Source organism: Castor canadensis, chromosome 9 (genome assembly GCF_047511655.1).
Source record: "Castor canadensis chromosome 9, mCasCan1.hap1v2, whole genome shotgun sequence".
In the NCBI taxonomy this organism is placed as follows: Eukaryota; Metazoa; Chordata; class Mammalia; order Rodentia; family Castoridae; genus Castor; species Castor canadensis.
The window spans coordinates 87,531,245-88,684,677 of NC_133394.1; the positions used below are offsets into that span (position 1 = coordinate 87,531,245).

Genomic DNA, 1,153,433 nt, shown 5'->3' on the forward strand with positions numbered 1-1,153,433 from the left:
GACTGGCTTTTATTGCACCAATCTGAATCAAATGCCAGCTCTGGGCCCAATATTGTGGTGAAGAGAATGTTAGTGCTCTGCTGGCCAGGATGCGGTAAAGCAGACAATCACCATTAGAGCTTTTCTTTGATTTTTTTCCCGTCATTTTTCTCAATGTGCTTCAGTTTGGGTTCTTTGCATTCATCTGTCTTTCAGTTAATGATGGACCCTCTTTTATCAGTGTTCTGTCACTAAACCAATCTCTTGAGTTCTCACTTTCACACATTACATTTTTAAATTCCAGAATGTCTGTAGATGATTTTGTATAGAATCACCCAAAGGCATGTTCAAAGAAGCATTGTTTAAAATGGACAAAACTGGAACCAAAATAATTTCTATTATTCAATTTCTAAAGTGGGACAAAAAAATTGTATCATATTCATAGACATAAGAGTGGGATATCATATATTAATGAAAATGAATAAACTTCAATTATATCTGACATCATGTATAAAAGTTAAAAACATGGAATTAAGACAAGTCAGACACAAACTAATGTATGATCATATTTATATAAAGTTCAAAAACAGGCTAAGGTAGTTAAGGATCGATAAAATCCCTAACTATAAAAATATAAATGAAAGCAAAGATCACTGACAAAGCTACAGTACGTGCTTTTGGGTATGTGCAGCGTATTTTGCAATAAAGCCTAAGAGAACGAAAGGAGGCGATATGGTTTTTGGCAAGCACGCGAGAACATAAGCAATTTCCCTCTGCCTTTTCTCTACAGTTACTTCAGCTGCCTTATTTAAACACAGCCCCCCAACACCCCTCCGTGAGGGTGTCTCCTGTGGCCTGCACTTTCCACCCTTGTCCTAGAAAAGTGGTACATAATCTCCAGAAGTCCTCTGTTAGTGTACAGAAAATTCGGAGTGCATTCTAGAAAGAGATATATCACCTGTTTCTCACCATCAATATGGTAGGTCCCAGGAACAACAGGAGATAAACTGAAATTTCAAGGAAAGCAGAAATAAGACAAATGATATTGTACACTAAGAATTAAACTATACCATCCGATAATTAGTTGAACAGAGATTTGTAGACTCTTACAAAATAATAGGTAAGATTTGTTTAGTATTTACTAAGGCTACTGTGTTAAAAGTGTTATATATATAATCATTACAACAATTTTATAAATTCAGTAGGTTTATTATCTTTCTATTAAAACTTATAAACTTATAAAATTAAACTTCATAATCTGATTAAAACTGGTTTTCAATAAAGTTCTCAAGGTCATATGGCCAACATATGGCAGAGCTGAGACCACCTGGCTCTTGTGCCCTTGTTCCGAGCATTCACCTTGAAATAATCTGTATGAAGAAGGTGCATGGCTCCCAGGCCTGAGCAAGACTGGAGGATCCATTGTACTCTCTACTATTCAGCATCAGCAGTGCAGAAAACCTGAGTAACTTGGGAGGACCAATCTGTGAACTCTTCAGAAAGTGGGGGGAGGGTGGGTGGTTCTGCCAGTAGCCCCTGATTCTTGTTCCTTTGATTAAGTTATTCCAACCCTTGTGTCATTAAACATTTTGGTTTTGCAAGTAATCTCTTGTCCTCTGAATTCTTGTTTAGCAAGCAGCTTTCTGATTAGAATTTGGCATTCCAAAAGGATTCCATTTAGAATTTGGAGTCTGTCGATTTGAATATTTGAGTGTGTGTGTGTGTGTGTGTGTGTGTGTGTGTGTATGTGACAGCTTTTATTTCTCATTATCTACCAATGTATTACCAGTATATTGCACATTAATTTTCCAAGCTGTATTTTCTCATTAGTGATTGAGCTTTGAAATAAAGTCTTGAAGGAAGGACTTTCATGATTGGATTAGTGCCCTTATGAAAAGCCATACAAGGGAAAGCTTGTTCTCTCTCTCTCTCTCTCTCTCCAGGCACAATGAAGGATAGTGTTAGCACACAGCAAGATTGGGAAGATTGGGGCCACCTATAAACAAGGATGGTTAGGAGTCCCTAACCATGGACTCCTTGCCTTCTGAACTGTGAGAAAATTCGTGCATATTATTTAAGCCACTCTGAGTTTGATATTTCGTTACAATAGCCCATGCAGGCTAATATATGAGAGTGGAAAAACACAGAGGCAACCTTTCTTTGAGTGACTGAGAGATGCAACAGACAGGGAAGGACAATCCAAGAATATGAAGAACGTAGGGAGCATCACCTTAGAAAGAATAATACTGGCTTCCTTTAAGACTGTCCTATGCTTGGTATTCTGCAGCAGGCCTTCAATCTCAGGCTTTCTGCTCTCTGCATCTGTTTTATTCAATAGAAGAATGTCACCAGTGTCATCAACCTGAGCACACTTTGAGAAAGTAAAAAAAAACTTGACTCTCTATAAATGTTTCATTACACAGCATTCCTTTCACAGATCATTCTTTCCTTTCTGGGAAAGAGTCAGGGTTTAAAACCCAGGGAATGAAGTTAGCAGGTCTCCAAATGCTGTTTGGTTTTTTAAAAGCCTGGCCATCTGACCATGGTTTTTTCAAGTCAAACAGCAGTTTAAAATCGAAGAGGCTTTGAAGTTAGAGACCTGCAGTGCTGTAAGCTACTTCTCTCTCTCTCTCTCCTGAAATAGCAGGTGAGATCACATGAGAAAGTTTGTACAGATACTGCTTGTGTTCCTCTACACAGAGATCATTTCTTAAGATTTTTTAAATGTACAGGAAAAAAATTCAGTGTGCTCAGTAAGACTCATTTAACCACACTATTATTACTTTAAACACTGAAACTATCATTTTCTCTTCATTTTTAAAATAATGGATAGAAAGAGCCAGACTATTGGAAGGTCACATAGCAAGTCAGGATCAATGCTGATTTTAAACTCATGATGATAGAGGCCTCTATAAAGCATGCAAAAGTCCTGATAACAATAGTTATCTTTTTTATTGTACCAACAGCATGCTATCACTATGCTTGCTACCTTGTATTACTTTTCACTATTACAGGACAACCTCAGTGAAGATATCAGAATGGATAAAGGCAGTGAGGTTCAGAGAATTTAAGTAACTGGACCTAGACACACTACTCATAAGAGGTTGGTTCAGAATATAAAACAATCTCTCTGACTGAAAAATCCATATTCTTTTTTGCTCTTATGCCATATAGCATCTATAGTGATACCTACATTCCTGGAAAGGCCCCATAAATCTGCTAAGCATTAATTTTTCATTCTAGAATAAAAAGCTTCCAATGAGAGTAAAAATGAATATTAGTGGTCCAGAGATTTGAATGTTTTTCATTTTTCTACTATTGAAATTCTTTCAGAGCAAGGCTAATTATTATTATTTTTAAAATTTTTTATTATTCATTTATAATGTGCGTACATTGTTTGGGTCATTTCTCCCCCCGCCCCCTCCCCTACTTTCTCCCCATCTCCCCCGCTCAATTCCAGGCAGAACCTGTTCTGCCCTTATCTCTAGTTTTGTTGAAGAGAAGACATAAGCATAATAAGGAAGACAAAGCATTTTTGCTAGTTGAGTTAAGGATAGCTATATAGAGAGATTCCTAGCATTGCTTTCATGTACACATGTGTGATGACCCAGGTTGATTCATCTCTAACTGATCTTTACACTGGTTCCTGATCCCCTTCTCCTGTTGACCTCTGTCACATTAAGGTTTCTGTATTAATTCCTCTGCAGTGGGGACATCAAATGCTTCCATGTTTTGGGTTTTCTGTCTAACCCCGTACCTCCCGTATATGTTCTCCCCTTTTCATGTAACCCAAGTCCTACAACATTGCTGTATTTGCCCTAAATCTAAAGACCACATATGAGGGAGAACATACAATTTTTGGTCTTCTGAGTCTGGCTAACCTCACTCAGAATGATGTTCTCTAGTTCCATCCTTTACTTGCAAATGATAAGATTTCATTTTTCTTCATGGCTGAGTAAAATTCCATTGTGTATAAATAGCACAGTTTCTTAATCCATTCATCAGTAGTGGGGCATCTTGGCTGTTTCCATAACTTGGCTATTGTGAATAGTGTTGCAATAAACATGGGTGTGCAGGTGCCTCTGGAGTAACCTGAGTTGCATTCCTTTGGGTATATCCCCAAGAGTGGGATTGCTGGATCATATGACAGGTCTATGTTTAGATTTTTAAGAAGCCTCGGTTAATTTTTTTTTAAATAAGCTTATGTATGTGCAGAGACTGAGGGCTCTGTTTTATCAGTGTGTTCTGTTCAAGAACTTAAGTGATTATAGTAATGCACATTTGTCCATTAATTTTCAAGTCAGAGGTCAATTGTCTGGAAGAAGACAAGTGGGTCAGAAAAGAAGCCATGCCATGGAGATGAGGTTAACCTGCACTGGATCAAAGTTTCCAAAGAAAGTGGGGAATTGCATGCCATGAACTGTCACCAAGGAAGCAGTCTACCCACAAAATAAAATAAATACAAAGAAATTAGAAGTTGGGAGTTGGCTTGTTATAATAATGTGTGAAATGAAGAATTGATGAACTTAAGGTAGTTATAAACACCCCAGATGGGAGGCATAAAGGCATATTTGGTAGCAGTCTTCTGCACTAATGAGGAAATGATGTTGATATGTCCTCATGGAGAGGAAAAGCAACTCATTAGCTTACTTCATGATAATGCTTGCAGGATAATCCAACAACCCTCGTCCCCAGCCCTGATCCTGTATTCTCTAAGTAACCTTCCAATGGTAATTGTGTTTCCTAAGTATAACTTACTCTTGGAAAGGAAATGAGTGGACAGCATGATGGGACTATCCAATCACACTTGGCAGTGTGATTTCTCACTGGAAATTCAGATTCCAATTTCTACATTGGATGTAATTGGGTGATACAAACCAGGTCTCTTCCCGCTGACTCTTCAAAGCCCTGGATCTGCAGAATTGATAATAGCAAACACCTACATTTGTATAGTAATTTACAGCTTACAAAACCTTTTAACTCCTGCCTTTTCACTATGTTGGCTAGTAATTATGATCTCTGTCTTATTGAGACTTAGAAAGTTTAGGTGAATTTCTGCAGGTCATATAAGCTAGAGGAAGAATGAACACAAAACTCAGGGCTTCTGACACCAAATTCAGAACTTCACTACTAAGAACAAGCAAAGGTATAGATATTTATGAGACAGAGTTCAAAACAATTTGCAACCTTACCAATATGTAGACATAATGCAGCCTCCTTGTTTATGAGTTAAAAGAAGGATTAAAAAAAAACTTGTTTAAGCATCACCCCTACTATTCCCATTTTCCCAGTGCTGACACCACTTTCTGACTCTAGATTTGCTGATTCTTGAAGTTCTATTTAAATAGAATCATGTTGTATCAAGTCATTTAGGCTTCTTTTTTTACCCGTATTGTAGCAGGTATCCGTACTTCTTATTGTTAAATAACATTTCATTGCATGGATGTAGCACATTTTTGCTATATACTTGTAAGTTTTAGATATTTGGACTGTTTCCATGTTTTGACTATTGTGAATAGTACTTCTAAGAGCATTCATATACAAGTGTTTGTGTGATCATATATTTTATTTTTCATGGTTGTACAACTAGGAGTGGAGATATTAAATCATATAACCCTATATTTAACCATTTGAGGAGCTGCCAGACTCCTTCGAAGCTGCTGTACTATTTTATATTCCCACCAGTAGTATATGAATTCCAGTTTTCCCACATTCTCATCAACACCTGGTATCTGTCAGCCATCTTAGTAGGTGTGAAATGATGTCTTATTATGGTTTTGTTTCTGTTTTCCTGATGGATAACCATGTTGAACATCTTCTCATATGCTTATTGGATACTGATCTATCTTCGCTATAGAAACGTCTATTCAAATTCTTGGTTGATTTAAAACATTGTGCTGTTTGTCTTTGAGTTACTGAGTTGTAATAGTTCTTTATCTATTCTAGCTATGATTGTATAATTTGAAAACATTTTTTCCATTTCTTTTTTTTAAAACATTTTATTAGGATATATTCACTATACAGGGGAATTCATAGTGACAATTCCAATTAGACTTATATTGTACATTATTTACATTGCCCCCATTGTCTCTCCCCTTCAACCCCCTTCCCTACCCCACTTAAAGCAATTGCAAGAGGTTTCTTAGTTCCGTTTTATATAGCTATATGAAGTCCATCTACCATATACCATCACCTTAATCTCCTTCAATCACTTTCCCCTTCTCACTATTACCCCCACACACTCTACCTATTTTACAGTCCTGTATTTAATTATTAATATTTAAGTTGATGTTCTAAGTGGTGTCCGAATGTATGTCCACTGTGGGTATTCTTTACTTTGACCCATTCAACCCCTTCCATTACTCTCCATTACCCCTTTTCCTCCCACCCCATATTTTTTAATAGTTTTCAATACAATATCCTTCTATCCTTTACCTTTACATCTTATGTTATGCCATATTACTGATGCTCTATTATTCTCTTTTCCTTTCCCTCTTTCCCTGAGTTCCATAGAGGTAGTTCCACTGTTACAAACATGATCTACATATGAGTTTGTATATGATCATGTTTGTTTTGTGTATATGTTTATCTTTTGGATCTATCCTCCACACGTGAGAGAAAACATGCAGCCTTTGTGTTTCTGAGCCTGGTTTACATCACTTAACATAATGCTCTCTAATTTCATCCATTTACCTTCGAGCCACATGTCATTGTTCCTTATGGCTGAATAATACTTCATTGTGTATACATACCACATTTTCTTGACCCATTCACAGTTGTAGGGCACCTGGGTTGTTTCCATAGCTTAGCTATTATGAATAGTGCTGCAATGAACATTGGTGTACAGGTGTCTCTACTGTATCCTGACTTACGTGCCTGTAGGTAGATGCTCAGGAACAGTACCACTGAATCATATGGCAGTTCTATCTTTAGTTTTTTGCTGATACCTCCTTACTGCTTTCCACAGTGGTGGTACTAATTTGCATTCCCACAAACAGTGCATAAGAGTTCCTGTTTTGCTGCATCCTCATCAGCTTTTGTTGTTTTGCCTTTGATTATGACCATTTAAACTAGAGTGAGATGACATCTAAGTGCTGTTTTGATTTGCACCTCTTTTATAACCAGGGAAGTTGAGCACTTTCTCATGTATTTACTGGCCATTTGTACCTCTTCCTTGGAGATTTCCCTATTTAATTCATGTGCCCATTTCTTCATTTGGGTGTTTATTCTTTGGGGGTTGAGTTTTTTGAGTTCCCTGTAGATTCTGGATATTAATCCCTTATTGACTGAGTAGCTGGCAAAGATTCTCTTCCATTCTGTGGGCAGTCTCTTGAGTCTGGTGACTGTTTCCTTTGCTGTGCAGAAGCTCTTTAGTTTGATGCAGTCCCATTTGTTCATTGTTTCTCTTAAATGCTGAACCTTTTGAATTCTGTTTAAGAAGTTGTTCCTTATGCCTGTCTGTTCCAGTATGTTTCTTCCTGCTTCCTGGAGTTGTTTCAGAGTTTCAGGCCTTATATTAAAATCTTTGATCCACTTTGAGTTGATTTTGGTTCAGAGTACTTTTCTCCCATTTCATGGGTCACTTTTTCATTCCCTTGATGATGCAAGTTTTAAATTTTGATAATATCCAATTTATCTATTTTTCTTTTGTCACCTGTGCTTTTTGCATAAGATTAACTCTTTCTGAATAAGGAGAAAACCTGATTAGAGGCCCAAATGACATGAATTATTGCTGTGGGATAAAGTATAAAAGAAAGGACAGTTTCAGATACTACATGCTTGATTTCATGGAGTTTACATTGTGATAAAAAGAAAGAGTAAAGAAACAAAAGGCTAGGAACAATAAAGAAAGGGTAGAGAAAGTACTGATGAGGGGATAACATTGAAATGAATTTTATTCCTGTTTCTTTGTTATACAAATACATACCAGCAAAGTATAGCCACCAAATAATATATTTTACATTTAATTTTTTCATGTTTTTCTAGAAATGGAAACAACCATGATGGTGTTGTATCTTTTCCTTTAAAACAAATACAAGTCCAATGAGTTGTCTATGTATTTGTATGTGATGTAATGACTTATTTTAAACTACTTTGCTTTTGTGTATATACCATTACTAAAATAGTCCTGGCTTATACATAAATCTTAAACGTCCTCTGAACTTAATACAGTCTCTTTATACAAAACAAGATATATGTACCTTTTACCTATTACACAATTAGATTTTCTTCCTGATCTGTTGACAGGTATTTTATGAGTAACATCTGCAATATCCAGTAATCTGCTGCAAGAAATAGTGCTGATTTCATTAGGAAATAATTTGCCTTTCAAAACAGTTCTTCATATATTCCAAACACTCTCTAATAATACAACTTAATAATACATCATCAAGGAAAATGCTAGATACAGCAAAGGAAAGCTAAGTATATTCTGTTCAATGTTGAAAGGAAAATTGAGTGGAGAAACTTTATCTACACTTTTGCATAATATATATTTATACCATTATGATGTTCATGGTTGCTTTGTGCCTAAGTTTATATCTGGTTTTAGTTTTATTTACCCTCCCAAATTAAATTTTAAAGTGCTCTTGGGCTACACACTAGCAATATGAGGATGGTTACAGAATCCAAACAGCAGTCTTAAGCTCTTAATCAAAGGTTTAACTAAACTGTTATTTTTGGGGAAAAGATCCCTTTATTAAATGATTTAAACTGAAGCAAGCAAACATCTATATTTAAGAATAAAGCTCAAAGGTATCTTTGAACTAAACCAAGTGCAAGTTATGATTTCATACATTCCCTATTTATTTTCAATTTTTCTCTTTCAGCTAATTCCAATCTTATTTTCATGCACTCGTTTTTGCTAGAGATTCTCCTATTGCTGACTGTGTTTATCTAATATGAAACCCAACTCTTCCTAGAATTTGAACAAGTGTCCCAGAATTTAGCATATTCTGTAACTAAGGGATTTTAAGTTTTTTTCCTTCCCTCTCACAGGTAACTGATTTAATTTTTTACAAAATGTAATTCTGTTCACACCAGTTGTTCTTGTTTTATATTATAACTATGTTGTTTAATTGGGAAAATGAAGAAATGATTACAAAAAGGAAAAAAAGATTTTGTTTTCATGAGAATAAAATGAAATGTTTGGTAAAGAGTCTAAAATTCAGAGTCTTATTTAGTATTCAAAACAAACTCAAAAATTACTATGCAAAAATGAGCAAAAGTTACTATGCAAAATTAAACTAAAATTTTAGAGAAACTGCAACAAAAGTAGAGTTGTTTAAATCTGCAATATAAAGTCTTCCAATTGCATTTATTTGTGCATTCCTTTATTTTTCCTACAAACATTTTATTTTGTATTTACTATGTGTACTAGACAGCTGAGTAGCTAAGAATATGAAAATAAGCAAATCATAGACCTTAAGAACATAAAATATACCAGTGGAAGAAATTGTGGACACATATATTGCAAGAAAATGTCATGACTGTGTCAAAAGAGTGTCTTTAAAAAAGACATTTTTAAAAAAAGATATTTTTGTTATTTCATTATAGTTATATAGGTTGTTTCACTGTGACATTTCCACAGAGAGACATGTATTTATTTCAAATTGGTTTATTCCCTCCATTATTCTCCTTTCTACATAGGTGATTCTTAAGGTGATTTCAACAGGTTTCAATGTCCCACACTCATGCTTGTATAGAAAGTACATCTTCTATAGTCATACTCTTTACTTTCTTCGTTTACCCTTCCCCTCCAACTAGTGACCTTGCCTTAGCATAACTCATTTTATGATCCTGTCCCTCACTGTCTTGATTTCTGCTCATTGTTCAGTGGAAATTTCACCTTGGTATGTTAATATATGGTACTTAAGTCAATTTCCATTACTCTTTCTCAACTTTTCCCCCAAATCCCATGCTATTGAACAATTTTCAGTGTGTCTTGTGTCTTGTTCCTAAACAGATGTGATGTATTTCATTATTATTCACTCTATAATATTTCCTTCTTTTTTTCCTCCTATGGTCTCCTCTCATGGTCTCTTCTAATCGTCTCACTTTTGAATATATGTTTTGTATGTACTATGTATTTTGTATATACCTGATAACAACAAAATTGCATTCTTCTTTATGGCTGTATAAAATTCCATTGTACAGAAATACCACATTTTCTTAATCCATTCATCAGTTGTGGGGTATCATGGCTGCTTCCATAACTTAGGTATTGCAAATAATGCTGCAATAAACATGGATGTGCAGGTGCCTTTATTGTAAAAAAAATTAGAAATGTATAAATGTACATGTGTTACTGATTCAAAACAGATATTTAAGAATGATTTTTCTCCTCTGATAATATGAAATGTGTTATCAATCAATATAAGTATTTGAAAACAAAAAATATAAGGAAGAAAATAAGGTTATCTCCAATTCCATTACTCAAAGAATTAGCATAAATTTTTTGGTGAATTTTCTCCCAATCTTAGGCCTGTATTTCTGTCTCTTTCTAGCTAATGTTGTATTAATTATGTCATTTTTATTCTATCATATTAACACTAAAGTTATATAATAATATGCATTATATGTACTCTTACTTAAAACATACTTTCATACATTATTAGGATCATTTCCTTTCTCCTTAGTAGTCCTTAAAACATATTAGTGACAAATAATAATCAAGCATTAAAAGGGTTTGAATATTAAATATCTACAATGAAGAAAATTAAGTAAACAATATTAGATTTAAATAAAGATGTCCCCCAGAAAGGGGCATAAAACCCTACCAGGTTGTCAGGTTTTACATATTCTCCATTAGAAAGTCAAACATCTGAACTACCTTATAGAGAGGCACTGATATTTTTCACGTCAATTGACCCTTTTGGAATAATATGAGTCACAATGACATGGCAGGATATCGTAGGTTGAAACAACTCTCAGCATATTAAGATTTAAGAAGGTGTTTTCACTCCTATAAAGTAGATAACATATACTATTGAGAAAAACATACTGGTAATCCTGGAGAGTAGTGTTCTTCCCCTTTCTTGCATTTTCTCCTCCATCATGCTAAGAAACTGCATCAAAAAGAATGAAAATAGGACTACTACAACTGTCAGCTGTGGGACTTTAGGAGAGCACAGCAGGACCAGAGTAGATTTGAGGTTTCATGAAGTCGTGGTGGCCAAGGCCAACCTTCTCACATTTGTGTCCCAGAAAAAGGGCTCTGAATGTACCCGTCCACCTGGAGTATTCATACTGAAACTCAGCCTTGGGATTGTATGGACACAGAAGCTGTGTCTTTGAGACAATGGATCAGAAATTGCTTTCAATGGTATGAAGTCCTATGTGTAATGATCCTTCTTGCTCATCAGTAAAGATCAGGTAATTTTCCTTCTATACTTCATCCCATTTTTGTGTAACATGGTCCTCTACAGATAGAATTCTCTGGGGCTTTGATCAGGGGGCTTTTGCCCACAGGAAATTAGTGCAAGGCCACCCAACCTCCAGCTGGATCTAAATGAAGGCTGCTCTTCACTTCACCTGTGTCCCGCAGAGATCTGAGACCTGCCTGTATTTAGACACCCTGCTCACTGGTTTAGATACCACCATGAGTTTCTGATTTTATTAACCATCTCAGCACCCTTCAAATCTTTTTCTGAGAATCCTTAAGCTTCTCCTTCCTGGATCACTTGCTTCCTCTCATGCTTCCTGCTCTGGACTTTTCTCTTTGTCTCCACCTGTTCCTAGAAGCAGAAGCTCTAGCTCTTCATGTGATTTCCTGTCACTCCTTTCTCCTGGATTTGTTCAATGACCAGAGGTGTCCGCAGGGATATGTAATCTCTTCCATTTCACAGGGCCTGGTGCTTAGAAAGGCCCTTATCTTGGTCTAATGCTCAGCTGTCACTATGTTGAAATTCTTAATAACTTTTGAACAAGGATCCCACATTTTCACCTTGCACAGGACCCTATAAATTATGCAGCCAGTCCTGTTTGTGACACATGGCCAAGAGCCAACACATCCCTGTGCTCACTACCATGGTTACCCTAGTGTCACCAGCCTGGCCTGAGACCCTATGTAGAGAGGAGCCAAACCCAGGCTTTGAGTCCTTCTCCTTGCCAGAATGGGCACAGTGGCCTATAGCTGGAGGGAATCAATGACACCAACTGAGGCTGTCTCAGGAAGGAAGGAATTAGTTGAGGCCCAAGTTAACAAGCTAATTTGAATTGAGATTATGGGAGTTAATACTGGCTTAATCTCTTTTGCTTCCAGACAGCATTTAATGGAGAACAAGGAGAGGAAATAGAGTTTGGCCAGCCATATCCTCCACCTCCTCAGTCTGGAACCCTAAAGGAAGCCTGAGCTGGTGTGGTGGAGACTACAATTGGATGTGAGTTTGGAGGGATGTGGTTATTGGGTAAAGGTCAGGTTTTGCTTATTTAATAGTGAGTTCTTATTGAACAATAATTAGCACCATAATGAGACCTGCTCAGCATTCATCCAGAGGCAGAGAGAGAACAAGGTGGGAGAGTGGTTTTACAATGTTATACAAGGGAAGGAGGATAAGGAAGGGTAGTGTATGGCATTATATGATCCAAGAACATTACATGCATGTTAGAAAATATGATGAAACCCATTTGTGCAAGTAATATATGATAATAATAATAATAACAATGTAAGGAAAAGTTGGTTTTTGCTTGTACAACTGAAGCTAGCTTAATTATTAAACTAAGTCCAAACCTTATTGCCTTATAGCCAGTGGGAGGATAAGCAAGTGCATCATGAGTACATAACTTATATTAAGCCATAAAGCCTATTCTTTTTATTCATGGGGCTATCCCCAAAATAATGCACGGAGCTATCTAGTCCCTACTAGTATGACTACCACTTTTAGGTCTTTATAATGTTCTTTATATACTATATAATTGCTGTCTCACAAAGAGGTATATTAATAATCATATTCTATAGATGAGAAAATCATGTGTTAGAAAAATTAGTCACCAGATCACAAGATAGGAAAGTATAGGAGTCAGTGTTGAAAGCCAGTCCTGTGAGATTCCTGAGCCCATACTCTGAACTACTACCTTATTCTGTCCTTAAAGGAGATGAAACTGAGTTGTTCATATTTTTCAGCATGCCTTTTTAAGTAGTCCGTAATATTCATACATAATAATCACTAACTAATAATCATCATTTCTACTAAACCAAGCAAAAGCAAAGAAATGCCTTACTCACTCTTCTTCCTTGTTCTCTTGCTCTTTTATATTTAAACATTAAAACCATTTATACACAAATCCCCCTACTTCCTTGCTCTTTTATATTTACAGATGAAAACCATAAAACAAGCAAAGCCCCCACACAAAGTGATTAATTACACTAAAATTAAAATTTGACCATCTGTATAGTTTTGAAAGTTCATTCAGCTAAATTAAAGAGAGAAAGAAAGAAGAAAAATATCTTGATCTAATTTGTTGTCTACATTAAGTTTCAGACAGGGATGGGAACAATGAGTAGAATTACTGTCCTAGACCAAATTCTGATCAATGAGAGAACTACTCGGTGGAGCAGGACAAAGACTTGTTCAAAAAGAGAAGGCTGTCCAAGGTCAGCTATATCCTCAGAGTTCAGGACAACAGCATAGAGCTCAGAGAATGGGATTAGGATCTCAGAATTACAGATGGCCATGAAGTGAGAACATTGTATCTGTGGGACAGATGAAGCAACCCAGAGCTCTCTCCATCAATCTTGTTTTATGTAAGAACAGACCTAAGATGAGAAAGAAGGAATGCTTGAGTCTGGAATTACATGGACTCAGAAGAGAAGTGTGAAATAGACTGATGTTCAGACTAACAGAGATGTACCCAGCCTCTCCTAGATCCCACCTCAAGTGCTTGACATACCCAGCATAGATATTGAAAGATGGGGACACTGTTCCATCCTTGGACTGAAGTTGGAGGAAAGGCCATTGAATTTGGGGAGTGGGAGAGGCCAGGCTCATCTTCCCAGTTCTCATGAATGACAAGGATGGTAGGGGACCAGTTGACCTAGTCACTGTCCATCACTGTGGAAACTTTGATAAAGTGAAGTGGTGATTCTTCCACAAACTTCAGGTATTCAGAGTTAGAGAATGCAACACATTCAGAGCATAGAAGAGGGTTTTAACAATTTTCAACAATTAGAGAAGTCTACTTCTCTCTGCCATCACCCTCTACTTTATAGCATGTGGTAGCAAACTGATCCAATTCCCTTCTAACAGAGGAATGTGAGCTTGAGAGAAAATATTTAATCAGCCCATTTGCAGAATGTAAAAGGGAGCAGGAGCTGCATACCAAGGATCTTAGCCACCCCTGCCTCAATGGGCTGTTGTGGGCATGAAGTGTGAAGGTCCCTTGAAACACCAAGAGTAAGGATGACATCAAAATGTGCTATTATTGTGTTCTCTCAGATCTTGTTCAGGATGAATTTCAACACAGAAGATCTTCTATCCGTGACAGCTACCTTGTGTACATTTTAAAAAATGAGGACAACATTTGCCATGTCTAGACATATATCTGTTCCTTTGTTATTCCCCAAAGGAGCACCTGCTGTCCTGTGATACTTCATGTTCATTCCAAGCAGGAAAATATAATAAATGAGGGCCAATGGGGAAACTGCAGTTTACCATTTCCATCTCTATTTTGGACTTCAGTTTTCTCACTCTCAAACTTGGACTAGCTCCAATAATTACCACTTTGATTGACAGAGAAACTTGAGTAAAATATATTATCTGTCCCCAAGAATGAATCTGTTAAGAGCATTTTCATAGATCTTCACAACAGGTAGAAAGTTATCTAAGAGTTCACCACTCTGCCTGCCACCTTTTCCCCTATAGGATGTGAGGACTTCTGAGAGGGTGGAAGAGGAGTTTGGGCAATTTCCCTTCATGCCTTGAAAGGCAGTCCCATTTGTTAAACAAGGAGTGAAGAGAGCTAAGAAAGATCCTTCTCCACTCATCCCTGGAGGCTGGCCTCTCTCGTTGCTGCAGAGCCTGCACCTTCTCCCAGCTGACATTTAGAGACACCACCTGATGACTTCACTCAGTCCAGTCATTGGTGAAAGACTGAAATCCACTAAGGAAAGGAAATCTGTGAAAGTCAGTACAGTTATATGAATGCCAAATGCGTGAACTCAAAGCTTGATTGATTTTAGAGAAAATTTCCTGAGAATATACTCTGTGAAATACTCTGCAAATACACCTAACACACAACTGGCTTTTGGCACCTGTCCTGGGCCCAGAGCTGCTCTCCTTTCATTAGCCATATCATAATGACACATTTGCATGTTTGAAGAAAGTTTTTTGAGTTCATTCTTAATAACATTAGTGGAGCTTTTAAGTTTGTTTTTTGGGTTTCGGATTTGTTAATTTTGTGCCCATGAAATAATATTCATACCACATTATTGTATCTTCTATGATCTAACATCTTTTACACAATATAAATACAGGGATTGCTCCCTTCAGGATCTTGAAAATATGAGCAATGGAATGAATGACTATGATGTAGACAACCTGGTTCTACATTTAGTCCTTGTGTGTTGCTGTAATAAAATATCTGAGGTTTACTTTATAACAAAAAGAAGTTTATTCAGCTCAATTTGGGAGGCTGAAAGTCCAAAATCAAGCAGTCCCTTTTGTCTGGCAAGGGCCTTCTGGTCGCATCACAGCAAGGCAGATGGCATCACATAGGAGGAATGTGTGCAAGAGTGGCCAGTGGCATGTGTAAAAGAGATTACATAGCTACAGGAAGGAAGAGATTCAGCCATGGAAGCCAAACTTGCTTCACAACCACCTAATCTCTGCTAGCCAATCCAGTCTCTCCAGAGTGAAAACTCACTCTTGAAAGAAAAGCATTCATCCCTTTTAATGGTCTAGTCATCTCTTAAAATCACCACTTGTCAATGCTATCACATTAAGGACTAAACCCCACATTGGTTTTGGTAAGGACAAACCATAGCATATTCCCTGCCAGGCCCAGAACTAGCTGTGTGATCATCTATCGGACAAGTAGTCTCTCTGGGTTTCCATTCCTTTACTTATAAAATAAGGTGTTAAACTATGATTTAAGATTCTTTAACAGCAATCAATTTATTGCAATGGCCATGCACTTTTTTCTTGTTCAAACACATAACTTGATATTATAATTTTTAAGGTTTGTATTTCATGGCATTGGTTATAACTAAATTCAGAATCTTCCCACTTGATTCTAATCTTTTCAATATATCTTTTATCTTGGAGTAGTGTCCAGAGTAGTTTATCCTCTTACAGATGAATTTATAAAACAGATGATTAAAAATCATTCATTCCCTGATGTTTATGTCATGTTTACATCATTGACTTTCCAGCTGTTTATGGATATCAGTGCAGAAAATGGCTAACATAGCAGGCCTGACTAGTGTGTTATAAATAGCTTGCTTACAAAGTTGGTCCTTGCCTGGATTCTGGGAACTTGGATTTGGGAGAGTTTATGCCATCCTATGGTAAGAGTGAGTAAACGTCTAAGTTATTTGGAAAAATTAGTTGGCTTAAGCTAAGTACCTGATCTGCGTAAAAGAACAATGGTATCTTTATTCTCTGAGTCAATTAACGTGGCCATCCCATTTCCTTCTGGAAGTCTAGAATTTTGGTATGTGCTAGGGAGAGGATGCTGATGGGATTGTCCCTCAATAAATATCCTGGACATTGAGACTGTAATGAGCTTTCCTGGTAGAGAGCATTGCACATGTGCTGTGATGGCTCCCTGCCGGGAGAATTAAGCACATCCTATGTGACTCTTGAAAGCCTGCAGCTGGTTTGCTTCAGACGTTGCCCCACGCACTGTTGTCCTTTGTTGATTTTGCTCCATATCTCTTAGCTGTAATAAATCACAACCATAAGTATCATTCCATGCTGAGTTCTGTTGTCCTTTTAGGGAACCATTGAATATGAGGGTTGTCTTGGGAACCTCCAACCAAGTGTCTTTGATATTTTCCTATTCCCTGTGTCACTCTAGGGGTTGGTTCATTATAGTGACATTTCTAGTAGGGACGGGGAACTGTTCCTATATGATGCACTCATTTCCACCCCTGCATTGACTAAACAAGTGGGGTGACCATGTTGACTCAGAAAATAAAGATACTATTGTTCTTTTATACAGATTTTCTCCTCAATGCGAATACTATGGGGCAGTGGTTTTAAAGCTTTATTTTTAATCTGTGGAGTCCTTTGTGCATGGAAAACCTCTATGAGAAGGCCCATATGTAAGACAATGCAGTGTGGTTGCTCTGGCTGGGGAAGCCCTCAGAGCCTTGTCTACTTAAAATCCTTCCCTCTTTCTGATACAAACTGGGAAATGTGACTTGAAGTTTATTTTTAAATAAAAATGTGGATCATAAATAAATGTGAGCATTCCACAAGTGTACATCCTCCTGGAGGGAGATCAATGGCATAACTAGAATGGCGAAATTAGATTAGAACAACATCGTGTTTATGTCTTTAGCCAGAAAACAAAACCTGCACATTGGGATAATCACAGTTGCCCTAGCAAAAGGCATAGCTAAAGCTTCCTTTCTGCATCTGCTGGTTTTCTCCTCAGTACGTCAAAGAAAGAAAAGGGAAAGAATTGTTTACAAAGCATCTGCTTTGAGAACACACTACATTACTAGAAAATATGAGAGGTACTTTCCATTTTATAGACCCAGAGGCAAATTTTCACGTTGTTGCAGAGTTAGGGTTTGAATCTACCCTTGGCTCTTTTTTCACTTCACATTGCTTCTCTAGGTGTCAACTTCTAGGTCATTTACTGTCTGACCCAACAATTCAACTTACTAATGTCATTTGCTGTGTTCCTCTCTAGTTGTTGAACTCCATTTATCTGAGTGAAGAATGGCTGGAAGGCCCTATTTCTGTATGCCCTGCAAAATAAATGGAGGGATTAGGGGAGAGACATATGGTCATCTCTCCTCAAAGAGGAGACACTGAAATACGGATAAGCATGTAACCAAAAATACACTACATGGTTCAACAGTCATTGCTAAACGCGGCATACAGGAAATGTGCTTTAATTACCACTAGTCACAGATATCTGAAAGGCATTTTGCTGTTGTTGATGATTTCCTAGTTAGTCTCATGCCATTGCTTACAAAGAAAAGTTGTGTTACTGATAACTGCTTGTAAGCCTGAGTTTTCTAATTGCTTCCAGTTTTTCTGTTTCTTGAAATTGTGCTTCAGTGAATCCTTAAAATACTTCCTCTTCCTTCCTAGCTCGTGGTTATTTCACTTCAACTTGCCATACAACAGCTGTGAGGGATCCAGCTGTCACTCTCCAACACATGTGAGCATCCTTGTAGAATGATGTTTCTGTGTCCCCTGGCTTCAATCCCAGACTGTGTGGTGACATTACTACCCTAAGAGGGTAGAGAATTAAAGAATGAAGAAGTTAGGACAAAGTCCATAGTTGTAAATTCCCAACCTATCAGCCAGGTATGTTCCCAACAGGTAACACATATTTGAACAGCAGAGATAATATACACTTTTATTTGTACTCATTCTCTCTTTCAAGGCTCATTGACAACAGTGAGATAGTGTGTACTTCCCAGCACTGGATAACAAGCATGCCAGGAATAAGGGGATTAAACTCTAGACATAAAGATGACGGGGCACCAGGAAACAGTCAGCATGGGACCAAGATGGGATAGTAGTCAACAAAAATAAGTGCACACACATTGCAAAGACCAAGACCAAGTAAAGACAAAACACCATGCAATGTAGATTCAGATTGACTTCAGGAGGTCTATGGGGAGATCATTAAAGGAATTATCAATTTAGTTACTATGTACATTTTAACCATTGCAATCTAAGAAGTGTATGCCATGAATTCTATTAAATTAATTAATTAATTCCTCTTTTGTGGTGCTGGGGATCAAATTCAGGGCCTTGTACCTGCTAGGTACATGCTCTACCATTGGGCTACATCTCCAGCCACGTTAATTCTTTTTAGTGCTCAGAAAACCATGGATCCAAGAGTTTAAGAAGTTTGCCCAACGTAATACCTGTGATTCATAAGTGATAGAGCCGGGATATGAACCTCACTTACTGAATGGAAAGCTGGTACCTATCAACTCTGCCATACTGTGATCAAAACCAGGGCAGTGGAATTAAGGTATAATTCCTGGATGGTTTATGTCATGCTTACATCCTGACTTTCAACTTGTTTCATGGATATCTGTGCAGAAAAGAGTTAACCTAACAGGCCTGACTACAGTCCTATGAATGGTTTTGCTTACAAGGTTTGCCCTTGGCTCGAGTCTGGGAACCTGAAGATAAAGAGCTCTTATCTTTTCCCAGAAATGGGGCCTCCTTCATTCATTCTCTATCTTTGGTTAACGGCACCATGATTTATGAGTGCAAGTCTGAAACCCAGGACTTGTCTTGCTGTCAGCTCCTTCCTCACTTGCCAAGACTCATATGTCACATCCTTTACATGTCTTCTTTAAACTTCAGGTAAATACTTGTCCACTATACACCTAGCATTCTGTCACATATTTTGTGTATACCTTCTTCCTTGTTAACTGGGCATCTCTAGAGGTTAGGGACAGGTTCAAACACCTTTGTGCCCTACTGCATATCTAATAACTATTACATAGTTGATATTTCAAGTGAATAGAAATAACAGAAAAAAGAATAAACAAATACCAGAATATCAAGAAAAGAATGTTTTCTTTTTAATTTTTCCCGTTTTAGCTCTTATAAAAAGATAACTTTTTACTTAGAATCATTGAATATTGTAGTGAACATTGTCTTTGGTGGCAGTTTTACAAGATGAATGGGAAAGAAATGACAAGTACACAATATGCTTATGGTTTTAATAATCACTAATTAATTGCTTTGGATGATGCTACATCACCAGATATTATTAAAGAAAATAGTGGCTTCTTTATACTTCCTCAGACACACAATTATGGAAAGCTACTTTTGTCATTAAAATGGGATGCTAAAATTCTTATTGAAGGTTCTTTAAGTGCTCCCATTTTTCCCTTGACATAGATACTGGATTAATGTGTTTTCTGGACCATATCCCCTTCATTTCTACCTAGCTTAGCAGAAGTCACTGGCAAGGTTATGACTAACTGGCTGATCAGCACCCCTGTTTGATTACAATGTGATACCTGAGCCCAAGGTTAATTGTCACTACTTGCTTCATAGGCCTGGGAACTAAATATGTTAACTTTTTTCTTTTTTCCAAGTGATCTTTTCAGAAGACTACTTTTGTTAATGTCCTCTACACCCCATTAAATTATCCAACAATCTTGAGTGTTTGATTAATTTGGAGAGAGAAGCTGCAATTAGCCTTTGCTTTCAGATGTTAAGTGCAAAGAAAACCAGAGAAGCTCACAGAAGGTCAGTTCATGGCTTCCATTCCTTCTCCCTGCTGTGGTTAGTTGTCGGAGAGCTGGTGAATGGCAGCTCACCATCTATCCAGGGCTCACTGATGCCCTCTGCTTAGGATCCTAAGCTAAAGGTCTTCTCATTACATGCCACTTTATTTTTAAATTTATTTCAGTTTTATTTTTATTGAGTTTTGAGGTATAAAATGTGATATACTATAGTCAAGAATATCTATCTCACATAATTACCTTTTTTGGTACTAAGAAGACCTTAGCAAATCTCTAGTATATAATATAATCTTACTAACTGTAGCTATCTTGCTGTACATTAAGTCTCTAGATTTATTCATCCTGTGCTTTTTGCTTGGGGTGGGCAGATGCCTTTCAAGTAGCTGAAATCACAGGTGTGAGCCACCATGCTGGCCTTTATTTTTACTGTTGTTGGCTGGACTTTTGGTGTGATAGCCAGAAAAATCATTGTTGATGCCACAGTTCTTCTAGTAGTTATACAGTTTCAAGCCTATGTTTAAGTCTACAATTCATTTTGAGTAGATTTTTTTAAAAATAGTGTAAGATAAAGGCCTAAATTTATTCTTCTGTGTGTGAATAACTAGTTTTATCTATATAGTTGCCACCTTATTTTCCTATATGCTTTTAGATGAAGAATTCTCTTTAATAAGATGTGGGGGGGCATTTTTATGGGGATCATAGTTCCAGTGGAAACCTAGGCTCTACTCTAGTATAGTTAGAGATGTAAAAAACAGTGGCAACCCAAGAAGCAGAGTATATATTATTCCACATGTATTACATATCAGGCTTCCTTTTTCCTGAAGGAAATTATCATGGAGGGTGCCTGTCACCTGAGGAAAGAGCTGTGCAGGAGGACAGATGTACAGGTTACCTATCCCTTATCTGAAATGGTTGGGCTAGAAGTGTTTTGGTTTTCAGATATTTTGGGTTTTTTTGGAATATTTGTATATACATAATGGGATATTTAGAGGATAAGTCTAAACACAAAATTCATTTACATTTTGTATACATAGCCTGAAGGTAATTTTATATAATATTTTAAATAACTATGTGCATGAAATAAAGTTTCACTATGTGGAATATCTCACTTGTGACCTAGCAGTGACTCCAAAAATATCAGATTTTGGAGTATTTTAGATTGAAATTTAGGATTAAGGGTCTCAGGCCAAGGGCAGAATCCTGACGGTATTTCCACTTATCAATGCTGTGATTATTATAGTGATTTCCTTTACTGAACACCATCCAATGAGACCAACACCATACTGGGAACTTCACAAATATCTTATTTATTCATGAACTCAGAGGTGAGCAAGTAAAAGAGCTGAGTCCAGAGTGGAAAGAACAGTGTAAACTCTAGGGATCTTTGTCACTTCCTTACATGCTTAACAAGTTCTTGTTTATCTTTGTAGTAGCGTCAGCTTCCTTAAAATGACATGGTCATATTTTTAGAGGTCGTAAGAAAATTTAGGAAGTCTTCCTTTTACTTGAAAGCCTGCCTTGTAGGGGAATAGAGTGCAAGGCTAGAGAAGCCAGCGGTGGCAAAAAGAAGAGTAAAAAGCAAGGGTGTCTGGGGCAGGGGAGTGCTCTAGGAGTTGGGGGAAGCCCTTATGTGCAGTTTGGCTGTTTTCCCTTCTGTAAATATTCCCACCACTGCCAATTTCAGTCACTGGCATAAGGTCACTGAACATGAACTTGGGAGGTGATGATACAAAAGGCTTTTGTAAGCTGGTTGAGAGCCAACTCCTGCACCCTTCTTCCAGGAAAAGTGCCAAGAACTCCCCGGGGTCTAACAGTCAGAGCCAGCTGGATTCATTCAATGTCCTGACTTAGCTTTGAGCGGCCCAAGGCTAGGACTATCATTATTCATCTCTAGTCCTCAATTTTACCAAAGCACGTGACACACAGCACCTTTATGAATGGCTTGAGAAACAAGAGCCCAGATGTGAGGCTCGGTCTTTATTGCCACTTGACGTGTGGACTTAAGGATGTCACTCAATTTCTCTGAGCCTTATTTTCCTCCTTTAAATTCCAATGAATTTGAAGTAGTTCTTCTCTTATATTATTTCTGGCTCTTGGCATACTATGAAAAACACATTACTTTTCTTTAGTTAAGGTTTGTGTTCATAGTTTTGCCCAGGTTTTCTGAATTTTTTTCCTGAAAATGTCTCAGAATTTTCTTTAAAAAAAAGCAGTGTCTAATTTAATAGGACTTCATGTTTGCAAACCTTTGTGGGCTCTTACTGATAAATGTTACCTTTTGCTAGTGATTAAAAGATAGTGATGTACTTATTAGGCATAAATTTTTCAGGTCATAAGCTTAGTTGTGTAAAAACAGAACACTATTATTCTTGAACTCTCATCTGTTCCCTATCAAAAGAAAAGGAATGAAAAGAAGAAAGGAAGGAAGGAACGAAGGACCTCTGTTGAATTCTGGTCATTTAGGGAATTTTCCCTCATCTTGGCATACTCAAATCTGTGTCCAATGGCTTTTATCTCTGCTCACGAAAGATCAAACAGAATTCAGAAGAGCAGTATGATTTGCTGTGAGGGCTGCTTACGAACACAAAGTGAAATAAAGCAGGTTATCTTGAAAAACTGAGTTAGCAACTGATGTTGAGGCTTGGGCTCCTGTGAGGCTGAAGTTGATGGAGGGATTTCCTCTACTTCTGTGGCCGCCCTCCCACTCCATGGAGTCCCCTGAAGTTGCCAATGGAGGAGGCAATGCCCAGCGTCTGCCCAGAGGACCTTCTGTAGATGTGGAATGTGTGACTTATACAGACTGTAGGCTAAGAAAGAAAACTCAAAATACCTTTAACCCCTTCCTCCCTCTCTCTCTCTCCCGCCCAGATAGTCAACATTATATGGATGTTTCTTAGGGGCCTCCAAAGCTTAGCACCAACCTCAAGGAAGAAAGGAAAAAGAAAAACCACCAGAGAGGGTCTTAACACCTGCCTGAATTATAAACCCGAACAATTAAGAAAATGGTTGTTAGATAGTGTTTCACTTAGAACTGAGTAGACTGTTCTTTACCAGGCAGAACTGTGGCTGGTAGCAAGAAATCAAGTTTGATTATATTGAGTTGATGACTGTGGAATTCCTATTTGCCCATACCATAACTAATTTTATCATTTTGTTAGAAATTACACCAAGATTCTTGGTTTTGCATTTTATTCAAATTCATTTCCCAACTCTCTTTTGGAATAGGCAACTTTTTAACTTCTAGATGCTTAACATGTCTTCTTGTGCAATAAGGCAAAAATTATAGAAGTGAGTAATGTTTGTATTTCAAATTTTCTCAGTACTTTTGGAGGTAATTCATCTCTGGAGATTTGCATTTATTGGAAACCACTTAGAGGTTTCCTTCCAACTGCTTGCTTCCTCCTGGTCCTGGGATTCCATTTTCTTGTCTTCCTGTTCTCCCAGCCTGTCAGGCTTGAGGTTTGCTCCTCTCTGTGGATTAGGATGTGCTTTGTATTTAACAGACACACAATACTGTTAGCATCACTGTCATTGATAAATGAGGGCCTGTATTATAATTCAACACAACCTGTAGATCCTACCATTCAAGTGAAGTGGAGAACTAATTTAAATATGCAAATGAAGTAGCAAAGAACATTTTTTAATTGATCTAGATGAAGTGGTTTTGCATTTAAAATTATTGGCAAACTGTAAGGACCTCATTTTGCTCCTTTATAGCCCAGCATAGATGAAGTTCGTTAGCAAAGACGTGGTAGAGCGAGAGCATCCTTAGATAATTAGAATTTTGTGGCTCTCTTGACTCTTAAAGTCTAAGTCAAAGAAAGAATAAACATTTTTGAAATCTTAATAATTTTTAAAATATTTAAAATTTTAATTAACACATAGTAATTCTACATATTTACGGGGACAGTATGACATTTCACTGCAGGTATGAATGCTCAATGATCATACAGGGCGATTGGCATATCCACCACCTCAATCATTTCTTTTTATTAGAAACACTCAAAATTCTTTCCCTAGCTATTTTGAAATATACAACTAGTTACTATCAACCATAGTTATCCTACTGTACTAAAGAATATTAAAAATTATTCCTGCTATCTCTGTGTCCATTAACCATCCCCACATCATCCTTTCCAACCTTCCCAGCCTTTAAAAACTACTATCTTATACTCTATTTCTGAGATCAACTCTTTTAGTTTCCCCATGTAAATGAAAACATGTAGCACCTGTCTTTCTGTTCCTAATTTTACTTAATCCAATGTCTTCCAGGCTTATCTATGTTCCTATAGATAATAGGACTCCATTCTTTTTATGGCTGCACAATATTCCTCCGTGCAGTACATACACCAGATTTTCTTGATCTGTTCGGCCATCTATGGACATCTAGGCTGATTCCATATCTTGACCATTGGGAATGATACTGTAGTTAGTACGGAGGTGCAAATATCTCTTCAACATACTGATTTCCTATTTCCTTTCCTTTACTAGTACAATTGCTGGATTATATGATAGATTATATGTAGATTTTTTTAAAGAACTCCCCTACTGTTTTCCATAAAAGCTATACTAGTTTATATTCCTTCCAATGGTGCATGAGAGTTCTCTTTCTCCACATCCTCATCAGGATTTATTTTTTATCTTTTGATCCTAGCCACTCTCATTGGGGTAAAATGATATCTCATGATGGCCTTGATTTACATTTCCCTAATGATTAGTGAAATTGAGAATTTTTTTTTAATATACTTGTTGGCCATTTGGATATCTTCTTTTGAAAAATAGTTATTGAGATCACTTGTTCATTTTTTAATCAATTTTTTTCTATTATGTTATTGTAGTCCTTTATGTATTCTGGCTATAAATCCCTTATCATGCAAATAGTTTGCAAATATTTTCTCCTATCCTGTAGGTTGTATTTTCAATGTGTTCATTGTTTCCTTTGCTGTGAAGAAATGTTTTAGTTGATGTGATCTTTTTTGCATATGTTTTGAATATGTTTTAGCTTGATGCAATCTTTTTTGCATATGCAAAAAAAATATTTTCCCTGACCAACGCCCTGAAGCATTTCTTTGATATTTTCTTCTAGTACTTTCATAGTTTCAGGTCTTACATTTAAGTCTTTGATCCAGTTTTTAGTTGGTTTTGGAATATGATGAGATATAGACATCTAGTTTTGTTTTTTGTGAGTGAGATGATTTGGATCACTGGGCACACAAAATTATAAATAGAGAACGTGGTTCTTGTTTATTCCTACTGGAAGTGGATGCACTTTCAAGTCAGGAACACTCAGTAATACAGCACACGTAATTATCACACCAACCATACAGTTGATAGGAACCGCAAAATAGCAGAGTGCCTGTGTTTGTAGGACATAAGTTTGTAGCAGTTTTACAAAGAGCAAGGTCTGTGTGTGAGGTCATGTGTTTTAGTTCTCTCATTCTCAACAATAAAGAAACAGATTTTAGTCAGTTATGTTAGAAGAAACAGTGAATTGCCTTTTTAGTAACTTCATAAAATATTGTAGTGGGCTGGCAGAATGGCTTAAGTGGTCGAGTGCCTTAGCAAGTGTGAGGCCCTGAGTTCAAAGTCCAGTACTGCCAAAAAATATGTAGAAAAATACTGTAAAAATTATGGTAATATGAGGAGATAATAGTGGAGCATACAACTGAAAATGTAAGGAAAAGAAACTGCAGTTATATTAGCCATTATTTCATGAAAACCTTTTTATTTTCTAGATATTTGCAATGTTAGAGGTGTTTTTTAGCTTCTTAATATTTGTAATTTATGGTGATTCATTTTCTTAATCTAAATAAATATTCACTTTGGTACCAATTTTGTATTTGTACTTTTATTTTTTTTTTCTTAAAAGTTCCCCCACAAAACAAAAATCTCTCTTTTTACCATATTTCCAGGTGACATAATCTTCATCATTCCGATAGAATAATACTTTTCACTTATTTACTGAGAAGTTGTGATGCTCAAAAGTATTTCAGAGGTATTTTTCCTGGGGAAATATGCTTGGCGTCTCTGAGCAAGTTTTGTAGATGACAGTTTATCTACAAAATGGAGAAAATAGGATGGCTCACAGGCTTGTTTTCGGGATTCAGCAAAGTCAAATGTCACATGTGGAAGTGGAAGTAGTTGTAAGAGATCAAGTCTAATTCGACAGTCAGCCCGCCACACAAGTTTTGAAATAGGACACTCTTTGTTTTATTTTGGTTCTTCCAAGGAGTGTGTCCTTGAGTTTGCTCATTTCCTCTACCTGTAAAATAAGGGAAAATATTCCCAACTCACAGAATTGAACAGGTCTTAAATGGGCAATCTCTCTTTTTATTATTGAATACTTCAGGGAGTTAAAGAAACCTTTTTAAAATAAACTTTTCACCTTTTACTGAAATGTGTTATTTTTGTACTTTAATTTGTATGAGATTCACTTATTTCATAACCATGAATATATGAACTTTTAGTTTTATAGTTTATGGTATTTTGATTTTTTTGTTTGAGCATTATGAAGAGGAAATACAGCATGTAGGTAAGTCTTAAATATTTTGTTGCATGATTTAAAGTATGAAGGCATATCAGGTCAAGGAGGTAATAGAAGGCATTAAGTATCAGGGAACTTGTATGCAGCATAAGATTTTGGTAAGATGAATTACTGAAGCATCTTTCTTTTTCTATTATAGTTTTTACAGAGTCTATGTTTTTCTTATTCTTTCATACTTTATCATTTATTTCCAAAGATCAGGGCTGAATAATAACCTTTTGAAAGAAGACGCCCAAACTTAATATCTTTTTCTTCTTTACCACAGAACGGAAGATTATTCCTCTTATATTTGAAAAAAAAAATGTCTTCCTTTACACAGCTGCATTTCACAGAGTTAATCAGAGAAATTGCCTCGGAGTCTATATTTTAGTGGTGTTTAGCATAGCTTCAGAGAACAGACAACAATATAGAGACAGAAGACTAGGAAGAAAATGACATTTGCTGTACTAAAAAGAAAAAGAGAAGATGCTATTTATATGTACACTAAGCTCTTGAGTCTAGTTCCCTGGCAACAATGCTCCTTCCTGCACATTCCTGAACAGTGTTTTTTTTTTCCCCTATAAGTTTTAAACTCACGCTCCCCTCTGTTTCATTTTAGATGTTTCAGTTACAATTGGTGCATCAGGACTGGTTATTTCTGCTTTAGTAGTATAGAGAAACAACCATTTTTTTATGCTCATAGATTCCGGGGGACATGGATTTTGACAGAGCACAGTGGGGTCTCTTTTTTCTGGCCCCTGGCTGGGAGAGTGGAACAGCTGATGGTGGTGACTTGAGTGGCTGAGGGCTGGAATCACCTGGAGGCTTCTCCATTTACATGTCTGACTCCTAGGTTGGGATGACTCAAATGTGGCTTCAACTGGAATTGTAGACCAGAGAGACTACTTGTGGTCACATGGCTTGGGCTTCTGCTTAATACAGAAGCCTATATCAATTTAGGACTCCAATGGAGAGGGCCGTAGTGACCCAGAGGGAAGATGCAAGTTTTTATGACATAGCCACCAAAGTAAAAGGGTCATTTCTGTCATATTCTATTAATCAAACCTCACCCAGACTCTAAGAAAAAGGACAGGGACTCTACTTCTAAATTGAAAAGATTTTTTGATCATGTTTTAAAACTGTTCTAGTATACAAACTTACCTTAACAACTGAGAATCAAGAGAGAACACACACAATTGCTTTCCCTGGAGGCACATCTCAGAGATAAATCTTTGTAAGAAAAGTGAGATGAGGTATCACATGATCTGCAAGAGGCCATGATCTGAACTTGCAAGGGCTTTGTGTGGTGAAGACTAATGAGCTGATACCCTGTTCTCTGTGTTTGAGCATTCTGACCTCTCCTGTGAGGGATAATCAAATTTGTCAACCTTTAAATGCTTGGCTTTTATTAACGCACCAGATATTAATACTTGGTGACCTCATCATGACAAACCTGAGGTAAGACAAAGATCAGCATTCACTAGGTACATAATCCTTAGGCTTGATTTAGCTGTATGAACCACAGATTATATCTATAAGGGAAACTCTGGCAATCTGATGACATTGTAAAGTGCAATTTTGTGAGAAGCCTTGTGACTGGTGATTGAGAACATATTTCATTGTTTTAAAGACCAAAATCACCTTTCAGTCAATCGTGTATTCTCTGTAACACAAAGGATAGTATGTCATATAAAGGATTTCTCAGTAACATGAAGGATAATAAGATTGTATAAATATTTGTTGAGAGCTTACTATGTGCCAGGTATTATATGGATCTAATGCTAATGACCATGTTACATTACTTGCTCCTTTGGATAGGGAAACTGAGGCATGTATGTACTTGGTGATGTTCTGGATGCTCGTAGAGGCAGCTCGCCCTTGAATCCAGCTTGTGTACATTACACTGCTTAATGACACCACGTTTGGCCTATTCAGAGTATGCCTACATGACATCAAATTAAATTCTGATTCAATCTAATTAATTTAATTCAATTAGTATGCATCAGATCACTCTTCAATCTAACTGGACTAATATTTAGTGAGGGGTTAATAGAAAGCAGGCACTGGCAAAAAAAGTTGACAAAATGAAAACCTCACCTTCAGGGAAAGCACAGTTTATTAGAAGAGAAAAACACATAGATAATTGCAATAAAAGCAGTAAATTCCAGCCTAGTTTTAAACAGTGTTGATGCTATACAGGTTAGAAGAACCAAACGGGACACATTATCTGCCTTCAAATAGTTGTAGTTTACTTGACGAACTTAATGCTATGAACCTAGTCGCAGCAAATAATTCAGGTAAATACTCACTCTTGGCCCAGATTTATAGGTACTGACTGTTTCTTTAGATTTGAACAGGGTGCTACTTGATTAAACATCCCAAATTTTGGGTGTGTTGAGTATATGTGTCTGTTCAAAACTGTTAGAAAAAAACCAAGCAAGGCTTTTTATAAAGGAACAACCCACAATGCTTGCTTGACTGTAGCCACCACACAGTGACTGCCATTGTGGGTACATCGCCTTCAAGTGTCCACAGAAGACAATCAGCCCTGAGGCTTGCTTCTTGGCTGGTTCATCATTCCTGTTAGTTACTCTTTGACCCCTCCAGGCATCCTTTCATCCATCTGACGTTCATCTCACTCCACAGGACTGTGTTGGGCATTGGAAAGTCAGCTGCCTGCATATGCTGAAGCTGATCTTACAGGTTTATGAGCAGCGATTGTTAAATATCCACAAATTTTGCATGCTTTAAACATAACCATTAAAAAATTAAACTAAATAGAGTTAATAAATAGTCAAAATTCTAAATTATTTTACTAAATTTTAGAATTATGTGTGCTCTTAAGTTTATTACATTTCTCACATCTGTGTGGTGGAAATACCACAGAACCATGAGTTACTTTGCATTTGATCTCTACACAGTCATTGGCATCATGTTGGTGGCATGAAATCAAACAAAGTGGGGCTATTTTTACACCTTGAGAATTAGCAAACATACCTTGATACACGTCACAAAATGGACATAGTGGGAGTGCTGCTAAGTAATGGTGTGCTTTGATGTTATTTGTTTGTTTGGTCTTCATTTATTTTGTTCTGAGAATCTTTTATTAAAATCTTTAAGTAAGCTAATTATGTTTGATAATTTTAAAAAGTAAATTATTTCTAGATGCTTTATAATTTAAAAAAGGAAACAATCCAATATACAATCCCACTTTGTGTTTTAACCACTTTCAATTCTTTAACTGTTCTGGTAGTTGTTTCATATTCAGAAATAATACTGCTACATTGCTTTTACTTGAATTATCAGTTTTCAACATTATCTCTTAACTTTGTATGGTGACAGATGAAAATGTTGTTTTTTAAGCTCCATCTTTTCCTCCACATTATCTTTCTAACTGAATTACTGACAGCAGCATTTTTAGTCAACTCTGTGGTTGATGCTTACCTTATTGTTACTATGTTTATCTTAGTAACTGGCAATACAATTACTCTGCACTGAATTTTTTCCTTTGTGAATAGCATTTCCCCATAAATTTAATAATTGCTTTCTTATTTAATTATCTTAGTTACATAATTCACCTCATACGCATAAATTTAGTTCTTTAAAAATTAGCCATTATTACTGTTATCGATTCTCTTATTGCTGTCCACATCTCCCTGATTATTTTGAAATGAGTTTTTGTCATCTTTGCTGATAATTGGTGCAATGCTCCCTGCTGGAGCTGTTGGGTCCTTTTGCAATGCATTGTGGCTTCTCTGAAGAGTGGCTATGCAGACGCGTCTACATCTACTCTTTCTCCTAAGAAAGAGTGCATAGGAGATAGATTTTATGATGCATCAGAATAATTTTTTCTACCACACTTGACTCTAAAATTTTAAGTTGAACTCGTTTGTCTTGGAATTTTGAAGGTACTTCTTTATCTTCTAGAAGCCCATGTTGCCTTTGGGATTTCAACTATCTGACATTGAGTTTGGCTTCTTTTCTTCTCTGGAAATTTTTTGGCTCTTGTCAGAGATCAGGAGGATTGTGGTTGGAAGCCTGCCAGGGCAAATAGTTTGCGAGACCTTATCTTAAAAAAACCCATCACAAAAAAGGGCTGGTGGGTGGCTTAAGGTGTGAAAAATTAAAATAGTATCCCTTTGTGTTTGCAGTATTTTTCCAATTCAACGAACTGGGAATTCGTTGAACTCTTTTCCTTACCCTTTGGTTTTCTTATGGGAGCGTTCCTTATTTTTCAACCATGCTACTTATTTTTATAATTATTTTAAATATCAGGAACCATATTTTCAAGTTTCCTAAAGGCATTTCCAAGTCAAATTGTTTTAAATGTCTCATGTACTACATCTAGTGGGATTTTACTCTATATACATGGTGAGGCCCTTTTTGTTATAATAGATTACTTAAATGCAATTTATTTATTTGTGTGACAAATATTCAGAATTAAATCCGTTCATCTATTTTATGTCATGCACTTTACTTTTCATTCATTTTGCTGAGCACTTGATGGTACTTTCCAAGATGAAAATCAATGTCTCATAGAAACATTGATTAATACAGCATTGTATTAATTAATTTCAAAACTTAAGGACTAAATCATATTTCATTTCTCTGTGCCTTTTCCTCAAACAATCTTTGAATGCTGCTAAGTTTATAGTATATATTTTATAAACATTGGATGCTTGATTTGCCACTGTGTGCTTGTGAAATAGAGACAGTCAGGGACTTAATTTATATATATTTCTCCCTTTTCTTGGTGTTATTAGGCATTATAAAAATATTCATTGAATGAACAAATGGTAGGATTTATCTGCTTTGAAAACAGTTTTGTAAACAATAACATATTTTTATTTTTTAGTTGTTCCAAATTAATTTTTATTTGTGCCACATATTATGCAAATGTATTAGAAAAACCCCACTACCTCTTGGTCTACAAGACAGGAGAAAGGTAGTTGCAAGCATGGCTTTTGTTATATACTTCTGAAAGGAACTGCTGCTCGTACTTGAGAAAATAGTCACTATGTGAAATACACTTATTTCATTATTAGATAGCATTTAAATGAGATACTGAGATGACAGCTTATAGTAGAGTCTAACACTTTGCTACTTTAATTGCATTTTGTTTTGAGGGGACGCTCTGTGGTTAGCCTAACGGAATGAGTTAGAGATGGTAAGTCTCAAGTAAATCTTAGCTCAGTTCCCAGCTCATGGATCTCCCAGTATTTGAAAGTTTCTTATAATTGTCTTTAAATGTAATCAGACTTGCTTATCAGACTGTTTAAAAAGGAGCGCTCTATGACAATTCAGACTTGGCTTTCAGTCAATCCAAAGTGATATGTTCTTTAGAGTTACCAAGTCTTTTATGTGAAAGTTGAGCAGCACTTGTAACTAAGCAAATATTGGGTAAAGTTCCACCCAGTGATCTCCTATGTTAATCTGGAGAATTCTTTCATTTGTATAGCTCTTACTTTCTTTTATGTTTTCTCCCTTCACGTTTGGATGAGAAGGGAAAAATGCCTGTCCCAGGGTTTGACAATGTTTCTGTTGCTTTTCCTGCCAGCTGATTGGGTAAGATGATACAGGGAAGTTGGTATGGGTAAGGTTAACAGTTTTCATGTGTGACAGTCCTCAAAAGAATCATCAATAGTCTCAGCCAGACCTGGCATACAGCTTTATTATAATTTTACATGGATACTACATCCTTGAAATTGCCAGCACATTCTAATACTAGATAAAAGAGCTAATACTCTGCCTGCCTGCCATTTCATTCTTTTCTTCTTCCCCTTTATCTTCTTTTTTTTTTTTTTGGTAGCCCTGGGGTTTGACTCAGGGTCTTGCAGTTGTGAGGCAGGCTCTCTACCTCCTGAGCTACCCTCCAGCCCTCTTTTGCTTTAATTTTTTTTCAAGTAGGGTCTCATGCTTTTTTCCTGGAGCTGGCCTCAGACAATTCTACCTATGCACCCCCCTCCCATATCTGGGATCATAGGCTTGAAACACCACACCCTGTTTATTGATTGAGATGAAGTCTTGCCAAATTTATCCCCTGGGTGTCCTCTATCCAAGACCCTCCCAATCTCTGCCTATTGAGTAGCTAGGATTACAGGTGTGAGACACTGCATCTGGCCCACTTTCATTTTTATTCTCCTATGTGCCAGAGACCATTTTGGTGAACAACACAGATGGGAGGACACTGACAAAGAGACAATATATACTTATTTATATTAAATATATTTATTTAGCTAGTATTTTGGAAAATATTAAGAGATGTGAAGAAAAGTAAAGCAGGGAAGGACATAAGGAACACTGAAAACAGGGAGTGAGACTGGAGGCTCCATCCTAACCTACTGTGTCAGAATATCCACAGGTGTGAGGCACAGGTATCTGCATTACAGTATTATGATTTATTTCAAAGTTTTCGAATCAGGAGACGTAAATAAAATTCCTGTGCTATATTACGTTTCATACACAGGACCAGACATTCTCCAAACTGTCGTAGATTTTGCCATCCATGGAGGCTGCTTGACTCCATTTGACTTTGGACTTGAGGGAACACTTCTCTAGTAACCTCATGCACATTCCTTGCTCACATGCTGTTAACTGAAGGTGGCTTTCAGAAGAGACGCTGAAGTCAAGAATACCAGAAATCTAAGTCTGTAAGTAAGATACACTGATTGGTGTCAATAAAGAACTCAGAGAAGGCGATACTTAAACAATAATAAATTATCATAAAAATGACTAACTGTCACATCACATGATTCAATTACACAGCAGTGCTTTAGTTTGGACATGAAGATGCAATTCAATTTCCTTTTGCTAAAAACACGCAGTCATAAATTTTTATTATCTTTATCTATGGAAACAGACTACTCTGGAGGCTCTAACATCATACGACCTGTTGACTAAACATTTAGACAAGGCAATAAATCTCGATGAACTTTGTCCAGTGCTCTTATTAGTGAAAGATTAAAACTCCAGAATAAAGCCAATGATTTAATAAGTAACCCCTGCTCTTTAGAGGCAAATGATTGGAGCTTGCTATAGGGAAATGCAATGGAACCACAATTCTTCCTTTTCCGATTCTTTTATCAACCTCAGGTTTCTGTCTCAGTAGGTCCTGGAGTCCTTGTGTGAACTGGATGTTTGTGCAGGACACAGGAAAATACTTTCTTTCCTGTCTTCTATCTGAGCAGCAAGAAATAGCATAGAAATGAGGGTAGGAAATGAGTAAGATATTTCCTAATACCTTTGTAGTGAGATTAGAATTTTTAATAATTTACATCTTTAAAATTATCATAGGCAAGTCAGGCACAGTGACTGTTGCCTGTAATCCCAGCTACTAAAGATGTGGAGACTTGGGAGTACTGTGGCTCAAGGCTAGTCTGGGAAAAAATTAGCATGACTCCATCTCAGTCAACAAACTGGGCCTAGTAGTGCATTCCTGAGATCACAGTTATGTGGGATGCCATAGGTAGGAGGTTTGCAGTCTGAAGCCAGCCTTAGGCAAAAACATAAGAATCTACCTGAAAAGTAACCAGAACAAAAAAGAACTAGAGTATGACTTAAATGGTAGAGCATTTCCTAGCAAGCAGTAGGCTCTGAGTTTAAACTCTAGTACCACCAAAATAAATAATTAAACAATCATAGGTTAATATTGTTTTTATATACTAAGCAAACAATTTGCATACACTTCACTTGAACTTTGACTATAAGCAAAGAGGGCAAACTGTGATCTAAACTGATGAAGCAAATATTTATATATATATTTTGATGATTATGGAGTTTGAACTCAGGACTTTGTGCTTGCTAGACAGGTGTTCTATGCCTCCAGCATGCAAATATACTGTTTTTCTCTAGAGAGTCTGGTTGTTTCTTGAGTGGTTCTTAACTTTGAAATTGCAGGTATTTTGTTAACAAGCTTGACTTGCTAAATACATAAGTGAAAGGCATCCTCATATTGGTGGAAATGTTCTGGAGTGGGATTCAGAAGACTGGAGTTTGAATTCATATTACTATTAATTGTTTAGATTTTCTGAATCTCTGATTTTCATTGGAGAAAATGGAAGTAATACATAAATCTCAGGACTGCTGGAAGAATTAAATAAAATCACACCCAAAGTCAGTTGGCATGTATATTACGTCAAACACACTCAGCTGACACTAGCTCAGTATTTAGTACAATACTGTGAGATGCTTCATTCAAATACCAATGAGTGCCATTCAGTTGGTGAAGCATTTTATGCCTGAAGGAGGGGACTTCGTATGAAGTAATTTTAGTAGAGAAATTTTACACTTTTTGGATATATAATTATACCGATGAATTGTCAAAACTTCTGTAACAACACACTGCAAAGCAACATCAATGCATTTTAATAATGCTCTTCTTTTGTTTTATTGTTGTGTTGGGCGGGGGTACATTATGGCATTTACAAAAGTTCTTACAATATATCAAATACATCATAACTGAATGTAGCCCCTCGACCATTCTCCTTCATATCCCCTATCCCCCATTCCTGGAATAGTTTCAACAGATAAAATCTTCCATTTACATACATGTGTATATAAATATAGTATAAATACATGTGTACCAGTATTTATACCATATTCGCCATCCTTCACTGTTTCCCCAACCTCCTCTCCCCTCCCACTGACACCAACTCCCCCTCTCCCTAAGCAGGACCTGTTCCACCCTCCTGTTCTCCAGTTTTGTATAAGAAGAGAAAAAGGAAAAAATGACATTTTTTGTTGTTTAAGATAGCTACACAGGGAATTTCCTTGTGGTACTTCCATGTTTATATGTATTATAGCCTGATTTGGTTCATTTCCTTTATTTTTCTTCTTTCTACCTTAGTCCCTTTCTTATGGTGGTTTCATCTGGTTTGAAAATTCAATATCCATTCTTATATAGAGAGTACATCAACCATATTTGCCTTCTTAACTGCCTTCTTCTACCATACCTCTCTCATATGTGACCACCTTTAGCATGACCTGTTTTTTCATAGAATTGTTGTATTTGTGTTAGGTGTTAGAGAAAATTTGATATTTGGCCTTCTACATCTGGCTAACTTCACTTAAGGTAATGTTCTCCAGTTCCATCATTTACTTGTGAATGACATAATTTCATTCTTCTTTGTGGTTAAATAAAATTCTTTTGCATATAAATACCACATTTTTTTCATCTGTTCGTCAGTAGTGGGGCATCTTGGCTGTTCCCATAGTTTAGCTATTGTAAATGGTACTGCAATTAATATGGGTGTGCAGGTGCCTTTGTTATAATCTGAATCACATTCCTTTGGGTATATACCTAAGAGTGGTATTGCTGGATCATGTGGCAGATCTATTTTTAGATTTTTGAGGAGCCTAAACAATGTTTTACATCGTGGTTGGACTAATTTACATTCCCACCAGCATTGTATGAGGGTTCCTTTTTCCCTACATCCTTGTCAACATTTGTTGTTTGTGATCTTGATGGTTGCCATTCTAACAAGAGTGAGGAGGAATCTTAACATGGTTTGGATTTGCATTTCCTTTATGGCCTAGAATGGTGAGCATTTTTTTTTTCATGTGTTTTTTAGTGATTTGGACTTCTTCCTTTGAAAAAGCTCTGTTCAGTTCATTTTCTTCACTGGGTCATTGAGGTTTTGGGAGTTTAGGTTTTTGAGTTCCCTGTATATTCTGCTTATTAATCCCTTGTCATATGTATAGCTGACAAAGATTTTCTTCCATTCTGTGGACTGCCTCTTCAATTTAGAAACCATCTCTTTCATTGTGCAAAAACTTTTTAATTTCTTGTAGTCCCATTTGTCAATCCTTTCTCTCAGTTGCTGAGCAATTTGAGCTCTACTGAGGAAGTCCTTGCCTATGCCTATTGCTTCCAATGTATTCCTTGTTGTTTCCCGCACTAGCTTCAAAGTTTCAGGTCTGATATTAAAGTTCTTAATCCATTTTGAGTCAATACTTTTACAGGGTGAAAGACATGGATCTAGTTTCAGTTTTATTCGGCAGATATCCAATTTTTCCAGCATCATTTGTTATAAAGGCTGTCTTTTTTCCATGATATGTTTTTGGCACCTTTGTCAAAAATCATGTGTGTATAGCTGGGTGGATTCATATCTGGGCCTTCTATTCTGTTTCACTGGACTTCAGATCTGTTTTTGTGCCATTACCATTTTGTTTTTATTGCTATGGCTCTGTAGTATAGTTTGAAGTTGGGTATTGTGTTATCTCCAGCATTGCTCTTTTTGCTGAGTATTGCCTTGGCTATTCATGGTCTCTTGTGTTTCCAAATGAACTTAGGGTTGATTTTTCCATCTCTGTGATGAATGTCATTGGAATTTTGATCTATGAAATCTTCTCCAAAATGGACCATATTTTAGTTCACAGAATAAGTCTTGACAAATATAAGAAAATTGAAATAACCCCCTGCATACTGTCTGACCACAATGCAATAAAACTAGAATTCAACAACAAAAGAAAGAGCAGAAAATACTAAAAAAAAAAAAAAAAACCCAAAACTTGGAAGTTGAGCAACAATTGATCCATGATCAGTGGGACATCAAAGAAATAAAGGAGGAAATCAGAAAGTTCCTGGAATCCAACTAGAATGAAAGCACAACCTATCAGAACCTGAGGACACAGCAAAGGCAGTCTTAAGGGAAACGTTTATAGGTATTAAACAGAGAAAGATCTGAAACAAATGACCTAATGCAGCATCTCAAACTCCTAGAAAAGCAAGAACAAGCTGAACCCCAAACTAGCAGAAGGAGAGAAATAATAAAAAAAAATAAGTGCTGAAATTAACAAAATAGAGACCCCCCCCAAATAAAAACATACAAAGAATCAATGACACAAAAAGCTGGCTCTTTGAAAAGATAAACAAGATCAACAAACTCATGGCAAATCTCCCAAAAATGAGGATGGAAACAACTCAAATTAAAATTAAAATGAAAAATGGGAAATAACAAACACCAAGGAAATCAAGGGAATCATCAGGAACTACTTTGAAAACCTTTATTCAAATAAAGTGGAAAATCTAGAAGAAACGGACAAATTTCTAGATACATATGAACATCCAAAATTGAACAAAGCAAACATTAATCACCTAAACAGATTTATAACATGCAAGGGAATTGAAGCAGCAATAAAGAGTCTCCCAAAAAAGAAAAGTCCAGGACCTGATGGATTCACTGTTGAATTCTACCAGACATTTAAAGAAGAACTAATACCAACAATCCTCAAACTTTTCCATGAAGTAGAAAGGGAAGGAACACTACAAACACATTCTATGAAGCCGCATTACACTCATCTCATAACTGGATAAGGACACAGAAAAAAAAAAAGAGAATCATAGGCCAATCTCTTTAATGAACATAGATGTAAAAATCCTCAGTAAAATACTGGTAAAATGAATTCAACAGCATATCAAAAAAATCATACACCATGATCAAGTTGGTTTTGTCCCAGGGATGCAGGGATGGTTCAACATATGCAAATCATTAAATATAATACAGCATATGAACAGAAGCAAAGACAAAAACCACATGATCATCTCAAAAAATGCAGAAAAAGCTTGCAATAAAATTGAACATTCCTACATGATAAAAACTCTGATGAAACTAGGAATAGAAGGAATGTACCTCTACATAATAAAGTCTGTATATGACAAACCTAAAGCTCACACCATACTGAATAAGGAAAAACTGAAATCATTTCTTCTAAATTCAGGAATAAGAAAAGGGTGTCCACTCTCTCCACTCCTATTCAACCTAGTCTTGGAATTCCTAGTCAGAGCAGTAATACAAGAAGAAATAAAAGGAATACAAATTGGAAAGGAAGTAGTCAAATTATCCCTGTTTGCAGATGACATGATCATATACCTAAAAGACCACAAAATGCCACCCAAAAACTCCTAGACACCATAAACAGCTTTAGTAAAGTAGCAGGATACAAAATCAATAGCCTTTCTATGCACAGCAATGAACAGATTGAGAAGGAATATAAGAAAATAATTCCATTTACAATAGCTTAAAAAATACCAAAGAATAAACTTAACAAAGGATGTGAAAGACAAGGAAAACTATAAACCATTGAAGAAGATTACAGAAGGCGGAAAGATCTCCCATGCTTATGGATCAGTAGAATCAACAGAGTGAAAATGACTATATTACCAAAAGCAATCTACCTGTTCAGTGCAATAATGCTTTCTTAAAGTGAAGATCTACTTCAAAATATAACCCTGTATTCTGCTGGTTTCTAAATAGAAGAGAATCTGGTGTGTATGTGTGTGTTTACATGGTTAGTTAGTGGATGAGAGTGGTATGTTTGTGTATGTTGGTTTTATGGGTTTATATATACATAAAGATCCCAGTGAGATCCCAGTGTTGACTGGGAACACAGTGGTTCTGAGCCTGAAAGGCTGTTAGCAAGAGGGGTTCTGTCCTGGGCAATAGCAAGTTTATTGTCATTAGATCTTTTTTTAGTGACTGGGTGCCAGAGTATTTGTGACAGCAGATCTGAAACTTATCTCTTTCCTTACAGACAAAAAGCGAGCCCTGGAGCCCTGGAGAGGACTTCTAGAGAACGTAAGATAGATGCACTCTCTTGATTCTCATAATTCAGAAAGTAAACTTGTTCCAGGGCAGAACAGTGGCTTTCTTGCGAGACAGGAATATGAAACAACTGCCTTCTAGGTCAAAGAGAACCTAAGTGTGAGGAAGACCTACCGACCATGGCATGTGCCTTTCCACACTATGCATTACTAAACTTGACATCTTCACATCAGACTAACAAAACAAAGTTCACGATATGAGGACAACTTACAAATTGTTGTCTTGTGCAAAGGGCAGTTTCAGGGGGCTTTTCCTGCAATATAATTCCTTTTTTATGTGCTAATTTTACAAAGAATTGCTCTAATACTTTAAAATTAACATTTATTTATTAAATAATTTGAAAATATTTTTGACATAAAAGATATAAACTCTTAAATAATTAGAAGTGGAAAAAGAATCAATACAATTCCAAACAGTATGTCATTCCCAAAGCAAATAATTTCAGGAGCATCACTATTATATTTTCTATAGCCCATTGGTCAGATACGATTTTTCATTCAGTATTGCTTTTTAATTGCTCCTTGGGAGAAATGTTTGTTGTACTCTTTTTGAAGAATTTGCCCATGAGGTTATAAAATAAGCATATGGAGGCATAGAACCAGTTTGTCTTAAGGCATTTTTACCTGTAAAGGAAGATTGTACTCTTCAATCAAACAATTTTCAAGCAATTTACTCAAAATGTACACAGACTAAAGCACTGTGGGACAGGCAAAGGGAAAGTGGATGGAAGAGGCCAAAATAAGCCAAGGTCTGGCCTCTCTGGAGGAGGTAAAGCCTAAACAGGGCACAATCACACCTTAAAGCAAGGCAGCATTGGAGGATCCATGCCAGAGTCTCTCAGAAAGGAAGAGTTCTAGGGATGGAAGTCAGTTAATACACACCTCCTGAGGTCTTTGGGCATTACTGAAAAGCAGAGGAGAAGGGACTGAAGCAGGTGTAAAGCAGTGTGAGTTTTATAGACTTGAACTTGGCATAGCAATAGCTTGAGGGCTTGCAGATCCAAAAAGGAAAGGCAGAAGTTCTCCTTAAACTGTGCTTAACATTTCTGAGTGTCCCAAGAGTCTGGCACAGTCCCTTTGGATCCCTAAGTGGAAATTTTTTCCCCTGGAACTAAAGCCATTGTATTAATGATGAACTGAACAGTATAGAGGCTTTGTTTCTCTGCCCAGTACTACTAATAAGGTGACATGAATTCCTCTGAGTCCAACTAATGGGGTGGGAGTGGGGAGTGAGGTAGCAAGGCTGATTCTCATTTCCTTCCACCCTCACTCTAAAGATAAATGTGCAGAAACTTACGTGGAAATAAAAATGCATGAGGCAAAATAAGTCCTCAGAGTGCCCTTTAAAAAAATAACAGTCTGGGCATAGTAACTCGGTTATAATCCTAGCTACTTGGGAAGTGGAGGTGGGAGGATCATGGTTAGAGGCCAGCTCAGGCAAAGTAAGTGAGATATCCTCTCTAAAAAGCACATGAATGCCAAAAGGACTGGAAGTGAGACTAAGTGGTAGAGCACTTGCCTAGCAAGCATGAGGCCCTGAGTTAAAATCCTTGTACTGAAAAAAACAAAAACAAAAACAAGCACATCTACCTATGTATACAAAACCAAACTAATCCAAATTGCTCTCAAGACAAGTTGAAATCTCCCCCAACTTCATGTATTATTAAGTAAATGCTTGACTTAAAATTTTTTAGTTCTGGCATCAGTGAAAGAAGACCTATTAGTAGATGCATTTCATAAGTTGTTAGAAGCTTAAAAATTAAAAAAATACATAGAATCTGAGCAAAGCCAAGATTCTGTGGTGCTCACACCTATGGGTCTTGCTGCTGAGTGGCTCTTCAGCCTGTTTCTGACTCTTCCCACATTCTCAGAGCATGGTCTGGTGTTCCATTAGATAGCCAGTCATGTTGTCTGGTATTTTTGATAACACAATTTTTATTAGTTATATACTGTCTACTGAAAAATATTTTGGTGGTTTTGAGATTTGCTGGGTTTTTATAAAAGTGGTTTCTGCTGAAAGGAGTGGAAAATAATCTTTTTCCTTCTTTGTGTTCTTTGTCATGACCTTAATTCAGGAAGGTCACAGTTTTTTTCTTTTAATATAAAAGAACATTTTGCAACATCATTCTGAAATAATGAAACAAGATTGCAATGCTGATAGTCACTCTATAGTAACTGAAACTAATAGAAAGTCCTTTTCAGTAAGTCCCCTCCTACATTAACACTAAAAGTTTAACAGAGAAGACACTATTCCAACATGCTTTGTTATTACTTTTTTGCATTCAGAACTTTCTTTTAAGTTTTCATTTTTTAGATATGGTTTTTGTTCTTAAGAAGCCCTTCTCAATTTACATTCATGTAATACTTAGTACAAAGCGTAGTAAAGAAAATGTAGGATTTTCCTGTATTTAAGTAAAAACATTTTCCACCAAATGAAGGAAAGTGAATAGAATTCAGTGTTCTATTTGACTGAAATGAAAGTATTTATTAAAGTTTAGAAAAGTTATTGACTTCAAGTAAATTCCATCACCACGTTTTAGATATTTTATTTTGCTCACAAAAATTTGTGTCACCACAGGAAGTTTGAAAGAAGAAAAAGCAAACAAAAAGAAAGAAAAAAATATCAGTAAATTACTGAAAGAAAAACCCATATTTCACATCTGGTTATGTGAAAAACACCTACTTTCCCCTGTGGCTCATTGAAACAAATAGAAGTTGAAAATGATAAACAATGTGTCTGAGGAAGAAGTGGGAGGGATTTTGTTGCTTAAATATAAAGGAACAGCAGGTTCATGCTATGCAGATGGGGAGTGGTTGGAGAGGTAGAAAAGGAGAGAAATTCCTTTAACCTCTGGGTCAAGATAGCATCCAAGGTCAGAGCCCTCCTCCAGGTTTCTCTCTAAAGATGCTGACTGACACACATAATGGTGATGGATGTGTTGACTTTATGAACTCTGCTTGCTAGGGAGCATGATAAATGAAGTACTTCTCTGTGTATTTGTCTCTCGCTTTCTGGAAAGTTTACAACCAGAGATTAATGATCCATCACATAACCTTCAGGCCAATGGATTTTTGAAAAGGACTTGTTAGAGATGTTCCTAATTTAAGTCATCTATCTAAAAATCAGATTCCCAGCCTCAGTTACATCATTGTGATAGAACCACTGTATCTCCAAATGGTTTCATTGGTCACTTCACGGTGAAGGTCAGGCGGATTCTTTCTCTTTCTTTGCTTCCAAAAGACTGATACCTTTGTGTTGTGACCTTAATTTCAAGATACTTTTAGTGCTAAAAAAAGTGCTAACAATCATCTGATTCTTTAAGTGGTTTAATCCTTTTTTTTGATGGGGAGTCTTACTTCAATGTAGATCACTGATGATTGGTGATTACTGAAGGATGGCTGTGACAATTTCTTAAGCCAATGGCAAAGTTTGCTTCATTGACTCATGGTTTCATAAAAGGTTTCTTTGTAGCATATAATGCTGTTTGATAGCATTTACCCACAGTAGAACTCTTGGAGTCAATTCTGTCAAATTCTATCAACTAAGTTTATGTAATATTTTAAATGCGGTCACTTCAACAAAACTCACAGCATCATTACTAGGAGAAGGTTCCATCTCAAGAAACAACTTTCCTTGTTCATCCAATAAGAAGCAATTCCTCAACTGCTAAAGTTTTATTATGAGATTACAGCAATTCAATCACATCTTGTGCTCCAACTTCTAATTCTAGTTTGCTTGCTATTTCTACCACATCTGTGTTATCATCACTGCAGTCTTGAACTCCTCAAGTCATGATCATTAGAATTAACTTCTTCCAAACTCTTTTCAGTGTTGATATTTTTACCCTCCGTGGATCATCAGTGTTTTTAATGGCTTCTACAATAGTGAAACCTTTCTAAATGGTTTTAATTCACTTTGACTACATGTATCAGGGCAATCACTAGCTCTGGCAGCTATGGCTTTACAATATGTATTTCTTAAACAATAAGACTAGAAAGTTAAACAATAAGACTAGAAAGTTGAAATTGCTCCTTGATCTATGGGTTACAGAATGAATGTTGGGGTGCTGTCATGAAAGCATTAATCTCATTGCACATCTCCATCAGAGCTCTTGTGTAACCAGTTGTATTGTCAATAAGCAGCAATATTTTAAAGGAATCTTTTTTTTTTAATAGTAGGATTAAAATGTTCAGTTTATTCTTTCATTTATAGAGCACAAGCAGCTTTAGCATGTTAATAATTTTTTTGGTGATACTGGGGATTGAAGTCAAGCTTTGCACTTGCTATGCTTGCTATGCAGGTACTCTACAACTTGAGCCATACCTCCATCCCTTTTTGTTCTGGATATTTTTAAAATAGGGTCTCACTTTTTACTGAGGCTAGCCTAGATTGCGATCCTCCTATTTATACATCTTCCATAGGTGGGATGACAGGCATGTGCCACCGTACCCAGGTTTTTTTCCATTGCTATGGGGCCTCACAAACTTTTTGCCCAGGCTGGCCTGGAATCTCTGTCCTCCCAATCTCAGCCTCCCACATAGCTGAGATGATAGGTGCACACCATAGCTCTCAGCTATTGGTTGAGATGGGGATCTCATGAACTTTTTGACCAGGGTAGCCTTGAACCGTGATCCTCCTAGTCTCAGCCTCCCAAGTAGCTAGAATTATAGGCATGAACCATGGACATCTGGCAGCTTTAGTATAATTCTTTATTGTCCCGAGATTTTCAGAATGTTAAATGAGCATTGGTTTTATCTTAAAGTAATTAGCTCTATTAGCCTCTAACAGAAGAACCAGGTATTCATTTCTCTCTAGATATGAAAGTCCTAGATGGCATATTCTTCCAATATAAGCTATTTCATCTACAATGAAAATCTGATGTTGAGCTCAGCCACCTTCAGCAATTATCTAGCTAGAGCTTCTGGGTAACTTACTGCAGGTTCTTCTTAGTACTTGTCATTGACTCATCTTGTACTTTTATGTTATGAAAATGTTGTATGTACTTAAACCTTATTAACCAACTTCTGGTAGCATCAAAATTTTCTTCTGTAGCTTCTTCACTCTCTCAGCCTTTAGAATTGAAGAGATTTAGGGCCTTGCTCTGGATCAAGTTTTGACTTAAGTCAAGGCTGTGGTCTGATCTTCTATTAAGACCACTAAAAGCTGTTTTGCTTTTTTGTCATTCATGTGTTCTCTGGAGTAGCACTTTTGATTTCTTTGAAGAACTTATCTTTTGCATTCATAAGTTGTCTTTTTGGCACAAGAAGCATAGTTTTCACCCTGTCCTGGCTTTTGGAATGCCTTCTTCACTAAGATTAATAATTGAAAGCTTTTGATTTAAAGTGAGAGACATATGATTCTTTCTTTCACTTGAAATTGTAGAGACCATAGTAGGCTTATTAATAGGCCTAGTTTCAATATTATTGTGCTTAGGAGATACAGAGACTTAAGTAGAGAGACAGAGAGGGAGAGAGAGAGAGTGAGAGAGAGAGAGAGAGAGAGAGAGAACCAAACCAAACCAGCCAGTTGCTGGAGCAGTCAGAACATTCATGAACATCACCATTTTATATGGGTAAGGTTGTTTGTGGCACCCTGAAGATAACTGCAATGTTAACATCAAAGATCACCAACCACAGATCACCAAAAAGATAGAAAGGTATAATAATAATGACAAAGCCTAAAATATTACAACAATTACCAAAATGTGACAGAGACATGAAGTGAGCACATGCTGTTGGAAAAATGACATTGATAGACTTGTCTGATGCAGGGTTTCCACAAACCTTCAATTGGTAAAAAATGAAATACCTATGAAGACAATAAAGCAAAGCAATAAAACAAGGTATGACCGTATACACCCTAGCGGCAAGCCTTAGACTTTAAGCTTAGTTAGGGCTGAGTAAATACGAGTTGATTGATTTTGTGCTGCGTTGCTTCTTGAGATCATCTTACCTCATATGCAGGGTCAGATTCTACTTCCTTGTGTTCCCTGGAGTACACATTGCATAGTGTGTGATTCAGAAATGTTATTCACAGCATATGTTCGTTATTTAATCTATTTCTATCTTTGTGATTCTGCAATGACTCTTTCAGCTCTCAACCAGCTATTTTGTCTGCTATGATTCTTATGAAAAAAAAACAAACACTGCTTGTCTCTAGAACGTTTTTATTGTACTCCCACTTGGACAGATAAAAATGAATCTGACATCAGGCCTCAAACAACGGCAATGTTCACATGGACGTACTTTTGCTATCTTTGCAAATCTCTTGAGATCTGTAAATTTAGAGCTTTCTTAACTCCTTCAAAAGGTCTTGCAGGAGAGTCAGAGAGAGCCAGATAATAATTCTAGCCAGGTTAAGAAAACATGGACAGGTACCATGGAAAAAGAAGCATAGATCTGTCTGCTAATTTAGGAGTCAGACACTCAGATGAGTCCGAGAACACAAAAGATTTTGTCAAAAATCTTTATAAACCATATTGAAGACAATTTTTAGAAACAAACAAGTAAACAACAACTGCAAGATAATGTTAAAAGGTGGACCCGCCCATTCATTACTTAATAGGTATTCTTTCCTTTTCCTATCTTAAGAACATCATTTTTCTTTTTGCATTGGAGGGGATGTATAAGTTTACTTAGCACTCCATAACAAAAATACCATAGGCTTGGTAGTTTAAATAGCAGATATGCATTTCTCACAGTTCTGGGGGCTATAACATTCAAGAGCATGGTGCTGGCCAATTCAATTACTGGTGGGGGCTCTCTTGCAGGTGTGCAGATGGTCAACTTTTGGCTGTGTTCTCATATGGCTTTCCTGATTGCACGCATGGGCAGAAAGAAGGGGGAGAGTTTTGTTCACACTTTCTCTTCTTATAAGGACACTAAGCTTGTCTGATCTGGACTCACCTATTACTTAATTTAACCTTAATTATTTTAGTAAGGGCCTTATCTCCAAAATAGTCACACTGGAGCTTCAGCATATGATCTGGTGTGGAGGGGACCCCGGGGGATTGGCCCTATGACTGACTATTTTGTGATTCACCTTTAGACTAATATTTTTCTATTCATTGACTTATTGAATATAAAATTTACTTCTCTGTAAAATAATGTTCTCACTAGTGATTATTTAGGTGTGATTGATCTATTTCTGGAATAGCTTAGTGCTATATCATTCCTATTTGAAGATGAAGTAAACAATATCTTTAATAGAGAAAACAGCCACTGTTCAGTGTGTCATCAGGAAATCTTATTAACAATCAGAAAGTTTCTGAAATGAGACAAATCCATTCTACTATTAAAGTTAGCTATAAGTTAGAGACAGTCATTTTCAGGTACCCTAATTTCCTCTATTGAACCCACATTGTTATCTAATTTTTAACATCTGTATTATTAAACTACCACACTCTTTGTTTTGTAAGAGTCAAAATACTACCATGTCTTTAAGTAAGTAATGTTAGGAGGAAAAAGTGCCTCAATCTCTTATTAGCTACTAACATACAAAAACCATCTTCACCTTACCTTAATTACATCTGCATGACTTTCTGTATAGCAAATTGGTTGTAGACAATTTGGGAAATAGCTGGTCAATAAAAGAGAAAAGTAATTGAGCTGGTTATTTGATTAAATGCACATTTAATCAAATTATTCTTCTATTTGAATCAAACATATAAATTGTGATTTTTAAAATACATTTGGAATGTGCCTTTTGATAGAATCCTAGAAGGAGAAGGAACTTTAGATGCATCCTTTTGGGTGATCCAGAGGGAAGGTAGGAAGGTAACAGGCCATGCCCAGTAGGACTAGGGCTAGACTTTAGGTCCAATTCTAATCAAGTTGTATCAAGATTCTCACCTATATAACCCCATTTTGGGCTTGGATTATTTCCAAAACACACCACTGTATTCTCTACCTAGTAAAACGTTCTGGCATGCTGATAGCTCATGCCTTTAATCCCAGCTATTCAGGAGGTAGCAGTAGGAGGATGGTGGTCCAAAGCTTGTCCAGACCAAAAGCATGGGACTGTATCTGAAAAACAAACTAAAAGCAAAAAGATTGGGGGCACAGCTCAAGTGGTAGAGTGCTTTCAACTCAAGGCCCTGAGTTCAACCTCAGTACTGCCAAAAAAGGGGTGAAATCCTAATTATTGTGTGAGCATGATATCTATAGATTGCTATAGTAAGTTTTTTTCTTAGAAACATTTAGCTACAAAAAGTTGCAACTTTTTAAAGTATTTTCCTGAAAAGCTTTGTTCAGAGTTCTATTCTTCCATCTCAACTATTTTGCTTTTCATTTCTTTCTTGAGTTTGTGCAGCTTGCCTTTCTTTTCTCACTAGCCCTGTGGAATCTACTCTTATTAGCCAAGCATCATGATTAGCAAACATGAGAAAAGATCAACAAGGAATTGGTGATTTTTCATCATTTGTTTTTGAAGGTTATAGAAATACAAGAATCTACCTGCATATCATATTTTTAAAACCATATTGCAGGCATTTCTTATTTCTAAGTGCCATGTGATACGAAACAGCCGAAATGTCTCCAAAATGAAGCAAATATATTAGAAAACACATGTACATGAAACACATTTTATATTGGGTTTGATAAATAGCATGAGACCTTGGAAGTGTCTGAATGCTTTCCAGTGTCACATTTATGTGGTTCATGGTCAAACTCAGGTATAAGAAGTGGCTTGATTTTCTCATGCAGAATGATAGAGTAAAGTAGTGTTACTGAATTGAATTAAGATATAAATATACACAAATAAATATATGCACTCACAAACATCTCTATATATGCACTATCTACTATGCACAGAAGTATAAATATAAATCTCTAAATAAATTTTTATATCCTACTATGTAGAAATAAAGATACTAAATTCTACAAAAGCTACAAAGATGAAGCAGACAGTCCTGGGAGAGATAAGCATGCAAACATTTAAACATTGGTTACAGAATGATTAGGGCTATGATTAGAGTTGGGGGACTTTAAGATAACAATACAGGAGTTCTGGAAAGGGTAAGCAGACACTGAGATCAATGGTAACAAGCAACAGACCCTCCAAGAACAGCAAAACCAAACCAAACCCATTTTGCCTCTCTCATAATTGTTTGGTAGGGTTGTTGACAAACCCGGAGAGGTAGAATTCTTAGGGGACTTGAGTCCCCTAAGACTCAAGAACTTTAGAACCAGGCTGTCAGGAGCCAAATCATAGAGGGGGAGAATATGATCAAATTATATTATTGCATGTATGGAAACGTAATGACGAAGTCCTTACTATGTACAATTTTATATATCCATCAAGAAAAGGAAAAACATCCCTGCTCCATCTCTTACTGATTGTGGGACCAGGGAAGATTGGTGTCTTTATCTGTAAAATGGGAGATGATACTACATTGCTCACTTATGAGGACTAAGTGAGTAATATATGTGAAATATTCTGAAGCATGTAAGTGGCACAGCTCAGATCAGCCTGGGCCTGAATACAGGTAATGGGAGAATTTGGAGTAGGGAGGGTAAGAGAAGTATTCTTGCTAGTCCCAAGAACAGTGTATTATTCTGGCTTTAAAGTCGAAAAAATGGAGTGAGAAATACTACATTGATTAAATACTAAGCTAACAATTTCCAAACTAAAAAAGTCCTTGGAAATAAGTTAGCTCAGTGGAACACATTGCAGCAGTTATTTGTACAAGCTCCCTGTTTACTTTAAGGAGATGAAAATTCAATCATTTTCTAAATTAAATGGCGGAGGAATAAATGAAGTAACATTGTTTTGTAAACTTTTCACTTCCTGGCGTGAAGGTCAGGAAAGAGAAGACACCAGGCCTTTATATCATTCCCAGCTTCAGCCCAGTTCTTATCTGAGGACACAATGATCCCTCTGGAGTGTGCAAATTGGTGTCTGGGCTGGCAAATACTTTAAAAAGCAGTTTGTTGGTTATTATGGCAAAATGCAATGAGTTTTTTTAAACTGATGTAATTTGTAAATAATCGTCATAGAACTTGTAAAATACACTTTAATTTTAAGATGTAAATAAAATACCTCAAAGCACTTTCCTTTCAAGACAACCACAAACACTTCTTCACGATTTCCAGGTAAATGCTTGCAGTAATATTTGTGTTTGGGTCTTTGAGACTGCATCACTAAAGTGGGATCCTTCAAAGATGCTAGAGTGGTTTTTTTCCTTCTCTCCTTAATGTGTCAGAATAAAGTAATAGATAGTTTTAAGCCTTTAAGATATTTAATTAGGCCTAAATAGTTTCTTTCCTTGGGTAGCCACATTATTTTCTTTGATGAACATTTCCTTAGAAGGCCAACAGGGGTAAATAAGGACTCAGAGGACCTGGCCAGGCCTACAAAGTACAGTAAGTTGGTCTGAAAGATCAGGCTGACAGGCAGACCTCAGGTTGTACTAGAATGGGTCTCTCAGTGATTTAGAACTGTAAGGATGACAGGAAAAGCCTTTGCATTGATGCACCAGAAAGACTGAGCTGTCTGGAGAGACAGAAATTGACTTTTGTAGTAAACAAGTGACCATATCTATGCACCCAAGCCTGACTCCAAACTGCTAATGCCTTTGATTCTTTGCCTGAAGTCTCTTCAACTGGAAGTAAAAGGAAATTATCTCAGAAGAGAAAAATTATTTCTCTTAGAGACAGGGTTAGATGGAAAATTGCCCAGCTCCCTCACACCTCTAAGGGTGACTGTGAGGTCAGGGTCCTGCACCAACCTCTAGCACTTCACAGGTGCCTACATTGGTAACAGGTGTGAGCATGCCTTCTTCTCACATGTCCTACCAGGGTGCATGAAAACATCTCCCAACTAAACTATTTGCACTTGGATCTTGCTTCAAGGTCAGTCTTGGAGGAAACCAAAGTAAGGCCAGGCAACCAGCAAAATACAGAAGACACTTTATGTCAAAAGATAAAAAAACGGCAATGTCCACAATGTTTTCTTCTAGGATTTTTATGGTTTCAAGTCATATGCTTATCTTTGATCTTGATTTTGTATACAGTGTAAGATGAGGGCTCATTGTTTTTATTTATTTATTTATTTATTTATTTGTATGTGGATACCTATTTTTCCCAGTACCACATATAAAGAGACTGTCCCTATAGGTATTTTTGACACCTTTGGTGAAGATTCATTGACCATATGTGAGTTTGTTTCTGGGCTTTCTATTCTGGACACTGGTCTTTGTGTCTATTTTTAATGCCAATACCATACTTTTTGGATTACTACAGCATTGCCATATAGTTTGAATTCAGGAAATTTGATGCCTCTAGATTTTTTTTCTCAATATTGCTTTAGTTATTCAGTTCTGTTGTAATTCCATATGAATTTTAGGATTGTATTTTCCTGCTTCTGTGGAAAATGGCATTAGAAGTTTGATAGGGATTGCATTAATTGCATTGCATCTATAGATCACTTTAGGTAGTATGACCATTTTAATGATACCAACTCTTCCAATTCATGAACACAGGATATCTTTCCATTTCCAGGCTATATTGTTTTCTTCACTTTCTTCCTCCAATATTTTAGTCCTCATGGTCCAGATTTTTCACCCCCATGGTTAAATATATTCCTAAATATTTAATTCTTTTCAGTGATATTGTATTAAAAAATATTGAGTTTTTTTTAATATACATTTTTGAGATTTAACTCTTCTAAGTCTCTTCCTTTGGACCGAGAGACTGATTTCTCACCTTTTCCCCTCCTCCTGTCTACATAGCTGAGGTGGGCTTCAGGCTGCCTAACCTGTCTTCAACTGGGAAGCCCACACATTATTGCCACTGTCTCTGCTACTGTGTCCACTGCTTTGAATGACAATTGGGTCTAGGCAGGATCCACAGAGTTTGTGTGGATGTGAGAATCAGTGTCTTTTACTTCTGCTTCAGTTGGATTGTTGGGTCCTCTCATGTATACATAAGATCATGTGCCCCCATTCTCTGCTATCAAGCCCAACACTGCTCAGAAAATTGTAACTGATGTAGTGGGAACTGGAGCTGCTGTCCCTCCACTCCACTGCTCCTGAGTCAGTCAGGGGTCTCATAGTCTTCTCTGTCTCTGTTACAGCTCTGAGAAGGCTAGTATTTGGTAAGCAGGGTCACCTATGTGTTCTTAGGCTAAGGTTGTCTGTAGTTTTCTATAGACTTCTTTTCACCTCTTTCTGAGCTGCCTGGTCTTTGATCATAGGTATAGTATAATAACATTAGCTAAAAGGCATACATAGCCTCAGGTGAAGGTGATTGGTCATATCACTCACTGGTTATTAACATTGTATATAGATCATTCATTCCTTTGATTAAATCTTTTCCTAAGCATTTTATAATTTTAATTTTTGTGCTATTGTAAGTTTTACTATTATATACTTTTTTATGTAATTTAATGATTTTGTCTTCATTCAGTCAGATAAAGAAAATAATTTCCTTCTTTTGGGGCTCTGGATATGTGTGTACTTCTCTTGTCATTTTATTTATATCTCAGCCACTTCCTGTTGTACTCCCTCATGTCATATCCCCTGGGATACTTTCTAAGTCATTCTATACCTCTATGGCTCCCTTTAGAGTCCTAGGAAAGGAGGAGATTGCTTAGCTCTGCATGATACTCAGGATTTGGAGTGCTAGCAGAAGATGAGAAGATAGCTGATCACATGATAGAGGCCAAAGAGTTGCTTCTGGTTCCATGGGGCAGTAGGTAAAGTGGCCAGGGTGCAGCCTGAAGGAGTTGGGGAGATAGGGTCTGTGTATAGCATGACAAAACCTCACGCAAGAAGATTCCCAAGGAGTGAGAGGAACCCAAGTGTTGAATTGATAAAGGGCCCTAGTAACTAGCACATCTATTCCCTGCCTGGGTCCTAAATGAATTGAGAAATAAAAGAGAAATGAAAAAGACCAAAACATCACTTTTATTTCTGATAGAACTACATGACCATCTTTCCTGTCATATAAATGTCTGACTACCCCAACACTCCACACTAGAAAGTTCATATGAACAGACCACAAAGGAACAGAGAGCTAGGGTGGCACCCAGCTCCAGATGTGTGATCGAGCAAGACTGGAGGTGATTCCAATCCTACGTTATCTAACTGCAGCCACGTGAGTTCCAAGGACAGAATTACTTCTGATCTTCAGAGACCCTGAGTCATGGTGAGAGATTGTTGTTTCAATGCATTTTACATTTTTCATTACACAATGTCTCATCTTGACAAAAATGGTTAGCATCATTTATCAGATAAAACCTGCAATTACCCGTAGCAAGCCCTATTTATATGTCTGTGTATGAATGTGTGTGTAGGCATGTGTTTAGATATTTCCCACTTTAGTACATCTTTATAACCACCACTATTTTCTGTTTTATAGGCCAACTAACAAACAGCATCTACAAATGACCTGAAATTCTGCATTTTCAACAAGTTTCCAGGAAATGCTGATGCTGCTAGGTCAGAGACCACAGCATGAACAGCAAGACACTAAACTTTATTGTTTCAAATATAAGCTTCTTGGTTGGATTTCTATGAGTTAGTTACGGGACACGGTATTCTTGGTTTAATAAATCTTTGCTGCTTGTAAGACTTCTTACAAGACTCACAGTGTCAGAATTCACTGTAACCAAAAACCAGCCCTATACCAGTAGGTTTTTCAGGATTTGCTTCTTCCAGATCTATCTGTTCTGTTGTTTTCAATCCTTAGTCCAGACCAAGTTATAATGTACCATAGCTCTGAATTGTAGACAATATAAAAATCTCCATCAGAGCAAAGAGTTTATGCAACTGTAATTAAGTTTGCCATAACATTTATTATTGGGGAAAGAGCTATGTTATCAATATCCAAGTAGCAAATAATCACAATTAGGTTTATATCCACTTTTTTCTTGATTTGATTTTGAGTTTTTGGTCTGTTTTCTTTAGGCGAATATGTAAATAGTCATGCAGCCTTTAAGATGTCAATGTGCAAAATGAGTCTTCAAATGACAGTTAGATATTGTTTTCCTTTCCCAAACATTTTTTATCTCAAAGCCTTTTTTTAATTTTTGGCTGGACTTATGCAAACATTTGGTTTGGGCTAAATCTTTGAAATACACAGCTTCCATTGGACCACTGATGAAAAGTCTTAAAGGTATTGTCAGCTCAAATGTCTTAATGACTATTTGAGAATCTGAGATGAGTGTAAGAGACCCAGTAGTAGTAAAGTCCTTGGAAAACTAAGGTGATATTTTTAAAAGCTAAAACATTTAAATTCAATTTTCTGAAATCATTCTTCTGACCAGGTATATTAGTGGCTATTGTTGTGTAACCAATCACCCTAATATTTGAGCATCTTTAAACAAACATTTATGAGTTCATAGATTTCAGTGGCTCAGGACCTTTGGAGAATCTTAGCGAGGTGATTCTTAGGATCTCTCATGAAGTAACTGCCACATTTCAGTCAGGACTATAGTCCTTCAGATGACTGAAGTCATCTGAAGGTTTGAAGGTGAGTAGAGAATCCCTTCCAAGCTTATTCATTTGGTTATTGTCAATGGACTTCTCCACAGGACTGCAAATAACATAGCTGCTGGCTTCCTCTGGAGCAAGTGATCCAAGAGAGACAAAAAATGTTATGTTGTTTGTAATTTTCTGTAATTATAAAATAGACTTCAATTAAGTTCACAATGAAATAGTTTTAGACACATCATTTCCTTCATATGTTTTTAGAGCTAGAATTGCTTGCTCACATTGCCTTGATGACTCAAATATCATCTCCTCTGAGAAGCCTTGTTCAACTGGCCTAAAAGAGACCCTTCTTCTGCCACTGTTATTTAATTGCCCTATTTTACTTTTTATAGCATTACAACTGCCTGAAATTATTTTAATAATTTATTAATTTATCTTATAGAATTTAGGCTTCATAAAAACAAAGATTTTGCTTGGTTCAATCATTACCATATTCCTGGCATCAGGAATAGTGTCTGACATGTGATATATAATGGGTACATGTTTAGCAAATAAAGAAGTGTATGTGAGTCTCTGTTTTCCTTCCACCTCTCTAACACTGGATATTATTATCTAAGAAGTCTTCAAGTAGGCAGACATTGATACCTTGTTAATTGAATACCTCATGTCCTTGATTGCTATTTAGGTTGAATTTCCTCCTCTTCCCTCCCCAGCCATGTGTTTACTGTCTATTGTAATTCTGTTTTTAAAGACCTGCAATAGTTCTTCATGTATTGACTTGTCACCTGATACATATGTTATTGGCAATTTATTCCAAATGAATTTCTTTATCCAGATCAATTCACTTGCAGTATAGACTTCTAATTCCAAGATGACAGTCACAGAACCCAATAGTTTGAATACATATGGCGGAAAGGACTCATTCTGTTCTTGGAAGCATGGTTGCAAATGCTATTTGGAGAATCATAGCCTTTCGCTCGCTCTGTCTGAGTTTCCTTAGTTAGTGTAAGGTCTTTAAAAGCACATCCCCATCAGGCCAATGTGACAAAGCTGGACTTCATCATTTGAAGCTGTACTTCAGGGAATCCTTAAAATAGTCCTCCTGCCCCATTCTGCTTGTGGCTGCCCTACTTTCACAATTATGAAAGTTTATTGAGTGTCTGGTGGTCATATGGGGCCAGTCCTATAAAGCCATGCCAAGAGAAATGTCCCCTTACTGTTGGAGTCCCTGTTTGGCCATTTCCTGTTTAATAGGATCACAGAGAATTCTATTAGAAATGCTGAAGCAAGAAGTGACTTCTTAGGTAGATACAACTAACTCTCAATGTATGTAGAGTTAGGCTTTGTGCTTTGAATTCAGTCTGCCTACTGGCATCTCATAAGGTTTGTCTTCTTGGTTAGGTTTTCTTCTTTGTTAGTCTGTGTGATATTGGATTGACAATTTTCTCACTCATCGCAGGGATTGCTTCTACATCTACATGACTAAAGAAACTCTTTAAATATGGGTAGAATCCCCCAAGAATGTTTAGTATATCTTGACCCTATCTATCTGTCTATCTATCTTTCTATCTATCCATGTATTCATCTATCTGTAAAAAAGAAGAGAATAGATTATGGCAAAAGAAAACTGTGAGTAAATATGATACTGTATCTCCAGCTTCTCCTTTTGGTGATAAGGCCTTTATTACATATACCTAGAATGGGCTTAAAATAAAACCATTACAACAGCCACTTCCTGTTTTTAACATAGCTGAGAAAGAGGAAGACCTTTAAATGACTATGGTTCTAGCCAGTAAGAACAGGATAGTAACAGTAGAATGTGGGTAGACCAGAAAGTGAAGAAAGGTCTTCATGTTGCCATTGAGTTGGCTTGACCTCCTGCAACTCACTGAAATTCATAAGGACATAATTGCAGCAGGTAAATGTAGCACTTCAAAATCAAAGTAAACTTTAATACAAGTTCTGTGTGAAAATTCAGAAAGTCTTTGCTATTTTTTTTAATTGACTTGGCCTTAGTTCAACATAAAATTGAATTAGGCCACTGATAGAATCTTCTACTCACAGATGATTGCAAAATTATTCTTCTTGGATTGTTAATGTGGATGTGAAATTGAGGTCATACTGTTAATTCTTTTTTGTTGTTATTTTTGATTGAAAACAGTATGACTTTCTGGTATTTTCCCCTAAGAAAGAACAGTGTTAGTCATAATCTTTTTATTTCATTCTCTGAGAGAGCACCTTAATTGGGCCATGGCTGTTTTTATCTCCACTTGGGCTATAGCTGAGAATCTGATTATATGCAGGGTATAACTTCAGAGGCCCCAGTAAAAATTTTATTTAAGAAACCACTAGCTATAAAGGATCTCTGGACTTCTGTGGCTTGCTACTAGTATAGTCTCCTATAAGCTTGGAGGACACCACACCTTTCTCTTTAGTAAAAACAACTCTGGCAACTTTTTAATTCTGGTCTTTTCTCCTTTGCAGTGGTGTCAATGATTGTGCCTCCTTGTGTGGCTGATAAATTAACTTCTAGTGCAGAGGAAGAGAAAGTTCTGTGGGTACCCCATAACATTTAGACACTTTAAATGCCACCAGCAATAAACCCAAGGGCCATTATAGCAAGAATCTAAAACTGGTGGGACTATGAGTTTATCTGAAAAACATGATTATTTACCTACTGGGCTATGTACAATTAAATTCACCCACCAAGACTTATCTGAAGGACACCATCATTTTTTGTTTTCTATATTTCTTTTTTATTCTCATCCTTCACTTATACTTGAGTATTATATTTGTCTTTCTATGCTATTTGAAGTTGTCTAAGAAAGGATATATAGAATACAGTTGAAAGCAATAGCCTAACAACATTTTAAGTTAACCAATGGCAACATTGAGTGGATCTTAATGTCACTTTTCCGTTCAGGGGTGTGTTGGAAATGGCTTTCTCTGGCTCGTGAGATCTGATTGTGCCAGATTCTTTCTAATTCCACATTTTCTGGTGTCACACTGCTAGTTTGAAATTATCCGTGGTTGAATTATTTTCGCTATAGAAATTGACAAACTATACCCATCAGGTGTGTTCTTTTACTCTCAGGGGACCCTATTGTTAAACATTTCTCAACATATTGCAGCTGACAGTCAAGAAATGTTGAGAAATAAGAATAAAGTCAGCCATGAGAATCTGCGGTATGAAAGTCTATAAAGTATGGAGAGAAATTTCTTTACACAGGTGCAACAAAATAGGCATAGCTAAATATGTTTTTTCTAGAATAACAAGTATGGAAATGATGCACTTGGTAATTCAGTAACAAGTACAATGAATGAATGAATGAAGCAAGAGCAATAGCTTGTTATCACTGCTCAAAGCAGTTTTGAAGCCTCTTCTTGAATCCAGTTTCAGAGAAATGCTTATAAAGTATTCATAATCTAATATGTGATAAAACATAAAAAGAAAAATATCTTCAGGTATCACAATCCTAATACATAGCTGGTGGCATCACCTAGCATTTCCCCACTAACTTCTCTTTGCTGTCATGCTTCTGTGGTTCCCAGAAAAACTGCAGGCCCTGGGTATGCCCCATAGTCCCCACCTCTAGGATCCATCACCTACAACTTTTCAGAGGCTAGGCTCTGCTAGACGGGGACAGGCCTCCCCACACCAGTATCCTTCCATGTCCCAAATTCCTTGTTTGGGTAGCATTTGTCAGATGATCCAGTCAGGTTTCTAAGCAAATAAATAACTAAATAATGAAACATCAAGCTCTACTTTCTGTAATCACCTTAAACCTTAGCAGAGTTGTTGGGGGGCTGCTTTCCTAGGGATTCGGTAAGGAAAAGTCCTCTCTTTCCAGTAGGGGGAGAAAATAATTTTTTTTTTTTATAGAAACCAAACCAAACCAAACCAAATAAAATCCAAACCAAACAAAAAACAATATGTAGTGTAGTACTGCCCTAAAAAGTGAACTCTTTCTGGCTTCTATTTATTCATCTTAAAATTTTGGAGGGCAGGGAAAGGGGACTTGTACTAACACCTGAAGCCACGGATAGGTGGTTGGACCCATGCTCTTACAGTTCTTTCAGGAATTTAGCACCTTTTCTTTCTTTCTTTAGTTTTTTTCTCAGCCAGGGCCATGCTTGTTAAAAAAAAAAAAAGTAGGGGTTCATCCAGCACCTAATACCAGGAATCCTGTTGCAAAAATAGATTTTTCTTTAATACCTTTTATGCTTTGGAATTCAGCATGTGAAAAGAAATGGAGGCAATGCAATATATTAGACTTTTAAATGCTACAGCAGAGTACATGGTGAATTTGTGTGTGGGTAGGTGCACGTGAAAGCTGTGCATGGAGAAATCAGGACACTGCTCTTGGTTCAGCAGCTCATAGGTCTCCTTAGGGCTTCTTATATTACTGTCCATTCATTTTACTGTTATTCCTAATCTTTTGAACAACACTCCATCATGTTTTAAAATCTCATCTTTTAATATTTTTCCTGCCACTTGGAAAGAACATGTGGAAGGTCAAGAAGAGAAGAAAAGCTATGAGAAATTGTGTGATAAGTAACATCTACTTATTTTTATGCTGTTGGGAGAATTATATTCACTTTCCATATGCCACCACTGATTCAAAACAGGTGGACCCTGCTTTACAAAAATGGTAGGAATGTTAGAAATTTGGTTCCTATCACAATTTCTCCCTCTCTTTGATGTCAGTAGTTGCAACTGAGGGAATATACATTTCACTTAGAACTGGCTGGAATTTGGGGGCTGGGGTTAGAGTTTCACGGTAGAAAGTATGGAAATGAAAGAATAAGGAAGAAGGGAAGGAGGACTGGCACGGGTTCTGAGGATGGAAGTGGTGAAAGCAAGGACGGAGGAGAAGGTGATGGATTAAAAGTTAGGATAAGTGGGAAAAGGACTCTGCTGGGAGGGAGGTACTTAATTAAGCTGAACTCTAGTGTAGCCAGTGTCTGGGAAGTGCTGACACAGACCAACGGATGATGGACTCTGAGACGCAAACCACTGTATAAATTATATGAAATGAATAACACCTGGGAAAGGTCTTAGCTGCATAAGTGACATATAATGGAAATTCAATTAGTGTTCACTTTCTCTCCCTTCCTGCTGTTGATGGTGCTACCAGGTGGCACATAAAATACATTGTGTGAGTTTGGGTCAAAGCCTCATTGTGACAATATTGTCCCAGAAACATTTCCAATATAGGTAAAAGTTAAACTCAATGTGTGAAATAGCTGAGTGAGAAAAACAGCACAGTCACAGATCAGAATAGAAATAAAATTACAGCTCTAGCTGGAGTTGAGAAGGAAATAATAGCAGTCTAGCTTCCCTTGGGGAAGCAAGAGCAACTGTAAGCCCAAAGCTAGTGTCCTTAGGGACCAATCCATGAACCAGTGACCATGACTCTGATTGGCAAGCTAAGCCTGAGGAAGAATGTTGGGAAGTCATAAAAACAAGCAGGTGATATGGGAGGCCGGGGATAATAAACCTTAGCATTTGGAACGTGTTCAGGAATTAAATTCAATTTCTATCTATGGAGGACAAGATGCACAGGACAATTAAAAGGCAGAGGTAGGAAGGTGCCTGCTCTGTGTGTCCTTTGGGTACAGCTTAAAAGTATCAGGGTTGGCCTTTTGAGATCTTCTGCTAGCTAACCTGAGTCTATAGTGGCTTGATTATTTGGTTTTGTAGGGTTTCCATACATTTAGGAAATTTACAACTATTACTAAGAGAAAATTCACAGTAAAACCTTCCTCTTTACCATTTGACTTCTCAATATTTACATGTACACAAGTGTGTACATGCATGCTCACACACAGAGTACAAGTCATTAATTTCTCAATCATACAATGCTCTTATGTTTACTTAATCTTAATACCTAGATCAGATGTCCCTCTATGATACCTTCCCTTGGAGGTATTTAACTTTTGTTACCGTTTAGGACTCCAGAAAACTGTAATTTGTCCACTGGGCCTACAAGACACTCTGGAAATCATGTTGATTATCTTTGCATTCATTTACAATATGGTTGCTTGGTGGCTTCTGCCACCTGCAATCCATTACCTCTCTTCCATTGTGCATGCGATATTGGTGGAGCTGCCAATCAACATCTGGTGTCCTCCCCTAATTCAAGAGGTGGGTGTACAGCCACAATAGTCCATTGGACTCAAATGGAACTCATTGATTTAATAGAAGGGGAGTTATTAACAGAGAACTGGGACTCCAGGAAATAGTTGCAGAACAAGGCTGTTTGAAAAGAGAATAGTTACCAGTAGGAAATTGAGACATTAGGAACCACAATGCTACTGTAACCATTGGCTCTGGAAATACTTCAACTTAGTTGTGACTGGGCAATTAGAAACCCCAGCCAGAATCATGAACTCTCAAGCCACAGCATGTACCTACAACACGATTGATCCATGCCATGAATGTTCCTCAATATCTAAAAGATAATGGCTGGCAGAGGGCTCCCTTGAGAGAAGCAGCTTCCCCCCAGCCTCAGGGCACTGGGCCTTCTTGCAGTGGCCCTGGGAGATGGAGAGTAAGCTGATTAGAGAAGGGGGCCCCCACCTACATTTTATTTATGCCACTATTCTTTCTTCTGCTTATAATAAAACTTGTTTTTAAGAGTTAAAAAATTAAAAAAATAAGATAATGGCTGAACTTTTGGGACCTCAGCTATAATTGTTGCAGAAAAGTCAAAGCCTTTGATGTTTGTGCTATACATCAGAAATTATGGGACTGTCAGTGTGGCTTAAGTAATATAGTACTTGCCCCAGAGAGCTTGGGCCTTGAGCTCAATCCCCAGTGCTTCCTAAAAAAAAGAAGGAAGAAGAAGAAAAGCAAGAGAGTTTGGCCAGGCATGGCATGCATGGTGGTGAATGTCTGTAACTCTAGGTTCACAGAGGTGGAGGTAGGGAGATCATGGTCTAAGGAGGGCCCTGGACAAGCATGAGACCCTATTTGAAAAATAAACTAAAGGACTGGAAGTGTGGTTTGAGTACTAGAGTGCTTGCCTAACAAGTACAAGGTCCTGAGTTCAAACCCAAGTATCACCAAAAAAAATTGCAGAAGCAGCCCAAGTGTGGCCTCCACCTCATGTCTACCTTTCTGATCTCACACAAAGGCATATGATTATTTAGCTAAGTATTAATTATCTTCTGGAATGTTGGATTCTAGGGAGACTGGGGAACACCATTTTTGTTTTATGATAAGAGAAGCAGTATTTCTTTTCAAAATATGTTCTTCTTATTTCCACATACATACATAAAATAGCACCAAGAAATTGGTAGGGCATATATTGTGCTTAATTTAGTAATAAGAATCAGAAGCCACAACTCAATCCTCTTGAAGCCACGCTGTAAACTGAGCAGAGTTCACTGGACCAAGTACATTCTTAGCGATATGGGGCTAAATGCTTGGGGGATGATCTGTGCATTTGAGGTTAAGAAGAAACAATTCCTCTACCACTTGGAAAACCTGCTGAGTGCCCTGGTCTCCTGCAAATAACCCCCAGTGCTTAGCAGGGATGTTCTGTCCTGGGTGCCCCATGGGAGCACCATGGCCAGGCTCACACCACAGCCCTGCTGGCTCTTGCTCCACCCATCCAACTGGGTGGTCCTTAAGGGAAGCCCTCTAAGGAACATGGCTTACTACCAGAATTGCCATGCCACCCACACCACTCCCAGTGTTAGAAGTCAGCCAGCTAAAGCCTATTAGCTATCCTAAAATAATAAAAACAAATTAATGAAATTGCCTCAAGGGAAATCAAATTCCACTTACAGGCCTAGTGGCAGAAACAGCTGTTAAAATTTACTAAATTGGAAGTTCCATAGTTGCTTCTTAAGGATGTTTTTGAAAGTCTTTGGGTCACTACTGTTAAAAAAAAAAGAGCTAGTTAAATGTTATTCATTAGAAGGCATTTTGAGAAAGGACATGGAACGCATTTTGAAATCTACATAGGATATAAGATTGTGGCTGGACCATTTGCAGTTTGTATTTCGATTGGCTTTGACAGACAGGTCTATTGAAGTTTTAAATTTTAAGAGGGGAAATCATTACTGCATTAAAACCTCTAAAAGCCTTTTCACTGAGGGCTAAAAATTCCCAAAGCTTTCCTCTGAGTATGGTTTCCCTTATCAAAGACATTTCTATAAGAAGTTTATAGGGCTTCATAAATCTGGTTACAATTCCTATAATGAAACTCTTACTTAGTGAAAGGAACAACTAAAAGCCTATATTACTTTAATTTTTCTTTTAAAAAGGATTGTTTATATACTTCTCCCTAAGGATATTTCTATGGTCTTAAAAAGGTTATACTTGTTACAAAAATGAACTATTTCAGGAAGAATTCCTATAATGTTAGTACTACATGAATATGTGTGACTAGAAAAGAAATTAGCTGTCACTATATCTTACATTCTTCATCTTAAAATCAAAAGGAGAGGATTGTTTAAGTAATATCTGAGGACTCTTTTGGCTTTTGAGCTCTAAAAACTAGAATTCTATAGCCAGCTCTACATGTAGAGTTAATGCATTCATTCTGCAAGAATGTGAGGACACAAGGCAAACCATGCTCATAAAAGTATCAGTTGAGTTGGCTTGATTATAAGTGACAGAACTCAATTTTGTCTAACTGCAGGTAAACAGTAAGTCATTGTAAGGTCATGGTGGGGCTCAGAGACCCAAAGGGAAACCGACAGAAGCAGAAAAAATAAAGGACAGGAATCTATGTTTCCAATCTTTGGAACATTGTACTGGGAACAATTGGTCCCAACTTTTTATTCTGCCCTTTAGTTACGATGCTCAAAATTCAAAACCTGGGGGAGAGAATCCAAGGCTCATATAATGGATTGACATTGAATATTCATTCTGTACCATTCCAGTGTTCCTTTTAGATGAGGTCTAGTATGAAGTTTACATATAAAATTTGTGCTTTGGTATAATATCAAGGCAAAAATTCAACTGAACAATGAATAGACACCTAAACAATGAATGACAAGAATGAAAAAACAGATCATGCTAAGGGAAGTGTACTAATGGAAGGGGGAGGGTAAAAGAAGGAAGTTAAGAAGATCAATATGGTTCCTGTACTTTGTATACAAGAATGAATATAGAATATTTAAACCTGTTGAAATCACCATAAGAAGGGGACTAAGGTAGAAAGGAGAAAAATGTAGGGGATGACCCAGTTGAGGATAGAATACACATATACATGGAAATGTCACAATGAAGCTTCTATATAACTATCTTAAACAAACAAAAATGTCTTTTTTCAAAACAAAGGATAGGAGAAACAGATCCTGTCCGGGAGTTGGTACCAATGGGAGTGGGGAGAACATAAGGAAAGAGCAAAGAAGGGTGAATATGGTAGAAATATTCTGTACTCATGTATAAAAATGGAACAATGAAATCTGTTGAAACTATTGTAAGAAAGGGATAGGGAAGCTAAAGGAGAATGCTGAAGGAGTGAATCTAACTAAAATATATTGTAAACACTTTCATAAATGTCACAATATACCTCAGTACAACAATAATATACTAATAAAAATTTAAAAAAAATTGTGCCTTAATGAGTCATTTGTCTCTCCATACAATGATGTTAAAGTCAGGTGTCTTTTTTAGTAATTTAATTGCCACAGGTGAGTTTTAAAGGGGTATGTTATGATACTTCCTAGCAGTTTGGAAAGTAAGGATTCTGAGAGACTGGTTTCTGAAATAATTTTAGTCCATTTAAAAATATTTACATGATGGGATTATGCACAATGTGGTTAGTTCTTTGGACAGATTAATTTGCAAATTTCTCACATAATCAACCAAGCTAAAAGAATGCATTTGGATTGTTAACTAAGTGCTCAAATTAGTGTGTTTGATTGTAAGGACATGGGTTTTGTGAGGGTATGTAAGAAACAATCAAATCCTATACTCAGATTGACTTCCTTTGAGTTGTTTTTTGTTACTTTGCTTGGGCTTGCTTGAATCCAAGATCAAATTTTCAGAAGCCAATTTCTCTGCAGTTGATGGAATTGTAAGTAATTTCTCAAGAAGCAAAATGGCTATTTTTTATTATTTCCCTATGTATAAGACTAAGTATTTGTGTGATAATTATTGCTGATTTTTAGAGTAGGAAGAACTGGTCAAATGTGGCTGGAAACTTTAAAAGGAAGTTGTTCTCTTGATTTCCAAAATTGTGTATGATCACTATGGAAAATATGTAAAATTCAACAAAGCATAGCCTTTTAGAAACAGCCATTTGTAACTTCTGATATAGTTTTTTCAATTTTTTATTTGCCTGTACACATATACATTTTACTTTTACAAAATTTCAACCACTTCATTACCTATTTTCTCTTGTTTTTAATCATCAGTTATTTGTCCACCTGCTATTTACCAAGTACCTCCAGTTGTGCATTTCTAAATAGCTGTAATATTCAATATGGTTGGGTTTAATGACTCAAGGTAAACAGAGTGGGTGAAATATGACTTTTGTTTCTTTGACTGTGTACTTTCACTGATTGTACTTGGTGATGTGTCTGAATTACCCCAAGTTGAATTTCTAAACAGCTCATAAAAATCAGAAAGTATTGTCATTGTCAGTGAGTATAGGCACCATGCTTTGTATTAATCTCTTTTCATTTAAAGAACTGCTTGTCAGCATCACTGGATGTGGAATGAATATGTGGTACAATAAGCAAATACCTTATGGAAGCAATTCTCTTTTCTATAATTTTAATAAAATTAAATTACAAACTCTTTTTATTAAAAATAATGAAAAATAATTATCTCCGATTTTTCCTTTATGTTCAAATAAAGTCAATAAATATCTAGTAGAATCCATTATATAAGACATTGAGCAAAACAATACAAAGGTGAACATGAGAGTTTAGAGTGTAGCTCAGTGGTACAGTACTTGCCTAGTATGCATGAGTTCCTGGGTCTTATCCCCAGCACTGCAAAAAAATTTTGCTTTACCCATTATTCTGTGTAATTAATATGCACTAATAAAAAAGGATGAACATGAAATGATTCCTACTCAGAAGAGCTCATATCCTAGCTGGGGATGGTATTAGACAGCCAAGATTGCCATAATAGTATCATAGTCTGAATCTTTAATCTTCACTCAACAGAGTTTAGACTTCCTAATATTTTAAAATTTCTACCCTTTCTTAATAACTTCTTCCCAGTTCATCATAAACACATATAAAGTCCCAATTGTTTGTGTAAAGCACTAGAAAATGATAGGAGATTGTCTGAGGCAAAATCAGGTTAATGGATTCAGCACTGAGCATGTTGAGTGAACTTTGGTCATTGTGGAGATGGTGACTGATACTTTGATTTCTAGGGAAAAGAATGTATTCCCCATCACCACTATCTACAATAAAAGAGAAATTAAGGCTACTGTACTGTATTTTTAGTGTTCTTCATGCCTCCTATAGAATAAAATCTTAATGAACTCCATGCTCTATCAACCTAATTTTTTTTCTATGTACAAATTTATAAGAGATGAAAATAACAGAAGGGCAAGCTTAAATCATGGGGATATTTACTTGTGGTAAACTACATATAATATCAAAGTTACCGTGGACCATTTTTACATGCACATGAAATTTTATAGTGTTAAGTACTTTTACATTGTTGTATAAATAATCTCCAGGACTCTTCATTGTGAAAAACTGAAATTCTATACCCATTAAACAATTCTTTATGTTCCCAGCCCTTCGTGACCATTATTCTACTTTCTCTATTAATTTGCCTACTCAAGTTAGCTCATTAGTATAAGCATATTGTATTTGTCTGTTGTGACTGGATTATTTCACTTAGTAGAATGTCCTCATGGTTCATTCATATTTAGCCTATGTCAGAATTTCCTTTCTTTCAAAGGCAGAATAATATTTCATCTTATGTGTATATGCATTTTGTTTCTTAATTCATCCATTGATGAACACTTGGGTTGCTACCATCTTTTAGCTACTTTGAATAATGTTGCTATGAAAATGAATCATGCAATTTTTACAAATAGATATTTTACAATATATCTTTAGTTTGTATAAGTTATTATATTACTCAATATCACTTAATATATAGACTTAGTAATTATAAGTATAATCTGAAAGCACATCAAGATATTTAAAACTATCAAATACTTCAATTTAGAGGCAAGATTTCTTTTTCAGTTATTTTGGTATTTTATTTATGTTACAGTGATCAGAATTCAGAAGGTTATTTTTAAAGATATCTAATATTTACTGCACTTTCAGGTTAGTATTCCTTATGAAGTAATTAGATTACATTCAGTATGCTATGATTTCCAAAGCAGAAAAGTAGTCTAGCAACATGATTCTCAATAAACACTGGAATAAAAATTGAGTAGTGATAGCATCTTATCTAACAAGAAACTTCAGTTATTCAGAACATAATAAAAATTCCAACACTTATTGGCTATACTGTAATTATAAAGAATTGTGCTTCAAAGGATGTGAACCCTTGACTTGAAAAAATTGAGGAATTAAAAATAGTATTTGTGTGTGGTTAATTTGGGGCAGTATGTCCTCAGCCAGATGTAAGAACAACATGATTCAAATAGGTCCTTTCATGGCTGAATTTAACCCCAATATATTAGGCAAATCTTTTTAGACAGATGAATTCCTCAGCCAATTCAGCCAAGTTTCACCAACCATAATTTTTGCTGTCATGAATGCCTTCTCTTAGGATTTTTGTTCCTTTTTATGGAATCTGTTAAATTGCATGGTGAGGGTTTTTTTGCACCGCGCACTCTCTTGTGGCCCCAAGACCACCAAAGACCTTGCTGCATGTCCCTATAGCTGATAAACAAGGTCACAAAACTGTCACAGTGAACAACAGAATGTCCTGATTTTCTAAGTTACAGTGACAACTTCACTATGGCAAAGAAATGTGTGATGTGGGGTGAAATAGCGAATTCGGAGGTATTTAAATGAATCACTGGGAGAAAAAGATGCAATCTATCCTGTTAGTTTCATTAACTAAAAATGAATCTTGATTTTGTTTGATTCACAACCTTCCTTCTTTTAGACTTGTCAAGGTTTTTATATTCGACCTATAACTCCTACCCCATTATTACTAGAATATGCTGATATTATACTTCTGTGCTTAATCTTTTCACAGTGAAAACCAGCAGGGCTACTTTGCTGTGTTAAAGGACCAGCACTCTAAAAAAAAGTGTGTATGACAGATACAAAGGACCAAACGCACAAGTCAGAGCATATGGTCAAAACTTATGAGCACGCCTGCATCTTCCATGATTTTCTACATGAAGCCCCATCCATGAGAGGGTAATATCTGTTCTCTCTCGTTTCAGTTCCTTTCAGAAGGATATAATTTTGTCACATGGGCACTGTCCACTAAACCAGACCAAACAGACAGTGAGTTGTGTAACTGTGTACATGGGCAAGGGATACAAGAGGAATTTGAGGCTGTGGTACACAGTGACCCCAAATGGGGAGAGATTTCCTGGAAACTGAACTTCAGCCTAAACCTAGGAGTTTAAAAAAGGTAAGAAAGTAAATGTCAGCTTATACCACGGGAATAAGTTATTGACAGTGGATTAGAGCAAAAAAAAAATCATAGTAATTATCTACACATTCCTATCAACTATGTTTTCTTCATAATTTAATAATATTTCTAGTGGGTTTCAAAGTGGTTTCTCAATGCTCATATTTGTGTGTATGAAAACAGAATATTTAAAAAATGAAAACATGAAATACAAAAAGTTTGGTTGTCTGCCTACTTAGTTTATTTTTCTGCCTGCCTTTTTTTGGGTTCACAAATCTCAACAGGAACTCTGTCAACTAATTCGTCATGTGATTTTTACTAACTTGAGAACTGCAAATGAAAGACATTTGCAAAAGATGAAGCATAGCATGGGTTTTCTCCACTTTGAAAATATGGTCTTGCTTTTTGATAAAGCTTTCCTTCCTTCCTTCCTTCCTTCCTTCCTTCCTTCCTTCCTTCCTTCCCTTCCTCCCTCTTTCTCTCCCTCCTTCTCTTCCTCCCTTCCTCTCTTCTTCCATCTCTCCCTTCTCTCTCCCTCCCTCTCTTCCTTCCATTCTTCTTTCAGTTTTACTCTGGCCAAAGTAAAATGCATGATGGGGCATGTATGATTCCTATCCTACATATTCTGAAATAATTTTCATGAACATTCAGAAGAAAGTAGGGGAACATGACAAACAAGTTCAGAAGGCTTTACTCAGAAGACCCGGATTCAAGTTATAGCACTATTTATCAATTTTGTGATTGTGGGTAACTCTTTCTGCCTTTCTCTGCAACCTAAGGATAATAATAACTGTCAGAAAGTCATTTTATGAAGTAAATGAGATGATAGGTGTGAAACACTGAATAAACTTAATATCTCACACAAATTTAAGACATTATCAAGATTTAGGGTAGATAAAGACATTAAGCAAATGAATTCCTATTTTAGAATTAAAACTTTTGAACTGGTATGCTGAATACATATATGAATAATTTATTGAGAGACTCTAGATTATTTTCAAAGTGTGATTTTATTAATTCCTACTCTGATCCTATTTTACAGATACAGAAAATGCCCCAGCCAGTGACCTGGTTCTATTTTTAGTAGATGGCAGAATCAGGATTCAACCATTGGTCTAAATCACTAGTCTGTACTGGCTCTCAACCAGTCATGGATGACATAGATCATGGTCCTTCAAATTTATGGTCTAGAAATCCAATGATACTACCATTTTTTTCTGATTGCTAATATTTACAAGAGAGATTTATAGAATTTTTGAGATTCAAGGCATAATACATTAAGAGAAAGTATAGTTTAATTGCTTTACTGTATGCTTTAAATAATTTTTGAGTATTGCTCATTTAATCCTTTTCACCCAATAAAGTAAGGTGTACTTTCAAACCATCCTTATTTCATGAACAAGGTAACTATAGCACAAAAAAGCTAAGTAACTGGTCAGAGTTATACAGCTAGTAAGGGGAAGAAGAGGAACTTGACATGTCCAGGCTGGCGCCAGAAGCCCACTACACTGGGTCCCTAATGGTCTGTGGTTATGAAATCATGCAGAGCACTTGATCCTTAAATAATCTCCAATTTTGATGTCATCAGTTATACATACATTTTGTGTCTTTACATTTTCAAGCTTCTGTCCCACACAATGTACACATTGTTTTTCTAAGTCCCTAGTATACTTGAAAATGTGTAGGAAATGTGACTAAAATGAATGAATCTGATATACTTGCCTTTTCTCTCTACCTCTGCTTCTTAGGAAGCCATGTGAGCAGAGGGGAACAGTCATGGCCTTTGCCAGGGAACCATGTTACTATCCTGGCTGTAACTGGCTGGCCAGGGCATAGTGTAGCTGTAGATAGGTAGTGGATATTTTTGAGTCTTAGTTTTCTTATTTGTACCACAGAAATACAATACTCACTTAAAAGATTATTGTAAGGAATAAAGAGATCATTCTTTAAGATACCTCCCTTAGAGTAAATGCATAATGAATATTGATGCCTTCCATTTTTGCTTCTATTGGAATGCAGGCAGTCATAGGTGATATTTGATGCCCCAAAGGATACCTCATGACAAAACTACCTTAAGATTATTCTGACTATTTCAGTAACTGATAAGTTTGGATGACATGATTTATGCTTATCATTAAAACTGTCAAAATAATTTGTTTGGGTTAATGCTGTATGTCCATGTTACTAAAGTCATAATGATCACAAACTTAGGCTTTTTTCAAATACAGACATGGAGGAATGTGAAGGAATGATTCTGGCTGCTCTTATGAGATATGCCTTTTATTTGTTTTGTTTGTCTACTTGTTTTAAAATAAACTGATATTCTTGGACAGAGAAAGATTATCTCTAGTCCTGTAGAAAATCTGTTGAATGGGGAAGATTGTTTGCTAAACAGAGAAGGCTAAGGAAGCTGTGAGAAGGGGGTTTCTAATGATGACCTTTGCAAGAATAGACATCAATATCTCTTCAATTTTGAAAGTTGTGGGGGAAGTTGTCTAATATGGTCTGGCACACAGATTTTCTGCTCAGGAAGGACTACAACACAAAGTACTTCTTTGCTGATTTGACAAAATCAAAGAAATTAGATTATGAAAGTGACCAAAGAGACCCTGAGGGAGCTCAAGCTTTGTCAGAGCCAAGAGGAAAGCAAAGCAAAATTGAAGAATTCTCATTCTCTCCAACCTGCAAAAATAAAAGAAGAATTAAAAGAGAGAGAGAGAGAAAGAGAGAGAAAACAGTAGAGATGTTACACTGCCAGAGATAAAAGAAAGAAAAAGGCCCCCAGACAGAGAAGTGATGATTCTATGCCAAACCAATGTTCTCCAGCAATGGACTGTTAAAATAATAGCTTAAAGCACAAAAGAATTTCTGGACAGCCTAATGTTGACATTAAGGTTCTTATCTGGTATGGCCAACTTACATACATAGAGGAAATTATGTAGAACTTAAAATATGTCCATACACTAGATAAACTTTGAGTATTAATAAAGTGAATTAGCGTCAGGCTGCAGGCTTTCTGGGACAAGGGAAATGGCAGAAACTCAGTTAAAGCCAATATAACAAGGAAAGCAGCATGAGGCTCAGCAGCCAGACCTATCCAACCACAAGGGCAAAATGTTGACACTTCGAAGCAACAGGCCCTCAATGCAGTGAAAAAGGGTGGTAGTAGTGGGGTGGGAGCAGTGACTTTTTATATTTTTTGATTTTTATGTTTCTGTGCTAGAGATGACCCACAGGGCATGCTAGGCAAGTGCTTCACCACTGAGTTACATCCCAGCCCAGAGAGACACTTTTGAGGGTAGAAATTTCCATGAATTTGTTTTGGCAGTACTAGGGGGTTGAACTCAGGGCTTGCTAAGCAGGCGGTTTGTCACTTGAGCCATGACTGCAGTACTCACCATGATTTTTGATGGAGCAACCTCCAAAAACAAATTTTTGCAAAAAGAAATTTTCAAAGGAAAAATTAAACTACATGTAACATTAACTTAGGTACAAAATGTATTTTAAGGTATGTGTAATGCTTCTTTTTTCTTTATTCATATATTCATATGTGCATACATTGTTTGGGCAATTTCTCCCCCCTTTTCCCTGCCCCCTCTCTTTCCCCCCTCCACCTCCCTTGTTTCCAGGCAGAACCTGTTCTGCCCTTTTCTCCAAGTTTGTTGAAGAGAAGACATAAGCAATAGTAAGAAAGACAAAGCGTTTTTGCTAGTTTGAGATAAGGATAGCTATACAGAGAGATTCCTAGCATTGCTTCCATGCACAAGCATATTGCAACCCGAATTGATTCATCTCTACCTGACCTCTTCACTACTTCCCGGTCACCTTCCCATTTGACCTCTGTCACTTTAAGTTTTCTGTATTAGCTCCTCTGCGGTGGGGACATCAAACACTTTCAAGTTTTGGGTTTCCTACCTATCCCCATTCCTCCCGTATGTGCTCTCCCCTTAGTGTGTGACCCAAGTCCAACCACATTGCTGCATTTACTCTAGATCTAAAGTCTGCATATGAGGGAGCACATACGATTTTTGGTCTTCTGAGCCTGGCTAGCCTCTGTCAGAATGATGTTCTCCAGTTCCATTTACTTGTAAATGATAAGATTTCATTCTTCTTCATGGCTGAGTAAAATTCCATTGTGTATAAATACCATATTTTCTTAATCCATTTGTCAGTAGTGGAGCATCTTGGCTGTTTCCATAACTTGGCTATTGTGAATAGCGCAGCAATAAACATGGGTGTGCAGGTGCCTCTGGAGTAACCTGAGTTGCATTCCTTTGGGTATACCAGGAGTGGGATTGCTGGATCATATGGCAGATCTATGTTTAGATTTTTAAGAAGCCTCCATATTGTTTTCCAGAGTGGTTGCACTAGCTTACATTCAGACCAGCAGTGTATTAGGGTTCTTTTTTCCCCACATCCTTGCCAACACCTGTTGTTGGTGGTGTTTTTGATGATAGCTATTCTAACAGGGGTGAGGTGGAATCTTAGTGTGGTTTTGATTTGCATTTCCTTTATGGCCAGAGATGGTGAGTATTTTTTTCATGTGTTTCTTGGCCATTTGAATTTCTTCTTTTGAAAAAGTTCTGTTTAGTTCAGTTGCCCATTTCTTTATTGGTTCTTTGATTTGGGGAGAGTTTAGTTTATTGAGCTCCTTGTACATTCTGGTTATCAGTCCTTTGTCTGATGTATAGCTAGCAAATATTTTCTCCTACTCTGTGGGTGTTCTCTTCAGTTTAGAAACCATTTCTTTTGTTGTGCAGAAGCTTTTTAATTTTATGAAGTCCTATTTGTCTGTCCTTTCTCTTAGTTGCTGAGCTGCTGGCGTTCTGTTGAGGAAGTCCTTGCCTATACCTATTGCTTCCAGAGTATTCCCTGTTCTTTCCTGTACTAACTTCAGATTTTTGGGTCTGATATTAAGGTCCTTGATCCATTTTGAGTTGATACTGGCACAGGGTGATAAACATGGATCTAGTTTCAGTTTTCTGCAGGCAGATAATCACTTTTCTCAGCAACATTTGTTGAGGAGGCCGTCTTTTCTCCATCATATGTCTTTGGCACCTTTGTCAAAAATAAGGTGGGCATAGCTGTGTGGATTCATATCCAGGTCCTCAACTCTGTTCCACTGGTCTTCATATCTGTTTTTGTGCCAGTACCATGCTGTTTTTTTGCTATTGCTTTGTAATATAGCTTGAAGTTGGTTACTGTGATACTGTAAAACATTACATGGTCACATGTCTAACTATGTTTAAATGTGTAAAAAAAATTGAAAGAAGAAAATGTGGAACTCTAAGTTCCACATTTAATAAAGATGAATTAACTAGATAAACTTTCTGCCAGGTGAAGAAATTACTCATCAAAGTGACAGTTGGCTGGGAGATTCATAAAAGCTTTGAGATATTGCCAGAAGCATTTGGATACCCTTTGGAATGCTAAGTTAAATGCAATGACCAAACACACCTAACACTTTCTGTCAAAAAGTAGAATTACTCATCTCAATATTTACTCAATTGGGGAAATACATCTGACATGCATGAAATTTAACTTCAGAGGACTAAGTTTATTCTGGTAAAAATACTGGTATTTAGAGATTGCAACATTCACGTAAAATAAATAAACCATGGTTTCTATGCATATGTGGATGCTAGGAGGTGTGCTTGATTTGGTTTTCTTAGAAAATAGGTCATGTTAAACTTGGATAAGAACATACTTTGAAGGACTTATTTTAGGTAGATATAGTGACTGAAATGCACTAAGTTTGTCTGATGAGATAGTGTGATCATTTCACAAAGAACAACCTGAAAGAAAAAACAAAATAAGTTGTGTTAAATGACAGGTAGATCATTCTTGAAGTTCTAGAGAGATAATGTATATTTTCAGGAAATGTTGATCTCAGTAGGTTCCATGTAAACAGCACAGCTCTTGTAACTCACTTAGTAATATCCGGAAAGTCTTCAATCTTAAAACCAAGTAGCAGTAAGCACACAGAAACTCAATTCAACACAGCTCTTTCAGCTATCCTTTGTTGTGTAACAAACTACTGTAGTAACTCAAAACACCAGCTATTTATTTGACTCTCAATTTTATAGGTCAGCGATGTGAGCTAGCTCAGCTAGGAGACCTCTTTGTCTTTGCTGGTCTTAGATGGTGTTATAGGTTAGGTGTATCCCCCTTTCCCTAAATTATATGTTTAAATTCTAACCTCTAGTCCCTCAGATTTTTATGATATTTACAGATACAGTCTTTAAAGAAATAAAATTGAAATGAAATCATTAGGGTGGCATCTAATATGACTGGAGGAAATTTGAACATAGATTTGAACAGAGTAGGATAATGTGAAGATACAGGGAAGATACCATGTGAACGTGAAGGCAAATGACTATAAGCCACAGGGAGAAGATCAGAGCAAATCCTTTCTTATAGCTCTCAAAAGGAACCACCCAGCTTCATTTTGGACTTCTAGCCTCCCAAACCATGACAAAATAAGTTTTTGTTTAAGCTACCCAGTTTATGGTGTTACAGTCTTTGTTACAGCAGCCCTGGTAAATGAATGCAGCTGGGCTCGCTCGTGTCTGCAGGCAGGTGGGTGTTGGCCAGCCTGGCTGATTGTGAGGCTTCAGCTGAGATGCACAGAAGATTTAGAACCACTCTCCAATGTGCTCGGCCCCTCTAGAAGGCTAGCCATGCTTATTCATGTGGAGTTTGCAAATTTCTAAGAAAGCTTAAGATCTCTTAAGATTCATAACTGTCATATTCTTTTGATTAGAACAAGTCCCAGGGCCACAGAGATTCAACAGGTGGGAAACTGACTCCACTCCCTTGTGGGAGAAGTTACAACATGCAGTGGATATTGTCCTCTTCCAGCAATGGCTGATTGACATGACAGCATTAAAGCTCTAACCATAGATGGGTTGTGTAAAACTAACTTATGCTCTCGTAGCAATTCTGGAAACCTCCCAAAGGGACTCCTTTTTCAAAATTATACCAAACTCAATATCCAATAATAAGGACTATGTTGTTGAATATCATAGACGATTTTAAGCACATTAAAAATACATGAAAAAATAGTGTGTTTCAAGCAGATGCTAACATAGAAGACTGAGTCACTGGCTGAATAAAAGAGAGCAAAAATCTCTGATGGGTTGGTTATTAGATGTTAATTTTATCAATGGAATTAAATAATTTAAGCATCATAGTAAATCAGCATTACTTGTTGAAACCTGTCTTTCTCAAGCTCAGATCACTGAAAGTAGAGTTCACTTGCTTTACTTAACACAACACATTGTTTAGAACTTTCAGTTTTTGAAGTGTGTCTTACTCATTGGTTATTATCTAATTCCTCTACTTATTGAATAAATATAGGCTCAAGACTTTTTTATTATAAGGTTCCAGAAACACAACAATGAATATAATGGATCTGAACTTGCTCTCATAGAACTTTTGTAAAGGAACAAATATTAAGTTAATATGAGTTCATACAAAATGGAATTTAAATTGTAAAAATTTCTAAGAATTAAACTTAAAGCGTATAATGAAAGATTACTCTTTCAATATGCATATATTGAGAGACTAAGATCTTGGAATTGCCCAGGCAAGTGAGTCATACACAACCCTTTCTTTAGTATGAAAGACAAATCAAAAGATTAATTAGTTAATTAGTGAAAAAAATAGAAAGTTACGATCATTATTACCTGTTATAAGGACATGCATTTGTATGGAGAAGATACACAAACCAAAAACAGGACAAAGTGGAGCTGTCTTTATAGGTTGTGATTTGATAAGGCCTTGCAGAGAAGGTGATATTTAATCTGGGATCTAAAGATGAAAGAAGTTATCATTTTAAGAAGAAGACAATGTCCAGGCAGAGGAAATAGGAAATGGCAAGCCTAGGGGAGGTGAATGGTCTTAATATAATGGATCAGGAGTCTTTTTTTTTCTTTATCCCCTCTGTCATTCTCCTTTATCTCCCTTCCTCCCATTCCTGGAACAGTTTCAAGAGGTCTCATTTTTCCATTTTCATACATGAGTACATAAAATTTCCACCATGTTCACTCTCTTATACCCTTTGCCTACATCTTCCCCACTTCCAGTGGTAGAACAGAGGTCCTATCTGAAGACCAGGGACCAGTACTGTTGGAGGGTCATGAGTCAGGTGGAGCAGAAGTCAGAGCATACAGAGCCTTTCAGGAAGGCAAAGAAATTTAGATTTTATTCTAATGAATGGGAAGACATTGAAGGATTTTAAGCAGAAAGTGACATGGCCTAGTAGAAGAACACTGCAGCATGTGGACAATGGATTGAAAAGATAAGAAAAAGGAATAGAGAGACCAAGTGTAAAGTTGCAATAGTGAAGGTAAAGAAGGACATTGGCCTAGACCATGCCATGAGATGAAGGCATAAAGGACAGATATGTGGTTTTAATGGGAAAGCATAATGTTCAGCAAGAAGGAAAGGGAAATTTTCTCTGTTTTATTTTGGGGTTACTTGGCAACCTCTCTTTCACATTATGAAAGTAGAACACACTTCAGACCTAACCAAACCTCAAGTTCTGAAAAGTTTATTGGTCTCCCTTTTCCCCAGAAACATACACATCTCTAAGTAATTCAATGCTGGAACAGTACTGAACCACAAAAATAGGTGTAAGTTCCCCAAGATACCAATTTCCCTCACAATAGCTGCTTGTGCTTTTACTTTTAAACTTTCAAACGTCAAATTATTTCAAGACAGGGAACATGTCTGGAGTGTTTTAAACTGAAAACAGGCTGTATTTAAGACTTGACATATCATGCAGTGATCCCCAAGCTAAACTGAGAAACAGGTCTTAACTCAGGAGCCAAGAACGAGTATGATAGGATGTTAGAGAGCAAGAAGAGAGTGGGGAGTTGTAGGATCATAACTAGGTGGGAAGTGAGAGTGGTGGCAGGATGGTGGTGTTCCAGGAAAGTTTTCCATCAGTCAAAAGTTTCTGGAGGTCAATTCTAATCAGAAGATGAATAGCTTGCCTACTTTTGTTTTTTTCCAAATAGATTTATTTTTATACCACATCTCTATTTTGACTGGAGGAAAGGAGAGTTGAGAGATACTTTGCCTGGTGTGAACACAATGTCAAAGGCAACGTATCGGTCTACTGACTCCTTTCTTGAAAGAACTAAAAAATGTCATCATTTTTATATTTGGAAATTCTCTCTTTGTTCTGACTTGATCTGTATGGTTTGCTTTAAAGATAATACAGTAGCTATTCTGTTCTTACAGTGGCTTTTAACCAAATTCTTACCATACCTGTAATAATTCCATTTTGATGATTCCAACTCATTTTTTATATTCTCATTTTCCTTGACTTTCCTTTTAGCTAGCTACAAGCTTATTTTCAATAACAGAATTATCCAATTCTTTGGTTGACAGATTTTATAAACTTGAATAACCCATTCATTTTTTTCCATCATGAACAAAAATAGTGCATGACACAAACTTGCTGCCCAGTCTGCTTCTGGAATGGAATTTAGACAGCCCCTGTCCAACCAGGAGCTTGCAGGTAACTTGGGGAATCAGCTGCATTAAAAATAGCACACAGTGTTTTAAGTGTAATGGGAAAGAATGTGTGCCAATAGAGAAGTAGAGAGAAAAAATTCTGTGTACAGAACTATCAAGGAGAACATTAAAGGAGAGGTGATTCCAGAGGAATAGGTGGAGAAGGACAACTGAGTAGAGGAAACACCAGCCAAGGAAGAATCCAGGGGTATTCAGAGATTATAAAGTTTCATAATCCTTAAACATGCTGGAAGTAGAGAAGGAGAGAGTGAACCAGAGAGAAACAGGAACAAATATACGACAAGGCTTACAGGCCATGTTATGAGGTTTGGACTTTATGTGGTGGGCAGTGGGGTGAGCTCAGGGAAAGGTCTTAGTGAGGAATATGATCAGATTTCGTGTTCTGCAAAGTGCACTTTGACTGTAATGTTGGAGTGAGGCCAAGCACACTGGCAGATAGACTTGGTGAACTGCAGTGGCAAAAGATTAAGTGAGGAAAATAAGCAGAGGCCATGGAAATGGACAGACTAGGTAGATTTACGAGATGGAATAGTCAAGACTTGATGACTAGACATGGGGGTTTGGTGAGAGACAGGCGTTGAGAATATCCCTAGATAGGTAAATGGTAATGCTTCCACCACCACCAGGCAGAGGAGAGAATAAAGGACTATTGTGTGTGTGGCGGGGGGGAGGTGGTTTGGGCAGAGCAAGTTGTGAAAGAGAAATCACAACTGAGGACATCTTGAGTGTGGGTGACCACAGGCCTTTTGAGAAGAAAACACTGCACAGAGTCTATGTAAAACACACCAGGCAAAGGTGGTTTTTTTAAAACTGTTTTAAATAAAACGCAAGCCTCTGTAATTCCTGTGAACATTGTATATGTTCTATCTCTCTATTCACTAGAAATCTGCTTTTCTTGTTTCTTTTTCTCTTATTTATTTTTTGGAAGTACTGGGGTTTGAACTCAGGGCCTTGTTCTTTATAGGCAGGTGCTCTACAGAGTTATTTCCTAGAGTGGAACCATGCTCCCATCTCTTTTTTTGCTTTATTTTTCAGATATAGTCTCATGGTTTTGCCCAGGCTGGCCTTGATCCCAGTTCTCCTACCTATACCTCCAGCATCCTGGGATGACAGGTGCACACCACCATACCCAGTTTATTGAGATGGGGTTTTGCTAACTTTTTGCTTAGGCTGGCTTCAAATAGTGACCCTTCTAATTTCCACCTCCTGGGAAGCTAAGATTATAGGTGAGAGCCACAACTTCCAGCCAGAAAACGTGTCTTCTCCCATGCTCTCTGTCCCAATTAGTGGTGACACATTCAGCTCATTTAACCAAGCTCATTGCTCAGAGTCAGTATCATTTCCTTTTGTGACAGGTCACCCAGAATGTTCATTGTTCCCCTTCTCTCCTCTTGTGGTAACTGCTTGATCCAGTACACAGCCCATTGCCATGTACACATATATCCTCAGCCCTCCTCAGCCACTTCCTTTCTCTAGACTCTTGCAATGGCTTCCTAATTGATGTTTCTGCCTTTAATCTTTTTCCTTTGACCTTTCCTAGTCACACTATTATCAGAGCAACTTTCTTCTTTCACACAAGTTTGTTCATATCTCTTCGTTACTTGGAAACATCAATAGCTCCTCGAGGACGTAATGCTCAAGTGAAAACACCTTGTTTTTCAGAAGAGGTTTTGAACATATTTCCTATACACAGAAAATTTTCCTTGTTGTATAAATAATACTCCAATTGACTTTAAATATTGTTATTCAAAGAAACTCTGAGGCCAGTTGGGGTCAAACCACCAATTCAGAAGGCAGAGATAGGGAGAATTGTAGTTCGAGGCCAGACTGAGCAAAATGTCCTTAAGACTTCATCTCAAGCAGTGGTTAGGAGGTGAGATGTATGCCTGTCATCCTTAGCTGCATGGGAAAACACAAAATAGAAGAATCATAGTCCAGGCTGGCCCAAGCATAAAGCAAGACCCTATCTCAAAATTAACTAATGCAGAAAGTATTGGGGGCATGGCTCAAGTGGTAGAGTGCCTGCCTACCAAGAAGGAGGTCCTGAGTTCAAACACCCAAACCTCCAAACAAAACAACTCCCCTGCCCCACCCAAAGGCACTCTGATATATTGGTTTTGTGACTATAATATTTCAGGTAGGTATTGTACAGGTGGAAAAAGGGCCTCTGTTCTACAAAAACCTCCACAACTAGCACCATTATCACCACTATACACAGTTTCAGTTCCAAAATTAAGGAAATCGCTATGGGTTGACTGTGTCCCTCCCCAAAAATGTATTGAATCCCTGACTCTTGTTACCTGTGAATGTGACCATTAGTACATAGGTCTTTGCAAAGATCACCAAGTTAAGATGAGGTCATTAGGATGGGACCTCATCCAGAATGGCTAGTGTCCTTATGAAAAGGAGAACTTTTGACATAAGAAAAATGCTGCAGGACATCAGAGGCTGACCAGGCTTCTATTGTTGCAAGCTAAGAAATACCAAGCATTGATGACCTCCACCAGATGGTGAGAAGAGGCCAGGAAGGATTCTCCCTTACAGGTTTTAGAGGGAGCATGAAACTGTCAACATCTTCAGACTTCCACCTTCTAGAACTCTGAGGGAATCTATTCCTATTGTTTTAAGCAACAGCTTGTTGTGCTTTGTTGTGGGAATCCTAGGAAATGGATATAGACAGCACTTTTCATAGGATGCAAAGAGGCCATATGGCCTATGTCCTCCCAGGTCTGACCTGTCTTGTGCAGGCAGCTGCTTGGAAACACCACTCCTGCATGGCAAGGATGCCATTCTACTTCTACTTGAAAGCTTACTGCACCACCTCTGAAGAATTCCAAATCTAGGGATCTGTTCAAGGAAATATTTACAAATGATGTGCTTTTCTGGTTCCTTATCTAAATTCAACATTGACAAAGCCACAACTGGATGAACCTTGCTTTTGTGTGTATGGATTTTCTCACCTAAAATGTGTCCTTTAGTCATTTCCATCTAAAGAATGACACAGCTCTTATGTGGCAGCCAACTCTGTGCTGGGTATTTTACAAACATGATTACATTTGCACTCACAATCCTGTGAATTAGGCTTTAAGAGGTTAGAAAGTGGTGGAGGTGAGAAGATACGGGTCTTGCAGGATGCAGAATCAATGCTCCTGCACCTTGACCTCTTGCACACCAGAAACTTCATACCACAAAATGGTCTCCTGCTCTCCAAAGTGCCTATGAACCTTGCACTTAATTTTAAAGTGATTTTGTATGTTTTATTTTAGTTATGTATTTAAGTTTGTAGCCTATTAAGTTGTATTCCAAAACACACCAAATGTATCTTCTTTGTATCTGTTTCGGTAAAGGCACACAACAGTTCTCTAATAAATGTTTGTGGAAGGAATTAGTGTATGCTGAATGAATGTGTGAATGGAAAATGAAATTGTAGTATTTCCTGTTTTACTCTAAACTTCTAGATGATAGAGACCTTGCCCTTTACAGTTTTGACTCCCCAGAATAAAAGTCTGTTGGTTCAATGAATGATTTGGTTAATGAATGAATCTTTGTGTGGACATTTACAGCAGACTAGAAGACCTCTATGTGGATTTTTTCACTCTGAATTTTATAGTGTTTTGGAGCAGGTGGTAAAAGATCATACAAAGTCCTCTAAATTTGTCTAATCTTTTATACACAGATCAAATGCAGCTGATCCAGCTCATGATAAGTACATGCTAATCTCAAGACCAAGAAAATAAAAATATTAAAGTTAAGAAAAAATGTATTACTTCATTATTTATTTACTTACTCACTTGCACTTGGGAATTGAGAAAGCTTCTTTCAGGGAGTAATTCCCTCAGTTTTTTCTTCATTTTATGATTGTTGGAAACTGGAGTCTGGGGAAGCTAATTAAGCCATTTGCTGAAAGTCAGAGACAGCCACAGCGGTAGTATCTTTAGGATGGTCTGTGACATAAGAAGTGGTGGGGGACTCATGAACTAGGGCAGTAGTTCTCAAAGTGTGGGCCAAGGGCCCAAGGTGATTTTCAAGGCATCACAAATGAGAATGACTATTCTGACAACACCAACTTACTTGCCTTTTTCATTCTCATACAGTGGAGTTTCCCAGACTCTATGTGATACGTGAGATGACAACAGATTGAATGTAGACATCAATATATAGGTACAGATATCTTTTATTAAACTAAATAGTAAGAAAACTTGCAAACAATTTCTTCTCTCCACTAGTTTTTTGAGAAATAGTTATTTTTTAGTGTTAATGTATAATGGTTTATAATACTTATTTTTAATGAATAAATATAATTTTTTAGTTTTAATTTTGAATATGATAAATATTGATTGACATAAACCACATAAACAAAAATATGTAAGTGTCCTCAATAATTTTAAGGCTATAAAAGTGTTCTGAGACCAAACAACATGACAACCACTGAATCACACAAATATGGACTCACAAGAAGTTTCAAAACTTTCTTCCTTCTAAGGTAGCATTGCCTCTAGAAGGTTTCGTACTTGCTAGTGTATAGGTTGGGCACAGAGGAAGACTGGGACTCATATGGCTTAGGACATTTACCCCCTATACTGTTTTACTCCTCTAACTTACTCCTTCCCCTTCACAGGAATCTGGACAGGAACCAGGTATTTCATCTCTGGCCTGAGGGCAGATTCTGGTGTCCATTCTCCTTACTGCAACCTCTCAAATTGTTCATCTTTCTGCACCGTGGGGCCTCAATTCCCACAGAAAATCTGCTGGAGAGCAAGTGATTACCATCAGCTCCTGGAGAGTGTGCTAATCATATAGCTTCTGAAATGTTTTCTCAATAAAGGAGCCATTCAGTAATGGAGAAAAGTAAAATAACTCTTAATCATAGTTGTAGGATTTCTAATAAAACCTATAATTAAAAAAATTGATCCACATTTCAATTTCCTTAAATTGCCAAAAAAAAGTGTTCACTTCTGGTCTTACAGCTAAGAAGCCTAGCAACACACATAAACTCATACAAGAAATGTTCCTGACCACCCATTATGTGTTAGCTCCACTTGAGGTTGTTTGTAAGCACCCAGTGTAAAATATTCTGTGGCTGTCCCCAGATAAAAAGCTCTGGAACCTTGGCTTTTATAAAATAAGAAAACCAGTGACCTGGACAAACCATGCATAAACTTTTTACTACATATCATTAACATAGGAACCTGTTTTAAATGGTCCACACTGGACAATTAAATTGGTTGTTAACTCCTAATTAGGGTCTCCAACGGGAAGCTAGATAATATAAGTTGCAAAGTTAGTAACAAAAAGTCAGAAGAAAGGAGAACATGAGTAGGAGAGGTGAATCTATAGTTATTCCCACTTGGAAAGTCACGAAATGGAAACAATTTGTGTCATCTGACAATGTGCTACCACAGAAGACTGTAGTTGTATTTTAGAGACTTCCTCATGAGACATGCTGGCAATACACAGGTCTCAAGATGATTTATGATTTTCTGTCCCTGAGCAGATGGTTCTTCCTGGCATTATGGCGTCAAATGAGCTCACTTAGTGGTATACTGTTTACACAGACCAAGCAAAACCTGAAAAACAATTTGACCCAATGAAGGACTGAAACTAAACAGGATTCTCAATTACCCCTATTTCAGGGAAATATTATTGCTTACTGATTAAATGAAACCTTCAGTGTCTGGAGGACTTTCTGGGAGGAACAATCAGCTACAGACAGTCTGGGTTTGGGAAATGAGATGACTTTATATCTTCTATGAGGTCCTAATGATTTTAGTTCCTCTTCAATGATTATGTGAAAAGATAAATGCAATATAGGTTTCTGCTTTTCAAATGCCAGAATGAGCAATAATAGCCTGTACCTATATGGAATAATTCTCTAGAAGATATAAGTAAAGAACAAATAATAGCACATAAATTATTTTCATTTATCTTTCATTAGATTGGTGTTAAATTATCATTGCTTCTAATTTAAACTAGTCTGTAATGATAATATAAACAACAAATATACAAAAAAGCAAAAGCCAGCCACTATTAAAAATCAGCTGTGCTAACCTAGCTATTGCTAGAGAAGCATGGATGTTCTTTTTAAATTTATAGCCAAGACTGTCATTTACAGAGTTATTGCTATGCCATTTTTATTTGGTGGTACAAACAGCATCTGGATACCCAAATGGCTAGCCTGTCTCTGGCTATAGCACACAAGGTCGTGCCATGGAATAGAATTATTCCCCAGCATATTCCAGAGCTATGTTACATTCTGGCTGGAAGTTACAGCTGAATCAGTTCTTAAGATTATTCTTTTATTTGTGGCATTCACTGAGTGGTTACCATGAAGAAAAGGTTTCTGTGGTTGCATAGGAGTTCACAATTTAATCCTAAACCAGGTACATTAAGATTTCATTATAAAACCCCTTAATGGAAGCTTGATATAGATAAAGGCTCCACCAGGTTCTAACATTGTGGAAACAGTCCTGAGGACAGGCCCACAGCAGTGTGAGGGGGTGTCTGGAGTGTAAGCATGCATGTATTTGTTTCTCCTGCTCACTCACCCCTCCTAGTCAGCTCTCATACTGCATATAGGAGGGCAGCATGGTTTCTCATCTTCGAATCTTCCAAATGATCTCTTCTCCCAGGTTATTGGCACCTTCTAGCCCTTGAACCTCCAGGCCAATTTAGATCCTACGGAGGTCTTGGCATTACTGGAGTGTCCGTAAGAAACAAATGGGGCTGCCCTCTGGGGCCCTACCATCCAAAGTGTGATCCCTGAACCAGCAGCAATGCATCTGGGAGCTTGTTAAAAAATGCAAGTCAATATCTTGGCCCTAGACTTTGGCCCTAGAACTTGCATTTTCACAAACTTCCCTGGTGATGAGATGGGCACAAAAGTTTGAGAAGCACTGGTCTAGGTCCTCCTAGTTGTTTAGTGTATTCCTTTCTCGTGGCAAACTCCCATGCTGAGCTACAAGATACCACTCCGACATGCCAGAAAGTCACATTAGAAATGTGAGATTATTGCAGTGGGAAAGCAGTGCTGCAGAACTGCTTTTAGATATCTGTATACTTCTGGAGGCTTTGTCTCTACAACATATTAAGCACATTAACATATGTTGACCTCCCATTCAAATACATATACATATTTTTACAAATACACACATACAAATACATACATTTTTTGAAAAAATGAAACATTTTTATAATTTTAAAAGTGAGTTTTGATATGACTAAGTTATTCCTTTTCTTTCCTAATTAAAAAATTAATTATATATACACACACTTATGTGTATATTTATGTATGCAATCACACAAGCATTTGAATTGTTATCTGGAATTATTCATAAGAATATGAGGGGAATAATTCAAGTCATAATAATATTATTATTTTCTCTGTGAAGAGTCAGTGAGACCAACTACTATGAGTAAAGATGCTGTAATGAAGGTTTGAAGAAAGATGAAAAGGTTTAGTATTTCCATTATAGTAAAGAGGAAGAAAATGGACCAAGAGAATTCAACAGGAGTTTCAGGGAGTATTTAGTACCAAGATGAGACTGACATCAAGAATTTATAGTGGCATTAACCCCAAAATGTTTATCATTGCCTACAGGGCCTATATGATTTGGCCCTAACCCTCTCCTCCCTGACCTATCCAACATTACATTCTTCCATGTTCAATGTCCCACCACCATGTTCTTCCATCTGTCCCTGAAGCCCATCACCTCCTCATAACCATCACACTTGCTGTTCTCCTTATCCTCTGCTTGGCATGTTGTTCCCCTAGAGCATCCTGTGGTGGGATTTGCTTCAACATTTGGGCTTCACTCGTATATGCTGCTTCTGAGGACCACCTTTCAAAGTAAGCCCTGTACACTCAACTTACATCATTCTATTCTGTAGTCTTCATGACACTTGTCAATACTAGAATAGCTCTCTGTTATTTGTGTATTTATTTTATACCTTCCTCCCAGAATTGTTCCTTCCCATTTCCATTACTCCAGGACTCCATTCCCATTCTGACCTCTGGAGAGGTAAACATTCTCATGTGTTTTTTTGTATCTTTTTTATTTTTACATGTTTTTGCAAAATGAATATTGTATTTTATGCATAGTTGTTTTGCTTTAGGCAAAGGATATTATGCTACATATACATAGCTCATTTCATTTTCCACTAAATATTTAAAGATATATGGTGATTGCTTTTTCAATATCTGATTTGTTATTTCTAAGCATTATATAATTTTCTGTGGCATATACTCTCCAATAATGTATATATCCGTCCTCTCAGGCATGGACACCTGGATGTCCTAGTCCTCTAATCATAACAATAACAAAGTAGCAATACACATACTTGCCCATATCCCCTAAAGTGCAGATATGACAGTTTCTCTAGGATTTACAGTCTGCTCAGAAGTGGGCTATATGTAGTATTAATTTGAATAAATCTTGCTGGATGGTGTCCAGAAGGTTTTACTGATCTAATCTGCTACCATTGATACAGAATTTAATTTTATGAGAAAAGGGTCTCCGCCTACCTTGTTCCACTAACAAGCATTGCCTAAATATAAGAAAAAGAAGGTGAGATGCAGGCTTCTTCCAGGATGGGTGCTTCATCTGGCTGTTGTAAGACATAAGATTAGGGAAAAGTACCAAGAGAGTAGAATAATGTACTCTAATGCCCACTAACTATTAAGGAGCTGAGTAAAGACAGAGAAGAAGTAAATAGAGGATCAAGAATCTAGAAATCCCTGTAAGGTTAGAAAAGACACAAAGGGAAAGTGATTGAGCAAATAAACTTGAAGGAATGCAAGTTGTAGTTATAGTGTGCTTCCTCAAAAACAGTATCTATAGAGCCAGAGCTCACCTGCTAAGACTTTATTCAGGGTATAACCTAGGGCAGCAGGAGTGAGGGGAAAAAGGGAAATGAGAGAGAGAGAAGGAGAAAAAGCAGACTCAGGATGGCGCATTACCAATCCGTCTGCAGCTTCTCTAGACAACAAAGACAACTAGCTTCTCTAGACAGCTCAGCTGGTTGCTGAGTCCTGCTAGAGCGGAGGGACATTGCATCTTTGAAAAGCTCCTGGGTGGCAGGAAGAGCAAACAATTTGTCCGTTGTTTTCCTCCTGGCTCCTGTCACTCAGTGGTCAAGGTCAATTCCACAGGGCATTAACTCCACTGTATTTCTGGGTGGTGTTCTGGGCTCCTCCTGGCAGCAGCTTGGGAAGCCAGAGCTTCTGTGGGTTCAGTCAGGTCACTCCAGGGAGCTGGAGCTAGTGAGGCTTCCTCTACAGCAAATGTTCCAGAGCCTATGCTGGCCTGGCCTTCAACCCAAGGAAGGTTGAGGTTTATGGCAGCATTAGCCTGAGCTTTACAAGCATGGGGAAGGGCAGGAAACATTGCTAGGGCCGTTGTGGCTGAGAAGCATAGTAAAGGTCCAAAGTCTTGGGGGCATGCAGGACCAAGTTGACCTGGGGTGTCTATTTCATATATTGTGAGAATGAGTAATTTTAGTGGAATTCTATGTGTGAATATGGGAGTGAAGAGCTGAAGCCAACTGAGATGCAAGGTACTGGATATGAGAAGGCTAAAGAGTTGAGAGTGCTGAGTGTTGGATGAGTGGGTGGCTCATGTTACTAAGATAGCACAGAATGGTTGAATGCCAAGCAATGTAAGCCTGGTGCATAGTTAATGCACACTGGCTACATAGTATTTAACGAGTATCCATAACTAGACAAAAAGTCAATATTTAGGAAACCTAATATAGATAAAACCAGAAAATTAAATTTATTTGTATTTTGGTGTTTTATGGTAAATTTTACTATTTCTTGATTCCTCATTAGGCAGAATATTAATTTTTAAATGAAATGTTATTCTAAACAACTGTCATGATTCCAGAGAGAAAATCAAGAATATGCTCCATATTCTATAGAATTTCAGAAACATAAATATATAGAGGCTATGGTTCTCTATCAAGTTCAATATTGAAGTTGCTGTGGATGCTGGAAGAGATGTGACCCATGCTCTCCAGATATTAACAGTCCAGCAGTGGGAGATAAGACATGTAGATAGATAACAGTAATACAAAGTAGAAAGCAATGAGTACTTTATAAGAGGGCCTGAGATAAAGTACAGTGCCAAGGAAGTTCTGAAGAAAGGTCAGATATTTAGAAGTAATGATTGAAGTTAGGAGAAGAGGGGAGTGGTTAAGTGTAAAGTTCTGGGAAACTTTAGACTGTTTGGGAGTAGAAATAGAGCAAGGAGGACACTCAAGACATACATGGCGAAGACACTGGTTGGTTTACAATGAAGGACACATGGAGGCTCTGGCTGCTGCCTGGAGAGGCTAGGAAACATTTTGAATGCATCAGGAATTAGTGCCCATCAGTCTCACTGTCCTTCCCACCAGGGATCAGTAGGGAGGATTTGGCAAATGAGAAGTCACTGTCCCATTGGAAAGAGCAGAGTAGAATGGAGAATAATCCTCGTGCTGGGTGTGGAGGACTGTAAGACATTAGTAACGAGTTCCCATGAAGGAAGTAGGGATTTCTTTGAAGACTCATGTATCTTGGTATACAGTTTTTTTAAAAAGGAAATTAAAGACAGTAGATTAAAAGAAATTAAAGCAGTAGGAATGACTGCTCGTGAGGTCAGCATAGAAGACAAGCAAGTTCACTTGAAAATAAGTGAACGAATAAGAAAGAAAGAAGCAAACCCTAAGAGGTAGTGAGAAAATAGAGTATTTTTGTACTTTTCAAGTCCCCAGGAAATCTGCTGTTATCTAGAAGGGAGCTCAGCTTGAGCCTAGTAGGGCTCTGAGCTGGAGTTCAAGCATTATGAGGCCAAAGCTGATCTGATGGGGGTGGAGTAACAGAAGTCTTTGTGCAGGGGGAACTACAGAGTCCCTGTTCAGAAATTCATCCCAAGAAAATAGAATTCAGGTCGGAAGAGTTTGAATAGAAGTAGTCCCAGGGCTTCCAAATATTAATTCAGCATGGAAGCATTATTGGGATTTGTTTCCAGCTTAGCCCCTTGGAGGCAGTTCCTTCTGGAAAAAAAGAAAGTAGACAAGAACAGAGATTTCTGTAAAACATGGAGCTGCTTGGGGACTTCTGTAGTTCTGTGTGAAACAAGGAAAGGATGGACCTTTCATCCTTCCTATCTCCATAGGCTGTCTCTGAGTTTTGACCTGATGACAACCCCAGCTCTCTGGTAGCAAGGCTTAGCAGAGACCAAGACACACAGTGGAACAGAGGCACACTCAGTAGAAGAAGGTTTATTTATCAACACATGTTCTGTATGCCCAGTAGCCCAGAGAAACACTGCAAAGGAAACATGGAGGGGGCTGTACCCATTAGTCAATGGCATAGAAAGGTCAGTAGATTGCAATCTCTCTAGAAGATAGAAGAGATAAAATTTTTAGGCTCTGGAATAACTTAGTCTGGCTCTACAACTTATTAGCTCTTTACACTTAATTTAACTCTTTGAGCTTGATTCCCAAGGTCTGCTTACCTCCTCCATTGAATGCATAAGACAGAAGTTGCACATGGCATAGAGTCAACGAATGCACATGGAGATTCCCTCTTCCTGAAGATGCCTCCTCCTCAGCCCTATCTGACTCTTACTCATCTTAAGTTTAAATGCCACTTTTTCCTGGAGATGGCATTCCTGAGCAAAGGCAGCAAACTCTGGAGTTGCCTACCCACCATCCATTGCCACCTTCTCCTTTTTGTTGAGGTTTTCACTTCTCAAAGAATTGCAATCCCGAAGATTTTAGGAATAAATCCTGAAAAGCCTAAACCAACCAATCATTGCAATCCATGGACATGCGACTCAGTTTTGACAAATGGCAGGTGAGAAGACTCATTGGCAACTTCTGAGAAGGATTTCCCCATTCTTGAAAAAGAGACACTGCTTCCTTTTGGCACTGTCAGGATTAAACAATTGGAGCTATCCCAATTATTCTGAGGTCATAGGCGGGGCAGCTGTTGTGGCCACAGCTGGGAATGGCAGGGGAAATAGTGGAAATGGTCAAGGGCCCTTCCTGATATTACTGAGTTGCTGGATCCACCAACTAGAGCCTCCTGACCTTGGGACTGCTTGCCATATGAAACAACAAAAGTTCTTATCATTTAAGACATTTTAAATTGGTTAATTATTAATGGTAGCCTCACATTTTGAACCTGTAGTTTATTCTTATATTTGCCTCCACAGTATTTATCACATACATAGTTATTCCCGTGTTTATTTGCTTAGTGTCTGCTTCCCTCACCACACTGTAGACTCTAAGTAGACAGAGATGAAAAGTTCATTTTGTTCACCATTAATTTCCCAGTTTTTAGCACTGGGACAGAGATAGAGGAGGTGCTGAAACCACTGGTGAAAGACTGAATAAAGTACTCAATAATCATTACTGATCCTCTGTCCCCAACCCTTTCTCCTCTTCTTCCTTGCTCAGCATGGTTGCGCTGACAATTCAGGACTGCCATGAGAGAAACTAAACTCCCTCTCAAAGTCTGACTGATTGGGTGACCTTGGGCAGAGCCTTACCCCATCAGTGGCTTTCAACCTTTTATCTCAAGAAAGCACGTGTTACATGGTGGAACCAGTGCACACACATGTATTTAACTGAAACAGAAGATTTATAAAGTATATTTACTCTGTGTGACATACTGCTATTTTATTCTATTCTACATCATTAAAAATGGTAGCTCTGACTCAGTACATTAAGTTTATCAGACATCAACCAGCAATCCACAGTTCAAAACAATCTGGATTAAATGAAATATAAGAAGGTTGAGATCGTCTGCATTTCTCCTCTTTTTTGTTAAATCATTCATAAACAATCAGTCCATTTATTACCATGACTTAGCAATGAGTTAATTATTTTCTCATTTTCCATGGAATTCTTCTTCACCCCCAACTCTTCTGGGTAGGATTTACTGGATACCATCATGAAATGTACAGATTCTGCCTTAAGTTCATGAACAATGTACTTAAGCTTATTTTTCTCCAGTTAGCACAAAACCAAACAGGACTGTATTCTTCTTCCTCTGAAATTTCATGATCTTGTACAAGGCATTTACATGGGCCTCATTCTGTGTAAGTTTATGCAAGTAATGGTGCACATTGGTGTTACTTGAGTCCCACTGCCACCATGTGGTTTAAAACCCAAGGGAGTCAGGTTCTAACATTCTCTGGATGCACTGTGAAGAATAGACCCTCACAGTATTTCCCATTCCTTCACACAGAAACTGCCCTTGTCCTTGGAGGGGTTGCCAGTGAAATTCCTCTTGGGGCAGGAGGAAAGGGGAAAAGCCACACAGAGATTTCGCAACTCCAGAGCACAGCAAATAATGCGGTAGGTGTTATATACATATATTTAGAAAACCATAAAGCACGCCCCAGGAGGAAAAATGTACTCAAAAGGCAACGGGAGAGTATTAAATTACCTGCCTGAGAGATCAAGAAAGCTCCTTGTTAAAGCCCTACAGATTGGGGGTTGAGGGGGACAGGATATAATCTCTGTCCCTTGCATTGGCAAACTAGAAGCAAGTTATGGCTTCAGAGTCCGGGAAGAGCGCGTCGTCAAGCTGCTCCGAGGTCACATCACATGTCTTCTCAAAGGGCAGTGCTGTGACACAGGAGAGCATGTCTAGGATGTGTGCGCCTGTTTGCGCTCTGGGAAAAAAAGGCGAGATGAACAGTCTGCAGTGGAGACAGGCTGGAGGGATGGGGGACAGGGAAGGACGGAAACGATGAATGTCCCCTCCCCCCCAACTTTCCTCCCCTCTTGTCCCACACGCTCGAAATAGAAATAATAATGACATTAAAAAAAATAAAGATGCTTACACATGATGTTATCTCTTTACTTAAGTTGCCTCGCTCGGGAAGTATGGTGTATAAAGTGCAGACTGCGGCTGTCGCCACAGGCTTGTCTAGGGAGTCAAGGTTCGGCTGGTGTGGGTGACCCCACCTTTAGGGAAGCTGGCTCTCCGCTCTTCCTCGCCATAGCCCCGCTGACCCCCGCCCTCCTCTGTCCCTCCTCTGCCCCTCCCTCTCTCCCCCTCCCTCCCTGCGCGCCTCCTCTGGCACCGGCCCCGGCGGCGGAGTGAGGTGGCCGCACCGACGCCGCCGCAGCTCCTGTCCACAGCGCGCTCGCCGCGTCTCCGGCTCACACGCAGCCCGAGCCGTGGCGCCCGCAGCCCTGGGCCCTCGCTGCGCACCGTGCGCCCGGCCCGGGCTGGCTGAGCCGACCTGAGCTGGGCTTGGGCGCCGCAGGCAGCTGAGGAGGGCGGCCTGGGAGAGGACACTGAGACGCAGGGCCGGCCGCGCGGAGGTGACAAGCTGCGCACCTGGAAAGTTACCCAGCTGGCTGAGTGGTGAGGTCCTTGGGCTGGGGACTTGGGCACTCAGGGCGCGCGGGGAGGGACGAAATCCGGGTACACGCGTGTGCATGCTGTGCGTGCGTTGCGCTGTGCGCGCCTCTGTTCCACACCCAGCCGGTGTCTTGCTTGTGCTGTTTGCGTGGGGACGTGGGCACGCGTTGCGTTCACTTGGTGTGGCAGCTAGGTTTGGAAGCTCGATTTGGAGCCCAACGTGGCAGCAACAGCCTCCATTGCTTCTCCGGGCTTGGGGCTTGGAGTGACTGTCAAGGTGTGCGCTAAAGGCTTTGCTTCTCTGAGGTTTGGGTAGCTGTTAGGAGACAGCACTCAGACAGGGACTTTTACAAGTCCTTGTAAACTTGTGTGGGTGTCCTGTGTCACTCTCAGCGCTGTGAGGCACTGCCACATATCTGTATTTCCTGGTGATGAAGAAACAAGGACAAAGAAATGCAAACAAGATATCAGCTGCATTGGGGATAAGAGAAAAAGAAAGGGGTCCAGGTACAAGCATGAGACCCAGAGTGCAATAGCATAGCAGTTGAGGCCTGAGCTGAGAATACAAAGAAACAGTGCAGGCAACATAATTAGGTACAACGGTTGACGCTCAAACAGACGCCTCAGTTTCCTGGGTTTTCATCTTCCTCCCTACATTCCCAGGGGCAATTTTTTTTTCTTAAATAAAGGAAGAGAAGACATACACCTGCTCCCTGCCACACCCCCATGCATACAGTTCCTTAAAAATTGTCTTTCTTTGCAAGTTTCTATTTAATTCAACGAGAAGGCGATCATCCCACATAATACACAGCAGCTGTTGCTAGTGCTCCTGTTTAGTTTTGCACAGGAGGTTAAGAGCTGATATGATGAAGAATGCTCTTTGGAGTAGAAACTATTCTTTCCTTTGGAATACTGTGCAACCTAGAATAAGCAACATACAAAGTTGATGTCCAGGAATCTTCCTTTTTTAAATAAAATTTTTACTAGGATATATTCATCAGGAATCTTCCTTTTCCATGGAATTCTTAACTCCAGGCCACTGAAATCACTGCATATGAGGCTAAGAAGCATTCACCTCATAGTGAAGGCATGGGTTGCCTGGATGTTGCCCAAGTTCTGTGATCCCATGTTGTCTCCTTCCCCTCTAGGCTGTTTGCTTATCAATTATGCCCTCTTCTCCTGTTTGAATTTTTTCTGTCTTTTGGTTCATTATCCTGGGTTTATGAATACTCTCATTTCCACTATTCTAAAAATCTTTCGATCTGTGATCCGTGATATCTTCTTGAATCACCTCCTCAGCACTGCTCTTTCTATGGTGCTTTGTACTCCTGTCCTCACTCTTTTCTCCTGCAAACGACTAAACCTAGTGCTTTCCCCTCTAATCTCATTTCCTTTGACAAGGCTGGGATTTGATTTGTAGCCTGTTCACCTCTTTCAAATATTGTCTCCATGGCATCTATCATACTTCTCTTAGATCTCGTATTTGTACAACTATTCTTCTTCCTCCCCTCCCACAAATAATGTCTAAGGTATTACTTGTATGTTCATACTCAACAATAGAGTCATTCTCTTCTTCCTCAGTGATCTCATTTACTCATGGGACTTTGAGTCTTACCTCTATAGAACAGACTGGACTTTCCTTCTTTGTGTTGTGGTAGACATTTCTGCCTTGGTGACCCACAGGCATGTCACACTCAATATATGTAAGTCCATGTCTTCATAAGGCATGCTCCTTCTCCTGCCATCTGGCAGTTCTCAGTGGCTGGCCCATTGATAGTACTCTATGTGTCATGTTTGAATGAGTGAATAAATCATGCAGAATGAAAAGGCTGCCTTTCTCCAATCCTTCAAAGATCAAAACACTAGAATCATTTTGTCTCCCTTTTTTTTTTTGGCTGTGCTGGGCAGCAAACCCAGGGCTTTGTGCACGCTAGCCAAGCACTGTACCACTGAGCTATATCCCAGTCCTCATTTTGTCTCCCATTGTTTACTTTACCTTCAATGTTTCTCCCACTCATCCTCTTTGAACATTAAACCCTCTCCATTCTTTCTCACTGTAACCATAGCAACAACCTCTATTTACCATATCTGCAGTTTTCTTTCCAACCTCACATAGACTTAGACACTCTTCCTTTCCTTATTACCAAACTGAAGGGCATTTCCTCAGCTTCAGATTCCACTTGTGTCTGAATTACTATTACATATTTCAGTTTCTCCCTTTCTTTTTGTTTTCTAGCCCCTCATTTCTTACTGCTCCCTGAATTTCCTTACCTAAAATTTCCACAGGTCCCTCAAACTGTTCATGTCTAAAATGAAACTTGGATCCCTCAGATCTGCCCCTCATCTTGGTTACTGACATCACTTCTTACCCACAATATAAACTTGAATGACTTTATTTTCTTTCTTCCCACCATCACTCAAATTCCATCAGCTATAATCTCCTGACTTTCATCTATGAACCCACATTTCTGTGTGTTTCTTGTTTATCTGTTAACGGAATACCTCAAAATAGCTGAGTGGAATAGTACTAAAATTGGCAGGCAAAATATAGAATATGTGGCATTCATAAAATTTACTGTGAACATTTAGCTAGGGGGAGGGGCACTTCAAAGATAGTCTTGGGGGGAACTGAAACTTCAGTACAGTAAACTCATGATTTCATGTCAAGAGAAAATTACTCTCCATTCAACATGCTGAGGGTAGAGAAAATAAACAGTAGATTGAAAATGGAGCCTTAGGTCAATAGTCACAAAGTCAGATGAAAGGATGCTTTTAATTGTGGAATTAATAGGAGATTTAGCTGTTTCTCACAAGGTTAATTGTCTGATTTGCTCAGGAAGAAGAAACAGGGAGTTGTATATTCAATGATGGTCAATTATTTTCTAAAAGAACTATGGTGGAACAAACCCGTGGTAACACCATATTGGAATGCATCAGTTTCCTACACAATTTTATTTAGAAAAGCCTGTATAATTCAGTCCTCTGATATCAAGCTAAACTGCCCATATCATAAAAAATAATCTATTCTGCTTTTCATGGTTTATTGAAGGAAAGGAAATTGTGAGTTACTTATAGCTGTAAGTTTTATGAAATCCTCTATGATAATGTTTGCCTTTTCTGGTTACCATGGAGATAGTCCACTTTTTTTTTCTCTAGTTCAAAAAGTTTGAGTAATGAGAGTAGGGTTGGGACTCAGGGCTAGCCTTATTCTTGTACTTATCACTCACTTGTGTACTTACTCGGACTGATGCAATAGCCTCTTAGTTTGTCTTACTTCCTCTAAGCTCTTTTTACTCTGTTCCATATTTGTTTCCAGGAAAATTATCTTTATAAAGGACAGATAGGACCACATAAATTGAAAAAAACCTGGCTTACATAACTTGGATACTGTAACGTGGCATACTAATTTTTTCAGTATCTTACTCCAGTATCTTACTTTTTTAGCTTCATTACTCATCAGTTTCATTCCACCCATCATGCATTTTAGCCTGTTTCCTGAATTTGCTTTAAGTTTTCTTGTGTTTATATTTTAGTACATGTTCTTTTTTTAATTAATAGACTTTCTGTTCTAGAGAAGTTTTACATTCACAGAAAAATTGACTGAAAAGTACAGAAAGTTCCTATGAATGCCCCTCCACTAGATTCTCCTGTTCTTAACATCTTGCAACAGTGTGGTGTAGTTGTTACAATTTATGAACAAATGTCAACACATTATTATTAACTAAAGTCCATAGGTATATAAGGGTTTGTTCCTTGTGTTGTACATTCCATGTACCCAACTGTATAATGACATACATCTACTGTCACAGTGTCCTACAGAATAGTTTCAATGCCTTAAGCATCTCCTAAGCCTCTCATTCCTCCCTCCCTCCATCTCCCAAACTCCTGCCAATCACTGATCTTTTTACTCTGTCCAAGTTTTGTATTTCCAGAAAGTCATATTGTTGGAATCATACAGATGTATGTTTTTGAAATTGGCTTTTGTTCACTTAGCAATTTGCATTTAAAGCTCTTCCATATCTTCTCATTGGTGGATATTACTTTTTATTATTGAATAATATTCTGTTACATGGATGTACCGCAATTTATTAACCCATGGAAGGACATACTTGCTTCCAAGTTCTACCAGTTAAGAATAAAGCTACAGGTTTTGTTGAAAATAAGTTTCTTATTTGTGAATAAGTTTGAGGAAGCATTACTAGCTTTGTAAGAAACTTCCATCTCCTCTTCCAAAGTAGCTGTAACAGTTTACATTCCTATCCCTGTTGCTCAATATCTGCCTGCTTTTGGTGTTGTCTGTGTTTTGGATTGTAGTTATTCTAATGTGTGTGCAGTGGGATCTCATTAATGTTTTAATCTGAAATTCCTCAATGAAGTATGATTGTGAACATCTTTTTTCATATGCTTATTTGCCATCTGCGAATCTTTGGTGAGGTGTCTGCTCAGGCATTTTGCCTATTTTTCAGTTTTTTTTTTTTTAAACGGTTGAGTGTTAAGAATTCCTCCTTTCTTAAATGTGTTTTGGAAGTACTTTCTTCCAGTCTATGGCTTCTTGTTGTGTTCTCTTCTTTTGCAGAGAAGGTTTTAATTTTAATGAAAGAGAAGGTTTTAATTTTAATGGAGTCTGAATTACAATTTCTCCTTTCATGAATTGTGCTGTTTGTCTTTTATCTAAAAGGTCATCACCAAACCCAAGATCACTTAGATTTTCTTCTATGTCTTCTAGGAGTTTTATAGTTTTGTCTCATATGTTTAGGTCTGTGATCTGTTTTGGAGTTAATTTTCATAAAAGATGTAAGGTCTGTGTCTAGTTCGTTCTCTCCCTCACTCCCTCTTCTTTCTTACCCCCATCTCTCTTTCTCTCTCTCTCTCTCTCTCTCTCTCTCTCTCTCTCAGCATATGGATGTAATACATTACCCTTTTTCCAATGACTTGCCTTTGCTTCTTTGTCAAGTCTCAGTTGACCACACTATTTGGGTCTACTTATGGGCTCTCTGTTTTGTTTCATTGATGTACTTGTCTCTTCTTCTACCAGAGTCTTCACAGTGATTTTCACTTTCCGTACCATCTTGATGATTATAGCTTTGTAGTAAGTCAAAAGTTGAGTAGTCTCGTTCTCTGACTTTGTGCTCCTGATACTACACAGTCTATTGCATTTAACTCTCTGAGAATGTCCAATAATCTCTGTGTCCATTACTCTCTTCTCTTACTGACACTGAACCCCAGCAGTTGGCCTGAGGGCGTAGAAACACAAAGGGAAAGTGCTTGGACTGGGACTTCTGAGCTCTCTGCTCTGTTCCATTGATCTCCGTCTCTATTGGCTCTGTAAGCTTGAGTAGCAGTCTACCATCTCCTGTATTTATAGATGCACATGTATCTGCGTATAATAATTAAGTGTGAGAGAGAGAATATTTATATCTCTTCATATGGGTAGAGAGAGAGAAGTATTTTCTAGATCAGAGCCACGATTTGAGTTTCAGACTACCTTAGAACTAGAGGAAAAACATACAACAAGGTGATTTCCCCCACAACGACTGCCAGGTGTGAATGGCCTGCAAGAGCCCTCAGACTTTCCCTCTCCTGTGTCTCCTTGTGTCTCCTATTTACCCTGTGGTGGATTGCATTTGGGAATAGCTCATTTGGGAATGAGCACATTGACATAATGATAAAAAAATATAATATAAATAGTTTTCCTCTGTCCTTGCTAAAGGCCACACTACTCTCATCCTGGTTGAAGTGTGTTGTCTTCGCCACAAAGCATGTTTCTTTTGTGCCTTCTAAATTAACTCAGAGGGCTTTTTTTTTTTTGTTCACACTGCAATGTGTGAAAATTACTAGGAGCACAGGAGGGACTAGGGGCTCTGAGGAGTCCTTGCAGTTCTGGAATTGGCTGTGTTGTTCCAAATGCTCTCTCATATCTGTATTTTGATGGAGCTTGTTTCCCAAGCTATTGTTACAGAATGTCCCCTTTCCTTTTCCCCTCTCTCTTCCTTTCCCTTCATTTCTTTTAGCATTTCTGAGGTTTGAACTCAGGGCCTTGGAATTGAACCATGGCCCCAACTCTTTTTGCTTTAGTTTGTTTTCAGATAGGTCTCATGCTGTTCCAGGACTGGCCTCAGACCTCTATTCTCCTACATGTGTCTCCTATGTACCTGGAATTACAGATGTGTGTCACCATGCCCAATTTGTTTTTTTTGAGATAAGGTTTTGCTGATTTTTCCTCATACTGGCCTGGAACCATCATCCTCCTATTTCTGCTTTCATGTAGCTGGAATTGCAGGTGTATAGCACCATGCCTGGCTCATAACTGCCAAGACATTAAGCACTTGTCTATAGTTCCATAGTACTAAAAAAGCTTGTAATTATCTGATGTGTACTACATGCCAGGCATTTCACAGGGTACTTTACAAGCATAATCTTTATAATAGAGCCTATAGAATGGATATGTGTATATCCATTTTATAGATAAGAAAATTAAATCAGGCAAGTCATTTATAAAAGGATGGAAGAAGAGGGCAGATTGTTTCAAAACCCTGAGTAGACCGACTCCATTGTTCATGTTAAATTCAGGTCTTCATCTCTGAAGTCATTTCTTGTGCTACTCTCTAAATGTAAGAATAATTTTAATAACCTGTAGTTAATAGATTGATGAAATATCATCCTGTAGTTCAATTCTCCTTGTGGCTAGCAATCCATACTTGAGAAATAGCTTCTCTTAGTGACTGATACAAGCAGACAGAGTGAATCTAATTAGCTTTTGTGAAGCTAAAGACTTGAAACCTTGGTTTCAGGGACAATGAAATTTAAACAGGTAAACTAAGATATTAGACTAATATTGAACACATAGTAGCTCACTTATATTCAGTTAGTGACCTGAAAGATGAACTAGTTACTCTTATGTTACCACCGTCTGAAATTCTGAATAGCTTGAAAGATTTATACAGCTTCTGAACTGACTTCATTAAAACCAGAGAATAGGTGATGTTTGAGGATTTAACACCCTCTGCCTAACTGTGCTTCAGGTTTGTAAAATTATTGAATTGTTACAGAATTTTTTAATGCTATTCATAGAGCAAAAATGATTCTGGGCATTTTCATATTTAGGATGCTAAAACTGTTTTGCTGTCAAATTTAACTGCAAATCCATAAAAGGATATGCCCTGTATAGTACATGACACTTAGATCTTAGTAAACAATTGTTCCATGAATAAAGGATGAATTGTTAGCTTAATATTAAATTTGAAGATGTTCATGCTTGCTTTTGTTCTTCATAAGGCAATTCCTTTTCTTCCTACCCCTCCTTGGCCTAAAAATGCTTATCCATGAACCAAGCAGCCTGTCTAGAACATGGCTCAGTGCTGCATGATAAAAATTTATGCACATGTTAATTTAAGCATGAAAGCACACTTTCATGTGTTTGTAACTAAGAATCTCATTCAAGTTAATTCTCATATCCTACTCTTAACATGTTTTGAATCACTTATTCAGGATCCAAGCATCTTCAGGGACACTTTGAATTCTTGTCTTCTCAACCTTCTTATGTATTTTTAATATATAAGGACAGTAAATACTGCCAGCTGAACAGAAACTTGAAAGTTTAACTCCAGCACTTCTCTGCAACATATTAAGACGACTCTTTGCAGGCTAATGTTTATTAATGGATACTCTGAACCTGAATTCTATCAGGAATATCCCAATATTGCAACATCACTTTTATAAATACATTTATTTTTTGTTCACATCATCCATCTGAGGCAGCCTTCATTGACTATTTGGTTGCATCTGCTTCAAACTTTAGAGGCTGTGTCACGTTTTTATCTCTATGCCTTTGTAGAGGTCACAATTAATCTGGTAGAGCTAGCAAAATAAAGCTAAGCACTTCATTTCCATCTGAGCTTGAAATATGGAGGGAAAGAGGGGATGAGAATGTGCTTACAAGTCTTATACTTCCTGAGTTAGGATCATCAAGAATTGCATGTGTAAGAGTGTAAAGTTTAAGTAGGTAGCCTTAAACCTATGATAGGTAGCTAGCCAAAGCAGCATTTGCCAAATTTCATCTGTTTGAGTTCTACTGTTATGATTTTGCTCATCTGTGCTTATCATCCACTGATGATTTTCTTTTATTTTCATTGAATTATCTCAGTAAACCTAAATTCCTCACTCAGCCTCCATTGAAGCAGTACTATCCATGATAGCAAAACTTTATGGTGCTAATTTTTATATTTCTAATAAATGTTAACTTAAATACATAGCTGTTGAACTAAATACATTTCTAAATCATCTGAAATCATCCAACATAACCCCTACTCTTACTATCATTATCATGAGATTCACTGGAGTAGGAATTACTTTGAGTCCCATATGATGATATTCTTAGAAGAAAAATACAGCCTTACACCATAGGTCATCAATTTATGAACAGCCTGACTTTAGAACCTAAAGTTAAAGCTATAGAAAAAATCCCCATGCTTGTATCTTCTTATAGGGACTGCAATTTAGTAGTTTTCAGCAGTGACCTTTATTAGAAATGTAGTGTTTAATAGTACATACAGTAGCAGAAAAGTATAATAAAGCATCACCAAATCTACCTCTATTTTGGGAGGAATGCAGATGTGTTATTTTCTGAATCGGGGGAGCTTTCCTACTGTAGCTGCAAGGGGAGCTGTGGGAGTTGTGACATTTCCAAGCTTCTGTCGCTGTAGCTGCTCCTTTGCATCTAGTCTCTGCCATGCTGACATCCAAATCCCCATCTTGTTGTGATGCTCTTGACAGCTGTCCAGAGAGGACAACCAAAGAGAACAGCAGGTAATTCAGGCCAGTTGTGCAAAATGTCTATGTGCAATACTTGGACTAGTGAAGGGACAGGGAAAATGAACCCAAACACCACGTCTTCTTCATGGAAAGAAAAGGAGACCAATCACTAGCGTTTCCTCCGGAAGCATGGGATATTTATTGCTCATCAGAGGATGATGACTGCTGTGTTTCTGTTTATGAAACAGATTGGAACGAGAGGGGTGGGGGTTGCTGTTGGTGAATGGAACTCCACTTGGTCATTCACAGTTCTCCATGCATCCTTTCTCAGGCCTTTGAGCAACATGGGAAATGGTTCCGTGAAACCCAAACACTCCAAGCATCCAGATGGCCACTCTGGGAACCTCAGCACTGATGCCCTGCGGAGCAAGGTGGCAGAGCTGGAGAGGGAGCTGAGAAGGAAGGATGCAGAGATTCAGGAGCGGGAGTATCATTTGAAGGAGTTGCGGGAACAGCTGTCGAAGCAGACCGTGGCCATCGCTGAGCTCACAGAGGAGCTCCAGAACAAGTGCATCCAGCTGAACAAGCTGCAGGATGTGGTGCACATGCAGGGAGGAAGTCCGCTGCAGGCCTCTCTGGATAAAGTGCCTCTGGAGATCCACCGGAAGACCTCGGGATTGGTCTCTCTCCACAGCAGGAGAGGAGCAAAGGCTGGCGTGTCTGCTGAGCCAACAACCCGAACCTATGACCTCAACAAACCCCCTGAGTTTTCCTTTGAGAAAGCAAGAGTCAGAAAGGACTCCAGGTAAGAAGTTCCCATGCCTTTTAATTCAGATGGCTCTCATATTATGAAAGACTAGAGTGATATTTCTGAAGTCTCCTGAATGGTAAAGAGCATGTAAACCCAGGATTTAAAAGGGCATTCTCAAATGGTTTGAACTTGCAAAAGCACTCATTAATCAAAAGTTTTCTTTGAAGCAGGAATTGCATTTTACCTGAATTTTGAGGTATATAGATATAGGTACAGATGTAACTGAGGAGCTGAGTTTACTGAAAGTCATTTCTAGTATTTTGAAAGCCATAGGGGAGTGAAGAGGTAGCTATCGGAAGTCTATACCTCTCTTTCTAGTGGAGTAGACTCAACAATGTGCACAAATCTCTGCACATTATGAGAAAGGACCATATTAGAGGCTACAGGAGAATAACTTCATTCTGTCATTCCGTGGTTTATGTTGAGCACCAATTTCTGCCAGCTGCTGAGTTGTTACAGAGCATTTCTTGTGGGGGGGATAAGTTACACAGAAACAAATGAAAAATTGTTAATTGGGATAAAATTGGGAAAAATTGTTAGTTGAGATTGATACTACTAGTATAGTGGATGACGTCTGGAGTGGAGGTAAGAAGGAAAAGTTGGTGATGTAAGTGGAATTTTCATGAAGGCCTGGCTAAGGAAATGACCTTTAGCTGAGATCTGAAGGACAAAAATGAACAGAAACAAAGTGGAAACTGCATTTCAGACAAGGGGAATAATTAAAAGAAAGGAATTAATTTTAAAAATTGAAATATTTTCCCTTAGAAATTTAATTAACATGTAATTGTATGTATGGAGTAGAGTGTGATATTTCAACACATGTATAAAATGTGTACTGATCAAATAGTGTAATTAGTATCTTAATCTCCTTATCATTTATTTATGTTTAGGACAAAATTAGAGTTCTTGGAAGAACATATAAATATTTACTATCACATTCAGGTGTGTATGTGAGTGTGTATATGTGTACCTTTCTTTTCTGGCTGAAGTTTGATTTTCCTGACCAGGAACAATTGATTAGACATATGAGTTAGAGTCTCTTTTTTGCATTAATTTTAAATGATATGTATTTGTTAATTGAAATGAGACCTTTTGACTCAATAATGTCTTGGCTGAGCCTGGGTCTGTGTTGTAAAATGCATGATCTGTGAAATTAAACAAAATTTTAATTTATTCACAGAAATAAATAATATAAATCAAGATAAAACATCCAATTTAAATAAGTGATTGATCTTGATAGCAAAATTATAAAGGGAGCTTTAATTCTTTATTTTTTTGGCAGTAGTTGGCACATAGTGAATGATCAATAAATATTTGTTAAGATAAGCAGTCAAACTGGTTTCTTAATCATAATATTCTATGGCTGAAAGAAATCTGATTAATACTAGACTTTGGGAGAGTTTTATTAAGCCAAACATTTTATTAATTGACTTAAAAGTCATTATTCTTTTTCAAAAGTATTAATTAGTTATTTTAATGGTATGAACTCAGAAATGATAGCTGTCACAAACTTATGTTTGTTTTTCAAAAATTGCTCATCATCCAGTGTTGTGTTCTTTTTTGTTATATCAGAGATATATGAAATATATGATATGTATATCTACAGCAATATATATATTATTATGCATTATATCCGATGTATACATAATACATATTATTTTCCCCCATCTTTTCAAATCGACTTGTGCTTTCATAGGACATAAAACAGTATGTGAGATAATTTAATGCTAATTCATCTTTGACCCTCTTTCTACATATGCCACCAGATTTCTCCTCTTGAACCAAAATTATGTTCAATTACTTTGTTCAAAGACTTATACTCATCTTAAGGCAAAAACACCACATTCTGGTGCTGAATAATCTGAGATAAGCACCTTTGTTTGAAGTTCTTTATTAGTTTTGTTAAAACCAGGCAAAGGAAATCAGTAGTTATGAATTGTCAATTTCTGAGTGAACCCACGCTACTTTTCTTCTGTCTGTAGTGAGTAGGACACAAGAAAGGTATTATATCTTTGAATAAGGATTATTGATGGTTGCAGTCACCCTAAATACAAAACCAAGTGGGTACAAGTCTATGTCGAGGTCAAGATGAAGAAATAGACTAGTTCATTGGTCCTAAAGAGAGCTAATAACGCCCTAATAATCCTCATTTCATCAATTCAGACACTTAGTTTTTCAGTACTCAACATTAGCAATTCATTTTCTATTTCCAAATAATTCCACTTTTTGAGAAAAGCCAAAAGTAAACTTTGAATATTTTTAGATATTTTGACATCTCTTTTATGAAATTTATCAAGAATTTTAAAGAGATAGTTTTCTAGAAGTTAGAGCATTAAGAAGATGGGAGTGCCCTTCACTGATAGAAGAATGATATACACTATCCTTTGACTTGGCTACCTGTCCAAGAAGGACCTACTAGGTATTTGAGAATTTAAGGTCCTAAATTAAAATGACTCCTCTGTGTATTCTCAGGATCTCATAATATTTGTTGAACTTCTATAAAGTTTCCTGGCTGAATTTAACTCTACAGTTATACCTACTATATATATGTGTCAACAACATTTTAGGTAAAGTTCACCCTCCACACTGAATTAGAAAGCCATTTTGTGGCCTTTTGGTATTTTTTTGAAAAGACTGTCCTATGACTTAGCAAGAAGCTGATGGGAGACTTCTAGTTCTCCAGAAATCGACAATATTGGGAGCCCTGAGAGAAACCAGAGGATAACATTTGATGGGATAATAGATTAAGAATTTGAGTGAATTCAGTTTCAATAATTTTTGAGAAACTCCAACTCATGACCCATAAGTCTGATTTCCTGAGTCCTCTGTGCTCAGATGTATTGTGAGTAGAGAATAAGCCTCATAAGCTTGGATGCAGCTCCAGATTACACCAGTTTGTTGTCCTCTCCCCATTGAGTATACTTTTAGGGTCTGAAGGGCATGCTTTATATGGAGGGACTTATAATGTCACACTAATGTCAATGGAGAATTCTGGCATTCTTTTACTTGGAATATAAGAGTCTGCTTTTAAAGATCAGTTTCTAGAGTAGTTCAGTGCTGCCCACTAGACCTTCCAGCAGTGATGGAAATGTCATATAATCTGTGCTGTTCAATGTGATACCCAATAGCCAAATGTGGTTATTAACCATTTGAAATGTGGCTAATGCCACAAAGGCACTGGATTTTCAGTTTTAATTTATTGTGAAGTTAAATATCCACATGTATATAATAGGTAGTGTAGTTTTACATTGTGTGTGTATGTGTGTGTGTGTGTTTAAACTGTAACTGCTATTGCCTGTGATGGGACTTATGACCTAATGGGGTTCGGGAATGCTTTGTAGACAAAGTAAGACTGATGTGAAGTTTTAGATAAAGCCACAGAGAATGCCGATGTGCCTGTCAGATTGAGGTAGGCACAAAGTAGAATTGCTGTGAAGCTGCACTGAACCTACGTAGCCCTTTGTAGTGACTTGGCTTTGTGCCTACAGATATTTTAGATCTTCAAAGGCAGACAGCTATGTGGGCATGTAGCCTGATTCTATTATAAGCACTCGGCTTTATTGAAGTATTATAATACACGTGATGAGTCAGAGTACTACATTCTATCAAATATTCTGATCTCTGATTTAAATATTACATGGTGAACATTAGAAGACTTTACAGTTAGAGGAAACGGCAACATCATTTCATGCTATTCTCCTCCCTGGGGAAGTGGGGGAAAGGTCCAGGGGGTTTACAGAATATACCATGGAAGCTGGCAGAGCTCAGATTGGAATGTAAGACTCTTGTCTTTGAGTCGTTGAGACTAGTGTTCTCAATTCCACCCACAAAGATGGAAGGTCTCAAGTCAGACCAGTTTGGGCACCAGTCTGCCTTATGATGATCATCTGTCACTGATTGATAGGAATAATGATGGTGCTTCTTGCTTCTCCCATGTGGAGCTTGAGCAGAACCTGTCCACTGCACCAATGGTTAACAAGAGCTGCATTCTCAGAGCTGAGGCCTTCAAGAAATGGACATGGGAATGGGTTCAATCCATTCATTGGCTCAAACCATTGTGTATATGGAAGATCACATATGGACTTTTAAGTGAATACAATGCTTCTGAAGGCTGAAACCTGGATACCAGTGGCAAAGGAGGATAGGGAAGACCTCAGATAGCATTTCTGTCCATGTCTGACCTGATTGAGGACCAAGACAACCGTGCATCCGGAGGTCAGACTTTTACTAAAATTAAGTTTTCTGTTTATGTAGACATTGTTAGCAAACTTCAGCACTGGCAGAACAAAATTACAAGCTCATGCTGAATGTCTGGTGGAACAAAGGCAAATTAATCAGAGACATCTGGAATGTAGCTGGTATGAGTGCCTTTCACTAAGAATACTTAAACTATCATTTGAAACGATTGTTCTTTCATGTAAAGAAAAGATAAAACAAAGACTTGCCATCTGACTTTAGATGTTAACTCCAGTTTTAGGAAGGACAATTAGTTTTATTTGTCACTCCTACCCCAGGAACAAAATAGGTAAAAGTGGAAAATGCTAGTGAGTCATACATTGAAGCAAAATGTGGAAAAGGAGTGAGGAAGAGTATGTAGTTATTATTTGTGCTTCCTTTCTAAAGCAGGACTGAGCAATTGAATGTACATTACAGAAATGCATTTCCTTTATTAAGCAGGGAGGTTTCTATGGAAAGAAGTAATATTTATATACCACTAATATATGCTAGCCACTACTCTGAATGCTTCATGAATACTGGATCATGAAATCCTCACATTAACCTGTAAGGTTATTATCACTCCCCCATTTTACGTATGAGAAAATGGAGACATGTAGAATTAGATAACTTGTTTAAGGTTACATAGCTTTTCATTTTGGAACCAGAATTCATAACCAGAAGACTTGCCACTAAGAGTCAGTTATAAGTACTTCTACACATGACTTTTACAAGATGAAAATGAGAAGAGGACCTTCCACATTTTAGTTGGGAAGCCCTGCAAAAAATAAATATAAAATGAGAAGTATATATTTTTTAAGTGTTATGATTAGAAACAACCCTCAGCTGTTGTTATTTCTCCCTGAAAATTATGCTTCCTGAAAGCACCACTGGGTTATCAGTTTGCAGTAGAGGGAAATTTTGCTGTGGGGAGGAGGTAGAAATGAATTAGTGACTTACATATTGCTGCATGAGAGGTTTATGATATATTTTGATATAGAAAAATTACATACAAACTCTTATCAGTGGAATAGTTTAAAAATTGGTGCATATACTTAAAAATACTATTGCCTTTACCTGAGTCTATAGAAAAACAAAACAAAAAAAAAATGAAGGCATGGAAGAAAAAAAGCCCAGTTGTGTGGTGATCTGAGAGCCAGAAGCTATGGGTGAAGGCAACTAGGTGATGATGTCTAGTGAAATTGTCAGCAGGTTTGAAAAAAGCTGTGATTTATAGCAATAATGTGCATGTAGAAACTCAGATCAGAGCCAGCTTCTGAGGTATAGGATGGGACAATGAAGTTACCAGTCAGCTATTGGGTATCAGTTTTCCATACATATCTCATGGAGGCTTTGGATTTGCATAATGAAGTGAGTGTTAGTTCTCCCTCTTACCAAAGATAAATGAGAGCTCAGAGTCATTCATCAACTTGCTCACGGTTCTAGTGGTGATGATTTTTTGAAGCAGGCTTCCAGGTTGAGTCTGTCTGACATCAAATGTATATTCTCCACCACAGTTCTTCACAGTAGCTTTAGACTGTGCAGCCCACAGAGTGAACACCTCCCCTTGGGGTTGTTCAACCTCTCTCTGGCCCTATTGTGGCTGAGGAGTGCTATTATGCCTCAAAGAAAGGGAGGGGTAAAAAGCATGGAGAAGTTTTAGATGTGGCTGGAATTAAGTGGCAGCTGCCTTGTCATCTAGATAAAGCTGGCAAATTGGCAGCCTTTCTGAGAGCTGGCACCCTGCCCCACTCACTTCCTGCCACTGCCTTTTCTTCTCTGGAAGAGTCAAAGGGCTCTGAGGTCTTCTCACTCAGTCTCCTTACCTCTGCCTTCTCTGAACCCTCAAATCATCTGCTTTATTCATATCTGCCCTTTCTTCTTTCTCACTGCCATTCTCAACACTTCCAGGTTTTCAGCTGCTAGGTGTTAGGGAAAATGTTTAATGAAGCCTCAGAAAATATTTGGGATCTGAATACTTACTGTTTTGTATAGTGAGAAGTTCAAATGCTCATTGTAAGCACTGTGATGACCCTGAGATGCCTACCCTGCTTATGGGATGTATTTCTAAATGATGCTGTATGCTATTTTTATACTACACAGAACCTATATTGATTTTTGACCCAATAGCTTTGGCTGATAGCTAGTATAACCCTTCCAGACTAACAAGGTCAAGTAAATGCATCTTCATTGGATATTGAATCACCAAAGCTCATTTGTTGATCATTTTTTTCTTTCTGCTTTTGCATCCCTTTTATTTTCTTTATTTCTCTCTCCCCTCCTCCACTTTTTTCACCAATATTTTTATTTTGTTCCTTCCTAATGTTCCCCCATTCTCAGTGTCTGACTAGTCTGTGACCACCAGTAAATTTTGAGTGGTGCCTATCCTAATCAAGGTGCACCTATGTCCTTTGTATAGTAATATCAATTGTTTTCATCATAAACCCATAGAGTAAGTACTAGTATCTGAGGCTTAACCCTATGGTTATGGTTTATTATTTCTAAGCCTCATATAACCACATCTAGATGTTAAGACAGCTACCACTTTATCAAAGCAACTCTGAAACTTATGCTCATTTTATTTTGCTTGCTATCTTCTTAATTTATAGGATATTTATAGTAGTTTTTGGATCTGCTTGGTTGTAAATAAGAGTGGAATTGAGCAGTCCTGGCTTTGAACTGATGTGCTGGAGGACTGGGCAGGAGCTTCCAGCTCTCTTCACTTGTATCTTCTCAGTGTTCTCTGAAATAGTTTGCTGTTTTCTGACCAATTTTGTTTTACTCAAAAATATTCTATGCTATTTCAGACATCACCTGTTTCCTTGGCAGATACCCAGGAAAGATGGCAATAAAAACAAAACAGTGATACGTGTCCTTTTCTCTCTTTGCTTGTGGGCCAGAATGAAGCCTTGTACTGGTTCTTCACCTTGTCCTAAGCACCTATAGTCTCTTAACAGGGAGCCTCCTCATTCTGTAAGCCTGAGCCTCTCAGGGCTTGCTGTTTGATATTTTCTAGGGTTAAAACTGCAAGGCAATTCTCAAAGAGGGGGAAAACTCTACAACCTCCCAGGTTTTTAGACTCTTTGGAAGTACCTTCTTTGTGAAAGAAACAAGTCTTACATTTTCCTCTAACTATACCTGTTACTTTTAAGTTTTACTTTGAAATGCTTTATCTTTGAAGTATTTGTTAATTGCAAATTTTTCAGTGTACTCCTGTTTGACAGACTTTTTTGTCTTTGAGATTTATATCCAAATATTTTATACATAATTTATACCAACATGTGAATGGTCAGAAGCCCCCTATGTCCCTTTAGTCCTTCCAGGGTTATTATTTTATTACTTCAAATCAGTTTTATTTATTTACTTATTTCTTTCTGGGTAGGGGTACATTTTGACATTTACAAAAGTTCTTATAATGTATCAAAGACCTTACAAATAGTTCTTACAAATATCTTACAAAAAAGTTCTTACAAATATCAAACTCATACTTGAATTCACCTCATCAAATCAATTTTAATTGTTAATTTTCTTGCTGCAGTTTTGAGAGACTTTTTATGGTTTATAGATCAAGTTCCAGGAAATATGAGGGAAAGAAAAATCTGAAGTTTCTAGTCTCCTCCCTCCAGATGAGAAGATGGAAGGGCAAGGAAGTGAGCAGAACAAGATACTACTTGGAGTTTCTTGGGAATAGAAACTCAAACCCAAGTATATTCATTTTCTATTGTTGCATAATAAGTCACCATGTAATTAGAACATAAACAATAAATATTTGTTCTCTTGAAGTGTCTGAGGGTCAGGAGTCCAGACACACCTTGTTTAGGTCATCTGCTAAGCTCATGATGCTACAGTCTAGGGGTCAGCAGTCTGTGTTCCTTTCTAGAGAGAGATGGCCTCTTCCAGGCTTATGTGACTGTTGGCAGAGTTCAGTTTGTTGTAGTTATAGGACTGAGGTTCTTATTTTCTTACTCACTGACAGTGGCGGGACTGCTTTCAGCTCCTGGAGCTTCCCAGAGTTCCTTGCCATGTGCCCCTCCCACAGGCATCTTCATAATAGGACACGTCATCCAGACAGCTGGAGAGCCTCTGTTCAGTTGGCTAAGACAAAGTCTTGTAATATACCTGAGGTGGCCCTCCATCATTGTTGCTATATTTTGCTGATGAGGAACAAGTCACAGGACTGTCCCTGAGTACTCAAGGGAAATGGATTAATATAAGGGTGTGACAGCAGTTTTAGAGACTGGAGCCATCTTAGAATTTGGTATACCACACCTGGCTCTTTTGCTTCCCTGAGATGAGAGGCCCAGGTTAAGAATGGTGGCCATGTGGGTATGTAAAGCCACATGTAAAAAGTCCAGAGTCTTGTATATTCATGGTCACAGAAGCATTATTTACTATAGCAAAATGTTGGAAACCACCCAGTGCTCATCAATAGATGAATGGAGAGACAAAATGCAAGTATATGTACACAATGGGGTATTATCTAGCACTGAAAAGGAAGTTTTGACCATGAAACAGACATAAATAAGCCTTATAGACATTAGACTCAATGAAATAAGCCAGGCTCAAAAGGAATAAAAAAAAGAATGATTCCACTTAGATGAAATGCCTAGAGTAGTCAAATACATAGAGATATGAAATAGAATGGAGGTTGCCAAGTGTAGGAAGGCGGAAGGAGACTGAGTCAATGCATAATAGGTACAGAATTGGGGAGGTGACAAAAGCTCTAGAAGTGGATGGGATGAGTAAACCATGGGGATGTACTTAATGCTACTAAACTGTACATTCAAAAATAGTTACAATGGTACATTTCATGTTATATGTATTTTATAACAACTAAAAAGAAAAATCAAGATACCATAGGTTGAGAGTGTACTCCTAAGATCCAGACCATGTTTCAGGTTCCAGATGGGATATTAAGAGGAGGAAGAAGAGAATAAGGATGTTCTCATTTTTGTATTTATGTGTCATATTACAAAGGACAAAGCTGTGCCAAAGTCCTGGGATAAACATTAATTGATTATTGTTACTCAGTTATGAAAGTTACTTTATAGTAATCAATTGATTGTTTGATGAACCTTCCATAAAAGCATGTTTCCAGTGGTGTGGAAATATACAGGGAAGAAACAACTTCAAACTCCCTTATGTTTTCTTGTTCACAGCTGTAATTCTTAATATTAAACACACATTGTAATCAGCTGGAGAATTGGTTTGAGGTGAGGTGAGATTCCAGGCATATGGATAAAAAAAAAGCTCCCCAGATAATCATTGAGAACCACTGTGTTAGAGGATCAGTCCCTGTCACTGACTCCCCAAATATTCAGTTTCATGATGTGAGAGCAACACTAATTAAAGACATTTAAGGGAACTATTTACCATTTATACCTAATTACCATGCCACACAATGATGATTATGCATATCACAAGCCTGTCAGGTTAACTTCCTTGTAAGTTTTGGTTGTTTTCAACATTGCATTATTAAGCTCTGTTCTTTGATGCTCGTGGGAAAGGATCATCTGCACAAATTCACGAAAGAGACAGAAATGTTTGTTGTGAGCATGAAGTAACAGAAACCTGATTAAATTACAAGCGTGCTTGATTACATGGGCAATAGGTAAGTGAACTGACAAGAGAAAGTCATGCCTGTTTTCTGATAATTGATGGAATGACCTCATCTTTCTTAGGCTGGCTTCTTAAATTATAAACATGCACGTTTATTAGGTATTTTTTGTTGGTTTATCTCTCAATTTTTTTGGGGGGGCGGATAAGAAATAAAGAGATGTTTATCTTATTTATTATCTGTGCTGTTTAGTAGGTGTCTGACTTTTTTTTTAACCTACACTCTTATTTCTGTACATAGACCATTTAAACAAAGAGAATGAATTTGAATGTCCTTCAGCTTTCTCAATTTTGTTGAGTTCTTAATATGTGCCAGGTACAGTTCTCTATGATAGTGATTAAGTGGGTGAAGAAAGCACACTCACATCTTGAAGATCACAGTCTCTTCAAGGAAATTAAAATTATTTCAGTCGTATGTGATTCATACTGCAGGAGACAGGAGTATTAAGGAAAAAGGGAGCATTCTTTACCTAGTGGGATCAGGGACACACCTGTAACAGAGAAAATGTTGACCTGGATTTTGAGGGAAGTGAGACTATAGGGAGATGAAGTAGGCTTGCACATTTGGGGACAGCAAGTAGTCAGTGGGCCTGGGTGACCCTGCTGTGCAGGGAGACTGGAGAGGCAGAGAAGTTAGACTGTCAGGAGTTCTATCAATATTTCATAATAGTCTGCCTAAGTGAATAAAGGCAGGTCCTATGTATAGAATTTAGAGTTGTTTTTGATACTTGTTCTAACTCAGTTTTTAAATTGCTGGTAACTTGCTGATTTAGCATAGTAATAGCTAACCCTTATGTAGTATATTTTATGTGCCAGGTGCTGTTCTTACTACTACTTTGTCTTGCTAACTAATTTAATTCTCATAGAAATTCTATGACCTGTGGACTGTGTTTATTACTGTTTTACAACTCAGAAAACTTAGACGTGAAGTGACTGGCCCAAGATTCCACAGTTAGTAAGTAGCAGAACATGGAACCAAACCCTGGCGTGCCAGCTCTAGATCATGTGCTCTTAACAAATAACGCTCACCAGATGCTTTTGATTTGCGTGCACAACCAGGCCTTGCAATGCCACATAAGTAAACTTGCAAGGGGCCCTGTGCTCATAAGAAATCCTTGATAGAAATGAGTAGAGCTACTGACCCTGGCTTTCCACTGAGCCTTACGCAAAGAAGTTTTCAGGATAACATGGTTTGATCTGACAAAAACAACAGAACAGAGGCCTCTAAGATCCAGGATCAAGGAACAAGACTGAGAGCCCAGCACATGTGCTGTCAGTGAACTCTGACAAATGAAACTTCCAGAAGCAGCTGAGTGGACAAGAATTTATTGCTCCAAGGAATGCTTATGATGCAATTTAGGGACATAAAAGGACTACAAGAGCATTAGGATACTGCCTCAGATGGGTATGGATTTGAGATTGAGCCTCACCAGAGGACCTTTGAACTGAGTAGAGGGTCTTAGGACTGCCTCTTTGTTGCTCTGTGGTTTCTAGAACTTTTACATCCTATTCTTTGCTCCCTCCACCCCCAAACATGCTGTAACAGTTTCCATTGCCAATCACTATCATTGTTACAGTTATTATCATGTATCAACCATATACAAGCACATTATCTGAGTTAATGTACACAATAGTTCTATAAAGTTGGTGGGATTACCAGGCCTTAATTATAAGAAAGAGATCTGAGATTCAGAAAGCTTAGGTAATTGATCCAAATTTATGAAGCTATGAAGGAGCAGAACTGAGGTTTGAATCTAGGATTTTTCTGACTCCCAAGCCATGCACATTTAAAAATAAAATTTTTATTGAAGTAAAAATAATAAAATGAATATATCCATGGAACCACCAGACATTGTTAGGAAATAGAACCTCAGAAGTCCCTTGTACATCTTTCAATCTTTACCCATTATCCACCTCCACGGTTGCACTCTTTGTACTTACTGTATGTGCATAGTTTTGAAGTTTATCCTAACAAAATCATGATTATGTAGTCTATGGATTCTGGGTACTTTGTTTACTTATCAAGATTAACTTATGTCATTATCGATGTCAGTGCTTTATTAACTATCATTGTATGGTGTTTATTGTTTGACTATACACAATTGACCTATTGTACTTTTTTTTGGTCAGTGCTTGGGTTTGAACTCAGGGCCTTGTGCTTTCTAGTCAGGTGTTCTTCCATTTGAACTACTCCCCTAGCCCTTTTTGCTTTAGTTTGTTTTTCAGGGGATTACAGGCAGGTACCACCACGCTTGGCCCTTAATTATGGATAACAATTATGAACAGTACTCTACTATTAATCACAAAGTGGGTGCTTTTGGTGTTTAGCAGTTATGAATAATGCTGCTGTGAACATTTTTGCACATGTCTTTTGGTGTATGACCTAGGGTGGATATAAACCTGGAAGGGAAATTGCTGGGCAATATATTATCTCTAAATTCAATTTACCATAGATTGCCAAACGATTTTCCAAACTAGTTAAACAAAGATATACTCCCGCCAGCAACACATATGTATTAAGTGACTCCACATACTCAACAGCATTTGGGCCTGTCAGTCTTTGTCATCTTAGCTGTCTGTAAGTACGCTGTAGTGTCTCATTGTGGCTTTAGCTTGCTTTTCCTTTGCAATTAACCATGATGTGCACGTTTCAATGTGTTTTCCATTGATGTCTTTTCTGTTCCGTCATAGCTCTACAGTACAACAGTTGTCATACATCAGGTATTTCTCTATGTGTAGGCCAAGTTTTGGACTTTTTTTTCTCTTTCCTTAGACTCAGGATGGCCACACCCCTATTTTCTTCCTCTGTCTTTCTTTTCTTCTTTATTGTTGTAATGGGTGGGAGGTACATTGTAGCATTTACAAAAGTTCTTACAATGTATCAAATATATCATACTTGAATTCCCTCCTCCACTGCTCTCCCCTGCCCCCTCCCCTGACTACTGGAACAGTTTCTACAGTCATCATTTTTGCATTTACATACATGTGTACACTTTATTTACACCATATTCATCCTCTCACCCCTTTGCCTGCCACCACCCCCCTCCCACTAGTGCCCTCCCCCACCCCATGGCATCTTTTTGTCTATCCTTATACCAATAATATACTCTCTCAATTATTTTGATTGAGAATAATTCTTGACATCTGTAACTTTATGTGTTCCACTTTTGTTTTTCTTCAGTTTTCTGAGGCTATTGTTGGTTCTTTTTATGACTATAAGAATTTAGAATCAGCCTGTCAATTTTCATAATTTTTTTAAAAATTAAGATTTCATTGAGCCTGATGAATTTGAATGGATTTAACATCATTTAAAATCTTCTCCTTTACAACTTGTTATACTCCTCCACTTGTTTGTGGTGTCTTTCATTCCTCTTAATAAAATTTTGTACTTTTCTGTGTAGAGGTTATTATATACGTCTTTGTACATAATCCTGCATAGTTGTTTTTAAATCTATTCTAAGTGATGTGATTTATTATTTTTATTTCTAATGTTTGATACTGGAAATAGAAATGTAACTAAATATATATAATGACTTTGTATCCAGTGAGATTATTGAAATCACGTGTCAATTTTGATAATTTACCTGTAAATTCTTTTGAGTTTTTTTGCATATACAAGCATGCCTTTTGGAAAGAATGGCAGTTTAATTGCTATGCTTACATCTTTGGTAGTTTTCCTTTTTTCCCTTCTTTTTTGGGTTTCTTTCTTAGTATTATTAAATTTGCTCAGTCTTCCAGTTCAGGTTGAACTGAAATGCCCATTTCTGACACTTGGAATAAAGCTTTCAGTGTTTCACAGTGTAGTATAGGCATCCTGTTTTTATTCTGTTTTATAATTGTTTCATCTGATTAAGATTTACCTCTATTCTTAATTTGCTCTGAGCTGTTGCAAAATTTAAAAAGCATTGCAAATATTTAATCAACTACTTTTTCTGTACCTGGTTAGATTTTGTTTTTTCCTCCTTTATTCTTTTCATGTGGTTAATTACACTTATCAATTTTCATTTATTATTTTATTTATTTTGTATACTTTCTGTTTGCTTTGTTTTTGTATCTTTTTTTTAGGAATGTAAACTTTTATTTTTCTTTCTTGTAATACGGGTTTTTATTATCAGGTTCTTTAAAAGGGAAAACTCTCCCATTTTTCTAGAAAAGACTATGTGAGATTAATATTAATTTTTTAATGTCTGGAAAATTTAATGGTAAAGTCACATGGATCTTTGTGGGATAGTATTTAATTTCTTTATTGTTAGTAAAAATTTTAAATTCTTCTTGCATGTTATGTTTTTCAATTCCAAAGAGTTTTTTCATTCCATCTGAATTTTCAAGACAGTTGTTCATATCATTCATGCTTTTTATACATAACAAATAATAAGATATTATATTTAAGATATTAGATTAGATTTATTTCAGTGATATCTCATTTCTAAGATTAGTGATGCTCCCTGCACTCCTAGGAACTTACCAGTCTCATTAGTTTCTTTTCCCCAAACACACAGTGTTGGGCTGTATTGATTCTGTTTGTTGAATTTTTCTTCATTTTATTATTTTCTGAATCTGTTTCTTGATTCCTTTTTCACTTTTGTTTTTTTTGTGTGTGTGTTTGTGTGTGTGATCAGTGTGTTCTTTCCTTCTTCTGGGGGAGAGACAGGGTCTTGCTATGTAACCCAAGCTAGCCTCAAACTTCAGATCCTCCTGCCTCAACCTTCTAAGTGCTGGGATTACAGATGTGCATCACCACATCTTGCTGATTTTTTTCTTGCTTTTTGAGATGGAGGTTATTCATTCATAATCTAATATTTGATCAGTGGGATGTTTAGAAATGTATTGCTCAAACATTTGAGAATTTTATGATTTTTTGTTATTGATTTCTAACTACTCTGTTGTATTCAGAGAATATGCCCTGTGTTATTTCAGTTTTATGAAATTTGTTGAAATGTTATGGCTTTTTATGTTTCACTGTATGGTCAGTTTTCATAGAGGATGTATTTTGCTGGGTGTGGTGACTCATGCCTGTAATCCTAGCTACTCAGATGGCAGTGATTGGGAGGAACCCACTTTGGTGTAAGCCTGGCAAAAAGGTATCCCTATCACAACTAATAAAAAGGATGTGCTTCCTGGGGCCTGTCATGCCAGCAACACAGGAAGTGTAATTAGAGGCTCATAGTCCAGGCTGACCTGGGAATAAATTTGAGACTGTATTCAGAAAAATATTTAATCCAAAAAGGGCTGTGGTATGGCTCAAGTGGTAAAGCCCCTACCTTGTAAGCACAAGGCCTTGGATTCAAACTTTAGTACTACCAAAATAGAAAAGAGTGTGCATTTTGAACTTACATCAACAGATTTAATAAATTTGATAATTGTTTAGCTCTTTTACTTTCTAACTAATTTTTGTCTGTTTGTATTATTAGTTACTTAGAGAGATGTGGTACAATTATCCAGAATGATTGTAGCTTTATCTACTCCTTTTAGCTTTGTAAATTTTGCTTTGTGTATTTTGATGTTATCTTACTAGGTACATACATATTCCTGATGCCATTTTCTTGGATTAATCAAGTATATATTTTTATTCCATTTGTCTTTTTTATAGCTTTCTAGTTAATTTTATAGGGGATACTCTAGATCACTTCTTTCATCAATTCCTTAAATTATGTTAACTCCATTTATTGTCTCCTCTTACATTTTTTGCTGTTTCATATATTTATTTATCATATATTTTATACTCCAGAAGGTATTGCTCTTTTATTGCCCTTTTATGAAGACAAGCTTCCTTTAGTCACTCACATATTTGCTTTTTCCATTGCTCTAATGTCTGCTGGTTTTCATATGAGATCACATTCCTTCTGTTTGGAGCTATCCACTGCTATGAGTCTGTTGCCAATGGGAAAGGATTCTGAAAATGTCTTCATTTTGCTTCATTTTTGAAGACTATTTTCACTGGGTAAAAATATTGAAATGGGCTCTGTGGAGCACTTTGAAGATACTCTATTGTCTTCTGGCTCCCATTATTTCTGTTGAAGAGTAAATTAGTCCTGTTCTTGGTTGTGTGAAGGGAGTGTGTCTCTTTATTTCTTGCTCCATTTTCTTGAGTTTTCACTTTGTGTTTTGTTTTCAGCAATTTGACTATGGTAGGCCTACATATGGTTTTAATTATATTTATTTTGTTTGGAGTTTATGGTGCATCTTATCTGAGCTTCATGTCCTTTCATTGATTTAAGAAAATTCTTGTATATGATTGTGTTAGTCAGCTTTTTGTCTCTGTGGCAAAAATACCTGAAGAAAACAATTTAATGGAAAAATGGTTTGTTCTGGCTCATGGTTTCAGAGGATTCAGTCCATGGTCACTTGGCTCCCTTGCTTCTAGGCCAGCAGTGAGGCAAATCATCATGGATGAAGGGTATGTTGGAGCAAAGCTTCATACCTCACAGCAGCTGAGAAGCTACAAAATGGAGAAAAAGAAAGGGGCAGGGGTCCCAATAACTTCTTCAGAGCCACATTCCTAATCACCTATTTCTTCCAACTAGTTTCCACATCCTAAAATGTCCACCTTCTCTCAGTAGTGCCGCCAGCTGTGGACCAAACCTTAAACATATTAGCCTTTGAAGGATAAATAAGATCCAAAGCATAACAATGATCCCTTAATATATTGCTTCATCCCAATTATTTGCCTTTCCCTGGTGGCTCAGAGTGCTCATGTGTTCAACTTCTCTATTGTGCTTCCTGTGTTTCCTGTTCTGTTTTTGGGGCAGATTTGTTTTTCATTTATTTTTACCTTACATTTTCTCTAGTCTTTTATTTAGATATGTTATATCTCCATATATTTAGTTTATAATTCTTTCCAGCTTTAGCTTATTAATTTAAAACCAATCTGTTGAGTTCCAAGTTCTATGCTATATTTTTAGTTTTAGAATTTCAATTTGAATTTTTAAACAGATTAAAGCTCTCTGCTGACATTCTGCATTTTGCTCAACATATTGATTATAGTTATATTAAAATCTGCTTCTGATAACCCAAATACCTTATATTTCTAGAAATCTAATTTTACTGTATTGTTTTAATCCTGGTCTTTAGTAATTGAGTCTTTTCTCCTGGTATGCCTGGTATTTTTGATGTCATCAGATATTCCTTATGGAAAAACTGCAGAGAAAATCTGATGACTTGCCTTTCGAGAAGGCCAAAACTCCTCTTGGCATTTCCTGCTAATTAGCAAATGCCTTGAGGACAAACAGAAGTGGGGTCTGGGCATGGTGGTACACATCTATAATCCTAGCACTTAGGAGGCTGAGGAATTAGGATAGTGAGTTTGAGGCTGGGCTGTGTTACTCTGTCTCAATGCTGAGCCCCACACCAATTAAGTAAGTAAAAAACAGATGGAACTGTCCAGCTTATGTTCTCTTGTAGTCATGGCTCCTGTGTCATTGCTATGTTGACAAACTCCTAGTAATTTCAACGAATGTCTGTGTATCTGTCTACCTACCTTTCTCTCTCTCTCATCATCATCATCATCATCATCTTTTGAGGTTGTTTTATAAGAACAGAAAGAGTTGTGTTAATAATAGCTGGTCTATCATAGTAGGAGGAGGAGTTGCAAAGTTTAGATTCTTAATCACTGATATGCACTGCCCTTAAACAGGAAAAGATCAAGATAAGACTTGTTCTTCCCATATTATAAAGTCAGTTAGAGAAAAACTCAAAAAGAACTTTTCCAATAGTATAAAATTAGAATATCTGTATACCCAAACTTAATTATAAGGGTCTAGAGACTCTTTGAGGCTGTGTTTTGTGTCTAATTAACTGCTTGATAAAATTTGTCAAATGGAGTTGACATGAATACAAGTACTCTAGGAATTCAGAGTAGAATGAAAGGATTATGTAATCCTTCCAGGGTCATGAGGGATTGTTTGGTGGATGTATAAGGTTTAGATAGGTTGAGGGGAGAAGGAACTATGTCATGTGAGAGGAGAAAGTATGTACCAAACCTTAAAGTAAAGCTGGCAGACATAGGACACACTGAAGATACCAGTCTCCTATAAAAAGGGATTGCTTGAGGTAGTAAACCAAAAGAAGAGAACGACATTGAGGTTTGAGAAACATTGGTTTAAACAGATTTGTTTACTGCTTAATTTCCTTTAAACCTTTAAAATATATTGTGAAGTTCCAAAATCACTTAAACTCAGCAATGTGTTCTTCAAATGTACTGTGGGAAACTGGAGTGCATAGGCATTGAGGAAACACTGACTTGTATATTATACTAGCTTGAAAAGTCCATGGATGATTATGCTTTTTTTGGTATTGTTTATAGTTCTACCACTTTCACCAAGATTACCTAGCAAATGTATGTTCTCAGGATATTATAATTGAGTGAATTATTGATTCTAGTTGATAAAGGAATACAAGGACAGGGTACAATCAGGATGAATTTTTTTATAAACTTTTTCTAGGAAGATTAATCTGACTATATGATACAGAGATGAGCTATAAGGAAAAGAGTCTGAAGTTGAAATTCCACAGAAAAAGTTGTTAAAATGGTCAAGACCTATACTTTGTTTTTGGACTGTGGTGACATCCTTGAAAATTGAAAATATAATTGATAACAGTTATATTTTGTACAGATAATTGCAAGATTTAGTGATAATGTAGATGAAAGGGGAAGGAAGTTCTCCAAATATTCAATAAGGTTGAGGTCAAGCATGGTGGCTCAAGCCTGTAATCCTAGCCACTCAGGAGCCAGGAATAGGAAGGATCATGATTTGGGGCCAGTCAGAGCAAAAAGTCTGTGACACCCCATCTCAAGCAATACCTGGGTGCAGTGGTATGTGCCTGTCATCCCAGCTATGTGGGAAAGCACAAACAGTAGGATCACAGTCCAGCCTGGCCACTGGTGTAAAGCAAGGCCCTTCCTGAAAAATAGCCAATACAAGAAAAAGAGCTCACATGGTAAAGCACATACCTACTGAGTGCAAAGCCCGATTTCAACCACACACACACAAACACACACACACACACACACACACACACACACACACAGCCATTCAGGTGGTTTTGAGGATGGTGGGGTCACTCTAGGGAAGAGGAATTTCTGTTTCTTCATGTGGCCTAATGAGGTCATTAGGTCACGAGAGAAGCAGCCAATGCTGTGAGGTCTTACCTTGTGTTTGACAGTTTTTTGTGTAGAAAATAACCACTAGTTGTCACACACTGAAGCTTGAGTTGCCATTTGAATGAATGCAGCAAAACTCATTTTGGAAAATCATGCTGATGATCAATATGTTGTGCAAAGATTCTGATAGCTTAGACAGTATGTTTTCTTCCAGTTCAATAATTTTATTCTCTATATATACATTACGTTAGTTAAACGTTTGAAATTTATGATAATTAAGTCATTATGTTGAGCTCCTTCTTTTCCAATAGAAGTTAGAGTGTTCTAGGATTATAAGGGGTGACATTGGAAATATAGGTTCTGTTCCATCCAGACATATGTGGCATGTAACCTGTGTACACCTGGACTGTCTCCATCCTCTCTATGTCTGATAAAACCTAAGTAGCCCCAAAGGAGCCATCTTTCCTCCTCAGAAAAGGCAGTGGAATGTAATGGAAGCAGCATAGCCTCAGACTCACAAACTTATATTTAAATCCCATGAGGAATAACTTGCTTCTTATCTCTTAGTCTACATCTCCACAAAATGAAAATAATAATTGTCTCACAGGATACGGGATTAAATAAGATATAAAATAATGAGTGCCATAGGCAGTATGCACGTATGCATATTTCAACGAATGGATATGTGTTATAGTCCATTAAATACAAAGTCCTCATATTCACTGGATTTGCCTTCCATCTGAAAGTTGTGTAAGATGGAAATCTTAAGATGCTCCATTGAAAGATGTCATGATGGAGTTAGAAATGATAATAAAGTTGAGCTGATAGCAAATACCAGGAAAAATTAAAAACTGTTTTCAAGGGTAAAGTAGTGACAAAGGGGAGGTGTTTGGTGGGGCTAGTAAAAATCCATCCTTGTAGAAAACACTCTAAGTGTGTAGGTGGTAATATCAATAACCAGAACGAAGTGAGTCTAAATAACAAAGCATGATGTTCATTAATTACAACTAACATCTCTTTTCCATTTCACCAGTGAGAAGAAGCTCATTACAGATGCCCTTAATAAAAACCAGTTTCTGAAGAGACTGGATCCTCAGCAGATCAAAGACATGGTGGAATGTATGTACGGGAGAAACTATCAGCAGGGCAGCTACATCATTAAGCAGGGAGAACCAGGAAACCACATCTTTGTGCTGGCAGGTGGGTTTCATGGGTTTTTCAAGTTATCAAAACAAATGTTTCGTCTATTGTGACTTTTTGCAAAATTTATAAAAGTACAAAACCAGTTGCTCTGTTTGTAGAAAATGTAACAGATTGAGTTCATGAAATAGCAACATTGTTGATCTGATTATGGTGAGGATGATAGTTAATATTTTCTGAATGCTTTCAATATATCAGGCATCCCAGTGGACCCTAAATAAAGAGATTTCATTTAATCTCACCAACCCTTTAAGGCAAGTGTTGTCTCCATAATATTATTGGAGTCTGTGTCCCAAGGAAGTTAAGTAGCTTATCTACATAGCTTGTAATTGGTGGCGGTAAAATGCAAAGTTAGGTAATCTGATTTAAGAATCAATGCTTTTAGTCACAATGCCACTCACTAAAATGTTTCTATTCAAAATATAGCTGCTTATGTTGATCATTTAGTTACACCATGAAAAATTATTTTTGTGAATCTAGAAACTATTTTGGTTATACATCAATAATTTCAAAGGGTGATTTGGTATACTTAACTAATAGACAAATCAAATAGAATGCTTTACAATTAAAACTAGTATCTTTAGAACCATTTAAATTGTTTCCTTTGTGATCACTTGAATGTGCTTATAACAAAGAATTTATTTTTGAAATGCATAGATCTTATGATGGCTATTTGAGAATTTTCAAGGTGTAGAAGCAAGAAGTTATCTGAACAGGGATTAAGGTTATTGAATGCCTTGTTAAGTTCTGAATTGTCCCCACTCTTTGAGATATAAGAAAGTTAAACCAGCTTACCTAGATGGCATGATAACTTGAGTTATACTGTCATCTTCTATTTTACAAGATAGTTCCTGAGCACCCAAGCAATACTTTATTTTCATTTCTTTGAGATCTTATGTGTAGGTCTTAAGTGAGTTAATATACTTGTGTTATTCTGTTAGTAATATGTAAGAGATTGTTTTCATATCCTTTGATTCTTTCACATCCTTTGGTGTCAGTTTTATAACTTTTTTGTGTTATTTGTATAGTATTCATTATATAATCTTTATAGACAACTTTAAAATTATATGGTCATTTGCAAATAATTGTATTCTACTCCAGTAGTAAATTGTAGTCTTAATTTGAGCAGCCTTCAATTTTATAGGGATAGGTGATAGAGAGCAATTTTCCCTATTGCAAATTCTCTCTTGGCCATTTCACACCATTTTAGCAACACTAGGGCATTCTGGCAAGAGAACAAAGGTCATTAAGTCAACAAATATTTATGGAACCTGCTAGGAGAGGATGAGAAACTCATGACAGCCCATCTTGTTCCTTGTCAGTAACTCTGATGAAAGACTTGGGGAGAGAAGAGGTTGAACAGAAATAAGCATCAGTGCAGCTATTGAGATCAGGGCTACAGCACACACAGAAATGAAAATTGGATGGTCTCTTTTTTGAATTAATGATGGTATCATCTAAGGACTGAATTGCCTGGTTTAATTATCTGGATAAAAAAATTAATTTGTTAATTAAAAATCTCTCCTTTATAAAATGCAGCATGCATAGTAAATAGTACAAGCATATTTGACTTAAACTTTTGGGATTCCATATAATTCTGCAGCATTACTCAAGTCCCATGAGCCATAACCAATTAGAAAAAAATACCTCTGAAGTGCATTAAAATCCACAATATCAACCGGACACTATCACTAAGTGGCTTTGATGGAATTAGAACTAGCTGTAATAAGAAATGATTAAGTTGTATATTTAATCTGTGGGAGTTGGAACCTAAACAGAGTTTTTTCTTACTAGAATACAAATTCTGCCTGAATAATTATAATTTTCTCTTTTGTCCACTCTGTTGCTGTGGCACCTCAGATAGTTCCTGGCATGATGTAGGTACTCAGATCAAATTTGTTGAATGAATGGATGAACAGACATAAACCAGAGCTATTTAACGATGAGTTAGGAAAAAGAAAGGCTAATTCTCCAGCAGAAAGAGACATTATCCCATAATACTTCTTCCTTTAAGAATTTAGATAATTTTTGCTTATGAGTTTGGTTAGACAAGCTTTTGTTTGAAGGAAAAGGAGGAGACAGTGTACAGGGTAAACAATTGTGGAAAGTTTGCCTTATGCTCTATACTCTCTTCCTGTGGTCTTTGCCTAGGTACAGACAAGGGCAAAACACTCTTGTTAGTGACTTTCCTTTATAATTAATAGGTATTACATTTAAGTGAAGGAGAGGTTCAGTAGCAACAGAAGACCATGAAATAACTTGCACAAGGTCACAAAAACAGTAACTAATGGAGCCTAGACTCAGAGCCAGTGCTTATCAGTTATGACAAGGTGCCTGTTCATTATTGTGTACAGCTGTGCTATGTTTTCAAGACACACTGTGACTCTTGGATTCCTAGCAAGGGAGAAATAGTTTCATGTACTATATTTTTCATAGAATAGAATGAATGTTAAACAAAACACTTGCCATCCACCCCTTCAAGCAAAGAGCTGTTTTACAATATACTAATATTTGTAATAGCTAATACTTACATAATAGTTACTATGTGCTAACCATTGTTCTAAGTTCCCTGTTTATATTAGCTTATTTAATTCTTGTAACAAATGTATGAAATAATAATTATTATCATTATTATCCCCCATTAAGTGGCATAGTTAGTTTCAGACTTCACTTTTAACCACTGTGTTTAAATAAGAATTATCATATCTGTATGCATTGCATACTTTCTGGTTGTTTTTTTAAAACTTATGGAATCCAGATAGATTTTGATTATTTGTGTTTTTCTTAAATTCTACTTAATAGAGGGTCGACTGGAGGTGTTCCAAGGAGAGAAATTGCTGTCATCCATCCCTATGTGGACCACATTTGGGGAACTAGCCATTTTATACAACTGTACAAGGACTGCCTCTGTGAAAGGTAATGGGAGATAGGAGATGAAATTCTGTCTGAATTGTTGCACAGTATTAAGGACTGTCTCATTAAGTCAGGTTTGTTCCCTGGTCTAGTCCTTTTTTGTTCTTCATTTCTCCCCATTTTCTTATTATAGAAATGCAATGGCTATAAAAGGATTTATGTGGAGGCACTTACCAAAATCATTCAAATTAAGAACTTTTATTTCAGATACCTGTATGTACAATATGAAAATAGCTTTAAATTGTATGATTCCATTATTTCTTTAATTGCCAGTTCATCTTTTACTACATAGGCATCTGCCTTTGATTCACCCAGGATGTTCCCTTTCTAGTTTCCATGAGGTTCTGACTACATTATAAACCATAAAAATGAATTAAACCAATGAAAACGGTATAAATATCAAAAGAGATGTGAATTAAAGTAATGAGGGTTTTTGTGAATGACTTTTAGGCTTAGTTTCATTGCTTCTCCTAAGGATGTATATTTTTAAGATTTTGTTCATAGTAATCTTGGATTCTCTTCACAATTATTTAGATGTAGTGTTTCTTAGTGTTTGGGATTGGGTTAGATGGATTAACACTGTTGAGATAGTTAATGAAAAATGCCGATTCTGGGTCTCCAACCCAAACCTAAAGAAAACTTCTGACCAGGGAGCCCAGGGATCTATAATTTAAACAAGAATATTGAGATGATTCTTATTCACTCTAGGTGTGGTAAGCCAGAACTTCAGGCTATTACTCTTTTAAAATTTAATTTTGCAACCACAGTTCATCTAGACTTTTTTTAGACTCTCTGCTACTGTTCCACTTCCATTTTGGGTTTTATGTTTGCCTTTTATGTCTCTCATAATTTTTTTTGTCTTCAAAACTTTAATTTGTAATCTCTTTTAAAATTATTACTACAGTATACCTGCACTCAGCACAATAATAATAAAAAAATTTGTATTTCTTATATACAAAAGTAACCATAAAAATCCTTAAAATATATTGGTTCTCAAAGTCTTTGTTAGCAATGTCTATTCAACATAAAAACACACGTGAAAACATTCATATACACACAGAGATCTTTAACTTCCAGTTACCTGATGGGGAATTCTTTGCAAGCCAAAATGATGCATGCAGTTAGTCACTACTTATTTCTCTGGCTCCTTTCCTTAGCTTATTTAAATAATGCATTTTCCAAGAAATGCAATTTCGTTGATTAACATTTTGGAATGATCTCTTAATGTGCTGCTACGTATTGTGTTATTATTTTCTTGATTTTTCTGTAGCTATTACCAATGTTAAAACTTGGGCACTTGATCGAGAGGTTTTCCAGAACATCATGAGGAGGACAGCCCAAGCTAGAGATGAGCAGTACAGAAACTTTCTCAGAAGGTAAGAATAGCGCAGTGAAGGGAAATACAGCTGATATGATGTGGCCACAGTATGGATATGTTTTTATGAAAATAATTATTGCACTATACCTTCTCCCATATGCAGTTTCCACATTATTAAAACAAGGAGCAAACTATTCCCTTGCAGTAAATGCCACTTTATAACAAAAACTGTATTTATTTACCATTAGTTTGTGTACTAATTTATTTTTCTCCCTATTTGCACTTTTATTGATGTAGACATAGTGTATAGCATAGAAAAATGTGCAGAAACATCCTAAATAAATTTATGTGGGCTGCTCACTTGGCTTCAAAAGACATTTGATATTTAAAAGAAGATAGCAAGAAGATAACTCTTCCAATAATGCTTTGATTAGAATGATAGCAAAATTCATATATTTTACTGTCTTTGCTTTACCTGAGGCATTCTTTTTCCCCTTTGAATATCTACACTGTATTCCAAATTACCATTATTTGTAGCAGTTTATCTTGCAAAAATGTTACTATACATGTCATGGTGACATAAATCCTTGGCACATACTCATTTTGTGAAATGATTGGAATCTCAACAACTTGGATGCATTACTTTATAGGGAAACGAATGTCTGTATAATTTAAAAAGTCAGTGCCACATTAAGGAAAACTTTTGAAAGTAAACGTTCCTTATCAAAATTATTTTGTATCATTTGTGAGAGCTCTGACAGTCTCACAATGAAATATTAATTTATGAGAAGTGGTAATAGAAATACTGTATCATGTGATTTCTAAAAATAAATTCAAAATGTTTCTTAAGTGTACTGTAGTAATTTTATCTTGCATAACAAGCCCGTGAAGCCAATAATCTTTTGCACTGAATAGTGTCTTGCCATATATTGAGGTCTCAATGAACAATGAAGAAAAAGGAGTCTCTTCCCAGAGAAAATGGTGACTCCTGGCAGAGAACTGCAATAATGACAAGCAGGTGCCTTATTGATATGCCAGCCAGTACTATCTCAGCCATCATTTTGTGAGATCTACCTGAATGTAGGTGATCTCAAAAATCCACCAGCTGAGTGACACAGGTCAGCATTTAAAGCTAATAAGTCACACTTCTGCAAGACCCAAAAGGGCTACATAAATAAACTGGTGCCCAAGGGTTATGTCTGAATGTCTGTGGTAAAACCTGAGTTACTATGCATAGCAGTTCATTCCTTTGGAGTCTAGTATGTTGTGTCATAGTGGAAGGAGCTCAGTAGTCTACTAGACCATATTCCTTCTTTCCTTTCTTCATTTCATTCATCCATTCAACACATATTAATTGCCAGGCACTAAATGATGGTGGACAACATAAGCCTGATCCCAGCCTTCATAGAGGAGAGATAGACTCAGATTTTTCCCCTTATGTCTCTTTCTCTACACCAATTCCCAAAGGATGTAGAGATTCTTGTTTGGACTGGAAGCAAAAGTTTCATAATAAGTACATGTAAATCAATGACAAGTTCTAGTACCACCTTGCTTTTCCACCAATAGGAAGATGCACTAGGAAAATGCAATTTTGTTTGTTTCATAATATACAATGAGCTCTTTTTCCATTTACATTATTATAAAGTATGTAATACATAAGATATGCAGTCCATATGTAAGTTACAAAACCTCACAGCACTAGTAATCCTACTACTGAATACATACATAGATATATATGAAATGTATGTATATACATATGTGATATATATGATATGAAATGAAATCAATATATTGAAGAAACATCTGCACTCCCATATTCTAGCCAAAAAATGAATACAACTTCATTGTCCATTGACCAATGAGTGAATAAAGAAAATGTTGCACATATACAATGGAACACTATTTGGCCATGAAAAGGGATGGTATCATGTCATTTGTAGCCACATGGTTGGAAATGGAGATCATTATGTTAAGTGAAGTAAGCCAGGCATAGAAAGACAAGTCCTACACTCATGTGTACAGTCCAAGACAGTTGATCTCATAGAAGGTGGAAGTACATTATGAGAGGCTGGAGAGAATAAGAGGAGGGAGGGTGGGGAAATGTTGGTTAGTTGGGTACTAGGTTAATGGCAAATAGGTTTAGGAAGTCCTAACCTGCTGTTTTGCAGAGGGAGACAATATGTAATGACAATGTAATGTGATTTCAAAAATTGAGAAGGAAGGATTCTGAATTTTTTTTTACCATAAATGATAAATGTTTTAGGAGATAAATATTTACCTTAATTTAAACATTGCAAAATGATTACATAAATAGAAACATCACAAAGTACCCCATAAATATGTATAATATTTATAACTTCATGTATTAGTTTAAAAATAAACTTAAATTAAAAAAATCATAGCTGTAGCCATGAAGCTACTGCCCAATCTAAGAAACAGAAAGTTAGCAGCATCACTGACGTTCTCGTGTGTTCCAGTGCCCCTCCCCTCTCCTTGGGAGTAGTCTGCAGTAGGAAGCTCAGTGATCATCCCTCGTTATAGTATATAATTTTGCCCATAGCTTGATTTAGCCTATTTTCAAACTTGATAAAAATGGTGTTATTTTTGCAACTCTGTTTTTTCTAAGATTCAGTTCTCTTACGGAGTTCTGTTACCTGATTCTGTAACTGTGTATCATCTCTTCCCCCACTGGGAATTGTTCTAGTGTTTTGCAATTACAAATAATTCTGACACAAACATTTCTCATACCTGTCTCTTGGCCTGTGGCTCCTGTTGCATGTGTGCAAGAGTTAGTCCAGGTGCTCTGCCTTCATAAAATCACCCAACCATGCATTTTTGGAGTACCATTAGTTTTTCCCATAAAGTTGTCAAATTTTAGATGGTTAAAAAAGAAGTACTTATCTTATGGAAATTATGCCAATAGTCCTGAATAAAAACAGTAAAGTAGAAGAGAAATTTCTTTAAGAGAAAAATTTAATCATATTGATTGGCTAACCATACTATGAGAAATGTCTGATATTTAAAAAAAAGATAGGTTTATGTCTTCTATTTTGTTCTCCATATACTATTATCTATAAAAGAAAAAAAATGTTCCGATTACATGCCTCTGGCTACCATTGATTTTAAAAGACACAGTATGACTAATAATCAAGATCGTCGTGGTAACTTCAGTGTCTCCTGGAATGATCCTTTGCTTCATTACAAAGATTTAGATAAAAGTCTGACGCTCCACTGTGAGCAGAGCTCCTCACCCATGCTAACAGAAGAGGTATGGAGATGTGGCAAGTACCATGTTTCCAGGTGTGAGTCACTTTGAAAATCAACAACAGATGTCAAAGGTTTTTCCCTCAATAGAGGGAATGCAATTTTCTTACTGTATAAGATCTTAATATTTTCATTTATTTGCCTATGATAAAAATCCAGGGTAACTTATATGAATGATTTTCAATGTGTACAAAATTCAGTTATTTATGTGTTTTCAGTTATTTGAAGGTATACATTTGAAAAATTAATGTATACTATAATTTTAAAAATAACTATAAAATTTGGAATCTACATGAAGTATGTATATATAAATGTGTGTATATATATGTGTATTATATATATATATATGTGTGTGTACGTATTTTGGGTTTAATTCAAGAAGATAAGTAAAGAGTAGGATATAGTGCTGTAATCCCAGCACTTGGGAGGTTGAAGCAGGAGGATAAAAGTTTGAGGCCAGCCTGGGCCACATAGCAAGACCCTGTCTTAAAAACAGAAAATTAAGTAAAGATTTCTTTTTAATTTTGAAGTGTATCCTTGCTGAAGAATTTACCTGAAGATAAACTAACCAAGATTATCGACTGCTTGGAAGTGGTAAGATATTTTAAAATAAAAAGTAAATTTCATTAAATTTTACAATCAAATCATTTTATTAGCTCTATGAATAAAAAGGAAAAGATGGCAGATCACCACTCTGTAGAAACCAGTAGCCATTTTTTATTGTGAAAAATCTTAGGCCAGCTCATAGTGAATGAAGGGGCTGGAAGGTTAGATTCTTTTGAAATGTACTGAAAGAAATTGGATTTGCATGTGTAAAGTGAAATTTGATTTACATATTTTAATCTTTTTAGTATATTTTTTAAGACTAATCTGCCTCACTCAAGAGGCATTTGATTTTCTACAATTAACATTATAATTCCTCACAGTTTTCATCCTATAAAGGAGCCAGTGAGGCATAATTAGGAAATGGAGCACAGAAAGAGCATGTTGGTGCTTTTGGTGACAACCCTCTGAATCAGACTGTGAAATATTCTATACCCAAATACTCTAGGCCATGAAAATACATTTTAAGAAACTGTGTTCATGAAGCACTTTACCTATTTTAATATCTGGTAGAAAAGAGCATATTGGAATGTGTTCAGAAACTCATTTTAGGCATCACCCAGATGGTTGGTTTTAGTCCAAGGCTTGTCAAGTCTTTTTATGAAAAATGTTTTTATGACAGGTACCTTGGTTCCTAATGATATGTATTCTTATAAAAAAAAAAAAAAGCTCTTCAAATTTCAGAGATTAAAATCCAAAGCAAATAACCTCTCTAACTTTCTTGGGAGTCAATTTCAATGAAACCATAATGACTTTTGTGGAACTTAAAGGAGGTAGGAAATAGTAAAGGGGTTAAATCTAGACTTGAAGCTTTCACAGTGCTGCTCTCAGTGGGAGGAAAATCAAAAGGACCCGCAAGACTGATTGTTGACAGATTCATGCCTCCGTCAATCACAATGTACAATGTAAACGAGTATATGTTGAGAAGGGAGCAGGGACCATTTTATTCTAAGTGTAAGTGACACCAGTAATGTTTCCATCTACAAGTCATGGAACCCATCCAGCAGTTCATCAGGGACAGGCCATGATGACACAGTGCGTGGCCTCATGTCCCCAGAGGGCGCAAATATGAAGTCATTTTCAAGAAGACTGCTTGCCCTGCATCCTTTGGGATTTTCCCAATGTAACATAACCCAATCACAGATGTTACAAATTAATAATTCATACCAATTTCTGAGAGTGTTTTTTTAAAGCTAGAGAGCCTCTCTTTTTTTTTAGCCAAAGAAATCTGTTTTTAATATAATTCTAATAGAGTAGATTCACCAGAGGGGAATTCCATGCTGACAGCAAATATGAAAATTTAGTATCATTAAAAATAAATGGTAAATTAGACATATTTATAGCAGCCACAGGCAATAGGTACGGAACAAGGGGTCTCAAATTCAGAATTAATTAGCACACAATTCAACTTTGAATGCCTCATCTTTTAAAATACCCTAGAAAAGCCTTAGTATATCTTAGCATATGCAGACAGCAGCACAGTTTATAAAGTGCTCTTTATTCATACCTGGCAAACAAATGTGTCTCTGTAATGTGTGAAAATTCTCAGATGCAAAAGTGATTAACAAGGGAATAATGGAATCTATTTAGGTCTAAGAAAAGCACATAGCTTACCAGCATAGTTTGGACTTATGACCCATCAGCATGGTCCTGACAACAGTTAATCCCTAATGCACAGAGTTACGACAGAGCACCTGCTGAGTTCTTGGACCAGCTGTCCCACAAACTGGCTCCATAATCTTTGAGAAAACAGACTGACTCTCTCATGCTGTTGCAAGTTGATATTGGAGGCTTCTTTGTGTGTATGGGAGGAGTGCATGGAGGGTAGAGAAAGGGGAATCACACCTTCCCTGTCACCAAGCACCTGGTGTGTGCTTAAACACGTGGTATGTTCAAGACTGTCTTAGCCTTTGACTTCTAGAACAAATGACCCTGATTGTGCAGTGCTCCATTGGCTCTCTTGTTTTAGCTTAAGTCACCCTGAACATACAGTTCTCAAGGTAGTCCTTATCTTGACACCACTTCTCATGTTCTGATGAAAACGTGGGTGGGAATGAAGCCAAAACACTCACTGATGGGATTTAGAAGTTAACTGGGGAGAACCAGTAAGCATGGAACTGAGATGGAATGGAGTGTCATGAATGATGATAATGGAAATCACAGTGTGGCTTGTGCATCTGCCTGTTGTGCAGCACAGAAGACAGGAAAGGGAGTTTCTGCCCCCACTCACAGTGAAAGGCCAGAGGTATGGAATTTGTGCTCTCCTGAATTACAAATGTGGTGGTTAATCATGAAGTCACCTGACCATTTCAGGTTCTGGAGTTTGACCCAGAGTAGTACTGTAGGTACTGCATCTTTCACAAAAACCCATTGTCATTGGTCAATGTCCTTGCCCTTCTTCAGACCTATGGTGCCTGTGGAAAGGCAGATTTCCTTGTGCCCCACCCCCACACACACTGACTGAATCAGAAACTTTCCTTGGAGCCTCAAGTCCACATTTTTAACATTTTAAATTGGGATTCTTATGCTCATTAAAGTTTGAGAAGCACTGGTTTGTTTATGAATAGAATATACGAATTCAGAGTTTGCCACAGTGTGCCTCTTCATTCCAGATTTTTCCATTTTAATCATTTTTCCAAAGTCTAGTCTTCCTTATAGTCCCTACTAAGAGTTGCACAAACCAGTGAGTTTGTCTCCTTTTAATGATTATATCCAGAGTCATGAGAAAGCTGAGATAATTGTGGATTTTGCCACGGTTTTATGGACAGTGAGTTACAGGCGGGGCAGCTGGAAGATGTAGAAAGTTCATAGTCCAAAACTTGGAGATTAGGGCTTGTGGCCCTTCCTCCATTACTACCCGACAGTCAGTTGTGGCGAGCAACTCATCTACAAAACAGCAGTTTTGTAGATACTCTGTTACCTCTGTGGGCTCCTTCATTGTTTAAATTATAGAATTCCCTATAGTTGGCTTGCCTGAATAGTAATAAATTCTGTTTTCATTTTGCATGATTTGGTTCCTTAAAATTAACAAGTCAGACACTAAATTAATGCTGAATGGTTGATAGGTTTCATCTGATCCAGGTGTGATTGCTTTAAAATTTCTAAGCTGTTTTAACTATTGTACTTGAAAAACCAAAAATAATTGGTAACAACTCAAATAACTGTAAACAGTTTTGTAAACAACAAACTCAAGGAACATAGTCACAGAATGTGTGGAGACATGTGTGTGTGGATCACACATACAGTTACATGTTATCAACACTTCTTTGTCATGAAGATTTTTAGCCACAAATGCAAGCTAGAGACTCAGGAAATGTGGATTTGTCTCTGTTTTCCTCTATTACTTTGGAATTTTCTTCTTGTTTTACATATTCTTTTTATGGGCACTCTGTCTCTAGACTCTTGCTAGATTAACAAAATGAGCATTTTCCTGACAATGAAAAATAAAATCTTTCCATTGTCAGCTGTTGCTGTATGTATAGGGCTTTTTTTTTTTTTAAATCTCTGCTTGTCTACCCTGAAATTGATTGTCTTATTTTCTTTTTTTTTTGGCCATAATCAAGTAACTACTCTCATGACTCCTAGACATCTTATTTTAAAACATCTTTTTTCAGGGTATGGTCACAACTCATTACTAGGTCATGAAACCAACTTAGTGGACCAATTTTTAAAAATCAGAGCAGTGAATATAAGTGTTATTTTGAAAACAAATTTTAATTTTATACTTGACTATATTTGTGCATATTCTTATGGGTATATTAGGTATACATGTAAAATGTACTTCTTACTATAGGTCATAGTAAACCATTGCTCTACAGGATAGAGCCTATGACTTCTTGGTCTTCTAAGGGACCCCTTTGCAGTGTGACCACAAGGACAATAACCACACTGTTTTTATTTCTCTTTTTGGTTGTGGTGACCACTGGCTACACTCCCTAGTTGACAAACACTGGGCAGTCTAGCATCACGGCCAGTACTTACCACTATATATTTTTGGGCTGACCTATTTCCACAGCCTTTTCTGATCTATGAAGTTACTGTCAACACACTGGGAGGTATTATTTATCTTCCTCCCATGGTTTTGGGTGACAAAGAGTCATCCTTGGGGAAATCACCACTAGAAAGGTTGTCCCCCCAAGAAACAGTAAAGCTCTTTCTCAGTGTCCCCTTTCAAACTTTTCCCCTTCACCTTATCTGGTTGACAGGAATTAAAGCTGTACCTCTGCACACATCAGAGGCTTTATAATAATTGAAGAACTGCCTCACAGCACTGCAAAAAGTCTCCACGTGTCTGCTGCTTCATGAGGGTATGGAGGCTGATACTGGGATTGAGATTGGGAGGGGGACACTGTAATATCTAGTATGAATTCTGCAGTTTGGGTAAAGAGAATGGAACATTAGCTACAGAATGAAGACATCTGGACAGTGGGGTTGTGATCATCCTTAAGGGTCATAGTCAACACTACTGCAAAATTGAGGTTGTCTTTAGTGAAGGTTTGTAGTAAATTTAAAATGAGGAAGAATGAAGAGTTGGAGTAAGAAAACTGAAATATTATTGTTCATACAAAATAGAATTTTGTCTCTTATTCATTTAATAGTCCTGGGAGAATGGTCCTTGTCGAATCCACACAGTCATTCAAGAACCCAAGCTGATGCCTGCTTTGTCATTTTTCATTAGTCCCTCTGGGCCATGCCATTAAATTTGGGAAAAGTATGAAGATGCATGCATAAAAGGATTCATGAGCCTGGCCTGGAGGTGGAACACATCCCCTCTACCCCAGTTCTTTTAGATAGAAGTTAATGATATGGTGCCAACTAGTAGCAGGAATATAATTTCCCTGGCTAGACATGTACCTATAGAAGACTCGGAACCAGCTCACAGCCTCTTCACAGGAATTAATAGTCACCAGGTGCCTAGTGTGTTCTAAACACTCAACCAGGCATTTTAGATAAAATTTTCCTAACTCATCCTCAAACAATGTTAGTTGGCATAGGTATACAATTTTAATTTTATAGAAAAGGGAACTGAGGTCCAGATGAAACACCTAAACAAGCCCTACTGTTCTTTCTAACACAATTAGTGGAGGATTTACTCTGTTTAATTTGTTCTTAGTGCCTCACAAAATGTCATCTCTAACTGGGTTATTGGGTTAGTGAGAATGGTCTCCCAAAATGTCCACACCCTAATCCCTGAACTGTTGTGGGTATGCTACATTATATTATGAAAGGGATTTTGTGAATGTACTTAAAGATTTAGGACTTTAAAATAGGAGATTATCCTGAATTGTGTCGGTGGACTGAGTATAATTACATTAGCTCTTGAAAGCAGAGAATCTTTCTGATTAGGGTCAGAAGTGGAAGCCAGAGAGACTCCAAAGGTAAGCATTTGACATGCGATGGTTGGTTTGGAGTTGTGGAGGCTCTGTTCAGGGACCTGCAGAGGCCTCTGGAACTAAGGAACTGTCCTCACTAACAGTTTGTGAAGAAATGTGGACTCATCCCACAAATGAATTCTGCTAACAACCCGAATGAGTTTGAAAGCAGATTTTCCCTAAGCCTCCAGAAGGACATATACTTCTTCTGATATCTCAAATTTAGTGCTAAAGACCCCAAGCAGAGAAACCTGGTCAAGCTGTGCTGTGCCTGGACGTTCTCCCAGAGACCGTGAGATAATGAAAGGATGTGCTTCTAAGCCACTAAGTTTGTGGTCATTTGTTTTGGTAGAATAGAAAACTAATGTATGTCTCTAAATCTCTGACGGTAAATCGTCTTTTAAAATTTCATTCATTGGTAAAAGTAAAAGTCAGTGTAGAACTGGGATTGGAATCTAGATCTATTTGGCCTCAAAGTATGTCTTCCCCCTATGACATCATGTTTGTTTCCATGAAATGTCTTAGGAAGTATGTATGATGCTATGTAAATAAAAGGTATGTTGACTGATATTAGGACTAATACTTATTCAGTAAGTGTAGGTTGGCTTTAGGAGTTAATGACCAGGAAGGTGTTCAAAAGCAAATACACAAAAGTAGTTCAGTTTGGGATTTATTTTCAAGTCTAAAAGACAAACGAAAGAGAAATTTATGTTGTGAATTATGCCTTTAAAAAAATTAAATCCATTTTATTTGTCTAAATAATTAAAAGATCTATTTTTGTTCTATAACTCTGAGACAGGATCAAATTAAAGCAATATAGAGGTAGGCAGTTTAATCCATCTTTTGTTTTCTAAGATACTGACTGGTCTTTTGGTGTAACAAACGGATAAATTACTTTTCCCTGCTGAAGAATTCTCTAATTGTGCAGCCATATATGAGGGGAAAAGACATTAATACATAAAAAGAAATAAGTGAGCATTTGAAATTTTGTGAGGATAAATGAACATTAAAAACAGAATTTACATGTAAAATTCTAATGTCTTCATGATCTTTTATGATGTTAAGTCTTTAGAAAGAATACATAAGACAGAGCTATTTATTGTGTAGGTAAAATCTTCCTAGCAGTTGTTGCTCTTCAAGGAATTGGAAATTAAGGCTTTTCTTCCTAATATTCATTAAGGGTAATATTTTCAACTTATTATTTAATCAATTGCTCTTTTTAAACCCTAGACCAAATTTTCAGACTGTGGGTGAAAGTTGACTGTGTATTACTGATATTCTCTTCTCTTTGAGTCATTGTTCTCCGTACCTGAAATTCAGTACTCCAAGTGACTTTTCTCTGAAAAAAAAGAAGTGCAAATAATAAAGTAAAACTCTCCTTACTTTTTCCACAGTTTATGATGACAACATTAGAAAACCTTAGTTACCATAAAAAAAAGAATGATAGGTGGAGCATTCATTTCAGACTTGAAGGCTTCTCTTTCCTTTATGTCTTCAGCTGTGCGCCTCTAACATTTTCTTCCTGTCATCTCAATAGGAATACTATGACAAAGGAGATTATATCATTAGAGAGGGTGAAGAAGGAAGTACCTTTTTCATTTTGGCAAAAGGAAAGGTAAATATTACTTAACATTAATTAACGGTTTCTTAAAGTAAAATCAAAATTTTCATTTTAATCAATTTGCCATAAATGTGCAAATCTCCATATTGCAAGAGAAGTCCTCTGTTTCCTTTACTTCCCTATTAAATGGATAGCATGATGTCAGCTGTTCTGATGTTGACTCTTAATTTTATTCAGAGAGGAGACAAAAAGCATTTGTGAAATACTGAAGTCAACTCTTGAGCTCCTGTGTCTTTAAGTCGTCAGATTTATATATATATATGTTTTCTCTTCCATGGAAGAGTTTATTATCAGAGATGCCTTTTGTAAACTGACTTGCCAATGAGCCTTGAACTGGTCCTCAGTGAAGGAAAATCATGAGTGAAAGTTTCTTTCCTCTGAAAGTCCTCCGGTCAGAACCACTTTTTACTATCTTGCCCATGTGGTTCCTTTCTTTTGAAAGAATTCGGGTTTAATATAAGAGCTGCACTTATTATCATCATTTTACAATTTTGGTGTGTTGTGACATATATAAATGTCAATCAGAAATTCTAAACAGCACGAAATACCATTTATTACCATGTTGAACTGGAATAATTCTAGCCATAATTAGGGCATATTGAAATTTTTATGTGGCTTTGCTATGGGGATTCATGTACCTTCCTGGGCCAAGGTTTATTTTTATTTTGAGATATCCACAAAGGTTGTGGACCCTTCTTCAATGCACATTTTACAGGCTTGCTACTATGGGAAGTACTCCACCAGCCCCTGCATTCAGTTTTAGGGGTACATAGGATCTGATAAATCTGTAGATAGACTTAGAACTCCTGATACTCAACCTTGTTCTTGACTAATTTGTCAATTCCATTACGCTTTTTCAAGTAAAAAGAAGTTCCAACAGGATGTTAGTATTTACTTTGAGTACCTCTAGGGCAGAATCACTAGATTCACTTAAAAAAATTAACTTCTCTTCCTTTTAATTGTTTAACTTTTATTAGGTAAAAGTCACACAGAGTACAGAGGGCCACGATCAACCACAGCTGATAAAAACACTGCAGAAAGGAGAGTACTTTGGAGAAAAAGCTCTGATCAGGTGAACCTGTGAATTCATATGCCATACTTAAAATGCTTGCATGATTTTGCATGTGAAACTACTCATTTAGAGTTGTCCAATTGAGCTACCAAAATAATGGAAACAAATATCTAGGAATTAAACAAAAATGTCAAACTGACTTCTAAAAACCTCATTAGCAATCAGGAAATAGCTATATTAACGTTGCACTGGAAATCATTGAAAGCTTATGATGTTAGTGAAAATAAGATTGGAACTATATTAGAACTTTGGAAGAAAGAATCAATGGAAAAGATTAAAAATGGGAAAATTATGAACTTAAAAGCTTAAGAATAAGTTTTTGCATTTCTGTAGTTTAAAATATTGCCCTGCTAGAAGTTTTTTGTTTGTTAGGTTTAACTAAAAATAAAACAAAATCAACAAAATACTTTACTATTCTGGGTGCTTTTAAATCATCATGCCAGAGAATTGTATTTTTAGGAGTTTTATTAGTTTATTTTGCAAGTTTTAGAAGCAATTCAAAATATTATATCTGAAATTTCTACTTCAACCTTCAGTCTTTTGAGGTATAAGTTTATTGCTACTAATCTAATTTATGGAAAAATATTTTAAATGGTTAATCAAATGCTCAAGACTGCCTGAAACTCATAAAATCTCATGTCTAAAGAAATACATTTTCCTAGTAGAAATAACTAAAAAATATCAAGTTAAGTTTGAGGTGACACACACTTTTTCTCTTTTGTTCCATTTTTTTTGGGGGGGGGTCTTACTGGAATTTGAACTCAGGGCCTCACACTTGCTGGGCCAGAGCTGAACCACATAAGCCATACACTTAGCCTATATTTTTGGAGTCACACACATACACATATATTTTAATGTTTTATATATATATATATTTCTCTTTTATTATTGTAGTACTGGGGGTACATTGTGACATTTACAAAAGTTTTTACAATATATCATAGCTGAATTCATTGCCTTCATCATTCTCCTTTATCCCCTCTTCCCCATTCCTGGAGTAGTTTCAGCAGGTCTCATTTTTCCATTTACGTACATGACTATATAATATTACCACCATACCCAGCCTCCCACACCCTTTCCTTATGTCCTGCCCCCTCCCACTGGTACCAGTCCCCCAGACAGAACCTGTTTTGCCTTCCTGTTCTCCACTTTTGAAAAAAAGACATTTTTGTTTGTTTAAGATAGCTCTACAGGGTGCTTCCTTGACATTTCCATGTATATATGTATTATATCCCTAGTTAGTTCATATCCTCTTTTTGTTCCTTTCTATCTTAGTCCCGGTCTGGTCTCATGGTGATTTCAACAAATTTTAAAATTCTGTATTCATCCTTTTATAGAAAGTACATCAACCATAATTCACCTTCTTAACTTTATTTTTTCCCTCCCTCTCACATTAGTGACCTGTCCTTGGTGTGACCTGTTTTTCATAATATTGCTGTATTTGTTTTAGGTCTATATTCTACCTATGAGAGAAAACATGTGTCTTTTGGTTTTCTACATCTGGCTAACTTTGCTTAAGATGTGGAGTTATGTATATTTTTAAGTGAATACTTGGACTTATTTAAGAAATCACTTAAAATTTATGTTATTACTAATTTTAAAGAAAAGTAGCATTTCTATTCGTTTATCTTTTTTTTTTAACTTTGGTTAATAAAGCCTAGGTTCTGCTGATTTGTATGACAAGTTACATAATTTCAGAGCAAAGAAAACTATTCAGAAATTACCTGAAGATAAACTTGACTATTTAAAAGTCATAAAATTCTTATTTAAAAATATCCCAAGTACAAAAACTTAAAAAAATAGGAGATAGCTATTATACAGACAATTTAACAGGGAATTTAAAGACAAGTTGAATTTCGATTTTACATTTTCTCATGATAATGAACTTGTTTTAATAATAGTGAAATTATCTTTCTTTTATGGACTATCATAATGTAATACCATTATCTAAGACTTTAGTGTATTTCTCCTTAACATTTACAAGTTATTTTTCTCAGATTTCTAGATGAAATGGAATTTTATTAATGTAGTATAGAGACAAAAGAGCTCTCAAAAGTAAGCCTGTATCTGGCTTTACCAGACCTGAAGTAATTTATGCTGTATGTTACAGTTAGCCAACTATAGTGGTTTCCTATGAGAAACATGGGAATTTATGTTTATTATAGACATCCAACTCCCCAGTGCATTTGAAAGCATAAAGCTAAAGTGAATGGGAGGGGAAATCAGAGGCAAATATATTTACATTTTTATGCTATCACTTTTTAGGGCCACTGACTGAGACTCAGTATTCCTCATATTCTGTATATTTCCATGACTTGATATTAAATAGTCCCAAGAGTTCTTTCAAAATTTTATTTGCAAAAATAAATTCAAGGCACTTACATAGTAACTCTGAAATAAATGTATTTGTGAACATTTAATAGTTGTAAAGAGTTTTCAGAGAATATTCTCAATGAAATTCATGACTCTGACAGGTGAAAGGAATATCATATCCCTTTCCTTTCTCTGAATTCATGAATCAAATAGTTGGTCCATAATCCAAGGGTGTGTCTGTGTCTGTCTACGTCTAGCTCTGTCTGGCATCTCTCTTCCCTCTGCCTCTGTCTCTATCTCTGTTTCTAATTACTCACGTAAGTTGAGAACAAATCATCTTGCATCCGATGCAAAAGCCCATAAACTGAATGTTTTCACTGATGTCTTCTAGCAAGGATCTTGTAAACTGGAGAGGGACTGTAAGTTATGTTAGAAGGTCTATGGATGTCTGCTAGGTAGATGAGAGACTTCTTTTGAATGGGAGAAAGGGCTGCCAGTTTTCTTACTACAAAGGAAAGGTGAAGGACTTTGCACAATTCCTTCCATTCTTTGCAGCTTTTCATTGTTTGATGAGGTTTTTAAGCACTGTCTAATGGTTACTATACTACTCCACTACTCCTAGGTCACCTTAAATAAATGTTTGAGCACTGGGTGCTATATGAATGTACATTTTAGTAACTTTAATTTATAACTGGTAGAGGGACAGAACTAATATAACAAAGGCCCCTAAAGAAATACATTACTTGATGCTTCACCCATTGGTATTCATTAGGAACTTAAACTTGCTATCAGATGAGGTATAATAATTAATCATATCTAAGGTATCAGTTATAAAAGACCACCAGTATGTTATGTTCCCCTAAGAAACACAGTGCTTCTGACTATACCACAACTTATCATCAGTTGTAGCACATGTGCTAATTAATTAGATAATATTCATTTTATATTTTATGAAATGAAAGTATTTTAATAATTAATTGGGTGATGTGGTACTGAAAATACTTCCTTTGGATTTTATTCCTGATTGGCTTATCATATGCTGCTTACCTGATCAGTTCATTTCTGACTTGTCTCCCTGTGAGTTAGTAATTCTCCTTTGATCATGGGAGAGTTCTTTTATTTTGGCTATCGTACAGCTCAGAATGAGATTCCATACAAAGTTATAGTAGGCAATTCTTATAGTTCTCAGCACAGTTATCTTCTCTGCATTCCTAGTGTGCATAACCTTTATGGGGACATATTTCAAATCCTTTTTGTTTTATGGTAAGGGGTCAAGTGTAAGTTCTAAGGTTAAAGAAAAGCAGAGTCATTGGGAGGTCTACCTGAGGGTTGTGATTTAATATAAAGCAGTTGATTCCCTAACAAAAATGGATGCTTAATTTCTAACTGAACTGAAAGCTGATTTTCCTGTTTTTGTCCACAGTGATGATGTCAGATCAGCTAACATTATTGCTGAAGAAAATGATGTCGCATGCCTGGTTATTGACCGAGAGTGAGTATCCTCCTGTTGTCAGAGAAGGCAGGCTCAGGCCACCTTTTAAGACTTGGCCTTTGTCACCCCAATCTGTTTTCTCATTCATTACCACTCAGAGATGCTGACCAATCCTCAGCTGCAAGCACATTCTGTTAAAACTCATGAAAAGAAACTGGGCCTTCTGATCTGAATCCATCTATAGCCGTGGCAGATGCTGGCGGGCTAACTATTTTGTGTGCAAAATTAATACATAAATATCAGCAGTAGACTGATTTAATTTCTGCACCTTCCAGAGGAATAAGTTTATTAGTGCGTGTAGATTTTTTTCCATGTACATAGTGAACAGTTTCATAGTTTATTTCTAAAACACAGTCAAAAAACATTTTGCACAAATTCTCTCTTAAAGTATAAAATATTATTCATTAGTTTTAAAAATTTCTAGAGAAGTTCTAGCATTTGTAATTTTTTTTATTTCCTTTATTCATATGTGCATACAGTGTTTAAGTCATTTCTCCCTCCTTCTCCCCGCCCTCTCTCTTCCCCCCGCCGCCCCATGTAATTTGTAATTGATATGTATCACTATCAATACCTTTCTGAAGTTATTTTTCAGAGTAAGTATCATTTTGTGTCTTACACTTAATTCAAATTACTTTTTCCCCTGGCCCTTGTATCTCTCATTAATCAGTTAAATGTTTACTGGTTATTTACTAGATGCAATAAAGGAAATTCAAGTATACCAAAGCTGGGCCATTGTCTATGTAAAAACATAGTGTAAAGAACTCATATGGAATATGAACAAAAATCAGTAAAATGACAAAAGGTATGACAAGAGAGTATATGGTCGACTACTGATTTAATACAAAGTTATTGAACAAAGAATTAGAGAGATGTAGAGCTGGAAATAACCTCAGGGCATAAAATACTTTTTATCATGAAAATGTTTAAACACTTAAAAATAGGATAGCATCCTGGTCCCTAGGATGCAAGGTCAACAATCATCAATTCATGTCTTATCCACACCCCCTATGCCATATTTTAACTATTTTCAGGCAAATCTCAAATATAAAGTGATTTCATCTGTAAATTTTTGTGCCATCTCTAAAAGCCAAATATTTATAAACATGACCATAATAACATTAACATGTCTTAAAAGTTTATAATTCTTTCTCTTTTTTTGTTTTGTTTTTGGTGGTACTGAGGTTTGAACTCAGGGCTTCATGCTTGCTAGGCAGGCATTCTACTACTTGAGCCACTCCACCAGCCTTTTTTGTGTTGAGTATTTTTGAGAAAGGGTCTAAGAACTATTTTCCCAGGCTGGCTTCGAATTACGATCCTCCTGATCTCTGTCTCCTGAATAGCTAGGATTACAGGCATGAGCCACTGGTGCCTGGCAATAATAATTCTTAATATCCTTAGATTTCTTTTAATTCTCTCCCTTACAGATAAGAAAAGCAAATCCCAGATACATTAAAAAATTATCCCCAACAATACCATGTGTGACTGAGCGGGGCTACTGCCCAGGTTTCCTACTCATTTTGATATTCTCTCTACTGTGCCATTGGTTCCCATAGCTCCTGCTCAGAAAGAGAAGCAGTCACTAGTGGTCAAGGGTTTTATTTTATTTTTTTAAGTGTGGAAATATGGCTTAAAGAATTAATAGGATTTTTCTGGGCTAAGAGGAAATATGGAAGTTTTTCTAGGTGAACTAAAACTCCAAAGCATAGGCACAGGGCTAGGAAAGTGAAAAGTGTGCTTAGATAAAGATAATTGTGAATGCCAGCTTGTATGTGGAAAATGTACTGACACAACATTGGTTTTGTGTGAATTATTTAGAAATATGTGCATGCACCAAATAGCATTAGTTGTATGGTATAATTACTCTAAAATACTAGGGAAAAATATGTGATACAAAGGAAGAATTCCTTTCCTTCTTCATTGTAATCGCATACACCAAATATTTATATAATAGCTCAAAAATCCATGAAAAGTATAATGATTTATGTATTTTATATATAATTTGAAAGCTTATGATTTTAAAAGTTGAATTTACATGTGTATTGTTGAGTGTCGTTTGGTGCAATGGAAGATAAGATGTGTGAATTTATCCTATGGATGACAGAAATTGAGTAACAGGTACAACTAGGTTGACTTACAACTTGGATTTCCTGGAACTGTTAGGGTTATCCCAGCATATTTATCATTAGCACCTCATTTCACTCTGAGAAGTATTTCAGTTTGGTTGATAAATGATTTGGATCATCCTAGCTATAACTTACAGAGTAGATTAAGATCCTATAGCAATACTCCCATTGCACCGTGTATACGCTAATCGTGCCCTTATTCACACCTAATTGTTTTATTTAACATTTGTCTTCCCACTCTTCCTTAAGCTCAATGAACACAGAACCATGTGACTCCTGCACTGCAGCTGCAGTGGCAGCATCTGACATAGTCCCTGGCATATGGAAAGTGTTTACCAGAGGTTGGCTGAATACAGGGCAGCATCCTCTCCCAAAATATAGTGAATAAAGCCTGTACGGTCAATCACAGTGCAAGAGGAGAGTTAAAGCTTGAGTTATAGTTTCTGTTTTTAAAGGTAATAAAATATATGAAACCATATAGCATGAGTGCTAAACAAATTGTAAGTGTGACATCTCCATCATTGATTGATTGTTGGGACAAATCTCAAGGAGTTGATTAGTTACCAATGGGCTGTAACATCATAATGAGTACAGGGCTGTTTGAAAGGTACAGCTGGAATGTGTAGCTGTTGAAACTTGGTTTTAGGATTAGTGAGTAGAGAAACGCAAGGGACCTGCCTGTGGTACCAGTGGCTCCTACAGTAAAATATAAGATTTGTTTATGACAGTTCTTCAGTTAGTTTAATAACAAGAAAAATATGGTGTAGGTTAGAATAAAATAAAAATAAAAGCACACAAAGTTGTTCCTTTTTATTTGAAAATTTCAACTATTATGGGAATCGGAAATCCCGTGGCATTGATGTTTCATGTCTCACTATAGGTAGTAGAGGTCATCCCACAGAACAGGATAATAGAGAGGAGAGAACTTCTAGAAGGGAGAATGGGAAATGCCCAGCCCACTGTGTAATACCTGCCGAATAATGGGAAGATTGATTGGCTGTCAATTAAATGTGCGTTGAGGCGACAGTATATGATTGAGGTGGTACTGGTTTAGGTATTTTGTGGTAAGTTTTCATTCCTTTCATCCTATTAGGTACCAGGTCTTATCAGGTAACTGAAATGATGAAGCACGGTCTCTATGTTCAAGTGTCCTGTTGTGTAGTAGGAAAGAGATGTCCTCTAATATGTGGGCATGGCAAGCATTGGAAGTGTAATCAAGAAAATTATCCTTTCGTTGCTAAGGAAGGGAAGTCTTTTTTTTTCTCATGGGCAGTGACTATGTAAGAATTTCCAGAAACAGGAGACTGGGTGGGAGATTAGATCAGGCACACACAACTGTTATTCTTGGAGGGTGCGCGAGGTCCACAGAAGATACTGAGCCTCAGACAGAGAAATGCTAAATGAAAAATGATTTAATTATGAAAGAACTGTGAAGTGGGGAAAATGAGCAGAGATAAAGAAGACATAAATTTTATCCTTGACTTTTAAACTAAATAGCCTAATTTAATTAAGCAAAGGCAAAAGAATCTATAACCCTCATTACCTATTGATTCAATAAAACACATCAGGTAAACTCTTTCCTTTCCACCGTCTGCTTAAAACAAAACAAAACGATTGCCGATAAACCAGAACTTCAAGACAGGAATCTGTAGAAAATGTTTTCTCTTCTCATGGATAGCCCTCTTTGCTTGCATACACTCAAAGATCAATATAAAGCTTCCAGGAACTAGTCTACATATAACAACAACTTTAATATTCCATAAATTATTGAATAACAATTTAAGAGCCATAAATAAGCATACAGATGGTTTGTGTGTGTGTGTGTGTTTACAAAGAATGCCAAATTGCCTTGGTATTTATAAAGACAGAGCATCCTGTTTTATTTTTTTAGAACATTCAACCAAACTGTCGGGACATTTGAAGAGCTCCAAAAATACCTTGAAGGGTACGTGGCCACCCTGAACCGCGATGATGAGAAAAGACATGCCAAGTAAGTGGGGGAACATTTTCCTAAGCCAGATTTGGCTCTGGCAGCAGAGAAAGATGGTGATGCCTATGTGGTAACCTTTAGTGTGGCTTCACTAGAAAATTCCAGGGAGTTCTTTTTAATAGTTCTTCTACAAATAAGACACTGCTTACCACTAAAATGGAGATTAGTTAAGTCTACAAATAGTCAGTAATTTATTTGGGGTGATGAGTAGGGATTTTAGGGAGAAATTTCCTGATAAAAGGAATTCTTTACATTGTTGACTTAGTTGAAAAAGATATTAATATCTGACTGCAGGTAAAGAGCAGGGTTATCATTTGAAATTTTCAAAACATGGAGTGATTGTACAAGGGTATACATTATGTGGAAGACAGATTTTTGTTGGGCTTTAAATGTAGTAACAGTGGTAATTTTTTTTATTTAAAAGAAAATCTAGTTTGTTAAATGACTACTGTTTTCTGAAACATTTTTAAAATTTGGGCTTTATTTGTTGTTTTTTGAAGTGCTAAGACTTGAACCCAGGGCCTTGTGTGCAAGGCAAATACTCCGCTTTTAAGCTATACCCTCAGCCTTAAAACATTTTTGAGTGGAAGCTTAATTAAGCATATGTGTGTGATACAGTGCTTTTGAAGCACTGAATTTTTGAAATTCTAGAAGACTGAATTTTGAGTTAACTTAGAACAATCAAAAATGTCAACTTTTATGGAAAATGCCTTTTGTTGTAACAGCTTATAAATATGCAACTCTTAATTAAAAGAAAAGCAGGTGTTTCCAAACAACAATATTTAGATATAAAGTAAGAAATGTACTTTCAAATTTCTTAAAGCAATTATTCTGGGTAAACCGGGGAAAACTTCAAGCTCTGACAAAAATAGTAAAACATGGAAAAGATTCTTGGTGTGGCATTCTCCTGAATGTGCCACAAAGGAAATGATTCTGGTGTTTTTCTCTTCCATCAACACCTTATCTGAGATTATTATTATTTATTATTTCATTATATTCATTTTTTATTAGTTATTATTCTCAAATGCTACAAAATTCACCCATTTTTCCTCTCATTGATTCCACTTGATTTTTGTCTATTCCTTGTTCTGTGTGCTTTGTGTATTATATTGTTTTTCTCCTCAGCCATGCCTGAATCTCATCCTATCAGAGTGAAGATAGTCTTTGTGGCAACTCAAGGCAGTGTTAGCAACAGAAGTTAGACTTATATGAGTAGACTTTAAGAACGGCATGGCATTGCTTGATTAAGGATGTGTGTATGAAGTTTCACTTCTCTTGTTCAGGCGGTCCATGTCTAACTGGAAGCTGTCCAAAGTGCTCTCACTGGAGATGATTCAGCTGAAGGAGAAGGTGGCCAGATTTTCCTCATCGTCCCCATTCCAGAACCTTGAGATTATTGCAACACTGGGCGTTGGTGGGTTCGGAAGAGTTGAGCTTGTAAGGGGTTTACGTTTCAAGCATCTGAGAGAAGCCTTTTGACTTTTTGTTTTGTATTCCAGCTTATCTTGGAGGAATATATGAATTACTGTCATCTTAAATGTTTTGAACTGAAATTGAGAAAGTAAACTTTCAGTCTGTCTATTGTAGAGCAGCAGGTCTGTGCTAGTAACTAACATAATAATTAGCTGCTATTTGAAGCTTCCTACATCACATCCATTGGTGAAATTTTTTTTCTGATGGAAATTATCTGAGAATGTACCAAGTAAGCATTCCAAATGGGCTATAAAATGTTAAAAAATGTATTTCTTAACCACAAAGTGTACATGTACAGATACATACATTTATAACACATTAACTATATACACTAAAGAAAAGGAGATTCTGTCCGGCAGAAATGCTGTAGAACTGGAATCTTTAATGTTATGGTTGCATTTCTTAACTCTACTACCACGTCTGATTTGGCTTTCATTATCCTATTTTTGGGTTGCTTAAAATTTCCCATCAGAAAAAAAGGAAAGAAAATGAATGCAAAAGAATGTTTGAAGAGCAGCCCTCTGCAGTACTCAATAGGACAGCTGGAAACTTACAGCCTGATTTCAGTTGTACCTTCTGTATCACTACCTGTCTGCTTAATAATCAGCTTTGAAGAAGTAGCAGAAGTAGTTCTGTCAGATCAAGTGTTTGAAGGAAACTGTAGAATGGAAATCTGTGACCTTATTGGGTACAGATGGCTCTGAGTCCTTGGCCATTACCAAGCCTTTCATTGTCCATCAGATTTTTAACAATTCATTGTGCATTGACCTCTGGGAACTATGACACTGCCTCTGTCTGCTGGATGGCCCTACGTATAAGCAAATCTGAAATGCCAGAGACCCTGGATAGTATACTTCACACCCACTCCATACCTCATCTCTGATAGGTGAAGGGGAAAAATGGTTTCTTAATAGAGCAAAGAATATTTGTATGTTTATTATGTGATATGCAGATGTCCAATAAGTGGTATATTCCACCAAAGATCATAACTAAAGGATAGAATTAGGGCTCAAGTGGTAGAGCACCTGTCTGGCAAATGTGAGGCCCTGAGTTCAATCCCCAGTACCACCAAAGAAAAAAAAAACCATTGAGTTGAGATCTCTTCTCCTAGATCATAATTATTAAAGCACACATTCCACCATTGATTTAAAAGTCATAGGTAGTACTAATTGTAAATGTGAGCAAATATGGAGTATAGCCATTTCTGCAGTTTAGTTACTTTTTCAGTACAGTCTGTTTAGGTAGTTTAAAGACTATCAGAAAAAAAACTTGTTTTGCAATCTTAGTTTCCTTTTAAGGGGAAATTCTGATTTTGCATCCACAGCAGACTCTCAAATAGAAATTTCTTCCCTGATGGAAGTGCCCTACTATTTGGGGATGTGACTGTTGAGCTTTGGAAATGTGGCTAATGCAACTGAGGGACTGAATTTCTAATTTTAACTAACTTCATGTGATCAGTAGCTACCCTACTGAATAATACAGATATAGAACTTGATTTAGCACTTTCTGCTTTGAAAATTAGAGATGAATATTAATAGATAAGAATTCTTGGCAATTCTTGGCAATGTTTTTCATGTTACACAATAAAAACTGAATAGATTTCTAAGGATTAAATCTTCTAATCAGAATTGTTTTCTTGTCTCTATACAAAAATTTTAGAACCAGATATAGGAAGTACTTTGGAAGTTATGATGAAAGGGAAGTATATACACTTAAATGGAACTCAGTTCTAGAGGAATAAGTGGTTAAAAGCTTACATGTTATTTAAATGTGAGACAATTTTAATTTTCTAACATGCTTTGTATAGACATTGCAAATTTTTCCTAGTAAGTTAATTTTGAAGGTGTTTCTATTTCTTGCATAGGTTAAAGTGAAAAATGAGAATGTTGCTTTTGCTATGAAGTGTATAAGGAAGAAGCACATAGTTGATACTAAGCAGCAGGAGCATATCTACTCAGAAAAAAGAATCCTGGAAGAGCTGTGTTCTCCATTCATTGTGAAGTAAGTTAAGGCATAACCTCCCAGACTGAGGAGTTTTAGGCTTATCATTGGAATGTTTCTGTTGTAAGAGTACAGAAAGAAGGGGAAGCAGAGGCTCTATTCTGGATTCTGCAATGAGATCTGGAGTCAGTTTCCAGTTGTTTTTAGTCTCGATTAAACCTCACAAAAGTGTGTGTGTGTATGTGTGTGTGTGTGTGTGTGTGTGTGTGTGTGTGTGTGTGTGTGTGTTTGTACATATATGTGGAAATAAAATAATTGCAGAATAACTTGAAGTGAGCATATGCTGAATTTCTGCAGAAAGTGGTGTTTGGGCACAAAGATGGTCCTATCAATGCATAGTACAAAGCAACCATCTCTGAATAGCTCCTTTTCCCCACAGCTATCATTAGAGTTCAGAGGAAAGATAGAAATTATTCTAGGCCATTAGCTCTCTTTTGAATTCATGGGTTAGTGGTGTAAGTCAGTTTATATTTCTCATTTATCTCTTAGTGCCTCCAAGTATAGTTCTGGTGATTTTAGGTGAGATACAATATACCTATAATGAAGAGAATTTATACTGTTTGATCAGCAAATGCCTTAAGAGAATCTTCCTATCTATCCATATTCCCAGATCCATATATTTTTCAGGATTATAAAAGAAATCTGAACTCAGGGAATGCTGACAATAGCCATCCAATTACCATTATGTTAATTATGTTATCAGAATGTCATTAGGGAGCTATGATGAGAAAATTAAGGACATGGATTAGGTTGTATTCATTTTTGCACTTCTTGCTTTTTGCAAAGTACCTGGCACATAGTAAGGCAATAATAATATTAATAACATATAAAACTTGTATTTTATTTATTAATGACAAAATGTATTATATTAAAAGATTAACACACACCAGGCACTAACCTAAGAAATACAAATATAAAGAGAAGGGATGGATAGAATGATCACATTTACCTCCCTGGCCTATTATGAGGATCAAAGGAATATATATTCTTCAATAAATATGTATCAATAATATATGAATAATGCATATAATATATAATCAAATGAAGGTGTATGTTCAGTGAGATACTAGAGGTTGCATAACTAAGCATCTAATCTAGATTTAAGCATAGGCTGCAGAGTTCCGAACTACTGTTTGAGCCACTTTACTGGAGCATCTTTGATCTATACATGATCTGGGTGTGGTGCTAGGAGAAAAGGGGTCTCTTGAGCAATAGGACCCAGAGACTTCTTTCACAACGTTGAATACAGTGCTCTTCCCAGGCCCCACTTCAGCACTGAAGCTCTCATTCCCCAACTTCTGGGACTATTTGTTGAGGGTGATAGCTCAGTCCCTCTCTGGTGGTGTTCTTAGTTAAGGACAACTACTTTGTCCATTCTCCTCTCTTTCCAGGGACATCCAATGGCAGCTCCTTGAAGGAGAGGCTTCTGTTGAAACTAGATCATAGCCCAACCCTTCCTGCCCATAGTGCTTTCCCCCACCCCACCTCACTGGTGCCATTCTCAAGCTCATTCCCCCACTAGATTTGCTTCTTATAAATCTCTGACTTAGGAATGTTTGCAGGGAATCCAACACCAGATAATTACTTAGGGGACATAAGACATGAAAACAAATGACTGTTATGCAATGCAGATCTTAAAAGTGATATATGGATAAGCCTGTGACTTTTGAAGGAAAGATGATGCCATATTTGGTAGGTGGAATAATGAGCTGCTTTATGAAGAAGATAGCTTTGGAGGTTGGACTTGAAGAATGCATAAAACTTATTTAGTGAAACTGAGATTAAGAGTTCAGTCTCTGGGCAGAGGGAAGGCAGTCTAAGTACAGAGATTTGCGTGAACACAAGAAAGGGTGTAGGAATGATCAAAGAGGATTTGTTGAGAAGCCAGGACAGCTGTAGGATATCTGTAGGGGAATAAAGGTTATTGTTCAAAATGTTTTGATGATAGTGTTAAGCAACTTTAAAGAGTTTTTTGAAATTCCATCCCTAATAATAACTATATTTTACTTGTCTTCACAGATTATATCGTACTTTCAAGGACAGTAAATATGTATACATGCTTCTGGAGGCCTGCTTAGGTGGGGAGCTGTGGAGTATATTAAGAGACAGGTAATGAAAAAGAGTTAAAATAGTTTTGTCTACTCAAATCTGGTCTATAGTCTATTTTTACTTATGGTCTTAAAAAGATCCTGAAGGACATTATTAAGAAAGGAATATAAGAAAAAAATTTAATAAAGTAGTACTGTGATATCTTACTAGCTAACATTATAAAAGAATCATATTCATGATGTAAAGTAGTCATTGTCATCTCTATTTTAGGGATTAAAGAATCGCACGCTTAGAAAGGGTGTGAACCATCCAAGGCCACATGGCTTGTATGAGGCAGACTCAGAAATAAACTTAGTTTCTGCTTGCAAATATTAAAAAGAGAATGGTGGGGAGTTGTTAAGCCTTTGCTAAAAAGTAGAATAAGATGTCTATAAAGGTTCAGTTTTACCAAGGGAGTGATTTGCATGCAATAAAAACCACAGATAGGTATAGTACCACCTTACGTAGCTGACTCCATAGTAGACAGTTTGGGTGTGTTTTAGACAATGTAGATTTTTCTGTCCAAAAGATTTAAACACATGAACTTTTAAAAAACAAATCTAGAGTTTATTTGGAGAAAATGTGTGATTTTAAAGCATCTTATTAATATGAGAACTAAATAGTAACAAAGACATTGGTAATTTGTAATTATATGTAAATGAGAGCTGTAGATAGTAAGCTCAGAATATGGGAGAGAAAAAACATGATCAAGGAAAGATTTGAACTAAACACTAAAGATGACAAATTTTTGGAAAAGGAGACAGGCAGGGAAAGACAAAGTAGGAAAGTTGGCACAGCATCAGTTCTCTGTGGATGATGAACAGAAGAAAATAAGTAGAGATGAGAGCAGAAGAGAAGAGGTGAAGGTGTGTTGGCATCATATCATGGGTATTAATGCCAGGCAAATATCTAGACAGTCTTACCTGGGCCAGTGTTTTTCAATCCCAGCAGAGTGTTATGATCACAGGAGAGCTTTTACAAAGTAAAAACGCTGGGTCCTAATGCCAGAGTTCATGAGTCATTTCATCTGGGATGAGATCTGGTGAATCTCTTTTAAAAAATGCTTCTCAGAGCACTCATGGCTGAGAGTCATTGGCCTAGTCAAGAAAAGAGCATTATGCATCTGAGAAGATGAATGTTGTGTGAGGAACATATTATTGGATGGGATTGAAAGAAATAACCTGGAAGGATGAGCAGACTTGAATGATATTTGCAAAAGCCCTAGTTCGTTACATGTTTGCTTTAATAGGCAAATCTAATTAGAAAATCTAAATCTATTTAGAAAAGGGAGTTCCTTTTATCTGTTAGGCACTGTGTGCCATGTTTAACAAGCAGCAAATCCATTTTACAGATGTGGATCTTGAGGCTTAGAATTGTTAAATAATTGCCCAAGAATATGGTGATAGAAGCTGAATCAATCTTAGTTCCTCTTACTCTAGTCACACTCATCTGTTATACCATGAGCCAAATCACCACTATATTTAAAAAATTCAGTTGCCTGTGTTGATACAGAACAGCTCTAGTAAAAGGTCAAGGGACATCAAACAGGAAAGAGTATAGCCCCCTTTCTTCCTGGGAACTGTTACATGCTACACAAACAGAAAATGAAAATGATCCCTTGAGCTATTTTTTAATCAAGCAACAAATTATAGAAGTCTGATTCATCTTTCCAATGAAATAGTTGTATTTTCTCCAGAATATACCACAGATACCCTAAAAAGTCTTTTTTCTTGTTTTCTATTTTATGTGTTCATATGTAATTATCAGAAACAATTAATTAAATATAGACATTTTAATTTTAATGAAATGGTTTTAGTTTGCATCAAGTGTCCTCCTCAATTCCTTTAGAATCAGCAAATAGCCTGATTCATTAGCAGTATAAAACATATTTTAGTGTTGATGCTCTGAAAAGCATTTACATCACATACATTTTCCAATATTATAACTGACACGGAGGACAGCACCAAAGACATGTATCTAGACAATTAAGAAGGAAAATGATTCCATTGCAGAGGCAGCTTTGATGAACCCACCTCCAAATTCTGTGTGGCTTGTGTGACGGAAGCATTTGATTACCTGCATCGACTAGGTATTATCTACAGAGACCTGAAGCCAGAAAACTTAATTCTAGATGCAGAGGGTTACCTTAAATTGGTAAGCTAAGTTCTCTTACTTACAGTATCATATGAGATATTTCCAGAACAAAGTTGGGTTATAGTTGCATTTTTTTTTTTAATTTTGGTTCAGTGGTTGTTTTCACTCGGGGGATACAGCCTTTGAAATTAGAACACTTAATACTGGGAACAATATTATGAATATATTCTTTTGTGCCTACAAATTTATTATCTTAGCCATATTTGTTGCTCCTGCTGAAGATTCATATAATAGGATGCCTTCAAAATTGCATTTTGTTAGAATTTTTGTTTAATAATTTTAACTAGGTTTTAATTGATTTATGCTACAGATAGGTACTGGCTATATGGAATAAAGAAAGAAGTTGATGGAACTCCTCTCCCAAGACAACCACTGTCCATAGAAGGAGAGAAGATAAACACATAACCATTTTTGGTTTTGAAATCTTTCTAAGTGATTCTAAGGGGCAATGAGAGTTTTGAATCACATTAGACCGTAGGTTCCATGAGGACAGAGACTTTCCTCATCATAAGGACAGATATGTCCTTATGATTCATTAAATCCCGATAGGAACTCCCTTGCATTCAGACTAAAAATTAAAGGCTCCCAGTTGCATGAACGGCTTTCAGTGAAAAACTATAATAGAACTGGAGGGTCATAACTGAGGAGAAATCAAGATACTTTGTGGACCTCAGGAGGGCAGCCCACAAGATGGAGAACAAAGGCTGAGATTTTCTGGGTGCATTTTGATAGTACCTCAAAGGCGTTAAACCATCTCTGAACTTAAAATTAACGAAGATATTCTAAGTTATTCACCTCAAACACTTTATATAAGGAAGCAATAATATTTTTTACTGAGTAGTTAAAGACACTATGCTAAAACTTTTATAATTAATCTATTTAATAGTTTCTTTGATGGGTTTATCATCTAGATGGTGTAATTATGACAGTTAGTCTTGATAATTTAATTTGCTATTTGATAATTGTTAAGAGATCTTTTCTCATGGAGTAAAAGAAAAGCTCTTTCATGTGAAATCTGGCTAATGTCCAAGAAACATTTTGATCTATTCAAGCTTTATTTTATACATGAAAGACAGCTTTGAGAACTAGTGAGGTGCTAACACAAAGACTCAATCATTCCTCTTATTCACAATTTCTTCATTGGCTATGCCTTCTACAGCTCTTCAGGGAAACCCCTGGAATATTCTAAAGGAAATCCATCATGGAGAATGAAGGCTATCCATAAGATGCATCTGTTACGTATCATAGCTGTTTTTTTAAATCAGATAACATGTTCAGTGTTTGTAGACTCAGAGTTCAATGGTACTCCTGTTAGCCACTGTTATCTTTCCTGCTAATTCATTTGCCAGCCTCCTAAATGAAGAGTAAGAACAAGAGCCTATAGAGATTAAAAAGTAAATGTTGACTATTTCCGTTTTTAGCTATGCAAATAAACTAGATATTCTGAAATCCTCCAGTATAAAATATCTGAAAATACTAGATGACACATGAAAAGCAGTATTGCAAATGCATGGCTGAGTTTATAGGAAAACATGGGAGTTAATCTTTGGGGCTGGGAACCAAGTTTGAGCAGTAGTAGATGGTGAAGGTCAAACCTGAAGCTGTCATCCTGGGTCTGCCAGAAATCCTAGGTGGTCTAGAGGCTTTGTTTCAGTAGCTGTGCTCTCTGGCAATGGGAGACCATGCTTTGGACCTTGGCAGTGTGGGAAAGTTGAATCAGAGAACATTGTATAAAGCCAGGAATCACACAAATTAAACTCTCAGGGAAAAAGAAAATAAGAAACAAATATTAAATTTAGAAAAACAGAATACATGTAAGGAAACATGCTTTTCTCATTATTGGCTCTTGATAGAGGAACAAAAAATTCTCCTTTAAGAGTTCTTGGCCACAGGCTAGTCTTAATGGAGGTTGGGTGCCCAGTCTTCAAAGATAGAAAAATCTAAGCAAGAATTTAAATGAAAATATATCCATGTTGGTAGCATGTCCAAGTTCCTAAGAATCACTGTATACTCTCTGGAAGAGAACTCCTGAAAATAAAGTTCCAGGGAATATGAGTTCACATTAAAAAAAAAATAAGATAAACATATGAGAAAAGAACTACCGTGAGTACTTAGTTGCCAGAAACAAAAGGAGCAAAAACAGACACATAAGTGCCTCATATATTAATAAAATGAGATGCAGAATATAAAATAAATACATTTAATGCACTTTAAAAATAAGAGATGGATAAAAATGGGCAATGAATAGAGGCTGTCAAAAACGATCTAACAGGGCTGGTAGAGTGGCTCAGGTGGCAGAGTGCCTGCCAACAAGTGGGGGGCCCTGAGTTCAAACCCCAGTACCGCCAAAAAAAAAAAAAACCAAAAAAAATAATCTAACAAATTTGAATAAGGAAAGACAAATAACTCAGTCTAGTACATAGAGTCCAGAAATGAGCTTGCATAGTCAGGAAAACAGAAACAGCATTGCTGAAACAAATGGATAGCCATATGTAAAAACTGAGCCTGATTTCCTCCTTATACTATATACAAAAAGTAATTTGAAATGAATCAGAGACCTAGAAATCATTTAGAAGTAAACATAAATGTAATAGTTTCACAAATTGGCATAGGCAGCAATTTCCTAGAACACAAATAGTATTAATCTCAAAAGGAAAAAAAATAAATTGGACTTCATCAAAATTTTAAAATTCTGACCATCAGAATATACTGCTAAGGAAATGAGTAGTCATGCCATAAACTGAGAGAAAATATTTGCAATATATTTACATGATAAAGGGCTTGTGTCCTTAATATATAAAGAACTCCTACAAGTTATTAATAAGAAGATAAGCAACTAACTATATTTTTTAAAGATATGGTCAAAACCTTGAAAAAACACTTTACAAGAGGAGAGATATCAATAGTCACATAGCCGTATCACTAGTACTCAAAGAAATACAAATTATAATCACAAAGAAGTATCATTTCACACCCACTAGAATTACTATAATTAAAAATGAATGACAATACTAAGTGTTGGTAAGGATGTTCCTATACATTTCTGGTGGGAAAAGAAAATTATAAACCATGTTGAAGAGCAGCTGACTTCTCACATACCTATTTTATGACATGAAACCCCACTCCTTGATATTTATCTTTAAAAATATCAGGCATGAGTGTTCATAACAACTTTGTTCCTAATATTCCCCCAAAGAAAAACATCCCAAGTATCCATCACCAATTGTATTAACATACCCAGTACACTCCGCTCAGTGAATTAGTATAGGCAATGACCTGAATGGATTTTGAAAACTATTGCGAACAAAAGAAGCCATACACAAAAGAGTACCTTCTGCATGATTACATTGATCAAAGTTCTAGAATTGGTGGTAGAAATCAATATAATGTCTGTCTTGGCAGGAACATTTACCTAGAAAGCAGCATAACAAAATTTTCTGAGATAATGAGAGTGCTTATATCTTCACCATATGGTGCTTGTGGTCATATGAATATAATATGCCAAATATCTGTGCATCTTCTTACCTGTACATTAGATGCAATTTGAAAACTATGTAACGGGAAAGTTAAATAGTAGATGATTGATACAAATAGAAAAATCAGGGAGCTGAATGAAAATTTAAGAGATTCATATAGAACATATCATAGAGACATAAAGCAATGGTAAATAAAAAAGAGAAATGAAGAAACTTGAAGAATAGTGAGAAGTTCTTAAAAGGTTTAACTGGAATCTGAGACAAAAATAATACAAAGAATGAGGTAAAGCAATATTTGAAGAAATGACTAGGAATCTTCCAACAAATATGAAAGACACCAATCAGCAGGTAAAGAGCCCTAACAAATCCAAACAGGGACAGTTACTTGTTTGAGCTCCTATTTTTTCATAACAAGTCATTCCAAAACTTAATAACTTAAAACAACAATAACCTTTTATGATCTCATGCTCTGTGGGTTAGCAATTAGGAAATGGTTCAACTAGGTTATTAAAAGTGTCCCATGAAGTTTTAGTCAAAAGTTGGCTAGGGCTGCAGTCACCAGGAGGCTTGCAGATCCACAGAGTAGAGGACTCACTTACATGTGACTCACTTACATGGCTGGCAAGCTGGTGCTGACTGTTTCCTTGGAGGCCTTAATCTCCACAAGAGCCTCTTCCCAGGGCTGGTTGAATGTCTTTATGGCATGGCAGCTGGCTTCTTTCAGAGTGAGTCATCCAAATATCTGAGGAAAAGCTGTCTGCCTTTTAAGACCTATTCTCTAAAGCCACATGTCACTTCTGCTGTACTCTGTTGGTCAGACAGGGCCATCCCTGATATACTGTGGCAGGGGACACCTCTGAATACCAGAAGCAGATCACTGGGACTCTCTTAGATGTTGGCTCTTGTAGTAGGGAAAGCATAGAACAAAAACAAAGTATTAAAAAAGAAAGAACAGTTTATGCACACTGAAAGGAGTAAGAAGAAAAAATTAGGCTTTCGTTTGACAATCTGAACAGCAACAACAGAAGTCAGAATGCAGTAGAATAGTATTTTTAAAATTTTGAGAGAAAATAACAGTCAACTTTAATTATAAGCCCAGAGAAACCATGCTTCAAGAAGAGTAAAATGAAGGCAATTTTGAACAAAGATGAAAGGACTCCTACATACAAAGGATATGTTCATGGGAGGACAAAAATGATCCCATATAAATGGTCTGGAAAGCAAAAAGGAGTGGTGACCATAGAGAAAGTGTTAACACATAAATTCATTTCAAACCTATAGTATAAATTAATAATCACTATTGCAATATAAAGTATTAAAATGAGAAAATACTAAATAACTGAATACCAGCAGCATATAAACTGAGTGTAGGAGTAACTGAAATTAAAATAGGTGGGTGAAATGTCATTTTAAATGAAGGCAACAAAGAAGAAACAAGAAATCCAGCAACAAAAATTAAGAAAACACAGAGAAATCTAACATATATAAATGGACAAAGTGATTGTCAAATATATTTATAAAATAAAATCATCTAAAGCGAGAGCACACAAGGGAGGGGTGAGGATAGGTAAGACACCCAAAAAACTAGATAGCATTTGTTGCCCTTAATGCAGAGAAACTAAAGCAGATACCTTAAATGCAACTGAGGCCAATAGGAAAAGGGGACCAGGAACTAGAGAAAAGGTGAGATCAAAAAGAATTAACCTAGAAGGTAACACACACGCACAGGAAATTAATGTGAGTCAACTCCCTGTATAGCTATCCTTATCTCAACTAGCAAAAACCCTTGTTCCTTCCTATTATTGCTTATACTCTCTCTTCAACAAAATTACAGATAAGGGCGAAATAGTTTCTGCCTGGTAGCGAGGGAGCAGGGGGAGAGGGAGGGGTTGGGGAGTAAAGCAGGGGGCGGAGGAAAGGGGGGAGAAATGACCCAAACATTGTACGTACATATAAATAAAAGAAAAAAGATTAAAAGCCTCATTAAAAAATAATAAAATAAAATAAAATCATCTATATGATGTTTACAAGAGATAGACCTAAAATGTGAGGGTGCAGAAAGGTTGACATTAAGGATGGAAAAAGTCACGTCTGAGAAATATTAAAGTGCAGGTTTCATCATGTCACTCTCAGGGAAGGATTATTCCTAGAGGTAAGGAAGTTGCCTGTGATGATGAGAGGCCCTTTTCACCAAGATGATATAAAATTCCAGTCTTTTATTTACCTAATAAGATGCTTCAAAAATAAACAGCAGATTTTGACACAAGAAGAAAATATGAACAATTGCAGTCATTTTAATACACCTCTCTCAGAACTGATAGAACATTTAGACCACAAATCTCTAAAGCTTTAGACGATGTATAGCACAGTTAATATACTTGATCTAATAGTCTGTAGACTATTATTCCCAGCAGGTGAAGAATATTTATCAACACTGGGACATTAAGTAAATTTCAACAAATAGAAACAAATAGAAAAAATAGGAATTAGGGTGTTGGGTGGCAGCCCAGCAAAACTGCCTTGACTGAGGGGTCCTGAGGAGTGTCAGGGGTAAAGTGGTGGGTTTCTGGTACCAGCAGGTACAGTAGGATTGCCATCTGAGTGACAGACATTGTGGGCAATCCAGTCTTGGACATAAATGTCTTTAGGGATGAAAGACTCCTTATGAGTGACATTAGTCTCATTCTACAAATTCCGATAAGTAATATTTTCTCTATCTTTCATCAATTCCCTGCAATGTCTATAAGAGGTCAACTAATAAAATAAGGGAAAAATTGTTTTTCCATCAGAAAAAATTAAACAGGGAAATCCTAGACAAAAAAGTACTAAATAGGAAGTGTCTTGAGATAGTTGAGCCCTTTCATGATAATTACAGACAATGAGTTTGTGATGAGGAGTGACAATCGTTCTACTGTTCCTCTCCAAGTCATGAGTGAGATTGCCAGCCTGATGTTGCTAAGTGAATCCTATCTCCGCCCAAGCTGTCTTCATAAAGCAACACACTGGGTGCAGATTAAAGATTAAAGAACTAGGGGACCAGGCATACTCACATCATATCTCCTACCTGCCCATCCCATAATTTCTTACATCTTTCTCCACTTCCCAGACCAAGGATAGCTGATGGAGGAAGCAGTGGTTAAGAGACCCTTTTCTGGTTATGATGAACGAGTCAAGAACAATATTAGGACAATATTGAAGGACAATACTTGAAGCATTTAAAGAAAAACTCATCCTGTTCTCAGCTCAAGTAAAATTTATGTAGTTGCTAGTTTTCTTTTTTGGGAGGAAGTTTAGTTGTAATTCAGTAAGTCTCAGCTGTGTACAGTGGCTTATACCTGTAATATTAGCTACCTGGGTTGTGGAGATTGGGAAGATTGCAATTCTAGGTCAGTCCAGGTAAAAAGTTCACCAGATCCTCATCTCAATTAATAAAATCTGGGCATGGTGGAGCATGTTACTGTCATCCACCTGTGCAGAAAGTGTAAATCGGTGGATGGTAGTCCAGGCATAAACACCAGACACTATTGGAAAAATAACTAATGCAAAAATGACTGGGGCATGGCTTAACTGGTAGAGGGCCTGCCTAGCAAGTGAAGGCCCTGAGTTCAAATCCCAGTACTGCCTAAATCAATCAGTCAATCAATAAATCTCAGCTTTACACACAAACCTTTTATGTGACTGTGGAATTAACTTTTATAAGTAATATGCCTCAGCCAAAATTCAGAGCCTATCTAGATACTTTTGTACAGGGTATGGTAACAAGAGAGCTTAATTTTACTAAAATTGTGTATTACATGAGAAAATTTTTATAAAGCATCCTCGGTGTTTATATTATTGCTTATTTTATGCTCTGTCTGCTTCTTTCTACTGATAGCCTCATGCTAGCAACTACTCCACCGTGTTTAATTGCAGACATAGCATATTGCTTAGCATGTAATAACAAATGAAAATCCAATGAGGTAGCTCCCCCACCCTCAATATAGGAACGTATAGTTTTTAGTCACTGATCTCAGTGTATTTAAAGTAGAGACAACAAAAAGGAAGAAACCACTTACAAAAATCATGGCAGATCTCAGTGAAACTTTAAAGATACTGAAGAATAACTCCATAGTCAGTGAAAGAAAATGAATATTTTAAAACAGTTGTGCAATAGAGAATGTACTACACATCAACACATTTGGGTTGCAACTAAAGTGATAACTATAATAATATTTATAGCTTAAATATTTCAAGTTGGAAATAAGAAAGATTGAAAATTAAAGACCTAAACATCCAAGTTAAGAAGGTAAGAATAGAGGAAAAATAATAAAACCAAAGAAAGGAAAATAAAAAATAAAGAAAATAAATTAAGTATAAATCAAAAGGAAAGACAAAGCCAAAGTTGGTTATTTGAAAAGATTGTGATAAAATGAACAAATCTGTGAGAATACTGTTCCAAGAAAAAGAAAAGATACAGATAAATATTCTTGAATGAACATAATTACAGTTAAAGCAGAGATTTACATGGATTAGAAAATACTTGGGTACTTATATATGAATCTTAGATAACAGAAAAGATGCATAAAATACCTAACCAAACAAATCAAAGAAGTAGAAAAATATGAGCGACCTTATTCCATTGAAACATTAATAAGTTCATGATCTTTAATATTAATCTTATATAAATTATTTTCCAAAGACAGTGAAGGATAATTCTCATCTTATTTTATGAGGCTACTTAATGTAAACTTAATTCTCCAAAGTAATCTCCTAAGAAAGGCACATTAATATCCATTTTCTCTCATGAATCTAATGAATAAATCATAAGAAGAATGTTAGTAAACTTACTACTGCAATGAATGCAAATTCATAACAATACATTATAGCCAGGTTGGATGTATCTCAGTAAAGTAAACAGTAGCTTAACATTAAAAATTTTATCAAAAACCCTTTTGTTTTCTGGTTCTGCATTCAAGGAGCATAAAATTGCTACTTTCTCCTAACAAGTAAAAGCTAAGCAGACTGAAAAAAATCAAGAATTCTTCTTGGATATATAAGAGAAAGATGAGAACACAGGGCAAATTGACATCCCCAGGATTAGACAGGCAGACATAGGAGTGGAGACTCACAAGTGGAAACCTATATGGGAACCAGTACTGGGTGTGACTGGGGAATGGCTGAGACCCTAAGGGGACCTAGTCATGGACAGAATCTCACACTTTTGTGAGTTTCTCTTGCAGGAGCTCAACTAGGGTCTCACAGTAAATACTTTTTTTTTTAAATCCTCATTCTTCTATCAGGGAAAGGAAGAAAAGGAACCATTTTGAAATCTGTCAGAGAAGTCTGTTTTTAAGAAGATCTGCCCTCAGCGGATACTAGTTAGTCAGTGCCTACCCTGCAGGGGTACTATCAGTGCCTAATTGACCTGGAGAGGAGAAATATCCAATGGCAGCCCACTCTAGCCATCCTGCTTCACCTAGGAGGTAGAAGATAAAAGAGAAGTTCACAATCCAGAGGCTAGTCTCACTACAGGATTGAGACTAATCATAAGACCATTGAATTTTTCCCTTCCTCCTGTGCATTTCCATAACATTACCAAAGGCCTGTTTGCAACAATTCCTTTGTCTGTATATGTAATTTCTGACTATCAAGTAAAAATTACAAAGCAAAAAACAAATTGAAGAAACAGAGCAAGCATCAGAACCAGATATGGTAGGGATGTTGGGATTATCAGACCAGAGAATTTAAAGCAGCTGTGATTAATTTGCTGAGGGCCTAAGGGATAAGGTGGACAGCATACAGGAACAGATATGCAATGTAAGCAGAGAGATGTAAATCCTAAGAGGGGGAAAAGCAGAACGAAATATTAGAGATAGAAAATACTATAACAAATGGCCTTTGATGGACTTATTAGTAGGCTGAACACAACTGAGGAAAGAAGCTCAGATTTTGAAGACATACCAATAGAAACCTCCAAAACTGATAATAACAGAAAACTCAGAACTATGAAACAACTACAAAAGATTTAATGTAAGCATGATGGAATTGGACTAGAAGGAGAAAAAGAGCAAAAGGAATGGAAGTAACATTTGAAACAATAATGACTGAGAATTCCTCCAAATTGATGTTAGTTAACAAATCACAGATCCAGAAAGTTCAGAATGGTGGCAGTGATATATTCAAAGGATAGAACTGTGATTATTTTGTCATTATAACAGCAAACAGTAAGGTGTCATTTGAGTGTCTGCATGAAGACATTACAATGTCTGCTGTCAGACCACATGGAATTAAACTAGAAAGCAGTAGCAGAAAGATAACTGGAAAATCTCAAAACACATAGAGATTAAATAACACACTTATAAATAATACATGGATTTGTGAAGAAATTTAAAAATTCTTGAACTAAGTAAAAAATGAAAATACAACTTATCAAATGCAAAATGTAGCCAATGCAGTCCTTATGGAGAAGTCTAAAGCATTTAATGCATACAGTAGAAAAGGAGACAGCTCTAAAACCAATTATCTATGTTCTGACTTTAGAAAACTAGAAGAAAAAGAACAAATTAAAAAGCAACTAAGCAGGAAAGAATAAATAATCAACACATAAATCATTCAAATTGAAAATAGGAAATTAATAGAGAAAATCAGTGAAACCAAAACTTGATTCTTTGATCAAAAAATCATATAACCAGAATACAAAGAAAAAAGAGATAGGACATAAATTTCTAATATCAGAAATGAAAGAGGTAATATTACTACAAACTCCATGGATATTAAAAGGATGTTAAAGAAATAGTGTGAACAACTCCATGACTACAAATTTGATAGTCTAGAAGAAATTGATTAATTCCTTGAAAGATATATTCTGCCAAAAATCACACAAGAAGAAATAAAAAATCTGAACAGGCCTCCATGTACCAAAGAAGTTGAATAAACAATAATAACCTTCCAAAGCAGAAAGCAGCAGACTCATAGGTTCACTGGTGAACTCTAGCCAATGTTTAAGGAAGAAATTGTACCAACTCTCTACAGTATCTTTCAGAAGATAAAACAGAGAGAATATACCCTAATTGATTCTGTGAGACCAACTGTACCCTAATATCAAAAGCAGATAAAGGCATTAGAGAAAAGAAAACTGCATAGCAAGATCCTTTATGACCACAAATGCAAAAGTCTGCAACAAAGTATTCTCAAATTGAATCCAACAGTGTATAAAAAGAATTATGCACCAAAATCAGATAGACTTTATCCCAGTATGCAAGGCTGGTTCAACATTTGAAAATAAATTGGTATAACATCGCATCAACAGGCTAGAAAAGAAAAATCACAGATAACATCAATAAATGAAGAAAAAGTATTCGACAAACTTCAACACTCATTGATGATTAAAAAAATTCTCAGTAAACTAAGAAAAGAGAGGATCTTCTTGGGCTACAGCAATTACTGTTAAAACATGAAAATCCCCATTTGTTATATCCTCACCAAAACAATATTATACCAGTTGTTTTAATTATTGCTAATTTGATTGATGAAAATAGTATTTCATTGTGTTTTAAAGTTTGTATTCCCCTAATTCCTAATATTCCTGATCATCTTTTCTTATAGAGGTTCATTCTTACATTTTCTATTCTGTGGTATGAATGTTTATGTGATTTGTTTATTTCAGCTTATTAGTCTCTTTTGTCTTTTTCGTATCAGTCTGAGGCAATATAATATAGTGGTTATGTGTACAGGTCCAGGATCCAAACTGCCTGGGGTTTGAATCTGACTTTGCCTTTTACCAGGTCTTTAATTTTAAGTAGTTTACTTAGCCTATCTTTTACTGAAATTCTTTGTAAAATGGAAAAGTAAATATACATACATAAATATGTAAGTACATACATACATAAATACATGCATTTCGTAGGTTATTTTGAAAGGTAAATGAAATGACATAGTATTATACTTTAAAAAGTGATTGAGATATAGTACATCAATAAAATTTTGAAATATAAAAAAGAGAGGGACTTCTTCAATGTGATAAGGAATATCTACAAAAAACCTGCAGCTAACTTCAAACTTAATGAGAACGTAGAAGTTTTCCCATTAAGATCAAGAGCAAGCCAAGAATGTTCTCTTTCACCATTAATTTTCAACATTTTAGTGGAAGTCCTAGTTAGTTAATTTAACAGCAGAAGGAAATAAAAAGTATACAGTTTGGGAAAGAAGATATAAAACTTTTGATGTTCAAAGATGCCATGGTCATCTTTGTAGAAAATCTGAAAGGATAGACAAAAAATCTGGAACTAGTAAACAAATGTCTTGAAGTAATTGCTAACTAGTATAGGAACATAAGATTCCCATAAAAAAGTCAGTTGTTTGCCTGTATACCAGTAATGAACAAGTAGAATTTGAAATTCAGAACACTATGCCATTTACATTAGCACAAAGTAACAAAATACCTGCATGATGTATATGAGGAAAACCACAAAGCTCTGTTGAGAGAAATCAAACAAAAACTATAAATGGAGAGAGATTTCATGTTCACGACTAGGAAGACTCAATGTCCTCGCTATGTTAGTATTCCCAGCTTGGTTACAGACTCAGTGCAGTACCACCCAAAGTCTCAGTGAGTTATTTGGTAGATAGTGGCAATCTGATTCTAAAGCTTATGTGGAGAAGCGAAGACCCACAATAGCCAAGACAATCAACACTGAAGGAAAACAAAGTCAGAGAACTGACACTACCTGATGTTGACACACATTATAAAGCCATAGGTAGGAAAACAGTGCAGTATTCGTGAAGGAATAGACAGATTAGTGGAACAGAACAGATAGTCCAGATATAGGCCCTTATGAGTTGTCAACTGATCTTTGACAAAGATGCAAAGATAATATATAAGTAAAGACAGTCTTTTCAACAAGTGATGCTAGAGTAACTGCATATCCTCATGCAAAAAAAGATAATCTAGACACAGGTCTTCTACCTTATACAAAAATCAACTCAATGTGGGTCACAGACATAAATGTGAAATCCAAAACCTAACACTCCTAGAAAATAACACAGGAGACCACTTACCTCGATTGTGGCAGTGACTTTTAGATACAAATTGAAGCCTATGGTCTATGAGAGAAATAATTGATAAGCTATACTTCATTGAAATCAGAAATTTCTGCTCTGTGAAAGAAAATGTCAAGGGATGAAAAATATAAGGCACAGCTTAGGGGAAGCTTAAGCTTTAAAATACGTAAGTATTTTTAAAAGACTTATCTGATAAGGGACTGTTATCAAAATGCACAAAGAATACTGAAATTAAGAAAATGAACACCTTGATTAAATAATGGGCAGAAGACATGAGTGGACATCTCACTATAGAAGATCTATAGATGCCAACTAAGCATATTAAAAGATGCATGAAATCATAAATAATTGGAGGTTTAAAATTTAAAATGCCAAAACACCACTATACACCTTTTAGAGTCACTAAAATCTGAAACAATGACAACACCAAATGCTGGCAAGGATTGGGACATTAAGAACTCTCACTAATTGCTGGTGATAATGCAAATTGTGCAGCCACTTTGGGAGACAGTTAGCTGATGTCTTAATAAAACTAAACATACACTTACTATATGATCCAGCAATCATGCTCTTCGGTATTTACACAAAGTAGTTGGAAACAAGATCACACAAAAACCTACAAATAAATGTTTATAGATGCTTTATTCATAATTGTTGAATCGTGAGAACAACCAAAATGCCCTTCACTAGGTGAATGGATAAAGTGTGGCACATCCAGACACTGGAATATTTATCATTCTGTGCCAAAAGGAAATGAACTACTGAACCACAAAAACACATGAAGGAAACTTAAATGAATATCACTAAGTGAAAGAAAGTCAATTCAGGAAGACTACCCACTGTATTATTTCAACTATGTGACATTTTGTAAAAGGCAAAACTATTGGTGACAGTAAAAATGATCAGCGGTTGCCAAGGCTTGGGAGGTGGGAGAGGAAAGAGCACAGAATGTTTTTAAGGCAGTAAAAATACTCAGTATGACATATAATGATAAATACATGAAATTATACATTTGTCCAAACCTATGAAATATACAACATCAAGAGTGAACCCTAATGTAAACTATGAACTTGGGGTGATTATGACATATACCACTATGGTGGAGGGTGTTGACAATGGGGAGGCTGGGCATGTGTAGGAATAGGAGGTGTATGGGAAATCACTGTACCAACTGCCTCAATTTCACTGATTGCTCTGCAAATATAAAGTTTGTATTCACTGAATGCTCTAAAATATAGTTAAAATTTAAGAAAATCTGTTAAAATAAGTCACCCATGAAAGATTAAAAAAGCTTTTTTATAATTACCTCAGTAGTTGCAGAGAAAATTTTGATATATTTCTACATTCAGTCATGATAAAATCTCTTGGGAAACTAGAAAGAGAAATCAATCTTATTGATCCGGTGGAAGATACCTCACAAAATGTGGTAAGATATAAATAAACTTAAAATGCATGGTGATAAGTATACAAAAAAACCTACCAGATGGCATGATGAAATCTATAGAAATCCAAAATGAAACAACTATTTTAATTTGATAGAGAATTTATATTATGGTTGGTTGTAAGAGATAAGATTTTTTAATGCATAAACTAAATGTATGTTAAATACCAAACACATAGTTGATAAATAGGAATTCAAATACCATCAAAATGCATGAAAATATAATGTATCTAGGACTAAGTCTAATAAAATATGTAATAGCTTTATTGAGGAACTTATAAAAATTTATAGAAAGATATTCAAAAGCATAAATTAAGAGGTAACATTCTCTCTTCCAGGCACAGATTTGGACAACCTATTTTAGCCCTCGTGACCATGTGGCATAGTTCTAGCTAGTGAAATGTTAGCAAAGTGACCTGTACTACTAACAGACCTGGCCTATAAAAATTTTGTGTAGTGGGTCTCTACAATTTTCCTGGTTTGTTGCCAACAAACATAGCCAAGTTGAAGTTGTCAGAGCCCTGAGATGGAAAGAGCCTGCATCCCAAATCACTGCTTGGAAGAGATCTACTTGCTGCTCAGAAAAACACATTATATGTAGAAGAAGTAAATTAATGTTGAATTTTAAGTGTTTGTACCTTCTTAGATGTATTTATTGCAGTAACTAGCATTATTTATCCTAACTCAAACAGATACCCAACTTTTAAAAATAGGAAGACTCTACATCCTAAAGTTAACAATACTCTGCAGATTGATCTACAATTTTGATATACTTCCATTGGAAGTTCCAGCAGATTTTTATGAATTTTAACAACCTAATTCTACAATTTATGGTTAGATAGAATAACCAAAGACCAAGAATAGCCAAGGCATGAATGAAGATAAACAAGAACAGGGTAGAAGGAAATTGCTTTCTCAGATATGAGAGTTAATTATAATGCTATCTCTTTAACTAATTTCTAGTGGAGGAATTTCAGGTTAAAGTCACAGTGACTTTATACTTACAGATGGCAAATATATAAAATGTTTTTATTACTAAATGATGGTGATGATGTAGGGGGCACTCAGAGCTCTTATACGCTGCTGGTGAAGGAGGCGGTAACATAGAACAGTCCCTTTGGAAAAGAAGTTGGCAATTTCTGGTAAACTTGAACATACCACATCTTTAACCAGGATTTCTACTATTTTACACTTATCTGCTAGATAAAATGGAAAATTATGTTAATAGAAGTGTTTTTATAATAGCACAAAATTATAAATAACAGCAATGTCCTCCAACATCAGAAAGGGTATTGTGATACAGCCATGAAAACAATTGGACTTCAGTGTGGATTGAATTCACAAATATAATTTGGAATGAAAAAAGATATTTTGCTTTTTGATATAAGATTTATCCAAAGATTAAGAAATAAACACTGCATTATATTGGGGAATATTAGGTATGAAATAAAGTTAGAAATGAATGTAAGCAAATGATAAATGTGAATGTCAGGAGGTTGGTGACCACTTGGCAACCAGCAAGAAGACACTTTGGAAGGGCCAGGTGGGCTTCTTTCTCGGTTCTCTTCTAGTTATTTAACTGGTAGAGGTGTTTAATGTGTATTTGTTTGCTAATGCTTTATAATTTGTATCCATCACACACACACACACACGCACATATATAATATTTCCCAATTTAAGAAATAAAAATGATTGTTGACTCTAACCATATTCTGTTGCCAGACTAATTAAGCTGTATAATTAGCTGAACTTATTAAGTGACAGTTTAGCTTTTCCATCATTGTGCTTAGCATGGGATTGTTTCTCTATTCAGTACCACCTACCTCCTTAATTTACCTATAATGAGAAGCTTCCCTTTGAAGTCTAGTCTCATAGGGAAGTCTTTCCTCATATAAACATCCATGTCCTTCCTAGACATCAATCTATCTTATTGAAGCTGATGTTAACTGTTACTGCTTCATTTTTTTCTAAGCATGAGTTGAACATCTGCCGTGTTATAATTATTGTAGGTTACAAAATGAATAGATATAATGTCATATCTCAAGGACCTGTGTTTATTCACACTGCTGGCACCAGGGATGTGATTGTATAACACAAACAGTGTTAGAGAATCTCGTAGGAGAGAGGAACAGGTTCTATAATTCAAGGAAAGCTTTAAGGAGATGGTGGTATGAGTCTCAAAGGATTTTTCAAGTTTGCCTTTGTGCATGCAAATCTTCCTTTCATCTCACCTACCTTCTGTCAAGTACTGTGAGCATTTTAGCTGAATTACCATGTCCCCATAAAGAATGGGGTGTTGTTGTGAAAAGCTCATCGACTCATACATTAGCCTCTCTCTTTTCTCAGCCACTCAGTAGAAACCACCATTGTTGCCTGTTTAGAGGAAGGGTATTAGTATCAGAAGAACATTAAATCAACTTTGGGTGTTGGCAGACCGGATAAACAGATTCCATTTTACCCTTGTCTAGACTTGGGTAAAGAAAATGCCCTAAAAATGCCACATAAATATTTTTTTGGAATGTTGTGTCTCCATGAATCATCTGACTTAATTAGACTGGTCATTTTGTGTCCATTTTTATGTGACTGAGAGAACCAATATCTGACAAATTTACTGACCCAGAGAGAAACTTCTGGGAAAAGGCTCATTCTTACCGGACACCAGCTCCAGCAAGCCACAATGTTAATTTGTCTGTTTCTGAATGATGCGATTATGGCAGCAGATTTGGAAGTATCTTAAAACCATCTAGTTTATTACTGTCTTTGGAGACTTTGTGTTTTTAAGCATCTAGCTTAATGTAAACCATGTTTAATAATGGGAACTTAATTCAAAGGGAAGCCTGTGCATAACTTCTCCAGAGATCCTTTTCAAAAAGCATAATTTTGCTAGTGGAATTTGAGAAAATAAAGTTGGGGGAGCATTTTCTTTCCTTGTGCATGCACCCTTTAAGACATAAATCAGGCTACCTCTTTCTCTTAATCCTGCAGTGACTTCTTAGAAGAAAATTCCAAAGTTCTTTCTGTGGTTTCCAAACCCAGTCCAGAGTTTGTTCTCACTTCCTCCCCTTCTCTTCTTAACACATTATGGGCCAGCCACACTGGCCTTGTTAGGCACTGAACTTACCCTGTATGTTATCATCTCTGGACCTTTGTGCTAGCTATTCCTCCTGGCAGTCATCCCTGCTCAAATACTTACAGAGCTCTCTCTTATTTCACTCAGATTTCCACTCAAACCCACTCAAAGGCTACCTCCTTACAACACTTGGTCATCTTATTTCAAGAACAAGCTATATTTCTCTGTGTTTTTAACCCTGCTGTGTGTTTCTTCATAACTACTTATGTTACCATGAGACATTCTATTGTCATTATATGTTACATTTCTATGCTTGTTATTTTTCTCTTCTGTTCAATGGAAGCTCTATCAGAACTGGGGCTTCATCTGTATCCTGGTGATTGGTTCATGGTGCTGTTCAATAAATATTCATTGAATGAATAAATAAAGGAAATTACCTTTCTATTGCCTACAGGACATGGAGAAAAGAAAATACCAAGGCTTTGTAGTGATACCCATATTCGAATGAGACAGAGGTAGCTTGATTTTTATAGCATATGCACAGAACCTGACATAGAAAATCTGGAGTCTTCTATATTAGGCATACCACTTTCAATAGATCTGACCAAATGGATATGATGAAAGGAAATAAAGTGATATGTTTTCATATATCCTAAAATTTTAATATAATTATTATCATCTCTTTGGGCCAATATGCAAATATTATAAGAGCAAAATCAACAATTCAAATTAAAATATACTACTTTTAGAACTAGAAAAACTCCTAAATAACTAATGAATTTCCATTCATTCTTAAGAGGAAAATTAAATGCAATTAAAAATGAGTTTAGAGCTTGTTATAAACCAACAAAATATAATATTTCCATATATTTGTGAATACAAATACAGTTACAAGCATTGCTTTCTTGTCTCTTAAATTTCAGTCTTTATAAAATTAGCTAGGATTTTCATATTGGCTCTTCCTCTGAGGAATAAGAAGATGGGCTAATCTCAGCTGGTTACAAATTTTAATTTTACAATATCCCTAGTCATCTCTTAGATATAATATTTGTGAGTCATTCTGTGTAGATGAAAGAAAACAGTAAAAGTCTACTTTGAATTTGGTTATTAGGTTCCTGTTTTCCAATAAGAGAATCATGGTCATTATGTGATAAGTATTAAAAATTATCAGTAAAAGGGTAAGTTTTAAACATTAATATTTGGACAAATAAATAGGGGCTAGATTAGCATCAAGAGCATATGTTTAGATGATCATATTTTTTGGGGTAAGAGCTTATTTTGCTGTGTAAGTTAATTTTTTAGCAAAGATTATTGTATTATTAGGATAGTTTATGTGTAATAAAGCTATTAAAATGTACACATTGAAGCCTAGGAACAATTCATGTGCCTGTTTACTTGAGGGAAGTAGAAAGTGGTTTTGTTAAAAAAAAAAAAGTCTGTGTATATTAGAGATGAAAAGTGTGTGCTAAATACCCCCGTGCAAGGAAACCAACTGTTTGTTTTGCAGGGCAAAATTTTAGTCATACACACAGTCTTTCAGTGAGGGTTTGCTGCTGCTCCAGCCTTTCCTGTCTGTTTTGTGCATAGAATTCATTGAGTAGAGGGTTGGAGAAGTGGGAGGGTCAGTTCTGAAAACACAGAGGAGGGTAGCACTGATTCCTTACCCTGGAAGAGTTCCTAATCACCAGTCAGGGACAACCTAAGAAGTAACCTCCTGAACACATCCTCTCTAGCCCTAGTGCCTCAATGTTCTGGAATTATGTGACTTTTGTCTCACTGAGTTTATACTTTGTTCTCTATTGTGTTATATATGACAGAATATCATGTTAACCATGTGTGTAAGTATTTCCAGTATTCTGGTCATCTCATAATCAACTCTGTGGGCCTACCACAAAGTCTGACCTAGAGTGGGTGCTAAACTTATGTTTCAGAATAAATAAGTTCATGCAAGTGCTGTCTATCACCTACCTTGCTGAGGGAGGCACAAGAGTACAGAGCACAGCAGAAATTGGGAAGGGAGGCTGTTGGCTTTGCTTTGGATGCCAAAATGTGTAGGAGGCAGACATTGTGCATAGGGTTTTTAAGAACTGTGTGGAGCTTTAAGCCTCTTTCAGTAAGTAGTTCCTTTCTTAAACTGTTAATTTTGTTACTCTTTTTATTTCCATGGTAGAACTTTAAGTGGATAGGTTCTGTCACGTTCCCTTTCTTTCTGAATACCACCATTAAATTGATCTTTTAAAAAAAATTACTCCTACTTGCAGAGAGCACAACAACAAATTTCAAATTTTAATTGTCTTCTAGGGGTGATGAGTATAGAGGTGTGTGCATGGAGCTCTCTCCCAAGCAACTCGATTCTTCCTGACCCTGCACAGGGCTGCACAAGAGTGTGTGTGTGTGTGTGTGTGTGTGTGTGTGTGTGTTGACAGAAATGGGGGGAGGGTCAAAAAGATTTAGAAAGTCTTAATAGGAGCTTTGTAAGTTATATGATCTCTGAAATTTTCTTCAACATTCTTTTCCAGGTTGACTTTGGATTTGCTAAGAAAATAGGTTCTGGACAGAAAACATGGACATTCTGTGGGACTCCAGAGTATGTCGCTCCTGAGGTCATTCTCAACAAAGGACATGACTTCAGTGTGGACTTTTGGTCTCTGGGAATTCTAGTATATGAGCTTCTAACAGGCAAGTAAGTGTGAGCCTTCAAATTTGTTCAGCCTTTTCTTTAGAGAAGTGCAAAAATAACTCACAAGCAATAAAAATACATTATTCAACAGTTTAACACATTGAGAATTTTATTAAAGTATGTGGCTTTTCCTTCTTTGCATTGTTTCAGCTATGGTGACCTTGCAGGTTTATACCATGAGGAAAAGATTCAGGAATCCAACAGAAAGGAGTAACAAATTGCTATACCTAAAATGGCCGGGTCCATGATTTTTGTAAACAGATGTGAAGATTTTGATAGTCCAGAATAAGGAATGAGAATTTTAGGCTGTTAAGATTTCTTCTTCTTCTTGTACATTAGAAAAGGTATTTTCCTAGTTCAGTCAAATACATTGGTCAATCAAACTAATTTTAGCCTCATTCTCCCATCTTCCCAAGATGTCATTAACCAGAAATGCTAAGAGAAAGCTGCATTGCTGAATTTAAATTTAATCCCCCTGTCAACTCTAAAGGTGCTAATGAGCAGAGACAAGACACAGCATGGGTTTTAGCGGTTAAAATCGAATTGTCATTCCCAAAGAGATTAAAAAACTGTATTAATGAATCCAGGGTTCTAAATATTTAATACACGTGCACATGTGCCTCACTTGCCTACAGGATATAGGCAATATTACCTTACATTTGTAGAACACTTCACAGTTTAAAAAGCACTTATATGGTCATTATATAGTTTAGTTTTCATATATCATGTGGAAGATAAAGCAGAAATTTTTATTATTTTATGATTAAAATTTTTTACGATTATGTGAGGTTTAGAATTTATAGGTTAGAAAACTTGGTAACAAACTAAGTGCCTAAGATTAGTAATTTGATCCCAGGTCTTCTAGCTCTAAAAGTCATAGTGTTTCCTTTACTCTGTGGGCTTTATGATCATCCATATAACTCTTTATAATCAAATACATTCAGTCTTAATTTCAGAGATGATTTGCATATGGAATGGCTTAAGAAATACTGGAATGAGTTCATTGGTGGAGATACAAGTCTCAACACATATTTCACAAAAAGCTTCATAGACTCTTCTTGATTTATAAGGCTTTCACTTTCATTTTCTTTCTTTCTTCTTTTTTTTTTTTTTTGGTGTTCAAGATCAAACCTAGAGCCACACACATATTAGATAAACACTCTATCAGTGAGTTACAACCCAGCCCTTTTTGAACTTTTTATACTACAAATTTAATGTTATATTACCTATGGCTAGATTCTACATCTTCGTCGACATGCATTGAGCAAACAATTATAAAAGATCTTTTTACATTATCTGTAAGCATTTTCAAATATTCATTGCTTATGATTCTGAAGGAAAGAAGAAAAAAAAATTCCAGGTAGTCATTCAGAGAGAAAAGTTGTTTAAGGTTTGGAGCACAGGAATTCTATTTCAAAAATTTGTTTCCTCATCCTAGAAATTTTAGGTGCATTTCTGAGAGATACTGCGTTGTTTCTGGAGGTATTGGCAAATATCAATGTCAGTCTTCATCAGTTTGAATAAATTGTTACAAGGAATAGGGAAATAAAGTGAAGAAATAAGAGAGAGAACACCCAACAACTTGGAATTGCTAACGTGACCTTGAGCTGTCAGAAAGCAGTGGGGAAATTGTTTTTCCAAACATTTTTGGGGTAGGGTAGGAGAAAAGTTAATTTTAAATGCCTTATACTCTGTAGTGTCAGGAGGTAAATGAAAATGAAACAAGAACTAACAAACAAGACAAAAATGGAATAACATAGTTATAAATATGTGTGTGTGCATCAGTTGTGTGTGTTGAAAATATGATACCAATGTTTTTTTATTCCTGCCTCATTTTCTTTCCAAGTGAAACATATATAATTGAAAATTTGGTGTACCACATGTGTTTCAAGGTTACCTGATTCTGAGATTTCTCAGTACTAAAAATTCTCAAGCATGGCTGAGATATAACAGGGTAGTTAAAAATTTCTTTAGTTTTCAAAAATTAAATGGCATAATAGAATAAATAAATGTGCAAGTGTTTTAAAAAGCAAAGTGGGGTATGAAATAAAATGTTATCCAACTTCAGTGGTCAATTCTCAATCTTTGTTTTCTTCCTTAATCTTAACAATACTTTCCTTGAAATTTTCTCTTCACATAGCTTCTAGGACCTCCCTCTTCCTACCTGTCCCAATCTGGGTTCTCTGTTTCCATTAGTAGGTTCTTCTTCCTATAACTCAACACTGGACCACTTCAGCCCTTGGCTGCTTTTCAGTCTACCACTCCCTGAGTGATATCAGCAAGTCCCATGATCATAAATGCCGAGGTCATTCTTCCATCCTTAACTTCTTCCATGAATCCTAGACTTATAAATCCAGCCACCTGCTTAGCATCTCCATGGCAGTGCTCTTTAGTCCGTTCCCCTTGATCTGCTCTGCCCCCTCGCTATGATAGTCAGCTTTCCACAGCTATGACAAAATGTCTGCAATAAACAGCTTATAGAAAGAAACTGGTCCTGTGGCTTTGGATGTGTAGCAGCATAGGGACCTCACAATAGATGCATGTAATAGAGGAGGTCATGATCTAATTACTTTCCACATCCTTCACCTCGAAATACCATTGCATTGGGTTTAGGGTTTTAATATATGAACTTGGAAGTGGGATACAAGTAATCTATCCATTTCATAGTCTAAATAGGTCCAGTGTCTAGTCATGTATCACCACCTTCAACACTACTGTCCTCAGCCAGGCGGTCAGGCCTTTTGCCTACCCCCACATCAGTTTATTCCCAGTTCACTAAAAACAAACTGACTCGGGCTGCTATAAATTAGATCACTGAGTTAGCATACATTCCCAGATCCTCACTGTAGCTCACTAGATCTACAGGATATTGCTGTCATCCCCTACACTTACACTTACTCACTCTACCAGCCACACTGCCCACCTCACAACTCCTTATCACTCGTGCCCACTCCTGACGCATGCTTTTGTACTTCCTGTCTCAGGACACTCTGCCCACAGATAACAGAGTGGCTCATCCACTCCCTCTCTTTACTCCTACCATCACTCCACTGGGAGCTCAGGAGAGAGAATTTTCCTATTTACTATGTCTAAAAAAAAATCACACTTTCTCTCTGTCACTCTCTGCCCTATCACTTCCTTTAGTTTTCTTTTCAGTGATTATCAAATTACCCCTGAGTGTGTCATTATGTGATGTTAGATTAATGAAATTATTTTCTAGTATATTTCAATTTGTTATAAAACAACTAATGAGAGTCGGAGGCGGGGGAGGGAGGAGAGAGAAAAGAGAGAAGGAAGGAAGGAATAGAGGAAGGTAGGAAAAAGGAAGAAAGAAAGGAGTGGCTCAGACTCTGGTCTCAGTGTGCCCTATTTCTTATTTTTCTCTAGCCCACCCTTTTCTGGGATTGACCAAATGATGACCTACAATTTGATTCTCAAAGGAATTGAAAAAATGGATTTTCCCAGAAAGATAACAAGGCGACCTGAGGATCTGATTCGGAGGCTGTGCAGGTGAGAATGACCACTAGAAGCCTGTCCTTTTGGAGAAAGTGTGAAGGCTTTCAGGTTCTGCCTGTATAGTTTTTAAATTAAGTACCCATTTACTTTTTTGTATTTTCTGTATTGCTAAGTTATATTTAAAGAAAGCTATTTTCTGTTTTGCAGTATGTTAGGAGTTTGAATTTACTATCGATCACATACCTTCTTGTAGTTTAAAGAGGTCTCAATTTCTCTTTGAGAATTATCTTTAACTGTTATAAGACAAAAGGAACAAGAAATCTTAGGTTAAAATAAATCAGTCTTTTATAATCTCATTATTTTGAGAGAAAACTGTAAGAGAAGGAGAAATGTTACTGTATGTCCTCTTTCAACCTTCATTTTTTAAAAAAGTATTTCATGGATTCATTTTAAATGATTCCAAATTTCTACTTACTACTGAAAGTCATTTATGAGAAAATTAGAGAGTTCCAGATTTTTATTGTTATACTCCATTTTGCTAGTGCTTTATTTTTCATATATGAACAATTTTTAACGTATTAAAAGTTAGTAAACTTAGAATGTAAATTTAAGCTGTGGTTTGCCAGTAGGAATAAATTCCTGCATGCTTCTAAGAGTTCACCTTGGTGTCGATGCTCGAAAGCTTTCTTGGTTTTCTTAGCAGAGCTGGCAATATAGTACTTATGGAACATTCATTCTTTGCTAACTTAAAGAGCTGATACATATGTGTGTGTATTCCTAACTAACCCAGCTGTGGCTCTTCCAGGGAGGGCCCATGTCTTTTCCATTCCTCGATTCAGATATCTGACCCATAGTAGGAACTGGATAAATGTTGTTGAATTAGTTTAACAAATAAATGTTATATTTGAATTTAAAAGCACTGAAGTATAATTAGTATCAAATGCCTTTTGAAAATGCTCATTTCAGGCAAAATCCAACAGAAAGGCTGGGAAATCTGAAGAACGGAATCAATGACATTAAGAAACACAGGTACATAGTTGTTTGCCCAGAAAAAATATAAAAATTTATAGAACAATATTGTAATCTTAATAGCTTCTCTCAGTAGACCAGAAAGTTCTCTTTATAGACCTTAAATTTACCTGTTTGGTGCTTTGAGTGTTCTTGTGTTTTACCAGATTTAATTACCACAAATAAGTCTCAAAGTGATTTCAATAAACCTAGAATTTCATATCAAGAATGGTTAAAGTTATAAAACAAGCTACAAAATCATAGCTTCAAATGATAGACTCTTAGCTTTCTGTCCCTGCTATCATTATTAGAATTTAAAATTATCAATTTGGATTGTGTAATGAATTAAATTCTAATTTCATCATTGAATTTGTAAGAAAAATTGGATATAATCAATGCTGCCAATATTGATGAAAATGCAGCTAATCCTTATCTCAACCAGCAAAACCCCTTGTTCCTTCCTATTATTGCTTATACTCTCTCTACAACAAAATTAGAGATAAGGGCAAAATAGTTTCTGCTGGGTATTGAGGGGGGGGAGCGGGAGGGGGTGGAGTGGGTGGTAAGGGAGGGGGTGGGGGCAGGGGGGAGAAATGAACCAAGCCTTGTATGCACATATGAATAATAAAAGAAAAATGAAAAAAAAAAAAAAGAAAATGAGGCAGCTAAATCAGTTGTTAAGTACACTGACTTACGAGAACTGTGACTATAATGTTGGAGAAGCAATATACATTTAGCAGAAATCACATGTCAATTTTGAGTTGGTCTTTTCTGGACTGGTGATGAGTGGTAAGATATTGTCAGCCCCCAATCAGTCACACTCTCAGGAGGGCAAACAACTAACCTTCTAGGGTGGACTATACCATTAAGCTATGATATTCAGTGAGTTGAGAGTATTTTCAATTTACAATGAGTTTATCAGTATGTGACTCCATCATACGTCATTTATCTTCTATTACAGTTTAAACTATATATATTGAGAGAGAGAGAGAGAGAGAGAGAGAGGGAGATTTATTTAAAATATAATTTTCCTTTGAAATCTCTAAATACTTTGTGTTTTATCTTTTTTTCGGTAAATTACATTGACTTACACAGAGCCTCCAACAATGAGGTATTCCTATGCAGTAATCTAACGTACCCCATTACAGTTCTATAAATTTCTAAAAATGGCCTTCAGAAACCTTGGTAACTTCCTTAAGACAGCCTCTCTGATTTGATTAAATATGCAAATGTGGCACTTCAAGACTTCAAGGTTTTTGTTTTAAAGTCAGTGTCTGGATTAAATCCTGCAATGTTCAAGATGTTTTCATTTTGGCTGGCAGAGTGGCTCAAGTGGTAGAGTGCCAGCCTAGCAAGTATAAGGTCCTGAATTCAAATCCAGTGCCACCAAAAAAAAATAAACTTTAAAAAAAAGAAAAAATGTTTTCATTTTGCTTAAGAATACCTAAAATAAATTTGAGAATTTAATTATTAAAAACCTTTGAATACACCCATATGTTCACTTTCAGAAATGAAAGCTTCACAATATTTTATTCTTCTGTGAATGTTTCCTTCCTTCCTTCCTTCTTTCCTTCTTTCCTTCCCTCCTTCCTTCCTTCCTTCCTTCCTTCCTTCCTTCCTTCCTTCCTTCCTTCCTCCCTCCTTCCTTCCTTCCTGTCTGTGTATCTGGATGGAACCCAGAGCCTCAAGGTGCTAAGCATTGCCTCTATAACTGAGCTGCACCCCCAGTCCTCTGTGGATATTTTCACTGAAGAATTAGGGGCACATCAACACAGTGTGAAAATAAAGGGAGAGATGTGTGTGCCCAATAGAAACACGATTCATTCCCCGTAACAGTAGCAGCATAGCTTTTAAGTAAATAAATAATAAGTCCCAAGCTGCCAACCCTGCTCTATGTATTCATGAATTTCCTTGAAATAAAGCCATGCATTCAACATTGTAAATGCATGTGGAGCTCTGCCTTCAGAGTGAATTAGGAAGAAAAGGAGGGAGGGAGACACAAGAGGAGACAAGGAGAGATAAGACAGACACATCTGTGAACTTTATAGACATCAAAATGCTTGCAGTTTTTTAATCTTCTTTATCATCCTTTGGATTGCCTTCAATTGTAAAGCTCATTATTTGTCTTAGATTCCAATTTATCTTCTTCTTGAACCTCATGCTGTTACCACAGTTCCTTTTCTCATTATAAAATGACACAGAAACACATCACTCATATTGAGGAAACAAGCTTCTCATCAATTAAAGTAATTCTTGCAAAATGTTGTCCTCCTTCCTCTTGTTAACCAGTTTTTATGTTTTGCTCTGGGGTAGCTGGGAAGCAGAAGAGAAATAGTTGTTAAGGGTTTCCAGCTTTATCTTTTTCTTCTTATTTACCTGAAGCTCATTTAAATATACCTGCCAAATTGTGATTGCATGCACATGCAAATTGATGCTAAAGAATTTTCACCTAAGCAATATAATAAAGAACTTTGAATTTCCTTCCCTGTAGGGATTAATCTGCCTATTCTCGATGGGCAGAATTGCCTTTGCTGTGTGTGGCTGTAGAGTAAAATGCACCCCACACAGGATAGAGCTGACTAGTAATATATGCACATTTACACAGTGCTTTCTGCACTCAAACACAGGATATTATTCTATTTTTCTATTTTCATCGTTCTTTTTAAGCTATAAAGCTGGGGAAGGGACCTCCAAAAAATAGATCTCTGCTCATCAATTCAAGTAAACATGTTTTTAAGTCTTCCACATGTCTCCAAAGTTTATAGCTTTGCCACCTAGAATTTAAAAGAAAAATTATTCTTAAAGTATAATGATATTTTCCCACACGTCTCTAAAACAAAACTTCATTTTTTTCATAAAGAACAATTCACTTTAGCTTTGTATTTAAGAACACTAGTGTTAAATATGGTATACTTTTATGTAGATTTGTCCATTCTGTGTTAAATTAACTTTCCTAAAAAATAATCAGACAGCTCTTCTCCCCCTATGAGCTGACGTGTAAACTAGGCACCAATAATGTCTCCCAACACCTATTTTAAAAGAAGTCTAATGGACTTGGGTACAATTAAACTTTCCTGATAGGACTAGGAATAATTTGTTTCGATTATTTTCACATTACCTTTACTTTTAAGAATAGCTTCTACAAATCTTCTAAAAAACAGAGAAGCAATTTATGTACTCTTGGTCCTAATATTTCTTTGCTGAACATTTTTTACACACAGTACATGTGGCACTTGAATTACTTAAAATGTGGTTCGGGTCAAAAGGCCAGGTATGAAGTGAATGGCAAATTGTAGCAAACAGTCTATAAGAAATTCACAAGCTCTCTGATTCAGTAGAATAGCAGTAATGACTTTTAATATCTGTGGAGTACATTCTGGGTAGAAAGCATTGTAAAATATGTTTAAAGGAATTGTTGCCATACTTGATGGCAAAAGTAAAGTCCACAAAACTGTGTACCTAAAAATCCCTGAAAAAAAGCATAAGTCTGTGTCAAAAGATAATGGGTAGATCAAGGCAAAAACCTCTGTGGTTTCCCAGCAAGGGCAGAATTGGGTCATAAAATGGCTGGGGTTGTTGCCTGACTCTTTGACTAGAGTTCCAGAAGCTTCTACCAAAATGGCATCTGAAATGGAATGTACTAGAACCTGCCCTCTCTGTATTTAGTTCCTTTTCATATTGCTAAACTTAGACTGTGATGAGGAAATCTAGTCAAAGACTGAACCAAAATCCTCTCTGGGGTAGGAAAGGCTAAAAATGGTGGAATAGCATAACTTTGGTATGGCTGACAGAAGAATGTGACAGCCTCATTAAGGACTCCTACCTCAGTCTCACCCTCTCCCCCCGACACTGCCCACCTGCCCCTGAAGTTGTTCCCTAAGAGAGCCAGAATTATCTTTTGAAAGATGGATTGAGTCATTTCCTTAGAACTTTGCAATGCCTTACCATCACACCAAAAAAAGTCTTCTTCCAATCTGTGCCCCAAAACAACCTATCCTGATCTGAGCTCTGGCTCTTTCTTAGATATCATTTTGCTCCTGTTTTGGGTTTTTCTTTTTTCCTCTTATCACATTTTAGCTCATTCCTGCCAATTTCTTTTGTCCCCCCCATAGATCTGCATATGGCTTCATCCTTCTCTTTGTTTGCCTTAATTCAAATATCACTCCTTTAAATACCACCCCAGCTAAAAGCTTATTCCTGTTCCAGCCATCATCTCCACTTGATTCTCTCTTGTCTTCCTAATACTTTTTAGGATCTAAAATTAGTTTAAGTATTTGTATTATTTACTTGATTGTTTTCATCTGTCATCTCCTACCAAAATTTAAAAAATCTTTAAGGTTTTTGCCTTTTTTTGATGTCAGTTAACCAATTTATCTTTCAGTAAATATTTGTTGGCTGGCTCAGCTGACCTCAGTGTCTCAACAGAAAACAAGACTGGTAGAAATAGGATAGCATTATTCCATGTTATTTATAAGATCCTGAAAGATAAAGCAGATTGTGCTCAAGAAAAGTGAGTCCTCCAGATTTCTGATGTTACATTCTAGTTCACTAAGACTGATCTAAATGCTAAAGATCAGAGCAGCCCTTTAGATTAATGGTAAGGAAGTAATAAATGAAAGAGCTTCATCTTGTCATATTAGTTCCATATTTTCACAGATCTCTATAAAATTCTTTCTTGTCTTAGAACTTCCTATATCCATATCACCAGGAGCATCACCACCATGATAATCTGATGTTATAAGACACAACAGTGGCAGCTCCTGGGCAAGGGTATTCTTTTGCAGATTTGTTCAGTCATTCAACAAATACTTATTGAGCCCCTATTCTGTGTTAAGCACTGTTCCAAGTGTTAGGGGCACAAAAAGAAAAGAAACTGGTAGAACTCTCAGTCCTCACAGAGCTTATATTCTACTGGAAGAGATAAAACAAGGTAAGTCAAATAGTTCATCAGGTAGCAGTAAGTATTAAAGAAGAAAAACAAAGCAGAGAAGGAAGGTAAGAAGTAAGTGAGGGGAACAGGTGAGAGAGGTTGCAGTATTACACTAGAGGGCCAAAAAAGGCCCCCACTAAGAAGATGACCTTTGGGAAAAGACCTGGAAATATTAAGGGAATGGAGCATGTGGAACTCTGGAGAAAGAACAATACAACATGAGTGCAGAGGCCTTACAATGGGAGAGTCCCTAGCTTGTCAAGAGATAAGCAAGGGAGAGACAAAGAGAAAAGTAGGGCAATGTAACATACTGGAAAGATGGTGGTGGAGCAGGTCATTTTGGAAGGCCTTGGAGGCTACAGGAAAGATGTGGTAAAAACTGCCTTTTGCCCTGTGAGAGGGAAAACACTGGGAAATTTTGAACAAAGGCATGCTATGACCTGATCTATGCTAAAGGATCAACTCTTGCTGCTGGGTTGTTTCCCAGGGACAAAAACAGAGCTTCTCCCATTCTGGTAGAGTGAAAATTTTGAGGATTGGTCAGATTTTAAGTACAGAGATATTTGAAGGTAGGTCCAGGGACTGACAGTGGAAGACCACAGAGAGCACTCAGAAGATAGAATCTTCTATCTATCTATCTTTGTTCACTTGGCTTCACTTCATTTCAGGAACTGAGAATGGTGCTACTCAGAGTAAGATGAAAACTGAGAATTGAGGTGATTAAAGGAATGGAGAAAACAAAACCTGGCTGTAGTGTGGCCAGGAGAAAATGCATGGAGTGATTAAGTAACTCTTTCAAGATTTTTCAAGGATTAAATAACTCTTTTCAAGGAGAGAAATGGATTGAAAATTGGATGGGATCTCAGGTCAAATGGTGGTGTTTATTGTGATAAGAAATGAAGTGGTTTTTTTTTTTTTGTGGTACTGGGGCTTGAAATCAGGGCATACACCTTAAGCCACTCTGTCAGCCCTTTTTTTTTTTTTTTTTTTGAGATAGGGTCTTCTCGAACTATTTGCCCGGGGTAGCTTTGAACCACTATCCTCCTGATCTCTGCCTCCTGAGTATCTAGGATTACAGGCGTGAGCCACTGGTGCCCAGCAAATGAAGTGTTTCTATATTGATGGTAATGATCTAGCAGGGAAAACTGATGATTCAGGAAAGAGAAGAATTGCAGGACTGTGGGTTTGAATAGAAAAAGGTGATAGAACCAAGTATACAGAAGAGGAACTGACCTTAGCTAGAAGCAAAGGCAGTTATTTCATGGTACAAGAGAGAAGGCAACAGAGATTGGCTAATATGCAGATACACTGGTGGGAGATTGTAAATTTTTTCTTTTTTTTTTTGCTTTAGTTTTCTCAGTGAAATGAGCAAAGACACTACGGGGCTAGGAAGGAGGTTCTGCAAGTATGGAGACAGAGGACGAAATATGAATTGTAAACTTAAGGGAGTGATAGGGAAAACCAGAATGATTGCTACGCATCATTAGTGCTCACTTGAGGCAAGAGGGCATGGACTTAGCATTAAATCAGACAGTCACTGTGGTCACCTGTTCACTGCTGGCAACTTGCAGCTGCAGAGTTGGAGGCAGGGAGTAGGCAATGGATTGTCAGATACCTTGACATGATTCTGAATTAGGCAAGTAATATTCCTTTTTAATTTTATTTCTCAGGTGGTTAAATGGTTTTAATTGGGAGGGGCTAAAAGCACGGAACCTTCCATCCCCTTTACGAAGAGAGGTATGCTATTTACTATATTGTTTTTATTTTTCTAGGAATTTTATTTCCAAACAGATTATTTATTTATTTATTTATGGACTGGACTTTGCACTTGCAAAGCAGGTGCTCTATACTCAAGCCACACCTCCAGTACATTTTGCTCTGGTTATCATGGGGGGTCTCACAAACTATTTGCCAGGATTGGCCTTGAACCAACAATCCTCTGATCTCATCCTCCCAAGTAGCTAAGATTACAGGTATGAGGCATGAGCCACCAGTGCCTGGCTGCAAACAGATTTTGAGAGAAAGAGGGAGAGTGTATATGTATGTGTGTATTTGTACCTGTGTGTGTATGTCTGTGTGCAAAGAGATTTTATGTGGTTTCTTTAGAGAAGAAGGTTTTTTTTTAATTAAGTGAAAATTTTCTAGTAATTGTGAATATAGGCACTAAATAATGTTACTTATTTGATAGGTATGAGGTCACCTCTCAGGAGATAATTAAGTGTCAATGCCACCTAAGTTCCAAGGTAGTCAGTGTTGGCCAAACTGATAATTATCTTATTTAATAATTACATTTAAAAAAGATGGAACATATTTATGTTATCTGACACTGTATGCTATTAAAAATGTAATTATTACAATTTAGAAGAAACATTTGTGTTATCACAGAAATTGAAAAAAAATTAAACTAAAATATAAGGCACTTAAAGAATGATCCAATAAGATTGTCAAGCACAAAATGGTTTAACATTAAGATGAATTTTATAGGCCAAACAGAATGGGAATAGAAGAGAAAGGAAGTGATATGATATTTCTGTTTTTTAAATGGCTGAGAGATGTCAAACCTCCATGGTATTTAGATCAAAGTAGGTATATTTAAAAGAATGAAATGACAGTAATGTTATATTTTATAATGTCAATGTTTACATCATCCTAGAAATTGCATTCTTCACAACTATTTAAAGTCTTATGAAAAATTCAGATGTCAATCTAAAAGTGTGTATTTGGACACATAGATCTCCACAGTTCCTTCAACACTAGCAAAAGTTGATAGAGTGTTGGCTTTGATTATTCCCACGTCATCCCCGCCCCCCCATGTTAGTGGATCTTCTACTTTCTCTACAGCTGTGTTGTCCAATAAGATAACCACTGGTTACATGCTGTGACCAAGTCACGTGAATTCCTGAACAGTTTTTCCCCAAACCCCAACACATTGTGATCTCTCACACATAGTATCTTTAATGATTTTCACCTGGTTATGTAATTAGCTACTATGTAATTTTGTTGGAAAGTAGGGAATTAGAAATATGATTTGCAAAATAATTTAATACCAAAGTCATCCCATTCTTTCAACAGAGTCACTAATATTTTGAATTGTCCCCTTCACTTGACATTCTGGAAAATTTATAGGGATGAATTTGCCATATAAAATTCAGTATCAGTGAGAAACATTTATAAAATGTAGGAAGGGGTAGATCGTTTGATTTTTTAATATTTGTTTTAAAAACATTTTCAATCTGATAAAAATAGATATTATTTCTGTCACATTTTCTTTAGAAAATAATTCCTCATGCCATGTAGTTCCTAATGACCAAATTACCTGGTTCTAATGACACTGTGACTCAATAATGATAATTGGCCATTCTATCCTTATATGTAATTTACTTGTACATTTGCAGTATAAAGTTTACTGTTCAAATAGAAAAAGCATTACCTACTCGTAATGGCATGCGTTATCCTCACCTTTGTTTTAATCCTCTCTATATTAGCTCAGTGGACCCATAGATCACAGCTACTTTGACAAGTATCCTCCTGAAAAGGGAGTGCCTCCAGATGAGCTATCAGGCTGGGATAAAGACTTCTGACAGAAGAAAAGATGGCTATTACCTACATACTGCAGAAGAGGATGATAAAGAACAATAATCCAACACTGATTATTTCTCTCTTCAAAGTATTGTTAAGATCTTTTAGAAGACCATTAGGGAAAAGAAATCCCTGCAGAGGAGGTGAAGGAGAGTGGTGTGGATGGATTCTGAATGATGATGTCTCATTTAGATATTGTGAATTATTCATGTACCCCATTTCTGTGCTTGTCCCAAATGTTAAAGGTTCTCCTCTTCCCTTTCTGCAATTAGAACCATTTTGGTTGAAGTGGCATAGTTTTCTTTGAAATATATTGCTCTTTCCCAATCACACTCTTTTCTTTGACTGCTAATAAGGTTTAACAAGGATCATTCACTTAAGCAACTAAGTCATGCAGATAGAAGGAAGAATGTGAGTAAATTTTGGAAGATTTCCTAAGCACCCAACAACTCTATTACGACACCTTAAAGTGGTGGTTTGCAGACTAGAATTTCATCTCCTTTTGACCTAAAAATATGATAAAATGTCTGAGGAAAGAGAAAATTAAATATTAAAGAGTGAGACCTCTTCCTAAAGTAAGTGAATCAATTAAGCCAACCAGGTAATTATAACCTATTGGAAAATATAAGAAAAAAATAATTTTTTCTTTCTCCTATCACCAACTGTGATACCTCTGAAAAATTTCAAAACCTTTATTAAAAGTAGTTAAATAAATGATAGGCCTTTGGAAAGATTTTTGCCTTATGTAGTAAAATTTTTTCACAACCAAAGTAGAAGATATGCTGGAACAAAATAATGGAGGCTTTTCCTTCCCATTAAAGACAAAGGAGAATACATTCTTTTAAAACATTTTATTAGCATATATTAGTTCTGCACTGTGACATTTCCTTATATGTTTATAGTGTACCTTGATTTAGATTCACCCCACTCCATCAAGGAAGAATAAATTCTAATAGGTAAAGTTGCTAACTCTTTGAAAGTCTCAGATCATTTGGCCAGTTCTGTTATTGTTGCAAATAACAAACCAAAAAAGTATAGAATGACGACCATTGATTTTTAAGGTGAAGCCCATTGGCAAATGTTGATGCACTGTAATTACTACTCTTTAAAAGACATTTGAGTCATGCATAGAATCTTAGCAATAAAAAGAACACCCAGCATCATGCCTCTTCCTATCTCCTCCTGGAAATCTTTCAAATAATGAAGAGGATACTTTCAATAGTTGGACACCAGTACCTAAGAACTGGTAGTAAATGTTTATGTGTTGACCACAATCACTCGCTTTCTCTCCTCCCAAAATGGATGAGAAGCAGAGCTGTCTCTATCTTTTTAATCTGGCAGAGTGAAAACAACATCTGAATTCCTGCATTATTCAAGCTCCTGTTATATTTTTAATATGATAATCTGTGTGCAAAGCCACCTGCACCCATTCCACGTACATATTTGTATCATTCATAGAGAGTCAGTTATATGCTTCCTGAAGACAAGACAGGTGAGGCCCAACCCAAGAAAGTGCATCCCTAGCAAATTGCATTTGCCATTTAGAGTCCTTTTGCTGAACCAAAGAGTTTTTGTTTCTTGGAGTAGTATTTTTAATGATTATGTATTGTACATAGAAAAACCATTTTTAATAGAATGGACATAACCTGCTTAAAAATTTCTAAACTTTTAAAAATATTTTTATTTGCATTTGATTTGTATGTACTATATGTTTTTCCATGTATATATTTTTAAATTACCAATATATACAGGTAGAAAATTTATGTATTGGATGAATATTAGAACTCTATAGTTATAATAGCAATGGTGTTCTTAAAGGAGATCAATAGTTGTAATTTTAAAAGCCCTACATATATAGAGATAAAAACCAACTTAAAATATGACAGGTGCCATATCATAAGTATTGACTATTATCATAAGTAATTTCCACCTGTTACTTTATTATATTTCCTTCAGAGTATTTTATAAAGATATGAGAGATTGAAATATCATAGAATTTCACCTCCATTCTTTCTTAGCTAAGTGACCTTGGGAAAATGATTTACTTTTTTGAGTACTTATTTTTTTAACTTGTAGAAAAATAGGCACAGCAAAGTGATACCTACTTTAGAAGATTGTTTTGGGGACTAAATAAGATGTATAGATAGTCCTTTCCCTGGTATCTGTGAAATAATCAATGCTTCATAGATGTGAGCTACTGTTACTATATCTATTAAAAATTAAAGGGGCCTTAATAACCATTCAGTCCCGAACCTTATGTACAATAGCATCTGTATGCAGAATTGTACCAATTAATTAAATCCAGTATTTGTCCTTTGTTTCTCTTTGCAATCATTAGGTAAAAATGGTTGACCAAATTCTAGTATATAGAAGGATTGATCCTTACCAAAACTAAGGGCTTTATTAAAGTGACTTAAATTTTAATTTTTGTGAATTAAAGACACACACACATATGAAACACAGACATCCTATCATATTCCTAATCCTTAAATCATGTATAATTTCCCTTTTCTAAGTGATAGGTTAATTTTTGCTCTTGAGACTTTCCATGTCAGGCCAAATTTTCATAGTTGTAGTTTCTTAATCTTTCCCTAAATATTAAAATATATGGGGAAGAGAACGTAGCATTGAAAACAAGAGGTTTATAATAATAATAATAAAAGACATGGATTTGAAGTCCAGCTCTGCTCAGATTTTCATGACTTCAAAGAATAAATCACATATTTTTTTAGATGTAATTTGGAAATATATGTTTGAAGTTTTGAAACATTGGACTAGAATATTACAAATAGTTCACTGATAATCATTTGAAATAAAAATATAGATATATTTCTTTTAAAAATAATCATAAGTCCTTGTTCTTTACTGTCAGGCATCATGCAAGGAGCACTTCAAATATTTTCCTATGTACTCAAGATTCTAAAGTAATTACAATCACACTGACTGTTGACTGCCCCAAAAGCTACAAACTTGACTCAAAATGTATTTCATTCACAATTTAGTTGTCTGTCTTAGTCTCAGTTGGAATAACTGTATAATAAATTACCCCAAAACTTAGTCACTGAGAATAACCATTTTTTATTCTCCTAGATTCTGTGGGTCAGGAATTTAGACAACACATGTCTAGGACAATTTGTCCCTCCACTACAATATCTGGGGCATCAGATGGAAAGGCATAAAGACTGGAGGTGACTCAGTGGCAGCTAAAATGACCTGAAGACTGTTCACTTAGATATTTGGTGCCTGAGCTGGGACTACTCAAAGACTAGGACTGTAGATCAAGTTGCCTGTACATGTCCTTGCCAACATTTGGCACCATGAAACTAGTCAGCAGCATGGGGCATAAAGAGTGAATAATCTAGCCAGTGAGGCAGAGGCGCACTGTCCTATATGAATTAGCCTTAGCAGTCACATAGCACTGTATTTCCCATATTCTATTGGTGGAAACATAAGCCCACCCAGATGAGAGAAGGAAATGTAGATAGGACTTCTTAAAGAAGAGTTTCAAAAAATTTGCAAGCAAGTTTTTAACCTGCAATAATCCACTTTTCGGGCAAATATTACTTCCATTACTCCTACATGCAAAACGAATTCATTCCTTTTCAAGAACCTCACTAAAAATGTTATCATGTTTAGACTCAGATCCAGGATCTTGCCACTTAAATCCAATTCAGGTGTGAATGATGCTCCTTTGGTGTGATTCCTTAAATATATTCTTTTAGTTTTGAAAGTGCATGAAATGAGTAAATAAATCATCTGCCCCAACACACACAATACTGAATGGTAAAATGAGTAAAAGATAACCACAACAGATATTTGCAATAGGAGAAGGGAAAAGTGAGAGGCACAAAGCAACTACTAGTCGTAAGTAATTCTGAAATTTGGCCTGACACATTTTCCCATTCCCATTCTCTGCTTACTGCTCAGTTCTCCCTGTGAATTGTTCTTCATAGTTATTTCCCATCTATGAATTCATAATCCACTCTATTAAGCATAAGCCATAGTCCAAAACCTGTGATGATATGAGAAAATTCTCAGGTAGGGTAAGATGGAGGAGGAGTAGAAATTTTTTCTGTTGGATTCCATGAATGAAAAGAGTCTGTGTAACAAAGGAGACTATATTCAGAAGAGCAGAAGAGAAGAACAGCATTAAGAACAAGGTAAGAGGGACAAGACAACGGAAAAATATGGTGAAACAGAAAAGTGACAGAGTAAGAAAAAGTTTGCAACTCCAGCCCTGGCTTCCTGAGGGGGGAGGGGAAGCCAAACCATTCACTATCAGGTAAGCCAGATGGTATCCACAGATCTACTGTGGGACAAAACCCACACCTCCTGCCAACCTTAAACCCCAGCATGGGGATTTGACAGGACAGTGCCTTCCCCATTGTGACAGGCTGACATCAGATATCACAACCTTTCATTCCCCATACCTTGGAGAGGTATTGCAAGGCACCATCTTAAGAGAGAACCTTCTGTTCACAAATGAGATATTTGGGTGCAGTGATTCTTGTAAACATGGCACAATTGCAGCTCAGTGTGTCTTGAGACAGCTGGCCACAGTGTGTGAGAGGGAGATAGCCACAAGAAGCTCCTGTAGAGGTAGAAGCTTTGACTAGGGCAAGCTGAGAAGTTAGTAGGAACTTTGGTAGAGAAAATGTCCCTACCTGGAGAGAGCAGCTCCATTGAACAAGGAAAATTTCACAAAGGATGTAGCCTCTGCTGGCAAATTGCTCAGGTTAGAGAAGCTGCCTACAAACAGCCTGCAGACAGGCAAGCTTTAAGACTGAGCCACCTGGTAGACTTGAAAACTTGCAACTCAGGGAGTTCTGGGACCCCTGCCCAGAGTCTAGGTGAGAGACTGCCACCAGAGCCAGGCATGGAGAGGGAGAGGTTTTGACTGGGGTGAACTGAGGGCTTCCAGCAGGAGCTCATGTAGCAGCTTAGGGGTCAGTGACTCCACCCTGCCCAGTGAGAGCAGTTCCAATGCCCAGGACAATCTCAGGAAGAAGGCATCTGGCCTATGCTGGCAGAGAGCTCAAGTAACAAGAACTTCCCACAAGCTACCTGCAACTAACCAGGCTTTTTGACTTAGCCAGCTGGGGGTCCTGGAAAATCAAGGAACAATCACAACTCAGAAATTTCCAGAACATTTAGTCACAGAGCTGGGAGGGAGACAGCCTTAGCAGTGGTCATGGAGCAGGAGGGGCTTTGACACAGGTGAGCTGAGAAATTAAAGCAGCACCAGGAGCTCAGGAAGTAAAGGGCCTGGTAACTGGTGACCCCACCCTCCCTGGCTAGAGGAAGCCCTAGTACCTGGAGTACTTAGGGACCACTGCAGAAATAGGATCAAGTCTGTGGTTGGCAGTGTTAGTTAGCATTCACAACCTATCTGGTGGCTTTGGGGGCTTGCTAACAAGTGAGACAAAGAGCTCTGAGCACAGGATCTGGGTGGGGGTAAAGGGGAGATCACATAATATTCCTTAATCTCATCTCTTCCAGGTGAATTGCTGGGTAGGGTCTGAAAGAATTGGGACCCGCAGGCAAAGCATCTGAGTCTCTCAGTTCTCCATCACTGGTGTAGAGTTCAGTGCACTATTTGTTCCCCACAGAATCAAGCATATTTGGGGCATACCCTGAGGGTGGCACATGTATTGCCCAAGTGAGCACAAATGAAGGCACCTGTGTATCAATTGGGAACTTGCCTGCTCAGAGACTAAAAAAGAGCCATGCAGGCAGCAGTGGCTTCCAGTACACAAAAGTAAACTTCTAAAGTTGAAGTGAGGCAGATTAGAAATAGGGGAAGTTACTGGGACTCCAGCAGGCATTATATAACTTAGCCTATGACATTTCACACTCTTTCTGGGTCTCCTTTCAATTGAAAATCCTCTGCTAGCCAGAGCTTGGCAGAAAAATCTATGGAAAATTCCACCCATGTGAAGTTGGTATACCTAAGAATTAGCATAAATGTATGCAGAGTGAAGACTAATCTATCGGGCTAGCCCAGGGACCATCGAAACCCCTTCCTGCTCATTAGTTACTGGTAATCAGGGACTGCCCAGATCTTCCCTATCCATAGGTTCTTGGCAGTTTAAAATACCTTGAAACAGAGTCTACTCTTTTTCCTCATCCCTGCTCTTCTCCACCCAGCAGAGACCACACAGTCCTTGTGATCCCCAACCCTCACCTATAATAAACTTCATTAATTCACTTACATCCATGTGTCCTGCCTGGATTCTTCCACACAGGACATAAGAATCTAGGAGTCTTTTGATCAAAGTTTCCAAAATCTACAACAGAAACAGTATAGAAATGGACAACTAACCCTTGACCAGCCCTGCCCTCGATCCACATATAACACCAATCTGTACACAATGAAAGATGAGAGACTCTAGATACTTCTATCATACTATCTGAGTAGTATGGAGATCACACTGCTGGGGTTCCAGGTCTTTTATTTTGGTCATGAGAGCCTGACCATTGGTAATTAAAACTTCCAACCAACAAATTTGGCTTCAGATGTGTGAATAGCAATGCAGAAACACAGGACATATGTTAGAAGGCCACATGACACTTCCAAAGGTCAACAAACTCACAGTAACAGATACTGTTACAGAAGAGGAAGAAAACCCAAAGAACTCAAAAGCATGATTATAAGAATGATCAATGAAATGAAAGAGGACATGTATAAAAAGGTGACTGAATTCAAAGAATTCAAAGAAGATACAAATAAACAAAATTAGGAAAATAGTGCAGGATATGAAAGAGGAATTCAATAAAAATAGACATCCTGAAAAAGAATAAAAAAAACTGGAAATGAAAATCTCAGTAAATCAAATTTAAAAACTCAGTGGAAAACCTCTCAAGTAGAGTGGATCATGTTGAGGACAGAATATCAGGGCTTGAAGATAAGGGCCTCTCCCTTATCTAAATATTAGAATAATCAGATGAATAAAAAGGAAAAAAAGAAGTAAAAATGGAAGACACAAGACCTCTGGAACACTATTAAAAGATCAAACTGATGAATCATGGGAATAGGAGAAGAGGTGCATTGTTAAATAGAAAACATGTTTGGTAAAATAACAGGAGAAAATTTCCTAAATCTTGAGAGACAGCCATTCAGGTACAGGAGGTACCAGAATGGTACAAGACCAGAAAACAACTATTCCAAGACAGTATAGTCAAAATATCAAGTATGCAGAACATGAAAACAATATCGTACCCTGCAAAAGAGATGTGACAAGTCACATACAAAGCTAAGGCACCAGAATAACAGCATTGTTTCTCAACAGAAATCTTAAAGAAGACATGGAGTAATGTATTCCAAGCACTGAAAGAAAATAACTGCAAACCTAGATTAATCTACCCAGCAAACCTATCATTCATAAGTGAAGGAGAAATAAAAACACTCCTTGATAAGAAAAACTAAAGCAATATGCGACCACTAAATCAACACTGCAGAATATACTGAAAGGAATTCTACAAACAGAAGAGGAAGATAAATGTAACCATGAAAATACGAAAAAAACTCATGCGCATATACGAACATGAAGAGTAGAAAAAAATCAAACACTACAAAACAACAAAATTGCATTATAATTACTACATACCTTTCAATATTAGCACTGAATACTAGTGATCTCAATTCTCCAATCGAAAGACATAAAATGGTGAGTTGGATCAAAAGCAAGACCCAACCATCTGTTGCCTATCAGAAATGCATCTTGCTAACACAAACAAATATTGGCTTAAGGTGAGAGGGTGGAAAAAGATCTTCTGAGCAAATGGACCCCAAAAGCAGTCAAGAGTACCATACTTTGATCTGATTTAATGCAGAATTCAAGCCAAAATTGCTCAGAATAGAAAAAGAAAGTCACTTCATATTAATAGGAATAATCAGTCAAGAGAAAATAACAATTGTTAATATGTATGCACCAAATGTTGTGCACCCAACTTCATCAAACAAACAGTAATAGACATAACTGCACAGATAAACCCCAACACAGTGATAGTGGGAGACTTCAATAAACCACTGTCACCAATAGGCAGGTCATCCAAACCAAAAAATCAACAAAGAAACCTCAAAGTTAAGTGACACTATGGACCAAATGGACTTAACAAACATCTACAGAGTATTTCATCCAGCAGCTGCACAATACACATTTTTCTGAGCAGCCCATGGGACTTTCTCTGAAATAGACCATATTTTAAGGCATAAGGCAAGTCTTAGTGAATATAAGAAAACTGAAATAGCTCCCCATGTCTTATTAGACCATAATGGAATTAAATAGAACTCAATACCAAAAGAAACTACAGAAAAGATTCAAATACATGGAAACTGAACAATACATTGTTGAATGACCAGTGGATCATGGAAACAATAAGAAGGGAAATATAAAAGATCCTAGAATCTAATGGAAATGAAAATATGACCCACTAGAATCTTCAGGACATAGTAAAGGCAGTGATAAGAGAAATTCTCCTATGATTTTCTAGAAGTCCTATTTTACTAAAAGAGGTCCGTGCAACACATGCATAAAATGCTTCAAAGGTCTGTCTCAAACGGTGTTATAGGCAGATTCTAATCATCCATGATTTTTGCTATGCCCATCTTTTGAATGTTGAACCTGGAGACTTCCTTCTAATAAATGGATTATAACAAAAGTGATGGGGATGTCATGTCCCATATTAGAATGTCACTCTGCTTCTGTCCTTCCAACTAAGTTGAAAAGAAAAGATGAACATAAAGTTGGAGAAGCAAGGACTAATTGGACCCCAGAGAAGAAAAATGGATCCTTGAGGAATCCCTGGCACATTTCATATCTGCCAGGCTTAGGATTTGAAGATGCTGAAGAAGCAATCTGGTTGGAGCTGGAGAAACCGTAGGTCTGGCTGCTGTTCTGTACCAGAAAGATGAGCCCTGAGATCAGTAACAATATGCATGAGCTACTGCAATACATGATTTTATACTGACTTCCAAACTGCAAATAGAGCTTCTCACATCTGCCTTTCAGAATCTTATCTGAAATCCTCTTATGGAAAGGCTAAATGAGAACCATATTGAAAGGAGTTCTGGGAAGCATATTTCTGGTTTAGCTAAACTGACACAGTACAAAGTAGCTCAGTTTTGAAACTGGTAAAATCTATAATATTTAATTGTTCTTACATAGCTTATTTAATCTGAATTTTTAATTAATGAGATTTGGCTTTTATATTTCTATCCCACATTTTACTGAAATGTATTTTGGGGACCAGTGACATGACTCAGTAGAAAGCAGCAGTAATAATAATTGATCTCAGGAGATCTATAGAAAAGTTATAAACTGAATTAGAGCTGAAATATTTCAAATTTTAGAAGGGACAGGGTTGCCCAAGTGGTAAAGCACCTTCCTTACAAGCATGAGGCCCTGAGTTCAACCCACAGTAACATCAAAAACAAAAAAGGAAAAAGAAAACCTCTGAGACATAAAACCAAGATTGTTGGTTGCTAAATTAAGAATGGTATAAAGGAAAACAAGACATTTTTTTCAGTTAGAATAAACTTCCTGAGGTCCAAGATTGTGGATAGGATAGGGAATCAGAATTCCTGAGCGCTGCGATTTTAGAAACCACTTTGAGAATGGGAGCTACACTTGAGTAATTGTTATTTTTCTAGCCAACTGAATAACTGCCAACACATTAGGTACACATAAAATTCAAGACTGACCCTTAAAAGAGCTTTTAATTGCATCTTACAATTGGAGAAATCCCAGTGTGGCACAGAAAACAGGGTGTGCCTGCCCTGGGAAAAAGCCTCCTGACTTTCTCCCTTTCATCCTTTTTTTTCTAAAAGCAGAAGATAGAGCATCAAACAGAACCAAACAAGGTGACATACTGGACCCCTAACATGTGGAAAACCCACCTTTGCCCCTCCAGGCTGAACCCAGTCCCAGAAAGTATCTGCCTTGAGAAAAGCAGCACACCATTTTTCCTCGACAGCTAATTTCAAAGCTGCCTAAATAACTCTGCAGACCTAACCAGTAAGCATCATGCACCACTCGTGACTCCCTTCCCCCTCCCCCTGAACATAATCCAGGGCAGCTCCTGGGCAGATTAAACCCCAGTCCTGAACAAAACTGAGAAACATAAACTTTGAATGTACCCTGAGAGTGGGGGTTGAGTAGGACCCTGAACAAACCTTGGAGAACCAGGGTGGGGCAAAGAGCCAAATTCTCAGGGAGCAGAGGTGGGGCAAAGAATAAGTGCTGAGAGGGGAGGTGAGGCAACAAGTCAACCTCCCAGAGGAGCCCATCTCTCAGCAAGTGGACGTAGGGTCAGAAACAAAGGCTGAGTGTGGGGGCAGGGCAACAAGCCAACCTCCCAAAATGGGGGCATGGCAGATCACTAAGCTAGTCTGGTGGGACTGAGGGCAGTACACAAAACTGAATTACCCCGACTTGCTGGGGGAGGAGCTGACCAGCCAGAGTTGCATCAGCAGGGCAACACAGCTGTGGCCTGGTGAAAACAACAACAGATCAGACCAACTTGCACAAACTGGTGGTGTGCTACCACAGGTTCCAATTGCTGTGGACAGAAAGAACAAAATACTGTCCAAAACCACCCTTCTGATGAGACTACCTCAGAGTTCCCACTTGAAACAGATGACCCACAAGACCAAGGAAAGTGGGGGTAAAAACCCTTCAGCCATCTCCCCCCCAGGCTGTCCAACAAGAGGGGAAGCACACATCCCCACACAACCCAATATACTAAGTGCCAATACCAAGATTGGATGTCAAAGGAATAAGTCCAGATCTTGGCCAAACTGACTGAACTTTTTTATTGTTTTTGCTGTAGCTGGATTTTTTTTTCCTTAGTTTATCTCCCCCTCTTTATATTTAGTATTATTAATTTTAATATTACTATTTTCTTATCCCTAGTCTTACCCCCTTCATTTCCTCTCATTTTCTTGTGCTACAATCCTTTGTTCTCCCCTACAACTATTCTTTCTGCCCCTTCTCATTCACTCCCTCTCCTTTGCCTCTGAGCCATCCTTGCCTTCCCCAAGCAGTCACCACATTAGCCCTCCGTCATATACATTTACCACCCACTGATAAGCCTATTGTACCAACCCTACACACCCCCAGCACTCTGCAATCCCTGACACAAGCACCCTCCACTACAACAGCAGAATAATACACAAACACACACATGGGCCCCAAAACCCAGCAGCCCCACACTTCTTCCCCCACCTACATCACACTTCATATCCACCTCCCCCTTTTAGTGCCCCTTTACCAATTACCCAAGTTTCTATCTCTACCCAAACAACCATTACCCCACCCCAACTCTCACTGTTTATAGATATTATCACCAAGGGATTTTATATATAATAGGTAAACAACTGGTCTAGCATTGAACCTGTGAATCTGATATTGCTAATATACACCTCCAGGGCAGGAACAAAAATAGCACATCAACTTATGTAACAAATAACCCAGTCACAACATGAAAACTACATCAAGGAAAAAGAAAACAGGCAATTAAAACCACCAACTAGCCAATCAAGAACATAGTTGCACAGCAACAAGTGAAGCAATGGGGAGAAAAAGAACAATTCAATAGAGGATTTAGTGGGAAATGAAGAAACTAAATACCCAGTTCCTGACCCCAACAGAAAAATTATAAATATCACCAATGAGCTCACTGACACCCTCAAAAAAAATCTCTCAGAGAGGAAGTCATGGACAACATCACTCAGAAACTCATGGAGAGGCTACAAGACATGGTTAACCAGAAAGGAGAAGATGCACTCAAGAAATGTCAAGATACCACAAATAAAGAACTTGAGAAGACCTAGAAACAGCTAAACGAACTCAGAAAGGACTTCAACAAACACTGAAGTAAAACAAAGGAGACTATAAAAAGAAGAAATACATGAGTTAAAGAAGACCACACAAGATAAGAAAGAGAAATTGAACAAAGATATGGAAAACCTCAGAAAAAAGAATTAAATAGAAATCCTGGAAATAAAAAGTCCATTTAGTCAACAAAAACATAGTGGAAGGCTACTCCAGCAGACTAGAACAAGTAGAAGACAGAATCTCAGAGCACAAAGATAAAATAGAAACAAAGAAAAAAATGGAAGAAGTCTAGTCATACACACACTGAAGAGCTGTGAAAGTGACTCCATCAAAAGCCCAATCCTGAGAATCATGGGCATCAAAGAAGGAGAAGAGGTGCAAGCCAAAGGGATATGTATTATGTTCAATAAAATAATAACAGAAATTTCTCAAGCCTTAAGAAAGATTCACCCATTCAGGTACAGGTAGCCTCCAGGATACCAAACAGACTTGACCAAAATAGAACCTCTCCACAGCATATTACCATTAAAACAATTAACACAGAAAACAGAGAATATATTGAAGACTGTCAGAGAGGAAAAAAAATAACATAAAAAGGTAAACCCATCAAAATAACAGCAGATTTTTCAACAGAAAACTTAAAAGCAAGAAAGGCAAGGAGTGAGGTATTTCAAGTACTGAAAAAAACCAATTTCATCCCTAGGATACTCTACCCAGCAAAACTATCATTCAAAATCGATGAAGGAATAAAAGTCTTCCATGATAAACAGAAACTAAAACAATATATGACCACCAAGCCACCATTATAGAAGATTCTGCAAGGAATTCTACACATAGAAGATGAAAGCAAACAAAACCATGAGAAGACAGGGAGTATTAAACCACAGGAGGAGAAAGCATAAGTAATCAGAGAGTAGTATTGATTCGGCTGCACACACTCAAATTCTTAAACAACAAAAACAACTAAATGTCAGGATTCACCATAAACCTATCAATTTTAACAATGAATGTCAATGGACTCGAATTCCCCATCAAAATACACCATTTGGCAAACTGGATTAAAAAGGAAGATCCAACAATCTGTTGTTTACAAAAGACCTATCTTATTGACAGAAGTAAACACTGGCTGAGGGTGAAAGGCTAAAGAATTACCTAGCTAATGGCCCATGAAAACAGGCAGAAGTAGCAATAGTTATATCAAAGTAGACTTCAAACTTACATTGGTCAATTGAGACAAAGAAAGTCACTTCATACTAATAAAAAGGACAATACATCAAAAGGAAATAACTATTATACCTATATGCACCCAATGTGAGTGCACTGAACCTCATCAAACATACACTAAAGGACTTAAAAGCACATATTGACCCCAATACAGTGGTAATGGAGATTTTAATACCCCTGTATAACCAATAGATACATCATTAAGACAAAAAAATCAACAAAGAAATCCTAGACCTAAATGACACCATAGATCAAATGGACCTAATTGGTGTCTAAAGAATACTTCATCTGGCAACAGCACAATATACATTCTTCTTAGCAGCCCATGGAACTTTCTCCAAAAATGACCGTATCTTAGGTCACAAAGCAAGCCTCAAAAAATAAAACTGAAATAACCCCTTATATTCTGGCAATAAAACTAAAAATCAACAACAAAAGCAGCAGCAGAAATTACACAAATAAATGGAGGCTGAGCAACACATTGCTCAACAATCAATGGGTCATAGAAGAATCAAGAGGAAATCAAAAATTTTCTGGGATTTAATGAAATGCAAACACAGCCTATCAGAACTTATGGGACAAAGCAAAGACAGTCCTAAGAGGAAATTTTATAGCCACGAGTGCATATATTAAAAGGACAGAAAGATCTCAAATAAAAGACTTAATACTACATCTCAAACTCCTAGAAATATAAGAACAAGCAAAACCCAAAACAAGCAGAAAGAGAAATAATAAAAAAGTAAGGGCCAAAATAAATGAAATAAACACCTCAAAAAAACCACGCAAAGAATCAAGGAAACAAAAAATTGGTTCTTTGAAGAAATAAACAAGATTAACAAGCCCATGGCAAATCTGACTAAAATGAGGAGGGAAGATCAAATTAGTAAAATCAGAAATGAAAAGGGGAGATAATAACAAACACAAGGAAACCCAGGGCATCATCAGGGACTACTTTGAGAACCTATATTCCAATAAATTGGAAAATCTTGCAGAAATGAACACATTTCTAGATACTTATTGCCATGCAAAACTGGACAAAGAGGATCTTAACAACTTAAACAGATCTATAACATGTAACAAAATTGAAGCAGCAATGAAGAATTTCCCAAAAAAGAAAAGTCCCAGACCTCATGGATTCACCACTGAATTCTACCAGACCATTAAAGAACTAATACCACACTCCTTAAACTTTTCCACAATATAGAAAGAGATGGAACACTGCCTAACTCATCCCATGAAGCCAGTATTACACCCATCCCCAAACCAGAGAAGGACACTTCCAGAAAGGAAAACTATAGGCCAATCTCCTTAATGAACATTGATTCAAAAATCTTCAATAAAATAACGGCAAATGGAATCCAACAACATATCAGAAAGATCAGTCACCATGACCAAGTTGGCTTCATCCCAAGGATGCAGGGGTGGTTCAGCATATGCAAATCATTTAATGTAATACAGCACTTTAATATCATCTCAATAGATGATATTAAACATGATTATCTCAATAGATCAGAAAAAGCCTTCAATAATATTCAACACCATTTCATTATAAAAGCTCTAAGGAAACTAGGAATAGAAGGAATGTATCTCAACTTTATAAAGACTATATATGATAAACCTATAACCAACATCATACTTAATGGGAAAAAAAATGAAACCATTTCCTCTAAAGTCAGGAGCCAGATAAGGCTGTCCAGTCTCCCCAGTCCTACTCAACATAGTCCTGGAATTCCTAGCCAGAGCAATAAGACAACAAGCAGTTATAAAAGGAATACAAATAGGTAAAGAAGAAGTCAAACTACCCCTATTCACAGATGACATAATCTTATACTTTAAAGACCCCAAAAACTCCTAGATATTATAAACAGCTTCAGGAAAGTAGCAGGATACAAAGTCAATTTACAAAAATCAGTAACTTTTCTATACACCAACAATAAACAGATTGAGAAAGAATATAGGAAAACAATACCATTTACAATAGATTAAAAAAAAAGTCAAATAACTAGAAGTAAACTTAACAAAGGATGTAAGTGATCTCTAAAGGAAAACTAAAAACTACTGAAGAAAGAGATTGAAGAAGACTGCAGAACATCGAAAGATCTTCCATGCTCATGGATTGTCAGAATTAATAGTAAAAATGGTTATACTACACCTTTTATTTGTATGAAGTGACCGTCTTACTAATGTAACTTTGAAGTCTACTTTGACATAATTATTGAAGGTGTGGCAATTTAGTTTTGAGTATAGTCCTCAGTTCTGTGAGAGTAGCTCAGTGATCCACCATGGCTGTCCTTTGGGAGGTTGGCTTGTCACCCCAGTCCTGCTTTCAGCCTGTGTTGCTTTTCCCACTTTTGTGCACTGAGAGTTTGGCTCCTTGACCCACAGCCATTCTTTGGGGAGGTCGGTTGTTCCACCCCACTTATACTGTCAGTGTTAGGTAATAATTTGCTGTTTATGTTTTTCAGTTTTGTTGTGGGGGTAGTGGGGGTGAATCTGCCCAGGGGTTGTGCTGGATTATGTTCCCAGAGGATGGTTAGGGGGCGTTGCATGTGGTGTGTGTTGCTCACCTGTTAGGTCTGCAGGCAACTTCGAAACTGGTCAGTGGTGAAAAATGGCATACCATTCTTCTCAGGGCAGACACTTCCTGGGACTGGGATCAGTGTGGCAGGGTGTAGAGTAGGGAGGTTTTCTTGGGTTAGGGGTCCAGGATATTGCAGAGTTTGATTCTGGTTGCTGCTCTATCTTCTGCTTATTGAAAGTAAAAAAGCGGGGAGAAACAACCCAGGGCTTTTTTCCCAGGGCAGATATGCCCTGTTGGCTGTGCCACATTGGGATTCTCCCAGCTATTAGGTGCAATTAAAGGCTGCTTTAAGGGTTAGTCCTTGAATCTGTGTGCACCTAATGTGTTGGCGGTTATTATTTTGGTTAGCAGCATCAGAATTACCTAAATGTAGCTCCCACATCTTAAGGTGGTTTCTGGAGTCATGGAGCTCAGGAATTTTGATTCCCTACCCTAACTGCCACCGTGATGAAGCTTCTTTATTTACTTGAATCTTTGAGTTAAATTTTTACAGACTGAATGGTGACTTATGTCTCATTTCTGATGTGTTTCCACATGAAAAGAGGCAAATTGAAGCCTTCCACTTGGTAGAAGCAGCAGATTTACTTCTGAGTTATCTTTTGTTGTTTATAAAAATGTTTCCTTCTACTTCTGCCAGACTTCCTAGGCCCTGTTCCTCAGGCAAAGTATCCCTGATATCAAAGTCTCTGAACTAAATGCACATGCATTAACTAATCAACTAATTAACCGATTTATTCTCTTAACTAACATTTGTGCAACTACTATACACTAGTCACAGTTCTAGGCACTGGTATTCAGCAGTGAATGACACATACCTCCATATAAAACATATATTTTAATTGCAAGAAGATGACAGTACATGCTTAGACAAATGGAGGTTAGATAACATAAAATTTGTGCATAGAAAAATAATAGTATATTTAACTTATCTCCTTTGAGCTTCTGACTCTTAACTAGAGAGGAGAGGAGAGGAGTGAAGAGGAGAGGAGAGGAGAGGGAATTACATCTGTCAGTTTAAAATCAAGTCAGTCAAATATCTTAAACAGTTTTAGGGAAGCAGTTCTCAAATTTTGGTGGATATTGATTTTTTGTGGGGAAGTTAATACACATCTCAAGGCTCAGGCATCATGTCATTTCAAGGTGTCTTGGCCTCTATGGGCTTTATTGACATCCCAGGTGATTCTGATTAACCATAGAGTATGGTAACCTTGCTCTATAAAATTTTCAGTTCTTCTTAGACAAAAGGTGCTCAGATTCTCGTCTAGAATCTCTTTTAATTATATTTCTTACTGAGATGGAGTGAGTATCTAAGGTAAGGTGTCTACTTGGTTGCATTGGGCCGATATTCATGGCCAAAGTCTGTGACTAGAGAAGCATACCTCTTGTCCTATTTGGCTGGGACAAGGCCCAAGATCTCCCTCGATGGCTCAGATTCCCTTTGGTTAGTGCTGACACTAGAAATACTTAGAGTTTCACAGTGTTTTCTTTCCACTCTAGCTATGACCTGCATTGTGGAACTCACTACAAAGCTACCTGGCTCCTATTGAGGTAATCCTTTCTGATCAGCTTCCTAGCCAGATCCTCAGAAAGCTATAGGTTCTGCTTTCCACAGTAGAGAAGGATTCATGATAAGTATAGAGCAGGGTCTCCCACTTCCCACTTAGGCTGCTTCTGTGCTGCATTTTGTTCCATGGAAGCTTGTGCAAGCCCCAGACCAGGAAAGAAGGGGTTTCTTTCTTGCTCGCTCTCTCTTTCTTTCCACAGTTCTCTGAGAGGCTACTTTCTCCTCTCTGTTCTGTTGAAGAACCGTCTGGTCTTTTCTACAGAGACTGATCATTTAAAAGCTAAAGGAGTCTAATCAAGGATTTAGATAATTAAGATGATTAATTATCTAAATTAATTATCTAATTAACAGTGGGGTGGCTCACACCTGTTATCCTAGCTTGGGAGGTTGAGAATGGGGGTTCAAGGTTAGAGAGGCAACCCTAGGCAAAAATGTTTGTGAGATCCCATCTCAATGGAAAAAAAAAAAAACAGGCATGACGGCATGTGCCTGTTATTCTAGCTGCAGTGGGAAGCCTAAAATAAAAGTATTGTGGTCCAGGCTGGACTGGACAAAAATAGTAATAATAATAGTAACAAAAACAATAATTTAAATAATTCTTTCTCAAGACAAAAGCTTGACCTTTGGATTTCAAAAGCTTATCACTACCTAGGACTTTCTCAGTGCAGCCTCACTGGAGATAATTCAAATGAGCAGGTGGATGGTTCTCAAAAAGAACCAAGGGCTATTCTCAAAAAGTCAAAATAAGGTCACATTAATTATTTGAAAAGAGACTCATTTCCCCTTTACATAAATAAATGAACTGGAGACTTTCATCACAGTGATGAATGCTGTAATACAATTAAGCATGATGTTGGGATAGAGTGAGGCTGAGCAGTGGTGAGAGCAGTCATGAATAAATGGTAAGGAAATATCTTCCGGAGTTGGTGACATTTGAGCTGAGACCTGAATGGTGAAAAGGAAACATTGTTGAGACAGTCTAGGAAAAAGTGTTCCAGGAAGAGAAATCAAATGCAAAAGCTGTGGGATCTTAATGAATTTGGCATGTTTCAGGAATAGAAAGAAGTCTTGTAAGCTTTCAGAACCATGAGAGTTCAGAGAGATGGGCAGGTCCTGATTATAAGAGTCTCAAAGGCCACAGAAAAGAGCTTGGGTTTTATCCCAAATGAAATATGAAGCCATTTGAATTTTTTTTGAAGCAGAAGAGGAACTGGCTCTGATTTATGTTTTCGGAAGATTACCCTTGTGGCTGCACTCTGATGGAGCATGGAAGGAGAATAGAGGCAACAGGCAGTTGAGTTACTTCATGAAGGGAATAAGTGATGTGGCAGACCCAGACTGCAACATCGAGCAGTCACGGACAAGGTGTGATGTGTTGACTGGGGCTGTGTTAGGAGAGAGAGGAGACAGAATTGGATGGGAGAGCTGGGGAAAGAAAGGAAATAAGCAAGAATAATTCTTGGGGTTTTCAAGCTTCTAGGTGACTTATCCATGTATGTGTGTGCATGTGTGTAAAATATCTTTTCCTTTCCTTGTAATAACAGTTTGCAGACTATGGTTTCAGGTATTTTTTAAACACTGTTGCTAGATATTGCTGATTACAATTTACAAGATTTTTTTTAAAAAGAAGAAAGGAAAAGGACTTATCTTTTCAGCACTTAGTTGACAGGAAGTGTGCTAAGGGCTTTGTAATGAGTTATCTCACTCCAAATTTTTACCTCAGCTTTAGGTAATTACTGTTTCTACCATTTAATAAATGAGAAAATTTGACCCAAGTGGGAAAAGGAACTAAATGACTTCAAAAATGTATTGAACTAACACTTAAATGGCCTACTGTGTATGTTACATTCACTCTTGATTCTGAGGATGAATGTCATTACCACTTCTGTGACCATTTTTGGCAAAGGGGAAGAGTTTTAAATCCTCATTGTTGCATTATATATTTTCTGAGTCAAAACTACTTAAAACAAAAACCTTGGCTTTCATGCAACAATAAATGTAACAGATATGTTAAAAAATTGCCAAATATACATTGCATCAGAGTGTCAGCCAAAGCATGTATATTACATACAAATAATGTTGTAAAGGTTTTAGATAGTGGAGTATGACCAGGATGGGAGTGACTTTAAACTTAACTTTTTATCTTGCTTCATGATAAATTCAACTTCTGCTACCTTCTAAGTTTTCATTGGAACAAAACAGACTTGAGGATACCAGCTGTTTTTTGTTCTGTGAGCTATTTTTACACTGAAATTCAACATTAATTTAACAAACGTTTTTGATTGCTTATACATACAATGATCCATACAGCAAATGAAATCAAATGCCACAAAGAATTTATTGGTTATAGCTGTTCTCCAAGGTCATGTGATTTTGTATTACACATTAATGACTTGGCCTTGGTTCAGTACACTTTACACATTATGTAGGAATATTGAATATCATGCAAAAAGAATCATGGTGTAATACTAGGAGAAAGAAAAGAAAGTTAAAACTTAGGGTTTCCCCAAATGTTTTAAATATGTTTATGTACAAAGAGAGAAAAAAGAGCAAAAGAAACAGAAAAATGAATGTTGCCCTCTGATGGTAGAAGTGTAGGTTATTTCAACATTTACTCCCTTCATTATGTTTTTTTTTTTAATTAGCCCAAATTTATGTAGCAAACATTTTGGCAATGAGCAAGATTTCTATTTTTATTGTTATTGTGGTAAGAACGCATAACATGAGATCTACCTTCTTAAATTTTAAGTAAGTACCACGATATTATTAACTATAAGCACATTGCTGTATAACAAATGTCTAGAACTATTCATCTTGCTAACTGAAACTTTATACCCATTGAGCAGCAACTCTGTATTTCCCTGTCACCTCAGAAAATTACCATTCTATTTTTTGCTTCTATGAGTTTCACCTTTTATGAGTGGAATTAGGCAGCTTTTGTCCTTCTGTGACTGGTTTATTTCACATAGCATGTCTTCCAGGTTCAACCATATTATCACATATGTCAAGATTTTTTTCTTTTATAAGGATGAATAATATTCGTTGAGTGCACATACTACATTTTCTTTATTCATCTGTCGCTGGACATTTAGATTGTTTTAATATTTTGGTTGCTGTGAATAATGCTTAATGAATAGTAATGCAGATATCTCTTTTGACATCCTGATTTTAATTATTTTGGATGAATAAGTACCTAGAAGGGAAATTGATCATATGATAGTTGTATTTTTAACTTCTTAAGGAAATTCCATATTTTCCAGAGTAGCTGCACCATTTTGCATTCCTACCAACAGTGTACAAGAATTCATACATCTCTACATTCTCATTTTATTTTCTTTTATTGTAAATAGCCATCCTGATTGGTTTTAGGTCATATCTCATTGTGGTTTTGATTTGCATTTTCCTGATTGATTAGTGAGGTTGAACATCTTTTTGTGTATCTGCTGACCATTTGTATGTTTTCTTTGGAGAAAATGTCTATTTTTAGCCTTTTGCCCATCTTTTATTAGGTTACAAATTCAAATAAGTAGATTCAAATATGAAAGAATAGCCATTATAAATGTCACAGAAATAAAAATGATCACAAGGGACTATTATAAACAATTATGCATTAGGAAATTGGATAGTTTAGAAGAAATGGATAAATCCATAGAATTGTACAACTTACCAAGATGGAATCATGAAGGAATAGAAAATCTGAATTGACTCATCATGAAAAGGAGATTCAATCAATATTCAAAACTTCTCAATAAGGAAAGTCTAGGACAAAATGGCTTTGCTGGTGATTCTACCAAAGAAAAATTAATAGCAACATTTTACCCACTATTCCAACATTTTACCCACTATTCCAAAGAAATTGAAGAAAAGGGACTATTTCCAAATTTATTTTATGAATCCAGCATTACCCTGATATCCAATACTAAACATATCATAAGAAAAGACAACTAGAGGCTGATGTCCTTGATGAATACAGATACAAAAATCCTTGACAAAATACTAGCAAACCAAATTCAGTAGCATATTAAAAGATCATGCAGTATGACCAAGTAGTATTTATTCCTATGATGCAAGGATGGTTCAACATAAACAAAGCAATTAATGTTAGCATAAAGAAGGATAAAAATCACATGATCATGTCAATAGATGCACAAAAAGCATCTGATAAAATTCAATAGCCTTTCATTATAAAAACTTCTTAAAAAGCTAGACAAAGAAGGAGTTTGCTTCAACAAAGATCATATATGAGAAGTTTGCAACTCACATCATACTTGATGGTGAAAATCTGAAAGCTATTCCTTTAAGACCAGGAACAGGGTAAAATGCTCACTCATCACAATGTTCTAAGTTCAAACCTCAATCTTACCAAAAAAAGAATGCTTGCTCATATTATTTCTATTCAACATTCTATTGGAATTTCTAACCAATGCAATTACGTGATAAAAAGAAGTAGCAGGCACCAAAACTGAAAAGGAAGAGTCAAAATTGTTTTTGTTACAGATAAAATGATCTTATATTTAGAGAACCTTACAGACTCCATAGAAACAATACAAAAAAAAAAAAAACAGACAAAGCTCTGTCAGAACAAACAAGTTCAGCAAATTCAGCAAACTTGCACATAAAATTCATTTGTATTTTGACACACTCAAGGAAACTATCCCCAAAAAGAAGCTAAGAAAGTTCCATTTTTAATGGCATTAAAAGGAATAAAATATTTGGGAATAAGCGTACAAAGGAGGTAAAAGACTTGAATACTGAAAAGTATAAAACACTATTGTAAAAAATTGAAAAAGATACAAACAAATGGAAAAGTATCCCATGTTCATGAATTGGAAGACTAAATATTGTTAAAATGTCTGTACTATTCAAAGGAGCCCACAGATTCAGTGCATTTCCTATCAAAATTTCAATGACATTTTTTATAGACATAGAAAAAATAATCTTAAAATTCATATGCAACTACAAAAAATCCAAGTAGGTAACATAATCTTGAGAAAGGAGAAATGATACCTGTTGAAACCATTCCAGGAATGAGGGGAAGGAGGAGAATGGTGGAGGGGGTAAATTCAAGTATGATATGTTTGATATTTTGTAAGAACTTTTATAAATACCACAATGTACCCCCACCCAGCACAACAGTAAAAAAATAAAATGTATGTTTTATTTCATGAAAAAAAGGCTAGAATTAACATACTTCCTGATTTCACATGTATTACAAAGCTGTGAGAGGTAAAGCGTCAAGGTACTGCAATAAAATCTGACATATTGACCAATGTAACAGAATATAGCTTATAAATAGAACTATGCTTAGGATTTACCAACTAGTATTTTTCACAAGGGGGAAGCATAAATTCCTTTCTCTATTTCTATTCAACATAATATTGGAAGTACTAGTCAGAGCCATTGGGTGGGAAAAAAATAAAAAGGCACTCAAAAGGAAAAGAGGTAAAATTGTCTTTGTTTACAGATGGCAAGATCTTATATTTAAGAATCTTATTAGAAAAACCGGATGCCCACATGCAAACAATAAAATTGGATCTGTATCTTAGGTCAAACACAAAAATGAACACAAAATGGATTAAAGACAAATGTAAGACTTGAAGCTGTAAGATCCAAGAAGAAAACATTAATGGAAAAGCTCCCCCACATTGGCTTAGTAATGATTTCTTGGATATAATACTAAAAGAAATAGATGTACTGTGCAGACTCCAATGCAGCACTCATGGTGTTCCTTGTTCACCATTTCTCCATTTTATCAAAGTCAAGTTTAATTCAGGCTCTCTCCACCAGGTTTGGGCCATCAAACTTCAATTTTTCACCTAAGTCTTATTAATATTTTTGCTCCTCTAGTTTTCATTCATGGTGTACAAGTAAAAAAATAAATGAAAAGATTGATTTTAATGTTTAAACAAGTGTTGGCTATTCAGGGAAGTTTCCTACAGAGTCATGTGATACTCCAGTTCTTTCATAACTTTAATAACTCTAAAACTGAAAAAAGTAACATAAGGATGTATGGTCAAATATATCCTTATAAATATAAGCCAATCCTGACATATCAACAAATAGGATAGCAAACAATGCCATTTCGGTTAAAACTAATGTGCTCCTGTCAATAGAAGACATGTACTTTCTTGTAAACTAGGGGAATGACAACACTTTTAAAGCATGAAGTTTCTCTGAGGATATTACTTTTGGCAGGGATGGTGGCACTGATTTAGAAAAGTAAGTCACCTAACAACTATTTAAAAGCTGCTTTTGCCAACAAGCACTGGCTCCTTTCTTGGGCCCTTAAGTTAGCTGAAAGCAGGGTAAAAGGCAGGCATCCCAGTCTTCATTTTGTAACTGTGGCCTTTGTGCTAAGCTGTTCTCTCCTGCAGTCCCTTTGCAGCCATCTTGGAAACTAGGAAGAATAGGACTGATGAATAAACATCCTATGACAGGAGACAAAGCTACCCCTTGCCAGACAGCAATGACTCTTACTGTAACAGGGCCCCATCTGACTAATCTCAAGACAGTGAGTTACAGGACCTATGGCATCCACCTAAGGACACTTACTACCACCAGAACACACCTATGACTGGGAATGCTTAAAAATTATGCATGCCTCTCCCTCTGTCCCCAACTCTTCCTTCTCTATTTAAACCCAAAGCAAATATCTATATGGGGACAATGGGTTAAAATGTGATCTTGTCTCTTCCTATGGTGTGCTGATGCTGTGGTCAGTTAAATCTGCTTCTGTGACCTCCACCATTACTTGTCTTTTTACTTGGTGAGTAGGAGGTAAGTGGCCAGACCTGACCTATGGGAGCCAAGGAACTTTTAACCTGAAGCTTAAGACTCCTCTAACAGTTATAATATGTTTGCTAAATATTGGTTCATATTACCCTACTTACACTTGCCTCTATCACTTGTCAGATTTTATTTATCTTTCATGTTTTACTACTATATTAAAGTTTGCTTTCACTGCTATTGTTTAATCAAACTCTTGGCATTTATATTTCCAGTACATTGGAAGTTTTTACACTTGTTAAATATAGCTAAACTATGGTTCCTCATCTTTTATCCTCCACTCCTGCTCCTCTTTCCACTTCTCTGGGAAAGCCAAAGAACTATAAACTCACATACATCATGTATTCAGGCAAACATAGCTCATATAAAGACACAACTATACATACAGGGTGGATTCGTTGAAAGGAGTCGGTTACTATTAGGAGTCATACAAAATGACCCAAGCCTTGTATGCACATATGAATTATAAAACAATAAAAAAAGAGTACTTTAGCTTTCCCTTTCCTCAAGGCTGTTAGATTTCACTCTCCTCATGTCTTCATAGGTAGATGATTATGAATAAGGAATGAAAGGCTTCTGGGAATATAATGTTATCAGAGCTTGAATGTTGATTAGATATAGATGGACAGGATGAAGGAAAATCTAGTAATGATTCCCAGGTTTATAACCTGGACCCCTGTATGCAGCATAAGCAATTCTCAAATGTAAGGAAGAGGAAGAGGAACAGGTTTGGAGAGAAAGAAGAAGATTTGGTCATATATGTGCATTGTTTAGGTTGTTGTGTAAAACTAATTGGATGTCCACTTTGTGGTGAATTTAAAATCTGAAGCTCAATACGTACACCAGAGAAAAAACATACAATTATGCAAATTATTTTCAACATAAATTCAAAACAACTAGGTTATCAACACTTTCAACTCAATACTCCATTCAGGTTACTGGGCTTCTTTCTGTGTGTTATGTCTCTTGCCATTTTTCACAATGGTTCTATTAACTTTACTTCGCCATCACTTCTTATTAATGGCTTTACCTCCTACTCTATTTTTAATATTGCCATATAACTGTAATTCCAAAGTTCCAACTTCCAGACCAGACTTTACTTTTGAGATCCAGGCCCACAAGCCTCTGAATGTGTCCACTACATTTTCTAGTTACCACAGGGCAGTTCAAAACAATAATTTCTTCATCTCCATGGATGCTGGTGGCTCGCGCCTGTAATCCTAGCTACTTAGGAGACAGAGATCAGGAGGATCATCAAAGCCAGCCAGAGCAAATACTTTGTGAGACCCTATCTCAAAAATACCCATCAAAAAAAGGACTGGTGAAGTTGCTCAAGGTGTAGGCCTTGTGTTCAAACCTCAATACTGCAAAAACAACCAAACAAAAAAATATACACTTGCTCAAAAGTAGACTAGAAAAAAAAAACCTACAAACAACAACCAGGCACACAATGTAACAAATCTAAAACCAGTAACTGGACATCTCCAAACAACTCTTCAGTAGGAAGTGAGATAATTTTGTTTTTGAAATGAGTTTCTTTTTCAACAAGGAAAAGAGCACACAAACTTTTTCACATGCCTAAGCAGAGATGTATTAAATTTGGAGTTCTAAAGATGACTTTACAATGTAAAATTTCATAATAGAATGAACAAGAAAACTTACAAAGGTAGGCAACAGTATCATATTTTTATTTATTTATTTAGTTAGTTAGTTCATTTATTCACATGTGCATACATTGTTTGGGCCATTTCTCCATCCCCTACCTTCCCTCCTTCAGTTTCAGGCAGGTCCCGTTCTGCCCTTATCACTGATTTTGTTGACTGACGAAAAGACATATGCATAAAAAAAAGACAAAGCGTTTTTGTTGGTTGAGTTAGGATAGCTATACAGAGAGATTCCTACTATTGCTTTCGTGTACCCATGTTGATTCATCTCTAACTGATCTTTACACTGGTTCCTGATCCCCTCCTCCTGATAACCTGTCCTTTTAAGGTTTCTACATTAGTTCCTCTGGAGTGGGGACATCAAACGCTTTCATGTTTTAGGTTTTCTACCTATTCCTATGTCTCCCGTATGTGCTCTCCCCTTGTCATGTGATCCAAGTCCAACCACATTGCTGTATTTGCCCTAGATCTAAAGACCGCATATGAGGGAGTGCTGATGTTTCAGCTCTCCCTGGTGCTTTACCTTAATCAAGTGTGTCTCTAGCTTCTTATCAAAGTCCCTGGATCACGGAGGTCAGGTCTATGGCTGTGTTCCGGTCGCCATCTTGGATCTCTATCATATTTTAAAATACCAATAATATCTCAGAGGCCTCTTGCTTTAACCTGATAACTTATTTTATTTTGCCAGTCACAGTTAAGGGACTATTCCATTAAATTGTGAAATGATTATTTTCCCAAATCTGTCTTAAGTGTCTTAATCATTCTCAAATGAACTTAGGTGAATGTGATTCTGGGGAGCACTATAACATTTGTTACAAACTTGAGGTCTTTGACTCAAGTAACACTCAGGCCTATTAGTATAAATCTAAAATTGACATATTAATATAAATAGGTAAAATGATATTTTCTCTTTCTAAATGAGGATTGGGTTGACCTGACTGATGGTGAGCCTCCTAATGAAGCCAAGGAAATTCCTTTTCATACAGGCAAGAGGTGGAGTGATGTTGAATTTTAAGAAGGGTTATAATTACCATTTCTTGTTTTCTCTTACATTCAACAACATTTCACTTGTATAAGTATTTGATGTCCTCACATAGGTCTTTCACTTTTTATTCTGAGAAAAATAAATGTAGAGAAGGAGAGATAGATGCAGAGAGAGACATAAGTATGTATTTTATGAATATCTAAATTGCAACTTCAAAATTCCACTGAAGAGCCTCACAAATGGAGAATTATCTCACAACGAAGAGAAAGTTAACTATCTCCAACCTTGTTTGAAATTGTACCAACGGGAAGAAAAGGCTGCCACCACTGTGTCTGCACAGTAGCTAGGTCACCTTCTGCTTAACCGGAGGGTCAGCAGGTGCATGCAGAAGCTAGGATGTAATAAGGTTGTGATTTTGTCTCCTTGGACTAATGGCTGCACTCCCTCTAGTGGTCATAGTAACGAACTGGGACCTAGCTGTTTGGGTACAGGGACTTTAAACCAAAGCAAATAGACTGGGACTATTCCTGAGAATTGGCTGCTGCTGTTATCAGAGCATCTGAGGGTGATTAAATAAAACTATGAAGTGCAGAGCTTCTAGGCCTTTCTATGTCAGGTGTTCTGATACCTTCCTTATCCAAGGCAGGAGCCCATTGCAGGCTGGTGTGTCTTTGCTCACTTAAGCCAGTCGTCCAGGGAGAGACTGGTGCATTTTATTGTTATTTGAATTAAGGGAGAATAGTGGAAAGATTACTGGGTGCCTCTGCTATGTTACCTTAGAAGATCTGTCTCAGTTATCAGACTTTGGACAGGTTCATGAGACTACAGCTCTCTGGGACAGTTTTCTCCTGAGGGGTGTTGAGGGTCAAGACACAAATCTTTCCTCCACTTACCCAACTAAAGACTTCCAGGCTCTATTCTGGGTGCTTTGTGGAACTCCAGGGGTTTTGAGTTCAAAGGAAGAGATAAAATTTTAATGTGAAGGATATAAAATACATTAAAGAAAGTGCTGAATTTTATAACTAGAGGCCATGAGAGTTATGCATGGAAGACTCAGGGTAAGGAAATTACTTCTAGGTGGTAGGAATGAGGAGATGTCATCAATATTGAGCTGTATCTGTGTCCTGTCTATCTACAGCTCTATCTTTGTCTATATCTCTTCTGTCTGTGTGTATACATGTAAATGTATACATGCATAGATGTATACACATAGGGCCAACAAAAAAGTCCATAATCAATAAATGGTGAGTGACCACTTGGGAAAATGTTTGCAACATGAACAACAGATAAAAATTTCACATTGTTAGGGCCAGAGGTGTAGCTCATGACAGACCACCTGCCTCGCAAGTATAAATTCCTAAGTTCAAACTCCAGTACTGACAAAAGTAAAAAGTTTCATACTGTTAATGTATAAAGAATTCTTACAAATAACACAAATACAAGTTTCTTAATGACAAGAAAAGATCTATAGCTATTCAACAATACATAACAAAAGCATTTAAGTTTACTAGAGATAACATAAATCAACTTTTAATTAACTAGATTAATTTTAATTGCTACTTAATCACTCAATTAACTAAATCTAATTGCTCTTAGGAGCAATAAAATTTAAAATGCTGGTTAGAGCAGCAAAGTTTACATAGGTTGATAATCACTAGTATTGGATAGGACATGAAGAAAATGAGCTCTTTAGGTAAGGAGGAAGGGAGTGAGTACTGGTAATCCATCTGGAGAAAAGCCTAATGATAGAGAATGTGAAGGACTTGCTTATTAAGAATAAGTTTAAAAGAAACAATGATGAACATAGAACTGCTTGTGTAATAATCTTCATTGTAGCATTTTGTATTATAGCAGAAAAAATAGCAAAACCAACCTACCATAAATATCTGCCATATGGGAATAGTTAAATAATTGGGGAACAGATACTTGTAGTACTGCACTGGAAAGGGAATTTATACAGATCTACATTTATAACATAAAAATATTATAATATGTTAAATGGAAATTAGTGTACAGAAGAAAGCATCATATACCATAGTTTAGTTAAGATAGTAAATTGTGTGTACATGTGGATTAGCATGAAAAAATCCAGAAGGATGTAAATGAAAACATTAATAGTGGTTATCACTCAGTGTTGGAATTATGGGAAATTTTCACTTCCTTTTATACCTTTCTCTGTTGTCTGCATTTCCTACAATTATGATGAATTACTCTTATTAACAGATAAACCAATTAGGCATTGTTTTTATTGAGGATGAGAAGGCCTGAGCAACTTCAGCAAATTCCCATGAAAGTCTCTAACTACATCCTCCACGATGTTCCCTAATCTGAAAGTATAATTTCCTGCTTCAGTTTATAGTACTTCAGAGGTAAATAAAGGGACTAACAAGAGAGAAGCATCTTTTCACAGATCATAAAAGTTCCATTTTGCTAGTGAAAAATTCTCTTTTCATATCCCTTAGGTACTCTATTAAGGCTCCATATGGAAGGAAGTAAAAAAGAAACTTGCAAAGACACAAAGACCCTCTCTGAAGAGAGCTCTCATGGTCAGGACAAATCCCGTCAGCCTGCAGTTAACTCCCTTGGAACCTGGTACATGTACTGTGGTCAGATTCAAAGGCTGAGAGCTGGCCCAGCATGGTGGCTCCTCCCCCGTAATCTTAGCTACTCAGGAGCAGAGATAGGGGGATCCAAATAGAGACTAGCAAGGGGGGAAGTTGTCAAGACCCTATCTTAGAAACAAAATACAAATCAAAGAGCCAGGGGCATGGCTCAAGTGACAGAGTGCTTATATGAGCTAGGCCCTTTGTTCAATTCCCAGCACCAACAAAATAAAACAACACATGCACACACAAAAAATAGTGTCAAAGCTGAGGAAATGGCTAGTGATTTCTAAGCTTAGGGGATGACTGAGGAATACAGGCCCTCCATGTGCTCAGTGACACCCATAGACCTCTTGTCTCTACACTTAGATTCCAGGTTGTATTTGTGTCCCTCGTGAGCACTCAGCATGTTATCTTCAGCTTTCCTGAGAACAGTACAGTCCTTAATATTGTCAAACTTACTCTGTCTGCTGTGAGAATGCAGCCAAGCTGACTTGTGTTTGAATCCTACTGTTGCCATTAGTATTATGTGATTTTAGTTGGGTAACTGAAGTCTCAAAAATTTCAGTTGTCTTACCTGTAGAACAGGGATAATACCATTGCACTTAATTCTTGTGAAGGGTGAAGTGGCATAAATATAATGCCTAACACATGGTCAGTGTTTCAGAAATAAAAATTAAGCCATTCCCTGCATATTAAAACAAAGCAGGTATCAACCTCCATTAGTCATAAGTTGGCTGACCATACAATATATTAAACAAATGAGATCACTTTTGAGTGAAAGGGTGTTGCTTTAGTTATGCCTAGGTAAAATGAAATCTACTGCTGGCCCTGGGAAAATTGAGATGGATGGTTATTCTGGTTATAAGATTCTTAATGTGATATTGTTAGTTATGTGACATTTACAATGGCTGGTGATTTATTATCAGTATTGAATCTGGATGATTTATTTAGGATACACAGGTTGGGAGAATATGATGATTCCCTGAGAATGCATCCATTGTGTACATATGTTGCATTACTATTATTTGCATGGTGGTGACCCTCATGGATTGTTATTTATATTCCTGTTGCCTACCATATTGTGCATGCCCAATAAATGTTTAGTGAATTCATGACCAGAGGCCCTGAAACTATTAGTCTCAGCTGCCAAGAAATGGCCCCCTCACTTTCTGGGTGGTTCCTGGCAGTGCGCCTAGTTTTCTAGCAGTTAGCTAATTGTACTGTGATGGTCAGCCTGAGGCAGCAGCAATCATCTCTACTGCCTATTTGGTCAATAATAAAGATTGCTGATTGCTGCTGTCCATATGATGCACTGGGAATTTCTGAGAGGAGTCGGGTACCACCTGGCTTTCTTGGCATCCTATAGCTTCATTCTGCTTTATCTGAGGAGTCATATGTTGAATCTACTAGACTATGAACATTTTGAGCACAACTACCAACATGGTCTTTAAATTGGAAGAGCATTGCAGTTTGCCACATAAATTTAGAAATTTCACTTATCTCTGGACCTATTTTCCATAGCTGTAGAATGAGGATAATAAAATAATACCTCACAGTATGACATCATGTATGCCATTCATCATTATAACTTGTAAGAACTGTGCAGAGCAGTCTATAAATCATAGTGTCTGTGCTATTAGCTTTGGATTTGAATGAATCAGTTTGAAGATAACTTTTGCTGAAGTGTTAGATCTTGAAAAAGTTACTTACCTTCTCCAAATCTCAGGCCTCAGTGTTGTGATGACTAAACTCAATGCCATGAAATAAGAAATAAGTATTGTTTAATGCTCAACAAATGAAAGATATTATTAATGTTATTCATGGCTAAGGTTACTTTAAAATTATTTTTGTTTTAATTTTGTATATAACAACTATAAAATAGAAGAGTGCTATCAACATTCTTATTCACAATTAGAAAATGAAGATTTATTTGGTTTTGAGTTGTTGAGAATCAACAGTAAGTTGATAGGTACAATACATAGAAATGATTTTTTTGTAGCATTTTATGATGTACAAAGTATTTTCAGAATTTCAATGCCAGGAATAAATTATGGGTTGTTAGTATGTTTCCATGCATTATTATGGATTGCATTTGTTCTTTGCCATATTATTTGAGTTTCTCTGAACACTAAAAGCCATGTGTAACTCATTTACCTGGCTGATTTAAGAGGAGTTTGATGGCTTCCAAAAGTTTCCACTCTTACTTTCCTCGCCAGAAAATCAGAATGCAGGTGCATCAGAGAGATTGTAGGGAGTTTAATGTAGATTTGTCGGGTGTGGGGAATATATTCAGAGAAACACTTTTTGTAACTCTGTGTGTGTGTGTGTGTGTGTGTGTGCATGTGTGCAAAAGCATGTCTGTGCGTTAACACACCATACATAACAAAGAAGCAATGGGATGGGATTTAATTAGAAAGAAACTCTGGACAAAGACAAAGACAATGCTTGGGAAAATTTCCAAGCAAGAGCTTAGAACTCTACTCTCTTTAGAAGTCTCTTGTTTATTATTTCCTAGGTGTCACAGACAATTTATGAATACTTCTCAATTTTAGTACTTTATATATTTACTTGTAATTATATTAACATCTTTGTGATACCATTGCTCACAGTTTCCATTTCAAAAACTTCTTCTGTTATTAAATTGTCACTCAAAACTGGGTTAGAAGCAAGAATGAATGATTCAGTACTCATTCTTATTTACCCATTCATCTCTGTAGATGAAATATCAAGACAAGAATTCTAGGGCATCCTACATATTTTGGAAAACACAGCAAAAATACATTTCACGATCTGTGAATTCTGTGAGCTCCATTGCAAGTGTCAGACACAGTAACATTTCTAGTCAGTTAACAGAGATTTTTGTACCTTGGAAAGTTAAAATATTTTTAAATGTTTTAGAGGGACACAAGTTCTTTAGAAAACAGAAAGAAAGTCTCTAGTTAACAGAAGCTAAAGATTTCCCTTCCAAGACTACAGTTTTCCTGGGCAAACACCCAACCTCACATAGAGAAGCAGCTGGAGAATCTAAAACTGACTGGTTTTGTCTAGTTTATACCCACAATTTTCTATTTTAGCTTTGAAAATAGCTACCTTTCTGGTCTTATTATTAAAAATGTTTATTGCTTATTTTGATGGCCATCTATCTATCTAAAAGAAAGGGAATCTGCTGATGCATTTGAGGGAACATTAGGCACCCTTCCCCACTCTGCTTTGAAGCTGCAGCTATGGTTGGCTGTTTGATTAACTTTTTGCTGAACCCAACCATCTGGCTGCTCCCCATCCTTATCAGGACAGGAGATTCCAAGAGGGTCTCTTTACTTCATCCTGTCCTTGAAACTTATCACCTACATTTTATGACTACTGCCCATTATTCTGTCATTCTCTCCTGCAGCTGCCTTGGAATCCAGAACGGACAGGAATGATCAATAACATCTTTATGACTGAAACTGGAGCCTTGCAGGACAAACACCCCCCTCCCCAAAGAGAACAATCACTTATAATGATGAGTCTGCACCCTAGAGCAGGAGTAATCATATCATGGGAACCAGATTGCTCCCCAAATGATAACAGAGATAACAACTTCTCTGGAGCCCTCAAAGAACAAGGACTGAGCTAAGGGAGAGTGCAAATGCATTCCCCCACTACCACAAATTATGCAGTCAAGCTTCCCACATTTGGGGAATGCAATGAGTGCAATGGATGAGCTTCACTCTGGGAAAACCACCTCCATGATCATGGTATCTCCCCTGCCAGTTGATTCAATTCAAGAGGTGGAACCAGCAAGGATGGAGGCCAGCTCTACACTGATTATGGACAACCAGAAGTCTTTCAAATTCTTGCCCATTTATGTCTGTGTTTTTTGTATTAAAAGTCTACAGAAGCACTGTGCTATAATTGCCTTGTCCCTGGACTGGAGGTTCCAGAATTTAAGGATCTTTGAAGCATGTCTCCTTAACCTCTTCCTCATGGCTCCTCAAACAACCTGGAACTTTGTTCATTCATTCACATGGAGAACTACAGCTCTCTCTTAAGTCTTACCTGCTGAGAACTCCCCTGGTTCAATCTGAGAAACTATACTGTATCCAGATCAGCATACTGAAATGCTTTCTCCCAGGAGCAGAGCCTCTAGTGTAGTACCTCTCAAATTTGCTCACCAAAGTACTCTTAAGAAAAGAGAAGAGTGAATAATTACTTCTAACTAGGATAACAGCAACTTTAAAGGTGATTCTAATATCTGGAGGTATATTGAAAGTTTGATTTTTAAAAAATATTGTTGCAATTCATTTATAAATTCCCATTACAAGATAATATTATTATACAATGCTACACTGCATAATATAATGCATAATTTTAATAGTTGACACTACTTAATAACATGTTAGTACAGAGCACATCACTGTTTGTAATTATGTGATTCTTATTGGTTCCATATAAAATATCACCTCTAAATAGTTAAGTTAAAATGATCATTCTGAAAAAAAAATGTAAGTGTGTACCATAATTATAATCATTGCTAATATATAATGTGACTTTCATTTACAACATTTTACATGGTTGTAATTAATGCCTTTGATTTGTCAAGTCATTTGACTGTAGAAGAATTATTGAACGAGCTATTATTGAAAAGGAATTGAAATATTTGCTGATGAAAGTCAGGGCAAAGTGGTTAAATACTGTATACTTGTTATCTACCTTTATCTTTCTATCTGCCTATCCATCTATATACATTCTAAATGTTCATAAGTACAAAAGGCCAGTTTCTTGCAAAAGTGGACCTGAATGATTGAACTAAGAATAATTGCAGGCAGATTTAATTTGTCATAGTTGTTTAGAATCAAAGGAAAGAAGTATTGAGAGATTTCTTGTTCATGTAATATGGGAATGAGTAGTGCAGTTGTGTTTGAATGTTAATTAACATCTGTATTACAAGCTGAAGTTGAGTAAAAACTGGACCCAGTGCCAGGAGAAATGACTTAAGGCAATTTATACATCAGAGGGTGATTAATATACAATCACACAAAAGTATAGGTTATAAATTTGTAATGGTTTTTCAATTTTTAGTTCACTACTAAGACAGAGAGGTATTTACATTTTTCAGAAGCTGCATGTTGGTCAAAGATCTCTCTTTCTCATAGTGCACCTTGTTTGGGTAAAGGACACAACAGACAATGTGTTTTGTGACATCAAAGTGAAATTACTTCCTGCTTATCTCTTAGATCTTTGCTGTCCAAAACTATCTGGGGTAATAGAAATGTTTCATATCTATGCAACCCAATAAAGGTAGCCATTAGTCACATCTGCTACTGACCACTTGAAATGTGGTTAGTTAAACTGAGGGATTGAATTTTTAATTTTATTTAATGTCAACCAAAATTGAATAGCCACATATGGCTAGTGGCTATGGGATTAGTACAGTCTTATTTGAGCCTTCCAACTCTTTTTTTCTACTGAGAGAATGTTTCTGAGTAGTCAGCATGATCAGATGCTAGTCTTCTAAACCCAAGATCCAAATTAAAGCCCAAGCTGTCATTCAAACTCCTGAAGAACTACTTTTTAAACTTCCTCCCACCTCCATCCACTGTTGTGTATATACATTAATGAATAAGTTACTACTATTCAGGACCTCTTGACTCTGACGGTGGTCATGATAACACTTTTCAAATTCTCAGTGGTTCAAAACAGATACTTTTATTTTATTTGCTTTGAATAAAAAGCTTTATAGTTGAATTAATTATTTTACATCAGTTATAAAAGTCCAGAGCTTGGCTCTGTCATTTTTCATAAATTCTATAAACCCAGAAGCCCTTTTAATGAGTTAATCTTCAATTATGGTCTGATTTGGACTAGTGTGCATCAAAGGTCCTTGGCTTTAAAGCTTGGTCTCCAGAGTGATGCTATTGGGAAGTGGTGGAAACTTTAGGACCGGGGCTGAGTGGGAGGTCCTTAGGTCATTGAGGACATGCCCTCAATGGGACCCTGGTCTCTTCTTCTGGCTGCTTCTGCCTCCTGTCTTGTGAGCTCAATGGTTTGCTCCACCACACATTTCTGCCATGATGTATTGCCTCATCAGAGGCAATGGGGTCACTCAGTATTGGATGTGAAACTCCAGAACTGTGAGCAAATACAAACCTTTTCTCTTTATAAGTTATTTTAGGTATCATATTGTAGTAACAAGAAGCTAGTGGACAGTATTAATCATCCCATTTTTCTACTTATTTTATTTTCTCTTCACATCCTAACTCAGGTTAGACCTGAGACTATAGTGTATATGTGTCTGATGACCACTCTAGAGGCTGACAAGTTTTCTTTCAAATTCAAATATTATCCTAGAAATTTAGAAGAAAAAGAATGATAACAAAGTCCAAGATTCTTTATGATTTTATGCTTAAATAAAATACTACATTTTTATTCAAATCAATATATGTGCTCGTGTTAGGTGATTTCTTATTTGCTCTCAAGGCATGAGGTAATTTTCTTATGTGCCTAACATACAGTTCAAAACAGGAGTCTTTTTGCCACAAGACAGAAATATCTCATTTGATGATCAACTCTCTATCTCAACTCTAGATTGCCAGCTAGATTCTACTGGAGTGGAATAGAATTTTAAAATAATCCTTTACTACCCTGCAAGAGGAAATAGGAACTACTGATGACATCAGAACTGTAATTTCAAATGCCCTCATCCTAGCCTACTAAGCCTAAAACCTGTCTTTGAAATATATTATCTCTTGGAAGCATTGCAAGGTGAGCTTCAAACCAAAGGAAGTAGATGGACTGCTCTGAAGGGCCTAGTTATCTTTGGATACACATTCCCTAGTCAGGCATGCACTCTACTTCTGCATTATAAAATCAACCAACAACTACATAGACTTATAATTTTCTAATTCATGTTATTGATGCCAGCTTAAATACAGTATTTGTGATCATTTCAATTGGCAAAAATTTGAAATTGTATCATTAATTTCTTGTATTTCTAACAAATAAAATAACTTAATAAAATTATAATTGCTGAAGTCATTTTTAAAAATTCATTTATGTTCATGTGTATGTGTTTATGGAAATGGAAGAACTCCAGAAAGCAGGACTGAAGTCTTATAAACACCAAAATATTTCTCTTAAGTCAGTCCATTTGGGGGAAACTGTGTCACATGGTTCTTGTGCATAATTGCCTCACTTTTTGACTGCTGCCTTCACATCTGGCTTGAGTCCCATGAGATAGAGGCTAATTTTGACTGTAACCTGATGGCAATTTGCCTGTGTGCAGAGTCTGACGGTGTAGTTGGCTGATATTTTGCATTACGGGTGGGAGCATAATCATAACTCCATCCCTGCTTCAGTGACATTCTGGTGGATCGCTCTCTCTCTCTCTTTCCTTTGTTCCCTCCCCTATCCCTCATCCTATGTTCCCGTGTGTGTGTGTTTGTGTGTAAGTGCATACGATATAAAGGGAATGTGAAGGAGAAAAACACCTGCTACTCTCTGGTTTAAAACCTTGCCAATTACCAATGGTTTTCAGTTGTTTGTCAGAATAGTTTTCTTTCTCTATAGACTATAACTCCGATGCCCAGGTAATTACTGATTTGGACTTGAAGCAAACAAAGGATGGATTTTCTTCCTAGAGTCCTCCAATAGACCTGAAGGAAATATGTACAGTAAACAGGGCAGAGGGTTTGTTTTCAGTACTGGGGTTTGAACTCAAGGCTTCATGCCCTGCAGGTGCTCTACTGCTTGAGCTATGCTTCCAGCCCTTTTTGCTCTAGTTATTTTGGGAACAGATTCTCTCTTTTTTGCCTAGAATGGTCTGGACCTTCATCCTCCTATTTTATGCTTCCCACCATCACTAGGGTAACAAACATGCATAGTCACATCCAACTTTCTGCCACTGAGATGGAGTCTCACAAACTTTTTTGCCTGGAACTTTGATCCTCCCATCTCAGTCTCCTGTGTAGCATGGGATGACAGGTGTATGCTACTGCACACAGCTATAAGCTCACATGGGGGTCTTGGGAACTTTTTTTGCCCAGGAGGGCCTCAAATTGTGATCATCCCAAATAGCTAGGACTCTGGCATGAGTCACTGGCACCTGGCTCAGAGAAGAGGAATTCTTACAAAAAAATAAAACCAATAACTACCTGAAATGACTACTGTATATAGTTTTTGCCATTTTTAGGTTCATAATACATATTTATGTTAAATTTAAAGTGATGGGAGCTAGTTTATATCACAAAGGCTATTAGAAGAGTCCCATTCATTCCACTGCTCATCTCTTCATAAAGGAGGCTGAATTTCCACTGTAACTCCTAAGGGGGAAGAATAGTGAAAGATACTTCCTATTTCGTCATCCTTTCTTTCATGACTCTTTCTGACGGGAAAAGGAGGTGAAAATTGGCCATTCATCCATTGATTCACATTTCCTGATGGGTATGTGATAAGATTTAAGGTTACAGCCAATTGTGTTCTTGTTCTGCTGGGCTCTCTAAGCTTAATGAGATGAAAGGAAGGTTATATGTCCCTTGTGGCTGCATTTTGAGGGTGTATTAGTCCATTTTCCATTGCTATAACAAAATACTTAAGGCTTGGTGGTGAATGATGAAAAGAGTTTTATTTAGCCCACAGTTTTGGGGAACTGAAAATTCAGACGGCATGGTGCTGTATCTTATCATGGTGGATCACATCGCAGCAGGAGTACAGGTGAGAGGGAGAGATAACATGGAAAAACAAGAAGCAAGAGAGAGAAAGGATGGGCCAGTTTTGCTCATCAGGGTCCCACAAGAACTGTTTTAATCCCTTCCTGGGGCAATACTCTCAATATGAACTACCTTGCACTGAATAGGCTCTATTTTTTAAAGGTTCCACCTCCTCTCAACGTTGTCATGCTGAGAACCAGCTTCTAATACATGAAACTTTGGGGGACATACTCAAACCATATCCAAACCATAGCAGGGTGTGTACATGGGAGAGGTTCTAATAATACCCTCCTTCCAATCTCCCCAGACAGGAACAGGAGTTCCCCTGTATTCATTGGTTATAAACAGCATTGGAGCAGCATTTTCTACCCTTATTCTCATCCTTTCTTTTTATCCCATTGATAATGTGAAGAAATGGTAATTCAGAGTATGCAATTCAGCCTCCTTTGACTTTACCCTTTTCAGAACTTTTCAATTGAGGACTTACATGTTTCTACCTTCCAAGAAGTCTCTCTACTGCTTAGGGTTGTCCTAAAATTTTGCAGGTAAGTTCAACTCAGGGAGAACGGTCCTCAGATCAAACACCAATCAAATACTGCCATTAAGGTTTATTTTTTGCTCCCTGTCTGATGCTTTTATCTCTATTTCCAAACTTTTCAGAACTCTAGGGGAAAATGGGATGCTCTGATGGCTTTCTTCAAGTAGAGAAATCAGTAAAGGTGAAAAAGAATAAGACAATTAGGGCATGTTTACCACTGCTTGGATTCCAGCCCAGATAATCCTAGCATTAATTATTCTCCTTGATCAGAAACATGAGGAAAATGCCCACTACAACCCAGGGTCAAGTAAAGACTCATCTTGGAAGTATAGGAAGTACAATTAATGAATCAAAAAGCTAATTTTATAGAACATTTACTTTGTGCTATGAACACTTGTGTGATTCATGTGTAATAACTCAAGTAATCTTCACAACACTGTAAGATAGGTTCTGTAGGGAAGTAGGAAGACATTTAATAACTTGCCCAAGGACAAAGTTGGGATTCTAATGCAAATTGTTTGGCTTCAAGTCCAAGTCCTTAACATGCATAATATAATCACCTTTTAATTAATAATAGATGAAATCTAATTTTTTAAAAAAACTTTATATTATTAAAATGAGAGGATGAAAGTTTTAAGTTAAATATAGCAACAAAGGTAGAAGAGTCTCACAAACCTCGACATATGATAGAAGTGAGATTGACCACGCTCTCTATCTAAACTGAAGGAAGGAGGATCTAGTCTCCTGGTTCTCTCTCAAGTTATCACTATCCTTTTCATCATGACTTCATTGCTGTTGGCTTTTTTTCCCTAAGACATGATCAGGACAGACAAAAAAATGCTTCCAAGTTATGATTTTCTATGGATGTTTGGATAATAGAATCCTAAATACTAGAGAAAGAAAGTACTTTAAGATCACCTAGGTGAAAATGAAGACTTCCAAGAAGTGCAGTAACATAGCAAAGTGCCCAAACCCAGACCTTTGCATTGTCAGAGCTAGAATCCCCGGTCATACCAAATACTATTGAAAAAATAAATCCATCTCAAACTTAAAAATCACCCATACTATAAGAACACCTATTTTTGTGAACAAAAGACCTCACAAATTCTTAAATTTTGTGTATCATGTATCTACATTATAACCCTATGCTATTGTGCTTTTCTATCATGCGTGTTCATTTTACTGGTGATATATCTATATATATAATATAGATATATATTAATAGTTATAGATAGCTGACTTTCAGTTCTGAGACTGTTGACCATTTTAACTCTGATGCTTTATGTTATCAAACACATCTCTACCAATAAAATAGGGTTTTACACAATGTGTATTTTTTGGTAACCATAACTTCCAGAATGATGTGGAAGTGTGTTCATGGTGCCTATTATCAATCCTAAGCTCCATCCAACCTTCTAATATCTATAAAGGACCACTCCTAAACAGTATTTCAAAACACTTCTCTGGCATGACAACTGGGGCAGTTACAGTGACTACTGTGACTCCCTTAGAGTACTCATTTATCACTGAGTCAGCTGCTCTGATGTATGAGGATCCCATGAATTCCTCAGAGGTACACAAAGTCTGTAATTTCCTGTTAAGGAAAAATGTGACTTGAGGTTAAGAAATAAAATGTGTTTTCATGTTATTTTCACTTTTTAAATATATTTCTATTAAAACTGTAATGTTTAACTAAAAGTCATTCCATTTTGAAACTATAAGGCACTTTGAGAGATCATCTTGAGCAAAATTCCTTAGCCTCTTAATGTCTCATTTATCTCACATATAAAACGAGGCAATAAAATTCCTGCCTCATATGGTCATGCAAGATTTAATGAGATAATACATGTGATTTCTCCAAGCACAAACAGAATAAAGGCCTAGTTAGTATCAATTAATGTCATTAATCTTATTCAGTCTTCCTATTTTCAAGTGATGAAATGCTGTCGTATCCTATTTGGATGTCTACTTACCATGTCCCCTTTAGGAGCTAAACCCATCAGCACAGTGGGTTGCTGATACATAACAAAGGTAGGCACCTGAAGAAGCTGGGTCAGTGTTGGCAAAGCTAGGGAGTTAAATTAATTAATTTGATTAAGTTTAGATCTTTATCATTCTAAAATGGACAGAATATGGTAAAAATTACTACAGAAATAAAATTACTGAACTAGTGAATCAGACATTCAGGAATTATTTTTTAAAAACTGTTTAAGTACCAAGTACAGAGCTTCTAAAACAATGATGTTGATAATAATAATGGGACATGAATGTAAATGGGGGACGCTGGGGCATCAGGGGAAGGGACAGGGTGATTTGTGGGTATTTCAATACTGCTTCTAATGTGGATCATGTTATGTTGATAATAGGTTATGATTCTCCATTTATGATTTGAAAATGTCCAACTTGTGCCCAAGCTTATTTACCTCTTTTTGAATGCAGCATGGTTGACAACATTTTAGAAAGTCATTCCCAGTGAACAGAAAATAACAGAAAAATGTTCAGTCAAGCAATTTTTATTTCCATAATGTATAATGAAAAGCTCTTCATTATTTGAGGAAAATGATACAAACTCAGCAAAGCTTAATACATCAGTAGTGAAGTGTCTCTCACAGTTTCACTCACAGTTTCACTGTGATACACTCTCTAAGTGGATTTAACTAAACAACCAAATTTCATTTTGCTTCTATGAACTATAGTAATAAAGAAGTTTTTCTCAACTTCTAAGGATGAAACTTCTTACCAATATAGGAAGGCAACAGTTATTAAATAAATTAAAAGCATCTTTAAAGTTTTTCCATATACATATAATATATATATTTTAAATTGCCATTAACTGTACAAGCATTAAATTCTCCACTAAAACCTTTATAGAAACTAGTATGAAAAATTGAAGGGAAGGCATAGTTTTTAGAAACATGGGGTCATTTTATCACTTAAAAACTACATTAAAATACAATTCTCAAAGGAAGAAAAGCTATGCAGAAAAGTCAGACTTACCCAAGAATTCTTAATTTCCTACTTAATATTACACATCAGGTGTGCACAGGTATTCTCTAACTCCACCTTGATTCTACAGGAAGTCAATGTCCAGGCATTAGTCACTTGTTAACACAGAGAAAAGTGAAAAGAGCAAGAGAAAACTGCAGAATGTAATTGCGTCAAAACTTGTATGCCAGCCAGATGGTAGTATTACACATGTATGGTTGCCTATGAAAATATTAAATGGGATGTATGAGTTTTATACATAAATATTAAGGTAAAAACCTTATCTTAATGAATATGATCATCGTTAATATAGAGTAGGTGAATATAAAAATTAACCTGGAATACTGTAGCCCCGAGATTTGAAGAATCCAATCTTCCAGTTTATATTATACAACCCCAAATTCTATAAATTGTATATTATTTACACGGATTACAACGAAGTATTCTTAAAATGGTGTATTGACATTGGTAGTACCTTAAGTGGAATTCTAGAAGCAGTTATTGTAAAAAGAATTTGTTTTTTCAATAACGTGTGTGTGTGTCCCATACTGGGGACTGGAATGGCTAGGGCAGTGGCTGGAGAGGGAGGAGGGCCACTTGATTTAAGAAATGGCATTTATAAATGTAACTTCCTTCTCATTAATGTCAATTTATTATCAGATTTTCCAAAAGGCCATGTAGGAAGTGTATAGAAATTAGTACCTAACAAATTGAAAAATAGGCACTTATTTAACTTTTTATTTTACATATTTTTATTAATTAGATGATAGTGCATTTATTTCTGCCCCCAGTATTTAAAATTAGTACTTATTTGTTCTCTGGGAATAAAAACTTTTTCCATTAGTAACCTACTATGTTATTCATTCAGTAGAAGTTGAAAAGTTACCCAGAGATAACTACTAGCGAAATTTATTTCCATTGCTAAAGCTCGTTCACTGTGGGTTAATTTTTTTATATCAATTACTACTTAACATAAAGTCATAATTAGTTGATGCTTGAAAATTTTTATTATTTAGAGGACTTTTTGGCCATCATAGGATTTAATCTATGACAAGCAGGCACTGATTCAAATTAAGAAAAATGACAGATATTTGTATATAGAAAGCTGAGCAGTAAGACTAAGAATTGCCAGAGATTTTGGCTGATACAACTTTAGGAAAAACTAAATTAAGAATTCTATCAAATCTTCCTAGGAAAAATAAATTTTCTTTGTTGAAAGACAGTATGACCAGTGTATGACAGCCACCTTGGCCCATTTCGATCTTATGATTTTGCTTTCAAATTTGTAAAAAAAATTATTGCAATGTAATTTTGTCCCTATCTCAGTTTGAATCTTTAACTTTATGCTACTAAAACAAAAAATGCAGTAGAAGAAAGCCAGCAGCTTAGTCACCAGACAATTCATTTTTTCGAACTTGTATGTCTCATTCAGAGGTAACACTTATCCACACCAATTCTTGTGTACTTCAGAAGTGGCAAAGATCTTTTTTTCATGACAATCTTCTTTTAATAGGCTTCCAATAAAATACCACTTAGACCAGAGAAGGCTACACTCATTTACAAACACAAATGCTGCTCCTGCATTTGGCTTCTGAACAGAGATGTTTGCAGTGCCTTTATACCTATCACTATCATCCCTTCAAGGAAGATATGTATGAAATAGCTTGTTAGAAATCCAACCTTCAGCTCCAAAAGGGCCATCCAACTCAAGTAGTCAGTCTCTTAATTGTACCACAGAGGACACTTAAGACACACAGTTAACACTTAAGACACACAGTTAACACAGTGCCTTTCACAAAATTGATGCTCAATAAATATTTATTAGATGACTGAACCACCATAGATAGGCTCAGGCAGAGATGGAATAAAATCCCTTATCTTCTGATATTGCACATCTTCTGAAACAGCTCACTTATTTTTAATCACCAGCTGAGACTGACCTAAGATGAGGACTAAACACACATACAACATAAATGACCATCCATGGCCTGAAATCAGTTCTACTTCCCAAGTGAATACGTGAGTGAAATATTTTTAAAATAATTTTCAAGGGCAAAAGTAGAAGATATTTGTGATGAATGAAAATGGAAAAAACAAACCAGTGTCTGTATTTGATTCCCTATCCTGGTGGATACTTTTTTTAGTGAGCTCTACCGAAGTGTAGATTCCATGACTGAGACAAAAGCCCTGATCTATGTGAAGAATGCCTGAACCTGGATGTGGTTGAAGAATGATATCCAATATATGATTGTAATTAAGTTGGTCATTTAAAGAGATCTGTAATAATCCATCTGTTTTGAGGCCTCAATATTTATGGGTAACTTCACAGGAAGGAAAGGAATAGCAAGAGAGCTAAACATTTAATGGCTTCAGAAAGGATTTTTGAATTCATTTTAGAAAAACAAGTAAAAATACTTATAAAAAAAGAAGTACAGAAGAAGAATTACATCTGGGTTTTCAAAAACTGAGTTGCTGGTTCCTTTTTTCTGAGGGGCAATGAAATGAAAACACCTGTATTTCCAAATAAATGGTTGGGTCAGGTTGTCACTCTTTGCATATAATTCTGTCATTTTTGGTAAAGTTCATGTAAGTGAATGTTGCTTGTTAGACTATAAAATTTAAAAAAAACAGAATCTTGTGTAAGCTGAGTTATAGAACCAGATCAAATGAACTTTCTTACAGAGGGCACAGGTATTTGGCATGTGTTCACACACACTAACACTCAGCACACACTCAACTCACACAATGATTTGTGGAAAAAAAATCAAGGGTAAGCAAGTCTCATAAACTTTTAAAATAAACATCGAGATTGACTGGACATTTTAGCACTTGCTGAGTTTCTCAGGAATCTGAGGTCATAAGCCTACTTAAAAACATGAAATTACTTTTTAATTCCTCTTTGTCATTAGATGAGCAGAGATAAGTGATAAGCTCTCACGGTTTTCCAATCTAATTCAAAATCCCATTACGAAAATAAATCACTGTGTTTGCTAACAGTTTGACAAACAGCTTGTGTGATAATTTTTCTTTTGTGATTAAAAGAAATAGATGTCCACATTTACCAAATATTGCTTTTGGTTACATTCAGAAACAAATACAGTCCAGTTCTGCTTGGTGGAAATTTTCAATCTATTTGTTCCTTCTCTTCAGACTATTAAAAAACAATCTTTTGGGACAAAATGCATTGGCAGTGCAAAAAAAAGTCCATAAAAATAAACTAATGATTGAATTAAGTATTCAAATGAGTTCTTTTCCAAGTTATCTGCAAGCGCAGGATTCAACAGTCATGTTAGGATACACTTTAAGCACTACGTTCTTATTTTCATCAAAAAATAAGATGCTGAGAGAGGACATCTTTTCTGGCACACAGCAAGGCTCAGGAATCCCAGGAACAACTCCCACAGCTCTCACTATGCTTTGGATGGTAGCATGGTTTGACGGCTTCAAAGACTAGAAAAAAAAACAAGAGAAAAACATATGTGTTAGGTGGAACCGCTTTCCCTCTGCTCAGTCCTCATTACACTTATATGAATTTGTTCCAAGAATTCTCAAGAAAACCCTGCATCATTGCACATTCAGCCCAACCTCCTATCCAGCCACCCCAAACTGATTATCACTATTAAGTGCCTGCTATGTTCCAGGAATTTTATGCTAGTACCTTCTAAACAAAACCACCATTGATAAGTAGATTCTCTAAGGTTTTCAATAACAGGATTGCAACAATGAAAGTTTTGGTCTTGATGCTATGTTAATTATAAAGAACTCTAGCTTGGCACTGGCTTGTGCCTATAATTCTAACTACTTGGGAGGCTGAGATTGAGAGGATCACAGTTTTAGGCCAGCCTGGACAGAAAAAAAGTCCCAAGAACCAAGACTCTATCTCAACAGGAAAAAAAGCTGTGTGAGGTGATGTGTATCTTTCATTCCAGGTATGGTAGAAATCATAAAATAGGAGGATTGAGGTCCAGGCCAGCCTGGGCAAAAAGCAAAACCTTATTTCCAAAATAACCAGAGGGATGGGGGAGGAAGGGCTGAATGCATGAATCAAGCAGTAGAATACTTGCCTAGCAAGCACAAAGCTTTGAGTTCAAGCTAAAATAAATAAATAAATAAATAAAACAAAACCAAACATCTAACAAACATCCTATTTAACAGAGAGAAAATTGTTATCTCTGATATAGTGGTATTTATGCATTGTAGTTCAAATAGAACTAAGCAGGGCAGAGGGGCATTGGATTATTCAGGTAACAGTTGCCAAGAGGATGAATTGGATGGTTACTATTTCACTAATGCAATTATTCAACTCTCAGAAACACAAATTGGAGTTAAAAAAGACTACACTATTGACCACTGGGGGGGTCACCGTTGGTCCATGGGTTTAGACTTAAGCTTGATAGCATTCTAAGAGTGGACTGTGTCCTCTGGGAATAAATTAGGGGGTGTAAGGTTATCCCATGGATGTCAGAGGTCTGACCAAAGAAGTCTGGGTTCAATCTCTTCCCTGAGAAAATGCCAAATGGGACCATTAGCATCCATGTGAAACATATGGTTTTACTTATAAAGTCCCATACAGCTCTGTTCTCCATAAAAGCATTCATTGGAGGAGGAGTCAATATTCTAAGCCCAGGATGTTAAGTAGTGCCAGAATGGTCCAAAGAACTCCAGAACAAAAGTCACACTTTTCAACATCAGTTCTCATCAATGTCTGTCTTATGTAGATGAAATTAGTTTTGTATTAAACACATTTTGAAATATAAATTTAAGGGTTAGGAGTATGGCTCAGTGGTAGAACACTTGCCTAGCATGTGTGAGGGCCTAGGTTTGATCCCCAGCATGAAAAAAAGGGGGATTTTGTAGAGACCAAATCAAGTCAGGAATAGGATTTAACCCAAAAGTCTGGCTATAATTTTAGGATTCTGAGACATTTCGTATAGCTCAGAGGCACCCTTGCCCCCATGAACTGGGATTTTAATTTCAAACTCCTGAAACTCCAGCACAGAGAACAAGGATAAGTTAAGATATGAAAGATAGATACAAGGGAAAGAAGAAGAAGAAAATAATATAGAATCTGGCATATTGTAAAAAAGGAAAAAAGAAAAGGAACAGAGGATCCTTTTTGGCAGATAAAGGGAAAATCTGATTTGTACCATTCTTTCTGTTCCTAGAGACTGTATATACATAAAGAATAGTTAACTTTCAGTTAATTCACTTTAATTGATTGCAAAGATCAGGCTCTTCTACTTTGCATATTTATGCCCCCATCATCAAAAGTATATGTACTTTATAGGGGGACTATTGGAGAAAAGGAAAGAGAATAGGGGAGAGAGGAGAGGAGCAAGGGAGGGTAAGAGGGGGTAGATATGATCAAAGCAAGTTGTATGCATGTGTTAAAATGTCATAATGAGACTCATTATTCTGTATAACTAAATATGGACTAACAAAAATCAAAACTCTCCACAAAATATGTGTACTTTATACAAACTGTCATCAGGATTGTACCATAGAAGTCAAAAGCCATTGTTTATTATTCCATCAGTATTGGTAATTTCTAAAAAGAACTTTTGTTCCATCTATTTTTCTCCATTGATTTAAAGCTATTCTAAAGACACAATCATCCAAACAGCTTTCCATGACCCCACCCAAAAGATTTTTAAACCAGATTTTCTGACATTATTCTGTTATTGGTAATGTTCGATGACCTCTATAATATTTACAATTCATAAAAAGTCAATTGACTTGATTAATAAATACTTGAGCAATAAATACGTTGCTCAAGCATTGTTTGTCCTCAGTGCCTAGAACAGTGTGTGCTCTGGACACTGACAAAATATTTGTTAAATGGGTGAAATGAAAGAAAAAGCAAACCCTCTGCTGTACCTATTTTGTGAAAATAATTCCCATCAATAAAAATAAAATATTCCGTGCAAATGACCTGGTGTAGATACGGAAAATATTTGTGGGTGTTTCCTAGGAAAATTCCTGTCCTCTTTTTAAAGCTCCAACTCAGAAATGATGGATTCACAAACTATGAGTGTATGAATAGTCTCTCATGGACTCACTGGAATTAGGCACAATCCCTTGATTTGGGGGTTGGTGTTTCTTATCAGGAACTAATATGAACTAACAAAAATCTCAGATTACTAGGGTGTTTCCCTTTGCTTTCATTATGGAGAATCCTCTGACCGAGCTGCCTTTACTAGGAATAATTATGTCATGCACAAGTGACCCGTGCTGTTAATTTGCTTGTGTGAAACATGTTATCAGTCAATAATTTCTATTTGTTTTTGAGTTCAGATCATGTTTCTCATGACTCTCTGTAACAAACTTAAAAAATATATCAACCACAAATGCAAATCTGCACTTTTTCCCTTGTCACTCTCTCTTTTTAAGGAATGTGAAACATGTCTTTAATATTAGTTCAGATAATTTTTTCTTACTTAGGGAATTCAATAGATTAAGACAATGTGTTTAGTGTTCATCTTCATCACCAAGAGATTAGAACTGGCAAAGTCAAGAAATTCATTGAGATTGTATCATTTTGAACTCATCAAATGAGAAATTTTTTATGTAGGATACTTGGTTCAAAGTATTTTGATTATTTGCTGCCTAAGTCTATATCTTTGCTATTCCTAGCTTTTGCACAATTCCATGCAAAAATAACTTCATTCCTCTAACCGTTGTTAGTTTCTTGGATCTCTGTCAGCAACAATGGCTCAATCATTTTCATTTGAAATTTCTGTTTTCCATCTCTGCTAAGGTGGTGAGGGAGGCAGAGGTGTAGAACTTGGCTTTAGCCATATGGGTATTTTTCATCTTATGGCAGAATTCCAAGAGTCTCTCTCGGAGAACAGATTGGCCCTAAGGGCTAGAAATCAGAAAAATCCAAAGTGCTGTGTCTGTGAATGAAATCTACAGTGGTCAGGGCTGCACCTGCCAAGCTGTGTATGTCTTTGAGTTGAATTTGATTACAAGTGCATTAGCAGGGGAGAGTATGTCATCGGCTAAGAGCCTTCATTCTTGACCTGGGCCATGAGGTTTTGCTCCAGTCCAGCCCACATGGGTGTGATGGCCCAGAAACTATCTAATTGGAATCAGTGAAAGGGCAAAGCCTGGAATCTGGGAAAGGCAGAGCACAGCTGTTCTGAATTACAAAGCAGGTTGTCAATTTTTGCAGACGAAGAGCCCCACCATATAGAGCAGGCTTTTGCCCAGGAGGCCAAAAACAGGAGGGCCAACAGAAGAGTCTGGTCTGGGAGAATGTTCCTCTTGGGCAAAATGTGTATGTGAAGTCTGAAAGTTCTTTGGCACGTCAGTTATTCCATATGTGATGTATTGATCTGGTCAGAAACTTTCATTTCCCTCTGTTGGTTTAACTATACTTTTTATTTACATGGTTCACTCTGGTTGCCCTACTGGACACTGTGCTAATAGAAATACTTACTAACTATGCCTTCCCTTTACTTCATGCTTCCCATTCTTTTGCTCATTGTACCACTTGAAAGGTACAAAGCCTTAAAGACTTAAAGGGAGCCACTAGAAAGCTTTAAAAGTTAAGCAGATCCACACAAGGTGATGAGAGATTGAGAACTCTGTAACAGCCAAACTTCCACTCTCAACTTGGCAGAAGGAAAGCTCAAGCTCAGAGAGAAAACTCCATACTTATCCCTGTTATGTCTCCCTGGAGCTCTGATGCCATTCCAAGTTTTAACAAATATTATGATGAGTCCAGTTGCTGCAATGGATGCTGTCCTGATTCTCTAATGGAACCTCACTGGAAGAACTCATAGGCTATTGAGCCCTTGGGAGAATACTATTTTCAGCTTTGTGATGTTTGAAAAGGGACTAGAAACACTTGCAAAACATTTTCTCACCTTAAAGCTTTCATTTTCTTGCTCCCTTTCCTTATGTAGTCTTTCTTCAGTCTCTGGTGCTCATTTTCTATCTTCCTCAGTCTCTGCAACAGCCATTAGTAATGCCAATGGCAAATATTTACTGTGTGATTACTACATATACTACTGTCTCATTTCCCCATTTTTATTGTGTAGGCACTATTGTTTTTATTGGTATTTTACCCTAAAATTTTAAAGAGGATAAAACTAACAGGTAGAGAGTTTGAATAACTTATCCAAAGAACCAGTGCTGGTAAGTGGTGGAACCAAGATTTGAGTCAAAAGTATTCAGCTCTCAGTGTTGCTGCTCCAAGTGCAATCTATAAGTTAGTAGCCTTTGTACCACTTCAGAGCTTGTTAGATCTGCAGATTCTTAGACTCTACCTGCATAGCCACTGGATCAGAACTTGCATATTAATATGATTCCAGGAAGTTTAAAAGCCCATCAAGGCTTAAGAAGCCCTACTATGACCAAGCATTCATATTTAATTATTCTGCTGCACCAACATCTATCTCTGCTATTCTTAACTCATCCTTCATTAGATTTCAAATTATGATTCTTTAGATACTGGGAACTATAGTGAAGCTCTTCTGAAGTAACAGAGGACTAATAAATAGTAAAAGTAGGTAGAGCCAAGATGAATGGGGGACAGTTGGGAGCAATTGTAATGGGGAAGAGACTAAGCCAGTTTGTCCAGAGTTTGAACCAATTGAATATTTTCACATTAGTATTGCTTTCTGGAGCTTGAAAGCTGGAGTCCAGAGAGAATAGAAAAACTTCTTCCTCAGGCTACCCAGGAGAAATTACAGCTTATGAAAATGGGAGAAATTATTTGGTAAACCCCAAGATCCACCTAAAGCCTGTCATCCTGGACTTAAAAATAGATTTTGAATCCATTTCTGCCTCTCAATACCACAAGGCAAGCCATGCTGTAAAGTAATGATTCATCTCTGCTTATTACATTTGTCATCTTTTTGTGTGTGGAGTTAACCTTTAAAGAAGATATATATATATATATATATATATATATATATATATATATATTTCAAAGTGTATACATATACATGGAAGTGTATACAATCCTTACTTTGTGTTTGAGTTTACAAAACATGAAATCATCAAAAAAGACAAGATCTTAGAAAATGTAAAAGCTCATCTTTCTGAGACATTCTAACAAGAAAGATGGGATTTCAATCAAGTTTCTGGACCTAAGGTTCATCAGGTCTTGTGCAATTAGGCTTTGCTTTTATATGTATGTTATCCAATGCTCATATGAGCAGAAATTGGTCACTCTTGGAGGTAAAGATCTTTCTTCTTTATTATCAAACAATAACAAAAATTCATTCAAGTTCTGCAAAAATTAAAAAAAAAATCACAAAACAACCCTGAGACCTTTTATTTTTTCCTTTAAGAATTCTGTTTCTTGAGTCCATTTTTATTGTATAATAGAAATTCAAATTCTTTCAAAATGAGAATGGATGTACAGAAATAAGCTTAACCAAATGCTGGAGGGCATGACTGTATTTTGCTATACAGTGTACTATTTATACTCTACGTTCAAAGTGAACTGTCACTTGAACTTGCCTTGCAAGATAGAGGTGGGGTTGGAAAGGCTTCTGAAAATGTTTGTCAGAATATTGAGTACCAATATGATAAAATACAGTTCTCACTGATTTTGGAATAGACATAGGTAATTTCTGACAGGTTAAAATGGAAGAAATGGTTGAACCTGGAAGAAGTTTACAGATTCATCAAATCCTATTTTGCCTTCTTTTTTGATGTTTTGCAGGGAAGCAAATGAAATAAGCATCTGGTGGATTTCATTAGGCCAGTTTACCTAGCCAAACCCTGATCCTGACCTCTGCGGGAACAACTCATCTCACAAGGAACTACTAACCAAAAAAGCTGTTATGCCTAAGGATATCAATCCCAATAGCTCCTTGCTTTCACAATATTCACTAATTCCCTGAATGTCCCCCAGTGATCACCAGGTGGTAACCTGGGGCTTGCTTACTGCTGACACGTACAGATTCACACATGATCATATAGCTAAAAATGCACCATTTGGAAGTAACATAAAATGCATACTTTATATATAACATGAAAACGTTTCATATCCTTCATACAACTGCTGACCTCATCTTACTTTAGCAACCATTACAGAAAAGCCAAGCATAATCACATAACCTATCATACTTTAGAATGTAGTAAATAAGTGTCTCTCACACACACACACACGCACACACACATACGCATTCACTTTACTCAGTTTGCCTTTCTACCCTGCAGAAATAGGAAGTAAGTACAGGGGAAAGAATAATGGCTACCTTTGGCATGGGGAACTGGCAAGCTCCGGAACAATAATAAGCATCAAAAGACTTGGGTGAGATAATCCATTCACTCCAGCCAATATCTGCAAAATCTACTTTAAGGTATCTCCTGGCACAATTCCGAGGTTCAATCCACTGCTTTCTTCTTGCCTTCTTCAGGGTCTGTTCATCAAACTGGAGTGTCTGGCTCTTCTGGTGAGGTCCTTTCCTTTGTTTCTTTTTGTTCTTACCCTTCTCCATGGGCTGAGTTTGAAGGGTCTTGTAGGGCTTTCTCTCCTCCCATACTCCATCCTCCTTGTACTGATACTCTGCCCCTGGTAGCTCATTGTTCTGCAGAGGCAACAAGATCCCAGTAGAGCGCTTTTTCCTTCGTTCAGCAGAAAGGGCAGCTCTGATGTGGCTATCCAGTTTTGGCACAGTTCCAGTGAGGAAATTTCGGTGTCCCTGGAAGCTTGACACCACACTTTCTGGTTCAGAAATGGCAGCATCATTAGCATACACCAATATATAAGGCTCTGGAAATGGTAACAACCCCTTTGGCAGCTCATATGCTTTGGACGTTATGTTAAATCCTATAAGGAACTCATCATTTTCCTTGGCCTTCTTCAAGAGCTGAGTGATGTCTTTAGATAACCAGGACATGATGTCTCGATGAGATTTGACTACATTTACTGACAGATGACCCAGGAGCTGACTTTGGTTTTGACTAGATTTAAGGATCCATGCAGAGAGATCTATCTGAATGTGTTTTCTCTGAGGATGATGTGAGCATCCTTGGGACACTGGACAACTCAGGTTGATGTTTAGCTCTCCAATATAGAAATACAGTGTAGCAGACAAAATGTTTTCAGACTTGGTTAGAGAAGTCAGATTAAAAATATGTAATCCCTTGCATTCAAGAGTTCCTAGAAAGGAAAAAAAAAGTAAATAGAAGTCAACAAGACCCTTACTTCATACCACATTTAAAAAATGCAAAATAAATTAGGACCCTAAATATAAGAGCTAAAACCATAATGTTCTTAGGAGAAAATACGGGAGTAAATCTTCATGATCTTGGATTTGATGATGGATTCCTAAATATGACAATAAAAGGGTTAGTGATCAAATAAAAATATTTATCAAAACATTTATTGATAAACTAAATTTTCCAAAATTTAAATTTACATGTCAAAGAACATTATCAAGAAAGTGAAAAGACACTCTACATAATGAATTAAAATATTTGCTAGCCATATATGATAAGTTTAATACCATAATAAGAGTACACAAATAGTAGTTAAACCAACAAAATACTAATAAAATAGGGTCAAAGTTCCTGCATAGACATAAGCCTGAAGAAAATATATAAATGGCCAATAAGCTATGATAAGATGCTGAAAATCTTTAATTATTAGGAAATAAAATCAAAACTACTATTGTGTATACTTTGATATATGCTAATATGGTATAAAAAACAAGCAAGCAAACAAACAAAAATGCCCAGAAAGTCTGAGGATGTGGAGAAATTGGAACTCTCTCTCATTACTAGTATAGATGTAAAGTTGTTCAGCTACTGTGGAAAACGGCTTGGTAGTTCCTAGAAAATTTAAACATAGAATTACTACATGATTCAACAACTCCTAATAAACGGAAGATAGGCACTCACATTCACAATAGCCAAAAGGCAGAAATCAACTCAAATGACCATCAGTGGATGAACAGATAAACACACTGTCGTATGTCTACAAAACAGACTATTATTGTTTGGAAAAAAATGAATACTCAAACATGCTGTAATGTAGATGAACCTTGAAAACATTGTGCTAAATGAAAGAAAACAGATGCAGAAGGTCATATATTAATTTCTTTTACAAGAACTATCTAAAATAGTTAAGTCTGTAGAGATAGGTACAGATCAGGGTTTGTTGGGGAATGGAGGCTAGAGAGAATGAGAAGACATTCCCTAATGATTATGGGGTTTTACTTTGGGATGATGGAAATATTTTGGAACTAGATACAATTCATGGCTGGACAACATTGTAAAAGTATTAATTGCCACTTTATTATTTACGTTAAAATAGTTAATTTCATGTTTTTTGAATTCTACTTCAATTTAAAAAATAATACAAAACAAAAATTATGCAGACTCTTGTTTTTTAAGATTCCTAGTAGGGGGAAAAATGAAGAGCAAAGAGGAATAAATTTAAAAGCCAGAAAAAGATTACAACAAAGGATTTTTTGCTAATTAGTTCTTTCCTTTACTGAAGCATCATAAACACATAGAAATTCTAATACAGCAGTAAACTTAGTGTGTGGGGGGGCACTAAGAGTTCTGGGACTACTGAAACCTATCCACAAATTCAAGAAAGTACTGATGGCTTCCTTTCTGAGGCTTTAGACTCACCTTGATTTAAGGCTAGTTCGAACTGGTGAAATGGCTCAAGTGGTAGAGCACCTGCCTAGCAAGCTTGAGTTCAAACCTCAGTACCACACATGGAAAACAAACAAAAACCAGATTATTGTGGCTCAAGAGGTAGACCTCTAGCAAGTGTGAGGCCTGTAATCCTAGCTACTCAGGGGGCAGAGATAGGAGGATTGTGGTTCAAAGTTGGCCCAGGCAAATAATTCTGAGACCTTACCTGGAAAAAAACCCATCACAAAAAAAGGGCTGGTGGAATAGCTCAAAGTGTAAGCCCTGAGTTCAAACACCAGTACGCTAAAAAAAAAAAAAGTATAGTAGCTCAGGTGCTTGTTAATTTTGTTCTCATTCATGAAATGGAGATAATATTACAAAAGGAACTTAGAAATGCTTTTGCTAAAAAGCACTGACTTCTCACTTGAGCCCATAAGGTAACTAATAGCAAAAGAAAGCCTCGTACCTCTGCCTTAATTTTTATGTCTGTTTCTTTTACTTTGGGTCAGATTCTTGCTCTACTCTACTGACAGGCAAGTTAATGACTTAAGGAGTGTCTGTCTAAAAACTGGTGATACAGGTTGATTAGCCCTAAATTTATCTGAACTATCTCATCCTCCTTCAAGGCTGAAGGCACAAAGATAAGAGCCACATAGGTACTTTACTGTCAGCTTTTACAATGTCCTGTTCCAGACCTCTGCTGGAAAAGGTGCCTGAGGTCATTGTCCTAAACCTGCATTCACCTTGGATTCCAGGAGCAGTGAAGGAAAAGATTGCCTCATGATGTGATCACCTCTAAATGGGAGCAATTACCCCATGAGGGAAACTGAGGCTGCCTCCCTCCAAGCATAAACAATCACCTCACTGGACCTGGATTTTTTCCTCCAGTGATAAGGACTTGGAGTCACTTTGAGAACCAAGACTGATACGGTGACCAATCAGACCACAATTTGACCAACACTGCTTACTCATACATCCCTCTCACTCCTTGATCCAATTTTTCCTCTACTTAGACCTGAGGCTCATGTCAGTGCCCCTAAGATGAACTGAGATGCTAGATTGAAATATACCCACTATGGTTGTATTGGTTAAATTTCTTTCTTACTTTACCACCAGTACTTTTCTGTTTGATGTCTGGGGCAAGTGTCCACACCCAACCTTTGTTGGAAACCAACAGGATTGGGTCCCTGGATGGGACTCTGCTACCTCATTTGTCATCACAATTAAATCAGAAGTGTGTAAAGCATAAAGGATCTAGTGCTTCTTAAGCATAAATTATTATGGTGATTAGTACTAGAATTATAGGAATTTTATCTCTTTCTCTCTTCCTTGTACAATATGGGTTGGGTAAGTAGGACAATATTCAGCTAGTACATCTGAAAAAATGAGCCACCCATTAAAAATGTAGAAAATTTTCTGTTGTGAAGCTTGTCTGAAGCTTGACATTTTATGCATTTAAAATTTAAATTTCTGTACAGCATGACAAAAATGATTGTGATCATTTCTAGTTCTTCAAAGTCAGAAATAAGAGACAGAAAGAGGGCAGGAGATTGGTTAGTAAAGGCAAAAGTTGTTCCTTCTTTTGAGATCATCTAATGAGTTATGTCAGGCTGAGGTTAGAACTCAAGGCTCTCCCATCCTGGGATGGGTCACTGGAGTCTAAGCCCTCGTCTATGCACTTGTTCCACATACATAATTGTTCCAGAAACACACACGCAATCCTGAAATTATGTTCTTGATCAAAAACATGTTTCAGTAAAAACAAAACATTTTTATAAAGACATGGAAACTTAAAATGAGTTCACTGAGTCCCCCAAGCACTGGGGAAATGCATGGCAAACATATTTTACTCATTTTTAACACTGTATGAAGGAAAAGGAGGAAACTGCCATTTGTGCACGTTTGTATAATCCATGACACCAGGATAATATTTGGCAGACCTTTATAACAAAGCCATGGCATCAGGATTGTTCACAGACTCTGGCCTTAATTCAGCACAGTCACCATAGCATATACTTTTACCCAAATGCCATGTAGCAGATGGAAGTTTAAAATGGAAGGAAGAGAAGCTGCTCTGTTCTAAGTGTGTGGCAATCCAGCGATTGCCACACAAGCATCCAGGCAGGGAATAAATGAGCGATGAGGGATAGGGGGGCTGTGTCTCGCTTGGTAAACTAATCCTGCCCATTTCCTCCACATTTGGTTTAGAATGTTTCCTTCTTTCAAATGTGCTTCCTGTCACCTTGTGACCTGCTGTTTGTTAGAGCCTCATCCCTGTGTCTAATCTTCAACATCTCCCATAAAAATGTCTTGGAATTTGTCACATCGTCTTTTCCCATTGCTCTCATTTTGGTTCAGTGCATTATTTTGAAGTCAAAGTCTTATGACCTGGTCCCAAGTCTGCTATACACAATAGCAATACTCAGACAACATAAACTCTTTAAGTGCCAGTTTGTTCATCTATAAAATGAGCCCGATGGCACCAACTGCAGAATTGTGAGAACTGATGAAAAGGATGCAGGCAAAGTCCACAGCACAGAGAAAAGACTCGAGGAATGGCAACTGACCCGATTTACACTGCCCATTGTGGTAGGGATAAGCCACTTAGGTTTCAATCGAGATACGCTGTAAGGATAAAACACACAGTGAACTTCAAAGACTTCATATGAAAATGAACATACAACTTTATATTAATGTATGTTGTATTGAGTATGTCTTGAAATGATAATATTTAAATATACTGGGTTACATATAATGTATTGTTCAAAATAATTTTATTTGTTACTTGCCACATTTTAAATCTGGCTACTAAAATTTTTAAATCATATATGTGGCTTGTGTTTGTGGTTCACATTAAATCTCTATTGGTTGGTGGTGGTTTAGAATAACCACTGGTTTTATAGTCACATGGTTCAAAAGGAAATGTGAAAAGGCATTTTTTTCAAATACAGTAAAGAATTAGGATTTTGCTCAAAAAGAATATGCTAAGCAAACAGTAAATTAAGCAAAGGATTTCCTTCTTGAAATGCAACATTCTTGCTCCATGGAAAGCATATTAGATAAAGATAATAGTGGTGATTGTTTTTTAATTTTCTCTCCAGTTATAGCTAATCATTTCAATCTGCAATCAAAAGTCAAGAATAGCAATCTGACCTATAATAGAGCTAGTGGGACTTATCACATGGAGATTATACAAACAGCTTCCATTGTGTTATTAGTATATTCTTTATATAAACAGACCACAACCTACAAAGAACAGAAACCCAAGGCTGCAGGACTGCACAAATAGATATTCCTATTCACCCTGTGTATTTGGGGAGGGGAAGGATTCAGGAGTAATGTAGAAGTAGTGATGCCATGATAACACTAGCTGTCAAAGGTGTTTATGATCTTGGAGCAGAAGAGGAAGTAATTAATTTTGCTCAGGTAGGAGAAGGACACACAGAGAAGAAGTAACCTTTGAACCAAATATTAAAGATAAAGGGAGTGGTGGGGAGGAGATGGAAGGAACAAATTCTAACAGCATGTGTGTAATGCTATATATCTGTAAGCATTTGCCTAGGGAGTACTGACAATGTTTAAGTAGAAATGATTAAAAAAGAACTTCAAATTAATCTAGTTATTCAAAGTCCTAGCAAACAGCCAAGCCATCCAAGTTCAAAAAATGAATGGCCAGTTCACATTCAGCTTCTAATCAAAGGTGTTACATGATGCCCAGCACTTGTGGTCATTGCTGTTGTCATTTCCACGCAGGCTAGGGAATGTATCATCTGTCTATTCTAGATCCCTGCTCTGCTAAACAGCAGCTTGCAGTCTTCACCCTTGCATAAAGCATTTTTTTACTTCTCTCACCCATACTTTATTTTTGCCTTTTCTCATCTTAAAGTATTTAATTTCCAGATAAGTCAAGGATGTTCCCCTATGCAACCCAGCAATCACTTATTAAACATTTACAATGGGCAAAAATACTAAAAGAATACAGAAAATGAATATAGAGCAATAAGTAAGAATGAGATAATAAATATCTCCCCTGCTAGTAGAAATACATGCTAATAGCATCTACTCAATTACTCATATGCTTTTTTATTTTTAAAGATTTTTTTATTAATTTAACTTCTCAAATAATTATCTTTACCCTAAGAACAAGAAGTTTGCATTAAGTTTCTCTTTCTTCCACATAGATTGTTCCACAAATATCTATGCACACAGATACCTAAATCTAAATATCAGTGAATGAAAAGTGCCTTAATGCTCACTTTTTGTATTCTTCTGAAGTAGATACTTATCTATTTAGAACTGTTGAATCAGAGTAAGACTTTCTAATTGCTAAGAAAAAAATTGATATAATAATGTAAAAACAGCTTACAAAATTAGCTTATGCATTTTTAGGCTGCATAAAGTATTTGGGTAATAGGAAACACTAATTACATACTACCCAATCTAAATATATCTGGAGCAGCATTCTGGGTACTCTCATTTTAATTAGTTTACTAATATGGAAAAGAGCAAATGAGAGGAAAATAACCAGTATGTTGAGAGATCTGAAGACTATCTTATAAGTTTGACCTGGAAGAGTTTTAAAAAGATTTAGCAATAACATGGAAATTATTTTCAAATATATGAAGGGCTACAGAGAGATTGGAATTTTTATTTCCAGTGTCAAAGATCAGTATGAAACCTAAAGGTGATAGTTGAACAGAGGCTGGATTCAGGCCAATATCAGCCATGTCTTTCTGTTAACTTAGTGAGAGCCATCTGTTGCATTTGGAAAACAGGTCAAAACTTGACTATTCCCGGAGGATTCCTGTGTGGTATTGGGAGTGGGGTGGTGGGTTGGGGGTAGTGGAAGGTAAACTAGAAAATCTTTCAGGTCCTTTGCAAGTAACCAAGATGAGCTTTATTTCTAGATCTTCATAAAGGAATATTTTTATTCCAAAATATAGTTACCAATAGGTGGTGCTATTTTCATACTGTTTGCTGATATTAAGCTAAGCCCAGATTTTTTTGCTGGGGATATATTAATAGTAAGCTAGTTAGGGTTTGCTGTTGACACTATAATCTTACAGTCTGAATTTTCCATGCCATAGAATTGAAAGGGTTTAAAAGTCAGGTGATTATTGAACAAGCCACACTCTTGTACACACTTGCTGAGATTTACCTGCTGCTTCACTCTGGAATACCCTTTCCTTCCTTTCTTTTTTTTTTTGCTTGTTTGTCTTTGCAGTGCTGGGGAATCAAACCCAGGGCCTGTGTAGGCGAGTACTCTACTACCGAGCTACACTCCAACCACCAGATTTGTTTTTTAAGTCACCACCCCTGGAGGCAAGCATGTCATGATAACTTACTCCCTTGGTTAGCCTTGCCTGTTACCATTTCATCACATTTGTTCCTTCCTAAGGCCATAAATTTCCTAAAGGCAAAGCCCTGTTTTATATTATGCTCTTCAGGCTCTAGAACGCAATTTGACCCTTAAGGTATACCCAGTTAAGTGCTTTTTCATGAGTAAATAAATTTAGTTCAACCTACATATTACAGAAATGTAAAAATGCAGGTCCAATGAAGTGAGATGGCTAGCTTGTAATTTGTTTTGGAGAGGAACCGAGTTTGTCTACTACCTATATAAAGTTTTAAGACATTTGGGGATTAGATAAAGGCGGAAGATTTACTTCTCTTTTAATCTGAAAACAAAACACTTGCATCTGGTGAAGCCAAGCACCCAGTTTGGAAAGCAGGGCTTGGACTTAGAGTTTAGGACCAGCTCGTCAGGAAGCAGTTTAGTTCCTCTCCAGAGCTACCCAGGGTCCATGGAGTGGCAAGGGGAAGTTCACCTTCATGTTGGCGCACACAGAGTGTTTTCAAAGGGAATAAGATGATACAATGGAAAGCTTTCTATGTAAAATCTGATTTTAAAGCAAAAAGACTAAATGGATTCCTGATGATTAGTTAAATCCCCTGGAACAAGAGAAAACATTTTAGTCATACAGAAAATATGTTACCAAGAACAGTTCCCCACCCCCTACTTCTTTCTCCAAACACAGTTCAGCTGCTAGAATGGCCTGGGGTTCCTAGGACAAGATCACACACACAGAAGTCACTGGTCACTTAGTCAAGACCCACAGTTTCTCTAGGCATCCCTCCACTGTCAGGCAAATGCAAAAATGGAGAGATTCTAAATAGAACACAAAGTCATAGATTTTTGTTTTTCTTCCAGAGGCCAAGTCAAATGACTGAGTTTTATGGGATCTGAAAATGACCATTCTCTATGTCCAAAGTAAAACATGGCCAAAAATGATATAATATATGTTTTTCTAGAATAGCAAAATGTTCACTAATCAGTTTATCTACTCAGCCTCCACCCAGGGGCATTCCTAGACTGTGAGCTCTCAGAGGACAGACTCATGCCCTATACATTTTTTAACTCCTATTACTTATTTCACACATCTGGAGCATCTTTATCTTGAAAAATATTTATTGAATTTGTTAAATGGACAACTGTGTAAACTTACCAGATTCAAAAGTGTTTCCTACTTAGCACCAAAGGAAAAAATCTTTCAAGTTCAAGTTTCCAAAGTTGGTAAAAGCCCTTCTTGGATATAAAAACTATGCAGTGTTTCCTTCCAGTGCATTATTCCGCTTTAATAATTGTTAGAGCAGTTGTAGATGAAGAAGAATACTATTGCCACTTAAAATATAAGCGATTAGGCCCTACAGGAATTCTTTCAAGGCCAGTTTATTTTTAAAGATACTTTGTCTAGATGATAGCTTTCCTACTACCTTTTCTTATCTATCTATTAAACTCCAAATTCAATGTAAGTCTTACTGAGTTCGAGCTGTATGGCAAACCCCAGCAAGTCCTCAGATTACAAGGGTGAAATGAGAACTCCCTGCCCTTCTTAGACTTGCTTTGGATGCCCCTTGCTCACATCATTCTCCTTTTACTAAATCTATTAGGTCACACACCTTTGTAGCTGAGTGAGAAGGGCAAGCAATCTTGATTAACTTACTCTGAAGCCTCTTTCAGGGCAAAAACTGTCATAAAGACAGTAATATACCTTCCTAAATAAATGAAGCTTACCATTATGCAAATTAATAAACCATTGGTCTATGGAGATGCCCACGAAAAGGGCTAGATGAAACTAGAAATAGCATACTAATCAATCCTGGATTTCAGGTGCTGGTTAAAATGTAAAATACTCAAAACTCTAGAGGCATAAGCGTGGAGCAGCATTTCTCAAACAACGATCAGAAACATCCAGATGGCTTGTTAAAACACAGATTTCTAAGCTGCAGTCCCAGAGTTTGATTTGGAATGTCTGGTATGGGTTGGAGAATTTCTAACAAACTTCTAGGTGATGCTCAGGCTGTACTATGAGACCGCTCAGCCACCAAGGCAGAAGTAGTAACACGCTGAATGTAGGTTTGGAATACCGTAGGTCCTGATGCAAGATGACTACTGCCTCTTTGTTTTTACATTATCATTCAAATATGTTGTGTGGTACAAGCAAATGCTATTATCAAGATTCGAGATATGTTTAAGGCTTTGTGGGAAGCTAGAAGGAGAAAATGTTTGGAAAATATTAAAAATATTAAGAATACCTCATTTACACAGGGCTTCTAAACTTGTAATGAATCCTTCACTGACCTCAATTGAGTTTCACTATCTTCCTTTGAAATAGACACTAAACGTCTGATTTAACCACTTGATAGATGAAGAAACTGAGAATAACAATACTATGTAACTATTAATCAGCAGCTCAGCCAAGATTGGAATCTGAATCTCCTAACTCTTAGCCTTAGGCAATAGAAAAACAAAAAAACTCAAGAAATCTTTTTTTTCTACTTGAAAATCATTTATCTTAACTTATACCTAAGTGTAGCAGTTACACTCAATTCAGTCTTTAGATCAATTTCTGTAATTTAAATTAAAAGGTTTTTTGAAGGAGAATTAAATAAAAGTATATCAGACTTCAGCTGCCTTAACTGTAAAATGAGAGGGTTGGACAAGGGACCTTGCATTTCTAAAGTTATTCGGTGCAATTGTTATATAAAAGGACTATTTGGTGGTACTTAGTAAAGTAAGAGTCCTAACTGAAGCTAGTGATATAATAGGATCATTTGGATCTATCACTTTTATTCATAACATTACCAGTTACTAATCAAGCATGGTACTTACTGTTGTGGGGCCATGAGAAGACAGACCTTGAAGGCGGGTACGTCATTGAAAAAGTCAATAAATACACACAGGTCATTCCACACTATGGCCTGCCTACTGATATTTTAGATAAATAAGAAGAAATCCTTGCCTTGAAAAAATGTCATCCCTGGAAATGTGTGTTACCAAGATATTTTGTATGCCAATATGCTAAGACTTAGGAATAGAGTGGCAATGTTATTGATTGCTAAATGTATTCCATATATGAGGAGTCTTTGGTTACACTGTCATCACCTACCACTGTCCAAAGCAGGTGTTATTCTGTGTTAGTAGACAAATACTATGTCAATATTTCCATTTAAAAAATTTTCTTTCATAGATTCATAACATAATCATAAAAATACACTTGACTGTATGCTACTGTATAGCATAGGAAAGCTAAAGCAGAGACAATTTGTGATGCCAAACTTCTTACTACAACTACCCAAAATAAAATGATCAAGATACTAACTGATTACCAGGATATGCAAATTTAACAAATGGGAAAACCATCAAAATTTGGGGAAAAAAAGTTTTGTATTGATATTGTAGCACAAAAATCCTGACTAGCCAATAGAAAATGTAAGCCAAGTTGTTCAATAATTAATTGTCATAAGTCTTTTTGATAGGTGTGATTTTATGAAATCTACCAAACATGACAAATACTGGGCATTAAATTAAGGATTTGATAGATGTCTTGTGTAAATGTGTCCTTTATCAGTGTTTGAATGGTGACAGAACATTTAACAAAGTGATGTTTGAGTTCTGGTGTCTTTTTCCACAAATAACATAACTTTTCTTTCTAGAACACTATACCTACTATAAACTAATCAATATTAACTGTATAGAAGAAAACAATAAAGAAGAACTCATAAAGAAACAGGAAAAACAAAATGTAATGATAGGGAGACTCTAAAATTATATTTAGAGAAGTTTATAACATAAAAACAGGAAGAATGCCAACTGGACACAGTCCAAAAACTAACAGTGTAAGTGTATGTTCTGAGATAGGTAGCAAATGAAAAATGAGAACTGAGATAGTTTTTAGTTATGGTATTCACCATATTTTGCCTATCTTCCTTCTTGCCAAGTCAGGATGGTTATAACCCAGTGTTTTCCCAACTAGACATTTTAGAACAGTCCTCTAAAATGGTCTCTCCAGGAGAAAGTGTGCTCTTCTTAATGGACTCAGCATTTAAAGACCTTGAAAGGCTCCACAGCAAAGAAAAGTGGTCACTCTTTCCAAACTCATTTGACCATGGACCCCAATTTTATGTAACACCTGTTAACATCCTCTAAAGATCCATTTTTGTGAAATTTTCCCTAGAAAATGAGATCAAGCCATTAGAAATAGTAGGTTTTGCAATTAGCTTAGGATATTTGAAAAATTGGCAAATATTATTAAATGCCCATTTCTTTTACTATGAAAGGAAGTGGTTGGACTCATTTCCTTCAATGTTTCTTCCAGATACAAAATTCTATAATAAAATACAAAAATACTCAGAAGGAGATTTGACATTCATGTTCCTATTTAAGGAAAAGAAAATCTGATCCTGTTCAATCAAGTACTTATGAACTTCCACTATGTATGTAACCCTCTAATTCCTTCTTAATTTTGCATGTATTTTAATTTATAAATATTGAGTGAGTGATCTGCTTGAATGAATAATCTACTTAAGGGTTTTTACATTGACCTTCATGGTTTCTTGGTCTCTTTCAATGTGTCTAACGATATTACAGAGCTAAATTTGAATTTTTAAATATAATTCATTCTCTTTCTCCTTTCCATTTAGCATGGATAATCAAGAATTCATGGTATTATGGATTTTTAAATGTCACAGATTGTAAAACTGTCTTGCCTATTACAGTAAAAACTTCATTAAAGGCTATCATGTATTCAAAGTAGTGTGTAATTCAAAGCAGCTGCATATCCAGACTCTTCTCCAGATGTATTATTGTCCTTTAAATAAAAGCAACATATAATCCAAGTACTTTTTAGTTTCAAGCCTAGTTTCTAAATGCTCAGCATGTCAAGATAACTGTGTTTAAAAAATATTATTGTAAATCGGAGAACAGGAAGGCAGAACAGGTCCTGTTGGGAGGTTGGTACCAGTGGGAGGGGGGAGTAGACAAGGAAAGGGTGTAGGAAGGAGAATATGGTGCAAATACTGTGTACACATGTATGTAAATGGAAAAATGAGACCTGTTGAAACTATTCTAGGAATTGGGGGAAGGAGGATAAAGGAGAATGATTAGTAAATTGAACTATGATATATTTGATACATTGTAAGAACTTTTGTAAATGCCATAATGTCTCCCCATGCAGCACAAAAATAAAAAATAAAAGTAAAAACTTGAAAAAAAAAATAAAAATGTTGTTATAATCCCTTCCATCAAACCCATCAAAAATGGTGCTTTCCCACTGGTCTGTGTATTTTACAGAAATGGCTCCTATTTGAGTGGTGATCATTCAGTCTTTAATTTTATACCACTTCCCCTAAAACCTTATATTTTAGCCTTGCATTTCTGAAACGTCAAAATCAAAATTCTTTACTTTTAAAGTTTTTGTTTGTTCCTGTTAGGATAAAATATTCCTTTCCTTCCTCACTGAGGCCAAAATATTCACTGGCATGTCTGGATTACCCCAATATTGTTTACTTTAATTCATGAGATATGTGTGATTTTTTTAAAGGTAACAAGTACCCACTGAAGTATAATCTTTTTGTAGCTGCATGTTATAAGTAGGGGTAGTCTCCTAATAAGAGAATGTATGCTTTAATTGCTTTCAATTTGAAGAGATTAATTACATTTACAATCAAGAAAAATAAGATTAAGGGACTATGGAAATAATGAGAAAGTAATGAACATCAATTACCTATCTTGAAGGATTAACAAAGAAGAAAACCTGACGCAAAATATTCTTTTATCTCATAATATCCAAGGGCAAATTTAAATCAAAATTAAAATAAAAGCTAATTTCACATTCTTGTATCTTCCCTCCTGATGGTGTGTTTGAACTTCTCTGTAAATCACCTTTTCCAAAAGAAAGGATTTTGTAAATCACCTTTTACAAAAGAAAGGATAAAACCCATTTTTATGTAAACACTTACACATCACAAAAAAGCTTATAAGAACTCCAAACTTATGGTTTTGGCACACTAACTGCCTAGAGTTGAGGGAGGAGAAAAGGGGTTAGCAGAAAGTGTGTTTAGGATGGATGCCACCCACCATCAAGTAATGGTTTAAGTAGAAAGTAATCAGAGGGAGACCACAGCAGCTAAATTTCAACCAAAGATATTCTAGGTTTAAAACAATAAATAATTTTAACCAGGTATGTTCCAAAGACCAAACAGGTCTCTAAGGCTATAACTCAGCCTGAATTAGCACTAGGAAAGTGGGCTGGATCAGCAGCCACTTCATCTATACAGCATACCACCTGACCGTCCATAAAACCTGTACATCCTTGATACACAGAAACCCTTTTGTTGCAAAACTTAAACACTTTGAATTGGAATACATATCTAATTTGTCAGTGCAAATAGCATCTTCTACCTATATCAGAACACAGATCATGTGAAGGGTGTTATGGACATACTGATATGGATAAAGTGAGAGAGACACACATGAAAACCTTAGCACCTTCCTGGAGTCTTGCCTTATTATAGCCAGAGCTGCCTTATAATAAAGTCTTTTCAGTGCGTTGGTAACTAAACACTCTTGGAAGGGGTCCAACTTGAGCCACCTCTCCAGGAGTCTCCAATAAGGTAACACGACACTTAAGTTTCCACAAAACTCAGTGTCTACTTTGATGAATAAGTCATTAAGACAGTCTCTAGGATGCCAAAGGGATTACTTTCTTATCAGGGCACACAGCCTTGTATATATACTTCAAGCTGGAATTCATCATTTCAAGGGAATGTCTGATGTCTGGTCTCTGTATCAGGGTTTATCATTTGATGGTATAAGACTACAGTGGGGCTGATAAAAGACACTAAAATTATAATGTATGTGGAATAAGTAGAAGCCACAGAGTACATGTTGCCTGAGTTATTGAAATCCAAATACAAGTTTCCCTCAGCTTAAATAAAAAAGCTGTATGATGCGTGTGAATAAAACAAAATCAAATTCTGTCACCAAAACCTGTGATTTATACTAGAAATGAAACTTGTTGATACAAAAATACTGTTTGTCTCTTGAATGCCTCAAGGATTCCCTAGGAACATAAGCAAGAAAATGAGTATAAAGGTTAAGAATGGGTTCATTATTGCCACCTGTCTTGCCCTGTCTTCTAATCACTGTGAGTCCTACATTGCTCTTTCATTGAGCTCTGTCCTCAGAGACACACTTAAGTAAACAGATAGGTCACTGGTGTGGTTGGCTGTCTGGCAGCCTGGTCAAGTGGCTGGAATGCTGTGGATAAAGCAGGGCAGGTTTCTGTTTCCTTAGTGGAGGTGAGCTCTTTACACGTCATGCCTATGGTTCTAAGAAGAAAGTGAAATCTGGTTCAACTCAGACTCTGGCTAAAGACTTCTGCATTAGAAAGCATAATTCACATTTATTGTAAATGTCATCATGCCTGTGAGCTCCAGAGTGTATTCACAGTATCCTGCTAGGGCTTTCCTTGATGGATGCTTTCGTTTCCCTTTTTTCCAGGAGTCCTAAATATCAAAGTTTGGGGAAATTTCATTCTAGTGATTTTGACAGAATTGATGGAGCACTGATGCATAGCCCCTTCCTTGGAGAGTCTTGGCTGTTTTACAAGGGTCTACCGAAGTCAGGCTTTGCAGTTACATTTCCCTTTACCAGGAATGTAGTGAACAAAACAGCCTAGTGCATCCTCAAAGCAAAGAAACAGAGTTAGCATCCAGGAAACTTTCCCTCAAGCTGTTAGCACAAGTGAGGGAGGTTGTTCGCATAAATTATTCCCTTCACCACCATAGGGGCTAGGAGAAACCTTGTTAAGCCATGAATTTCAGTCTGCAGTGGTCTGTGTTGAAAAAAATTGGATGAGCAAATTTTCATCGCAGATGCCAAGAGATGTTTACATCCACTGGCTTCCGCACCTCCCCCAATTCTCCGCACCCCTCCCGCCAGGATGGATGGTACAATCCCCTATTTGCCCAGATGGGCTTAAACATCCAAGCACCTGGTTTTGTTTGTGTGCTTGCCACCAAGACACTATCAAGTAGAAAGCGTCAAATAGAGTAACACAGAGGGCGCGAGTTAGGAGCGGGCGAGAGAAGCGACTGTCCAAAAAGCTTCTAGTTCAAGTGTGCTTTTCTCTCTGGGCCCTGGCGTTGGCATAAAATGGCATCGGTCTCTGGATAAACATAACTAAAACTCAGCCCACGGGAATTTCCGCTGACCGATTTAGGAATCGGTCCCTTGGAGGTGCGTGACACCCAGAGAAGAGATCCGCTGGGCATAGGATGTCGCCCCTTTCCTTTTTCTACACAGTTCCTGCAGCTACCCCCCTGCCACCGCTCCGCGCTTTCTCTCACTTGGGACCCTAAAACTGAGCTTATTTGGAACGCAGCTGGACAAACACCGGGCGTGAAGGGACTGAGGGGCTCGGAGGGCAGCTGCGGAGGGCGAGGAAAGCCCAGGAAGCGGCGGGGGTCCTGGGCGAAAGCTTGAGAGGTTCGCAGGACCGGGTCTCACCTCGCGCACTCACCTGCTGCTCCGGCTCGGAAGCTGCGGACTGTGTTACCTTCGCGCAGGGGCTGCGGGCTCGGGGTCTGGGATCCCTGTTCCCTGGAGCCTGGCGTCCGTGCCTCCTGGACCCTGCCACTGCCGCTGTACCTGTCATAAAGTCGCAGCATGTGCTCGGACACCTTGTCATGCGGCTGCAGCTCGGAACTCGGGCCACCACCTGCCGTGCGGTCGTCTGGCACAGCTCTGTGGAACTTGGGGAAATGCTGTTTGGGTCTCTCTCCGTGAGCCAGGCTCACGCAGAAGCAGCCCAGCCACAGACAGAGCAGACTGCGCGCCCCAGCCATGGCGAGGTCCCGGTGTCGCGCGTCCGCGGCTTGGGTCGTCTTGGAATACTCTGAAGGCGCGAGGGGCTGACGATGGAGCTGAGGCTCTAACTGCAGCTACGAAGATGGCACCGCTGGAATGGGAAAGCGACGAAACCCGCTTTCTGCGCGGGCCGAGCGCGGAGCGGCAGGTGGGCTCTTCCTGGGCACCGCGCGGACCTCACCCGCACAGGGTGCTGCGGACGCCGCCTCCACTGCCACGCGGAGAAAGAGATGGAGGTCTCGGCGTGTGTGGCCTGGGTGTTTTCACGAGCTGTCTCTACCCTCCCTCCCCACTTTATTTTCGGGAACACACGGCTGCAACGGCCGCGCTGGGGACGAGGTGCATGCGGAAGCCGGGGTGCGCGCAGCGGTCTGGAGGGTGCTCGTTCGTCTTTGGCAGATTGGAGGAGTCGACCAGTCCGAGTTTTGAATGTACGTGGAGTGTGTGTGCGTGTGCGTGCGTGTGTGTGTGTGTGTGTGTGTGTGTGAGAGAGAGAGAGAGAGAGAGAGAGAGAGAGAGAGAGAGAGAGAGAGAGAGAGACTCTAACTCTGACTTCGTTCCTTCTTCCTTTGGCTGATCTGTACAGCCAGGACCAGGCTGTGGTCTGGGAAGAAGCGAGGAGGGAAGTAACCAGAGAGCCAGTAGGGGGAGGGAGAGAGTAGAGTTGGGGGTGGCTAGGGAGGGGAGGGCGAAAGAAGATCTAGGAAGAAAGAAAGAGTAGGAGGGATTTAATCTCCAAGAACAGTAGCTACATGCTTCCTTGCAAGAAGGCAGAGGCAAATAGAACAGTTTCTTCCTGGGTTTTTGTGTCTTCTCATTCCAAGCAAAATCACAGCGTGCACACCATCTTTGCTTCTTCTCCTGGGCCTCTGATGACAGCTGAGGACCCAGACACCTGTGCCTCCTTGCCATGACTACCTGCCATCCTGGGAGCTTACACATCATAGATCCAGCTCTTCCGTATCTTCACCCTCTTCTTAGGATAAAAAGCTTATCCCACGTATTTGTTTGTTAACAACAAATAAATAAACAAGCTAACGCAGGCAAAGCCCACTACCACCGCTGACAGCTCCCGCCCCCTCGCTTTGCTTGCAGCTGTGGTGAAACATGGGCTCTGGAAGATCACAGAGCAGAGCAGGCTCTTAGAGTCACTACTGAGCCACTGCCCATTCTCTTCTCTGAGCTATAAAGTGGAGATTGAACTAATAGCCAACATTTTACTATCCCCCCCTACAGGTGTCATACCCTGGGCACTCACATGTACTGTTTTCAAACAATTTTTAAGACAAAGCTCACACTAAAAAACTGAGGCAAAAGGAAACATTGGGATGGTGGAGCTGAGCATCAATCCAGGGAGCCTGACTTTTGGACTTTTGGGCTCAGGCCCTTGATCAGCAACTATTAAAGATGAAAATAGCAAGTAAAGTTTCAATGGACAATCTGTGTACATGCTTTTAGTACAGCTCCTGGCCAGGTGCAGTAAAACCTTTGGTCAGTGATCCTTGTAGCCCTGTTACCTCTATGGAACATAGGCTTTTATTGAAAAGACAGGCTCAGGGGTCACACTGAGCCTTCAAAATCTCAGTTTCTTCTTTATTGGTGAAAACCAACACATTTCGTTTAGAGTTTTGTTTGTATGACATTAAAAAGCAGTGTTGCAGTGACTGGCACACTGGCTGTTAGTAATGGCCCAATCCTTATTTATCCCAAATGCAGGGTACATTCCCCCCACTCAGTCACTTCTCAACTCACTGCGGTTGGGATTTTGCCCTTAGCGTCCCTGGGAACGCTTCTGCAGATAATAACACAGAACTTCAAGAGTGGTTGCAAGGATTCAGTGAGATAATGTGGGTGATCTTTGCTTGGCAAAGAGAATAGAATAGCTTTTGTGATTAATAATGAAGACCTAATTGCAAAATTCAATAGGCCCTGAAAACTCACTCCCTCTTTGATTGTTCCCTATGAATCCTTGGTTGTGTTTCTTCGTTCTTCTCCCTCTCACTCCTCTAATGTTCTCACAACTTCATACTTTGCCCTGGGAGAAGGCCAAATTGAGAAAAAAATTCTTCTTTACCCCTGATGCTTAAATGGTCACTTCTGATCTTCCTGTATAGAGTTCTCCCCAAACCAGAGTCCTCATTGTCAAAAGTTCATCCTCTTTTCTTTTGGAAGTGTCCCTGAAGGACCTGGCCTGCCTCCCTTTAGCTCCAGAGTATATTTCCTTTGTAATATTTGCCAGTTCATTCTCAACATAATTCTTCATTTGTAGGAAGCCATGTTGTGGGTGCTGGAGATGACTGTATGTCTTCAATGCCTGCCTACCTTCACCTCTTCCTAGCTGTGTGTACTGTCCCTTCTCTGTGCCCCATTTTCTCATTCAAGCATTAGGAATAAAATAATCATTCTTGTCTCATGGGGTTTTATAAAGAATAATTGGACATCCTGTCAAGTGATTAGCCGTGTGGTGGCACATGCCTTTGATTCCAGCACGAGGAAAGGTGAAGGAGGATGATCGGATCATGAGTTCAAGGCCAGCATGAACTATCCAGGAGAGAGAGAAGGAGGGAGGGAGGGAAGGACAGAGAGAGAAAGAGAGAGAGAGAGAGAATGGTGTGTAGAACATAGCAAATGCTTAAGAGTTAACTGAGAGAATTACCTATAAGTTTTGGCCTAAAGCAGATGTCAAGCCATACCTATCTTTGTATTAAGTGACCAGAATAAGCAAAGTAACAAGAAGGTGTTAAGCATGTAGAATAATCCCTACAGGACTCTCAGCTATAACTTCAAAACTGAGAGTCTGGACATGGAAAACAGAAAATTGAAGAACACTGTTAGGAGTCAAATCCTAAACCTAAAATGGGTCATTTGCTACTGAAATACCCAGGAAGATGGAGGAATTGATAGATCATATGAAGCAGGCAGCCACATGTCCAGCAATGACAAATACAGGCACCCATGCTGACCTTCTGAATTGAATTGAAATCAAATTGAAAGCAAAATAAATTGAAAATAAACAGTTCTGCAACACATTTATATATGAATGTAATATAATGCACTGTCCGGTAAGCCACTGAATATTAGGGGAGCATGGTGATAGAGAATGAGGAAGTAACGGAGGGGAGTGGGCTAATTTGACAAAATCACGGTATATACAGACTTGAAGTACCAAGGTGAAACTCCTTGGACTATCAATATATACTTAATTTTAAAAAATGAAGGGCAGGAAGGAAAAATAAATCTTTTTTCAGGGGTGGGTACCAATGCTAGGGGAGGAGGCATTGGAAAAGTGAAGTGAAGGTATATATTAATGGATGCATTTTGTATTCATATATGAAAGTGAAGGAAGGAAACCTGTTGAAATTGTTCTAAGAAGGGGGTGAAGGAGGAAGAGGGAGAATGATGGAGGGGTTAAATCCAGCTAAGATGTATTTTAAGTACATGTAAATATCACAATCTATCCCCCTATACAACTATTATATGCTAATAAATAAATAAATGAAAGAAAATAAACAGTTCTGTCCACAGAACCCCTGGAGACCCCATCTTGAGATACTTCAAGATAGTAGTGCAGTGTGTTTGTTTTCTGCCCAAGGCCACAGAATCTCAGGTCTTGATAAATTAAGTTGCTTCAGAGTGCTGACGTTCTTAGATGTCTCCTCACAAATCAATAAGTATATTGATGATAGAGTCCCCAATTCTGTCTGAGCATCAGTTTTCCTTTGTTTATAGAGGATGCATGGCTTTTCAGAAAGAGCAACTTCACCACTAAATGTATTGGCAATGCAAGTGCTTTGTATCTGATTTCTCTGTGCCAGGTTAATTAAATAAAAGTTGTTTTAATTTTTTAATAATAGGACTTTCTTATTTTATATTAGTGTATTGTTATAGCAAACTACTGAGTCATTGGATTCATCCACTCTTCCTAAACACAGGAGAGTTAAAGAAAGACATTTCTATGATAAAACAACAGCAAACACAAATTTGACATTTTAGTGGATTCTGTGAAATTGAGCTCTGCTTTTAACTACAAAAACCTGTGTGTATATGTACACTACATGTGTCTTTATTAGCATTTTTGAGAACTATGTATATTCACTTTCTAAAAACTGTACATCAACAATTATTATTGAGTATTCATATAAGACTTTATTGGCAGTTGTGAGCTCTGGTTTCCTCCCTATCTTCTTTTATTACTCAATAAATATTTAGAGTCTCTTGTAGTCTTGACTCAATTTAGAGTTGAGGATACAAAAATGAAATCATATGGTTCCTTCTTCTGTAAAACCTTCGTCTACTTGGAGGATAGACTAACTTAGTTATTCTACTAGTTAACTTAGGAAATATGAATGTGTGTGTGTGTGTATGTATTTTTTTGGCTGAGTAATTTTGACTGCCAACTATGGCAGGAGTGCTGCATGGAAGAGATGATACTTGAGCTGAGATTTAGATTTTAAGCAGGTGATTTTCCAAGAGTACTTCAAATAGGCAGAGGAAGAGCATCATCTGCACAGCGATGGGAGAGGCCAGTCTTCTGCAATCCTCTTCCCATGTCTCCCAATTTTCTTCTCCACCATTCCCTCAGTTAATTTGCATTAGCTATGTACTTTTATTTGGCAACTAGGAATGCTACAAATGACATTCCTAAATACTTCTCACAGTAGTTCAGCCTCTATTTCTGATAAACGTGGATATTCTCCCAGCATCGTTAATTCAGTGCATCTAAAATGAGCCTGATCATCTGTACCCCTCAAGCATATTCTTTGCTTCCAAACTTTTATTAATGGCACCACTGCTCTTTCAGCCATTCAGGTTCCAAGTCCTAGGCTCATATCTGCCTTTTCTCTGACCACCACATACAATTCATAGAGGCTATGTCTTTGATATTTCTTCCATCGTTCTCTATTTTTATTGCAGCCTCTTTCATCAAGTTACTGATTTATTTTAATTTAAACCAGATTAAATAACACTCCAACTGTACTTAATTTCTGTTGTTGCATAACAAATTTAGAGGCTTGAAACAACATCCGTATGTTATCTTACAGTTCTGAAGTTCTCTGCTCAGGGTCTCACGTTTAACTTGTTGCCCAGACGGTATTCTTATCTGAGGGCTGTCTTTAAAAATCCTCTTTGAAGCTTATACCAGTTTTAGCAGTTCCTCACAGCTATAACACTGAGGTCTCATCTTCGTGCTGGTTATCAGTTAGCTACTAGAAGCCTCTTGCTATTTCTGCCATGTGTTTTCCAGCAATAAGGAATTTCTTATGGTCTTTTCAAAGAGCTTACTTGAGGTTAAGTCCACCAAGGTTGACTTCCTATTCTTAAAGTCATCTTTGCCATATGTCATAAGGTAATCACCTGAGTGGTATCCCATCATCTCCACAGCTTCCTGCCACACTCAAGGGCACTATACAAGGTCATGGGTCACTGGAAGCTATTTTAGACTCCTGCCTACCATAGTAACCACATATACTACCCAGATTTATGCTCTTCAAACAGTCCATTAATGTTATAACTTTCCCAAAAAATAATAATTCAGCTTTTCCTCTTGTTACCTTCATTAGGTGATTAACAAATATGTGCTGAGCTGAATCCAACCTCATAGTGATATCTATTGTCAAACACATTAATTTTCTTTCATAAAAAAAGAGAATAAAAATATGTTCATATTCCTATAGAACAAAATAACTTGAATTAGTATTTGCTTATTTCCTCCTTCTTAAAATTCACTTCAACTACTTTTCCACTAAGACATCCCTCAAAATTTTAATGATATGAAAATTAAAGATGACTAAACAAATATAATAAAGAACAAGAATTAGTCAGTTCCTCGAGGGCAGAAATAGTATTTTATATATTTTTGTATCACCCATAGTCACAGTACCCAAACAAAACCAAAATTAGCATTTTAGGATATACTTCCCACTCACCCTTTTTCTGTGCCTAGGGTGTGGAATATTTCTGTGTGTGTGTTGATTATATCTTTATAATTATAGAATATTTTGCTTTTTTCTACTTAATTAAAAATGAAGAACTTTTAAGAGGAGTGAATCTTTTTGTGTGCTCTTTTACATCCTTCATAATTAGTAAGTCAGAACAACATGCACATTAATTAACTTACCTGATCATATTTCCCCTTATATTATTGAATTTCACTTTCTCTGAAACTTTCCATTGAGAATTTCTCACTATTTCTACCAAAAATGTAAAACTTTAATTCTAACAATTGATTTTTCCCTTAGATGGAATGTTTTGAGCCATGCTTGAATCACAGCATGAGATATTTTGGGAGCCCACCTTGAAAGTCTTCCTCCCATGATCTGTGAATGCCTTATTTGTGTGTCCTAATCAGTTTCTCCCTGCAGGCTGTTCAGGTGGCATCCTTCTTGTGCAATTTGTGTTTAAATTCTTATGGTTTCTCAGAGGCCTTTCTCGCCAGCAGATTTCTCTCTCTTGCCTTTAGAAGCCATTTCTGTACATGGCAGTTTACTAGAATCTAATTCTCATGTTTTGGGAAAAGTTGTTAACATTAAAAAAATCTTTCCTTTGTAGAGTCTTTTTTCTACCTCAGTCTTTTGCTGATTATTTCCTGAATTGAGTTTCTAAAAGAGAACACTTAATAAATATTTCATGGCCTGGCAATTGTACCTTACACAATTTAATGAACATTTCCATTCATTGTTCAGTAATCCTGTCTCTCAACTGCTCATACTTGGAGACCCATAGGTAAGGATGAGTGGGCAGTTATGAAATTCCTGCAGCTCACTCTTCCTTCTCTCTCTTCTTTCTCTTGGGTTCTTCCCTCTCTTTACCTTCTTCCACTTTCTTCTTTTTCTCTTTTCCACTCTTTTTCTGCCAGTCCCAGCCTGAAATGCAGTCTAGGCACTGGGGTTGGGGATGGAAGAAGGTACTGACCCTTCCATGTCTGGGGATGAGTCATTTGAGGGAGGTGATCTCATTTGTCTCCCCAGCAACTCAGAGATTCATTCATTAGCATGGTTGCAAGAGCCTACCTTTTCACCCTGCAAATGTCCAGGTGTAGCTAAGATGACCCTTGTAAAACCTTAACAGGATCAATTAAAGTTGCTTAGGTATGGTGACGAATTCTTTAAATACATGGACAGATGGGGGTGTGGAAATGATAAATATCACCACTGGGAACTAATTTTATTCTTTACTTTTGCTTCAGGGTTTCCAGGTGTTTTTCTGGTGTTTCTTCCTTGAGGGAAGTCATTTTAAACTGCCCCCGGGTATCTGCCCACAGAAATGCAAACAGCTTTCCTTGACCACAAAATGATCACCTACCAACAACTCCTCCACCCTGTTTTTCAATTTTTGAACTCTGGGGTTAATTCTTGCCTTATAAAATTAAGATCAAGATAACTCTGGCAAGGAGCCAGGCCCTGAAAACCAGTTTTTTACTGAGCAATGAAAAGTGATTGCATAAACGCTATATAAATATTTCAAGTATCTATGTTGTCAATCCTGGTAATGATTGTTAAGCTGTAAACAGAGCAGGATAGTGCCGGGGAAGCTGAGTTGGATTTGATAGGACAGGAATTAGGATAGAATGGAAGTCTACAAATCCTATACTGGACAAGAGCAATGGCTGTTGCTTTTCCATTTTTATAATCCCACATCTATACTAAGCATACAACATGTTTTTATTGAATTACATATTTTGAAGGAAGTGCAAAGAGATTCATGCTCACCTTTGTAGCTAGTTCAGTATGTATTTTTGGATTCTGAGGAATTGGCAAGGGCCAACCCCAAGGAATATCTTGCTGTCCTATGGTAGTTCTTGCCTTAAAATGCTCTAGAGCAAATTTCCTGGTAATCTGACATACCATCCAAACAAAAATGTTATTCCTGTCCAGATAAACAAACTTGAGAATTTATTTTTTCATTTAACCTTCCTGCATGACTCCAGACCATTATGATTTGATAAACACACAAGAGTTAATGACAATATAAATGTGCATTTGTGTTCATTTGGTTATTTACTTAGAACCAACCTGTTAAAGACAAGAGTCATGCATCTCACTGAAGGAGCTCTTTGTCTACAGTAGGTATTCTGTAAATACCCTTTAGAAAGGTGGCTGAAAGAAGAACATGAGAGCACAATTGGTGATATCTTAATTCTGTCACATAAAATGAAAGAAAAATGAAAGCATAGCCATATTCTCTGCCTCATGTTGATGGCAGAAATGTGCTTTCCTTTTAACAGAAAGGCTACACTACTCTTTTAAAAAAATAAGAAATAATTGGTTAAAAACAATTTCAATATTTTTCTTTGTTCAGCACTCATTCATAATATAACTGTGATCATCTCCCCCCATATCATTTAAATGATGCATGTTCTAAAAAACATGGAAATGATCTTACAGCAAACCTCAGTCCCTGAACTCCTACTTCTCATTTTCTATTGAATCATATGTAATAGACTTGCTATTTGAAATCAATTCAGGAAATCAGATTCAAGTCCCAACAAAAGGTCGTGGGCAACCAGGTATTTTCCTGGTGATTTCAAATTGTTCCATTTCCTCCCTTCTCAGGTAGGAAGAGATTGTAAATGTCCATCTCCTTGGAAATGCCAAGGAAAATGTTTGTTTTGCTAGGTGAAAGAAATCCCACCTGGTGGCAGTGTTTGGATTGTTATTCCCAGCATATGTCAGAAAACAGTTCACTTACAAACAAGATCTGGGTACCAAGAACAGAGTTACAAAATGATAAGATATTCCCTCCTAATATAGAGCAGGTTAAAACAGAACCAGACCCATCCTCTATTAGGTAGTTCTGGGCACAAAGTTAATTCTTATGCTTTCACTTTGCTCCCTAAAGCACAGTAAAGCCTCAGAGTTCTGCCTGATGTAATAAGAAAGGAAGTTTCTCTTTGGAGATGGTCTTCAGGGTGGCAGAGTACAGGAGTGCATGGCCCCCTGGCTAGTACACTTTGTGCTTTATGAGAAGAGAGCAGTCTTTGCTCAGAGACTCAAAGTGCTGCTTTCTTTGGTTCTTGACATCTAGCCAGGCTTCAAGGGCCCCTAATAAAATGTAGATATCCCTGGGAAGGCTAACACCTTGAGCATTATCAACTGGTATCAGTTAACACCTTAAGGAAAACTTCGGAGGGTTGCCAAAAGTTGGTAGAGAAAGGGGAAGCGAAATAGCATCCAGCATCCAGGATTGCCTCCCTCCCTATTTCATCAAGATCAGCACTGCTAATTCCTCTAGAACAAGTGGACTCTGTCATACCTCAATGGCCTTGGACAAGTCCTTCAGCAACTCTAGTTTCTAGTTTGCCTCTTAATTGGAGAGAATAATTATTCTTTATCTCATGAAGGGTGTTGGGAGAATTTATGACCTATAAAACATTTGAGATTTTCAGTGTGAGGCAGTTCACAAGTACAAAGTATTATTGGTTTTATGATGGGAATATAAATGTGATATAGGTAGCATCATAATGGTAATATTTTGTGGAAGTACTTATCTCTAGTCCTATGGGGAGGTTGGCCTATTTGATTCTAGCTACTACACCATGGTAGAAGTCCTACTAACTATCAATGGATACAGATTAGGTTCTGATATAAAGGAGGTGTGGTTGGATTTTATTACCTAGCCCAGGTGTTTTGTGGTATTTCTTATCTGAGAGTAATATCCAAATGTGTAGCCTAGCCCAGCTCAAAGTCAGTCTGGGTAGGGATTTGTTTTTCAATCCTGTGAAAGTGACAAGACTTTCTTTTCTGTTTCCATAGTATTACTATTATCCTACTCTTCAATCACAAGACATACTCCTATTCATACTGATTTAGAACTAATGTTTGTTTGTGTCCCCTGTCTCTTTCTACACAGAGAAACAGGACTAGAATAATCAAGATGGCTGTTCACTTCATACTTGTTCAGGAGTCTATAGTGATTCCCCAGAGACCAACATCTGACATTTGAACCTCTCAGTTCAGAATTCAAGAGCATCTATAATCTACTTCATCAGTTTCATTTCCAGTTTGGTTTCCCCATAAATCCAGTACATCTATCGAATCAATTTATCACTCATAGCCCTTCCATTGTAAACACTATGACTGAGGATAGTTACAGTCTCAGTACTATAATAAGCATCTAGTACATAGTTGATGTTAAATAGTGGCTTAATGCATGAATAAGCAGCAAAGCCTGAAATAGTTTTCCTCATTCTGTCCCTCATCTATATTCCTGAGTCTTCAAAGTATTATTCAAAACTCAAATCCAGAAAAATACTTATATAAAGACCTCAATTTCTTCAGTCAGTCAAACTTCTTATTCAGTGGGATACATTATTGGGTATACACTTCATAATAATATTATGACCTCCTTGATGGGGCTCAGGCGATTTTGTTGTACATAGAATACATACTTAAGTTAGAACTTAACTTCTCTGATTTGTTGCTATATAGATGAGGTGCAGGTTTAAATACATGTTTGATATGTAAGAGAATGAGCTTCGGTGTAAGACAGGGCCCAGGCTTTGCCCTTATCTAAATGTAATCTTATTAATTTAAGTAATTATCTCTTAACTTAATTGTGATAAGTACTTATTTCTAATTTACTGAATGTCTTTAAGCATCAGCTCCTCTATATAATACACACATACACACATGCACATGTACATACAACCTTTCTACATATTTTTAAACAATATTATTAGGCTATTTGGAGGAGTAAATCAATAATGCCAGCTTCTTAAATCTCTACATTTCCTTAGCAGTAGGAAAGGGTCACTAAGTGTTTTCTGCAAAAACTGGTATATGCAAAGTACCAGTACAATAAGGAAGCAACACAGTTAGGAGATGACTTCTCCAAAATTTATCTTGTGGTCCCAAATGAAAATTGAAAACAAATATCTTAACTTTTTTCTTTTTAATTCTTGTTTTGTATACTTTTTAATCCTTTATAAAACCTGGTAAGTTACAGTATTTTCAAGGCTCATCTTTGTTGTCACATGTATGTATTAATACTTATTCTTTTTCTTTGCCAAATGTAATTCCTTATATGGATATACATCTTGTCTATCCATTCATCTGTTGATAGACATTCTTGAGGTTGTTCCCATGGTTTGACTATTGCAAGTAGAGCTGCTATGAACATCTGCATACAAGTTTTTCCTTGAACACAAAGGCCAAATATTGTATGATTCCAATTATACAAAATATCCAGAATAAGCAAATCCACAGAGACAGAAACCAGATTAGTGCTGGCCAAGAGCTGGAAAAAGTAATTATTTAATGACACAGGGTTATCAAATGGGGCCATGTAAATGATCTGAAACTAGGTAGTGGAGATGCTTGCACATCATTGGTATACACACACACACACACACACAAAACCAAACCTAGTGCAAAGTTAATATTATCTGATTTGTGTGATTGGCTGGAAGGACTTTCATCAGAAACAATTGGAAGAATTCTGAAAGTTTGTGTTAACACTACCGTTCTTTTCCACGAGGCAATTTTCTACAGGACAGAGGTAACTTAAGTTGAGTCTGACCAACTTGCCTTGCTTTGCTCATGGCTACCTTAGTATTAGCACATCTCACATAACCTCTCTATCCTGGGAAAACCAGGTTTGGTTGGTCGCTGTACTTTGTTGTTGTTTTTTTTTTTTTTTTTTGCATTACTGGGGTTTGGACTTGGAGTCTTCATCTTGAGCCACTCCACCTCCATCAGCTCTATTTTTGTGAAGGGTTTTTCTAGATAGGGTCTCATGGATCTATTTCCCTTGGCTAGCTTTGTACCATGATTCTCCTTATCTCTGCCTCCTGAGTAGGTAGGAATACAGGTGTGAGCCACCGGTGCCTGACTGGTCACTGTATTAATTAGAGTTTTTCTAGAGAATTAGAATCAATAGGACACACACCAACACACACATATGGGGTGGAGGTAAAAGAGACAGGGATTGATAATTCTTAATCTAAAAATGTAAATTCCATAATTATCCAAAATCTGAAACTTTTTGAGTGCAAACATCACGTTCAAAAAGTTTCAGATTTTGGAGCACTTATAGTTTCAGAATTTTAGATTAGGGTTGCTCAACCAGTAAAATCTGTTTAAATATTCCCAAATCTAACACGCTCTGAAATATAAAATGCTTCTAGTAGTAAGCATTTGTAGCTATCTGTCGAGTAGGCAAGCAGGATGGAAACTAAGAAGGAATTTCTATGTTGCAGTTGGAGATAAAATTCTTTCTTCCTTAGGAAATCTCCAAGCTCTTCTCTTAAGACCTTCGACTGACTAGATGAGGTCCACATATGTATGTCATGCTGGATAATCTGTTCTATTTACAGACAGTTAATTTATGCATAAAATGTGTGGGTTTTTTTCAAGTCTCTTGGTGTTTTTATTTCCCAACTTGTAAATATTTATATTGTGTCCTTAGGAACTAAATGTCCACATAAGTAATCTGAAACATACAGTACATAGGTTCTTTTTATTGAATTGAGCCATATTGATTTTCTTCTGATTTAAAATAGCGTACTATAAACAAAAGGTACCAGAATTCTAATCTAATATACAATCTATTTTTTAAAAAATTGAGGTATAATTAATATATAAAATTATATGTATTTGATGTATATATCTTGATGTATTTGAAGGTTAGTATATACCATCCCAAAATGCAATGCCCTAAACTTAATCATTACCTCTAGAAGTTTCTTCTATCCTTTTTTTGATAAGAACATAAACTGACAGAGTTTTAAGTTTTTGACATAAATTCTTAATTATATGCACCCGGCTGTACAGATCTTTCTGATTTATTCATCTTGCATAAATGGATGTATATACCCTTTGATCAACACCTCCCTAACTCCCCCCTTGTCTATACCTTATCATGAGATTGTCAGGGAGTACATAAAATACTATGTTCCTGGTTCAGTGTATGATTCAATTGACATTCAACATATGGTGGCTATAGAGAGGACAACAGAGAATTTTAGTAGCCAACATTCACTGGACACTTTTATATGCTAAGAACTATGCTGGTCGTTTTACAAGCAGTATTTATTTAAACCTTATAATCTCCCAGTTGTGTAGTGATTGTTATTGTCTTCATTTTGCCAGTGAGATAATCAGGTTTGGAGGGGTTGCTATTCTAAGGTCAAACAGATAGCAAATGATAGAATTAACATTTGAAGCCCGCCACTCAGATTCCAGAACCTGCATTCTTTATCCTTCTATCACACTATTTGGAAAAGTGAGTTAAGGCTGACATCCTTAAATGAGGCTAAGTTTAAGTAATTGTTGAACCACTTATTTACTAGCACTCTAAGTCTTTATTTCCTTATTAAATAGTAGGAATAATTGCTACAATCACAATCTTTATTTTCCACAGATTCCACATTTGTTAATTCACCCACTTGCCAAAATTAATTTGTGTGTTCCCTATCAACACTGGGGCACTTAGCCATTTACTTACACACATAGCGTGGTGAAAAAGTAAGTTTGCCCAACCCTGGCTGAAGTTGAACAAGGCAACACTTTTTTGTTTGAGCTCTCACACTATAAGCAGCTGTCCTTTTCACACTCTACTAAGTGCCATGGTTTTTGCACTTTTATTTTTTTTGTGTGTGCTTTTGTTGTTTAAAACAGCCAGCAAGTATAGCGCTGAAGTGTTTCAAGCACAAGAGGAATGTGCTGTGTCTTATGTTGAAAACACATGTGTTAGATATGCTTCATTCAGGCATGAGTTATAAGGCTGTTGGCTACAGGTTCAGACAATGAATCAACAATGTAACTTAGATGTCTTTAAACAGAAAGACATATAAAACTATAAAACAATGTTATATATTGATTGGCTGATAAAAATATTTTGACCAGAGGCTCCCACGAACCTAATCCTGTATTTCCTGAGGAGCAATGATGTAGTATTCACTAATTCAGTGTTTGTGGTGATTTTATAGAACATAACTGGTGAAAAATGAGAATCGATTCTATGTCATAAGAGTATTATTTGGATTAAGTAAGGTAGTGTAATGTGCTCGGCAAAAAGAAACCCAATGTGTTGTAGTTAAGTGTCTTTCTTTTAAGGCTCCTATTTTACTCTGACTTAGAGATTGTGCAGTGCATATCATAATATGTTGTTCTATATCATTCATTGAAAGGCACCTATAAAATACATTTACTAGCCTATAACTCAAAGAAATCACTGAAAACATTTTTGGAATGTTATAATAGGAGAACAAAGAGCAAAAACTCATATTAGACCTACTGTCAATCCTCTTATGCAAATAAATGGAATTATGGAATAGAATCAAGTACTACCAATCCAATAGACAAACTCTTACTGCTCCAATTCTAATTATAGGAATGAACCATTAATAAAATAAATCATCAAGCTTCTAAATGTTCATACAATTGAGGAGAATCCTTTAATTTTGTATTTTTTAAAGTTACGATCATTAAGACCTTTTTAGTAGAAAATAAAAATGAAACATTGAGAAAACCTGTAAGAACTTATATATTGTGGAAAAATCTTAACTTTATAAAATACTACTGTAAAATGTCTTTTATCACTCTCTCAGATATCCATGGAATATGAATCTTGCTCAACTTTTTTTAAGCTTTTAAAAAATTTCTTAATAATTTCTCCCAGAGAATAAATTATTCACATTCTAAACTTTCTCATTCCTTTTTTCAATAGAATATATATTATTCTCTGGAAAGAAAAGAAAGTTTTCAGTTTAAGATTTACAAGATTGGGCTCAGATTATAACATATAAATATCAATCCAATAGGTTTCAGTGTGTTATGACCAGTCTGTCCTTTCTCTCTATTGGGAAAGGTGTCTGTGTTCAGTAGATGCATGGGGGAAATCCAGAGTCTGAGTACAGATTTGACTTCCTTGTGAAGTTTCCATAGCTCCAAGAGGCTTTCCAGTCTTCCCTCGTAGTCCTGTCACATTATGGTCCCGCAAGACTTGTGAATAGTACCCCTGATAAAGAGGACATTCAAGAAACACTTGCTGAATGAATGAATGAGTGTTACCTGGATTCCCTGCTTAGGTGTGTGTTAACTATAGGATGTTGCCTTTCTTACCTAAGTCACACAACTAGTAAGTGGCAGAGCAGGGTTAGGGAAAAAAAATGTTCTTTTTGACTCAATGTTCTTTAAACTTAACCCTTATTTTTACCTTCTAAGCTTAAATTTAGAATACTCAAAACCCTGTGTTCAGACAAGGAGATATGCCCTGAGAAAGGATGTCCTTAAGTATAAACAAGGGGTCATTCTCAAAGGTGTTTGTCTTCTTCCAACACTTATTTTTTTTGACAAGATGAAGGATATCTCCACCAACTCTAAAACAACTGTTCGCTCTAATGCAGGGCATGTTAACATTAAGGATCTTACTGATGAGTTAAAGATAAGTACCACTGCAGCCTGATCACACCCTTGACCTCAGTGCCCAGATAGCTGTGAGCCTTTTGGCCTGCCAGGGTCTTATCAGCTACCACCAGTGGGAGGAAAACTGAAGGAACTTACTGAATTTCATGGTTTTCTGTGTTCCTCAGAATGATGAGGCCATTTAAACCACATGGCAGTGGCTTTTTTCCCCAGAAAATTATTTTCTTTTATGTGGACTTTCCTAACTAAAAACTTCTCACTTTTTGCATTCTTTCCCTCCTCTTTTATCCTCTGTCTCTGCAATCTTTGCCAATTCTGGTAAAGACAGATCCTTTTTTTCTTGTATTGTTATGAACACCACTCTAATTCACATCTAATGTTATGATGAAGCCCCTTACTATACACAATTTAACATGCATTAATAATGTTTTTACAAAAATAAACTTTACTTAAAAAAAAGTGGAGGGGATATTAGATCCTTATCTCTCCAGGTGCAGCATCATTTTACATTGTTAAAGCAGCATAGATCAACATTGCCACTGTTGCTTCTATTGCAAAGAATCTTCTAGTCCTCACCAATTGACCACTCTGTCCATTAAATACTGAGAATTCTTTGTTGGTTGGTGACAAAGGCTGCTGTGACTCTTTCATCAGCTCTCTTGGGACATCCATGAGGCCTTTACTTCTTTCTGGCCCTTTTATTCCTTGTTCTTCTCTTCTTCCTGACCTCCTTGCATGGTTGTGCTCTTACCCAACATCTGCCCTTGGCCCAGGGGACAATTTTCAGCTCTGGGTATTGTCTAATTTTTTTATAAAAAACATTTTCCTCATGACAGAAAATACACATTTGCATTTCAATAACAACTCCTGGATATGTTTAAAAAATACCACCCACACATAATATTTAACCTAGGAAATTCTGGTTTCTTTTTTCTATTCCACCAGCCCCGTTGGCCACCAAACCCTCTGTTTTCAGAGGGAGTTATGTTCCTCACACACAGCCAGCTATGAGTGTAAGTGAAGGTTAAAACAGTCTTGTCTGACTATTTGTGTTTTTTGTACTTTGATCTTGTGATGACTGTTTTTCAGCTTAGGTTACAACTGCTGACTCTCACTTCCTTCCTTAGGAATTCTCCACACCTTGTTTCATGTCAATCATCCAGTCTTGAGTCACAGAAGGAAAGAATGAAGGCTTCCTGCTCTCACTCATACCTTCTCCAGACAATTCCTCTGAACCATCACAGATAGAGGTAACTGAAGACTCCAATTTCTTGCCATGTACCAAGGCCTATGTTCTCCTTTTTCCTTTCTTCCCTTAATTGCATCCCATACTTCTACTTCTGTAGGGAGGGAGAAATCTAGGAAAATCTGCAAAAACATATCTCTGGCTTTTTTTTCCAAGAAAGTAAAATAAAAATAATTTTGTATATCACTTGTGAATTTTGGAGAACTATCATTTGATAAGGTTGCAATAACCCTTTCAACAGGAAGGATTATTAAGTTACAGTATTCTTTTTTTTTTGTATTATTGTGCAGGTGGAGGTACACTGTGGCATTTACAAAAGTTCTTACAATATATCAAATAGATCATACTTGAATTCACCCCCTCCACTATTCTCCTTTACCCTCTCCTCCCTCCATTCCTGGAGTAGTTTCAACAGGTATAATTTTTCCATTTACAAACACATATACATGGTATTTGACTGTACTCACCCTCCCACACACTTTCTCCACCTCCTTCCCTCTTCCACTGGGACCAATACCCCTCCCCCGGGCAGGACCTGGTCTCTCCTCCTGTCCCCCAATTTTGTAAAAGAAAAAAAATGACATTTTTGTTTGTTTAAGATAGATATACAGGGAGTTCCCTTGTGACATTTCCATCCATATATGTATTATAACCCGAATTGGTTCATCCCTCTATTTTTCTTCTGATATCCATTTTCCTGAAGAGGTTAATTGATTGCCATTCTTTCAAAAAAGCCAAACTAAAACATATATACCATAAATTGCTCTACAGCTTCCATCCTTTTGTAGATCAGGTTCAAGTTCATTCTTTTGTTGTTGTTGGTTTACTCTTTTAGCTAACATTTCCTGAGTTCCTGCAATGGGCAAAGCTTAGTGTTGATGGTATGGTTTAAAGTTGTTCTAACAATGTCTTCATAAAACTCTCCTTGTCTCCCTCTTAATACATTGAATCTACTTTGATTTGATTCTTGTCTGTTGGTCTCATGTTCTACTCCTCAATTCTTTTCTACATTATTCTTTCTATTTTGGCTATATTCTGTGAAGGAAAGGAGTCATGTGTAAATATTTCCTATCTCAAGGTACAAGAAAGGCGTGTAAATATTTTATTTTTAAACCTTTTATTAGACATTGAAAGAAAGATATCTGATTTTTAAAGATAATGCGCCAATGTTTAATATGAGGCAAACCAAAAATCAGGATAGCAAATGGATATATATTTGATGTGAAGTTACCTGCCCTGGTGTAATAGGCAATTCCATTCATTTGAATATGTATGGAGACAGAAAGTAAGGAAGATGTGCTATTGCCATAATGAGGGACTTTCCTTTAGTTACACTAGCTAAGAGAAGAATATTATCTCACATTGTAAAGGTACTTATTATACAACACATAAGTTTCATATTATGAAATAAAAGCAAGGTAAAATTGTTTTCTAGAAATGGTAACATTATATCAACAGATCTATACTTCAGTACATATTGAATATCCTTCTTGCTTTACAGAGCCATTCTTTGTATTTGTGGTTTTGTGATTGAACACAGGGTCCCATACATACTTATTATCCACTCTATAAGGCTCAGCCTCTAGAACCATTTCTAAGGTAAAATGGCAGTATCTCTGTATAGACTTCATCCAATGGTTGATTAAATTGTTTAATAGTTTATATAAGATAGAATGAATTAACTTATTGAAAACTTAAGTCTGTGTGGAGGAGTATTATAAGAACCTTATATTTGCAATCTATTTGATTATTTTAGTAACCTAATGAAATGGGTACAATTTTGACTCATTTTGCAGATGGGAAAATTAAGGCTGAATGGGGTTAAACTGTATACCTTACTTCATATAGCTAGCTAGATTGAGCACAATCTAGTGTTAGAACCCTTGAAATTATATACTTTCAGTCCAATCTATCAGATATGTTTTGAAGGTTGATTCTCAAAAAGCTAATTGATAGTAGAAGAAATAGAATAAAACCTTAGGATATACAGAATGGCACATGGGAGACACTCAACAAATTCATGGGGTCAATAGAATGTTTGAAAGCAGAATTGTCCTGAACATCTTGAAAATTTAGTGTTTATCTGTGCTTTTCAGGGTACTAACCACAGCTCTTATGCATAAAGAGCACATTTGATATTTATCCTTGTTGCATTATGAATATTTGTGTTCCTACAAAATTCATACATTGAGCCTTAATCCCAAATGTGAGATATCAAGAGTTGGGCTTTTGGGAAAGTGAATAAGTCATGAAGGCTCCACTCTCATGAATATGATTAGGGCCATAATAAAAGAGGTTAAAAGGACCTCCCTGGCCCTTTCTGCTGTGTGAGGATTCAGCAACAAGAGCCCATCTATGGGGCAAACAGATTTACTTATCAGATGCTGAGTCTGCTGGCATCCTTATTTTGGACTTCCCAGCCCCCAGAACTAGTTTGTTGTTGGTTTTTTTTTTTTTTTCAGTGCTGAGGTTTGAATTCAGGGCTTACACCATGAGCCACTCCACCAGTCCTATTTTTATGATTTTTTTTTGAGATAGGGTCTTGTGAACTATTTGCCCAGGCTGGCTTTGAACCATGATCCTCCTGATCTCTATCTCCTGAGTAGCTAGGATTGTAGGTATGAGCTACTGGCACCCAGCAAAGGCTTTATTTATTTATTTATTTATTTTTGGTGGTACTGGGATTTGAACTCAGGACCTCTATGGCTTGCAAGGCAGGCACTCTAACCTTGAGCCATGCTCCCAGCTCTAATTTTTTCCATTATTTACAAATTACCCAATTTGAGAGGTTTGGTTATAATGGTCAGAGTAGAAATATGACACTCCGCCAGAATGAAATTTTATTTGATACCTTTTCAAAGTCTGTTGGTATCCAGTTGGTCATTCACCTATAAATGAATCATTTACTCTCTTCTGACTTAGTTGAAGTGTTTTACGTTGCAATAATATGTGAATTGATTAAATTCTAATATTAGAAGTTCATGTTTTTTTTTGATAGTTCTCTTTAATTTAGTTTTGATGCAACATTATAGTATATTTTGCCTGTTCAATTAGCATAAGTTGCTTAGATTTTTCTAAAAGTTAAATGCTGTAGACTAAGTTGCCATTTAGTAAACAAACATTTAATCAAAGCAATGAGAAGGGGCAGCAGAAAAGAGAAATTTTTGCATCTTTAATTTTTTAAATTAAGATATGGCAAATATTTCAAGAAGAACATTGCCAAGTTCTAAACTCTAACTGAGGTTACAGCTTCCTTTGGAAACACTGCTTTGGAAAACTCAAATCACAGTGACTCTGTCTGATAGAGACCTACAAGCATGGTGATGAGCATGCACTGGAAATTTCAGGCTATTATATAAATTAGGTTGTCACAGAAAGGAAGTGAAACTCAGGCTAGGAGCAGTAGCTCATGGCTGTAATCCTAGCTACTTGGGAGGCAGAGATCAGTAGGATCACATTTGGAGGCCAGCACTGGCAAAAGAGTTTGCAAAACCACATCTCAACCAATAGAAAGCAGGATGCAGTGGCACGCTTCCCTGACATCCCAGCTATGTGGGAAGCATAAATAGGAGGATTATAGTTCAGGCTCTCTTGGGTATAAATGTCCTACTTATACCCAAGAGGTCCTATGTGAAAAATAACTAAGGCAAAAAGGACCAGGGATGTGGCTCAAGTGGTAGAGCGCCGACCAGTTAAGCACAAGACCTGAGTTCAAACTCCAGCACTGCCAAAACACCACACACACACACACACGCGAGAAACCCAATAGAAACAAAGCTTTCATTTGGCCTGTTGCCATTTTTGTGAACCATCACTATTGATGTTCTGGATCCTCAAAAAAAATTTAAAATAAATTTAAATGTATAAGTAGCTAAGCATTCTTTTGCACACTATGAATATGTACAGCTTTTGTCAATTAACCAAATAAATTAGATGGTAGAGCGATTAGAAACTATCAGTTAGTTTTGCTTGGAACCTGTCATTAGCATCAGTAATAGTGCGGTAAGGGCAGTATTATAAAGTAGGAAGCCTAAGTTTGCTTAAGTCCTAGTCCTTATGAAGTCATTTATCTGTTGGAAAAATCAGATAAACGTCAGAAGGAGTGAGGTCACCAGAGGAGAGAACTGATTAGCCATCATTTTAGCTAATAGATTTACTATTCCCACTGACATTTGTGTTTACAATTCATATTATGTAATTTTAAAGTAATCACTGAATAAGGGTGGGCTCTATGCTTATGGAAATATGATAAGTAGATTTTGAAAGATAGTTTAGTTTTTACAAGGTCATTCTCCTGTGTGACAAGTACAATGGAGAGTTCTTTGAACCTCTGTTAAACACAATCTTTAAAATCACCTGAACATAGACGTAAATTTGTCATCATCAAAGAATAAAACTAGCTCAAATAAGCATACAAAATATTCTTAGGAGCACTGTAGCAGGGAACATAAGCACATAGCTTGAGGCTTAGCTGCATGTGTTCAAGTCCCAGATCTGCTTATAAGCATCAGAAACTTACTTAACCTTTGTGCCTCAGTTTCTCTACCTGTAAAATGGGAACAATGAACAATATTTCCTTCACAGAGCTGCTGTAAATGTTAATAAAGATAGCACAGCACATGGTGTATATAAGTGCTAGCTATTTACATTACCTGTAAAACTATTGATTGTTGAAAAACTACTTTGCAGGTGTGCAACTCATGGAGGCGATCAGGAATGGGTCCCACTCTAATTGAACTATCAAAGCTGTTTCTTCTGAAGCTAAAAACATGAACAGTAATCTGGTGAATGTTATTACACTCTATGACTGATTAAAAAGGTATCAGTGGAAGATTGGGGTCAGCCAGACGAGACAAAGAGCAAGAATTTATCAGTGCAAACTTAGATCTGGCCAACTTACAGAGCACTGTACAAACTGGTTCCCTTGCAGGTTCCTGCTCATGGTGGAGACATGGAGGTGAGGATTGTTCTTGCTCACTCTCAGGCCCCCTTCTGAAAGTTGTTTCTCATGTACTGGAAGAGAACAGACTGGCCACTCAACCTGAGCATTACACTTTCCTTGGTATCCAAATTTCCTGTTATAATTCTGTCTATAAGCATTCTGGGTTTATATCAGGTCCTTGTGAGTTTACTTAGAAAGGTAATATAGTATCATGCAGAAGTATATAATTTGAATACATAAAACAATCACTTGCAAAACTTATTTTAAAAAAAAAATAGATTCAGGCTCCCCTTTCACCCCTAAATAACCACACAGATGTGGATTAGGTAAGTCTAGCCTGGGGTTCAGGAAGCAACATAAGAAGGTACCTCAAGTCATTCTGGTGGAGGTAGACTTGGAACTACACTAACTAGTAGAATATTGGGGCAAATAAACTTTATAACTAGAGAGAATAGGGTGCAAAACCAAGTGCTGACTTTTTCTAAAATCTGTATGATTTGGGGTGAGTTTCTGGACATTTCCAAACTTCTATTTCCTCATCTTGTAAAATGGGAGTAATGATGCTCTGTTGAGTATTGAAAAACATTGTCACAAAGGTGCCTACCAAAGGTCCTCAGTTGGCAGTTTTAATCAATGTGACTATAGGAGCCTACTCCTCTCCACAAGTGAAGTGCCAATTTGGAAATTCAGAGTTGTGAATGCTCAGGTTGGTGGCTGCACTATAATGCTGTAGCCTTTGGAGAATCTGCCTTTTCTGGGTATTAATCATGCTAGATGGAGGTCAAATCCCTTCTCTCTGATGCACCAGCAGATAGCATCTTTATTGTATATTCTTTGTTTCAGAATGTCTAAGACCAAGCAAAGCTCCAAAGCATACACTGATTGGCCCATCACACCTTCTCCTGTTTAGGGCAAGTGACCCAAACACTAGCATGCTTTTGCCTGTTAATCTTTGATTCTTATCTATGCACTTAAGAAAGTGAATCACAGTCTGGTGATGATTTTCTTTATGTTATCGAGATTTTGATCTGGAAATGACCTTAAGACCATCTGACCCAGATCCTGTCTAAAATAAAGATGAAGAACCAGTCCTAGAGGCAATCAAAGCCTCTTTTCTTTAAATGGCAGTCTAGCTGGAGGTGCTACAGCTACTCAGAGAGCTCTGGAGGATGAGCATGGCTCAGCAGTGACCTGTCTCATGTAGGTTGAATTCTTTTCTTCATACAAAGTCTGTGTAAGTGACTATGGACAACTTTGCTTCGGTTTCCAGAAGAGAACCTGGCAGAGTCCAGGCACATTGGATGCTGCTGTGTGCTGACAAGCGAGGGATATGAAGAGGGTACTGGTAAGAGGGAAAGGGGCCATGCCCTCCTCCCATGAAAACTTTAGACAAGAAAACTAAGGACTACAAAATAACTCTTGAGTATGTGACTTTTTTTTAAAAAAGGCAATTTGATTTAGCTGGAAGGACATTTTTGGTATGAGCTATTTTCTGTCTCACTTGATTTATAATGTCAGCTCTCATAGAATTGGTCCTTTTTATTATAAGGGCTGAGTTAACAAATTAATAGTGTTAAGTCGTGTATCAGGCAAATTATAGGAATAAGAGGGAATATACTATGTCCATTCCTCACAGTACTTTTTCTTCTGTAAGCTATTGGGATATGAGAGTTACATGTTTAAAAATTGGCACCTTAATCTTGGTTTATACACACTGAAAAGAACCAGAATACAGCGTTGTATCCCAGAAGTCGATTTTGTACCTCAAATTTTTAATGAAAGTGTTTTTTATGCTCTGGATAAAGCTGTTTGACTCACAACACACTTCTCTACACTTCATGATCATACCCTGTCTCTGGGACCACTTTTTAAATATTCTGTTTAAGTAAACTACTTTCCTGACAATTTAGAATGAATTATATTTGATGTATAACACTGGGAAACTATACATGTATTGCTTTAGACCTTTGATAACAAAAAAAAACCATTAAATAGAATTAGCAGAAAAAAAAGAAGAAAAAAAGGAAGGAAGAAAGGAAAAATCAAAGGGAGGAAAGGAAGAAAAAACTACAACAAACTAAGAGACTAAGGAGAAATTCACTGTGGGGCTTGACTAAGGAACAAAGGACAATAGTGGATTTCTGTGAAAGTAAGGGGCTGGGAAAGTAGAGGAAAGATCGTGTGTAAAGGCAAGTTCTCAATTCCCATGATCTCCGTCTTTATGTTTCTGAGAAGCATTACCATAGTCTACTACAGGTTTCTCCTCTGTTGAAGTCTTTTAAGGGGGACCTGTTTACTATATGACTATTCCTTTGTGTTCTGTTTCTCTATTGCTTGTGGAAACAAAAGGGACTGAGTGATTCCTATGTCCATTTTCCTTCATTCAGTGACTTGCTGATGTAGTCCTGGTAGTGTTCTGTAGCAAACAAGAGTGAAATTTATAATCTAACATTTTATACTAGAAACACATCTCTTCTATACATCTACCACGTGATCCTGCACAAATGACAAGGCCTCTCTGACTCCCGCTTTCCTCATCTGCTTAACAGTGATAATTGGTTTCCATAGAAGTGTGCCTGAGGGGTGTGGTACCAGCTCACGAGAGCTTGGTTTGTATATTCTTGTTAGATGTGACATTAGTAGCTTGAAAGTGAAATATTCATAGTGAAAATACTTATACTCTAGAAATTGGCAAAGACTACAAATCAGGCCTTTTTCTTTTTTGAGAGCCTACTGTTAGTTATTTATTAATTCATCTCTGCTTATGTACAAAATGAAGTTATAAATAGGATTTTGCAAATTTTAGGAGTACAATATTTATTTTCCTTTACCTCAGCCCAGCCATCCCTATGAAATACATGTATATGAAAACCTTTGATCGCCATGCTTCTAGATTAAACAGAATATCAATAGATTTTTTTTTTCTTGGAAACTCAATGTCATATTATAATCTCCATATTTATTTGATTCAGTTCTCTCTGTCTTTGTCTGTCTATCTCTCAGAGGCAATCTGAAATTCTGTCTCTTTTCTCAAATTCTCCTTAAATGATGCCCAAAACAGTGTCCCATGGAAATGATTATTATATTGCATTTTGATGATGCATTTAAGTGTGAACATAGTTTAATGAACTTTGATAAGAGTTACAAGTTTAATATAAGAATTATCAGCTTGATATCTAGTAAAAGTATAAAGGTTTCTTTGTGCTGATCTGTGAAACGTGGTTGGTATCTCCATGAGAAGGACAAGATTAAGGGTAGATGTATAGGTCAGTGGAAACTTAATTGCCTAGAGGAAGGGCAGAAACCTGGCATGTACCTGGAGAGATCTGTGTCAATGACAAGTTTGAGACATGGTTGGAAGTTCAGGCTGAGACTGAAAAGGCCAATGGGGGAGTTAATACTTCATTTATGAGGAAAGAGAACAGCACTGGACTAAGAAACAATCAGAGCCACATTTTAGGAAGATTAATCTGGCAGAGAAAGTCCTCTTGGGAGAGGAGGGACTGGACAGTCAGAAAGGATATTGGCCCCCTCTGGTCTCCATGTCTGCTGACTGTACATCAGGATTCCAGAGAAGATGATATAGGGGTTTTGATGATGATAAAATTAAGCCATTTCTAAGATGACAGACTTTCCCTTGGCACAGAGGGGATCTCCAGAGAACTCTCCTTTTCTTCTGGATCCCCCTTCTTAGCATTGACTTTCATTCCCACAATGTTAGCATGTCTCAGCCATAACTGGGACTGATAACATACAACTGGATGGAAAAGATGCCAGGAATCTGTATAGCAACAGATGTAAACTGTTTTCCTTAAAAGGATTTAAGGATGAGAGGAGAAAGATGTGCAGGAGGCTGACAAGACTATAGAAACACTGCCATAATATGTAAGCTCTGATTATCTACATTTAAGTAATTAGCACATCTTGACCCAGTGAAAGCGGCCACCAAGCCTCTCCCTGTGAAGGGGCAGAGATCATTGACAGCTGCTGCTTGGGCTTTTAGGGGTGTATTCTGCTTGAGACCAGCTGGGGGAAATGGATCCCCAGAAAGAGTAGCCACTCAGTGATGAGAGTGCTGTTGTTCTTTCTTGTAAACAGTGGACACCCTTGAAGGCCATCTGCACTGCCCCAGTGCGTTCTGCACCTGGGTTTTTGTTTTCCTTGCTGAGAGCAGTTGCCTGGTATGTATCAAGAGCTCTCATCTGCCTCACAGGCAGTCATGGGGCTCTGACTGCAGCATGTATCTGAGAATGGGTGTCTCAGTACATTCTCACTCTGGAAGAAGATCTCAACGTTATGAGCATTTCAATGGCAGAATAGGATTATAACAGAAATGAAAAAAATGTATGCTTTTACCAGAATTTTGAAATAATCAACTTCTTGCCTGGTCATTTAATTAAAGTCTCATATGTTTTCAGACTTAAAGTTCAGAATTTTTGGCAAACTTCCTTACTCCTCTGAAAATTCCAAAACACTTTGCATTTGTCACTTGATAAGAAATGCTCAAATTTATAAGTTAAAAAGTAGGATGCCAAGAAGTAAAATATTCACCATACCCCCTTTGAAAGCCAGAGTAACAAAAGGGCAGAGAATTCATGAATTCATAAACCCCTAAATCCTACTTCAGTTGATTCTACTTTGCAATCTCTGTAGGTACGTTGTGACTGTGTGGTTTTGTTCAGAGCTTCATGCCTTTCCTAAAAGGAAGCAGTGTTTGATTGAAGGGTGAACTTTTGCCCTTTCCTCAAGGAAGAGAAAGCCAACGTGGTTTCTTGTCATCCTTAGGAACTCTGCCTAGTAATTCATCATCCTGAGTACGCATCTACCCCAATCATTGCAAGGGGCTGAGCCAACCTGGGACCCCCATCTAGAACTAAGACAAGTACCACTTAAAACCAATTAAATTGTCTCAATCAACAACAGACTTCAACATTTTTGCTCAACCTTACCACTAGGTGGCAAGCCCTCTAGACAAGGGGACCCTGGTTTTAGTTTCTTTTCCCAGGTGCTAGTACAGCACTGGCAGTCTAATGTGGACTTTAATGAGTGTCTTTAGCCATGACACAGTGACTTCAAAACACCTTTCTATGGTGAACAGACAGTTATTGAAAGACTCACTTATTGCCCAGTATGCTTAGAAAGCAAACTAGTTCCATGAAGACATGGATGAGAGAAAGCCTCATTATATTTTTAGTAGAATTTTACTTAATTTGTCTCTGTCTAAGCATCTTAAAATGGGTACCTCACAGTGGTGTTGTGAGGACTAAGTGAAATAACACTTTAAAGGATAATTGGCACATACCAGTTCTTCAATAAATATTTATTCAAAGAGTGACCAAATTAGTCAATAACTTAAACAGAAGATAGTTTCCCTGAAATGCCCTGAATTAAAGTTGCTTTGCCCACAGAAAGGGAAATTTAAAATTATTTTACAAGAAAATAGACAAGATTCTTTTATAAAATACAAAAACATTTAAAGTTTAAAATTTACTTTTCCAAAAGTTTCTGTAAAAGGTGACTCACTGTCTGGAAATACTACTACATTGGATTATCACTCTAGGTCTTGGATGAAAGTCGACTGTAAACGCAAGGAAACATGGTAATGCACTGTTATATTATTTTTCCTTTGAGCTATTAGGTTTCTTTGGGATTGCCATAGTTGTAGATGATGGAAAATAAAGAGTAGAATGCTCAGTAGTGTTTAACTGTGAAAAGAAAACAAAAATGTAGATAATTAAAAGTAGTGTAAATCCATGTCTGAGTATTTTGAACTGTCAAGTAAGTTCATTCCATGCTTCATATAGCTTTTCCCGACCACATTTAAATGCTATCCTACCAGCTTCCAGGACTCTCATGGTAAGAAGCTTTCATTCCCTTTTGAAAAAAATCTATATACATGGAAAAAGTAGGGCATTTGATAGACATATAATTATGTAAAATATTTATTTACACTCTATCAGTCATGTTCAAATACTTACATTGAAAACAAAACAAATTGATGCAGAATTTTCCATGTATTTCATGGGAAAGGCTCCTAAATACTTTCCAATGTGGAAAAACTAGGCATGTCTTTGGTTTATTCACTCCCACAATAATAATATCCTTTTTTGCTTTTACCAACTCTGCATTTGTACACACTTAACATACATTCCTCTATGTATGTGAACATGAGTCTGACGAGATTCCACAAATCTGTTTGTCCTCAGCAACATGGCTATCCTCAGTACAGTAAAATCAGGATTTGAATCTAGGACTTATGGCTACAATGTTAATACCCACTCCATAAGGCAATAGGTTTCTGTGAGGTTTTAGGAAACCAAGAGGATGTGAATTGAGAGAGCTGTTTCTTAGATTTTATGTTGATTCTAATTGCAGATACAGGAACTGAACTTACACTAGGCAGGTTGGGACAGGAGAAAAGAAAAAAGATATTTAGAATAAGAAACAGAGAAAAGAGAAAATAGAGTGATAAATGAACCAAGTCGGGGAAAGAAAGAGGTATATATTTATTTTAAGTTCACTTCTTGGGACTATCTTCTACTGTCACAGATTCTGTGGCATGTTCAATTGTTAACATCATATGACTGAGTCCATAGAACACCACACCTTTCTATCGGACTTGTCCAGCCATTTTCTGCATTATTTGGTTGTCCCTGTGAAGGAGGTGGCATCTTTGATATCACTGAGCCTAATATGCAACATGTGCTCATCATATGTGTTTTGAACACATAAATAAGTAGGAAATAATGTGATCCCTAAGACCACTTAGATGCTGCTAGATTTTGCCCACATCTATTCAGTAGGCAAGAAATCTTGCCTAAAAGTCCATTAAAAATGTTTGCCATTTGGACTGATTAAGCATTGGCACCATCCAAAAATGTAGTGCATATTGAACTCTTTTCTTGAGTAGAGAGAGCATGTTCCTCTTTATCGAATTTTGGTGGTTTTTTTTTTTCCTGAATAATCATTGAGTGTTCTTTGTTTCTTCATAGTAGACTTTTAAAATTACATAATTAGACATGATTCATGATATATTCATGTTAGAAAGTGAGTTAATTTCATAATACTTAATCTGTTTGGAAGTGCAAAGTTTATTTCTTCTTCACTAATTTGATTAGAAAGCTCCTGTTTCATTCTCCTTTCATAATAATGGCTCTGATCTGTGTTCAAAATCATTAAGATCTCAAAAGTTTTTAATACATCTTTTCTATCTTGTTTCATTTCCTGAATTTTAAGATCACATATATTAAAATATCAGGTAATTAGATAAGAAAATAAGAAATGTCTCCCAGAGAAAAAACAACTTATGTGAGTTTTATGTTATAACTTATAAGAAATATTTGAGTTTTACAGAGTGTTAGCAAAAAACTTCAGTGCTTCTACCTCTCCTTACCATTTAAGCCTTACTTAAGCTGGAAAATAAGCACGTTTTTAGAAGACAGAAAATCATAAAATCCTGTTATTCAACTAATTCTATGTGTTAACTTCTTTGACTGAATTGCAGGATATAGATCATGGTATGGATATAAAACTCAAACAAATAACTGTTTTTCTGAAGCCCAGAATCCCCCTAAAAGTTTTGTTTGTAAGATAGTAGTCTGCTGAATTGTCAGAAATATTTCTAGCCATTGTCTTTATATCAAGTGTGAATTAAAAATGTATATCCACACATTTAAGTGTGGATGTATATTGTGAATGTGTGTCCTATTCTTTGATGATGCATTTGAGCTGTTAGAATGTCTTTCAACAGGCATCTTCTGATTGTGTGAGCTAAAGGAAGCCTCTACATGGAGGGAGGACAGTTGTAGGCTGAGGTAGGGTCTAGGGCTTCTGAAGAGAAAGCCAATACTTTATAAATAATATGATTTGGCCTAGTGAATCTTTTATGTAGTGAATCAGTTTAGTCAGGTGAGTTCTTTCCTTCTTTTTCTCCTCTTCCTCCCTCCTCTTTGTCTTCCTCCCCTGTTTCTTTTTGCCATTTCCAAGTGTCTAGTTAATACTGCCATCTCCAAGTATTTGGTAAAGTTCACTTAACGGATTGGATTATTTCCAATCAGCCTAAATGCAATAAGGGAAGTTATCCATAACTTCCATACATATTGAAGCCACGTGATTAAAGAAGAGCAGTGTTCCTTGAGGCTGCTGAAGTGACAGCGTCCATAACTGACAGCCATTTCTGTAAGGATGGTAAATCTCAGAGGAACCAAAGTCAAGGCTACAATACCTAGTCATTGATCCCCCACAAGAAGATTACTTTTGCATTGTCAATTTTGAAAAATCTTTGTTTATATTAAAAAAATATAGTCAGGTACTGATCTGAGAGTTGGAACACATATAAAAAAGAATTCAAAATGAGAAGAAACACATACTAATATTTGCATCATGCTACATTTTAGCATAAGTAATGTTATATAGTTTTGTCAAGATTATATGATTACAACTATCTTCTACAAATAGAGACATTGCCTGCCAAGTGATGTTAGCCTAGGCCACAGAACAGATTTGTTGTTATTATTCTGACCTCACAGCAAATGTTCTTTAAACGACAGGTGGTGTTTTTATTTTTGTCTTTTCTTTAGAAAATCTAACTTACAAATACAAAATATTTAAACATACGGAAATTTTTCCATGTGTATAAAATATATGTATCACTAAGTCAAATGGTTTATTAATTTTCTCCTGAATTTTAGTTTCATTTTTCAAAATTTTCTACAATGTAATACATTATTCAAAAACCTAAATAAAATGAAAGAGTACATGTGGAAAGTGCAGTTCCATTTCTCACCTATGCCATACCTACCCACTGGAGGTAATTACTTCTAGTAGCTCCTGGTTTTCTATTTTTTCTTTCTGTTTCAATTAAGAACATCTACTAACTGCTTAAAGTTAGGGATATACAAAAAGCCCTTGAACATTACAGTCTAGAAAATGAGGCAAACAGTAAAGACACATACAGATGGCCAGGTGCCAGTGGCTCTTGCCTGCAATCCTAACTATCTAAGAAGCTAAGATCAGGAGGACTATAGTTCAAGGTCAGCCCAAGCAATAGTTCATGAGATCCCAACTCCAAAATAACCAGGGCAAAATGGACTGAAGGTGTGGCTTAACTGGTATAATACCTGCTTTGCAAGTGTGAAGCCTCAGATTCAAACCCTCATCTCACCAAAAAATAAAAATAAATAAAGATATACACAGAAAATTAAATAGTAATACATTGCAGTAAGTTCCTTCAATAAAATAATTAATTCTCAAAATTAGTTGTTCCCCAAACTGCATCAGCATCAGAGTCATGAGTTAGCTTTTTAAAAAATAACACAATATACACATAGTATAAAAATGGACTATATAGTATAGAAAACTGAAAGTGAAAAAGCACATACGTTTCTCAAATGCTTCTCTCTAGAGATTGTGTATATAGATTTGTTTGAAATATTTTCTGCGACCTCAAACATACTTACATATATACATATAAAACATTAAATATAATCTCTGTTGTTACCTTAAAATTTCTGTCAAGGAAATGGAAGCATAGAGTAATGATAAATACAGACAACTGTCCATATTCCAAAGCAAGATAATAGACTGTCTATGTAGGATATGCTCAGAAGCCATAAATTTTGGGTGACCCCACTGGCTCATTACTCATCACAAGGCAAGAAAAAGAAACTTAGGGGAAACAACATTTTTGGTTTTCTGCTTTATGTATTCCTTTACCCAATGAGAGGTAGTTGGGAGTGGGAAAGGATGCTTTGAGAGACTTAGAGACCTGTGTTATGGGACTTGGGGCACAGAGACCAGTAGCTGACTTATGTTTTCAAAGTCAAGGGAGAGTCCTGATGGATGAAGCAGATAGAGGGCTGCAAGTGCCCACTTTCTGAAGAAGAAGATAGAAGGAGAGGGCAAATGAGAGGGAAGTAGGAGGCATCATTTAAAAGGGATATTATTTAAGGGGACTGCCTGAAGGGGCCATATAACCTCAAGAGAAGGCTTGGACCGCTGAGTCCAAAGACTAGGAAATGATCTAAGCAGTCACCTAGAGGAGTAGCCAGGGACAAGCAGCTGGACGTCTCCATCTGAGGACTCTGACCTCAGAAGAGACCCACAGGAGAAAGCACAGTGATTATGCATCCACCCAATTAGAGGGACCAATGCCACATTACAACTGCAACAGCCACTCAAAGCTGTCTTTTCTTCCTCACTTTCTCTCTTCTGAGACTTATGCCTAGAAGAGACAGTAGCTCTGAGCAGGAATGGATTATAAGAGCACAACAAGGAGAATATAGAAGAAGCCAGTTAGGTTCTTCTCTCTCATTCTAGATGTTCAAGCCTAGAGTTAGTCATAGCCACAGGACTAGAGGAAGGCGGAGTTCTTAAAATTTTTTTAAGTCAACATCTTGCTTAATGCATACTGATAGTGCAGTGTAAAAATTTTAGAGAGGGAGTAATTTTAAATTAAATAAATTTTTCTGTGGTATTGAGAATTAAACTTAGAACTTCACAATTGCTAGGCAGATGCTCTGCCACTGAGATACACTTCTAGCCCATAGTTTATTATTATTATTATTAATTTACTGATACTGATAGACTGGACTCCTACCTCCATTGAAACTCCACTTTTTTGCATTTGCCAATTTTCATGATACAAGTACTCCCATAATGGCCAATATCAAGGTGTAAAAGCTTTATCAACCAACTTGAAAAATCCCTAAATGGCAGAAATTTAAAATTTAACTTACTTGATACAAACTAGTTGAGATTATTTTTGCTAAGTGAACTGGAAAGGTATGTGGTGAACTTTGCCTAATGAAATCTTAGATGGAGGTTTGTGTGAGGAGAAAGCAGGCCCATGGGACCATCTTAACATGAAGTAGTAAGAAAGAGTTCCATACCTTTTATTGTACTCAGCTCACTGACCTTAACTTTCTATGGGATAAGAAGATGAAGGGTATTTTCCCTTGAATGTTGGTAAAAACTGAAAACTAAAACCAAGAAGAAAGAAATATCTATATGCCAAAGGTAATTACTAAATTTATGTACTCTTTCCATTTGATGAACAAACTAGATACTCATCTGACAACTCATCTCCATCATTTAGAAGATAAATCTAGAAAGGCCACTTTTCTAGAGAAATTTGTAAGAGTGGAAAAGTTTTGACTTTTTCTCTTCTTGGACAGAGAGATGATGGTTTTTTTTCCCTAGGCTCAATGAAAAACTTAACGAGGATAAGTGGGCTGCAGAATTATGGGATCAAAAGTAGCTATAAGACTTGACTAAAACATCAGGTATGACTTCAATCTATATTCCCCAGAGGAATGTATGTGGTAATGGCAATTACTGATTTCTTCCTACCTGGATAATTCTGCAACTGGGAACTGGTAGGGCGATGAAAGAAGACCGCAATTGTGTGAGCTGTTCTCTCATCCATTGGCAGGGAAATAAAGCATGTCATTTCCGGAAGAGCAAGGAGTCTTGAGGCTGGTGACTATCTTGAAAGAGCCTACCACAGAGAACTTCCTTCTGGGCCATAGCGCCAAAAGTGAAAGGGGCATGTCATCAGTTCTAACATTAGTGTACAAATGAGTCACTACATACTTTCTGTTTTATTGTACCTGGGATGTACTTTGGGAATGAGTCTTTTTAAGAGGCTTTCCCAGTTATGTCTAAAATTGCACCAGAAGTTTGGGATCCATTGGGTATTTAGATGATGACTTCTATGAATATTCTTCCACAATCACCTGCCTACATCTCCTCTTTGTTGCTTCTCTACAAATATACCAAGCAATCCAAAATAATATACTATGAGAGCACTTTGGAAAGTGCATGTAGAAAACTGCAAATGGGAATTTATATATAGAAGTGTTTTTTTCCATTACTGTTCAAATAAGTGCATATTCTATTGCCACCAGATATATATTTTTCTTCAGCATCATGCTGTTACAATGATTTTTACCCAGAAACTGACAGTCAGTTATTCATAAAGACAAAACTGTCTTCAATCCTACCCTGTTTTAGAAATTAGGATTGAAATCCAGTAAAATATATCTATTTTCTGAGATTTTTCTTTTGAATTTGTAAGATGATTTTGAGCTAGTATTTCAAAATTCTCTGTTGGTTTCAGCAATCTCAGGCAATCTCAAAGAAATCGTATGGTAAAGAAGATGACACTTGAGTGGCATACATGTATTATAGGACTTTGCTCATGGAGAACAAGTTTTTGCTGCAAGTACTTACAAAGTTTTGGGTGTAAATTTTCCTCTGCATTTCAAAATATCATTCTTGCCACCAAGGGAGTGACAACAAGGTTTAGCAGTGCAAACTGCTTATAGATGAGACTCAGTCCTTTCTGACTGTCCAAGGCTGAGCTTCCTTAGGCTCTTCTGCTTGAGTATAGTAGCTCCTCATGTTACTTTTCCTTATTGCCATTTTGAGATGCTGCCCAGGGAAACAGCCAACACCTGTGCTTTCATGGCACATGACTGGCTTGGGTGATTTATTTATTAGCTTTGATTTCTAATATATTGTAAAGTCCCATTTCCAAAAATCTGAGAAAGTGAAAAAGTTTTCCAATAGTTTAGCTCTTGTAACCTCTGAGAGATCTGCCCCATTACTTGCTGGAATTGTATAAGTTTGACTACAAGTCATATCCTTAAAATTTTCAAAATGAAACAAGCAACCATACAAAACATCAAAATATACATAACTATACATTCTTTCTTTTGAGGTCAGGAAGTCTTAGTTTTTTCACATCCAGAGATAAATCAGATGATGGTCCCTTTCTCCCTTATTTCCACATACCATCTTCTCATTCTTTCTTGGTACCAAATTTTAGCCGCCTGAATCTGGTTATCCTCATTTCTTCTCTCCCAAATTCCTTATCTGGTATTACACTGCTCCAAGCAGATCCCCATAATAAAGATTCCTCAATTTAGGGGCCAGTGAAACGTTCACACCCAGACCACATCCACTTCTGAATGCGTTCATCAGATGTGGATGCTACAAAACTTCTACCGGGACATATATTATTTAAATGTGTTCAGATGCTTAATTTCATTATTAGAAAACATAATTTAGCCTTTGGTATTCTGGAATTAATTGTTATGTGTATTGTTTCCATCAAAAATAATATGAATGATCTGTTGAAAGTGTTTGAATAAGTTGACTGGCAGGTTCAGCCAAATTGCCTTTTCTATTTTCTATTGCACAAACACCAGTTGAGACTCAGAAAACCAGATATCGAGTTAGATTTCAGAAATGAAGACCTATGTTGGTTTTGTAAGCCCTATGTTTGCAAGATTATCTCTGACATAGGAAAGTAGATAGTAGCCTATTTAAAATACCAGAATCAGATGTCCAAATGATATATTTCAATCTATAACATAGCATAAAACCAAATGGATTACTATCTTGCCAAAGATGCATAAAACCAAATGCCCTTAAAATACAAAGTAGTATTCTCCATATGGCTTACCTTTATACTTAGAAATGAAGAACACTTAGTAGTCTGTGGCCTTGATCATGGGATGGCAGTGAGGCAGAATTAGGCAAAATTTGGGACTGAAGTTCCTCCCTGACATGCTTTAAGAGCTCCATTACGAAGTTAAGACCTAGGCTGATGAAGCAGCCTCCAAGTTACCTGAATGCTCTCAAGCAACATTTTCTTCAAATTTTGTATTAGAGGACACGGTGTGCAAAATATTCAAACGTGTCTGCATATGGTGTTTAGTGAATTTAGTCCCTTCCTTTTGTCAGCTAAAAATACATAGAAACTGCTGCAAAGGAGTGCTGTAGAAACCACTTTCATGCATCTTTTTATGTATGTGTGTATGTATTTTTTGTGGTCCTGGGGTTTGAACTCAGGGCCTTGTGCTTTTCATGCTTGCTAGGCAAGCACTCTACCACTTGAACCATGCCCACAGTATTTTTGCTTTAGTTATTTTTCTGAATAGGCTCTCATGTTTTTTCCCCCCCAGGCTGGCTTGAATCATGATCCTATTTATGCCTCCTGTGTAGCTGGGATCTCAGACCCACACCACCTGATGTTTTGTTGAGATGGGGTCTTGCTAACTTTTTGCCTAGTTGGCCTTGAACAATGATGATCCTGATCTTTGCCTCCCTTGTGGATGGGATTACTAGTGTGAGCCACTGCACCTGTCCTCTTTCATGCATTTTATCTTATGTGTTAGTTACATGTTTGGACAAAATTGTAAAAATCAGGTATTTTTTAGTGGCACTGGGATTTGAACTCAGGACTTCAGGCTTGCTAGGTAGGCATTCTTAACTCTCGAACCACTCTGCCAGTCTTCTTTTTTGTGGTGAGTTTTTTTGAGATAGGGTCTCACGAACTATTTGCCTGTGGCTGGCTTGAAACTGTGATCCTCTTGATCTCTCTTTCCTGAGTAGCTAGCAGTAGTGCCAGTAGTGTGAGCTACTGGCACCTAGCTGTAGAAATCATTTTTAACTTCAGCATCATAGTATGATGTAAAATTTTCACTCTTGGATAAATTTAAGCTACTCTATGAAGATAGATGTTGGGCTAGTATGTGTAAGTACATAACAGAGACTAAGTTTACTGCAAGTTTCCATTACAATTAACACTGCTCTTTTACTAGGTTCATATCAGTTAATACCATCACCACCTTCCCAGTTGACCGGGCTAAAGAGCACTACTAATAAACTCATGTTAATTTTGCTCCTATTTCTCATGTCTTCTCTTTCTAGATTTCTGTCACTGCCTTGTGATATCTTGTATAAATTATTGCATTGCCTCCCAAGTGACCCCAAGCCTCCATCTCTCCAGTTCCATTATCTATTGCCTTGTACAATCTAGTCACATTTTTGTGCTGCCCCCAAACTCACCTAGACCATCTTTCCCACCTTATAATCTGACTACAAACTAAGATGCTCTTTATCCCATTCTATCTAAGTCCTATTGATATTTCAGCTTTTTCTGTTTAGTTTTCCTAGGCTTATCAAAACAAAATACAAATGTATGGGCAGAGTACCCAAGGCCATTCACGATCTAGTCTTTATTTACCTTTTCATCTCTATTTCACCATTCACATCCTACATTAGACATTTTGTTCCAGTATGACCAATTTACTTAGAATTCTTTAACCATGTCCTGTTTTCTCTATGGTTATTTGTTCTTGTTATAAATGTGCCATCTTTATCTGCTATTTCCTTTTCCTTCCTCAAAACTTACCTTGGGGATCACCTCATCCAGAAAGCCTTCCAAATAATCTTTATTTAGACTTCTAGTATGAATGAATCTTATACAAACTCTGCCATATTATTTTGCCAACTTAATTAAAATAATTTAATTATTTCTTCCTACTACCATATTCTCAATTCTCAGAAAATCTTAGTTCTCAGAGGCAGTTCAATTTACTGAAAGTTGAATCACTGAAAAGGAATTATTGAAAGCCAGTGAGCCTCTTGCAAATTAATGAACTATGATTGATTTACTACATAAGCTTCTTGAGGGCAAGGCCTTACTTATATTATCAATTCTGTATCTTATGGCATTCAATACATGGTCTTTCCAGGAGCATTGAGTCACAATTCCAGTTATGTCCCTAAGTTTTGTTAATTCCAAAACGGGGGTTTTCTTTTTCCTAGAAGTACCATTTTACAACAGTGTTATTTTAGAAGTGGAGTCAATATTACAAAGGAACAGTGTTACATAGGAAAAACGAACATACTTCATATATGTCAAGAAGATTTTCTTTCTCTCTCTTTTTTTTTTGCCGTACTAGGGCTTGAACTCAGGGCCTTCACCTTCAGCCACTCCACCGGCCCTATTTTTGTGAAGAGTTTACAAGACAGGGTCTTGTGGAACTATTTGCCTGGGCTGGCTTCAAACCTCGATCACCCTGATCTCTGCCTCCTGATAAGATTACAGGCGTGAGTCACTGGTGCCTGGCCAAGATTTTCCTTCTTAAAAATATTGAGCCAGTTTCCTTATCCCTTTTTTTTTCTATGTAAGTTCCACTTCAGACTCTATACTTTGTGTTTCACAAAAGGTCTCAACGCCCAGAAGGACATTCTAAGGACTTTCATGTGGTTCCCATTTCTTGGAAAATCATCCCTCTGTCATACATATGTTTGGCACATTTGTCTCACTTTGTCCTCCGCCTAGAGCTCGAAGAGTACATTGTTTAGAGAAAACAAAATTGTTACTTTTGTGATTTGGAAAAATAACCAAATCATTGAATGGGGAAAGAAGCATCAGAACATCTTTAAAGAAGTATATCAACCATAGAGAAATTGTTCAAACCACAAGAACGTTCATTCATGGTCTAAGGTCTGCAATGTTTATTATGTAGTATCTTGTATCAGATTTTTATTAAGACTATTTTCAAAGACCACAATATTATATTATATGGTATCATGCAGATAATTCAGTGGAGCTAGTGATTAAGAATTTAAAGTGTCCCATTAAGGCAGATCACATATGTTACATCAGGACTTTTAAAAGCTGATTAAGAAATGTCATAAATGAATGGGTTTTCTACACTTGCTTATTGACTCATTCCTTTCCTCCTTCCTCTTCTTTCTCTTCCTCCTTCCTCTCCTTCTCCTTCTTCCTTCTCCTCCTCTTCCTCCTCTGTCTCCTCCTCCTCTATCTCCTCCTCCTTCTTCTTTTTCTTCTTTTGTGAGACAGGTCTTGCTATGTAATCCAGTTTTCCTGGAATTTACAGTTCTGCTGCTTCTGTCTCTCAAATGCTGAGATTACACTCAGCTTGATTCATTCTTTTATTGTCCTTTTTGTCCAAGAAAGAAAATTATCAAGCATTTATTTAGTGCATGACCTGGACACGACATTTTAGAAATTAAAAATGAAAGTCAAGATTCTTGGTAGTGAAAATCTTATGGATTTAAGTAGAAAGCAACATTTTTTCATAAAGAAGAAAAGAGATGATAAAACAAATTAAGAGACATAAACAATGGCTAAGAAAGTAAAAAAAAAATGTCTAATTTTCAGCTTGAGAAATCAGAGAAGACCACTGGAGGAGGTGGTAAGGGATTTTAAATTTAGAAGGTCAGAATTTTAGCAACTACAGATGAAGATTAAGCACATTAGAGACAAAAAAAGATGTGCAAAGACATAGTGGTGGCAAAGTGAAGGACCTGTTTGAAGAATGGTTTATATACATTTCGTGGATATGCAATGGTGAAGGGAAACAGGAAGATGTTTGCAATAAAATCTCATTCAAGTGGTTGAGCCTCTTGAATCATGAATTATATTTGATAAGCAAAGAATTTCTGTAAAGATTCTCTTTCCTCCCTCCTTCCCTCCTCCCTTCCCTTTCTTCCTTGTTTTTCTTTTTCTTTTTTCTTTTTTGGTGATACCAGGGATTGAATTCAGGACTTTAACCTTGGCTAAGCAAGAGCTCCACCACTTGAGTCATGCTTTCCATTCTTTTGTCTGTAGTTTGTTTTTCCAATAGGCTCTTAAACCCTAGATGACCTTGAACCATGATCCTCTGCCTCTCCAGTAGCTAGGATTGCAGGCATGCATCATTATGCCTGGCTTACTGCAAAGAATCTTGAGTTTGAATAAGTGAGTAAGGGTGATCAGTTATGTTCGTAAGTTGATTAAACTAGCAGGACATGGGCATTAATATTCTATTTCTGCTACAAAAAATTATCACAAACTAAGTGGTTAAAGCAACATGGATTTATTCTTTCATAATTCTGTTAAGTTAGAAGTCTGACACAGATCTCACTCGAATAGAGCTGTGCTCCTTCCGGGGGATTAAGAGAGAGGATCCATTTCCTTGCTTTTCTACCTTCTAGCGGCGACCTCCATTTTCATGCTTCCACTTTCTCCATCTTCAAATCCACCAACGTTGCACCTTTCTGATCTTTTCTCATTTAGTTACAACTCTCTGAATTTGTGGGCTCACTTGAATAGTTCATGATAATCACATGTCCAGGTCCTTAATGATAATCACATCTATAATATACTCTTTGGTCATGTAAAGTGCCCCTCTTAGCTATGATATTAATTGGTTCTAGGAATTAAGACCTGGAGATCTTTTGGGGCATTATTCTGTCTTCCACAATGTAGATGGATTGAAATTAGGAGTCTTGTCTTGAATAATTAATTATGTGGCCATTGCTGTGGTCTAGGCAAGGAATAGTATAGAATTCAGCTATGGTGGTGGTAGTTACAATGGAAAGAAAAGAATGATACATGATCGGAGATCTAGTAGATAGACTTTGAAACAAAGTGGTAGTTTCTGGATATTGAAAGATGCTATTAATAGGAACAGGAATATCAGGACAGGACAAGATTTAGAAAGAAAAATTGTACATTTATTAATTTGTTGAGATTGATGTGTCAATGAGTTATTGAAATGGAAGAACTCAATAGGCAATTGGGATCAGGTATCTGAATCTTCGGAGACAGGTCGAGGCATAGAAATACAGTAAAGATATAGTGCTAGGGATTAAATGTACCTTAGTGACTATGTGATTTATCAACTTAAATAAAACAACCTTATATAATATTTATTATAAAAGTAAAAACAGACTGGATCTTGTTAAACTAATATAATGAACAGAGCTAAATTGGTAGTCACATATCTAATTCTAATTTATAATATATAATTATTTTATGTCATAAGCTTTCATATTTAAATGTAGAAATATGACTTGATACTTAGTATCCCCTTCTTACATTTTATTTTGTCTCACAGATATCTTTGGCATTAAAAAAGTGGTTGTATTTATTTTAAGGAAACATTTCAAAATATGAAATGTTATCTCTGGTCAATATCTAAGCATTGAGATTTGCTTCTCAAAAATGCTAACAGTTGAGAGAGAACCATCTGTATTTAATGTGTGGTTCAGTCACCTCTTTCCTGGTTCTGTGCCGGTCTTGTTTTGCCCGAGCCTACTGATGTTCCTCTGAGGTTTGTAGAACATCCGGGTATATTTGATGTTGGGAAATAGAAGGATTCTGCACCACTGGGTGTTTTTGAATTGTTCAGTAGTCACCAAAAGGACAGTTAGAAGGCAAATTAATTCTAGAAAGAGAATGTGCTGGTTGAAGGTGACATTAACCTTATAAATAGTTTTTTTCTTTTTTTGATATTTTACTATAAGGAATTTTTTTCAGGTTTTATGTCTGTTAATTCTAACCATAGTGAATTTTATGATTCCTATTTTTTCATGTGTGGAAACAGGTTCAGAAAATTAAATTGTGATTTTCTTAAGATAAATCAACTGAAATGTGAATTAACAGGCACAGGAATGCAGATTCTGAGTCTAAAATGATTGTTCTTTCTTTACACTAGACCCGACTCTGAATCTTAGAGGCACAGTTTGAAATAATGGTGTTCTTGATTGTCTGTCATCTGCACTCCTCATTGGAAGGCAAGATTCTAGGCACCAGGCACTATGAGTTTGTTGTTTACTACTGTAGTCCCAGGTCTTAGAAGATTGCTTGGCATCTAGTAGGTGCTTAATAAGTACTTGCTTAATAAATAGTAAATGAATCCTCAGTTCAACAATGTCATTGCTTAGGCAGTGAACATTCATTCTTCTAGTACCTCATGGCATGTGACAGTTTCAGATGCCGTGCCATTACTTACATGCTGACCACATCAGGACACAATTGCAGGAGGGCTCACAAACTAGTCCTAAACCCATAATGAGTGACACACCCTGCACAATATTGTACAGTGTGTTTGATGACAGTGAGCGGTCTGACAGGTTAGAGTTGCACATGAATGAATGAGAATCCAAAGCTACTAAAAAACTTACTCAAGGCTGGATGCCAGTGGCTTATGCCTGTCATCCCACCTATGTGGGAAGCATAAATAGGAAGATCGTGGTCCAGGCCAGCCTGGTCAAGAAGTGAGATGCTACCTCTAAAATAATCAGAGCAAAAAGGATTGGAGGTGTGGCTCAAATGGTAGAGCGTATGCCTAGTAAGTGCAAAGCCCTGAGTTCAAACCCCAGTACTGCTAAAACCAAATACCTTATTCAAGCAAAGTGCAAGGGGTGGAGGTAGAAAAATCAGAAGAGCTCTTCTTTTAAGGGTTTTGATATATGTTGGCATCCATGATGTGGAAAATGCAGTCTTACAGTGTCATGGTGCCATACTTTGCACAGTTCTTTGTATTACAGCTATGGCTGTTCAGCGTCACAGTCAGTAATAACAGTTGCAGAAGAATTTGGCAGATTTAACTATGTAACTTCAGGTGTGTGAAGTCAGAATAATGGGTTTTATCACTTTGATATCCAAGAGCTTCTTGAAGGTTTTGTTTGAGGTCCTTTTCTGCCACTCGCCTTTGTATCTGACTACTTAACTTCTTCAGATTCCTTTGCTATTTACTTTGTACAGTTTTAGACTTCACTGGACCTTCTCATGACAATAGTTAGTCCTTCCTACAATGATAATTTGAAAGAAATACTATTTTTCAAAAACAATTAGAAATTAAAGATTTATAAAGCCCACTGATCTTTGATGTTTGGCATGTGGTTATAACTTGCATAGTAAGTGCATGTTTTCTGCATTATTTTATACCAGCTATGGAATAAATAAGTGAGCAAGAAAAGGCAGAATTTCTTTTTTGATTTTAAAATGACTTATTACAAATATTTATTTGATTTCCTGAAGGAAGTAACCACAATGTATTACTGACAGTATTCATATTTCTTGAGAAGGAAATTATTTCTGAAAAGAGGAAACCATTCTAAGATTGGTCTTTTTTGGTTATGAGCCACTTTTTAAATTAAATTAAACATTATTGTTCTTTGAAAATTGATGGTTGTGATCTTTAAAAATAGATGCTGGCAAAATAAGACTCATCAGTGACAAAGATTGGGAAGACAAAGGAAGATCTGCAAGCTGGTATTATCCATTGATCCATTTTCCAAACTGTAAAACTAGAGAAAATGAGTTTCACAGAAACCAAGGATCCACACTGGGCATGTAAAGTTAAGTAAAGGTAAAGGAAGACTGGCTCCAGATGAGTGCCGGGTGATCACTTTTTAAGTTAGTTTCGTAGGGCTGTTACCGGCTGGAATACACCAATGAGAATTGCTTGTTTTGAACCAGGCTTAGTAATACATGGCTATAATCCCAGCCTCTCAGGAGGTGGAGCAGGAGCATCTTGAATTCAAGGCCAGCCTGAGCAAAGTTACTGAGACCCTATCTCAAAACCAAAAAACATAAAAAAAAAGGGCTAGGGGTGTTGCTCAAGTGGTAAAGAAATTACCTAGCAGGCAGAGCATCCTTGGTTCAAAAGGAATTGTTTGTTTTATGTTCATTTGCTGGTCATCCTTAACTGATTACCATTTTTGTGATTTGAAGATTTTAAATGCTGTCACACTAGGAGGATGCAGCTTTTCCTAGCTCTTTACACACTAAGGCACTAAACAGCCTCTGGAAGAAACCTCTGCTAATTACAGATTGAGCAAGCTTTACTGAGAAGCATATTTGTTTTGCAATCAAAAGCAAAGTTGCAGATGAGGAGACAGGGGGAGGTGTTCCATGCCTACCACTGTAGTCTCCTTAGATGAAAACGCTTCTCAACTGATGACAATTTCGCCAACCAGGTTTTTTTTGTCAGTGTCAAGAGACACTTTTGGCTGTCACAATTGTGAGACAGTTGCTACTAGCTAGAGGACAAGGATGTTGCTGACTGTCCGATAGTGCACGGGACCTTTCTTCTACAACGAAGAATTATTCAGTCTGAAATGTCAATAGGGCTGACATGGAGAAATCGTGGTCTATACTAACTAGAGAGCAGGACAGGAGCCTCTCTTTTGCATTGTCACTTCTCCATCATTTTTTTTTTTAATATTTTAGTTTTTTTGAGACAGGGTCTTGCTATGTAGTCTAGACTGGTCTTGGACTCGTTATGTAGCCCAAGTTAGACTCTAACTTGACATCTTCGTGCTTCAGCTTCCAGCATGCTTTGATTGCAGTCACATACTACCATACCAGGCCCAACCTTTATTTCTAAAGTAATGACATCATTTGTGTAAATGAAGTGTTTCTTGAGACATGAAGAGAACTGTTCTGGAGTCTTAGAGCTCTACTCACTCTGCTTCTCATCATCCTTTGAGACAGAATTTAAGGCTGTTAAACATAACCTGAAGGCTCTGAAGGATAAAACTTACAAAGCCCTTTTCTGACATAGCACCATTCTACCACTCATCTTGAAATAACTGGACAGCAAGGGAAGACAGTCCTTGTAATGATGTATATACCCTGGAAGGTGCAAAACCCGTGGGCAGAGACAGAAAGAACTGTGGTCAAAGCACATTGTGGGAGTACCCATTGTTTATGATCTTCATTGGTATGTGGCATCACGGACCGAGGAGAAAGTCCTGTGTCAGCTAGGGGAGCTGCACTGCTACAGACGGTTGCTCTGACTGTGGCTGGGGAACTGCTGGGAGAAGAGAATTTAGTTCTCTGGTAGCATACACCAACTGCAAGGTTGGTTTTATTTCATTTGCGACCTAATTTATTTAAGAAGCTAAAATGTATTGAATACTATATGGCAGGTATTCTTCTAAGTGCTTCCTTTGCCTATTTTATTCTCATATACTATTTTGGAATTGGAAAATGATTTTAAAAATAATGTAAAAATCATTTTGTGAACTTTAAAAAATGCAATGAACATGATCTTGCTCGAAAACACTGAAATTAATTAAAGTACAAAAATTAAAGCCATGGGTGGTGACACAGCAACAAATAACATATAGAAGCTAGAAAAAGCTAAAAAAAAAGAGAAGGAACTTAAGATAAACAAGAGATTTTAAATGAAAAAAAAGTGGAGTGTTCTGAAAAAAATCCCATTGGAAAGAATTAATAGCTATTTGAGAAAAAATTTGTTAAATTTCTGTGAATTTCCTTCTATGGAAATAAAACACAAGCAGACAAAATCATACATCTAAAAATAACAAAAGTACCAAATAAAAATTTTGAAAGTTATCATTTTAGAATTAAGAATTCTTTCTGCCATGAAATATAAACACTATTAATAAAAGCATTACTGAACTTGACTGCTTAAAGATTAAATCCTTTAGGTTACCATAAAAATTAAGAAATAATGAACCAAATGAGAAAAATATTTGCATATCACATTTCAGAAAAATAATTTCTGTAGTATGTCCCAAACTTTCCCAAATCAATTAGAAAATAAAGAAAAATGAAATAAGAAATTGGCAAAATTCAAAAAGATATTTGTCCAATAAATATATAAAAGTATGCTACAAGTCATTTAAAATTAAAGAGATATAATTTAAAAGTATGATAGAATACAAATGTTTATTTGTTAGAGAAGAAGGTAATGAAAAGATTACTAAAACCTATAGTCAATATACACTGTAGGTGCAGGGTTATGATTTTGTGGATGGTAATTTGATAATATCTATCAGCATTTAAACATATCTATCTTTTCATCCAATAGTTTTGTGCTCAGAAATGTCTCCCACATGTATCTGTTCATTTCATTGAACAAAAATAGAATGTTAATAAAAGTATAGTTTGTAACCACAAATACTTAAACATACCCAATACTAGACTGGCTAAAATATTGCAGTATTTCCATACACACTGGAATGGTGTGAGTTCTTGGAAAAAGTGAAGTATGTTCATATCCATTAATAATTACTTTAGTGTGTGGATACTCCACGTGTAAGTGAGGGACAACACGCAGTGGTAATATAAAACAAAAACATAATATTGCTACGCATAGGTGTTCACAGACAGCTTTCTGGAAGAAAGGAGACAAGAAACTGTCAGGAGTGGTGTCTTTGGAGTGTAACGAGTATGAGGAAGTAGGGCTAGTTCCAGGATGAGGTGAGTGAGCCATCTGGGAAACACATTTGAGGAGGCACCCTAAGATTGAGTGTCTTCTAAAGTGTTGTGGTTTAGGTATGTCACTTGCCTTGCCCTCTTTCTGGCCTGTGACAAATTGTACTTGGCTTCCATTTTCCTATTTTCAATTATGTTTGAAATATTAGCCATGAGAATTTAAATGTAATTTTAGAATCAAAAAGAAAAGAAATGATTTGATAAAATTTGTGCTTAGTGTGGTGGTGCATACCTGTAATCTCAGCACTTAGGAAGCTGGGGCAGACCTTGTGTCAAAAACAAAAACAAAAAGAAATTTCCTAATAAGATGAAAATTTAAAGAAAAGAATTTCATACTGTAAAAAGACCTTACATTGCTAACACTTTAAAAAACAGAGTCTAATAAAACTATTTTCATAGACATTGCCACAAAACTGATTTTATTTTATTTTATAAAAAATTTTATTAACATGTAATAGTTATACAGAGGGGTACATTGAGATATTTACATATGTGCTTACAGGATATCTTAGTTGGATTTACCCCCTCTATCATTCTTTCTCTTCCCGCCTGTCCCTCTTCTTAGAACAATTTTAGCAGGTTTCATTCTTCTATTTTCATGTATGGATACAAAACACTTCCCCATATTCACCCTCATCTACCCTTCCTTGTGCCCACTCACTTCCCACCTTCAGAAAAGACCTATTTTTCCTTCCTGCTCTTGACGTTTTTAATGAGCAAGAATGGGGGGAGAGGTTTAATTTGATTGAAGCACAATTTATATAGGCCTCAAGTACCAAGGCAAAACTAATTTTAAATTTTAATAACTGTTACTGAAAGAGAAGATATATTAAAAGAACAGTAATGTAGATCTACATATACATCTAGATTACGTTATTAAATACCAGAACATGCTAGAAGTGGTAATAAGATGGATACTCATCTATCAGAAAAATAAAAACGGAATTAAATCAGGTTTTGTATTTTAAGTTTAAGAAGGAAAGAGAAATAGTTTTTTTGTGCAAGGGTGCTACCACTTGAGCCAGGCACCAGCCTCTTTTACTTTGTTTTTCAAATAGGGTCTCTGCTTTTGCCTGGAGCTGTCTTGGATCTAAGACCTTCCTACCTCTGCCTCCTGAATACTTGAGATTACTGACAAGCATCACCACACCCAGCAGGTTTAAAAACTTTTAAATTGGAAATTTAAGGTTCTTTTCATCTAGTGAAAGTATAATCTATGCTAACAATGCCCATGAAGAATAATCAAAGAAGAGCTGCAAACAGAAATTATTAGATTTACAGATAATAATAAAGATTTTTTGCTTGAGAATTTGACCATATCTTTAGTAACATTTGATAGGCAAAAATAAGTACATACACACATACATCCATATATGTGTAAATATATATACATATCTACATAAAATAAGAAACAGAAGCACTTAGTATAATAATAAGGTTTAAATAAGTATTGAAATAGACAATATACAGTTTTCTTTCAACAACCTGTGGAACATTCAAGTAAAAATAAAAACTCATTGAATGTAAGTTACAAAGAAAATATCATTAAATTCCCAAAAGTAGAAAGTACAAAGACCAGATTCTTAAACTACTGTGCAAGAAACTAGAAATCATGCTTATAAAATTAGATAAAACTAATTATTATTATTTTAAAATAAAAAATCTTAAGATAAAGGTAAATACAAATCTACAAGTATGTGGTATTTATAGGATAGGAAAAATGAGAATGGTAATTTTCTATACTTACTGACTTTAGACAAAGTTGTACTCAAAAGGAAATTTTTGAACTTTTTTATTATTTTTAAACTATTTCATCATTTTTAAAAATAAGAAATGAAAATAAATGACTAATCTCACCTCAAAGACATTAGGAACAACAACAAAACACACCTAAAAAAGGCATGAAGAAAGAGATGAAGAAACATAAAAATAGAACCAAAATTCATAGAAAACTAAAATCACAACTCAAAATAAAATGTTAAGCCCTTTAAAACCAAGTGTCTTATAAACAAATTATGAGAGAAGATAATAAAAGTTTTAAAAAGGAAGAACTGGAAATGCAGTATTCCAAAATGTATAAACAAATTATATTAAAAATATATCATGTACCATCCTACATAAACTTGTTAGAAAATTTCAATGAAGTAGTTCATTTTTCTGAGAAAAATTAATATTCACAATTGGCTTAGGAAATAGAAAGCATGTATTTCTTTCAAACAACAAATAAAGGTTTCCTCAGAAAACCTTTTGAGCAATGTAGTTTTACTGTTGAGAACTAAAAACTTGTTAAATATAGTATTAATTAGGCTATATACTTTGATTAAAGGAAAAGACAAATAATAGGCTGGGAAAAAGTTTTAAAAGCACATATTTGTTAATAGTCTTGTATTCAAAATGTACAAAGAAACTCTTAAAATTCAACAAATAATCCAAGCTAAAAGGAGGCAAAGGTAGGAACAGATACCTCACCAAGGAAGATGCACAGATGACAAATGAGCCTTTAAAAATATACTCAGCATCATATCTATCTAGGAAATTATAAAATAATACAACAAAGAGATAAACTGCATACCTTTTAGGAAGGCTAAACTCCAGAATTGACAACACCAAATGCTGACTCTCAGTCTTTACTGCTGAAAACTGCAAAATAGTTCAGCCACTTTCTGAGACAGTTTGGCAGTTTCTTACAACACACAACAGCCTTACCACATGCTCCAGCCACCATGCTTCTTGGCATTTACCCAAATGAGTTGAAAACTTTTGTCCATACAAAACACTGTACACAAATGTTTATAGCAGTTTTATTCATAATTTTTATTTGTAATTGTCAAGATGCCCTTCAGTAGTGAATGGCGAACAGACTGACCTACATCCATTGAGAAAATATTATTTAATTATTAAAAAGAAGAAGTGAACTATCACGCCATGGAAAGCTATGGAGGAAAAATTAAATGCCTGCTGATAAGGAAGCTAGCCTGTAAATGTTACAACCATATAATTTCAACACTGATATTCTGGAAAAGACAAAACTATAGGAGATACTGAAAAGAGGTTTAATGAGTCAAAGGGATGTAGGTAAGTAGGTAAGCAAGGAGATTTTTAAGGCAGTAAATCAATGTGAGTATATATTTTAATGGTAGATACAAATCAGTACGCATTTGTTAAACTCAGAGAACTGAAAAACACAAACAGTGATTTCAAATGTAGACTGTGGGCTTCAGTTAATAAATTTGCAATATTGGTTAATAATTACAACCAATATATCACACTAAGGCAAGATGTTAACAATAGATGAATCAGTGTGTATTTGTGGGAGAAGAGTTATATAGAAACTATTTGCTTTGTGCTCAATTTTTCTGTGAACCCAGTACTGCTCTAAAAATACAGTCATTATTAAAAAACACTGAAATTTAATATTTAGTGCCCATTAATAAGATCTTATTGGGGTCAAGAAGATAGAAAGATATATATACGTATACATATATATATATATATACACATACACATATATAGATTCCCATAAATATTATTACAAAATTCCAAAATAATCTATGACTAAACAAAAAAATCATTTTAGAAGCATTTCTACCTGGGATGCATCTCAAAAGTTCAACACATATCATACAGCTTAACAATAGTTTACAATAGTTTCAATTCATTGGCAGAATTTAAACACTGACACCCAATCCTAGTGAAGTGTCAAAAAAAAAAGCCAAAATGAATACAAGTATAGTGTCCAACAAAGTCAATATATTAAAATTTAATCAAGGGTCAGTATCACACTTAATAATTTTGTCACAATGTGTTTCTCAGTACTTATTTCAAGAGATGTTATCATGGGTGACCTCCCAACTCATGATAGGCCCTTGAAGACAACATCCCTTGAGACACAGGGATAAACTTCCAAGAATTATTTCTATCATTCCGGGTTAGAACCCTGATTGTTTCTGTCTGATCCAGGAATGCATACCCCACCCAAGTGTGGGCAAACACCTTTCCTCTCCTAAGATTTTGAAATTTGGGATTGAGTGACAGAGACTACAAAATATTGGGAACTCAACTTTACTATTTGCAATGTTTGACAGAAAATTCCAGAATTTGTCTGTTTTAGTCAGTTTCCCATTTCTGTGCAAAGTACCTGAGAAAAACAAGGAGGATAGATTTATTTTCGCTCCTGGTTTCAGAGGTTTCAGCCCATGTTGGCTGTCTCCATTGCTGTGAACTGTGGTGAGGCAGAAGATCATGGTGGCAGGCACCTGTAAAATGAGAAGCCTGCTACCTCATGGCAGCCAGGAAACAAGACTGCGTGAGACAAAAGGGCTACGGAAAGACATACCTTTCCATGGAACGCCCCAACAACATACTTCCTCCTACCAGGCCCCTCCTAGCTTCCACACCTCCCATAGAATCATGGACAGAATAATTATAGAATTATGAATATGCCATAGAATTACGAATCCATCAGTGGATTAACTCGTGGATTAGGCCAGAGCCCTCACGATCCAATCACTTCCCCAAAGCTTTGCTTCTGAGCATTGCACTGGAGACTAAGCCTTCAATACACAAGCCTTTTTTTGGGGGGGGGCGGGGGATATTTCATATCCAAACCATAAGATCTTGCAATTGTTTCCCCCGTATCAGTTATCTACTCTTTGGATTTCAATATGCTTCTCTTTCTGCTTAAATATGTGAGATTTAGTTTTCCATGTGGCTAACAACAAAATCTCAAATAATGCAGGCACAAAACAAAACAAGTGTTTGTTTTGTTGTGGAAATGGAAGGGTGGTGTTCGGTGGACAGTTTGGAATCAGAGTTGAAGCAGGTTTATGGATATCATCAATAGTAAGCCACAGTATGGGTCTATCGGGTAAAACTGTAGCACGCGATTTTGTATCTTATTTGATCACTGGTTTTTATATTTGGCAGGCATTTTGAAAAGACTAACACGGAAGAAATCTTACTTTGGGAAATACAACTGGCGTTCGAACTCATTGCCTTGCACTGGCTAGGCAAGTTCTTCCACTTGAGCCACATCTCCAGCCCTTTTTGCTTTAGGTTACTTTCTTTTTTCTTGGGGCTGGCCTCACACCGTCATTCTACTATGTTTCCTTTATAACTGGGATTGCAGGCTATAGTGTGTACTACCATACCTGGCTCATTTGTTGAGATGGGGTTTTGCTAACTTTTTGCCTGAACTAGCTTCAAATTGAAGTCCTCTTGGTCTCTGGCTCCCGAGTAGCTAGGATTACAGGTGTGAGTCATCATGCCTACTCTCTCCATTGCCTTTGCCTTTATTTTTTAGGTAGGGCCTCACTTTTACACAGGGCCAATATTGGATGTAATCCTCTTACCTCTGCCTCCCAAGTAGCTGGGGTTACAAGCATGTGCCACTATACTCTGCTCCTAGTAATGTTCCTAGTAAACAAGCATCATCATCAGGATTTAATGTGGTCTGGCAATCTTGGCTAATATAATGAGATATAGAAATTGGACAACACTAGAGGAAAGGAGGAGTCAAAGTTAACATTGTTTGCATACAATGTGCATTTATCAACAGTAGTAAAGAGGACAGGTACAATATAAATATTCAAATTCAACTGCGCTCATGTTTTATCTACAATACTCTTCCGGTAGCTGCAATGTGGAATGAGGGATGGAATACACTCATAATAGCAGCAGCCATAGCCAACAGTAATAAAAACATAAGATTCCTTGGATTCCTTTTTATTCCAAGTTGGTGAATTTATTGAGGGAAACATTTATTCATTACTGGACTCTGGGAACAGTATCTGACTGCTCCCAAAATGAATGAGTACATAATTCCTTTTAATTCCCTTGAGATTGTAATTAAAAGATACTGTCTACATTTTTAAACTACAGTTACCTGGAAGGTACAATAACATTGAAGAGACTGGTCATATGTCAGGTAATTTTTCCTATATATACTTATTTTAGTAAGTTGTATTTTTTTTTTCTTATGGTGCTGGGGATCCAACCCAGGGCCTCATACAGGGTAAACAAGCTTTCTACCATTGTGCCACGCCCCCAGTTCATAACCTATGATCAACTAAGGCACATAAAAAGAGAAGCCTCCAATCACACTGAGACTCCTTCCGTTATCACTAGCCATGAAAAGAGAAGAATGAATTGCAGCTCCAATGGACTTTATACCTGAGCACCTAAAACCCCCTTCTTGCTCTCACCTGCTTCATGAAACTGGATGCGTTGTTTTGTCACAAAATTTCCAACTTTTATGAAGATTCTCATTCACACACAAGGTTATAATAGTTACTATAACTATGGGAAATATAAGTCTGCATGGCCTGGCCATTTTAGATAATAAGTCTTAGTGGGGTTGGATTGGTGATTGAAGGTAAGTTGAGTGTCCCTTCTCTAGGACTTTGGGAAAAAAGGGGGGGAGGAAGACTGAGGGTGGGGAGGATGAAAATATGCAACTAGAACCATATTTCCTGCCCTAAGATAAGATCTAGAGAAATGTAGAGGCTGTTTTGTAGAATGAGAAAATAATGATGCAGAAAGGAATTTGGTAATGAGTTAGATGTGCACTTCTGGTGGTGTTCAAGGTTTTGTTCTGTTTTCTGTGAAGCTGGGGATCAAACCCAGGGTCTTGTGCTACTATGCAAGCACTCTTCATTGAGCTACATCCCCAGTTCTAGAATTTTAATTATATTATTATATTGTTCATTGATACGAACATATTTCTTTCTTTTAGGTCTGGAAAATATCCCTGTGCTTTTATAATAAAGGTTTTAACTGGATTTCTGTCACATATATCCAGAATCTTGAATAATATATCTAAACCATCACTTGGAGAAAATTAGACTTTACTTATAAGATGATTTTCTTCAGCTAAGTCTATAAATAGATTAGAGAAACAGCAAAGAGAAATCATAGTTGTTTGGATTTTGAAGGGATCTTCAGGAGCCAAAGTCTGGGGAGATAAAGTGATTTGGCCAATTACCAACTTCATCTTGCCAAATAGTCTGGTTCTTAATGCTCTTTACTCTTTATTGCTTTGCCCAGTTTCTTATTTCATTTCCCTTCAGTTGGCTAGCTCAGTTTTGGTCCTGTCTCTTTGGCCCTCTATTTTTTTTTTGCCGAATCTCAAAAACGTTTTACATATCCTTTTTCCTGGGACCTGTACTAGCTTCCATTAAATTTGCTTTCCTAATTTACCCTTGTTTCATGCAAAATTGTTCTTTAATGGATCTCTCCTGCCATTATCTCACCCTACTGGGTGGAAGTTACCTTGATGAGCCTCAATGTAGCGGATTTCCAAGTATCAACAATTTTGTTAGTATGACCTTAGAACTCTGTAAGACAAGGCAAGATTTGCGAGATATTCTCAATACAATCAGAATTCATTGAAATATTTATAAGAGTTGTGGCCCTGAAGATAGAAAGAATATGAAAACAACTCAGAATGAGACGATACATGGATTCATTGAATATTAGTCATCTTGAGTGGATGCTGCAAACTCAAATTAGACATGAAAGGTAGAAGAGTATGAAACCTGAATGCAGTTCATTTGGATAGTGAGACAATTCCAGTTTTAAAGCACGATTGTGGAATCCTCAGAAATGCAGACTTGGTTGAGCATTGGCTGAGATGGCATAAGGTAACATCCTGGCGTTTGTTGTTCACATTCTATGCTATGGTTGAATTGTGTCTACCCAAAATTCTTATATGAAAATCCATATATTCATATGTTGGTGATAGGGTCTTTAAGGAAGTAAGTCAGTTAAAATGAGTCTATTATGGTGGGCTGTAATTCAGTCTGACTGATGTCTTCACAAGAAAAGAAAATTTGGGCACACAGAGACACTAGGGACACACAGGCAGAGATGAAAGACTGTTGAAGACATAATGTGAACATGACCATCTGCAAGACAAGGAGGGAGCCCTCAGGTGAAGCGCAGCCTATCAACACCTTGATAGAGCTCCAGCCCCTAAATCTGTGGTATTTAATTAATTAATTAAGCTTTGAACCCAGGGCCTTATGCATGCTAGGCAAGAACTTTGCAATTTCAGTTATACTCCCAGTCCTTTTGTTTTTATTGTTGTTTTTTGAGACAATGTCTCACTACCTCTACCTGAATTGACCTGGCCTCATGACCCTTTTTCCTCTGCCTCAAGAGTAGCTGGGATTACAGGTATGCACCATCACACCCTATACTGTTTTGTTGTGCTTTCATAATAAATACATGTTGACTAATGCCTACTATAATCCAACTCAAATCTTTAGTTAAATTTTACTGTCTGTAAGTTCAGTTCAGAAGTCAATGTAACAATTACTGGTGATGATAGAATGGTTTTTTTAGTGTTTTAAACCTTGGGGTTAAATACAGCAATAATCTATATACATATATTAATAAGTATTTTAAATACCTACATCTAAAAATATTTATGATAGTCATATTTAGGAGAAGCTAGAATATTAGAAGGCAGAATAACAGACAAGTCATAGTATTTCTATTCAAAATGTGATATTTGAATAATTAATTCAGACATGATTACAAATTAAAATTTTGGGAACTTGCAAACCATACTGGAACATTTGAGAGAATACAAGAGTCATTATATTTATATTTAATTTATTATATTGCAGTACTTATTTAATTGTATGAGGAGGATTGTTAGTTAAAAATTTGAAGTCTTTAGAAAATTGAGTACAATGAAGTTTATGAATGAAACTTAAAATATTTAAAGGAATTACTTAATTAAATAATGCAAGGATCTAAAAAAGCAATTGTTAAAATTTAGTCAAATTATAAGTAGAATAATAATATTTATCATTGTACTTGAAGTATAAGGAAGTAAGACATTGAATTCATAAATATAGTAAGTCAAATATTTACTTTACTGCAAAACAACCTCAGGCTTACAGAGAATTCGAAAGTATAGCACAAAAACCATTTCCATTGAATTATCTGCAAATAAGTAGCTACAGTTTTGCCCCTTGACTTTCACAGACTTTAGTGTAATTTCCTATGATCAAGGACATTCTTTTATATAACCACAATATCATCATTGTCAAAATTAGGAAATAAACATTTTAACTTTACTACATCTAATCTTCAGAAACATTCAGTTTCCACCAGTTGTCCCCATATTCCCTTTATACACTCAGAACTGTGTGTTGTATTTGGTTGTCATGTCTCTCCAGTCTCCTTCAGTCTGAATGGTTTCTCCATCTTTTGATTTTATGACCTTGACATGCTTGTAGGTTACAGGCCAGTTCTTTTGTATGATGTCCATGGATTTGGGCCTTTATGAGTTTTCTCTTGATTAGACTAAGGCTATGTACCTTTGGCAAGACTGTTATAAAAGGAATGCTGCCTTCCTCTGTTGTATCAGATTAGCCTAGCTATTCCAACTTAAAATGTGACATCTGACTGATCTACTCAGACATAAATATTATTTGGTAGGGCATGAATTCAGTTTGCCTCATTACTGATGGTACTCTTTGATCACTTATTCAAAGTAAGTGGTATCAGCCAGTCATTTCCATTGTTCCCTTTGTAATTAATACATATTTCATGGTGAGGTACTATGTAAATTTCTTCTTCCTTATTGAGCTTCCAATTTAACTTATTTGATTGCTACTGTTATCATTATTTATTTTAATGACCAAATTGTCCCAGATTTTTGCCAGAACCCCTTTAAGATGGGTTCTGTGTCCTTTTGACAACTCTCCTTCATTAGTTGGGAATATCTTTGATTTCTGGCAAAGTCTGTTCCAGAGTAGTATAATTTTCCCTGCTCCAGTCCTAGAATTAGTCATTTTCCCCAAGAGCTCTGCTTTTTGAAAAATTTTATCTTTTGATGAAAAATGATACAGAGAAACTAATATCTGAATGCTAGGCATGTCCAGAATCTCAGACTGTTTCTGCTCCAGGCTTTTTCAATGGACAGAGTAATATGTATGCATTATATACATAATACAATACATAGTATGCAGTAGTATACATCTGCATATTTTGTGTCTATTGTATATGGTGTGTATATTGAAAACTATGAGTCACACCAAAACACCCAATTCCAATTTAACATCACTCTGTTTGCCCTGCTTGGTACAACACTGTCACTTCCCCCGTAAACACACTTCTCAACCCATTTGAATTCTGACACTGTCCTGGGATCCCCCACCCTACAATATGGAGCAGACTCCCACCTTGCTTAACTGTGCCTAATTGCCTCAGTACTAGATTACATTGAAAGGGAAAAGAATTGAACAGGAAGGAGAACCAAATATTAATTTAAGGAAAAAGAGGCTTTTCTATAATATCTTTTATGCATTGAAGTTACCTGCATGGCACACTAGGAAAACATGTTTGCTTCTCTTACAAAGTCTTTATTTCTCTAAAATGTTCTGGCTTCCTTTAGATTTCATTTGCTTAGCTTTGTTGTCATGAATTTGTGTTGTTCCGGAATATCAATGTTAAACACGTCTATTATTTCATAATCATCTCACAGACTATTTCATACTTTATTTGCTCTGTACTATTGAAAACCTTGTATTCATACAGTGTTTCCAATGCCTGTCCTCTAATTTGGGGCCTCTTATCAATATTCAGTGATTTTGGGGTACAGTACTGCTAGCTCTGCCACATGGCATAATGTTTGGTACACTAGATTTAGCAATAGTGGAACCTGGAACATTGTTGTTTTGGAAACTCTGAGCTTCAAAATATGTCACCAATTAGTGTATCTTTGAAGTGGCAACAAGATTCTCTTCCATGAACTGTTGCAATAGCCTCAATATTCAGAAAAAAAGAAAAAGAAGAAAAAGAAAACCTTCAAATCAGATCAAGAGGCTATCTGTACAATAAAAAGACAGGCAAGATCACAGTTTTTGTTCTAATTTCCCTATTAACTTTTATTATTCTAATTTGCCTTCCAGCTACAGGACTCATTTATGATTCCTATTTGCTTCTGACTACAGCATTGATTTCAACTTAGCAAACACTAAGGGAACCAGCTAACGAGTTGGTGCTTAAGTCTTCCGCCTGGAAATATGGTCGAAAATGACAGCTTGTATGTAGAGTTCTGTCTGGATAGGGACTCTAGTAGAGTTGTCACCTGGTTGAGCCTAAAACACACAAATTACATTGTTAGTCAAGTTCATGCAAATAATTGGCATTAATTGAATTTTCTTTTTCTTTACCGTTGTAGAGAAAGGAACTAAAAAGGCCGTGTCTATGGAGAAGACCACATGTTTCCCCCCTGGAATCTTTTTCCCAGGAGCAATTACTGAAAGTGTAGAGACCTAAATTGTGTCCCAGGCTCATGCTGCTTCACAGACTGCTGAACTCCATTCATCGCTAACTGCAGAAATCCTAGTAAAGAGCGCTACAAACACGTGTGATTTCAGGCGCATGATTCAAAAAGTAGCCTATCTTGATTTCCACTTTGTCAAATAAAAATGTCTCCAATTTGGGATTGGTTCAGACTAATAGAAATGGCCATTCATGGCAGCTTTCACGATAAGCTTCTTTCTTATCAATTTAAAAGCTACTTTATCTGCTTTTCTCCCCATCAAATCATAATCTGTGAAAAAGATTTGGTCCCTTTACCAAATCATAATGATAGATTCATAGGGAGTTCCTTATGGGTATTGATTTGCTAATGTAGTATTGATAAAGACAAAATTTTGGATGAGTACAATTCTTACAGAGGGGAAAATTCTAAGAGTTGCAAAGGAGTTAGGGTCCTTTGCATGCTTGGTATACAAAAATATGATGTTACTTGGCTCTTGTCTTTGATTGCAGATAGAAATGATAAAAAACTTGGAACTGTGGCTAGAAAAGCTTTGGTGTAACTTTTTCCCCTCCTAATATTTTTTCTTGTGCCAGTTGTAAAAGAATAATTTGGATCCGTATTTTATTAAATAGAGTCACAAAATTATAAGGTCATCAAAATGGGCAAAACAAAAAGAATGGGTTTCTTGACTGGCTTATCCATCCAAGTTATTTCTGCTATTTATTATTTTTGTGTTATATGAAGGTCTTTGAAGTTTTAGAAAACTACTGATAATGCCAAACATACTATTGTCTATAAATAGCAAATTAATTGGGATCACTGGAATGCAACTAATGCCTGGTACAGGGATCTATTTTTTAAAATCTATTTCATTTCGATTTTCCTTTTTGCCTATATTATATGTCTATGCTCTGCTCTTTGAATTGGTTACAACATCTCTCTGGTTCTTTCTATAAATAATGAATTAAATGAAATTTTTGGCACATTCGTTTTATATATGTATGAGAGTTATGACTTTCTAGAAAATTATCTTGTAAACATTTTGGGTGGTCTACTGCCAGTGCCCAGTGGCTTCCTCTGATGGTTAAGTAGCCTGCACTTCAGGAGTGTTGTACCTCCTGGGCAACTTAAACCTAAGTATATCTTCTTTGAATCCCAGATGTAAATCTCTACTAGCAATAAAATATTAACTTTGCTGATCTCCAGTTCTTTCCATAGTTTCTTTTCCATTATTTTTGTGTTTCTTTTTTGTCTTTGAAACATTTACAGTTGATAAATTATTCCCCACTGGGGATGATAGTGATTTAGAATATGGTTTTGCGATCTAAGCCCTGTGATTTCTGTAGATAGTTTAATGGAGTATAGAGTTTAATTTTCTGCTGAATGTGAGATAAGAATCTAGTTTTATAGTATTTTATCTTCGTTGTTTGACTACATGAAGCTTAAACTAAGAATTTTGTTTCCCTATAGGGAAAGACAACTACTCTTTGACATATGGATTGCTGATTTTTTGGATGTGTTTGCTTTTGACCCATGGGCTAAAGTTTGGACCTGGTTATCAGCTGTTTATGTGTCTCTGTGTGTTGATGCTTACAATTTAGGGTGAACTGTGTCTTTTTTGTATAGTAGCATTGTCCTACAGTAAAGCTTGCCTTACTGGTTCTTTTCTTTGTCTGTTATACAAAAGGCTTTAAAAACATTCTGTGTAATCTTCATAGATATAAACACTATGTGTCTCAGAAGAATAATTGTCTATGCTTTAGGACAAATTTGTTACATCCTTGATTACTTAAGAAAAAGAAAAAAATAAAGCAAAAACACAAAAATTCCTCATTTATAAAGAGCTCTTCACAAACATGTAAACTTCTGTTCATTTTTAAAATATTTTATTGTTTAAAATGTTTACATAAACAGTTAACTCAATAGTTCTCTGGCACCCTGATCTTAATCGAGTGTACAAATATCCTCTGACAGTTGTTTGTTCTGCTTTCTGCCATTCCATACTCAAATCCTAATTATAAAACAAGTTAAAAATTTTAGGATCTCCTTCACACTGAAAGGTGTTTATGAGATTTCCTAGAGGGACACTGGAAAAAAAATCTCAAAGATTTAGTCTTTTACTTTTGAAAAATGGTGTAAAAATAATTAAGTCTGTTTGGAGAATCCCACAGGATGGGCTGCCAAACCAGAAGAGATGCTCAGTCTGACTTAGGTAAGTTTGTATGATATGATGTCACCAATGGAAATAGTACAGAAATTTTATATGTTTGCTGGGAAGTCACTGGAGTTGTTTTTATCCACAGGAAGATCACTAATTGCAAAATCTTAGGAACATGTCCATCAGGTTTTTCTATATTTATCAGAGTTCTCATGGTGCTTTGCCTGATGATATTACTATAATGATTTTGGTTATAATTTCAGCTATCGGTTAAGGCCTTACTGCAGATGTACTGAACTTCTTTATTTGATATTCTTGGTATTAACAATTGTCTCAGGAATATTTGGTCATACTTCAAGAATTTTTTCTTCAATAAAATTATTTTCATTTATTTTTGAATCAAATACAATATTCACAGACTTCTGCTGAAATAGATTTGATTGTTATTCATTCAGATATTTTGTCTAATATTTTTCCAGTGGCTTTATTATCTTTGTTTTTCATACCACAGAAATAACTAAATTCCCTTGTCTGCTGCATTATTCTTGTTAGGAACATTCATCTGACTGTTCACATTGGCAAAATATTAGTCATAATTCAACCATAGTCATCTGAGTACTCATCACCAATATTTTATTCTGATGCTTCCCTATAGTCTCCTATAGGTTACAGACCAGAATTTCTGTCTTCCACAATGAGGAATGGTCTCAGAATCTCCTGGAAAAGGACTGTACATTCAGCATTTATGCTTCATTGCTAAACTGGCAGTGGTTAGACAACGTACAGATTGCTCCATGGGTGAACTGAGTCAAGATTTCCCGGAGCCTCTTTAAGGTCAAAGAGAAGGGTGGCATGTGATAATTAACACAAAATTATGTAGAGCAGGAATTCATTGCAACAGCACTAAAAGAACTAATGAAAGACATCTTGCAGCTGTTTGCCTGGAATACTGTTGATAATATTTTAAAGTTCTGTTTTCCAATATATAAGAACACACTTTCCAGCTGGACACCAGTGGCTTACAGTGACCTGTAATCCCAGCTACTTGAGGAACTGATGTCAGGAGGACAACTGGTCAAGGCCAGTCATGGCAAAAAGTTTGTGAGACCCCATCACAACCAATGGCTGGGCACAATGGTGCATGCCTGTCATCCCAAGCTACATGGAAGTTTGCAATCTGGAGAATCTGGCTCCAAGCCAGTCCAGTCAAAACAGTTTGCAGGAACCCATCTCAGTGGGAAAAAGCTGGACATGTCAGTGCTAACCTGTCATCATAGAGGCAGCAGAAAGCCTAAAATAGGAGGATTGAAGTCTAGATTGGCCTGGGCTAAAAGTGAGACCCTATCTCCAAAAAAAACATAGCCAGAGTGAAAAGGGCTGGAAGTGTGGTTCACATAGTAAAGCACCTGCTTAGCAAACACAAAGTTCTGAATTCAAAAACCCAGTACATTTTGAAAAACAAAAATACCCTTTCCCCCCTTAAACATTCAGTAATCCATAGAAACTTTTAGATTCTACTTTTATAAACTGAAATGAATAATTTAAAAATGGTATCTGATTTTCACTTACCCCTCCAGGACTCAAGAATTCTTAAGTCTCCTTACTTTCAATGGCTATTTAATGATTGGCATAACTTCAGTCAGAAGCTGGCATTGTTTTTATCAGGATGTAATTGTACAAATTATAAATCCAAGGCATTGGGTGGAGTTCAATATTTGAAACAAAGCTCATTTAAACAAGTTTAGCTTTCTTAGGGAAAATTTGCCTTCAGGCAATTTGGCATGTTTTGGGGCCCAATAATTTTTTATCTTATATTTAAGAACCTTAAGATATTTTGGGGACCTTGAAAAGAGGGGAATTTACCCAAATTTATAGGTATTCCAAATGATGTCTGGTGGAGAGTGTTTCTTAGACTTGTTTTCCTAGCCTTAGGACAACAAATAACAGAGGATTTTAGAAGCTCAATTTGAGATTCCTTATGAAAATGTACAGAAAGATTTTAATGTCTTATTTGTTAAAAATTATATGGTCTTAGAATTTATGAAGCATACTTAAGGGTTCTATATCATAAAATAATACTTTTCTGAACCTACATAAACAATTGGGCAGAAATAATGGGACCAGGTTTATTTTATAATAAAGAATAGTCTTTTCTTGATATTATTCTGATAAAGGGAGGAGAAGACACTGTTGGGGAAATTGTGAGAAACTTTGAAGAAAAGTCATATACTGGGTATATGGCTTATGCACTCATGTAGGGTTTCTTCCTTTGATCTAAATGACAACCCTGTAAATTGTAGAGATCTGAAAATAATTCAAATAAATCTTATCAGTAATAATGCAAAGTGGTGTTTGATGAAATGGACCTGATTTTTGCATTGAGTTTTATAGGCCTTTTTTACCCTTATTTATAAAATTTGAGAATTTCTTATCCCCATTATATGGCTGTCTTCTGAACGCTCCTTCGAGCCCATTTTAACACCTTACTAATCCCTCACTCATTTATGAGTTAAAAAATCTTTCACTTGTGTTCATTTTCTATCTATAGGGCTATCGTGATTCTATCTTCTTTGAAGAATTGTTCCTAACAATACAGCACGAGAGTGCTAAAAGCAATCACACATACACAACAGCTACAGCAAGCAATGTCACTGGTGAGAAAATTCAGCACTTAGAAAGCTCTTCACACTCACAGCTCTGGAAGAGCTGCTGAAAGACTTCTGCCTGAGGTCATTAACAGGTCCCAGGAGAGACTGGATTCCAAGCACAAGTATAAAATATGAGAAAAACAAGATACTGGGATAAGACCAGCAGCAATAAATTACTGAAAAATAATAGATGATAGACAAAGTAAAATGACATCCATCAACCTTGCCCTACCAAATTCTAGAAGAATTACAGATTTCAATGTATAAAGTAAACCACACAAACAACCAAAGAAGAAAATATAGGTAGATATTTTCCAAATCTTAATATAGGAATTTTTCTAAAACATAAATATTTGAAGAACTCAAAAAGACAATAATGGTTTGGACTATATAAAAATTTAAAATTTATTCATACCATAAACAATTATATATGTTAAGACAGATGTCTTATAAATTGTAGTATTGCTAAAAATGGCCAATGTCTAAAACCATTTATGCACAGAATACTTAAACACTATTTTTTAAAAATAGTGATAGATTTTTAAAAATCTATCAAAAACTTATAGGAAAATGAGTAGAAGGCAAGAACAATTATAGAAGGAAAGTGCAATATACTACCATTCATGTGAAATAAATGTTCATTTCCAATAATGATAAAAATGCAAATAAAATTGACCTCAAACAAATTTGGACTGCAAAATTAGCAAAGTTTAAAAAGTATGCAAAATGAATAGAGCATGATGAATAGAGAGTCTAAAATCACTCAAGGATTACAATATCAGTTATAAATTGATATTGTCAATTTATAATTGATTAATTGATATTGTCTAACTACAACATAATTTGATAACAACCTTCTCAAGCTTTACAAAGAATGTATACTTTGACTAAGCAATTTCCACTGTAATAGGCCATCTTAAGGGTGGAAAAAAAACATAGGATATTTGTTTTGGAAGTTGTTAGTTAATCTTGGTTGTAGAGAGTGTTAGTTCGTTGAGGGAAAACAGAAACCAATCTTAATGTCCATTAGTTGAATTATGGGTAATTTAGAAGATAGAGAACTATCTACATTGTTTTTCAATTTACTTGTAAAAATTGTGCTCATACTATATAAACCTCAGTAAATACAAATATAAGTTTTCAATTGCTACATGCGCTTCCTTCTGTGGGTGTATCATAATTTTTAAACCACCACCCAGTCATGAGCATACATATTATTTCTCTTTTTAACTCTTACGTCACAAAAGTAGTTTTCTTTTAGAACTTCCACGGTTGCTAATTTAATATTCAATGAGGAAGCAAGATTTGTTCATTGAGTACCTAACTTGGTGGCAGGCATTCTAGACATGTTCTCTTGTTTAACCTTTTGTGAAATGGCTGTCTTCACAGATTTTTATAAATGATGAAGAGGAGGTGGAGAAGTGCTCACAGGGGTTAAGTAATTTTCCCTAGTTATGGAGCTGATAAAATCTCTGTAACTCCAACTCATTTATAATATTGCCCTTCTCAAACAACTTTTCCCTGCTCCAGTCTTGGTAGCCATTCTTGGCCACTTCCAAGTTGGCCTGCCCTTTCACCTGCTCCCAGACATTTGGGGTAGTCCTCAGGTCTGCAGTTCTCATGTCAGATTCATTAAGGAGCTTAAGTGGGTCTTTGAATATCCTAAGACAATATTATACTAATCTATATGGCCATTTGTGCATTCTTTCCAGAGTTTCAAAGAAGTCTATGAAATGTATCAGATTTCTTAAAAAGTCAGTTATGTTTCTCAAAAGTCTAAGAACCTATTATCTGAAGCAGCTTCATGTGCTTAAGAGGGAGTTTTCTGGACTCCAAGTTGGAGCTGCCATTTTTTTGTTGTTTTATTTTATGTTAGTATTAGTTTTTACTCTTGCTTTAGCTATTAAGGTTAGCCACAAGTCCACCATTGCTTGGACTGATGATATCTGTCAACAATAACCACTTAGACATTGTCAGCATAGTTCTTTTCTCCCTTGCTGATAATGGTCTTGACATTCATTCATGCCATTGTGCTCCATATTTTAATAAATTTCAACAAGTCTCATCTTGTTCTGGAGTTTCAATGTCTCAGAAACTTAGGTAAGCATTTGCTAAGGTGGTGAATGGCTGTGAAGGAGTCATGGGAGTTGACTACTTGTTTGAGTGCTGAGACCTGAAAGCATCTGTGCTCTCTCTTTGAATTAGAAATAATTCCTTAAAAGAGGTCCCACATTTGTAATGACTCCATGCCTGTTTCTTTGTCTTTAGACATCAGGTGTGTGAGATCATGGAAAAAAACATTTACCTTGTTCAAACTCAATCATTTTATCCAGCCAAGAAACTAACTTCCCACTTCTGCCATGATCTTTGGCTTGTGGTAATAAATTTCATGAAAAAATAAGCAAGAGTTGGGGCTGTAGCTCCTATTCCTCTCCATCCTCATGGAGCTCTCATGTGCCCTATTTTGGCACAATGTTTAATTAGGCTACCTTTGTAATGAGATGATTAAACAGTAATTTTTCTTTCTTATGCATGTTTTATTGTAATATGTCTTTTATACTGTAGATATTCTATTTGGATGGCAGGGAGTTATCATTTATACTCTCTTACTAATGAACATTGAGACGTATGTAATAATTCAAAAGGATATATTTCATATTTTTTATTCCTCCAGTTCACCTTTCTTTTGCTTACGCTTCACATATAAGTTCATACACTGGACACAATAACACTGTGCTGTCTCTAGGGCTTGTTCCATAAATACTGAATATAAAATTAAAGTCAGTTTTCCAGGTCAAGAGGAGGACACGGAAGTTAAGTTTTAGGAGTTTTAATTCATAAAAGCCAAGCTCTGTTATGTATTTTTTTAATGTATTCCTCAAGGCCATTGATTTTTAGTAGTAGTTGAGTAAATACTAGTTTATATGTGGTAGACTTTCAGTTCAGATATACCAGGTGATTGCCCGGGGGAGAAAATATTTAAAAGCTACTTAGTATGTGGGTGTTTTAGGGCTATAATCAACCAAACATGCAGTAATTTGGGCTGCAAAACCAGAAAGTTGGCAAGATCTCAGCTTTACTTAATAACTATGACTGTGCCACAGTTAAAAAGCATCGTTTACCAGCGGCCTCCAAGGAAAAACCAAGAGCCAAAAGAGTGGTGTTGATTCAGTAAGCAGTCCCTGCTTTACTGGCCCAGTAGTAGCTCAGTTTTGCAGTGGAGTTTGAGGGGACATTCTTGAAGAAACCGGAGTCTTGTTTAAACTTATTCTAATCAGTATTTTCTTTTTTTCAGTGCTGGGAATTGAACTCAGGGCTTTATGCATGCCAGGCAAGCACTCTGCCATTGAGCTACATCCCCAGCCCTTGATTTTTGTTTTTAAGGTTCCAAAGTAAATATACCTGGTCCCTGTGAAAAAGACAGATTGTAAAACTGAGGACTTTCAACAGTGGGTGGAGCTCCAAGAGATTAAATTGAACCATCTGCCTAAAGGATGTAGGAATGTTATGGGCTTCCATTTTGAGAACAGCAATTTTAAGGCTGTGAAAGCCTGGAATTTTAAGGCCTGGGTGGCAAGGGAAATTAAAAGCAATCAATGAACTCAGAGACAGACACAAAATGAAGGAGTTAATTAACACCTTTTTTCCTAACAACAGCAAGTGCTTGAGTAGCAGTTGCTGGAGAGGAACAGAACAGAGGAGAGAGGGGGCTGATGCTGCTGCAATCATCCTCCAAATTAAAAACAAATTAACCAAACCAACAACAGGTGGTTTTGGTGGTCAAATTTATTTAACTTAAAATTTTATTCACCTATATATTCTTTCACTCATAGGAAAAGAAAATAGAACCTGACAAGTTTGTTTTTAGCATCTGCATAATATGCAATAATACACATTTGTTTTAAAATGATAAAATAATTGCCATTCTCATTCATTCATACACCTAACACATTGTCATTTCTCTGGACACCCAAAGTCAGCATTTCAAGTCTTAGTTAAGAATACCAAGTTTTAGTTTACCTAGCAAAGAGAGCAAAGCCCCATTTTTAGTTTTCAGTTAAAAATAGTTTTAGCTTTACATATGTTTCTGGTGCCTGAGATCCCAAAGAATTTTGGAGTTAACCTCAAAAGTTTCCAGGATTATTTTTGGCCCTACTATTCATTTCTTTAGCAAATATTTAATATTCAATGTATTCATTCCACAGATGTTATTGAGTACCTACCACGTGTGGGTATGCATTAACTCTAGCAATACAATGGTAAAACAACCAGAAAGTTCCTGCCCTACCTTTCACACTTTATGCTTTCTAAGTTTGAGTCAAATATGTTCTTTCATTTGAGCCTCTGGGCAAACATACTTTGCAAAGTGATTCTTGAGAAGGCAATGATAGGAAGGATAGATACTACTGCTCCCCAGCCCCTCACCTTCCTATAATGATCCAGGTATGTAAAGCAAAAAGAGCAGCAAATCATCAGTAGAAACATTGAGTGTTGCTGTACTTTTATGGAGGTTACCTAAAAGTCTTCCATAGACAGCATGTACTTTCTAGTCTCTTTGCATGCTTGCAGGGATGTGTAACCATTTAAAATTTAAAATTAAGACTCTTCAATTAAAACTCATTTTAAAGGAATGACTTTTGGTTCCTTTATGTACATACAGTAAGGTGAAGCGACAGCTAATAAAATATTATTCTGTAAGGCAGTGGATATGAAATCTAACTAATCTTTAGAATTACCTGGGGAGACTTTTAAAAATATAGATCCTTGGACTCCACCACTAATGGACTCAGTTTGACTCCTTGAGGGTGAAGCCTGGGGTTCTCCTGACTGGCCAGTTTGAGAAGGAGAGTGGAAGAGGGAACATTTTCCTGGATCAATAGAAATTACTCCTAATCAAGCTATGTGGCTTGATGTTGATAAAGAGCTCTTATGGTGATAGTCTGCATTCCAAACACTGTTACTGCTGTGCCTAAACAACCGCGAACAATTTGTAAAAGAAGTCTTGGCTGCTGTGTATGACACTCCAAGGTACTGATACATAAAGGAAACAGAACTACATCTTGCTAAATCAATGAATAATTTGTAATGTACATGCCTTCCAGGTCTGTGACACTCACAATGCATCCAGAAGGGTTTATTCTGTAATGGTGCCTTTTATTTCACCATCTAACGTTTTCTGGTGTGCTTGTTTTGTTATCAGGCATTTAGCAGATACGCTTTAGTATATCTTTCTTTTCTGAGGGATGGGGTGAAGTGAGATCTCTCAAAATCATTTCTAGATACACATGTCTTTGAGGTGTGTCTTTATCGAGATGATCAGGCAACTGGAATGCTGAAAGCATCAGCTGAGCATATGATGATTAGAACAGGACCCCCACTCTTTGCTCTTCACTTGGACTATTGTCATTGTAGTCACCTTTCAGGTTTTTCCTCCCTCCTCTCTCCTATTTTACACCCTGTATCACCTTATAACATAATTTTCATCCAGTCATGTCCCTGCACCAGAGACATGGCATGTCCCTCCACTTCCTAGCAAGTCCAGTCCAAGATCCTCATCAGTACTACATTGATGACCTCTCCAGGCTTACTTTCCACTTCAGTCCTTCAGGTCAATGCAACAACCAAATTGAACTATTTATATTTCCCTTTGCCTCTCTCACATTTGTGAATCTTGGCTAATAGATTTAATTCCTGCTGTTGACTGCTTCTTCCTCTCTATAAGGTCAATTCCTAATCATCCTTCAAATCCCAACTAAAAGATTTCCTCCTTCATATCATATAACATTTTCCTCAATGTTGTCCCCTCAACCAGTCTTCTCTCCTAACTCCTGTCCCCAGAACAAAAGTCATTCTTCTTTCGCTGAATTCCTCATGTAGCTTTCATTTTGCAGCTTAACACTTTCTGCCTTATATCTGGTTGTGTTTTCACATGCTTATTTACCCCCAACATCTCTGTCCACCAAAAAACCCCACAAAAACAAAAGGCCCTACAAATAAACAGTAAATGTTAAAGTCTTGTTCACCTTGTGTCCCCCATGGTATGTCACAATGTGTAAGTTTCAAGCTAGATTCTACTAATAATGAACTGTCACCTTATGCTTCTTGAGTCTGTTCATTAATCAAAAATACATTCTGGTTTAATAGTCTCATGGAGATAACTTAAATAACATATTCCTGGGACCACCAAGAAGACTTGAAGGCAGAAACCAAAATAAAGATTTCTCCATAACCTCTACAAAATCTCTCGCTAATTATAAACTCCCCAATTGTTTTCTGACTTATTTGGATTAATGTAGAGTGGGGTGGCTGTATTTATTCTTACATATCATTGCTGTGCCATTCACTCAACTTTTGATTATTGTAGCATTATTATTGTTGCTATTAATTATTATTTTGGAGAGAATCACCCAGTTAATAATTTATTCAATGAATAATTGTTATTTATTTATTATCTAAGTGTTTTTCCCAGTGATGGCTCTCATGGGCCTTTTCCATTTTAGTGAATGGAAGAGGGAATGGAAAAATAGCTGGTGTAACTAAGAAATATGTTTTCCTGTTTTAACTATAGTATATAATCTTTCTCTCAACTTATTGGTGGACCATGGTACCAGTTTTAGAGCACCTATATAGTGGTAAGACTCAAAGCAAATTTGTTTATGATTAATATTTTCTAAAATTAAAAGAAAATGCCTGTTTTTCACTTGTCTGGATAGTACTGGGGAGTGAGTGCAAAGTGCTTCTACTCATTCCCTCTAAAGATAATATACTGGAAACATTTTGGTGGGTGTGAATCACTCAGACAAGCATTCTTCACTCAAAAATAGAAACCTGCCTTATTTGTTCCAGATGTTATACAGCTGCAGGGAAGTTAAAGCCAATGGTCCTGTTTTCAATGCAACCAAACTCTTAGTGCATTTGGAATTTCTTAACCAATGAACTCATATTATTTGTTCTAAGACCTGCACAATTTTCTTTTTCCACTGTTACCATTCACAAGCAACTGTGTTTCATGGGAACTGCACTTCAGAAGTAATAAGTCTACATCTGTGTTGCACAAAGGAAACACATCCTGTTTACCACTGTTTCTACCTTTCACTTATCTTGGCCTCTTTAATTTTAGGCATAAAGTATTTTAAAGGTACTTGAAGGAAAAGCAAAGGAGGATAGGTCGTATTGTTCTAAAGATACATTTCAGCATATTGACTGTTGGAGCTGTAAGATGTTAATCTTAGAAGAACCTTAAGCAAAATTATTAGGAAAAAATGTTGATATAAAAATGTAATTTTCATTATTTGTAGTTATTAATATTTTATTATATGTATGTATAATAAATAAATTGTATATATAAATGTATTATAGAATACATTTATTCTTATTTCATAATTCTCCGATATATCTATAAGAAATGCTATATTGGATTATGAAATATAGAACACCAGGGATCTTTGAAGAGAGGAGAAATACATGCTAACTATTTACCTAATCCATAAAAACTGCAATCAATAAGGTTTATTCTACTTATGTTTGAGAACAGATTGTGAGATTCCTTGAAGTTATCACCTTAGACAAACTGTAGAATCACAATGGCTACTTATTAAAATATGTACTTCTTGGGCTCAATTGAGGCTGAATCTCTGAAAATTGAGTCTGATGCATTAGAGGGACTCTAGACACAGAACAAAGCTAGCCATAAAAAAACAAAATCTTAGCTTCCAGTTGTGAATATTAAAACCCAGGAAGGTGAAGTAGATTTGTCAAGGCAATGTAGCCAATTAAGTAAGGCTTAGAAGTTTGTTTACTGATGCTGAGATAAGAATTTCTCTACAGAGAGGCTGCCATTAATTTTTATCTTTAAAAAGATAACCTAGCAAGTGTGAGGCCCTGAGTTCAAACCTCAGTACTGCCAAAAAAGAAAAAAAAACCCCATAAAATCAGAATAAAACTCAAACGTGTCATGAATAAAATTCAGAAACATATCCAAATATCATCAGGTGTCTTACTGAATAATTCTTTACTCTTATCATTCTTGAACTGAATTATTTTTTCTTTCTCCCAGGTTTGAAAAACATTTATTTCGAATAAAAAAAATACTCATTTCTTTAAAATTCAAAAAAAAGAGGAAAATGTGAGCTAGGTGCCGGTAGTTCATACCTATAATCCTAGCTACTTAGGAGGCAGAAATCAGGAGGGGCATGGTTTGAAGCCAGCCTGGGCAAATAGTTCCCGCAATCTTATCTTGAAAATACCCAATCCAGAACAGGGCTGGTGGAGTGGCTCAAATGGTAGAGTAAGTATGAGGCCCTGAGTTCAAGCCCCAGTATTTCAAAAAAAAAAAAAAGAAAAGGCCAGAAATGTTAGATTTCTTGTATTATTGACCAATATTTGAAATCTTATGATCAATTATTTTGGAAATGACAGTTTCAGTTATTTGAACTGTTATTCAAGTAACAGTTTGCATTCAATAATGATTCTTCAAAGTCTATAAAACTGTAATTCATGATATATATTCCTAAAGAATGCCATTAGCTAAAATAGAGCTTTAAAATAGGTTAAATTGGCTATGTGTGATGCTATTCAAAATGGATTCCAAAGGTTTGTTTCACAGATCTAAATGAAGCTATTAATAATTTTAGGCTTTTCTTATGCATGTAGTTTAGCCTTCCAAAGTAAAATACTGTGGATATTATTTGTTAAATTTTCTGTCTTTGCCTCAACTAATCACATGTTGTCACCTTACACAAGTAAAGAACCAGTACTAGACTGGCAGAATGGCTCGAGAGGCAGAGCGCCTGCCTAACAAGTGTAAGGCCTGGAGTTCAAACCCCAGTACCACAAAAAAAAAAAAAAGCCTGAGTCCTTTGATATGATCTTTTCTTTCTAAATTTTCAGTATAAATCCAGACAGTTTCCTCCAAAGTTCATAAAAAATTCTTTATTGGTCTGGTGGAGTGGCTCAAGCTGTAGAGAGCCTTCCTAGCAAGCGCAAAGCCCTGAGTTCAAATCCCAGTACCATCACCAAAAAAAAAAAAAAGCACTACTAGAAAGAAAGCAAATTAACACACTTTGTTGGTACTCATAGATTCATAATAGATATGGATTTTGTGATCCAGTACCTCATTTCATTAATGAGAAACCTGAGACCAAAATAGAGTTGTATTTTAAAGAAGATAGTGTGGCAAAACCTGCTGGTTGTTTACCCAAACCCCTCTTCTTCCTGTCAGAACCCTCATTTTTAGCTGGGTGCCTGGCCACCTGAAGAAAAATTACATTTTCTAGCCTTCGCTATAGCTATAGACGGCCATATGGCCATGGACAATGAACAAAAGCTATGTGATAGCTTTTGAGAAACTTCCTTAAAAGGCAGCAAGGTCATGTCTTTTGCATCCTCTCACCCTGCTCCAGGGGTTGTGTTTACTACATGATTGTTATGACTGGAGATCTATTTTGGTTCCTGAGGATGAAGGCCACCCTGGTCCAGATGACCATGGAGCTGCCTTTCCAACCTTAAACTGCCACCATCTAAACTCACATGTGGGAGAAAAGAAGCTTCTATCACTGTCTTGAAATATCTGGTACTTGCAGCTGACTCTGTTTGTAAGCAGTAATCTATTTCTTACTATAGAATTTCATCTATTCATTCTTTGGACAGGTAGTTATTGAGCACTTCGTGTTTGCCAGGAACAGTATTAAGGAGATATGAAGCAACGATTTATTTAAAATTTTGAATCTCTGAACACTTTTGGAAAAGATTTTAGAAACTGACTCCCCTTTTCCTTTGGCCCATTCTTGCCTCCATTCCAGGTGGATCACACAGTTCTTATGTTGTTCACTCTGATGGATTTGGATTTAAGACTGATATTGCCATGTGAATGTGAATAACATGTTTTTAATCTTTTTTTAAAAAAGTTAAAACACCCCCATACACAATGATGTTAAGCAAAGTTTTGACTTTCATTACTAGACATTTGACAAGTAATGATAAAAGGTCTTTGAAAATATGTAACATAAATATTTTTCCTTCAGTAGATTCAAAATATCATAGGACATGTCTTTAAGATATGCAAATAAATTGTGTTTTCTAAATTAACACTTAGAAATGCATTAACAGTTGGGCTATTTTCAGTACTGGTCACATACATGAATTTTGGGTACCAATGTGAGGTGAGACTCTCTTTCCCGTAAGTAACTTATCTCCCTGGTAAAAGCAAAAAGCAACTGGATACCTCCAGGAACAGGATGAGCAGGTTGCATGCTGGCTCCCTGATCTGCTGAGGCTGGAAGTGTTCTAACTTATAAGGTCTACTTAAATTCCCTCTAAACTCTTTCTTATTAACTTCTGATAATTTATTAAGCTTTGGCATTTTTTAAGACAGTACATTTTCTAAGTTTTAAAACAGTTTTTAATTTCTAAACTGAAAAAGTTAATAGTATCAAATATTTAATAGACTTTTAACTAATGTAGAAATACAATAAATTTTGAAAAGATACATAAGTATAAATCAGAATTACCTTTGGGTCCACATTGAGAATTTTTCTGTCTCTTTTATATTTGAAAAGTAAGCCTTCAGGATTGTCAGAAATCACTTGATAATTGGAACTTGAATTACAAACAGCAATATGACTGTCCCAGTTGTAAAAGCTATAAAAATAAACATTCATTAGAAATGAAGACACACAACGCATTAGATGAACAGATGTGTTTCAGAAAATATTTGGAGCAGTATGGTCTCAAGATAAGTGGTTATGTACAGTCATGTGGAACACATCTGAGATTTGAATTCTTGCAGAAGAGATTAGATTGGGTTATTCTCCAGTCATTTAGATATATATTTAAAATGATTTTGCATGATTTCCTGGTTTGGACACTGTAAGACCTAGGACCTCTTCCAGTATTATATTTTCAGGAAGTCAAGAAGAAAATTGATGCAATTTAAGGTTATTTGTTCCACTGCAGACTCTTCATAGTATAGAGACTGTTTACTGGAAGGAATGGCAGGCTAAGTCACCTCTTTTCATTTGAAACTATTTCAAATTAATTTATGTTTTTCAGGTTCTTCTTTTCATTATATTTCCCAAGGAATGGGGAAACTACTTATGCGTACTTGAGTGGTTGCCTTATGGCAGACGGGGTATCGTGTATTCTAGTACAACACCTTTATGAAGTTGTTCTCATTTCATATGCAAGGCAAGGAGACTAGGCCAGGTCAACTAGCTTGGTTAAGGTCCTGCGACTAATATGTCATGTAGATAATATTTCAACTCAGATCTGTGTGTTTCAAAGCACATGTGTGCTCTTTCAATTATTCAACATTGCCTTCTAACATTTTATCTTTTAAAAAAATCTCCTATGGTAACTTCCTATTTTTCCCAATATTGCTTTATACTTGCTTATGAAAACTAAATATAATATTGTCATTTGAACTGAAAAGATCCATAATACACTTAATTTACAGATCTTATTCCTAGTAACACATTTCTAATATTATGTTTGCTTTTAAAGTGACAGACACAAAGACAACATATACAGCATATAAGCCAATCTGCCTTTCAAATATTTGTAGCATTTGCTTTAAATCAGTTTCCCCTGATTCTATTTGTGGATTGTTTTGCTCTCTCATTACCCCCCTCACTCTTTTTGAGAGAGGATTTCACTGATTAAACTCACTCTGAGTTTTAATCTTTTTTTGAGGCCTCACTATTACTACTTCTGTGATATTACCTGAAAATGTAATAGGTTTGCCGTCAAATTTTTCTATACTTAAAAAGGATTGATTACATAGATTGTATATTTATGTAGGGGGGACAGAATGGAGAGTCTTGGAGAGAGAGAACTATTCGCTTCCTTTTCCTACTACTTTTTCTATGGCTAACAGATAAAATGTCTGCCTTTTTATTAGGCACAGAATAAGGAACAGTGGTTTTCCAATCATATCTGTGTTTTTAGTTAGTCTTTTAGACAGCAGGAGAGACTCTTTGATTGAATACAGAGACAAGCAGTTGAGCATTCATGCCCATGCTGGTCCACACTTTAGCTAGTCTTCATGAATGAAGTATATACCATGGCAGAATCAGCCACTAGTATGGCAATGGCAGGGGAAAAACCTGTGGTTCTGATGATATAGTCACTTTTGTGATAAAAGCATTAGCACCTAATTTGATTCTGTATTCATCCAAGCTAGGTTTATTAATAGTTTAACCCATAAGAAAGAAGATAGTTTGACTTCCATTTTATTGACTCTTCAGTTAGAAGATTGCTAAACTGGAATGGGAGACACTGTATGATTTTTCAACTTGACAGATATGTCTTTCTAAGTGATTATTTATGAGATGTATAGATATAGATAATCCCAGCAAAAGGATTGAGTCATAATGCTTAGAGTTGCATGGTTTATATCACACATTCCTATCTTGCTGCTCAGACCTCAGATTAAAAGCTTCTTGAAAATCCCAGAAGATCTTATATTTATAAGATTATAAATTATAATTATATTTATATTAAAAAATTAATTTGTATAGCACATGGTACTTTTAAAGAAGTGATTTAAGTTGTTTGTCAATACTTTTTTTTTCCTCCTAAGCATGTACAAAAACAATTCTAATAGCTAACAAATAGTATTTAATAAAGAAACTAACAATTACTTAACAATTACCATGTGCTAGGGTACTGCTGTGAGCCCATTGAATTTTCTCATCTAATCTTACTAAGTATAAAATTATCCATTAAAAATATAGAACTGACAGAGAAATGGCATCACTTGGGTTCTAACATTAGAGCCTGTTCTGTTGTACATACACACTGTACTTCCTTCCACATACTATTGGCTTTGCCCACCTGAAGCTCTTCCACAGCTAATGCTAGCTACTCACCAAAATACAAATTTTTCAACTTTTTCTTGGGAAGACCGCCAGACTACAACTCAAATCTTCCTTTCTATGTAATGATGTGATTAACAGAGATTTAGCCAATGGAATATGGGTAAAAGTAGTATTTGCTGGTAGTTGAGTTAATTAATTAATTTGGAAAATTGAACTTTTCAGGTTATTCCTAAGAGTTATATAATTTTGATTATTATTGTAAGTTGGATATTTATTATATTTTCAGGATGATTACTATTATTTAAGGAACACATATTCTTCTTGTATAAACATTTTTATCTGGTTATTTTAAGAGAACTTCATTATTAATTCCAACTGTTTTTTTTTTCCCCCTGTGGATTCTTTGGTTTGTTGAGTACTCAACTATAGAATCTGTAATAATAGAGGTACTGCTGATAATAAAATGGTGTCTTCGTTTCCAAAATGAGTCCCTTAAAATTTCCAAATCTTACAGAATAAGGATGAGTGAAATAGAAACAAATCATTTTAAGGTAGCTTTAAGTTATAAAAAAGAGTAAGGTATAGACTCAAATGAATACTTTTTCAAGTTTTATTAATTCTTTTTCATGTGATGGATTTTTGTGACAATTTTAATTTTAAAGAATATCTTTACACTGGAAGCATTGCTCAAGTAGTAGAGTGCCTGCCTTGCAAACATGAAGCTCTGTGTTCAAACACCAGTACCACCAAAAATATAGCTTTAAAAAACTTGAAACTCATCAGTTTTATTCCTGTCTCTACAGTTAAAGTTCATAAGTTTGATATTGTCTTTGATCAACATCAAATGCCAGAAGATGTATATTAATACTATCAAATTTCCTTTTAGAAAAAATAAAATAGAAAGTACTGTTGAGACCTAAAGGGAGGATCAGTGAAATTGAGGCTATGGTAAATGTGGATAAGTCCTCTGTCAGGTTAATAAGAGAATAAGTAACTGAATTGGGATTAATCTGATTAAGGGAGAAATATACATGTCTGAAATGCCTTTGATTATCAATGTACACTTTAGAAAAATGAAGGTCAGGAAGGTTCATTCCTGGGGAGACTGCCAGTAGGAATGGGGAGGGCATAAGGAAAGGGTGAATGAAGGTGAGTATGGTACATGTAGTTTGTATTCATGTATGAAAATAGAATAACGAAACCTGTCGAATTAGTTCTAAGAAGGGGGAGAAAAGGGAGAACGATGAAGGGAGTGAATCTAAGATACATTGTAGCACATGTGTAAATATCACAATGCATCCATGCATCCCCCTGAGTGACTATTATATGCTAATAAAATGTTTTAAAAGGGGTGAAAGGCATTTTAAGCAGAGAAAAACCAGGGGAAAAGGCATACACACATAAAACATTATGAAACTTTTGTGAAAATGTAAGTTTTTCAGTTTAATTAGATCATGGAAGGTAATGGAGGTTAAGGAAGTTGACATCAGCAGACAAACAGATCATCACGGACCTTATATGAAATAGGATGATGGCTGGACTCTTTCTAGAAGATAGGTAGCCATGAAAAAATGTTTTAACAATGAGGAAGTTTGATAAAAGAAAAAGTACTTTTATGAAGACAAATTTGGAAGCAATATAGAGAATTACTTTGAGAGTGAGTGAAACTTACAGTAGTCCAAGCAATCCTGAAGTATACTTATGGATGAAAATAAAGGATTGGATTTGAGAAGATCCTAACCACTGTGACAGAAGGACTTATGTGACAGGCAAGAACGAGAGAATATTCTGATATTTCTGGTTGGATTCCTGATGGATGGAATCATTTACTAGATATAAAATACAAGAGAAGGAACAGATTGCAGAAGGCATGGGATAGTTCAGTTTGAACATGGTGAACTTTAGATTCATGTGAAACATCCAAGACAAAAGCCGGGATCTTGGTTTGTGTTGTTATGGTTCCATTTCCAATACTTCCTCTTAGCTCATACCTAACACATGGTAGATGCTGAATGCATACTAATTGTGTTACAGATTAAGGATGAATTTCTGAAGCTTCAGAGAGTTTTCTCTGATGAAATAGTAGACCTGCTTAACTTCAAAGGGGCAACCAATATGGCCAAAGAACACACAGAAAAAGACATATTTTTGGAACACAAATAGGAATCAGCAAAAGAAAGTAAAAAGCAATAATCTGAAACCAGAATTAATTTAAATTAGAAGGAACCAGCAGAGACTTGTTGCAAAAATTGAAGAAAGGTAAATATGCCAAGAAAGCACACCTTAAAAAAGACAATATCTGGGGATATATCTCAATGGTAGTGCACTTGCCATTCTTGCATAAGGCTTTGAGTTGGATTCTCTGCTCTGCTAAAACAAACCCTTACATAAATAAGCAAACATAACAGTGACAATTCATAAACTAGATAAATTATGAGCAGAGTCAATAAAAATTGGCACTTGGAATAATATTACAGGAGATCACTAGAAAGAATGTAGTGGGAGAAAAAGTCAGTTAAGAGAGAGTTAAAGGAAAGGTGAGAAAAGATTACTGAATAAAAGTAATTCCTTTAAAAACTTACTTGTGAAAGAAAGAAGAAAACTATGATAACATTTCAAAGGAAGTGTTTTACTTCCTTTGTAGACAAGGTTTATTTTACTTAAGATAGAATAATCTTATATAAAAAGGTTCTGTCATAGGAAATGATATATGAGTAGATATATCTAATATGAACATTATGATATTTCTTTATATATGTAGATTAACTTAATTTTTTTGTGAAATAAGTTTATATTTATATGAGGCAAATCAGAGGTGACATTTATAAAGCATGGATTATCAACTTTGACCATGTGTGTTGCATACATGTTTTTACCACAGCCATGAACAACCTCTTTCCCACTCGAACACATTCTTTTTTATACACCTTCAAACCCTAATTATCTTTTTGCTTAAATCCCACCAACTCTGTAAAAACCTTTCTTGATTGCTTCAAACAGAAGGGATCCCACGATCTGGTGTACGTTCATGGAGCCAATCGTTTGGCAGTTAAACTAAGATCTCCCATTTGATGTCTCTTTATTGTTCCTTGTAGTTGTCTCTGATGCCTTTTCTTGTGTTTCAAGCTGTCGTCCCGGCCGGATTGTGAACTTGCTGAGGGCTGGCACTTGCCCATCTCTAGCATCTTTGCAGCTTTTCTAGCACCTAGCACAATGGCGTGTGCATAACAGATGCTCACTAAACACTTGCTGTTTCATTTACAGTTTCCCAATACAGAGCTGTGTCATCTAGAAGTTCCAAAGTCCACTAGTCAACAAATAACAATTAGGTGACTGACCCAACGGAACCAGCACTGTGTTCAGTATCATAAAGAGTTAAGAGCTGGTGCATTTTCCAGAGAATCTTAAAAATGCATGCAGGCGGCAGTAGCCTATGAAGCAGTAAGAGTACAAAACAATTGTGTGCACAGACGTTGAGTGAAACTGGATAAGGGAAGTGAAATAGCTGACACTCATGGCTTGTATATCTCTGTTCCCTCAGCATCTGGGACCCTCGGAAGGTGTTTGTTCTAGGACCATATCAGTCTCTCCTCAACTGAAAGCCTTTGGTAGGTGCCATGTGCCCTCCCAGAGCTCCATGGATACTGTCCATCATTGGTCCTGGTTCAGGACCCATTGGGGTTTGGAAATAGCTTCTGCTGCTCTTTGTTGAAGGGTTGGATCCTTCACCATAGCCTGGGGTAGAGCCCTGCCTGCACCCTACCTGCATCTGAGAAGGTCAGATCCACAGTAGGGCTATCTTGGGTAGGGTGTCTCCTGGAGCACGGATGTGTCTACAAGCAGTCACTGTAGGGCTAGAATCTTCACATTTCTAGACACTGTTGCAAGTCATTTTGTACCGTGCTTTGCCAGCTGCATTTCCCAGGGACTGACCCCTTCTGCTCTACCTGATGCTCCCAGTTTTGAAATTTTATTTTTATTTATTTATTTAGAGTCAGGGTCTCTCTATATAGCCCAGGCTGACCTCAAACAATCTTTCTGCCTCAGTCTCCCAAGTGTGAGCATTATGGGTGTGTGCCACCAAGCCTGGCTTCCAATATTTAAGCCCTACATTTCTAAGATGTTTCTTCCATTCTGCTACCTTAGAACCTAAGTCTCATCTCCTTAGATCTAGACAGAATTTCCCTGTCACCTGGAGTTGATTCACAGCCTTGGGCCTGTCCTGGGGCACCACTCTCACTTTAGCTGCTTTTTCTTGGCTCTCAGTCCCTTAGCTTCTACTGTGCCAGCATGATGGGTTAGAGGTCCCAGCTGGGGCTAGTAGGTGAGAATGTGAACGGATGTGGGCACCTTAGTTTTCTGCTTCCTGTGTCTATTACAAGATGTGCATGTGTGAGATCATACATGTGAAAACGCTTTGCAAACTCTAAGGTTATTCATTTATTTTCCTGACTAGAAATACAACTCATGTTTACTCTTGAATGTGAATGCAGGGGCTAGGGGTGCAACTCAGTGGCAGATTAACTTAATTTTAATAAGAGCACTGAATTTTATTACTATTTTACCACATAAATAAAAGATAAAAGAACAGAACCTGAGAGAGAATAATTAAATTTTCAAGCTCATATATCTAATGTATGTGTACCAGAACAATCTCAGAGCTAGACTATAGAATCTAAAACAAATGCACATTTCAACTGCTATTCTTTGATTACTTTTCACCTACGCTACAATTTTGACTGTGAGACCTTTGGTTCCTTGGCTCATTGCTTTTTTCTCCTAATTTACAATCACTTCTTTGTGTCTTTCTTGATTTATCCCTGATTCACAAAACACTGGCCCAAAGCCTCAGCTTTCGTGCTCTATAGATTCTCTTTACCCTGAAAAATATCAGTTGTAGATCTATTAAAATGTCTGCGTCCTCTCTCTGCATGTGGTCTTCTGATAACTCTTACTGAAAAAACACAATTGTATCATTGGTGTAATCCTCAATTCCTAATCTCTAACCTCAGGACTGCTCTTGCTACAGCAGAGTAATTTGTTATATTTTTCTAGTCACCTTTCACAATTGCTCATCAAACTATTTATGTCTCCTATTCCTTCTCTTTCCTCCTTACTCTCAGAAAATGGTTTAACCTTTTTGCTTTATTAAGAAAATAAAGGACTTTAAATGGACATATGGCTATCATCCTATCTTATGATTAAGAAATTTATTTATATTAATAATATCTCTCATCTCTTTCCATTCAACTCAAAAGCATGCTCCCCTCTTCCTTTCCAAGATAAAAATCATCTCTATAAGCATTCTAAATTTCATCTCTTATTGCAGCTCTAGTCTCTTCAATCATCCAAATTTTCTCTTACATAATCACTCACATCACCAGGCTTTTCCCTAGAACTTGAAAACGTGAATGATTCTAACTAAACAAAGAACGGAAAGACAATGTTCATTGACAAAATGAATGACATATGCCTACCTATACCATTACTGTTTATGAGCCAGTTGATTATACAAATCCTGTTTTCAGCTATTCTTGAGGGATTCCAAGATGGCGGCTAGAGTTAGGAAGCAGAAAGCGACTCTCCTATAGTGAAATCTTGGAGAGACGCTGGAAACACACTTTGCAGGCATAATCACTGAGAAAAGGCATAACATTGACCCCTCCACATCTCCAGCCGGTGCAGAGAATCTCCACTTCATGTTAAACGGAGAAACCAGGAGGGCCCCCGGGGCCGCCAGTGGCCGGCGCCCATACGGCTTGGGAAGATGGGGACCAGGTGAGCTTCGTGGTACCGCGGTACCCCCACAGACAAGCCTAGGCCAGAGCAGCATAGCCCCCGGACAGACTGACCTCCACCCAGGAAAAAAAGAGAAACTGAGTAATAAGCAATAAGAACAGTTAAGACAGGCTGGAAAGAGGGTGGGGCACCCTGAGTGCTGAAGATTGGGGGAAGGGAATCCTTCCCGGGACTGTAAATAAACAAGCCGGGCGGGCCAGAGAGCCTCTGGCGGGAGCGGGGCGCACACCCAGCAACCAGGAGCGGGAAAGCTTGTGAAAGTGGAGGAGGGAGGAAAACTCCACAGGAGAGGAGGGAAGACCCACTTCCCACTTGAACTGGTAATAAACATGGCAGCTGGCAGGAGCAGCAGCACCGCCCAGTAAGCAGGAGCAGGAAAGCTTCTGAAAGTGGCAGTGGGAGGAAAACTTCAGAGGAGAGGGGGGAAGACCCACCTCCCACATGAACTGTAAATAAACACGCAGGCCTGACAATGCGGGGGCAGTGTCACCTTTCCCAGTGCTTGGAAAGGGGAAAGCCTGTAGCAGAGGCTCCTGCACAGGAGAACTCTGAGCAAACAAAGCCTGTGCGACCAGGTGAGTGTTAGCTCACCCCAGAGATCTGCATAAATAATGCCGCCAGCTACAGGCTGAGAGCAGCAGGCAGGCAAGCCACAGTTGCAGATACCACTCTCAGAACTGTCTCCAGATGCTTTTTTTTTTTTCTTTTTCTCCCTACCTTTGATGAGAGAACAACCGAATTACACCTGCAAGCCGAAAAACTTACTGAAACTGTATTGCATTTGAACTTGGGACACTTGGTGGGGCTTTTGTGTGTGTGTGTGTGTGTGTGTGTATGTGTGTGTGAGTGTGTAGTTTTGTTCTACTTTATGCATCCCCTTTGATGAGACAACTACAGAACAACATCTGAGGCACCAACTCCAGGACTGGAGATTGAGACGGACACCCAAATTATTCAGACTGAAACTGCATTGCATATAAACTTGGAAGTTTTTTGGTTTTTTTTTTTAATTAATTTTCTATTTTCCATTTTATTTTAATTCATTTTTATATATAGATATTACTTTCATTTACTTATTTTTTATTTTTTTAATCTTTGATTTTCAATCCTCTCTCTGTCTCTCTAATGTCTGTTCAGCTTACTGTCGATTAGTACACTAACACTCCCTGTTTATACCTTTGAAACTCTCTTGTCTGATACCTTGTTCTGCTTTCTCCCTCTTGTCTGTATATTTGTTTTCCCCTTTTCTTTAACTTCTTGCTTTCCATCTCAGCTTACCCTTCCATTCTAAATATTACCATTGTTATTATTACAAGCTAGAAAATACTTAATTGCACACAGTACAGGGACAGTAACAACACCAAGGACAATGACGGGAAGACAGAAAAAACAGGGAACCCAGTTTCCACACAGCAAAAAAATTAGTACAGGAACCAGAGGGGAATGAAGAGAACAGAAACTCAGATCCAGACTCCAACAAAATGAAGATAAACTATGCCAAAGGACCCAATGAAGCCCACAAGAATAATTTAAAAGAAGACATACTACAAGTACTCAATGAGAATTTTATAGAGATGATACTGGATGGGGTCAACCAAAATGTACAGGAGACTCTCAAGAAATTCCAAGACAATAAAAATAGAGAATTTGAAAAAGCAAAAGAAGAAATAAAGGAAACCATAGAAGCACTGTATAAACACCAAAGTGAAAGAGAGAACACAATGAATAAACGGATAAATGAACTCAGGACAAAAATAGACAACAATAAAGAAGAAAACTGCCGGATATGGAAAACCTCAGAAAAAAGAACAAAACAGAACTGCAAAACAAAACAGAAGGCCAATCCAGCAGAATAGAACAAACAGAAGACAGAATCTCAGAACTTGAAGATGAAATGGTAATTAAAGGAAAAACTGAAGAACTATTAATTAAACAACTCAAGACCTGTGAAAAGAAAATGCAAGAACTCACTGACTCCATCAAAATACCAAACTTGAGAATCATGGGCATTGAAGAAGGAGAAGACGTGCAAGCGAAGTGAATGCGTAATATATTCAACAAAATAATAATGGAAAATTTCCCAAATCTAGAGAAAGATATTCCCATACAAATGCAAGAGGCCTCCAGGACACCAAACAGACCAGATCAAAATAGAACTACTCCACGACATATCATTATTAAAACAACAAGTTCAGAAACTAAGGAAAGAATATTGAAGGCTGTAAGAGAGAAAAAACAAGTAACATGCAAAGGTAAACCCATCAAAATCACAGCAGACTTCTCAACAGAAACATTAAAAGCAAGAAGAGCATGGGGTGAGATCTTCTGGGCACTGAATGAAAATAACTTCAACCCCAGGATACTCTACCCAGCAAAGCTATCATTCAAAATAGATGGAGCAATAAAAGTCTTCCATGATAAGCAGAAACTAAAACAATATGTGACCACAAAGCCACCATTACAAAAGATTCTGCAAGGGATCCTGCACACAGAAAGTGACACCCAACTTAACCATGAAAAGGCAGGCAGCACCAAACCACAGGATAAGAAAAAGCAAGACAGTAGAGAGTAACATCAAGTTAGGTACACACAATCAAACCTTCAAACAACTAAGACAACTAAATGGCAGGAATCACCACATACCTATCAGTACTAATGCTTAATGTTAATGGACTTAATTCACCCATCAAAAGACACCGTTTGACAAAATGGATTAAAAAAGAAGATCCAACAATTTGTTGCTTACAGGAGACTCATCTCACCGACAGAAATAAGCATATGCTTAGGATGAAAGGCTGGAAGAAGATTTACCAAGCCAATGGCCCCCGAAAACAGGCAGGAGTAGCAATACTTATCTCTGACAAAGTAGACTTCAAACCTACATTGATCAAACGAGATAAAGAAGGACATTCCATACTAATAAAAGGGGAAATAGACCAAAAGGAAATAATAATCATCAATCTGTATGCACCCAATGTCAATGCACCCAATTTCATCAAACATACCCTGAAAGACCAAAAAGCATATATAAATGCCAACACAGTGGTTGTGGGAGACTTTAACACCCCATTATCATCAATAGATAGGTCATCCAAACAAAAACTCAATAAAGAAATCCAAGATCTAAAATATGCAATAGATCAAGTGGACCTAGTAGATGTCTACAGAACATTTCATCCAACCTCTAAACAATATACATTCTTCTCAGCAGCCCATGGAACCTTCTCCAAAATGGATCATATCCTAGGGCACAAAGCAAGCCTCAGCAAATATAAGAAAATAGAAATAATACCGTGCATACTATCTGACCACAATGCAGTAAAAGTAGAACTCAACAACAAAAGTAAAGACAAAAAACATGCAAACAGTTGGAAACTAAATAACTCATTACTTAATGAAGAATGGATCATCGATGCAATAAAAGAGGAAATTAAAAAGTTCCTAGAAGTCAATGAAAATGAAAACACAACCTACCGGAACCTATGGGACACAGCTGAGGCAGTCTTGAGAGGAAAGTTTATAGCCATGAGTGCATATATTAAAAAGATTGAAAGATCCCAAATCAATGACCTAATGATACATCTCAAACTCCTAGAAAAACAAGAACAAGCAAATCCCAAAACAAATAGAAGGAGAGAAATAATAAAAATAAGAGCTGAAATCAACAAAATAGAAACCAAAAAAACCATACAAAGAATTAATGAAACAAAAAGTTGGTTCTTTGAAAAAATAAACAAGATCGATAGACCCCTGGCAAACCTGACTAAAATGAGGAGAGAAAAAAACCCAAATTAGTAGAATTAGGAATGCAAAAGGGGAGATAACAACAAACACCAAGGAAGTCCAGGAAATCATCAGAGACTACTTTGAGAACCTATATTCAAATAAATTTGAAAATCTAAAAGAAATGGACAGATTTCTAGATACATATGATCATCCAAAACTGAACCGAGGAAATTAATCACCTGAATAGACCTATAACACAAAATGAAATTGAAGCAGCAATCAAGAGTCTCCCCAAAAAGAAAAGTCCAGGACCTGATGGATTCTCTGCTGAATTCTATCAGACCTTTAAAGAAGAACTGATACCAACCCTCCTTAAACTGTTCCACGAAATAGAAAGGGAAGGAAAACTGCCAAACACATTTTATGAAGCCAGTATTACATTTATCCCCAAACCAGGCAAAGACACCTCCAAAAAGGAGAACTATAGGCCAATCTCCTTAATGAACATTGATGCAAAAATCCTCAACAAAATAATGGCAAACCGAATTCAGCAACACATCAAAAAGATTATTCAGCATGACCAAGTAGGCTTCATCCCAGGGATGCAGGGGTGGTTCAACATACGAAAATCAATAAACGTAATAAACCACATTAACAGAAGCAAAGACAAAGATCACTTGATCATCTCAATAGATGCACAAAAAGCCTTTGATAAGATCCAACATCATTTCATGATAAAAGCTCTAAGAAAACTAGGAATTGAAGGAAAGTACCTCAACATTATAAAAGCTATATATGACAAACCTACAGCCAGCATTACACTTAATGGAGAAAAACTAAAACCATTTCCTCTAAAATCAGGAACCAGACAAGGATGCCCACTATCTCCACTCCTATTCAACATAGTACTGGAATTCCTAGCCAGAGCAATTAGGCAAGAAGAAGGAATAAAAGGAATACAAATAGGTAAAGAAACTGTCAAAATATCCCTATTTGCAGACGATATGATCCTATACCTTAAAGACCCAAAAAACTATACTCAGAAGCTTCTAGACATCATCAATAGCTATAGCAAGGTAGCAGGTTATAAAATCAACATAGAAAAATCATTAGCATTTCTATACACTAACAATGAGCAAACTGAAAAAGAATGTATGAAAACAATTCCATTTACAATAGCCTCAAAAAAAAATCAAATACCTAGGTGTAAACCTAACAAAAGATGTGCAAGACCTCTACAAGGAAAACTATACACTTCTGAAGAAAGAGATTGAGGAAGACTATAGAAAGTGGAGAGATCTCCCATGCTCATGGATTGGTAGAATCAACATAGTAAAAATGTCGATACTCCCAAAAGTAATCTACATGTTTAATGCAATTCCCATCAAAATTCCAATGACATTCATTAAAGAGATTGAAAAATCTACTGTTAAATTTATATGGAAACACAAGAGGCCACGAATAGCCAAGGCAATACTCAGTCAAAAGAACAATGCAGGAGGTATCACAATACCTGACTTCAAACTATATTACAAAGCAATAACAATAAAAACAGCATGGTACTGGCACAAAAACAGACATGAAGACCAGTAGAACAGAATAGAGGATCCAGATATGAAGCCACACAACTATAAGCAACTTATCTTTGACAAAGGAGCTAAAAATATATGATGGAGAAATAGCAGCATCTTCAACAAAAACTGCTGGGAAAACTGGTTAGCAGTCTGCAAAAAACTGAAACTAGATCCATGTATATCACCCTATACCAAGATTAACTCAAAATGGATCAAGGATCTTAATATCAGACCCCAAACTCTTAAGTTGATACAAGAAAGAGTAGGAAATACTCTGGAGTTAGTAGGTATAGGTAAGAACTTTCCCAATGAAACCCCAGCGGCACAGCAACTAAGAGATAGCATAGATAAATGGGACCTCATAAAACTAAAAAGCTTCTGTTCATCAAAAGAAATGGTCTCTAAACTGAAGAGAACACCCACAGAGTGGGAGAAAATATTTGCCAATTATACATCAGACAAAGGACTGATAACCAGAATATACAGGGAACTTAAAAAATTAAATTCTCCCAAAACTAATGAACCAATAAAGAAATGGGCATGTGAACTAAACAGAACTTTCTCAAAAGAAGAAATTCAAATGGCCAGAAAACACATGAAAAAATACTCACCATCTCTAGCAATAAAGGAAATGCAAATTAAAACCACACTAAGATTCCACCTCACCCCTGTTAGAATAGCCATCATCAGCAACACCACCAACAACAGGTGTTGGCGAGGATGCGGGGAAAAAGGAACCCTCTTACACTGTTGGTGGGAATGTAGACTAGTACAACCACTCTGGAAAAAAATTTGGAGGCTACTTAAAAAGCTGGACATCGATCTACCATTTGATCCAGCAATACCACTCTTGGGGATATACCCAAAAGACTGTTACTCCAGAGGCACCTGCACATCCATGTTTATTGTGGCACTATTCACAATAGCCAAGTTATGGAAACAGCCAAGATGCCCCAGCACTGACGAATGGATTAAGAAAATGTGGTATCTATACACAATGGAATTTTATGCAGCCATGAAGAAGAATGAAATGTTATCATTCGCTGGTAAATGGATGGAATTGGAGAACATCATTCTTAGTGAGGTTAGCCTGGCCCAAAAGACCAAAAATCGTATGTTCTCCCTCATATGTGGACATTAGATCAAGGGCAAACACAACAAGGGTATTGGACTATGAGCACATGATAAAAGCGAGAGCACACAAGGAAGGGGTGAGGATAGGTAAGACACCTAAAAAACTAGCTAGCATTTGTTGCCCTTAATGCAGAGAAACTAAAGCAGATACCTTAAAGCAACTGAGGCCAATAGGAAAAGGGGAACAGGTACTAGAAAAAAGGTTAGATCAAAAAGAATTAACCTAGAAGGTAACACCCACGCACAGGAAATCAATGTGAGTCAATACCCTGTATAGGTATCCTTATCTCAACCAGCAAAAACCCTTGTTCCTTCCTATTATTGCTTATACTCTACAACAAAATAAGAAATAAGGGCAAAATAGTTTCTGCTGGGTATTGGGGGGGGGAGAGGGAGGGAGGGAGTGGGTGGTAAGGGAGGGGGTGGTGGCAGGGGGGAGAAATGAACCAAGCCTTGTATGCACATATGAATAATAAAAGAAAAAAAAATAATTAAAATGAAGAACTGAGTACAGTGGTTGTGCCTATAATCCCAGCTACATGGGAGGTTGAAGAGAGGAGGATCCCAGTCCAAGGTGGCACCAGGCAAAAGCGTGAGTCCCTGCCTGAAAAATAACTAAGATCTTCAAGTGACTATAGAACACTAATAATGATTTTAGCAGTTTCAATCTCCAGTATGTTAAATATTGAGAGGAGAAAAAGGAAACCACTATTACATGAACTTCAAATTAGACGTCATCTATAACACATCATTAAAATTAGAGCTATCAAGTTTTAAGAGATTTTTGGTTTCAAAAACAATCAACAGGTTATAGTGATTCAGAAAGAGTTTTGTTTCGATGTTCATTAGTAATGTGGCACTTTTTTGTTTTACGTAGTTGAAATAGTGGACCTTTATAATACCCAAGACTCCCAAAAGACCAAAACTCATATGTTCTCCCTCATATGTGGACATTAGATCAAGGTGTAAACACAACACTGGGATTGGACTTTGAGCACATGATAAAAGTGAGAGCACACAAGGGAGGGGTGAGGATAGGTAAGACACCTAAAAAATTAGCTAGCATTTGTTGCCCTTAACTCAGAGAAACAAAAGCAGATACCTTAAATGCAACTGAGGCCAATAGGAAAAGGGGACCAGGAACTAGAGAAAAGGTGAGATCAAAAAGAATTAACCTAGAAGGTAACACACATGCACAGGAAATTAATGTGAGTCAACTCCCTGTATAGCTATCCTTATCTCAACTAGCAAAAACCCTTGTTCCTTCCTATTATGGCTTATACTCTCTCTACAACAAAATTAGAAATAAGGGCAAAATAGTTTCTGCTGGGCATTGAGGGGGTAGGGGGAGAGGGAGGGGGCAGAGTGGGTGGTAAGGGAGGGGGTGAGGGCAGGGGGGAGAAATGACCCAAGCCTTGTATGCACATATGAATAATAAAAGAAAAAAAAATAATACCCAAGACTTACATATTACTATGAACTTAAAACAAACTCTTTGGAACATACAACCTACTAAGACTGAATCATGAAGAAATAGAAAATTCAAACAGACAAATAATGAGCAAGATAATTAATCTGTACTAACAATGAAGAAAATCCCAGGACAGATGGATGGATTCATTGATAAAGTCTCCCAAATATTTGAAGAATTAACATCAATCATTCACAAAACAATTCCAAAAAATTGAGTGGAAAAGAACACTTTCAAATTAATTTTATGAGTACTGCTTTATCCTTATGCCAAAGCCAGACAAAGACTCTCCAAGAAAATAAAATTACAGGCTAATATCCCTGATAAACATTGATGCAAATTTCCTTAAAAAATAGTAGCAAACTGAATTTAGCAGCGTGTGCAAGCAGTCATACACCATGATCAAGTGTTACTTGATCAATATTACTCCTGGGATACATATGAACTTCAATTAGGTGACACACTGTGATAACAGAATGAAAGATGACAGTCATGTGGCCATCTCCATATATGTAGAGAAAGCATTTGACAAAAGTTAATATTCATTCATGAAATAAATTTGTCTCAACAAATTAGATATAGAAGGAATATACTTCAACACAATGCAGGCCATATGTGACAAAGCACAGCTAACTCAATGGTATAAAGCTTTTACGCTAAGAACAGGAGCAAGACAAGGACACTCACTCTCATCACTTTTACAGAAACTAGGCAAGAAAAAGAAATAAAAGGCATCCAGACTGTGAAGGTAGAAGCAAAATTGTCTGTGCTGATATGACATGATCTAATATAAAAAACTTTAATGATATCCCCAAAATATTGTTATTACTAGTAAATGAGTTCAGTAAAGTTATAGGATACTAACATACAAAAATCAGTTTCATTTATATTAATTAATAATAAAAATTAAGAAAGTTCCATTTAAAATAGCCTCAAAATAATAAAATACTCAGAAGTAAATTTAACTGAGGAGTTGAAAGAGCTATGTACTGAAAAGTATGAAACATTGATGGATGATATTGAAAAAAACACAGGTAAGTGGAAAGATATCCCATGTTCATCGAATGAAAGAATTAATATTGTGAAAATTGAAATTGTGAAATATTGTCTAAATTTATCCAAAGATTCAAAATAATCTTTATTAAAATTCTAAAATATTTTTCATGAAAATTGAAAAAATAATCCTAAAATTTGAATGGAGCCATATGGCGAAGGTAATATTTAACAAGAGGAGGCAAACTGAAGGTATAAGACTACCTGATTTAAAAATATACCACAGAGTTTATAATAATCAAAACAGGATGGTACTGGTATAAAAACAGACATAGAAACCAATGGAACAAGTCAAGAAATAAATCCATGCATTTAGAGTCTATTGACTTTTAACAAACATTCTAAGAAAACACTGTGGGTAAGGCCAGTATATTCAATATGGTTCTCAGAAAATTGGATATCTACATACAGGAGAAATTAGACTTGTATTTCATACTATATACAAAAGTCAACTCAAATAGATTAAATTGAAACATGTAAAACTATTGGAAAAAGACATAGGGGAAAAACTTTATGATACTGGACTGCACAATGATTTTTTTGGATATGATCCTAAAATCATAGGCAACAAAAAGCAAAATAGACAAATGGGATTACATCAAACTAAAAAACTTCTTCATAGCAAAGGAAACATTCAACAGAATGTAGAAACAACCTATAAATTGAAAGAATATATCTGCATACCACACATGAGATAAGGGGTTAATATCCAAAGTAATACAGAAGCTCAACACAATAATAAAACAAATCTAATAACCTAATTTAACAATGGGCAAAAGACCTGAGGAGTATTTCTCAAGACATACAAGTGCCTGGCAGGTACATGAAAAAGTGTTCCACCACACAAATCAGGGATTTGTAGATCAGAATCATGGTATCACCTCACACCTATTATCAAAGAGATAATCACAGCTCAGTCCCAGGACTCAGGAGACTGAGGCAAGAGGAAAGTGAATTCCAGGCCAACCTGGGCTTCATAACGTGATCCTGTCTCAAAAAACAAAAGAGATAATCACAAGTGTTGGTGAGGGTATGGAGAAAAGAGAATCCTGGTACATTGTTGATGGGAACTTAAATTCATAGAACCATTATGGAAAAATAGTATGAGGTTTCCTTAAAAATTAAAAATAAATATACAATGATCCAGCAATCCAATTTTTGGAAATATATCTAAAACCTGGAGAAGATACCTATATTCCTTTGTCCATCTCAGCATTATCCAAGAAATGGAAATAACCTAAATGTCCATTTATTGCTGAATAAATAAATAAAACATGGTATATACATATAATGGAGTATTATTCCATCTTTATTGGAGGAAATATTTGCCATTTGTGACAATATTTTAGATAAGCCAGACATAGAAAGACAAAATAAGGTATGATCTTTCTTATAAGTGGAATCTAAAATAGCTAAACCCATAGATGGAGATACTAGACTGACAATTTTCAGAGACAGAGGTGAAGGTGAACAAACTTTCAGTTATGTAAGATGAATAATAAGTCCGGAGATTTAATGCATAGCATAACTATAGATAACAATACTGTAAGGTAAAGCCTAAGTGTTCTCACCACAAAAATGAAAAACAAAAAGAAGTGAAGGGAAACACAGCACAGCTAAGGGGAGTGGAGGGGAGGGAAGAGGACAAGAGAGGAAGGGAAGAGACCAAAGGGAGAAAAAGATGTAACTGTGTGAGGTGATGTGTATGCTAACTTGATTATGGTGATTATTCCACAATGTATACATATATTTCACATGAGTACATCTCAAATATACTATTTTTTAAAAGGGAAAACTCAAGACATTTTATATCAATCATAGGGATATTTCAATGTTAAACATCATTGCTTCCTTTGTTTCTCTGTGTAGACAGCTTATAAGAAGGATGACCTTATAAATTTATTGTTCAAACTAGAACCCTTTGAGAAAGAAAGGGGCTGCTACTAATAAATGCACCATGAAAACAAGAGAAAATATGGACTATCCCTCACAAAACTGAGATGTGTGGTCTCCACACCTGCAAATCCTTTCAATTTGCTGATTTAGAGTTGATTTATCCAATGTTTGTGTAAAATATTTCCAAGTTTTTACTATAGGTTTGCCAAAAAATAGGGTAAAATGTTTAAACAATGCTAAAACATATTTTCTTATGGTTGATTCTTCTTATTTTACTTTATTGCTGTGGAAAAATTATATTAAATGGAATTGCAATTGTGGTACAGAGACATGAAATTTAATATAGAATAATAAATATTCCTGTCTTTTTTTCTATTTTTCAAATTCACAGCAGTAAAATATTTTATAATAAAAGCTTTCTGAATCATCATATTTCATGTAAAATATGTTTGATCAGTTATTTTGGTTGGTAAAAATATGAAATTTAAAGTTTAGTGTTTTATGTTATTTATTTTGGCTCTTACTCATAGCTATATATTGGAGCTATAATTTCAAACAGCTGTTTAATAAATGTTTATTCCCGTTAGGAAAAATAGGTAACTCTTGAAAACACATTGTGCATATTAGAAAAACAATTATGAATGTTAAAAGTCCTACCAACATACACTCTCAGAAGGGTTATTTAATTTAATTTTACACAATTTTGAGTATCTATTCTGTGTCAGGAATAGTAAGCACATAATGATGATGGGAAACTGTTCTTATCTTAAGAAACTCATAGTCTATGGGGAGTAAAAAATTTGGAAGAAGATTATAATCCAGAGTGAAAGATGATACAATAGAAATTTGTGTTAGGTATTTTGGGAGCATAAAAGTTAAAAAAGTATTTATCTCCTAGTAAAATGTATTTCTGATGGGATTTTTTCCAATTAAAAGCTGCAGGGCCAAGCATTTTAGAATAAAAGTTAAATAATAAAAGTTTAGATAATAAAAATTAAGTTAGTTGAGAACTGGAAAGTACATACATTTGTATCAATCATGATGAAGGGAGTACACTAGAGAATTAGGCAGAAAATAAACTGCTGTAGGCTAAGAATTAAGTGTGAAATGTTCTTAATTTTCTCCTACAAAAGTGAAGAAACATTGATTTGGTGTGTCTTCCTTTTGGTGCCCCAGTAGGCTCAGAGTGAAAGAAGCAAGGAGAGCTTATGAAGCTGGCTTTCCTATCACTTTAAGGCAGATAAATGGAAGATAGATACCATTACCAGCTTGCCATCACTCCAAATTTTCACCTGGATAAGCTGACAGATGGTTAACTGTCTGGCTTCTTCACCATACCATGCTCCTTGAACCAAAAATGTGTTAAGGAGATGGATGGTTATGGAAGACACTGAGGAAGAGGTGAATGGACTGTAATATTTGGCACACTTGACTAATTGTAGAATCTCAAGGACAAAGAATAATGTAACTCAATGGGTAGGGTTTTTAGATCATCACCAAGGAACTCTTTGTCCATAAGGACTATCCTTATAAATGGTGGTTCTGATGAAAGATTCCATAACTTCTTTTATACTCCTAAACTGTAAGCTGAAGGGGACTCTAGTCTTCTGGTAGGACATCTGGAATGCTCCATTACTAGCCCCAAACAATGGAGAAGGGGAGTGATAATAACAGACATCCAAGACTTCTCACATAGTAGGGCTATAGAGATATATTTATGAGTTGCACAGAACTCTTTCCTGATTTTGCAATTGGAAAGTATTAGGAATATCCAAGATTACTTCCCAATTCCAAATCAGGAAGTAAGAACCTCAAGCAAAATGCCACTAACTAGACCTGTAGCAATTGGGTTAGGTGGTGAAAAGGTAAAATAGAAGGCCTTTACTCAGAACAAAACCCTGGGGGAGTATGATAGAGGGATGAGGTGGATATCACAGATATGAACTTAATCTCATTCTCCTGGTATTATTACAACCAATGACTGCTACTAATGTGACTTTTCGTTATTTTGATGCTTGATCATTTCCAAGAGCTCTGACTTTCATACTCTTATTTAATATCTATAATAAACAAATGGGATGGCATGTACATATGGCCACATATGTATGCATGCATTATTTATTGTTGTTTTTTTATAGAAAGGAAAATTGAAGTCATAGAATGCTCTAGAGGAAAAGTTGTGGAATATTTAATCTGAGTATAGGATGACTTTTTTTATTGCTGGTCTTAGCTAATTATTACTGTAGGTCAGATTTATCAGGCAAGGCTTAAAGTTCTGCTAAACCATGGAAGCAGCAAAGATTCTCCTCTCAGAGCAGACCATAGGGTGGGGAGAGCAAAGAATAAACTCCAACGACAGTGCTTGTTGAGCCAATTGTCCCTTCACAGTAGAAAAAGAAGACCCAAAGAGTTATTTCATATCAGAGAAGGCAAAAAGTGACTTATCTTGAAATCTGGGCTTAATTCACATGTGTTAGAGCAAGACTGGAAAGCTTCACTTGGGTATACCAGGGCAGTTGTGTGCATGTGTGTGTGTATGTGTTTGGGATGGGATATTAAATTTCAATATGAATTTCCTTACTGAGTCAAGGTAGTGATTGAAATAAGCTTCCTGATACAGTTTTCTCTTTGTTCCAGAGTTCCTCCTTGCCTTGTATTGATCATTGGTATGTTACATATATGGAATGAGTAGATTTGTACGGAAACAATTTCTTTATGCAAGTACCAGGGCTACTGCCTGAGTGACACATAGCTAGCTCTCTTGTGATGGACAGAACTGAAGATCTAGTCTAGAACATCTTCAAATATACAACATCATCATGGAAATTTTGCCAATTCTGTAGATTAAATTGAGCAATCCTTATATCAGACACCATTTTCTATCTCTTCTCTCACTCTGAGCCATTCTAGAAGTTCTAATAAAGAGAAATTTCAAATAAATAAGACTTTCTGTGGATTTTTTTTTCTGGGAAGTTCATTTGTCTACTTTGTTTCTGAAGGCTGAAAGGAACAACACTGTTAGGAGATTGCATGGCTTAGAGCAAGACAAGTTGCTGAGAGAAATGCATGAAAAGTCATGTTAACGCATTCATTCTTTCCATTTTTTTTATGGCGAGGGCATACTATGTGTAGAGCTCAATTTTAGGAGTTTGCAATAGAATTTGTTTATGAATTTACTTTCTAATAATACTAAACAGATAAACCACACAATCCAGGTACCTCCTGAAACTCAACAAGTATACTTGAGGAGGGAAACCTTATCTACATTGAAGAAATTAAAAAACCTTAAGTATAGCTTCCTGGAGGGAGGAATTCTAGAATTGAATCTTAGCCAGGGGGAAAAATGAATTAGGAATGGAAAAAACGTGTCTCAACTAGACAAGAGAGCATGGGGAAACTGTTGAGCAACTGAGTGAAGAATGTTAGAGAACAGAGTGGACAATGACTCAATATCAGTAGAACAGGAAGTAAAAGCAAGTGCATAAGAAATTAGATTGAAGATATATCCAGAGAACAGGTCATACAATTCCTGGTTTAACCACACCAAATAATATGACCTTTATCCTGCAGGCAATGGGAACAGCTGAGGGCTGTAAACAGAAAGGCCACATGGTCAGATAAGCAGTTTGGGAGGACCATCCCGGCAGTGGGTGGAGAGTAGATTTAAGGGGCTGGGGATTGAGAATGTTAAATTCTAGGGAACTAGTTTAGAATCCAGGCTAGATTTGAAAATGAATGATCAGTGATGTTGTGGAGGAAGTGGAAACTTTTAGGGGTACGTAGCACTGAGAAGAAGTCATTGATGAGAAGTGTTGCAGGTGATGACTCTTAGGCTCTTTGGTTGAGAGACTGGATGGATAGTGGTGCTACTACTTAGAGGGTTAGAAGGAAACACCTTTTCTATGCCTCTATTCTAAGATGGGAAATTTTTCTTAAGCACACCTGACTTTTTGCTCTATTGATTTGGTGAAAATGAGAACAGTGGACTGTGAAAAGACCCTATGGAGCTGAATGAGTGGCTCAAGCAGGAGAGTGCCTGTGTAGCAAGCATGAGGCCCTGGTTCAAACCTCAGTACCACCCCCACCCCCAAAAAAGAAAGAAACAAAGAAAAAGAAAGACCAACACAGGGTGTGTGTTAAGAGCCTCCTAGGAGGAGTGTTTTCGTAGGACAGTTCCATGGAAATCAAAGGTAATAGAAAATAGAAAAAACAATGAGGAAATCCCCATTGTCAAATGCACAAAAAGAAAAAAAAAGGAATGAGAAAACAAGGACCAAAATTTGGTAACTGTTATTGGCAACTTCCTCTTAGAGGATAACATATTTATCTTAGGCTAAGGCAGTTTTAGAGAAAAGTAATTTTCATTGTTTATATTGGAATTATAAGATTAAAATTCTATTCTCTAAAACCAATAAACATTCTTTGATTTGACATGGTCTTTCTATCCTGGATGTTGTGAATATGCAAAGATTTTGCATTATTACACCAGCAACCTCATTTCTCATTTTTATCTTATGAAGGCTGAGATACTCTTTACCTTATCAATGTCTCTACTTATAGTCACAAATTCTGCATTGGAGTTATACTTTTCCTTTGTCTCTGTGGATAAATTTTTAGACTTTGCTAGAATTACAATCCCTCAGTCATGACTGGATTAAGGATTAAAGAAGTCAATAGAATGGGAGAGGAAACCATGGTAAGTATTAGTTTCTAGAGATCAGGCAGGAAAGTGAGGAAGAAAAAACTGGGGTACAGGTATGTTTTGAGGGAGAACAGCCATTCTTTCAGACACTGTAGTTGTGTTTGGAGTCAAAAATGGCTCTAAATTGTGAAAACTAGAAGAGATGTGAAATTGAAGAGCCATAAAGTTGTGGATGAGGACTGAACTGAGATTTAGGCGGCTTGCAGCTGTTAATGAAGGAGCATTGTTGATGGAGAAGAGAGACTTCCTTCTCTGCTATACCTGGAGAGAGATCGCTAAGTTAGTGGTGGAGCACCCAGTCAGTAAAGTGCCTTTGGTAAATGGACAGGAGAATTCAAAGGATCTCCCTGGCATTGCATTTGAAAATATGTTTTGTTACTTGGCAAAAGAAATTTGCAGATGTAACCAAGTTCATTAGTTGTCTGTTCTTAAAATAGGGGAAGTACCCTGGATTATCAATATTGGTACAATGTAACCATATGAGCTCTTAAGAGCAGAAAATGAAGACAGAAGCATGAGAAGGACTTTTTATTATTATGTTTTTGTTTTTATTTGCAGTACTGGGGCTTGAACTCAGGGCCTTGTTCATGCGAGGCAACTGCTCTACCACTTGAGCCACACCCCAGCCCATTTTTACCTTAGTGGGTTTTTTTTTTGTTTTTTTTTTTTTCCGATAGGATCTGTCATTTTTGCTGAGGTGGGCCTTCGGCTATGATCCTCCTACTTATGGCTCCCATGCAACTGGAATTACAGACATGTACCACCAGCTTGTTTATTGAGATTGGGTCTCACAAATTTTTGCCTGGACTGGCCTCAAACTGTGATCCCCCATGTTCTGCTTCACAAGTAGCTGGGATTCTTCAGGAGGATTTAGTAAGCAATTTGATGCTTTAAGATGTAGCAGCCATAGGGACTTCAGTCCTATAGCCAGAGGGCATCTGAATTCTGACAACAATCTAAGTGAGCAGGGATTCTTCTCCAGAGCATAGAGGAGAATGCAGTACTATTGACACTTGGCTTTAAAACCTTTTGAGACACTGAACTGAGGACCCAAGCCACACCATGCAGGACTTCTGTGACAATAAATGGATGTAATTTTAAGTGGCTAAATCTTTGATAATTTATTACTTGACAATAGAAAACTAATGTATTAGGAATAGTAGTGCTTTGGCATTACCTTAAGGGTGAATATTTAAGAGGAAATAAAGACTTAGAAACAATTGAGATGTTGGGATGGATGGGAGGCTCAGAATTTATTTTGAATATGGAAAGGAATGTGACCTTGTGTTGTGCTCAAAGCTGGGAAATCAGGAATATAAATCATAATCACAATGTAATCTGGGAAAAATAACAAAAATAGTAATGAAACAACACAAGTCAATGTAGTAAGAATTCATATTGTAAGAAAAACAACCTTAGGCAAAAAAGAGAAGCTAAAAGCTTCATAGCCTTTGAATTTTCACTTCACAGTTTTGTTATTTCTGTACGTGGTATGGGGAACTAGCTCTAAAGACTATCTCCAAAAATATACAGAGCTATACCAAGGAAACCTGAGAAGGTTCATTGTGGACCAGAGTTCTAGCATGAGCAGTTATTTGTTGCCATCATTGTGCTGATATAGTAAGATTTAAGGAGGGAAAAGCTTCAATAAGAAGAATTGTAACTGCTCATACAACAAGTCTTTCTCATCTGATTTACCTCCTTCTGAAGGCCTTCATCATTCAAATAAAATGTATTGAATATTTTTTATTTACAAGCAAGAACATTGTCTTATATTTGTTCCATAAATTTCTGTATCAAAACTTTTTTCATTATTGTACAATGCTATTCAATCTTTTCCTTTGCAAATTACTGTTCTTCTCCCTCCTATTGCAATTTTCATAGTGAAACAGGAAGAAGTAATGTCTTAGCATGTTTGTGAGTCATAGTTTTAGTGAATATAAGTCATAAGGAAATGATACTACTACCTATGGATTCACCCAAGCTAGAAATGTGGGTCACTCTAGGCTTTTCTCTTTCCTTTAACCTGTATCCTATCTCTTATCAAGTCTTATGGACTTTACCTCCTTAGTCTCTCCTGTGTCTGTATACATCTCTTCAAATCCTGCATTGCACATCGGTTCTTACATGAATTAATGTCACAGCTTCACAGTCTGTCTTCACCTGTCCCCACTTTTGGTCTATACTCCCTCTCATCTACCATCCTCCTGAAATCACAATTACCTTTAAGACTATCACATCAGATTTTGCATCCTGCTTAAACTACTTTCCCAACACCAATGACTTTCTGAACACACAACTTTTCAAAATTTGGAAACTTTCTCTGTAGTTACTCTGTGCACTCCCAATCCCATATTTCTCTTGAGTTTCTCCTACTATGTGCATTTGTTTGAACATGCTGTTCTAGTCTCTGAAATGCCTCTCTACCTGTGGGAATGCAGTTTTATTTGTCTTAACTTCCTCTTCACAATTTTCTTTCATTAAAGTAAGTCTTACTCATTCTTCAACTTTGCATCACACAGTACCTCTTGTGGTGGAACCTACAACCCTCAACCAACATAATTTGTATTCCAATCTCTGGGATGAATTCGTATTCTACTATAGAAACTAAAGCTCCATTCTGTATTCATTGATTTACCATTCTGTTTTCTCAACTACCCTATGAGCCCAGTTAGGATAAGAACCATATTTTAATTGATTATTCCTATAGCTTCATCACCTGGCACTTGGTGCTTTCCAATCAATGTTTATCATTATAATTATAATTAATAATAAATTATTGTACCAGTACCTTGAGGTTGCCATTAGACATGTGCCTTGGCAGTCATCTTCAGCATCAGTTCCTCACTCATGCTTTCCCCTCTCTTAAGTCACCTTCTTTCTTCTTTAGTCTTTTCAGCCCAACTAAAACCTTGAGGTCTCAACATTATTCAATACTTAATGCATTAGAAAAAAATAATCTGTCTTCTCTTTCATTTGCCAGCATTATATATCTCTGTAATTGTGGGATTGTATGCTCTATACTTTTTTTTTTCATTTTTCTTTTATTATTCATATGTGCATACAAGGCTTGGTTCATTTCTCCCCCCTGCCACCACCCCCTCCCTTACCACCCACTCCACCCCCTCCCGCTCCCCCCCCTCAATACCCCGCAGAAACTATTTTGCCCTTATCTCTAATTTTGTTGTAGAGAGAGTATAAGCAATAATAGGAAGGAACAAGGGGTTTTGCTGGTTGAGATAAGGATAGCTATACAGGGCATTGACTCACATTGATTTCCTGTGCGTGGGTGTTACCTTCTAGGTTAATTCTTTTTTGATCTAACCTTTTCTCTAGTACCTGTTCCCCTTTTCCTATTGGCCTCAGTTGCTTTAAGGTATCTGCTTTAGTTTCTCTGCATTAAGGGCAACAAATGCTAGCTAGTTTTTTAGGTGTCTTACCTATCCTCACCCCTTCCTTGTGTGCTCTCGCTTTTATCATGTGCTCATAGTCCTATCCCCTTGTTGTGTTTGCCCTTGATCTAATGTCCACATATGAGGGAGAACATACGATTTTTGGTTTTTTGAGCCAGGCTAACCTCACTCAGAATGATGTTCTCCAATTCCATCCATTTACCAGAGAATGATAACATTTCATTCTTCTTCATGGCTGCATAAAATTCCATTGTGTATAGATACCACATTTTCTTAATCCATTCGTCAGTGGTGGGGCATCTTGGCTGTTTCCATAACTTGGCTATTGTGAATAGTGCTGCAATAAACATGGATGTACAGGTGCCTCTGGAGTAACAGTCTTTTGGGTATATCCCCAAGAGTGGTATTGCTGGATCAAATGGTAGATCGATGTCCAGCTTTTTAAGTAGCCTCCAAATTTTTTTCCAGAGTGGTTGTACTAGTCTACATTCCCACCAACAGTGTAAGAGGGTTCCTTTTTCCCCGCATCCTCACCAACACCTGTTGTTGGTGGTGTTGCTGATGATGGCTATTCTAACAGGGGTGAGGTGGAATCTTAGCGTGGTTTTAATTTGCATTTCCTTTATTGCTAGAGATGGTGAGCATTTTTTCATGTGTTTTCTGGCCATTTGAATTTCTTCTTTTGAGAAAGTTCTGTTTAGTTCACATGCCCATTTCTTTATTGGTTCATTAGTTTTGGGAGAATTTAGTTTTTTAAGTTCCCTGTATATTCTGGTTATCTGTCCTTTGTCTGATGTATAATTGGCAAATATTTTCTCCCACTCTGTGGGTGTTCTCTTCAGTTTAGAGACCATTTCTTTTGATGAACAGAAGCTTTTTAGTTTTATGAGGTCCCATTTATCTATGCTATCTCTTAGTTGCTGTGCTGCTGGGGTTTCATTGAGAAAGTTCTTACCTATACCTACTAACTCCAGAGTATTTCCTACACTTTCTTGTATCAACTTAAGAGTTTGGGGTCTGATATTAAGATCCTTGATCCATTTTGAGTTAATCTTGGTATAGGGTGATATACATGGATCTAGTTTCAGTTTTTTGCAGACTGCTAACCAGTTTTCCCAGCAGTTTTTGTTGAAGAGGCTGCTATTTCTCCATCGTATATTTTTAGCTCCTTTGTCAAAGATAAGTTGCTCATAGTTGTGTGGCTTCATATCTGGATCCTCTATTCTGTTCCACTGGTCTTCATGTCTGTTTTTGTGCCAGTACCATGCTGTTTTTATTGTTATTGCTTTGTAATATAGTTTGAAGTCAGGTATTGTGATACCTCCAGCCTTTGATAAGATCCAACATCATTTCATGATAAAAGCTCTAAGAAAACTAGGAATAGAAGGAAAGTACCTCAACATTATAAAAGCTATATATGACAAACCTACAGCCAGCATTATACTTAACGGAGAAAAATTAAAACCATTCCCTCTAAAATCAGGAACCAGACAAGGATGCCCACTATCTCCACTCCTATTCAACATAGTACTGGAATTCCTAGCCAGAGCAATTAGGCAAGAAGAAGGAATAAAAGGAATGCAAATAGGTAAAGAAACTGTCAAAATATCCCTATTTGCAGACGACATGATCCTATACCTTAAAGACCCAAAAAACTCTACCCAGAAGCTTCTAGACATCATCAATAGCTATAGCAAGGTAGCAGGTTATAAAATCAACATAGAAAAATCATTAGCATTTCTATACACTAACAATGAGCAAACTGAAAAAGAATGTATGAAAACAATTCCATTTACAATAGCCTCAAACAAAATCAAATACCTAGGTGTAAACCTAACAAAAGATGTGCAAGACCTCTACAAGGAAAACTATACACTTCTGAAGAAAGAGATTGAGGAAGACTATAGAAAGTGGAGAGATCTCCCATGCTCATGGATTGGTAGAATCAACATAGTAAAAATGTCGATACTCCCAAAAGTAATCTACATGTTTAATGCAATTCCCATCAAAATTCCAATGACATTCATTAAAGAGATTGAAAAATCTACTGTTAAATTTATATGGAAACACAAGAGGCCACGAATAGCCAAGGCAATACTCAGTCAAAAGAACAATGTATGCTCTATACTTGTAAGGGAAGGTTTTCTGAGTGGTAGCTGCAAAAGTGTCCTGACACTCCTACAACCACATCATATACTCAGCAGCCCATTTTGCTTGTATAAAGCATAACTTTCTTGTTGGTGAGACAGAACCATCAGACAGACCCATTGGAGATGGAATAGCAGAGATCGTTGTAATTGAATAAAATACCTTGCTTTTAAAAATCTTCTCTTGTACTAGTAGGGAGCTGGTATGATGTACTTTATTTTTTTAGCTAAAAATATTTTTTGGAGATAGGGTCTCATCTTGTAGCCCAGGCTGGCCTGAAACTCCCTTTTTGCCAGGCTGGCTTTGAATTTATAATCCTCCCACCTCCACCTCCTGGGTGCTGGGATTATGGGCATATACCACTAAACAGGGAAATATATAGTTTGACACATATTGAAAACTTTATTAATGATAATGAAACTTGAAAGGTTGACAATGTGCAATACAAGCTGCATAAGTATCCATACCATTTGACCTAGTGATTCCACCTCTAGCAATTGTAGATAAAAATATATGTACATCAATATTAAAAATAGTGATGGTATAGAATTAACCTAAGTGGTCCAAACTCTCATTGTAGATAATCAGGAGACTTTCAGCAGGTCTGCAGCAAGCAGCTACAATTAGGAGTTAGCAGCGAGGGTTCCAAGTTGCAACCCTCCTGCCTCAGCCTCCTGAGTTGAGTGTAGCTCAGTGGTAGAGTGTATGCTTATCATGTACAAGACCTTGGATTCATTCCTTAGCACTGAAAAAAAAATAGTGGAACAAAAGATAAACAGGAAATGGAACCTAGAAAGAACATTGCTTTTAAATAGCAGATATTGTGGCCCATTTTTTAATTACAGCATCAATTTAGAGGGCCACAACCTGATTTGAAATATAGAAGAGTGTAGAAAACATCAGAGGGCATCTCCCTAGATAGAAGTAAATAAAACGTTCACAAAATGTTTAGTAGACATTGTTTTATTTAGAGACGCATGTTATTCTCTCTTCTCCTTTTAAAAATGTATTGTGGACCATTTCAAGCATAATAGACAGAATAGAATGATGACTCCCCATGTACCCATCACTTAGCTTCAAGCATTATTCTCAAGTGACCTGTAAGTTTCATCTTTCCCCTCCAGCAAACCCCTTTCACCAATGAGATTATTTTAGACTAAATCCCTGCCAATGTATCATTTCATCTGAAAAGAATTTCAGTATGGATCTCTAAAAGATATCCCTTTAAAAATATAACTGAAATTTTATTATTGTACCTTAAAATTACAATGATTCCTCAATGTCATTAAGTACCCTGCAGCCTTCAAATTTCCTCAACAGTCTCATAGATTTCTTTTTTTATAGATGGTTTGTTCATCTCAGGATCCAAAACAATGTTAATTGAAAAATAAGTGGTTAAAGGACACCAATATACTGCTAGCTATGGTAGCTGATACTCGTAAAGAATTTTCAGGGAAAAGATTTAAAGTGCTTACAACATAATGAGATGCAGAGTTGTGTGTTTATAAGCATATTCATGCCCAAATCTCCTCATGCAATTGACTGTCTACCAGTCATGATCACATTTGAGGAATCCTCTCCTTCCTTACAGAATACAACAGTGCAGACAGTCAAATAAGTTCTTATGGTCTGCATAGTGGCTACAGTGAGAGGTTGTAGTGAAAGGGGGAATTGATAGTCGCAGTGACAAGTTCACAGTTCAGAACTCAGTTGGAGTCAACTCTAATTCCACAATGTGGGGCGAGGCCTGAGAGTGTAAGCCCTACCCTGTCTAGCCATGGGTGAACTGTTGTGTTAGCAGAAGAGGAGATTATCTAAAAGTAAATATTTTGCAGCTCTTACCTTTGTTTAGCAAGTGGAAGGTGAGTAGCTGACTGATTGCACAGCACACACTTCACCACTGACCCAGTGAACACAATTGTGCCCAATAGCCTCTCTCCCTCCTATCTCTCCTGTCTCCTCTCAGAGGTATGAATAGATACAGATATACACATAGATGTGCATATAGATAGGTCTGTGCAAATTATATGTATCTACAGATGATATTTATAGGTATAGAATTTTTAACTATTTCTAAAATATTTTATATTTATATTTTGTGCCCATAACATTTGAAGATTTACAATGCTTTAAGATTTTGAGTTGGAAGCTTAGGAGTGATTTAATTGCTATCTTTTTTACTTTGTACTCTTCCAGAGTTAGCATATTTTTTCATGAGTATATATACTTTTAAATGCAGAAACACTTTTTCTAAGTGTTTCTTTTTAACAGAAAACCTTTTATTATGGCATATTCACCAAGTAGGTAAATATGGTTTCCTTTTGGCTCTATGTATCTGTCTCAGACAATATGCTTTATAAGATTATTTGTAAAATTATTATACGTTGGATTATAAATTGGGGATGTTTTTGAGAAACATGGTATTCTTGAGGTTTTTAATCTAGGATAGTAAGAATGGACATGAACTCCACCTGTAAATAGTGAACTGTTGCTTTAAAAACAATATTTAAACTCATACCCAAAGTTTTAGTTATAAACTAATGAAAACCATGCCTACTTCCTAACCTTTATATATTTTAATTTGCAAGTAAAAGTTTAAGTGTATGTCAAATGCACATGTTAAAAATCATATGCAGTTCACATACATATGAAACACTTATAATAATCATGCTTCAAAACCAGTAGACAGAGCTGCTACTCCTGCAAAGAACGTTATCAGGGCTTTTGGTACAAACTTATTAGAGAGCATCATCTTTGTCACTGCTTTAGTTATATGCAAATAAATCCCACATCCATCCAGTTTTCTCTGCATCATCTTAGAGATTCAGACTTATCCATCATCTATTGTAATCTACTGAATCCCACATATTTCACAGACACTTTAAATTCAGCATGTCCAGAACTGAGTCCTTGAGCTTCCCCCTGAATTACTGTCACCCAAATTTATTGGCACCTCTGTTAATTGAGAAGCCTGTGCTTTATACTTAGAATTGTGCTTAACTCTTCCCACTCTTCTTATCCCATTTCCACTCACTCATTTTTGCCACTTTTCCTCCCTAGAAACTTCTCATATTGAGCCCCTCATCATCTGGCCCCTACCATTGCCCTAATCCAAGTCCTTAGATGTGGCTTGTTGTGCTGTGCATCTGTTCAATGCATCTTCCATGCAGCCTCCAGCAGTGGTTCTCACACACAAATTTAGCTGTTACTCCCTGGTATAAATTCCTTTCTATGACTCACCATCACCTATAGCATAAATTCCAAGCTTAATTTGGTTTACAAGGCCCTTCATGTCTTACTGCTCCCAGTCTGAAGTGTATGCTATAGTGACTGAATTGCTAATAGTTTCTTTTTATGAACCATGCTGTTTTTCAGGTTTCTGACCTTGTTCATGCTGTCTCTTTTGCCTAAATGACACTCCCCTCTCTTCCATGCCTGGAAGCTTCTATGCATTCTTTATAAAGAATTAGCTTGGCAGCACCTCCTCTAGGAAGCCTGGCCTTTTTCTCCCCCCACGCTAATTCTTTTTATGTTTTCCTGTGTGCTTGGAAACACCCAGGACCTATCTATCTCGTTGTATCTCCAAATCATCTTATGATTGTCTAAGTCTTACTTCCTCTGAAACAATGTGCTACTTTGAGGAAAGGAATCATGTCTTATGTTTTCAGATCTCATAATAGTGTGCTCAAGACACAGTGGGATCATGATAGAAATTCAGAAAATAAAGTAATAATGTGTAAGCAGATATACTGAACTAGTTTCCTCAAAGCTCTTGGGGATTAAGAATACAATAATTGGAGCCAGCATGGTGGCAAAGGACTGTACACACTCCAGCACTCACTTGAAGAGTGGAAGCAAGAGGATCACATGTTTGAGGCCAGCCTGGGCTACACTACAAGCTTAAGGCCAGCCTAAGATATATAGTAAGACCTTGACTCAAAAACCCAAGGCCTGGGACTGTAACCCAGTGGTAGAGCACTTGCTCTGCATGTACAAGGTCCTGAGTTTGGTCATCAGTACTAACATATGATATTGTAAGGACATGACAACTGGGCTTGGTGTTTGATTTTGTCAATTAATATGGGAGAAATTAGTAATTAACACTTAGAAGAGAACATAGAACTTTAGAAGAGAACAAGAGTGCCCTTAGTAAATAAGAAAATGGTTCTTAGTTCATAAAAAATAGAATGAATGTCAGGTTAATATAAAGAATATATGTTTTACATAAGGACTAGGTTGAGTAGCCCTCAATTGGAAAATAATATTTTTAGTGATAAATTTGGTTCATTTTCAGCACTTTGAGAAAATCAGCCAGAGTGAAGAATAGAAAGCCACACCCTTACTATAACCACATCTTAAATCTGTCTTTCCAAAACCCCCACATGTGCCCCGAAAGGTAGTAGAAACTGAGACAAGAGCTCACCCCTTCATGCTATGGAGAGATGACTGACACTCTGGAGACTTCTGGACATTTTATGTAAGCAACAAAAATAGACCAGAGGACAGTCCACCATTGTTTTGTAGTAAAAGGTGTCATGTTGTAGGATAAGCCAATTCAAGTATAGAACATGTAAAAGAGCTAGAAGGAAGATACACAATGAGAAGGAAAGGGACTCAAATGAGAGGTTTAGCAAGTACTTATGTGTTATACCTTGGAAGACCAAAGGAGACTCCATTGTGGGCCTCCCATGAAGAATAAAGTCAAGTGGCTTTTCTGTTCTTTACCTTGATCAAGGAAGCAGGTAGGTAGGTAAGGTGTGCTGACACTACAGTGTGACCCAGGCTTTACATTACACTACCTCAGTTTCTTTGTTTAGCTTTGGCTCAATGTTCAGTTTGGATCAGTTAGGAAATGCTTCCATCTCAAGTAGGATCTAGCATATACTCAGTGAAGTGATTCATTCACATTTAGAGCTCTGTATTGATTCAATGGATATTGACCAATCTTTATTATTACTGCTTGTCAGGAATGAGTTTTGGCTAGGATTACTTGTCCTGCATTCTAAGTTTGAAAGGGGGCAGAAAAGCATAGTAAATTCAAGGGAAGTAAATGCAAGGGAAGATCCTTCAGTAGGAATGTGAGGTATAGATCATATAAGAGTAATAAGTTGCATAGAGATTTTACAAGCCCAAATTTTTACTGACAATTTTTAAAAGGGGTCATATAATTCTTAGAGAATTATAAGAAGCTATGTTTGAGGCCTTTCTTGTGAAGCCGCTGAGGGTATTCAAATATGTCCTTAGATTTGAGGACATAATACAACCATGCTTATCCAAGTTTTGACTCCTCAAGAGCTTGAGTTCGTGCAGGAAGAATTGCAGCTCCCCTTGATTTGATCTGGATGGTGATCTTCACAATGCTAGTATGTAATGTGAGCCTGGAATTAATAGACACATAATAAATAAACTCTATTTGAATGAACTTGATGTCTTGCTTCTTTGTGAAAGATAAATTTGGATTTAAACAAGAGAAAAATGAAGTTCACCTCAGTATAAAATGATCCAAACATATTGAATTTGTGAGTCATGGGCTTAGAAGAAAAACAGTTTCTTATGTAGTATGGGAAGTGAAAGAGCTATTTAAGTTAAAGTACTGGATAATTCAACTTTACCTGAGGATCTCATACTAGCAGTTGAAAATGGAAAACATTGTAATGGCTTGAAACTATAATAGAAAATTCCATCAACTGGAATTATAATGTGTGGATGACTATATTTCTGCCTTAGATGTGATTGTGACCAGCGGCTAAATTCTCAAACTTCATGTACCACATTTCTCTAATAAGTTGAATTAGAGGGTTGCATGGTAATTCAACATGGTTATTAAAACATATAGAGGCTAAAATACTGATATAATGCATTGAATTATAACCTGAATTGTGGGATCTGGAAATCATTCTAACTCAGAATACACTGTTTTGTAATTTGCTTAACTTGTAGCCTGCATTAAAGCTAGCATTTACAAGATCTAAATGTGTATATACTGAAATAGTAAGAAGAAAATTAATTCAGATCCTCAGGGTTGTGGGTTAAGTACATAATTGTGGAAAATACAGACAATCCTGGCTTTTATCCATAATTTTTGTAACAAAGAGTTAGACATGCTGGTCAGTGGTGGGCTCTCCCTTTACTCTTCTCATTGACAAAGGGTTTTTCCTGCTGCTGGACATCTCAGCTTCCATTACAGTCTACAAATCTACTTTCACTTAGTTTCATCACAGAACCCTGTAAACAGAGAACAGTATGGAGGTTCCTCAACAAACTAAGTATAGCACTACCAGTCATCCCTCTCCGGGGTATGTATCTAAAGGAAATGAAGTCAGTATGCCAGAAAGACCTGAATCTCCATGTATTGTGGCACTATTCACAGTAGCTAAGATATGAAATAAGTCTTAGTGCCCTTCAACAAATGAATGAATAAAAAAAATATGGTATATACACACAATGCAGTATTATTAAGTCACAAACAAAAATAAAATCCTGTCATTTGCAGCACAAAGGGTTAAAGTGGAAGACATCATGTCAAAAAAATAGGCTTAGTACAGAAAGATAAGTATAATATGTTCTCCGTTAAGCATGGGAGCTAAAAACAAAATTGTTCTGAAAATAGAATAGTGATTACTAGGGACTGTGAAGAGTGTCTGTAGTGATGGTGAGGGTGGAAGAAAGGCAGATAGATATAAACAATGTACACTGCATGCATGTGTAGAGATATTGCTGTGAATACCACTAATATGTGTAAATTAAAAACAATAAGACTGAAAAACAAACACTTCCCTAAGCCCGGATACAGCAGATGTCTTCCTTCTGTCTTCCTCAAATGAGGCTGCTGTTATGTGATTTGTGCATAGGCCAGGGTAAAGAAAACTCCTCTTTCAACACTGGCGCTAAAGAAGTATTACTGGTAAGATATACAAGAACTTGCCACGTATTTTTATACATAAAATCAGTATTATAAAGGGTAGCTATCAATTTGCACTGAAAAGTTTATATGCGCATGCACGCGCGCACATACACACACACACACACACACACAAACACACACACTCACTCCACAGAAGCAATAGTATATATATAAACTACCTGAATGATACATACAATTGGTTGGGAAGATAATGTGTCTAATTGCCAGTTTGCAAAATTCTGAAATACAAACTCATTTGTAAATTGGGATCTACAAGAATAAGCTAGATATGATTAGTCATGAATCAGGATGTATTTAGTCATTAACTTTACCCAACTTTTGAAGTTGGGGAAAATTCACTTTGTTATTATTCATACCCATGGAAACTAAAAGTTTATCTTGTAATCAGAGTCAAGGCATGTAGTAACAAAAAAGATACAAAATGCTTGTTTTAGTTATGTTGCGAAATCAATCAAATATTTGTTGGCCAATGGGAGATTACCCAGGGTTAATCAGTGGCTCTGTGAAAGCCAGGACAGAATAAGACACTGACAAGGTGAATAAATCAGAGGAACCATGCTTGATTGGTATCTTGATATCTTAAAAGGATCTTAAACAAATGTTCACAAAGTTGCAGAACTAATGGCACTACAGCAATACTGAGTAAAATACTAAGAAATATAGTCTCAGTTCTGCTGTGCCAGTAAAAATCCAGAGAGGTTACTGTTTAACTTCATTGCAATTCTTTCTACTTCTGCACAATAAAGCAGCTAAAGTAATCAGTTTCTAACCTGCACTAGAATGCTGCTTATGCCTTTGTATTATGATTAATTTAGAGTAGCACTATTGAATTTATCCTTAGAAATTGTTTACAGATAATAAATAATTGTGACATGTATCCTGGCAGTTGTCAATATCATGAAATGAGCAAAATAACAATCTGTTGTGCTTTTTCAGGCATATTTCTACTGTATGAAATCTTTCCTCAAAACACAAACATCTCAGAGTCTTTGGGAAATATGCCATGGAAAGGAAATGAAAGCATTAGCCTGGCAACTGCTAGTGGTAACTGTTGAACTATTTGGAGATTTGTTTATCTGAAGGTTAGCCAAAACTTTGGTAAAGAATATGGACTGGAGTCCTCTCAAACACATCATTTTCTATGAGGCTTCCAATACTTGTGTAAGTAATTGCCCAGAAGAATAGCTTCCCTTGCATTAATTGATGTTTCTAATTCTTTTTCAAATCTGGAAAAAAAAAGGCACTCAAAATCTAAAATAGAGATAATTTTATTAGTTTTTCTTTTATACAAGATTGACACAGAAGGATTTTTGAACAGTAATACATTTGAAAAGCAACTAAACATCTGTATTGACTATGTCTTTTTTATCTCCAGTTAAGGTCTCCTGCTCAGATCTATTATCTGTGAAAGAGTGGGTTAGATTTCAATGGTCTTCAGGATATTGTTCCTTGGATTTGTGCTGCTTTCATCATAAAACAGAAATCTAAAACTTACTTGTCATGTCTTCTGCATTTAGAACTAGCTTTCCTAGTCCATCCCCCCCTCCCCTTTTTCTTTTGGTCATCTCTTTGACTCTTCCTTTTCCAGTCCTAGTATTGTTTTATACAGCTTGCCATCATAGTTTTCCATCCAAATAATTTCTTACTTCCAAATATTACTTGTAATGATTTTTTTCTCTTTCTATTCCTCTGTGCTTAACCCTATTGGATAGTTTCTAGACTACTTAATCATTTCCTGATAAACCTCCTTATTCTAGATCTTTATTTATTGAATACATGGATCATATTACTTGACCCCAGACTTTATTCCCTGCGTATTGTATCACTTAGCTTCACAAAAGTGAACAATTATGGCTCTATTCTTGAATTAAATTATAATTTGACATTTTGACCTGATATTCAATATGTTCCTCATAACTTTCACTCTACTTGTGTAATCAGCAACCATTATTCAGTTATGATTCTTTCCTTTATGATTCTCTTGAATACACTATGGCTACATTGAATAAATAAAGAATTTATCAAATATAGCAAAGCAAGAATTATAAGCACTTATACACCACTAGAAATAAATCAAGTTCCCATCAGCCAGAATATAGAGACCTCATACATAATACATGGGTCATTAAGCAAAAGAACAGGAGCACCTTAGACCTAGATTTCAAGCTGTTCTGGACCTGTCAAACTTAGCTTCAAAACAAGTGTTGGAGGGATCTGGTTCCCAATAGCTTAGTTAAATTTTAAGACAAAGTAGAACATTCTTTAAAAGAATACAGAAATATCTAGCACCAACAGTGTAAAATCCCAATGCCCAGCATTCAACCAATATACTATAGAAACAAAGAAGGAGGGACATGTGATTTGAAACCGGAAGAAAATATCAATTAGTGGAAAACTGCAAGATACATAGTAGCTATTTAACATTTGATTACTTGTACTGGCATCTTTGCCATCTCTGAGACCATTTATAGAAACCTCACAAATAGATGTGTTAAGGAGATAGCATGGAACATATAAAAATAACTCAAATGAAACTTGAAAGAAGAAAAACACCTCTGAAGTATGAAGTATATTTGATGGAATTAATCACAGATTAGACATTGCAGAAAAAAACCAAACAGTGAACTCAAAGACATAATAAAAGAAAAAATTAAAAGAGGCCCAGTTAGCTAACATATGTGTAAACTGAGTCCTAGAAAGAGAGGGGAGAAAAGAAGGGAGGATTTAAGAGAGTGATATGGAGAAGGTTTGGAAAACAAATATTGGAAGAAATAAAGGTCTAAATTTTTTAAAGCTTAATGAAAAATATAAACCTATAGTTGTGATAAGTTCAATGAACAAATATTGAAAAAACCCACCCATGCACAAATATACCAAGTTGTAGAAGAGTAGTGGGAAAAGAAAAAATTCTTTAAAAAACAGAGAAAAAGGCACATTTATGTGCAGAGAAAAGGGGGAAAGCATGAAAGATAGAAGATATTGCATCTAAATATACATAAGCTAGAGAAAATGGAGTGATTTCTCTAAAGTTTTTACTGAAAAAACCCTATCAACCTAAAATTCCCTGTACAAATGAACAAAAATAATTGAGAGAAATTTCTAAACACTTTCAAATAAACTCTGAGTCAAGGCAAAAAACCACAAAGGCTCAGAAGGACAAAGGTCACATGTTTTCCCTCATGTATGGAAGTTAGACCTAAAAGATAAATGTATACATAAAAACATATATGATCTTATATACATATATATGTATATAGAGATAAAGGATAGATAGATAGATAGATAGATAGATGATAGATAGATGATAGATAGATAAATAGATGATAGATGGATAGATAGATAGATAGAGAGATAGAGAGATAAATAGACAGAACTTGATTGTAATGGTGGGCCTGTCTGAGAGGAGTATGGGGAAGTGTCAGAAGAATAGATGGTGAGGGTAGGAGTTGAGGACTGGCTACAAAGTGGCAAATGGTATACTTTAGGAGGTGATGAGATTATTCTAAATTTTGATTTTAGCAGCATGTGCATGAATGCATACATTTGCCAAAACTCTTGACTTGTATAGTTTACGATCAGGAAATTTGACTGTATTTAGTGTAGTAAGACAAATTAAATGGAAGTTGGTGCCAAAATCAAATGAGCTATTCCAGAGTATACAAAACAGTTTCTCAGTTTACCACCAAGTAGTGTCTGGGTGGCTCCTCCCTGCTTCTCATGCATAATATTTTTATTTCCTTCCTTCTCCTTTGAGATCACTCTCTTGTGTCCCCTAACTTTTCCCTCTTTTTCGCTATCAAGAGGGAAGTCCTTTTCATTTCTTATCTGAAATACCCACTATCTTTCAAATCCTACCCCCAGCTCCTTCTTTCTTTTTTAAGAACACTTTCATTGGTATATAATAGTTGTACAGGGTGTTTCATTATAAATTTCCATATATACATATGTTGCACCCTGGTTTGGTTCAGCCCCTTCATCATTCTCCCTCTTCCCACTTTCCCTTCTTAGAATGGCTTTAACAGGTTTCAATGTTCCATATTCATACGTATATAGAAAGTACATCAACTGTATGTTCACTCTCTTTTATGCTCTTCATTTACCCTTCTTCTCCCTCTAGTACTCTCCCCTTAACATGACTTATTGTACATTCCTGTCCTTCATCATTTAAGTGTCTTTTCATTGTTCAGTAGGGTTTTTGCTTGGTATCTTACCTATAAATATATTGTACGTTATATTATATATAAAGTATAATCCCTTCTATTACTCTTCCTTCCCTTTCCTCCTACACTGTGTTGTTCAACAGTTTTCAGTATGTTTTATAGTGGTTTGTTCCTACATAAATTCAATGTACTTCAACATTATTATCAATTCCTTCTTTCTGACAATACTGTCCTTAGACCAAAGAAGGTAAGGTTTACATGCTTTGGGAGTGCCTTTCTAAAACTTTTTAAAGTACCCTTGCAGTGATGTGTAATGGTGGGCTCCAACTTGGGTAGGTAGTGCTATTTAGATGAGAAATCAGATTGGATAAATACTTTTGCTACTTTTATACCTCTTTCTCCCTTTTGGAGTGAGTACTTTCTCTCTTCCTTTCACTCCTACCTGTGAAGTCCACCAGAAAAACTCAAGGAACTTAAGAGTCAGTCCTCTGGGGTCATACTGGACCCTGAGATTGGGCTCACATTGCAGAGGGACCTAGCCAGTAGTTGCCCCCATTGGCTGAAATAGTATTTGCTCCATTGGATTCTATGAGTTTGGGCTGCCAAAATGAAGCTGAAGGTTGATTTACAGCGATTCTTACCTTTGTGGAACACAGGATTCTGGGTTTATGACTGGGTTGCTGTTGAGGCTTGGGCTTCAGCAGCATGTGTGGATCAATGTGTCAACTCTTGTCTATCTGTGTTTGGATCACTTTCCTGCTTAGGCATGGAAGCTATTCTCTAACTGTAGCCTAAGTGTCAATTTTTCTGTTGGAAGTAGCTTAAGATCTTGAAGAGGAACCATGCTTTATCATTCCCTTGTGTTTTTCACTATAGCAGATTTCTGTTAAGCACTAGTATGTTATTATTATTTTGTTTGTTATTGTCTGATAGATTAGAAGGTGTACAAAATACTTAATCTTCTCAGTAAGTCCAACATTCAATTTAGGAAGTTAAATGCTTAACATTTTCTCTCTTTAAAAAGATGTCATTAAGCTAGGTATGATGATACATGCCTGTCATCCCTGCACTTAGGGAGCTGAGGCAAGAGGTTCAGATAGTGAGTGCATGGCCAGCCTGGAATATATAGTAAGATCCTGTCTCAAAAAAAAAAAAAAGAGAGAGATTATTAAATAATGTTGGCTTATGTCCTCAGATCAGTGTTCCTCAAGTGTGTGTGTGTGTGTGTGTGTGTGTGTGTGTGTGTGTGTGTGTGTGTGTGTGTGTTTTAGGGGCAAGTTTAAACTTTGCTTTTGAAATTGAGTTCTAAATTATAAGGTCAAAGACCAATAAAAAATTTTATTTTTCTATGGTATAAAAATAAAAACATTTAAATAAGCACAACAGTCTTGAATGTAAAATAAGTGCCTCTTGCTTCTTTATAAATCATTTTCCTCTTCAAAAAGTACTTCCTACAGTCTTCATCTGATCCTGACAGAAGCAATACTCTTTTCCTGTCTCTGGTATGTGGTATGGTTTTAGGGGTTGATATCATGTACTTTGTATGACATGAAAGTCATCATAAGATTTATGGAATTGACCAGAATTTTATTGCAGCCAGATTTTTCCTAATAACCTAAGCCTGACATCAATTTGGATGATGAATGCACTCAATTTAAATTTCCTTTTAGCATACAGATGAATAAATACTAAATTCCCTCCCCAACATTTGGGATAAACACCTGGTTCTAAATCTATCAAAACCTGTGTTAGTAATATAACTGAACCAGAAAATGTTTTGATTCTTTTAAAATCAATTCATTTACATATATATCTGATGTGAACATTCATGTAAACTGATTTGTATTTATGTCAGGAAAAAAATCTTCAAATATGAATTTGGCTAAATAGAATAGGAAAAGTACATAATGAAAAAAGTAGAAAGCAGTAGGAAAAGAATTAGTACAATAGAGAAAAGATGACAGATAACACTGTTAAATAATAAACACTAAAAACAGAAAACTTTGAAACATTTGAGCAGCTTAAAGACATAGAGACACAAAAAGAGAAATAACTTATGTTTTATTTTACTTAAATGCCTTGAAGTACTCAGCTTTAAACATTTTGGGTACATAAATAGAAATACTTATTTTAAGAATCCCATTGTAAGAGGAATGAGTCAAGAAACAGGAAAACAAAGATGAGAAGAAATTTAATATGATAGTGTGTTATTGAATTAAATTATTGAAATAGATTTTTAATTCAGAAGCACTTCCAATGCCCATTGTAAAAACCAGAGAGAACAGAACAAACTTTTAAAGTTGCCAGTGATGACAATGGCCTGTTTTAACAAAGTTGGTCATTTATATAAAAGGAATTATCAATTTTGAGGTAAAACTTAGATGTTAAACTTGGCTATGCCAATCTGCTAGGCTTAGGGGACATTTTTGGGGGGATAAAACTTACATTCTGTTGTTTTGAAATAATTTCTTACATATTGAATGTATAGGTACATATCAATTTGTGCATTTTTAAAAGAATTGATCCAGGCAATTATTAAATATGACTGGTAAGCATCAGTCCATTTGAGTTTTATTTATGATTTTCAAAAAATTCTATTACTTATGAAACTTGTTTTTTATGGAAACTTGTTTCAGAAAAATACTAAAATTGAACAGAGTGTAAACTATGCTGTTTTCTAAGCTTTACACTGACTATGTGTTACTATAAACTTCTCTTAAAGTCACAGAGATTTCATTTATGGATTTGAAATATTGAAATACTTCAATTTTTAAAAGACAATAAGAATTTAAAAATTACAATAAGTTCTTTTCCATTGAAGTTTAAGAAAAGCAAAGCTTAATACAAAAAAAAATTTCTTAGAATGAAAAATTGAGAACCATAAGGTAAACATTACATATTAAATTTATCTTTAAATGTTTTCTTGGATCCTAAAATTACAAATTATTCCTTGGAATTATTTGACCATTACATAGTAGATTGATTTCTCATTTTTGTTTAGAATAGCTAACTATTAATATATTATTAAAGTCATTATTACAATTAAGTTACAACTTTTAATTTATTGCCAGAGCCAGAAACTGAATCTTGTAACTAATCTCTGGCTAAACACTTTTAGAGAAGAATGAAACACTTTTGTATTTCAATTGTGAGCCACCTCAGGCAGTAACTGAAGCCTGGTAAAGATTGAACCAAATACAGTTAATGAGAAGTAGACAGACAGGGGAAATAAATAAAGTCAATTGCTAAGACAGATCTGAATTCAAATTCATGACCACTACTGTACAGGTTTCTTTCAGGTATGATTACAGTTTTTGTATTTGTGACAAGTGGACAAATATGACAACTAACAAAATTGTGTGCATATGCTGTATAACACAAAGCCTCAACCATGATGGTGAATTTCTGGAGTTTTGGTGCCTAATCTCAGTGTTGACATTTGAAGCAAATGTGATTCACATTACCTGGGATTTCAAGTCACATAGCACTAAGGCAGAAGGTGTGTGTGAGTGTGTGTGTGCACACACACACATTTCTGAACATTTGGATTAAATTCATAGTTTTCTTTTTTTTGTATAGATCAAGCACAAGAGGAAAGGATGATGAGAAAAGTGAACATTAGTTCTTAATATAACATTAATAATTTTGCAATCTGCTGGAGCAAATATTTATATCTACAATTTATTGACCCCTGACTGATCTTAGCAATATTACCTCAAGTTCAGTGCACCAATGCCAATTTGGTGATTTGGCTGGCATGCTTACTTCAAAAGAAAGTTTTGTTCTGGAGATGTAATGAGAAGCAGCATTTGAAAGACATGTTTTCTTTCTGGTGACACTAGTGTGTTGGGGCAGGTGCACCACTAAAGAAAGCAGTGTACGAAAGAGTAACTTGTATCACTCCTCTGATAATATTTTTCCAAACTTCTTTACTTAAGCAGGTAGGAATGTAATGCTGAATCCCTACCCTCAAAATATTAAGCAAAGAAGGGGGTTAACAAAATCCAAACTTAAAAAGAAAATTTTAAAGTTTGAACTCTACAGGACATCCTATCAGCAAAATGAAGTGTCATTGACTTTGTCCTGTCGCTATTTTTGCAGCTCTGACAAATGTAACCCACAGGATTTATCAACTACCCGAGGCAAGGTTGTCATTCCACAGATGTAATGTCAACTGCAACACCATGGTTCACTACACACTTGCTAACTTGGTGAATAGTTTGGGCTATGGGGAGAACAGCAGAAGAATTTATGACAGTTGAAAAAGTTACATGCCAATGAATACGATACCCTTGGCTCCCTGAACAAAATTTGAAATCACTCTGTATTTGCTTGTTAATCTTAAAATGAAAAGCACAACCCAAAACCGCAGGAACAAGCCCTTTGTCAGAGCAAAGCTCAGCATAAAGAACAATTCTAATAAGAACCGTTCCTGTGATGTGGCAATCAGGGGGACTCATAGATGTGACTCTTTACAAAAAGTATTGGATTTTTTTCTAAGAACTAAGAGTACTGTGGGGTATGTGCAAATTTTCAGAATTATGGTCTTTTCTTTAAAAAAAGGTATTTTCTGGTTCTAATGCACTTAATGAAAGGATAAATGAGAACTGGTCTTGTAGTCTGTCAGTTCAGGAGCAGGAATTAACATCTGGATTAATACTGAAACTCACCAGTAGGTACAGTCAAACAGCTTGGTTTTGTTTATTTGTTTTAACAATTGATCAGGTTCAAATGTATTGACCATTAACTTAATGGACTGAAATGGTAAAAGTTGCCAGTCAAATAAAGCATAGGTTTTTTTTTAACCCCAGTTTAATAAATGGGGACAGACCTTTAATATTAAAAAGCAAAAGGGTTGTACTATATCTTTTAAAAATTATTTTATTGTGACATAAAATTTGGATGTTTTTTCTTTTTTGTTGGTATATATTAACTGTACAAAGGGGGTTTCATTGTAGTCTTTCCACGTGTTATAATGTACTTTGATTAAATTTACCACTGTTCCTCTTTCTTATCCTGCCTCTCCCCTGTTTTTACAATTTATAACAGATTTTATTACTCCATTTTCACACACGAATATAAAGTGCTGCAATCATATTCATGTTCCCACCATCATCTACTTTCTTCCCCACTTATGTTATTACAAACTTTTTTCAATAAAGTTTCACTGCTATTTCACATATGCTTTTAAATATCATAAGACTTGCTATTAGGAGGTATTCTTCTCACACTGCAAAACCACTTTTTATTCATCTTCCACCATATAATATATTCTTTCCTGTTAGGCATGAGCTTCTGCTGCCTATGACAGGGCTTAGGACATTTGTTTGCTGTTTATGACAGACACCTGGGGGTTTCCTGACGGGCAATGAACCTTCACTAAACTTCAGAAGGTTAAGTTCTTGTCACTCACATGTAAACATGTCTGTTTTTCATTACTTGGCTTTCTTCAAACTAGGCTGAACCACTGGGAAACACCAAGGATGGCTTTCCCAGAGCAGTAGTCTAAGGACCATGGCATATATGCTGAGTACCTCTCTTTCCCTTTTTTTCAAGGACAAACACTAATATCATTGCCTCCAGATCTTTCCATAGTCACTGAGGAAAACCGAACCCCAAGGAAAAGTCCTTCAAGGAAAATTAAGGAGAAAAGATCATGATATGAAAGGAAAATGTATAATTATCCAATGTAGGCATTCTTAAGAATGTTTCCCCATGGCGCCCAAGCCAAAGGTTCCCTTTTGCCACTCTCACCAGGACCTTGGGACACAGAGAAACAGTATCTTTATTATTGCCTCCTACATCCTCACCCATTATTTGCTAATATGCAATCCAGTTTCTAAGAAGAGCTGAAACCATTCTCAACCTGAATTGAGTGTGGGACCAATTTTTGAGAAGTAGTGCTGTATCCAGTGTTCCTTAGACCAGAAATGGTCATCTCTTCAATAAGGTCGATGTAAGGATTAATAGCAATAACATAGGACATCATGCCTCGTGACTGTACCATTTCCAAATGCAACACACTTGCAACTGGGAAACCTTCAATTTTACTTGAAATGCTTAGGTAATCAGTTAATTGCACCTTAAATTTATAGCTCTAAATAGGGTAAAATGCACTCAAGAACATTTTGAGAGTTATGTCAGAATGAAACGTTTGAAGTGTATCCTCGCTCTAATCATAAATTGTCTACTGAGTACAGATGTCCTAAGACAGTTTAGAGAAACCTCTCTCTGTTCTTTTTTTTCTTATTAAAGCTTTTATCTCTGTTCTTGATTAAATATGAATTTAACTTTATTTTCTACAAATTCTTATGTAAATGAAGGAAATAATAAATCTCTTGAGACCAATGACTATGTGTTATATTATTGTGTATATTACAGCTAATTAAAATTATTTAGTGGATTACACTGAGGTGTCTGAAAGCTACTTTTTGTATTTATCTGAAGGACTTTCTCACAATAATTTAATGAATTTTTGTATGACAGTATAATTCAAATTTTGACAAAAACTATACTACTATGTGTTTATCTATATTAATCTATATTAATACTTGTACATATATTAATATCAACATCAATTATCATATTGTTAAATATACAACTTTGTACATAAAAGATACTAGAAGAAAAGAAGTCCAAATACTAATAGTAATATGTTGGAGTGGTAAAATTATAGGTGGTTATAATTTCCTTTATACTAGTAAAAGATGAAATTACAACAAAACCATGTTTGTAGATCTTGCTTGGTTTTAATTGCAATTCTTGAATCAAGAGGGAATTTGGAACAAAAATGATTCAGAATGAGCCATCCCACCACATGTGCAGGTTATATTTACAACCAGAGAAAAGGAAGAGACATACAGAAAAGGGAAGTGAGGTGTAGAAACAGTGGGATTATTGAAAAATTCATATTGGCTTTATTTGAACATGGTTTCAATAGTTGGCTGCCTGTGATTGACTATAGTTCTGCTTCTAGGATTGGCTGAGATTCAGCTCTTTTATTTCAAAGCAAATTTCAAGTTAGGTTTTCAGTTCATTTATGTACTAAGTTAGGTTTCAGTTTGTTAAGTAAGGATTTGTGTGGCAGCTTCCTCAGGTCACATTTAACACAATTTAACATTACTTTTGTATACCATCTGTGTTGTCTTAGGTAAAGGTCAAGTATGTTTATACATAGAATAAAAAGGGTTTTTTATTGTTTATTCATTTATTCATATGTGTACACATTGTTTGGGCCACCTCTCCTCCCTGCACCCAGCCCCCTCCCCCTCTTCTCCACCTCCTCCCTTCCAGGCAGAACCTGTTCAGCCCTCTTCTCCAATTTTGTTGAAGAGAAAACAGAAGTGATAAGAAAGACATAGCATTTTGCTAGCCTGAGATGAATAGCTATACAGAGAGATTCTGAGCACTGCTTCCATGCACTTGTGTATTACAACCCAAGTTGGTTCATCTTACCAGACCTCTTCACTACTTCCCAGTCACCTTCCCATAGTGGCCTCTGCCAGTTTAAGATCACTTTATTAGCTCCTTTGCAGTGGGCACATCAAACTCTTTTAAGTTTTGGGTTTTCTTCCCTTTCCCTATTTCTTCTGTATGCGTTCTCCCCTTAGCATGTGTCCCATGTCCAATAACACTAGTGCAATTGTTTCAGGTCTATTATCTGCATATGAGGGAGAACATACGAATTTTGGTATTCCGAGCCTGGCTAATTTAGCTTAAGATGATGTTCTCCACTTCCATCCATTCACTTGTGAATGACAAAATTTCATTCTTCTTTGTGGCTAAGTAAAATTCCATTGTGTATAAATACCACATTTTCTTAATCCATTCATCAGTAGTGGGGCATCTTGGCTGTTTCCATAACTTGGCTACTGTGAATAGCGCTATAATAAACATGGATGTGCAGGTGCCTCTGGAGTAACCTGAGTCACATTCCTTTGGGTATATCCCCAAAAGTGGGATTACTGGATCATATGGCAGATCTATGTTTAGTTTTTTAAGAAGCCTTTATATTGTTTTCCAGAGTGGTTTTACTAGCTTATATGCCCACCAGCAGTGTATGAGTGTTACTTTTTCCCCACATCCTCACCAACATTTGTTGTTGGTGGTGTTTTTGATGATAGCTGTTCTAACAGGAATGAGGTGGAATCTTGATGTGGTTTTGATTTGCATTTCCTTTATGGCCAGGGGAGAATTTTCCCTGTGTTTTTTGGCCATTTGGATTTGTTCCTTTGAAAAAGTTCTGTTTAGTTCAGTTGCCTACTTCTTTATTCATTCATTGATTATGGGGGAGTTTAGTCTTTTGAGCTCCCTGTATATTCTGGTTATCAGTCCTTTGTCTGATGTATAGCCAGTGAATATTTTTTTCCCACTCTGTGGGTGGTCTCTCACTTGTGATAGACATGGATCTAGTTTCAGTTTTCTGCAGGCAGCTAAGCAATTTTCCCAGCAATGTTTGTTGAAGAGGCTGACTATTCTATCGTATGTTTTTGACATCTTTGTCAAAAATAAGGTGGGGATGGCTGTGTGGATTCATATCTGGGTCCTCTATTCTATTCTACCAGTCTGCATATCTATTTTTGTGCCAATGTGTTTTTTATTGCTATGGCTCTGTAATATAGTTTGAAGTTGAGTATTGTGATGCCTTCAGCATTGCTCTTTTTGCTGAGTGTTGCCTTGGCTATTCACAGTCCCTTTGCTTCCAAATAAACTTTAAGGTAGAATTTTCAATCTCCATGATGAATGTCATTGAGATTTTGATGAGAATTGCATTGAACATGTGTATTGCTTTTGGTAGTATAGCCATTTTTACTATGTTGATTCTACCAATCCATGAGCACAGGAGATCTTTCCACCTTCTGTAGTCTTCCTTAATCTCTGTCTTCAGGGGTTTGTAGTTCTCCTTGTAGAGGTCATTCACATTCTTTGTTAAATTTACTCCTAGGTATTTGATTTTTTTTTGAGGCTATTGTAAATGGAATTGTTTTCACATATTCTTTCTCAATTTGTTCTTTGTTGGTGTACAGAAAAGCTAATGACTTTTGTAAGTTGATTTTGTATCCTGCCACATTGCTGAAGCTATTTATGGTGTCTAGGAGTTTTTGGGCAGAGTTTTTTTGGGTCTTTGAGGTCTAGGATCATGTCATCTGCAAATAGGGTTATTTTGACAGTTTCTATACCTATTTGTAATCCTTTAATTACTTCTTCTTGCCTTATTGTTCTGACTAGGTATTCCAGGACTATGTTGAATAGGAATGGGGAGAGTGGGCACCCTTGTCTCAATCCTGGTAGTTTTTCTCCCTTAAGTATTATGTTAGCTATAGGTTTGTCATATATAGCCTTTATAATGCTGAGGCACATTCCTTCTATTCCTAGTTTTCCTAGCACTTTTATCATGAAGTGGTGTTGGATCTTATCAAAGGCTTTTTCTGTATCTATTGAGATGATCAGGTGGTTTTTGTCTTTGCTTCTGTTAATGTGGTTTATTACATTTATAGATTTGCATATGTTGAACCACCCCTGCATCCCTGGGATGAAGCCTACTTGGTCATGGTGAATAATCTTTTTGATATGATGTTGGATTCAGTTTGCCATTATTTTATTAAGGATTTTTCCATTGATGTTCATTAAGGAGATTGGCCTATAGTTCTCCTTTTTGGAGGTGTCTTTGCCTGGTTTTGGGATTAGTGTAATACTGGATGCTTAGAATGAGTTAGGCATTGTTCCTTCCCTTTCTTTTTCGTGGAAAAGTTTAAAAGAGTTGGTATTATTTCTTTTTTAAATGTCTGACAGAATTCAGCAAAGAATCCATCAGGTACTGGACTTTTCTTTTTGGGAGATTCTTCATTGCTGCTTCAATTTCATTTTGTGTTATAGATCTATTCAGGTGATTAATATCCTCTTCGTTCAATTTTGGATGGTCATAAGTATCTAGAAATTTGTCCATTTCTTCAAGATTTTAAAATTTATTGGAATATAGATTCTCAAAGTAGTCTCTGATGATTCCCTGGATTTCTGTGGTGTTTGTTGTCATCTCCCCTTTTGCATTTCTGATTTTACTGATTTGGGTTTTTTCCCTCCTCATTTTGGTTAGATTTGCCTGGGGTCTGTCAATCTTATTTATTTTTTTCGAAGAACCAGCTTTTTGTTTCATTGATTCTTTGTATTTTTTTTTGTTTGTTACTATTTCATTAATTTCAGCCCTTATTTTTATTATTTCTCTCCTTCTGTTTGTTTGGGGCTTTACTTGTTCTTGTTTTTCTAGGAGTTTGAGATGTAGCCTTAGGTCATTGATTTGAGATCTTTCTGTCCTTTTAATATATGCACTCATGGCTATAAATTTTCCTCTTACGACTACCTTTGCTGTGTCCCCTAGGTTCTGGTAGGTCATTTTTTCATTTTTATTAACTTCCAGGAACCTTTTAATTTCCTCTTTTGTTTCATCAGTGACCTACTGATCATGGAGAAATGTCTTGTTCAGCTTCCAATTGTTTGTATGTTTTCTGTTGTTGTTTTTGTTGTTGAGTTCTAGTTTTAATGCATTGTGATCAGATACAATGCATGGGATTATTTCTATTTCCTTACATTTGCTAAAGCTTGCTTTGTGCCCTAAGATATGATCAATTTTGGAGAAAATTCCATGGGCTTCCGAGAAGAATGTATATTGTGTGGAAGTTAGATGAAATATTCTTTAGACACTAGCTAGGTCCATTTGATCTATGGTTTGATTTAGTTCTAGAATTTCTTTATTGATTTTTGTTTGGATGATCTATTTATTGGTGACAGGGGGTATTAAATTTTCCCCCTACCACCATGTTGGAGTCTATATATGGTTTTAGGTCCTTCAGGGTGTTTGATAAAATTGGGTGCACTGACGTTGGTGCATATAGGTTTATAATTGTTATTTCCTTTTGGTGTATTTATCCTTTTATTAGTATGGAGTGTCCTTTATCTCATTTGATCAAGGTAAGTTTGAAGTCTACTTCATCTGAGATAAGTATAGCTATGTCTGTCTTTTTTCAGGGGCCATTGGCTTGGTAAATCTTCCAGCCTTTCACCCTAAGCCAGTGCTTATTTCTCTCAATGAGATGGGTCTCCTATAAACAACAGATTGCTGGATCTTCTTTTTTAATCCTGTTTGCCAAATGGTGTCTTTGATGGGGGAGTTAAGTCCATTAACATTCAGTGTTAGTATTGATAGATGTGTGGTGATTCCTGTCATTTAGTTGTTTTTGTTGTTTGAGGGTTTGATTGTGTGCAGCTGAATCAATGTTACTCTCTGATTTCTCCTCTTTTCTTCTCTTGTGGTTTGATACTGCCTGTCCTCTCGTGGTTTTGTTTGCTTTCATTTTCTGTGTGCAGAATTCCTTGGAGAATCTTTTGTAGTGATGGCTTTGTGGTCATATATTGTTTTTGTTTCTGCTTATCATGGAAGACTTTTATTGCTCCATCTATTTTGAATGATAGTTTTGCTGGGTAGAGTATCTTAGGGTTGAAGTTATTTTCATTCAGTGCCTGGAATACCTCACTCCATGCTGTTCTTGCTTTTAAGGTTTCTGTTGAGAAATCTGCTGTGATTTTAATGGGTTTACTTTTGTATGTTATTTGTTTCTTCTCTCTTACAGCCTTTAATATTCTTTCTCTAGTCTCTGTGCTTGTTGTTTTAATGATAATATGTCATGGGGTAGTTCTATTTTGGTCAAGTCTGTTTGGTGTCCTGGAGGTTTCCTTTACCTGAATGGGCATAGTTTTCTCTAGATTTTGGAAATTTTCTGTTATTATGTGGAATATATTACTAATTCCTTTTGCTTGGTCCTCTTCTTCTTCTTCAATGCCCATGATTCTCAGGTTTGGTCTTTTGATGGAGTTGGTGAGTTCTTGCATATTCCTTTCACAGGTCTTGAGTTGTTTGACTAATAGCTCTTCAGTTTTTCCTTTAATTTCCATTTTATCTTCAAGTTCAGAGATTCTGTCTTCTGCTTGTTCTAGTCTGGTGGAGTTGACTTCCATTGTGTTTCTATTTCATTGTTTTTCTGAGTTTTTTTCCATATCATTAATATTGTTTATTTTTGTCTTTAATTCATTATCTCTCTATTTATAGTGTTCTTTGTTTCACTTTGGTGTTTATTTAGGGCTCCTGTGAGTTCATTTATTTGTTTCTGTGTCTTCTCATATTCTTTATTTTTGGTGTCTTGAAATTTCTTGAGTGCTTCTTGTACATTTTGGTTAACCATGTCTAGCAACATCTCCATGAAATTCTCAGTGATTCCTTGCAGGATTTCTTATTTGAGGGTGTTCTTGTGGATATTGCTGGGTTCTTTGGTGTCATTTATCTTTGTTTTGTTGGAGTCCAGAACTTGGTATCAATTTTCTTCATTTTCCTCTGAATCTTGTATTAAATTATTTTGGGGGGAGAATGGTTTCCATCCCTTTTTCTTCTTCCCATTGCTCCACCTCGTACTGTGCAACTATGTTCTTGATAGGCTAGTTGGTGGTTTCAGTCACCTGTTTTCTTTCCCTTGGTTTAATTTTGTTTTGTGGCTGTATTGGGTTTTTAGTTAAGTGTGTGTGTGTGTGCTATTTCTGTCCCTGTTCTGGGTGTAATTTAGTATTAACTAATTCAAAAATAATAAAACTAACAACAACAATAACAAAAACAAAACCAAAGAAATCAATCAGGAGACTTGAACAAACAAACAAGAAGCAAAATAAACATACAAACAAAAACTCCAGGTTCAGGAACAACAGAATTTCAGTCTTAGTTTAAGTTCTGGTGTTACTCCTTCAGCAACCAGTCCTGGTGTTAGTATTTAAGCAGAAGCTCTGTCATAGTCTTGCTGGGTGGTTGGCCTGTGGGTAGTGTTTTGTTTTTTCTTCTGTCTTTCAGCAGCAGCTGGTTCCTCCCCCAGTGAGTTGTGGCAGTTTAAGCCTGCATTCTGTTCTCAGGTTCAGGTGATCAGCTCTACAGACCACCAGCTGTCTTAGTTTGGAGTTTGAGTTTTCTGTGTTTGTTTACTGGGGGCTTGTTTCTTTGCCTCATCCCCTTTCCCTGGGGCAAGGTCAGTGATCTGTCAGCCACCCCTGCCCCCAACTGTCAGTGTGTTGTAAAGGTTTGCTGTTTTTTTCCTCAACCCTGTAGAGCCATCTGACTTTGGGTGCTGCTCACTGTCCCAGAAGATGAGTCCTGTGGTCTGCCACCTGCCCTACTTCAAGCAGCAGCCTATCACCTGCCTGATGCCAGCCCTTCAGCCTTTCCAGCTGTTTGTTTACTGATAGTTCATGTGACAGTTAGCTCCTTGCTTCCTCCCCCTTCTGCTGTGTACTTTCAGCAACCCCACCCTCTCTAATGTGTGCTAGTTTATTGTTTAGTTGTTTTTTTTTTTTGCGAAGGGGGGTCAGTCTGCCCAGGAGGCTATGCTGGGTTATCCCGGGGTGCCTGGGGGAATACTGCATGATGCTTTGCTCTCACTTGTTTGGTCTGCTGAATATCTCCTAAGCAGGTTTGGAGCCAGTGGCTGGCAGCATGGGAAGTCCACCCATTCTCTCAGTGTAACATGGCATGGAGAAGACTTTCGTGGGCTAGGGGTTCAGGGTGTCGAAGTTTTGACTCTCCTTGGTGCTTCACCTTTGCCAAGCATGGCTCCAGCATCTCAGCAAGGTCCCTGATTTGTGGAGCTCATGCTGTCTGCCTCTGCACCCCAGTCACCATCTTGGATCCCAATAAAAATATTCTTATGATAAATTCCTTTAAAAGTTTGTCCATACTGTCTTTACCAATAAATCCATTCAAGGACTTATTACTGAGGATTTCTATGGATTTATTAAATTATAATGATCTGGTTATATTATAACACTTTATATAAAATTATATGAAATAATTTATTTGCAGCAGAATAAATATTCATTGCAGTATGTTTATGATAAGTACACATATATGATATATATACACATAAAATTCAATAAAACACTTATATAATGTGCTATATGTACTGTTTTACTCTTTAAAAATAATGTATTCTCTGATTTGGACAGTTAAAAATAGAATTGGAGGTGAGAAATTTATGAAAGTTCTTTAAAAGTTGCTTCAATAAATCTGAATTTATAAGAACAAAATATTGTCTTAGAACAATATCTTATGTGGTTATCAAATTAACCATCCTGTCTTTGCCACAGATTGGTGACATATCACAGTCCCATCTAGAGAGACCCTAAATCAGATTTTGAATGAGGAAAAGAAAGAATGGTACTAAATACAGAAATCATCCTCTGCCACATATTTTTCATGGATATGCAGATGGTCAGCATATATCTTACCGCCAACCTCTTGGTAACATGTCCTGCTACTTCACCTACCTACCACAGGGTAAAAAATGTTTAAACTTTTCTTATGGAAGAAATGTAACTTTAGGGCATCCTTCAATGAGCAAGAGGGAGGCATGTAACTCAATTGGAAAATATCACAATTTTACTACTGAAAAGTGCTCTTGAACACTGAGCTGTTCTCAAGATATGTATTTATATGCATATGTCAAAGTGTATAATTTTAGAAATTGCAAGATCTCAGAATGGGGAGAAGGAAACAAACTTTAACCTAAGCCAAGAGTTAGTTGGCTGACTTGGGAAGAAGAGAAAAATTCAACTGGCAATCCATAAGAATAAAAATGAAAACTATTCTAAAACTTTGCAAGATTTAATTTTAAGTTGTCCTTGGAAATTTTAGGCTTGAAGGCCTTCTAGTCATAGTCTAGCTAAACTAGATAGCCCTATCTGAGAGAAATGAGAAAACTGGACCAGTAGCTGGCAATGATTGGGGCAAGAGGATGAAATAATTACTTAATAATTATTAAATCTGTAGTCTGGAAATCTATTATTTTAGACAGAAGAATAAGATAAAAATTAGCGTAGTAATCCAATTTTAGCTGGATTTAAAGTTCCAAGCAGATAAAATAGACTGACACACACCTGTGGTGATACCTGAGTCGTGAAACATCTTAGAATTGTCAAAGTAAAAAAATGTATTTCTGAAAAATGTTTGCTACTTTGGATAACACTAGAGCAAATAATTCCTGCTCCTTTTTGCCCTCAGAAGTTCTGGAATGTTTAGCAAGAATATCTGGCAACATTATTCTGATTCTTGGATGATTTTCCAGAGAGAAGGGTTTTTCTAGAGGATTCTGAGCTCTTCTAAAGAAATAAATTTTGATAAAGTAATGGATCAAAAATAAAAATTGCCTAATATGTAGTGTGTGTGTGTTTATATGATTTAGTCAGCTGCTACAAGAACAAATTATGTAATTGAAATTATGTTGTTTTTCTCCTGTGCTGGAATTGAACCTAGATCCTCACACATACTGGGCAAGCACTTACCACTGAGCTATACTCCTTGCCCCAAAATTATGTTCCATGTTAAGTTGGGTGTATTCTTCCACTTCCTTTGTCTACCTTCCTTCATGACTCAAGAGCAAATCCTGCCTCAAAAGGCAATCTTGACCTCTGATTTATGCACAGTTACTCTTACATGGGTGAGTGGTACTTTATGTTCTATATCTAACTGTCCATTTTCCATTTTCAAGACCAAAATTATTTTGGTACTTCATACATTTTTCTCAAAGCATAGTTCCCACTAGAGATGGTATATGAAATTTTTCATTTTTACTTGCCTTCATAATTTCTTTTTATTCCATCTCCCCTCTTTTATTGAAAAAATTCTTCACAAGTACTTAATAATGATTCTTATTAAAGTGGTTATCAATGTCTCAATATATTAAGTATCTACTATGAGTTAGTTTTCATATTAGATGCTTTACATTCAGTGCCATACTGTGGTTCACAATAACAAACCAAAGTAGATACTACGAAATATTTCTATGAGAAATAGAAACCAAGGATCATAGAGGTTGAGGAAATTGCCCTATGGTAAATCCAGAGTTAGAAATGAGGTTTAATTGATTCCAAAGCCTGGGTTTAGTATTGCTATTGTAATTAAAATAAATATTTGTTAAATCATACCAAATTGTATTTTTCCCATAGAATGCTACTATAAAGTCAAAATATTTTAAATTTGATTCTTTTTCCTCTAGGACTTTTCCACACTTTTATCTGAAAGAAGCAATCCGTTCTCAGTTTTCTTGTTAAATATATTTTATCAGAACACAGTCATCCTAGAAGCAGATTTATTTAAAGATATTAACTCACTTACTGATAAACCAAGCTGATAAACCAGGTCTAAATTCAGATAAACTGTTTGCTTTAACATATGTTGGCATGACTGATATTTTTCCAAGTTCTTTAAAATATACAATAAGATGAAGCCATTTCTACTTTAATATTATCTCTATTCAATTCATTGTATAATTATGGAACATAGAAAAGAGCAAGATAAAAACATGAGTTAATTTAGAATGCCATAGTATACATGGATATGAATGTCTTTCCACTTCCTTTCTGCTCATATGTCTCCTATCTATGAATTTCTTTCTCTTCCACTTCCAAGTCACTTTTCAACTCACTATAATAAAGTTTTCTCTGACCCGATACTGCCAACCACTTGACTGAAATGGTTATTATAAAGGTCACCAGTGTTTTCCCTGTTTCCAGATAGAATGAGCATTATTTAATACTAATCTTATTCAATAGGTAGCTACTTCTTCATTCATGCAATACTTGATTTAATTACAAGACACAACTGTGTTCTCCTTTTATGCTATTGTAGCTTCTTTCTTAGTTCAGTTCTTTGGGTTCTTTTCTTCTTTCCAACATATAAAATTTTCTGTTCTTACTTTACATATCTTTTCTTTAGTTTTCTCTAGTTAATTGCATTCATTCCTAGAGATTTAAACACTAACTTTCTGATGAACACTTTTGAGTTTGTATTTACAGAGCTCTCACCTCTGGACATATCTCAGAGATAACCTTAAACTTAATCTGCTAAACAAATAAATAATAGAAAATTTTTTGTTGCACATCCTATGTGCAGTCACTGTTCTAAGAGGCATATTAGGTCATGCCATCCTCATGTAGCTTTCTATACAGGTGGTATTATTACCCTCATTTTACAAATAAGTATAATAAATGAGAGAGTTTGAGTAACTTGTACAAGATCAACATGCAGGTAAGGGATGGAGACAGTTGAATCAGTTTGGCTCCAGGTATCGTGCTCTTCCACTTCTAGATTCTGCATGGTATCTTTACTGAAAATCACATTTTTCTTCTTCTGCACATAGGAAGTTAGCAAACCCATCTCATCATTTAGGGATCAGTTTTCATTTTATCTCCTATGACAGACTGTCCTTGATCATCTTGTCTAGAGTAGCTCTAGATTGCATTTTTCCCAGTCCTGGCTTTCTGTTTATTTCTTGGAAATTACTTATTAAAAGTTGTATGTCATTCAATTCACTCATCACTTTTCTCAGGTGTCATCAATCATTTTGCTTAATACTCAATTCTAATTCCTTTCTGTTATGTCTTCTACTGCACAGGTGAGCAAACTAAAATCTACTTTCCTAAAGTGATCTTTAATCTGCCATCTAGATGTTGACAACCAGAAGCTCTCACCAGAGACATCATGTGGAACTATTTTATGTGGGGAGAAAACAAAGAACACAAGAAATGATTTTGCTTCGATTATGGAAGAAAAGACAGTTTAAGAGCTGTGAAGTGTAGCAGAAGGTTCCTGATACAGTGTTCCTCACTGTTGCTGCAGAAACAAGTTTCTGGTGGAAGCTTCCTCATTATGTAGTTTCCTGTGTGGTACAGGCTGTGGCTTCTTTGCCAACTCAGTTCTTCAGTGTGGCTTTAGAAGTGATTACCAAAGCCCTGTTTAGAGTCTGTTTCTTCAGTCTTCCAAGAGACTTTGTGAACTTTTTATATCCTTATTAAATTCCTTTTTGCTTAAATTAGCTTCAGTAGACTCTTTTATCTAGAATTAAGGACCTAAGCATTACCTTTAATAATTTGTGTGTTTCTTTTGCCTACCAGAATATAAGCATTCTGAGAGAAGTTAGCCTTGTATTCTCCATTGGCTAATTCCCAATACAATAGATTCTAACATATAATTGTCATATATAAATTATAAATAGTGATTAAGGGATCTTTCCTGTACTTTCCCCAAATGATTAATCATATCTTAATTTGCATTCCTGTAATACTTTGCAGAGACTTTTCTATAGTACTTTAAGGCTAGCAGGTCACATTTTATTATTCTGAATCACTGTGTTACAACTAATAAATGAAATAAAATCCATAGGTGATGGTATATTAAAAGGACATGATGCTGGTTAAAACTTGCTATATAAATTCAAAAATTAAGCTACTATCTTTATCATTATATGCAGAAGAAGACAAAAATGAGCAGTCAATTTTGTTTCTTTTCCCAGGAAGGTACACTTTCAATGTATTCCACTTATCTTCTTTTTGCAGAGTCACTTACATTTCACATGATCTTGCTTTTTCAAGCTCTGGAAAGAAGGGACAGGAAGTCTGAAAAAGCCACATTTCAATTTGTGTAACTGATGTGAAGAATAGAAGGTTCTGTCATAGTGGCTCCTCAGAGAACAAGAAAAACTCAGTTTAAATGGGTTAATTTTTATATATAGACATTAATAATACTGTGCTCAAACTAATAAATATAAATGAACCAATTTTCTTTTTTTTCCTTTTAATTGTGTTTTAAATGAATTATACCCACTTTGGAAATCACATTGTATTGCATGGATCCAAAAATAATCACTTTGACAACAACTATTTGTGGACTCAGATGCAAAAAAAGTGTGAGTACTTATTTCTGATGTGCTCAGTTTTCATTAAGAGAGACTAGTAACACACATAAGACAGCATCTTTTTAAAGCTTGTGAAATCACCATAAGAAGGGAACTAAGGTAGAAAGGAGAAAAATGCAGGCAATGAACCAATTCAGGATATATGAATTATCATATGAAACTCATGGGCATCTCATAATGAAACTCCATGTATAGCTATCTTAAACAAACAAAAATGTCTGATTTTTTTTCAAAAATGGAGAACAAGAAGGTAAAACAGCTCCTGTCTGGGGATTGGTGCCAGTGAGAGGGGTTAGGAAAAGATGTACAAGTGTGAATTTGGTGGAAATAACATGTATTCATGTATGAAAATGGAAAAATGAGACTTGTTGAAACTATTGTAAGAATGGGGGAAGGGAAAGGTAAAGGAGAGTGATGGAGGGGGTGAATTTAACTAAGACATATTGTAAGCACTTTTGTAAATGCCACAGTGTGCTCCCAGTACAACAATATGATAATAAAAATGACAGCATGTAATATTTTGTGTTTTGGATATTTTGGTTGAATGTTCTGCATTTGTAATATTAAATGCCATATCTCTCCATTGATTTTTATTTTATTTTTGTTAATAAGCTGAAATTTACATAAAACAATGAAAGAGGTAATATTTACACTAGCAAACATAAGCCAGATGTAGAAGCATGCACTTCCAGATTAAACATTTACTGAGTTGGCAGGAAAAGACCTTCCTCATTCATCCAAGTGCTTTTTGTTTGAATAGATTCTAATTTCTCATTGCTTTATCCTTTTCACCATCTTTCTGTTGCTTTGTTTACTAATGTTTTTTTCTTACCATGGACCTCTACAGTTCTACACAGCTGTTTTCCAGATGAGCTAAAGAGCTCGTTTTCATCTTTAGAGAAGTGTAAGCTACCGGAAAATTCTTTATGGCTTTCACAGAAGATATGATTGAAATCTCTTTGGGAAAGTTATCATTGTTGCACATATCTTTTTCATTGTGTAAAACATAAAAGCACTGAAAATTATCTAGCTATGCAATCTTCAAATAATGTATATTCATTGAAAACTAGGGAAGAAGAAGCCTACGTTTCTGAAAAACATAAAGGCATATATTCAGAAAACAAAGAAAACTGGCTTTCCCAGAAAATTGAGGAAGTTTCTGATTTTACTCTTATCTACTAACGGTTGATTATTCCACTTCTACACAGTTTTTCACCCTAATGAATTAAATCAAATGAGTTAAAGAAGCAAAAAAATTAATTTTTTCCCCTGTTTTATTGAGGTATGACTGACAAGTGCTTTGCAGTACCATATGAATTTTAGGATCTTTTTCTATTTCTACTAAAATAGCATTAGAAATTTGACAAGATTGCATTAAGTCTGTAGACTGTTGGTTAATGCTATAGTTTGGGTCCTGAATGTCCCCCAAATGCCCATATCCCCAGCTTGGTGCGATTGAGAGATGGTGAAAAGTTTAGGGGTTGTTAGTGGGAGGTTGTTATAACAGTGTATTTTAAACAGATAAGAACTAAACTTCAATCACGCAAAACTCTGCACTTCCTTCTCCCACATACTTGATATCATAGGTGTCACAATTTGTATCTTTTAAATTTTTGTATCTATTAACAAATTATTGCAGTTATAGATATTGTTAATTTTTGTCTTAAATTTTATAGTAGAGTTAAAAGTGACTTATGTACTCTCCTTTATAATATTATTCCATGCTTCACTATGTACTTATTTTCTAAAAGTTGTATGGTTTCACATGTTTATATAATGCTTCATTTCATCATACATTTATATAACCCTTAATTTCATTTGAAGATTTATCTTTAGCATTTCTAATAAGGCAAGCTTGGAAGTGAATTGTATGCTTGTTTGTCCAGGCAAATTTTTATGTCTTCTGCATTTCTGAAGGACAGCTTCAATAGCATATTATTCTAGATTGGCATGTTTTCCTTTCAGCACTTAGAATATATCATCCCATTCTTTCTGGGCAATCTATTTACAGTCTTATGGGGACTTCCTTACATGAGTCACATTTCATCTATTGCTTTCAAAGTTCTTTGGCTTTGCTAATTTAACTACAATGTATTTTGGGGGTATAACTCTTTAAATTCAACCTTTATGGGTTATTTTGTTCTTCACATCTGGATGTCTATTTTCCTTCACAGATTGGGGAAGTTTTCAGTCATTATTGTCTTTGTTCCCACATTTTTTATTAGTGCATATGAAGTGTACATTGTATGTGTGTGTTCCCTTAAATAGACTTTCTAAACTACAATTTTTCTCCCTCTTCATCCACAACTTACATTGAATATATGAGTTCTCCTGGCATATTGAAACTTTCTTTAAACTTTATTATTGCTATTGTTATTATTATTATTATTATTATTGCTTCTTTGGCTGAACAACTTCAATTAACCTGTCTTTTAGTTCATTAGTTTGCTTTTTACATTGATCAAAACTGTTTTTGAGCATACCTAGTGGATTTTTCATTTCAGTTATTGTATTCTTCAGCTTCACAATTTTTCTTGGACCTTTTAAAGAAATCACTTCTATTTTTTGTTGACTTTTTTCATTTGTTCATTGTATTGCTTTTGTTTTGTCTACTTATTTATCCATGTTCTCTTATAATTCCATTAGCATCTTTAAGATGATTGTTTTGAATTCTTTAAGCTATTTCTTTCCTTCTGTCCATCTACCCTTTCTTCTAAACTGCCTTTCTTTCCTTCCTTGTTTGGTTAGATCTCATCCCCCTTTCTTTCCCTCTTTCTTTCTCCTTTCTCTCCCCCTTCCCTTCCTTCTTTTTTTTCTCTTTTATGTACATTTTCTGAACTTCCTTGAAAGTTTTTCATAGTCAAACACTTTGGCACCATGTTTACAACACAATTTAAACATTAAGATCCCAAAGATTGGACTTTGAAGATTTTCACTTGCACTGAATATAGTGAATGGAGATTATGGGAACTAAAAAAAAGGTATTTTTTGGTATTCCCAATGAGTTGCCTTTTCATATTTGTACTTGTTAATTGCTTTATTTATTTGAAGACAGAATAGAGACATTGAGTTCTGAGTTATGACTAAAGAAATTCAACAACTTAAGAAAATGCTATTACTCCATTTAAAAATTTTAGAATAATAGTATACATACATTATCAGATTATAAAATGTGCTCATGAATCATAAGTCACACTGCATGAGGGCTTATCTGGTTCACACTTTTTCTTTAAAAAGATTCTGTAAAAATAAGTAAATATCTAGCATAAGTAAATATTTGTAGAAATTAAAAATTATGAGTGTTAAAAGAACAAAAATATTGGGATGGGACTATTATATTCGCATCACCAACAAAGCAAGTTTTATTTTGCTTTTTACAAATTTTGAGTAATTGAATGTATGTAATTAAAATTATTAATGTGTTAGCAAGCTTTTTGTCTTTTTTCTCTTTTTAGTAATAGTTTAATATAATAATAATATATTAATATATGTATATAATTTATATATATATATATATATATATATTAGTATAATAATCCATCATACTGCTACTTTCATAGCTAAATACTATGTAATTTGCCTGGTGGGGAATAGGCCAATCAAAGTTAAATATCAAGGATAACTGCAACAGAATTTAACTACTTCAGTGAATTTGCTTGGGACTTGTTTGGGGAAGTTTTTGGTAAGTTCCTATATCTGCTTCTAGAAATACACAAGGGTGAAACATAACTGACTGAACCAGATTTTTGTTTCTTTCTTCTCAAAACTGACACAGAATGAAAGATCACAAATTTGAATGGAATTAATTAGGTCTATTAAAATTACCATTGCTTTTATCCCTAAGACTAGAAGCAGATAAAGAATAAAATAGTCCACAGGTTTTTTCTTTACAAGAAAACCTTTAAGATCAGTTTGATTTTGCAAATTATTGTTCTGTTTTTCAAATTATTTTATATGACAGCTATTTTGTAATACTAGAAAATGAATATTGTTCAAAAATCAGGATATTATATCATTAAATTTCACAAATTAGTAGAAATGGAGTAAATTTAATTTTGTAAGTAATTTTGAAATTGAATGTCTCAAATTTAAGCATAAGCTCTTTTTGTCCCCAACTTATTGCTCAGTGAACTCCTTTTATGTAAGAAACTAAAATCAAGTAAGGGTGTTCTCATACAAAGAAAAATCATTTTTATACAAAAACTTAAAAGGAATTCAGATAGGGTACATGTTATGAACACTGGGATATTTATAAAAAACAACTAAAGCATGATCATTCTAAAATTTTAATTATTATAAATGAATGCTTTTGTATAAAAACACATATGTGTATGCACACATGTAGATGGATAGATAGATATATTGTTCATTTACTGTCTTCCACTATTTTCATATAAATCCCATGAGAAAAGAAATCCTTTTGTTGTATCCTCAGTACCTAGAACTTGGTGATTGGAGATGTTAAATAACTATATGTTGAATGAATCCTCATTGGGATTTTTGTGCTAGTTTTTTCCAGGTACAGCTCTGAGAACTGAGAAAGTACAAATATTACCCCCTGCCCCCAACTTCCAACATCATACTTGTTCTAACATCGAAAAGTTCTTACTAAGACATGATAATGTCATATTATATGTGATTGAAAGGAAAAGAGTGGACAAATGATTTGGAAATTCATTGATAAACTCTGTCCAGGGAATTGAAGACTTTTTTTCTCTCCTTCCCCCCTCCAACAACCTTGCAGAGTTTTTAAAAAGGAAGTAGACTTCAATTATGTCTTTAAAGATGGGTTCTTCAGGTGAGGAACATGAATACAGTTTCTTTGAGTAGAATGTCATGAAAGAGCATGGTATATGTGGGAAACTGTGAGAAGTTCTTTGTAAGTAAAGCATTGGGAGTGTGGGGACATTGGAAAATACATGAAATAAGATGGGAAATTTTGATAGTAATTTTTCATTTAAAAACAGAGAGTTTCAATCTTCATAAATCTTAAAAATTGTCTGTTCTTTAGGTATTTGAATACAATTTGATGCTGTTGAATGGTAATCTAGACTTCTGAAGTCTGAGATGATATTTCTAATATGACAAGTAAGATTTCTGGGATGCATGTGATTTTTAAATCAGTGTGACATGACGGCAGTAAATCTCTCTAAATTAATTCTAGAATGCCTCCAGAATTTCTCAATAGGCAGTATTGTAAATAGATTAGGATTTAGTCCATGTCATTTTTACATCCACTCTTTAGTTTAATTCAGCCATAGTCAAGGAAATATCATACATGATACATAATTATAGTTATTAATTAGAAAAATGAACTACTTTTAGTTTAATACCCTGATAAAACTAGTATATTTAAAAAAAAAAGAAAAATAAAAGACTCAATATCATATGTACAAATAGATAAATATATAACATGTTGGATTGTTAAAAAGTCTGGAATAGGGATTAAGAGATCTAAGATTTAATCACAGCCTTGTTATATTTACCTTTTTATCCCTAAGCAAGGCAATTCTGTCTTTCAATCATTACTAGATTTCTAGAGTTTTTAAAGTCATGAATGTTGAACCAATTTTTTTTTGTGGGGGACAGTACTGGGGTGTGAACTCAGGGCCTCACACTTGCTAGGCAAGCCCTCTAGCACTTGAGCCACTCCACTCCACTAGCTCTTTTTAGTGTTGAATGATTTTGAAATAGAACTTCACAAACTATTTTCTTGGGCTGGCTTCCAACCTCATGCAATCCTTCTGATCTCTGCCTTTCTGAATAGGTGGGATTAAAGATGTGAGCCACTGGCACCTGGCTGAACTTTTGAACAAAATATTCCTGGAATATATTGACTTGCATGTATTTCTAGAACAGAAACTATTATTTCTTGCTTCCTCAGAGAGGAAGATGCATCATTTACCTTAGTTTTTGTTTTAGATTCTGTGATGACCACAGACATAATGTCCAAATAATGATAATCGTGGCACATCTCCATTTTTTCCTCATAACAGCTGGTACAGAGAAATTAAAGGAAGGCAGGGATATTTATCCAACCTCCTCAAGGTTCTTCCGGCTATATAGAACAATATTAATTTTTCCACGGAAAATGGGCTTGCAAATTTGTGAGATGACCCGATAAACTGATTATCTCTGTTAAGGCAATATTCCCAAGAAAATGCTGAGTTCCAAACAAAAAATAAATGAATTTTTTGCACAGTTCATTTGCATGAGTTTTATATATCTTCTACCTCCACTATAACTTTATATTGAATTACATCATAAAATAGCATTCCTCATTCTAATTCAGAAAATTAAATAAAACCCACCATAGCAAAGTTAATTTGCTAAAATATCTTAAATATAGATTTAAAAAAATAGACTAATAAAAAAGCTTATATGAGTATATAAATGTTAGTTCATACCAGTTAAGGTACAATAAAATTTTGCAAAAAAACAAAATACAACTTTATAGAGGAAAGATCTAGCGATTCTTGTTTAAGAGGTCAAATTGAGAATCACTAATAATGTGACAACTTGATATTCAATGTCTCTTCATACAATGTCATATATTTTAACTCATCAGTGGAGAATTCTTTTTAGCAAAATATTCACACTGAATACAATTAAACCTTTAGGAAAAATATACCAGTTTAAGCCTAACACAGAGATAAGAGAAACAAGTCAAATGATGTCACATGCAAGCATTCAGACAAGTCAGGAATGTGGGATAATTTAAAAGGCCCCAACACAATGATAGTGGGAGATAGTGGTTAAAATACCTTATTTTAAACAATAGATAGGTCATCCAGACAAAAATAAAATCACAAAGAAACCTCAGAATTAAGTAACACTATAGACTAGTGGACTTAACAAACATCTATAAAGAATTTAATCCAGCAGCTATACAATGCACATTCTTCTCAGCAGCCCATGGGATTTTTTTTCTAAAATAGATGATATCTTAGGGTACAAAACAAGTCTTAGAAAATAAGTTCCTGTATCCTACCAGACCATAATGTTATAAAAGTAGAATTCTACAGCAAAAGAAATTACAGAAAATATTCAAACACATAGAGACTGAATTGCAGATTGTTAAATGACTAGTGGGTCATTAAAGCAATAAGGGAGGAAATTCAAAAGTTCCTAGAACCTAATAAAAATGAAAATCAACCTACCAGAATCTTTGGGATATAGTAAATGCAATGCTAAAAAGAAAGTTTACAGCTATGAATACCAGCATAAAAAAAATCTCAAATAAACAGCCTAACCATACATCTCAATCTCCTAGAAAAATAAGAACAAGCCAAACTCAGAATTTAGTAGGGCAGTAATAAATGAAATAGGGACTGAAAAACTATACAGAGAACCAATGATACAAAAAGTTGGTTATTTGAAAAGATAAATAAGATTGATAAACCCTTAAGCAATCTAACTAAAAGGAGGAGGGAAAAGATTCAAATTAATAAAATTTGAGATGAAAATGGGGCTATTACAGCAAATAGCAATGAGATTCGGAGGATCATAAGAGAATACTTTGAAAACCTATATTCAAATAAACTGAAAAATTTAGAAGAAATGGATACATTTCTAAGTACATTTGAGCACCAAAACTTGAAACAAGAGGATATAAACCATCTAAATAGATCTATAACAAACAATGTTAGGAATTTAAGTCAGGTTACAATAAAGGCAGGTGCACATCTATGTTTATTGCAGCCTTATTCACAATAGCTAAGCTATGGAAACAGCCAAGATGCCTCACTGATGAATGAATTAAGTAAATTATGTATTTATATACAATGGAATTTTATTCAACCGTAAAGAAGAATGAAATTCTGTCATTTGCAGGTAAATGGATGGAACTGGAGAACATCTTAAGTGAAATTAACTAGGTTCAGAAGGCCAAAAGCTGCATGTTTTCTCTCACATGTGGAATATAGAACTAATACAAATGCAGCAATATTATGAAAAATAGGTCATGCTAAGGGGAGGTCACATACGAGAGGGGGAGGGCAAAAGAAGGAAGTTAAAAAGGTGAATATGGTTGATGTACATCCTATATAAGAATGAATATAGAATTTTTAAACCTATTGAAATCACCATAAGAAGGGGACTAAGGCAGAAAGAAGAAAAATAGAGAAGATGAACCATTTTGGGTTATAATACATACATATGTGGAAATGTGGCAAGGAAACTCCCTGTGTAGTTATCTTAAGCAAAAATGACATTTCTTTTCTTTTACAAAATCAGAGAACAGGAGGGCAGAACAGGTTCTGTCTGGGGGGCAGGGTTGGTACCAGTGGAAGGGGAGAGGAGGTGGGAAAAAGCTGTGGGAGGGTAAATGTGGTACAAGTACTGTGTACACATGTATGCAAGTGGAAAAATGATACCTGTTGAAACTATTCCAGGAATGGGTCAAGGAGAGACAAAGGAGAATGATGGAGGGAGTGAATTCAAACATGATATATTGTAAGAACTTTTGTAAATGCTACAATGTACCCCAGCACAACAATAAAAAAATAAAACATATAACAAGCAATGAGATCCAAGCCATAATGGTCTCCCAACAAAGAAAAGCCCACGATCCCCTATGGGTTCACTGCCAAATTCTACCAGTCCTTTAAAGAAGAGCTAACACACCAATATTCCTCAAACATTTCAATAAAGTTGAAAGGGAAGTAACACTACCAAACTCATTCTATGAAGCCAGTATTGCACTCATTCCAAAATTCCATAAGGACACAACAACAATAACAACAACAAAGAATTACAGACCAATCTCTTTAATAAACTTAGATGCAAAAACTCTCAATAAAATACTTATAAGCCAAATTCAACAGCATATTAAAAAGAACATATAACATGATTAAGTTGGTTTCACTTCAGGGAAGCAAGAATGGTTTGACATATGCAAATAATAAATGTAATACAGCACATGAACAGAATCAAGAAAAAAATCACATGATCATCTCAGTTGATGCAGAAAAAGCCTTTGACAAAATTCAACTACCTTCCATGGTGATAGCTCTGAAGAGATAGGAATAGATGTAATGTACTTCAACATATGACAAATCTACATTCAACATCATACTAAATGGGGAAAACTGAAATCATTTCCTCTAAAGTGAGGAACAAGATAAGGATGTCCACTCTCCCTGCTCTTACTCAATATAATACTGAAATTCCTAGCCAGAGCAATAAGGCAAGAGAGAGAAATAAAAGGAATTCAAACAGGTAAGGAAGAAGTCAAATTATCCCTACTTGTAGATATATGATTCTATACCTAAAAGACCCCAAAAATTCCTTCAAAAACAAAAACCTCCTAGATCTGACAAGCACATTTATAAACATAGCAGGATATAAAATCAACAAACAAAAATCAGTAGCTTTTCTACATACCAAAATGATGATGTTGATAATAATAATAATTTATAGGACATGAATGTGTATGGCAGATTGCCTGAAAGGGAGATGAGTAGGAGGGTGAAGTGGGAAGGAAAGGCTACTGAGGGGTGAAAATGTAGGCTACATATATTCATATGGAGACAGCATAATAAAACCCACCATTGTTTGAAAAGGGAGGGAAGAAGGTGAGTGAATGATAAAAGAATGGAGGAGGTGAGCATGTTCAAGGTACACTGTACACATGTATGGAATTGCCACAATGAAACACCCTTGTTTCATTTTAAATAACTCTACACACTTTAAATAACTCTTTTTCCTTTTTACTGATTACATTACTATACCTCGCCTCAAAATTTTTAACTATAGACCCAGATTTCCCACTGTAAACTCATCACTTTATTTCTTGATGCATTGTTTTTCTCATTCATTAAAAGAGTTGAAATAGCTGGTCCCCAAAATTTTAATATGTGTACTTCTGTTTAAATTTTATATAAGCTTAATCCTGCTTAAAAATAGTAAAATGCAATGGGACTACTTCTGAACTGCCAGTCAAAAGCACAACTTAACAGTTCTTTATTTTTTTCGGTCTGGGAATTGAACTTAGGGCCCCATGCTTCCAAGTGCTCTATCATTTGAGTCATGCCCTTAGTCCTGCTTTTATATTTTTAAAATTTCCTGAGTCTTATTACTGTCTTCTTCCTTGTGTCCCTCATCTGAAAAAGTGAAGATTGAAACAGTTTATTTCTATAGTGTTTGAAAGAAAAAAATGTTTGGAATGTCTACCAAAAAGTATTATTCAATTTTGTTTATTGTATCAAAATATTTTTGGTTAGGAACAGACACACGTAAAATGAATAGAAATCACATGAATCAGCAATTTCATTATTGCATATATATTTAATTATAGCAATGCAGTATTAATGCTAACTACCTGACATTAGCATTAGTCTCCACAGGATAAAGACAATAGTCTCAATATGACTGGACACACCAGGCACAAGTGAAGGGTCCTGCCCTTGACAACTACACTTTTGACTTACTGGGTGCAAACTTGAATGTTTCTAAATCCCTGTTAAGTTCTCTCATCTTTGGTCATACTGGGGTTTGAATTCAGGGCCTCATGCTTGCTAGATAAGTGCTCTTCCACTAAAGCCATGCTCCCCAGTCAGTTTTGTTTTAGTTGTTTTTCAGATAGGATCTTAGATTTTGGTCTGGGTCATCCTGGACTTTGATCCTCCTATTTATACCTCCTGTATAGTAGAGGGCATAGGCATGCACCACCATACCCAGCTTATTGATTGAGACGTGGGTCTTGCTAATTTTTTGCCTGGGCTGACCGCAAACCACAATTCTCCCAAAATCCACCTTCTAAGTATCTAGGGTTACAGGAGTGAGGTGTGATGTCCAGTCGAAATTTTGATCATTCACTAGAATGGTTCATAGAGCTTGGTGAGCACTAAATATGTGATTACAACTTTATTATAAAGGAAACAAATCAAAACAAGCCAAATGAACAGAAATTAGGGAGGTATGAAGGGTCTGAAACACAGAGTTTCTGTGTCCTCCATAGCTGTGTCACCCTTTTGGCAGTAATGTGTTTGCTAACCAGAAAGCTCTGCTGAAATTCCGCATTCAGAATTTTTAGGATGGGAGCGTCATTATGTTGGCTTGATAAGTTGAGTCAAAGGTCACAGGAATTAACTCAAAACTAAGCTTCCTTTCCATAGTTCCCCTTCCCAGGAGATTAGGTAGTACCATACGGCAAAACATCCTGACCCTCTACTCACATATTTAGCCCCTCTCCTGAAGCTAAGTACAGTACCCATCATAGAATAGATAATTGAGGTAAACTCGGTTGTGGCCTAAGGGGCTCGTGGATAACAAAGATACTACTATTGTTTAAGAAATTTCAAAGTTTTAGAGTCCCCATCTCACCCTCAGGAACCAGGAAAAAGAACAAATTCTTGACGGTATAACAATAACTAAGAAAAATGAAAATATGAGTCCATAGAATGTGGAAACAAACCAAATGTCCATCAACTAAAGAAATGGATAAGTAAAATGAGGTATATTTAGTGGTTTGGGGTCATAGCTCAGTGGTAGAGCACATGCTTATCATGATGAGGCCCAAGGTTTGATCCCCAGCACCACCAAAAGATAAAACAGGTATATCCTTATATTTCAGGTGCCCCCCAAAACACCCTCCTCGCTAGGAGGACTTGAAGGATTCAATGTATAGTCATACTGATGGCTAAGACGTATTCTCTCTCTCTCCCTGTCTTTCTCTCTCTCATTTTGGCTAAAACTTGTTATAAAATAAGGATACAAGACAAAATCAGCAAGGGGAAAAGGTACATGTGCAGAGTCCATAGGAAACCACACAGAAGCTTCTACGTCCTCCCAGTGGAATCAGTCACATAGGTGAGTTTCTATCCTCCAGGAATGAATTGTGATAACATATGAAATGTTATCTACATAATGGGGCAAACTCATTAGTAATTCCTTACTTAAAGTTTTTGTTGGGAGTTGGTTATGTAAGCACCCTCTGCCTAGCAAGTACCAAGATTCCAGACTCTCAGAAGGAAAGCATTAGCCAGAGTTTACACAGAGAGTTAAGTCAAAGCAATCCATAAGGAATGGTCGAAATTGTCCAAAATCCTAGTTTCCAGGGCAATTTTGTAAGCAGCCCTTTTTAAAGTTAGTAATCTCAGTGTGCTGTGTTAATGCTTTTTACATACCACACGTGAGATATTATTCAACACTAGAAAGGAATAAAGTATAAGTATATAGTATAACATGGATGATTGTGGAAAACATTAGTGAACTGAAAAAAGCAAGTAACAAAAGGCCCCATATTGTATGGTTCCATGGAAGTGAAACACCCCAAAGAGGAAAATCCACAAAGACAGAAAGGAGAGTAGTGGTTGCCTAAGGCTGGAAGGTTGAACGGAAAGGGAGGGAAGAGCAATTGCTAAAATGTTTTTGGGGTTCTTCTCCTGGGTGTTGGGAATCAAATCCAGGGCCTTTCATGTGCTGGTCAGGCACTCTTCCACTGAGCTACATCCCCAGGGGATTGTATACATTAAATGGATGACCTCTATGGAATGTGAATTATATCTCAATGAAGCTGTTATATAAAAGATGGATAGAAGCAGTTGCTCATTTTGTTTTACTTAAAAAAAAAAAAGTCAAAATCATTAATCCCCACACTAGAAGGCAAAGGTAGGAGCCTGGCAAATTCAAGGCCAGCCTGGGCTCCATAGAAACACCCTGTGTCAGAAAACAAAACAAAACAAAATGGAAAATTAAGCAAAAAATCTACAAAAACAGAAACAAAAGTCAATGTCATGACCAAGAAAAATAAATCTGGTTGGGGGCCTTTTTTAAATGAATAATAAAAGAAAAATGAAAAAAAAAAGTAAATGACACACTGGAGATATCACAATATCCAATTTCAAACTATACTACAGAGCCATAGCAATAAAAACAGCATGGTACTGGCACAAAAGCAGATATGAAGACCAGTGGAACAGAACAGAGGACCCAGATATGAATCCACACAGCTATGCCCACCTCATTTTTGACAAAAGCACCAAAAACATACGATGGAGAAAAGACAGCCTCTTAAACAAATGTTACTGGGAAAAGTGGTTATCTGTCTACAGAAAACTGAAACTAGATCCATGCCTATCACCCTGTACAAGTATCAACTCAATGTGGATTAAGGACCTTAGTATAAGACCCAAAATCTTGTAACTAGTACAGGGAAAAAGCATGGAATACTCTGGAAGCAATAGATATAGGCAATGAATTCCTCAGTAGAATTCAAGCACCCAGCAACTAAGAAAAGGTTAGACAAATGGGACTACATGAAATTTTAAAAAAATGGTCTCTAAGTGGAAAAGATCATCCACAAAGTGAGAGAAAATCTTTGCTAGCTATCCATCAGACAATGGACTGATAATCAGAATATACAGGGAACTCAAAAACTAAACTCCCTCAAAATCAATGAACCAATAAAGAAATGGGCAAACAGTACTTTTTCAAAGGAAGAAGTCTAAATGGCCAAAAATAAACATGAAAAAATGCCCAACATCCCTGGCCATAATTGAAATGCAAATCAAAACCACACTAACATTCCACCTCATTCCTGTTAGAATAGCCATCATCGAAAACACCACCACTAATAAACGGTGGTGAGGATGTGGGGAAAAAGGAACTCTCATACACTGGCTGGTGGGAATGTAAACTAGTACAACCACTCTGGAAAACAATATGGAGGCTTCTTAAAAAGCTAAACATAGATCTGCCATATGATCCAGCAGTACTACTCCTAGGGATATATCCAAAGGAATGCGATTCAGGTTATTACAATGGCACCTGCACACCCATGTTTATTACAGCACTATTCATAATAGCCAAGCTATGGAAACAGCCAAGATGCCCCACTACTGATGAATGGATTTAAGAAAATGTGGTATTTATACATAATGGAATTTTACTCAGCCACAAAGAAGAGTGAAATTTTGTCATTCACAAGTAAATGGATGGAACTGGAGAACATCATCTTAAGCAAAGTTAGCCAGGCTCAGAAGATCAAAAATTACATGTTCTTCCTCATATGCAGATTACAGACCTAAAACAAATGCAGTAATATTATTGGACATGGGTCACACACTAAGTGGAGAAGGCACACAGGAGGAATAGGGAAAGGGAAGGAAACCTAAAACTTGAATGTGGTTGATGTGCTCACTGTATATGATCAAATATAGTAATCTTAAATTGGCAGAGACCACTACGGGAAAGGGACCAGGAAGTAGTAAAGAGGTCTGGTAGAAATGAACCAATGTGGTACAATACACAAGTGCATGGAAGCAATGCTAGGAATCTGTCTGTATAGCTATCTTTATCTCAAACTAGTAAAAATACTGTATTTTTCTTATTTTCTCTTATGTTTGCTCTTCAACAAAATCAGAGAACAAGAGGGTGGAACAGGTTCCCAGAAGCAGGAGTGGGGAGAGAGAGGTGGCCCAAACAATGTATATGCATGTGAGTAAATGTACAAACGATAAAATGTTTATGGGAAACATAAGCAATGCATTTTTGTATGTTGATTGGATGATATTTCACAAAACTTGCTATAAAACACACTTGAACAACAATTAAGAAAATTTAGATATGAGCTTCTTACAGATGATGGAAGGAGATGATATTCATTTTTTTATGTAGGATAATGCTAATGTTGTATAGGAGAATGTGCTGATCCTTAGGAGATATATGTAAATATTTAGGGGAGAAATCTTTAGCTCCTTTCAAATAGTACACACACCCACACACCCACACACCTATACCCACACCCCACAAACCCACCATACACATGAACATACCCCAAGATACTAAAGAGTGCCGAAGCATATTTGGAAAAATGTTACCAGTTGTTTAGTGTACATGGTGAATATAGTCATCCTTATTGTCTTGTTCTCAGAACTTTTCTAAAACTTTAAACATTTTTATAATAAAATATTTGAAAAGTTGCACAAAAAGTGAATCTACTTAATACCTTGAAACTATACCCTTTAAAATGGTTACAATGCTCAATATCATGTAGTACATATTTTACCAAAATTTTTTAAAAGTTGGAAAAGTTATTGTAAAAAGAATAATCCTGTCTAAACCACAGTCAGTGTTGTCAGTAAACTAGAGGTTGTGTCAGATCTCTAATTATTCACTTAAGGTTTACCCAAAGACATAATCTTGAAGGAAGCACATTCTAGACAATTTAAGACAATGCCAGAAAAGTGCTCTGGAATTCTGACTTATTTTTTTAAGCAATGAGCCAAACAGGGCCTGGAAGAAATTTCAACACTGGATGATACAGACAGACATTTCAGAAAGGATTCAGTCAGAACTATTAACTCCTAGCCTATTTTGGGTTTTGTAGACAGGCAAGAGGAAGTCTATCTGCATATAGCTTTGGAAACTGTGTTTTCTATCCTTGAGTTTTCCATGAGAGATAATACTTTGTGTTCATCTTAGGATAAAGAGAAGTTAAAATGAGTTAAGTATTGGAGAATAAAATTATCTGTAAAACAATTCCAAGCAGATATTAAAAAAATTATGCGAACCACAGTTCAGAGGATATGGATAGGTTCTAAAAGTATCCTGGGATATAAATGAGGTTCAACAAGTCAGGGCCAATTTTTCCCTGAAGACTTTTAGGCCGAAGCCACAATTATAGACCTCTTTTAGTTTGGTTCAGAGTTCTTCCACTCGAAGCTGTGGGACACTGTAATTCTTACTCCCAGTGACTGAAAATGAAAGCCTGGTTAAGTACAAAGGATTGCTTCCTGCCAAGTTCAATGAAAGGAGGAAGTGGAAAGGGTGGGTACAGGATGGTCAAAATTCCCTAGTCTTAACTGTGGACAGTAGAATTGCTTAAGGTTTTGAAAAGCAATCCAAAATTAGGTCTTGTCAAATGAGATACACATCTGCAGAAGAAATATATGACCTGATAAAGACTGGGCTATAGAGATGACCAAAGGGGAAAATTCCATCCTTACATGATAAAGTTCTAAATAGAATAAAGTATGATTTATCTCCATTTGGTCCTGGATTTCTGGTTATATATTATATGGGTCTGTGTGTAAATTTTGTTAAGCTAATTAATATCTTTATGACTCAGATTCTTAGCATATGAAATGTGAAAAAATACTCCTAACAGGTAAGACTGTAGTGAAGATAAGTGAAAGGATGAATATAAATTAGTTAGCATAGTACTTTGTGCATAGTAAGTGCTCAGTTAATTTTTATCATTTCTATAATCATCTCAGATTTTGACTTGGTCCAATCTTGTTAACCACAATGGGATGTAACAACCTGAGAGAGACCAGGAACTGAAATTAAACCCACCCACAGTGGCCAAAGACCATGATAAGGCTAAATTATGGCAAATACGACTTCTAGAATTCAAGACAGCCGTGAACTTAAATGCCTAGAAGAACCTGACAGGTCCTGTGCAAGAGCAACTTTGGAGTGATGGTTTTTGCGTGAGAATGTATGAATACTCAGTTCAGTGTTACTCTGGTGAAAATGAAAGCACACCCCACTCAGGAAACAGATGCAACTTAATTCTAGATGATGGTTGGAATGAGGGAAGGCAGGCTTAGTATAGGCAGATGTTATGGGTTTTTAAGAGAATCTTCAAATTTAAGCTATTGTATATAAAATTTCTTTTCTCTAAACCATTTACACTGTTTTAAACACATTGTATAGGCCAAGTAAAATATTCTGCAGCCAGACCTGGCTCAAATGACTAATTGGTAATCTCTGGCTTATGGCTTCTTATGAGCCAGAAGTTCCAAGTCAAAAACATGAACTATATATGTAATGCTAAATTTCCCACAGTCACATTAAAAAATAAAAAGAAATAGATGAAAATAATTTTAACAATACATGTTGTTTGATCCAACATAGCCAACATACTATTGTCTTAGAATGTAATGTGAATTTATTAAACTATTAATACTTTAAATTTTGTGAAAAGTCTTCAAAATTAAGGTTGTATTTTATGCTTTTGGTATATTTTCATTTAGGATGAGCTGCATTTTAAATGCTGTATAGATATACATGGGTAGTAATTGTCCTACTGGAGAACATGGGTCTTAGGCTTGTTTCTCAGACTTTAATATTGCTATGGTTTAAATGTGTCCCCTCCAAAATTCTTGTTGAAACTTTGGGAAGGGATTAAGTCATGCTGACTCTGCCATCATGAATAGATCCTCCCATATCTTGACTTTGAACTTCCCAGCCTCCGGAACCATGTGTAATAAATTTCTATTATTTCTGAATTACCCAGTCTAAGATATTTTGTTGTAAAAGCACAAATGGATTATGACAGATATGCATATGGAAAATTTGAGGATCATGTTACCATGCTAACTCTGATGCAGTGACTAGGACAGAGCCTGAGATACCTCATTTCTTATAGGACTTCAGGTGTTGTCAATGCTACTGGTTCATTGATCACACTCTGCAAAGCAAAGAGCTAGGTGGTTGGGCAAGTCTCCTTTGATCTGTATCCTTCTATACCCGAAGCATTTCCCCCTCACTGAAATTTAGTGAATATCTGTTAATGAAACTAAACTGGTAAGCTAATGATTAGTGGCCATGTTTGATTTTCAAACAATGCTTTATTTACTTTAAAAATAAGCAATATTTTATATACCTTTTTGCAGAGGTACTATGGTCATTTGCTCCTTTTTTAAACTTGAGAAACTGCCAATATCATACCAGAATGCTTTAATAAATATGCACGTAGGCACAGGATAGGCACTTATAATTCTGAGATCAGAGGTTTGGAACATTAAATATTTTAATAAAACAGCCAATGGGACTGCAAGGACTGCAAGGGAAATTTGACAAATACCGCTCAAAGCTTTAGTATTTAAGGGAATTTTATGGTTAAGGGTATGAATATTTCATGGCATCTCCAAAAAAGAATTACAAAAGATATTTTTCATTTCCTCTAGATCATCCTACTTCTGGGGTGAGTAGAGTTATACAGGTAGGTCTCAGGTCTTATATTCAACAAATACCTAAACTTGGAAATACAAACGACTCTAAGTGGGGCAGAATATAACTCAAGGATTCTATATCCTGAGATACAAAGGCTTAAACTCAGGATAGCAGTGAAATAAGAACTTGAGAATGTGTTCAGGCTTATCACTTCTCTCTCAGATGGTAAAAATAATGCTTGTTGTACTAGATCATGATGTTATAGGAAAATGTGAAGGATTTTGGTAAACTGTAGAATGCAATGTGCATATAAGTTGTTCAGAAGTCTGTCAAGAAAGTATAGAATCTTGATGACATGGTCAAGATTGAGTCTGAGCTGACAAAGTAATCAAGTTCTTAGAGCCCATTCCACTGCAGCACTTCAAAACTGTTGCAGCTGCCTGTCAATGTTTACATTTCCCACAATAAAAAACAAAAGGCATAATTTTAATCACAAATGTCTTTCTCTACATGGTATAAATTAGTACACCAAAAGGTAAAGAAATAGAAAGAGAGCTTATGAAAACCTTACTTTAAAAATATTTTCTTTAGTTCTGAGTTGAATTAAATATGGAGCTATATATAACAAAGGTATTCTCCCTCTCTTGACAACTACTTAACCACTATATACAATATTAATTCAAGTAGGTTAAAGATATAAAATAAAAATCAAAACTATAGCACTCTGTAAAACAGTGTCTTTATGGTCTCCAAAAGGTGGGAATTCAAAAGTGCAAACTGCAGAGAAAAGATTAAAATGCATTAATCCTGCCATTAAAACTTCTGACTTTTTAGCATAAAGGAAATGAAAGGTGATGCTTTTGATACATATAAGACGCAAAAAATTAATCCATATCTAAAATAAATATGAGATTATTGAAATTTATAAGAAAAAAAGGAATAACCCAGTTAAAAAAGGGGGGAAAGTAGTATTAATAGGTACTTCACAGAAAGGGAATTTGAGCAGTCAACAAAAGATGAATAATCAGATCAGTAATCATGGAAATAAAAATTAAAGCCACAATGAGAGATTATTTGTTACTCATCACAGTAGGGAAACAGTGTTACTATTACCTTTTGATAGGATGAAGTTCAACCAGATCATTCTTATAGTACTCTTACTATACTTCTTGTGGGTACAAATTGGTATAAACTCTTTGAGAAACAATTAGGCATTATCTGTGTACTGTTCTGTGAGTCTAGTTTTGCAGTTTTTTTCATAAACTAAGAGAAATAATCACCATGTTTGTCTTTCAGTATGAATTATATTTCAGGACTATCAAATAAGTGATAAAGGAAAATTACTCTCTATGGAAGAACTCTAACTAAAAATTCAAAAATGGATGATTGAATTGAAAATTACCATTATGCAACACTTAGTAAAACTATTTAGGTGGCTTTCATTAACAGACACTAAAATCATTTGGTGAAACTTCATGGGGAACCTAATGGAATGATTAGAATGATGGTATCTGAGCCCACTGATGAAGCTCAGAAGATCTAAAACTGTGCAACAGGAAGTTCAGAGCATCAGATATTAAAATTGTCACTTTGATAGCATAATGAAACCCATCAAATACAAAAGGGAGAAAGGAGGTGGGGGAGAAGAATGAACTCATTCAAAGCACACAGTATGCATCTCTGAAATTTTCACAATGAAATTTCCTTGTATTATTAAGAACAAAATTTTTTAAAAAAACTTATTGAAAATATTCTTTCTTAGAAAAAGTTGAAACTGCATCTAACCAAGTCATTTTACATGATCTAGGAAGATAGATAATAACAAACAACTTGAGAGTGATCAGTTAAATGGAGAACATGACATATTCCAGACAAAGATTTCTCCAAAAAATTGGTAGCATGGAAAATCAGAATGAAGGGAACTGTTGTAAAGTAAAAGTGGTACTAGATGTAGAATAACAAACACAATTTTATTTGCATTTTCATTGGTCAAATCAATTGTAAAAATTTAAGACAATCAATGCAATGGGAATAAGTACTAGTTGCGTAGTATGTGACATTAGGAATTGTTTTGTTAGGTATGATAAGGTCAAGATGTTTTATTTTCAGTGTTACAAAGATCCAGTCAGAAGTGCTTACAACTAAAATGATATATTTTTCTTTTCCTTTAACATAAAAAAAGCTGTTAAGTTAATAGATTTTAATATTTTAAATAAATCATTAGTTGCGAAGTCATTAATGGAAGGTAGGGAGTCTGGGGTAATATCTGCACTTTTTCTTTTCTTTAATATATCTTTTCATTGATTAAATTTATTTTAAACATTATGTAATATAAAAATTATACATATTAATGTGGCATCAAGTGATGTTTCAATACATGCATGTGCTATTTAATGTTTAAATTAGATTAAATGTCTCTGTCTCCATGGACACTTATCATTTCTTTTTGGTATAAAATTTCAGAATCCTTCCTTCTAGATTTTTGAAATACATATTACATTATTGTTATCTATAGTTATCTTACTGTGCAATAGCACCCCAGACATTCTTATAACTGTCTAGCTGTAACTAAGTGGACATTGATCAACTTTTCCCTAAGTCTGCCTCTCCCCTAAACTCCACTGCATCTGGTAGCCACCATTTTACTTTCGACCTCTATAAGATGAACTTTTTTAGATTCCACATTTTTTATGCTATTGACTTTTTGGAATTCCTTATATATTCTGAATATTAGCCCTTTGTCAAATGTAAGTCTTGCAAATATTTTCTTCTATTCTGTAGATTTTCTCTTCAGTAATGATTATTTCCTCTGCTGATCAGAAGCTTTTTAGTTTTATGTGGTCCCATTTGTCTCTTTTTGGTTTTGTTTCCTATGCTTTTGGGGTCTTCTCCAAAAAATTCTTGCCCACTCCATTGTCCTAAATATTTTCCTGATGTTTTTTTCTAGTAGCTTCAAAGTTTCAGGTTCAACACTTAAGTCTAATTCATTTTGAATCTAGTTTCATTTTTCTGATGTCAAGTTTATTCTGCTGCATGTGGATTCCAATTTCCCCAGAAGCATTTACCAAGCATACAGTCCTTTCTCCAATGCATGTTCTTGGCATCTTTATCTAAAGTCAATTAGCTGTAGTTGTATGGGTTTACTTTTAATTTCTGTGTTCTGTTACATTGGTTTATGTGTCTGTTTTAATGATAATACTATTCTGTTTTGATGTTTTTGGATTTAATGGTGGGTCCATTTGCCAAGATGAGGTATAAAGTAGCCACAGTAGGCTCCAGGTATTAAAATGAGTTTAATTTTGAACAGAAGTTTTAGGTGTCACAAAGGGCCTTTTGAGTTTGACAACCATAGATTATTTTCGGCAACCATCCACGTCTTTCTAAAATTTCTAAAAGTTTCTTCATGGTATTCAGGGATTTAGTTATAGTTTTAATGCAGAAGATATGTGAGTCAACCTACTTCTGGGTGTTAGAAGGAGGATAGATACAACTAAAGGACAAAAGACATGAGCGGTGGGAATTATTACAAAAGAGAAGTTAAATGAAATGCTATGTACCTAGGATGGATAAGAAAGTTGTAAGTGCATTAAAGTGGTGATGGGTTATAAAGTCTTTAGACAATAGCAGTAAGATGAGCAGAGGGTGACAGGGGTCTTAAAAGAGGAGAGTATTGTTACGAGTTCCACATAACGCTTTAAATACAGTAGTGGTGTGCAGTAGAATCTACTACCACTTGGGGGTTCTATGATAAGTAAGATATGGTCTAATAAAGAAGTTTTAGAAACCCTTGTTCCTTCCTATTATTGCTTATACTCTCTCTACAACAAAATTAGAAATAAGGGCAAAATAGTTTCTGCTGGGTATTGAGGGGAGGGGGAGAGGGAGGGGGCAGAGTGGGTGGTAAGGGAGGGGGTGGGGGCAGGGGGGAGAAATGAACGAAGCCTTGTATGCACATATGAATAATAAAAGAAAAATGAAAAAAAAAGTTTTAGCTTGAGTGAAATCCTGAAGAGAGCAGAAGGGTCAATCTGTAACTAGACTGGCGGTGTAGAATAGATCCTAGGTACTGGGCTGTGGGAGCAAGAGGAACAGGTAGGGGTCAATAGTAGAAAGAATGATGAGAACAAAGGAATCCCAGAATACGATCATGAGGAGAGTAATAGAAGATAAGCTGGTCAGAAGTCTGCAGTTTGGCTGGTGACCAAAGAAAATTGGAGGAAAATACAAGACTACTCTGAAGGCTCCTAGGCAGAGTCCAAGAGGTGTAAAAGACTTATGAGGCTAGTGGCTTTTAGGTCCTACATGACATTTAAAATAAATGTTGCTGAGAATTGATTTGTCTTTCCTCTGAAGAGTTCTCCAACTCAGACTGTTAAAGGGGGAAAATGCAGCTATGCTCCTTCTCCATTTTAGAATAAAGTAACATAGCTAATAATATCACAGTCCTACTATATTTGCATTTTAGGCACAACATAGAACATAAAATAAAAATCCTTCATCACTGTCTCTGAAGGTGTAAGAATTGTGTACAATTTACCTTAAGTCTGAAGGCTTTGGAAGAAGTCTTTTTTTCCCATTAAAGTAGACTTCAAAATCTTCAACTTTCAGTCTGTGGGCATAGTCGATGTAGCCTGAGATCTCTTGCCCGTGAGAATTTTTGTCACGAATGAAGATCACAGACTGGAAGCATACAAGAATAGACAATGGAGATGGAAAATGAACAAAAGTCATTTGAGTACATCGTGTATAATAACAGAAGCTATAGTTACTGAGCATCACATACACAATGGCTATTCCATCCTTGTAATGATTTTGTCAGGTAGGTACTACTATTTTTTCCTGGAAGGTGAAGAAACTTATCGGAAGTTAAATGAGTATGTACATAAGATATGATTACAGTAATTTTATATAAAATTACCAATATAACTTACACAGTCCTTCCTTAGAAGATAATATTTTAAGTGTTTTAAATATATTTATTTATTTTCTCTTTAATCTTACTCTTCTTTTTAATCATCATTTTCTACATAAGGAAACTGAGAAACAGGTTAAGTAGTTGCTCAAGGTCATATAGCTGTCAGTGGCAAAACTGAAGTTCAAACTGAGGTCTATATATTTGTCTTTCTAATCACTACATTCTTATTCCAATTGAGTCATTACATATTTTCTGTCATACATATATAAATGGGGTTGATTTATCTCATTCTCATGAGAATCAAAAAATTCCCTTGCAAATTAACTCCATATTTATATTCTTTAAAACATTTTTCATTCACATTAATTTCTTTACAAATACCATTGAGCATCTCCTACATGTTAGGCACTTATATAGGAAGATACAGTAATCAATAAGACTGTCAAGGTCCAGACCTCCAGAAATTATTTCTTGGGAAGGCTAGAAAGACAATAGATATGTAAAAAGGACTTCTTCCTATGAGTGATAAACGTGATAAAGCAGTAAAGAAGGTGATATACAGAATGACTTGGTGGTGAAGAATAATTTCGGTAATAAAAAAAGACCTGAGGCAGTCAAGACTTTAAACCAAGGATCTGAAGGATGAGAAGCAAGATGTACACCATGTAAAGAGGTAGAAAAGGAGACTATCAGATGAACAGAATAGCTAGGACAAAGGCTCTAAAGAGGAAATAAGGAAGTGCAAATGATGGAACTGCAGTTTTTCCTCCTTTCTCCACAACCATTTATCTCAAGTTGTACAGAAAAAAAAGAAGAAGACGAAAAGAAAACAACCTTATCCCAACCAGAAAAGTTCTTAATGCATTCATTTTCTAATGTAGATAAAATTGTAGAATTTCATAGCATAGTACTATATTTGAGAGCTTTTTCTTTTCAACAGGCACTGGATTGTTACTTCTAGGGTCTTTTGAGTAGTCAATCAGGAACAACCGAGATAGGTGATGTTGGGTAGCAGAGCTTCTAAAACACTGAAGTTAAAAATTGAAAAGATTCTTTTTTCCCCCACTGAATCTAAGAACACATGTTACTAACAATATCCCAATTGAAAAATGATAGAACAGAGACACAATTTGAATGAGTTGTTATTCTGCTGAGAAGTTTCATTTTGCCTGTCTATTCTGATAGTTTGGTACTGGGTGCTGGAAATACTGTATTGAGAAGGATTCTGAAGTTTTTGGTCCAAGGGGAGAAAGTATTGTGATGGATTAGTGTTCCCATAACTATGGCAGGAAGAATGAACATTCATTGTTATTCCTTAGTCCTTCTCATTTCACTCACATAACTCCATGGTAAATTAGTTTAGATTTTCCTGTGCTTTTAGCCACTTACTTTTCAGTTTCTGTAGTACAAATTCTAAATAACGGTGATCAAAAAGGACTTTATGAGACTCTCACACTACTAAACCAGTAATTAGCTTTGCTCTTACTGCTTGAACAAGGTCATGAGTTATAGCTATAACTATATATATTATATAACTTAACATTTCATAAGCACTCCTAATGGTGTTTGATGTCTTTTCATCCTCAAGCATTGTTGGAGATGAGGGAACCATGACATAATGATAAGAAACTCAATTCATAGCAAAATATAAAAATACTAAACTCAAATGAACTTCTGAACATATAGCCACAAATATCTAAGGCAAAAATTGACTTAACTATAAGAGCAAATAGATAAGCCATCATCATTGTGATTAATTCATCTTTGTCATTAATTTCTAGATTAAACAGAGAATGAATGCATACATATAAATATTAATACAGATTTTAAAAAATCGAAAACACAAGCCTGAATGCTTGGTGTTTACTTTAAGCAAGTACCTAAACTTCTTTACTCTTCAGAGTTCTTATGGATAAAATGACCAATGAAGTAAAACTATATCCATTTGACCATAACTTCATTATTTTATATTATTATATGTATAGCCCTCATGTCAGTTAAAGCCCTTCTTTCATGGACATGTAATTAAATATGTTTGCAATCTCACTTCTCCAGTTCTGTGAGAATTAAATGTCTACTATGCGTGGTTTTTGTGAATCCTAGAGTTTTCTGATGCTAGAAAGCTTCAAGTGAGGCCAAACTGAGTGTAAGTGTTGAGTCCCTCTAGGTTCATTGTATGTCCCCACTCAAGTCACTCAAATTCTTGATGCAGTTGCTATATTTACAAATCCTATGCCCTTTAGCAGGCTTCTGAAAAATCCAGAAAGTATCTATCATAAGCAAAACTAGAAAAAGCAAAACAAAAACAAAGTAAATAAATCACCCAAATCCTGCTTGGATCCAGGCATTTCCTTAGTTCAGCCATCTTGTAGCCTCTCCCTTCTTCCTGTTTCTCCTTAGAAACTGTAGAGAAACAGGAAGACCTCTGCCTTCCATCTTGGCTGGCATTGCTTGGCTTACACTCACGTGGCTCAGGGTCTTACTTTCCTTTCAAGAACAAAGTTTGTAAGCAACCATGTAAATACTCTTTCCTTTTCAATGTGAATTCTGGTGGTGAATCATTATAATCTATGGTTTCTTATATTTTCAGCAGGAATTCTGTAATTCTGTAATTCTATGCCAGAAAACATAATCTCATGAAGCCCTTTTCATACAAATCTGTACAGGGCAAGTAAAAATTCCTTTGACCACTTTACATTTAGTCACTGTTAGTTAGAACTTTGGATATATTTTGAAATTAAAGTTCACACACACACACACACACACACACACACACACACACAGAGCAAACCCAATTTGCAAAAGAAAGCCATGATTCAGGTATCCATTTTGGACAGAACAGGTAAGAGAGCCCTTGAAGATTGGGGCGTATTTCAGCTTGAGTGCAACATAGAACTCTCTATTATAAGAATAATTGAAAAATGTTATAAATTATTGTTCAGAATTCTCTAATAACATTTTTATGACAGCTTTTTTGAGGTCTAATTTATATAACAACATTCACTATGAAGTTTAACTGTATAATTCAACAATTTTCAGTAAAGTTACAGAGTTGTGGAACACAGTGCAGTTTTAAAATACTTTCATCATCCCAAAATATCCCTTATGACCATTTGCAGTCATCACCATTCCCCTCAACCCCAGGCAATCACTAATCCATTTTCTGTCCCTATAGATTGGCTTTTCTGCATTTTCATATACATGGAATCATATGCTATATGGTCTCTGTTCATTCTAATAAGTTTTTTCAATCACCGTTAATTTCCCAAAAGACACATGGAGACTCTACTTTATAAGAAGCTCTTTTAAAAGATGTTATATTTATTAAAGAAAAATTTCTAAAACACACACCCTCCTTAGAGAAGGCCATTTAGTCCTCTCTAGAATAAGTCAAGGAATAACCAAAAAACTATCAAGTAAATCTGATGATATTCATTAGGAACTAGGAATAAAGATCTACATTTATTAGCAACTTAATCAGAAAAGTCTAGGTTTTTTTTTAACTAACTACTAAAACAAAGCAGAAAAAACAAAACAAAATACCTACAATAGCTAGGAATTGAGAAATATTAATATACACTTATTTCCAATATTGAATAAGATACTGAGATACGAAGGAACATGTGGAATTTGAGATTTTACTGAGATAGTCTGTGACCTCAAAAGTGAACCAATGTTAATTGAAGACTTATGGCACATACTTAGGTCCTCATTACTTTCTGTAAGTTAGAAAAAAATATGGATTAAAGTAAAATTTAGACCATTAGTATATCACTTAGAGTTTTGGCTGCTTGTCTTTTCCCAGAAGTAGATTAAAATACAAATTCATAAACTTGTTATAATTTCAGTATATAGGTTGCCTGACTTTTTCCTGCCAAATACTAATGAGGAGACATAAACCTGATACATTGAAATGGGATTTTGACAACAGTAAAGCCAAAGTCCCAAAAAACATCGACAAAAAAGGTCTACTAAGAATTATGCTGCTGTTGCTAAAACTGAGTCACCCATTTTGAGAAATGGGGACTGTCAAACAAGGCTGAGCTCTGTGTGCCCTCCAAAAATGTCTGTGTTAGTGATAAAGGAGGGAATGTTCATCCCCTAGAGCTGTAAAACTCTGGAATGTCTTTATGAATCATTAGTTCCAGGGAATCTACTTTTCATTTCAGATGAAAAACAATTTTGCAAATGGAGGCTTAGTTCTCTGGGGACCAAGAGTTGTTTTAACATTTCAAAAGGTCTATCAGTATAACTTTGTTTGAAGTTATTTTATGAACTTTCTATACTAATAATTATTTTCACATCCTATGTCCTCTTGCTCAATTGCAGTTGGATACATGTATTTTCACTGCTCATATCATTATCAGGGCTATGTTTAAGACACTTCTTTTTCTTCCTCTTGGAAGACAAAAATATTACACTAGTAATAAACCATTAGCTATTCAACAGGCAGTTTTTATTTGCATTGTGCCTTTTACTAATATTTTTGTGAAAAACTTTTCTAAAACAATATCAAAAATTAAACAAAGAGACTATGTTGCTGAAGAAAAGTTGCTATAAAATAAATGTGCTGAAATTCTAAGTAAAATACCTGTGGGGTATTTTTGATTACTTAAAATTTTACCTTGAAGTATAAGAATTTGTTAAGAATATCAAATAACCAGGCACGGTGGTTCATGTCTGTAATCCCAGCTATTCAGGAGTTGGAGATCAGGAGGACTGTGGTCCAAGACCAGCCCAGGCAAAAACACAAAAAACTTAGTAAGATTCCGTCTCAGCATATAAACTGTGATTCCGGCTATGTAGGAGGCAGTAGATTGGTGTTTAGGCTGGCCCCAGTCAAACACCACCACTAACAACAAAAACATAAGATCTTATCTAAAAAAAAAGTAACCTATGAGCAAAAAAGGCTGGAGGCATGACTCAAATAGCAAAGTGTTTGCCTAGCTAACTCAAGGCCCTGAGTTCAAAAGGAGAATAAACAATATAACTTGTATTATTAGGTGAATAAAGTTATAATAACTAAATCAGATATCATTGATATAGGGATGGATAGATTAATGGAAAGTACTATTACTTCAGGAACATATCTATGCACACAAGTGGGCATGTATGGAGGGTAAATGATTTTGCATAGAGGAATATTTTCTGCATTTTTACAATGAAGATCTACTCCTTCTTTAACTTCACTGTTCCAGAATCTTATGATTAAACATGCTACTTTCTGACCTCCTTATCTTCCCCCATACTCTAGAAACCCCAACCCAATAATCCTTTCAACTCCTTGGAGCTACGACTCCATTACGGCATTACATCTCACAATTAATTATTCTTTGTATTTGCTCTGCTTCTTCCTTATCCACTGTAGATTCCACAGTGCAGCATCACAGTTGTTCACTTCAATATCCTTTAAATTCCTAGCATGCATTCTTCTGTATACTCATTGAAAAAATTCCAACTCAACTTTCCTTTTACTCGGTTTTTGCATAGAATAAATAAGTTTTTCTAGATAAGAAAACTGTTATAACTAGTCTCTTTAAAAATTAACAACCTTAAACTCAAATGGACTTACAGTCATTGTAAACAGTTGTCCATGCTATGCTTTTCCTGTCTCCCACATGCCCATTTTTTTTCCAGATCTTTTCTCTTATCAAACTTTCAGCAAGATCCTTTCTCATACTTACTTTCCCCCTGAAAATAGAAGAAATCAAAACAGAATCACCTCATTCTTCCACCCATCAATTTTACCTATCTACCTACATCTTTTCTATGTCGTTCCTTCCATCACGTTGTAAAGGCTGAAACATCTAGGCTTCTATCCAAAGCCACCCAGGGCTAGCCTCTCCCTTTGTGCATCTGACCGCATTTCCTCTGTTGTTACTCTTGAATTAACTGAACTGTGGATTTTTTTTAACTTCTATAAGTTCACTACTATTGACATATAAACATTATAGCCCCAAATCTCTCTCTCTGTTTTTTTTTCTCATACTCTTCTCTCAGCTGTGTCTTGATATCTAGCCCAGGCTGGCCTTGACTTGAACTCATGACTTCTCATTTCTTTCGGCATAACATCAGCCATTTTCCTGGAGCACTCTGCTAAAACAGTCTGTCTTACAATTATGCCTTCTTTACAGATCTGATGGTTAATCCTCAATTTTTATTTTACTCAAAGTCCCAGTGGCATTTGACACAATTGTTTACCTTCTCTTTCATGAAACGTGTTCCTTCTCTGACTTGAGACACTATATATTCTTGTGGATTTTCTTCCATTTTACAGCTCTCTTCTTTATTGTCTCTTCTATCTGCTTGACCTCTAAGCTTTGAAGTTTTCCAAGGCTCGGCTTTCATCTTTTCTCTATCTGGATTCACTCATCAGTTCGTGTGATTCATTTCCATGGATCTCAGTATCAGTTTTACTCTTTTATGAACTTCATACTTGTGTATGTGATTTTTCTCTCAGAGTTCTCATAGGTTTTTCAAATTCTACGTGTCCTTCATATAACTTTTCATTTCCTGGTTCACCATCTTGACCAGACCTTGTCCTTTCTAAGTAATAAGGAATGTCAAGCCAAAAACCATTTTTTCTCCTACCTTACATCCACTGATGAGAACACTGATTAAGTTCTGTTGCCTCTGCTTTTTACATGTATGGCCCTAGTATCCTTGTACAGCCCTCAACGTCAATTACTATGACTATCCCTATAACTCACTGTATTCCAGCCATACTAGCCTCCTGGTCAAATTGTTTCTAGAGCTCGGCCCTTTTGTTTGACATTTTCACTGTCAAAAATAATCTTTCCCAGACATTTAAAAGCTTGGTCTCTCACTTCACATGGGTTTCTGCTAAAATTTCACTCCTTTTGGAGTCTTGCTTGATCACTCTAACTAAAATAGCACACAAAGTTCAGGCTCTGTTTCTTTGCCATGTTTTGTTTTTCTTCATAGAAGTTACAGCTATCTGATTGGTATTTATTTCCTTATGTTATAAATTTTTCTTTCCCTTTCTTTGGAATTTAAGGTTGATAAAAAGTAAAGACTTTGTTGTTTTTTTCAAGTGAGGTCACATATTCAGAGGCTTTCAAAGATTAAGACACAATCATCTATGAAAAACTATTATTCTCCCTGCCACTTTTGCTATCACCTTTTTAGCTCTACAATCCTTTTTAAAAATGGCATTGGGGTTTGAACTCGGGGCCTCTAAGCAAGTGCTTTACCACTTGAGCCACACTTCACCCTTTTTTTGCTTTAGATAATGCAGACAGAGTTTTGCATTCTCCTGGGCTGGCCTCAGACCATGATCCTTTCACCTGTGCCTCCCACATAACTGGGATTATAGCTGTAATACCACTCTCAACTTGTTGGTTGATATGAGCATGTCACTATCTTTTTGCCTGAGTTGGCCTTGAACCTTGATCCCCCTAATCACTACCTCCTAATCAATGCCTCCTAGGATTAGAGGCATGTGTCACCCTGCCCAGGCTCTACAACCTAAATTTGATAATTTAACAGTTTTTAACATTTCATATTACTATTAGAAAATAGAATAGCCATTCTGATTTTTTAAAAAACTTGTAACTGCCTTTATTTTCTAAAGTTACTCACTTTAAAAAACTTTCTCACTTAAAGCATTACTCTTCAGATAGTTTATCTTTTATACTGCTTATAAATGCAATTGTAGGCCTTCAACTGTTTAAGAGTCATAATTATTCGATAGTATTTATACTATAACTGCTGTTTTCCCTAAATTAGGTATACATAACAATTTTTAATAGTACAATTTTTATTTTTTAATTTTTTTTATTCATTTATTCACATGTGCATACATTGGTTGGGTCATTTCTCCCCCCATCCCCCACCCCCACACTCTTTCCCCCTCCTCCCCTCACTTCCAGGCACAACCTGTTCTGCCCTTATCTCTAATTTGGTTGAAGAGAAGACATAAGCATAATAAGAAAGACATAGAGTTTTTGCTTGTTGAGTTAAGGATAACTATACAGAGAGACTCCTAGCATTGCTTCCATGTACAAATGTGTTACAACCCAAGTTGATTCATCTCTAACTGATCTTTACACTGGTTCCAGATCCCCTTCTTCTTTTATTGACGTCTGTCACTTTAAGGTTTCAGCATTAGTTCCTCTGGAGTGGGGACATCAAATGCTTTTGGGTTTACTACCTATCCCCATACTTCCCATATGTGCTCTCCACTTGTCATGTGATCCAAGTCCAAACACAATGCTGTATTTGCCCTAGATCTAAAAGTCTGCATATGAGGGAGAACATATGATCTTTGGTCTTTTGAGCCTGGCTAACTTTGCTGAAAATGATGCTCTCCAGTTCCATCCATTTACTTGAGAATGATAAGATTTCATTCTTCTTCATGGCTGAGTAAAATTCCGTTGTGTATAAATACCACATTTTCTTGATCCATTTGTCAGTAGTGGGGCATCTTGTTTGTTTCTATAACTTAGCTATTGTGAATAGTGCTGCAATAAACATGAGTGTGCAGGTGCCTCTGGAGTAACCTGAGTTGCATTCCTTTGGGTATATCCCCAGTATTGGGAGTGCTGGATCATATGGCAGATCTATGTTTAGATTTTTAAGAATCCTCCAAATTTTTTTCCAGAGTGGTTACATCAGCTTGCATTCCCACCAGCAGTGGACTAGGGTTCCTTTTTCTCCGCATCCTCGCTAACACATGTTGTTGGTGGTGTTTTTGATGATAGATATTCTAACAGGGGTGAGGTGGAATCTTAGTGTGGTTTTGATTTGCATTTCCTTTATGGCTAGTCATGGTGAGTACTCTTTCATGTGTTTTTTGGCCATTTGAATTTCTTCTTTCAAGATAGTTCTGTTTAGTTCAATTGCCCATTTCTTTATTGGTTATTGATTTTGGGAGCATTTAGTTTCTTAAGTTCCCTGTATATTCTTGTTATCAGTCCTTAGATGTATAGCTGGCAAATATTTTCTCCTACTCTGTGGGTAGTCTCTTCAATTTACAGACCATTTCTTTTGTTGTGCAGAAGCTTTTTAATTTTATGAAGTCCCAGTTGTCCATTCTTTCTCTTAGTTGCTGGGCTGCTGGGGTTCTGTTGAGGAAGTCCTTCCCTATACCTATTAGTTCCAGAGCATTTCCTGCTCCTTCCTGTACTAATTTCAGAGTTTTGGGTCTGATATTAAGGTCCATGACCCATTTTGAGTTGATACTAGTACATAGTGATAAACATGGATCTAGTTTCAGATTCTTGCAGATGCATAACCACTTTTCCCAGCAGCTGTCTTTTCTCCATAGTATGTTTTTGGCACCTTTGTCAAAAATAAGGTGAGTATATTTGTGTGGTTTCATATCCAGGTCCTCTATTCTGTTTCACTGGTCTTCATGTTTGTTTTTGTGACAGTACCATGCTGTTTTTATTACTATTGCTTTGTAATATAGTTTGAAGTTGGGTATTGTGATATCTCCAGCATTGTTCTTTTTGCTGAGTATCGCCTTGGCTATTCATGGTCTCTTGTGTTTCCAAATAAACTTTAGGGTAGATTTTTCAATCTCTGTGATGCCAGTCATTGGGATTTTGATGGGAATTGCATTAATCATGTAGATTGCTTTTGGTAGTATAGCCATTTTTATTATATTGATTCTACCAACCCATGAGCATGGGAGATCTCTCCACCTTCTGTAGTCTTCCTCAATCTCTTTCTTCAGGGGTTTGTAGTTCTCCTTGTAGAGGTCATTCACATCCTTTGTTAAGTTTACTCCTAGGTATCTGATTTTTTTTGAGGCTACTGTGAATGTAATTGTTTCATATATTCCTTCTCAGTTTGTTTGTTGTTGATGTATAGAAAAGCTAATGATTTTTGTAAGTTGATTTTGTATCCTGCCACCTTGCTATAGCTGTTTATGGGGTCTAGGAGTTTTGGGGTAGAGTTTTTTGGGTCTTTAAGGTATAGAATCATATTGTCTGCAAATAGGGTTACTTTGACAGTTTCTTTACCCATTTGTATTCCTTTTATGTCTTCTTCTTGCCTAATTGCTCTGACTAGGAATTCCAGGTCTATGTTGAATAGGAGTGGGGATAGTGGGCACCCTTGTCTCATTCCTGATTTTAGGGGAAATGATTTCAGTTTTTCACCATTAAGTATGATGTTTGCTGTAGGTTTGTCATATGTAGCCTTTACAATGTTGAAGTACATTCCTTCTATTCCTAGTTTTCTTAGAGCTTTTATCATGAAGTGGTGTTGGATCTTGTCAAAGGCATTTTCTGCATCTGTTCAGATGATCAAGTGGTTTTGGTCTTTGCTTCTATTAATGTTCCATATTACATTTATAGATTTGCATATGTTGAACCACCCCTGCATCCCTGGGATGAAGCCAACTTGGTCATGGTGGATAATCTTTCTGATTATTTTATTGAGGATTTTTACATCGATGTTCATTAAGAAGATTGGCCTATAGCTCTCCTTTTCGTCTGGATTTGGGATGAGAATAATATTGGCTTCATAAAATGAGTTAGGTAGTGTTCCTTCCCTTTCTATTTCATGGAACAGTTTAAGGAGGGTTGGTATTAGTTCTTCTTTAAATGTCTGATATAATTCAGCAGAGAATCCATCAGGTCCTGGACTTTTTTTTTTTTGGGAGACTCTTGATTGTTACTTCAATTTCTTTTTGTGTTATAGATCTATTCAGGTGATTAATATTCTCTTGGTTCAGTTTTGGATGGTCATAAGTATCTAGAAATCTTTCCATTTCTTCAAGATTTTCAAATTTATTTGAATATAGGTTCTCAAAGTAGTCTCTGATGATTTCAAGGATTTCTGTGGTGTTTGTTGTTATCTCCCCTTTTGCATTTCTAATTTTACTGATTTGGGTTATTTCTCTCCTTGTTTTAGGCAGCTTTGCCAGGGGTCTGTCAATCTTATTTATTTTTTTCAAAGAACCAGCTTTTCGTTTCATTGATTCTTTGTATGGTTTTTTTGGTTTCTATTTCATTGATTTGAGCCCTTATTTTTATTATTTCTCTCCTTCTGCTTGCTTTGGGATTTGCTTGTTTTTGTTTTTCTAGGAGTTTGAAATGTAGAATTAGGTCATTGATTTGAGATCTTTCTGACCTTTTTGTATGTGCACTCATGGCTATAAACTTTCCTCTTAGGGCTGCCTTTGCTGTGTCCCGTAGGTTCATGTAGGTTGTGTTCTCATTTTCATTAACTTCCAGGAACCTTTTAATTTCCTCTTTTATTTCATCAATGACCCATTGATCATTGAGCAGTGTGTTGTTCAGCTTCTAATTGTTTGCATGTTTTTTTACTGTTGTTTTTGATATTGATTTCTAGTTTTAATGCATTTGATCAGATAGAATGCATGGGATTATTTCTATTTTCTTATATTTGCTGAGGCTTGCTTTGTGCCCTAGGATATGATCAATTTTGGAGAAGGTTCCATGAGCTGCTGAGAAGAATGTATATTGTGCAGAAGTTGGATGAAATATTCTGCAGACAGCAGCTAGGTTCATTTGATCTATGGTGTGATTTAGTTCTAGAATTTCTTTATTGATTTTTTATTTGGGTGACTGTCTATTGGTGAAAGGTGGGTATTATAGTCTCCCACTACCACTGTGTTGGAGGCTATATATGTTTTTAGGTCCTTCAGAATATGTATGATGAAATTGGGTACATTGACGTTGGGTGCATATGGGTTGATAATTGTTGTTTCCTTTTTGTGTATTTCCCCTTTTATTAGAATGAAGTATCCTTCTTATCTCATTTGATCAATGTAAGTTTGAAGTCTACTTTGTCAGAGATAAATATTGTTATGCCTGCCTGTTTTCAGGGACCACTGACTTGGTAAATCTTCTAGCCTTTCACCCTAAGCCAGTGCTTGTTTCTGTCGATGAGTTCAGTCTCCTGTAGGCAGCAGAATGTTGGAGATTCCTTTTTAATCCAGTTTGCTAAGCAGTGTCTTTTGATGGGAGAATTAAGTCTGATAACATTCAGTGTTGGTATTGATAGGTGTTTGGTGATTCCTGTCATTTAGTTGTCTTTGTTGTTAAAGGGTTTGATTGTGTGCAGCTGAATCAATGTTATTTACTTTCTTGCCTTTTCTTCTCCTGTGGTTTGGTACTGCCTGTCCTTTTGTGGTTTTGTTTTCTTTCACTTTCTGTGTGCAGAATTCCTTGAAGAATCTTTTGTAGTGGTGGCTTGGTGGTCATATATTGTTTTAGTTTCTTCTTATCGTGGAAGACTTTTTTGCTCCATCTATTTTGAATGATAGTTTTCCTGAGTAGAGTATCCTAGGGTTGAAGTTATTTTCATTCAGTGCCTGGCATACAGCACTCCATGCCCTTCTTGCTTTTAAAGCTTCTGTTGAGAAATCTGTTGTGGTTTTAATGGGTTTACCTTTGTATGTTATTTGTTTTTCCTCTCTTACAGCTTTCCATATTCTTTCTCTATTCTCTGTGCTTGTGGTTTTAATGACAATATGTCGTGGAATAGTTCTATTTTGGTCATGTGTGTTTAGTGTCCTGGAGGCCTCCTGTACCTGAATGGGCATAGTTTTCTCTAGATTTTGGAAATTTTCTGTTATTATTTCATTGGATATATTACTAATTCCTTTTGCTTGGTCCTTTTCTTCTTCTTCAATGCCCATGCTTCTCAGGTTTGGTCTTTTGATGGATTTGGTGAGTTCTTGTATATTCCTTTCACAGGACTTGAGTTGTCTGACTAACAGCTCTCAGTTTTTCCTTTAATTATCATTTCTGTTCTGATATTCTGTCTTCTGCTTGTTCTAGACTGCTGGAGTGGCCTTCCATTTTGCTTTGCATTTCTGCTTCATACTTTTTTCTGAGATTTTTCCATATCATGGGTTACTTCCTCTTTAATATTGTCAATTTTCATCCTTAATTCATTTATCTCTCTATTTATGGTGTTTTCTATTTTAGTTTGGTGTTTATTTAGGACTCCTATGATTTCATTTATTTGTTTTTGTATTTTCTCATATTCTTTATTTTTGTTGTCTTGGGATTTCTTGAATGCCTCCTGTTTTATTGGTTGATCATGTCTAGTAAAATCTCTATGAAATTCTCATTGATTACTTGCAGAATTTCTTCTTACAGGTTGTTTTTGTGGGCTTCATTGAGTTCCTTGGTATAGTTTATCTTTGTTTTTTTGGAGTCTAGATCTGGGTATCCGTTTTCTTCATTTCCCTCTGAACGCTGTGTTAATTTATTTTTGGAGGGAGAATGGTTTCCATCCCTTTTTTGTCTTCCCATCATTTCCCTTGGTACTGTTTCTGTCCCTGGTCTATATGTAATTTAGTATTAGCTAACTAACAATAGTAAAATTAACAAAACCAAGAAAGAAGAAGAAAAATAAAGAGAGAAAAAAATGGAGAACAAAGAAATCAACAAGAACTGATGGTGGGCAATCAAACAGTGAACAAGACAAACAAACACTTAAAGGAAAAAAAAATCCCCAGTTCAGGAACAGTAGAATTTCAGTCTTAGTTGTTCTGGTGTTACTTCTTTAGCATCCAGTCCTGTTTGTCTGCATCTCCTAGGCAGGTGTGGAGCCAGAGTCTGGTGGTGCTGGAGCCCTCCTGTGGCTGGCTGGCCCATGGGGCAGTGGCTGATTAGGCCGGTGGGTGGCTGGCCTGGTGGGCCTGCAGGGTGGGGGTTGGGCAGGTCAGCAAGTGGGCAGTGGCCCACCTTTTCTCTCAATATATCATGACATGGAGAAGCCTTCCACAGGCTATGGGTTAGGGTGCCGATGTTTCAGCTCTCCCTGGTGCTTTACCTAAGCCAAGGGTGTCTCCAGCATCTCAGCAAGGTCCCTGACTCCTGGAGCTCATCCAGTCTGTGTCTGTGTCCCAGTTGCCATTTTGGATCTCTCCTAGTACAATTTTTAAATGTACTGTTTAGTAGCTTGCTAGATAATCTTTTTTTGGAGTAAATAATAAAAAATTGCCTTTACTATAAAAAAGTAAGTTTACAAGGGGAGATTGCTCTTAAAAATATCTGTCAGAAGGAATAAAAGTGCTGTGCATGTTGGTACAAATCTATGGCCCCAGCTACATAGAGGCAGAAATAGGGGGGTTGTGAATGGAGGCCACCAAAGTCTGAAAAACAAACTAAAAAAGCAAAAGTCTGGCTCAACAACAAGGCCCTGTGCTTTAATTTCCAGAAATGAAAAAAAGAAGTAATAAAAACTAAAATTAGAGAATTAGAGTTTAATGGTCACAAATAGTTTATCTATAATTGCTTTTATAATGCTTTAAATGTCACTGTCACTGATTCATTGCAGCTTTTGATATATTGGCTGTATTTGTTCCCTAAACATTAGAGAAAATTCATAGCTTTCACCTGCTGTAGAATCTTTTAGGTATACGGATACTTCTACCCATATACATTCATCAAAGCCCATTTCAACTTCCTTGTCCAAGGGCGCCTACCCTGATCTGCACCCACAATGGTAAGGCTCTTCTTCCAAACACTTAAACTGGTTACTTGATTTACTGTTCATGAGTGTGCTGCCTTAAATTGTTCATTGCCTTTTACGTGGGAAAACATTTTTTTCCACTGATTGGTCACAAATGGTATACATTATGTTTCTTCATTTTGCTTTTGCATTTATTATACTGTCCTGGCCATAGCAGGTAATTATGTAAGTCTGTTGGTTGATCCGCAGAAATACATCTCACCCACTAATGTCAACATCATTAGTAATCATTTACACAGAAAACAACAAGTCATTGTTTAAAGCAACAGAGAATGTCCTAAAAAATATTTAGCACACTTTTTTTCTCATATTATACATAGGAAAGGAAAGCCTGTCTCTTGTACTGGTGAGTTCATAGGCCAGCTGATAGCACAACAATCATATGACGTAATGAGAAAGTTTAAGGGACTGAAAATGTTAGAAGATTTACCTTCCATTCCATTAGGCCTTTGTTATCTGCTTAACTCTGACATGTCAAGTCATCTCAGCTGTTGTTTGCATTTTCCATCTGTAAAATGGACACTTACGCAATTTTTCCTATATACCCCAGTGGGTATTATGTAGGTACAATAACAACATAGAACATAATTCTCTTTAAACAGATAAATTCCTTACATGAAAGGAAAAAAAAAGCTACATTCTGTAATGAGACTTCCCCAGGGGATAAATAGTTTTTAAGAGATATTCTTCTTGGAATTCCCATTTTAACCCCTCTCCTGAGTGTATTTCAAGGTCATAAAAGCACCAGGTCTGCTTTGTACAGTGACACTAGAGCTGCTGGTTTGCTTTCCTTGCTTTTGAGAACTCAGTTCCTAGGACACAATCAAGAAGTGATCAAAGTTCCAGCAAGGGAAACCCAGTCCTACTGTGAAACTAGATGCACTGGAGTTGCTCTTGTCCCCCTACAGATAAGGAAACTGCTTTGCAGGATTATTGTGAGTTGCAAATGAGACGATTGTGAAAACTCTCTTTGAAGGCTCATTAAATTTAGAAGCTTAGTTCCAGAAAATCAAAAAATTCATCTCTCGGTCTCTTTGTTTTGTTGATGTCAATAAGCTTTATTTTCATAAAAGATTCATGAATTTGACCTTTAATATTACCACAGCCAAAATATGAGCTAGATGGTGTGTGTTGTATTCTAGTCAAGTGTAGTATTATTACTTCAATGGCTGGAGCTATCCTTTTGGTAAGTGTGAATAAAATGAGTGACAAATCACAGAGGCAGAAAAAATTTAGATTACTTACATTTTAAGTTTTCTTTTTATTAAAGATAAATGCTACTGGGTTGTTTTGGTTTAATTATTATAGTTAAGGACAAAAGTATTTTGCAGGGGCAGATAACAAAGGTAAACATACATTTATTATTGCTTTTTATCTTGAGATTACAATTTTGTATTTGCACATTGCCCTCAAACCACATCCTGCATGTTTTGGATTTCAGAGACTTTAAGATTAAGAGCAGCTCTTTTTTATCTGATTCTTATTCTTAGGGTTTGTTTTGATTTTTTTTTCTGGCATGATGCATAAGGGTTTTGAGTTGTTTAAATATCCTTTGGGACTTAGAAGCAAAGGAAGAACAGGATTAAGATGATCTTATTTTAATTTAATATTTATTAAACACATACATTATTCTACAGTTATTGGAAAACATCAAGATAGAGTAGTCTCAAAACATTTGGTTTTGCCTCTTTGATTTTTAGAAGAACCATTCAAATGTCCCACCAGTTCCTGTACCCTTTCTTTTACAAATGAGGAAATTGCACCTAAAAAAGATTAATTATTTATCTCTGGTCACATCTGGCTAATAGCAAAACAGGGAGTAGACTTTGATGTTTTCATTCCACCCTGTCCAGACTCTTTCCACTCCACCAAACTGCCACTCATGACACCTAAGTGTCTCCAAGAATGATAAATAATTAATTATATACTAGAATGTAAGAATATTGCAGGCAGGAATAGAGTCTTGTTCATCCATGTGGCTAGCACACAATAACAATAAACACTTTAATAGTATATATATATATATATATATATATATATATATATATACATACATACATATATATGTGTGTATGTGTGTGTGTATGTATATATATTTGAATAACTAAATGCTGACCAGTGCTCATTTCACTATCTTACATGCCATAAAGAATCAGCATATCATCTTTGTTAGCACACATCTCAACTGAAGGTAAAGCTATTCAGTTTATTTTGACTTTGAGGGCTCACTGGCAGTAACACTTCTTATCTAGCAGGAAATATCAACTTCTAAAGTACTGGTCTTTGAAATTCTAGTGCTCAAAATGATCATACAAGGTCCCTGTACAAATATCATTTTACAACTCTTCAATTTGGTGTTCTAACACAACTACTTAACTGTATTCTTATGTTGCTCAGATGAATAGTTAAGCCCACTGGAGCTCTGCAATTTCAATCACAAGTATATCCTAATAGTATTTTAGAGATGAAATAAAAATTATAAAATCACTATGAGAAATGTAAGTTATGTCTAAGGTGATATCAAGATTATATTTGATCCAGTATTAAAATCCTCAGATAACTAAGACCAGCATGATAACAAACTGTCTCCATAGGACTCTAAAACAATAACACAGGCAAGAGAGAATCTTCTTTTAAAATAAGGCTTTTGTCCTAGAAACCAAGTGGACTCATGATTAATCTAAACTTAACCATCTAAAAGACACCATTTCAACAGTTGTCGTTACTCACTATAGATCAAAAGGACTTCATGTTCCAAACTTACTGTAAGTTTTTGTTTGTCAGTCCAATGATAGGGAGTCTTGGCAAGAAGACAAGCCAAAATATCTTTGTAAGACCAAGGAGTCTGATCATGGCTCCACCATCTACAACATGAGTGATGACATTGGGATATGGTTGACATTGCTTTCTTTTCTTTTTCTTTAACACTGGCTGATCTCTTCAGCTTTTCTTCACTGTCAGGGTGGTAGAGAATGCAATGGTGAAGAAAATAATGCACACAGGAATCCAACAAACTTGACTTTTAATTTCACGTATAGCTGTAACCTATGAAAATTACTTAACTTCATTTAAGTAACAGTTTTCTAATCAGCAAAATGGGGGTGATAAATGTGCTAGCTTAGTAAGTTCATTATGTATGTCAGGTATAACAATGCATGCAGAGCACATGACCCACTTTAATCATTCAGTAAATATTAAATTTTATTGATAATCACCAAGATTTGGGGGTGAACGTAAGCGGAAGGTGGGAAGAGGAGACCTTTCAGCCACCTGTAATCTTAGACCCAGGTTACAGTTGTACCTTCACATGATTCAATTGCAATCCTTAGGCTATGACACCAGTTGTTGTTAGCAAAGCTTCTAAGTAACAGTGAGTGTCCATGAGCCTGAAATTTTCATTTCCTTTAGACTCTGTGCAGGTGTGGGTAGTGGGTTAGGTTTGAAGCTATGGGATATTCTCATTAAATCCAATCTTACTACCATACCTATTACCACTCATAATTTAAATGCTAACCTAATATGAAATATGAATAAATAGAATTCATGTCCACTCTTCTCAGATGGCCTATAGCAGTCATTTAAGCATGAAGAGTTGAGGCAAAGTCTTAATCTTATCCTCACACCTCAGCAGTCATTGTGTTATAGCTGTCCATATACACAGCTCCATTTGCTCAAGCACCACAGTGTCTTCTCCAGATGATCTTTCAACTTCTTCAAGGATGCCATTAAAAATCTCACCATTTACATTCTGTTGAATAAAACTGCTCAATGATTTCCTACTTTGTTTAAAATAATTGGAAATCATTATCAGAATCTCCTTGGCCTTCAGAATTTGGCTCTACCTTATTTCAAATTATACTTTCACTACTTCATTCTCTGCTGTCACTATAGCCAGCTACATTGACCTTCTTTCTATTTCTTGAATAGTCATACTATTTCTTCTCTAGACATTGAAATCACTGTTCCTTCTGCCTGGAATATTTATCCTTCTATCTTCCCATGACTGTCCTGCCATTGAAGTTCCAACTAAAACATTTCCTTCTCAGAGAGGCTTAATTTGCTACCCTACCTGTTGGATTCCTTTCATTTAATATCAACTTTAGTGTTCTTCTGGCACAGTATCTCTCCCTGAAAATACTTGCTTACATATTTACAATTCCTTTTTCTCCATTGAAAAGCAGTCAGTTGAGAACATAGAACTTTTCTGATTGACCATTTAGCATCAGTGTTGAGAACAGTGGCTTTCTCAGCAACTTTCAAAAAATACTCATTCAATGTCAGAATGAATGAATGGCTTGAAATAGTCCCTTTAACTCTCCACAGGGTCACTCACTCACCCTGCCTTTCATATTTCAGGTCTTTTCTGTTCATTTGCTCACTCATGGCTGGACGGAGCACCACCACCTCTCTTTTGAGGTGGTACAGGAAGGGGGAGTACTTAGTAAGTCCTTGGATAGACCCTAGAGTTTCAACGAGGAAACACAATGATCTTCTCTGTGCCATTTAAATGATTTCATCCTCATACCTTTTTACATATCGCTTTATTGTGCACTCTTTATTTCTTCATTTCCCTGATGTTCCTGGTATCCATATTCATTCCCTCCATTCTTGGTTGTATTTTTTATGCACCTCACCCTTGTCCCCAGAATTTAAGCAAGAAAATAAATCAATTGAAGTGGATTTTTATTATGCTATTATACCTAATTATCTTAATTAATTTAACCATTCATTCACTCAACAAACATTTTTTTTTTATGTGGTAACTCAATTTAATTTTCAAAATCACAAATTTTCATGGCTTTAATAGTTGATAGAAGCAAGTGTTAAAATATTTCTTAGTCTTTGGGTTTTGTTTTGGTTTTTTTTTTTTGGCAATACTGGGGTTTGAACTCAGGATTTCACACTTGTAAGGCGGATGGCTCTACTGCTTGAGCCACAGCTCCAGCCCCATTACTTTTACTATTATAAATTCTTAACATCATGTTACTGATAAGTTATTTTCTATAAAGTTTAAACTAGTTTCCATATGATTATATTTTTCATTTGATTATCAGGCTTAAACATTAAATTTTGTCAATTTTATTACATTTATTTATGTATTTATTAATGTAAATTTTATACTCTTTGGATATGAACAAAATTTTCAAATATAAATTCTATCCATGTCTTACTAGGAACACACAGTACTACAAAAACATCAATGGTTACTTTTTTATCACAGATTTCATAAGTCTTAAGAACAAGAGGGTTTTTTTTTTTAGGTATCTATCAAGTAACCAACTTCTAAACATAATTTACATATGTACTGCCAAATATATGAGTCTAAGAACAGATATTTGGGGTACAGGTTAACACACTTTTTATATAAATGTTCAGGTGGTAAAGTTGGGGCTTTAAATGCCACATGGTATTTAAATGCCACATGGTATTTAAACACTCAACTCTGTAATAGTGGTTAAAGCTGTTATAGACATGTAAATGAATGTACATGTGGCTGTGTTAAAATAAACTTCATTTGTAAAACTGGGTACTATGGGGGGTATCACTCTAGTAGAACAGAACGCTTGTCTGTGTATCCAAGGTCCTGGGTTTGAGCTCCACCATTTGTGTGTAAGTATTGTGCATGTATGTAAAAAATGTTGAAACTTCCTCAATAAATGAAGTGATGGCCTCCTTCCTTAAGAATCCCCCTCATCTTCGCCAAGAAGGGGCGGAACTCCTCGGGTGGCACCTCGGGATAGAGCTGGCTCCGCAGCAGCTCCTCTGTGATGCCTGGGTGCCCATGGAAAGCGTCCTGCGCCAGTCCGCTCAGTAGCCCACTCAGCGCCTTGCTGCCCTCAAGCTCGCCCGCCATGGTCAGCGGAAGCCACCAACAAACATTTTTGAATGCCTAATATGTGCCATACATTGCTCATACCCTGGGAATATATTAATAAACAGGATAAAATCTCAGGACTCAGGTAGCATACATCCTATTAGGTGTTGACAACAATAAATTAAATTTGTTATATTTATACAATGTATTTTACAGATAGTAAACATACACTTTAAAAAAATATCTAATTTGACTGTCCATTTTCATTCGTTGAAGTAAACATAATGGTATGTTCCCATATAAACATTGACAAGCAGTAATTAAGAGTCCAGCATGTCTGTCATTTTTCATTTGGGAATTTTCTTATAACACATAGATTAATATTGATTAAACAAATAATATGCTATCTACATTTCAGAATAACAAGGTTCTCCCCAACTTCAAACAATCACGTTATTTGCAAATTTAGATGTGTCAGCACATATTTAGATATTTTCCCTAAACCTAAACATTTTAAAGTTCTAATTAAAGTCATGGGGAAATAGTTTCTTAATTAGATGACAGGGTTTTGAAAGTTTATTCCATTAACTAATTTATCTATAAGTTAAAGAATGAGAGTAATTAAATTGGGAAAGTGAAATAAGAACTTGAGTCATTCCTTTTTACCACATACAATCTCGTAAAGAAGGGCAGTATGATTTTTTTAACAACTTCACTGGGTTCCAAGGTATCTTGAGGATATCTTTGCAGAGAATGTGCTCATTATTGAAGCAACAATTTAAAAATCATTTAGAGACATTCTTCCATGAGAACTAAAATGCACACTTATATGTTAGAACATTGGAAGGAGCAAAACCTGAGTTACTAAACATTCAAGTTCCAATTTGGCTACTCAGTAGTTATGGCTCCTTTGAGCAAACTATTTAATACTTTCTTATGTGACTAAAAATTAGAAATAGAAATACCTGACTTACTCTTTGGAGAAAAACAAAGCAACTATCACATAGAGCATTATTAATAATTTATTAATCATTTACTAATTATTACTTTTTAATTATTCATTTAGTATTAAGAAATCATTATTTCTTGCCACCAACCACGCAAATACCTCAAATTTATTTTGCAATCCTATAAGGACCTATAGAGAAACATATGAGTCCTATAGGGGAACATAGACTGGTACACAAAATTCTCCAAGAACATGAGTTTCAAAGGATAAGAAGAAATGGTCAGGCAGGGTAAAGGAAAGGAAGTTCATTCCATGTTTCCAGATGGAGAAGTTGTCTCTCTTCTTCACTAGACTGACTTCATGAGGTCAAGTTCATGTTTTATTCAATGTTGTTTCTGTAGCACCTATGACAGTACTTGGTGCATAATTGTCTCTTATTAAATATTAAATGAACACCTCTGAAGCATAGCATGACCTCTTCTACTCAGATGCCTGTATTAAAATATATGTTTTTTAACTCAGAATTTTAGAGTGAAAATAAAATGTTTTTTGAGGTTGGAAAAACAGTCTATAATGAGAACTAGAAATAATTTGCTACATATGCATATTCAATGAATTATAAAGCCTATATACTGGGTTGATATCAATTTTCAGTCTCTTTTTACTAAGGAAGTGTCTTTGTGAGAAAGCAGAGGGGCTCAACTCTCATTGAGTGTATTTGGCTAGGAGTTCAGTGCTGCTAAGTATTGTTAAGAATGCTAATGTAAGTGACAGATCTTTTTAAGATTAATTAATTTATATCTATTTCTTTTTTATTATTATATTATCATTGTACTGGGGGTACATTGTGGCATTTACAAAAGTGCTTACAATGAATCTTAGTTAGATTTACCCCTCCCCATCATTCTCCTTTATCCCTCTCTCCCCCATTCTTAGAATAGTTTCAGCAGGTCTCATTTTTCCATTTCCACACATAAGTACATAATATTTCCACGATATTCATCCTCCTACACCTTTTCCTTATATCTTCCCACCTCCCACTTGTGCCAACTCTCAGATAGGACCTGTTTTTACCTTCCTGTTCTACATTTTTGAAGAAAGGCATTTTTGTTTGTTTAAGATACTATACAGAAAATTTCATTATGACATTTCCATGTATATATGCATTCTATCCTGAATTGGTTATTGTAAGCACCCTTTTACTTTTCCTTCATGTAAGCTAAGCTTTTGGGGTGGGGAACGTTGATTGAGCAGCTCCTCCTTCAATGACTGGCTGGACTGTCATCATAACATTGCAGATGCTTTAGATCTTCATGGATACCTATAACTACACTCCATCTGCAAAGAACCCTGCAAACATGGTGCTGTTGAAGCCACAAACTTCTTCTTCAAGAGGCCTTGCTCCAGTCACAACCATTCCAGAAAACTTTCCCTGGTTTTGACGTTCACAAGACAAGCCTCTGTGAACTTCAAAATCATCCTTCTCACCCTCAGCCATTCTCACTCAGGACAGGAGGAGCACATCCTCAGTGACTCAGAAAACACCTTCTGACTGAGGAAATGGAAGGCTTGCAATTGGTGAGGTTCTGATTGGTGAAATTATAGTCTGAGCACAAGCGTGCCATGTCACTTTTATAGCTATACAACAGGCTGTTTTTCAGACTTACTGGATTAGACAGGAGACCGTCTCCTGTGTGTTTCCCTCTGGTGTTGCAACATTAGACCCAATAAAATTCGTCTCTCAAATGATCGTTTCTTGCTTACTTACTGGTCTTAGTTATGGCTACAGTGGTAAGCAGTGCAGCAGTATGGTAGTGTCAATGAGAAGGCAGCTGAAGATACCCAGATATGACTGGGAGGCAGAAGCTGTCAGGAGCAGAGGCAGCTGGGACAATGAATGATGGAGGTAGGGAAGATAAGAGTGGGCAGGGAGCCCACACTGGGGAAAGTGAAAGCTGTGAAGAACCAAAGACAAGAGAGTGAGAGCTCTGATTGCTGAACGAGTTCTCTAAACCTGCCAAGCTGTAGGGGTCAAGGGTCCTGACACCCAAGTCTGGTGAGCTGTAACACTGATTGTTGCTTAGAGCTGAGGATTACACTAACCAGCTGCTGGTGTGTGAGGTCCATAGCAATAAAAACCCAGAGCAATAAGCCTCTGATCTGAGCACTTAGCTCTATAAATGTCTGGTTAGTAAAGCTTGGAGCCATATGCCTCTAGTTCTCAGGGTAAAGAGCTCTAAGCCTCTGAATCTGTCAGTCCAATCTATTTTCCTTTGTACTCAGGGCCCAGGACTCCCAACCTAAAGGGAACTACTTGTGTATTTGGGATTTCTACCTGTGTAAAACCAAAGGATCCCAACCCACTCATTAACAATTTTAACCCATAATTAGTCTCGATAATTCATTAAACTCTACTCTGATTGATCATATCTTCTTTGATCTGTTTCAGGATGTTCTTATCTTACTGGGGAAACCACATTCTTTCAGATTTCCTTATTTTTTATTTTTTCAGGTTGTGTTTATGCCTGAGGCCCTTTGATCCAAACCTATTCACTGAAAAGATACCTAGAATGCCTATGCAATGTAATAATCCTCATGTTGTTAGGTTCTAAGATTGTTCCTCACTCTCCTCCAGTGAGTAATACCCACCAATGTAGATAGCCAAAAGGGGATCAAAATCTTTTGGTCAGAAGAATCATTCTGCTCTTGGAATCTGAACTGAAAACAGAACCCTTACTGCATGCCACCCCACAAGCACAGCATAGTAGTAAGATCATAGGCTCACAGCAGATGCCCAGGCACACATCCAGCAACACCATGAACTATTCTAAGTAACTTTGTTTGACTGCTTCAGATTCCTTTCCATCCTAGTCTCTGACCAGGGAGGCTGCTTCATTGGGAGAGCTGCATGGTAATAGGATTCTGGACCCTGTCAGATTTGACTACACAAAGCTCCAGAAGGAAGATAGTTATCCCCTTGGCTCTTGTTCATAAATGAACGCTCTATGGCTTAGGACGTAAGGTCAACGCTCTTCTCCTGGATAATCACAATCTATACAACTCTCTCTCCTTTCTGACTACTGATCAACTCTCCCTCTCGGGAGTTGGGTGAGGAAGAGGTTGGCACCTCAGATGGTGTCATTTTTATTACTAGTTCATGCAGTATCTCTCATTATGACCTTGTAAGACTTCCATTATTCCTATATTAACAGACAGATGTTGCCACTATTTCCTCCTGGAATCATGATGGACATTCTAACCAAATACCTAAGGCCAGTTATTTACCTTCCTTGTGCTTCAGTTTTCTCACCTGTAAAAGTGAGATTAACAATGGATTATTGGTCTTAGGTTAAGATTAAATGAGAGAAAAATCCTAATACATAGAAAACAATAAATGTAGTTTTTAGTGCTGCTGATAGTGTTCTGCTGCATGATGACAGAGTCTATGAAGCACAATTCAATAAATAGCACCCTAGATTATCTTGTTAGTCTCTATTTAATTACCACAACCCCAAAACTGTGTTAAATTACACATTGCCCATGAACCAGGTGCCAGGAGACATGTTAAGGATACAATGTTAGATAAAAATGTGATCTCCAAGCTAAAAGGATATAAAAAATTACAATAAAATTAATAAGCACAAAAGTTGAAATATTGGGCTGGTGGTATGTCTCAAGTGGTAGAATACCTACCTAGCAAGTATGAGGACCTGTGATCAACCCTAGTATTATCAAAATAATTGAATTATTTTTTAAACTTTGTTATGGGATCATAGGTAAGAAGCAGAGAAAATTCCTAGGATGCTGATGAAAAGAATTCCCTAAAATTATAGTTAATTCTGTTGGAAACCTAGAAAGAATTAAGTACAGGTAAAAGAAGACAGTGACTTCCCAAAGGCACATGTCAAAGAAAATAAAGTGAGAGACTTTGAATGTATTGAGAAGATACTTATGGCTTTGCTGGAAATTTTAGAGTAGATAAGTAGAAGGTGCTTAGAAAACAAAGGGAATAAAAAGAGGCAACTAACCTCATAGGAAACTTTTAAAAAACTTCAAAGAAAGGACAAATAGTCATATCAGGGAGAATAGTTTGACCTTTCTGATTCTATAGCTAAACTGTGACTAATGTTACCAGAATGATAAATAGTGAATAATTACATAACCTAAAATATGACCTAGATCTATTGGAGGGAATGGGAGGAGGAAAAATTTTAGGGATGCTTTGAGAGAATAAAAAGAGACAGGTAGTGGAGAGAAATCATCATCTTCCACAAAAAGAAGCAGAAGCAATGATATTAAGGAGTATCAATACTAATATGTTATTTAGGCACAGCTAAAGAGTTAAATGAGGTCTTCTGAGGAGCAGATATCAAAACTAGGAAGGTTAGAAGAAGGTAATACTATAGTTCTTGATATGTTTGAGGTAGCATTTGAGCTTTGGAAAATATATGAATGCAGTATTGAATAAAATGAACATAAGTACAAAGTTAAATGTAACTATCTTGCACAGAAATGGTTGCATGAAGGAGAGAGGTAAGTAGTACTGAAATGTTAATTGTGTCAGAATATGGACAATCTGTAATCCTAAACAGGCTTCCAAACCTTATATTGCTAAGAAAAAAGAAGCAGCATATTCGGATTTCTGTTTTAGAGACAAAACTCTGGGATAATTTTGAAGAAAGTGAGAGTGAGGAATGAATAATGTTGGGGAAATTAGATATGATAGGTCTGCAAAAAAAATAATGAAGTTTCAAATAAGATACTGGCCATGTTCATAGAAAACAAAGGAATGGTTTAAGATACTGTTTGAAGGTAAAATCAAAAGATTGGAATGAAAGAAGAAGAGAAAGTCAAGAATTGTTGCCTACGTAGGGACTAAAAGGCAATAGAAGGGCTGGATACTTGAGTCAACCCAGTTCCATGAATTGACCCATAATGCATAGAATAACCAAGGCTTGGAGAATACAAGGGCCCAGTTAAAACATCAGAACAATCAGAAAAATCAAATAAACTACTAGGCTATGTAGGAATAATTCTAACTATGAGAAATAAGACATGGGATGAGATCATTTGAAAGCAAATCCAACCTTCATTGTCAACTTCAGCTGATCTACCATTTTGGTGTTGTAATGATATCACAGGTCTTAGCTGGTCAACACACTACGTTGGCATGTATGTTGGGTATAGGAACCGCAGTGTGGGAATACAGATGAATTACTATCAATGAAACCCTAATAGTATGATTTGTCAGGATGGTTCAGCTGGTATTCATTATAGATCAGAGAGTGCATTACTGTGTGTTGGCTTCTACAAGAATGGATTTGTGCTTCTTTTGGCAATTATGAGTATATCATAAAAGGTGTCAGATGAGAGCATGTTTTTATATTTAGATCTACCCAGATTTGGACTCAAGTTACTAAATTTTATTTTGTTTTGTTTTCTTGCTAAAGCTTTGAACTGTCTTCCTGGCTTCTCTTCCATTTTCTTTTGTTCTTTCTCTTTGTTTCTTTTTTGCCCTTATCTCTGTTTGATAAAAACATATATTTAACCAATATTTCTTTTATCACAACAGAAAATATTATCTATGTGGAGTTCATCTTTTGTGATAACAAGCATTATTGCACTGAAAATGAGCTAAAATAAGCTACTTAAATAGTCAGGGTTAAAACAAACATTCACACTTTACATTGAAATGAAGAGATAATCAGAGTTTTTATATTTATATTGATATATAATATTTTTTATTATAAATTTTTTATTAGGATGTATTCATTATACAGGGTGGGAGATTCAAAATGACAATTCTGATCAGACTTATATTACACATTATTTACATTGCCCCTATTATCTCCTCCTCAGCCCCCTCCCCACCCCACTTAAAGCAATTGCAAGAGGTTTTTTAGTTCTGTTTCATATACGCATATGAAGTTCATCAATCATATACGTCACCTTAATTTCCTTCCTTCACCCTCCCCTTCCCACTAGTACTCCCCTTCACTGCCCCACACTGTGCCTATTTTACAGTCCTGGTTTTCATTATTAATATTTAAGTTGATGTTCAAAAGGGTGTCTCAATGTATGCCCACTGTAGGTGTACTTTACTTTGGTCTGTTTAATTCCTTTGATTATTCTCCCTTACCTCTTAACCTCCCATCCCCCCACCCACACATTTTTTTCTACAGCTTTCAATACACATCCTTATATCCTCTACCTTCACATCTTATGTTATGTGATATTACTGATGCTCTGTCATTCTTTTCCTTTCTCTGTTTTCCTGAGTTCCATAGAGTAGTTCCACTGTTACAAACATGTTCTATATCTGAGCTTGTATATGATCATGCTTGTTTTTGTGTGAATGTTTATATTTGAATCTATCTTCCAGATATGAGTTCCCTATAGATTCTGGATATGAGTGCCTTATCAGATGAGTAGCTGGCAAAGATTTTCTCCCATTCTGTGGGCTGTCTTTTAAGTCTGGTGACAGTTTCCTTTGCTGTGCAGAAGCTCTTTAACTTGATGCAGTCCTATTTGCTCATTGTTTCTCTTAGATGCTGAGTCTTTGAGTTCTGTCTAGGAAGTCATTCCTGTATCTGTCTGTTCCAGTGTATTTCCTACTGCTTCTTGGAGTTGTTTCAATGTTTCAGGCCTTATATTAATGTCTTTGATCCACTTCGAGTTGATTTTGGTACAGGATGAAAGACAGGGATCTAGTTTAAGTTTTCTACATGTGGATATCCAGTTTTCCCAGTAGGATTTGTTGAAGAGGCTTTTTCTCCATCATGTGTTTTGGGCTCCTTTGTTAAAGATCAGTTGGCTATAGCAGCATGGGTTTATGTCTGGATCTTCTATTCTGATCCACTAGTTTTCCTGTCTATTTTTGTGTCAGTACTATGCTGTTTTTATTACTATGGCTCTGTAGTATAGTTTGAAGTCAGGTATTGTGATGCCTCCAGAATTGGTCTTTTTGCTCAGAATTGCTTTGGCTATTTGAGGTCTTTTTTTTTTCCATATCCATTTCATGATTTTTTTTCTATTTCTGTGCAGAATATCATTGGGATTTTGATAGGGATTGCATTGAACATGTAGATTACTTTTTGTAGTATGGCCATTTTCACAATGTTGATTCTAACAATCCATGAGCATGGAAGGTCTTTCCATCTTCTGATGTCTTCTTTGATTTATCTCTTCAGTGGTTTATAGTTTTTAAAAAAAAGTCTTTGGTTTCTTTTTTTATATTTATTCAAAGGCACTTCATTGTTTTTGAGACTATTATAAATGGGCTTGTTTCCCTGATATTTTTCTCAGTCTGTATGTTGTTAGTACATAGAAAAGCTATGTTATGTTATGTCTTATATGTCAATTTTGTATCCTGCTACTTTGCCAAAAGAGTTTGATTTCTAACAGTTTTTTGGTAGAGTTTTTGGGGTTTCTTAGGTATAGGACCATGTTATTTACAAATAGGGATATTTTGACTTCTTCCTTCCCTATTTTAATCCCCCTTTTTTTTCCTTGCTTTTGTTTTATTGCTTTGGCTAGGAATTCCAAAACTATATTGAATAGGAGAAAGCAGACAGCCCTGTCTTGTTCCTGACTTTAAGGGGAATGGTTTCAATTGTTCCCCATTTAGTATGATGTTGGTTCTAGTTTTGTCATATGTAGCCTTTAGTATGTTGAGGAACATTGCTTCTATTCCTAATTTCTTCAGAGCTTTTATCATGAAATGGTGTTGGATTTTGTCAAAGCCTTTTTCTACATCTATTGATAGGATCAAGAGGTTTTTGTCCTTGCTTCTGTTTATATGCTGTATTACGTTTATGGATTTATGTATAGTGAACCATCCTTGCATCCCTAGAATGAAACCAACTTGGTCACAGTGTATGAGCTTTTTGAGGTGCTGTTGAATTCTGTGTGCCAGTATTTTTTTGAGAATCTTTGCATCTGTATTGGTCTATAATTCTCTTTTCTGGTTACATCTATATTGAGTTTCAGAATGAGTGTAATGCTGGCTTCATAGAACGAGTTCAGTAGAGTTCCTTCCCTTTCTATTTCCTGGAAATGTTTGAGTAGTATTGGTGTTAGCTTTTTCTTTAAAGGTTTGGTAAAATTTGGCCATGAACCCATCTGGTCCTGGGCTCTTGTTTGTAGGGAGACTCTTTATTATTGCTTTAATTTCATTGCATATAATAGAACTACTTTGGTGGTTAATATCATCTTGGTTCAATTTTGGTCAGATATAAGCATCTAGGGATTTATCCATTTCATCTAGATTTTCCAGTTTACTTGAATATAATTGTAGAAGTACTTTCAAGGTACTCTCTAATGAGTCTCTGGATTTCATTTCATTTGTGGTTATGTCTCCTTTTTCATCTCTGATTTTATTAAATTGCATCTTCTCCTTCCTCTGTTTTGTCATGTTGGCTAAGGGTTTGTTGATCTTGTCAATCTTTTCAAAAAACCAACTTTTTGTTTCATTGATTCTTTGTATAGTTTGTTTGGTTTCTATCTCGTTGATATTGGCCCTGATCTTATTTCTCTCCATCTGCTGGTTTGGGGTTTGCTTTGTTCTTGTTTTTCTAGGAGCTGAAGGTACATCATTAGATTGTTTAAGAGGTCTCTGTTTTTTTAATGTAGACACTTATAGCTATAAACTCTCCCCTTAGCACTGCCTTTGCTGCATCCCATAGATTCTGATATTATATTTTCATTTTCATTGAGTTCTAGGAACTTTTTGATTTCTTCCCTTATTTCTTTGGTCACCCATTGTTTTTTTCAGTAATGTATTGTTCAGTCTCCATGTGTTTGAATATTTTCTAGGGTTTCTTTTGTTGTTGAGGTCTAGTTTTATCCCATTGTGATCTAATAGGATGCAGGGGGTTATTTTGATATTCTTGAATTTGTTGAGACTTGCTTTGTGTCCTAAAATATGATCTATTTTGGAGAAAGTTCCATGAGCTGCAGAAAAGATGTGTATATTGCCTAGTTGTTGGGTGAAACACTGTGGATATCAGCCATGTCTATTTGGTCTAACATGCGGACTAGCTCTCAAGTTTCCTTGTTTATCTTTTGTCTGGATGACCTATCTATTGGTAACAGTGGGTATTCCGGTTTTCCATTATCACTCTGTTAGCGTCTGTCTGTGCTTGAAGGGCCATTAGAATTATTTTAAATGTAGATGGGTGCTCCTGTGTTTGGTTTATATGTATTAAGGATTGATATTTCCAATTAGTGACTTGTTCCTTTCATTAATATGAAATGACTTTCATCATCTCTTCTGGTCGATTTTAGTCTGATGCCTACTTTTTCAGATATAATTATGGCCTGTTTATGTGGTCCATTTGCATGGAAACTTTTTCTACCCTTTGACTCTAAGCCAGTGTTTATTTTTTTCAGTAAAATGAGACTCTTGTAATCAACATATGGTTGGGTTTTGTTTTTTAACCCAATTTGTGATTCTATGTCTTTTAATTGGGGCATTGAGGCCATTTACATTCAGTGCAAAAATTGAGAGGTGACCGTTGTTCCCCATCATTCTTAGTCCCCTGTTGTTTAGTTTTAACTATTTCTTGTTTACTGGTCTGCTTGCTCAAAAGGTTTAATCTTTCTTTAGTCTTTCTGTTTCATTCCAGTTTATTCTATATGTAAGAGTCCTTTAAGTGTCTTCTGTAGTGCTGGTTTGGTGACCATAAATTCCTTTAGTTTTTCCTTGTTGTGGAAGGTTTTAGTTTTTCCTTCAATTAGGAAGGATAGTTTTGCTGGGTAGACTAGTCTAGGTTGACAGTTGCTTTCTTTCTGGGCCTTAGTTGTGTCTTTCCACAACCTTTTTGCATTTAGAGTTTGAGTTGACAAATCTGCTGCTATTCTAATGGGTTTGCCTTTATATTTGACTTGTCTTTTCTTTTTTGCAGCTTTCAGAATTCTTTCTTTGTTCTGTGTACTGGATGTTTTGATTATGATGTATCTGGGGGTGTTTCTTTTTCGGTTTTGGTGGTTTGGTGTTCTGTAAGCTTCCTGCACCTGGTGACTCTCTCTTTCTTGAGGTTAGGGAAGTTTTCAGCTACTATTCTATTGAATAGGTTGTTAATGACTAGTTTGTACCTTCTTTTCTTCTTCTACACCCATGATTCATAGGTTTGGTCTTTTCATGGCATCCCAGATATCTCACATGTTCCATTCATACTTTCTTAGCATTCTTTCATGATCTTTTCCAGTTTGGTCAAATTCTTCTACCTTGTCTTTCATACCTGATACTCTATTTTCAACTTGTTCCACTCTGTTTGCCAAGCTTTTGATTGAGATAGTTACTTACTTGGGATATTGAGTTGTTTATTTTGGATTGATTAGTTTTCAGGATTTCCATATCTTTATTGATTTCCTCTTTCATGTCTTGGATAGTCTTCTCAATTTTACTCATTTGTTTGTATTTTTGTTGAGCTCACTTAATTGTTTATTCATGCCCTCCTTGAGGTCAAAACTAACTTTTATGTTTCTTCTTTGAGGTCGTTAATTATTTTTACTATTTTTTTTAATTCATTTTTTGAAAGCTCTTCTTCTGCTTAGGTGTTTAAATCCTTAGTGGTGGCATTGGCTTTTGATGAAGAGCAGTTGTCTTGCTATTTCATTCTGCATTGAGATTTATGCATCTGGAGTTGTTTCTGGTTAGGGTTTTAATCCCTTTGTGCCCCTGTAGTTGGGGTTTTGACTTTTTTTCTCCTGGAACTCCAGCAGTATTCCTCAGAGAGGGTTATTCTGGATATGTTGCCCTTTGCAAGGTTCTTGTTATGGTGCTGATTACCTCTTTTCTCTCCTCAGTGAGGGGCTGGAGTTCCTGCTCTTTGATGATAATAGGCATGATTACTGTGAAAATGAGCCAAAATAAGCTAGGTTAAAACAAATAAAAATTTACACTTTAAATTGATATGAAGAGAAAATCAGAATTTTTATATTTATATTGAAATTTAATATTTTAAAAAATTGTGTAAATGTATTTTGGGGCTAATTGCTATAGTGATTGTCACTTTATTAAGCCAAATCATCAATGATGTTATCTTTGGCTAGTAGATATGTCTTGCTTTTCTTTTATTTACCAATGTGCTTTCAAGTCATTTTAGTCAATAAATTTGCATATAACATTTCTATTAGTGGACATGTTATCCAATGAGTTGTAATAGGAAATAAATAAAAACATGGCTTAGTTTAGAATTTTGAAATCCCCTGAGGGTATAATTATTGCCTGTGAGCAATGGTACCATGTTGCACATCATAGATCACAATACAGATATTACCCACTGGAGTTAGCAGTCAATATCCTGAATCATTGTACAGGACAGCCATAACTAATAGACACATGGGAAGTCAGCTCCAGAGGAGATTAAAGTCCCTGAGCATTAAACAATATATATTTTGGAGCATCAAAGGAATAAAAGTCCATTTATGTCATGTTCATTCTTCTGACACAGAAAATTAAATCTGACACTTGTTCTCTATGTATGCCTTATTTGGAAAGAGCTCTTGTAAATGTACCATGGCCTAGATTTATTATGGATGGCACAGTATAGTTCTGACATGAAAAATTGCTTGGAATGCTATCAGCAAGTACTAGTTCCTGATGACTCATAGAGCCGTCTTCTCTCTTTCACACAATAATGACTAATTCAGGAATGATGGGAAATGAAGTGTTACATTTTTAAACAGGTAAGAAGAACAGAAAATTATTGGATGCTAAAATGGTGCATCCTCAATGGATGTATCAATAGTGTACATTTGGTGTAGCTTTTGATTAAGACATGAATGCAGATAAATACCATTAGCTAATAGTTGTCAAAATTTATTGGATGTAAGCCATCTGAGAATTAAAATGCAGTTTCTGGGCCCCACTCCCAAAGATTCTTATTTAGAAGTATGAGAATGGGTCTGGAACCTTCATTTTAATAAGCACTCTTGGCTGCCTAATATCACAGTCCTGCTCTCCCATTTTGAGAAACACTGCCATATATGGAGGCTTACAGCATTAGCATCTCTGAAGAGTTTAAATAAATATAGATTCCTCTCCACAAGTCCTACAAGGGGTAAAGTCCCTTAATGTACAGGTTTATTCAGTTCTACAGGTGATTCTGATTTGCAGCTAGGCTGAGAAATACTGCTAAATAGAATTAACTTCCTTTTGCTGCTTATTAGTAAGGGCTTTTAAAATTTTTTTTTTGAGGAAGTATCATACTGTTTTCCTCAGCAGCAACACCATTTTTATATTCTTACTAACAGTGCACAAGGGGTTCAATTTTTCCAAATCCTTGTGAGGGGAACAGACACCTAAATATGCTCAAAACTGAAGTTTCAGCCCAATCACTAACTCACTTTGCTAGCCAGCCTGTTCTTAATTATGTAAGTTTTTTAAACAAAAACTTTAAATGGACATTCTTTTTCTTTTCTTTCTTTTAGACTTTTCTGCCCTACCCTCCCGCCTCAATGGAAGGAACTCAAGAACATCTTTTCTGCTCTATGGAAGGTCATATGCTCCTCTCTTTATCTAGCTGACCATGGGAGTGAAGGAACATTCAGAACAATAAGACATACAGCTCTGGAGACTAATATCAGCACTTTAAGAAATAAACAGACCCAAGGCCACCATTTGGCTCAAAGTCATGCCTCAGCATGATACCTGGAAGCCCACTCCTGGTCTTTCCCTTCAAGCCCCATTCTTTCCCCTTTCAGGAGGAGTATGACAGCTTTGGGGACTGAGGGCTTTGTCCTACTCAATTTGCATACAAAAATTAATAAACTTTTACTTCCTTTCCTCTAAAACCCTGCTCTCACTATTTATAAATTGGTATAGACTTCAGGGGACTGAAATTTCTGTATCATTCTCACCAACATTTGTGATTTTTCTAATCTTTTTTAATAGCAACCATCCTAATAAATGTTAAAAGTTGGTATCTCATTGTGGTTTTGAATGCAACTGATTTTGATTTTAATTTCTCAAGTAATAAGAGATATTAAGGATCTTTTTCTTTTTTTTTCTTTTGTTTTCTTGAGGGTCTCTTCATGTGTTTATTGTCCATTAATATAACTTTTTTGAAGAAATGTTCCCTCAAGCCCTTTGTCCATTTTTGAATCAGATTGTTGTTGGGTATTGTTGAGTTTTAAGAATTCACTACACATTCTAAGTACTCCATTTTTTTAGTAATCAACTCGTCTGGTTATCATATATTTTGATTTTCTGTAATTAGATATGCAAATATTCATAAATATTATGTCTTCTTTCTATATTGAAACTTTTGTTAATAATGTCCTTTCTAGCCTTATAATATTTTCTGATTTTGAGTAATATTTTCTCATTTTGTCAATAGCTGTCTTTTTTTTTTATTCATTTATCTACATGTGCATACATTGGGTCATTTCTCCCCTCTCCCCTGCCCCCATCCCCCACCCTCCCCTCTCTGCCCCCCTCAGTTCCAGGCAGGTTCTGTTCTGCCTTTATCACTAGTTTTGTTGAAGAAAACAGACAAGCCTAATAAGGAAGATAAAGTGTTTTTGCTATTTGAGTTGAGGATAGCTATACAGAAATATTCCTAGCATTGCTTTCATGTACACGTGTTATGACCCATGTTGATTCATCTCTAACTGATCTTTACATTGGTTACTGATCCCCTTCTCATGATAACTTCTGTTGCTTTAAGGTTTCTACATTAGTTCCTCTGGAGTGGGGACATCAAACACTTTCATGTTTTAGGTTTTCTACCTATTCCTATATTTCCCATATGTGCTCTCCCCTTGTCATGTGGTCCAACTCCAACCACATTGTTGCATTTGCTCTAGATCTAATGTCCGCATATGACAGAGAACATACGATTTTTGGTCTTCTGATCTTGGCTGACCTCGCTCAGAATGATGTTCTCCAATTCCATCCATTTACTTGCAAATGATAAGATTTCATTATTCTTCATGGCTGAGTAAAATTCCATCGTGTACAAGTACCACATTTTCTTGATCCATTCATCGGTAGTGAGGCATCTTGGTTGTTTCTATAACTTGGCTATTGTGAATACTGTTGCAATAAACATGGGTGTACAGGTGCCTCTGGAGTAACCTGTGGTGCATTCCTTTGGGTGTATCCCCAGGAGTGGGATTGCTGGATCACATGGCAGGTCTATGTTTAGATTTTTAAGAAGCCTCCAGATTTGGAGTATTAGTCTTTTTACATGTAAAGTAATTACTGACAAGGAGGGACTTACTTCTGTCATTTTGTTATTTGTTTTCAATATGTCTTTTAGCATTTTGCTACCTCATATCCTGTGTTACTATCTTCTTTTGTGTTTTGCTAGTATTCTTATTTTAATTTGCATTTATGTATAGTTAATAATTATTTTCCTTGTGATTACAATAGGGATCACATTTAACATTCTAAAGCTATATGAATTTAAACCCTTATAACTTCAATAACATACAAAAGCTCTGCTTCTATACAGTTCTACCATACTTATAGTTTATTGAGTTTCTTGGATGTTTGTAATCATGTCTGTCTTTCATTAAACTTGGGAATATTTCAGCCTTTATTTCTTAAAATAACCTGCCTCATCTCTTTCTTCCTCTCTGACCCTCCAGCAATGCATATTTATCTACTTGATGGTGTTCTGCAGGTGCCTTAGTTCTGTTTACTTTTCTTCAGTTTTATTTTCTTTCTTTTCCTTAGACTTAATAATTCCCATTGTCTTATTTTGGAGTTTGCCAATGAGTTTTTCTGCCTGCCAAAATTTGTCCTTTAATTCTCTGGTGAATTTTTTATTTGTAATTAGTTTATAGCTTTAGAATTTCTTTTTGGTTTCTTTCAGGTTTTCCATCTCTTTATTGATACATACATTTTGTGCAAATATCACTTTCTTGAGTTCTTTAGTTCTTTGAACACTTTTAAGGTAGTGGATTAAAAATCTTCTGTTCAATAGGCCTGATATTGGTTGTTCTCTGGCATATTTCCTCCCTCCCTTTCTCTTTCCCTCCCTCCCTCCCTCCTTCCCTTTCTCTTTCCCTCCCTCCCTCCCTCCCTCCCTTCTTTTTTCCTTCTAAATAGGTTATAAGTTTCTGGGCTTTTTTTTCCCCAGTGCCTTGTGAATTTTTTGTTGAAAAGTAGACATTCAAAGCTAATGATGTGAATATGGAAATAAGATTCTCCCTTTTTCCAAGTTTTTCTGCCTTTATGTTACCTCTTTTATTGGTGTTCTTTAATTTTGTTGTTGTGGTTTTTGTTTTGATCTGCCTCCACTGTGAAGGATAAGGCTGAAATTTGAATTTAGTCTTCTCACATCTTTTCTAAGCCCATATCTTTTCCTGGTCATGCACAGTATGTATGTAGTTTGAATATTGTATTCTTTAATTCCTATGTCCAAAAAGGTGAAAGAGAAAAATGAACAGGGAAGAAATGGAATTCCTGAGTCACGTTAGCCAGAGAGGCTTGCAATAACACATGTAGTATGAGTACTGGCTGTCAACCTCAGTGATCAGACTCACCTTCAGTGATCAGAGTATTTATACCCAATACTGTAAAATTGCAAACGTGTGCTGCATGAACACATGCACAACTAGCTACCTTGTGGCTGGGAGGGAGAGGGGGAAGTAAGGACTAGTTAACAATTGCTAAGAACTGAAATTAGCTGCAATTTACTGTCAATGTGTTTCCTGAAACTTGCAAACCTTCAACAGATTTCAAAGTTCAAAAATAGTTATACCAAACAGATTCTCCCCCATGACTGCTGTTTAGGTGAGAAGGCAGACTTCTGATGTTTCCTACACCACTGACCTCCTAGATTCCTCTTAGTGTTACTGTTTACAATGTTGCTACAAATGAGTCACAATGTGCTGTATTCATAAAAGTTTCTTGGGAATGAAAATAAAAGTGTTTTCCCCCTGATATTTTATTATGAATATTTACAAACATGTAGAAAAGTTGAAAGAATTACAGTGAACCCTCATATACAGTTGGTTTCTACGTTGGCTCACTAACATTCTTGTAAGAGGCCCCATTCAAATAGTAATTCTAGAACTTTGTAGCTGGGTAATCTTGGACAAGTTCTTTAACTTCTCTGAGATTTATTTTCCTTATCTAGAAAAGGCAGATATATAACTCTGATATAATCTACGTATAGTACTTAGCTCAGCACCAGGCACACAATATTCCATCAGTGTAAGTTATGGTAATTAATGTTTGTTGAATGAAGGAATGAAAGCATAGTGAAGTTCCTGAAGATGCTTAAAGGAAATTTAATATCTATATTTCAGCTGCTGGATATAGAACAATGATATCTCTACTTAAGAGCTGAAAATATAAATATTGGGATTTTTTTCTTAAGAGCAGGACTAATGTATCTATAAAAGAATTGGACCAACCAATTATTTACTGTTCTGGCTACATACAATAAAAGATTTGATCTCTAGTATATCCCTTGGATTTCTTTCATCAAAATAATAAAGAGACACTAAATGGGAAATGCTATTGCTTCTGATTTATCAATAGATACCATGACTCCAGGCCCTGAGTTGCAATTTTTTGTTGGAGAATAGAGGAAGGTAAATGAAGAGCTAAACTAGGGCGAGGCAGGAAATAACAAGAACCTGAAATAGTCTTGCCAGCACGAGATATGTCCTAAGCCCTTCTTGCTGTCTCCTGGTTCTATTCCTGTCTCCAAGGAGGCCAAGGGCATGTATTTAGGTTAGGGCAAGGGAGGTGCTAAGTAGGTCCAGGTGGAAATCTTTAAAGCAAACTGGCTTTTCTCCAGCCTTAGGTTCTTCTCACATACTTTCTACAGCTGCATTGCTGCTTAAACCACAGCTGGTCTGTGCTCTCTTGTCCAAAAATGGTTTGTACTATTCCTAAAATTTGATGTAAGCGATTTTAAAGGCCATAAGAAAGATGCACATTGCTAATGAGAAAAAAATGTGGCAAAAATAAAATATTTTAATATGCCAGAATCTCTTAACTATAATTTTAGAGAAAATACCCACTATTTGGGTAATTTCTTATTTTTCTTACAAAAGATTACAGAATCATTCATAAATTGAACTGAGTGACATTCTAGAAAGAGGATGTTGTATTAACAGCTTAGAATCTAACTATCTTATATTGCCCTTGGTTTTGTCATGTTACATTTTTGGATTCAATATTTTTCTATGCTTATGTACACTAATAAATCTTATCCAATCCAAAAATATTATGATAGGTGAATTGAGTCTTACAACTTTAATATTACATGGTTATAAAATCAGCTTTTTAATTTCTTCTATCATGAATAAGCATTAATCAAAACCACTGTATTTGCTGAATAGTTTATGTATTAAACAGATTCTTTAAAGATGTTAATTATTGTATTTGTATTTAAATATATATTTAAAGTTACTTTCATAACATGGTGAATGTTATTCTATATATTCCCATTGATCCGTTATTGAACTTAAGTCATATTTTCTGAATTATTTAGAAAAAAATTTCAAACTTGAATTCATAGAATAAAAAAAGACCTCTGTTGTGAATTCCAAGAAACCAGTTCTGAAAAGTTTTCAGATGTTAGTGAAGGCTTTTCAGGTTACTTCAATGCACCTGCTTGATCAGACCTTCAACAAAGTATTTTCATTGGCAAATATGTAATTTATGCATAAATAACAAGTTGTTTCTTGAGAAACTGGAGTAAGCTCAGTGCCTTAAAGTCTTTGTGCAAGACTTCCATGTGGTTTCTACCAAACTTTTGCAAAATTAATTTCAGCAAATCCAAGTGCTTGGGATACAAGGAGATGAGTGCACACAGAGGCCTTTTTACACATTGCTCAGCGGTTCTTTTCTATTAGCTTCTTGGCAGTCCTGCAGGCCCTCAGGAGGGTCCCTGGTAAACTTCTTTCAGGGGTGTGTGTGTGTGTGTGTGTGTGTGTGTGTGTGTGTGTGCATGCCTGTATGTGTACTGAGCCACTGGATAGTTACCATCCACCCCCAGTCAAAATGTTTCCCCTTGGGTGAACAATCCTGCACTGTGAGTGTTCTGCAGGTGTCTCAGGGTGTCAACTGGCCTCTGTTTATTATTCGTGTGCTGTGTACAGGGAGACTGAGCTGGCCATCAGTAACAACTCTCTGCAAATGGGTCAAGGAAATGAAAATAAAGCCTGTACAGCGGGAACTTTTGGGGTCTGGGGTTTTGCTGGCAAATTCTGCCCAAGTTCCTCCTTAGGTGCTACTTTAAAATTGCTGCTTGTTTGATTTGGCTGGGACTTTACATGGCAAGACCCTGTGAGATTTGTGAAAGGGGGGGGAGAGTGGCTGGAAGCAGGTGGGCTGCTTTTTTTTTTCTCTCTTTTACCAGTGCTTCTGCTTGGTTCTCTCTTCTTCAGAAGCTTGTTTGTAGAACGTTTTTTTCCAAAAATGAGAGTTGTTGGGGAGTTACTCTTAAAGGCATTAGGAATCATTAGCATGATTTGGAACTGTTTTGTTTTTCAAATCTATTTCTCCTAGTTGAAAAAAAAAGCTGTTAAAACTGAACTCTTCTTCTGCTTGTCTTACATTTTCAGTGACCCAAGAATAAGAATGGAATTTTCTTATCAAGATTGTTCTGTGACGATTTCCAAACACAACTTATTGTATATGGGAAGGACACTGGTTTACTTAGTAGGCTCACTCATAGTAAAGTATGCATCAAGTTTAATATCTTAATTACAATGTTCAAAAAAAATTTCTGCTGAAAGAATTGCTAATTTATAGAAGTTAGTACAATTATTTTACAACAAATCAGTTCTGTAATTATCTTTTTCATTATGCAGACAACTACTCTAAATATTGTTCTGCACAATTTATGGGGATCTGGCTCAGGAGTATCAGTCTGGGAATCTACTAACTGGTTATCACTGTTCATAAAAAAAATTCTATCTGTATAATGATCTATATTATCCAAAATGGCAGTATATACTATTGAGAAGTTGCTGTTTTATATTCTTAAAACATATAACCAGTCATAAAGCATCCTTATTCATCATTTATTAACTCAGTGAATGTTCTTTGGACCACTCATCCGTGCTGGACAATGTGCTAAGCAAGGCAAGCAGGACAGAGAAAATGATTCTGCCCTTCCAGTTCCCTGTATGCCCGCCCACCATGCACTACCTGTTGCTGCCAGAGGATCCTTTCAAACACAAGTCAGACTACATTGCTCTTCTGCATGAAACTCATACAATCCCATCGAGGCCTCAAGTGACACACTGATTCCTCACGTTCTTCCCCACACTGCCCTCCATCCTTATGCTGCTCCAGCAACACTGACCTTGTTTCTTCGTTACCATGTATGTCTGCTTCCAAAGGCCTGTTCTACAAATTCATGCTTCTCTATTATGTCTCTCTCCTTTATTTCTGACCTGATTCTGCTTTCAGTAACTCTAGCTTTTGTTTCATCTCTATTTAAGTTTGCTAAGGGTAGGGCTTTTGTTGTTGTTTTATATTTCTGTCTTGTGTTCCCCTGTCTGGAACTATCCTTCATACAATAGAAATTCATTAAGTATTTGGTGAAAGGATAAAAGAATGAATGTGAGCTGGTGGCTCACACCTGTAATCCTAGCTATTTGGGAGGCAGAAATTAGGAGGATCATGGTTTGAAGCCAGCCCAGACAAATAGTTCACAAGACCCTATCTTGAAAGTATCCAACATAAAACAGGGCTGGCAGCGTGGCTCAAGTGGTAGAGCACCTGCCTGGTAAGCATGAGGCCCTGAGTTTAAACCCCTATACCACAACCACCACCACCACCAAAACAAACAAACAAACAAAATCCCCCAAACCCAAACCAAATAAACAAAGAATGAACATATAAAGACCTGATCCTGATCTTAAACTAGAAGGAGAGATGAGTACATGAGTACATGATCATATCACCACAAATCATTATAATGTTATGATATAAGATGCTAGAGTAGTTATAGACCTGCATATATTTCTTAAAATCTAAATTTATTAATATCTACAAGGTATGTTTTGAAGTCAAGAAAAGCAATATCTATTTCAAGCTTTCTTGTATCACTAGTATTTCTTTTGGATGCTGTGATGTAGCCATTTTTGTGTGTGGTTCTTTTACTACTTCTCAGACTCTGGAAACCAAAACTGAAAACAAAAATAACAAAACAAAAGGAAAAAAAATAACATTAAAAAACAGATTTCTTAGTTTTTCGAGAATAGTCAGCTGGTTCTCAAGAATGCTGGCTTGCACGTGCAGCCGATTTATCTGTGAAGTCTGCTCCTGAGTCTTTGACTATCCACCAGCCTAGAGTCTCTCTGAAAATCTCTGAAGGAGTGGGGCATGCCACTGACATTATTGTACTTGTTTTGTTATTGTTATATTATGACACTCACAGTACTACTGAAGCCAAAAGCTTTTTAAAATAGTTTTTTTACTTTAGGAATTGGGATGTTGCTTCATAGATCCTTTTGGTTTAGAGAAAGAAAAGTGATTAAATTAGTGTTCATAAAGATCATTATTATAGCCTACAAAGAAATAATTCTATTGCTTCCCCACTTACATAATTTCTTCTTTTATGTCAGTTAACTACTTTTTCCCCCTCACTTGCCTATAAATAAAGTTGATAGTGCCCACTTACCTGGCTTATCTGACCTGAAAATAGCCCCTGTGGACCTATTGAGCTCATTAATAGCACATGTGCTCAATCTCTCAACAGTCACAAAAATCTACCGCTTAATTCTATCTCTTCTTTCCATTAACATTCTTAATACTCCTAACTGGAAGCCCTTAGTCACCTCCACTCACCTGACGAGGCATGGCCTTAAGTGAATACTTTTGTACTGAAGCTCTTCTGAAAAACTGTGATCCTTTTACAGCCCACAGACATTGTTCATTTTTATTCTGTGAATTCTTTGTTGCTTCTGACAGAGAATATTGTCCTTCTTTGGTGCTGTCATAAATCTTAACGTAGCTTCTTGCTTAAACATTATCACTTTCAGCCTTCTATTACCATGAGCTAAATCAATTTCATGTACAAGGGTGTCATAATATACCTAAATCAAAGCAAACCACATACCTGCTGTTCTCCTTACATTGCATATATCCATCAATCTTTCTAAACAGTCATCTTTTCCCCTCAAAGTGACATGCAAACACTTTTTCAAACCTGCAAATTTAAAGTACGTTTTTTTTCCCTCTTAGGCTATTCTCTGTGAGAGAAATACTGAGTTTACCTCTTCTCAGAAGGCTTCAGTAATTTAAGTGCTTCGAGTCTATTCATACTTAAGGATGCTGTTTGGAAGATTCTAAAATCAATTTGAAGTAAATAGTATGCTTCCATTACCCTGGGTGACATACATTTTAGCATGAGAACAATTTTTACTGCCTTATGTATAGCTCTTATTAAGGTGATCTGAATCTCTGACCATCTGCTTTTTCCACTTTCAGAAAATTACTATTTATCTAGATACTCTTTTTGGATAGGTGAAAAGGATTGATAAAACAATTCTTTTATATTCCTTTGAAAGAAGTCTGTTTTTTTGTGTGATCTGATAAGCACTTATTTATTTTTATTCATTTATTCACATATGCATACATTGTTTGGGCCATTTCTCCCCGCTGCCCCCTGCTCTCTCCCTCTCCTCCTCACTCCCTTCACTTCCAGGCAGAACCTGTTCTGCCCCTTTCTCCAATTTAATGAAGTGTTAAAATGAGCAATAAAGCATGAGTATCACATTATAAAAAATACTACAAAACTGCGATAACTTTGTTATTCCAACAAATAGCAAAGATCTTGTCAGAGGAACAAAATGAAATACATTAAAATAGAGCCAAGTACATGTAGAATAATTTAGTACACAAAAGGCAGGTTTTCAAAACAGGAGAAAAAGGACAACTTATTCAATAAAAGCTCTTGGGGGAAAAAAGTACACTTTGGAACCAAACAAAAAAAATAACTAAAAGCCTTCCAAAATTGAAATAGATTGTCTAAAATACAAAAAGGAAGCTGTAAAAATCACTAGAAAAAAGTCAGCCCTCCTTATCTGTGGGTTTTGCTTTCATTTATTATATCAACCAAGATCAAAAATATTTGAAAAAAGTTAAACATGCACAGACTTTTTTGTCATTATTCTTTAAACAAAATGCTATAATGATTTACCTAGCATTTACATTGTATCAAGTGTTATAAGTTATCTAGAGGTGATTTAAAATATATGGGAGGATATGCACAGGTTATATGCAAGTACTATGTCACTTTATGTCAGGGACGTGAGCTTCTGCAGATTTTGGTCTCCACAGGATGAGATCAAATCTCCAGTGGGTATGAAGGCTGGCCCTAGGGCATTAGAAGAAGCTTGGGATGCTGGTGAACACACTGAACCTGCCACCAAAGCAACAGAGGGCAAAATTTCTCCCTTAAATAGCCTCTTTTCAACTTTAATTTTAAAACACAGATAAAATTAAGAGACAAAGAAAAATTTGAAAAGAAGTATTTTGAACCTTCATATAGAAATACTTTTTGTGGGCTGGGTACAGTGACTCATGCCTATAACCCCAGCTAGTCAGGAATTAGATGTCATGAGGACTGCGGTTCCAGATCAACCCAGGCAAAATCGTTAGTGTGACTCCATTTCAAGCCAAGTGTAGAGGTACATGCCAGTAATCCCAGCTACATGAGAGGTATAAGTAAAAGGATCATGATCTGAGGCCACCCAGGACAAGAGCAAGCCCCTACCTAAAAAGTAAACTAAAACAAAAGGACTGTGGGTGTGACTCAAGTGTAGAATGCCAAAACCTCGGTACCATCAAAAAAGAATGAAAGAATTCTAATTGCATACTATATGCCAGATTTACCCCAACTGAAAGTGTTTTCAGGAAGCTTCTAGTCTAAAGAAACTGTTCTGTATTTTGGACTCTAGAGACCATGTTAAGGTAGTTACATTTGTAATGTGATTTTAATATATTCATTTTTAAATCTGTTAATTTAAGTTTATCTACACATAAATATTTATAAAACAGAATGTGAACTTTTTCATAGCAAATATATTATTATTTCTGTTTGTATATTAATACACTATGTACTATATTCTTAATATATAATTCCCATTTAATAACAAAACTTTATTTAACCTAATAGAAAAAAATGGGCCAGCAAAAGTACATGTAGCTTATCAAAGAAAATTCATAAATACTCAACAAGAAAACTTATTGTTACAAAAAATGCAGCTTGAAAGAAGATTATTTTCATGGCTTAACCTAATATATAAAAAATACCTTCCAAGCAACCTTAAAGACATCTGGTTGGCAAATCAGTACAATCTTTCTGAGGGAAATTTGCCAGAAGCCTTACTTTGGAGCACAACCTTTGCTCCAACAATTCTGTACTAAGAGACACACACGTCCTAAGAAAATTATCGTTAATCTGCAGTGACCTGTATGCACAGGATATTTTCTACAGAATCATTTTAATAGCTGATCTTTCAAACAACCAAAAATTCATAAGTAAATATATAGAGCTTTGTTTGTTTGTTTCATTTAAATAGTATGTAGTAGTTCAAAAGGGGACACAGATACATAAATTATAAAAAGAGGTAAAATGCAGGTTATGAAGTATCTCCATTTTGTGATTTGATTTTTGTAATAAAATATTTATAGAAAATATTCATAGTAGTCATGTTTATATACCCATTTATTTAAAAATATCTAGTTGATATTCTGTTTTCTGCATTTTATTATTTACTATATTATAAACATTTGCATTTTTATAAAATGTTATCTTTAAGTAAAGAGTATTTATAAAATAAAGTGGAAAAAAGTGAATTAAACATGATTGAAATGGGATGGATTACAAAGATTTTCATTGGTAGATTCCCCTGGTAAGCATGTTCCAGATGAATATTTGCATGGAGATTTTTTTGGGTGTGCTTTAGGGACTAACACTTGTGGAGGGTAAGGAAAGCAGGACTAAGCAGAGAGAGAAGTTACTTCCACTAATCCTCTGGGGTGTTCTGGAGCTGGGACGGTCTTTAGAGATATCCTAGTTGAGGCAATCATTACCCTCATTTGGGCCTCATTATCCTCTTTTTTCCAGAGGAGACCAGTCATTGGACACAAGTTGCTCCCAAGAGCAGGGCATAACCCAGACAAAACAACTGCTTTTAGCTGTAAACAATTGCTGGGGTCGGAATTGAGCTACTGGTAGTTGGAGAGATGAGTTGCTCTGACCTGAAGGGGAATTGGGCAGAGCACCAAAACATCCCCTGTTTTGGTGGTTTCCAGTTGAAAACTCTGTGCTATCTGGACAGGGTCATCTAGAGTCTAGAGTGATACTCATCTTGAATTCATCAATTTCTCCCTTAATGATGAGAGTAAAGGGAATGGTTTCACATCAACATAACTCATAGAAGACTAATATGCATACAAAACAAATTCATTAAATTTTCACTGAGAAATTAGCTTATATGATATCAAAATATCTGTTTTGGCTAACTAGTCCATTCTCTGCTATTTTGGAAAATTCTCCTTGAGAAGCAAAATTGATACCACAAAGTTTCTTGCATCTGGAAGAAAGTGATGATTGTGTTAAAAGATAGTGCTTTCAAGTTGATATAGTTCCATTCTACCCTCCTTACTGCACAATAAATACTACTAAATTATTTTTTTCTCAAAATGTTTCCTGACCTAAGGTAGAGTCTACAATTGCTTTTATATTTGTTACAGTTTACATGCTGGTTCCAGATTAAGAAGAATATCCTCCACCCTTTTTGTAAATTATCTGCTAGGAAGACTTGCCTTTGGGAAAAAATTTTGCATATATTTTATATGAATTTTTCTTCTCAAAGAATATCTTCCTCACTTTTAAATCTTATGCTTAAATTTTGATGTATTCCATGAGCTCATTAATTTTACCAGTATTGTTAGAGATGATTTCTCAAACAGCAACTGCGTGATTTTGTAAGTAATAATTTTCTTTTTCTCAGTTCAAAATGTTCTGATGAAGTCATCTTTGGAGAGTAGCTCCAAAGCTCCCCAGCTTCAAAAGTGCTGGGATTAGAAGTGTGAACCACCATGCTTAATATTAATTTTCCTTATTTTTATTGGTATAAGTACTATAAAAATTATTTTGTTGCAAAAAATTATTAATTGAGGTTGTCTGTCCCTACTCCCAAACCTAATTCAATTCTTGTCTAAGAGGAAAACATTGTCAAAAGTTTGTAGTATATATTTCTAGCCCCTTCCCTATGCATTCATATACATATATACATATATATATAATGTCTAAACATAATTGTGACAATAACTTATGTATTGTTCTGTGACTTACTTTATTTCACTTTTATTTGACTTGGAGAACATTTCAGGACTTCACAGCTAATAACAAATTGATGGAAATAATATATATTTCATAGGTAAATGTAATTAGTGCATATTTATTGTTATTAGTGATATGTTTACTACTTTATTAATATTTTAAGCTAATGCCTTATCACTCAATATCACTCATTCAATGTGCCCTCTTCCTTCAGTATATTTCATATTGCTGGTATATACTTTTCTTATTATAGTAAATATAAGTAATTATAATAGAAAGAGCTTGTAGTTAGTGACTTTCTGAGACTTGATTCTGAGAAATATCTCTTTTGCTTCGTACTTGATTGCTAGTTTGGCTGACTCTAGGTTCAAAATTGTTTTTAAGGTCTATCCATTATTTGTTGTTGTTTGTTTGTTTGTTTGAGACAGGGCTTCTCTGTTTAGCCCTGGCCGGCCTTGATTTCATGATCCTTATGCCTCCAGAGTGCTGGGATTAGAGGTGTGCCACCAATCATGGCCTACTCATTATCTTCTAGCATGCAGTGCTGCTGCTGAGAAGTATGAAAATTTTGATTTTTTTTATTTTTATTTTTTATTAGGATATATTTGTTGTACAGGGGGGATCCATTGTGACAACTGCAATTAGGCTTATATTGTACACTGGTTAGATCACCCTCTCCCCACCCCAGCCCACTTAAAACAATTGCAAGAAGTTTCTTTGTTCCATTTCATATAAGTATAAGAAGTTCATCAACCATATACCCTCACCTTAATCTCCTTCTTTCATCCTCCCACATGTACCCCCAACACACCGTACCTATTTTACAGTCCTGCCTTTCATTATTAATATTTAAGTCAATGTTCAAAGGGGTTTCTCTATGTATCTCTGCTGTTAGTATACTTTTCTTTGGTTCATTCAATCCCTTCCATTACTGCCCCTTATCCCTTTACCTCCCACCTCCCATTTTCAGTAGCTTTCAATACATTCCTTTTATTCTCTACCTACACAGATGTTATGTTTTACAATATTGTTGATGCTCTACCATTCCCTTTTCCTTTCCCTTCTTCCCCAAGTTCCATAGAGTAGTTTCACTACTACAAACATGTTCTACATATGAATTTTTATGTGATCATGTTTGTTTTTGTGTATATGTTTATCTTTTGGATCTATCTTCCACATATGACAGAATTCTGAACCTGGCTTACTTCACTTAATATGATGTCCTCCAATTGCATCCATTTATCTTCAAACCACATGTCATTATTCCTTATGACTGAATAAAACTCCATTTTATATATATATATATATATATCACATTTTCTTGATCCATTCATCAATTTTTTAACTATAGTTTTAGAATTTTCTCCTCATTTTTAATAGTATATAAGATTATATACATGTATATATGTATAGAAAAAGAAAGAGAGAGGGAGGTAAGGAGGGGGAGAGGGAGAGGGAAAGGGAAAGAATAAGAGTCAGCTTTTAACTTGGAGAGTTAATTTTATTTCTTTGTTTCTTCTTTTGCATTTTCTCAATCCCATCCTATAGAACTCTTATTGATAAATGGTAGTACAGGTTGAGCATCCCTAATATGAAACTCTGTAATTCTGAATCCTTTAAAATCTAGACCTTTTGAACATTGACATGATGCTACAAACAGAAAATTCCACACATAACCTCATCTGTTAGGTCACACAGTCAAAATGGGTGTACAATATTACAGAGCCATAGCAATAAAAACAGCATGGTACCACCACAAAAACAGATATGAAGACCAGTGGAACAGAATAGAGGAACCGGATATGAATCTACACAGCTATGGCCACCTTATTTTTGACAAAGTTGCCAAAAACATTGGATGGAAAATAGACAGACTCTTCAATAAATGTTGCTGGGAAAAGTGGTTATCTGCCTACAGAAAACTGAAACTAGATCCATGTCTATCACCCTGTAAGTATCAACTGAAAGTGGATTAAGGACCCTAATATCAGACCCAAAACTCTGAAGTTAGTACAGGAAAAGGAATACTCTGGAAGCAATAGATATAGACAAGGACTTCCTCAATAGATCTCCAGCAGCCCAGCAACTAACAGAAAGGAAGGACAAATGGGACTACATGAAATTAGCCCAAAAGAAATGGGCACTAAACTGAACAGACCACACACATAGTGGGAGAAAATATTTGCTATCTATACATCAGACAAAGGACTGATAAGCAGAATATACAGGGAGCTCAAAAAACTAAATTCCCCCAAAATTAATGAATCAATAAAGAAGTGGGCAACTGAACTAAACAATATTTTTTCAAAGGAAGAAGTTCAAATGGCCAAAAAACACATGAAAAAATGCTCACCATTCCTGGCCATAAAGGAAATACAAATCAAAACCACACTAAGATTACACCTCACCACTGTTAGAATAGCTATCATCAAAAACACCACCAACAACAAATGTTGGCGAGGATGTGGGGAAAAAGGAACCCTCATACAACTGCTGGTGGGAATGTAAGCTAGTACAGTCACTTTGGAAAACAACATGGATACTTCCTAAAAAACTAAACATAGATCTGCCATATGATCCAGCAATCCCACTCCTAGGCATATACCCAAAGGAATGCAACTCAGGTTATTACAAAGGCACCTGCATACCCATGTTTATTGCAGCACTATTCACAACAGCCAAGCTGTGGAAACAGCCAAGATGCCCCATTACTGACGAATGGATTAAGAAAATGTGGTATTTATACACAATGGAATTTTACTCAGCCATGAAGAAGAATGAAATCTTGTCATTCTCAAGTAAATGGGTGGAATTGGAGAACATCATCTTAAACAAAGTTAGCCAGGCTCAGAAGGCCAAAAATCGTATGTTCTCCCTCATATGTAGATAATAGACCTAAAACAAATTCAATAATATTGGACATGGGTCACATGCTAAGGGGAGAATATGTACAGGAGTAATAGGGAAAGGTAAGGAAACCTAATACTTGAAAGTGTTTAATGTGCCCCCTGTAGATGAGTCAATAAAATAATTTTAAACTGACAGAGCCCACTATGGTAAGGTGACTGGGAAGTAGTGTAGAGGTCTGGTAGAGATGGTGGGTTGTAATACACATGTGCATGGAAATAATGCTAGGAATCTCTCTATATAGCTATCTTTATCTCAAGTTAGCAAAAATGATATGTCTCTGCCTGGAAGTGAGGGGGTGGGGGGGAGAGGGAGGGGATGGAGGATGGGGGGTGAGAACGCCCAAACAATGTATGCACATATGAATAAATGAATAGACAATTAAAAAAACTTTTCAGAAGTACATCATAAAAAAACAGGTGCACTAAAAATACTGTATAAAATTACCTTCAGACTATGTGTATAAAGTACATAGGAAACATAAATGACATTTGTGTTTATATTGGGGTCCCATCTCCAACATGTCTCGTTACATGTATGTGAATATTCCCAAATGCAAAATAAAGAAAATCAGAAATCAGAAGCACTTCTGACTCCAAGTATTTCAGAAAAGGGATACTCAATCTGCATTTGTAGATTTATCTGTCATGCTTCAGCTTTTCTTTCATGCTTTCCATCTCCAGTTCTTTTTGTGCTACCTTTTAGAGATTGCTCTGATTTTCCAGTTTATTAAGTCAATAATCAAATGTATCTAGTTCATTTTATAACCCATGGGCTGTATATGAAGTTGTACTGTTTCAAGGACCATATATATCAGTCCTATTTAGTTGCACTCTGGCTACTTTAAGCAGAACTGTTTTAATAGGTGGGACTGGATGTTCACAAAATTATCTGAAGGTCAGGAAGAGACTGAAATTGGAAAGCCCAGGAACAGTATGGTAGGGGACTGCTGCTTCTGTCACTATGAGGAATCTTCTACAATTGCTGGCTTCTAACCCAAATGCCTCTGCCACAATCTGGGGATAAATTGCCACTGCATTCTCTGCTGGCTTCATGGCCGTTCAGTCTCAGCCCTCGTGTACCAGTGAACAGGTGTCACAGGCTGCTTCTGCATCCCTCTCAAGCAGAAAATAGACATGTGGACCTCTGCTAGAGCTACCACAGAAATGCCAAGTGTCTTCTTTTTTTTTTTTCATTTTTCTTTTATTATTCATATGTGCATACAAGGCTTGGTTCATTTCTCCCCCCTGCCCCCACCCCCTCCCTTACCACCCACTCCGCCCCTTCCTTCCCCCCCCCTCAATATCCAGCAGAAACTATTTTGCCCTTATTTCTAATTTTGTTGTAGAGAGAGTATAAGCAATAATAGGAAGGAACAAGGGTTTTTGCTGGTTGAGATAAGGATAGCTATACAGGGCATTGACTCACATTGATTTCCTGTGCGTGGGTGTTACCTTCTAGGTTAATTCTTTTTGATCTAACCTTTTCTCTAGTACCTGTTCCCCTTTTCCTATTGGCCTCAGTTGCTTTAAGGTATCTGCTTTAGTTTCTCTGCGTGAAACCACACTAAGATTCCAAGTGCCTTCTTGAGTGTTCCAAGCCAACAATCACAGCAAAAGAAGATAAAGCATGACCTCCATTCAGCATTTTGACTTCTTTCTTCCAAATCTCACATAGAGTATGCTACAAAGGTGTTGGACTAAAGTGACAAAAAAAGTTTACACATTTGCCACATCTTATTTTTAATTCTGAACATTTTTAACTTCTTTTTTCATAGTAACCTAAATTTGTGTTATATATGTAGTACTTGTTCTACTGTAAAGTATATTAAATGTCAATTTTAAAGCTATTCTCTGGTTTTGCTATTAATTCATTGTGATTGTGTGTAGAATTATCCACTGAAGCTGTATGGATAGCCTATCTTTTAGATTTTACATTCCTTTAGGCACAGTCTGATATCAGAGTTGGAATTTTCAATGTAGAATTTAACCTGGGAGCAAATTTTGCTCTTCAGTTCTGTTTTTGTACCTTAATTGTTCTTTGGAGATAAAAGGTAACCTCAGGCTTTTCTGTGCTTATTTTTGTAGTGCCAATACTTATTTGGGAGATTCTCTCAGCCAAACTGCTTAATTAGTTGAGTATGAATATCAACGGTTTTTTTAAATCTTAATTTAAATTAATTGCTGAATGCAAGTAATTTGATAACTAATTTTGCTAAATACTCCAAGGAAGCATTTAAAATTACATACTCAGAGTTCAAATTAGTCAAAGACATTAAAATTACTCACAAATTATAAAAAAGTGTCAGAGGAAAGAATCATATGAACAAAATTCACTGGGGAGTTGATTTCTTGCATATTTTTTATGGAATGTGTGTTCTGGCTCAAGTATTCCCCTTTCATTGAAACTATTTGAACGCCTTCAAAATCCACTATAAACATGGAAAAAAGCATCTCTTATGGACTTACTAATGACATGATGACATTCATGTCCATCTGTGCTTAGTACCAAGTGCCAACTTCAAGTACACGTCCAGAGCATGAAAACAGGTACATGCTTTTAACAAGTTTGGAGGGGGACGTTCCTGAGAAACACGTGTGAATGTCTCAACAAACATTTTAAAAGGGAAGGACATAATTATCTCACTTTTTTAGGGGAAGTGATGAAGTGTTATAGAGTTCAACCTGTTCAAACATACTTTGCAAATCTTTAAGAAGTTTTCTACTCTGAGTTTTTGGAAAGAGCAATGATCAAAGACATAGAAAGAAAAAATGATTCTGCTAAATAAGACTTTCCAGTACTTCTGAGAATTCTCTAACATAAAAGTAATTGCAGAAGGCTGGAATACACAGAATAATGAATCCTAACTTTTGATAATGTTGTTAATTGGGAAAAGATAAAGGATCAAATGTAGCCTGTCTTTAAATTTAGCAAACTTTTTTTAAAATACATTCTGAACTTTGAAAATACTCCTTCAAATTTTGCTGAGGGTTTTTTTTCTTTTTTGTCTTTTCAGAGTAAGAAATCATACCAAATTTTTTACTGCATTGAGCTTTGGCTTTCAAATCTATATTTAAACTTCAGCCAATGATTTGAATGCATTATTTTATTACTTGTCTTTTAATAGTTGTTATGGTTACTCACTTATATATTTTTCCTCAAAAATAGATGTTTAATGAACTTATTTCCTAAACTAAATTCTATGTGAATGATATTCAAGTCTTCATTCATGTGAGTTCTGCTTCATCGGTACAGACATAGTGAATGATCCACTGGTTTTTATTCATAAGCCCGAAAGGCTTACGAGTTGGACAGGATACTTACCTCCAATGATTATATTAGGATCAGCAGAAATAAAAGTCCTTTCTACAAATGCATATGGAGAATTACTTTGACCCATTGTTTAATTTCCCGTATACAATGGTCTTTGGTTCTTATGAACATTCCTTTGAGGAATAAAGTATAGTTTTAAGACTAAATACCTAAGCTCCAGGAAAAATCATTCATTCTTGGTAATTTGCCTTTCATAAATCTAATTGTTGAGTGATAGAGTACTGCCTTTTAATTTACGTTGCTGAAGACACAGGCAATTTTTTCTTGTATATTCCAAGATATTCTAAACCTTGATATTATAAACGGTTCCACTTCAGAGTATTTTCATGGAGTACATAGATTTTTACATTCATATGAACATTTGTGTATACAGATAGAAAAAACATTTTATATATCTGATAGACAATATATCTTAATATATAAGGTAAAGTTAAGATACTTTTAACATTAAAGCAACACAATTTTTCTTCTCTAATATTTTCTGAAGGTTTATTAATAGAAAAATGTGGTAGAAAATAATACTTCATGTGAAATTACAATAATCTCTTGCAGAAATGTGCATGGACTTCAACTAATATGCCTATATATATATTAGTGATGATATTAGACCCAATCATGAAACATGAAACTAACATGCATTGCAATAAGTAATATAGCAATCGCAACCATATTTTAGTCAGGCTTTGGAAAAAGTGACCTGAAAAATTTTTATGTAAATTCTGATCTACTAATTTCCATTTTAATAAGAATGCTCTGTTTTTCCTAAGTGGAAGTTTTCATCAATCAGTTTTAGAACAATGAAACTGTTGATTCTAATTTGACCACATTTGTTGTCTACATTGAACTGTAGGTTTCAGGTCAGATTACAAAGCTTGGAGATTTTTCAAGCCTTTGTAGTGCCTTGGAAATAAAAGATGGATCAATAAATACATGCTACATAGATAAATTGAGTAAGTGAAATGTGTTTGTTATGATAAATTTTAGTGTTTTGCCACCTTTCAGAGACTCTTCTTTATCTGAAGTGTCATCTCATCTGGGAAATTTTCTTTGCTCAATGCCAGGATAAGGGCAGGGACTCTCTTAAGTATAGTTTTGACCTTCCACATGCAAACCTCTGTCAAAATACTTGCTACCTTTTACTGTAATAGAGCCAGTGTGTCTGCCCAAACTGCAGTCTCATGAGTCAAGGGACTGTGTTTGGAAGAGAAGCTGTGACATAGAAGGGGTGATTCAAAGTTCCAGCTGTGACTCATTGGCAAGTTATCCTGATGGACACATGCTTTTCACCAGTTTTGCAAACTTAAGTTTGGAATTTTAGACTGTATGAAAGCATTTCTCTCTGGTTAAAAAGACTTCGTTCCTACTCTTAAAACTATGTGGCTGTAATTGAGATCCCCTTCCAGAAGATCCTTTGTCCTTTATCTGCTTTTTATTCAAAATCCTTCCTCAAGCTTGTGTCTCCTTATATATTGCATTTTATATGTTAATTGCTTCCCCTAATATTCTTATTTAGTTACAGATTTGTATGATTCCCTGTCTCTTTCCAAATTTCTCCCTCTATGTGTTTCAGTGTGCTTTTCCATCTGCTTTTCTTTTTGTCCATGTCTGGATTTAGGTCTTCAGTTTACACAAGATTAACCTTTCATGTCTCATGGGTCAGATGCCTTATCTTCAGTCTTTGAAGTCCTTTGCAACTGATTCTCCAGTGATGCAGCCTCTCCACTTACTGCTCTTTAGCACAAAGCAGACACAACTGGCCTCGTGTTGGTGGTCACTTTTCTGAATGACCACAAATGTGTGAGTCAGCCAGCTGTGGCAGAAGGGACAGTCTGTAGCTATAAAACAGACTAAAACTAACCAGACCATCAGAGATCAAACACATGCCCTTGGCTGTAGTCCTTAAAACACTAATTATTAACAACTAAGTGAAATAGTAACCAATATACCAGCCATTTTAACTAGGTGGTAAATTCGGTTTACATGTCTTCAAGCATGAAAAGCACTTTCATCTACTGAATAAAAACCTAATATAACAAGCAAATTAGTACCACAGCTAATCACAATTTATATAACAAAATGGGCCTTTAAAGAATAGCTATACTATGATAGCCACATATATATAATATATGTATTTATTTTGGAAATATATATATTTTTTTGTTTTGGCGGTCCTGGGGTTTGAACTCAGGGCTTCATGCTTGTGAGGCAGGCACTCTTCAACTTGAGCCACTCCACCAGACCCAGGGAATATATTTTTACAATGTATCATGGAATATGATATCTCTTAAAAGGTATTGTCATTTTAAACATAAAACTGAAATATTAGAAATTTCATTGCAAATGATTATTGAAATACAAACAAATTGGTTTTATGGCAGATTTTTAAGGTTTTTCTACAAATGGAGAGAACTATAGTATTCAAAACATTCAGGAGTGATTTGGATGAATCAATTTACATTTTTCAACCCACAGCAGAGATCGGTAGGATAGCAGTTCAAGGCTAGCCTGGGGAAAAAGTTGGTGAGAACCCCATCTCAACCTTTAAAAGCCAAGCATCATTGCAAATGCCTGTCATCCCAGCTACAAAGGAAGCATAAATAAGAGGATCTCAGCCCAAGTCAGCTCCTGGCATAAATGTGAGGACCTATTCGAAAAATAAAGTGACAGGGTCTGGGGGCGTGGCTCAAGTGGTGAAGCCCCTGAAGACATCAAGCCTTAAAGAGTTGTTACCTACTTACCAGTGAGGCGCTGGACCACAAACCTGAGCAATTTGTATTCAGGAGACTGTGGGAGGATCTTAAACACTGTGTGGATGTTGCGCTACAGGTACAGATGTAGCTAGAAGAGAAGGTAGGAACAGCTTCGGAGGGTTGTGAAAGCCAGGAAAAGGGACCTGATCTCTGTTCTATAAGGGATGCCCCTCACTGAAGCTTTTGAGAGCACGTGTAACAGGATGGAAACAGAGTTGGGAAGATTGAGCCAGTGGTTAGTACTCAGGAGCGATTAAAGAATGGGAATCTTGATGTGGTTTTGGGACACTTTTGTGCTAAGATGTTTTTGTAACAAGTCATCAGGAGGTGATAAGGACCTGAACTGGGGTGTTGGCGATTATGACTCATTCAAATGTGTTGGAGGGAATAATCCTGCCTGTATTGAGATCCTTTACTCTCTTTCCCTCTTTCTCCTTCATAAATGTAAAAGCTCTTTCTAAATAGTCAAAAATGAATATGAAACTTTATCACAGAACACTTACATGGTTTACTTTGTGGACAATTTTATTTCCTTGAAAGTTTCCTTAACTGGCTCTCAGATTGAAACAATGCAATTCTCCTGCTCCCACCCAAAGGATTTCACTATAATACACTATCCACAACATCATCAGTGATCCTTTCCCATATAATTATAGGGTGTGCCACAGTACAGATGTCTCCATGCAAAGCAGGAGTAGCCTGCAATTAGTGAGAAGAATTCTGCAGCAAATGTGGTTAGAGGCAAAAGGTTTACTCTAAAATTGACAGCTCCATCTATAAATAGTTTGTTGGCTTTTTTTTTTTCCTTTCTGTCTTTGTCAAGGACATCTTTGCTTCATCTGAATACTTTCTACAAAATAATGTTGCAGCTATGGATGCCATATGTAAAAGCTGTTTTTGCTTTAGACTGGTTTCTCCCCGTGCAACATGGTCTGAATAATCCATTATAAAAATGCCTGCATTTTCCCTGCATCTGGAAGGTATGCATATGAATTTATAAGGCTTATGTGAGGCATAAGTCAGTGGTTAGTTCATCTGGTTGTAAACTATGTGACTATGTACCGTGACCACATTAAAACTGAACCACAAAGAAAAAGGGAGAATGGGCTCTAACCTATAATTGTGGCTCTCAGAATCAGGACCCTCACAAGCATTTAGTCCTAAATGTGTCACATGTAAGAGATGCTTGAAAAATCACAGTAGTTAATGTCTAACATGTGTGGCACGTGGAGTGGCAGGTTAGCAATTTTTGAAATGCTATTTTATGGGGGAAAAAAAAGATCCCTATTTATTCGATGCAAATGCATTATGGCTGGTCATGTATCCTATACTGAAATCAAAGACCTCTACTACACCAAATTCAATAAATTCCCTGCATGTCAAAATTAAGAATGTATTTTAGGAGCATGTTGAATTTGAATTCAAAATTAATTTCAACATTTCTTCATAAAATTATGGAGCCATTCTGTAAGAAAATAAACTTAAAATACAGATCAATATACACCTCTGTTTGGTATTTCAGATTAAGGCTGCTTTTGTATGTTAATGTCTTCAGAAAGGTCATCCAGGGTAGCAGCACATTACAGTCTATGGATGCCAAATTCCTTCTTCAGATACAATTCTGATTAGTAGCCAAAAGAACTCTGAAAAAATATGGTTGGTCACAGTGACCAACATATGCATATAAGAAAAATTTACAACTAAATTAGTTGGTTTAACTCAATATTTCAGTATTTTGGTATCAGAATTGAAAAATTAAAATAAACTTTTATGAATCCCTGAATATTTACATATTAAATCCTTTAACCTAGGTATAACAACATTTTAAGTTTCATGTTATAAAATAAAATGCTGTTTTTGCCTTAGTTTTCTTTACTCTTCATTAATAGCATTTGAATTATTCATAGCCTGTGGGCAAATTCTCATCTCAGTTTTACCTATTTGTGGTATCTGCATATAATAATTTAAAATTTTTTAGAAATAAGGTTATTTAAACAATGAGGTGACAAAAGAAGTTTTATTCTTTTTCCTGATTATATAAGTAATCATTTTTACTGTTGCAAAAATGTGATGGTTATCTATATGAAAAAAGTAATGAATATGCCCTAAAATCCCAAAATTCACCAAGGGCCTCAATTTAAGAGGCAACTCAACTGATTACTTTGATATTTTACTTTATGAGCCAGGCAAATGTGGATGAGTATCTTTTAGTCACTATTTTTTTTAAATATATGTGAAATTTTATATTTAAATATTTGAAAAGGAAAAACATAGATGTAGTTTTCTAATCTTTCATTCAAAATTGTAATCCTAGACTGCACTGTAGTCCCTTGGCCTCAGCTGCTCATGGCCCATCTCGAAATGTGTGGACAACATGTGAAGGGTTGAGTGGGCTAATGAGGACTGGGGTAGCTTGGATGCAGCATCAGGGTCCTCATTACCTGATGGACTGGGAAAAGACAAGGGAGTGATACCCAAGGTTCCTAAGATCTGAAGCTAAACCCTACCTTTGCAGAGGTCTCAGATCCTGACTGCCATATTTGCTCTCCATTGTGTTTTTATTTTAACTACAAGATGCATTATTAAAGAACTAAGGCTTCCTACCATGTAAGTTTTGAAATGTCTGAGAAATGTGGTTGGGGGAATGTAGGAAACTACTATCACCATGTTCTTTATTGTGCTTATTTGATGTGAAAGCCCCTTTTGAAAAACCAATTAGAGCAAATGAATAACATCTTTCCAGTGCATCATGCTATGACCTAGGATTGGGACCTTTATTAAAGAACAATTTTAAGAGTGTATTTTCTACTAAAGCTTATTTGTTTAAAAAATTGACACATTTGTATGTATTGATTTAGTCATTGAATTTTTTAAGCATTCAATAAATGTCCTTGAACAGTTTCTAATCTTTTTTTCTGGTGCTATTTTGTGATAGAAGAATATAATCTAAAATGTTAATTATTTTGATCTTGGCAGATGTATGGATTAATCCAAATTAACCTAAAAATGACAATGTTTTCCTGTGCTGTGATTCATGAGATGGTTGTACATATATCATTTTAAAAAATAAATTCATTTGAAATATTTCTTTATCTGTAGGCAAAATGGAGTGCAAAATGTATTATATATATTTTCCTCCTCCTTACAACTACTTTTCTTTCCCAATTAAGTTTACACATTTAAATAAAACAATCAGATTTTGGCTATTTTGTTTGCAATATATCTGTAATGATTTATCTCTAGAGTAGTGACTTGCTCACAACAGGGGTTAAATATTTTTGGAATGACTCTCTCTTTGCAAATCCCTTAATTATAGAAGTGTTTCATATTATATTTTGTTTCTGTGTTGCATTGTCAAATTCTTCATGAAGCCCTTTATAACTCTAGATCTTAGCACAGTGCTTATCACAAAGTCACTACTCATTAAATAGCTAACAGATTGATATTTAATGACCTGAATTTAGAAAGCAAGCAAAGTACCTTCTTCTGTAATTGTTTTTTTACATGATTTAAAAGGTTAATGCATTAAAAAGTTATTGTTCTAAAAGCTAGTATTATTATAACTGTGGTTTGTAATTCAACATTTTGTTTTCAACATAATTTAAGAGATTAATAAATTAAAAAGAATTCTTAGTCTATGTTTTTGAGAATACAATGTATAAGTGGGTTATTTTGTGATGTCATCAACTGATAGGCTTATAAAACAATAAAGTAGTTTCTGTATGTTTTGAAATTAAGCTGGTATAAATTTAGTGCTATAACTTTAAAATGTTTTATGTAATGCCCAAAGTAACCATGAAGAAAAATAGGTGTAGATATATAGAAAAGGAAATGACAAAAGAATTTAAATATTTCACTATAAAAAATTAACTAAGCATAGAGACAGTAATGCATGAAATGGAAGACATAAATCTAAAAGAGCTGTATCTGTTATATGGAAAGCAAATAGCAAAATGATAGAAGTCTCTCTTTATCAGTAATAAATGTAAATGAATTAAATTTGCTAATCAAAATATAGAAATTAGCAGAAGAGATAAAACATGTGACTTAATTAACTGCTTCCTGTAAAAGACTCACTTTAGATACAATAGACACAATGAAAGGATGGAAATAGTTATTCAATTTGTTATGGTTTAGATATAAACTCTACCCCCAAAGGTTCATGAGTTGAAGGTTTGATCTCTACGCACTGGTGCTATTACGAGGTGACAGGGTCATGAGTGTGCTGACCTCATCGATGTATTAATCCATTGTTGAGTTCATTAGCTATGTAAGCTAGTAGGAGATAGGACCTAATAGGAGGAATGAGGTCACTGGGGTAATGCCTTTGAAGAGCATACCTTGTCCCTAGACTTCTCTCTCTCTCTCTCTCTCTCTCTCTCTCTTTGCACTTCCTGGTTACCATGAGGTGAAGAACTTTGCTCTGCCATGTCCTTCCACTATTACATTTTTGCCTTGACACAGACTATAGAACACTGGAGACAGGCAATTATGCACTCAAACCTCTGGAACTATGAGCCAAAATAAATCTTTCATACCTTAAATTGTTTATCTCAAGTATTCTGTCATAGTGGTGAAAAGCTGACCACCACATTGTGGAAATAATAACTAAAAGAGTGCTGGGGTGGCTATACTGATATCAGACAAAACGGGCTTAAATCAAAAACATTTATAAGAGACAAAGGACATCAAGTATTGTGCATGGGGTCTTGAAGAGATATAGGTACAACCATGTTTATACCACCATTACTCACAATAGTCAAAAGGTGGGAGTAACCCATTTGTCTATTGAAGGATCAATGGAGAAGGAAAATATGGCATATATATACAGTGGAAGACTAGGAATATTTTCTCATTTCTTATAAAGGAGTACAATCCTGACATATGCTACAACATGGGCAGATATTGAAGAATGAAATAATCCAGTTATAAAGAGACAAATATACTATATGATTTCACTTATATGAGGTACATTGAGTAGTGAAAATCTCAGAGACAGAAAATAGTAATTTTTCAGGGATGAAAAGGAGAGAGGAATGGGACATTGTTGCTTAATGGTTTTATAAGATTAAATGAGTTATGAGGCTGGAAAGAAATTATGGCTGTTTTATGAATGAATTTAAATCTATATACTATGGTCTAAATGTATCAAAAATTGTATTGAAACAATATCCAGGGCAATAGTATTAAGAGATGGAATGATCAGGTCACAAGGGCACCTCCTTCATGAATGAGATGAAGACCTGTGTAAGAGGCTTTACACAGTGTTTGGCACGTTTACTTTTCTGCCCTTCCACCATGTGAGGACACAGCATTTGTCCTCCTTTCTTTCCCTTCCATCATTTCCACCAAATGAGGACATAGAAAGTAGGACCTCACCAGACATCAAGTACTTGTGCTTAATATTAGGGCTTCCTAGCCTCTACAACTATAAGAAATAAATCTCTCTTTTATTAAAAATAAAATACAGTGTATTATATTTTCTATTAAATACCATTAAATTACTTTTCCTGTTTTTTCCTCTTTTAATACTGCTACTGGAAAATTTTAAATTGTATATACAACAGGTATATACAACCTCTTAGCTGGGATTTGAATGAGGCCATGGTCTAGACTTTGATCATGATTGGCACACACTCTGTGCACAGGCTGTAAAACTCTTGTACAAGGTATTTATATGTCTAAATACCTTAATGTTTTCAGTGGAAATCTTTTCAATTCTTAATTTCCTTGGAAAATCCTAATAGTATTTCAAAATGTATTTTAATGGTTTTGTTTGTGAAATTGACTCTGTTCTAGGTGGGCAGCACTGACTGCTTTCTTGTTGATGATGTTCTGATAGCTATATGTATGTTAATGATTTCTCTTATCAAACTATATTGTAATCATTGCCAAACACTTAAATCCCACAGCAGGTTATAAGTTCCCCTACAAACAGGTAGAGTACTTAATATCTTGTGGAATACAAGACATAAATGGATTTAGTAGTCAAATAAATTTTGTTTGAATTATGTCCCCATTACTGAATGGATATGTGAATTTGAAAAATTATTTAAACTCTAATATGTATATGATACAAGGATTGCTTATCATATTACTTTTAGGATATAGCTTTTTTATATCAGCTTCCTCGCTAATTAACTTTTTTGTCAATAAAAGACACTTGTTTCCAGGCCCTCATCTAAGCTTAATGAGAGATTTCAGTGTAAGAGAATTATAGAAATTCAAACACATTAATAGTGTCAGTGTCAACTTCTTACCTTTTGGCAACTTCTTACATTTTGTATTTTTTAATTATGTCGTTTTTATAAACTATTGATTCATTATAATTAAATGGACATTTAATGCTTACACTCCAGAAAGGCCAGTTGAAAGATAATCTTTTCAGACTATTAGTGAAGAAGATGGGGAGAATAAGAAGAAAGTATGGTAGGACTCATCTAAAATATTGATAATTTTCCCAGAACTTCTACACACTGGAGGTTTAAAATATCAAAAACTGTTTTGGATGGCAGAAAGAGTGGAGTGCATCTGGGAACTTCTAAAACGGCAGAGGGAATGTCCAATGTGCTCACAGATGACCACTATTGAACCGACATCATAGCAGCTAATAATGAGACCACGATGAAGGCATGAATTGGAGAACCCATAATTCTATTATTCTTTTAAGATGAAATATGATAGAATGAGACTAAGAAGTGAAAAATAAACAAAATGATAATCATATATACCACAACTCAAAGCACTCACCCACTTCTAAAAACATACATTTTGAGTAAAGCCAGGCCTCAAAATGAATAAGCCTAAGTATTCTAAAACCTCTGCACCATTACTTTAAAAATACATTTAAAATAAGTTATTACTCTCTCTTTCCATCTCTGTAATACCCGTATTTAGTTTTTCTTTTGTAAAACAAGCCAAGAGAACTAGATAAGAGTGTTTTCAAACATTTGGGTTAAAATGATGACTAAAACTATTATATTTAGACAATTTTAGAGTAACTCATTTTGAAAGCTTAAATCATGTTTTTGAAAAATATGTTTTGTTCTTTATGCTAATTTGTGACTTCCTGCTTCAAGGGAAAAACTGCTTTAAAAAAACAAAAGCCATTTTCCTCTAACATCAAAAAGTGCTTACAAAATATTGTAGTCCTGAATTAATTGAAAATGAATAGAAAACATAAGGATTAAATTTCTACTGCATTTCATAGGAACTTGAATGTGAGAAAATGAAGAGGGCTTTGGACAAAATGAGCTTGAGATCTAATGTGAGATCATCTTTGTGAAAGCTGGAAGCACCTCTCTTTCCATGAGTATTTGCCTGTTCCAATTTTACCAGCAATCTATTCTATTCTCCTGTCCTTCTCCCCAGCTGATACCACAAAAGTATGGAACTTAAGAAGAATCTATAAAAAAATCTACAAGGGATTCCCTTATCATAATCACTTCTGTTAACCATCAGATCTGAAGAAGCAAGATTCTGGCTTAATAATCCATGAAACTGACTTGAAGCAAATATAATATTTATTATCTCTTATGTATGTAAATTTAATGAGCAATCTATTGATTTGTCAATAACTTTTTTACTAAGGATAAGTAATTATTAATAAAAATGAATACATTGTTATGAGTGTGTCACTCATAGGTCTCATCCTGTAATAGACTCCCTTGAAATTGTCTTTTGCTATCACCTCGCTTTTGCTCTTCTGCCTCTCTCTAATCCCTCAACTGAAAAGAAATCTTTAGATTCACAGAACCTAGATGGTCTGTGTAATTGCCTTCTTTAGTCACTAGCCACAGAATGTTAAGTCCATTGCAATGTTCTGGGAGAGGCATGGGTGTTGCTATGAAAATCACACCCAGTATAAAGTCTCATGACCTCCTTCCTTCCCCAGGCAAATTCCTTCACAGACCCGAGCCTGGGAAGGTAGAGCTTTGAGGAGCTAGTCCCTCTATCTTCTTCAAAGTTGGCCTTGAACAAACTTGATTCCTTCCTACCAATACTCATCTCTCAAGTGTTGGTATTTCTGTGGTAAGCAGTCCAAACACTTGACTCTGATAATCATTCCATGCTGCTTTGGAGTGTGAATAACCCATTGCAGGTAAAAAGTGGCCAAATCCTTAGTTTCAAATTTTGGTAATTCATTGAATGCTATGAAAATGGGTTTCTCAAAATTTGTGGTTTTAGTTGTTGGACAAGAAAATATGTGTCCCTCAATTACATAGTAAGAAAACAAACAAATTGGGTATTATCATGTCCCTACTTTTACATAATCATGGAGGGACTGAGCTCAGACTAACATTTTGGTGCACAACTGAAAATATATGCAGTGTTTTAGATGACCGTTTTTGGTTAGACTTAAGAGTTATATGTAGATATGTGTTGATCCTGCAAAATTCAAACTTGCTTACACAAACTGGGCTGTGAAAAGGACAAATGCAGAAAACCTATTTGAACAAACATTTCCAGGCACAGAGTTTGTTGATGCAGAAATACAAAGAAAAGAAACCTCAGAAATAGTTTATTTACTTAACAACTTTGGCCATTTGCCTATTAATAGTATATCAAGCCCACAACCACTGCAAAAATAACATTTAAACGAAGGAGACTTAAAACATACAATCCATATAGTGACAGCATCAAATATCAACACTGCTTCCACTTAATCTAATTTATTTCTGCCTTCTCCAACGATTGCTTAAATTTTTCACTATTTCTGCAAGATATGATTTTTTTCTCATCTGTCTAGTCTATAACTCATGGTTTAGAAGTTTAGTTCAAAAGTTATAATAAATCCTATTGCAACTCATTCATACTTATGACACAAAATCAATCAAGGCAAAACTTTACTTCAAAGATTTGCCTGATTCTTGCAAATGATTTACTAAACCAGTAGAGTGGGAGAGAGATCTGTATTTTTTGTAATGTTGCTAAAGCCCCAATTCAATGCTCCTAAGGAATTAGATTTTAAATTATATTTTAATTGAATTTTAGTTTTAATACTTGCAAGTAGTTGTAAGTGGCTATCATATTAGAAAGTTACCATCTGATAACAATTTCATACTACATACATAAAATCACATTCAGTGTGTAATAATACTATATACATTTCAGATAAATTTATTGGGATGTCATTCATTTCAACTGATTGCATATGTGTTCTTTTGTTTGGTGACTAGTTGCTGAAGTTGTTTATATTTTTTTATAACCCTGCCTCTTAATGTGGTTCTCTCTGCTTCTGAGAGCACATGTGAATAACTGAGATTTATGCAGTTAACCCACATATTTGTCAATATGACGTTATGTGAGGAAATGTGGTCTGAATTCCCTTCTGAATGAGACTCTACCTTTCTCTTTTTCTTTCTTCCTTTCTCTCTTTCTCTCTCTTTCTTTTTTCCTTTCTCTCTTTTTCTTTCTTCTTATCTCCTTTCCCTTCCCTTCACCTCCTTTCCCTCCCTTCTCCTCCCCAACCCTCCCCTCCTCTCCCCTCTTTTCTTTTTGAGACAATCCTGCTATGTAGCCCAGATTGGCTTTAAATTCTCAATCCTCCTGCCTCCGCCTCCTGACTGGGAATACAGTCACATGTCCTCATGCCCAATTGAGATTTTACATTTTCTATTAATCATTTATGTATGTGATAACACCATTTAACTCCTTGAGATCTTTACGCATTGGCCTTTATTCCCTGTATTGTGTTCTTTCTAAGTCAGTTTGCAAATATTTAGGAAAAATTTTTTGAAAAGCATACTAGTAAAGCACATGTTACTTATATTCTCTATTTAGCAATGACATGCTCATTCCTGGATTTCAGTGTTAGGTTCTCTGATGTGCAAGGAGAGTTGACTTCTATCTTATCAACATAATTCATCCTCTGAAATGTGCTGTGTCTCAATAATTGCTCATGTATATTATTAAGGCTCTCCTGTCTACAAGAACAATGCTAAGTACTTTACATGGATTATTTCATTTAACCATCATTACTACTCTTAAAAAGAGGTACAATTATGCCACTGATATCCTTTTAATTAAACATAAAGGTTAAATATGTGCCCAGGAGAATCAAGAAATAGCAGAGCTGGAATTGTAATTTAGTCTTTCTGACTTTAAAGACGACCTATTTAAATACTTTTCCCTGAAACTCTTACCCATAATAGAATTTTTTTTGTTTTCATGAAACAAAAGGAGACTTGTTGAGTAACACATTTTCTTTCTCTAGAATAATAATGATCTAGGGGCATGGCTCAAGTAGTAGAGCACCTGCCTAGCAAGCACAAGGCCTTAAGTCCAAACCCCAGTACCTAAAATTAGGTTCACGATTATTTGAAACAAGTTAAGATGTACTTATTGATAACTTAAAAGGTTTTATTCCCTTGAGGAGGAAGCGTGAGAAGAAAATATATGTTTAGTGTTAATGTAATTGGAAATTTGAAAAACCTCCATTATATAGTTCACCGATAAACATACTCAAAAACTGGTGTTCCCATTAGGATTTGATCATGGAAACAGTTTCTGCTATTTTGCATTCGGGGTGAAATATTTCCATCATTAAATAAATGTTTTTTGCTCACATATGATAGTCAGGACACCGTCATCAGATAAATCGCAGTATATCATGATTATTCTGCTAATAATGGTTTATCTTATTCAGGTTTCTATGACAGAGCACCACACACTGGATGGTTTATAAAGAAAAAATTATTTTTCACCGTTTTGGAGGCAGCTTTAAAATATATGACCAACCTAATAAACTTTTAAGCCTGATAAACAGGTTAAATGTAGTCAAGTGTAGATTTCATCAGGATTGCTCCCAAATCTGCTTCCCAAGGACTATTTTCTTACATGAATCTCTACTACTCTGTAGTTCTGAAGTACACCTGAAGCATAATACCTGTCAGTATTGTTTTATTATTTTTTCATTTGTATGTGATGGAAATAACTGAACACCTAACTTTATGGATATTTGGGACAGAATAATTTATCAGAATAGTAATAAAATCAGCTTCTACTAATTCTATATCAGGTAACTTTTTATTAGTATTAACGTTTTCCAAAATTAATGAAGTAAATAAAGTAGATTGATTGGATTAAGTTCTAAGAGAAATTAATAGTGCCTTCTAAAACCTCACACTATTTTCCTCCCAAACCTTCACCAGAATACTAAGTCAGTTTCTTCTTGATGCTTAAGTCACTCCACTACAAGAATAAAATGATTACAAAGGCATGCTTGGTTTTCAGGATTGTGGTGGTAAAAATAGCCTCAGTTAAACCCTAAAGATATGATATCCTTATGCACCTTATTTTCTGTTCAGTACTGGTCAGAATAAAGCCAACTGTATATTTTTATGCAGATAATAGGTATTCACCTGTATTTCTGAGACATTTTTATAACCAAATCTCCACAGTATTTTAGTTTTCCCATTTGTGAAAATCTCCAGATGGAAATATAACATCATCCTATATGTTAATCATTTTTCAAGAGCTGTATTTCAGCAACCTTCAAGCAACTCGGCAATGTTCCGGGAGGGAAGATATAACAGATGAAGAAAGTATGAAATGTTTATGTTAATTCAACCACACTTAATTTACAGGCTTACCCATTCCAATGAAAACCAAGCCTTTGAAAACCCAAGAACATATTGTCTAACCCTAAACCACTTTCAATAAATAAGAACTTTTCAGTTACCACAAAAAATTATGTTTTAGAGGTCTATTATGTGTCCTCCTGTCCTTCCGTATAATGGCTTTTCTCTTCTTCCTGATTCCCTCCAACCATATAAATTCGCCAGTATAAACTAAGCACTTAATACGGTTAGAAAACCATATTCACACACGCACACACACACAAACACACACACACACACACACACACACACAAAGAGAGAGAGACAGAAAGATAAACAGAGATTTTCAAACAAATTTATCCATAATTCTAATAAGATACCACTTACTTAAGATATACTAGACAATGAGCCCATCACTATGCACTCATGTACACACACACACACACACACACAACCCAAATAAATGTACATATGTGAGAGATAGATGTCAATATATCTTATTTTATCTTCTCAAAACAGCCAGATGAGATGGGGACTAGTTTTTAATTGCCAAATGAATATGAAGAAACCACAAGTTTGCCAGGTAAAATCAGTTATACAACTTATCCAACAGTTACTTCAGCTAGTTACTGGTACAATAAGACTTGCAGATCTGTCTTTTTTTGTTCTGTTTTATTTTATTTTATTTTTTGGCAGTATTGGAGATTGAATTTAGGGCTTCACACTTGCTAGCCAAGTGCTCTACACTTTACCCACATACCCAGTCCTTTTGATTTTAGTTTATTTTTTACATAGGGTCTTGTGCTTTTTTCCCAGGCCAGGCTTGGACCATGATTCTCCTACCTGTACTTCTCAAATAGCTGGGATTACATATGTGAACCACAATACCTGGTTACACACTTATTTCTACCTAATGTTCAAGTCCATAAACTTTTGCTTTCCAGCGATGATTGCTTAGTGAATGTCAAGCACTTTGTTCAGGTGCTAAAGGTACATATAAAGAGTGAAAGTCCAAGTCATTTGCCTTTAAAGTGTTCATGGTTGAATTGAGGAAACAGTAGATTGTGTTATTTTCTACATTTAACTAAAATCTGGACTCTCAACATGTAATCCCTAGATTAGCAGTATCTACTTTCTTAGGGATTTCCTAGAAATACAAACTCTTGAGCCCCACCCAGACCTACTAAATCAGAACATGAGACTTAGTTCCAGGGTGTTTTTTGTGTACAGAGAAGTTTCAGATCCAGTAGCTTAAAGAGATGAGTTGGAGGGTACATATAACTTTTCTGGGTGATGTGGGACAAGACTTCCTAGAGGACTGACACTAGAGTTGTGTCAGGGAGGATAATAATAATATGATTGTATAGGTAAAAGGGACAAATTTAGCAGAAGCTGGAAGAGACTGAAGACCAAAACTGAAGACCACTTGTTTTCATAAAGTATTAGGCATAGGGACTAGAAATTACTATGACAAAAAGGGCGCGAATTGATGTTTCGGCAAAACTTGTGTTTTCTGTTAGCCACATAAAGGTTACTAACCACAGTTCCCTTAAGCTTCCTCAGGATGACCTGAGGTGGTTGAGGGAGTTGCTTTGCCATCCTGGGAGGGAATGAATGCTAGTATATGAGAGAATCAGAAGGAAACGTTAGACTCAGGTGCTTCTCAGAAACTCTGAAACCCAGCTGGGCTATGACTGAGTTACAGTGACCAAAGGGAAGGAAAGGGATTAGAAGGATGAAAAAAGGGGGTTTTAAGTAAAATTTGAGTTAATTTCATTCTTAAAAAAATGCAACAATAGTCACCAAAGGGAAACTAAGATTAACCACATTGATGGATGTGGACCTCATATAGTTACCATATGCATTCACCACATAGAACAGGACTAGGGTACTGTCTGAGCTGTTCTTGATAATGAGAGGGTCAAGAATCAGCACTACACATTTCCATTCCTTCCTTCCTGTATCATAACAGTGTTCTGTTATATACAAGTTTGGGAATATTGTTTTCTAGTCATCAAATCCATTTTACAGTGAAAATCTCTGAATGTCTTATTTCTCCATGATATTGATCAAGTGTGTCAGGACAAATTTCTTTGCAAAAATGGTATAAACATTTTTCACAGTGGAGGATTACATTTGAAGTAAATACTTAGCACCTATCACTGGGGAAGCTGGGGTTCAGAAGTTGCTAACACTGTAGCAACCTACAAACATTCTAGGAACACTGGGGCCTCCAGTGGCCAAGGCTCAGCTACAAATTTAGCATTCTCTCCTTTTAAGCATTCCAAAATATTTTTGTGATTGCCTTGATAGGATTCCAGTAAAAAACAGCTGTCAAAATGTATTGGAGATTTTCAAACCTCCTACACAGCACTGTTACTATAATTGGATGAAGTTTTTTTTTTTATTTGACTTTAGAAAGGTTGTGGGAGGCATAATTTAGGTTTGGTCAAACTTTTATTAATGTTCGTAGAAGAACTATAGTCCATAATTAGAATTTGGTTTTTAAAGTATTTCATATTTCAAAATGTAACAAAGCACATATGTAGCCATTTATCTTTATAGTTTCATTAATCTGAAAGTCAAACCCTCTTGGGCTATTGTGTGTACACAGTGTGGCAAATCACCACTGTGTAATCTGTGGGATCTGCAATATCAAATAGCCAAGGCAATTTGCTCACCAGTGTTTTTCTTGGTTTTAATCGCTCCTCCCTCACCTCCTTTCTACAACAAACTATGACTTAATTGCACAAAGGTTATCCTTTTAAAACCATGGCATGAAGACAGCCCATAGTACTATAGCTATTTATGCAGAAATAACAGCCCTCCAAATAGAGGATCTATTTTACTAGTCACACATCCATTACAACTGTGTTAGAATTCAGAGTAACCAGTTTACTGGCTAAGTAAGGGCCAAATTTCAACATCTCAAAAAAATATGTGGAGACCCTTTCTGAAATTGAAAAGAAAATAAACCTTAAAAGGGATTTTTTTTCATTACTTTGTTCTGCTTGGCTCTAAGCATAGAGTTTTATTGCCAGATTCAAGAAGGGTACCTCAAAAAATATTATTTTACTTCACCGAATTACTTTAACTGTATTTTGAAGCAAGGCACTTTCCTGTATTGGTGGAACCAATTACAGACTCAATTAAAAAAAGATATACTTTGTGGACAAATACTGTCTACTAATCACTGGGGAAAATATCTATTCATATGGTTTTAGTAAACAACTGTAATTATGCCTAATAGAACAGAACTTTCATCCTGAACTCTTGCTGTCCAGGTAGCCTAATGATCCTGAGTCTCCACAGAACAAATCCATTTCCATGTTAAACAAATTTATCTACACAAGAACCCATCATTTCAAATTTACACAATTTCTAGTTATAAATGTTTTGAGCTGGGCACTGGTGTATCATGCTTGTAATCTTAACTATTTGGAAGGCTATATGAGATCATGAGGATCACTTTTTGAGGCCTCCCTACAAAGGGAGTTAGGGAGACCCTTATCTCAGCAAATAGCTGGTCGCAATGGTGCACCTGTCATCTCAAGTTACATGGGAGGCTGGGATTTGGAGGATCACAGTTCCAGGCTAACTTGGGAAAATATTTTTGCAAGATCCTATCTCAATGGAAAAAAGCTAGGAGTGGTGGTATGAGCCTGTCATCCAACAAACATAATGAAAAGGTAAGCTGTGTATTGGGAAAAACGCTTGCAAACCATGTATTTGATAAAGGTTAATATCCAAGATATATAGGGAATTCATACAACTCAATAGTAGATAAAAACAAATTAATAAATGAGCAATGGTCCTAAATACACATTTCATCAAAGAAGACATAAAAACAGCTAATAGGCATGGAAAGGTGTTCAACATCACTAATCAGAACCACAATGATCACATCTATCAGGAAGGCTGCCATCAAAAATATAAGAGAAAATGTTGACCAGATAGAATGGGCAACACACTGTTAGTGGGGATAGGTTCTATGACAATTAAAAATAGAACTACTGTATGACCCAGCAACTCATCTTCTGTGTATACACCCAAAGTCAAAGAAATCACCACCTTGTAAAGATATCTGCACTGCCATGTTCATTGCGTTATTAGGGCACTTGAAACATGTTATTTTACTTCATTGAATTACCTCAACAGTATATTAAAGCAAGGTACTTGCCTGTGTTGAGAAAACACAGTATAGACTCTTTGAATTTAAGAAGTTATACTTTGTGGAAAATATTAAGTCTACTAATCACTGGGGGAAATACTCATTCATATGGTTTGAAAAAAAGACTAGAGATCTAATTATACATTGTACATTAGTGATCTAATGTATACTAGAACTATAAATACTAACATTGAATTATATGCAGGATTTTTGCTAAATGAGTACATTTTAGTTGCTCTTACCACATACACCGTAAAAGGATAATTATGTGAGATAATGGATACATTCACTTACTTCCTAATTGAACCATCTTACTACTGCATGTATTTCATACCAGACACCTTAAATATATACAATAAAATTTATTTTTAAAAAAGAAAATATGAGCTGATAAGCAGAAGACTTTTAACACATGTAAAATAAGACTCATACTTTAAAGCAAAAACAATAGTGCAGGTGATAAGCAAACATGACATGATAAAGTTGCAATAACAAAATCTTTTAAGAGTTTTCTTTTTATCACTGGAATAGTCAAAGTTTCATATTTTCTTAGCAATGAACGACACTGAGGTTTGGAAGAATCTATCAGTCAACCTGTCCTGCCAAAATACATTTCAAAAAAAAATTATTTAATGCAACTTGTCTTCTTTATCAATCACAAGCCATTTACTTGGTTTGTAATAATGGAGCATGCCATGTGAACAGTGGAACATCAGAGCATGAAACTAAACAGTTATTAAACTCTTGATTAATGAACTGAATTAAGTAAAAACAAAATCAATATTAAAAGATGAAGAAAGAAAATATTTAAAGCAAGAAGAAAACAAGATCGACAGACCCCTGGCAAATATAACTAAAATGAGGAGAGAAAAAACCCAAATCAGTAAAATCAGAAATGCAAAAAGGTAGTAACAACAAACATCATGGAAATCCAGGGAATCATTAGAGACTACTTTGAGAAACTATATTCAAATAAATTTTAAAATCTTGAAGACATGGGCAAATTTCTAGATACTTATGACCATCCGAAATTGAACCAAGAGGATATTAATCACCTGAATGTATCTATAACACAAAATGAATTGAAGCAGCAACCTGATGGATTCTCTGCTGAATTCTATCAGACCTTTAAAGAAGAACTGATACCAACTCTCCTTAAACTTTTTCCACAAAATAGAAAGAGAAGGAACACTGCCTAACTCATTCTATGAAGCCAGTATTACACTCATCCCAAAACCAGACAAAGATACCACCAAAAAGGAGAACTATAGGCCAATCTCCTTAATAAATATCAGTGCAAAAATCTCAACAAAATAATGGCAAACTGAATCCAACAACATATCAGAAATATTATTCACCACAACCAAGTCGGCTTCATCCCAGGGATGCAGGGGTGGTTCAACATGGAAATCTATAAATGCAATACAGCGTATTAATAGATGCAAAGACAAAAACCACTTGATCTTCTCAATGGATGCAGAAAAAGCCTTTGATAAGATCCAACACCACTTCATGATAAAAGCTCTAAGAAAACTAGGAATAGAAGGAATGTACCTCAACATTGTAAAGGCTATATGTGACAAACCTACAGCCAATATCATACTTAATGGAGAAAAACTGAAACCATTTCCCCTAAAGTCAGGAATGAGACAAGGGTGCCCACTGTCCCCACTCCTATTTAACATAGTCCTGGAATTCCTAGCCAGAGCAATTAGGCAAGAAGAAGACATAAAAGGAATACAAATAGGTAAAGAAACTGTCAAAATATTCCTATTTGCAGGCAACATGATCCTATATCTTAAAGACCCAAAAAACTCTACCCAAAAACTCCTAGACACCATAACAGCTATAGCAAGCTGGCAGGATACAAAACAAACTTACAAAAATCATTAGCTTTTCTATACACCAACAATGAACAAATACTACATCCTATAGTGTCGGAGACAAGGCTCCCTTTGTGAGCCATTCTGTCTTGACCTTGCCCTGGAACATTTTGCGGTTGTTTGTCCCAACTTCTCCATCTCCAGCACAAGATGGCGCCGTCCCTGCTTCTCTTCCGGGAGTTTACCTTGCCGCCGGCGTGAACGGGCACCCTATAGCAGAACCAGCCAACCAGCCTGCACCTCCTCATACCCCTCACTCCCTCAGCACATAAATACCCCTGTGTGAACAATAAAATTTTGCAGCTTGATCAGAACTCTTGTCTTGCTGTCTCCTTCGTGTCTCTTGTCCCTTCATTCTTCCCCTTCTAGGTTGGCTACCCACACTGATGTGTCCTGCAGGACGGGACATCTGGCGCCCAACGTGGCTGTAGCTATTCCTTTGATTGCGGGGAGAACACCGTCCTCCGGGAAGGCTTGGGCCCAAGCAGAGTTTGCGATCGCCTCGGCAAACGCAACCGAGAGACAGATCCAGGAGGAGAGTGAGGATGGCGAACGGTGAGTGACCCACCCTGGGACAAGCAGTGCCGTCACATGATTTGTTTCTTTCAGGCCTCAAGGAGGCCCTCAAGACACCAGGGGCGCGTGTTAAGAAAAAAGACTTGAGGTCATTATTTTGTTACATAGGAGATTTATGTCCTTGGTTTCCTCTCGAAGGAACCATTGATGGTAAAAGATGGTTCCGGGTCGGAGACTGTTTAAAAGATTATTATGAATCTTTTGGCCCCGAAAAGGTCCCTGTGACCGCCTTTTCTTATTGGAACTTGATTAATGACATTCTCAAAAGTGCACCCTTTGATAATGGTACTTTAAAACTTGTTAAAATTGGGCAAAATGCTATGCAGACGGCTTCCCGCCCTCCTACAGGGGTCTCTGATGGTGGAGGACCCACGGATGCTGTCAAACATCTTCAAATAATCGAGCTTTTAAAACCCCAAATCCCCGAACTCACATATCACCCCTTAATGTTGCCTAAATCTCAGATTCCAGATTTAGATCCCAATACATTAGATATTTTGGGAAGTACCTTCTCCTTGCTTAACACTTCCAACCCCACCCTTGCTAAGGATTGCTGGTTTTGCATGACCACAGGAGCAGTAATGCCCATGGCAATACCTGTCAACTCCACCATAAATAATCAGGATACCTGCCAATCTGGACTTCCCTTTAAAGTACAGCCTATGGATGCACCTACAGTATGCCTTCAAGGCAGGATGCAAAATAATTCTTATGATATTGACGTTGGGGTTAGTTCTTTTGGAAATTGCTCATCAGTTCTAAATTATTCCTCACCCACCCCAGTTCTTTGTCCCCCCAACGGTACAGTTTTTTTGTGTGGAGGAAACTCAGCCTTCCCTAGGCTTCCAGCAAATTGGACTGGTGGCTGTGTTGTTGCCTTATTACTCCCAGACATTACTGTTATTTCAGGAGATGAACCTTTGCCCATTCCTAGCTTAGACACCTTAATTAAAAGACATAAACGGGCAATACAAGCCTTGCCACTCCTTGCCAGCCTTGGAATAACAGCAGCTATAGGCACAGGTACAGCTGGCTTAGGCATGGCTATACACTCTTACCGTCGCCTATCTCAACAACTTATAGATGATGTACAAACTCTATCTGGAACCATTAAGGATTTACAGGACCAAATAGACTCCCTGGCAGAAGTGGTCCTTCAGAACAGGCGAGGCTTAGATCTGCTAACAGCCAACCAGGGAGGTATCTGCTTGGCCTTAGGGGAAAGATGCTGCTTTTATGCCAATAAATCAGGCATAGTATGCACCAAAATTAAACAGCTTCAAGAAGATTTAGAAAAGAGACGAAGGGAGCTATTTGAAAACCCCCTCTGGACTGGGCTTAATGGAATTCTACCCTACCTTCTTCCACTATTAGGCCCCTTGCTAGGTCTACTTTTAATTGTGATCATAGGGCCCTGCATTATAAACAGGCTGATACAATTCATTAAAGAACAAATTAACACCTTAGCCTCTAAGCCTATACAGGTCCATTATCATCGCCTGGATATGGAAGACCGTGCTCCTGAGACCCTCCTTTCAATAAGAACTCGCTAAATGCTCCATCTGGGTTTCCAAATTTTCTCTCTGCCACCCCCTCTTCTTATATAACATTCTTGACCACTCATCGCCCATTGGGCCCTCCTCCACTGGGCCCCTCTGCTTGGGGGAGGCAGCACCCAGGGAGAGTGATCATAAAGGCTTTTCTAAACGAGGGTGCAGGTAAGACTGCAGGAGGGTGGATCCTAGGATCCCCAGACCCAAGACCTCTGTATGACATGCCCTGGTGCATGGCGGTTGGCATGCTCCTAAAAAATCCACCTCCTCAAAAAACATGCCGAGGAGACTCTCTTGAGAACTTAGCAAGGACGCTTGCTTACAAAGCAAAAATGATCTCTACCCTGAGGAACTGGGCCTCTGTCATCCCCTCTCAATAAGCCGACATATTCTGGTCATGTTTGTATAAGAATAAGGGGGAAATGTCGGAGACAAGGCTCCCTTTGTGAGCCATTCTGTCTTGACCTTGCCCTGGAACATTTTGCGGTTGTTTGTCCCAACTTCTCCATCTCCAGCACAAGATGGCGCCGTCCCTGCTTCTCTTCCGGGAGTTTACCTTGCCGCCGGCGTGAACGGGCACCCTATCAGAAGTCCTATAGCAGAACCAGCCAACCAGCCTGCACCTCGTCGTACCCCTCACTCCCTCAGCACATAAATACCCCTGTGTGAACAATAAAATTTTGCAGCTTGATCAGAACTCTTGTCTTGCTGTCTCCTTCGTGTCTCTTGTCCCTTCATTCTTCCCCTTCTAGGTTCGCTACCCACGCTGATGTGTCCTGCAGGACGGGACACTATAGCTTTACATCCATTTATAAAGGAAAATGAGTTGGTGCATACATTGCAACTAAGTGATAAGTGGAAGTTTTACTGAGACAGTTAACGAAAAAGCATTGTACTGTGGTTAAGACAGCAGATTCCTGAATAACATTTGCTCCACCATTTGCTAGTTATGTGACCTTGGAGAAATTGCTTCATTATTCGAAGCCTTAATTTCCTCATTTTAAAAATGGAAGTACCTTGTGGTACCTGAGTAGTAGCCAGTCTGCATAGTGGCCTCAATGGTTCTGTCTGCTGGTTGGGCTTTCAGTAGGCTAAGGGTTCTTTTGCTCTGTTCAAATGGAAATCACAGATAGGCAAAGTGCAGCTCCCTTAGCATCAGCAGCTCAGAGTTTAGGGTGTCAGGACCCTCTACTTTTATTGTTAACACTCTGGGACTTAAGTGCCAGTGGCTCAGCACCCGGCAGCTAGTGTTCGAGTTCTGAGCTTGGGGTGTCAGAACCCTCAGCTCTTAGTGTTACAGTTTGTTGGCAACCAGAGCCAGTACTTCTTGGTGTCTTTCTGATGTCTTTCAGTGGACAGGGTATATAGTTCCCCTTTGGCAATCTTGTCCCTTTTCAGACCTTTACCTTCTGAAGCCTCAGCTCTCCATCTTCTCTTAACTTCTCAGCCCTGTGTAGTCCTGATTCTCTGCAGTCTGTTCTCAGCTGCTCTCTGAAACTCTTCAACTGCCTTCCAGTTGCTACTGCTGGGTGTGCCTGGGAGAATCGTCCGCTCTTGGTGTTACCAGCCTGGTCTGCTCTACCCATACCAAAGATAAGAAGTAGACAGTAAGACACTGGGATGAAGCGCTATTAAGGCTTAGGCTGCCGCAGCCGGGGAGCAGCGAGCATGATAGAAGTGTCCCCGGCTGACTGTTGAGGGAGTGAGAGGAGAGCTGCTCATGCAGCCAGTGACACTTGTGCACAATCTCCATTTCTAACCACAAGCTTCCTGCCTACTCACACAGCCTGCAGTTCTACTGGGCCTGCCTGCCTCAGTTGTCGTGGGTGGGGAGTTGCCATGGTTCCTGTGATTGAAACAAAATCTCTTTAGGGCAGATACAGTTGGTTTGAAGTGTCCTTTGGGTGTTTTGGGTAGGATGGGAGTTTCCCTGAGTAGCTGTGAAATGTTCAAAGCAGCCAGAACTGTCATGATGACACGATGATAGCTCAAGGAATCACTGAACAAGCAGCTGCTTGATTAACATCTCCTGGTTCTTCCCAAAAATGACTGGGCTGAAGCTGCAGCTGCTAGAGCCCTTATGAACGTTCAGAAGAGGCAGCAATATCGATTATACACCTCCTGGACCCACAGAGACAACTGTAGTGGTTTCAATCCAGCCTCTGTTCCTGCCCAGCCTGAGGTCCTGTTCAGGGTACTCTCCTAGGCAGCTGCAGCAGCAGTAGGCCAGGGAGGAGTCCAACAGTTGTCAATCAAGCAACTGAACTGCTTGCACCTGAGAGCTTCAACCACTTACAAAGGAGAAAACTTTAAGGAGTACTTACAACAAAGATTTAATGATGAGATTAACATTTTCTTCATTGAATTTTATTTGACAATGCCTAACCCCTAACCAAACACCCTTAGGGAGTGTTGGGCCCTCCTGATCTGTCTCAGTAGTAAAGACAGTTGTGTGGTCCACCTCTATAATGAGTAGGACTGAATTGCAAAACCAATTAATTATTGTGTAAATGACATAGTGTCACTTCCCATGTTCAATCATAAAAGATGCTGAGACTTCTTTCTTGTTTTTATCTGATTACTCACTCTTCTGTTTTGGAAGTAGATATTCCATCTAAGTCAACAGTCAAGCCTCCAGACAGTTGTTGCCTTGTAACATTTTGATTAAAACATCATAAAAGAATATATTTCACTTATGCCTCATATAGCTGGTATTCTCTCTGTTTTATGTGTTGGAAGAACCAACTCAAACTCACTTAAACTGAAGCAAAAGGGGAAAAAGTATAATTTGTTGTTCCAAATAACGGAAGGTGAAGGATATACTTTTTGTTTTTTTAACCACAAATTGCTAAACTCAGGAGTTTAAACATTATCTCCCTGGTCTCTCCCTATTCTTGGACTTGCTCACCTCCATTTTAGTTCTAGAGTTCTTCACAGCAAGATGGCATCTAGCTGTTTCAGCCCTACATCTTAGGTTGCAGTCCACTGGGAATGAAAACATTTCAGTTTTCCTTTGACTGACAATGTCAGTGTCTCTGAACCAATGGCAGAATCAGGGAAATGAGAATCTATAATTGAAAGTGGAAGAGGAGATGCCTGTTAGAAGAAACTAGGGTCTTGTGGTTAGAAGACTGAATGGCTGTTGGACAAAAAAAAAAAAAAAAAAAGATGTTGAATAATAATTGCTTGAACTAGATGATATTATCACATTCCACAAAGAAGGATGGTAAAACACAGTGCTATAAGTAAAAGAACCACTCAGATTCCAGGGCCTATGTGCTATACCATGTTGCTATATTGTCTCTCTAAGGCATCTTATGGTTTATTATTCTTTTGTGGCTTGACAATTTGGATGTTTCAGATACTACATGTATAGATAATAAATTATACTCCAGTCCTGTACCATTTGTTCAACTTTTCAGTTACCTAATCTAGCTCAATTATGAAACCTAAATCTGAGTCACATAAAATATAGTATGAGCCATAACAATGTATAATCTTGTTAGGGAACTCTCCCCTTCTAATCAAAAGATGGACAGTGATGCTTGTCATTTTCCTCTCAGCACCTGTAAATAGTCTTGGTTTAATTTCCAGTAGACTAAAAATAAATATTGAATATGTCATAAATTTCTATACATTTTTACTGTGTTATTGTACATATTTTATGCAACAAAAACATCTGGGCATATTTTATATGTAGTATTCTGTGTAATTGCTATGGGAATAGAAAGAAGTTCTTGTTGAAGATGTCACAGTGATAAAGGATTCTGAAAAAATGACAATGTCTTTTAAAAACATGCAATAGCACAAAAAACTATCAGCAGTGATAACACCAAATATAAGTAATATATCACTACTAAATGCCAAATGAGTTGTAAGCAACAGCAGCTGAGGAAATCCTGGTAAAGAAAATGAAGGGTGGGGACAGAGTGAGAGAAGGAGGCAGCTTCTCAGAAAACTTTTTGGAAATTGCTTGATAATGAATATGAATTGCAGATGTGAAGGGGAGGAAAGAAACCATTCCAGGTAAGAATAAAAAGCATGAATAATAGCAAAAAATGGACAACAGTGGCAATAAAACTACAGATATGAGGAAGAGGTGAGGAATCGTGCCACTTGTGGGGAATAATGGTGGAAAAGTGGAATAAATAACGAGCACAGGTATTTTCAAGCTCTGTGGCAATGCGAAGCTTTGAGTCAGTGGGATTCTTGAGAGTAATTTTCCCAACACCTGTTACATATTGCATTTTGCATATGCTTGCTTCAAAGAAAAGCTACACTGCTTTACATACAAATAATTAAATAAAATAAAGGTAGACAGGTAAAAATTGAGCAGGCATTACACACTGAGTAGGGGAGTGACACGGCACAAATTCAGGAAGTATGATGCTGAGTACATGAGAAAAACTTATATCTCTGGGGGTTGGGGAGTAGAAGAGGTTCAATGAAAGTTAAAAAGCCACAACCTGTGTCTATGTGTGTGTGTGTGTGTGTGTGTGTGTGTGTGTGTATGTGCGTGTGCGTGTGTGTGTGCATAAATTTAGATACTATATGTATATATAGGAACTTGAGTGTATGGTAATATGACCTGCTGTGGGATGGAGAAAAAATAATAGATGAAGGGGAAAAGAAGGCAAATATCTTTCAGTATTATCTCTCCAATACTCTTGCTGGTCTCATTTAATCCTCATGCCATACCAGCAAAGTAAAATATAAAGCTATTTAGGACTTGGCCAAGTTGTGACCTAACTCAGAGATACAAAAAAATAGCTCTTCTGTTGCAGAACTAGATAATTAATTGGATAGAGGTATTGACATCAAAAACGTTTCATCCAGTGCCCATTTGGAAAACATGGAAGAGCTGGAAAATGAAGTCATCTGTCAAAGACCAAAATGTTGAAATTAAGAGCACAGTCAGTGAATCAGACTACCTCATTCAAGATTCAGCTGTGTATTAGTTTGCTATGTGATACAAAAGGATAAGGCACTTAACCTCTCTGTACGTCAGGGTTCCATCTACAAAATGGTAATAAAAAATAGTGCCTACCTCTTAAGCTTGATCTGAGTAGTAAGTTAATATATGTGAAGTGCTTAGAACATTGTCAGGTATATACTAAATACTAAATAATTGCGAATTACTATTTTATAATAATAATTAAGACACAGTATCTGTACAATATCATACAAACAAAAATCCATGGGCTAACTTATACATGTGATAAAAAGACATATGACTACATCCGCCTATACAAATAACTACGAGTAAAAGTACTGCTCGAAATATTGTGCTATAGTTTTGTAAGATGGGGAAACGTGTAAAGAGTATTATTTCTTGCAAGTTCATATGAATCTACAAAGATCTCAAAAGGTCTTAATTATCTCAAAATAAAAAGTTGAATTTAAAAAAAAGTATGGTTTGTTCTTTGTCCCTTCATAAATCTGTGGAAGAAATAGCTCCATTGCAGGTCACGGGTTTCTGTGAAGGGGAAGACTGCACGTGATTTGGAGAGCCATGCACTAGTGTGTACAGCAGTATCTGTGAAAGAATAAATAGTAAATTAGTAATTTTAAGTTTAAAAAAATCTGCTTAACTGGAAGTTGCATTTATTTGTTTAATCACTGCACAGTGATACTAAGTTAAAACATCACCAAGGATGGAGCCAGCACTCAACAAATTGTCACCAACTAAGGAATTGATGCTTATTTATCGTTTACACCAAGGAGCTCTGAGGGACGGTACAGGGTAAGACTTGATTCTCTCCAAGTTGTTTTAAAAAGCGTAGTTTGCACATGCAGTTTCCACGTATCTGTTACACTACAGCTAGAAAGTCTTGAACCAGTCTCTATGACACAAATTGAAAGAAAGAGGAAATTCTTTTAAAAAATCGATCCTGAACCTGTGTAAGGAAGTTAAAAGTTGTTCAGAAGCTAGAATTGTTAGTTGTAACTTTTGATGTCTTTGTGGCAATACCGAGGACTTAGGCATAATGAAGTAATTCTACAAATATGACTTTTTTAAATTGAAATGTATGCAATTCTAATAACTAAAATTAAGCTTTTTCTCTTTTGTAAATTTTGGATTCTAAATACAGAAATGTTTAAAAATATAACATGAACTCATGAACAAGCTTCAAAAAGTATCAGCGTGGCAAATCTTGTTTCATCCATCTGTGTAGTCATACTTCCACTGAATTATGTTAAAGGAAATCATAAATACCTCAGCACTAGCTGTGTATAGATATGATATATCCTTAAGTGGTAAGGATCCTTTAAAAATATCTGAAATAGGATTATTACACCTGAAATAGTTCAATTGTTTCACAAATGTCTTTTTCAACTTAGTTTATTAAAATTAAGACACAAGCAAGGTTGTAACATTGCATGTGGTTAGTATGCATTCAAGGTATTTCCTCCTCCTTCAAATTGGAGTGTGTTTGTAAGAGAGCTCACATGATGGCAAGGCAACCTGTCATCAGGAATCAATGCTTAAGAAAATGGGATTGCTTAGTCTGGAGGAGAATGCTAGAAAAATATGGTGGATGACTTGTTCTGTTTAGAAGGATATAATTAAACCCAGTGACTAGACCTATTCTGTGTTGTCACAGAGAGATTTTTTTGGGGGGGAGCTAGAAATTATTTTTGTTGTACAATTTTGTATCTTTTTTTCAGTTGTTAGAGCATTTTGAGAATGGAATCAGCTATTCTGGCAGTGCTTCTTAATTTGAAGTTATAGACAGACATGTTTGAGAATTTGAGAAATATATGGATCTTAACCTACACACCAAACATTTGCATATAACTTCAGGATGTTATGTTATTCTTGAAATTCATATGAGGATTCCTATGGAATCTGATGTCAAGTGAAGAGCTCCAAGAGACTGTGCTGAAAACACCCAAGTAGAGGTTGGGCAACCACCATGATGTGGCACTGTACAGAAAAGGAGAACAGGTTATGGTTCTAAAATAATTGTGAAAACTGCCAAATTAGCATGATATATTCATATAGTCCCTCTTCTGATCACTTGGACAGCTATTTCCTTGTATCCTAAAGAGTTGTAAAAACCCCTATTACCTTGAAGCATTTCATCCATTCCACTTTTTAATTATTGCCATGGTGTTGGAGTGGGCAAGAGAGTAGTGCTTTGAGTCTGATGGCAAAAATTTACATGGGGTAGGGGTGAGGAGAGAAAAAGAGATCAACCTGAGCCAGAACTATCTTTGCCCTACAAAACAATTTCTTTTATAAAATGCCAATATCCTCAGATGGCATCAAATTGTTGTATTTATTTTGTTGACTCAGTTGGTTTCAAAATTGCAATTCAAATCACTTACTGGAATATTTCAATGTGTTAAAAATAATATCGAAGCAAACAAAGACTCATGCCTTTCTTACTTTATACAACCATTTTGTTTATGGATTTGCATCCCAGACAAACACAGGATGGTCAGTTTTTCAAAAATACTCTGCAAAATTCTGACAAGCCTAAGATTTTAAAACTTTGTACAAACATACTTGAACTGATTTTTTTATTTTTACTTTTAGTGTTCTGGTGCTTCTTTTAGTTAGTTTGCAGGGTAGTTTAGGGCAAGGAATACTTGATTTGGATTTGAAGAGTGTTCTTGTTTTACTCTTCAAACTGATTAACTACATGATTTAAAAAATATATCAATTAAACCAAACAGCAAGAAAATAAATATTGTGCATTTTAAATGAAAGATGTGTAGGAATGAATCAATGAATACAAAAAATTAGATATACAATATTTTTGTTGTTATACTTTTAGTAATTTATTGTTTGTGATTACTAAGGCAATACATACTCATTAGGAAAAAACCTCAATATAAAAGAAGCGTAAGGAAAAAATATTTAATAGTGGAAATTCTACTATGCTATGGTGTTACAATTACGTCATAATCCTTTCTAGTCTTCTTTAATACCTTACAAATATATCTTTCCTTTAGATATTTATTTTAATTAGAAGCATGTTTATGGAGGTTTATAACAGTTTTGTACATACATATGTTTTTTTCTTAGAATTTTAATAAGCATATGTCCATGTCATTGCAATTTAAAAAGTTTTAATGGCTATATTCACCAAATATAAACATTTTTAGTTTATCCCAATTTTTAATAATTATGATTCAGGTAAATATCCATGTCCATAAGTATTTAAAAATAGAATCGCCAGATCAAGGACTGGGACTATTATAAACTATTAAATATGTATTGTTCAAGTAGTTACTAGCTTTCACTGGCATGATCCATACTGGTGAGTGCTCATTTCACATCACTAATTTTGCCAGCAATGTTGATTAGACAATTTCCAAATTGACATATGAGAATCATGTATTGTATGAAATACCGGTACCATACAGTGTGTGAAATTCCCTTGAGCAATCAATGTAGTTTAAAAAACGAAGGATAGGAAAGTCAAACAGGTCCTGTCAGGACAGGTATCTGTGGGGGGAAGGAGGATAATCAGAGAGGGCGAGGGAGCATGAACATGGGCTATGTACTTTGTATACGTGTTTAAAAACAGAACAATGAGACCTGTTGAAATTGTTCTAGAAAGAGGGAGGAGGGAAGATGATAGAGGGGGTAAATCTAATTAAGATATACTGTAAGCACATATGTAAATGTCACAATGAGTCTCCCCTGTATATCTATCATATGCTAATAAAAAAGAATCATGTAGTTATTTTAATCTGTATTTATTTAATTGGTGGTGAGCTCAATTTTCACACATTTATTGGTCATTTCTAATTCTTTTGTGAATTGGTTATTTAAGAGCTTTGTACAAAGAAATGTATTTTTCAATGGAAAATGAAGGCTGGGATGTAGCTCAGTGATACAGCACTTTGCTAATATGTGTAAGGCCCTAGATTCAATCCCTGGCACAAGAAAAGAGAAGGGAAGGGAAGGAGAAGACAGGGAAAAGGAAGGGAGGGGAGGTAAGGGAAAGGAAAGGAAAAGAAAAAGAAAAGAGAAAAGAAAAGAAAGAAAAAATAAACTTTAATTATGTATACATATGTTAGAAGAGAAAAACTGTAAGTGAATACGTCCCACTGCAGGGGTCTTTGGGAGTATGCAAAGATTATTTAGATTATATGTTTTCTCTAAGAAGTTATTTGTGGAAAATTATGGTAATTCTAAAGGTAACTTCTATGCCAGGAAAATTATGGCTATTTGGAATCTTCAAATTAATATTAATTTAACAAAGTCACAAATACACAGATCTATTTTACTTAATGTTTTAAGTTCAGATTTCCTAATCATCTTCATCATTCTTTTCATAAATTGGGTACATTTTAACAATCTCTTTTGAGGAAGCTTTTGATTAATGTGGAATCAGCCTAGTGTAAAAAAAAACCCTGAAATTTCTTAACAATTCCTACCATTTACAAAGTTGAATTTTTTCAAAACTTTCAACTGTATCTCATATATAAATTCAACATATTAACATTCTTTGGAAGTAATTCAATTAGTCCAAATTAATAACCGGTTAAAATACATGAGTAGCTTTAGTAACTCTAACATCAAACTCCAAAATATAGTGACACTTGAGACAATTAATGTCATGAAAAATTAATTTATAACTTTTGATATAAAATTTACAAGTCCCAAATAATTACTCAAATACACATTTAATTGCAATCAAATGGTAACTGGCTGACTATTCTAATATCCCCAGGTCTATTATTAAAAATTTTTAAATATGTAATGAAACCAAGTGTTCAAACTGTTATAAGAAAAAATCTAGATTTCTATATTTTTACAAAGGAAAATATATTAATCCCATGATGTTAATTGACACTTTATCACCCATATTTGCAATTCTATTACTTCCAGGGTTTAGAGGAAAATTATCCACCAAGAAAAATAAAGTTAAGATTACCACCTAAACAGAATGAGCATAAAAATAACCTTAAAATGCAGGTGGATTTCCCTCTTGTCACTAAGGGAAATCCTGGGCCACTCCCTCTATTCACCATGTCAACCATGGATTTCAGTCCATACCCTTCATATGAGATACAGTAATAGCACTAGTCCTCTCAACTTCAGGAAATTCAGCAGAAATGATCTTGTCTGGTTGTAATATCCTCACACTCTAGACTTTTTACCACTTATTGGATAGTGTACAACTAATCTATCTCTGCTTCATACTATTCTGAATTTCTTTCATATTCTTACAATATAACCAGGCCACAATTCTCATAGATATTTAAATATCTGATTACATCCCTTAGATCTCCTAGAACTTGGCTGATTCTATGGCTAAATAATTACAATCATACTAATGATATAATGAACAAAATAGTTCATATTAAAATGAGCTTTCTCAAGTGATTGTAGACAAATGTTAATCTAATTATACATAAGTTTAGTTTGATGATTTACATAGCTTCACTAATCCATTTAGCAGATTAGGACGTGTTTGCTGAAATGCAACCACAGCCTGAAACACTGACACTACCCAATGACTATGTTATTATGGTCCTATGTCCTTTATAGTCAGCCACATCTTTTATTCATATCCTGTAAAGTGACTAGATATCTGCACCATGCTTTTCTCTGGAAACTCGTGACACATTTTTGTTACTATTCCCCAGGCTGCATGGCTGTTTACCGCGCCCTTTGTAAAGCAAAAGATACCTACTAATTATTGACCACTGATCTTTACCATCTGCCTTTTTGGCTGATATCTTAAAGGAGTTTCTCTGCCAGAGGCCAATAAAACATTAGATTTTCATATCCTGTGTGACACTCCTGCACTTTTATTTGCTTGCCTCTGATCAGTCAGAAATAATAGATAAAAACTCCTCATAACCTGAAGTATAGGCCAACAAAACTTAGAAGAGCAATTACAAAACATGTGGCAATAAGTACAATCTGTCCTCTGATCTCTATTTTCCCTTTTTTTCTATAATTAAAAGAAATTATCTGTGCCTGTTATTGTTCAGCAACACTGAATTTCTTAGAATCCTTTGTAGCTAGGAATGGACATTTAACTAAACTCTATAAAAATGGGATGTGGAAGAACACAGTACTTGCAGCTTTTAGTTACTCCTTTTAACAGAAATGTCTATGCCTTCTGTGTCCATGCTCTTGTCTGTGTTAGCTGGACTTATGGCAGAGGGTGAAGGAGTTACCTTAAAGGACATGATGGAAGACATGTAGTTAAGATGCCTCAGCAACAACATAGAAGGGGAATAGATTCCTAGTATCACATGGCTACCATATCAGGCCTAGATGCTGTAGTTGGATTGTTACTTAAGGGTAGAGAAAGGTCTACTTTTTTTTAAGCCAGGAGTATTTTACCATTTATCACTAATTGAAAAGTCTCATAACCAAACTATAAACTGAGATCATGCTCAGTCAGTGAGCCCATACATTGACCTTACTCAACGGGATTGAGAAAGAGAAAAAAGTAGTTATATTAACAATATCACATAGTGATGTAATCAATGTTTATGTCTATAAAATGTTTTTGTACCAAATATCTATATTTTTGAGAAAATAAGTAAATAAATTTTAGCCTTACAGTTTTTTAAATTAGCACATACTAATTACACATTTTAACTATGCTATTTTCATATATATATATATATATATATATATATATATATATACACATATATAATATGCTTCCATTATGTTCACCTCCTCGTTACCTTCTTTTACAGACCATACTTGCCTTTCACTGGCCCTCTTCCTTGTCCTAAATTGTCCTCCTCCAATTTCCTATCTTTTTTAAAAATCTAGATTCCACATATGCGAGAAAACAAGCAACATTTGTCTTCTTGAGCCTGGTTTATTTTGCTTAATATGGTGACCTCTGGTTCCATCCATTTTCTTACAAAGGCATAACTTTGTTTTTCTTTATGGCTAAATAAAACTGTCTTGTATGCATATGTGGCATATTTCCTTTATCCATTCATCTATTTTTGGGCAACTAGGCTGATTCCATTGCTTAACTATTGTAAGTAGTATCACAATAAACATGGGTACATAGGTATCTCTATTATATGATGACTTAGATTCCTTTGAGTATCTGCCCCATAATGACATAGCTGGATCTTATAATAGTTATGATTTTTATTTTTTTGAGGAACCTTCATGCTGGTTTCCATTGTGTCTTGACTAATTTAAATTCCCATTAACAGTGAATAAGAGTTCCTTTCCCCTCACATTTTCATCAGTATTTATTGTTTGCTTTCTTGATGATAGTCATTCTGACTGGAGTGAGGTGGAAACTCAACATAGTTTTGATTTTTTCATTTCCCTGATGGTAAAGTAGTGATTTTAATTGATAAACTTTGATATATAGCAAACTGCTGAAAGTGCTACCTACGTGTTTCTTATTGCTTATGCTCAACTGTCAGAGTATTTAGTCATAGAAAGGCAATTTCAAGAGATTAAGAGCTATCTCATAGATAGTTTTAATCCAGAGGACCTGTAAATAGAGGAATGAAAAATAAAGAAAGGGTTATTCTAGAAATACTTATGGATGTGATTTTTAGCTAATGAAATGAATGCTGTGAAAATTCTCAGAAGGCTCACAAAGTCCTAGAGAAAATAATGTCAACAGCAATATTGCAAGCTCTACTTAAGAGGAATAGAGAAAGTATAAATGAAAGGAAGCTATGAGACTTCCAAAACTCTACAGGATACTATATTAGTCAACTTTCCATTACTGTCGCAGATTTCTGAGATAATCAATTTAGGAAAAGAAAAGGTTCATTGTGGCTCACAGTTTTGGAAGTTTCAGCCCACACTGAGTTAGCTGTGATGATTTTGGGCCTGTGATGAAGCAGCACATCATGGCAGGGAGCATATAGCAGAGAAAAGCCAGTCATTCCATGGCTGAGATACAAAAGAGAACAAGGAAAAAGACTAGAGTCCCCAAATCCCTTTCAAGGGCATTCCCACATTGACCTCAAACATCTCACTATGCCCCACCCCTTAAAGACTTTACCAACTCCCAATAGAGCCATTCTAAGTAACAATCCTTACTTATGTGGATCTCTGGGGAACATTTAGTACCCAAACTACATAAAGCAGGCAGGAAACAGGCGAATATGGTACTCAGCTGTAAAAGTTTACTACTTTTCATAAAAAGGATGGATGACTCTGAAGGTGGGACCAAGAAGCTAGAGGATAGAGCTGAGAGCCACAGAGGTTAAATCCCAGGTTTTGCAAATAGATCAAGAAATCTCATTTACCCAGCTGGATTATAGAACTGCTTTGGGTTAGCAGCTCCTTTTTACTTTGCATTTCTTCTTTTATGAACCAGAATGTTACAGCTGTTGTCTTGTGGCTGTGTCATATTGGAAGTATTGTGGGTAGACAATTTGTCTCTACTTTCATAGGTCCACAAACATAGGAATTGTGCCCTAGGAGTTGTATATGCAAATTATATATAAGAAGATCCACCCATACCTGATTTAGATAATGAGCTACAGCTGAGACTGGGTTGGGATGAGAAATGGACCTTGTAGGCCTTGGGATGGGGAGGAGTATAGGAAGGACATCGTATAGTAAGCACAATTAGAGGGCTTTCAAAATTATACATGCCCTGTATAATCTCCTAGTGTGAATATATTGTTTTAAATATGACGAGGTTATAGTTAGGCCAAGTTTTATGTCAAATGGTGATGGAATTGTCCCTCAGTGATTACATTATATTAGATTGCAATGTAGCAGTTGATAGAAACTTGGAAGTCTGAGGTATTGGCTCCTGTTGGCCTGGAAGAAAGCAGATTTCCACATGATGTACTATCTATGAGGCTCAGATAGCATCTAGTAGCTAAAAGGCAGGGAACCTAGTTATATGAAAGAGGACTTTTGAACTTAATCATGCAAACAGTCTGGAAGAGGATCCCAAACCTCAGATAATAATTTCATCCCTTATCAATGCCTTGATTTCTGCTTGGTGAGATCATGAGCAGGGTACTGAACTAATCCAGATATGGACTTCTGACCTATAGAACAGTGAGATGAATAAATATTGGAATGTTTTTAAGCCACTAAGTTTATGGTAATTTGTTATAGAGTAATATAAAACTGATGTAGTCACTAATAAGACAAATCACCTTTAGTGAAAGTTTTGTAACATTCACTGATGACCATTTCTGCAAAAGTAAAACAGGATAACAAAGCCTATGTCATACCATAATGTATTAAATGAAATAACTCTCAGTAAGCTTGAAACAACATGTCAGCCACCCAGTAAGCACTTAACAAAATATACATATTATTATTTCCCCCCATTTTTGTAAACTCTTCAATTTTTCTTTCAATATTGACATTTCTCAAAGATTCCACTGAAGGTAATCTAATCTGTTTTGCTCCCCTACCTAGTCTCCACTTTGAAAACCATTCTGCACCTCACAGATCAAATGTCCCCTTCTGCATAAAGCTTTACTTGCACCCTCATAGATTTAGCATCAACCAGTGCTTATCATCCTCTGAGTTACCATAGCATGGGGTATTTGCACTGCTATTTAAAGCATACTTCATCACAGGTTGTTTGCATGCTTGTGTTCTGCTGAAACTGAAGACCATTTTAAATCAGTTTATTTCTCTTTCTATCTGTGACCTGGACCCTTTTTTTTCTTTCCCCTTTATTTTATCATTTTTACATTTACTTACACGTGTATACATTGTTTGTGCCGCCTCTCCCCCCACCCCACTTCCTGGTTGTTCTGCCCTCTTGTTCTCCAATTTTGTTGAAGAGAAAACATAGGAGATAATAAGAAAGACACATCTTTTGCTAGTTTGAGATAAAGATAGCAATACAAAGAGATTGCTAGCATTGCTTCCATGCATTTGTGTATTACAACCCACATCGGTTCATCTCTTCACTACTTCCTGATCCCCTTCTCATAGTGGCCTCTGCCAGTTTAATATTACTATATTTTTTCCTCTACAATGAACACATCAACCACATTCAACTTTTAGGTTTCCTACCTTTCCCTATTCTTCCCTTGCACATTCTCCCCTTAGTGTGTGACCCATGTCCAATAATATTACTGCATTTGTTTTGGGTCTACAATCCACATGTAAGGGAAAATGTGATTTTTGGCCTTCTGAGCCTGGCTAACTTCAGTTAAGATGATATTCTCTAGTTCCATCCATTTACTTGTAAATGAAAAAATTTCATTCTTCTTTATGGCTGAGTAAAATTCCATTGTGTATAAATACTACATTTTCTTGTTCCATTTGTGGGGCACCTTGGCTGTTTCCATAGCTTGGCTATTGTGAATAATGCTGCAATAAACATGACTGTGTGGGTGCCTTTGTAATAACCTGAGTCGCATTCCTTTGGGTATATCCTTAGGAGTAGTACTGGAGGATCATATGGCAGATCCATGTTTAGTTTTTTAAGAAGCCTCCATATTGTTTCCCAAAGTAGTTGCACTGGCTTCCATTCACATCAGCAATGTATGAAGGTTCCACTTTCCCCACATCCTCACCAATGTTTGTTGTTGTTGGTGTTCTTGATGATAGCTATTCTAACAAGAGTGAAGTGGAATCTTAGTGTGGTTTTTATTTGCATTTCCTTTACAGCCAGGGATGGTGAGTGTTTTTTCATGTGTGTTTTTGGGCATTTGGACTTCTTCCTTTGAAAAAGTTCTGTTCAATTCAGTTGCTCACTTCTTAATTGGTTTATTGATTTTGGGGAAGTTTAGTTTTTTGAGCTCCCTGTATATTCTGGTTATCAGTCCATTGTCTGATGTGTAACTAGCAAATATTTTCTCCCACTTTGTGGGTGATCTCTGCAATTTGGAGACTAATTCTTTTGTTGTATGGAAGATTTTAATTTCATGTAGTCCCATTTGTCCATCCTTTCTCTTAGTTGCTGGGTGGCTGGAGTTTTACTGAGGAAGTCCTTGCCTATACCTATTGCTTCCAGAATATTCCCTGCTCTTTTCTGTACTAACTGCAAGGTTTTGGGTCTGAAGTTAAGGTCCTCAATCCAGTTTGAGCTGATACTAGTACAAGGTGACAGGCATGCATGTAGTTTCAGTTTTCTGTAGGCAGATAACCACTTATCCCAGCAACATTTGTTGAAGAGGATATCTTTTGTCCATCATATGTTTTTGGCTCCTTTGTCAAAAATAAGGTGGGCATAGCTGTGTGGATTCATATCCGGGTCCTCTATTCTGTTCCACTGGTCTTCATGTCTGTTTTTGTGTCAGTACCATGCTATTTTTATTGTTATGGCTCTGTAGTATAGTTTGAAGTCAGGAATTGTGATACCTCCAGCATTGCTCTTTTTGCTCAGTCTTGCCTTGGATATTTGCAGTCTTTTGTGTTTCCAACTGAACTTTAGGTTAGATTTTTCAATTTCTGTAATGAAGGTCATTGGAATTTTTATAGGCATTATGGTAAACATGTAGATTGCTTTTGGTAGTATAGCCATTTTTTTTACTATGTTGAGTCTGCCAATCCATGAGCACGGGAGATCTTTCCATCATCTGTAGTCTTCCTTGATCTCTTTCTTCAGTAGTTTAAAGTTCTCCTTGTAGAGGACATTTATGTCCTTCATTAAGTCTATACCTAGGTATTTGATTTTATTTGAGGCTATTGTAGATGGAATTGTTTTCCTATATTCTTTCTCAATTTATTCATTGTTGGTGTATGGAAAGGCTACTGATTTTTGTAAGTTGATTTTGTATCCTGCTATATTACTGAAGCTGTTTATGATGTCTAGAAGTTTTTGGATGGAGTTTTTGGATCTTTGAGGTATAGGATCATGTCATCTGCAAATAGGGATATTTTGATTGTTTCTTTACCTATTTGAATTCCTTTTATTTCTTCTTCTTGCCTTATTGCTTTGGCTAGGAATTCCAGTACTATGTTGAATAAGTGTGGGGAGAGTGGGCACCCTTGTCTCGTTCTTGAGTTTAGGGGGAATGGTTTCAGTTTTTCACCATTAAGTATGATGTTGGCTGCAGGTTTGTCATATATAGCCTTTATAATGTTGAGGTACATTCCTTGTATTCCTAGTTTTCTTAGAGCTTTTATCATGGTGTGGTGTTGAATCTTATCAAAGACCTTTTCTGCAACTATTGAGATGATCATGTGGTTTTTGTCTTTACGTCTATTAATGTGCTGTATTACATTTATTGATTTGTGTATGTTGAACCACCCCTGAATCCCTGGAATGAAACCGACTTTGACCTGTACCCTGACACAAGATTCTAACAAAGTGCCTGGTACAGAGTAGAAACAATGCATAATCAATATGTATTGAATTGAAAAAAATACCAGAAGAGAGTTTCATACAATGTATTCAGTTAATATAATACTTTTAATTGTCATGGCAAAATTACTTTTCTGTATTTTTTTAATGGTTAAACCATGGGCCTCTTTAGCAAATTAACATAGAGTAGGCAAGGTTAAAGGTAAATTTATTTTCATGCTTCAAACATGAATTTACCATCAACACTACTGTAAGTTTATGCCAGCTTTTAGGTGATACAGAGCAACCAGATAGTTTATAAAGTTCAGTAAAAAATCAATGCTTTGTTAAGTATGTATAAACATAATATCTGCTTGATGGATTTGGTTTTCCATATTTCCACTGGTTTTTTCTTGGTATTATTGAATGATACCTCATTGACTTTGCTGCAAGTCATTTATAATTCAAGTGAACATATACAAGCAGCTTTTAGTTAATGCTTCCTACTACTTCTCATATATATCATGTGACTGCTTGGGAACATCTGTGAAACCCTCTGTTTGTCAAAAACTCTGTTTAGAACTTTAGGTGTTATTATTGCTTTCTTGATGATTCATCCTTCCTGAAGGGAAGAAAGTGGGTGCCAATAATTTTGATGGCACTCTGGACCTCACTGAAGCACAAATATATTTTTTTATCCAAGGCAAACAATTGTGTACAACCAGAAATATTCTGCTCTAACAGGAATTTCATTGTTGGTTTTAAAAATATCAACACTAATATTAATTTCTCTGACAAAAATGTATATGGAGCAATTAAAAGGGCAATAATTAACTATTGAGAAAAATAGTCTATTTTGAGGAGGACAATATGACATTGTCCCAGGCTTATAGAAATGCAACATGATTCACCTCTGCTTACAGCTGAAATTTACTCTTTCAACACACACACACACACACACACACACACACACACACACACACTTTAATAAATTGACTTTTCTTAAGCCTAAGAGTAAAATAAGAATGAGACAATGGCATAATAGCAATTTTTAAAGTAAAATTTGATGAGTTTAGGTAGCATTTCACTTAGTAGAACTCCAAGCTCAATAGGACACTTCTAGCATGTTATCTGACACTCACAAAATGCGAACATTCATGCTAGATTTTGTTTGTTTGCTTTGTGGTTGTTTGATTGGTTTGAACTATTATAGTATAATTAAGAAAGCAAAGGAGCTGGAATAAAAGGCCTGGAGAAGTCACATTTTTTTCAGAATCTAAATCTCATTCTCTATAAAATAGGAATAGTATTCCTCTCCAGTCTGTGTGGGTGTTTATGTTTGTGTGTGTGTGTGTTTGTGTGTGTGTGTGTGTTTGTGTGTGTGTGTGTGCAGTGACTGAGAGCTATACAGAAGTGTTGTTAAAATTATGTATTAGCCACAAAGATCTCATAAATGATGTAAAAATAAGTCTTTGGACATCATTTATGATTTTTATGTCTGTATTGATATGATAAAATTCAATTATCTTTAGTACTTAGAGGCAAGCAAATTATTTCCTTCTTTGTTTAAATAGTAGTTTACCTGAATATAGAATTCTTGTGTAGTTTATTGTCCATATGAAATATGAAGCTATTTTCTCATTGTTTGGTCTTTTCAGTTAGATATCTATCTTAGACTGTTGCAGACATTGTAACTTCACAGATGAAGTGAAGTTTTTCTCTAGTTGTTTTGAAGATTCTTTCTTTGTCTTTGGTGCTATACACTTTCAACAGGTTATGTCTAGGGGTTGGTTTATTTTTATCTTTCAGTTAACTTAAGCTCATCAAGTCAAGATTTATGCCTTTCATGTATCCCATTGCTGTTTTTCCAAGCATTACCTCTCAGCCATTCTCTCTACTCTCTCCTTCTGTGTGTTGTGTTGTCACATTTTGTAATTTGTGTCAAAACCTCTTGCATACTTTCCAAATTTTAATACTCTCTGTACTATAACTTGATTAATTTCTTCAACTCTAAATTTCAATATTAATAGTCTTTGCAGTTTGTTCACTATTTAACCTGCTTGAGTTTTTTTCCTTTAATTACAGTGGTTTTATTTCATTTTAGATTTTCAATTAGGTCTTTTACAATTGAAGTTTTTCAGTCTTCTTTTCCCTAAGTATATAGTTCTTTTTAATTTTACATTTGTTCATTCAAAAAGAGGTTCTCAGTTAAATTATCTTAAAAATTTTAAACTCTGACACTTTAGAATTTTTGCCAATTTATCATAGTGAATTTTCTTGATGAGTTTTTAAAGTTTTTATTGTGAGCTTATTTTTAGTAGATGCTGTTTCTTTTGCCTATGAAAACCACTTACCATCAGCTTTTTTTTTTCTTTTTTCATTGTTGGGGATTAAATCCAAGGCCTTTTGCATGCCAGGCTAGTGCTTTACCATTGAGTTATATCACCTGCCCTGTAATTAACAATGACAATAGAAAATAGGTTCAGAATTCCTTTTTATGCCAGTGAAATCAGGTGCTAACTCTGGCTGAGAACTGATTTCATGATAATTTTTCAGCATGAGCCTTCCTATACCATGCAGGTCCATGATCCATACATGTTGGATCCCAACATGTGCAAAGCCATGCATTTGGACTTCTCATGTAGACATCTTTCTCCTACCCAGAATCTTGGATAGACAGCCTTCTTCAGTGTGATCCCAAGCCATTCTGCAGACTGTCTCCAGCCCACTCTTTACCATGGGCAAATATTACAGATTTGGTTCCCTGGAAAACAGAATCAGAGTTTAATGTTCACACCATTTGTTACTGAGTGGTTCTTGGGATTAACACCTATGAAAGGACCAGATGTGCAGCTCCAGAGCTGGCATGGCCTTCTTTGGTTATTTCTTATTGAGTAACGAGGGCAGGGCCTTTATATCCTCACATCATTCCATCGTTGTGCAGACAGATTCCCCAAAACTGTGATAAAAAATCCATTTATTTTATATCTGGAAGAGTGTCTAGCAATAGACCATTTACTACTTACAGACTTTAGCAATCCCAACTCGTCCCATCAGGTAGGCTCTATACTTCATTTTCTGCTCTAACTTACTGAAATAAACATTGAAATTATGCTCTTACTGAAACAAAAATTATTATTATTTCTACCACACTTGGCTTTGGGTGCATTAATACATCACAAGCTTTAGTTCCTGTTTACAATTATTGGGGTCATCCAAACCAAGATGCACTTGAAAACAGGTCTGTCCTAGGCAGAATGTGAGCTGCATTATTTCTTTTGAGTATTATTTCCATAAGGTCATTATTTTTATTGTTTTAGTTCCTCTCCCAGCATTTCTATGTGGAAAATTTTTCATGTTATCTTAGTTCATCAATTTGCAGGAAAGGAAATGTGTTGTCAATTTAAAAAAATTAACCTTAAGTTATCAGTGTTGTATAAATGTAATATATGCATTATATTTTATAACAAGTCAAAATCCAGCACCATGAATAAATAATCCAGCAAAGAAATAATCATTTACCCATTTATTTAAATGTATAAATTTATTATATTTGAATCCAAGCACAATACAATTGCACGCAAAAAAATCAAACACTGAAGTCTGTTCCTGCATTATCTTTGAATCCACTCATTTGTTTCTGCACCAGAATTATATCGATTTGGTACCTATACATTTATAATTTACATTAACATATAAAACCCTGTTATACTTACCTAACATTTGCTTAGGCAAATTATCAGTTAAAACAAATATTAAACTCTTATTATTGCCAGGTGTGGTGGTGCATACCTGTAATCCCAGAACTAGAGAGGCCAAGGCAGAAAGATTGGAAGTTCAAAGCCAGTCTGGTCTCAAACAATACAAAAAAAACCAGAACAGAACAAAACATTCCATTGTTTACCGCACAAAGCTCCAATGGGAAATTTGACTGGAACTAAGTACATTGCTTAGAACCTGCATATTCTTGTTGATTTTATTTGTCTAATTATTAACGACTTGTTTAATTATTTTGTATGTATTATCATAATAATACATATATTTTCTATGATAAAGTTAATAATTAAAAAAGAGAAAAACATTTTCTTTTTTCTGTATACATTTTGCAGTAATCAACTATTTTAAATAAGGATCTTAGTCTTTTTAGCTTGAATATTTGAGTCTGAGTTGAAGTACTCTCACTTTCCCCTTCACACAAATTGATCAATTTTTCATTTTTGAAGAGTGTAGCATATTGTTGGACCTATAGGTTGGCCGTGTTAATAACCGCCACAGGAAGTAATGCATGGTTGTGGTTTCTTTAACAGCCCAATTCTAAGCAAAATTCCATTGTGTCTTAGTTTACAGGAGAGTCTGCCTATATTTCCTTTGTATAAAAACAAATACAGCAATGGTGGCCACCCAGAAGTAAAGGACATGTTACTGAGGGGAATGGGAAGAGAAAAGAAGTTTGGTTAAACATATGTTCTTGTTTATATTATACTTTTAGACAAATTTAAATGGAGATTTTAAATAAAATGTGGTTTCTGTCAGACTTAATTATTTCTAAAACATCTGCTGTGAGACAATAATACACATTAAGACACCCTCTAGGATCAGAGGAACTTCCAAAATTAAAATACTTGGATGACTGAACAGCTATCAAAATGACTGTGGTGGAAGGGAGCAGGAAAATTTACATATATATATATATATTTACAACAATTTATAAAAGAAACAGTCATATGTTTATCACAGGTCTCCCATTTCAGTCTCTTTTCTCCATAGCCTGGCAAAACTTGTATCTGACCACATAATCACTGTAGGTGTTTTAAATTACCTGTTGATCTGTGAGTACTTTGAGGACCAGGCCTATCTGCTGGTCAACTGCATCATCTCCATCATCTCCAGAGCTAACGTGTAAGACTTGGCACATGAGAGACATTCAAAAACATTGACTACATTAAAGTACTTTGAACTGTGGTTTAAAAAGGAAGTTTTTGCATAGATATACAATCATATAAATTGAGTTTTATGGGTTTTGTGGTAGTGACATATTTTAAATAGAATTATATTATATATATATTTTACAATAATTTGGGTGAGCTTCATGAGTGTCATCATTTCTTTTCCAGAGTTAACCCTTCCTTTTTTTTTTGCAGCATTGGGATTTGAACTCAGGTCTTTGTGCTTAACAGGTAGGTGCTCTACTACTTGAGCCACACTTTTAGCCCTTTTTGCTGTGGTTATTTTGGAGATGAGTCTTGATTTTTGCCCAGTCCAACTTGGACCACAACACTCCTATTTATGCTTTGGACTGTAGGTGGTATGACAGGTGCATGCCACCACACCAACTTGTTGAAATGGCATCTCCTGAACTTTTTTTTTTTAACCTGTACTGACCTTGAACTAAGATCCTCTTTAATTAGCCTCCCAAGTAGCTAAGATTACAGAGGCATGAGCCATGGGCACCCTAGCAAAGTTAATCTTAAGAATAAGAACCTAGGACAGTAAGAGAACCATAAATAACACTTTGATGTTGTTTTAATGTTTAGAAGAATTTTTTTAGCCAATACAATTTGCACTGATTTTACCCATATTTAAGAAAGTTTACCTCTTCTTTATGTCATTTTGACATATACTATTCTCTGTTTTGCAGGCCCTAGAAACTATATCATCTTTACATGACAAACATACATTTCTGCCATAAAATTAATAAAAACTATGGGAAGGGAACTTTTGATATATATTATTATGTTTTAGGTACATAAACTGATGACATTTAGGCACTCTTTATATCTTCTTCTATTGTCTATATTATAAATAGCTCTATGAGAAAGTATGAGTTTAATCCAGCTGATACTGGTTAAATGAAAAACAGACTGTGAAATGTTTATGGTTAATGTTTGACAATGAAATAATGTCTATTTTACTTTGTTAATATCTAATACTAGACTATCAGACTTAATAATGAACCTTAGCTCTGGTAAGAAATGAGAGGCTTTAGGAGAGAAACATTTTCCCAACATTAGAACATATAAATGTAAATAAAAATAATAGCAATTCATACTCAAATATCTCAGAAAAATTGATACCCTCATTTCTTAAAATGGCCAGTCATGAGAAAAATGATTTAAAATTTAACTTTTACTGAAGTTTGAATGTTAAATAATTTTTGGCTTATAAGACATTTTAAACAATTAAACTATAGTAGTTACCAAGTATCTTACATTTTATTTCCATTATAATTTTGATTCTTCTTGTTATACAATTCTTTCCAACTTCTCTTATGTGAAATAATGGAGACCCTAAAAAAGGACTACCAGAACAAAAAAGCAAACTCTGATTGTGATTATAGAAAAAATCATATTGATTTCTATGTGTGATTTAAGTAATCATTTTAATTATTTTAAGGTTGTTCTTCTCATGAAATGTTCAAAACTAAACCCTTGTGTGTATGTTCTGGAGGACGTATCAGTATCAGCTGACTATAGTCATAAATGTCAAGTAAATTATTTTGTAACTATCCAAAATATTTTAGGAAGTCATAATTTGCATCATAAAAATGCCAATACACACTCCTTCATGTCGACTACTATTTGGCACAATATTTTCTCTTTGAAGTATTCCTGATCTTAATCTATCTAGACACCCTACATGTGACAGAGTCAGAAAATGTTTTTATGTAAATAAACACATAATAAGTACTTCATACTTTGTGGCTATGTGGCTGCTACTCAACTCTGCCACCACAGCATGAAAACATCCATAAACAACTCTTAAGCAGGTCAGTGTAGCTGTGTTCCAACATAACTCTGCTTATGGGCATTGAAATTTGAGTATCAGACAATTTTCATATGTCAGGAAATTTTATTAAACTTTTTTGAACCTTTAGGAAATGTAAAAACAAGCCAAGAGTGGTGGCACACACCTGTAACCCCAACTACTTGGGAGGCAGAAGGAGGAGGATTGTGGTTAGTGTGAGACTATCTCAAAAACAAAATAAAATGAAATGGACTAGGGGCATGACTCAAGTAGTACAGTGCCAAGCTTGCTAAAGGCTCTATGTTCAATCCCCAAAACCACAAAAAACAAAAAACAAAAAAAAAAAAGAAGAAGAAGAAGAAACAAGGAAAAAGGAAAGAAAATGTGTGGACACTGTTCTTAGTTTCAGGACTGGATTCAATCTGAGGGTTACAGTTTGCCATTCCTGATATAAGGTGTTGAGTAGCTCATGCACTGATTTCGGTTGTTGGCTAACAATTTCAAACTAAGTGATGGTGATCAGAAACAGGAAAATAATCAGCTTAAATACATTTCCATGGTTAGAGAGTAAATTACTACTTAAGTTTGTGTACAGCTAAAGAGATACAGTGACACTGTGCAAAAGCAACCAGTCACATCCTGAACCATGTTTCCTTCACAGAAAAAAAAAAGGAGAGATTTCGGATGTAGAAAATTTTAAATAAAATCAACAGATTCATAAAGATTAAGCTATCATACTATTTCATGTCTTTGTTGGGGAACCGATACAATTAAATTCAATATATTTTCCACTATTTTCTATATTAAAACCACTAAAATGCAAAGCAGAGGAAAATTGATTGTTTTTGAAAAGATAAAATTTGGATGGAAAATGAGGGTCCAGCAGAGTACTATACCCACTTTCCCTTCATGCCCACTAACCTGGGTAAATAAAATTTTCTAGAGTGTGGAAAAAGTGGAGTACACACATTCTAGCTCTCAAACAACTCTGAAGACAAACTATAAGCAGAATAGAGACTGCCCCAAACCTGAGAAGACCCCTTTGTTACTGAAAGCACTAAAGGAAAGTAATAGGACTAGCTGAGCCAGAGTAATTTTTATTTATTCATGTAAAAGTATAAAAATACTTGCTAGAAAAGTGAATTAAGCAGATGTTTCTGCTGGCCACAGAGTACCAGTGAAAACTACACTGCCCCTTGCAGAAAGGAAGAGAGGATTTGCTTCTTGAGCAATAACAGACCTAGAGTTCTACATTAATTGGATTACACTGGTCTGAACGGGATAGAGTTGAACTATCTATCCAGTTCAACTGCCCCTTTCATTATCCACTTATCTCCCTGAGGGGTAAAGGGTGAGCTAACTAACTGAATGGTAAAATTTTCTGAGCACTCATCTAAGCATTTGTTCTAGATGATTTACACTCCTCTAATTTCATTCTGAAAATAATTTTGCCACAATTTATAACTGAGAAAACATTGAAGAATGGTTTCAAAATCAAATAAAATGAAATGAGAAGTAATAAATTTTGATGTCATACAAAGAACTTAACATTTCTTATTCAGATTGTTTTATTTCTTTTCTTTTGTTTGATCTGACCACAAATGAGCCAATTTTTCATTTAGCCTCATGCCTCTTGGTTTTACTCATGTCTATCAAACAGAAGACCCAATAATGTTACATTTAGATTCTTTCTATAAAATAATCAGACAAAAGTAATAGGAAAATAACAGCACTGTTCATTTGTCTATCTTTTCTTTCATTGAACTAAATTTTATTCTAAATTTTATTCAGAATTACTTGATTATTACTACTCTTGGAAATCTCTGCACTGATTTTCTACTAAACCCCAGATCTCTAGTGCTGTTATCTTTTTTTGCATTCTGACACTTAATGACTTTAAAATGACTCTCTGTTTCCAAATAAGAAGAAAGATGAAAAGAGTATTATTCCATGCTACAAGAAAAACACCAGCACCTAAACAGTCTTCAAACACACAGCATTTTTTGAGGACTCACTGGAGAGCTGAAGTCCTAAACCAATTAACTAACATGAAACCAAAGAGATAACCATTCCCAAACACAGACCTAAGCAAGCACCTCCTTACCTGGTGCAGATACCAATGAACAGGTGGCAGTGCTCAGCAGAAATTTTTAACAAATTGCTGAAGGTTATGTGTGGAGTGCCGAGAGAATATAGAACATTTTGGAACCATAGACACAGAGAAATTCCTCCCAGAGCATTTTGGAAGACAAATTAAGGCACAATACAAAGAGAATACAAAGCTAAGGATGGAGAATACACAGAGACAACCCCACTCCCTCCAAGAAACCAGTCCCTACCCTAAAAACAAGGTAATACTAAAAAAATTTGAATCCCACAGTGTACTGGACCATATTCTATTTACTTCTATATTCCTGCACAGTATGTCAAGCACTCAACATAAAATTAGAAGGCATAAAAAAATCAAGAAAAAACATATGAGCTGGAGACAACACAATCAGCAGAATTAGATGCAGATATAGTAATGATGTTGGAACTATCTAACAACAGATATAAGATTATTATGATTTATTATTATGATCACAAACTAGTAGAAAATGGGGAGATGGATAATTCCAGCAGGAAGAAGGAAACCATAAGAAAGAATCAAGTGGGAATTCTAGAAATAAAACAAACAAAATAAATACAATAACAGAGATGAAAAGTGCCTTCAAATGACTCCTCATTAAGCTTGACATAGCAGAGAAGAGAACCAGTGAACTTGAAGACAAGTCAATAGAAATTTTTCCAAACATAACAACAAAGGGTTGGGGAAGGGGTCAGGGAATAACATACCAAAACAGAGCATCCAAGAGACACAGGCTATTATCCAATAGTATTACATACATGTAACAGGAAATTCAATAGAAGAGAATGAAAACAGACCAGAAAAAATATTTTCCAAAATTAATGTCAGACCCCAAACCACAGAGAAACTGAGAGAACACTAAACAGAATAAATTAAAACAAAACAAACAAACAAAAAAACCATAGCAGTATCATATTCAAACTCCTGAAAACCAAAGACAAAAAGGCAATCTTGATGACAACCAGAAGAAAAAAGACAGAATTTATATAAGCCTTAAGATGGTGGCATGAAATCTTTAAAGTACCCACAGATTAAAAAATCCTGTCAATCCATAATTCTAAAGCAATCAAAATACATATCAAAAATTAAGAAGAAATGATTTTTCAGACAAATAAAAACAGAGAAAGTCCATTGCTACCAGGTCTACAGTATAAGAAATAGTAAAGAAAGCTTTTCAAGCATAAGACATGTGGTTCAAGACAAATACTTGGATCAACACATATTAATAAACACAGAAGAAAATAAAATTAAAAATTCATGTTTTATCTTATTTCTTGTTTTATAAAACATGTATATTTTTATTATAGAATTATTTAACACAATAAGAGATTGTCTAATGTTAACTGTTGAATGTACTTCTAAGCTAACATTCATATAAATATACATACCACATTTATACATACGTATTAGGCATGAGACTAAAAGCCATAGAACCTTAACTTTTAGGTAGGTGCTTATCATGTCCCATTCATTGCCTTATAGGTATGGAAATTACTCACTCATTTGTAGGTATAGAAATCTACTCACTATAGGCCCAGCCTACAGTGAAAATAACAGAAATTCCTACTGTGGGACCAGATGTTACGGAGCTATGAAAGCCTTCTTATATTCTGTTGCTGGAAGCTCCTTTCCTGTGAATGGTTTCTCTAGGAGTACTGTTCACAACCTTGCTATATGACTGGGTTTTTTCATCTCTAATTACTTTAAAATGTAAGTCATCTAACACAGAGTAGCTACATGCAGAGTGTTATTGGATATGTAAAATTGAAGTCAATGACATATTTAACTTAATTTAAACACTACACATGTACAGAAACATCACGTCACCCATTAATATGTACAATTTTTATATTTTTATGTATCTGTTAAAAAGATATTTAGCTTAAATAAGTTAAAAATAAATACAATCTATGGCAATAATGTCACAAGAATTTGGGAGAAATTTGGAATCATCTATTTTTATACCATATAATAAGCTGCATAAGAGTGGACCAAGATGGCAGATTGCTGATAGGAACCACTTTCCTGTGCCTCCACAAACCAGAAATAAAACCTTAGGTACATGGCTGCAGGAATCAGGCAAGTTAGTAAGTTATAGTGGGGAACCAGTAAAAGGAACAAAGAGAAAACCTTTGCTCAGAGAGAGAGACCAAAGCCACTATAGTTCTGCTGCATCCTGCATCCCAAGATGAACCCCAACCTTTTGTTTTGTTTAGTTTTGTGTTTTAAACTCTTCCATTTTGTTTTGCTTCTGGCAAGAGCCACCATGTGGCCCACATGTGAACACAACAAATGAATGGAGGGCTAAATGCAGTCATCAAGTATTGCACAGACCACCAGACAGAAGCCAAATGGCATCTGTGCCCCACCACCAAAGGCAAAAAGGTGGCATCCACAAGCCAGTAGGGTTAACTGGTTTTAGTCCTGAGGGCTGAACATTTTAGCCTAACTGGACTGATTTAAGGCCCTCACATCCAGCCCTGGGCTAATGAGTGAGTGAAGCCATGTGGTATTTTCTATAACCAGTGTTACTCCTGAGGGCTACCATCCAGTCAAGCCCGGAATGAAAACATAAATACATCTGACTCTAAAGACAATTTTCTGCTAAGTGGGCTGATTAAAAGCTCCCCATGTGTGGCCCTGGACCAGAGGGGAGGTGAAACCATTTGGCATCTGGTTCTCTATACCATAAAAAAAAGAAATATCTGGAAATGAGCAGGCTGGCTGTCTAGCGCTCAACATTTGTGTCTCTACCTTAAGACAAGGAAGGATGTAGAAGTAAGCAAGCAGACTGGCTAGACCCCTAAACCCACTGCCCACCCCAGATATATATATATATATATATATATATATATATATGAATTGTTCACCACTCTTCTGTAAATGAAACATTAAACTAGATGTTTAGATGAGAAAAGGGGGGAAAAAAAAGAACAGCTCACAATGGACAAGCCAAAGAAGCCACTAGATTCCTTGATCATGACAAAACAGGATCTGAGAGTGGCAGAGTGCTTTCTGACTCGCTATTTGTACGTGGGACCCTGCCACCCACTCCCAACTGGCATTTTACTTGGTTGGAACTACCACAGCACACCCTGGCAGGGCAGCCTAACCCCTGGGAATTGTTACTATTCCACAGGATCTTCCTTTCATGACCACAGCAGCTCCCCTGATCCGAGTCTACAGCGGCCACAGAACAATATTTCTACACACTGGTATTTTCTTCACTTCAGCCCTCATTCTTCACTCCCTTTCTCCCCATCTTCCTTATTTTCACCTTCACCTTCTTATTTTCAATACCTAATTTTAACTACCACACAAATGAGTTTTATTTTTATAATTCCCTACTGTACCATGTAAGAATGCCAGTCCCCTTCATATACAACACAATTAGTTGTATAGATAATGTTACTTATGGTATTTTACTTCATGTAAATATCTGGTATATTTTAATGTAAATATTGGTATTGAATTGGTGAATTTGTTACTGCTGAGTTATGCCCCCAGGCTAGTAGTCAGAAATGACGCATCAACACTGTAACTCCCCAGTCCTGCCAGAACATAGAAAACAATTCAATGGAAAATTTTTAAGTGGTTAAAATCCCCAAGAAATGAATTCACTTCTGATGAGCAAATATCAATGCAGAAATGCATGATATGTGAAAAAGCAAGGCAACACAGCACCTAGAATGTCAACAACTATACATATATATGTATATACACACACATATATGTATATATATAAAATACATAACCTGTAACATATATATAGCTATATATAAATAGGTACATAAATATATGTGTATACACAGATATATCAATGAGGCAAAAAATCAATTATTTTCTCCATATGTATCTAAAATATAAAGTAGTATCAATGAATGTTGATTACAAAAAAATAGAAAAAATATACTCGGCAAACCCTATTACTAAAGAGAGTAATTCAATTCAGTAACATGATATAATAATTTTAAATTTGAATACAGCTAATAACCAAGCCTTAAAGTATGCAAAGCAGAAGTTAACAAACAGGCCTAACAAATGCAATTCTATTCTCATATACAAAGCATTGTACTCAATAAGTAGAATACACTTTATTTTAAAATACTCACTGAGCACAGCAAAATAGGCCGTGTTCTTTGTAAAATTTCAACAAATGTTAAAGGCAGAATATATTCTGTACCATATGCAATGAATCTAGAAATCAGTGACAAAAAACTTCTTCTTGTTTACAAATTTAAAAAATAAAGCTCTAAATTCCTCATAGGACAAGTTAGAAATCATAAGGAGAGTAAGAGTAAAAGCAAAGCTCTGGCTCAAGCAGTTTCATCCACACACTTCACTAATCATCTAAGGAGGAAATCATGTCAATATCATAAAAACTTTGCCAGAATATAGAAAAGGAGAAAACATATCCAAACTTGTTTTATGGGGGCTAAGATAATCATGATGCCAAAAAATGAAAAAAGTATTATGAAAAGAGAAAATTATAGACCTACCTGACATTAACATAGCTACCAATATCTATGTCCAAAATATTGACAAACCAAACTTAGTATATATACAAGGGTAGTATATCTTTAGCAGTTTAGATTTCTTAATACTAGAAAACCAGTTTATGTAATTTTACACATTAACAGAATGATCATTCAAATAACATCTAAGACAAAGCATATGTAAATTTGTGATTTAAAATGTTCCAGTAGTGTTAGGATTAGAATGATATATTCTTAAACTGTTAAATAGGACCAATAGAAAATTTTAAGCACATATCATAGTTAATAGTAAGATGTTATTATAATCTATCCTTCTGATTTCAAGAAGGTATCAATGTTTCATCTTAGCATTTCTATTCAAAGTACTGGAAAGCATTATCAGTGAAATAAGGACAGAAAGAGGAGGGAGGAGAGGAAAGAGGAATGACAGAACTGACCATCTATGAAATGATACCTTATTTATAAGACATCATTGTCTATGTGCAAAGTGTAAAAGAACATAGGCTAAGTAACTGAATGTATACTTTACCAGTTTGATTTGAAAGAAAGTCAATGCTTAAAAAAATCCATTTGTATTTCTATTTTACCAACTACAGAGTAATGACATTTTCAAATTGTTATTTAAAATAATAGCAATATTAAGTACTTAGAAACAAATCTAATGAAAAATTTGAAATATGATCTTGAGGAACTAAGTCCTAAATAAATAGATAGATAAATACTATATTTATTAATTGAGAAAGTCATTTTATAGGTACACATTCTCTTAAAACTGTTCTATACAGTCAATAAAATTCAAATAAAACCTGATCAGATTTTTCTGTGAAAACTGATAAAATGATTTTAAAATATTTACATACAAGGAAAAGTCAAAATCCAAGGCAATTTTTCTGCTTTTTGTTTTTCTTTTCTTTTCTTTTTTATTATTAGCATAAAATAGTTGTACAGGAGGATATGTTGTGCCACAGTATATCTTAGTTAGATTCACTACCTTTTCCATTCTCCCTCATCCCTTGTCCCCCTTCTTAGAACAATTTCAAAAGGTTTCACCATTCTATTTTCATATTTCAATTCAAAATACATCCACCATATTCACCCTCATTCATCCTTTCCTTATGCCCACACCTTCTTACTGATACCCCTCCCGAAAAAGACCTGTTTTACCTTCCTGTCTTGAATTGATAGTTCAAGGGGGTTTCATCTTGGCATTTCAGACATGTATATATTATGCTTTAATCAGATTAACCCCTTATTACTTACTCTTTCTCTATCACCCTGCTCCCCTATTAGTCAATAGCTTACAGTGCATTAGATTGTAGAATACTCACATACAGAAAAAGGAAAGTTTCAATACTTTTCACTCTGCAACATTCTCTTTCCCTCTCCCACCTCCTGTAATCCCCTCAAACAGACCCAATACTATAATCTTGCTCTCCTCCTCTCTCTATCTCATAAAAACATACATACATATATGTGCATTTATGTGCACATGTAACTTATAAGTCTAGCTTCTACATATGAGGAAAAACATGCAACCTTTGATTTTTTTGAGCCTGGCTCAATTCCCTTAACATGATGTTCATCAGTTCCATCCACTTACCTGCAAACAACATAATTTCATTCTCTTTTATGGCTGAATAAAACTCCATTGTGTATACACACCACATTTTCTTAATCCATTCATCAGTAGTGGGGCATCTGGACTGCTTCCAAACCTTGGCTATTGTAAATAGTGCTGCAATAAACATGGGTGTGCAAGTGGCTCTATGGTATCCTGGAGCACATTCCTTTGGGTATAATATGGGATACTTTAGGCTAGGGTGGACATTAGGACTTATTATAATGCTAAGTTAATTTAGTACAAGTGTGTTTGTGTGAGGACAAATAGAATGACAGGACAGAGGAAAGCAAAAGATGTGAATATACAGTTGTCTCATTTACAACAAAGATGTCTCTGAGTTCAGAGGGAAAAGGACAGTCACTGTAATAAATGGTCCTGAATCAGAAGGCTATCCATAGAGGGGGGGGAAGTTAAACCTGACCTCCCTACCTCATATTTCATGTAGAAACCCATTTTAGATAGTTGATAGACATAGATTTGAAAGGTAAAATAAGATAATATGGTAAGATATATTCATGTGCTTAGGACAAGGAAACATTTGTTAAACATATCAAGAAAAAATTACTAGTCATAAACAGAGAATGATAAACTAGATCACATTCATATTGGGAACTACTGTTCACCAAGGCATCATCAAAAGAATGAAAATGCAACCAAAACAGTAAAACAAATATTTGTGATCCATGTATATTAGGTTCCAAACTAATTATCACAAACTTGGAGATTTAAGACAACCCAAACATGTTCCTTCACAGGCCTAATGCAGAAGTCTGAAATTAGTATCACTGGGCCAAAATCAGCAGGCCCCCAGGGAGAATCTGTTCTTTGTAGCTGCACCAGTTGAGGCTCTACCTCCTTATCAGCCTATCTCTTGGAAACGTGCCAATTCTTCCCAATTTCCTCTGTAAATAATACATGTGATTGCATCTATAGCCTACCTGCATAACCTAGGATCATGTCTCTGTCTTAAAATCCATTTTTTTATTGGGGTTTGAAGTCTGATCTTCAGTCTTGTTTGGCAGGTTCTCCTTTTTGTTTTAATTATTTTTCAGATAGGGTCTTCTGCTTTTTGCCTGGGCCAGACTCATTCATGATCCTCCTTCCTATGCCTTCCACATAACTGGGATTACTGTGTGTACCACATCTCCAGCTTGTTTTGTTGACATGGGGGGTCTCACTAACTTTTTCCCTAAACTGGCCTGGAACCACAATTCTCCCAATCTCTGCCTCCCTAGTAGCTGAGATTACAGTCATAGGCCACTATGTTTGACCTTAAAATCCTTAATTTAATCATATCTGTAAAATCTCCATATAAATTGACATTTATAGGACCCAAGGATTAAGACCTGATATACTTAGGGAGATCTGCTATATTTAAGGAAACCTGATATATTTAAGGGGCAATTATTCACCCTACAGAACAATATAACTAATAGAGGATTCAAATTTAAACTATGTGAAGAAATCTTACAAATCCATGAGCAAAAGGCAATCTAACAGAAAAAAACTAGGCAAGCATTTAAACATAATTTCACAAAAGAGGATATCCATCCAAATGGTCAATAAATGTATAAAAATATGTGTAACCCCCATCAGAAATGAAGGAAATGCAAAGTAATGCCACAGTTAACACCACAGTTAGGTACCCTGAAAAACTCACCTGCATGGTTAAAAGTACGACTGACCATGTCAAGTTTTGATGTAAACATTGAGCAACTGGAATTCTCACATGTTTTTGATGAGGATATAAACTATTAAAAGTATTGTGAAGAGTTGTTAATATTTTCTATAAAATGAGATGCAAAGAACCACATGACCCAGCAGTTCTACCATTACTTATATTTCCTATTGCAATGTATGCAAAAGAGAAGTGAAAGAATGTACTTGCCAGCATTATTCACAATAACCTAAAGCTGAAAGCCAACTCAAATGCCTGTCAGCAGTACAATAAATAAATAAATGATGATAATAGATATGATTTGTTACAGATTTTTCTATTCTCCACCCATATCCTATGGGATCCCTCTGCCATCTTCGTCTGTGTATTTTCAACAGTTAATACCTACATCTCTATCAAAGGCTCTCTTGAGATTTGGGGGGCATAATTTACTTTGTACCCATAGAGCCAGAGGGCCTGGGAATTTACATACCTTATTTACAGCCCTCAACCAATAAGTGATAGGTGCAAGACAATAAGCTTTCCAGCCCCTCTGACCTAATCCAGATTCCAGTGAAGTGCCTGCTATACCTAGACCAGAGCACTGCGAGACTGGGCAAGTACCCCTCCTGAGAATTTGGCTTCATGTCATACTCTTGTTTGAGCAACTCAACAGTCCTGACCCGTGCTCATATTCACTTACTTTCTTTTCCTATTGGGAATGATAAAATCATTTTTAACAAAAATCTTTGTCTTAGGTTTTGCTTTTAAGATAACATGAGACATATTCAAATATGAAAATGAATTGTTAGCCAGCACAACATGGAGATATCCCCTCAAAACTTCAAGAAAAATAAATCACACACATAAAATGTGTACTATATGGTTTATTAACATAAAGTTCAATGAAAACTAATCTATACAGTTAGAAGTCATGATGGGGGTTTCTTTAGGGGAATGATGTGCCAATGAAAAGGGTAAGAGGAGTGTTCCAGGGGAGCTGGAGTGTTTTAGTTCTGCTCCTTGGTAGTACATAGGCACATATCTTCATGCTGTGACAGTGCCTGAGCTATACACTCAGATTAGGGTGTATTGTCTATCACCTAATGTATTATAATGTCATAATAGTTCTTAATATAGAATCTTAATGATTCTATATTAAATAGAATATTTAAATAAAAATTGTAAAAATTAGCAGCCATATATTTAGCTGTCATAAAAGATACAACATAGTCAAAGCTATCCACTGATCATCTATTTATAATCTATATTACAGTAGATATATATTTTAAAATTAAATATATATATTCTAAAATGTCATATACTGAATCATTTAATAGATGACAAAATAATTAGGTCATGTATTAATCATAACTATTTAAATAAAATGAATAAATTAAGTTGGGATATTGACATAAGCAAACAATAAAAAAATCTAATAAGCTAAATGCACATACAAACTCTGTGAGGAAAAAGATATTTTTAAGAAGTGGAGTGATTTAGAAATACTTAACTTCTTGGGCTACCTTTTGGTCTAAAATTGACTTTAGTATTATTCATGAAATTTCATCTTAGTAATATGTAGATTCCAATTGGGAAAGAACTATTATGACATTATAGTACATTAGGTGATAGACAATACACTTTGTTATAAAGGAAAATATGGTAGTTGGAGAGCCAGGTACCAGAGATACTGAGTTTTTAAGAATGCTTAGAGCTTTCTGGTTCCATTGGATCAGAAAGGATAAATAGGCACCAAACATATTTTCCAACTACTTAATTATTCTGGCTAATGAAATTATAACTTCATCACCATTATCGCTATAATTCTTGTCTTAATCTTCAAACCTTATCATCATCAGCATAAATCAGTAAGTACTTCTTGTCCATGATCAGAGACTCTACATGAAACCACAATCTTAAATTATTTAAAAAGCATATTAGATTTTGCCTTTGAGGATTTTTTTTTAATTTAAAATAGTTGAAATGACTCTCCTTATGACAGATGAATTTCTTAAAACTGTCCTTAGTATCTAACTTTGCAGACATTAAATTAATAAGCAGAAAAAATAGCAGCAAAGATTGTTGCAAATAGACTGCTCCATTTGCAAGTATAGAAATAGCTGCAGATATTAGAAATATACACTGAATTTAAACCAGTTTGATTATGTTTTATAAGAATATAACAGCATTCTTTTAAAAACTTAATCAACAAAATGAAACAACTTAAATTGGAGTACCTGCATAGCTTCATAATAATTCACTTCCCAGTTAATTTTTACAACTTAAAACAAAAGCTTTTTTTTTCCCTTTAAGCCAAACCTAACTCTTGTATTTCATGTTCTTACTCCAAAATACAAGCAGAGATGTAAAATTCTGTGAAAAATGTACTAGGACACATACATTTGGAAACAATTTTGGGAAACAGCTCATGTATATGCTTATAGAGAAAACTATCTTTAACAGGAGATATTCCACTGAGTTAAATGTTAATGCAGGGACTTGGAATGCTTCAATAGAGCTCTTGCATAACTAGCAGTCAAGGACATTGTGCTTAGCCTGCTGTCTGAAAAATTAATCTACTCATGCACAAGGCACTGTTATATTCAACATACTAAATAGTGATTTAAGTTTTTCAGAACCCTAAAATTCAGTTTATTATTATATGATGACACTTAGGTAAACTGAAGTGTGTAAATTTCCTCTACCATATTTCTCCCAGATTCCTCTAGCTAAAATAGGTTGCTCCCATTCCTTCGATATTCTGATTTGTTCAAATTTCTATTAGTGTACATGTTATATGCTAAATTGTATTCTCCATGCCCCTTCAAATTCCTACGTTGAAGTCTTAATCTTTACTGCCTTATGATGTGCATATGCTTGGAGATAAGGCTTTGAAAGTGGTAGCTGAGATAAAAGGAGGATGTGTTGATGGTCCTGACTCAATATGACTGGTGTCCTTACAAAGAGATAAACACACTAACATACATAGAGGAAGGATAATGTAAAGACACTAGATCATGAAAGTAATTTAAGAGCCACAGAAAGAGGCCATAGAAGAAACAAACTCTGCTGACACTTTTGGCATAGATTTTCAGCTCTAAGTATTGCAAAAAATCAATCTCCAGTGTTTCAACCCACCCAGTCTGTGGTGCTTTGCTAATGGCAGCCCGAGCAAACTAATACAGTACATAGCACACTATCTTGAGCTAGTGACGGTTGTACATTGCCTTGGAGGGCAGGGGTTGCCTCCTCATCCTCCTCTTCTTTCCCTTCTTTTTTCTTCCTTCTTGTACTTCTTCCTCTTCTTATGGAGTCTCTCTAGTTCCATTTATCTCTCAATAAACATTTTAATGAATATACGTTTGTGAGTCAAAATTCTCATATTTAGAGAAAGCAAAGTGGAAAAAATAATGGCAGAACTTTAGAAAAAGTGAAAGGTTCAATTAACAAATTTTAGAAGATAAGAACATTGGAAAGATAATTCTTGTCTTTTAAACAAAGTCTGGGAAACTTCATGTCCCTTTACTCCCTCCTTATTCCCCAAGTCTCTGTTAAAAGTTGACGAGTAAAAAGTGCACCAACTTCTGAAACTCTCAACGTAGTGTGAACTTGAAATGTGCTTTATGATTTTGTTTTTCTTGGTTGGTACTGGGGTTTGATAGACAGGCACTCTACCACTTGAGCCACTGTGCCAGACTGATTCTGTTTTTCTTAAAGAATAGTTTTCAGCCAGGTACCAGTGGCTCACACCTATAATTTTACCTATTTGGGATGCTGAGATCAGAAGGATTGAGGTTCCAGGTCAATCCTGACAAAAAGTTTTCCAGACCCAAGTTTAACAGTAAAAAGCTGGGTACGGTGACATGCGTCTGTCATCGTAGCCATAGCAAGAAGCATAAAATAAGAGAACTATGTTGCAAGCTGGCCTGGGCAAAAAATGAAACCCTATCTCAAAAATATCCAGAGCAAAAAAGAGCTCATGCTGTACAGCTCTACAGATCCTGGCTAGCAAACACAAAATCCTGAGTTCAAACCCCAGAACTATCCCCCCAACACACACACACACCAAAAAACTATAGCTTCAGCGGAGCCTCCGATAAGCCAAAGCACATTTTTTTTCTAATGTCTTCACTACGTGATCAAATCATGATATTGCCAAAGTAACTCACACATGGGCTGCAACTTTCAACATAATTTAAATCAAACACAAAGCTGTCCTATAAGTAACACTAATGATTCCAAGCCTATAGGATAATAAAAGAAAGAATATAACTAATGATCACTGTGTTTTCTTATCTGATGTAAAAGTGAACTTTCACTTGTGTTGAAAACTTCTGGCTACATTCCAAGACCATACAGTCACAAGTGGATCTCTATCATACAAGTTTATGACACTTATTCAGTTATCTCATTGCTGTCATGCATGTAAAGAGCTTGACAATGGTACTGTCCCACATGTAAACCTAGTAATTATAATAAGGTATATCAGAAAGTTACAAGGGCTAACAACACACAAATACTGAAAGTAAAATCTTCTTCCCACTTAGGTAGGCAAGGTGTTTAGCAATTACCGATCTAAATTTAACAAACATGTTTATAATGCTATTATTTTTTAAAACTATTATTATTTTGCAGTTCTGGGGCTTGAACTTAGGGCTTTCATCTTGAGCCACTCCACAAGCCCTATTTTTGTGAAGAGTTTTTTGAATAGGGTCTCACGAACTGTTTCCCTGGGCTGGCTTCAAACCGCAATCCTCCTGATCGCTGCCTCCTGAGTAGCTAGGATTCCAGGCATGAGCCACCGGCACCTGGCAAATGCTATGATTTTTAAAGATAATTCTACAGTAGCGGTGGCAAAACTTTTCATTATAATATTGTTTTATAGAGTTTGAATGATTTCCTATGTATTTGTATAAAACAGTGTTAACAACTATGCATGTGAAAAATGAGGCGCCAATATACACCATATTTTAGAATGTACTTAAAGGATAAGCAACAACTTCAAATAAAAGACTTCTTCCCAAATTTTACTTTCATAATTGCTAAGATTTATTTATCACTTATCAAGTGTCTGGTCCTATGATAAATGCTTTATCCCTAAATACTAGACAGTTCTAGAAGGTGAAATATTTTTATATATTTTATATACAAAGAAACCAAGACCAAGAAAAGTTAGTAGCTTGGATAGCTTTTATACAGTGTAATGAAGTTCAAATCTGGCAGTAGTTTCCATAGCATTATACCTAATATGCAGCACTGCCTCCCAGGCTGTAAATAACACTTAGCAGTATTAATCGTGATTCTCTAACTATAAATGTCTTTAAGTAAGTAAATGAATATCATCTCAGTCTTTAATAAGTTATACAACTAATCTAAAATCTGCATGTTATCTGTAAAATAGCAACAGTAAAATGAAGGGAAACAATTTTCATGTTCTGCTGCGAAAAAGATGCTTAAACAGTAGTACAATAGGAAAAAACATGGCATTCTTCTGTCATTTTCTGTGTAGACAGATTATTTTGCTATTTGACTCAAGTTTTTATTTAAAAAATTGTCTATTGCATCAGTGCAGTAAAGAATATATCAGCTAGTGTGAAGTCCTGAGTTCAAACCCCAGTACTACCAAAAAAATAGATAAATAAAAATAAAATAATTCATTAGCTAAACATATGGTCAAATGATCAGAAGATGTAATCTCTATGAGAGAACAAAGCCTGTCCCAGTCTTATAAGCAAACAATGACAAAAATTCTGTAGCTATCTCCTGAGAGACACAAAATTACTAGTGGTTGTAATTAAATGAATTTTGTTGATTTCCTAGAAAACTGGAAGTAGACATCTAAAAAAATTTGAATAGAATGACAAAGTAGAAAAATACCATAATATATTTTATCTATTCAATAAAAATGTATTTAACTGTCATTACATACCAGAGAAGAAACATAGTATGTTCCCATAGAGTATGTAATCTAGTAGGCAAGACACATGCTCACCTACAAGAATGATATGGGATGAAGCTGTGAAGTTTGCAAGGACCAAGTCATGCTTACTTATTTAAGTCTTTTTAGAGGATTAGAGATTTTTTTATTACCCTGAAGGCATGGGAAATCATTGAAGGGGTTTAAGCAAAGGAGTGGCAAGTTAATATTGCCATTTTTTGGGGGGAGTTGTGTCTTGGAAAATCCACTATGTGCATACAATCTTCTTCAGTCCATGCTGCTGATAGTAGCCTTCACTGTCAGTCTTTAGAGAACAGCTGTAAGCAGAAGTCTTTCTTTAGGGAGAAAGCATCTCTCTTCTCTATACTCTGCATTCTGTAGGCAGAATTCAGCCTTTTTTTACATTTATTTTTTCTTTTATTCCTATGTGCATACATTGCTTGAGCCATTTCTCCCCTCTGCCCCCCACCCCCTCTCTTTCACCCCCCAACTCCCCTCACTTCCAGGCAGAACCTATTCTGCCCTCTTCTCCAATTTTGTTGAAGAGTAGACATAAGCAATAATAAGAAAGACATAGCGTTTTTGCTAGTTTGAGATAAGGACAGCTATACAGAGATTCCTAGCATTGCTTCCATGCATATGTGTATTACAACCCACATTGGTTCATCTCTAGCAGACCTCTTCACTACTTCCAGGTCACCTTCCCATGGTGGCCTCTGCCAGTTTAAGATCACTATATTTGCTCCTCCGCAGTGAGCACATCAAACACTTTCAAGTTTTAGGTTTCCTTCCCTTTCCCAATTCCTCCCATGCATGTTTTCCTCTTAGTGTGTGTCCCATGTCCAATAATATTACTGCATTTGTTTTAGGTCTAAAGTCTGCATATGAGGGAGAACATAAGATTTTTGGCCTTCTGAGTCTGGCTAACTTCACTTAAGATGATGTTCTCCAGTTCCATCCATTTACTTGAGAATGACAAGATTTCATTCTTCTTCATGGCTGAGTAAAATTCCATTGTGTATAAATACCACATTTTCTTGATCCATTCGTCAGTGGTGGGGCATCTTGGCTGTTTCCCTAACTTGGCTATTGTGAATAGTCCCACAATAAACATGGGTGTGCAGGTGCCTATGGAGTAACCTGAGTTGTATTCCTTTGGGTATATGCCTAGGAGTGGGATTGCTGGATCATATGGCAGATCTATGTTTAGTTTTTAAAGAAGTATCCATGTTGTTTTCCAGAGTGGTTACGCTAGCTTGCATTCCCACCAGCAGTGTATGAGGGTTCCTTTTTTCCCCACATCCTAGCCAACATTTGTCATTGGTGGTGTTTTTGATGATAGCTATTCTAACAGTGGTGAGGTGGAGTCTTAGTGTGGTTTTGATTTGCATTTCCTTTGTGACCAGAGATGGTGAGCATTTTTTCATGTGTTTTTTGGCCATTTGGATTTCTTCTTTTGAAAAAGTTCTATTTAGTTCAATATATTCATTCTTAATAGATAGCTCTTCAATGTGAAGAAAGGATTCAAGTTGGGGAGTTAATGTAAGAAGACTAATTAGAAGGCTATTGGAGCAATCTATCTATGACTTGATAGAGGTTTGAACAAGAAAACTATTTAAGAAATAGAAATAACATGAAGAAACAATAACATAAAGGAACAGAGAATAGGTACAGCAATGTTTCCACGTACATTTTGCCAAATATCCTGCTGCACCGTGGTCCTGGTACAACAGCTGACCATAGTTAAGCCTACTTTTTGTTATAGTGGTCAGAAGTCCCCCGACAGGGATGTTCCCAGCCATAAATATAAGCCAGAGACCTCACCTACCTCACGTTATAGCTGTGGTTTCATACACACACCTCCCCTCAAATCACCATCTTGGCTCTGAGGATATTTTATTAATAAACCACTTCCTGTTTCCTAGTTCTTGGAAATGCCCTCCCATTTCTAAGAATTCACTGCAATTATGTGCATATCTTTAGGATAATCATTAAACCCTATCCATAAAAGTGCCCAAGGCCTGAGAGCTTGATGAATGTAACTACTTGGTCAAGCTGTCTACCCTCAAACTCCTAAGGGAATGTACTTTTACTTTTGATCCAATAATACTTTTGTTTCACTTCAGCAAATCTCATTTTTGCATTTATTTCAATAAATCTTTCTCTGTTAAGTCTCTTCTGTGTGTGTCAGATCCTAATTTTTTTTCTTCAAAGAGACTACAAACCTTTATTTGTCTCTGGAGACATCTTTTGATGACTGGCAGAACACTCTTAAAGAGTTGCCAAAACTAATCAAGGTGACTGTCATTCTAATGAACTGGTAAGCTCATAGCTGACTGTCTTGCTTAGGCACTAAAATTTCCCTTTACCTCCTTTTCTCTTAGACCTCTCATTGTCCTGAGATCAAAGCCAAATAGCATATGCCTCCCAGAAAGGCTATTAATATCACTACAATGAAGGGTCATGGAGTCAGATAGACAAGCACTAGGGTTCCCATCCTATATGAGTCAATCCTTGTGCAACCATGCTGGAACACTGTATAAACCGTCCATGCACAGTATCTATGGCTTATCCCTTGTTAGTTTTCTTGAGCCAGGTTTCTAGCTCACCTGTTTCTTGTCTTCCTCAAATCTTTTCCATAGATCTTGGTTCATCTTGTCTTGCTTCATGGATTCTGCCTTACCTTGTCTTGCATCAGTCTGCTCTTCCCATACCTGTTTTGCTACTCTGTTTCCATGGTGGTGGGGGAAGGAAATAAAGTAATCAGACATTTACCTGCAGGGGGATGCCTGATCTGCACTGGGTATGTGAAGTATGCTGTTCTAGCTATTTTATTCATTGCTAAAATATGCAGGGAACAATAATTTCCTATCATGGGCTTGTCTTGTATATCATCAGACCTTTTGTTATCATGTAGAAGAATATAGCACTACCCCAGTTAATTTGACTTGAACATACTGTAAGCTCCACAAGGTCCAAGTTTATCAAGAGACTACAAGTGAAGTTCTCAGGGGTCAAATTCTTTCTCTGGTGACACAAGCATGTTTCCAACTGGCAGAGATGAACTTCCAATGGGGTCCTGGGACTTCCAGTTTCAGCATTCCTCCAGGAAGCATGTGCCAGTCATTCCTATTGCCTTTCTGCCCTTTGTTTTGTCTCTTACCGTTTGTCCCTTGAAATGCCTTCTCAAAGACTGGAAGCAGCTATTGATGGACTCTCTTAAAAAGATAGTTTACAGGACATGGTGTTGCAACCTGTAATTCCATCTATTCAGGAGGTAGAGATTGAGAGGATCTCAGTTTGAGGACAGCCCAGGCCAAAAGTTTTTGAGACCCCCACCTCAACAAATAAGTAGGGCTTGGTGGTTCATGCCTATTATTCTAGCTACTGATAGTCATAGGTAGGATTGTGGTCTGAAAATAATTAAAGTAAAAATGAACAAACAAAGAACCCCAAAAATGGGGGTTTGAGGCTGGAGATGTGACTCAAGTGGTACAGCACCTGCCTAAAAAGCTCAATGCTTTTTAGTTCACGCCCATGAACCATCAAAAAAAGCAAAAGAACAAAAAAAAGGAAGACTCTAATCCATTTTTTAATATAACTTGGCCTCGATGCAAATTAAATGATGCCCTGAGAATGGAAATTCAAGATATAATACTATCCTCCAACTTGACCAGTTTTGTAGAAGGCAGGGAAAATGTGTCTAAATATTTTTGGAAATAAGAGATAAATGAGGTATGTTTCAAGACTCTGTGCTTGGAAAGTATTTGCACCTGTCAGGAAAAACCCAAAAATCCTCTTTTGAGACCCCATTCAAGCCCAATGAAGAAAAACACCAAACCTGTTGGAGATCTGAGGGGTGGAGAGAAAGATGCCTTTCCTGGTGAAATCCTGAAAGGGAAAGATATAATCGTACCTAAACACAACCATATGCTCCTATCTATCCAACTCTGCCTGAGGAGGACATCATGTCTCCTCTGGTACCATTTACTCCCAAACCTTTGAGAACTGTCCCATTTCAGGGCACGGCAGCTGAGGAAAACAGAACTGTGAGGGTTCAAGTCCCTTCCTCTTACTCTTTTTTTTTTCAGGATATTGGGGTTGAACTCAGGGTCACATGCTTGTTAGGCAGATTTTTCTACCACCTGAGCCATGCCCCAACCTTTTTTTTTTTTTTTTTTGCTTTAGTTTGTTTCAGATAGAGCTTTTTGGCTGTATGTTTGTTTGTTTGCAGAAGTCTGGTCTCAGTCATGTTCCCTTCTTGATGAGAGACTTTAAACAACTCAGCAGGTAGATTTTATGAAGCTGATTTATTCAGGAATTAAGGAACATAGTTGTCTCTTTTGATTACACCTGGAAGGACCTGCTTGTGCCTCTATCCCATTGTTGCTGTCTTGATCAGAAGCCCCAAAATTTGCAAATAAGCAGCATGCTATTAACTATTAATGGCATGTTTCCTTAAGGAACAGATGTAGTAGCCAACACTGAGACCTGTTGAAACTATTGGTCAAATCAGGGCAACCAAGATGTTTATAAAACAGGGGTTCCAGCTATCTTAGTAATATCCAAAACTTCAGGTGGAGAAGAGGCAATAAACAGGTTAACTTTGACAAAGTAAAAGGAACAATTCAGATACTTAATGAGAATCTGGCCCTCTTTAGAATCAGACTAACAGAAGCTCTCAGGAAGTATATTAACAGATTCTGATTCTCAAGAAGGCCAAATAATCCTTGGGACCCATTTTATTAACTTCTAATACATGTAGCAATCTCCAGAAGTTAGCTCTGGGCCCCAGACACCTCCAAATCAATTAATGGCGATGGTCTTCCATGTGTTTAATAACAGGGACCAGGCAGAGGAGGAAAACCAAAGGAAGACAGGGAAAGAAGAAAGTTTTTGACTACCCTTGAGATACCCTGACATCTCCAAGAACCCAAAAACAGCATTCTAAAAGATGCCAAGAAAAGGAGTTTGCTACAACTACCAGCAACTAGGACACTAGAGTCAGGAGTGCCCACTGATATGGCGGCTACCTAAGAAGCCCTGCCCTATCTATAAGCAAAAGGGAAACTGGAAAATGGATTGTCCCCAGGTCCAACAGGAGCAGGGATCAATCCCTGAAGAGTGACAGATGGCCATGTCTGACGAAGCTGCCAAAAGTCTCTGTGGCCTCCTCTATAGTCCGGGCTCCTCTACAGTCATCCACATTGGGGTGAGGAGCCCTGGGTTACCATGGATGTGTCTGATAAGCCTACCCAATCCATGTTAATAGAGAGGCCATCTTTGCAGTTCCTCTCTTTCACCTTAAACTACTGTCTTCTAAATCTAGCACATCTGTAGGTGCCTATGACATGTCCTTCCAAGAACACTCTACACTATCCCTTCCTGCTTATTAGGAAATCAGATAGCCCCCACCATCAGTTTCTTCATAATGCCAGAATTGCCCTGAATTCCAACTGGGGAGAGACTTCCTGCAGATCTTGGGAGCCACCATTACCAAGGACACACCCATAAGAGACTCAAATAAATCATTCCTAGCTTGTCTACATGTAAATATTGCTGAGCCTTGTTTTGAGCCCACCATTGCCACCAATGAAGTTTTTTTTTTTAATTTTCTTCCTATTTTTTACTTTTTTTTTTGGCAGTGCCAGGATTTGATCTCAGAGCTTTATACTTGGTCCATATCCCCCAGCCCTTTTTGTTTTAGATTTTTTTTTTAAAACAGTCTCACATATATGCTCGGGACAGCATGGACTGCAAAGTTCCTATTTATGCTTCCTGCTGAACCTGGATCACAGATGTGTGTCACCACACATTTGTGAGATGGGGTCTCACAAATTATTTTTCCTAGATGGACCTACAGCCATGATTATTCCAATCTCTATCTCTAGAGTAGCTGGGATTACAGGTGTGACCCAGCAAGTTCAGCCACTTGGTGGTAAGGGTTTTGAGTTAGGATTCAACTCAGTTCTTCAGGAAGCATGGGACAACTCCACTCTTGGATACACTAGTCATGTAGATACTCTTCATACCAGACCCTGAAGAGGCCCTATTCCTAACTTCATTGAGGTATGAGCCAAGCAAAGTCCTCAAGCTATTCTTTAGAAGACAATCTTCAATATCCTCCAAGGATAAATGAAATGCACAAGAGGAATGGCTACATTTTAACTTTTGTAAATAAAATATTCATGACTGATTTTGTGTTAAATCTGGAGCATTAATTTGCCTCTTATCTATTGCTTTACCCATATGTGCTTGCTCCCTAATGGATTAATTATTTCACTTGTTCCATTCCTAAGAACCAGACTTCATAAACCATGAAAATCTTGTTCTTTGGTATATCTCTCCTCTACCTTTCACTATTAAGCATCTTTTACTCAATGTAGTCTGACATGCTCACTGCTTCCTAAATTGGACATATCTACTTGTTAGATCTGTATTGGGTCCCTTCCAGAGATGACCTACATGGTCATTCCAGCCCCTGTGTGGAGTTGGGCTCTCACCCCTCTCCAAGCTCACCCCAAACTCAAAATTGCTTCCAACATGTGGCAGGAGATCCTGGGGCCTAACGCATTGTTGCAAGAAATTTGGCACAAGATTCCCCAAGTCCCTAATGCCTCATGTTGACCTGTTGTTGGGATCATGTATTTTGGGATAAGGCTCACTAACAATTCTTCCTTTCCTTTTTGCCTGAAATCAAATCAGACTCAAGGGAAGGCTTTGGGGTCACTTAAAGAAGCTTTTGCTACTTAGCCCTCTGGATAAATGTACCAGATCCCCAATGTCTCAACAGTATATAGTCTCCTCTTTCCATGCTAAGACTACTCTATTACAACAATCCAAGACCTGTCCATCTCTTAAAGAAGGCCCATCACAGCACTTCCACCACATTTGTGTACCACAGTGGGTGACTGCCAGCATGCTGTACTTCCTACTTTTTCTATCTGAAATGTTTGACAATGCAAAATTGTTATCTGCTAAACTTAACTGTTTTAACCTTCAGTATCTCCCAAGAGCAAATGCTTTCAGACCTCACTAGGGTATCTTTTCTATAAACTAGTGGGAGGCTCAAAAGCCACATTTCTTGTGGACCCATGCCTGTCCTTCTGACAAGAATGACTATGGTATCTGGCAACTATTCTTCTGTCACTAATTCCTCTGGCAACTGGGATGAAAAGACTTCCAGAAATGTAATTACTAGTGAATTTTCCATCTTCCTCCCCCACTGCTAAGGCATTTATTTTCTCTGTGGAAATAATATCTACTTAGCTTCTACCTGAGTCAATGAAAATCTGGTCCTTGCCATACTTGTAGCCTCCTCTAAATCTGATCCTAAAGACATCCCATCTGCCTTCCTCTGGCCTCACCCTTTTCTGTATCCTAATGCCAAATCCTGATGTTAAGTTAAAATCTTCTCTTGCTGCTTTGGGAATTACACCAGGAATGTCTACAGGAATGGCAGGAAAAGTTTCATAATCAATGGTGTATTCCAAACTCTCAAAGAAATTATGCCTCAGCATCCAGGAAACCACCAGGGCTTTACTTGCTTTACAAACCCAGATTGACTCCTTTGCAAGAGTTATCCTTCAGAACTGCCAAGCCCTAGACATGCTTATAGCAGTTTAAGGTGGCACGTTTCTTTTCCTCCAGGAAGACTGTTACTCCTATGTTAACAAATCTGGCATGGACCAAAATAATATAAAAGATCTAAGTTGCTCACCTGAAGGAACAAGCCTCTATGGGATGATGGTGTTCTCTGGGATTGTCCTAGAATAGCTTTAAATAGTTCCTCTTGATCTTGGGATCCACCCTCAATAATTCAAGCATTGACTTTTGGTCCTACCATTCTAGAATGTCTAACCTCATTCATATCTTCCAAGTTAAAAAGAGTGCTCTTCTGTAGTTAAAAGTCCCTGAAGACTCCAACTACCTCTTCCAGAGAAATGGACATCAAGCCATAATCCCACAGACTACTAAATGTAGCAACAACTTCTTATTCTCCAGCTTTCTCAGTCACATTCAATTAGTTATCAAGGAAGATGGACACCACAGGTAGTGTCTACCATCACCTTCAGCTTGAAAAAGCTACAGAAGAATAAATTTTCCTACTTTTCTCCCTTTCTATGGTTATAAGTGTCTATATTCCTTGAAGGGATAATGATATTGGGTAGGCAGGCAGAAAGGAAGCAATAACATAAAAGAACCAGAGAACAGGTGTAGCAACTTATCCAGGTATATTTTGCCAAACATCCTGCTCCACCATTATCCTAGTGTTACAGTTGACCAGAGGTGAGTCTATTTCTTGGTACCCTGGCCAAAAGTCACACAACAGTGACTTTCTCAACCATAGAGATGAACCAGAGAACTTATCTACACTTCGTAGTTGTGGTTTCACGCACACACCTCTCCTCAAATTGCCATCTTGGCTATGAAGACACTTTATTAGGTAAAGCATACCACATACCCTGGTTTTTGGAAATGCCCTTCAATTTCTAAGAAATCTCAGCAGTTATGTACATATTTTTTTCATAATCATTAAACTCTATCTATAAAAGTATGTAAGACCTGAGAACTTGATAAACTTGACTGTTTGATCAAACTGCCCATCCTCAATCTCCTATATTAGTGTGTTATTGTTTTTGCTTTGGTAATACTTTTTCTGTGCTTTAGTAAATCTCATTTGCACATTCATATCAATAAACCCTGCTCTGTTAAGACTGCTTTATCTGTCAACCCCTGGATTCATTATTTAGCAAGACTAAGAAACTTTCATGCATCTCCAGTGAGAGAAATTCAATATTAATTGACTAAAGAAAAGATAATGAAAAATATAGACTATAGAAAAGATAATTCTACAGAATTTGGGACAGAGGATACATAAAGGTATGATTTATTTAGTTAGAGAATATTAAAGAGTTGCAGAAAGTTTATTTTTGGACTTGTTTGATTTTAGTGCCTGTAAGTCACCCAAGCAGAGACTAATTAGTCAGTCAGGGTTTTAAATTTGAAATTCAGAAAAGATGCTTGATTTGAATATAAAAATTTATAAGTCACCAGCATATAAATGATAGTGAAATCATTTTGATAGAGGGAATAAAAAGAAGAAAAAAGGGAGTCTAGGATAGAAAGTTCTATGAATTTCATTATTTCAAGCCAGTTATCAGGGCTGGCAGAGTGGCTCAAGTGGTAGAATGCATGACTACCAAGCTTGAGGCCCTGAGTTCTAACTCCAGTACTGCCAAAAAAAAAATCAAATTCATCACTATAGAATTTGGCAAAAGAGCCTCAGAAATAGTAAGAAAATCAGGTAACCACTAGCTATGTTAGGGAAAAGATTGAAAATATTGAGTAATTACTTTGTAGTTAACAAGTCATTATAGAAGATGAGAATGTAAACAATGAAAAAGAAAAAGGATGAACCCTGGAACAAGAGTATATTTATTACTATCCATGTCTTCCCAAAGGTTTTCAGGGAAATGAAGTCAAATTGTTTTCAGAACTCTACTATATAACTATCTCATATGTAACTATATTCTCATAAGGGAAAATATTAACAAACGAGACATTTATATTGAGAATACTTGCCCTTTAGGACACCATTAAAGACAAGCTATAAAGTGGGAAAGAAATAGCATTTGAAATGCATAAAATCTACAGAAAACTTAAATACAAACTATTTAAAAGCATTACAAATCAACAAGCAAAAGAAAATCCAATTAAAACATCACTTAGAGATTCCAAGATGGTGACTAGAGGGAGGAAGCAGAAAGCATGCTTCCTAAAGCAAACTCTTGGAGAGGTGCTGGAGATACACCATATACCTGGCAGGAAAAACCACCAGGAAGAGGCAAAACTCTGACACCTCCACACCTCTAGCCCATGCATAGCATCCCATCACCATGTTAAACAGAGAAACCAGGAGAATCCTGTACCACCAGATGTCAGCTCTAACCTGCTTGGGAGAAGCAGACCACCACTACAGGAACCAGAGTGAAATGAAGAAAACAGATAACCAGATCCAGACTCCAAAAAAACGAAGATAAACCAGAAGTGACTCAAGATATGGAAAACATCAGAAAAAAGAATGAAATAGAATTGCAAAACAAAATGGAAGGCCAATCCAGCACACTAGAACAAACAGAAGACAGAATCTCAGAACTCAAAGATGAAATGGTAATTAAAGGAAAATCCAAAGAACTATTAGTTAAACAACTCAAGACCTGTGAAAAGAAAATGCAAGAATTTACTAACTCCATCAAAAGACCAAACCTGAGAATAATGGTCATTAAAGAAGGAGAAGAGATGCAAGCAAAAGGAATGCGTAATGTATTCAACAAAATAATAACAGAAAATTTCCAAAATCTCGAGAAAACTATGCCCATACAGGTACAGGAAGCCCCCAGAACACAAAACAGACCTGACAAAAATAGAACTACCCCATGACATATTATCATTAAAACAACAGTACAGAGACTAGGGAAAGAATAATGAAGACTATAAGAGAGAAAAAACAAATAACATACAAAGGTAAACCCATCAAAATCACAGCAGACTTCTCAACAGAAACATTAAAAGCAAGAAGAGCATGGAGTAAGGTCTTCCAAGCACTGAATGAAAATAACTTCAACCCTAGGATACTCTACTCAGCAAAACTATTATTCAAAATAGATGGAGCAATAAAAGTCTTCCATAATAAGCAGAAACAAAAACAATATATGACCACCAAGCCACCACTACAAAAGATTCTTCAAGGGATTCTGCACACAGAAAGTGAAACCCAACATAACCATGAAAGGGCAGGCAGTACCAAACTAGAAGAAAAGAAAAAGCAAGATAGTAGAGTAACATCGATTTAGCTACACACAATCAAACCCTCAAACAACTAAGACAACTAAATGACAGGAATCACCACATACCCATCAATACTAAAACTGAATTTTAATGGACTTAACTCCCCCATCCAAAGGCACTGTTTGACAAACTGGATTAAAAAGGAACATCCAACAATTTGTTGCTTATAGGAGACCCATCTCATTGATAGAAATAAGTATAGGCTTAGGATGAAAGGCTGGAAGAAGATTTACCAAACCAATGGCCCCTGAAAACAGGCAGGAGTAGCAATACTTATCTCTGACAAAGTAGACTTCAAACCTACATTGATCAAACAAGATAAAGATGGACATTCCATACTAATAAAAGGGGAAATACACCAAAAGGAAATAACAATTATCAACCTATATGCACCCAATGTCAATGTACCCAATTTCATCAAACATACCCTGAAGGACATAAAAGCATATATTAGCTCCAACACAGTGGTAGTGGGAGACTTTAATACCCCCCTATCACCAATAGATAGTTCATCCAAACAAAAAAATCAATAAAGAAATCCTAGAACTAAATCACACCATAGATCAAATGGACCTAGTGGATGTCTACAGAACATTTCATCCAACTTCTACACAATATACATTCTTATCAGCAGCCCATGGAACCATCTCCAAAATAGGTCACATCCTAGGGCACAAAGCACGCCTCAGCAAATATAAGAAAATAGAAATTATACCAAGCATTCTATCTGATCAAAATGCATTAAAACTAGAAATCAACAACAAAAATAAAGACAAAAAATATGCAAACAGACAGAAAGTGAACAACTCATTGCTTAATGAACAATGGTCATTGATAAAATAAAAGAGGAAATTAAAGGGTACCTGGAAGTCAATGAAAATGAAAACACAACTTACCAGAACCTATGGGACACAGCAAAGGCAGTCCTGAGAGGAAAATTTATAGCCATGAGTGCATATATTAAAAAGACTGAAAGATCTCAAATCAATGACTTAATGATACATCTCAAACTCCTAGAAAAACCAGAACAAGCAAATCCCAAAATAGGTGAGAAATAATAAAAATAAGAGCTGAAATCACTGAACTAGAAACCACAAAAACCATACAAAGAATTAATGAAACAAAAAGTTGTTTCTTTGAAAACATAAACAAGATCAATAGACCCTTGGCAAATCTGACTAAAATGAGGAGAGAAAAAACCCAAATCAGTAAAGTCTGGGATGCAAAAGGGGAGATAACAACAAATACCATGGAAATCCAGAAAATCATCAGAGACTACTTTGAGAACCTATATTCAAATAAATTCAAAAATCTTAAAGAAATGGACAGTTTCTAGACACTTATGATCATCCAAAACTGAACCAAGAGGAGATTAATCACCTGAATAGATCTATAACACAAAATAAAATTGAAGCAGCAATCAAGTCTCCAAAAAGGAAAAGTCCAGGACCTGATGGATTCTCTGCTGAATTCTGTCAGACCTTTAAAGAAGAATTGATACCAACCCTCCTTAAACTGTTCCATGAAATAGAAAGGGAAGGAACACTGCCTAACTCATTTTATGAAGCCAGTATTACACTTATCCCAAAACTAGGCAAAGACACCTCCAAAAAGGAGAACTATAGGCCAATCTCCTTAATGAACATGATGCAGAAATCCTCAATAAAATAATGGCAAACAGAATTCAACAACACATCAAAAAGATCATTCACCACGACCAAGTAGGCTTCATCCCAGGAATGCAGGGGTGGTTCAACATACGAAAATCAATAAACGTAATAAACCACATTAACAGAGGCAAAGACAAAAACCACTTGAACATCTCAGTAGATGCAGAAAAAGCCTTTGATAAGGTCCAACACCATTTCATGATAAAAGCTCTAAGAAAACTAGGAATTGAAGGAAAGTACCTCAACATTATAAAAGCTATATATGACAAATCTACAGCCAGCATTATACTTAATGGAGAAAAACTGAAACCATTCCCTCTAAAATCAGGAACAAGACAAAGGTGCCCACTATCTCCACTCCTATTCAACAAAGTACTGGAATTCTTAGCCAGAGCAATTAGGCAAGAAGAAGGAATAAAAGGAAAACAAAGAGGTAAAGAAACTGTCAAAATCTCCCTATTTGTAGGCGACATGATCCTATACCTTAAAGACCCAAAAACTCTACTCAAAAGCTCCTAGACACCATCAACAGCTATAGCAAGGTAGCAGGATATAAAATCAACATAGAAAAATCGTTACCATTTCTGTACACTAATAATGAACAAACTCAGAAAGAATATATGAAAACAAATTCTAATTACAATAGCCCCCAAAAAAAATCAAATACCTGGGTGTAAACCTAACAAAAGATGTGAATGACCTCTACAAGGAAAACTATAAACTGCTGAAGAAAGAGATTGAGGAAGACTATAGAAAGTGGAGAGATATCCCATGCTCATGAATTGGTAGAATCAACATAGTAAAAATGTCTATACTCCCAAAAGCAATCTACATGTTTAATGCAATTCCCATCAAAATCCCAATGACATTCATCAAAGAGATTGAAAAATCTGCCTTTAAATTTATTTGGAAACACAAGAGACCAAGAATAGCCAAGGCAATACTCAGTTAAAAGAACAACACTGGAAGTATCACGATACCCGACTTCAAACTATATTACAAAGCAATAGCAATAAAAGCATCATGGTACTGGCACAAAAACAGACATGAAGACCAGTGGAACAGAATAGAGGACCCAGATATGAAGCCATACAACTATAACCAACTTGTCTTTGACAAAGGCACTAAAAATATATGATGGAGAAAAGACAGCCTCTTCAACAAAAATTGCTGGGAAAACTGGTTAGCAGTCTGCAAAAAACTGAAACTAGATTCATGTATATCACCCTATACCAATATTAACTCAAAATGGATCAAGGATCTTAATATCAGAGTCCAAACTCTAAAGTTGGTATAGGAAAGAGTAGGAAATACTTTGAAACTAATACGTATAGGACAGGACTTTCTCAATGGAACCCCAGCAGCACAGCAACTAAGAGATAGCATAGACAAATGGGACTTCATAAAACTAAAAAGCTTCTGCTCAAAAAAAGAAATGGTCTCTAAACTGAAGAGATCACCCACAGAGTAGGAGAAAATATTTGCCAGCTACACATCAGACAAAGGATTGATAACCAGAATATACAGGGAACTCAAAAAACTAAATTCTCCCAAAATTAATGAATCAATAAAGAAATGGGCAAGTGAACTGAACAGAACTTTCTCAAAAGAATAATTTCAAATGGCCAAAAAACACATGAAAAAATGCTCACCATCTCTAGCCATTAAGGAAATGCAAATCAAAACCATACTAAGATTACACCTCCCCCTGTTAGAATAGCCATCATTAGAAACATCACCAACAACAGGTGTTGGCAAGTATGTGGGGAAAAAGGAACCCTTATACACTGCAGGTGGGAATGTAAACTAGTACAACCACTCTGGAAAAAAATTTGGAGGCTTCTTAAAAATCTAAACATAGATCTGCCATATGAACCAGCAATACCACTCTTAGGTATATACCCAAAAGACTGACTCAGGTTACTCCAGAGGCACCTGCATACCCATGTTTATTGCAGTGCTATTCACAATAGCCAAGTTATGGAAACAGCCAACATGCCCCAGTACTGATGAATGGATTAAGAAAATGTGGTTTTTATACACAATGGAATACTACTCAGCCATGAAGAAGAAATGAAATCTTATCATTTGGAGGTAAATGGATGGAGCTGGAGAACAACATTCTGAGTGAGGTCAGCCAGGCCCAGAAGACCAAAAATTGCATGTTCTCCCTCATATGCAGACTTTAGATCAAGGGCAAACACAACAAGGGGATTGAACTTTGGTCACATGATGAGGCGAGAGCACACAATGGAGGTATGAGGATAGGCAAGAAACCCAAAAAAAACAAGATAGCATTTGATGTCCTCAATGCAAAGGAACTAATGAAGAAACTTTAAAGTGACAGAGGCCAATAGGAGAAGGGGACCAGGAACAAGAGAAAAGGTTAGTTTGAGAAGAATTAACCTAGAAGGTAACACACATGCACAGGAAATTAATGCGAGTCAACTCCCTGTATAGCTATCCTTATCTCAACTAGCAAAAACACTTGGTCCTTCCTATTATTGCTTATACTCTCTCTTCAACAAAATTAGAGATAAGGGCAAAATAGTTTCTGTCTGGTAGCTGGGAGGGTGGTGGGGAGAAGGATGGGGTGGGGGGAAAGCGAGGCGGGGAGAACGGGGGAGAAATGACCCAAACACTGTATGCAAATATGAATAAATGAAATTTTAAAATCACTTAAATAGGCTTCACCAAAAAAGATAACCAAGGAAGCTGGCAGACTGACTCAGGGAGTAGAGTGTCTGCCTAGCAAGCATGAAGTCCTGAGTTCAAATTCCAGTACTGCCAAGCAAACACAAACAAATAAATAAACAAAAAAGTGGGTTCTGGGTTGGAGGAGTAGCTCAAGAAGGACAGTTCTTGGCTAGCAAGTGTGAGGCCCTGAGTTCAAATATCAATACCAATAAAAAAAAATCCAAAAAACAAAAGACAACCAAGGAGCCAGAAAACATATGAAAAAAAAGACATTCAACGTCTTTATAAATCAGTGAAATTAATATTTCACTGATTAATATAAACATAATAAATATAATTAATAATATTAATATTAATATAATTAATATAAAGTTTGTACTTCTACAAACTCACTCGAATGACTAAGACTCCCACAATCCTAAGATGTAGTGGAGTCATGAGCAACCAGAAGTCTCTCACACTTCTAGTGGACATAGAAACTGTTAAAATTACAGCAGAGAACTTTTAATATTTTCCTCCAAAAGTAAACAACGACATTTTCCCAGCAATTCTACCATTGTAATATTTCACATAGTAATTTATGGAAAATTCACCAGAAAAGAATATTTATGCAGCATTATTCATAGTAGTCAAAAAGGAAAAAATCCTCAAGTCCTTTCTTCATCTTACACTCATCCTAAACTCTGTCTTTCTCATCCTAAACTTACCACATCCTAGATCCCATCCTCATCCTCAACTTTCTCTTACAAAGTTCCTCCCAGTCTTTCCCAGTTTGTTTAGTTTATTTCTCTATTATTGTTGTACTTGCTGTATGTCGTGACATTTACAAACATTCTTACAATGTGTCAGGGTTGAGTTCGCCCTCTCCTATGTTACTTTTCATATACAAACATCACATCAAACTCAGAATTAAGAATTCTCCCACACAATCTAAGTCAGAAATAGTTTTAATAATGTAAGCTTTGTGTCGGAATGGACCAGGCATCTGTTAAGCGACACAAATATAGAAACAAAATCTCACGGATTGGTTAATAGCTGCCTGTTGCTATCTCAAGAGAAACCCTAGGACTGGAGCCCATGGAAATCTGGAGAGTGTCGTAACAAAGGGTACAGTAAAGGTTTGTGGAAAAACGAAGAAGAGAAATAACATAGTAATAGTCTATGTTTGAAGACTAACAGCCAGGTAAATGCCAAAAATTTTATTCAATGTGATAAGTCTTTATCATTCCATTGATGGTGGTAAATTTGTAACTATGCTAGCTCCTGAGAACTAAAGGGCAATTTCATTAAGCCACTGATAATCTTAAGGGGGAGACTAGAAAGCCTCAGCGAAACAACCAAGCAGCAGAAAGGCATATGTTATTGTGGTGAAGTTTCAGCACCCTCCTTTTAAAAATGTGACCACTTTCAATACACATCCTAGTATCTTCTACCTTCACATCTTATGTTCTGCAATATTACTGATGTTCTATCATTCTCTTTTCCTTCCCTCTTTCCCCAAGTTCCATAGAGTAGTTCTACTGTTACAAACATGTTCTACATCTGAGTTTGTATATGATCATGCTTGTTTTTGTATATATGTTTATCTTTGAATCTATCATCTACATATGAGAGAAAACATGCTACTTTCATGTTTCTGGTCCTGGCTTACTTCATTTAACACAATGACCTACAATTGCATCCATTTACCTTCAAACCGCATGTCATTATTCCTTATGGTTGAGTAATATTCTTTTTGCATATATACCACAATTTCTTGATCCATTCATCAGTTGTAGGGCACCTGGGTTGTTTCCAAAGCTTGGCTATTGTGGATAGTGCTGTGATGAACATTGGTGTACAGGAGTCTCTACTGTATCCCATCTTATATTCCTTTGGGTAGATGGTCAGAAGAGGTATCATTGGATCATATGGCAGTTCTGTCTCTAGTTTTCTGAGGATTCTCCATACTGCTTTCCACAGTGGTTGTACTTAATTTGCGTTCCCACCAGCTGTGTGTAAAGGTTCCTGTTCCACCACATCCTCACCAGCATTTTTTGTTATTTCTCTTGTTTATGGCCATTATAACTGAGGTGAGATGAAATCTAAGTGTTGTTTTGATGTGTATCACTTTTATAACTGGGGAAGTTATATGTATTTACTGGCCATTTGTATCTCTTCCTTTGAGAATTCCCTGTTTAATTTCACGTGCCAATTTCTTCATTGGGGTGTTGATTGGGGAGGAGGGTTGAGTTTTTTTGAGTTCCCTGTAGATTCTGGATATTAGTTCCAAAAACAGGGAGTGGGAGGTAAAGGGGTAAGGGAGAGTAACAGAAAGTGTTGAACAGACCAAAATAAAGTACACCCACAGTGGGCATACATTGAGACACCCCTTTGAACATCAACTTAAATATTAATAACAAAAAACATGACTGTAAAACACACACAGTATGTATGTGAGGGGGTTGCTAGTTGGAGGGTAGAGGGTGAAGGAAGGAGATTAAGGTGATGGTATATGGCAGATGTACTTCATATGCCTATATGAAGCAGGACTAAGAAACACCTCTTGTAATTGCTTTAGAGGGGTGGGAGGGGACTGAGGGAGAGAGATGATGGGGGCAATGTAAATAACGTATAATATAAGTCTAATCAGAATTGTTACTACTAATCCCCCTGTATAATAAATATATCCTAATAAAAATTTTATTTAAAAAATAAATATTTAAAATGTGACAGTTCTTTGTTATAGTAATTTGAGTAGTAATGAAATCATAGACTCTACCTAGAGCCATTGCCTTGGCAATGTACATTTGAAGATTTCTTTAGGAAAACAGTTGGATGCCTATGATTTTGTCCACAGACATGCTGATGTCATAGCATCTGGGGTGAAAAGAAAAAATGGACTCATCAGTCAGTTAGATGGGTTCTAAACACGAGGCTTTTGTTTGTTTATTCATTGATTAATTTTTCTAGGGTTTCTAGTCTCATAGGTTCCACCTTCCAGACTTCCTACCTCCAAATAAAAGAAGTTTGGATTCTCTTTTTGTGTAGTTATTCATCCTGGTCTTTTGATTTTCCACCTTTGCAAAAAGTTTTTAGCAATATTAGGCATATTGAGAGCTATAACGTTTATTAATTGTCATGGAAACTTTTTCTTACAAAGCCACAACAGTGAGAATGAGTCTATATTTCCTATAACTTTAAGGCTAAGTTGAAATTTACTAACTGGGGAGAGCACACTCCTTTAACAAAGACAATAATACTTGATTGTCATGGCACTTTACAATTATCTAAGTAGTAATGTTTGGTACCTATACTAGATTCAATTAATTTGTTTACCAGTGTGGATAAAATAATTCCAGATCATAGGATAAATTCACTAGTTATTTCTTTTTCATCCCCAAAGATAAATATTCCTACTTGAATTTGTAGATCATTTTCCCAATTTTTATATTCATGTTGTTAAAAAATAAGAGTGTGCTTAAAGCAAAATGAAATAAATCTTTTATATAGAGATATATGTTATAAGTATATGGAAACTTCTTCAATGGAAATATCTAGTAAATCAAACTATTCAAATTCTTTTTTTATTACAATCCATAATCTTATTATAAAAAGGTAGTACAAGTTAGCTAAATTGTAAAAGACAAATAACCAAGTATCCATTTCTCTCAGGCAGAAGTAATAAAACCCCTTCATAGTAAAGATGATAAAATTCTATGTGTAATGATTTCCATGGCCTACCTGACATTTACAAGTGGTGCCCTTATCTTTTGTCATCTATCTTTGCTTCTCCATCTCAGTAAACTTAAAACCATCATCCACCTGCTTCAGATAACTTAAAATTGCCTCATAAATACAGACTTCTTCCAAAACCAAATTAAATAGAAAGCAGAAAGAAGAAACAGAGAACATTAAATTTCCTTTAGGCTCCTTGCCTAATTATTCTTGGGCTCAGAGCCCAATTTCCATTGAACATACTCTGATTTCTCTAAGGCATGAATAAAAGGACAATCCTTATTATCATGATCAAGCTTGTCATATTCAAAAGACCATTTCTCAGTTTCTAGTTTGCTTTCATAATGGCTTATTTTGTGCACCATAAGCTTTGAATGGGCTTGATTAGGTTACTCTTCACCAGGCTGACTGAAAAATGCACTACAAATAACACTACGTACTATCTCTTGCTATTTTCACTATCTGCTTGAGTATAAGTTTGTGAAAACAGCTGTCCGTTCCAACCTTAGAGTGTTTTCACTATACAATTAACTATTGTCTGACTATGAATGCAACATTAATCACTAGTTGTTAAAGAATGATCAACCACTAAAGAGCTACTGAAGGAAGTCACATCAATCTGATTGATACTATCTTCTCCATTTGATGCACAACAAAATAGGAGAGAAAATTTTAAAAACTGAATAGATTTTTCAGTCAGAAAAATGACTATTTACTTAGAGAAATGGTGTTATTCTTGTGTAACTGTATGCAAAAATATTATTTCTCTTACAACAATGTGTATTCCCAAATGAAATAGTTCACAACTTAAACACACTTAACTTCTTAAATCATTTGAATAGATTTCTATAGAGTCTACCTTGTGTCCTGTTCTCTATATGTAGTCTAAAAATATTTCTAAATCTACTACTGATTATAGCTTACTGTGTGGAGTAATTACATCACAATTCAACATACTTCATTTCTTTTAATTCTTACCTCTCCCTCTAAAATGAAACGTGACCCTTTACTTATGAGAAAATAGGCTCTAGTAGATTATTTGCCTAAGTCTAAAAATATAATAAATGGATGAATCAAGATTCAAGCATAGGTCTCTTTTGCTTCCCATAGTACTTCCAATTTTTACATGTATAAAATCCCCAGGTCCTAAATTGCGTGTACCTTGGTGTCTTTATTGTCTCCTAAACTCTGAAGGGATTAATAGAAGACTATAGAAAATTGAGATAGAAATTGAATTCCTTGGATAATTTCTTTTCTTTTTGCGGTACTGGGCTTTGAATTGAAGGCCTACACCCACTCCATCAGCTCCTTTTTTGTGATGGGTTTTTGTTTCAAGATAAACTCTTGAGAACTATTTCCTGGGCTGGCTTCAAACCATGATCCTCCTGATCTCTGCCTCCTTAGTACATAGGATTACAGGTGTGATCCACCAGCACCAGCTTTCTTGTAAGCTATCTTATCTCAAGACATTCATCAGACAAATCCCAGGAAAGGAATATTCTGATTAGGACTCCTGATTAGTTCTGAAAACCATTAAGGTCTTTGAAAGCAAGGAAAGTCTAAAAATCCAGGAAAATAAAAAATATTCTAAGGGGAGATGATGAATAAATCTCTCAGATGCAATCCTAGAAGAGAAAAACAGCCTCAGGTAAAAGCTTAAGAAATTAGAATAAAGTGGGCTTCAGTTAATAATAATGATTCAGTATTCTCACAAATGTATCATATTAATGTAAGGTATTAATAACTGTAAACTCAGTGAGTAGTACATGGGAACTCTGTACATTATTCACTCTTTTTGTAAATCTTAAACTATTCTAAACTCAAAACTTATTGAAACAAATGCTACTCTTCAATTCATCTTACTTAGTGAGATCTATAAACACACTTCTCAAATTAAATACAATATCAACTTAGCAGAAATGCATGCAATTTTATTTGATGCATCATATCCATGTATGATATTCCAACATGCAACTTAAATTAATTAAGGTTTGATACATATTTGTTTAAGTTTGCTGACCATTTTAATAATGTCATTTTATTACTCTATGCTGTTATTTTCTAACTTATCAAGACATGACCTTTCACAAGCTCCTTAACTAGTTTTAATATCCCTTAAGTATAAAATTAAGATAACAATATGTGAAACTACAGGATTGAATGAAGTTAGGATGAAAAGTGATATTGATATCAAGCCTAGTGAAAATCTTCACATATATAAGCTCTCTAAATATATTGCTACTCAGTTACATATCATCATTTTTAAGTGTGGCAGATCAAACTTTTTTTTAACCTTACATATAACCATCTATACATTTTCAGAGGACATCCAGAATAGGTTAGAAATACCCTTTGAGATTTCACTGCGTGATAGGCACACAGCAGCTGGGTGAATAAAAGCCTGAGTACTGACGTGCTACAACAACAAAGTGAGGTGCAGTAGCCCATTCTGCCTCCAGCTCATGTTGCTCCCTGACCTCTGCCTTCCTACACTGTGGAGTTGGCTTGGGCACTTTGTATGTTTATGATCTTGATTTCGAAGCCATTTTTTTGTCTGTCTCTTTTTCAGCCAAATGAATTGTTTGGCTCTGGGTCAATGGAAACAAATACTGTACTTGAAATTTGTCTTTGAAAGTGTGGGCCTCAGTGCAGAATGATAGCACTTGTTTATCAGAAATGTTTTCCCATCCTTTAGGAATACTCACTGGCACATATAAGGTAGCCAAGAGTGCCCCCCTTCTCTCAGTAGAGTAGCATTTTGAAAAAAAAAAACTTTAAAAATAAAGTTATCTGAACCTGAGATGATTTGGGATCATTTTTAGTTGTGGAACTTACTTTCTGAAACTGAGGAGAAATTTGAGGTTTGTCATTATTATACAAAATTGTCAAATTCTTAACAAATCAATGTACTTCCTATCAACTCCTAAAAAGTAACTTAGATGTTAGGTAGGTCTTGTGTATTAATAATACAAGAAAAGGGAAAGAGAGGCTCACATGCAGAGGGTCTCACATAACAAAATTTTAAGGTTGGCCCATTTTAATAAAATGTGTACATCAAACATCAAGTTTTTCTAAAGTGAAGATGAGTTCCTGCCTATCCATTATCCATGACCATTTCTTCTTGTGAATCACAGTAGCCACTTTTGAGCTGACTGGTCAGGTTTGGAGGAGACTCAAAAATTAATTTATACAACATAAAGACTCACAACCAGGACCTGAAATGAAGGCACACTGTCCTTGGTTCCTTGCTAGGGTATCCAGGCAGTGGAAAAGCAATTGTAGCATCTGTTAAGGTTATTATATTGCTGTTTTGAAAATGAGACAAGTTTCTGTAATGAAGAAATCACTATCTTATTTTCTTACCCTTTTCTCCTTTTTAAAATAGAAAATCATGAACGTTCAATCTCTATAAGATGAATTACAAAAATAATGTTATCATATACTTTTAAAAGATAAATGAAATAATCTTCAGTTTATAGCAGAGAACAAAGATGGGATCTTTGTGGAAAACTCACATCTGTAAAGAGTTGCAAACAGATTGAACCAAATTTCCCAAGGAACAGCCTGAGTTCATATTTACAATCTGGCAATAATCATATTTACTATAAATGATGAAAAAGACCATTCATGTTATACATGCAGGCATGAAAGACCTTCAGATACATATGCTTTTATAGTTTTGTGACACGTGGCAAATTAAGTCATATTTTATAGATTTCAATTTTACTCATTCTCAAGTACCACAGTGCAGCTAAATAGTAGTCTCTTTTTAAAGATACATAGTTGGAGTAGCAAGAAACTAGTGTGCAAAAGCCAAAATCATCATACATACTGGAATCAAGTTTCAATTTATATTATTTTATATTTATAACCATTTATCCACATATATTAATTCCCATCATCAAATGTACTTCTTATTTAATCACAGGTCAAAATTGAGCCACAAGGTTAGATAAAACTTACCTGTGAGGTATGTGAGGAGATAAATGCCTATATATGAAGAGTAGATTATTGATTTGTATCAATAAGTAAATACAAATTTAGTCAAAGAATGAAGTTGGGTTGTGATGTTTAAAACTTTCTAGCCTTTTACTTTTTTGTTGTCTAGAAACAAATTACAGATAGCTTCCTTTTAGAAATGAGGATTGCACTGGTTAATCTTTTGTTTTGTTTTGCATTCTGGATATAGGAGTTCACTATGTACCCGAAGCTGGCTTTGGACTATAGATCCTCCTGCCTCTGCCACCTGAGTCCTGGGACCATAGGTGTATGCCACCACGCCCAGCTGCGGTAGCTAATCTTGATTGTCAACTTGATTGGATGTCTAAGAGATTACACACTTTTTCCTGAGTGTAATCTGGATGTCTATTAGGTCATTCCCAGACAATTAACTAAGGTGAGGAAGAAACTCTGAATGTGGGCAGCACTATCCTATAGACTGAGGGTCCAGATGGAATAAAAAAGGGAAGAAGGACAAAGCTTATGAGGGCAGGTCTCTCTCTCCTCTCTCTCTCTCTCTCTCTCTCTCTTTCCTTTTCTGGCCATGAGGTGAGTTGCTCTACTCTACCATGAGCCAAAATAAATGTTTTCTTCCTTAAGTTGTTTTGTTTATGTATTTTTGTCACAGCAATGAAAAGCTAACACAAGGATCTTTAAGTCAAATATTTTTGCTGAGGGTTTTGTGCAGGTCAGAGATTACTAATTTGGCACCTACTTGCCAGGTTACAGGGTCATGGAATAAATTCAAAGAGTCACATGCTAAACATGAGCATTGTTAATGTGCATGTTGAGTTCATATGTGTTCTTATGACCACATATGAATTCAACTGTATTCATGAACTTAAATGCACATTTAATAGTTATTTTAACTCAAACATGTGACTATGAGCATGGACTTATGTGCTAGTCAAAGTTTTTGTTGCTGTGACAAAATATCTGAGGAAACACCTTAAGGGAGGAAGGATTTATTGTGGCTCATGGTTTTAGAGGTTTTAGTCCATGGTCATCTGGTTCCACTGATTTTAGACCAATGGTAAGGCAGAAACATTATGGAAGATGTACATGGCACAGGAAAACTATTCACCTCCCAGCAGCCAGAAAGCAAAGAGGAATAACAGGAGGGGGTCAGAGCCAAGATATACCCTTCAAAGGCATACCCCACTTCCTCATGACCCACTTCCTCAGCTAGGCTCTACCTTCTGTTGTTCCATCATCTCCCCATAGTCTATTCATATTTTGAATTCATCAGTGAATTAAACCATTGATGAAGTCTGAACCCTCATGATCTAATCATATTTGGAAATACCCTCAGACACACTCAGAGGTGAGCTTTATTAATTTCCTAGGTGTCTCTCAATCCAATCAAGTTGACTATCAAGATTAACTATCACAATTTAGATTTCCTTTATAAAGAAAAAATGAAAATAAGCTATTTAATATGCTTTCAAAAACTAATATTTACTACTTCCTCTTGTGGTTTTAATCAAAATCTCACAAAATGGGAGCAAACTAGTTTGAATAATTTTAAGGTCAACATTTCCTCTCAAATCAATCTCTTATCTTCTGGTGAAGACAGCAAAATTCTGTCATGTCTGATAACTTGACAGTTCCCTGAACTTGAGAAAGAAGCAGGACTTCTTAAACCTGACCCTCTGCTAGAAATAAAAGTAATACTCTACTGTTTGCTATTTGCTGGTTTCTTGGCAAGCTACCGCAAAATATTTTTAAATAAAATAGTGCTTAAAATATGATGTGAAACTTTCTATGCAAAAAGTACAACTTAAATATATTGTGTATATAAAACTATACTTTTATAAGTTCAATAACATATAAGGTGAATATAAAATTTGGCAACAAGATACACAATCAGGTTGAACCAAGTACAAAAATTTTTGGAGTAGACAAGTCAGTTGAGGTGATACTTTCTAGTAGAAATTATTTTCCTATCATATTTTTTAATCATATTTAACTTTTCTCATAAACAATACTATCAACAAATACATCTGAAAGACGTTTTCTTACATGAAGATCCAAGAAAATTTGCCGAAATGAGTTGCATTCCCTATAAAATGTAACATTGTAACACTGCTTCTGAGATTAATTTGTGTTGTTTTAATCTTTAAACACAGGATTTTAGGCTAGACCATCAGATTGAATTAAGACATTTCACTTTTGAGATCTTTTGAGAGCTGATCTTTACTGTTATTTAAAGACATATTATCATTAAAAACATCTCATCTGTAGAAAAGAATGTTTGCTTTTGATTATCATCTATCTTTATAATTTCTTTTGGCAGTACTGGTGTTTGAATTCAGGATATTGCGCTTGCTAGGCTTGTACTCTACCACTTGAGCCATGCCTCCATCCCTTTTTTCTATGGATATTTTTGAGATATAGTATGACTTTTTATCCAGGCAGGCCTGGACAGTGATCCTCCCAATTTAGGATTCCCACTGTAGCTGAGATGACCACACACCACCACCCCCAGCTTTCTCCCATTGAGATGGAGAAAAATTTTTTGGCCTGGCTTGTCTTGGAACCTGGATCCTTCCAATCTCAGCCTCCCAAGTAGGTAGGAATGATCCACAGGTTCTGAGTTTGATTATTATCATTACTTTTTTTTTTTTAAAGTCTCTACTCACCACTGCCAAAAGAGCCTACCCATTTTTTGATCCTTCAATTTTCTTCATAGTATTTATCAAAGGTTGATATTATTCTTTCAGTCATAATGTCTATTTGTCCATCTATCATCAATCTATGATAGATTTGTTGTACTACCGGAACGTAGCCTCTGAGAAGGCAGAGAATTTGTCTAATATTCTGTTATAGCCTAATACTGAATCACACCTGGCACTTATTAGAAATTCAGTAATTATTTATTTTATGAATAAGGAAATGAATGAATAAATTTAATGCTTTTCATTAGATACTGCTTTTTTCTTCAAGAATCATATGTAGGTAATTCTTATTCCTCATTTAATGCCCTATGTTAAACTGAGACAATATTTGCATTCATTAAAAGTGGTGCAAATTAAGTCACATCCAATACCAATTCACAGATTTCCAGTTTTAGTTCAACATGGTAAATGCATATAGATTTAAAAATTATTACAATATTATAGCTCTCAAAATTACTAATACAGTAGAATTTACCAGATTATTGTCTCAAAATTACAGCCACATTCAGATGATAGTTACATTTCTAATGAGGGCACAATTAATACTGACTTGTACATGTATATTTGTAAGAGTTTTGATATTAATAAAACTTTCATTTCATTTTATCTGGAGTTAGAAAACATCACTAAGGCTGGAGATGTGACTGAAACAGCAGAGTATCTCCCTTGTACCTGTGAAAGCCCTGAGCTCAAACTCCAGCACAGTCAAAAAAAAAAAATCACTAAATTTGTTTTCAAGGCTTTTGACAGATGATGGAAATTTTATATTGGAATACTTCCTACTTGTTTCCTTTTCTAAGTAATATTTGTTGATAAAATACATTTCTAGCACAATAAACACTTAAAGAATGAGCTCAAAATCTAGAGGGATACAGAAAAGAAAGCAGAAAGTAATGCAAATGTGCTCAGTCCTCCATGTGGGTCCACAACAAGGGATCTAGGAAAATTTCCTTCAGGACACTGATTGAACTTGAAGTCAGAAGGGGGGTTTTGTTAGAGAAAGAAGGGAAGGATAAAACCATTAGGGACAATGGTTTTTCTGCTTCTAAAAATTGAATTGAAATCGTGAGAATCAAAGGTTACAGTGTTTTTGAAATTCCTTACAGAATTTCTCTCTAGTTCCGGATTACTTCCTAAGTAGATACTCAGTCAATACCAGATATTTTCTTATTAGCCCATGTGTGTGACAGCACTATTTTTGTGTTCCCATGTCGAAAATAAAGGAATTTCTTATTTGTAACAATAAGAAGAATCATTTGTAATGAAAGAATAGTCTTTCTATGTATCTGAAATCAGTGTGAAGAAACTCATAGTTGAAGGTGTGTGATTCTCAGAGAAAAATCCCAGAGTATCTATGGCTTTTCTCCAAGTAAACAGCAAGATTCATGGGGGAAAACCATGAAACTGAATCATTTCCTTCAATATTCCACCCTTTCTGGAATATTTCCAATCAGATTGGTCTTTTTCCTGCTTTGAGTGTCTATACTCAAAACACATAACATCACTGTTTTAATACTGAGCTATCTTTGTGTACTATTTTTAAGGAGAAATAGCCTATAATAAGAACAAAAGTTTATGGAGTCTTTTAGTAATAAGGCAAATAAGTTTTCTATGTCATAAAAAGCACATGACAAAAATGCTACATTAAGAGTTATGCATAATAAAAATAAATCAACAAAGAGTTGATAATTTAAAGACAGGGATTTTTCTAGAATTCAACACTTGAGGAAATGACCAGGTAATAATTGTGACATTATGAGGAAAAGCAAGAATGGGTGATGAAAATCAGTGTGGCCAAAGGCTGCCATAGTGTTAGGCCATGAACTTAAAAACATAAGGTTGTTCACTGTTTGTGGTGAAATCAGGGAATTTTTTTTTTCTTTCTATTGGCAGATTGAACTTGCCATGGTAGTACTAAATGAGTGAGATAATGGGGAGAGAGCAAGCAGATGGAGTTGCACTGGTAACAGCCAGAGATAAGGGGATTAAGTGAAAACAAAAACATATTAAGAAAGAAGTACACCTGCACCATTAAAGCTTGGTAATGGCCAGAGGGCCCTATAGAAACCAGAAAGCTTGGCTCCATGTAATTTGAAAGTTATTTTACAAGCCATTATAGTACATTTCTGCATGCATGCCTTCCCTTTTATTGTCAGTGGGGGTTTGAGGAAAAATTGCCAGTAGGCATTTTTTAAATGCAGAAGATCTGGTGGTTTTACTGTTACTGTTTTTGTTTACCCACATATTCTAAGTTAACATTTATTTTAGTAACATGGAAGTACCTTGTATCAATTTTTCAATATGTGATTTGATTTGGCCTTTTAAAGTATTCAGAAGTCAAAAAATATAAATAAACCAGGCACCCATCATCAGCACAAAGGTTTTCCTTTATATTTCCCCATGAGGGAAAGTAGGTGTCATCTTTAAAAATTCCATCAGTGAAAAGAGGCACATAGAATTAGGCTTTGTGTAAGTCACTGCAAGCAATTGCAATGTAATATCAGATGCAAAACACAGAAGTAGCACAGAGAAGGGTTCTCCAGGACGACTTTAGAGAACAAGTAGAGATGGAGGATAGAACAGGAGAAGGACATCTGCAGAGGTGGAAAGAAATAAACCAGCATACTGGGTGTGGGAATTTCTAAGTAATTCCCCTATCTCAGCAGTATAATTAATTAATGGCAATCAGTGCCTCTAAGGGGGCTTGATGATAGTGAAGAAATATGTACTAGTCATCTGTTTTCCATATGATCTCAAAATTTAGTAGTTTAAGACAGTAAACATCTATAATCCCATAGTTTCTTTGAGTCATGAGTCTGGGCATTGCTTAACTGGGTTCCTCTGACTCAAGGTCTCTGGGTTTTAGTCACAACAATTGGCCAGGACTGTAATCAACAATGAAGTCAGGGCTTCGTCCCTTGGCTGGGAATGAAAGATCTTCATCCAAGACCACTGAAGAGGGTCTGTTCCCAAAGCTGCTCATCACATGATGCTTTCTTCCCTTGGACTGGATGATCTAAGAGAGAGTGCCAAGGACGCCATAGTTTTGTTTTTTATTTTTTTTTTATAACCCAATCTTGAGTGACATATTATTTCTGCTATCTTCTATTTGTCAGAAGTGACTCACAAAGTCCAGTCTGCCAAGGCAAGAGGACTACACAGACACACTTTTATTAAGAGGCAACCTACTACAAACACCAGGGGATTTCTTGTCATGCACAGGTTAAGGCGGCAACACAGAGGCTGAGTAATCAGCAACCAAAAGAGCAGTTAGTTGGGAATGGAATGAGCCAAAGCTTCCTGTGGAGAGACATGCTATTGTTCTGACCCTGAGAGCAAACTAGGGGCAATAAGGCTTGGTGGCACTTACTTAGGTTAAAGGTGCAGGATATATCTGTGTTTTATTTTTTTTGTAAACTCAACCTCAACATTGAAAAGAAATATTGTTTTGGCTAGTCAAATTCACTCTACTTAACCGTAGAGAAAGGAGTTAACCTCTTTTTGTTGTATGGGGCTATAGGGAACTCTCAGGCACTGTATCATTTCCAAAACTGCTAATGCCATGGGTGCAATGGGCAAAACACATAATTGGACAGAAATCTTTGAAACAGGCTTTAGATCTCACACTAAGGAGCTTAGATTGATGTAGTAGGTAAAGGTGTGATCTCCAAAGATCATAATGTTCTACAGAGCACATTGAAAGAAAGCAATGTGGAGAGTTGGTGGGCTGGAGGAGTATGTGGCAAGGATACCTGCTTCTTTTGGTCCTCACTTTGCAGACTTGTACAGGAAATAAGATGGGGTAGACAATGTGGAGAGAAAATGGAATTGAGAAATTTTTACAAAGCAAAATGCATGGAACTTAGTGACTGACTGAAAATAAAGAGTGTATGGAAGAAGGAAGGGTTTAGGTTAGTTCTCAGGCTTTTTTTTTTTTGATAAGATCAACTGAGAATATAGAAAAAATATAAATTTAAAAGAAATGATAACAAGAAATGACAGAGATTAGGGCTTTGAATAGTTTCAAAATCTCAGAACAAAAAATAGCAAAGAACAAAAACAAATTGTGAAAAAAAAAAAAAATAGAATCCACAGTAACATTTCCCAGGATTTCTTTATTTTCTTTTTTCTACAGTATTTTATAGTCTATTATTTTTTGACTTCCAAAAATAAGAAAAATATTAAAGCAAAATTTTGTGAACTTGAAATTAAAAATCAAGGTTCTAACCTTAGAAAAAAGAATAGACTACAGGTTTTGAAACATAAGATGATAAAAAAGGGTATTGCTATTGCATAACAAATCATATCAGGTGGAAAATTACTTACTGATCTTTGACAACAGAAATATTGAGTGTAGTTTCCTTTCCAAACACAGCTGATAATGTTTTATTATTATTAATTTTTAAATTGCAAAATGTTTTGGAGGAAAAGCCCTAAAATTCATGATTTTGGGCCCAGAAATTATGTTTCTGTTGTTTGTTTAATACATAAATGATGTGAGTTTTCTCTGATTATTAAATTAAAATAATGCAAAAACTGAGAAATTTGTTAATTTTCATAAATTGATATTAATGTTTATAAAAATTCCATTTAAAAATATTTATATGCTATCACTTCATAATAGTATGCAGAATTTCTTAAAATATTTGACTAAATTGTTCATATTGTTTTATAGACTCCTTTTTGAAAAATATTTTGCTTGCCAGTGACTGGAACCCCAGGGTCAGAAATTCCGATTTAGTATTTCTGTCTCAAATATAACAACAGAACACATTTCGACAGCATCTTAAAAATGCACTCCTCTAATTAAGAAAATGTGGTATCTATACACAATGGAATTCTATGCAGCCATGAAGAAGAACGAAATGTTATCATTCGCTGGTAAATGGATGGAACTGGAGAACATCATTCTGAGTGAGGTTAGCCTGGCCCAAAAGACCAAAAATCGTATGTTCTCCCTCATATGTGGACATTAGATCAAGGGCAAACACAACAAGGGGATTGGACTATGAGCACATGATAAAAGCGAGAGCACACAAGGGAGGGGTGAGGATAGGAAAGACACCTAAAAAACTAGCTAGCATTTGTTGCCCTTAATGCAGAGAAACTAAAGCAGATACCTTAAAGCAACTGAGGCCAATAGGAAAAGGGAAACAGGTACTAGAGAAAAGGTTAGATCAAAAAGAATTAACCTAGAAGGTAACACCCACACACAAGAAATCAATGTGAGTCAATACCCTGTATAGCTATCCTTATCTCAACCAGCAAAACCCCTTGTTCCTTCCTATTATTGCTTATACTCTCTCTACAACAAAATTAGAGATAAGGGCAAAATAGTTTCTGCTGGGTATTGAGGGGGGGGAGCGGGAGGGGGTGGAGTGGGTGGTAAGGGAGGGGGTGGGGGCATGGGGGAGAAATGAACCAAGCCTTGTATGCACATATGAATAATAAAAGAAAAATGAAAAAAAAAAGAATAATTATAAGAAGAAGAATAGGGTATTATGATAATAATTAACAGATACCATTTAATGAGTTTTTACAAGGTAATGACACTATTTTGTGCTTTCTATGTGTATTACATTTTTTCTTAACATTCCCATGCAGTATTATTATTAGCCCTCTTTTTAAAATGAGGAGTCCGAGGCTCCAAGCTCCACAAGAGAACGAGTGGCAGAATCAAGATTTGAATCCAGTTAATTTGGCTGAAGAGTCTGTTACTCTTATCCATCCTTGAATGGTTTTTCAGCTACTTGTTACCCTAAAGCAACAACTTGAGATTTATAGCATTTGCTCAATACAACGAATATTTCATTCTCTTCATACTTTTGGAGGAAGAAAATAAAGCCTAGGCTACTTAAATACTTCTTTGAAGGTATTTTAGCTATTTTTAAATGTCACAGTGGCAAAAAAAAAAGTTCAAGAAGGAAAACAGGAGCATGTAGATACCTTTATTAAACAACCTGAAATTTTGGGCTCTATTACATTTTACTTGCAAGCTGAAATAAAAATATTTTTCCATGGATGTTCTTTCATCTGGAAAGAAAATATTTTTCCTAAAATATTTAAATGTTATCTTGATATACAGAACATTATCCCAACTTGTGATAATCTATTTTCTTTTATTTAGTTTTTATTTTGTTTTTGTTGTAATAGGTGGGCTGAGGAAAGAAGAAAACTTAAGATTTTTTTTTCAGAACTAAAGTAGTGCACTAAAAGAAAAGCAATACTAATCATGAAAAGTGTTTCTAGGTGAGAAAACACCAGTTGATAAACACATACCTCTATCCAGCTGATTGTATAATACTCACTGGTATTGTGGTAATACTGTAAAAACATGACTTGTATCTTTGAAATATCAGATTTAATTTAAATCAATTACAAGCCAACAACTTTATTCCACCACTGGTGAGTAATGCATCCAGTCTCCACAATGTTTAAGTTAGTGAAGAAATGGAAAATCAGGGAAAGAACATATGCTAGTGTTGATCTGGATGTACATGAAGTGCCAAAAACATTACAAAGAAAGATCACTCATAACACATTTCAGTATCCATGAAGTGTGGAAAAAAAGTTCATCTTTTCTTGATATAATTTGTTCTTCCTTTCTTTTCCATACTCACTATTTGATGGCTACTCATCCAACATTAAACACAGGTTGTAGAAATACATTTGCTTTATTTTAAAATATATTTTAATATGTATAAAATAAATGTGAGGCCCTCTTGAGACATTTTCTTCTCTCACTTAACACAGGAAAATATTTATCAAATATTAGTGACCACATAATAGGGCATTTTTAAAAACCTCCAAACACTTGAAAAGTATAGGCAGCTTTAATACATAAATTTCAGTGTTATTATACTGATTATGTTACAGGGGGATAGACAGAGCTTTTAGTTTGCCTGTACTCCTTCTGGAATATCTAAAGAAATGATAAACAAGGGATTAAAAAGTGTAAAGTGATGTGGTCATGAGAACAAAGGAGAAAGTAAGAAAAGAAAAAAAATGCATCGTGAAACTATAGAGTAGGTAAAACATATTTTTGAGGATTAATTAATACAGCAGACAAAAGCGAAACCCAGGATCCTCTTCGGAGGGGAGGAAAATTAGAGGTACCAGATGCATGAAGGTGCCTGGGGGTGGGGGCTGAAATTTTAGGAATTATGTGAAAGTCTACATGAGGGCCAGTTAGAACTACCTTCCTTCTCCTCTCCAGCCTTGGCAACCCTGCCACTATAAAAGTTTAAATAAGTGAGGCATACAGGGTCTCTAGAAGTCAATGTCAAGCATGACAATTAGTAGTTACATTGAAAACAGGACCATGAAACGAAAACCTACAAACTGTAAGGTCTAAAATCTCTAATGACCTTTTCCATTAAGTAGCAGTGAGGCAGCACTGCCTCCCCTTTCAACCTATCATGTACAGAAGATTAGAGAAGTCCTTGCCAGTGAAACTGACCTCTGCAGAGAAAAAAATTTTACTTCTGGAGGGAGGTTTATTAATGAATTAGATGCTTCTCCACTCAGTACTCCCATGGTAAACTCCACCTTTGGAAATGGTTAGCCAACAGGATAGTATCCTTCCAATCTGCTTGTTAGTGTCTTCTCTTACATATAAACATCCAAGTTATCTCCAGTCATTGGAGGTAAGTTTCAAACAAGAAACGATGATAAAAAAGAAAACCAGAAAAGGCATCTCAGAGGAAATATTCTTTCAATAAAGAAAGAAACTGAACTCCCCAAAATATACAAAATTAATATCCTCAAGGGGTAAGTCCAGTAGTTCAGCTATAATATAAAAAAGGACCTGATGAGACAAAGTTTGTCTCATCAATATGATTGATGACCTTATGAGACAAGGAAATTCAGATGCAGGCAGTTGCAGAAGGAAAGTCATGTTATGACTCAGGGAGACGAAGGCTATTTACAAACCAGGAGGGAAACCTCAGAAGAAATTGACCAGCCGACATACAGATTTTGAACATCCAGCTTGCAGAATTGTGAGAAAATAAATTTCTGTTGAGTGACCCAGTTTGTGGTATTTTGGTATAATATCCCCAGAAAATGAATGCTAGCCCTTTGAGTAATTTTCTTATGTTTCTAACTTGGGGTTTGTTGAGTTTCTTGGATATGCATGTTTATACTTTCTATTGAATTTTGAATTTTTTGCCCATTGCTACTTTTTTTCTTTTTTGGCCTTCTGCCTGTCTACAGACTCAGATCACATGTGTGTTAGGTTGCCTAAAATTATCCTCTAGTTCAATTGCACTTTATAATTCCTTCATTCCTTTTTCTCTATATGTTTAACTTTTGATTCATTCTATTCCTAATTTTTCAAGTTCACTAATCATTTTCCCTTTAATGTCTATTATTAGTTCTATATAACATATTTTTTATTTCCAACATTATAATTTTACCACTAGAAATTCAAATTGGGTCATTTAGTAAAATCTTCCAACTTTTTACCAACCGTGTTCAGTCTTACATTTAACTTCTTGAAATGTAGAATACAGGGATAACTATTTTAATAACATTGACCATTAATTCTATCATGTGTATCAAAAATGGTTATTTTTCTTTTTATTCAATAGAATCTATTATGGGTATCATTATCCTCTTTCTTTTTATTCCTTATAATTTTTTAAATTGTGAATTTTACATTTTGGGGCAGTTGAAACTTTTACATTCGTGTAAATATTCTTGAGATCTTCATTCTTGGACATGGACAGATTACTTGAAATTAGTTTTATTCATTCAGGTCTTGTGTTTAAGTTTTTTTAGGTGGGGCCACAGCAACATTTAGTGTAGGGTTTTCTCCACTTCTGAGGCAAAATCCCTCTGAGAACTCTACTACACAGTGCTCTGTGGATTAGGAGACTTTTCAAGCAAGTTTGCAGTTCTGTGTTGCCTCTAAAAATTATTCCTTCTCATTCTTTCAGGTAATTCATTCCTTGCTGCTCACATGAATTGCTGATACTCAGCTCAGTTCTTAAGGGTCCTTCTACAGATCTCTAGTGTTCTTCCTCAGTGCAGCTTACTCTTCTCCACTGCCCAGTGAACATTGCTGCATCAGCTTCCTCAGACTGTTATCTTGGCCCCTCAACTCACAGAGACTTCTGAGATTTCCCTCAATGCATCTTAGAAACTCTCTCAGCAGTAGTCTGGAGCAATTGTGGAATCCACCTTATTTGTTTTCCACCTCTCAGGGACCACTGGCCTTTGTTTCCTGATATCTAATGGCGTGACAACCGTTGTTTCATACTGAAATATGAAACAACGGTTACTGAATAAACCGTTGTTTATTCAGTTATCTAATTGTTTCAAGAGAGATGATAAATTTGGTCTCTGTTCCTTCATCTTGATCAGATATAAAAGCCCTCTAAATGTCATCAAATGATGAGATGCTGTTTCCCTACCCTTTTCTCCATCCATGTGCTAAACCGGCAGCAGCAGAAGGGGTCTTAATTCATTAACTTTTATTTTCTTTTTCAGTAAGGGTTCAGTGCTTTGAATTTTACTGATTACTGTTTAAATACTTGCCATGAATCCTGGAATATAATATTGTATTATTAGAAGTTATGTAATTTTAGATTTTTTTCTCTTCTGAGAGAACAAGTTTTATTTATATTTATTTTTAAATTATGATGAAATGAAGTTTTAGTCCATCATTTCTAATTTTACTGCCTTATGATTGGACAGTAGTCATTGTAATATTTTTACTTTATGACACTTGTCTGTGACTTAACATGAAATTAATTTTTAACATAGTGGTGTATAGTAAGTATTATTTTCATATTTTGTCTTTATCTTTATTGGTTTTCAAAATTTCTCCTTACTTTAAACTTCCTAAACTCTCTCCCGCATCAATTATTTACCCATGACAATTGTTCCAAAATACTTTTCACAGACATGACTCTCATATGCTTGCATTGGTAAAAATAATGGTGTTGAGCACATTGTTGATTTTTAAAAAATCCTTTCTCCTCTGTTTGTATATTCTTCAATTCACCAGAAATTTATTGAACATAATTGGATGCCAGAGATATTGGGCTGAAGACATGGTCCCTATCACAGAGAAAACATGATAATAATCTTTTGTGTTTTTCCCTCTCTGAGTTTTACTAGAACTTATCCATGTTTTTTTCCCATATTTTTAAGTACAAAGTTCCAAAGACTTACTGCTCCATGTGGCATTATTAAGAATCTTTGTAGCACCTACTCAGAAAAAGCTACCCTGTTGACCACTGATAATAAAAATACGTATCATCTTCACCTCTCTCTGTTCTTTCTTATTTTTCTCTGAACACAAGCTTTGGGTTCAGCAATTAGTAGGCCATTGCTATAACAAGTATAAGCTTACAGGAAAAGCTAAAAAAAAATAACAGATATTGGACAATTAATATATAATTATAATTTTAACATTAAATATGATCATAAAATGATAGGGATAAAAATGAAGAGATGTTTGCCAAAAGGGGAAATTCCAATGTTTCCTAATTGTATATCTAATATTTTGTGCAAATAAACTTTTCAATTAAGAGAATAAATGAGAATTAGACTAATTTCTCCTCAACTCAATTTTCACTTGTACAAGATGGTGATAAAAATATCAGGCTTAGCTGGGCGCTGGTGGCTCATGCCTGTACTCCTTGTTACTCAGGAGGCAGATTATCAGGAAGATGGCTGTTCAAAGTTAGCCCAGGCAAATAGTAGGCAAGACCCTATCTCAGAAAAACCCATCACAAAAAGGGATGGTGGAGTGGCTCAAGGTGTAGACCCTGAGTTCAAGCTCCAATACCACCCCCCCAAAAAATATATATACATATCTATTTTAACACTATATATGTATTTTTATGAACATATGTATTTTTTATGTACACACACGCACACATATATATACACACACATATATATGTATCAGCTTTAATGGATTGTTGATAAGATTAAAATTAATGATTACACACATAACAGTAAGTATGTAAAATCACTATATGTCAAATAAAAATAAAAAATTTAAAAAGATTAAAAGTATTGAATATAAAAAATGTTCCTGACACATAGCAGGCATTGGATATAGAGTGGTTCTTGTTTTCATGACTATTGATTCATTCTTATATAAAGATAGACATTTTTCTTTTTTTAAAACAATGAGCCAGAGACAGATATAATTTAAAGACTTTTCTAGCATATATTTTGGGGGAATGCAAGGTTTCAGATGTTTTGTCTACCAGTAGTTGGAAAGAAAAAGTAGTCGTATGTGATTTCTGCTGACCTGAATTTATCTCCAGTAACACACAGTGGTCACAACAAAGCATTCAAATATGACTTTGTATATCTCAAATGTCATGGGAGAAGCTGGAACTACACAGGAGAAAATCACTGCCAGACATTCTGGTTCTCTTCTCTTATTTAAAAACAGCTGAATTTAACTCATCCTTCAGTTTTCTGCTTACACATGATCACTTCTAAAATGAGGCCACCCATCTTTAGATGTTCCTCTAAGTGGTCCTATGCCCCCACCCCAATTTCCCTTATCATACTATTCTTCATATATTTCAGTAATATTTCTTCCCAACATTTTGTAAACTCCATAAACACCAGAAACATGTCTGTCTTATTCACTTCCACAGCTCCAGAACTGGGCAGACCATTTGACACAACATTGGCTACTGAATGAGTATTGAGTAAATAAATGTATGGGGAAGTGTATAAATTCCCTAACAGATGTGCAGATTTAAAGAAAGCGCTCAAATCTGGGTCTGAAATAGACAGCTGAGAATGTGTGAACTCATTCCTCCAAGGTATTAGATAGAGTGGGAGCTATTGTTACCAACTTGGGGTAACCTCTGTACCACTAAAAATCACCACCTATGCTCAGAGACCTTCTATGTGGGCATAGTTTGGAACCAGCTAAGACTCCTTAATCCATAGCTCTACATTGAATGTCTGGTGATATATGAGGCCATAGATGAGAAAGGGCCATATATGAAGTTAAGAGCTAGGTGCTTTATCATGTAATTTCCTTCAATCTTAATGATTGGGATGTTTACTTTTATTATAAATAAAGGAATAGGCTACCACAGATATTACTGGAGCTAAATCATCTAATTTGTCACTGGAAGAACCTGGATACATATAAAAGATGTAAGCTTACACTATGGGTGCAAGGTAAGATGCAGCAAATTGATGGTGTTTTGGGTGTTTCTGCCTGGGTGTAAGCAGATCTTCATGTGTCATCAATGAATTCAACTGAAACCCAAAATGGCTTTCTTATAGCATATATTATGAATTAGTGTTATCTTTATTGACATTCACTTGTTACCAGGAATCAGATTAAATTTCTGAGACTCATTCTTGTCCTCTGAAAAGGAACAATGCACTGTCAATCTCTCTTTGGGTTATTGGGGAAAGCATATAAAACACCCACAAGCAGTCATATAGCATTAATAAAACACATCAAAGTTTAAAGGAATTTTAACACAGTTGTCTCTGTTTCCTTACCCTGTTCCTGTTTTAGTAAGACAATTTTGTTCTCTTTTTTATTTTTATTTGGGATTATACAATCTATAGGTAACTAGCCCTGTATTCTTTTAGTACTTCAAAATCATCCTAGTAAGCTTATAGGAATTTTTTTTTGATTCAGATATGAAAATCAAATCAGGTTCTCAAAAAAAAAAAAACCAAAACCCAATGCTCACAATGAAAATTTGCTGTGTCATGGTTACTGTGAAAATGGTTGTAAATTCTAGGTTCAATGGAGACAATATTGGGCTTGACTTTTATAAGCAGCTTCCCATTTATTAGCATTCAGATCCCTGATCTGAAACTCGCACCAATCAAAGCTTCATAAAACAAATGGCCAATAGCAATCTTACAAAAAGTGTATGCTGTACTCACGAAGCCAATATTTAAGGGGCACTTAAAAGAAAAAAAATGCGTATTTTATATATTTAAAGTCCATTTTCATTTGTTTTTAAAACAATTGTTTTGTTTCTGAAAAGCACATACCATAATGTCAACTAAATTGATGACCAATGGAATGTATTTCTTTAACAGCACAAACTGTACTCTCATTTTGGTCTTTCAGAAGTGCAATTGTTGTGACAGCCCTCAGGAAATTGAAAAGTTTGCTATTTCCACATCAGAAACAAAACTAATTTATGCCATCACAAAATGCAAAACAAACCATTTTGTGGAAAAAATTGCTTGATCGGTTTTTATCAGCAGCAAACAGACATAAGCACTGCCAGGATTTGCAGAGAGATCTAAATATCTGAGGTAAGCCAGCTTGTTATTTTTTCCCCTTCTCTTAAACAAGGTTGGGTTATATAGAAGCAGCAAAATGCTTTGTTTCTTTACTGTATTCCACCCAGGTCACTCAGCCAAATTTCAGAAACATTATGTTTATATAGTGAGCTTCAAACACCTACTTCCTAATTTGGATTGATCAGAACAACTTCAAAACATCTGTCCAAGTTGGTACACTGCCCAGGAAGTCTAGTAACTTTCAAGAAGAGAAACAAAGATTTATTGGGTAAGACAGGGAACTACCTGGAAAATTATGAGGTTTTAGTAAGACTATTGGTACTCCTAAATTTGCCAAGAGTCAGCCTTGTGGAATGCAGTAAGAACTCTAGGCAGCCTTAAAATAAACTGTTTGATTAAGTGCAATTATAAGAAATTGTCATCTGTCAGAATTGATATTTTTCCTTGGAATAATGTGCAAAATTGTCAATGCCAGAAGTATGATTGGTAGAGCTCTAAAATCCCCATTTTTCCTTCATGGTATGGATTGGAGGTAATGAAATATCTTGTCTTCTCAAAATTCCAGCTCACTTCCAAGTCCTGGGATGATTATAATTTTACCTTCTAAACAAGTTTCAAACATGTCTAAAGAAGTGTGACATAGCTAGGTAAGAGTATAAGGTGAGAAAAGAAAGAGGGTTACTGCCAAACAGTTTTAAAAGACAGCATGACTCTAGGTCTTTCCTCAGTGTTTCAGACTTGCAATTTCGTTTGGGAGTACTCTGGAAGTGGATTTCTGCCTCAGGAATTGAAATTGACTCACATTAATCAAAGCTCAAGGAAATATGATGGATAAAGCCTGATGATATTTTGAGGATTAGCATTAAGAATTATAACTGCCCATGTGCCTAGGGACTTCACCCTTTACCCACAGCATTCTCTGTAGGCAGTCCAACTGCAACGAAAGTCAAATAATAAGCAGAAATTTCCTTGGAAGGATAGAATCTCAATAAAGTCTAGTCACTATGTGATGTGAATATTTAAGTTTATCACATCAGATGCCTATACAAAAATTAACATTAGTTCTTTCAGGAGGCAATGCTTCCCAAATAATTTGGAAGCCTCTCTCTCTTTCCCTCTTTACTCCCTATGGTCCACCTCTTCATATTAAGACAATCCTTAAGAAACAATATCCATTGAATCACCAACAAACATCACTACTCAAATAAGTTTCTCTGGTAACTTTCTCCCCAAAGAGTTCAGAAAGATAGCATTAGATTAAAGATAACCTAGAGAAAAAAAGACAGAATTCCATAAGAAATAAGAGTGTAGATACTGGAGTGCTGAAAACCTACTCTACATTTTTACAAGTTTAGTAGGGTCTGTTGAGCAGCTTCCTTCTCTTGGGTTGAAGCTCACTTCAAAATGACTATAAACGGGAAAGTTGGATGCCTTTGTGAAACAAAGGCAAAAGTGTCATAAAGTCCACTTATGTTGATTGTTTTAGGAGAGAAATGTATTAAATCCTTGTTTTGAACTTAAAGTTATAAATTAAATACGCTTTGCTGCATAGCATAGTAGTTAAGGTCATAGCACCAAAAAAGATGTAACTTTGAGCCTCAGCTCACTTATTGCTTGGTTGTATGTACTTCTCTAAGCTTGGGAATAATAAGAGAAGCTAACTCATGACAGTTGTAGTAAGGATTTCACTGGAGGCTGTAAAGTTCTTACTTGGCACAATGCCTGGTGCATAATAAGTGTTTCATAAATTCCTGATTGCTATTGATGTTGCCACTGATGTTACTACCATTGCCATTGGTGATGTGCTTTGGGGATCCCTCTAGTGTCCTCAAGTTCATCCCACATTTAGAAAACTAATTTTATGGAATATGACAGAATAAGAACAGTTTAATTCATATTATCTTCCATAAAACTAATTTTATGGAATATGACAGAATAAGAACAGTTTAGTTCATACTATCTTCATTTCTTGTTTGGCCTCTTGCCTTTAAAGTCTAATAGTTCACAAAATACACACAGCTGCCGATGGTTCAGTTGGATGTGCAATTCTCTGGATTGCAACTCTTCAGTGGCTCCCAACAGTCAATAGGGTCCTGGTCTTCAGGCTTTTGCTTAACTCTCTAACTTCTTTCCCCTTCCTCTTTATTACTTTGTGGTCCATGAATACCAACCTACTTAGAGTCATTTACAAGGTCTCATCTCCATGGCTTTGCTCCTGTCTCTTAACTCTGCTGGAATGTACTTTATTCTCCACTGGGTTATTGCCCATATATCCTTCAATAATCAGTTTTTACACTCTCACCTTCAGTGATTGGCTCACGACTGTCTCCCAGTATCCATCCTACTGCTTGGCACCCAGCAGGCTCTCAATGAAGAAATGGCTGAAAGAATATCCCTCAGAGAGGGCTCTGATGAGATAAGGAAATGTAGGCAAAGAAAGTTTCTACTTTCAAGTTTGAAGTACCATAGATTGTGAAAGACAGTATTCATATAAATAAGTATGGTAGAATTTATAATAAAAAATTTTGTTAAGTCTAAAAGTCTAATTGTTTTAGGATACAACATTCATGGACTAGTTGGATTAATCATGCCATTATAGAGGGACAAATCATATTAACTCACTTCTACAACAGATGTTTTAAGAGTATTTGGATACATTTTAATATGTTTAGTTGCTGATTTATAAAGTTTATAGTTTACTTGTTTAAGTGAAGAAAATAATTTAAAATTGTTAAGTATGGATCATATAATTAGTCATCATTACAGATTTTACACATTTAATCTGCTCAAGTCAAAACAAGATGTTTTTCATTCAGCCAGTACTACAAGCTCAAGCTAGTAGCTAAGAAACTAAGTTTGCATTGTTACTTGGCCTTTATCATGCTTCATGCTATCACAGATAACTTAGATTCTGGAATTAGGACTTATCTGAACATTTTGTTGATACTTGAGGTAAAACGAAGCTAATCTACTTTATCCCAGATGTACTGGCTTAACAGTACATGATGTTAACAGTAGCACGACTTGTTTTCTCAGTATGTTAAATAGTCATAATTCAGATAGTACTTAAGAAGCAGATGTTGGGAAGGAATGGTTCTACAGGGAGTGTGGCTTAGGGAAATTCCTTAAATATACAATGAAGCATGTTGTTAGGGACTTATACCATTAGTCTTCAGTACATTTACCTTCTAGCCATAGCCTCAGCAACTGTAAACCTACCAGGAACTTGGCTTATTAAACTTTAAAAAGAAACATACACTTGGTAGTACATTTTAACTAAGTAACTCCTGCCTCCTTATCACTACCACTAAATTTAACCAAAAAGAATGTTCCATTTTAGAAATGCAAGCAAACGGTATAATTTTAGACATTCGTATAGTAACTCTAACTATTTTAAAGGAACAGAATCAATTTAAAGAACTTATATTCTATGATGTTTGGTGAAGTATCTCTTAAACCTACTTGGAGGGTCTAATCTTGAAGTAGCCTCATCTTAATGAAAGGTAACAATTTTCTGGAATAATTGGAAAATATGGCATTTTGGATAAGATCATTTTCCAGCCAAATATTTCCTGGTATGCATCAATATTTTTTAAGTAGCAATAATAAATTTGGTATAATGGGACTCTTCAGGCTTAATTCCAGTTAGGTGGAAATTAAGATACTGCCCCTGCTACTTAAAAACTCTGTTACTGTATAAAAGTAACTTAACATCCCACAGCCCCAGTTTTCTCATATGTTAAAAAAAAAAAAAGAACAAAAAAACTGTAATGTTACTTCCCTGTAAGGTTAGGCTGAGGGTCAGAAAGATGTTTAAGAACCAAGCACAAAAAAGGAACCAAATACTTATACTTAGCAGTATTATGGCTCATCTATTCTATATAGAATACACATGGAATTTGGAGTGAAGAAAGTTAGGATAATAAGAATGGTAGAGAGGTTGTGAAATCAAATGCTGCCAGGGCCAGCAAGTGAGTGAGGAGTTTGGGAAGAAGAGAAGGAGGACCCCTGGTAGGATTGGGGAATACATGCTTTTGTTTAAGGCTTTGGATTCAAATCGTTTAATCATCATGGACTAAAACAAATGACAAATAAACCAAACCTGACCTTGTTTTTTTTTTCAGTCCCAAATTTGTCTCTTTTAGGAATTCCTAAAAAACCTAATTTCACTTTCTGGCTTTTATATTTGCTTTCCTCGGACCAAGTTGAACGAGCATATTATCCTCAATCATACTGGCCAATGGGAAAACAAATCCTTTCACCAACCTCCACTTTGGGCATGAAATAATGAGCCTCAGTTAAAATGCTCTCCTCACTTCTGTTTCTGATTGTTGAAACCTACAGAGAGCTGGTTCCAGACCTTTCTTCCCTCTTTAAACCCTTAATTGCTAGTCCCACCAATTTACTTTCAGCTACTCCATTATTATCATTGCATTATCTAATACAATCTCAATTTATCATTGTGATTGTTTTATATCAATTTCTCTAGTTAACATTCAGATAAATTTGATCAGTGCTTAATAGTTATTAATTTCCATTGCTTCTCCGACATATAGTGGGGAATCAATCAGTCATGTATTACTTATATATGTGTAGCTGTAAACAGCAAGTATGGCAATCCTAGAGTTCATTTCTTGGATTAACAGTTGTTTTACTTAACATTTTTTTATGTCAAGGAGACTTTACATGTTTTAACTCATTTAATTCCTGTATGAGAGGAGATTGGTGCTAGTGTTACTGCCACTTTACAGATGAGGAAACAGAGGCATATGAGTGAGTATTAAGCACCTTGCCTAAGGTCATACAATTCTAAGACTTGGAACTGGTATTACAGCCTATGCTCTTACATTAGTTATTACATTTTACCATTTCTTGAAATATGTTAATTTTATTTAAACAAAAGATGTATTAAGGGAAGAGAACTTTAAAGAAAAGGAGGGTTCCCATTATATACTGATCCTAACTTTTTTATCTTTTCTCTTTCTTTCCTCAGGTATGTTTTGTGTTTCTACAATGCTGAACCAGATTTTTGTGTGCTGCTACCAACAGATGTGAAATCTGAATCACTGTATGAGGTGTTGACTTAAAACCAACTTCTTGTTCAACCAGTCTGTGAAGCCCTGAGCCCAGTGACACCAAGGACCTTGTCTGTGTTTGTGTTACATTTTATCTAGATTATGGGTGACAAAACACCATGCACCTTAGCTGAATTAGATTGCTCAGCATCTGAACTACTAGAAAGTAGGTGAAACACTGATCAATTCAGGTTGAAGAAGCATTTTAAACAGGGGAAGAAAGTTGTACAATAAAAAATTCCTAATCATAGAAGTATGTCAAGAATAAAGCAGTATCAGAAACAGTACCTCTGACAACCCCAGTATTTAATCCAGATTATTTATATGTATTATAGGTTCATACTTATTTGCAAACCCAGCAAATTTTTATTCTGTCTTTATACTTTACAACATCATTTGCTTTCATTTACTCATACAACAAAAAAGGATGTAAGCCAAATGTCTTTCAAAGAAGCCACATCTTTTAACAAATGTAAAACATATGGGAGAATAAAAGAGCTAAACTTCGAAAAGCAAAATGGATTTTCCTTGTTAGGATTGATATCTAAATGTAAAAGAACTGTGTTATAGGAATATATTTGTTAGTTTTAACAAGTATAGTTAATTTATCATAGTTTTGACGTTTATTGGGCTCATTTTCATTTAGTATTTTTTCCAACTATTGAAAAACAGTGTTAATAAGTCATGGTACTTATAATAGTGACATCTATTTTGTGTGTCTTTGACAGTTTTAAAGTTAATATTCTACCAATTAGGTGGCAAACTAATCATACTCTGATTCCCTATATGATTCTTTAAATGTTTTCTTTACATTAATAAACAATATTTATAGTAATCTATGTTAATATTTCATGTTGTGCTTTTGCTTATTGGTAACTAAATGTTAAATTCAAGGGCATTTATTATGAAGTATCAGCCTTAAATTTTATTTGTTTTTAGCTACATTATAATTTGCATTGCTTTTGTGATTGAGTGATCATAAACAGAGAGAACTTACAGTATAACAACTGTGAAAATTTCCAAGTGGCTCTTGCCATTGAAAGAAAGGTGTTTGGACAGATACATAATGTATTCACTTTTAGTATGTTAAACACAATATGAAAGGCATTACTCATAAATACTTTAATACCAACTTAAAATAGAATCCTAACACATCTTATAAGAAGATTACCAATCAAGTCTTTCCCAGTTGAACAATGTAATTTAAAATGTACATAATACATTGTATCTAATAAAAAAAAACCAGGTATCATGTGAAATGGTGGACTCAGTTTGACTTAGTAAAGCAGAATGGCTCTGGAATATATTTACATAGAACAAAAGGAAAAACAATGTCTCCATTTCTTACTAGGATTAAACTCTTATCTAAGTGGTCTGTAAAGAAACAAAAATGTAGGACCATAAAGGATACATTGATTAGTCCTTTCTTTTTTAGCCAGCTCAAGAAGGAGAACTTCTTGAACTCTAACAGAAAAACTTTATATAGCCATCAAATGGTCAAACTGTGAAGTTCATAACAAATGAAGCAACTTAATTGAAAAACATGCCAATAGTTGGGTTTGTTGATGAACAGTTGCAACCTGGATATACTAGAGAGCTTACCATATTCCCAATTGCTATTGATATTGGCTCCAGGTATCCTGATTTAGAAACAAGAATTTCAAGCTCAAACTAGCTATCCCTTATGGATAATAACTGAAAGTCTCTGATTTGTATGAAGAATCTTCAGAAAATCCCACATCAGATTCCTGAATTTTCCTTTCTCCAAAGACCACTAATCTAATTCATCACAGCTACAGTTATTGTGGCAAATGTCTACATACATAATGTTACTTTCTTGAACTGGAGGAAATACTCATTAACTCCCATTTTGAATTTGCTACACAGATAGTTATAATTTAGCCACATATATGAATCACCCATTGAAGTTTTAAAATATTCAAAGTTGGAAATAATAAGATTACTGGCCCACATAAAAGGCATAAAATTGAATGAAACTTGTGGGACTCTAGAATTTATTTTCTATGCCTAGGATCAGATGAATGAGAATTAAGGAGCATTATGAAATAAATGCTATAGACAGCAAGTTATTGACATACAGTAATGGTGAGTTTGCCCCCGGTGATAGACAATTTTAAAAGTCAGCCAGGCACTGGTGATTCATGCCTATAATCCTAGCTACTTGGGAGGCAGAGATCGAGGGTTTGAGGTTTGAAGTCTGCTGGGGTGAATAGTTTGTGAGACTATCTCAAAGACAACCCATTACAAAAAAGGGCTTGAGGAGTGACTCAAAGTGTAGGCCATGAGCTCAAACCCCAGTACCACACACACAAAACAGTCAAAGTCAATGATACACAGGGCACGAGCTAAAGTAGAGGCAATCTGAATGTCAAAATGATGTAAGTAGAGTGTTAGTGAACATAGGACCGTGAAGATTGTATGAAGGATACCTGGCGTGCAAGCTGAAAGCAATGTTGAAATGGCTAATGAGTCACGTGACTAACAGAAGAAAACAAGATAGTTAAGAATGATGCTGATAACACAATACAGGAGGAAGGAAACCCTGGGAGTTACAATGGCAAAGGCAACAAGTATGGAGAAGCAGACAACATAGGAGCTTGTACTTTCACAAATTTCATTACATTGGAGATAGAGTAGTTCTGAATGATACACGATAAAGACTTGGATCAGGATAACTGTCATATTATGACAGAAGAGCTATCAATCTGAGTAGGACAAGAAACTGAGATCAGTTAAGACTGTCATTAATATGAATGTAGACTCTTTTAAAAAACGTGATTTGCTATTAAAATATTTGATGAAAATAGACTCATTCACCTTTTTCTTCAGTCATCTAACATTTGTTGATTTCTTTGTACTCCTCAATGATACTGAATCAAATACTAGAAATAAGCAAGTATCTTACAATAAAGGTAGGGACCAAGTTTATATGTGAATGATATGAGTGTTAAAGGAAACCCATAAGAACTTAATTTTTAGAACTCTCAGTTTAATACAGAACTTAAGTTCTTAACTGGATAATACAACCCATTTTTCTAATGTTCAGATTTTAACATAAATAACTCAATGAAGAAATGGGCAAATGAACTGAACAGAGCTTTTTCAAAAAAAGAAGTCCAAATGGCCAAAAAACACATAAAGAAATGCTCAAAATCCCTGGCCATAAAGGAAATGCAAATTAAAACCACATTAAGATTCCACCTTAATCCCGTTAGAATGGCTGTCACCAACAACGCAAAGAACAACAAATTTTGGCAAGGATGTGGAGAAAAAGGAACCTTCACACCCTATTGGTGGGAATATAAATTAGTACAATCACTATGGAAAACAGTATGAAGATGCCTCAAAAACTAAAAATAGAACTGTCATATGATCCAAAAATATCACTCCTAGAGATATGGAATGTAGATCAGGTTACACTAAGGCAATTGCACACCCACATTTATTGCAGCACTATTCACAATAGTTAAGCTATGGAAACAGCCATGGTGCCCCACAACTAATGAATGGATTAAGAAAATGTGGTGTTTATATATAATGGAATGCTATTCAGCCATAAAGAAAAATGAAATTTTGTTGTCTGCAGGTAAAAGGATAGAACTGGATAAGATCATTTTAAGTGAAGTTGGTCAGGTTCAAAAAAGTGAAAGGCCACATGTGTTCTGTCATATGTGAAATATAGGCCCAATACCAATACAAGCAATATTATGAAAAACAGGTCACATTAAGGATAGTCACTAACAGGAGAGGGAGAGTAAAAGAAGGAAGTTAAGAAGGTGACTATGATTGATGTATTTTCAATGAAAGAATGAATATAGAACTTTAAACCTGTTAAAATCACTATAAGAAGGAGACTAAGGTAGAAAGGAGAAAAATAGAGGGGATAAATCAATTTGTGTTATAATACTTATAAACATGGAAATGTCACAATGAAACACCCTGTGTAGATGTGTTAAACAAACAAAAATGCTTTTTTTTTTCAAAAACAGAGAACAGGAATGTAAAATAGTTCCTATCTGGGGTTTGGTACGGTTGGGAGGGGGAAGGATATAAAGAAAGTGTGTAGGAGGGTGAATATGGTGGAAATATTAGGTACTCATATATGAAATGGATAAGTGAGATTTGTTGAAACTGTTTATAGGAATGGGAGGGAGTATACAGGAGAATTATGGAGGGAGTAAATTCAGCTAGATATATTGTAAAAGTTTGGGAAATGTCACAATATACTCCTAGTACAACAATAATAATTTTTTAAAAAGATAATATATCTACCACCACAAGCCATTGAACTTTATGAAGCATCCCTCATTTACACAGAATTTCAGGATTCCAGATGTAGCATTTTTAAAAGTAATTTGAATTGGAATTCAAACTTTATTTTTTTTCTTTATGTTAGCCAAAAATACTTATCCAAATTATTCTGTTTCCAACAGTGAAAGTGACTAACTTTTGTAAATCCACTAAAGAGTCTCCTGGAAATCATGCTTACTACTAAAAAGTAATAATAGCTAAATCTAATATCAGGGAATAAAGTATTTCATAGTTCTCTTTATTCAGCCAGTATTTTTTGAATACCTACTATGTGCCAGGCACAAAGAAAAAAAGCTGGGTGTATAAATATGAATAATATTGGCTGTGTATATTTTGAAAGTTCATGTTCAAGTCAATGGAGATTAATGTGAACGTGCAATGTTAGAATGGAATATAGCTATATCAAAGCTGTTAGGAAACTGATAGAGAAGGAGTAACTAAATCTGTTAAGAGAGCAGGAAAGGCTTCATAGAATAGTTAATGATGAAGTGGGTACTAGAAAATATTGGGGGAAAGACAGCAGAGATAAGGAGGATGTGAGAATCTTTTAATTAGCGAGGGAAGTGTACGTGTACAGCCAGGCATGGAATGCAGAAGGGGCATAGAATGATTAGGAAAGTGTAGTTTTGTTAGGCCACTGGGTGGAGAACATGGACCACATGGAGTGGCAGGATGATAATGATGTGGTAAAAGACCTTCAGTGATATCATCCCATATCTAAAATTCTTTAATGGCTTATCTATATTCTTACAGTAAATCTTTTTTTGTATTGTGCAATTTTCTTCCTTATTTGCCACATTCTTACTCTTCTACACATTACAAAAACAAATTCAGCAAACATTTATTAGATGCTGGGGATACTGCAATAAGCAAAATCAGTTCTACTTCAGGGTCTTTATAGGTATTGTTCCCCATACTTGGGACACATTTTCTTCATTATCTGCATGAACAGTTTTCATCACTTAAGTCTCAACTTCAATGTTCACCATAGGAAAGGATTCCTTATGCATTTGATCCTGATCATTTACTCTTTTTTCAAATTCTTTGCTTGTTTCTTTCCACTAAGCTCCACAAAAAAAAAAAAAAAAAGGATTTGGGGCTCTTTAGTTCACTAATATATTTATTATATCTAGAATAGTGCTTGGCTCAGAGAAAATAATTCAGTAAGTATTCTGATGACTGAATGAATAATATTAACCACAATTCATCAGTATTTTACATATTTATTTTTTATTTTACTTAATTTTGTTCTGTTTCTGGTCTACCTCCCAAACTAGAATGCATGCATGTGAGAGCAGGAACTAAGCTTTTCTTATTCACCCTACACCTTCCCACAATGACTAATATAGTGCCTGGCACATAATAGGTGCTAAATATTTATTGAATTAATAAATGGAGATAAATGGAGTAGAAGATGCAGAGTAGATGAAGAAGCCATACCAAAATAGAGAATTCATAGAGAAGACCTGGGTCATCTTCTTCATTTCATCCCATTCTGGGAGACAATTTAAAAACAATTTATCCTAGACACCATAAACAGCTCAGCAAAATATCAGGATGCAAAATCAACTTACAAAAATCAGTAGCCTTTCTATACACCAACAATGAACAAATTGAGAAAGAAAATAGGAAAACAATTCCATTTATAATAACCTCAAAAAAAAATCAAATACCTAGGACCAACCTTAGCAAAGGATGTAAATGACCTCTACAGTCAAAACTTGAAAGTGTTTGATGTGCCCACTGTTGGGAGAAAATAAAGTAATCTTAAACTGACAGAGGCCACTTATGGGAAGGTGACTGGGAAGTAGTGAAGAGGTCTGATAGAGATGAACCAATTCAGGTTGTAATACATATGTGCTAGGAATCTCTTTGTATAGCTACCTTTATCTCAAACTAGCAAAAATGCTATGTCTTTCTTATTATCGCTCATGTCTTCTCTTTAACAAAATTGGAGAAGAGAGCAGAACAGGTTCTGCCTGGAAGTGAGGGAGTGGGGGAGGAAGGGAGGCAGCAAGGGGTAAGGGAGAAAGATGACTCAAACAATGTATGCACATATGAAAAATAAATAAACAATAAAAAAAGGGGGGGGAACTACAAACCAATGAAGAAAGAAATCCAAGAATGCTACAGAAGGTGGAAAGATTTCCCATGCTCATGGATTGGTAGAATCAACATAGTAAAAATGGCTATACAACCAAAAGCAATATACATGTTCAATGCAATTCCCATCAAAATACCAATGACATTCATCACAGAGACTGAAAAATCTACCCTAAAGTTCATTTGGAAACACAAAAGACTGCAAATAACCAAGGCAATCCTGAGCAAAAAGAGCAATACTGACGGTATCACAATACCTGAATTCAAACTATACTACAGAGACATAGCAATAAGACAGCATGGTACTGGCACAAAAACAGATATGAATACCAGCAGAACAGAATAGAGGACCTGGAAATGAATCCATATAGCTACACCCGTCTAATTTCTGACAAAGGTGCCAAAAACATATGATGGTGAAAAGACAGCCTGTTCAACAAATATTGCTGGGAAAAGTGGCTATCTGCCTGCAGAAAACTGAAACTAGATCCATGCCTGTCACCCTGTACTAGTATCAACTCAAAGTGGATTAAGGACCTTAGTATCAGACCCAAAACATTGATGTTCATACAGGAAAGAGCAGGGAACACACTGGAAGCAGTATGTCTAGGCAAGGACTTCCTCAGTAGAACCCCAGAAGGCCAGCAACTAAGAGAAAGAATTGGCAAATGCATAGTACATTTGAAAATTTTAAAACTGAAAAGATTGCAAATATCTTTGAAGAAATAAACAATTCCCTTCAAAATAATCCATGGTAATATATGTATAATAAACAGTTTGTTTCTTAATGCTAAACTTTAAACTCCAGTGTTGATTAATGAGATTAGGATTTGTGAAGCTAGTTGCAATTTACCAAAACAAGTACTTGAAAATATCTAGTTTCAACTAAAATGTTTCCATTCCACTGTTGTAAGTAACATCATGAATGGACTGCCTCAACCAATAACCCCACTGTAGGAACTGCACTCTGTTCCTATTTCTCTGGAGTATATTTCTGGATTTGAACCATTTGTTGTCCCATTCTCCCTGTGATTTTTCCCATGTCCTGCAGCATTGTGATTGTATGCTGACTACTCTGCTTTACGAATGCTCTTTCTTATGAAGCAACAAAATAAATTGGTTTGAAATGACAAAAAAAAAAAAAAGGATTGGCAAATGGAATTACATGAAATTAAAAAGCTTCTGCACAACAAAGGAAATGGTCTGTAAATTGAAGAGACCACCTCAGAATGGAAGAAAATCTTTGCTAGCTATACATCAGACAAGGGACTGAAACAGAGTATATGGGAAGATCAAAAAACTAAACTCCCCCAAAATCAATGAACCAATAAAGAAGTGACAAATGAACTAAACAGAACTTTTTCAAAGGAGGAAATCCAAATGGCCAAAAAAACACATGAAAAACTGCTCACCATCCCTGGCCATAAAGGAAATGCAAATCAAAGCCACACTAAAATTCCTCACTCACTCCTGTTAGAATTGCTATCATCAAGAACACCAATGTGGGTTGTAATACACATGTACATGGAAGCAATGCTAGGAATCTTTATCTCAAACTAGCAAAAATGCTATGCCTTTTTTATTATCTCTTATGTTTTCTCTTCAACAAAATCAGAGAACAAGGGGGCAGAACAGGAAATCAAAAACTTGAATGTGGTTGATGTGCTTACTGTATAGGAGAAAATGTAGTAATCTTAAACTGACAGAGGCCACTATGTGAAGGGGACCAGGAAGTAGTGAAGAGGTCTGGTAGAGATCAACCAATGTGGGTTGTAATACACATGTGCATGAAAGCAACACAAGGAATCTCCCTGTATAGCTATCAGCATCTCAAGCTAGCAAAAACGTCATGCTTTTCTTTTAATCTAATATGCTGTTTTCTTCAACAAAATCGGAGAACAAGAGGGCAGAACAGGTTCTGTCTAGAGGAGGTGGAAGAGGGAGAGAGGTGGCCCAAATATTGTATACACATGTAAGTAAATGTAAAAATGATAAATTAAAAAAAAAAAACGAGCTCAATTTGGACATGTTAAGTCTGACAGTCTTGTCCATATGAGTTTAGAATGTAAAACTTGAGATAGTTTGGAACTCCTTAAGAATAGATATAGTGCTCAGTGTTCAAGAATTGAAATAATATGAGAGAATGATATTATCTTGGGAACTCATGAAGTATATACCCTTCTAAAAATGCAGGTCAGATATGGGAACATACAAAGCGTGATTTTATGTTTTGAAGGGTATCAGACTGTATCATGATACTGTGATGCTGAATTTTTCTAGATGAGTGATTAGTATATTAATTTCGGCAATAATACAGAACTATAACACACTTCACAAGTTCTATTTTCAACCCAAAGCTTTGAAAATATAGGAAAAAGTATCTATTAATGGGAACTTTCACTAACAAATACCCTATTCCAACTGGGCACTGGCGACTCACTCCTATAATCCTAGCTACACAGGAGACAGAGATCAGGAGGATCACAGTTCAAAGCCAGCCAGGGACAAATAGTTTGTGAGACCCTATCTCAAAAATACCCATCACAAAAAGGGCTGGCAGAGTGGCTCAAAGCGAAGGACCTGGGTTCAAGCCCCAATACTGCAAAAACATAAATTAAATAATTAAATAAACAAATAAATACCCTATTCCACTTCTTCAGACTCACTTTTGGCCTATATATACAAATGCAGTTATATTACTCCTAAATTCAGATAAGATAGAGAACATTCAAATTAGATTGATTATTAGGAAATTATGTGTTCAGAAATTTCTAGAGTGTGAAATTTATAATTAAGCTTAATTAACCTGAATGTTACAGATATATAGACAACTAATGGTCAAAAGTGAATGCCAAAGACATGGAAATCACATAGTTATTCTTTGTAAGGGAGATGTATAGCCAAACTTATGTGTGACACATCACAGAAATATGGCAAAATATGTAAACTATCATGACCCCATAGCAAGTTTCAGGTGGGTGTGTGTGGAGAGGGTGAAGAAAATTTACTATAAATGGATAGATACCAAATAGTTTAGATTTTGTGGGTCAAGAAGCAAAATTGAGGATATTATATAGGTAATTATATAACAAGATTAAAATCCAACTTTTCTCGGTGAAATTCAAATAATAATAATAATGATAGAGTTTAATTTTTGGTAAAGACAAGCTCATTGGTATCATGAATGGGATTCTTTGTTGTTTTCAAATAATGATTTGCTTAAATAGGCTTCAAATATATTGTTCTATTGTCAAAATCAATTATAAATGCTCATCTGTTAATTCTGGCATGAGATTTTACATATTTCATATTTGAAACTTTCACACAGATAGATATTGCCAAATGCATATATCAAATCACAAGAATATGATTTAAGTTGGTATATTCATTGCTTGGAAGGCACTTTTAGAATTATATTACATTCTTTTCTTGATATTTTCTTTTCAGAATGTAGATTAATCATGTTCAATTGAATGTTATGTGGCCACTTCTCAATTTCATAGTTAAATGGATTTTTAAGTATGGAAATTTCCTTTGTACTTGAACTGAAGCTTGAAAATCACTATTGGGTAGTAGTTTAGGAATTTTGCAAATTTGTATGGGAATGGAGATCTTACTCTCCATCTTACTTGTGACAACATGGAAATGTGTAAAGTACTTTGACATTACTTTTGTGTGATAGGACAAATTGTAAGATGACTTCCAAGGTCCCCATTTACAAGATGCAAGTGCTGAGAGCATTGTGTACTGTCTTTATGTTGGTGCCTTAACTCTGTCTTTGAAGTTCATGAACAGTCATAGATAATGCACAGATGAATGAGCACATTCTGTATAATCCCTGGGATGCTAAATAGGATGGATTTTACTCCCGTGAATAAGCCTCACTTTGTGAGTCCTTTAAACTTCTTGTAGAGGTCAGTGATAGAGGAAATCTGAGATTCTAATACTGACAAGTATTTGGTACACTGTTTCTGGCTTGAAGATGGAGAGGGCCATGTGGAAGAGATGTGGACAAACCTTAGATGCTGACAGTGGCCTCCAGCTAACAGACAGCACGGAAAGCTTAGTCTTCTTTCCCAAAAACGAGAATCAACTTGGAAGTGAATTTTCCTCCAGAGCCTTCAAATGAGAACTCAGCCTGGCCAGCATCTTTATTTCAGCCTACAGTACTGTGAGATAATAAATGTGTATTGTTTTAAGCTACCATGCTTGTAGTAGTTTGTTACAGAGCAATAGAAAAGTAATATATTTATTCAAAAGATGTAAGCTATTATTAAAGTGACTTTACTATAGCAAAAAGTTTAATATAAACACTATTTTGCTTATATGTTTAAGTTAAATCTAAGGAAACTATCAAGTTTGAAACAAAGCTTATTTTCAAAATCATTCAATATTTGAAAATAGTGTTCTTTCTGTTTAACCCTAAGTTAAATAGTTATAATAAAACTTGACCACTGTTAATCCATAGAGCTGCTGTATGGTAAAGTAACTCATGGCATTATTTCTTTTTTTGACAAAAAAAAAAATCATGAACAAAGTTAAGGACACAAGAGTAAATGACAATCATCATTTAGACTACTAGTCCAGTAAAAGACAATATACTAAAATATTTTCTACACAATTCCTAGTGATGAATAATACTCTAAACACTTTTTCATTTTTGTGTTCTTTGTAAGTGCCCACAACTGATCCTTTCTCTGTTATATTCATGTTTTCAGCACTATCAGTTGTTATCTTAGCTGATCCCACTTTCAGCTGTACTGAATTGGTGTTTTCTCACTGTTTCCACAAAATTGCTAAGAGTCTTAAACAAGTTTATTTTCCCTGGACAAATTTCTTCAGCTGTCATAATCGAACAATTAACTCAACATTAGCAAGTGGCTTTCCTCACTTGACTAACAAATGTGTGACTCAGAAACTTTCGTTACATCTTCATTTTAATTTCTTTTGTGAAGAAATTCTGGTATGATGAGATATTCTACCTTAAATTTTCTAATTTTTCTTCAATATTGGTTTCTTATAAGTTGGGAATATTGTGATGAGTGCTTAGTTGATGATACTGGTGTTGACATATGCTGTATTATTTTAGTATGACCACAGTACATAATAAACACAACACTTTGCTTATGCTGTATTATCACTACATGTCTGGCACCTGAAACATTGGTGGATTATGGTTGTGTCACTGTGCTTGGTAATGCACTGAGCAGAAATGAGAAATGATGAGAGCACTGCATACAATCTCTGTGGTGGCTTCTTAGCTTTTTCATTGTGGTGCATAAACAGCCACAGATAATCCATAAACAGATGAGCATGGCTGTGTTATAAAATAACCTCTTTTATGGGGACTAAAATTTGAATACAATTTTCACATTATGAGATATTCTTCTTCATTTGATTTTTTTTTAATGGTTCTGGGGATTGAACTAAAGTCTTCACATATGCGAGGCAGGTGCTCTACCTATTAGCTATACCCTTAGTCCTCCATTTGATTTTTATTAAACAATTTCAAAGTTTTAAAAACTTTCTTATATAATGGGCCCTACAAAAGCAGAGAGCTGGCCATATTTGGTCCACAGGACATGGTTTGCCAAATCCTATTCTAAAGCTTGGATGTTTCATGCTTCAAAGCAAAACAGGCCTACATTATTGGTTGAGGTCTCCTTGGGTAACAATACAATTCATATTAAATATGAATTTACAATGGGACAAAATATGAATATCAGAAACATCATTTTGCATAAGCCTTTATATAAGGTGATGTAAAAGATACCAACAAAGAAATGTTCCTTTTGTGATCTGTGAGCGACCATTTTTTTTGTGGTACTGAGATTTGGACTCAGGGCTTCTCCCTTGCTAGGCAGGTGTTCTACTGCTTGAGCCATGCCTCCAACTATTTTTCCTCTGGTTATTTTGGAGGTAGGTTCTCATTTTTTGCCCAGACCATCCCGGACCATGGTCCTCCTATTTTAAGCTTCCCATTGTAGCTGGGATGACAGACATGCACCATGAGGTCTCATTTTTTTCTGTTGAGATGGGTTCTCATGAAGTTTTACTGTAAGGGCTGGCCTGGAGCCACAATCATCCCCAACATGGCTTCCCAAGTAACTAGGATTATAGGCATGAGCCACCAAAGCCCAGTTTGTGGCACCATTTCTCAATGTATGATCCATACATCAAGCAATTTTTTGAGAGTTGCTAATTAGAAGTACACATTCATGCTTACTTTCAATTTGATTTCATTAGGAATTTAAAATTTTACTACCTAGTTAATTCTTGTGTATACTAAAGTTTAAAAGCAATTTTCTTAAAAGGGATCTATTTTAGTAGATAATATAAATGACCAAATCAGTGTTCCATGCTCATACATGAAACCAGAGGAATATATATATATACTAATAAATATCAATTTAACAAATCCATGCTAGGACAAGGGAAAGTAGGAAACTAAGTCTTACATGTATACTAAAAATATTTTTTGAGTCTCTAGGGATTGAACTCAGGGCCTTGCATAGCTAGGCAAACACTCTACCTCTTGAGTCATGCTCCCAGCATTATGGTATCTATACACAACACGCACACACACACACACACACACACACACACACACACACACACTTGTGTTCCTTAGTAGGAAATGATCTCTAATTGCATAAAAGTATTCAATTAACTCTACTAAATTTTATTAACTTTCTCCATATAATTACTTAGGCTATCATTTCATGTATTGATACTCTATGATTAGAAGTTTATATGTTCATCTATTGGGAAAGTATTAGGAGAAAAAGGGATAATAATTTTAAATCTGATCTAAATTCTTATTTCCATCCAAAAACCTTTCCTTTGGTAAAACCGTCCTTTGAAACTTTGAAACTTAATGCTAACTGATGAGGCCAAGACAAATATAAACTATTTTTCATTTAATCCTTAGACAATACAGGGGCTTGGGAAATATCTTCATTTGCTTTTGCTAAATTTTTCAATGTTTTAAGATATGTTCACATAAACTCCATTTTCAAATATGAGAAAAAATAAACAATAGTTGCTTAAGACATAGCACAGACCACAGAGCAACTGGGGCCAATAATGACAATGATTTTTTAAAGAATGCATCTGGCTGAACTTGCTTATAATGGCTCCCTTTGAAGTCAAATTAGAATTATAAAGTAAGATCTGAATTTTGAATATTCCATAGCAGCCATATAAAGATGATACATTGCTGTACTTTAACATATACACTTAAACACATTTGAGAAGCTTGTACTCTCATTCAAAAAATGAGAGTTCTTAGGGATTAAACAATTTTCCAGCAGTAGCAAAAAAATTTTTTAAAGAAAATATAGTGCAGAATCCCACTATTTTAACAAATCACATCCCCCTTGGTCAAAATATACTCTTTATTGTTACTGTTGCCAATCACAGTGAGAATAAAACTTTGTGTCCTGTGTTAATCACAAGCGTTTTCCATGTTGCTTCATCACCATGAGAATCATTTACTGTAATGACACAGAGTGAGTGAATTCGAATTCTTCTCAACAGTATCCAATTGTTGAATAATTGGTTAATTGTTTATTTCTTAATTTAAGAATCTATTCAAACAAAAACTAACTAGAAAGGAAACCACTAGGTGGAAATTTGAGTCAGAGGAGGCAGCTCTTCCTAGTAGATCTATTTGTCCATTGCTGTTGACACAGCTCTTATTCAGAAATTAGTACTCTACTGGTTGTGGCAAAGTCATTCCAAACCCCTCTTGCTTTTCCTGGGCACGTAACTAGATTACCTTCAGTTTCCCTTGCAATTAGATTTGGCCATGTGACAGAGTCCTGGATAAGGAATCTTAGCATAAGTACTGTGCTGCACTTTCAGACTAGCGAATCAAATTCCTATACATTAACTTCTCTCGTATCATGCCCCCCACATAGGTAGGATTACAGATATGTACCACTATACCCAACTTGTTGGTTGAGATGGAATTTCCCTAAATTTTTGCCTAGACTGGCTTTGAGATGCAATCCTCCTGATTCCTGCCTCCCAATTTCAGGTATGACTCACTACACAAACTTCTAGTTGTTCAAGCAATTATAAATGTTGGGGTCAATTTATTTCAGCAATTATTATCATTCTCTTATTAAAAGGAAACAACTATACTGTTGTAGAAGCGATGTGATAAACATGACAAAGAAATCCATTAATCTCAGCTAAGCTGGAAACCCCTGAACCTAGATCAGTGAGCAATACAGTAGATCTGTGAGCAATAATAAACTTCTTTGATGTTGGTGGTGGTAGTGGTAGTGATGATGGTGGAGTATGTAGGTGTGTTCCACAGTACTGGGGCTTGAACTCAAGACCTTAAGCTTGCTAAGATGACACTCTACCACTTGAGTACTCTTTTTTGCCTTAGTTATTTTTAGATAGGGCATTGCATTTTTTGCCCTGGGCCAGGATCAGCCCTCTATCCTCATATCATGCTCCCCACATAGGTAGGATTACAGATATGTACGACCATACCCAACTTGTTGGTTGAGATGGAATTTCCCTAAATCTTTGCCTAGACTGGCTTTGAGCTGCAATCTTCCTGATTTCTGCCTCCCAATTTCAGGTATGACCTACTGCACAAACTTCTAGCTGTTCAAGCAATTATAAATGTTGGGGTCAATTTATTTCAGCAATTATTATTATTCTATTTAATACAATTGGGGGTACAAACATATAAAGGAGGTTGTGTTTTTCTTTTTTTTTGTCTGAAACAAAGTTGCTAGCACTATTGTTCCATCAAACCCTGTGCTACACCTGACTTCTTGATCACCATCAGTTTTACTTGAGCCTCTAGTGAAGCCTAAAGAAATAGCTCTATGCTCTACTGCCCATTAAAAAAACAACTGGGTGAAACTTATCCAATTTCTATTGTGACATGTAAACTGGTCAAAATGGCCATTTAATCCTGTCAGTCTGTCCTGACTGACAGCTCCTGTAATACAAAATAAGGTATATGCACATTTTAGAAAACAGAATGAATTAGAATTGGCTGAAACCTGCTGCATCTGCAGATATAGTTCTATCTAAAATAGTCAGAGTTGGTTTAACATTAGACTGCTTTGGCAACCAATATTTATCCATTTTATGTTAATTAAAACCTTGATGAAATGCTGCTTCTGCTATTTTGGGAATGTTTGGTCTCTTGCCAACAACACTGACATATCATTATGCCCATGATCTACCGCATCTATCGTGAATCCAACCATAAAATGTAATTCTACAGGATCACATCTTTTTCATAGACATGAGCAAAATATGAGATCCCTTAAGCACAACTTGTATCTTCTGTGCATGTTTCTAATCATGAGTAGGTTTTCAATTTAACTTTGCATTCCTTATATGCAGCTGACAACCTATCTTATTTCCTATGATAGCTCTTCCAGAATTTTCTTCTTTTCAGAAATGATTTCCCCCTTCATTTCTACTTTTCAGCAGTTAAATACTGAGAAGATGCATGCCACCTTACATGGGTTTGCTCAAATTCTTTGCTTTTCACCTTTTTCTTCATATGTCTGGTCCTCCTTACTTCCTCTCGAAGGTGAATAACTTTCCATTATGTTCTTCAAGACATATCACATATTAACTGGACTCCATCCTTACACTTGGTTCCACTAATTTCTTCCTCTTTTAGGTTTTCTCTGTCAAGCTCCTCCTTTTCCCAGTACATGCAATTTTCCTTCCTTGCTGTTAATTTTTCTTTCTCAGTCTAAAGTGAAATCCTACATATCAATATGGAAAGTGTGTGTGTGTGTGTGTATGAAATTTTTCCCAAATTTCAATTCCCAATTTTTCAATATCATCCCATCTTTCTCCTCTTTACTAACAAATGTTTAAAAGAGTAACCTACAAATCTACACTTTCTCGTTTTCCTTCCCCATCCACTGGTCTTTCATTTTGTCTAGATCTAGATTTTTCATAAAAAAGGCTGGATACTATAAGTTAAAGATGGAGTAAAGAGAGTATCAGAAACAGAATAGCAAAGGCAAGATGACATAAAAGGACAATATGACTAAAGGAAAATATCCTTGTTGGGTAGTAAGCATGTGTATTTTCAGGGGAAGGAGGGAAGAAAGGGCTAGAGAAGCAGAATATGTTAGAGTATAGATGGTCTGTATATCAAGACCTATATGCAGTGTATCCGGTGGCTTCATTGAAGTTATTTGCAAACAAATAAATACTTCACAGTATCTTCACCCACCAAAATATGAACTATTCAGTTGAAATTGAGTAAAACCCTAAGATTTCCTATTGATTGAGGTATTTTTCATTCTCAGGGAACTTCTGAAGCCACAAAGTAAGCCTTACAAATGGATGTGCTCCTTTATGAGGGAAATGTATTCAGTTGTCACTGTTCCTTCTGAGCTTTTTCATGGAGTTATAATGTGTAATGGTGCTTCCAGTGCCTGCTGATGGAAGGCCTGATATGTGCATAATTATGTACAAGAACTGAAAATTTGACATTTTTTGGTTGGTTGTAATGTTCCAGACATTTTTCTATAGCCTTCACACTCATTATCTACTTAACTCTTAAAATAAGGATGGTGGCCCAGAAAGGTCAAATATTTGAACAAAGGTTGTATAGTTCATAAAAGTGACAGAATCTGATTAGGTAGGTGACTGGAATTGCCAAGGCCCTTCTGAGGTAACAGAGTGTTAGTTACAGAGACAGATCCAGGTCCAAACAAAAACAGTATGGAGTTTAGAAAGATCTGAATTATAATGAACAGGAAAACTTTAGATTTCACTGGGGTTTACATTTAACAAGCAAGATCTGGTTAATTTCTTCATTAAATATGCTATGTCTAAGTGGCAGATGAGATTCTTCTACAGTCTCACTCAGTCAATGCAGGGTCATGGAAAGTGGAATAGATTCAAGTAGGAAAGACACAGCTGAATATATGAAGAGCTTAGACTGATCCATGAAAGATGGCATCAGCACAGCTATTTCCATCAGATCTTTCCAGAAGGTTAAGCATTTTTTTCTCCCACTATGTCATCTTTTCCAAGGCTACTACAGAAATATTCCATGAATCAAAATACAGACTCAACTGGAATAGTATTTTTTACAGAGATTTATTTGTTAACACGATACAAGATTGTAAACGTTACTAGCATTAATAAAGATGAAATTCCTAATATAAGCACACTTTGCTGAGACTGCTATTATGCTTGCTTTTAAAAACATAAAATGTAAAATACTTGTAGGGATGCATTCTTTTACTTAGTAGATGACATGAAGCAAGATGGCCAGGAAAAAAATACTCAATAAAATTCTGGAATTTAGCAATAACTAACGAAAACCAATAATTTAACAAGGGATAAATAAAAATATTTACATGATATCAGGTTTTTAGAATGGCCTAATCTCCATGACACACATGCAGATTAGCTTGTCGTGATGCCGACATTTCAGACATTTGGTAAGGTATTTATCTCCATATATATAAAATTAAAGAAATAATTTATTTCCTCAATGTTTCCAAGAGAAATTTTCTGAGCCATCGGTTTCTTTAATTGATAAATTTCTTTTTAACAGGACAAAAACCTCAGACAAATCAAATATGGATTCATGAAATACATGTAAAAAAGAGTTTATGGGGAAAAAATAAACTGTAATCATGGAAAAGTGCCTCCTATTATGCTAAGCAAAAGAAAATCCAAAGAGAGTAATGAGAAGCTTCTAATCTTGCAATTCATTTGAATAAATAATAAGACTGGGATTTTTGAAAGAACATTGCAAAAATAAATCTATTTATGTACCTCTTCAGCATCACTGTGGAGTTTTTCCACCCCACCTCATTTTCCCACCTGTTTGGAAAGATACATTCTGGCAGCATGACTAGGACTTAATATTCCTAACCAAATACAAATTGAATTCCTGCCTCATAGCATCAAATCTCTGAGGAATAAAACCTGGCCACATAGAAAGAACATAAACTGTTCTTTCACAAGATGGCAGATATTTGGCACATGACTTGGGATTTGTTTAAACAAGCTGATTAGTAGTATCACCTTGGCAAGTTCATTGTTTATAATCATTCTATTTCATTTGCCTATAAAAAGTAGAAGCATACATTCTGTTTTATAAGCCTGGTATGAATCAATAGGGGATTTCCGCCCCCTGTTTGGAAAATTCTGCATACCTAAACAATAAGGGGGAAAAGATAAGTGCAGGGATTTTAAAGCCCACCAACATTGCTGAGAGGAGGTTTCTGCTTACAATTATCCCATTAACCACCCTCAAACTTTTGTGGGAAAAAGAATAGAGATACCAGTAAATCTTACTATATTTCCTGCTTAAAACCAATATGGATAAATACACTTACACCTAAGATTATTACTGTTAAATATCACTTTCAAATCCTTCCTTACAAAAAGAGTATAGTCACTTTTTTAGGTGAACTGACACACTCAGGTCTTTCTGTAAAAGGCTGCAAGTTAATTAAGCTTGTTTGATGACAGGTGTTTGACAACTGAATATTAGAATTCAGATATTTTTAAATAAAAATAATGTCACTTCTATTTTTGCAAGGACACAACTATAAGAAATTGGATTTTTACCTCTCCTTCCTTAACATCTTCCCTTCTGAACCAACTCGAAGATTCTTAAGCCATATCTTCAACTTTGGTACTCTTGAATTTTCTATTTACATTCTCAGATCTAAACCTTACTAATGTTTTTAGAATCCTAATCCATTGTTCTTTTAATTCCAACTATGGAAGGTAAAGTATTGCGTTACTTAAAGTCATGAATTTGAATGCCAGGCATATCAGCTTCAAGGCCACACACCAATCCATCTTCTCACACCCCAAGTTTTCTCCTCTATTATCCAGCTTGCCTGGTTCTGAGGTCCAGGGAGAATTTGCTGACACAATATAAACATTCTCTTCACGAACAAATCATTAATATGCATTAGTTTTCATTTTAACTATGACTTTTATTTATTCTTTGCTTTTCTTTCTTCTGGCTTTGTATAAATTCAGTTTGTAAGTATCAAATCTATCTCATTTTTTTATTAAAAATTTAAAATATATTTTAAAAATCTCCCTCTTTCTGGCTATTGTCATATCTATTTGTCTTCTTATCTATAATTTCTTTAAAAATAGACTAAACATGCTGTCAGCACATTCTCACTCACTTCGTTTATTTCTGCATACCTTGTTTTTGCTTACCTGGCCCTTTTAGAAGGAAATATTACATACTCATACTCTTCTAGTCAGTCTTACTAGAGCTCCAGGCACATTGTGCTGTGCACTGCTATCTAGATATTTGACTAGCACCTGATACTCAGCTAAATCTAACATTAAAATACTACATGTTGGCTTTCAAACTTGCTTTGCCTCTCCTATTATGTTAGTTAGATGGCACAACCATCATCCCATTGATAATATTAAATAATAGGCATTATCATGTTAATTATAAACAACAGTATTAATTACTAAACTTATGAAACATTTATTATATGTCAGACATTGTTCTGAGTATTTACAAATATCAACTTAATGAAATAATTGTCAATTAACCTATGAGGTGATATTATCTAATGAAGACCAAGCTTAAGTAATTTGCCTAAATTTGCATAGCTAGTAAATAGTAAATGCAGATTTTCTGCCTTTGGAGTCTGCACATTTAATCACCTTACTATATGGAGTTCAGCACAGTAGCAAGAAAGATGGAAGCCACCTTTAACTTCTCATCTCCCTTTGCTTCCTCTATTGTGTTAGTACTAACTTCTGTATTCATTTTCATTTCCATTTCCATTTACCTATCAAATACATGTCTTCAAATTCTTATTGTCACACCTATATGGTTGCTATTCTCTTTGCTTGTAGTTCTTTTCAATCTACTTTCTCTAATCCTGACAAAAAAGCTCTATCTAAACCTGGTTTGGTGATGGGCACTTATTATCCCAGCAGTCTGAAGGTTCCATGGTTGAGAGTTTGAAACCAGCTTGGTCTACATAGTGAGCCCATGTCTTTAAAAGAAAAAAGAAAAAGAAAAGAAAGAGAAAGAAAAGAAGGATCTAACTAATATTAAATTCTGATGGGTTACTTTCCTGCTGTAGATGGTTCTCAATTACTTCAGGGTAGAGACTTAGTCTTTAGAACTCAGACACTACCTACCTCTTCAAAGCCAACTCTGCTCACTTTTCTCCTCACTTGAAATGTTCCAGGAGAACAAATCTCCAATTATGTCTAGGCTTTGTCCAGAGCTGAAGTTCAATCATGTGTGATAACCTAACAGTTTCTCTTGAGCAGAGGGATTAAGAACTTTCTAACATAATTCAGAAATATGGCCAAAAACACCAAGAACTGCCAAAAATCTGGAATAGGAGATTAGAAATCAAAGTAAATTCAAAGATAACATAATGGATTAAATTTGATTGAATTTGAGGAAATGAGCTCCTTAACAATACAACAAATGAGCTTGACTTAGTAAAAAAATCCTAAAAATCCCTAGTTAACAGACTTGAGGAATTATATCAAATTTAGCACATCAACCATGTCTTCAACTGCTCTATTGAACTTGATTAGCTAGCAGTATTTCTTGGGACTCTCTTTATAGTGTAAATTAGAGGAAAGTTGCATCCCCTTTGCCAATTTGTCACCTATTGCTTCCCATCTTGGGTACTATGAGGATCCAGGGTGTTTCTGGTACTTCCTTGTGGAAAAGTAATTATGCTTTCTGCATCTGGAAGCAATGTGGCAGCTGTTGGGATTGTGTAGACTGGAGAGGCAGCAAGAGATAACATGGTGTCTGTTAAAGTAGCAATGAAGCAGTGTTGAGTGAGGCGTTGACAGGCCACCCATGACCCAACAAGAACAGCCTGACATGTCCAATAAAGCAAATTCAGAACCTATTTAGAACAAAGTTTTTTTTCAATCAACATTTTTGAGGAAGTAATTAATCTCAGACATAAGTAGGTTTTAAGTGGGAGTATCAGTTAAGGAGTCTAGAAGCCCTTATCACTTACTATAAAAGAGGAAGAGGCAATAGAATTCAAATATTGCTGATTGAGGGAATACAGTTGATGGACTTCGTATATGAAATAAAACAATGAAATCTCTTGAAATTGCTTTAAGTGGGGCGAAGAGAGGGTTAAGGGGGGGAGATGGTAGGGGTGATCTAACCAATAGTACAACTTAAGCTTATTTGAAAATGTCACAATGAATCCCCCCTGTACAAAAAATACATCTTAATTTGTTTTTGAAAAAGTGATTTCTTTGGTATCAACAAGTTTATAGGGGCTAAGGAAATTCAAATTATGCAGAAATATTGAACATTTGGTAATTTTTCCAGTACAAATGACCTGCTTACTGATTTATGAACTTTTATCTGCATTGGAAGTTTTTCACCTCACATGTTGTAAAGTCTTTATAGTCAGTGATTACCTAACCTAAAACAGTGCTTACTACATAGGAGGCACCTAAAAATACGTACTCTGCTGAATTAAATACAAATGGAGAAGGTAAAAGTAATTTAACATGTTAAGAGATTCAAATGCAGTGTATACATTCATTTCTTCATTCATGTTTTTATTTATTAAAAAAGACTCATTGACTCCTAGACACTTGGCTAGACTCAGGAGATATGATGGTACAAAAGACACAATCTTGTCCTCAAGGAGCCCACTGTGATAGAAAATAGTTGTGGCAAATACTAGGCAGGAGTATGTACTATGTATATATGTACATATATATATATGTACTATGTATGCTATATGTATCTGTAGATCAGATACTTATGTTAGTAGCTTTAAATGAATTATCCCATTTAATTTCCACAAATGTAATAATGAAATACATGTGTTTTGTCTCATTTGATAAGAAATGGAATTAAAATGATTTGCCAGAGTTTCATAGCCAAAAGGTTACAGAGGCAAAACTTTAATTTTGGATCTGTGTAGGATCAATAGTAGCATTCCTCAATCTTCTACCATCAATTGACATTGGAAATTTTTTTGTCATATAAAATATTTTTCCAGTTTAAAATGTTTAGCTTGGACTTCTCCAGAAAATGAATATCTATGAAATTCTTGATTTGATTTCTTACTTATTTTTATACAATATGTTATATTAATTTAATATTAATTAAATTATTAATTTAATATGCATTAATGTTAAAGTATAGCTACAAAGCAAAAAGGTTGTGCTCATACTATCCCAAATGATTTCTGGATGTTACTTTGTATAAGCACACTTTTGGACATATTGTCCTATGTCATGTTACCTGGCATGAAATAGGGTCAAACGGAAGCTGGGTGGTAGCAGCCATGAATTTTGTCTTTGACTGTTACCATTGTGATGGATAATCTAAGTGTTCTGAGGTTTCACCTCATTTTATTTCTATTCTTGATTTGTTTTTCTTGTTTGTTTGGAGAGGAAGACATTAATGGCTCTATATCTCTTTGTAGAGATTGGGGAAGTGAGGTAATAAAATATTTTAAGAGCAGCAGGGTCTAAAAGATATCAAAAATGATTATAGGAGAGTATTTGTTTCTGAAGCCATCTCCAAACCTCAGACTATCCCATTATAGTTTGAATCTGAAATGCCCCTCACAGGTTCATGTGTTGAACACATGAATAGTGGTGATGCTTTTTTGAGGGGTTCTGGCAATTTGAGGTGGTGGGCCCTCGTGGGGGGAAGGAAGTCCCAGGGGAAGATTAAACCTGATCCCTGAGCCCTTCTTTTCTCTCTACTTTCGATTGCCATGAGTTTAATAGCTCTGCTCTACCACATCCTTTCCACAATAATGGACAAAACCTCTGAAACTGTGAGCAAAGTAAATAATTTCTCTCTTTAAGCTGTTTATGTCAAGCATTTGGTCAGTGATGAGAAAGCTAACTAAAATTGAACCTAGAGAAGTGGGGTTGTTGGTGTGAATAAACTTGACCATTCTTAAGCTTTTGGAACTGATTTGTGGGAGGAATTTGGAAAAGTTTGGAGAGGGAAAGGCTAAAAAGTCATAAAATGTTCAGAGCTTAATGGGTATTTCTAGTGAGAGCTCAGAAGACTAGAATGCTATGAGAATACAGAAAGTGAAGGTCAGGCTCATGAGATCTCTGATGGGAACAAGGGCTCTTGGGAATAGGACTAGAGATTATCATGCTGTATCCTGGTAAAGAATTTGTTTACCTTTTGTCTGTGTCCTAAGACTTTGAGTGGGGCTAAATTTTAAAGAAATGGACTAATTAGTTTGCAGAAGAAATTTCAGGACAGCATAGCATTCAGGCTACGCATGGTCACTGCTGACTACTTTTATTAAGATTTATAGTGAGAACAAAAAGCTAAAAATTTGCAGGTTTGTCATAAAAGCCAGTGTAAAATTGGGACTAAGGAAGGCATGGTTTCTGAAGAGATTAGTTATTTTTGTTTGTTTGTTTGTTTGTTTTGTTTTTTTTTCTTTTATTATTCATATGTGCATACAAGGCTTGGTTCATTTCTCCCAAGAGATTAGTTATTAAAAAGAAGCCAAGCCCTCTGCATCAAGACAATAAGAAAGATGCTTTGAGGTGTCTCAGGAACTGGCCAGGCTCCACCCATCCTAGGCTCAAAGGTATAAAACAATAAGTTCATTAGTGCTTGCACAGGGCTTCATAGCAAGTTGTTTCCCTGGATTTGCTTCACCATGCTCAATTGCCCAGGCACTCAGAAGATGCTGCAGCCACAGTTGAAGGGGACCTCCCTACTACTAAAGCTCGCAGCAGATCTTGTTATCCACATTATGCTGTCTTTTCACACTTGCAGAATGCAAGAATTATGGAGTCATTGAGGTTTCCACCCAGATTTCAAAGGAAAGCCTGGGAGGCCTGACAATGTGTGACAGGGTGAGAGTCCCTGCAGGCAGCCCCTGAGAGGGTGATGCATAAAACTGTGCAGGTGAAATCTAAGTTGCAATAAAGATCTCAGGATTCTCAGAGATGCTAGGAACCCAGAACATCTGTCAAGGAAAGCTGCAGGCAACAAATGGAGCCATCCCAGGAAAGAGGCCACGTGGACTGAAAATATCAAAGCCACAAGGGTGGGGCTGCCCGAGCCCATTGAAGCTCACATCAAATACCCAAGATTCCAAATGTCGAGCCACAGAATTTAATGTTTGCCCTGCTGAGTTTCAGTCTTCCTTTGGTTCCATCCCTCTTTTCTGTGCCTTAATTTCTCCAATTTTGAATGGAAATGTTTACTGTGTCTTATGTATAAAACTTATTTTTTTTTTATTTTGAAGGGGTTTACAACTCAGAGTTTGCCTTGTGTCTCAGAAGAGAATTTGGGCTTAGATTTTTGAATAGTCTTGGAACTGCTAAGATTTTGGTGACTCTTAAAGGTGAAATAAATACATTTTGCATTATGAGATGGCCATGAGTTTTTGTAGGCAAGGGATGTAATGCTATAGTTTGAATATGAAATTCTCCACATATGCTCATGTGTTGAACACTTGGTCCCCAGCTGGCAACACTATTTTGAGAAAGTCTGGCAACTTTAGGAGGTAGGTTCTAGTTGGAGGAAGTAGGTCCTCGTAGGCATGACTTTAAAAGTTATACCTGGTGCTGAGCCCTTCTTTTCTCTCAGATTCCTAGCCATTGTGAACTTAACAGCTCTATTCTATCACATCCTCCCTGCATAATGCACAAAACCTTTGAAACTGTGAGCAAAATACATAGCTTCTCCCTCTAAGATGTTTACGTCAGCTATTTGGTCACGTGATAAGAAAACTGTGGAATAAAATCCCATAAAAGGATTGTAAAATAATCCCTTGAAGCCTCATTTATAACCAAAATCTTCAATTCTGAGTTACTTGACATAGATAATTTTTCAGATTACTACAAATAACTCCTTTAAGAAATGACTATTTTTTTATAAAGATTTAACTGCTGTTGATTCAAAAGTACATAAAAATATCAAACTTTATATTTCTCAAACATACCAAACTTCACTTCTTTTTCATTGATAATAGAACATAATCTAAAGTGCTCATCTGTACATAAAGTTCATATATGATTTCCCTGGCTACAGTGCCCTAAGTTCACTTCACACTACTCCTCCCAGTGCTTACCATGGGCCAAGAACAGTGAACATTGAGCTCATTTATGCCTCAAAGTCATCACACACACTCTTCCTTCTCCTTAGGTCACTTTGGTCGTTTCTTCCTATAACTTTTCTCACCACTCAGACCTCACTTCAAATGTCACCTCTTCAGAGGAGCCTTTCGTAGCCACACTTTGAAGTTTCCTCTCACTCCTTATCACATGTCTTGTTTTTATTACCTTTCTCAGTTGTCACATGAAATTATAAAGATTACTTTTTTACTTATGTATTTATTATTCATTTTCTTGATTAGAATATAAATCATATAGGAAGAAGAACTTTGTTTTAGTCACTGCTCTAAGTCCTCAGTGCTTAGTCTATTTACTGTTCTGTATCCTTAGTACCTAAAATACAGATGATAAGAATTATTAAGGAAAGAATCATTACAGAGGCAAAGTGTTATCATGTGTAAATTTTACTTTTAAAGATCTTGTGCCACTTTATTTTTCTGTCTCTCATCTTGGTATCTTCTTTCTATCTGCCCCTTTTAACAGGGTTTTAATCTCTTACCAAGTATAAAAAAATTTGTTCTACATAAATGCAATTTCTCCATATATTCTTTGCACAATGACCTACTTAAAATTATCATATTTAAGGCATAGAAGATTAAATTCTGCTCTTTTTAAAATTATATACACATAAAGTCCTGTTTATTTGTGTCTGAGTTTCTGTAGCATTTACTATAATAACAGTAAGATTTATAATTTCTTCTAGTAAAATAAAGCGTGTATAGTTTGCATTGATTGGTTTCTGATATAGTCAATTCTAGCTATACAAAAAGAGATTATTTGGGGAAGAAATAAAGGGGAATAATACAGACATTCTCTATATGGATGCTCACATTCATTTGGGCCATATAGCTTTGTTCTATCTGGGCAATGGAGGGTATCTACTAAGGATGGTGATTAAACCTCCCACTGAAGTATATGTGAAGAAGCTTTCTCAGGAACAAGTAGGAAAAAACTAGGTGGCAAAAAACAAAAATGAAATAAAAAGGCTTTAATGGTTTATAGATAATCATTAGACTTTACTTGGAAAAGGTGCCAAATTTCTACTTGGATTAGAAATCTAATAGAGTAGATTTTCTGACATATTCATAAGTATCAAAAATAGTTCACACTGGTTATTAGCTAATAACATATCAATGATGAATGATAAGATGTGAAATTGGTATATAAATACCACCTTGTATCCAAATATGGAAACTATCTGCACATTAGTATTATCCTGACATTTAAATACTTGTTTATTTTAATGATGTTACCATGAGACATTTCCAAATACTACAGAGTGTATGGGTTTGTTAGCAAAACTTAATGATCTATTCAACAAGAACAAGGACAAGATCAACGAAACAAATCTGTCTCCTAAAGGGCTGAAGGTATAGAAGCAATTGCCTACCAAGCTTGAGGCCCTGAGTTCAAACCCCAGTACCACAATGACAACCAAAAAATAAATCTGGCTCCTGAATATAACAAAAAGTCAAATGATGGAGTATGTAAACTATGCAAATAAAACTTTCATTTCTGCTTCAAGTTCTGAAATTTATAATGCTATTCAACCACAGCAGTTTTTTTCAAAGTGTTAAATTCAAGGCACATCCAACTAAACAATTTCATCTTTCATGTTGTAAGTAGTCTTAAATATTTTAAGAATAGTACACATGCTTTCTACCTAAAATTGACATTTTAAGATAAGTGTATATAATGACTTTTACTTAAAGGTGAAACATTTGAAAGAGTGCTATAGGGGTTGGGCCTAGTGGAAGGAAAATAGCTATAATCCCAGCTCTTGGGAAGCTAAGGCAGACAGATTACATGTTTTAGGTCAGCTTGGGCTGTATAGTGAGACCCTGTCTTAAAAAAAAAAAAAAAAGAGTGCTATAGTCAAGTTAGATTTAGACATATCAATTGAATATCATTTTATTATAACAAATAATGAATTCACAAACACTGTGCAGATTTTGGAAAGTCTTCTGCATACCTGTTGTTAGATATTACAGTGAAATTTAAGGGTATTTGGTGAGTTATATGCTCTGAAACTGTTGGCACTTAAAGTTGTGAACAGAATATAGATATATACAGTTCTTTCCTAATGAGAAAAGATTAGTAGATATAAAACTACTGGCAATCAGCAGCTGGCCATGCAAAACAACAATAAAAAACACAGACTGCTCCATTCTCAATCAGGTGGCATGTGTGCTGAGCTTTTTGCTTTCATTAGGATCGTCAGGAAAAGAGCTCAAGAATGCTTGTCTTGTGAAACGTATGTATTGACCTCAAAGGGTGAAATGCAGGGCACTATTTATTCAGGTGAAAAAATACAAAGTTTTGCGTGTTGTTCAGCAGTGATCAAACAAGATTCCAAAGAATGTACTACATGTGTGGCTTTCAGTACTCAACTGCTGTATTTCCGATATTAAGTGGTAAGCCAGAAACACCCAAGATTTTAAGGTCAGTGGCAATTTTATGCATAATAATTTTTCAAATAGAAGAGTTTTATAATTTTATAAAAAAATACTGAAAAATTGTAGGAATGATTTCTTCAATGAGAAAATTTAGCTTTTTATGGTAGCCAAAAGAACAATAGTCTACTAAAGTAAATAAATTGTTACAAACTTTCTAATGATGGAAGCTAATACTTTGTAGTTTGAATAGCCTTCAGATGACTAAAAATGGCCACCAAATTCTGTTATGTCGATCTCATCATGATACATACCATCTTCGTTATTTTCAAAGCACCCATTACATGCTTGCTAAGTAATGGATGTAAAACACAAAGCCTGATATCAAAGAATTTGCAACAGTAATGCCCACCTCAGTGTTAATTCCTCTCTGCATATCTTAAAATCCTTCTGAAATAATAAACTAGTAATTTTACATTCCAATGGTCTCAGTATTTTTACTTATGAAATGGGGATATTAAAATAGTTTACAAAGCTACTTTTAGAAATGAAATCCTGGGATTCTGTAATAAATAATTCAAGAGTTCCAAGGTTGAGGAGATCTTGGGTGGTAGAGCTGAAGTTTGACATGAGAATGTGAAATATGGGACTTTAATAAACAGAAAAGAGGGAGGAGCACATTCCAGGGAAATGGAATTGGGTAAACTCAGGAGAGCTGATGTAATAGTTTCAGAAGACTAGTGATGGGACCAACTTGCCTGAGTGAAAACTCACACTAAGAGCAGAGAGTTGCCTGGTAGGTTGGGCCAGATGGTAGAATAACTTACGTGATTGTCCAGCTGGGGTTTCGAGTTTTATTTTAGATATAAAGGCATCTTTGAAGGAGAAAGGTAATTTTTGCAAAGTGTGTTTTATTGAGATTCCTAAGTAAATATCCATGTATTTGTGGGAGTAAGTGTAATTAAAAAGCCATACCAATACAGGAATAAGGATATAAAGAATTTTCTCAGATAGTTTCAGTCAGAAGTATAAAGGAAAGAACAATATTATGTCAAGTACTTTGTCTCCAAATTACTGCATTATAGGCTGAAGATTGGAGAGAAATTGTTCATATTTTAATTTTATAGGGCAGTCATTTCATACCAGTAGAAATGTGGGCTCAGGAAAGGCCATCCTCTTGGTTAAGCATCAAAAATATAATCACGATTTATAGTCTACTGAAACATTCTTGCTCTTTGGAATCAGGAGCTGCGTTCATGTACCTGTCCTCTCAATGTACCAAAAGCCTCACAGTTGTTCAGTGTCCATAAAACACAAAATGCTGTGAGAGTCAGGTAGCATTTCTTTGTCTAGTAGTATGACAAAGTGTTTTCTTCAGATACATGTGTGATTATAATGAACTATAGAATAATTTAATTTTCTATGTGTTATTAAGAAGTTAGAGAATAACAATTATGACATGAATAAAAACATTTTATAGCATAGCCTCAGCAATGAAACAAAAGAAAAGTACAAATGACAGTAGATGGCTATGAAATGTGTATTTCACTAGATAGGGTGAGGAGCTAAAATGTTCTTAGAGTTTGATTATAACAGCGTTAAAGTTAGATTTTTATCAAAGTTGCCATGGATTTATTTAAGCTTCAACATGTAGGCTTATGTGGTTGGTTAGTGCAAATTTGCAATTAAATTGTGAAAATGGTTTTTAGCATTTTACATCTGGGTTTTTTTTTCCAACTTAGTTCCCACAAGAAGATGAAAAATATTAAGAACTTGAATCATTCAGTATTACTTGTGCCAGATCCACTATGTAGATCCCATGGCAGGCATATTTAATGAAGGAGTCGATTGCTGCCTCAGTTCTAATTTGGCCTTTCCCAGTGTCCAATATATTTCTCTCAAATGAACTGGTCCATAGGGAGCTTCAAAAAGTCAGGGTGTGTGAAGAGAACGAACAGGAAAAAAATTCAGCATTATGACAATTTTCTTCAAGCTTCATTTTTTATAAACTTATGTCAATTGAATTCTATGGTTTAAATTAACCAGAGCATAGGCACATTAATTAATAAAAAAATTCCTCTTATACCAACACACACACACACCCCTTCACATACAACCATTCCACTTTGGAGTAACATATTTCTACATTGTCCTGCATATGGTCCAAATTAGCACCTGCATAGTTCAGTTATTAAATGAAAAACAGCTCTTTACTAGACCTATAGCATTTTTGTACACAAGAACCTCTCCAACAGCATTATGTATTCCCTTATCAGATGTGTGTGGTATGACATAATGGATGTAACACTTCAGTACAATTGGCAAGATTTCAATTCCCAACCACGGGATCAAATTTCCCTGTTCATTGTTTTGAAAACAGACTTTATGCATTGGGTGGCTAATGTTGAAGCCCTGGACTTTTTCCTTCAGAGATCTCAAACAAAATCTGAGAAGCTAGTAACCCAAATTTAATAACAGTCTGCAAATTTATTCGCTGAACGAGAGCTTCTTAGCGTAAGTGATGAAAACTGCAAAGAAATGTTAGGTGAATATGTGGGGCCAACCCTAGAGTCTCTTTATCTGAAAAAGAAAATAAAAGTAGGTGCTATTGAACAGAATATTAAATTCTGGTTTGAAGATTACATTTCTTGTTTATTGTCTTTGTAAAGTAACATTCGGATGCAAATTTTAAATGATTTTCTAATACATTCTAAAATTTATTTAATTACATAAAATACTACATATCAATTTAATTGTACTTTTCACATGAACTTTACTGTTTTACTATTTCTATTTGTTTTTAATCACTGGCCTTTATTTTTGGACAAACATAATATATACATGTATATCTCAAGCATCTCTTATTGGACAGAGAAAGTTTTGAGACTGTGTAAATAAACAGAATACATGGAAAGATACCAATTTATTTGCTTAGAAAAGGAAAAGTATGCTGATGGTTGTAGTAAGAGTTTTTAGTGATATAAATGACTAGGGATTTTTTTGGTAAATTATGGCTAAATCTTATCCATTGGGTAAAGAGCAAGGAAATGGATTTCAGTTAGAAGGAGTCTAGCTTAGATAATATATCAACTTCCTTATTCTAATGATTTAACTAGCATGTAATGAGTAGAACACTTTCAAAAATAGAAATTTCTGTGTAAATAACAAATAAAAATAAGCAAACATTAAAAAATGTATTAAGATGTTTCCAGAGAAGGAACAATGGTCTTGTACACATGGAAGCTTATATACTGGCTAGTGAGTTGTGCAGCAGAAGGGATACAAACTATTTTGGCAAAGATTCAGAAATGACAATTACAATTTTGTCATAAATGACATTTGAAACAACTTCATTTTCAAAAGTGAAATTTAGAAGTAGGGTTCAAGTCTATGAAATCTTAAAAGTTTTAAAAATGGACTTATCTGCCAAATATTAAAGTACTGGAATTAATGTGCACTGCTTGAAACTCAGAAAAGGAAATTTTATAATACAGAAAAGGAAATGTACTAGATTTCCATGATAACACACAAGCAATTTAAGCAAATATTTATTGAGCATCTGCTATCCATAAGGTTAATAAATATCTCTGAAATTTTATTATATCTCAAATCCAATCATATCTTCAGAAATACAAAACTATACACAGCAAAGGCAGGTGCTATTCCTATTTTTAAAAGCTGGCATAAAAAGATTCCAAAAAATGCTTTAAGCAATTAAGTACTAAACATATGGAACTCATTAACTGTAAAAGTTAAGCTGAAATATAAATATATTCAAGAGATGTTACATTAAATTTCATGTTGATAGACCTAAAATAGGTTAGTGAAAGAAGGTAGAGACTTTCCAGGTATAAATATTGGTCTCCTCTATTAAACATGCCTTGGAAATAAACATAATAAGAAAATATTGGATTGAATAACCAGGGGAAACTTCTGTGGATCTTTTGATAAAACCTTAAGTATTAGGCACTAGATTTTGTTACCAAGAACCATGAGGATCTATAGAGATTTAAAAGTTGAATAAAATATTAACCTATGTGTATAGAGGAAAATCTATCGAGAAACATTTTGAAATATTTTCTCACCTTGTGAATCTATGCATAATAATTTGTGGGGGCTTCACATTTGCATAGTATTCTATAGTCTTCTCTTTCCTACCACCATCACCACTCAGCCCATAGAGTGATAAGTTATTCTCCTATTATATGTGAGATATAAATGGGCCAGATAAAGAAAAATAGGATGAGTGAGCGGTAATTTGAGGGGAGCGGATTATGAGATGCCAATGAGAACTTGACATAAGCACAGTTGTACTCAATGATCTACAGGCTGAGTTTGGCATGGCCCCAGGCACAGAAGAGAGTGAGAGGCAAAATGCAGCACAGCTGTTTTTCTAAGTTGTTTATGTTCAGAGAAAAAAGCAGGAATGCAGGTTTCTCTTGTTTCAATGTCATGCCCCTCCCTGAGAACTGTTGCTCCACCTCCTTGTTTACCACTGTATATAAAAGACTGCTGAAGGAGGACTGGGGTTTTTGATGACGGATTGAGGGATTGATTGAAGGATTGATGGGTATGGATTGATGGGCTGCTTGCAAGAATGATATTGCAGCTGCTGCTGGGTATTTTGTGTCTGTGAGTCTAAGGACTGAGACTTAAAAAAAAAACATGAGACTGTGAGTCTAAGGAAAGAGACTTTAAAGAATGAAAGAAGCAAGGTTTTAAAGAATAATAAAGAAGACTTTAAAGAATAGAAAAGAACAGAAGCAAAGAAAAAAAGAGAATAATAGAGAAAAGAAGTAACAAGGCTATTATGTGTCTCTATCCCAATGCCCCGCACACCTGGCTCCAGCTTTGTCTTCTTTTTTTTTATTGTTTTTTTTTTATTTTATTGTTTTATTATTCATACATGCATACAAGGCTTGGGTCATTTCTCCCCCTTGCCCCCACCCCCTCCCTTACCACCAAACCTGCCTCCTCCCACTGCCCCCCACCCCCTCGATATCCAGCAGAAACTATTTTGCCCTTATCTCTAATTTTGTTAAAGAGAGAATAGAAGCAATAATAGGAAGGAACAAGGGTTTTTGCTACTAGAAATAAGGATAGCTATACAGGAAGTTGACTCACATTAATTTCCTGTGTGTGTGTGTTACCTTCTAGATTAATTCTAACCTTTGATCTAACCTTTTCTCTAGTTCCTGGTTCTCTTTTTCTATTGGCCTCAGTTGCTTTTAAGGTATCTGCTTTAGTTTATCTGAGTTAAGGGCAACAAATGCTAGCTAATTTTATAGGTGTCTTACCTATCCTCACCCCTCCCTTGTGTGCTCTCACTTGTATCATGTGATCAAAGTTCTCCAACCATCCATTTACCAGCGAATGATAACATTTCATTCTTCTTCATGGCTGCATAAAATTCCATTGTGTATAGATACCACATTTTCTTAATCCATTCATCAGTAGTGCGACATCTTGGCTGTTTCCATAACTTGGCTATTGTGAATACTGCTGCAATAAACATAGGTGTGCAGGTGCCTCTGAAGTAACCTGTGTCACAGACTTTTGGGTATATCCCCAAGAGTGGTATTGCTGGATCAAATGGTAGATCAATGATTAGTGTTTTAAGTAGCCTCCAAATTTTTTTCCAGAGTGGTTGTACTAGTTTACATTCCCACCAACAGTGTAAGAGGGTTCCTTTTTCCCCGCATCCTCACCAACACCTATTGTTGGTGGTGTTGCTGATGATGGCTATTCTAACAGGGGTGAGGTGGAATCTTAGTGTGGTTTTAATGTGCATTTCCTTTATTGCTAGAGATGGTGAGCATTTTTTCATGTGTGTTTTGGCCATTTGAATTTCTTCTTTTGAGAATGTTCTGTTTAGTTCACTTGTCCGTTTCTTTATTGGTTCATTAGTTTTAGGAGAATTTAGTTTCTTAAGTTCCCTATATATTCTGGTTATCAGTCCTTTGTCTGATGTGTAGCTGGCAAATATTTCCTCCCAGTCTGTGGGTGGTCTCTTCAGTTTAGAGATGATTTCTTATGATGAACAGAAGCTTTTTAGTTTTATAAAGTCCCATTTATCTATGCTATTTTAGTTGCTGTGCTGCTGGGGTTCAATTGAGAAAGTTCTTACCTATACCTACTAACTCCAGAGTATTTCCTACTCTTTCCTGTATCAACTTTAGAGTTTGTGGTCTGATATTAAGATCCTTGATCCATTTTGAGTTAATATTGGTATAGGTATATACATATTGGTTAATATGTATATCTATGATATACATAGACCCCTGGCAAACCTGACTAAAATGAGGAGAGAAAAACCCAAATTAGTAGAATCAGGAATGCAAAAGGGAGATAACAACAAACACCATGGAAGTACAGGAAATCATCAGAGACTACTTTGAGAACCTATATTCAAATAAATTTGAAAATCTTAAAGAAATGGACAGATTTCTAGATACATATGATCATCCAAAACTGAGCCAACAGGATATTATTAATCACCTGAATAGATCTATAACCCAAAATGAAATTGAAGCAGCAATCAAGAGTCTCCCCAAAAAGAAAAGCCCAGGACCTGATGGATTCTCTGCTGAATTCTGTCAGACCTTTAAAGAAGAACTGATATCAACCCTCCTTAAACTGTTCCACGAAATAGAAAGGGAAGGAAAACTGCCAAACACATTTTATGAAGCCAGTATTACACTTATCCCAAAACCAGGCAAAGACACCTACAAAAAGGAGAACTATAGGCCAATCTCCTTAATGAACATTGACGCATAAATCCTCAACAAAATAATGGCAAACTGAATTCAACAACACATCAAGAAGATTATTCACCACAACCAAGTAGGCTTCATCCCAGGAATGCAGGGGTGGTTCAACATATGAAAATCAATAAACGTAATAAACCACATTAACAGAAGCAAAGACAAAAACCACTTGATCATCTCAATAGATGCAGAAAAATCCTTTGATAAGATCCAACATCATTTCATGATAAAAGCTCTAAGAAAACTAGGAATAGAAGGAAAGTACTTCAACATTATAAAAGCTATATATGACAAACCTACAGCCAGCATTATACTAAACGGAGAAAAACTAAAACCATTCCCTCTAAAATGAAGCACTAGACAAGGATGCCCACTATCTCCACTCCTATTCAACATAGTACTGGAATTCCTAGCCAGAGCAATTAGGCAAGAAGAAGGAATAAAAGGAATACAAATAGGTAAAGACACTGTCAAAATATCCCTATTTGCAGATGACATGATCCTATACCTTAAAGACCCAAAAAACTATACTCAGAAGCTTCTAGACATCATCAGTAGATATAGCAAGGTAGCAGGATATATAAACCAACATAGAAAAATCATTAGCATTTCTATACTCTAATAATGAGAAAACTGAAAAAGAATACATGAAAATAATTCCATTTACAATAGCCTCAAAAAAAAATCAAATTCCTAGGTGTAAACCTAACAAAAGATGTGAAAGACCTCTACAAGGAAAACTATACACTTCTGAAGAAAGAGATTGAGGAACACTATAGAAAGTGGAGAGATCTCCCATGCTCATGGATTGGTAGAATCAACATAGTAAAAAGGTCGATACTCCCTCAAGTAATCTACATGTTTAATGCAATTCCCATCAAAATTCCAATGACATTCATTAAATAGATCGAAAAATCTACTGTGAAATTTATATGGAAACATAGGAAGCCATGAATAGCCAAGGCAATACTCAGTCAAAAGAACAATGCAGGAGGTATCACAATACCTGACTTCAAACTATATTACAAAGCAATAACAATAAAAACAGCATGGTACTGGCACAAAAACAGACATGAAGACCAGTGGAACAGAATAGAGGACCTAGATATGAAGCCACACAACTATAAGCAACTTATCTTTGACAAAGGAGGTAAAAATATACGATGGAGAAATAGCAGCCTCTTCAACAAAAACTGCTGGGAAAACTGGTTAGCAGTCTGCAAAAAACTGAAACTAGATCCATGTATATCACCCTATACCAAGATTAACTCAAAATGGATCAAGGATCTTAATTTCAGACCACAAACTCTAAAGTTGATACAGGAAAGAGTAGGAAATACTCTGGAATTTGTAGGTATAGGTAAGAACTTTCTCAACGAAATCCCAGCGGCACAGCAACTAAGAGATAGCATAGATAAATGGGACCTCATAAAGCTAAAAAGCTTCTGTTCATCAAAAGAAATGGTCTCTAAACTGAAGAGAACACCCACAGAGTGGGAGAAAATATTTGCCAACTATACATCAGACAAAGGACTGATAACCAGAATATATAGGGAACTTAAAAAACTAAATTCTCCCAAAACTAATGAACCAATAAAGAAATGGGCAAGTGAACTAAACAGAACTTTCTCAAAAGAAGAAATTCAAATGGCCAAAAAACACATGAAAAAATGCTCACTGTCTCTAGCAATAAAGGAAATGCAAATTAAAACCACGCTAAGATTCCACCTCACCCCTGTTAAAATAGCCATCATCAGCAACACCACCACCAACAGGTGTTGGCAAGGATGCGGGGAAAAAGGAACCCTCTTACACTGTTGGTGGGAATGTAAACTAGTACAACCACTCTGAAAAAAAATTTGGAGGCTACTTAAAAAGCTAGACATTGATCTACCATTTGATCCAGCAATACCACTCTTGGGGATATACCCAAAAGACTGTGACACGGGTTACTCCAGAGGCACCTGCACACCCATGTTTATTGCGGCACTATTCACAATAGCCAAGTTATGGAAACAGCCAGATGCCCCAGCACTGACGAATGGATTAAGAAAATGTGGTATCTATACACAATGGAATTTTATGCAGCCATGAAGAAGAACGAAATGTTATCATTCACTGGTAAATGGATTGAATTGGAGAACATCATTCTGAGTGAGGTTAGCCTGGCCCAAAAGACCAAAAATCGTATGTTCTCCCTCATATGTGGACATTAGATCAAGGGCAAACACAACAAGGGGATTGGACTTTGAGCACATGATAAAAGCGAGAGCACACAAGGGAGGGGTGAGGATAGGTAAGACACCTAAAAAATTAGCTAGCATTTGTTGCCCTTAACGCAGAGAAACTAAAGCAGATACCTTAAATGCAACTGAGGCCAATAGGAAAAGGGGACCAGGAAGTAGAGAAAAGGTGAGATCAAAAAGAATTAACATAGAAGGTAACACACATGCACAGGATCTGCCAGGAGTAGGTAGGGGAAGGGAGTGGAACACTATCATGCTCAGTTGTTATAAGCTCATGAGAAGATGCTTAACATCACTAATCATTAGGAAAATGTAAATTGAAACCACAAGTAGTTCCCAATTCATACCTATTAGGATGGCTAGTATCAACTATAAAAACCAAAATAATAATAATAATAATAATAAGGTTGCTGAGGGAGCAGAGAAATTAGAACCTATGTGAATTGTTTGTGAAAATGTAAAATAATGTCATTATAAAAAAAAAACAGTAGGGTAATTCCTCCAAACACATAACTATGATGATTAATTCTGCTTCTGGGTTTATACCCAAAATGATTGAAAGCAAAACTCAAACAGATATTTGTGCACCTACATGCATACTAGTACATTCATTGTAGTCAAAAGGTACAAACAACTCAAGCACCCACTGACCAGTGAGTGGATAAATAAAAAGTGGAATGTACATATGACGGAATATTATTCAGTCTTAAAATGGAATGAAATGCTGAGCCTGCTATAACATGGATGAACCTTGAATATAGCATACTAAATAAGCCTGTCAAAAAAGACAAACATTGTATGATTTCACTTACACAAGGTACCTACAGTAGTCAAAATTCATACAGGCAGAAAGAAGGATGGTGGTTCCCATGGTTGGGGTTGCTATTAATTATCGGGGAACAGAAAGTTATTTTTAATGGTTATAGAGTTTCAGTTCACAAACATGAAAAAGATGAATGAATGTTTGTGATAATTGCACAGTATGAATGCATGTAGTAACACTAAACTGTAAACTAGAATAAAAATTTGGCTGATAATTACATTTATATCTCAGTAATCCTTACTCAAGGTAATCATTAATTCAAATTACTTAAAAATTATGCTAATAGCTATGGGGGTACAAAGAAAAATATAAACTATTTCTTAAAGAAAATTAAAAATAATAGAACAGTAAAAATTTTCCTATAAATGATTTCCAAGGTACAAAATGACAAGAGAAGTAATAAACATAAAAATAGGAGCATATTATCATGAGGGAAAAGAGATACAATTTCCAGTAAGGGCAGTTAGATAATTCATAAAGGAGTAGAATTTAAGTGGTCTAGAAATAGCAACATTGGATTTGTAGGGGTGAGGCCAGGACACTCCAGGACAAAACCACTTAGCATGGTCACAGGAAACAAGGGTTTGAGTATGAATAATGAAAGCATTTCTGTTCTCTGTTATACAGCAGAAGGAGAGATAATGGTAGTGTTCTCTTACTTTGTGGGATTTTTTGTTTGTTTTTTCAGTACTAGGGTTTGAAGTCGGAGCCTCTTGTTTGGGTAGGCAGGCCCTCTAACCACTTGAGCCACACCTCCAGCCCTTTTTTTGCTTCAGTTATTTTTCAGATAGGGTCTCATGTTTTTGCCTGGGACAGGCTTCAGACACCTATCCACCTACCTATGGCCTGGCCCCCTTCATAGCTGGGATGGTAGTGGGATGATAGGCACATGCCACATCTCAGCCATTTGTTAAGTTGGAGTCTCACTCGCTTTTTGTCTGGGCTGTCTCTGAACCATGATCCTCCCAACCTCCACCTTCTGAGTAGCTGTGATTACAGGCATGAGCCACAGTGCCAGGTCAATTGTTGTTTGTTTGTTTTTAAATACTCTTCCACACCCAAGTCTGACTGATACTGTAATCTCAGAATTTGGCATTGCCTCTCTGCCATGCACCTCATTCCACCTTAAGTATAGATCTCAGGACAGGTCTATAGCCTCTCCGCACAACAGGAGAACTGAATCAAGTCAGGGCATTTGATTCTGGGATCCTCTTACTAACCAGTGTCGAGATCATGTTTTCTTTGATGTGTACATCTTGGGTTGGGGCGAGGATTGTCACAGAACAGTGTCCTTCAAGAGAAAGGAAGAAGTCTTCTCTTGTCATTCGCCCAGTTAGCTCTAGGATACTTCCAAAGTCACCTTAAGTCTTTCTCAGCAGTGTCACAGCAGAAAAGAGGGCTGTGAAACATGATCCCTGACCTTGAGGTCTCCACTCCTCTCTGCTGCTTATATTCCACTTCAAATATCCCCAGGAATTAGAAGAGTCAGCCTTTTCTTTCACACCCTTTACCTAATAACCTGCTTCCTAAATTTTACTTCATGGAAAAGCATGAACAACAACCTGGGCATTATGGAGAAATTGTATAATTGGGTTTTCCAGGACTGAACATTAATAATGCTAAATGGAAGCTGAAGGAATTCAGAACATTCTCTTCAAACTTTGGGTTTTAAGTTTTTACTGGAAACATCCCTTATGGAATATGTGAACATTTCTGTCTTCCTCTTTTCTTTCTTCATCCTCTGCTGGAATATTGAGAAACACTAAAACAATGCAAACATGGCTATCTCTGATAAAAGAGCCAGAGGAAAAAAAAGAACATGTATGGCTGGCTGCACAGCCCTAATGACCTTCCCAATAATGTCCAGCACCTTCCCCCACTCCTCCTTCACAGTCATTTTTTCCAATGCCCATCCTCCTCCAACCTCCCTTTTCCCACCACAGGATGCTTAAAAACCCCAGACAGTAAGAGAGACGTACACTCGCCTCTCTCAGAGTGTTACTCTGATGGCCGAGGGTCCCTCTCAGGTCTGCTCTCCCTAATAAAGACCTGCTGCTTGTAGAGGTTGCAGATTCTTTCTCGCTCTCTTTCTCTTGCTTTTTCATTTTCCTTTCATCCTCCATGGTATCATCTTCACCAAATAGGCAGCTGAGTGTCTTGTGTACTCAGAAAGGCAGAAAATAAAAGCTTATTATTATTTTCTAAGCTATTATATATGCTGCAGAATAATCAAGTATGACATGTCACTGGTCAATGATGAAGAAGATATAAGCTGAAAATATGTAAACAAAGTTCAGAGAGTTGGACTGACAGTCCTGATTTAGGCATCCATTAAATGGAAATGAAGATTTGATCTAGAGGTGAATGCTCACTGTTGGGAGACTGTAGGTAAGAAGGAGTGAACAGGCACTAGAAGAGATCTTTAGAGGATGTCTAAATTGGAGATTTCAGAGAAAAGGAAAAGATAATGAAAGTCATTTAATTGTAATCCCAGATGTTATAGCAAAATCCCTATAATACAATGTCTGAGAAACCATCATAAGTAAATTTTAAAATATGGGTTGATTTCTGGTTTCAGACAAGATACCTTTTCCTCCCTATTTCTCTACCCTACAACTGAAATTCCTAAGTATAATATAACAAATACCTATAGTAAAAACCACATTTTGGAAGGAAAGCAGGAAGAAGCAAATGAAAGCAGATTTAAATTACTAGTTGTTTGCCAATAAAGAGAGCAAGGTACAGGTAGTGGGAGCTTTCACGGGATGGATTTGGAGGATAATGCAATACAAAGTATGGGTGAATTTGGTTTTCTGGAAGCACTTGGGATTGATTGCTGAACTGGACAATGTTGTGAGCCTTTAACATCACCCTTCAGTTCACCACCCTGTGCAGGCCTCAACCTTGAAGAAAAAGTCTCTGTACATATATCTGCCCTTGCTGTTCTACTGTTACCTAAGCTAGAAGAAGCAGAGAACACATCTGTTAGTTTTCTCTACAAAGTCTTCCATTGCTTGTGTCTGTCTTCCTCTATAGGCTGGAAGCATCTACTGTTGCTTGGGGCAGAGATGAAGATGCTGTTCTGCATAGGTGTTTATGAATGATGAAGATCAGAAAGAAGGTCTTCAATCAACTTGATAAAATAAAATAAATAGAGACAGAGGGCAGTAACTTGAAGGCTGAGGGAGGGTCATTTGTTTAGGATAGAGAACGTAAAATAAGTTTGTGAACAAGAGGGAACAAAATACAATCAAGAACAGAAAAAGTGAAAGATGGAAAGTTACAAAGTTTTAGCCTTGTTCTAATAAGAAGGACAATGTGGAAAGGAGCACATTATTTCACATGGTCTTGAAAGGAGCAAATGACTGTTATCAAGAACCAAAAATAGGATTAATAATTTGAAGAGGTAAGCATAAGGGACTAGATAGAACTTTTCAAAAAACTGAAAAGGAAAAATTTCTCTAGCTTTCTTTAGAAAATTTCCAGAGTGTACAGGAAATAACTGAAAATATATCTGAAAGGTCACATACCAATAATAGTCTTATTTAATATCAAACTGCATTAATAATTTGTTCTGTATCAATTTCAAACTCTTAAAAACGTTCAATACAAATACCAAAATTGTCAAGAAGATAAATTTACTTTTTTTCTTTAATCTCAGGGGAACATTGGTCTATGCATATTTAAAATGATGTTGAGAAATTTGGTGCAGCTGCTCATTATGGTCAGATGAGAGGAAATCATTAAGGCAACTTCCAACCACCCGACTTGCACCTTCAACTAGAGAAGGCAAGAGATGCTCTTCAAATACAGAGTGAGGAGAGGGCTTGCATCCCAGAAAGGGGTGGGGGAGGTAACAGTGTGTAAGTTTGTTAGGCAGCTTTCCAGTTTTCCTCTTGGGGACCTATGTTTATAACTCTGGTAGCTAACACTCACATAATTACAATTTCAATGTCCCCTGCAGAATATTGTTGATCTTCCTTTGTGCTTGATCTTCTGAACAACTGTGTCTTCACATTGATGTATCTACTCACTGTTTCAGACACTTTAAGAAAATAAAGTGAGAATCATATCTGGAACCATCAGTAAAGGGGGAAAAAATCTTACCATGCCCTTGGCAGATGAGGGGATTATATTTTTATCTGCTCAAGAACAAAGTATTTGTGAAGCCAGCACAGCTACAGGACCCACTTATACCAATTCTTTCTACCAAGTTTCCTTATAGATTTTGTAGGTTCAACTTTAGTACATAAAATTTTGTTTTCTGTTGTGATTCCAGGATGTCTGTTTTTTAAGCTGGTATTTCATTAAGATTGTGCCAGGTAGAGTGGAAGACAAATGTAACTTAGTGTTTTTCAGTTTATGTTCACTTCATAGGAAATCCCTCTTCCTATCCATCATTCTAGAGAGACTGCTTAGCAAAAAGTTATATTATTGGAAATTACAAGCAGACAACTGATAATAACTAATAATTTAATGGATAACACTTCCAGAAAGTCAGAATCACTGAAGAACTTGTCTTCATTAATTTTCTAGGAATTTTCCTAGGGCATTATTTTTTCTTCTGTTTTTGTTCTTTTTTTTTTTTTTTTTTGGTGGGACTAGAGTTTGAACTCAGGACTCTACACAGGGAAAACAAGTGCACTACCACTTAAGGCAGTTCATTTTGTTCTGGTTTTTTGGAGATGGATCTCACGAACTATTTGCATTGGCTGGCCTGCAACCAAGAACTTCCTGACCTTAGCCTCCCAAGTGTCTGGGATTACAGTTGTTAGCCACCAGTGCTGGCTTGTTTTTTTATTCATTATTTTTATTGAGCATTATTTTTAAAAAGATAATTAATTATTGTCACCCTAGATTCACCTTTAATGTTTTTCATAAAAATATTCCCATTGGGTATGATTAAAGGGACAGAGAAACAGAAGTCTTAGAATGCTTCTTACTGAAATATATGGAAATGGCTATTTTTCTTTAAAAATAACTTAGAAGAGTAAGCATAGAATTACATGAATTAACAAATGAGGACAAGATAAGAGGTGCGTCTGTGGACATGCTTATAGCTCTGTGCTTATTTCAATTTTAGACTGACATTTGCTATCAAATAATTAATCATTTACACCAGAAATTTTCATAATAGATTAATTAGAACTAAAAGATAAAGTTGCCTAAAGGCTGAAGGAAGAAAGCCCAAGGAACACAAAAGCATTATTGAGTGTAGCATTTATTAAGACAACGGAACACCACAGGATTTTATAGAAATTCCACGAGAAGTCTACTTTGACTCATAAATACCTGCCACTTAACTTAGTAAAACTCCCCATATCTGTCTTACCCTGAGCACATGATAAATGACTAATGTACTTTTCATAAAATGTCCATCAATTCCCAGAACTTCAATGTCGTGAAACATCTTAATCAGGTTTACAATAAATTGAAGCAAATTGTGTAACTCAAATGGAGTAAATACAAAAGCGAGCATTTGAAATAACGTCAAGCGAATGTATTAGCCCGTCTGCCACATTCACATATAAAAGTAAATATCTCCTTAATTAGCATGGTATACATACCCACATATGCACAAACACACATTATAGATATGTGAACAAGCAGGACCTAAACAGGTAGGAGAAATGTGATCTAAGGCACACCCGGGAAAAATGTACAAGATCCTATCTGAAAAATAATTGAAAACAGAAAGGGCTAGGCACATGGCTGAAATGGTATAATGCTATGCTACTGCCACAAAAAAAAAGAAAAGAAAAGAAAAGCTGAGCAAGAAAAGAATACTACAGTGTTGTTTAATTTGATAAAAATAATATCATAGACTATGAAATATTTTTTAGTATTAGAGCTCAATATTTGAAGTGACAAATCTTGTTTGAATAATTTTAGTGAAAATCTTTAAAAATAAAGACATTCTTGCTACCATCACAAATACCCATTCTTATGGAAAACATTGTATAACTGAGTTACACCCCAGCAAATATAAATAGGAGTGCTCACATTTTCTTCCTGTCCTCTGTAGCTCATGTTGCCCACCCTCTGAGTCATGTGCACTGGACACTACTGATGAGTACTGACAACAATGGGGAGTCCTTGGGACTTCTGCACTAGAGGTTATCATCAACATACCAATATGTTACAATATTCTCTCTGAAAAGAATAAATTTGAGGAGGAGACATCATAGATCAATGAGGTCACTTGCTATTTTTTTGACTCTTACTGAGTCAAAATGAGGATACATTAAACTATAGCAGAGAGAGAGAAAGATGGTGAAGGGAAACAGATAGTAAAAGCAGCATCACTAAAAATAGGTATGGAGAGGATGGCGTTAGAGCACCTCCTGTGTGTCCTATCTGCATCCCTGGGAAGACTGTGAGCTGAGACATAAAGAAGAGGTTTGGGATAGATTTGGGTGAGGAATTATGCATTTAATTTCATATATGTTTAATATATTCACATGCAACAGACTATGGAAGTGTGGAGCTGAGAAGAGAGAATAGGGATAGAAATTAAACAGAACTTCAAACTTTTATATAAATGGCAAAGGCATTGTCTCCACTGGCCATCAGACTCACTGATTCTTATTTGGAAAATATGGGGCATGAATCTGAGACTCTGTGGCAACAAGGAACAGGTCAGTCAGTTCTGCATTGGAGGGAAACTAGGTCCAGAGGCACAGCTCATTTATTTGTATGCTGCTTAGCGAGAAATGACCTAGGAAGAAAGAAATTTGGACAGCATAATAAGGATAGCCAACACTTCTCCCCTCCCCCTCCCTCTCCTCACAAACACAGAGAAATGAGAGAATAATCATGGCAGAAGAAGGGTAGGATGTCCACAGCATGTGGACATGACCAGGGAGTGGATTGAGGACCTGAAGGAAGCACCTGGTTCACAGGAGACATTCAGAACATATGACTAGTATTGCATTCATTGTAAGCATTCTTGTGCTTGCTAAAGTAAATTAATAAAGTATTATAATCTTACCCAAACAAAACCTATGCATAATACATATCAAATAGATAGGGAATAATATTTTTCAAAAATTCCGTGTGACTATTACCAACTTAAACATTCCCAGTACTGTGGTTAGCCTTCCCTGACTATACCCGCTTCCTTCTCTCCCAGAAGAAACTACCATCTTGAAATTTATGTTCTTCATTTCTTGCTTTTCTCTATAGTCTTGCCAAATACTGAAATGTATGTTTTATAAAATATTGCTAATAAAATTTTTAAACTTGGTGAAAGTTTACCTCATGGAGAGAATTTACTTGATGAAATATTTCTGGCACCACTGGAGTTTTACATCCATTAACAACAGCATTTCTCCATCTAGAATGTACAGTGACACTTCTAATGGGAAACATTTATTGGCACCCGTGTAGGCAGCTTCAAGCTCTCATCAGATAAAAATTTTGTTGTGACAATCACAACCTAATTTGTCTTGAGTTTTTGAGAGACAAATCATAGTACTGATTTTTATTTTCTAGCATAAATGTAGCTTTTCATGTTCTTAGGAATTCTCTTTTCTGTAATTTCAAAATCACCCAAATACGTTGATTTTGGAGTAGGGTATGTTTTTCCTTTTAGAGAGAATTCATCTTCCCTACAGTATTGACAATGCCTCTCCTTAACAACTTACTTAAATGAGTCCTCAAATCATAAACACATGAAATGTTCACATAGACTGTTTGGCTTTATACTGAATGAGCTGAATGAAATTGAATAATGTATAATAGATTAATATTTCACAACTTATCTATACTTTTCACTCTTTTGTGCCCATTTACCATTGCCCCAACACACACACACACACACACACACACACACACATATACACACACCACACACACACACACACATACACACACCACACACACACACACACATATACACACACACACACATATACACACACACACATACACACACACACACACACATATACACACACACACCACACACACACACACACACATATACACACACACACACACATATACACACACACACACTTGTGTACATTCCTGACAGCCTAGAGAAGGAAGCAAGATTCTTAGATTTGACTCATCTAATTACAAAAACCTCCAAAATATCAAAGCAAAAGAAAAAAGTATTTGCAACCTAATGCCAAATGGTATCTGAATAAATTTACAAAGTATATTAATATACAATTTACAACATACAAATAACCAGTAGGTGTAAAAAAAGTTCAATCTCAAAGAAATGATTTTACAGCCAGAACACTGCAAAGAACAGAAAATAAAAACAAAACTATCCAGGATTGGAAGGTGTAGAAAAAGTGTGATATAAATTGGGTGGCTATTTCACACAACGAATCAAAAGCTTTAAGATGCTTTCTGCTTACATCCTTGTATTATACTTCTAAGCGATGGACACAGATATTTAGGTCTCAGATAGTTCGTATCCATGGTTATGCTGACAAACATGCTAACAGTATAAATGTCACTCATAGATGATTGGCTAAATAAAATCTGATTCAGAGTCGGGAGGAGGTGGGGAAAGGGCACGGGAGGGTGAATACACTGTGTATACATGAATGTAAATGAAAAATGATACCTGTTGAAACTATTCCAGGAATGAGGGGGAAGAAATAAAAGAGAATGATAGAAAGGGTGAATTCAACTATGGTATATTTGTTAGAACATTTGTAAATGCCACAGTGTACCCCCAACCAGCAAAATAATAAAAAAGACTTAAAAAATAAAATAAAATCTGATACACCAATAAAATAACATTTGTATATGTCATTAAGATCATGCTCCTGAAAATGATTTATTGTATAAAAAGAAGCTAATGATATACACTAAATAGGGGACCAAGAAATAAAAAGACCCGCCAATGTAATTTTTAGAAAGAAAAGGTAAAAAGAATTGTAGTTTGCATAGCTTTAGGCAAAAATAAAAGATATATTCTACAAACTACTCTCTGGATAATAAGACAGCTTATTTTGTATTACTAATGTCTCTAAATTGTTTTTTAAGTTTTAATTTAAGATTATTATTTTAAAAATAACTAACCTAAAGCACAAAATTATTGTTCTCAATATGTTTGAATGCTATAAATCATTGCAATATCAACTATCCTAAATTAGTTTTAAATGATTTTTATCTATAACTAGCATTCATATTTTCATACACTGTATATATGCATACACACACACACACATAAAATGTCTTTCTGCACTCTGAAACCATTCTGTCATTATTTTGCATATTTATAAGTAGGCTAATCTCCCAACCAAAAGCCAAAGCAGTACTGAAAAAATGAGAGCACTGTACTTTTTTCCAGTTAGTAATATATAAGACTGAAAGTCCATTTGAAAAAGAACATTCCTTCAGTGATTTATTAAGTAAATTCCCTGATGCCTCAAGAATACATTTATCTTAAAGGTACATGAAACTGCAACATATGACAATGATTTGGATCTTTCAAAAATATTTAAAAATCAGGGGGTAGGAGCCTACTAAAAGTTCCAGTGCCTTGACCAGCTACTTCTGCCTTTCTCTAACATCTGCTCTCCTTGTTTTGCTCAGTGATCATCCAGTCTCCCTGAAATTACCACAGATACCCTCTTGCTGTCTGCTTAAAAACTGCTTATTTTTTAAACCACACTGTCTAGGTCTTCCTAATCACCTCAGCAGGCACTCAGCTCACCATACCTAATCTCCTTTGTATCACTGTGATGCTCTTACTGTTGTTTCTTGTAAGCCAGGGCAAAGTCTTTGGCACTTTTGTGCATGTTAAAATAGAGCATTTGGAACATTTTTGACAAGATGACACACTTTCATAGATTACTAATATATGTTTTACTAATATACTAAAATATGTTTTAAAACTTCTTGGTTAGCTTCTCATTTATTTTTATGTGTTTTGTAGTTAAGAAAAACAATGAAGCTGTTTTGAGAGACATTTGAAATGAGGCTGAGTATCATTTCCTTTCTTGTCTATCAGCTGTATATTTCATTTATTTCTGAACGTTCTTTAGGTTATACAACACCAACAAAATCATGATTCACACAGTAAAGTTATGAACAGTAATATATTTACCAATTTGTCTTTCTGGTGGTACTGAGGTTTGAACTCAGGGCTTCACACTTGCTAGGCAGGCACTCTACTATGTGAGCCATTTCGCCAGTCCTAGATTTAGCACCTTGTATTTCATTCTCAAGATTTTTAAATTACATTTCCTGAAATGAAGCATGCAAGAGGAACAGAAGGAGCTGCCAAAGTTGAATTACAGTGCAAGACTGCTTGATCTAACACAATTGGACGGTGATGAGTCCATTTGTCAAAAGAACAGTAAGGAGAAGATCATGACAAGGCTACAAATATTTTTTTAATGTAAAACATCCAGATACCCTTGTAAGTTGGCATTTTTAAAACTATGGTTAAGGCCTTATCTAGCAGGCGGCTACTTTTTGGAGTCAATCTTTCTTACACAAACTACAACTAATGCATCATCTATAAATTCTAATATCGTTTTCTTTAAAGTGTAGCAGGAATTTAGAAAATACTTTAGAAGTAATTTATCCATGGAAATAATCTAGATATTTTGTGATTCTCTTCCTAACAACTTACCGTTGTTTTATCCTATCTAATTTAACCACAATTTTAACCAAAACTTTTAGAAGCATTTATTAATTTTCTTACAAATAGCATTTTTGTGCTTTCACATTTCATCTGCTTATATATTTGATTCAGTTACAAGAACAATTCAAAATTAAACCAAGCAAGCTCTCCACTGAATGTGATCATCCATCCTACTGTGAGAACTGGATACTGGGATTCCAAAGAAAATGGTTCATTTCATAGTTCAAGGAGTCACCACGTATAGATATAGAGCATTTCTATTGTACTAATTTTTTAATAACTATTTTTGGACTCAATGTCATAAATTTAAGATGCAGCAAATACTTAAAATACCTGTTAGTTCTATTTAGGATATTATCTTACTACTTGCTATTAAAATACTACTTGGTGTTTAGCTGATTACACTGACAAGAACAGGCACCAAATGGATGTTTCTGAGACTTCACTGATGTTTTATTGAGCTCTATGCAAGTTTGCTGAAGTCATCCATTAATGATATAATAAATATTTACTGGTTTTCCAAACATGCAGCAACATGTGCAAGGTGTGGAGGTATGATAAAAAAGATCTATTAGTTTTTTACAACTTATATTCTCAAGCGGCAGTCTCCAAAGTTTTTATTCACATATTTCTACAGTAAAAATACTTTCTAGGTCTATATCTACATGTATATTTACCTACTGTAAACACATTTATGTATACATATCTACACTAAATGGATATTTACAAATTCTATACATGAACATATGTATGTATTATGTTATGAGATGTGCATATTCCAACCTTATTTTGTGGCTTAAATAGCTCAAAATAAATATTCATGTGGTCATAAATTAACGAATTGACAAAACACATAAATTTTCACAGCACATTTTTAGTTTTAAGAATCATATTTTAAGGACTTTGACAAACTCATGGTTTGAAGACAGTCTTTCTCATCTGGTGCAGAAGGCAGAGTCTTGCTGCTGGAATGTGGAGAACCACTGAAACAATGCAAATATGGCTACCTCAGATAAGAAGGCCAGAGAAAAACAACACGCCAGGCTGCTCAGCCTAGATGACCCTCCCAACAAATATTGAACACCTCCCCCCATCCTTCTCCCCAGCCACCTTGCCTAATGCCGATCCCCTTCAACCTCCCTTTTCCCACCACAGGGTGCTTAAAAACCCAAACCTGTAAGAAAGGTGTGCTTGCGTCCCTCTCAGAGTACTACTCTGATGGCCGAGGGCCCCTCTCGGGCCTCTCTCCCTTTTTTTTTTTTAATTTTTATTTTTTTATTATTCATATGTGCATACAATGCTTGGGTCATTTCTCCCCTCTGCCCCCACCCCCTCCCTTACCACCCACTCCGCCCCCTCCCTCTCTCCCCCACCCCCTCGGTACCTGGCAGAAACTGTTTTGCCCTTATCTCTAATTTTGTTGAAGAGAGAGTATAAGCAATATTAGGAAGGAATAAGGGTTTTTGCTAGTTGAGATATGGATAGCTATACAGGGCATTGACTCACATTGATTTCCTGTGTGTGTGTGTTACCTTATAGGTTAATTTTTCTTGATCTAACCTTTTCTCTAGTTCCTGGTCCCCTTCTCCTATTGGCCTCAGTTGCTTTTAAGGTATCTGCTTTAGTTTTACTGCATTGAGGGCAATAAAGGGCTGCTGCTTGTGAAGGTCACAGATTCTTTCTCAGAGTGTCTCTCCTTCTCCTTTTCCTTAAATGCCTCAGTTCTTTTCCCTCATTTTCCTTTCATTTGGTGCCGAAACCCAGGAGAGAGTTTCGAGTGGGGAAACGCCCTTCTTGGGCTACCATGACTCCATGGTGATCCTCATATGGTTTAGGGTGCAACCCATGGGGTCTCTGGTCCGGGTTTAATATAGACACACTACAGCTAAGAGGTGGTTAAGTTCCTGCAAGGGATGCAGCCGGGGCCAGCCTTCATCCCCAAACCACCTGACCTCTCTCTCGAACATCACTCACTCCCTCCTTCTTTCTGTTCTTACTATTCTCTCCATGACTCTGGAGCTATTGTACTTTCTACTAAGCCTCCTCATTATACTAACAACTGTTTTGGGTATGGGGTTAGGTGTAACCACCCTTTCTGATTGGACTTGAGCACAAAAACATTGTTAGTAGGCATTTTCTACCTAAAAGCTGCATCACTCTGGGGCCTAGCCTTCTAACCATACACATGCCTCTAATTTCCCATTCCTCTGCGATCTCCTGCAGGGCCTTTCACTGATTCAACTTCACACACTCAACACCAGCTCTGATTTCTACAGGGATGGGGAAAACCTGGCCTCTCCATCCGTCACTCCATGGTGCCTCAGTGTGTCAGTCTCTGGCCATTCTTACATTTGGCATTCCTACTTCTCCATCTCCCTCTCACCTTCCAGCCACTTGGCCTCAGCAAGTCTGGCCCCTAGCTATGTGGGTTAGAGATATCTACCTACTGCTCCAGGTTCATTTGGTGTTTTCTCTGGGGGACGCCCTAGAAAATTTACTAAATTACCTAGGTAATACCCACTCAAATATTCCCTCTGACTCACCCCTTGGGTGCCTTCTATATAACCTTACCAAACTGGGACTGAAAGGTGATCTAAAACCAAAAACCTCATCCGTTTTCTATGGAAATTTGCCCACAATACAGATTACCTAACTCCTCAAAATGACCCAAATTTGGAACTTTTGATCCCAATGTTCTCCAAGACCTTGACAGCTTTATAGTGAGAAACGGCAAATGGCAAGAGACTCCTTATCTCCAGGCTTTCTTTTACCTGATACTGACTCTCACTTTGTTCAAACTGCAGCCTCAACAATTTCTTCTTTTCAACTCCTACCCCTCTCCATCAGCACTGAATCCCCTTCCATCAGCCTTCACTCAGACCCCGTCAATGAAACCCCCATCAGTCCTCCCCTCAGACCAGTTTCTCCAGAGACACCCTCTTCCTGGGAAGGTCCCTCATCCCTCTCCACAGAAAACCGTCTCTAGACCCAGCTCCTCCTCTCCCCTTGTCCCCTCCTCACACTTGGTCATGGGCACACTCACCCACCCATTTACAGCTGTCAGTCTCTACTGATCCCCACCCAATTTCCATTCTTCCCCTGTGAGAGGTAGCAGGAATGGAAGGGACAGTCCAAGTCCATGTCCCTTTTTCTATGATAGATATTTCCCAAATCGAACAAAGGTTGGACTCCTTTTTCAGATAATCCAACAAAATATCATAAGGAATTCTTCCTTCTTGCTTGGGCCTATGTCCTCACATGGGATAACATTTACAACATTATAAATGACACTCTTCATGAAAAGGAGAGACTATGAATGGCAGCAGAACAACACACTGACCAACTCCATGAACAACACCCCAATAGACAGACCTTCCCCCACTGAGGCAGTTCCTAGAACCGAGCTTCAGTGGAGCTATCAAGATGGGAACCTGGGATCAAATTCCCAGGATCACATGATCTCCTGCCTATTAGGCAGGCATGAACAAAAATAGTCATAAGCAAGTCAACTATGACAAAATTAAGGAGGTCACACAGGATCCAGGCAAAACCCCGCCCTCCTTCTCAATCACCTCACCGAGGCAATGACCAAATATGCCCAACAGGGTCATATTTTCTTACACCTCCACTTCATTGGGCCTGGATAACTGGAAAAAAGCCACAGAAACTTGAAGAGGGTCCCCAGGCCCCTCCACAAACCTTAGTTAATATGGCCTTTAAGGTCTTTAACAACAGGGAGGAGGAGGCCAAAAAATTAAGAGATAAAAATATCCCCACAAAGTATCAAATGCTGGCCTCTGTTCTCCAAAACCAGACACCCCACAGGACCTACCCAAAGGACCAGCAAGAAGTTTCCTGAAGCCTGTTTCCAATTCCCAAACCCAGGACATTAGGCAAAATCTTGCCCTAACTCATTCCCACTGACAAGACTCTGCCACAGTGTGGACATTGTAGACACTGGAAGATGGACTGTTCATAGGGAAAACAGTTTTTTCCTCTGGCATGGCCTCTGATTCTTACTAGTGTTCCAGCCAAGAACCCAATACCAGCGTTCCTGCTGGGTGACTGACAAGGCCCAGATCATAATGCCTTCTTTATGACCCCTTTACATCCCTCCTCCCAACCCTTATTTGCCTTCATATGGACAGAACCCATCACCCACCACACCCAACAATTAACTTGGACCATCCTTTCCCAGGGATTCTGAGACTCCTCCCACCTTTACTGGCCAAGTCCTACAGCAGGATCTCAATTCCTTTGATCTTTCCTCAAGCAAACACATCCAATATGTGGATGACTTCCTTCTACACAGCCCCTCAAAATCCTTATGCAAGACCCATGCCATTCTTATTCTTAATTCACTAGCACACTGAGGATATCAGGTATCAAGGAATAAGGCCCAACTCGTTTCAACCTCAGTCTCATACACAGGACTTTTATTAACTCTGGGATATCATCAAATACCCCAAAACAGAAAAACCGCCATACTCCAAATCCCTCTTCCTTATACAAAAAGGGGCATTCTTTTTTTTCTGGATTAACCAGTTATTTTACAATTTGGATCCCTAATTATTCAACAGTAGCCAAACCACTGTACAAGACTACTAAAGGAGACCTAGATGAGAATTTACCTTACCCCAGGACCCTCTTAACCCTGTTTAATCTCCTCAAACAAGCTTTATCAAGGGCCCCTGCACTTTCCATTCCAAATCCCAATAAAATTATTCATCTATATCTACACTCAGATAAAGGCCAAACGCCCAAAATGCAGGAGACTTAGTGGCTCTTATAGCTTACCTCTCAAAACAATTAGACCCCATTTACAGGGGCTGGTCAGCCTGCCTAAAAGTGTTGGTCATGACAGCTCTCTTACTATAAGAAACCCAAAAAATAACCTTCAATTTACCTATGACAGTCTGGTCATCTGACAATATTCAGGACTTAATTATCTAGCAAGCTGTCAACTCCATCTCCCCATCTCGTGTTCACATCTTACACTCTATTCTCCTATAACCTGATCCAATGATGACAGAGACTAAACCTTGCTACATTCTTACCCTCAAACATCCCACCTCACCTAGAACCTCTAGACCATAACTGCATTCAGATACTTGATGATTCACTTACAACCTTTCATCATATCTTAGACACCCCCATACCTGGCTTGTAGATGGCAGTTCTACAAAGGCCTCCACTACCACTGCAGCTAGGGCAGGATACCCAATAATCAAGAGGCACCCAAAGAGTACTGCATACTCAATCATAGAGACAAACAGTCATCCTCCTACAACTACTTCCTAACAGGCAGAATTATATGCTCTTACACAAGCATTACAAACGGCAAAAGATAGGATGGTTAACATTTATATGGACTCAAAACACACTTATAACATGATCCATTCCAACAGTCAGATGTAAAAGGAACAGGGGTTTCTTAACAACCACAGGGTCCCCAATAACTAATGCAAAACATATTATGGCCCTTTTACAAGTGGCCACCCTCCCCCACAAAGCTGCCATCTTCCACTGTAAGGGACAGCAAAGAGATAACACTTTCATATTTATTAACCATAACTTAGCAGATACCACTGTCAAATGGGCAGCACAAACACAAACACAACAAACCCCTTCCCAGATTATCCTCCCAGTCCACTACAGTTACATGGAAAAGGAAACAGAATTGTTAAAAACTCAAGGGGCCAACCAACAACAGGGTTACTGGTTTCTTAATGACTACCTCGTCCTACCAGAGCAACAAATAAAATTCATATTAACTGCCCTTCATAGAATCTTTCATTCTAACCCTCTGTCCTTCCTTCATTTTATTAAAACCCACATCAACCCCAGCCCTAGTCTCCACAAAACACTTGATTAACATCTCCATTCAACTACTCCTAGCCATAAATCCCAATGTCTCCTCTTGCTGGATCTGCACTAGGTCCATTGAAAAGGAATGTACTGCACATCCTCCTACCTTAGTAGACTGGACCACCACAAGGAGGACCATATATCAAAGCTCAACTAACCTGGGCACTATGTTCTTCTCCCGTCACTCTCAGAGCAATAATGTTGAATCTGATTCTCAGACTTTATTTGACTTAAAACTCCAACTAACATCCCTACTAGGAAACTCACAACACTTCACCTTTCCAAAAGTGCCTCCTCCTGTTATAGGCTCTATAGCCCAGGCTGACTTCTATGGAACACCTTTATGCATACAAAGACCCCACTTCCCAGATTCTTGGCCCATAGATTCCCTTAATGTCTCCCAGTGCACAGACCCTTCTCCTTCCACACCCCCCATCACGGGCAACTCAAACTTCTTAACCAAGGGAGCAACAGGTACAAATACATCAAAATGGCCTACTTCTCGACCCCCAACCTATCCATTTTGTCACACCATCATCCCCGCCCCCCCCACACACACACTCAGGGCAGCCAACTCACACTTTTGTAATGGGAGACTCCACACTAGCGCCATTCCAGTCTGTAATGTACAGGGACTCTACCCAAACCCCTTCTCCAAGAGTAACTGAAAATTCACACCTCATTCCTGGCTCTTTCTGTACCTGCCAATCCAGATGGAGTCCCGCACACCCACCAACGCTTCTTCTCCCCTCTTACAGCACTTTATAATGGTCTCCCTCTCCATCTCCTTCCGCTCATAGGAGAGAGAGCAAAATGCAGATTGATTAGAACCCCTCCTCTCCTTCAAGTTAATTACTGTCATCTCCCAGGCTACCTCAGGGGAACAACTCAAGGCCATTATGTTTGTACAAATTCTTGGCTCAACAAAAAAAACCACATTGCCCTTGGCCAGCCAGAAGTAGTCAAAAGACAAATGGCACCCCCCACTCCATATATATATATATATATATATATATATATATATATGTATATGTATATATGTACACATACATATATATGTGTAGCTATATACATATATATATGTACACATACATATATGTGTAGCTATATACATATATACATATATATATATATATATATATTTCAAAGAGCCTGAAAGCTGGACTGTGGAGAACCACTGATACAATGCAAATATGCCTACCTCAGATAAGAAGGCCACAGAAAAACAACACGCCAGGCTGCTCAGCCTAGATGACCCTCCCAACAAATATCGAACACCTCCCCCCATCCTTCTCCCCAGCCACCTTGCCTAATGCCGATCCCCTTCAACCTCCCTTTTCCCACCACAGGGTGCTTAAAACCCCAAACCAGCAAGAAAGGTGTGCTTGCGTCCCTCTCAGAGTACTACTCTGATGGCCGAGGGCCCCTCTCAGGCCTCTCTCCCTTAATAAAGGGCTGCTGCTTGTGAAGGTCGCAGATTCTTTTTCAGAGTGTCCTTTTCCTTAAATGCCTCAGTTCTTTTCCCTCATTTTCCTTTCACTTGTGTGGAAACTTTCTGTACAATTTACTACATAAGAAATGTAATTTCAAGAAGAAATGGTCATACATTTGATCAATAAACTATGTTCTTTTCAGGGCTTTAGAAATTTATATCTACAATTTTTTTCAAACAATTGAAAAACTAGATCAACCTCTCCCTCTTATTGTATGTACATCAAAACTATATTGTAAGTGTCAGAGTGGAGAATGTATCATAAAACTAAATCAATTATGAGTTCATTCTTCATTTATATCACCTCATTAGCATGACTAAATACGATTATGTATTTGGAGGTAAAAGAAAGATAAGAGAGAGAAGTGAAAAGGGTCTGGAGAAGAAAGATAAAAGAAGGGAGAAAGAACAAAAACATCATGATTGACCATGTTATTATGCTTCTGGAACTGAGAGAAGACAGTCATTTCTGACAATAAGAATTGTTGTGCATTGTTTTTCAGAAGATGATAAAGTTCTGACATATGACAGTATTACTTACAAAACTTTAAAAATGACTTGGATTTTTTCCCAACCTTTTAAAGACATTTAATCATTAAAATGGCTCCTAAATAGAATTTGTAAACATGAAACTTAGGGTAAAGCTTCTATTGCAAAAAACTTCTAGTACTCTTGTTCTACACAGTAGGTCTATTGTAATTAGCTGATTAGAAATTGGGATAGTAAGTCACCAGCAATCATCAATTTAAATTGGATACAGGAGACCAGTACTGATGGGTACTGTTGGGTGACAGTAAAGCCATGGTGAAAGAATTTCCAGGCTGACTAAACATCACATCTGTGTGAAGCATGTCTGTTCCTTTCTTTTCCTTTTATTTAACAAATATTGCATGGGATAAAGGAATGTCAAGGCCGACCACTCTAATATAGATGCAAAACACATGCATTTGCACCAGCTCAAAGCAAGATTACAGACACTGGAGGCACTGTTGTGGTTTGGCAGTTAAAAAATATTCCATTTTCATTAACTTGTGGTTCAAAGATACTACCACATTTAGGAAAGGATGCTGCCTTTTCTGTGACTGGTGCATTAAAAGCTAAATCCTGAAAACTAAAGAGTGGAAAGAATGATACATTTCAAGATCATGCTAAAACTTAAATCTTTTAAATGAAGAGAAATTCAGCCACAATAAAAACACAGATTTTAAGCAAAATGCCCCAATTTTACTTGCTATGGCTATGAGAAAACTCACAAGTGATGTTAGACCTTAGGAGTAATAAAGACCTTGAAAAACACACCAAGTAAGACAAAGAGCAGCATGTGATAGAACGCAAACAGCCCTTCCTAACCTCAAGAAAAATTCAAGTGATGGGAAGACATCTTAACTAAATTGTTGCTAATGCTTCCTGTTTGTCCAGTTATTTCACATCCTTAAATTACAGGGCATGTAACTCAAACATACTAAAGTCTAAATTTTCCCAAAGGATTACTGCAAGGGTAATCTAAAAATATGTATAATAAACTAATTCATCTGAATATAACATGATTTTTTTTTCATTTTTCTTTTATTATTCATATGTGCATACAAGGCTTGGTTCATTTCTCCCCCCTGCCCCCACCCCCTCCCTTACCACCCACTCCGCCCCCTCCCTTTCCCCCACCTCAATACCCAGCAGAAACTATTTTGCCCTTATTTCTAATTTTGTTGTAGAGAGAGTATAAGCAATAATAGGAAGGAACAAGGGTTTTTGCTGGTTGAGATAAGGATAGCTATACAGGGCATTGACTCACATTGATTTCCTGTGCATGGGTGTTACCTTCTAGGTTAATTCTTTTTGATTTCACCTTTTCTCTAGTACCTGTTCCCCTTTTCCTATTGGCCTCAGTTGCTTTAAGGTATCTGCTTTAGTTTCTCTGCGTTAAGGGCAACAAATGCTAGCTAGTTTTTTAGGTGTCTTACCTACCCTCACCCCTCTCTTGTGTGCTCTCACTTTTATCATGTGCTCATAGTCCAATACCCTTGTTGTGTTTGCCCTTGATCTAATGTCCACATATGAGGGAGAACATACAATTTTTGGTCTTTTGGGCCAGGCTAACCTCACTCAGAATGATGTTCTCCAATTCCATCCATTTACCAGTGAATGATAACATTTCGTTCTTCTTCATGGCTGCATAAAATTCCATTGTGTATAGATACCACATTTTCTTAATCCATTCGTCAGTGCTGGGGCATCTTGGTGGTTTCCATAACTTGGCTATTGTGAATAGTGCTGCAATAAACATGGATGTGCAGGTGCCTCTGGAGTAAGTCTTTTGGGTATATCCCCAAGAGTAGTATTGCTGGATCAAATGGTAGATCGATGTCCAGCTTTTTAAGTAGCCTCCAAATTTTTTCCAGAGTGGTTGTACTAGTCTACATTCCCACCAACAGTGTAAGAGGGTTCCTTTTTCCCCGCATCCTCGCCAACACCTGTTGTTGGTGGTGTTGCTGATGATGGCTATTCTAACAGGGGTGAGGTGGAATCTTAGCGTGGTTTTAATTTGCATTTCCTTTATTGCTAGAGATGGTGAGCATTTTTTCATGTGTTTTCTGGCCATTTGAATTTCTTCTTTTGAGAAAGTTCTGTTTAGTTCACTTGCCCATTTCTTTATTGGTTCATTAGTTTTGGGAGAATTTAGTTTTTTAAGTTCCCTGTATATTCTGGTTATCAGTCCTTTGTCTGATGTATAGTTGGCAAATATTTTCTCCCACTCTGTGGGTGTTCTCTTCAGTTTAGAGACCATTTCTTTTGATGAACAGAAGCTTTTTAGCTTTATGAGGTCCCATTTATCTATGCTATCTCTTAGTTGCTGTGCTGCTGGGGTTTCATTGAGAAAGTTCTTACCTATACCTACTAACTCCAGAGTATTTCCTACTCTTTCTTGTACCAACTTAAGAGTTTGTGGTCTGATATTAAGATCCTTGATCCATTTTGAGTTAATCTTGGTATAGGGTGATATACATGGATCTAGTTTCAGTTTTTTGCAGACTGCTAACCAGTTTTCCCAGCAGGTTTTGTTGAAGAGGCTGCTATTTTCCATCGTATATTTTTACCTCCTTTGTCAAAGATAAGTTGCTTATAGTTGTGTGGCTTCATATCTAGGTCCTCTATTCTGTTCCACTGGTCTTCATGTCTGTTTTTGTGCCAGTACCATGCTGTTTTTATTGTTATTGCTTTGTAATATAGTTTGAAGTCAGGTATTGTGATACCTCCTGCATTGTTCTTTGGACTGAGTATTGCCTTGGCTATTCGTGGCCTCTTGTGTTTCCATATAAATTTAACAGTAGATTTTTCAATCTCTTTGATGAATGTCATTGGAATTTTGATGGGAATTGCATTAAACATGTAGATTACTTTGGGGAGTATCGACCTTTTTACTATGTTGATTCTACCAATCCATGAGCATGGGAGATCTCTCCACTTTCTATAGTGTTCCTCAATCTCTTTCTTCAGAAGTGTATAGTTTTCCTTGTAGAGGTCTTTCACATCTTTTGTTAGGTTTACACCTAGGTATTTGATTTTGTTTGAGGCTATTGTAAATGGAATTGTTTTCATACATTCTTTTTCCGTTTGCTCATTGTTAGTGTATAGAAATGCTAATGATTTTTCTATGTTGATTTTATATCCTGCTACCTTGCTATAGCTATTGATGATGTCTAGTAGCTTCTGAGTAGAGTTTTTTGGGTCTTTAAGGTATAGGATCATAACATGATTTATTTTAAATCAGCCTAAATCTAGGCAGTTACCGGCATTATATGAAGTCAAGATTGCTCATGTTTGTATCACATACTTGAATAAGGGTATTTCATCTATCCTTTCATGAAAAAATGAAAGTCAGACTATAATACAGTGGGGAGCTTTCCTTGACATTACAATTCTTGGATTGCATTGATGATAACAGTCATAGAGTTTTAGAGGACTGTGTGTGTGTGTTTGTGTGTGTGTGTGTAATTTATATATATTTTTCTAGGGTGAACCAGTGTACTATACAGAATTATAACCCTTAAATATATCTTAATCCTAATCCCAGGAATCTGTAAATATGTTAGAATACATGGCAAGGGGGAATAATGGTTGCAGGTATAATTATATTTGCTCATCAGCTGACCTTGACATGGGAAGATTATCTAGGTGTGCCATATGTCCTTATAAGTGAAAGGGGGAGGAAGAAGAGGGGGAACCAGAGAGACAGCAGCATGGAAAGAAGCCCAATACTGCCAAAGGGGTGACAAGACATGGAATGAAAGTGGCCTGGAGGAAGTAGAAAAGACAAGAAGACAAATTCTTCTACAGAGCCTCCAATGACTTGATTCTATCCCCATAAGGCCTATTTCAAGTTTCTGAACTCTAGAATTGTAAAATAATGAATTTTTATTGTTTTTAAGCTGCTGGATTTTTGGTTAATTTACTACAGCATCAATAGGAAGCTTATGCCATCTATAAAAAAGAGAAAGAAAACTTTAGGCAAAATCAAAGTGAGTAAAAAAAAAATGAATGACAATGATAATAATTATAATTAATTACAGGTAACTTTTCTTGAGCAGTGACTATGTCAGTCAATGTCTGGGGAGGAAATAAATGTATGTAGTATTTGGTATGTATATGAAAAAAACTAACACAGATCTCTCTATAGATACACACATATAGATATGTTATGAAAAAGAGAAAACTAAATCTAAAAGAAGCTAAGTAGATAGTGTTGAGTGTTGTATAACTTTCAAACCTATACTCTTCCATTGCAAGTCTACAGTCCATGCACATTTTCCCTGAAATAGGGGCATACAGAGTCAAAACAATTTGCCAAATGACCTACTGCTATTTCAGCTGGAATTTATCACTGTTTATCATACAGATTTATCATAGTCTACTGTTACTTAAAGGCACCAAAACTAGTTTCAAATAAGCATCAATACTTCTAGTCTACATTCCCCATCCCAGAATTAAGCCCTGTCAAAACTAAAATGAAACAAAACATGTTGACATTACATTTTTCAGTGTTTTCCAGTGTTTGATGTGCAGGCAAAGACCCAATATAGTTTACTCCCGATGTAAGATGCATAAAAACTCAAAGCGACAGATTTTGACAAATGTTGAGTCCAAAATGAATTAATTCATTTTGAATTAATAAATTCATTCATTATGAATTGCATAAAATGTCTTCTCCCTGTAGGAGAGATGAGTAATAAGGGGGGGAGTTGAAGTTGATCAAAGTGCATTATATGCATGTATGGAAAAATCACAATGAAATCCCTTTGTACAATTAACATACACTAATTAAAAAGAAAGAATCTAAAAAAACAAAAAATTCTTGCCCATTGCAAGTTTTTCTATAAAATTTTTCAAAAATTGAATATAGGTAAATAGTAAAATCAGTAAAGCAATGCTTTAAGATGGCAACCAAAAACTGACATTGAGTTTTAAAGTATTTCACTTTTTAAAAATAGAGAATTTGAAAAAGCAAAAGAAGAAATAAAGGAAACCATAGAAGCACTGTATAAACACCAAAGTGAAAGAGAGAACACAATGAATAAATGGATAAATGAACTCAGGACAAAAATAGACAACAATAAAGAAGAAAACAGCCAGGATATGGAAAACCTCAGAAAAAAGAACGAAACAGAACTGCAAAACAAAACGGAAGGCCAATCCAGCAGAATAGAACAAACAGAAGACAGAATCTCAGAACTTGAAGATGAAATGGTAATTAAAGGAAAAACTGAAGAACTACTAATTAAACAACTCAAGACCTGTGAAAAGAAAATGCAAGAACTCACTGACTCCATCAAAAGACCAAACTTGAGAATCATGGGCATCAAAGAAGGAGAAGAGGTGCAAGCGAAGGGAATGTGTAATATATATTCAACAAAATAATAACGGAAAATTTCCCAAATCTAGAGAAAGATATTCCCATACAAATGCAAGAGGCCTCCAGGACACCAAACAGACCAGATCAAAATAGAACTACTCCACGACATATCATCATTAAAACAACAAGTTCAGAAACTAAGGAAAGAATATTGAAGGCTGCAAGAGAGAAAAAACAAGTAACATACAAAGGTAAACCCATCAAAATCACAGCAGACTTCTCAACAGAAACATTAAAAGCAAGAAGAGCGTGGGGTGAGATCTTCCGGGAACTGAATGAAAATAACTTCAACCCCAGGATACTCTACCCAGCAAAGCTATCATTCAAAATAGATGGAGCAATAAAAGTCTTCCATGATAAGCAGAAACTAAAACAATATGTGACCACAAAGCCACCATTACAAAAGATTCTGCAAGGGATCCTGCACACAGAAAGTGACACCCAACTTAACCATGAAAAGGCAGGCAGCACCAAACCACAGGATAAGAAAAAGCAAGACAGTAGAGAGTAACATCAAGTTAGGTACACACAATCAAACCTTCAAACAACTAAGATAACTAAATGGTAGGAATCACCACATACCTATCAGTACTAACACTTAATGTTAATGGACTTAATTCACCCATCAAAAGACACCGTTTGACAAAATGGATTAAAAAAGAAGATCCAACAATTTGTTGCTTACAGGAGACTCATCTCACCGACAGAAATAAGCATATGCTTAGGATGAAAGGCTGGAAGAAGATTTACCAAGCCAATGGCCCCCGAAAACAAGCAGGAGTAGCAATACTTATCTCTGACAAAGTAGACTTCAAACCTACATTGATCAAACGAGATAAAGAAGGACATTCCATACTAATAAAAGGGGAAATAGACCAAAAGGAAATAATAATCATCAATCTGTACGCACCCAATGTCAACGCACCCAATTTCATCAAACATACCCTGAAAGACCTAAAAGCATATATAAACGCCAACACAGTGGTTGTGGGAGACTTTAACACTCCATTATCATCAATAGATAGGTCATCCAAACAAAAACTCAATAAAGAAATCCAAGATCTAAAATATGCAATAGATCAAGTGGACCTAGTAGATGTCTACAGAACATTTCATCCAACCTCTACACAATATACATTCTTCTCAGCAGCCCATGGAACCTTCTCCAAAATAGATCATATCCTAGGGCACAAAGCAAGCCTCAGCAAATATAAGAAAATAGAAATAATACCATGCATACTATCTGACCACAATGCAGTAAGAGTAGAACTCAACAACAAAAGTAAAGACAAAAAACATGCAAACAGCTGGAAACTAAATAACTCATTACTTAATGAAGAATGGATCATCGATGCAATAAAAGAGGAAATTAAAAAGTTCCTAGAAGTCAATGAAAATGAAAACACAACCTACCGGAACCTATGGGACACAGCTAAGGCAGTCTTGAGAGGAAAGTTTATAGCCATGAGTGCATATATTAAAAAGATTGAAAGATCCCAAATCAATGACCTAATGATACATCTCAAACTCCTAGAAAAACAAGAACAAGCAAATCCCAAAACAAATAGAAGGAGAGAAATAATAAAAATAAGAGCTGAAATCAACGAAATAGAAACCAAAAAAACCATACAAAGAATTAATGAAACAAAAAGTTGGTTCTTTGAAAAAATAAACAAGATCGATAGACCCCTGGCAAACCTGACTAAAATGAGGAGAGAAAAAACCCAAATTAGTAGAATCAGGAATGCAAAAGGGGAGATAACAACAAACACCATGGAAGTCCAGGAAATCATTAGAGACTACTTTGAGAACCTATATTCAAATAAATTTGAAAATCTCAAAGAAATGGACAGATTTCTAGATACATATGATCATCTAAAACTGAACCAAGAGGAAATTAATCACCTGAATAGACCTATAACACAAAATGAAATTGAAGCAGCAATCAAGAGTCTCCCCAAAAAGAAAAGTCCAGGACCTGATGGATTCTCTGCTGAATTCTATCAGACCTTTAAAGAAGAACTGATACCAACCCTCCTTAAACTGTTCCATGAAATAGAAAGGGAAGGAAAACTGCCAAACACATTTTATGAAGCCACTATTACACTTATCCCAAAACCAGGCAAAGACACCTCCAAAAAGGAGAACTATAGGCCAATCTCCTTAATGAACATTGATGCAAAAATCCTCAACAAAATAATGGCAAATCGAATTCAGCAACACATCAAAAAGATTATTCACCACGACCAGGTAGGCTTCATCCCAGGGATGCAGGGGTGGTTCAACATACGAAAATCAATAAACGTAATAAACCACATTAACAGAAGCAAAGACAAAAACCACTTGATCATCTCAATAGATGCAGAAAAAGCCTTTGATAAGATCCAACATCATTTCATGATAAAAGCTCTAAGAAAACTAGGAATAGAAGGAAAGTTCCTCAACATTATAAAAGCTATATATGACAAACCTACAGCCAGCATTATACTTAACGGAGAAAAATTAAAACCATTCCCTCTAAAATCAGGAACCAGACAAGGATGCCCACTATCTCCACTCCTATTCAACATAGTACTGGAATTCCTAGCCAGAGCAATTAGGCAAGAAGAAGGAATAAAAGGAATACAAATAGGTAAAGAAACTGTCAAAATATCCCTATTTGCAGACGATATGATCCTATACCTTAAAGACCCAAAAAACTCTACTCAGAAGCTTCTAGACATCATCAATAGCTATAGCAAGGTAGCAGGATATAAAATCAACATAGAAAAATCATTAGCATTTCTATACACTAACAATGAGCAAACGGAAAAAGAATGTATAAAAACAATTCCATTTACAATAGCCTCAAAAAAAATCAAATACCTAGGTGTAAACCTAACAAAAGATGTGAAAGACCTCTACAAGGAAAACTATACACTTCTGAAGAAAGAGATTGAGGAAGACTATAGAAAGTGGAGAGATCTCCCATGCTCATGGATTGGTAGAATCAACATAGTAAAAATGTCGATACTCCCAAAAGTAATCTACATGTTTAATGCAATTCCCATCAAAATTCCAATGACATTCATCAAAGAGATTGAAAAATCTACTGTTAAATTTATATGGAAACACAAGAGGCCACGAATAGCCAAGGCAATACTCAGTCAAAAGAACAATGCAGGAGGTATCACAATACCTGACTTCAAACTATATTACAAAGCAATAATAATAAAAACAGCATGGTACTGGCACAAAAACAGACATGAAGACCAGTGGAACAGAATAGAGGATCCAGATATAAAGCCACATAACTATAAGCAACTTATCTTTGACAAAGGAGCTAAAAATATACGATGGAGAAATAGCAGCCTCTTCAACAAAAACTGCTGGGAAAACTGGTTAGCAGTCTGCAAAAAACTGAAACTAGATCCATGTATATCACCCTATACCAAGATTAACTCAAAATGGATCAAGGATCTTAATATCAGACCCCAAACTCTTAAGTTGATACAAGAAAGAGTAGGAAATACTCTGGAGTTAGTAGGTATAGGTAAGAACTTTCTCAATGAAACCCCAGCAGCACAGCAACTAAGAGATAGCATAGATAAATGGGACCTCATAAAACTAAAAAGCTTCTGTTCATCAAAAGAAATGGTCTCTAAACTGAAGAGAACACCCACAGAGTGGGAGAAAATATTTGCCAATTATACATCAGACAAAGGACTGATAACCAGAATATACAGGGAACTTAAAAAACTAAATTCTCCCAAAACTAATGAACCAATAAAGAAATGGGCATGTGAACTAAACAGAACTTTCTCAAAAGAAGAAATTCAAATGGCCAGAAAACACATGAAAAAATGCTCACCATCTCTAGCAATAAAGGAAATGCAAATTAAAACCACACTAAGATTCCACCTCACCCCTGTTAGAATAGCCATCATCAGCAACACCACCAACAACAGGTGTTGGCGAGGATGCGGGGAAAAAGGAACCCTCTTACACTGTTGGTGGGAATGTAGACTAGTACAACCACTCTGGAAAAAAATTTGGAGGCTACTTAAAAAGATGGACATCGATCTACCATTTGATCCAGCAATACCACTCTTGGGGATATACCCAAAAGACTGTTACTCCAGAGGCACCTGCACATCCATGTTTATTGCGGCACTATTCACAATAGCCAAGTTATGGGAACAGCCAAGATGCCCCAGCACTGACGAATGGATTAAGAAAATGTGGTATCTATACACAATGGAATTTTATGCAGCCATGAAGAAGAACGAAATGTTATCATTCGCTGGTAAATGGATGGAATTGGAGAACATCATTCTGAGTGAGGTTAGCCTGGCTCAAAAGACCAAAAATCGTATGTTCTCCCTCATATGTGGACATTAGATCAAGGGCAAACACAACAAGGGGATTGGACTATGAGCACATGATAAAAGCGAGAGCACACAAGGGAGGGGTGAGGATAGGTAAGACACCTAAAAAACTAGCTAGCATTTGTTGCCCTTAATGCAGAGAAACTAAAGCAGATACCTTAAAGCAACTGAGGCCAATAGGAAAAGGGGACCAGGAACTAGAGAAAAGGTTAGATTAAAAAGAATTAACCTAGAAGGTAACACCCATGCACAGGAAATCAATGTGAGTCAATGCCCTGTATAGCTATCCTTATCTCAACCAGCAAAACCCCTTGTTCCTTCCTATTATTGCTTATACTCTCTCTACAACAAAATTAGAGATAAGGGCAAAATAGTTTCTGCTGGGTATTGAGGGGGGGAGCGGGAGGGGGTGGAGTGGGTGGTAAGGGAGGGGGTGGGGGCAGGGGGGAGAAATAAACCAAGCCTTTTATGCACATATGAATAATAAAAGAAAAATGAAAAAATAAATAAATAAATAAAATAAATAAATAAAAGAAATCCAGTAAAAAAAAAAAAATAAAAAAAAAAATAAAGTATTTCACTTTTGACTCAGATTAGTCCATCAATATACTTTCTAATTCATTAACACAAACCCATTAGCTAATATTCCTCAGTGTAAAAATGAATAGTGATCTTTGCAGTATGCTTATTGGTGGAAGAAAAATTTTTCTACTGCATAAAAGGGAAAGAATATTATGTTTACTGATCCTTTTCATGAATATTTAGCTGTCTCTTTTAAAGAACATTGAATTTAAGAGAAACTATTAAATTATATGCTAACATCTTGGTTAAAACAGTATCTTTATGATGCCCTCCCCCAAATTTACATTAAAGCACATTAAATGTGCTGAAAAAATAAAATGCATTAAAGTGCTATTTTACTCCTTGATGCATATGCAAAAGAAATGCCTCATATGTTCACCACAAAACATATACTAGCATGTCTATAGCAAAACTATTATTAATAACCCAGTGTCTATTTTTAATTACTCACCATCTATCAAGTGTCAGGTGAATAAACAAAATGAGACATAGTCACACAGCAGAAAAACAATTTGTAAACTCAAGTGAATAATCTATAACTATATGTTATCATAATGATATAGTGCAATTTTGAAGGAAAAAAAGACATTGAACAGAGTGTTCACATTATCAATCCATTCATAAGAAGTGTAGAATAGTTATTGAAGTTGACCTGACTTTTCCCTTTGGCTGGGAAAGAAAGGAAGAGAGAAGAGAACAAAAGGAGTTTACAGAAATGCTGTGCCATGACCTTTTATGTGGATGCTGACTATACTTTGTGTATATTTAACTTCAGTAAAAAGTCTTTGAAAATCTCATGGTGAATAATAGTTTTCTAGTATCAAATTGATAACAATCTAAACATTGGTAAACACTTTGCATTATTAGAATGAAGGAAAATGGGGACTATTATAGTATTGATTAGGAGTACAGAAAAACTAGTATAACCTCTATGGAGAGAATTTTAGTAATATCTAGCAATATTTTTAAATGTGAAGTCCTTTTGTCTTAATGGTAGAAATGTATTCAAACATATATACTCATACTAATATAAAATGGCATATGTATAAAAAAATTTATATCAGCACCAACAGAAAAAAATAAATTCTCAAATTAATAGTAAAGAAGGCAAGGAATTAAGAGAGTTGACAAAAATATACATACCAATATAGAGAAATATTTTCATCTTAAGCAAGAAAGGTCAAACATCCATTCATCTTTGCACTAATTATTTAATAGATACCAACATCTGAGTGTGTAATATTCTTATTTTTATAATGTAAGTGCTATAAAATGGTAAATCAAAAACAGAATAATGGTAAACTTTAATTTTTATGAAATATCATCTATTTATTCACATATTCAACAAATACTTATTGAATGTTTTAAATATACTTTGGCTATAGACACTAGAAATACAATGGTGAACAAAAATAGTTGAGATTTCTGCTAGAGAATAGAGATATTAATCAAATCACAGAAACAAATGTTAACATTTATTTATTACAATAATTAAGGAGAGGTATATATTACAATAATAACTTAATGAAAATTTGCCTGGTCTGGAACATCTGAGAAAATAATGCTTGAACTGAGGTCTTGAAATTGAATAGTGATTCACCAGGTAAAGACTATGGCGATAAAACATCCCCAAAGTAAAAATTACATGAGCAAAAATCCCAGGAACAGGTCACAGTTTAGCAGAGCTTAGAGCTGCTAATGGCCATGTTTTCCTATGAGCAATGAGAAGCAATTCACTACTTTAAAGCAAAGTAGTGGCAAGACTAATCTAACTATTTTTCAAAGAATGGATGGGGGCAGGTAGGGTACAGAAAAGAAGGTAAGTAGATCAGTTAGGAGGCCATGAGTTGTGACAGCATAGGTGGAAATAAAATCAACAAGATCTGATTGTGGACTAAACATGGGGGATGAGGGAGAAGGAGCTGAATTAGGATTCAGACTTCCACAACTGAATTATGGTACTATATTCACTGATATGGTTGGACAGTGGAAAGCAGTGGTGAGAAAAATGAAGAATTTAGCTTGAGAAATGTTTGAAGTGTTTTGGTTTAGTAAAGAGAACCTGAAAAATAGATTCTCTGAAACTCAAGAAGGGTATCTGGGATGGAAGACCCGAGTGCAGGTAAGATTTCTGAGGAGGAGTGTGCGTGCCAGAAACCAAAGGACAATGTGATGAAAGGTGATAAATGCTGCCAAAAAAATCAGTAAAAGTAGCAATAAAAATAACCTGTGTTTAATTTATAAAATTAACTCATTTCAGATTGAAGCCTGAGAAATAGTGCCCTGTGAGGTTAGATAACGGGCCCAGAGTCACACATAGAACCATTACAGAGAAAGCAGCTGTCTCTGGCATAAAAGTCTTCCATATACAGAGCCAGATCTACTCAAGGATCAGGGGCTAGAATTCTCTAAATGTTCTGTTCACTTGAATTAGTCTTCATAGAATGCTTGTGACAAATCCTTATTGTCTCCACTCTAATTACCAAGTGATCTGCAATTCCACAGGAATGTAGGAAGAAATAAATAAGATAGTAACATGAAAAGCCCAGTGTGTGCAAGAATCAATAAAGGTTTTTATTGTTTTATGAAAAGAATCACTAAAATGGGATAATTAACTCTGTGTTCCAGTGCTGGGTGTGTTATTAAAAATATATTGAATAGTCTAGCAACCTGGATCTATTTCTGCTTTAGTTTTTAATTTAAACAATAATATGCATTCATTATCTGTGAAGTAATGAAAAGATCTATAGAAATAAAGCAGTTAATCCTTCCACCATTATTTCATTCTTACTACCCTACTTCCCCCCAAAAAAGCCCTCAGTGCTAACAACCTTGTAGGTATCCTTCTATATTGTTTTTAAGACATATACACACAGACACACACACAGACACACACACACACACAGAGGAGCTGGGGACACATGACTCATTCCTGTAATCCTAGCTGTTTGGGAGGCTGATATAGGAAGGACCAAAACTCGAGACCAGCCTGGGCAATTAATTCTCAAGAGCCCATCTCTAAAATTACCAGAACAAAATGGACTGGCTCAAGAGGTAGAGCATCTGCTTTGCAAGCGTAAAAACCGAGAGTTCAAATCTCAGTTCCACAAAAAAAGAAAACCACACACACACAGAGCATGTTTTGTTTTTATAAAATTGAAGATTACAATGAACACATTACTTTGTAACTAGATTTTCTCATTTGACAAAGACATATTGGAAATCCCTAGAGTATAATAGATATAGATATAACTTATTAAATTTATTAAATGTCCTTAATTTAATCCATGATATTCTCTAGCTTGGATAAACATTTTTGATTACTTCCCAAATGATGGACATTAGAGGAACCAAAACTCTTTTATCTTAAATTACACATAAAGTAAAAATCAGCACTTCATATAAACTCTAAAGCATCATTGTTCAAGGATTTTGTCGCTATGACAAAATACCTTATATAAACAACTTAAAAGGAGGAAAAATTTATTTGTCTAATAGTTTCTGAAGTTTCAGTACATGGATGGCTGGCTCCACTGCTTTTAGGCTTTATCCTCTCATGCAGAAGAGGATATAGTGGATCAAAGCTGCTCACCTCATGGTGGCCAGGAAGCAGAGAAAGACAAGATACACCCTTCCATGGCATGCCTCCCCAGTGACTAACTTCCTCCAACTAGGCACCACTTCTTAGTCTTTACCACTTCCCAATAATTAGTACAATTGTTTCAGGTCTATTATCTGCATATGAGGGAGAACATACAAATTTTGGCATTCCAAGCCTGGCTAATTTAGCTTAAGATGATGTTCTCCACTTCCATCCATTCACTTGAGAATGACAAAATTTCATTCTTTGTGGCTGAGTAAAATTCCATTGTGTATAAGTACCACATTTTCTTAATCCATTTGTCGGTAGTGGGGCATCTTGGCTGTTTCCATAACTTGGTTATTGTGAAAAGTGCTGCAATAAACATGGGTGTGCAGGTGCCTCTGGAGTAACCTGAGTCGAACTCCTTTGGGTATATCCCTAAGAGTGGGATTACTGGATCATATGGCAGGTCTATGTTTAGTTTTTTAAGAAGCCTCCATATTGTTTTCCAGAGTGGTTGTACTAGTTTATATTCCCACAAGCAGTGTACAAGAGTTCCTTTTTCCCCACATCCTCGTCAACACCTGTTGTTGGTGGTGTTTTTGATGATAGCTGTTCTAACAGGAGTGAGGTGCAATCTTAATGTGGTTTTTGATTTGCATTTCCTTTATGGCCAAGAATGGTGAGCATGTTTTTATGTATTTTTTGGCTATTTGAATTTCTTCCTTTGAAAAAGTTCTGTTTAGTTCATTTGCCCATTTCTTCATTGGTTCATTAATTTGGGGGAAGTTTAGTTTGAGCTCCCTATATATTCTGGTTATCAGTCCTTTGTCTTATGTATAGCTAGCAAATATTTTCTTCCACTCTGAGGATGGTCTCTTCAGTTTAGAGACCGTTTCTTTTGCTGTGCAGAAGCTTTTTAATTTCATGTAGTCCCATTTATTCATCTTTTCTCTTAGTTGCTGGGCTGCTGGGGTTCTATTGAGGCAGTCCTTGCCCATACCTATTACTTCCAGAGTATTCCCTGCTCCTTCCTGTACTAACTTCAGAATTTTGGGTCTGATATTAAGGTTCTTTATCCATTTTGAGTTGATACTAGCATAGGGTGATAGACATGGATCTAGTTTCAGTTTTCTGCAGGCAGATAACCACTTTTTCCAGCAACATTTGTTGAAGAGGCAGTAAAGTTTCCATTGTATATTTTTGGTGACTTTGTCAAAAATAAGATGGGCATAGTTGTGTGATCCATATCCCAGTACTCTATTCTGTTCCACTGGTCTTCATGTCTGTTTTTGTGCCAGTACCATGCTGTTTTTATTGCTATTGCTTTGTAATATAGTTTGAAGTCAGGTATTGTGATACCTCCAACACTGCTCTTTTTGCTGAGTACTTCCTTGACTATTCGCAGTCTCTTGTGTTTTCAAATGAACTTTAGGGTAGATTTTTCAATCTCTGTGATGAATGTCGTTAGGATTTTGGTGGGAATTTTGTTAAACATGTAGATTGCTTTTGGTAGTATAGCCATTTTTACTGTGTTGATTCTGCCAATCCATGAGCACAGGAGATCTTTCCATCTTCTGCAGTCTTTCTTGATCTCTTTCTTCAAAGGTTTATAGTTCTCCTTGTAGAGGTCATTCAAATCCTTTGTTAAGTTTGATGCTGGGTATTTGATTATTTTTGAGGCTACTGTAAATGGAATTGTTTTCATATATTCTTTCTCAATATGTTCATTGTTGGTATATAGAAAAGCTAATGATTTTTGTAAATTGATTTGTATCCTGCCACATTGCTAAAGATGTTTATAGTGTCTAAGAATTTTGGGTAGAGTTTTTTGGGTCTTCAAGGTATAGGATCATGTCATCTGCAAATAGGGATATTTTGACAGTTTCTTTACCTATCTATATTCCTTTAATTTCTTCTTCTTGCATAATTGATCTGGCTAAGAATTCCAGGACTATATTGAATAGGAGTAGGGAGAGTGGGCACCATTGTCTTGTTCCTGATTTTATGGAAATGGTTTCAGTTTTTCTCCATTAAGTATGATGTTGGCCATAGGTCTGTCATGTATAGTCTTTACAATGTTGAGGTACATTCCTTCTATTCCTAGTTTTCCTAGAGCTTTTATCATGAAGTGGTGTTGGATCTTATCAAAGGATTTTTCTGCATCTAATGAGATGATAAAGTGGTTTTTGTCTTTGCCTCTATTACTGTGCTATATTACATTTATAGATTTGCATTATGTTGAACCATCCCTGCATCCCTAGGGTGAAGCCGACTTGTTCATGGTGAATGAACTTTCTGATATGTTGTTGGATTTGGTTTGCCATTATTTTATTGAGGATTTTGCATCAATGTTCATTAAGGAGATTGGCCTATAGTTCTCCTTTTTAGATGTGTATTTGTCTGGTTTTGGGATGAGTGTAATAGTGGCTTCATAGAATGAGTTAGGCAGTATTCCTTCTCTTTCTAAGCAGAGTTGGTATTATTTCTTCTTTAAAGGTCTGATAGAATTCAGCAGAGAATCCATCAGGTCTTGGACTTTTCTTTTTTGGGAGACTCCTTATTGCTGCTTCAATTTCATTTCATGTTATAGATCTATTTAGGCAGTTAATATCTTCTTGGTTCATTTTTGGATGGTCATAAGTATCTAGAAATTTGTCCATTTCTTCAAGATTTTCAAATTTATGGGAGTATAGGTTCTCAAAGTAGACTCTGATGAGTCCCTGGATTTCCATGGTGTGTTGTTAGCTCCCCTTTTGCATTTCTGATTTTACTGATTTGGGTTTTTTCCCTCCTCATTTTAGTCAGATTTGCCAGGGGTCTGTCAATCTTGTTTATTTTTCAAAAAACCAGCATTTTGTTTCATTGATTTTTCTGTTTGTTTTTTTTTTTTGTCTCTATTTCATTAATTTCAGCCCATATTTTTATTATTTCTCTCCTTTTGCTTGTCTTGGGTTTTGCTTGTTCTTGTTTTTCTAGGAATTTGAGATGTAGCATTAGGTCATTGATTTGAGATCTTTCTGTCCTTTTATTATATGCACTCATGGCTATAAACTTTCCACTTAGGGATGCCTTTGCTATGTCCTATAGATTCTGGTAGGTCATGTTTTCATTTTTATTAACCTCCAGGAAACTTTTAATTTCCTTTTTTATTTCATGAATGACCCACCAATCATTGAGCAATGTGTTGCTTAGCTTTCAATTGTTTGTGTATTTTCTGCTGTTGTTTTTGTTGTTGATTTCTAGTTTTGATGCATTGTGATCAGAAAGAATGCAGGGGATTACTTCCATTTTCTTATATTTGCAGAGGCTTATGTTGTACACTAAGATATGATCAATTTTGGGGAAATTTCCATGGGCTGATGAGAAGAATGTATATTGTGTGGATGTTGGATGAAATATTCTGTAGATATCAGCTAAGTCCATTTGATCCATGGTGTGATTTAGTTCTAGAATTTCTTTTTTGTTTGGATGACCTATCTATTGGTGATAGTGGGGTATTAAAGTCTCCCACTACCACTGTATTGGAGTCTGTGTGTGCTTTTAAGTCCTTTAAAGTATGTTTGATGAAATTGCGTGCACTGACATTGGGTGCATATAGGTTGATAATTGTTATTTCCTTTTGGTGTATTTCCCCTTTTATCAGTATGAAGTGTCCTTCTTTATCTCATTTGATCAGTGTAAGTTTAAAGACTACTTTGTCAGAGATAAGTATTGCTACTCCTGCCTGTTTTTGAGGACCATGGGCTTGGTAAATCTTCTTCCAGCCTTTTACCCTAAGTTGGTGTTTGCTTCTGTCAACGAGATGGGTCTCCTGTAAACAACAGATGGTCGGATCTTCTTTTTTAATACAGCTTGCCAAACAGTGTCTTTTGATGGGGGAGTTGAGGCTGATGACATTCAGTGTTAATATTGATAGGTATGTGGTGATTCCTGTCATTTAGTTGGTTTTGTTTTTTAAAGATTTGATTGTGCACAGTTGAATCAGTAATATTCTCTGGTCCCTTGTCTTTTCTTCTCCTGTGGTTTGGTACTGCCTTTCCTCTCGTGGTTTTGTTTGCTTTCATTTTCTGTGTGCAGAATTCCTTGGAGAATCTTTTGTAGTTGTGGCTTGGTAGTGATATACTGTTTTAGTTTCTGCTTATCATGGAAGATTTTTATCGCTCCATCTATTTTGAATGATAGTTTTGCTGGGTAGAGTATCCTAGCATTGAAGTTATTTTCATTCAGTGCCCAGAATACCTCACTCCATGCCCTTCTTGCTTTTAAGGTTTCCATTGAGAAATCTGCTGTGATTTTGATGGGTTTAACTTTTTATGTTATTTGTTTTTTCTCTCTTACAGCCTTCAATATTCTTTCTCTACTCTCTGTGCTTGTTGTTTTAATGATAATATGGCATGGGGAAATTCTAGTTTGATAAAGTCTGTATGGTGTCCTGGAGGCTTCCTGTACCTGAATGGGCATAATTTTCTCTAGATTTGGGAAATTTTCTGTTATTATTTTATTGAATATATTTTGAATCCCTTTTGCTTGGACCTCTTCTCCTTCTTCAATGCCCACGATTCTCAGGTTTGGTCTTTTGATGGAGTCAGTGAGTTCTTGCATATTCCTTTTGCAGGTCTTGTGTTGTTTGACTAACAGTTTTTCAGTTTTTTCTTTAATTTCTATTGTATTTTTGAGTTCTGAGATTCTGTCTTCTGATTGTTCTAGCCTCCTGAAATGGCCTTCTGTGTAGAGTGCATTAAAGCCTTTGAGAATTGGACACAAGCAAGGCAAGATGCGGCTCACCTGTTTTTCCAAGATTGGCTCAGCCCCAGAAGCAGAACAGCTATTTATCCTAAATCGTTTGCATTCAGAGAAGGAGGAACACAGGTTTCTCCTATTACAATGTCACATCCCTCCCTGAGAGCCACTGTTCCACCCTGTTTATGGCTGTTTATAGAAAGGCCTGTTGAAGGAGGGCTTGTGGGCTTTTTTGGGCCTTTTTGCCTTTGGCTTTTACATTTGGCTTTGAACTGGGTTTTTTGCTTTGGGCTTTGGCCTTGGGCTTTTTTGGTACTGGAAGTTTTTGGAAGGGAAAAGAATTACTGAAGGGAAAAGAATTACTAAAGGGAAATTGCTGAAGGGAAAAGAAAGGCTAAAGAGGGGTTGATAGAAACTCTGCACCAAGAAATTTAACATAGGCTTTAGAAAAGCTAAGCCAAAGAAAGAACTTTATACATATACCTTAGAAAAGCTAAGCTAAAGAAAAGCCAAAGAAAGAACTTCACAGTGCAAGTCTGAGCACCTAGGCTTTAAGAGAGCTAAAGAGAGATGAGACAGTGCAAGCCTGGGGCAAAAGACTTTAAGAGCAATTAAGCTAAAGCTAATCTGAGAGCAAACATGGGACAGTGAGAGCCTAAGGAAAGAGGTTTGAAGTAAGGTTTAAAGATAGAGAAAAGAAGCAATGAGGGTTGTGTGTCTCCATCCGAGCACCCAACACAGCTGACCCCACTTTCTGTCTGTCTGTTTATCCTGTGTCTTTTCTGAATCTCCAGTCACCCCCAGTTAGCCCCAGTTAGGTTCAGTAATAACCAGGAGCGAGAGAAAAAGCTTTCCCTAACAAAGGAGGGAGTGAGAAAACAGGCCCCCTCCAGGCTTCCATTGTGTTTTGTGTTTCTGTTTGATTCTTTTTTCTGAGGTTTTTCTATATCATGGGTCACTTCCTCTTTAATATTTTCTATTTTTATCTTTAATTCATTTATCACTCTGTTTATTATAGTGTTCTCTGTTTTGCTTTGGTGTTTATTTAGGGCTCCTATGAGTTCATTTATTTGTTTCTGTGTGTTATTGTATTCTTTACTTTTGATGTCTTGAAATTTCTTGAGTGTATCTTGTACATTTTGGTTAACCATGTGTAGTATCATCTCCATGAAATTCTTAGTGATTACTTGCAGGATTTCTTCTTTGGGGGTGTTTTGTTGGAATCGGGAACTGAGCATCCGTTTTCTTCATTTCCCTATGAATCATGTATTTAGTTATATTTTGAGGGAGAGTAGTTTCCATCCCTTTTTCTTCCCATCAAGTTGCACTTGATACTGTGCAACTATGTTCTTGATAGGCTAGTTGGTGGTTTTAGTCACCTGTTTTCTTTCCCTTGATTTAATTTTTGTTTTGTGGCTATCTTGGGTCTTTAGCTAGGTTGGTGTGCTATTTCTGTCCCTGGCATGGGTGTAATTTAGTAATAACGAATTCACAGGTTTAATATCCAACCAGTAGTTTATAGGTTATATAGAAGACCCCCTGGTGGTAATATGTATAAGCAGTGGGAGGTGGGGGGATTAACATTTGTAAGCTAGCTGTAGAAATTTGGAGAGTTGGATAGGGTGGGACTAAAGGGGAGGTGGGAAGTGCAGGGTTGAGTGAGGGAAGCAGTGTGGGGGCTGCTGGTTTTTGTGGTCCTTGTGTATGGTTGGGTGTATTTCTGTTGTTGTAATAGAGGGTGCTTGTGTCAGGGATTACAGAGGTTTGGGTTGTGTAAAGTTGGTATAGTAGGTTTGTCAGCAGTTGATAAGTGTGTAGGAGGGAGGGAGGAGTAGTCCAGTGACAGGTTGGGGGAGAATGGGTTGGAAAGGTGAGGGCAGGGGGAGACAGTAGGTGAGAAGGGGCAGAATGACTTGTTGGGGAGAAAAGCAATGGATTTTAGCACTGGAGAAGGAGGGAGAGTGAAGGAGGTGAGAGTAGGGAATGAGAAGATGATGATGGTGAAGTTGATAGTATAGAAAGAAAAAAAGATAACAGGAATAGAAATAAAAATAGAAAATCCACAATATCAAAACAAACAAAAAGCAAAAAACAATGGGGACAAAACACAAGCAAGGAAACAAAAAAAAAAAAGAAAGAAAGAAAAGAAAAACACCAGGTTTAGGAACAATAGAATTTCAGTCTTAATTTAAGTACTGGGGTTACTCCTCTGGCATCCAGTCCTGGTATTGGCCTATAAGCAGAAGCTCTGATGTGGTCTCACCAGGTGATTGGCTTGTGAGTAATTTTTTGTTTTTCTGTCTACTAGTTAAATTGAAATTGTGAGTTGAAGTAGCTTTGCCAGATCATATAGGGTGGTCAGAGATACTGAGTTCCCCAGCTGATAGCTGTGTTACCCTTCAGCTGCAGCTGTTTGGTCAGTTCCTCCCCCAGTGATGTGAAACAGTTCAGATTTCAATACTTCCCTCTGGTTCAGGAGATCACCTCTGTAGTCCACTACCTGCCCTGCATTTGTGATGCCTTTTCACTGTGCTTGTTTACTGGGATTTCTGTGCTGGGGGTTTATTTCTCTGACCTGTCCCTTTTCTCTGTGGCAGTTTCAGTGTTCCATCAGCCCCCTCTGCTGTCAGTGTGTTATGATGGTTTGCTGTTTATTTTTCAGTTTTGTGGGGCAGTTTGGCTTTGGGTGCTGCTTACTAGCTCAAGAAATGAGCTTTGTGATCCTCTACCTGCCCTGCTTTGGGGAGTGGCTTATCGCCTGCCTGCTCTCTGCCTTCCTGTCTTTCTAGTTTTTGTTTACTGATAGTTTGCACTGAGATTAGCTCCTTGCTCCACCACCTTTCTCCAGTGCATTTTCAGCATTCCCACCCCCTCTGCTGTTGTGCTAGATTACAGTTTGCTGTTTGTTGCTAGCTGGGCAGCAGGTCCCGGCTATTAGGTACAATTTAAGGCTGATTTGTGGGTCAGTCTTTGAATTTTTTCCTGCACCTAGTGTGATGGTGGTTATTATTTTGGCTAGAGGCAGTCAGAGTTACCCAGGTATGGCTCCAATTTCTCAGGGAGGTTTTGGAGCCACAAGGTTAGGCTTTCTGCTTCTGTACCCTAGTTGCCATCTTGGAAAGTCTGGACTTCTTCTTTTGAAAAAGCTCTGTTTAGTTCAGTTGCCCGCTTCCTTATTGGTCCATTGGTTTTGGGGGAGTTTAATTTTTTGAGCTCCCTGTATATTATGATTATCAGTTCTTTGTCTGATGTACAGCTAGCAAAGATTTTTCTCCCATTCTGTTGGTGGTCTCTTCAATTTAGAGACCATTTCTTTTGTTGTGCAGAAGCTTTATTTGTCAATGCTTTCCACTTTGAGTGGAAGCCATGGATCTAGTTTCAATTTTCTCCAGATAGATAACCACTTTTCCTAGCAACATTTGTTGAGTAGGCTGTCTTTTCTCCATCATATGTTCTTGGCACCTTTGTCAGAAATTAGGAGGGTGTAGCTGCATGGATTCATATCCAGGTCCTTCATTCTGTTCTTCTGGTCTTTGCATCTGTTTTTTGTGCCAGTACTGTGCTCTTTTTATTGCTATAGCTTTGTAGTATAGTCTGAAGTCAGGTATTGTGATCCTCCAACATTGCTCTTTTTTCCTCTGTATTGCCTTGTCTATTTGTGGTATTTTCTGTTTCCAAATGAAATTTAGGGTAGATTTTTCAATCTCTGTGATGAATGACACTAGGAATTTAATGGGAATTGCATTGAACATGTAAATTTCTTTTGGTAGTGTAGCCATTTTTACTATGTTGATTCTGCCAATCCATGAACACAGGAGATCTTTTCACCTTCTTCCTCAATCTCTTTCTTGAGAAGTTTGTAGTTCTCCTTTTAGAGGTCATTCACATCCTTTGTCAAGTTTATTCCTAAGTATTTGATTTTTTGAGGCTATTATAAATGCAATTGTTTCCCTATATTCTTTCTCAATTTGTTCATTGTTGGTGTATAGAAAGGCTACTGATTTTTATAAGTTGATTTTGTATCCTGCTACTTTGCTGAAGATGTTTATGGTAGCTAGGAGTTTTTGGGCAGAATTTTTTGGGTCTTTAAGGAATAAAATCCTGTCATCTGAGAGTAGGGATAGTTTGCATACTTCTTTACCTATTTGTATTCCTTTTATTTCTGCTTCTTGCTTTATTGCTCTGGCTAGAAATTCCAGGACTATGTCAAATAGGAGTTGGCACCCTTGCCCCATTCCTGACTTTTGGGAAAGTGGTTTCAGTTGTTCCTCATTAAGTATGATGCTAGCTTTAGGTTTGTCATCTATAGCCTTTATAATTTTGGGATACATTCCTTCTAGTCCTAGTTTCCTTAGCACTTTTACCATGAATCTTATCAAAGACTTTTTCTGTGTCTATTGAGATGATCAGGTGGTTTTGTCTTTGCTTCTGTTAATGTGCTGTATTTCATTTATTGATTTATGTATGTTGAAACATCCCTGCATACTTGGGATGAACTGAACTTGGTCATGGTGAATGATCTTTCTGATATGCTTTTAGATTTGATTTGCCATTATTTTATTGATGATTTTGTATCAATGTTCATTAAGGAGATTGGCCTGTAGTTCTCCTTTTTGGATGTGTCTTTGTCTGGTTCTGGGATGAATGTAATCCTAGCTTCAAAGAATGAGTTAGGCAGTGTTCTTTCCCTTTCTATTTTGTCAAAAAATTTAAGGAGTGTTGGTATTCTTCTTTGAAGGTCTGGTGGAATTCAGTGAAGATTCCATCAGGTCCTGGGCTTTTCTGTTTTTGGGAGACTCTTTATTATTGCTTCAATTTCATTTTATATCATAGATCTGTTTAGGTCATTAATATCCTCTAGGTTCATTTTTGGATGGTCATAAGTATCTATAAATTTGTCCATTTCTTCAAGATTTTCCAATTTATTTGAATATAGGTTCTCCAAGTAGTCTCTGATGACTCCCCGGATTTTCTTGGCATTTGTTGTTATCTCTCCTTTTTCGGTTCTGATTTTACTGCTTTGGGTTTTTTCCCTCCTCATTTTAGTCAGATTTGCCAGGGGTTTGTCAATCTAGTTTATTTATTCAAAGAACCAGCTTTTTATTTCTTTTCTTTTTTATTTTTTTTGGTCTCTGTTTCATTAACCTCAGCCCTTATTTTTATTATTTCTCTCCTTCTGCTTGTTTTGGGTTCTACTTGCTCTTGTTTTTGTAGGAATTTGAGATGTAGCATTAGGTCATTTATTTGAGATCTTTTCTCTTAAGACTATAAATGGGTAGATCTGGAGTCCTTCAGAAATTCTTTTTAGTATTTAGACTCCAAACCTCACACATTAGGTGATGAAATAAGAACAGAGACACCTTAATCTTCTTGTGTTTTTGTTGTTGTTTGTTTGTTTTTGCAGTGCTGGGAATCAAATCTGAAGCCTCCCCCCTGCTAGACAAGTGCTCTACCACCAAGCCACCCTCCTAGCCCCGTCTTTGATTCTTATTCCCTGGATTGAAGGGGTACTAAAGCAGTAAGAACAGAATTTCTACATGTTCCCATGATCAAATCTGTCAAACTACATCTAAACCATAAGCATGATTTCCCCTTATCACACAGGACGAACCGTCCTCCTTCCTAAGACCAAGCTTTTCAGGGTGTGTGCTAGGTCATTGCCTCCCTCTACTCACAGACTTGTCTCTGGAAATATTTACCTCTGCTTATTTTGTCCACATTTTTCCTTCTCTAGTAGATATTTTCGATATAAATATCCTGTAATTACCCCCGCTTTCATACAGAAACCTTATGACTCTTCTTTCCTCTTACACCCATTTCTTTGCTCTCTTCACAGCAAATGTTTCTAAAAATATGGTACAGTCATCTATATCCATTTCCTCTTATTTCCCTTTTGCTTGATTCCACTCTAATCAGGCTTCTATCACTACCTCACTCTCAAAATAGTTCTTTACCAGGTCACTATGGGAAAGACTTCCATCTTGTCAAATCTGGTGACTTCTGTCTTTCTCTTAATTCATCAACAGCCTTTGGCACTATCAGTCTAATTCCTTTACTTCTCTTCCTGTTTAACATCTCTTGAGTTTTTCCTCCTATCTCACTGGTTACTTATTCTTAGTGTGTGCTTTGCTGTTTCTGCACCCTTTCCACCCCCACTAAAATGTAAGTGCCATAAAGGGAGGACTTTTCTCTTTGCTTTTGTTTTCTTCTTTGTCTGTTTTACTAACTGCTTAATAGCTCAGCACTTATAGTATGGCCAGGCATCTAGAACTCCATAAAGTAGATTATAGTATAATAAAACTATTGTATTGCCATGTATTATATCAAGGCAAATACTGGTAATTCTGGTAATATGAGTCATAAGAGTTCTTATATGAATTTGTAAAATGCCCAATTTATCAGATTCTCACAAAAAACTTTTCCTCCAGACTTTTCTACTTTAATTAGGAAGACCACCACTAACTTCCCCCACAAAATAGTGTATATTCAGACATAAACCCCAATATACAGTCACTGACTTATATGAGGTTTCATATTTACCACATCTCCTCTTACTACATCCCTTGGCCTCTGTCCTTTCCCAGCTCAAACTGTTTTTTACACTGTTAACAGATCAATCAACTTAAACTAAAGACAGAGCATGGCATTTTTCAATTTAAAAAAGCCTATCATTAACCATTATAACCTTCTGAAATTTATTAAATGCAAATTTCTCAGACTGGACTTCAAAGCCTTGAAGAAACTCCTTCCTCAATAAGCTTTATAGAGCTACCCTGAAATACTCATAAGCCATCCCTTTTTCCTGAAGTAGTTCCATGTTTTCATCCAGCAGAGGCATTGATTTTACAGTTTCTTCTGAACTCAGAATGATCTTTTTGTTAAGTACTTGTCTGACTATACTTTGCTTAGACTCTCCCTCTACTATCTCATATGCCATCTTTCTAGAAAGTATCCTGATTCATCTCAGAGACATGATAATGTCCTTTGTGGCCATGCAACGCTATTTCAGATCACATTCATATGATGCCTTCTCCAGTCTCTCTTGTTAATATCTGTACTCTTGCATGAAATGTAAGCTGTGGGTAAGATATCTTATTTGTGATTAAATTCTGTACAGGTAATAACAATACTATGTTCCTAGAATATGCTTGATTGTAAAAGTCATTAACTTGATAAATAGGACTCAATATGGTGTAATCTCTAGACAATTGCCATTCTGAACTTGGATTTAAAAGAAACACTGCTTAACTTATGTAGCTAAATGAATATGCTTAATTTTTGTAACTAAATTCTATGTAGAATATTTTACAAAAATGAATTCTAAGATATAGGTATGTGATGCTCTTTCTGTGTAGGTAGAAAGATTAAGTTGTAAAAAAGAAATGAATTCTGATGACCCAACAGAAGGAAGCAATGAGATAAAATTTGTATAATAAAATTACTCAAACTCATGTAATTCATGTGATGTCATATTTAGCAGATATTAAAACTTTATATTTATAATGATACAATTATTCAAATTAATTAATGGTAAATACATATTACTTTAATATTTGCATTGAAATGTGATATATTTTATCTGGATTTTATAGAGCAAAGTCAATTGATGATGTTATCCAATGATGAACTACAGAGGTTGTCACTTTCTATACTCAGGGGAGACACTCATTAATCTTTAACCCATTGAGACACAGAAAATAAGCAATGTGCACATAGGAGGAAAATAACTCACTAGAAAATATTCACAGAGAAAAAACAGACTACATTTCATAAATCCAATGAATATTATAGGTGATATCTAGTGTCAGCACTGGAGTTCATGTTGGGGGAATTATAAAATTCCCAGGACTAATTCTAAAACATGATTATATGAACTTTCCAGTATACAGTTTACATAGAGGAATTTGGAGTTGTTTCAGAACCAGTCACTGACAATGTGAATCCTCAAAGTATTACTATTTCCATAGACTTATCAGTATTAGGCTCTGAGCTTGAAATAGGGTTACTTTACTTAAGAGATGAATACCTAACACAGATGGCTTACTAAGAGGAAAGAAGGGTAAACCTCATTAGTTTGGTTAGGCAAGCAAAGTTGTCTCCTGGAATAGCCTGGTTTCAGTCTACTATTACAATTCACATCTCCTACCAGCTCTGACACACCCACATACATGCCTCCATGATCAATAGATCATGACAGATCTATTGACTTAACATTTCCCTAGGGTGCTACAAATCAGAGCAGGCTTAGTAAACACATTTCCTGAGCAGTTACAGCATCCTGAACAGAAGGGATCCATAGTGGTTCATTTATTTTTTTATTATGTTAAAATACACATAAGATAAAATAATCATGTTTAGTAGTAAGGAAATTCATATTGTTCTGCAACCATCACCATCATCCATCTCTAGAACCTTTCCATTTTCCTAAACTGAAATCCCATACTCATTAAACAGTCATTACCCATTCTCTTTCTCAGCCTGTAGTAACCACCCTTCTACCTTCTTCCTCTATAAATTTAACTATTTTAAGAACCTTATATAACTTGAATCTTGCTTTATTAGTCTATTTTCTAATATTCATAACTGAGGCTGTAAACTTACAAAGACGTTTATTTAGCTTATTGTTCTGGAAGTTTAAGGGTATGGTGGTAGCTCTGCAAAAACTTCCTGGTGGATGGTATCATGGTGGGAGCAAGTGTAAGAGAAGGAGATCACATAGTAAGACAGGAAGCCAAAAAGTCAGTTACCTTTTTTGTACAATTCACATTAAGGCCAAGAACTACCTTTTTACCTACCACAGGCTATGCCCCCTGTAACCTAAGTATCTCTTACTGGAATCCACCTCTTTCACATCCACCCCTCTCAGCATTCCCACACCAAATACCTAGGGAGAGATGCTCTAACCATATTTAAGTTATGCATTTATAGTGGATCAATTCTTGACATCCATTTGAACTTCAAATTTAATAGAAGCTAAATGGGAACAATGGAATTATCCATCAGGAAATATGATCATTTTAGTAATCCAGAAACTCTGTACTTGACCCAGCCAGTGAAAGTGTGAACTGTAACCTTGTCCTTATATTCTCAAGAAAGAATGACTCAAGTTTTAGACTCATTGTTTTCCATACTCCACTAGGCTCGTCCTTGTGCTTTTGATTCAGAAAGTTTCTAGCTCCTTTTCTTAGAAATAAGACTACTTTGTTATCCATTTGTACACTTCACAAGCTTATATTCTCATATGGGATCTATACTAAACTCAAAAAGAATTATTAAATAGGCTTCAATACATTTAGTATCACAAATAACTGTATCAATAAAATGCATTATCTTTAAATGTTTAATCTCAAATTGGAGTTCTTTGGAACATCTTTGTATACCACAACAATTACAGTAAATAAAAGTTCTACAAGAAGGCAGGAATCAACAGGCAGTGTGTATGAAGCCTGTGACAGGAGTTGAAGTCATTTGTTTCTGGTCTACCAGCCTTGCCCCTACTTTGTTATGCAATTCTGGCATTGAGGCTCTCCTTACCTCAGCTTCTTCCCCTGTCAATAAAAACAGATTTGATGAGATGGCTCTCCTTGAACTCTGAGAACTTCAAACTTCCCTGCAGCTACCAACTTCCCTCCCACTTAAATGCTAAGTACAAATAGAAAATTAATCAAAAAAGATTTTTCCTTATTCCTAAATATCAATCATGATATTTTAAGTTAAATAATTTTAGGATAGTCAGCTCTGTGTGACAAAAGAAATATAAAGATTGTACTGACTTTAAATGTGGCTTCTCCAGTGAAGACATAAGTTTGGCACCATGACCTCTCATTGAACTACTGCTTGGACATATTTCTTTTTTTAAGGACATGATAGAAGTTATATACTTTTGCTAATTATTCTTTTTGTTTTCTATTCTTTTAAGTCATCTAATAGGCTTGTTCTAGAGTTTCTGTTAGCTCCTTTTCAGTAGAATGAGATTACCTTACTTGTTTGTATCTTTCATGTCAACCTTGTATTCTCATTTGGGTCCCTATGACAAGTAAACGAGCCTGGTAGAGAGCTTTACATGAAATGAAATGCTATAGTGCTGGGAATTCCTCTTTAATTTTAACTTTAAACTCGATCTTTTGGTTGCATGACTGACCACCTTATTATTACCTGTACAGGAAAAGGTCCCATCGATAGTGAATGTCTTAGGTCCACAGACCAAAGACAAATGCTGCCATTGTGCAGGATGGTGTAATCTGTCAAGGAAATGCACAGGCATTGACAATCATTTCTTTTCAATGTAAGGAAATTTCACAAAAAGAAAAATGCATGTCTATCACTCTCCTTTCTACTGTACATTATATCTATTACACCTTGCTGACAATGGCTTTTTTTTTCTATTTGCCCTTTATTTTATTGTAATAAAATTTAAGGAATATTATCCACATCTTCTTAATAGGCTCTCATATAAACATTATATAGTATTAAATATAATTCAACAGGTCTCAAATGCCCAATCTTTAAAAGAATGAAAATAATTTATTGTAGAACTATTTATATTATCCATGTATGGCTATAGTCTTTACTTTTGTTTTGAGATTAAAAGTGAAGTTTTGAACTATTTTTATAGGTACTTTTCATATTTTTCTAATATATTACTTATACCTTAATTCTCTATATAAGAGGTGATTAATTTTTTTCCATAATGGATCAGTAAATATTTTAAGTTTTGTGAGCCAGACAGTTAAGGTTAAAATGAGCTAACTTTGCCATCTACTAAAAAAGCAGCCAAAGACAATATGCAAATGAATGAACATGGTTGTGCTTCAATAAATATATCCTACAGAAATGAACTGCAGGCTGGATTTGGGCTAGGACAAGTTTGCCAACTCTTGTTCTATCCCATTCCATAAGTGGTATACAAATCATAAATGTATGATGCCAGGATATGTGAATTTAGAACACCCTTTTCTACCAATTGTGTCACTTTGGCATTTCTCTTAACCTACCTCAGTTTCCTCATTTGTAATTTGAGGAGGGTTTTTCTAAGTGAATGTTATCAAACTCTAATATTTCTATAGCCCCTTGACCATGCCCTTTGATTGTTCTTGAACAAATATCAAGTTAAATGATCCAATTTATGAACATATTTTATCTTAAAAATTCTCATTTGTAAAACATTGTTTTGTTTTTTTAAAAACTGCTTTCCTTTCACAAGCACATTTTAAATCATCTGATGCAGTCTCTGTGTGGCTATAAGTAACATACCCTATTCACTCGTGCATGAACTTTTAGCGTTGGAAAGGACGCCTGTGAAGACGACCTGCTAAGGCATCTAATGCCCCGTGAAATTTCACACAAAGGTTAAAGTCATGTGAAGGTTAAGGCTGCTGATATGTATAGCTAGGCAGCTGTTCCCTTTCTTCCTCTATAATTTCTGCCTGTACCTCTGAAGAAGGGAATATGCTTTCAGTATTTATTTATTTGTTCATTTCATTCATTCATTTCCTCACTTATTTATTACGCAGTATTGGGAATTGAACTCAAGGCCTCCAGCATACTAGGCAAGCACTCTTAGCACTGACCTGCATTTCCTACCCTTTTCTATTTTTATTTTGAGACAGTGTACTAAATTGCTCAGGCTGGCCTTTAACTTGAAACCTTCCTGCTTCAGCCTCCTGAGCAGCTGGGATTAGAAGTATGTGCCACCATGCCTGGCTGAGTCTTTATTTTTTAAACCTTCTGAGATATTAATTTATACCATGATTACATGACAACTATACTCAAAAGTTTTGTTATTTTGATATGAATATAGGACTACTGTTAGCTGAGCTGAAATGCAAATAAGATTTGCTTTTCATGGTACATTTCTTTTGGTTATTAGTGAATTAATGTGAAATTTTTTCTAGGAAATATGTGATTTCTATTTTTATTGGAATGTGATTAACATTGTGCCACATTTAACAGGAGATCCAAGATCAAATTCTGTGCAGTTGCCTAAGGTAATCAAGTTGAATAAGTGACAGCTCATGGTTCTTAGAATACTAACAAATGGGTGTTTGCTGCTACCTCCAACATTAACATGGGTCATGAAAATATGCTTTCTAGCAAATTCCTCCCTTATCACCTGGGGGAATCTGAGCACAACTGTGAAAAGGTAAGTGAGCATGTAAAATAAGTAAACTCTTAATTGTATCTCTACATTTCACTTTTACTAATTTCAATTTCAAAAATAAGTTACAGAGAATAAAGAAGATACAGTACTCACTAACATATATTAAACTTATTAATTTTGTTTAGAAAATTTCTCCTAGATCTTAATAAAATATTAAATTTAAACAAAATTTAAAATTTTAGGCTGATATTTTCATTATTTGTTTTGGCAAAAAGTATAGAAATTAAAGGCAGAAACTGAAGTTGATTGTACATTATAGGATGACTACTTGCAGAAAGAAGAAAATGGAAGAAGAAAAAGCAGACTGTAGGCCTTCACTTTATGGCAGGGAGATTTCATTCCAGATTCAATGTTCTGTGGGGGTTCTTTCCCTTTCTCTCTCTCTCACTCTCTCTCTCTTTCCCTCCCTCCCTCTCTCCCTTCTCTCTCATGAAAAATCTTGCTGTGGGGGAAGTTGCCTGTGATAATCACTATTCATTCTACTTGTTAAACTCAAGAAATAATGAAATTATGAAATCTGAACTGTTGTAAATGAAAATTTCCTATAAACATGTATTAATAACTTTATAATTTTTAGAATTTATAGAACTTTAAAAACCTAGATATTTATAAGCTACATTACATTATGAAGCTAGATTATGTTAAGGATGCATGTATTTAGAAAAGTACAATTTTGGGATTATTAATCATGTCATATATTTAATTCCTCTGGGAGATATCATAAGAAATGATTTACAATGACCTCAGTGGAACACATAATGTTAATTTTATTTCACTATTCACATTTTGTTCATTTCAGGTTAGATAGAAGCTATTCCACATATTTTAGCAAATTCTAGTTTAGCTAGAATTCACTAAATAGAACTTTGTCAACCAAAATTTCAGTACAACTACAATTAAATGATAGTAGATGTTCATAATGATGTCTTCAAAGAATTAAAATTCCTAAATGCCTTTGGAAACTTAAAAATAAAATTAGAAGATGATATGCGATTGTGCTTTTGAGTGCTTTTTAATGATCCAATTTTAGCATCCAGTCTAAAATGCTTTTTCTCTCCACATCTCTTCATCCTGTATTCTCAAGATCATACTACTTTATGATAACTACAATCAAGATAGAATGTTTCAAACACCTAAGTAGAAAATGCTTAAAATAACAAAATAAACACAGCTTTTTAAATATAAAATAAAGGGCACATTTTTTAAAGATGGTCTTAATAAAACAGTACCTAATGAAAACATACAATGAAACATATAGTCAACCAACATACAATGAAATGACTGTCTGAAGTATATAATGTCTTCTCCATTTTACTCTTGAGGGAAGTGGGGACCAAAGAGATTAAGTACCTTGCCCATGAAGTTGGTGACAGTGCTGTTTGAACTGAATCTGGCCCTGGAGCATACATTCTTAAGTATTATGCTACATTTTCTCAAGAGTTTCCTCTTGATGACCAAGAGTTTACATTCCATTTTTTCTTAATGGTTCCATGTTACTTTCATTCTGTTCTCCAAATTATTAAAAATATTTGTAAGACTAATTACTTTTCGGGAAATACTATTTCTTATACATTAATATAATTAGAACCTTACTGTAAAGTGTATATTCTGTACAGTTAAATTATTCTCCCATGAAATTTGAAAGCAGGCAAAGGAGAAAGATTTTACTTTATTTTCGAATGGCGAGTTTACTTGTAGTCCTAATTAAAAGCAAACAAATTCAGACAGGAAAGTACCAACATTCCTGAAACTTCTCTGGCCATATAAAACTCCAAAGCCATGGCATAATTGCACAGTATCTTTCCTTTAGTGAAATGCCTCCTAAGGATGAAAACTTAAGCCAAGTCGTTCAGTCTTTTCAAGTTTCCATGGTAATTTTTCAGCTGTAATTTTAAAAGTAGCCATCTTTACATTTTAAGGATAGAACGTAGGCTACCACCATAATGTATTTGTAATTTACATGTTTCTCAAAGCTTTGATAGGCATTTAAATTTCTCTCAAAAAGACATTTTAAGAAAAATGTTTATACTTAATATGCGTCCCTTCAGCATAATTTTGTCTTGTTATGTTAAATAAAAGCCTCTCATCACATTGTTCATTCATCATATTGTGAGCTTTTAGCACACCATAAATTCCCATTATTAAGTGTACCATTCATAGAGAAGATAATCTTTCAGCTCCTTTCTCTTTTTTTTTTTCTGTTGCAAATCAGGCCAAAGGGTCTAAAAATTCCACCAATAGTCATTTTGAAAAGTCTTTAAATTTCTATTTATTCAAGAATATATTTTCTCTTACTTCTATTATATTATATGTCTAATGCATACACGGAAACTTCAAAATAACCACCTTATCATCAAATATAATTTATATGTATGAGAAGTAATAAATGTGCATATTCTCTTCTGTAAGTATATATAAATTACTTGGCCTCCCACACATCTTGATCTCTGTGTCCTTCATAATATTGTAGTTGTCACTATTGTTATCGTTTGCTGGTTAGTCTGTCCCATGGAGCAGGAATTTCCATGATGTCAAGTGACTTGAAAGAACCCAAAGTTTCAGCAGGAGCAGCCAGCATTTGCTGAACAAAGGTGGATTCATTGAATTAATGAGTAAATTAGCTAATATGAAAAAAAGGGAAATGAAGAAATCTTAATAATAATAAGGTACATTTGGGTCTTGTGAAAAGAAAACCAAGTTGTTTTAATAATTTTTTTAATCACAAAATATTTACATATAATAAACAAATGGTCTAAGTCTGTTCGGGCTGCTCTAACAAAATACCACAAATTGGGTGGCATATAAACAACAAATATTTATTTTTCATAGTTCTGGAGGTTGGGAAGCTCATGATCAGTGTCTACCAGAATTACGTTCTAATAAAGATCTTCTTCCAGGTTGGGAGGTGGAAAGCAGCTCTCGGGGACCTCTTTTGTAAGGGTAATAATCTCATTTATGAAGGCTTCACCTGCCTAATCTGATCACCTCCCAAAGGTATCAAGTCCTAATGCCATCAACTAACTTAAAAATGGTATGTTCTTACCTACAGAATTGTGACAGTACTTGAACACTGCAGGAGAAATAATGATGAAATCTTTCATTTTCAAAATGAAAGATTAGGAGCTACTAGGATTATATCAAAAGCATAAAGGAAAAGATTTCTTTATGAAATTAGCACAGCCAGGAATCCTACAATATGTACTTACAACATTTATTTTTATCAACTATCAATTTCTATCCCCATTCATTAACTTGGAATTCATACTTGGTATTGATGTAGGCTACAGTTTGAATTATTTTCATTGAATTTCATGTAATCATATAATCTACTGTCTAATTATACATATATATATAAACACAAACAACAAGGCATCAATTATATAATAATATAGCAAATTATTTCTCATAAAAATAAATTCAAATTAGCAACAAAGCTTAATGCCCTTATTTACTATTCTGGCAACTTTCAATAATCATAAAAACAATTTTATTGTACTTCAAAATTAAAGTAAAAGATATAATTCTAGTTATTATGACAGTTCAGCAGAGCAAAGAATGGGCCAATTGATGTTTAACATAATGTTATTTTATAATTAATTCAAACAATACTATCCTAATAAAGTAATCAACTATATTTTATAAACAGTTCTGCAATTAATCATACTTCTTTTATTCTTTCTTTCTAAGTTTAACAATCTAAGTGGCACCTTTTTGATATTGATATGAATTAGTGAATTAGTGAGGGTCCATTTTCATTTAAAACCAAGTAAATTTCTAAAGCATTTTGTTCTAAAATAATATGCTAACATAACTCTTAAGTATGTTTAGGTAAGAAAAAATAGTTTCTAAATCTGCCTATTCTTGGCATTTGTTTTATGGACAATCTGTCATTAATAAAATAATTTCATTGTAGTATTTACAATATATCATGTTGCTATGGTCAATATAACATATAGATGGTTAATTTCATGAATAAAACATTTAAATAATTAAATATATGTGGTTCAAACTTCATCATTATCTCTTTCTCCTTTGAAATGAGTTCCATGTCCTTAAAGAAATACATTTCCCAGGTCCCTAGGTTATTTCAAACTTGTGGCAAGTTTATCCAAGTAGAAAAAAGAGAGTTTGTTGAGGAAGAAAAAGAAAATCATAGAACAATTTTCACTTTCAAAAATATAAAAACAATTGATCCCATATTTTAATTAAAATGAATAGTGCTACAATAAATGAGAGTACCTGCATTTCTTTGATATATTGATTTCATTTCTTTTGGATATATACCCAGAAATGAAATAGTTGGATCACATAGCTCTATTTTTAGCTTTTTAAGGAATCTCCATGCTGCTTCCTTTAAGATCTATGCAAATTTACATTCTTACCCTTTCTCTGCTTTCATCAGCATTTTTTTTTTGATGATAGTCATCTGACTGAGACAAGATGATATCACATTGTGGTTTTGCTTTTTGTTTCTCTGATGATCAATGATGTTGATTATTTTTCAACTAACTAATGTCTATCAGTGGATGAACGGATAAAGAAAATATGGTATATATCCAAAGGAATCAAAGTCATCATACAATAGAGATACTTGCATACCAATGTTTATTGGGACAATATTCACAATAACAAAGTTATAGAATCAGACTAGGTGCCCATCAACACATGAATTAAACAAGCAAAATGCAGTATACATACACAAAGGAGCATTTTTCAGCCATAAAGAACAAAATCATGACACTTTCAGGAAAATAGATGTAACTGGAGACCATCATGTTAAGCAAATTAAGCCAGACTCAGAAAAATAAATATTACATATTTTATCTTATATGTGAAAAACTAGATTTTAAAATAGATATGAAAGTAGAAAGGGTACTATTTGGGATGGGGAAGCTGTAGGAGGAGGGAGACAACGAGAGGGTGATGGATGTGAATATAATTGAAGCACATGATACACAGTATAAAAATATCACAAGGAAACCCATTATTTTATTCAACAAATTAAAATTTCTAAAATATGGTATATATACACAATTGAACCATAGAAAAGAGCAAAGTCTGTTATTTATTTCAAAATAGATGGAACTGAAGGGCATTTGAAGTGAAATAAGTTGGGCATAGAAAGACAAATAGTACATGTTCTCATTCATATGTAGAAACTGAAAAGCTTGTTCTCACAGAAGAGAGTAAAATAATAATGATTAGAAGCTAGGAAGGGGGGAAAGGGGAGGAGAGAAGGGAATTGGATTACAGGAAGTAAATATAGTTAGGAAGAATAAGTTCTAATGCTCTGCAGCATAGTAGGGTAACTAGTTCACAACAATTTATTACGTATGCAGGAGTTTGGAGACTCAAATACAAGAATATGATAAAAGTTTAAGAAGCTGGAACTGCTAATTATCTTAATTTGATCATTATACATTGTACATACATATCAAATTAACAAGCTGGATCACATGGATATGTAAAATTATGTGCAATTAGAGAAAAAATGATAAAAATAATTTTGAAAAACTGTATCAGAGTAATTTTTTTAATTAGTGAGTTTGAAAGTGATTATGAAAGATACATCTGTGAGCAAGCTCTCAAAATAAGAATCTTCATATACTTGCACTATTCAAAATCACCAAGTTATAGAAGTGGTATTGCTCACACACATGTCTCATGACATTGGTCATAAAGATTTTCTCCTGTTTTCTTTAGTATTTTCATAGTTTTGACTCTTTAATCCATTTTGAACTGATTTTTAACTTTTCTTTCAAAAAAGTGTCCAATTTGATTCATCTGGATGTTGGGTTTTCCAAACATCACTTATTGAAGAGACTATCCTTCCCCAGTTATGTGTTCTTAGAGTCCATGATCCCTGTTGCTCAGGGACCTGAGATAAGGCAGTACATCATGGGGGAAACACAGGGTGGAGTAATTTGAATTATTTTATACTAATTTTATCTAAGTATTTTATTTATTTTGGGAACTTTTATAAATGACATAATTTTTTTGATTAATTTTTTTCCAGATAGTTCACCATTAGTGTATGCAAACACTGACTTTAATTTTTGGTGCTACATGGGATCAAACTCAGGACCTTGTGCATACTAGGCCAGTATCCTACCACTTAAATATGATGATTCTGTATTCTGAAAATTTATTGAATTCATTTATTAATTCTAACAGTTTTTTGGCAGAATCTTTAGGTTTTCCAAATTTAAGATCATGTCATCTATAAACAGGGACCAAATAACTTCTTTCTTTATAACTTGGATGCCTTTTATTTCTATTGTGTAATGCTTTGACTTGAACCTCAATATTATATTGACTAGAAATGGCAAGAGTCGGCATCCTTAACTTGTTCTGAATATTAGGAGTTGTCAACTTGGCAAAGTTGGCAAAGTTTCATGAGTCAATGTTAGATATGGGTTTTTCATATACAGCTTTTATTATGCTCTAGTTCATTCCTTCTGTACATAATTATCATGGAAGGATGTTGAAGTTTGTCAAATGTTTTTTCAGAGTCTATTGAAATGATTGATATGGTTCTTTCCCTTCATTGTTAATGTAATCTATATCATACTTACTGATTTACATATGTTGAATCATCCTTGCATCCCTGAGATAAAAACATTTGATCGTGGTAAATGATCTTTTTAATGTGCTGCTCAATTCAGCTTGGATGTATTTTGTTGATAACTGTTGGATCTATGCTAATCAGTGACATTGTGCTGCAGTTTTCAGTTTCTGTAGCACATTACCTTGTTTGGCATCAAGGTGATGCTTACCTCATAAAGTGAGTTTGGAAACATTTCCTACTCAGTAACTAGCACCTTGATTTGTCTATTTGGTGATGTTGTATTTTCCTGATTGTTCTTGATCTTGTGGGTACTGTGTTCAGTGTCTGTACATTTGATGAGCCAGGTACTTTTGGAGGCTTTGCAGAGTTGCTTTGTCTGGGAAAGCCCTAAAGCAGCTGCAGCACTGGGACATGTCAGAAACCTAAGGCAGTTGTGCTGCCCAAATCCTAAAGCAGATACAGGTGCTGGAATGCTCCAGAAGCCTGGTACCATTTAGGACTGCCTGATTCCGAGGGATACTTGGAATTCAGAGGGACTTACGTTGGTTCAGCAGTATATACAACAGAGACAGACACTGCTATGAAAGCCTGGATCCTGGGGCTCACTGGTCCTAATGGCACTAGAGCAAGTCTAGAGGCTCATTCCACAGGTACTGGTCTGGAGTATGGGACCATGGATGTCTACCTGGAGTGGGTTTCACTGTGGTAGGCCCAGTGCACATCCTATCTCTCCTTACCTTGGGGACAGTATCTCTATCTGCACTGTGCTGCCTGGTGTTGGGAGAAAGAGTGATGCAGGTAATATAAAATTGTCCATATTGCCTTCTTTAATGTATCTTTTCTTATTACTGCACTATAGCTAGTTAGTGTGATCTCTTACCTGATTTCACAGCTCTTTCAAAGGTATTTTTATGCATGGATTATTGGTCAAATTGATGTTTCTGTAGGGGATGTTCACTGAAGAGTACTACTTTGCCATCATGTTCCTCTCACTTCTTCACTTGATTCTATTCATATCAAGTTTTTTTATTTCTGCTTTATTGTTTCATAATTTTCTTCATTATTCATGAATACATTATCCAACTGTTCCCTAAAAATAATTTTATGTTGTATGCTTTCTTGTGCATATTACATAAATGTTAGTTATTTCTTTTAACATTAATTAGTTTGCTAATGTAGATTTTTTTCTTTCCCTTTTTTATTGGTGGTAGTACTGGGCCTCACACTTACTAGGCAGGTACTCTGTCATTTGAGATAAATCCACTGCCCTTTTTGCTTTAGCTATTTTTCAGGCAGTCTTGTGTTTTTTGCCTGGGCCAGCCAGGACTATGAACTTCTTCCTTATTCCTGCCATGTAGTTAGGATGACAGGTGCTTGCTACCAGCTTATTGGTTGACATGGGGTCTCTCATTAACTTTTTGCCCAGACTGGCTTCAACCCATAATCTTCCCAATCTCTCTCTCCCAAGTAGCTTGGATTATAGCTGTGAGCCACTGCACTGGGCTGTTCATGTACTTTAAAAACAATCTGCAAGCTTATTTGAGTGAAAGGAATTCCCCACCCCGCCTTTCCCTGCCCCTTTCTATTGTAATCACTCTTTATTCTTCTGTACTTTGCTTCTACCTACTGCATCCTAATGAGTCAAGTTCAGACCCAAACCATAAAATATTTCCTTTGTCATGTTGACATCAGTGATAACAGATGCAGTCGCTAAGCCAATGGACAACCAATCTGAGTTTCCAATTTAAAAGCATGATGTGCTGATCTTCTCATTTACTTTGGCCTACAGAACTACAGTCCCAGGTTCACAGTCAGAACCATAATTCCAACCTTTCTGGAGAGGAGTTAGATTGGGCAAAAGTTCCCATACCACACATTAAGTAGCAAACCCATTTTCACCTTTCACTGCTATTGCTTGCAGCAGAGGTGAACCTTTAAGTATGAACTCTGTGCTATTTCAACCAGAAATGCCAGGTCATCTTGATGAAAATAACTACAGTGAAGTTAACATACTGTGAGTCACAATGGTCTTAGGAATAGATGTTTGTGTACAAGTATTCATCCAGGAAAGAACAATGTGGTGTAGTGAGATTAGAATCAATGCTAATCAATATTATATGGTTTAACTCACAGGGGATGACCAAAGGTTGTAGGACCATGAGGTAATCAAAATCACTCTGTGTTGACATGAATGTATCTGGGGACTACTACAACAGTCTTCCAATGATCTCCTAGTAATGGTCTCTCCTCTTCTATGACAAAAATAAGTATTATTTTTTTTAAAAATTATCATGGGAGATATTTTCAGTGAAGAATGCAGTGGTTTTCTGTGTATATAGGAAGTAAAATGAGCTCTTAAGCATAGAACTGAAAGCCTTTTTGACCTAGCTATAGCTATAAATTCAGTCTATTGTACTGAAATTTAAGTGCCTTGTCTAATGGCCAAAACTTTCCCAGCACAGTTCATTGCTCTGTATCTAAAGGTTGTTCTTTCTGTTGTATACTTTGCCTGAAATATTTTCTTTTTTCCCAATATATTTCTCTCTCCCCCTCCCCCTCAGTGGTGTGGAAAACTTTTGCTTTCCTTGAGACTCAGGCTAGATATCTTGCTTTCTGCATCCCTTAGCACTTAGCACATTGATCAGTTGAAGCATTTATCATGCTTTACCATTTGTTGAGGTATTTGTTATGTTGAATTATTGTAAATGACTTTTTGTAAATAAATGATTTAATATAACTGATACTTTCTATACAGAGTCTTTGATTCACTTATCCCAGAAATTTCAATATGTGGAAAAGTGTCTGGCATACAGCAGATGCTCAATTCATGTTAGTAATGATCCAGCTTCAAACCAGTAGAAAAGCCATCCTCCAACCCGATAGCTAGAATGAATACATTAAATCAACAAAAGCTCCTCTGTCCAGAGAAGAGTGCTAAAAATAGAAATAAAATTGAGAAATCATCTATGAAAACCATTAAAAAAACATTTATTTTAGATAAGGAATGATTTGAAGGAGACAATAAGTTTGTTTTCAATTACTAGTTAACTTTTATCCAGTAAACCTAAAAATGATTTTGAAAGACTCTGATAATTGTTCCTAAATTTTATGATATAACTATTCACTAGAGGGTGTTTACCAGTTCAAGTCTAAGCACTGAGAAAAACAAGGCGGTATCTTCAAATGGGAACATTCAAATCACCCTAGGTAAATTTGAATGTGGCATCTCACCTGTAAGTAAGTCCTAGAAAAGGCATTCTATTTCTCATGGTGTACCAAAAATTTAAGGCAACAGACAAAGGTGAGAAGAATGCTGGAATTACCCTCCTAGGGATCACTAATGAATAGTGTCAGTGACTTTGTCAAAGGTCACTCATTTAATGATTTATTAAAAAAAAAGAGCTGTTAAGAAAGTGCAGAACCTAGAGCTAACAATCACAGAAATAGAAGATTTAGAAGATTAAATAACCATGGTCTGCCAGGCACTTTCTCTATATACGTTATTTAGTTTTCTTCACTACCCAGTCCCCAAAAGTCTAATTTTATAGACCAGATTTACAGATGTTGCCAAAACTCTTAGATCTAGAAAGTGACAAGGCCAGAATTGAACCCAGATCTACTTTATTATAAATCCAGAACTACTGACTCCCTGTAGGGAACAGATTTAAATAGACAAATAAATCAGGAGAGATGTTAAGTCAGTTAGTGTAAAGTTGATTAAAGATGACCCCAAAGAACTTATTAAATTAAGTGATGAGAATGATGACAGGAATAAAGAGGGTGAACTGAATTCTTCAGTATGTCATCAGGAATCAAACCATCACCTAAAGGCAACAGTAACATAGTTTAAGTTCACCTAACTGTAGCAAACAGAAAATACAAAATACGAAGTAAGAAATTATTAAATTCATCTAAAACTTGTTGTTTGAACATCTTGGAGAAAGTCACAGGGGGTCCCAATAACAAAGCTTTCACAGAAACCTTTGTTGGCTTTTCCTGAAAGCACAGTGGCATCTCTTTTGTCACCATGCCATCCCTGATACCTCCATAATCATTCCTGTCTCAATAAATTGTTCTTTTCATTCTTTTCTGGAGTCAGTCACTGAATGTCCATTATATTACATTATATTACTGCCTATAAATTATATTTCTGCTCTTAGTGTACCAACAAGAAAGGGTAGTGTTAGTCACTTAGCCATAAATATTCTTGCGTCTATAAGCTCATTGAATAGTATAGCCTTGACCATTGTGCTGTGTGTGCAGGTGTTGAATCAAGTATGTGATGATAGGTGGGTTTTTTCATCATTTTCCATGAATGTAATTCATGAAAATATACAGATTCTAAGTACAGTGCCTTGTATTTTATGTAACATATTTGAAAAAAAGTTAGATTCTAAGCATAATGCTTTATTCTTTTAGTAACATTTGAAAATTGGTTCCATAAATCTATGTCATGTTATTTTCTCAATGTTTCTGAATATCTGGTTATATTTTCATTAATGTTTCAATGGAAATTGGAAAATAAGAAATTTTAAAGATTATTTAGTCATTTTCATAGTGGAGAATGAACATTTAAAGATCATAGTGACAAATTCTCAATTTAGGCTTAGTCTGAATGGGTTATGAGATGAAGAAAGACATAAAGCAAAATCATTGTAGTAGACACAATACAATATATGTCTAAACATAAAGTATATGTGTGGAAAATATTTCAAGTAGGCAAATCAAAGGAAAGGTCATAGTCAGTGATAGGTTCCTGGAGACTAACAGCTTTAATAAGTGGTTAGCAGATTGACTATTATACCTTTTATTGGAGATGAAGGAAAACACACTACTGAATTCAGCCTTTCAAGAGAATAAATACATTCTGAATACTTACCTATAATGTAGAAACATGATAGATGTAAGATATCTAGTTAAGTGCCTGGCACATAATAGGTAGTAAATACATTTTATGTTTTCTTCCCCTATTGGTTTCTTTCCTTCTTGTAATATTGAAAAAAGGAATAGAGATCATGGAAATAAGTCATTTAATGTTTTCCAAGACCAGATACATTCTGAAAACTCCACATGTCTTAAGAAGGAAGTTTAATTATGAGAAAACAGGAAAAGTAGAATTTCATCTGTGAAGAGATGATTTTGCAGTAGCCTCTGTAATTATGCCACCTTGAACAGGCCACTGCCACCTTGTGGCATTTTGATTCAATGAGTTTTGATATATGATTCATTTCTAACCTATCAAAATAAATTTTGAACTTAAGAGTGACAATCTTTCCTAAATATTTATTTGGGGAGTAAATTCTTTCTGGCTTGATTTTAATGTACCTTACAGCCAATAATCCCAGCTTCAACAATCATCTATTTTGTGTATTTGGGGACAGACAGAAGGCCTGGGATCACCAAGAAGAGTCACTATGGCTTGTTTCTGGTCCTAGGCTCTTTTTCCTCTGCCTAAACTACTTTAACACAATGTTTTTATGATGTGAGTTTATATTTCTTCTAAGAATTCATTGATGTCTACGTCACACTATTTTACCTCTAAATTACTTTTATATACTTCTCTACTTTTTTTCCTAAAACAGTCATCAACTTTTTTGTATGCATAGCATATTTTTGAATATAAGAATATTTGACCACAGACTTGAAAAAAAGAATTATATGGATAATTATCAAATTACTTACTTTGCTGTCATTATTTGAGAAAAACTGCTTCTTCTCTTGCATGCTCATGGGATAAAGTTTTATACATTGCAAATAACATTATTTTTCTTTGAAAAAGTTGACTTTATATTGTACCTCTTACCTCTTCATTCAACAAACATACTTACTGTCTTTTTTTCTTAGAATATCTAAAGGAGTAAAGCGTATCCTTGACTTTTAGCTATGATGAAGTACTTTATACATCATCATTATATATGAGGATAGTTATAAATCATCCTGATCAGCTCAAAGGACCATCTATATAGTCATACTGCCATATATCACTAATTTTTCTTTTATTCTCAAACTTTGAGTATTGTTTTATTTTCCTTTTATAATTTCTTTGGTTTAATGTCTGTATACTCCTTATTGAAAATAAGAAATGTTTGTTTAATTGCTTTGAGCAATCTTTAAGTTTCAGTTACTGAATTGACTCACATGGACCAATGACAACTTCCTCTATTAAACATTCTGGTTATACAAGCAAGGAGCATATCTAATGCCTATCCTATAGTTTCATTATGGAATAAAAGGCATATTTGTTATTTCTCAGTCCTTCCACCTATACTCTTACTTATGTTGATTCATTCCCAGGGTTTTAATTATCATTATAATGGAGACTTTTATATAGGAAGTGTCATTTAAAAAAAATTAGGTGGCAATTACATCTGCCACCTTAATGGATGTTGAAGTAATTTTAGGATAGTAAAGTATTAATGAGTGAGAGGATTTAAGAACAATATTCCCTTTGGGCAATAGACCATCTGAAATGATCCTGAAGAAGTAGACGATGGCATAGCATGAATTAGACTAATCATTTGATAAGCTCACTGCAAATCATTCATCTTCACTCTATAAAAATTCAAAAAGCTAAATTTATGATGGGGTCAGGGTATTTCACAGAGGGAAGCTGAGGCTGGTCATTAGGAACATGGAGAAATCTGGCTCTGAAAGAAGGAAGGAGATTCTTTTTAAATTATCTACCATTTTTGATAATTCAAGTTAAAGGTGAAATAGTTCATAGAGAACACAGATGGTCAGCAAAAGACAGACACTTCCAAGCAGTTCTATTTGATCCGTTTTATGTCTGTAAGGGCCCAACTGATATACACAATTTCACTGGTTTTTAAAAAAGTACCATTCCATTAATGATGGGCCTCCTAGACATTCTTTACTTTCTATTTATTTTTTGATACCATAGTAATAATCTAATAGCTTCATCCATATTTTTTTCATAATTCTATTCTCATCAATAGTTTCAAGAGTGGGAATTGCTATGTCGAAGACTGGGCTTTTTAGTTTGTATAGTGATTGAGTGAGAACTTTCCAAAATGCATTAAGATATGCTTTCATTAGTGATGCACCTCAGCATCTTTGCTAGTATTGTTAATTTATTAAACATCTAATGTTAGAATTTTTAAATAGATGTATTCAATATATAAGTATAGGAGTATCTATAAATGCATACCTAATTTTACCTCTCGAATGATGTTCTCTCAGAGGATGTTCTTTTTTCTGCCGATTTTTTTTTTTTGCTAGATTTATATAGACTTACTCAGCAATACATTTGGATCTTCCATCTGGCTGATATGCTGGAACCATTACCATCTCACACAATGTGAGAAGTGACCTGAGTGTTAACTTCTAGATTTCTTAGGGCTTCCGGGGAACATAGGGTAAAGTGGATGGACTTCGCTTGGGTGTCAGGAGTCTTGGCTGCCTTGACTTAGCTATCAACTTGCATTGGGACCTTGGGAAAGTCAGTTTTCATCATTCAACTTGTTATTTTTTTTTTCAACTGAAAATAAAATTGAGCCATAGATTATCTCTATGGTCCTTTTGGGTCAGGGGCATTATGATACTTGTGTATATGTGTAGATTGTATGTTATGTCCAACACAATATATAGAAAACTTGTATATACAAAACTTTATATTCCTCTTGAGGTTCTTTCATCATGTTAAGTATTAGTAATCACAACCGAGAATCTCAGTTTCCATAATCATCTACTCTGTTTTGGGGCAGACAGATGGCCTAGAGTCACAAAGAAGAGCCACTTTGGTCTGGTTCTAGTCCTAGAACCAGTTTTAATCTACAGAGATTAAAACTTTAAAGTTTAGTTGGGAAGACACATAAGTGAAAATTTACGTGGAAATAAGATATAAAATACAATATAATATTTGTTATCATTTTAGATGAAGTTACTTCCTAGACATCTGAGATTATATTGACTAGTGAAATTAAATAGCTTTTCCTCTCTCAGAGAAGGATAGTAATTAACTAGTGGGCAAATAGGGCTGTTTACCAGCTCCCTAACAGCCAAAGGAATGGACTTGAGGGTAACCTCCAAGGTATTGTACTTTGAAAGTGATATTGAGGGCTCAGAAAGCCACTTGGCAACAAACAATACAGTAGTTTCTTTCAAGAGAAGTACCTTAATATCTCCTAAAGATTTTATAGAGATTGCTGAGTGAAATATGGAAGACATAAATTACTTCCTAAGTTGTTTCTTCTGGACATATCAAGATGCATTCTGACCTTAGAATAAATCAATGGTGTCAGTTTTCTAGTCCCGTATAGACACAATACAGTTAGGTATTAAAGTATTCTTAAAGATTTTTTCTGTCAATAATTTTGACTTCTGATAACCCATAATACCTTGTAATAAATAGATAGAAATATTAGGAAAAGTAAATACATTGTTACTTATTTTGTACTTATGTAAGTTTGCTTCTATGTCACCATTCACCTAGCCAGTGAGCAGTGTTGACCAGTAGATAACAAGAGATTTCTAAATTCTCCTCTTTGATTATTATACTTCCCTAAGCTTAAATCAGAACTCCAAAAGCCTGGTAAACTGAGTTTACTAAATATTATCAGCCTCTGTTCCCAGTATTAGTCAAATTGTATTGACTGCCTAAAGAACAAGAAAGAGCTAATGCAGTAAAAAGATAATATTTCAAATAAAGGTGTATTATTAAAATATTAAGTTTTAATACCCTTTGCTACTGATTAAATCTATAACATAATATGGCATTAAATCTATAACATAATATAATTAGCAGACAAATATTTAAATGCATCAATGAATAAATAAGAAACTTGGAGCTATAATTAAATATACTCATTCACAATGTTTTGGTAAAAATACAACCAAAGGTATCTCCCACATGTTGACATTAAAATAATGCTTTTCTTTTCTGATCAGATATTATTTCAAAACATTTAAACTTCAAACAGAATTTTAACAGCATGTGTAAGCAATGTTTTCACAACATTTTAAAATAAATTGGAGTAACTCTTTGAAATTGAAGGCTTGTAACCACATTTACAAAGAGCCACATTACCAGCAATTGTTACTATTTAATGTGTTAGCTGGAAGAAAGGAAGGAAGGAAGGAAGGAGGGAAGGAAGGAAAGAAGGAAGGAAGGGACGGAGGGAGAGAGGGAGGGTAGGAGAGAGGGAAGGAGAGAGGGAGGAAAGAAGAAGCATTGTCCCAAATCTTCTAATTTCTCTGTCAACCAAACTACATTACCTTTGCCTCTCCATCATTTAGAAGTCAGCCAGGCTACTTAGTACATACATAACACATGCTATTCCAGCAAAGTGCCTGGTCTCGGTCCTTTCCCATTACCCACATCAAATCAGAGTCATCTTCTCTAATTATAGTATCTGTATTAGATCGAGGTCTCCTTTTCATTAGAGGTACCTTAATTTAGAGTCAATCCCCACTACTGGTATGGGCTGTCTGTCATCTCTATTAAATATAGTGCTGTAGTAACAGGTCATTATTAGTCCTGTAAAGTCACCTCTTAGAATGCTTTCTGTCAGGAATACAATTTCTCTTTATTTTGAATCACTCCTTAACCACTGAAAATATTCTAATTTGTAATAAATTTTAATCAAAATTCTTCCCATTAAAGTGGAAAGAATAGCATAATTTCAGTGCAAATGATCAACATTCTATCAGAATAAATTTAATATGAAGCACTGATACAAAGAAGGGGAAAATAAAATACAAAAATATCATTAATACATAGGATGGAGGCTCACATACTATGGCTTTGAATAACAAAACCCAACTCCATACAAATTGGGAAACAATAAGACATAAAATAAACTGGAGAGAATGAATTAACATGTGCCAGCTTTCTTTTCCATGGCAAAGATAGAAGAATACAGCAAAGAGCCATCACAGTCCTAAACTGAGGAGGGTGCTGTGCTTTCTCCATCGATTCCGTCTTTGTTAGTGGTGGTTTGGCTTAGCATTAGTCTTTGCATGAACAGATGAATTGTCAAATGCAGTCAGTTATAGAGCAGCACCATATTAATACGCACAGGTAAACAATGTCTAACTGAAAGAGTCGTTCTCAAATTTCATGAGCTTAAGCCCCATTTCCAGACTTCCTAAAGTGGTCAGCTTTCTACAAAAGTAACGTGATTTTGATGCAGGTGACAGAGGACTGCATTTCATAAACACTGCTATGATGTGAAGGCACATCGGTAGAACATAAAAGTCAGCTTAAATTTTGGTGGAGGAGATAGGGTGGGGAAGGAACTAGTGTTTCTTCCTATTTTGTTTGGTATCATGTGTATAACCTAATTTTGGAGAGAGAAAGAAAGACATGTAGCTATTGCCCATAATGAATTGAATTAAAGGAAATGAGTTATCTAAATTTATGTGAAATACCATAGTGCTACATCAGTTTTAGAGTTAAATGATTCAGGCAAGAGTTAAAAAAAAAAAAACAATGCATTAATTATTCTCAGAAAATGAGAGGGTCCACAAAATATGGGATGCCAATAACTTCAGTTGTCAAAGCTCTGCACATTTTAACATTTGTATGGAACTTTTCTCTACTTCTTGCTACAACAGACTATACTAGACAACATTTAAACATGTAGATGACTTGTGTCATCCCTATAAACATTCATTGTTGAGGTAAAATAAAATATCTTGAAGTTAATATCCCAAGCCTGCTATGTACTAGCCCAGGGAAAACTGCATTGCTGTCTGGGCCTTGGCTTGCTTATCTGTGAAACAAGGGGTAAATGTGTAGAGAAGTACACATCAATTAATCCTTGTGAGCGAACCTAATAACAAGACCAGCACATCGCTACTACTTTTCCTTTCTCTCCCAGGCTGTTAATCTTACTCTTCTCACTATTGTGCTTGGTTCTTTTGATGGGATGTGTTATAACTTTTGAAGGTAAATAAAACAGATAATCAAGGTTGTTAAGAGCTAGGTTCAAAATGGAAGAAGACTTGAAGCAAGAGTTTCAATGTTAGCATATTCAAAGGCATTCTGCATTCAATTCAGAGTTGAAAGTTTAAATACAACCTCTACTTACGTGGAAGTATTATGGGTACACTTTAAAATTAAACCATAGAAAAGTATTTAATACTAAAGTAATTTGGGTACATAATAGGGATAATTCAATTTCTCAAATTTATTTTTAGATATGGAGATTTCAAAAAACACAATATGATAAAGCAATACACTTTCAGGCTAGTTTTCTTTTTAGAAGGAAGAAAAGGGAAGAAGGTAAAAAGCAGTGCACAAATAGAGGAATTATATATTTTCTTGAGTTCTGCAAAAAAAAAAACCATGTTTTGCTAATAATTGTGGGTGGCTAATTGTTTTCATGTATTTTTAGCTGTATCTAAAACAACTGGCACATACTGTCTCTTTGAAGAATAAAAACAAACAAAACAAAACAAAACAAAAACCTTAAACATGACCAACAGTGATTCAGGAAGTTCATATAAAGCTCACAACATTTATTCGTCTACTTCAGTTTTATGACACAGCTCAAAGCATTTGCCCTCACAAGCCAAATACATTAGTGTTTAAAGAATTCTCTACATGTGACAGTGTACTGTGTGGGCAGTGATGACACAATTCAATTGTTCTTATTTCTTAAATCAAGACCTACCACGGTGAGTGTCAGGACCTACAGATAACATGTTCAGTCTTCTGGCTGCCCTTCCATCCTTTGGTTATGGGGCCTTAACGGACCAAGTCCTCAAAACTTTTTTAAGAGAATTCAAAGGAGTTTGCTTAATGGAGTTCAAATATCAGGCTAAAAGCAGTTGCAATTTTGATTTGAACTCAGCTTCCCACTAATGTTCCAACCCAGGTGTGGTCTGGATTTGGTAAAACATTAACTTTGCTCTCTATGTAAATAAAATGGTGGCTGCACAGGTGCACCTGCTGTGTGGGGTTACAGGGAGCCACAAAGTTATCAGAGTATAATGTAAAAAAAATAAACAGAACAAGTGTGCAAAGGGGCTCATCTAGATTGCCGTTGTAGATTGTGTATACAGTTAAATCTTTCTGTCAAATAAGTTTAACGCAGTTATTGAATAAAAGGTATAGCTCACATGGGAGATAATTTGCCCAGCATTCCCGTACGTCCCCCCTCCATTTATGAATATTTTCAAAATCTACACAATTACATAGCCAGACAGTATTTAAAGGTCCTATAGAGCAAGAAGGGAAAAGTTGCTAACTGCATATGGAATATGCTATACTACCTTTTAATTCCTTTTGTGAAATAACAGAATGACAGAGAGCACTAGGAGCATTTATTACTGACAGGTGTAATTTCACCCCTACTTGAAAGGCCATGACTTTAAAAGGAGATGAAAGCCTACAGCTGATGAATGAGAGAAGAAAAGTCTGACAGGAATAACACCACTTTCTCAAGGGAATTGAGTCATGTGGTCCTGTGGTTTACCATTTGGCCATGAAGTTACAAAGATTTACAGTGTGCTCTGAAGGGCTTTGGAACGTGTTTATTTGCATTTATTTCTGGAGAGCTGATAGAACAACTTAGTGAAACAACAGGCAGTATGACCCTCCCCCAACTGATAATGACATAATGGCTACAGGCCACCCACAGCAATTTAACTATGACTGATGAAACTCTCCTGACAGAAAGTTTCTGAACTAATAACAAGATTTGAGATAATGATCTGGGTATAAAAAGACTTTATTATTTTAACTGAACATGAACCATAGGTTTGCGTTTAAAAAGAGGCTTTCATAGATTTTACAGACTTAAAAATAAGATCTGTATGAACTTTTTAGCTTTGGGTCCAGGATGATAGAACCTTTAAGTAAAAGTTCTTTAAATTATCCTAACTAAGCCAACAAACATTCTGTACTGTTATTTTTAGTGTCCCGGCTGAGAAAATGATTTTAAGGAAATTAAAAACAGAAGAAAAGATTTAAGTGTGAATTACTATAACATGAGAAAGAATGTGATGAGTGTCACAGAATAGGAAAAGAAACGGGAAGTGGCTGTTTTTCTTTAGGCACTGAATGGACATTCTGTTTTGTTAGAATTCGCTCTCCTTTCATGTGAGTCTTTTACCATTTCACTACTAAGTCCAGGGTGGATTGGGGGATTTTGGGGTGGTGGCGAATCCATTGATATTCACTCCAGGTATAAATTAGCACAATATCTCATGTGAGCGCAGGCAGACACTTATTCCCTATGTATCCCACTAATTTTTACTAGAGCTTCTGTTACATTAAAGAAAGCCTTAAGAAATTTCCCTTCTTATGGTGATTTCAATCCATTGGCAGAACAGGAACAAGAGCACAAAAATTTATAAAATACAGCATGCAACCATGAAAATATGGAGACAGGCTAGCTACCACTGGAAAGTTACCAAAACCTACAGGTACACATAAAATACCACTTATAAGAAATTCAACAAATATCACATAAATGAAAATGAAGAAAAGTCACAAACATTAAATATGCCATGAAAAAATCATTACATATTCCATTATTACTTTGGTCTATTACAGAAATAAGAAATAAAAATAACATTTGTACTTACTACTTTGATTGCCTGAAATTCATGATATTAAAGAAGTGTTCTGTTGACATAATCCAACATTTAAAAACATCTAAACAATGTTTGCACTAAAAAAAAGTAAGTCCTACATAATTCCAGCTACTTGGGAGGCAAAGATCAGGACTGTGGTTTAATGCCAGCCCAGGCAGAAAGTTAGTGAGCCCTATAACTTAACAAATAAGCTGGGCATGGTAATTCATACCTGTAATCCCAGCTACATGGGAGATATAAGTAGGAGAATCACAGTCTAAGGTCAGCCCCAGGCAAAAATGTGAGGCACTAAAAAAACATGTAAAGCAAAAAAGGGAGAGCTGGGAGCATGACTCAAGTGATACAGAACCTGCCAAACAAGCTGGAGACCCTGAGTTCAAACCCACATACTACATAAACAAACAAACAAACAAACCCTACAAAGCAAACCTTGAAACATTTTTACAAGGATGTTCCTCTATTCCCCAAATAGCTTCTTTCTCTCACTACATCATTTCCTGACCTTGGAAATATTTGCATGAACAGCATGGCATAAATATCAAGATTATTTAACATAACTATATAATATCACAGAATAAGCTCTTTAATGGCTGTGAACATTATTCAAATTTCATTATAGAGATTTGCTATTGTGAATATGTGCACAATGTTTAGCATAATGCAAACTTATTTTATGCAAATGTATTATATTTCTGAACATAACATGGTAGGAGTTCAAGTAACATACTTGCATATAAAGACACGAAAAACTTTTCCAAGGAACTCTTCCATACATTCTTTATATTGAGTTGTAAACCCTGCTTTAATAGTCTCAAAGACTATGTGAACACAGGTAATCCTAATCCATTTGTGAAACTGAATTTTATCATGAAGCATTTTTAAGCCAACATTTCCCTCTTTTCATCTCCTTTTTTTCATTCTTTCTTCATCTCTCTGTCAGATCACATGGGCACACACACACACACACACATACACACACACATACATACAAACATACATTTTACTCCGTTTAACACAAGCATTCTAACCCACTTCTGACCCTCAACAAGACTATTCTATCTCTAACTCACTATTATTCTCATTAAACCTCCTCATTTCATCCTGTTAGTAACACATGCTCTCTATCAATGCCAAGGAAGACAGGTTCTTTAAACAAACTTTCTTTAAAAAGTAAGAATAAAAATAGAGGAAGTATGTGAATTTTTAAAAAGTGGAAACCTAAGTTCTTTTATTACATTCAGAATGAGTTTTTTTCAACATGAAAACCCTCCATTTTACTCTAAGAAAATCATGGAAAATATCAACATCTGTACATTGCAATAAAAGCACTACTTGTAACTGCCATTCATCAAACCAGTGAGTAATTCGGAAAACAGTAGCAGTATCCTTTGGAGCAGAGTGTATATGTAGGATGAAGCCAAAATGTTTTTATAACTTGTAAAGGAAACTTTTCCATGAGCAGTACTTTCTGCCAGTGGCTTCTTCAAGGTCTAAGAGGCATCAGGCTCCTGTTAATTTAGCTTCAAAAAATTAAGAGAGGAAATCCAAGTGAGGTGTCTTCTGCACGATAACCAGTTCTTCTGTCTGAAGTAAATTCGAATCCCACCTTCTGGTACTATTGGAATTAGTTATCAATCAGGCATGTTGGTGTGTATGAGACTATTGATGAATAAAATGAACAAAAACTTACAACATTTTTTTTTCCAATTTCAATTATTTTGCTTTCATGAACCCATTTTTCCAGTGCTGGTGAAAACAAGGGACATATGATCCAAAGAGGAGATAGTGAGACAGAAGAAGCTGGAAGCATATAAATTGAATAGTCTATTTCAAAATTATGTTTGACCACATTTGTAAATGCATATAAAAATCAAGATAACATCTTTAATGTAAATATCTCCCTGCATTATAATTAGAGCTAGGAAATGCTTTATAGATGTTTCCATTATATAACATTCTAATTTAAAGTAAAATTAAGCAAAGATACATCATATTACCTTCATATTGTTATATTATACAGGTTCCTAACCCGATTCAACTTCCAAGATGGGCCAAAAATGAAAGAATCACAGCCATAATTAAATTTCTATCCCACAGCATTAGGGAATAGAAAGCAGGCATTTCACCCTGACAGTGACACATTTCTCAGTTTTCAAACCCTTCAAGCAACTCTCCTTATTCCAGATTTTGCCCTTCCAATGCTTCTACCAGCATCCAGAAACCACACTGCCAGGATATCATTAGAGACTTTGATTTTCTGGAATATGACACAGTGTCCCTGAATCTGAAGTCAGAAAATACAAAAACTGTTATATCTGAATGATTTCCATTTTTCTTCCACAATCTATTCTCATACATTTTTTCAATGTCCACAACTCTAGTCTCTGGTATCAGCAGCTTTCCAACCTCCTTCCTTTCCTCCCAACCCCATCCCTACTTTCTCTTTTTTTTTTATTATTGTGCTGCATGGGGGTACATTGTGGCATTTACAAAAGTTCTTACAATGTATCAAATATATCACACTTTAATTCACCCCCTCCTTTATCTACCCTCCTCCCATCCATGGAATAGTTACAACAGGAATCATTTTTGCATTTACATACATGTGTACACATTTTTTGCACCATATTCAACCTCCTACTCCCTTTCCCTGCCACCTCCCCCTTTCACTGGTCCCAACCTACCCCCTGACTGTTCTGCCCTCCTATTCTCCGATGTTGTAGAAGAAAACAGAAAAAAGGGGGAAAAATGTCAATTTTGCTTGTTTGTGATGAAGGTAGCTATACAGGGAGTTTCCTTGTGATATTTCCATGTATATGAGCTTCTCTTTCCCCTCCTGCCTTTTTGTTCTTGTGTTAGTTGTTGTCTTAATGTTAGGGAACTTTCTTGTCTTTTTCTTTTTTTTCTTTGACACTGGGTCTCACTGTGTAGCCCAGGCTGTCCTTGAACTTGTGATCCTCCTGCCTCGGCCTTTAAAGTGAGTCACCATGCCTGTGTCCTTTTGCTTTTAACAAATGCAGAACATCATGGCATCTTTATGAAATAGAGACTATATTAAATAACAAGACATAAAAGGTATCTGTCTTTATGGCACTTCTGGTTTCTTATCTATCTGAAGAAACAGATGCTGAAAAAATTTCAAGAGAGATAAAAAGAAATTTGGCAGTGATACAATAAGAATATTTAATATTCTCTTTGTTCCTAAGAAAATAATACTTAGGCTGCCTTTAAAAAGACATAAAAAGTTCACATAGAAAACTGGAAAAGAAAGGCAATCATAACCTTGACTGGAGGGTCCCTGTCATCTTTAACTCTCCCAAACCTACCCTACCTGACTTTATTTGCTTCTTTAATTTTTCCTCTCTCCATTCCTTCCTTCCATGCACCAAAGACAAAAATTTCAACAATAATGACAAAAATTATTGAATAATTATTATTACAAGTTAAATATACCAATCTGCTAGAAATTTATCTCACAGAAAATCTCAGTTAAGAGGAAGAAATACACAGTAAATCTTTGTTTCTTAGTTTTATAACAGCAATAATCAAAAGGAAAAATTAAAAGCATATTATTTAGGGTACAGATTAACAAATTATGGTACATCCATACAATGAAATATTATGCAGCCTTTTAAGACTGGGGTAGATTTGTATGAGCTAATACCACAAGCTGATTCAGATGTAGTTACATAAGATGAGTGAGCTGCAGGAGCCTGTAAACAGTATAATCTACCTGGTAAAATATGGAAAAGGGTCTCTAAATTTATTCTATAATGCAAGATGCAGATGTATTTATAGTTCTGTATCTGTCTGTAACTATGTTCCTATGATTGTAGTGAGGGCTACATATCTTTGTACATACTCAAAATATTTCTGGAAAGATTTATAAGGGTCCATTTTGTCAAAGAAAGGGCAGTGAGACTCAGGAATGTGGCTTTCACTTTCAAAATTTATAAATTTAATTTTTAATTTATATCTGTGATTAAGACATTTCTGCATTTGTGCTGGATGTGATGGCACACATCTGTAATCCCAGCTACTTGGGAGGCTGAGGCAGGAGGATCACAGGTTAAAGGCCTGTCTGGGCTACCTATCAACTTCAAGTCAGTCTGGATGACTTAATGAGACCCTGTTTCAAAATTAGAAATGTGTCTGAGAAGTGGTGTCCATGCCTGGCAGACACAAGGCCCTGAGTTCAGTCCCTAGAAGCCAATAACAACAACAACACAACAACAGCAACAATAATAATAAAAGATTTGTTGTCTAAAATCCTTATTCATTCATTTGTTCATTCATTCATTAGCTTGTAGAATAGTTAAGAGCCTCACTGATTCCTCTCACAACAAGGGGAATGGCCTCTCATAGGAATACGGAAGTAAGGCCATTTGGCACCTATAGACCTAGGACTATTCTTGTGGCCTGGCCAAAGCCATGAGTAGCAGGGACGCTGCCTGTAAACACACACAAAACCTAGCACATCATTAATTTTTGTCAAAGTGCTCAGTATATTAAAACAATAGATAGCATGTGAATCTAGGTAAGGGATTCTTTGTATTGTACTTCTACCTTTTCTATAGCTTGAAATCATTTCCAAATAGAAAGTCTTAAAGAACATAAGAAGAAAAAAGATAACATAATGATGTTACCAGGTAAGCAATATGCAAACTGTTTTTATTCTTATAAAAACAAATAAATAAATGCTTTCTTTTAATTTTATTTGCAGGTTACACTTAAAGCCAGAGTAAAATAACACCACAAGCTAAAAGCTTATTCTTGAAAACACATTCTTGACATTTGTTTCTATTTTTATTTAAAAAGATGTAGTAATGTCAGAAGTAGCATTTTGTAATGTCATTTTCTCTTGGCTATCTAATCCAGTTTTCAGCAATCCAGTCTGTATTCAGAGTAAGATATATTCGTGTAATTTCTTTTATGTTTAAGGAAAAATGATTATTATGAAAACACTCTAAGAAAATCATTTTGGTATTTTCCTTCTCCTCCCATTAGGCTACTTTTTACTCTTGGAAAATAAAGTTACAGACATTCTTACTAAGCATCAGATTGGAAAGTAAATGCTCAAAAGAAAATGTCTGCACAGAAGCATCTCTTCAACAAAAATCATCCAGTCCCCACTTTCTGAAAGATGAATAAGTTACTTCAACATGACCTCAAGTAAAGTTACAAATTGCCATTGCTCTTTTAGTTGAGGATGTGTTTTATATAACTCAGGAATGAAAACTGTAGCTTTTAAAATTTTTCTCTACAACTGAACTTAACTTACCCTGTGAGCCTCCATTTTCACTGGTGGCAAAACAAAATAAACTCAGTTACTTTATTTTTTACTTTATATACACTTTCTTTGAAAAAAAATTGATCAGCTCCTTTTCACCTTCTTAGGGTTACATTTTTCTTTCTGGTTTCACACTGGCTTCTGGGGACAAGTATCCAATCCAAGGTAACTGATACCTATCAATCCTGCTTTTGCAATATGCACTGTGATGTGCAATTCATATTTTTGCACAAGTTATACTGGTATTTGTCGTCCCTGCATTCACCTTGAAACAGGTTGTCCCAACTTTGCTTTCCAGTTCTGTCCATTCTTTGCACTCTCCAAGTCATGAACTCAAGACCACTTTATGTCTGTCTAGAAGAACCTCACTTTGCGAGCCACCTGCCCAGGCATCTTATCTATTCATTGCCACTACCTAGGGATCATGCTGATAGCAAAGTGCTTCTTTGAGGCTTCTTATAATACAGGCTACACTTTAGAAGGTAGGTGAAGATCTCCCGCTTTAGGGTTTCCTAAAGCATGTATCAAGTCTCAGTTGTCTTTACTTGCTAACCATGTGTCTTGAAGTACAAGATGTACATAGGTAATAAGACACTGGACTGTTTCCCAGGGACCCAGTAGTGTTTACAGTTTAGCCTAATGTACTTTGAATTCTTTTACTGCCAGATGGCCAAGATTCTGTTGTGATATTGGGCAAAAAGCATCAATCAGCTCACATTCCTCCTTCTTCCTGCTTTATTGTTTTCTATAGATGCTCTCAGTTCCTCAAGCTTTTGACACTCAAAAGATCTTCCCTCCCTCCAAAAACCAGATTTTGAAATAGAAGCTCTTTTAAGACTGTTTCTGTTGTGAGGCTTTATTTTTTTTCTTTAGATTTGGGTCTTCTTTTCCCTAGGACAAATGTTTGAAGGAATTAAGCCTGGTAATAGCAGGGATAATGGTTTTAACAAATGAAAAATTCTTTGATTCTCAATACTCATTTCTGATAGCTGTACTGGAGAGGTAAAAGTTCTCAATTTGGGAAGGAAATTTTGTATCTAACTGTGGTTTTAATTTACATATTTGCACCAAATTTAAGTAAAATATGTAATTTTACACTCACGTTCCTTTTTAAGTGAACATTTTGGTTTTGTGACCCAGTGAAGTAATATACTGTATTCAGTTTGGGGGAAAGAAGAAAAATGCAGAAAAACAAATTAAGGTATCATAATTCTACCACTGAAAATAACCTTAGAGAGAAAGGGCATTCTGTAAATCACCTTCCTTGATAAGAGTATAAGACAGATGGAGGATTTCATTCTTGAATTGTATGTCAGCAACATTTTAAGCTATTACTTATTTTTCTGAACCCTTATTTGCAGTTGTGTAATGTTCCATCACATAGATGAAAAATGCATTAATTGAATGATTCTGTATTGCTAGAATTTAGGTTGCTATCATCTTTTTTCTAAATTAAAAAAAAACAGTATTCTGAATGAATATTGTCATAGCCAAATTCTTCAACATATTCATGAATATTTTCTTAGAAACAATTCCTATGAGTGGCTAAAGGATATACACATTTTCTACTTGCTCCCACATATTGCCAAAATGTTCCTACTAAAAGTATAATGTGGTCATTTGATCACTCCTGATTCTCAATACTCAATCCTGATAGCTACATTTGAGAAACAATTTGAAAAGAAAACTCATATCTAAATATGGTTTTACATAGATCTGCCATATGATCCAGCAATCCCACTCTTGGGGATACACCCAAAGGAATGTGACACAGCTTACTCCAGAGGTACCTGCACACCCATGTTTATTGCAGCACTATTCACAAAAGCTAAGTTGTGGAAACAGCCAAGATGCCCCACTATCGAATGGATTAAGAAGATGTGGTATTTATGCACAATGGAATTTTACTCAGCCATGAAGAAGGATGAAATCTTATCATTTGCAAGTAAATGGATGGAACTGGAGAACATCATCCTGAGTGAGGTTAGCCAGGCTCAGAAGACTGATAATCAAATGTTTTCCCTCATATGTGGACTTCAGATCAAGGGCAAATACAGGAAGGGATTGGACTTTGGTCACATGATAAGGAGAGAGCACACAAGGGAGGTATGAGGATAGGTAAAAAATCCAAAAAACATGATAGTATTTGATGTCCTCAATACAAAGGAACTAATGCAGAAACTTTAAAGTGACAGAGGCCAATAGGAGAAGGGGTCCAGGAACCAGAGAAAAGACCAGATCAAGAAGAATCAACTTAGAATGTAACACATATGTACATGAAAGCAATGCGAGGAATCTCCCTGTATAGCTATTCTTATCTCAACTAGCAAAAACCCTTTGTCTTTTCTTATTATTGTTTATACTCTCTCTTCAATAAAATTAGAGATAAGGGCAAAACACTTTCTGCCTGGAAGGAAGGGATGGGAGGGGAGAGGGAGGGGGTGGGGGGAAAGGGAGGGGGCAGGGGGAAGGGGGGAAGAAATGACCCAAACATTGTATGCACAGATGAATAAACGAAATAAATAAATAAATATGGTTTTACACCATATATTTATAAAGAGATAATATGGGCATTTTTATACCCCTACATTCCTTTGCCTACTTTTCTGTAAAGATAGATGTCTTTTTAAAATTGATATGTAAAATACACTAATGTAATTTTCATATTTAACCTGTTGTGGCCTTATATTTCTTCTAGGGACTTTTAATATGCCAGTCTTATTTAGTCAAATCTATAATTCCTTCCCTTTGCCATTTTTAGCTTTAGAGTTACACTTGGAGATCATTTTTAAAAGTTTTTATACTTTATTTTTATTATTGTTATACTATGGGTACATTGTGGCATTTACAAAATTTCTTACAAAATATCATAGTTGAATCACCCCCTCCTTCCCTTTCTTTATCCCTCCTTCCCCATTCTTAGGATACTTCCAACAGGTCTCATTTTTCTGAGATCTTTTTTTACTTTTTTAAGTCATCCCCTCTACCATTCTCTTTTGTCCCCACCCCACCCCACCCCCAGATTCCTGGAGCAGTTTCAACAGGTATCATTTTTACATTTATATGCATATGTACACATTTTTTGTAACGTATTCACCCTCCTACCCTGTTTCCCCATCACCTTCCCACTTCTACTGGTGCCAGCCCTCCCCCTTGGACAGGACCCATTCTGTCCTCCTGTTTTCCGATTTTATAGAAGAAAAAAAGAGAAAAGATAAAATGAAAATCATGACATTTTAGCTTAAGATAGTGGTAGCTACACAGGGAGTTTCCTTGTGATGTTTCCATGTATATATGTATTATAACCCCAATTGGTTCATCACCTCTAATTTTCTTCATTCTACCTTAGTCCCTTTCTTATGGTAGTTTTGTTTGGTTTAAGATTTCTATTAATTCTTGTATAGAGAGTATATCAACCCTATTCAAGTTTTTAGTTTCCCTACCCCTCCTATGTGTGACCTCCCCTTAGTGTAACCAGTATTTCATAATATCGCTGCATTTGTATTAGGTCTATATTCCACATATGAGAGAGAACTTGTGGCCTTCTGATTCTGGCTAACTTCACTTAAGATGATGATCTCCAGTTCCATCCATTTACCTGTGAATGACAGAATTTCATTCTTCTTTGTGACTGGGTAAAATTCCATTGTGTATAAATACCACATTTTCTTAAACAATTCATCAGCAGTGGGGCATCTTGACTATTTCCATAGCTTAGCTATTGTGAATAGTGCTGCAATAAACATGGGTGTACAGGTGTCTTTGTTGTAAGCTGACTCACAATCCCTCAGGTATATTCCTATGAGTGGTTTGGCTGGATTGTATGGGAGGCTTATTTTTGTTTTTTTAAGAAGCCTCTATACTGTTTGCCATAACGGTTTTACTAGCTTACATTCCCACCAGCAGTCCATGAGTGTTCGTTTTTTACCCGCATCCTCGCCAACATTTGTTGGTGGTGATGTTCTTGATGGTAGCTATTCAACAGAAATAAGGTGGAATCTGAATGTGGTTTTGATTTGGATTTCCTTTATGGCTAAGAATGGTAAGCATTTTTCATGTTTTTTTTAGCTATTCGGACATCTTCCTTTGAAAAGGCTCTGTTCAGTTCATTAGCCCATTTCTTCATTGGGTCACTGATTTTGCGGGGAGTTTAGTTTTTGAGCTCCCTGTATACTCTGGTTACCAGTATCTTGTCTGATTTATAGCTAGCCAAAATCTTTTTTTAACCTAAAAATTATATGAACATTTGCTTATACTCTGTGAGGTTAGGGGTCATTGCCACACACTCCCAGAATCTCACAGACAGAAACAGTGTAAGTGTTATTAAGAGAAAGCAGAGAAGAAGTAGAATATACACTATCCCCACCCCTCACCTGGCATCATCCACTGCTCAGGTTTGCATGTGGTCAATATCCTAGCACAGGGGGGCCTTGAGTCAGTAAGGACACACATGTTAATAAGGGCAAGTAGAAATCTAAACAATCCATAATAGGTTATGACTCCTGCTCAGAGGATGGTCTTGTGAGAAAATAGGAGCCTATGGGCCCCAGAGGCTGTCCTTCATTAAACTAACCCAGACCTGCTGAGACATTTTTCTCCAGGGCAGACAGGGAAGAAAATACATTAGTCACCAGGACCATCTGACTTTGTCTCTCATTAACTAAAATTTTACGGCTGATTAATTTCTGGACTTAAATTTTTACCCTGAAATTCTCCACTAGTGTAAGGCAAAAATCTAATGTCTAATCTCTTTACAAAATGTTCTTGCTAGTTTTAATGATTTCTCAATTAGTTCTTTTGAATCTTGGAATAAATTACATTTTGTCCACAACTAATATTTCAGACTCTTTCCATGTTTATACATTTTTATTAATTGTGATGTGTCGTTTATCAGGCTGTAGCCTCTAATATAATCATAAACTTGTGTTAATTGCAGTGATTACAAGCAGTCTTACCTAGTAATCTAATTTTACTAAGCCTACGTCTATGGATTCATCTTTGCCTTCTCTTCATTTTTTATTTACTTGGAATCTGGCGATTTTTATTTTATTGCATTGTTACCACTCCCCATGGAAATAAGCAAGTGAGTAGTCCATGATTCTGTTACCTGGGTGGAGCTAATCAAACAAGTAGAAAGTGTGATGTGGTGTGGTGATTCTAGGTAAATGTCCTTGGTGCACAACAAACTTTCCCTCAGACTGACTGTCCTAAAGTCCAGAAAAAAAAGCAAGGATGGCCCATGTGCTTCCACCAAAGTCATTTTTTCGGTGTGGTTTTGTCTATTTGAGAGTAAAGATTATTTTCTCATTCTATCTGACTTTAGAATCTTCTTTTAATTGGCTACACATTTAAGTGGGAACACAGAGATGTCATACATCAATAATGTCCTCAAGCACCAATACTGTATATTAATCATTATTTGTATTCTATATATTTCAAAATGCACAGAACACGGTATGTACTGCTGTAGTCAAGGGCAATTCATTGCATAAAAATTAAGAAATATGCAAATCATTTAAAATTTCAAAATTTAGAAAAAAATGAGTTACAGAGCACAAATGTTCTACTTTAAATAATGCCAAATAATAAAACTGTGAGATTAGCATCTTAATCTCTCTAAAGTCTTAGATTAGGCCATCACCTTTTTAAGTATCAGTTTCATTATCTGTAACCTAAAAGCTATCGACCTTTTAATGTTTCTTCATATTGATTCTTTAGAAATTTTCTAGGTATATGATAATTTTATATATAAACCTTATTAACTAATGTTTACTACGCATTCAATAAATGCAGACACCGCACTAATAAGCACATCATCTATTCCATCTGATTTAAGGTATTCCATAATTCATTGAGTGGGTGTCATTACTACTTTCATTCTACAACTGAGGAAACTGTGGCTTAGAAAGGGTATATGATTTTCTGCCACTAATACCAGAATTTAAACTAGGAACCTAAAACTCTGATTCTGGAGCCTATGATCCTTTCCACAGAATTATTCTATGTACAATTATCAGAAACTGTCTTCTTTTCATTTTGAACACTCAGAAATATACCTAGGACTTGTCCATTCCCATGAGAAAAATGTCTAACTTTTTCCATAGTAAAAATGCAATAATTTTATGAGGGCTATGGTACTAATCTGATAAAACATTCTTAATTTTGACACTTTTGCAACTATAAAAGCCATTGAGACAAAGCTTATTTTTCATTTAAAATCTCACAACAACACAGGGATTCTAGCCTATATTATAATACATTTTCATTTGGAAGATAAATTTACACTGTCAAAGGAGAAAACTGATTAAACAGAAGCAGATTAAGTGCATGAAAATAATTTCAAGGTAGTATACCATTGAAGTGATTCCAAAAAGTGATGGATGTAATATAAGATCTTAAACTACATCAGAAACACCAGGATTTAGTAAAAGGGTAAAAGGGGAGTTCATTCACATAGAGGAAGAGAAAATTTTCTTTGGACTAGTTATATCAGATAATATGTTTGTTTAAGGAAAAATAAACAGGCGGGAAAAAGTTCTGCATACCTAACATGGAAAGAAAGCATATTTGTGCTAATATATTACAGAAACTGTTTCACTAAGGCTCATTCTTTCAAAAGTATTGCCCTCATACAGTGCCCAAGGTCAGTTTGAATTTTGGTAATATGCTATAAATAAGTGTGACAATGATGTCATTCGTGTTTGGACACCCTACCTTTAAAAAATATTTTTTCTCTTCATTATTCATGGATGACCAATTTTTTTCCTTTTGAGATCTGGTGAGCCTCAGCTTTTTGTTTTCTTTTGTTTTGTATCCCAATTTCACATAAGTTTCCTGCTGACAATCAATAACTTTCATTGCTTCATCATTAAAGGGAAATAATCAAATTTGGTGACAAGCCTTATAAAAACACTACTGTAACTATTTCAGGAAAATTATTGAACTACATTGCATCCATGTATGAAGATACATCTGAAGTGTACTGAAAGCTATTGAATAACAGGGAGATAGGGGTAGAGAATTAGAGGAGGTTAATTTGATTAAAGCACAATATATGATGTGTGAAATACCATAGCAAAACCCTTTGAACATGAGTATATACTTAAAAATGAAGGACAGGAATATAACACAGGGTGTTATCCACCCAAACAGAGGTAGAAAACAATGTGAGGGAGAGAGTGAACGAAGAGGATGAAGTAGAGTGAATATGGTCAGGGTATTTTGTATACCCATATGAAAATAGAACAATGAAACCCATTGAAATTGTTTTAAGCAGTGTGTGTGGGTGAACCTAATTAAGATACATTGTAAGCACATATGGAAATGTCACAGTGAAATCCCAATGTACAACTAATATAGTCTAATAAAAATGTGAAGAAAAAAATAAATGAACCGTCACAATCTTAAACACAGTTTTCAGACCTTAAAGATTTCCTGGGTGTGTAATAGTAGTGGTGTGAAAGATGAGGAGCAGCAGAACCTCATTTCACATTTATAACAACATATCCATGAGGTACAAGTAAGAGACTTTTGAATCTGTACTCATCATTAATATTGGTCTTTAGATACAATACCTCTGAAGTACTGAATTCACATTTACATTTTTAAATAAGATTAGCAATGAAAGAATTTATTTTCTAGATCCATCAGCTCACTAACTACGTGGCTTAACCTCTGTAAGACTCAGTGTTCTTGTTTATCACTGTCATTGTTATATACTACATACAGAATAAAAAATAGCTCACAAGTACCCAATTCAGTAGCACATATACTAAAATTGAAACAATAGAGAGAATGTTAGCATGGCCCTTAAACAAAGCTTATAGGCAAATTCATGAAGCATTCCATGGTTTTCCATCCAATGACATGGTCTTAGATGCACAAATCCCAAATCAGAAACACACAAAATATGAAAAGAAAGATAATGACTCCTTCAAATGTCAATAATTCCACAATAATGGATAATAGTGACAATGAAATGGATGAAATCCCAGACAAGGAATTGAAACCAATGATTATAAGAATGAGCAATGAAATTAAAGAAGATATTAATAAATGTCTGAATAAATTTCAAGAGAAAACAAACAGCTGAGTGAAATAAGGAAGAAATTTCAGGATATAAAGAATGAGCTTAATAAAGATATAAGAACACTGAAAAAATTAATTTGAAATTCTGGAAATAAAAAGATCAATTAACCAGATTAAAAACTAAGTTGAAAGCCTCCTGAACAGACTGGATCAGGTTGAAACAGACCTTCTGGGCTTGAAAAGAAGGTAGATGGGTCAGAGCATTCAGATAAAGATAAAGAAAAACAATACTATGAAGACCTCTTGGACTTCATTAAAAAACCAAACCTACTAATCATGGGAGAAGAGGTACAAGCTAAAGGTATAGAAAATATATTCAATAAAATAAAGGCAGAAAATTTTCCAAATCTTGGAAAACAGGTGGTCATAGAGACAAGACCAGAAAAAAACCTTTGTGGCATATTACAGTTAAAACATTAAGCACACAGAACAAGGAAAGAATATTGAGAGCATCAAGTCATACTCAAAGGCAAGTTAACTCAGAATGACAGCCTTCTCAACAGAAACATGGAAATCAAAGAGGGCCTGGAATGATGTATTTCAAGCCTGGAAAGAAAATAACTGCCTCCTTAGATTAGCTATGCTTCATAATTCAAAGAGAAATAAAAACCTTCCATGAGAAACAAAACCCAGACGAATTCATGATCACTAAGGCAGCATTACAGAAGATATGCAAAGAAATCCTACAAAGAAGAGGATGATAAATACAGCAAAAATGCAGGAAAAAACAAATCTCATAGGATGAGTAGATAAGTAAAGGAATATACTACAAAAAATAATAAAATGACAAAATTACTGTATACCTTCCACTAGTAACTGAATATTAATAGTCTCAATTCTTTAATCAAAAAACACATACTGTACATTGATTGCATTAAAAAATAAGACCTCACTATTTGTTACCTACATGAAATGCACTCTACTAGTAAAGACAAACATAGACTTAAAATAAAATGATGGAAAAAGATTTTCCAAGCAAATAGAGACCAAAAACAAGCAGGAATAGCTGTACTTATATATAGCAAGGCAAATGTCAAACTAAACTTAGTCAGAAAAGACAAAGAAAGTCATTTCATGGTGATAAAGGGAACAATACATCAATGGGAATAACAGTTATAAACATGGACACACTAAATGTTGATGCACTCAGTTTCATAAAACAAACACTACTGCATTTAAAAACACAGACAGACACCAGCACTATAATAATGAATGACTTAATACCTCACTCACACCAATAGATGGGTCACCCAGACAAAAATAAATCAACAAAAAAAACCTTTAGAATTAAACAGCAATGTAAACTAAATGGACTTAACAGATTCTACAAAATATTAAACCTGATACTCACAGCATACTTATTATTCTCATTAGCTCATGGAACATTCTCTAAAATGGTCATATTTGGTACATAAAGCCAGTCTCAACAAATGTAAGAAAATGGAAATAATTTCCTATATTTTATCAGACTACAATGGAATAAAATAAAATTAGAAATCAACAGCAAACACAGAAAGTATTCAAACACAGAGACACTGAGCAATTCACTTTTCAAAGATCAAAGAAATAGGAGAAAAGGTTAGTTCGAGAAGAATTAATCTAGAAGGTAACACACATGTACAGGAAAGCAATGCGAGTCAACTCCCTGTATAGCTCTACTTATCTCAACTAGCAAAAACCCTTGGTCCTTCCTATTATTGATTATACTCTCTCTTCAACAAAATTAGAGATAAGGGCAAAATAGTTTCTGCCTGGTAGCAAGGGGTTGGGGAACAGAAAGAGGGGGAGGGGTAGAAAAGGGAGGGTGGGAGGAGAAATGACCCAAACATTGTATGCACATATGAATAAAAGAAAAAAAAAGAAAAAGAAAAATATAAAATAAAAATTCCTACAATCAAATAAACATGAAAATATAACATAAAAAAGGCGGTGCTAAGAGGAAAATTTGTGCTTATGAATGCCTAACTTAAAAAAATCAGAAAGATTTAATGATGTACCTCAAGTTTTTAGAAAAACAAGAGCAAGCTAAATCCAAAAGAAGTTGACAGAAAAAGAATAATAAAATTCAGTTCAGAAATTAATGAAATAGAGAAGGAAAGAACATAAAGAATCAATGAAATAAAGAGTTAATTCTTTCAATAAATAAAATTTACACCTCTTTGCCAAACTACCCTGAAAAAAAGCAGTTGGCCAAAACTATTAAAATTAGAAATAAGAAGATGTATATCAAAGCAAACACCAATGAAATTTATTATGGAATGTTTTGAAATCTTACATTCTAATAAACTGGAAAATCTAGAAGAAAGGATAAATTTCTAGATGCATGCAGCCTTCAAAATTGAATGAGGAGGATATGAACTACTTAAATAGATCTATAATGTGCAACAAGGCTGAAGCATTCATAAAAATCTCACAACAAAGAAAATCCAGGACTGGACAGGTTCAAAGCTGAATTCTACAAAACCTGTAAAGAAAAACTAACACCAATGCTGTTCAAACTATTCCATAAAACAGAAAGGCAAGGCATGCTGCCAAACTCATTCTACAAAGCCAGTATTGCCCTGATACCAAAACAAATAAGGATACAACAAAAAAAAGAAATCTATAGACTAATTTCTCTGATGAACCTAGATATAAAAATTCTCAGTAAAATACTTCCAAACCAAATTCAACAACACATTAAAAATATCACATATCACAATAAAATTGGTTTCATTCTAAGAATGCAACAAGTTTCAACATAAGCAAATTAATAACCAAAATATAGCATGTGAACAGAATAAAGAAAAAAAATCACATGACTAATTCAATAAATGACTAATTTAACAATGCTTTTCATGGTAAAAGTCCTGAAGAAACTAGGATTAGAAGGAACATACCTCAACATAATAAAAGTTGCATATGATAAACCTACAGCCAACATCATATTAAATGGGGAAAAGTCTGACACCATTTCCTCTAAAGTTTGGAATGAGACATGGGCATCTTCTCTCTCTTTTCTGCTTCCGTACAACACTTAAGTTCTTAGCTAGAATAACAAGGCAAGAAAAATAAAGAGATACAAATAGGAAAGGAAGAAGTCAAATATCCCTATTTGCTACTATTGATGCTATATGATACTATTTAGTATCATACTAAAGACCCTAAAGATTCACCCCCCCCCAAACTCTTGGATCTGATAAAGACTTTTAGCAATGTAGCAGGATAGAAAATAGAAAACATTACTATCTTTTCTATGTATGAACAATCAATAGGCTGTGAAAGAAATCAGGAAATCAATACCATTCACAAAAGCCTAAAACAAATGTGCCTGGCAATAAACCTAACTGATGAGGTGAAAGACTTCTACAGTGAAAACTATAAAACACTGAAGAATACATTAGAAGTTGTAGACTCCCAGGTGATGATTAGATATCAATCAAAAGTTTCGCTTGAACAAGGTTTGCAATTTGGGCAATGTCATCCACAGAAGGAAGATGTTGTGTATGTATGTATGAGTGTGTGTTTGTGTGTGTGTATGTGTGTGTGTGTGTGTATGACATATCCCATAACCTAACAATTTCATTTGTAGGTATATACCCAACAGAAACTCATGTACATATGCACACAAAGATATACACAAAAATATTCAAAGCACCATTAATCATATAGCCAAATATTTCAAACAATCCACTATTTATAAACAATAAGACAAAAAAATAGTGTTATCATGTAATTGAAAACCAGGTAAATGAAATAATACACATTAGAATATACATGACAATACAGTGATTCTCACAAACAACACATTTAGTGAAAGAAGTCGGACAGTATGGTTCTATTGATATCAATAAAAAATGACAAAACTGTGCAATGGTATTTGAAATTAGAACAGTGGTCATCTTTGGGAGTAGGGTTAAGATAAGAAAGTCAATTAGAAACATACTCTATCCACAAAAAAAGAATGGGCACACATGGGTGTCAATAATGTCCTTTCCCTAATTCTGGGTAATGATCAAAGTGCTGGCCCATTTTTCAGTAATTCATTGAACTTTAGGCACTTATGAGTTGCATAATTTTATGTGTACACTATACATCAATTTTTGAACAAAAGAACAAGTTTGTTTAACACTGAGAATTGGGGGATTATCAAGAAGCTCCTCAGAATGCCCAAAACTTTAATAGCAATTGAAGATATTTAAATTTTTAACCTAAAATGGCCAATAAATTTTAAAAGAAAAAGGTGAAAGCTATCTCCAAAAGTCAAAGTGCAGAAACACTATTTATATTGCTCTAGAAACAGGTAACTAAAAGAGGACAGATTTTTTGTCCCTTGAAATCTAATTATTAGATCTTGCTAAAATGAAAATAACAACCTACAAAGAAATTAGGAGCCTCTCAAAATCTTTAAATTATTTGAGAAAAAGCTGGGTGGCCATCTGTCAGAGAAGTGACAAAGGGGAGTTATGTGACCAGAAAAAGACTGAGCCTAGTAAACTTAGCTCCATTCATTTATAAGATGCTATGGTTTATGATAAAATTAACATCAAGCATGAATCTGTCCCTCTTCTTTTCTCTCCTTTCCTCCATAATCCATCTCTTCCCTCTTCCACCTACAAAATGATAGTAACAGAAGATGAGGTCTTTAACGTTCTCAGTTCTTCATTCAGAAGAGTTCACAAAGCCCTAAAGATGTAATAGAGGCTCCCTGCAAAAGTCACCTATAGAGTGCTTTGTGTTCTGTGCCAAATTCACTTTCCCCAAAGAAGACAGTATTTTGGAGCTGGATGTTACTCCTTCCCAAATATTTTTCCAAGAATCTTGGAGAATTTCACTACTTTAGAAAATGCACGAGAAAATATCTGCACAATTTCCCTTGCTACATAAATATTTCGTATCCAATTACAGACGTCAAAGTGGTATGCATCATCACTTCCATGACACCTCAATCCACAAGAACCCCCAGGACAACAAAAACTTATCAAATTTTACATTCATCCTAGAGTATATTAGTTCTCAAACAACTGAGATGCCATTTTATTTGATCACTCTTTACCTACTCCAATATGATGTAGAGCATTTAGATCAAAACATCACCTCATTGCTATCAAGTAGTATCTTTTGCAAAGCAATGGATACACACAAAATTTTGGACAAACCACACGTAGACACTACTAATAAAAGGGAAGCAGGCATAGTTGAGCTTATTTCAAGGAGGAAAAAAAGAGGAGGGATGGTGAGGGAAGGGAGAAAAGAGAGAGTTACCACCAAGAAAGAAACCAATCTTATCAACAGAACTCTGGAGGAGCTCAGCATTCAAAAAATTCAGTAATTTGGAAGGCAAGGAGTGCAAATTAGGGTAAAGATAAGAAAGTCAATTAAAAACATGCTCTATCCACAAAATAAGAACTATCAATACCGAGATAGTCATGCTCCTCAAACAATCAGGCAAAAAATTGAAGAATAATGTCTACAGAAACTGAAAAAAGTCCTTGAGGAGATCTTGGATCTTGGTGCAGAAGAGAAAGACAATCACATTTAGGAGCTCCTCAAAGCTCTCTAAACAATCACAAGTTAATGTAGAACTTACAGCCACAGTAACAAGGTGACCACGGCTAGGCACACAGAGTTCATCGTCAGCTTGTATGCTACCGTTTTATTAAATATGAATGAATAACCAAGGGTCACTGCATATTTGAGAAAAATCTTCCAACATGATACAAACAAATATATGCCAAAAAAATTTACCATGGAAGACATAGAAGTAATTCAGGAAATGGAAGAAAATTTAAAAATAAAACAGAATCTGTATTCTCTGCAGGGATCAAATAAAAACACAATAGTAAGTTGGAAGAACTTCAAATAGAATAAATGTGATAAATAAACTGAAAATGACATATAAATTAGATTACACTCATACATAATGCACGGTCCAAAAAGGGTAATAAAAAAGGAATGGTGATACCCCCGTTGAGCTCAGTCCTAGCATGAGTAAATGATAAGAGCATGATAGTAAAGGAAGAGAAATGGGTGACAAGATTAATAGACTCAACAACCTCAGGCATCCTGAGTAATTTTAGGATCTGGAAATTACCTAAATATTTAACCAGCTATGGTGATACACACCGGTAATCCCAGCACTCCGGAAGCTGAAGCAGGAGGATCGGGAGTTGGGCTACATAATGAGACAAAATAAATAAGAAAATACCCAAATATTTAGAAACAAAATAACTTAGTAAATTCATGTGCTACAGGAAAATCAAAAGGAAAATAGTAATTTAAACTTCCTGAAAATGAAAGCACAGCCTGTCCAAATATCTAACAGAGCAAAAGCACTACTCTGACACCACCAACAACAGGTTTTGGCGAGGATGCTGGTAAAAAGGAACCCTCTTACACTGTTGGTGAGAATGTAAACTAGTACAACCACTCTGGAAAAAAATTTGGAGGCTACTTAAAAAGCTAAACATTGATCTACCACTTGATCCAGCAATACCACTCTTGGAGATATACCCAAAAGACTGTGACACAGGTTACTCCAGAGGCACCTGCACACCTATGTTTATTGCGGCACTATTCACAATAGCCAAGTTATGGAAACAGCCAAGATGCCCCACCACTGATGAATGGATTAAGAAAATGTGGTATCTATACACAATGGAATTTTATGCAGCCATGAAGAAGAATGAAATGTTATCATTCGCTGGTAAATGGATGGAATTGGAGAACATCATTCTGAGTGAGGTTAGCCTGGCCCAAAAGACCAAAAATCGTATATTCTCCCTCATATGTGGACATTAGATCAAGGGCAAACACAACAAGGGGATTGGACTTTGAGCACATGATAAAAGCGAGAGCACACAAGGGAGGGATGAGGATAGGTAAGACACCTAAAAAATTAGCTAGCATTTGTTGCCCTTAATGCAGAGAAACTAAAGCAGATACCTTAAAAGCAACTGAGGCCAATAGGAAAAGGGGACCAGGAACTGGAGAAAAGGTTAGATCAAAAAGAATTAACCTAGAAGGTAACACACACACACAAGGAAATTAATGAGTCAACTCCCTGTTTGGCTATCCGTATCTCAACCAGAAAAACCCTTGTTCCTTCCTATTATTGCTTATACTCTCTCTTCAACAAAATTAGAGATAAGGGCAAAATAGTTTCTGCTGGGTATTGAGGGGGTGGGGGGGAGAGGGAGGGGGTAAAGTGGGTGGTAAGGGAGGGGGTGGGGGCAGGGGGGAGAAATGACCCAAGCTTTGTATGCACATATGAATAATAAAACAATAATAAATAAATAAATAAATAAAAGCACTGCTCCGAGCACTGAAGCATCTGTATTAAAAGGTGAAAGAGCTCAAATCAGTGGCCTAAGAAACCACAGAAAAAACACATTAAACCCAAAATAGGAGAAAAGAATAAAAACTAAAGAGCAGACATCAATGATGTCTTTCTTTTGCATACACAAATGGTATGCAAAATCAACTAATGTAATAGCTAGTTCTTTGGGAAGATCAGTAAAATCAATAAATCTTAGCAGAACCATTGAGGAAAAAAAAGACAACACAAATTACCAGTGCCAGGAATATTGACAGTGTGAATATTGCTATAGATCCTGTAAACATTAAAGTTTAAAGAAAATCATGAATAATTTTATGCCAATAAATTTGACAAATTTCAAGTGACAACACAAAGCAAGCATTCAATGAAATACAGCTACCTTAATTATAACTTCAACTATTAATACTGCAAAGTCCCTAACTTTGTCAAGCATAATAAGGAGCACAGGTTTTTTTTTTAATGGATATCCCCAATCCTTTTGTTTGTATTTTGTTGAGATAGGGTCTCATTAACGTTCTCCAGGCTGGCCTCAAACTCATGATCCTCCTGTCTCTGTCTCCTGAGTAACTGAGATTATAGGTACGTAGCACCATGCCTAGCTCTATTCTTGCTATGTTGACTATAATGAAATCATTGGTTCAGATTTAGATCCTCCCTTTAACTTCTCTACCCAGGATGCATAAATGTAAAGATCAGCAATGGTCAGACATCTAAAAACAGGTCTGAGGAAGAGCACCTGTCAATATAGACACTGCTTTTCTCATCTAAAAGACACAATCCTCTCTGGGTGCCGGTGGCTCACGCCTGTATTCCTAACTACTCAGGAGACAGAGATCAGGAGGATTGCAGCTCAAAGCCAGCCTGGGCAAATAGTTCTCGAGACCCTGTCTCACAAAAAACCTCTCACACAAAGAAAAGGTTGGTGGAGTGGCTCAAGGGGTGGGCCCTGAGTTCAAGCCCCAGTACCACAAACACACGCACACAAAGACACAACCCAGCTGTAAAATACGTTCTTCCCCAGGGGCCCAGGAGTGGAGAAAAGGAATAAAGCCTAGTCTGTGTTCCATTTTCAGCTGTACCATTCAGATAAACAGAATAATTGCTTCAAAACCTAGGTTGTCACAAACACTTAGTAAATTCACCACATACTGGCATTGTGGAGGGAGAGAGATCTCAGCACAATTGCTAAATTTCTGGTTGTGATACAAGCAATACTGAGAGTGTATGGATCAACCTCTTAAACTATTAAATTATATCCAACTAGAAAATCAGAAAAAAAAGTCTTTTGAATATGATGCAATGCAACTTTCCCCTAACAGCACAAGTTTTTTTCTGCCAAATTCACTGTATTTTGCAAATTAGATTGAATGATAATAATTTACACATGTTTTAAACAGGAATCATTCTTTATATCTTTCTCATTGCTCTGAAGGTTCCCTGATGTTTATTACTTGTACAAGTATTCTTTGACAACTTATTTCCACTGGAAACTTCCCTATGAAGTCTACTTTTAATTTTATGAAGTGGAACTTCATAAAATTTGTTCATTTGTTGACTATTTAGTTCACTCATTTCTAATAATATATTCATGTATTAAGAATTTTTCCTTCTCTCATTTTTTTTGTATCTCCACAATATGAAAATCATTGCATTTAACATTAGGCATCTAGACATGCAGAGGTTTTCTTCCTAACAGTTTTCGGATTTGAAAAAAAAAATATTACTGTTATGTTGCCTCAGTGAATATGAAAAAGGTCAAATAGTCTCACGGACATATTTGGTTCCCATTCCATATGTCCTAATCCCAAACTCTCTGTAAATTTTTCCTCCATTTTACAGAGTAGCAGCTTTTATTTTGTCATTAACATAAAAGTTTTAAAAAGTAAAATTCCACTAATTTTATATTTTACTGACTCCACCCCATTTTGAACTGCATTTCCCAATCATTTGTAGCAATTTTTCAATGGCTATTAATATTTGCATTGGTGTTGAAAAGAAAGTTGGAAGAACTGAGTTTAGAGGAAGTAAGATCTTTCTGCAATGCACAGAAAGTACCTTATGGTTCAGATCTAAAATGTCCCCCAAAGGCTCTTGTGTTGAAGGTTTAGTCCCCAAAGCAGTAGGTTCAGAGTTAGCTGTATCATGATGGCTCTGATCTCATCGGTGGATTAATCCATTGATGGCATTATTTGGAGGTGGAAACTTAGGAGGTGGAACCTTCCACGCTCTTGCATTCCCTCTCGCTAACTCCTGTTTCCCATGAGGTGACAGCTTTGCTCCACCAAGCTCTTCTGCCATGAAGTCCTCACCATAAGTCCAGAAACATGCAAACCTCTGAAACCCATGAGCCCAAATTAACCTTTCCTCTTGTAAGGTGATTTTCTCAGGTATTTTGTTATATAGCAATGGAAGCTGGCTAATATAAAGCAAGAATCCTAGACTTTCTTCTGGATGGAATTATTAATTTATTCCCACAAAAGGATTCTGCTGAATGATTATCCTTTCTATGTTAGAGATAAACTTACTAATTTTAAGGTTGTAGTTCAGGTTCCCTTTTAGTTATACACCACAAATTGGACTCTAAGTTAAATTAAAAGGAAGATTTACTAGAATGGCCCTGTACTCCCAGATTCAAAGTCCATAAAGGGGTTAATTTCAATGACTCCTTAGCTCTGTCTTTCAATTTGGAATATCGCTTCCCAGCAGAAAGAATCGTACTGGCCTCAGATGAATTGGTTATCTAGGTGGACAGAGTTGGATAGGACATCCATGACCTCCAGAGGACCTCTTCTAGATCTGGGCTCCATTCCCAAAGAAAAAAAAAAATGTGAATTGTCATTCCAAGTTTTGACCTCTTAGCTACATTTTTAGTTTATTTCTTTATAAATATTTTACTAGACACAATAAACTTACCAGTAGTTGGTCATTTAAATTTTTTCCAAATGCCTCATAATCTGTTACTTGCCTTCATTTATGACTATAAAATAATTCAAATATAAAGAATTTAGAAGAATATTGATAATGAATATTTATTAACATAATGAACATAATTAATACTAATGTGGCCAATACCCAGATAAAGTAGATTACTTAGCTCTCCCATTTCGGTACTGTAACTCTTATAGAAATAAAACAAAACATAAAGACCTATTCTGCAGTATTTCCCTTTCCCACCTCCTCCTACCTTGCACAGTATACCCACTTTCCTAAACTCAGTGTATGTCATCCCATGTAATTTTCACATGCTCGGCACATGAATGTATTCTTTAAGAATTATTATTTTGTGACTTTCAAGTTTTATGTAAATGTTTTAGTAATAGCATTCATTATGAAGCATTTGCGATGTTCTGAATGCTGTTCTAAGCACCTTACCTATATTAGTTCAGTTAATTCTCACATCCATTTTACTAACTTCGTTCAGTTATTAATCCAATTTGCAAACAAGGGAACTGAGATGCAGAATGGCATAGAGCTTGTGAGTGCTCAAGGGTCATTCTGCACCTATCCTTCTGAAATGTGCTTTTCCTCTCAATAGGATGTTTTCCAGATGATACACTGGTAAAGAGATACCTCTAGTTTTTTCACATCCTTGGATACAGTCCTATTGCACAAATGACAATAACTTGTTTTCTTGTTTATGAGCACTTAGGTTGTTCTGCTATGATAAGCAATGCTGCGGTGTTTTTCTCTCAGCTATGTATCTGCCAGTTTAAAAATTATGTATGCACATTTCTTTTTACTAGATGTTGTTAAACTGCATAATTTGCCATGTCCTTCCTCAGCACCTTTTTTTTTTAGTTTATGCAAGGTCAGCACTATTGCCTTCAATAGAATTTGTCTGTATATACCAGGTTAAGAAATGTCTCATGTATTTTTATCCTCTTAAAAAGCATTTGTAATGAATAATTGCTAAAATTTATTAAACTGGTTTCTTGTCTAATGAGCTAATCATATTGGCTTATCTTTATGAATTAATGTGGGCTACCTCCATAACAGAGTTTTTAAACTGAAGCTGCTTAAAGATATAGATTATCCTTGGTCACAATGTATAACTTTTTCAGTACACTAAAATATAATTTGGTATTCTGCATCTATGACCTGAATCAAATGATATTTTCCATAATTTCCTTTTCTTCTGTTGTCATTATCTAATATAAAATTTATATATTTTCCAGAAAACTAATATGATAGAGCTCTCATTTCTGTCACTATTTTATTTTCCCTTCTCCAGTTTGTACAAGACAGACATTATCTGTTCCTTCCAATATTAGAAAGCAAATCTGTGCTATCTTAGGCCTGCTGAATTCTAGGGAGGCAATCTTTAACAGAACTAGGGGAGACTTTTTTATGATTTTTTTGTTTTTCTTTTGTTGTTTTATATTGCTCTTTACCTTTTTATTAGTTTAAAATAGTTGTACAGGGGGTTTTGTTGTGACATTTCCTTATAGAATGTATCCCAGTTTGGTTCATTTCCCTCAATATTCTCCCTCTTCTGCCCCCCTTCTTAAAATGATTTCTACAGGTTTTAATGTTCCATATTCATACATGCATAGAAAGTTAAATCCTTTTTTAAAATGGTTGTTAGTTTATTGAATTTTATTTCTGCCAGTATCAATTCCAGTAATTTATATTTCTCTAAATATTTATCTGCATCATCTAATTTTAAAGATGTTGGCATAAATGTATTTTTGTTATTCCTTTAAAAATAGTTCCAAATCTCTATGTTGTTATTTAAAAATTATGTGTGTTTCAAATTTTTCTTCATCGGTTTTGCTAAACTTTTTATTATTTTTATTAATCTTTCAAAGAATCAACTTTTAGCATTGTGAATCCTAGTGATTATCTCTGTAGTTCCAATTTCTCACCTCATCTGAAAAATGTTCATCTTTATGATTTCCTTAAGTTTAACATTTTTCTAGCATTTTAAACTAAAGACTTAACAAATTTATTTGATAATTCATTATGGTTTAAATGATGGGATCTTGTGAAGTGACTAGAAGATAGGGCTCTGACCTAATCAATGGATTAATATATTTGCATTATTGGGAGGTGATGAAGACTAGGAGATGAGGCCTACTTGGAGGAAATAGGCACTGGGGTCATGACCTGGAAGAACATGCCTTGTCTCTAGCTCCTCTCTATCTTTCTCTCTCAGCTTCCTGGCCACACACTCCGACTACCGTGGTGTCCTGCTTCACTTCAGGTCTACAGCAATAGAGCCAGCTGACCATGGTCTGAAAACTCAGAAATCATGAGCCAAAATAAATCTTTCCTCCTTTTAAATTGTTTCTGTCAGGTATTTGTCACAGCAACAAATAAATGGTTTTTGTTGTTACTATTATTTAAATGAATGAACTTATAGCTATAAATTTTTCTTCTAGTAATGCATTAGCCAATATAAAGTAATTTCACTTTTGCTTAAATAGTTCATAAATTTTATTGTGATAACTTCCTTATGGTATGTACTTTTTTCCTTTTGATTTTTTAATTTTTATTTTCTTGCATTATAACCAGAAAATGTGCATGTATATAACTCGCTCAACATTTATTCAGATTCACTCTGTTTCTCACCAAAGATGTGGTAGCCCTGAAAATGATATGTGAACTTGAACTTAAATATATAGTGTTTTAACTGTTTAATTTATTCATTTCAGAGAGAGAGAGAGAGAGAGAGAGAGAGAGAGAGAGAGAGAGAGAAAGGCAGAGAGCTTAATATAAAAGTATATACACATCTGCAGCACTGGAACTCTGTAGCAGATGTTGGTGGTGCCCCTCCAAGACCCCTGTCCAGGCAGGTGCACCCAGCTACAGACCTTGCAGCTGTTAACAGCTAATGGTTACCACCTGCACCTTCCTCAAAAGGACTGCTCTACTCCTGCCACCTCCCACCTTTGTGACAGCTAATGATTAACTGACTGAGAGAGAAGGAGGAGGGTGGAAGTGTATACAAGCATATCCCCCTTGCCTTAAGGCAGAACAAACTCTGTGAACCATTTCACACTCCATGGCTTTATGTGTGATCTGACTAAGACTAGATTTCCACTAAAACCATATCTTTGCCTGACTTCTTTGTCTGTTGTATCCTTGCTTTCCTCACACCCTTACACATTTCACAGAAGAGAAACTTCCCAATAAAATCATTTGCACTGAATCTGCATCCTAGACTCTGTTTATAGGAATGTGACCTATAGTATTTATAATTTATCAAAAATATACTGTTAGGCCTGTATATGCTTTACACATTATATGGTTTTATTCTAGAAATAGCTCAGTAGTGTGAAAACTATCTCCATATTTTGGGTGGGGAAGCTCAGACTGCATAAAGTTGAAGAACATGTGCTTAGCTTATAATAAGAGGTAAATCCAAGAATCAAATTCAGATAATGTGTCTCCATAACCTCTGCTCATTCCTGTTTGTCTCAGTGTACATGTATCATATTTTATGAAAGGGAATAAAAAAATTAAAGATAAAATTAAAGATTTATACATTTCTAGCAAAATGGAAATTGATATGCATTTTGTTTTCCAAACTGTGATGTGATTTGTTTAAAATGAAGACAAGATTTTATGAGTCATATAATTTCCATAAGAGTTTATTAGTGGACAAGGCTGGATTCTATTAAAAGGAAATAAACATCTATATAATACCTTCATTTTCTTGAAAGGGAACATTTTATAGAAGTTGGAAAATAGTAAGGAGGAAAAGATCATGTCAACACAATGTTATTGGTCATATACAACACAATCTTATGCTTCATAGAGATTTCAACACAGGAAATGGGTATATTAGAAAGTGCCTAATTCATGGGTTTTCCTGACCCAGGTACAGTGGTTTCTTTGAATGACTTTGAAGGAAAAGTTGTAAGCAGTGTTTTCATACCACCTTCAATAATGTGCATTTCAAAGCCAAAACTAGTCAGCCGTTTAACTGTTTACATAGTCAACATTCAGTGGGAAAATAATTGTCAACAGGTCCCACACAGAATGCCATGTTGACCTTTCAATATAATTCTCATGAGTTTTCTAATTATGTAGGTAATATATAATTTTTGTTTCTTCCATTCACAAATCAAGAATTCTTAACTACAACAGCTGAAAAATGACAGTCCCTACCCTTAGCTATTTAGTCACTTAAAAGAATTATATGATCCTCTTACAATGGAAAAACTGTAAGGAGGACTCTTGTCTTATCTGTCTTTGTTTTTGACAAAGAGCAAAGTGGTATGCACAGAGAACATTAAGAAAATGGACTGTGGTTTGCTATAACACCAAAAACATTTAAGTTCTCATAATATCTTGTCAATGACCAACAATCTTTAGACCCTAAAAAAATATGTACTCAACTGTTGTCACAAAGAACTACCAATTATACTTTTGAAAGAGAAATTCAAACCTATTTAATGCTTCCCTTAAAAACTCCCAGCAAAAGCACTTCATATTTTCTACACCTATTTCATTCTAATTTTAGTGGTTATAAATCATACTATTTTAACAAGTTCTTATCATGAATCATGCAGTTCCAAGTATTTAATCTATACTTTTTCAAACCTCAATCAACATTAAAATGAGGGTACTCTTTTAATCCTCACATTACAGAGCAGAGTACTGGGGCTTAGAAATTGCTTAGAAATGCTTAGAAATTACCTAAATCATAGGTTTTCCTAACCCAGAAGACATTTTACATTGTATAGTACTGAAAAAGCAGTGAGTCTGGAGCTAAGTCTAGTCACTGACTAACTCTAGCTTCTAAGTTTATTTAAACACTGAGCTAAACCAAATCCTCCAAAGTCAGTATCATAATTCTATTCCCATTATCAAAATTATCATCTGCTGTTCCCTCTCCATTGAATCCCCTAAATAGAAACATGTGAGCACTCTTCCTCAATTCCCTCTGTTTTCTACATCAAAACAATTCACATGGGAGCTGAGAGTATATCTCAATGGTAGAGCATGTGCTTAGCATGTGTGGAACCCTATGTTTCCTCTCTAGCCCCCAAACAAACAAATGCACGTGGTTTACAGATTTTGTCTCTTAAATTGTTATTCAAAACCATCTTTTCCCACCACTAATTCTGTCATTTCTTTATCCCATCCTTTCATGATCTATTGTCTGAACTGTTAACAATGGCCTCTCAGGTGACTTCCCTGTCTCACCCATGACCATCATCTTGCATCCCAACAGACACAAGCTTCTTTCCACATACTGCATCCAGTGTACCATTTTATTTTTTATTATTAACATGTAAGAGTTATACAGGGGGTACAACATTTACATTAAGTCTTTATAATATATCATAATTATGTTCACGCCCTCATCTTTCTCCTTTATTCCCCTTCATCCTTTCTTAGAACAATTTTGACAGCTTCATTGTTCTATTTTCAGACATGAATACAAAATACTTTCAATTTATTCACCTTCCTTCACCCTCCCACTGCTACCCACCCCTGGACAGGACCTGATTTACTTTCCTGTCCTTCATTGATTAAAAATGACAACTAGCAAAAATGCTTTGTCTTCGTTATTAGGCTTGTGTCTTTTCTTCAAAAAAATTAGTGATAAAGGCAGAACAGGACCTGCCTAGCACTGAGTGGGGGAGGGAGGCGAGAGTGGGGAAGGGGGGCAAGGGGAAGAAATGACCCAAACAATGTACGAACATGTGAATAAATGAATAATTTAAAAAAAGAACATTTTTGTTTATGATAAATATATAGGAGATGTCACTGTGACATTTCCATACATACATGTATTATACTCTGAATTGGTTCATCCCCTTCATTATTCTCCTTCTTTCACCATTCCCCTCCTTATGATGACTTCAACAAGTTTCAGTGTTCCATACTCACACTTGTATAGAAACTACACCAGCCATTTTCACCCTCTTTACTTTCTTCATTTATTCTCTCTCTCACTAGTGCCCTCCCCTTACCATGACATGTTTTATGTTCCTGTCCTTCATTGTTTAGGTGTCTGTTCATTGTTAAGTGGGAATTTTGCCTTGGTATTTTACTCACAAATACATTGTGTTTAAGTCATCCAACCCCTCTCCACTACTCTTCCTCACTCTTTTCCCCTCATCCTGTGTTTTTAAAAAATTTTTAAAAAATTATATTATTGTTGTAATGGGGGTACATTGTGATGTGCAAAAGTGCTTAAAATATATCTTAATTAAATTTACCCCCTCCATCATTCTCCATTATCTTCCCCCCCATTCTTAGAATAGTTTCAGCAGGTCTCATTTTTCCATTGTCACATGAGTGCACACTATTTCTATCATATTCACCTTCTTATACCCTTTCCTTATATCTTCTCCCCTCCCATTGGCACCAACCCCCAGACAGGACCCAAATTACATTCCTGTCCTCTGTTTTTGAGAAAAGAAAAATAAATTTTTGTTTAAGATATCAATACAGAAAGTTTCATTATGATATTTCCATGTACATAGGTATTGTATTCTGAATTGGTTCATCCCCTCCATTTTTATCCTTTCTCCCTTAGTCCTTTCTTATGGTGATTTCAACAGGCTTAAAAATTCTATATTCATTCTTGTATTCTGCATTGTTCAATAGTTTTTTAGTGTGTCTCATTGTGTCTTGTTCCTACACATATGTAATGCATTTCATTATCATCCACTTTCTATCATGCTTTCCTTCTTTTCCTTTTCCCTTTGTCTCCTCTAACAGTTCCACTTTTGGAAACATGTACTGTATATATTAATATACATATACTATAATGTTTGCATATGTGTTGGGTCTCTCATATGGACACATATGAGAGAAAACATGCGACCTTTGTTTTTCTGTAGCTGGCTAACCACTTAAGATGATGTTCTCAAGTTCTGTCCATTTACCTGACAATGAACAACAAATGTACTACAGAAATGCATGTCTGATCACATCACCCACTTGTCTAAGTTCTTTCCAGGCTACTCATCACCTTCAGGGCATTGTCCATGCTGCAAGCACAGCAACAGACCAATTGCATATATTTATGGGTACAATGTGGTATTTTGATACATGTATACATTGTGAAATGATTGAGTAAGGCTAACATTTCTATCATGTTGAATCCTTACATTTTCTTTTGTCAAAGGCAATTCAAACTCAATATGGCCACAACTGGGCAGGGCATGGTAGTACACGACTGTAATCCCAGCTAATCATGAGGTAGAGATCCAGAGGATCATGGTGTATGGCCAGCCCAAGTAATACGTTATTAGCAAGACCCATTTTCAATCAATAGGATAAGAACGGTGGCCTGCAATTATATTCCCAACTACATGCGAAACATAGGTAGGAGGATCGTGGTCTGAGGTCACCTCCTGGAAAAAAAAGAAAGACCCTACCTAAAAACTAACTAAAGCCAAAAAGGCCTGGAGGCATGGCTCAAGTATGAGAGCACCTGCCTAGCAAGTACAAGACTGTGAGTTCAAACCCCAGAATCTCCCCCCCAAAAATGTCCACAATCATGCATATGATTCCATGTGAATCCTGATCCTTCATTATACCACATCCAAGTGTGGCAGCACCATCTGTGAAGGCCACAGTGATCCATGACCATTCCTTTTGCCTCCAAGCCCCTCTTTAGCTATATCCTGTTGCCACATCTTGCCAAGTTTACCCCATCTACCATCTCTTCTTCTCTTGTCTGCACTTGTCATACATCTACTGGCATCTGCTTTATTCTCTTTATATTTACTCTCTATACTTTGAGGGTGTGCTGATGTTTTCTGCTTATATCCCACAAACCACTCATATTCAATCAAGAGATTTTTGTGCTTCTTATAGCACCTGGCATAGTTGCAATTCTGCATTAATTTGTATGTTTACTTGATTACTCATCTTGTTCTCAAAGAAACTCTAAGTTCCATAGGCGCTTACCACCTAGTGTATCACCAGCAGCTAGTCTAATGCCTGACACAAAGCCAGTTATCACTATTTGATGAATGACTAAATAAATCAACTAATAGATGGAAAGCAAAGATCTAGTCCTCTGTTTTGGTAGCAAGAAGCATACAATCAGTGAATTTGGATGATTTGTTAAAGGAAAATGTGTCTCCTGGAACAGATGCAGGTCAGGAGGAGCTATAAGATGATCAGTTTAAGGATGACACAGTTAAAAAATCAGAAAAAGAAGAACCATAGGATAACTAGGTCATAAAAACCAAGGTAGGAGGGAAAAACAGATTGATCAACTATGCAACTATCTGAGTAGTCTTGAAAGAAAATAGAAAAATTATTGTCTCAGAATAACCCATTCAACATCTTTGCTCTAATTTCTGTACAGGCCTTTCTTTGTGCAGTCATCATATCTGTACCTCTCTGAAATTTTCCTACATCTCTGTTAAATGCTCTTAAAGTTTATGTTTTCATTAAAGTATCCCCTATAACTCTGTCATTTCTATTCAAATATTTCTGGAAATCAAATAATTCCCTTGGCTTCAAAATCTGTTAAAATTTTAATTTCTATAATGTTTCCATTGAACTTTTTTGAAAAATGCATTTGTAATATCTTTTATATTTACACAATGTGTTCACTTCTCTGTGAGTTGTTATACACGCCTCTATCACCTGCCATTTGCCTCAAATATGTGGCCCTGTGTATCTAGACCCAGACTTATTTGCTGTGCTTTGCCAAGCACCTGTCAGAAGTACTCAGTTGATAAATGTCAAAAGGTGATGGTAGTATTAAAAACTCTGCAGCATGAGCAATCAGAAAACTACACTTTCTCAGGAAACAATAAATCTGCCTACAAACGAGAAGGAAAAGGGAAATTAATCATCTTAGTCCTTTAAGAAGTTTGAATCTGAAATACATGAGTCATGGGACAGAAATGTTTTCAAACATTAATGGCTAATGGTTAAAATGGAATTAAATAGCTATATTACTAGGAAAAATACTTATTTAGCCTGTCATTTGAAGTACTACATAATTAATAAAAATTCTTTTAAACATAGTTGTACATGGGTTATATAAAGTTCAATGTTTTGCCTAAACTAAGTGTATGAAACAATATAACGGGAAGTATCATAGAAAAAAGTGTGTGCTTATATATGTGCTTGTACATGCACATGTATGTGTATGCACATACAATATATGCACATATATTATACATATACATATATAGGGAATTAAAACCTATCCATGAGATTGTATTGCCTCTTGAATTAAATCAAATTACCTCTGTCTTAACATAAGCTTTTAAGAAGGATTTATCTAAACAATAACTATGTCAACAAATCGGAATGGTTAAACCATTGAAAGTTCTAAAAGGAGCATAATTTACTAGAATTTTTGAGTAGCATTATATAAACTATTAATTTCCCCAAGTCCCCAAATCCTCTCAGGACGACATAGTCCTGAGATTACATGTCAAAGCAGTAAGCATACGGTGCTACAAATTTATATACAAATGTGACAGTAACTAGTACCACAACTTGGGCATTGACAGTGCTGGGACAGGGAGCCCATGGGGACAAGGACAGAGAACAGGACTGTTTTCTAGAGCTACAGAACCAATAGCAGAATAAATTCAAGGGTAAATGAAATAATCAGTTTTGCAAGTATTTGACCAGAGGGAGAAGCAAGGCACTCAGAACAAGAGTCAGTTACACTAAACAACATTTGAAACCTGGGATCACAAAACTTCAAAATAAAATAAAAAGGTAAGAGTGTGAGAGAGCAAATCTAATCTCTTAATTTTTTAGCTGCAACTTAAAAATTACCACCCAGAAAATTACTATGAAATTAGTACATCAAGCCCAATATTAGTCATGCAAATCAAATAAAACAAGTCATAAATTCTCTACTATGTACTTTTAATAAGATGAAATAAAAAGAGTAGCAAAAGTGTATCTGGGGAGTTCTTCATTTATTTTGCACCTGTACATTATGTATAAAAAAACTCAGTCCTTAGGGGATAGTTATTTCCCTTGGAGTCTTCAAATTATTTGGCTGTTCTTAGCTGTAGATCTCATAAAACTCACATCTATCTTTTCTGACAGTGAATTAAAATAGTGTAAAATCTCATGAATATTGTACTTTTTACAGAACTGCCTTCAAAATTTCTATCCATTTAGTAAATTGACTTTTAGGTAAGCTTATGATTCTAATAATTAGATCTAAAAAATTCTATTGCAAACAGCTTGCAATAAAACCATTGGTCTGCTTTAAGACAAGAAAATTGAAAAATAAACCTTAAATGCAACCCTTTATAAAATGATATGGATTCTACCAATTATAATAATATTACAAATTCAGAGGCTCAAATGGATGACCATAGGTTTTCTTCAGAGTCAAGTGCTATAAGTCTGACAAGATTCTGATTTCCAAGTAAGTGACTACCCAACAAACATCAAATGTTATCTATTTAGCATACTTAATAAAAGTTAGATTTAGGAGCTTTTTTAGGGAAAAAATACATACCGATGTAATAAAGATCATTTGGAGAAACAATGCAGAGAAAATTGGCCCACTTGAAGCAAAGCTATTTCATCTTCCTAAACCAAATCCACCAGCCTACTTGATGGTTGTGCTTATCAGTTCTGTCTTCCCTCTAGTTTTTATAGACAAGTATCTTTGGCCCTTATAAAAGCCAAACTTTTGCTACAGATCTCATGTCTCCAAAAGAAGTCCTTTTCTTCTACTACACCATCAATATGTCTCTCTCTACTAGATTGCTCTCTTTAGTGTAAGATATGGGTTAATATTACACATCTTAAAATAAAACAAAATAAAATTCCTCTGGCTCTAGGCTCCACACCAAATGTCACTCCACATCTGTGTTACACTTCATTGCAAATCCTCTAAAGGAGTTGTTTTGCCTTATCTTTACTAATGCACCTTTTTCTTTTTGTGACCTTCTCCAGTGAGATATTTGTCCACATCCCTCCACTGAACCATCCCCCACCCAAGAAACCAACGGCATTTACCTGGCCAAAATCCATGGAAATTTTCTAAAACATCTGTTGTAGGCTGAATCCTGTCCCTCGAAAACATATTTTGAGGTCCTAAATCCTGGTACCTGTGAGTGCAACCTTGTTTGGAAATCTTCATAGGTGTGATAAAGATACAATAAAGATTAAGTTATATTCAATTAGACTAAGCTCAAATATAAAGTGACTGATGTCTTTATTGTAAAAAAAAAAAATCATAGTAAACAGAGATGTAGATCCAAACACACATGAGAACATCATTTGTTGACAGAGACAGAGGCTGGAGATTAAAGAGATTCATCTAAAAGTTAACGCTGAGCATTACCAGCACCAGAAGCTATGAGAGAGGTGTAGAACAGCCTCTGCTGGATCTTCCACAGAGAAAGAGCTTCTGCTGACACCTTGATTTCAGATTTCTGGCCTCCAGATGTGTGAGAATAAATTTCTGTTGTCTTAGGCCACCCAGGTTGTGATACTTTGTCATGGCAGCCATGGAAAACAAATACATCATCTTACTTGACCTATCAACAATATTTGACAAGATGAGTATGCATTCTTTTCTTAGATTTTTCTTCTCATGGTGTTTGTAGTGTCACTTAATTTTTCTCCAAACTGTTACCTCTCCGAATCTTTTGCTGGCTCTTCCACATATTTCAGATCTCTAAATGCTGGAGCATCCTAAAGGTCTGTCATAGAATTTGTGCTTTTTACTATAGTTTCTACCTAGTAAACTCTTGTAAGTCCATGATTTTATATACTTTTTATTTATTTTTTTAAATTTAATTTATTTATTTTTAATCTCATTTTTTTACATTTACTCACATGTGTATACATTATTTGGACCACCTCCCCCCCTCCTCCCACATACCTTTTGAATGTTAATAATTTTCAGATTTATAATTCTAGCCAAGACTTCTCCCCTAAATTCCAAATCAGCATGTATAAGTGATCAATCCACGTTTCTACACGGATATCTGGTAGGCATTACAAAATTAATGTAACCGGGCAAGAACCATTTCATTTTTGATTCCCAAAATAATGCATTCCTCAAGAATTCTTGGGTAAGAGTAAATGGCACCAGCACACACTTGCTGAAGTCAAAGCCTTGGAGTCCTCTTAATTTGCTCTTTCTTTAATATTCCTCATCTAAGCCATCAGTGAGTTCTATCTGTTCTGCTTTCAAAACACAGGGATAATTAAGTATCTTCACTTCATTTCAACTGCTACTATTCTAATCTGAGAGTTTCACTTCTTCCTACAGGAAACTCCAACTTGCCTCCTTGCCTCTGCTCTGGCCCTGCTTTCCACATCTTTACCCTACATAGCAGCAGTAAGGGAAGTCTTTCTAAAATGTCTACCATGTTACTTCACTGTTTCACTTTATCCAATGACTTTTTATTTCAATAATTAAATGTATCTATAGATGTATCTATGTATATGTGTGTATGTACATATATTTCTAAAACATACATGATCTGGCTTCTGTTTCTATTATCTAATTGTGAACCAGCATTTTTCAGCCCTATACAATCTGATGTCAGTCCTTACTGTGGGTAGAATTTGTTCTTGTCTTCTCTTATATGTCATATATATATATATATATATATACGCAAGATACTTATATATACATATATATGTATATATGTTTTATATATACATATATATGTATAATCAATGTACATGGAGCCAATCACAATGGGTCCTTGTGTTGCTTGACCACTGAGGATTTTTTGCAGTTTTTCAAAGTCCTTAATATGGAGTCCTGTGGCAGCACATTTTTTTGCCTTTCTTCCACCTTTCTAGTTGTTCTTATTAAGAATTAGGTAATTTCCTAACTCCCTGTTGTGATTCATAGTGCCCTTCAGAATCTAGTTTCTGCCCAAATTTCCATCTTCACTTTTTTAAAATTTTCTCTCAGCCTATATCCTCTAAGAATTTCCCATTTTAAGTCTGGATTAATTATATTTAATTATCTAACCAAAGTATGATTTTTTTCCCTCTCGATCTGAAGTACACTGAAAGTTGTAAAATTTTCAATGGACCTGATAATGAGGAAAATTCCAGTGTTTTTACTGAGAAAACACTAGTGACATAGACCTCCTTGTACACATATTTTTCTGCAGCTCTAAATGTTTCATCACACACTTTTGGTAATTTTCCTAAAACTCAGTTACTACATTTTAGCATGAGTGTTTGTCTTTTCTATTAAATTTCATTTAGAACATTTTTAAGACTTATAAAGATGGTTATCGGTAAAATTATATTAATAAGGATGACATAAGTCTTAATTCTAAATAACATGGGCAGTCTTTACATATTTGATCTAGCACATATTTTAATAAATAAAAATTGCATTCTCTTTGGAGGATTCAAAATTTATTTTTCTATTATGTAATTTCTATCACATCTCCCAAGGTAGGACTCTAAGGCAAACAATAGGACTTATCATCTAGATTTCCCATAAAATCAGGTAGATGGAGAGTAAAACTTGGAGGTTCATGGGTACTGTAGCTTGTAGAGAGAGGAACAGAGCTGGGATGAAAAGAAGCGGACTATTCACCCCGGGACCGGCACAGTCAGAGAAAACCACCACTCTGCCAAGCACAGCCATTTTCTCTGCAACCAATGTTTAGAATCCTAAATTTTTTTCACCATTGGCAACAGATGCAAATGGGAATAGAAAGAAAGTATACATATATTCCTTTAATATACAAGCAATAAATAGTCAATTTTATCCTTCATGAATTACTTTTTAAGAAAAATATTAAAAGTTATGTTGCCAATATTAACTGCATCTTTACTGTACACATTTTAAGGTTTTGGGTGAAATGTACTCACGCTCACTTTCCCATTGCGATTGTCTTCCTCTCTCATGGCCAGGGCCTTTAGAAATGTATCCTGCAGGTCCTTGCCAGCACTTGTTAGTGTCCTGTACAAGAAAGGTCTTCAGTTATAATACGTTGGACAAAAAATATATTTCCAACATTATGTGGCCAACAATCATGCTTCTTCATTCCAAGTGACAATTTCCTTATAACATGGAAACCATATACAGACAGTCACTATGGCCACTAGTTTTCTCAATCCAGTTTCATATATTTGTAAAGTATTTATTTGAAGATAATTGAAGTTAAGTCTATAAATAACATAGATATCCATGTTAATACTCATGCTGGGGATAATTAATTTCATTTACATACTCACGTCATTCTTTTTATCACCCCATGAAAAGACAGCATATTCATACCACTGAGTTTCCACAAAAGCTTTAAATTGTGCTTAATTTAAGTATAATTTATTCATTAATTTAAAAAGCTTAAAATAATAGACGGCTAAACCAATCTTAACTTAATCTTAACTCTATTAGTAGAGATAATGAAGGGAAGAAAGGAAACTAGGTTGAGAAACCTTTGTCAGATAAAAGAAAGCATTAAGAATTCAAGAGAGAAATGATGGTCTCTGAAAATAAATTTTAAAAGAAACTTATAATAAAGTTATGAAGCAATATTGAAAAAATAATGAGTGAGTTCAAAAGTGGTTTGTCAAAGAATAATCATGTCTTCATATGGCAAATTTCAATATATTCAACAAATATTTTTATCATATGTCCATTATATATTCAGAACTGTACCAGTGGCACAAGAATAGTAAAACACATCTCCTACTCTCAAGTTGCCAAAAACCTAGAAGCCATCGTAATTTAATCATTCTTTAATGTTACACACCAAGCCATAATTGATGCCTTCAAAACATAGGTATTCTCATTTCAACTACTACTATTCTGTGGCAGTAAACAGATGTGCAAACATGAAGGTATGCTATTTGGTGGTAACTGTATCAATAGAAATATATCAGAGTATCAGAATTCCTAAGAAAAGTCACTGAATCTTAAATTTAAAAGTAATTATTCTTAAATAGAATGTTAAATAAGACACTATTAGCTATTCTGTAGAGGGAGGGGAGGAGACAGACTAGTATCAGTAACTGCAAAGCAATAAAAGAAAACAGATGTAAAATTTCATTTAGGTAATGGCAAAGCAGTCTGAAAGTAAATTCAGGAAGTAAGGGAAAAACTATATACCATTGATAAAAGGTAACATTTCTGTAGATATACAGTTAAGGATATTTAGTAAGGTCACACACTAGTGCGATAAGAACTTGAATTCAAACCCAGGCTGTCTGGCCCTAGAACTCATTGTTATAACAATCAAGCTCTGTTGTCTTTCAAGGAAGGCTTGTATACTGCTTAAAGAGCTTGGAGCTTGTCTTTGAAAAGGTACTAAACCACAAGGGTTTCCTACAAGATGGCCAAATTTGTATTTTAGAAAGAATATTCAGTACCTTTGAGAAACAGAGCCAGAGTAGCACAACACTAGAAGGATTGAAGGGGATTATTTCAAAAGGTTAGCAAAAGATGAGGAAGATCTGATTGATTCAAAGCAGTGGTGGTAAGAATAAAAAAGGAAGGAACAGGCTTGGAAAATGTTTAATACAAAAGATGGGCCAGAAGTTTGCTTTTAGTTAAGATTTAAGGAGTGGTTACCACAGGGTAATATTAAATTGGTGTAAGCAGGTATACATTTTCATGATCTAGAAATATAACTCTTTAAATTGATCATAACTTCTCTGGTTTTGTTTTTCTAGCTTTATGCTCCTTGGCTTGCAGTAGCAATAACAAATAATAATCAGAACACTTAAAAATGACCACTAACTAATACCAATGAAAAGAATTAGGCATTTGAGAAATTTTAATCCATTGTTCTGTCCCTATCTCCTATATACTGCTCTAATACTAAATCTCTAAAATATAAAATTCATTTAGTTAGTTGCTTACTCAAAAAACATTTCTCTATTGATATGTTCCTATCAATTTTTTCCACCTAATTTTCTGCTGTTCATCTGTTTAGAATCACAGTATATTGGAAATTTTCTGTGAAGTTTTCAACAGAGAATTAGTTTTACAAATGCATCAGTCAGCATTAATTAGGTTATACTACAGAAACAAATAGCCCGAATTATTGAGAAATTATTTCTCAATAATATGATAACCTATTCTACTTTGTCTATGAATTTATGATAACCAGTACTCTTAAAAGTAAGTCCCCTCTTGTGGAGAGAGATTATGAGAAGCCTACAAGAACTGAACAAGGTGAGATGCATTCAGCAGCTTTTCCTAAAATGTTTATCTGTAGGCTGAGATTGGCACAGACCCAGCCACGGAAGAGGGAAGAAGGAAATGCAGAACAGTTGCTTCTGCTAAGTTATTTATGTTTAGAGAAGGAGGAATGCAGGTATCTCCTATTCAGTGTCACTCCCTCCCCAAGAACTCCTGCTCCACCCTGTTTACTACTGGGTATAAAAGACTCACTGAAGGAGTATGCAAGGCTTTTTGCTTTTTGGATGAAGGGAGGCTTTTGGCTTTTGGGTGAAGGGAGGCTTTTTGATGTGGGAGGTTTTGGAAGGGAAATGAATTGAAAGTGCTGGAGGGAGGATGCTGAAGGGAAATTGCTAAAGGGGAATTGCTAAAGAGGGGTCGATAGAAAGTCTGCACCAAGAACTTTATACGTATGCTTTAGGAAAACTAAACTAAAGAAAAGGTACAGAGAACATGGGACAGTGCAAGTCTGAGCACCAGGCTTTAAGAAAGCGAAAGAGAGAACACAGGACAATGAAAGCCTGGGTGCAAAGACTTGAGGAGAGATTATGCTAAAGAACAGATAAAACAAATCATGGGACAGAGCAAGTCTAAGGAAAGAGGTTTTAAGCAAGGTTTTAAAGAAGACTTTAGAAGCAAGGTTTTAAAGAAATGTAAAGGAGTAAGGCCTTAAAGAATAAAGATAGAGATAAGAAGCAATGACGGTTGTGCATCTCCACCCAAGTGCCCAACACACCTGATTCTACTTTCTGTCTGTCTGTCTATCCTGTGTCTTTTTTGAATCTCTAGTTGCCCCCAGTTAGGCCCCAGTTAGGCTCAGTAATAACCAGGAGCAAGAGGAAGCTCACTCCCACAAAGGAACAAAGAGAAAAAGCTTGCTCCACCTTCTTTTTAGTTTATTAGAATTTGTTCCTATTACTCATAACCAAGATCCATAATTGATAAAATGACTATCCAGTTAAAATAGTCCAGAATTCTTAAGAGTTTCCATGTCAGAAGTCTATTCCCTCCCCAACATACCTTGTTTAACTGTACATCTTTAGAACTTTGCAAATAAGTTAAAATCCAATTTGATTACCGGTCTTAATCCTACAACATAATCAATTTTCATTGATAATGATATCATTATCATTATCATATATTATTATCATATATAATTATTACCATTATCATATCATATATTGATAATGATAATCATTATCAATTTTCATACATTCCTCAATGTTATTTCCTATAGGTTTTATATGTGTGTCTGCATTGTGTACACTTGTGAAAATATATATAATATTACAGAGTTGTTCATTTTGTTACATATTTTACAATTTACTATTTTGTTGTTATTGTTCCTGGAAATAGATATTTATGAGAGTAGAAACAAAGAAAAATCAAAATGATCCCCAGGTATATCAGACATGAAATGCCAAAATAGATTTCTAGGTACCATTCTCTAATAAGGAAGAAATTTCACTTATTCTACTCAGCCTGGTTCTTTTGCTAAAGGCTAAGGTTTTTAGCAGATATCTGGGCCAGGCAGGAAAAAGAAGTTATAGGCAATAGAATTCTTGTTGCCCTGGACACTGACAATGGCAGATATTGTTCTTCCTTCTTCCATTAAAATAGAAGGCTCATTTTTTACCTGGACATATAGCTGCACATTTCTCAGTCCTTCTGCTGTTAGCTCTGTCTATGTAACTAACTTTTACACAATGGAATCCAAGTGAAAATAACGTGCAACTTCTAGGAAGTATACTTAAGTGAGAGGATATTCTTTTTTCCTGTATATAGAATATAATATGCCATCTTGGACTTGAACGAGAGGCCACTATCATGAAAAACAAGAGAAATGAGCAAGATTTCTGCTGAGTTGGCTCACCAACACAATCTTGATTGGTACCATCTGGTCTTTTTCAATATGAGACTTAAAAAGAATTTACATTTTTTTAACCACTATTATTTGGGTTTTTCTATTATTTTTGACCAAACCTAATTCAAACAGGTAATTCATCATATGAACCTTGTTCACCCTTCTGAAAAAATTGCTGCTTTGTGATTGGCTTGGTGATCAAACTGGAAATTAATTTCATCCATACTATGCTGCACTGCTAAGAAAATTAAAATAAATTAATTTTAAACAGTCAGAAGTTAAAAATGGAAGCATAAGATAATGGAAATTAATCTGAAATATAATATGGAACACCATACTCATCTCCCAATTAGATGGAGTCACCACATTTTTCTGAACTGGGTTTTCATGGTAGGCTAAGTAAACTCTAAGCTCCTTAGCTGCCACAAAACTTATGATTTAAAGTGATCATACAATATCAGCAACACCATTAAAGTATAATCAGTCTAGGGAATGAGACTATTATACTGCATTATACCTGAGCTCACATTGCTCCTTCTTTACTGTTGTTCAAGTCTTACATGCCAAGAGGTATATCATTTCCTATAAACTCTGTGAGGAAGACAGAAGTATTTTATTACATAAATGTGTGTGTGTGTGTGTGTGTGTGTGTGTGTGTGTGTGTGTGTGTGGAGAGAGAGAGAGAGAGACAGAGACAGAGTAAAAGAAGGCAGATAAGGATTTATGGCTTCAAAGTGATTTGCAGCAGAGAAAAAAAGTTGTATAAATAATCATTCTTACACCATGTTATACTCAGAACCTGAACTTCTCAGCAACAGGAAATATATTGGGAAAGAAGGAAAGGTAATGTAAAATGTATGATGAGGAATTCTTAAATCTTTAACATGCATTTCTCTTATTTAACTATGTTTATTTAACAGTCAGTAGCCTGAGAAACCTTGCTTAAATAAATATTACAAAAGGAGTTACTTCCTCAAGAAGTGAAGTAGATCTGTTACAAAATGTTGTGGTCATGAGTTTTATAAAGGCAAATATTCCATCTTTGTTGTTTACACTAACTGTACTTTCACAATGGGGTAAAAGTTATATGGACAAGTTAATTTTTACCAACTGTGTTTAATCATTAGCCAGTGATATTATATTATCCTACAAGAATGACTATAAACATATTTTTAAGACTCTACAATTAGGTCACTGTTTCTCTAATGTATATGTGTCATTTATGTACAGTATCTTACATATTTACATTAGATTAACACTTGAATAAAAAGCATGAATTACTAGAGAAACTATTTTGAAAAAGTTAAAGTAGAAACTTAATTCCAAGAATTATTTGTTTAAGAGTTCACTTAGAGACTTTTTTCAGTGAATATTTGTAAATTATTAGTTGTCCTAAGGTTTTAAATGTATAATCAGAAATATTCTAATAAGCTTAAATTAGTGAGGGTACATGTGAAAAAGAGAGTGCAGCAACCACCTTCCTCTTGAGACCTCCATGGAAAGCAGATCAGCCACCACTATAATTTCAGTCTACAATGGAATTCTGATTACTCTGTTCACAGGTACCTTTGATTTTTTTTAAAGCTAGTGAACTCTGACAGCCTACATTCCACATTTCTAGAATTCACATTCAACTCTTTAGCGGTTGTTTAAATTGGTAGTTTAACCTCTCTGTTTTTCAGCTCCTTAAAATGATGTTTGGGGCACTCAGTTTGGAAAACTTTAATGGAGAGTAACTATTTTGTAAATATATATTTACATTTACATTTTACAATTTTAATGGAGAGTAAATTATTTACTAAATATATATTTACAAGTAATCAGAGAGTAGCATTGACTCAGCTGCACACAATCAAATCCTTAAAGAACAAAAACAATGAAATGGCAGAAATCACCACATACCTAACACTGAATGTCAATGGACCCAACTCCACCATCAAAAGACACTGTTTGGCAAACTGAATTAAAAAGTAAGATCTGAAAATCTGTTGTTTACAAGAGACCCATCTTATTGACAGAAACACTGGCAAAGGGTAAAAGTCTGGAAGAAGATTTACCAAGACATTGGCCCCCCAAAACAGGCAGGAGTAGCAATACTTATATCAGACAAAGTAGACTACAAACTTACAAAACAAGGACACTTCATGTTAACAAAAAGGGAAATACATTAAAAGGAAATAACAGTTATCAAACTATATGCATCCAATGTCAGTATACCCAATTTCATCAAACATACACTAAAAGACTTAAAAGCACATATAAACACCAAAACAGTGGTAGTGGGAGACTTTAATACCCCTCTTTCACCAAAAGATAGGTCAACCAAACAAAAAATCAACAAAGAAATCCTAGACTTAAATGACATCATACATCAAATGGACCTAATTGATGCCTACATAATATTTTATCCAACAACAGCAAAATAAACATTCTTCTCAGCAGTCCATGCAATTTTCTCCAAAATATATCATCTCTTAGGGCACAAAGGAAGCCTCAGCAAATATAAGAAAACAGAAATAATTCCCTGCATTCTATCTGAGTACAATGTATTAAAACTAGAAATCAACAATAAAAACAACTGTGGGAAAATACACAAATGATTGGAGGCTGAATAGCACATTGCTCAACCATCGGTGGGTCATGGAAGAAATAAGACAGGAAATCAAAAGTTTCCTAAAAGTTAATGAAAATGAAAACACCGCATACCAAACCTATGGGACACAGCAAAAGCAGTCCTAAGAGGAAAGTTTATAGCCATGAATGTATACATTAAAAGGACAGAAAGATCTCAAATTCCTAGAAAAACAAGAACAAGCAAAACCCAAAACAAGCAGAAGGAGAGAAATAATAAAAATAAGGGTTGAAAATAATGAAATACAGAACAAAACACCACATAAAGACTCAACAAAACAAAAAGATGGTTCTTTGAAAAAATAAACAAGATTGACAAGTCCCTGGCAAATCTAACTAAAATGAGGATGGAAAAGGCCCACATTAATAAAATCAGAAACAAAAAAGGGGAGATAAGAGCATACATCAAAGAAATCCAGGGAATTATCAAAGACTATTTTAACAATCTATATTCCAATAAATTGGAAAATCCTGAAGAAATGGACATATTTCTAGATACTTATGACCATCCAAAACTGAACCAAGAAGATATTAAACACTTAAGTGGATCTATAATATGTAATGAAATTGAAATAGCAATAGAATCAACCAAAAAAAGAAAAGTCCAGGACCTGACAGATTCTCCGTTAAATTCTACCAGACCTTTAAAGAAGAACTAATCCAAACACTCCTTAAACTTTGCCATGAAATAGAAAGGGAAGGAAAACTGCCCAACTCATTCTATGAAGCCAGTGTTAAACTCATCCCAAAACCAGACAAAGACATATGCAAAAAGGAGAACTATAGGCCAATCTCCTTAATGAACATTGTTATGAAAATCCTCAATAAAATAATGGCAAACCAAATCCAACAACTTATTAGAAAGATCATTCACCATGACCAAGTTGGCTTCACCCGAGGGATGCAGGGATGGTTCAACATACACAAATCAATAAATGTAATACAGTACATTAATAAAAGCAAAGACAAAAACCATGTGTCAAAAGTTCTTACAACATATTAAATATATCATACTTGAGTTCACTCTTCCCCCCATTGTCCTTTATCCCTTCTCCCTCAGCTCCATTTGAGTGTAGGCTAAAATATATCAGATTTTTCCTTTATTGTTATTAACTTATTTCCAGTTTATTTATTTATTTTGGGGAAAACTGGGGATTGGATTTTTCAGTTTAAACAAAGGTTTTCCTATCCTGAAGTCATCAATATGTTGCCCTATGCTATGTTTTAAAACTTTAGTAAAAGAAACTGCAATGCCACTCTTGTCATGTATCAAAAATCTGTACCTAAATAAATTATTCAATTACAAGTTAAAAATTCTGTGTAAGATACAATGCGACCTGATAAATGGAATGGCCTATAGAAAATCAAGTGTAGACTAATTATAAGTGTGCAAATAACTCTATAATATGACTCATTTGTGCAATATTAATTGATAAAAGTAACATGTATGCACTTTAGCTTTTCAGGAACAATCTTTTATTGCTGTAGGTTTACAAAAATTTTACACCAACACCTTTCCTCAAAATTTTTACATTGTTTGTTGGATTAATAAGCAATGAATTTATATTTAAAACAACTATATTTTAAAGTTGAGACTTTCATTGATTAAATGTAATATACATTCCTCTGGTTCAAACTATATTAGAAAATAGTGTACATTTTTTAAAATCCATACTATATATTGTTCACAATTAAAGTACAATTCATTTTCCTGAATAGTATTCAAGGAAGAAAGCAACCAGTGAACAATTTCAAGTCCTCTCCTTTGAGAATCAGTCCAACAGGACAATCCACGTTTAATCTCATAGGGATTGTTTTTTCAAAGGTCAAAAAGTAGGGTGGGATGGGAGAATGGTGGAACTAAAATCTATATATGGTCTTTGAGTCTCCTGTCTTTTCATGTAAACTATTCTTACTGGCTTTCAATTTAACTAAAACAATGATTTTTTAGGAGTTAGGTCACTAGGAAGAATGCATAGGGAGATTAATGGTTTAAGAAGTTTTATATTACATACTGTGATTTCCATGGGATTTCCAGGAGGTCATCAATTTATATTCTAGTAACTTTCACAAAGAAGGGAATACTTAAGAAATGAGATTCACTTATAGGTAAGAAGGAAAAACCAAATATCTATTGAGAAGCAAAATGTCAGCACTACTTTCCCCCCATCTTCTTCTGTGAGAGTTTTTAAATTGTCAAAAATTACAGGAAAGTTATTGACATCTCTGGGAAATACATCAACCATCAGGAACATACAAAAGAAAGACAAGAAGTACTAACTGTATACTGCACAGCTGCTTCTTTTCATTTTCCACATTGAGGAAAACCCTAGTGGGAGTCCCAAGATCTTTGGTGTCTTAAATTAGTCAAACTCTACTCTCCTTGGATGACAACTTTGCTTTTCTTATAGAAGACAAAATGGGTTGGCTTCTGTGTGAGAAAATGCCTCCTTTTTGTACTTTTGGCAAGTTTTCTCTTGTTAATTCTTAAATGTGATAGGTTAAGATGTTCTCACACTTTGAGAACAAAAAAGCAGTTGTTTAGAAAGGACATAGATGTTCTTTGTTTTCATTTTATTCTGAAAGCACATTAAAATATAACTTTGTTTTATTCTCTTCTGGAAGGCAGCTATATCTTTATCCTGATTTAGGATGTACTTTCTGACCTTATGGTTGTGTTTACACAGTGAAAGCCAAAGAAAGCACGGAAATCAAGGAAAGTAACCTCTTGTTGGTATGCATGCCTCCAGATTCTCTTCGGAAATCTGTGGAACATTAAGACTGGTTATGTGTAGCACCTTGAGCAAATGAGGACTTACAAGCTGAAGATGTGGAGACAAAACAGCTTTATGCTATATATATCTAGTCTTTATGCATGTTTTTTCTAATATTTGAAAGAGCCCATATAAAGTGGTAGAAAATTTGATACAATGGAGTTCCATAGGCCCACTCCTCACCAGAGGAAAGCAGTCAAAATGGGAGCCCATACTGCATTTCTCAACAATTATACAAGGTGGTAGGAACTGTCTTTCATTAGTGGGCACTTGAATGTTGATAGCAGAAGAGTGGCTAGGTATGGTGGCACACGTGGGCTACATAGTGAGCTCAAGATCATCCTCATGTACATAGGGATAGCATGTCTCACAAAAAAACTACTGCCTGAATGGGGAAAGGACTGTATGAAAGAAGAGGAGTTTTAGTTTGGGACTTTGTAGAGAAAAATACCTGAAGAAGAGTATAAGGAAAACTTGCTGCATGATGTTCTCTGTATACGGTCACCTCTTTAATAAAAATTATAGCATGGCAATGCAATCTGACCCCAAGTAATAACAAGAGAGAGAAAGGATGGAGCAGCATTAGAAAGAGAAAGGAAAGAGAGAGGAGAGGGCAAGACAGAGAGAGAGAGAGAGAAAGAGAGAGAGATGGAAGCATAATAGACTGCTACAGAAGGAAGTCACATATATATAAGCCTTTTCAGTCAAAGTCGTCCAACAAAGAGCAGTGGCTTCTAGAATGGGTCTGCCCAAATAACTGCCACACTCAGTCACTGGAGGAAAGCAACCTATGGGAGGTCACTTTAAAATTTTTGCTTTCTAATTATAGAAAATATTTATTGAATTCTAAAGTTAAATCTAGAATTGAGAGATTTAGAAAAGTCTTTTATGATTTGGATCTTAAATGTCCCTAGAAGCCCATATGCTAATGGCTTGATCACCAGTCTGTGGCACTCTTGGGAGGTGGTGGAACCTGTACAAAGTGGGGCCTAGTGAAGAGACATTAGGTCACTGGGGAAAGGCCCTTGAAGTGGTTATTGGTACCCTGACCCTTCTTCTCTTTCCTTCATGGCCACCATGAGGTACACTTCCAACCATGATGCTGTTCTTCCCCACAGGATCCCCCAGTGTACAAACAAACATGGGGCAATTGATCATGGACAGAAACCATGAGCCAAAATAACCCTTTTCTCCCGATAAGCTGGTTGTCTCAGATGTTTTGTCATAGCAACAGAAAGCTGACTAACACATCTAGTTTGCATGCCCCTTAGTTCCATCTACCCTACCTTATTCCCTTTTCCATATATGCCATAATATTTTTTCAAAAATGGATTAGCCTTACTGTTCTTACAGGTTTTAATATCTTTCTATCAATAGCCAGAAGCTGTATATTTAATTATGTAAATGATAGCATAATATACACATTCATCTTAATCTGCTTTTTCACTTAACATTTTATTCAGAGAATTATGCTCTAGTGGTGAGACATTTCACTCTTGCATAGTACTTCATTGAAAAATACACTATCATTTATTCACTCAGTGACTGATGGTAATTTGGATTGTTTGACATTATTTGCTATGACAAATATTGTGTCAGGGTTTAGATTTGTTACTTTATGCATTGTGATCATGCCATCCTTCCTGCTAAGAGGATAAGTCTTTCCTCCAGCTTCCCTGAATCTGATTATGCTGAATAACAGAAGACAGGGAAAAAATATCATGCCAGTGCTTTCTGAAAAACACATATAAGAAAAACAACTATGCTTAGGTTAACATGCTGCACAAAGCCCAAGCCTATGGAAAGATGAGAGAGAGAGAGAAAGAGACAGAGAGAGAGAGAGAGAAAAAGGGAGGGAGAGAGGGAGAGAAGGCCACTAGTGAGAGTTGTAAGGTCCCAAACATGTGAGGAAGCCAACCTCTCAGATGACACCAACTGAGCAGAGACCAGCTCATTACAGCCAGCTCCCTTTTGAGGTCCTGAGCCACAGATCAATGAGCAAAATAAAACAGACATTTAAAGATATGGTGTGCATTTCAGAAATGTGTAACCAGGTCAAATATTCGTTCGATGATCTATAATGAAATTTCTCTTCTATGAAAATAATTATAAACCTTTTACTTTATGAAAGATCCAAATAAATTCTTTTCACAAATAATGAGTAGAAAATGGAATGTCACATTTCATTTTAATAAACATGATTATCATTCATAACTAGCTATTTTCATGCATACTTTAAGAATAAAACTATTGGGTAAAGTAATAAACTCTTGTTGAAAACATATTTAAGTCTACAAAGTCAGCTTTCATGTTAGCAAAATAGTCCCTTTTCCATAATCCTTTTCCTCTCTACTATAGTTTCCCTTATAATATTCTGAGCCATACCAATACCTAGGAGAAATATTACAGGACTTTAAAGTCCAGATAATAAAATAAACCACTTAGTTCCAATAAAGAGCATTGTGGCAGATGCTATTCCAGCTGAGAATTTTGCCTGGCTGGCTCAGGGAGAGTAGCACAATTATATCTGCGCTATGAAAACACCAAACAAGTCAGGACCAGGAAAAGGATATTTTTTCGTTTTCATTTCCATTTGAGGGCACTCTTTACTTCAGTAAAAGTAGGATCTATTTACATTTTCCAAATTACACAAGCAACTGTGTATGGTAACCTCAGACAAATAGCACCATAATTCCCATTTAGATCAGTGATATTTAATATTCTTTATTAATTGATGCTCTGGCATTTATTTGTTATCTTGCCCCAATAAAGAAAACAAACTAGATTCTAATCATTGAATATTTGTATCTAGCTACTCTCTCAAAGGCTCAGAGTGTTTTTATCTTAAGTAAATAATGGTTTCAACTCTTTAAAAACACTAGTAGGGATATTACTTAAGTAATACAAAAATTCAAGTGTTAGTCAAATAAAAAAATCTTTACTATTAGAGGAACATAAATTTCTATGTATAAAATTAAAATCCAGTCCAAGAAAAAAAAGCTAGTTATTTTTATAGCATCCTGGAACTATTATACTTTATTAATTGATATCTTGACTTAGAACATATATAAATTAGAAATAACAAATATATGCATCAGAATAAATATATTTTACTTATGTATACACTATGATTCAGTCATGTATGTTACTTGCTAATTAAAGAGTTTTTTAAAATGTGCTATCCTTTATAGTAAATAATTAGACTAGGAAGTGATTTTTTTAAGACCTTGGCTGTTAGTCATTTTGACATTTTTGGCATGCTGTCAGCTGAAAAGTCTACTATAAAAATTTGATTGCAACTTACATAATCTAATGTACAGGAAATGCCTTTTAAGGACCTTATATACAGCATATTTTATTGTTTAATAAAAAGAACAAGTAATTGTAAAAACTAAACTTACTATATGATATTTGAAACTCCACAGGGTAAGTGATTTCAAAAAAATATTATTGTTGCTCATATATTTCAGCTGAACAGTTTCCATGGTTATCGGGGTTTTGGCTCATATTGAAAGTCCACACCTGACTAAATATTGGCATGAAATGTTTCAAGCAGTGAGTAGAGCTACCAGTGGTATGGCCATGTCACTTAGCCAGCATTAACGATGTATTTAAAGTTTCTTTATCAGCTTTCTGTAAGTTTGTAAAACCCACCACTTCCAGAAAAAGAGGAGAAAGGCAACTGAGAGGTTCTCCATGTGTGCTTACAGCACACTTCAGGATATGTGAGGAGGCAAGTTTTGTCTTTCATATATCCTATTTAGAAGTGTGTTTCTCTCTCTCTCTCTCTCTCTCTCTCTCTCTCTCTCTCTCTCTCTTTCTCTCTCTCTCTCTTTCTGTGTGTGTGTATGTATGCGTGCCCAGTTTTACCAGAGTATTAGAAAATATTCTTTTATATACTTAATTACTCCCCAAATAACATGGGAAATTAAGTCAGAGAAAATGTAAATATTAAGATTTAAAATGTGGGAGGCAAAATGAAGGAGAATCCATTTTCAGCCATTTAAACAAAGAAATTAGATATTACTTAACCAAAGATCTAAAGACACTTGATCATGAAGAGGAACATTGATTAATATCTCAAAACATACAATCTTCCCTGATCAAAATACACACATATTCTGATAAAGGTGTGTTTAAATGTAGAAAACAGATTGAAGAGTTGGATGTGGTGACTCAAGATTTGGCTCATTCAGCTCCTGTGTAGCCGGAATGACAGACATATGTCACTAAACCCAGCTTTTTTGTTGAGATGGCGTCTTGCTACAACTTTGGCCCAGGCTGGACTCAAACCACAATCCTCCAGATCTTCATCTCTCAAGTAGCTGGGATAACAGGCATGAGCCGCTAAAGGCAGCCCCATGGCTAGTTCTTGAAATATGTGATGTTTCTCCTACAGCTGTTTTCTTTGCTGAAAATGTTAAGTGGATTTTTTCTTTCTTCTTTTCCTTCTTCTCTATCTCCTTCTTCTTCTCCTTCTGCCTCTTCTTTTTGTTTCTCATATTCCTGATTATCTGTAATTGCTGCTCAAATGTCATGTTCTCCAAGATCCCTCATTGACCTATACCTAGTCTAGGCTGAGTAGTGTGCTTTTACAAAAATTTAAGTATATAGCAATTAGAGAGCAAAACAATGAAGCAGATTAAAACTAAAGTTTTATTATAGAAGATAGTAAAGCTAGAGGGAAAATGAGTTAAGCAAATCAGAGTCCTAACTCATACAAACTCACAGAGAGAGAGAGAGATGATAGAGCCTCAGCAGATTTCACTGGGATGAGAGAAAAACACATTGAATTCATAGAACCTGAGCTTCTCATATCTGAGAATTTCTACAATTAGATATTCAGAGGGATGTTTTTCAAGCCTTGAGCTCATGTTTTATAGTGGGGTTTTTCCTACCTTGTTTATTAATATGCCTTCTGTCCTTGATTCCTATGTTTGTCCATAGTGAGGACTCAGCAATGGCCTGGTCCCAGGGTAAAAGGTAAATAACTGGGAGTTCCTACCACATTATGCTAGGATTCTCATAAATTCCAAAATAAAAGAGTCTTTTATTTTTCTTTATGCACTTACAATATTTATTTTTGTATTTTATCATTAAATATCTATTTTCCTAAGTTAAATCAGATGATAGAAAGAATCTTAACCTATTTTGCATAATTCTGTATTCTCATGAGTAGCAAAGTGATTCAACAAATGCTTGTGAACCAAATGAATTATTATGTGATGTAACTACTGCATCAGTTATTATGATAAGAGCCAAAGGTAGAAATGTGGTCAGATAGAGGCCCTCTCGTTGAAGAGCTAAAAATGCACTTGGGAATACAAACCATTAAACAGATCACTGAAAGAAGACTGCTGTGCTAGGAAGTACACTGGGTACCAAATAAGCCTACAGGGAAAAGTATATAATACTACATCAAAAATGTTCTAAGATTCTCTTAACTAATGTGTAATGCTAACACATTTACAACTTTATTGAAGCAACTCATGTGTTTCTTTGAAGAAATATTCAATCCTTATATTGGTCAGAATTACCAACCTCAATGAAGCAATGTGAAAGCACAGAGTTCAAATAAGCCTAACTGTGTTTATATGAGCACACATAAACAGAAGTTATATTGTTGCAATGCTAAGGAAAGTTAGAAAAGCAATGCATGTACAGTATTTCACAATTATCTTTACTGTCATGTAAAACATTCATTCTCTATTAATATTATATCTAAATCATATAAAATAGTATCTCCATCATGTTTCTTGGAAAAAACAAAATATATTACTAAATGTCTTAGGTGAAAGCAAATTTCTCTTTACAGCAAGGTTTTAATTTGATTCTGACACAGAGTTCAGAGCAAGAATCAAGTCATCTGCTTCTCTGATCCTTCTATGTGGTTGGAAGCTCTGATTTATCAAGAAGAAAAATCCCCATCAAAGGAACAGCTGACAGTTTTGCAAATGTTGAAAGGCTATGGTAGATAGTTCCCTGCTAGTCACTCCAAAGGTTTATTATATGGCATCAGAAAAAACTACTTGGTGTCACTTATGGCACATGAAAAGCTCTTTATGGTTTCTATACCTCAAAGTATACAATATTCACTTCAAATCATGGAAATAAAGCCTACATATGGAGAAAATACATACTTCTTTCTTGTATGGAAGAGAGTATCTTAACTGCTATTCCTGTGTCCTCTCTACACAGACTTTGGGATTCTAGCTAAAGCTGTTCTTTCTAAAGAACCGTTTTCCGCTAAGTCACTTTGTGTCATCAAAGTAGTCATAAGATTCTACATTTACAATTTTAGCTCATACCACTGGTTTCTGACCACTGATTTTTGTTTAGAGTTATTAAAAATATACAATAATTTTGTAATATATAACCTACTTAAGATTTCTCCCTTTCATCTTATAATACAGTAGCCATTTGTGTCCCAAACCTGGAACATTTCTGTGATATTCTTTCTTGAAATAGTTCAAAAATATTTTCAACTATTTGGATTTGTGTCCTCTGTTTATTAAAATTCAAATATTGGAAATTCATACTGCCTACCTCAGTGTTCTTAGCTGCAAACAACAGAATTCACTCTGTAAAGGTAAAGCATAAGTGGAATTTATGGAAACATCTTAAGGAGCTCCCAGAACTTCTATGCAGATCAGAAAGACAGACTCAGAAGGTACAAACTGTGTAAACTGAGTTAATTGCTTTGGCAAAACACTATTCTTTGCCCTTGATCAAGATATTCCACAGCTTATACCAAAAATACTAAAGTAGATTTCAGACAATGCTCCCCTGCTAGCCCCAAGAGCTAGATGTTTTACTTACCAAAAAAAGTGCTTGTTACCCTCACTTCCAAATCCAAATCTCCTGAACAAACACTGGTAGTCAAACCACAGTAACAAGTTTATGCACTTGCAGCAAAAGAGACCAGCAGATAAGCTCTGTCTTCTCTGTGTTGTCTTAGATTCCATACTTGTCTACTTGTCATCTATTAATCACAGGGCCAAACTAACAGCTAAGGTTGTTGACATCTCCTCTGTGATTCAGCTTTGTCAGAAGTATGGAAGTCATATCACAAAACCCTCCAATCAACCCTGACTCCACACCACCACCAACCTTCTGTATCCAAAGCCAATATTCCACCTATCCTAAACCACCCAGGGGTGAAGTACCACACCTGTACTAAAGACAGCCCCTGTGACTTAAAGACTTCTGATATCATTCAAGCTAGCCAGCCCTAAGCTCTTTCCCCTGCCTGCCCTGACTATACTTTCTCATGGAAAACACAGTAAGGGTGCAGGACTATGATTTGTCCTTACTCCTGCTTCCACCTTTTGACAAAGCCTGCTGCTTTCCCCAGGCACCTCTGCATGGCATGACATGCCCTCTTCTTTTATGAAAAATTCTTTCAAAGACAGGGTCAGTCAACTTTCTGTCACTGTGATAAAACAGCTGCAAGTAATGAACTTAAAGAAAGATTTATTTTGGCTCATGGCTACACAGGTTTCAGACCATGATCAGCTGGCTCCATTTCTTTTAGTCCTGTGGCAAGTCAGAAACATTATGATGGAAAAGCATGGCATAGAAACGCTGCTCACTTCATGGCAGCCAGAAAGCAGAGAGTATGAGGAAAGGTCTGGAGACAAGATATACCCCCATGAAGGGTACTTCCCTTCATCAGATGTATGTTGTATAAACGCTTTCTCTCTTTGTATAGGTTGTCTCATCACTCTGTTTCCTTTGCTGTGCAGAATTTTCTTAGTTTGATACAATCCCATTTGTCTATTTGGTTGTGCGTTCCTTGCATCTGTTTTTGGGATCAGACCCAAAATAATCATTACACAGACCATGTGAAGAAGCTTTTTCCCTGTGTTTAATAGTTTTGTGTTTGATGTTTAAATCTACTAAATTATGAATTGATTTTATAAAATCAATTTTATAAAATCCAATTTTATTCTTCACTTTCCCCAACATCAGTTATTAGACTATCTGTTCCTCATGGCAAATTTTTGCCATTTCACTGAAAATCAATTGGCTGAAAATGTATGGATTTACTTGCAGGCTCTCTATTGCATTCCACTGGAATGTAGGTCCATTTTTATGCCAGTACCATGATGCTTTCCTATAGTTTATATATGCCTATAACTTTGACCTTTTAATTAAGATTGCTTTTATTTATTTACATTTTTAGTCTTTTCTTTTTTGGTGCTGAGATCGAACCCAGGGCCTCATGCATGCCAAGGCAAGCACTCTACCACTGAGCTACATCCCAGCCCAAGATTGCTAATAAATGATACATAGATACCAGAATTTGGAGTTACCTGATGAATAATTATTAAGATTCATTTCTATGAAGCAAAACATAGAGTTATAAAATCAGGGAATCAAAGGATTCCTACTGTTAGGATTAACAATAGGAAGCCATGTTAGAACTGGTCCCCCTTCCCCTTGAAGATGACTTACTAGAACCTCTCTACCCAGCCCTAAAGAAAAAAAATCCACCTTTAGCCATTTACTAGAAACTCCCCACCAGAAGATTGATCCACCTTTAAGCCATGATCTTGGGAGGGTCAGAGGACCATTGAGGATTATCCTGCCTGATGACCTTCCTGGGGCTTCTCCACCCAGCTCATAATTACCCCCAGTCTGTAAGCAGCTGTGGGCTCCAGCTGTCTTGCTGGGGACTCCCTCTTCAGGACCACTTCTCCACAATAAATCCTGTGCTGACACTGAGCTGCCTCCCCACCCACCTTCTCTGAGCCTCTTTTCTAACACCTACCTAGTGTACTATTCCATAGCAATGTGGCTGGAAGGCAGGGAGGGGGAAGGGAGATAATGAATGTTACAATGAAACAAAGAAAAAAATGGAGTTGAGGAATATTACCTGGGGCAAGACCAGAGAAGGGTCACCTCACCCCAGAGGTTAAAACAGCCAATGAAATAGCATGTGACTATGTATGGGACAAGCTGTTTACTCCACCCCCATTTCTGTAACCTGCTCTAAATGGTATATAAGAAAGGGCCACTTTGTTTTCCAGGCTCAATCTTTGGACTCAAGTCCTCTGAGATGCTGCAGGCCTGCTTAATAAAGTTGCTTCCTGAAAACCTTGGTGCCCTCTCTGTCTGTCTGAGCCCTCCTGCAGCAGTGACAGTCTTGAAAGACAATACTTCAGATTCTGCTGAAATATTTTTAATGGCAGAGAAGTTTTAAAGATAATTTATTCCAATATTGAGCAGTTCTAATTGTTAGAAATGACTCCTTACATTAAGCTGAATTATTGCTCCTGGTAACTGAGGCAAAATAGATGATAAGGAAATCAGAACACATCTGAAAATCAGACAGTCAGGAGCTAAGACAAAGAAATCACTCAAAGATTTAAATAATTTATATATGAATAAAATGTCACACTATGTAGCCAGTCCATTAGTAGTTTTCCTTGGTAAAGTGACTTATTCTTCCCCTCCCTTTGCCAAACATGTTTTTGTTTTGGAGGTATTAGGGTTTGAACTCAGGGCCTCATGCTTTCTAGGCAGGCACTCTTACAGCTTGAGCCACTCTGCAGGCAGCATTTTAAATTCTAATGAGAAACCACACCTAAATAATTAAGAGACTATTAAATAATCTTTTGGAAGCAACAAAATTTACCTTAATCCTTCTAAGAAAGTACTTGCATCCATCACTCCCTTTTCTTTCAGATGGTGAGCTATAATCTCCTTGAATGAGTAACAGACCCCAGAAAAGAAGGTGTAACTAGTGAAGTGACCAAAAAAGTAAAGCTCAAGATCACAAATACCAGGTGTCCATGTCACCACAGTTGAGTAATAGAAAAGCCACCCTAACACCCACTGTCTCCACATTTGGATAATATAAAAATAGGAACTTAGCAAAATGATAAAAGTTTGCCAGGTGACATGACCACTTATCTAGGAAAAGGGTAAACTGGATTTCTCAGCCTAGTCTGGAAGGTCTAAATATACCTGGGACTAGGAGTGCCATTTTCAACCTGTCTCCCACCTCCTGCATGTCAGGAGTTTCTCCTTCCTTTCTGCTTTGCCTTCTTTACTAAACAAACCTGTGCTAAACTTCCACTTTGTGAGTTTCCTTTTTTTGTGAAAGCCTTCAAAGTGCTTTTCATTATAGATTTCAAGGTCCTGTGATGTGCATGGAAATTGGGAAGCTGAGTGCAGTATTCCTCTACTTTCTCTCTTATTGGGGATCCTCCCTTTCCTTTCTCTAGTGACAGTAGGTACCAACTACTGCTTCTAGTTCTAAATTTTTCTAAATCCCAAAATTATGTCTGTGTGTTTGTCCAACAGAGAGATCTTCAAATACTTGAGGATAGCTATTATGTGATCTCCTAAATTCTCATCTTTTTATACTAAATATTTCAAGTTCTTTTGCAACAGGAACACTCCTTTGGAGCGGTTCTTCCCTTCCCCCCTCTACATGGTTAAGATGTTATCTCTAAAACTTTTTTTAGACTCACAGAATCCAGAATGTCTGTTCTAGAAAATAAAAGCACTAGTTGTAGAAGGTCAAGGTCCATGACTGAGGCAGGAAAGATAAAAGAGGAGACAGGAAAATTATATTATTTTACTAAAGTTGTAAAGGGCCAGACTCAGACATTGGAATTGTGGGAAACCCTTAGGACCCCCAAAGCCTGTTGGAAAAGAGCAGAGTCACTGTAGCTTTTGTGCAACAGCCCTAAGAGAGATTGCAACTGTCCAAAAGGACAGTTGCTGAACTCCCCTGTTCTCTCTTTGCATGGGACCAGGAAGACCCAGTTTCAAGAACATGATGTTCCGCACTTAGGCTCGTAGTCATAGCAATGTGACAGACAATCCCAGTACTGAGGTCAAGGGAAACCTGGGGATTGCCATGTACTCTTTCCTGCTTGTCTGCACTGCTTAAATACACTCTTCAGAAAATAAACTATGACATTGCTGCCCGGCCTCACCCCGAGTTCATGTCATTATTTGCCATCTAAGCACCCAAGACCAGAGCTGGTGCCCCTGCTGCAGCTGGACTGAGGCAAGTGGTGCCGTGACTCGGATCCACTCTGAACGTCTTGGCGGTGTAATTCAAGGAGGGAGGGGCTCGCTACGGAGCCCCAGCCCAAGGTGTCAGGAACCATAAATTGGGGCACGGAATGGGGAACTCACTGAGTTCAGAACACAGGCATTCCTTACAGCTACTGTGCTTTTGCTAAAAAGTAAGGGTTTACCTTACACCCAGGGAAAAATTGAAGTTTTTATAGAGATAGTTATCCTGTTTAATCCTTGGTTTCCTGAGCGTGGAAATTTGGATCCTGATTGCTGGAAGCAGATAGGAGAAAATGTAAAAAGAGCTCACCAAAGAGGGGAAAATGCCCCTATTCATTTTTTTTGGCATGTGGTCCTCTATTCATTATTGCTTGGGACCTCTAACAGATCCTTCTAAAGAGGCTCATGAATCAAGTCTTCTGGAGAACAATAAGGAACACAAGAAGAAAGATAGCAAGAAGGACAATAAGGAGGAGGAAAAGCCTCCCCCACAAAAACATGTAAAATTTAAATTTTCCACTATGGAGGATTCAGCATCACCTTATGCTGGCTTTTACCCAACATTGGCTCCATTTCAGGTTGATCCTCAGACCAATGCCATACCTAAGACAAGAATAAAATGAAGAGAAGAAAAGGAAGTTTCCCTAGAAACAACTTTTAGGCAACTCTTTTTGGAGGATGGGAATAATGACCCTTCTCCTCCATCTTTGTCTCTTTCATCTTCAGAGAATCCTCTGACCCTTCCAGTCATCCTGGGGCCTCAGGGACAAGAAAGGCATGAGCCCATTTCTCTTGAGGTACTTAGAAGATTTAGAGATTCAGTCAGGGAGAATGGAGCTAATGGTCCCTACACTCTTAATCTATTGGAAAATCTGAGTTGAAAAATTTGTACACCATGAGACTATAAGAAGTTAGCCTGAGCTTGCCTTAGCTCTTGTTATTTCCTTATATGGAAGCCAAAATATTATGATGAATGTGATGAACAGGCACAAAAAAATAGGGATAGTTGGTCCTTTAACTGAGGACCAACTGCAGGGGGTTGGCCCATTTGCCGATGCCCTTCAACAAATGCAAGGCACACCCCAATATTTTGATCAGGTAAGAATTTGTGCCAAGAGAGCTTGGAGTAGCCTCCCTTACTCAGATAGAGAATCAACTGAAAGTTTCTTGCAACTAAAACAAAAGGCCAATGAGCCTTGGGCTGAATTCTTGGCCCATATAAAATGTGCTATCAGCCACAAAATTCAACATGCAGATGCACAAATATTCTTGGTTCACCAGATTGCATATGAGGGGGCTACCAAAGAATGTAAACAAGCTATCAGACCAGTAAAGAATGGAGATCTTTCTACTTGGGTTTCTGCTACCCAAGATATTGGCACCCAAACCTATATGGCCACCACTCTTGCAGCTGCCCTAACAAAAGGGAGCCCTACTCTCTCCCATACTACATGCTTTGGATGTGGACAAAAGGGCCACTGGAAAAGGGACTACCCTGAAGGAAAAAGTTACCAGGGCCCAAAGCATGTCACACCAGGAGGAAAATCTTCTAAAATGTGCCCACAATGCAATAAAGGCTATCATTGGACTAAAGACTGTAAATCCAAATATCATGCTGATGGGAGACTTTTAAATGGAACTGGGAGCAGCCTTCAGCCCCACCCCAAGAAGGAACAATTTCCTGTATCCAGTGGGAAAACTCCTGGAGTTCAGGATTTGATCTCCTGGTCTTAGAGGCACTAACCATCTCTCCAGGTAATACACCAGTCCCAGTAACATGCCATTTCTATAACTCTGTAAAAGAATTTACAGGAATAATCAATGGGGAATGAAAACTATCCTGTACATCCTTATTATACTATGTTGCAATCCAAGTCTCCAACAATAGTCTATGTTTCTAGCTCTAGGCAATGGTTAGGATTAGAGAAGGATGCCAAGATTGCCATATTTTTGCCTTTACCATCTGAGACCTCTCTTCAAATAAATTGGACTCAAATCATTTTAGATCAAAGGCCCTTAGTTAATATTTATATTAGGGGAATAGCTTTTCAAGGTCTTCTAGACACAAGAGCAGATGAGAGTGTTATCCCTCAATTATTATGGTCTAAACATTGAGGAACAAAAAGAAGAACCACAGTACAAGGAGTAGGGGGACCACAATTAGCCAAAGTTAGTACAGAGATCCTCAATGGGAGGATGAAGAAGGCAATTCAAGGACTTTTCAATCTTTCATTATTACAGGACTGCAATTGTGCTTATGGGGGAGAGACATGATACAACAATTGTGCATGACTCTTACCATGCACAAAGCTCAACATTGGGAGGAGGCTCTTTCCCAGGCTCAACAAGATAGGACAGTCATGAGGCCTTGGGGGGAGGTCCTTTCCCAAGCTCAACCAGATAAGACAATCATAAGACCTTGGGAGGAGGTCCTTTCCCAACGTTCTTCCTGTCGCTGTGGCCTTGGTTATTCTTGTAACCACCTTCCCTCCTAGGGGCCACTGATATGAAGTCCCAGCCCACAGCTTACATGGTTAATCAATGAGCCTGTATGGGTTGATCAGTGGCCACTTTTAGGACAAAAATTACAACAGGCTCCTATTTTGGTACAACAACAAATAAAAGCTGGACATCTGGAGCCTTCCAACAGTCTATGGACTAGTCCTATTTTTGTAATAGAAAAAAAGGCCAAAGGAAAATATAGATTAATACATGACCTTTGAGCCATTAATAAAGCCATGCAAACTATGGGAACTTTACAACCTGGCTTCCCTTCTCCTGCCATGATTCCTGCAGGATTTGCAATTATTAAATATAGTTGTAAAAGATTTGTTTTTTCACTATCCCATTACATGAAAATGATAAGGAAAAATTTGCCTTTACATTGCCATCCATTAATAATGAAAAACCAGCTCAACAATATCACTGGAAAGTATCACCTCAAGGCATGAAAAACAGTCCCACCATATGTCAGGCCTATGTCCATGCTGCTTTTATACCCTTCTATAAAAAATGGACACAAATGAAATGTTTTCATTATATGGATGATCTTTTAATTGGACCTATTACACCAGGTCCTCAAAGACTTAGAAAGATGCCTAGCCAAGGAAGGTTTAACTCTAGCTCCTGACAAAACACAGCTCTGTCCACCATTCAAATATTTGGGACACACTATAGTTGATAATATAGTCAAACATCCTAAACTAAAATTAGACATAAAAGAGGTTATGACATTAAATGAATTACAGACACTATTAGGAAACATTAATTGGATTCAGCCTTTTCTTAAGATTCCCTCAGACTCTTTAAAACCTGTATTTAAGCTATTAAAAGGAGACTCACAATTAAACTCATTAAGAAAATTAACTCCAGAAGCACAACAGGCTATACAACTTGTTGAAACCACTCTTCAACATAGTTTCATTAACAGGATAGACCCCAGTCAGCCCCTCCAGTTACTCATATGGGGAACTCCAACCACTCCAACAGGGGCTATTATACAATGGCCAAATACAATGATAGAGATGCTCTTTACCCAAAACACACCCCCTAGGTCTATTACTCCCTATATACAAGAGATAATATATCTAATTATGAAGGGAAGGCAAAGATGCAAACAATTGTCTGGCAATTCACCGATATTCAGATAGACTATCTTTATCAACAAAACTATTTATGGCAAATTGCAATTAGTAATTACTCAGGACAATTTGACAATCACTATCCCAAAGAGTCTACCATAAAATTTTTAACTTCTCAGGCCTTGATTCTACCTCTCATCACAGCCACCAAACCCTTAGCCAATACAATCACAGTATGTACTGATGGCACCAGTAAAGAGAGAGTCATTTTTATCATTTACTCCCCCTCAGGGACATATACAGAACAAATAAACATTGCAACTCCAGGAGCAACTGCACAACATGCTGAAACCTTAGAGGTTCTTGCAGCCCTGTGAGCTCTCCCTGGTCCAGTCAATATAGTTTCAGACTCCCAATATGTGGTTAAAGCCATTAACTCTATTGAAACAGCTAGACTAAAGGGAGGTCCTAATTCTACCATTTTTTAGTTATTTACATGGGCTCAACTGGTCACTTGGGCTCATACTTCTCCATTTTTTATTACTCATATCCTTTCACATACAGGCCTTCCTGGCCCTATGGCAGAGGGAAATCAAGAAGTAGATCAGCTCATCTCCTTCACTGCTGTGGAGAACTCTCAAAATCCTTCTTTTTTTCAACAGGCCTTACAAAGCCACTCTTTACTACACCAGAGTGTTAACATGTTGCACAAACAATTCCCAACCTTGACTCAAGACCAATGCAAACATACTATTAGGGCCTGCCCCACCTTCAGTACTCTTCTACCTTTGGGCCCTAATACTGGCATCAACCCTTGTGGTCTGAAAGCAAACCATAGCTGGCAAACTGATGTCACTCATATTCCCCAGTTTGGCACCCTAAAATATGTTCATGTGACAGTGGACACATACTCTGGTGTCCCCTTTGCCTCAGCCCACACCGGAGAATCTACCAAACATGCCCTTGGTCACCTGCTTGGTGCTTCTGCAACTTTTGGAATTCCAAAGTCCATAAAGACAGACAATGGTCCCACCTATATAAGTAAAAAATTTCAAGAAATCTGTAAATTATGGGACATTACTCACAATACTGGAATTCCTTATAATCCTCAAGGCCAGGCCATTGTAGAATGACAGCATCAAAGGATCAAAAAACAACCTTTAAAAATAAAAAAATGGGGAGTTCATCCCCAAGTCTACACATACCCAATTACATCTCATCCTATTAACTTTAAATTTTTTCTCACTTGATGATTAAGGCATTACACCTATGGAAAAGCACTTCCATGCATGGGACACCTGCCCACCTGTGCGTGTTCTTTGGAAGAATTTAGAGACAAACACATGGCAAGGTCCTGACCCTTTACTAACTAAAGGTTGAAGGTATGCTTGTGTCTTTCCAGAATATGAATGACAACCAAGATGGCTGCCACTCTGATGCATCAAACCAGTCACAGCCATTGATGGGACCCATGAAGAGACTTTGGCTAGACAAACTTAGTCCTAGTCACTGGTTTAATTTTGGACTTAAAGGACTAATAGACATAGGTGGACTCATGCTTTTGGGTCTACTTAGTATCATATAGCTAAAAAGACTAATCACTTGAGAAACTAACTACCACAAAAAAGAAAAATTTTTAAACACATTTTTCACAAAAAATAAAAAAGGGAGAGATGTGGGAAACCCTCAGGACCCCAAAGCCTCTTGGAGAGGAGTAGAGTCAGCGTAGATTTTGTGCCACAGCCCTAAGAGAGATTGCAACAGTCCAAAAGGATAGTTGCTGAACTCCCCTGTTCTCTTTCTGTGTGGGACTGGGAAAGCCCGGTCCCAAGAACATGATGTTCCACACTTGGGCTTTTAGTCCTAGCAACATGACAGCCAATCCCCATACAGAGGTCAAGGGAAACCTGGGGACTGCTACGTACTCCTTCCTGTTTGTCTGCACTGCTTAAATACACTCTTTAGAAAATAAACTATGCCACTGCTGCCCAGCATCACTCCAAGTTCATGTCATCATTCACCACCCATGCGCCCAAGACCAGAGTCAGAGCCCCTGCTGCAGTTGGACTACAGCAGGAACAAGGAAGTAAAAACTAAAAAGCCAGAGCAACTAGCCACTACCTCCTGTCACCTTTTATATGTTTAAGACACAAGAACAAGGCTAGCTACATTCTAGAGTTATCTGTCTCTGCCCTTCTCTTTGAGATATTAACAAGCTACAAGTCTCCTTGGATGGGAGAGGGACAAAGAGAATAAAGGATATATCTAGCAAATGGAGGTCCTAAAGCACACATTCTGACCGTGTGGTTTGAGAAGGCCTGGATGACACCTCCCTGTTTGGGCAACCATCTTAGCCATCCAGATCCAATATTGTAATGACCACCTGCCAACACTATTTTGAGTCTTCCATTTCCTGCATGAAGATCAGGAACTGTTTCTTCCTTTTTCCCCATTTCTTTCACTTTTATCCAGTTATATTAAATTATTTTCCTAATAAATGTTGCTATTGCTATTACTTTTATATTATAGTGTCTTTTCTACATTTTTCTCTTGTCAGATGCAAAAACCAAGACATACAACAGTGCTAAACTTTCAGTAAACAATGACCACATTCCAGCCAGAGTGGGGGATAAAGAGAGTCATGTCTTGGTTGAGGCAGACCCCACTGAATCACCTTCCCCTCTTCCTAAAAGTTCTTTGTGAACCAGAACCCTCCCTTCAGATTAACCTTTATGGTCATTAGCTCCATCACCCTCTCAAGATTGCTGGCCTGTTAATAAGCCCATTATTTCCTACCACTGTGCTTTTCCTAATATTGACCTTCTGAGTGGTGGGCAGCCCAGACTTTAATTTCAGTAACATACTACAACCAACACAAAGAGTGGTTCTAGAACTCTCACTAGCTTAATGACTCTGGACTGAATGCACTCCAATTTGTAAGTATTTCTTATAAAATATAGTTCTCTTACTTCAGATACAAAGGGAGGATGATCACTTGTGTTCCACACTTTTAAGTTCTTAACATTATGCTTTTAACACATACTGATCTTAACATATTCTGAAATCACTTTTAATTAAATGTCCAAGGTATTTGCAAGGATCAATCAACTAGATGAATGACTATCAGGCTAGTAAATTTATCAAGATCATTAGTTAAGATTCCCTCAAAAGAGATCCAAAGGTCTCATTATAAACAAAGAAATCTTAAACAGGTTAAATTAAAAATAAAAAACAGTTGTTATTCAGGTACAGAATGGATTTTCAAATTGGGAAGCCCATGTTCAATAAGAAAACAAACAAGTATTCTCCCCAGGGGCAGGAAGACTATATTTTTAAAGGGATAAAAGAACAATGGGATGAAGTGATGAAAATTTTTGACTTGCCCTATTAGTTATACAAGCTGTTTTGAACAGATTTAGAGATTGGTGCTCAAGGTCCTTCCTACAGTACCTATACATAATTGGTTGCTAAGGGTCTGTCTCAAGAGAATTAACAGTAAGCAATAAGTCTTCTCAAACAGTCAGCCAGTCAATAGAAGTATAGTAGCTGGAAACGCCCAACTTGTAGTTTTTCAAGCACATGCTTTCAGAACAGCATTCTTTACCTGGAAATTAAAGATGGAGGGACATATGTTGATGAGAGAAATTGAGGCAGTCTGTAAGTAGGAAATGTTTGGGGCTCATGTATGTTGCCTGGGGATGGGCCAGACCACCCTCACTTGGCTGGGAACTGCCCATGCCCATCCCCACTAGTTCATTATTAGGTGGGAACCTCCTGGGCTTGCCCTCCTATGGGATAGTGTAGGTTTTAAAGGCACCTGAAAGAGAAAAGCATGCTCTCTCCACCGGCAGACTCCACCACATGGGCCCACCATGCCCTCTTCTTCTTCCTTCTCTTTCTTCTTCTTCCTTTTTCCTCTTTGTCCTCCTCCTCCTCCTCCTCCTCCTCCTCCTCCTCCTCCTCCTCCTCCTCCTCTTCCTCTTCCTCTTCCTCTTCCTCCTCTTCTTCTTCTTCTTCCCTTTCCTCACCTGGCAGAACAGGTTACTCCCCTTCTCTCAATAAAGCTATTCTATTTCACCCCATCCATGTGCTCTGCTTGGATTTTCCTATTTGGAGCACAAAAACCAAGATCTTCTGATCACAGACTGCACAAGCACCATTAACATTTGTGGTGATGCCAGCCAGGAGAAACTGATTGGGTGAGATCCCCATATGTTAGCTCTCCAATCTTTATTTTAATCCATCTTTCTCTGTTGTTTGATTCCACACCTCATCACCTGATGCTTCGGAACCAAATACCATTTATGGCTTTGGTGGTATGGGACCCTCATGCTGGGTCATTCACCCGATGTTCAGGACTCCTTCATAGTCCCGGCACAGACAGACCACACCCCAATTGGTAGGATGCAACATTTGCCAGCTTCTGCAAGTGCCCCAAAGCACAGGGTCCACATCTAGGTTCCCTGGTCCTGCCCTGGGGGATGGACCACATTAAGAACAAGCCTTACCTTCCCTAACTCTTAATTCCCTTCCCCTGTCCTTTCCTTTGTTGCACCGTGGAAGATTTTATTCCCAGGTCTCTAACCCCCCAAGTCACTGGGAGCAATTAGAAATGCCCCCCACCATTTGGGCTGAGTTTTTCCCCTCCCCACATCTCTACTTTCTTTTCTTTTTCCCCCTAACTGGTGGTTTTAAAACAACAAATAGGGAGGTCAGCCCATATGGTGACTGGATTTTAAAAAAAAATGTGCCCTGGGAAAGCACAGCTGCTTAAAAAAAAAATAGGGAAGGGAGCCACCCAGACAGGGAGCAAATAAACTGCTACCTGTGGGTTGGGAGATTCTTTCCCCTTACAATACCCTCCCCCAGTGGAAGGGCATAAAATGACAGGCCTTACATCTGTCAGGCAATGCCATAGTGGTAAAGGGAACAGAGCCTTACTGCCCCATCCTGAGTGCAGCATCCTGGCCACCCCTGGCACCTGGGGATGGGCATGTACATATGGCTTCCCAGGACACCACTTGGGGCAGGCACTTGGCTTGGCATGGGTCTCCCAGTTTCTGGCCAGCCACTCATGGGAACCACAGGGCATTCACAACATCCACACAGTTTCCCAGTTGGTCACTTGAGGCAACCACGCCTGCAGCTTACAGTGTCCATGCACAATTTCCCTGGTGGCCAATTGAGAGTACCATACCAGCAGCCGCACATGTGCTTCAGTGTATATGCATGTGTTTTTCTGGGCTGGACCCTTGGACTGGACAGAAGTCCTACCTTTGGAGGTCATCCTTCCAGGGACCTGAAGGTTATGCCTCTGGAGACCTGGATGTCCCACCTGCAGAAGGCCAAAAATCCTGCCTCCAGGGGATGAAAGTTCTGGCTCAGAGGACCAAAGCAGGCTGCCACTAGTGTGGAAGCCCCCCCACCCCAGGACACTTGACACAGTTTGGCAGGGCCTCTGGACCCATGGCTTCTGGGTGTGATTCTCCAATTCCTCCTCTTGGGCCTATGCACAGCATAGGCCCTGGTCCCACATCTTAGTGTTGGCTGGAAGCCCTACCTAGCCAGCCATGGAGCACTGACACCCAGCAATAAAGTGCAGCAACAGTGACCACAAGGCAGCAGCGCATAAGCAGCAAGTTACAGCTGCAGCACCTGTGTGCATACATGTGCATGCTTGGGGCTCTGCACAGTCAGGCAGTCTCTGTCAAACAGCCTCCAGCTGAAAGGCTGCCAGTGCCTGAGCTGGCTGAGAGAGGAAATGCAAAGGCATGGCAGCTCCACTGCCAGTGGGGAAGACAGGGAAGCTCCAGAGAGAGGGGCAACACCTCTGGTGACCAAGATCCCATGCCCAACCAAACTGTTATCTTCCTATCTCCAACCTTCTCTGTCTCTCTCCTCGGACCCACTCCTTGGCCCACCCACTTGCCATGCCTGTCTTCAGTAAACACCCCATCCAACTCTACTTGCCCCCATAGCCTACAGGGGTCACAGAAATGCTCACACTGGGATCAAAACTCGCTTGTTCCAGGGCTAACAAGAACTTGTCTGCCTATCTTAGCCAGAGATTCTTAATTCCATTTAAAGGTAAAAATCTAAATTAACATATAGGTTACATCTAAGTAGCTGTGGTGTTAATTGTTGCTGTCCTTAAATGTTTAATGTATTTAAGTTCTCTAAAGCATGTTTTCTAAAATTAAAAACAGTGCCATTTAAGGATTTAACATTGGTCATCCATGTAGGAAAAATGATCTTTTCTATCAAAGTATTTGTTACCCTCTTAGATTACTTAAAAATTCCTCAGTTCACCATCTCAGGTGACTTGCATGTTTAAAGGGTCCTTGCTTCTTCTGGATTCCTGTACAACTCCATTGCCCACCAAACTGCATGCACTAACCCATCTCCCAACCTTTTAGCCAATTGGGAAGGATTGTGAACCCTTGACCTGGACAAATCCCAAGTGAGGGGCAGGTACAACTGCATCAGGGATATACAGAGGAGCCACTGTCAGCCATTTTGTGCCTGTGTGCTTGCTTAGCAGGAGTAACCACATGCTTGCACTCTCTTGATCAAGAGAAAATTGCCTTGTCAAGATTTTCTGTCTCTTTTTTTTCTTTTTTTTTACTGGCTATCTCTCATGTCTTTATTTTTTTTTTCTTTTATTATTCATATGTGCATACAAGGCTTGGGTCATTTCTCCCCCATGCCCCCACCCCCTCCCTTACCACCCACTCCACCCCCTCCCTTTCCCCCCCTCAATACCCAGCAGAAACTATTTTGCCCTTATTTCTAATTTTGTTGTAGAAAGAGTATAAGCAATAATAGGAAGGAACAAGGGTTTTTGCTGGTTGAGATAAGGATAGCTATACAGGGCATTGACTCACATTGATTTCCTGTGCGTGGGTGTTACCTTCTAGGTTAATTCTTTTTGATCTAACCTTTTCTCTAGTACCTGTTCCCCTTTTCCTATTGGCCTCAGTTGCTTTAAGGTATCTGCTTTAGTTTCTCTGCGTTAAGGGCAACAAATGCTAGCTAGTTTTTTAGGTGTCTTGCCTATCCTCACCCCTCCCTTGTGTGCTCTCGCTTTTATCATGTGCTCATGGTCCAATCCCCTTGTTGTGTTTGCCCTTGATCTAATGTCCACATATGAGGGAGAACATACGATTTTTGGTGTTTTGGGCCAGGCTAACCTCACTCAGAATGATGTTCTCCAATTCCATCCATTTACCAGTGAATGATAACATTTCGTTCTTCTTCATGGCTGCATAAAATTCCATTGTGTATAGATACCACATTTTCTTAATGTGTGGCTGTTTTTGGCACCAGAGGGTTATCAATTCCAACAATTTGGGGGATTGTCCAGGATTTTACATTCTGTTTGGGAAGGGGTCCCCGCCCTTCCCTGGGGAGACACATCCTGCTGCCTGATTGCAGTGGCCCCAAGGTTTGGCTGACAGTGGCAACTTTCTGGATCTGCAAATGCATGCAGACTGCAGAATTTCTTGACATCATGGATAAAAGAGCTCTGAAGACAGGGACCAAGGTGACCATGTAAGTTTTGTGCACAAACCAAGACAAGAAACATCAGGAGGGTAACCAAGTAGTGTCTTGGTGGTTGGGATACTGGAGGCTATGTGGTGTGTGAATGAGACATGTCAGGTGACATGCAGGGAAAGCGAAGTCCTGATCTGCAGTTCTGAGGTGACATCATACTGTTTAAGGTGGAATTAGATTCTTGAATCTAATCCAGGTCAGCAGCTTATACTGACACACAGGCTACCAAGAAGTGCCTCAAGCTCCCATGAAGGATGTGGATGGAGACAGACAAAGCAAAAAAGAATCAGAGTGCAAGAAACCTCCAAGGCAAAGGGGGGGGGGGGGTTGAGCTCCTGATAGATAAGGCACAGTCAACCAGAAGGGAGAAATGGGAAATAAAGGCAGCAAAAAGGGGGGGGGGCAGAAAACAAAGGCCCAGAATAAAATACCCTCTGGGAGACCCCTAGGGAAGATTTTTAAATATTGGGATGATAGCTCCTGAACCAAAGGAGAAAGAAACAATGAAAGATTAAATTCTGCTGTTTTATCTGGACCAAAGAACTGGTCTTAAAGCCTTCATGGTTTTTTGTTTTTTTTTTTATCAGAATTTGGGTCTGATGAGGATTGGGTCTGTCAACTATTAATTGAGCATGCTAGCAACAAAATCTCAGTCATTCAAGAGGAGATGGAATATGCCCTCTGTTGGAGGCACAATACTATAATCCTGTTTCCACTAAAAAAAAAAAAAAAAAAAAAAAAACCCTTTCTAGCTGGGATTTACTCTCCTCCCTACCCTCCCCCTTTTGCCTGCTTTTCTTCCAGCTTAGGCACCAAAGCTGGCCCCAGCCCTGCCCTCCAGGCATCCATCCCTCCACCTCCACTCCCCTTCAACTCTCAGCCCCTCAGACTTCTGCTCAAAATTACAAAAACTAGAAAATTGGAAAAATAGATCCATAGAGGAATTATTAGGAGAGGCACAAAAGGTATATGTAAGGAGAGAGTAGGAAAAACAAAAACAAAAAGCAAACATTTTGTTATCCATGATTCAGCAGGTTAATAGGGAAAGGCCAGACCAATATCCTATTGGACCTCAACCAGCCCGGCCTCCCTCATGGGGTATAAGAGACCAGAAAGTCAGAAGATGAAACAGAGAAGAGGGGAAAATAAGTGCTTTAAATGTGGGGCAACTGGACACTTTTAAGAAAGAATGTCCAGAATGGGAAAGAGAGTGTAGGAAACTGTTCCCTAAATGATCTTTGATGAAGAATGGGGGGTCAGGAGCCCTTTTACCTTGAAGGGTCCCATGCAGAGCCCTTGATAAATTTAAAAATGGGACCACAATGTGAAGCTGTCACCTTCCTGATTGACTCAGGCACTTCCAGATCCTCCCTCTGTCTTCTGCCCAGGGGCTTAATCTATTCCCTGGAGAGGATACTAATTTCTGGGGTAAAGGGAGAAAGCTTTTCAGTTAAAATATTACAAGAAACAGATGTTTATTTCTCACACAGGACCACTAAGATGAAATTTCTCCTAGTCCCTGAGGCAGGTACCAACCTATTTGGAAGAGACCTGATGACCGATTAGGAATCAGTTTACATGTAAAAAAAGGGATAAAATACAAGCAAGCCCTATCACAGCTCCAGTGCTAGCCTTGCCCTCTCTTGAACAGTCTTTTTACCTCTTTGTGAATGTAAATAAGGGAATTGCCCTCAGGGTGCTAACCCAAAAACATGGGGGTCAATGTCAAAAAGTGTGGCCTTCTTATCTAAATTCCTAGATCCTGTCACCTGAGGTTGGCCTGAGCAGCTATAGCTCTTCTAACCCAAGAAAGTAGGAAAATCACCTTTGGTGGAAACCTAATTATTAGCAATCCCCATCAAGTTAGGACAATCTTAAATCAGAAGGTGAGTAGATGGCTGACAGATTCCAGAATCCCAAAGTATGAGGCTATCTTGCTAGAAATGGATGACCTAACTTTGACTACTGATGAGGCCCTAAATCCAGCCACTTTCTTGGCAGGAAGGCAGGAGGGAGGAGCCCCCAAACTTAAATGCTTAGATATTATTGAATATCAAACAAAAGTGAGCCCAGATATCAGGGAGACTCCTTTCCAGACTGGGTTCCATATCTTTGTGGATAGATCCTCTCTGGTAATCCAGGGGGAAAGGCATAATGGATATTCTATAGTAAACAGGGAGACCATGACTTAATAGAATCAGGTGGACTCCCTAACAGTTGGTCAATGCAGACTTGCAAACTGTTTGCCCTAAATCAGGCCTTAAATCACTTAACAGACAAAGAACGGACCATATACACTGATTCAAAATATGCATTTGGTGTGGTCCACATCTTTGGGAAAATCTGGATGGAATGGGGCTTAATCAATAGAAAGGGCCAAGACTTGGTACATGGAGAATTAGTTCAACAAATATTAGAAAGCCTAAAACTACCTGAAGAAATAGCCATAGTCCATGTGCCAGGTCACCAAACAAGGGGTAAACTTTGAGACTTGGGGGAATTCTTTTGCAGATGAGGCAGCAAAACAGGCTGCACTCACATCTGAGGCACTAGTCTTTTGTCTCATTCTGCACCTCCCTGCTTCTCATGTCACCCCTTTTTACTCCCTTTGAAGAAGAACAACTAAAAAAACTTGGGGCAGTCAGAACTGAACAGGGAAAATGGGTTCTCCTGGAGGGAGGGAAATGATCTCAAAGTCCCTAATGAGAGAACCCCTTATCTATCTTCCTCAGGGGGAGTCATTGGGGACCCCAAGCCATGTGTGATGCAGTTTTGCAAGCCTATGGGTGTATAGGGATCTATACACTAGCCAAACAAGTATCAGAAGGATGTCTTACTTGTTGAAAGATTAACAAGCAAGCTCTGAGACAGAGACCAGCTGGGGGTAGAAACCCAGGTTGCAACCTTTCCTACAGCATTCAGGTACATTACACTGAGATGTCCAAAATAGGTCATCTTAAATACCTCTTGGTTATTGTAGACCATCTCACTCACTGGGTCAAGGCCATCCCTCTCCCAGGGGCCACTGCTACAAATGTAATTAGGTTATTACTAGAAAAATAATCCCAAGGTTTGGGGTTATAGAAAATATAGACTCAGACAATGGGAACCATTTCACTGCCAACATCCTTAAGGGACATATGAAGGTTTTAGAGATCAAATGGGAATATCATACTCTCTGGCATCCACCTTCCTCAGGGACAGTTGAAAGAATGAATCAGACTCTTAAACTAAAACTCACTAAATTAGTCTTAGAGGCCAGATTACCTTGGGCTAGATGTCTTCCCATAGCACTACTCAGAATTAGGATGCCCTTCAGAAGACATTGGCCTCTCCCCCTATGAAATGCTTTATGGGTTTCCTTACCTTAGCTCTGTTATTGATGTACCTTCCTTTGAAACCAAAGACTATTTCCTCAAAAATAATATACTTGGATTGTTGTCTACTTTACTTTCTCTCAGGAAAAAAGGATTATTAGCACAGGCTCCTCCACTTGACTTTCCTGTTCACTCACACCAGGCTGGTGATTATGTGCTAATCAAGACCTGAAAAGAAAATAAGCTTCAGCCAGCTTGGGAAGGACCCTTCCTGGTCCTGCTGACCACAGAGACAACTGTCCAGACCATGGAGCAGGGATGAACTCATTGCACACAGGTAAAGAAGGTGCCACCCACTTGACCAGAAGGAACAATGGGCTATGCTTTCACATCCAGGCAACACCAAAGTGACTTTAAAAAGACTATAGTTAAAATATTCTTTCCCTTTCATTTAGGAAATAGTATGATTATTATTAATGTAACTCAGAGTACTTTTCTCTTAATTGTTGAATTTGATACATGCCAGATCCTTCCTTGTGGAGGACTTATGTCCCAACTCTAGCTCCAAGGATATTCCTTTTACTTGTGTCCCATCCCAGAACCCACAGGGAAGCTGGTATCTGTCCAGAGTGGATGGATGTGAGGTGAAACACTGGGCATAAAGGATATACTTCTCCCTTTTATGACAATCCTAAGGGCTGGACCAGCCCCCCAGGCACTGGAAAGACTCCAATTTCTACCATCAAGAACAACTGACAGAATTTTAACAGACTACAGTCAAAATTACAACTGTTTCAGACATATCCCTTTCCTACTTGTAAAGATAAACAATGTAACCCACTTAGATTAGTCATAGAAAGTCCTGGGAGTATGACACAAGAGCCATCTATATTTTATAGATATGAGTTCGAGCAGATGTCTCAGGGACAGACTTGTTAGATGCTTTTAAGCTCCATCTAGCTCCCAACCCCTCCTAGGTGACACCCAGTTCTACCTCCACTCCAACATTACCTCCACGTTTGTACAACAATCTACCTCATGTAGCTGTAGAAGTCAAGGAACTAAGACAAACTGTGGCTATTGAAATTGGGTAGAGGGATACAAATGCTTAGATAGAATGGATAAAATGCCATCTTCACATTAAGTAAGAGCAATTGTGATGTTTGTACTATTGGGAGACCAGAGTCTCAGGTGGTCCCGTTTTCGTTAGGATGGTCCTCAGATCCAGATAGAATGTATTGCATGTTGGCTTTGTTTCAGGATGCCAACTCTTGGGGCAATGAGTCCTGCTGGACACTATCACTACTGTTTCCAGAGTTTGCATGTTTAAAGGGTCCTTGCTTCTTCTTCCGATTCCTGTACAACGCCATTGCCTGCCAAACTATACACCCAAACCCATCCCCCAGGCCTTTTAGCCAATTGGGAAAGACTGTGAACCTTTGACCTGGACAAATCCCAGGTGAGGGGCAGGTACAACTGCATCAGGGATATAAGGAGGAGCCACTGTCAACCATTTTGTGCTTGTGTGTTTGCTCAGCAGGAGTGAGCACATGCTTGCACCCTTTTGATCAAGAGACAATTGCCTTGTCAAGATTTTCTGTCTCTTGTGTGGCTGTTTTCAGCACCACAGTGTTATCAATTCCAACACCCATAAAGTATATCTATAATAAAAATGCATTGTAACTTATTTAAAATTTATTTACTCTAAAGGCAAAATTAAAAGGAAAATTTATTAATACAATGTCATCTTTTTATACCAAAATGTAGTGCTAATTAATGCTGTCCATCATAATTATTTTTCTAAAATACAATATACAATAAACCTTTAAAACATTCTAATCTTAACTGTTCTCTGCTGATAAAATTAGGCTTATAGCCAAGAGGTTAAAGAAAATGGGTCCCTATATGTGGACATTTTAAATAGACAATTTAACTAGAGGTTTTATTCTTAATCATTATTTTTTATTTGAAATTAATAAAATTTTGTTCTCTACAGCTCAAAGTAGTATGTCAAATTCTAAACTTGTTTAAGGTCCTTTGCAAACAAAATCTGTAAATGACTGGGTTCTATAGGGTTTAGATTCTTGGCTTTCTAGGTAATAACAAAAGCCCTTTATGAAGAAGGCCAGGATCTAATCATAAACATCTGGAGTTAACTGGACAAAGCAAAGCTTAAAGGTTTACTACCATTTGCCTTAGCTCTAGTAATTTTAAATTTAAATAAGCATTTAAAAACTAAAACACAAGACATTATATCAAAGGAAAAATGTCTACAACCTCTGACTTATTCTCTAAAAGTATCAAGTGATGTCACATCTGAGAGGATAACAAAATTTTTAAATCCCACTTTACCTTGCTTCAATTGGTCTTTTCTTTAGCATGACTAATTCATGGACACATATCTCTCAGGGAGAGATGTCTTTTACTCCCATAACAGTTTGCTATTCTGAGCTTGTATGTTACATGTAACTTGTCTTTGTGTTTCATTTGAGAGACCCTTTGGAGAAATCCTGTGATCATAAGTAATGCTGCCACTATGATGGAGCCACCATGTGTTCAGCGCCATCTTGCCACTCCCTAGTAATAGGAAACTCGTGGATGATGCCATCCTCTAGGAAAATTATAACTTAACTTGTGGTTACAATTCTCTAGAATAATATAGATTCTATACATGTTGTTTTATCCTATTGGTCTGTTAAGAATTGGATGAAGAGTAGAACATTTATGTTAAAGATACATTATAAATTACTTAGGAATCTAGCTGACTACTCTTCTAAAGATAATGACAAAGAAATGGTTTAAGAGAACACTCTAAATTAATGCAATTGTTTTGTGTGTCATTGGGTGTGTTTTCTGTACATGTCTTTATCTCTTACAAATTGTAGCTACTTAATTTTTACTATTTTGAGCTCATTATGCACACTTATTGTCTTTGGTATGCTTAGGTCATAACATTCAGGATCAGCATCCCATCTAAAAGAACCCTCATGTAGGGGTAGACAGACTGACCCTTAAGGGAATGGTTGACTCGAAAGTCAGAGTACCCTGCTACTTGCTTGCTCCACAGTCATGTGATAGAAATAGATCTAAGGGACTTGTCAGACACAAAAAACCTGAGGTGTTTTTCTAATAACACTAAAGAAACTAAGTTTAAACTAAAAATTCTTTTAAATTGTTCTAATACTCTTAGTCCCTTATATATGTATCTAAATGTCATAAAATCATTTATAGAGTTAAAAGCTTATACATGTAAGCAGCTATAGTTTTTTATTCAAGTACCTTCTAATAAGGTCTTTGACATTTCTGCTCTTTAAGACAAATGCTAAAAGTTCTAACATTTAGGCCTGACATCTGTCAGCTAAACATTGGTTTAGCTAACATTGGCTAGTTAAACATTTTTTGTATATATAATATATAATTGAACATCAAAACAGGTCTACTTAAAATTACTGATACTGCCTTCCCTAATCTTTAGAAAATTTGGGGTTTTTAATTGTCAGTACTGTATTAACAGTATTGACAACCACCAATATGTTACTTTACCTAACCGAAATTCAAGGTTTAATTATAATTAACCATGGTTACTTCAAGCTTTGTCATTATAGTTCTGATCCTTCAAGAACATTCACAGGCAAGCCCATGAAAAATGACTCAGACAAATGCTTATCTATCAATCAGAACAAACTTTCTTAAGTATTGGGGTCATTTTGTATTTTCCTTATAAAATACATGCTAACTGTTGCATGCTAACACTTTAAAACAATATAAAGATGTCGATACATCCCCTATGGTACAAGCAATTAGATTAATTAAGTCCAGCCTAAGAGCCATTTTTTTAAATATAAATCTCCTTGTTGCTTAATTTGGCCAAAAAGATCGTATTTGCACTGACTTCTGATCTGTTTGAGTCTCCTCCTCCATGGGACAAAATCTGACTTTCTGGACTTTCAAGGAAAAACCACTTCTGCACCAAGGGACAGAACTGCCAAATTGGCAAAATCTTCAGAGACAACTGTTCAGAAAAAACAATTTAAGAGGATGCAATCCCTGAGTGGTCAGTGTCCCCAAACTTCTCAAAGGAACAAGTGGCATTCAGCCATCCAAGACAGTTCAAAAGGACTCACAAATGAGGACTTCTCCAGATGCAGATGGAGTCAGTTATGCCAGACCTCTAAAAGTAACCAAAGCCAAGAGATTTTTTTAAAGGGGGGGAGGGGCTTTTATGCATGTGCTGTAATATTTAAGCCTTCTGGGCTTCTGGAAAAAGGCAGTCATGCCTTTGGCCCAGACCATCTGTTTAAAAAAAAAAAACAATATAACTTTTGGTGGTATCTAACTTCTGCTTAGGGATGTTGTGGATCTTCTTTCTGTCCAGAACTGACTCATTGATGTTTACTCTCTAATTGGACTAACTCCTGCCCCCTGGCACACCTGGCCCCTAATGTAGTTAGCCTTTAACTACAGTCCAAAACAGAGGGCCATCTAAGAGTTAAAAATAGCTACACGTATAAACACCCATAAGTAAAGTAACTTCCTGTCTCTTTTCAAAATTACTTTGTCCTTCCTGCCACACTGGCAGGGTCCTTTCTGACCCTCCTATCAGTGTTAAATGTTCAGGACATGCCTTCTAAATCAGATTTATCTCTTCAAGAATAAAAGCCTTTAGGACCCAAATCATGAAGCAACAAGACTTTAGAGCTCTACAAACAAATGTGATCTCCATGAGAAAACTTAACTATGCTGGGCAATAGTTCAGACACCTTGTGTCCAAATGAGCCCAAGGGAAAGAAAAAGGAGACAAAAATTCCCTTTATAGACATGGTCTGCTGCCCCTTGTTGGCTTAAAGCACATACTGAAGATGGACTTCCCCCCTTTCATAAGGCCCCCAAAAAAGAATTTTTTGGAATATTGTCTCTCAGGTGGAGTTTGAGGCAGGCTAGAAGTAGGAAAAGTTTGGCTTACATGTATGTTGCCTTGGGTTGAGCCAGACCATCCCCACGTGGCTGGGAACTTCCCATGCCCCTCCCAACTAGTTCATTATTGGGTGAGAACTTCCTGGGCCTGCCCTCCCATGGGGTAGTGTAGGTTTTAAGGGCACCTGAAAAAGAAAAGCACTCTCTCTGCTGGTGGACTCCACCTGCACCCACTGTACTCCCTTCTTCTTCCCTTTCCTCACCTGTCAGAATGGGTGACTCTCCTTCTCTAAATAAAGCTATTCTACCTCACCCCATTCATGTGCTCTACTCAGATTCTTCCATTTGGAGCACAAAAACCAAGATCTTCTGATCATAGACTGCACCAGTGCCATAAACAAAACTGCAGACTGCCACATATGATTTCTGAAGCTCATGGAGAAATTCTGCTGTTTCTTGACCAAGGTACAGTCATCATAATTTTTATTTATTTTTCTACATCTTCTGAGAGGATGTCTCCCCTTCACCAAATGTCCACCAATCAGCTGTTTATCCATTCCAGAACATGTCTAGGGATTGATATGAATTTCCTCAGACTAGAGCTTTTGAAACTGAATTTTTTCCCCATTTGAAAAACTGGGGAAAGCTCTACTTTTATTTCTCACATTCTCAGCTCTGAAAGAAGAATGAACATCTGCTCCATTTTCTGATATGTAAATTGTTGGTACTGAGAAACAGGAAACAGGAAGTTTATTTCCCTCTTGCCCTTTCATGTTTTTATGGTAGGTACTTGCCCTACCAAGGTTGAAGATGTTTCTCTTAATGGAACTGGTACACAAACAAATTGGATAAGCTATGAGCCTCTCCTCTTTGTTAGAAAATCATCATATCATGGCATCCAGGACAGGCATGGGAATGGGAGGACAGTTCTCTTACAATTCTTGTTTTTACTGTTCATAAATATGCTGAATCTAGAATTTTAAAGTCCTCTGCATATTCTTATGTGTTACCATCAAGGGGTACAGGTTCTTTTTCTCCACCAGATAAAGAATTAACAGGCAGGAAAAATGAGAGAGTTCAGCAAAGTTTTATTGGGGAAATAGAAAGTGAAAGTAAAACAAGGAACTTTTCCAAGAGGAACTGGGATCCGGAAATGGGTAGTCCTTGGGAGTGTTCTTGTGTTTCACTTTTTTTTTTTTCTGGTACTAGAGCTTGAAATCAGGGACTATACCTTGAGACACTCCACCAGCCCTTTTTTGATGTGAAGGGTTTTTTCAAGACAGGGTCTCACAGAACTATTTGCCTGGGCTGGCTTTAAACCACAATCCTTCTGATTTCTGACCCTGAGTGGCTAGGATTACAGGTGTGAGCCACAGGCACCTGACTGGTGCTTCCCTTTTTATCCCCAGGACATCTCCTCCTTCCTAGGGACATGGTTGGGGACACCAGTACTAGGATAGGTTCCCTTTAACTCATGCATTCATACCAGAGTTTTCACTGGGTCCCCGGACTCCATGAACAAGGACAAAGGGTTGACTGATTGGTTTCTGGGCCTTGGCCCATGGAGCAGAAGCCCACTGTGCAGGTCCTGTCTGAACTGTTCACAGAAGTCCCTTGCACAGACTGAAGTTGGGAAAGAGAAGCAGGAAGGGTGTGAAAATTTCCCACCACTCCTGCCAAGACCATCTTGCCCTATCTGCCTATGTCCCACTATCTATCCCTCATATGAATTCATCTCTGATTATTCCAAATGACCAACAGTTTCACTCATTCTTAAATAGGGTAATCTATGCTAAATTTTAAGTGCTGATAACAAATTCACTTACTTTCTATAGATTGGAAGATACCAATTTTCAGGGTAATTCAAAATACTTTTGTTGTATAACTTTTTCAGTAAGTGACAATGTCTTTATTTCAGCAACATTTCTATTGTCATGCTGTTGGGGTCCGAGGTTGACCACCCCTCAGAGGAACAAAAGACACTCACAATAATGTAAGCCACAAAGCGAGGTTTATTTCCAGCCAGCTGGGGTCCGGGTATCCACCCGACGCAGCGGGTTTCAACGAGGACCCCGAATGCAAAGTTCAGGCTGCTTTTATATTTTTTAAACATTAGTCATGGTCACACAGCAATTTTTATGGCCCCTGGGGTCACATATTTCTGATATCACCCACATCCTGGTGGTGGGGCAGGATTACTTGAAGATTACTTATCAGGAACTTGATAAACATCAGGTGTCTTAACTCATTGACTCACATACCATTTAACAAGATTAACCAGAAATAGTCCCTGATCCCAGAAACCATCCCACCTCCCTTAGTTCTAGTAAGTGGCAGCTTGGGTCATGTTAGTCATGGCCGGTTACAGGCTGAGTGGTCTGCAAGCCTCAAAGGTACCCTAACATTCCCCCCTTTAGTTGTTTATAATGAGGAATCATGCTCTTCTAGGTGACGAACATAAACATTCTCAGGGCTGGGTAACTTTTCATATTGCTGTCTCAGGACCGTTAGTTGGATTGTACTAATTCAATCTTTCACGAAGTTCACTAGCTTATTCAGAATACAAGGACCAAAGGTTAAGATAAGCAGTAGTATGACCAGAGGACCAGGGTAGAGATAAGGTTAAGATAAGCAGTAGTATGACCAGAGGACCAGGGTAGAGATAAGGTTAAGATAAGCAGTAGTATGACCAGAGGACCAGGGTAGAGACCAAGGTAGTGAACGAAGGGGACCTATTGAACCAAGCTTCAAACCAATTTTCTTGGGCTTCCCTTTCCCATTTCCTTTTTGTCAGTCCTTCCCTCATTTTAGCCATAGAATCCCTAACTACCCCTGAATGATCAGCATAAAAACAACATTCCTCCCCTAGGGCTGCACATAGTCCCCCCTGCTGGAGGAACAATAAGTCTAGGCCCCGTCGGTTCTGAAGCACTACCTCAAATAGAGAGGTAAGGGATTTTTCCAGGTGACTAATGGAGGCTTCTATTCTCTCTATGTCCTCGTCTATGGCCACATGCAGTGAGGACATCCCTTTATGTTGAGTAACCAGGGAGGCTATGCCGGTTCCTGCCCCAGCCACTCCTAGGCTAAGTAGGGTAGCAATGGTTAATGCAGAAATAGGCTCTCCCTTCTTTCTCTCACCTGTTCCTGTATTCCAGTATGAATATAGGCTCTCCTCAGAATGATAGATGATGCGGGGCAGCAGTCACTAGGACACAGAATTCTTTAGAGCTGTTAAAGACATTAGTTGATAGGCAAGGGGTAAGCCCGGACTGTGAGCATACCCACCATCCATTGCCTTTTGGAATTACCCACTTAATACTATTGCCCCAGGTGGGATTGTTATCTATAGTAGAACATAGGTCCTGTTTTTCTGCCGGCACCTTCCCTAAGCAGGTTCCTTGGCTGCTCATTTGTTGTATGGTCAGACCTCTCTACAGTCTCCCCAGGAACATTGAGTGGGATTTTCACTAGTCAAGACATTGTAGGTGACATTTAGCCCTATCGCCTCATAGAATGGGGGCCTCACATTATAGCACAGCAAGCAGGAGGTAGTCATATCAGGGTTGGTGTGGTTTAATGTTAGGAATGCAGCATTTACCAAATTCCAGAGAGGACCTGTGGACCCGGACATGAGATTGGGCCTTCCCAGGGGAGGGCCGGTGCCCAGCAGTCCTAGAGTTTTAATGTTAGCATTTGTGTGAGGCCGGGAAGGGATCAGGGTGGTGCGAGGTTGGAAAGGTGGCTCTACATAGGGTGGCTTGAGTACTTTGTTGGGGCCTACCATTTTGGACGGTGGCCCTATGGGCTCAATTTTTAATCTGATTACTACGGTCGAGCCAGAATGTCCACCATGTTTATAATACACAAGTCCCCACCTTCTGCCTTGTATCCACCCGGGGGTGTCCCTTTTGCCACTGTTAGTGAAAGTGACCTTGATTCTATCTAGATCGGTGGGCCAACATTCTTGGGTGGGCAACGGCTTTTTAGTTCCCCACGGTACCCCCTCATTTACAAAGGCAAATTTAACCAGGTCCGGTTTTGATACCCCCCATTTCCAATTACCATTGTTAGATGTGACACATGCCCATGACTTACAGAAGGAGAATTGCATCCCCCCACAATCTTTGCTTATCTTGTGGCCGGGGCAAGCATAAAAACCATAACATTGGGCTTGCTCTGAGGCAGCAGATTTATAGGCAGAATTGAGGTCTCTAAAGCAGAATTGAAGCTCTGGCCACCAAGTTCCTGTAGGGGCAATGTGTATAGTCTCGTTAAGGGTGGTATGGGTCTCCCCGTCGGTGAGTATCCAGGTTTGCTTATAGGGCTGGTGAGGGTTGGTTTCTGCAAGGCTCCTGCTCTGGGCGTTGAGCAAGATCAGAGCGACCAGCCAACCCATTCATGGCTGTTCTTGAAGACTCTGCATGTTCCCGGAGTCGCAAGACCTTCAGCTTTAATGGGCTATCTGGGTGCCGCCATGCGGTCCACTCTCTGGTGTCTGTCTGCTCTTGCTGACTGGCTGGACACACGTGGGAGTGATGGACCCAAGGTCCGATGCCATCAACCTTAAGAGCATTGGGGGGTAACCAGAATGACCAGGTAAGCACCTTTCCATTTTTCTTCCAGAGTGTGGGCTCTGTGCCTCTTTACCCATACCCAATCCCCTGGGATGATGCCATGTTCCGGGTTCGATGTGTCCTTTGTCTCATACAAGGCGTGCACTATGGGTCAGATTTCACGTTGGACCTCCTGTAGGGCTTTTAAGCTGGCCAAGTAATTTGGGGCCGTACTGGGGTCTTGGTCTGGTAGGGTTCAGACAATAGGGGGAGGAGCCCTGTATAGAATTTCAAAAGGTGTCAGTCCATGTACATATGGTGAGTTTTGAACCCGGAAGATGGCATAGGGAAGGAGGGCCACCCAGTCTCCGCCAGTCTCGATGGTTAATTTAGATAAGGTCTCCTTCAGGGTCTGATTCATTCTTTCTACCTGCCCTGAGCTCTGGGGGTTATATTCACAATGTAGTTTCCAATTAGTCCCCACTGCCCGGGCCAGCCCTTATAGGACATTACTGATGAAAGCCAGACCATTATCAGAGCCTAGAGTTTAAGGGATGCCATATTTGGGTATGATTTCCTCCAGCAAAACCTTAGCTACAACCTGGGCAGTCTCTCGTTTTGTAGGAAAGGCCTCCACCCAGCCTGAGAAGGTGTCTATCAGAACCAAAAAATACTTATACCCATACCTTCCCGGCTTCACTTCAGTAAAATCCACTTCCCAGCTCCGTCCCGTTGCCCTACCCCATACCCGTGTACCTGTATGTAGGAGTCCCTTTTTGCTGGGTTACATAGCCTGGCACCCGGCACATTGGTCCACAATCTTTTGAATCTGGGCTGTTTGATGTGGGAACCAGAGGCGGGCCAACTTGAGGAGGGCGAGTAGTTTCTTCTTTCCTAAATGGTTGGCTCAATGTAAATTGGAGAGGAGAAACAGTCCTAACTTTTCAGGAAGGATCAGCCGCCCTTCGATATCATGATACCAGCCTTGCTGATTGGGCTCCGGGCATCGGTAATCTTGGATCCACTATTTGTCTTCCAGGGTGTACTCGGGTCGCGGTGGCAAGCGTGGAAGCTCGGGCACAGGTAAGGTCAGCACTAGGGTCGTGGAGGCCAAAGCAGCATTTTGGGCTGCTTCATCCGCACGCCAGTTCCCCATAGCTTCCAGAGTCTGGGCAGATTGGTGACCAGGAACATGTACTACCGCAACAGCTTGGGGCTTCTGCACCGCAGTCAATAGTCTCTGGATCTCTGGGAGGTTACGTAGCTCCTTTCCTTCCGCTGTAATGAAACACCCTTCCCAGTAGATGGCACATGTACATGGATGGTGCTGAAAGCATAACAGCTGTCAGTATAAACAGTCACCTGTTTTCCCTGAGCCCACTTGAGTGCTTCTGCCAATGCGATCAATTTGGACTTCTGGGCTGAGGTCCCCGCAGGCAACGGGGCACTCCAAATTATGTTCCCACCTTGGTCCACCACCGCTGCACCCACCTTATGCACCCCATCTGAGACGAAGCTACTCCCATCTGTATACCATACCAGCTCACTGTTGGATAGGGTTGAGTCCTGGAGATTGGGGTGCACTTGGGTGATTTCAGCTATGATCTCCTGACAGTCATGTAGAGGGGCTGCATTAATACCCCTTTCACTATCCCCCTCCTTTTGTCTACAAAGAGGGTGAAGGGCTTTAGAGGGTCTGGCAGCGTCAGGGCCAGGGCTCTCAGAAGGGTGGTCTTGAGCTCCTCAAAGGCCTTCTGTTGATCTGGCCCCCAGGCCCAAGGGGCCTTGTCCTTAGTTGCCTCGTATAAGGGTTTTGCCAGTTCAGCATAGCCCAATATCCACAGCCGGCAGTAGCCCGCCGTCCCCAGGAACTCGCAGACTTCTCGAGCTGAGGTGGGGACAGGGAGTCTGAGAATAGTTTCTTTCATAGCATTCGTTAACCATCTGGTTCCCTCTTTTAGTTCATACCCCAGGTAGGTGACTGTTTGTCTACAAATTTGAGCCTTCTTTGCACTGGCCCGATAGTCCAACTTCCCCAGCTCCTGAAGGAGGTCTCCAGTGGCTTGCCGGCACTCAGCTTCAGATGCAGCTGCCAGAAGCAAGTCATCTACATACTGCAAAAGTGTGATGGAACTGTGGCTCTGGCGATGAGTCCAGATCCTGATTAAGAGCCTCATTGAACAGAGTAGGGGAGTTTTTGAAACCTTGTGGAAGTCTAGTCCATATTAGCTGTCCAGGGATTCCCATATTTTCATCATGCCATTCAAAGACAAAAATGGGTTGACTGTTGGGTGCCAGGGCTATGCTAAAAAAAAACATCTTTCAAGTCCAAAGTGGTATACCAAACATGGGAGGGGGGCAAATGGCTCAGCAAGGTATAGGGGTTGGGGACTGTGGGGTGGATGTCCTAGATCCTCTTGTTTACTTCCCTTAAATCTTGGACTGGCCTATTGTCTTTTCCCCGGGGAAACGGGGAGGAGTGGAGTGTTCCAAGCAGAATGGCAGGGCCATAATATTATAGTCATTTCCCCAAGTCCTTCCTGCTTATATAGTTTCTTCCTGATATCTGGGGCAGCCTGATTTATGAAGGACATTATCATGGCTGACTGATTCACCTCTGCTAGTGGGTCTAGGGGAGTATACTGTCTGTATGCATCGTAAAGACGCTCAAGGAACACGGCCAGGCTTTCATTTTCCCCCTGCATTATTGCCTTTACCTTAGCCAAATTGGTAGGGTGGCAAGCTGCCGCCCAGAGGCCTGCCATAAGAGTCTGGCAGTAGACCCGGAGATGCTCCCTACCTTCTGCATCCCCATAGTCCCAGTAGGGTCTGTTCAAAGGAAAACGATCATCAATCAGGTTCGGCAGGGTGGTCAGTCATCCATTGTTGCCAGGGACATTCTTTCTGGCTTCAGGGAGAATCTGCTCCCATTCCTTGGTGGTGCATAGAGTCTTAAGGAGCTGCTGACAGTCATCCCATGTGGGACTGTGAGTATGCAAAATGGACTCAAACAGATCAGTCAGGCCTCTGGGGCCCTCAGAAAAAGGAGGATTCTGGGCTTTCCAGTTGTACAGGTCACTACTTGAAAAAGGCCAATACTGATAGGTGCTTCCCCCATCAGGACCAGCACCACCCAGGGTCCGCACCAGGAGGATGGGGGCCCCGGTGGAAATGGAGGAGGGCTCGTCCTGAGGTTTCCTCTCGCTGCCTATGGGGCCTGAGTCCCCTCGCCGGTCTGGAGATGGGGCAGGGGGTGCAGACAGGGAGGCTGATGAGTGGGGAGGCTCAGGGGGGCCAGCTGCCTCTGGCTGGAGTGGCGTGGCAGCAGCATATGGCGGGAGATTTACTTCAAAATCTAAGTCTATCAAGGATGGATGGAGAATTGGTTCTTCCTGTAGAATAGGCCTTTTAGGGGAAGTAATGGGAATGAGGGTGTTCCCCGACACAGCCGGTATCATAGGCTGGTCTGCAGGTGACTCACGGATAAATGGCTGCAGCCAGGAATGAGGGTCCTGTACCAACGTGTGCCACATAAGGATATAGGGATATTGATCAGGGTGGCCGTGAAGACCGGGTCTATTAATGATGTCTCGGACCTTCTTAATCATGTCCAAGGAGAAGGTACCTTGAAGAGGCCAGCCTATATTAAAGGTTGGCCATTCCACTGAACAAAGGGTGTTAAACTTACCTCTCTTAATTTCCACGCCATAATTGTGTCCCTTAGCATGGATTTCTGAAAAATGACTCAGAAAGAGGGTCTTAGGAGTTACCTGAGCCTGTCCCATGATGATCAGGAGAGAGGGACAGAGGAGACAACAAAGAACGAGACAATTCCAGCAGACAAACAAATTCGCACAGGACTCTAACATGCACAAGTACCGGCCGGTCAACCAGACTACTCTCACAGGCGTAATTCCATTGACACCAGATTAAGGATCCTTACCCAAAGACCGCCACTGAGGATGTCGGCATGGTTCCTGACCATCAGGGATGTCTCCCACGACTTCCAATAGTGGAGCCTCCAGGGCTGTGACCCCTTCCTTCCACTCAACGAGAATTCTCAACCAAATTCAGACGGGGACTCTAAGTCCCTCCAAACGGAGGTGGCCAATCCTCCTTCCGTGGTCTTTCTCAATTAAACCTCAGTATCGGAGGCCATTTGTTCCTCTCAGAGAGGGGCCGATATCTCGGTGGGACCTCCAGATGTTGGGGTATGAGGTCGACCACCCCTCAGAGGAACAAAACACTCACGATAATGTAAGCCACAAAGCGAGGTTTATTTCCAGCCAGCTGGGGTCCAGGTATCCACCCAATGCAGCGGGTTTCAACGAGGACCCCGAATGCAAAGTTCAGGCTGCTTTTATATTTTTTAAACATTAGTCATGGTCACACAGCAATTTTTATGGCCCCTGGGGTCACATATTTCTGATATCACCCACATCCTGGTGATGGGGCAGGATTCCTTGAAGATTATTTATCAGGAACTTGATAAACACCAGGTGTCTTAACTCACTGACTCACATACCATTTAGCAAGATTAACCAGAAACAGTCCTTGTTCCCAGAAACCGTCCCACCTCCCTTAGTTCCTGTAAGTGGCGGCTTGGGTCATGTTAGTGATGGCCGGTTACAGGCTGAGTGGGCTGCAAGCCTCAAAGGTACCCTAACAATGCAAGCCTATGATTTACTTTCTGAAATGAGAAAATGTCTTCATAGTCTGGACATAAAAGTGTAAATTTAAAAATCTAATTGTTATGTCTAACTCATTGTGCACTAATTTATATAATTTCCATAAATAAATGGAATAAAAGTAAATTTGATAATCTCTAAGAGACTCATCAAAATCTTAAGGGATAATTTTCTATTGACAGGTATCAAGATTATTATATGCATCAATTATCAAGATTAATTGAATATTGTACTTACGTATATATAACCATGAAGACCAAGTCAGCACAAATGGAAAAACTCTGTTTAGAAATTTTATAAAAGTTATCTCTAAATCTTGACAAAAGTCAAGAAAGTTATATTTGTAAGATGAGTTTCTGTTTAATTTATGACTCATTTATGTTTCTAAGGAAATGGCACAGGATAGATAGAAGAGGAGACAGGGATATACTATTTGAGTAAGTATTAAAAGGGCTGGACTCAGACATTGGAATGAGGAACTGAAAACTAAAAGGCAAGAGCAGCTAACCCAGCTCCAACCTCTTGGGCACCCTATTTCTCCAGCTCAGAACATAAAAAATCCACAAAAGGGCTGTCATTTTTGAGCTTGTCTCCCAACCCTGCACTTCTAGCAGTAGGTGCTTTTTTTCCCTCTGTAAATTTCTCCCTACTTTATCCTGTTAAGCTAAAATAAATCCTTGCTAAAACTTTAACCTTCCGAGAATCTGCTTTTTGTAAGACACTTTGAAAGGTGCATTCATTTTCTCTAAGATTAGAAAACAAGGAATAAACAAAAATGAGAAAAATAAAATTTCCCCTAATCTCACCCACAAAATGCAGCCATTTTTATTGCTTTTGGCAAGAATTTTTAATAAGTAGCATTGACAAAGTTTGTATCACTTCCATTACCCATGGCAGATATTATAACCAATCATGTTATTCCATTTCAATGATTACAGTATTTGCCTCACAATTCTTCTAAGGACAGCACTGGATCCAATATACATGAATATATGAATATTTTACAGGATTGTTTTAAAGGATCCTTTAGAATTGAACTGCATATGGGCTCTACATTGTGATATAAATGACTCAGTGATAAACAGCCTTGAAGCATGTGTGCATATAAAATTAATTTGCATTAAAAAGCCTCTGATACTCTTGCTAAATTGCTTTTACAGAGTTTAATTTTTTTTTTCAAATGTTAAAAGTCTGTGGGAAATGACTGGATCTTAGAGGTTTAGTCCAGAATCTTTTGTCTCCAATCCTTTTTTAAAGTTTCCCTAAGGCAGGAAGCTAAGTGGCTTTGTTTTGCCAACAGTGAAGGCTCTTCTATAATTAAAATTGCAAAAGGTATCCACCCTGAAAAGAAAAAAAGATGTGGTGGCAAAAACTTCCTTTCTAGTTAGAGGAGTCAAATGTAAGGCTAAAAGAAGAAAATTGGGACATTCCAGTAAAAGGATTTATAAACAGAATCTTAGAACTGCACACCTGTGTATACTAATAAACATTAAGAACATTCATTAAACTTCTTAAAAACTAAAAGATTTTGGGAGTCATGCTTGAATACAGTGTTTTTATCTTTTGTGTTTAGCCAGGTAACCACTGACAGCTTCAATTACCCAGCTTCTATTATGCAAATGAAATTGAAGCCAGAAGTCCTGCACCTGTGCTTGTCTCTAGATTTAATATTTCTAATGAGTTCTTAAATCCTGTTCTACAGACATGCATGTGAGATTGCTCAACTCAGATTACAGCAGAGCAGGTAAAAAGCTTTTCAAGGGGGAGACAATGCTTTCAAGGCAGTCAATGAGATGGTATACATAAGGGCTTAGACAGTGTCAGATGGGAAGTAGACACAACAAAAGTACAATAAATTATTAAGATTTCTGTAGTATTGAGATGTTTGCCCAGTGACATTAAAGTAATGAAAACCAAAATGTAAGGCAGAGTTCTTAGTTATCCACTAAGCTTTCTCTTTGTGGGAGGTCCTTTGTACTCTAGACAGCCACTCTTGGTATAACTGTTATCAGATCTATGGTTGCCTTTAAAATTATGAGATTTTCTTTTGTTTTTGTTTTTTATAAATATCATGCACAACTCAAATTTATTTGCAAACCATTTCATTGTATTGAACTAATAAAACATTTAGATCTATGAATATCATTGCAAACAATAATAATATTATAATAGCAATAATATAATAATAATAGTAATAATAGCAGTTAACATGTAACTGGCTCTTACCATGTGCCAAGCATAGGCTACAAGATTTTGTGGAATTTATATAATTAATTTATAGTATGTCAGTTAATCCTCACAAATTAATGAGAAAATAATAATTAATCTTAATCTTATTTCACAAATGAAAAAAAACTTGAAGTTTGGCTAGATTAGCCAACTAGCTCAATCAAGCCAATCAAGACTAAGAAATAGTAGGATATGATCTTTACCTGACACTATAGAGAAGTGAACAGAGGAAGATAAATGTGACTTTCCAATTCTACATGCTAGAATATTGCAAAGAAATGAAAAAAGAAAGTTCAAAACATTTACAGGGACTAAATCTGATTTTTTTAATATGATGTTCCCAACACTTGGCAGCAAAGTATCCACAAAAGTACCATAATCTTTCCTATGCTAATTTCTCTTATTTAAAAATAGGAGAAGTATTAAGATGTGATAAGGCATCCTAAAGTAGCCAGCTCTCCAAAATATTAAATATCCACTTGAAATTTGAGAATGGATTCTGCTTTTTCATGACCACAGGAAAAGACAATAGAAAGAAGTCTCATGTTACCTATGTATCTTAAAAGATCTTTCCAGGTGTTCCATCAGTATCTTTTAGTGAAAAATGGGTCACATAATCACATCATTGCAAGGGATTCTAGAAAGGTACTATTACCTGGGAAATTGTTACCTTGAACCAAATCAAAAATTCTAACGATGAAGGACTGAAACAATATTAATAGGTCATTGTCAGGTGCTCTTCACAGTCCATGATAATCATTGTGTCTTTTCTCTTTCGATTATAAAAGATAACAAAAGACAATAGTTTAGAATAATTTTAAATCGGCAAATTATACCAGCTACAGGAGTTGTGAGGTATCCTGAAGTGACAACTAAAAACAACACTTTCTTTTTCACACTTTAAAAATAGTTTAAGTTGTATTCTACACATTTAAAAGAAATGTATTGGAATATATGAAGGCAGAAATTTAAAATAATGCATAACTTTATTAATTTACATTTCACATCTAATTTGGGGGAAATTTTTGAGAACTACTTTCACATTATGTCTGGAATCTGGTCATTTCTTGCTATTTCCATCCTCCCAATGTCATAGTCCAAGTCATCCTTATCTCTTGTCTGGATAATAAAACCAGTATCTTTGTAGGGAGCAGATTATGAGATGCCTATAAGAACTTGACATAAGCACAGTTGTGCTCAATGATCTATGGGCTGAGTTTGGCATGGCCCCAGCTGCAGAAGGGCAAGAAGGCAGAATGCAGCACAGCTGCTTTTCCTAAGTTGTTTATGTTCAAAGAAAGACGTAGGATCACAGGTTTCTCTTGTTACAATGTCACGCTCCTTCCTGAGAACTGTTCCTCCAACTCCTTGTTCACCACTGTATATAAAAGACTTGCTGAAGGAGGATGTGAGGTATTTTGATGGGATTTTGATTGGCTACCTGCAGACTGCTTGTGAGGCTGCCACTGCTGCTGCTGCTGCTGCTGCTGCTGGCTGTTGTGTGTCTCCACCAAAGCAGCTTTCTGCACCAAAAACTTTATATATAGGCATAAAAAAGCTAAGCTAAAGAAAAGCTAAAGCGAACACAGGATGGTGCAAGTCTAAGGACCTAGACATTAAGAGTTATGCTAATACAGTTTTTAGATGCTGCTGCTGTTGTGTGTCTGCAACCTGAGGACCAAGACTTTAAAAGAGAACATGAGAAAGTGCAAGTCTGAGGGCCGAGACTTTAAAGAATAGAAAAGAAGAAAGACTTTAGAAGTAAGCTTTTAAAGATAGAAAAAAGAAGCAAAGTAAAAGAAGAGAATAATAGAGAAAAGAAGTAATGAGGCTGTTGTGTGTTTCCATCTGAGTCCCCAGCACATCTGTTCCCCAGCTCTGTCTTCTATCATTTGTCTTTTCTGCATCTCCAGTTGCCCCCAGCTAGGTCAGTGGACCAGGAGCAAAAGAAAGCACTCTATATCTCTTAACTATCTCCCTCCCCACTTTCTTTTTTGCCTTCAACACAGCAACCACAGCCACATTTTCAAAATGCAAACTATTTTTGTTTCTGCTTAAAGCCATCTGAAAGATTGTTTCAGACCAACTGAAAGTCTTTTTCAAAGCAAAACTTGAAGTTTGTGTATCAACAGATAGGGCCCTATACACTCTGTGCCATTGTGGGACCTGATTTGTCTTCTACCATGTCTCATTTTACCACTTCAGCTACTCCTTGAAATGCATGTGCACTTTAAGGTCTTTGCACAGTTTTTGCTTTGTCTGGAGCACTTTCTCCCCTAAATCTGCTCTGCTTCCTTCTTCACTTCTCTTTCATCTCTTCCTATCAGCCTTCCAATTCCACTGTGCCTGTGACATTATGAAAGAATGACAGAAAACCTTACTCTTCCCCAGCCATCCTTACCCTACCATTCTTCCATTGTACCCATCATTCTCTAACATACAACATATTCATTGACTAGTAAATCCACTAAGGAGTAACCTCCATAAAAATAGGGACTTTATTTTGTTAACAGGTAAAAACATGGGCCTGGACCATTGTCTGGCACAAAGTTAAAAATAAATATTTGTTAAATGGCTTGATGAACATCATTATTTAAATAGAGAAAAGGCTGTGCAGTTAAAAAATACCAAAGTCATGGATTATGGTGTAATTAAATGACTTTTTGCATAAGATTTCTATGAATTATACTGTCTAAAAAGTATCATCTTGGTAGTAGGATACCACATTATTTTAAAGTACCTAAAAATCATGTCACTTGGCTATTTCTAGAAGTATCAGTGGCTTACAAATACACACAGAATATTTCTGAGGGCTGGCTGAGTGCTCAGCTGGTAGAGCCGCCGCCTAGCAAGCATGAGGCCCTGAGTTCAAACTATAGTACTAGCAAAAAATAAAGATTGTATAACATTTCTGAAAGAAATCTCAAGTATTAACAATGAAATATTTTGCTACTCTTTGCATTTCAAATTCTGAAGTACCAGTATCACAGTTCCAGTTGTATTTTCATATTTTTTTTGTGATATCATCATAATTATATTCCACATTCCCAAGCAGAATCTTGTTGGGTCTGGAAACCTAAGGGACAGATGAGTGAGTGAGTATCCCATCCCCCATGGTGAGCACTATGAGCCCTGCACCCTGAGGAGGAGTTATGTGGCCTCATAAATCTGCATTCCTGCACCCTGAGGAAGAGATACATGGTCTCATAAATCTGCCATGGGGCTGATAAACAGAATACTCTCAAGTTTGTTTCCCCTATAAGGGACAAACAGACCAGCTCATCAAAGAGAGCCCATGTGCATGAATCCATGGCCAATGGAAAAAACCCACCTAACCTAGAGTTAAAGTGTCCATAAAAAGCCCCAGCCTTCACCCAAACAGGGAGTCACTGGTTTCCAGGCTTCTCTGCACTGCTCTAGCCATAGCCTTTCCTTTCTCTCTAATAAATCCTACTTTGTGTGCTGACCGTGTTGTCCCATGAGTCAATCAACTCCCTCACAAGCCAATTCTTTGGCCTGTGAAGGCAAGAACCCTTGATACCAGCCTGAAACATTTCTAGTGACCACACGAAGGGACCACTCTCTTGGACCAAGGTAGGTACGACTGAGTGCCAAAGCAGCAAGAGTTTGCCTAAGGTGCAACTGTGAATCTCTGGTGCCCTGCTGGATACTCCTGTTGGGGGGAACCCCCTGCTGAGGACTAGTCAAAAGCAGACTTCCCTGTGTCACTCCCCTGTCTCAATCTCTGTTCCTGTCTTCCAGAGCTCCTAGCCAACTTTGGCCTCAAGGCAATGCCAGCTCTGGGGGTGCTCTCTGATCCTTTCCTGTGAGTTGAGACAAATCCTGGCCTGTTTGGTTTCAGCACCTGCCATTCTTCTTTTCCCCCACCTGTCAATACCCCCTTCTGCTGGAGGCAACAATCTGAGAATGGAGATTTTGTATGGCTGACAGTGTTCCAGTACCACTTAGTGGGAGCAACCTGAAAGCACACATAATTGTTAATCCCTCAAGCATGTGTCATGTCTCTAGGCTCTGTTCCCCCTTCATCACTTAGGATGTCAGGTCACCCATTCTGTCCTCATCACCTCTGGTGAACATTCTTCCCAGAATTTTGGGAACAGATGCTACCTCAGTCCTCTCTCCACTTCCTAAGTTGTCTCTGTCCTCCACTCCCTCCCTATGTTTACTGGGACCCTGGCCTCCCATGGGAAGCTTGTTCCATAGTTTGTTATGTCTTTCTTCAGTTACGTCCAAACCTAGTTTGTCAAGATCCTTGCTTCAAACCAGTTCTGAGTTGGCTGCTGGGTGCCAGCCAAGGAAAGGGAACTACATGGAACCATGGCCTGGAGTGGTGGACCCAGCAGGGGTGAGGACTAACACAGGCCCTCACACTACACATGCACCCAAACCCCTCCCCCCAGGCACAGCCCCTGCTGCAGCTAAGGCAATCCATGGGAAGATCCCAGCTGGCATCCAGAGCCACTGCCACCAGCTGTGCAGTGGCAACCACAACCCTCTGCCACTCCCCAAAAAAAGAAATGAGAAGAGAAAAGAATGCACACACTGTGCATGGGAGGAGGAGTGGAAGGCCACAGGACAGACCCGGTGGGGGCGAGGGCTGACACGAGCCTCCTGAGACACCACACACACATCCTAACCCCACCCCCACAAGGGGAGGAGGGAAAAGCATGCACATATAGGGACTCTGGTCCATCCCATTGGACTCCCTAGGCACAGTGGTGAGGCCTGCCACAGCTAAGGCAATCCATGAGATGGGCCTGGTGCATGTCCAAAGCTGCCACCGCCAGCCACACAAAGTGACAAACTGTGACCCACCACTACTCCCCAGAAAAGGGATGAGGGGAAAAACAAATGTGCACACATGTGTGTGAGGACGAGGGGCGGGCCACAAGGGCAGGCCTGGGTGGAGGGGGTCACTCTTCCCAGGCATGGGGGAAGGCTGTGATGCCTTGCCCAGCCTTGGGGCATACCAAGTCCTGCTTCATGCCTTAGCCTGACCGACCCAGCCCTTAGAGCCAATTCTTATCCCAAAGTTATGGTCCCCAAGAAGCACTAATGTAACCTTCTGGGAACAGACAAATAATGGGTTTTGTTATAGTCTCTGGACCTCTGATTTAAAGCTTCCTACACTTTTGGCCTCAGCATAAAAATTTTCCTCCAACTATTGAACTAGTCATCCTGTGTGGCACTGTGATTGCCCTGGGACTCTCTCTGAGTACCCTTCTCTAACTCTACAGGCACTTATCCAGGTGATTCATCCCTTTGTTAAAGAGGTAGCCACCCATTTGCTGTCTGCTTTTGGTGATATAAGGCTAAAAGGCAAGATCCTAGAGGTATTTACTGCATAGGGAAGGGTGGCCTACTCTGATCAGTCACTACAGTTCTTTTAGTCCTGGCCACAGACAGCAGAAGGAAATCACAAGACAGGGACACCTGCTTTCATCAGGTCAATCCCCTATCAGGATGCTGACAAAAGGGGAGACTGACAAGTTTTTCTAGGTGGGATGTGCCCTCTTCAGTTTTTAGGCCTCAGTACCCAAGTGGTCTCCACTGGCCTGTCTACTGAAACATTTGAAGGACCTTGACCCTAATAATTTCAAGAAAAAAAATCCTCATCTTTCTTTGTACTGAGGCCTGGTACCAATACCCCTTGGGTGACTAAGAAAAGTGGCCTTCAGAGAGCTCCTTAAATTATAATACCATATTTCAATTAGACCTTTTCTGTAAAAGGGAGGAAAAGTGGACTGAGGTCCCTCATCTACAGTTTTTCTTTTATCTCCAGGACCATCCAAAATGGCTCCGTAATTGCTATCTAGATACTCAAACACTGGCTGTTCTCTGTAAGCCACAGGATAAACATGGGAAAGGAGGACTAAGATAGCCCCTTACCAGTGACAAGTCCCCCATCCCTACTGATTCTTCTATTGCTCCACCCTTTGCCCCACCTTCTGAGCCAACCCAATATTTGGGACCTCCTAATGGATGTTTTCCCCTTTCAACAGTCAGTGGTAAGAAGAGGGTGAGTCTATGTCTCCTTCTAGATCTCCTTAGATCTAAGGGAGAATAAAAAGGATCTGAGTAGCTATACTGATGCCTCAGGCCAATATATCCAGGCCTTTATTTCTGTGATCCAAACCTTTGAATTGGCATGGAAGGGTATCATGCTTCTACTGAACCAGACTCTTTCCCCATTAGAAAAACAATGGGTCTTGGCCCAGACTACTCAAGTTGGAGATGATTTCCATCTACAATGAGCCCTAACACCTGTGGCACCTGGAAATGAGGGAATTAATATGTCTATGCCATGGGGGCACAGGAAGTCCCCTTGGCAGATCCACATTGGGATGAAAATCATGAGGGGGTGGTGAATGGTGTCGAACCACTTCATCCATCTTATAGTGGAAGGACTCAAAAGGGCCAAAGTCAAGCCTCTAAATTATTCCCAGGTGACTAGTACAACAGGATGCTAATGAAAACCCCCTTACCTTTCTACAGTGTCTTAAAGACACTATCATAAAGCATACCACAGGGAACACAGAGCCACAGGTGGGAGAGGTCCTCCTCAAAGATAAATTTCTAACTCAGTCAGCCCCAGATATCCATAAAACTCCAAAAGTCTGTGGCTAAAGGGGAAAAGTCATTACTTGCAAGTAGCCATGTGTATATACAATAACTGGGACATCATTAAAAAGAGAAAAAAAGATAAAGAAACACTATGACCTAATCACAGCTCTCAGAGAGTGCCCCACCTGATGGGGGCCTATATCCCGAGCTTGCTACCATTGTGAACAGGATGGGCACTTCTGCAGGGAATGCCCAAAAGGGAGACAGCCTGGGAGACAGCCCCAGCCCCCACCAGGACCTTGCCCCCTCTGCAAAGGTAACCACTGGAGGTCTAAGCACCTCCATCTCCAGGTGGTAGGTGAGGTGCCACCCTCTATGGATTGATGGGTTCTGGGGCCTCTTGTCCAGGCTCCACTTTTTGACATCAGTGTTGAGAAGCCTCAGGTAACAATAACAATAGAGATATGAAAGGTCATCTTCCTCCTGGACAGTGAAGACCATTTCTCTGTCTTACCATTCTCTCCTGGTCCCTGGTCCAATGACAAGGTTATCATTCGGGGCATATCTGGCCAGCCCCTAGAGTGCTGCTTTACTTGGCTATTGGCCTGCTCTTGGGGAGACCTCCACTCCTGTCACTCTTTTCTCATAGTCCCTGAGACTGGAGTGCCCCTGCTGGGATGGGATTTACTATCTCAACTAAAAGCTCAAATTCTACTCCCCCCAGGCGACTATCTCTGCTGCCCCTTCTTCAGGAACAAGTAGATCCCACAGTGTGGACCAATAAAACAGCCCTCCTGATTCAATAAAACTGAAAGATCCCTCACAGATTCCACATCAAAAGCAGTATCCCCTAAAGCCTGAGGGACAATGAGGCCTCGTACCTATCATAAATTCCTTAAAAAAACAAACAAACAAAAAACAAGGCTACTAATCAGTTATTCTAGCCCCTACAATTCTCCTATTATTGCTGTCTAAAAACGACCAGATAAATAAAAACTTGTTCAAAATCTATGGCTCATTAACAAAGCAGTCATTCCCTTGAATCCAATTGTTCCCAATCCCTATACTCTATTGACTCAAATACTCTCAAAAGCCCAATGTTACTGTGTACTAGATTTAAAGGATGCTTTTTTTTTACATTCCTCTGCATCCTGATAGTCAGCCTCTATTTGCATTTAAAAAAATCCCACTAACCCCTCACAACAGTGAGCTAGCCAGTTTGTGGTCCTTCTAGAACAACATATGGAGCTGGGCTTCTTGAGCACTACCTCTGGCAGGCCCCCTTTTTATGCTCCTCCTAATATTCCTATTTGGAGCTTGTATAATAAACGTCTCCAGATTCATATCTCAACAAGTCCAAGAGATCAAATTCCAGCTTTTAGTCAAGGAATATTCATCTCTGCCTATGCATGAGCCCTCTGAATAGTTCTATCAGCGGCATCTGGAGACTACACGGGTCAACCCCTGAGACAAGTACCACCACCCCACCCCCTGTTGCCCCACTGTTATCAAGAAGCAACTAGATGAGTCATTGCCCCTCTCCCCAACAGCAGTTGGATACTTGTCTCAGAGCAGGGACTTGGTGAGTCTGGAAACCAAGGGACAGATGAGTGAGTCAGTATCCCATCCCCCATGGAGAGCACTATGAGCCCTGCACCTTGAGAAGGAGTTACATGGCCTCATAAATCTGCATTCCTGCACCCTGAGGTGGACATACATGGTCTCATAAATCTGCCATGGGGCTGATAAACAGAATGCTCTCAAGGTTGATTCCCCCCCTAAGGGAAAAACAGAAAGGCTCATCAATGAGAGCCTGTGCGTGTGAATCCACAGCCAATGGAAAGAACCCACCTAGCCCTTACCCTAATCCAGAGTTAAAGCATCCATAAAAAGCCCAGCCCTCACCTAAACAGGCAGCCTCCACTGTGCTGCTCTAGCTGTAGCTTTTTCTTTCTCTAATAAATCCAACTTTGTATGCCAATCTTGTTGTCCCATGAGTCAATCAGCTGCCTCACAAGCCAATTCTTTGGCCTGTGAAGGCAAGAACCCTTGACACCGATCTGCAACAATCTGGAAGTTCAAATTCCTTGTGGAATTCATAGAAAGATTTTCATTATCTTAGTGAATGTGTGACCAACTCTGCTAGATCCAATGCATTTTTAAAATTATTGTCTGTAGAAAAAGGATTTGATAATTTATAAAATTTCTTCCATCAGGTCACAATTACTTTTCAGTATGTCTTCACATAAAAGTTTTCTAAATAAGATCATGTGTTTAAAGTTTCTGTGCAATTTAGAGAAGGGAAAATCTGCTGTTTTTTTTTTTTTTAATTCAGTTGATTCAAATAATTCAATTCCCTTCCTTTGGGCCTCAGATCTGTTCTCTTACCTACTGTGCACAGAGAGGGCAGTTCTGTGCCCTCCCCCCTCTACTACTTGTTTGGCAAAAAAAAAAAAAGGAAGGCACTGTATCTAAATAGTTAGTAGCAAGTAGAGGTAAGCACAGACTGCATAGTCTCTTTCCACACAGAAAAGAAAAAAAAACCCTGAACACATCATTTCCAAAACTGGTCTTTAAAATAATTCCCTACTAAATTTCATTATAATGTTTATTAGGGTAGCCACTCAGAGTCTGATTATATTTCAGCAACGATTAAGCCACATTAGTGAGATCCAAACAGCCAACTAACACTACTATAAATGAGTTAAACTATCTGCACAAACTGACAGAAAATAATATAGCACATGCACACAATAGCATTGAGTGCTATTTTTGAAAATCCATGCTATGGCAGATAATGTTTAGAAAATAAAGGCATAATCTGTCTTAAATGACAGAGTGTATTCTAGAAATGAACTAGGGAAGACTTCTTATGTTGTTTACATGATTAAACTGAGACCTGAAAGAGTCATGTTTATTGGTAGGAAAGGAATCTAAGAGAGCCTATGGGGCACATAGAAAATAGCACATAAAAAGGATTGCACACAGGAGAACATGGTGCTGGCAGAGGGGAAAATGATGGCCCAGGGCTTGAAGAATTCAGCAAGGGAGAAGAAAATCGCCAAGCCACTACCACATCCTAACAGGTTTCATTGAGGGTGGGGAAATATGCTTTGGAGAGTCAAGTGAAGTGGAGAAATTCTGAAGGACATTAAAGAAGGCAAGTAACAGTAATGTCTTGAATAAGATAGTGGATAAATAGAAGTGAATACATTTAGGATCATTAAGGTGGCAAAATCGATAGGGTTTAGGGATTATCTAGGTAGTCCCAGAAAGATAGAAAACAGCAAGCATAAGGGAGGGATATCGCCCTCTTTCTTGAGTCACTAGGTGGATGATGATGACATTCACTGAAATTTAAATATTGGAGGAACTGTGGAATCTGTTTCATTTAGGCTACACTGACTTTGAGGTTACCTTAGGATATTCAAGGCCAAAACCTGGTGAGCATCCTTGTCTCCTCTTAATCCCTGAGCAAATCCTATTTACTTTAACTTCAAAAAACATTCAGAATCTGACTTAACCACTTCTCACCATGTCCTCTACTTTTATCTTGTTCCAATCCACCACCATCTGTCACTAGGATTAACCTAAGTCCCCTAATTGTCCTTCCCTTTCTTTTCCCTTGTTCCTTTACAATTGATTTTCACTGTAGCACCCAGAGTAATTCTTTTAAACTTGTCAGGTTGTGGCAGATTAATTTAGCTTGTCTCAGATTGCTTGGCTCAAAAGCCTCCAGTGACCACCCATTTCACACAGGATAAAATCCAAAGTCCTTAGCACAGCCTCTAAGTTTATTCTCTCCACCCCAGTCCTGGCTATTGTATCAAACCTGTAACTGTGTGCCCCTCACAACCCTCCTTGCTCTTCCCTAGACAAGCCACGCATGTTCCCATCGCAGGGCTCTGTGCACACTCCTCCTGCCTGGACAACTCTACAACCGAACTATGAAGAAAATTAAACACTAACTAACAAGAAAGGTATAAGATGATACATATCATCATGATATATTATCTTGCCATCTACTCTTTAATTTTCTTCATAATTCTAATCACTATCTGAAATTATATATTATGTATTTATTGATTGCCTATAACTCCCCAGAATTTAAAATTCATGAAAAAATATTGTTAGTCCTGATAACTACTCCTATCATTTAAAAAAGTTTCTGGCACATGGTAGGTAATCAAAAATATATACAATTTTAATGAATTCAAATGGAGCTATCCAGCATGCATTTGTATATATGAATGAATATATAAAGATTGTAGAATAGAAATAGAGATTTGATAGTCCTTGGTTACAGTTATTATAGCAAGGAGAGCACATATTTTCCAAAGAGTGAGGCAGGCTAGAAGTAGGAAAAGTTTGGGGCTTATGTAGGTTGACTGGGGATGGGCCTGACCACCCTCACCTGGCTGGGAACCACCCATGCCCCTCTCCACTCATTCTTTATAGGGTGGGAACCTCCTGGGCCTGCCCTCCCATGGAGTAGTGTAGGTTTTAAAGGCACCTGAAAAAGAAAAGCAAGCTCTCTCTGTCAGTGGACTCCACCTGCACCCACCGTGCCCTCTGTTTCTTCTTCCTTTTCCTCACCTGGCAGAACAGGTGACTCCCCTTTCCTCAATAAAGCCATCATACTTCACCCCATGCATGTGCTCTCCTTGGGTTTTTCCATTTGGAGCACAAAAACCAGGATCTTCTGATCACAGACTGCACCATGGCCATTAACAAGAGGACAAACTGTAGAATTAAAAAGCTAGGTGATCATAGGAGAAAGGCACTAATACATAACAGTCTCCCAAATTTGTGTGTTTAGGTTCTCTCTCTTGCAAGTTTTAAACTCCTATTTCTGTTATTCTTCTGAACATCTCTACCCACATACAAGTTACTCTCTCTCCCTCATACCTCCAGTTATGAAGCTTTATAATATCAAATAAATAATTATCTCTTGATTCTATCTCCTCCACTCAGTCCTCTCTGGCACTGCACTCATTCATTGATTCATTGACTCATTCACTAACCCCTCATTAAATATCTTTTACATGCCAAATACCACTCAAAGAACTGAGAATGCCAAGATAAAGAAATTACAACACTTACAATCAATGAACACACAGTCTAGTGCTGAAGACAGGAATGTGAATAAATAAGTATACTATTTTGTGGTGATAAAAACCACCTGATATTGCACAAGACTTCACATATTTGGAAAACGGAAGTTTAGTAGTTGTCTTAGCTTATTTTATGCTGTTATAATGAAATAACATGGCATGAGTAATTTATAATAAATGGAAATTTATTTCCTCCCAGTTCTGGAGCTTGGATGTCCAAGGTCAAGGGGCTGACATCTGGTGAGGATCTTACTGTACGTCCCACGGCAGAGGAAGAGGGGGAGAGGGAAGGAAAGAGAATTCTCCTTTTTGTAATGAGCTCCCCTCCCCTCAACCATGGCATTAATCCACTATAACAGCAGAACTTCCTAATGGTTCTACCTCTTAATACTGTTATAATGGCAACTAAATCTCAAATTAAGTTTTGGAGGAAAGGGGAAAGAGTCATAGGTTTACTCTGGGTTAGAATTTAGTCCATGACTACTTGGCCCTATTGCTTTGGCCTGTGGTGAGTCAAAACATTATGGTAGAGAGCACATGGTTGAGTGAAGCTGTTCCCTTGGTGATGGTCACAAAGCAAAGAAAACGATAGAAGAAGCCAGGGCACACCCCCAAGTGATGTCTACTAGACCCCACCTCCTAAAGTTTCCACCACCTCCCAATAGTGCCATCAGGCTGGTGACATAGTCTTTAGCATGTGGCTCTCAGAGGACATTTCAGATGTAAACCATAGCATCTAATAATTTCCAAAACACAGGGGTCACACCAGGCAAGGAGGAAGACACAAAGTGCAAAGGTGAGAAGGATAACACAATTTCAGTGAAATGGAGAGCAAACCAGTCCTGGCAGCCTGTGTGAAAGGGTTGGAATTATTTGGTTGAAAAGTGTGAGGAAAGGCCGGGTTATAGAAGGACTTTCACTCACTGATTCTAGCTATGCATACTCAAACACCAGAAGTCATTTAGGGACTTTGTAAAATGTGGCTGTATGATGAAAGTGGTGTTTGAGGAATATTAAGAACTCTTTTACTCTTGACTGCCAGCACTTTGTGAGGAAAGGTGCAGCAAACAGAAAGAGATCAACAGATACATTCTTATAACACACTCCTACCACTTCCTACTCTATGCTTCCAATCTAGGCAAGATAATTTTCATTTTAAGGAAACCAATTAAGGCTAAAAATAGTTAGCATATCCCCGGTGGTCTCATGACAAGCAAGCATGCTGTGGCCCTGAGGGGCACATTTCTAAACCCTGAGGATGACTTTACATGAAGAGTAAATACAACTGCTAACATTTCCTGAGTATGCTGAGTGTGCACTAGGCATTCCATTAAGCCTTGTGTGTGCAACTCTACTTCATCCTCACAATAATGGCTGAGGCAGGTCTTGGGTGAGAAGAATATAGTCAGAAAAAGCTAAGTCACTGGCACAAGGTCACAGTGCTGGCATGTGATTTGCTTTCATACACTATACTCTAGAAAGAGATGAAAATGTTCAAAATACATTTGGTGCCTAATTATTCAAAATGGTCTAAAATAAAAGCCTTATACTGTGCATATGTTTGGTCAGGAAGTATCAGTTAGAGCCTTCAAATGAGTCTAGCAGTAGACTTGAAACTAAAGGGCATAGCAGAGAAGATGCAATGGAAGTGCTACGTAAACCCATTCTGCTTTGCATGCATGTCAGTTTTTGATGTTGTTTTGTTCATTTTAATTAGAGCACAGTGTGTGATGTAGAAAGTATTGGGTAAGCTTTATACTGAAATAACACAGTGCCAAAAGAAGCAACTGAGTAATGTAAATATCCATTTCATTTTAATATTACAGTTTTGAAGATGCAGCATTGTACAGATATAAAAAACTATACTCATCAAAAAATTATTAGAATATTTAAAAGTTTACTTGTTCTTTAATGACTAAGACAAATGATAATGAGGATGAGTATTTAAATATTTTAATTAAATTTGCTTTTTAATAAATATGTATCATCATGTAGTCACTACTCTCTACAGAGTTATGATTTTTATTTATTATGTATCAGTAAACTTTGAATCAAAGACTTTTAACTGGGTAATGGAAACATTAGAAACCTTAAGAGAATAGAGAGATATCCTTTACCTTTTTTTTCACTATGAACTTATTCTTTTTTAGCAGTACCAGGGTTTGAACTCAGGGCTTTAAGCTTGTTAGGCAAGTGCTCTGCCACCTGAACCATGACCCCCATCTAAACTTCTTTTTTATACAATTAATCTACTTTTTACTGTTTTTTATGCCAAAATACAGTCTTTTGAGCTATTTTCCAAATGAATACATTTCCTTAACTTCTTGGTCAAAATGCTTGAGAGATTTACCTCAGTTGAAGTTTTCTGAGTATTTCATTGCATTGTAAGATAAAGGGCAAAGGGCCTGGCTGACTTATGCCTAGACTCCTGAATGCAGGAGCTGTGAGCTCTGCTAAATAGGGCAGGTATACACAATAAAAGTCTAACTGAAAGTACCCATATCTCCTCTATGACTATAATTTCTTGGATTAACTCTCTGATCAATCATTTATCCACTAAGATTTTAAAAAATTAAATGGTTAACCAGGCATCTGTGGCTCAAGCCTGTAATCCTAACAACTTGGGAGGCTGAGAACAGGAGGATCACATTTCAAGGCCAGCCTGGGCAAATAGTTCTTGACTCATCACCAACAATAACCAGAGCAAAATGAACTGGAGGTGTGACTTGAGCAGGAGAGCACTTGCTTTGCAAGTGCCAAGCCCTGAGTTCAAACCCCAGTGCTGCCCAAAAAATGTGAAGATTACAGGATTGGGAAAGGATAGTCTCTTCAACAAATGGTGCTGCAAAAAATGATTCATATGCAAAATTGACCCATTGCACACAAAATATACCTCAAGACGAATAAGAAACTATAAACTTCATAGAAAATGAGAAGGAAAGCCTTCAAAACATTCATCCAAGCAATGATTTCTTGGATTTGGTATCAAAGCACAGCCAAGAAAACCAAAAATAGGAAACTAGAACCCATCAAGCTAAAATCTTCTGTGCAGCCAAGGAAATGGATAACAGAGGGGAAAAGCAACCTGCAGAAGTAGACAACAATATTTGTAAGCCATGTAAAGGGTAATATCCAAAACAGAGAAGTAACCTGAACAACTCAATAGTAAAAAAGAAAAAAAATGAACTGACATTAAAATGGGACAAGGAGTGAACATGCTTGTCTCTAAAGAAGACAGACAGATAGAAAACTGGTATCTGAAAAGACACTAGACCACAATCACTAATCAGGGAAGTATGAAACAAAACTACAATTACTTCACATGTCTTACGATGGCCATTATCAAAAACCTAAAAACCAAACAAACAAATCTAAACAAATAGAACAGACTTTGGGTAAGGATGTGGAGAATTTGGAAAATGTGTGCACCGTTGGTGGGAATGAAAAATGGTATATCCATGGTGGAAAACAATATGGAGATTCCTCAAAAAATTAAAAATAGACTTATCATGTGATCTAGCAATCCCACTTCTCAGTATTCACCTCCCCAATTTTTTGAAAACAGCATGTGGGAGAGATATTTGCACCCTATGTTCATAGCAGCGTTATTTACAATAACCAAGAGGTAGAATCAACCTAACTGTCCACTGATGGATAAGTGAATAAAGAAAATGTGTTTTTTACATATATATATATACATATATATATATACATATATATATATACATATATATATATACATATATATATACATATATATATACATATATATATATACATATATATATATACATATATATATACATATACATATACATATATATATATATATATACGTATATATATATACATATATATATATATAGGAATATTATACAGTCTTTAAAAAGACTGCTGACTTACATTCCTGTGCATATATACCTGGGACTGGTGTGTCTGGATCATATGTTAATTCTGTTTTTAGTGTGTTGAGGAACATCCATACCGATTTCTATACTGGCTGCACTAATTTACACTCCCACCAATACTGTGTACATAAGGGTTCTTGCCTGTTTTCTTGATGATAGCCATTCTGACTGGGACGAGATGGAATCTCAAGTGTCATTTCAATTTGCATTTCCTTTATAGCTAAGGATGTTAAACCTGTCTTTATGTAATCATTGCCCATTTATGTTTCCTTTGAAAACTGTCTGTTTAATTCACTTATCTATTTTACTAATCAGATTACTTTTCTTTTTGAGTTCCTTATATATTCTGGACATTAATCTTTTGTCAGATGAATAAACTTTTCTCCCATTCTCTAGCTGTTGTCTTCCCTCTGCTGTTTCCTTTGCTGTGAGGAAGCATTTTAATCTGATGCAATCCCATTTGTCAATTCTTTTTTTAGTGGTACTGGAACTTGAACAATTTGAACTCAGGGCTGCATGCTTGCTAGGCAGGCATTCCACCTTGTGGGCCACTCCACCAGTGCAGCCCTGTTTTGTATTGAGTTTGTTTTGAGAAAGGGTGTCACGGACTATTTGCCTGGGTTGGCTTTGAACCATGATCCTCCTGATCTCTGCCTCCTGAGTTGGTAGGATTACAGGCTTGAGCTACCAGCACTCTGCCCATTTGTCAATTTTTGCTATTATTTCCTGAGCTGTGAGAGTCCTAGTCAGAAAGTCATTACCTATACCTAGATCTTGAAGTGTTTTCCCTTAGTAGTTTCAAGCTTCAGGTTCTTACGTTAAGGCCTTTGATCCATTTTGAATTGATTTTTGGATAGGGTGAGAGATAGGGACCTAATTCCAGTCTTCTATATGTGGTATCTAACTATCCCAGCACCATTTGTTGAAGAGGCTATCTTCTCCAAAGTACACTTTTGGCATCTTTTGGCATCTTTGTTGAGAATGAGATGGGGTTAGCTACATGGGTCTAATTCTAGTTTCCCTATTCTATTCTATTGGTCTATGTGCTTGTCTTTTCTGCCAGAATCATGCTGTTTTTGTTACTATGGCTTTGAAGTGTAATTTGAAATCAGGTATTGTAATACCTCCAGCATAGCTTTTTTTTCTAGGATTGCTTTGGCTATTACAGATCTTTCATCCTTCCATATGAATTTTAGGATTGTTTTTCCTTCATATGTGAAATATGTCATTGGAATTTTAATGGTGATTGCACTGAATCTGTAGAGTGCTTTGGATAGTATAGCCATTTTCACAATATTAATTCTGCTGATTCATGAACAGGGGAGGTGTTTCTATCTTCTAGTGCCTTCAGTTTCTTTCTTCAGTGTTTTATACTTTTCATTGTAGAAGTCTTTTAACTACTTTGTTAGACTTATTTGCTAGTTTTTGTTTTTGAGAGCATTTGAATGGGATTTTTTGCTGATGTTCTTCTCAGCATATTCATTATTGGTACATTAAAAAAACTATTTATTTTGTATGTTGATTTTGTATCTTGCTATTTTGCTGAAAATGTTTATCATGTCTAAGAGGGATTTTGGTGGCTTCTTTAGGGTCTTTTAAGTAAACAGATAAGAATAATTTGACTTCTTCCTTTCCTATTTGGATTGCTTTTCTTTTTTTCTCTTGCATTATTGCTCTGGATAAGAATTCAAGCACTATATTGAATAAGAGTGGGGAGAGTGAACAGCTTTACCTCATTCCTCATTTTAGAAAAAACACTCAGTTTTTCACCCATTTAGTACAACGTTGGCTATATGTTTGTCCTATATATCCTATGTTAGTTGAGGTATGCTGCTTTCATTCCTAGTTTCTTCAGGGCTTTTATCAAGAAGACATGATGAATTTAATGAAAAGCTTTTTCTACATCTTTTGAGATAATTGTGGTTTTTTTTGGGGGGAACCATCATTCTATATATGTGCTATATTACATTTGCATACATTGAACCATCCTTGCATCCCTGGAATGATACCAATTTGATCATGAAGCATTCTCTTAATTTTGTCACAGTCAAAGCTATGTCATAGTATTAGTTTCATATAGCAGAAACTATGGCCATTTAAGTCAAGAGTGAAATATGCAAGTGAATATTAGTATTATGACAGCCATATAAGATTAAGAATAAACTTATGCTTATAATATATATTATCCACATAATATTCCTATGGAAATTATGCCTAATTTGATGTCATTTGGAGAGTGTTTCACAGAACAATATCTAAGAGTGACCATTGTCAGCTTAATCCCACTAGGGCTTTCACCTTGAGCCATTCTACCAGCCCTATTTTTGTGATAGTTTTTTTGGGATAGGGTCTCATGAACTATATGCCTGGGTTGCTTTCGAACCACAATCCTCCTGATCTCTGCCTCCTGAATAGCTATGATTATAGGCATGAGCCACCAGCACCTGGCATTTCATTTCTTAATATCTAACTTTTATTATACTGATTTGTGGGTTTTCAAGAGATCCTAACCCTCCCGACTGTGTCAGAGAAAGTTATCACAAAAAGAATGCTGAGAGAGAACCAACCAGATGAACTCTAACACACTGCTACTAGATATACCCCACCTGGCTGGTACAGTCAATATTTTGGTGCTCAGAAGAGATAAAATGAGTTCGAGAACACATCTCTCAGAACTCCATTTTAGCCAGGCTTATTTCTTTTTGGTTGTGCTACATACATGAGTGAAAAATTTAATATATCAGGTACTCAAAAAACAGATTTCTCACAAATAAAGAACAAATTTTTTAAAACTTTAAACAGAGCTTTAAAAGTTATCACCTGCTTTTCCCATGCTGTCTCCAAATATCTGTTGCAGATACCCCAGCAAGACCTCAAATTACTATTTGCCTACAACAGAGATGGGGGTCAGAGGAGTGGGGTACAAAGCCTATCTTCTATAATTTCCTATGTCCTCGCCCTCACTAACTAAATTCTGACATGATATGAATCATATAATTTTGTGCTCAGAACTCAAAATGAAGCTCCATGTTCTGTTTGACTTACACAGGGCTCTTAACCATTTTGCTTTTAAAACAATTATTTATTTACATTTACAGTGCTCAGGATCAAACCAGGGCCTTGTGCATGCTAGGCAAGTGGCTCTATCACTGACCTACATGCTTTTGTAACTTATAATATGCAGCATATATTTATGCAACCAAGATTTGGGAGCAGTTAAATGACAGTGTTGACTCATATTTGGTTACAGTAAGTTAAAATTCCTACATTTCTAGCCCTAGTATGCTCTTAAGCTGGCCTTCCACCAAACCACCACCCCCATTCTGCATTTAGGTGGTAGAATTCTCAAACATATTCCTAGGATTTTATATTGGTTCCTATGTTAAATTGTTTCTCATTGCTTTTGGCCCTTTCTAGGCTGTCATCATATTTTTTTTTAATTCCAATTCAAACATGTCAATTATCCTTCAAAGTTTTAAGTCACCGTACTTGTGTTTGTTCAACAAATATGAACCGAGTGCTTTCTATGTGCTAGAACCACACTAAGCAGTGGAGTTACAGAGACGAAGATAAAACTGATTCTTCTTCAGTCACCAGCACTAATGGAAGTTTTGATCCCTTTACAGTCAAGCCTTGTGGTCTACTCTTCCAGCCCACAGAGCCTACTGCTCTATCCACACTTGACTTTTCAGTGCTTCTGTACTTATTTGTCTTGGTGTGTGCCCTGCCTTCTGCCCGTCATATCCTGCCTGCAAATCCATATGCATTTTCTTTAAGCAAAGTTCTACTCAGTGGTTCAACTCTACCTTGAATGCTAGTCCAGATCATGGATGATCAACTTTGAGCAATCCAAGAACCCTGTACTCTCATTGACATGGCCTGATGGCCATGCAAAGTATGCTTTTCACATCCTCCTATCTTTCCCTTCTCGCCATCCAACATACCAGATTTTTAAGACATTTCCTTGGCATTGAATTCATATCTCCTTACTCTTCTATAATTCTTCTCATCTGATCAAGTTTTTCTGAGCTGTCCTCCTTCATAAAGCTTTGTGCTGCAAAAAAAACCACCCAATTTCATTTAAAAAAATCAACTGACCTGAATTCTGAAGAGCTTCACTATTTTCTTTTTGTCCTTGCCTCAATTCAAATCTAGTTCTCCCATGAAGAACTAGCAAGTGAAATCTATTCATTTTTCTCATTTTGTTTATTTTGAAGTCAGAACGAGTGGTTTATCATTGTTCTAAATTTTCAATGCTGTTTTCAGGTCTTTCTGCTATAGAATTCCATAAGCACTGTTAATCTTTAATGGATTTTAAAGCACTCACCCTCCCTCCTTCCTGTTTATCTACCCATCTCTTAGATTTTCCCCCCAAATCAGCCTGGTGTCTTGCAATTCATAGGGACACAATTTAATTGCTCAGTCTTCTGCTTCCTCATCTTCAGTAAACCTTACTTCAATTCTACTTTACCAATGAAAGCTCATGTCCACACCTCCCAGTGTGTCATCACCTATGCCTTTTCCACTCCTAACCTCTTAAACTCACCAACAAGCACAGCTGTCCATCATGGTAGTTCTACCACTCAGTTTTCCCACCTTGTACTTGTTCTTAGATCACAGAAAGGCATGTAATTTCTGATTACTTCTTTCTTCCTTTCAAATAGCTTATCCTGTCTCTACTTTCTCTCATATCCAAATCCATTCTGCAGTCCACCAATCACTGTCTTCTAAGTCCTCAAATCCCTTTTTTTTGTCCCTGTAATGTACCCAGACTGAGTTAAATTTAATGTGCGGTGGGTAAGCCGAACCATTCTAGGGAAAATAAACAGTGCACATCAGTGCCACCATGGATCCCTGAAACATCAGCAGCTCATGTTCTACTGTCCAGAATACTATTATGTCTTACTATGAACTCTTTCCATTCCTCAAGCAGCCATTTCAAAATATCTACATTCATCTCAAGCTCTGGCTGCATCCATTTTGAATCTAAAATAATCCTAACATTACACAACAAAAAGTATGCCAATTAAATTCTGTTGACTTTTTTTTGTAACCTGATCTACAAACTTAGCCCTATTTAAGCGTATTAAGCGTATTTTCTGTCATTTGTCCTGTTTCAGTGGGGAGAGGTCTGGTCTCTCAGATAAGATCATTTCCATTACAATTTCTCATGGTCTGTCTCTGTTAATATATTCTCTCTCTTTAGGGAGTTTCTGACTACCATTTCAACATGCTCAAATCTCTCTGATACGACACAACAGAAATCCTTCATCAAACCAGTACCCCTTTGTTCCCATTTCCTATTTCTTTCCTTCCTATTCTACAATAAAAATTAAGATAGTGCTGTTATACACAGTCTCAAGTTTAAATACCTCTCATTTACTCCTCAATAAATTTTGTTTTCAGCATCTCTTGCATCTTATTCTAAACATGTGATTTAATTTAGTCAGTTTCTTTAATTTTAATTTTAATTTTAATTTTTATTATTATTGTACTGGGTGAGGGTACACTGTAGTATTTACACAGGTTCTTACAATGTATCAAATATATTATACTTGAATTCACCCCTCCACTGCTCTCTTTCATCCCTCCTCTCCCAATTCCTGGAACAGTTTCAACAGGTATCATTTTTGCATTTACTTACATGTGTATACATTATTTGCACCACCTTCCCCTTCCCCTGCAATGTCAAACTTCCCCTCCCCCACCTCCAGGCAGAACCTGTTCTGCCCTCCTATTCTCTGATTTCATAGAAGAAATAACATAAAAGATAATAAGAAAAACATGGCATTTTTGCTAGTTTGAGATAAAGATAGCTACACAGGGAGATTCTTTGTGTTGTTTCCATGCATATGTGTCTTACAATCCAAATCCAGACCGCTTTTCTACTCCCTAGTCCCCTTCCCATAGTGGTCTTGGCCAGTTTAAGATTACTGTATTCGTTGATGTACCGTGAGCACATCAACCACAATCAAAGTTTTGGTTTCCGTCCCTTGTCCTATCCCTCTCGTGTGCAGTCTCCCCTTAGTGTGACCTGTATCCAATTATATTGCTGCATTTGTTTTAGGTCTATAATCTGCATATGACTCCTCAATAAATTTTGAACCTAGACATTTCAGTGAAAAATCAGATCTCATCAAAGTTACAAATGTAAGGACAGATAGAAGCTCATCTGTTCTTATCTTAGTCTATTTATTATTAACAATAAATTTTTACTGAACTCCTATTGTATCGTGACACCAAACCATGGGTTGAAGATAGAGTTGTAAAAATACAAACACAGCTTCTGCTACTCTTGTGGATTTGATTTCTGAGGGATTACTCTGACAATAAGCCAATATAAATTAATATTATTAGCTGATGAGCTTTTTGACCAAGTGCCTATCCTTACTGAAAGAACAGCTGAGAAGGTAGCTCATGCCTGTAATTCCAGCTACTTAGAAGGTGAAGATCAGGTGAATCACCGTTCAAGGCCAGCCTGAGCAAACAGTGAGTGAGACCACATCTCAACCAATAAAGCTGGGCATGGTGGTGTGTACCTGTCATCCCAGTTATGTACAATCATGGTCCAGACCAACCTGGGAAAAAACATGAGATCCAATTCAAAAGATAACTTAAAAAGCAAAATGAACTTGGGGCATAATTCAAGTAGTAAAGTGCTTACCCAGCAAGTGCAAGGCCCTGAGTTCAAACCATACTACCACCAAAACAAAGTCTTTATGCTCCATTCCCAAGTGACTCTCATGAGCATATGCTCTCTTTGTCATCACTTATGACTTGACCACACCCAAACTCTTAAACTCAAATACTCCATTCCCAGATCTTGTAGCCAGGGCTCATTACAATCTCTGAGATGGCAACTACTTTCCTTAAAAATCAGACATGTCCAAATTTCCTGTTTCCCCACTAGATATCACACCTTCCTCCCCAACCTTAATACAGGTACTTCTCTCTTTATCTTCTTTCTTGCATTATGATCATGTTAATTATCTGTTAGTCACATTTAGCCAAAAGTTCATTCAACACAAGCATTATATTAAATTCTCTTCTTACCTTCCAACTACATCTCAAAGCTTTACACAGGTATGATTCCAAAAATATTGTTAAATAGACAAGTGAATAGATAAATGAACACACGTATGAACATAAAAACAAATGACCTAAGTTCATAATCACCTTCCTCCTCTGTAGTGGTCCATTAGCTTCTACAATAAAACATGTTAGAGTGGGTAATTAATGAACAACAGAAATTTCTTGCTAAGAGTTCAAAGTCTGGAATGTCCATGATCAAAGAGCTAGAAGATCCAGTGACTTATGTGGGCATGCTCTCTGCTTCAAAGAAGTCAATTTCTTTTTTTGTTTTTTTTTTCATTTTTATTAGCATATATCCATTGTACATGGGGGGGATTCATTGTGACAATTTCAAATATCCCTACACTGTACATTGATTAAATCATCCTCATTCTCTTCCTTCTACTGAAACCCCTTCCCTGCCCCACTTACAGCATTTGCAAGGGGTTTCATTGCTTATTTCCTATACATATGTGAAGCACAAAAGATGTCACTTTCTTACTGCATCCTTACATGGTAGAAAGGCAAATGAGCTCCCTTCTGCTCTTGTATATGCACTAACCCTGTTCATAAAGTCTCTGCTGTCATGACCTAATCACCTCCAGAAGGCTACACTTCTTAAAACTGTCACTTGGGGGATTATGTTTAAACAGTTAAATTTTGAAGGGACACAAGCACTCAGAAGGGCAGTTCTATTTGGTTCCTGACATTCTATGAGGCACAAAAAGCATTTATATACTTTATAATAACACAGATTTTTTTTCCGATTCTCTGTGACATCAAATTTTCTTTTGGTTCTGAGAAGAAAAGAAAGTAGAAACAAATTTAAAGTTCTGTGTCTTCATTGTTAGCACATAAAATAAACATAAGCATTCTGATTAAAATATAGAAATACTCAAAAGTTTAAAAGATTAAGGCAGAATGTTCTAATGTTACTAATTTTTTTTTAAAGAGAAAGATTATGGCTACACTGACTAAATGAAATAGAACACCAATGGTCTTGGGAATTAGATCAGTTAAGACAAACAGTGTGAATAACAACACTGAGCCTTTCTGCAACCACAGTGTGGAGAACCATTATCTCAACAACAGTCTCAGCTTTTAATACAATTTGATGTGTAAATGCCATCCCTATACAAATACATGTCTGGATTTTGTTGTCAAGCAGTCACATGCATGTCCCAAGAAATCTTGTCCAATGGAGAAGTAATTGCCATTACATCGCAATAATTGATTTTCAGTTTTAAAACATTCTTTGGATGTTAAAAGTTAAAAAAAATTATTATAAAGTTAAATGATAGTCATTGTGAATCTTTATAGAATAAAGATACTAAAATTTCTGCATGCAATCTCTGATGTTCAAGTGTTACATCAAAAGAAATTTAATCAGGGCTGGTGGTATGGTTCAAATAGAAGAGCACCTGCCTAGCAAGTGTTGAGCCCTGAGTTCACCCCAGTTCCACCAAAAGGAAAAAAAAAAGAAAGAAAAAGAAATTTAACCAAAGGAACTTGTGCTACCAGGGACTTATCTTTTTTACAATAGGTGCAATCCTAGGTGAGTTGAGGTGAATCACTAATGTTTTGTACACTTTGTATTAAGGAAACTTCCCTCATTAAATTAATTTTAAGAATGAGACAAGTTAGCATTTAATACAATAGTTTGAGATGTTAAAAATGATATTTTTGCCTATTTAAGCAATTCCATGACATAGTTATTGAGCTTTGATGTGGCCATATTTTATGTCTATTATACAGTTTTTCAAAAGTGATAAAGTGACACTGTTTCTTAATGACTAGAATCTATTCACAAAGGTAGAAGAAGCCAATGGAAAGGATTGAGAAAGGTAGGGAAAATGTGGTTGGTTAATGATAAGAAACTATGAAGCTTACATCTTTGATGTGGCAACAGTTGTAGAATCAAGGTAGTAACCATTTTAATTTGGTAATGGCTTGCCAGTCACCAATTGGTTATTCACTGAGTCAACCCATTTTCATGCCAATAATTCTCTTTCTGCTGACTCTAAGAACTAAAGACTTTTAAAACAGGGACCCACTGTTGGCTTTCTCTTTTCCCCTCATGCTACTAGGGGCACTTAAGGTTTCTTACAACTCTTGTCTATTTCTTAGCTAAATAATAAAATTGACTCAGATTTTATTAAATTCCTGAAAGATTAGTAAGATGATTAGAGAGTAGAGCCCATCCCTTCAAATGCATTTCTCAAACTTTGTTTTCAAATTACTGTATGAAAAGTTCATGGCTTATTATTGTCCCAATCTCCTCCTCTGTACTAGGAGGTTTTTGGGTTTTTTTAATTGATGTTAGTCTGATACCACAAGTCATCCTTTTGCTCATGACAGGAATTTGCAACATAACCTGGGAAGAGCCTTACTGGGGGACTTCATAATGATTATTGATGTATTATTGATTATTCAACAGTCATTTCATAGTAGAATTCATTGCACCATGGCCCTTAATGTCTCACCCCTTACTTACTCACCCCTTACTGTCAAGATTCCCTCTTTTTTTTTGTTTTGAGATAGGGTCTCACTATGTAGACCAGACAGGTGGGCCTTAAACTCACCATACCCCTGCCTTCGCCTCCCAAGTGCTGGGATTACAGGACTTCACCACCATACTGGCATTTTCTCCCTCATTTTTAAACACATGAATGGGAGTTGAGGATTCTCATTTAACATCTTGCATGGGATAATTTAATCCTTTCTTAGTATATGTGTATATTTTGTTTAACCTAATAAGTATGACTAGTAACAAGAGACTCCTTGAGTAAAAAAATACCATTAACTTGTAACATTCAAATTAACTTTTTGTAAAAGTAAGAAAATCATTATTATACACTCATTCATTTAATGAATAACTATTAGGTACCTACAGAAGAGCAGACATTGGGCTACTACAGGGAGCTCTTTCAGAAGCTTGTTTACTTGGGGGCTAAAATTATCTAACACAGGTGAGACTCCAAAACATCTTTCTTCTACTGAAATAACCCAAACTCTTGAGTGATTCATAGATTAAAATATTGACAGGAATAAAGTACATTAGGAAAAAAAAGTGGGCTTGCATTTTAGACTATTTGAATAAAAATGTGCTGGAATGAAATAATACTTTTTTTCTTTATAGAATCTGGACTGCAAAATAGTTGGAGGAGTGCATCATGAAGCAAACAAGTAATGCTGACCAGGTAGAAGAACTTTTGCTTGCTTTGAGTGGATCCATTTTTTTCCCAACTACTTAGGGCTCACATCTGCAGCCTGAACCATTCCAGAGATTTTGGGGTTACAAAGTCTCTGGATTTTGGGGTTACTTCACATGCAAATTCTCTATATCAGATATGATAGCTGCATACCTTATCAACCAAAGAAAAACACTTTCAGAATAAGAGAGAGTGCTGTGAATAAGTATACTGGGAAAGCTGGTGAACTGTGATTGTCAAGACCAAGTCACACACATACAGACTCCTTAACATCTGGAGATCTCAGAATAAATACCTCTTTCAGATGCTTTTCTTTAAAGTGTAAATTAATCAAAATTAAGATTCAATTTAGATTACAATTAGAAATATTCTTTATCTACTACTTATTTTATGCTTTCAACAAAATTACTTATAATCATGTTATTATCTAATTTATTTTAATCATTATCATTAATCATTGTATGTGGAGATAGAAATTCAGAGAACAAAAGAAATAGGGAAAATATAAAAACGCCAAATACAGGACTATATGTAATTGAACTTAATTCTATAGAAGGAAGTACAAATCTTTTTTTTTTCCTCAGTATTATTATCACTTAATAATCTAATATATTTTATTCACTGTTTGTTGGTTTGGCAGTCAGAGATGCTTTAAACAAGAGCGCTAGCGTAGTTTCTCTGTGGCTGGGCAATGAGGAGTTACTTGCTGTATTAGTTGAGAATTGAACAAAGGTACTTATCAGAAGGTTATATTATAACTCCGACAGCTGCTTAAATTTTTTTATTTAAATACTAAAGTACAGCTGCTTCTCCCTTAAATACCTATTGTAAGGTCAGGGTCCAAGGGCCCTTCAAAGGCACCTTATACATTTCTTAGGTCTGCCCATCCCAGAGAGGGTCAGTGACAATATCTCAGGCGAGAGAAAATGGGTTAAAAGGCATAGGCATTGGTCTGGTTTTGCTCTCGTGTTTACCTTCATTAGTTTTGTGTGTGCATTCCCTGGTCAGGCTCTCTCTTGGTCAAGGATTACTGCAGCTACAACCAGCACATGTGCCTGTTTCAGTGGTACTGAGACTACAAAGATTGTATTTGACAAGCTTTTACTATCAATTTTCATCTAAAATTTCCTCAGATACAACTATTATTTTAAACACTCACTGATGAAGCAAATGACACAAAAAGAAGTCAAAATGAAATAGGCCTGTTTCTATTTCTTATATTTACTATGGATTTATTGGGGACTGCCATGATTTGGATGGATGTCCCTCAAAAGCCATGGCTGCAGCTTGGTCCACAGGGGTAGAACTACTGGAAGTGGTGGAGCCTTCGGAAGGTGGGGCCTAGTGAAGTGTCTTTAGATCACTGGGGACCTCTCTCCATATTCTAGTTTGATCACTCTGACACACACACTTGCCATTACTATCTGTTACCCTCACCAGAGGTCATACTAACACCAACCACACCCGCCCCACACACCTGATCTCAGATGCTGAACCCTTCAAACTTTGACCTAAACAAACATTTTCTCTCTATAAAGTTAGTTGACTCAGGTATTGTTTGTAGTAAAGCAAAACTGACTAATAGAGGCACCTATCCTATTCTATGCCCTAGAAATACAGTGGGTAAACAATAGACATAGAGCCTTTTCTTATGTCATTCCTTCTCAAAGAATTACTCCAATGATGTTATGGTTTAAAATAATGTCTTAGGAACTGTTAAAAAGATAAACAGTGACTCAAAGTGAGAGATCATGACTCTGCATAATAAAAACTTTGACGCTTCAGTCTCTAGATTCTTCTCTTCATCTTTAAATGTCACTTATTTTCACTAAACATTAGCACTGAGGCTATCCAATACTCTTTTGAGTCCACCACCCCAACAAGGTGTCATCACCTCTCAAATTACTCATATCCATTAATACCAATCAAAATGTACAACTCTGATGGTCACGACTCCGTGGGGGCGGGGGCAGGGATTTTTTTTTCCTTTTTTGTCAAAGGAAAGGAGTCTAAGGGAAAGCTACTGATCAGTCACACTTTAGGGTGCATTTGTTTATGGGGTTTACATGCTGCATCACCTCAAAAAATGAGTTTGGAATTGATGGGAAAGGTAGGATGGGGAAAAGAAGTAAGAAATTGTTATTTTACCTCTTGTGATAGGGTAGACACAAGGAAAGCATTAGCAAGAACACATTTAGGCAACATAAAAGCATTATTCCTATTACACTGGCTGAAAAGTATTGAGAACTGGGAAAGAGAAAGAGTGCAGAAAAAGAGTGGGATAGTATAAAAAACAAATTTCAACATCTTTAAAATCCAGTTCTGCTTCCTTTATACATAGAGGCAGGAGGCAAGAGTAGAAATAGATTATAAGGAAAGTGGATACAGGGATGTGGAGATTCTTTAGGTGGGCACTTTGTGTGTGTGTGTGTAATTTAATCCTCATTTAAACTCTATGACATTGTTACTAGCATAATTTGTTCCAGAGATGAAGAATCTGAGGTACAGAGAGGAGAGGACGAATAAATTCCCTCAAACCAGAGTTAACACAGCCAAAAAGTAGATAAGCTGGGATTTGAACATGTGCAGTCTAGCCTTGGTGCCTGGGTTGTTACCATTATGCTATCCTGTATGTGTGAGTATTGGAGCCGAAACTGGGGGCTGTATGGAAGGTACAGTAGTTTGCAGCCTGCTAGCATTTATGCCTGCAATTTAATTTTCAAATTTGTACCTCATAAGCTATAACTTCAAATGCTCCCTGACTGAATCTAATAAACATTTTAATTATACTGAGGATTTACTATTTAAGTATTCAACTTTAAAAGTAAAAACATGCAATACAAAGCAACCAATATTATTTTATTTTCACTAGCTAGCTTTTGCATGGATTTAAGTACTAGAATTGTGTTAGAATGTGAATTTGGCCTTTCTACTGGCCTTCCTGCATTATGTATCTTGCCATTACAGTAGTTCTGGAGAGCTAAATATTTGCGACTGTATTTAGTTTAGGAAATCTGTTCTTGTGCAATGACTTTGAAGCTTTATGTGAACGATTCATAGCATCTGGTTCCTGTTTACAATTTCAGTCTTCCAAGATATGCTTATGAGAATCACAAAATGCAGTAAATCAAGTGTTTACAAAATTATTTTTACTAATAGACTTGCCTGATAAAAAAATGACTATGTCAAAAACTTGTATAGATTACAAAATACTTGAAATTCACTATTTTTAAATAATGTAATGAATGTGGAAACAGGTACCAAACAGCAACAAATTCTGAAACATTTTCACAACCCTAATCACTCCAAAGTAGAAACCAAATTAGGAAAGAATTTTCTTGAACTCAGTATGAACAGTTAATTACTAAATTATCAAATAATAAAAATGAAAATAGTGAGTGTTAAGTATTCACATTGTTCTAATAGTTCACTTGATCTTTGCAAGAACAGCTGGTAGGTGTAATAATTACTATTATTATTACAATGCTCAGATGAGAATACAGTGAGAAGTTAAGTGATTTACACAAGACCCATAACTGCTAAGTTGTAGAGAGGGAATTTGAACCCTAGTAGTTGTGACTTCCTGAACTTCACATGTAACTCTTTTCCTTCATCATTTTACTACTAAATAGGTCCTATCATTTTATTAGTCAGCTCATACCTATTATGTAGCTTTTTATCAATAGCTGCCTGGATTATATCCTGGGTTGGATCCAAAATATGCATCCCTATAATAATACTACCATTTAGAGATGTTTACATGTCCCAAAGTGTTGTTCCATGAGTTGTTTTTCAAAAGTAAGGTATGTTTTTTTTTTTTTTCCTTTTTGAGGACACACTTAGTACAACACGTTTTGTCACTTTATCCCATTTTCATCATTTTACTAGGCATCTAGATAATCAGTCAGAGAAGTGACTGATGGGAAAAATGTGACTATTTCTTTATACAGATGTCATACATAGAATCCATAAGATACATATAGTTTAATGACATATATGGAAAACTATATGTTTTTTACAAGATAAAAATAAGTGGAATTTAATTATTATTTTTCTCCTCTAAAGTTGCACTTAATATTTATTTTGGTTTGATCTTGCGCAAATAAAAGTGTTGGAAGCTGAAGCCAAACAACTTAATTTGTCCAGTTTCTGAAAACACTTAAGAGGGGGAGGCAGTATTTCTTTAAAGATCTTATAAAAGTTGATCAGAAATTTACAAAACATAAGAATTTTTTTAATTTCTAGGCCTCCATAAACCTGGGAGAATTTCATCTGAAATCTCAGCCTTGGTTTAATGATTTCTATAATGACCTTAATAGACAGTTCCTTAACATATTCCCTGAGTTAATATAACATTAAAGAGGAGAGGACCTGCTATTTTATGCTTGGTTTAACTACAATTATTGCATATACTGCTACAAGATATGAAGATTCATTTAGTCAGCCGTTAGGTCATGTGATGGGCTTGGGGTCATTGGCTTTTGAAAATGCCACAATGTAAGTTGTTTGAAGATTCTGGTCTTTAATAACAACCAAGGAAAAAAGCATGCCCTGAGTGCTGTGTAACAGCCAACTTCATCATCACATCCGTGGCCATCACCTCATCATTGGTAACTACTGACTTATAAAAAGAGATGCGGAGCTGAATTTTGTTGTTGAAAGCCAAAAAACAACAACAACAAAAAAAAAGAGATGCGGAAAGATCAGTCATATTCCTTTCAGTGGTAAAACATGAAAAAGTAGTTTTTAAAACTTCCGTGTTATAATTATATTAAACCTTGATTTTCTTTCCTCATGGAAAAGGTGAGCTGAATTTAAATATAGTCACTTTCTACATCCCAATAAATTTCATTTACATGTAAGCATTGTATATAGCTGTGCTGCCCTCAAAATAAATTGTTGATGCTATGTGCATTTCATATCAATAGAAACAATGTCCACCATCGATGCGACACTTCCTGTGTGTCGCATAGATTCTCCATCGCATGTTTTCAGTGTTACTTCACAAGGCAGATAGGTACTTTTAATGTAGATAAAGAAAGATACCACAGTTAAGTAGACAGCCAAAATGACACGCAGCGGGGTGGAAGTGAGAGGACTTCAGACCAGATAGCAAAACTCCAGCAACCATGCCCTTAACATCACATACCATGGCTTCTCCAACAAACAGGAACGTTAAAAATTAGATCAAGGTATGACTAAAAATTACTGTTGGATCTGAATAAGTGTCTTCTCCGAGAACTACCAAATTCATCCTCATTAGCTGGCTAACATGAAGTCAGAGGACAGAAAGTTAGCGATTATCTATGTGAAGAAAGTATCGAACACCCTCTTACAGCATTCTGATCTAATATTGTGCATATTGTGAAGGACAAATCACAGGTGCACTCTTCGCTTTGTGAGTCTGATTAGTCAGCTTTTGTTTCCACAGGTTTCTTGTAACATCATACTTTCTTGAATACCTTCCCACTTAGAAAGGACATAATGTTACTTTAAGTACTGAAGGGTTCTTGTACACAAGCTTCAGAACAGCACATGGTACCCCATCCCCATAAATATGTGCAATTCTAGGTGTCAATTAAAGTAAATAAGGATAACAGGGCAGGGGTAGGGCTCAGGTGGAAGAGAGCCTGCCTTGCAAGCAAGAGGCCCTGAGTTCAAAACCCAGTCCCTTCCTAAATAAATAAATAAGGATGAAAAAGAATATTCAACAAGTTGTAGGTTTGCAAGGGAGAAAGGATCCAGCAACAGTAAAGCAGAGTTACACTCACTCTCTCTCTCTTATCTTTCTTTTTTCTTCTCTCTCTCTGCATTAAAATACACAGGAAAAATTTGAAATATGAAAGTTCATCATACGTATAAACTATTTCAGTCTTGTAGATCATACAAGATCTTGCTAAGCTAAGAATCTATTTCATCCATTTTCCTTACTACTGGATTTTAAAATGTGTGCACGGTGAGGTGGCACAAACAGTGATTAAAGGTACTCTGTGTCTTTTTAAAGAAATTCATTCTTCAAAGTTAAACGGGGAAGGTTAAAACTTACACTTGATTGCTTTGCTCTATGCCAAGATTCTCTTCTAGCTGCAACTAAATAGTGATTCTCAGGCTAATTAATTAAAATAAAGACCCATATAAATTCTTTAATCAGAGCTGAGCAACCCCCTATACACACATGAACAAACACTCTAAAAGTGTTATGAATAGCTCCAGTTTATCAAGGAGTTTTATAATTATTTAAAAAACAATAGGGTCTAGGGATGTATCTCAGTGGCAGAGAACCTACCTTGCAGTCTGGGTTCAATTTCCAGTACAAAAAATAAATAAATGTATTCTATATGGTAGAACCAGATGTATATCAAGAAACACAATAAAGTATAAACAACCAGTTCCCTAATTACAGTAAAATAGACTTTATAACCAACTAATGAATGACATGTTAATACTGCTCTCTATATAAAATAAGACAAGATAAAAATATTAAAATTTAGGCCAAGCATGGTGGCACATGTCTGTAATCCCAGCTACTTGGTTATAGACTGATGGGGCAAAAACCAAGCAACAAGCAAGTCCAGTGTGGTGGCTCATAACTATAGTCCCAGCTATGTAGGAAGCATGGATAGGAGTATGGGAGTCTAAGTCCAGCCTGGGGAAAAACAGAGGACTCTTATCTGAAAAACAACTGAAGCAAAAGGGGTTAGGGGTTCAATGTTCCCTTTTACCAAAAAGAAAAAAATCTTTTTTTTATTACAGCAATTCTTCCCCCTATTTTTCTTTGTCACAATTATTTTAACTATTATAGGGCCTTGTGCCTTACACACAAAGTTTAGAATAAGCTTGATTATATCTAAAAATATTCTTGATATTTATTATCATTATTATTTATTTTAGTTATAGGTTCCACATCTGAACAAAAAAATACAATATTTGTCTTTTTGAGGTTAGTTTTTTCTTGCTCAAAATTATGATCTCTAGTTCCATCCATTTTCCTGGAAAGGAAAATGTCATATTTAAATACAGATTATTTTGTTGATTTCTAGCCAATGTGTATTATTTTTGCTTCCTTTTGTTGCCATTTTGCAGTAACTAAAACTTGAGGTACTATGTTGAATCAGAGTGATGAAAGTGGATATCCTCACCCTGCTCTGTGTCTGAGTGTGACAGTGTTTAGTTTTCTGCCATTCAGTAGGATACTAGTGGTAGTCATTTTGTAAGTACCCATTAGCAAGTTGAGCTGATTCTCCTCTCTTCCTAATTTGCTAAGAAATTTTATCAAAATGAAGTGCTAGATTTTGTCAGATGTTTTTTCTTTGCCATCTGATGTGATTATATGGCTTTTTTTGTCCTTAGTTTATTGACATTGTAGATGGCACTCACGGATTAATTGTGAATATTGAACAAAGCTTTCGTTCCTAGAAACAATCCTACTTGGTCATGTTATACAATTCTATACATTGTCAAATTAAGTTTTTTAATATTTGGTTAGGGATTTTGTGTCTAAATTCATGAAAGGGATGTTCACTTATTGATGTTTAACAGATTCAAGATCTGGAATAATCACTTCTTTCTCATTCTTGATATTGGTGGTATTTGTCTTTCTCCTTTTATTTTTCTCAGTCTTTGTAGAAGTTACTGATTTTTTGTATTTTTGTCTCGATTGATTTTCTCTATTGTTTTTACTATTTTCTATTTTATGCCTTGACCTTTATTTCTTTCCCATCAGCTTGCTTTGGGGTTATTTTACTCACTTTTTCTGCTTTCTAATGTTCTTACCTCTGACCTTACCTCATTTCCAGTGGAATTATTTAATGCTATAAATTGCCCTCTGAGCACTGCGCTGGCAGTATTCCACATATTTGGTTGTTGTATTTTCATTTTCATTCAGTCATGTTTCTTTTTAAATTTCATTTTTTTCTTCTTTTTTGATATATGGATTATTTAGGTGATGTGCTTTGACATGTTTCTTTTATTGTCTTCTACTTTGATTATCTTATGGTGAGAAAATACTCTATGAATGATTTCAATTTTACATTTGTGAGGTTTTGTAGTTTAGGAACTGACTTCTTGGTGAATATTCATTGGCACTTGGAAAGACTGTATTCTTATTTTTTGATAGAGTTTTCTGTATATGTCAACTCCATGCTATTTGTTTTAGTATGGTGTCTAGATCTTTTTTTATACTCGATGAGTCTCTGTTTAGTAGTTCCATCAGTTTCCAAGAGAATGGTGCAAAATTACCAGCTCCAGTATGTCTATTTTTTCCTTTCATCTCTATCATTTCTTGTCCTTTAAGGCTTCATTGTTTGGTGTGTTCACATTTAGGATGTTTATGTCTTCTTGGTAGATTGAACCTTTCATCAGTGATGGCCCTGTTTGCCTTTAATAATTTTCTTAAGCCTAATGTTAGTTAAAAGCTTTTAATATAGTCACTCCTGCTTTTTAAAATAAATGTTTTAATGTATAATTTTCTCTGCCCTTTTACTTTCAACTTATGTTGGTTGTTGGATTTGAAATGACATTGTTGTGAAAAGCATGTAGTTGTGTTATTTTTTTATCCACTGTGAAAAAATCTTTTTATTGGTAAACTTTTATTGGCACTTTTGAGCTATTATTGATACTTTAGAACTTAGCTCTGCCATTTTATTTCTTTTTTTTCTATTTGTTTTCCTGGATTTTGTTATTCTGTTTCTCCTTTCTTGCCTGCTGATGAACTATTTAAACATTTTTCAGGATTTCATCTTGATTTATTTGTAGTGTTTTTCAGTGTATCTATTTGTGGTATTGCTTTGGGTATGACAATGTACATATGTAACTTTTTCCCTTCTTTTATTTTATCATTTTTACATTTACTTACATCATTTTTACATAAACTTGATAGTTTATTGGAATATTTTTACCACTGTTAGTTAAGGGTAGAAACATCTCTTCTATTTAAATAACTATACTTTCCTTACTTTCAAATATTACAGTTTTTTGCATCAGATGATGTTATAATTATTAAAATATGATTTATAAAACTTTTCAGGAAAAGAATAGCCCATTATATATCCTCATAATTTCTGATATTTTCCATTGTTTCTTCTTGCTTCCACAGCCTCCAAGGTTTTTTCTTTGACAATATTTTTTTTATATCTGAGAGAGGAGACAGATATGTTTCAGAGTTGAGATCCTGCCTTGAAAGACCATACTCTGAAGCAAGAGGGAGATGTATTTCTATAAAGTAAGAGTAATCAATCAAACTTTACTCCTTCCACAATACTAGATCAAAGAAAAGTTAGCACACCAATAAACCATATAGAAAGGTCCCTTATTCGTATATTATGGGAACCTACAATGTGTCAACAATTGTGCCAGATGGCTGCTACTTTAAAATATTCTAAACTGGTGTCATCTGAGATGTGTGAACTGGTTTATTAAAGAATTCTAGGCATGTACCAAGGTCATTCACTACAACTATCTGATACAGAAGGTAACTGATAATTAACTTGCAGTATAATTTATACCATAATTCAGCCAGGCACTTAAGAAGCATAAAAACAGAGACAGAAAAAAAGTAAAAAAAGATGTCTGGGGCAGGCAGAGAAGGTTTACCACCTAACTTGGGGGACCCAGTACAAAATGAAAAGGTAGGCTGTCATCTTCGAAATACCTAAGCAGTTCAAGATGATGACAGCATTAAATCGAGCATAAGGCCCTTCTAAGTATGGGATTCTGTGCAACTTCAAAATTAGCTCACTCATGAAGTTCACTCAGATACTAAGGAATCTGTGGATAATCAGAAACAAACAGGATTTTAAACTGGAAGAATTATAAGCTCAAATCTGTATGTAAAATAAAGAAACTTCTGGCAGTCAAGCATAGGATAGTCAATATATCAGTTCTGTGATAAATTAATGTTTTCTGGGTAATTTAGAAGCCTCAACTTCATCTCAATGAAACAAGATGTTCAATAATCAAATGTATGACCATTTTTTGTTGCTGTCTAGTTAATATCTGTAACAGTAAAAAACTATGCAAATATATAATTATACATCCCTAATAAATAATGTTTATAACATTTGTGAGCCAATACTAGGTAAACAATTATATATTGCTAATGAATAATATTCTTCAATTTATTTATGATTTGATCAATTCTGTTGCTAATTACTATGTTTCAGAAATGAGCAACTTTATAAGAGACAATATAGATTTCCAATATTCCCATTCTGAAATCAAGATTGAAGGCTTAAGTAAGGAAATCTACTATGTATGTATATCACAATATATTCTTGACTACACATGATGATAAAAAAATTTGATATTTATTTAGCTTCACTTTAGTACAACTTCACTTTAAAACAAATACATCATAGAATTTTGTTTCCTCTGTATGCAGAGTAGAGCTGTCAATAAATATGCATGTTTAATTTCACCCTAACTACTCAAGCTAGTTCTAAAATACTTCCAAATTAAATCAAAATTTAACAATATACTTTTAGTATGCTACAAGCTAATAAAATATCATGAGTATCATGCTATTATTTTTAATAAGATATTTAAAACTAAAATTAAATAATTTCATATAGTTAGAATGTATGTTCAAATTCTGTATTTTATGAACACCAGCTATTCTTAGGCATCTATGTCCAACTATACTACATCTTGTCATTTAACCATCTTCCCTCATTCTCTTCATTTGTCAGTAAGATGAATAGGAAACATTTGAGGTCAGGAAGTTATCTTCAGGAATTAGATGCAGGAAAAGCTAAATTTTCTAGAGCTAACCTTCAGCTGAAGTAAACTCTGGAAGTCTATAGTGCTGAGTCTAAGAAGACTCTCAACAGTGTCCAAAATTGTTCTGTTGGCAGACTGTCATTTGGTCTATTCTGGTGTCTGGAGAGCTGTGTTCCAGAATTAGCCTATAAATATTCAGGGGAGGAGGAAATGCACCATGAACTTGGGAATTACTCAGTGTTGGGTCAGAAAGCCTGGAAAACCCTGCATGTGGCTTTTACCTACAAATTCCTAGATGCAATAGACAAGAATATTCACTTGTGGTACTTTAATATGTAAGAATGGAGCATATCTGGATTCTCTCTTACTTAGATTACAATTGCAAAAAGGTCATAGAAATCTCATTTCTAGAATCCCTGTAGAAATTGTTTGCCAATCAGAGCCTCACAATGTGCTGCCATATGTCAACAAAATGACCCCTGGAATGTAACTAAGTAAGCAATTATAAGCTCTCATGTGATTGTGGCTATTCATTGAGCCAAGAATACATATTAGTTAAAACTTTCGATATGCTGAGAAAAGAAATGTGTAGATCAGGTATGAAGTTCCTCCTAAATTCAAATGTATAAGAAAATAACTCTTCATTCTTCAATAATAATTTCATTTCTAACCTCACTCAAATTCCAGTAATTTTTCTCAGAGTTGAGTCTGAGTGCCAAGAGTCTTACTTATGTCATAAGAGTGGAGGTATCATCTGTCCATGTTTGTACTCTCTGAATCATCTGGTTTTGTCCTTGAAAGCTGGTCTACTGAAGTGACAGTTCTGTCAAATCTTATTCTCATTCATCAGGTCTTGTCCACCAAAAATCCACTATTTTCATTACTCCATTATATGCCTGAGAATTTACTCAGTCACTGCAGAGAATGCTAGACCATGGGAAATTCTATGAGCCAAACTCAGGCTATTCTGCTTATAGATGTTATATAGCCATTTCTATGATGAGTCCTGGGCTTCATCATGGGGATAAACTCAAGGCCTTTTCTGCACTAAAATCTCATCTGCATTCAATGAGTGGAAGCAGTAAAAGTGTGTGGCTCCTTTCTGTGGAATGTCACAAACAGGTCAAATCCTTTGACACTCGTTCTTTGACTTTCTTGTCATGGCTATTCCAACATCCTCCGAATTCTCCTGCTTTTCCTTTTTTCTCAGTATTTTTCTGAGTCCTACTTTCTCTAGATCAATGAACAAAGACTGCCCAAGTGTAAAAATAGTAAATGGGGCATAGGCTACCCAAAACTATTGGAATGACTTATCTCAATGACTTATTTATATGTTTATGGCTGATCTGCCAATATTTTATGAACATAGTTACTCTGCACATTTTAATAAAGATTGTTGGGCCAGAAATGGATGTAACGTTCATATTAATGTTTTTTAAAACAATTACACTCATATTACCTTTTCATGTGTATTATATAATTAGAATAAAATTGTGAGATGACACGTATTATATCTAACATTGCCAAGAAATAGCAAATCAGTTTACGTTCCATTATTTACATAGCCAAAGTAATGGTAAACATTGAAACATCAAGTTGATTTTAACAAATTTATGAAAGTCTTCCTAATATTCATTATAGACTTTTATTCCTTTCTAAATCAGGAAATGATATCAGACCTAAAACAGACATTCTAAAATGTTCCCAAATACTCCTAGATTTATTGCTTTTAAAATCTTGACAGTTCATTTTAAAGTCTAAATTCTGAATGATGTACTTGGTGCCGACAGTTCATGACACGTTCCTGTCCAAGGTCATGGAGCTCCTATAGACTTGTGTGTGTGGTGATCTATTTGGAAACATGAGAATTTAAAAACATACAAAAGTATGAACAACGGGCTGTGTTAGAATGACAGACCTGCAAATAAAATTAAATTAATTTCTTACTTCGTTTTAAACATTAGCCATAGTCAATACTTGGCTTTCATCATTTTACCTAAATCCAACCGTAAGTCATTTGGTACCTGAGGAAGCATTATAAGAAGTTTAGGTTTTTCCAAAACAATTTAACTTGACCTATTCCCTCCAAAGAGAAGCAAAATAAGAAAATACAGATCATAGTACTAATGAAAATTATTCAAAATGTTGAACTTGGATTTTCTGTAGGATTTTAATCTGATAATGCTCAATCAATACTTAATTCCCTGAATTAAGAAATTATGGTCTGAAAAATAATCAAATAGTAATAAAATGTTATTAGAGAGATTTACTAATGTATTAATCTGTCAAGATTGGTAAAATTTGACTCAATGTGATCTAGCATACTGTCATGAAAAGAGGGACTATTCACTGTGCATTTAAGAAAAGCTTTGTGGCAGAGTTGCTCAAGTGGTAGAGCACCTGCCTAGCAAGAATGAGGCCCTGAGTTCAAATCCTAGTGCCACCCCCCAAAAAAACAAAAAGAAGAAGAGCTTTGAAAGCATCAGAGAAATCTTAGGTCTCCATAAAGATAATTCTCAAGAAAATACTAGGTGAATAGCAAATATTCATATTTGGGGGATGCTGGTAGAAACCCAAAAATAGAGATTGTACATGATTTCCATTCATTCAATAAATATCAATTCAAATACCTATTCTGAAAGTACAGCGGTAAACACTTGGTCTTTGCCCTCCTTGAGAGCAAGTATAAAAGTAGGCAAGAAGATAAGGAGAAAATTATGGTTCAGTATAAAAGCAGTGAACACAGCTAAGTAGTACAGCTAAGACCATCTTGTTGTAGGGGAAAGAAAGGAGAGGAAACCTTCTCATACTGAAGAAAGTATGGTATATGGTAAAACTGGAAGAATGAAGAAAATTAGCAGGCTGAAAATGGAAAACATCTGCATTTTGCTTTGCTCTTTGACTCAGGCACTGTTCTAGGCTCTAGCAAATCAATAGGGAAAAATTTAGACTCAATTCCCTATCTTGAAGAAGCTTACATTCCAGTGTGAAGATAAACCATAAACATATAAACAAGGAAATATATAGTAAGAAATAAGGTAATAAGTGCTATATGGAGCACTCCATAAAGGGCAGATAGTTAAGGTTAGCCTGGGGTAAGATCCATGTGGAAAGATATTTTGTAGAGGATAAGTATTCGAGGGAGCTGGAATTTCAAGAGCCAAATCCTTGAGGTGAGAGTTACTTGGCATATGAAAGTCAGTGTAGCTAGTGAGGTAAGTGGCGAATAGATTAGTTAAAAGTTAAGGTCTGAAAGTTGGTGAAATGCTAGTATAGGTAGGTCTTTGTAAGTCATTGTGGATACTTAGACTTTTACAGTGGAGGAGAAGGAAATGTGTTAAAAGTTTTGAGGAGGTAGCTAAACTGATCTGATTTAAGGCCAATCTGGCTGTTGAGATGAGAAAGGAATGTCATGGAGAAGTGGGAAGGGAAAAAAACAGGCAGTCTAGTTAGGAGACGAGAGTATGATATATAGTATTCCAGGCCATAATGATGGTTTCCAGACCAGGGAGATAGCAGTAGAGGTATGAGTAATGGATATATTTTAGAGGTAGATCGTGTATGACTATGATTTGCTGATAGATTTTATGTGGGATAAAATGGAAACAGAATAATTAAGATAATGCTAGTGTCTTTTTTCTGGGCAACTGAATGGATCAATTTTACATTTCTGTACAGAAAAGACTGTGAAGAGAAGGTTTGGAAACAGAACGAGAAGTTAGAAGTTAAGTTTTTGACATGGAAAATTTGAATTGCTTAGTAGACATCAAAGTGGACATCTGTTAATGTGGTGTCCAAAAAGCATTTGAATTTAAAAAGTAGAGTTTAGGGAAGAAGTCTCTTTTGAAGGTATAGATATGGAGTTGTCAGTGTATATGAAGAGGTAAAGGTCTTAACTCTGGAGTGCCCGTTACTTATAAGCATGAAATGTTGAAAGTAATCAGTCAGTGAAACAAAGAAGGAATGATCAGTGAAATAGCATAGACACTGTGTGGTTTCCTAGAAGAGTGTTGGAAGTTAAGCCAAGACTAAAATGAATAAAATTGTCATATCTATCAGAGCAGGACTGAGGATCACCCAATGAAACAAGTAAAATGGTAATTGATGGTGACCTCAACAAGAGCAATTACAGGGAAGAGGTAGGGAAAGAAAGGAGTCTGATAAGAATGAAATCAGATAGAACTTGTACAAAGGAAGAAATCCAAATGGTTAAAAAAACACATGAAAAAATGCTCACCATCCCTGGCCATAAAGGAAATGCAAATCAAAACCATGTTAAGATTCCACCTCACTCTTGTTAGAATGGCTACCATCAAGAACATCAACAACAATTGTTGGGAGAGGATGCGGGGAAAAGGAACCTTCATACACTGCTGGTGGAAATGTAAGCTAGTACAACCACTATGGAAAACATATGGAGGTTCCTTAAAAAACTAAAAATAGATCTGCCATATAATTCAGCAATCCCACTCCTAGGGATATACACAAAGGAATGAGACTTGGGTTATTACAAAGGGACCTACACACCCATGTTTATTGCAGCACTATTTACAACAGCCACAATATGGAAATAGCCAAGATGTCCGACTACTGATGTTTGGATTAAGAAAATGTGGTATTTATAAATAATGGAATTTTACACAGCTACAAAGAATGAAATTTTGTCATTCACAGGAAAATGTGTGGAACTAGAGACCATCATAAGTGAAGTCAGACTCAGAGGACCAAAAATTGCATGGTCTCCCTCATATGTGGATTATAAAATAAATAAATAAATGCAGTAATATTATTGGACAAGGGTCACACACTAAGGGGACTCTACACATGGGAGAGATAGGATAGGAAAAGGGAAGAAAATCAAAAACTTGAATGTGGTTGATGTACTCACTGTATAGGAACGAATATAGTAATCTTAAACTGGCCAAGACCGCTATGGGAAGGGGACTAAGAAGTAGTGAAGAGGTCTGGTAGAGATGAACCAATGCGGGTTGTAACACACATGTGCATGGAAACAACACAAGGAATCTCCCTGTATACCTAGCTATCCTTACCTTAAACTAGCAAAAATGCCATGTTTTTCTTATTATCTTTAATGTTTGTCTTCAACAAAATCAGAGAACAAGAGGGAGGAACAGGTTCTGCCCAGAGGTGGGGGGTGAGGGGAGAGGTGGCCCAAATAATTTATACTCATGTAAGTATGTGTAAAAATGATAAAATAAAATTAAACCACATGTGATTTAAAAAAAGGGCTTTGAAATGTTTTGATAGGAAAAACAATGGTATACTGCATTCAAAGCACTTTAGGGAGCATTACTAAGAAGCTATTTGACTCACTCATAAAAATACAGTCAACTCTGGGATAAAATGGTAATTTTCACTGCCACAGAAATATTTCTAAAATGCTTCATGAATTAAAAGAAATGAAATATCACATATAAGTACATTTTCATGGAATTTAGTAAAGGGAGACTTCATTTAATAACCATGTTTTGAAGACTATAGAAAGGAAAAAAATTATGTAGTAAATAGCAATATTAGATAAAACTCACTAGTATAAGAAATCATGAAAGAATTAAATAGATCTTGGGTACTACATGATGCTGATCAATAAATCTGAATATAATTAAAAATGAGAAATAATAAAGAATCAAGACACAGAAAGAATAACTATCTCAAGTACTTTTGCTATAAGCAGAACCCAGAAATGAGATGATACCTACAGTGAAATAAAATGAAAAAAATTAGTGTTTTTCTGTTATTGTGAGTGACATAATAATGAAAGAAAGTTTATGTTAAAAGTAGAAAGATTGCCTGGTTTAATATCCTTTAGTTGGCAAGGACTGGGCTGTATAGTAGACTGGTAGAGATATTATTATTCTTAAATTAAAAGCACAGTTAGGAAAAAAAAAAAACACAGTTCACTGCCAAAACCAAGAGGAGAGTCAAAGTACATGGTACAATTTTATGGGCATGGATATAATCTTTTACAATTTCTATTCTGATTACTTCAATTTTCTCAAAAGGGGATAAGAAAGGTAATTAGTGTAGAGGGAGGATGTTGGAGTGGTGTTGTTTGAACAGAGAGAAAGTGTGAAAAAAGTCATCTAGGAGAATGGGAGAACAAATGGACTAGCTCAATGGAATAAACCCTGGACAGTGGTCATTAATTTAGAGTTTTTAGCATGGCTTTCATTTTTTTCTAAACATATTCAACAATATTGGTACAGGCACATAGTGTTCTGAAGGTTTTACCAAGTCTTACATTTTACCAGGTAAATATAAAAGAAAGAGAAAGGGACAAGAACACTACAAGTGAGCATTATGGTGATAGTGTTTGGTTTGAATATGAAATGTTGCCCAGCGACTCTTGTGCTGACTGTTTAGAACTATCTGGGGGAGACGGTGGAAATGTTAGAAGGTATGCACTAGCTGGAGAAAGTAGGTCACTGGGGACAGGTCCTTAGGGTATCTTGTAGCTGGTCCCTACCTGCCTTTCTATCTCTGCTTCCTGTCATCATGAGAACCTCCTATGCCACAGGCTCCATTGTCATGATGTTTTATTCAAGCATATGGGGTCAAGTGATCATGGACTGAACCTTCTGAAACTGTGAGCCAAAATAAACCCTTCCTCCTGTAAGTTGTTCTATATAACACAGAAAACTGATACCAGAAAAGATACCAGTTGCTGTGACTGAACCTGACCTTGTGGTTCTTTTATTTATTTTTAATTTTTTTGTTCATTTATTCACATGTGCATGCATTGGGTCATTTCTCCACCCTGTCCCCCTCCCCCAACCTTCCCCCCATCTCCCCCTCAGTTCCAGGCAGGTCCCTTCTGCCCTTATCACTCATCTTGTTGAAGAAAAGACATAAGCATAATAAGAAAGACAAAGTATTTTTGCTAGCTGAGTTAAGGATAGCTATTCAGAGAGATTCCTACTATTACTTTCAAGTATCCATGTGTTATGATCCATGATGATTCAACTCTAACTGATCTTTATGTTGGTTCCTGATCCCCTGCTCATGATAACCTCTGTTGCTTTAAGGTTTCTGTATTAGTTCCTCTAGAGTGGGGACATCAAACACTTTCATGTTTTGGGTTTTCTACCTATTCCTATATCTCCCATATGTGCTTTCCCCTTCTCTTGTGATCCAAGTCCAACAACATTGCTGCATTTGCTCTCAATCCAAAGTCTGCATATGAGGGAGAACATAGGATTTTTGGTCTTCTGAGCCTGGGTGACCTCGCTCAGAATGATGTTCTCTAGTTCCATCCACTTACCTGCAAATGATAAGATTTCATTCTTCTTCATGGCTGAGTAAAATTCCATTGTGTACAAGTATCACATTTTCTTGATCCATTCATCAGTAGTGGGGCATCTTGGTTGTTTCCACAACTTGGCTATTGTGAATAGAGCTGCAATGAACATGGGTGTGCAGGTGCCTCTGGAGTAACCTGTGATGCATTCCTTCAGGTATATTCACAGGAGTGGGATTGCTGGATCATATGTCAGGTCTATGTTTAGATTTTTAAGAAGTCTCCAAATTTTTTTCCAGAGTGGTTGCACCAGCTTGCATTCCCACCAGCAGTGTATGAGGGTTCCTTTCTTTCCCACATCCTCACCAACACATGTTGTTGGTGGTGTTTTTGATGATGGCAATTCTAACAGGGGTGAGGTGGAATCTTAGTGTGGTTTTGATTTGCATTTCCTTTATGACCAGAGATGGTGAGCATTTTTCATGTGTTCTGTGGCCATTTGAATTTCTTCTTTTGAAAAAGTTCTGTTTAGTTCAGTTGCCCATTTCTTTATTGGTTCATATATTTTAGGAGAATTTAGTTTCTTAAGTTCCCTGTATATTCTGGTTATCAGTCCTTTGTCTGATGTATAACTGGCAAATATTTTCTTCTACTCTGTGGGTGGTCTTTTCAGTTTAGAGACCATTTCTTTTGTTGTGCAGAAGCTTTTTAATTTTATGAAGTCCCATTTATTCATCCTTTCTCTTAGTTGCTGTGTTGCTGGGGTTGTATTGAGTAAGTCTTTGCCTATACCTATTTGTTCCAGAGTGTTTCCTGATCCTTCCTCTAGTAACTTCACAGTTTCAGGTCTGATATTAAGGTCCTTGATCCATTTTGAGTTGATACTAGTACAGGGTGAAAGACACAGATCTAGTATCAGTTTCTTACAGACAGGTAACCACTTTTCCCAGCAACATTTGTTGAAGAGGCTGTCTTTTCTCCATCGTATGTTTTTGGCACCTTTGTCAAAAATGAGGTGGATATAGTTGTGTGGATTCATATCTGGGTCCTCTATTCTGTTCCACTGGTCTTCATGTCTTTTTTTGTGCCAGTACCATGCTGTTTTTATTGCTATTGCTTTGTAATATAGTTTGAAGTCAGGTATTTTGATACCTCCAGCATTGTTCTTTTTGCTGAGTATTGCCTTGGCTACTCACAGTCTCTTGTGTTTCCAAATGAATTTTAGGGCAGATTTTTCAGTCTCTGTGATGAAAGTCATTGGGATTTTGATGGGAATTGCATTAAACATGTAGATTGCTTTTGGTAGTATAGCCATTTTTACTATGTTGATTCTACCAATCCATGAGCACGGGAGAGCTTTCCATCTTCTGTAGTCTTCCTTGATCTCTTTCTTCAGGAGTTTGTAATTCTCCTTGTAGAGGTCATTCACATCCTTTGTTAAATTTACTCCTAGGTATTTGATTTTTTTTTTGAGGCTATTGTGAATAGAATTGTTTCCATATATTCCTTCTCAGTTTGTTCGTTGTTGGTGTATAGAAAAGCTAATGATTTTTGTAGGTTGATTTTGTATCCTGCCACCTTACTGTAGCTGTTTATGGTGTCTAGGAGTTTTTGGGTAGAGTTTTTTGGGTCTTTAAGGTATAGGATTGTATTGTCTGCAAATAAGGATATTTTGACAGTTTCATTACTTATTTGTATTCTTTTAATTTCTTCTTCTTGCCTAATTGCTCTGGCTAGGAATTCCAGGACTATGCTGAATAGGAGTGCGGATAGTGGGCACCATTGTCTCTTTCCTGATTTTAGGGGAAATGGTTTCAGTTTTTCACCACTAACAATGATGTTGGCTGTAGGTATGCCATATATAGCCTTTATAATGTTGAGGTACATTCCTTCTATTCCTAGTTTTCTTAGAGCTTTTATCATGAAGTGGTGTTGGAGCTTGTCGAAGGCTTTTTCTGCATCTATTGGATGAGCATGTGGTTTTTGTCTTTGCCTTTATTGATGTGCTGTATTACATTTGTAGATTTGCATATGTTGAACCACCCCTGCATCTCTTGGATGAAGCTACCTTGGTCGTAGTGAATGATCTTTCTGATGTGTTGTTGGATTTGGTTTGCCATTATTTTATTGAGGATTTTTGCATCAATATTCATCAGGGAAACTGGCCTATTCTCCTTTCTGGAGGTGTCTTTGGTTTTGGGATGAGAGTAATATTGGCTTCATAAAATGAGTTAGGCAGTGTTCCTTCCCTTTCTATTTCATAGAACAGTTTAAGGAGAGTTGGTATTAGTTCTTCTTTAAATGTCTGATAGAATTCAGAAGTGAATCCATCAGGTCCTGGACTTTTCTTTTTTGGGAGGCTCTTGATGGCAGCTTCAATTTCTTTTTGTGTTATAGATACATTCAGGTGATTAATATCCTCTTGGTTCAGTTTTGGGTGGTTGTAAGTTTCTAGGAATCTGTCCATTTTTTCAAGATTTTCAATTTATTAGTGTATAGGCTCTCAAAGTAATATCTGATGATTTCCTGGATTTCCGTGGTGTTTGTTGTTATCTCTCCTTTTGAATTTCTGATTTTACTGATTTGGTTTTTTTCTCTCCTCATTTTAGTCAGGTTTGCCAGGGGTCTGTCAATCTTATTTTTTCAAAGAACCAGCCTTTTGTTTCATTGATTCTTTGTATTTTTTTGTTGTTTCTATTTCATTGATTTCAGCCCTTATCTTAATTATTTCTTTCCTTCTTCTTGTTTTGGGATTTGTTTGTTCTTGTTTTTCTAGGAGTTTCAGCTGTAGTGTTAGGTCATTGATTTGAGCTCTTTCTGTCCTTTTGATATACGCACTCATGGCTATAAACTTTCCTCTCAGGACTGCCTTTGCTGTGTCCCATAGGTTCCGGTAGGTCATGTTTTCATTTTCATTAACTTCCAGGAAACTTTTAATTTCCTCTCTTATTTAATCAGTGACCCATTCATTGTTGCATAATGTGTTGTTCAGCTTCCAATTGTTTGCGTGTTTTTTACTGCTGTTTTTGTTGTTGATTTCTAGTTTTAATGCATTGTGATCAGACAGAAGGCATGGGATTATTTCTGTTTTCTTATATTTGCTGAGGCTTGATTTGTATCCTAAGATATGATCAGTTTTGGAAAAGGTTCCATGGACTGCTGAGAAGAATGTATATTGTGCATATGTTGGATGAAATATTCTGTAGACATCAGCTAGGTCCATTTGATCTATGGTGTGATTTAGTTCTAGGATTTCTTTATTGATTTTTTTGTTTGGATGAACTATCTATTGGTGATAGGGGGATATTAAAGTCTCCCACTACCACTGTATTGGAGTCTATATACGCTTTTAGGTCCTTCAGAGTATGTTTGATGAAATTGGATGCATCAACGTTGGGTGCATATAGGTTGATAATTGTTATTTCCTTTTGGTGTATTTCCCCTTTTATTAGTACGGAGTGTCTTTCTTTATCTGGTTTGATCAAAGTAGGCTTAAAGTCTACTTTGTCTGAGATAACTATTGCTACCCCTGCCTGTTTTTGGGGACCATTGGCTTGGTAAATCTTCTTCCAACCTTTCACTCTCATTCAGTGCTTATTTCTGTCAATGAGGTGGGTCTCCTGTAGGCAGAAGATTATTGGATCTTCCTTTTTAATCCAGTTTGCCAATCGGTGTCTTTTGATGGGGGAATTTCATCCATTAACATTCAGTGCTAGTATTGATAAATACATGGAGATCCCTGTCATGTACTTGTCTTTGTTGATTAAGGGTTTGGCTGTGTGTAGCTGAATCAGTGTTACGCTTTACTTTCTTGCCTTTTTTTCTCCTATGGTTTGGTATTACCTGCCCTTTCATGGTTTTGTTTCTGTTCATTTTCTGTGTGCAGAATTCCTTGGAGAATCTTTTGTAGTGGTGGTTTGGTGGTCATATATTGTTTTAGTTTCTGCTTACTTTGGAAGACTTTTATTGTTTCATGTATTTTGAATGATAGTTTTTCTGGGTAGAGTATCCTATGATTGAAGTTATTTTCATTCAGTGCTTGGAAGACCTCACTCCATGCTCTTCTTGCTTTTAATGTTAATGTTGAGAAGTCTGCTGTGATTTTGATGGGTTTACATTTGTATGTTATTTGTTTTTTCTCCCCTATAGCCTTCAATATTCTTTCTCTAGTCTCTATACTTGTTGTTTTAATGATAATACGTCATGAGGTAGTTCTATTTTGGTCAGGTCTGTTTGGAGTTCTGGAGGCTTCCTGTACCTGTATGGGCATAGTTTTCTCTAGATTTTGGAAATTTTCTGTTATTATCTTGTTGAATATATTACACATTCCTTTTGCTTGCACCTCTTCTCCTTCTTCAATGCCCATAATTCTCAGGTTTGGTCATTTGATGGAGTCGGTGAGTTCTTGCATTTTCTTTTCACAGGTCTTGAATTATGTAACTAATAGTTCTTCAGTTTTTCCTTTAATTACCATTTCATCTTCGAGTTCTGAGATTCTGTCTTCTGTTTGTTCTATTCTGCTGGATTGGCCTTCCATTTTGTTTTGCATTTCTGTTTTGTTCTTTTTTCTGAGGTTTTCCATATCCTGAGTCACTTCCTCTTTAATATTGTCTGTTTTCGTCCTGAGTTCATTTATCTCTTTATTAATTGTGTTCTTTGTTTCACTTTGGTGCTTATACAGTGCTTCTATAGTTTCTTTTATTTGTTCTTGTACTTTCTCAAATTCTCTGTTTTTGTTATCTTGGAATCTCTTGAGTGTCTCCTGTACATTTTGGTTGAACATATCCAGTATCATCTCTATAAAATTCTCATTGATTACTTGCAGGATTTCTTCTTTCAGATTGCTCTTGCGGGCTTCATTGAATTCTTTAGCATAGTTTATCTTCATTTTTTTGGAGTCTGGATCTGGACATCTGTTTTCATCTTCAAGTTCTGAGATTCTGTCTTCTGTTTGTTATATTCTGCTGGAATGGCCTTCCACTTTGTTTTGTATTTCTGTTCCATTCTTTTTTCTGAGGTTTTCCATATCAGGGATTACTTCCTCTTTAATATTGCCAGTTTTTGCCCTTAATTTGTTTATATCTCTGTTTCTGGTGATCTCCATTTCAGTTTGGCATTTATTTAGGGCTCCTATGATTTCATTTATTTGTTTCTGTGTTTTTTCATATTCTTTGTTTTTGTCCTCTTGGAATTTCTTGAGTGCCTCCTGTTTTGGTTGACTATGTCTAGTAACATCTCTATGAAATTCTCATTAATTACTTGTAGGATTTCTTCTTTTAGGTTGTTCTTGTGGCCTTCTTTGGGTTCCTTGGTATAGTTTATTTTTGTTTTGTTGGAGTCTGGATCTGGGTATCCATTTTCTTCATTTAGCTCTAAATCTTCTACTACATTATTTTTGGGGGGAGAATTGTTTCCTTCCCTTTTTCTTCTTCCCATATTTCCACTCAGTAATTTTTCTATCCCTGGACTATGTGCAATTTAGTATTAGCTGGGTAACAATATTAATGCTTATAAAACCAAGAAAGAAGGATAAAAAAGAGAGAGAGATGGAAAGATAAAAGGAATAGAAAGAAAGACAGAAAAAAAATGTGAGAGATGGTGGATGGTCAAACAGCAAACCAGGTGGCAAATCCCTTAAAGAAGAGGAACAACAAAAAAAAAATCACCAGTTCTGGAACAGCAGAATTGCAGTCTTAGTTGTTCTGATGTTAGTTCTTTACCATCCAGACCAGTCTTTGTGTGTCTCTTAGGTAGGTTTGGAGCCTTCCTGTGGTGAGTGGCCAGTGGGTGGGGTCCCACAGGCCTATGTGTGGAGTCCTTTAGCTGAGGTGAAATAGCAGGCCTTTGGAGCATGGGCTTGGCATGCCTGAAGGGTGCAGTCTGATGGACTGAGGTCCTGTGTGTCTGTGGATCCCTGGCTTGACAGGCCTGAGGGGCACGGTCCAGCAGAATGGAGATCATGCATGTGTGTATCTCAGGCATGGCAGGCCTTAGGGACACAGGCTTGCAGAATGGATATTGTACAGGCCTGTGCAGGCCTGGAGGGCGCAGTCCAGGGGAACGGAGGACATGTTTGTGTATTTCAGGCGTGGCAGGCCTTGGGAGTGTGGCCCCGCAGAGCAGAGATCCTGCAGGGCTGTGAAGGCCTGGGGGCATGGCCTGGTGGAGATCATGAATGTCTGTGGATCCCCACCCATAAGGGCTCATCGGAGGGAGATCATGGAGTCTCAGGGGTGGGAGTTTGGGGTAGCACAGTCCTGACAGGGCAAAGGAGCAGGGCTGGAGTTTCAGAGATCCCACAGCTTGTGGAGCAGCAGCTCCATGGGCCTATGGTGCAGGGCTTAGAGTGCAGCGCTAGCTATTCTTTTAGTATGTGGTGGCACGGAGAGGTCTTCCACGAGCTAGGGGTTCAGAGTGCTGATATTTCAGCTTCCCCTGGTGTTTTACCTCAGTCAAGTATGTCTCCAGGTTCTTATCAAAGTCCCTGGATCACAGAGGTCAGAAGGTCTGTGGCTATGTTCTGGTCACCATCTTGGATCCCACCTTGTGGTTCTTAATCTTTTGGTTTGCAGGAGGAATTTGGATGACTTTGGAGATATGGGATAGGGAAGACCTAAAGTACTAGAAGCAGAGCTTACTGGGTGATTCTGATGGGAGTTCAGAAGAACATAATGCAAATAGAAATGTGGACAGTGAGGACCAGACTCATGAAGTTTCAGATGGAAACAAGGAATCTATCAGTAATTAGATTAGAGGCCATTCATATGACATTCTAGCAAAGAACTGTCTTTATTTTGTCTGTGTTTGAGACATTGAATGAGGGTGAATTGAAAAGTAACGGACTAAGTAATTTGGTGAAGGAAATTTCAAGACAGTATAGAACTCAGGCTATGGCACTTAGCTGTTTCAACAGTGACATTTACAGTGAGAATCAGGATCAAAAAGCACAGCAGAAGGAATTGAAAAATGTGCAATCTAGTCAGAAAAGGAGTGAGTTTAAAATTGTGAACAAGGAAAGTGTGGTTGGTGAAGAGATTAAAGCTATTAAAATGAAGCCAAGCACTTTGAGCTGGGACAACAGGAAAGATACCCTGAGGGTATCTCAGGAGTTGGCCAGACCTCACCCATTGTTGGCTCCAGGTTATAAAATAAAAAATGTCATTTGAAGGACTTTCTCTTGAGAAGAGAGAGCTTCAGGGCACCCTGCTTGTACAGGGCAGCCATGGCTCAAGGGAGCCTAGCTCCAACTCAAGGTGGTGAGTGGGTAGTGAAACTATTAAGATTATCTAGAAATGTTTTATAGGAACCAATATGAACCACAACCTTGGTCTACAAGGCTCAAGCATCAAAGTATAGATGATGTTCAGCTATGGTCTGGTGCCTTAACAATATATGAAATGTTATAAAATAGCATTTGGGATATAATTACAGAAAAGATATCTGATCCACACCAACCTCAGTGTCACCTCATTAGCTTGCTGTGTTTTCTTTGTGTGTGTGTGCATGCACGTGTGTGTACATGCATGTATGTCAGAGTGTTGGTCCCCTAGTAAATTTACTTAAGGTGGTCAATTGGACTGTGGACTAATGACACTTGAAAATGCAAGGAGAGTTTGAAGATGAGAATCACTTATAGCCTGACAGATGCATTATAAGTCTAATGCAACACAATTCTTTTTATTGCCTCAAACTCTTTTTCCTATTATGATTTAGAGAGAAAAACACAAAAACAGAAAAATAATTTATATGAGACCATCTATTTTATAAATAGGTTGCAGTCAGAAAAAGAAATTGTCTCTTTCTACTACATTTTAGAAAGGAAATTGTATTATATAGAATGGCATCATTCTGATACTGATTAAAAAATAGTATCATTTCAAGTCCTCTGTGAAGCAATTTAAGACACTGATCAGTTTACTTGAAAATTAAAATTTAAAAGGCAGAAGTATGGCTGGGGTTGTAGCTCAGTTGTAGACTGTTTGCCAATAGGCAGGCTCTGGGTTTGATCCCCAACACCCCCACCAAAGAAAAAGGAGGACAGAAGGAAGGAAGGAAGGGGGGGAGGAGGGAGGAAAAGAAAAATAAAGACAAAGAAAGAATAATAAAGTAAAAGTCAGAAGTGTAGTAAATTTCAGAAGATAAGTAAGTTAGTGGGAAAAATCAAATTCTACTAGCTTCTTCTCTCTAGAGAAATAACACATTTTCCATATAATCTAAATATAGGGTTAGGGTTTTTTTCATTTTATTTTTTTCCTTAGGGTACAGTAGACATTACATAATTTTTAAGGTCTCAATTATAGATTATTCTTGTATACCAGTTGAGACCAATTCTAAAAATGTATCTAGCTAGTATAATTAAAGTTATTTTAGATTTGAATAATTATAGTGTATATTATAAGTATGCAACTGTTATTTTCAGTGTCATCTGTCTTTACACGGAAATCAGTTATAATTTATTGTTTTTAAGTGAAGGAAATCCAACACAAATCCCCAATGAGTAGCGCTTCTAGAATCTAAAAACACATCACCAAGGTTTCCAGTGCTTGACATCCAGCTGGATGAGTTCACATCATAAAAGCACCACACTGGGGGGTTTATAGACAAGAGAAGCAGAAAAAAACCACTCAAAGCAGGTAGGAGGGTGAGGTGGTGGTCAAAGTAGACACTGAGATTAGATCAAAGCAGTGGCAGTGAAAATAGGAAGATATTAATGAGTTCATCATCTCATTTTGAGGTAGAATCAACATAATTTAGTGAAAAGATTATAATTAACATTGAACCTTCCAAAAGACAACTTATGTAAGTGTGAAGAAAGTAATGTTTCTAAAGCAAGCACTATAAAAATTAATGCAACGTTCTCTAATAATGAACATTCTTGCCTCTGTTCCTTTTATTGGATTCAGTTCTAGAGGTTCCTAAATACACCAACAATATTTTAAAATAATACCTTTGGAGTGCATGAAGTAGAAAGACCATATGATGCTCCAAAGAACTTCACTCTCAACACAACTGCTTAAAGTATGTCACTCTGAAATTTCACCACTACCCATGTCTTTTGTCCATGTCTGTGGAAATATGACAAACTGAGCTGATATGGACATTTCCCTTTCCCAAACACCAAAACTCAAAAACATACATGCTTGCTGTAAACATGAAGAAAGAAATCTCCATGACAAAGAGTGAGTAGATACAAGAATAGGAGAAGCAGCATCTCCAGAGCTGTGAATAATAAAACTATCAGAAATTCAGCTTGACTTAAGAGATAAATTCCTTTTAATCTGAAGTAAATTCAATTCTTGATTAAAATGCAAGTAACTTGGGAAGTATGATGTTTTATTGACTAAAAATTAATAATACTATTAGACTTTAGCTTATAGAATTAGATTCATTACGTCACCATGGGTCATGCATGATCAACTTTTCTTTTCCTTTTCTTTTCTCTTCTATTCTATTCTTTACATCAATATAGCAGTCAACATATTGATAATCAATTGAAACCACAGAGAAATTAAAGTTCATTTCCCAATTTCTCTTTTCCTGCAAAACCATGAATTAAAACAAGGAGGGTAATTCAAATTTCATTCAAAGCATTTCTTAGAAACAGTAAACCACACACTTTTATTTAGCTAGTCTAACCTCAGTGAAATTTCTCCTCTGACAAACACACTATCATACTACAGTATGATTATCTTTGCATGTACACAACTCCCACTGATTCCAATAATAACCATATGAGTATAAATATAAGATTTCCCACATCTAGGAATCTCTTATCTAGATATCTGTTTCAAATAGTCTCATCTGGATTTAGTATAACCAGAACTTCTTAAAATGAAAACTGATGTTACCTTATACTTAGCTATCATAACTCAGTCTGGAGATCCATGAATGGAAGCATTTTACATGTAAAGTTGAAAGAGATTAAAATGTTCCTTTTATCACTTACATCTAAATGCATCTCTCACACTGATGCAATAAAAATAGTATAAAATAAGCAAATTCAAATTCATCTATGAGGAAAAATTACCAAGCAGAGGTTTTCATTGAGAACACAAAGATAGAGTTCATAGGATTTCTTTTTTGAGCAATAGAAATACTCTTTTTCTTCATAAAGTGTGAATGTTAACCTTTTGGATAAAGTATCTTCCAATATTTCATATTAAAGCAGGGGTATTTTCAGTTCACATATGTGACTATATATGCTTATATTTTAGTAGGCAACTTTCTTGCAGTGCTTACTTTGAAAGTGTCTTGTCTAGACAAAAAGAGGATGGTTGAACCCATGTTTGTCATTATTCATAACATTTTATGAATTTTAATGTGAATTATTCATAACACTTTTAATTTTAATATGACTTTTAATATATTCACATTTTATAAAGTAATTTCCACTTTTAAATTTATATTACAGTAATAGTCATTTCTTGGTTGTTACCTTGAAGGGTTTTTTTGTTTCATTCCCAGTTTCTGTCAGAACAAATACAACTGCACATGAGAGAAGGTGGTGACATTTTATGTCATTGCCTTGTAATATTAGAACACCATTTCATACATCAATTATCATGACACGAGTAAATTAATGGAGAAAAGAATATTACTTAATATGTACCAGCTTGGTTTCTCTACTCAGGAAATAATTGGATTAAATTTGGTACTACATCTATAACTTAGAAATATAGTTCATTATTCTCCAAGATTATTGAAAGAAATCAAAGTTGCACATCATAAACACCTAATCTAATCCTGGTCTAGGGAAAAAAATGTCATGAAAGTAGAGTGCAATAACTAAAATACTGACTACGGAATACATATCAGCATTGTTCTAAGAAATGTACATTGGACTCTTACAAGAGGTACTATTATTAACTTGTATGACATCACACAGGTAATAAATAGAGGAGTCATGATCCTGATGTCGAATCCTGTATCCATAGCCATTTCTCATAGTATTGATATGATACTAGCTCTTGAGAATGGTAGGAATACAATAAATCCAAGCCCTGTAAAAGTTTTATGCAAACTCATTGGGTAGAAAACTTGCAATGACACAAAATATTTTATTGGACTTTGAATGATGAGTAAAAGATACCAGAAAACATGTGGAAGAAGAAGGTCAATCCAGACAAAGAAAAGAGAACAGACCACAAGCCTTGAATGTGTACTTGTATCTAGAAACCAACTACTAGATGAGAAGAAATGCTAGAAATCAGATGAAAATAACTTGAAGCCTAAATATAAAGGCCTTTGAGTCCTAATCTAAATGATTTTAACATTATTCTGTAGATGATGAGATAGCACTGAAGGATTTTAATCAAGTATTGGTATTACTAGAATGATGTTTGACAAGTTCAATTTTAGAACATACAACTCTTGCTTGCTTCTCTCCATGACATCATTTCTACCACTGACTTCAAATTCCACCTCTGGAAGCCTACCCTGACCACCTGGCCATCTCTGGCCAACGAGGTCAGATTCTTCCTGTTCGTTTTTTTGTTTGTTTGTTTGTAAATTATTACTTTCATAGTTTCTCTTGACTTTTATTCTAATGCTTATAACTATTTCCTAGGTAAACCAAGGTAATGAGCCAAGAAAGGGTTTGGCTGTACATAAAACAGAGTCTTCAGTAGTTGAAGTCTACTTCAACTATCTATCTTCATCTATGGATGAGACAGATGAACAAAAACATGGCAAGTAGAAGACTAAGTTGTGAGTTAGCAGTAGAATAACATCACAGAAGCAGATTCAGAGAAATAGCAAAAAAGCAAAAACAAACAGGATCCACAGAAGCAGAAGGAAAACCAGGAGCAATGTGTGACAGGCAGGAGCTGAGATTATATCAAGGAGTTGTTGTTCTTGACTGACAAATGACACACAGAAATCAAGTCATACAAAGATTAAAAACAGTACATGCAGGGTACTAATTCATATTATAAATACAAATGTCCAAAATCAGTGTTACAGTATACTAAAGTCTTGAGGGCTTAAGTTATCTTACAGATCAAGAAGTACTGATCATTAGTGCATTGAGTGTAGAGAGCTGAATGAGCTATGACCACACATTTTACAAGTTTCAGTGGACTTTATCAAAACTTCCAGTTTCAAGAAAACTATTAGCATAATCTTAGACAGATTCAGATAGCTGTCATTTTAGCAGTTACTACTTGTATACATTTTGTTTAAGAACATAAGATCACCTTCCATTTAGTTAGTCCAGTAATTTTGAGTACTTTAAGGATTTGGGAAATCCAAAGTGCCACATTGAGCACGTAGGAGGCTGATGCAGGGGGAGGGGGGAGGTTTTTAAAAAAGAACTAAAATGACTTCCTGTGGTTAACATTTTAGAACCTGGTCCAGAACAGCCTGTACCAATATTGTGGGTTTTTTGGTATCTTATTTATAAGCATCGGAAACAGACTAGCACTAGTGCCAGATTTTGAGGAAGATGCACGTGTGAGGCAGATGGAACTCGTATTTCTATCATATGCAATTAAATACTTATTGAACATACTGCCAAATACTACAAATATTAAACCATTTTGGAATAAATTTACTATTGCTTTGACAGCCGTTTCAACAAAATAACAGGTTACTCCAACAAATGAGAAGGCTAAATATATTGAAGTTATATCATATTTTAATGCAATTTAAAATATGATAGTTTGGTACAGCCTAATTTTATATAAAGTATAACCAGCACAAATTTAAAATTAAGAATTTTATTTTAATAACAGACATCAGGTTCTTATATTAGTAAAATTAGGAAACAGCTTTTAAATGAGCTCTCCCAAGTAGAAGTTAGTAAGTTGGACAAGAATAGAATGAAGCTGTTTTCCACGCACTATAAAAGATGGCTAAAAGGAGAACACTCATTAGAACACCGTTCTCTCGTGGGTTCCCACAACCTTCTGAGAATCCCTTCACAGTGATGGTAAGTGCTCCAGAGAAATCATTAGCAGACAAAATTAATGACCAATGGATGAATTATCTAGAAGCCACTGTAAGTTCTGGCCAGGGCAATTTTAGTTGGGATGGAAGTTCAGTCCAAAGTGTAGTGGGCCAAGGACTAAATGGAAGTTTAGCTTAGAGTTCTCTAAAATAAGACTTCAGCATATTTCAAAATGAAAATGCATGTCTGTCATTTAAACCAAAAACATGCAGTCACTAAAATAAAAAGGTTTCTAAACTCCTTACAGCTATTGTTTATTTTATATAAAAAATGTGAGATACAAAGAATATATGACATATTTTTGTAACATATTCCAGAATAGATATTTTAGTCAAAAAATATTATTTCTAATTCTCAGGGATTTAAAAAATGACAACAATAAAACAACAACAATGAAACTTCAAGAAGAGTGGAACTAAAACGGCAAAAGTATCAGGTACTGGAATCTGCACTTAAAACAGATAGCTTAAACCAAAAAACATTGGAAATTAGTTAAATTTTTCCCCTTAACTATCAAAGATTCCCCACTTAGGGGAGTACAAAAAATAATCTGAGTACCTACTGTTAATAAGAGACACATCTAAATTGAAATATAAAGAGGTAAAATAAAGGAATGACATGTATAAGATATAAGAGGCAAATGTTAGCAATCTGTGCAGCAATGTAGAAATGTCAGAAACATTACATTCAAGGTAAAATCATTACATGATAAAAATAATATCAGTGTTACAATGTTCCTAGTGAAATATAAAGTACAATTAAAAAAACCTTAAATACCATGAATCCATATTATAATGGTGCCATTAAAAATTAGTAGTTCATCACAGCATAATTTGTGATAGCCAAAAAACAAAAACAACCTAAGCTTCCACTCACTGATGAATGGATAAAGAAAATGCAACATATACACACAGTGGAATTCTATTCAGTCATAAAAAGAATGAAATTCTATCATAGATAGAAGTAGGTATCATTACATTAAGTGAAATAAGCCATGCACAGAAAGACAGTTACCACATGGTCTCACTCAAATGTGGAATCTAGAAATACTGATCTTACAGAAGTTGAGAATAGAAAGATGATTACAGAAAGTCAGGGGGAATAGAGGGGACAGGGAGAGACAGGGGACGCCTAATCAATAGGTAAGAAATTATAGTTAGGTGGGAGTAAGAAGTTCTGGTGTGCTATTGCATAGCATGGTGACTCTAGAAAACAGTAACGTAGTGCACATTTCAAAAAGCTGGAAGAAAGGATTTTAAAAGTTTCCACTACAGAGAAATGATAAATGTTTAAAGAGATAGACATGTTTACTCTGATTCAAACATTATGCAATGTATACACATTTTATACAAATATACACATCAAATTAATATCCATTAATTGTATAATTTTTATGTTTTATGTGTCAGTTAAAAGTAAATGAGTAAAAACATTATAGAAAAATGTTCAATGACTTAGAACATTGTACATAATATACTATAAGGTTAAAAACATGCTTAAAATGGAAAATATTGTGTGATAAAATTTTTAAATACTATATAAAATATAGATTCATATATGTGGGGGAAAATGAAGTGGTAAGAAATGTAACAGAATACTGAAAGCACTGACAAAGTTATAGGCAATCTTTATCATTTTTCCTAATAGTTTATCGATTTTATCTCATTGAATAATCTATTCTTTAGCTTTGAAATTAGCATGTTTCTTTTTCATTTCCATGTCTCATATGTCAAGTCAAATAAAGAAATTTACACCCAAAGAAATTATAAAAAAATCACTTTTTAGTCAAAAACACAATTACAATAAGAAACTTTGACAAAAGGAAGTTTTAATATGAATTGTAAAATTACTTAAGCAGAAAATGGAGAATTTTCTCTAAATAAAAAAGAATATAGGTAACTATAATTCATTTTAACCCACATTAAAACTTTCTCAGTGACCAAGAATTAGCTGCTTAATATGGCTGTTATGTTTCTTTATATGATATTCTAAAATGTTATTTTAAATATATAGGTATTTTTTTCTTGGTGTAGATCCTTTTTATGCTAGTAAAATAGCCCACATAAGTATGCATTTCAGGAAAGAAACTGAAAACTTCAGCAAAATTAAATGTTTTTTCCTTCTCCTTCCTCTTGCTATCTACATTATAAAACTAAGCTAATACTAAATTTCAGCATTGTAGAATAATGCCAAATCTTTAAAATTTAGCCTATCAACCTATTCCTTGATAAAATGAAATAAAATTTAGCATATAATCTGGGATTGTTTTGTAAAACATTTGCAGTGAATGGATGCCTACCTCTTTAGACTCTAATGGGAAAAGTGAACTTGGAGTCAGATTCACTAGAATTAAGGCCTTTTCATTGTCACAAATGATCACTTTGACTTAGAATTCTGAGTCTTTACCACATAGATTAATTCCACAAATATTGAGTATTGATGATGTTCTAGTCTAAACATAGGGGTATGATTAGAACAATAAAAAAGAGAAAAAAGACCAGGTCCCATCCCTCTTAAGGGTTTTATTCAAACAGAGAAAGACAGTAACAAATACATGAATGACTAAACAAGATAATAGTTACTCATGGTTTTAGAAAAGAGGAAATTAGTGTGACTGACAGAAAGGTAAGGAGCAGAGAGTAGCTTAGTCAACTCAAGCAGTCAAGGAAAACTGCTCAACCTAATAATCCCCTCTCTATGAAGAGCATATAAAAAGTAGAGAACCCTCAGGATTCTTGGCTCCAGCTGACCCTTTCCGTTCAATGTAAATAAATATCACTGTTCTTTACGGGCAGTGACTAGAGTAATGATAGAGATAAATCAGCATAAATGATCTAAGCAGATCTTTTGTCTAGAAGCCCCGAGGAGGCCGGCAGACAGAGTCAGAGTCATAGTACTGATTCCTCTGTACTGTGCTGGGAGACGCATTATCTCCCCACCAGACTCAGATTCCGTGCTGAACAACTTTCTCTTAGAGTTTTCCTTTAAAGAAGATATAATCTATTCAGTTCTTGAAAGTGATTACCATACCGTTTGAATTATTGCTCAGTTATTTGCCTAGCAGGCACCAGGAAAAACACACTCAGAAAACACTAATGAATAAATTGATGATGCTTAAAATTTCTCCATTGCAATTACAGTCCAGTCTTTCCTCTCTGATATAATATTCTGATACCCTTGACTGGGATTTTTGTGTTTCTGAAACTTCTGATGATTCCTCTACATCTGGGGCTGTTGCACTTGTGTTAAGTTTACTGCTTACACGTCCAAACACACGAAGTATTTTAGGGTTGTTAAGATTATTCTTCACAGGAGAACTCTGAGCAAACAAAGCCTGTGGGACCAGGTGAGTGCTAGTTCACCCCAGAGATCTGCATAAATAACGCCGCCAGCTACAGGCTGAGAGCAGCAGGCAGGCAAGCCACAGTTGCAGATACCACTCTCAGAACTGCCTCCAGACGCTTTTTTTTCTTTTTCTCCCTACCTTTGATGACAGAACAACCGAATTACACCTGCAAGCCGAAAAACTTACTGAAACTGTATTGCATTTGAACTGGGGACACTTGGTGGGGCTTTGTTTTTTTATCTTCTGTGTGTGTGTGAGTGTAGTTTTGTTCTACTTTATGCATCCCCTTTGATGAGACAACTACAGAACAACATCTGAGGCACCAACTCCAGGACTGGAGATTGAGACGGACATCCAAATTATTAAGACTGAAATTGCATTGCATATAAACTTGGAAGTTTTTTGGCTTTTTGTTTTTTTGTTTTTTTTTAATTTTCTATTTTCCATTTTATTTTAATTCATTTTTATAAATAGATATTACTTTCATATACTTATTTTTAATTTTTTTATCTTTGATTTTCAATCCTCTCTCTGTCACTCTATTGTCTGTTCAGTTTACTGTCGATTAGTACACTAACACTCCCTGTTTATACCTTTGAAACTCTCTTGTCTGATACCTTGTTCTGCTTTCTCCCTCTTGTCTGTATATTTGTTTTCCCCTTTTCTTTAACTTCTTGCTTTCCATCTCAGCTCACTCTTCCATTCTCAATATTACCATTGTTATTATTACAAGCTAGAAAATACTTAATTACATACAGTACAGGGACAGTAACAACACCAAGGACAATGACAGGAAGACAGAAAAAACAAGGAAACCAGTTTCCCCACAGCAAAAAATTAGTACAGGAACCAGAGGGGAATGAAGAGAACAGAAACTCAGAGCCAGACTCCAACAAAATGAAGATAAACTATGCCAAAGGACCCAATGAAGCCTACAAGAATAATTTAAAAGAAGACATACTACAAGTACTCAATGAGAATTTTATAGAGATGATACTGGATAGGGTCAACCAAAATGTACAGGAGACACTCAAGAAATTCCAAGACAATAAAAATAGAGAATTTGAAAAAGCAAAAGAAGAAATAAAGGAAACCATAGAAGCACTGTATAAACACCAAAGTGAAAGAGAGAACACAATGAATAAATGGATAAATGAACTCAGGACAAAAATAGACAACAATAAAGAAGAAAACAGCCAGGATATGGAAAACCTCAGAAAAAAGAACGAAACAGAACTGCAAAACAAAACGGAAGGCCAATCCAGCAGAATAGAACAAACAGAAGACAGAATCTCAGAACTTGAAGATGAAATGGTAATTAAAGGAAAAACTGAAGAACTATTAATTAAACAACTCAAGACCTGTGAAAAGAAAATGCAAGAACTCACTGACTCCATCAAAAGACCAAACTTGAGAATCATGGGCATCGAAGAAGGAGAAGAGGTGCAAGCGAAGGGAATGCGTAATATATTCAACAAAATAATAACGGAAAATTTCCCAAATCTAGAGAAAGATATTCCCATACAAATGCAAGAGGCCTCCAGGACACCAAACAGACCAGATCAAAATAGAACTACTCCACGACATATCATCATTAAAACAACAAGTTCAGAAACTAAGGAAAGAATATTGAAGGCTGCAAGAGAGAAAAAACAAGTAACATACAAAGGTAAACCCATCAAAATCACAGCAGACTTCTCAACAGAAACATTAAAAGCAAGAAGAGCGTGGGGTGAGATCTTCCGGGAATTGAATGAAAATAACTTCAACCCCAGGATACTCTACCCAGCAAAGCTATCATTCAAAATAGATGGAGCAATAAAAGTCTTCCATGATAAGCAGAAACTAAAACAATATGTGACCACAAAGCCACCATTACAAAAGATTCTGCAAGGGATCCTGCACACAGAAAGTGACACCCAACTTAACCATGAAAAGGCAGGCAGCACCAAACCACAGGATAAGAAAAAGCAAGACAGTAGAGAGTAACATCAAGTTAGGTACACACAATCAAACCTTCAAACAACTAAGATAACTAAATGGCAGGAATCACCACATACCTATCAGTACTAATGCTTAATGTTAATGGACTTAATTCACCCATCAAAAGACACCGTTTGACAAAATGGATTAAAAAAGAAGATCCAACAATTTGTTGCTTACAGGAGACTCATCTCACCGACAGAAATAAGCATATGCTTAGGATGAAAGGCTGGAAGAAGATTTACCAAGCCAATGGCCCCCGAAAACAAGCAGGAGTAGCAATACTTATCTCTGACAAAGTAGACTTCAAACCTACATTGATCAAACGAGATAAAGAAGGACATTCCATACTAATAAAAGGGGAAATAGACCAAAAGGAAATAATAATCATCAATCTGTATGCACCCAATGTCAACGCACCCAATTTCATCAAACATACCCTGAAAGACCTAAAAGCATATATAAACGCCAACACAGTGGTTGTGGGAGACTTTAACACTCCATTATCATCAATAGATAGGTCATCCAAACAAAAACTCAATAAAGAAATCCAAGATCTAAAATATGCAATAGATCAAGTGGACCTAGTAGATGTCTACAGAACATTTCATCCAACCTCTACACAATATACATTCTTCTCAGCAGCCCATGGAACCTTCTCCAAAATAGATCATATCCTAGGGCACAAAGCAAGTCTCAGCAAATATAAGAAAATAGAAATAATACCATGCATACTATCTGACCACAATGCAGTAAAAGTAGAACTCAACAACAAAAGTAAAGACAAAAAACATGCAAACAGCTGGAAACTAAATAACTCATTACTTAATGAAGAATGGATCATCGATGCAATAAAAGAGGAAATTAAAATGTTCCTGGAAGTCAATGAAAATGAAAACACAACCTACCGGAACCTATGGGACACAGCTAAGGCAGTCTTGAGAGGAAAGTTTATAGCCATGAGTGCATATATTAAAAAGATTGAAAGATCCCAAATCAATGACCTAATGATACATCTCAAACTCCTAGAAAAACAAGAACAAGCAAATCCCAAAACAAATAGAAGGAGAGAAATAATAAAAATAAGAGCTGAAATCAACGAAATAGAAACCAAAAAAAACATACAAAGAATTAATGAAACAAAAAGTTGGTTCTTTGAAAAAATAAACAAGATCAATAGACCCCTGGCAAACCTGACTAAAATGAGGAGAGAAAAAACCCAAATTAGTAGAATCAGGAATGCAAAAGGGGAGATAACAACAAACACCATGGAAGTCCAGGAAATCATCAGAGACTACTTTGAGAACCTATATTCAAATACATTTGAAAATCTAAAAGAAATGGACAGATTTCTAGATACATATGATCATCCAAAACTGAACCAAGAGGAAATTAATCACCTGAATAGACCTATAACACAAAATGAAATTGAAGCAGCAATCAAGAGTCTCCCCAAAAAGAAAAGTCCAGGACCTGATGGATTCTCTGCTGAATTCTATCAGACCTTTAAAGAAGAACTGATACCAACCCTCCTTAAACTGTTCCATGAAATAGAAAGGGAAGGAAAACTGCCAAACACATTTTATGAAGCCAGTATTACACTTATCCCAAAACCAGGCAAAGACACCTCCAAAAAGGAGAACTATAGGCCAATCTCCTTAATGAACATTGATGCAAAAATCCTCAACAAAATAATGGCAAATCGAATTCAGCAACACATCAAAAAGATTATTCACCACGACCAGGTAGGCTTCATCCCAGGGATGCAGGGGTGGTTCAACATACGAAAATCAATAAACGTAATAAACCACATTAACAGAAGCAAAGACAAAAACCACTTGATCATCTCAATAGATGCAGAAAAAGCCTTTGATAAGATCCAACATCATTTCATGATAAAAGCTCTAAGAAAACTAGGAATAGAAGGAAAGTTCCTCAACATTATAAAAGCTATATATGACAAACCTACAGCCAGCATTATACTTAACGGAGAAAAATTAAAACCATTCCCTCTAAAATCAGGAACCAGACAAGGATGCCCACTATCTCCACTCCTATTCAACATAGTACTGGAATTCCTAGCCAGAGCAATTAGGCAAGAAGAAGGAATAAAAGGAATACAAATAGGTAAAGAAACTGTCAAAATATCCCTATTTGCAGACGACATGATCCTATACCTTAAAGACCCAAAAAACTCTACTCAGAAGCTTCTAGACATCATCAATAGCTATAGCAAAGTAGCAGGATATAAAATCAACATAGAAAAATCATTAGCATTTCTATACACTAACAATGAGCAAACGGAAAAAGAATGTATGAAAACAATTCCATTTACAATAGCCTCAAACAAAATCAAATACCTAGGTGTAAACCTAACAAAAGATGTGAAAGACCTCTACAAGGAAAACTATACACTTCTGAAGAAAGAGATTGAGGAAGACTATAGAAAGTGGAGAGATCTCCCATGCTCATGGATTGGTAGAATCAACATAGTAAAAATGTCTATACTCCCAAAAGTAATCTACATGTTTAATGCAATTCCCATCAAAATTCCAATGACATTCATCAAAGAGATTGAAAAATCTACTGTTACATTTATATGGAAAAACAAGAGGCCACGAATAGCCAAGGCAATACTCAGTCAAAAGAACAATGCAGGAGGTATTACAATACCTGACTTCAAACTATATTACAAAGCAATAACAATAAAAACAGCATGGTACTGGCACAAAAACAGACATGAAGACCAGTGGAACAGAATAGAGGATCCAGATATGAAGCCACACAACTATGAGCAACTTATCTTTGACAAAGGAGCTAAAAATATACGATGGAGAAATAGCAGCCTCTTCAACAAAAACTGCTGGGAAAACTGGTTAGCAGTCTGCAAAAAACTGAAACTAGATCCATGTATATCACCCTATACCAAGATTAACTCAAAATGGATCAAGGATCTTAATATCAGACCCCAAACTCTTAAGTTGATACAAGAAAGAGTAGGAAATACTCTGGAGTTAGTAGGTATAGGTAAGAACTTTCTCAATGAAACCCCAGCAGCACAGCAACTAAGAGATAGCATAGATAAATGGGACCTCATAAAACTAAAAAGCTTCTGTTCATCAAAAGAAATGGTCTCTAAACTGAAGAGAACACCCACAGAGTGGGAGAAAATATTTGCCAATTATACATCAGACAAAGGGCTGATAACCAGAATATACAGGGAACTTAAAAAACTAAATTCTCCCAAAACTAATGAACCAATAAAGAAATGGGCATGTGAACTAAACAGAACTTTCTCAAAAGAAGAAATTCAAATGGCCAAAAAACACATGAAAAAATGCTCACCATCTCTAGCAATAAAGGAAATGCAAATTAAAACCACACTAAGATTCCACCTCACCCCTGTTAGAACAGCCATCATCAGCAACACCACCAACAACAGGTGTTGGCCAGGATGCGGGGAAAAAGGAACCCTCTTACACTGTTGGTGGGAATGTAGACTAGTACAACCACTCTGGAAAAAAATTTGGAGGCTACTTAAAAAGATGGACATCGATCTACCATTTGATCCAGCAATACCACTCTTGGGGATATACCCAAAAGACTGTTACTCCAGAGGCACCTGCACATCCATGTTTATTGCGGCACTATTCACAATAGCCAAGTTATGGAAACAGCCAAGATGCCCCAGCACTGACGAATGGATTAAGAAAATGTGGTATCTATACACAATGGAATTTTATGCAGCCATGAAGAAGAACGAAATGTTATCATTCGCTGGTAAATGGATGGAATTGGAGAACATCATTCTGAGTGAGGTTAGCCTGGCTCAAAAAACCAAAAATCGTATGTTCTCCCTCATATGTGGACATTAGATCAAGGGCAAACACAACAATGGGATTGGACTATGAGCACATGATAAAAGCGAGAGCACACAAGGGAGGGGTGAGGATAGGTAAGACACCTAAAAAACTAGCTAGCATTTGTTGCCCTTAATACAGAGAAACTAAAGCAGATACCTTAAAGCAACTGAGGCCAATAGGAAAAGGGGACCAGGTACTAGAGAAAAGGTTAGATCAAAAAGAATTAACCTAGAAGGTAACACCCACGCACAGGAAATCAATGTGAGTCAATGCCCTGTATAGCTATCTTTATCTCAACCAGCAAAACCCCTTGTTCCTTCCTATTATTGCTTATACTCTCTCTACAACAAAATTAGAGATAAGGGCAAAATAGTTTCTGCTGGGTATTGAGGGGGGGAGCGGGAGGGGGTGGAGTGGGTGGTAAGGGAGGGGGTGGGGGCAGGGGGGAGAAATAAACCAAGCCTTGTATGCACATATGAATAATAAAAGAAAAATGAAAAAAAAAAAAAGAAATAAAGCAAACATTGTTTACTGAATTTTAAGAGAGAAAATAAAAAACTTGAATTTAAAAAAAAAAAAAAAAAAGATTATTCTTCACAGACTCATTTATATTCCAATGGGCAATAGTATCTTGTCTAAATTATTATTTTATGTTTTATATATCCTAAATTATATTTTGTCCAAAGTTTTTTATTAACATTTAGTGTCAAACTTATTTGTGATTATCACATTTTAAAATTTGTCATGCATGAATTTGCAGGTGCTATGTGCTACATCATTTTCCAGAGTACAGACAAGGTATTAAACCATCGTGACTGCACCATGTACCACATATTGTAGATGAAATTAACATAGAATAGTGCGAGATGTGGAATGGTGAACCTGTGGCTCTTCAGTACAATTTTTTAAAGTACAGTTGCGATATAGGGAAAATATGAGTATTAATTGTAAATAAAACAGTAAATTTTCATTTCACGCCCTGACCTTCCATAACCACACCCTCTGTTATCATCTCTGCCATACAGGTAGTTTGATCTGCCTCAACTTTTATCCCCATTCTATTAGTACCTTGTTGGTGCTAATATTCAAGATGTTTACCTGAAAATAGGACCCCCCTCTCTGCCTCTGGATTTAGGAAAAAGTACCTGAGAACACTGGAGGTGAGAACTCACATCTCTCCTTTTTTTCTTCTCAAGTAACAGAACAGAATCTGCCTGGAAGCAAGGGAGGTGGGAGGGAGAGGGTGAGGGGGGAGCAGGGGGAGAAATGTCCCAAACAATGTACGCACATGTGAATAAATGAATAATTTAAAAAATGAAAAAAAAAGAATCAAATAACAATATGTGTAATGTAAATGGAAAGAGATTGATGATCCTCAGTCAGGTCTAATAGTCAAAACTGATAGCTCCATGTTTAGATAGGAGCTCACAAACAGGGCTGGCGGCATGGCTTAAGTGGTAGAGTGCTTGCCTAGCAAGCACAAGGTGGTAAGTTCAAATCCCAGTACTGAAAAAAAAAAACTTCACAAATACCATAATTTTTTATTCATTTATTCATATGTGCATCATTGTTTGGGCCATTTTTCCCCCCTGCCCACCCTCCCTGTTTAAGAATTTAAAAAAACTCCTAGAGAAGTAAAACACATTTACATACTTGAGAAGTAAGACCTATTCTGCATTTTTATATTCTTCAGCAAATTGAGGAAAGCAATTTCAAGGGTTTAAGGGAGTGATTACTAGAAACTTAGTATATTAAATTCTCCCATGGGAAATCGTATCATAAGGAGCTAAGTTATTTTATTGAGAGTTCTGAAAGGGTTAAAGTAGGAGTTGAATAAGTTCTAATCATTTTTATTGTTAAAGTCTTTTAAATATAACAAATAGGCCTGGATTCCAACTAAATTCACAGTGGTTTCCAGAAGGAGAGGCTGTCTCAGGCACTTCTCAGAGAAACCGTCTGGCACCCAGCACAAAGCCTCCTCCCACTTTGGGTCCTGCCTCTGTGAATGCCTGACATACCTGGGACACTGTGCAAAAACTCAAACCCAGATAATGAGGTCTCCAGACAATGCTAGCCAGTGGACTACATTTGAGTGTTTTTTTTTTTTTTAATGGACTAAAGGATCAATTCTGCCCCTACAGAAGCTAGAGAAACTCAGACAGAAAACTGCCCAGGCAGAGGCATTGGTCTGTATATGTATCTCTTGGCAGTCAAGATCTTCCCAATCTTCAAGTAGGATGGATCACAGACAGACACTGTGACTGAGGCCTGGGACATTGTCTGCAGAGAAGCACCAGAACTCTGGTAGAGGGGACACATTGTGTTTCTTTGTACTGTGTCCTTACAGATCAATCTAGTCATTTCCTTTTTCCAAAGAGAAGAATGTTGAGGCTATGACTTTCATTTTTGGCAATCAAAGACAAGCCAACCTATAGTGTTCTAAAATCCTAAAACTCAACATTAGGGCCATGAATTCTTTCTTTAGTAGTCAAACCCAGACAGGGACTTCCTATACCCTAAGTTAGTAAAGCAAGGGCTATAGGAGAAACCCTGCTTATTTAGAAGAGTATCTAAACAGCACAAGTAGAATTTGTCCATAGGCAAGTTGCCCTACGGGTGTTGAAGTCGCTGGAATTGGAAGACTGCCTCTAGAAAACAAGGGTAGCCATTCTGGAGCAAGAATCTCACAGAATGTCTCCATTCCCACTAATGGTTTCTGGACATCAAGTACCTAAATATTATTTAGGACAAAGTAAACAGAACTTGATAGTCACTGTAATCTGCTCAGGTTACAATGTAGTGGCTAGGTTCACAACATAAGGGCTATAATGCTTCATCTTCATAAAAATTAAATTTAGAGTATTATTACCTACGGCATTGTAGCAGAGGGCAAAGGTGCATTATGAGAAAAAAAATTAAAACAGCTTTTATAATCAGGCATAGTGGTGCACACCTACAATCTTAGCAATAGGCAAGAGGACTATGATTTCAAGGCAAGCTTGGGTAGGCAGCTCTGCGGGTGTGAAAGTTACTGGGGTTGGAAAAGCCTGTCTCAAAAAAAAAAAGTGTCTTTACTACACTACTTGGAAATTTATGATGTTGATGCATTAAAGTATATAGGGATATAGGCTAAAAATTTTGATCATTTGCTTCTTTTCTACTTTTTTTTTTCTCCATTTTAAAGCAGATTCTTCAAATAATGTTACTTTTTTATCAAGTAGATATCACAAAAGTATATTTTGTTACATAATTACAATTACCATATTGAAAATATTAACAAAATTCCATGAGTACAATTTAATGACAAGTCCGTACCCAAGTACCTTCAAAAATGTCTTTTTAGAATTGATTTACTAAAGTTGACAGCAAAAGGTATGCACATTTAATTTACTTTTTAAAAAATTCTCATTTAATAAAGGACAACCCCTTCCCACCTGCTCACCCCACACACCCATGCCATTGACTTTCTGGAGAAATTGTGTTGGTTGTCTTAAGAATATCCTACATCCTGCATTTCTCTCATTGCTTCCTCTTTCATAGTTCAATTTATTCTTTTGTCACACTTATATCATGCAAACCACTAAGGCTCTATCACAGTCAGATTCAACTTCTCAGCAAGAATGCTTGATTATGTGGTGCTGTGAAATGTATATGCCATCATATCAGGGACATACCAAGTCTAGCTGCCTCCATTCAGTGAGGCTCACTCTAGTTGACAGCTTGGTCCTCCCATTAAGAAATTCCTTATCAATTTTTCTCCTAACGGTTTCATCATTCACTGACATTAATGACTCAGTCAGTCATATCGATAGAATTACAAAATGTGATATGTTAATGCTGTGATTCCATCCATACATTTTATCTGGGATTTTTCTATAAAGAATGTTCTCTTGTCACACTGAATCATTTCTATCCTGCAATATGATAGGCAAGACAAATGCTTCTTTGCATGATAGGCAAGACAAATGCTTCTTTTCCTCCATCACCGATATGTTTTTTAAATGCACTAACAAAGAACAGTAATGTTTACAAAATGATTACATTAGTCAATGCTGGAATTTGCAATAATTTTCTTACTTAAATTTGTGCTCAATAGAATTCCATTTGTAACAGAAAATCAAAAGTAAAATTTGCTACATAAATTTTTCAGATGAAGAAGGGAAACCTTATACAGAAAAATTTCAGCTATGGCTGTGCTAATTAATTTTTTAATTAGCATTCATTGATACTACAAGGGTTTCACTGTACTAACTCCAGAGATGAATATAGTGTATTTTGAACAAGTTCATCCCCCCTCGATTATATTCCCTGGACCTCCCCTCCTGCCTCCCCCTTTAAAAAAATTCTGTTATCAGTATTTACTTTATTTAAACCCATTCAGATAAATGTAATATTCTTAAAATACATTTATAAAATATATCAATTAACACAAAGATGCTGTTCACTGCATATCTTTCATATATAGATTTAGCTGATTTTAGTACAAATCATCTTTACATATGATCTCATCTATGATCCATTATATTGGAGCATTTCACAAAGTAACTGAAATTAACAATGTTTAGTTGACAAAACATGTTAAAAAGGAAGTGTTCAGCAAGAGATCTGATTCAAATTTAGTTTCAGCATTTATTGGTTATTTGAGTATTTAGAACCTTGCTTTGCTCAACTTAGAAATGGGGACAATGATACTTTAAAAAGTTGTTGTGTGAGTATAAAGAAAACTTGTATAGAAGAATAAGCACTAAAAGTGCTAACAATACTACACTATTGAAAACAATATAGTACTGCTACCCCTTCTAAGTTCTGCACAGGGATAACTGCTCTTCTTCATCTGTTCTCTACTGCTTCATTCTTTTTTCTCTTTTTTTGAGAGTAAAGTTTACTAGGAAAGGAATACACTTTCAATAGACTGTAAGAGGGTTATATCTAGGGTGTGAAGGTAGAGTGTGAAGGAGTTGCTTCATTCTTTATTATTGTAAATTGAACTATTTGTAAAATGCATTTGTCACTATAGCCTACATGCCAAGATATTTTATTAGGTGTATGTGCTAAAACATTCTTATTTCTTGGATGACTTAATAGATTTCTTAGGAGAATTATAATATTAGATGGTACTGTAATCATCCCAAGAACACTATGTAGATGATGTTATTAAGAAATTATAGAAATATCATCTAAATAAAAGTAACTGACCATGGTATTGTGAATTTCGTCTCAACCTCCAATACCTGTTCACAGTCAGATAAAAGAGAAAAGGCTGTTAGAGACAGTGCTACATTAGTGCGAAGAGTGTAATGCATGCTTTCTTATTGACCTAGTACACACTTCTGGTAAAAGAATTTCAAGCATAATAAAATCTTTCCTTAAATTCTATATTCCCAGATAGAGTTGCCACCTGTGCAATTACAGAACCATTTTACAAGATTTTCTAACTCCTTCACTTCTTTCATTACTGTCCAGTTTTAGATAGTAAACCTTTCTCATATAACCACTCAAAACATGTGTATTACCATATTTCAAATTCCCAATAGACCAGGACCAAAACTATTCTGTGTTCACTTCATGGGACAAGCTCTCTAAATTAAGTGTTTGATAGTGAATGTTAGCCATGTACCAGGTCCTAAATATAAATCAGGCACAAACTGGAAAATTCTTAGTTTGACAGATATGGGGGAAAATACATGGTAGCACTGCTGCCATCAAATATTAACTGTTAGCAATATATATCTATATATATAATAGTTCAAATATATTTTCTATTTTCAAGTTTAGAAATATTGTATTTTTGCCTAAGTTCTGCCACGAATTAGTATGTAATTTTTTTAAACAAGTCACTTTTAAATCCTCAGGGTCATGCATGGTTTTCTCAATCCATAAAATAAGGAAATACAGACTTGGTCTCCAAGCTCCTTTCCAGTTTTTAAATTTTTATCAGCATTTAGTAGTTACAGTTAGTAATTCAAATTCTCTCAAGAAAAAATATGACCTCATATGTGCTTTGACAAATCTCTAAAATAGACGGATTTACTGTCAACAGAGTTTAAAAATATGCCATTAGCTGAGTTAATACAATATCTGACAGAGAGGTGCAAGTCTGTTTAAGAAGTCAATAGCTTGCTAATATACATAAATTTCTAAAATATTATGCTATTTGCCGTGTGTTTAAGTGAGCTTTACTGGTGATGATTAGTCATTTTAGCACATTGCTTTGGCTTTGTGGCATATGGAAATATTCTGAAAACAACCAGCTTTGACCTTCACAACTGCATCCTCATTTTCAGTGAAGCATCCTTGTCTAGACCATTTGTCTTTACAGATAAACCCTAACATCTAAAGTGCTAGCTGCCCTACCGGCACTTAGCTTATTCAACAACATCGCCCCTTCTAGAAGTGCTAGGATTGTGCCTTTCCAAACGCCATACAAGATGATGTCTTTTTTTTTGAGAACATGTCATTTCTGTTCATGTGGCTTAAAGAAAGTAATGGTACAAAGATGTGTTTGCATATGAATAAAAAATAAATAAACAAAACAAAAAAAACAAAGATGTGTTTGTTGGGTGGGATTTTTGATACTTTTCTAGGAATAATGAACACATTTTTGGACATCACTTGATCTTTTACAATAGCACTTGCTTGTTTAGATGATGTAAAATCTGAATTAATACAGAATGATTTTTAAAAATATTTTATGAGCAAGTATATTTTATAGTGCAAACTCTACAGATAGAGTTGAGCTGTAATTATCAGAACAAACTCAGTATCAGAATTTTAGAAGATTAATATATACTGTAATTGGAAATTAATTTTGACAGATAATAATCTAAAATAATCTTTGAAGCAATTAATCTAATTGCTAAATTAAAATGGAGACCAGGCTTGAAAAATCCTTGAGCAAACAAAGCTGATAGGCCTAGAAAATAACCTTACCTTTGCTTAAATTGTAATAGTAAGCAAAATTTAAGATTAAGCTAATTCGTATAAAAGAGCAGAATTTAAGCTCAACCAATCAAAAGCAACCAGCTTACACTAATATAAGTATGGACTTTCTACAGATAGACCAAATAAAACTGCAACCAATAAATGTTTTCTTTACTTCTACATTGTCCTATTAAAAGCCTCCCCTTTGCATATCTTCAGTGGAGCTCCTGAACCACTTCTGATTTGGAACTGCCCAATTCATGAACTGATATTTGCTCAAATTAATTTTTAAATTTTATTGTGCTTCAATTTACCTTTTAACACAATAAACAACCACCAACAACATCTTCAAAATTTCCCTTTGGATACCTTTTTATAAAAATCCTTGCAATATTATGCAATGTGCAAGGAAGCCTGGGGATAATTTTTGAAGACACAATACAATTAAAAGTTTTGCATTACCTTATTTTTAAGGAAAACGCCACAGTATATGAGGAAAACAGTACAATAACTAGGTGTTTCCCAGACCCATATTAAATTGCTACAGCTGGGTATAAGTATTAAACATAAAAACCTGGATATAGCCATTAGCAAATACTAGGCCTGTGTAACTCAGAACATGTGTTTTAACTTTATAGCAATAGGCTGTGAGCTTTTTGTCACTTGGTCTCTTAAGGCTTCCCAAGATGTGTTAATGTTCCAGGTGTCCACCTAATTCACCTAGTACCAATATAAAGGTTTTTTCCCATCTAAAATTCTAAGTTTTAGGATAATTTTCTTGAACTAAACAAGTCTATTGTACTGAAGTGATAGCTCCCCATAATGTTACAAGAAGTGTTCTACATGTTTAAATTAAAACATCTAATTTGCATTTACTTAATGAATGGATATTTATAAATATCTTCTATTATTCAAAATAGACAAGTTTTCATAATGAATAATTATTTTATCAGTGTGTGACCAGTGTTTGTGTTTTCACCAGAAATGTACATCATCTTACTTGATGGTTGTAAGAAACGTTTATTTAAAGTCTAGTGTTTTCCCAATGTACTTCTCAGAATATGAAGATATTTTCTGTTTTTCTTATGCATATTAACTACTCAAATGGTCTGAGAAATCTTGCAATAAAGAAATCAATTAATCTTCCTTAACCAACCATTTTCTAAAGTTATCTCATGATGGAATCCTTATGTCTCATAAAACCTAATAACCTTGTGCAGCAAATACTTTAAAAGCTTGAGATACAAAAGATGCTACCAAGTTTTCTTTGTATATTTCATTTCTAATTTGCAAATAATTTTTCAAAGTCTTCAAATCCATACTTTTTGCAGTTTAAGTTCTTTATGTCTCCTTTCTTTTTTTTTAACAGAAACCATGGCAAAAACTGACAAACTTACCACAACTTTTAGATCATCCAGGTTAGTGCAGCAAATACTACTATATTTCACGTAGTACACTTGGGATTAGAAAGTTGTTACATCATCACTTCATTTTCACTCTGTTAGACTAAACAGACCTAAGTCCTGCTATTGTTTCCTGGTAAGCATGGTTTATGCTTATCTGATCACTCCTCTGGACCTTTTACCATTTCAAAACTATCTGCAATCATCTTGAATTATGATTATAGGACATACCTGGGATGTATGTCTAGCTAATGTATATTCCATGAGTCAGGAGCCACTTTAAACATATTGACTGGCCTGATATTATTGTTGAAGTGGAACTCTTTGCAATTTATGTGCATCCACCATATCAACATGCTCACTCCCTTCCCAAATATGGCTTTTCTTGCTAATGTCTTTCAAAGGAGAGTATGTTAAACTTCATTTTCTATTAAGACAAGGAGTTAAACTTTCCTAAAGAACATGGAAGGAAATAGAATCAGCTCATAACCAACTATGTTGCATTCCGAAATAGAATGGTCTCATTGGGTACAACAGATTTATATAAAGTGAAAGACTGTCAGTCTGTTTTGAACTTTGAATTTCCTGCAACTTAAAAATATATTGTTAATATTATTTTTCATGATATGTAACAGATTTTCTAATTGACCAATTACTTAATAAAAATAATTATAATGATAATTCATTAACTGAATTAACTGCTAGAAACATGCACACAGAAAAAATTTGTTTCAATTTATTTTCATTTTCATTATAGATAAATATAATAGGATGTTAAATCAAAGACTATCAAAAAACAATTACAGTCCAATAAAATAAAGTTCTGTGGGGTAGGTGGAATGGAAGTAGAGTTAAGAAGAAACACAAGTGATGAACGTGTTCGATGGTTATAGAAAGCCTCTCTGTATTTTTAAATGGAAAATAACAGACATCATTTCATTAGCTCACATTGGATACATTTTCAAAGGTGGCATACAATATGCCAGGAGTAACAAGCTTTATAATTACTTAAATCAGAACAAAAGCATTAGATGGCATCTTGGGGACATGTATTGTCTCAGAATTGTTTGAGGGTGTAGATGAGCAATGGTGTTTGAAGACCACTGTATAGGACAGGGGAGAGTAAGTAAACGCAGGAGGGAAAAGCAGAAGGGTGGCAGAAGCACTGAGTTCAGGGTCCACATAGGTTAGTGGTCGTGACTTCAAAGTGAGATCAATCACTCTTGCAGGTTTTCCTACAGCCATATTCAAGTTTTCAAAGGCAGGTGGAGAGGTAGTAGAGAGATGGAGTTTTGCCAGGCAGCACTAAAGCCAAAAGTCAGAGCAAGTGAGTTGATAATGTCTGCAAGGGAGCCATTATTATCATGGACCATGGACTCTAAGCTAAGGGGACAGTAAAGGAATAGAGGCTGTGAGGGATAGTTTAAAAAGGTGATGCAAACCTTGGGCATAGTTCTAGGAATCTAGAGAACTCGAGAGAGGGCTGTGGAAAGCTCAGTGGTAGGATGAGAAACTAGGACGCTTAGAACTGAGATGACATGATATTAGAAATTCAAGATCATGGCAGGATATGGATAAGGTTGACATATGGACAAGCTCACTGCAGGAGAGTAGGACTAGGAGCTGAGTGGCCAGGCTAGAAGTCTGATCTTCATATTGAATCATTAGCAGGTACAACAGGCATAAAAAGAGAGTGACAGAGATCCAGGAGACTAAACTGATGTCCCTATACAACATCAAGATGCAGGGGTGGTGGATGATACAGTCGGAAGGCAAAGCTGGAAAACTGGGGAAGGCCAAAAAAATTGTCTAGAAAAAGTAATTCCAGGGATACGGAAGTGTAAACTCCATCACCACCTCAAACATTTGTTGGGCTGCTGGGAGGCAACATCTGTGGAGAAGAACCAACTAACCGTGGTCAGAGAAAAGCTTCAGAGTGCACAGTGGAGGGGATCCAGAATCAGAAAGAGAAGGAAATAGAATCAGAAAAGCTGATGAACAAATGGAATGAAATTCCAGGGAATAAGAAACCCTGTTTCTGTATAAAATTAAAAATAAAGAGTTGATAAAGAACACAATAAGATTAATTCCGATGCTATTATGGAGAACTCCAAAAGTGTTGTCAAGATTATTTTAAGGTATAAAGATTTAAACTAAAGAAGATGCAGAAAGAAATCTTATCTGAACTTCCCTCCTCATTTGACTAAAAGAAGGGCCTCCAGAAAATAGCTGCCATTTTGCCTCCTCTGGTTTTGATGAATTCAGTTGTCATGGAGATAGACTGACCATTCCTACTAGTATGAAAAAGTCTGATAGAGCTTCTCATACCTTCCCACATCAGTGCACAAACAAACACAGTATTCCTCTTACTCTTATTACTCAACATATTATTTTATCTAATAAAATGCTGATAATATGGAATTGGAGAAACTTAGATATAGTCATAACATAAAAGAACTAATCGATAAAAATGTCTATTTTGCAGTCACAATTTCTAAGTAGTCAAGCAGATTTTTTTTTTTCATTTTTCTTTTATTATTCATATGTGCATACAAGGCTTGGTTTATTTCTCCCCCCTGCCCCCACCCCCTCCCTTACCACCCACTCCACCCCCTCCCGCTCCCCCCCTCAATACCCAGCAGAAACTATTTTGCCCTTATCTCTAATTTTGTTGTAGAGAGAGTATAAGCAATAATAGGAAGGAACAAGGGGTTTTGCTGGTTGAGATAAGGATAGCTATACAGGGCATTGACTCACATTGATTTCCTGTGCGTGGGTGTTACCTTCTAGGTTAATTCTTTTTAATCTAACCTTTTCTCCAGTTCCTGGTCCCCTTTTCCTATTGGCCTCAGTTGCTTTAAGGTATCTGCTTTAGTTTCTCTGCATTAAGGGCAACAAATGCTAGCTAGTTTTTTAGGTGTCTTACCTATCCTCACCCCTCCCTTGTGTGCTCTCGCTTTTATCATGTGCTCATAGTCCATTCCCCTTGTTGTGTTTGCCCTTGATCTAATGTCCACATATGAGGGAGAACATACGATTTTTGGTCTTTTGAGCCAGGCTAACCTCACTCAGAATGATGTTCTCCAATTCCATCCATTTACCAGCGAATGATAACATTTCGTTCTTCTTCATGGCTGCATAAAATTCCATTGTGTATAGATACCACATTTTCTTTATCCATTCGTCAGTGCTGGGGCATCTTGGCTGTTTCCATAACTTGGCTATTGTGAATAGTGCCGCAATAAACATGGATGTGCAGGTGCCTCTGGAGTAACAGTCTTTTGGGTATATCCCCAAGAGTGGTATTGCTGGATCAAATGGTAGATCGATGTCCATCTTTTTAAGTAGCCTCCAAATTTTTTTCCAGAGTGGTTGTGGGTTCCTTTTTCCCCGCATCCTCGCCAACACCTGTTGTTGGTGGTGTTGCTGATGATGGCTATTCTAACAGGGGTGAGGTGGAATCTTAGTGTGGTTTTAATTTGCATTTCCTTTATTGCTAGAGATGGTGAGCATTTTTTCATGTGTTTTCTGGCCATTTGAATTTCTTCTTTTGAGAAAGTTCTGTTTAGTTCACCTGCCCATTTCTTTATTGGTTCATTAGTTTTGGGAGAATTTAGTTTTTTAAGTTCCCTGTATATTCTGGTTATCAGTCCTTTGTCTGATGTATAGTTGGCAAATATTTTCTCCCACTCTGTGGGTGTTCTCTTCAGTTTAGAGACCATTTCTTTTGATGAACAGAAGCTTTTTAGTTTTATGAGGTCCCATTTATCTATGCTATCTCTTAGTTGCTGTGCTGCTGGGGTTTCATTGAGAAAGTTCTTACCTATACCTACTAACTCCAGAGTATTTCCTACTCTTTCTTGTATCAACTTAAGAGTTTGGGGTCTGATATTAAGATCCTTGATCCATTTTGAGTTCAAGCAGATTTTTAAATGGCACAAAGAATTACTTGTTAGCAAAATTTTTTTGTTTGGGGATTTTTATTTTGTTTTGTTTTGCATTTTGGTGGTACTAGGATTTGAACTCAGGACCTCGCACTTGCTAGGCATATGCTCTATTGCTTGAGTCATGACCTTGGCCCCGTAAAAGTTTTTTTTTTTTAATTTACTCTTCTATTGTTGTACTGGGTACATTGTAGCATTTATAAAAGTACTTACAGCATACCAAATATATCATATTTGAATTTACCCCCTCCATCATTCTCCTTTATCCCCCTTTCCTCCATTCCTGCAATAGTTTCAACAGATCTCATTTTTCCATTTATAAATATGTGTTCACAGTATTTGCACCATACTCACCATCCCACACTCTTTTCCCACATCCTTCCCACCCCCACTGGTACCAGACCCCAGACAGGACCTGTTCTGCCCTCCTGCTCTCTGGTTTTGTAAAAAAAAAAAAAAAATGACATTTTTGTTTGTTTAAGATATCTATACAGGGGGTTTCCTTGTGACATTTCCATGTACATATTTATTATAATCTGAACTGGTTCATCTCCTCTATTTTTCTTCTTTATACCTTAGTCCCCTTCTTAAGGTGATTTCAACAGGCTTAAACATTCTCTAAACATTCTTGTATAGAAAATACATCAACAATATTCTCCTCTTAAAAAGTAAATGTTTTTAATCATAGAAAACTTCAAATAGCAAAAAGATATATAGTTTTAATATACTATAGTTTGCAATCAAATTCTTTTGGTAGTTTGTTGACTAAAAGAAAATCTCTAATTTTTTAATAGGTTGTGCTCTTTCTATTTTACTCTAAAGGAGCACATGATCTCTAAATAAGAGAGATACTCCATGAGGGATAGTTCACCTCCCTAAAAAAGTTACATATTAGATATTTTTAAAGTGTGGAACCACTTAAACATATCAAAAACTATAAAAGTTAAAACTAAACTTTAGAACCACTTGGGAAGGATAAATGATGCTGGCCCTTAGATTTATTTTGCTCATTTTGTCTTAGAGAAATAAGTTCTTGGCTTTGGGAATTCACACATGCTGTGTCTTTTGAAGGCTGTTAGATGATTCTTTACCCTGACCCTTACCTGGCTGACCACCCCTCATGTGTAAAGTCTCAGTCTCACCATATCTTCCTCTGTACAGGCTTGCCTGGCCCCACACGCCTGGCCTATGGTTCCTCCTCTGGGTCCACAGGATGCCCTGCATGTTTCTTGCATTTATATCATACTATAATGGTCTATTTGTTAGGCAGGTGCTCTACCACTTGAGCCACTCTGCCAGCCCTAATGAATTCTAAGCTCCTCCAGGGCAGGAGCTGATTATCCTTTTCACCAATGTATCTGTCACAAAATCAATACTAAATACTTTATAGATTTTCATGAATTAATAAGTTAAGAACCACTAATAATTTCATTTGTGCTCACTGTACCAGTTATTTCTTAAGAAATCAAGAGGGTAATGCACGTCACTATTTATCAATCGGGTTCGGGCATAGGTTTTGGAAAAAAAGATTAATTATGCCTAATTTTTCATTAAAAGAGGTAGCATCCAAAATCTTTAACTGTCATGGAAAATGTGTTCAATTATAGAGTTGTTTTTAACGTAGTGAATCTGAAGCCTCTTAAAAAAACCATAATTCTTGCTATCTACATTAATAAATAACAAACTCATTTCAAATCCAAGAGATGCAAACAGAGGAAAATAGATTAAGCCCATATGAAAGCAAAAGGTTACATGAAAATTGCCTCCCCTGCTCCCTTTTTAAAAGTTCAACAGTATTTACAAAACATAATCAATTCCTGTTTAGGATTTTAAAAAAATGTCTGTGTAACATTCTAACCTGAGTGAGATTCAACAGACTGACTTCTATTAAATTCCAAGCTTAGGACTGCTAAGTCAACACTCAAACAGTGCTCGCTAGTGAAATGCGGAGGCAGCTTGGTTGCCACGGCTGAAAGCACAGCAAAACCTGAGTGAAGGATGGCTGTGGGTCAGGTGCGGCCAAGGCCTCAGTGTCAACACAGGTGTGTGGGAAGCAGCTCAGGCACTCTCCCATCTCCAGACTGCAAAAACACTGGTAGTTGAGCAGTGGCATACAAATGCCAGATTTTCAATACGTCTCATTTTTATCAAGTTGATATATCTGATTTCATTTAGATGGCTCATGAGACACTCCTGAATCTCATATCAGAATTTCATATGGAAAAATTGAGAGATTTGAAAGCAGAGTTTTACCTCCTGTCTGAGTCACCCTGCTGAAAAAAGTTGTCTGAAGTTATTTCCACCTCATTTACTGACATTTAGCAAGGAATCTTTTTATGGTTACATGAAATTAATGTCACTCAAGGATTTTCCCTGCCAAAGTCAGTTATGTGGCACAGCAGTGCTATTTTAAGGTATAATGGATAGTGAATATGCCATAAGTTACTGTAAGCTTATTAACAATAACATTTGCTAAAATGTTTGGATTAGGAGGCATTTGTTTTCATTTTCAGGGTTTTGCTTTTCGGGTAGTTGTTGGTAAGAGTGTGTATTTTAATTATTTTGAGGGAGTTAGCTTACTTTTCTGACATATCTATTATCAAAAGTATTGATAAGATGGTATAAAATAATGTTAAAGTAACTTATAATTATGAATTTAGGCCAACAGTCTGGGGCTGTATTTTAGCTGGACAACCCCTGCTATGAGGCCTGAGCAAATTATGCAAACTCTCCAGTCTTGGGTCTTCCTTGTCAAATCTCTGTCATCATGGAAGATATTACATGAGGTTATTTCGTGCCCTAAATGACTCAATACACAGGAAGCACTTAGTCCACTGCCTGGTAATGTTACAAAATAATGCTTACTGTCAGTGTTACCCTTTTGTTTTTAAGAGTCAAGTTATTTCATATGGAATTTAACTTCACTTGATATGGTTTTCAAAGTGCTTGACTGTAGAACTGATTGGCCATAAAATGTAAGTAAAGATATTTATGATTAATTTCTCTGCTAAAATATATTTCTCCCTAATTTATACTTTTTCACCGATTTTGAACATCTCTCTTGAGGGAGGCAATTTTCTTCTGGATGAAAGATGACACTTAGATTTCATTAATAACGTACCATACTATTAGTCCTGATTCAAAATATGAGTGAGAAATTTTTAGTCAGTAATCTCACGAAATTGAGAAAACTCTCAGATACCCAGTTGAAGATGAAAAAAATTGAAACCAAGTATGGGCCGTTAAATGACATGAAGTAATCAGTAATGATGCATGCAATTATATTTGTATAAGGTGCTTAAAAGTAGTATATTTCCATTTAAGGTGACATCTATACTATATTCTTAATGATAAAATGGATTTATTAAAATATTGATTGCTTTAAACTGTATTTTGAAAACTAATGCAGTCTTATGTAACACTAGAGAGAAAAAGAGAAGGTACACTAAGAATTCATTTATTATTTGTTCATTTTTTTTGACCAATAATATCTTTGTGAGCAAAATTTTTATGTAACAATTTGAACTTGTCTAATGCTTGGTTCTGCTCACACCCTTTGTATGTCATTCTTACATACATTTCCTTATTTGGGTTTCACAGTCCACTCAAGAGATGAGGAATCAAATGTAAAACATTTATTAACATTCCAAGTGGCAGAGACTTGTTTTTGGTGTTCCTGAGTTCTGTCTAGGGCTCTTTGCACTACTCTGTAGCATTAGAAAGGCACTTTTCATTATGCAAAGAGAAGATAGCAACTGAGAGAGCTAATGACCATCATGAAGATGCAGAGACATCCCTCCCATGTGGGGACTCTCTTAGCACAGGTGTTCAGCAAAGTTCCAGCCTAAATTAAATGATACTACTAGCTTTTTACTTCTTCCTCTCCTCTCTTTTAATTTTCACTCAGGAAAAAAAGAATGCATGAGAGAGCCTAACAGGGATTTAACGAAAATTTTAAAAAATAAAGTAAAAGAATTGAAGAAAGGAGCAAGTAAATATACTGATAAGAGGACTTGCCTAATTGATATGACTATCAGATTTGACCCTGAGAGCCCTAAAATTCAAAGCAAAAATGAAATGTGATAAACTCTCTAATTCTCATTAGCAGAAATGAATAAAGGCATGTATTTCCTGATATATAAGAATTTTTTCCTGGTTTAAATGCATAAAGGAAATGTCTGATCTGGTGTCTTTCATTGAAGACCATAAATATTTTAAATTATGTCCTTTCCTAACATTCCTAACATCCAGTATACAGCACCCTTCTGTATACTGTTAGATATTCTCAATACTATTATCATTAACATTATATCTACCAGTGCATGATTTCCATATATTTTTGCACAGAATGTCTTTTCTCATCCCAACTTGGATGAGAAAACTTTCACACAAATAAGACTTAGCCCAAGGTCATGGAAATAGTAAATAATAAATACTCATGCACATCTTGGCACTCCAAATCCCATGTGCTCTTTAAGATAAAGACGCTGCATCACATTGGCACTGGGAGCTGCCTCCACAGGCAAGGCTCATGGTCTCAAACATGAGCAGACATCGCAGTCCCCTGGAGTGCCTGTGACACACACCTCACAGGGCCCCTCCATCATGGTTTCTGACCCCTGATACATCTGAGGTGTAGCCGTTGATGCTGATGCAAGTTCTCAGGTGATACTGATGCTTCCTGCCAGAGATCATATATTGAGCACCACTGCCCTACAACTTTAATGCAATGTATCACACTTATGTATGTCACACTTTTTATTAGCATACATTGATAGTACAAGGGGGTTTCACTCACACATCACACTTTTAATAGAGTATGCTTGATGACTGGTTTTTCCAGTTATCCAGACTTATTTAGCAATGTAGGACCCACATGTAGGACCAGTCATTAAGGAAAAGAATAATGGAAGAGGGGAGGGAATAATTAGAAATGTTATCCCTTCCTAAACTGCATTTCCCAATAAGTTTTCTGAAGCTAACAAAAGAACCAATGCTCACTTTGATTCTCAGTGCCTTCTTTTATTAAAGGGCCATTACTGTTTTGGCATATTTCCTTTGTTTAATCTTATAAATGAAAAATCTGGACTTACACATAAGGGGTATAACAAAACCAAGCAGGAAATACTATACCTATGTGCTACCAACCTTTTCTGTCTGTAAATTGTTTCTCACCCACACCTGTATTAGGTCACTTAACATTAATATTTATATGATTAACACTAAATTATATATTCTAGATTTCGAGAGTACATAAAAGGAAAATATTCTCCTGAATGCTCAGTAAGAGGGACCCAGGTGAAGCTGTGGCCTTAGAAGCCTGCCAGGTTGAAACAAGGCAGTGAGGCAATTGGGAAACTCTGAGATAAGATTCAGGAGGCAGGTAAGTTTACAATAGAGTGGGAGAAATTGATCCAGAGAGGAAATCCACAGCAAAATGAAGATGAAAAAGGTGAAAACTGACAAACGAGGTTTACATTTTAGGATGTAGTTAAGAGAGTGGCTTAGGATGGTTTTAGCTGGTCAACTCCAGTTGCCATCAAAATACCTATACCTGGCTGGTGCTGGGGTAGAAAGCTTGACTCACAGCATTTGCCGACACCAGTGAGGAAAATAATTTCTCCTTGGCCAATTTTAAGCTGCCAACAGATAGCAGAACTGGAAAAAGACTCCCCAGTTGACTTGTGAGCTTATGAATGCTGGCTTCTGCCCACTGATAACCCCAAACCTACCTTACAAAAGACACAACCAGGCTGCTAAGAGTGGCTCAAGTGTTAGAGCGCCTGATTAGCAAGCATGAGGTTTTGAGTTCACACCCAGGCACTGACCCTCCCAAAAAAGAAAGAAACACATCCAAGGGAAAACAATGGGCTTTGCTTTCAAACACAGCTTGAAGACAAAAAATAATTCTGTAGTCTTTGCCACAGTTTTCAGCTAAATTGCTGACTTCACAGTTTTCTCTAATTGATAGAGAAGCATGGGATTGCCTTCTTTCAAGTTTCTGAAAAAACCTTCGGCGTGCAATTTTTATACATTGCCAGCTGCTCTGATTGCTATAAATTGCAATGCAAGAACCTGAGGTGATGTCAGACTGCAAAGGTCTGTGATAGGAGAGCATTCAATGAGGTGGTAAAGACTTAAAGACAGTTACAGGGTATCTGGGTGGGCAAATAACAAATAAAAAAGAATAAATTAAGGAGGAGAGGGATCAGAATTCTGATTTTGCTGGCTCCTGATGAGAAGAGAAGACTCTATCCCACAGTTGGCTTTAAGGGAACTAGAAGGAAAGCCATCAGCATAGGATAGTCCTTGATCTTTTACTGTGGCTCTGAATGCTGGTAAATGAATCAGAGAAGAATGGTACCTCAAAGCTGAGCCCTCCAGTAAAATATTTTGAAACATGTCTCTTGCAACTTTGTACCTATTTTGGATATTTGTTTAAAAAATATTTTTGAGAGAAGCCTTCCTGTACCTCCTTTCTTTAAATATTGATAAGCAATTCACATAGAATTTTTAGACTCTTAAAATACTTAGTTCCAAGGAAACGAACAATGTTTTGTTTATTACTCCTTTTCATGGAAAGATTCTAGAAAGATGAGGTTCACAAAGGTTTCTAACTTGTACTTTTTGATTTTTTTACATTTAGGTAGATACCTTTCCAATCTAGAGCAACATTACAGGAAAATCATTTTTCCCTTGATTATTAAATGACCAGAAAATAATTTTGGTTTTCAAGGGACCCTGAATTATTTTCAGGTTCCTCATTTAAAGAATTTCAACCAGGAACCTCAAAACCTGCAAATTGCTACACTCCATGGACCTCTAAGAGGATCTGTTCCTTCCAGAAATTATGCTGTGGGATGAAAGAGGAATCACATTGGTCCCTATGTGGTAAAATGCAGCCTGGAGATGCCTTGCTTCAATCCTCAGGGCCTTGAATGTTAATCATATGAAGTGTTTATTCTTTAGGCGTTCCTTTTCAGTTTTCTTTGGGACAGCCTGCTTCAGAAGGACACCATGTATATTCAAGGAAAGAATAACTTAAAAGAAGGTTAAGATGCTGAGGAAAATCTCAAAAGGTGGTAGAAGGCTGTGATTCCTTATGTTTGCAAGTTTGCTTGCTTTGGTTTAGTTTTTATTGCATCACTCTACTTCTTTTGGTTTTCCGACTTTCATTCTCCCAAGGTATGAAGGGGAGCGAGTATGAGTGTGGGGAACTATTAAAAGATCTATTTTAATTTCCTTGAAATATAGCAATAGATTTTAGGAAGTGGAAAGACCAGGAAAGATATATAGAGCTGGAGCCACTGCTTCCTTCACTTCTTCCCATACGTAACTTCCAGCCAGTAAAAATGACAAATTCTATTCTCATTTCTTGAGTTTCATCTGCTAGAAAATGAAGTCCAATACATACAATGAAAAGAGGGGAAATTTAACAAAATAATTTGGATCACTTAGGTTCCACACAGAATTATATTCTTCATACACCAAGAATTATAATGTCTCTTCTTCTATTCTTTTTTTAACAATAACTTAAAACAACTTAGCCATGAAAAACATTTTTAACTGCAATTATGGGATAATTTAGCATATCAATGTCATTCTTATGAAAGGATTATCCTTATATAGAATATGAAAAAATAGCTGTTTTATCTTTATCATGCCAGAAAGAGTATAAAAATATCTGAAAAAGTAGAAGACATAAAAGTATCCCCTGCAGTTTACAAGATCCTTGTTTTTCTATTAATCAATAATATTCCAGGTACCTCTTTAATATGAAGCTCACAAGAAGATGTCAAAATATTATGACAAGGTAGAAGAAGCTATAAAATTTCTGGAGTTTACAGTTTCTGTGACATTTGGTCCAACTCACAGAAAGCTTAACACATTTAGAATTTATTAAAAATGAATTATTTTAATACTACTAACTTTATCTGAAAATGGCAAATGTTTAAAAGGAAAGGTTAGAAAAATAACAGAAGTAAAACAAAAACGAAAAGTTTGCTCATTTGCAGTTTATTTTTTAAGACTTTGAAGTTTGGAATTCTGGACTGATGGATATACTCCATGTGTAAAGCTCTGAAATGTTAAGAGAAAAGTTTCAAATACTGGAAAGTTGAAAGACACTCATTGTCTTTAAAATTTTGCATCACACACTAAGGCTATAACAGCACTGCAATATTTTGAACAGTCAATGAATGCCATTTTCTCCTTTTCAGGTAAAAATCATACCTTTTCCTAATGAATTGTTAAAAATGAAATGCATAGAAAATACAGTGTACAGTTCCATGTGTCTTGAGTTATGCAGCTGCACTCAGTTTCCTTTAGCTTCAGCACTAGTAGTATAAGTAAATATTACAGCAAGCAACTGGTAGCATATTGATCATAGCATCTAGCAATCTTCCACATTTTTGGGGAGCTATAATTTGGTCTTAACATTTGTTCCAAGCTTAAACTTGGCATAGAAGTTCTTGATTGGAGTGTGCAGTATTTTTATTTTGCAAAATAAAGTCAAAACTAGTTTTCTTGTTATTTAGTCAACAGCAGCCAAACATAACATGATTTTGGCTGAATATAGATACTTTCATGCATCTCTAGTTTAAAATCAGGTTTAGCTTTAAAAATGAAATGCTGCAGATATTTGTGGCTAATGAAGACCAGTTCCAATTGGCAGACCTTAATGTTTGCACATGAGGGTACGCATTAACTAGTGATTTTACAGTTAGCAAAATATCACTCAGTGAACCTCTATTCCGCTTAAGCTAATGTTACTGAATATATTATAGCACCCCAAATTCATATGTTGAAGCTCTAATTCCTGACTCTATTTGCAGAAAGGGCTTTTAGGGAAGAAATTATGGCTAAGTGAGGTCATAAGAGTGAGGGCCCCTTTTAGTAAGACAGGTGTCACTATGAGAAAAGAGGTGACCATGTAGGGATGCAGCAGGAAGGCAGCCATCTCAGCCAGAAAGTGAGGTCTTACCAGGACCCAACCCTGACCATACCTTGGCTTTGGACTTCTACCCAACAGAACTGAAAAACAAGCATCTGTTCTTTGTGTCCCCAGATTACTGTGTTTTGTTATGGCAGCCCACAGACAAGTGCATATAAGAACTAGAAAGACTTAAGATTATTGCTACTAAATATTTATGTTTAGTCACTTTGAGTTAATTTTATTTTGCTTGTAAAATTCTTCAGAAAGGTGACTTTGGTGATACCTTATGTTCTTTCTTCAAATAATTATGCAGCATTAGTTCCTAATTGACTTATTCCCATGATATTGTTTTTATAAAAGTTGTTTGATGTAGGTGATTTTGAGAGTTTTGCTTTTTGTCTGAGTGTTTAAAAGGCTAATGTTTCTATTCCCTTGATGGATAATAGTTTTGATAAGTCTCCGGTTAAACATACTTTAAATTTTTAAAATCTAAGATTCAGAGTTGCCAAGAGATAAGTTGTGAAGTTTGCTCCTGTTCTGTTCAGTGTTGTGGGGAAGCAGGTACTTTCTTCTCAAAGCAACTACAATTTCTAAATAAAGTGATATTCTTTGCTTTATTCTACTTCTGGTTTTGCTCAGGTATTCATCTCATCCCCCTGTTATCCTGAAGGGTTAACTGTTCCTGCACATCCTACCTCATTCCCCAATATTGTATACTGAAATACTTTAATCTTTTAATATCCTAAATTTTCCTGTATGTGCTGATATTAGGACTCTGACATTCATTGAAAGAGAAATTTAGGAGGAGAAGAAAATTTTGTTGAGTAATAAGCTGATGTGTCCACTTTGGGAAACACTGAATTTGAAGCATCCATGGGTCATCCAGTCAGAGATATTTAATGATGTGGGTAGGGGGATAGATCTGAAACTTGGTAAAGATTGGGACAGTTAATATATAAAGAGAGAAGAAATCAAATGAATACTACAGAAACTGATGGGTAAATTGAAGGGAGTGGTGCTGGGTCAGTGAAATAAAAAAGAACTATGTACCAGAAAAACATGTTGGGTAGGGGGTAGTCAGTGACAACAGTGTAAAATTCAGCAGAGAAAGACCTGAAGAGTGTTGACTTAGTTTTTTTAAGAAGTACAAAGTATTTATAAGAACAACTTAGTAGGGAAAAGGAGACAGAAGTCTAACTACAGTGGGCTGAGGAACAGAGGGCAGACAGAATATTCTTTATAGGTTACTTAAGAACAGAAGCAAAAGAGCAGGAACTAGAGAAACTTAAAAATTGATGAAGGTTTATTTATTTCATTTATTTTTAATAGGGAATGAATTTATAGACTAAGGATGATTTTAAAAATGTAAGGGAGAAATTACATTTCTTTTCTTACTCAAGAAACTTGTTTTGAACATAATTACTATATGCCAGTTACTGTGTTACAGGTTAAGTGTCCAAAGATGGATTCATTTAGAATGGTAGCTTGCCATGCTGGGAATCCCACACTGATCAAAGTTTCTAAAAAGGTAATGGTTTTATGATCCAAGTGGAGTCCTTAGCTTCAAAAAGGAAGAGAACCAGTTTTCACAAAACTGGGATCAAGTAGTCATGAAGAACACAGCAGGTCTATACATGGAGGGAAAAGGGAAGGTATCAGAGAAAATTCATACTGCATGGTTTTTTCTAATTTCATGACATAGGAGATGCAAATCCACTCAAATGAGGATGTTCATGTAAATAAAATAATTTAATGAAGGAAATAAAAAATAATTAATGAAGGAAATGAAAAAAGGAAGCAGGATGATCATCAAGCATAACTCTCAATCTAGCTAAAGTTGAAAGTTGTAGCTTTTGGTATGAATCCACATAATATTAGAAAATTCTCCAGCAGTATTCAGAATATTCAGTGGTAGACCAAATATGAAAAAGGTCTGAATTTTTCTTTGATTATGATGATACTAGTTACAGTGACTAACTTAGAAATATCAGTGGTTTAACACTAAAGTCTTTTTTCATTAAAAATTCCTTAAACCAGGCACAGTGGCTCATGCCTATAATCCCACATTCTTGGGAATGTAGAGATTAGGAGGATCATAGTTCATGGCCAGTTTAGGCAAAAAAAAAAAAAAAGTTTAGTGAAACCCTATCTCAAAGGACAGCCATGTATGTTAGTGGCACACACCTGTAATCTCAGCTACTTGTGAGGTGTAGGTAGGAGGATTGTAGTCCAAGGTCAACCCAGGCCAAAAGCATGAGATCCTATCTGAAAAATAAACTGAAACAAAAGGGGAGGCAGCTAGAGGTGTGGCTCAAGTGGTAAAGCACTTACCTAGGAAGCACTGAGCCCTGAGTTCAAACTCTAGTACCATAAAAAAAAATTTCCAAACAGGAGAGGAGATTCATTTCATGAAGTCATTTAGGAAATCAAGTTAGCAAAGTTTTAGCCAACTTCACCATGCAAATTTCAAGAATACCTGTGTTATCATGCAGCTGGTAGATAGGAGAAGAGGATGATCATGCCAGAGTTTGATGGCACGCATCAATTATAATCATAGCATGTAGATCAGTCCTCAGATGCATGTCAAAACCTAACTGCATGCCTAGCCATGTGACAGGAAGAAGGGAAAAGTATCAAGTCAGATTCTGATATGGAGGGAGAAAGCTGAGGGGAAGGAGGTGAAGAAGATTAAACAAACAAACAAATTAAATGAATGGATAGATGATAGACGGATAGATAGAAAAAAGGAAGGAAAGGAAGAAGGGAGGGAGAAAGGAACAGAGAATGACAAAAAGAGAACTAAAGTTGAGTACATTGTATGCATCTATGTGATTAACATAATGAAACCCCCATGTACTATTAATGTATTCTAATAAAAAAAGAAAATAGAACTAAGGTGTTGAGAACACAGGACAACAAATGTTTAAATTATAATTGGACACAACGTTATGGTAGAAGGATAAAAAGAGATTTGAAGTATAATCAAATTAAGAGATTAAAGTTGGAAGGTAGGGGTATGAAACATTAGAAATTGACTAGAAGGTAGTAGAATTTTAGAGTACAAAGGGAGGATTTTTCATGGGAATGAGGGTTCCAGAACATAGTCACCTTTTCTAAAAATGTAAAAGGTTCTAAAAGCTGGCACCTTTCAGAGCTGTGTGCATTCCAGGATATACTGGTGAAGAACGACAGCACTTGGAGGGACAAGTAAAGTGTTGAGCTAGGTGTCAATGTCCTTGACAAACACAAGATATAGATTAATATGCCACAAAAGGACTGAAATGGATGTCAGTAAAAAGACACAAAGTAGAATTAGAGTGTTTACTGGAAGATGCTGGAGTGATGATTCAGAAAAATAACAAGTAGCTAAAGGCTGCAAGGCTTATGAAACATGGGGTGAATAAATAGTCTCTACTGTAGATGCTTGCTGGAAAATTTGTGTCCTCAGCAGAGAGGCCTAGTTGTGGTCGGGGCAAGGAAGATGCACAGAGCATTCTATGAAAAATTAGTGTTACAGTAGAATGTGGCTATAGAAAGCCTGGAGGTCATCTGAAAACTACCCATGCATGGGGTAGGAAATAGTCAGCTAAACAGTGCTGGCTCAGGAGAGAAACTATGACTACGAATCCTTCAATTTTTGAGCATTGTCTTAGAAATCAATGGCAAGAATGAGCGGTATGATGGTACCAAACAGAACTTTTGCATACAAATTTGTATCAGCACCCCCTAAAAATGAAAGAATGGTATTGCTGCTTCTTGTCCCATGGGTCCTGGAGTCTGAGTGCTGTCCCTGTGTCAGAGAACACCACAGAACCTGTGGTGTGGTGTGGTGGGGCCACAGGCTTCCTAGGCCCACTGTATAGGGTACTGGTTTGGGGTGGAGGTGTATGCTTTGCTACATAGAAGATTGAACGACCTCCATTCTACTGAGTTGGGAAGAAAATCTGCTCTTCATCTCTCCTCACTGTTGGAGGTTGGATTCTCTCCCCTTCAGGGCTCCAAATTGGAAGCCTAAGAAGATAAAGGAGGTGAGGGTAGGCAAAGAACCTAATTACTACTTGAGAGATTGAGGTAGAGAGGAATATAAGGAAAGAACCAGCAAATAGCATCTCAATGAATTAACTTAGTGCATATTGAGATATTCATAATAAATGAAGGCCTAAAAGCACTCTAGGTACTCAAAGAATGTATTGAAGGAAAGAATATTTCCTGTTATTCTACCAATCCAGCCAAGCCAAAAGGATTTGGTAGGTAAAACATGTCACCTCATTTAATTGCATAAGTGTGAAAACCCCCCAAAATATGTTTCTAAAGACCTTCTTCTCCAAAGTAAGGAAATCACCATAAATAACTTTCCAAAATGCCCCAGGGTTCAGTGATGTTATTAGTACATTGGCTAATAACAAAGTTACTCAGTTTCTCACATGATTTATTGCTGATGGTGAGGTATATGCTGCCTGTAGATCACAAAATATTGTGAATCATGGCTCTCAAATTAATGTTTAATTAAATAATTTATTTTAATTCTGCTTACTTCAAAGTTGCATTTGAAGTGGCTACATTTTGGTGTAATGCAAGCTACTTGTGCAGTATAACTCTTCCATTTTTATGTGTCCTAAAATACTAAGAAACTGACCATTACCCATTTGCAGATGAAAACAACTGCAAATTTTTCTTTTAAAAAGAATTTGGAATGATGAATTACCTCCTGAAAATACTTTCTTCTCTTGTTACCCAGAACATCATACTTCCTTTGGTCTTTCTAGCTAATCCTTTTCTGTCTTTGCTAGTTAGTTTTTTTCTCATCACCCAAGCTTCTATACGATGGAGTATTTCAGACTCATCCCTTAGAAGTATTTTTCATCTTACCTACTTACATGATTTTAAATACGACTATACTAGCATGACTCACAAATTAATATCTCCAATCCAGACCTCCCCACTGAACTCCAACATAGACATCCACCTATGCTCTCCATCTCCATTTGGATTTCTACATGGCATCTGTCTTGATTTGCTTTCCACTGCTATAACAAAATACCTGAGGCTGGGTAATTTGCAAAGAAAATAGGCTTATTTAGCTCAGAGTTTCAGAGTCCAAGCTCAAGCAGTCCCATTTCTTCAGCTTCTATTGAGGGCATCACCATAGGAACTTGTGCAGAAAAGATCACATGGAGAGACAGCAACCAGAGAGCAAAAAACACTCATGCTTGCTCTTTCACAATAATTCACTCTTGTAGGAACTAACTGGGATCCTACAAGAACTACCTTAATCCCTTCTGAGAGAGGGCGAATGCCAAATTTCTATCCAGAAATACTAAATTAAAGCTATATCACCAGCCTTCCACATGTTACTTTTCCACAGTGTTGTATCCTTCCTTTTAAGAATACTGAGAAGAGTGTAAAAGTGTGGGAAAGTTAGGGGAAGTTCAGCAAGATTCCCATATACTTTGAATGAGAGTTTCATTTTGCCTATGTTTTCATTGATGGGCAATTTTTACATGTGTTACTTAGTCTTTTTCTTGTGTTTCAAGATTACTCAAGTTTCTGCTAAACTTTAGTCAACTTTTCACGTTTCTGATTAAGGCAGCTAAAACCCATTTACATAGGTACGGTGCTGGTAGAATACTTTGGTGATAAACAGGTCCTCATGTTTGAACACTTCTATATCCTAGAATGTGAGGTCTTTGCTCTGGGAACCAACTCTAGTACTGGCTATCCATGTTTAAGCCAGACAACCAATTTCTGAAGGTCTGAACATGCCAATATTTTGCCTAAGTGAGTTGATGCTTCCTGGTAGATATCCTGTGCCCCGTGTGAAGCATCCAATTATTCTGACCATCCATATAAATTTTTAAGTCCATTTCCCTTTCTTTTCAACTCATTTTTTTACTCCTGCTCTTGATCAGACCTGGCATTCCTGAGTCTTGGGCCTCATTAGTATTTAGCAGATTGATCAATTCCCTCCCAGGTCCTGAACCCCTCCATTCTGCTTCTTTCAGTCTGTTTCCCCAAACTTCTGTCTGTAAAAAAATTGTTGGAAATTGCCAACAACCAACAACCACCTCCTGTTATTGTCATCGTGATTTGTTTACATTTTTAATTCATTTCACTGAGTCTGAATAATAAAGAACATTAACAACATGTGATCAGTGCGCCATCCTGAACAAAAAAAGTAATCTGAGGTATGGTTTATGGAGAAAATGTTTAATTAAAACATTTGGCAAGCTAGTTAAAATTTAGGTTACTGGGCCATACTTCTGACTAAATGGATTAAGACTTACAGGACAGGTTACATGGTGTGAATTAAAGAACGATAAGTGAGAATGCATCTTTTAAAGTGAATACTCTTAAAGGGGTTTAAACTTCTCTGCCTGAATATTTAGAGAAGATTCTATTGATTGTTAGTAACTGGAATATTTGTGACAGGCAAGATTCAGGGGAATAAAGCATGATCTTTTCTAATAGTTTTATGATTTAAAAACCTTTCCTTAGATATAAATAATGAAAGAGATCAAGTTCTCACTGCCTACCATGTATCTCTGTAGAGCAATAAGTGAGTGCAAGTTATGCCAGTCACAGGAAACTTGGTAAGACTGCAGTTTCTTTGAGATGTAGTCAGGGTTTACATTGACTCTCCAAGTCAGGCATGTTAATAACTTGTGCCAATTTTAGTTTCTACTCTGCTCTCAATCTCTGTACAAACACCAGGGACTACTTTAATGTAAACATTCAAAGTACCACATGCATCATCATGGCCATCTGTTTTTGCTCCCATTTCTCATGGTGTCTCTGACTTCAACTAATAATGCAAACATCATTCTGAAATTAATCATCAACAGAACAGTGTGAATTGTTTTAAGTTAAATTAACATCTCTGAAGATGACTAATGGAAAACACCAATGTGGACAGATGTTTTCATTTGGGGAAATGTGTTATATCCCTTCAAACAAATCCCATAATCTACTCCCACAATTTCTACTGCTTAACAAGCAATCAAGTAAAATAAAATAATTTAATTACATTATTTTTCAAACTTATTGTTGTACCACATTGTTCTCATTCAGCCTGGTTTGACGACCCTTTTAATGTTAACAATATTAATAATAGTGGCTTTAGCTCCAAACAGCATTAAATTTCTATGATATAAAATAAAGCAACCATCAGATCTATTTTATAATAGTCTTTACCCAAATAGCAGCATGTTAACATAACTTAGTTCCATATGGGATACTCATGGCCTTTACAAACTTAAGAGACCAATAAATTCTCATAACAAATTCTAAAAGTAATTTTATTCTCTTCTATTTCCCAGAAATAGCAGTAGCTAGAAAAACTAATTTGGATTTTCATGTCCTATAATTTATTCTGTGGGTGTGTATGAAGAGGAACAAGTGTAGAATGAAATGAGTGGCTGAGGTCCTGTTGGCGTCTACTGACTGAAAGACCCCACAGAGCCAGGCAAAGGCTATATACTCCTTTAAAGCAAGTAAAGGACCCAGGTTGCAACATCACCTTAAAACATACACCATCATTTTGTGGAGCACTTCCAGGCAGAGGATGGGCTTTCCTGTCTCAAGGCCTTTGAAAGTGTCCACTGCCAGGAGTATTCTCTTTAAGGTGAAGATCTAATATCCTTAGGCCTTCTGGAAATTAGCTTTGTACTTTCCACGCCCCCATCAAAGGTCCTGACCTTGAGTTATATGTCTTCCTGCCTCTAGGATCAAGCAGATAGGTAACAACCCTAGCACATGTCTAAGTGTTCACTGAAGGACTTCCTGACAGTTTCCCAGAAAAACTTTTCCAAGTGGGACATGGGACTTAGACTTGATAGGAACTAGTCTTTCACTGGATCTTTATCAGATCAATGTAGTCAATCTTAAATTAAGCTCGATTTTGTCAATGGCATAATTTGTTGAAAGTTAATGGGGAAAGTTGAAGAAGAGACTAAGCTAATCTAAATCATCTATCACACAAACATCAACAGTGTAAAACAGTATTAAGAGAGGAAAGAAAATGCACCCACTATGCTGTCAAAACATTGAAAGCAAACTTTAATTTGGGTACTAAAAATACTAAATTTAGTTTCAGTGAAAGTAGTTATTCCCAGTATAGAGTTGTGTACCAGACAGAACTATCAGTACCAAATAATATGAAAATCATAGCTCTACTGAAAAACATAAAATCAATTAAAAATTTAAATGTGCTCTTATAACGTACTCAATCTCAATTGCACTGACAGGCCCCTATTATGCACTTAAATGAAAACTATATCGAACTTATATACATATATAATATATATATATATATATTATATTATATTATATTATAATCTTAACCCCAGAATTTGACTGTACTTGAAACAGGACCTCTAAGTTAAGATTAAACATGGGTAGAACCTAATACAATCAATGCAACAAGAGGAAATTTGGACACACAGTCACCAGGATAAGTAGCACAGAGGAAAAGCCATTTGAGGACACAAGAAGGTGGCCATCTGAAAACAAGGAGAGAGGTCTCAGAAGAAACTAACCCCAATGACACCTTGATCTTGGATGGCCAATGCCAGAGCTGTGAGAAAATACATGTCTGCTGTTAAGCTACCCATTCTGTGGTATTTTGTTACAATAGTCCTAGCAAAGTAATACAGCCACTATTCACACAACACCTGAGCATGACTGTGGCCTGGAGGGGTGCTAGTAGCTGAGTTAGGCACAGCACTGGGAACTTGCTCCTCTCCACCTGCTCAGTCCATCCTAGAAACAATGCTAGTGTGCCTTTCAATTACTAGAAAACTCTATAAAACTCAGCCACACTTTTCAACTTCCCACCAAAGCCTGCTATCTTTCTTTTTCTACTTTAGATTTGCCATGTTTGTTTTTTATTCTGATGAAGGAAAATCTTCAGCACTTTCAAATATTTGAAGGTTCAAAATCAGCTCTAACAGAAGAATGTTCATTGTTTTATTTGCTACAACAAAAGGGAAATCGTTTTAAAGATTGGTCATACCCTTTAAATACAATTTAAAGAGTGTAGAAACCACTATCTTTTTCACTGCCTATTGTTAAAGACACTGCTTTTTGTCAGCCTCGTCATCACACCATGTTGATGCACCACCTCCCCTAATGAATTAAAAAGAAGTGACTGTCAATGTTTGTTTTTAATGACACATGAAAAATAGAACTTTTCACAGAAGTGAATTTTGGAGTACCTATATGTGCTTGGTGAAAAAAAAATGTTAAATTTTCTTTGTTTTTTATATAACATGCTAGGGAAGATTTTACAACATTTAATATAAATGAGACTTTCCAAAGTATTTTCAAGACTTTTAATAAGAAACATGAGATTTCTTCTGTGGGCATAATGTTTTAGTATATTGCTTTGTGTTTGAAATGGCAGTTAACAAATCTTTATCAAGTCTTTTTAATTATATTAAATTTTTCATTGCAATGGCTATGATCAATTTTATTCACATAAGTAAATGGTAAGAAATGAATATTTTTTATTGCATTTCAATTGTCAGAAATGACTTTTCTATGGAATTACCAGAACTCAGAAAATTCTGTTTAAGTTGTATTTCAAATGTTCATTCAGTCTTTAAATTAAAATTTTCTTCGTTCTTTTCCTGTGATAAATCTAAATGTGAACATTCTTGTGGTAATACTGATTTTGAACCTTTGAGTATTTGAAATTACTAGACTGTCCGTAAGCCTATAGAAATGTTGTTTTGTTCATCGTGTTTATGATTCAAATGTTAACAATAGCTAAAAAAAAGAAAATCACCAGTGGGACACTTTCACCCTCACTCCTTCTCCACTCTGTCAGTGCACATTAACGTGTTTAAATTAGGCTTCTCAGAAGCTGGGAAATCATCACTCAAATGCACTATTTTGAAAGTCAGCAGCAATTTGTTTTAAAAATGTGCACATATGTGCAGTATGAAACCAGATCCTTTCTCCTCCTCCTCCCTTTTGCTCTCCTGTCCTTTACCTCCACTACTAAATCAATTATTTTATAAACTCTTGCATAATTCTACTTGGACAACCAATGTACTTCAGTATGAAACAGTGTTATGATCATAGGTCTTTGAAAAAGTTGAAGATAGAATTTTAACAGTTTGGCTTTTGTTATATTTTACATTTTTGATGTTGAGTGTACATCTATGCGCAAACATAGATATATGCAAACATCAAATAATACTAAAAAATAAAGTTTCTGAATTCCAAGTCTTAAAAGAAACTCAATATAAGTCTTGCACACTTTTTAATGCAACTCAACATTACCACTGATGCACAAAAACACCCAGTTTTCCTTTACTTGTTTCGAGTACTTGAATATTTTATTCTTAGTAGTTGGTTATGGAGCTTCTTTGGAACACATTTTCTCTGAAGCATTTCTCTTGAGAGTCTAAGCAGTACAATGAACACTTTGATGAATTAATCTGGTTTCACCTTGTCTCTTTTATATTTGACATATATGTGAATGCAATTAACAATATTTTTGAAAAGAAGAGCTTTTCTATTCTCATTCCTTCTTTGGTCTCCACTACAGTACTGATAAGTTTTTGTATAGGCTGGTAAAATTAACCATTTGTAATTACAATGAGGGGCTCCTTCTCCCACCCTGCCCCAGCCTTGGTCATTAATCTTGAGCTTGCTTTGACATTGTTGTAAGTGAGCTCAAACTATTTTCTAAAACTTTGTGACAACATAGTTTATTTGCCTCTATTGCTTTGGCATATTTTTATGAGGAAAGTAAGACATTTAGTCAGAGAAAGAGAAAAGTAACAGAACATAATTTTTTGAGTTATTTCTCATTGCATTGCTCAATTTGTATAAGATAAGTTTGCTTTGTAAACAAGATAACTCCCTAGCATTGTGAAAGATGTTATACTTTATGGTGAGAAATTATATCTATAAAATTAAATGAAAGTACTAAAGGAAATTATGGGCCTTTCAGCATCAGAAAATCAATTTATTACAATGTTTTCTAGGTTTTGGCATTTTAAAAAATTATTTAAAACAAGATGGATGGAAAAAATAAAAAATTAGTCATGTGGTTGGTTAGCAAAATAAAAAAATTAAATTATTCATTGAATTTCATTGTAATTTATAAAATTTAGAAAATATAAACATAACTTGTGATCACAACTTAAAATCATTTTTAAATCAATTTTCTGAATCCATTAAGGCATGTAATCCTCTTTAATAAAATTGTTAATTTATATTCAGTTATTATTTGTTTTCAGAAATAAATCTCTTAAGCCTCTAAATCAAAAAAACTTATGAAATTTCATTAAGAGTATTTCTATTGTACCAATAGCCAATAAAGAAATAAGGAAAGCTAGAAAGAAATTTGAAGTAAGAAAATAATTCTGCTTTATTTACAAATAACAGCTATTGTTAGTTAAATCACTAACAATAACTGTAAAATTAAAACGTAAATGTGAAAATTCAGAGCAAAATAAATGCTAAGGAAACCTTAAGATTTCACTTACATCCACAAAACAGACTTTCATTGATAAACATTGTGATTAAGATAGTAGTCAGATTGAGATAGAAATGAGAGAGAAAGGTTTTTCAGGTTATTATTCAAAATTTGCCTAAAGATGAAAATGAAATCTAGGAGTGCAAGTGGTCCACCTTGGCTCTGTTGGGACATAAGACCACCTGACAAAGGACTTTGTCTGATTTGTACAGTGTGCCAGAGGAGGATGTGGGACTTCTTGTCTTGACTTAAATCTCAAGAAACACTAAACTGCCAATGTTGGTAACTCGTGAGTTTAATTTAGCTCTGCTCATGGAGTGACGAGAGTAAATGATCATTTAGAATATAACTGCCTCATCACCCACAGCAATAAGCACTCTCATTTAAAGTGTGTTTGGTAAGTTTCTATATTGGATATATCATAATTCCTTCACAATATTTTTTAAACTCTGCAATTTGAATCCTGAATATTGTTTGAAGCTGAGAATGAGGTAAGTTATTAATTGAAATTGGTCCACAGACATGTGTTTCTCTATTGTGTTCAATGTCACTCACACCTAAACACAGCAGAAAGGTCACTATGCTCCTGGCCTTAGGCAGTGGTAGGATCTAGATCTCCAGATCTCTTACTAAAGGAAAGACAAAGAATTTTTTGGGGGGGAAGGGTAGGTGGTACTGGGGTTTGAACGTAGCCCTTTTAGCTTTAGTTATTTTTTTCAGATGTGGTCTTAATGATTTTGTTCAGGCTGAGCTTGGATCATGAGCCTCCTAGCTATGCTTCCCACATAGCTGGGATTATAGACATGAACCACCAGGCCCGGCTTATTTGTTGAGATCAAGTGTCACTAACTGTTTGCCTGGCTGGACTTGAATCATGATCCTCCCTATCTCTGCCTCCAGAGTGGCTGGGAATACAGATCTGAGTCACCATACCTGGCTCTGATAGAGAGCTTTTCTAAGTTACCTATTTCTCAAATTATTTAAAATGTTCACTGTTCAACACTTGATGTTTAACATTAAGTGTTATATTTACATTATCAGATACAAATGTATATTTACCACTAATGTCATATTAATTAACATCTCAAGGAAAAACATAGGTCGTTAATTTTTACAGCTTCGTGAAACTTCTCCAACTTATTTTATGAATAGTGTTATTAGAGTCTATAATCAAATGAATACTTGAAAGGACCAGATATTCTTAAATGCTATAAATATTATTGAATCAGCAGCCACTAACACTGCTTCTAAGGCTCTCCGATACTTTCACAACCCGACACGGCATGGTTGCTGATGTGTGCCGTAGCGTACCATGAAACAGGCACCAAGGTAAATGAAGAAGTTGCCCAGAAATTAAAACTTTAAACACCCAAATATAAACCTAAAAAGATATCTAAACAAATAAATAGATAAACCGTATTTTTGTATGGGATGACAGTATACTTGCCACTTTTTTTCAATTTATCCAATGCAATATAAGTTAAAATACCAAAAGAAGTTAAAAGTGGACATAAAGAGAGTGTCAATCAGAAAACAAAGGAAAAGCCTAGAAATTTCTAAAAAGAGAAGTTGCTATGATTAAACCATTCTGCTATGAATAAAAAAAGAGAGAGAAAAAGAGAGAGAGACCAAGCCGGGTGCTGATGGCTTACGCCTGTAATCCTAGCTACTCAGGAGGCAGTGACCAGGAGGATCACAGTTTGAAGCCAGCCCAGGCAAATGGTTTGTGAGACTCTATCGCAAAAATACCCATCACAAAAGGGGCTGGTGGAGTGGCTGAAGATGTAGAGCCTGAGTTCAAACCCCAGTACCACAAAAAAAAAAAAAAGAAAAATCAACAAATGACATAAAACAGAGTAAAATAATATCTAATCCTAATCCAAGTGGGAATTCATTTTATGGCAAAGTTAACATTTCAATTCACAACAGAAAGAGATTACTTAATAAATTGTCTTAGAAAAACTGATTAAGCAGATAGATAATTGGAAACTTCTCTAAACTTTTACAAATGGATGAAGTTCACACACACACACACACACACACATAAATTTAGAGAAGAAAAAAACAGTAAACATTTTGTTACAGCTGGGATGATCTATGGAAGCGGTTCAGGAAACAGAGAGGCAAAAGGAGCCTCTGTGCTATTTCTTAGATCCACAAAACTCCCTGTTATACACTCAAGATCTTTGCATTTCCTGTTGTCTTGTTCCAGTTCTCTTTCACCCAACCTGCCTCATAGTTTACTCTTTTCCTCCAGTTATTATTCAGAGGTTGCCTGCTCAACGAGGTCTTTGGTCTTAAATTGCAACTCACCCCAACCTCCCTGTTCTCCTTTTCCTTTCCCTGTATTGATCGGCGTCTTAGCACTCGCCATCATCTAGCAGATTGCTAGATATTTTACTTACTTATCTTGTTTATTATCTAACTTTCCCGACAACACTAAATGCTTCATGAAAACAAAATGCCTTTTCTATTCTTTCCAGTTCTCAGCACCTACAAGACTACCTGGAGCATCTAGGATATTACTTCTCTTAGAGACGGAAATGTTACTGTAGCCTGCTTCTTGCTGGTCCAAGTTTGGCAGCTCAGAGATTTCCTTAGAGGTTGAAAAATTACAGGCTGTTGCAGGACATGTTGTTGTTCTTTATCCATACAATTCCCTCAAAATCTTAGTAAGCTTCCAGGCAATTTGTTTTGGATTTACTCCATATGTAAGTAATTGTAGCCAAAGATCTAATCTCGATGTCATTTTTAAGCCTAAAGATGCTTGTCTTTCCTTATTACCCTATGTGCTTTGCTCAACCTCTCTTTGGAGAGAGGTTATATCCAGCTATCTGAACCAGTTTGTTTGGGTGGGAAAGCAATACCCTTAATTTGATTTTGCCTCTGGTCTGGCTCCCAAATCTGGCAGAGCATTGAGCTTATCTGCTACCGAAGCAGTGGCTTTGAAGCCACCTATTATAATTGCTTTGGTTTGGAGTACAGAAGGAGTTGACTTTTCCAACCCTTAAAGGCCTCAAATTATAGGAGTTTTTAGTGAAATTATTTTGCTAACCCAGCACAAAGAGACTCTGAGCAGAATTGTATTTCTTTCCACTTCTGCTTGCCTACTAGCTAACTCTAGTCTGAATTCATCTTTGTCATAGTATTTCACCAGAAGGGCAAGAAGCAGTCAACATCCATCAAGATCCTGCCACTCTTCTGTGATTCCCCCTAATGTTATGGTCTTGGTTAGTATGTGGTCTGCCTTCTAAGACAAGTCAAGTTACAATTATACCAATGCTTTGCCCCAGCATCCTTAAGGGTCCATAAGTTTTTAGCCTCCAATACTTATGTCTCTTCCCCCTACCTCCAAATGGCAAACATAATATGCCACACATCTGTCTAGGTCATGCCTCTTTAGACATCTCACTTCTGGCACAACATTCTGTCTTAGGATATAGGTTTGGAATGTACAACAAACATTCAAACATACTAAGTAAAGAAACTAGAGGTTTCATTAGGCTTTTCTCACTCCATTTTGAAATTGATCCAGGACTCTTATGCAGGACCTAGGCTCTTTCTGTCATATAGCTCTGTCATACATGGTAAAAGATAACTCATGACCACAGACACTTTTCAAAGCAGCACGATAAGGAAAAGATGGCAAAAGGGGCAACCCTTCCTCTCTTTGGGACATATCCAGAAGCTTCACAAATCACACTTAAGGGAACTTGAAAGATATCATTTTTACTCTCTAGACACATATCCTACTGCAAAAGAGTCATTTTGAGAGAAGAGGAGAAAATAGATTATTAAAAGTAGTTTTTACTACAACTTTAGGAACAAGTGTCTAATTTATTTGCATCTAATATGTTGTTTTGTAGTGAACCAATAATTGTAACAACTGCAAGAACTGAGTTGACTAAAGCCTTATTTAAGCCTTATGTATATGAGAATTTTCACAAATATTCACACAACATTCAAAGCAAGAATTTTAGCATAAATAAATGTAAATTTGTACCTTACCTTTGGCACTAAATCCTGATGCACAATAGACATATGATAATTGCTGGGTGAATGGACAAATGAACTGATAATTTACAGATTCTCACTGAGACCATATATGTGTTAGGTACAAAAGTATTTTTTTTAAGTATGACATAAGGTCTCATAGCAGAAGAGGCTGGAACGCTTACTTCATGATACTGTGAAATTTAAAAACTGGGTATATTTAATAAAGATTATGAGTATAATGATCAAAAAAATTTCAATAAAATTCCTAGTTATCACACAGAAAATAAAGATTTTCCAAGCATTTTTTTCTTCAAGTAGTTATATAATTCTAAATGAAATACAAAAATTTGGTATCCTTCTTGCATCAAACTTACAATTTTCTGCATATCAAAAGAAGTAATTACCAGAATCAAGAGAAAACTGACAGAATGGGAGAAAATCTTCACCAGCTATTCAGTAGATAAAGAAATAGTATCCAGGATATACAAAGAGCTCAAAAAGTAAATACCAAAAGAACAAATAATCCAATTAATAAATGTTCAAATGAATTGAACACAGTTCTTGGAAAAAGAAATACAATTGGTTAATAAATGCATGAAAAAATGTACAATATCCTTAACCATAAAAGAACTGCAAATGAGAACTACACTGAGATTCCATCTCACTCTAGTCAGAATGGCTGTTATCAAGAAAATAAACAACAAACGCTGATGAGGATGTCTGGGGGAGATGGAATCCTTACACACTGTTAGTAAGGATGTAAACTGGTGAAGCCACTATGGAAATCAGAATGGAGAGTCTTCAAAAAACTAAAAATAGACCCGCATTCTGACCCTACCATACCACTTTGGGCATGTATCCAAATGAGTGTGGATCAATATCCCAGAGAAATGCTTGAATACCCATATTTATTCAGTTCTGTTCACAATAACTGTGGAATTAGCTGAGGTGGCTGGTAACAAATAAATGGCTCAAGAAAATTATATATATAAACAATTATAATTATAATATGTAATATAGCATGGAATATTACTCAGCCATAAAGAAAAATAGAATTATATCATTTGCAGTAAAATGGATGGAGCTGGAGATCATCATGGTAAATGAGATAAGCCAAGCTCACAAATATCATGTGTTCTTGCTCATTTTTGGAACCTAGACCTAAAGTGATGATGACAGTGATGGTGATGATGATGATGAAGGGACATGAATGTGAAATGGGAATGTTCTGAGGGGAAATCAATGGAAGAGGGGGGAAGAAAGGGATACTGAGGTGGGGGAAAGAGGACCAAAATACACTACATGTGTATTGGAAGATGGCATAATGAAACTCACTAAACACTGTAAACAGAGAATGTATCTTTTCAAAAATCTTCTTGATGAGAGTGAATAAAATCATTTGGTACTCTATCAAGAATATAGATGAGTAAAGTTATCTTCTGTGTAAAATAAAACTGAAGAAAATCTTCTGGGAAAGATGGCAAGCTAATTCCCTCCTTCCAACTCTACACTCTTATTCTCATGCACAAAAGATATACACTACAGTAGAGCTAGAAACTTTGTGCCAAAAATATTTTCTTTTAGAAATAGCATAGGTAAAACAAATGGAAGAAGGAACTAAGTGTTCTCTTCCAATATTTTATCATTGTAAAACCATTTCCATTTTTATTTTCTTTTAGATATTCCTATCTATATTAATAAGTGGGATTCAAACATTAACTCATTCAAAATTTACTGCTAATTTTCTTTTTATGACCCAGGTACTGTCCTAAGTCATGGCATTCAGAAAATTTCCTATCATCATGACTTTACAATGCACTAGCATAGAGAACAAAAAACTCTTCTGTGAATTTAGCACAGTAATGTACACAGGCTGTAAAGGAGTTGGCATGCATCAGCTTGGAACAAGTCACTGCAAAACAGAGTAATTTTTAGAGACATATTAGTAGCATTCAATGTCTACTAAGCTGCTAGGAGCAAGGTTCAAGCAATAGTATTCACGGTCAGGGACTCTCCAGGTGAGGAGGCATCTCTGTGAGGACCCAGGCTGCCAGCACCTCAGGGAAACTCCACACAACTTTTCCACATAACCAAGTGGCTGCCAATCCAAATATAGAGTTAGCTATGAATAGAAATCTGGCCCTGACTCAGTAGCTTCTCCAAGCCTGTTAAGAAAAATAGCACAAGGAGCAGAAAGAAGAAAGGGAAGGGGAAAGGAAGAGAAAGAGTAAAAAAAGACATGGAGGAAGAGAAGGGGAAAAAGAGGAAGAGGAGTGAGGGATGCAGACAAAGAGAAAAGCAAAGAAGGAAGGAGGAAAATCTTACAGAGATTTGGTTCCTCTGCTTTGGGAGCCCCACATTTCATGAAGAGCCCACTGTATCCAATGTACCATAGATACTGAGCAAAACAAGAAAATTCTTTCTCCTAGAACTCACACTCTGGGCTGGGATCTAGCTATAACTACAAAGTTAGACAAAGATAAATGCAGTAAAGAAAATGACGGTGTCATTTTAAAACATTAGATTAGTCAGAGAAGGTCTTTTGAAGGTGAATTTGGGAAGCGATCTGAAGGATGTAAGGAGTAAGCCATGATGATATTCGGGAGAAAAGATTTCCAGGCAAAAAGCCCTGAGGCTGGCTAGCATTTGGAGTTCTAGACAGGTGGCTAGAATGGCTGCAGTCCAGGAAACAAAGGGCTAAACAAGCTGAAAAGGCAGTGGATTAGAGATGCTGGGAGAGGAAGAGAAGTGAATAACACCTAAATGTTTGGCTATGGTCACCATTTGCCTAAATGGAAAATCCTGCAGAATAAGCAAGTTTTGGAGGTACTCTCTGTAGTTTGTGTGCAGTTAGGAGGATGCATGGAGTAAACAATCTGATAATGAATCTGCAGATCAGGGGACAGTTCTCAAGTGACAAACCAAGTAGGCAGCTGTATTTAAAGTCATGCTATGGGCTGGAGGTGTGGCTCAAGTGGTAGAGCACTTGTCTAGCAAATACAAGGTCCTGAGTTCAAACCCTAGTACGTCTAAAGAATAAAGTCATGGTAATAAATACATCACCATGTAGCTGTGGAAACAAAAGCCAACAGAAGTTCAAGGAAAGAACTTCTGTTACAGAAGCACTTCAATGGTAAGAAATTGAGCAGATGAGGAGGAACCAGCAAAGGATATTAAGAATGAACAGCTAGAAAAGAAAACCTGGGAAAGTCCCAAAGTTAATTGAAAAAAGTGCTGCAAGGTGGAGAAAAAGATCAGCTGTGCCAAATCTGCCAGCAAGGCAGATAAGATGAGGACTAACATTTGGCTACTCATTTCTCATGCATGTCATTGTCAGTATCACTGCAATGCAGTCTGTTACAGCAAGATTTTTTTCCTTTTTAGTCATAATGAATTTTTAGAGGCTAGAACAGCACCTCTTATGTATTTCATGTTCAATAAAAATATTAATAAATGAATCTCATTTATGCACATAAATATAAGAGTTCAAAGACAATGGAAAAATATTTTATAGCAATATGATGCCTGTGGATTTGACAGATTAAAAATGCAAACGATGGCAATTTAGCTTCCTGTTCTAGATGGTACCAATATAAGTACAAAATTCAGAGAAAGTGATAGTATATAGAAAAGTTGTAAATAAATCATAAAAGTGTACACTCCTTTTTTCTTCTTTTGGTGGTTCTGGGGTTTTGAACTCAGGGTCTCATGCTTCCTAGGCAGGTGCCTCCTGAGCCACTCCATCAGCTCTAAGTGTGTGCTCCTAATGCCCCTGCTAGCATCCAGATTATTGATTTTACCCAAAGCCTTGCACATTGACCAACATGACTTTTTACATATTTTTTAAATGGCACATTACAAAGTACATATTTTGATCCAAAATCAAATATTTCAAAATATGACATTTGATTCAATTAGAAGAAACTAAAGAACTCCACTAGAATTGCATTAGTTATTCAACATCTCAGCATGCTCATGCTCTTAAAAAGCAGATTTTATATTCATGCCATGATAACCCATGAGTCTACAGTATCCAAAACTGTGTAAGAGTTCAATGAAGCTGAGTTTATAGCTCAAAATGACATAAAATTTCAGCACCATACCCACCAAAACAGATTAACAAGTGAAGAATGTTGATGGCACAGTAGGAACGCAAGAAAAACATATCATTAAATAAAGTTAAAGCAGAAATATTTTTGCAAAGTGCCTAATTATATTTTATACTTTTATACTGAGACATACACCTTACCAATAATGTAATTTTCTAAGATATTACACACTCTCACAACATAAATGCAATATTTTTCTCCAGTTTTTAGGCAAGAGTACCTACTTGAGTTTTCCAATTAAATGTGCCCTTAGTGTTTCAACAAAACTAATAAAAGAGTCCAGCCTATTCAGATAAATAACTCTGGAGTGACTAGTTAGTCCCAGCTGATGACTGATTTTATAATATTAGTTGAATATTGGGTGGGATACATGGAAACATAACAGAATTTTCCTAGGCAATTTGCCAGAGTTCGTCAAAAAAAACAGTTCTTGTGATTTCAACTTTGAACTTTGAACTGTACATTGTGTGAACTTGTCAAACACTCATCCCACAAGTAACCTTGTGCTCTTTCTGCAAATCTTGTCAAATGGAATGAACCTAATTTAGCAGAAAAAAATGTTTGAGGCCAAGAAAAATACACACATTGTGTATAGAGTGTCAATAATTCTGGAAATATTAGTTTACTTCTATTCATGATTTCACTTTAAGAGAATGCAGAGTTGTTTTGCTGAAATATTTATACCATAATTACCTCATTTTTCTCTCAAAAAAACCTTTTCTCCATATGTTACCATGTTTGTGCATTATTTTCATAGAATAAGCAGTTCAGCTGGTTAATACATGATGGAACTCAAGGTCAAGGTCTCAAATTTTGTATCCTAGCCATTCTCCATATCCATGTGAATCATGCAAGCTAACAAGATTACACTCTATGACTTAAATCCACCCACACCACTTTATGGAATATAGATTACGAAGAGTCCCTGCTTGCCAGGAACTGGCGGCTCACGCCTGTAATCCTAGCTATGTGGGAGCTGATGGGAAGGATTGTGGTTCAAGGCCGGTCCAGGTAGAAAATTAGTGAGACCCCCATCTCAACCAAATATTGGGTGAGGTAGGGTGTACATATCACTCCAAGCTATACAGGATGCTGACATCTGTAAGATTATGGTTCTATGGCGGAGAGGACAAAAAGATTTTGCGAGATTCCATCTCAACAGAAAAAAAGCTGAGTATGATGGCATGAACCTGTCATCACAGAGATGGTGGGAAGCTCAAAATAAGATTATAGTCCAGGCCTACCTGGGCAAAAAGTAAGACTATATCTCCAAAATAACTAAAACAAAAAAGACTGAAGATGTGGCTCAAGCTGAAGAGTGCCTGACTAGCAAGTGGGGAGCCCTGAGTTCAAACCTCAGTACTGCCAAAAAGAAAAAGGAATACCCCCTGTTTGTTTTCAATTTAAAATACATTTTTCATGTATAGATAGCGATTGTAGTAGAATCAATATAGAAACTATGGAATTTAAAATTAAACTATAAAGAAAAAGACAGCTATTTATGAGGGGAGCTAATAATAGAACCAAAGAATAGCATCAGAATGGAGCCAAAAGAAGTCATATGAACTCTACCACAAAACTCATTTCTGATGCCAAAAGAAGTCACAAACTCTGCCACAAACTCAACTCTGAGTTCTGTCATTTTTATTGGGTCATAGGCTACTGCAGTGACTTGCTATCTAGCACATTAATTTTATTAATTATCTATGAATAGTTCAAATTAAGAACTATTCCTTAAAATTATCTGTTGGTTCTTATTTTTCTTTCATAGCATCTGACACGTAATAAATAGTAGTTATTTAATTACCATTTGTGAATAGATAAAAAATTAATGGATACATCAAGGAAAAAATAGTTTAAATCTGCTATTAAATATCTAAAAATAAATATTAGGTTTCCCCTGCATTTTATTATACATTCTAAGCATTATAAGCAGTTGAAATAAGAACAAAATGTTCTAAATGCTTTCACAAGCATTTATAATGCCTTCACTATACGTTATAATGTATTTTTCTATATTGTTTAGATACCTAGATTGTTATCTAATGAAGCTCCTTGATTTGAGAAAGGCAAAACAATATTAATAGTGGCAATTATCTCCTTTAGAGCAGTGGGTCTTGATGTTTTAGTGGTCACATAACTCTTTGAGGAACTAATTGTAAAACAATGAGCTTTTGTGCAGAAATGTACACATCTTACATAAAATGTCACACAGAATTTTGCAACTATTCATGTCATTCATTGAAACATGAAAGGGTCAAATGAACTTGCATCTATTCCTCTACCCTAGCCCTACCTTACTAAGATTGATTTGTAGTTCCTGAGCCCACCTGAGTATAATTGGAATTATCTCATGTATAGATTTTTACTTATGACTTATATTTTATAAGGAATCATTGGGGAAGATGAATGCACTTAAGCCATAATAAAGCAAGGAGGAGATAAAACAGCAACTAGATATTTCATCTTGAAACAAAAGTTACAACATTGTCTGATACAGTTCTGAATATATGTAAAGCAAATATTTAAGACAATTATATTATAAACCAAGAAGAATGAAGAGATGAAAGGGATGTAAGGCTTCTATACTTCATTCAAACTGGAAAAATTATTTGACCAGTACCTTGCAATAAATTATATGTAGATAAATAGATACATACATACATAGGTGAGAATATACATATATACAATAAACCATAGGGCAACCAATAAAAACGCTATGCACAAATGTACACTCAAAAACAATACAGACAGATCAAAATAGTATTCTAAAAAGATGTTTAATAAATTCACAGGAAGACAAGAGAAAGAAAATAAACAACAGAAGCAAAAAAAACCCCAGAATACAAAAAATAAGATGGCAGACTTAAACACTAACATATAAATATATATATGATATGTAAATGTTCAGAATAAACACTATAACCCAACTCTATGTTGTCATAGAGAACTCACTTTGAATACAATAATGTAGGCAGGTTTCAGGTATAAGAATGCAAGCTATATCATGCAAATATCAACCAAAGGAATGATACTACATTAATATCAGATGAAACACACATCAAAGCAGAGAAAATTACCATTGATAGAAGACATTATCTAATGATAAAAGGGTTAGTTGACCAAGAAGACATAGCAATCCTGAGTGAATATGCACTAAACAACATAGTTGCAAAATATGTGAACTCTAAATGCTGGAACTAAAAAGAAAAATAAATAAATCCACAAGCATTCCAGGAGACCTCAAAACCTCTCTCTCAACAATTAATAGTACTAGACAGAAAGTGAGCAAGAATATAAAGGAAATTAGCCATTCCATTAACCAACAAAATCCCAGTGTTTTTAGAACATTCCACCAAACAGCAGAATATTCGTTTTTTCAAGTGCCCAAGGAAGATATACCAAGTAGGCTACATTCTAGGCCATAAAACAAACTTCAACCAATTTAAAAGAAGTTAAATCTTATGATAAAGTATGGAAACAAATAAGAAAAATAATTAAACTTTAAACCAATAAAGGAAACAATGTTGGGGCTGAGGCATGGCTCAAGTGGGAGAGTGCCTGCCTAGCAAGCAGCAACAAAAAAATAAAAAGGAGGGGGGAAGAAAAAGACAATGTATTCTGGAGCCCTATTGCAAATCATGCTAACTATGGTTAATAATGATGTATTGCATACTTGAAAATTGCTAAGAGAGGAGATTTTAAGTGTTCTTACCACAAAAATAAACAAACAAAAAAAATGACAGATACATTAATTCACTTGATTTGATCATGTCATAAGTATACATACATCAAACGTGCTGCATACAACAAATATATACAATCTTTATGGGTCAACTATACTTTAATAATGTTATGGGAAAAATAAAATGCAGAAAAATAATGGGAAAAATCTTCGAACAATTAGGAACTAAATACCATACTTCAAAAAAAAGAACAAAATAATCCCTAAGCAAGCAGAGGGTAAAAAAAAAAATAGAAATCAATGAAATTTAAAACTAAATAATAGAGAAAAACAGTGGAACAAAAGCTGGTTTTTGTTTAGCTCAATAAAATTAGCAAGGCCACGGTAAACTATCAGAGACAGAAAGACACTAACTGGAATGTCAGTAAAGATAAAGGGGTAGGTATCACAATAGCCCCGTTTGCATTAAAAGAAAAACAAAGACAGTAGGAACAACTCTACACACAAAAAATCAGACAATTTAGATGAAATTGACCAATTCCTTGGAAAAGATAATCTTTCACAATTTACTCATATGAAATAGATAATTTGAATAGCCTTATAGTCATTGGGAATTTTGAATCTATAACTTAAAAACCCCAAAATGAAATCCCTAGGTCCAGATGGCTTCACTGAAGAATTCTCTCATATAATTCTTGTTTAAGAATTAAAATCTTTTGCTCTAGTTTTTTTTGAGATAAGGTCTCACTTTTATGCCTAGGCCAGCTTGGACCAAAATCCTCTTATTTATGCTTCTGACAAAGCTGAGCTGACAGGTGTACCACTGTGTCTGGATTCTTTTGTTTGTTTATTCATTCTTTTTTAAAATTATTGTTGTGTAGGGTGGGGGTACATTGGAGTATTTACAAAGGTTCTTACAATGTATCAAATATACCATACTTGACTGCAGCCCTCCATTGTTCTCTTTCATCCCCTCTCTCCCTGATTCCTGGGACAGTTTCAATCAGTCTAATTTTTGCATTTACTTACATGTTTATACATGATTTGTGCCATCCCCATCCCCCACAGAACCTGTTCTGCCTCCTGTTCTCTAATTTTGTAGAAGAAAAAACATAAAAGATAATAAGAAAAGCATGACATTTTTGCTAGTATGAGATAAAGATAGCTATATAGGGAGATTCCTTGTATTGTTTCTATACATATGTGTATTACAACCCAAATTGGTCCATCTCTACCAGACCTCTTCACTACTCCCTACTTCCCTTCCCATAGTAGCCTTGGTCAGTTTAAGATTCCTATATTCATTCCTATACAGTGAGCACATCAACCACAGAAAAGTTTTTGGTTTCCTTCCCGTGCCCTATCGCTCCTATGCACAGCCTCCCCATAATGTGACCCGTGTCCAATAATATTGCTGCATTTGTTTTAAGTCTATAATCCACATATGAGGGAGAACATGCGATTTTTGGCCTTCTGAGCCTGGCTAACTTCACTTAAGATGATGTTCTCCAGTTCCAACCATTTAACTATGAATGACCAAATTTCATTCTTCTTTGTGGCTGTGTAAAATTCCATTGTGTATAAATACCACATTTTCTTAATCCATTTGTCAGTAATGGGGCATCTTGACTGCTTCCATAGCTTGACTATTGTGAATAGCGCTGCAATAAACATGGGTGTACAGGTGCCTTTATAGCAACCTGAGTCACATCCTTCAGGTATATCCCTAGGAATGGTATTGCTGGGTCATATGACAGATCTATGTTTAGTTTTTTAAGGAGACTCCATGTTGCTTGTCCATAGTGGTTGTATTAGCTTATCTTCCCACCAGCAGTGTATGAGGGTTCTATTTTCCCTCATCCTCGCCAACATTTTTTGTTGGTGGTGTTCTCTATTCTAACAAGAGTGAGGTAGAATTGTAATATGGTTTTGATTTTCATTTCCTTTACAGCCAGGTATGGTGAGCATTTTTTCATGTGTTTTTTAGCCATTTGGACTACTTCCTTTGAAAAAGTTCTGTTTAGTTCAGTTGTCCATTTCTTTATTGGGTCATTGATTTTGGGGGAGTTTAGTTTTTTGAGTTCCCTGTATATTCTGATGTATAGCTAGCAAAGATCTTTTTCCCATTCTGTGGGGTCCACTTCAATTTAGAGACCATTTCTTTTGTTGTACAGAGTTTTTTAAATTTAATGTAGTCCCACTTGTACATCCTTTCTCTTAGTTGCTGAGCCACTTGAGTTCTACTGAGGAAGTCCTTCCTATACCTACTGCTTCCAGTGTATTCCCTGTTCTTTCCTGTACTAGCTTCAAGGTTTCAAGTCTGATGTTAAGGTCCTTAATCCACTCTGAGTTGATACAAGTACAGGATGACAAGTGCCTAACATTTTATTGGTTGAGATGGAGTCTCACAAATTGTCACTCAGTTTGTCCTCAAACAGTGATCCTCCTGATCTCTACCTCCCAGGTAGCTAGGATAACCAGTTTGGGCCATGACCCCCAGATAAGTTAAAATCAATTCTACACAATCTCATCCAGAGAACAGAGAGAAAAAAATACTGCCTAATTTACTTTATGAAACTAGTATTGGCTTTATTCCAGACTAGACAAAGATAGTAGAAAAAAGAAAACTATGTGACAGTAACCTTCATGAATACACAGTAAATACCATTAACAAAATATTGACAAATAGAATATAACAGTGTATAAAAAATTATACACTCTAAGCAGGGTATATCCTAGGAATATAAAATTGAATCAATATTCAAAAGTCAAACAATTAATCCATCACATTAATATGTTACAGAGCAAAAAGTACATGCTCATAGCCATCCATTCTGGAAAAACAAATAACAAAATTTAACACCTATTCATAACAGAGATTCTAAGAAAAAACTGGAAAAAAGAATTTCCTTGACAAGGAGTATCTACAAAATGTGCAACCAACATTATCCTTAGTGATGTTAATTATTAATGTTGATAGCTCAATACTTTCCTCCTTAAATCAGAAAAAAGACAAAAATGTCTGCTCTCATCATTCTTACTTCAATCTTTGACAGAGGTTCTAGCTAATGTGATAAGGTAAAAAAAAGGAAATAAAAGGCATACAGGTCAGAAAGGAGGAAATAAAATTGTACCTATTGATACAGGGCATGATTATCTATGCAGAAAACCCCAAGGAATCTATAATGGAACTTTTAGAATATGAATTTAGCAAGACTACAGAACACAAGATAAACATACAAAAAATCCATTGTATTTCTTTATACCAGCAATAAACCTATGAACAATGAAGTTAAAAACATGTAGCACTTAAGATTGCCCAAAGTAAAATGAAATACATGTAAATCTATTAAAAGATGTCTAGAACTCATACTCTGAAAATATGCATTACTGGTGAAAGAAATCAAAGATAATTAGAGACATTTCATGACATAGATCAAAAGACTATAGGAAAGATGTCAATTTTCCTCAAATAAATATAGATGTTTGACAAAATTCTATCAAAATCCTAATAAGATATTTTTCAAATATACACAATATTATTCTAAAACTTTTAGGAAAGATAAAGGCAACAAAACAGGTAGTATCATTTTTTTAAATGAGAATAAAGTGGGGGAAGTCAATCTATCATCAACACTTTGTAGTGCTGGCCAAAAAACAGATACATAGGTCAATGGGATGGAACAGAGAACTCAGACATGGAAACACATAAATACATCCACTTCAGTTTTGACAAAAGTGCTAAAAGCAATTAGATGCAGAAATAAAAACAGCCTTACTGCTGAATAATTAGATACACAAAAAACAATGAAAATGGACCTAAATCTTACTTCTCTTTCAAATTTAACTCAAAATGGATTACAGATTATAACATAAATACAAAACTACAGAACTTTTGGGGAAAATCTTATGATTATAGGATTAAACAAAGTGCTCTTAGACTTGATCCAAAAACATTATCCAATAAGAGAAGAGATGGTAAATTGTCAGACATCAAAATTTAAACCTTTTGCTCTGTGAAAGACTATATGATAATCATGAAAAGACAAGTGTAGCCCAGGAAAAAAATACTTACAAAATAGACATATCAATGAGCTATTTGAAGAACTCTCAAAACTCAAGAGTAAAAAGACAAATCCAACTATAAAATGAAAAGAGGCACGAAAAGATATGTCAATGAAGAAGATATACAAATGGCAAAACACATATCAAAACAGATTAAATAAAAAGTGTAACACAAGTGTAACACATCTGCTGACAAGGATGCATACTCCAGGATCACAAATACCTTGCCAGTGCCAATTAAAATGGTACAGACACTCTAAAACATGCTTGGCATGTTCTTACAAAACAGAACCATAACTACCCTTATAATGTACTTATTACATTCCTGGGCACAAAAAAACATTTACACTAATAGTTATAACAGTGTCATTCATAATTAATAATATTCATAGTGTAACTGCAGTGTTTAGCAGCTTTAAACAAACCAACCAAGATATCCTTTAATGGATGAGTGGTAAAATAACACATTAGTGGCTGAGTTGGTAGTGGGGTGGACAGGAATGATCGTGTCTGTATGAGGGCATCATGAGGGCTCCTTTTGGTGATGGAATGTTCTGTATATTGTATTAATGTCAAGCTCATGGCTGTGAAATACAATAATTTGCAAGATATCACCGATAAGAGAGACTCAATAAATGGATACCATGGGCTCTTTGTGTAGATTCTTGTGAATCTACAATTACCTTAATATAAAAATTTTAATTTAATAAAAACACAGCCTTTAGATTAAAAACTATAGAGATGCTGCCAGCCTTGACAATCAACAAAAAATTAAGAGTGCCTATAGAAATTAATATATGAACGTCAGTTTTTATATTTAGTTTCATCACCTGTCTCCATTTTATCTGGGCTTTACCTCTGAGTTTTGTCACAATCTCTTCTGCTAAAGGCCCAGTCCAAATTCTGTGCCTCTATTTATGATCTATCACTATTTCCAATAACACAGGGGATTCCTAGAAAACAAGAACTGTGTGTGCTTTGTAAGTACTTACTGACTTTTGTACTGCAAGTGTTCTTTTCTTTTCATTGTGTGTGTGTGTGTGTGTGTGTGTGTGTGTGTGTGTGTGTGTGTGTGTAGTAATGGGGTTTGAATTCAGGCCTCAGACATGCTAGACAGGCGTTCTACCACTTGAGCCATGTCCCAAACCTTTTTTACTTCACTTTTTTTTTCTTCTGATAGGATCTTGCTTTTTGTCCAGATGGCCTCAGACCATGATTCTCCTACCTACAACTCCCAAGTAGTTGGGATTCATAGACATACATCACCACCATGAAGTCTTGCTAACTTTTGTCCTGGGCTGGCCTCAAATTGCAGTTCTCCTGATCTCTGCTTCCCAAGTAGCTAAGATTACAAAAATGGGTCACCACACTGGATGGTATTTTTAAACCATGAGTCATGAGGATAGACTTATCTGAATAGACACCAGACTACAGAAATCTGAATTTCTCAGGTAAATGAGCAATATAGCATGCTAGTACATATTTAAGGATCAGCCTGACAGAGGTGGGGGTGGGAGGAGTTTGCACAGCTTGCCAGTTTCAACTTGCAAGCAGTTCTGCCATGTTCTATTTCAAGCTACCAACAAACTTGGGAACTGATACATACGTCTAGCTTCTGTGAGTATGTGTCACATATCTGAATGTGACAGCAAAGACTGTAGAAAGAATCTAAACTCACTGAGATTTTGACCAACAAATTGAAAATCAAGTGATAAAACTAATAGGTCTTTATAAATTGAAATCAAGTAATGTGGTCACTCAAAATCTTTCTAAGTAGCCTTCAATGACTAAGGTAGGCAAATGTGCTACCTGTAATATGCTGAAAGTGGGCTCCACAACTCCCTACTAGAGAAGTTTAAGATGAAAGCCAGATTCACAGTGAATTCTGACACAAGAGCAAACACAGCAAGGAAGACTGATGGGCTTCACAATGCACTGACCCCAAATATGGCACCTTAATGCTGGAGAAAACAACAGAAGGAGAAAGGTGTCTGTCACCTTTCCCTCATCCTTTTCTTCTAAAGCAGGTCATAAAACCCCTTTTGAGAGATGACCCTCCCTATACTGGGAGGAAAGAAACTTCTTATCTCTGAAGACACAGGGACAAAGAGAAAATCTGAAAATCATGGGCTTTTCTAAAGACCCAGTTTATTAACACTAGATCACCCCCTTTGTCCAATCTTACTTCCCCATCGCTATCTACCTCCCTGTCATCAAAACAAAGCATAAAAACACACAAGTTTACCTTCTCTTTGAGTCTTAATTTCTGAAGGCTCTGGTACACATGAAACTTTATATTAAATAAATTTGTATGCTTTCCTCTTGTCAATCTGCCTTTTAGCTATAGGTTTCTCGTTCATGAACCTACAAAATATAAGGTTGGGTGAGGAAAAACAAGTCTTTCCTCCCCTACAGCACAAACAGGATTCTATAAACTTGATGAAGTCCTCATTTATCCTTGGGCTCTCCAGCAAGCACCTCATGAAATAAAAGATAGATCTTGAGACAAACAGCTTTCTGGAGACAGGGTAAATTGAACTGAGTGCCTAGCTGCATCAAGCAATGGCCTCTCCTTTGATTAGTAGATTAAAGAACATAACTGCCACCCAAAAGGATTAAGCTGCCTGGTGATCCTAATGTTTCTACCCCAGCCATATAGAAGGGGTAGTGCCTATACAATTTCTATCCATTTGAAAACTGACTTAATCCGTGAAAAATTATGCTTGGTATCACTTTAAGGAGTTAATAACTCTTGCAGATTCAGATAATTGTCTCTCTTCTAAGTGCTAACTTTTCTTAGACTGTGGGTTCCTGTTATTTCATTTTAAATGCTAACGGCCCCAAGGGTATAGACTAAAACTAATTTATACATACATGTCACACTACGTAGTCACACTTTCTATGCATAAGCTTTTTAAAGTAACTTACAGATGACATGTTTCAATATATTACTTCAGAAAAGTTTTGTTTTTAAAGTACTGAAATATATGTGGTATAAATACTAAGGAAAGGCATAAGAAAGACTAAATGAACATCATACAGTTGAAAGATTAATTTAATGTTGATGTTAAATAATATCTAATCTGTTTAAACTAATTGGTGGATTTTATAATTTCTTTGAGAAAATTTATTTGACTATATATTATATCTTATACTACTATTAGTAAGAACAGCTAATATTTATTGAATAGTTACTTTGGGCCAAGCATTGTGTGACAGTCTTGACACAGCCTGTCATCTCATTTAATCCATAGACGTTCTAGTCCAGAACACGTGGTCTTAACCACTTCCCAATGTTAGTTGAATTTCCCTGGGTGCAAGAATCATCTCAAGTACTTGCTAAATGTACAGACTCTGATTCATAGGGCCAGCAGATCCAAAAGTCAACAAGCTGGCCCAGAAGTTTCTTAGGAACAGTTAAGTTTGGGAAATTCTAAACTATGCTATGCTGAATCTCTGAAAATGCTAACCCATGTGTATAACTTAAATTTACATTCTAGCTTTTAGGTTCACTTTTTTTCTGACAATGAATAGCAAGAGACATTCTTTTATCTCCATTTCTTTAGGAAATTGTTAGAAAACTCCACATACCAATGTAGACTTTATCCAGAACCTTCCAGAAAATACAACAAAGCATGGTATAATACATTAATATGCACAGTAAAAAGCCAACAGCTAATAAATATAACATCTTTTCTCCTTTCATAATTCTCTTAAAATGACTAAAAGAATTACTGTTAAATAAGTAAGCATTGAATAGTTTCAGGTAAATAAATGTAGGACCAGTCAACATGCTGAATGTCAGGATAATTTTTATAAAAATCTACTTTTTGAAAAAAGAAAGAAAGCTGAAAGTTGGCTTTGGTGGTCTTCTTAATTAAATATAATAAGGTCATCAAATTTTTAATGTACATAGTTGTTTATTAAATGATCCCTTTTGTGCATTCAGACAAAAGTGCAATCTTCTTCACAAATTTAAACACATACACACACATTTGAGGCATTTCTGGTGAGATCAGCTCTCATCAAACTTGTTTACCAGACATTTTCACTTTGACCTACGATTCTGCTATTTTTATACAACACTATAATCATTCCCCAGTGTAAACTCACTCCCTGAGCCATTCAGTGACTTAACTGGCAATACCTTCCTTTTACTAACAACTCTGCAATAAAGGAAATGTTTTTAAACAGTGAATGTGTAACAAGGCAACAAGTGATTAAAATTCAGTACATTATCTTTCTCAAATTTTATTGCTGCAGGTGCAAAGCACAACTGTGAGAGCCTTCTAAGGGCAATGTTCCCTTTAATCAAAAACAACTCTATTTATACACCTGCCTTACAAAGATTCCAAGTGAAAAGTCCTAGGGATAGATAATGGAACAAGAAAACAACACTAAACATTAACCCTCACAGAAGCTCAAATCAGTCCTTCTCCAAGGAAATAGATGAGGTGAGAATAATCATTGATCTAACAAAGGTATTCCCAAAGCTACTTATGTCCTCAAAAATTGATGTGTACTAAAATGTGCTACAACAGGGGGAAATAGTTTTTTCATCTTCCAAGAGAAAAATAATTGCCAGGGGTGGGGTAGGTAAGGGAGGGGGCAAGGGGAAAGAAGGAGAAATGACCCAAACATTGTATGCACATATGAATAAAAGAAAAAGAATTGCCAAGAGTAAGACCTTAGAATTTGTTCCATGCTGTTTGCTATGCAGTTACAGATTTCAATTCAGCAAGTATGCATTAATTGTATGCATTAAAAGGATTTATTTCGGGGGCAAAGAGTATGGGGGAAAAAAAGATCATGTGAGAGATTAGGGTAAACCTTGCAAGAGGTTAATAAAAAGATTAATAAATTTATATACTAAGCAGCTCCTCAATCCAGTTACTGCCAGAAAGCACCAACTATCAAGAGTAACCAGAGGGGGGTAGGAGAATAAAGGAGAATAACAGAGTGGATAAATAGCGAGGCTGGCCTCAAACTTGCAATCCTCCTGCCTCTGTCTCCTGAGTGCTATGAATTATAGGTATAAGCCACCACACTCATCCCAAATGGTCTCTTATTTCAGTTCCACACAGCAGTAAGGAGGACATTCCTTCTCACACTTCCATCAACATATTAGGTGTCCATGGCTGTCTGTATGTTTTGTGCTACTTTAAAAGAATACCTGAAACTGGATAATTTGTGAAGAAAAAAATTACTGGTTTATAGTCCTAAAGGCCAGGAAGTCCAAGACTGAGAGGTCGGCATATGGCAAGTGCCATCTTTTTGCTTCAGATCATAGTGAAAGAGCAAAGAGATGGCAAGAGAGTCAAAAGGAGGCTGAACCCATCCTTCTTATAGTACCCTTTCCTGTAATAAGGGCATTAATCCATCCACATCCCCCTCATGACCCAGTCATCTGTCATTAGGCTCCACCTCCCAACACTGTTACATTGGGAAATAAGTTTCCAGCACTTACTTTTGGTGACACAATTCAAACCATAGCAATAGCCATGCCCTGGGTGTTGGAGGGTATTTAAGTTCTCAGACCATTAGAAGATATACTCTCTCTCCACAAGTAGACAGTCACTGAACCACCTTCTAAAACAGATAGACACTATTCCTTCTGGACTATTTGGACTTTGTGCTGGTTCAGGCTGGGCTCACTACAGCATGCAAGGGCCCTTGTCTATATAAATAAACTGATTAAATAATGTATTTAAATACCTTATATATGATGTCTAGTGATTGATGGCCACTTAATATCCTCAAGATCAGCCTCAGGAAACTGTCTTTTCATGTTCTTTTTTGTTCTCCTTTGTTTTTGGTTAACTTTCTCTCTGTGTCTTGGGAAGGGAAAGGGAGCAACATTGTGTTACTCATACTGTCATAGCTGTTTGGAACTTGTTTGCATTGAAACAGTAAAGATTCTTTTACTCTTATTAACACATGATTCTTGTACAATTATTGTACAAATTAATTGGATTCAGTATCACTGCAATGTTTTTGTACTTGCACACATTGTGGATTGATCAGGTCCATAGACTCTTCTTCTGCACTTGCACCCTTTCAAGCCCTTAAAAATAAGTCTTCTACTTTCAGTTTCATTTTTGTATGCTTGTTTGTTTGTTCCCACTTATGAGACAGAACATGCAATACTTGTACTTCTGTGACTGGCTTACTTTGTTTAATACAATGCCTCCAGTTTTAGCCATATAATATAGATCTTCTTGCCTCTGCAGTTCCTTCCTGACAGTTCTTTCATGTTGATGACATCATTCATTAGGAATCTGCCTCATCCCTGGTGCCACCTGGGGACCCAGTGGCTCTCAAAAGATGACACTATGCTCTCCTGATGATGACCACAACAGTAAGTCTTGCCTAGAGCCTGCAGAAAAATTTGAACGAGAATTTCTTTGGGGTCATGTTACATATATCCTTTGGAACTGTACAACACAGAACAAACATCTTCCAATAGTGCCTCTTCTTCAACTCCTTAGGCCATAATCACTGCATTCTTAGAATGTGATCTCTTTTGATTTTGAAGTGGAGGCAACTCTGGCCTCCATATACCACTAACAATGGGAAGGTTATAGAAAAATACATAGAGAAAAAACGTCTTAATGAAGCAAGGAATATATCACTATCTTCTAACATGACTTGAGGCTAACCAAGAGAACATACATCTACATGGATCAGAGACAACAAATACAAGGAGATCAATCAGAGGGGTCTATTCATGTTTTAAAACAGCTGTCTAAAGTACTCAGAGGGCCTGAGGCACGACCACCTGAAAAGACCACCGAGTGCCAGCAGTGGGAGAAAATTTGCCCCTTAGGTGCAGTGGACAGGAGACAGCCCTACCATTGGAACAATGGGTTGCATATGAATCGCATGAGTAGCTTAATCTGGAGACTCAGTCTTCCAATGCCCTGGATAGATCCACTATCCCATAGTAAGTGTCACCTATAATCAGTGTGTCGACACCATTTTGGTGGCCTACACTTCCATGGAATATAAGAAAAAAAGAAATACTATGCCAGTCAGAGATCTGCTCAGGATATAGTCTGCTGGAAATCTGGCCCATCTGAAGCTGAGGTAACCCCATAGCATCTGGTTCTGGAGTTCCCTGAGAATAAGAGAGGGTCAGAGAGCTTCCCCAGAGGGAGACAAGGAGACTATAACCCATGAGGTTCAGATCTCAGCCAGGAACTGTTCTAGAGCTATGTACTGGTCCCAGCTGATTTCTAATCCCAGGAACCAGAGAGGGACTTGTAAAATTTGGAGGAAAAGGTTTTCAGCAACAACGTTTAGCCAGGCATCCTATATTTTCATTTCTTAAATCTAGCATTGCAGCTATGTCGTATTTTATTCATTTTAGGGATCACTTAGTTCATTTATGCCATGATTTATTTAAACCAAGGTTTATCCATTATTAATTTTGATTATTTTTTGTGGTATTGGGAATTTTTTTGGTTTTTGTTTTTTGCTTTTTTTCACTACTGGGGATTGAACTCAGAGCCTTCCACTTGCTAGTCAGACATTCTACCACTTGAGCCATGCATCCAGCTCTTTTGACTTTAGTTTGGTTTTCAGATATGATCTCCTGCTTTTCTCCAGGCTGGCCTCAGATCATGGTCCTGCACGGTTTGCCTCCCAAGTACCTAGAAGGCATGACCCATCATACCTGGTTTTAATTTTTTGATCATACAGAATACTTCTTAAAATAATGTTTTCAAAAAGGGTGCATATGTCACACATTGTGGTGCACACCTATAATCATAGCACTTGGGAGATGAAGGCAAGGGTATCACAAGTTCAAGGCCAAGACCTTCCCTTAAAAAAAAAAGAGGAAAAAAGAAACCCAGAGAGAGAGACAGACAGAGAGAGACAGAGAGAAGGTAGGTAAGAATGCTTCCTAACCCTTAACATACATGCCTATCTCCATTGTTCCTTACATATAAATGGCAGTTTGTGTTCAGTAGAAATTAATAGAAGGTCTGTCTTATAACAGATTGAAGAACAAAACATATATCTGTCTGCCTAGATACTTGTACTACACATGTATACAAGACAAACTGCTCATCTAAGAATAATTTATTCTACTTTATTTTACATGGCCAAGGAAGACTGTTAACTGCCTGAAGGCAGAATCTATACCTCACTTATCTTTGAATGTATGTGTAAGTATACTCACCAAATACAGGTTTTCTCACTGTGCTCAGTCCTGGAACAGGATATTTACTAAGAACTGGTTGAATGAATACTCAAATCCGATAATACATATAAGGAAGGAACAACAGGATGAGGAAAAGCAAAAAGTTGAAGAATGCATGACACTACAAATAACCTCATTTGCTAAAGTCTCATATATGGAATAAAGAGCCAATGCAAATACAAACAATATTATGAAAAACAGGTCATGCTAAGGAAAGTCACATATGAGAGGGAGAAGGTAAAAGAAGGAAGTTAAGAAGGTGAATATGGTTGATATACTTCCTATACAATAATGAATACAGAATTTTTAAACCTGTTGAAATCACCATTAGAATGGGACTAGGGAAGAAAGGTCAAATTTAGAGGGAATGACCCAATTCAGGTTATAATAAATGGAAATGCCACAGTGAAACACCCTGTTATAGATATCTGTGTAGCTATCTTAAATGAACAAAAATGTCATTGTTTTTATTAAAAATGGAAAATAGGAAGGCAGGTCAGGTCCTTTCTGAGGGGTTGGTATCAGTAAGAGGGGTAAGGTTACAAGACTGGGATGTAGGAAGGTGAATATGGTACAAATATTATCCATACATGTATGTAAATGGAAGAATGAGACCTGTTGAAACTATTCTGGGAATGGGGTGGGGGGATAGCGGAGAATGACGGAGGGGGTGAATTGTAAGAACTTTTGTAAATGTCACATTGTACAACCAGTTAACAATAATAAAAAAATGTTTTTAAATCTATGTAGAAATACAGTAGAAAATGGAGACAGCTCACTACCATATTGTGGGAGTTAAAGACTTTTCTTTTTTAACATGAGCAGCACTAGAGCTTTGAGATTAGTGAGGGAGAAAGCTACTTATTTAATAAACTACAGAGGCCTGTTTCCCATCAGTTATGTTATACCAGCAGCTTTATAGGCACTGAATTATGGTGTATAGTTGCAGGTAATGACTCAGTGGGATGAGATGGTCAAGTCCAGAGTTATTGAATTCTTGCTTTCCGGAAGCCTTGGCCATCCTTGCACAAGGCACCATATATTTCACTGTCCTTTAATACTTAAGGGACAACTCATGTGCCTTTTCATAATAGCTCATCAGTCCTTAGGACTTTTTGACCTCCTATTTTCTATATTATTCCAATAAGATGAACGAAAAAGGACCTTTCTTTTCACTTGCCTAAGTCTGACTAATGAATCGTCTCTTAGCAAACTATACTAAATGTCTTCTTCTGCCATGGAATTTTACTAACAACTGTTAGTTAGTAACAAATTATGTTAATTTCTAAAATAATTTATTTAGAAATCTTAGTTTATAAAAAGTCTCTCATATGTAATGCTATTTGCTGAAATGCCAGAATAAAGTAAATGGATGAAAAACACTAATTAAAACAAGGGGTTCATTTGGTTTTGTTTCTGTATAAAAAAAACTCTGAGAATTGTCTCACCCAAAATATTTGCCTACAATCTCATGGAATTTCCACACCTGTGAAAGTCCATTCATAGAGTCCCGTTTCCCAGAGGCCTGGGTAACCTGACCTCAAAACCTGATTTAGTCTATATTAAATTATGTCCTTTTGTGAGTTTTTTCCTTTTCCTTCTTATCTATTTCAAGGCAAAAACAGAAAGAGAGGAAATCATGGGATAAGCAATAAGTGCTAATTGCTTACCAGATAAGCAATAAGTGCTAATTATTTAGAAACTTCTCTACTAAGACCACAAAACATTGTAAATTTGTTGGTTTCCTAATTTCTCAATGTAGAAATCAGTCTGTATTTATCTGGTTTAAAATCTAATTTTAGTTCCTTACTCCACAAACGTTTGTGAGAACCTTTACAAGATACCATGTAAGGAATAATGGGAGAAGCAGAGGAACTAAGACATAGTCTGTGTCCTCAAGGAGACTGTAACCTAATAGAGGTACTCAAAGCCTTGCATGAAGAATGACAATGCAAAGCACTGTGACTTGTGAAAAATACAGATCATATGATAGTGCGCCATGAGAGCCCAGGAGAAAAGGAGAGTAGGGTTATTAGGGTACATCAAGAAAGACCTCTCAGGGTTTTATCTGGATTATGAATAATGGATAGGATAATAAATGAGGAGAGTAGGAAAGAGGTTATCCTTGGTAAAAAGAACAAAGTAATGCCTGGCACCCATATGTAGCTATTACACAGAACAAGCAAAGAACGTGGAAAGGCAAGGAGCAGGGCAGTCCAAGACCTTCATTATTATAGTGAGCAGTTTGTTCTGCTGAAAGCAAATGAGAAGGAGAGCTGTGGATAAACAGACGGGGAAAGTGGGCTGGAGCAATGGAGAAAGTGAAGCTGTTAAAGAGTTTGGAACACTTTAGTGGGAACAGAATCAGATGTAAAATTGAAGGGCAGAGCTGGGCGCTGGGGGCCATAGACTAATGAGGTGCATCACCACCACTCCAATACATCAGCCTGCATGTGGGTTGGGAAGCACTGGAAACACTCGTAAATGTGACAGAATAGGAAATAAGACTGTATTTCAAATTGGTACCCAACTGTGCAGCAATTGTCCTGGAGCTAATCCTTTTGTCACAGTAAAAATGGCTTTTTATCTTCAAACTGGAAACTGAAGACATGATGAGCAATCACTTATAGGTTGGAGTCGCCACTACCATGCCAGGGTATTCATGTCTGCTCTCACATCCACACAGAGGACTATTTTACAGATGGTGAGCTGTTGTGGACCATCTCTTGCCCCAGTGTCTTCAATTCCCAGTTTTCAACATTTACACACAAAAAGATTATTGTAAATTAATTTTGAAGTCAATAGTTATAATACAATGATGCAATTTATAAAATACCTATCTATCTACCAAGACTGGTAGGATGAAGTTTATGGACTGTCATGTCCTAAGTAATAATCTTCAAAGAACAGACAATAGATCCTTTGACACATCCTAACAAAAATTAAATGAAATAATTGAATAATAAAAAAATACACAATAGGTAAGTTACAGTCAGGACATGGAGTCATACAACTTTCTTAGGTAATGAAAGCACAATTCTAAATGGTAAAGCCAAGCTGAACATCATAAAGACATGACACAATCCACATATTTCCCATGTGAACCCACTTTTTGATCATCTTGGGGTGTTTGGGTTCTGAAAGAATGAGTATCAGTTGGTCTTCTAGCCTTTATACTAATGGAAATTTGTATTTGCTCTCAACAACTTTTACACAAAAGGGTGCTTTTGAAAAAGCTATTAAAGCAATATCTTCTATTTGCTTCCTTATTGTTTACTTCATCAGAAGTTATACTTGCTTTTAGCACTATTTACAATAACCAAGTTATATAATCAGCCCAGGTGCCCAACAATTAGTGAATGGAGAAAGAAAATGCAGTACATACATACAATGGAATGTTATTCAGCAATAAAAAAGAATGAAATTATGTCATTTGCAGAAAAATGGATGGGACTGGAAATCATTAAGTTGAGTGAGATAAGCCAGTTCAGAAAGAAACAACCACATATTTTCACTCATACGTGGAATATAGATCTAAAATAATAAATAAAATAATAATAGTAATAGGATGTGATTGTAGAAGGAGTACTGTTGGGGAGCATAACCAGTGGGTGGGAGAAGAGGGAAATGGGAGGGTGATGGGGAATGAATATGTTTAAAGTACATTATATACATGTATGAAAACAGGGTAATGAAACCCACTAAAAACTATTAAAAGGGCTAAGAAAGAGTAATATAGACAAGATGAATCCTTTGTACAATTAATTTATGCTAATAAAAAATTAAAAAGTATTTGTTGAAAAAAGAAATTACATTGCTTAATTCTGTCTACAGGCAAGACAGAATGCCTAGCCTGCTCCCATGTTCTATTCTGTATAGCTTTGTAATGATCTCTGTGGAAATCAAACAAAATGAACCAGTCAACTTCAATCTGTAATAATCAAAATAGTGAAATCTATTTTTAAAAGTATGAATGAACCTTTGTAAATCTTTTCATTAGAAAAATAGTCCCTATAATATAATGCACCATAAGAGAAGTCTAAAGCTGGACTGAAGAATTTCAGTACATTTTTACTCAAAATTATTTCATGAAATTTTATTTCTGAGGATTGAATTTATAGCTATTGGTTAAATCATAGTAAATGGAACAAGTATCTATAACAAAAATAATTTTCACAATATGTTTCAAAGTATTTTCTGTGCACACATTGATACATTAATGATTTTATATAATTAATCTACTAGTTTTAATAACAAACTTCTAAAAATATGAAAAACAAAATTGAAACAAGTTTTTTCACTCAAATTCAGTATCCTGGTAGAATCACGCATGCATTAGTAATTCACTATATAGGGTTAGTAATTTTTATGCAAGTGGAGGGGACAAGAGTATGATTACTTGACCTCATTTGCAATTTAGATTTATTTGAGGGACAACTCAGTAGCAGCTTGTGAGCTCTGAACTCATTTTTTAGGCCTGAATCACATGCTAGCTAATCCAGAAAGGTTGCCAAATTTTTACTAGATATGTGACCACAACCTCAACGATATTACCAAATAGTATCAGTGATAAAGGGTACATTTTAATTTTTAAGTTGACTTAATTCAGCAAATACTTATTGCACAACCCCTAGACATTTGTTAGGAGAATCTTCTTAAAAGTGTGACATAGTCCTTGTCTATGTAGCCTCATTAACTTATCCACAGACATTCAATGCAACTACTGCTTCAGCACATCTGTATTTCAGGCAGTGATTTGCATGGATAAAGATAACAATGCTGTACAGAAAGGGCAAAGCCCCACTCTTCATGATACTTAACACAGATGTTAATACGTGTGCCAAAATGAAGAGCACAAATAATTAGGCAAGTATAACCAGAAAGATGAAATTCCTCTAAACTAACTGAAGAGTAATTTTATGTGAATGTTGTGGTTAGTAACGGAACTAACCGTTAGGAAATTTCCTAACATTTCCGTTAGGAAATGAAGCCTATCTTTCGGAGCATGAGCAGGGAACATCCCATACCCCTTCACAATACTTCAGCTGCATCTGTTTTACCTTCCTCAGATATTTCATTTGCAAAAAGATTCTATTCAGGAAACAAAAGAAAAAACTTTGAAAATCATTGACCTAATTACTGCACTTCATTTCATTCCTTAAACATGATGCAAAACTACTTTAGAACTCTGTAAAATTCCTTTGATGCTCTGGAAAAAAGTTTTAAAGTTATTTCCCTTTAAAAATTGGATTTGGAATAATAGTCTTCTGCAGTTGCATTTTCCAGACATATCTTGCTATACCTGAAATGCCCATCCATAACTTGATCCTCTCAGGAAAGCAACTGAGTCTCCCATGAAGGGATGATAGTCACGCTCAGTAAGAAGAGTCTCAACCTGGTTCAAGGACATCTTTTTTCTCCTGGAAATTTCCCATTATGACTCACAACTTTTATCAGTTCTGATTGTGTGAACAGAAAGACATGACTGCAATAGTCATTTTATGGAATAAACACAGAGGAATGAGAAGCAGCTTTACAGTTAAAAATGAGAAAGAATGACACAGACCTGAGACAAATACAGAAAGGAGTGATCATGAGGCTCTAAAGGGACAAAAAGAATCAACTCCATTTCTGACTGAGTTCCTGGGTTCTGGTGACTCATGAAACCCAGACATAAAGGGGTGTCTGTTTCTTTCATGTGTAATCAATAATACATCCACTCTCCACAGTTCCTCCAGTTTCTTGGCCTCTTCACTGTCCCAGATTTTTCTTCCTCTATTTTTATTCATGTAAAATAGTTTCAGTCTTAAAGTCTGTAGTAAAAACAGGGTTTCAATAAAGGTAATAGGTTACATTTGCACATGTTAATCCCTGTCAGCATAGCTGTAAATATCTCTCGCTCCCAATTTCCACTCTGAAAGGTGTCACAGGTGAGTTCACACACAGTGTTGTTATCTTCTCCACTCTGGTACCTCTTAGGAATGTCTGTTGTTTACACAGTCACTTAAATGCTATGGTCAAACCACAATCAACACCCAAGTAATAACACTGTCAGCATCTATACCTGGCTATGTATTTGCTGTACGATTCCAGTCCTCCCTTTCTCCCTTAAACCCATTCCAATTAAACTTTTGCCTATATTTTCAATATCATTGTACAGGTAGCTTTGGGACACAAAAAAAAGATTATATAGATTCAAGCCATGTTTTTCTCCAGCCTTTTAAGTTCTGCTAATAAAACTTAAAATCTTAAATTCTCTTGAATGTTGTAATATAATATATAAATTTAGAAACATTTATACTTAAAATCCCAAGTTGAAACCAATTATTCAATTGCACATTTTAATTCAAAGTTCTTAGGCAAACATTCCAAAAGGCCAAAATCTCTTACTCACTTTAAGTAAATATAATAAATACTAAATATAAGCAGTCTTAACACACAATATTAATACCATAATTTTGAGTCTTAGACACTTTATACTACATTGTAAAACTTCTTGAGGCTGAAAAATGCATACCCATTAAAGAAAATAATTCCTATCCAATGAACTGAGATTACTTTTGCCATAGATTCCATAACAGATGGAGAGATGTGTGGGTCAAGGCACTGTAGCAGGGAGGAAGATCAGAAGAAAACAGACTAGGCCTGAGTCCTGAGAAAGTAGCAGGGAGGTAGGGATGGCATAGCAGAGAGATATGAGAAATCTGAACATAAGGAAGTTCATATAGCACTAGGGTAAAGTAGCCAATAAAATTAAATATAATTATATATGGATTAGATCTTGCTTTTTGCTTCTGTAACCTGCTTGAAAGGATATATAAGGTGAGACCCCCTTGTTCTCGGGGCTCAGCCTTTGGACATGAGTCTGCTGGGTCTGTGTTGGCATGATAAAATGTTGCTTCCTTCTAATTGCCTCAAAAGTCCTGTATCTCAGCTAGCAAACTCCTGCAACATTTCTTGGGGGCTTGTTATCTGGGATTGTGGAGATGGTGAGTTATCAAATCCCTTGTCACCGGGTTGTGTCCTCCTGGACTGCCAGAAGGAGATCGCACCAGGTGCCAATGGACAGCTTGATCCGGAGGGGGATTCATCTTGCCGGTGAGTTGGGGTGAGGGCCTCGGATGCACAATGGAACCCAGTGAGGCACAGGAAGCAGCGAGAGGAGAGGAGCATCACTCATCAGACTGGTAAGAACCCAGGTTCAAATTCAGTCCTGCCCCAGGAGGCAGAAAGGGAGCTTGATCACCTCCCAATGGGACATCCTAGTTACTGCCATTTTGAAACCATGTCTCTCAGATTCAGGGAGCGGTATGGGAGTACGGTGCTGTATGAGAGTATATGAAAATGTGAGCTGAGATGCAGCCCAGCTGTGAAGTGAGTGAGGAGTGCCCTCCCATTCTGTGTCTGTCTGGCAGTCTGGTAATGGGAGGAGATGGGTAGAAATCAGAGTAAAAACATCCTTTTGAAGTGTATGATTAATAACTTTAAAAAGGGATTTAATGGAGACTATGGAGTTAAATTAATTCCTAACAAGCTAATGGTCCTTTGTGAAGTAGATTGGCCTGCTATTGGCTTCCAGAAGGGTCACTAGATAAAACTGTGATTAATGAAGTTTACAGAGTAATTGTGAATAGAAAAAAATACTAACACCCAGGAGAATGGGGAAAGCCAAGAGGCTAAAACTGGTCTTCAAAAACCAGACTTTGTTTAAGTTCAGGTAGCAATTTATTGGGCAGAATGAGGAGAAACCAGAGTCTTTCAGTCTTGATGGGTAGCTTTAGTGCCCCAATTTGCACATCTTCACCCAAAATGGGCATCCTGAAGGAGAACTGAGGCTCAGCACTAACTGAGCTCTTACAAAAATTAACACATGAAGGATGGACTTGCACTAATACATAAGATCTGGTCAGACTTGAAAGAAAAGGAATGTTGCAGAAGGGTTGTGAATGTGGAGAGAGAGAAATGGAGGAATGGAAACAAAATTGGAATGAGGTCTTCATGGATGAAGTGAAGAGAGAGAGAGGGGAGAAAGAGAGAGGAGAGGAAAAGAGAGAGGAAAAAATAAAATGTCATGAAATGTTTGGAGACAGAAAAGGATAAAACGTTTAATACACTCCTTCACTTGAGTTTTATGTCTTAAAAACAAAAAGTAAATTTAAAACTTTAGGATTATTAAAATATGCCAGAAATACTGAACTTGCTGGCACCTTTACTTTTAGGCAGCCTAAACAGGGAGAACCTACCTAAAGGGTAAAAAGAAAAGGAGCGACTTTGACTGTTGCTGGTAAAAAAAAACAAAAAACAAACAAAAAAAACTGTCCAAAAGGTTGGTGCAGTAAGCTTGGTCTGTTATTGAGACAGTCATGAGATGCTTATGTTTCCCTTGCTAGTGGCTGGTCAGATTATGCATCCATTCATGGTCGCTCACAGTGTGTGTGTGTGTGTGTGTGTGTAAACATCTTCAAAGTGGTTCTTAAAATGCTGCTATAAGGTTAATATGATACTCAAGGTAACAAAAATAATCAGGGTTTTTTTTTAAAGATCTCTGTTATAAACTGCTTAGGCTTTTTACACATAAATATGCAAACATCTTGAAAACAGTTCTTATTATAGAGTCAATGTAAAAATTATTGCTCTGTTCTGCTGCTACTTTTAAAAAGCAGGTTATCAAACTTATTTCAATCAGTTCTCACTAAGATGCAGGCATTCAGGGGTTAACACTCTAGCTTAGACCAGAGGGAGAAAAAAAAAGAAGAAGAAGAAGAAGAAAAGAGGGCTACAGCCTACAACAAAGATCTTGGAATTTGGGTAATTAAAGAAATGACCTTTGCATGTTTCATCCTGTCATAAACACAATCTGGAATTAAATTCTCTCTTATCATACAGGGGTCTATTAACAAATGGGTTTTCTATAACAAAAAATTTAAGGTTGTTTTATTTCTGGTATTTTCCCATACAAATATAAGGTTCTAGGTTAAAAGGTTTTACAAATTAATTTCAACAAGTATCATGATATTAAAGATATGATTTTAAAAACAAAAGGATAAAAAAAAACTTTTGGATAAAAAAAAAGGATAAAGACACCTAAAAAATTAGCTAGCATTTGTTGCCCTTAATGCAGAGAAACTAAAGCAGATACCTTAAAAGCAACTGAGGCCAATAGGAAAAGGGGACCAGGAACTAGAGAAAAGGTGAGATCAAAAAGAATTAACCTAGAAGGTAACACACATGCACAGGAAATTAATGTGAGTCAATGCCCTGTATAGCTTTCCTTATCTGAACCAGCAAAAACCCTTGTTCCTTCCTATTATTGCTTATACTCTCTCTACAACAAAATTAGAAATAAGGGCAAAATAGTTTCTGCTGGGTATTGAGGGTGGGCAGAGGGAGGGGGCGGAGTGGGTGGTGAGGGAGGGGGCGGAGTGGGTGGTAAGGGAGGGGGTGGGAGCAGGGGGGAGAAATGAACCAAGCCTTGTATGCACATATGAATAATAAAATTAAAAAAAAAAAGACAAGCTCCCCCAGGGAATACAAAATAAGTTGTCATAAAGATACAGAGTAAGTTGTCATAAAAGATGGAGTTTATAGATACTCATGTAAGTGATTAAGTTAACTAAAATCTAAGAGTTACATTAAGGTTTTATAAGGTCAAAATTTAATGTACTGATGTTAAACTAAAAACTTAATTCTCTAAGCTCATAATAACAAGGCTATTTTTTAAATATTGTATTGTTCTTGATAACATTTACAAAAAAATTGTCTTAAAATGGTTTTTGTTTTGTTAAGATAACTGTCAGGGAATTTTGATGCAACACATTAATCCACAAATTTGGCAAGACAACAAGAATTTATTAAACACAGAAAAACAAGAGGCAGCTGAGCACAGGGAATACTGCTGCACCGATGTAAGAGTTAAAACAAATTTACTTATGTAAAGCCAAAATGCACCCTCCAGATAGGATTTTTAAAAAAAAAGAACTCAAAAAACCACTACACTGGAAGTCAAGTCCTTCAGTTTTTATTGGACTCAACAGAGTGGAGGTGTTAGTCCTACTCCTTCCACATGTTGGAGGGAATTTGGGGCCTGGGATGTCCAATTGGGCCTGTTATTTTAGGGGTCCTCCATTGACTACAGGTTGGTGGGATCCTGCTGTATGTCATGAGCCATATGTTAATGTCAACAATCTGGGATGTGATCCCTTATCAACATCTGGGCCGTGATTTTTGGCCACTTTGTTTCCTAATTCCATACCTAGTACCCGTAACTATTTACCTGTGTTCTCTGGTGATTTTTGTCGTGGTTTTGACTACTAAGGTAATTGAGTAATGTTCATTTAAGAATTGGTCTATGTAGGAGTTAACAATGAAGACAGCCATGTTAGGGCTAGACCCCCTCCCCCTTGCAGATGGTTTACCTTTATCTCCCTGGATAGATGCCAAGAACAGTTGGGCAGTGACCTAACTACAACTTATCTTTCTTGGTTGCCCAGCAACAATATCCCTTAGTGACCTTCCTGGTACTTTTCCACTAGCCCCCCACATCTAGCCCAAGTCAATGTATGACAATGGGCTCTAGCTCTCTTGCTGTGGTCTCCTTCCACCGGCCTCCTGCCTAAACAATAAACCCTGTACTGGTGTTTGAGCCATCTCTCTGCCTCTTCCATGCCTCTTATTTTCTAACAGTTTATATAAAACTTTCTAGATGACCTCATGGTTAAACAACTGTTGTCTGGGGTAATTCTAATAAAGTGGGTACCCTATATCTGACTGGATTATTTGGCATCACTGACACTGTCTCCCCCACAAATAATGAAAAAATCTAAGGTTTTATTTCAAAAACAACTAAATTAATATGTATATATAACCTCTATAGAGCTGTGATGCTGTTGCTGGTTCCTGTATATTAAACATGTTTTTATTCAAGCCTTCTAAAATACAGAATTTAGATAAACACTGTAACAAAAGGTTACTGGTATTGATACAATGTTCTGTTAGTTGCTAAATTGTCCATCAGAATTTTAACCATGACTCTTAAGTTTTTGTCATTACAGTTCTGATCCTTCTGGGACATTTACGATCAAGTCCATAAAAAAATGGACTCCAATAACTACTTATGTGTCATCCAGGTTAGCCTTTTAGACATCTGCTTTTGTTAGATTTTGCTTTGAATTGTCCTTGTCTAGAAGCCCACTTCCTAAAAGCCTCCCTTTCAAAGCCTCTTTGTTGCTTAAATTTGGCCCAAAGGGTCTAGTTGGCACTGACTCCCACCTGATCTGCTCATTATTCCCTCCTGACATGGGACCAAGACCAAACAAACAAACAAAATCCAGGAAAAAGCAAATCCTGACAATGACCAAGCAAGAAGAAAGATCTTCATGGTAAGGCCATATCACCCTGAACGTGCCCAATCTCATCTGATCTCGAAAGCTAAGCAGGGTCAGGCCTGGTTAGTATTTGGATGGGAGACAGATCTTCAAAAGACACTGCTCAGAGACAAGAAGTTTGGAGACAAATGGGGAATGCCATCAAAGTTCAAATGGAGTCACTGGTGCCAGACCTCTTAAAAATAACCAAGGCTGAAAGGAATGAAGAAATGGGTCTTATGCATGTGTGGCTATCTGGCATTAAAGCTCTTCCAGACACAAACTCATATTTTTAGGCAGGGTCTTCTACTTAAATAGAGATAAAATAACTATTTTTATTGGCTTTAAACATGTCCTTAATACTTAAAGATGACGATTTTAACTTTTTTTTTAAACAACGTGTTTTCTTGGACATATACACTGACAGAATATTGTTGCCATAGTAATTCTACTCAGTTAAAAAAAAGACATTTAGTAAAAAATAAAATAAAATATCCAACCATTAAAACCCCATTGAGGGGGCCCTTTTGTTGTTATCTTGTTACTCTCACCATAGTTAAAGTAGAAGTGATTGCTCCTTGGATCCACCACAGTCGAGTCAAGCCAGCTTCTCTCAAATGGGAGTGCATCCCTATCCAGCTTCACCATGTAGGATCACCCTCTGGAACCTGAGTGCCCTCCCTCAGCAGGACTCCACTTCCCAGGAAACAACAGGGGACCAAGAACAACAGAATGACAGCCCTGCGCTAGTCACCATTGGAAGCTGACTAGTCTATGAACGGCAGAAACTTGAGGAGTCAACTCTCCAACAGGACAAACGGGCTATGTTTTTCACACCAGTTATTTCACTGTAATGCACTGTCACCCCTTGTCTGTATCTGCTGCTGTAGTTCTCACCCTAATCTTTATCATAGGCTTGGCAGACCCCACCCCCTCCCCCCCTCCTTTTATAAGGTGATGAAAAATGAATTTTCCTTCTCTGCCAAAGCTAAAAATTTGTTCCTCCAATTGGCTGAGTCCCTAGTCAAAACACTAAATGTCACTTCATGCTATGTTTGTGGTGGGGACCAACATGGCAGACCACTGGGCTTGAGAAAAAGAGGACCAATGGCCTTACATGTAATGATGTTATAAAAATACAGACCCTTAAATTAAGATGATGCTCTTTGACCCTGAGCATCAAAGTGGGAAATGATGCAGCAGGGAGGAGGATCAGAAGAAAACAATCTAGGCCTGAGTCCTGAGAAAGTAGCAGGGAGGTAGGGATCGCATAGAAATCTGAGCATGAGGAAAGTCATGTAGCACTAGGGAGGGGAAAGTCACATAGCACTAGGATAAAGTAGCCAATAAAATTAAATATAATCATATGTGGATTAGACCTTGCTTTTTGCTTCTGTAACCTGCTTGCAAGGATATATAAAGTGAGATCCCTTTGTTCTTGGGGCTTAGCCTTTGGACACAAGTCTACTGGGTCTGTGCTGGCACAATAAAATGTTGCTTCTTGCTAATTGCCTCAAAAGTCCTGTATCTCAGCTAGCAAACTCCCACAACAGCACTATGTTCCCAATGTTCATAATCCAATGAAAAATTGAAACACAGTTCTACAGGTTGCTGCATTCCTCAGAACCTTCAACAAGCAAAAGCTGCTAGAAGCTGTTTCCCATACAACACATTATCTGACCCATGTGTCTCATAATACCCTACCTCATACAAATCCTTCAGCTGCTTCTCCCTGCACCAAGGTCCATGGCCCCACACCTTGGCAAATGAGAATAAATCGCTTCCCTCTCTGTGCTTATGGAATACACTGTCTGTGTTTCTCTTGTACCTCTGAACTTTAAACTCCTTAATGAAAGGGGCTGTTTCTTACTAAGCTTTATACCCCAAAATGAAAAATATTATTTGTTTGAATTGTAAACCTTGTATGCTTAATGTTTAACAAGCAAAACACAAAACTATATTGATTCAGGTTATTGGTCAGAAATAAAGTGAGGGAGCTTTGGTGTTGAAATGACCATTTAGATTTTGCCTTAGCAAGTGAACTCAATAAAGGGAAGTAGTGTACAACAAAAAGCATTGTCATGGGGTTGCCTGTGTGTGAATCCTAATGCCTCCATTTTTAGATGAGTGGTCTGCTTAAGATACTTAGCCCCTCTACGACTTGGTTTATTATTTTCATTAGTGCCGGGGGACTAATAAAGGCACCCAGTTCATAGGATGGTCATGAGGATCCGTATAGATAATGCAAACAAAGCACTGGTAGGAGTATTTGCCATACAGTTCCTGAATAGAATGCACCATGTATAATACTCTGTAGGCACTGAGAGTGAATGAGCAATAAATGCCATCTATTATTATTATATCCATCTATAATTTTTCTCTCATTTTTTTAAACAAAAAGAAGTCTGTCTACATTACAGAATACAAAAGAGAAGTTAACTAAAGAGAAATCTTATCCTAGAAAATAGCATGTAAGTGTGCTTAATGCCTATTTATCTCATAAGCTCTCCAAGAATCAGATAATACCATAAAACAGTAACAGAATAGTGAAAGACTACACCTACCATATCAAAGGTGCATAGCATATAGCTTCAGGTTCTCAAAAGTTAAGTTGTTTCTTGAATTAATAAGTGAGAAAGGAATCATTTTTCTAAAAGTGAAATAAATTCTATAGATTATAATTGCTAATTTCAATTTAAAATTAGGTTTAGATTGCTTCATCCACCTGAACCTTTCCCAGACATATGTTTTACTTGAAATGCAGAGTCAGATTAAGTTAACTCTAAATAAATTTTGGACAGCAACCAAAGGAAGTAATGATTCAGACTAGTAACAGATTAGTGAATTAAGTAACAAGTTATACATATGAACTGTTTCTTCCCTAAATTTCCTATGAAATAACTTGTTATATCATCATTTGGGGTTTAGCTTAACTATGGGAGTTTTCAATATCCCCTGTTCCTCATTATTTTCAGAAGTCAAACTCCAGAGCATATTTGAATTCTAAAGCTTTTTAAGATTCAAGAGATCACCATTCAATTGTTACAATTATGAGTCAAATAGCCATAGGAAATGACATCATTGGTTATAACACAATGCTGCTTTGGTGCTGGGAAATAATTTAACTGTGATGCATGTCATAAAACATCACCAAATTTTATCCCAAACTTAAGTCTTGGTCCTCATTCACTTAACATACATTTATGCTCTCCTAATACAGATTATTACTTTACAGAGTTCATTCTAATTCTTAATATTAACAAAAACTTCTAGTATCAATGGAGGATGCTTCTAAAGCTGTACAATTTCTCCCTAGAATAGGAAAGAAAGAGAGAAAAGCAAGCCAAGGTTTGAACTCTGCACTAACCTGTTGAAGGACCTTTAGCTAATAACTAAATCTCTAAGTCTCAGTTTCTCCATCTGTAAAAGGGGGAACATAGCACCCCCATAATTAAGTGAGATAACTTAACACAGTACCTAATCTTCAGTATAAAGGCAGCTATTATGATTCCCTGAATTATCACTACAAATCCAGAAAGTTCAGAGAAAAGGGCCAGTTGTACCACAGTTTTACAAATGCACAGGTAAATGGACAGGTAAGAAATACTTTGTCGTCCCTGGTCTGATCACTAAGATCTGTGGTATTAAGAGATCAGAGATATACATGGAAAAACAAGGCAACACTTTGATCCCTGCCTCTGCTGAATTCTAGCTTCTATTTATGCTTGGTTAAATACTGCTGACTGTCTTCCAGATAGCTCCACAAGAGTGAAAACAACATGCATAGAATCTCAGAGTTGGAAGAGTTTCAAAAGGAGACCTAGGGTAGCTCCCTGCATTGAGGTGGGAGCACACTTAAATCATCCAAGGCAGATGGCTGTGTAGTCCTACTTTTAAAGATCTCTAAGGACTGAACTCCCCCATATTCCTTGGTTACCTGTCGCAGTGTTTAATCCCTTCTTTCTACTTATGTCCATCTTTATGATCAACTGAACTTTTTCTCTTGCTACAATTTAAAAGTATTTCCTTTTATTTGGTCTCCTGTGAAAGTAAAGAACATCTGTTCTGCATCTTCCATATAATAACCTTTCAAATACTTGAAGACAGTTAAATCACCCCTTAGTCCTCCCTCCTCCAAGCTAAACAGTCCTGATCCCACTGAGCCCTCTTGTAGGAACTAGTCCCCATTCCTTACATCACTTTTGCTGATCTTCGCTGGACCTTCTCCAGAGTCTCCATATTCTTTGCCAAATGCAAAGACCAAAATCGAACACAGCAATAATGCCAAATAAAGCAAAAGGATTACTTTTCACTTTCTATATTCCTCTCTTGATATAACATTCCAAGTGGTGTTCTTGCACTTTTTTCCAAGAATACATTGCTCTGTCTAGGCCTCTTTGCTTGGTAATCATGTATGCTCTATCATTTTGTGGTACCTTTCTCCAAGGCTTAGATCAGATTTCAGGTGCTTCGAATAATTCCTGTCAGTAAGGACTGAATTTAGAAGTGCACTGTTTCAGAACATTTTTTTCTACCTTCTATAAAAGCTAAAATAGAAAAGCTGTGCAAACAAAATAAAAATTTGTGCAATCCATGAAATGACCATCAATGTTTATATTGTGATGACATTTTAGAAACATCTTTTCTTCCTGATATGTTCATAGGAATCCATTTTCTTCTAAGTCAAAAATAATACAATCTAGTTAGTTTTTCAGGATCTTCTAACCAAGTATAGCAACAATAAAGCAATTAAAAGGCTAAAATTTATTAAAAAGTATGTGAATAAGTTTGCAAAAATGGTGAGTTCCAGCATATTTTATATTTGATTTGAGTTTTGCAATTTAAATTTACACTCTGTAAATTTAATAATACAAAGTAAACATATATTTTTGACATCTGCATTGATTTAAATGCTTGAATGTATTTATCTAGTGATATTTTCCTGAGAATTTAAGAGTCACCAATAATTGTAATGTTTTATTTTGAACTTGTTGCAGGAAATGGCGAGGGAAACAAAGTCACCAAGACCACTTTGCAGGAAGCAGGAATTTTATTATGCTAGCAGTCTCAGAGGAATAAGTTCTCAAAGCCCTGATCCCGATCAGTGTCAGGAGATAGGTTATATACCCCCCAGGAGGGTTATTCAACCAGGGGGTTTTTGCAGTATATGGGGTTTTTGCCAGTTACAGGAAAACAAGTTGGTTACAGGATTTGCCACTCCCCACCCCCTTATAGAATGTGGATACAGTTACAGGAAACCTTTCAGGGCTAGCTGGGGACTGCAATATTGCAGAGCTAGCAGAAAGCTGCTTGCAGATTCAGTGTGGGGAAACCAAGGTAAATTCCAAAAAAATGGCCAAGATGGCTCCAACATTCCCCCCTTTGATGCTTTGGTATTTTATTTGTCAAAATGCATCATCTCTTTCATCCTTAGGGATGGGGTTTACTCTTTAGTGACTTTGTAACAGATATAATTGTGTGGCCATTTTCCATTCCACTATGGCATTTATCAGGGTCAATAGGGACTGCATGACCAGTGGCAGCAAGCATGGGAGTATATGACAGTCCAACACCATAATTAATACAGTCCCAAACATTGTTTTAAATTCTCCTCTTGTAGAGAACCATAACGAAGGGTTTTGGGTTGCAAAAGAAACCCAGACTAGAAGCAACCAAAAACAATACCGCATCCTGTTAGCAGGAAAAAAAAAGAAAACTGCCAGAGAAAGCCTTTTGATCTGGCTTTATCCTACTGGAGCAGTTACTGCTATTCCTATTGACCAAAGCAAGGTTATAATACCAAAAAGAGATTCCTTAATGGCAGAACTCAAGCATCACCACAGAACACTGACTATGTCTATTAACTATCTGTCCAGTTGACTCCTCAAGCTTTTGCTGGGGGTAGACTAGTCAGCTTCCGGTTTGTGACTAGGGCAAGGCTGAAAGTCTCATCCATAGGGAATTCGAGTGGATCGCTGGAGTCCAGTTGACTCTTCTACTCGGGAGCTGCTTTCTTCACTCAGGTGTGGTGGATCCATGGGGTGATCTCTGCCACCTTGATTGCTGTGGGAGTAGTTAGGATCACCGAATAGGGCCTTCTCCACTGAGTCTGGAGAGGCTGAAGATTCTACTCCTTTATCCAAACCTGGTCACCTGGCTTAAAGGAAAGTACATCAGTGGTTAAGCTAATAGGGAGTCTCTCTCCAACATGGTGAGATGGGTTATTGAGTACTTTTCCCAAACCATGCATCTGTTGGAGCAAGGTTAGATTTCTTATCTCTTTTAAATCTCCCTTAATGCCCTTTATTAGTGGGGGTGGCCTTCTGTGGAGAATCTCATAGGGTGACAACCCAATTTGTTTGTTAGGGCTGCACCTGATCCTAAGTAAAACTAATGGCAAGATCTGTTTCCAAGTTAGGTGAGTCCCCTGACAGTTATCTCCCCTCCCAATGTAGGCTTTTCTGTCTCTGATACCAGCAAGGCTGTGGCTACAAGAGCTCGCAGGCAAGGAGGCCATTCCTTTGCCACTGAATCTAACTGCTTAGAGAGATAAGCCACCGGTCAATGGCATGAGCCCAAGAATTGGGACAAGACTCCTATTACTATGCCACTTCACTCATGCACATAGAGGAAGAAAGGCTTTCTCCCATCCAGGAATCCCAGAGCCTGGGCACTGACTAATGCCTTCTTGATGGCATGAAAAGCCTATTGCTGTTCAGATTCCCAGATTAGGGTCTCCTTTTCGCCCCCCTTTGTGGCTTCATACAAAGGCTTTGCTAGCAATGAGAAATTAGGTATCCAAATCTGGCAGAACCCAGCCTCTCCCAAGAATTCACAGATCTGTCTTCTTGTAGTCAGAGTCGGGATTGAACAGACAGCTTGTTTTCTTTCCATGCCAAGGTTCCGCTGGCCTTGGGAGATGTGAAACCCCAAATATTTGACTTAGTTTTGACAGATCTAAGCCTCCTTTTGAGATACTTTGAATCCAGAGACTGGAGTAAGAGTTCTGTCCCTTTAAGATAGTCTTGGTGGTTAGCTGCTGCAAGGAGAAGGTCATCCACATATTGTAAGAGAGTGCAGCCAGCTTCCTCTGCTGGGTATGCTTGCAAGTCTGATGCTAGAGCAGTTCCAAAGATGGTTGGGGAGTTTTTGAAATCCTGTGGGATCTGAGTCCAGGTTAACTGCTGTTGCCCCCCTGACTGGGGGTCCTCCCATTGGAAAGTAAAGATGGGTTGGCTCACAGGTGCCAACTGGATGCAGAAGAATGCATCTTTTAAGTCTGAACATGAGAAACAGGTTGCTTCTGCTGGTATCAGGGCCAGCAAACTATACAGCTTTGGGACCACTCATGCAAAGTCACAGCTGCTTGATTGACTGCCCAGAGATCTTGCACTGGGCAGTAATCATTGGTGCCTGGCTTCTGAACTGGCAGCAAGAGAGTGTTCCAGGCAGATTGACAAGGTCTCAGTATTTCATAGTTCAAGAGTCTCTGGAGGTGATGAGATATCCCTTTTCGTGCCCTCATCAGGGTTGGGTATTGTCTCACTCTTACTGGGGTGACTACTGGCTTTATCTCTATTACCACTGGAGGAATGTGGATGGCTAGCCCCAGAGGATTGTCTTCTGCCCATACTCCCGGGACCTTAAAGCACATCTCTGACCCCTTTAAGGCAGTCTTTACTGAATGCAATCTCCATTCCTCTTCCCTAGGAGTGATAAGAGCTAAGATCTTAGCAAGCTCTGAGCCAAAGCTGAAAGCCACTTGTCCATCCTCCTGAAAACTGATTTGGGCCATCAGCTTACTTAGCAGGTCTTGGCCCATCAGTGCCACTGGACATTCTGGTATATAGAGAAACTCATGAGTCACAATATGCCCTCCCAGAGTATGTTTTCAGGGCTGGAGAAATGGGCAGCGGGTCTGGGTCCCTGTTGTCCCTGAAATAATCTGGTGGGGTCTATTTTGAGCTTGGTTCTACCCATCAGGTCACCACCAAATGTCCAGCACCAGTGTCCGCCATAAAATCTACAGGTTGGCCCCCTACCAACATACAGACCATGGGCTCTTGGGGGCCAAGGAGGAAAGAGCCAAGTTAGCCCTAATCATCAGTCTGCTCAATGCCTGCAAGCCCCACAAAGTCCTCTTTCTCTTTTTTCTTTCTGTGCCTGGGGTGGAGCTGTGAGCACTCACTTTTCCAGTGTCCCTCTTGGCAACAGAAGGCACATTGATTCTTCTTTAGGGGTGCTGATCCCTGGGGCCATGCTTGTGGGGAGCTTCCTAGGGGCCCCCTTTGCCTCTTTCTTGGCCTTCACCCCAACTGGAACTTTGTCCTCCCCATCCATTTAATGCTGCTGCCAGGAGATCTACCTTTTTCTCTGGTCTCAGTTGACAAACACCTTAGTTGCCACTTTCAGGAGCTGGGAGGCATTCATGCCTGCAAATCCTTCTAATTTTTGTAACTTTCTTCTGATGTCCCCCTGGGCTTCTCCCACGAAAGTGACATTGATCATTCACCATATTTTAGGAACCTCAGGATTGAAAGGAGAATATAGATGGTATGCTTCACATAGTCTCTCATAGGACTGTGCTGGACTCTCATCAGAATTCTGTAAGATCTTTGAGTCTTTGTTCATGTTTATGGTCTTTCTTCCCCCTTCTCTTAGACCTGCCATCAGAGCCTCTCTGAGTTCTCTCAGAGCCTCTCTATGTCTGTGTAAATTGTCTTGGCCTTCTGCTTCATTTGGGTCCCATGCAGGTTCGGCTTCTGGAAAAGCTGTCTGGCCATAGGCTCATTCATCATTTGTTCCATTAGGGGCATGAGCCTCAAGCCAATGTAGGGCTGCTTGGACAACTCATCTCTGTTCCTCCTTGCTAAGGAGTGTTTGGACCACTGGGGGAAGAGCTTTTTTTCTCTTTTTCTTTAATAGTCTCAGTATTTGTTGTCCTTGCTATTATAATCTTACAATTGTCTTCAAAACATCTCTTAAGCCAAGGAGGAGGATGAGCTGCCAATGTCTGCCATATGTCTATGGAGGGGAACTGGTCAGGATGACCTGGTATCCCTGTTGTCACTACCTGGTAGACCCTATGAATGGTTTCTTGATCTAGAGAGCCCTTGGAAGGCCATCCAACCTTAAAGGACACCCAATCTATTGACAGACTTTCCAAAGTTTCTGGGTTGTGAGCTCCACACCATAATCACCTGTGTACCCTCTCTTGAAGTTGTCAAGCATACATTGTAAAGGAGTCTCTTTACCTTGCCTCTTACTCATATTGAGACAAGGTACAAGAGGATCAGGGAGTTTGGAAATGAGATACGGGGTCCTCAGTTTCTGACACAAAGGGAGGACAGACAACTTTCTCTAGATGTTCTCCTCCTGGAGATATTTCAGACGTCTTGTAGCTCTAGTGAGTCCATATAAACCCCAGACCAGTGCCCCAAGGGGGGGGTCACCCTAGACCAAATGAGAGCATCTCTGGCTTCTGGAAACAGACCCTGCACACCATGTGGCGACCAAAGTCACACTCCTATCATGCTCTCAGTTGCACATCACAACAAACCTAGTCTGGAAGGTATCCCAGCTTCCCTGAATAATCACAAAAACCAAAAAACCAGATTCAGGAGTACTGGTGGGTATGTAGGGGGTGATCATGCCCCTCTTCTGTCCACTCATGGATGAGCCTATTCTGATGGACCTGGGTCCTACCTGTTCCAGATGGGCACCACTCCAAATTTTCCTGGCTCCTGAGGTCTCCACCCAGGTTCCATTGGCATGTACAGACTTGAGGCCTCAGTCTCCATGGGAAGCTTCCCTAGCTGTCTGGACTAAGTGTCCAGTGGCACCTCGGCTGGGTTACATCCCCAGGAGTTGGGCCACAGCCTGACAGCCAGGGAGGCAAAAATGCCAACTTTGGTCTCCAGTTCCCGGCCAATGCACCAGAAATATTGCAGGAAATGGTGAGGGAAACAAAGTCACTGAGACCACTTTGCAGGAAGCAGGAATTTTATTGTGATAGCAAACTCAGGGGAATAAGTTCTTAAAGGCCTGAGCCCCAATCAGTGTCAGGAGATGGGTTATATACCCCCAGGGAGGGTTATGCAACCAGAGGATTTTGCAGTATATGTGGTTTTTGCCAGTTACAGGAAAACAAGTTGGTTATAGGATTTGCCACTCCCCACCCCCTTATAGAATATGGGTACAGTTACAGGAAAACTTGCATTTATCCAGAGCCTCTTCCAGGTATCTGCCATTCTTAACCTTTCCCTCAAATGGCAGTGAACACTCTAGGGCACCAGTGGAAGAGGCCAGTGTGCATCTCTTCTCTATATATAATCAAATGTAAAGATACAGCTTTACAATGTAAAGATACAACTTAACTCTAATAACTTCACACCCAAGCTATTTTCATATTCTGATTATTAAAAACACTTAAATAAGAGAAAAGTATGATTATGAGTTGAAAGAAGCTTCTTGAAGCATACATAACTTACATAAATAAAAATAAAATATTTCCTCAAATAAGAAAAGCACAAATAACTCAGTTTTTAAAAGTCAGGCAAAAAAAAACTGGGCACTGGTGGCTCTTGCCTGTAATCTTAGCTACTCAGGAGGCAGAGATCAGGAGGATTACAGTGCGAAGCCATTCTGGACAAATAATTCGTGAGACCCTATCTCAATAAAACTATCACAAAAAAGGGCTGGTGGAGTGGTTGAGATGGTAGAGCACCTCCCTAGCAAATTGTGAGGCTCTGAATTCAAATTCCAGTGCCACCAATAAGTAAACTAATTAATTAACTAATTAAAAGTTAGGCAAAATATTCAAACAGGCTTTTCACAAAACAAAAATAGAAATGGCTAATAAACATATAAAGAGATTTTCAATTCCATATCTTTAGTGATTAGGGAACACAAATGGAGATCACAGTGAGAAACTACTTTTCAAATACTTGAGTGGCAAAAATAAAACAAAGTCTGACAAGTATTAGCTGAGACTTAGAGCCAAAGGCACTTTATTACTTGATGGTGGTACCAGAGGCCCCAGCCACAAGGCCTGCTTGAGTTCAAATGCTCATCTGCATTGACAAACAACAAAATTTAAATATAAATGAAAATTTTATTTGCAGTCTTAGTCAAAACTGGGGAGAGAGAAATTCTCAATCTGTTTCTGTGACAATTTATAGAAAAGATGGAACACAAACCAGGAAGTATGCATATGTAGATTTAGCTAGGCCCCAACAGATTGGAGCTGAGAGGTAAGTCTTTCTCCTGACACCAGGCTTTTGGAGTGGGCTATTTTCTTTTAGACATTTCTTTTAGGAAGCTACAGCTGAAAAAGAATTTTTAAAAGTGTATTCTCATTCCTGAGGTCCCGTTAACAATAGCAAGATGGTGAATTGGTTTAGCTACTTTGGAGGTAAGGTTAAACATTCACTTCCCCCACTTCAGCCCTGCTGAGCTATTCCAGGGCTAGCATATGCCAGGGTAAAAGCTGACATGCCTTAGAGGATATTACTACGGTGGTTCTGCTCAGCACAGCAAAACTTATGAGCAACCACAACCCCTTACACATGTAAGACTCATGGTAATATGCTCAATAGAATGGCATGCAGACGGCAAAAATAAAGGAGCACATGACAATATAAATGGTACTTAGTAATTAAATATTATATGAACAGTAGGTCCCAAAAGATTATACCTAGCATTAGATTCTTTTTGAAGAATCAAAACAAGTAAAATTGAAAATATCCTTTTAGGGAATATATATAGATACAATAAAATTATACAAAATGGAAGCAAGAGGATAGTGTGTACAGAATTTAGGATATTGGATAATTTTCTTACACAAAATGACCCTAATTATTACAAAAAAAAGTGCTCAATTTTCATTCACCTCATTCTTGCATCTATGCCCTTTACAACTTCTTTGCAGCTTTTCTCATAAAAAAGTGCTGTCTATTTATCCATCTTTTAAATCTGAACTGGTCTTGCAACTGAGTGTTGAACAGTAATGACAATGTGCCAATGTTAAGCCAGGCCACTGTCTGTCATATCCCTGCCTCTGCCAGAAGAACATGCCCTGGCTAGCCAGTTGGCGACTCAGAGGTCACATGGAGTGGATTTGAGTTATCCTGGTCAAAGCAATCCCAAACCAGGCAGCCACAGGCAACTCACCATACAGACTGGGGAATAAGCCCAGCCAAGATCATCTGAGCCAGTTCCACAGTGGCAGGACCAAGCCCAGGACACCCATGTGCTAAATAATGGGTTGCTGTTTTAAGCCACAAAGTTTTGGGGTGAGTTTTGATGCCAAATTTTCAAGATGAGAGGTAACTGTGTTAGCGGAGTCAGGGATGTAGTCTAAAAGTTGATGATATTTTCTTTTTCGGCAATATTGGATTTGAACTCAGGGCCTCATGCTTACGAGGCAAGTCTCTGCCACTTGAACCTTATGTTTTTATTTTGTGTTCTACAGGTTTTTTAAAAAGCCAAAATTTCAATTCACGGATGTTGCTTGCATTCTGACAATTTTTAATTGTACTGCTGCATTTCATCTTAGTGCTGCACCTACTTAATCTCATGGTCGCAAAAATTAGGCAGCACAGCAAAGCCTGAAGCTGATAGTAAGAATATTAATACAGAATAACATAAAAATTTTCTGGTGTTGTGTTTTCCCCTATAAAATGTGTAGCATGGTAATGCACAGATTTTGGACATGCAGACTTCTGCCACTAACCAACTGTTTTGGCCTTGAGTAAATTGCTTTATTTCTCTGTGCCTCATGACGCTCACCTGTATACTAACCTTGTAAGGTTTTGTGGGAACCACATGGAGTGCTCACTCATAGTTTTCACACAACAGAAAATTGCCACATGCATAGTAATATTGTGAAAGCTTTCACTAATATTTGACTTTGAAAAGTATCTTCTCATCAAAGTGTGAATGATATCTAGCATTCACTTATAGTAGGAATGAGAGGAATATGGATTTGACACCCAAGGAGAAATATAAAACTTAGAGCAAAAACAACCAGCACCACATATGTCTACCTGGGTTTACCAAGTCCTTCTAAAGCATATGTAGAAGATTTATTACATGTCTTTTTGATATTTTGGAAGCAAATGTTCAAGGTCCATTAAACAATGTGCCTGCTGATTGAACCTTGAATCAATATATACCAACATTCTGTGTCTATCAAAAATCATTCCTCTTAGGTTGTCTGTGGACCAAGTATCGTTCCTTTCCATTACAACATGACAGACCCTGACCAGTAAGCATAATCAAAAATATTACCCATAATGACTTAAGTTTTGATGAGCTAATAATAAAAGTGTCAGTTGGTATCATTATGGGTTACATTGGAAAAACAGCCAGTACCTTTTAGGAGCTGAAAAAAATGTATCATCTAAGTGAATTTTATAATGAATTCCAGTTTTACATTCATAGACCTTGTATAAACTGAATGCTGATTGGCATATTTGAAACAGTGCTACTAATTTAGATGTTAGTGCAAGGATTTCTAAAATACAAACATATGAACATATAAAAGTACATTAGTATTTATGCTAATAGGACAACCTTATGAATTACCCTATTCTAAATATTCAAATATATATACCAAATCTGTTTTTGTCCTGATGCCCTTTTTTAATTAAAAAATGCAAAATTACCAGCATACACACAAAAATACATCCTGAGATGAAGTCAATTACACATTTAAATGCCCAACAAGTTAGAATATTTAAGGACTTAATTGAAATAGTTTTATTAATCCCACTTCAGAAAGAGAAAAATCAAAAGCCACAACATCCTTACAAATAATATTTAAAATGTCAGGGGTAAATAAAGCACTTAGTCATGAATAAACTCCAACTAGTTGTGGTGGCACACACACCAGTAATCAATGAGACAAAGAAGATGAGGCAGGAGGAGCATGAGTTCAAGACCAGCCTGGGCTACACTTTTGAGTTCAAACCCCAGCCCAACTAAAAAAAGAAAAAAAGCTCCAATATAGTACTAAAGTTTAATAATACCTATCAAGAGTCTTCTGAGAGTCATGTCAACACTGATTCTTGAAACACATGGCATCAGTCTACAGAATGATACAGGACAGAAACCTTACTGCTAGCAGGCCAGTGTAAGGCACTTCTTTCCTGCAAAAGTTCAGCTGCTCAGGTGCAAGGAGATACGACCTACTTTGGGAAGGAATAAAAGCCAACCAGGCTGAGGTATGTATCCAGAATGGCCCATACCTCCTACAACTCTTAACAAAATTTTCAAATTTCACCAAGGGTTGTTTGTTTGATGACATATATTTGACACATTGTAAGAACTTTTGTAAAGGCCACAATGTACCTTCGCCCAGCACAATTAAAAAAAATTAGAATTAAAATTAAAAAAAAATTTGACCAGTACTCTTCACACCCATCAAAATGGCTATCAGAAGAAAAAAAACACTAGAAAATAATAAGGGTTGACTAGGATGAGAAGAAACTTGAACCCTTGTGCACTGCTTTGGGGAATGTAAAATGGTACAGCCACCATGGAAAATAGTATTGTGGTTCCTAAAAAATTCTAAAACAAAATTGTCATCTAATCCAGCAATCCTACTTTTGGGTATATCCTAGATTTAAAGCAGGTTCTCAATATTTGTACATCCATGTTCACAGAAGCATTATTCTCAAGAGTCAAAGGGTAGATACAACCCAGTGTTCACTGAGGGATGAATTGCTGAAATTCACACAAACAGAAAACAGATGAGAAACTTCCAGAAGATGGAGGGTGGACAAATATAAATTTGATGTTTAATGAGTTAAGAGCTTAGCTTTGCAAGATGAAAGAATTATGACAATTGATTGCACATTAATGAAAATATGTTTAACACTATGAACTGTACACTTAAAATGCTTAAGATGAGAAATTTCATGTCACATGTATTTTACCAGAGATAAAAATTTTAAAATTATATATTTTGCCAAGCACAGTGCTCTCACCTATAATCCTACCATTTGGGAAGTAGCGATCAGGAGAATCACAGTCCAAGGCCAACTCTGGACAAAAAGTTCACAAGACTACATCTGAACCAACAAAAGGTAGACATGGCGGCATGTACGTGTTATTCCAGCTTCATGGGAAGTATAAATAGGAAGATTGAGGTCCGGACTGGCCCAGGCATAAACAGGAGACCCTACTTGAAAAATACCTAAAACAAAATGGGCTGATGGTATGTCTTAAGTGGCATAGTGCCTGCATAGCAGAAGGCTCTGAGTTCAAACTGCAATCTCACAAAAAAAAATTTATGTGTTTCTACATTTATATATATGTGTGTGTATTAGTAATGTATTTATAGATCTATAATCACTGACCCATGACTCACATTTAGAAGCAACTTACTTAAGGACATAATTACACAACAAAATTAAGATTTAACAAGATAGTTAGATTTAGGTTTTTGTTAAGTGATTTTTTTAAAAAAAAAATAATGTAGGTTCTAACTGCATGAGTTAAATCACTTAACTCTTAGGCTGGGCCACAGGTTCAACACTAGAACCCACCATGTACACTAGATAAATATGCTAGATCTGTGTTGCAAACTGAATGACAAATCATTTTACTGCTACTTTATTCACAATACATACAGCAATTAACACTCTCAAGTCTAAATCAAAAAGTCATTTAGTCAACCAGTAATTGATACCCTAATATTTTTCCAGCACTGTGGTTGACTCTGGTGAAACAGTAATGAGCAAAGAGAAAAGAGAGCTGCTCATATGGAGGTTACTTGGACTTGAGAAGAAAGGCATTGCATGTAGCAGGCAAGGAGACTTCAGAGAAAAATAAAATAGAATAATTAGCAAGTGACGGCTACAGTCTGGGAAGACCACCACCAAAGAATGATATATGGACTAGGATCAGAGTGACAAGAAGGAGCCAGCTGTACAATGATGCATACAGCAGAAGAACTTGCTGAGCAGCAAGAATATCCAGTGCAAAAAGTCTGTGTCCAGAATAAACTTCATGTTCACCAAGAAATTAAATCAGAACTATTAGATACCATTGGGGAAAAAAAGAGGAAAAAGATTCCAAACAGAAGAGGCATTTTATATGTATAGTAGCCCTGGAATTCCCATACAAATTAGTTCCTATATTCTAGCCTCTTTGCTCAAAGATTATTAACTTCTTGCAGAGAGAAGCAATCTCCATTAAGAGGAAATGCTTTGTAGCACCTATGTAAACAAATTTTATTTACTTATTGCTGTGGATTTTCAAAAACTATTTTGAATTCAAATATTTTAAAATTACAGAATAAAATTTAAATGTTAGTCCCAATTTATTCTTAGGTTGAGAAAGTTTGTTATCACTATCCAAACCCAGGTGCAAAAACATTTTTGCTAATGTTACAAATTCACTACTTAGAGAGAAGAGCTACCCAAACACACCTGCACCTTTTCAAAACTGATTTAATACTGTGTTAAAGTAAACATATTAAGGGCACGAATGTTTAGTCATCAAAAAGCTCCATTGCCCAATGTTCTATTTAGAGTGAACTAAACAGCCTATTTGGATTCTGACAAAGATAAACCTGTATTTATCCAAACTCAATATTATCAGGAAGTACTCGAGGCTTATAATTTTACCTTAAAATTGTTTTGGCCTTGTGACTTACTAATTTATAATAATTGTAATAATGCCTAAGGAGGAAGCTATGTTCTGAAGTTGTAACATTTAACAACACATTTTAGTCTTTTTTTTTTTTGGTGGCATTGAGATTTGAACTCAGGGCCTTACACTTGCTTGACAGGCATGCTTACTGCTTGAGCCTCTCCTCTAGCCCCATATTTTATTAAATGATGAAAGGGAATACAGTTGTTAAGAATTCAGATTGCTTGAATTTTCATCTTGCTTCTGCTTTTTACTAGTTGTAGAATCTTGGATATAAACTCTTTATGCTCAATCCCCTCATCTATAAAATGGAGAAATTACTACTAACATCCACCAAGATGGCTGTGACCATTAAACCAATTAAAATATGTATAGTGTTCTCCAGTACTTGGCACATACCAGCAAATGATAGTTATAATATGACTACTATTTATCATTTCATCATACATACAGAACACTCAGACCTATCTATTGACTGATTTTCACATCCATAAAAGTTTATATACCTAATTACATTCTTACCAACATATAGACATAAAGAAAAAGACAATGTATAAAGTGCAAATTGAAAAAAGTCATAACATTTGCAAGTTAGTAAAAAATAATTCCACAAATAAATTAAATTTTGATTTTAAAACTCTAGCCAGGCCTGGTGGCACACACTACCATGGGAGGTAAGCACATACAGGAGACTGAGGCAGGAGGATCACAAGTTGAAGGCCACTCTCAGCTATCTAGAGAGACCATCTCAAAAAAGGATCTGGCATTTCTATAATATTAATTAATTTCAAGGATGTACTTTATATTCTTTTAATCTCGTAGATAAGAGAAGGAATCATACTAAATCGATAATATATCATCATCTTGATTAGAATAATTCTACTAGCATGTTTGTGTACAGTAGAAAGAACTCATCAAATATCAACCATCCTTAAAATAATATTGCATTGATGCCAATGCAATTCACTGTGTAAAGTTTAGAATGCAATAATTGAATATTATACATATGAAATACCTATCACAAATATGCTATTTTCTTGGTTCATGTTTACAAAAATACGTTTGGGCAAACAGGAATGTGTAGTGTTATGACATACCAAACTGTCTTATGGAAACATGGAAGAAATCCTGTCATCCCATCCTTTGAGGGCCCTCAGTGTTATTCATTGGAAATGAACATCTTTAACTCCAAATGGATCACAGGGCTATTGTAATGGGCTTTTGCCAGTCTTCTCTTAGAGCAAATGCATGTCTATAGTTTGGAGAATTTTACTGTCAAGAAAGAAAAAATAATTTATTAGCTAACAAACTGCTTGGGAATACTGACAAATTTTAGAACATTATATTGTTTTGTGGAAGATACCTATTTCTCTATTTACTTATTTTCCCTTGGTTGTAACACTAAATGTATTAAAGGAGAGAGGGAGAAAAGAAGAAAGGAGATGTGTGTGTGTAGAACATATTTTTATGGGTTCTCTTGGTTCAAACATATTACATTAACTTGTTAGAGAGAATGTGGTAACCAGGAGTTAAAAATCACTAGATTATGCACAGTATTCATTACTAGAGTAGCAAATGATTCATTCAATGTCTTGAATTTTTGAAGTTGACAGTTTGATGGACTTGAATTTAGTTCAAAAACTTCATCCACATTGGTAAAACAGCAAGAAACTACTTTTCCCAGTTTTGTTTAAATCACTCCATTTCTTTTTCCAGATCTTTTATTTAATAACTTATAATAATCAAGTTGTGACTTATTAAACATAAACTATAAGTACCTTAAGGCAGAAAGGCAGGTTTTAGAAACCTTCCATGGTTTTATATATATATATATATATATATATATATCAACAAATTAGATGTAGAAGGAATGTACTTCAAGTAATGAAGGACATGTATGACCAGCCCACAGCTAACATCATACTCAGTGATAACAAGCTCTCTTCTAACATCAGTAAGAAGTCAGGGATGGTCCCTGTCTTGGTACATCTATTTAGTTGTACTGAAAGCTCTAGACAGAACAGTTAGTCAAGGCACTCATCAGAAAGGAAAGAAGAAATAAATGTTTCTGTTTGCAGGCATTCTATTTATTTTTAAAAAACTAAAAACTCCACTAAAAAGCTGTTAGAAATAATAAACTCAGTAAATTTTCAGGATACAAAATTGACAGGATACAAAATTGACATACAAAAATTGGCTGCATTTGAATGCACTAATAAACTTTCCAAAAAATAAACAACTCCACTTACAATAGCATTAGAAAATACTTAAAAAATAAATTTACCCATGTGGGTACAATATCTATATACTATAAACTATAAGATATATTATGCAAATTGAAGAAGTCTTAAGCTGTAAATATATCCCATGTTCATGGATGGGAAAAATTATTAAATGTCCATACTACCTCAACTAACTACCGATTTAGTGCAATTCTTCTCAAAATTCCAATGGCATTTTTCACAGAAATAGAAAAAATATTAAAATTCAGCCACAAAAAAATCAGATGGATAAAAAGTAATTTTGAGCAAAAGGTTCAAAACCATAGTCATCATACTACCTGTCTTCAAAATACACAATGCTATGACAATCAAAACATCATAGTACAAGCATTAAAAGACACATATAAATTAATGAATTGAAATGGACAGCCCAAAAATAAATTCATACATTTGTGTTCAATTGATCAATAAAGATATCAAGAACACACAATGGGAAATGGATATTTTTCTTTAACAAATGGTATTGGGAAAACTGAATATCCATAAATAGAAAAAGGAAATTTGACCCTTATTTTCATCTTATATATAAAAATACACTCAAAATGGGTTAAAGACTTAAATGTAAGACTTGAAACTGCAAAAATATCTGAGGAAAACATAGGTTAAAAGCTTCTTAACATTGGTCTCAATGACAAATTTTTGGACATGACCTCAAACACACAGGTAACAAAAGGAGGAGTACAGAAATAGGATTGCACAGTAAAAGAAACAACAGTGAAGAGACAGTCAACAGAATGGGAGAAAATATTTCAAACCATATATTTGATAAGAAATTAGTATCTAAAATGTATAAGGGAGTCAATTCAATATGATGAAAGCAAATAACCCAAGTTGAAAATGCTCAATGTCCTGAATAGACATTTCTCAAAAGAAGACAAAAAAATGATCAACAGACATATGAAAAAGTGGTCAGAATCACTAACCATCAAAGAAATGCAAATCAAAAGCACAATGAGGTATCACCTCACACATCTTAGAATGGCTACTCTCAAAAAGATAAATGATAACAAGCTTGGTAAACATATGGAGAAAAGGGAACCCTTATGTGCTTTTTCTGGGAATGTAAGTTGGTATAGTTATTATGGAAGATAGTATGGAAGTTCTTCAGAAAACTAAAAATGGAATTACCATAGGATATGGCAATTTCACCTCTTACTTATCATCCAGCTTTTTTTAAAAAAAGGAAGAAGCTGGTGGAGTGGCTCAAGTGGTAAAGTGCCAGCCTAGCAAGCATAAGGCCCTGCGTTCAAACCCCAGTACCAGCAAAAAAAAAAAAAAGTTAAAAAAGGAAGAAAATCCTGTCATTGACAACAACATGGGTGAACCTGGAAGACATTACATCTGGTTCAGAAGGACAAATGTGCATGATCTTACTTGGATGTGAAATCTAAAAAAGTCAAACTCATACAAGAAGAGACTGGTGATTGTCAGAGACTTGAGGATGAGGGAAATGGAGAGATTTGGTGAGAGTGTACAATTTCCATTGTGCAGAATAAGTAAGTTCTGAAAATCTATTAACAGCATGGTGATTATAAATAGTAGTAACATTGTATTATACACTTGGAATTTGTTAAGACTTTAGACCTTAAATGTGCTTGACCATGGAGGTTTAAAAAAAAAAGATAACTATGTGAAGTGGTGGAGATGTTAATTAGCTTGACTATTATAATGATTTCCCAATATATTTGGATATTAAAAAATCATACTATATACTGTAAATATGCATAATTTTTATTTGTGAATCATATCTCACAAATAAAAAAATCTCTCTGGAAAAAATCTCTCTGGCAATCAGTTCTCATATTGGAAAAACCACTGTGGGCTCTAGAGTCACTCCACTTCAATTTAAATCCCAACTCTGCTACGTACTAGAGGATTATAGATTCATTTCCTAATGTCCCTGTGCCTCAATTTCATCATCCATGAAATGGGTTTTAAAAATTAAATAAATCCTTATTTTAAAGGACTTTGGTACTGAGTGTCTGATGTTAGAAAGTGCTGAATAAGCTTAGCTATTTTTACTACCAATTAAGTAATGGAGACATAAAGCAAAAAATGTCTCTACCCAAATCAGTTAGTGTGAGCTACCCACAAGTGGATCTTATTTTCTCAATGACAGGAGCAAGCCTTTGCCCTCAAATAAACATTTTATGCTAAAGTTTTATCACTCTACTTATCCCTAGTGCAGTTAAAAGCAAAATACATTCCACTTACTCTTCATCTTCAGATATGATTCAGTTCTGCTTCAGTCTAATGCCACTCTAGGTCCCTTACCTGAAGTACAGATTTAAAAATACCTGAGGAATCGTGGTTTTGACTTCCTTGGGTGTGGGATCAGAGCGATAATGAGCTATTAATTATAGTATTAATAAATATATCCCTAGTCTTTTTTAATTGGCTTATGAACAACTGGTGTGTCCCTGAAATGGAATAAGGTTGTGTGGGGTGTTTGTTAGAAAATGAAGCCCTGAAGAGAACCATAATTTGTTACTGTGACACCATGTAGGAATGATTACCAGATAACATTGGATAGAAAAATCCCAAAGATAATCCAGAAAAATTATTATCTAATTGAATCTAATAGTGAATACTAAAGATATAAACATAACCAAGCATATCCCAGGAATGTGATAGTTTAATATTACAAATCCTTCAATGTTTTTCAACATTTAATGAAGGATTAAAAACTATAGGTCCTCTATCTCAGGAAACTGCATATGAAGTGAAATATCCATGTTAAACACAATGTTAAACACACATACATACATACATACAGTCAAACCCACATGCACACACACACCACAAAGAACAGGGAAATTGTACATATTATCCCTTTTTAAATAAGGAATAGCACAAGAAATTTACTATTTACCTATATACTTCAGTGCTTTACAAGAATAATTTCATAGAAGAATATTAAAGTAAAATGATTGAATAAAATGAAAACATCACTGTTGTAAATGACTATGAAATCCCTCAAAAAATGTAACATACTGTAAGAAGTTCAGTATATGTAGTATAATTCACATCTCTGTAAAAATTCAATATTTTTCTAGAAAAGTGTATGTTTAAGTAAATATATGAAAAAAAGCAAAGGAAATAAATTAAGTATTCTAGAGTAGGTATGTATGAAAGAAAAGAAATATCATTGAAAATGGGGGAGGTAGATGGTTTCCAGGGACCAGAGGGGAGCCAGGGCTGAAGAGATGTGGGTCAAAGTGTACAAATTTCAGTAGGAAAAGAGGAATAGGTTCTAGAGATCTATCATATAGCATGGTGAATTTCATTAATAATACTGTGCACTCAAAAAATTGCTAAAAGACCAGCTGGACACTGGTGGGTCATGTCTGTAATCCTAGCTACTCCTGATGGAGGATTTGAAGACAGTCCTGGGCAAATGGCTCCCAAGACTCTATCTTGAGAAAAACCCATCACAAAAAAGGGGTCGGTGTAGTGGTTTAAGCCATAAGACAGCCTGCCTAGCAAACATGAGGCCCTGAGTTCAAAGCCCAGTGCTGCACAAACAGTAAATTTTCTCATCACAAAAGCTGATAAAGATGTGATATATGTGTTAATAAATTTGATTTAATCACCTTACAATGTATCCATACATCAAAATATTATATTGTATGCCATATAAATATACAATTCTTTATTAATACAAATAAATAGCAAAATGAGGGATTCAGAAGAAAACATTTTTAAAATTAAATTTAATTAAACAGGACCCTCACAGGGACTAATGGTAACAGTGCTATGGAATGAAGAGCACATTGACTCAATTCTATGTTCCCATGGTCCCAAAACTTAAAAGGGAGTTGGGGAGGTGGTGACATTGGCTTTGTTTCCTGAAAAAAATATAAGAAAGCCTTCAAAGTTTTGGCTAATGTACTCTTTTTCTGAACAAATTCCTTTCCTCCATTCACACTTCCTGAGCTATGCATGAAACTTTTTGTCCTGATTAATCACTAGATAGATGTTTTTCCTCTCATCTTTTGAAAAGACACAATAACCAGCACATTTACTTTAAGCTCAGGAGATCACACTAGCTAACAATGCACCAATAGTATAATTTGATAATTTCATTCAAATGTTATGAATAAAACATTACCAACTAAATAACAGACTCTTCATAAGTACAGATTGACCATTTAATATCAATACTACTCAAAACAATGTGTGACTGTAGCTAATAAAAATGTATTATAGATGTGAAAAAGCTAGAAAAAAGAATTTTGAGTATTTTCATCATAAAGAAATGATAAGAGTTTGAAGAGAGATGTTTAACCTGATTTAAACATTATATAATGAGTATGTATATGGAAACTTCACACGGTACTCATTAAACATGTATAATTCTTACTTTTTGTTTTTAATTTTCAGCATAATACTCGCTAGAAAAATATAATAAATATTCCTATATCTAGCAGGTATCCTTTGTATTCTAAGAGTTAAGAGTCTGACCCTCTGGTTATTAGAAAATATGACTAATCAGCTGCATAGTAGAAAAGATGTATTTGTTTGCTTGTGGGGTGTGTGTGTGTGGGGTGTGTGTGTGTGTGTGTGTGTGTGTGTGTGTGTGTGTTTGAAGGGAGGAACAGATGGTAAGGGAAGACATAAGAAAGAAAACATCCTAGAAGAAAGAATAAGAATGGTTGAAAAGTGAAAGTTAAAAAGATTCAGGGTCTCTCCAGTTTCATAACTAACGATGCTATACAAACCTTGTCAAGATCTGATCCATGTTATATTGAATGTCACATCAGAGCTCAATCAAGGGAACATCTTAAACAGCACAAGAACACCAGCAATTCTTGAGAAATCATGTCTTCCTGGATTCAAGTGAGGAGATGAGAACCAGGAAAAACAGAACAATTTGGATAAACAAAAACACAGAGAGATCCAAGATGGTGACTAGGGCACAGAAGCAGACAGCATGAGCTCTATGATTCCAAAACCTCACAGAGATGCTGGAGTAACACTTGGTGGAAATAAAGAAGTAAAGAGAATCAAAATTTTGACACCCTGAACCCCTAGCCTGTGGAAAGCTTCTCCACACCATGTTATACTAAGAAAACAGGTGGGCTGCTGCACCACCAGACACTGGCTCCAAACCTGCCTGGGAGACATTCCGCAGACCAACAGGTGAGAACAAAGCATCACGAGGTATTCCCCCACCCAACCCTAGGATAAACTAGCATAGCCCCCTGGGCAGGCTGACCCCCCCCACACACACACACACACAAAGAACAATAAACAAGGAATTGAAAACTAACATACAGCAGAGGGGCAAAGTTGCTGAAAACACACTGGAGAAGGGGGAAGGAGCAAGAAGTTAATCTCCATGTGAACTTTCAGTAAACAAAGACTGGAAAGGGAGAAGGGCCAACAGTGGGCAAGTGATAAGCCCCTGCCTGAAACAGGACAGGTAATAGTCCACAAACCTCATCTCCTAAACAAGTGAGCAACATCCAAAGTCAAATGACACTGCAAAATTGAAAAATAATCAGCAAACCATCACAATATGTTGACAGCAGGGGGCCAGCTGACAGATCACTGACCTTGTCCCAGAGAAAGGGGGTGAGGCAAAGAAGCAAGCCCCCAATAAACCAACACAGTGAAAACCCAACTCCAAAGCAGGAGAGCTGGCAAGCTACAGAGCTGATTCCAGAACCTGAGGACAACATATAAACTTAAACTGCCAGACCTCACTGAGGGAAGAGCTGACCAAACAGCTGCCTCTAAAGGCAGAAGGAAAAAACAAACAAACAAACACTACCCAACCACCTGGAGAGACTACAACAGAGATTCTGTTTAAATACCAACACCAGGACTAGATGCTGGAGGAATAACACCAGAACTTAAACTAAGATTGAAATTCTATTGCTCCTGAATGTGGAATTTTTGTTTGTCTGTTTGTTTGTTCTGTTTCTTGTTTGTTTGTGTTTGTTGGTTCATCTCTCCACATTGATTTCTTTGGTTTATTGGGTTTTTTTGTTGTTGTTGTTAGTTTTACTATTGTGAATTAGTAAATACTAAATTACACCCAGACCATACTTAGCTACACACACTTAGCTACAAACACAATATAGCCACAAAACAAAATTAAACCAAGTGAAAGAAAACAGGTGACTGAAACTACCAACTAGCCTATCAAGAACATAGTTGCACAGTACCAAGTAGAGCAATGGGAAGAAGAAAAAGGGATGGAAACCATCCTTTCCCCAAAAATAACTAATACAGGATTCAGAGGGAAATAAAGAAAACAGATACCCAGTTCTAGTCTCCAACAAAACAAAGATAAATGACACCAAGGAACCCAATGATGCCCAGAAGAACCAGCTCAAAGAAGAAATCCTACAAGTAATCTCTGAGTATTGCATGGAGATATTACTAGACATGGTTAACCAAAATGTACAAGGACACTCAAGAAATTTCAAGACACCAAAAATAAAGAATATGAGAAGACACAGAAACAAATAAATGAAAACAGAGGAGCCCTAAATAAACATCAAAATGAAACAGAGAACACCAAAAATAGAGAGGTAAATGAATTAAAGATGAAAATTGACAATATTAAGGAGGAAGTGACCCATGATATGGAAAACCTTAGAAAAAAGAATGAAACAGAAATACAAGACGCAATGGAAGGCCACTCCAGCAGACTAGAACAAGTGGAAGACAGAATCTCAGAGCTTGAAGATAAAATGGAAATTAAAGGGAAAACTGAAGAGCTATTAGTCAAACAACTCAAGACCTGCAAAAGGAATATGCAAGAACTCACCAGCTCCATTCAAAAGACCAAACCTGAGAATCATGGGCATTGAAGAAGGAGAAGATGTGCAAGCAAAAGGGATTTGTAATATATTAAACAAAATAATAACAGAAAATTTCCCAAACCTAGAGAAAGCTATGCCCATTTAGGTACAGGAAGCCTCCAGGACACCAAACAGACTTGACCAAAATAGAACTACCCCATGACATATTATCATTAAAACAACAAGCACAGAGAATAAGGAAAGAATATCGAAGGCTGTAAGAGAGAAAAACAAATAATATACAAAGGTAAACCCGTCAAAATCACAGAAGATTTTTCAATGAAAATCTTAAAAGCCACTGAGCTACATTCCCAGCAAAAGCAAGGAGAGCATGGAGTGAGGTATTCCGGGCACTGAATGAAAACAACTTCAACCCTAGGATACTCTACCCAGCAAAACTATCATTCAAAATGCACGGAGCAATAAAAGTCTTCCATGATAAGCAAAAACTAAAACAATATATGACCTCTAAGCCACCACTAAAAAAGATTCTTCAAGGAATTCTACACACAGAAGATGAAAGCAAACAAAACCATGAGAGGACAGGCAACACCAAACTACAGGAGAAGAAAAGACAAGGAATCAGAGAGTAACATTAATTCAACTGCACACAATCAAACTCTTAACCAACAAAAACAACTAAATGACACCTCCAAAAAGGAGAACTATAGGCCAATCTCCTTAATGACCATCGATACAAAAATCCTCAATAAAATAATGGCAAACTGAATCCAACAACACATCAGAAATATCATTCACCACGACCAAGTCAGCTTCATCCCAGGGATGCAGGGGTGGATCAACATACACAAATCTATAAGTATAATACAGCACATTGATAGAAGCAAAGACAAAAACCACTTGATCACCTCAACAGATGCAGAAAAAGCCTTTGATAAAATCCAACACCACTTCATGATAAAAGCTCTAAGAAAACTAGGAATAGAAGGAATGTACCTCAACGTTTTAAAGGCTATACATGACAAACCTATAGCCAACATCATACTTAATGGAGAAAAACTGAAACCATTTCCCCTAAAATCAGGAACGAGACAAGTGTGCCCAGCATCTCCACTCCTATTTAACATAGTCCTGGAATTCCTAGCCAGAGCAATTAGGCATGAAGAAGAAATAAAAGGAATACAAATAGGTAAAGAAACTGTCAAAATATCCCTATCTGCAGATGACATGATCTTATATTTTAAAAATCCAAAAAACTCTACCCAAAAACTCCTAGACAAAATAAACAGCTACAGCAAGTGTCAGGATACAAAATCAATTTACCAAAATCATTACCTTTTCTATACAGCAACAATGAACAAATTAAGAAACATATATGGAAACAATTCCATTTACAATAGCCTCAAAAAAATCAAATACCTAGGAATAAACTTAACAAAGATGTGAATGACCTCTACAAGGAGAACTACAAACCCCAGAAGAAAGAGATCGAGGAAGACTACAGAAGGTGGAAAAATCTTCCATGCTCATGAATTGGTAGAATCAACATAGTAAAAATGGCTATGCTACCAAAAGCAATCTACACGTTTAATGAAATTCCCATCAAAATCCCAATGACATTCATCACAGAGATTGAAAAATCTACCTTACAGTTCATTTGGAAACACAAGAGACCACAAATAGCCAAGGCAATACTGAGCAAAAAGAGCAATGCTGGAGGTATTACAATACCCAACTTCAAACTATATTACAAAGCAACAGCAATAAAAATAGCATGGTACTGGCACAAAAACAGATATGAAGACCAGTGGAACAGAATAGAGGACCCAGATATGAATCCACACAGCTATGCCCACCTTATATTTGGAAAGGCACCAAAGACATATGATGGAGAAAACACAGCCTCTTCAACAAATGTTGCTGGGAAAAGTGATTATCTGCCTACAAAAAACTGAAACTAGATCCATGTTATCACTCTGTACTAGTATCAATTCAAAATGGATCAAGGACCTCAATATGAGACCTGAAACTCTGAAGTTAGTACAGGAAGGAGCAGGAAACACTCTGGAAGTAATAGGTATAGGCAAGGACTTCTTCAATAGAACCCCAGCAGCCCAGCAACTAAGAGAAAGAACGGATGAATTAAAAAGCTTCTGCACAACAAATGAAATGGTCTCTAAACTGAAAAGACCACCCACAGAGTGGGAGAAAATATTTTCAAGCTATACATCAGACAAAGGGCTGATACCCAGAATATACAGGGAACTTAAGAAACTAAACTCTCCCAAAATCAATGAACCAATAAAGAAATGGGCAACTGAATTAAACAGAACTTTCTAAAAAGAAGAAATTCAAATGGCAAAAAAACACATGAAAAAATGCTCACCATCTCTGGCTATTAAGGAAATGCAAACCAAAACCACACTAAGATTCAACGTCACACTGCTAGAATAGCTATCATCAAAAATACCACCAACAACAGGTGTTGGCGAGGATGTGGGGAGAAAGGAACTCTGTATACTGCTGGTGGGAATGCAAGCTATGCAACCACTCTGGAAAACAACATGGAGGCTTCTTAAAAAACTAAACATAGCTCTGCCATATGATCTAGCAATCCCACTCCTAGGGATATACCCAAAGGAATGTGACTCAGGTTACTCCAGCGGTACCTGCACACCCATGTTTACTGCAGCACTATTCACAATAGCCAAGTTATGGAAACAGTCAAGATGCCCCACTACTGACGAATGAATTAAGAAAATGTGGTATTTATACACAATGGAATTTTACTTAGCCATGAAGAAGAATGACATCTTATCACTTGCAAGTAAATGGATGGAACTGGAGAACATCATTCTGAGCGAGGTTAGTCAGGCTCAGAAGACCAAAAATCGTATGTTCTCCCTCATATGCGGACTTTAGATCTAGGGCAAATTCTCAATGTTGCTGCACTTGGGTCACATGCTAAGGGGAGAGCACATATGGGAAGAATGGGGATAGGTAGGAAAACCAAAACTTGAAAGTGTGTGATGTCCCCACTTCAGAGGAGCTAATACAGAAACCTTAAAGTGACAGAGGTTAAATGGGAAGGTGACAGGGAAGTAGTGAAAAGGTCAGGTAGAGATGAATCAATTTGGGTTGTAATATACCTGTGCATGGAAGCAATGCCAGGAATCTCTCTGTATAGCTATCCTTATCTCAACTAACAAAACTGCTTTGTCTTTCTTATCATTGCTTATGTCTTCTCTTCAACAAAATTGGAGAAAAGAGCAGAACAGGCTCTGCTTGGAAGCAAGGGGGTTGGGGGAGAGAGGGATGGGGCTGAGGGCAGGGGGAAGAATATATGAATAAAGAAAGAATGAAAAAATCCACAAACAGCAGCATCTCTGATATCTAATATTAATTGAAGACAATTGCTCAACAGTATTTAATAAATAGAAATAAAATATAAATTTTGACAGATAAAAATTAGGCAATTTGATAGGACCATTAAGTGGAAAGTAGACTTTGAAAATATTCTAAAATACCAATTCTATAGGGTCAAAAATGGTAATACCAGCATTTTTAAAACTGGCATTTTCATATGCAAAGAAGAATTCAGGGAAAGAACAATAAGTTATTTTTAAGGTATTTGGTATTGGTCCTCCAACAGAGCAATACAAAATAGATATTGATCTCAAAGTCCAGAAGAGAGAGTAGTTGGGCTTGGAAATTTGACCTACATTAGCTTAATACATAGAAGTGAGTGAGATGCAAAAGCAGTAAAATATAAATAAGTGCAAAAACCAAAGACCTGTCCTTTGGGAGGAATCAAACTTAGTGAAAAAGGAGAAAACTCAGCAAAGATAGCAGACATCATTAAGTCTAGAAGACAAATGAAAAGTTATAAGGTTATAAAAGTCAGAGAAAGGGAACACTTGAAGAAATGGGTAACCCCTCATTACTATTAGAGGCAGCAGCAGGGGTCAAGCAAGTTGGGTGCATCTCAGAAGAGATTCTCAAGTTTGTTTATTCAATGAATAAAATAAATTTATAGAGAACTAAATTAAGAAAAGTATCTAAATGACATTCCAAAGAAAATAGTTATACATTTTAAGTATGTGAATTTTATTTACACTTTGATAATTAGCTGAACTATCAGTAATATTGGATTGTGTCTATATAATTTTCTTCATAAATGCATTTTAACTTCAAAATGGCTAAATGTGAAAGTGATGACAATATGCCATATATAAGAACAGTCAGTTTATCTAAGCAATGAGCACATTTACTAGAGTTAGAATTAACTGCATAAATGAACACATTCATATAAATACATGACAAAGGAACAATGAAATGATGGATACATATGATGTTCCTTAAAAACAGCTATAACACCTGTAATCGCTTGCTTGTTTGGGATATGTGTTTGTGTGTGTGTGTGTGTGTGTGTGTGTGTGTGTGCATGTGTATAGAGAAGGAGAGAGTGAAAGAGGACAAAAGAAAGGAGACTGAAAGTAACAGGGATGGAGGAAAGAGCAAAGCTCAATATGTTCTCAGTGATGCTACTATACACAACTAATTAATAGTGAGCACTAACTAATGTCTTAGGATTTTAAGACTCGGTGAGTGTACTTGAAATAATTTTATTGAGTCAGACACATAATTACATGAGAAAACAGCTTTCTGTGAGTCAAAAATTCATCCAGTATCTTTGTACATAGATTTTATTAGGAAAACAATTGCTTTCTGTGCCATGTGTGGTGGTGCACACCTGTAATCCCAGCACTTAGGAGACTGAGGAAGGAGGATCCCAAGTTTGATATTTTTGAAGCCCAAAAGCATGGTCTTCAGTAGCAAATTCAAAGCAAGCCTGGGATACATAGTGAGACTTTGTCTCAAAAAGGAAAGAAGGGAGGAAGGGAGGGAGGGAGGTGGGGAGGGGAGGGAGGGTTCCATTTGAAATAATTTTTAATAACAATTTTCACATAAGCATTCATTTAAAAGAATTATAATTCTACTAAAATTCTAAACATGAAAACAAAACAAACTATCTCATAAGTAATAAATAAAATAAAATAGAATTTAAGAAAAGAGACTTTCAGCTGATGGCATTCATGTTTACTGAACTGGATTGGGGGATTTAGTAAGGACTGCAACATTCTACTCTTAAAAGTACTTAGATTTCAGCTATACTTCATACTGCACAGAGTAACAGTGCATCACACACAGTATGTACCACAAATCTAAGAGACAGAAATGATCATCTTTCTGGACAAAACCTTATATAGTGTCTTTTTGACCAAGCTCATGCAGCAGAAAGTGGAAACTTCCAGAACAAAATCTGACAACAAGCTATTAAACATTAAATGTGAGTTGTGTGAGAGACAGAGAGATGTGTGTTGCTGGGGGAAGAATGAGAGCATAGGGAGACAGACAGCCCACCACACCACCAAGGCATAGATGTGCAGTGATTGCTGGAAGCTGATTATAGATCAGAAAGCTGAGAACTAGATTCTAAATAAAGTCAAAGCAAGTTGGTAAACAAATGATAGGTGAGGAAATTATTACTAGAAGATCAATACACGAAATTTTAAAAGAAGTTGCTCATTTAGAAGCACTACAATATCAAACAGAAATGTGGGTCTACAGAATGAAATAAAAATGACCAGAAATGAAAGGATGGGAGCAAATACAAAGTGATTCTTTTCCTTATTTTTTAATCATTTTAAAAATAGCAGTCTTTTGTGAAAATGTTAATTGTGTCTTGCAGGATTTATAAAATACTGTAGAAGGCAAATGACAAGATATCACAAAGTGGGAAGAATGACTAGAACTATGGTAAGGCTCTTAACTCATGAAGAGTTTTAATACTGTTTCAAATTAGACATTATATATAAATTGAAGATATACATCACAAACTCTTCAGCAACTGCTAATGATTTCAAGAGCAATCACTAACAAAAAAGTTTGAAAAGGTATAAATAATAAGTCAATGGTGAAGATTATGCTGGAGTCATTTTTTTAATTTAAATTCAAAGAAAGGCAAGGAAAGGGGGGAGAAGAACAAAGAGTAGCTTGAACAAATCCGAAAGAGTTAATAAGATGGTATTTAAATCCAGGGACAGCTATGTTTGCTAATAAATAGATTAGGTGGTCCTGATATGCAAATTTAAGGTAATAACTGACAGATAACTTTCTAAAAAACAAGAGTCAAACATGTAATGCTCATTCATTTTAAATATATAAGTACAAGTAAAAGTAAAATGGTGAGAATAATATATCATGCAAATATTCTTTAAAAGAAAGCTCAAGTGACTATGTGAATATCAGAATAAAGTAAATTTCAGGAAATGAAATTTTGTCAGGAGTAAAGATGATAGTAAATAATGATATAGGAGTCAATTTTATTTGAAGAAGTAGTAAAAATTACGAAGGTCATGCATCTACTATCAAAATACATAATAGATAAAAGTAACTAAAACAAAAAAGATGAACAGACAAATCCATAATTATAGTTGGAGACTGCAGCACTCATCTCTGGGTAATCTCCAGAACAAGTAGACAGCAAGGATACAGAGGACCTACACCACACACGGAGGGGCCAGGTAACAAGAGGAGTTCTGGCTGAGGTTTAGCCTACAGTATGCTCATGGGTGCACTCAGAGATCATTGATGTGAATGTCTAATTCAGACCGTCATACCTGGCCACTTCATACCTTTCTCCAGTTACACTACAGCCTTACTCAGTGTACTAGTTTCTTAGGACTATTGTAACAAAGTACCACAAACTGGTTGGCTTAAAACAACAGAAATTTGTTTCAAAATTGTGGAGGGCTAGAAGTCCAAAATCAAGGTACCTCAGCAGGTATGTGCTTCTCTGACACGTATAGGAGAATCCTTCCTTGCTTCTCCTAGCATCTGATGATTTTCTGGCATCTCTGGCATTCTTTGGCTCATAGATGCATCATTAAATCTTTTCTTTATCATGTGACATTTGACAATGAAGGATTCACCAGTCACACTGGATTAAATACAACCCCATAGTGAAAACTAATTATAACTGCAATGATTATTCCTAAACAATGTCACATTCTGAGTTATTGGGAGTTTGGGCTACAACACACTTTGGAGAAGGGGAGGAAGAGGCACAATTCAATCTATAACATTAAAAGGTAGCTTTAACAACACTGAGAATGAACTCCCTCCAAATGGGCAGAATGTCAAGTTATATCTGATCATTCATTCCATGTAGAGAAACAAGGAAAAGGAAATGTTCCCTGGACTAGAATAGGCTCAGAAATCTGGGAAGAAACAAGTTGGAAAGACAGAAATTAGGGATGTCTAAAACATGTGAATGGACATATGGAAATAAATACAAAGGTATGAAGATTTTTATACCAGGTCAGTGAACAGAAATGTTACAACAACCTAGTTAACAACTAAGCTAGCCAGAGCATAGAAATTATGTCAAGGGAATGATAACAGGTGATTAAAATCCCCAACTAACTAATCAACAACATATGAGCAAAGCTCAAAATAGAGACATGGGAAGAAAGAGAAGGCAGGGGAATATGATTCCTCGAAGGGCTCATGGGATTTGCCAAAGTCAAAAGAATGATGATAAAAATGTTTAATGAGCTTCAAATTGATCTTAATGAGGACATACAAAAACAACTCAAGGAATCCCAAGAGAACACAGATTAAAAAATACTCAAGAAGACACAGAAACATCTAAATGAAATCAAAGAGGTTATCAACAAACTTTGAACAAAACCAAGGAAATTATATTTTAAAAAGAGAGAGATAAATGAAATAAAGAAAGCAGTGCAAGATATGAGAGAAGGGCTTAATAAAGATATAGAAAGTCTCAAAAAGATGCCTACTAAAAATAATACACTACACAGCTAAAGAGACAACTCACCCAAACTTTATCAGTGGGACCTCAATCATGATGGTACGAGGCATATATGAATAAAGCAGGAGAGGGGAATGGAATATAAAGACCCAACAGTGTAGACTCTCACTTATTAAGACCAGTCTTGCTCTGTCTACCTCTGAATGTCCAAATGCTAGCAACAGGGGCCAATACTGAGCCCTATTTCTTAAGCATAACTGCTGAACCCTTATCTACAAGTTAACTAAATTAAGCCCTTTTTGTTCCAGAAGGGGCAGGAGTCCACCTCACAGAAAGACTTATCTATTCCAGATTTACGTTTGCTTTTTCTCCGGCTTGGTCTGGGCCAGCACCATGATCTGGGAGCCATTGAATACTTGATCCACAAGCTTGATATCAAATGCCATGTAGCATCCCAACCAGGGAACCCACTTTACAGAAAAAGATATAGAAAAGTCCTCACACCTAAGGAATCCTCTGGTCATATCACAAAAGTCACCATCCTGGAGTTGTTGATCTCAAAATATTAGAATGGTTCACTAAAGGCATGGCCGAATCTCCAGCTTAGTGGTAATATCATTCAAGGTGCAGCACCATCCTCTAGGATTCTCTCACTGAGGAAAACAGCAAGTGTCTCACTAAACTACAAACCATGGATGCCACCTAGGCACTTTTAGGTTTCTTGTGCCCAGAGAATAGCAGGCAAGAAGAAGGAACATGATCTTGTGAACAATAATTGGTGCCAATCAGCAGGAAGAATAAGGTTCTTATCACAGAATGCAGGTAGAGAGGAATAGATGACAATCTTGGGCAACCCACTTGGGGGCATCTCTTCTTATTTCCCTACTGAATTTTAAGTGGCATTAACAAATTAATCAAATCTAGCCTTAGTAGAGTAGGATTATCAAGACCTTAGTCATTTTATGAATCAAGATTTGGGTCACACCACTGAAAACTGAAAAGGTGACAGCTAAGGTTGGGAATTTACAACAGATGGTAGAAGCAGAAGATTACAAAAACAGTTCTGTCTCTCATTCCAGCCTCCAGTGATGGAGGCTTTAGCTCATCCTACTAAATTTGTTCTGAGTCTCTACTCAGAGAGCAAGGTCCTGGGGCTCTGGAGCTTGCTTCAGGCCCATATTAAGTAGATCTACATGCCACAGTTGGTGAACTGTGGCAGAAGCAGAGTTGTATCACACACATATCTCTTGGAGAAAGGTCCCTCTGCTACCTGCAAGGACCTTGGTGAGCTGACACACCCACCTGTTCACCTTCAGGATTTGCCTCAGCTTTCAAGCTGAGATGACACTTTTCTGTGACTGCCAATGGTTGGGCTCAAGAGGGGTAGTAAAGCCTGAGTAACTCATATCATGCAGGACTCCTTTGATTGGCAGATTTTACTCTGGAGCTCTCCATTGTCATGGGACAGTCTGGGAGTGCTGTAGCAGCTAGGAGAATGCAGAACCTGCTCCACCTATCTCCCTTCTCCCATCCCACACCATCACCACCACCAACAACCTAGTAATTGTGCAAATGAGTGGCCTCCATCTGATATGATTTTCAGAGAAAAAATGTTTTAGCAAAAGAACAGGTCTAAAAGAGTAGGTAAAATGATTTGTGAAGGGGTGGGGATTTATCATAGAATCAAGGCTAACTGGATGTGTTTATTTTCACACCCCTCTTTGCCTAATCAGCTCTTACTCATCCTTTAAAAGTCAATTTAGCAGTCATGTCTGCAGAAGAGCTCTCCATATGCTTCACATCCTTCCCCCAAATGTGGTCTTAGTATTACTTCAGGGTACCACCACAGTTTCTAGGGTGGCATACCATCTTCTTTTTAATTGTCTTTTTTATTGAGATAAAAATCACATACTACCAAGGTGCACAATTTTAAGGTGTGCATTTTAATGCAGGTTTAATATATTTTAATATATTTACAAAGTTTTTCAGTCATTGCCATTTTCTAATTATTCATTTTATCATCCCCAAAAGAAACGTCTTAAAATTGTGCACGCAGTCGTTCTGCAGTCCTCGCTCATTCTAGCCCTTGGCAACCACGAAGCTACTTGTCTCTATGTATTTGCCTATTCTGCACATCTTATATAAGTTTATGTGGTCCTTTGTGTGTGTTTTCTTCTTTAATTTAGTCTTACTTTTTCATGATTTACATGCTACAACATGTTACAACTTGTTATGACTCAGTAATATTCCATTGTACTTATATACCATATTTTTATCCATTCATCATTGATGGGCATTTGGGTTGCTTCCACTGTTTTATTACTGTAAATAGTGCTGCCATGAACATTCACACATGAGTATTTAAGTGGACCTATGTCTTCAATTCCTTTGGGTGTAAATATGAGTACAGTTACTGGGCATCTGTCCACTCCATATACAACATTTTGAAGAATTGCCAATTTTCCATTTTCCCATTCCCACCAACAATGTTATTTGCATTTCTTTCATTTGTCTAGCTCTCAAACTTCTTGAGACCAGGAACAAGTTTTGTGTTCTATTGCATTCTCAGAATCTAGCATAGTGCCTAAAAATTATGGTTATTGTGAATATTTGTGCATAATTGAATACAAGCCCAGAGAAACTTCTTTTCACCTTTTGTCTTCTTTTGAGAGCCCCCCTCATCAAAACATCATCTCTCCAGACTTTTTCCTATGAAGTTATTGTAAGTAGCATTTCCCTAGACACTAGCAAATAGGTGCTCTGTGATTGCCAAAGAGTGTTTTCTATTTGAAGTTCCTCCACTAAATGCTAGAGAGGTTACTGTAAGACATCTGACAGTAGATTAGCCCAAATAGTTCTGAGTTGGTATCGTTTTGCAGGCAGTCAGATAATCAAGCATGGGTCCAAATCATCCTCAGCAAATATTCCTGGCTCTAGACCTCCCTCTGCTGTTCCTTCTGGCAATAACACTAAAATGAACCTAGTAGGGAAGAGAGCAAAGTGACTCCCACATGGGACAAGAGGCAACATGTGGGACACATCCCATTACAAAGACAACCAGAGAAGATCTGCAGATGAAAGGGCCTTCCGATCCTAGAAACTCTGGGTAGGGATAAGCCTCCCAAGACTGGCACTTAAGTAGCATGATGACTTCCAGCTCTGGACAGTTAAAGAGACCATCACACAGAGGAAATACCCACTTTGATCCTTGAACACAAAATGGACATGTGACATGGATGGGACTTATCCTTTAAACATGACCAACTGTTCTTGATATGAAATCATTTAAAACTCTTATAAAATCACATATGAATGTGCATAAACTCCTTGTAAAAATCTCATAGAAATCTTTCCACTTCTGCTCCTGGCTAGGGACACACAGAGGACTCCCCTTGTTATATTATATAATGCATATAATTATACACATATAATTTGTATCATTTCAAGTTTTTAAAACTAGAAGTGAGCAACTATGTGCAATAAGGTTTTTAAACTCTATTTAATTACTAGTGGTAGATAGGCTGCCCTTCCAAAGATGTCTGTTCCCTGATGTCAAGAACCTATGGATTTGTTACATTACATGAAGGTTACCGACCCTAAAATAGGGAGACAATCCTGGCTTGTCTGGGTGGGTCTAGTGCCATCATATGAGTCCCTAGAGGAGAAATCTCTCTCTAGGAGGATCAGGAAGCATACTGCAACAGGGAAGTCAGAGAGGTTGAAGGGTGAGAAGATCATAAACCACTGTGGATGGAGGGGAGGCACACAGAAAGCATGAAAGGGAATGCAGGCAGCCTCAAAGGGCAAAGACCTACCCAAAGTGACAGCTGCTAAAGGAAATGGGGACCTCAGTCCAAGGAAATGAATTTGGCCAACAACCTGAATGAATGGAAGCAGAATCAGAGTCAGAGCTTCTAGACAAGTTCACCCAACAGCAGATTTCAATCTTGTGATCAGTTGGGCAGAAACCTCAGATGATCTACACTGTATCTAAAAAACTACGACTAAATAATTTGTCTGTTTTAAGCCACCATTGTGGTAATGAGTTATGACAGCAATAGAAAATTAATATGGTCCCAAATGGCAGAATATCAAATTCCAATATTTTATGGTTCTGAAACACAATAATCAATAGAATACCCACTTAAAATTTCACATTCTCAGTACCCATTGATGTCCTACTACCAAATGTTACATTTTATAGTAAGTACATGGAAAATGTCTAGCCACAATTACTGAGTGTTTTTAAAGCTATAATCTAAGAATACGGTGATTTCTAAGGAATTGCCCTCCCCAACATTTATGAATTAGTTTTTTTTGGAATCAAGTAGATAATTGTTTTGTCTAATCTTTTTGAAACTGTCTTACCAGTTTGATAAAATTCACTTTCGGAATCCATCTCTTTCATTATGTAAGTCAGCATATTTTATTAGATACACAGAATACACAACCTTATATTGGTCTCATTAACAAAAGCCAGTGATTGTTAATGTAGTTGAATGAATCAATGTTTAGAAAAATTCGAGAACATAAATAATGACATAGTTTTCAGGCCTCAAAAGTACCAAGGCAAATGTCATTCATATTTTTAGTACATAAATGCACAAAACCAGTAATAGTGAGTTACTCTTTAACAGGATTTTAGACATATTTTACTGTTTGTATTTCTTAAATTAGCAGCTCAAAGTTGCATTTGGCTTTATTGCAGTTCCTCCAGGTCCTGATCTGTAGAACACATACTTTGGGGTATTCCAAGTTTTACCTGCTCCACCCAGTGTTTCTAAATGACAACAAAGTCCAAAAAATGGATTTTTCCATAGACTGTAGAATGTAACAAAATCTGATTTGGAATATGGACACTTACTTTTTCTGAGTTCTTTCAGCCAGCCTTGCAATCTCTATAGCTGCCTTCCTGGCTTCAAAATCTTCTCTTTTCACAATTTCTCCAGTCCCTCGGTAGCCTAGCTCCACCAACTGGCGAGCCAAGCCTTCATCCTAAGGAGAAAATCAATTGATAGATGTGTGGGTAGATAAGATATTCTTTCCAATATATACCAAGCAATTGTTTCAAATGACAAGTTAAATGTATATTTTGAAATGAGACAAGAGCAAATAGTCATGAAAATCTACCTTTCTGACAATACATTTATCTTTTTATTATTCTCTTTTTATTAGGATATATTCATTATATGAGGGAATTCATAGTGACAATTTTGATTAGGCTTGTATTGTACATTGGTTAGATTACCCCATCATCTCTTCCCCTCAACCCCCTCCCCACCCCACTTAAACCAATTGCAAGAGGTTTTTTGTTCTATTTCATATAGGTACATAAAGTCCATCTACCATATACCTTCACCTTAATCTCCTCCATTCACCCTCTCCGTTCCCACTAATACCCCCTCCCACACACACTGTACCTATTTTACAATCCTTTCTTTCATTATTAATATTTAAGTTGATGTTCACAGGGGTTTCTCTATGTATCCCTGCTGTGGATATACTTTATTTTAGTCAGTTCAACCCTTTCCACTGCTCTCTCTTACCTCTTTACCTCCTACTCCCCCCTTTTTCAACAGCTTTCAATACACATCCTTATATCCTCTACCTTCACATCTTACCTTATGCAGTATTACTAATGCTCTGTCATTCTCTAACTTTCTTTTTCCCTGCGTTCCATAGAATAGTTCCACTGTTACAAACATATCCTACATCTGAGTTTATACATGATCATGCTTTTTTGTGTGTATATGTTTAATAACATGCAATCTTTGTCTCTCTGAACCTTACTTACTTCACTTAACATGATGTCCTCCAATTGTATTCATTTACCTTCAAACCACATGTCATTAATCGTTATGGCTAAATAAAACTCCATTACATATATATACTACAATTATTGATCCATTCATCAGTCTGACAACATATTTAGACACATGTGTCTTGGTCTTCCCTTTTGCCATAGATGTGATAAAAAGAGAACATCAGCCACTAAATTTTCTCTATGGGAGTGGAGGAGAAAAGTCTGATGTGTTTTTAATCAACTTAAGAGAATGGCAATAGACAATTAATAGAGTATCTTAAAAATTATCAACAATAAAACTAGAGACAATAGTGTTCCTAAAAAAGACTTTGAAAATTAATTGCGCAAAAAGAGAATTGGGCTGCTTTCAGGAAGTTCAATGTTTCATACTGACTTCCTTGAAGTCAATTAACTGATGACACAGAATATTGTAACTTCAAATACAACTAAAGAGGAACAGATGAATTTCTCACTTAACTAGAAAAATATTGTTCCCATATAACGTTGGCACCAATAAAAACAGGAAAGTAGACACCCAAGATGATAATCACAACAAGCTTCAAGTTGAAAAAAACAACTTCCCCACAGTATTTTAGGCCTTTTATACTTCATTTACATTATTAATTTTGTCATACATTTTTATCACTTGCATGGCATATCTAAAAATATTTGTTTTCCCATAATTTGAAAATGTATTACTTTACATGAAGTTGCCAATATAAAGTATTATATACAATATTTATTTTAAGTCATTATCATCTTAATTAAAATTGAGATTCCACCTCATTCTAATAAAAATGGCTATCATCAATAACACAAACAACAACAAAACTGGTGAAGATATGGAGAAAAAGGAACACTTCTACACTGTTGGTGTGAATGTAAACTAGTGCAACCACTATGGAAAGTAATGTGGAGGTGCCTCAAAAACTAAAAATAGAACTGCCATACAATAGAGCAATACCACTCCTGGGCATATATCTAAAGGAATATGCTCCAGGATGCGATGCAGCCCTTTTCACACCCGTGTCTACTGCAGCACTATTCACAATACTCAAACTTTGGAAAGAGCCTGGTTGCCCTACAACTGATGAATGGGTTAAGAAAATATACACAATGGAGCTTAATTAAGTCATAAAGAAGAATGAAATTATGTTGTTTCAGGTAAATGGATAGAACTGGAGAAAATCATGTTAAGCAAAGTTAGCCAGGCTCAAAAAGTGAAAGACTGAATGTTTTCCCTCATATATGAAAGCTAGACCTATAAGTTAAATATATATAAATACACATATGATTATACATATATATGTATATATAGTGAGAGAGAGAGAACAAGATTTTATTAGTGGGTCTGACGCGACTACAGGAGGTGGGAGAGGGAAAGAAAATGTTAAAAAATGGAAAATACTGAAACATCCCATCTATATATGACTCTAATATAACCTAATGTACTGCAAGCAGTTAAATAACAGGGGAGCATGGTGATAGATAAAGAGTAAGTAACGGGGGGGGGGAACCAGTTGAAGGGGGGCATAAGGAAAGGGGGAATGAGGGTGGATACGGTGGGTGTATTTTGTATTCATGTATGAAAATAAAATGAAACCTGTTGAAATTGTTCTAAGGAGGAGGGGATGGGGAAGAGGAAGAACGATGGAGGGGATAAATCTAAGATATATTGTAAGCACTTATGCAAATATCACAATGTATCCCCTTGTACAATTGTTATATACTAATAAAAAATAAATTAAAATATCTGAAATATAATGAAAACAGTATATATTTTATTGTTTTTATACATTGTTAATTTGGACATCATTATTGAATGCAGGAACTGTCTAACAACTAAATAAGAACACTTAAGATGCTTGGTTAATAATCTATTCAGACCACAGTGACTATTTTAAAAGTGATTCAAACAAAACCAAATAATTTAGATATAATCTGCTACTTTACTAAGCATTAAAAACCCATACTGCACACCCTATAGCAATCTGAACACATTTGCCAATTATTACAATGCAAAGCTCCAGGTCCTGGGAGGCCCAAGGCTATTACCCTTCTTTGTAAGGTGCTCTGCTTTAAATAGACTTTACTATTGGTGTATGATTTAATGTGAACCACAAAACTGAGCAAATGCCTCCACCTAGTGGAATTAATCTTTAATAGAAAAAGCAATGCAGATTTGGAGTTTGCTTTACAAGGGAGATAATTTGAGTATGAATTTTCTTAAATACATAATTAAAAGTGAGTTTATAGAAAGGACTCAGCTCAGCAAGATTGTAGGTCTCTTCCATAGAATACAAATCAGTTGGAGTCAACACAGAATTTTATATAATAAAGACCATGAAAAAGTTGCTGCATTTATTTTGCATACAAAGTGAATTTTGCACTCCTATGTGCTTTACTTATGTTATACAAAGTCATTTGGGTAGTACTGCAATCAGCAATGCTAATCTATATTGCAACCGTGAAAAACTTATTTAAAAAAAAAACAAGGAAAAAGTCAACTTTGTTTGCCTCACTATCATACTTTAGCTGGTAGACTCACTAGACATCTCTATACTAAGACAACATATTTCTTATATATCTGGAAACACACTAGTGAAGAGCAAAACTACTAATACAAAGGAAGCATGATGCTCAAGATTATCCCAAATATCTTGACTTGGAAATTCTGACACAACTCTTTTCCCAACCCCCAAAATAATGCTTTAAGGAGTGCAAAGAAAGTCTTATCTAATCCCAAATGCTAAGATTTGACAGTTGCCCTATTGCCAGTATACAGAAGTTTCCTGCCAACTGTAAGGTAGATAGAGTTGTCTCAGAAAATAAAATCAGAAGGCCCACTTGAAAATACATTTTAAAGAATTGTACATCTTTTATAATTTTTCTGCCCTGAGAGTCAGAAGCATGAAATCTATGACAATCAGGAAGCTAGTGGCTAGCCACCCACGTCAAGACTAAATTGGCTCTACTAATTTCATTCTATCATTTCTTCTTTATAAAAGGAATATGTGTTTATTATAGGAATCTTTGAGACATAAAACAAGCATATCATCTGTATGCTATATCATCCATGATCTTACCACTAAGAGATAGATAATCATCTTGGGGTATAGTCACTTAATCTTCACTCATGGCATGTGTTTGGGTGTGCAAGATTTCTTTGAACTGAAGTAGACTTGGGCTGTGTAAAGTCTCTAATTGCCTAAATCTTTGGCATTTAATAACACATTTTGGACACTTCCATTAAGTATTCATAAATATAACTTTAGTGATTACATATTCCATAAACTCTGTGAGTAGAGGAATTGTACATAGTTCACTACTGTATCTTTAGCTCCCTGTCTTCTTTTAACAATAAGAATCACTGGATCTTCATTTTTATTTGCATTGGTTTAAATTACTGTTGAAATTTACCATCTGTTCATGCATTTATCAGTCATGTGTAGCCTTTGAATTGTTTGTTTTCAATTGATAAATGAACCCTCTGCTCATTTATTATTACTCATAAAAACTTTGGGTGTATATAAAGTATGTTATCTAAATGTCTGCAAAATATCTGTAAATGTTTTTCTTAGGTCATTGCTCTCCTATAACTTCAGACAGTTTTGTTTTCACACCTAAGTTTTCAGAACACTTAGAGTATATTGTGTGGTACTAGAAAGATAATTATTTTTTAAAAGGTTTTTAAATTTCAAAATAGATACTTATGACATTAATTGCTAAATACTTCTTTCTCTATTGATTTGAAATTCCACATTTTGAATACTTAACTCTCAAAGTAAGATCAATATCTGGATTTTTGTCTCACTTTATTGATTGGATTCTCTGCTTTCTCAACTATTTCAAAGGTAGGATGCTTCTCTCTACATGCCTACTTGGAAAGTTTCACCACAACTCTTTTCTCCACAAATTTCAAGCCTCACCTACATTAAACTACCTGTTGCCAGGAACAGTCATTTGACTTGATTTAGGTAGGTCAAAATTGAAAGTGTTGGAAAATGAGACGTATCCAAGTACCATCTTCCACCAATTTGGACAATCTAGATAATTTATAATACCAGATTTCCTAATGTTAAAACAATATGGCATTTTGGGAATAAATTACAGGGAATGCTCCAAGAAATAGACTTTGGGATATAGATTTATGTATGGAAAGCTTATTAGAAAGTCACTTGGAATCTGCACCTCTAGGATGATGATGGAAGCAGAATTGGGCAGTGAGGTCTTTGACAACACATGTCTTCAGCAACTCTGGAGTTGGGATGGCCCTGTGGTGTTGCCTTGGACTTATATATAAAATGGCCAGACCTTTATAACCACATAATGAATGGAATTAGATAAGAACTGCCCCCCAAAAGACGTATGACTTAGGAAAATGTTAGTTTTGGTGACAGCAATCAGCATAGTTAGACACTCAGTAAAACAACATTTTATGTCATTGATCATCTCTCTTATTTTTCTACTTTTCTATTTCATTGATTTCTGCTCCTATCTTTATTAACAACTTCCTTCTGTGTACTCTCTTAAACTTAATTTGTCTTTTCTTTCAGCTTTGTAGGGTGGATGCTAAGAACATAAAATTTTAGTTCTTTTATCTTTTCCAATATAAGTTTTTTAGCCTATAAAGTCCCCACTATGAGCTCCTTTAGGTATAGTGTGGAGAATGGATTATGAGAAGCCTATGAGAACTAGACATGAGCAAGGCGAGATGCAGCTCAGCTGCTTTTCCTGAGATGTTTATCTGTAGGCTGAGATTGGCACAGCCCTGACGGCAGAACAGGAAAATACAGGAACAGCTGCTTCTCCTAAACTGTTTACATTCAGAGAAGCAGGAACACAGGTTTCTCCTGTTACAAGGTCACACCCCTCTCCACCTTGCTGCTCCACCCTGTTTACCACTGGGTATGAAACACTCACTGAAGGAGGATGGGGGTGGCTTTTTGCTTTGGGCTTTTTGCTTGAGGCTTTTTGCTTTTGGCTTTTTGATGTGGGAGGACTTGAAAGGGAAAATGAATTGCTGAAGGGAAAGTGCTGGAAGGAGATTGCTGAAAGGGGAAAATGAATGGCTGAAGGAGAATTGCTAAAGGAGAATTGCTAGCAGGTCTGAGGGCCGAGACTTTAAACGCTCTCTTTAGAATGCTAAAGAGAACATGGGACAGTGTGAGTCTGCACCAAGAACTTTATACATAGGCTTTAGAAAAGCTAAGGTGAAAAAAAGCTAAAGAGAACATGGGTCAGTGCAAGTCAAAGGACCAGGAGTTATGCATATGCAGATTTTAGATGTGGCTGTTGTTGTCTGCAAGTCTGAGCACTGAGGCTTTAAGTAAGCTAAAGAGAGAATGGGACAGTGCAAGTCTGGGGTGCAAGACTTTAAGAGAGATTATGCTAAAGAAAAGCTAAGAGAAAAGATGGGGCAGAGTGAGTCTAAGAAAAGAGGTTTTAAAGAATAGCAAAGCAAGGTAAAGAATAGTGAAGCAAGGTTTTAAAGAAGACTGTAGAAGCAAGGTTTTAAAGAATTGTAAAGGAGTAAGGCCTTAAAGAACAAAGATAGAGAAAAGAAGCAGAGTAAATGAAGAGAATAATAGAGAAAAGAAGCAATGAGGGTTGTGTGTCTCCACCTGAGTGCCCAACACACCTGATCCCACTTTCTGTCTGTCTGTCTATCCTGTGTCCTTTCTGCATCTCCTGTCACCCCCAGTTAGCTCCAGTTAGATTTGGTAATAACAGGAACAAGAAAAAGCTTGCTCCAGTATAGCCAGTAAATTTTATGTTTTATTTTCATTTTTAGTTAAATCCAAATATATTGCAATTGTTCTAGTAATTTCTTCTTTGACAATGAGTCATTTAGAACTTGGTATTTAATACCCAAATATTTAGAAATTTTCCAGATTTCTTTCTAGTTTTTATTCTGTTTTGATCAGAGAATATATTTCTCATGATTTCAATACTTCAAATGTATTGACTTATTTTATGACCCAGTATCCATGTCTCTTCATGAATGTCCCATCTGCATTTGAAGAGAACATGTATTCTATTATTGTTCAATAACAGTTCTATAAATCGAAGATCAAGTTGGTTGCTAGTGCTCTTCTAATTTTTCTTAAGAGTTTTTATTAGGTTATGTTCATTAAACCAGGGGGGAATCACAGTGACAATTCTGATTAAGCTTATATTGCCCCACTTAAAGCAATTGCAAGAGGTTTCTTTGTTCTATTTCATATGAAGTCCATCAACCATGTACCCTCACCTTCATCTCCTTCATTCATCCTCCCTCCTCCCACTAGTATCTGCCACACATGCTGTTCCTATTATACAGTCCTGTTTTACTATTTAAGTTGATATTCAAAGGGGTTTCTCTATGTATCTCCACTGTGGCTATACTTCATTTTGGTTCATTCAACACTTTCCATTACTCTCCCTTACCCCTTTACCTCCCACCCCACCTTTTCCACCAGCTTTCAATACACATTCTTATGTCTTCTACCTTCACAGATGTTATGTGGTGCAATATTACTGATGCTCTATCATTTGTCTTTTCCTTTCCCTCCATCCCGGAGTTCCATAGAGTAGTTCCACTGTTACTAACATGTTCCTCATATGAGTTCGTATACACTTGTTTTTGTATATATGTCTATCTTTTAGATCTTTCACGTATGAGAGAAAAACATGTGGCCTCTGTCTTGCTGAGCCTGGCCTACTTCACTTAACAGGATGTCTTCCAATTGCATCCATTTTACCTTCAAATTACATGTCATTATTCCCCATGGCTGAGTAAAACTCTACTGTGCATATATACCACAATTTCTTGATTCATTCATCAGTTTTAGGGCACCTGGGTTGTTTCCATAGCTTGGCCATTGTGAACAGTGCTGCAATGAGCATGTGTGTATAGGTGTTTCTATTGTGTCCTGACTTACGTTCCTTTTGGTAGATGCCCAGGAGTGAATCACATGGCAGTTCTATCTTTAGCTTTTTGAGGAATCTCCATACTGCTTTTCATAGTGGTTGTACTAATTTGCATTCCCACCAGCAGTGTATGAGGGTTCCTGTTTCACTGCATCCTCACCAGCATTTGTTGTTGTTTTTGCCCTTGAATATGAACATTCTAACTGGAGTGAGAGGAAATTTGAGTGTAGTTTTGATTTGCATCTCTTTTATAGCCAAGGAAGTTGAACACTTCTTTATGTATTTGCTGGCCATTTTACTTCTTTCTTTGAGAATTCACTGTTTAATGATGTGCCCATTTCTTCATTGGGATGTTGAGTTTTTTGAGTTCTTTGTAGATTCTGGATATTAGTCCCTCATTGGATGAATACCTGAAAAAGATTTTCTCCCATTCTGTGGGCAGTCTCTTGAATCTAGTGACTGTTTCTTTTGCTGTGCAGAAGCTCTTTAGTTGGATGCAGTCCCATTTGCTCATTTTTTCTCTTAGATGCTGAGCCTTTTGAGTTCTACTTAGGAAGTCATTCCCTGTACCTATATGATCCAGTGTATTTCCTAATGCTTCCTGGAAATGTTTCAAAATTTCAGGCATTATAGTAAGGTCTTTGATTCACTTTAAGTTGATTTTGGTACAGGGTGAAAGGGATCTAGTTTCAGTCTTCTACATGTGGATATCTAGTTTTTCTGGCAACATTTGTTGAAGAGGCTGTCTTTTCTCTATTGTGTGTTTTGGGCTCATTTGTTGAAGATCAGTTGACTGTAGCTGCATGGGTTTATGTCTGGGTCTTCTATTCTAACCATTGATCTTCCTGTCTGTTTTTGTGCCAAGACCATGCTGTTTTTATTGTAATGGCTCTGTAATATAGTTTGAAGTTGAGAATTGTGATACCTCCAGCATTGGACTTTTTGGTCAGATTTGCTTTGGCTACTTGAGGTCATTTGTGTTTTCATATATCTTTCCAGACTGATTTTTCTACTTCTGTGCAGAATGTCATTGGAAGTTTGATAGGGATTGCATTGACCACATAAACTGCTTTGGTAGTATGGCTGTTTTCACAATGTTGATTCTACTAATCCACAAACATTGGAGATCTTTCCATCTTCTGATGTCTTCTTCAATTTCCCTCTTTATTAAGGTTATAGTTTTCACTCTAAAGGTCTTCGGTTTCCTTTGTTAAATTTATTCCAAGGTACTTTATTGTTTTTGAGATAATTGTAAATGGGATGGCTTCCCTGATTTCATTCTCAGTCTCTTCTAATCTTTTATATCCTAAAGATTTTCTTTTTTCTGGTTTGCTTTTATCAATTGATGAAAAAGGAAAGCTGACATCTCCAACTACAACTACATATTTGTCTAATTATTGATTCAATTATTATCAGTTTTGTTTCAAGTATTTAGAAGATATGTTATGAGGTACATGGCTTAAATATTTATTATTACATCTTCATTAATATAAAATGTCTCTGCTATCCCTGAAATATTCCTTATTCTGAGGTATAGTTAGCCTGATGTTAACTTAGGCATTCCAACTTTTACTTCTGCTTACATGGTACACAATTTTCATCCTTTTTCTTTTAATCTATCAATATATTTATATTAAATTGTATTATTTACATTTGGAGAGGGCCCACATATATGGGTCTGGAACTTTTATCTATTCTGATAGCCTCTGCCTTTGAATTAAGTGTCTAGATCATTTACTTTTACTATAATTTTCAATATAGTTAGATTTTAATCTACTACCTTATTTTCTGGCTTCTTATTAGAATGACGTCTTTCTTCTTTTATAATTCCAATGCATCTCTGTTACTGGGTTGTTAGTTATTTGTCTATTTTATTTTTCAGTATTTGCTCTAGGATTTATAATATGAGTCATGAGATTCTTGCATTCTACCTTTGAATAATATTACATTATTGCAACATACTACCTACTACAACCACTTCTATCCTTTGTGCTATTGTTGTCTCATACAGTCATTCCTTAGTATCCATTTTGGATTGGTTTCAGGACCCAGTGCAGATACCAAAATCCATGGGTGCTCAAGTTCCTTGTATAAAATGGCATAGTATTTATACATACCCCCTTTAAACCATCTCAACATCACATGTACTACCCAATACAATGCAAGTGCTATGTAGATAATTGTTATACTGTATTGTTCATGGAGTAATGACCAAAAAAAGAATCTAAGTCTAGGAGTACAAATCTATGGTAGACTGTGTATGCACTTAGTAAGTGTGAGGCCCAGGTTCAATCCCCGACACACACACACAGAAGAAAAAGAAAGGAAAAAGTTTATATAAGTGCAATACTGATGAAATTTGTTTTTGAATATTTTCATTCCACAATTTGTGGAATCTCTTTGTGCAAACCCCACAGACATCGAGAGCCAACTGTATTTTTCTTCTCTATCTACTATGCCACAAAATACAGTGTCATTATTTTCCCTTTAAATAGTCAGTAATATTCAATTTAAAATGAGCTGGATGCTGGTGGCTCATGCCTATAATCCTGGCTATTTGGAAGGCTGAGATTGGGGAGATCATGGCTCAAAGCCAATTTGTGCAAAAAAACGTTTGAGAGATCACATCTAGACAAAAAAGAAACTGGGTGTGGTGGTGAGCACCTGTTATCTCGGTGATGGCAGGAAACTTAAAATAGGAGGATGGCAGTCTAAGCCCACTAGGGCAAACAGCAAGATGCTATCTCCAAAGCAACCAGAGCAAAAAGGGCTGGAGGTATGGCTCAAACAATAGATTTGAAATCCCTGAGTTCAAATCCCAGAAAACTGCCCCCCCCAAAAAAATACTCCTTGTGTTATTAAGTTTGAATTCATTGAAATTCTTGGTTTTGTGGATTTATAGTTTTCATGAAATTTGGAAACTTTTGGCCATTATTTTTTTCAATGTGTTTTCTTTCCACCTTCCCTCTGCTCCTTCATGTGTTTATCTTTTGGCAGTACTGGGGTTTGAATTTATGCATGGCTTCATGCTTGCTAGGCAGGTGCTCTTACCTCTTGAGCTATTCCACCAGCCCTCCTCTACTCCTTTCAAACTCCTCTTCTGTGCATATTAGAGCACTTGACACTGATTGCCCCAGAGGTTCCTGACGCTCTGTTCATGTTTGTTCAGTTTGTGTTTCTTGTTGCAGTACACTGTTCATTGTCAGTGAATCAGCTCATTCTTGATGTCTTTACCATACTCATTTACTTGTTCTAATTTGGTTTCAGCTAACTTTTGTTGCATTTTCATTGTAGATAATCATGTTTTACATATAAATAGTATTCTGATTCCTTCCACATATTTATGGAATTTTCCTTAAATTGCAGTAATAAGAAATCTGTGTTTGAAAATACTCTTGGTCAAGTTATAATAAAGGTGGGTTTAGAATTTTATCCTATGCTTTTTCTGCATCTATGGGGATTGTTATTATTTTTTTGTTTTTAATTTGTTAATGTCATGAGTTCATCCTTGAATTGCCATGACAACTCATACCATTTTCACTTTGACCTATTATTTCTTTTTTTCATTTATTTTCATGTTTATTTACTCATTTTCTGGTCCTGGGGGAACTCAGGGCCTTTTACTTGCTAAACAAGCGCTCTGCCACTTGAGCCACGTCCCCAGTTGTTTCGCTTTTAGTTTATTTTTCAGACAGGGTATCATGCTTTTGCCAGAGCTGTCCTCAGTCTGTGATTCTCTTACTTCCACCACCTGAGAAACCAAGATTACAGGTGTGCGCCACCACACCCAGCCTTTGATTTTTAATTGACATGTAATAATTGCACACACTTATGGAGTACAGTATAATATTTAATATACATATTACAATGTGTAATGATCAAATCAGAGTAAATAGCATTTCCATCATCATTTGTCTATTTTTTCTTCACATATTTCTGGAGTCATTTTAAATTTCTTTCATTCAGATCATAAAATTAGTCTTTAGTTTTCTGTTTTGCACTATCTTTTTCCAAAATGATATCAGGGATACACAAGTCCTATAAAATTTGATACAGTTTGAGTATGAGCCCACAATGGTTGGCACACAGTAGTTCTATATATCAGCCCATGGTGACACCAAGTTAGAGGTACCAGCTCACAGCACAGGCCATTTACAAGGCTGGACTCATCACTCCCAGAAGTGGTGGGAAGTTCTACTTTGAATCCCTGGACTGCCAGCCTCCAAAACCAGCTTTGGTCCCCAAGTCTGAGTCCCAACCAGAGAGAAAAATATCACAGCAAATTTCAACAAAAAGGAAGGGCTAGATCTTCTGACTCACCCAGGGGTTTAAACAGTGCTCATGCCTGCCCCAAATCCCTGCATAGGCACAAAGGCAAACCTTGAGTTCGTGCTGAGTATAACAACTACTCCCATGTATGCACATCTGCTACTCTACCTAACTTCAGGGCCCTTCCCACAACATCGTGCAACTGCAACTCAAATAGCAGTTCCACCTGGCCAGAGAATAGATCCTGTGGCCTGGCCTGATCTGAGATGATTGCAGTGCCCATCCAGCAGCTCAATCTGACTGCAGAGCTCAACCAGTGCCCTCTCCAGGCAGCTGCCCCACTTGAACTAAGAACAAAGGCCCAGCCAGGTAAAGAACCCAAAAGCAAGTTCTGCCCACCCAAAGTCATTATCAGCTGACCCATCCAGCATCACAGGTCAGAGAATAAGAAAGAAACAAGAAAGTACCTACCAAACAACCAGAAAACAATTAACAAATTATCAGCAGAAAGTCCTTGCTTATCAGTAAGTACCTAGAATGTAAATAGATTAATATAAATAACATAAATATAAATATAGAGTGACTGAAAGGATGAAAAATAAATAAAGTCCAAATTATATGCTGCCCACAAGAAGCACACTTCACTTTTAAGGTGACAACTGAAAGTGAAGGAATGGAAAAGATATTCTATGCAAATGAAAATCGAAAGAGAATAGGAGTTGCTATTGTAACTTGATTTATGGGACTAGTTTAAATAGATGATACTAACTCCAAGAACAAACATTGTTATCGTGTTAGCAAGATACTTGTGTAAGGTTTCATTATTCAACTAAATCATCTTATTTTTTACAAAAGCGTAATATGAAAAAACCTAACCAATAAGCAAATTTCTTTATCATTCCCTCAAATGTCACCATCCTCCACTTTAGGAACTTAAAATTCTGACTGATAAAACACAAAGTACTAATTTTTTACCACTAGTCAACATTAATGTTTTTAGTTTCTAACTCACATGAAAAACCGTGACTTTAAAAAAGCACTGAAATCTTTTTTTTGGCAGTACAGGATTTGAATTCATGACCTTACACTTGCTAGAAAGGCACTCTTACAGCTTGAGCCACTCTGCTAATCCTTTTTTTTTTTTTTTTTTTTTGTTATGGTTCTTTTCAAGATAGGATCTTGCAAACTATTTGCCCAGGCTGGTCTTGAACCTAGATCCTGCTGATCTCTGTCTCCTGAGTAGCTAGGATCGCAGGTGTGAACCAAAGGCACAGGCTACTTCTTAATTATATTAGGCTTAAGTTTGGAAACATTCCACACGTGCAACAAAGATGATTTTATTCTATCAAAATGTTTATTGTCTACATTTCTTTTTTCTATCTGTTTAAAACATGTTTTTGAAGCCAAAGAGGGATGATGGAAATGTCATCTACACTTATTTTTAGCAGATAACTTCAAAAGAACAAATTATTTGTCCAAGGTCACACATTTTGTTTGTGGTAGACATAGGACTGGAATCAGATGTTTCTGTTCCCTTAAAATTATTTTCTTATCTAGCACACAAATATGTTTTAAAGGGTAAGAGCTTTTCAAACCCGCTGTCCACATTTAAGTGAAACTCCACTCTAATCCAATTTTTGGAGTTCAAATATGTGAATTCAGGACTGGAGGCGTGGCTCAAATGGTAGAGCACCTGCCTAGCATGAGGGAAGCCCTGAGTTCAAACCCCAGCAGCTGGGTGTGTGCGTTGGGGGGAGGGGGGTCAAAGCACTCAAATGCCGTTACTTCTTCCGGCTTAGAGATAGGGAAGTTGCCTACAAGATTTAGATCCTTCTCACACCACACCGTGGCCCAGGTTCCCTCAGGCCTCCCGAGGCAAAGCTGAGACTTGCAGAACAGCAGAGTCCCCAGGTCGCCGTTCATGGAGTGGGGCGGGGGCGGTGCTGGGTGAGGTACACCAGAGTGAGGAACCTGTTGTCCAGCCCCCATCTTCACAGGACCTGTCGCCTGTGATTGTCCCCTGGGGCAAGACCTTTACCCCACTCCAGTCTCCGTGGGAGATGGAGGGGTTGCTGGGCAGAAGATAGCAACCCATTTGGTCTGCTTGTGAGCCTTATTTTTATGGGTGGTGGTGATCATCACCTGGATAAATAACTGAGTCAGGAATGTGACTGCCCCACGACCTGTAATGCTCACCAGGCCAGCCTTGACAGCTGTGCTGGCAAGAAGCTGTCTTGTGTTCTTTGAGCGCAAATTGACAAAGGAGCGAGAAGCAGGGTGTCGGCCCCGAGTGACAGCCCACCCTGAGTGACTCTGGAAGAGGGCTGGGTGGGGTGGAGGCTGGGAAGCCAATGAAGAAACTCCAGGCTCCCCGGGGCGCACGCGGTGTCTCCACTACAAGACTGGAGAGGACAAAAAGCCAGGACCAAGGCAGCAAGGGCTGCAGCTCCCGGCTCTTCACCCCGCAGGTGCTTGGGGGCGGCAGAAGCTGCAGTCTGCGAGGCCTCCGCTAGGGGGCGAGCGCCCCACGACGAGGCCTCCCTCGGACAGGCCACGGGCCCTGGAGGCCGCGGCGGTCACCGCCGCGCACCTGCCCTTACCTCTAGGTAGTACAAGTCCATCGTGGTGATCTGCGAGTCCAGGAAGTCTTCGTAGGTGTTGAACTGCGTGACTATATTGTCCAAGGCGGTCAGCGAGTCGTCTTGGTCCATTTCGGTTGCCCCGGCCTGAGAGTCCCTAGCAACAGAAGCTCGAGGGCGGGGTAAAGAGGCTCCGCCCACATGGTTCCTTCCAATCAGCTGGGGCCAAGGCGGAGTTCGGTACGTTAGTCCCGCCCCGTGCCTCAAATTTCCTCCTCCCAGTTCAGGTCCGGTGCCAGCCACTGTCCCACGCCTGGGGAGCCTGCGGAGCGGAGGCCAGAGATGCAAATGCCATTTCTGGGTGTTTACACTCAATTCTGTGAATCCGCCCTGGCACTCTCATTCTAAAACAATGTCATGCCGGCCAAAGATACAGAAGTCTAGGGAAATGGTCTTCTGAGCAGGGTCAATAGGAAAATACAATAGGTAAATAACTGATAACGTCTGCGAGCAAGGAGCAAGTTATTCATTTCTCAAACGAAAGAACCTCAGTGACAATATCTTTGAAGACCTCGTGTGGCCCCAAGTTCTTGCTTTTTAATTTTCTTTATTTTTTACTATTTAATTCTCAGTAAGCACACAATGGAAAACTTTGCCATACTGAAACTGCCTTTTTTTAAAGGATAAAATATGTGTAGAGACTTATAAGGTAAAAGTTTTTACTACAGGTTTGTTTCCCTTTAGAGTAAAGTTTTTCATTTTTATTTTTTTAACTTTAAAAAAAATATTGTGTTGTGGCACTTATGAAATTTCTTAAAATATGTTGAATTTCATTTTTAAAATATGAATTTAAAGCAGCCCAACAGGCAGTGGGCAAAACTTTCCAGAAGCCAGTTTGGGGTTTTAATATTTTTCAAATCACCCTTGAGAACTAATACATACTACAATGCTATGCCTGCAGTGGTTGCTCTCTGAGAACTTAACTGAATTGATTTAGAAAAGTGTCGCAGATGTGCTGAAAAAAATTATACATGAAAACATTTATTACCATATTTCACTTTCAGTCAGCTTATACAATTTTTAAAGTTCCTCTCAAAAAATCAGGAGGTCATAAATGTGCAAATCTTAAGTGATCTAGATAAAATATTCTCTATGATATTACCAATTTGTCTTTTATTTAACAAATGTATTTTGAAATGCTTTGTACTTAGTAGGCAAGCCCTCTACCACTTGAGCCAGTCCGCCAGCCCTAGACTTATTTTTAAATACAATTTAACCATCAAATTTGAGAGAACTGGAAGAAAAAGAAAAGCACAATACATGCAACACAGTAACAACATTTACTGAGTGCTCCCTGCATTCCAGCCACTATTTAAATGCCAGAAAATGGATTGTCTCATTAACTAATATATGTATTAAAATAAACAACCATCAACAATTTGACATTATCTAATATCTAAAACAACATGGAAATTCAGAAAGCCTGAGAATGGAGACAAAATCATTGTGAATTATCTAACTAATAGGAGATAGATCTTCATTTCTCTGTTATCCAAGCGAGTCTTTCCTGAAAGAAGCATTATTCTGGGTGAACTGAGCACACAGGAAAGCTTAGAAGAGATTCAGCTACTTCTATACAGAGAATATAAATATTTGTTTTTGTAAAATAATATTTAATATGACTTTACTATATGTCAGTCCTAATCTAAATACTTTCTATGCATTATCTCATTTAATCATGACAATAAATTCACTTGGAAAACAGCAGTGGTGTTATTCTCAACATACAGATAGAATGAATTTAAATGACTTAGCCAAAATTCCAAAGATAAAATAATAACAACATAAGTTGTTATTCCCAATCTCACACAAACAGAAAGCAGGGGTAAAGGCAGGTTTTGAAAAGTCACATAGAATTAATTACAATAATTGTTTTTTATTAGAAAAAATAAGTCAATTTGTGATCAAGAACATGGATTGGCACAAATATCAAGACAAAAGGGATGGCACATTCCCAGATGTGGGGGCAAAAAAGATAGAGTTCTATGTAGGATGAAGGGGAAGATTGTTCTCACGGTTATGAGGGACCAAGTGAAGAAGAAGAAAGGAAGTTGATTACATAGAGGAGGAAACTGGTGGGGGGGAACTTGAATTCCTGTTTGGAGACAACATCCATGTTCTTGAACAATCCAACAAAAATGGTTTTAGGGGCTTACCATCCCTACTGGATATTGCTCATGTCTCCAGAGGGCTTCTGTGTATTGCACTTGTTTTGAAACCCTCCAACTTCAAGATTTCATCACTTTCAAGAAACAGTAAAGCTCCTAGGGAATGTTTGAGTTTATGAAATTACAGCTCTTTGGTTACAAGGACCTCTATGCTTATGAAATGTGAGTTCATTGCTTGTCTATGCATCATTCTAATATGACCCATTGTAGTTATGCAGTTTCAGGGAAATCTCATTTAATTTACCATGTGCTCAGTAGTTCTTTGGCAAAGTAATCCCCAGAGCATCTAAATTTAAACAATCGCAAAAATATTTTCAGTCAATGAGTCTGGTAATGTCTTCTAAACGCTGATTTTCAGCAAAATTTCAGCAAATCATCTTCTCTATTAATAGTGAAATGAAAAAGAAAATTTGTAAATTTAGCCTTATTACACAGTAAGGCTAAAATTATGGTAAGCATAATTCAATTCTCTTTTTCTAAGCTTTCCATTTAAATTCAGAAGCTTTCAGACCTGTGCCTGAGAAATTACATGAAAAAGTGGCAACAAAGAAATTCATGAGCTTTGGCAAGTCTCTCTTTCCTATCATGAGGACTTTGTTATGATCAAGAAATACTTTATTTTGGATACCATGCATTCCTACTTCAAGCCCAGGATTTTAAAATATTGAATTCTGGAATTTAGCATCAATCTAAAAAAAATTCATTCTTTGCCAAAAGACAAGTAGGGATTATGTATATTCACAACAAAAATCCAAGATGTAAGAGAGGGAAAACATATGTTAGAATAACAATATACATGCCATGTTTGATTTAATTGCTGAGTATTTTTTTAAAGGCACAACATAAAAATAAAGGTCTAGGAAAAAACAAGCACAAATATCTCTTTGAAGTAAACAAGCTTTGGTACTATCCTCACCTGGTGGAATGATACAAAATAACTCCTAATTAAACTGTATTTTCTATTCCCAAATATTTAGTAGTATTCTACAATAGTAAAGTGAATAGGAAACATACTTTGGTGTATTGACATGATAGGAAAGTGAATGCCTTGCTTAATAATGTTAATAAATGCTGTACACTCTGAGTAAGAACTCAAGGCTCTATTAAGATGGACTTAATATACTACCATATTGTAGGAAAGAAAAACATATGCTCTCTCTAATAAGATAAGAGATTTGTGTCTGATGTTACCCAACTGCTTATTAAGTGTCTGTGATTGCAGATGAGGGCTATTGCTTAATCATGAGGCAAGGAGAACTCTTTTGAGCTTTGTAATAATGATGACACTGAATTTATTTAAGCTATTTATTGTGATGAGATCACTGGACTGCTACACTGTCTAATTTATCCTTAAGTGCTGGAGTGCTGGCTCCTGGTTCTCAATGATGGAGACAGAATGTGTTCTTGTGTCATAATTCCCAAGGTTTCTCTTTCCTTGTCAATATCTAACAACATGAAAGGAAGACTCAAGATGATAGAAAACATAAGAATGAGGTTGAGTCGAATGCTGGTGGCTTACGCCTGTAATCCTAGCTACTCAGGAGCAGAGATCAAGAGATTGCGGTTCAAAGCCAGCTCGGGCAAATAGTTCGTGAGACCCTATCTCAAAAATACCTAACACAAAAAGGGCTGATGGAGTGGCTCAAAGTGTAGGCCCTGAGTTCAAGCCCTAATACCACCAAAAAAGAAAAAGAATGAGGTTGACAGGTGTCAGCAACTGATAAAGAAGGAAAACTGTTCCTGTGCTATGGGCTAGATGGGAATGATCACCACACCTAGTTCCAACAGAGAAAAATTTGGACTCTCAGAGGCTCTGTAAGGTATTCCTAACACCCAGGCTAAAAAATTCCCTCAACCTCTTTGCCTACATGGAAATCAGACTATACCCCAAAAAAGCATTCCCCCTGAATGACTGAACACTCAGAAAACATCACAGGTAAATAGGTGACTAGATGGTCACATAATTAATGTAGAGCTTCCATTTTCAATGGGTGCTCAGCACTTCCCCACAATCTATTTTTCTTATTTTCTATAATGGCTTTTCTCCTGTCTCAAAGCAGATAAACTTAGCTCCCAAAGAAAGTAAAAAAGTTACCAGATTGGATTTTCTGCAGCCAAATACACAAGCTTACTCACACTCACACCAATCCATTACTTTTTCCTTAGTGTTTCAAAGGAAGAAATTTATCTTCTCCTATACCTTCACCCTACACTAGTTCTATCCCCTTCTGTCTTCATAGGATTCTTTATCATGATTATCCTCTCTTCCATATTGTAAGTCATCTTCTGTGTCTTCTCTCCTTTAGCCCCTTTTCTATTAAAGAATGAACAAAAAAAGACTTTCCTCAAATCCACAATTTCAGCCATAGTCTCTCTTGCACTTCACAGTAAAGCTTCCAGAAATAGTGGTCTACAATCACTGTCATTTCCTTGCCCTCCATTTTCAGCTCAACTCATTCCAATCTCATTTTACCCATTGTTCCACTGAACCTATTTTCACCACAGTCAAGTTGACTTCTTTGCTATTATGGCTAGCAAACATTTTTTTCTGTCATTTGATTCTTAGCAGCATTTAACCCTGTGACTTCTCCCTTCAAAATTCTCTCCTTTGATTTCCATCTCCCTACTTTGCCCCAAGTTTGAATGGTTTTCCATTGACTGTTGCTCCTCAATTTTCTTTTCTTTTCTGCCCCTTACCAAGACTTTAAAAGTTGGAGAGTCTCAGCATTTCCTCCTAGGCCTTTTTCTGCTCTGCACTCTTGTTACTTGGAGATATCATTCACAGCTGACATTTTGCTTACTCTCCTATGTATGCTTCCCTGAGCTAAAAACTACCTTCTGAGCTCCAAAACACCTATCAAACTGCCTAGAAGACTCTGTATGGTCTCAATACCCCCTCAGCATACCACCTCCTCTGCCCTCAGATGTTCATGAAAGAAATCTGTAAGACAGTTTTGACCCTTCCCTCTCCCTTACCCTGAAATATAATGCTTATACCTTAGTGTCTCACATACATCTTTTGAAGGCCTCCATTTCTCTCTAAATTCATTGACACTGTTTCCTTGCCTAAGCCAAAGTCTAACACCTACACTCTAAAAATAGCTTGTTTCTTAATAGCTCTTTGTCCCCTTGTCTAGTCTACTCAAACAATGAAGTCAGAATGATTGTTTAAAAACACTGAATTTGATTTCATCATGTTGCTCTTAAAAACCTCCCTTGACTTTCCATGGATCGCAGGATAGAGTACAGTTTTGTTTTGGTTTTGTAATATGGTTTATAAGACTTTCCACATTTTGACCATGTGGAAATACTCACATTTTGTAATATGTGAATATTCTATTTCACATGTTACATGTTCCAACCACACCTGACAGCTTTCAGTTTTCAAAGCAGCCACCATCTTTTTTTGCCAATGGGTCTCAAAATATGATGTTCCTTCTGCCTAGAACATTCTTTCATAATACATGTGTTTTTCCATTCATCTATTGTACATAGAGGCATATAAAGAAATAGAGACAAAGAAGTTAGTCATCTCTAAAATCTATGTGTGTATACATACACACCAGAACACCTTCTAATAACCCCACCACACACACCATTTGTTGTGAAAATCTTGCTTGTAATAAAATATTTGCTAAATATCTATACTCATTAGAATCTATGCACATGAAGACAAAAACTATATCAACCCTCTTCACCATTATATTCCTACCATCTGACATGGGCCTGGAACAGAGTGGTTCCTCAAAGGTATTTGCTAAATGAAACTGTTTTCATATTTGTTTTATAAACAACCTGAATTTGAAAAGGAACTTAACATACCGGTATAATAAGAACACAAGACAGAGATATTTTTGAAATGTTATGCAAATTCAGAAGTGACAGTTGACTTCAAACTGGAGGGAATCACTGAAAGTTTAAAGGATGACATACCCCTTATGCTTAATTTGAGGTATGGAGATGGGGAACTGAGGTTCTGAGTAAATGTTCCTATGAATGAATCACATGTGCTAAAATTTCAAAGCAAGGAAACAAAAAATGTGTGGGGAAGGGCAGATCTGATAAGAGTGTTGGGTGTGTGCAAGAGGGGAGAAAAATGGGATGGTGGGTCAGAAACAGACCATGTTGTGCTCTGTCTACTTATGATCTTACCTTATTAGCCAAGCCACAAAAAAAAAAAAAAAAAAAAACCAAAAGAAGTGCTTGCAAAGAAATTACCTTCACAACTGTATTTGAGAGATGATCCTGACAGTAATTAATGGCTGGAGGGAATGCTGGAAGACTTTTTAGGTCAGGAGACAGAAGGGAAGAGGAGTCTGGAATTTGAGAGTAGCTATAGGGGAGAGGGATTCAAGAAAGTTTGGGAAAGGAATTGCATATACAAGATTGATTTCAAGATCAGGACTCAATTTACCCTCAAGATGCAATGAGAAGATTTTCATTTCATATCAAACTTTTACCTTTCCAAAATAAGAAATACAATGTTGTGACTGGTTCTTAAGGAAAACTTGCTAGTACTTAACTCAAATAATGAGGCACTGACTTGAGGATGAAAAAGAAATTCAGATGAAATTTCAGGAGAAAATAAAAGTGACATCTTTAAACCTGCAGAGACAAGGTGGAAACAGGCTACTTCTCTGAGGAGTATGTTTAGCCCCTCTAAAATACACAGTGACCTCTATAGAATTCCTAAGAGGAGAATCTCCATCTATTTTAAACCAGCTTCTTCTTTTTAGCCTCTGAGTATGATGTCAGAGCTCATCAGGTACTCAGACACTTACACAGTCATGGTAATAATGCAATCCCAGTCACAACTAAGCCAATGCAGAAAGGAAAAACAAAAGAATTAGAATCTCTAGACCTTGTAAAAGTGGCATTGAAGGAAGTGGTGCCAGTTCCATTAAGAGCTAGTTCAACTAAAGAAGCTCTGCTTCTCTAGGACATCAAACGCTCTCTGACTGCAGGTGAATTAATCATAATGATCTACCTATGCAACTGACTTTAACTTACTGCAGCAAAAGTAAAACTTACTCATTTCAGTAATTATTTAAGGTAACCATAGAGTCGTGCACAGTGCTATGCCCTGAGAATGCAATGAAAAGTAAGGCTTGGTCATTTTTTTCAGGGATATTCTAATTTAGAGATAGGAGAAGAGGGTTTGTACTAGTAGTTTTTTGGATGAAGGAAAAGAAAGAACCTAAGCAGATTTGGGAGTACAAATTTGTAAATAATTGAGATGAAATTCTAAGAGCTATGATTATATGTATATGATTATATACATATTTCCATGTACAAAGTGGAATGTATGTGAGAAAAATGATTTCCTGTGAGGAGAGACCTAATAGAAAGAATGCAAGAATGGTGTTTGAAGAAATCAATAGAAGACCTGGTATGGTGGTGCATGCCTGTAATCCCAGCTACTAGGGAGGCAAAGATTGGGAGGATTATGGGATGTAGACTCTACTATGAAGAGTATTGTTTGCCCAGACTTCATTGCTATATTCTCAGTACTGATCAAAGTGTCTGGAACTTACTGGGAGCTCAATAAAGATTTAACCCAGGTACAGTCGTTCATGCCTGTGATCCCAGGTACTCTGGAGGTGGAGATAAGGAAGATTGTGACTTAAGGCCAGCCAAATAAAAATTTAATGAGACTATATCAATCAATAAGCCAAGTGTGATGGCATGCACATGCCATCTTAGCACACACTGAGAACCCAGGACCAGGCCCATCCAGGCAAAAACTCTAGATCCTATTAGAAAAACAAAAGCAAAAAAGGGTGAGCAGTGCAGCTCAAGTGGTAGAGTGCCTGTTTAGCAAATATAAGGCCCTGAGTTCAAACACCAGTTCTGCAAAAAAAAAAGTTTCATGAAAATATCAGTTTGTATAATTTTTATAAAACTATTTGATATTTTCTAAAAGGCTTCTCAAAGGAACTTAAAATCAAAGAGAATGTGATTGAAACCAAACACCAATCACACATCTCTCCACTTCTAATCTTCTTCATTAAACCTACTGAAACCCATAAGAAATCACTCAGTGCCTCAAAAAGCTGTAAAAAGAAGTCAGAAAGCATTCTGAAATGCTTTCTATTGTGCTTGGTCATCATGATGCAAGACTCTTGAGTGGTTTGTTATGATCTCTGCTTCCACAGACTCACAACCACAATACCCCTGCAGATATCAGCATGACAAATATAAAGTACTGCCTCATCTGGGAATCCATGGTTGAAGGCTGCCTCCTTCATTTCCTCCCTTGTTCCAAGGATTTGACCTAAACAGACCACAGGCCCTTGAATCATAGGAAACACACACACACACACACACACACACACACACACACACTTAACACATTACTGCAGAGATACAAAATAAATGCAAGGATACAGTTCAAGGGACATGATTCAGGCATACAGGAGCACATCACCTTGAAAAAGGAATGATATGGATGGCTACAGTTACCTCCTAAGATCTGTTAGTTTCAGAAGGGACTCCTTTACATGCAGCTAATTGATATAAATGGAGGATGGAAATTCTGGCAATAAATAGGAAGATTGTTTCTAATGAGATTACTCCATAAAAATTGGTTGGATAGATCTGATCCTGTGGATAAGAGTCTACAGTTACCACGCCAATCCTTATGGGCACTCATTGAAGCTAGTGGGACTGCAAGTGGCTTTCTCTTCCTTCTCATAAAATCTCTACTTTCAGAGAAGGACCCTAGAAGAAAATGCCAAGAAAATACTCTCTCTTCATCAGGACAGACTTGGAAACAGAACTATTTTCTACACTGTGGCTGGCAGGCATGGCTTTATTAAAATATCTCTCTATAATATATGCCCAGATGGCCAGTCAGTCATATAAAAAGCGGAATTAAAATTTCCAGCAATATGGTATGATTTGTAAGAAACAATGTAGCAATGGAATTGAAGTAGCTAATTTGGAACAAAGATGTTACTTTATCAAGATAGAGAAAACCCTTCGAATATTAACTTAGAAGGTCCTTGTGGGAGAAAATTTTGTTTACCATCAGCAGTTTAATTTTCAAATTCAGAAACAGATAAGATGGATATTATTTTCAGGAAAATTCAGGCATGACTAATGGTAACATTAGTTAAACAATTTGAATACTAAACATACTGATATCTTAGAATGAATTTATGAATAAAAACAAAGATTTTACAAAAAGTAAGCCAAAATGCTATGGCTGACATTAGCCAAATGAACATAAAAATATTGATTGCAATAACCAAGATGACAAAAGAAAAGAGGAGGAAGAGGAAAACAATAATAGTCACACTAAAAATGGCCCTGACCACATGTAGGTAGCCTCTGCACTGCAGGAGCAGCCCCGACGTGTGTCCAAGAACACAACCATTAAGGAGCAGCTCATTCAAAAACTAGTAGAGGTCACAGCCATCCTGGGCATGTCTATAGTGAGTGTCTTCAATGTCTGCGTGCCCCAAGCTGTGAGTAAAGCTACATTCTGTATGCATTGTGCCATTCTCAGCAGAGTGGTCAGGAGTCAATCTCATGAAGCCAGGAGGGATTGAACACCCTCATCTTGATTTAGACCTGCTGGAATTGCCCCATAAACTCCACCAAAGTCCATGGATGGAGCTGGATACTGAAGGACAGAAGAAAAGCTATTCTCTGGGGTGGGGGGCGTAAAATGGAAGTTTTACAACTACTGTGTCTCAACAGTACACACTTTAGATGTGGACCTATTTAAACAGCATAAACAAGTGTGAAGGATGTCCAGTTGTTTCCTTTCCTGCCTCTATCTCATTATCATTTTTATTTTCCTGATATTTTTACCTATTTCCCAAAATGTCCATTTAGAGATCAACTGTCATGTGACTATTACAATATGAAATTATTAGCCCGTGTCTTATTTCTTTTAATTATTGCGATGCTCAGAAATGTTTTATTCCTGGGGCACATGAGTGGTAGTACCCCTAAGTTTCCATGGTAGAGAACAGTGAGACAGAAGGAGGGCGTGACCGCGGCACAACTGCAATGGCTATCAGAGTCTATGAAAAAATTAAGACAAAAGCTTTAAAACAGCTCTGACTACAAGCATTGCTAAATGCATCAGTGATGAGAAATCAGGCCTCAGTTTATGATGCAGTGCATAATGCACCATGCTTCTTAATATTTTCCTCCTTTCCTTTCACCATTTAATTTAATGAGCCAATTATTGGACTTTGAGGGCTTTTGTAAAGAGCTGATAATAAAAATCAATTTCAGAGTGCTTTGAGAGCTTTCGTGATAACCATTCTAGAGAGCAGAATAGTTATTTACTCCATGTTCCTTGATAATGTCTCCCAGAAGGTTACATATTCCAGAAAGTGTACATGTAGTACACTGTCAATTTGTGAATTTTTAAAAAATGTAATTTAAGGATATGATCCTTTGCTTCATTTAAAGGTCCAGTAATCCCCTCAAAGTACTGCTGCAATAGACACAATCAAGAACCAGTCATTCTAATTAATCTAAACCACTTAAAAGTTTCCAAGCAATTACTGACACACAGGGAGAAATCTAATTGTTAATTTTAAACAGACTAAAAATATAACTTAAAAATAAAATTAAAACTTGAACCAATTCTGGAGGTGGGCCTACATAATTATTCAAGAGTGAAGAATTATATTATTTTTATGAACTACTTTCATATTTTCCATTATAGGCATATATAATTTATTGACCAACATAATATACATGATTACATCACTAATTTGCTCCTACATATGTTAATTAATAACGTTTTTAAGCTAATGTGATTTTTATTTAAATCTTTGTGCACTCACAAATAAAAAGCAATTAAAACTTTTAGTTGGGTCAAGAAAAAAGAAAGAATTTTCTTGAGAAGTCAACACTTAATGGATGAGTTTAGATTTTAGAAAACCAAGGACTATTTCTGTTTCTTACATTTATTTACTTGGGCCCCTAATCAAATTCTGTAACCCCTTTGTATCTTACTTTCACTATTGAGGGACTATGATGATAAATTACAGCTCCTTTCAAGTCATAATTAAACAGTGAAGCTAATTGGAAGAAATGAGCTGCATAAAACAGAGACCTTGTTTTCAGCTTTTTCTTTTAAGTTATGTTCTCTTTCAATCCGGGAGGTCTGCGACTAAACTATGATTTAGCAGCCAGCTTCCTGCTGCTGGCCAGAACCAATTCACCTGATCTACACACACACTGCATTCCAACTAGTTTCGAACCTTTCTACTACTGATTAAGTCTGTCTTTGTTACATTTACTGTCTGGCCTTCATCCTCTGCCCCGTATTCTGTCTTAGTTTCCCAGCTATCAACCTTGACTATTGTTTCTGACCTAGGTATAGTCCCTTTCTCTGAGAACTGCACTTATCCCAACTTCCTGTGGGTGGCGCTCCTGCCTGAGGCTCCCCAGCCCAGAGGCAAGACGCTTGCTTCTCCTCTGCCCATGGTGCCCTGCAGAACTGGCTTTTCCCACAGGTGAAAGCCATGCTATGGTATGGTTTGAAGGGCATCAGGCCTACTAGCCAAAAGCTCCCCTGGCAGCCTACATGAGAATGCTAGCCAAGGATCATTAGTGTTGCTCCTTAAAATAACTTTGTTGTTTTGACTCTGAACCCTTCTAGCCCCCACTCTCACCTTTTCCTACCAAAATAATTGTTTCCTTACCTAGTTACTAAAAACTCAAATTTTCTTAAGATTTCAACAGTTGTGTGATAGCAAAACAGACAGCACTTGATAAGCAAAGCTTTAATGTGTCTCTGATTCTGTTTATTTCCATGTGTATTTCTCATTAGAGACCTACTTTAGTATTTAAAAGGAAAAGTATATTTTTAAAAGATGGCCTCCTCACTAAGGGGAAAGGATCATACACACTCAAGGGTGATGGTTACAGAAGCAATTCATCTGTAATCATAATGAGAAAATTCCAAGCAGATATGTAGGACATAGTGTCAAGACTGTGCTTCATTGGATGATTCTTCTCCCTAAAACCTAGGATGTTCTGAATTTCACCTTCAATGTGGAGATTGTTTTCCTGCTAAATCCTTCTGAGCAAAGGTGGATTTAAACAAAATTAGGCCTTTTGTTGCTTGCAAGAAAGAACACATGAATTAGTAAATGGTTCATCAGAGATACATTTAATTAAATAATTAGGCTTTTTACAATAGCACAGCACTTCCTGGAATAAATGAAATCCATGTTGATTTGGGGTAGAGAAAAGAATCCAAAAACAGAACTTCATCTAGGTGAGGTAACTTGTTGTAATTGGGGATTAAGAACAACCAGGGTTAAATGTGGGAATGTGGTATGATTGTTTAGGGTGTTGGGAAGAAAACTCCAATAAGACTGATAGATGCATGAAGGATTGGCCCAGGAAACCAAAGGGTAATCTTAACCAATTTATATATTTTGCCTGGGATTTATTATCCTCGTTTCTTGCAGAATAGAGAGGGCAATCATGGAAACATACATGATAGGTGGATGGTTTTACAACAAATAGTTAATACCTACTCTCTGGCTAGCCCCAATATTTGTAGGACCTAGAGCCTTTTCCTCCCATCTGGGGTCACATGCATGTGAATACCCAAGCTGCAGGGTTTAATCTGCATTTCACGGTGTCCTGACCACTCCTTAGGTGGAGTCCATACATACACTTTCAGTGAGGATGGTTCTCATTAGAGACACTGTTGACAGTGAATTCTGAGACCTTAGGTACCTAAAGCCTAGTAGAGAAGGATGGGCCCAGGAGCCCAGGTGGACAAGTTCTTTCGGCCACATGAACTTCTCTCCTTCAGAAGGGCAAGGCAGAGAAAGGAGGGCCAACGGTATATGACATCTCCATCTCCCAACTGTGAAGAAGTATATTGAGTCAGCAAGACTGAGGCATCCATACCAGCACTGAAAAGCTCTTTATAAAATGGTTCATGTCCCGTGACATCTGTGTGGGATATTTTCAATTGACTACTGGGCTACAACCATATTATTCCCATGTGCATTTTGGTCTTTTTTTTTTTCTCTTGAAAGGGAAAATAAAAACAGAAGAGCACAGGAAATCCATTTGTCTCTCAAGAATAGAAAAATATCATCTTTTTATTCAGAATAAAAGGAATTTCCAGCCATTGTAGAATTGTGATACCTTGTCATTAGTTGCCCAATGTCATACCTCAGCTGGTGACCTTGCTGTTGTGCTGTATATATACACACACACAATTTTTACTTAAAGTGACTTTCAATTTAGTTTAAGACATTTATGAGACTTTAACCTTTTAGAAAAATAGAGGATATCTTGAGGAAGGATCATATTGAAAAGTGTGCAAATATGCATAAAAATTCAGATTTCTTTGGGACAAATGTATTCTAACAGTCAAATGTGTTAACCTCTATATTCTGGTTCTTCATAAAGCTTAAGCTACATGTTTCATTTTACAGATGAGGAAGCTGAGATACAATGAGTTCAGACATTTAGAAAGTATTTTGTTCATGGTATATGCTTAAAATATTTGTTGAATGAAGAAAACAGTATCCAAGCCCAGAGACAGTGGCAGATCCAGTAACAGAAAGCCAGAAGGTCTTGTGATTCCTGATCAATTGCTTTTCCAGTGTTCATCCACACATTTTCCCTAGCCAAATTCAACGGTGCATTAAGACATAATCCTAGTCATGTTCGTCCATAATCCCATATGTGAAGGAAGTGGAGGAAATGAAAATAAAAGCCAAAAGAATGCACTGCCAATTATAAGCATGTGTTTCTGGGCACTAGTTAAGGGAACTATATTGCCAATTTTTTTAAGGGAGATTTTCACAATTTCCTTGCCTGATTCCTAGGAAGTAAGAATTCATTCTTAGGTCAGAGTAAGCGTTTTAGCCTCTTTATCCCAGAGGTACTAAAAATAAAAAGTACTAAAAGACAAGCAAGTGCACATAAAACCTCTCTCTTCTAAATAATAATTAAACAAAAATCCAGCCTACTAAAAATGCCCAGGCTCCTCAGCCAATGGCCTAGGCTGCTTTTATTTTACAGTATCAAATGTACTATCTAGATACAGTGGTTAATTGAAGCAAAGAATTGGATTCAATGCATCTTTTATTAAGCCTGGAGTCACTGTCTACCAGACCAATGTTCCAAATGTAATTCCATCTGCTTGATACTTTGACATTTTAGGTCTGGAAAAGCACAGGGTGAAAGATGGCAAAGAGCAGGGAAACTTTAGTTCAGAAGTGCAACAGCTTAGAACATAGCTTTTGGAAGGCAGAATCCAAACCACTGTGACTAATACATTTTTCAGATTTGTTAAGTAGAGAGGCTCGCAGGCAAAAGGGAGACAAGAGGCAAACAGAATTGGCTCCCACACCAGCTCTTTAGGATTCTGGTATGATGCCTTAAGATTATTTTCGTAGCTGGGTAAGAATAAAAGGTTGTAAATGTATAATTCGTGGACAAGGCAATAATTCTGAAAATAGTATTTTCTACTGAGATATGAGCAACCAAATAAATGGACCAAAGGGTTACACCAACTGTTTCTGAAGATAGAGTGCACCTGTTTTAAAAAGAAAGCAGCCCAAAGAATTTGTTCTCCTATTTCACATCTCTTGACCTTTTCAACCATTAACTTCACAATAAGTGACAAACCAAGTTTAAGTGAGTCTATATTTTAGAAGTGTGTTGAACATTTATTCAACCAGACCAAATAAAAGTTCTTTTCTAAATACAGTCTACAATTTTACCTTATTTTGCACAGGTATAATTGGAGACCACACGCTGAAAGGGCTGGATATTTAATATCAAAAGTATGTAAGTATTGCTTCAGTAAACTTTTGTGATACAGATATCATAACATTCACAAAATCAGAAAAGATATTTTGATGGTTTTTCATAGATTCATAGACTTGTACAACCAACCAACTTATAATCAGTTTTAGAGCATTTAATCAATCTGCAAAGAAACTCAATACCATTTAGTATTCACCTCCCAACACACTCAGACTCTCATCCCCTAGGCTGAGGATATCTTTGTACATTTGCCTGTTAATGAAAACTTTTTATAACTAGAATCACATAATATGTGTTTTGTGACTGAATTCTTTCTCTTAGCATAATATTTTAAAGATTCATCCATGTTGTAACTGTACCAGTACTTCATTTCTAGTTTTGGTTGAATAATATTCCTTTATATAGATAGACATTTTGTTTATGTTTTTAATCAGTTGATGGGCATTTGAGTCCCTTCCATTATTGGCTATTATGAATAATGCTGCTATGAATACTGTGTGGATGTGTCCACTTCTTTTGATATAAACCTAGCAGTAGAAATACTGGATCAAATGGTAGCTCCATGCTAGCTTCTGAAGAACCACCATACTGCTTTCTAAACTAATTGCACTATTTTTGGTTTCTTCACATTTTTGCCAAAACTTATTACCTGACATTTTGATTATAGCCACCCTAGTGAATGTGAAGTGGTGTATAATAGTGGACTTGGTTTACAACTCACTAATAACTAAAAATCTTAGACATCTTTTTTTTGTGCCTATTGTCCATAGCTATATCTTTTATAAGGGATTATCTCTTTATATTCTTAGCCCATTTTTTTACTGGGCTGTTTATGTTTTTTGCTATTAAACTGTAGGATTTTTATAATGTACCCTCACCCAGCACAGCAATAATAAATAAACTGTAGGATTTTTTCTGTATTCTAGACACAATATCCTCATCAGATATATGATTTGTAAATAATTGCTCTTATTCTGTGGATTGTCTTTTAAGTTTTTGTCAGTATCCTTTGAAGCACAAAAGTTTTAAGTTCTAATAAAGTCCAATGCATTTTTTCTTCTGATGCTTATGCTATGGTAACACATCTAAAAAATCATTGCTGAACCCAAGATTAAGAAGCGCTACCCTTATGTTTACTTTTATAATTGTATGGTTTTATCTTTTAATTTTTTAATATGAAAGCCATAAAATGAGTTTTCATTATCAAAACAAAACAATCAACAAAATCAGTACAGCAGATAATAATTAGACTTTTAAAACAAATAATATGTAATGAATAAAATTCTCATTATGGAACATTTTGCTTTTATCAACCATGAGAGAGCTGTGGGTTGGTATGGAACTTTTCAGGAATAAGTGCTACATGTTTCATTTCTCTACATCTCCCACAGTGCCTAGCACAGTTCTTGATAAAACCATCAGACAATTGAAGCATTGGTTTGAAAATTATGGTTTAAATCAATAGACTTTTAAAAATCAAGGACAGGAAACTAAAAGGTCCTGTCTGAGGGTGAGTACCGTTGGGAGGGGAGAAGAAATGGAGAGGGCTAGAGAGGTCAAATTACTCAATGTACTTTGTATATGTGTATGAAAATAGAACATTGAAACCTATTAGAAATTTCTCTAAGAAGGGAGGATGAGGGAGAATGATAGAGGGTATGAATCTAATTAAGATACATTGCAATCACATGTGTAAATGTCACAGTGAAACCCCTTGTGCAACTAATACACACAAATAAAAGTTGTAAAGAAAAGTATGGTTCATACCTAAAATGTTCTATATGACTTTATCTGTTACATTTAATTCTTTAATATATTTCAAGCTAATTTTCATATGGGGTGTGAGGTACTTGTTTACCAACTTCATCCTTTTTCATTTGGCTTTCCAGAACTATTTATTAAAAAGAATCCTTTCTTCTTTAAATAGTTTTGGAACCCTGAATGAAAGCCAGTTGTGCTGGGCCTGGTGGTGCATATCTGCAATCCTAATACTCTGGAGGATGGGACAGGGGCACTACAAGTTCAAGGGCAGCATGGGCTATGTAACAAAACCCTGTCTAGAAAGAAAAGAAAATCAATTTGTTATATCACATGGGTTAATTTCTGGACTCTCAATACTATTCTATGTATATATATATACATACATATACATATAAAACATACTGTACATACGTAGAGATTTTATTTGCCAGTATTTGACGGTCTTAATTACTATTGTTTTGTAAAAAGTTTGGAAATGAAGAAGTGTAAGTGCTCCAAATTTGTTCTTCTTTTTAAAAATTGCTTTGGCTAGTCTACATTCATTCTGGTTCCACATGCATTTTAGAATTAGTATCTATAGAGCAGCCAGCTGGGATTCTGGTAGGGGTTATACTGAATCTATAAATCATTTGGGGGAATTTTGCCATCTTAACAATATTAAGTCTTCCCATCCAGGAGTGTAGGATTTATTTCTATGTACTTAGATCTTTTATTTCTTTCAACAATATTGTATAGTTTTCCAAATACTACTTTCACACTTGCTTTGTTAAATTTATTCATGAGCATGTTATTCATTTTGCTATTATTGTGAATGGAACTATTTCCTCAGTTGTTTTGGATTGTTCATTGTAGGAGTATAGGATTGATTTAATATTTTAATCTTGTGTGCCACAACCTGACTGGACATGCATTAGTCATAGTAGTTTTTCAGTGGATTCCTTAGGATTATCTATCTATTCAACCAAGTCATCTCAAACAGACATAGTTTTACTTCTTAATAAATCCTTTTTAAAAAACAATAATTCACAGTACCTTAGCCTTAAATGAAACAGTCGAATCTGCTATATTCAAATATAAGAACTTAGTCACTAGTCTGATTTTCCATCTCCGTTGAAAATCTAATTTTTACTAATATTCAATTATCTCTAATAAAGCATTCTCTTTCTTTTTGTTTTCTTTAATATAAATTGTGTCAATTGTCTCCTTTGATGACTTTACTTTCACACAGTGAAACTGCTTTTTGCAAAAAGATGTTATTCTGAAAAGAGTATATTATTTAAGAAATCACCATCATTAGTCTTTGATTCAATAGAATAAGGAAAATATCTTTATAAAATTATTTTACATGGCAAAGGACAGAAAAGCATTATCACATCCCCATGGCAGTAAGTTTGCAGCAATATAAATAATACAATAGAACATCTGTCTGCAAAGGCCAATTAAAGCCTTAATGTGCAAGTCCCCTACATCGTAAAATGTAAATACTTGCCCTGGATGGCTACTTTTTTCTATACACAAAGCTGCTTCTGAAATCACTTTGCAACACATTGAATTATAAAAATTAAAAACTACCAACATTTGGCACAAGTCTGATTGCAAAGTAATAAAAATTAATCAAGAATTATATAACGATTCTGGGACTGCAATGAAGCTTTCAACATGTCTCTCCATTTCTGTCCAAAACTCATCTATCATCCACATATGGCTGTCTTCATTAGAATTGTGTTTCTCAGGCACTCATTAAGCACTTGACGAGTTAGGGTTTTACCACAGAGCGGCTGAGTTCAGGGGCAACTTCTTGACCTAAATGCAAAGGCCTCCAAAACCCAGTGCATATTACATGAAGTAAGGCCATGAAGTTTCTCCTTGCAAATATTGTCTCTTTGAGGGGTTTTATCCAGAGGTTGGGAGAGAGAGAGACAGAGAGAGAGAGCCAGAAAATAGGAAAGAGGTACTAATCTCAGGGAAATTCCCTCACTTTAGTATCCTCACCAGAAGAAACAGAATAGTCTGTAATATAGCTTTAGCTGTTTTTCGGTATTTTGCAGTATGTGCTTCTGTAAGGAAAATGTATGCAACCACAGGGAAGGTTTAAACAATTGTCTTCTAACCTGGCTAGCTGTATTTTATATTTTTAACAGTTCTCCATTCACACATTTTTAACACCAAGTTTTTAACGAATACACAAACAATTATCAAATGTATATTAAAACGTGGCAGAGTTGATAGCCTCAGTTATCAATTCATAATAAAGCAAACCACGTGAACCATATTTGCAAGTGACTTATCGAACATGCTCTCTTAAATGGTGTTTGAATAACTGCTGATTTTAACCTCAATAAGGCACTGGAGCACCCATATCACCAAAGAGGTCAGAAAATTTATCTAGAATTCACCCCAGAGCCCTAACTACTAACCAGGACATTCTGTATTTGAATGTTGTATCTCTCCTTCTGTGACTTTGTCATACTGGACAAATCACAAAAGCTCTCCTATGCCTGTTCTCTTATTTGTAAACTGGGAGTAAGGAAAGTACCTAACCTGTGAGATGTTTTAGAGGGTTAAATAAGCAATTGCACATAAAAAATATTGACACAGTATTTGGCACACAATAAGTTCTCAAATAGATTCGATCTTCTTGAATTTTTTTTTTCATTTTTCTTTTATTATTCATATGTGCATACAAGGCTTGGTTTATTTCTCCCCCCTGCCCCCACCCCCTCCCTTACCACCCACTCCACCCCCTCCCGCTCCCCCCCTCAATACCCAGCAGAAACTATTTTGCCCTTATCTCTAATTTTGTTGTAGAGAGAGTATAAGCAATAATAGGAAGGAACAAGGGGTTTTGCTGGTTGAGATAAAGATAGCTATACAGGGCATTGACTCACATTGATTTCCTGTGCGTGGGTGTTACCTTCTAGGTTAATTCTTTTTGATCTAACCTTTTCTCTAGTACCTGGTCCCCTTTTCCTATTGGCCTCAGTTGCTTTAAGGTATCTGCTTTAGTTTCTCTGCATTAAGGGCAACAAATGCTAGCTAGTTTTTTAGGTGTCTTACCTATCCTCACCCCTCCCTTGTGTGCTCTCGCTTTTATCATGTGCTCATAGTCCAATCCCATTGTTGTGTTTGCCCTTGATCTAATGTCCACATATGAGGGAGAACATACGATTTTTGGTCTTTTGAGCCAGGCTAACCTCACTCAGAATGATGTTCTCCAATTCCATCCATTTACCAGCGAATGATAACATTTCGTTCTTCTTCATGGCTGCATAAAATTCCATTGTGTATAGATACCACATTTTCTTAATCCATTCGTCAGTGCTGGGGCATCTTGGCTGTTTCCATAACTTGGCTATTGTGAATAGTGCCGCAATAAACATGGATGTGCAGGTGCCTCTGGAGTAACAGTCTTTTGGGTATATCCCCAAGAGTGGTATTGCTGGATCAAATGGTAGATCGATGTCCAGCTTTTTAAGTAGCCTCCAAATTTTTTTCCAGAGTGGTTGTACTAGTCTACATTCCCACCAACAGTGTAAGAGGGTTCCTTTTTCCCTGCATCCTCGCCAACACCTGTTGTTGGTGGTGTTGCTGATGATGGCTGTTCTAACAGGGGTGAGGTGGAATCTTAGTGTGGTTTTAATTTGCATTTCCTTTATTGCTAGAGATGGTGAGCATTTTTTCATGTGTTTTCTGGCCATTTGAATTTCTTCTTTTGAGAAAGTTCTGTTTAGTTCACATGCCCATGTCTTTATTGGTTCATTAGTTTTGGGAGAATTTAGTTTTTTAATTCAATTTGTAACACATTTGTTAATGCCCACTATTGATATAGATATAGATATTGTACATACAGATTATTTTCAAACTTTCCTATGTTAGCACTTTGTTTATTGTCTCCTTTATTTCCGGGAAGACAATACCCCCTGGATGGGGGACAAGAAGATAACAATCACAGCCTGAATTGAACCACATGGCCACATTAACAACTGCTATTATGTCTAGGCTGGGTCTTCTTCTGAGGCACTTGGCACACACTTGAGATGAGGTATTACAATCCCACTTCATCTGTCACCTGGAGAGTATGGATGTACCTAGGACTAGGAGAAGCTCAAAAGGTGTTCAGCTGGGTGCTGATGGCTTTCACCTATAGTCCTAGCTACTCAGGAGGCAGAGATTGGGAGCATCCAGGTTCATAGCCAGACTGGCCAATTGTTTGTGAGACCCTGTCTTGAAAGGCCCCCCATTAAAAAAATGGCTGGTGGAATGGCTCAAGGTGCAGGTCCTGAGTTCAAGCCCCAGTGCTGCAAAAAATTTTTTAAAAAGGTGTTCAATGTGTGAGTGAGAATTAGATATCCTGAAGAAAGATAGATAACAGGATAGATTAAAAGGCTGACTATTGCAAAGAAAATTTCCCACTGGATATACTGTAGTTCTAAATAAAACATCTTACATTGATTGTATTGTTGGTAATTATATATTGCTACAGTTGTTCTTATATGTAATTTATAAATAAATATATAAAATCAGAGGTGTGGCCTCAAGTAGCTTTCTATTAATAGGATTGATTTTTAAATGGTATAGAGACCCAAGAGTGGGGGAAAATGTGCTAAAATATGCCTCATCTATCTTGCCATCTCTTCCTATTGATCTATCTATCTTTCCCTTTTCTTTTTTTTAAGCTTGAAATTTGTCACTTGAAATTTTTGTCATTAACATCCATATATAATGGAAGAAAAGTACATAAGATATATGAAGATTATTAGTGGAGTAAATAGATTATGAGAATTCTCTTTGGTATCCAATTTCCCAAACCTCATTGATACTATACATATTTTATCATCAAAGTAACTCTACTTGTCAAATTCTTATGCATTTGAAATACTTCACAACTTACAGTGGGAGAATTTGTGTTGATCATAAAATCCTCCTTGTTGAATGAAAGCAATCACCTTAAAAGCTCAATAAGATTTGTAGAGGTGTTTGTTAGGTTTGGGTTTGGTTGGTTTGTTTTAAGGAACAGATGGCAGCTACTTTTGTATGTGGATGGTACCACTATCTTAATTCATCCGCCTAGGATCTTTCTGTTACTAATTTTCTGTCATAGTTGTCTTTATGGTCTTTCTTTATAAACATGATACATTGATATTATTATATATGCAGTGTACATACATGTAACAAATACATTATAAACATACATGAGTTGGAAATCAAAAAAGATGAAATAAAAGGCAACCACTGTTTTAACCATTAGTTATCAATGGCTAAAATAATTTCACTCTCACTAATAATATTTTATTAAGAGCAATATAATTTTTAAACACTTCATGGTACAATTAAAAGCTACATTTCTAAAGTCAGTATGTTTCAATACCTATATTAAGTGTGTGTGTTATAACAGAAAAATATTATTTACAAGCTACATTGATCCAAATGAGAGAGATAATGTAGACTCTGCTTACTGAATTTCAATAGCATCTTAGGGTCCACTTACTGAAAGTCAATACCAATTTAATCCATCTACCAATTATGTAAAACACATTGTTGAAATACAACAGATAACTTTATAACTTCCTTTAGAACAATCACTTATTCATTCATGCTAATAAGAAAGTAATATGCATATTTATCTAATGGAGGTCTCATTCTCTCTGGTTTTATACTTCCCAGTTCACCCCCATAATAGTGGGCAATGTGTCCATAAGGCCATGTTTTGGTTAAAGGAAAAGAAATGGATTACTAAGGCAGCTACAACTATGCACATGTACACATGTGTAGCAAAATTTGTTAAACTCACACGAATGAAAATTGGCACTTATTGATTGAGGTGTACATCAACAAAAATAAAAGTTTACAAGAAACTTTGAAATGAGCTCTTCTAGTTTAATAGCTGGAAATATATTAGAGTACAAGACCAAAAGGGAAGAAACTGGGGGAGAACAAAATAGGAAAAGAAAAACATCTTTTATGCTATAGCAGAAAGAATATTTACTACACCAAATGCAAGCAAGATAGAGCACAGGGATAGTAAAGATAGAGGCCATATCTGTCTCCTTCCTAAGTAACTCCATTTAGAATCTGATCCTTGCATGGTTTCCAAACCCAGCAGTTGAAACCAACCATGATGAATGGAGTGTAATAATTGTGTGATACGCTTCATATGGTATCTTTCAGAGTCACATAGTATCTGGAGCATCATTTATGAGAGGAAAGGAATGTGCTGAAGCCAGCTCTTCTCAGTCTTAGCTTTTAAGTTGGCTTCATAATAAAAAGCGTCCTGAAATCAAATATAAGCACATCTAACAGTAGTCTGACATGCTGCTTGAGAAGCATCTTTCTGTGGTCAATTCTATTTCGCAAAAACTTGATTTTATTTGTAATTTAGTGGGCTTCTCCTGGTGGCTTTTGTGATCTTATAGTTAGAAGAGACAAAGTGGATCCTCTCAGTTCACATTATGGAAATAATTCTGGCAATTTCTATATTCGAACATCAGTCTTACTTACTGGAGAGTGAAAGCTTAACGAATAATTGAAAAAGCTGAAGGAATTAGACTTAGGTATTAAGCTCTGTAATGCAGCAGACTATATGATTTCTTACCATATAATATACACATATTCATTTAACATGTAAATACACAAATGACCACTTTGCATGAAACAAAAGACACTAGGAGCACAGCTTTTATTTCAGAGCTGCACGGTAAGGGAACAGGTGCAGAACTTTTTCATTATCTGACCCAGTGGTGGAGCTTGTTAATGGCAAGGCAGGTGCTCCAATGTAGATTTCCTCACCTGAAACCAAGTTCTTTCCATGCACATAATTATTTTCTTCTTACACAGAAGAGAGTTACAAATTGGGCAGTGGGCTTAGTTTAAGTGTGGCCATCTGAACTTATGTGTGGGCCCTACAGCTCTGTAAAGGCTGCATAATAGGTCATGGTAGGAGCAATGACAGTAGCCTTGCAGTCTACAAAGTCCCCTCATTGTGGCAGAATCTCCAATTACTTAGCTGAACAATAGCTGTTACCTTCTAGTAGTATTTAAAGGAAACATCAGTAACTTTTACTCATGGTGGTTTGAATTTTGTGATGTGCCAAGCCCTACGTCTCTTCAGCAGTGATTCTCAACCTGACCCATTACAATCAGCAACATTAGGTTCTCTCACTGTTAGAGACAGCTAGGGATCTCTTAAAAATATGGAAGGCTTAAGACACCATAAGACAGTGAAATAACAATCTATAGGAGGTGTTCTGTCATGGTAGAGTTATATAGCACAAAACAACATTCTGTTCAACAACAAACTCACATATGACAGAGGTAAAATAGGTTATAATGGAGCTGAAATATTTCCTATCACCCAGGGACATCAGAACCATCAGAATGTTGGAGAGCAGCACATTATCACGTGCTTGTGGTGATATTCATGTAAACAAACCTCCTGCACTGCCATTTGTATAAAAGTATAGCATATGCAATTACATACGGTACCTGATATTTGATAATGAAATAAACCAGTAAGTTAAGGGTTTATGTATTTATTATAGTATAATTTTAATCTTCATTTTAGAGTGTGCTCCTACTTTAAAAAAAATATTAGCTCTAAAGCAGTCAGGTATGTTCTGCCGACAGCAGCCTCACACATCTTGTGTTTATTTCATCTCTTGGTTGCATAATTTTCTCTTCAACTTGATTTAAGCTTATGCTGATTTGTTCATCATGAGCCTAGAAGCAATAGGCTATGCCACATATACATACACATACCATATATTCTAGGTGTGTATTGAACTATACCATCTAGGCTTGTGTAAGTGCAGACTATAATGTTCTTATAATGATGAAATAGCCAAGTGACACATTTCTGAGAATGTACAGTATTCCTGTCATCAAGTAATGCACAACTATATTTTTAATGTGATTTAAAAATACACATTGAATGGTATTTCTCAAAGCACACCCACGTGATTTTACTCTCCAAAGGAAAGCTACCTGGAGCTTTCTTCTTGCCCTTCTGCTAGGTTTAATCGTCCTTATCAAAGCCTCTAATGGGGGTGGTAGAACAGAGTCACAGCAAAAATCTTAGGTCAATTCACTCTCTAACCTTTTTTGATATTTCTTTTAAAAATTTGCTCTAAAACAGTATTTTCCAACTTTCCTGTTCATCAGAATCCCCTGGAGGACTTGCTACAACAGATTTCTGGGCCTTGTGCCCAGTTTCTGATTCAGTTAAATCTGGGGGTAAGACCAAAGAATTTGCATTTCTAAGAAGATCCCAGGTGATGCTACTGCTGCTGGTCCTAGGGTTTCACTTTGAGAATCCCAAGTCATTGATAAAAGCCCACCAGACTTGTTTCTCCATAATGATCTTTGCCAAAAAAAAGGCAAGACTCTTCAAAATTGTCTTTCCCAAGCCCCCCATACTTCCTTTCTCAACAGTACCTGACCTCTAGCATGTGTATTGCCCTCCTGATGGTATCAGTAAGCAACCAGCAGATTGCACCCACTAGGCTCTGCCATTTGCTCTTTAAGAATAAACCTCTTTTCCTCAAAATACTTCAAATGCTTTTGAACATTTGAATGAATCATTTTCAGAAGTCACACTGTCTTCTATAATTATAGAATAACCACAGTTATACAATATCTCTTGTCTATGCTATGCAGACACGGTGGGAACACATATGTTACATTTTTGCTTCTTCATACAGTACAAGTAAATGCAGGGAAATTTCCCCCTATTTTCCTTCTGATGGAAACTGCTGTTGGTAAATAAAAACCGAGCCCAAAGTCTGGAAAATGCCAGGATCAACCTCAACAAGGAAAATATGTGGAACATTGAAGATTTTTAGCATATAAAAAGAACTGAAGCCTAATATGAGCCAAAACAGTGTATTGTGAGTTTTTAATTGACAAGACTGCAATTTGTGTTTTAGCAAGCCCTCCAGGTGTCTTAGGCAGACTGAAGTTTGAGAACCACAGATTTAAGGAATTATTTGAATGATGGTATTTTGGAAGAAGAAAACAAACACACACTTGGGGTTTTAACAGACCTGTGTCTCTCCTCAAAGAGAAATACATAATAAGAGAAATAAGCTGCCTGAGAACCTGGAGGAGAACGGTCTAGCGAATGGAAAGAACGTGCAAAAAGAAATGCACTATTACCTATATCAGGCATGCTGCAGGTGTGCCTACCGGCCTATCACACCACATTCAGGCAGATTAAGTCAGGAGGCCCTTTGTAGGAAGCAAAGGTGGATTGTCCTAAACACAGCGTGTTAAGGTGACCTTCAGGACCTCTTTTCACCCTCTGAATGTTCATAGAACTACCTTAAAACTATGTCAAAATATGAATAAGAAAAAAATGTAGAGGTGGGGGTAGGGAACAGGGCAAAGGATGGAGGGAAAGTGCTGCCTGAGTCAGACAGATGCAGACTTAATCCTGATAGTCACTTCCTAGCTGGTGATCTCAGGCAAATTACTTAATCTAACTCAGGTTTTGTCCTTATCTATAAAAGGGGATAATCATACCTACCTCAGAGAATTGTTGTGAGGATTAAAAGAGATAATGACATGCTTGGCACCCAGTAGGAACGCAATTGTCCAAAAGTAGCTGGCAGCCCCAGCTCTCCCTCTGGCATAATGGAAATCTTCCTATTTCTCTTTAGCAGAAGCTTTTCCCTCTTTGGTCTTTTGCTTTTCTTCATCTGCTTTCTGAGAGTAGAAATGACTAGAGTGTTGCTCTCCTGGAACTGGTTACCTATCAGCCCCGTTTCCTCATCTAGCTCCCAACTTCCCAGTCTTTTCCCTCCAGCTCTGGTGTGCAGGTGGGTGGAGGTGGGTGCAGCCCCAGGCATGTGTAAGTACCCCTCTAACACTCAGCCAGCTCTGCTTGGAGAATTAGCCTTAATTAGTCATTTACCTAGCATAACTCAGCAAATCTGTGTTTGAAGTAGAACTATCTTATACAGTATTTAATTTCCCTACTTTCCATTTCAATGTCAAAAAGCTAAAAGGGTCTTCTGAAATTGAAGAAGGCTTTAGGTCTCATTTTTCTTTAATCTGCCTGGTTTGGATTTGTGGATTTTAAGTGTAAATAACTCCTAAACACAGATGAATTCTGCATGCCAGCTACCTGTCAAGTGTAGCAAGTACTCAGCCAGCTACTGCATTAGGTTTTGGTTTAAAGCCACTCTAAATGATTTATTGTTTTTAAATTATTTACATGGCATTATTCCTTTCTTGTAAAATGCTGAAGTGCTGTCAGGAACAGCACGGCAGCAAGGTTATGAATGGTAGTACAAGTAAATCAAGGTAATTAGGCTTCAAGTTGCAAATACTGACAAGTTCTCCACCAGCCGCCACTTCACTGACGATAATAAAATTTGCATGATTTCCTGACATTATATTCACCACATATTTTCACTGCACACTCACTGTAATTACTAAGGGCATGATCTCACACTCATAGCAAGCAGAACTCTCACTGAACCCAGCCACGACTATTATAGATGCTTAGAAATGAAGCGAATGGAATTAAGGGGAGAGTTCCCTACATAGCTTTAGGGATCTGTGATGTATCAACTGAATCTTGACAGCTAAGAAAAAGAGGAATATTCTCAGTTCTCCTAAAGTAAGACCAGGTCAAATTATAATGAGACTAAGGTATCTCAAAGATATGCTTTGGGTCCTGGGGTTTGTGATGATTGACTCCTGCAATTTGTTTTCTGATTCTTTGATGTCAAAAAAAATATTCAAAGGTGACTTGAAAGTATATTTAGGCATAACTCTAGGTATAGCTATGGAAAGAAAAAATCTGTTGTTTTCCAAAAATTAGAATGAGCAAAAATGATTCAATACACCAAAAGATCTGTGGACCCTGTGGAAGTACAGGGTAACTAAAGCAGGTCAAATTCAATGTCCATCACCCATTGCCAACCTCTTATTGGTCTAGTTATTCCTCAGTGTTAGTGCATCTCTCACATATACCAACACATAAATCATACACGTTCCATGTTCAGGCTCAAACCTTAGAGCACCCCCACAGCTGTCTCAGAAGAGGGAAAAATTAGCTTTTGAACTATTTGTAATACAGTTTCAAGGAACGCACTGTAGAAACTAAAACTTAGTAATTAATAACCTTCTGTGTGGCATCAAATTAGAAGAGAGGAAAAAAACCCAGTTTGAGTCTCAGCTTTGTTTTCTGATCCTGGGAGGTTTATATAGTGCCTGTGTCTTGGTTTCTTCAACCTAAAATGGGAGAAATTATACATGTAGTTGTTGTGAGAACTGAAGAGTAAGGTGAAAGCTCTCAGCACGGTATCTGGCATATAAGAAATACTGGCAGAATACATATGTGAAGATAGAACAAACTCCCCAGATGTGTCTTAGTGTACTGCATAAATCTCTCAGTAGGTCCCCATAGAATTTAAAGTTTTGTTAGAAAATAGTGTCTGAGTTAAGAACACCTGAGGAAACAGCCAGAAAAGAGACCATATTTTTTAGAATCTAATAACACTCTGTCAGTCCTGAAAAGGAGAATTTTAGGAATGAATCATCTCTCTCCCCACCACAGAAAGCAGCTGGTAGCATAGCAATAAAAACAATCTAGTTGGGGCAATCAGATCTTAGCTGTTGAATTGCTCCAAATCACAGTACTCCCACACCCAAAGGTATCTACGGGTAAATCCTTAAAATAATGGAATTCATGGAAGAGTTACACATCTTGGGCGGGTGGTGGTCAAAGTTATCAACCATAGTTACTAGATCAACTTCCTCTAGATCTATTTCAATGTAGATATCTCCTTCCTGTGTTTGAATATGCTGGGAATGGGGTCTTTTTTGTAGTGGTAAGGTTTATGAACTTGTAGTAACATATATGCAATCTTTAGAAAAGTGGAATAAAAGTCTGCTGTAAATAGTTTGTGTTAATTAGCTTAAAGATTACATCAAGCTCTGCGGTAGGTTTACTCATCTTTAATTATATCCATTTTTAGACCAGTAGTAACTTACGAGATTTCTGGAATGTGTTTAGTAATCCACTGAAGAGACTGACTCAGAGTCATAGAAGAAAGATACCAGTGTGTCCAATTGCCATGACTGTTGGCCTCTATCATTTGTTCCCTACACTTTAACATCAAAAGTACATAGTTCAATTAGCACAATAGCAAGCATGAGGCTATTATGTAGATGTGACACATTTTATATTGAATCATATGAGTGGTCAAAATTTCTGCTAAAAATACTGATGTCATTTTTCAAGTGCCCTTTCCTTTGCTCTTGACTGTATTTTGAAGATAAAACAAACCATCTTTTGTAGAATTCATCAGTCTGCTCATTTTGTTGTTGTTGACAATAGTGTTCTCATTTCTCCTACACAACATATGTGGGAAATCGGTCTTATCAACTCTTGTAGGGACAAGATCATAAACTTTCTGAATGAGTACCTTATTGTTGAATGTGTCATGTATCACTGAAATATTTAAGCATGTCTTATGGTTAGTTCTTACAAATGCTGTTATACTATTCCACTTTAGTGAGCTTTTGATCAAATGATTTAAACTACAATTAATGTAGCAGCCAGTCAATCAACATACTTATTACTAGTGAGTACATATTACATAGTTTTTTTAAAGCTTAGATTTGAATAGTGCCTTAGTAGAAATTTAGTCCAACTTTCTCTTTCTATGTCTTTGTGTGTACGTTTATATCTTTGTCTTGGTTTTTTGTCATCTTTATAGCTGTTATATATTTTCTCTCTCCTTTTCATTTAGAAAGAATTTACTTGGAGAAAGAATAAAAGAATTTTAGAATTGAAATGAACTTCAAGAAGAGAGATTAGTGGGAGCCACATTAGGAAGTCTAATCTATCTTAGGAAAGTCAAGTTGAAGAAAAAGTTGAAATTTAGTAGGAGAGTTTAGGGTTTTGGTCAACTCTAAGTTAGAATCATCAGTACTTTCTACCTAGAGTAGAATGATGTTAAAAGACCTTTGAGAATTGATGTACATCAGCAAAGGAGATGAAGAAATGTTTGCTAGTTTTTACCTCCATTCAGTTAACTAAACTAATTCAGCTTACCATGTTGTATTGACACCCTTCCCTTTACTCCCTACAGTGTGTAACCATTAGCTAGACTTATTTCCAGTGCCTCATTTTCAAAGGCTTCAGTAACTGTGTGTCCTAAGAAAAGACTTCTTCTTAATCATAGCTGTCTACCAGGGTCTTTCTAAAAGGAGCCTGCAGATGTCTACAGAGTTAGGACGAAAGAGCAAAGAGTTCTCCACAATAACATGTACTGAGGGATCAGTCCTAAATGCATTGAATTTGGAAACTGGCTATAGGAATATACTAGAAAATTCAGCTCACAGTGGTAGGAAATTTCGCAAATAATCAGGTCAAACCCCAATAAGATATCCAAACCTTCCAGTTAATCCATGGCAAGGATACATTCAGAACACAGACTCCTATTTGCCAGTCTCAGCTGTTCCTATTATAAAGTGCATTCAAATGGATCCCAGATGTGTAGAACTTACTCAACCAATGAAGACAGAATAAGTGCACATGAAACTAAAGGAAGAGTAAGTCTGCTCTAGTCATTTTTACATATCTGCAAATAGTAAACTTGATAAATGTTACCTGATAACAAAACACATGGTTTCTTAAAACTATATTTTAAATGGTTATTTATATATTAATGTACTTTATTTTTAATTGCTGCTATCTTGTGTGATTTGAAACTGATAAATTATTTAATAATTAATGTATGTATGACCTAAAAATAAAATAAAGCATGCATCAAACAATTGTCAACTCAATTTATTGGACCCAGTAACAAAGGTATGCCATTTAAGTTTTCTATCTAGATTGTATTGCAATCATAGACTTTGGATCTAAATTATCTAAGCCATATATCTTCATTTCATTTTTCCAGGGTAAATATCACTACAAAGAGAAGACTTATTTTTACCATCCTTTGGGCCTTCTGCTGGAAAAGTAGAAAAAGTCTCAAATAATACCTTTTTAATTGTGCCCTCTAGTATTATAAATGTAGGACAGTATGTATCATACCTTTGTGAATGTGAAATGTCTTGTACCTGCTTTATGATACATAGTAGTGACCATGCTTTATCAGAGCTGTTTTTAATGATGTTACTCTAGAAGGTTTTCTTTCTAAATGATGATTGAGAAGCTAATAAAAAAAATGATGCCAATTACCACAAAAATAATAGAATTTTGCTGTTTTCTGGGGGTTTGTTTTTTACTTTTCTTTTCTTTTTTTTTTAATGGAGTGTGCTGGATGTCTCTACAATTTTGTTCAGATGACTGCAGAACCTGGAAAAGCTGTCACTGCTATTGATGCATAACATACTGCTATTACTGGTCTTTTTATATAAATATAAATATTTAGATATATAATTTGAATTTTTGGAAACTTTAGCTGTGCTGTCAACTTTAGAAAAAGTATCCCAGTTTACCATGTTGAGGTGGAATTGCACAGAAATTAACAGCCATATTGGTCTAGAAATGTTAAATTTAATCTTTTTCCATTTGTGCAGGGGCAACACACTGAATTAAATATTTAAGGTCTTATCTACCTGGGTTTGATTACAGAAACTAATAAAGTATTCTCTAAATAATAAAAAGGTGACTTATTTTTAAGATTATCAAGTTAAAATTGTTTGATAACATTAAAATATAAGAGTTAATATCAGAAGGTATATGACAGAAGTATGTTAGGCACAATAAGGAATGTGTGGTGACATATACCTAATAGGTCAGTCTTCTGCTGTACATGTAAAATAAGAATAAATTTTTCCAAGCTTTGGTGAAAATAAAAGAATAATTTCTGCAATAACTCAACATATTTGTTCCTAAAAGTCATTATTACATGTTAAATTGCTCCTTAAAAAAACAATAGGACCCATGGGAAAATGGTAGTAAGAGTACAACACTCAAATAAAAAAGAATTGATATCCAACAAAAATAATAGCACTTCCTAGTGCTTTCTCACTTTGTCTTTATATGGTCTTTCCTCTGTCCGCAGGCAGAAAGAAAGCTCTAATGTCTCTTCCTCCACTTTAAAGGAAACCAGTTCTTTTGGATTTGGGCTCCACTTTATGACTTCATTTTATCTTAATTAGTTCTGTAGAGCCCCTGTCTCCAAACACTGTTACAATGGGGTTAGAGCTTCAACATACGGATTTTAGGAAGCACACAATTCAGTTCATAACATTGTTGAAGGAGAGTTATCTTATAATAAGTGGAAAATTGTGACTGCAGATTCAGATAGTTGTGGCTCACTGATCTCATGAAGTATGTGTTGTATATCTTGTATATTCACAGACAGCTCAGTCCAGCTGAAAAAGCTAGTGTTTCTCACAGATGAAATTGCCTGTAAGCCAAGACAAAATAATTGCTTCCTGGTAAATCAATTGAGTTGGAAGAAATTAATATTTTCAAAACATGTACTATAGTAGAGCTTATTCCACTCACTCATTTAGCCAGTAAATTTTGGGTGCCTCCTTTATGGCAAGCACATTGTTAGGCACCAGAGATACTGCAGTGAATAAGCTAAAGTCTTATTCTACTCTTCTGAGTAGGGAGACAGAACACTTACATACCCTTGGGGAAACTAGTAAACACAGAAGCATGCAAAAAAGTCAAAGTGTGGAAAATGCTCTGAGGAAACTCAGGAGGGGATGAGGTGGAATGTCTTCTAGAAAGATGGAGTGGCATCAGCAAAGGCATCTCTGAGGAGGGGAAGAGTGGAAAGGTGGCCCAAGGGGGTATGGTTAAGGTAGAGTTCATGAGGGTGAAGAAAGAAGTAGATGTAACAGTAGACTGGGGAGAGCCATATCCATCCTACCGGGTTGAGGAACCACTGAAGTGTTCTGAGCAGGAAAGTGACCTGATTTCACTCTGACTTCTCTGTAAAATCCACCACAATGAGAAGAAAGAATATCAGTGGTAGGCTATATCAACAGACTACAGTACAGATGAGGATGGTTTAGACTCAGATATTGAGTACTGATGGAAGTTGTAAGGCTTAGAGTTTATTTTAGAGGTTTAACCGAAGTGGTAGATTGGATAAGGGTTATATGCAAAAGAAAGATGCCTAGATGTTTGGCTCAAGTCAGTGAATAAATCATCACGCTGTTTATTAAACTATGGAAATCTGGAAGCTTTGCCATTTTGAGAATAAGAGTTGAATTTGAGACATGCTAGATTTAATTTTCCTATTAGACATTCAAGAAGAAAAATAGAGCAAGCAGTTGGTTGTGTAGACCTGGAGCTCAATTGGAGGCTGAGGGTAGAGATTGAAACTTGGGAGTCATCAGCACACAGATGGCATTTAAAGTGGAAGCAAGATCACAGGCGGTGAATCTAGAGACCAAATAGAAAAGAGACAAAAACTGAGCACTGTGATCCTCAGGTTTTAAGGACAGGTAGAAGAGGAGCCAGCCAAAAAGATAAGGAAGGCACAGCCAGCAAGGCAGCTGAAAGATCAGGAGCATATGCTTTATTTTGGGGGAGGGGGAAGCAAGTAAAAAAAATGTGTATTGGAAGGAGGGAGTGATCTACTTTTTGAGAGACTTTCAGAAATAATAGTGATAAGTCACAAATTTATTACATGCTTCGTATAATTTAGAAAAATACAGTCTGTGTGTTTAGTGTAAAACATATGAACACATACTCCCAACTAATGTTTTCGGAGGTAGGACCAAGAGTTAATACCTCAAGATTATACTTTGGATAAATAATAATTTAGGGTTTGTATAGGCACTGAAACTTTGGATTTAGCATTGCTTATGAGTGCCCTCTAAAGTTCTTTATGTCTGTGAGAATGCTGAAATGTGTCCTTCCAAACATAGAAACAGAACCTTCTCCGAGGTCCTCTTACTTCACTCAAAGTTTTCTCCTTCAGTCCAGGGTACTCCTTTGTTTTTTTTTATAATACCCTTTCTGGGAGAACAGATTCCCTGGAAACACAGGGCCTGAGTGCCACAAAGAGGGTTACTTGGGAGTTGGCTTGCAACGAGGGTTGCCAGGTGTAGCAAATAAAAACATAGGATGCTTGTGCAGTATTTAGAATGGGTTACACTGAAAAATTATTAGTTGTTTATCTAGAATTCAAATTTCATGGCGAGTGTTGTACTCTAGCTGACCCTATGTACGTGAAAGTGAAAAGGGCAGGGTAGAGGGAAAAGGAGGTCTTGTATATGATTACAACTAAAGTCTAGTAGTGTTTGAAACTGGCATGGCCTTTCATATTTATTGGAATTTGTGACAACAGGGCCAGGCCATGGTTTCTCTGAATCGGCCAGTCAATGGCCTCATGTACGCAATGTGGGCCAAGGCAGGATCCTAAGGTCAAGGAGCACAGCCTTCAGCAACTGCATTTTCAGGTACTGGGGTGTAAGCATGACAGTACTGAAGAAGGAACTCGGACGAAACTCCAATGTATCTGTTTTACAGCCCAACACCTTAGACGTTGTCTACTTCCTTTACCTCAATATCTAATTGGATAATGTAGCTAAGTGTATTCTGAAACCTAAGAATGCTGAATTAAAATTAAAAAGTGCTGTTCAAATGTAAGGTGGTGGTAGTAACTATAGTAGTAAAGTGACTAATAGTAATATTGCTGCCTAGAGCCCAGACCCTCCACCACAGTACAGGATTTCTTTGTATCACTGTTCATCTTCCATCTAGACCTATAAGTTTCTTGAGGGAAGAAAACATATCTTATTTCTATATGTTTACCCAATAGTTGATGCCACATTTGGTATGTAGTAAAAAATCAACCAATGTCTATGGAAAACAAACAGGGAATAACTAAGCAAGTGATCCAAATTATAATTTACAACAATTAGGCTTGCCCTCTCTTAAGGTGGTGGGAAGCTGATATCAGGCCCTCAAATCAATGTGAGACATAGAAAATTGGCTCCATTCTTCTTGGCCTCTGATTCCCTTTGTTAGGCAATTAGGCTCTTGACCAATCCCTGAATCATTCAGTTCATTAGATATTCACTTAGTGTATGATTGTTTGATGCATGACTCATGACATGTTTTAAAGAGTTAAGGAGAAATGGACCCTTTCCCGCTTGGAACGCTTTTAGAACCTTTAGAAACTTTAAGAATCTCCTTCCTAAAGGAAAGAAGTCATTCTGTGCTTCCTGGTGAGAAGTAGAGGCCTCTATTTCTGTCTTAACCTGCAACCTCACCTCTTATGAATGTTTCCTTCCATTAACCCTTGAGTGAGTCACACTGATGCTTGATGATAACCCTCTGGTGGACATGCTTCTCCCAGAATGAGTGTTGACATGAAGTAGGCTCCAGATTCCCTAAAGCCAGACTAGTGATCCCAAAGTTTAACCACACTGGATCCTGCCTGCACATCCTGCCTCTGGCTCCACACCCACCTTTACGCCCACGGCATGAAGCTGTGACCACAGACGCAGACACTTGCAGGGTGGTCCTCTGAGCACAACCTCAGGGAAAGAGTCATGAAATACTTACTGACTACCGGCCAACGTTACAGGAACGCTGACTGAAACCACTGCAAGGGTGCCTCTAACACCCAAGGTAGACAAAGCAACATTTGCCAACCCCCTCAAATGTCCTGGGGGAGGTTCATTTGCACTAATCCTAGCAGTCCAAAAACAGCAGCTGTTCTCAAAGGGAGTCTGATATATAATCCTTCGCTTAAGACCAACAGTGGGAGGTGATGTTTTATCAAAAATGTGCTAAATTGTTAACAATTTTTTTCCTTACAGCAAATAGGTAGAAAAGAGCTGAAAAGTTAAGCAAGGCCACATTCATGTCCTGATTTTTTAATTCACCACATATTTCTGTGTTGTGGCAATCCTTATCTTGGAAAATGAATCAGACTTTGGAAAGCACAGGTCAGTTTTTCCAATTTCTGAGAAATCCTGAAATCAAATATCATTGATTTTCCTTTTCTAGCTATCAGGTCAGCTTTGATTATAACATAGAATTTGATGTCTCCCTAAAAAAAAAAAAAAGAAAGAAAGAAAGAAAAGAAAACACCTACATACCATTTTCTTATACTCTGATGGATCCCAAATATCTTTAATGAACATAGAAAAATCCTGACAACATCCTGTAGGACAATGAGCATGGAAAACATAAATTTCCAAAGGCAGCATGAAGGGAATTTGTGAATTACTTCCAAAACATATAACATAACCTACAGGTCAAGATTTTAAATCTATTATTGTAAACATTATGCTAACATGTTAAATTCCCTTGACAAGATTACAACCTACTGAGAACTGTATGTAACACTCAAAGAATATAATTCACTGCTGATAATATAAGCAAGAATGTAAGTTTCCTTCAAAACAGGTATTGTGTTTAATTCTGTCCCAGAACCTCAGCACAATGCAGGTGTTTATAAGAAATTTATTATTTGTTTCTGTCTTACATTATTAGTTACCAAGAAACCATTGTTCTTTTAGTTTGCATTGTCTTCCTTGGACTTTAGAGTTTTGCTAGACTGCTTTGATTTTGCATCATTAAATTCCTGGACTAGAAGAAAATTCCTGTAGTCTATGCTCTGCACCAGCAAGCTAGGATGTATGTGTATTTCTCTCTTGCTCCCTAGACTGTAAAGGTTAAGAATTTCAGACAGCATGATTTCCAATGTGAAAACAAACTGTCAGAGCTTACCAAACTTTAATCCACAGTGATACAACTAATTTGGCAACTTAAATGGGTATGACTTTCCTTCCTAATCATAATTTACAGAAACTCCAAGCCTTAGAGAAAGTTTATAAAAGTCATTGAAATGACTGTTATTCTTTCACAATTTAATCAGAAAACATGCTTTCACCCCTTTGTAATGCATCCTTTGTGCAAAAAAAGAAAAATTGACTGAGAACATACTACTTTTATGCTGCTTTTTCTTTCCAAAATTTTCTGACATGCTCTGTTAGGTTGGAAAGTCTCTGTATATTCTCCTTGTACATTTAATATTCTAGTAAACAGGTACACTTACTCTCAGGGGTCTTGTATGGAAGCGAATATAGGACAACTAACGAACCTTAAAAATGTAAATACATAACCTGTGTCAGAGTATGGAAACAAGTTTTGGAATGCATGCATCCTGCAAAGAAAGCCCTATCATAAAATGAAGTACTGCTGTTGGAAGCACAACCATAATTGCTCTCTAGAGAGTAAAAGACATTGTGTTGCTTCCTCAGCAGAAATTCACCTCCCTGTATGAAAATCTGATAAATTTTCTAGTTTCCCACAGGGGGAATGACAGAGAATTTAATGAGAAACACATTGGAACAGGACCTGTCACTGTGTGATTATGCATTCACTAATCTCTCTGTAGGGTACAGAAAAAGTCAGTCTTCTCTGAGAGAGTTTATCTGAGGAAAGGGAAATTCTAGAAATACATTACCAAAAAGAAATGTCTTCACTCTCCTACTGATACCTACTGACATCCCACGAGACTGCATGCTTGCCCTACATGTAGCAAAACCTTCAGGATCTACATAGTAACCTATTTTTATGATTGCCAATGAAACTGAAGTGTCACATGATGGTGAATTTATTGATACCTAAATGCAGCTAGCTTGCAAAAACCTGATATTTTTAATTTGATCTCAAAATTTGTAAGAAATGCAAGCATGGTGAGGGGACAGTGGAAGTCCATACTTTTATTGTAGGAGCTGTGTTATTACATAACATGAAATTCTCTTACCTGTTATCATCATCTCCATCAAATAAATCTTATTCAGCAACTCTATCTATCCTAAAAACATTGTTGAGCAAAAAACACATGCCAGGAACCTAGAAATAAAAGTATATACTGAGTTCTATGACTAAGTAGAGTATACAGTAGTGTTTATAGAATATTTAAGTCAGAGGGACATACATTCAAAATTACTATCAGCCAAGAGAGTTTCTTAAGTTATTTTTAGGAGCCTGATGTTAGGTTGATGCAATGAGTACAGCTATGTTCCCTCAAGAATTTAAATTAGGAGAGTACATCAATGTAATCATCTAAAAAAATACACTGAACAAGTTTTAAGCAAGTAAAAGATGTCTATTCTTGAACTAATAAAAAGGGACAGGAAGTTGTGTTGTGAGCTATCCATATTTGAAGGAGTGATGTCAAGAAGTGATAGCTCATATTTCTTCATGAAATTCTAGAAGGCTTCTTGGAGAATGTGGAATTTTAATCATAAAGAGGTGTTCAAAATTACATGTTTAATTAAGTTCCTAGAATCATTTATTATCAACTACCATAGTATTCTGACCTTTTCCCTCTGGATTAATTCAAAATTTTGATGTTTCATAAAATGCTAAGCTCAGGATTGATTCCAATTTTGTAAATCATCAGATCCAGTCTCACACTTACTCAATTGTATTAGTATTGGGGCTCAAACCCAGAGCCATGCTAGGCAAGCATTCTACCACTGAGCTACATCCTCAGCCCTGTATTCTTGTTGTTGTTTGGTTTTTAGCTAAGACAATATCTTTTTTTAAAAATCTATATTATTTCATGGATAATTTTTTTCATGTGCTTTCCTACTTCATCTGGACATAGATTATTATTTCATCTGAGGAAGAACCATGTCCCTTTTTTGTGTCTCAATAGAACTGCCAACATTTTAAAACTCAAAACAATTATTGATGATAAAGCTGGATAGAAATGATGTTGGAGATCAAATGAGAGCTAATAGTGACTTATGGTATCTACGACAGAGTCAAGACCAAAAATAATTTCATAAATGAAAACATACAGAACAGTTCTTGATTTATAACCTATTTTTTAACTTAAAATTGCTTTAAAATACTACTTGATGATTTGTAGCTCACTTGACTGACTTAATGCTGTGTGATTTCTTAGATGTAAAAAGGCTCCACTGATTTTTTTCCCTCCTTCCCCCTGAGACTTTTAAATACAGCAAAGAGTATGATGGAGGAAGGAAGTTTATTCCTCCACAAATACTTCATATGAAAATCTTATTTTAAAAACTGACCAGTACAATAAGTGATCTGTACTTCTTCATCTAAAAATTCCTCTTTCAAAAATAATCTTTTAAAGATCACTGGCTTGAAACTAGATTTTATGTGGTCAGAATTTAGATGCAGCAATGAAGTAAATCTTAAAGAAAGTATAAAACTCCTTTGAGAAGTTACTTTTATTTACTTCCTACTGCAGCAACACCTACAATGCTAATTTTATTATTAAAATTATCTCTATATATGATTTGCTCCAATTTAAAATGGGTGTCAGCATTCAAGTTTTTGTTAGTGCAATATTTTTATTTTGTTATTGAAAGTGTAAGAAGTCATGGCTTAGACTCTCCCTCCTTTGGCGAAAAAATCATTCAGTTTTCTATTTAAAGATCAATTTCATAGAAAATTTTTTCTTTTGATTTATGATATTTTATTTTCAGTCACTAGACTACATATAATGTAAAAATAAGTTTTGCCAATATCACTTATTATTGTCACACAATTTCAAACTGCTGGACCACTATACCGCTCCTAAAAGTATTAAGGTAATTTGTATATACCCATGCTCTCAAGTTAGTTTCTTTAGAAGGAAGTAAAAATTAACTTTGTGACATAAAAAGCACAGTGTTATTACATCTTATTTAGAAGCCACTACCTCTAGAGATGTTCCAAGTAAATAATATATTAAATTAAAAATTTAATATTAATAAAACTGAAATTTCTGCTTAAAGAAATTGGGTTCCTAAATATTACCATAAAATTCACTGAAATTTTTTGATGAAAATAATATCAAATGAATTTATTTGATGTTAGATGGATCTAATCACTTACATAATCAAAAACTATATGAGCATGAACTCTCATAAAACTTTATGAGTAAGAAGGTATATTTATACATGTTATGTACACATGAGTTCACTGAATTAATTAATTTAGATAACTTTTTATTTAACTGAACATTAATTAAATGTAATCATATGACCAGAAAATGACAGGTAAGTGTGATTTAATTTACTTTTTTAATCTTAGTTGGTCTTTAAATTTTGAAATTAATGAGTCCTGACTTATGCAATACATATTTGGTAATCATCCTACCTCAACCTTCATGTATTAATCAAATCTAAGTAAGGAATAGAAGACAAGCTATTTACTTTTTAGTTTAGTGTAAACTATGAGTAGCCTATACAGTATAGACTCAATTTAATTTTTGTTAATCATTACCATTGTTACACATCACCATGTGTTTGCCCATTAAAAAACACATTTACTAACCTCCTGCTTTACAACTTAAATCCTTCATATATTCTAAGAACTTGATATGTAGTTCACAATTCTTAACAGCAGATTAGAATAAACTAGAATAGTATTTGTAGTTTTATACTGCAAAATATAAGGTGATATTCCTGTTGGATAGGCTTTGACATACTTTTTTTTAACACATTATTGCTTCATTTAGGAGTATTCTAAAGTATAAACTAATTGAAACTTTTGTAGCATTTCATTTTATACTTTAAAAATCAAGCAGTAAATGTAAGTAATGTTTAATCAGATAATTGACTTTGTAATAAACTGCTATATTAAAGTATATGCATGATGTTTTACTTGATGATATATATACATATATGTATATAGGTATAAAGGTATAGTTTGTTCCCATCAAAGTAATGCAATTTCTGTGTATGGTACTAAATTCAATTTTGATAAGTATTTACTGTGCAAACCCAAACAAGTCATTCTTTAATAATAAAAAAATAGTTTATCCGTATTATTTAAACATACTTAAATGCAAAAACCACGAAGTTTTCATGAACTCTTTTGCTCTTTACTATGAAAGACATACTAATCATTTCTAATCATTAGCTATACTTTTTATTGCAACATTTGTGAATATAAGGTGAACATTTGTATTTCAGAGAACTCCATAAAAATGATTATCCAAGAAAATAAATTTTGTAGATTTAATGTTATATTTTCTGTGATTTATGTCCAGCATTCAGTATTTCAGCTGAGAATGAAGTGCCATTTCCAGATCATCAAAATCCTAAATTAAGTTTCCCATATCACAAAGCCAGAATTTTTAAAAAACATACATCAGAAAGTTTCCTTATAAAAGGGCAGATCTATTCACTGGAATGGTTACTTTTAGGATAGGAACCTCAAAGAGTGTTTAACTGAATAATAAGAATATTTTTTGACAGTGGGACTTGACATGGATAACTGTTCAATGATTTATCCATCTCCTTCAGCTCTCCATCTTTCCCTTCTCAGTGGTTGCTCCCTGTGGATCTATACAGTAAGGAGAGCAAGGGTCACAGAAGTATTTTTAAGCACTCTGATTTCATAGTGTATGCTTGATGGACAGAATAAATATATTCCTTCAGCTGTTCAAGAATGAGGGCAGGGGATAGATGAAATGAGAAATGAAGGCAAGATAGAATTAGATCTCAATAAATGCTTCAAATTTAGTGCTCTTTTACCTCTAATCCCTTTCTTTACCTCCAACTTTTAATTCCATCAAAATGTCATATTTTCTCCTTCTAAGCATTATAGCCCAGCCGTTAATGGGGTAGGATTCCTCATGTCATGAATTTATGTACATGTACACAAATCCAAGTTGAGCCTTTTGTGCTATGGTAGAATGTTTAAGCATTTTAAAATATAGAACTAAACTTAAATTACTTGAGGTATAGCCAAAAAATAAAAATTAGTGCAATGAACAGAAAATTGCAAAGGAAATACACATATAATGAATAAGCTACAAACACATTTATAATTCACAAATGGCATTAAAATGATTGCTTGTGTCATATTAATTAAAATAATAAAAGTAAGAAAATATGCTCAATGCATAGGTACTTTTAAAGAGCAAAAAATCCAAAAAACAAAAGTTAATAAAATATTTTATCTTCATCAAAATATTCTTTGGAAACCCAAAATAAAAATGTATCATGCATGTTCTTTCAGGTTGATCTGCAAAAGTCAGAAAAATGAGTTGTCCAGGCTAGTTAACTTTCTGAACAGGTAGAATTCTAAATATCCACTAAGTATAAACCAAGAGGCTTCAAAGTCTTACTGAGCTGAAGCAGTATGCTTCCTGTATTGGAACAAAGAATTCCAGTTCTGCTCCTAGCAAAAAACATTTTTGTTTCAGTCCAAATGAAATAAATGCCCTGACTTCCATACAGTATAAGTATAGCTGAAACTGTATCTGAATATTTTTCTTCACAAGTCTGAAGACACCTGGCGAAACTCCTGAGGGGAAGAGTGGTTTCTTTTTCACAAGGTCAAGACGAACATTATCCAAATCGAAACTTGAGTCTGTATTTCACTGTATTGGGACTTTTGCGAGGTGTAGACAGGGAAACCTTTGGCTTTACAGGGTTAGGTGGCTTTTTCTTTTCAGGAACAGTAACTGTGAAAGAAAGTTCTGGCTGCTCCGACTGCTTGAATCTTGGTAGAAAGTGGGTAGAGACATGCTGGGGTTTCACCCGTGGACTGCAGCCTCGTTTTGCTTTCCCTCTTTTATTCAGGGCCACATACCACTCCCTCCCTGTCTTTTCAGTTCTGTGTATTGCTGAAGCATAGGTATTATAGCTGTTTTCCTGAAATCGTTCCCTGAACTTGCAGTCGTCAGTGAATTTGGCCTAAAAGGGAAAAAAGAGGAAATTAAGTGTGTAGTCATATTTTCAGCATGCATTAAAGTATGAGGTCATATACCAAAAAGGAAAACCAAGAATTCTATTGATCCCTACCCCCATTCCATTCCCTTTTATAAAGGCATCTTTACTTCTTTCAAAGTTGCTCTAAAATTCTTACTTTTGTTTCTATATACATATTTCATTCATCTTTGATAATAAACACTGATTTCTGTTCCCTTTGTTATTACAAGTGATAACCTGAACTCTTAACTTAAACATTATGGATTTCTAATTTAATATATTTAAGAACTGTTAGTGTTTTAAAAATACTTTGAACTTTAAAAAATTTTAACAAAAGATTTTTTTCCATCTAAGCCATCAAGGAAATAGAGCTATATTACTAAGAAACAATTGTCTGGTGAAACATGAATTTGTGCTTGTAGAAATAGGGTCAAATTTTTCTTTTGAAACAGACATAGTTTTTCAGTTATCACTGTAATGCATGCTGCTGAGAGATGAGTAGCATATGGTCCAATTAATATTGCATGTGCTAGAGTTCTTTAGAAAAATATATCTTCACACATGTGAAACAGGAGAGCATATCTGATGCCAAAAAGAAAAACTCACTGGAGTCACTTGCAACATTTCAGTTGTATCTTACACACATGGATGTGTGCACACACACACGCACAACCACACGTCCACAATATATGGCCTTTAAATGCTCAAAGAATGGCGGAAAAGTAGATGAGTAGCCACCTATCATGGTGCACCTTGAGAAATGGAATTCTGACAGCAGGATGCAGAGGATACAATGACAACAGAGAGGAAGGGCATCTAAGTAGGTAGAGGTGACAGGCAAGAGGGCAGGAAAATCATCTTGGAAAAGCTGACATTGGAACCTTGTCCTCAAGTACAGCTAGCTATTAGGGAGGCAGGTGATATGAGAAGGATTTTCAGGAAGAAGTAACAATGTGTTCAAAGATCAGCATGATGCTTTTGAACATCTGTAGATAGTTTAGTGTAGCTTAGTGTGACTTTGATTTGGGGCGCATGGGAGAAAGAACAAGAGATGAGACTGATATAGTAAGCCAGTGCCAACCCATGAGGGCTTGGCTTTACCACCTTGAAGAATCTGATGAAGATCTAAGGACTCTATGCTGTGTGAAGGCAGGGTGCTGTCTTTCTTATTTCTTGCTAAATTTCTACAATAGGACCTGACACATGCTCAGTGCTAAGTTAACCTTTGTGAATAAAAGATAAATGGAGCACCACAGTTCTTGCAATGTGGTTGTAGGCTGTACTACAAGGCTTCTTTTGGTTCAGAATTTAGAAAGGCAGAGGAAAGATCCTACCTTTTCTGATTCCCTGATGTGGAAGCCGGCTGTTCTAATTGCTCTTCTGGGAGTCCAGAGAGACAAGGAGACCACAGAATCATGAAGTGGGAAGATCTCGAGCATACAGTCACACTTGCTACCAAATACCAATTCTGCCAATTGAGCTCTTAGCCATAAGTTCCTTACCCATAAGCCTTACACCCAGAGGACAACTGTAAGAATCAGAACATTTTTTAGGAAAGGTACCTGTAGTGTTCATCAAACTTAAAATAATCCATAATCCTAAAGGAATTAAGGGTTCCTGTTCTAAGGTAGTCTACCAAGTTTCTCAATTTTATAGAGTTCCATTTACATAGAATGCCTAGGCTTGTCTCACATATATAAAATTGTTAAAAGCTGTGTACTTCTGTATCAAACTAAAGGTTCTATACTGGGATAAAAGGGCCTTTTTATCCTTACTTGTTCTAATAATGTCAAACTTTTCCTTGCAATACAGATCACAACACTGTCATATGAAAATCTGAGTATTGCAAGGCAATTTACATAGGTACACTGTTGAGGTCCACAGGGAATTTTTGACTTGTGCAAAGAATACTGACAACATCAGAAGACATCCAATATCAGAACATTTGCAATAGCATACTTATTTACCTCATGCATAACAGTTTACCCCGGTCACTTATATTTAAATCGAATGAAGCTTTTTATTTGGGGCTATAGAGCTATATATGTAGCTCTTCTACAAGTCTGGTAGATCTCTGGATTTGATCTCCAACAGGCTTAAAGCAGGTGTATTAAAGAACTACCCCCATGTGTGGCATCATCTCTTCCTGTCTTCCAACCAGCCAACTTACAAGTAGGCCAAGAGTGATGTGATGACACCACTTTAGAAAATCACACAGCTATTGTACCCAATTTTGATTAAAAAGACTCTTTTTTAAAAAAAAGAAAAGACTTTCTTATAAGTTAAATATAGACTTGTGTACAGCTGCTAGCTCTTAAAAGGGCTCTCCCATTTAATTAGATAATCCCAAAGTTTTATTTTAAAATAAAAGCTATAGCCATCTGGAATGTTTCTGGCTCCATTAAAGGATAAGTATTTTAGAAAGGCATGGAGCATTTCATTAAAAAGAGTAACGGGATGGGATTACAGACCAGTGGTAGAACATTTGCTTAGCATCTGTAAGGTTCCAGCTAAGATCCCCAGTATCACAAAAAAAATTTTCTTAAAATGTCATTGAGGACTGAAGTGTATCTCAAATGTTAGCATACTTGCTTAGCAAGTGCAAGGTTCTGAGTTCAATCTTCAGTAGAGCAAAAGGAAAAAAGTCATTAAATAACATTTTATTTATACCTTTACCTTGACCTGACTTCTACATCTGTTTCCTGAAAGAGTAAGTGCTTTATCCAATTTTGACAAGCTATTTTTTTACCTTTTGCCACTTACAGTGTCCAAGAAAATAAAGAATATATTATTTTTCCATTCATACGGCTGATAGGCGTACATGCACAAACACACACATATGCACACAATAGCATACTAAAAGACAAATACATCTGTTCCCTCCAAGAATTTCTCCTGTGACTAAAAACCTACCTACTCTGCCCCTAAAATTATTCCATCTAAAGACTTTCTCTTTTTCTCTTCAAGAATCTCAACTTCTTTCTCCAAAGGAGCCCTTGAAGGAGATAGGCATTCAAGCTGTAGATTTTTCAAGTATCACCTGACATTGAGTAGGAAATTCACACATCACATGCAGCCCCTCAGCTGCATGAAAATGGGAGTAAAGGCAGTCAGACTATTTTGGCTTTCTTAATTGACTTCTAATTTAATGTTGTGTCTGAAAATTTCCTCCACCTCTGACTGAACAAAACCATTTGAACAAACATTTGAGTGAATTTTTTCATCAGGAGATCTAGTTTCTTCTTGAAGGATGGACCACTCCTGTTAGTATTCCTGGTTTCTCTCAGATAAGATGGTGACACTATTGCAGCACGTCTGTGTGTGGACACGTATGTCACAAATGGGACAGTCACCAAGAAGCACAGATCAGAGCTATAGCCATTAAAACCTAAACCTTTACTACTGAACAATTTCAATAATAAATTTCCCAGTATAATCTTCATGTTTAAATTCTCTCTTGAATCATAAGATATCCTTTAATAACACATATATTTTCTAAACAATAGAAATGCATTTCTTTCCCTAGAAAAAAATTAAGTTGTCACCCAGATTTTCCTTATACTTAAGGTGTGAAAAAGGAAGTAAATCAAATTTCAAAGAAGCTGTCGAAGCCAAGATGCTCCACCACTGACGAATGGATTGAGAAAATGTGGTATCTAAACACAATGGAATTTTATGCAGCCATGAAGAAGAACGAAATGTTATCATTTGCTGGTAAATGGATGGAATTGGAGAACATCATTCTGAGTGAGGTTAGCCTGGCCCAAAAGACCAAAAATCGTATGTTCTCCCTCATATGTGGACATTAGATCAAGGGCAAACACAACAATGGGATTGGACTTTGAGCACATGATAAAAGCGAGAGCACACAGGGAGGGGTGAGGATAGGTAAGACACCTAAAAAACTAGCTAGCATTTGTTGCCCTTAACGCAGAGAAACTAAAGCAGATACCTTAAAAGCAATGAGGCCAATAGGAAAAGGGGACCAGGAACTAGAGAAAAGGTGAGATCAAAAAGAATTAACCTAGAAGGTAACACACACGCATAGGAAATTAATGTGAGTCAACTCCCTGTATAGCTATCCTTATCTCAACCAGCAAAACCCCTTGTTCCTTCCTATTATTGCTTATACTCTCTCTACAACAAAATTAGAAATAAGGGCAAAATAGTTTCTGCAGGGTATTGAGGGGGTGGGGGAGAGGGAGGGGGCGGAGTGGGTGGTAAGGGAGGGGGTAGGGGCAGGGGGGAGAAATGACCCAAGCCTTGTATGCACATATGAATAATTAAAACAATAAAAAAAAAAAACACAAATAAGCTGTTGAAATCAGGACCCATCATTCCACTGCCCTAGTACCATTAACCACTAGACAAAAATAATCATTAAAATTTAAAAAAAATTTTTTTAAATGCCTGTGTTTCAAATTCATTTTTAGTAATTTATTCAATGAGTGTTTCCTGACTAACACATGTCCCGGCACTTTGCTGTCACTTTCATAAAAGAAAGCAATAGAGGTATGGTTTGCCCATGCTCACTAGTGACTTAATGTTTCTCTTTAATTTCTCCTTCATCTTACAAATGTCAAAACAAGTTATATTCAACAAGCCATAATTCAAAATTAAAACGAAATATTCAAATCAACTAATTCATTGTTGTTTAACATACTCTTAATTGTCAAAACAAATAAAACTTAAGCAAACTGAACTATATTTGAATATCCAAATTATCCCAGGGAGGGGAAATGCACAGCTAAGGACTTTTTTTTAAAATCAGCAGTCACTGTCTTGAGTCTACTCATGTCTTCTCATAGTGAAGAACCCATTTTAAACAAAGGATGCTTAGAAAAGGTAAAAGTCAGGCCTGGTGGTGGTACATGCCTGTAAGCTCAGCACTTAAAGGCTGAAGGAGGAGATTTTCACATTTTGAGTTAGAGGTGATACTGACCACCCTGGGCTAAAGAGCCAGACCCTGACTCAAAAAAAAACAAAAACAACAACAAAAAAAATCAGGTTCAACTCAAAGAAATCAAAACTTAGATAAACTAGAATATTCCAGAGAAAACCAAACTGAAATTAAACAGAAGGTCAATTAAACCAAGTAAGACATTCTCTCTGAAACAACATTGCTTTTAAAAACTCTGAAATCTCTAAGTTCCAAGAACAGGCAGACAAAAAGGGCTATCAGCATCTGCCTTCCCTTTTGAGATGTTAACAAGGCTCCTTGAATGGGTAGAGGGAAAGGCTGGCTGGTAAATGAAAGTCCTAAAACCCACCTATTGTCCCTATTATTTTAAAATAATAAACGGCACCCGTCTTGGGCACCCAGATCCATTGTCTAGTGATCAAGGTTGCTAGACTTCTGATGAGTATTCCCCCAGCTCGGAAAGTATAAGACCACGGATATCGGACCACCTATTTGGGTATTTACTCCCATTTCCTTTGTGGGCAACAGGAAATGTTTCCCTCTTTTGCTTCCACTTCTACCTACTTTATCTTGTTTACTAAAATAAATCCTTGCTAAACCTTAAAAAGAAAACTCTCTAGCATAGATTTGTTCTTAGTAAATACCATGTTCTATGATGACTGAGGATCTTGTTCAAGAATGAATTGAAGCTATGAAAATATGAATTCTCATTACATGCTGATACAGAAGTAAATGTGCAGCATAGGAAAGCTGTGCAGATACAAGTGAATTTGGACTAACATTGGCAAAAAAACTCTTAGAGTTTGTGGAATACTTAATCAATTTTAATTCTCTATTTCCCTGTTTTCTTTGATTTGCATCTTTCTCCTGAGAAACTGTATAAAGTTAAGAAATCATTAACTAGATGAAATTATTAAAATATTTTATAGACTGTAATAAAAACAATTATTGACCACCTTGTGCAGCAAGCAGTTTCCTTGCTTCATGCATAACACTGCTTTGGTTCCTCTGTTTTCTGAGCTCCTTGGTTTATCACTCAGTTCCACCAATGGAGCTGCCCCAAGTGGGTGCCCAAACCCCAAGCTATTTGCATGACTGTCCCTGATTCAGGCCAGTATGCACCCAAAGGGACTGCCTTTCTCTTTCCCAAAGAAGTCCCATAGGGCTATCTCCAGGTAGGGCCATGATAATTGCTTGACACTGGACATCCATGCATTCTACATCTCAGTTCTTCCTACTGAACTGAGGAACTAAGGAAATATACAAGCTGGGTTTAAAAATCACCAACCTGGTAATGAATGTAGTGAGGAACATCAAACACAGCATCTGTCCTTCAGGAATTGCCTTAATGACTCCACTCGGGGAGTGGGTTCAAAATACAGATGCCCTGGGCCCTATCTCCAGAGATTGTTTTATTAAGTGTGAGGTGAGAAGCTGGACTTGTATCATGAGCCAGCATCCAGGTGATTTTGATACAGATGTGGTAAGGATCACATCAGGAGGACTGTGATAGAAGACGTAAGCTCTTATAGTAATTCCATGATCATTAGGATATTGACTTTTAATCAGAAAAACAGAGAAAATACTCCACTTAAAGCCCCATATTTATCAAGTGCCTGGTTGGGGCCTGATTTAAATCTTATCTTCTGACCCCTGGACTACACCTCTTTCCATAACACTATGATAATCAAAGCTGTCTCCAGACTTTTATACAGTCTGCTTGCCCTGACATTGTTCCATGTTGAAATACTGATAAATAGCAAGTGCCATTACCCAAATCATCAGAGAAGTATAACACCATCCCTTCCTTTAGGCCAACTCTGACGCTATAGGCAGTTAGTTAAGCCAAAACTTTATGAAGTAGGCCCTCTCTAGTGCAAAATTGAGGAACAGGAAGGGAGCTTAAACTGCAGGAGCAGAGTCCCAAACACATTTGGGGGACTGAATTACTGGACATTTGATTTTTTCATGATGTAAATGGAAAATTCTTACAGGGCAAAGGAAATTTCTTTGTAAACGCTGTGATGTCACTCATGGTCTTGACCTGCAGAGTGGAACTTAATAGGCTGTTTTTCAAATAATGATGAGCAGCATTGCCCCACTTCCCTTTTCAGTAACCATGCTCAGCTTTGTCCTCTCTGTGCCCCCAGCACAAGAAGTCCTGGCCAGACTCTCCTCTTGGGCAAGCCAGCTGGCTGGCACGTTCTGAATCCAGAAAAGGAGGATGTTCTAGTCCTTTCTTAGGGCTGATCAAGCACACATTCCATGCCTGTTTCGTAAACTCTACAGTTAGCTTCCTTCAAACATGATCCCCTAAAACCCCAGAAACAAAAATAATTCTACCACATGCTTCTCTCTGGATCTTTAAATAAGCTAACTTGTTTTTCTCCAATAGGCAACAAGCTATGGAGCATACATTATGAAAAGAATGAAGAATATATGAGAACTACTTTTCCCAGGATTTATATTTTTTTAGGGAAATAACACAAAGATGGACAATACAGCTCCCAAAGAATTACAAGATTATAACTGTAAGAAATCCTTGCCACTTTAAGAGGTGAGCTAAGGAATTTTGCGTTCAAACTAGGCTCCTTGGAAAAAGGAAAACTCAGCAGATAAAGGACTACTGGATGTACAAGAAGTCTGGACCCAAGAATAAAAGGTCAATGATAAGTAGGATTCGGGGATGGTCTAAATAGCTAAAGGGTCACAGCTGTCTGACCTCAACAGCAGAAGGAAGAGATGGAGGATCTTCACCAGCTGCCAGAGAATAAGTTCAGGAAAATCTGTTTAAATGTTAAGTGATGAATACCTTCCAGGTGCTACTGTAAATGTTTTGTATGTATTATCTCATTTAAAACCCTGGCCCTTCATCATAGATGGTTATTGTAATTTTCCTTTTATCATTGATAAAAGCCAAAGAATGGAAGGATTAAAAAAGGACACAGTAAGTGGGGAAGTAGAGTTTGACATTGGGCAATCTAACTGCACCCTCAACCACATACTCAAGGACTTTCACTCTTACATCTGGATCCACCTCAGAATAATTCAGAAGGACTCTCTAAGGGACCCCAAAGCTGAGGAGGGAGTGGGAACATAGGGATAAAACAGAAGCAGGCAGAGAAGGGCACACAGTCTGAAGAAGTAGCTCTGCATGGGAATGAGTTGAAGTACTGGGCAGAGGACACAGGATGGCTCTGACTGACCCTCACAGCTCTCTGGGAAGCAATTACCTCCTCCTACTTGCCATGGCTCCTGACACATTTTAACAAAGAGAGTACCATACACCTTCCTCCTGTAAAGAATGATGAAAAAAGCTGCATGATAGGAATTCGGCGGTCACATATTTAGAGTGAACCAAAGGTTTTAAGCAGAGTTGCATGTACACAAGGGACTCAAATGGGAGCAGGGGGCCTCATGTATCTAGGTAGTTCAAATACAACTTCTTTTACGGAAATAACTTAGCACAAAAATGAAATCAGCATCAATGTTGCCTAAATCTAACTGCTTGGGGGTTTCATTTTTCAGCGTGCCATCTTTGTGTGTATGGACAGTGAAGCACATACTAAAGGAAGATAAGATGTCTGTAAACAAAACAGATCTTCAAGTTCACCTTGAGAGGAATCCCCTAAGAACAGCATCATTGCGCTGAATAACCAGCACTATAAACGTGTTAAGTTCTGTTACAGACGTATCTCCTTCTCTCTAGATTCTAAAACCAAGTACTAGAGACACAGAGTAAATGAAAGTGTTGTGGGGAGGCCAGTACAGAAAAAGTGTTGAGAGACAGAGAGAATTCACTAGAAGGAAATTTGAAATTTTACATATCTAACGTTTCCCACTTATTTAGCTATTATAGTTCTATAATTACTCTTAAGTAATTATATATTGCCACAGTATTCATTTTTTTACATATTATGTGGAAATATTAAATCATGCATTTATTACTTCTATAAATAGGTGAAAACAATATAATTGATTCCAAAACATAGTATCTTGTTTTAAGCCAACTTTTATCTGCAATGCCTTCTACTGTTTAAAGAGAGAAAAAAATGTTAAGAGGATATAGTTCTTTGTTAACTGTGTAACCTTAGGAAAATAATTTAACATCCCGGATTCTTTCCTCACCTCATTATCTAATAAGATAATGTGAGTGAAAGAGATTTCACAGAACTATGAAAATACATTATCTCTGTCTGGCAACTAGTTAATACTCTGTTACTTCAAATCTAAGTTGAAAATCTCCAATTACCCATGAAGATTTCTTAATGTAGTGGGAGATTACTTTCCCCAGAGTTATAGGAATACTTTACATTTGTAGCTCGCATTTACTTTGTAAAAAGGACTTCGAAGGTATTCTTTAAATGCCACTGCACAATTGTTAGTTTACGTTAGCTCCCAAATTATACATTTAATATTAAAAGTATAGGTTGTTAGCCTTTTGAGTAATAGTGTAATTTTTTAAAATCAAATAATCACATTTAAAGTTATAAGAACAAATTTTCAACATGTTTAATTAGAAACTGAAAACAGAAAAGAAACCAGCTTGGCAAAAAATGGATAATTGCTAGGATTAATACTATTTCTAAGTTGAACATCTTTAAAAATAAATCACTTCATAATTTAATTAGATTTCCATTTAGTGAAAAAGTGTTAATAAAAGCTTAGATCAGAGAACATGGGTTTGGACAATTGGTTTATAAAGAATCCACATAATCATGGGGCTTAATTTTTTTTATCTACAATTCAGCTCAAAGTCATCAGAATGACTTTTATATCAAAGAGTGTCAGTGAGTGACAAGAGCAAGACTTGCTTTGTACAATTTAAAAGTCATTATTCCATGAAATAACTTTAGCCTGCCAAGATGAGAAAGAATAACAGATGCTGTTTTTGCATTATCTGCTTTATTTCCACCAGTCATCCTTAGACATTTGGGTCAAATTTCTAGAAATTTGTTCCTTGCATTTGACAGAGGAATCATGTATCCTAACCTCTCAGTTTGACCTTTCTAATTGGCATCCATTTATAATACTTCACTTTCTGTGGCAATTATCCTTAAGCTGGTCACAGTTCCTCTGTTTTTTTGCATGTATTAGTGAACAAATCAGAATGTTTTCAAAGTTAAGATTTTTCATCCCCAACAAAGCAGTAAGAGGAGCTATTATGATGCTTAGATTTTGAAGGTGTTTCAATCTTTTACAACCTGAAAGTAGATGGAAGAGATGTTATTCTGTTCCAATATGCTTAATCATTATTATTTTCAACCTGTGTAGATTTCTTTAAATTCCAAACCTGTGTAGATTTCTTTAAATTCCAATATTATTTTTAGAAAATCAAGTGTCCAGCTTTTTTCCACAGTAATTCATAATTTTGTCTCTTGAAAGAAATAAATGAAAAAATCAAATATTTTCAATTGCTCAATCTGAGTAATTTTTTTATAAATACTGTATTATAGTTTGCTAGAGTATAATAATCAGCTCAGAAGATGTAACAGGTAAATCATTTGATTTCTTGTAATAAATGATTAAAGAGTTTCACAAAGGTTTTCCATTTATCTCAATAAACTAAGGTTTTGGTCCCTTATTATATCTATAATATATTTAATTTATTACATATAATAGTAGGCAATATTTGTTGAGTACTCCCAATGTACCAAATACTGCTTTAAGCACTTCATATGTATTATGTCATTTAATCCTCGAATAACCTCAGAAGTTATTCTAACTCTACAATTTCCTTCAAAAGTTATTAACAAATTACTTTTAGATGTTCAGAAAAGGAAACTGTAAAAGTCTTACAGATAAATCCAAGTGGGAGTCTCATTGAATTTTTAAAATTCTATAGGTAAAAATTACAAGTAATTAGTTCCAATGGATTGCACTCTTAATTGAAAATGTCTATGTACTTTGAAAATTGGAAGTGATATTTTGGGCATTCATTTAATAATAACTAAAGGCAATAAGAATTAAAGGACTAACTTTAAAGATGAATTGCTTTTTAAAATTACTTAATGTGAAGAAACCTGAAACACCTCGGAAAAAGTCTACATCACTTTTAAGTAGCATGTACAGATACTAATACAAATAAAATCTGGGAATGGCAAAGCTAAACTAGACATGTTTTATTATCTTTTAAATATTTTGATATTTCCCATTTTTATAACAAAGCAAAGAAATAATTTTTAAGTTGATTATGAAATGTATAAGTGACCTAAAGAAATTTTTTAATGTAAAATTAGTTTTCATGTTATTAAGAAGTAATTATATTTGCTGTGACAAAAATACAAGATAAAAGTTCCCCAACTTCATCAAGTACTATTTCCCCAAGGAAGGTTAGAATCTTTTCATTAATGGTTTCTTCTCTCCTTATTTGTTAATGTGAAAATACATTATACTGCTTACACCTACTTTTTGACATCATGAGTAGCTTGTAAAGTTAAATAAGAACTTCATCTATTAAATACAAACCCCATCACATAAACACGTAATTTTAAAATGCTATGGACTATCACAATGAAACTTATCTGTACTTGGACCCTTCTAAGATATAAAATATGGCAACCACCTTGAAAAGGCTATTTCCAAATACACTCACCCTTTATTTTCTGTAGGTTCTATATCTTTCCCAGGAAACAAAATCCTTAAATAATTACTTGCAGACACATAAACAATTCTCTTGGTTATATACACATATAATTTTACCAAAAAAAAAAAAATTAAGTTCTCTGAGCAAGTTGTCCAACTCATTTACTGGTTTGGAAAATCACTTCATTCTGTTTTGCAGATGTAAATCTCCATAATACTGTTAGCAAATAAAAGCAGTTCTACTTACACTTGCATGGAGCTTTCCTTTTTTTGACATCGCTAAAAATTTGTTGCTGAAAACTCCTCGTATTCCTACAATTCCCTGAGATACGGCAAATATTTCCAAAATACCTAGGATGACAGAAATCCCAAAATAAAACACAGACTCTTCTATATATCATTGTGAAGAATTAAACTTCTACATAGATTCTTTCCATTTCTTATTACTGCAATCAAAAAAGAATTTAATATTGACATCCTTATTTTTAGCATTCAAATGTTCATTTTAAATGATTAGTTTCAAAGATTAAAAATTTCATTCTGTTTCATCAGTAATTCTTTTTTGTACATGATAAGTTGCTTTTAGTAGACAATGTTTGATATTAGAATATTTTCTAGTTCTAAAAGAATTAAAAAGACATTTTTTACTTTTATGAAATAATTCTCATCCATAATCTACTACCTTTAAAATTAAGCCATATAAGTCTGTTCTCAAAACTAATATAAACCATTCAAAAGCCTAGAAGAGAACACTCATTTATATGAAATAAATCCCTCTTCTCCAATCATCACAACTTAAGAGTAGAAAATAAATATATATCATATTGCCTCAATAAAGTGTTTAATGGATTATGTTTTAAGAGTTCTTGTATTTTGGATTGTTTCTTGAAAAAAATTAAGAAGATACATTATTTTAATATTTTTATAGTCAGTGTTATCATGTCAATGTCTCCGACTCCTATAATAATTGCAAAATCCATATCTGCTGAGTCAAGAGAATTGTTCAACAGAATTCATAGAGTATTTTAAGAAGATGAAACTCGTAGTCTACATATAATTGGAAGACCTGCTTATTATAAACTCATATATAATTTTATACAAATATGAAGAAAGCATAATTTTCACTAGCTTCTTATATCAAATTGCTAATAATAATATAGTTCATTAGAGCTAAGAAAGGATCTGTCCTAGAAAATAACAAAGGAAGGAAAAGAAGGAAGGAAGGAAGGAAGGAAGGAAGGAAAGAAGGAAGGAAGAAAGGAAAAAAGAACTTCTCAACATGTCAATGCATACTTTGCCCAGTACATACACTAATCAGGATGTATCGGTAGAACTCTGCTGACTAGAAAAATCACCAGATTTTCTTGAAATAACAATCTCTCCCTGCAGCACTTCACTTTGCAAAAAAGGTATATTAAGTACATATATGAATAAATTTATTGAACACTTGCATTGCACAATGAACGCTAAGTGCCTATAATTGTAACAAATACTGCTACTTGTTTACTCAACTCTGTTTCTTCAAAATACTTGATTAGAAAGTTCATGGGGAAAAGGGAATAACTGAAGAACTATTTTTGTCATGAACTTTTAGAGTAAATAAAACATCTCAGAAAAACTGCAGCTACACACTTATTGTAGCTTTTAATTTAAAAAAACTATGAATTGTTTAAAGAGAGCTATATTTTGCTTTTAGTAAGAAACTGTTTAAGAAAGCAGTGTTTTATACATCCTTTCCTTCGAAATGTTTTCAAAATGTTATCTATAATAAATTTTGCTATAAAAATTGTTTGGCTGTGATACACACCCAAACATTTAGAACCCTTATCATTGAATCAAATCGCAAAGCACACAGAATGCTTTGTAAAGTACACTACTTTATAAGTATATAAAATATATATTTTTTTTACATAGAAATATGTTACTTATATAAACACAATTACATATGTTATGCAAATATGCAAAATATTTATATAAGTACAAAGTTAAATTACAAAGATGTAATAATATTTCTTAAAGATGACTATAACATCTGATAAAACCTTTATTCCTATCAGGATTATTGCACACTATTGAGAACATCACTAATGATTTTAGATATTTCAGACACCAGGGATGTGACTGTAAATTCTGTGTAAACAAGTGTGAGCAAAAATGAGAAAGGAAGAACATAGTCATTTATGTGTGGAATGATAAGTACAAAGGAGACACTTTGGAGTTAGAGTAGAAAGGAGATTTGTTGTTTCTCCCAATTTACTCATAGTTCTAGACTGTTAGAGGTTTTTTGTTCTGTTCGCTAAGAAACTACCTGGCATTATAAATTAAAAGCCAATCAATCATATATTAATGAAAGGTGTATGGCAGTATTAAAGATAAAATTCTTATAAGCATATGTGTTTGCAGACTAACTTTTAAGATACTGAGATAAAAGGTCTTTATAAATATTTGCTTAATAAAAATATTGTTTTGCCTAAGTAAATTATTGTTTTTTGACAATTTTTAAAGAAAGACCTATTTTGGCACATTTAACTTGTATCTCAGCACACTGTGCATTCTATATGTGCTTTATGTTACATACAATTTCCATTGCAATGAATTTTAAATATGGGGAAGATGAAATAATATTATGTGCAAGTGTTACTATTTCATTATATACTGCACAGCTTCTTTTCTTTAAATTCCAGTATAAAAATGATGCACTGTAAGAGAATGGAAGATTTAATAATTTTAAGAAAATTACATTTAATTGTAAGCTTAAAAATATTCTATTTCATACTATAAAAAGTGGAAGAAAGAGAAAAGATGAGATTAGATTAAAGGATTATTTTTCACATAAGCAACTTTGATATTGAACTTTTCATTTCAATGTAATTATGGCCTAATATTGGGAACACTGTAAAGATCATAGTTTCCAAAGTAATGTCAGCAATGATTTCACACTGTCTTGTTTTCTAGAATATTGGAGCAGAATCTATAAGCCTCACAACTCAACTTCCTATTCCCCTTCACCAAAGATACAGGTTATCTGTTTCATGTATTTTACAATGCCAAATCTTGGTAACTCATTAGAGAATTCAACACAGAATTTTAAACCCATGTGCATTAAATCACAATTTGTAAATTCCAAGAAACAGTCTCCAGCAATTTTTAATTTCAGTATTTTCCAGACCTTCGTCATTAGTAACAAATCTGATGGAAATTTATAGGTCACCTTATGGATGTCAAGACAGTATACTTAAGCAAAATTGTGGAAGGAAAGTTTGTCTCTCAAATCATAGATAGTTGATTTCTATCTGCTATGTTGAATTGTGTTCTTTGACCCTCTCATTGCCTTTTTTCCCTGCATCAGGACACCCCATGTGTACTCATATTGGGACACATATTTTGGTATTCTCCTGCTATTGCGTCCCTATCCTGCTTGGACATGGCGGGGTGGGGAAGAGTGGCTCAGTATAAATTAATTCACATAAAGTACTAGTGATGGTATGTGGTGTGTTATCTTTCCTAATGTGCCATATCTAAATATTTAAGAGGATCAAAAGATGGGGGCAATGGTTAAGGGAAGGAAGTAGTCTCTCTGTGGAATTTCAGGGTTGACATCTTGGTTGAAAGAGGCAAGAATTTCTTGGGTCTCTCATATTAATTATACACTCAGTTTAATCCACTTACTTAAAAAGATAGTTTGCCTTATAAAGTCAGTTTGCTTCAATTAGAAAACACATATCCAGATATTTTTACTTAATATTTGTCAGAGTTATTAATATAATAGGATTTGACTGGTGGTGATGGATACATACAGTTAGTATAGACTTGGCAAATAAAATCTAGAATAACACAGATATCCCATGTAGTCAGAAGCTTTCATTGACTCTTCTAAGAATTCCTAAAGAAAAATATTTTAAAGCTTAAGTTTCTCTATTTGCATCCACACAGCAATTGGTATTCTGTGCCAAGTTATCAAATCGGTGTCTGAAATACTCAGTTTAGCATAGCAGTCTTTGCTGATCAGATTAGTAACAAAATTTCCACTTGAGTTTTTCTGCATAGTAGATATAGATTCTGGTTTAGCTAGGCCAGAGAGACTACCTAATGACTCTACGTGATACCAAAATCGATACCAAATTCAGATTTTTATAACATTGAGGGGTTTACTAGTCTAAACGTGAATGGAATTTTTGCATTTTATGTGAGTACTTTGACTTTATACAGCCATAGTCGTAGACTTTTCCTCCCTGAATTGATAAGTACTTGATTTCTTGTTCTTCAGTTGTCCAGGATAAGTAAACAGAAACACTACATTGAAAATAAACTGGAAAACACACAAGTTAAAGCAATCTGCTATTCCCATGCAACCATTGGATCTTATCATCTGCCTTGTCTTGTCCATCCTTGTTCATCTTTCCCTGGTACATTCTCATAAGAGTTTATATGCCATAAGCTTGACCCCATTTTCTGTCTTTAAAACCTGCAAATACTATCGTATAAGAGAAGCTAAGACTGTATTAATTGATGCACCTATACTAAACAAATTATATTCTAATATCTATGGCCAGAGCACACAATTGATGGTGAAACTAGAAAATATTCACAATTTACAAAAATATTCATCAAATGAAAATTGTGAAATACATATATATTCATCTGTTCTATCTGACAAATATTATTACTGGGTTTGAGAGAACCTACTAGAATGAAGTGCCATGGCAAAACCTTGACTTTTTTTCCTGAAGCAGCTGGCTTATAGCAAAAAGAATATAAATTTTCTTTCATTGCTAACTTACAGCAGCAGAACTAAAAAATAAGATAAAACCAATATATCCTCTATAGTCCTTGATTGGGCTCTCTCAGGCTCTCTGTAGACTAACACAGATGCTTCCTGATATACTCTAAGCAATAGTCCATGACCAATGCCTTAGTTTGCATATTGTCAGGAAACTATCAAGTGCTACCTTCAAAGAGGTAAATGACCAACTGGAAACTGCTGCTTCTCTCAGAGATAGTCGAGGGCAGAGACCCACTTTAAAATTCCAAATTACATGCCATCCTACTAAACATGAGACACTGTATAAATTCTTAACTGGACAATGGTAGCAATGATTTATAAAGCAGTAGTGGACACTCCAGATATCACAAAACAGACAATCTCTATGACTTGAATATTTAAGTTATGGTTTCTTTGGGGAGAAAAATCTGTGACAAGCAAAACAAAACAGCAACAGCTAAAGAAAAAAAAGCACACAATGGTGAGGTATCCATCCTACAATAGGTACATGAATAAATGAGTAAATGAAAGCAAGTCATGTGAGGTACTTCTTAAAACTGAAATATGTTAGGAAAAATCTAATTACAAAGTTTTATTTAAGCACCATTTAGGAAACATCCCTGTACTTGTAGATAACTGTCAGCATGAAATTTAAAATGAATGTACCTTGGAAATAATAGTGGTGAGTGTCTTCTATAGCTGAATGCATTTTGTTGGTCTGTTCTCATTTTCTTTATTTTGCTTTTCTACAACTTCCCCCCAGTAGCAGGATCTAAGTCTCAAAACTCTTTAACTCCTGTGTCTTTGTACAGAAAAGGGGGGATATCTTGGGAATGAGCCTTGCTTTCAGAGCTCCCTAGCACACCAAACCTACCCTAGACACATTGTTTTGGTCCCCTGAACTCCAACATGCTGCTTGCTTAGATGTCTGCCTCTTTGGGTCTTTCCTTGGACACACAGAGTTAGTGCTTCTTTGCTGGATAAACTGCAAGAAATATAGAATGGGGAAAGTTTTTCTGTAAACAGGAGAGAAGACTGCTGGAGATGGAGAAAAACCTCTGATGTCTGATGGAGTACAGCTGAATGGGACAAAATGAAAAGGATAAGTAGAAAAACTGAAAAAAGATGTAACTCTTGCTACTTCCGAAATCTCAGAAAATTTACCTTCCCTGGAAGAAACTGTTCCCTTTTCACCAAAGGTGGAAGTTATTTGATAAGAGTAAATGAACTTTAGAACGTGAAAACAGGCTTCTCTGAGGAACAAACAGGAGGCACTGGGACTCGCTGGGGCATGTGAGGAAGGCCTTTTGTACCAAGTCACCTCACCATGTGCTCCTCAGCCAGCTGGAGCGGTACACCCCAAAAGACTAAACACATGCCAGCGGTGGAACCGCTCCTATCCTAACTCGAATCCACAGGTCTTATTCACCCCATCCGACCCTTTAACTCACCAGAGGCGGCTTGTCTGCCAGCTCCCCCACAAATGTTTGCACCTCCAAACCCCCACTTCACAGGCCCCTTGACAGATCGCCAGCTAGGCACTGAAGCCTGTGCTCTTCCTCGGGAGCCAGAATAAGTAGTTGTTTAGTGGCATATGGGGTCATAGGTCTGAGACAGCAAGTTAAGTATACCTGGGAGCGACCAGGTTCCTGGATGGTGGGATGTCTGTGTCCAGCTCTATCTCCTAGTATCTTAGAGGCCCTGGCTGTGTTTTTTATATGGTCCACTAACCCCAGCTGGAAAAAAGATCTGGATTTACTCAGATCAAGTCCCGCAGAGAGCGATCATCCCCAGTCCGGCACACTTCCCCAAACCAGAGAGGGAAATAGGAGGACCAGACGGGCTGTGACCTTCCAGAAATGGATGGAGTGGAAAGGAAGAGGAGATGAGAGAGAAGAGAGAGGAAACTCAAATTAGGAAACTCAAAGCAAATTTAAAACTTGTTTTGTAAAAAAGTTCTACACAATTTGCTCCCGTGTAGAATGGAAACTCCTCTGTAGGTTCTTTAAAAATAAAGAACTTTTCCCTAGTTGTCCTTGGGAACCAAAGGTTGAGCAAACTCCTAGCAAGGTATTGTCATGGTCACAATGCACTAAACATTGCTAAACACAACACTGAAGTTAAAAATTCCAATGTCCATCATATGTTCCTCTTAAACCTGTCCAATTTTCCCAAATCACTGCCTTCTTCCAAACGGGAATTCTGCTGTCCCAGTATATATATATATTCTATTTGTATATGTATATAATATGCGTGCATACATATGTGTATGCAATACACATATACCTATAAATGTATATATTGTGTATGTGAATATACCTACACAATATTAATTTGAGGTTTATGCTAGCAGTTGGAGGAGAGAAGTATTTGAGATGTCACTCTTCCAAAAAATAACTTCAGCTATGTACAGGGAAAAGAGACGCAGTTTGACACTTAATTAAAAAAAAAATGCCAGCCTAGTTCATAAGCAGAAGGTCAACAGGAATTGTATGAGAAGGAGAGGTTTGTTTTTTCTTCTACGCATGGCTGAAGGCTCATCTTTGGGGCCAGGGCATCCTGGAAAGCGGGGTGCTGTCTTGGGCACCAGCCACTGGGTAACCCACACCTCAGGAATCGCTATTCCTCATGCCCAAGAAATAGGTGCTTGTGCGTGCGCCATATAGATGCATGTCTACCCAACCTGCCTGGCTGTTTCCAGGACCCGCTGCGTCCTAGAGGCTGGGGCTCCAGAAGGTGTGCCTGTGGCCCAAGGCATACCGGCTGTCCCTCCCAAATCTCCGCAGCCAGCCAAGAGCAAGCAACTTACTTAACATATTGGCTTCGTGGGAGCCATTGACTTTGCCATCCGGGTAGATCTGCAGATGGAAACCGATGCCCACTCTGCAGTAGAGGCTGCCGGTCCGGCGCCCCGAGGGACTCCACTGGAAACTGCTCTGCTCCAAGCCGCTTCCTTGGCTGCTGGGAGAAGCTGCGGGGGAGGAGGAGGCAGAAGAAGACGAGGAAGACGTCGTGCTACTACTACTCCTGCTGCTGCTAGAGTCTCCCGGGTTCCTGTCAGTGGCAGCGGGTCCGAGTTGCCCTTTGGGGGCCAGACGCTTCTCCCCGTGAGCCCAGGCGCTGAGGATCAGGTGGCTGAGGAAGAGGAGGAAGGGGAAAGACAAGCTCATTCTTCCAGCCGCGGGGGTCCTAAGTGCATCTTGTAGGGCTGGTTCTGGGCTCTGTAGCCCCCGTGCGGCTGCGTGCCTCTGGCGTTGCCCCCCTCGCCGCACTGGGTGGACATAGCCTCGGGGAAGAGAGAGGGAGAGGGGGAGAGAGAGAGAGGCCACCAGAGCGGATCTCAGCGCTGGCACCGGGATATTTATAACGCCAGTGATCTCACTGCTCCGTGCACGCCTGCGAAGCTTCCCCTCACCCGCCGCTTTGTGTACTCACTGGCCGGTGCGGGGAGGGAGCCTCTCGGTCTCGGGGGCGGGGGGTGTGAGGAGGGAGGAGATGGGAGAGAGTGAGTGGGAGGAGGTGCCGGCTGAGAGAAGCTGCACCCCGGACGCTGGGTGTGCCCATACAAGGGCCACGCACCCCAGCAGTTCTCACGCGCCACACGGCCATCTCCCCCCCGCAACCCCCCACCGCCACCACCACCAGAGCTAAAGCTGTACGGAATTCAGCTCCGCACAAGCAGTTGAGTCCCTCAGGGACACCGCCGGAAACCCGGCATCGAATCGTGGAAATGGGGTCTTCTCCCACCTCTCTCACTCACTCTTGTCCCAGTAACGCACTCTTGCCTATCTAGTACCCAATGCCTTTTCAGGCTCCTCTCTTTGCTGGCCGACCCCAACCAGCTCATCCTCTTGCCCTGGGCGCCCTCGGACTTTTTCAAGTGCTTTCGGAGGGAACCCAACATTGATCGTAGCCCAACTTGGGGAGGCTTTGGTGTGACGCTGTTGGGAGAGAAGGCTGGTTTTGTTGCTGATTATTAAAGAGCTAAGGAACGGATTTATTTAGAGTCTAGAAAGCCACCCTGAATTATTATGCCACGACTCGAACTGCTTTCCTGTTATGCCTAATTTGTTTTTTCTTCTGGGAAGATCATGGTCTGTATTTCAGCAGGTGAGCGCACAAACACACGGACACCCATGCTCAGAACCAGGCAAAGGGAACTGAGTCTGGACACTAGCACATGTGACTGACTGCCCAGTTGTCCTTTCTCGCCCCAGGATCTCCATGGCAGGAAGGATTAGCTAACAACTTACTTCAGCTTACTCAGATCTGCCATTGACTGAAGGACCGACCCCAATGAATGATTAATGACGCTCACGCTGGATTTCAACCTCAGGAAACCTGAGAACTGAGAATTTCCCTGTATGCAATGCCCTGACTGTTATTTATCTGAGAAATATACCTGACTTGCATTCTTGGAATATTTCCGTCTGAAAACATATCTGAAGCTTTAAACTAAGCTATGACACATAATTCATTGGTCATTTTAATGAAAAGCCAGTGATATCGACTGATAAGTTCAATTCACATAAGCCAAAGTTGATGCAAAGACATGGCCTTATCCATTATTGAGTAGTATCCATTTAAGATTTCCTATCTCAATAATGAAAAGCATATAAAACGCATGTAGATTTTTTTTCAGGATTGGAAATCTTCCACTGACAAAGTACTTAACATCAAGGAAGCTGTAAAGCAGAGTCAATTGGAAAACATAAGAAAGCCACTGTGAAGTCCATCAGAACAGTCCATGCCTATAAAGTCACCTCTTTCCAGGGTGCATGAGGTTAGGCTGTTGCTGTAGGGCCCTATGCCTTCTGAAGTTGATGCCCTTGGTCTGTAACAAAACTGTTAGGGTTAAGCCACACTGAGTGCCATTAGTAAAGTTCCACGGTGTGTCACACAGCCTAGTGCCCATGCCTAAAGTAACAAAGATTTTCCAAAGCAAATCCTGTTGCTTCTCTTAGCCCCTTTTCTAAAGAGGTGGAGGGTAAGATGATTCTGGGATCTGGTTTCTGGAGCTGAGATTCAGCCCATTGTCTTTTCTCCTTTCCTCCACCTGCACTGAAACAGGTCCCCCTGCAAGAGCCAAGTTGGGGATCAAATCCTTGTCTAAGGAAAGCCAAGACATCTGCTCCTGTGTCAGTCAGGAGGATGGTAACTTGCACTCTTCTGTGGTCAGAGGGCTTAGGAAGGGATGTGAAAGGGGGAACCACTAAGAGTAGACAAGACCAGCTGTTGTGGGCAGTGATTGCATTTGGCAAACCAGATCTTAATTTTTAACTCCTTTCTATAGTTGGGAGGTGGGGTGGGATGCATATAGGCGTGCCCTTAAGACTGAGTTAATACCCAAAGGTGCACATAAGCAAGTACAGTGGATGCCATTAAACTTCTAAAACGTGTAAGAAGTTGAACATGGATGTGGATTACGAAAAAGAGCTCCAAAATGTGAACAGTGGAACTGAGACTACAACAGCACTTCAGTCCATGAGCTGAGCTCCCCAGTTGGTGAGGATAGCAAGCAGTTGCCTTGCATGCACTCCCTGCCCCCAGCTTTGCTGTGGTGACCTGCATCCTTCCTAAACCACTAGTAGCCAGTCTCCCCCAAGTCTGTGTTCATCACAAATAAGCAGTTGGGGGCGGAGTGGGAAACTCATTACACTGTCTCCACTACCCTGGGTTTCACTCCCATAAATTCTACTCCAAAGACTCTATTCCAAGCCTGTACCACATTCTCTCCATTGATTTTCCAACAGGTGAATCACCCAGCCCCTGCTGGGGACATTCTGGTGGTCCCCTCACAAGCCAGGAAGCCTGACAAGGTCCCCAGGACATGAGCAGACACATGTGCCCACAGAGCTGTTCCTGGAAACTGGGAAGCAAGACACGGAGAAGGTGCATACTCCTGGCTACTTGTAGCCATAAAGCTAATAGCCCTATAAGACTAGTGTCCATTCATCACCACCTACCAGGGCACCAAAAAACTATCCAACAGGTGGCATCAAGCTCTGAATGTGCTCACATCAGCTGGTTTCCCAACCCCTCGGGTTTCCTTTCTACAGCTCCATTCCATCAGGCTCACTGGCTGCAGTCCCTGAGGGTCTAGGCCTAACATTAAGCAACTCTACTACCTTGGGCTCACCTTTCCCCACACCCCAGCATCTGTTTCCCTAGTTCCTTGAGGAAAACCTTGGCAGTGAATTTTCCTTACCTGTTCGGCAGCTCCAGCTATAATCCAGTTTCTAGCAGTAGAAATCAACTCAAAGGCAGACCCAATTATCATATCGTCAGCCTGGAACCCAAAAGCCTGGGGAGAGAGAGGGCAAGGTGAAGAAGTCAGTACACAAGCTGCCCTTCTAAAGAACAAGCTCACAACTTACAACTTTCCTCTGGTTGTAAGTGAAAGCCAGGGCTCCCAAGGCATACATCCTGTTTCGACCAGGAAAGGGCAAGAGGTGGCTGGTGGAAGAGGATGAGCAACCCAGGACAGCACAAGCCAATCCTGGGAGGCTCCCAAGTTTGCTGCAATGCCAGACAGACCTTGCACAGGCTTCTGTTCCAAAACATCAATTCTGCTAGATCTCTTGCATCTCGAAGTATAAGCACTCTGCAGGCTTTATCTGTTCTGCAGTTTGTTACACAGTACAATTGGAAGGCAATGTCTGCTTTCTTCTTTTCTATTTGATCCAAGCAATCAAAAGGCCAGGAGTTTTCAGAAAGTTCTGAGAAAGCTTCTTTGAATCTGGCTTTAAAGGATTTTGTGGCCCTTTCTCCATTCTTGACACCTTTCTACACTGTGTCCACATAACAATAGGTACCACATTTTGCTAACCAGGTTCCTAGGGATCTCACAGTGGCCTCTAATCTCACAGGATTTTTAATGGAGGTGTTATGAACTGAAAGTTTGTGACAGGGTAAAATTCATAATGAAACTCTATTCTTCAATGGAATGGTATTTGGAGATGGAGCAATAGGAAGTAATTAGGTCATAAAGGTAGAGTCCTCATGGTGGGATTAGTGTCCTTATAGGAAAGAAAAGGAAAAGACCTGACTTTCTTCCCGACCCTGCTTCCACATGAGAAAATCAGGAGGAGAGCCTTCATCAAAGCCTGGTCATATTGGTTCCTTGGTCTCAGATTTCCCAGCCTCCAGAGCTGTGGGAAATACATATTTATTGTTTAAGCTACCCTTTCTATGTTTTCTTGTTACAGCAGTCGGAGCTACCTAAGAAAGAAGCACAGTTGCCTAGAGCAGTCCGGAGTTGACCCGTGGGGCCCTGAGTCCATGCTTCTGCCAGGACCCTCTGTTTCCTCCAGGCCTGGCTTCCCACCAGCCCAGTTGGCAGCAACAACAGCAGAAAATAGCCTGTGGCTAAAGGAGCAGGCTAAGCAGGTTGAGAAGGGTGGGGAGGGCAGGCTATGTGAAAAAAGAAACAGAATGAAGAGGGCAAAAGAGTATACTGCAGGTGAGGATGATGTGGTTAGAAACTCTTCATATGTTGAGCTTAGACCTTTTCCTTTTTCTCCAAAGTCCACTGCTTTCCTCGGAGGAAGGGGACATTTGGAAACAGCCACTAGTACCTGTTATCTTCAGCATCTCTGAAGTAGCCTTTGTTGCTAAAAAGAGGCCTTTTGTTACCTGAATGAATCCAACAAAGTCAATTATTTTCCCTGTATTAGCTCTGCACCTGTGTTACCCAACTAACCTAGTGTCTGTTTTTGTTTTACCTTCAGGTACACCCATGCACTGAGTTCCAAAGCATTATCGGCCCCCAAATATCTTAACACACAAAATCCAATTGTGGGGAAATAACACCTATTAAAGTACTAGAGGGCCAGTCATGAAAGATGGGGTTCCCTGAACTTATTACACCTGGGTGCTCATGGCAAGATTTAAGATGATGCTGCCAGCCCTTTTCCTCAAACAGCCTGATTGTCCCTTGTAATGGATGACACAGTTTATAATAATGTCAATGACAATGTTCTGAGAATATGTGGAGAGATACAATACTCCCAGTCTCCATTCCCCATAAGGTGGGCATTGGATTGGAAATCAGAGACTTTTCTCATTCATGAAGGAGGAGAAGAAGGAAGAAAAGGTGGTCTGCTATTCAAAGAGATATCATTCTGGGTATTTGGTTTGTATCCCTACAGACAGGCCATAAGAAAATGGGCACTCATTCAAGAAAAATGGGATGGGTGGGTGGGGTGGCAGCAGATAGGGAGAAAGGAAGCCCAGAGTCCTCTTCTTGTAGGTCATCCATCTTGTATAAAATGGGAAAGGCAGGAAGAAAGCACAAGTGAGACCAAGCCTGGGATCAGCAACAAACAGACAGGAAGCCACTGCAGGCACAACACCTGTGCTGGCTACTCATCAACACATCCAGCCTTTTCTTCAGAAAGCAATTCCATCAAAGCTGATCTCTCAGACTGCATCTGTACACAGATGACTGTAGTTGATTTTTTTCCCCCACATTAAGATACTTATGTCTCAGGACAAAACTTGGAGATACACCTGTTAGGATAGGTCATACACAAAACTGGATAGATGCCGTCAACAATAATACATGGACATTTGCTTTGCTATAGTTTCGTTGTAGTTATTTTTCCAAGAAAAGTTTAGCCATCACATTCTAGAGAAACATTCCTTGTATACATTTGCTTGGAAGTCCAAAAAGTGATTTTGATTTAACCAAAAGCTGTTAAAAAAAAAAAAGAAGAAGGAAAGAAAAGATAAATGTATTTTGCTGTGGCCTCTAGAAAGAGAATTGTGAATGGTCCCTTTTTTTCTTCAGTATTTTTGCCGTAATTGAAAAATTAGGCAGCTATTACAGATATGGGAGTTCACATATATGATCCCAGCTATTCAGGAGCAGAGTTTGGGAGGATCATCGCTCAAATCCAGCTAGATCAAAAAAATTATTGAGACCCCCCCATCTCAGCAAACAAGCCAGCTGTGGTGCATGCCTGTCATCCCTGCTAGATGGGAGGCATTGGACGGAAGTATGGCAGTCTAGGATAGCCTAGCAAAACTGTGTTATCTGAAAAATAACTGAAAAAAAAAAAGGGCTGGGACATGGTTCAATTCATAGAGTGCCTGCCTAGCAAGTACAGACCCTGAGTTCAATCCCCAGGACTGCCAACAAAGAAAGAAAGAGAAAGAGAAGAAGGAAGGAAGGAAGGAAGGAAGGAAGGAAGGAAGGAAGGGAGAGAGGGAGGGAGAGAGGTAGGGAATAGACTCTCCATTCAGTGTAGTATAAAGATGTTTGATAAATTACAGTACATAACAACTAGAATTGCCTTCACTCCTCTCCCATGCAAGCGTAAAGAAAATGAAATCTACAATGGAGCACAAGGACCTAACACATATAACTTACTTTGTCATGATCATACATATACAACATGAAAATCATGTTGATAAAATCCATCAACATGAATAAATTTGTTTTTCATTCCAGTAGCTGGTGCAGATCAGAGTGGTGAGAGAATCCTAGCTTAGGTCCTGAGAAAAAAAGAGTTGCTGGACACAGCAACATATACTGTATGTGGGAGGCAGGAGAAGCACCTGGACAGCATGACAAGACCCTGTCTCAGGAAAAGAGAGGGACTGAGAGACAAAGAGGCAGACGGAGAGAAAGAGGCACAAGTGTACATTCACAGATTCCTTTTTTGAAGAAGAATTTACCTTATGCAAACCATCACGATGTATACCCTGCACGATCCTTAAGTGAGGGACTGAGGAGCTTACAATATATTACAATCTCCATTTTTCTTGGATGCAAATGAAGCAATTTCCTGCTGAGAGTCAGAAGGGGACACAGTGAAGCCTGGTGTAGTAATCACTGAATGAAGTATTGTGATTTGATTATTACTTAGCTGTTTCACTTTTCTCATGAGTATGTATGGTCTCAATAAATCACAAAATCTTTAAAGGCAATCTTCTTTGAGTATATACTGCCTTGAAATCTCCCAAATGCACAATCATGTAAATCCTGAAGATTCTTATGAGGAATGGCTTCGAAAAATGCTAAATAATTGTTGAAATATCTTCCCCAAAGAAGTAAAAACTTGTCTACTGTCTGTCATTTCTTCAATCAAGGGGCCTGAGGATCTGGGAGAGTATGGTGTGTGTTGGGAGTGTGTATGTTTATATGTGTGTGTTTTCATCTTTTGCTTTACCATAGCTCTTAATTACAGTAATCATTTTTGCAAATGGGCTTTGTTTTCTACTCTGCATCCTTGGCTTTTGGCACGCTGCACCAGGCAAACACCTGTTGTCTGGTTATACAAAGAAACACCTGTCATTGAAGCCACTAAGTGCTAACATAGGGGCTGTCATGGGGTCTTGGGAAGCTTCGCTATTGTCAGAAGAAATGAAGAGCACCTGCCTAGGGCTCAGGAGAGCCAAATGACAGCTTATTGACTTCTAACAGAAGGTGTCCAGGAATCCATTCTCCTTTCTCTGCCTACTCCTGAGAAATGCAGCCCAGGGCCGCCACATCTGTTAATGAGTAAATGAAAGTCATCAGATTCCAGGAAAATTCCTTTTTAAAAGAGACTATAGTTAATACATATGAGTAATTTTACAGGTGAATATCCAAGTGATAAGAGCAGCAGAAGGGGCATAAGAAGAAAAAGGAGAGGAAGCACAGAAATGTTAACATGAAAAAAATGAGGAAAAAGATGTTTTTTTTCCTATATAATGATTTCAGAAAGTGACATTTTGAGCACATTAGTGCTGGGCTGGTTCTATGTAGACAGGTGAAATTAGTCTAGTAGACAACACAGGAAAAGTCAGAGTCAATTCCTGAAGTAATTAGTTTTTCATTGACAGGCTAAGGTATGTAGATATGGCTTAAACTCACATACAGAGAAGAAAGAGAAAAAAATGAAAAACAGGCTTATGAAGGAGCAAAATGAAAAGCTCACATTTTTCTTTTTCAAAGAGAGTTTATGCCACTATTTGTTTTTGGATGTCTTAACCTTTTGTTCTACAGGCTCAGGATATATAGAAATCCATACTGGCTCAGAGAAACTTCTGGAACCTGCCTCATCCTGTGAAAGATTACCCACAGAGCTAGGTTTCTAAGGATCCATCTGCATCTCTTTCCAGTTGGAGCTGTTCTCCACGGTGCTCTGTGGGGGGAGCTGTCAGCCTGCCTGCCTTCTTCCTCCAAATGGATGCCTCTTCTCACTTCTGCCCCATTGTCTCTCATAAAACCACACTCCTCTCCTCACATTGTGATTTTCCCTACTCTTGGGGTATTCTTTGCATCAAGTATAAATAGAAAACCGGAGTGGATGAAAACATTGCAAGTGGGAAGCAGGAGAAATCATTAAGAGACCTTTTTATCTTGGATTCATCCTCGGTTTCTTTTTCTTGCACTCCCTATATGCAATCCATCAGGAATTTCTTTGGCTTTATCCCTCAAATGTATCCTGGATCCAAAACCTTCTTTCATCTCCACTGCAACCACCCAGGATTAAGCCACCATCCCATCTCACATGGATGATTGCAACTGCCAGTTTCTTTGCTTTTGGCTTTGAACCCTTGCCACCTATTCTCAATGCAGCAAAGTAATCTCTAGAATCCTCCTAGTGACCTTTGAGCCTCCACCTGACCCCCAGGCTCACACCATTCAAGCCCTGCAGTTCTTCCAACTCAGAGTCCACATTGTCCACATAGGTACTTTCTCTCCCGGGCCTCCTCTTCCCTACACGTTTGGCTAATTCCTTCACCTGCTACAAGTTTGTTCATGTTTCCTCTTCAAATGTTACCTGAACGTGCTCTACAAAACTACACCCTCTACATACTTCCTAACTCCATGCTACTTTTCTTTCATTTTTCTTGACAGCAATTGTGTTTTGATAAATAGTTTCAGAGCCCTTCCTATAAGGCAGGCATTCTAGCTAGAGCTCATAACAACCCTAGGAAAAAGGCACTGTTGTCTTGGGTCTTTTAGGTCATTAAAATTGAGGCAGAAAGAGGTTAAGTAACTTACTCAAGTCACAAAGCTAGGAAGAGATAGAGGTGAGGTTCACACTCAGGCAGCCTGCTTGGAGAAGAAATGATGCTCTGGTAACTTTGCTTTGCTGCACTTTATCACCTTATAACCATGATAGGTTGTAGTTCAGTGCTGTGACTGCTGTGCACTGCCTTGCTAGCTTGTAAGCTCAATGGGAGTAAGAATTTTTCCTCTGTTCACTTATAGTTGTGAAACACCTAGAATGATGCTTGATACATTCCTGGTGCCCATTAAGAATTTGTGGAGTGAATAAATGATCTTGAAGGTTGAGAGTCCCACTCCCAAACTTGAGATACATTATTTCAGGCTCATGGCTAAAATATCCACTTCTCAGGAACGACTACAGGCAGAGTAGAACAGGGAGAAACAGCATTTTGATTCAGACATTCTATTTCATGCTGTAATTTTTCAATGTGTGAAACTGCCGCAGAGATGCTGCTTTGCTTTCCCTGTTTTGTTAAGTTCACTCACAACTCCACCCACTGTGTAGATGAGTAGGTGATGGTGAGAGGAGCTTAGGAAGCAAAGGACAAGTCAAGTCTGGTGTTCACTCTTGTTTTTATGCACACATACCAAACACCACTTAACCTATTCAACCTTACTTCCTGTGTGAGTTCACAGTAGCAATAACAAAGGGGTTTGGAACCAGAAGACAGAGACCCCAGGAGACAGAGATAGCTGGTTCTTTGTGGTGTCCACACTTGGAAAGAAAACCATTTATGACGAGATCTCCTTAAAATGCTAGCAGAGCACAGCAGAAGCCACAGTGCTCCAAAGCTGATCTCGGAGACAGCAGTGGCAAGAAAACACCCCGCAATGAAAACCAATAATCCTGAATTCTAATTCTATAGCCCACCCCTACATATAATTAGAGAGGGAGACAGAGAAAGAAAGAGAGAGAATCGGTGTATTCCTGTTCAAACCTCAGAGCCTTATGTTCATTCTCTGTAAAAACGGGTGTTATAGTTTCTTGTTGGCAGTACTGAGGTTTGAACTCAGGGCTTCCAGTTTCTAGGCAGGCGCTCTACCGCATGAGCCACACTTCCAACCCTTTTTGCTCTATTTTTGAGATACAATGTTATGGCTTATGATTCTGTGGTCCAGAGTGGCATGGACCACATGCTCCTGTTTCTGCTTCCTGCACTGTAGCTGAGATGACATGCATGGACCACCTCGCCCAGCTACTGGTTGAAATGGAGGTCTCACAGACTTTTTGCTCAGGATGGCCTGCAACCACAATCCTCCCTATTGGGCTGCTGTGCCCAGCTAAACGACTGCAAAAATTTCTATCCTGATGTCCTTTGTTTTAGAGGAAAGAAGAACAGGTGTTACTGTGAATGCAAAATCATTACACAAATAATTTTTATGTTAAGTATATATACATATATATATATATATATATATATGATTCACTTTCCTAATGTTCTAAACACTTTAAGTAATGTACAGTTACAGAAGGCTTTTTATAATTCATTTTGCCTTGGAAAAATGTGGACAGCAAAACAAAATTAATGATCTCACATGTCATAATTTGCAGCAAAAGGACTCGGTCCAGTAGCCTTTTAGCAGGTTGGATTAAGAATCTCTCTAGGTTGTTGAGCAGAGGAAGACAATTCTCTGAGTATCTGTGTTTCTCTGAGTATTAGTGGAGTATAGATGCATGAGATTTATCTGTCTTATTCTGAAACACAGAACTAAAGGAAAGGAAGTAATTGAGATAGAGAAGCACACTTTTGTTTTCAACCATCTTCAAATAGTGACCCTTTTGGAAATGCAAATTAAAACCACACTAAGATTCCACCTCACCCCTGTTAGAATAGCCATCATCAGCAACACCACCACCAACAGGTGTTGGCAAGGATGCGGTGAAAAAGGAACCCTCTTACACTGTTGGTGGGAATGTAAACTAGTACAACCACTCTGGAAAAAAATTTGGAGGTTACTTAAAAAGCTAAACATTGATCTACCATTTGATCCAGAAATACCACTCTTGGGGATATACCCAAAAGACTGTGACACAGGTTACTCCAGAGGCACCTGTACACCCATGTTTATTGCAGCACTATTCACAATAGCCAAGTTATGGAAACAGCCAAGATGCCCCACCACTGACGAATGGATTAAGAAAATGTGGTATCTATACACAATGGAATTTTATGCAGCCATGAAGAAGAACGAAATGTTATCATTCGCTGGTAAATGGATGGAATTGGAGAACATCATTCTGAGTGAGGTTAGCCTGGCCCAAAAGACCAAAAATCGTATGCTCTCCCTCATATGTGGACATTAGATCAAGGGCAAACACAACAATGGGATTGGACTTTGAGCACATGATAAAAGCGAGATCACACAGGGAGGGGTGAGGATAGGTAAGACACCTAAAAAATTAGCTAGCATTTGTTGCCCTTAACGCAGAGAAACTAAAGCAGTTACCTTAAAAGCAACTGAGGCCAATAGGAAAAGGGGAACAGGTACTAGAGAAAAGGTGAGATCAAAAAGAATTAACCTAGAAGGTAACACACACGCACAGGAAATTAATGTGAGTCAATGCCCTGTATAGCTATCCTTATCTCAACCAGCAAAACCCCTTGTTCCTTCCTATTATGGCTTATACTCTCTCTACAACAAAATTAGAAATAAGGGCAAAATAGTTTCTGCTGGGTATTGAGGGGGTTCGGGGCAGAGGGAGGGGGCAGAGTGGGTGATAACGGAGGGGGTAGGGGCATGGGAGGAGAAATGACCCAAGCCTTGTATGCACATATGAATAATAAAATAATAAAAAAAGAATTCATAAAATGAGCTCTTTGCTAATCTTGTAAATATTACTAAAAATATTCTGTATGTTTTTAGAAATTATCTTGTTTTCTATAGAAATAATCCTCATCATTAATTTGCAAAAAATAAAAATAACCATTATTTCTGATTTGCTGAAATTTAAGAAAGAAAAAAAAAATAGTGACCCTTTTTTGTTGCCAGAACTATCTATATAAAGGCAGCAAGAGTCACTGGTGTGTCATCTTGCATCACTCTCAGGCCCCCAGCAGGTATAGTAGTTTGCAGAGCATGGATCTTTGGACAGAACTTGTCCACTTTTTACAAGAAAGGGATTTCGTTTTGGGTTTCCTAGTCAGAATACCTTCGTAGCAGCCTCCCTTGTGCTACAGTAGTTAAAATCATGTGTTTTAAAATTAAACAGATAATCTCATTTTGACTGAGGTAAGTAACTTCACAGCAGGTAAGTGGTTAGAAACTGAGGGGGAACCTCAGTTTCCCCATTGGTAAAACCAAGAAACAAACATGCGAATTTAAAAGTTTCCCTCATATATGATTAATTTTTAATGTCTAGAAATAGGCTTTTAGGACATCTTCTTGCATTATTTGACTGGTAATGTGATTTGAGTTGCTTGAAGAAAGATGTACTGCAGAATTGTATGTTTAATTAACATGTCATTTTAGTAAAAGTTTTGAGCACATCCAAGATAAAAATTTTAAAAGTCAATACCTTTTAAAAAAAAAAAGCTGGATGTGGTGGTGCACGTCTATAATCCCAGCAATCAGGAGATGGTCTGGACTACATAGCAAAGTCCTATCTCTGGGGTCTTGGGGAAAGAAAAAAGAAAATAATCATCAAGGAATTGTCTATTTCAATGTTAAAGATCTCCACTTTTTAAAACTAACACTTGAAATTATTATTAAGAAACTTTATTACCTTTTAATTTATTGCTAAGGAGGAAGGAAGTTTCTACACTGTTCCCTTGCAATTGTTTCACATTTAATACACTGCCATTGAAAGCAGAATTATTAACTAAGCAAAACCCTGGGGGACTCTTTAGCTATGGCTTCTTAAAAGGAATCAAAGGAAGCTGTGGTCAACATAAATACTGGGAACCAGGAAGTACTGTGGTTCTAATATGCATCCACGCAAGATGCAGTCCTGCAGCAGGAAGAAACCAGCATAGGTCTAAACCTCAGCACAGAGAGGCTTTGGATGAGTTACTCCAGCACACCTCACCTAGGGACATAATTCTCTCTCTCTCTCTCTCTCTCTCTTTCTCTCTCTCTCTCTCTCATTTCTGGCTCTGTAACCTGGAGCAAGTTTCTTAACCTCTCTGAGCCTTAATTTCCTCATCTGTAAAGCAGAAGCAATAACCTCTGCCTCTGTGTACTGTTTTGATTAGTGCTGTGAAAATTTATAAATGAATCAATATTTTCCATTCCCTGCATGTTGAAGACTCAATATTTTTAACCATTAAAATATAATCTCTATTTTCCCCTTAGTAGATTTTGCAAGAAATAACTGAAAAGAATCACATTTTCTGTAACTTCATATAACTTTAACACTTTTCTGTCATTAAGCATTCTTCAACAATATTACTTTATTTTTATTTATTTACCTTCTGACAGCACTGGGGTTTGAACTCAGGGTCACAGTGCTTGTTAGGCAGGTTCTCTTACCACTTGAGCCATTCCACCAGCCTTAAGAATCACATTTTGATTCAAGTTAACAAGTGCATCTAAATGGACTTTCTCTTAGGTTTTGTTCAATTCTGTGAAAGGTAAAAAAAAAAAATGCAATTTAACCTGAGTAGTAAAAATCACAAGACATTCCTTTTGTCATAAATATCAGAGATAACAGCAGGAGATGACAGTAGAAAGATGACAGCCCTCCAATTTAACAACAATAGTACAAGACTCTTGCAAGCTATGAAATAATGATCACCCATGTCTTCTCATTACTGCAATGAGGAGATTCTGGCACCTATGTCATGTGTTCCTCCAGTGAGTTCAGCTATATCTCTTCTAGATAACAAAGGCACCTGTCACATACTGCCAGAAGAAAGCCTTAAAATGACACTCCATTTGTCAAATCAGTATGTTACACAACATATTTTTCTTAGGGGATTTCCCCAGCCATGTCTACATGTTAAAGCCACATTAAAGAGACCCTCGGGATAGAAATGTAAAACAGTCAGACAAACAAGCATTCCATCCTCAGGGGACAGAGATTAGGGTTTCCAGGAAGCACAAATCATCCTCTGAACACTTTCATGTTACTTGTTGCTTTTCAGTGCGAAGATAAAAGGGCACATGGACAAGAGAAGTCAATGATGAAGTTAATTTGTGTTTTGTTTTATTTTGTTCTTTTTTAAAACCATCATATAGTAAAACTCTGGCGGGGGGAAGTTGTTTTGTTTTGGTGCACTTATCTGAGTTTTGACAAATGCATGGTCATGTAACCCTCACCACAATCAAGATCCTAATTTTGTTTTAACCAGTCATTAACAGGTGTGTAATGCAATTTAAATGGCAAGTGTACCAGCCTCAGTCCTTCACATGGAAAACATGAAAAATGGGGCAAATGTTAAAGATAAGTGCACTTCCATTTTCTGAAATGAACCCTCCATGAACTACAAAACTTCCTTAAATTTGTTTATTTTACTAATATTTCAATTTAAAATCTGCTTCCTGAAATGAGCTTTCCTTGACTCACTCCTCATCCCAAATCTAGATTAGGTCCTACTAAGATGTGTTTTCAAAGTGTGCCATTCTTTTTAAAGTATGGCTACCTACCATAATTTTATTTGGTGTCTTTTCTACATAGCTTTTCCCCCCAGGTACTGGGTTTGAACTCATGCTCTCAAATGCTAGCTAGGCAGGCACGCTACCTCTGGAGCCATGCTGCTAGCCCTTTTTGCTGGATTATTTTTGTAATAGGGTCTTGAATTTTTACCCAGGCTGGTCTGGACTACAATCCTCCTATTTAGGCTTGCCATGCTGTTGGGATGACAGGAATATACCACTTCTCCCAGTTGTTTGAGATGGGATCCTGCTGACTTTTTCCTTGGCTGGCCTCAAACCATGATCCTCCCAATCTCTGCCTCCTGGGTAGCTAGAATTACCAAAAGTCAGCATTTGTTTCAACAATGTCTTTTTGAGACTTTAGGTTACAATAAGCCTAATTCTTCTATCAAATTCTTAACTCCACTGTGCTAGCCCCCCCTAACGATTAGACAAGAGTTGTATAAAGAGTGGGTATGTCCAACTGGATATTGGCAGTATGATTTATAAGGTGTATAAATGAAGCTAAAGGTGTAATCTTTTTTTGTATGAACTTGTTTCCCAAGAAACAAATGATACCATACCCGCCACCACTCTCACTCCACCTGGAGTTACACTCTCAGTTAGCCATACTTTATAGTAGTTTATTTTGGACATCGAGCACTAAGCTTGAATGATCCAGGAAAGTACATCTGTGTTTGAAAACTTTCAGGAATTTGCAAAGTTTGTCTTCACTTTTGCTACACTACAGAACCAGCAAACAAGGAGAGGAAGGAACACATTCCAGGCACACACCAAGGAGTATGTACAATTGCTCACTTCTTCCCAGTTCTCAGGCTAATGTGTGCAGAATGGGTTGATTTACTTAGTCTTTAAAGGACCAGTCAGGAAGAGGATGCAAAGGATTCTTTATACTTTTATGCTAGGGGAATGGGCCGTAACAACACTCAAGATTCAACTACAGTAAGTAATTCCTGCTACTCCACATTAAAGTGTTCCCAAGTTCTCTTTCTTGTGTCATGATAGAAGGGGCAGCAGTCTAGTGATGCTCATGGTGAGCTCCACGAGAATGGGGTTTCTACTTTCTACTTTTGTCCCTATTGAATTGAATCTCCACTGCCTACCACGGTGATTGCAGCAGGGGATGTACTCAGGAAGTATTTATTGCATGGATGAGTGAATGAATGAAGGAATTGGCTCTGGTTCTGACTCTGCTGTTGAGTAAACATGTGATTGGGCAAGTTGCTTGTCTCCTCCATGTGTCAGACTCTGCTCATCTGTAAAATGTAAAATCTGTAAAAGCCATTAAGGTACTTTAAGAAGCTAGACTAATGTAAGAAACCGAGCTCAACAAAAAGTCACTTATGTCTATTCTTAATCTCAGGCTTCATTGACCACCTCCCTGCCTGCTTCAATCAAACTCCATAAAATAATAGAAAGAATATGTTTTAGTTCTGGTGCTAATGATTGGCACTTTCTCCATATCAGTTGAACTTCATGGACTTTCGTTTTCTTATGCATAAACTTAGGAGAATAATAATGATTTTTAAAAATCTTTTCTGATGTCAACACTGAATGATTCTACTTTCTTTTACATGTTTTATTTAAAGTTGTGATTTCTGGGAAGGGGGGTGAAAGTCCTTAAATTAATGTCATTTAAATATTCAATTTACAATGATCCTCTTTAACTTGAGTCAAATTAATAAGTCCCTTAAACTTAATAAAGGTGATAAAATACATGGGACAAAAAGTTTTTTCTGAAAAAAGACAATAGAGAGTAGGTATAAAACTGAGAGAAACAAAGCACAGAGGTAAACGATATCTCAGGAGACAGAGCAGATAGGTTAATGTAAGGAAACATGGTCACAAGGTTTCCTGCCACACTAAGAGGAATAGTACTCTAATGTACGAGTTTGGATTAATTATCATTTCATCTTTCAAATTTTTGCTCTTTTTGAGACAAGAATTTTGATTTAGGCAGTATAATTTTCCTTCTCCCAGGACACAAATAGCTTTCATTTCTCATTTAGCCTTTGGAAAAGTGCCAGCAATCCTGGATTTCTCCAGATTTCAACCACATTTCTGACACCATGCATCAAATAAGATGTGACACATGGACAGGATGGGTTCCTAGTGGTATTTTAAAAAAGAAGAAAAGCAAAAAGGAAAGCCTACATATCTGTTACAAAAGCAAATCTTTCTTACACTGACAAGACCAAGCAGGGTCAAAATATCTTTTATTGTGATCTTTCGCATTCTATTTAAACACATCACATTTGGTGAAATAAAGGTGCAGAGAAACAGGGAAGGTTCCACTATTCAGATTGAGAAACTCACAAAAGACAGAAGAATCTCTGAAAAAACACTAGAGCTGTACATGCTCCCAAAAGACCTATTTGAAGAAGAATAAGGTAAGGCATAGTAAACAAACTCCTTTCAGTAAACTTCCTTAAGATCTCAGACTGCTTTCTGTTTGCTTGTTTGTTTGGTGTCAGGGATTGTACCCAGTACCTCATATATACTTGGTAGGCGAGTGTTCTATCACTGAGCTATACCTCAGTCCTGGGGTCTCAGGATAAAAAATAAATAAATAAAATAACCCTCCTAAAGACAAGTAAAATACGATATGGAGTACAGAGGCACAGTAACAATGACAAATGTAATTTAGTGACAGACATTTTCTGGAAGACTGTGGAACAGAATGTTTTAAGATAATGGACAAGCCAGTTACTTTTTTTTTCTTTTTTGACAGAATTGAAGTTCGAACTCAGGGCTTTGCACTTGCTAGGCAGGTACTCTACTGCTTGAGCCATACCTCCAGTCCATTTTGCCCTTGTTATTTTGGAGATGGGGGACTTGTGAGCTATTTGCCCAGGCTAGTCTTAAATTACAATCCTCCTGATCTCAGCCTCCCAAGTGGCTAGGATTACAGGTGTGAGCCACAGGCGCCCAGCTGCCAGTTACTTTTTTTTTTTTAATATAGATTAGATTTGTTTTTAAACTGATACACAAAAGCATAAAAATTTTACATATTTAAGGGGTGCCATGTGATGTTTTGATGCATACATATATTGTATAATGTTTGAATCAGGCTAAACAGCTCCATCTCCTTAAATGTTTATCATTTCTTTATGGTAAAAACTTCCAAAATCCTTACTAGCTTTTTGAAATGTACATACGTCACCATTAGCTGTAGCCCTCTTAGTGAGCAACAGCACACCAGACACTTTCATGCTTAGGTTACACTGACTTAGTACCTACTCACCAACCTCTCCCTATTGCTCTGTCTTCCTACTTCCCCAGCTTCTGGTAACCACCTTCCTGCTTTCTACTTTCATGAAATCAACTTTTAAATATACTATAAATAATACAATGCAGAACTTAAGAACTTTGAGGTAGCAATAATTAATTTCTAACTTTCTAATGAACATCTTCAACTAACTCTTCCAAAGACTCCTAAAACTTTTCGTGTCCTAAATAGCACTCATTGTCTTTGTCTTAGTTTTGATTAGAGCCTGAGTTAAGGATTTGGTGTAGATTATTTGGAAGGTAATCTGATGAATCAGAAAAAAAGCTCCCTTGGGAGAATAAAGCCAGAAATAGGGAAAATACAAATTAAAGGGGAGACATTTTACTGAACTGGGTATCATAATCAGACCCCCTGGGGTAATACCCAGCACCCTGGACAAACTACCTCAGAATTGTCACATAGGGAGTTAAAAAGTTGGACCAGTGACCCATTGATTCTTCTTCTCATATCCAGAATACATCTATGTGCTGGTCAAGGGTATCCACACCTTCAGAAAAAGCCCTGAAGTAGAAAAGCAACTGTTCAACGGTTTCCACTGCAACTGAACCTTAGTGATATATGTTTGGAACTGTCTGCATATCCCTGCAGTGCTGAAAGCACCATAGAATCAATCATAATCTCACGTCAAGTTGCTCCTCCTCATATACATTCACTTTTCCATGAATGCAGTCACTACCTACCTGTTGCCCAAGCCAGAATGCTTTAGTTATCATGTGTTTCCCCATCCCTCCATCTCCCACATCTAATCTTGACAAGTTTTGATTCTACCCTTTTTTATTGTGGTTTAAAACATAAAATTTACCATCTTACCCATTTTTAAGTGTGCATCTCAGTAGTGTTAAGTATATTTACATTGTTCTGAAGCAGATTTCTAGAAAATTTTCCTCCCCAAAAGCTAAAACTTGATACCCACTAAACAATTCCCACCTTCCCGTCCCCTCAACATGTAGTAACCATCATTCTACCTTCTGTTTCTGTGGATTTGATATTTTAGATACCTAATCAAGTGGAACTGCACAGTATTTGTCCTTTTGTGACTAACATTGCACTTATCTTAATGTCCTCTGAGTTCACCCACATTTTAGTGCGTGACATGACTTACTTCTTATTTACGGTTCAAGAATATATTGCTCTATGTATATACCACATTTGTTCATCCATTGGTAGATATTTGGACTAGTCCCAAATATACTGTCATGAATAATACCACTATAAGCATGGGTGTGAAATTCTCTTCAAGACTCTGCATTCAGTTCTTTTGGATATTTAATTTTTTCACTATTTTTATTAGCATACACTAATAGTGCAAAGGGGGTTCATTGTGATAATACCATACATAGTACAATGTATTTTTAAAAGATCACTGCTCTATTATATTCTCTTAACCTCTCCCTTTCCCCCCTTTTTCAAAAAAGTGTTTGGTGGATTTCACACACACACACACACACACACACACACACACACACACACACACACTTATTGTAATATACCCAGAATTGGGATTGCTGGATTATAAAACAGTGCAGTCTTTCAGTGCTTTCCCATAGTCTTCAGTGTATAGTCTAAAACAAACCTTTTTTCATGGATACTGAATAAGACACCTTTCCTGAACTGGCCCTGGCTCATCTCTCCAATCTCATTACTTCATTCATAATGCACTAAGTTTATGTTCATAAACTCACACTCTTTCTCCTCTCCTCAACTTCTCACTAATTGTCCCTTTTGCTTACGTCTTCCTCAATCCCCCTTTTCCTCCTTACTCTTTTTCATCTTTCAAGATTTCTACCAGTTATTTTATCCCAGAAGCACTTGCTAGTCTTCTTCCTAGTTTGGGTATGTGCCACTCCACCATCTGTCACAATGTCACACTGTCTGGTAATTATATGTTTATTGTATGTTTCCCTCTTGAGATGATATATTCCTTGAAGGAAAGTGACTCCAAGTAATTTCCAAGAATTCTAATGCAAGTGGTCCTGGAACTACATTTTCAGAGGTAAAACTCATCTTGTGTGAATGAGGTATTTATCAAAGCTTTTCATAATATTTTTATAGCCAACATAAAAATATATAGCTCTGCACTTACTTCTACATTGCTCATCATTTCAGTTCAACAATTGCTTCATTAATTGCATAATGTCCTACTTAGGACATTTCCAGATGATTCAAACTTGAGAGGATTCTTAGCATATTCAATGAAGTATATCAATTGAGACTAAAGACTCAAATGAAATAATTTCTTCAAACAAAATGAAGGTTATTTTAAATTTCTATTAAAAGTAGTATGACTTTTTATTTAATTATCATTAAAGAAAATTAAGAAACTACAAAAGGAGGAAAGAGCATGTTTACTAAGATTCTAATACCTTGTTCTATTCCAGGTCAATAACATTTTGCTCTGTTTCTTTTCTATTTATTGTAACAAGACAGGTGTATTTTTCACATAATTTCAGCCATATTGAATGTACAATACAGTTTCTTTTTTAAATTTTAACATGGTGAATATAACAAATTAACAATGGCTACTGGTATAGGATGAAAAAGATAGTTGATCAAGTACATGATAGACAGTAGAGGATCCAACATAGTTTGTGTTGAAACATTCACAAATAGCATACAAATCATATTTACCACAAACTCAAGGCAAATCTCCATTACAAAAGAGCTTCTAAAAATCACAAATGCAGAGCACCTGCCTAGCAAGCCTAAGGTCCTGAGTTCAAGTCCCAGTACTGCCAAAAAAAATAAATCAATTTCAATATTGGGATAGTTTAAGAAAGATATGTACTCTTGGACAATATTTCCAAAGCAAAATAACTTATCTTAAAATAGAACAATAGTCAACAGGATATAAAAACCTGGTAATATTATCTATATGTTTGAAAGATCTGGGGAAGTTCAGCATAGAAAACAGAAGAATTGGGAGGATTATAGCTGTTTTTGGAGTTGCAACTCTTTGACAGCATTTACTTGGATATATCCCCAATTTCAACCCAAGTATAATAGTGTGTACTTCAAAAGTGACTAGTGATCCAGGTCACCAGATGTGGTGGAATGTGTTTGTAACTCCAGCACATGGGAAATTGAGGCAGGAGGATCATCAGTTTGAGGCTGGCCTGAGCTACACAGTGAGACTGCTCTCAAAACAAAACAAAGCAAAACAAAAAAGTGACAAAGGTTTTGTTGCAACAACTTTATGAAAGTTAAACAACTATTAATAGATCCTTAATGATTTGTGTATGAAAACTAAAGTTTATTTAGGTATAAATTTGTCACTGTCACTGGGAAAATGAGCATATAATTTCCAAACCAGAAGAAATCCTTGAAGCAACTATAATTTTATGTATAGTCCTAAAACATCATAGATTGAGCTTTACACTTTAAAATGTCTCACATTTTTAGATATTAGAAAACTTCATTTTAAAAGAGATGCAAACATTCAAACAAAAGTGATGTACTTAAAATACATGATTAATATTAACAATGTGTAGTGTTTTTTCTATGTCATTTTTAAAAATGCTGTTACAAACATCTTCTCCAAAATATGTATTTGGGTTGTTTTGTTAGTTTTAAGAAATGGAATGCCTACAGTGGCTCATGCCTATAATCCCATTTATTCAAGAGGTAAAAATCAGAAGGATCTTGGTTCAATGTCAGCCCAGGCAAAAAGTTAGGTGAGATCCTATCTCAACACTCAAGCTGGGTAAGGCAGAACATGTCTATAATTCCAGTTATTCAGAAGGCATAAGTTTCAGCATCGCAGCCCAAGGATGGCCCAGGCAAAAAGCACAAGACCTTATCTTGTGGCCCAAGTGGTAGTACACTTGCCTGAGTCCAAATTCCAGCACTAAAATAAAGGTAAGGTATATAACACACACGGTTGTGCTTTCTTCACATTAAAAATACACTTAGGGTAGCCCTTTTGAACTAGTTCCCTTTCTTAAATATTTGCTGCAAGTTACACAGAATGATATGTGATAAATACATATTCTTACAGTTATTCAAGGTGTTTCCATTTTTTTTTTACCATTTCCTTATAATGTCTTAGTAACCCTTCTAATGTACCAAAGATTCCCAAAACTGGGACATCTATGTTAAACTGTATTATGTGTATTTTTTATTTCAGTACAACCTGCCAATCATTTCTCAAAAAGTTAGGTAGCTCTCAACAGACTCCTCAAGCAATGCTTGAACTCTTTATTTTTTTGAACCCATGATCTCCTGCTTACTGGGCAATCTCTCTACCAGATCCTCCTGCCTCACCTTCCCAAGTGCCTCACATTTTTTGACTCTTCACCTGTACATGAACACAGATCCTCTGAATTTAGCTTTTAATAAAGGTCTCTTCACTTATTGAAGGGCTTTGCAAATGAGCATGGACTATTTTGTCACATGAAGCACAGAAGCAACCTGATGAAAGTAGCTGTTTGCTTGGCATAATTTTTCTAACAGAGCTACTCATAAACAAAATAGACTTTCTTATTAAGAGGTCAGTTTACTGTGCTATGGAAATAACCTTCCCTCAAATAATCCTCATATTTGCATAATAATTTATTCACATAGAAAATTCATAAATTTTAATTCTTAATAATCTCTAGATCTCCATTAATCTATTATCTCATAGATATGCAATTTTAAAGCAATCTCAATTTATATTCATTCAAACAGAAATTTATACTACTCTTAAATGTAGTGTCTCTCTTTTTCTCTCTCTCTTTCTCTGCCTCTTTCTCCTTACCTCCCCCATCTTCTCTTTGACACTTTGCAGAAAACAGAATATCATGGAGCACATCAATCATCCAGAATATGTGTTTTACTTACAAATATTCAAATTAGTCATCTTTTGCAGATCATTTAATAATATTAATATTCACTTCAACATGTAAATGTTTCATTCAGGCTTACTTATAGACATAATAGGGCACTTTGTTTCAGAATTGTTTCTATGATTATAGCTAATGTCAGTGATTCTATAACCAAACTTTTATCAACTCTATATCCCTCCCTTTCCCCCCATAACTAAATATTAATAGGAGAATCAAAGGAGACTTCAAAAACAAGACTTACTGGGGTTAATTTTAACTAACAGAATTAATTTTGGTAGAGGTTGTAGTTCTTAGAAAATGAAGAAAAGAAAAATATTCTTAGAACAGTAAACACCACAGACCCTAGGAATGGGTAGTTAATGGTTTTGGCTGCAGGGACAGCAGTAGTCCACTATCTCAAGGACAGATGACTCCATATTCCCCAGATGTCCCTGTTCTGTTGTGTCACTGTCCAGCAGCAGCCACTGATTAGAAGAAAGTCCTTCGTCCTCCTGAAGGAGCATGGCCAGAACTGATGGCAGTAGGGGAGATGTTGGCAAGGTACTAGAACAGGTGGCAGCAGCAGGTGTGATAGGCTAGAGATGACAAGGGCACAGAGTGTGCTGTTGGCAAGCTGTCAGTGGTAACCAGAGTTCAGGAACTATTGATAGTGAAGAAATTACAGAGACTGTGGCATGGGGATAGAAGAGCAAGGCAGAACAGACTGTCATAGCAGGATGACAGGTACCCCCTGAACAAGCACAAACAGGGAAGGTGATTAGAGTGGAAGTGGTGGCCTGCAGTTCCAAAGTGGCTTGGGAGGATCACACCATGATGACAGGGAAGCCTGCGGAACTCCAGCAGACTCCAGTCACCCAGAGATCACATGCCAGAAGGCAGTTGGTGAATAACAGCCATCATGGAGAAGGGAAAACAAAGAGAAAGGAACCTTATGATATTTTACTTTTTCATTTATTGTTGATGTCATGCTGTTTTATTTTCATTCAAGGAATAATAGTCTGAGAGGAGCATTTGCACATCCTCAACTACTCTGAGGCCCCAGAGAGTTCTTAGTCTGGGAATCAGTGATGACATGTTTTGTTAGAGCTCACCTTTCACTGCTGCATAGACATGTTAAGACCATACACTGAGAAGGTTAATTATAGACAATTGTAAAATCTTTCTCTCATATGATTCAGCTAAGTAAATATTTTACTAGATTTACTAGATTTCTGCATAAAAGTACTAAAAAAGATACTGAGTCATTGAAGACTATGCTATGCTGGCTTTTGATACTGCCTTGACACTGCAATGTGAAGACTTTTTAATTCAATGTGATAGAATTCCATCAGCATTTTATCATGTTTTCCTGGACAAATTGTCCTGTACAAGAAGGTATTCCTCCAGGAGGATAGTATTCCAGAAGTGTCAGTCCCACTCAGAGGAAAGTTAAGTTGCAAAGCACAGATTAATTTCAGTATAATAAAATATGTATCTATTGTATTTTCTTATACATTTAATCATAGTCTTAAGTGTGATGATTTAAAAATGTTAATCTGTGATATTTTCAAAATTCACTTACTCATTTAAAAATTGTTTTTAATTTTTGCTTCTAGTTTCTAGAGAAATTATAATAAACAACAAAAGAACCATGATTTTGATTTTTGTGGAATTTTTATTCCAATGGAAGGAGGCAAATGATAAACAAACCATTAAAAAATAAAAACATTATATAGCAGGATAGAAATATTAGGCTGTAGGACAGAATGTTGCCGGTCAAATGAGTCCTTTTTTTGACAAATTGCCATTGGACAGTGACAATGAAAAGGAAAGATGCAAACTGTGCAGCTATAGAGAGAAAGAATATTCTGGAAAATAAAAAGGATGCTTAGTGCAATCCAGGAAAAACAAGGAGGTCAGTGTGACTGAAACTAAACATGAGAAAATGAGAGTAGTAGAAGAGGTTGAAGGGAAGGGTGATGTTTATCGTCTGTGACGTTATGGATGATGAGAAGAGCTGTGAATTCTAGACTGAGAGAGAAGGAAAACCACTGAAAGGCTTTGAGTAAACTTACTTGGCCTGACTTAATTTTCCAAAGGATTATTCTTATTAGAGAGAATATAAACATGAAGGGTAAAGAACCTAGGGGTCAAATCTGGAAGTTTTATTAGGAAATTATTCACATAATCCAGTCCTCCAATGATGTAGTTTTTTGGAGGAAAGTGAAATGATTGAATGCTGGGTATGTTTTGATAACAGAGAAGGAGTAGCTGATGGATAGAATGTGTGGGACAGGGGAAAAGAGGAAGTGAGAAATAATATCCACTGTTTGCTTTGCTTTGTTTTGTTGCAGGTTCTTGCTATGTAACTTAGGCTGGCCTTGAACTCATGATCCTCCTGCCTTAGGGTCCTAACTGTTGCCATTACAGGTGCGCACAACCATACCTGTCTCACACCCAGGTTTTTTAACTAAGCAACTTGACAGAAGAGATATGCCACATTAATTTAAATAAGAAAATCTGGAAAAATAGATGGGGGGGCAGGGATTGGGAGTTTTGTTTTGGTAACCACATGAAATTGTTGAATATGTATCGAATACTGAAGTCTGGAAGTAAGGAGAAATTGGTTCTAGAGATAAAAACTCAGAAGCCATCAGCATATCAATGAAATTTAAAGCCATGAGACTAGAAGATATCAGCCAGGAAACTAACTCATACTGAAAAGAGATCTGGTATCACAATACCTGACTTCAAACAGTACTATAGAACCATAGCAATAAAAACAGCATGGCACTGACACAAAAACAGATATGAAGACCAGTGGAACAGAATAGAGGACCTGGACATGAATTCATGCAGCTACATCCACCTTATCTTTTGACAAAGGTGCTAAAAACATTGAATGAAGTAAAGACAGCTTCTTCAACAAATGTAACTGGGAAAACTGGGTATCTGGCTGCAGAAAACTGAAACTAAACCCATGTCTTTTACCCTATACATGTATCAACTCAAAGTGGATTAAGTACCTTAATATAAGACTTGAAACTTTGAAGTTAGTGCAGGAAAGAAGAGAGAATACATCAGACAAGAAACTGATAATCAGAATATACAAGGAGTTAAAAAAAACTAAACTCCCCAAAAATCAGTGACCCCACTAAGAAATGGGCAAATGAACTGAACAAAGCCTTTTCAAAGGAGGAAGTCCAAATGGCTAAAACACACATGAAGAAATGCTCACTATTCCTGGCCATAAAGGAAATGCAAATCAAAACCATGTTAAGATTTCACCTCACTCCTGTTGGAATAGCTATCATCAAAAACACAAACAACAAAAAGTGTTGGTGAGGATTTACAGGAAAAAAAGAACCCTCCTACACTGTTGTTTAGAATGTAAATTAGTACAACCACTATGGAAAACAGTATGGAGGCTCCTCAAAAAACTAAAAATAAAATTGCCATATGATCCAGTAATATCACTCCTAAAGATATAACTGAAGAAATGTAAGTCAGGTTACAATAAAACACCTGCACACCCATGTTTATTGCAGCACTATTCACAATAGCTAAGCTATGGAAACAACCAAAGATGTCCCACCTTGATGAATGGATTAACAAAATGTGGTATTTATATACAATGGAATTTTATTTAACCACAAAGAAGAATGAAATTTTGTTGTTCGCAGGTAAATGAATTGAACTAGAGATCATCATCTCAAATAAAGTTAGCCAGGCTCAGAAGGCCAAAAGCTTCATGTTCTCTCTCATATGTGGAATATAGACCTAATATAGATTCAAAAATATTATGAAAAACTGTTCACACTAAGGGGAGGTCACACACAAAATAAGTAGAGCAAAAGAAGGAAACTAAGAAGATGAATATGGTTGACATACTCTCTATACCAGAATGAATATAAAATTCTTAAACCGGTTGAAACCAACATAAGAAAGGGACAAAGGTAAAATGAAGAAAAATAAAGGAGACGAAATAATTGGGGTTATAATACATATATACATGGAAATATCACAAGGAAATTCCCTGTGTAGCTACCTTTATCTCAAACTAGCAAAAATGTCATTTTTTTCTTTTTTATATTTTCCTCTACAAAATCGGAGAATAAGTGAGCGGAACAGGTCCTGCTGGGGTAGCAGGGTTGAAAGTGATGTAGGAGGATAAATATGGTACATATACTGTGTACACATGTATATAAATTCAAAAATGATAACTGTTGAAACTATTCCAGAAATCAGGAGAGTGGGGATAAAGGAGAGCAGGGCAGGGGGTGAATGCAATATGATGTATTTGATATATTGTAAGAACTTTTTGTAAATGCCACAATTACTGTTCCCCATTTTTGAAAAAAGATTTTTGTTGTATAAGATAGCAACACAGGTAGTTTCATTGTGACAGTTCCATTTATATATGTATTATAACCCAAATTGGTTCATGCCCCCTATTTTTCTCTTTTCTGTCTTCGTCCCCTTATAGAGCTTTCAGCGGCTTTTAAAACTCTGTATTCTTGTATAGAGCACATAAATCATATTCACCTTCTTAACTTCCTTCTTTTTTCCCTCCCTCTCCCATTAGTGACCTCCACTTAGTGTCGCCTGTTTCTCATAATATTGCTGTGTTTGCTTTGGGCCTATATTCCACATATGAGGGAGAACATGTGACCTTTGGCTTTCTGAACCTCTCCAACTTTATGTAAGATGATGCTCTCCAGTTCCATCCATTTACCTGGGAAAAACAAAAATTTGATTCTTCTTTGTGGCTGAATAAAATTCCATTGTATATAAATACCACATTTTCTTAATCTATTCATCAAGGTGGGGCATCTTCTCTGTTTCTATAGTTTAGCTATAGTGAATAGTGCTGAAATAAACATGGGTGTGCAGGTGTTCTATTGTAACCTGACATACATTTCTTTGGGTATATCCCTAGGAGTGGTATTGTTGGATCGTATGGCAGTCTATTTTTAGTTTTTTGAGGAGCCTCCATACTGTTTTCCATAGTGGTTGTACTAATTTACATTATAACCACCAGTGTATGAGGGTTCCTTTTTCCTCAAATCCTCTCCAGCATTTGTTGTTTGTTCTTCTTGATGATAACCATTCCAACAGGAGTGAGGTGAAATCTTAACATGGTTTTGACTTGCATTTCCTTTATGGCCAGGTATGCTGGGCATTTCTTCATTTTTTTTCCATTTAGATTTCTTTCTTTGAAAAGACTGTTCAGTTAATTTGTCCATTTCTTCATGAAGTCATTGTTTTTTTGAAGTCTAGTTTTTTATGCTTTCTATATATTCTGGACATTACTCCCTTGTCAGATGTATAGTTGGCAAAGATTTTCTCCCATTCTGTGGACTGCCTCTTCTGGCAATATTTCTTTTGTTGTGCAGAAGCTGTTTAGTTTCATGTAGTCTCATTTGTCAATTCTTTCTCTTAGTTGCTGAGCCACTTAAGTTCTATTTAGAAAGTCATTGCCTAGGCCTGTTAATTCCAGTGTATTCCCTGCTCTTTTCTGCATTAGCTTCAAAGCTTCACGTCTCATATTCAGGTCCTTAATCTATTTTAAGTTGGTACACGTACAGGGTGAAAGATGTGGTTCTAGGTTTCAGGGTGGCACATGGGACGTGAGGCCCATGAGCTGGCCATGCTGCCTCCAACATGGAGAGTTTGTACCAAGTCCCATTCTTGATGCTAGAATGTCCCAATCTGAAACTGAAGAAGCCACCCTGGGTGCACATGCCATCTGCCATGATGGTATACACCCTGGTGGTGGTATCCTATTTCCTCACCCCTGGAGGAATAATTTATAATGTTGTTGTTGAACCTCCAAGCATTGGCTCTATGAGTGACGAACATGGGCATCAGAGGCCAGTAGCTTTCTTGGCCTACAGAGTAAATGGGCAGTACATTATGGAAGGGCTTGCATCCAGCTTCCTGTATACAATGGGAGGTTTAGGTTCATAATCCTGGACCGATCCAATGCACCAAATATTCCAAAACTCAATAGATTTATTCTTCTACTTGGATTTGTCTGTGTACTATTGAGTTTTTTCATGGCTAGAATATTCATGAGACTGAAACTGCCAGTCTATCTGATGGGTTAGAGTGCCTTTTGAGAAGAAATGGATGAATACTGGATTTGCTCCTGTCGTGAAGTTTCAAAGGCTGTAGCAACCCTCTGAAATGTGGAAAGAATGAAGAGCAGAGTAAAGGAAGCATGGAGTGAGAACCTAGGAAGCAGAGCTTGGACCAGAATGGCTTGGTATCACAGTCAAGTTTATCACAGTATTTTTTGCTGCTGACCTTTTCTGATGTACCAATGATGTTAAGTGGTATTTTCTTCGTAGTTTTTTTATTTCTTAAAGAAAATATACTCCTGTTCTAAAACTGTGATATTGAATAAAGTGATTATTTTTTACAATCCCCTAAAAAAAAAAAAAAGAAAGAAAGATGTGGTTCTAGTTTCGGTTTTCTACAGGCAGATATTTATTGAAGAGGCCGTCTTTTCTCCATCGTATGTTTTTGGTGCCTTTGTCAAAAATCAGGTGGACATAGTTGTGTGGATTCATATCTGGGTCTTCTATTCTACTGGTCTTTATATATGTTTTTGTGCCAGTACCATGCTGGGTTTTTTGCTATAGCTCTGTGTTATAGTTTGAAGTCAGGTATTGTGATACCTCCAGCATTGCTCTTTCTTTGTTCAGTATCACCTTTGCTATTTGATAGGTCTTTTGTGGTTCAAAATGAACTTTAGGGTTGATTTTTCTATCTCTGTGATGAATGTCATTGGAATTTTGATGGGGCACTAAACACATAGATTGCTTTTCACAATGACAGCCATTTTCACAATATTGATTCCACCAATCCATGAGCATGGGAGAGCTTTCTATCTTCTGCAGTTTTCTTCAATTTCTTTCTTCACTGGTGTATAATTTTCATTGTAGATGTCTTTAACTTCCTTTATTAAGTTTATTCCTTATTTTATTTTTTTGAGGCTATTAGAAATGAAATTGTTTTCCTGTATTCTGTCTCAGTCTGTTCATTGTTGTTGCATTTTCTATGCCTTTCTGACTACTGACATTTGTAAATTGATTTTGTATCCTGCTACTTTACTGAAGCTGTTTATGATGTCTAGGAGTTTTTTGGTGGAGTTTCTAGGTCTTTTTGGTATAAGATCATGTCATCCGAAATAGGGGTAATTTGACTTCTTCCTTTCCTATTTGAATTTATTTTTTGCTCTAGCTAGGAATTCCAAGACAATGTTGAATAAGAGCGGACACACTTGTCTCATTCCTGACTTTAGAGGAAATGGTTTCAGCTTTTTCCCCATTTAGTATGATGCTGACTATCAACTTGTCATATATAGCCTTTATTATGTTGTGGTACATTCCTTCTGTTCCTTGTTTCATCAGAACTGTTATCATGAAAGGATGTTAAATTTCATCAAAGGCTTTTTCTGCATTTATTGAGAGGATCATGTGGTTTTTGTCTTTATTTCTGTTAACATGGTGTATTACATTTAATGATTTGCATATGTGGAACCATCCCTTCATCCCTGGAATGAAATCAACTTGATCATGGTGTGTGATCTTTTTCATATATTATTGAATTTGGTTGCCAGTATTTTATTGAGAATTTCTTTATCTAAGTTCATTAAAGAGATTGGCCTATAATTCTCATTTTTGTTGTTATGGTGGTGGGATGGGATTTCTAACCTTGGTACTATTGACATCTTAGGTTAGGCAATTCTTTGTGTAGGGGCTTCTGTGTATTGTAGGATGTTTAGCAGCATTCCTTGCCTCCACTCACTAGATGGCAAGAGTACCTGTTCTCCCAGGGTTGAGCTATGGTGACAAAAATGTTTCTCTACTTCATCAAAATTACTCCCAGTTGAGAACTACTCATGTAGGACTTGGTCTTAGATAAAAGTACAGACAGTTCACCTACTGGAACAGGAGGAAAGGCAGAGTTTATCATCTTGGATACAGATAATCTTGACTATGTGACAGTGGGACTAGTATATGGAATTACTTCTGATTGAACCTGCTTTGCCTGGAAGTGAGAAGGAGAAAGAATGTGTTGGAGGCTGGAGAAGAGAGAAACAGCATCGTGGAGAGTGGAGGGTGAGTGGTCTGGAGTGACACAGTTGGATTGCTAGAGAGTGCTAAAGGTAGTGGTGATGAATTCAAAGTAAAATCAGTAGGCGTGGTTAAACCTTCTGGACTGTGGCTGTGGGTAGAGGTCAAGACCATCAGAGGAAAGATCAAGGGACTGAGGTATAAGGTTAGTGAAGGATATATAAGACAGATGTGGAGGTAATTAATAAGGATAGAAATAATATTGGAGAAGGTAGTGAATGAACCAGGAGATAACATCTTTAAGAAATCAGGATATCTAGGCATCCTTAGAGGTCTCTAACAAGGAGAGTGGTAAGTGATATGACCTGATGGCATCAGTTGCAAAGCTGGGATTTAGGAGGAAGAGAGGGGCAATGTCCTAGAGAACACTTCTGGTAACTCTGGCCCAAAGGGCACAAAGAACACGAGAGAAACAGCTGCAACTTGAAAGAGCTGTAGGGAGGCAGGGTCTTGAGGGGAGAGTGAAGATTAAATTAGAACAATAAAATAAAGAGAGCATTTTAAAATGCAGTTGAAGACATAATGAAATTTTCTCCTGGTACAATGTGAGTTCCAGATGGGACCATGAAACATGTTTGTAAAGGAAGAAGGCAGAATAAGATTAAATGAGAAAGTGTGCAGAGTTGTGTGGAGGTAAGAGGCTTCTCATGAGGATTCAGTAGGTGGTCAAGTATGAAAGGTCTCTTGCAACAGTGTCTTTAAAACATTTTGTCTAAAGTACAACTTATGTGGCTTCCATTGAGCACCAAGAGAAGCCTTGAGCATGTATACGCTTACTCTGATTCACACTGAGAAAAAAATACCTTATTCTTTATTCTCTGGGGGTCCTATGAACATTATTTACCAGAAAGAGCCACAGGCATGGAATCAGGAATGAACAGCTCAAAAAGAGGACGAACTAGAGGCACATGATAGCCATCTTCAAATAGCCAAAAGTGCTATTAAGTGCAATAGCAATGAAATAAATAATTAAATTTCTTTCTAAAGGATGGGAATTAAACCAAAAGTAGAACACTTTTTTACTGCTATAAAGAAAGTAAGGGAAACTTTTGCCTAATTGTACATTTTCTTCTTCATTCAAGTGATATCCTTTTTCTATGGTTTAGCTAGATTAGGTAAAAAGAATATTTTTTTCTGTCCCGTGGATATTCTATAATGTAAATTCTTCAGACCTGGCTTGACATATTAAATAGAATTTCTTTCTTTTTTTTGTTGTTGGTGGTACTGGGGTTTGAACTCAGGGATTCATGCTTACTGGCAGGTGCCCTATAGCTTGAGCCACACTTCCAACACCAGAATTTAAAGGAATTTGTTGAATGTTATATCACAGTTGTTCTCAACAAGGATTGATTTTGTTCCCCAAGAGTCCTTTGTCAGTATCTAGAGACATTTTTGGTTGTCACAACTTGGGTTATTTACTACTGGGAAGAAGCCAGAGATGCTACTAAACCACTGTATTGCATAGGACAGCCCTTCACAACAGTCATTCCTTCCAAAATGTCAGCAGGAGGAGAAATCTTGGCTTATCAAGGCAATAGCCTGGTTGCAAAGCTAAGCTTAGTTACTCCTGCTGCCTAACCCTTCTTTGCATGTCAGAAGCATACTTTACTTACTTTTTCTTCCAGATTTCTACCAGATCTTTATCATCCTTCCTTTCCTAGACAGTTGGGTATTTGCTGAAAGCTTGAGAAATGTTCAGTATTAGAAAGATGGAGAAAACTATATTTACAATTTAAAAAGTAGCCAAAAATAACTTCTTTATATGGCCAAATAGTTGGAGTTATTAAGTTCCTTTATCACTATGTTGCCTCTTTCCCTGATCTCCATCAAAGTAGGTGGCTGACTCTACACTGCATTGAGTTAGAGGTACTGTATGGCTGGGTAGCAACAGAAGTATACAATATTTTATGTATGAAAACCCCAAACACTTAAGAGAACTTAGAAAGTATATGGACAAAGTCAAAAGGATTAGAGATATTCTCAGGTATCAGTGTTATCTTAGAGTCTCAAGGACAGAAGTAGATCTCTCCAACCCACCCACTAAGGGCACAACTCCAATGTTGTAGTCTGACTATGTGAGGAGAAAAGCATGGTGGGGTTGTGAGGCTCTAGTAGCGTTGTGAGGGAGAAAGACTTTAGAGAAAAGTGACTAGTGAAGTCATCATCCTGAAGATACAGAGCACCACAGGAGCGGTTACATAACCATGCAGGGATAGTTCAGGGGAAAAATGATCAGGCAAGCGGCAATCGATATTAACAAAGGGGCAACAACCAAATTTCCTAGCTTATCACAACCTTGCTCCATGTATGGAAATAGAGATGCAAAGCCCAGGAATAACTTGTTAATATTTTGCCAATGTGATATAATGAGAGCTAAGAGAAATAAACTCAATCATACACAAACATTTTAAAATTACATTTCTTGCACCTGTGAATTTAGAAACTCATATCCATTACAACAGACTTGTACTTAGTCTCCCCATCAGTGAACAGTGTTTAAGAAAAAGCTGCTCTCCTCAACCACTCACAATCTGTTTAAGACAGCATTTTCAACCCACTAAGTACAGTCTGTTGGTGGGTTGTGAAGTCAAATTAGTAAGTCATAATACTTTACTCATTGTTTTTGTGGGACTGGGGTTCGAAATCAGGGTTTCACCATTGCAATGCAGGTGCTCTACTGCTTGAGTCATGCCTCCAGTCCATTTTGCTATTGTTATTTTGGAGATGGGAATCTTGTGAACTGTTTGCCCAGGATTGACTCAAACCTCCAAGTCCTCCCTATCTTAGCCTCCCAAGTAGTTAGGATTACTTTAATGAGTAAAAGAAAGTGGAATACATGAAGAGCATCACACATGGTTAGCCTAAGTATTACTTGGTGAGAACGATCAATGGAAGCCACATAAGTTTCTTTCTATCCTAAAACCTGTAACATGGTGACTACCATGTGAAGGATAAGGAGATGTAAGTACTGATTGTAGGAATTTTGATTACAGTTTGGCAGTGACAAGAAATTAGCAAGAGAAGAACAAATAGAGTATATCAGAAAAGGAGTTGGAAACCACAGAGAGGAAGGTAAGGGTTTGTGGAGGTGGAAAAGTGATGGAGATGGGAGGTTGGGCAGGAGAAGAAGAGAACAGCAGGAGAACAGCCATAAAGTATAGGATATGAGCATGCATGTTCCTTCTCCTTTTTAGGAACCCAGGACTCCCAGGCAAATATACCAACCAACCGGAAAGAAGGAGAAGGGAGGGGAGGGCATGAAAGGACCTGAGAATAGAGAAACTAAACACCTGAGAAAGGAAAAGGAAGGAAAGTGAAACCACAGAGAGAGGAAGTATGAGCATGAAAAGGTATTCCAAGTATTGATGTGTCCAGCTAAAGGCATGGAAAGTTAGCAGAGGAAAAGAAATCTGAATTTAAAATAGAAATTGGTCATCAGAGTAAAATTTAAAGAAGGCAGTGAGAATCTTGTTAAAACTTACTTAAGAAAAGATAGCTTAGAAAATCTACCAGATTATTTTAGATATAATTATGAAGATATCATATAATTTATATACCACATAATTATAAATATGTGGTATAAAAATAATTTGTAAGAAGTTTAAACAGGTGATACAATAAGAATAAGAGTATAGTTGGAATTTTATTAACTGTGCTACTATGTAAATGGAAAATGTTAATTCTTTAACAATTCTTCAAAATTTTTAGATATTTTCATAGTAAGAAAGAGAATTTTGCAGCAATTCTGATTGAAAGAGAATAATATGTGAAATATTTTCAGGGAGATTGGTGACTTGGGCTTGGTTTTATGATATTTTTGTATGTTTTATTACAATGAAATGCTAAGTTCTGCTTAACACCAGTGACATCAATGAAAGACGGGGCCTAATTCCCTGAGTTTCCTCTTTTATTATGTTCTATATTTGACCTAGAAAATAGCATAGGGTGAATTTTAAATGTATTAGAATAAAAAATAATTTATTTTAAAGTTATTCAACTGTGATTATAGACATTACTGACTGCAACTGGCTCTAATGACTGCAAAATAACCATTTTATTTGTTTCCTACAAAGACCTGATATTCCCCTATTAGCAGCTTCTTGGGGAAGGCTAATATATGGTTTCAAAGAACTTCTTATAAAAGTTTAAACTTTAGTGTAGGTGAAATCTCAATTGCTATTTAATGTGTTGTTTATTAATTTTATGATTAAAAAACATTTGTAGGTCATTGCCAGTGTTGCTGTGAAGATCAAATGAGAACATGTATGTGAAACAAATTGGTAATTATAAAATACTAAAGAGGTTTAAACTCCATTACTTATTTCTCCCAAAATAAGAATTATTGTGTGTATTACTAAAAATTCAACTAAAACAGAATACTAAATGATAAAATGCATCTGAAAGAAACAATTCAGTTCTTGCACATATAGAGAAAAATGAAGTTTAGAAGATGCTGCAAATATTTCAGAGTGAAAACCAGGACCAAACATGGTTCCAACTACTTGGAAGGTAGGAGTATCATGGTCTGACACCTAAGCAAAAAAAAAAAAGCTAGAGCTAAAGCAAAAAGGAGCATGGCTCAATACGTAGAGTGCTTGCCTAACAAGTGAAAGGCCCTGAATTCAATACCCAGTACAACCAAAAGAAAAAAAAAACTTAAAGAGAAAACCAAGGAGTTGTGGCCAAAAGTTTCAAGAGACAAAGTATTTGCTACCATTATCCTTTTTATTATGGAAACTTACTATGTCTATTCAAAAGGAAGATTTTGAACAGAGATAGCTTAACAAGACATATTTCAGAAAAAATTAAATAAACAATGTTCTTATATTATGCAATTTTAATAATCAGTGATTTTGAACAGATGAGGCAGCTCAATAAAGAGTGCTTGAGATAATTTATATGACTGGTGAATAAATATTAAAGATAAACTAAAGCAAAACTATAAAATAAAAAGTTATTAAGTAGTGGAAACTCTGTAGAAGTTGAGGATAAGATGTAAAGGAAGAGTTTCTGGATAAAAACTGCTTGAAAGAAAGAAGGAAGAAGGGCAGAGATAATACAGGCAGACCAGGTATCCTACTATATAGGAAGCAGTTGCCTGATTGATTTCAGGAACACTTGAAGTAGGGTTAAATTCACAGTCACACAACTTGTGCAATTGCATCTGGTCCTGGGCTTAGGAAGCACCTTGCTTGGTTTAATGTTCTGTTGTAGTCATATTGAAATTCTTATAATTTTGTCATAGAATTAGGTTTTGGAAATGAAATCTAAAAGGATAACAGAACATTTGAGTGAGCAGATGGGATAGGTGTGCCATGCTGCTTTCATTTTGCACCAGCCCCTGCAATTATGTAGCCAGACCTGTCTAGGAGGTCTGTACCACCTTCCTGCTGTTAATCTAAATACACTTCCACTTACTTACTGGGGCCTCAAATTCTGTTAAGATAACATAAATCTTTTCATAAGCAATTTAAAAATAGCATGATTGTGTTTGTAACTTCTTTCTAAAGATTTTTTTCTTTTGTTGCTGGGGATTGAATTTGGGGACCTATACATGCTAGGCAAGAGCTCTGCCACTGAGTTCCAATTATTGTTTGGTTTTTTTGTCGTTGTTTTTGTGTTTTTTTGTTGTCTGCTTATCAGTTAGCTTGAAACAGAGTCTCACTATGATTCTGACTGTCTTTTAATTCTGTATGTATATGGCCTTGGCTAGCCTTGAACTCAAGACCCTCCTGCCTCCACTTCCTTTGTGCACAATTCCAGGCTTTTGCTACCATTTCCTACTCTTTCCTACAATTCAAGAAATTCTCTAATCCTTCAATTCTTTATGTTTCTGAAATCTGACCTTTCTAAACTTATTATGCTTATTTCCTTAGATCACTGCTAATTGAGCTTCCTTGTAGCTTTTCAATCCTATAATTGACGCAAAATATAACTGAAAAAAGTTTAACTTTTATTTTAAAAAACACTATAATTTCTTTGTGGTCCTGCAGAAAAATTGAAGCAGAGAGAATTGCTCACCTAAATTCCCAAATTGAATCGGGAGCAGACCTGTAAGTTTTATACTTTTTGTGTTACATATCCTAATTATTTTGCTCTCCCATTCCCACCTCAGCAACATGTCCTGTGATGCAGTGCTGGCTAGCTGACATCCACAATATTCAGGTGTGTCAAATTAGCAATGATCAGGTGGTGTTACACGATGTATCTTTCCACTCATCCATTCCTGTGTCCACAATAGCACAACCATGAGTATTAGCAATGCAGTGGTTATTCATGTCTAACTCAAACAGCCTCACTTGAGTACTACTTTATAGCAGTCAACTTTTTAAGACTATGAAAGAAAAATATTTTTGTTTCTTTCACCTGCAATATAGATCGGTGTTACTTAACCAGACTAGCTCACTGTGTTGGTTTGAAATTTGAATGAGATGATATGTGAGGAAGAGATTTGTAAACTCTAAAAGAACCATTTTGATGCAAACTGATGTCATGGGAAATCAAGGAAATTGCAAAGTTTACAATCACATTTGATATTATGAGGCTAATAGAAAATAGAAAAGCTTCAATATTTCATTGACCTACAGAATGAAAAATGGAATTTGGCATTTTCTGATGGTTTTTAGAAAAATAAATTTGGATAAACATTCCATTGTACTATTTTCTTGTCCCAAATAGTCTCTATTACTCTGCTATTTTCATTCTCTCTGTTTGAATATTAAGCTAAGATCTCCCAATCCAGAAACAATTTTATTTAAAGTATTTTTTGTCTTGCCTATTATCATCAACTTAAGCTAGTATCTCTGTTGTTCCTTTTTCTTCTATCTTCGGAACCCACTGTCTCCATTTTCCTGCTACACATCTTCTCTCCTTGCAACTCTTTTTCAAAATACAGCAATGATTTCCTAATTGCCAAATTTAAATACTGTTTATCCAGCCCTTATTGTCAGGTAATAGTAACTGTTCTGTAAATGTTCTCCATCCTTGTTTGCCAAGACATTGTCTCATCTCCTTGCAGACTCTGTATCTTGTATGGGTTCTGTTTTAACTTCTCTGCTTCTTCCCACCAGCAAGTACAAATGTTCCCTCAGGCTCTACCTTCTCTTCTCTTCTTTCCTCTACACAGAATGGAATACTTTATAAGAGTAAATCTTCATATATCTGAGCATAGTGCATGTCTTCATGTCCTTAGGTTTTCTCTCATATTTCTCAAAAAAGTTTTATAATTTTCCTCCAAAATTTCTTGCACAATTTTATAATTCCCAGATTTTGACACTTTGATGTTTTTGTAAAAATGTCTTTTGTTAATTATATTTTCTACCTCTTTGTTGCTATATGTAGGAGTATAATTGACTTTCTATATATTGCTCTGAAATTCAGTCACTTTGCTAAACTAGACTATTAATGCAATCAATTATTTGTGGACTCCTGGAATTTTTATGTATGTGTCTATAATTAAGACCAAGAATAGTCAAGATGCTTCTGAATAGTGTGGAAGAAGAACTTACTCTACTAGATGATAACATTTACTATTAGTTTATAGTAACTAAGACAGCAGTACTGGCCCAGACATGGATAAATGAACCTCTGAAATAGAATAGAGAAACTGTAGCACTAATGTACATATAGCTTATACTGATCTAACTCTATGTTTATTCCCAATACATCACTGAAACTTCTCTTAAGATCACTGTTGATAGCAAGTTGTTTAATATAGCAAAAAATTCTCAGTTTTGATCTCTTTCACCTTTTCACTTAACAAAATTAATCATAACCCATGGTGAAACACCTTCTTCACCTAGCCCTCCTCCCTCCCACACTGGCTTTTGTTATTAATATTTAAGTTGACGTTCAAAGGGGTGTCTCAATGCATGCCCACTGTGGGTATGCTTTACTTTGAATTCTTTGATCCCTTCAATTGCTTTCCCTTACCCCTTTACCTCCTACCCCCACCCCCCAAATTTCAACAGCTTTCAGTACACATCCTTATATCCTCTACCTTCACATCTTATGGTATTTGTTATTGCTTATGCTCTATTATTCTCTTTTCCTTTCCCTCTTTCCCCAAGTTCCATAGAGTAGTTCCACTGTTACATACATGTTCTACATCTGATTTTGTATATGATCATGCTTGTTTTTGTGTATATGTTTGTCTTTGGTGCTGTCTTCCACATACGAAAGAAAACATGTTGCTTTTGTGTTTCTGATCCTGGCTAATTTCACTTAATACGATGTCCTCCAATTGCATCCATTTTACCTTCAAACCCCATGTCATTATTCTTTGTAACTGAGTAATGCTCCATTGTGTATATATACCAGAATTTCTTGATCCATTCATCAGCCGTAGGGTATCTGGGTTGTTTCCAGAGCTTGGCTATTGTGAATAGTGCTGCGATGAGCATCAGTGTACAAGTGTCTCTACTATCTTACGTTCTTTTGGGTAGATGCCTAGGAGCAGTATCACTGAATCATATGACAGTTCTATCTCTAGAATTAGTGATTCTAGGACTGTAGCAGAAATCCTGTTGTTTTGTTAAACCTGAGAGTAAGGAGGCTGTTAAAAACTTATCAAAGACACAAGAGTCAACTTGAAAAAGTTGTTAGTCAAATTTACAGCAATTTCTCATCAATAGCAATTATATAAAAAATGGATTTAAGCCACCAAACATGTTTGTCATCAGCTCATTACTCTACCTTCAAAAAACATATATACGCACATACCTGCTGACACATCTTGGTCAGTCATCTTAGAGGAACTAAGGAAACAATTCATTATTTAGAAAACTGATAAAAATAAAGAAGTGGTGTCAAGGTTCTTTTTTGTACCCTGAGATAAACAAATAGAAAAAAACTTTTATGTAAGTTTTTTGTAGTGGCTCATAACCTCTTGCTCTACTTTCTTCAGGACTGCTTCATGTAACCTAAAAACACATTGTCTCAGTTACACCACCAGTCTCATTTTTTCTGCTCTGGGGATAGTCAATTGCTTCAATGTGGACCACTTACTGAAACCTATCCAGCTCAATGCATATATAACCTAGAAGTGGATCACCAGCTGACAAATAAAGGACCAGATCTAGAACACAAGTCTGCATATTCTGTTCTTGACAGAAAATTCAGGAAGCACATCCTATGCGGCAACTCAGGAACTCTCGGCAGGATTATATCTCAATTCTACACAGTGAGTAGCAACTCCACAACACATCTTTATATTGCCTTTCTTTTCTTCCCTCTTTCATTTTTCCCAATCTATGTCCCTGAAATAAGTTTCTATAATAAATCCTCTGCATTCAAGTCTTTGCCTCAGCCTTTACTTTCTGAAGTAAAACGCACATAAAATAGAAATGTTCTGGAAAACAACTGAAAAGAGAAATGCTAGAATAAGAGTATCACCATTTTTCATCTATGGTTTATAGTCAATTCAGTGAACTACAGATGATTGTTATCATTATTAAAATAGATACCAGTGTATGTCTTCTAATGGGTGTTCCTAATACCACTTATGAAGAATTCTGACCAAGTCTCTAACAGCCAAGAGATTACAATAAAAGGTACAAAGAAACATGTTTTCACGGCATCTCAATAATGCAATAAGAAAAATCCTGGGAGGCCACTAGTAGGAGGGGGAGGGTGAATGAAGGAGATTAAGGTGATGATATATGGTTGATGGACTTCATATATCCATATGAAACAGAACTAAGAAACCTCTTGCAATTGCTTTAAGTGGGGTGGGGAGGGAGTTGAGGGGGAGAGACAATGGAGGCAATGTAAACAATGTACAATATAAGTCTAATCAGAATTGTCATTATGAATTCCCCCTGTAAAATTAATATATCCTAATAAAAATTTTATTAAAAAAATAAAAATCTAAAATGTAGGCTATTTTATGGGACAATTGGCTCAGTTTCTTCATGAAAGAAGTTGTTAGGAAAAAATAAAAGGAGGAGATTCAAGTTTCAAAAAAATTAAGAAAATATAAATCAGTTATAATTTAATTCTTAATCTAAACAAATTATAAAATTAGCATAAGGCAATAATGGAAATGCTGATTTGGTACTTGATAGTCATAATTTTAAAAATGTGATAATTTTTGTTTTAAAATATCACTTTTAAATTTTAATTTTTTAGCATTTTTACTAGCATATATTAGTTTTACAGGGGGATTTCTTTGTGACATTTCCATATCCTTATAACATACCTTAGCTAGATTCACCCATTCCATCATTCTCCCTCATCCTCCATCCTGTCTTTTTAAAACAATTTCAGTGGGTTTCATTGTTCTGTTTTCATACAGGCATATAAAATATATTGACCATATTCACCTTCACTGTTCACCCTCTCCCCTCCCACTAGCACCCACCCTTGAAACAGGGTCTGTTTTACATTCCCCTCCTTCATTTTTTAAAAATGTAAATTCATTGCTCGTATGGGTTCACTGTGGTATTTCACATATGAATATAGTGTATTTTAATCAGATTACCCCCTCTATCACTCTCTTTCCTATTCATGTAGCTGCCCCTCCTCATTATTCAACAGCTTTTAATGAGTTTCAGTGTATTTAGTAGGATTATATACCAAACTATTTATAAATAAAAGGTTTTCTGATCAGAGCTTGCTTTAAAATAATCTAGAAAAGCAAGGAATAGGAAGATATAGATGAAAAAGAATTGGTCATAAGTTAATCATTATTGAAGTTGGAAGATGGGCCCATATACATGTGACTTATCATTCTGTTCTTCCTAGTTTTGTATATGTTTAAAACTTCTCATAATGAAAAGCATCCAAAATTGAATAATTTACTGCCACTATCTTTGCTACCACTAGCCCAGGTAGAGCTACAGGAATTATTGCAATGCCTCCTAATCAAACTGACTTCATTTTTGCCCCTTCTATAGTCCATTTGGGGCACAGCTGCCAAAATAATTATTTTAAAATTTAAATAAGTGACATCACTGAAGGCAGAAAAGGGTGGCAGCAGAGAGAAACATTAGAAGTTTATTTTATTAGTGTAATAATCTTAGTATCATTATGGTTTGCACCAGACAGATTGTAATGGTAAATATGATGAGATGTAGGTTATATATTTTGATAAAACATCAAAGGATTAATTAATGGATTGCCCATAGAGTAGGCAAAAAATACAGAAATCCAGGATATCAGCAAAACATTTTAGTACCTTATAGATTTGTTAATTTGTGTCACAAAAAAAGAAAACATTACATGTCAGTTTAAAAAAAGGAAAAAAATGTATCATGAAGAAAGAGGTATACGAACTGCTGTAAGCTTAAGTTAATCAGTTAACTATCAGCTTCAGAAATAACCGTTAGATTCCTTATGAAATCTGAAACCATGAGAAGAGAAAGTGAGGAAAGTCTAGTATTATATTGAAAGAAGATATTGCTACACTTTGATTGCTGATGGGAATGGTCCAGGAGTGAAAGAAAATTTGATGATTAGAGAATAATAGAATCATTTTGTAGCAAGTCCTTGGGTAGATAAAAGGGAACAAGACTCAAGATACATCTAGAGAGCTTCTGTTCAGATAGATACATAAATAATTCCTTAAAAGGGACAACTACAAGACAAGTTATATGATCACAGATGCAGGTAATTTGATACAATGTGCATACGAATTCAAACTATGGAAGCATAACAGAATTATGGAGCAGTGCTTAGACCATGGGAGATTCTTGGTCCTGAATGTAAAGTAAGATCAGTCAGTATGATTTTGTTTTTGTTTTGTTTTCCAACCATGTTCAGTTGTGTATGTACTGATGTGTAAGTGGAAAACTGGATTTGACTTGGGCTAGGATTTGCCAGGTAGGCAAACAAATGTCTTTTCCTACTTCTAGCATACAGCAATGACCATTTTATCAATTCCTTGACTTTTCAGAGGCATAATTTCCCTACAACTTTCAATATTTATTTTTATGCTTCACACAAAATAATCATTGTTTAAGTGTTTGTTGCATAGGTTATGGACCCCTATATTGTCATTGTTTAAAAGGATTCATTTTGACAATATCAAGATCAAAATTGGACTATAAGTTAGGATCTTTTAAGCAATATTGATCTTAGGAAAAATTTAACAAAGTATTTATTCTATAGTTTAGAAGTGTGATTTACCTGTATTTCAATGAACACCAGTGATATATCCTTTGTATCTTTGGAAACAGTTCTCACTGACAATCAGCCTTAGAAAAATGAATTTCAATTAAGATAGGCTCCAAAGGCCAGCTGTGTTAGTTGTTTCTGAATTTTTTTTTTAGGATTAGTCCCAGTTTCACTCAGATTAAATGTCTAATAGACTAGCTCATATTGTTGATAATCTATTTTAAGTATAAGTTAACAATAAAAAATTCATCATAAATCAACACTTTCAAAACAGTAATTATCTCATTTGACAAGAACATCTTTGTATTTTATATGCAAATTTAACATTAAAATTGTCCCTTAACTTAAGAACTTAAGTAAATTCATAAGGATGAGATATTAAATTTTTTCTTACTAAAGTCAATAAACTATGTGAATGGTCAATATTCCTCCTAGTTAGCATTTTAGAAGCCTTCAAATGTAATAAATCAGAAAAATAAGTAAGAAGTTAATGTTTTAACACTAAAGAAACAAAATTGCCATGATTTGGTGATGATAGAATCGCTGACATAAAAACCATCCAAAAGAAATAATTGGAAAATTATTAGAATTAGTAATTAGAATTAACTTATTCACGTAGGCAGATACAAGATCAATCTTTGGATGCCTGTAGCTTTCCTTTGCACCAGCATTCATCAGAAATGGAAGAAGGATAAAAGGTTCCATTTATAATATCAAAACCCATAGCATGACTGGGAAGAAACCTGGCAAGACCATTCTACCAGAACAATGCAAGTTAACTGAAAAATGTTCATTATGTATAATTTCAGAGATATATTTATTGATGAGAAGCTCAATATGCCATTTCTCTCCTAGATTAATATGTGCATCAGGGCAATTTTCACTTCCAATAGAATTTTGAAGTAATCTCGATAAGCTGATTCCACAGCAAAGATAATTTTTAGAAAAATGAAGAACAGACTTGATCTACCAGTTGATAAAACAGGTACTAATTTTTAACAGATGATGTTACAAAGAAATACCTGAATAATAATAAATGTACTAAATTACATAAATTAAAAACACATAAAACAAATAGTAAAATGTGCAGAAATGACCCTTCAAACATAAGAAAATTCTTATTATAATAAAAGTAAATTTTTAAATAAATAAGAAAATATGAACTATTCATCAAATAATGTCAGGAATATTTGTTGTCCATTTGAAAAAAAATGAAATCAGATTCACATAGTCACAAATAAAAATAATCCTCAGAAAATATGAAGACCTAAATGATAGTAATATCAAATAAGCTATTTCTTTTTATCATAAGAAAATATAAGATATACATTTGTTTTGAGAGTAGAGGTGGTCATGCAAGGCACTGAAAGCAAAATCATAAGAGAAAGAATTGCTATATCTAACAATGTTAAAATTAACAATTTCTTTATAGCAGAGAACTCATAAATAAAGTTCAAAATCAACAGATAGACTGAAAAAATGTTTACAAGAATACAGCAAATAAGCATTTGAACTTAAAATATTTTAAAGCTAGAGATTAATGAAATAAAGCAAATGATACAATAGGAAAAATAAACAAAAATATGAATAAGCAATTCACAGAATATAAATAATAAATGTGTGAAAAGATGATGAATCTAACTCGTATTAAAAAATTAGGGACATTTCAATCACAAGATGCCACAGAAATAGCAACCTAAAATTTGATAGTGAGTGCTGGCAGGGGTGTGGAGAACTCATCTTCCCCAAGACATTGGTTCACCACTTGGGAAAACTATTTGGTGATATCTGTGAAAATGTTAGGCTCCTCTTCCCTATCATCTAGCAATCATTTCACAGCATCTACTGTAGAAGAATGCTTGAAGACACATGCAAGAATACACACAGCCACACTGTGAGAGAGAAAAAGAGAAATAAGCTAACTGTTCTCAAGGAAAATGGGTAATTAAGCTACAGGTACATTCATTCTGAAGGACACCAGGAATAGTTTCTTGAGGACACTGTGTGTAGTTCAAAAGGAGAAACATTTACAGGAAAGAGCATATCTATCATTGAATGAAAACCAAGCACATAAACCGAATAATTTTTCAGTGTCCATAACATTTACTTCAAACACTTGTATGCAAAACAGCAAAATAGCATAGTACATTTCCACATGCACACATTTGAATATAAATGCTCACCAAAGGATCTGCAAGCATATACAAAAGGAATCATCTTTTGGAGGGTTTGGAGATTAGGCTAGTAAAGAATGGAGACTGCAGCCTGTCTGTAATATTTCAATATTTTACATGGGGAAAGTATTCATATACAAAAGTAATTTTAGTAAGTAATATTGTCAGAACTGGGTATCATGTGTATAATAATTGAAAGTACACCTGATGGTATTATTTCCGGTATGGAATTAAATATTTTCTTCAATAACATCTTGTCAAAAGTGACAGAAAATTTATTAAAGTGGCCTGTGTTATAGGGCATTGAAATAAGTGAGTGACAGATAAATGAGATAAAGAAGTAAAGTGTTCCTTTCAAAGACAGGAATTAGTCTCTGCATGTGGTTTTTCTTACCTATGCTTCCATTTCATAGGAAAATGAAATACTATAGCTGAGTTTAAAGCTGTTTATTTCAGTTGAATTTTAAAAGATAGCAGAGAAGACATATTTAAATGAATATAGTGAAGGATAGAGGAAGGATGTAGTGGGAAATCAGGCTAGCATAACCTTATGTCAGATTTCCCAAAGAAAATACAGGAGATTGTGTTTGTAATGATACATTTTTCTGCACTAGTAGTGAAACTCACAACATAGTAGCAGCTTGTCAACATGTTCATGCTCTAGCTTAAGGGAAACATGGTAAAATGATTTTTCTTTACTTACACCGGACATTTACACATTTGCTAGAGCTATTAATTGTTTGTTTGCTTGGTGTTTTTTTGTTTGTTTGTTGTTTTGGTAGTGCTAGAGATAGAAGTCAGAGCCTCAAGTCTGCTAGGCAAATGCTTTACCACTGTGCTACATCCCCAGCCCTGAGCTATTGTGTTTTAAAAACCACCAGAGAAACTAAATCAAGAATGATGAATTTCAGAGATTCAATTCAATAGGTGTTGACACTAAATATTTTTCAGCAGTGCTGGTGTTTGTAGCAAGAGGCAGAAATTGAATGGATACTTCAAAAGTCTTAAATTGCTTGTATATTTTGTGGTTCTTTCACGCTAACACACCTTTATAATGTCTGTTAAAACTTTAGAAAATAAACACACCTTTCTTGTATTCAAATAGAAACATTTAAGTAATCAGGAACAATATAGATTTGATATGGTACCAAAAAAGACCATTAAAAAATGTCACAATAGAAAATATCCTTGAAAAATAAGGCTATGTAACTCCAGGGAATAATTAAGAGTGCTTAGGAAGAGTGTCAGAAGGATTTTAGGGAAGAGGTTTTGAGAAATAACAGAAATTTTCCTGGGAGGAAATAAAAGTTCTACACAATGACAAGAATCAGTCCAAATTTTTCGGTTATTTAGGGAAATAAGTTGAAAAAGTGACCTCTAGTGGACTCTTAGCTTCACATATAAAGTTGGTTCTTTTCATTTTGGAAAAAAATAAAAAGTTTTTTATTCTAAATATAAGTCACTGAGGGTATGAACTCTGGATAGCATATTAAAAAGCCAGTAACATAACATTTATTTTTGTTGTTTTGAAATTTTAAAAATCAGTATTTCAAAAGGATGTCACAAATTCTCCTGATGCAATCTAGTATGTTTAAAGCAAGGTAAACTTTAAAAGCACTTTTCACTCACAGCATGATGTTTATTGGTCAAAAATGCGTTTTCAGTGAGCCTATGACAGATACAATTTAGAAATAAGAGAAATGAACCACGGGATCTCATCAACACATCCATTTCTGAGCCTGATGTTTCTTTCACTGCTTTTACCGCCCACGGAGCAGGTCTGCAGCACACCTCTGCAGACTGACCACACAGTACATGCTAGCTTCTTGAATTCTAAAATAAGGCTACTCATATGCCACACAGCCCAGATTCTCAGCTGAACAAATGCCATAAATCAGTTGCTTCCTGACTTCAGAATCAAGAAGGAAATTCATTTAAAAAGTCTGTATTGAGAACAAGATGTTAATTTATGGTGGTGTAATGAAAAGAGATCCTCACCAAGTTAGAGATGAGATTTTGCTCAACAGCCACCATCAGATGTATTTCATTTTAAAAGGATAGCCTTTCTTTTTTCCAAAGAAAAGACTTAAGTTTAATTTGTAAACGGCTGAGGGTATGGCTTGGTGGTAGAACACTTGCCTGTTATATACAAGGCCCTAAGTTCCATCCAGCAGAGAAGTAAATAAATAAATGAACAAATAAAAGAAAAAGAGAAATTTTTAAAAAGGAAGTGTATTTACTGTTTTCTTGTAAACCTGGAGAGCATATGGAAAAATACTGAACGATCATGAGTGCTGGGATTACAGATGTGTGCCACCACGCATGGCTCATTTTACTTTTTCTAAACCAGGAAAATTGTACAATCAGTAACCATCTTGAGGTAGGGAACTTTCAGAAGTTGAATTCTATAGATCTTCCCCTACTAAACAATGTCATTTTAAAGGACTAGGAAGGCTTTGAGAATATAAAATCTCTGCAATTCTAATCCCACTCTATGAAGAGAAATACAAACATACAATGGGAAATATGTAAGCTTAGTATTACTTTTGCCTATTTTTCACATGTACTTTTAAGACTTCATTCATGTTGACTGCACTAAACAGACTGAATTCTACCCTGTTCTCTGTAGTTTTCTTAATATGACTGTCTTTCAGACCAAGAGTTTTATTATTACAAATAGCTACTTTGTTTTAGATTCTTTTTAAAAAAGTAATTTTGAGAAAAGGAGATCTAAAGAATTATTTCAAAGAATTAGACAGCTATTTCCCAAAGTCACATAGATACTAGAAAGTATTTTATATAGAATCATTTCTAGGGTTTTAGTAGGATAATATGATAATAAAATTCATCCTTTTATTCTTTTACTTTTTTAATCTATAAAGAATAAAAGTTTGTTTTAAAAGAAATTCACTGTAATGTTTATTACATAGTTTTCATTGTCTTTTATATTTAAGAAAATTTTAACTGATAAAGGACAAAAATCTAAAGAGAAAAAAAAAGCCAAGAGCAGAAGAGTTATGTATATAATAAATATGTATAATATACATGTACACAAATTTGTATATATACATTCCTATTTTGAAACATTTTTTATTAGTATATATAGTTACACTTAGAATGCAGACTTCTTAGTGACCATTTGACAGCCTGTCTAACCAGTGTACACAAATGCTCAGAAAGCACGCTGCACCCCTAAGTAGCCAGCTTATCAGGACCTCCCATGCTGTTCACTCCCAGCATGAGTGAGCAGACAGGTCTGGCCTGTGCCCTAAAGGCCAGCATTCCTGGGCTCACCAGACCACCAGGGAAGAGAGCTGGGGAGTGCTGAGCCTCCAAACCAGTCTGGGGAAATGGATTATTACCCAAGATGTTTAAGAAAGATAAGCAATCTACTCTGAGGAGTGGTGGAGTTGAGTCAGGGTTCAAACTGGACTTTGTGTTAGTTAATTTGCCATCTACCATTTTCACAAAAAGGGATAGTTTGCATCCATGGACAATTCTTTTCACAATTTCTGAATACACTCTTCCATGTACAAAAAGAGCACAGAAAGCCTCTGTCCATTCACAAATGGAAGAAAAGTGTTTATACTACTGAAGCGACAGGTAACAGAAAATTCACAAAAAACTACAAAGGGAGATTATGAAAATGATAATTTTTATGTATCTGATGCCTACAATGAAATTTGGACATCCATAATTTATCTGATATCCTTACTAAAATCCTACCTGGTTTTAAACATTCTGGTTTACAGAGGAGAAAATGGAGATTCAGAAAAGCAAGGTGACTTACCTACAGTTCAGACTGCAAAGGAACACAGCCATTGAGGGATAATGCCAAGTTCTCTCTGACAATACCTTCTTCTGCCCCACCTCCCAACACAGAGGAGAAGGATAAAGAGAGACAGTGGTCACTCCTTAAGTCATCAGGGTCTTAATATCTGAATGGTCATTTTTATTAGCTGCCAAACCAGTAATTTGAACCTTAACCTAAGTTCTGTCTCACCAATATACCAAGAAGAAAAAAAAGAAAAAACAAAATGAAACAAACATGTATTGACTTTTCTCCTGCTATCTGGCAGCCAAATACATCAAGTATAACACCCAAATGCACTCTCTACCACTAAGATAGCTGTGGAACACATCTAGACAGCTTGTGTCACTGTGGAACACATCTAGACAGCTTGTGTCACTTGTCAATTAATATACTTTTTAGAATGCAGCAGCAACAAGAGGACAAAGAATTGTTATGCTTTGCAATGTTGAAAAAGAAACAAAGACTTGGAATCTCTGAGGCATTCATTTGACTCTTAGAACACTAGAATATTCTAGGCTGCTTGCCAAATGAATGTTTTGTTGAATATAAATCAGTTTGTTATCATGCATATGTATATGCATTCAATAGGATTGAGAGTTTAAAAAGCATTTTATACCTAAGCAGACCAATATTTTAACAGAAGAAGCCATCACCAGTTGCCTTTGTTTCTTAGACATTTTTCCATCATAACATTCTCCAAATTCAGTGTACCAGCAGCATTTCTGAAGTATTTCATGATACTCCAGCTCTTTTCTAATAACAGCCATAAAGAATGCCTGGACTTTAGCATGTATGACTTCAGAAATCTCTTCTCATTTATTATGATAAGACCTGTAACTTTCTAAGCTCAGCTTCCCTGGAATAGGTAGTGAATGAATAGTCCTTCTGGATAATGAAATTATTATGGCTTTTTTTTTTTTGGTGGTGGTCCTGGGGTTTGAACTCAGAGCATACACATTGAGCAATTCTACCAGCTGGTTTTGGTGATGGGTTTTTTTTGGGATAGGGTCTCATGAACTATTTGCCACAATCTTCCTGAACTCTGTCTCCTGAGTAGCTTGGATTGCAGGCATGAGCCACCATTGCCCGGCTAATAAAATTATTCTTATTATCTAGTAGTAATTTGATTAGTTATCAACTAATAGTTTGTTAACAGTAAAAGATACAGTTAAAACAAAGTTAGGTTTTAGAGGACCCATTTCATAGTGTACTCTTAAGATAGCTTCTTTAAAATGGAATATTTGAATTATAGGTTACTAGGTGAGGCATCTTCCCCTCACTGGCTTTCTTATCTAGTACTACTCTACTCCTAGCCTCTTAAGGAGAATAGTAATGGAATTCAGTTGACAGGTATGTCTGCTCAGTATTATCATGAAACTTAAGTCATAGATCAATCTGAGTGGTTTCTTTTTTTTTTTCCTCAAACCTGTAGAAATTATTTCCCTAATGACATGAGTCATGACCTTTAATTTGTCCTTGTCACATCCAATTGTTGTTTCAGGCATGTCCTACCCCTCTTCCATGTTTAATTGCTGAAGCTACCTGCCTGATTGAGAAATTAGAAGGTAGATGATAGGCTGGTGACATTGATAATGAAAGTGACCTAAGGTAGCCATATAAGAAGATAAGATAAAGAGTATTTCACATTGTAAACTGAAATCTTTACCTCTGAAACTAGGTGAGTCTGGTTGGTTAACTATTTGTAAGGAAAATGCAATAGGGGAGAAACAGTTATGCATTCTGAGAAGGCGTAATTTTTAGCTTCTTATTTGGAACTTAAGTTTTTCTTCCATTTTATTGGTTTGACAAAAGAATAGGTAAGAAGGGCAATAAGTACTATAAAAATGCTTCTATGAATCAATCATTATTGAAGAGAACATACAGAAAAAAATAATTTCTAGGAAGAAAAAAAAAGAGATTCTATCTTCTGTGTTCTCTTGCAGTTATTGGAAGCAAATTTCCCAGACTTTATTCAGGGCAATTACAATCTAAAAAATTAGTCATTTTTCTCTCTTTTTCCTCTTTTTTTGTTGCTGTGGGAATGGGATAGAAGAATGGAGAAATAAACTTATCAGAAAAATATTATGATAGTGATCTTTCCCATGATCTCTATTTTATTAAAGCTCATATAATGTACTGTTTCTCATAGCTAATTACTTGAAACTTAAGTGATTATAGCTCACTACCTATCTGTAGCATTTCATGACACTTACTAATTTAGCATACCCCATTATTTCCCATAGACTTGTTGACATTTTCACATTAAGCTCATTCTATTTGAAAGGAAAGCTTTTTGTGATACTTCTGTCTTAATGCTGTACAGAAGGAAATTTTATCCAACAACCTGATCCCAAAACAATTTGATAACTTAAGCTCCCTGTGTTACATCATTTGAAATAGAACCTTTCAGAGAGCATCCATATACTATGGTTAACTAATTAAAGATTGTGACATTCTCGAGACATACCAAGGGCTACTAAAAGGGAAGTATTTTTAAACTCTCCTTTCCTTTCCTGGCTTATAGTAATAAGGGCTCTTATAAAGTTACCAAGTAGATTGTATCATCCTCCATGCTGGCTAAAGGTCAGCAACAGTAAATCAGCTAATAGCAACTTCCTAAAAGTTTAGAACAGGAAACAATAAAGGATGCTGTATCCAAATGCAACTTGCAAGGATCACTTAGCTGGATAATATACAATTGCTGAAGTTAAAATTAGCCAGGTCACCTTACTCTTATGGAAAAAATATCTCTGGGAACCTGGCAACCAAATAAATAGATGGGCACTTCCTTCCCACTAATAAGCTTCCTTCAGTTCTATGCTGAAACCTTATTCCTAAGACAGACACTAACTCATCAACACTACTTCTTAAACCAAGTTTTGGCACTTGTCTAATTATTAAAAAGACCTTGATCTGAAAAATATATAACTGTAGTATACACATGTAGTGGGATATTATTAAGGTTGAATATATCTTATAAATCATAATCAAATTTATTTTTTCAGATAAGAAAATATGTCCAGAGAAGTGACTTATTCAAACTCAGTCCACTATATTGACTTTGGCCATTTACCATACTGCCAACCTTCTGTGGGTATCAAATGTTCTTATATTATTTTGTAAATTATTTTATCATTTGGGCTAAATATCTTTTATAAAGACATTGTTCAACTTTATCACTCAGCATCTAGCAGTAGCATATGATCTAAGTCGTTGCTAAAGCAATTTATTAACATACGTAAGTCAAAAGCAAAAAGTGAAATAGTAGTTAAACATGGGAGATTTCTTTTACTTAATAAAGTGTAGTTATTCAATGACCCCAAATTATTTTAAAACATTTCTTATTCTACCCATTTTGTTGTTTAAAACCTGAATTACAATCAAATGATTCTACCTAGTTTCCACTAGGTGGCAATATATCTTTTTCTTTACAATCTAAATGTTTTTCCTAGGGGTAAGAAGAACATATCTACCTGAGTATTTTTGGTTGTTGTTTGAGAAGACCCAATTGAAAAATTAAGATTTAAAAAAATCTTAACAAAGAGACATGGCCAGTTAGGGATATGTGAGGACAGGAGACAGGATTGTCTATAAAACCCAATATCAAAACTAAAATAATAAATTGTGCTTCACATATGCTCATAATTACAATCTACATCAAATCTTACAGAATTACATTAAAAATCTGGTAGTGATTTGTTGCTTTAATTGAAGTCGAGTTTATTATTTATTATTAGTATCAAAAAGCACTGAAAATTTTCTTAGTACTGTTCTTTCTTAGTTCTATTAACATATCATCCTTGAGAATAGGTCATAGTATTTTTAAATACATTACTTATTTTCACAGCCTGTTTTAAGCATGACTTGGCAGAGGAAAAATACTATTAAATTCAATTCTTTATTTTTATATAAGAAAGGCTGTTGGTTTTTTTAGTTATTTGAGTTCAAACTTTAAAAATATGTTGTTTCTGACTAATAAAACAAACACTATTTTCTTTAAAGTCAGATAGGCTTCAATAAACTATTTGACTTGAATATGAGTTTGCTAGGCTGCCATAACAAAACACCACAGACATTGTGCTTTAAAGAACAGAAATTTATTTTTTCACAATTCTGGAGATTAGAAGTTCATGATCAAGGCATTGGCAGGTTTGCTTTCTTCTGAGGCCTTTCTCCTTCATTCATAGATGGTTGCCTTTTCACTGTATCCTCACATGGTCAGTATTATCTGTTTCCCTTTCTTGTAAGGACATCAGTCATATTGAATAGGAACCCAAGTACCTTATTTGGGTACTTTGGTACTCATTAAACACTATCTCCAAATATCACAACCAAATATTCTGCGGGTTAGGACCCAGCATATAAATTTGGGAAGGGAACATAATTCTGCCTACAACAACTAGTAAATCTGCACAAACAACATATTCCATACTTACAAACAAAGGTATTGTGGTATAGCACCAAGGATCTAGACAGGAAATTGGAGTTTGAGAACTAAGGAAATTTCTTAGCGATTCTTTAATCCACTGATTTTCAACCCTTGTCACAGAAAAGAATTTCTGAAGCACACTGGTGCCCTACCCTCACCCTCTTATGGTCTTATTAATTCATTTGAATGGAACCAGTCATGGGTATTTTTTCAAGCTTTCAAATGTTTCTAATATGAGACCCCAATGCAGACCACTGATCTAGACAAAGATTCCCTGAAGGTTTTTAGAGAATCACCCAGAAGATTCACTAAAATATAAATTCCAAACACAACAAGGGGATTGGACTTTGATTACATGGTGAGGAGAGAGCACACAAGGGAGGTATGAGGATAGGCAAGAAACCCAAAACCAAAAAAAAAAAGATAACATTTGATGTCCTCAATGCAGAGAAACTAATGCAGAAACTTTAAAGCGACAGAGGCCAATAGGAGAAGGGGACTAGGAACTAGAGAAAAGGTTAGTTCAAGAAGAATTAATTTAGAATGTAACACACATGCACAGGAAAGTATTGCGAGTAAACTCCCTGTATAGCTATCCCTAGCTCAACTAGCAAAAACCCTTGGTCCTTCCTGTTATTGCTTATACTCTCTCTTCAACAAAATTAGACATAAGGGCAAAATAGTTTCTGCCTGGTAGTGAGAGGGTAAAGGGGGAGAAGGAGAGGGTGGAGGAAAGGGAAGGAACAGGGGAAGGGGGGGAGAAATGACCCAAACATTGTATGCACATATGAATAAAATAAATAAAATAAATAAATAAATAAATAAATAAATTCCAAAACCCAGTCACTGCTACCCTCATTGTGATTCTCCAGAAGTACAGCAAAACCCATTCATCAGGTTTGCTGGTAGGTATTATGAATCTTAAGCCTGAGAAGCTCTGATGTCATCTTTCTTATTTTACAGGTGCGAATCCTGAAGCTTAGAGAAATTAGTTCAGTCAAGGTCACCCAGCTAGGAAATGGCATAGCCAGAATGAGATTGCATGTTAGATCTCCTGGCAACTAATAAGACTTTTTAGTAGAATTCTCTGTGGGAAGACTTCCATAAGGAACTGTGGGCCCCTAAAATGATCTTACAGCTGTGACCCAGTATTAGACTGCATCTACCCTTTCATTCTGGCATGTCCTGACATATATAGAAACCTAGTAAGACAGGGCAATCACAGCTATGTTTATACACAGGATGCCCATAGCGTGTTGAAGGGTGACAGGCAGCATCAGAACTGAAGGGTGATTGTGCATTCTGTACAACATTCTTCTTAGTGTTTCTGGCCCTGACTCTTCAGACTCATGCCTGAGCCCCACATGGAAGGAGAATGCAGTGGACTTAAGTCCAGTGACAAAAAGTGAATGGAGACTTGTTTCTCTGGCACCAGTAGTGTCTGTAACAGATGTCGGTAGCTTCTGAATCAACAGAGACTTAGAAATGCTCTCCATCAGGAAGTGGCAGCTTCTGTATAGGCATCAGCTGGCAGAGAAGCAGCCGTTGTAAACTGGTGGACAGGAGCTGAGACCAAACTGGGAGCTGTAAAGGTTTTCACTGCTGTTGCCATGAGCTATTCAAAAAATTTGGCTTGGGAGAGCTCTTGGGAGCTTGGTATCAGAGCCTGAATTGGTGGTGAAGGTTGTGAATGTATGCATACAAATAAGTTGTGAAACAATTTTAGGAAACCCCAAAATCCAAGAAAAGAAAACTCATAAGAGGGTAATGATACATGAACATTTAAGCAATTTCCTACAAAGATTTAGTTTAAAAGTTTTCTTAAACAGGAACTTTTCCTCATACATTTACAATTTTTATTGTTTATGATAATGACCCAGACTTGACTGGGGAAGGAAGAGCAAAAGGTAGACTATCACTGGAGATTTTAAAAAGATTTTTTAAATTAGGTTATATTTATGACAATATAATTCAGTTTACACTCTGTTTAAGGAACATAACAGTTTTCTAAACTGATACACACCTACATTGTGAACCTTCATAAAGATGGTTCTAACTTCTCTGTGTTTCTAAGTGTGTATCAAAAACCACCTACTTTACAGCCTGCAGAAGACTGCTGAAAATGCAGGATTCTGGTCCTATGAAAGATCTATCACATTTCTAACAGCTATTAGGTGAATAAGGGAGATTTCTTACTCTGAGACTTCTATATCCCAAAGGTATCACTATTTTGTCTTTCCTTTGGGAGCTGTTATTACTTAGAATTCATTTTTTTTTTTTTTTTTTTTTTTTTTTAGTGATTGTAGTGCTCAGCTACTATAAATAAAGTTGCAATGAATATTTGTGTGTAAGTGTAGGGGCATCAGCACAATTTTTCACAATTTTACTCCCAGTAGAATGTTGTGTGCATTTAACTTTACAAGAACTATCTACTTGTCCAGCATAGTTGCACCATTTTGCACACTCATCAGCAACTTAGGAGAATTCTAGTTGTTCTGCATTCTTGCCAGTACTTGGAATCATCCCTGTTTTTATCTTTGTGTTCTAATAGATGTGTAGTGGCATCTCAGTGTGGTTTTATTTGTCATTTTCCTAATTGCTAATAATGAGAGAATTTTTTCCATGTATTTATTACCATCATTGTACTCTCTTTGGTGAAGTGTCTGTTCTAGTAAGTATTTTGTTCATTTTTTAAATTTATTTCTATTTTCTTACAGTTAAGTTTTAAGGCTTCTTTATGTATTTCCTTGAGAGTTCTTCCTATAGTCCTTCTTTGTAGATGTGATTTGCAAATATTTCCTGTAAGTATTCTGGTTTGGTCTTTTTATTCTCTTTTTTTTTTTCATTTTTCTTTTATTATTCATATGTGCATACAAGGCTTGGTTTATTTCTCCCCCCTGCCCCCACCCCCTCCCTTACCACCCACTCCACCCCCTCCCGCTCCCCCCCTCAATACCCAGCAGAAACTATTTTGCCCTTATCTCTAATTTTGTTGTAGAGAGAGTATAAGCAATAATAGGAAGGAACAAGGGGTTTTGCTGGTTGAGATAAGGATAGCTATACAGGGCATTGACTCACATTGATTTCCTGTGCGTGGGTGTTACCTTCTAGGTTAATTCTTTTTAATCTAACCTTTTCTCTAGTTCCTGGTCTCCTTTTCCTATTGGCCTCAGTTGCTTTAAGGTATCTGCTTTAGTTTCTCTGCATTAAGGGCAACAAATGCTAGCTAGTTTTTTAGGTGTCTTACCTATCCTCACCCCTCCCTTGTGTGCTCTCGCTTTTATCATGTGCTCATAGTCCAATCCCCTTGTTGTGTTTGCCCTTGATCTAATGTCCACATATGAGGGAGAACATACGATTTTTGGTCTTTTGAGCCAGGCTAACCTCACTCAGAATGATGTTCTCCAATTCCATCCATTTACCAGCAAATGATAACATTTCGTTCTTCTTCATGGCTGCATAAAATTCCATTGTGTATAGATACCACATTTTCTTAATCCATTCGTCAGTGGTGGGGCATCTTGGCTGTTTCCATAACTTGGCTATTGTGAATAGTGCCGCAATAAACATGGATGTGCAGGTGCCTCTGGAGTAACAGTCTTTTGGGTATATCCCCAAGAGTGGTATTGCTGGATCAAATGATAGATCAATGTCCAGCTTTTTAAGTAGCCTCCAAATTTTTTTCCAGAGTGGTTGTACTAGTCTACATTCCCACCAACAGTGTAAGAGGGTTCCTTTTTCCCCGCATCCTCGCCAACACCTGTTGTTGGTGGTGTTGCTGATGATGGCTATTCTAACAGGGGTGAGGTGGAATCTTAGTGTGGTTTTAATTTGCATTTCCTTTATTGCTAGAGATGGTGAGCATTTTTTCATGTGTTTTCTGGCCATTTGAATTTCTTCTTTTGAGAAAGTTCTGTTTAGTTCACCTGCCCATTTCTTTATTGGTTCATTAGTTTTGGGAGAATTTAGTTTTTTAAGTTCCCTGTATATTCTGGTTATCAGTCCTTTGTCTGATGTATAATTGGCAAATATTTTCTCCCACTCTGTGGGTGTTCTCTTCAGTTTAGAGACCATTTCTTTTGATGAACAGAAGCTTTTTAGTTTTATGAGGTCCCATTTATCTATGCTATCTCTTAGTTGCTGTGCTGCTGGGGTTTCATTGAGAAAGTTCTTACCTATACCTACTAACTCCAGAGTATTTCCTACTCTTTCTTGTATCAACTTAAGAGTTTGGGGTCTGATATTAAGATCCTTGATCCATTTTGAGTTAATCTTGGTATAGGGTGATATACATGGATCTAGTTTCAGTTTTTTGCAGACTGCTAACCAGTTTTCCCAGCAGTTTTTGTTGAAGAGGCTGCTATTTCTCCATCGTATATTTTTAGCTCCTTTGTCAAAGATAAGTTGCTTATAGTTGTGTGGCTTCATATCTGGATCCTCTATTCTGTTCCACTGGTCTTCATGTCTGTTTTTGTGCCAGTACCATGCTGTTTTTATTATTATTGCTTTGTAATATAGTTTGAAGTCAGGTATTGTGATACCTCCTGCATTGTTCTTTTGACTGAGTATTGCCTTGGCTATTCTTGGCCTTTTGTGTTTCCATATAAATTTAACAGTAGATTTTTCAATCTCTTTGATGAATGTCATTGGAATTTTGATGGGAATTGCATTAAACATGTAGATTACTTTTGGGAGTATAGACATTTTTACTATGTTGATTCTACCAATCCATGAGCATGGGAGATCTCTCCACTTTCTATAGTCTTCCTCAATCTCTTTCTTCAGAAGTGTATAGTTTTCCTTGCAGAGGTCTTTCACATCTTTTGTTAGGTTTACACCTAGGTATTTGATTTTTTTTGAGGCTATTGTAAATGGAATTGTTTTCATACATTCTTTTTCCGTTTGCTCATTGTTAGTGTATAGAAATGCTAATGATTTTTCTATGTTGATTTTATATCCTGCTACCTTGCTATAGCTATTGATGATGTCTAGAAGCTTCTGAGTAGAGTTTTTTGGGTCTTTAAGGTATAGGATCATGTCGTCTGCAAATAGGGATATTTTGACAGTTTCTTTACCTATTTGTATTCCTTTTATTCCTTCTTCTTGCCTAATTGCTCTGGCTAGGAATTCCAGTACTATGTTGAATAGGAGTGGAGATAGTGGGCATCCTTGTCTGGTTCCTGATTTTAGAGGGAATGGTTTTAATTTTTCTCCGTTATTACTTAGAATTCATAATGAAAAAGTCTAAGAATGAAGATCTTGGGAAAATTGTCTTTTATTTGAGTCTTTTCTTTACTGACTCAATGAAATTAGGAGGCATTATCAAAGGTTCCCTCTTTCAGCATCCTAGTTGACTAAACTCCTGGAACCCTGAGCTGGCTACTGTAAAGAGTTAATAGCACAGGCTCTCAGAAACTGAACACATTGATTTTAACTTTCTTCTTCTGCCAGGCTTGTGGCAAATGCCTATAATCCCAGCACTTGAGGGGCTAAGGCAGGAGACATAAGAGTCAAGGCCAGCCTGGGTTACATAGTGAGACCCTGTCTCAAAAAAACCATTATAATAATAACTAATAAAATAAATTTTTACCCCTGTACTATGTTCAAAGAAAAAGCACCATCCTACAGAAAAGAAATGGTGAGATAGATATATAGATGATGGATAGATAGATAGATAGAAAGATGATATTGTGTAGATATAAAAAATCTCAAATCTCTACTTCTGAATTGTTTTGCATAAACGTATTTTGAATATTTAAAAGATTTAAGAAATTCAGGTGTGAGCTGCTGGCAATCATGCAACTTGATAAAACTTGTTTCACCATGCTATTATCTTTGTAAGTAAGGAATTAGATTTTTGAAAGCTAGGTTTTCTAAATATCTCCCCTGGTTTTAAGTTTAGGCATGTTTGGAAGCTTAATAGACCACAGTCTCAAAATCAAATATATCTAATTTGGAAGCAGTTTTAAGCATTTTTACCCTGGGTGTAGAAGTACCTCTGCATACCAATGCTTCATCTTTACTTAGATGTTCCAAAATTAGAAACTATGCCAGGAAAGGAAATGAAGTAAAAAAAAAGCCTTCATGTAAATTCAAAGTTTTTTTCCTAGATATTTATTCACACAGGTGGGAATTTTGGACACCATCTCTTTGCTGGAGGGGAAAGGACTAAGAGAGATCTAAGAAAGCCTAAAAGTAGGAGGCAACTGAAGATAGGAGGTTCTGAGATGGAATTCAGAGAACAGATTAAAAGTCCCTGAAGATAAGCTTTTGACATTCATTATTTAGCTCTGCCTAGTCCTCCTAAAGCAAATAGTTTAACTTGTGCTCTCTGTGAAAGCATTCTAATGGAAAAGTTAATTACCCTCCCAGAATGCTGACTTTTATCTTTCTAGGACAGACTCTGCAGTAATATTCCCTTTATTTTTTCCCTCCACCCTCATTGGGTTGGTATGCTGGACCCCTGAGCCTTGAAAGGTAATGAACAGTACAGATACTGTGGTTTCTCTAGTTATATGACTTACAACAATTTCTGGGCTTGGTGTCTCTGTTTGGCTATATTTGTCTTTCCAAAAGACCCAGTGAAAATTTTGCCAGAGGGTAAAACGAATCTTAATTCATTTGTTTGGGAGAAAAAGAAGTCATCAAATGCTTTTTCTTTTTGTGTGTGTGTGTGTGTATGTCTTTTTTTATATTTATTTTTTAAATGCTTTTTCAAAAAAGAATATGAAGTTTCACACTTCACAAAAAAGTAACAAAACACAAAAAGCTACTTTGAGTTGTACAGGCAATGGTGTAACACTGGTACAGTCATCCAGAGACCAACCCCTAGAAAAAAGTGTAGTTCTGGAACATTTGTACAGACTTCAACCCTGAAAGCAGGTGTGCACAAAGATCTTGATCAAAGGTTGGGAGTGATTTCTGCATTTCTCTTCTGAAACCCAGTCAAGGTTTTCTCCAGAGAAAATACAACAAAGGTGATGGGGGTTTGGTGGGTTGGAATTGGAAGCTGAACATTTCTGGTAAGAGAGATGAAGAGACAAAGACCTAATAAAGTTAGTCAATTTTACTCATTTTTTTCTAAAAATTCTCATCCTTTTTTGGTGCACATGTTATTTCTTGGTTTACAAAGGATCTTAATGTATTCCCCATGAGTTTGAAAAGGAGAAGGTATTTTATGCATTCTTCAAATCTCCATTTTAAAGGAGCAGCAGTTATTTATTACAAAAATAATGCATTATAGCTCAAAGTCCATTTGAAAATACTGAAAGACTTGAGCTGGAGTCATGGGCTCCTTTAGGTGATACTAAAGGATGGATGAATGTCAGTTATGGGTCATTATGGTCTACAGAGGGAGCATTGTCTTCATGAAGCACTGGGCACAGCATAGCTTTCTAAGCAAGGTGACTTTTGTGATATAGCAACCAGGAAGAGGAATGAGCTGCTCTTCTGAGTTTTGCCCATCTCTTCTACATCATGGCAGTTATAGCTAGGGCTTCTCTTATAGCCCTTTTATCTTCACCATTATGCTGGCTTACAAGTTTTAAGTACTGGAAACACACTGTACTTATGATTTAGGATTACTGCAGCTAAGTCAGTTAAATCTACATATAGATGAATGGACTTACAGCCTTGCTTGATTTTATGTCTCAGGTAATTTTTCAGTTACCCTCCTATAAGACTGAAACACTGAGAAAAGTCCCAAGTAGTTACATGCATATCTACAAAATCAAACCAGATATTAACTTCTGGTTAAAAATGAGCAAAGATCATTAAAGGAAGTCAAGGCCACAAAAGATTCCTTATAGCAGTACTAGAACATCCTGATTACCTAAGGAAGATAAGAGGAGGCTAAAAGTACATCTCTTACATCAAAAGGGAACTCAATCATTTATAATAGTATAAAAAGTCTATGTATAACTTTATTTGCTTTTCAAGACATTGCTATGTGATAGGTCCACAGGTAGTATTATTCACATGTTCAAATAAAGGAAGTAGAAATAAATAGACCACAATATTTGGAACAGGTCTCCTGTCTTAACAACCACTATTCTTTCCACTGTACTCTGTTACACTCTCATCTTTCTATTCCATGGTGACAGCCATACTAACCACAAGTGCTAAAGCATGATGGAACCAGGATCCTTAGTAGGCATTCTCTTGGGAAGGTGGTGAGACCTAAACCAAAGCAACACAGGAAAAGTACTTAGAATAATTTCTGCCAGGTATGTGTTTGAGTGTGTGCTTTCAAATGTATGTGTATATTTGCATATGTGTCTGGGTATAGTATATGCACACATATACATAAAGGTGTATGCAAACTTGTGTAGGCAAAGATTCTAGTATACACACAACTTGAAAAGGAATAAGTAAATAATAACTGGCATAATTGAGTTAGTTCAATTAGGACCCCTGTACCAGTTCAAAGAAGATTTTCTTCAGTTTCTTTATTTACTAGAGTTTTTTTTTTTTACTGGAAAATAGATATATTATTGAAAATTCTAAGTCCTCAGTCTAAAGTGGGAAAAGGAGAAATTGCCTTAGGAGTGTGATCTGTGAAGCAGAGAGGCAGTCCCCTCTTCTGTGCCCACCAGCCTAAGACATAGGCTTCTGGCTCAGCCTCCTCCTGGCTCTGAAATGCTTTGAGGGGAGGAAAAAGGGGAGGTGCAGCTTCGTGGCCCATTTCCAAGTCTGCTCCTGAGCAGGCTCAATTATCTACAGTCCTTGGTCGTCGTTTTTCACCTTTCGGGGAAAACGATGAATTTCCAAGCTAGGGGGAACTCTCGGAATACTGTCTATGTGTGTGTTGAGGTGGGGGGAGGCGTTGAGGTGACTGGCGCTGCTCATCTCTTCCGATCCCAGGGTGCTGCGGTAGCCTCTTAATGCCGCGTGTTGGACAGTGCGGTCTCCTGATGGGCTGCTGGTGCTGCCACCACAGGAGTCGGTTACCTGGGTGGCCAGAGAGTCACCAAGAGAACTTTCCTCTTAAAACCGCGGGTAGGAACGTGAAGCTCTGGGAGAGCTTAACACGGAAGTGAAGAGGAGGTGCGGGAACAGAAAACTGGAGATTCCATAGAATGAACCCAACTAAAGCAGAGCTTGGGAAAAGGAAGAAGGAAGAGAGAAAACCTAAAACCTCCGGGTAGATGCCGGCTCGCACTCCGCGCAGTGGCCGTGCGGGGTGTGCAGGATGATCGGGTCGCATCTGCCCGGGGTTGGGGATGGGGGTTAGGCTGCACTGAAGCAGGTGGCACTGTCGCTGCACCTGAGCTTGCAGCACCGCTCGGAACGGGCGGGGGAGTTAGCGGGAGGAGCTGGATCCTGGAGGCCGGGCAGCTCTAGGGCTTCAGGTTTCGGAATGGGGGAGGCAGGAGAAATGGAACACCCTTTCCTGGGTGGTCCTGGGTGGTCCTGGCTGTGCAAGATTTCCCGGTTAGAGGTCTCGCTCACTGGGCATGGCGCCTAAGGAGATACTCTGCGAGGAGGGAAATTTAATAGGGAACGGGCAGCGCAGCTAAGAGGGCTGGGATAAGGAGCCCCGAAACTCGCAACCTAGACGAGATACCCCTCTTCCTCACCTCAACATATGACTGTGGCCGCAACTCTGTGCTTGCAACTAGTTCGCGCCCCATGGCCACTGTAACACGCCGGGCTGTTGGCATCCTTGGTCTGAGTTCTTAAAAGTGAGCTTCTGTCACCTTGGGAACTTTCCCAGAGAGGATTCGGTTTGCATCTGGGCTCTCCACTGCCTTTGAACTCGTGTTTGTTCCGTCCTGGCCCCATTAGCTCCGAAGGTTTGGGGTGCACTCTGTACCCTACAAGCACATCCTAGAAAATAGAACCCCACCCCCAATTTACAAATGCGTCCAAAAATAAAGAGACAAATGCGGAAAGATTCTGGATTAGCTTTGAGAAACACACCTATGTTCTAGACCTTTAGGCGCTGATCAGTTCCCCAGTTCTTCCACTGATGGGGACACAAGTAAGGATGAAGCACCTGATTGGCTTTAGGACCTGGGTTTTTTTGGTTTTTTTTTTTGCACTAGATGGTCAAGCTAACTGCTTACACTGAAAGCTCAGGCCACCTGGTGTGGACTTTGTGGAACCAGCTTGTCTTGATGCCTACAAGACCCTGTGAACTTGTTTCCTCTGCAGCTGTGTGCAAACGTTTATGTCCACGCCTTCAGCCAGAGACCTCAGCTAGCTGTGAGAAGGTTCAGATAACAGGAGAGGATTACAATACATTTGGAAGCTTGAAAATTCAGCATTAAGATAAAATATTTCCAAGTTTGCCTTGGCAAACTAGCTTTGGGCATCCTTCTCTTACTACCTCTTGCCAGAATGGTCTTCTGGGCAGATTGATCAGCATACTTACCCTGACCTAAAGTATCTGCCACCAATACACCTATCTGAATATGCTCAGGCAATGCCAGGCTTTCTTCCTGATTGTATGACTGAGTTACTGAGCATACAAAGGAAAACACAGGACAGGCTGTGTTTGCAAGCTTCCTTCAGAAAACTGATTCCAGTCTATAAGGAAGCGCTTTTCAAAAAGCAGTATTTGCTTCCCTTTTCTCACTTCACACCTGTCTGAATCCCCAATAGATAATAAAGCTGAAGATTCCAGAAGAATCAGATAGAGAGGAGCATTCAAGGTTGTTATCTTTTGCTTTTCTTTTTTCTTTTTTTTTTTAAAGTTAGGCCCTAGGGCAGCCTATTTGTTTGTTTTTAGTAATAAGAGTTTTGGTCTAGAGATCCACTGGCATAGAAAATTTAGTTTGCCTGTCAGGTACTACGATTTAAGGATTTCCTAATGCCCATCTTCCATTTGCCTCCAAGTATCTTCTTCACTTCTTGCTACCCAATTTTCTTCACAACCAATCTTGGTCTTTTTCTAGGAAGCTTCCTTTAGGCTCAATTGCTTAGCTCATTAGCAAAATGATTCTTTGGTGCTAGAAGTAATTGCAAACATAGTAGAATATGCCATTCATTTTACAGAAAAGAAAACTAAGTTGCAGGTAAATCAAATGATATCAACAATGAAGCAGAGCCACACTAATCAAGAATAGAAGAGTCAGGACTGGAGTTTTAGACTATTCTCACCACACATTGCTGGAGACCAATATAACAGACCATCAAACTGTTGCCTGGGAAAACTGAAAGCATTACTCAAAGGAATATCACACAAGAAAGTGTTTGGGTGAGCCTAAGGAACCCAACTTGCTTTATCATCAACCCTGGTCCCACTCCTTGTAGATTCATTTATTTGCCCTACACCTGATCTTTACCTGCTTCCTACTCTAACCATATCTTGTTTTCCAGTGGTCTTAAGATAATGAAGGCTTTAAATCCTTTAGGGAAAAGTCATTGAAAAGCCTATAATGAGAAATTATGTAAATTTCTCATTTTAGATCTTTTCACAAATGTCCTTCAGATTTGGGGGAAAGTCAGCAGAATGTGAAAGAAGAAGATAGCTCACTCCTATGCTAGCTCAACCAGTACACTGCTTTTTTAGGCATCCACAGAGTAACTATGGAGACACCCAGGGATTATGAGGATGCTGCCCTAAGGGTAAAAGGATCACTGTTCATTTGGTTTTATATCCAGTGGTACAGTACATACCACATCCACCAACACAAGTATACTCCATTTAATTATTGGCAGTGTGTGAACAGTACAGAGTGATTTTTCACTATAGTTAAGAACTTAAAGAGGAGAAAGGTTGTCAGGTTGTCAGTTTCTTCTATATTGTAATGTTTCAAGTTCCACCCCCCACCCAGAGGCGGTATGAATGTTGAAGCCTTTAGAAGAAAAACTGGGCCCTACAATGCATAAACTATCATCAAACCTTGATATTTTCACCTCAGTTTCTAGAGAAACTTCCCATTGGGCCTCTTAGTGGATGACAGAATGCCCAGGATTCTAGAATATAAGGTACTCTTCCATGTAAGTATCACTACCAGAACCTAAACTGGGCTTTTCATCTGTTCTTCCAGATGCAGGTCTGAGAATTGTTTGTCTCTGGCCATTTGTGGAAATGCTAATTATCCTGCTTCTGAAAAAGATATCCCAGTAACAGGTTAGCTGCATGGCAGGTGTTTCATTTAAATGATTTGTTTTTGCTCAAAAGGCCAACATTTTCCAAATAAAGATTGTCCAACAGATAATTAAAACTTACATTCATTCAGGTAAATAAATGCAGTGCAACAAATAAATAAATAAATGTCTACAGTAAATAAATGCAAATACAACAAGGCTCTCTTCTCTTCCCTTCTTTTCAGGAGCTTGTGAAGGTAAATGCCATCTTCTCAAAGTATAGCACTTAGCTACAAAAAAAAAACTGTTAAAAACTTTCCAAGTAATTGCTTTGAAGAAAATAGTCATTTATTGTCAAAGCATCCAACATATCCGGATAAACTATAAAGTTTAATAAATCTTTCCAGGGATAAAAGAAACACATAACTATTCAGACTCCATTTCACTGTCACAAAATTACACTTTGTATTAAAAGGAGATACATATTTACATAGAGATGATATTCTTCACTGAAGTCCATAATTATTTCATGATACATGCACTTCCCCCTGGAAACTTAAATTGAATGGCGACCCCCTTTTTATTCGTTTTGTTTATTTTTGTAAGAACACAAGCTGTCATCAAGAAATGCAGAAAGCATCCCACTCTCCTCCGTTACTTTATATCGAAAATAAATTTTGTCCTTACATATAATTATTACATCTAAACTGTAAGTGCTTAATAATTTAAGTAGAAACGTATGACAAATGCATCAATATGTTGCAATATATGACATTTTAAAAAATGTAACTTTATTTTTGGGAAAGTGAAAATGCGTGCATTCAAAAGAAAACCCCTCAAACATCCCACCCAATCAAAAATCCACCGTCCTGTCTTGTGTGTGTGTGTGTGTGTGTGTGTGTGTGTGTGTGTGTGTGTGTGTGTGTGTGTATGGGGTAAGCATTTAATGAGAAAGCTCCTGGGGGAGGGGCACGTGTATGTGTATGCACGTGTGTGTGTGTGTGTGTGTGTGTGTGTGTGTGTAGTGTTTCGAGCAAAAGGAAGTGGTGGTGGATGTCCTCGCGTGTTTGTTCTGCAGGTGGCTTGACTGTGCGTGCGCACGCGTGGAGAGCCGGGGTCCTTTCCCCAGTCAATTATGCGAGGTCATGTGCCTGGAGAGGTGGTGACGCTCCCTGAAGGACTCGTTGCAAATGGGGCACTTGAGTTTCTCCTCCCGCCGCCGCTTCACCAGGGGCTCCATGGCATACTCCTTTTTGTGGTGCGACCTCATGTGGTACACCAGGTCGGAGGTCATGCGGAAGGAGGCGTTGCACTTGGCGCACCAGTTCTGCGCGGGCAGACACAGCGAGGTAAAGGAGGGCGGCAGCAGTGTGAGCGCCGAGGGCAGCTGCAGCTGGAGGGGCCCCGCGGCCGCCGCGGCTGCCGCAGCAGCGGCCGCCGAGCTCTTGGGCCAGAAGGCGGTGGCGTAGAGGAAGGGGCTCTGCTTGGGCAGGCCGCCCCCGCCGCTCGGCAGCGCCCCGCAGCCCCCGTTCAGGTCCGCGGCCCCCTGGAGCTTCACGGCCAGGGGGTCCGCGGCGGCGGGGTAGAGTCTGGTGGGGCCCACGCCGTCGCTGGGGTGGCAGGGCTCGAGCGCGCCCAACTTCTGACCCAGGACCAGCGGGGACAGCTGCGAGAAGGAGCGCGCGGGCTGCGAGAACGCGCTCTTGCGCTCGTCCGACGCGGCGCCCTGGCCACCGCCAGTGCCGCCCGCGGTCCCCGCACCACTCCCGGCGCCGCTGCCGCCGGAGCCGCCCAGCTGCGGCACGGAAGTGAAGGCGCTGCCCCTCGCGGGGCTGCCGCCCTCTAACCGGCTGGGCAGCGGGCCACCGGGCCGCGGGGCCAGTAGCTTCTCGGTGCCCGCGGGCGACGCAGCGGCAGGCGTGGAGGAGCCGCCGCCGCCGCCTGCGTCCTGGTCCTCGGCAGCAGTTCCCCCGCCGTCGGCGCTCGCCTCCTCCTGCAGGCCGCCCGCGCGGCCCGCCTTCTTCACCTCCACGAACGCGCTGCGCTTCGCCTCGCCGGTCTCCGGGCTGGGCGGCGCGAAGAGGCGGCCGTTCTCTTCCAGGCTGAAGTAGCTGCCCGAGGCGCGGTACTGCTGCGGCGTGCACACCAAGTCCTCCTTGGAGGCTGGCAGCGGCCGCTCGGCGAAGCGAGCCCGGCCCCCCACGAGCCCCGCGCCGCCGCCCTCCGCCGCGTCCTCCGGGAATTTTCTCTTCCCTTTGCAGCCGCCGGTGGCGATGCCGTCGGGACTCAGCTCTGCCTCCTGGTGGCCGCTGCTGCCGCTGAGGCTCTGGGCCGGGGAGCAGCTGGTGCCACCCCGGGAGTTTTCCAGTTCTCGGGCTAGGTTGTGAAAGTCTGTGGATGGCTTCGCGCTACTGCCGCCCGCGGCGGCCGGTGGGTTGTTGCTCTCGGGGGACGGGGACGGGTAGTGGTGGATGGGACCGGCTTTGCAGAACTTGGGGCCTGGTCCCAAAGTCACCTCCTGTTGCTGCTGCTGCTCTTTGCCGCCGCCGCCCCCATGGTCCTTGGTGCCCACGCCGCCGCCTTGTTCGTCTGGGGGACTCATGTCGGTGCTGTGAAGTCTCTTGGGGCAGCGGAAACGCAGATGCGCCACATAGGGGAATTCAAACTGGAAACGTTGGCTGCATTCCAGGCATGTGTAAGGGGTCGACCCTGCTTAGTGAGCAAACACCACACACACGCACACCACAAGATTACTCAGCTTTGGCCCCAGGCTACTTTGCCATCACCCCTTTCACAAACCCACCATTTTCTCTCAGGGTCTGAGTGCCCAGGAAAAGATTATACTATCCGACTTCATCTAACTTTCCCTAAGTGTACCCCGACTTATCTTCATCTGCCTATCCCAGCTTCATTCCAGAAGCTTCCTGTGAGACGCTTTCCTTTTAGAAGCTTCGCATTACAAGCCCAAAGGGGAGACAGGCACGCCATCGCGCTCCCTGCACCTCTCCCCAGCTTGAGAAGGGCCCACCCGCAGGTCGCGATCCAACCTACCATTCATTTTGTTGTGGGATCTAGAGGGGCAGAGCAAGAGTAACTCAGTCAGTTCTTTCCCGTACCAAACTAGTAACTCCTCGTCTTTGGCAATCCTGCGGAGAGAGCGGTAAAACAGCTGTCCGTTTTTGATATAGGCTTCAAGATTCTGCTCTTCTTTATCTCTGGCTGATTGGACCAGCCGCAGCCACATAAGACCTTCTGAGGAACCATTTGCCGCAGAGGTGTCTACCTACAATTTAAAATAGAAGAAAGAAGGGGGGGAGGGAGACCCATGTGAGAAATTGAAGCCAGAGGAGCTAGGACCATTTTTTTCTGTCGTTCCCAAAGATTATCTAAGAGCATGCTTCCCAAACTTGACCCAAGTTGGGACACGCCCCCTATGTTTGTAACCACTATGTAGGATAACTATGCTTTGAAACACTGCGCCAATGATACACATTTTTAAGTTACCATTTTCATATATTGGCTGAGTACTAAATGAGCAAATTTCTTCTCACAATGTAAATTAGTGTCAGCCTCTTCAGAATTTACTTGTAAATTATAACACAATGCAAAAGTGTGGGGGGGGGGCAGTGTTTGCTTTTGAAGTAAAAGGCAAATTCAGTTCTTAGAAATTATTATGTAGTACTCATCTTCCTAATTGTGGATTGAACAATTAATAAGTTTTGCTTTGTAAAGAAAAACTAGGAAGTGAGGCCTGTTATCTTCAAAATGAAACATATGGACTTGATGCTTTGCTGTCAAGACAATTAACGTTTTTATTTTATATAAATACAAACTCTGGGCACTAGCTAATGTTAGGGAAGAAAGTAAATTTAGGAGGTGAGGCCTCCTAGGTTGGAACGCAAATGCACCCAATACTTCTACAGTAGTTACAGAAAATACTCAGTATGCAAATTAGCCTTAGCCCCTGTGAAATCACCCAGAGTTCAGGACGTCCCGTTCAACCAGAGGAAAACCCAGAACTGAGGCACTGGTGCAGCATCCCATCATCCCAAATCAAATTTTGTTATTTAGTCCAGAAAATCAGTTTAATTTTGAAATGCGTTTAATTGTTCTTTTCTAATCTTTGGTGTGTAATGTACATTGTTGCATTTTCTATCTTCAAATCCTATCTCCTCTTGTCATTAAAATGATCCTTTTAATGTCCATTTTCAAGGGGACATCACCCTCATCATCTGCATCACATCAGCTGAGACTTACCCTGAAGATATAAGGGACTGTTCTCTTGTCCGTGGACTTAAGAGCTATGAAAGCTATGCTGTCATACAGAGAAGTATGGCTCAGAACACAGGGACCAAATATAGCATTCTCCGGGATGTCGCAGGTTGTGTAAACGCTGGTAAAAATATCTGTCAGACATTGTTGGACAGCCTTGGCATCTCCATCCCAGATGCCTCGCTGGATGCCTGAATCCTCCATCACTGGAGACAGATACACAGGACAGGGAGTCAAGTTATGTTACTGCCTTTACCGCTATGAACCCAGAAGGAACATTTCAATTATCAGACATTTTTTATTGCATTTGCCTGATTTCTTTTTTTGCATAGCGCTTATTTTTTAAGCTAAAGCAGATCAATCTGGCATATTTTAAAGATGCTAATTCAGAATTTTTCCCTTTCCTTTTAAACAAATGGAATGGTGGGAGCCCACTGACTACATGGGAGAAAGAAAATAAGCTTAGAAAGACTAGGTCATTTTTGCATTAACTTGGAGATGGATGAAGTGGGCTTTGGGGCTGAAGGTAAGGAGGGGAAATGCACTGGCGTGCACGCGCGCAAATACACACACACACACACACACACACACACACACAACCTGATTGTGGGGAAAAAACAACACTCCTTGTCCTTGGAAAACAGTCCCTTTCCTCCTGTGTATTGAATGGGGTGCCCAGGAGCTTATTTTTTCTTTTCTTCCAAAGAGGGCAGCAGCATTAGCGAGTAGGCAGAGACAGCAGAGCATAGCGAATGGATTTCAAGTGGAGTGTCAGGGCCACTAATTCCGTGTCAGCTAACCTTTCTCTGCTGCCTACAAGAAGGGACATACGTCTGCTCATTAACATAATACTACACTGTCCCTCCGAGGCTTTAATTAAAAGCAGCAAGCAGAGGTAATTATTTTTTCCTCGACATGCTTATTTATGGATGAGGTTGAATCCCAGTTACCTTGTTATACAAGAGGGTGGATTGAGTCGCATGTGGCCCATGAAGTGAGCAGGTATAGGGCAGGCCTGAAGTGTCCCCTGTCTGAAATACCGTGTGTAATGACTGGTGAATTCTCACTTCCCCAGATACCACCCTGTTTGGGCCAGAGGGGGCAGCCCTGCCTGAATAGCCTCATTGGGCTCTCCAGCTGTTTAATCCGCAGCAATTTAGAAAGTAATGCCCCAATGGAGGGCTTTCTATTAAGCTGTCATAAAGGGACATTTCCCTTCACCTGCCACTGGACACCCCCACAAGACTTACCATTTTAAAAAAGTGTATTTGAAGATTTTTAAAGTCGGTTTTGAACTAGCTGTATTGGGTTTTATTTTTGACTGCTGAAATGATTCCTCTAAGTTGTTTTTCCCGAATAATTTCACCATTGACAATAATTTATGTTTGCTTTGTATAATCTAAATAGCAGGAAAGAGTGGACCTCATTCTTTTTCCTGCAAAGCGGCTCATTAAACAATAATATTAGTTCTGTAATACCTATTTTTATCTTAATGTCTGTTAACCAATTAGTCTTGTAGGTGTGATCACAAGGTAGTGCCTTTTTAGTTCTTTCCTGCTAACAGAGCCCAAAACTTTGGCCAACCTCTTTTCCCATTCATTCTCTTGTATGCCCCCAAATGGCTAATGTTGGGCTGCATTTGCTAGAGAGCAAAAATAAGGAAAATATTCTTAACGTATAACGTTTACTATGCTACACTCTATATTTGGGGGCATTTTTGTCCAGCACAAGGTAGCCTTCCTGATTTCCAAAAACAAATTAAAATAGATTAAAAAAAGACCTCTCTCATCTCCTTTTCAACGGAATCCTACTCTCTCCTTTATAAATGTTTTACGCCCTATTTTTTCCTTTTAAAAGTCTCTTTCACACAAGCATTTCATTGTGCCGAGAGGTCGCCCCGTCACTTCGGGCAACAGCAGGGACGCAATCATTAAAATGCAGTGCTACCTAACAATACTGTGAAAGGTCCTCGCTACGCCACGCTAATAGCAGTCCGCGTCGTCGCTGCGGCGGCCGCCACGAGCCTCCAGCGGGTCACAATGAGCCTGGGACTGCTCTCCCGTGCGGAGTGGCCTTTGCGTCCCAACCTTTCACAGCTGTGCCTGCTGTTCTAGACCCGGGTTCTCATCCTCGGGGCAGAAGCTCCCGATCGCTGGCAGGGCTCGCTGGAAGCCGGTCGCTGCCGCCGGCCGCTCGCCCTGAGCTCTAGGCAGACATTGTGTAGCGGCCGCGCGCTCTCCATTCCCGGCTTTTCGGGCAAAGTGCTCCCCACCCACTACTTCCTTTGTATAATCTTATTGGCAATAGAGATCCCCTCAACAATCATTTTTCCCTCTCTTTTGGATAATAAGGAGAAGAGGGACAAAATTTTCCACTCTTCCCACCAAACCTGCCTTCTTCCCATCCCCCCTCCCACGTCAATGCAAATAGACTTACCAGGAATAAGGTCAGGAGCGAATCGCCAAATAAGGCCACCTGAAACCGGGAAGATGCAATCGAGTGTTTCTTTTTGCTTACTGCATCAGTGTATTTCCATGTCAAAAGGTGTTGGTGTTTCTGTCTTCTAGGTTCTTCCTAAGGAGACAAGAGAGAGATGGAGAAATTGGGAGAGAAAGATGAGAGGAGGAGAATGAGGAGAGAGAAGGGGGAGAAGGGAAGAGAGAGAGACAGAGAGAGAGAGACGGAGGGAGTTGTACAGATGGACCCGATGCAGTGACTGACTGGCACGCAGACACACACTTTTTGTTTGCTGCACATAATCTGCCCAATGACGCGTGACAGCCCACGTCCCCTCCCTTTAACTCTTTACTGGGCTGGGCGCTCCCTCCGGCGCCGCGAGCTTCGTAGCCTTCTCCCTGGCCTGCCTGCTCCTCGAAGATCCTGTGCGCCTTCACCGAGCGGCAACTCCTCCCTGAGAGCAGCCCAGTCCTCCTCCTCTAAAGCTTGGGTCCTCTGGGACGGCTAGAAGGGCAAAATCAGGTTCAGGATCTAAGAGGAAGGCACCAAATGATGGAAGACGGCCTTTTTTCCGTTTCGCTCGTCACTTGGAGAACCTAGGACAGAGATGGATGCGTTGCTGGTGTAGAACCCGAGCACGTATCCCCAGAGTTTGAATTCTGTGCACCAAAGATGGGTGTGAAGAAGTCCCAAGGGATTCTCCGGTCATTGAGCCACCAATGATTTGAGGAGCTAGTTGTGTGGGGGCAAGGAGTGATAAACAGGGCTCCAGCTCTCTTCAGGGGCGTTCTCACTACCAAGCCCTCCCGTGCAAAATTGAGAAAGGATGGGTTTGATGAGAACTTGGCTTAGCCTTCCAGTGTCCCAGGAGGTGGGGTAAGGGGAGAAAGTAGGGTCGCTGCCAGAATATGGAAGGAGATTTAACAAGGTCTTCAGGTCCCAGGACAAGAGTAGCTGGGTGTGTGGGTGGAGGCGTTGCAGGGAAGAGCCCAAGTTACTGGAATCAAGCTGTGACTGCTTTTTCACTCTCTGCATTGTGTGTTCAGAGTGATCCTCAAGGGACCCATACTGGGGGTGGCCGCGATCCGAAGACCTCGAGATGGAGGGAGGGTGTTTCAAAGTAAAAAAATATTGCGGAGATGGGCTCCGGAGAGCTTTTCATGTCCTGCGGATGATGGAGGAGTGGATGGAGTAGCCCAGATTGTCTCCAGAGCCTCGTTTGTGCGCTATCCCACTTAGAGGCGCTGGCTTGCCCTTTCGTGCAGCAGCTGATGCTAATGACATGAGGACCTTCACTGCCTACAAGTTGACTCCATCCACAGGGGCCACAACACAATGTCGCTGAGGGCTCTCCAGCTCTTTTTCACTGCTCAAGTCTCTACTCCTGAGGGAAGAAAGGCCTTTGAGTGGCATAAGCGATCCCTCAATTCCCACTCTCACTACACTGCAATCAAATGGGCAATCTGTCAGCTTTAGAACAAATCCGATTGTATAGCCTGCCCGCCAAAGGGCAAGACACAGAACCATGATTTAATAAGGAGACAATCTCATCCCTGCCCCCTTCCCTGGTTGTAATAGGGTGAGTGCACAGGAAGTGGGCAAAGAGCACCTTACTGTGCTAGTTTGATCCTTTTGCGACTCTAACACCTCTCTCTCTGGATCCCAGGGACCCAGCAAAGCATACTTGCCTTTTCTTGCTGGTGCCTGCTGACCAAAAAGGCCAGGGAAGAATGCACTTTGCAGAGCAGAAATAAAGTGTGGGGAATTTCCCCACTGAGTTCACTCCTTGGGGTCCTTCCCCACTTCCCTTTTCCAGTCAGCACCTCCACACACACAAGTTCCCAGTCCTTCTGATCACACAGAACCTCTGCCTAGGATTACACTGGGACTCCAGGAAAGAAGGACTACAAAATCTCCATAAATTGGAGAAATTGGCATACCTTGCCCCAAGTCTCCCTTAACTCCCAGTTTAACCACTGACTTTTCAAAAAAAAAAAAAAAAGCTTCTTGAATTGCAATTTTCTTTCATCTTAAAGAGACATTTTTTCCTTATGCAATGTTTACAGTTTTAAATAATTTGGCTAAGGGTGACTCATAATGACCAAGGCTCCATGCATTGAAGGCTCTCACATGTTTGTATATATAAGGATCTGTGACTGTTTTTATCTGTCACTTATTTTAGCTGCTGCAGAATTCTCTCTCTCTCTCTCTCTCTCTCTCTCTCTCTCTCACACACACACACACACACACACACACACAAACATTTCGCTTCCAACCATTTATTTAAAGGAAGGTGGGAGTATTGAAAGAGATTTCCATCTCTTCAATGTTGAAAAAAAGGAAATTGTTGGAAAATAAATCTCAGGGGCATAGGTGTAAACAGCAGCAAGTCAACATAGGAAAACAGCCATGAGGGAGTTGTGGTCCCATAGAAACTATACATAACCTGAGATACCCAATAGTGTGTACTGGATGAGGGTAGGAGTGTTAGTGAATTTTGTTCCATTAATCTGTTGAATAGAACACTCCTTTGTGCCTGTTTTGGTTATCATTTAGAAAATACACAGTTTATATTTCCCAGAAAAAGGTCATCTTCCCATGTAACCAACATTTTAAATAATTTTCTTACATATTGTAAACATAAAGACATCCACTCCAAAAGGGGGGCATCTAGAAAACAAACTAAATGGAAGACATTTTTCTTGTGCCTGCCCTGTCTCTCTTTATACTATGTCTCCTTTAAGGTACTGAAACCCTGTCTCCAGTTTGTACAATATAATGTTTCTGGTATTTAAGTTGGGGGTGGGTAAGCATGACCCTTCAAAAGTCCAAGTAGAAAATACCTACAATTCTGTACATCAGAGTTTTTGAGAATCTGGCCATAAGATGTTTCATCTCAGGTTCAGGGTTCTTTTTTTTTTTTTCCTCAATTAAATGTCTCCTCCTGCTTCCAGGTAAAGATCTAAAATTTGAAGTTCTTCACATTCTATGGATCCAGCCATCTCTTTGTATCAATCAAATGATTGACATAACAACAACAAAACAAATATGGGTAAGATTAAGTTGAAATTCCTACTTGGGAGCATTCCAGTATTTTAAGTGGTACACATTTTACTTGGTAGGACAATTGTTAACTGGAGATAAAGAAACTCCACAAATTATTTTTATTTCTCTAGAAATTTCATGGGCTAAACTGATGCATAAACTACTTTGAAATCACTTACTGGAATTCACTGATACTAAATGAAGGGTTAAGGCATTTATTCAGCCTCAGACAGTACTATAAAAATACACCTCACTCAAACAGTTTTCTATCATTAACATGGAACAGTGGGTTTATGCATATATTCAGAGCTCTTTTTCCTAAGATTTTATTTCCAATTAAATGACTAGAAGAATGACAATGAAGAGCAAGTGTGCTCACCTTGCTCTGCTTTAGTGAGACTTTGTGCAGTCACCACAAACAAACAGATAGGTAGACTACTGCGGTATGTTGTTTTGGAAAAGGAGACTGGAGAGAAGTTATGAATGATTCCTGAGGTGGTTCCTTTTATGATCAAAGTAAGAGGCTGGAGAAAGGGTACGAAAGGAAATCTGATACTTAATGAGTATTATAATGAGAATGTCCTATCTCCTCCAGGATTGAGAAATGAGGTCCAAAATAACTTAACTTTGTAATATAAGGCAGGTAGAGTTAACTCTTCAAATAACTCAGTTAAAGATTATTATTCTATAAGAAAAAAAACACATTATTTTTCTTTTTTGTAGGTCTTGTTTCATCCCCCTCTAATCCTATTTCCAAATCAATGTGCCAATGAAGATTTGGTTATCAAGACTATAGAAATTCATGGTGAAAGCACAATCGCTCTTAAAGATAAGATGCCAATGAAGCAGAGGTGGCAGCTTTTTCCTAGTTTTACTAATTTTCCACAGGGTCTTCTTTGAGTGACTATAAGGGTTGGGGAGGTGGAGAATGGAACTTCAAGTAAGAGTATTATATTACCTAACCTTACCAACCAGAGTAAGGAACTAAGGAGGTTATCTTAATCTGATTATTTATTTTTACATCTTGGAGAATCAAGAAGAGACAGACTTGCTAAGCTGGGTTCCTCACCCTAGGTATTATAGATGGTTCTTAGGGTGATAAATGAATACATGGCCTGGGAAAGCCAGAGACTCAAGGATGGAGAATTCTGGACTACAGACTCCCAAATATAGAGGTCATGACTGGGGATTCACACTTTTCTCTCTTGACTTTTCTTCTTTCTCAATAAATAGTACTGCCTTTAAACCTGCTGCTACTGCTGCTATCACCACTATTGTTATCGTTATGATCACAATTTACTTTCCTCAAGTTTAAATCTCTGAGGAATTCCAAACTCCACTTACACTTCTGTTGGGGTTCAGCTGACAGCTAATTTTCGAAAGCTTTGCAGTATTCATCACCTATCATTCTCTCTTAGATCAGAGTTGTAGTCCACTGGCTCAATGGCTTCTAAGTATGACTTTTAGTAGAACTAGCAAACCCAAGTGATCTTCTACAAATCTGAAACCATGCCTCATGCTCACAAGTGTGATCTGTGAACTAAATCAACATCCAATATTCTGATCTCCTAGATTCTCCCAGATTTTATTCTCTTTGCCAGATGAATGTCTAGTGATCTGGCAAGGAGCAGGTAGTTCTTTTTATCAAATCCATATGTTCCAAAGTTCTTCTCAAACTCAGACACCACAGCCCCTGAACATATCAATCCTGGAAAGAAATGTCACCCATTCTGAGTGTCCTCACCTATGGGTCAGACTTTCCAAGCAGACTGAGACCAGGGGGTGTCCAGCAGACTTAAGTGAGATTTTGAGAAGACTGACCATTGGCTTTTGGAATGTCAACAGACTGAGAGGCTTGACAACAAACTGCCAGAAGAACATTATCCCAAGATTCAGCTCCTGAGTTCTACACTTTTCCCTATCCATTTTAGGCAGTATCTAATTCCTGAGTAAAAAAGAGGGCCCTGATAGATGTGCAGTGTGTAGTTCCTAGGCAGACTTTATTCCCTGGCACCCAATTCCAGCTGGCTTTCTGAGTTGTAGACTTAAGAAACTGGGTTGCTGGGGATGAGCAGCAGAAAGCATTGGTCTCCTGTGGAAGGGATCTAGGCAAAAGGCAGACAGACCCAGGCCTTTCCAGCTTGGAATCTGCCCATGGTGTACTTCCCTGAGGCCTGAAGAGATAGGATGTGATATCAATTAGTAAAAATGGTGATGATTTACATTACTTTGTTAGAGCCCTGGAAATCCCCAAATACCCAAACTGCTCACCTGCTTAGATTGTCCATTGAACTGTTTGAGGGAAAACCATCTTCATGATTTCAACTCAAACCAATCACAGGTGTTTCATGAATGAATTTAGCATCCATGTCAATGAATCTCTCCCCAAACATTATACAGAAAGCTATAGCTTTCAGTAGAATTTCAAAAGCACTTAAAACTATCAGTGTAAGTCTTCAATGCCAATACTTGGAAAAGTAGTCTCCTAAAAAATTCAAAAATCAACTTGTCACAAATGATAGTAACATCGTAAGTATTATAAATAATGCTGATTGTACCTTGTCAGGTGGAATAAATAATAAACAAGAGGGATTCAAACTTATATTTGTTTTCTTGAACTTATTAAGTGAAGTTACTTCCAAAACTAATGTGATAGTCTCTGATAATATAATAAACAAGATATTCATGATCTTGTGTAAGATTTTTTTAAAATGTACAGTTTAAAAATGAATAACATTCAGAATTGCCAAATAAGTCTTTCATAAAATTTTAGGAATAAATAGATTGAATATAATGACCAGGATATTGAGATTACCTGTGCCTAGAATTCAATTTAGATCTGAACAACTTTATGCCTGATCAGATATGACAGGGTGTGTGTTTATGTGTGTTTAAGACAGTTATGGGTGAAGGCTGTCAAGAAAATAAATTAGAAAAAAATCAGACTTATTTTCCTTGGCTACATGTCCTTTCTGCATGTTTTCACGTTTTGAGAAAATAGTTTGTGTGAAGTAATACAGTAGAGCAATTGGTCCTGGGGAGGCAAAGCTTATAGAGTTTTAAAAGGAGTATTTTACTGTGTAATACTTGTGTGATTAGATTCTAGAGTTTATTCTGGAGGCCATAGGATGTTCATGTTTCCGGATAAGTGAGGTTACCCTGAACTTGTTGAAGTATCCTGGAGAAAGCCAAGGCGTTGAGAACACAGCAGGCTCCTGGGGAACGGCTTTAACTGTTCTATACCAAAGTCCCTGGCAGCTGAGTTTGAGCTCAAAGTTTGGAAGGCAAGGCAAGGAAGGAAATGCCTACCAGATTGGAACAATTCTTGATTTCTGCATTCTCCAGTGCCCATGTCTCAATAAAAGACACAGTGGCCTAGCTAAGAGCACAGAGAAGGTCAAGTGAGGAGCTTCAAGGAAGGTACCGCCTGACAGTATTGGGAATACATTTGCGTCATTCCACCAAAGACTGCAAAGCACTACAGCAGATGCGACCCAGGCAGGATAAGATATGTCACTAACAACCGGGAGTTCACCCTTGTAGACGAAGCGGTGCTCCAGATGCACCTGGCAAAGCAGGGACCAAGTGCTGTACTCAAAGGTCCTCCACGTTTCCCACATTTCCTAGCCTCCTATTCCTTCTTGGAATTAATGCTAGCATTTGCTTCTTGCTAGGCCACCACTTTCCTCATGGAAAAGGGTTATGAAGGCGGAGCCTGCATCAGCAGCAAGTCTTTCTGCCATCCACACCCTCTATGTGCCCCAGGGGACAACCTCGCCCAGCTGGTAGCCCAGCTTCCATTGAGGAGCGGGAGCCTGCGTTCCGGATTACGAGTTGGGGTGCTGGTGAACTAGCTCAGCTTCCGGTTTCCTCCAGTTGAAGTAATCTGGCAAGAACTGCATGCAGCAGCTCAGCGAGGGAAGGAGGGCAAGAGCGCTTTGGAAAGCCAGTTGCTGAGCAGATGGTAAGGGATTTACTCTTCAAGAGCTGGGCTTGTTTCATTCCAGTCTTGGACATCCCTGGCAGGTCTTAATGCCTTCATCAATGAACATTCTCCTCAGTTAGAGTGTACAGCCTTGACCTAAAGAGGACCAATATCTCAGGCTCAGGGGAACCATACTGTCTGGGATTCCACTCCAGGTCTGCGACAGGGAAACTCACCAGTGTGTCAGGCCTCATCTGATGTGAAAGCAACATATGAACCTTTTTCAAAAAGTCATTGTGAGGACTGAGTTGCTTACTTAGCAAGCACCGGACATCTAGTAAACGCCCATTTCAGCGCTGCCTTTTGTTACTAACACTGCTTTCCTTTCCCCACTAGAACACTGGGGAACTTCTTTCTTCACGCGCTTTCCAAGTGACTCAGTGAAAGTTTAGGGTTCCTCCATTTCTAGGGGGATGGGACCGAGGTGTAGGAGGATAAAATAGGCAGGAGGAATCTGTTCAGGATCCTTTCCACTGCTAAGGGGCCCCAAAATCCTACCCCAAGTTACGGAAATCTACCCTTCTGTCCCCGCTCGTCCACTCCACCTACCTGCTGGAAGCCAGGCTAGTGGGTGGAGATGGGACTTCGATCGCCCTTGCCCTGGTGGGGGCTTTAAGGGGCCGGGGTGCGAAATTAGAACCGCGGGAAGTCGGGATGGCCAGGCCAAATTCCCCGAGCTGAGAAGTACGTGAAAGCGTCATTGGTTAACTCAGGCGCAGTGATCCAAAGCCCAGGCGGGCGACTAGCAGTGACTCAGGCTAGAAGCTCCCAAGTGAGCGGGCCTTGAGGGCTGGGTGGGTAGCGGAGGAGTCTTACACCTGGGAAACAGAGCGGGATCGATCAGGCAGAGGGTGGGGAACAGCAGTCGCGTGGTGCTCCCAGAATCCTAGGACGAGGCTAACGTCCCTCCGCCGTCCTTAGGTCGGCTGGGGCGCGCGTACCGCTGAAAGCCGCGGGCAGCAAGCCTGACCCAGCTCTGACCCAGCTCCGTGTTGGGTGGCGAGTGTAGGGCAGAACTTCTTCCTCCAGACCCTTGCGTCTTCCATGCAGGTGCAGCCCTGGCCAGGCGCATTAAGTGCAGCCGGTGTCCACAGTCTCCGGGTCTGTGAAATGTCCAGCTCAGTCTGGGTATCCAGGGACAGGCATCAGTTGTCAGTTCTCAGTTCCTCCTCCTTCTAAAGGAACCAAGCGGCAGTAGTTTACGAGCTTGAAATGTGGAGTCCTGAACATTTGGAATTAAACTCCAGGTGTGCAATCAATCTACTTTGTGTCTGAACAAATCACTTAACCTCTCTGAACTTTGTTTTCTTCATTTGTAAAGTACACAGTAAAAAACAACATCTATCTCATGGCGTGGTTAGGAATAATGCAAGGGTAAGCAAGGCCAAGCCTGGGTTCAGATCCTGGCTGGATCACTTGTTTGGATTAGCATCTCTGCGGTTATGTGAAGCAGCGGAATCTAAAATGATAGCAGTGCTTAACTCAAAGGGTCACTATAAGAAATAAGAGTGGTAAGACTTATTTTGCCTCGCACTTAGGAAGAGCACAAAAGTTGGTCATTTAAACTATCTGAATGCCTCCTTTGAAATGCTACACAATGTAATTTTTAAATCTCAGCTCTCCTACTATAACTTTTCTTCTCTTTTGAGAGAAACGATATGCAAAGGAGTATGTTGGAAGGTGGGGTGCTAGTGCTCAGAGAAGGGAGGAAGAAGTTTATGGTAGAAGTTTAGGTGACATTTCTGGAAGCTGTCCTTCTAGTCTTTCCTCTTCAGTTTCTAGAGACAAGGTAAAAGAATGAGAAGGGCAGAGGAAAAGGCTTGTAACATGGAAGGTGGTCAACAAATGCTTCTTGAATGGAAAAACAGCATTTCAAGGAACTAGGGAGATAGAGATTCTGCCAGAAGTAGGAAGGGAGACCCAGCACTTGGATCGGCTGACCTCTTTAGTTATAGCCCCTAGGAGAACAGGGTTCTATAGTTCTGTAGGAGGACAGGTTCTGAGGGCAGAATGGGTGTATCCCAGAAGCAGACACAGAGCATATCTGACTCAAGAGAAGTCAAACTCAGGTGAGGGGCAAAGAGGAAAGATATGAGCATAGCCAGTAGTAAATTAGGCCTCAGTAGGGTTAGACTTTGTGTATTCTCCAAAAAAATTGAAAATTCAATTAGAATCCAAAACATTACATTCACAGATATTCATCCCATAATCATCTTCACAGCTATGTGTCTTTCCCCCTCTCCTTCAGTGTCCTCCTCTAACTTTTCATCCTTTGTTGTTCTTTGCTGATAATAGGATAACCATCAAGGAACAGTACATTCAAGAAAACATGGCCCCAAGCAGCAGTCAACATTTGCTTTTTCTCCCTTTAGGGTGGAGAAGGCTGATGCTGCAATGACCTGGGGTATTTCATAAACTTCTGGTTCTTAGTCCACTTTCCCCTCAGTCTCTGACTAAAAGTGCTCTTAGCAAAAAGGCAAATAAAATAAAATCAATTCCTTGGTGTTTGACGGAGGGGCAGGGGAGGTTTGCAAAGGAGACACTGGTGAGAAGGAGCTACAACTTGCAAAAAGATTTATTTTTCCTGGCCATAAATCTCATCCCCTTGTTCCTCTGCCCAACGAAGCATGATAAAGTCCTTTTCCATAAAGTATTCAGCATTAGCGCCACAAAGCTCCCTCAATCCCATCTGCTTCTACCATAACTGCTGCTCCCGAAGCAGGGAAAGCAGCACAGAGAAAGGGCACCACTGTTAGGCTGCGGGACAAATGAATAGCTTTGGTTCTCCTTGTATATCTGTATCTATAGAGACAGGAGAAGAAAGGCCGCATTATATCGATACAACAATTGCAAAACAAAACACGGAAGAGGCATCTGAAGGGCAACATCGCATGCATCGGGGGTCCCCAGATAAAAAGGGCTTTAACAGATTTATAGAAACCTTTAATTGGTTTTCAATTGAAAGCTAAAGAGGTTGCAACGAAACTGAGAAGAGTGGCAAAGTGCTCTCCTTCAGCCGTCTCAGAGGCCTGATGGATTTCATGGAAGGAGAACAGAGGAGTCCCTCACCGCCCCAGCGCCTCTGCCTGGGCAGGGAACAACTCTGCTTTCCTCCTGGGCCAAGGAGTTGCTGAGCTGATCCTTAAATCTCTATCTCTCGCTCCTCTCGCTTTTCTTCCCTTCTTTCCTCCCTCCTTCAGATTTTATAGGCAAGAAGAGAGAGGAAGAAGGAAAGAATGCAAAAGTGAATCTCACTTCCTAGTTCGGGAAGAAATAGACTCAGACTTTAAACCTGGTCACTCGCTAAGAACATAGAGGCCTCTGAAAGTAAGAGGAGTTCCGCCTTCACCCTCCTGTAGTCCTCTCTCCTGTGCATTTTAAAACTCAACCAGGAAAAGCTAAACGTCCCTGGAACCTCTCCACTCGGTGAGATGAGATGTCTTCGCTTGCTACTTCGGGGTGAATTTCAGCGCGGGTCTCTCCCCAGAGCGGCCACCAAGCCTTCTTAACTCCTCCCTGTGCGAGGCTGGGGGTCCCGGAATCCAGCCTCCCTCCCTCCTCTTAGTGCCCACCCACGCAGCGGCCACGGACGTCGGTCTGTCTGTTCCTAAAGCTAATTTATTGGCCCGACCCTCTATTATCATTTTCAGCTTCCTAATTAATCAAAGATAAAAGGCAATGGCGCAAATTACGATTATGAGGGAACTAGAAGTCGGTTTTGAATAAAATGGGAGAAGCGAAATATGATTAATTGGACTACATGATAGTGAAATCTCAAGTGCGAGGAACAGGCCCTAGGGGAACAAACTCTGACTCAGTTGTGCGGCGGGTGAGCCACTCCCCCTTCCTGAACGCCATCGCCAGGGGACAACCCCTAGCTGAGGTCACTTGGGACCAACTCGGGTTCCCAACGTCGCTCAACACCTAATGCCCAGTTAACTCTTTTCCCACCCCCACCATGTCACCACCCTTGTGCAGATTCTGGGCTCCTGGCCAGGGAGTCCAGTGGGTATCAGGAGCGCCTTCTGCTGAAGTGCATCCCGTGACTGAGCGAGTGCACCGAGACACTCCTCTTGCTGCTTCCCTTGTGCCCTTGCACGTTCCTCTACCGAGGCCAACTCTCCTGAAATTGCGGGAAAACAAGTCTAGTAGGTCAGAGACCGAATTGACGGGTAAGGGATTAAGAGTCCTTGTCTGATGCTGCTTTCCGGAATTACGTTCGGGATTAAAGGCAGACACCGCACGGGCACACATTTTGCATTCGCTGGTCTTTGTGATTAATGTTTCCCAGGGGATTTATTCTGAAAGCTTACGGAACCTGCTCTCGGGCTGTAGCGCAGGGGGCCTGTCCGAGGGCACTGTGGGCACGCGCCCGCACACTGGGGGATTAGAGGGACGTCTGACCGGTTTGTAGAGTCCCTTCTCTCCCCTTCCGCATCCCCAGCACAACTGCTTCAGAGAAAACCCGTGAGGACTGTAGGAAGAGGCTGAGTTTATGTCTTCTGCGGGGTGTGTGTGTGTGTGTGTGTGTGTGTGCGTGTAAAGGGAAGATACTCTCCAGCGTCCTGAATTTTCTTTGGGAGGAAGAGGCTCAGTATCAAGTCACTGAACTTCAGGCATCCCATTCAGCAACAGTATTCCGAGCTCCTCATTCCAGGGAAGCGCCGTTCCCCAACCCTTCACTTACAGGATCCCAAATCAAACAGTCCCTTCACTCCGTCCCCGGAAGAGGGTGATCTCAACCTCCTCGAGCTGCCAAGGTCTGGGCTGGTGGCTTGGGCACCAGGAAGGCACCTCTGGAGAGGAGGCAGAACCTGAGCGGGAATCAGTCCCCTTCCACACCATCTCCCCGGGAACAGATACAGAGCACCAGGGTGGTGGTACCAGAATAGAGGAAAGTATGCTTGCAAGGGGGAGAGGCAGGGAAAAGGAAGAGAACGGGTTGAGAGAGAAAGAGGGGGAGAGGGGAGAGAGGAAGGAGGGAGGGAGAGAGAGAGAGAGAGGGAGAGAGAGGTGGGTGGTCGCTGGTGGTGGGTATTACCTGTCTCTGGCAGAAGGGGGCACCTTTCGAGCCCAAGCAGCTTCTTTCCGCGGGTCTGAGATGGGACGCCCAGGCAGAGCCCATCTCCAGCCCCGACTCCGGGTGCTGGGCGCCCCCTCCCGGCGGCTGCGCAGCCGCTCCGGCTGTCCCGCGGGCGCTCTAGTCCCACGACTGCTGGGACTAGTTGCTGGGAGGAAGGTCAGGGGGAAGCGTGGGGTGCACCCAGAGGGTCGGGCTCCTCCCTCCCATCTCTGCGCCCTCTCTGAGGCTTCCTTACCTGCGGGCCGCAGGATTCTTTCACCGTGAGCGAAGCTCCTGCGGGTCCCCCCGCAGCCCCGCGCCTCCCGAGGCCGCGATCCGGCCCCAGCTCAAGCCTGCTGAGAGCCCGCCTGCCTGGCAAAGCCGTGCGGGTCTCTGGTGCAGCAGCTGGGAGGGAGGGAGCGAGCGACTGCCGGCTGCTGCCGGGCGGCGTCTGAGGGCCCGTGAGCCGAGCGCAGGGAGCCACCATCTGGAGCCTGGGCGGCGGGCGGGGGCGGGGTGCGAGCGGAGGGTCCTGGGGGCCGGGGTCTGGGCGTGGGAGCGGCGTCCAGCCGCGGTCTGAGTGCGTGCGAGGGTGTCTTGGGAGGGCGTGGGTGAGGAGACTAGGGCCCCTGGGGAGGAGGAGCGGAGAGGCCTGGCCTCCCCAAGTCCCCCAGATTCTGGGGAAGCCGGGACTGGCAGGTTTGGCCATAGTGCAGTGCAGCCCAGCTTAGCATCACCACCCCCCTCTCCCCGCGCGGTTCTCCCTCGAGGGGCGGAACCAGTACACTCCTACACGCGCACACACCTGAGGGGCGTCCGTGCGCCTTTCTCATTTCCCTTTCCTCCCACCTGTCCATCCCACTCCAGGAAACGTTCCCTTCCAAACGGCAGGGAGTTTGGGACACCGCCACCCTAAAACAGCAACTTCAGCCAGAATGTGGGACAGGCAGAATATCGCCCTTGGGGATATAAACTTACAGTTTCCGGTGGACGGTGGAGGAGGAAAGAACCGAGGGGCTGCCAAAGGGATGGGTGTGGGAAGCTCATCCTTGCAGTTATTGTAGGGGAGTAGAGCGTAATTCCGAGGGGGGTAGGGGAGGATGGAAGGTGTGATATCTCCCCTCCCCTCCTTTTATTTCAGGCCCTTTCAGTGCTTGTACTTCTTTACATTTCCCTTTCTAACGTCTGGATGGGGCAGGACGTCCGGGGCGGGGGTGGGGGGAGAGGGGGCAATAGAGATGTTGTGGGAACTCTAGTCCCTCCAGCTTGGGATCTCTGAGAGAGGCACCCTCAGCCATAGGCTCTAGCCCTAAGTAGTAGGAGCTGGTTGAGCATAGGGACAGTGGCGGGTGGTCTGAATTTAAAATGGTAATAATAAAGGCAAAGCATAACTACTCCCACCCCAAGGCATTCAAAGACACCCCCACCCCCAGCTGTCTGGTGTCCGGCAGAATGGCCTTATGTAAAAGATCTGGCATGTCACCCAGTGGCACATCTGGTAGGTGTAGATGGCATTCATTAGCACAGGGTTTCTACTCTGCGGCATGCCAAAGCTCTGACAGAGATGCGTGCTGCCAATCATTCATTGCTGCCAATCCCAGAGCGCGCCCGGGAGGGCGCGATGGCCCCCTTCCACTTTGGCACCAGGACTGGAGGGAACAATGTGTTGAGATTCGAAAAGATGAAAGGGAGCTGAGGATGCTAGGCACTCAACAGATGTATCCCGTGAGGAGATAACGGAGCGAAGAGTTATTTAGCAAGAAAGCAGATGCAGGATCTCAGGAGGGAGGCTTGGGCAGGGGTCTGCCTGCCTAAGGGCTGGCTTTAAGGAGAGGCGGAGGAACCCCTTCGGAAACCTGAAAGTTGAGGTTACTCCTCTGAAAGCACACCAAGACCCAAACCCCAATCCTCTAACTGCAAGACTTCCTTCTCTCTGGTTTGTGTCTTGTATCTCTAGCTAGAAACCTAGCTAGCTTTGAAAAGATCAACTTCTCTGCCCTTGTCGTGACTTTCTGATGATCAAGATAAGGAGTGCCTTCCTGTTTTTATTTTGCATCGTTCTCAGTTTTGTAACTTGCACTGGCGGGGGGGCGGGGGGGACAGGGGGCTAGTCTATCTTTACTGTGTTTTAAAAGCCAAAGGTCTTGCTCCAGTTTCTAGACTTTCAAAAGGGATAAAGATGAACAAGTAAATTGTTTACAAGAAAAAAGCAAATTAAACACAAAATACAGGAGAGAGATTGTCTTGGGTCAGGTGGTAATTAATAGGTGTTCAGTGTCACGGAGACGTTTTGTAAGCATTGTTTTATCCATTCATTATTTTATAAAACAGTAACAACAAAGTTCAGGATTTCTAAGGATCTGTGTCTTTCAGTATGTAAATTGGGTCTAATCTAGCAGCTTTTTATTTTATGACTATTTATCTTGCAAGCTTGGATATGTAGTCTTTTGATCATAATATAACTGCTGCAGTTCAGCATTACGTCATTATTTTAAGCTTAAGAAAGGGACAGGGCAAAGAGCTGTGGTTGCTTCCTCTTATCAATGAAGGAAATATTTTCACTTGTCATTAGCAGGACCTGAAGTCCCTGGGTACAGATCCTTGCAAAGAAGCTGAGGAAGCTAGCCTTTCCAGTGTGAAATGACAGGGACAAGGAGATTGGGAATGGTAGTTAGATTGCACACAAGAACATCTGTCAAAAACTAAAGGACAAAGGAGAGCTAATGCTGGCATCAAGCAAGAGTAGATTATCAAGTTTTGTCATAAATAAAAGTTTAACAAGTTTTAAGTAAGTCTTCTGTTTTCATTACACGGCAAGTTCCAGGCCAACCTGGTCTACATAGCAACAGGCTCTCTCATAAAAGCAAACAATGCCTGTGTGGTGGCTCACTGTTGTAATCCCAGCTTCTGGGGGCAGGGTGCAGAGATATGGAGGATCATGGCTCTAGGCCAGCCTGGGCAAAAAGTTAGAGGGATCTCCATTTTACTCAATAAGCCGGGCATGAGGCCATAGTTGGTAAATTGCATCTCAGGTGACTGGCAAAAACTCCAGACTCTACCTGAAAAATAACCAAAGTAAAAAAGGGTTGGGGAATTGGCAGAGTGGCTCCAGTGGTAGAGTTCCTGTGTAGCAAGTATGATGCCCTGAGTGCAAACCCAACCACTGCCAAAACAAACAAACAAAAAGGGTTGGGAATGTGGCCCAAGTGGTAGAGCACCTACCTAGCAAGCCCAGGACCCTGAATTCAATTCCTAGTACTGACAAAAAACCAAATCAAAACAAATACCCCCCCCACAAAAATAAAAAATGATTAAATAAATAAAAGGGAACACTGTACTTGGATTTAGAAGTTTGTTGATTTCATTAAAATCTATTTCAAAATAGGGGCTGGGGTATAGTCAATATATTCATAAGACAGCAGACACAAAATCTGATTTATATTTAAGTAAAATTAGTCTTTGTAAGAACACTATATAAACCTTGTTTATAAATTTGAGTGAAAGAAAGAAGATAGTCTTGTTAGAAAGACTTGCGTTGAATTCAAATTCTGAAATTCACTATTTGTCACTGTGAATCACTCTATGATTTGGCGTATTTTACTTGTCTAAAAAATGTTTTCTCATCTGTAAAATACTAATGTTAAGGCCTTGTAGAGTTATCAAGACTTAGAGATCATGACACATGCAGAAACTTTTAAAATGTGTTGAGTCCCAGAGACCCAGCTGAAAACAGAAGTTAGCCTGAATGGAGCATAGTGAGACTGCTTAAAAGTGGGGGGCAGGAGTGATGGAGCTGGTGAATTCTATAATTTGAATATAGTTTGTCCCACTTGAAACTCATGTAATAATTTAATTCCTAATTTAGTGGCAAAACTTTTAAGAGGTGATTAGATCATAGGGCACCACGATCATGACTGGATGAATAGTACTTTGGTGGGAATGCGCTCAAGCTCAAGAGAGTGGGTTGTTTGAAAGCCAATCAAGTCCCTCTTGCTTCTGCTTCCATCCAGGCCTGCATGCTCTTTTTCCTTTCCTCTGTGTCACAGTGTAGTACTAGGCTCTTGCCAGGTGTTGGCACCATGCTCTTGGATTTCCCAGCCTTCAGAACCATGAAGGTTCTTTCCTTTATAAATTACTCAATTTCAGGTGTTTTGTTATAGCAACAGACCATTATCTGAGACAGTGAGGCACACAGACACTGGCATAGCATGAAGTTCTTAGGAGAGTAATATTTCTAGAACCTGGTAAGGACTGGAACCTTAAAGGAGGGGCCTAGTGAGAGGCAGATACATAGCTACTGCTAGAGAGGCAGTGGTACAGAAAAGAGGGTCAAGGAATAATCACCCCAATCTTTCTCTTTTCACAGGCTCCAATTTCATGTCAATGTTGGACACTATAGGCTAAACCCTGGCCAGCAAGGTGCTGGAGTATTGTGATGAATGGGATCTTGGGGGAGACAAATGCAGAATAACCTGCTCATTATTATTATTATTATTACTCACAAATAAATTTCCCTGAGAACTGTTTCTGCAAACATATATTTGATGCACAATTCCCAACTGGAAGTAAAATCTTGTGTGTATTTCTTTCTTTCTTTCCTTCTTTCTTTTTCTTTCTTTCTTTCTTTTTTCTTCTTTCTTTCTTTCTTTTTTCTTTCTTCTTTCTTTCTTCCTTCCTTCCTTCCTTTCTTTCTCTCTCTCTCTTTCTCTTTCTTTCTTTTTTACACACAGGATCTTGCTATATAGCCCAGGCTAGCTTAGAACTCATGATGCTCCTACCTTAGCCTCTGGAGTGCTGGGATTACAGATGTGAACTACCATATCTGGCTTGGAAGTAAAATCTTAACAGGCTTTGCAAACTTAAGCATCCAAACATTTATTATTACTATTTTATTATATTATTGTTGTACTGGGGATACATTGTGACATTTATAAAAGTTCTTACAATATATCATAGTTGACTTCATCCCCCCCCATTCTCCTTTAGCATCCATGTATTTTTTTAATGGATTTATGTTTTTTTTAAATTATTCATTTATTCACATGCGCATACATTGTTTGGGTCATTTCTCCCCCCTGCCTCCCTCTCCCACCCTCTCCCCCCTTCCCCTTCAATTCCAGGCAGGTCCTGTTCTGCCTTTATCACTAGTTTTGTTGAAGAAAAGAGACAAGCCTAATAAGGAAGACAAAGTGGTTTTGCTAGTTGAGTTGAGGATAGCTATACAGAGATATTCCTAGCATTGCCTTTGTGTACACATGTTGTGACCCATGTTGATTCATCTCTAACTGGTCTTTACCCTGGTTACTGATCCCCTTCTCAGATAACCTCTGTTGCTTTAAGGTTTCTGTATTAGCTCCTCTGGAGTAGGGATATCAAATGCTTTCATGTTTTGGGTTTTCTACCTATTTCCATATCACCCATATGTGCTCTCCCCATGTCATGTGGTCCCAGTCCAACCACATTGCTGCATTTGCCCTAGATCTAAAGTCCACATATGAGGAAGAATATACGATTTTTGGCTGATCTCGCTCAGAATGGTGTTCTCTAGTTCCATCCATTTACCTGCAAATGATAACATTTCATTCTTCTTCATGGCTGAGTAAAATTCCATGTGTATAAATACCACATTTTCTTAATCCATTTATCAATAGTGGGGCATCTTGGTTGTTTCCATAACTTGGCTATTGTGAATAGTGCTGCAGTAAACATAGGTGTGCAGGTGCCTCTGGAGTAACCTGTGTTGCATTCCTTTGGGTATATCCCCAGGAGTGGGATTGCTGGATCATATAGCAGATCTATGTTTAGATTTTTAAGAAGTCTCCAAATTTTTTTCCAGAGTGGTTGTACCAGCTTGCATTCCCACCAATAGTAGATTAGTGTTCCTTTTTCCCCACATTCTCGCCAACACATGTTATTGGTGGTGTTTTTGATGATGGCTATTCTAACAGAGGTAAGGTTAGCATCCATGTTTTTAAGAATCATTCCTCAGAGCCATTTGTCTAAAGGATTCCTAATAACTCCCATGAAAGATTTCCAGAAGTCTTGGAAGGCTTTGCAAGCCAAGACCTGGAAGAATTTGAGAACACACTCTTACTAACTTACTTCCTTTGGGTATCCCCAGGTCTCTCATCATTTTGTGGCTTCCTGTGCCATGACTAGTCTTTCTGTGCCTGGTTAGTCATTTGATGACTATCATTTTCAAGGAGGTCAGCCAGGCTTCAGCCAAAAAAAAAAAAAAAAAAAGCAAACAAACCAACCCCACATCAAGAGGAAATGTACCATGGCTTCTCTTGAGTGCAGAGTCTGTGTGTGATCTAAAGATTGCAGAAAGTTTTCCTCTTCCTAACATTTTCATTCCTATACTTTCTTCCCAAACCTGAACTAGCTCATAGGCTGAAGTTTGGAAGAGAAGCCAGTTCTCTTCTCTGACACCTTAGATAAGAATTATAGCCAATATCAGAGTCTTGAATATTCATTTAGATGTTAGCACAAATAAAACTTCATTTCTGAATCTCCTAGAATCAGATTTGAAAAATTTAGAGAACTGGCATAGGGTTGGCAGAGAGTATTTTGGTGGAGAGTAACAAGTTAACTACAGCAAACTAGACCATGAGGGGTTTTTTAAAAAGCAAAGATGTATCTTTTTGGAAGTACTGTACTATGAAACAATAATTAGAAGTGAAATAGATTGACTCCTGGAAAGACAGTGTGCGGAGCACTAGTGACATGAATGAAAATGATATATAAAGGAACAGCCATTTAAATGATCTGGAAATGGTCTAAACAGCAAGTGAAGAAATATATAGTCAGTAGAATCTATGAAAATTTGGTAAGAAAGATGAGTCTGGGGTATTTGAACCAAGATCACTCCCTTTCTTGCCCTCTCCAGTCAGTGAAGCAGAGACTCTGCTGGAGAATGCTATGGTCAAGACCCCCCCACCCAGGTAAAGAAGGGAATTTTAAAGCTAAGTATGGGAGTACCAGTCTGTCATCCTAACTACATCAGAAGTGTAAATAGGAATATCACAATCTAGGCCTGTTGGGGCATAAATATGAGAACTTATTGAAAAATAGTGAAAGCAAAAGGGCTTGGGAGTGTGGCTTAAGTGTACAACACCTGTCTTGAGTTCAAACCCTGATACACCCAACATGAGAACACCAAAATATATGAAGCAAAAAATTTAAAGAAGAAACAAAAGGAGAAGTAGACAATTTGATATTTAGTATTTGGAGACTTCAACACTTCAATTTAAATAGTGGATAGAAAAAGTAGGCCAAAGATCAATGAGGAAATGGGATATATGGACAATGGTTTAATCAGTTAAATAACCTAAAACAAGAAACAGTAGAAAATATAGATTAGAGTAAAAAACCATGAAATAGAAAATAAAGAACAATGGAAAAATTAATGAAATCAAAACCTGGTTGTTGAAAAGATCAACTGAAATGACAAATCTTTAGTTACCAAAAAACGACTCAAGAAGAAATGGATAATCTGAATAAACCTATAACAGGTGACGAAATTGAAGCAATAATCCAGAAACTGACAGGAGCTGTGGCTTTGCATGGTGAAACCTTGAGTTCAAACCCCAGTTCTACCAAAACCAATTCAAATAATCAAGAAACTTCCCAAAATGACAGTGCTGTGGGGTGATAGATGTGGTAATTAGGTTGGTTTAGCTATTCTACAATGTGTGCATGTACCAAAACATCATGTGGTATACTAAAAGTATAAATAATTCTTATTTGTCAAGTTAAAAAGAAAAAAAGAACTATCCACAAAGGAAAGTCTAAGTTCAGATGATTTCATTAATGATTTCTATCAAATATTCAGAAGAATTAATAGCAATTCTTTATAAACTCTTGCAAAAATGGAAGAAAAGGAGCAATTCATGACTCATTTTATGAGGACAGTTGTACTCTAAACAAAAATATGACATAGATCATAAGAAAAGGAAACTACAAGGAAATTTGCTTATTAATATAAATGTGAGGATCCTCAACAAAATATTAGCAAAAGAAATCCAGCATGTAAAAAGAATTATACACTATTATGACATGAAGTTTATCCCAAGGAGATAGGGATGGTTTAACATCTGAAAATCCATTAAGGTAAATCTTAAACTCAATAGAATGAAAACATAAATGATATGATCATCTCAATAGATATATAAAAAGCATTTGACAAAAGCCAATACCACTCAACAAACTAGGGACAGAGAGAAATTTCCTCAATTTGATAAATGGCATCTATTAAAAAAAGCCACATCATACTTAATGATGAGAGAATGGTTGCTTTCTTGCTAAACAAGTAAATGAGCAAGAGAGGCTGGGTGCTCATTGCTGTAATTCTAGCTATTAGAGAGGTAGTGATCAGGAGGATTGAGGTTCAACTCCATATAGAAAAAAGGGTTGTAGCCATTGTTAAAGTTTAGATCTTGAATGTCTCCAAAGACTCATGTACTGGCTGCTTGGTACTAGATGAGGTGGTAGAAACCTAGAAGGTGGGATCTGGCTGGAGGAAGTAAGCCACTGGAGGCTTGCCCTGGAGGAGACCCTGACCTTTTTCTCTCTCCTCTGCTTTCTAGCCACCAGAAGCCACCATTACGTGGTTCAAAGCCAGCCAGTAGTTCATCTGCTCCATGTCCTCTCTGCCATGATGCTCTGCCTCACCATGGTCCAGAAGCAAGGGAGCCAGGGACCATGGACTGAATCAGCCTCTGAAACCATGAGCCAAAATAAATCTTTCCTCCTTTTAAGTTGTTTTTCTCAGGTGCTTTGTCATAGTGATGGAGAGCTGATCAACACAATAAAAACAGATACTTCTGGCTGCTAGTGGCTCACACCTGTAATCCTAGCTACTTTTGAGGCTGAGATCAGAAGGATCCAGGTTTGAAGCCAGCCCTGGGCAAATAGTTTGTGAAACTACATTTTAAAAATAACCAGAGCAAAATGAACTAAAGGTGTTGCTCAAACAATAGAGTATCTGCTTTGCAAGTGTGAAGCCCTAAGTTCAAACCCCAGTCCTGCTCCCAACACCCCAAAACAAAATCTAGATACTTGAAAATACAAATCAATAGATAAATGCAGTGGCAATACTAATAGCAGACATAGACTTTATAGTTTAAAAATATTAGGGATACAAAGACTCAATATATAAGGATAATAGGGTTAAAGTATCAGGAAGATATAAGCATCTTAAATCTGTATGCACCCAATAACAGTGTTTTAAATTACATAAAACAAAAACTGACAGAAGAAAAAGAAGAAATAGACAAATATACAGATATAATTTGAGACTCAAATACTCTTTTGTCAGTAATAGAAAAACTGGTAGACAGAAAACCAATAAGGATGTAAAAGAATAGAACATTACTGTCAAAAAACTGAATCTAATTTGTCAGTTATAGGATAGGACACTCCACAAAACAACAGAATATACATCTTTCTATATACAGCCAGAACACTCACCAAGATACATCATATCCTAGAGTAGAAAACAAAGCTAACAAATGAAAAATAGGAGGAATAATATGGGGTATGTTCTTTGATCACAACCTATATTAAACAAGAAAAAGAAACCGGAATTGAATAGTAAAATTTCCAGACATTTGCAAGTTAAATAACATACATCTAAATAACCCTAAATCAAGAAATGTAGGAAAATATTTTGACATGAAGAACAAAAATACAAAACAAAATTCTGTTTTCTTTTATTTACTTAGTTTTTGGGAGTACTAGGGTTTGAACTCAGGGCTTCACACTTGTTAGGCAGGCACTCTACCCTTGAGCCACACTGCCAGACCTTTTTTGTGTTGGGTATTTTTGAGATAGGGTCTTGACCAGACTGCCTTCAAACTACAATTACCTGATCTCTGCCTCCTGAGTAGCTAGGATTACATGAACCACCAGAACCTGGCCTAAATTCTTTTTAAATTTAAATCTATATTCTACATACTAGAGAAAATGTGACATTTGTCGTTCTGAGTGTGGCTTATTTTGCTTAATATGATGATTTCTAGTTCTATCCATTTTCCTGTCATTTTCCTGTAAATAACAGGAAAATGTTATTTACAGGAAAATGTGCATATATACCACATTTTCTTTATCCATTTATCTGTTGATGGGCACCTTGACTGATTCCACAAGTTGTCTATTGTGAGTAGTGCTGCAATAAGCATGGGTGAGCAGGTATCTTTATTGTATTGACACACATTAGTTTTTAAAATTATTGTATGTATTCATGAGGTAGTTTGATATTTTGATATATGTATACATTGTGCAGTGATTAAATCAAAATAATCAACATGTATATCACCTGACATTTTTATCTTTTTTTAGCAAAAATATTTAAAATCAAGTTTTTAATAAAAATTTACAACTACCCAATATCTTATTCCCAACTATAGTCAACACTCTAGAAAGTAGATCATAACTTGTTCCTACTATCTAACTGAGACTTTGACCAACATCTCTGCATTCCCCCTCCATCCCTAGCCAGTCTTGGATAATCATGGTTCTACTCTTGTTTTTCAAGTTTATCTTTTTAAGTTTCCCTTATAAGTGAAATCCAGCAGTATTTTTCTTTCTGTGGTTGAGTTGTTTCACTTAGCATAATAATGTTCTTTAAGTTTACCTAGATGGCTGTTAATGGCAGGGTCTCCTTCTTAAGACTGAGTAGTTTTCTATTGTGTATCAATTCCACATTTTTTAAATTCATTCATCTGTAGATGGGCACTTAGCTGATTCTATAGCTTTGCTATGATTAAAATGGGTATGCAGAGATTTCTTCCACATGCTCATTTCACTTCCTTTAGATATATACTCAGAAATATAATTGCTGGATCATATGGTAGTGCTAATTTTAATTCTTTTTAGAAAACTCCATATTGTTTTCCATAATGTCTGTACTAATTTACATTCCCAACAACAGCGTACAAGGGTTGCCTTTTCTCTACATCCTCATCAACACCTATTACCTTTTATCTTCTGGACAAAAGCAATTCTAACAGACATGAGGCGATATCACATTGTGGTTTTAATTTCCATCTTCCTGATGATTACAGTGTTGAACATTTTTTTTCATATACCTGTTGGCTCTTTGAATGTCTTTTTGAGAAATGTCTGTTGAGGTCCTTCACTCATTTTTATTTGGGTTATTTGTTTTCTTGCTATTGAGTCTGAGTTTCTTATGTATTTTGAAGGTAACCTTTTATCAGATGTATGGTTTGAAAATATTCTCTCTCATTTCATAGCTTATCTCTTCACTTTTACTGTCTCCTTTTTAGTTTGATGCACTCTCATTTGTCTATTTTTGCTTTTCTTCCTGTGACATACTTAGAAAACCTTTCTGAGACCATTGCCAAAAAGCTTTTTCCTATGTTTTCTCTTTGTACTTTCACACTTTCAGGTCTCTGTTGAAATCTAGCTCATTTTGAGTTGATTTTTATACATGGTGTGAAACAAGGATCCAATTTCATTTTTTGGTATGTGGTCAACATCCTTTCCTGATAAAAACTCTAGCAAAATTAGGTAGAAGAGAATATCTTCAACCTGATAAAGGACATCTATCTAACATTGTACTTATTGATGATAGAATGAAAATTTCTCTCCTATGACTAGGAAAATCAAGAATGTCCACTTTTACCATTACCCCTAGACATTATTGTGGAAATTCTAACTATGACAATAAGGCAACAAAAGAAAATAAAAACAGTCTAGACAGTGACTCACATCTGTAATCCCGGCTACTTGGGAAGTGAAGAAAGGGATAATTGTGATTTGAAGCCAGCCCTGGGCAAAAAGTTATCAATATTCTATCTCAAAAAATAAGCCATGGCACATATTTGTCATTTCAGCTACTTGAGAAACCCTAGGTAGTAGGCTCATGGTCCAAGACGGCCCCAGACAAACACATAAGATCCTATCTGAAAAATAAAGCAAAAAGATCTTGGGGCATGGCTCACATGGTAGAGGCCTGACTTGCAGAAGACCCTGAGTTCAAGACCCTGAGTACTACCAAAAAAGAAATAAAATCAATAAAGCATGCATGGAATGGAAAGGAAGAAACAGACTCTCCTCATTTGTAAATGCCAGGATGTCCAATATAAAAATTCCCCAGGATCTGGGAGTGTAGCTCATTTGTAGAGCTCTTCTTTGGCATGCATGAGGATCTGGATTTGATTTCCAGTACTGACATCTCTCTCTCTCTCTCTCTAGACAGATATAGATAAAAATATAAAGATATGTATATATCCTTATCTATTTATATCTCCAGGAATTTATTTTTAAAATATGAGGATAAATTTGGATTAAGCAAGGTCACAGAACACAAATTCACAAAATCAACACACAAAACAGTAATTATTCTTTGAACCATTTGATTCCAAATAGTATTTTGCAAAAATTATAAAAGCTCCCTACAAAAAAGATGAATACCTGGTAACAAACCTAGGCAAACTGTAAGGTAGTTATATGCTGAGAATTATAAAATTCTGATAAAGGAAATCAAAGAAAATTTAAATAATAAAGAGATATGCCTTAGACATTTGAGTTAGAATACTCAATATGGAAAAGATTCAATTATTCCTAAATTAATCTACAGATTTAACACAGTTTTGACCAAAATTACAGTTTTTTTAAGTAAATATAGAAAAGATGATTTAAAAATTTTATCAAAAGGCAATAGTTAATTAATAGTTAAAACAACCTTGAACAAGAAAAGCAAAGTTAGAGAACAGTGCCTGAGTTCTAACAAGACATACAGCTATGGTAATAAAAATAGTGCAATATTGGCAAAGAGATGGATTCATCGATCAGTCTAGAACAGTTCTGGAACAAGTTACAGAATCCAAAAATAGATCTATACAAATATAACTGTTAGAGTTTTGAAGACAATGTGAAAATAATGGAGTAGAGAAAAATAGCTTTTGAAAAAATAAGTGTTGCTATAATAATTGGATACCCATATGCAAACAGAAAACAAAAAAATGAAGTTCACACTTTACACCAATATTAACCCAAAGTAAATCACAGATCTAAATGGAAAACCTAAAACTGTAAAACTTTTAGAAGAAAATGTAGCAGGGAATCTCCATGACACAGGGCTAGGCAAGATATCAAAGAGTTTTTAGACACACACCAAAAGAACAATTCATGAAATATTAAGTTGAATTTAATAAAAAATTGAATCTTTTTCCTTTTCTGAAGGATACTGTTAAAAGAATGAAGAAATATACTTAATATCAGAAGAAAATAATTGCAGTTTTGTATCTAACACAGGACTTGTAACTAAAACAGAAAAATAACTTTCAAAATTCAAAATTAAGAAAATGAAGAGCCTAACTAAAATATGCGTAAATGAACAGATAGTCACCAATGAGGATATGTGGAAGACAAACATGCATATGAAGTGATATTAGACATTTCTAGCCATAAAATTTGAAAATTTCCAGTCATGAATTTGATAATAAAAATCACAATGATTAGATAAAAATATTGAAAACACTAAGTGCTGATGGCATGCTAAGGAATTGTAACTCTCATACATTGCTTGGGAGAATGTGAAGAGTCTCAGCCACTCTGGGATAGTTTAGTAGTCTTTTTAAAATAAAATTAAACACATACTTTATAACCCAACAGTCCTATATTTTTGTATATACTGGGGAGAAATGAAACAAATTCACAAGATTTTATTCACTAACATTTGTAACAGCTCTATTAATAATTACCTTTACTAAAAACAACCAAAATATCTTAAATGAGTGATAGATTTGAACACCTATGCTGGAATATTTCTTAGCAAGAAAAAGGAATGAACTAGTGATCTATAGAAAAACCCATATGGATCTCAAATACAGTAAGTTGATTGAAAGATGAAGATCTGAAAAAGTTGCATATGTGGCATTCTTGAAAAGACAAAACCATAGTGCTAGAACATGGAGAGCCCCTGTAACCAATACCTAAGAACATGGCAGTGGCCATCCCATCCTTATCACTACTTATAGGGGAGTTGGAGGTATATAGAGGACTATAAAGGAAAAGAAATGACCATGAGACAGCACTAGCACAGATAAGCTTTATTTGGACAGCTTTACAAATTAAAGGAAGCCTTTCACAGCATGACACTGTCCAGAGGTTATGGTATAGGTTCCCACTCAGAAGGGGAAGAGAAGGGAAGTTCTGAGGGGGAGAGAGGACTTAGGAGAGGAAATCTGTGTGCTTAGGTGATGTCCCTCAGCAGCTCAGTGGAGATTCTCTAGGCCACAGGATTCTACAAGGCAGTAGCAGGTCTTTACTGATCTGGGATTTATCTTATCTATGGCTAGAAGATGTGTGAAATTTCATGGAGTGTGCAAAGAAAGCAGTCTCTAAATAGCTAAAGTTCTGCTTATTTGTGTTATTTTTTACAACAATTGGACATGTGAAAATTTGGGTTTGATGTTAGGCAGGCACCAACCTGTGAAGAAATAATACAACCTAGGATCAATATTTGGCAACTCTCTCTGGCTCATTAATATAACAATTTGGTAATGAATAGAGACTGGAAGAAACTCAAGTACATAATATAAAAAGTCCATGCCTTAAAGAGGCTTTGAGTAGAAAAGAAGACATTGAAGGCAATTCTAGAAAGGACTCAAAAGGAAAGAGGATCATGTTATTAGAAACCAAGAAAATTATATATAGCTGAAGGGTTATTATACAGTAGTAGAAAACTCAGCTAAATTATGTTCAACAATAGTGGGAAAAACAGAAATTGGTGGCTTTTGGCCTGTTCAGGTTGTAAAACTTGATAAAATAGAGTTAGTCCACACTAGAGAAGCGCCCTCTGGAGAGAAGGCGAAGGGTATGGCTGAATAAACTTTTGTTGAAGTAGTTAGGCAAGTGGCTCATGGATATACTCAACCACCTCAGCAGATACCAGGAAAAGAGATGTTGCAATCCCAGAAAGATCTGTGGAGGATGACCCTTGTCACATATTGTGGATATGAGGGAGACCCACAATATTTTTGATAATATTGTATCTGAGGCAACACTGCTGGATTGCACTAAAAGGGAGAGTGAAAGAAGAAATGAGAAGAAAGGATTGGGTTTCCAAAATAACACTGGCAAGAATTTGCAACTGCAGCTCTTTCTTATATAAAAAGGAGTATTGACTCCAAAGCAGAGCCACTGCAGGTGGGTCAGAGGCCCAGGGAGCTGCCATAGTCTCAGACAGCACAGCATCCAGAAGCATGTATTATCCATAAGCCCTGAAACCTAATGGAATTTTCCTCCAGGTATTTTATACTTGGAAACAGTGACTTATGGAGAACAATTTTGTCCCAGAATGGATTAGACCCAGAGTGTAATCCATACCTGATTTACTCATTGAACTTGGAACTTTTAAGCTGATGATATTTACAAGAGACTTTGTACCTAGAGTTGATGTTATAATGGGTAGAGACTTTGAGAGATGTTGGAATAGTGTGAATATATTTTATATGTGGAACAGATATGAATTTGAGATAGTGGTGCCAAGGGTGGACTGTAGTGGATTGAATGGTGTCACCCTCAAAGTATATGTCTGTAAAATGTGCTTAAACTACTTTTGTTGAAAATAAAGACTCCTTACTTAGGCCCTTGAATTAACTAAAATCAGGAGAAAAGCTTGACATCTTTGCCTCCACTTTGTATTTGTCTTCTTTCTAAGCCATTCACTTCATAGTCCCCTTGGAATCCAGGAAGAAAAGGACTTATCAATAACATATTTAGAAGGAGAAAGGGAGAAAATTGCCCAAAGAAAGGGAACATCAGAGTGTCCCCCACTCCCAAAACAACTGATAATAATGGTCAACCAGGCCCCACCCAGCCAATCTGACCATCAGGCCACATTTGTGACTGGGAATATTTAACTATACATACCATTTGTCCCCTGTCTTAATTCTTGGTCTATTTAAAGCTCAAGGTCATGTCTATATATGGTCTATATGAAGATGTGCTGAAGTGCCTCTTGCTATGTATGACATGTCCTAAGCAGTGTAATAGATCTTTCTCTGTTCTTTACTGTGTCTCTTTATTTGGCAGATAGGGGCAAGCAGCCAGACCTGGCATGGAGAAAGCCAAGGAAGTTGGGTCTGGGGTTCAAATCCCCAGTTCCATGTCTACATTCTAATCTCCAGATCCTGAGGATATGACCTTATTTGGAATTGTCTTGGCTGATGTAACTAATGAGATCAACGTGGATTGTATGAATTGATGTAATCCAACAACAAGCATCCTAAAAATGATGCACAGAAAAGTGACACATAGGGAAATAAGAGAAGGCCATAAATGACAGGGATTAGAGTTGTACAGCCACACAAGCCAAGGAATATTTGGAGCCATCAGTGAGAAGGCAAGGAATGGTTCTCCCCTAGAGCATTCACAGACAGCAACAGCTTGATTTTGGAGCTCTGGGGTTCAGAACTATGAGATAACACTAACTACTGTTGTGTTAAGTTACCAACTTTGTGATGATTTGGTAACCCTAGGAAACAAATATATCTACTTTGTTATTATAGACTTAGAGTTCTAAGTAACTCACATTATGGGTAAGCTAGCATTATGGAAGAGCACTGATGCACATTTGGTTTCTTTGTGTACATTTGGGAGTCTGGAACTCTTGGGTCTGGAATGATTGGGACGTGGAAATTACAGCCTTAAGTTTATTAAGACTTCTTCATAGTTCTTATGAATAGCAAACTTTTAGAAAAAGCTGAAGGTCGTATGTCACATCCAATTTTGTATCTTATTGGGCAATTCCTCTGAAAAATGGTATTTTGTTTAATCTTCCAGTTTGTGGCAGGATTAGTTCTATAATGGAATGTATATAGTTCTGGTATATCATTAGGACATGACAACAGGGCAAACTTTATGAGCTGATTTTCTCATTTATGAAATAAGAAAGTGCAAACATCTAACTTGCAGAATTGTTTATTTTACATGACAAAGAATGTGCATATGCTTTTTAAGCTCTGAAGCACCACACAGTATACTTTAAAGCTATTAATATTGTTAGATGATTTTAAGATGAAATGTTAACTTGTATGCTCTACATTAACATTTTTCTCAGTTCTACTCCATTGGACTCACTCATGCAATCATTAAGTCAACCATCTCAACAGCTTATCAGTGTGTACAATTTTGGATTACTAGCATATTCCAGACCATCATCCAAATACAGGCTAAACAGTTTGTGTCCAGTTTTTGACACCATTAAAAAGAGGAAAATGTATTTGGAAAACTGTGACTAAACAGCTTTTTTTCAGATATTCATGTATTCAGCAAGTCAATCCCAATGGGGATGACCTGTGACATAACAGAACCAGTCAGTTATTTTGATGTTTTTCTTATTGGCAAAAGGTTGGTCTGGGGCTTTTGTTTGTTTCCTTTTTTTTGTTGTTGTTGATAATATTAACTATTCAATCCTGTCTATCTTAATTATAGAACATCCCTATGGATAAGGGGAAAAATCTAGATGCCAACTAAAAATCTCAGCTAAAAATCTGAATAAACATTCCAGAACTGTTTCTCATATTTGAATTTTTCAGTTTTAACCTGCATTTTAGATGTTGCTGATTATAGCCTTGCAAATTAATTTCAATCAAATGGAGACTTTGGTTTTTGCAAGAAATGTCAGATAGAATAAGGTAAGAAAAATATGTCAACTCTCACTGTTTATGTTACAGCCCTTAGGTCCAAAATAATAGAATGAAAGGCTATGTAAATTTTTTTTATGTAAAACAATTACTTCTCATATCTGATTCATTACCATATAAGCCATGTTAACGCATGGTAGATTCATTTCCTTTATTTGCTTTCTCTGAAGGCATTTTTTTCACTTTACTGTTTACTGCTTGTCCAATATTTTGTTTTTTCTACTATTCTTTGTTCAAACTGCAAAAATCTGAAATAAAAATATAATATAGAAGTATAGGCATCAGCTAGCATTTTCATGGCATATGGTACTTCAGATACCATATGTACCAGTGTTTAGTGATTCTGGCAAAGAGGCATAGAATGGTGAAATCCAACTGCCAGGATTGCTGAAAACAAATATGTAAATCTCCAGGGCTTTTGTTATTCATAACATACCTCTAACACAGCACATACAATATGCTGTTCATTCTGTAACTAGTATAACTAATAAACCACATTTTCCTCTCTTATTTTGTAAGGCTTCTCCCAGTTTGTGTGGTCTTCTGCCTCTAACCTTGAATCTCACTATTGAACTCTGTAATGCATGAAACTCATATTAATGAAAGAGGCCTAGGGGAATACACTCATTCATCCTTTTTCAAGGGCATTTATTTATTTTTCAAATTAAAATCCAAACTCTTCTGCAGGCCTTCTGTGAAACAAAGAAAATACACTGGGCATGTTCTCTAGACAACACACAGTCATGAGGCAAAAGCAGATAACACCAGGAAAGAGTACTTTGGGAAGGAAAACAAAAATAGATTTTTTTGCTATGAGGCTGTCCTCTGGTTTCCGTAACACTGAAGTCCTATAGCATGTAATGTGAGAGGAGGTCTGTGGATATAATTAATTTGAAAAGGGAAACAATAGCAATTTTCATACTGCTACAAGCATTCAAGCCAGTGTATAATAATGACAATTTTGAAATAATCACAATTTAGAGAATAAAAGTTGGTTGTATTTTACTTTGTTTTCTCTGCTACTTTGGACATAGCTGATGGGCAAGAGACATCAGCTTCTCCTTTCAGTTTTGTAGACAAGTAGTCCCCACAAAGTGGAAAAGACAATTAGAGTACTCAGACGTCATTATTTTCCACTTGTCAACACAGAAACTGTTTAACCTTTTTGAGCTTGTTTCCATATATGTGACGAGGATAATATCTTCCCTGGGGATATTATTGAGGATAATATGTGATAATCTTTGTGAAAGTGCACTTATTCAGCATTATCATTATTAAAAAGAAACCATCTGTAGATTTTATGGTAGTTTAGAGACCTAAGGAGGCTTGTAGTACTTACCATGGGGTAATTTTCTGTATGCACAAAAGTATAAGAGGAATATTGGACATGGAAAATTGTGAGGAGCCAGTGAGATGGTCAGCAGCGAGAATGACTCCTTCTGGATTAATTCTTTTAGAGCAAGTCAAATGAAATTGACATTTTTTAGGTCAAAAATTACCTAATGTACAAAAATTAATTTCATTTTCCTTAGCTGTTTTGATAGATTGATTCTTTCTTTGTCCCTTTCAAGCTACTGCAGTTAGCTAGTAACTAGGATAACAGTTGATTTTTATTGCTGCTTATTAGCTTTTTTCCTTCCCATCACCCCCAGTGGTTAACACATTATTTTGACTTTGTTCCTGAAATGTATCTCAAATGTGAACTTTTATTTCTACTGCCACTGCTTTAGTTCATACACTCATTTCTTGGTGAGATCATTGAAATATTTTCCACCTTATATTCAACCTAATAATCTCTGTGGCAGCAGCAATGATCATTTGAGGGGTTTGGGAGGAAAAGTAGGAAGATGGTCAACAGGGCCAGTAAACCATCTCCAGGTTCAGTCTGAGATCCAAGACATAATTTTGAACAGATTAAGAGAAGGTTGGAAGAGTTGAATACTTAGGAAGGGGATGCTAAGAGCAAGATGAGATAAAAAATTTAGGGAACTCTAGTATAAACATTGGAATCTCTATTAAAATTGTACCCTTATAGTGTTGATAGTTACTAGAGTTAGGGATAAATCTCTTCTTAAATTGTCTGGCAAGATTGATTTTTAGGGGATGCTTGAGGACTTAGACTTTCTTTTCTTTATTTTTTTTTCTTTTTGAGATAATGTCTCACTATGTAGCTCAAACTGACCTTGAACTTGTGATTCTCTTGTCTTAGTCTTGTCTAATGCTGGGATTAGAGGTATGTGCCACTATGCCTGGTGAGAGGTTGGATTTTCCATAGAACATGTAGATGGTATTATATTATCGATGACTGTGGAAAAATTCCTAAATGGTTCCTGAAATCTCTGAATGCTACCATGCAATATTTTTTCCTCCCAAGGCTACTGATAGATCAACAAATTGTTTTGCCTAAATAAGGTGGTCCAAGGTTGATGAGCTCTTTATATATATATATATATAAATAAATAAATATATATATATATATATAATTCTGTCATTGAATTGGAAGAAAAAAATGAATAAAATTCATTTATAAAATCTCCTTTTGTTTAGGAATTATATTGCATTGGTATTTTGATGTGTTTAAGTTCCAGTGTAAAATAGGGAAAACAACTCATCTGTGAATTCCAAAAAAGATAAAAGGAAGTTACAATTGAGTTTCACTACAGGTGAAATAGATCCAAATGCTTCCTGAAAAAACAATAGTATGTGTAAAAATAATTTCTTTTCTTCCAAATATGATAGATAAAACAAGCCTACAGAGAACCAGAAATTAGCAATTAGCAATCCTTCTACCATAGGGAACCACTTATTGAGAAATAATACTAACTCAGGGAAACAAACAATTAAAAGTTGTCATCTGCAAACAGATGTTTGCCTTAGAGAAGAAAGCACTCTGTGATTCAGCAGAAGCAGAAATAAAATGCTATTCTGCTTTTATTATTGACCTGGATCTAGTGAGATTGTCTGTTCTACTAGAGAAGTGCATTAGTAAAAAATAAAAGTATAATAGTGACAAAATCTTTCCAAATAGCTTATCTTTGATTAATGAATCAATGAATTGATTATTCTATCAACACCCAAGAACTAGTTTCTGTAAGAGGCATGGAGAATAAAATATAAGTATGACATAGTTTCAACTATCAAGAACTTATAGGATAGCAGGGGAGGAAGAAGAGAAAGACCAAAAGATGATGCAAGGCCCATTCACGGTATGAGAGAAAGTGATCCTCTCTACCTGGACTGCCCAGAGAAGGCTCCACATGAAATTTATCCCAGCTTGATCCCAGTTTGGAAAGACATTTATAGTCAGAGAAATAGCATTTAGCACATATGTAAAATCCAAAAGAGCCATATTAGAAGGACCAGGACTTAAAAAATTGGGATTTCTGGAAATAATATGTCATAACAAGATGAACCTAGGATATGAACTAAAAAAATAGAGACTTTGGAAACTGACAACTGCAGTTACTACATTTTATTACTAATTTGAAGAACAAGAAAATTATTGGTGATCCAACTTTTGTGCTCTGCTAACTAATAAATGCAAAGCATAAATTGACTTCAAAGCAAAAATCTGGCACATTTACAAATGACAATTGGTAGTAATATATTTGTAATTCTGGATTTGCTCCACCTTCTTATCCATCCATTTCCTTCATCCTGTAATGTGCATGTTACTAAATGTCTCCATACCTAGTATATGTCACTGTGTTGTGGCTACACCAGGCAGGGGTTTAAGAGCACAATTTACTGTGAATGACCCCAGGATTATACCAGGACATTTCTTGGATCCCAAAATTGCAAGGTTATGTCCTTACTCTAGCTTGATTTTCTCCATCCTTGAAATGGCCAAAGGAAGTGACTCTTCTGATAAATACTGGCAAAAAGCACAAAATGAAGAAGGGTTTCTCTTTCAGATTCAAAGAGAGAAATGAATTCAATATGCCTTTTGTTCATCAGCTGGAATAGAATGTTATTATTATTTTTGCATTTTAAAGTATTATCTTTTCCCTATGTTCTTATTATCTTCTTCTGAGACATGTAGAGTTGCTGATGGAAAGTACATGATAACGTAGATAAGGTTTGTGGTTAGGAGGCAGGATCTCAACACTATTCCATCAACATGATGCATTTTCTAAGCAAACAATTATTTATCATTATAATGGCCTACATAAAAACTCAAGTACAAATGTTGCCAATAATGATTTCATGAAGTATCTCTATATATCCATCTATCTCTACATATTGTATAGAATATTTCAAAACAAACACACACAATATATGCATGTACACACACTCACAAAAACTTTTGGGAAGAACCAAACTTTTATGAACAATTTGCCAACAGAATAAACAATCTTGACTATAATGCAAAGCTTGCCAAGTCCTGTCAGAAAGCTCTGTGACTTAATGCAATTCTCAAATGGTGAAGAACCACTAAAATAACCCCTTCACTCAGACTCCCGTGATTCCCTGCGGGGAGCCTTCACTGGAGTTGTCATTGTGCAAAAGCATCAAATTTAACATATAGATATAGGGAGTGAAGTCATGTGTGTGTGTGTGTGTGTGTGTGTGTGTGTGTGAGCTCACACATGGGTGAGAGCATGTATACATGTTTAAGAAGAAGAGCTGATATCTTTGATCTAACAAAGTATATATGAGTAATTGGGGGTAGGAATTCAATGACTTTCACCCAATAGAATCTAAATTTTATTACAAATAATTGAAAATTTTCATTCAGGTTATATTCATGAATTTTTAAAGTATGTGTCCTGTAGGAAAAAATAATCATATAGAACACTATTTTTCAAATGGTAGATTGTAATTCATTAGGAGGTTATGAAACTTACTTAGTTCTGAGTAGCATTTTACAAAATGAGTAGAAAACTATGAGAATAACATGTAGTAAACATAAGTACTTTCCTTTTGTGAAGTCCTTATTTTATGTATGAATGTGTGTGTGTGTTGTGTATTAGACTATGATCTCCACTTTAAAATGTGAGTTGTAATAAAAAGAAACTTCAAAGCTCACTAGCATTGAGTCTGTATCTTAATTTTATGTTCAGTACAATATTCTCATACTGGAGATGGTGAACTCCCTGAAAGCAAGTTTGAATGTATTTCATCTTCACACCTTCTCCAGCCCCAGGAGTTGAAGAGCACTCTTAGTTGAAGATCACTAAATAGTTATCAAACAAATGCTAACTGCTCCAGATGCTTGTGTCTAAAAGGATAATAAAGATAGTAGTTTGCATTGATATAGCACTTAATACTTTTCAGAGCACTTTCCCATCAATGATCTCATTGATAATTCAGAACTATTTTTTTGGAAGGAAGCATACAAAATGCTGCATTAGTAAGTTTCATTATCTCTCAACTGTTTCACATTTCAGTGGAAATAGCCCCAAGTTGAGAATTATTGATTTAACACTATTGTTGAAAATGAATTGACTTTACATATGAGTCTTTATTTCTGTCTGGCATTTGTTGTGTTTCACTGATCTATAGTTCTACAATTATATAAACATTTTCTCAGTGCAATTTTATATAAAGTTTTCAAGTCAGGTAGTAATTTCAAAAAGAACTATCAGTTTTCAACTTTTTGTTGGTTCCTTTGCATTTCCGTATAAGTATTAGAATTAGAAATTACCAATTTATAGAAAGAAGTTCTGCTAGGATATTGGTTAGCTTGAAATTGGATATATAGATCACCGACAGCTGAACAATATTGAGTCTTCCAATCCATGGTATAGCTCTTCAATTATTTTGGTATTTAAAAATTTTCTCAGCAATATTTTGTATTTTCTGTGTATAAGACTTGCACATTTTTAATCACATTTAATCACAAGTACTTCATGTTTCTGAGTGTGATTATAAATCATAGATTTTTCTAATTTCATTTTGAAGTGTTTGTTGCTAGAATACAGAAATAAAATTGGTACTTTTATGTTGACCTTCAATCCTGTGACTTTCATAGCTCAACTAGTAGCTTTTCTGTAGATTTGTTAGGATTTCTACATAAATTTTGTATCCTCTACATAAACTATGTGAAAAACACCTTAATTTTTTTCCTTTCCAGCACAAATTATTTTCTACATTTTTACTGCCTTATTTTCCTGGTTAGGATCTCCAGGGCAATGTTAAGTAAAAGTGCCGAGAGCAATCATTTTTATTTTATTGTAAGTCCACCATTAGGTATTGTACTAGTGATAACCTTTTCATAGGTACTCTTTTCAGATTGAGGTATTCAGTTTGGTCAAATGTCAATTAAATAATCATTTTAGCAGTTCAATTATTATGTGCCTTGGCTTGATTTTCTTCCAGTTTGTCTTACTTGAAGCCATTGAGTTTATTGGATTTGTGAAGATAGGATTTTGAGCTTATTTGGAAATTTTCTGGTTTTTGTTCCAGTTGTTTTCTGTCTCCACCTATTTCCCTCTGGAACTCCCATCACTTGTATGTTTGATAAGGTCACTAAAGCTCTTCCCAGTTGATTTTCAGATTTTTTTCCTTTTATCTTTTGTTTTGAGTTTATCCTGCTATGTCTTCCAGTTCACTGATACTTTTTTCTCCAATGGCTAGTCTTTAATTGATTGCATTCCAGGTATTTTAGTTTTCATTTCAGGTGTGGATAAATGACATTGGTATCTGTATGGTTCTTTCTTTCCGTCCTAGGGAATGAAAATTATTTCCAAGCAGTAAGCCATTATAAATGTAGGGCTCAACTTGTTTGCTTCCATCTCTCTCAGGGATCACAGTCTTGTTATGTCCTTTATCCCATGTCTGAAAATTGTTTCTTTGTATAATTGTTTAAAATGACAAAAATAGCAAGAGGGTATATGTGGTGTATGCTATTTAACCTAGTCAGAATTTGAAGGCTACTATCTATCTATCTATCTACATATGAGTTTATTTTTCAGAGAGGGGTTTGGATTTTGGTTACAGATGGCCTCAGACCACAATCCTCCCAATCTCTGCCTCCCAAACAATAGCTGGGATTACAGGTGTGAACCACTAGGCACTCATGTATAATATTATTTTTAATATCTGCATAGCATTCCATTTTATGGAATTTTCACAATTTCACTAGTTTTCTGTTGTTTAGGAAAGTCCCAGTTTTCCAATTGTGAAAATATTATTAATATTGTGAAAATATTATGCATGAATATTTCTACATTTATTTAAATATTTCTTTAGATGAAATGTCTTAATCAGACTATTTTTGCTACTTGTATGGATATTACTTATCCCATGTAAAATAAATGATGGGATTTAGTTAGGAACTAAGTAACAGTCTTCTCAATTATTCAATCTTTAAAAACAAACTGGTATGTAATATGAAGGAATGGTGGTTAAAGGCTAATTGGCACCTTTGCTACCTGGAGAAGGTGGATTAGATGGTGTAGGCTAAATGAGCCTGATAACTGAGCATAGTGCCAGCAGAATTGTCCAAAGTTGGATATAATTGTCCAAGCTCTGCTAATGCTAAACCAGGGGAGGCTTCACTTCTACCTGTCCCTAGAGGAGTTATGTTTGTCCCTAGTGGAAATCCACTATCAGAAGTTTCTGAGGAGGAAACAAGAAAAAGCTGAACTTACTCTTCTAAAACCTTCCAATCAGGTAAACCATTCCACTTCCTGGGGGAGATGGAGTAAAGTTGTATAAAAGAAGCCAGCCATTACACTTCTTAAATTCCTTTAATATGAAATAAAACATCAAGAAGGGGTAAAAAACATTTGCTTGCTAGTACCAAATTAACAGGTATTAGTTATTGATAAATTACCATGTGCCGAGTAACATGCACTCTCTCATTACCTTAATTCTGTAACATGGATACCATTGTTATCCCACTTTTGCAAGAGGTCTGTTTGAGGAGGATATAAATCTGCTTGGTAGAGCTCACAGCATTTCTCAGAGTGTAGTTTGTAGGCCACCTTTATACAAAGTGCCCAGGGAGATCTTTAACTGGAGTTGTAGTACAACTTCCAAAATTTGTGGAAGAGTATATTTGATAAAATTTTCATATAATTGATCTTAGTTTGCACCTACAGCCACTGTTCTCAGTTGATAACAGAAAAATCACTCTACTAGCAGTCAGTTAAATTCAAGAATTTATAAATGACTCAGTAATTGTAGGTTTAAATTTATTCAGATTCAGAGTTCTACTCTACTTCCATTTCCTGAGGTTGAATCTAGGCTCCAGAACTGTTTATTTATTTTGGCTGTTTTTTTTTTAAATTATTGTGCCAGGTGGGGGTACATTGTGGCTTTATAAATGTTAGTACAATATACCAAATATATCATACTTGAATTCACCCCTTCCATCATTCTCCTTTATCTCTCACTCTCCCCATTCCTGGAATAGTCTCAACAGGTATCATTTTTCCATTTACATGCATGTATACGCAATATTTGCACCATATTCACCCTCCCACACCCTCTCCTCATATCCTCCTCCTTCCTACTGGTACCAAGCCCCCCAGGTAGGACCTGTTCCGTTCTCCTGCTCTATGATTTTGTAAAAGAAAAAAAAATGACATTTCTGTTTGTTTAAAATAGCTATACAAGGAGTTTCCCTGCGACATTTCCATGTAGATATATACATATATGTACACACACACATATATATAATAAGGTGAATTGGTTCATCTCCTCTATTCATTTTTCTTCTTTCTACCTTATTTGTTTATTTATTTTTTATGTGTGTGCTTAGTTTTTAAAAAAATTATATTTATTGTTTTACTGGGGGTACATTGTGACATTTACAAAGATCTTACAATATGTCATATTTGAATTCACCCCTCCATCATTCTTCTTTATTCTCCTTTTCCTCATTCCTGGAATAGCTTCAACAGGTCTCATTTTTCAATTTTCATACATGAATACATAAAATTTCAGAGTTATTTTTAATGATTCTGCATCATCAAGAGTTTAATCTAAACTGTCTTTGAACTCTTGATCTTTTCTGAGAAGGAATTCCACATTTAAACTTACTATGGTTTGGGTCAGAATGTCCCCAAAAGCTCATGTGTTGAAGGCTTGGTCCTGAGATGATGGTTCTCTTGAGAGGTATTAAAAATTTTAGGAGGTTGTGTCTAGTTGGAGAAGGGGGCATGCTCTTGAACGGTATATTAGGATCCCAGCCCCTTCTCCTCTCTTTATCTGTTTCATGAGGTGAGCAGCTTTGCTCTACTTCATGTTCTACTCTATGATGCTTGACCTCACCTCAGCCCAAGCATTGGGGCTAGTGGACCATGGTCTGAAACATTTGAAACTGTGAGTGTTGTAAATTGTTTTGTCCGGTATTTTGTCACAGTGATGGAAAGTTGACTAATATAGCACCTAATCTGTTCTTCCTCTGCAAGGCTCCTTTTCCTCCCAGTGGGCAAGCTCAATCTATTTTTGGACAGAGGGTAGGTGGAGAATAGAGGACTATCTGGCTCTTCCCCAAATCTATTGTTTATGGTATATCTTTGGTTTTACTTTTCAAAACAAGCCTTTCCCCCTGTTTTAAAGCAACAGGTTCTGTGGAACTTAAAGATCTATTGAAAACTAATCTATACTAATTAAGATTAAAATTAAGGACTAATTGTCCTTAATTTTTTGTTCCAAAGTGCTGCTGCTTCTTACTGAATAGGGGAAGAACAAGAAGAAAATTTGGTAATAAGGGAGCAAAGTAGGTAGAAAAACCTCAGTTATCCCAAAACAGTAACTACTTTTGTGACAAAGAAGTAGTATATTTTGAATCAGAACCTCTGGGCTAGCGAATAAGCTCTGGATAGCAATGATCACTTTAGCGGATTTTCCCATTTAGACATCATCTCTGATGGACTGCAGAGGGTTTTGAGGACCCTGGAGATGGTCTGCTAGGTGTCATAATGATATGGATAGTTGACTGCTCAAACTAAACAAACAAATTTACTCTGATTTTTCAGAATGCATCTGCTAGAAAGTAAAGGAGCCTTCTGCAACGTGTTTTGTCTTCTTTCTTCTTTCTGCACTTTCACCAGGATCTCTATTTTTTTTAACTTGTATTTTTAGTCCTTTCTACATTAGATTCCACTTCTCCCTCTCCTGATGTGGGGAGTGAGTTTGAATTGGGTGAAAAGATGAATAATTACTGGGCTCCTTTGATGTTCCTGAAACTTTCTATGATCTCAGTTAATCTGTACAACATTTAGCTAATTCTCAGAAGGATAAGTAAGTTGCTCAAGATCGCACAGGTAGCAGGTGGCAGAGCAGGATTAAAATCCAAATCCATCTGGCAGTAAAGCTGGGCTTTAATTACTTGACTTTGCTGTCTTCCATGACAGGGTTTAGCAGTCCCTTTATCACCCTTGGTCCCTTATTACCAGCACTACCTCTACTTCCCAGCCACAGAAAACCCAATCCTCACTTTTGCCTTTCCCCATGCTATCAAATTGTGTCTGCAACGGTAATTTTTTGTGTAGTATTACCTTTGTAATTTTAGATTTCCATTAACTGTACTCTTTCTTATATAGCATTTTGCAAAGTACTCTGTAGAGTTGTGGGTATTTTAGGGCTTTTTGTTTAATATTGATGTGGATTTGGAATTCAGGCTCTTGAGTGGTCAAGTAACCTTGAAATTCCCATATTACTCTTTTTTCATAGTTTTAAAAAATGTGTTAAGACCAATGTCATAGTTTTAAAAATGATTTAAATACACAAATTTTTTTTCTCTGAACAAACTTCTTTGGGTTGGTAGCTAAAGAGTCCCTTTATGTGAAATTAATTTTCTTAGTAGCATTTTAGTTCAGAGTGGCTGAATTACTGAAAGAAGACATAGGACTGATATAGGAGTGGTGAGTAGGGGGACAAGTTTCCAGAGGGAAGGACAAGGGACGAGGAAGGTTATTGTTCACCAAGGTTATTGCTCACTATTTGGCCACCTTTCAAATTCCCTGAGGTCCAAAATCCTCTAGCTTTTTCCTGGTCTCAGGTCAGTGCAGCTGACTATGTCTTAAGGACTCTCCTGTCTGTGGAGCCTGCTGTGTCCATTTACTTGCCTTTCTCTTTCATATAGGTGGAAATATATTCTTCTTGATGTATACTAGCGGTGCATTAAAAAGTAGATATTAAAAGCCTGTTTTCCCTTAACAAGTGAGGGAAAGTGTTGGTTCTATTATTCTTGGATGACATTAAATCCACATATAGTGGGAGTGACATTCACATACAACTTCTTGAGTACTCTTGGCTGCATGGTTTAGACTGTGTAGTGACAGAATTTAAACTTGCCAATTAAAATTATCTCAGTTTCTTCTGATTTTAAACAATCCAATTTTATATAATTATTCAGATATTTTCAAGTGCAGCATCCTGTGAGGATGTTCCTTCTCCTGTGATACTTGAGAAATGACATCTGGATTCAAAGGGACTTACGTGTACCCAGGGTCATGGGCAAAATGGTGTTTGGTCTCCATGGGGTTTTGGTTTCTCCCTTGCTTCTGGAAACTGTCCTTTGTCTATCAGAATTGTGAGACAGCCTTCAGGAATTACCTGCAGAAGTCTGCATCTTGTGGAATGCACGGTCAAGTCTTTTGGCATAACTAGGGAATAGCCATCCTCTCACAGAACTGGCCCCACCTTAAGTTTTGGCATTATTGCCAGTCTTCAGCAGCTTTAACAATGATGCCATCTCATTTCTGAAACATTCTCCCTGCCAAGCAGACGTTTTGGCTCTCAACTAATTTTCACATATGAATTTCTAAATCTCTTATACATCTCATGAGAGAAAGACACAGAGGGTGAAATTCCAGCCTCCCTCTTTGTGCCTAACAAACACTGGACAGATTCTAATATCCATCAGACACCCTTGGTTGAGGATGGGAGCGAGATGATCTACCAGAGTCCCAAGTAAGAAGGGGAAGAAACTTTTTACTTTCTTTTCTGCTCCCATGTATATTTTATTACACATTCCTCCCCAGAAACAAATGTATTACTTTAGCGTATCTGGGAAATGATCTATGGAAACACTGGTAGGGGTGGGGAAGTGAGACTGTGGAAAGAAGAAAGCCAATAGAGTGTTACCAAGCTACTTATGATGTGGAATGAAACAGTGGAAGGGTGGAAAGAGATGGGGTGTTCATATGCCATGTTCACCAGCAATTGGTTGAGGGTCAATCTTATAGGGCATTCATTTTCAAAAACTCCCTGTCTGCTCTGTGTAGAGGTGGATTAGGCTTCAGTGGCCAGAGAAAGCCATCAGGCAAAGATATGAAGGTGCCATAGTTGGAAGCCAGGCTGGCATGAGCAAATGGTTGGGACATGGCTGCAATATCAATGTTGTCTCCCACAGTCTACTCCTGGCACCACTTGGATGTACTCATGACCCATGATGAGTTTACTCTGTTCTCTCACTGATTCTTCAAATTTGTGGTCATAGCTCTGAAAAAAAAAAACACTAAAACTCTAAACAAACCATTTAATGCAAGAGGGTTAGTGGGGCAAAGTATGGACCTCACTTGTACAATTAATACTAAGGTTGCAACTGAATTTAGTTATCTTTTTCCTCTATTACACATCCTAATTAGTTTCTCCTCACCCATGGTCAACACTTCAGCTTGTTTAGGTTTCTAATTAATGGAAGTATGTCAGTCCTTCAGCCCCAAAGGGTTTGGGCTCTTGGTTACTGTGGCTTTGGCTGGCTGAGGTTTCTATAATTTTCAATTGTTTTCCATTTATCCTTCTCATGAGCCACAGGATTTTTACAAGTGCTTCTTCAAACATACTTCTCCCTATTTCATATCAGTCTGTACAGCAACTGATAATGATGAAAAGGCAGTATCATTACTTTTGTTTTTGCGTGATACAGCCCAATGCTGTATTTAGCTTTAGGTCTGGTAGATTACTGCCATGTTACTTTTGAACGATGGGATCTAGGTCTGAGGACTAACACAGATATGGAAACTGGATCATGAGTTTTCATTGCACTGCATGATGTCAACCACTACTTCCCTTTCTTTTGATTCTTTTTCTACTTATACAGGTGATGCAGTGCCCATATTTTCTCCCTATCCAGCTTGCCACTTGGAACTATAAGCAACTGTTGTATGCATTTGTAGGTGGGACTCTTTAACTGTCATTTCTATATCCATCTTGTCTCAAGTACTACAACCTGGCATCTCTTACCCAATGAAACTAAGGTGCCCAAGTTTCATAGGAGCATGCCTTGTTATTGTCTCTGATTTACAAAGGGCAGTCACATCACTCACTAATCCTGGTGTTTCCTTTCTTGAGTTTCTTTGGGGCCCTCCTGAGACCATAGATAATGGGTTTTCTGGTCATAAATGATAAATCTATTTTGTTATGAGTCTTTCATCCCTTCATCAATATTCAACCAAGACAATTTTAGTAATTCTACCTCATTTACAGCATCTTCTCGATGCATCAAGGATGACACCAGCAGCAAGGTAAAAGTGGTTCAAATAATTTTATTTCTCAGTGTCCTGAGTCAGGGAAGTGTTTGCAGAATAACGAATAACTTTATATCTGTCCCTCCCCTTTTCTACATTCTTAGATCCATATTGGCCATGATCTAAGTACAAATTAACCAGTTTCTATGGCTTTCTTTCAGGTGAAGAACTCTTTTCTTCCACAGGAGAAATAGCACTGCCCTAGTCTGAGCTGGGTGGAGAGTTGTTCTGGATCATTGTTCTAAAACAGTAGTTTTGAAAGTGTGGTCAATGGACCAGTAGCACCACTTAGAAATTTGTTAGAAATACAAATTCCCAAGTCCCATCCTAGAATCACAAAATCAGAAAATCCACAGGTCAGGACTCAGTAACCTATGATTTAACAAACCCTGCAAGTGATACAGATACATGTTAAAGTTTGAGAAATACTTATATAGTGTAGTTTATTTTGGGGGGAAGAGTTCTTTTTTGGCAGTACTGGGCTTTGAACTTAGGGCCTCATACTTGCTAGACAAGTGCTTTCACCACTTGAGCACTTTACCATCTCTTTTTGTGATTTCTTTTTTCTGAGATGGGGTCTCACAAACTATTTGCCCAGTGATCTCTGCCTCCAAAGTAGCTAGTAATACAGGCATGAGCCACCACCAGCTTGGAAGGAAGTAGGGCATCTGTCTCAGGTGAGGCCTTTTCATGGTTTCCAGCCAAGGTGAGACTGTGTTCCTTTATCAAGAAGAGAGTTGATTCTTCTAGGTAAGGAGTTTTAGGAGATCAATGGTTCAAGATTTTCATGAACACATACTACTTGTTCTTATTCTAGATTTTAGGTCTCTCTTTTCCCTATCAGAATTTTGACTTCGGCATAGGGAATTTCCAATGGATTATAAATTCAGCTTTATGTATAATAAAGCTGAAATAAATCCCAATACCATCCACATCCTGATTTTAGCACAGTCTGTCCTTTGGTTGTGAAAGATGAGGGTCTCTTTAACTACTGGCATAATAGAACAATGGTTTTGAATTTTGTTCTGAGTTGATAGTTTTGACTTTGTGACATTTGTTCTTTTACCATGTCAATGCACCACCCCCACATGCCTCCCAGGTCTTATCACTATCATTGTTCCCGTGTCTCTCATGTCCTACAGATCTTGCATATACCTTGTGCAATGAGTGAACTATGTCAGAAACATAGCTTGGGTTTCTCCACAATGTCACAGCCTGCAGGTTGTTAGTTAAGACATCAACATAGCATCCAAGTCAGAGTTGTTGTGGCACCAGGGTGTCAAGCCCAGAGCAGTTTCCAGACTTACTGGATCAGGAGCAACCGAGTCAGCTGAGTCGAGTACAGGGATCTGGCAGAGCTGAAGATCCTGGTGCAGAGTCTGGAGTTTGTCTCCTGTAGATCCCATGACATTGGTGTATGACTCTATACACAAGAGTTAGGTGCCTTTCCTTTTATATGATTCAGGTGAAGGGGTTTCATCATTCCTTGGGCTTATGTGTTCAAATAAGCTCCTAAGCCTGATTTTTCTGATATGGGTTTGATACACCCATGTGTCCATGTGTTACCAAGTTAATTTGATAAATTCATAGGTAGTAATATTTTATTTGCATGAATAAGTTATTTTTCAGCTGAAGCCTCATGGCTTGTATTGGACAGATGGTGATTGTTTACTTACATGAACAAGATGTAGAGTCATTCTGCCTCAGAATTTGCACTCAAAATGGAGCAACTGCATTTTTATAAAATGGAGGCACTTAAGGAAAGGTACAGTCTGAAAGCCACTGCTCTACATAATATGGAGTAACACTGAGCAAGGCTCACCCTGACCTCTGCACCCTTTATCTTCTCCCCTGTTGCCAATCCCAATTCACCATAGGTAAGACATATGTTGCTATGGTACGATAAGAATCACTCTCTGCTTCTATTGCACAGAGCAATGTTACATGGCCTAATTTCATTGTTGACCATTTGAACAAGAACTTAGTTTTTCCCTGCTTATTTACAATTGGAAGTACTAAGATGGATAGAGGTGGATATTGGCTCAACCAACAGCAATGTTTGCTACAAAAAGTGTATAAAATAACATTACCTAACATTAAACACACACACATATGTCATGGCATATGTATTTTATTATATAATACTGTTCAGTTTTTAAGTATAGAATAAGTAGTGGGAAACCAGTTATTAAAGGAGATGATAGAAATTATTAAAACTGGGGATATTTGACTGTATTTAGGTGAGGGTTTGTAAATGGTGGTATTTTTTCTAATACCAACAATGGTTGATAGAGTTGGAGAATTACATATAGACCTTTCTGTACTTGTGGCTCAAGTGGTAGAACACCTGCTTAGCAAATGTGAGGCCCTAAGTTCAAACCCCAGTACTGCAAGTGATAAGAGTGCCTACCTAGCAGGCATGAGGCCCTCAGTTCAAACCTCAATGCTGCCAAAAAAATAAAATGGGTCAAACCCCAGTACCGCCAAATAACAATGAAATCAATATAGCTATTGGGTTGGCAGAGGGGCTCAAGTGGTAAGAGCACCTTCCTAGCAAGTGTGAGGCCCTGAGTTCAAGCCCTAGTGCCACCAAAAAGCAAAAATATACTCACTGCAACTCTATGCAAAATTTTAACAGGATGCCGGTGGCTCACTTCTGTAATCCTAGTTACTCAGGAGGCAGAGATCAGGAGGATTGCAGCTAAAAGCCAGCCCAGGCCAATAGTTCATGAGACTCTATCTTGAAGAATTCCATCATGAAAAAGGGCTGGTGGATTGGCTCAAAGTGTAAGCCCTGAGTTCAAACCCCAGTACTCGAACAAACAAACAAACAAATAAAAAAGCCAGTTCTAAATAGGCAAGGGTCCAAGATTTAAATTCTTTCATCAGTAGGTCACTGAGAAGCCAACTTACAGAGAAAAAAACAGTAATTTACAACATTATTCATATGCTTGCCTAAGGGCTGGGGACATGGCTCAAGTGGTAGAATACCTGCCTAGTAAGCTAGAGGCACTGAGTTCAAAACCCAGCACATTCTGAGCGAGGTCAACCAAGCTCAGAAGACCAAAAATTGTATGTTCTCCCTCATATGCAGACTTTAGATCTAGGGCAAATGCAGCAATGTGGTTGAACCGGGACTACATGACAAGGGGAAAGCACATACGGGAGATATAGGAATAGGTAGAAAACCCAAAACATGAAAGCATTTGATGTCCCCACTCCAGAGAACTTAATACAGAAACCTTAAAGCAACAGAGGTTATCATGAGACGGGGATCTGTAACCAGGGTAAAGACCAGTCAGAGATGAATCAACATAGGTCATAACACATGTACATGAAAGCAATGCTAGGAATATTTCTGTATAGCTATCCTCAACTCAACTAGCAAAAACACTTTGTCTTCCTTATTAGACTTGTCTCTTTTCTTCAACAAAACTAGTAATAAAGGCAGAACAGGACTTGCCTGGAACTGAAGGGGGAAGGTGGGAGAGGGTGGGGGGTCGGGGGGAGAAATGACTCAAACAATGTATGCACATGTGAATAAATGAATAATAATAATAAAAAAGATAGAGGGGAAAGAAATTGCAAGACTCCAGTATGTTTAAGGTAAAAAAATAAATAGCACCCAAATGAAGACATGTTGTAAGTATAAAATATACACCAGATGTAGAAAACTCATTACAAACAGTAATGGAAAAGTCTCAATAATAATTTCATGTCATTAGTAATTTGATAATGCTGATTACATATGGAAATGATTGCTTGGATGCATTGCTTTAAATAATACATATGACTGAAATTAAAAAAAAAAACCCAGCACAACAAAAAAAAAAGAAAAAAAGGCCAAAGTTCATAATAAGATTGCTCAATAATGGTTATTGACCAGAAAAGAGTTTTACAATTCTGTTGACGTGTGTTACTTGGCCTAAATCAGGAAGTTCTTCATTTCCTCATTGGGAAACTATGACTAGTGAGGTTTACGCACCTGATTGCATTTTGTGCAGCAGAATTTGTTAGTGGTTTGCAAAATCTCATTTTAAAAAATGAAACAAAACAATGTCAAACATGTTAGATTAGAAAAATCAATTTGAAACTTGACCCTATAAAGGAAAACTTATTCTATTTCTTCAAACTTCAGAAATTAGCATTCTCTCCTGAAACAGCACAAATGTATGTTTACCCTAATAGCCAGAGATTTTTCTGATACCTTTTCTTTTGATGAGAATCATAATTCCTTAGAGGGAAGCTGTTGCATTGTTTTAAAGCAGGAAAAAGTTAAGATTTGAAACAACAGGTATGAAACACAGTTTTTGATGGAAAGATGCTTTTAGGAATGTCAGGGGTAAAAGCATGGGAAGATAAAAGTAGCTATTTAATGAAAGACCCATTCTTCAAGTTATGAAAAGTTGTGCATTAGAACACAATAATTATTCTTAGTTAACATAAAAAATGTGTGATATCCTATGGATTCATAATGACAAATCAAAAAGAAAATAATTGTATGTGTGAAAAGTTTGAACATGAAAAAGGAAGAGAAAATAAAAGAATAGGAATATTTTAAAGAAATTATTTTGGTGAATGTGGTGGATCATGCCTGCAATCCCAGCACTTGGGAGGTTAAGGAGAAGGATTTTGAGTCTATGGCCAACCTGAGTTACACAGGAAGATCTGCTTCAAAAAATAATTTTAATAACTAGAAGAAAGGTTTTTTTTTCTTCTGTTGAGCATAAAAGTTTTATAAATTATAGTTGTATATGTTTTATTATTGTTATATAGTTATATTAGTTACCCCCTAGGTAAATACAGATAAGCACTACAAAGAACAGTGAGCAAAAAAAATGATTCCAGGTAAAGTAGAAGCATACAAAAGCACTGATCAATACTGGTGGTTACCCATTATCAGAATGACCAGTTATGCACAATGACCAAGTAGAGGCGCTAACTAGGTATATTGAGATAATAGGTTAGCCAAGTGTCTTTCCAAAAAGGATTTATCTTCAAGTAAGTGTCTCCTAGGAGATGAGACTTTTAATGGTTCCACTAAGTATGATGAGACACATTGACCAGAGTGAGTTTTACAATTCTGTTGACATGCGTTATTTGGACTAAATTATGAGGCTCTTTATTTCCTCATTAGGAGACTAGTGAGGTTTACTCACCTGATTGCACTTCATATAGTAAAAATTGTCACTGTCTCTCTCTGACTTTATTGCTTTAATGGAGCCAACTGCTGCATTGTGGGCTGTCTATAGAAGCCCTTGTGACAAGAAACTAAGGTTGTTTCTGGCTGACAGCCAGTGAAGAACTGAGACCTTCTATCCTGTAGCCCAGAGGAACTGAGTTCTACCTACAGGCAAATGAGTGAGCTTGGGCACTCACTCAGTTGAGCCCTGTGATGATTGTATCACAAGGCAGCATCTACATTGTAAACTTGAGAGAAACCCTAAACCACAGAACCCAGCTGAGCTGTGCCCAGATTCTGGATTCACAGACACTGCGAGATAATAGTTTTGTTTTTTTAAGCCACTGTTTCAGAATCATTTGCCATTCAGTCAAATAATAGTACATCAATAAAGATAAGTTCAGGGAGATGGTTAGGTGCATCTTTGTTCAACCTCCAATCAGGTATCTAAGACAGGTAGTGTGGAGTATGCTACCCAAACCAGAGATAAAACTCTTTTCATTTTGGTCTGTCAAGGTGGCTGCTAGGAAGCTATGAGTGCTAAAACTTGGTCACTCATATTTATGAATAAGAACATGCACCAGGATAATAAGAGCTAATAAAGAAAAATGTAAATGTGCAGATTTTAAATTCCAGAAAAATTTCACTGATTTCAGTGTAAGTGCAATAATATATTCCAATTATTTTGTTCATGCATTTTGCATATTTCTTAAGGTGTTTGAAGCATTGAACATTAGGTTATATATGGTAAATTTGTGATTTAAATTGAATTTTAGGGTAATTCAAATAAATAAGCAGTCAATGTTCAAATATTTGGGGGAAACACTGATTTAATAATTCTGTAAATATAGTGTAGATACTTACAGTAATGTTAATTTTAATGCTTGAAGGATTATTACATATTTTATGCTTTCATGAGATAAATAAATTTAACATTAGGGATATTATTCTTGATATTATCCTTGGACATTAAAGATCTGTCAACATTGACCAGTAACTCTGAGGGAGTTCTAAAATTTTTAATTCCTTTCAACTATCAAGGTCTCTTGCAGCTTTCTTCTTCCATTATAAATGAGAGTGACTTTCAAGGTTAAACTTTCATTTCCTAACCGTAACTCAGATTCTAAAATAATTCTCAAATTACCTTTTCAAATTTATTATTACTTTACTGAGCTATATTTGATAAAATTCTATATATTCAAGGTGATATGATACATATGTATACATTAACGAATTATGTAGTATGCAACGATTAATTTCATTAATTGAGTAATCGAGTTTTAATACATTTATCACCCACAATTACTTTTATTTGTGTGCATGTGTGTGTGCTTTTGTGTGTGTGTGTGTGTATGAGAGAGAGAGAGAGAGAGAGAGAGAGAGAGAGAGAGAAGGAAGATGAGGAGTGAGGAGGAGGAGACCAAATTATATTTTAATAGTAATTATTAAAACTAGACAATATTAACTACTGGTCAAAAATTAAAGATGAATTTCATGTATTTGGTGTGCTATTGAACTGGTTTCTTCCATGGAAGATTGAAGCCCAATCCCACTGGAGATCCTCTACAGAGTGGTGTAGAATGCACTCAAATTTTTCCCTTTAAGGGAAACCCAGTGACTCTCACTGGTTGTAAATTGTTCTTGAGAATTCTCATACTTCTGGGTTTCCCTGTGTGCAGGGAACTCTAGTTCAAATGAAAGAATTCCGGATAACTCATTCTTGAGTACCTTTTAGGTAAATAATAATGGTCTGTAATTTGTAGTCTGATAGTGGACTCAAATCTGCCTTAAACAGTTCTGGATGGGACAGATACTCAGAAATGTCTACCCAGCCTGATGGAGTACATAGCTGACTTCCCCCACCACACATCCAGTCTCATTCCACAAAGAAGCAGGTTAACTGGAAGGACATTCATGGTGCCTAGCCATGTCCCTGCTCCTAGAGATAAGTGACATTTGATTGTTGAGTTTGTAAGGAGAAACTAGACAGATGCGTTCCAACCTTCTCAGCTTTCTCTTGGGATCCAGCTGCATAGAGAACACAAACAGGAAGTTTGGCTCCTCTGTCACAGGCTTCGCAGGGGCAGACCTTCCACTCAGGGATGCTGTGGTGGTCCATTGTTTCCTGTGACTGGCCTGTAAGCCAATCTAAGCAATAAGGCAATGTTTTAGGTCTCCTTAATTCCTCTTTTTCTTCTTATTTAGTACAAAATGAGGTTATGAAAGGAAGTAAGGAAGTTATATTAGTTCCACTCCAACATTGTTTTACCTTCAAACCACAGGAGCAGAGTGTGAAATTTACTGACAATTCTTTCCTTTTTGAATACGGTTCTTACAGATGCTATTATATGAGTTCTCATCAGGAATGTAGCCCCTCTTCTTCTGATTTCACATCTAGAGTTAGATTTACATTTATTTTTACCACATCAGATGTATGTGTCTCCAACTTTGTCATTCTTCTATAATTTTGCTTCCTCACTAAATCACTGTTTTGTTTTGTTTTGTTTTTCTTTTTGGCAATACTGGGCTTTGAACTCAGGGCCTTGTGCTTACTAAGCAGATGCTCTACCATGTAAGCCATGCCCCCAGCCCTTCCTGCCTTTTCAAATATTTTTCAAATAGGGTCACACTTTTTGCCTGGGTTGGCCCTTGAACTGCGATTTTTTTTACCTAGGCCTCCCATGTACATGAGATTACAAGTGTGCTCTATCATATCCAGCTTACTTGCTGAGATGGGGTCTTACTAACTTTTTGCCTGGGCTGGCCTTGAACCATGATCCTCCCAATCTCTGCCTCCTCAGTGCTGGGATTATAGTGTTGCACCAACAGTTCTGGCCACCAAATTATTTTTTTAGGGGAAAATGACATTTTGCTTTTATCTTCAACTTAAAGCTACTTTTAGATTTAAAAATCCATTTATACCATATGTCTCAGATTTTAAAGAGCCATCCTTCCTAAATATTAGACTGACAGATAAGGTGATATTGAAGAGTAGAGCAGAAGTAATGTAAGTCAAAAGATTAAAAGTAGAATGTACCTATTTATCTGGGTTACAATGGAACAGAACATTCACAGATAACTTGCTCCAAAGAAAAATCTAGCTTGAATCATGGGCTTCAAATACACACACATACACACTATTATTTTTTTGTGGTGTTGGGAATTGAAACTAGGGTTTCATGCATGCTGGGCAGGCACTCACCCTAGACTACATCTCCAGTCCTTAAAGTCTCCTTTGTTGACTAGTCCAATACCATGTCAATTAGAACTCAGGACATGATGAAAATATTCTGACTCAGCTGCATTCGACTACCTAAAATCCTACTGAACATGCTTTTTGGCATGTCTTACTCCTCTGAAGTGATTATCTACTTTCTGAAACCAGAAATGAGTTTGTGGTTTAAGTTCAAGAAAGTTTGCAGAAAGCACCAAATGAATCAGTTGTTAAAGATTTTACTTTTTCTTCAGGGTGCAGCAGGCTACTTCAGCAAAGAAAAAGAATACGTGGATACTTTCTACAAGCTCAAAAGGAGAAAACCAAAACCAGGGGCCTGGTAATCAGAATTCTGCACTTGCAATTCAGAGGCACTTTAATTAGATCCCATTAAAAATACAGTAAAAAGACATTCAAGACAATAAGCACATTTTTAACAGCAAAGAATCCTCCACTTCCTTATTTATTTTGACATACTAATATTTTTATAAACTTGAAGTAGAAGATAAGCTGCCCGATAAAGCCATTTCATACAGGTAACACACAGAGATTGTTTTAAAAGTCTTTTCATGCAATGGATTCTTTTGGAACTAACAAAAATCTAAGATACAAATAATTGATTAGAAATGAAGCCGTCACTAAACCAGGATACACAGGTCTGGCAGCTGGTGGCCCATGTTTGTAATCCTAGTTACTCAGAAGGTAGAAATCAGGAGGATCACAGTTAGAAGCCAGCCCCAGGCAAGTAGTTCTTAAGACACTATCAGGAAAAAAATCAACCACAATAAAGGGCTGGTGGAGTGGCTCAAGGAGTAAGAGTGTCTGCCTCACTAGCATGAGGCCCTGAGTTCAAACCCCAATGCCACCCAAAAATGAAGAAGAAAAAAATGTTCAAGTAATTTTTACTGTATTAGAATAATAAGGTACATTTGTCATCATATACATTGTCATAGTTCCTTAAAATGGGGAGTGTTTAAAGTCTTTAATGAAAAATTGCTCAGGTTTAATTCTGTCTGTACATTCAGGAACAATCATTGGTTATGTACAATTCTCTCATCATGCAAAAAAGCCCCAGTTAATTGTTTTCTAAGGTCTAATTAAGTCAAATGAAGTAATAACAGCAATTTAATTATCAAGCTGTAAATCAAAGAGGTGCAGGAATTGAGCAGTTGAGTTGTTATTTCCTGGCTACAGTACTGCTGCTGCTTAATCCATCTTCTTCATGTAGGACCCGGAGGCACGGATGGTCCAAATGAGAATTTCATTATTGCAGGAAATGACAGAATGTGTGAGAGAAAGGAGTTCCTCATGTCCTGACAATCTTTGCCATCTTTTGATACGATCCTTACACTTCTATGTGTATGTGTAGAAAGAAGTAGGAAACAAAAGCAGGAGGTTAAGACAGGAAAATAAAGAGAATGCTGACATAGCCACATTAGAATTGTGTTTATTAAAAAACAAACAAACTGATCATCAAGTCTGCCCAGTACACCAGAACAAGCGATCAGAGCAGACATTACTGCAAATTTAGCTTGATAATTTATTCGTGAAAAAAGCTAGTTTTGATGAGAAAAACTTCAATCCTTTCCTTGTAAACACAAAGAAATGCAACAGGAATTTTAAAGGTCATAGACCAGAAAATGCAACAGAAACTGTAATAATCCTTCTCAATTAGACAAATCAAGTTGAAAACAAGTATTAAAACACCTTTCATTCTGAATATTTATCAGCCTACATATATCATTGTTTCAATTGGCTTTTGATGAAAACAAACACACACTTCCTTTTTTCTGGGTTCAGGGTTTGTGCTCAGAACTTTGCACTTGCAAAGCAGGTGCCCAACCACTTGAGCCACACCTCCAACATTTTGTTCTGGGTGTTTTTTGGAGATGGGGGTCTCATGAACTATTTGTGGGTCTCGAACTTCAATACTCCCTATCTCAGCCTCTGAAGAGCTAGGATTACAGGTGTGAGCCACCAAAGCCCTTCCGCAACACATTTTAAAATAAGAGATAAAACATCTGGATGTGGTGAAAATAAATTAGTTACCCTCCCTCCAAAAGACATTGTTTAACCTCTGAGGCATACAAACCTATATAATATCTTATAAAATTAACCAGTGTTCTTACAAATCTAAAGAAGTTTTGATCTAATGACATTACACTGACCTCGTGGTGAAGAACAAGGCACAAGAATATATTCATCAATTAGGCATTTTCAGTGTAACCAGTCTCAAAGGTTGCCATTTAATTCTTAGCAATATATAATCACTGCTATGCGTTTTGGTACTTGTCTTGAATTGTAGAGAACCAGAAGCAGTGCATACAGCAAGAGGGTTTGCATTTGACAAACGGCTGCCACGTTGAACAAATTTCTTCTATGGATACTGTGATGTGTTCTGCAGTTGGTCACTTGCAGTAGATTTTTGGTTTGATTCTTCAATATTCGTGCTCTCCCCAACTGCAGTCCCTGACACGTCCTCGTCTTCCTCCTCCTCGAGGTCTTTGGAAAGTAACTGCCTAGCTAATTTCATATTGAGTCCTTCGTTGTAGTGAAGCTTCCTTTTCATTTCGAATTGTCGCTTCTTCTCTCGCTCTTCCTGGGAGAGGTGACCCTCTTCCTCCCCGAGGCTTTCTTGTCCCCGAGCCCCGCCCCCGGGCTCCAAGCCTTTCGAAACGGTCAATTTCCTGACCAGGGCTTCTGGAGCCTCGGCGACGGTGGCCTCGGAGTCGCTGTGCGCATCTTCATCCTCCCCGGCCGAGCTGCTGTAAGGAGTGCTGGGCTCGTCCACTTTCATTAAGCCGTAGTCTTTGTCCGCTGGGTGGTAGGTGGCCAGGATGTTCATCTCATCCCACCGCTGGGATTTCTTCCTCAGTTTCTCCTCCACTGAGAGGGCCTGCTCGGCCGGGGTCCCCACCGAGGAGGTGGTGGAGGCCTTGTTCTTGAGGATGCCCTTGACCGGCCGCTGCGAGGCCGTGGAGGCCGCCATGGCCGCACGGGGCGTCGGCTCAGGGTCACTGCAGGCCTGGGGTCCTGGACCACAAGGCTTGGGCGCTGCAGAGACCCGCCGCGCAGCCACGGGGCCGCTGGGGCTATAGGTCCTGTTGTCGCAGAAACCACTGCTGGCGTCGCTGTCACGACACAACCACCGCCATGCCATGACATCAGCCACGGCCACGCGCGCCCGCGCGCCGCCTTTGGCTCGCAGGCAGATGGAGGCCGCCTTGGTCATCGCATCATTCTTAGTGACCAAAAGTTTCCTTCATTCACACTGCCCTCCCAACCTTTGCTGAAGGTTCTTAGGATAATTGGTCACTTTTTTTCAGGCAGTAAAATGGACCATTCGATGACAACCGTGTTGTTGAACGTGATCTTGAGACATTGTACTAGCTTTGATTCCCTTAAAGCACAGCTTTAGAAGAAGTCTGGGACATGTTAGTTTATTAGGTGGGGAGGGAATGTTATGGCTACCGAGGAAGGTGACGGAGAGAAAGATGGAAAGTCTATAAATTGTGCCTTAGTGAGATGGTAGGTACAGATGAAAGTCCTACTGTGAACCCCTGAGAAGCCATGGAGAATGCCCTCGGAATTGTTCCTCCTGAGCACCAGGACACTGGGAGGCTGTTGACTCTCCTTAATTTGTAGAGTTGAACTCCTCAAATTTCTGGTGGCCCATCGTGCAAGCATAATGAAGACAGATGAAGGAATGCAACAGAGGCTGGAGAATCAGGAGGTTGAAGGTCACAGGAGATCTGTCCACCACAGCTGTAGCTGAAACCCTAGGGAAAATACAGGATGTGAGACAAGGCTCAAAAAGTATCTGCCTCAATAATGATACAGAACATAGTCAAAATATTGCTCCATTTATCCCATCAATAAGTGGCTTACCTGTTGACCTAGCATGGCTAAATAATTATTTGCTTTTTTGCAAAGCAAAACTAAATGGCTGGAAATCTCCAAATTTCAGAGCTGCCAGACATATCTGTACATCTATGCCTGTGCCTCTGTATTTACTTATATCTATGCATTATCTCTATATCAGATTCATCATTACAGTTGTCATTGAATGACCCATTTTACTACCTGAGAAAAGTGACCAATTATCACAACAGCATTTAGCAATTGTTAGGATGGGCATGATGAATGCTACTAACCCTGTTCCCACCCTCCACCAAATCATTCAAGATTTCCTTTGTATTGCACTGCTTTGAGTTTCCTAAATATGAAAGCTTAAGTCATCAAGTGGTTGAAACTGAAAAGAACCTACCTGAATGGAATGAGTAATTTAAGCTATATATATATATATGTATATATATATATATATACATATATATATAAACCTCATTATTTATAGGCCAGATTCTATAGATACAAGTTTCTTTCTTTGTATATTTTCCCACAGGCATTAAATAAAAGTTTGTTGAAGTGTTCTAGTCTATTCTCTATCATGCTCATAGATACTAAATGAAAGACTTGGTGATGACAATTGGTCTTAGTGTTAAGGGACAATAGCACATGCCTGGACCGTCCTGGTAGTGGCATATGCATAAGAAACTTCAAGAGGAATCTCAAATTCATACTGTGGAGATATTTTGTTCTTCACATTTTGTTAAGAAGGATAGCAGTTTCCTACTATTCTCATTGTGAATAGTTAAGGATTCCTTTAACTATTGCTTCACCTTCTATAACGATTTAATTCATCAATGTTTTCTAACATTGATTCAAAACTGTTATGCACTGAAATAACAAATGTAAGGTTTAATTCCTCTCCATAAATTGTTTTATTTTAGTGATCTAATCAATTATTTAGTATGGGGGCTTGGCTCAGAGGCTGGTCTTATAAACTCTGTGGAAAAGAAAGTGTTCACAATGAAATCTCCACGTTTGCCAATGACCCTAAGCTCTTCTGGTTAATGAAATGCCAAGCTGATGAGGATAAACTGCAGGAAGACTTCATGAAGCTGCATTAGTGGACAAAAATTGAAATATGGGCCTTAGGCAGGACAAAGTTAAGATAACGAGTTGGGGCATTTAGCAAGAAAATAACCCAAACTATACCTTCAGAGTAATAATTTGGAGCTATCCGTTACAATTCAGGGATCATCATGGACTCTTCTCTGAGGATAATGATGAGTCCATTCAAAGCTGCTGACATTCTGGTAATCACCTGGACGGGAAGGGAAACAAAACAGAACACACAATTCTTTTACAGGAAATCCTGGTGCAGATGTACCTGTTATTTATTGTCTGATCACTGCATTTCAAGAATATAGCAAAAACACTAAAGGGTAAGAAATCTGAAACAACCAAGAGGAGTATATAGTATTACCACCACCAAAGTGCAGACTGAAAATATTTTAACTCCAAAATGGAATGGCAGAGCTTAAGAAGAAATAGAGCTCAAGCCTTCAGTATTGATGACGATTTTGTTTTGTATGTGCAAACTAAGTAATTCTCCAGACCAAAGGCATTTGAAACTGATAGATACCACATTGAGTGCATTTATGAGCCTCATTTCTCGGAGAGATGCTACTTCCTAAGGAACAATTTCCAAAAAGATTTAATAAAGTCTTTTTGTATGCATTTAAATTGTTACTTAAGAGAAAATTAATGTTCATAGCTTTATTTTTAGTCCTTTGAGCTAGAAATCGGTTGTTTCAGTCTCCTCTGTGTTGTTGTAACAGAATACTGTATACTATGTAACTTATAAGAAACTAATTTCTCCTAGTTCTGCAGACTGGAAGTTCATTGTCTCTCTGCTAAGTCATCCTGTAACAGAAGGTGGAAAGACAAGAGAACTGGAGAGAATAAATAAGCAAGAGAGGGCTGAACTTGCTTTTATAAGAAGCCCACTTTGTACTAAACAAAAGTTACACATTAACCTGTGATAATGACATTAATCCCTTCATGAGGACATTAATAACCTATTAGGTCACTTCTCCCAGCGATGTTACATTGGGGATTATATTTTCATTACATGAACTTTGAGGGGCACATTCAAAACCATAGCATCAGTGGAGATACTATGCATTCCTCTTGTTACTTATCCTCTGATTTCCATCAGAGAAAAGAAAAAAAGTAAGCCACCTTTTAAGACCAATATTTTCGTCAGTTGCAAAGTTAAAATTGGAGATGTGTAATTAGTTTGTGAGTTTCTCAAACATCTGTCACATCATACTGTTTAGTTACTATTGAGACAAGGCAGAGAACGTCCAACAAAATCTCTGTAAAACACAGAAACATTTTTCAATATTTTTCTTTTTTTAAGCAAGTCAGTTAATTCTTGTCTAAGGGAGACTAGCCAATATCAGCAAAATCTCTGATGAAACAACCTAGAAACCCAGAAATTTCCTTATTGATTTGCATATATATGTTTAAAAAGACTGTACTACAATCTAATGGTTTCAATGCTGCTGAATTTTAGTAACTAATAAGAAATACTCTGAGGTGGAATCAGTCAACTATTGATTGACTGGCACTTGATGTTATTAAAATCAATCTGGCAATGGTTGCGTAGGTGTGGTCCACTTCTAAGGAAATTGTATTTTTCTGGTTACATTCTAGTCCCTACTGTCTACTGGATTGTTAAGGGTGAACAATAGCCAAAGCAAATTTTTTAAGGCAAAGGTCAGCAAATATTTTTCAAAAAGATTCAAATAATAAATATCATTTGCTTTCTGTGTCATGTGATACCTGTTATGACCACTCAACTCTGCCATAATAGTGAGCAAGCAGCCAGAGACAATGTATAGGTGTGGCAGTTTGTCTCAATAAAAATATATTTACAAAACAAGCAGCCAACATTTAATCTAAGCAGGAGTTTACAATAATGAGACATAACTTACATAAGTTTTTCAAAGTAAAGATATTAAATTACACTTTATATTTCACAGAAATCCTCTTTAATTCAACTTGTGTACATATCAGGCATTCACTTTTAAGACCTGACCTCTGCTCAGGACTGAATGTTAAAAACTAATGATATTTTCAGTCAATGGACTGAGCTTATGTTCTGTTTTTTCATTTGGTAACTATATAGCCTTTAGCAAAGGGATTAACTTTTCTAAGTCTTGGCTCTTTCTTCACAAAATGGAACTATAGTAATGATTAGTTGTGTGAGTTAAATTATATTAGTAAAAAGAATTTTAAAAATACCTATAAATGCTAGTTATTGCTAACACTACTCTGGGTCATTGGTTGACATGTGCCATTTTCTTCTTCATGAGCATCTTTACTGACTTAGTAGCTCTGTGCACTTTTCCTAAAGGAGAAGTAAGTTAATCCAAGGACATTCTGGCAGCATTATCTACTTCACTAAAAAAATTAAATTACTCATTAATCATAGGCTTTAAGAAATGCATACTTATAGAGGAAAAGAAATCCTAAAATATGTAAAAAAAGAAAAAAAATAAGAGAAGTTGCAACAGCGAACATAAATGACAGTAGGAATTTCAGAAGAAAAGGGTGAGAAATTAGAAAAAATAAGAGTTGGAAGATAAATCACAGCACAACCCAAATCCAGCCAACAATTGGAGACTAGAAGGAAAAATAATAAGGCAAAGTTAATCAGAGTCTAGTTTAAAAGGGCCTAAAAGCAATGGACTGAACAGGAAACTTGCAAATACAGGTTTATTTGTTCTCAATACCAGTGTGCGTGACCATTTTAACCTCCCACATTTTACTTTAGTTATTATACATGAAAACTTCTCGTTTGTATCCAGACAACCATTTCAGATTTTAGAGCCCTCCATTCTATTGGTTCTGCATTTCTAATCAGAAAGCTTCATTGAAAAAAAAATGATGTCCATGTGCCCTGATTACAAAATGAGTTAAATAAATAACAGACTTGTTAATCAGGATTTGGGGTAGACTTAAATTTTCACAGTCCATTTTCTCCCTCTCACTTTCTCGCTCTCTCAAGCCTGTATTCCTGCTTATACATTCTCACAACACATCCACACCCACGCATGCCTGTCAAACTTTCTCTACCCAGATGGATAAAACGGACTGAAGTTGGGTGCACCAATGTGTCTTTTATAATCAGTATTCACTGCCTCAGAGCCAGACAAATGAGGAGAAAATAAAAAGCATGCTTAAAAAATTGTAGAGAAAATAACATTCCTACTTTTCTTTCTGTTATGACTCATGCTATCCTACCTAGGTGCCACATTCATGTTAAAGATATTCTCTTCCACCATCTGACATACAGAAGGTTAAAAGAAAGACTGTGTAAGGAGAAACAAACAAGAGTGGTTTCTTTTCATCTCAAAAAGGAGATATTTAAAATATGTCTCCCTACCCTTGAACATAGTTATTTTCAGTCAATGGATTATACAGGGACTTAGCTATAGCAGCAAAAATATAAAGCCACACTTAAGAATTGCATCTTTTGTTAATTTGCAATTTTAGTGGATTTTGAAGTTTAGACTTACTGGAAAAGGAAGGGCAATTAGATCTTGGGAATAAGTAGAACAGGAGTGTTGTGTTTTGTCTTTTTTAATAAGAAAAGAATTGATTGTTTTGAAGAGAATAATTTGGAAAATCCTATGAAACACTTTCTATAGACCCCCAAAGAAAGAATATCTTTTCAGAAAAAAATTAAGAGTAAAATATTAATGACACTTTTATTTTATTTCTATATTTAAAAATGGACAGAATGTGTTTCAGCTATTCTAAATTCCCAGGGGAAAGCTACATGTTCTGTGGCACCATCATCTGTATTGCTTTATTTTCATCAGTTCAGGTAGTGTTTCATAATGAAAAGCAGAATTTATTTTTCTTTTATAGAACTTCTTCCTTTTTCTGAATTCACTTACGTTCCTTTTTGCCAAAGTAAAAGAATTTCTAGGATTAAATTTTCAGTGTGCATACTTTCATAAGGACTAAAATAGTCCATCTAAATTCCTTTATATTTAATCCAACTGAGAGAGAAAGCAAGACAGAAACATAGGTATAACAGGTTTCCCCCAGATCCCCTTCATCCCTACCCTGGGCAATTATGGCTGCTACCACCACATAAAAGTAGATAGCACAGGCATACACAATATCCTTTTGTATTTTTCATAGTAGGTCTCATCTTAACTCTATTACCCCAACCTATGCAGAAGGCAGTGGTTACTCCAAAGCCATCATTTTAACCAGTGACTAGAGACATGAAGCCTTGAAGGAGTGACCTGGATTTGATTGAAACTGGTTTTTCTAGATTGCTTTTTAGATAATTATAGATACCTGAATTAATCAAAAACATGCACTTAAGCTGTGCAGAGCAGCTCGTCAAAGTCGGCTTGCTTAAGACTACCCTGTTTTTGCTCTTTTTAAAAATTCACTACAGAAGAAACACTCTACTATGGCAACATATGATGAAAGTGACACTGATTTGGAATGTAAATATATGCAGGGTGTTTTAAACCGACAGCATTTTGTATGTAAAAATACTTTATATACTATCTTTGAAATTCAATTGACAGAATAAGATAATAATCATTCTACTCCAATTTTTAAAATGTACATTGGAAAAGGATATTCACTTGAGGATATACTATTTTTATATATAAGAAAAGAGCGAATCTGTCTCTTTTTCTTTTGGTAGTATTAGTTTGAACTCAGGCTTGTGCTTGCTAGGCAGGCGCTCTACCACTTGAACCACTCCTCCAGCCCATAGTGAATCTCTGTTGTTTTAGTACTCAGCAATGAAATGGAACTAGTTGAAAAATTAAATTTTCATTATGTCAAATCATAAAAAATTGCTGATACTTGATTTTTTTAACCAATACAGAGGATAATTTCAAGTGGTTCAATCTAAAACATGCAACGTCCTCAAGGGGACAATATCTCTCCCCCCAAAAAGGATACTCTTAAGCAAAGCTTTATGTAATTTCATGGAAATTTTTTTTTGGGTGGGACTGGGTTTTGAACTCGGGGCTTTACACTTGCAAAGCATGCACTATACTGTTTGAGTCACACCTCCGGTCCAAAGCTTTATGTAATTTCAATAGAGCCTTAAGTTTTTCAGTTCTACAAATAATAATTGTATAATTGTTTATACAATTTCTCAGTACTATTTTCTGGAAATCAGGTGGAAACATTTGAATCCATGTGAATTTAAAGAGTCTAGTGTAGACTAGTGTCCTCAACATTTTTAAGGTCTTTAATATAATAACTATTGGTTTGCCAGGATAATTTAATGATTTTTTTTGTTTGCACATCCACACATCCACCACCAATTCAAAATATGAAATGCTTCCCTCATCCCAGTTTTATGTTCCTTTACAACCAATGTTCCATATTGCTAGGGAGCCAGCAATCTCATTTCCATCACTATAGATTAAATTTGCCTTGTCTACAACTTATAAAAATAGAATGACATAGTGTGTACACTTTTGTTTCTGACTTTAGCCAATATATTTTAGAGATCCATCAATATAATTATAACAGTAGCTTGTTTTTATTGTTATGCTGTAGCATTCCATTATATAAGTGTATCATAATTTTTGTTTATTCATTCACCTATTGATGGACATATAGGTATTGCCAGTTTTCAGTTACTATGAATTCTTATGCATAAAACCCCATGTTATCATTTTTCCTGGATACGTACCTAAGGATGAAATTGTTTGGTCATATAGTAAATATATGTTTAACTTTACCATAAATCTCCAAGTTGATTTTGGAAGTAGACACCTTGAGTTTTGAATCAGAGCCACAGTATCAATTTTCTAGTTGCTGCTAAAACAAGTTACTATACATTTATTGGCAAAACATCACATACTTACTGTCTTACGGTCTTAGAGGTCAGAAGTACAAATGAGTCTTCTGTGGCAAAATTCAAGGAGCTAGTAGGTCTGGTTCTATCTGAGGAATGAATTCATTTCCTTGGCTTTTTCATTTTCTAATGGTTGTCTATATGCATTTGTCTTCAGATCTCCCATGATCTCTCTCATCTCCTACTTTTTTCTTATGAGACCCCTGTGATTACTACAGACCTACATGGCCTCTTATCTCAAGACCCTTATCTTAATTTTGACGTATGAGGTAACAGTCACAAATTTGGGGAATTTACATGTAGGTAGATGGATTGGTGTTTTGCCTGCCACATTCTCTAACTTTCTAATCAAACAATTTCAATCAGAATTACTCATTTAGCCAAAACTCTAAGGAGCATGCAAAATATTTTGCATCACATTCCTAGGCTTAATAGTTTCTACTAATTAGTGGTTACTATATGACAGATACTGTGCTAAGCACTTTGCATATACCTTTCATAGAGATGAAAATGTCCACATTTTAAGATAAAAAGACTGTGCAGACTTTTACACAGGTCACAGCATGGCAGAACTATGATTTATATCTGTTGCTGCCCATGCCATTAGCGAGTGCACTTCATTGCATTTATCTTATCCAACATTTTTCACAACCTTTTTCTCTACTACCTACCTACATATTGTGGAGATGGCCTTCTAAATTCAGTTCAACAGTACTTATAACCTCTTTAGTACAAAATGTTACAGTAGACACTATCAGAACAGGAAAATGAGCTGCAGTAAATAATCCAAATGGCAAAAATAGACAAATAAAACAAAATCAAAATAATTCTATATGCAATAAGATGGATGCTACATAAAGGATAGAAACAATTGTGCAACTTTAAGGGAGAGAGAGAGAGATTATATTTATGTTTTGTGACGGTGTTAGTGGAACGGTACTGGTAAGGCACAGGGTGGTAATCAGTAAAGACATCATGGAGTAGACTCAATTTTGAGATTTTTTTTTTTAGATTTCATGGATCTAAAATTTGATAAATCTAGACGTATTTGAAAAAGGCATAGCCCACTATCTATTTCTGGATCCATTTTAGACATCATAACAACTTGATTTATGTTCAGTATAATCTAAGGGGTATATAACATTGATGTAACAGTCATCATAGCAGGATGATATGCTTAAAAGTTTCTCTTTATAAGCTGGAGATTATTGCCTTATGATGAGAAACAAGACAATCTAGCAGGATCTATGTCAAAATCTTGACTTTTTAGGTCCTAAGTAATAATAAATTGATAACTTAATAGTAAAGATAACTGTTGGATACATTCCTGAGCACCCATGTATGCCAAACCTGTACTAACTGCTTAGCTCATTTAATCACAACAATCCTTTGAGGCAGGAATCCTTATTAAAGAGGAAAACTTCAAATGTTGATGCATGCAATGTCAGAGAGCTAGCAAATATTACACTGACATTTGAAACTGAACAGTCTGGCTCTTGAGACCAAACACTTATTATTAATCTATAGGGAAACCATTATTAATCTAGATCAGAAACTATAAGTAATTCAAAAGCCAGGATTTTGATTTGCATAAGCCTTTGTGAGAGAAGAGATGAAACTGAGCAGCTGATGGGAAGGAAAAAGTCTGAGAGAACTCTACTGAGCTTTAGTGGATTCTAAAAAGTACCTGTTTACTTTCATCCTAGGGAGTTCTAAACTTCAGAGGAAAGGGGGAAAAAAGCCTGGTTAAGTGTGTGAGGATCTTAGAGCAGATAGAACCATGGTGGAGTTCCACAGGGTGTAGCATCCCATTTGCAGAATGTAGAGAAGTCCTACCTGCAGGATGCCTAAACAGTAGATCAATCATAGATGAAGGAGGCGTCTAATAACACAGGATATGGTCTCCCAGTCAAGACATGTGCCAAGGGATAGAATGGCACACAGAGGTCAAGTGAACAGTTCCTGGCCTCGGTGGACCAAGAATGGCATACTTCATATGCGTTCCTAGCCTGACCCTTGAGACAGAGTGAGCTTCCAAGAATTTAGATTATTCTTGTGGAGGACAGAGGGGGAAATGCATGAAATGATAGATTTTTAAGACAAAAGATGTTGGGGTACATCTAGAACTGATTGATGAATTAGCAAGATGAAGTTTTCCATTATAAAAAAATAAGAACTCAGTGAAAATTATCTATAGAAAAACAAAATAACTACATTTTAGAAAAGCCAACTTTTATCGCCTGACAGATCCATATTCCTTACTGAGAGAGAAGGAAAAATAAAAACACAATAACAAAGACAATGTAGTGACACTAGGCTTCATGAAGTATGTATTTTGCCACAAATATTTTTTCCTCAAGATTTTAGATCCTTTGTCCTTGGGATGAAGAATGTAAGATCGTAGAGATTAATCTTAGAGGTTAAATATCCTTCAGATCATTGAGAATATTTAAAAGGTAGTGTATGTGTGTGAAAAATTGTGGGAAATACTATTCATATTTAAAAGAATGCTGTTTTCATTTTTTAAGTGGCAATACCATAACTAGTAGCAAAAGCAAGGTCTCTAAACTTCAGTTGACTTCTTTTCTATAATGTCACATACACTATCTTCCACTTCATTGGGAGGAACTCTTCTTGTCCTGCTCTGACTATTATAAAGTGACAATATCAGATGATAGTGAAAACGAAAGTGCTCAGGTTTGTCAGTCTCCAAGTCACACAATGCAAGGCAATATTAGGTGTCTGACTAGTTGCTAATAACAGCTTGAATATGTGAGTGTGACTAGGCTGTGAGTATTTTCTGAAGTTTATTATTTTGGCAGTTTAATGTGAGATATTTTATAGGAGAGGTGTGGGCAGGAGAAGATGCAGACAATGTAACTTCCATTTCTTGTTGATTGTACCCACGTCTGTCACTCACCTGCTTGAACAGCTAAAAACCATTAGGAGCCTGAGTGTAGAAGCTTCCTGTTAAGTGGGAAAAAGTCTCTACTGCTTCTTAGCAAATCGTGGTAAACATGTCAACACATTATGGGATGCAATAAACTTTTGAATATGTGAACATCTGATGAGAAGATCTTTTTGATTAGAACTTTTATGTTGGTTCAATAGTCAGGTCTAGTTATTCACTTTGTTTACTTTCAGGTACCTGAGACAGTAACACACACACACTGGAGCGTGCACTGAGCTCCCTGTGTGATGTATGTATGGAAACACATGTAGCGCATGGGCTTTTGAGCCTTCTTCCAGACTTTAGTATTTTAACCCAGGAGTTCCTGCATCTAGAATGGTGCCTGAATAGTCTACAACGGGTAGACTAAATCCAGTGTAAAATGCAGGTAGATGTTTTCCTCAGTGTTCGCAGCACACTTGTGAAGTTGTTGAAAAACTTGTTTTGCTGTATTTTCCATTCTTAGTGAGATAGTAACATTAAGTATCACTGACAAATATATTGGGCTCTCTAGTCAGAATTTCTCTAATTATTGTATTTATAAATCTTTGGGAGTTGGCAGAAACCATAACTACTGATAATTTAAGGAATTCCATAATTACTGTGATTAGTTTTATTACAAAAATAAATATTTCACCTACTAATGACCACAGGTACTCAGCATTTATGTTCCAGGCACTGTTCACAATACTTTTCACACATTGCTTTATTTAACACAACAACCCTGTGAGATAGGTAGTGCTGTCATCCCCATTTTAAAGATGAGGAGACTATACTATGGCTCTGTAGTGTAATTTGAAGTCGGGTATTGTGATGCCTCCAGCATTGCTCTTTTTTGCTCATTTTTGCCTTGGCGATCTGATCTTTTGTGCTTCCAAGTGAATTTTAGGGTTGATTTTTCAATCTCTGTGATGAGTGTTACTGGAATTTTGGTGGGGATTGAACTGAACATGTAGATTGCTTTCAGTAACACAGTCATTTTCACAATATTGATTTTGCCAACTCATGAGCATGGGAGATCTTCTGTAGTCTTCTTTGATTCTTTCTTAAAGGATTTATAGCTTTCTTTGTAGAGGTCATTCTCATCCTTTTTAAAGTTTATTCCTAGGTATTTTTTTGAGGCTATTATAAGTGGAATTATTTCCCTACATTTTTTCTCAGTCCGTTCATTATTATTTCCTTTTTTTCATTAGTCTTCCCAAGTTCTCTTTCTCATTCTTCCTCTCTTTCCTGTTTGATCACCATCCCCTTCTTTCTTTCTTCTCTCTGGTGTCCTGTACTTTTCACATTTCTTCTCTTCTTCTCTCCCTTTCTCTTCACTGTATCTCTTCTGTTCAGGGTTATATTTTCCCAAGTCTTACTAATGCAGAAAATGTATTGTAAAACCAATTTGTTGGTACCCAAGGTTTTCATTAAAGACTTTTTTTTTTAAGTACCAGGGCTTGAACTCAGGGCCTACACCTCGAGCTACTCTACCAGTTCTTTTGTGATGGTATTTTTTTGAGATAGCTCTTGCAAACTATTTGCCCAGGCTGTCTTTGAACTGTGATCCTCTAGATCTCTGCCTCCTGAGCAGCTAGGACTATAAGCATGAGCCACTGATGCTGGCATCATTAGAGAATTGTGGGTTCTAACATGGCAAGAAATGACAGGAGGAATTGAGGCTTTATTACACGTATTTAAGACATTGAGTTATGGCTATCCAAAGTTCTGTTCCCAAATATCTTTTTTCTTCCTTGTTTTGTTTCTCCATGGGAATTAGAGTGGGAAAACAAATGATAATGCAGAATAAAGGGATGAATCATAACTACTTGGAGTTTTAAAATGTGAATAAGATTAAAAGTGGGAAGTGACTCACTGACAGGTAACACAGGGAAAAACCTTCCATGAAAGAAGGAAATATTAGTTGAAAGACAGATGGCCATTGGGAGAGTTGTTAAAGCAAGGTCTTTAATAGACAGCGTACCTTGGAGGTTTGATTTGGACATGAGAGAGTCCATCTGCCTCCAAATAGCTTTCTTGTTCAAGTCAAAAGTTTATTAATAATTCTCTTTCCTACTTAAAAGTTTAAAAACCTATCTGATGTTCAAGGGGGTGTCTCAGTGTTTGCCCACTGTGGATGTGCTTTACTTTGGTCTGTTAACCCCTTCCATTACTCTTCCTTGCCCCTTTACCTCCCACCTCCATTTTCAACAGCTTTCAATACACATCCTTATTTCCTCTACCTTCACATCTTACGTTATGTGAGATTACCGATGCTCTGTCATTTTCTTTCCCTCTCTCCCCGAGTTGTATAGAGTAGTTCCACTGTTAAACCATGTTCTCTATCTGAATTTGTATTATCATACTTGTTATTGTGTGCATGTTTATTTATCTTCTACATGACAGAAAACATCCGGCTTTTGTGTTTCCGATCCTGGATTACTTTGCTTTAACATGATGTCCTCCAATTGCATCCATTTACTTTCAAACTGCATGTCATTATTCCTGATGTCATTATTCCTCCTAGTGGCAGGGAGGAGGGTGAAGGAAGGAGATTAAGGTGATGGTATATGGAAGATGGACTTCACGTACCTATATGAAACAGAACTAAGAAACCTCTTGCAATTGCTTTAAGTGAGGAGGGGAGGGAGCTGAGGGGAGAGACGATGGGGGCAGTATAACTAATGTAAAATATAATTCTAATTGGAATTGTCACTATGAATCCCCCATACAATGAATATATCCTAATTTAAAAAACCTATATGAAAGGGAAAACTGTTAATATTCAGCCAGAACATCTATGCACCAGGTACTTTATGCTTTTTCTCTTAATAATAAACCTGCAAAACAGACAAAATTTTATCTGCATTTTTTCAGGGAGGAAAATGGAGAAGTTAACTATCTTGCCTAAGCGTATATAGCAAGGACATGACAGAGCTCACCAGTCTAACTATGTTGCAATATTGCCTCCCATTATCAATAAATCACTAATGTCTCAAAGAAGGCATGAAAAGATAAGGATTTTTTAAATTTCTTCTGTTCATGTAAAAGCCCTGAGAGTGGATGAGAGAGATACAGTAACAGAAAGGAAGAGAAATGGTATCAGACAGTGAAAGTTGAATAGAAGCAGATTTATGATTTAAACAACAATAATAATAACATTTCTTGAGCATTTTTCTACATCAAAAACATTATTATTGGACTCGTATATATTATCTTATTAAAGTCTCACAAATGTCTTTCTTTTTTTTCAGTACTGAAGTTTGACTCAGGGCCTCAAGCTTGCTAGGCAGGTGCTGTACCATTTGAGCCACTCCACTAGCCCTTTTTGTTTTTGTATTGGGTATTTTTCAAGATAGGGGCTCACAAACATTTGCCCAGGTTGGCTTCAAACTGCAATCTTCCTGATCTCTGCCTTCTGAGTAGCTAGGATTACAGGCATGAGCCATCTGCACATGATCCCTCACAATTATCTTTGTGTATATGTGCGTGAGTGTGTGTGAGTGTGTGTGTCTGTGTGTGTGTGTGTCTGTGTGGCGGGTGGTTACCGGGGCTCAAACTCAAGACTTGTGGTTTCAAGGCAAGTTTTGTACAATTGAGCCATGTCCCCAGTTCTTTTGTTTTAAATGTGCTTTTCAGATAGGGTCTTGCACTTTTGTCTAGTCTGGCCTTGGAATGTTATCCTCCTACCTTCACCTACTGAGTTAACAGTTATGCATAATCAGGCTTGGTTTGGTTTTGAGACAGGCTGTCTCATTGGCTGGCTTTGAGCTATGATCCTCCTGTCTCTGTCTCCTGAGTAGTTGGGATTTTAGGCATGGCTACCATACCTGGCTCAAATCCTACAAATACTTTGCAGGTGGATGCTTTTATTTTTGTCTGTGTTTGAAGAAGTAGGCATTGAGAAGTCAAAGCAATTTGCTCAATGTGATGAAGGTGATACAGGACAGAGCTAGAGTTTGAACCCACTTCCAGCAACCCTTTTATTTAACCACCTTACTGAGGAGATTGGAAAAACCATCTTGATGATGACTGAGGTGAGGCTATCCCTGTATTAAGGTACCAAGCTGACCATCTTTTGGGCCTGCAAATTGTTCTTGTCTTTTAACAATTACAGTCTAAATTATCTGTGCCCATCTCAAAAACTGTTACTGAGAATCACAGGCCACATCTAGATAAGGAGGTAGGATGGAGATTAGCTGTAT

The 1,153,433-nt window shown here is 36.6% G+C and overlaps 7 protein-coding genes, 1 non-coding gene and 1 pseudogene across 14 annotated transcripts; 3 read left to right on the plus strand and 6 right to left on the minus strand.

Annotated features, from left to right (window-relative positions):
- The first annotated feature begins 91,112 nt into the window (after window positions 1-91,112).
- Prkg2 (protein kinase cGMP-dependent 2) lies at window positions 91,113-188,398 on the plus strand. Of its 2 annotated transcripts, none has more exons than XM_020187948.2 (19): window positions 91,113-91,387; window positions 100,467-100,940; window positions 120,911-121,077; window positions 123,880-123,993; window positions 125,261-125,366; window positions 129,103-129,166; window positions 136,085-136,162; window positions 137,146-137,240; window positions 140,977-141,045; window positions 145,060-145,158; window positions 146,442-146,595; window positions 148,496-148,632; window positions 150,652-150,741; window positions 152,733-152,874; window positions 172,420-172,583; window positions 175,968-176,090; window positions 177,003-177,065; window positions 183,645-183,711; window positions 185,460-188,398. In XM_020187948.2, exons 2-19 carry the CDS (start codon window positions 100,480-100,482, stop codon window positions 185,553-185,555), a joined length of 2,289 nt encoding a protein of 762 aa, XP_020043537.1. In that variant the 5' UTR covers window positions 91,113-91,387; window positions 100,467-100,479; the 3' UTR covers window positions 185,556-188,398. The 2 variants fall into 2 exon arrangements, with proteins under 2 accessions (XP_020043537.1, XP_020043538.1); XM_020187949.2 differs by having other exon boundaries at window positions 146,442-146,508.
- Window positions 188,399-218,415: 30,017 nt separating this feature from the next.
- LOC141411071 (U1 spliceosomal RNA) lies at window positions 218,416-218,561 on the minus strand (annotated as a pseudogene).
- A 7,961-nt stretch (window positions 218,562-226,522) lies between these two features.
- On the minus strand, window positions 226,523-254,405 carry Bmp3 (bone morphogenetic protein 3). The gene is made up of 3 exons (XM_020187950.2): window positions 253,488-254,405; window positions 237,228-238,135; window positions 226,523-230,460 (listed from the first exon to the last, which is right to left on the minus strand). The coding sequence occupies exons 1-3, from the start codon at window positions 253,810-253,812 to the stop codon at window positions 230,269-230,271; spliced, it is 1,425 nt and encodes a 474-aa protein (XP_020043539.1). The 5' UTR covers window positions 253,813-254,405; the 3' UTR covers window positions 226,523-230,268.
- Window positions 254,406-308,059: 53,654 nt separating this feature from the next.
- Cfap299 (cilia and flagella associated protein 299) lies at window positions 308,060-950,363 on the minus strand. Of its 2 annotated transcripts, XM_074041907.1 has the most exons (6): window positions 950,152-950,363; window positions 935,432-935,562; window positions 711,435-711,525; window positions 407,353-407,495; window positions 325,828-325,957; window positions 308,060-310,343 (listed from the first exon to the last, which is right to left on the minus strand). In XM_074041907.1, exons 1-6 carry the CDS (start codon window positions 950,260-950,262, stop codon window positions 310,248-310,250), a joined length of 702 nt encoding a protein of 233 aa, XP_073898008.1. In that variant the 5' UTR covers window positions 950,263-950,363; the 3' UTR covers window positions 308,060-310,247. The 2 variants fall into 2 exon arrangements, with proteins under 2 accessions (XP_073898008.1, XP_073898009.1); XM_074041908.1 differs by lacking the exon at window positions 325,828-325,957.
- Window positions 687,006-687,112, plus strand: LOC141411189 (U6 spliceosomal RNA). The gene has a single exon (XR_012436023.1). It is a non-coding gene; the product is annotated as a U6 spliceosomal RNA (small nuclear RNA).
- A 35,603-nt stretch (window positions 950,364-985,966) lies between the features above and the next one.
- Window positions 985,967-1,012,239, minus strand: Fgf5 (fibroblast growth factor 5). 2 transcript variants are annotated; one of them, XM_020187807.2, is made up of 3 exons: window positions 1,011,615-1,012,239; window positions 1,004,291-1,004,394; window positions 985,967-992,522 (listed from the first exon to the last, which is right to left on the minus strand). In XM_020187807.2, exons 1-3 carry the CDS (start codon window positions 1,011,973-1,011,975, stop codon window positions 992,175-992,177), a joined length of 813 nt encoding a protein of 270 aa, XP_020043396.1. In that variant the 5' UTR covers window positions 1,011,976-1,012,239; the 3' UTR covers window positions 985,967-992,174. The 2 variants fall into 2 exon arrangements, with proteins under 2 accessions (XP_020043396.1, XP_073898011.1); XM_074041910.1 differs by lacking the exon at window positions 1,004,291-1,004,394 and having other exon boundaries at window positions 992,372-992,522.
- A 27,923-nt stretch (window positions 1,012,240-1,040,162) lies between these two features.
- Window positions 1,040,163-1,040,500, plus strand: LOC109702472 (oligosaccharyltransferase complex subunit OSTC-like). The gene has a single exon (XM_074041076.1). It carries the CDS (start codon window positions 1,040,163-1,040,165, stop codon window positions 1,040,466-1,040,468), a length of 306 nt encoding a protein of 101 aa, XP_073897177.1. The 3' UTR covers window positions 1,040,469-1,040,500.
- A 36,781-nt stretch (window positions 1,040,501-1,077,281) lies between these two features.
- Window positions 1,077,282-1,096,191, minus strand: Prdm8 (PR/SET domain 8). Of its 3 annotated transcripts, none has more exons than XM_074041911.1 (5): window positions 1,096,010-1,096,191; window positions 1,083,918-1,084,055; window positions 1,081,467-1,081,687; window positions 1,080,261-1,080,492; window positions 1,077,282-1,079,918 (listed from the first exon to the last, which is right to left on the minus strand). In XM_074041911.1, exons 3-5 carry the CDS (start codon window positions 1,081,683-1,081,685, stop codon window positions 1,078,339-1,078,341), a joined length of 2,031 nt encoding a protein of 676 aa, XP_073898012.1. In that variant the 5' UTR covers window positions 1,081,686-1,081,687; window positions 1,083,918-1,084,055; window positions 1,096,010-1,096,191; the 3' UTR covers window positions 1,077,282-1,078,338. The 3 variants fall into 3 exon arrangements, with proteins under 3 accessions (XP_073898012.1, XP_073898014.1, XP_073898013.1); XM_074041913.1 differs by lacking the exon at window positions 1,096,010-1,096,191 and adding an exon at window positions 1,091,518-1,092,414; XM_074041912.1 differs by lacking the exon at window positions 1,096,010-1,096,191 and adding an exon at window positions 1,084,291-1,085,376.
- A 41,688-nt stretch (window positions 1,096,192-1,137,879) lies between these two features.
- Window positions 1,137,880-1,138,523, minus strand: LOC109702474 (protein phosphatase inhibitor 2-like). 2 transcript variants are annotated; one of them, XM_074041079.1, is made up of 2 exons: window positions 1,138,297-1,138,523; window positions 1,137,880-1,138,218 (listed from the first exon to the last, which is right to left on the minus strand). In XM_074041079.1, exons 1-2 carry the CDS (start codon window positions 1,138,521-1,138,523, stop codon window positions 1,137,912-1,137,914), a joined length of 534 nt encoding a protein of 177 aa, XP_073897180.1. In that variant the 3' UTR covers window positions 1,137,880-1,137,911. The 2 variants fall into 2 exon arrangements, with proteins under 2 accessions (XP_073897180.1, XP_073897179.1); XM_074041078.1 differs by having other exon boundaries at window positions 1,137,880-1,138,523.
- Between the last annotated feature and the right edge of the window lie 14,910 nt (window positions 1,138,524-1,153,433).

Excerpts from the sequence above, each read along its gene's own strand:
- Prkg2 (XM_020187948.2), top strand. The coding sequence starts at position 100,480 with ATGGGAAATGGTTCCGTGAAACCCAAACACTCCAAGCATCCAGATGGC. Across the intron at positions 100,941-120,910 it reads AGAGTCAGAAAGGACTCCAG|TGAGAAGAAGCTCATTACAG; the intron begins GTAAGAAGTTCC and ends CCATTTCACCAG. Across the intron at positions 148,633-150,651 it reads TGTTCTCCATTCATTGTGAA|ATTATATCGTACTTTCAAGG; the intron begins GTAAGTTAAGGC and ends TTGTCTTCACAG.
- Bmp3 (XM_020187950.2), bottom strand. The coding sequence starts at position 253,812 with ATGGCTGGGGCGCGCAGTCTGCTCTGTCTGTGGCTGGGCTGCTTCTGC. Across the intron at positions 238,136-253,487 it reads CTTCCGAGCCGGAGCAGCAG|GAACTCTTGAATGCAAGGGA; the intron begins GTGAGTGCGCGA and ends TTTCCTTTCTAG. Across the intron at positions 230,461-237,227 it reads GCCAGTTCCCCATGCCAAAG|TCTTTGAAGCCGTCAAACCA; the intron begins GTAGCCATTATT and ends TTTTTTTTCTAG.
- Cfap299 (XM_074041907.1), bottom strand. The coding sequence starts at position 950,262 with ATGGACCAAGACGACTCGCTGACCGCCTTGGACAATATAGTCACGCAG. Across the intron at positions 935,563-950,151 it reads TGGACTTGTACTACCTAGAG|GATGAAGGCTTGGCTCGCCA; the intron begins GTAAGGGCAGGT and ends TTTTCTCCTTAG. Across the intron at positions 310,344-325,827 it reads TTCTCAATGTGGACCCAAAG|GCTCAACCAGGTGACAACTC; the intron begins GTAATTCTGATT and ends TGTGTGTTTTAG.
- Fgf5 (XM_020187807.2), bottom strand. The coding sequence starts at position 1,011,975 with ATGAGCTTGTCTTTCCCCTTCCTCCTCTTCCTCAGCCACCTGATCCTC. Across the intron at positions 1,004,395-1,011,614 it reads CCACGAAGCCAATATGTTAA|GTATTTTGGAAATATTTGCC; the intron begins GTAAGTTGCTTG and ends CTGTCATCCTAG. Across the intron at positions 992,523-1,004,290 it reads AAGGAAAGCTCCATGCAAGT|GCCAAATTCACTGACGACTG; the intron begins GTAAGTAGAACT and ends TTTCCCTTTTAG.
- LOC109702472 (XM_074041076.1), top strand. The coding sequence starts at position 1,040,163 with ATGGAGAGTTTGTACCAAGTCCCATTCTTGATGCTAGAATGTCCCAAT.
- Prdm8 (XM_074041911.1), bottom strand. The coding sequence starts at position 1,081,685 with ATGGAGGATTCAGGCATCCAGCGAGGCATCTGGGATGGAGATGCCAAG. Across the intron at positions 1,080,493-1,081,466 it reads CAGTCCCTTATATCTTCAGG|GTAGACACCTCTGCGGCAAA; the intron begins GTAAGTCTCAGC and ends TTTAAATTGTAG. Across the intron at positions 1,079,919-1,080,260 it reads ATCCCACAACAAAATGAATG|GGTCGACCCCTTACACATGC; the intron begins GTAGGTTGGATC and ends CTCACTAAGCAG.
- LOC109702474 (XM_074041078.1), bottom strand. The coding sequence starts at position 1,138,523 with ATGGCGGCCTCCACGGCCTCGCAGCGGCCGGTCAAGGGCATCCTCAAG.